This window comes from Psittacula echo (assembly GCF_963264785.1).
Source record: "Psittacula echo genome assembly, chromosome: 2".
Classification (NCBI taxonomy): Eukaryota; Metazoa; Chordata; class Aves; order Psittaciformes; family Psittacidae; genus Psittacula; species Psittacula echo.
Genome location: NC_137737.1, coordinates 88,620,013 through 89,773,445, shown reverse-complemented (window position 1 = coordinate 89,773,445; position 1,153,433 = coordinate 88,620,013). Strand labels below are relative to the sequence as shown.

General features: G+C 38.4%; 1 protein-coding gene across 2 annotated transcripts; it reads right to left on the bottom strand.

The window, feature by feature from the left end:
• Positions 1-237,620: 237,620 nt before the first annotated feature.
• VSTM2A (V-set and transmembrane domain containing 2A) lies at positions 237,621-263,344 on the bottom strand (the record flags this gene model as incomplete). Of its 2 annotated transcripts, none has more annotated exons than XM_080610325.1 (5): positions 261,612-263,344; positions 259,230-259,396; positions 258,331-258,381; positions 254,684-255,020; positions 237,621-237,709 (listed from the first exon to the last, which is right to left on the bottom strand). In XM_080610325.1, the coding sequence occupies exons 1-5, from the start codon at positions 261,688-261,690 to the stop codon at positions 237,621-237,623; spliced, it is 723 nt and encodes a 240-aa protein (XP_080466451.1). In that variant the 5' UTR covers positions 261,691-263,344. The 2 variants fall into 2 exon arrangements, with proteins under 2 accessions (XP_080466451.1, XP_080466452.1); XM_080610326.1 differs by lacking the exon at positions 237,621-237,709 and adding an exon at positions 237,755-237,831.
• Positions 263,345-1,153,433: the final 890,089 nt, after the last annotated feature.

Sequence of the window (1,153,433 nt, the reverse complement as noted above, 5' to 3'; positions counted from 1 at the left end):
CAAAGCATTTAGCAGACTGGAAAATAGATGTACAGTAGGATTAAGTGACTTGCCCAAGATTGAACAATGAGTTTCAAAGCTACTTTTGCAGAAGTGGGAGGAGTACAGCTAGATATAGTTCCTCTGTATGTGTGAAGCTAGCAATGCTTCAGATGAGTAAAAGATTGACAGTGTGGGTTTTTTTGTCTGTAGTGTTTAATGCATATCTACAAACCACAGGTGGTTGGTAGACTGTAACCTGACATCCATGACTTCAGGCTGTGTTTGCACCACAGACAGTGGAATAACTGAAGCTTGGATTTGCAGATATAAATGTGAATTACCTGTCTAGGGCACTAAACAGTAGTATAGCCATGGCAACAGGAGCTCAGCATGGCTGGCTGTGCAGGTGCTGAGCAGGTTTATAGATGGTGATAAGCTGTGGTGTGTAAACACCTGGAAATATGAAGTTTTGACAGAAACTACTGCACGTGTATCTACATAGGGAGCAGTCATTTCTTCATCCGGAAGAGAACCTGGACCCTTGGGGACTGTGCTCCTGATCTTAGACCTCCTGCCCTGGAATGTCGCAGAATCCGTGCCCTTCTGAAATTTCCACCTGGCTACAGTGAACTGCAGCAAGACTACAACAAAGTGTTGTGGCTTGTTAGTACAATTTACCCCCTTCCTTTACATATATAGAAATCACTATGGGCAATGTTATAAAGATAGCACAGTGAACAAGTGCTAAATATACTGGCACTAAGTCAAAAAATGACCCTGTGGTCCATAAGCATTGATACAAGTTATTTTTTTGATCTTTTTGTTGTCTTTCTTTCCACATATAAATTTTTCTCTTTGAGATCCTATTCATAATGGCAAAAAGCATTCCTCTTTTGGTTTCATGAGTATTAAATAAAATCTAAAGCTAAGTGAGAATAACTATAATTGTAGTTAGAACAAATGCACTGAGATAGAAACAAAGCATATAGATGGATGGACATCTATGGCTTTCTTTAGCTCTTATGATGACATCTGATGTCTGTCAAATTGTAATTATGGCATACACACTAATTAGTTTGATAAGAGGAATTATTTTGTTTCTGTTTATGTTATACACCTTTCCGGAGGTCCACGGCCCTCTGGAGTTTTTTGTCATTCAATTTTATCATTGTTTGGAAGAGAGAAACATACAAAGGTAACAAAAGTGTTTATTCAGAAAGACTTTAATGAAGATGCAGATCATTAGGAAATACTGCCTTGTGATTCAGTACATAATCATGATGCTGTCCTACAGAAATGTGGTGGAAGTGAAAAAGGAATTTTATAGGCCTGTAGGACAAAGTTGTCATGTACTGAAATGAAGATTTCTGGCTTCCAATTGCCTGCACTTACTGTTTGGCAAAACTGGCCTAGATGCAGCACCCATTTGCCTAGGATGGATATATGGTCAGGTTGAAGAGCACACTATCCTTTCAAACTCCTCACTTTATATCATTTTCCTGCCTCTAAAATTTGTGCCTACTGACACAGGGGAAAGAAATAAATCTTTTTTTTGCACAAGAATCTTTCTTTTTAGCAGCATCTGATTACTGATTCTGAGTTTAACTCCTTAATTTCACGTAGGCTACTCTCAGTACTTCATCAACAGCAGCTACAGCAAGTATCAATAGATTAAAACATATATAAGAATATTTTTCTCTAAGGTTTTCATCATTACCTTTGTCTTAATTTTTGTGATTTTACAGCATTGTTAGCATATTTATCTGTGAGAGACTGCAAGTCAAGTCAATAACGAGGTTGAACAACAGTGAAAATCCTAGAGGTTTTCTCAAAAGTAAAGTTGAATTATTTCTTCCTTCTAGTGCTGTAAATGGGATGCCTAGGACTGAAAGGATGGATGACTAGGTGCAGACATTGCAGTGGACAGAATCCATTATGCAAACCAGGGAGACTTTGCTCCAGAAAGGTAAGAATTCATGGCATATTGCCACAAACCCCTTGAGCATTATGCATTGGTAGTGCAGGGAGAGTAGAGCTATGAAAATAAGTTAATTTTTTATCTATAAATCATCAGAATATTCTAATGCTAGTCTAAAGGACTGCATAAATGTTGCACATTTCTTAAATATACAATGTATATTATATGAGTTGCTGAGTGAATTAAAAACAGACCAAGCTGCTTCAGGCTTTAATATAAATTCTGTTTAAAACTTAAACCTCAGATGCAGTCAATCTAACCTTACATATTAAGTGAAGTACTTCACAAAGGACCCTCATCACCCTAGGCTATCCCTCTAATCAGTGCACTTCCACATGATGAGTGTGATGGCCTGAATTACCTGGAGGAAGTGCTTTCTTCTCTCCACTGGCTCCGGAGAGACCTCGTGGAAGCCAAGCATCTCAATTAAATGCCTACAGTTATACAAGAGCAACTGAAACTTGAATGCACCAGAAAATTTGCATATGTCTTGGATGCTGGGTTTATAACTGACTTCCACATCCTCTTCAGACATCTTTTTAAAATAGGGACAGGGTAGACTTCCCATACTTTTATATATAGCAAAACTAGATGCCCCCTCAGTTTTCACAACAATAATCTATTTTTGTCCTGAAGCTAGTCAGTTATCAGGTTTTGAAATTCCAAATGGTGGAGGCAGATGCCTTTTCCAATTTCATGGTATGATTTAGTACTGATTAAAACTCTGTTTCACACACTTTTTGATGAAGACCTTCATGTGACAATATTTCTGCATTTTGTACTTTTCAAGCTTTTCAATTCCAAAATTTTATTTCCAGTTTTACTTGCAATTCAAACTTTACTTGCATTTCCTTGAGGGGAGGATCTGTAATCTACTTCTGCTACCAGTCATTTCCACTCTACTAGGTAATTCCTTCAAGATGTCAAAAACAGTTCAATCTATGTCTTATTTTAAGAAGATTTATTCAATTTTTGATAATTCCTTGCTGGACCGTTAGCCAATGCCTGTGGTAATTTTTGTTTGTTTGTTTTATTATCTAATTTCAACACTTTGAGCTCTAGTTCAACCCTAAGCTTAGCAATTTGAGGGGCAAGATTTTAGTTCAGAAACTAATACATATATATTAATTTGGCCCTAGTTAATTTCCAAAATTTGACAAAGCTTCAGGTTTCTCTCCATTTTAGCTGAAATAATTCAGTTTTTCTTGTATTCTAGTGTCAAAAACTTTTCCTTATTCTACTTGCTAAGCAGTGTGTGTGTGTTTGTGTGTGTGTGCACATGTGCACAGCTGTGTTCCCCTACAGCCAACAATCTCCAGCATTGCTTTCCACATGATCTTCCCCACTTCTGTGGTCATTTGTATCAAGCTTCACTTTCCTTCTGTTTGGGGCACTCTTGAGCATACATGCATGTGCACTGAAAACACTGCCAAAACGCCCCACTCAGAATTCACTAAGAACAAGAGGCAAGCAATGATGGGGTGCATATTTGCATAGTTACAGTAAGTTCATGTTTAAATTATCATTAGAGATCAAGTCCCAGCCTGTCTTCCAGACAGCACTAGAGGCATAAAGGAGCAAAAGGGATTACTTTTGAATAAATAATTCTTTTCATAATGCAGAATAACTGTGAAGGCTAGTCCTGGAAATAACTAAGCAATATGGAAAGTAAAATAAAACGATACCAAGTCTCAGAGGAGATGGAGAACTTCTCTTGCTTGCTACAGTTGATAAGTGCCCAGACAGTATGATGTTAGATATAAAATATAAACATAAACAGAGTTTGAATGTACATGTAGTATCATTAAAATTTAATGGATTTAGTAAATAATATAACATATACTCCATTTTTAATCATGTAGTAAAAATCTGAGTAAACAAATTTGAATAAAACATACTATTTTGGCTCTGTGATTAATCAACATACTCAGTTTTGTGTATTTGGTGAAAATGATGTTGGTACAATATTCACAGCCGGAATGAAATCAGATGTCTTTGGATCCATTGTTTTACTTATGTATACAATAGCAGAAAGCTCATACAAGCAGGAAGACAACTGATTCTAGAAAATAACTTGATGCCTTTCAAAGGAAATTAATTGCCATGTTTTGGAGGAATATAGTGATCAGTGTAGAAACACTGAATAAGGAAAAATCCTCATTTACATTTATCTGTAAAGGTTTGGACCATTTGCCAGGACCTGGTTCTCGGGTCCTGGGAGCTAAGCACTTTCCCAGAGCTAAAATAACATGTTTTGGACCTGATACAGGCCTGACTGAAAATAGCTGCTATTGAATTTGTATAGAACTTGTAAATAAGGTATGTGTTGAAATGAAGAAATGAAGGTGAATACAGTGATTACTCTTTCTTTATTCATTGACTGCAACCCTTTCCACCTGACACAGATGTAGTTACTTGCTCTTTCAGTGGTTGTCTAACAAACCTCAAATTCAGAATTCCTGGGGTTTTTTTCTTTTTTTTTTTTTTTCTCTAGCAAGAAAATAAGGAAGACTTCTAAAACCAGTGGAAATGGGGGTCTGAGCAGCCAGTGCTGGACAGCAGTTCATGTCTAAAGGAAGTAGTCTCTAAAACTGCTTTTTACTGAATGCCCTGCTTGAGGTCTACTTAGCCTGTATTCCTTCATACTTCTGGTACCGCTAAAGGAGTTAAAGTGTACACCAACAGGAAGATAAGTTTGTGGTCTGTTAATAAGAGGAAGAACTGAACGTGGCCCAGTAAGGAAAAAGTCTCTGTCATGATTGCCTGTTCTGTTATGTATCTCCCTGGTGTGATTAAGTAGCCTAATTACATTATCGAAGTCAGATAAGCCAAGAGCTGACAGGCTGCCTGCATGAGTTGTTAATGTGAAACTAATCACCATGTAAACATCATATTTATTTTGTGATTTGGTCAATGATTAGGAGTATTGGTGGTATTTGAATGATTTGTCAATGGCTCAGAGTTTGAGAACTGAATGGGTCTGTTCTTTGGCTCTAAACTTGTAGTACAAAGGAGAAGACCTGAAAAACAGAAGCATTTTCCTGAGCTCTCCTACAGCAATTAATAAGTATAGATCTTAGGACATTTTACGAAAGAAAATAATTATAAGACCTCAGCCTGATTGTTTTCTAGTGAAGTCTTTTTCCTTACAAAAAGAAGGAAGTAATTTCACCCAAAAAACAAAGAGGGAGAAAGAAAGTAAAAAAGTTCACAACCATGCATTATATATTGATCTTATTGAATCACTTTGGGCATTTATTCTGTCCAGCCGCAATATTTCTTCTGGATTTTGCTTTGTTTTTAATGAAGGAAAATTTCTAATAGTTACACTAAATAATTTTCTGAATCTTTCTGAAATAGAAATATTTTTAATCAAGATGACAGGCTCTCTATTTCTTTAATTTTAATTGTTGCTAGGAACAGAAAAATACTGTTTAGTAATAACGTAAAATGCTATTCCTACTTTTGCTTGATAGTTTCTGTGTTTCTCTGCATGAAGCAAACCTGTACACAACCCTGGTAAGTATTAATATTCCATTTAAATACTAAATATTTAAATAACTTAATATTTAATATGTATATTAGATTTAAAGTTAAGTTCAGTAAGAATCAGAGAGGTGATTTATCCTAAGTTGTACCAATAGGAAAGACAAAATAAAGCCTTAATTTTTGGTCTTGTAACTTCTCCCTTTTGCTATCCTTTTACAGCAAAATACGGAGATAATGATGAAAGTGGAATGAAGACAGAGCAATAAAATTCAGGAGAGCCACTACTGGACGGTTTGTTTTCCAGATGCATGTTAATTCTTTCAAGAGCTACCTTAAGTAAGTTAAAATAAAATATAAGAAGTTAAGTCCCAACAGTGAATGATTTTTTAATCTGTATCCTATGTAATAACACTGTGGGACCATGGAGACATCTGATGGTTTTGCTCAGACCTTCTTCTCTACCTGTTTCTGTGGAAATTACACATTCAAAGTTCTTAAATGCTTACAGTGTTTTAAAAACGCATATTTTGTCTTCTGTTACATTTGCACATACAATAAGGAGTAGTATAACTACTACAGACTGGCCTATAACTAGAATAAACTGAAGTTGACTAGAAATGATGAAGGTTGCCTTAATGTATTTGGCAACAGAGACACACCCTGATCACATTACATTATAATTACATCCTCAATTGTTAGGTTGCTTGAAATAGCTTGAAAATGTCTGCATTTGGAAGGGCCAAGGCAAGAAGTATCAATAACTACAACTGCATTTGATAGAAGCCTGTTTTTTATATGAAAAATGAAAAATAAGTGTAGAGAGAAAGACAAGGAGGAAAAAAGAAGAAAACAGAGGAAGGACAATTTTAAAATAGTCCCTCAAATTTTATCTTTTCCAGGTATCAGAATATTTTCTGATTTTAAAAAGACAATTGTATTTTTTGAAACAGAGAGGAATAAAGGCTCTGTACTTCTTTTGTGTGAACATAACTCAAAGTTTTTCCCAATCACATAATTAGGTAGTGTGTTGACCCTTATTTGCATTACCAAGGGACCATCATCCCTTCAGACTTATTTAGCTTAAAGTTGAAATTTGTGTTTTCACACTTAAATCAATTAGTTGGATTACTGCAAGATTTCCTAATTAGAAAAAAGACCTTGGAATCTTTTCTTTTTAAGCTGCTTCCTTAGATAATGCTTCGATACCTCTTCAAAGAACCTGTTAGACTTTAAAGAAAAAAAAGTAATTGGGAGAATAAGAGCTCTGAAAGTGTTTATTCAAAGCAATAAGTGAACTCCTGAATCAATTCAGGACACAGACAATGAGAATAGCATGAAACACGCTGGGGAGCACTGCTGCTGATCGTTTACTTACTTAATATCACGATGAGCCCAGACTGCTTAAAGAGAATGGAGAAAAATTACTGAACCATTAGCCATTTAATAGAAGAAAACAAAAGTTACATGATACCTGAAAACGAAAGTGAAAATTCTGAATGTTGGCTTGCTCAAAATGTCAGAAAGGAAAGAAAATATTTCTCTGGAAATCTGAGGTTTGTATGGTATGATTCTATTTTCCTGCGAAGTCACCTCATAGAGGATTTTCTCCAGATGGGTTTGGTCACTGTTCTGCTTTGTTGGTCCAAATGTCACTTTCATTGGCCCTCCTTAAGACCATATAGTCACTATACAGAGGCTTTTAGGAACATGGACATTTACAGTCCATGTTTTATTGAACAAAGTAAATGCTGTCAAGATTTCTTTTCCTATTTTAGCAATTCCAGGAAATTTTATTGATCCTGAGGATTTCTTCACCATTCTGGGAGAGTACAGGGGTCAAGTTTCTTTATTAGTTTTATACAGATAAACAGAAAAGACAGACTCTGATTTCACCAAGGCAAACCTGTCCCATTTGGTGCCAATGGCCCTTGCAGTGAAAATGGCCTATGGGGCATCCAGTGTTCCTCTAGTTCAGAAAAAAGTAGGTGAGAATCAAGAATGTGTTTCTATCAATAAAATCTGTATGAGTGACCATGCAAAATGGCAGTTACCTGGCACTTGATCAAAGACATGCACTGAAGTATTGAAGGAGATATTCAGGTTTTATTCAGGTGAAGTCTGTTTTGGTCTCCATGTAGAGAGGGTATACCACACCTTTTCTATAGACACATTTATACTTTTGAGACTTGAGTTAAGATAACAGAATCTATTTCTGAATATATACCATCCTACATATTAACAGATATAATCACAGAATCACAGAATCCCGAGGGTTGGAAGGGACCTCAAAAGATCATCTAGTCCAACCCCCCTGCAAGAGCAGGGTAACCTAGAGCACATCACACAGGAACTTGTCCAGCCAGGCCTTGAATATCTTCAACGTAGGAGACTCCACAACCCCCCTGGGCAACCTGTTCCAGTGCTCTGTCACTCTCACAGTAAAGAAGTTTTTCCTGATGTTCACATGGAACCTCTTATGCTCCAGTTTACACCCATTACCCCTTGTCCTATCACCAGACATCACTGAGAAAAACTTAGCTCCATCATCCTGACGCTCACCCTTTACATATTGGTACACATTGATGAGGTCACCCCTCAGTCTCCTCTTCTCCAAGTCAAAGAGACTCAGCTCCCTCAGCCTCTCCTCATAAGGGAGATGTTCCACTCCCTTAATCATCTTTGTGGCTCTGCACTGGACTCTTTCAAGCAATTCCCTGTCCTTCTTGAACTGAGGGGCCCAGAACTGGACACAATATTCCAGATGCGGCCTCACCAAAGCAGAGTAGAGGGGGAGGAGAACCTCTCTTGACCTACTAACCACACCCTTTCTAATGCACCCTAGGATGCCATTGGCCTTCTTGGCCACAAGGGCACATTGCTGGCTCATGGTCATCCTCCTATCTACCAGGACCCCCAGGTCCCTTTCCCCTTCACTACTTTCCAGCAGGTCAACCCCCAACCTGTACTGGTACATGGGGTTTTTCCTCCCCAGATGCAAGACTCTACACTTGCCCTTGTTGAATTTCATCAAGTTTCTCCCTGCCCAACTCTCCAGCCTGTCCAGGTCTCGCTGAATGGCAACACAGCCTTCTGGTGTGTCAGCCACTCCTCCCAGTTTAGTGTCATCAGCGAACTTGCTGAGGGTACGTTCAGTTCCCTCATCCAGGTTGTTGATGAAAATATTAAACAGCACTGGTCCCGGCACCGACCCCTGAGGGACTCCACTAGTCACAGACCTCCAGCTAGATTCTGCCCCATTGACCACAACTCTCTGCATTCTTCCTTTCAACCAGTTCTTGATCCACCTCACTACCTGATCATCAAGCCCACACTTCCTTAGCTTATCTATGAGGATGCTGTGGGAGACAGTATCAAATGCCTTACTGAAATCAAGAAAAAACACATCTGCCGCTCTACCATCATCCATCCACCTAGTTACTTCCTCATAGAAGGCTATAAGGTTGGTCAAACATGACTTCCCCTTGGTAAAACCATGTTGGCTACTCTTAATGACCCCCTCATCCTTGATATGTCTAGAGATGGTGTCAAGAATAAGTTGTTCCATCACCTTTCCAGGGATGGAGGTAAGGCTGACCAGTCTACAATTACCCGGGTCCTCCTTCTTGCCCTTCTTATAGACTGGCGTGACATTTGCCATCCTCCAATCCTCAGGCACCTCTCCTGTTTCCCACGACTTACCAAAGATGATGGAAAGTGGCCTAGCAATGACCTCCACCAGCTCCCTTAGCACCCGTGGGTGTATTCCATCCAGACCCATCGATTTATAGATGTCCAGATTGCTTAACTGATCCCTAACCCAATCCTCATCTACCAAAGCAAACTCTTCCTTTATCCTGACTCCTTCTGGGGCTATAGGAATCTGGGGCCCCCAGGGAGAGCCTGCAGGAGTAAAGACAGAGTCAAAGAAGGCATTCAGCACCTCTGCCTTCTTTATATCCTCTGTCTCCAGGGCACCCACCTCATTCAGCAGTGAGCCTATATTGCCTCTCGTGTCAGTTTTATCCGCTATGTATTTGAAGAAGCCCTTTCTATTGTCTTTAACCCGACTTGCAAGATGAAGTTCCAAGGAGGCCTTAGCTGTCCTAATTGCCTCCCTACATCCTCTAACAATTGTCTTATATTCCTCCCAAGTGTCCAGCCCCTCCTTCCATAATCCATAGATTCTCTTTTTCCACATGAGTTTGCCCAGCAGTTCCTTGTTTAACCATGCTGGTCTCCTGGCTTCCTTACTTGATTTCCTAACCATTGGGATGCTCTGATCCTGAGCTTGGAAGAAGTGGTCCTTGAATGCTGACCAACCATCTTGAGCCCCTTTACCACCTAGTACCCTTTCCCATGAGACTTCCCTTAGCAATTGATTGAAGAGGCCAAAGTTGGTCCTTCGGAAATCCAGAATTGTGGCCTTGCTAGGTATTCTATTCCTCCCACACAGGATCCTAAACTCCACCATCTCATGGTCACTGCAGGCAAGGTTGCCATTGACCATCACCACTTCAACCAGACCCTCCCTGTTGATCCAGCAGCGCTCCTCTCCCAGTTGGTTTGTCCACCATTTGCATTAAGAAGTTATCATCAGTGCACTGGAGGAACCTCCTAGACTGTGAATGATTTGCTGTGTGAGTCTTCCAGCAAAAATCGGGGTAGTTAAAATCCCCCATGAGGACCAAAGCATGTAGTTGCGAGGCTGCTTTCAGTTGCCTGTAGAAAGCCTCATCAACTCCATTTTGGTGATGTTGACATATAGATAAAGAATTAGGAAGAGCTACCAGTGAAGTGAGGTTGACATAGACATTCAGTTTCCAAACAACTCTGTTGATTGAGAAATCACTTCTCATCAGCTCTTTGCTGTGTCCTTTTTGCTGGAATAACAGATCCAAAGTGGATGCTCTTCAGACCTTTCCAGAAATGTCTGCTGGATTAATTTACAAGGCAATGAAAGCTGTTGTAAATCAGCCCAGCTGAAATAGATTATGGAAGGTGCACAGCATCCCCTGTGGTTACTGTCTCTTGTTACACAGTGAAAAGATATTGAGGGCTGAGCATCTTCTGGCAGCACTAGCTATAAAGATCTTTTTCTGCGTCCTTCATCTCTGAGTATGTCACTGATGCATCTCAGACCTGATCAAATGTTTCACTATCATCAAAAGAAACTACTGAATTTAGTGAGCATGATGTATAACAGTGCTCTGAAGAAAAAAAAAAAAAAAAAGGTGAAATATCATATGGCTTATAAAAAGAAAAATGAGTTTCTGCACAGTAGAATTTTGCTGCCTGAAGTATTTGCTTGCCTAAACATAAGTGGCTAGTCCTATTTTAAAGAGACATAGGGTGTTTGATCTACCTGTTGCTCCAAAGTGCACAGTACTACGAGTTCTTTATCTTATCTGTTGGGCCCATACTTCCGATAATTTAGGGCATCTCAGATGACACCTGTTGACACGGGAGTCACGGACAATGCAGAGACGATCAATGTGATCAAGCGATTGCTAAAGTTTATTGCCCAGACACTGGGTTATATACCAATCTTGTTCTTCCAGCTTACGTCATATCTTTGAATACAGCAATTCCATTGGCTAGCATTCAAAAGCTAACAAATGTCGGTTTGCTAAACATTACTTGCCGACCACAATTTTTCAACATCCTGATTCTACAGTTTCACATCCTATTTCTAACCATAAAACTTTACAACACCAGCAATCTTACTTCCTCAGATGCTCTAATTATATGAAGGCTCAAGTTCTCTTTATTTCAATCACAGGAGTACGTTTTCTGTCCAAGACCTCTTGCCTCTGCTCACAGTTATGACAAACCTGCCCACAGACACCAGATGTTAAGAAATTGAATCCTACCTCATTGTAGGTTTTTCTGTTGAATGCATTTATCAAGCCCATTATTTAACCTTGAATGAAGCAACCTTTTCACCTCTAAGTTGGGGTTTTCTTCATAATCAATATTTTGTATCGGAAATACTGCATCTATTAATAGAACAGGTAATGCAGCAATGTTTAAGAAATCTATGAACAGACTGATTAATACATTTAACATGTTTACAAAAAGCTGATGAAAGGAAAGGAAGATAATAAATGTCTGATGAAAATGCTTAGCTCCAACAATCAGTGTGATTATTTCAACTTCATTAGATTATTGTTTTTCTTCATATGCTTAGTACTTGAATACCCGAATAATTAAAGTGCAAATTTTGTTTCTGATTAATAAGGGAAATATTTAAAATAGCTTAAATTATATGCTTTGTTTGCCTCTTATGAAAGGAGGAAAGAAACAAAGGTCATCTGAAAGAACAGTTTTTTTCTTTTGGAGAAACTTATGGTGAAACATATAAGATTTGAGATAAAAAAGGAAGCTGAAAACTGCTGGGACAAAGAAAATGATTGTACACTTTGTAAACTGTGTAGAAAATTAATATCTGTGCTCAATATCTTTGCCATTAGCAGTGTAGCTCTAGCGGTGCATGGATCTCTTAGCTGGATTTTGCCTAATAAGTTCTACTGTGGTAAAAAAGCCTTAGAAAATAACATGTGTATCTGACCTATACTGAACGTTCTTCTTTTTTATTAGGTAAACAGTCTTAAGGCCCTCAAGGTTTGTTTTGCAGCTGTAGGTGCCTGTATTTTTATTTGTGTTCATGGTCTCATTAAAGTCAAGGCATAATTTAGCTTCAGAACAGCCACTGAAATGTGGTGATGCTGCACCTTAAATTGTTATGATTGCAGTCTAATATAAACTCACAGAAAACAAGAGGGATTATAGCTTTCATTTTCTAATCAAAGACATTTGACACATCTGGTGCTGATTATTATATCAGCAAATATAATTATATTTTCTTAAAATTAAGTGAAAAACAGTAGCAAAATTCTAATGCCATAGTCACAAAAATGTATGTTTCAATTTTCTTAATGAAAGTCACCTTCTACTGGATAAGTATAGGAGTAAACTGCCAATTGACACTTTGAGTTGTTTCTACTGAAAAGAGACTCATTATATAAAATCACATGCTGGGAATTGCATAATACAGTGGCTGCACTTAAAATGTTACCCCTGAACTGAAAGGTTTTACTGTTTTGAGAAATATTTACTCAATTCTCTCAACTTGCCAAGGCCCAAATGTGGATCAGAATGTGTAATAAAAAGTGAAAATTAGAGATATAAAACAATTACAAGCACAAGAAACATAAAACACTGAGAATTGTTAGTTTTGCACAAATAATTCATTCTTATCACCTCAGTTTCATGAACCTTAACTTCTGCTGTGAAGAAGTGAATATTTACAGTGAATATTAAGGGACAATAAATTGGCCAAGACCAGAATAATTTTGAAAATGCAGTGAGGGATGTAGTATATATGAGACCTTTCAGTTAAAAACCCCAACCAACCAAGCAAGCAAACAAACAAGAAAAAAAAAACCCAAAAAAACCCACACAAAAAACCCCAACTGGTTAGACCAGGAAAAAAAGAACTTGTATGAAAAAAAAAATCTCTTGTTTCCCTCATATTTGTTCCAAAGACATGGCAGTCTAACTTCCTTTTATGGCTAAATAAGATAAATGTCAGGCAGCTTATAAAAGACTCCACTGTTTGAAAACAAAACCCAGTCTAAATAACACACTACCATGTATCAGCCACAGAAAATTCTTTGATTTGACAAAATAATTTTGAAGACAAAGATTGTTTAGAATTTCTGCGTGTGCCCACGTTCTTAGCTCTGACGAGCACAGTGCTACAAATAAAAGGTATCTGACTAGAAAGTTCAATTTAATACAAACCTATCAAGAAAGTTAGCAAAGAACCATGCTGTGGAGGCTGTGAAACATATTCCAATTTAATTAGGTTTGTCAGATATTCAAGTTTGAGTCAGCCAGTTTCAAAGTATTGTCAAGTGTCCAGGATAGAAAGCAACTCAGAGCCATGCAAGGCAGGTGAGAGCCAGCATCAGGCAGCTGCAGCATGCAAGCAGGATGCTTAGATCTACTAACAGTATTGCCTGGTTGCTTTTCAATTCCTTCCCAATCAGGTGAAAAGGCACATATGCTATACTGCAGACACCTACTCGTTTGTCAGGAAACAGTCTTTGTGCATCAACAGTTCATCCATTGTAGGGCAGGACTAATGCTGCTTGCGTTTTAGTCCAGGCAGAACTGGTAAACCTAACTTTGCCAGATTTGGGAAGAGATTGCTGTCCTCAAGATGTCTCCACAAGGCCAATAATTACTCTAGTTCATAAATATGTTACTAAAGGCCAAAAAAACAGTCTTACTGTTATAAAGTCTTCTTTGACTTTGAAATTGTGTTGAAGGAACAGGGAAATTAATTCTTTCAGTAGGAAATGAAGCACGCACTTATCAATAGTTGATCACTCCATTATAGGAAAGGGAAATTATTTTACTCAAGGAAATAAGGTGCTCTTGTCATGAAAATTTGTGTTTTCGATAACCATTTCACTCATCTAAAAGAAGAGCACTAGACCATGTACCCTGAGTTACTGTGCCCATTGTGTGAAGTAAATGCATCCTCATTGGATGTAAGGCTATAAATGTATTAAAGAATAGAAACGGAGAAGAAAATATCTTCAGCTTTATATGCATGAGAGATCCCAATTTGGATGTTCAAGATAAGGGTTTATGAAGCTTAAAAGCTAAGTGAGTATAGAAATAATGTGGCACAGCTGCATGAGCACCTCAAATAACTTGCAGGAAATGTCCTTAATTACCAGTGCAATGAGTTACAGTTATAAGCCAAGGATTCTGGCATTCTTTCATGTCAATGCAGAAGAATTTTTGCTTTTAGCATTTTTTGCCATGATCGTATACTGGATTTGTGACCACAGAATTTATTTATTTTCTTTTTCATGGTAGTGAGGCCTGGTCCAAAGTACTTTTGAACAATCTTGTTCTCTTCATTCTATGGTGATAAATATATGAGCATATACTTTCATATGCATATACGTATACAGATACGTATGCTCATACATACACACATATACTTTTTTTCCTGGAACAAGGATGTTGTATAAAACTTGGAAAGTGTGTTTGTATTATCACAAAGAAAAAAGCGTCCAATGATTGATGTTTAGGGTATAAATAAAATAGCAGAACATGTTGTGAGTAGGCAAAGTGTATCCTTGGACATATATTTAGGCAAAGAGTAAATACCAGAACAGCTTGCAATAACTGTACGAAAACCTCAATACTTCAAATCCTAAACTTCCTTCACGTGTAGCCTTTTAATATGCTCTGTGCATGTGTTGTAACTTTAACCTCCAATAATACATTTTTTACATGTGAAACACATACTGAGTTTCCTGGTAGAATTGCCTGCATTGTTCCTGACTTTAAATTTTACTGTGAGCCATAATGTATCTGGTGCTTCTCCAGATATGTCAGTTATATAGTTAAGTGGATTCTTCCAGTAAAAGCAACTTCTTCATCTCCTCCATAAAATATAAGTTTCTGGATATGTTGACTAAATGTGTGGCAGTGCCAATCAACTAATAAACGCAAAAGAATATATTCCCTTTTCCACTGACTTTTTTTGTCAATACAAGTGCATGTATTTTCTGACCATTACAGATTTCAGAAAATCACCAATAGTCATGCCCATAAAGCTGTCCCTGTATGCCGGACAGCTTTAATGATATGATTTGAAGACATCTTCTAGTACCTTCTCTGGCATTCAGTTTCTTATCAGAACCTCAAGAATAAACTCTGCCAACTGGAAGGGAGTTTGCATTGCTATAGAAAATCTACCTGCATGTACCTCCGTGCAATATCTTAGTTTGAGATCCATGTGTATCTCATCTACTTGTCCATGTACCTCAGTGTGTGTACTCACCTTTGTTCTTCTGCAGGTATTGCCTACACAGAAAATAAGTCTTGAAAAGATTTGCACCAAGGGTCAGCAAAGTTAATAAGAGACACCCCTTAGTTTTAATGATATGCTTTATGTTATGTATTCATAATTATTATTTATTCACTATTTGGAGACCATTTTCGCTTGTTAAACAGCAAAGATTCTAGAGAACTGAAATACTGCATGATGAATATCTGAATAGCTGAAATATCTGAAAATATCTGAAATACAGATGATGGAGTTTGTTGATGTTTATTCAAGGAAGTCTTATAAGCCTTTTGTGCACCAAAGACTGCTGTTCATGCTGTTCAGGTTTCTTATGACAACTTATCATTACAGTGATTTGCAGAAAATCAGTTTGTCAAGTCTTCCATCTGTATGCAGCTGTTTGTTCAGCTTTAATGTATCCTTCCACACCCTTCTGGGGGGATCTGTATCCTATATCATCATTATAGATTCCTCACTTGGGCTTATAATATGTTATAAAATTATATTTTATGTTGATCTATCAGTAAGAAATATTGACATATAATTTTTTTTTATTTGCATCATTTCATCCAAGATAAAAGGGTGATGTCCTTATTTCGCTTTAGAATCATAGAATCATAGAATAGTTAGGGTTGGAAAGGACCTTAAGATCATCTAGTTCCAACCCCCCTGCCATGGGCAGGGACACCTCACACTAAACCATGCCACCCAAGGCCTCATCCAACCTGACCTTGAACACCGCCAAGGATGGAGCATTCACAACCTCTCTTTCTTTACATCCGCTTCCTTAACATCAAAACACCTGACCAAAGGAGCTGGAATAGAAAAAAGTGTAGAAAAGCTTTTAGTTTTTAATGCCTTAAAGGGAGTGGATTAAGTGAGTTTTTCCCTTGCCACCTCATTATCATCACAACCCGTTTTATACTCCGTCTGTCAGCTACTTATGATGTGTATAGGTTGTCCTGTGCTGGAGCCAGTCCTTATCTTCTAACATAACATTAGGTTTAATTTTATCAGGTGTATGGGATTTCAGATCTCTCTTTGATCTTTAAAACAACTTTTTTTGAAGAGGTGATAAAACTAATAAATTGCAAATCACCTTTGATAGTTCTGAGATTTTAGTGCAGGTATTAGGAAGGGTAACACAATACTCCACAGGAAGTTGAAGGTTTTTGAAAACCACTGTAAAGCTGCTTATTAAGAATAATATTCCCAGAGAAGGCTTAATTGCCTGGGAAACTAGAGTTTACATTCAGTTGCTCTTAGAAATTGTATGAAGAGAGTTATTTCTAACATTACAATATTTATATCATGAATGCGTGCGTCTGGGCCCTGAAAGGATGGCAGGACCTACTGTCCCTGTCCCTGTCCACCAGAGATCCCAAATCCTGCACAGGATCATATTTCAGCCCACTGAGGACATCAGTCCCTGCCTCAGTGATGTTGCAGCAGGGCTGGGCTCCAGCTTCCCACATACCCGCCCTGCCTGGTCACGGACCCCACTGAGCCAGGCCCACTCATGGCCCATGTCCCAGCCTAGCCTTGGTCCATCCCTATCCCCAGGGAGGTGCCCAGTTCCCAGGGCTGGGGCTACCCCCATGCCACCTGGCTCCCCTGCTTCAGTCTAGGCTGATGCAACGGGATGCAGCCCTTGTGGCACCTTGACTATATTTTCATTGGCTTTTAAATTTGTCAGTTAATGAACAACTGAAAAGGCTATGAAAGAAGTATGGAAAATCAGAGGTAACATGTCCAAAGGGAGAGGAGAAGACATTTCTAATTCTTCCACTGTCATAAGACCTACAAAAACATCTTGGAAAAACAAATATTAAAACCTAATGTTTCTGCAGGGAGAGGACACTGTGCAGCAATGGAGGGGGCTCTGCAGAGATCTTTTGGAAGGAAATTAGCTGTTCTGTTGTACAGGAGGTGACATTAGCACAGAAATCTTTGAGACGTGTCAACAAAACACTTTACTGATCCACAGTGTACTGTCTCTATAGGCTACTTTCTGAATTATCTTTTCTTTGCAGTGTTCTTCCAGCTCATCTGAGCTTTTCCCTCAGTTATTGAATGCCATCAGTAAAGCTTGAACTGATTGTATTGATGTTTATCTTAATGAAACTTAAGATAGTCCTAGAGTATATATATTTTTTTGTTGTTGTTCAGTGACATGGTAATGCCTTTGTGCATTTATCATTATTTTGAAAAATATTTAAATCATCTAAGTAGAATACAGAACAATACCATAGCAGATTTGGCATTTCCTGGTTTTGCTGTTCAAGATTTCAATTTGTTTTTTTGTATTTTGTTTGAATTTCACACAACATTTTGTATTAACCCAATGTTTCAGTCTACTATATTTCTATTTGCAGGTTTTTATTACATATGTTTTAGATCAGTTTGAGCATTGTTAAGATTAATCTTTACAAATAAATTTGTTTTATTTTCACTTTTAGCTTCCAATTTTCATTATTTTTTTATTAGAATGAATGTAGCTCTTGAGTACTTAAGCCTCTCTTTAATCTGTAAGAAACAGATAAAATATTCCTAGAGATCATCAAAAACAATACAAAGACACACCTGGCTTTTTAGAGGCCTTTGAATGTAGTCTTGTGTTCCTCTCCCCTTAAAAGCATTTAGACTCACAGCCATAGGTCTCCAAATAGCATTTAATTCTTACAGATCAAACAGTGATATTCAAAGGCAAATTAACAAAAGGCAAACATCTTTTTAAGGTGAATTAGAACCACTCAGTTTCTACTCCCCCTCTTCCCCCCGAGGGATGGGGAGGAAAATCGAAGAATGTAACTCCCACGGGTTGAGATAAAAACAGTCCAGTAACTAAGGTATAACACAAATCACTACTGCTATCACCAGTAATAATAATGATAAAGGAAATAACAAGGGAAGAGAATACGATACCGCCCTCCGGAAAAGAGCCCAACAGAGAAGAGGACGTGCCCTTCTGGGAAACTCCCAGTTACATCCCCAGGCATGACGTGCTGTGGTATGGAATACCTCTTTGGCTAGTTTGGGTCAGGTGTCCTGTCCCTGCTTCCTCCCGGCTTCTCCTCCTCCCTGGCAGAGCATGAGACTCACAAAGTCCTTGGTCAGGGTAAACATTCTGACCAGCAACTGAAAACATCGGCTTTATCAGTATTACTCCCAGGCCGAAAGTCAAAACCACAGTGCTGCACCAGCTACTAAGAAGGAGAAAAACTGACTGCTGCTGCTGAACCCAGGACACTAGAGCATCAGCCACTCCACAGACAGAGCTCAAAGGGAGCCTGTGATCAACATTTTTCAGTCAACCTGGCTGCTACAATTTAATTTGCTTCTTCTAAGGACTCTATATCTCCTAGCAGTAGCAGTTGGCATTGGGAAAGAAGTGGAAAGTGTAAGCAGGAGGCTTGATGACCAGATTGCTCAACTCCATCGTAATGAGTGCTTTACAAATATACATAGCTAAGTCAGTGATGCTGCACAGCGCTACAGGAAAAGGACATCTGCCTTGAATGAATAGAGCAGTGTCTAGAGATGTCTAATGAGCACGTATGTGATTCCTCACATGATAGAAGATCATGTTGTTATTCAGTGATCCTGTAGCCTCTGCAGTTTCAACTCTGTGCAACTCAGAGGTGCAAAAATATCTCTTAAAAAACTCTGATTTGTCTTGCAAGAGCAGAAACAATAAAGAGAGTTCTACAGTCGATACAACTTCAGGGGAGTCAGGAAACTCATGACTCACAGGGAAGCACTAGCCCCTTAGGGAAGACAGCCTCCTATACAGTGCTAATGGTAAATCCTGTATAACAGTCATCATCTGTTTCCCCTGACTACAGAAAGGGTCTGGGTCACAGTAGTGAACAGCATCTATTTTATTTTCTGTTTCCTCCCTTGTGTACTGTTTCTTAAAGACAGTTAAGGTAGACTGCTGTAGACAGAGGCAGAGATTGCTTCTTCCAGCCAAGCATGCAAAGGGAAAAGAGCATTTCAGGGACTGTCTAGAGGAGATGCACTCCTTTTAACAAGGGATTTTGTGGGATTTGGAGCTCCTGGAAGTAAAGACATGCCTTAATTAACACAGTGAATTGATTATAAAATATTCTTATTTCTATTCCATGTGACAGTAATTTTGGAATTTTTCTGTTTAAATGGTTTAATGTTCTACTTATATTTCAATCAGTTCAGTCTTTTTTTTTTTTTTTTTTTTAAAGTTTAAAAGCCTCTTGCTTTTTTGTAGTTTTGGGGGGTTTGTTTTTTTATTTTTTTGTATGAAAAGTCCTAGCAATATCTGCCTCAAAGCTTTGACTGACTAAAAATCCTGTCAAAGTTACTAAGGTAAAAAAGTAACTGTGACCCTAGTGCAAGACTGCTGGGAATGAAGCTGGCCAATTTTTGCCCTTTTCTTTGAAATGGTAGTGGCACAGGAGGGAAGAGCTTGCACTGGATCAGAATCAAAGAATAGGTGCTCCCCACTTAACACATTCCTTCCAGAGAAATTTCAAGAGCACAAAGAACCTTAAAAATAAAAATAAAAATAAAAATAAACCTTAAAAACAAAACCCCATTTTGCACCATTACTCTCATGCCTTTTCTATATTTTGTAGTATGTTCTTTGTTTTCATCTGATATTGCCCACTAGTCTTGTACTTCAGAATCCCCTGCACAGGTCACTTCTTTCTTAAGTGTATGAGCAGCTATTTAGCATCTCCTGCCTCTGATGAGCCTATCGTGCCAGTGGGCTATTTTTTCTCATATACCTACATCTTATACTCTTGGGAAAAACAGATCTTAGGATTGTTTGAAGTCAGTTATCCCTATTGACTTTTGCTGTCACATTGGTGAGCATCCCAGTAGGAGTCCTCATTTTCACTAATGTTTGCTTCTTCTGACTGCCTACATGCTTGCACCTTTTCTTGTTTGGATCACTGAGAATGGTAGATTTTAAAAGAGTATGTATTTTGGAAAATGCAGAAGCATAACAGGCTTTCCAGGAAATATCCTAGAAGGTTCCCAGACTGAAAGACTCTCTTCAGTCTGAGATCTCCAGAGGCCTGGCATCTTAGAGGTACCTGCAGAACTCTAGATCTGTTCATTGAATATATACGTAACAAACTAATAAGTCAAATAATTAATTTAACTATAACTAGATTCTATAATGTCCTTAGGCACTGAGAGTATTTTCTCCAACTGGTACAGGGTCTCTGGGTAATTAATGGATTTAAAAATGAATAAAAAGAAATACATTTATGAGGAAAAACATGACACAGCTGATTTTATTTTTTTTTTTCCCTTGAGACTCTGAAAGTGTCTAACTTCCACCTTTTTCACAAATGAAACAAATGAAGAGATAGCCAATTTGTAGTCCTACCAAAAAGTAAGTGCAAGTTCTCTTAGGCTTGGTTCTAATGTACATCTATCCAAAGTGCAGTTTGTTGTTTGTTTACTTAAAAAAAAAAAACAAAGAGAAATGAAAGTGACAAAAGCAAGCAGTTAGACTTAGGTCACTGGGTAGGTTTTGGTTCCTTTTTGTTTCCTTTAGGTTTTCTTAGCTGAGCCAAACTGGTTGAATAATTTCACTAAAGGGTATTTTCCTAAAACCAAATTGTTATGTAATGTTCCTCCTCACTAATGAGTTTAAAACATAGTATATCCTGCAGTTGAATGTTATAAGCTAATCTCTCCAATCATGTCCCTACATCCTCTATTGTATGTTCAGCAATAGCTCCTAACTTTTAAAGTCAGGAAATCACGCAGTGAGTGGAAGTTCCTTTGTTCTCTCCAGTCTAAACAATTTGGTTTTATTTCTGGTTATTACAAGATCTTGATGTATTATAGACCTGCCTCTAGATTCAGACATGTTGTCATGAGCTTCCTAGGAACAAATTTAGAACAAATGACTCTTGTTGGTCATAGTATTTTTCTACTCTTACCAAACCAGGATACTGAGACTATGACCAATGCATCACACACATCTTATTAGAACCTGAAAGAGCCAATGCACATTTTCTGCAAACAAAGCTGCTTAAAACAACCAAACTGTCATAGTGCTGAAACTCTCTCCATCTCCTGTTAAACTAAGTCTGTGTTTTAGATTTGTCAGAAGTGGCTTATCTGCAAGCACAGTCTGTACCTAGAGATTTTACCCACTCAGACAGAAGTAATTATATTTAGTGGAAGGAATAATGTTTGGAACAGCACTCTTCGTAAGTGCTTTATTTTCATACATTTCAGCTCTCTGATCTTATTGTTTAGTCCTTGAAATCAAACAATGAGAAGCTGAAGAGGCCAAGCCGAAACAAATAGGTGATGACAGAATATTAGTGTTTGTCAGTGTACACAGGTGAGATGGAAAACAAGAAAGCTCTTACTTGAAGAGACAAGTAAAGTCTATGGAATAAAGGGCACTTTTAGAGGCTACTGACACTATCTTTAGAAAGTTGTGTAGATTTGATTCATTACCAGCTTGGAAATGAGAGGAAAAACAAGCTGTCAATGTTTTCCTATTTAATAAACAATGAACGTGTTAGGCAAAAATGAGTTATATTGCTATGCAAAGGGCTGTATAGTTCAGCTTTTTGCTAAAATTTTTGTGACCATAGTTTTACACTCAAAAGTTTTGCAATATATTTTCTCCTGTCCTTCCATCTGTTCGGTTGCTCATCCACCATGTTGTTTAGTTTTGCCATATGTATCTTGCAGTTATTTCACAATGCCTAATGTAATGTTTTATATATCTATAGAGATAGAGCTCTGTCTCTTGCCTTTAAAAGGATGATTTAGTGAAATGAATCTCCTATCTAGCCAGTTGCCTTAGCTTTTTTTATTGAAACCTCATTTGTATTGCACTAATGTGAATCAATTTCTGTTGGGGTTCACTACTTTACCCAGGGAAATCAGATTGTGGCTCCTCAAACATAAGGCGGATATTTAAACTATTGATGACCTAACTGCTTAGTTCTCAACATGCAACTTCAGCGTGAAAATCACACCTGAATTGATTTTAAATAGAGATCTTGTGTACATATTAGCAACGTTAAAAAAATAAATGTAATATTTGAAGTCTATCAGCTGATGGTGCTTGACTATGGTTGTGTGTTATGCAACAAAACACCAAATATGCAGTGCACATATAATTTTCTGATAGTCTATAATAAAACATCATTCTTTTTGTGAACTTAAGAAAATGTATTGCAAAAATACATTACCATTGACATGACATTCAGGTCTATCATATGACTTCAAAGACCAATTTATCTGGAGGATATATTTGATTGTAGAGTAAGGAAGAGCAGATATGGTAAAATAAACAAGCCTTGTCACATTACATTTTCCACAAATACATCACAGTAATGAAGGCTTGTCTTTCCCATTCTCACACCCAGGAAAAGGTTCAGTTGGAGAGGAATTTATCAACAGTGAATACCTAAATCAATATATAAATGCATAAACATTTTCTTTTTGATCTGTGTAAGATCAGGGAGGATTTCCCATACCTTCTGTAGCTATTGTCACTGTTAATAAAACTCTCTCTGACTCACTGTTGTGGTTGAAAGAGTAAATGTTCAGGACACGATTTCAACTCATAGCCTGAGAAAGTGTTTTATTTCTCTGATAAAATAGAGGTGGGTGATACTACATATTTCGTACTTATGCAATGGTAGGTAAACTCTACAAAAGTTGGTAAAACACCTTTGCTCTAAGTCTGTGGGTGAGAATTAAGGGGCAGGCTGGCAGGGGCGATACTGTTGTGGGTGTCTGTTACAGGCCACCAGATCAGGGTGAGGAAGTTGACGAGGCCTTCTACAGGCAGCTGAGAGCGGCCTCACAGTCACAGGCCATGGTCGTCGTGGGCGATTTTAACTTCCCTGATGTTTGCTGGAAGGACTACTCAGCAACCCAGCCACAGTCCAGAAGGTTCCTCCAGTGTATGGATGATAACTTCCTCATGCAAATGGTGGATGAGCCAACCAGGAGAGGAGCGCTGCTGGATCTCATCCTCACTAACAAGGAGGGTCTGGTCGAAGCAGTAAAGGTTGAGGGCTGCCTTGGTTGCAGCGACCACGAGATGGTGGAATTCAGGATCTTGTGTGGTAGGACCAATACAATAGCAAGAAGAATCGCAACCCAGGACTTTAGCAGGGCAAACTTTGGCCTTTTCAAGCAATTGCTAGGGGAAATCCCATGGGCAAGGCTGCTTGAAGGTAAAGGGGCCCAAGATAGTTGGTTGACATTCAAGAATTGCTTATTCTGAGCTCAAGATCAGAGCATCCCGACATGTAGGAAGTCAAGGAAGAGGGCCAGGAGACCTGCGTGGCTAAATAAGGAACTGCTGGGTATGCTCAAGTGGAAGAGGAGAGTTTACAGGTCATGGAAGGAGGGGCTGGCCACTTGGGAGGAATATAAGGCTGCTGTTAGAGGATGTAGGAAGGCAGCTAGGATGGCTAAGGCCTCCTTAGAATTAAATCTGGCAAGAGGCGTCAAGGACAGCAGAAAGAGCTTTTTCAAATACACGGCTGATAAAACTAACACCAAAGGCAAGGTTGGCCCACTGGTGAACGGGATGGGTGCCTTGGTGACAGAAGATACAGAGATGGCAGAGTTATTGAATGCCTTCTTTGTCTCAGTCTACTCTGCTGGAGGCAGTCCTGAAGAGCCCTGCACTCCTGAGACCTCAGATGAAGTCAGGTCAATGGAGCAGTTTGCCTTAGTCGATGAGGAATGAGTTAGAGACCAGTTGAGCAATCTGGACATCCATAAATCCATAGGTCCAGATGGGATGCACCCGCGGGTGCTGAGGGAACTGGCGGAAGTCATTGCTAGACCGCTCTCTATCATCTTTACCAAGTCTTGGGAAACGGGAGAGGTGCCTGAGGACTGGAGGAAAGCAAATGTCACTCCAGTCTTCAAAAAGGGCAAGAAGGAGGACCCGGGTAACTATAGACCAGTCAGCCTCACCTCCATCCCTGGGAAAGTGATGGAACACCTTATCCTTGATGCCATCTTAAGGCATGTCAAGGATAAGAGGGTTATGAGGGGCAGTCAACATGGCTTTACCAAGGGGAAGTCATGCTTGACCAACCTCATAGCCTTTTATGAGGAAATAACAGTGTGGATGGATGATGGCAGAGCGGTGGATGTGGTCTACCTTGACTTCAGCAAAGCATTTGACACAGTCTCCCACATCATCCTCATAGCTAAATTGAGGAAGTGTGGTCTGGATGATCAGGTAGTGAGGTGGACTGCAAACTGGCTGAAGGAGAGAAGCCAGAGAGTTGTAGTCTATGGGGCGGAGTCTAGTTGGAGGCCTGTATCTAGTGGAGTGCCTCAAGGGTCAGTATTGGGACCAGTATTATTTAATATATTCATCAATGATTTAGATGAGGGAATTGAGTGTACTGTCAGCAAGTTTGCTGATGACACTAAGCTGGGAGGAGTGGCTGACATGCCAGAAGGCTGTGCTGCCATCTAGCGAGACCTGGACAGGCTGGAGAGTTGGGCAGGGAGTAACTTGATGAAATATAACGACGGAAAGTGTAGAGTCCTGCATCTGGGGAGGAACAACCCCAGGTTCCAGTATAGGTTGGGGAACGACCTGTTAGAGAGTAGTGTAGGGGAGAGGGACCTGGGGGTCCTAGTGGACGGCAGGATGACCATGAGCCAACACTGTGCCCTTGTGGCCAAGAAGGCCAATGGCATCCTGGGGTGTATTAGAAGGGGGGTGGTCAGTAGGTCGAGAGAGGTCCTCCTTCCCCTCTACTCTGCCCTGGTGAAACCGCATCTGGAATATTGTGTCCAGTTCTGGGCCCCTCAGTTCAAGAAGGACAGGGACCTGCTGGAGAGAGTCCAGCGCAGGGCAACTAAGATGATTAAGGGAGTGGAGCATCTCCCTTATGAGGAAAGGCTAAGGGAGCTGGGTCTCTATAGTTTGGAGAAGAGGAGACTGAGGGGTGACCTTATTAGTGTCTATAAATATATAAAGGGGGAGTGTCACGAGGATGGAGCCAGGCTCTTCTCAGTGGCAAACAATGATAGGACAAGGGGTAATGGGTACAAACTGGAACACAAGAGGTTCCACTTAAACTTGAGAAGAAACTTCTTCTCAGTGAGGGTGACGGAACACTGGAACAGGCTGCCCAGGGGGGTTGTGGAGTCTCCTTCTCTGGAGACATTCAAAACCCGCCTGGACACATTCCTATGTAACCTTATCTAGGTGTTCCTGCTCTGGCAGGGGGATTGGACTAGATGATCTTTTGAGGTCCCTTCCAATCTCTAACATGATACTGTGATACTGTGACAGATCTGAGTTTTGTGGTCGCATGTTTTCTCCAGTTTAAAACATACTCTGCAGTAAGACATTAATATGACTTGCATTATGTTCCTTTTAGTTGGAAAACTCCTCGTATTTTCTTTGAAAAGCTAATTTCAGGGTGCAGTTTAGCCACAAATGTGCTTCAGTTGACCTAATTCTGCTCTTGCTCACACTAGTGTTTAACCATTGCAAAAAAAAAAAAAAAAAAAAAAAAAAAAAAAAAAAAAAAAAAAAAATTCAGTGTTTTGGTTTTAATTCGATAATGTTTCTATTCATGAAGGTCAGTGCATGTTATATCTGATCAAATAGAATCCACTAAATAACCTTCCTCCTTATTTTCTGCAAAACCCAATTTAAACGTGCTTCTGGTTTTTGAAAAACATCTCTAAATTCAGATAAGATAGGGACATGTCACAGGATTTACTATGTAAGTGTGTTAATCGTGGGCAATTAATCTAATTTCTCTGTCATGCACAATACCAGTAGAAGCAGCTGGCCCTCATCTTCCAACTATGAATGCAATCCAGAGAGGTGAGAGTCAAATTTAAGGGAGATATTCTGGACTGGAGTGGTTTCAGGGAAACTAAAAAGAGTGTAAGGTACTTCCCCACATAAGTAAGCATGAGTGCATCAATGGCTTTTCTGAACTTATTCTCTCAGAACACTTTTTGGATCTTAAAAAAAAATATTTAAAAAAATAATTTAAAAATGTAGTACTATTGGATTCTTCTATTGTATTTATTTCCTCAATTTGGCCTAATCAGCATGAGAATAAGCATATGTCTCATTTTTGCAGATTGACAAAACAAAGTGCTGTGGTATGTCCCAGAAGAACTACATATATTTAAAGCTACCAAAAATACATTTGTTTTGTTTTGTTTTTAATTTTGAGGTGGATTATGCTCTTTGTAGGGCTATTTAAATGGAAGAAGACAGCTGAATTATTTACTTAATAGAAAGCATAACTTCTTGAGTACTTGATATCATTTGGTCAACATTCCTTATGCCCTGAACAGACCTCTGGAAACTAAGAACCTGTAAATATGTTCTGATTTCTGTTTCTATCTATGTTATAGTATTGTCTGTACTAATGATCAGAATCCTGGATGATGGTTTAAAAATAGGCATCTTTAAGGCTTGTGCAGATGCTAGTTTATTTAATATTTGAAAGAGAGACCTTAAATTCAAATGGAAACAATCTACTTTACTAGGAGAGCTAAAGAAAGAGATATCAGTACATAACAGTGCATCAATATACAAGTCACAGATCTGTATTCCCCAAGAGGAAGTACCATGAAAGGTAGCAGCAAAAGAGTAACAAGTTAGATCTAAGCAGAGCAATTGCACTCTGTGAAAGTCACAGAACTTTCAGAGCTATTCTGTATGTTGTCGGGTGTAGCAGCACCATCGGAGGTGCTCTGCCACTGCTGCTGATACAGCATCTCAGCAACAAAACATTGCTTTCATCAGTTTCCAACTGTGTTTATGGGAGAGCCCTGGAAGTCACATGATTTCTAATTCAGTGTTTCTGCAGTGATAACAATGTTCTCATATTTACAGAAGAGATTTACTTATGTTTCCCCAGTGACACCCACAGAGTTTGGCAATCTGTTAGATCAGCTATTCATTTCATCTAACATACTTCAACTTATGTTGAACCAGTGACAGGATAACTGATGGAATGGAGAAAGGTACTTGCAAAAAGATTCAAGGAAAGGACAATTTCAGAGCAAGGGTAAGGACTTGTAATACACTAGCATACAGAAGTGAAAAGACAACAGCAGTAGGTGAACTGTTCCTTATTAGAATACGTCATGTCAGCACTGTGGAAAATAGAAAGCCATGGAAGAATATAAGAGAAATAACTATAATCATCCATCAGATACAGAAACTGTGGCCAGCACTACCAAAAAACAGACCTGGGAGGACTTCTGGATTTTAATTGTTTTCTGTTATTAATCCTGTATTGTTGAAGACTGCTAATGAAAAGATCAAAGTATTAGCTGTGGACAACATACAGGAAGTGTGAAATTATTGACTTCAAATAAAATTTCACTTAAATATCATTTTTTTAAAAAAGGTTTGTCAAAAAGCTATTGCCATTGCTTCAATCAAAATTGTACATCAGAATAATTAAAGTTTGATTAAAATAGTTACAGTAAGGACAGTCGTTCCAATTTGGAAGAATAGTTAACATCACAGTTGTTAAAATTCTAATGTTGCTGTATGTGGGGACAATAATCTGCACTGAGTTACTGGATTTATCACAGTTCATGTAAGCAATATAGCCTCTTAGTGCTAGGCCAAGAACAGCTTTATGATGATTTATATCATTGTTAAAGGAAGAATCTTTTCTGGCCTCATAATAATTCCAATCCCATTTTAAGTTACAATATTTCTGAAGATTGTGCTTTTCCTTTCGTGCTTGAGGAAGAAAGAAAGTCACAAAACTTAAAGGTGGCCTTCCAGACAGAGAATAAAATTGATTTCTTTTTTTTCCTTTTTAATCCATAGTAGAATGAGAACAGAACTTGAAACCTCAACAGTGGTGTAAATTGAAACTGTCTTTGGTCAGCTTTTGTGATAATCAAATAGTAGCAGGGTAGACATACTACAGGTTTAGGAACAAGTGATGAAAATACCTCAGCATTTAAGAAGTGTAATATTTTTATTAAATCCTAGGTAACACATTAATAATATGAATTCATATTACATTAGATTATTGGGAAGGGGAAACAGAAATATGGAAAAATGAAAGAAAGGGAAAAAAAGAAGACATTTCTACCTGAAATGTAGTTGCGCTTTTGAATGCATAGATGACAGAATAGATTCAGCCAAGGTATACATTAATTCTCAGCTCTGGTTCCTCATTAAACACAGAAAGTAGTGCCATCTTTCTACACTGCTTGTGATAAAGCTCTTTATTGGTCATCACCTTAGGTATTCTCTCACAAGAGGGCATAAGCTGTAGGGAACTTTGCACCAGTGCAGCTCAAACAGCAGAAGTGGTAGTCTTCAGCCACCTGTGATTGTATGTGTTAGCCACTTATAGGTATAATGTCTATATCAGTATACATTAACTTCCTAACCTATTCCTCAGCCAAAGATATTCTGGTAATGTCTGTGCTGGTCTTTTGGCATTACCCGGATGCAAGCACTCTATTTGAGGGAGGGGGAAGAAATTTTCCCTTCTTTTTGTCTTGAGAGAGACACAGTCTCATGATTAATAATCCTGTTCTAAATCTCATCCATAGTTATGTATCCTTCTGGTGACTGTCCATATGATTCAACAGTTCCTTTTCTTCCCTGATACTCACTTCAGAAGATATTTATAGTTAGGAATGGTTCTTTCAGCTTTCCTCTAACTAATTTAAAAAATCTAAATCTGGTCTCTTCCTACAAGTATCAATGAATAATACATATAAGTTCATACATCTTATAGAAATAATAAGTAGGGGTCTTGAGCCCTACTTAGGTTTGAAAATTGTAATTGAGTTATTTTTAATATTTTTCTGCTTTGGAATATAAAAAATATTTGTGGGTTTTTTTTGGCTTTTTAATTAAATATTTTCTTCTTTTTATTTATTTATTTTTTCAAAGGATTCAATGTCCTTTTCTCCTGGGAATTCAGGCAACATTAAAAGGCAAATAAACAAAACAATTTTTTCAAAAAAATTGAAATTCAAATAAATGTACATGGATGATTTCTGTTGAAGCAGAGGAAAACAATTTGCTGTGCATGAGTTACCAAGCTAGTGAAGAAGATCTTTTTCTAGTATTTGGATATATTATGACTTACAAATTGTTTGTTTCTTTTCTTTTCAAATGTATGTAATAAAAATTATCCTGAATTTTGCTTGGGGCTTTCGTATTCTTTGGCACAGGGCTTGTCCAGCTAGAACTGTAATAAAAAGGAAAGCCTATTAGTGTTTTTCTTACAATTGAAGATCAATTGCTAATTACTAAAGATTACGCTATCATCAGCTTTAATTGCCTTATTGATTTTTTTGAACGATACTTAATAAGAGATATAAATGTATATGTTATCTAAATAAGTGCTTGCACTCCCAAACTAGATGATAATTGCAAACATTAATCTAGATTGCCTGTGAAATCAGCATAATAATAAGATTAATTTTTTCTGTCTCAGAAAAGATGGAGGCAATACAACAGTACACTCAAAATTACTCTTATTCCTAATATTTGAAGGTATTTTTATTTTTAGTTCTGCAAATGTAGTACGTGTTACTGACTCTATTTTTAAAGTTGCACACTGGATTAGAAAATATATAATGCTTGCTAAAAGTAGGACAACACCTGTGTTCTTCCACATTGTTTGATTTGCTCATTATCTGTGGAGCAGGGTAGTTCAGTCTAACCATCGCAATCTGCTTTCAAATATGGAATTCAGATTGAAACATTTTTACTTTATTTTGATAAAAGAATGTTCATGGTTTGGAAGTAGCATTTCTCTTCTAACATGTCAATAGAGAAGTATTTACATTGGAAAGTGATCCCTTCAAATTCTTGTTTGAAGGGGACATAATCCTAAAGGCGCTAACTGTAGTGTCCCAGAGAATTGTCACCATATGGTCTGTTACATATTTGCATCCTTAAAAAAAACGATCTGTTTCTACAGACTCTCAGTGTTTCCAATGGGTGTTCAATAAAATGGTGAACAGCAATAAGAAGTGTATGATCAAAATCCAATAATTCTGGTGACTCAGCTGAATATTAAATTGCATTGGTTTCATTGCTATTGCAAGATTAATGGGTAAACCTTAAAATAGATTTCAAGTTATACTTTTTTTTTGTCTTATTCTAAAATAGTTATTTTTCAATTAAAAAAACTCTTCCATACTATACCAAGAAAATCCCCAAACCACTAGTAACCATCATATTGAAATATAACAAATATAATTAATCTAAAAAATGGTGCAAACACAACAGATTTGGATAACTGTGGCTTTCATACAATGTTTTTTCTTTGGAGACAGAGAGTTTAATTTTCTTAGCCTTTTTTTATTACTGTGCAAGAAAAAAAATTGTAAGAATGAATATTTCTGTATTCTCTTTGTGATTTATTCTTTTTTGTAATATGGATTTAAAGAACTGCCCAAGTACTTTGAGCCTAAGATATACGTAAAAGCACACATAGGTATAAAAAATTAAGTAAGACCCCATTTTTTTCCCAATAACCCTTTTCTGAAAGATACATTGCCTGTTCATATGCTGCAAAGTGTTAATAACATAAGCAACATGCAAAAAATAATGTTTGCATATCCCTTGGTAACTAACACCAGTCAGAATGCAGTCCCTTGCCAATGATGTGTCAAGAAGTTTGGATATTCATTAAATCATATAAATAACAGAGTAGGTTGGAAAATATTTTTCTTGCATGGTAGAAGCAAACAAAAAGGAACTTTTTTTTTTTTTGCGCAAAGATTTCAAACATCTCTGGAAGTACTTGGATTTTTTTATGTGTCATTATAGTATGCCTCTGGGAGCTATAGTTTATGTATCTTCTTGTGCAATTTTCTTCTATAGGTCTGGTTTTCCATGAGTGTATTTTCTGTGCTGTACCATAGCACCTCTCTCCATGAAAAGACACAGTAATATCAAAAACCACGGCATGTCATGAAAAATAGCGAACCAGTACAGAGAAAATATGGCAATATGGTCTGTGTGGTTCCCATAAAGTATGAAAATGAGCACTAGAGAATATCTGCAAGTTTAAGATTCCAGAATAATATCAGCTTTTTCCATGGAAAGAAGACAGTGATCCATACCAGCAGAAGCAATTGTTAGAAAGCCAGCTTTTGTGTGGAGGAACAAAACACCAAGCTAAACCCAAAAAAACCCAGGCAAGACTCATGAAAAACTTCAACCAACCATAAAAAACAAAGAGGACATTTGACCATTTACTCTTTTCTGTGAATAAAAACAGTTCATTTTCTCATTATCATGTTGGGCAGTTTGATTTAACATATCATAAAAATATCAAACCAAAAGCAGGACATTTATAGGAAACGTGCTCTAAGTGTGCACTCTAAAAAAAGGTGCTACACCTCTGCAGCAGGCCCAGAACAACCTTAGGGGTGGGGAAGGGGTGGGGGTGGGGGGGAAGGAGAGCCCTTGTCTCAGAGAATTCAGTCATTCAGGTATAGGAAGCAACAGAAAGTCAATTGAAACAGAGGCTTCTGGTTTACTGTATATATTTGATTTCATTCTCACATTTGTTTAGGTAAGATTCCTTTTCTATAAGATTTATAAAACAGCTACACTTGAGTTATAATTCAACAGAAAGGTAAAGACTATTAGCAGTTTCTAGCACTTTAAGTCAGATTAAGGAACTTCTTTCTATTCTAGAAATATATTCAGCAGAAGACACAAACCATTAAATGGGATTCTTCTTACTTATACTCTGGTAAAACTCTCAAGTTTGGCTATAGCTAATAAAAGCAAAATTCCCCACATAATTGGCCATCTGTCATACTTACTGTGCCAGTGAATAGTGTGCTTTCCACTGTAAAAACATGTATTTGAGAAAACATTCACATAAAAACCAAACAGTTCTCATTTTGTGTGTTGATCAAATTGTATAACCTAGTGATATAACTCCAAATCTGTGAGGTTTTTGCATTTCTTGTTTCTAGTAATTCAAAATTATTTCCCCCCTCCCATGGGAGTACAAAGAGTCTCTTGCGAGAAACAGAGCTCTCCCACCTCCTGCAGAAGTGGAAAGAACTCAGCTGCTCATGAGATAACCAGAATCACATTTTATCTTGGAGTCTTACTTGAGACTGAAACGTATCTTGAGCCTGCTATCGCTGAAGCCTTAAAGAGAACCAGATTCTTCTACTGAACTGCAAATTTCCATGCTTTCTGAATAGCAGGCAAATCGTGGCGCTCTCTCGGTTCCCTTTTTGTTTTTATTTAGTGGCTGGTATAATTTTTGCTTCTTAGAAAATTGATCTCTGTCCAGTCAAGCATGAGAGCAAAACAGCTTTTCTATGCAATCCACAAACTATCAAAGCTACTTTTAAGGGAAGAATAAATAACATCTTGCCTGGCCTTCATAATCCATGATCAAACAATGACAGAATGAACTTAATTTTTAAGCTCCTTAAAGCAAGAAAGCTAGCTCCCTCTTCATGTAGTCAAGGTTTTGTGAATATACACATCTGCGTTGGACTGGCTAGGGAGCACTCTGGAGGTGCAATAGAGGAATTTTGAGCATGCTGAAAATGGTAGGTGATGTAACATAGAGCAATGATATTTGCAGGGAACTGCAATATACTGTAACTATATTATAGTTATAATAATGTAACTAACATATCCAATATATTTTAATGAGATCTGCAATGTGCTGAGCTAAATTTTGCCTACCAGTTGGCTTCTTCCTGTTGTGTTTCTTCATTTGCCTTAAAGTGTCTGGGACAAAAAAACCCTTTCTAAAAACCTGTTTTAACAGTCTATGCAAAACAATGACAATCAAAACAAATAATTGGAGTTTAAATAGAAGAGTATATGTTCATGTTTGTTTCCCTGTCTTCATGCAAAGTATATTTTGTGTCAACAACTTATTTACATAGAAAAAAAAGTGATCTGTGGTTATCTGGCTTAGCTGTACAGGAGTGTACAAAATTTCAAGTAAGGCTATTTATAACTCATTATGCCATATGTGCATTTTTCAGAACAGGGAATAACACTCATTGATAAGCCAATTATTTTTTTTATTTACTTATTTTGCTTTTTTCAATGTTGAATCTAGATTCTGGAGAGTATCCTCCATCACATATCAAAGATTAGATAAACAACTGCTTTTATAGATAAAAAGAGCTCACTAGCTTATCCACTTGTGTGAAAGACTGAAAATATGGCTGTAAGCTAGACTTAAAGTAAAGTAACTTTAAAAACTGACTACACTTACTAAAGGGAATAAAGCACTTATTATGGTCAGCAGCTTCACAGAAAGGTTCTGCTTTTCCAGTAACATCCGAATTCTTGGATGATATCTGTGTAATTCTTGGATGATAACCATGTAATTCTTCAATGATATCTGGGGAAAGGTAGAAAAGATCCTGGAGATTGGAACCCCATGTTCTCTTCATGGCAGAGGTGCTGTGAAGCTGCAGTAGCTCTTTACTGTGATACAGGCAGTGGTCCTATTAAAACATTATTGAAATGGTTTAGAAACTGAACCAGTAGAAAATGTTAATATTTATTTTAAAAAGGTGAATTCCAGAATTACCAACTTTGTCCATCTTGACATTGTGAAATTGCAGGAAATCAAAGTCTCACTCTTCTTTTTCCCTTCATACCCTATTATCACTGTATAGATTTACTACATCTTGTCCTGCATCACCACCTGAAGCCAAGTATCATTTTACTACATACTACTTGTATTTGAACTCTCCTCAGGTTTTTCCTTTCCCAATATCTCCATCTCAAGTTTGCATTAGAAAGTGGCTTTAGGTGTAGAATACACAAGCTAAAGGCTATGACTTGGGTTAGCCCAGAAAGAGCTTCAGGAACTCTGAACTCAGTACCTCAAAACTCTGGCAGAAGTCTCTCCTCTACTCAGATTTGGAAAGTTGCCACTTTCTTTTGCACCATGACAGGACTGAACGCCTCGGTTCAACTGGGCACCTTACCTAGTGAAAGCTAGGGAATAACCATCCACCTGGGGTTCCATCCCTCTTCCACCTCTGTTCTTCTGGACATCACTGTCAAAAAAGTAACACACAGCAGATGACCAGAGCTGCATGGTGGGTGCAAAGTATAAGTAGGCTTCAGGGAAATTCAATACACAGCTTATTCTAAATTTCCATAAATTCAGATGCAGTAGTTTTCTTCCAAAATGTAAAGAAAATCTAAAACAAAACAAACAAACAAACAAACCAAACCCAGAAAAGCCCACCCCAAAACCAAAAACCCAAAACAGAAAACCCACAAAAAAAAAAAAAAAAAAAGAAAAAAACCTACACAAAAACCAACCAACCAAAAAAAAACCCCAAACCACCAGAAACAAAAACCCAAACAAAACAACAACAACAACAAAAGAAAAAATTTAAAAACCCCACAAAAGCCAGAACTTTTCTTCTGGTGTGTAAGATGAATTTCTTTGCCCTGGGTGGTATGTTTGCCAAAGACAATTCACACTATTTTAGGCTGACTACCGTACAGCTGATGAAAAAAAGTGGAAGTCTAAGCAAAACTGCTTTCCTTAGGAGGCTTGAATATGCTACTTACTGCTGGTCTTTTGTCATTCAGTTCCCCGAAATCAAACACAGGTGATAGAACCTTAAATTGCACAAGTCATTCCGCTGAGGAGAAAAAAGGGGATCTTATCTTTGTGGAAGGGAAATTTTCTTCCTGAGTGTGTGTATGTATTCCAGCAATATAGGAGAGCTATAGGAAACACTGATTTCTTCATTTAGAGGAATAAGAACGATAGCACTTGGTAGGCCAGAGAGGAAGAATCTATTTATTTACGAAAGACCTGTGAAAGACATATTCAAATCAAACTTCAAATAGAATCAACCATACTTGGTTTCATCTGTTTTTATGGATGTAAAACTGCAAATGTCTTTCAATAAATCTTATGGTTCATTAATATCCCCAGTAAAATTAAGGCAGGTATTTCATTAATTTTTACTTACTTTACATGGAAATAATACAAAATTATGATTTCATGTGATTTCTGCTGTGGCTGACAAGGAGGCTGGTTCAAATCTAACACTAAAAACAAATCTGAGAGTTGCAAAATAGCAAACCAGGTATTAAAGATGGAAAATATCAGCACAAATTCCTGAAAAATAAAATTTCCAATTTTTCAACACCCCTGTGATTTTAGAAACCAGTTTTACAGTTTTACAGCAAAATCAACTTGAAAGGTTTTCTAAATTTAAGTCTCTCATTAGCTATGTAATGACAATGTGAAAAACAGTACATGTGTGTTCTATCCTACATTTTATTGCTGATTCCAAAATGGCAATTCAGCATCACTAACATTTCTTCTGGCCTTCTACTCATTTTATCTGAGTAGATAGAAGTGCTTTTGAATTCATTTATGGCTATTTTTGAGAGTGAATTAATCACCTTGATAACATTAAATTTATTTGGATATTCAGTAGAAAAGGTGTTTAAAGTTAATATCCCTTGAATAATTTGCAAAGGCAAGTCTTATAATGATATAGTATATCAGATGTCATAGATAATAAGTATCTTTTATTTTTCTTTATGATGTGTGCAAACTAGAAGTGTGTCAAATTACTTGCAAGAGAGTAGAGATAATTCTCCATAAGACTTCCTAAGGACACCTAGGTAGTTAAGTTGTCATATCCCTTATTTATTAATAAGTTTGGCAATGCCTACAGCAAGAATTAAACATACTTTGTGAAATCTTTGTGACCCATATCTTATTCCAACAAAAGAACAGCTCAGACTCCATTGAAAATCATAGCTCATTGAATTGGCCATCCCACTTTGTGAAGCTCCCTTGGGATCTCTTGAGTTTCTAGACTTTCCATATAAAGAATGATGTGATGTGGTGTCAGACATCTAAGCTCTATTATATGAATGTCTGATCTTCAGAATATTTACAAGGCAGATACAGACTTGATCAAAAGAGGGGCATTAACTTACCAGCACTGTTCACAGCAATGCCTAACTTCCAGGGCCCAAAATCAGAAGCAGTACAATAAAAACAAGCCTGTTTACAGTTGGCCTAACAAAGTCTTTTTCACTTGCTGAGGCACAGTCTCATCATAGCATAGCTCTGAGACCTTAGAAGCTAGTTTGTGGATTTCCAGATTGTGTTCTGTTTAAAAATATAAAGCTCTGTTGGGAATGACCTAGTGTGCAAGCTGAGCACCAAAAATCAGAAACAGTTTCCCTGGAGAAAAAAAGGGGAAGAAGACATCATCCAATACAATGGTTGAAAAATCTAATGAGTTTCAAATTTCTTTTACTGAATATGATGTATTTTTTTGCCCAACATCTGAAAATATATTAGATTTTACATACTAAAGGCATCTGGGATTAATAAAACAGAAATCAAAATCCACTGTATATTGCATTTCTATCAAAAGTTCCTCACCAAGAAGGTTGCAGTATACAGAAAACATAAAAGACATTTTCAATAAGAATATATAATATCTGGTCAGTGTGTTCAGTTCACCAAACCATGGTTTTATTCCTTTATAAAATCAAGGTGTCTTTTGCTGTCAGACCCACCCCACTTCTACCCTCTATGCAGACCGTTCTTTACATGAGTTAAACCAAGTATGCTCTTTTGCTTGTAACAACAAACACGGGTGTTATGCTTGATGGATAAGAAGCTGCTGATACTTATTTTCCTTTCATTTGTTTCCTGCGGTTTCCCAGCTCATTTCCAGTATATGTCTACATCCACAGGGAAGTATTTCTGCCTTGTATTTGGCTTTGACATTTTACCTCCAGCAGAAAAAAGAGGCAGAATGAGTCTAATAATAATGCATATTTTAAATGAAAAGTTCTAAGCACCATGAGTTAGGTGACAACTTCAGACATCATCTGCTAGAGATCTTCACTGAACAGAGACAATATTGTCTATTTTAGGTTGAAACAGTATCCAGCTTTTCTTTTTCCCTTCTCCCTCCCACTTACCCCTTCACCTTTCATCTGTCATCTTTCTTCTTTTCTTTCAGTGTATTTTACAGAGAAATATAAGCAAATGAGGGGAGTCATGATGAGTTCTTCTAATAGCAGCCCTTTTACAAAAAAATTATTTGGCTCTATGTGACAGGAAACTCATGTCTAAATTTCTTCAAGTTCTACCATGATTACTGAATCACTGAAAAGAATGCTGCAAAAAAAAATTTTGGAAAAGAATAAGAATGAATGTCAAAATTTCCTATGACAAAAATAAGTAAGATTATCCTGCTAATGGTCAGCTCCTGGCATTCTGTACCTACTCATGCTCGCATAACTGTGCAGGTATGCTTGCTTACATACCCTTTACTTACCTATCCCTTGCTTTAAAAGGGTCAGGGATGATGATATAAGGTTTGTTACACTTGTCACTGGGCCAGCTGCTTCACTCATTTTATTCCTGAGCTGCAGTAGTGAGAAGGCACTGTGGTACGATAAATTGTTGTCATGGGTTCAGCAGCAGCAGTCACTTTTTCTCCTTCTTAGTAGCTGGTGCAGTGCTGAGTTTTTGACTTTCGGCCTGGGAGTAATACTGATAAAGCTGATGTTTTCAGTTGCTGGTCAGAATGTTTACCCTGACCAAGGACTTTGTGAGTCTCATGCTCTGCCAGGGAGGAGGGGAAGCCGGGAAGAAGCAGGGACAGGACACCTGACTCAAACTAGTCAAAGAGGTATTCTATACCACAGCACGTCATGCCCGGAGATGTAACTGGGAGTTACCCAGAAGGGCATGCTCTCTGCTCTGTCGGGCTCGTTTTCGGCAGGTGGTATTGTATTCTCTTTCCTTGTTATTTCTCTTATCATTATTATTATTGGTGGCAGCAGTAGTGATTTGTGTTATACCTTAGTTACTGGACTGTTTTTATCTCAACCCATGGGAGTTACATTTTTTTGGATTCTCCTCCCCATCCCTCTGGAGGGTGGAGGAGAGGGGGGAGTAGAAACTGCGTGGCTGACTTGCCGACTGGCTTAAACCATGGCAATTGTAAAGATGACTCCTGGAATAGCTCCAAGCCCAGATGCTATCCAGTTTTTGGCTGCTTGAATAATTTGAGGTTTTGGTAAAATTAGGATATTTTTTTACATAGCAGGCAAGTGTGAACAGTGAGTTTCAGCCTAATGGCTACAGTGAAGAGTAAGGCAGAACAGAAGATTTAATCATATAATGTGCCTTTTTGCCAGTTGTGCAAATCCACTGCAAACTGAGCAAGAAGCAAAAGCTTACATATTATTTGGAACAGAAAACGGTTTTGGTGACAGAATATTCCCAAACCTTGTTACAAGCTGGCCAGGCTGTACAGCGATAATAGGCTTACAAGCACTGAAGATGGTCACCCATTGCTAGCAGATTGAGGGTTAGCTTCCTTTTGCTTAACCCTGATCTTTTTTTAGAGTGTTCAACATTATCATCTCAGTGATACTGTGGTCCCATTTGGGAGAGGTATTGAATTTCCAGATGTGGACACTAAACTGTTTAAGTTATCCACACAAAAATACATTCACAAGTAATGTTAGGAAATCATATCTCTCTCACTAGGACCTTTGCTTAAGGACTCTTAAAAGCATCTGTTGTCACACTAGCCCTGCCAACATCTTTGTTTGGTGACTGAAGAAACTGGTGATATTGCAAGGATTATGTGTGAACAGTATATGAATGACCTCATCTGTATATTACTGCCAAAAGGATTGATTGCTTAGGCAAGACTGTTTCCTGGATGAAGAACATCAAGCTGAATATTAGGTCAATACTGAGTCCAAGAAGGATACAGTTTATGAGCATGAAGAAGAGCTTCATGCTCGTGAACTGAGGTAGGTCCTTTAGGGGCTACTTTGAATGATGGTGACCTGAACAAATACAAGAACAGAAAACCATTAAAAAAAAAAAAAAAAAAAAGAGGTGCTGTCCAAAGCACACAGTTGTTTATTTTTCTTTATGCCTTTAGCATCTATTTCTAGGGGATTTAAAGGTTACACCTGTATGAATCTACGTATGAAAAAAAAGAAAAAACCAAACAACCCCAAAAGCAAACCAAAATAAAACCCACAAAAAAACATGAAAAAACAAACCAAACCAACCAACCAAACAAAACAACAAAAAACAAACTTGAGCAAAGGAATGCAGAGAATGAGAATCACTTATAAAAAATCTTAGATCACTTAGTGAATACCTTAATAGTTCTCATATGTAGCAAAGTTCAACAGAAGTACCAAAATAGAACTGAAAGATGTTGACAGATAATATTTTTTAAAAGACTGGATAATTCTATGGTTAAGAGCATTTATAGTAATTCAAGCAAGGAAAATAAATTTGCTAAACATAATAGGAAAAAATATCACTAGTTCCAAGTTTCATTTCTTTATGCAGTTCCATCAGAATCTAAATGCTGTTTGGTTTTGTTGTTTTGTTCTGTTTTTATTTTGAGACTTTTTTATTGCATCCTTATTTATTTAAATGTATCATTTAATACAAATGAAGATAGGCTAAAATCAAAATGCAGTATCTAGACATGCGCACTTCACGAGTCAGTGAACCAGCTAATTGAATCTGAAAATAAAAATGAAGGTCTTCTATAATAGATGTTATTGCTGTCCTGAAGATGAGAAAGTTTGTATTACCATTTTCTAAGCTTATCTGGAGAAATACAAATAAACCAAAGCATCTTAGACTCTTTTGTAGTTCTATTATTTATATGTATATTTGTGATCTGAGGCATTGTTTCCTTTAATTTTAGAGTGTATTGGTAAGAGCAAATTAATAACACCAATACAAAGGTGCTCACACTAACGTCTAATTATCAGTGTAGAAATGCAAGTAAATATGTGTGAATTAGAGGGCCCAGATATACTGCAACTACTGCAATGTCTGTGGAATACAGTCAAACAAACTTTAGTAAAGAAAGAATGCGACTCAGCTGAAACTTCTACAATAGATCCTGCCACTGGCGATGTTTCTCTCCTCCTTCCCCACATGGCTTACAGTGGAATATGGCGTGGTTGCCAGGCTGGACTCACACCACTCCAGGAACAGACCCAAAAATAAGCCGCAATTGCAGAAGCTTCCCCTTACTCTGACATGGGAGAGGATAAATCCCAATTCTGTTAAAGTGAAGTACTACACAGTTCATACTGATTTCAGTGAAAGTTAAGAAAGTATTTTTCAGGACTGCCTCACTTTATTTTGATCTTTACACTTTTGTTATCTTTGTTAATACAAGTGTCAGTAGAGAAATCACAGAATCATATCCTATGATTCTATGTGCACATATACATATGTAGAGAAAGAAAGCCAGAACACCTTCAATTTGCATTCTCCTGTTCTACATACCATCACATTTCCTCTCAGCTTGGAACACTGTTTATTCAGTTTATTGCTTCCACCTGCCTCCATGCCTGAGTTCATGCAGTAGCCTCACCTCTCGCATGTCTCTATGTAAACATTTTATGTTATTACTGAGGGTGAAGCTAAAGAATTTTACAAATTTTTCCTTTTTTTTTTTTTTTACTAGGGACATTGACAATATGAAAACAGCATTTCTTATTGCAATTTTATATAATATATATACACACATGTATATACATATACTTGTTGGGTCAAAGAATAATGAAACCTCTATTTGGTGACAGGGAGATAAAAAAAAAAGAGAAAAAAATGACACCACCTTAGTGCCAGTGTATCTTAATAAAAGCAGTTATTTCTCAGACAAAATATAATACACTGTAAAAAAGAATAATGTCAAGATGGGACATGCCCATTTTAAGAAGTGTTGTTATTTTTAGCTCTGACACCAGCTATTCGTTTTACAGCGTCTGAACTTAGCTGAGTGAAGAAAGTTATAAACACTTTGCTTTCTCAGGCTTTCAGAAGGAGCTTAAATAGGTGTATTACCTCTACTTGCTGTTGTCAGACTACATATGTAGCTACGCAGCATGGACAGTAACAGGCATTAAAATCAGGTGAAGGAGACAAGAAGGTAAGAGCACAGGGTCTGCCCTCAGCACAACCAGTGGTATGCTGCTGCTGAAATGGTTTCTTTGATTTGTATCAAAGCCATCAGGATAGGGAGGAAAAAGGCTAGAAACAGGAAAATACCTCAGTAACACAGATGTGAGGAAATTAAAAAAAACAGTATGGAGAGAGAAATGAAAAGTAATTCCACAGTCTTAATGGTACATTTTGCACAGTGCTTTACAGATCCCAAAATGATCACCCCCTCATTTGTAGCAAGGTCTGTCAGAGAGTGATAGCCTTATGTAACTGAGATGTATGGTTTCCTTCAGACACCAATGATGGACACAGAGGGAGGGCAGCAGGGTCAGCCCAGAGCCTAGACCACCAGGCAGATGTAGGATGATGAGACACATCCTACATCAGGCCAGGAACATGGGTAAGGATCAGGTGGCCTCAGACTTAGCAATCTCTCCTTGAATGAGTCTTGAAGTATACTCTTTCAGTATGCTCTTAAAGACCTCTTATAAAAAATCTCAAACCTCAATTTTTAATCTGAAAATACTGAGTTTCAGTGCCAGCTCTTAAGATCTGCAGACTACTTCAGTATTTTTTTCCCCATGTTAGAATAGGAAAAAAAAAAAAAAGAAACTGCCAATTAAATCCCTTGGAGTTCAAGCTTTTGGGTTGGAACTGCATCAGGTTGATTCAGTCTTTGAAACTCTTTAGGGAAACTAAAACTATACAGTCAAAACTTATTTCTTCCTACATAGAGAACTGAGTATTTTTCAGTTTAAAGGAAGACAAAGTAACACAGTGTCCTGGGTTTAGCAGTAGCAGCCATTTTTCTCCTTCTTAACTGGTGCAGCGCTGTGGTTTTGACTTTTGGCCTGGGAACAGAGCTGATAAAACCGATGTTTTCAGTTGCTGGTCAGAATGTTTAGTCTGACCAAGGACTTTGTGAGTCTCATGCTCTGCCAGGGAGGAGGGGAAGCCGGGAGGAAGCAGAGACAGGACACCTGACCCAAACTGACCAAAGAGGTATTCCATACCACAGCACGTCGTGCCCGGAGATGTAACTGGGAGATACCCAGAAGGGCATGCACACTGCTGGGTGGGGGGCGAGGTATGGATATCAGTCAGCAGGTGGTGAGGTGTTATATTCTCTTCTCTTCCCTTGTTATTTCCTTTATCATTATTATTATTGGTGGTAGCAGTAGTGGTTTGTGTTATACCTTAGTTATTAAACTGTTCTTATCTCAACCTGTGGGAGTTGCATTCTTTCCATTCTCCTCCCCGTTCCTCCAGGAGAGGGGGAAATAAAGGGTGTGTGGGGGGAAGTAGACTGTGTGGTTTTAATTTACGGCCTGGGCTTAAACCACGACATACAGCAAGCTTATTTCCTGTTCAAAAAGCTGTTTAATGGTCAATCTGACTGGCAATTGAACATCATTCCCTATATACTAAGATATAAATGAAAAAAAATCAAAGTTTAAATAACTTTTAAATCATTTTCTAAAATAGTTATTCTATACTCTGTGTTCCAGAGAGGAATTGCCTTGATTTGCTTGGAAGTGTTCACAAATCATAGGTTTTTGTTTTTCAGAAACCTGAAAGAAATATTAGCAATTATAAACATTAACTATTTTTCCATTTAACTGTTTTTCTCCTAGAATACATTTCCAGACTTTTCTGACAGAACAAGATAAAGGGGAATAAACTCTCTCCATTTCATTGTGAACCCAATTCAGCAAAGAATTTCAGCACACAGTTGGGTCCAGAGAGATGTCAACTGCGTGCCTGAAGCTAGATATTTACTAAAAACCTTGTTCAAGCCAGCATGCCCTGATTTCCAAGTACCTATCGCATGCTGTGTTTCTCTGAGTTCATAGGAATCATGCATATTGCACAGAGGGCAGAATATGTCATCAGATGTTCCCCCTTTATGCTAGCAGGATGTAAAATGGTCAGAAATGTTTCCCAATTTAGAGCCTATCTTTGGTTATTGAGATATTCCTCTATTTGGGACAATAAGTTCCGAACACAATTCATTCAAGGCGGTAATAAAGGGAGACTGCAAAATAATCCCTCAAATTAGTTTAATCCTGTAACGTTTACCAGCAGAAAGAGCCAGGCTTCCAAACATCCTGGTCAAAGAGAGTTCAAAAGGGTAAGAAAATAAAGAACTGAATAATTTAACAAAAAGCTTGTCTTCCGTTGAGATTCCTGCTCACTCAGAAATCACGTCCGGAGCTACTGACGTGATAAACAGCATTAGAGAGGCAATAAGTTACTGCAAGCAAGACCCTCTCTTGTTTGTCCACCTGGAGTTCCTAGGCATGGGGTGGTCTCTCTGGGGCGGCTGGACTGTTGTGTGGAGTTCTGCACTAGCACAGCACCAGAGCACACACGCAGCTTGTGTACTCTATGTATATAGTTGGCCCATGTATTAGCTTGAATTCTGCTTACCCTTATCAGTGTTCTGTATGTTCTGATGTAATTCAGTCACATAAACTTAATTCTACTGGAGAGTATATAAGAGACCTATAAGGAGCAGTAGTTGAACATGGATGATTTTCACTGCAAATGACTGTATTAACTTTTTCTGTAAAATCTAAAGAGACTGTGGAAATAATCCAAGAATACCGTGATCTTTAAGAGGCAGAAAAATAAGAGCTATATGTTTACTGCCTGCTCCTTCAGATTGACTGATACAAATAACCATTGTCATTATCTATGCCCCCTCCAGTTTCCACAAATCAGAAAATGGCTTGTCAGAAAACAGCACATAATGTGCACTGCCTAGTTCATAGTACATGTACCATACTGCAAAGGAAATAGTATCCATAAGTAGGCTGTGGTTGATATGGTCTCAACACTAAATTCTATAATGCTTGCTTGGGGAATAGTCCCATGTTTTGTTAGTGAGACTTTTTCCTGAGGATGGCTTTCATTATTGGGTCCTACTTGTCTATCTATGATCGCTGTGTTTGAGACTTCTAGTCAATGAAGCAATGGACCCTTGCAATTCCTCTGTGAGGCAATGTCAAGAATTAGTAGATCAAGTGGTGGGTTTTTATAGCTGAAGTTCAGACATCTGGTATAGGAGTGACATTGGATGCTCAGTGATTCAAAATAATTTCTTTGACAAAGTAGATAAACCTGTAATCCTTTTTTTTTTTTTTTTTTTTTTTTTTTTTTGCACATTTAGATGTGTTGATAACCTGGAGAAGCAACCTTGAAATTTTACCCAGTCACATATTAACTTCATTCCCTGCTAGACTATAAGTCACTGTGGTAGGTTTGGGATATCCAAGAGCAGAGTGAGATTAGGTTAAAGGAACAAAAAATCACTTGGAAGCATTGTTTGCCTTTGTGGAGCTGTTTTTGATCACAGGTAGGGGTAAAAACAGAGATTTTCACCCTTAGCAAGAGATGAGTTAATAAGGAGTGTGCTTATCCTCTGTGTTTGTGGAGGCATTTCATCCTTCATTCAAGCACTTTTCATTTCACTTTATTCATGTCACCGAAGAACTATTTAAGGTCAAGGGTTTCAGACAGGGATTTTGGAGCTAAGGGGAGATTATTCAGACTCTTGCTGCAACTACAGTTGTTCATAGGATCAGTGCCACTTAGTGCCATGGCACTGGTGGCTTGGACACTCAAATGCAAAGAAATTTTTGCATTATTTCTCACAAAAGTTGTTGATCTCCTTTTTCCCAGAGCACCATTAATCTAATGACCTGAAAATTAACAGATTCTATTGTAAAATCTATGAAGTAAATTTCTGAACTGTTAAGTTACTTAGAGGGCATCCTATTTAATTTCTGTCCTGTGTTGGATTGATGCCTTACATCTAAACAGCTTCAACTATTTTAAGCCAAAAGTTTTCTTGAGACAAGCTTTACCAGGCAAGTTCTGCCTAACACGATTTGTTGTGGTTTACCCTTCAGAGTTTAAAAATCTGTATAATCTAGGGAATCATCATACAACCAAAGCCAATATGTCCTGGCTTTGTGATATTAACTGATTACTGTACCCCTTCTTTCTGCTCAGAAAACTACATTAAAGTTTTTAATTTTGACATAAACTTCCAGACTCAGCAAGCATTGAAACTACAATGAACTGCACATCCCTTTTTTATGCATATCAGTGTTTTCTACGTATTAAGAAAACTATTTTATTGTGTTGTACTTCCATTCTAATACATATGTTCATAATGCTTTAAAAAAAACATTAGAGGCTGGCTTCATACACTGCTTAGCTGCCACATCCTTTTATTATTATAGCACCATTAATTTACAATGTTTTGCAAAAGTCCTCTGACACAAAAGAAGAAAGAAAAAAAAGATCAGTTTGATCTGGTGGATAATAAGGTCATGATATGCTATGTAATGTAATGCCCCCCATCTGGGAGTTATGGTGTCCTGGGTTCAGCAGTAGCAGTCAGTTTTTCTCCTTTTTAGTAGCTGTTGCAGCACTGTGTTTTTGACTTTTGGCCTGGGAAGAGCTGATAACACTGATGTTTAGACTGACCAAGGACTTTGTGAGTCTCATGCTCTGCCAGGGAGGAGGAGGGGCCGGGAGGAAGCAGGGACAGGACGCCTGACCCAAACTAGCCAAAGAGGTATTCCATACCACAGCACGTCATGCCCGGGGATGTAAGTGGGAGCTACCCGGAAGGGCACGTCCTCTTTTCGGTCGGGCTCTTTTCCGGCGAGCGGTATCATATTTTCTTCCCTTGTTATTTCTCTTATCATTATTATTATTGGTGGCAGCAGTAGTGATTTGTGTTATACCTTAGTTACTGGACTGTTCTTATCTCAGCCCGTGGGAGTTACATTCTTTCGATTTTCCTCCCCATCCCTCTGGGGAGTGGGGGGGGGGGGATGTAGACTGCGTGGTTCTAATTTACAGCCGGGGCTTAAACCACGACATATGGACAAAATGGGAAATATTACAAAACCGAGGATTTTTAAAGCTGTAATATAATCAAAAGGGAATTTGAATGCTGCATAAATTTTGCTTGAGATTGGACAAATGCAAACAAAGGAGATTGTGTATTTTTTAAAGTCTCAATTTTCTTAAAAAAATAAGTACCATTCTGCAGAATTCAGGACATCGAGACATCTGGTTGCTAATCTTTCTGAGGCAAATTAAACATAATGGATTAGTAACTTTCTTGCTATGGTCTTTCTTTGATCCTTTTTCTAAAGACATACCTAAGTATTAAAGAACTCTGCTCACTAAAGACGTAATTCTGTATGGCCCAAACTTATGTGCTGATGATTTGAATTCTTCCAGGCAAGAGGTAACTTCAATACAAATGCAGAGTAGGACAGATGATGCTTTTAAACTTCACAAAGAATGATATTTAGCAATGGGACTGAATGAGTCTTTGTCTCTTCCTGCTGCCAGTCAACAGAGGCCAGGCAAATGCTTTCTGACTCTTAGCCTGACTCAAACTGCAGATAAAGTTTACAGACATCTGAGAGTAGGCAAACACCTGGCCTTCTCCTGCTTATGTGGCTATCCTGATCCCTGATTCTGTCAGAATCAGTTTAACAGCCTGACAGCTGGCTGAAATTTTCATTTATTTTGGCAGCTTGGGAAATAACTGATTGCCTCTGTTGTGTGACAAAGACAACAGCTTGTCCTGGTATTTTTATGCAACCGTGTCATATATTCATTTTTAGCAAGTTAATTTGAAACTTCACTGCAGTTGAAAGTTGTCAGCCCCTTGTACTTCCCTGTAAGGAAAAAAAAAAAAGGCTAGGGAACACTGAAAACAGGTGCCATAAATGCATATTTAAGCAAGCCAACAAATTCAGTTATGCGGTATAGAGAATGATATTCATCAGCACAAATGTTCTTGAAAACAAAATGTAATTATTTTACTAGTATATTCATGAAAGGCTGTTATTTTCAAACATCTTTGCAGTTGTAATCCTCCATACGTGTATTTTGCTTATTTTTAATTCATTTTTAATCACTTGGATACCTGGCTGCAGGATCTTTTCTGTTGAGAGCCCACTGTTCACAAATGCATAGAAAAGTCTTTGAAGCCCAGTGTAAGGAACACATCTTGATGGTTTAACAAGGGTAACATCATTAAACAGTATCCTTCAGAAATGCTGGTCTTTGCCATCTACCTGCATGAGTTCCAGCATCTCAACCCACAATGCATAAAACAGCTCTTCTTGCCTAATAAAGTGCAGCTTCCAGTGCTTTGGATAGAGACAGCAAGCTTCGGCAGTGCTTTGGGGGAAAACCCTTGCAGAAAGTTAAACATTAGGTAGAAAGTGTAAGACAATCACTCATGAGAAAGCAATGAAATTCAGTCTGTTTGTTTATGTCGAGAAAAGTGCCACAAAGATATGCAAAGGTAAAACTGAAGAGTCACAAAAACCTGTGGGAAAAAAAATTCAAAAATAGAGAGAAAAGAGTAACGCAGAAAAGGCCCCTGGCTTTGCTGCAGCTTATCGTTTGGCCTGTAAAGTAAGGCTTAACACTCATGGAAACTTCATCCACCCCACCCCTTCTGGTGAAGTGAGTCCTCTTGCAAGATGCAGTTTCAACCTAGGAACTGCCAAGCATAGGTGCCCTGTGAGCCCACCTGCTGATTAGCAATTAATGTTGAGAGAGCATTGATGATGTTGACACCCACACAGTCTTTCAGAAATTTATAATACCCAACCATCACAAATTATAAAGAAATTTTAATCTTGATTAAATCTTGATTAATAAATGCATTCTGATGGGGGAATATTTTGTCTGAATGTTGCTGACAAATTCTAAGTTTTAATAAGCCAGTCAAATCGAAGTGGAAATCTGTAAGACTTTAAAGTTGGATTATACAATTTAGACTTGCCTCAGAAGATTATAACTCAATTTTAACCAATATAGCAAGAAGTAAATTACTATAGCCAAAACTATAGAGCCATGCCTTAAGTTGAGCTTAAACACCTCAAGTCTGTAGCTGACCTTATGGCTGAGCACACATAGCTTTGTCCAGTGATTTAATAAGAATATTTTGGCTTTGTTTCTTTTTTTTTTTTTTTGTTTTAAGAGCACACTGAAGAGCAGTCTTTTAAAAGTAGATATTCTGAAGCATATGCTGCAGATATTTTAAAATAGTACGTCCTCACAGGAAGGAAAAAAAAAAAAAAGAACAAAGGTTGCAGACCTTGGATTCAACTGAGGCAATTTTGTGTTATCTGCAAACAGCTTCTTTCACAGCTGTGTCCAGACCTCTAGTTGAGTGCTTGTGAAGAACCAAGTGACACCAGCTTTTTCTTTGTTTGTTTGTTCCCAATTGGTTTTCATAATTTGTGATTTAAATGTTGGTAACTTGTAGATCCATATGGGCACTGACTTTGAGCGTTGGTCTGCTAATCCCAGAAAGTCAAAGCTTGGACACTATGTTTAAGTTCTGTGAGAACTAGAATTTATTTTATGTGGGAACACAAGCTATTTTAATGCTCTCATTTAAGGTCAAGAGTGGGTTAAATGAGTGGAATTATTTCATATGTCAACATTTAGGGCTATGAGACTGAGATATACAAGACCTGTCATACTGGATAAGACCACAATTTCATCTAGTTCAGCAAACCATCTCTGGCAGAAGCCAGTGGCAGCTGCTTAGGGAAAGAGTAGAAGCACCAGGCATGTGAAGAATAATCCATTCTTTGGTTATGTATTCCCAGCTTTTGGCAGTCATTGATTTAGGGACTTCCTCAACCAGAGATTACATGCATACCAGAAAGTTTAATAGCCATGAATGGACCTGTTTTCTATCCAGTTGTTTAATCCTTTTTAATCCCATTAATGCTTTCAGCTTCCAAAGTCTGCTCATGCAATGAGTTCTATAATTAGCGTGTTATTAAACATACTTCTCTTTTGCTTCAATTTAAATCTTTTGCCTGATGATTTTACCAGTTTCTAATAGTACTTGTGCTGGTAGGAAGGGCAAATATTATATCTCTGTATGATAGTTGTTCCCTCTTTACCTCTGCATAAAGTTCATGATTTTGTAGACCTCTATCACATTTGTCTTCTTTTACCTTTTCTAAGCTTAAAATCTAAGTCTAAGGCATATTAATGGACATTGTTTTATATAGCTAAATATTCCCTTTTACTCTCTCTTGACTTGGTTAATTTGTTCTTTTCTAATTGGCAGAAAGGTTGAGAAATACATAGTGAATAAGTGATATAGACTTACCACATACTTACTCGTCAGAATTGTATTCTATTTCTGTTTTGTTCCTTTCCAAATAATTCCCAGTATAGTCTGTCATTACCATTTTGACTGTCACTGGTCCAATGAATTCAAAAACCTCTCCTCAGATGAATCTAAGGGTTGTTTGCTTGGTTTTATTTTCTGTTCATTCAAAGCATTGAATAAATTTCAGTCTTCAGGGACATGTACACAGCTTATCTCCAGTGACAAATACAAATTTTACTCTGTAATTTTGGTATCAATAAATGTGTCTCAAATATATCTAATCTTTTCTAGAGCTAAAATTTCTGCAAGGATATGAAATATAAAATATGTGTATGGGAAGTTTGAATTAATAAACTGTAAATTAAAACTTCATGTTGCAAGTGTTTTACTTAGAAAGTGCTACAAGTATATGCCCCAAACAGCATACAGCGTTTAGCACAAAGATCTTTCAGAAGCTATCTTCTGAAACAGGCTTTTCTTTGGCTCCCGTTAAGACTCTTTCGCTGCTATGAAATAGCTTTTAAAACCTTTTAGTATTGCTCAGTATAATGAAATGCTATGTGCAGAATATATTACTTCAATGTACTTTTTGGTAGTGTCACAGTAAAATATTCTGAAATATAAAGTCCAGTTGAGAGAATTTTGCAGGGCCAAGGAAGCAGTAGTTGTGTGTCTTCATTACAGGAATTTGCTAAGTAATTTTACAGTTCTCAAAAAAATCTCTAATAATTCACATTCAGAAGGATGAAGTGCTACTTTCTAAGTATGTTTTAATACATCTTAAGATGTTTTACTAACATCTCCTTTACAAAAAAGAAAGAGACAGTAAGAAATAGAACAGATAAGGTGGCATCATTAAATTGGCTGATCACAAAAGGACCATGACTGATAAATCCCCTTGAGCTTACTGATGCACATCATACTTAACTGCAATGTAGAGATTCCTTATGAAAATGTAGGCTGGGAAGTGTGGAAAAGCACAGTTTGAGTTTGGGCTGCAGCTTGTCCAAGAAGAAGAAGTTCTGAGACATATTTTGTGATTTAACATGAATATGCTGATTTAGTCCAGAATAAGTACATCGAAGAGACTGAAAATGCTTCCCTGCAGCTGTTGTTTCATCCAATTAGGTGTGCTATGGAACAGACACATATGAGAGGACTTTCTGTGCTTTAAATTATAGATGGCTTAATAGATAATTAACAAACTGACAGTTATAAATTTATCCAAGATTGTGCAAAAAAAAAAAAAATTATAAAATGATTGGTGTTAATTCAGAATGCTTTGCCATACTAATGTGTTTATTTTGAAGTCTCCATGTTTTCCTTCCTCATGATTTCACTAAGCAATTTAATGAAAAACATTTACATTCCTGCTGAGAAAAATAACTCCATGTTCTGGAATCAGGTTGTTGCACTGAAAAGTTAGGAGTTAAAACATAGCTTTCTGTGAATAGTTAGAGATAAAGAAAGAAGGGAAAAAACCCCAAATTTATTTTAATACAAAGGGAAATGAGTGATCCATTTTGAATTATCACATTTAAGTATCTTTAAACTGCTCTTTAAAACAATGAAATACAAGAAACTCAAATAGGCAAAAAACCTGATTGGTTACATTTTAAGGGTGGGTAACCTTGCCCAAAACTCTGATTGAAATATTAAAGAAAGACCCTGAATGACTGCATAGTTCAGTCTCGAGAAAGGATGACAAGAGAGCCCAGATGAGTATGTTAAGGACTAAGGGGATGGAAAATTAAATGGACTTTTCTGGAAAGAAAGAACAAATGGATGCTGCTGAATTGGGGGAGTGAGTGTTGGGGAATGCAAACTTTCGAAAGAGTTAAGCCTGCATGAACTGCTCCTGTGGAAAGAAACAAGGTAAATAGCTAAACCCAGGTTGTCACTCACAGAAGGGGAGATGAACTGGCATGTGAGACAGAAGAGATAGCTGTTGGGTTATGGTTGCAAATGGAATATCATAGATTCTTAGAATGGCTTGGGTTGGAAGGGATGTTAAAAATCATCTAGTTCCAAACCTTTTGCTATGGGCAGGGACACCTTCCACTAGACCAGGTTTTTTGAAGCACCACCCAACCTGGCCTTGAACACTTCCAGGGACAGAACATCCGCAACTTCTCTGGGCAACCTGTTTCAGTGCCTCACCACTCTCACAGTAAATAATTTCTTCCTAATATATAACCTAAATCTACCCTCATTTACTTGAAATCATTACCCCTTGTTCTATCATTCCATGCCCTTGTAGAAAGTCCCTCTCGAGCTTTCTTGTAGATCCATTTTAAGTACATGGAAGGCTGCTATAAGGTCTCCCTGGAACCTTCTCCAGGATTAAAAAGCCCAACTCTCTCAGCCTGTCTTCATAGAGGAGGCACTCCAGCCCTCTGATGGTATTTGTTGTCCTCCGCTAGACTTGTTCCAACAGGTCCATTTCCTTCTTATGTTTGTGGCCCCATAGCTGGATGTGGCACTGTAGGTGGGTGTCGTGGTTCAAGCCCAGGCAGTAAATTAGAACCACGCAGTCTACTTCCCCCCCCACCTTTCTTGCCTCCACTCCTGGAGGGACGGGGAGGAGAATCAAAAGAATGCAACTCCCATGGGTTGAGATAAGAACAGTCCAGTAACTAAGGTATAATACAAAACCACTACTGCTATCAGCAATAATAATAATGATAAAGGAAATAACAAGGGAAAAGAATACAACACCTCACCGACCAATACCTCGACCCCACCCCGCAGCATTCTAGCCCTTCCGGGTAACTTCAGTTACATCCTGGGCATAACGTGCTGCGGTATGGAATACCTCTTTGGCTAGTTTGAGTCAGGTGTCCTGTCCCTGCTTCTTCCCGGTTTCCTCCTCCTCCCTGGCACAGCATGAGACTCACAAAGTCCTTGGTCAGGGTGAACATTCTGACCAGTAACTGAAAACATCGGCTTTATCAGTACTATTCCCAGGCCGAAAGTCAAAAACACAGCACTGCACCAGCTACTAAGAAGGAGAAAAAGTGACTGCTGCTGCTGAATCCAGGACAGTAGGGTGTCACAAGAATGGAGTAGCCGGGGAGAATAACCTCCCTTGACCTGCAGGCCACATTTTTTTGATGCAGTCCAGCCTTGAATATTAACCAGTTTTCTTAGGCCCTTCTTCCTTCCAGGGCTTTATTCTATGGTACTCGACCAAGCAGATCCCTGAAGAGGTCAAAGTCTGCTCTCCTGAAGTCCAAGGTAGGGAGCTTGCTGTGACCCCTGCTCTTCACCCTAAGGATCTCAAACTCCATCATTTCAGGGTCACTGTAGCTAAGGCTGCCCTCCAGCTTCAGATTTCCTGCCATCACCTCCTTGTTGGTGAGAGCAAGGTCCAGCATAGCATCTCTCCTTGTTATCTGCTTTATTACTTGGAGAAGGAAGTTATTATGGAGCCATTGCAGAACCACCTGTATTTCCCATGCTTTGCTGTGTTGTCCCTCCAACAGAAGTTGGGGTGGTTCCCCCATGAAGACTAGCGCTTGTGAATGTGAGGCCACACCTACCTGTTATAGAAAGTCTCTTCTGCTTGGTTTTCCTGGTGAGGTGGCCCCACTCTGACTATAATGTTCCCTGTCCCTGTTCACCCTTTAATCCTGACCCACAAGCTCTCAGTCATCTCCTCATTCATTCCAGGTGGAGCTCCATGCATTCCAGCTGGTCATTGACATAGAGGGTGACACCTCCTCCTGTCTACTCAGCCCATCCTTGCTGCAGAGCCTGTATCGCTTGATTCCAACACTCCTGTTATAGAGGCATCCAACCACATCTCCATGATGCCAATAAGATCATAGCTCTGCAGGTGTGTGCACATCTCTAACTCCTCTTTTTTATTGCTCACGTTACGTGTGTTTGCATTTAAGTCGGGAGCTTGATTAAGCCAGCTTACTGCTTGGAGTGGCTTTGTGTTGCTCTTCAAGTGCTCTCCTCCTGACTTGCAATTCCTTTCCAGGCTCTGGGAACCGCTTGCTGGCACTGCTATCAAAGTGGATGGAGTGAGGTGGATGGAGGTTCCTCTCACCTCTTAACCGTAGTCGAAAACCCTCTTCACCAGCTTGGCAAGCCTATGGCTGAAGAATGAAGGCATGAACAAAAGATTGAAAGAGGGGAGGGAAAGATGGTCTTTTAATGTTTATCTTTGATTTTTACCTCCCAAACCTATTTTAATTTGCAATAAATTAAACTAGTTTTCCCCAAGTCAAGTGTGTTTTGCCTACTACAGTAACAGGTAAAAGACCTCTCTGCCTTTATCTCAACCCACAGACTTTGTCACCATATTTTCTCCTTCTGTCGTGCTGAGGAAGAGGAGTGAGCAGCTGCCTGGGAGTTTGGCCTTTAGCCAAGGTTAACCCACCAAATACATATGCCAAGTATGTACTTACAAATACTAAGCTACCCTTTAGGAACCAGGAAACTCATTAACTTATTCTGAATACTATATGAAGGCTTCATCCACGTCCATATTCTTGACTTATCTTCCTGGAAAACTCTGCTCAAAAAAAAAAATTTTCATGCTTTTTGTCAAGAAAGAAATGAAAGAAGGTTATCAGTCCTGTTCCATAACAGTAAGAAGCCTGATAACATCACTGTTTTTATCTGTTTGTGAGTCTAAGATCAATGGATTATTTCAGTTTAACTCAGTCTAAAATGTGTAAGCAAAGTTCCTTTGAACTGTATGGGGGTGTTTTTCTCAATATTGCCTAAAGTTACTTAAAAAAAAAAAAAAAGAAGTGTTTGATGTTCCTTTGGATTGGATCCACAGGGTGCTCTCTCTTCTAATGGAAGCATATCCTTAAGTAGCATATGCTAACTTACTGAATACTTATTTCTAACAGTTTGCATGAATTATGAAAGTGTTTTCCAGCAATAAAAAGAAAAAGAGAATTGTTTTGTTCCCAGGTTTATTTAGTTTAAAACATATAACATTAAAGAAAGCATAGCTGCACGTATACAATGCTTATTTCTGTTATGAATCATCTGTCACATATTTGGAAGAATTCTTGTCTTAACAGACAAGAGACATGCTACCTGTATTCCTGAAGTATGCTAATTTGAGAGAAGTTTGTCCCTGATTAGCAACTAAATCAACTTTTCCTTTAAGGTTCTCAAGTTTCCTTTGATTGTTCACTCAACATAGCTTTTGCTTTCCTTGAAGTTTATTAAAATCTCAAAATAAAAACCTGTATTAGTTAATGTTTAAGGTCTCTGAACAATTGCATTATGTTTTGCATTATGACATTTTTTTCGACATAATTCAGCAGTGAAAACTGTAAACAGACAGCTGAATTTTTATAGATGTAACTCCTATTTTATTCATAAATTTTGTTGTCATCTTATGAAATGGTTTATTTTGTCAGACACTCATGCTTTCTTGGTTCTAGCAAAGAGCTGAAGCAACAAGAAAATTTTCTGGCAATTGGGATACCTGGCCATTAAGATAATATGAACACATATTTAAGAAACAAATCTAAATGCCACAACAAAAGTTCCCATTTTAATAGTGGCAGATTTAGATTTTAGCAAAGCATTCCCAATGTGCCTTCCAATTTATTATGTTCTTAAATTTTAAAATTATATACAATTTTTTATCAGTTATAATTAATTTCCATTTGTGGACCACCTGGAGCGCCACTGGAGCACCACAAGCACACTAGCACAGACAATAACAGTTCCAGTCTTTAAGATAGTGCTGGCCATTACAGTAGCAGAACATAATTAAATGAAGTACATATTTGTTAATATCTGAAATGCAAATATGCATGCCTAATCTGCAAAATGTAGCACAGTTCAGGAGAAAAAAAATCAAGTTTAGTACCTTATAGATCTTAATTCCCAACTCATTTTTATTAAATAGGATTTAGATTTAACGTTACTTACATGTTTCAGTTTCCTAAATCTTCCTTTCTGTAGCTGCTTTATATCATAATTTTATTTATTTATTTTTTAGTAACTATAATGAAAAAGGATATCTGTACATACAGTAATGTATTTTTATTATTTATCTAATGGACAAAGCTTTAAAAAGATCAGTTATAGTGAAAACTTCACAGCCTTGTGAGGTTACTTATGATAGGTCTCATTTTCACTCAATAAGCCTCGAAAAAGCTCACTGAAGCTCTCTATAATTTATTAGAGATGAAAGAAATTATGATGTTGGAAAGTCATACCTGGAAGAATAATCTTTAAAGCATGGTTACAGGCACGTGTCTAGCAGGGGGTCTAAACGCACAGTGAAGCTAACGAAGTTACAGCTGTGTGGTTTGGTTGAGACGCTGGAGGGAAGGAATGCCATCCAGAGGGACCTCGACACGCTTGTGAGGTGGGCTGATGCCAACCTGATGAAGTTCAGCCATGTGAAAGGTCCTACACGTGGGTCGGAGCAATCCCAGGCATGGCTACAGGTTGGGCAGAGAAGAGATTCAGAGCAGCCCTGCAGAGAAGGATTTGGGGGTGTTGGTCGATGAAAAAATGAACATGAGCCAGCTGCAGTGTGCACTTGCAGTCCAGAAAGCCAACCGTATCCTGGGCCGCATCAAAAGGAGCGTGACCAGCAGGTCAAAGGAGCTGATCCTGCCCCTCTACTCTGCCCTCGTGAGACCTCACTTGGAGTATAGTGCGCAGTTCTGGTGTCCTCAACATAAAAAGGACATGTAACTGTTGGAACAAGTCCAGAGGGGGGCCATGAAGGATGATCAGGGGCTGGAGCACCTCCCATACGAAGATAGGCTGAGAAAGTTGGGGCTGTTGAGCCTGGAGAAGAGAAGGCTGCGTGGAGACATCATAGCAGCCTTCTAGTACCTGAAGGGGGCCTACAAGGATGCTGGGGATTGACTATTCATTAGGGACTGTAGTGACAGGACAAGGGGTGAGGAGTTAAAATTTAAACAGGGGAAGTTTAGATTGGATATAAGGAAGAAATTCTTTACTGAGAGGGTGGTGAGGCACTGGAATGGGTTGCCCAAGGAAGTTGTGAATCCTCCATCCCTGACGGTGTTCACGGCCAAGCTGGACAGAGCCTTGGGTGACATGGTTCAGTGTGGGGTGTCCCTGCCCATGGCAGGGGGGTTGGAACTAGATGATCTTAAAGTCCTTTCCAACCCTAACTATTCTATGATTCTACGATTCTACGATTATATGATATCTAGAGCTATATATGTCAAAGACAGAAAGAGCTACATCCACACGGCTCATAGCTGCGCTTTAATATTTGAGGACATCAGTATCTAAATTTTACATGTCCCACTATCTTGTGGGATCCTCAAGCCTAGCTAAACAACAAATACTTACTATTCATAACATGGAAAAAGTTCCAGATCTTCATTATTTGGATGACTATTTTTCTAGTTTTCTGTTCAGGTTGATTTACAAAAATGTTATCCTCTAGTAACATACCGTTTTAGTTTCTCTGATGTTTAGATACTTAGAAAATGGTCTTGAACCTTTGTCTGATATCTTAGGAAGGCTAGACTTTATGATCAGTTTTCCTAAACTGAAGCACAGAGACATCCAAAATGTTTCTAAATTTAAACCCATATATCTCTCAAATTAGGTCTAAATTAGAGCAGCTATATCTTTAATACAATTGACAAATTTCAAAGTTAAAACCAAAATATAAACTCCTTTCACTTTTCCATTATCATTTTATATTTGAATCAGTAGACTTCTAATTTCAATGTGTTTTTAAACACTGGTTACTACTGTGACAGGATGTTGCATCTGTTCTTGGTTCTTAATTCTTTATGTTTCTTCAGCTGTGTTTTCTCATGCATTTTCTTATCTTGTTTCATAATTCCTGTTCTTGTATTTTTTGTGCTCCTAGTAGTTTTTTTTTTTCAAAAACGTTAAATAAATGCAACAGTCAGTATACAACAAATATTTAATACTATTTGCAGTTTGATAGAACTAAGGATTAAACACCCAGGTACAGGGTTGCTCATCTATTTGCCCTTCCACCTATCTATCTTACTCTGTAAAGAGAAAAACCAGCAAAAAATCCCCAAAAGTAAAGATTACATTAGAGGTAAAATTGCTCCTGTTTCTGGAACTCAGATGTGGGATGAATTAAAAAAAAATAAAGTGACCCTATCCAGTGTGAAGAAAAAACCCAAAGCCATGAAAATCCAGTACTACTCAGCTGACTCTTCTAACAGTATGTCAGCAAAAGAAAACTTAATTAAGATCAAAAAATTACACATTTGATGCTAGTATTACTAAATAAATCAAATGGACTGTAATTCTTATAGTCTCAGAGGAAAAAAACACAGAACTTAGAGGCACCTTGGTCACTTTCTAATAATCAGTTTTCAAAATATAAAAGTCAATGTTTTAATTCCTTATAGTGATTAACATATTCATACTGATTTTGTACTTCTTCCCTGCAGATGCGCTACAGCAATGAGTCTATTATTGTTCATTTGACTAAATGTACATCCAGCTATTACAGATCACTTTGAAGCTTTCATAAAGTATGAGAGAGAAAATTCTCTTGAAGCCCCTGCCAATTTGATACATTCATTTACTGTTATAAATACAGGCAAGGTTTAGAAAATGAGGGATAGGAGAAAACGTGCTTCTACTTTTTTGTAACTTTTTTATAGTTTTGCTCAAGGTGTATTTGTCAGAGTATGATTGAGGGATGTTATACAGCTAATAGTTCCTAGAGAAGCAATATTTACTAACCTTAAATACTCTCTAGAAAATACAAGTCCATGTTTTTTAAGAATCAGATGGATTATCAGTTTATTTTCTGTAGAACAAAAATTGATTTATACAACTTCTGTATTCTCTACCATGAAAGCAGATGATGTCTTCATTTACAGTTACTTAATCTCAGCTTTAAACAGTCCATTAAAGTTATGTGTGTGCTTCTTTTCTTCTAAATTGCCTTTAGTGCTTTTTCATTCTTTAGCCATATTTTTGTCTTGATATTGAATATGCTCCTCCTACAAGGTCAATCTTGATTTCCCAGTTATCAAGAGAAAAACAAAATAATTAAATGTTTCAGGTGTCTTCTCACAAAGATTATTTGATTTTATCTTTTCACAGCTTGCAGTGTTCGGATTTTTTTTGTTACCTTATTTTTGCTTCCACACTTTTCTGAATTTACATTTGATAGAAAGCTTTTGCATCTAGGTAGAAAGAAAGTAAAAATCAAGAAATAAAATTACCTGGTTTCTACTAATGAAATTCGAGAAAAAAAATCCTGATATGAGATGCAGACTGATAAAGTATAAAGCAAGAGGTTTAAAACCACTTCACATTATTATTCCAATTAAAACATAAACAAACTTTAAAAAAAACCCCACCAATAATTATTTTTACTTGAGGAACAGACTTCATTTGCCAAAAGGCACTGACAAATTCCCATTACTCTTTGCTGGAAAGATCTTTCATTCGCTGTTGTGGGTAAGACTGAACTGAGTAACAGTGATTTCAGAAAGTCCTAGCCTCCCAGTTGAAAAATCTGAGACCTTTTGTTGCATTTTTCAGCTGAAGATTCTGGCTGTTCTGAGTGAAAAAGGATAAATTCCTTATGGGTAGTACAAGTCAGTGAAGAAAGTCCAAGCCCTCTGTCACTGGTAATTATTTGACAACTTCTTAGCCATGTGGCACTCTACCAAGAACGTAGTTACTAGCATTTTTTCTTTAATGTTCAGGTTTCCATAAAAATTATAGAGACAAATTTTCTTCTTTTGTTTCCTTCACAGTATTTCCATGACAAAATGCTCTTTCTAAGTCCTTTATGTTCTACTGGGTAAATGATGAAATTTCATGGCTGTTTAAATATGTAGTTAATTATAAACACGACTGCTTAAAAGGACTTATCCTGATTTACAGTCCTTTCAAACAATTCCTTGACAGATATCTTGTTCTCTTGTATTACCTCCAAATGGAAAATAAACATCTTTTAAAAAATAAATAAATTAAATGAGGTCTATGCCTAAAATTTACAAAGGCCGAGTAATTGTAGCGTCATGACATCAGTTTGGTCCATAGCCCTCACGTGGTGCTTTGATGTTGAAGCGCATAAAGGTAACAAATTAGAAGAAAGACCACCTACTGTTTGGAAAGTCTTGAAAATATCTGTGCCTGGTAGGAAATATGAAGGACAAATTATTCCTCTTCAGAATGACTTGTCATGATTTAGTGTTTTAAAGTATGAGTATTAATTGAAAGAAGAAATATTCAATGAGTAATTGCCATTGATACCTAAATATATTCTTACTTAGTAAATAACCAACTAAAACCAGCTTTTAAAAGTCATCTATTTCTTACATCATTCCAAGGTATTGAATGCATGTCCCAGCATGAGCTGATGTTTTAATGACATAACACTATACCTCCTATAATGAAGACTAATGTCAGGAAGCATTGTAGGAAAAATAATTTAAGGACTTGAAAAGCACAGTACCAGTAGATTCAGATAAATCTGCTTTCCATGTCAGTATTTTTTTTTTTTTTTCCAGATCAATTGAGCCCCTCTTAATTACTTTTTAGCAAGACAAAATTAGAACCGAACCTTAATGATACTGTGGTGATATTTCCATTACTCTGTTCAGGTAATACAGAATAAGCTTCCAATCTAGATTTGCAAACAAAGTGATAATACATTTAGTTATGTATTTGTATTGTCATAACAGTAATAACTGTCCAGTTGCAATGGAATCTTCTGTGATAATTACTTCAATTTCACTTCAGCTTACAGCAGCTGACAGACACATATTATCTTTGTTTATCAGCTGTTTCAAACATTGAAAAACTTAGTATGTCCATATTTGCATTCAACAGGCACCCAGTCAAAAATAATGTGGAAGCTGCAAACATTTCCTCTGATGTGCTCTGTCGTGGTTTAAGCCCAAGCTGTAAATCAGAACCACGCAGTCTACTGCCCCCCCCCACCACCACCACCTTTCTTCCCTCCGCTTCCGGAGGGACGGGGAGGAGAATCAAAAGAATGCAGCTCCCACGGGTTGAGATAAAGACAGTCCAGTAACTAAGGTATAACACAAATCACCACTGACGCCACCAACAATAACAACGACAAGGGAAATAACAAGGGAAGAGAATACGATACCGCCCGCCGGAAAAGACAGCCCGACCCAAAAGGGGACGTGGCCTTCCGGGTAGCTCCCAGTTACATCCCCTGGCATGACGTGCTGTGGTATGGAACACCTCCTTGGCCAGTCTGGGTCAGGTGTCCTGTCCCCGCTTCCTCCCGGCCCCTCCTCCTCCCTGGCAGAGCATGAGACTCACAAAGTCCTTGGTCAGTCTAAACATCAGTGTTATCAGTTTCTTGTTCCCAGGCCAAAAGTCAAAAACACAGTGCTGCAACAGCTACTAAGAAGGAGAAAAAAACTGACTGCCACTGCTGAACCCAGGACAGTATCCACCCCTTGTTCCATACCATTCACGTCATGCTCAGATCCCACATTTTCCATATACCCTCACTCTCATCTCGGTGCACTGTTAGCTTAGTGCACGGACCAATTCCTATAAAGCTACTGAGTCCATTCGGTTCATGATGTTGGGCTCCATCTCTTGGAACAGTATTTCAGGGCAGAAGAAGCTGTGTGCAGTGTTGGATCGTTGTTTGCTGATGCTGATCATTCCTTTACTGGAGAACTCGTTCGGTTCTATCAAAGTTCATTCTCTGTTGGGATGAAGGTCGGAAGGAAGTCAGGGCCAGTCGCTGGTGCCCTGCAGACTTCTAGTTGATGGCTATAGCAGGCAACAGCGTACAATTGAGTTCATTGGCTGTTTTCCCCTAAAATCAAATCCCCTTGAAGTACGCATCGGACTTCCCCATCTTCCCGCATTACCCACCAAGTATATCCAGGTCCCTGAGCAAAAGCAATCCCACGAGTGGGTTTGCCTTTACCTGAAGCAGGAATAACCCAGACTGTCTTCCCCAGCAAATTCTTCATGTGCACCACAGGAACTTTGTCCCCCTCTACAATATGTAAAAGTTCTGACTGGGCTGGGCCAGCCCTGTTGGCAGATCCTCTGGTGTTGACCAACCAGGTGGCCTTTGGTAAGTGTGTATCCCAATGCTTGAAAGTTCCCCCACCCATTGCTCTCAGTGTAGTTTTTAACAGCCCATTATACCGTTCGATTTTCCCAGAGGCTGGTGCATGGTAGGGGATGTGATATACCCACTCAATGCCATGCTCTTTGGCCCAAGTGTCTATAAGGTTATTCCGGAAATGAGTCCCATTGTCTGATTCAATTCACTCTGGGGTGCCATGTCGCCACAAAATCTGGTTCTCAAGGCCCAGGATAGTGTTCCTGGCAGTGGCATGGGGCACAGCGTATGTTTCCAGCCATCCGGTGGTTGCTTCCACCATGGTAAGCACATGGCGCTTGCCGTGGCGGGTTGGTGGGAGTGTGATATAATCAATTTGCCAGGCCTCCCCATATTTATACTTCAGCCATCGTCCTCCATACCAAAGAGTCTTTAACCGTTTGGCTTGTTTAATTGCAGCACATGTTTCACACTCATGAATAACCTGGGCAATAGTGTCCATTGTTAAGTCCCCCACCTCGATCACGGGCCCATCTATATGTTGCATCTCTGCCCTGATGACCTGAAGTGTCATGGGCCCACCGGGCCAAAAATAATTCACCTTTATGTTGCCAATCTAAATCCATCTGAGCCACTTCAATCTTAGCAGCTTTGTCCACTTGTTGGTTGTTCTGGTGTTCCTCAGTGGCCCGACTCTTGGGTACATGGGCGTCTACATGACGTACCTTCACCACCAGGTTCTGCACCCGGGCAGCGATATCTTGCCACAGTGCAGCAGCCCAGATGGGTTTACCTCTGCGTTGCCAGTTGCTCTGCTTCCATTGCTGCAACCACCCCCACAGGGCATTTGCCACCATCCATGAGTCAGTATAGAGATAAAGTACTGGCCACTTTTCTCGTTCAGCAATGTCCAGGGCCAGCTGGATGGCTTTCACCTCGGCAAACTGACTCGATTCACCCTCTCCTACAGCAGTTTCTGCAACTTGTCATTGAGGACTCCATACGGCTGCCTTCCATCTCCGATGTTTTCCCACAATACGGCAGGACCCATCAGTAAACAAGGCATACTGCTTTTCACTTTCTGATAGTTTATTATATGGTGGGGCCTCTTCAGCACGCATCACCTCCTCCTCTGGTGACATTCCAAAATCTTTGCCCTCTGGCCAGTCCATGATGACTTCTAGAATGCCTGGATGACTGGGATTTCCTATTCGAGCTCGTTGTGTAATTAGTGCAGCCCATTTACTCCATGTCGCATCGGTTGCATGATGTGTAGAGGAGACCCTGCCTTTGAACATCCAGCCCAGAACGGGCAACCTGGGTGCCAGGAGGAGCTGTGCTTCAGTGCCAATCACCTCCGAAGCAGCTCGAACCCCTTCATAGGCTGCCAGTATCTCTTTCTCAGTTGGGGTATAGCTGGCCTCAGATCCTTTGTATCCCCGACTCCAAAAGCCGAGGGGTCGACCTCGAGTCTCCCCTGGAGCTTTCTGCCAGAGGCTCCAGGTAGGACCATTCTCCCCAGCTGCGGTGTACAGTACATTTTTTACATCTGGCCCAGTTCGGACTGGTCCAAGGGCCACTGCATGAACTATCTCACGTTTAATTTGCTCAAAGGCTTGTTGTTGCTCACCGCCCCATTTAAAATCATTCTTCTTCCAGGTCACATGATAGAGAGGGCTTACAATCGAACTGTAATTTGGGATGTGCATTCTCCAGAACCCCACAGCACCCAAGAAAGCTTGTGTTTCTTTCTTATTAGTTGGTGGAGACATTGCTATTATTTTGTTGATCACATCTGTAGGGATCTGGCGACGTCCATCTTGCCATTTTATTCCCAGAAATTGAATCTCCTGTGCAGGTCCCTTGACCTTACTCCGTTTTATGGCAAAACCAGCTTTCAGCAGGATTTGGATTATTTTCCTCCCTTTCTCAAAGACTTCTTCCGCTGTATCACCCCACACAATAATGTCATCAATGTACTGCAGGTGTTCTGGAGCTTGCCCCTGTTCCAGTGCATTCTGGATCAGTTCATGGCAGATGGTAGGGCTGTGTTTCCATCCCTGGGGCAGTCAGTTCCAAGTGTACTGGACGCCCCTCCAAGTAAAAGCAAACTGTGGCCTGCACTCTGCTGCCAAAGGAATTGAGAAGAATGCATTGGCAATATCAGTCGTGGCATACCACTTTGCTGCCTTTGACTCCAGTTCATACTGAAGGTCTAGCATGTTTGGTACGGCAGCACTCAATGGTGGTGTGACTTCATTCAGGCCACGATAGTCTACTGTTAGTCTCCACTCTCCGTTAGACTTTCGCACTGGCCATATGGGGCTATTAAAGGGTGAGCGGGTCCTGCTGATCACTCCCTGACTCTCCAGACTACGGATCAGTTTATGGATGGGAATCAGGGAGTCTCGGTTGGTGCGATACTGCCGCCGGTGCACTGTTGTGGTCGCGATTGGCACTTGTTGTTCTTCGACCTTCGGCAACCCCACAACAGAGGCATCCTCTGAGAGACCAGGCAAGGTGGACAGCTGTTCATTTTCCTCAGTCTCCAAAGCAGCAATACCAAAAGCCCATCGGTACCCTTTTGGGTCTTTGAAGTACCCTCTCCTGAGGTAATCTATGCTGAAGATGCATGGAGCCTCTGGACCAGTCACAATGGGGTGCTTTTGCCATTTCCTCCCAGTCAGGCTGATCTCAGCCTCCAGTACAGTCAACTCTTGGGATCCTCCTGTCACTCCAGAGGTATAGATGGGTTCCACCCCTTGACAGCTTGACGGCATCAGGGTACACTGTACACCGGTATCTATCTACTAGAGCTACATACTTCTGTGGGACTGATGTGCCAGGCCATCTGACCCACACAGTCCAGTAAATCCGATTGTCCCCTACCTCCACCTGGCTGGAGGCAGGGTCCCTCTAACAGTCATCACAACGTTGGACACCTAAGTCGTGTTGAAAGGGATTATTCTTCGTTATCACAGGAGCTGGAGTAAAATCAGCTCTTCCGCTCCATCTGGGAACCTGCTCACCAGAGACTGAAGCCGCAGCTCTCGTGGGATGATCAGCCTTAACCCATGTTCCTATTTTCAATTCATGCACCCGTTCCTCCAAAGCTGAAGTAGGTTTTCCATCCCACTTTGTCATGAGCATGGGGGCAATCGATATTGGTACAAATTGGTCCTCTGGTTTAGCTGCAGTCATTATCACTGTGCTTTGAGTAGCAACTGTGCTTGTCGCGGGGGGTGGTGTAGCTGCTGTGGTTGGAGCTGGGGTAGCTTCGCTGTCTGTTGCAGTTGAAGTTTGAGTAGCGGCTGTACTTGTCGCTGGGGTAGCTACACTGTCTGTTGCAGTCGAAGTTTGAGTAGTGGCTGTACTTGTCGCTAGGGGTGGTGTAGCTGCTGTGCTCGGAGCTGGAGTAGCTGCGCTGTCTGTTGCTTCGCCCTCAGATCCAGGGACATTTCTTTCCTTTTGAAGGTGCTGGATAGTGTTGAACAAGGCCCGGTAAGCATAGGCCAAGCCCCAGCACGTTAACATGATTTGTCCCTCTCTGGTATGACCAGGATGACAGCACACCTCATTTAAGTGTTTTACTAATTCTTCTGGATTTTGCAGTTGTTCGGTGGTGAAATTCCAAAACACTGGAGGGGCCCACTGACCTAGATACTTGCCCGTACTATCCCACACACCCTGCCACTCATGGCTGTCCAGCCTCGGGGAAAATCTCTCGGTCCCCCTATTTTGTCATCTAACCCCAGACAAGGCCCAAACCCGACTCTGCTTAACTCTTGAGATCAGACGTAATGGTTGTGGACAAAACAGACTCTGTATGCGTGCCAACATGGTGACCCCCATCACAATCAGCAAACAGGTCTCAACAATATTAACAGGCCATTCAAAAACTTCAAAACTCTCAAAAGATGCTGTAAACGGTCTGGGAGGGGCACTGGGAGGGTTAAAGAATGTCTCCTTCATAGGTTGACCACCCAGGAAGGAGAAAAAAGATGTATAGTTGCTAAGCATTTGTATTATATACCTCCCAAAGTATAAAGGTGGTGACCACACTGGGAACATAAGCCAGACCAGTTTCATGATCAATTTTTCTATTGTATTACAAGTCATTACCATAAAATACAATGAGACAATAACCTTAGCCCAAGCCCCACACTTGAAAAACACTAACACAGCAAATACCGGCTCTAAGTAGCCTACGGCATATTGAGACTGTGAGATCAAAACCAACAACTTTGAGAGCCAATAAATCAGCATTGTGATGAGTGACTATTAATCAAAAACACTGAATGCTTATCACAAATACGATAAGACACACTCCGGTCAGATCTGTTGTTATCTCAACCCTTTGTGCCCCACGTTGGGCGCCAAAATAGAACTGTCGTGGTTTAAGCCCAAGCTGTAAATCAGAACCACGCAGTCTACTGCCCCCCCCCCCCCCCACCACCTTTCTTCCCTCCGCTTCCGGAGGGACGGGGAGGAGAATCAAAAGAATGCAGCTCCCACGGGTTGAGATAAGAACAGTTTAATAACTAAGGTATAACACAAATCACCACTGCCGCCACCAACAATAACAACAACAAGAGAAATAACAAGGGAAGAGAATACGATACTGCCCACCGGAAAAGACAGCCCGACCCAAAAGGGGACGTGCCTTTCCGGGTAGCTCCCAGTTACATCCCCTGGCATGACGTGCTGTGGTATGGAACACCTCCTTGGCCAGTCTGGGTCAGGTGTCCTGTCCCCGCTTCCTCCCGGCCCCTCCTCCTCCCTGGCAGAGCATGAGACTCACAAAGTCCTTGGTCAGTCTAAACATCAGTGTTATCAGTTTCTTGTTCCCAGGCCAAAAGTCAAAAACACAGTGCTGCAACACCTACTAAGAAGGAGAAAAAAAACTGACTGCCACTGCTGTACCCAGGACATGCTGTCTGTGTTTGTTATGCAATGCTGTCTATTACCAGCACAACTGTAAACAATAAACTCCATAATTACAGGCTACCCCATTTTTTGAATAGAGCAGTATTTCTGTAATTTCTGTAACAATATTTCTCGAGTTGTCTTTACAAATCTTTTGGTTTAAAGTGCAATATTAAAATCCTATACAGTCCATGAATGGAAACAGATAAGTAGTTTTCTCTAAGAGGATATTTAGGTAAATTAGAAGGTATACCTGCGTGTATGTGAATTAGTAAAGCTACACGTCCTAGCCCTTTTTAATAGGTATGATTCGAGAGAGAGCTTGAAGTTGGGGAAAAAGAGGGAGAGGAAATGAGCATAATGTAAAAAATTGCAATCTGTATGCAATGCCGTTCCGTGTGCAGCCTCACCAACACAAAACAAAGGAGTATAATGAGTGCTCTTGATCAGTTGGCAATGTTCCTTCTAATTTAAGGTAGTGTTCAGCTTTACTTATTCACAGGTTATTAAACTATCTTGGGTACCTGTGAGCTAGCTACCCTGCTATCAATTCCATCAGCCTATGACAGTATATGAAGGCTTAGTGAGTTAAGACTGGCATGAGCTTATGGAGTTATCTTGAAGGCTTCCCACTTGCAATGCAGTAAAGGCTGGGAAGCCAGGTTGATGCAGCAGAGCTCTACAGACCAAGACTAAGTTCAAGGTGGTGGTAGGCAGCAAAGAAAGTCTTACAGCATATTGCCTATTTCTATCACTCCTTCTAATTATGTAATCAAAGTTACAAAGCTGAAGCAAAATTTTTGTGAGACACGAATGGGAATATTCATTATGAATTATTAATTAATTATTAAATAACAAAGGATTAATTCATTTTCTTCTAAGATGCAGATATGATAAACTCAATCTAGTCTCAGAGTAATCTGCGGTATACAGTGGGGGCCAGAGTTTTCTGAGCATCTCCTGTACAAGTTCCTCCAGAAGTTCCAGTCACATCACATTCCTCCCAAGATTTATTTTTCTTAGGTGGTTTCAAAGATGTGACATTCATATAGTTTCCATTCAGATTCTGACAGGGATGAAAGGAAGACTGTTGCCACTGTCCTTTTCTGCTGTTGTACTTCTTAGTCTATTACTGTACTTTGCTCTCTACAAGAAAAAAATTATGCCCTACTCAGTATATGGGCCAAAACAACAATGCAGCCATTTTGTCATAAGAAGGTGGCTTGGAGTTGTTTTTTGGTGTTTTGGTGTTGTTGTTCTTTATTTTGTTATTTGCTTGTATGTTTCTTTGCTTAGTGAGATCTCTAAATAGAAAAAAATACAGACCTAGTTCTACTTCAGTACTGCTTTTCTACATTAATACTGATGATCACAAGATACACAATATTCAGTTTGTTTTATCTTTAGAACTAAACATGCAATTATTTTATTTTTTTTTTTCCCACTGACTTTTATATTCAACACCCATTTGGGAGAAGAATAGTTGTAATGTTACAGGTTAACCTTTGGCAATCTCTTGCTAATGCGAGGTTGTTCCAGGTCAGCTACAGGAAGGCAGATTTCATTTTAAAGAAAGAATAGCTTAGCTAACCAAGCTAAAAGTAGAAAATGAAGCAGTTTGTTATGACCTAAGTAGGTTTTCCAGCTTAGTCAAATAGGCACTGTGTGCATTGTATTAACTAGATCAAAATAACAGGTTTCAAAATTCTCCAAAATATAGGTTATTTTGAAAGATTAAGGTAAACATTACAAAGTACATGCAAAATCAGAGCAGGAGCTGATATGTACGTGAGATGTTGGGCCAACCACATAAAACCCCTATGACCACAGCATTACATTTTATTATCTTTTTCAGCAGCCATAGAAGTATGTAAGTCTAATGGAAATGGAAGCCTCAATTCAGGACCAAGTGAATTTTAGTCTCAACTGCATTGAAGAAAAAACCACCATAATTTCAAACAGTCAGTAGGTAACTACATCATGCTTTTCATGCATAACAATCTGTTCAACAAATGCTGCAATAACAGGCAGCACAAATGACAGCAAACGACCCACATGTTTAAGACAAAAGCATATCTCTTTCTAAAGAAAAATTGGAGGCCAGGAGACCCATTTCAGCTGGAGATCATTCTTAAAGAGCACATCTGCCCCTGGTCCAGTGGCAGCTGCTAGATGTGAATGCTATTTTTCAAATATTTAACTACATTCTCCAACAGTTAAGTAGAATAAGACAGTCTTACACTGGTAATTAACATACTTTAAAAGAAAAGGAACTATAAAGCATTCATGCCCAGAGATTATCATGTCATGAGTTCCAAAAGCAGAAAAAATCATTCATATAACTAACATATTCATATAAGTGGCACATAAAACATGGTATGCTAAAAAAATAAAACTTTCATATCACATACCAACACAGAATTAAGACACAGGCTTTTTTCCCCACCCCACTGTTCATAGCATTTAGATGAGATTTCTTATATAGAATTAACCTATCCAGCAATCAAATATTCTTGCGCTTCTTAAAAATGCACACAGTGTAATGTTAATAATGAAAGGTTTTGTAAAGCACAGACTCCAGTGCTGTGAAGTTTGACATTCTAAAGAGAATAGATTAATTCTAGGAAAACTGATTAATTTATATTGTTTCTGAAATAAGTATAGTGGAACCTAAATAACAAATACATTACCTGGTGAATTCCACTAACTGTACTAGCTGTCTGCTGCACACTTCCTGTCTCCAACCTTCTCCATTGTTTGTTTGACACTGTTGACAGCCTGACAGCAAACAAGACCAGCCTTTTTCAGAAGGCAAATCAGCTGTGTTCCCACAGCAAACACCAGTAGTAGGGTAGCCATTTCGTAAGTGTCTAATCTTCATAAGGATTGGGTTTTTTGTCCTGTAGCAAGTCCTTACTTTCACAAGAAACTTTAGTTACGATAAGCAACAGCTCCCTAGTTAGCCATGTTTTGATTTATGAAACAATGTTATGAGCCTTCTTTCTTAAAAGTTTTGTACAGACATGTATTTTTAAAAATACGTGTAAAAACATAAGGTAAATTTTAAGCAGGTATAAACCCATGTAAAATCTGACAGTGAAAAACTACTGATTTTAAGGAAAATTAGTAATTTTTGCTTAATTTTGAAGGATGGTGATTCAAGAATCAGGCTTGTCCATAAGTTACAACAAAAGTTTACTTAATACAAACAATTTGGGGCGTTATATCATATCAAAGGTTATAAATTAAAACAGATGAGCATCTGTGTAACTTTTCTATTTCAGATGGAAATATCTGAGAGCTAAGTGACAATGCAGTGGACTTTTAACAGAGTAAAGAAAGTGAAGTGCTGTTTAGAACACATTTCTTTTTAAAACAGAGGGGAAAATGGGATGTCTTTCAAAAATTAAATGTATAGAAGTTAAATTTAAATATTTGGTGGCAAAAATTTTGTTACAATCATTTTCACTTTGAGCACATACATCACCTACTGAGCTTTGTGCCAGTCAAGGAAAACATTTGTCATATTATTTCTCTGAAGCTCTCACAGCTTATTTGAAGGCAAATTTACAGTAAAATAACCTAAAGTAATGAAATCCTCCCAAGCATTACACATCCTGGTAGTTCATAGAGTCAGCACAGATGACAGAGTAATGAGTTTTTAAGAACTTAATCTGAGGAGGAGAGGAAGATTCATCATTTATCTTAGAGTTCTGAGTGTGGTTCTTCACTGATATCTCTTTTCTCATTTATAATATTACACTATTACATTCAAGAGTAAGAAAAAGTTTTGTGTCTTCTTTCTTTTTCCTTGTATTGCAGTAAGACATTGATTCATTGATTATACAAGAACAAGCCTGCTTATGAAGTATCTAATAATATTGCAGAGTAAGAAAGGTTAGGCACCCACCAGCTCATACATTTGACTCTGAGAGGTGAATTGTCCTCACAGTTACTTAAGTATGGCCCGCTTTTCCATATAATATCTCAGAATTACTTTAATGATAAGAAATAGGAGATGAAGGGAAAAATATTTTGGTTACAAAGCAAGCTAATGAGTTTGCTTCCAGAAGTTAAGAAGTTCTTGGAACAACTGAGAAGTTAAAACAAGCAGAAGAAGTGGTCCTCTATTACCAGGACGACCTGTGACACGCTTGTACTGCAGCAGTTCTCCAATTCTCCCATTCTGTTTGCTGCCAAATGAACATTGCAAAGGTCATTATCCAGCTCTATAAACCTGTGCTATTTAACAACAGGTTAACAATGTCTATTGTCATGATTCAGCTGCTGTTGACCGATTGAGCCACAGATGGTGGACAAACAATAGATCAGAGAGGGCTTTCTCAGGAAGTGAGAGATTTAAGGTACCAACCGCTGTAGGAAACAGTCATGAAGGAAATACAGCAGGAAGGGGTGTATTTTTTTTGTATTTTAAATTTTGGAATCAAAGGAGAAATGTGATTGATGTGAAAGACAATTTTGAAGATCTAAAGACAGTACAGCTTGGGAAGTGTGTCAATTTGAATTAAATTTTTACATTTCTTTACTGAAAAGACCCCCTACCTTGATAAGAAGATTTCTGGTACTACAGTATAACTAGGCAAGTTTAAGCCACATGTATCAGTTTCTTATTTTTGTGGTTGTCAAGAAATGATTATTTATGATACTATTACACATTGAAATGTCTCACTACCACGCAGAATTAAGCAGCAAAGGAAAATATTCCGTACGCTAACTAAAGGCTAAATCACTAATCATGAGCCATAATAATGCAGTCATCAAGCTTTTACATTTTGCTTCAGAAGAAAGCAAACTGTTTCAGAAGAAAGTATATGTATTCAATGACAAGCAACTAACATCTCCAGTCCAAGATAAAATTTTCCCTCTCAGTGGTTTAAATTACCAACAGAACTCTCATTTAAACAAAAGAACAATGGCAATATTGGATAATCAAGTACTTCATAGTTCCCAAGAATTATAAACTGGTTTACCAATCCATAAGATAAACTTCAGTAAACTGTCCATAAAATTGAGCTGTGCTGCACTAAGAAACAATCTGTAACAGGAGAGGAACAAAATTATTTAAAAGTATTTAGCTGTTCCTGCCTGTCAGCCTAGGGTGTAGAGCACAAATCCAAGTAACACAAGGTAATCAAAAACACGAAGATATGAGTGGCAGCAGTGATTATCTGGTACATTAAATAATTCTTCAGATTAAAAGATGGTGTTTTGTGGAAGACTTACTTGAAGCTAGAAACATTTCTCATTGATTATGTATGCTGCTTGCCAAATATATGCAATTTTTAGCTTGCTGATCCATTTCCAGGCTTGTTCTCCTTTTCTTCTGTTGTTCATCAAGAAGACAGCAGTAACGTACACTTTCGGGGCACCTTAACTTTGAGTTATATATTTGGGTCAAGTGATTTTTGCCACTCTCTTGCTTATAATAAACATTAAGAGTGCGGTTTTCCCAGTTATTCTTTCCATGTATACTATTTTGGGTACACAGGACTTTTCAGAAGCACACATTGATAAAAACAACTATGTGCTTCTGTATTAATTAAGTTGAATAGAATAAGCACCACCACTGACAGATAAATAAGGTCAAGTTAATTTTAAGTTAGCAATTTAGCTCTGCTGGACTCAACCTAATATCAAGGTACTCTACTTTCTACATACCTCCTGTGGAAACCGTTTTGACAAGTTACATTATTTTAACACTCACATCCATTTTGTTATAATTTCATCAGGTAATAAACATCCTTAATCTTACACAGAAATTTAGATTTTGGATTTCCACATTTCACTGGATGAAACTATATATTCTGCAAATCACATTAATGTTCACAATGAATGCTCTGATTAATCACTTTTAGAATTTGAGACACAAAAGCATTATGTTTAAATAAAGCTTGAAATAAGTCCAAGACCTTTATTTAAATTTTAAGAAACTGGCTATTGTTTAAACTTACACACACCTGAAAGATATGTCATGAGGCAGTATAGTCTACATTTTGACATTGTTCCTTAGTAAACAAATTAATAATAAGCAGAAGGGTAACAGATCAGGTGTTGATTTAAATGCTAGTTATTACAAAGACTAGTAAAAAGTTAAAATTCATGCAATTAGAGCACATTATTAGCAGTCACATTTTTTTATATTATATGATAAAAAAAAATGTCAATAGAAATCTCAGGCATGTTAATTAAGACATGATACTGGCCTATGGCCAAGTATGAAATCAGCTGTGCAATCTACACATCCCCACATCCACAAGCATGTCCTTGATACTATCAGATGTCTGCATAAAATAAAGATGAAAAGGTCAGCGTGATGGTCCAATTTAAGAGGAAGAAATTAACATACAAAAACAAAGACTAAAACCTTTTGGGGCAAAGTAATTTTATTTTTAAGGAAGGTGCATATTTGTGTCCGAAGGTACTAAGGAGATTCTTTGGTTATTAAATGCAACTCTGAGGAAGGTGCCTGATGGCACAGCAAATGCACTGACATAGTTCAAGTGTGATAAATACAATTTTATGATTACTCTGGTTTATCATGAAGATTGCATCACAACATATATGACTGTATTTGATGTTCTCTCAACAGATAAGTGTTCAGCTGCAAAAACAGCTGATGGGTTGTATTTGAATACACATTGTAGTATAAACCTCTGCATCTACCTGTCTCACATTCTTGCCCTCCACTGCAATCTGATGCTAGCTTAGTCCAGTAGGGCCCTGCACATCTATTATCCTGCACTTTTGCTGCCACATCAGATGCGCTCTTCTCCAGCTCCAGGAATCAGCTTCCTCACACAAACACCACTACATATCCTTTCACATTCCCAGTGTCATTCCTCCACAGTCAGGTAACTAAACAGCCAAATTTCTGTTGTTAATTTTGTAGTTGTCCAGTCTCAACCCCCAGCAACTTTCTTGACCAAAGATGATCTCTTCAGTTAAGACACTTCAAACACAATAATTTCACAAAGCTTTTTTCACCTTTTCTTGAAGTACACATTTGGATGCTTCTAGCTCTGTTTGAAACAATGCTGCTATCTCTCCAGAAACCTGATGAAGGGCACTCTACCTCTGGCACAAGTATACAGACATTGGCTACCCCATTGTCTGCACAAGGAAAGCTACTGCTCTTGTTATTTCAGAAGCCTCCCGTCTTCAGCATTTGCTTTCTATATATAGAATCATAGAATCATAGAATAGTCAGGGTTGGAAAGGACCTTAAGATCATCTAGTTCCAACACCCCTGACATGGGCAAGGACACCTCACACTAAACCATGCCACCCAAGACTCTCCAACCTGGCCTTGAACACCGTCAGGGATGGAGGATTTACAGCTTCCCTGGGCAACTTTTTCTAGTGCCTCACCACCCTAGCAGTAAAGAACTTATTCCTTATATCTAACCTAAACTTCCCCTGTTTAAGTTAAGTTTGAACCCGTTACTCCTTGTCCTATCACTACAGTCCCTAATGAAGAGTCCATCCCCAGCATCCCTGTAGGCCCCCTTCAGATACTGGAAGACTGCTGTGAGGTCTCCATGCAGTCTTCTCTTCTCCAGGCTGAAACAGCCCCAACTTCTTCAGCCTGTCTTTATACAGGAGGTGCTCCAGTCCCCTGATCATCTTCATGGTTCTCATCTGGACTTGCTCCAACAGCTACATGTCCTTCTTATGTTGAGGACATCAGAACTGTACACAATACTCCAAATGAGGTCTCACGAGAGCAGAGTAGAGGAGCAGGATCACCTTCTTCGATCTTCTGTTCAAGCTCGTTTTGATGCAGCCCAGGATACAGTTGGCTTTCTGGGCTGCGAGCACACACTGCTGGCTCATGTTCATTTTCTCATCAACCAACACTCCCAAGTCCTTCTCCACAGGGCTGCTCTGAATCTCTTCTTTGCCCAACCTGTAGCTGTGCCTGGGATTGCCCCAACCCAGGTGTAAGACATTGCACCTGGCTTGCATTGAAACAATACATACATCACTAAATAATATTCTTGACTTGTGTCTCCTGACCATTTTGGAGAAGGAAAAAGAAAAAAAGGGGGGGGGGGGGGGAAGGGAAGAAAAATTAGTGAAAAAGTAACAATTGTTTTCTCTGCAAGCGCAGAAGGAGTACGGCTCATATCCTAGACACTAAAATGACCACTAATCCAGGGCTGAATTCTTTTGGTTTCTGTCTTACAAGAGGAAATGTGAGGGAAAACTCCCAATTGTTGAATAGAAAGACAGAAGATTTATCATGTAACTGTGTAGGAGTTTCACCACTGAGACACTTGGTAGTGATCATGGCAGTGATGAATCCGTGGGTAGAAATGTGGGTGAGAAACAAAAATTCATTATAAATTCCACTGTCAAGGCAGTTATTACAATTATTAGTCATAGACAATTCTTGTTAAGCATTCATGTTCTAGATAGTTTTAAAATTAAAAAAAATCAACAACAAAACCATAGAAAAAAATCACATTCTCTTATTTATTTTTTAATGTTTCAGTATTTTTATATTTTTTACATTAAATATTTCAGCTGTTTTAGATTTGCATATTTCCAGAAGAAAACTAGTAAGGAATAGAATTTCCCAGGGTAGAATGTTTACTGTGTAGAATATTTAATATAGTTTCAGTGACAAAATAGGTATTTTATTAAACTGACTTCCTAGCTGTCCCTCGGTAACTTTTATTCTTCCAGGACACAAGATTTTGGAAACGGCAGGTTTGAATCCAATATGGCCCATGTTTTCAATTTCAATTACTGCATACTGCATAAAGCCTAATATCACAGCTTCTTTATGCCATCAATATGAAATGTGTGAATCACATGGCTCACTTGCTAAATTAACATTTTTGTATTTTAAATGGCATTTTAACAGATTTTTGCAGCATCAGCTGCCTTTTTCTCCCCTCTGCTTGAGTTCTTCCTCTGCCACTCTCCTGCATAGAATCCAAACAAAGCAACAGCCTCTTATTCTGAATCTCACCCTACAACATACACAGTGCCGCTGATATTCAGCAGACCACCTAGATTTGCTTTGAAAGCTACACACAAATTAAATCTAGTTCAGCTAGTTTTGATTGTTTAAAAGCGACTGTTTAGCTCATCCAATATAAAACCCACCATCTTTATGAACCAATTCAGACTTCTCGTAATATCACAGCACACTAGTGCAGACATTCTTATGAGTAAGCTTGTGAAGTAGTTAATTGTGAAGAAGTAGCTAATTTCCAGAATGCTGCACCACAGACTTATTATTGTGTGGACATTTGTTGGTTCTGACTGAGCATGAATTAACCTTCCAGTTGTGATGGCATAAAAGGAAAAAACAAAACTTTCAATCCTACAGCCCATACTCACCAGAGTTAACAGTCTGGGAAGGATTCTGTCCCTAATTAACAGGAAACCAAACATTTTAGCTGATTTTTGATCAGGCATATCTCAATTTTAATATGCTTCAATCAAACTCTTTTCCTTTACACTTCAGACCCGTATTCTTGTGAATTAAGTTCTTATGTATTTTCAATGTTAGACAAGAAATCACCGCAGTTAGCTTTAAATAAGACTGCATAAAAGATAAATGGGTTTAGACAGCCATACTGCTTTGTGAAGTACTGAACTGTGCTATGGGTTGACATATTCTTAAAACTGCTGCTAAATCACAAAGGCCCAAAAGTCAGAAGACGTTAGCAAAATGTTTTTAAATTGTTTTTGAACACCGTTTTTACTTGAGCCATTAGGATATACTGCAACATAAGAAGGCATTCAGAAGTGGTATTTGACATGAAATAAATTGCTGTTTGTCAGAGTATGCAATGTAGGTCATAGTATGTATAGACTTTTCATATATTACATCATAGATAATGGTTTCCTTGACAGCATTTTATGACGTACTACATTAACCTATAAAGTAAAACATGGCTATGTGCATTTTTGAAGTTATTACATACTTCATTAATAAATTATTAAATGCTTCAAACTATTGAGATGACATGCATAGCTTTCTAATTTTATAATAATAGAGTACATATTTTTTTTTGTTTTCCTGTCTAAGTAACATCAAAGTTTCTGATAAAATATTATTGTTTATTCATTACAGTCCTCTGGTATTACCTATTCCTGAATTTTCAGTAGCCACTCTATATTCTACAATTTGACCTGTGCACATACACTTGCTGTTTTACAACTTACTAAGCTAACTACTATTGAAATCAGTGCTGGTCTACATCCAAATCTTTTTCACCTTATTCCTTTTCCCTTAGAAAGCTACCAGTAAAAAAAAAAACAACCCCTAATAATGAATATGACTAAATATTTTATGATGATGATGATGATGATGAAACCACATAGCTTAAGAAATACAAAACACAAATTTCCAAGTCAGAAATATGCAGTATAATAACCACGGATGCTATCTCTAGTCATCCATCTTTATAAATTTATGTATGGAAAAAATATACTTCCACTTAGTATATGCAGTAATATAAGTTCCTGAATTTAGAATCAAATCATAATTAGGAAGAGATGGACAGAGCTGTAACTGTCAAAGTCCACTTTTTAAGTGATCATAAATATAGGTAAAAATCTCATTTTGATATTGCCCCCATAGTGCAGTTAAGGGTATTTACTTAAGCAGAAAAAGATAATGGAACTCATTACTTTTAATCTTTGCAGAAATTTAATTTACAATGATGAAATGCTAATAACAACTCAATGACTTCAAACACGTGATAGACCCAAGCAAGTTTATTGAAATCCTGTTTTGTTAAAGATTTTTTTGATGCTCAACACCCATTAAACACCAATAAGATTAGAGCATTTTACACTTTGCAACACATTTGAAAATCCCAACCGGTCTCACAGTTCATAGCGTGTGATGTACTACAGGCGGTGTAAATTTAAGATTTTATTCTTTCAAATGGTGAGTTAATGGGAATCGAGTGGGCAAATATACTTCAAAGGAAAATTTTAGTTTACTTCACTCCTCAGAAGAAAGGAGAGGTGTCTTATACAAAGGGTGAATTAATACTGAGTACAATGTGTGAAGGAACTTCACAGAAGAAGGCAATGTTGAAAAGGAATTTCCAGAGGAGAACAAGGACTGATTGAATCACTCACCCAAGCACTTGCTGTGCCTTCAAGTATTCCATGCACCCTCTAGGCCAACAGTAGGACCCTCAGCTGCTATTCCATATGGGCACAAACCTTCTGCTAGCCCTGAGGGAATGTTTCAAATCATCTGCTGTGAAATTACATAGCCACTGCCATTGGCTGGCATGTTTGAAAAAAGTCAGCTGGGACAAGAGTCTGAGCCAAGGGAAGCAAGCAAAGAAGGACAGCTGGAGGCCATGGGGTGGAGGACTGGAAAAATGTTCTTGCTTCACCTACAGATCTGCAAATTCAGAATAGGTTCAGTGCCCTGGGATCTGGTGAAGACGAACAAGACCTGCGAGGGGATTTATCAGAGCTGAGTGAGCCTAACCTTTTGTCTACACAAAAAGGAAGAGGCAAGTAATAGTTACTGGAGACTCTCTCCTGTAGGGACCAAGGCACCAGTCTGGTGGCTTGAACCAAGCTGATACCTCAGATTCTTTGCTTGGCCATAGCTAAAGTGCAAGATGCTTCAGAGGAACTGCTGAGACTTGTCTGGCTCCTTGAAGTATTGCTTTTCCATGTGAACACTGCTAGGAGTAACCCAAAGCATATTGAGAACAACCACAAAAGTCTAAGGGAAAGGGTAAAAGGCATAATGGGGTCCACACTGTATCTAATCAAGCCCATCACTGGGAGGAGAAGACCAGAACAGAAATTATCTCATCTAACGGGTCAACAACTAGCTGTGTGTGCCTGATATTGCAGTCAGGGCTTTGGCTGTGGGACGATCTCTATACTGTTGCTGCAAAGAGCAACGGCATCATAGCCTGTGTTAGTAAGGCTACATAGAGCAGGTGCAGGGCCTGACCAACCCCTCTATTAAGTAGTTTTAAGACTGCATCTGGTGTATTATACCCAGTTTTTGATTTTCCAGTACAAGAAGGATACTGACATCTTGGCATGAGTTCAACAGCAGACCACCAAGACAATTGGGGACTGGCAAATGTGACATGGGGAAAAGCAGAGAGAAATTAGGCTGCTCAATTTCTAGAAGAAAGCAGCAGGAAAGATCTATTGCTGTCTGCAATTACCCAATCAAAGAACACAAAGGTTATGGATCTTGGTGCACAGTAGTAGGATGAGAAGCAAAGCACAAGTTGGAACATGGGAAATTCTGATTAGATATTAGGAAAAAAAAAGCTTTTTTTTCTTTCATGGCAGTGAAATACTGGAACACATTGCCCAGAGCAGTTGTGGAATCTCTGTCCCTGAAGACTGGGCTGTGCACAGGCATGAGCAGCCCCATCTAATTAGACCTGTTCTGAGCAGAGGGCTAGACTTCTGGAGGGTCTTTCCAAACTCCACTATTCTAAATTAATAATGATGTACACTGGCATTGCACCTCAAAAATGGCCAGCTTTCCCTACTGACTTCCTCAGATGCTTTTATTATAGATAACTATCATAAGGTTAAATTAATCCCAACCCCAATTTCTATTTTGCTACTCTTTGAAATCCATAGGAATTTAGCACTTGAAAGTCTTAATGACTTTGATATTTTATAAGTTCAAATCCTATTGAATATAATTTCTGAGCCCTAAAACTCTCCCGCTTATAGTCCTCCCAATATTTCCAGTGTACAATCATTTTTTGCCAAATCACTGTACAAATGATTCACCATGTCAGTGATGAAAGGGAAAGCCATCTTTCTTTGGCCCCAGCCTTAGGAATAATAACATCCCAATATCTATATGGTTGTGATACTTCCTTGCTAGAAACAGTTACATAACTAATTCTTCTTGAAGCAAAATGCCTTTGTGTTAAAGCCTTGCTGGAATACTTATATTATTTTTCAGTGCACTATTAATACTTATTCACATGAATAAAATCATTGATTGAGTTAACTTTTTTGAGTTAGTGTGCTATTAGAGTGCTGGAATTCTTTAGTAGTATTATTATATTTAGTTTATGTAATACCCCTCACAATACCTTTTTGAAAGGTTTGAGATTGGTGTGATTCCTCTAAGGTGCTTGAAGTACAAAATAATATAACAAAGAATGTGAGAACAACAACATAAGACAAACAGAGGCAGAGGTGACTTTTTATTTTTCCTAAGAGCAAAATAAAAAGCTCTTCAGAATTGAACTGACATTTACAGAAGCATCATTTTTGGCAGTATTACCTTTGAATAAATCTGTCCAACCTCCAATTATAAAAGTCAGCTTTCACTTGCATACTACATCTGTCTTTCAGCTATCTAGCATTATAATATTTCACGCTGGGTATCTGCCTCAGAGTAAATTTCTTTGGATTTTTCTGAATTTCTACTAAAATAAAAAATAGGATGCTAAAATAACTGGCTTAGAGGGTGCCACTCCTGATGACTAAATAAAGTAGAAGTATCCCATCCCTGAAGCCCATTAAGTCACTAAAATTAGTAAGAATTTAGGTGGCTGTTTCTCACAGCAGTTTAAGATCTGATTCTACATCAGGTAAAATCTCACAGCCTAATGAAAGTCCCTAGAGTAACCGCTTCCAAAAATGAAGATAAGAAAAAAACAACTGTTCCACTACAGTAAAAAATTGTGTACAGCACAAGAGACTGCATTTGAGACATGTTTTTCCAGCTTGTAAGCATGAACCTAAATCTGTACTACTTAAAAGCTTTTTGTACATGATGTGGATTGCTCTCTTGATTTTGGTAAAGAAATGAACTCTTATTTTCTTATCAGCATTGCTTTTCACCCAGCTAGCCAGACTGCACATGTTCTACCACCTCAGAGCCTATAAGCATGCTCCAAATCAAGAGGGAGTCAAGTTTCCTTAGAAAATTAATTCACAGGTGGGGTCTGGTTGCATGTGTGCACTATGAGGAGGTGACCTTGTCACCATACTTCCTGTACGCATCAGTAGCAGAAACAAGGGAAGACAGCAGAAAGAAGACATTGAAAGGAAAGTATGACAAGAAGAGTAAGACAACTGGGAAGCAGGAGTGAACTAAAGACTGAAACAGAAGACTTGATCTAACAATCAAGAGGTTGAACATAGATAGACAAAAGAGACAAAGGTGAGCATGAAGAACTGAAGAGCAGTGCTCACCAGTGATGCTGAAACAAAAAGCCAGGAAAGAGATGAGCTGCCTCCATGAAAACTGAATCTTCATTGGGATAGATTCAATGAGCGAGGTTCCTTGAGGCCCATCATAAACCAGCCTCTCCATACTGTAATCTTTATCCTTCATACCCCCTGTTTAACCCTTTTCCTGTCTGAATAAATGCCTTTCAAACCTAGGTCTTGAGAATTGGAACAGTAAATACAAATATTATATTTCTGCTTCACAGTAGCACAGCCTCAATGAGAAGAAAAGACAACGTCCTTCCTCAGTCAGCAGATTGAAGGTTTCTCATGGTGTAAGTGTTTTGCCCTCACCACAAATCCCCTTCCCCCTGCTCTGCCCCTGACAGCTTTTCCATACAGACCTATGCAAAAAAATAAACAATTTAAGAGAAGGTGGCTACTGCCATGCTTTTTTAGCACTCTATGTTATAGGCACAATACTATCTGAGATAGATTTGCTCCAAGATAATGGGCCAGATCAAGCATATCAGTGGTCTGAGATTAAAAAAAAAAAAAAAAAAAAAAAAAAGACAAAAAGAAAGAAAGAACAAAAAAAAAGACAATCCAACCCCCCTTAAATGCTAAATAGCAATCAGACCTCAGCAGAAAAAAGGAACTTTGAAGAGCTTCCCCTTTGTTCTGCATACACTCAGAAGCAGGACTCTGATCCGAGATCATTATCATCAATGAGCAGAGGCTGAGCCAGCATTTCTGAAGTGCAATTTTGGTACATCTAATTCTGCCTACCCTGAGTGATTGAGTTCCTTGTTAGTTGCAGCTGAATTCTGTATTTTTTCATGTTGTATCTCAAAGGCATCAATATAGATTTTGGTCCCTACCAGCACAGCACATATGTGCTTTTCAGCTTTGTGTAATTACTTAAGCTGTGGGATAGTTATGCTTGTTTACACAATGTTATAAGCTAGGCTTTGTACTATTGTCATGGAAATTCAGTACCTGTCAACCTACAATCTTTTCAAAGCACCTGAAATGGGTTTGGGTTTTTTTTATTTGCTTGTTTGTTTGTTTCCTTTTAGATTGGACAATACAGATGATAACCTATTGGCAAGCTAGTTTGTTATGAGAAATAGCCTAAAACTTGATCTGACCTAAGTGCTTGATAAGCCAAATAACAGTTCTGGAACCAGAAGCAAAAATACTACTGTCAGCAAGTGGAAAAAACCTGTCAGAGGCTGTCTTCCACTAGAAAATATCTCATCTGGCTCCAGGGTTAAAGACAAAAGCACTCCAGCAGCAAAAGCATTTGATATAATCTTCAGAGCCACTATAAACATACACCTTATGTGCAGACAGAGACACGCATGATTTTTTAACATCCTGCCAAAATACTCAAAGACAAGCTTGAAACACCACATTCACCAGCTCACAAGAGAGGGCAGCAGATGATTTTTAAGACCTCTACTCAAATACGGTGCATAAAAGAGTTTAGGCCAGATTACCTTTCATGCACCAACTGTTTTCATTCTCTTCAGTGGTGCAAAAGCAGCTGCAAAATCAGTCTGATTAGCTGGTTAACCATCTTTACAGCTGCTCTGTGACACTGAGGTGCTGTAAAGCATCTGTAACGTATTGAAAGTGAATAGGGCTTTGTATTTCCAGGAGTTGCAACCAAGTTAATCTGTGACAGTTGATGTGACTCCTTAAAAAAGAAAATAAAAAAAAAAAAAAACAAAATATAAATTGACACCAACATTCTATGTAGGTGGAACAAGATCTCTCTTTTCAAAAGATATGCTTTAAATTTTAAAAAAGGCAGAAAAAATAGGAGGGTTAGCAAACAAGTTTATGTAATTCTGACCCTTGTAGTCCTCTAAACTCATGGAAAATGCTTCTATCCATGACTATGGTCAAGGCTAACAAATAGATAGTGTCCTAGGTTCAGCAGCAGCAGTCAGTTTTTCTTCTTCTTAGTAGCTGGTGCAGCGCTGTGATTTTGACTTTCGGCCTGGGAGTAATACTGATAAAGCCGATGTTTTCAGTTGCTGGTCAGAATGTTTACTCTGACCAAGGACTTTGTGAGTCTCATGCTCTGCCAGGGAGGAGGAGAAGCCGGGAGGAAGCAGGGACAGGACACCTGACCCAAACTAGCCAAAGAGGTATTCCATACCACAGTACGTCATGCCCAGGGATGTAACTGGGAGTTACCCGGAAGGGCATGTCCTCTTCTCTGTCGGGCTCTTTTCCGGCAGGCGGTATCGTACTCTCTTCCCTTGTTATTTCTCTTATCATTATTATTATTGGTGGCAGCAGTAGTGATTTGTGTTATACCTTAGTTACTGGACTGTTTTTATCTCAACCCGTGGGAGTTACATTCTTTCGATTCTCCTCCCCATCCTTCGGGGCGGGGGGGGGGGGGAGTAGAGACTGCGTGGCTGACTTGCCGACTGGCTTAAACGACGACAGTTCTTTTTGGCGCCCAACGTGGGGCACGAAGGTTTGAGACAATGACAGATCTGACCGGAGTGTGTCTAATTCTATTTGTGATAAACATTCAGTGTTTTGAATTAATAGTCACTCGTCACAATGCTGATTTATTGGCTCTCAAAGTTGTTGGTTTTGATCTCACAGTTTCAATACGCCTTAGCTTACTTAGAGCCGGTGTTTGCTGTGTTAGTGTTTTTCAAGTGTGGGGCTTGGGCTAAGGTTATTGTCTCATTGTATTTTATAGTAATGACTTGTAATACAATAGAAAAATTGATCTGGCTTATGTTCCCAGTGTGGTCACCACCTTTATACTTTGGGAAGTATATAATACAAGTGCTTAGCAATTATACATCTTTTTTCTCCTTCCTGGATGGTCAACCTATGAAGGAGACATTCTTTTACCCTCCCAGTGCCCCTCCCAGACCGTTTACAGCATCTTTTGAGAGTTTTGAAGTTTTTGAATGGCCTGTTAATATTGTTGAGACCTGTTTGCTGATTGTGATGGGGGTCACCATGTTGGCACGCATACAGAGTGTGTTTTGTTCACAACCATTACGTCTGATCTCAAGAGTTAAGCAGAGTCAGGTTTGGGTCTTGTCTGGGGTTAGACAACGATATAGGGGGACCGAGAGATTTTCCCCGAGGCTGGACAGCCATGAGTGGCAAGGTGTGTGGGATAGTATGGGCAAGTATCTAGGTCAGTGGGCCCCTCCAGTGTTTTGGAATTTCACCACCGAACAACTGCAAAATCCAGAAGAATTAGTAAAACACTTAAATGAGGTGTGTTGTCATCCTGGTCATACCAGAGAGGGACAAATCATGTTAACGTGCTGGGGCTTGGCCTATGCCTACCGGGCCTTGTTCAACACTATCCAGCACCTTCAAAAGGAAAGAAATGTCCCTGGATCTGAGGGCGAAGCAACAGACAGCGCAGCTACTCCAGCTCCGAGCACAGCAGCTACACCACCCCCAGTGACAAGTACAGCCACTACTCAAACTTCGACTGCAACAGACAGTGCAGCTACCCCAGCGACAAGTACAGCCGCTACTCAAACTTCAACTGCAACAGACAGCGAAGCTACCCCAGCCCCAACCACAGCAGCTACACCACCCCCAACAACAAGTACTGTTGCTACTCAAAGCACAGTGATAATGACTGCAGCTAAACCAGAGGACCAATTCGCATCAATATCGATTGCCCCTGTATGCAAGAGAAAAAGCAAAAAAGAGGCAAGAAGGGTGAAGCAAGATGAAGAAACAATGTATTCACCACCCGGGCCACCATCTGATCAGGAGTCATCATCACATGACGAAGAAGAAGAAGAGGTGACTTCTCGACCTCAGACCTCAACCGAGCTACGGAATATGCGAAAAGATTTTACCCGTCAACCAGGGGAGCACATCATCACCTTGTTGCTCCGATGCTGGGACAATGGGGCCGATGGTCACGAACTAGGAGGTATGGAAGCCAAGCAGCTGGGATCACTTGCTAGAGAAGGGGGAATTGACAAAGCAATTGCAAGAGAGAAAAAGTCCCTCAGTCTTTGGAGGCGGCTTTTGGCAGCTGTGAAAGAAAGGTTTCCATACTAGGACGATGTTACGAGTCGTTCGGCCAAGTGGACTACTTTAGACAAAGGCATCCAGTCTCTGAGGGAATCAGCCATCGTAGAGATGATTTATCACATCAAACCGACTAACGGGGATATACCCATAGATCCAGATGAAGTCGAACGTACACGACCCATGTGGCGAAAACTTACACGGAATGCACCGTCATCATATGCCCATTCATTGGCAACAGTAACCTGGAATGACATAATACCACTAACAGTGGATGAAATGATTCATAAACTCCGAGAGTTCGAAGACAATCTCACCCCTTCCATCATCTCAGCTGTGGAAAAACTGTCCCAGGATGTCAAACAATTGAGGGACGATCTATCTGATTTATCCAGCTCCTCACGTGTACCAACACACATCTCAGCTATTAACAAATGGCATCCTTTCGCTCGAGAGAGAAGATATAGAAGGCATACACCACGGGCCACCCTATGGTTTTACCTGCGAGATCATGGAGAAGACATGACGAAGTGGGATGGAAAACCTACTTCAGCTTTGGAGGAACGGGTGCGTGAATTGAAAATAGGAACAAGGGTTAAGGCTGATCATCCCATGAGAGCTGCGGCTTCAGTCTCTGGTGAGCAGGTTCCCAGATGGAGCGGAAGAGCTGATGTTACTCCAGCTCCTGAGATAACGAAGAATAATCCCTTTCAACACGACTTAGGTGTCCAACGTTGTGATGACTGTTAGAGGGACCCTGCCTCCAGCCAGGTGGAGGTAGGGGACAATCGGATTTACTGGACTGTGTGGGTCAGATTGCCTGGCACATCAGTCCCACAGAAGTATGTAGCTCTAGTAGATAGATACCGGTGTACAGTGTACCCTGATGCCGTCAAGCTGTCAAGGGGTGGAACACATCTATATCTCTGGAGTGACAGGAGGATCCCAAGAGTTGACTGTACTGGAGGCTGAGATCAGCCTGACTGGAAGGAAATAGCAAAAGCACCCCATTGTGACTGGTCCAGAGGCTCCATGCATCCTTGGCATAGACTACCTCAGGAGAGGGTACTTCAAAGACCCAAAAGGGTACCAATGGGCTTTTGGTATTATTGCTGCTTTGGAGACTGAGGAAAATGAGCAGCTGTCCACCTTGCCTGGTCTCTCAGAGGATCCTTCTGTTGTGGGGTTGCCGAAGGTCGAAGAACAACAAGTGCCAATCGCGACCACAACAGTGCACCGGCGGCAGTATCGCACCAACCGAGACTCCCTGATTCCCATCCATAAACTGATCCATAGACTGGAGAGTCAGGGAGTGATCAGCAGGACCCGCTCACCCTTTAATAGCTCCATATGGCCAGTGCGAAAGTCTAGTGGAGAGTGGAGACTAACAGTAGACTATCGTGGCCTGAATGAAGTCACACAGCCATTGAGTGCTGCCATACTGGACATGCTAGAACTTCAGTATGAACTGGAGTCAAAGGCAGCCAAGTGGTATGCCACGATTGATATTGCCAATGCATTCTTCTCAATTCCTTTAGCAGCAGAATGCAGGCCACTGTTTGCTTTTACTTGGAGGGGTGTCCAGTACACTTGGAACCGACTGCCCCAGGGATGGAAACACAGCCCTACCATCTGCCATGGACTGATCCAGAATGCACTGGAACAGGGGCAAGCTCCAGAACACCTGCAATACATTGATGACATTATTGTGTGGGGCAATACAGCGGAAGAAGTGAGAAAGGGAGGGAAATAATCCAAATCCTGCTGAAAGCTGGTTTTGCCATAAAACGGAGTAAGGTCAAGGGGCCTGCACAGGAGATTCAGTTTTTGGGAATAAAATGGCAAGATGGACGTCGCCAGATCCCTACAGATGTGATCAACAAAAGAACAGCAATGTCTCCACCAACTAATAAGAAAGAAACACAAGCATTCTTGGGTGCTGTGGGGTTCTGGAGAATGCACATCCCAAATTACAGTTCGATTGTAAGCCCTCTCTATCATGTGACCTGGAAGAAGAATGATTTTAAATGGGGCGGTGAGCAACAACAAGCCTTTGAGCAAATTAAACGTGAGATAGTTCATGCAGTGGCCCTTGGACCAGTCCGAACTGGGCCAGATGTAAAAAATGTACTGTACACCGCAGCTGGGGAGAATGGTCCTACCTGGAGCCTCTGGCAGAAAGCTCCAGGGGAGACTCGAGGTTGACCCCTCGGCTTTTGGAGTCGGGGATACAAAGGATCTGAGGCCAGCTATACCCCAACTGAGAAAGAGATACTGGCAGCCTATGAAGGGGTTCGAGCTGCTTCGGAGGTGATTGGCACTGAAGCACAGCTCCTCCTGGCACCCAGGTTGCCCGTTCTGGGCTGGATGTTCAAAGGCAGGGTCTCCTCTACACATCATGCAACCGATGCGACATGGAGTAAATGGGCTGCACTAATTACACAACGAGCTCGAATAGGAAATCCCAGTCGTCCAGGCGTTCTAGAAGTCATCATAGACTGGCCAGAGGGCAAAGATTTTGGAATGTCACCAGAGGAGGAGGTGATGCGTGCTGAAGAGGCCCCACCATATAATAAACTGTCAGAAAGTGAAAAGCAGTATGCCTTGTTTACTGATGGGTCCTGCCGTATTGTGGGAAAGCATCGGAGATGGAAGGCAGCTGTATGGAGTCCTCAACGACAAGTTGCAGAAACTGCTGAAGGGGAGGGTGAATCGAGTCAGTTTGCCAAGGTGAAAGCCATCCAGCTGGCCCTGGACATTGCTGAACGAGAAAAGTGGCCAGTACTTTATTTCTATACTGACTCATGGATGGTGGCAAATGCCCTGTGGGGGTGGTTGCAGCAATGGAAGCAGAGCAACTGGCAACGCAGAGGTAAACCCATCTGGGCTGCTGCACTGTGGCAAGATATCGCTGCCCGGGTGCAGAACCTGGTGGTGAAGGTACGCCATGTAGACGCCCATGTACCCAAGAGTCGGGCCACTGAGGAACACCAGAACAACCAACAGGTGGATAAGGCTGCTAAGATTGAAGTGGCTCAGATGGACTTAGATTGGCAACATAAAGGTGAATTATTTTTGGCCCGGTGGGCCCATGACACTTCAGGTCATCAGGGCAGAGATGCAACATATAGATGGGCCCGTGATCGAGGTGGGGGACTTAACAATGGACACTATTGCCCAGGTTATTCATGAGTGTGAAACATGTGTTGCAATTAAACAAGCCAAACGGTCAAAGCCTCTTTGGTATGGAGGACGATGGCTGAAGTATAAATATGGGGAGGCGTGGCAGATTAATTATATCACACTCCCACCAACCCGCCACGGCAAGCGCCATGTGCTTACCATGGTGGAAGCAACCACCGGATGGCTGGAAACATACGCTGTGCCCCATGCCACTGCCAGGAACACTATCCTGGGCCTTGAGAAACAGATTTTGTGGCGACATGGCACCCCAGAGTGAATTGAATCAGACAATGGGACTCATTTCCGGAATAACCTTATAGACACTTGGGCCAAAGAGCATGGCATTGAGTGGGTATATCACATCCCCTACCATGCACCAGCCTCTGGGAAAATCGAATGGTACAATGGGCTCTTAAAAACTGCACTGAAAGCAATGGGTGGGGGAACTTTCAAGCATTGGGATACACATTTACCAAAGGCCACCTGGTTGGTCAACACCAGAGGATCTGCCAACAGGGCTGGCCCAGCACAGTCAGAACTTTTACATATTGTAGAGGGAGACAAAGTTCCGGTGGTGCACACGAAGAATTTGCTGGGGAAGACAGTCTGGGTTATTCCTGCTTCAGGTAAAGGCAAACCCACTTGTGGGATTGCTTTTGCTCAGGGACCTGGATATACTTGGTGAGTAATGCGGGAAGATGGGGAAGTCCGATGCGTACCTCAAGGGGATTTGATTTTAGGGGAAAACAGCCAATGAACTCAATTGTATGATGTTGCCGGCTATGTAATACTTTTATAGCCCATCAACTAGAAATCTGCAGGGCACCAGCGACTGGCCCTGACTTCCTTCCAACCTTCATCCCAACAGAGAATGAACTTTGATAGAATCGGACGAGTGCTACATTAAAGGAACGATTAGCATCGGTAGGCAACGATCCAACACTGCACTCAGCCTCTCCTGCCTTGAAAGACTGTTACAACAGATGGAGCCGAACATCATGGACCGAATTGACTCAGCAGCTTTATAGAAATTGGTCCATGCACTAAGATTACAGTGCACTGAGATGAGAGTGAGGGTATATGGAAAATGTGGGATCTGAGCATGACGTGAATGGTATGGAATAAGGGGTGGATACTGTCCTGGGTTCAGCAGCAGGAGTCAGTTTTTCTCCTTCTTTCTTCTTCTTCTTCTTTCTGGTGCAGCGCTGTGATTTTGACTTTTGGCCTGGGAATAATACTGATAAAGCCGATGTTTTCAATTGCTGGTCAGAATGTTTACTCTGACCAAGGACTTTGTGAGTCTCATGCTCTGCCAGGGAGGAGGAGAAGCCGGGAGGAAGCAGGGACAGGACACCTGACCCAAACTAGCCAAAGAGGTATTCCATACCACAGTACGTCATGCCCAGGGATGTAACTGGGAGTTCCCTGGAAGGGCACATCCTCTTCTCTGTCGGGCTCTTTTCCGGCGGGCAGTATCGTATTCTCTTCCCTTGTTATTTCTCTTATCATTATTATTATTGGTGGCAGCAGTAGTGATTTGTGTTATACCTTAGTTACTGGACTGTTTTTATCTCAACCCGTGGGAGTTACATTCTTTCGATTCTCCTCCCCATCCCTCAGGGCGGGGAGGGAGTAGAGACTGCGTGGCTGACTTGCCGACTGGCTTAAACCACGACAGATAGCAGTAAGTAAACCTTCAGGATTCTATGTTCATTTCAAAAGGTGTTGTGCATAAATGTGTGGACTTAGGAAAATGTAATTACATCAGCCCCTCATTTGGATGATAATTCCTTGGCATAAAGGACTTGACTATCCAGAAAATTTTATTCTCTTTTTTATTTTTGCAACAATTTACAGGCAGTGCTTATAGACACTGAAGGTAAAGTTGACCCAGACTTATAAATCAGAATTCAATCCATTTGTTTACTCTGATTTTTAGGACGTTGCTGTCAGATATGGATTCAAGGTGGTGTTCAAGGCCAGTTTGGACAGAGCCTTGGGTGACATGGTTTAGTGTGAAGCATCCCTGCCCATGGCAGGTGAGTTGGAGCTAGATAACCTTAAGGTCCTTTCTAACCCTAACTATTCTATGATTCTATGATTCCTGTGTATTAGACACTGCAAAAGTAATCAACAAAGGGAAAGTGTGTATCAGTGTGATAAAGTTTGACATAAACAAGGCAGAGAAGGAACCACTAAATGGTGAAGCACTTCTGAATGTTTTAATAGGAAAATACACAGGAAAATACACAGTACAATGCAAATGGTAAATAGCATAGGTATTTGATATCAATTATTTCCATAAATTGTATCCTTTATCCATTTACATACCAAGAATTCTGCCTGATGGTGAGGAAAAGGATGGATTCATCTGGAGGTCCCCAAGCCTGTTTATATCATCAAGATGCTAGAAAAAAAAATTATGAAGGTCCTTCATGTTCTAGGTAGACCTCATTGAATAAACATGCTGAAAAATGATTTAAAATAGATTCCTTAAGTACCCTCAAGATGTATGGAAACACGAGAAAGACAGAATTGTTCAGTTTCTTGATGTCAGCTCTATCAGAGTAGAAAACTTTAACTAGCCTAGTAAGGTATTCTTCCATTAGTCTCTTGGCAAATTACTTTGTACTACATTGCAGACAGAGATGGCAATTGTTAACATCTATGTAGTACAACATCACAGATGATGATATATTAGCTGCCTGCATCAAGAAGCAATCATTGCACAGTGATTAGAAAGCAGAATAATCTCCCTGTTTATGATGGTGTCTCAGTCAGAAGTAATGACAACCATGAGTTTCTGCACTGCTAATGGACATTTGGCAGTGATGACTGAAGAGAGCATCAACAAGAGATCAGCTGCATGAATGAATGGCTTTGTGTCAGTGCTTGATTTATTTTATTTAAACACTATTGCATGGCAGCATATGAATGCCTGAAGAAACAAGTGTCAGGAGGAAGGGATGGTAGATAAGAAACCCAGAAATAAAATTAAACACAGTCTTGAAAAGATTCATCAAGCTAGATATGAAAAGGTCTTGAAGATGGAAAGGTCACTGAAGTACAGAAGCCTAAAGCTGGCAAGGAAGAAATGCACAGTAATGACTTTGATTGGCTTCTTTTTTGAAGCCAAAGTCATTGCTAAATGTCTGGCAGCTGATGTTAAACTTCACTCAGTGACAGTCTAATAACACATATCTGGGAATTGGTCACAAAAGACATAGATGTCTTGGCAATATCTAAGTCCAAAGTAGGCTTGTCCATGAAATTAGCTCAAAAAAGAACAACTTAGAAGAAGGGACAATAGAAAAAATAAACAAAATAAAGGGATAAATGATGTCTGCAAGGCAAAGGATTCAGAAGCATAGTGGTTGATCCTTGTTAAAATGTTTGCTTACTGAAGTATATACTGGGGATTCAGACTATTTCTAAGGGTCCTAGCCTAGAGATGCTGTTTGTTTCCCAGACACAGCTAGACTGAAGAGACACAACAATTTCACCTTTGAAACAAATAAATAAAGCACATGGAATTAATTTCTGTTTCTTTGTTTTTATTTTTCATTACACATAACAAAAAAATCTAGACTGTTCCCTTTTCAGAAATACCTTGGATTTTATTACATTTAGCCCATATGGTTCTTTTGAGACTGTGACTGTAAACTTCCTGTATCTGTGTAGTATTTTTAAACATTTTTGTCTTTTTTTTTTTTTTTAAATATATTTATTTATTTTTCCTTTTTCTTTTTTATCTTTCAATTTTCATTTCCAAGGTAATCACTTCTTATTATCCAACAAAGTCTAATATTTCTGGATAAAAGATCCACTACTGAATGGTGGTATACTTCATGTGACTCTTCTGCAAATAAGTGGACCAGCTGAAAAGATTAACAAAGTAATTTGGTAGAATTTGGTATGATTCGACAGGTATTGTGAGGGATGCAAAGAAGTCTGTTGGTTTAAAAGTATATAATGTCAATACATCACACTGAAAACTGAAAAAAACCCACCCTAACTTATTACATATAATTGCTGGTTGTTCCAAGAAGAATAAATGGACAGGTCAGGCTCTCACAAATGTTGTGGCTGGGAATTAACCATTTTCTCATAATTTCCTGAAAACTTTATATGAAGTGAATTGTTTTTTGATTAATTGCTTGGGAGGAGGAAAATTGTGGTTAGAATGGGGAAATACTTCTTAGGTATCTTTTACAGTCCTGTCATTTATCTGTACTACAGTACCTATGGTCACTTAATTCACAATCTGTGCTACCCAAGCTATACATGAGGCTGTGGAGACTTCACTGATCAGGAAGATCATCACTAGTATTTAACATACCTGTTTGTTTAGAAAAGTTTAAATAAGACATAATGTTCATCTAAAAAGAACGCTAAGGCACTGAAAAATCCAGAGCATGCAAATACTGCTTAATTTTAAACACTGATTGCTAAGTTTCATTTATGCCTGAGTGGCCATTGACTTAATTACAATATTATAAACTTGTAAGTACTCCTTGTTCAGAAAAGACACTGCAACATGCCCTGAAGAATATATTGCTAAACATAAGACGGTTTAGCCTGTGAAGCCTTAGGAGAAAATCCATTAATTTGTCAAATTGGTCTCAGTTTGCAATTATTTTCTGTCTTTCTTGATACAGGTGACTTCATTAAGACTCCTCTTCATATCTTCATAATGTGCCTCAATCCAGTCATTAAATAATGCATTTCCAAATCAAAAGGATGTTGAATTCTCAACTAGGCATTTGAAATCAAATACATGATGATCCACTGACTTAAGATCATCATAGTAGGATCCTGTGTAAAACTATTGCCCTGGGTTCAGCAGCAGCAGTCATTTTTTCTCCTTCTTCGTAGCTGGTGCAGCACTGTGTTTTTGACTTTTGGCCTGGGAACAGAGCTGATAACACCAATGTTTAGACTGACCAAGGACTTTGTGAATCTCATGCTCTGCCAGGGAGGAGGAGAAGCCTGGAGGAAGCAGAGACAGGACACCTGACCCAAACTAACCAAAGAGGTATTCCATACCACAGTACGTCATGCACAGGATGTAGAACTGAGAGTGCCCGGAAGGGCTGGAACGCTGCGGGGTGGGGGCGAGGTACCGGTCAGTGAGCGGTTGTATTCTCTTCCCTTGTTATTTCCTTCATCATTATTATTATTGGTGGTAGCAGTAGTGGTTTGTGTTATACCTTAGTTATTAAACTGTTCTTATCTCAACTCGTGGGAGTTGCATTCTTTCGATGCTCCTCCCCGACCCTCCAGGAGCGGAGGGAAGAAAGGTGGTGGGGGGGAAGTAGACTGCGTGGTTCTGATTTACGGCCTGGGCTTAAACCACAACAACTATGTAGAACTATGCAGAACTATGAAAAGGGAAATTCTACTAACTGATGAAACATACTTTAGATTAACTCGTTTGTGACTGTATTTTAAGTTTAGGGAAAATGGCTGATTTTTTGAAAAGGAGTCAGCTGGTCCATAAATGTACAAATGTACAAAAAGTATATTTAAGTCACAAAATTAAGACACTACAAACTTTATAACAAAGGTCCATGACAGATCTTAAATGTTCCTTTTTCTTGTGATATTCATGGTGGATACATAAAACAAGTGGTAGATGCCTTTTTCTGTTACTGAATTTTAGCTTGTAAAACAGAAGATTTAAATGTAGCCTCTAAACTAAGCAAATACAAGATTGTATTTGCTAGGTTATGTGACAAAGCTCATCCTGAAACCTACAAAGGATCCTAGAGAAACAACAGCAGAAGGGGTATGCCAAATAATTCCCTTTTGTGCGGGGAAGGACTTGGGGGTGTTAGTCGCTGAGAAACTTAACATGAGATGGCAGTGTGATGAGAAACTTAACATGAGATGGTAGTGTGATGAGAAACTTAACAGAGCCTTCGGTGACATGGTTTAGTGTGGGTTGTCCCTGCCCATGGCAGGGGGGTTGGAACTAGATGATCTTAAAGTCCTTTCCAACCCTAACTATTCTATGATTCTATGATTCTGTGTGACTCCCTGGCCCATCACAGGGGTCATGAGCAGAGCAAAAGCAAAGGCCTATCTGCACAAGCCCAGAGGAGCACAGCAATCCACAAAGGCAGGTACGAACACAAAGGAAGGACTCCTGAGGAACAACAGCCTTGTCCAGGTCCCTCTCTGGCCTGTCCCATCAGAGCTATTGGCCCCAGTTTGAGAATAAAGGCAATCCCACGAGTGACGGGGAGCATCTGTCCGGTCATTTTTTTGGACTAAGGAGAGTTGCTGCATGGGGGTGAGACATGTCATGGGATGCGCGGCAAAAGTAGTTTGGGGTCATGCTGGATTTATGACATATTTATATTAGGAACCAAAGACACAACAAGACAGGGAGTTAGGTGACTAGAGAAGAAACAAGAGTGGGGAAATACAGGAATAGGGAGATGAAAAAGGCTGGTTGCATTTAGATAGTTGGCTGGTCAGTACACTTTCCTGGCCATGCCTTTCATGAAACCAGCACACTATGTGCTGTCAACTTATTGAATTCCTTTCTAACTCTTTCCTGGGTATGGGCTTTCTATGCTGTGTGCATGTGTGTGTGTGTATGGGGTGTGAGTGCAGCAGCTGAGGTCAAACCATGGGTTGGAGGACCTTTGTGGTGCCAGGACTGGGGTGAGTGTGGGTATGAGTGTGTGATGGCTAACGAAGGTCAATGTGGATGATGTGGTGAGCAGGTGAAGTGGTCTGGGAGCAAAGGAACGGTTGATGGGTCTCTAAGGGCAGCTCTGCATGTGACAGCACCTGCATATCTCTAGGTGTGAGACCACAGTGGCATCGGCCATTGCGACTAGGGGAATCTTGGCCAGCTCTGTGTGCATGAAGATCTATGCCAGCAACAAAAAAAACACCTGCTCATTTATAGATATACTGTGAGTGTATTTGTGTATTTACCAATTGATAATAAGGGTATCACACTACTATGTAGAAGAAGCATCCAAAGCAAATCTCAGTATAAAAATACAAAGTATCCATGTACTGGCTAAATGTTTACTTCCAAATGATAATCACACCAGTAAAAAACACTTGCGTAAAATTAGAATAACTGAGATTTGAAGATTATAAAAATATCATTGATAAGAGCAGATATGTCAGTTTGACAGGCAGACAGCAGAAGAAATCTTTGCATTACTTGATAAAATTTCTACCCATATTCTTACATGAAGGCAGAAGAGATAGGGAAAGCAGCTACTGAAAGACTTTTTAAAAGATTTAAAAAATTTCATTACAAAAAGAAAGCTACATAGTGGATATTGAACATGTGGGAAAAGTTATCACAGATGAGGAAAAGATCCCAAAGAAACCCAAAGTAGAAATTCTTTTCCTTTAAATTAGAAGAAATTCATATTTAAACAGAACTTGGCGACTGTTATGAGCTGTAATATTTTCATGCCAATGGTTAAAAAAAAAATATTTTTTCTTCTATTGCCATTTACTTTTGTATTGTCTATATTATTATCTTCTATTTTTCTTCTTTTTCACTGTTCTGTAAGGTTCTGATAAAGTGCAGAGCCAAAACTTTTTACTATCACTTACTAATTAGTTTTGTTTCAGAGAATAAACTCTAGCTTAAACAGCAGATCACAAGAGATAACAGTGAAAACATTCCCGTGAAGAACTATAGGATAGGAGGAAAACTAAACCCTGCAGAGTTGTTTCTTGAGTAAAAAAATCTAAAATAGCCACAGATTGGTGAAAGGGAATCCTGGCACTGAACTGTAATTTTGTCACATCATTTCACTGAGGCACAATCAGTGTCTTGAAATACGCCAATGCAGCATGAGACTGTTCTTCAAATTGTTTTTCACTGGTTTATCCTCCTAAATGTGTCCCATACATTTCTCACTCCTGAGGAGATATGCAAACTTCCCACACCCACTTCTGTTGCCACTGTTAGCTATAAAATGAATGAGGGGAGGTGGATGGTAGCAGTCCTGCCCTGTTGGTTCACATTTTCCACTGCCTGAGTGTCAGACGCTACACAGCTCCTGCAATAGCACTTTCCTTGTCTACTTTACCATTTTTATAATACTTACCAGCATCACCACTCAAGTGAGTGATGCTGACTTCCTTACCCAGCACCACAACTCGTTACAGAGAGCTGGAATTATAGCACCAAAGTTTTCTGGAGAGCTACCTAACACTGTGAACAAGCGCTGAAACAAAACATATTCAGTATCCCATAAAGCTGTGAACTGTTTTAATGACTGGAAGAGCAAGGGACATATTGGTCATTTTTTATGATAACTGAAAATAAAACTGCATCATTTATAAAATAGAAAAAAATCTACAACAAATGCTTCAGCTAATCCATAAAATGCATTTGGTGAATTAGTTTGCTGCTGTTCAAAGATATTGGAATACTAATTTAGGGATTAGGCAAAGAAGAGCTAAACTATGCAGTTCTGAGTGAGATATTTACATGGCTGATCATGACTAATCAGTCTGACTAATGACTAATCAGTCAGCACCATTTCTGTAAGACAGTTTGTATATGTCTTCCAAAAATGGACACCAAAGAGGTTGTCAAATACTGGTAAGTGGGGTTAGGCATCTTGTATTTCAAAATAACCTGCATACAAATGCTCCATTACAATAAAGACACAAGAAGGGTGGAAGAAAAATGTTTTTCCTGTATATGGCTAGGGCACTGTTAATAATACCAAGGTCATTTCTGACAAATGGTGATGTAGCATGTTCTTTTAAACTTCTGATAAAGATACTGCAATCTTTAAATAATCTATTTAAACACTTACTAATCTCTGACATTTTCTTCACCTAACTTCAGTTTTCTTTCTGAAATTACTTTTATCCAAAAGATTTGGAGAAATGATTACTGCATTTGTCATAAAAAATTCTTTAACTGTTGGAAGACTACCATCATATCTCATCTGGATTATTTTCTACAGATTAGGACATTCCTTTGCTCTTTACCATTCTCCCCACCAGAAAACCATCCTAGATTTCTCACTGCACTCAGAAGTATTATACTGTCATAATCTGAGACGTATCCATTTGTCTATTTCCCAAAATGTGATGATCAAAATGGGATAGAGTACTTTTTGAGTCTGATAATATTAGATAGAGGAGAACTCCTTCTTGCAACCAACAAACAATCTTATTCATTCACCCTAGAATAATCTCTATTTTTTTATTGGAAGATAGTATGACAGTGCTGAGCATTATGCAGCTAATCACTCATGAAAGCACTGGATGCAGCTGATTATGGCTTTCTAAGTTCAGAGTTGCGTTTAACACTGAATACATTTCAATCTTTCGGTCTAGAAAGCATCAGCTTGCTTCTATAAAAGAAGTGAAGCCTCTCAGATCATGCTCCCTGTAAGTATGAGCTCACAGGTCCCTAGAAGTTATTTACTTTACATACTATCATGAAACAAATTTCACAAAGTAAAAATTGTAAAGACGTTTATGTTCTTAGAAATGTGATGTATGTAGATTGCCAAGTAGAAAAAAAAGAATGTAGAGGTATAATAGTTATTTATTTAATGTCTCCTCATTAGACCTATTTTATAAAGTTTATTCTATGTTAGAAAGTTCTGTGGGATTCTACACCATGTATAAGGGACGCTATAAATTTAATTCGCATACAATGGGAAGTGATTGTAACATTACGCTGAAGTTGTAAACTCACAGCTCTAATAAGAATGTGAAATATATTTGATATTGAAACCATACAGGAAAAAAAGGACTTAAATAGTTAGAGTTGGCTGCTGCATGTATGGCATATTAAGAAAGAAGGAATGCACATGTTAATCTTTGTATGATAAAAATTACTGCCTTACCTATGCATAATTTGAAACAATTGCAGAGAAATTATTTATTGACAGATTTTGCCTTACATTATTAAAAAAAAGAAAAACCTTATGCAAGGCAATGCTACTGATACCAAACGGAAATGAAAGTGTGAGGCAGAAAAATACTGCTGGCTATTTGATTATTTAGCCATTTGATATCCCTCATTTGGTTTTCCTTTCCAGTATTACCAAAATGAACACTGTGATTCTGAGGGAACAGTGGAACAGTGAGAAGCAATTATTAAAGGCTGCTTGCATCAGAGTACTATTAGTACAGGGACCAATTAAAAAAACATTTTAAAAACCGGTCTATTGTACATTAGAATATGAAAATAATTTCTTCCTTCTCTAATGTGTGTTACCTGATACACTTTTAATACCTTTTTTCGCACCTAAATCCCCTATTAAAACACAGCTCTTCAGATTCAAAATGTCTCAACAATGAAATTGAAATATGCTACTAGTAGTTAACTCATTGCTGGTGTGTCATCTAACATCACATTTAGTACTATGGGCAATAAGAATTTTATAGGCCTGAAGAAACACTTTTTTTTTTTTTTTACATTTAAGTACATAGAATCATAGAATCAGAATAGTTAGGGTTGGAAAGGACCTTAAGATCATCTAGATCCAACCCCCCTGCCATGGGCAAGGACAACTCACACTAAACCATGTCACCCAAGGCTTTGTCCAACCTGGCCTTGAACACTGCCAGGGATGGAGCATTCACAACTTCCCTGGGCAACCCATTCCAGCCCCTCACCACCCTAACAGTAAAGAATTTCTTCCTTAGATCCAATCTAAACTTCCCCTTTTTTAACCCCTCACCCCTTGTCCTATCACTATAGTCCCTAATGAATAGTCCCTCCCCAGCATCCTTGTAGCCCACCTTCAGATACTGGAAGGCTGCTATGAGGTCTCCACGCAGCCTTCTCTTCTCCAGGCTAAACAGCCCCAACTTTCTCAGCTTATCTTCATACATTTTTAATTACATTCCTATCCATTCTCTTCGTGCTTTCTACTCATTGAAATACTTAGCATATCTGCTTTTAAAGCTTCTGTCCTTACAGTAATTGTAAAGTCCTAATATTTCCCTGGTTTCCTCTAGCCTACAATGTAAAGAAATAACTGATACATGACACTCTGTAAAAGTCTATTCAGCTATTCAAAGCCTTTCACATATGGCAGTTACTACTTTAAAGCCACATCCTAATACGAATTTAACTATGTATGGAGTGATAGGGTTTAGATACCTATATTCCTTGTTCATCTACTTTGGAGCACTAGGTGCACAGAATCCTAGGCAGGGATGCTGCTCACAGACACACCTGCTAACTCCACAGTTATTCAGGAATCAGAGCCTTTTCATTGACATCATATCCAAAATTCTTCTTTGTTATATGACTGTATCATAGAATCATAGAATCATAGAATAGTTAGGGTTGGAAAGGACCTTAAGATCATCTAGTTCCAACCCCCCTGCCATGGGCACGGACACCCCACACTAAACCATGTCACCGAAGGCCTCATCCAACCTGACCGTGAACACTGCCAAGGATGGAGCATTCACAACCTTGTTAGTTCTCTGCCGAAAACGTTGGGGAAATAAATATGGTTCATTACACATTAATTTGTGTAAGTTTTGTCTCTGCTTTAAGATTGTGTAACTGTCTGGAAGTTAGCAATGGATAACTTCAATATAGTAAATAGAATTTGCATCATCCAAACCCTTTTTTTTTGTTTCTTGAAAACCTTTCTTACCTGTCAGATGTTCAAAACTGCATGTGTTTTTATAGTTTCTTATAATAGCTCTCCTGAGTTTTCTTTTGCAATGGAAATGCATTATTTTCCCTTAGGACTGGTAATGGTAGACAACTCATCAAAAAATAAGATTGTCATAAAACTTCTAGCCCACTTTCCTACACCTAAGAGTGCTTTGTTTGCTTCCTTATTCTAAGGACAGGAAAATTTTTAGATCAAGACACAAACTTGGTCAGTTTTTACGTAGTTGCTTATTAGTAGAAACTGGTTAATATTAAGAGTAAACATCAATCAAGAAAAATATTAAAAATTCCAACAATGTTACTGCTTCAGGTTTTTTTCTGAAATCAAACATCCATAGAACTTCAGTTGCTAAGCAGAATTTTATTTTTAAAATTTTTTTTAAACCTAAAAACACAAAGCAATACTCTCACTAAAAATTGCTTTACAACTAGACCAACAATTAAGTCAATGTGGAGTGTGCTGCTTTCTTAGAGTTTTTACTGATAAGGCTTTCATCAGACCAGTTTGTAGACATCAAAATTGAACTAGAACTCTGTAAGCAGTTTAAACAAAAAAAAAAACCAACAACCAACCAACCAAACAAAACCCAAAAAAAAGGAGAAAGTTTTCTGGTGTTCACTCTATAAGAACTGAAATTTTAACAGTAAGCTAATTCCAATAGATAGTAAATGCAGTGTGTAGAGAAACTAGCCATAAGGATTGTCTTTATTGTGCTTTTGGCATTCAAAGTCATGTAAACAATTACCTATTTCAGCTGAATGTCATCTAACATATGGATCTAATAGCTTTATGACCATTTTAAATCTAATTAGTCTTCAACTTGGCTGTCATTAGGTGTGAAAAAGGCAGGTTTAAAGCAAAATAAAATAATTCAAGCCTGAAAGGACATTCAAGGAAAAACTTAAGCACTAAATTGTGATATTCACTAGTGAAAGACAAGTTTTCCTGGTTCCATTAACAGTGATTCTTAAGGGCCATCATAGAATCATAGAATAGGGTTGGAAAGGACCTTAAGATCATCTAGTTCCAACACCCCTGCCATGGGCAGGGGCACCCCATACATGGTTTACCATGTCACCCAAGGCCTCATCCAACCTGGCCTTGAACACCGCCAAGGATGGAGCATTCACAACCTCCCTGGGCAACCCATTCCAGCGCCTCACCACCCTAACAGTAAAGAATTTCCTCCTTATATCCAAGCTAAACTTCCCCTGTTTCAGTTTGAATCCGTTACCCCTTGTCCTGTCACTACAGTCCCTGATGAATAGTCAATCCCCAGCATCGTTGTAGGTCCCTTTCAGATACTGGAAGGCTGCTATGAGGTCTCCACGCAGCCTTCTCTTCTCCAGGCTCAACAGCCCCAACTTTCTCAGCCTCTCTCCATACGGGAGGTGCTCCAGTCCCCTGATCATCCTCGTGGCCCTCCTCTGGACTTGTTCCAACAGTTCCATGTCCTTTTTATGTTGAGGACATCAGAACTGCACACAATACTCTAAGTGAGGTCTCACGAGAGCAGAGTAGAGGGGCAGGATCACCTCCTTTGACCTGCTGGTCACGCTCCTCTTGATGTAGCCCAGGATACGGTTGGCTTTCTGGGCTGCAAGCGCACACTGCAGCCGGCTCATGTTCAGTTTTTCATCGACCAACACCCCCAAGTCCTTCTCTGCAGGGCTGCTCTGAATCTCTTCTCTGCCCAATCTGTAGCTGTGACTGGGATTGCCCCAACCCAGGTGCAGGACCTTGCACTTGGCATGGTTAAACTTCATCAGGTTGGTATCAGCCAACCTCACAAGCGTGTCGAGGTCCCTCTGGATGGCATCCCTTCCCGGCATATCAACCAAACCACACAGCTTGGTGTCATCGGCAAACTTGCTGAGGGCGCACTCAATCCCACTGTCCAATGTCACCGACAAAGATGTTGAACAAGATCGGTCCCAACACCGATCCCTGAGGGACACCACTTGTTACCGGTCTCCAGCCAGACATCGAGCCATTGACCACAACTCTTTGCGTGCGGCCATCCAGCCAGTTCTTTATCCACCGAGTGGTCCACCCATCAAATTGATGTCTCTCCAATTTAGAGACAAGGATGTCATGTGGGAAAGTGTTGAACGCTTTGCACAAGTCCAGGTAGATGACATCAACTGCTCCACCCCTATCCATCAGTTTTGTAGCCCCATCCTAGAAGGCCACCAAATTGGTCAGGCAGGATTTCCCCTTAGTGAAGTCATGCTGGCTGTTAACAAGCACCTCCTTGTTTTTCATGTGCCTTTAGCATGCCTTCCAGGAGAATCTGCTCCAAGAGTTGGCCAGGGAAGAGAGAGTTCAATTGATAAAACCAGCAGGTTTACAAAGGTACTGTTACAATTAGGGGTTTCTACTTCAATGGAAACATACCCTGTTTCTCCTTCCCCAGCCAAGCTGAGTTGGTATTCTGGCGCAAAGCTGCCAGATGGATGGAAGCAAAGAGGTCTGAGAAATAGTGCTGAAGACAAAATGTACTGGGTTTACTGGCATACTGAAGACTTCCAGACTAATAAAAACATTGCCATTTAATAAATGAAGGCACTGCTGTTCTGTCTGAAAGATAGAAATAAGATCTGCAAATCTGTGTTAAACCATTCTTTTTTCCATCAAAACCAAATAACTTTCATTATGTGACCTTTTTTCTTTTTTTTAACAGTATGAATTTTAAATTTTGTTCGCTCTTCTGATCATGATCACAGAGGGCTCTGTAACATAGCATAGGGAATTCTAACTAGTAGTTCCTAAACCTGATGAATACTAACAACCGAGTGTTGCCTGGGAGAAGCATGGAAGGTGTATTGGCTTCAGAATATAAGAGGCTATATTTTTCTAGAGTAACTATTAACTTTCCCAGCAATAATCAGTGAGTAGCCTCAAGGAAGCTGATTAATTTTAAAGGAAATTCTGTTTGTAAAGCTGAACTGTCAAGCAGAGTTGCAGAGGGACTGAAAAGATCCCAAATTTATGTTGCAGAAAATAAGTAGAAGTATATTTTGTTACGTTTGTGATATTAGAACTTTGTCTTCTTCCTGAGTTTTTTGTAATAAAGGTCTGAAATATTGCTTTTTTACCCATAAGTGTTCAGTGAGTGTAATTCCAGTCCATCAGGATTATGGTAGGAACTTTGCTGATTTTATGGATGCCAGAATCTGTTCTGAAAGCTAAAGACAGTGGTCACAGGAAGAAAATATAGTAATGACCTTCTTTTGGTCATTCACCTTATAGTTGGAGAACTCTACCAGGATGAAACTTGATTCATTTATCTCCTGTATCATACAATATATTGGTCAGAAGGTAATTCAGTTCAGCAAACACAGGTTTTAATGTGTAGAGGCAGAAGTAGAGTAAAAGTGAAGGAGATTTGCTTCTGTGAGCTGGTCCCAGACATACTGAATTTGCCTTTCTGAAGCTTTATCTTTACAGCCTGTAATCTTTATACATGCTATACCACCAGTAATCATGGACACACAGACTAGCAAGATCTTTTCTGATCCGTTTTTCTGCATGTAAACCTTTACTGACGCTTTCAAAAATAACTCCAAGTTATTCTCCTGGAACTTCCATAGTGCAAGATACTTCTGCTATCAGAAGAATGCATGTAAGGAACATATAGCAGCACAAGGATAAGAACCTCTCTGATACAAAAATATTACAAGGTTACTACATAAAATTGCCAATGTTGCACACACGGTTTTGAAAAATCTTTTGAGCGCTATATGCAACTTAAAAAAACCCCCCAAAATTAACAATTTTAAATAACAATTTACACGATTTACAATTTAAATTAGAAACAATTTACAACAAAACGAAACAATATTTTGCTTAAAGTAGAGAAGAGGGGGAAAAAAGGTAAATTGTAATATAATGATTTGCACAACCTAAATATTGTGTATGTTTTCATTCTGCATTGGTTGAAAACAAAAAGCAGATTTACTTTTTTTTATTGGACATACCAACCTGCATATTGCCCTGTGCAGAAACAGATGCAACTTTGGTTTAATAAATGTATTTAAAGATACATTTCCAAGTGGATGAGGGATTCATCAATTTTTCCATATATCTTGAATCTTTTCAGTGGCTAGGTCATCTTTCAAGGTTACGCTTTATCTTGATTTCTGAGGTAATTTACATACTGCTTTCACTCTGAAAGCAAATCAATGGTACCTATCTCAATCCACCCTCCTATCAACTGAAAAAATAGCATAGTGGAAGAAACATGCAGAAACAAATGTTACCAAACAAACTTACAAAAAGAACAGAAGAAATTTCCTCAGAGTAAGCTCTGGCAAAAATAAATGGCTCAGAAATATCTTCATTTTGCAACTAAAGGAAATAGAATAACAATTCTTAGTAATGATGTAGCAACAAAAGTGCACAAATGTATCTGTTGTTTTTAATTCATGTTTTCTAGTCAACTAAGCATGTACGCAGGGTGCCACAAGGTCCAACTGCTCTCCATGAGCTGGGGGCCGGGAGCAGCGGAGGCTCCCTGGGATCACCGGAGGCTCCCTGGGATCACCCAGGGCCCATCCCATCACCCCAGTCAGGTGCCGGGCAGCCAGGGGGCACTAGGGCAGCCCCAGACTCAGGTGTGGGCACCTGCTGGGAATGGACCAAGAATGGGCCAGCATGTGGGGAACTGGAGACCAGACCTGCTACAGCAATGTTGGGGCAGGGGCTGGTGGCCCTGGGACTGAAATTGGGTCCTGGGCCACAGGCAGTGGGGGGACATGGGGCAGTAGGTTCTGCGGTGCCCTCAGGACCCAGACTGAAGAGCAGTCCTGATCACAGTCACAGAGCTTCCTCAGAGGAAAGACAGCATTTAAGAGAACACAATGCTTGTATGAAACTGAGAGCAACTTCTTTATTTGCAAAACATTAGAAAACTTGTTTATTTTTCGTGTAAGGCTGCTTTTGCTGTTTCCTTCCTCCCAAAGCACTTTCCTCTTCAAGCTATTACTTTTTTTTTTCCTTAAACAGCTTAATTTAAAATATGTACACTAATAATAACGCTGTTGTACCATGCTGCTTAAATTATTTACTATGACTGTACTTTATTGAAATGCAAGGAAAAAGTTTATTCTCAGAGAAATGAAACAACTATTAACAGTAAATTGGACTTCATTACATTTTCATAAGTCTTGATTTAAGATGATTATAAAAGTAGAACCTCATTGCTATAAATGCGAATACTTCCTTTCTAGTTTATTTTATCATTAGTTTACTTTTACAGCCCCCAGTCTTGTCAGAAAATTGCGTGGTTAGTAAATTATTTCATATACAGAGTCAGTAAGAATATAGAATACCTGCTAGTTCAATTATTTTATATAATTATGGTTTTGACATGATTTTTTTTTTTTATAGATTCAGTTGTTATGTAACTTAATGTCAAAAACCATAATGAATGCACTGTTTGCATGTAACAAATGCACTAAAAAGCCAAATGCCTGAGAGTTTCAAGAACTCCATTTAGCAGCTGTTGGAGAGGCATTTAAAAAGTAGTGAATCCCCCATTATTTTTTTCTTTTTCACACACCTTCAAGAGTTTGACCAATAAAATCATAACTATCAAATGAAATAGTGTCACACTAGTGTCTTTCCCTTGTGTTTCTCACAGGCATTACATAAAACCAAGTTGTTCAATTCAATGGGTTTGCGTTCTACTTTTAGGAATCACCAGCCCTGGCAACATATCAGTCCTGTGTCCTCTCTGTCATGTCCCTTTGTCATCTTTGCTAGGAAAAGACAGCAGATGCTGAATCTTTTCTAGAACTTTATGCCTACAGGTTGGATAAAACCCAGCAGTATCTAATTAAGTACAGTATAAATACATCCCAGCCATACCTCAGTAGTCTCATCTTTACCCACTATCAGTTCTCAGCAAACACGTGTGAACATAGGTTTTGGGGGATTTCAACTTAGTCAGTGTATTCATACTTTTTTTGCAAATAGGTGGAGAATGAAGCATAGCATGAGATGACACAGGATTATAGTGCAGTTATACAACAGTTATATATTCCTTCCCACTTTTTTTCTTTTTTTCTTCTTTTCCTTTTCATTCCCATATTTGCACATTTCTTCATCTATGATTACCTAGCAAGTAAAGATATGTCTGGACAAATAGCATTTTGGTTTTATAGATATATGTATGTGTATATACATACATACACACATTATTAATTTTAAATTCAGAGTCACACATGTTTAAATTACTGGCTATAAATGCCTTCAGTGAAAGTAGGTATTGCTATCAGAAAATTGCAACAACTGTTGCAGAGTCTCATTTCATCTCAGCATATGCAGAATTGGGATAAAGTTGTTGCAGTGGGCATCAGCCAAATCCTCTAGCATATAGAAACTTTTGTTTTATTCCTCTTGGCTTTAAGACGTTCAGTCTTCCATACGTTCACATCTTCCAAACAATTAACATTACACTTAATTCTACCTATCTTATTTGAATACCATATTCTGTATTTATCATAGACAAGCCTAGCTCTTAACACTTTATTGTGTAAACCTATAAATTTTAATGCAGGTGACAAGTAAATGTTTTTATTATTTATTTACCTATTTTATCGTTTCACTACCTTACATTCTTACATACAGGTTACATGGGAATAAAACTGTGTTGTACTTAGCTATGATTTTTGTTTCTCAAGCTGAGATGTTACACAGTTACAGCTGTATTCACAGTTGTTTGTGGGTTTGTTGTTTTGGGTTTTTTTTGTAACTTAAGCTGTTACACTTGAGTTAGCAAAATGCTCACATATGGAGAAGCCTTTAGGCACTTACATGGCCAAACTCCGTCACTGGCTATTGTCTCTTAATGATTCAGAAGACATTGCCTTATGTCTGCATTTTGGTCTCATGTCTGCATTTTGGTCTCATGCTTGCGTTCTCTGACACAAGTTCCATCAGCAGTTTATAATAGGTAAAGGCTGGAGTTGCAATAAGTTGCCATAGAGTCTTTAACTGTTATATATCTGTACAGATTTACCCATTAGAGATGTAGGCTCTTTTTAATTTCTTCTTTTCCTGCAATTCTTCTACACAAACATACTTCTTTTCCTAGATCCAATCTTCTGAAATAGAATTCCTTGCCCTGAAGAACAATTTCTACTGAACAGTATTTTTCTCCTTTTTGTTTTCTTCAGTCCTCCCTGGCTTGTCAGCATTTTGCTATAAATTTTAAAGGGAATAGAATTTCTCCCTGCAAAACTGCTTTACTTGTTCCAGGTCCCATTTCCCAGAGAATGATCTGCTTCGTAAACAGTGCACAGCAATTGAAGCGGCACAATTTAGGGAGCCCTTTGACTTCACTGCTACCTATTTGCTTGTATGTAATGCCATCAAGAACTTCCATAAGTTACTGAAATTGTGGCATGAACTTAAACATTTGTACGTACACATACATGTGTATATATGTAGACATACCCTTCAATTCATATATATACGGTTTTCTTCTTTCTTTATACACATACATGTGCATATCATAAAATCACAGAATCACAAAATTATTTGGGTTGGAAGGGACCTTAAAGATCATCTAGTTCCAATCCCTTGACACAGGGACACATTCCACTAGACCAGGTTGCTCAAAGCCCCGTCCAGCCTGGCCTTAAACACTTCTAGGAATGGGGCAGCCATAAGTTCTCTGGGCAACCTGCTCCAATGTCTCACTGCCCTTGCAATAAAGGATTTCTGCCTAATATCTAATCTAAATCTACTGTCCTTAATTTTAAAGTCATTATCCCCTATCCTATCACTACACTCGTTGATAAAGTGTCCATTCCCATTTTTCCTGTAGGTCCCCTTTAGGTACTGGAAGGCCTTAAAGATGCTGTTATAAGGTCTTCCCAAAGCCTTATTTTCTCTAGGCTTACAAACCCCAACTCTCTTAGGTTGTCTTCGAAGAATAGGTGCTCCAGCACTCTGATCATTTTCATGGCCCTCCTCTGGACTTGCTCCAACAGCTCTGCATCCTTCTTATATTGGGCTCCTCATAGGCTGAACACAATACGGCAGGTGGGGTCTCATGAGAGCAAAGGGGCAGAACCACCTCCTTCAACCTACACTTGTTTTGATGCAGCCCATCATATGGCTGGCTTTCTGGGCTGTGAGAGCACACTGCCAGCTCATGTTTAGTTTTTCATTCAATACCCCCAAGTCCTTCTTCTGATGGCTGCTCTTGATCAACTTATTGCCCAATCTGTATCCATGTTTATGCCCGATCCCAAGTGCAGCACCTTGCACTTGGCCTTCTTGAACTTCGTAAGGTTCACACAGGTTCACCTATCAACCCTGTCAAAGTCCTTCTGGATGGCATTCCTTCCATCAAGAGCACCTACCACACCACACATCTTGGTGTCGTCAGCAAATTTGCTGAGGGTGCACTCAATCTCATTGTGCATGTCAGTGACAAGGATGTTGAACAGTGCCGGTCCCAATACTAAACCCTGAGGAACATCACTAATCACTGGTCTCCACTGGGACATCAAGCTGTTGACCACAGCCCTTTGAACGTGACTATCCAGCAAGTTCCTTATTCACTGAGTAGTCCATCCATCAAATTCATATTGCTCCAATTTAGACTCAAGGATGTCGTGCGGGAGAGTGTCAAATGCTTGGCATAAGTCCAGGTAGATGATGTCAGTCACTCTTCCTTTATCCACCAATGATGTAACTTTGTTGTAGAAGGCCAACAAATATGTCAAGCACTATCTGCCCTTATCAAAGCCATGTTGGCTATCACCAATCACCTCGTTATTGTCTAAGTTCCTTAGCACAAGAGGATATGCCCCATGATCTTGCCTGGCACACAGATGAGACTGACTGCCCGTAGTTCCCTAGGTCTTATTTTTTCCCCTTTTTAAAAATGGGGGATATGTTTCTTCTTTTCTAGTCAATGGGAACTTCACTGGACTGGAGAGTGGTTTAATCACTTCATCCACTAGTCCTCTTAGCACCTGCAGGTACATCTTATTCTGTTAATTGAGCAGTAGGGCTGGAGCACTTGATCATGAAGACTGAGGCAAAAAAATGGTTGAGTACCTCAGACTTCTCCATATTGGCTCTTGTCAGGTCTCCTATTTTACCCATCAGGGGGAGGTGGGTACAGTTTCTTTCATCTTCAATATATATAATATATATATACATGCACAGCTACACCCTGACACAGAAGACTTATACTAATTCAAATATTGTCTAATTATCTTTATTATAAAAGCATTCGCCTGACTTTGCAGTTGTCCCTACTCCGAAGTTCTGCAGTATACTAAGAAGAAAATCCTTCTCTTATACACATAATGGTTATTTGTAATAATGCGTAGAAAATTTCAAGGTAGTCAGTTACATCAGACTATGATTTTTGTTGATGTGTTTTGGGTGGGAGGTGTTGGGTTTTTTTATACTTATGAAAAAATACTACACAGATTGCCTCAGAATCCCTTTTTTTTATGACTTTTTTTTTCTTTTAAGAAAAAGAAGAAAAAAATCAACCAAATGAACAACAACAACAAAACAAGCCTCCACCAAAAAAAGGACAAAACAAAAATTAAACAAAAAGAGAAACCAATAAGAAAAGTGATAGTCTCAGTTGCTCCAGGTAAGATTATCTAAGCATGCAAATTTTTGACACAGACAGGTATTTACCAAATAAAAACTGCACTGCACATGCATTAGTTATGCAAGTTTTCTAATCATGATAAAGCTGGTTAAATGCCACACGACCTTTAACGACAGTTTATCCATTCTTTGTGTTATTCTTTATTGTCAGTACAAAGACAGTTAAATTGAACTTATAAAATACAGTCGAGTTCCCAAATCTGACACTTCTAGATTTCATTTCGGCTGAAAATACAATGAAATGACTCCCTAAGGCATATCAATAAAAACTTTTCAACAAAAAGAAAGATTTCATTTTACACTGTTGCAGGGGTGGACGAAGAAAGCAGAATTTATATCATATCAATTATCCTTATTTTTCCAAATTAGGTTCATCCAGTTCAAGAAATGCATCTTAGGAAGTGTTTTTAAGGTTTCCAATGAAGGTCATGTAGTCTAACCAGGCTTATCCATTCTGTAAATGGAATATTTACCTACCTAATACAATCTAAATGTTCCTTAATAATGCATTGTGTTTGCTTCATTAAGCCTGCTTGCTGAACCATTACGCAGTCAAAATAATTCTCTGTAGGGAAAAATTGTCTTCTAATGTGTTATGCTGTTTTTCCCAACTTTGATGTCTATTGTAATATGTTCTCATTGATCAATTTAACCTCTATACAACTTCTGTTTGTATATTTGCATTTTAGGGGCTTATTTTAGATTTGTCATGCATGATTACTAATTTTATTTAGTCTGTCTCTAATGAGGATAGTAATAGGAAATTATCCACCTCTGCCAATAAATATGTATTAGTTATCTGCCTACAGCATTCATTGACTAAAGGGATGATATGAGTATAGAATCATAGAATAGAATCATAGAATAGTTAGGGTTGGAAAGGACCTTAAGATCACCTAGTTCCAACCCCCCTGCCATGGGCAGGGGCACCCCACACTAAACCATGTCACCCAAGGCCTTGTCCAACCTGGCCATGAACACTGCCAAGGATGGAGCATTCACAACCTCCCTAGGCAACCCATTCCAGTGCCTCACCACCCTCTCAGTAAAGAATTTCTTCCTTAGATCCAATCTAAACTTCCCCTGTTTCAGTTTGAACCCGTTACCCCTTGTCCTGTCACTACAGTCCCTGATGAATAGTCCATCCTCAGCATCCTTGTAGGTCCCTTTCAGATACTGGAAGGCTGCTATGAGGTCTCCATGCAGCCTTCTCTTCTCCAGGCTGAACAGCCTCAACTTTCTCAGCCTGTCTCCATATGGGAGGTGCTCCAGTCCCCTGATCATCCTTGTGGCCCTCCTCTGGACTTGTTCCAACAGTTCCATGTCCTTTTTTATGTTGAGGACACCAGAACTGTACACAATACTCCAAGTGAGGTCTCACGAGAGCAGAGTAGAGGGGCAGGATCACCTCCTTCGACCTGCTGGTCACGCTCCTTTTGATGCAGCCCAGGATACAGTTGAGTATAATCATATATGAAAGTTCTGTACATTCATAGACATATTCTGATAATCTAAGCATTGTCTCTCTGGTTACTGAAAATTAGAGACACAGAGCTAAATTTTCAGAAGTGATTACTATTATAATTGTACTTTTAAATTTTTATTTCTTTTTAACTACGAGATCAGCCTGATTACATAAGGATGAGCACTAAAATTTAGGAAACACACGTTGGGACTAGCTGTACCCAGCAATGGTCATAACATTGACCTAAACACCTAACTTTCAGACATGCTTCTGAGAAACTTTCCAGAAAGTTTTAGTTTGGGCCTTTTACCCATTATTCATTGCATTGCAATCCCAGCTGGACACCTGGCATTAGTAACTTAATCTTATTGGAGAAAAGGATACTGAACAAGTTATTATTTTTAAATTTTCTCTGCCTTTTTTTTAAGATTAACAGTTTCTATAACAGTTTGTACATCTTGAGAGACACAGAGTAAACCACACGATAGTTTCCTTATTCTTCTCAAACATCTATTTTGATTTTATATGTCAAGAGCACTGACAGTGCACGTACTTGAGAAAAAATGTGGTTTACATTATGCAGCAGAAATAACATTGTATATGCAATGATTTTCCCAGTTACCCATAATGATATGCCTTGACCACTGGCAATCATACTTACCAATTTTTTCTGGGCTTATGTGTTCTGTCCTGAGTTTCATATTTGGACTCAATGTATTCTTAGGTCAGGGACTGCACTACTTTTGCTTTTGCATGCAGAACTCTTGGTCTCATACTGGAGCTCTTGTTTTCTGTGGCAGAACAAATAATTAAAATTAATTTCTCTCTGTTACTCCTCCTTTAGTCTTCACTTTCTTTAAACAAGTTTTTGAAGTTGCTGTTGTACTAAGATTAGCATTGCAGGCTATGCGATAGTTATAACTAATCTAATTATTTGCACAATCCTACCTCTGTCGACAAGATGAAGTGATAAAGAGTAGAAACTATAGCAGAACATATGGAAATCATCACTGCTCTAGAAAAAAAAATAAACCACCCACTTTGATAAATTTAAGTATGCATTTATATATTCATTGTGATCTTAAAAATAGTAGCATTTCCTGCATCAAACCTAGCAAGTTATATGCTTAGATTTCTCAGTCATGCCTTATGTTTCATGTATTATCTAGTTGGTATTTTCTATGAAAAAAGGCAATGCTGTAAAACCACTGTATGTCTTACTTAGGTAAATATCAGGCTGTTATTAAACATTGGAACTGAAGTAATTACAGCTTGTTCAAAACCTATATTTTACATTTGTAATACATGACTTCTAATTAGAATCATTTTTACCCTGTAAGAAATCTCACCTACAGGACTGCCCCTCTACTCTGCTCTCGTGAGGCCTCACTTGGAATATTGTGTACGGTTCTGGTGTCCTCAACAAAAAAAGGACATGGAACTGTTGGAACAAGTTCAGATGAGGGCCATGAGGATGATCAGGGGACTGGAGCACCTCCCGTATGAAGACAGGCTGAGAAAGTTGGGGCTGTTCAGCTTGGAGAAGAGAAGGCTGCATGGAGACCTCATAGCAGCTTTCCAGTATCTGAAGGGGTCTACAGGGATGCTGGGGATGGACTATTCGTTAGGGACTGTAGTGACAGGACAAGGGGTAACGAGTTAAAACTTAAAAAGGGGAAGTTTAGATTGGATGTAAAGAGGAAGTTCTTTACTGCAAGGGTGGTGAAGCATAGGGGAAATCACAGTATCACAGTATCACAGTATGTTAGAGATTGGAAGGGACCTCAAAAGATCATCTAGTCCAATCCCCCTGCCAGAGCAGGAACACCTAGATAAGGTTACATAGGAATGTGTCCAGGCGGGTTTTGAATGTCTCCAGAGAAGGAGACTCCACAACCCCCCTGGGCAGCCTGTTCCAGTGTTCTGTAACCCTCACTGAGAAGAAGTTTCTTCTCAAGTTTAAGTGGAACCTCTTGTGTTCCAGTTTGTACCCATTACCCCTTGTCCTATCATTGTTTGCCACTGAGAAGAGCCTGGCTCCATCCTCGTGACACTCCCCCTTTATATATTTATAGACACTAATAAGGTCACCCCTCAGTCTCCTCTTCTCCAAACTATAGAGACCCAGCTCCCTCAGCCTTTCCTCATAAGGGAGATGCTCCACTCCCTTAATCATCTTAGTTGCCCTGCGCTGGACTCTCTCCAGCAGGTCCCTGTCCTTCTTGAACTGAGGGGCCCAGAACTGGACACAATATTCCAGATGCGGTCTCACCAGGGCAGAGTAGAGGGGGAAGGAGGACCTCTCTCGACCTACTGACCACCCCCCTTCTAATACACCCCAGGATGCCATTGGCCTTCTTGGCCACAAGGGCACAGTGTTGGCTCATGGTCATCCTGCCATCCACTAGGACCCCCAGGTCCCTCTCCTCTACACTACTCTCTAACAGGTCATTCCCCAACCTATATTGGAACCTGGGGTTGTTCCTGCCCAGATGCAGGACTCTACACTTTCCCTTGTTATATTTCATCAAGTTTCTCCCTGCTCAACTCTCCAGCCTGTCCAGGTCTCGCTGGATGGCAGCACAGCCTTCTGGCGTGTCAGCCACTCCTCCCAGCTTAGTGTCATCAGCAAACTTGCTGACAGTACACTCAATTCCCTCATCTAAATCATTGATGAATATATTAAATAATACTGGTCCCAATACTGACCCTTGAGGCACTCCACTAGATACAGGCCTCCAATTAGACTCCGCCCCATAGACTACAACTCTCTGGCTTCTGTCCTTCAGCCAGTTTGCAGTCCACCTCACTACCTGATTATCTAGGCCACACTTCCTCAATTTAGCTATGAGGATGCTGTGGGAGACTGTGTCAAATGCTTTGCTGAAGTCAAGGTAGACCACATCCACCGCTCTGCCATCATCCATCCACAATGTTATTTCCTCATAAAAGGCAATGAGGTTGGTCAAGCATGACTTCCCCTTGGTAAAGCCATGTTGACTGCCTCTAATGACCCTCTTATCCTTGACATGCCTTTAAGATGTCAGTATAGTTATTGAAGCAATCGATTTCTAGAAGATTAGTATCATGTGAGATGAAATTTTCTATTGTTCTAGCTACTAAGAAAGGCAAAAAAATATCACTCATAAAGGAAACATTACTTAAGTTTTATTTTCATCTAAGAAGCAAAACAGAGAGTACTCCTATCTTGAAATTCGAAATTACTTGTCTTGCTAAGAAAGCACATGGTATTATATCAATCACAATTTGTCATAATTACAGCTTTTACTTTGTCAGTTATGACATCTCAGTTTCTTGTAATAAAATGTGAGAAAGATGGAAAATGCTTTGGAAGAGAAACATGTTCTATATTGTTCGAAACAAGCTTAAAGACAATTCATTTTTATGAAGTAATATTAAAAACAAAATTGCATTTTCCCACAACTAATTTGGCAAGAAAAACTTTCCTACTTTTCTTTTGAAAGTAGGAATTTACCTTTTATTGCAAACATTGCACAGCTACAGGTTGGGCAGAGAAGAGATTCAGAGCAGCCCTGCAGAGAAGGACTTGGGAGTGTTGGTAGATGAGAAAATGAACATGAGCTGGCTTCAGTGTGTGCTCGCATCCCAGAAAGCCAACCATATCCTGGGCTGCATCAAAAGGAGCGTGACCAGCAGGTCGAAGGAGGTGATCCTGCCCCTCTACTCTGCTCTCGTGAGACCTCACTTGGAGTATTGTGTGCAGTTCTGATGTCCTCAACATAAAAAGGACATGGAACTGTTGGAACAAGTCCAGAGGAGGGCCACGAGGATGATCAGGGGACTGGAGCACCTCCCGTATGGAGAGAGGCTGAGAAAGTTGGGACTGTTCAGCCTGGAGAAGAGAAGGCTGCGTGGAGACCTCATAGCAGCCTTCCAGTATCTGAAAGGGACCTACAAGGATGTTGGGGATGGACTATTCATCAGGGACTGTAGTGACAGGACAAGGGGTAACGGGTTCAGAGTTAAACAGGGGAAGTTTAGATTGGATCTAAGGAAGAAATTCTTTACTGAGAGGGTGGTGAGGCACTGGAATGGGTTGCCCAGGGAGGTTGTGAATGCTCTGTCCTTGGCAGTGTTCCCGGCCAGGTTGGACGAGGCCTTGGGTGACATGGTTTAGTGTGGGGTGTCCCTGCCCATGGCAGGGGGGTTGGAACTAGATGATCTTAAGGTCCTTTCCAACCCTAACTATTCTATGATTCTATGATTACAGAGAGAAAATTAATTGGATTGTTGTTACTAATCCTACGATTTCAGAATTGACCATAGCTCAAACACAACTCAAATAATTTAATATAAAGTCTCTAAAAGAAGAGTGTATTTTAACATATTTATTCCTAAGGGACAAAGAGTAGGAGCAACTTCTTTCCTGAGTCTTTTCAATTGTTTCAGGAAAAGGCGGCCATTTCTCTCGAGGAATTTTCCCAAAAATATGGTCAGAATTATAGTATCTGTTAGATAACTCCTCAATAGCTTGCTGATATGAAAATAAAGCAGGTACAGTGACAGTGGAAAAAAATGACACTTGTTCCACAAAGAAATAAAGAAATATTTGAAGAAGAAGTTAAGTTTTTGGAAAGAAAATTCAAGTTCACAGTTTATTTGGATCTTTCTTTTTATAACATGCTGGTACAAATGCATATAGAAGGTTGCAAATACTTATAGAAGGGTGTAGAAGTCAAGATGACATAGAGAATCAGAAGACATAGTGAATCTTCACTGTTCATGTGCAGGAAGTTATGAGGGGCATTGTCCTGGGTTCAGCAGTAGCAGTCATTTTCTCCTTTTTAGTAGCTGGTTCAGTGCTGTGTTTTTGACTCTCAGCCTGGGAACAACTCTGATAACACCAATATTTTGAGTTTTTGCTAAGTAATGTTTACTTTGACCAAGGACCCAAACTATCCAAAGAAGTATTTCATACCACAGCACATCATGCCTAATATATAAACTGGGGGGTTACCGGGAAGGGCTAGATCACTGCTCAGGTTGGGAAGGGTATTGGTCGGCAGGTCGTGAGCGGTTGTATTCTCTTCTGTCGTGGTTTAAGCCCAGGCCATAAATCAGAACCACGCAGTCTACTTCCCCCCCCCCCCCCCCCCTTCTTCCCCCCTCTCCTGGAGGGACAGGGAGGAGAATTGAAAGAATGCAACTCCCATGGGTTGAGATAAGAACAGCCCAGTAACTAAGGTATAACACAAACCACTACTGCTACCACCAATAATAATAATGATAAAGGAAATAGCAAAGGAAGAGAATACAACACCTCATTGACTGATAACTTGCCCCCACCCAGCAGTCATCTAGCCCTTCCAGCAGCTCTCAGTTCCACATCCTGGGCATGTTGTGCTGTGGTATGGAATACCCCTTTGGCTAGTTTGGGTCAGGTGTCCTGTCTCTACTTCCTCCTGGCTTCTCCTCCTCCCTGCCAGAGTATGAGACTCACAAAGTCCTCGGTCAGAGTAAACATTCTGACCAGCAACTGAAAACATCGGTTTTATCAGCTCTGTTCCCAGGCCAAAAGTCAAAAACACAGCACTGCACCAGCTACTAAGAAGGAGAAAAATGACTGCTACTGCTAAACCAGGACATCTTCCCTTGTTATTTCCCTTATCATTATTATTATTGGTGGCAGCAGTAGTGGTTTGTGTTATACCTTAGTTACTGGACTGTTCTTATCTCAACCCATGGGAGTTATATTCTTTCGATTCTTCACCCCATCCCTCCAGGAGCTGGGAGAGGAAGAAAAGCGGGAGTGAGCGAGCAACTGCGTGGTTCTGAGTTACTGCCTGAGCTTAAGCCACGAAAAGCATGAAAACCCCAGTGTGATTGCTTTTGAACGGTTTGAACTGTTCAGGATATTTAAGTGATATGAAAAGTGAGAAAAAGGTAGTCTCTGAACACCTGCAAATATATGAACAAAAATACAGTAGTGCCTGGAATGGGTCAAATCTTTTCGTATATTTACTATATATAAGTTTCAGGAAATAAAAAAAAAAAAAAAGTAATATGCAGGATTTCAGATTACCATACTGAAGGACAAAACGCTGATAGCATAATAATGAAGGAATGCATTATGGAGACAGAAAAACATGTGAAAGTGCTAAGTATTGTCAAAAAGAGACGTGAAGGAAAAAGGGGGAGGGGAAAAGACATGAAATTTCATATTGGGTATGCTGAATATATACAGAGGGGATATTTGATTTTAGGAATTCTGTTAATCTCTTGAAAGTGAGCTTTTCCATCTGCCTAAAAGTAACTTCTAACTGAGTTAAAAGATCATATTTGATCTTATTTCATAGAAGTCTGGATCAATCGTGAGAAAACCAAACATGTTACTTGACAAGAGGAATAGACTACCACTATCCTTTCCTCCCGTTTCTGAAGCGTATTTTTCAACACTGAAACCTCTACTTTTATCTCTAAACACCTACATTTGTATTTGGTGTCTTTCTCTCATAACAATTTCTCCTTGCACATGCGAGTTCTCCCACACACATCAACTGCTTTGTCAGGTGTACATTGCTGGACACAGACTCCGAGATGTGCATCCCTCTTGCAATTCCTATCTTCCAGTGCCTCACCACCCTCACAGTAAATAATCTCTGCTCTGGTGCCTGGAGCACCTCCTCCCTTCCTTCTGCACTGACCTTGGTGTTTGCAGAAAGACAAGTGGCAATGGACATTTAGAATGCTTTAGATATTATCTGGATGCAAGTATTATACTGTAAGCATGTGATCTGGACACCCTCTTTTGGTATTTACAAATACTAAACCACGTGTATGTTGTTCCTTTTGACTCAGTTCTGAGGTCGCTTATCAAAGACCTTTTGCTGCATTAGATGCAGGTCATTGAGCAGCATATTTGTTCTAAATTTACTTCTTAAAGGCCCAGTTATCAAGTATTTATCTTAATATAACTGTTATTATATAGAATCTAAAAAAAGCCAAAGGACAGCTGATATCACTAGAGTTCTAATGCATGCAAATTCTTGTTTGCATACAGCTGCACCAATATAAAAATACTGTATTTTAATATGTCGCTTTCACTCGCAAGTATAGAAACAGTTAAAGCAGGGTAAGAGCAACTTTAGGGATTTTCAAAGTTATGCTACATACAGCTAACCCCATTCCTACTGAATAACTCCCACTGCTTTCAGAGAACGCCAAGTTAGATCAATTCTCAGTACTTTCTAGAAGAAAGAATCTGAAACATTCTGTGTTGTACTATCTTATTGAATAAAGTTTCACAGAGAAGAAACATTTTTACACAGCCACAGCTTAACAAAAGTCACCCATCTAAGATGTGTATTTCATTCTCAAGCACTGAGGAAAATTGAAACTTCTCAGTTTCTTGGCTCCTTCTGAACCAGCCATATATGTTTTGAAACTAAACCAATATCTCCTTTCAGCAGAAGCTCCCAAACTGCAGCAGGAATGATCTTTCTTCAGTGAATATAACCTTTCTCCATTATTGCCGTTGCCACTTTCTAAGAAATTTATGCTTTCTACAAGAACAATGAAAGTCAGTACAAAATGCTCTATTTTTTAAATATACAGCAGAATCAGGGGCATGTCATAGAAATTCTAATATATTAAATATCACTGTCAAACTTTTAAACTGTTAAATTTTTCCTATAATTTACAGCCTTTGCACTACCAAGGAGAAGGGAAAGAAATCAAATTATGTTATAGACATATTGGCTATTTCACAGCTTTCTGAAGAATCTGGGGTTTCATTGTTTTAAATGTTTACTATACTGAAAATCTCATGGCTGTAAAAATATTTCACAAAGAAAACAGAATTTTAGAATCAAAACATATTATTTTCCAAAAGCAAATTCAATGGAACAGTATGAAGCACAAAATATCATAATAGGCTTCCATCATTCAAATGCCAAAAATGTTATCAAGTTTCACAAAATTTCCCCCTTCTGCCTTCAAAGCAGGTATGGAATGTTCTACATGTTTAAAACTACCATGCAATGCAACATAGGGAGAGTAAAAATGCAAAAGATATTACTTGTATGGGAAGAGTTAAATGGGGAAAAAAAAGTATTACAAGTACTATAACAAAGTGAAACAAAATATTGGTGAGGATAATGGTTCATCTCAATGGTAGAGAGGTCTTACAGAGAAGTCTGGATAGACTAAAGAGCTAAGCCATCACCAAAATTTAACACGAGCAAGTGCTGGATTCTGCATCTGGGATGGAGTGATTCTGGTTTTATGTTCAAATTGGGGGCCAAGAAGCTGCAGAACAGCCCTGTGGAGAGAGATCTGAGGGGTTAGGTTCATGGCAAGTTGAATATGAATCAACAGTGTGTGCTTGCAGTCAAAGGGGTCAGCCATGTCCTGAGGTGCATCAAGCACAGCATAGCTAGCTGGTCAAGGGAAGTGATTGTTCCAGGCTGCATTATACTGGTGTGTGCAGTTTTGGGTGCATCAATATAAGAAGGACATCAGACTATTAGACTGTGTCCAGAGGAGGGCAACCAGAATGACGAAAGGCCTTGAGGGCAAGACTTATGAGGAGTAGCTGAGGTCACTTGCTTTCTTCAGCTTGGAAAAGAAAAGATTGAGCAGTGACCTCTTCACAGTCTACAACTTCCTCAAGGGGAACAGCGGAGGGAAAGACACTGATCTCCTTTCTCTGGTTATCAGTGGTAGAACATATGAAAATGGAATGAAACTGTGTCAGGAGAAGAGATTGGAGATAATGAAAAGCTTCTTCACTGACAGGGTGCTATGTCACTAGAACAGACTCCTCAGGGAAGTGCTCACAGCACCAACCCTGTCAGAGTTCAGGGAGCATCTGGATGATGCTTTTAGTCATATGGTTTATTTTTAAGTAGTCTTGCTAGGAGCGGGGAGTTGGGCTTGATGATCCTTATAGGTGCCTTCCAACTTGAGATATTCTATGATTCTACAATTCTAAAGGACATATTTGTACCATTCTGTCAGCTTTGACTGTGTAATAAAAGAAGTTAGACTGTGTGACTGCAATAATTTTTCATGGCCTACAAACTGTATGGATGACTGTTCAACTACATGGAGTTTTACTGAAGCAGTTGGGATATCTTGTTCACATAAGCACAACCGATAAAAAAGGATTTTTCTTTACAACTAGGACTTAGTAGGGTCTAAATCAAGCTAAGCAGCAGCTGTGATGGAGCAATCAAAATCCACCACATTTTGAGTATCTAGCAAGAGAATTACACTTTGGAAAATAAAGTTAAGAAAATGAAATGCAAAGTAGGAAATGAAGCTTGTTAGAAGCAAGCAAACATGGTTTTAAATTATGCTATATTAAAAAAAAAGAAATTTTTAAATGTAATTAGTTTGTTAGGAAACTTGTGCTGTCTCTACAAGTGTAAGACAGGCAACAGATTATTTGGCAGCAGCTTCTAGATGGAAACATGCAACAAATCAAGAAGCAGAGTCTCTCCCTGACTCTCTAGGAGTAACAGTGTTTGAATAAACTGACAGAACCAATATTGCCATTGCTCTTTTCCAAACATGCACTGTTGTTTATCATAAGGTACAGTCACATTTCAGACTGGATCACACTGTGACATCATATCCCACAGCAGAAACTCAGCTACAGGAGAATGATTTTCTTAATACTTCCTTACCCCGTCCATTTCAGGCACCATATCAATAAAATGGAACTGCGCTGCTCCGTTTCCTGTTAGACATACAGTTTGCAATCCATACTAAGGTATTTAACTTGTGTGTTTGTAGACACATGGCATCATAGTAAGCAAGAAGACATAGGAACGGAAAAGTCCTAAAATCAGTAGAAGGTAAATAGTACTTTTTGTTATTATCTGTTTCCTTTTTGGGGGAATGGAAGTGACTGGTGGCAGAGTGCTATTAGTGGCATTAAAGACAACAAGAAAAGCCAGCGGGTTTAATTATCACTTCTTTGGCCTGCGAGTTCGGTATTTTTAAAATCCTTTTATACCATATGGATTTTACCCAAACTCCACATATCTGTCTAAACCTCTTCTTTTGAATAATAAATGCCAGAAGTTGAAGTATTACACTCCTGCCCACTTCATGTAAATATTTATTTGTTTTAGAATAGTTAATTATTACCAACAATACTGTTATATACGTTACCTGGTATACCGTGTTCAGTCATCACTAATCTTCTCCCCCTATAAATGTTATTTATGCTATTTCTGTATCATACCTGTTTTTATTATTCTGATACATATATATATTAGAGAGAGTAAAGTACATTTAAAATATTATTTCACCTCCCATGATTCCTGTCAAAATACTGTGTTTTTTCAGTATAACATAGATAGAGAGGACAGTCAAAACACACTTGCAAAAATGAATGTGTTTCTAGCTTTGTAACATATTGCAGATTTTGGCCAGCAATATTCCACTCAGCATGAGAAACTTTGCACCATATGTCCAGCTGTCATTTAAAATGGATATTTATCTTATTTGGAATAACAACCATGAAAATTATCTAGTCCCCATATATCTGGTAACAAGCAGCTGTCTCGGTGTTGTTTTTTGGGGGTTTGTTGGGTTTTTTTAATTTCCAAATTAGCACTTTGACTCTGCTTCAGTTAGAAAGACCTTCTTGCAGTTTCAGACGTACACTTACCCAGTAAAGTTATGAAGTGCCAACTTTGCAAATGTCTTACTAAGTTCCAAATATACCTTTCCCTTTTACTATGTAACACATTTTAATCAGTGCTTGTTTTGATAATGCTGCCTAAAGAAGCAGTAAAATCTGACACAGCAGAAAAGAGCCCTTTTTTTAAAGCTGTAAATTTTGTGTTCTACACAGAACCAATATAGATAAACTTGCAAAGATCAGATCGAATCCAAATCCTATTACACAATGGCAGTAGCAAGAATACCAATCAGAGCAGCTGCTGGAAAAAGAATATTTGTACTGCCCACGTCTTTGCAGATTATCTAAAGCAAATTCCCTCATGCTTCTGTCACTGAGCTGTTACAGTGAGAACCAGCAGATGGTTAATCAATCCCAAAATGCCCTTCAGGAGCTATGACAGCTGTGTATGGTCAACAAGAGTAAACTCATCCAGAGTAAATGTGAACTGAGAACTGTGCAGCATGGAAACACAATGGTTTCCTTTCCTTGTTATAATAAAACTAGTCTGCAAACATTTCTTAAGCTCTGAACTTTCCAGAATAAATTCAGTAAGATTTCTATGGCAGTCTTTTGTAAACAGTCTACATAACAAAACCAGAATCAATTTATTAGTGGGGACAGTGTTAATTAAATTGTACTATTCCAGGCTGAGCAAAATGTACCATCCACAAAATACAGATAACAGCTCTGCAGTTGTTAATCTAAGGGAATATTTTACAGTTTCAAATAATTTATTCACCCGTACTTCCATGTACTCACAAACACTTGTATAAATATTCAGGTTAAAAAAAAAAAAAAATCCATTATTAGACAATCCACATCCCATCATACAGAAATCTGTTTCTGCATACACTGATGCCTAAAGCACACAGAGTTCATAATCCTTCATACTCTCATATCACAGACCAGGACAACAGGATGTATCAGGAAAAGCCATGTAAACATGGACAACAAAGAAATAATTTGGAGCAAAATATTAAAGAAGTGTCTTAAATTTCTAGTTTCAGTAAATTTAGTCCTTTTAAATTTTGACTTTTAGCTGCTCTTTTATGAATTGATGCAAGGCCATGTTTTCATACATATAAGTATTTTAAATGGACATGGTATCGGCAAAGTATTTTGAATTTCTTTGCCCTGAAAATTTCTGTTAAACTTTCCAATCTAAACTTTGACTGAAGAGGGAAAAAAAATTTGCAAGAGCATTTCCAGCCAGTGTCCAATCTTAGTACTGAAATCCACAAAAGTGTTACAAAAGCTATGGAGATTAGGTGTTATCAAATTTTTCAAATTCACAGCAGTCATAAAAACCTCCTCTGTCCCGAGCAACAATAAAATACTAGACTAAATATCAGCAACTACGAAGCTTTTTACATGTTTTGGAAATGTTGTACAAACATGAGAAAAATTTCACCATATAAGATAGTTTCACTCAATTCCCCTTTACAGTTAATCTTAGTCAAAACAGTTTTCCCAGACACCACTGCAAAAGTATCATAGGTAAAATCTGTTCTTTGAAAACAGGACCACTTGAATTTGCAAACAATTCTGATGTCAGAGAGCAAGTTGTCAGAATCACACTTATCAAATGCACATAGAACAAAACCTTAAATATCTGTTCTGCTTCTGATCATCAGTCACACACAAGATTATGTCCACACAGCACACTTTAAAGAATTTTTTTTTTTTTTTATCCACTATTTGTATACTTTATTCAATGATTTTCCATATTTTTTTCTTGAGAGATTATTTTAGAGTCTGGTATAACTTATTGTTGAAGCTTGCTATGATGATCTCTTAATTTCATCTCATTGCTCTTAGCTATGCCTTTAGGGAAAAAAGATAGTTTGCATTATATAACTCCTCTCTACATCTAGTGTTTATGTTCCTCATATGTTGTTAGTCTTGGTCTTCTCCATTAGTCATCCCCCAGCCAAGTCTTCATTCATATTTAAGTACTTCAGTATTTCCTCTTAAGCCAATTTTCCCAGCCCCTTGATCATTTTTATGCTATGTGAAAACAGTTACCTTCTGCTTTTGTGTATCCCCTGTATCTGGAGATTATGGCTCATTCTTTTTATGCCCTTAAAAGTGTATGTCAACAGTATAACAATCCACAGATATATTTTTCAAGCAAGACTACACGTGTTCTTTTTAGTGTTATAAAACAAGGTTGCAATATAGAGGCTTACTTTATTCCTGGACAGCTTATTTAAAACATAGTAAAAGTAACTTAGTACCCTATATGAGTACTGCTATGTCTCAAGGGTTTATCCCTCAGCCTGTTTTAATATACATGGAGACCCAGAGAATTAACAGTATTTTCTTTATACTTCTGATATCCAATGTAATTTCAATTATTGCCTACTGTAAAGTGGCAAGTTTTGTAGAGCACTTAATGAATCCTCTTCAAACTCATTTCTGAAAACAGAAAGTGTGTCTCATTTGACTCTATTGACACAGACACCAAAAAGAGAAAAGGAAAATAAATAAAAAACCCCACCCTCTGGGAAGCATGTAAAAATCACCACCACAAACAACAACAAAAAAACCTACACAAAAAGACAACAAAAGAAGAATAGGAAATATATTGATTATGAAGGTGTATAAACAGCTGTTTTGGTAAAATCTGTGAAAATGGCTACTTTTATTTTTGATAGAGCAGAAAGCTGGTCTTCATCCTTGGAGTTCCAAAAATGGGTGGAACAGCAGGAAGAGAATAGGGAGAGAATAGGGAGAGAATAGAGAGAGAATAGTAAGAGAAAATGAACTGGATTATATACTAAAGCTGCATTGAGAATACTAGACATATTTATGTTCTTAAAGTGTTTTCTTTGCAAAGAATACATATGGAACATTTTCAAATTTCACTGAACACCATTTTTCTCCCTTCTAATAAACATGAGTCACAGCTTCATTATTGAGAGGGCTCTTAAAAGAGAGACTATTCACAAAACAGAGAAATAAAGAATATCTTACCCATCAGTAAAGCTGGTCAGAAGCAGGTAATTTTTAAAAGGTGGAGTAGAAAACACTCACTCAGGTTTTCTTATAACAAAATATTTGCCTTTGGCTTAACAGCACTGAATTATGCAACCTCACAGAAATTGCAACCTGTGTTCTATCCACCCATGTTAGGTAAAAATCCCTGAATGAAGCACATTTCTTATGATGCAGTTTCTTCTTACGGAGTTTATAATATAGGGGTGTAATTGGGGTCTCAAGCTTTACAAATAGAAAAGAAGAATCAAATGTCTGAGCTTTATTTCTGAATTATATAAAGTGAATAATAATACTATCCTAACGTTTTGTGCTTCTCTGGTGGCAAAACATTGTCTGGGATTTTTGTGGGGGAAGGAAAAATACTATCACAGAATTCCTGTATTTCATCCTTATATTTTTTTCAAGGAAAAGCCTGTCCTAAAGGAAGCAAAGTCTTTTCTTACAAAAACCAAACATACAAGCAAACACCCAAACCCCGAGCGTTCAGTAGGAAACCCAAAACTGGCTCAATATGGGCTCAAAGAAAATATGTGTAGGCATGCAGTCAAGATGGGTTGCAAATGCTTAATTAAGACAAGCCTAGTTAGTAAATAAGAAGGCATAGATTATGTGCGAAGTTCTTAAGTCTGAGGTCTGATAGCAAAAAAAAAAAAAAAAAATCAAATACAAGTGCCTTCCATTTTTTATCTAGATTTCTCACTTCCTCATTTGACAAGTCTTTAGAAAGCCAGCTACAGCTGACAAAACATAAACCAGAATTTTCATGTTGGAAAGCACTGCTTTACATAAAAACAAAGATCCTGAAGGAAGCCATCCTCAACTGTGGATTTAACCACGAAATTATGATGCTAGACACAAGAAACATTACTATAATTGCATTATTCAGTGTGTAAGACTTGGTTTTGTTGTTTGGATTCATGCTTTCAGTTGGGAGGTGTCCTGGTTTAGCAGTAACAGTCATTTTTTCTCCTTCTTAGCAGCTGATGCAGCACTGTGTTTTTGACTTTCGACCCGGAAACAGAGCTGATAACACTGATGATTGGTTTGACCAAGGACTTTGTGAGTCTCATACTCTGCCAGGGAGGAAGGGAAGCTGGGAGGAAGCAGGGACAGGACACTTGACCCAAACTAACCAAAGAGGTATTCCATACCACAGCACGTCATGCCCAGGATGTAACTGAGAGTTACCGGGAAGGACTGGATCACTGGTGGGTGGGGGTGAGTTATCGGTTGGCAGGTGGTGAGGTGGTGTATTGTATCTCTTCCCTTGTTATTTCCTTTATCATTATTATTATTGGTGGTAGCAGTAGTGATTTGTGTTATACCTTAGTTACTGGACGGTTCTTATCTCAACCCGTGGGAGTTGCATTCTTTTGATTCTCCTCCCCATCCCTCCAGAAGCAGGAGGAAGAAAAGGTGGGGGGAGAAGTAAACTGCGTGATTCTAATTTACGGCCTGGGCTTAAACCACGACAGGAGAGTAGAACATAAGAGAATGTAATTTGTCCTGGTTTAAGCCCAGCCAGCAACCCAGAACTATGCAGCGGCTCGCTCACTCCCGAACCCCCCTACCTCCCCCGCTCCTAGAGGGATGGGAGGAGAATCAAAAGAATGTAGCTTCCATGGGTTCAGATAAGAACAGTCCAGTAACAAAGGGATAACACAAAACCACTACTGCTACCACTAATAATAATAATGATAAGGGAAATAACAAGGGAAGAGAATACAACCGCTTGCCACCCGCCAACCAATACCCAGCCCGACCCAAGCAGTGATCTAGCCCTTCCGGATATCTGCCCTCAGTTTATATATCTTGCATGACATGCTGTGGTATGGAATACCCCTTTGGTCAGTTTGGGTCAGGTGTCCTGTCTCTGCTTCCTCCCAGCTTCCCCTCCTCCCTGGCAGAGCATGAGACTCAGAAAGTCCTTGGTTAGGTCAACATTACTGAGCAGCAACTGAAAACATTGGTTTTATCAGCATTGTTCCCCGGCTGAAAGTCAAAAACACAACACTTCACCAGCTCCTAAGAAGGAGAAAAATGACTGTCACTGATGAACCCAGGACAGTATCTACCCCTTATTCCATACCATTCACATCATACTCAGATCCCACATTTTTCAACATACCATCACTCTTGTCACATATATATATATTTATCCAAAAACACACAAAGAGAGAGATATCATTCCTTACTGCATGAAGCAATCCCTATAAAGCTACTGAGTTCATCGGGTCTGTGATGTCGGGCTCCATCTCTTGTAACAGTCTTTCAGGGCAGGAGAGAGAGTGTGATACAGTCAGTCTGCCAGGCCTCCCCGTATTTGTTCTTCAGCCATCGTTCTCTGTACCAAAGAGGCTTTAACCACTTGACTGGCTTAAGTGCAGCACGTTTTACAGTCGTGAATAACCTGGGCAATAGTGTCCATTGTTAAGTCCACCCCTCGATCACAAGCCTATATGTATGTTGCAACTCTGCCCTGATGGCCCGAAGTGTTGTGGGCCTACAGGGCCAAAAAATCAAAATCTTGGAGCAGATTCTCCTGGAAGGCATGCTAAGGCACATGAAAAACAAGGAGGTGGTTGGTGACTGCCAGCATGACTTCACTAAGGGGAAATCCTGCCTGACCAATTTGGTGGCCTTCTATGATGGGGCTACGAATCTGATGGACAGGGGCAGAGCAGATGACGTCATCTACCTGGACTTGTGCAAAGTGTTCGACACTGTCCCACACGACATCCTTGTCTCTAAATTGGAGAGACATCAATTTCATGGGTGAGCCACTCGGTGGATAAAGAACTGGCTGGATGGCCACACGCAAAGAATTGTGGTCAATGGCTCGATGTCTGGCTGGAGACCGGTAACAAGTGGTGTCCCTCAGGGATTGGTGTTGGGACCGGTCTTGTTCAACATCTTTGTCGGTGACATGGAGAGTGGGATTGAGTGCGCCCTCAGCAAGTTTGCCGATGACACCAAGCTGTGTGGTTTGGTTGATATGCCGGGAAGGGATGCCATCCAGAGGGACCTCGACACGCTTGTGAGGTGGGCTGATGCCAACCTGATGAAGTTTAACCATGCCAAGTGCAAGGTCCTACACCTGGGTCAGAGCAATCCCAGTCACAGCTACAGATTGGGCAGAGAAGAGATTCAGAGCAGCCCTGCAGAGAAGGACTTGGGGGTGTTGGTCGATGAGAAAATGAACATGAGGCGGCTTCAGTGTGCGCTTGCAGCCCAGAAAGCCAACCATATCCTGGGCCGCATCAAAAGGAGCATGACCAGCAGGTCGAAGGAGGTGATCCTGCCCCTCTACTCTGCTCTCGTGAGACCTCACTTGGAGTATTGTGTACAGTTCTGGTGTCCTCAACATAAAAAGGACATGGAACTGTTGGAACAAGTCCAGAGGAGGGCCACGAGGATGATCAGGGGACTGGAGCACCTCCCGTATGGAGAGAGGCTGAGAAAGTTGGGACTGTTCAGCCTGGAGAAGAGAAGGCTGCATGGAGACCTCATAGCAGCCTTCCAGTATCTGAAAGGGACCTACAACGATGCTGGGGATGGGCTATTCATCAGGGACTGTAGTGACAGGACAAGGGGTAACAAGTTAAAACTGAAACAGGAGAAGTTTAGATTGGATCTAAGGAAGAAATTCTTTACTGAGAGGGTGGTGAGGCATTGGAATGGGTTGCCCAGGGAGGTTGTGAATGCTCCATCCTTGGCAGTGTTCCCGGCCAGGTTGGATGAGGCCTTGAGTGACATGGTAAACCATGTGTGAGGTGTCCCTGCCCATGGCAGGGGGTTTGGAACTAGATGATCTCAAGGTCCTTTCCAACCCTGACTATTCTATGATTCTATGATTCTATGTTGCCAGTCTAAGTCCTTTTGAGCCACTTCAATCTTAGCAGCTGTCGTGGTTTAAGCCCAAGCTGTAAATCAGAACCACGCAGTCTACTTCCCCCCCCCCCACTCCCCAGAGGGATGGGGAGGAGAATCGAAAGCATGTAACTCCCACGGGTTGAGATAAGAACAGTCCAGTAACTCAGGTATAACACAAATCACTACTGCTGCCACCAATAATAATAATGATAAGAGAAATAACAAGGGAAGAAAATATGATACCGCTCACCGGAAAAGAGCCCGACCGAAAAGAGGACGTGCCCTTCCGGGTAGCTCCCAGTTACATCCCCTGGCATGACGTGCTGTGGTATGGAATACCTCTTTGGCTAGTTTGGGTCAGGCGTCCTGTCCCTGCTTCCTCCCGGCCCCTCCTCCTCCCTGGCAGAGCATGAGACTCACAAAGTCCTTGGTCAGTCTAAACATCACTGTTATCAGCTCTGTTCCGAGGCTGAAAGTCAAAAACACAGTGCTGCAACAGCTACTAAGAAGGAGAAAAACTGACTGCTACTGCTGAACCCAGGACAGTATCCACCCCTTATTCCATACCATTCACGTCATGCTCAGATCCCACATTTTCCATATACCCTCACTCTCATTTCAGTGCACTGTTATCTTAGTGCACGGACCAATTCCTATAAAGCTACTGAGTCCGTTCGGTTCATGATGTTGGACTCCATCTCTTGGAACAGTCTTTCAGAGCAGGAGAAGCTGTGTGCAGTGTTGGATCGTTGTCTGCTGATGCTGATCATTCCTTTACTGTAGAACTCATCCGGTTCTATCAAAGTTCATTCTCTGTTGGGATGATGGTCGGAGGGAAGTCAGGGCCAGTCGCTGGTGCCCTGCAGACTTCTAGTTGATGGCTATAGCAGGCAACAGCGTACAATTGAGTTCATTGGCTGTTTTCCCCTAAAATCAAATCCCCTTGAGGTACGCATCGGACTTCCCCATCTTCCTGCATTACCCACCAAGTATATCCAGGTCCCTGAGCAAAAGCAATCCCACGAGTGGGTTTGCCTTTACCTGAAGCAGGAATAACCCAGACTGTCTTCCCCAGCAAATTCTTCATGTGCACCACAGGAACTTTGTCCCCCTCTACAATATGTAAAAGTTCTGACTGGGCTGGGCCAGCCCTGTTGGCAGATCCTCTGGTGTTGACCAATCAGGTGGCCTTTGGTAAGTGTGTATCCCAATGCTTGAAAGTTCCCCCACCCATTGCTCTCAGTGTAGTTTTTAACAGCCCATTATACCGTTCGATTTTCCCAGAGGCTGGTGCATGGTAGGGGATGTGATATACCCACTCAATGCCATGCTCTTTGGCCCAAGTGTCTATAAGGTTATTCCGGAAATGAGTCCCATTGTCTGATTCAATTCACTCTGGGGTGCCATGTCGCCACAAAATCTGTTTCTCAAGGCCCAGGATAGTGTTCCTGGCAGTGGCATGGGGCACAGCGTATGTTTCCAGCCATCCGGTGGTTGCTTCCACCATGGTAAGCACATGGCGCTTGCCGTGGCAGGTTGGTGGGAGTGTGATATAATCAATCTGCCAGGCCTCCCCATATTTGTACTTCAGCCATCGTCCTCCATACCAAAGAGGCTTTAACCGTTTGGCTTGTTTAATTGCAGCACGTTTCACACTCATGAATAACCTGGGCAATAGTGTCCATTGTTAAGTCCCCCACCTCGATCACGGGCCCATCTATATGTTGCATCTCTGCCCTGATGGCCTGAAGTGTCATGGGCCCAAAAGGCCAAAAATAATTCACCTTTATGTTGCCAATCTAAGTCCATCTGAGCCACTTCAATCTTAGCAGCTTTATCCACTTGTTGGTTGTTCTGGTGTTCCTCAGTGGCCCGACTCTTGGGTACATGGGCGTCTACATGGCGTACCTTCACCACCAGGTTCTGCACCCGGGCAGCGATATCTTGCCACAGTGCAGCAGCCCAGATGGGTTTACCTCTGCGTTGCCAGTTGCTCTGCTTCCATTGCTGCAACCACCCCCACAGGGCATTTGCCACCATCCATGAGTCAGTATAGAGATAAAGTACTGGCCACTTTTCTCGTTCAGCAATGTCCAGGGCCAGCTGGATGGCTTTCACCTTGGCAAACTGACTCGATTCACCCTCCCCTTCAGCAGTTTCTGCAACTTGTCGTTGAGGACTCCATACAGCTGCCTTCCATCTCCGATGCTTTCCCACAATACGGCAGGACCCATCAGTAAACAAGGCATACTGCTTTTCACTTTCTGACAGTTTATTATATGGTGGGGCCTCTTCAGCACGCATCACCTCCTCCTCTGGTGACATTCCAAAATCTTTGCCCTCTGGCCAGTCTATGATGACTTCTAGAACGCCTGGACGACTGGGATTTCCTATTCGAGCTCGTTGTGTAATTAGTGCAGCCCATTTACTCCATGTCGCATCGGTTGCGTGATGTGTAGAGGAGACCCTGCCTTTGAACATCCAGCCTAGCATGGGCAACCAGGGTGCCAGGAGGAGCTGTGCTTCAGTGCCAATCACCTTCGAAGCAGCTCGAACCCCTTCATAGGCTGCCAGTATCTCTTTCTCAGTTGGGGTATAGCTGGCCTCAGATCCTTTGTATCCCCGACTCCAAAAGCCGAGGAATCGACCTCGAGTCTCCCCTGGAGCTTTCTGCCAGAGGCTCCAGGTAGGACCATTCTCCCCGGCTGCGGTGTACAGTACATTTTTTACATCTGGCCCGTTCCGGACTGGTCCAAGGGCTACTGCATGAACTATCTCACGTTTAATTTGCTCAAAGGCTTGTTGTTGCTCAGGGCCCCATTTAAAATCGTTCTTCTTCCGGGTCACATGATAGAGAGGGCTTACAATCGAACTGTAATTTGGGATGTGCATTCTCCAGAACCCCACAGCACCCAAGAAAGCTTGTGTTTCTTTCTTATTAGTTGGTGGAGACATTGCTGTTCTTTTGTTGATCACATCTGTAGGGATCTGGCGACGTCCATCTTGCCATTTTATTCCCAAAAACTGAATCTCCTGTGCAGGTCCCTTGACCTTACTCCGTTTTATGGCAAAACCAGCTTTCAGCAGAATTTGGATTATTTCCCTCCCTTTCTCAAAGACTTCTTCCGCTGTATCACCCCACACAATAATGTCATCAATGTATTGCAGGTGTTCTGGAGCTTGCCCCTGTTCCAGTGCATTCTGGATCAGTCCATGGCAAATGGTAGGGCTGTGTTTCCATCCCTGGGGCAGTCGGTTCCAAGTGTACTGGACGCCCCTCCAAGTAAAAGCAAACTGTGGCCTACACTCTGCTGCCAAAGGAATTGAGAAGAATGCATTGGCAATATCAATCGTGGCATACCACTTGGCTGCCTTTGACTCCAGTTCATACTGAAGGTCTAGCATGTCCGGTACAGCAGCACTCAATGGTGGTGTGACTTCATTCAGGCCACGATAGTCTACTGTTAGTCTCCACTCTCCACTAGACTTTCGCACTGGCCATATGGGGCTATGAAAGGGTGAGCGGGTCCTGCTGATCACTCCCTGACTCTCCAGACTACGGATCAGTTTATGGATGGGAATCAGGGAGTCTCGATTGGTGCGATATTGCCGCCGGTGCACTGTTGTGGTCGCGATTGGCACTTGTTGTTCTTCGACCTTCGGCAACCCCACAACAGAAGGATCCTCTGAGAGACCAGGCAAGGTGGACAGCTGCTCATTTTCCTCAGTCTCCAAAGCAGCAATACCAAAAGCCCATCGGTACCCTTTTGGGTCTTTGAAGTACCCTCTCCTGAGGTAATCTATGCCGAGGATGCATGGAGCCTCTGGACCAGTCACAATGGGGTGCTTTTGCCATTTCCTCCCAGTCAGGCTGATCTCAGCCTCCAGTACAGTCAACTCTTGGGATCCTCCTGTCACTCCAGAGATATAGATGTGTTCCACCCCTTGACAGCTTGACGGCATCAGGGTACACTGTGCACCGGTATCTACGAGAGCTTTATACTTCTGTGGGACTGATGTGCCAGGCCATCTGACCCACACAGTCCAGTAAATCCGATTATTCCCTACCTCCACCTGGCTGGAGGCAGGGTCCCTCTAACAGTCATCACAACGTTGGACACCTAAGTCGTATTGAAAGGGATTATTCTTCGTTATCATACGAGCTGGAGTAAAATCAGCTCTTCCGCTCCATCTGGGAACCTGCTCACCAGAGACTGAAGCCGCAGCTCTCATGGGATGATTAGTCTTGACCCTTGTTCCTATTTTCAATTCATGCACCCGTTCCTCCAAAGCTGAAGTAGGTTTTCCATCCCACTTCGTCATGTCTTCTCCATGATCCCGCAGGTAAAACCATAGGGTGGCCCGTGGTGTTTGCCTTCTATATCTTCTGTCTCGAACAATAGGATGTCTTTTGTTAACAGCTGAGACGTGTGTTGGTACACGTGAGGAGCTGGATAAATCAGATAGATCGTCCCTCAATTGTTTGACATCCTGGGACAGTTTTTCCACAGCTGAGATTATGGAAGGGGTGAGATTGTCTTCGAACTCTCGGAGTTTATGAATCATTTCATCCACTGTTGGTGTTACTATGTCACCCCAGGTTACTGTTGCCAATGAATGGGCATATGATGACGGTGCATTCCGTGTAAGTTTTCGCCACATGGGTCGTGTACATTCGACTTCATCTGGGTCTATGGGTATATCTCCGTTATTCGGTTTGATGTGATAAATCATCTCTACGATGGCTGATTCCCTCAGAGACTGGATGCCTTTGTCTAAAGTAGTCCACTTGGCCGAACGACTCGTAACATCGTCCTTGTATGGAAATCTTTCTTTCACAGCTGCCAAGAGCCGCCTCCAAAGACTGGGGGACTTTTTCTCTCTTGCAATTGCTTTGTCAATTCCCCCTTCTCTAGCAAGTGATCCCAGCTGCTTGGCTTCCGTACCTCCTAGTTCGTGACCATCGGCCCCATTGTCCCAGCATCGTAGCAACCAGGTGATGATGTGCTCCCCTGGTTGACGGGTAAAATCTTTTCGCATATTCCGTAGCTCGGTTGAGGTCCGAGGTCGAGAAGTCACCTCTTCTTCTTCTTCGTCATGTGATGATGACTCCTGACCAGATGCTGTCCTGAGTGGTGAATACATTGTTTCTTCATCTTGCTTCACCCTTCTTGCCTCTTTTTTGCTTTTTCTCTTGCGTAGAGGGGCAATCGATATTGGTACGAATTGGTCCTCTGGTTTAGCTGCAGTCATCACTGTGGTTTGAGTAGCAACAGTACTTGTCGCTGGGGGTGGTGTAGCTGCTGTGGTTGGAGCTGCGGTAGCTTCGCTGTCTGTTGCAGTTGAAGTTTGAGTAGCGGCTGTACTTGTCGCTGGCGGTGGTGTAGCTGCTGTGTTTGGAGCTGGGGTAGCTGCACTGTCTGTTGCAGTCGAAGTTTGAGTAGTGGCTGTACTTGTCGCTGGGGGTGGTGTAGCTGGTGTGCTTGGAGCTGGAGTAGCTGCGCTGTCTGTTGCTTCGCCCTCAGATCCAGGGACATTTTTTCCCTTTTGAAGGTGCTGGATAGCGTTGAACAAGGGCCGGTAGGCATAGGCCAAGCCCCAGCACGTTGACATGATTTGTCCCTCTCTGGTATGACCAGGATGACAGCACACCTCATTTAAGTGTTTTACTAATTCTTCTGGATTTTGCAGTTGTTCGGTGGTGAAATTCCAAAACACTGGAGGGGCCCACTGACCTAGATACTTGCCCATACTATCCCACACACCTTGCCACTCATGGCTGTCCAGCCTCGGGGAAAATCTCTCGGTCCCCCTATTTTGTCGTCTAACCCCAGACAAGACCCAAACCCGACTCTGCTTAACTCTTGAGATCAGACGTAATGGTTGTGAACAAAACACACTCTGTATGCGTGCCAACATGGTGACCCCCATCACAATCAGCAAACAGGTCTCAACAATATTAAAAGGCCACTCAAAAATTTCAAAACTCTCAAACGATGCTGTAAACGGTCTGGGAGGGGCACTGGGAGGGTAAAAGAATGTCTCCTTCATAGGTTGACCACCCAGGAAGGAGAAAAAAGATGTATAGTTGCTAAGCATTTGTATTATATACCTCCCAAAGTATAAAGGTGGTGACCACACTGGAAACACAAGCCAGATCAGTTTCATGATCAATCCTTCTATTGTATTACAAGTCATTGCCACAAAATACAACGAGACAATAACCTTAGCCCAAGCCCCACACTTGAAAAACACCAACACAGCAAATGCCGGCTCTAAGTAACCTACGGCATATTGAGACTGTGAGATCAAAAACAACAACTTTGAGAGCCAATAAATCAGCATTGTGACGAGTGACTATTAATCTAAAACACTGAATGCTTATCACAAATACGATTAGACACACTCCGGTCAGATCTGTCTTTATATCAACCCTTTGAGCCCCACGTTGGGCGCCAAAATAGAACTGTCGTGGTTTAAGCCCAAGCTGTAAATCAGAACCACGCAGTCTACTTCCCCCCCCCCCCACTCCCCAGAGGGATGGGGAGGAGAATCGAAAGAATGTAACTCCCACGGGTTGAGATAAGAACAGTCCAGTAACTCAGGTATAACACAAATCACTACTGCTGCCACCAATAATAATAATGATAAGAGAAATAACAAGGGAAGAAAATATGATACCGCTCGCCGGAAAAGAGCCCGACCGAAAAGAGGACGTGCCCTTCCGGGTAGCTCCCAGTTACATCCCCTGGCATGACGTGCTGTGGTATGGAATACCTCTTTGGCTAGTTTGGGTCAGGCGTCCTGTCCCTGCTTCCTCCCGGCCCCTCCTCCTCCCTGGCAGAGCATGAGACTCACAAAGTCCTTGGTCAGTCTAAACATCACTGTTATCAGCTCTGTTCCGAGGCTGAAAGTCAAAAACACAGTGCTGCAACAGCTACTAAGAAGGAGAAAAACTGACTGCTACTGCTGAACCCAGGACAGCAGTTTTATCCACTTGTTGATTATTCTGGTGTTCCTCAGTGGCCCGACTCTTGGGTACGTGAGCATCTACATGGCGTACCTTCACCACCAGGTTCTGCACCCGGGCAGCGATATCTTGCCACAGTGCAGCAGCCCAGATGGGTTTACCTCTGTTTTGCCAGTTGCTCTGCTTCCATTGCTTCAACCACCACCACAGGGCATTTGCCATCATCCATGAGTCAGTATAGAGATAAGTACTGGCCACTTTTCTTTTTCATCAATGTCCAGGGCCAGCTGGATGGTTTTCACCTTGGCAAACTGACTCACTTCACCCTCCCCTCCAGCAGCTTCTGCAACTTGCTGTCAGGGACTCCATACAGCTGCCTTCCCTCTGCGATGCTTCCAAAGCACTCCAATGCTTCCAATCCCACTGGAGGGATCCACTGAGTAGATACTGCCCATACTGTCCCACACACCCTGCCACTCATAGCTGTTCAGGCTGGTGGAAAATCTCTTGGTGGTTCTCTTATATCATTGTCTAATCATAGACAAGACTCTAACCGGACCCTGCTTAGCTTCCACGACAGGACAAGACCGGGCGTTCTTTAGGGTGATCACGCCATAGGCAAAACATAGAGATCATATGCAGCAACAAGCTGATTCCCAGCAAGAGGAACAGGGTGCTTTCAAGGGCATTGAAAGGATATTCAGGATATTTAAATCTTCCAATATCTACTTCCACTGTAAATAGCCTGGTGGGGGAGCAGAGGATGTGAGGGAACGTCTCCTTCGTAGGCTGACCACCTGAGGAGGTAAAAAAAGATGTGCAATTCTTAAACCCTTCCATTATACACCTCCCAAACTATAGAGGTAATGACCACACTGGGAACACATACCAGCCCAGGTTCATGATCAATGAGTCTATTGTATCACAAGTCATTGCCATGAAGTACAGCAAAACAATAACCCTACCCCAGGCCCCCCAGCTGATAAACACTAAAACAGCAAATACCACCTGTAAGTAAGGTACAACATGCTGAAACTCTGAGATCAAGAGCAACAACTTTGAGAGCCAATAAATCAGCACTGTGACAAGTGACTCTTAATCCGAAACAATGAATGTCTATCACAAATGCGATAAGACACACTCTGGGCAGTTTTGTCATTATCTCAACCCTTTGTGCCCCACGTTGGGAGCCACGAAGAACTGCTTGTGGTTTAAGCCTAGCCAGCAACCCAGAACCGTGCAGCCACTCACTTGCTCATTCTCCTTTCCTTCCCCCTCTCCCAGAGGGATGGGGAGGAGAATAAAAAAAATGTAACCCCCATGGGCTGAGGTAGGAACAGTCCAGTAACTAAGGTATAACACAAACCCACTACTACTACCAATAATAATAATGGTAAAGGAAATAACAAGGGAAGAGAATACACCACCCACGAACCGATACCCAGCTTGACCTGAGCAGTGATCTAACCCTACCGGGTAACTGCCCCCAGTTTATATACTGGGCATGACGTGCTGTGGTATGGAATACCTCTTTGGTCAGTTTGGATCAGGTGTCCTGTCTCTGCTTCCTCCCGGCTTCCCCTCCTCCCTGGCAGAGCATGAGACTCAGAAAGTCCTTGGTCAGAGTAAACATTACTGAGCAACAACTAAAAACATTGGTGTTATCAGCATTGTTCTCAGGCTGAGAGTCAAAGACACAGCACTTCACCAGGTCCTAAGAAGGAGAAAAATGACTGCTACTGATGAACCCAGGAGACAATTACACCAAAACATTGGAAAAGCAATTAGATCAAAACATGTGAATCCAATAATTCCAAGCTTTGAGGCAGGACAAAGCTGGAAACTGATTTTGCAATCCAGATATTTTCTGAAAAACAAACAGTAATGCTTTTCTTCATCCATACTGGAAAGAGAAAGACAGACAACCTTTTAATCTGGAGACCTGAATAACCAAAAACCCCTCCAGCTTTAACTGAACAAGAAAATAACAACCTGCATTGCAACCACATCTATTAGGCTCACAAAAAAAGTAAGTTCTTTATATGGAAGATAATTCTTTCAAGAAAGTTCTAGGAACCATCAGTAAGAAGCATGCTTGTTTGATCAAAACCACATCTTTCAGCAGAATGACTAAGGTTTTGGAGGAGCCCAGAACAAACGCTGCTCTATGCTGGACAAAGATGCTGCTGGAGCAGTTGAACCTCCATAAGCTTCATTCTTCAACATCATTGCCACTTTCACCCTTATTTCTCATTGCACAACACTGTTTGAACCATAGTTTTGCTAACACCTATTCTTTCCCTTTTATTGTGGAGCAAAGCAAAAAGCCTAGGCAGAAACTCTTGTCAAATTTTAGCTACATCATCTTCCCTAACAAAATACTATAATCAAACCCCATCCTCTATTTTGGATTTTTAACCCATTCCAAGAATTATCATTACAAAGCTACTTCAGTGATTCATTCCAGTTTTACCAATAAAACTCACCTTTGTATTGTCTACAGGAAAAGAGAATTCCAATGCCTGCCCCTACAAACAACCAAGATAAGCAGTCCATCCACTTGACTACTGCTTATCACCACAGTTTTCATTTTATCATTCCTTCAGGACTCATGTGTGTCTTTGCTTCAAAGCCATATTGTAATCTGTTAGGTTTTACTAATGTTTTCTTTCTTGTTTTCTTGAATTGAATTAACAAAAAAGGTCCTCATCAGCAAAAAATGTTTCTGATAAAGGAATCATCCTTTGACACTTACAGGGTAAATCAAAAGCCTCTGCTTTCCTTTCTCTTTAATGGCAGAACAAACACAGATCCAAGAAAATTGAAAGGTTAGAAATTCAAATATTAAATGAATACAGGAGAGGGTATTTTGTTTAGTTTTTTTGTTTGTTTATTCTAAAAACACAACACAGGGAGAAGTAAATATTTGGATACTTTCTGTGTTATCAAGTTAGTGACAGCCTATAGGCAGAGCTGCACGATTACTTGGGGATTTTTACTAAGTAAAAAATTTGGCAGAGAATATTTCATTCACTTTATTTTTATGGTTACTTCATTAAGTTGTTGTAAAGTTTATATCAGAAAATTTATTTTATTTGAAACTATGAAGTATTTTATTTCAAGACCTAAAACTTATCATCTTGGTAAAATATTTTTCCTTGATTCATTTTATTGAACCTCTTTGCATGAGAACAATTATTTTATCAAGTTCTTACTGTTGATCCTAAAAACATTTTTCAGCAAAATTTGATTAGTTCTTCTTGAATATAAGCAATAGCCAGATTTGGAGGACAGAAACATCGATAAAACAATCACAGAATTATAGAACATCAGGTTGGAAGGCACCTCAAGGATCATCTGGTCCAACCTTTCTTGGCAAAAGCCCAATCTAGACAAGAAGGCCCAGCAACCTGTCCAGCTGAATCTTCATTGTCCAATGCTGGGGAACTCACCGCTTCCCTAGGGAGACTATTCCAATGGCTGATTTTTCTTGGTGTATAAAATTTTCCTCTAGTGTCCAATCAAAATCTCCCTAGGAGTAGCTTGTAAGCTCATTACCCCTCGTCTTTTCCATATGAATCCTTGTAAGAAGGGAGTCTCCATCTTCTTTAAAGCCACCCTTGAAATACTGGAACATACTGATAAGTTCTCTCCTTTTCTCAAGGCTGAACAAACCCAGTTCTCTCAGCCTTTCCTCATACTGCAGCTTTCTAGTCTTCCCAGGGCTGACATTAGCCTTCTTCCAGTCTTCTGGGACATCTCCTGATCTCCATAACTTATCAAAGATTATGAAAAGCTGTCTTGCAAGGACATCAGCCAGCTTTCTTAACACCTTTGGGTGGATATTGTCAAGGCCCATTGATTTGTAGGGGTCCTGTAATAGTTCACATATCAACTCTTCCCTGATGGGGGTGGGGGTGGTCTGTATTTGCACTAACCTGGGTTTTCTTTCCCAAGGTCTGAGGCTGAACAGTGCTGGTAAAGATAGAGGTGAAGAAAGTGCTGAGAACCTCTGCCTTTTCAGCATTGTCAGAGACTAATTCACCCCTCCTGCTTAACAGCAGGCCGGTATTTTCCTTCTGTTTCTGCTTGTTGTTTACATACCTCAAGAACCATTTCTTGTAGTTGCTGACATCTCTGGCCAATTTCAATTTAAGCCGAGCTTTCACTTTTCTAACTGCAACTCTGCATGCCCTATCAATGGCCTTGTAGTTCTTAACTGGTATTTGTCTGCTTTTCCATATCTAGTACACTTCTCTTTTGGTTTTGAGCAGGCTCAGAAGCTCACAGTTAAGCCAAAGGGGGCTCTTGCTACACCTACTTTCCTTACCTTTAATGGGGATAAACTTCCTGTGCTTCCAGGAGAGCATTCTTGAAAATCTCCCAGCCCTTGCTAGTTCCTTTATCCTCTGTGGAAGCTTCACATGGAATCCCTCCCAGCTGAGCTCTGAGCAAGCTGGATTTTGCTTTTCTAAATTCCGAAACCTTTGTCTTAGTACTAACCTTCAGCATGCTCAGCACGATCCCAGCCTCCACAGTACTGTGATCACAGCAGCCAAGGCTGTCAACTAAATGAGACATTATGAAGCAAATTTTCTCAGTTTGCAAGCAGCATGTCCAGCAGTGCCTCATTCCTGGTAGGCATATCTAACCTTTGCAGGAGAAAGCAGTCCTCTATGCATTCCAGGATCTTGGTGGATAACATGTAAGCTGTTGTATTGTTCTCCTACCAAATATCTAGGTAGTTGAAGTCATCCACAGAACCAGGTTCTGTTGACCCAAAGCTTGCTTACATGGCCCAAATATTACTTGTTGGCTTTATTGTCTTAGTTCGGGGATCAGTAACAGATGCCTACTGAAGGATCTCTCTTGAAGGCTACCCCTCTGATCTTGACCCAGATAGGTCTTCCACAATCACCATAGTTGACTTCTATATGTTCAAGCTTCTACTTAAAATAGAGCATGACTCCTCCTCCTCCTCTTTACCACTTGTCTTTATGAAATACTATAGTCATCCATCACTATCCTCCAGTCACATGAATTGTCCTACCATAGTTCAGTTATTCGTATGATCTCATAACTTTCTGACTGGTAACAGACCACCAGTTCTTCCTGTTTGCTCCCCAGGCTGTGTGCATTGGTATGCACAAATGTGAGGTGGTTGGTTTTCAGGTTCTCATTTTGGGAGGTGGCTAAGGAGCATTTGTTGTTGCTCTAGTTGGTATGGTTTATTTCCTAGTTGGTTGCCATGGTCTGAGCACTGCCATTTTGGACCCTGCCCCCCAAGTCCTTCAGTTCAAAGCCTACCTCACCAAATCGGCCAGCCTGCTGCTAAAGATTCCCTTCCCAAAAGCATAATACATATTTTTCAAGTCTTAGGCCTTTCTTTATCAGGTTACCAGAGTTTGACCAAATGCTTATTTTATTATCCTATGTACCCTTAATGCCTTTATATCTCAAGGCTTGAGGCAGGATATTGAACTAGATGGACGTTAAGTCTGAGAAAATATGCCTATGTACATTTTGATTAACTAAACCTGTAATTACTCATTATATTAGGAGACTGAAATAAAGTGTATATACACTGTAAAGAATTACAGAATAGGAATTATCATGCAAATCTAAAAAAAGCAAACCAAACCAAAAAAACCCCACTTTATTCCAGACAATATAGTCGTCAGATAGCACAGTTGAGTTATGTCAGTTACTGCTTGATATCTAGAAGCAGACAGCAGCAACATATAAATGCTTACCAATACACTGTGCAAGTATTTTCCTACATTTTTTTCTTAGTCCAAAGAAATTCTGTACTACAGCTAATGCCAAGCCTTTGTACTTGCTAGTTGACAGCAGGTGCAGTTGCTTCTTATTTTGAAGTCAAAAGATTAATAGTGGTCAGATCCTTAGCTCTATGAAGCACATCAGAAGAGCTGATTTTAGTGTCACTCCAGCATTTTTCCCTACAAAGAACATGGCCTTGAAGATGGAAGCATGAACAAGGAAAAGAGCAAAAGAAAAGCTCCCGATTCATTAAGAACCCTTCTCAGATCTCACACATCTAAGGACAACTTTCTAGCTTCTGCTAGAAAAAAAGTTTAGTTCTTCTCTCAACAAATGTACAAATATGATAAAAATTGCTCATGGTTATTGCTTATCCAGTTCACATTTTTTCCACTTTTTAGTAAACAGGCTGCATCTTAGAATCATAGAATCATAGAATAGTTAGGGTTGGAAAGGACCTTGAGATCATCTAGTTCCAACCCCCCTGCCATGGGCAGGGACACCCCACACTAAACCATGCCACTCAAGGCCTCGTCCAACCTGGCCGGGAACACTGCCAAGGATGGAGCATTCACAACCTCCCTGGGCAACCCATTCCAGCGCCTCACCACCCTCTCAGTAAAGAATTTCTTCCTTAGATCCAATCTAAACTTCCCCTGTTTCAGTTTGAACCCGTTACCCCTTGTCCTGTCACTACAGTCCCTGGTGAATAGTCCATCCCCAGCATCCTTGTAGGTCCCTTTCAGATACTAGAAGGCTGCTATGAGGTCTCCATGCAGCCTTCTCTTCTCCAGGCTGAACAGCCCCAACTTTCTCAGCCTGTCTCCATACGGGAGGTGCTCCAGTCCCCTGATCATCCTCGTGGCCCTCCTCTGGACTTGTTCCAACAGTTCCATGTCCTTTTTGTGTTGAGGACACCAGAACTGTACACAATACTCCAAGTGAGGTCTCACGAGGGCAGAGTAGAGGGGCAGGATCACCTCCTTCGACCTGCTGGTCATGCTCCTTTTGATGCGGCCCAGGATACGGTTGGCTTTCTGGGCTGCGAGCACACACTGCAGCTGGCTCATGTTCATTTTCTCATCGACCAACACCCCCACGCCCTTCTCTGCAGGGCTGCTCTGAATCTCTTCTCTGCCCAATCTGTAGCTGTGACTGGGATTGCTCTGACCCAGGTGTAGGACCTTGCACTTGGCATGGTTAAACTTCATCAGGTTGGCATCAGCCCACCTCACAAGCGTGTCGAGGTCCCTCTGGATGGCATCCCTTCCCGGCATATCAACCAAACCACACAGCTTGGTGTCATCGGCAAACTTGCTGAGGGCGCACTCAATCCCACTCTCCATGTCACCGACAAAGATGTTGAACAAGACCGGTCCCAACACCGATCCCTGAGGGACACCACTTGTTACCGGTCTCCAGCCAGACATCGAGCCATTGACCACAATTCTTTGCGTGCGGCCATCCAGCCAGTTCTTTATCCACTGAGTGGCTCACCCATGAAATTGATGTCTCTACAATTTAGAGACAAGGATGTCATGTGGGACAGTGTCAAACGCTTTGCACAAGTCCAGGTAGATGACGTCAACTGCTCTGCCTCTGTCCATCAGATTCGTAGCCCCATCATAGAAGGCCACCAAATTGGTCAGGCAGGATTTCCCCTTAGTGAAGTCATGCTGGCAGTCACCAACCACCTCCTTGTTTTTCATGTGCCTTAGCATGCCTTCCAGGAGAATCTGCTCCAAGAGCTGGCCAGGCACAGAGGTGAGACTGACTGGTCTGTAATTCCCAGGGTCATCCATTTTCCCCTTCTTGAAAAGGGGGGCTATATTTCCCTTTTTCCAGTCATCGGGAACTTCACCTGACTGCCATGATTTTTTAAATATGATGGCCAGTGGCTTAGCAACTTCATTTGCCAGCTCCTTCAGGACCCATGGATGGATTTTGTCAGGTCCCATGGACTTATGTATGTTTAGGTTCATAAGATGTTCTCGAACCAGATCCTCTCCTACAGTGGGCCATGACTACTTTTCCTGGTACCACTCACTATTATCACTAACCTTTAGCCTTCTTTTACTGTATTATACATGGAATTGAAGAGCAACTGAAAATTTGTATTAAATTTATTAATATAATGGCTAACATAAACAAACTTAGTTTACATGACATAAACAACACACATTAATTACCTGCTCTTCTGGAGTATGTCTACCATCTTCCTACAGATTTCTAAGGAAATTAAGGTGAATTAAAGCTCATGGAGTTTCAGAGGATGGAAGCCCATTCTTTGTAACATCCGCTTATTTTAAACCTCAGTAACAAGCATCTGGATAATACAGAGGTAAAGGTTCTCAATAAACCCACATTACATTAAAAAAAATCCCATAGTACCAAGTCTATTAATCAGTAAGTGGTAGCAGTCTAGAAAAGAGAGAAAATTAAACTGCTATAAATGAAACATAATGGATGTCTGACGATGTCATGTTCCATTAAGTGATTTATCCAGGACACGCTCACTAGCCCTGCAACCTCTGGCATCTATTTCCATAGCAACAAATGGCAATGTTATCAGACAGAGCACATCCAGCTACAAAGAGAACAAGGTCTAACAGTGGAACTTAAAAAAAAAAAAAAACCAACCCAAAACCAAAACCAAAAAACAACCATAAAATCTATTATAGCAATACAAGTTTATACTGTACAAAGAACAACCACTTGTTGGATATGCTGGCTTTGTGAAAAAGCTATTGTCTTCATGCCTAATGGCTCATGTTTTGTCTTGTTCTTGTTTATGGGTTGGAAGAAGTAGGCACTGAGAAAAGATCACACAATTTATTAGACCATGATGTAGGAAAGCAGCACAGTGCTTTTTGTTCTATTTGGAGAGAGTTAATCATGGAGGAAGATATATTCTGTCACATCACTATTTCTGAATCTGGTACCAATAAGCCATTCCTGGATTGTACCAGAGAGTCCACATGATGAAATTCCTGGATCAGCCACAATTCCACAAAATTCTACCTGTGACGCTGCCATTCCCTACCCCCTTCTGACTTGCACAAACATGTCATAGGCAGTCTACCACTAATTCCATATCATATCATATCTTTTGTTCCTGAGTCACACAAGAAAGTTTGCTCTAGCTCTGAGATATAGGAATTTGTCTTTGCTTTATACATGTAGATTCTTACCGTTATTTGTCCTAATGGTCCCCAGCTCAGTCCTGATTACAATAAATTAATGTTTTTCTGCAGATAACAAGTGCGTGTGCAATTGCATTGGATCCTTTTATCGTTCATCATAGCAGTTTTTGAAGACATAAAGGCTCCCATTGTCTAGGAGAACTTACTAAATAAGCAAAACATTTTCATTCTTTGTGAAGTCTCAGTCTATTTTGAGATTTCTTAAGAATATTTGTTGGTTCTTTATTATTACAAACTATATTGTGTTTGTATCTTATCAGATACTACATGAAAGCATTATCTTGGATCTTCCTGTCTCTCTACAAAGCCTTCATAATCCACTGGTATTCTGTCAACTGCTCTCTGATGTGACAAGAATTTTTGTAGACCAAAGTGTCTAAACAGATCTTACAGTTTTCAAGAACACACACACAAAAGTCCTTTCAACAATAACAACAAACTTCTTTGCAAGATGTCATTCAGAGTAAATCTTCTGTCATTTGCTTCCTGAGCTTACTTCAATGATCATGACTGTGGCATCCAGAGATTAACAGGTTCAAAGAAAAACTCTTTGCATATGGACAGAGCTTCTGCAGCCAACACGCTCTGGAAAGCCCCAGCAGGCTAACCTATTCCCCAAGCTAACGCTGAGTTCACTTCAGAAACAGAATAGAATTGTAAATGTCGTAAGACAAATGTTTTAGCAGATATTTACCCTTGATTTAACTTGGCCTATTTGGGTGTTAAAAATTGGAGAGGAGAATAAAGCTGCCAGTTGGAGAAAACTCAGTTGCTTAGGTGCAATGCACAGGGTATAATCCCACACTGCTTTCTCCAAATAGAACAAGAGGTAGTTTGAACATTAGGGTTTACTGAAGTCACTGAGGAAGATCAAGTCCTCAAAAAACACATGAGATAAAGACAGGTATTTCTGGAGAGTGAGATACTTCTTGCTGCCTTTCTGTTTCACAGAGGTGGAATATTTTCTACATCTACTGAGTTACACTCAGATGATGTAATTCACATGTATGATAGAGGAAGTATTTAGGAATATGGGTATCTCTTAGTGGCTGGCCAGTAAGAGATACCCATGGCCAATCTCCAGGTGACTTCCATTAACATACTTAATTTAGAAGCTAAGCTAAATTTGCTTTCAGGGAGATTGATTCACATGCATATAAGTTGTTTTTGTAAAAGGCTTTTAAAAGTCAAGGTTCTTAAGTTACCTTAATAGTTTTGTTTCCAACATTTTTACACTTGATAATTCTGAATCTCATTTCCAGGTCCCCACAGGACATGCTGTCTCAAGTGTGGAACCAAAACAAGGTCTTGAATATTGGCAAGTTTCTTGGAATGGATTGGCTTTAGCCAGGTTATACTCAAGTTTTGCTGAGCAATATTTAATTTGCCTGGGTGTTGTAATGATTACTTCATTACTACTGGTATGACACCTGGAAATATTTTAATTAAAAAGTACTTTCTAATCACAATGTATTTTACAGAACATTTCATAACATTTGCTAAAAACTTAGAAATATTTTGGCAGAACCGTGTTGTATTCCATACCTAAAATATTGCATCAGGCTTTTCCATTAGGGATTGTATACAATTATTATCTTTTTTTTAGGTTTCCTATTTTTATTGGTAGACAAAGGTGGCTTGTTACCTTAAGCATTCCCTATATGGTATAAAATATCTCTTTAAGCAAAAATATCATTTAATCCAGTGTTGCTTTTACTTTACTCACTTTGCATATATGATTAACAACAACACACTGAAATAATTGCTCCTCTCCTGTCCATCCCCCCCCCAAAAAAAACCCACAGCACATATTTATCTGGCTTTGAATTAACAAAATGCACATTATCTTCTTTTAAAACCCCTAAAATCTGGTATAAAATACTTTTCACATTTTGTGGTCCAAGATTTTGAAATCCACAAAAGTGACTACTATTAAAACAGTTCATTCTTTGCAGCAGAGCACATAACTTAAATATGTAATTTATGGAAGACTTGAACCTGTAAGCATTAGAGTTATTATCCAAGTTTTTATCTGCAAGATTTCCCACTAGGTTTGATAGGATGTGTGGTTCTTATTTAGGAGTATAGACACTACTGTTCAGTGTAACTCATAATATTTTGTTGATTACAAGGCCTATTCAAAGACATTTTGATAACCATGAATTTGTTCCATTTGTGACTATTAGAGTCTTAAGGAAATAATGCTGCTCTTAAACACATTTGTTTAATTCCAAACATCTAAACCAACCTTTAAAAAAGTATGTACTATTTTATGATTATTAATAATTATTATTATTGAAATTCTATATTTTCAGTTTGCTGTATTAAATATATTCCATTTATCTGTAAGGCTGAGGCTAATATATTTATTTTAGAGGCAATTAGGCATTTTTTGAAGAAACTAATGGTCATTCTGAAACAGAAGAACTAAAACTACTCCTGTCCTGAGCACAGATGCATAAGGGAATTTCCCAATATTGTATTTAGCTATTTGTGTTCTGATGCAAGAGATGAAAAATGCTTCATGAATCAAAATCTTGGGACGACTCCAAAACAGGGGCAGAGTAAACTAATGCTGCAGAGGAATAAAACCCAAACAAACCCCCCAACCCCTAAAAGCCCCAAAAGCTCTGTAGCTTAAACAGAAGAAAAGAAGAAGAAAAGTAGTGTAAAGCATCATGCAGATATCATCATGCAGATAAACAGAAAACAGACTTTGATTACTGTTCCACTTGGACAACACACACTGGTTGTGGGATAGGTTTTTGACATCATGTTACAGAAATCACAAGAAAGTGACTAAGAAGCTGCCAAAAGTACTGTAACATGCAATTCATATGCTTTTGTATTAAGAAGTACATTTTGCATTTCGTTGCCTTCCCTGTAGGAGCCTCAGTTCTATCCTTCTCTACAGGCAATAAAGATTAATAGTTTTCAGAATTACTGCCTCAAGTTCCAACCCTTACTAAGAGAACTGTATTTCAGTAAAACAAGGGAACTTTTGCTACTTATAGGAAACATCTTAGGAAACCTGAACTAAATTTTAATTGTTTAGATAACCAAGGTTACCTGCTTTAGCCTAGAAGGGAAAGAGTTTCTTTTAGGAACTGTTGTTTCCTGTTTCCCCAGTGCCAAAACAACAAAAACAAGAAGTCTGTTTTCAAATCTTTCCTTAGCCTATGGAAAACCATCACTATGTAAGCTGTAAAGCAAGTGCTATGTACGCACAACATACATACACAAGAACTTTGTGCTGCAAATGGCACTGTCAGGGTACCATTGCTCTACTGAGTCTAACCAATGTCCAGCAGATGTTCAGCTATCTTTCACATATATCATTGTAAGAGGTTTTTCTTCAGCTGCCTGAAATTTCTGAAGTTTTATCATACTTATTAATATCTTCCTCACTCTTAGTTGATGATGAACAGGAGGAAACCAATTTTAGGCTCAAAAAACTGTTTACCCAAACCCCTCCACATGTGAAATTTTACTCCATGACAGCAACAGCCTTCAAAACGAGTATACATTGCCCTCTTACAGATGACAGTATCTTGTGCTTTTCCTGGGAAATGTCATGCTGTAGTTTCAGATTAATCACCATTACAAAGGAGCCAGTACTAGCCAAAGAAAGTAATGCTTTGATTTGTCACAGGTGGAATAAATATCTTCAATTTCTGATATTGCTAAAACTGATATTACATATTAAGCCTTTTTTTTCATGATTTTCCAAATTGAGAGCTTAATCTGATCTGTAGCATTGTCATACTTACACACACATAACAACAAGACAATTATTAATGAATTGGGCATGAGGTTTGGCACTTTAGTTCTATTGCCACATTTCACATTCTGTTACTTCCGGCCTTCCATGTGCTATGATGTGTAAATGACATCCACTCAAGCCTGCAGCAAAAGTTGCCTAAAAATCATTACTGTTTGCAGCGGAAGTAGAAGCTAGTGATCCTCTTCTCATATCTAGGACAGAAAGGTATTTTTCCAGATGGATCTGAAAAGATGAGACTTTACTTCTGAAGTAGGACTACCACACTCTACCATGGTGGGAGGGTAGGTGGAAGGGAAAATTAAAGAACCATGAGGAATACAGCACCTTATATGTATTTTCTGTCACAGTATTTGCAAGCCTTGCAGTTATGAAACTATTGTAAAAGCAAAAGATGAAACACTTCTTTGCATGTTTGGTTTCGGTTTGGTTTTCTTTTTCCAAAAAGAGTTCATTGATACAATCTAAGCAGCAAAATGGTTAGCTTTTAAATGGCTCTGAATAACGGTTACAAATCCAGACACTCACCAGGAGAAAGGATGCTTAAATCCATAAAGAATTCTCACCTGCTGATGAGACTAGTTGCAAGCAGAATGCCACTCCACAGAAGCACAATTGTCACTTTAGCCCTTTAGCAAACAGAAGATATTGAAAAAAGCATAGCTGCATCAAGAGGAATTGTGTAGAGATGTGAATTGACTGTTCAAAAGAAACCAAGAAAGCTTGTTATATGTTTTAGCATTTAGGGAATCAGTGACTTTTTAAACTTCCCACTGTGATGCTATAAACATGCTGCCTCTAATGCTGCCAAAGCTTATTGAAACCCCTGGTAGGTAACTCCACAATGCTCTATGCACCATGAAATTCAATTACATTTAAGAAAATTAGGGTTGAGTTTAATTACTTGTGAATACTTCGGATTAGCACATGTTCTGTTTAAGGATGTGTCTTGCAGAGGTCTTGACTTTCAAATTGAATGAATTCACTCACATATTGTGCATTTCCTTTTGAAATTAATTTAACTTCTGAAGATTCCTTGCATTTTTAGAAAAAAAAAGGAAAAAGAAAATAAAATCACAATGTTCTAGTAAAGCTGCAGAAAAATAAACAATTACTCTTATGTGCAGAGCATGTAAGAAAAATATCTACAAGACTGATATATTTCTGGTTTGTTCATACAAAATCCTAGAGAAAAAAAAAAAAAACAACCCAACAAAACCCACATATCCAACAGGTATACAGTTTTCTTCCTATTTTGTATAAGATAACCAAATAAATTTTATAAATAACATGGAAAAACATTATGATAATTGCTGCTTGGTTTATATATACACTTTTTTTACTTTATATTAATCCATTCCACTCTTCTCTGAGAGGAAGGAGCACAGCATTAAATAGGGAAGTTCTGTTGCCCAGTCACGGTTCAGACAACATGTCCTCTGTTAAATATCCAATATGCTTGTTGCTAACTGATGAAATCCGTAGTCTTCATGTTGAATGCGTACTATAAAACTCTGCTATCCCTTCAAATGAAATATTATGATGACTATTCCTTACCTACTAGTACTGAGAATAATGAGAAGATACACCTTTTTTTAATAATACTCGTGCCCTAGCTTCTTCAGCGTGATTTCCCTAGGACACACTATTTGCTAAAATTTGTGTTTTCCTACCATTACTTTTTTCCTCTGAAATTTAAGTTAAGGATCAGTGCTCTATTCAGAGGCTTCCTAAGAACAAGGGTGTTAGACTGATCACTGATGTACTGAGTTACCTTGCAAAAACAGTGATATATATAGAATTTTGCTGGATTTATCAGCTACATCTTAAAGGCCCACAAAAGTGAAAAGACAAGTTTGGACCAACAGCTCTGTTTTTCCCTTTAAAGGAAGCTGCAAAATGCAAACATGGAGTCTCAGTATACAGTTATTGCAGGGTCAGCTTTAAAAGTGACTACCTTTTTTAATTCTAAGGTAGGCTGAAAAAACACACAGGCATGAAGAACTGTTGTTGACAAGTGATTTTCTTGCTAAGTTAATGAGAACAAATAATTCAACTGCTGCAGAAGTAACAAAGTTAGAGGGAAAATATTATTTCTGCAATTAAGGCAAAGCAGGCTTTACTACTGTATTCAGACATGAAATAGAAGAGGGACACAGCAGCAGGAGAGAGGAGGTAGTAGGGAACAGCGAAGTTATAACACTTCTTGATTGTACAGTGTGGGCCATTTTTGCCTCATAGGAAGTGAGGCATTACACATGTTTTCAAATTAGGTTTACCAAGTGTAAGACAACCTCTAAGCTGCTCTCATTTCTTTTATTTAAGAAGAATTGAAGTAGAAAAACAAAGAAAAGGGGAAAAAAAAGTCAGCTCCTCTAGTGATTTGTCATCTAGCAAATGGCGTTGTCAGTAACGCAAATTCACACAGGGTACTGTGTTTATTTTAAACACATTTTTCTCAATATTTCATATATCTCAAAATTCATATATCAAAAATTTCATATATCTCAAAATTCACATTTAAACATATTTTTCTCAATAGCCCAGTTTAGGGGGCAGAGGAAGGGAGGAGGAAAAATAGGTGGGAGGGGGTGAAAAAATAACAGAAAAAAAAAAAAAAGGAAGGAAAAGAAAGACTAAAGAGGACATTTTAACTCTTCCTTTGTCATCAAAAGAATAACAATTCTATTGCCTACATATACACTTGTAATATGTGATACCATGCCAAGTCTTCACAATGCCAAATGAAATAATACATTAGAGATGAGCTTCAAAAGTCTAGTAAAGTGCCTTTTAGGTATTATTTCCCCAGTTTAGTGAACCCAAATGTAATGTAACTGTAATTTAATACCGTTTGGGAAACTAACTAATACTGCTGAAATAGAGAAGTTCAACTTGACTCTGATCTCTCACACTTCCCACTAGGGGGAAGGTGGTTACGTAGGAAACACTGTTGCTGTGAAGAAGAGGCATAGGCTTGACCACAGAGGTAAAGAGTGCATGAGGTTAAATCTTATAGGGAGACTTATTATTGCTGATATTGCAACAACAGTACATAATAAAAAAAGGTGATAGCCTTTCAAATAATGGAGGCAGCTTACAAACAGCTTTATTTCCAGTCATCTGGCTTCATTCTGTCTTATTTGATATTTGCAGTTGCAAGGAAAACAACTTATCAAAAGAACTTATCAACAAGCCTAACACTGCACTTATTTGTTTGCGTAAACTTTGTAGACCTTTTGTGATGAGAACAATGTTTCCAAACAAACTTGACAGGACACAACCTACTTCATTTCAGTTCTTGATAATAGTCCCACTTAGGGCATTAATTCTGTAGCACTGCATTTTCTACATCATTTAATCAGGAGCTTAATAAAACAACCTGAGATATCAGGCTGGCTACAGTAGTACTAAAAGTTATCTAAGGAAAGATAAGTCATGGTCCTCATAAAGGATTTCAACCATGCTGTTATCTGTTAGAGGGACAACACATACACACTATACACAGTGATTTAAAGTAGGATTCAAGTTTTCATAGAATATAGAAGAATTTGGATTTTTCATGTTAGCAAATTCTATTCTATGATCTGCATGATATTTTAAGATGAGTGCAAGTATGAGTCTGGATTTTCTCCTGCTGAGCTAGTTTCTTCTGCAGTTTTTCCATGCCTCCAGCTATTCATTCACCACCACCAAATAACTTCTAGGAATATCAAGATTAGTTAGACTAAGGATGACTAGTGTGTGGGTTAGCTTCCTGATCAACTATGATTTAACTAAGGGCTTTGTTCGTAAACTATTAATCAGCATTTGGACACCTTATTCGCAGCTCTTTTTTTAAAAATAGCATAGAATGGTCTTTTACTTTATTGCTGTTCATTGTTCCCATCTATTCGTTTATTTTGTCCTTTTTAGAAACTGCCTGAGCTCAGGTTTGAGATGGTATTAGGAGGATGCAATCACACTGCAACCCTGTAGATGAGGACTGGAAAGCCACTTGTGCTTAAGATGCACTTGATTTCAATATTATGAAGACTAGGATTTCTTGTTCTTTGTATTTCTTTGCTAAAGATGTTATTTTTAGTGCACTTTCAAGTGCCGTAATTGTTTGTGTTGCATCTATTCACTTTTAAAAGTATCCTATGATGCAACTGCCAAAGGCAGGAAATAAAAAGGCTGAACAGGCAGGGAAAACTATTATTGCTGTAACTTAAAAGACAAGTGTTAGGTGCAGTGGCTCCTTCTAAGTTACAAATTCCACAGGAAATAGAATTTGTAGCCTTGAGAGAAGGCTAGTTTCCACCTAGAAGGCAATTAATACATCCCAGGGAGTCTCTGCCTCTATCGGAAGTAGTTTACCTCCCCCTGATATTTGGTAGTAAAGGATCTCTTCCACTGGTGGCCCCTGCCAGTTCCCTGGTTTTTAACAGCAGTCAGTGACTTACCCAGGCAAAACAAAGATTTTTGAATCAAAAGGAAACTTGAATTATACTTTCAAATAGTGAGAATTACACAGAATTATGGAAGGAAATAGAAAGTCCCTCTGACTGCTATTTTAGTGGCAGTAGTTTATGTACAGAAATGTGAAAGCGCCGCATTTGAGTACTAAGCACCAAGTGCACGCAGTAGACAGGACCCTGTGCTGACAAAGAATGGAAAAATCAGGACTTTGTAAGGAAAAATGTGAAATTTAAAGTTTGCCATGTTTGTCTCCAGAAAATAGCTTTGCCTACAGTCTTTAGTGGAACTTCACACAGGCGTAGGTAGCCAGATAATCTACTCTTAGCTAGAGGCACTTGTTTATAGTGTCTGACACAATATGAAAAAAGTGTTAAGAGTATAAATAGTCTACTTAATGGAAAAAAACCACAAACAAACAAACAAACAAAAGTCAGCACTAATTCCAGCTAAGCTAAGCCAACTATGGAACATTGGAATATCTGGCCAAAACAGGTAGCTCTTGCCATCCTCAGATTAGGCATGCCTTAAGCAAAAAAAAAAAAAAAAAAGGTCTGACTTGTAGTTTAGGAAAGTGTTAGGAAAATCTCAACTATCATTTCAAAAGAAGATGGGAATGTATAATGGAATATGAAGCCGGTTAGGTAGATGAGTATATAAATGCCCGCATTTGCCCTTTACTGGGCTTTTATATTAGGTTGTGACTTGCACTTCTGAACAGATAGGTTGTTATAAATCTAGATTGTGCAATTTAGCACAATCAAACTAGCACTGGTTTCGTTGCTTCCAGATTTAAAAGTTCTAAGTTCAGTAAAAATGTTTTTCATGTTTCAATGTCTTCAAAATATTAAAAAAAAAATGGTAATCAATCTGGATTTCATCCTGCTTGTGCTTACACTTTACAAAAGTGTGAAGCTTTGTAACAGCTGTTGCAACTGACTTTTAACAGAAGTAGGACTTTTGAGAGTTTGAAAAACTCTAACATGTTTGGTACAATACTATATCATTTGCCTGAAGCTTTGTCATGATTTATTTTGGAAGTAGGTCTGATGGTATGTCAGTCAATCAGTGTTTGTTTCCAACAATCTTGTTAGATTTCATTTCTTGTCAGCATCAGAAAAAAAATTGATAATTACTTCCCCACTGGTTTATAAGTTTTCAGTACAATTATATTAACAGATTTGCATTCTGATCTAAACTGTGAGCGTGAAGGGTTTGAACCTTGTGCTGGAAGCATGAAGGTCCTCATGATACAAACAAAACATCTTCTGTTCAGACGATAAAGCTGAAAGAGGTGTTCCTGGAATATAACATTTTGGGTGAGATCATAAAGGCCTACTTTAGTCCATTTATTACAAGCATGATATTGTACTGTCCTCTCTGAGACTGCCGTAACCTTTTGCAATATATTTGCTATAGAAAGCAGAGTTACTCAGATTTCTTTTCCTCCTATTAAAGGAACAAGATCATGCAATAAAAATGTAAGCCCTTGTTCTAATATTCATCTTCAGTATGGATAGGACTCAACAAAACCCCAAATCTCCCTAGTTTTCATACATTAAATACAGTTATTTATAGGTAAGTAATGAGAGCAAAGGTAATTTTTCAAATAAAAAAAATAAAAATAATGAAGGTGTTGAAATGTATATAATATTAATGTTAGTGAGAGGACAATTGTTTTGATTGACACAAAGGAGACAGAATAATGACCTGGGCGAGAAGGGGGGGTGGGGTGGGGGGAGAGGCTGATACCCCATGAGCCACTTCAAATGGAGATCGAAGTCAAGCTACCATAGCTGAGGCTTGTAACAGGCTCAAATGCTATATGGAGAGAACAGTAGTGGGAATTCACAGATAACCCTTTGACAACAATATAGCCTGAAAAGCTATCCTTCCCAAATAAACTTCTTAGCAGTCACAGTGATACTGAAGCACCTTATATCTAGAGCTGCATTTTGTCAGAGAGGGCTGTCAAACATTCATCAGACCTAGAGATTAGATTCTGTGCTCATAAGGCTGTTTTCATTTTCAGTGCTATTGGAAATTTTAGAGGTATGTATCAAGTACGATAAAAGTATCAAGTTGACAGATATGTGAAATGTCTTTATAATTGGGGTGACTACAGAATCCAAAGGCTTTTCCATAGGGAGAGGACTATGCATGACACCCTGTTGCTCTAGAGAGACTGGCTGATATTTTTCACATATGCAGCTTCTAGAAAAGGCAGCAGGAGCAAAAACACATAGCTGAAGCAAGAATGTAAACATTTTGCTTATATGTTTGTTTCTTTCACTTACCTATTTTGTTTTGCCAAGTTCTAGGGGGTGAAAAGAAATTAGCTGCTTATCTGCCTTCCATACTGGGAATGAATAAATGACTTGCACAATGCACACTGTTGTGCAGATATGTTGAGAGGGAGGGATGGGAGCTAGGCAACTGTAAATTATAGCTGGAGGTTAAAGCTGAAACTCGGTGGCCCTCTTGGTCTTTGAGTTCCATGTGTCAATGGGAAATGTGGTCATGGTGATACTATTTTCTTATGTTCTCTTAACTTAAAAGCTCTCCTGCTTTTCATGAACAGCAGCATTCTTAATATTGTGTAGCACGTCCCATAGTCTTCAACATACTAAGGATGTTTTTCTTAATTTATCTTTTTCCTTTATTTTGTCACTGTTAAATGTATGGCAGTATTATTGTCCCATAATAATGATAATCATAAAATCATGCAATCTTAGGGTAATGTAGTTTATTAATAAGGTCTTCTGAGGTGCAGTGACATTGGTAATGCGATGCATGTACTAAATCAAAATGGAACTCGGTGCCAGTAAAGGATTCTAACACCTCATTTATTTTGTAGGGCAATGGACTGTTGTTTCCTAAGTGTGATAGGAGAGGTTTAGTAAAAGTTAATGCTTAGTAGAGTAAGGAAAAGAACACATGCAACAGTAATGGCTGTTGACAGAACAACCACTTCAGAAAAGCTGCAATATGTATCTGTCAAATCTAAAGAAAAAAAAAAGTATCTGAGAAGTCATTCTAAGAAAACATGCATATGATAGGACAAACTGGCTGAAAAATGCCAGAGGAACATAGGCAGTAACCATGAAAGCAGCTCCAAAGGGGATGAGAGGGTGTTTCTCCCTCAGTATCTAAAATGGCATACTACATGTGAAGCAGTTGCAAATATTTTCTTCTTTATTTGAAGTATTTGTATTAAAAAGAAACAACCAACCAATCAAACAAACAAACAAACAAGCAAAACCCACTACATTTTTTCCACTGCAGTATAAGCATGAGTTAGTTCGGAGCCTGATACCAACATGTAACTCTACCATATGGAAATAGAAATGGAAATGGGGGTTGGAACTAGATGACCTTAAGGTTCTTTCCAACCCTAACAATTCTGTGATTCCATGAATTGCATGGAAGAGACTTAAGGGATGCCTTGGAATATGACAGTTGTCTATCAACCCCAACTTAAACAGACTTTCCAGAATGAAGTAAATATATCCAATAGCTTTATATAATAAGAAAGAGACGTCTAATACTCATATGATATGTGTGGTATGCTCACTAATGAGAAGTGCAGCCATGGTTATGTTCAAATGCTAAGAACAGTGATTACTTCACCTGAAGAATTTTATAGTACAGAAATCGAAATTCTTGCAAGTGGTTTTGGCTGAAAACAGATTTGACATCAATTTTGAACCTGAAAAATAAAATAAACAGGTTATAGCGTTTTGAATAATAGATTCTTTGACTACACTTACTGATTTTTTTTCCTGACATAATTAAAGTAACTATTGAATTACAATATATATAATTAGCTTATTGGATTTTTAGAAAACATGAGATCAGAACTGCAAAAACAAAATCAGGCAATGTAAAATGCCATATTTTTCGTCTTCATCATCTTATTTCTCAATGTCAGTAATGCATCTGTCACCTGTGATGTACCACCTGGAAGGTTTCAATTAATTTTTCTACCATTATGGTAAAGTGTTGACATGCATCTGTTGAAATATTCATCAAGTTCCCGGAACAAATGTGCCTGCTAAAATTTATGTAAGAGTTGAGCAAGAGTTCTGCACAATAAATGCATGTGGGTGGAGACACACACAGAGCAACCTATTGTGAATGATTAAAATGAAGAATTTCATTAAATTTTTAATGAATTTAAACTTTGCCTAGTTTTCAAAGAACTATGGGGAGAAAAAAGTCATCATACTAACTTCCTTTGATTATTCTTTACTAAAAATTACAAAGGCTGTGTGGGACTTCACAACAAAAGCAGCTCATGGAGCTACAACAAAAAGAAATCTATGGCGCATCCAATACATCTAGACAGAGAAGATGACCTGATTTTCTCTACTACATGACAGTGATTAATATATGAAGCTCTTCAAAAAGGAATCACACAGTGTGCTATAAAACTGAAATTATGTACAGAGTGAAAATCACACAGAGGCCCGCAGTTCAAAATGCTCAGAATGCTGAAGTCCTCTTTCTTCTCTAGATTAGGACCACTAGCACCAGCTTCAGCATTCAGTCCACAGATTTATTCATGTCACAAAAGGATAAGGTAGGGAGATGGAGCATCAGATTATGTGAATTTAATGTAAAACAGTTACTCTGGGACTCTGCTTATGGTGGAGATGAGTTAATGTTCTGAGCTGAAATCTTTTAGACATGAAGCAAAGGAGGGCATTTTGCTGTTTGTGAAGGCAAATGCTGAAGCAACTCTTGGGGCATATGCTGCTTCTTGTTATGTAGTAGGGACAGAATTCAACCTGCAGGCATCAGAGAATACAGAGATTACAAATTTCTTCACGCAGACATGTTCTGTGAAAAACACGGATAGAAGTCTGGAACCAGTAAACCCAGAAAAACTACCCAGATTTACTCTGGCATACTGAAAGCAGGAATATCACATAGTTTAAGGCCTTTTCTAAAAATACCCAAACAGACTCACACGGTTGTACTGTACCCAGATGGTACTACCATAGTTGTCCTTTATGACCCTTTGTGTGTCTAAAGCATTGCTGCATTAAAGTTATTCTGAGCAGGGAATGGCGTCTAGCATCAACTGCTGAAAGCTGCTCTCTCATGATAACTGGCCAGAATCAGTGTATAAAGGGAAGATAACTTTTCTAGTTATAACCTTTGGTCTGTTTTTTGTCAGAGTTGTTCTACTGCATAACTTAAGAGACACCCTCTCCAACTTCTGTGTGGTATAACCATCACCTGCAGCAAGCAAGAAGAAAGCAAACTAGAAGCAACTAATAGTCTGAGCTCTGTATCCTCATTGAGAGAGTTCTAAGTGAGCAAGATGCAAGCTAGTTGCAAGTTTGAGGGCTTTTCATAGGCAAAGTTTTGCTTAACTGTTATTTGAGCATGTGTATCTTGGGGCAGAGTGCAGAAGCTCAAGGAGAGCAAAACTATTCCTAAGATTCTTACAGTAAGCAGCTTAGAATTTCAAAGAGAAACTTTGAAGGAGCTAGGTTTTGTTAATCTTCTCTCACTGTGCTACTTCAGACAAGTGAGCTAAGAAAAGGACTCATGATTCACCCTGAACTCTTCAAAAGCAAGTGCTCTTTCCTCCACCCCACAATTAACTCAAAATTCCTGCTTTGAGGACAGTTCCGCAGTACTCATGAAAACATGCTTTTACTTGTTATAAGAAAGAGATCATTGGCACAGTAGGTGTAATAAGTTTTAGTTTAAACCCATGGATAAGCATGAAGGAGCAGAGGTGGCATTTAAAGATTAGAAATAGCTTGATTGTTAAATCCTACTTTCAATTAATCTAATCTTTCTATTTCACAGATGACATTGCATTCTGGATAATAAAGTTTACCATCTTGTTGTTTGTCAACTGGCCTTTGCAGAAACCTTTTCTTTGCAACTTCGCTAACAGTGGGCAAAATAAATATAATAGATCTTGGACATTTAGAAGTATAGGGCAATAGAAACTAACAGCTACATTTAACAAGTGTTTGAAAAATGAGTTCTTGATAATCTCACACAAACGAGAAGGGTTCTAGGGTGGAGAACACAAAATAGCATTATTCAGGGAGTAGCAGAAGTATTGGAAGAAACTAATAAATTGTACAAACTAGATTATGTTTCTTGGTAGGGAGGTGTGATGGTCAAGAGACCCTTTTTTGCGTGTGTGTGTGTGTGTGTGCCTCAAAACAACTCAAAAGGTAGAAGGAACTGACAGCTCGTTATCTCTTGAGCAAACTGCAGGGGGGTCAGAGCAGGGATCCTGCTTCATCAAAGTGGGGGATGGTTTCCTGTGTTGTCTGCCCTGAGGTGGTGAAGATCAACTGCCCGGGCAACAACCTGGCCAGAGACAGCGGCATTGACACTGCAGTGCCTGCCAAGGCACATGAACTGGGTCTAGAGGTTTACCTGATACCCCTTAGAATGAGTTTCACCTGTGGGAGGGGTCTAAGAAAGCCTGACCCTGTCAAAAGGCAGCCAGCCACCCTGCATCCGTGTAGTGTGTCCCTTCACTCTGGACCTCAGCAGAATCAGAGTACAAGGAGTTGCAGCTGAAAAAATTTCCACTCACGGACTGAGAAGACATTGCTGGATCCACAGTGTGGTGAGCCTATTTCTGTGTTTTCTTTTCCTCTTTCTTTTCTTTCTCTTTTTCTCCTTCTACTTTGGATCCTTTACAAGAGAAAGGACTTGCCTAGACTTCTGTTCCTCCTGACATAACCTTTAGGGAAGTTTACAATAAAATTGTTTCAGTTTTCAATCTCTGGAGGGCCCATGGTTTCCCCAGGGAAACCACTCAGTGTCTGGTAAAATATTATCTCCCCTTGCATCCGCTGGGTGGGATGAGACTGTGGGAAGCACTATCTTATCTGTGGATAGGTGAGCAGGTGCCTGATATATATGAGGCTTGAATTACCAAGATCTTCAAAACAGTGCAAGTTCTCTCTTCTTGCAGACTTTCATCCATCGCTTAGCTGAGACGGACTGTGTGGTTTATTATTTTTTTGGAGCTGATTTATACATTTACTGTGTTCATGAGATTTTATTTGGTTGCTGACATACCTGAAAAAAAGGAAATGATCTAGTGTTTTCACATGAGTATAACTAATCATTAGAATGACAGCAACACATCGAAAACAAAAAAACCCAAACCAAAAAAAACCCAAAACAAACAAACCCCAAAAGAACCACACACACAAAAAAACAAACAAAAAACACAACAAACAAAAAAACCCCACACACCCAAAACAAAAAAAAAAAAAAAAAAAGAAAAACCCAGCTAATGGACACAAATTAAAATGAAGCCATAACATCTCTGGTTCATCAGTTACTTACTTAGATGATTAAAATGGTAAAGTGTTTTACCCTTTCTCTTGAGAATGAAAATCCAGTCTACTGGTATCTGTTATTTATAAAACGGACATTGTTCGGGTTTTTGTTTTGTTTAAAACCAACCAACCAAAAAAAAATACAAACTCCTAAAAAACAAAACCCTAAACCAACAACCTACAAGCAGACTACCAAAATGTATAATTTTGTGCTGTGAGTAAAAAGTCTTTAAAACTTCAACACTAATCACCAAGGTAGACTTCAGAGATGCCAGAAGCAGCAAGCTTCAGCTGGTGTCTTAGGTACAAGTGCTCAAGTCTCATTTCTACATCTTTATTTTAACAGCATTTTTCTTGTTTTGCTGACTAGAATTATTTAATATGAAGACTTACTTTTGTATTGATCTAAAGAAGGAGAAAACTAAGTATATTCATGACTCAGGTTATAATACTATTGGGTACAAAATAAATCTGAATTCTGAGGGCAAGAATTTAAAGAATAAATTCTTAATTCTTTTTCTGACTTCAAATTTGAAATGCACAACCATATTATTTTAATTAAGGACACCTTTCCATGCATTTTTTTGTGGCACTAGATCTTTTAGTTACTGAAGTTTTGGGTATGGGAAAATGGGTTCAATAGAATCTAGTAAAATAAAAAAATAGGTTTTAATATGTTTTCATGAGAGTATGCAATATGCAGAACAACATGCATTGGAACTACTCCCTAGTAAAATGCTATATGATTAAGAAAAATCTTTACAGGCAATATTTACAAAATATAGGTGTGAATACTAAAACACCAACTCTGAGAGCTTTGAAGATAATCAGATGTTTAGTAGAGTGTTTGTACTGTGAGACAGTTTCTTTAAAAATCTAATGCAGTCTGTAGCAAGCAATATTAGGGAGTGCTGTGTAAGAAAAAATAAGTTCTCTGTGTATCTTGTGAGTGACTAACAGGGAAATACTCTGAATTTTTGTGTTTTTGCTCAAATAAAGGTGCTGAAAACTTGGAAGATACAGAGAACAGACATGAGTTAACACAGAAAAAAAAGGAGCTTAAACTGTACTTCTTTTTCTGAGAGAGTGCTGCAGGGTTATCAGTCTACACATAGGTTTCACCTGTTCAAGCTGAGCTTTCCTTAGATAGTCAATGAAATATAGTAAGACCCCATGTTTAGAAGTTGAAGTTAGATTATTACAGAGTAGAACCAAAATATAAATATAATGAAATGTGTTTTATCTATAAATCATTGATTGCATGTCATTTTGGTGAATTCTCCATCATTGGAATTTGTCCTGGGTTCAGCAGCAGCAGTCAGTTTTTCTCCTTCTTAGTAGCTGGTGCAGTGCTGTGGTTTTGACTTTCGGCCTGGGAATAATACTGATAAAGCTGATGTTTTCAGTTGCTGGTCAGAATGTTTACCCTGACCAAGGACTTTGTGAGTCTCATGCTCTGCCAGGGAGGAGGAGAAGCCGGGAGGAAGCAGAGACAGGACACCTGACCCAAACTGACCAAAGAGGTATTCCATACCACAGCACGTCATGCCAGGGGAGGTAACTGGGAGCTACCCGGAAGGGCACGTCCTCTTTTCGGTCGGGCTGTTTTCCGACGAGCGGTATCGTATTCTCTTCCCTTGTTATTTCTCTTATCATTATTATTACTGGTGGCAGCAGTAGTGATTTGTGTTATACCTTAGTTACTGGACTGTTCTTATCTTAACCCGTGGGAGTTACATTCTTTCGATTCTCCTCCCCATCCCTCTGGGGAGGTGGGGGAGGAAGTAGACTGCGTGGTTCTAATTTACGGCCTGGGCTTAAACCATGACAGAATTCTTGTATTGAAGATGGGATATTCCTCTGCTATATAGTATTTAGTCCAAGAGGAATTACTTCTATTAGAGAAACTTTACTGTTTATCTGTGTACTAAAGCAATATTAATAGTTTCTTACAACTATCTAAAGTGAAAGATGGCTCCTGAAACAGGACCAGCACTTACTGAGTCCAATTAACCTCAAATAAATTCATATTAATGTTTATAGATAATCTTGCTGCTTAACTTTTTGTGACTTTTTGTACTGTCCTGGACAGCTTTTGTGGGTTATGCTGATGCTAAGAACAGAGAGGAAGATAGAAAAAATAAAGTAGTCAGAATTTCTTGTGCCCACATTTTAAATTTTTATAAAAATTTATAGGAACAAAGCAGACTAGTTATCTAGAAGATATATCTTCCTATAGATAGAGGTCATGTGTGGATTTAGTCATTAAATCTGCTTTGACACTTGGGTATAAAAATACCCTAAACACAGACACACAGAACAAAGCCTTTAGGTGGACTTTTCTGTGTTAAAATCTCTATTAGAGTGCTTCTCAAGTGTGTTATTAAGAAGAAAAATTAAATTACAGAAGAGCTTTCTGATTAAAAAGTTATTATGCTGGGTCTTCTGAAAAGATTTGAGTGGATTATTTTGCAAAACTGGACAATTTCCAAGGAGCAGTTATCACAGTGGGGAAAGCTGTAAGTTGTAACTATAATAAAATCTCTACAGGCATGATAAGTTTATCTGTTACTGGACCAATTCTGATTTCATGGTCTGAAGCATTATGAATTTGTCAGTTCTGTTCAGTTGTTTCCAACAAAGTGAATCAATCATACTGTGTTATTTAAAAACAAACAAACAAGAAAAAAACAAAAAAAAAAAGGAAGAAAAATTTCCCCCTCCTTCCTGCCCCCTCCAAAACGCTGAATGAAAAGGTTTAAAATCAAATTGTATACTGACTCCAGGCAATCGATCCTTGTCCAGGACAATTTTCCTATCTGTTGATAGATTCTTGATGTAATATTCACAATCCATTTGTGGCTAGTCACAGCTCATTAACCATCTGTTCCTCTATTAAGCAACTTTCCTTTTACAATGTAAGTATTCAATTTTAATAAACTTTATCTGGTGAGCATTTAACTCATACATAATAAGGAACTGTTTCAAACATGCTAACTGGTTCTTATAAAAGTAATAATTTTTTTGATGGACTTCCTTGGATATAAAAGGGAAAGCCGCTATGAAAACAGTTTGAAAATCTGAAAGTATGTAAAATACAGATTGTTGTAAATAAGTATTATTTCTTTAAAGTGTGATATAAACCACAAGTTTTGCATGCTGAGATCTGTGCCTAATACCACATGAATAGAAAGTGAGCTGTAGAGTGTAGCTTTAGGTTCATATATTACACTGTACAGCAAATGTAAGATCTGCTAACAGCAGTATTTATAAAACATTTCAAACATGAGGTATAGATATCTAGTGTGTTTTTACAAATCCGTTTAACTGTCTTGTTTAAGATGATTTGGCAAACATAATGAAAAATATCAGCCAACAGCCATGAAATTATATCTGTGAAGTTTAAAAAGCATAGCATGCAAGAGACAGAAAATAATAGAAGATTGCCAGAGTGATCTTAAGTTTCAGTGGACATTATGATAATCTTTAATTATCTAATTGTACTTTATTTCTGCCAAATTCCTGAAGGAGATAGAACTCCCACAGAAATTTACATTTATGTCAACCTGTAAGATTATGAAGGAATATTTGGACCTGTAGTATTTGAATTTTCCAGTAACAAAAAATTGCTAGTTTTCTGCTGTGGTGAACTTTTTTTTTTTTTTAATTTAGTTATATAGCCTAACAAAAGAACTCACTTCAGTTATGAAGACTGAATATCCTACATGTAATTTGAAATTGAAGTTAACAGAAACTCACCAGCTGTGTTCAGTTTGTGGGAAGCTCTGTCCTATTCACCTGTCACCTTAGCCTGGTTTCTTTTTTTTGTTTTTCCCAGTACTGAAGTCTTCATCTAATTACCAGTCATCTTGGAAAAAATAGTGTTTATCCTACTCTTTTATTCTTTTGTGTTTTGGTTTCCTTTTTTTGTTCCCACTTACTTTGTTTCTTTGTTGTTCATGTCTTTCACTTAGTTTCTTATTTAAAGATGTTCTCCTGCAGCTTACACTGCAGTTAGTCTGGTCGGCATTTGAATGTTGTCTCCACTCCATGAAAATCTTTGACTTCCTATTTTTTATTTTCTTTTAACCCTATTTTAAATCCTACAGGAAATAGTAAGGCTATAGAGATAAGCATCTTGATGTTGTGTTATAAACTAATAAGATTTAGACCAATGAGATCTACTTTAAAGATAAACATTTCTTTTTTTAAGTAAAACAATGTCTAAAATGATTGCTACTCTAAACATACATGTATCTTTAAAATGTTCTTTTGAAACAAAAGTAAAGCTTTTTGTAGAGAAAATTGAGAAGCTTCTGTGTTTAAAACTGAAAACATAGTGACCTTGTGATTTTAATAGTCGGATGCATCTAGAAAAAGAAGTTCCTATATCAAAATTTTCTGAAAAAATTAATCTTCTTCTACTTCCTTTGTCACATGGACTTCACCCATCCATAACTTCTGAATTCGTGTATCCAGTCTGGCTGAAACTGAACAAGGGATAAAGATCTCAAAGACTTAAGTTCCACATATTTGATTAAATTAAAGGGCTGGCAGAGAAGGGCAGCCTCCATAAAGATGTTGCTAAAGGAGCTTAGTGCTTATTAAAAATTGCATGATAAAGAATTTCAGCCTTATGCAACTAAGGAAGCCAATCTTCATTTGTTTGTGTTGTGGAATTATTAGGTTGATTCTGCTTTTTTTTATGTATTTATTTATTGTTGTTAGCAGTTGCAGTGCTTTCAGGAAGTCATAGCACAGGAATCAGATGGAATTTGAAGGAGCTATGCTCTCAGCTGTGAGACCATTTAATGGTTTAGAGTCTTTAGGTTCTTAAATAGTGTTTGCATCAAGGTGTATAAATGAACTTTCAGAAAAAAATCCTAGTAGTTTAATGCTGAATTTTTTTTTTTTTTTTTTTTAATTTCCTATAGGGTATCAGCAGTGAGACATTGGTGTAGTCTGATTTGAAGGTTTGATGGCAGTCAGAAAATTCTGGGTTGACAATACTCAAAGAAAACAAAAATACACTGGGAAAAGTACCATATGTGTCTAGATTTCAGAAAGCATTCTCTCCTTCCATTGTTCCTGACCCCACTGAATAGTGCTTTTTAGTTTATTAGCATCTTGTGTCAGCCTCTTCGTCTTTTATATATATATAGATTTGTAAATGTAAACATTCTTATTCCCAACTGGCTGCTCTAGTAACCTTCAGCTCTCTATTTTGGTGACCAAGAATTTAGTACCAGTTTCTCACTGAAGGAGAAAATATGTCGCTAATGAAGTTTAAAGGTGTGATTCTAATTTCAGATTTGCTTATTTTCAACACTTTATTTGAAACAAAAAGGAAAAAAGTTATTGCCTGTCAGCTATGTTTTGGTCAAGCCAATACATGCAGAAGGAGCATAATACAAATGAGAAATACTGCAAACAATTTCAGGCAGTAGAATGAATTTGGATGACCTACAGTGTACCTTCTAAGCTCTCTTTTTCTATTACTTTAAATTTCTTTCCATCAGTTGAAAGAAGAGGGGAAAGCTGAAAATTGGAAGAACAGAGAGCATACAGAATCTGGCCTGCTTTCAACCTCTGTAGATGTATATATGCTTCTGTTTTCCTAGGCCTGTAAAGGTGGTTGGAAAGCTCTGCATTGCAGTTGGGCTGTACAAGCAGTTTGGAAACATATCCCAAACCTGTAATTGAAGTGCTCTGTATTTGGAAAAAAAAAAAAAAAAATCCATAGCTGATACTGAAGCCCACTTCCCACATAGATTTTGGTTCAGAAGAAAGAAATTATATCAGAAAGACATAGAAATATGTTCTAATACCAGTTAGAAAGAATGCTGGTTCCAGGCTAAATATAGTTAAGGCAAAAAAAAATGTCAAATATGTAAGGTTTGGTATTGTTTGGGGTTTTTTTGTTTTGTTTGTTTTTTGTTTGTTTGTTTTGTTGTTGTTTTTTTTCTTAATAAGTTTATTCAGCAATAGGCCTTGGCAGAAAAATATTTTAGACCACTCTCTGAAAATTAAGTGTATGGACATGCACTTACCAATATCAGGACAGGAACTTCACAGAATCACAGAATAGTCAGGGTTGAAAAGGACCTTAAGTTCGTCTACTTCCAGCGCCCCTACCATGGGCAGGGACACCTCACACTAAACCATGTCACCCAAGGCTCTGTCCAGCCTGGCCTTGAACACCGCCAAGGATGCAGCTTTTCACAACTTCCCTGGGCAATCCATTCTAGTGCCTCACCACCCTCTCAGGAAAGAATTTCTTCCTTAGATCCAATCTAAACTTCCCCTGTGTAAGTTTTAACTTGTTACCCCTTGTCCTGTCACTACAGTCCCTGGTGAATAGTCCATCCCCAGCATCCTTGTAGACGGCCTTCAGATACTGGAAGGCTGCTATGAGGTCTCCATGCAGCCTTCTCTTCTCCAGGCTGAACAGCCCCAAATTTCTCACACTATCTTCATACGGGAGGTGCTCCAGTGCCCTGATCATCCTCGTGGCCCTCCTCTGGACTTTTTCCAACACTTACATATCCTTTTTATGTTGAGGACACCAGAACTGCACACAATACTCCAAGTGATGACTCACGAGAGCAGAGTAGAGGGGCAGGATCACATCCTTCAACCTGCTGGTCATGCTCGTCTTGATGCAGCCCAGGATATGGTTGGCTTTCTGGGCTGCGAGTGCACACTGCAGCCGGCTCATGTTCATTTTCTCATTGACCAACACCCCCAAGTCCTCCTCTGCAGGGCTGCTCTGAATCTCTTCTCTGCCCAACCTATAGCTGTGCCTGGGATTGCTCTGACCCAGGTGTAGGACCCTGCACTTGGCATGGTTAAACTTCATCAGGTTGGCATCAGCCCACCTCACAAGCGTGTCGAGGTCCCTCTGGATGGCATTCTTTCCCTCCAGCGTAACAACCAAACCACACAGCTTGGTGTCATCGGCAAACTTGCTGAGGGCGCACTCAATCCCACTGTCCATGTCACCGACAAAGATGTTGAACAAGACCGGTCCCAACACCGATCCCTGAGGGACACCACTCGTTACCGGTCTCCAGCTGGACATTAAGCCACTGACCACAACTCTTTGCGTGCAGCCACCCAGCCAGTTCATTATCCACCGAGTGGTCCACCCATCAAATTGATATCTCTCCAATTTAGAGACAAGGATGTCATGTGGGACAGTGTCAAACGCTTTGCACAAGTCCAGGTAGATGACGTCAACTGCTCTGCCTCTGTCCATCAGATTCGTAGCCCCATCATAGAAGGCCACCAAATTGGTCAGGCAGGATTTCCCCTTAGTGAAGTCATGCTGGCTGTCACCAACCACCTCCTTGTTTTTCATGTGCCTTAGCATGCCTTCCAGGAGAATCTGCTCCAAGAGTTTGTCAGGCACAGAAGTGAGACTGACTGGTCTGTAATTCCCAGGGTCATCCATTTTCCCCTTCTTGAAAATGGGGGTTATATTTCCCTTTTTCCAGTCATTGGGAACTTCACCTGACTGCCATGATTTTTCAAATATGATGGCCAGTGGCTTAGCAACTTCATTTGCCAGCTCCTTCAGGACCCGTGGATGGATTTCGTCAGGTCCCATGGGCTTGTGCACTTTCAGGTTCTTAAGATGTTCTCGAACCAGATCCTCTCTTACGGTGAGCCTGAAGTCTTCATTTTCACAGTCCCTGCGTCTGCCTTCCAAGACCTGGGTGGTGTGGTCAGAGCCTTTGCCAGTGAAGACTGAGGCAAAGAAGTCATTAAGAACCTCAGCCTTCTCCAATCCAGGGTAGCCAGTTCTCCCGATATCTTCCGAAGGGGGCCTACGTTATCCCTAGTCTGTTTTTTATACGCTACGTACCTATAGAATCCCTTCCTATTATCCTTCACATCCCTAGCCAAGTTTAATTCTAAGTGGGCCTTAGCTTTCCTCACCTGGTCCCTAGCTTCCTGGACAACATCCCTGTATTTTTCCCAGGCTGCCTGTCCCTGCTTCCACCTTTCATAAGCCTCTTTTTTCCCTTCAAGTTTCCTGAGCAGCTCCTTAACTATCCAAGGAGGTCTTCTGGCCCTCCTGCTGCACTTCCTTTTAGTTGGGATGCAACACTCCTGAGCTTGGAGCAGGTGATCCTTGAATATCAAACCAACAGTCTTGGGCCCCCCTACCCTCTAGGGCCATATATTGAACATTAAATGGAAAAATGGTATGAACCATATCAAATTTCACTTCAGTTAATATAGACTTAAACTTTTGCCATCTTGCTTTCAGAGTTGCCCATTCACTTCAGAGAGTATGATCAAAAAGTTCTCTCATCCTTAACGAAAGTACTATTCATCTCATGTGATACTAAGGGCCTTGGCAGGTGTAAATTGGCTTTGCTTCGTTGAATTCAGTGAAACTGTGTCAATTTTCCATGGCTGGCAATGTGGTCATTTTAACTTACAGAATGGTTAAGTTCAAAGAGTTCTTCAATCACAAGTTTTAATGAAGAATTAATCTTTCATCTGAATGTTGCCCCAACTTCAACCTTGGCTGTCCTTCCCCTAAGCTCCATAGGGAATATCAATCTCATAATATAAGCAGCCATCTTTTATTGCTTTATATAGCTGTTAAATCATGTACTTAACAACTAAAGAGGGAAGGGTTTTTTTTTCTTCATTTATAGTGTTTATTTATAAAGTGAAGGGTTTTTGGGTTTTTTTTTAAGGTTGCTTAATAGACTTTCCTGAGGAGTTGCTATAGTAACACAATGCAATAATTGAACCTTAAAGATGATGTCTCATTTATGTTGAAAGATCATGCATACAAAGAGAGAGAGTATAGAAATCATCTTACTAAATCATTTAAGGTATGTTTAAGAAGAGATATTAGAAGTGGCAAAACTGCTGTTTAGGGCTGTTTTGGTTTTTTTTTATGTTATATTTAAGCAAAATGTGCAAGATAAAGTCATGTTCAGTCTTTTTTTCCTCTCAGCTGTTCAAGTGAAAAGGAGCACAAATATTCCTGGGCCCTTATACAGATTTTTAAGTTTACGTTTAATCCAAATTTGACTTCCCAAGAATTAAGTCTGCTTTCTCTGAAAGTGCTGCCACTCCAAAGGGCTAGATTTCCATTCAGAAATTTGTAGTCGCTCATTTGGGCATAAGATCATGAAAGAAAGCTTTGTTGCACACAGTTATGTTCCGAAATATTTTGACTACAGCATAGCTGGTGTCAGTGATAAGGCTTGAGCATCAGTTATGTCTCAAATAGGATAGAGCTGAACTGAAAAAGTATACCTTTTCCATGTTTGATTTCTAATGGTTGCATTGTGTATTATCATCAATATCAAAACTAGGTAGTGTGATAAGGACAAATTTCACTGTCAGATATTTTCGTTTCATTTGAGTTATTGCCGTCTATACAGCTAGTAAGAAATTTCTGTTCAAACCTTTAATTGATCTATTTCCGTATTCTTCAGCATATAGCAGTACTCAACAATACTAAAATGTGCAAAGGCAACAGTGTTCTTTACCTCTATACTCTCTGCCAGGAACTGTGGTTTTTTCATGCTGTACCATGTCTGCTTGTATAACACTGTCCCTGTAGCAGCAGTCTTAATGCTTACTGGTGACAATGACAGTGCGATATTCTTAATGCTTTACATTGCATGTTCAGTTTTGCATGTGATATCTTCATATTTGCTGGTGAATTGAATTAGCTATGTACACAACTAGTTCATGAATTCTACCTGGCTTTGGTTAAGGTTCTGGTTAAAAAACATTCCTGAGAACTTAACACAAATGACAAAAGAAAAAACTCTTCTAATGCAAAGTGTCTGACTTTGTAGACAACATAAAGCACTGAATTTTTGGCAGATGAATGTTCCCCAGAATAAAAGGTTATGATTGTAAGTATTTCAATGTATAACCCAGGGCTTGGAGATACAATAAACAGAAGTTTAAGTGGAGATTTTTTACTTTTTTATAGGTGATATTTTGCCTGATGAGCCGTTGCTGAGATAGAAATTGCAAGTTTGGTCTGATTTAGCTCTAGTTCAGAAGTGACATTACAGGTGGTGTACTAAAGGACATGACTGTATGGTATGCATCATTTAGGAGCATAGTCAGAGCAGTGCGCTTTTCTATCCTTCAAGCTATGTAACAGAAGATACAAATTCAGAGGTATGCCAGGTCACAGCTGAAAGGAAGGGAAGAGCTGAGATACATTAGATCCTGTTAAAGTTGAGAAACATGAAGTATGAGGCTCAATTTGTCATTCTAAGCCTCTTTTTTGCTTTCAAAATTCAACCATGTTCAAGAAAGTAGCATCATGATGCTACAACTTGTAAAAATGGGAAAGAAGTGAAAGGAATGAATAAAAGTGCATATGCTGACAGAAAAATAATGGAAAAATAATATTCTTAGGTTAAATATTTATCATACTCTAAAGTTGTTTTATACTGAGTCCTATACTTGAATGTATTTCTAAATGAACACAGGAAGATATGAGACTTAATAAGGCTGATGCTAAGATGAAATCATGCACACTGGTTCTTAGTTTCACTGAAGACTCAAAACTCATTGTGACAAAATGCTAAGTTTCTGTGCAGCATGACAAAAAAATGAAGTATTTTGCTTTGGAATTTGCTTTGATGGGTGATGCCAGAATACAGACAGAATTTCCTCTTCAGGAGAAGTCTGCAAATTTTTTGATTTTTTTCTGAGTTATATTTGTTAGTCACAATTTGAAAACAAATCTAATTAATACTAGGAGCTCTCTGGCATTTAAAACTTGTCCAGTTCAATTTATGTTTTTTTGTGGAATTGTCTGATATCATAGAAATTAGGTTCTTGCAGTTTTCTGTCAGAAAGATCACTTTAGAAAAACATATTGTTGCAAGAAGGTATAGTATTATACAGTAAAGGAAGAAGGAATGTGCCTTTGATATTTAAGTCTACCACTGGTTCTGTGGTCAATGGAATTTATTTGGGTTTGTTCATTCTTAGTCCTCCAAATTACAAATTAATTTGTGTTCTTCAGGTTCTTTTAACAATTATCAGAATACTATGACATCAAATCTATCATGGTCCATAACCAGAGGTATAGATATGGGCTTTGGCTGAAACGGAACACAAATCATTATGGTGATCCTTGATATGAACAGAAAGAGAAGCATAAAAATAGCACTAACTTAATTTGTGGTAGTGGAAGCCTGTTTCTAATAGGCAATATGTGGTACCCCAGTTGCAGAAGGGTAGTAATTTTTTTTTTTTTTTTCTCTTTTTCTCCTAATGTAGGTAATGGCTCACACTGTCTTTTTAGCAGGGCTTCCACTAACTTGGACTTCTTTAACTTGGACCCCTGTCAAACACTCAAAAGCTGGCATGTCTGGAAAATGCTTTAATCTGAAGAGATCTACCAATATGCCTTAATTTTGAAACACAGGGCATATTAAGTTTCAGTATGGTTCAGTATTTTTTATTTCTTTTGTCCATTATAATCAGTTTGGCTTCTCTTCAGTCAGCAAATTTGCCAAAGCCACTTAGTAAGAACTAAATTGCCAGAGGTATTTAGGTACTCTGCCTTCTATTTAGAGTCAGGTTACCACTGATTTCCAATGAGGTTTGGCCGAAAAAACTGAAATTAATTCCACGCAAGGATCTGGTATACTGCACAGCAGAGTACTTTGGCATTAACTAGATGCTACAGGCATCTGGGCAGTGTCAGTGAGATATATAGTAATTGAAATGCAATGATAGATCAATGCAGAATGCTTCTTACGTTGAAGACCCAGATACTAGACTGCAAGCTGATTACATAACAACACTTCCTATTTGGCTACTCTGACTACAGCATAGGTCTTCTGCATAGAAAACAAGAGAAATTTAGCCTGATGTTTTGAAATATGTGTAAGGAGTAAAAATGATGTGGTTTGTGTATATGTGGTTTGGTTGTGATTTGTGGTTTTGTTTTTTAATGTACCTTTGTCTTACCTATGCATAACAACAGGTTGATTAGGGCACTGGAAACCTCATGTAGCTCAAGAAGGAGAAATGCAAAGTTCTACACCTTGGGCCAGAATAACTTGGTTCATACAACAGTACAGGCAGGGACTGGCTGGTGAGTTAGCAGCTCTGCTGAAAAGTACTTGAGGTCAAATTGAATACCAGTGAACAGCACACCTACATCACAAAGGTGGCAGACTGCATACTGAGCTACATTACTGTGGCTAAAAGATCAAAAGAAGTTATTACCTCTTTTTGTTCAGTGTTATAATATACAACATATTTCCTATGCCTTTTAATCTCCCAGTTCAAAAAGCTGGTGAGAAACTCAAGGTTTTTTTTTCTGGGTGGTGTATTCTGTGTGTGTGCAACATGAGCAAGAAAATGAAGAGACCATAGATGTGAGGGTTAGCTGCTGCAGGGACCATAAATCCAAACCAGCTCTCAGAGAGATTAGAGGACCTGAAGGTCAGTTGTGTGCAAGATCATAGGTCTGGAAAACCTACTGGAGATTAATTGTTGGGGGAGGGTGTGTGTGTGTGTAACAAGAAGACTGAGTGCAACCTATTGCAGTGGGGCTGCAAAACGTAGGTGTTTGTATGTTCAACTGCCAGCCATTAGGAATGCTTCAAAGTATCTGGAGCAAGCTACTGGACAGACTTGAGTGTCTAAGGCCAGCTACTGGAGTGACCCATATGATCTGTTAATTTTTGTCTAGCTGACTTTAGTACTGAACAGATGGGCGAAAAGTAGCAGGACGGACCAATCTGTGCTGCTCACATGTGATGGAGCACTACCTTTTTTCCTTTGGGTTTGGTAAGGCAATGTTTGTTTCCTGTTATCTGTGTGCCCAGCTGTCTATGTATGCATAGCCACATATGTATAGCATGTGATACATATGTTTACATGTATTTGCTCTCAGCCTCACTGCTGGCCAGACCTAGGGACATATAGCTGCAACATCATTGTATCTATCAGTCTGCTGCATTTTTTTTGCTAGGATACAGAATAGCAAAGTAAAAAATAATAAACATATATTTTTGCAAGTTTGAAACAAGCTAAACTGAAAAAAAAAAAAAAAAACCAAACCTACAATATTAGCTTGTGAATATTCAAAAATTAAATACTAGCTAAAGACTACTGGCAGAGTTTGAGACTCCTTGGAATTTTTAAGAAGGGAAAAAAGTAATAATCCCAGGAGAATGAGAGGAAAAAGAGAAATCATAATCAAATATTCATTTATTTCCCTCAGAATTATAGATATTTGTGAATATTGGAAGAAGGGTGGGGGGAAAAAAAACCCTTACATATTTTTACATACTACATCAAAAGGAAATCTGTAGAGATTCCAGAATATTGTTATAAAATTATTTTGACCACATATTAACCAGCTGTACTAGGAATAAACAGTGGACCAAATTATGTCTTCCAGAGTCCTTGGACAGATGAAAATTCACCGCAGAGAGTATAGCTTATATTCACAAAATACACATGTAGCGCTTGATACCTTGTGGAAAGTTTAACATGTAGTTTAAGCCAAATGGCTGGATCTGTAAAGAGCCAATCAGGAGCCAGTGAAATTGCCACTTGGACACCATACTTTAATACAGATGGAGAATGATTCAAAATATATTAGATTTCCCCAAATGTGTGCCTAATGGACACATATCTTTTTTAAAGACTCCAAAAGTTCAGATTACAGCTCTTCCTATGCTTCTTCCAGTTCAGGGTTAATGACATACTTTTTATTACCTGATGGTGATACTGGAAAGTGATTCTATTTGCTAGCGCAGACTTTAGGAAATTTATCTTTTCTGTGTGAATCAATTTCAGACTGACACTTTTGTTTGGGATTTGTTTACTTTTAGTGTTTGCTGTTAGAATTTCATAAGTTGTTTGCACCTCCTCCATCAACAGCCATTCTAACCAAGCAGTTTTGTCCTATCTTTTAATTAAAAAAAAAAAAAAAAGGGGAGGGCAAGTACTTCTTGGCTTTGCCTTCCTTAACTCCTGAAGTCCCTTCCTTTCTCTGTCCAGCCCATTTCACTGACTTGGTTTCCTAAGTTTTTGACTTTGTCATATATAATTGAGAGCCTGGGCTACAGGGCTAATTCTATTTTTTTGGTTGTTTTTTCATGGACTCAAGTGACAACTACAGGGACAAGTCCTTGATCTGTCCTTCTAGAATGTATTAATTATTTGTCAAAATCATGCTAAACATATTGTGAAGAACAATTTCAGAACAATCAGTTCTTGTAGTTGTCCAGGAATTTGGCCCTGTTATTAACTAGTGAGCAAATTCTACTAGTAATTTTGGAATTTAATCTCATGAGAAATTACCATATTAGCCTCTCTGATAACATAAGCACTCTAATATTATATTTCTGTCTGATCCTAAGATTCCTGAGCAGATTTCCATGATTGCATTAACACATTATTCTTGATTATCCTTTTGCAAAATTACACAGTCATGCATTATATATCAATTATGCTTAGTTCTTCTGTAGTCTTATGCATCATTAACACATAAGCTTGACTCACTGCCTCTACCTTTTTACTGGCTTCTGAGGGTAGAACAGTATCTTTCAATATCTCCATTCTGCCACAATTATTTCTGAGTGTGATTTGTCCAGAGAAGTTACCAAGAAATTCATAAGGAAAATTTTGCCCTATACATTCGACTCAAAAAAACCCCACATAAAATTTCCAGTTATATTACATAAATTTCACGTCTGCCATTGTTCTATCAATTAGTGTCATAATAAAAAGGCACATGTTTGAAAAATGCACATATTGCACCAGTGACAAAAATTGATATTATTTATATCAAGGTTTATTTGGGTTTTTTTTTTAATATTATGTCAGCTTCAGGTTTTAATACACAAGTGCACTTTGTTTATTCAGTTATGCAGTTCATGATGAATATTAACAATATTCTACTGGTAGCTAATTTAGCTGAAGGCAACTGTGTGTCTAGCTCAAGTATTAGACCTGAATATGATTTTGCTAATTAAGGAATTGTTTCTTATCCTGTTGAAGTCAATAGGAGGATTACATTGAATTTCCTTGGATCATGAGCAGACCTAAAATGTTGTTGTACTTCTTAGAAAAATCCTGATTCATTTCTTGGCATCATTTAATGCTTTTTCTTTGCTTGTGCACTTCGTTTGCCAGAGGCAATAACTTTGCACCTACAAGATAATTTCAATCAAAGCAGCAATCTTGCTTTTGCTGGTTATGTACACCTTTTCTAGAAGGAATTGTCCTGCATCTCTCAAACATCTGATTGCCTACACAATCAATTAAATAGAACTTTCAAGATGGGTGGGGAGAATGAAAAAGTTTTCAAGAACGAAAAAATAGAGGAAAGTGTATGGAGTATTCTGCTACAGATTTGGAATTTGCTACAAGTGTTTCACTATATTGTTAGCTTTGTGCATTAATCTTCAAATAGAAATTTCTTAAATGCCTGTAAGATCACTTTTTCCTAATGCAGCCATACATGTACTTCACTTTGTTCTGCTCATGGAGAAACAGGAAATTCTAATAAATTTTCATATAATTTGGGACTTAATTTATAATTCTGATTCTTGCTTAGTAGGATTTGCTGGAAACAGTAGTTTTCAATTTTTTTCTTTTTGTGGATAAAATGAAAAATAAATGCTGCAGGGAAGTGAGGAGTAAGGTGTTGTCAAATCTTCTGTGATAGAAAAATGAGTTATTCCAGTGATTCAGGGCAATGATGTAAACTTAGACATTATTAACTTAGACATTATTAATCTTTCAGAGCTAGTAGGCAATGGTGTGGTATGCAGTTCCCTTTTACCTCCAGAGCAGAATGTCACAGAAGAATCGAGAAACCTTTCTACCAGTTTGGTTACAGAATTACATTTTTCTGCAGTGTGTAAGGTAGCAATAAACAAGTTTAACTTCTTTCAGCCGGTTCTTTTAGTGAGCAAACATAGTCGTGGTTTGAAAAGCAAGTTCCTCCATCAAACTCAAACCTAGTGCTTTTAGATGAATTGCTGTAATTTAAGCTTGTATTGTGGGTTATTTTTGAAAACCATAGAACTGCATGCTTTCAAAAGGGGCAGTGGGTGCACAGATGCTTATCTCTGACTGAAGGATAATAGGGTTTATAATGGTGACTGATGCTGGTGCCTTACAAAAAGCTTTAATCACCATTAGAAATACCTGTGTTACCTGACTGTGCCTTGTGGATACAGTGACATAGAAACCATAGTTTCAGGATGAAGAGCAGAAAAATGTATGACCTGGTTAGATCTGGGTGACTGGCTTATTGCTTTACCCAGTGATACAGAGATAGATCCCTCTGGAATGAGGGCGCATCCAGCCTTTGTGCAGCCACTTACCTCAGCCTGAGCTTGCCTACACCAAGGACAGGGCTAGAAGTGTGTCTGCTTTTTCTGATTTGCAGAGTAGACAAAATGCTGCTGAAGGCAGAGTAGAAGGTGTTGCCAGCATCCTCTCCGCTGCCAAGCAAGCTCTAGTTAGGGCTGCAGTTTAGTGCTACACTGTTCAAGTCTTGGGAGGGGATTGCTAGTGGTATGGCTGTAGCTGAGGCTACAGCTTGTTGTGTGACAACAGAAGAGCAGTGCTGGAGCAATGGTTTTTCAACTAATGAATGCTAGCAGCACTGCCAGCCGAGGCCAGGACTTGACAATGTCTCTCTCCAGCTCCACTGCTAGGAGACACCAGCCTCTTAATGCTCATTTCTGCCACTGAGACCATCTTCCTGTAAGAACCAGCAGAAGGAGGAACCTTGTGCTGGAAGATGGTTCTCCCATTTGGGACCAGTGCCAGTGATGTCATGCTGCTCTAATCCAATAATGCTGAGCAGCTGATCTGCTCTGTGGGGGCTGTGAGCACAGTAGTGTGGTCTGGCTCTCTCACCTAGCGTGTACTAGTACTCACCACCTTTCCCTTACACCTGAGACTTATGCCTGCTTAAGCGCTCTGCCACTGAGCTAAAGCTGAGCTGTCTGCGAGGTGATGTTTGCTACTTGGTACTTCTGCATGTAGCCTGAGCAAGACAGAGACATTTATGCAGGCTCTGTTGTCTGGGCAAGATGCCTGTGAAGGTATCTCTTGCCAGCCACTTGGGAACTCATAAACAAGAACGTATCCCAGTTGGGGTAAAAGACTGGAGAATTTGTCCGGAGAGATCAAAGGTTACTATTTGTGTCTCAGAATAGGCTTTTAGTCTGTGAAACAGAATTACAGCAGTTGTGGATGCTAAAATGTTTGGCAATGCAGTAGCACAGGAAAAGAATGCCACTTAATGTGATGCACTAGACACTGGGAGCAGGAATAATGGAGAAAGAATTTGAATTTGCATGGGATAGTCCATCCCATTTTGACACATGATAAGAAGGAAATGCAGTACTAAAGAATTGTGTGGATCTACTGAGAATAGCTACTGTTCAAACTGAGTAGTTAAATTGCACATAGGTGGTATGCAGGGGTATATACTGCATGGGGTCATGCTAAGTATGGTTTACTGTCCCATTATCTCTTTGATTTTTTTAGCTCCTGTTTCTTTAAGTGAATCTGGTAAGATGGTGGGAAGTTGCTGTTTCTCTTTGGGAGTTACTGAGCTTGCTCAAGATTGAAAAGACTTTAAAGATTAGAGAGTGAAGCTAGAGGAGAATTTCAGTTTGCAGTTGGAAGCCTGCACCTCATGCATGTTGAGAAACTGCTGCAGGCTGGGAATCAGGAGCTAGCAGCATTGGAGATGGTAAGAGCTATCTCAAATGGCTGCAACTCAAAAAACAAGATCCCTGAATTGGCTGGAAGAAAGGCCTCCCTTCCAAGGCTGCAGTGTGGAGTGCTTGTCAAACCCTCCTGTTTCCCCATATGGTTTGGAGTTTTCTCTATTTAAAAGTTTAGAATTTTTTATTCAAATAAACTTTGGGGATTTTGTGTTTTAGAAACCTTTCAGTCTTTTGGGGGAGGTCCAGTCAGTCATCAGTAAATATGCCCCAGCCTAGCAGCCAAATCATCAACAAGATTCCTTGTGCTAACTGTGCACATGAATGTGGACAAGCTTTGTAGTTTGTCATAAAGCACAAGCCTGTTGGAGGCAATGCAGCTGGAGCTCAGGCTCTTTGCCACAGTCATAGACCAGGCATGATGCCTGCAACTAGAATTCATATCGAGGAGGTGATGAGAAAAAAGCTGGAGGCAGGGGAGAAGGCTTTGTTTGCCTTATTCACACCCGTTGCCTGCTGCTCTGATGTAGCTCTGCTGCTGTACCTATTGCCAGTGGAACTGAAATATGAAAGCCATTGAGATGGTGGATATGAAGGATTAAAACGTTCTTACAGGTGTCAAGAAACTTCATCTTAAACAGATACATAGAGAGGAATATTGGGCAGGGATGGTCTTCTCTACCAGTGATGGAAGGAGGACATAACAGGAATGCTTTCTGAACCAAACTGTTACACTTTGAGATTTTTTTTTTTTTTTTTTTTTTTGTTCCTCATACTGAGGTTGCACTTGCTGCCTTCGAACAATACGTTATCGTTTCTAAATTTGATTTCTTATGGTTCATATTATTAATTGCTGGTTAGTGCTATGTACTTTACATATGAGATTTCTCAAGGAAATTTCCCTGGGTTGCTCTATTCAATCATCTAGCTTACAGTAAGCAAATTAGTTTCATCAAAAAGATAGATAAGTTGTATAAATATTTGTTCCATCTCTTCTGTCTTGCTTAGTACATGGAGGGACTGCACGTGCTTTCATTTCTTCAGGTTTTATCCATTTACTTATGAACCTCCTGCATATTTGTCAGGAATTTTAAATTCTGGTTCCTATCACCAGTGGTGAAGTTCTGCACCTCTACATCTCTCAAGTGAGCCTTGTTTTCTAATTCTCTTTCAAATGTTGTCAAAAATCTTGGGGTTTTTTTAAGCCTTGGACATTGTGTTAACAAAGACAGTTCAACTTGATGTTTATTCTGTTAAACAGTAGCTACACTTATGGTGGGGAGCTGTTCATCAAACATATCCAGAATGTAAATTCAGCTCTCTTCTATTCCTACTCATGTAAATCCACAAATGATAAATGCATACTGGGAGAGGGTGAGGGGAGCTTGCTTCATTACTTTGACACATAGCAGTGGTTTTCTTCTCACTTAACCTTTACATGTAAGGTTTCATTAAGAAAATGTTACCTCACAGTTGGATATTAGTGTTTGCTCAAAATCTGAAATGTGACAGGCTTTGGTAAAAACCTTTCAAATTCAATGTTTGCCCTTTAAAAAAAGTTGAATCTCTTAAAATCTAAGGCACAAGTCATCAAAGTTAATTAGGCCACTAACTGCCCTGGCTTCCTAATAGAGTTAAGGGCTTAAATGACTTTAAAATCTGCTCCCAAATATGACAAATTTCAGGCCAGAATATCTACAGCACAGAAATTTGGTTACAGAGAGTATTAACAACATTTGGCTGAGAACAGCCGTGTTATGCTAAGTAGCTTTCAAACCCTAAAGCAAAGAAAATTGTTAGGTACAGAGTTTGTTACAAAATGGAGAGAGATGAAAACAAAGAGAGCATGAGTATTAGGGAAAATTTGTAATGCTAAGAGATAATTTCTGTGACTATAATGAAAGCCCTTTGATTTGGATCTTAGAAAAGCTGTGGGGAACTGTCCTGTGTCTGCAAACAAATTGACCAAATAAGGTAATAATCTTGTTCCATATCTGGCTTCTGTGATTAGGTAACAGTCCTGTAGATCAAAGAAATAAATTTGAACTTCATGTTATACAAAATTAGACTAGTCACTAAACCAAATAAAAAAAGATAAACCTGGTTTTAGGGTGACCATTAGCCTAATGTACTTACTTTTATTGTGGAGTACAGACCTTGATTTCCCATGTAATAATCTGGGATGCCCTCTAGCTGATTTGCAAGGCTGAGAGTAATTGTACTCTAAGTAATACTTTAGAATGGAAAGGAAGACCGCTCTTCTCCAGCTGGTTTACATTTTTGCAATTTAGAAGATTTTGCCTAAGCATACTTCACCCCCAACAGCGCAATACCAAGAAACAACTGATAAAATGCTATGGCCAGTTTACAGCCACAAGATGATTCCTAGTGGTAGGTTAATTTTTTTTATTCTAAACAGCTACCAGTTTTTGTCACCTTGTAGAGACACCAGATACTGTGATTTTGTTTTAAACATAGCTTCACAGTAGCTTAACAGTAGCTTAACATAGCATTAATAAGTTGGTGTAATGTAACCATTTGCTGTGATTCCTGTGTTAATTTTTGTCCAGCCACATCTCAAGTGTGCATGCATCAGGAGTGAAATAAATTCCTCCTGCATGTGACTGTCTTCTGTTGCCTTCTAATGTGTACAAGAAAATCAGCAGCCATCTTTAGTGTATTGAGAATAAAAATCAAAATCTGTGTAATCAGTCTTGAGTAGTGGAAAGTATGTGTTATGGTCATATCTAACTTCAAAAAGAAGCACAAATATTTTGCTAATTCTGTTGGCAATAACAATTTTGGGACATTTGGAATGATTGCAGTTATAAAGGCAGTATTACAAAAAGTAATCAGGTGCTCCTTTTTAACAATATATGCCTTATGCTAGGAATATATTTGTTTTGTGCAGCTACATGAGGATTTTTTTTTATCTAAGATACTGTTATTTTTTTCAAGTAATACGGAATTTTGCAGTCATTTCTTATAGGTAACAGTATTTCTTTTTTATGTTCATGTCTGAAACTCCCAATAAATTGCTTATGCAGTGATAATCCACAGAAATCTCCAGAAACACTTCAATTTAAATGGATAAGCAATGTGTAAATTAAAGAGCAAAGAAGTGGCAGGAGTAGCCTGCATCATTTTAGCAAGCAGTAGTGTTTGAAGTCGAATTTAGCCTCTTGATGCTTAGTCATCTCTACCATCATCAAGACACCTGAGGATCAAGATAACTTTTTAGTTAAGGCAGTACTGCACGTGGAGTACAGATGGAGGGCTTCTCATTTGATTTTAATTTTTTGTGTTCACAGAAACTCTGCTTTTTCACTCGTACTTTGAAAGGAGAGAGCAACATGCAGTTTTCTAATTAAAAGACTTACAATGTACACTAACATTTTGAGGGAATTTAGAAGGTTAAACTTTCATTAAAATATTTCTTCTTGCTCTCTGCTTCTTGTAGGTATTGCATTTACTGTGGCACCTGCCCTTAATATTCCACTTAGTTCTTTCTCATATTTTTATTTAGCTAAAATACTCCTTAAAGTAAACATTATCATGCCTGTTTTTAGAGTGTGTATCTTCATGTTCCAGTTTCTTCTCAGCCTTTAAATAAATACATTTTTATGCAAATTGAATAAAACTGCTCAAGGTAAAAGTTCAAGAGTATCTAATGTGTTTAAATGTTGATGTATTTTCTATTGCAGTTTTTAAAATGTGCCTTTCCAGAGATTTGAGATGGATACACAAATCAATTTAAAAGCACACATAGAATCTTCCATGAAAGCATAGAAAGGGAAACTTCGGAAGAGCTATCATTCTGAGGAAGGCCTATTCTCACTAGCTAATTGAGAAGGGTACGGTATAATATAAAATAAATATCTCAATTTGTGCTTCCCTTTTGTAAACTTGAAATCGAAAATGAAAGGTTTTAATTACATTTGGCACAAGTAGTACAACTGTATAGAAATACACCATTAAAGCTGGGTACTTTTTGATAATGCAGTTTCATTTATCCAGTAAGATGCAGTATAATTAAATAGCTTTTTAGACCCACAAAATATTTTGTTTAAAGGAATATTTTATATTGGGGAGAAGTCAGTGGGAATAGTATGCCAGGAGAGGAGGTAAACTTAACTCATTATCTCAATTATATTAGAATAATAGCAGTAAGACTGCAGCTGTAACCGTAACCTGTAGGGCTAGTCCTAATGTCCTTGTATATACCATCTCACACAAATATTTGGGGTTCAAAAGATAATTGGCATTCAGTGTAAAACTTAATCTTTGCCCTTCAAATAGTCACTCCATCCAGAAACAAATGTCAAAAACAGGACAATGGTTATGGTGCCCCTGTGCAGCATGGATTTTACTTCCAAACTATGGCCTTTATTGTTATGGATCAGATATTCTGTTAAAATACATAGGATTCTTTTATCAAACTTAAGATTATGGATATTTTGGTGCTACTATCTATTAAAAAATGTTTTAAAGTATTTAATTAAACCAGCTCTTTACTGCCAGAATTTTAACACAATTTGTTTGATATGTTGCATTACCTCTTGATGTTCGACAGTATTCTGAAATAATTTGAAGCTCACAGTTTAGCTGGTGGCAAATATCAGGAGAATATCCATGAATGTATTACTTCTGTGATAAATATTTATACAGTCCAGAATCACTCCTCTGAATTACTTTGATTGGTAGACACATGTCAATGATGTTAAGCACAATGACGTAATTTTTACTCATCACTGAATAACATCCCTCTAGATATCCTACTAAGTGCCTCAAATGAGACAATCAGTGTGCTTTAGGCAAAGTTCCAGGTTTCCCATGGCATAATATACAGCTTTGGGAAGTACATCTTGATCAGTCTATATCTGAAATTAGGTTCACTTTTTAATCCTCAAAGACTGTGTCTAGGCTAGTAGATTAATCAGTCAGCGAGGTACTGGAATGTGATTGTCTATTCCATTAAACTACTCCTGTGTGCCCTAAATGTAAATTAGCTAATTCCAGATATTTTCTTGGCACATCTTGAGGTTTACACCATCCCAAGGACCATTCCCAATGCTCATCAGTCTCTGTGGTAGAGATTAAAAGAATTCAGTATCATAGGTCCCAGCTATTTCATGCTACTTGTACTTAGGGAAGGTTCCTGGGCACATTTCTAGTGTAGTATGGACATAGACCTGACAGTCATCCTTATGCAAGAAGCTGAAAGTGAATCCTTATTCTGTGCAAACTACCTTTTCTAGAAAGCATAGGTTCAAAACAAGAGCTTTTATACCTGTTGCATTAGTTAAATTTGACTAAAAGTCTTGTATATTCCCACTGTTGAAATAAAAATGGTTCCTTTTAAACAAACTGCCTGCAGAGTGCAACAGCAATAGCAACAGAGTATAAGTAGACCCCAAATATAATCAAATAGAAACTTTACCACTCCTACAATGTAGTGAAATATTACTGGTTAAATCAGTTTGATGTTAAACCATGCTAATTGCATGGCATGAAATAATGATTTGGATCAGAAAAAAATGAAAGACAATATATTCTTTGTGGTTTTTGCTCACAGAAAGTAAAAGGCTTAGAAGAAAATTGAATCTTCCTTTAGAACATCCTGAGCTTGTGTAAAATGCATTTCTTGGAAAATCATTCATCATTGGAAAACTCCTGTCAAGCTACGTCTTCCTGTGATGTATATGTACCAAATCCTGGTCAAAATTAAATTCATAGTTCAAAATCTCTCCTCTTTCAGAGCCTTTTTGCAGATAAGAGACTTTCAGCATATCAAAATATATTCATGCTGTATTATCTGAAGTTATTACTGTGGGATTAAGCTTTTCTCTTTCTGTAGGCTTTCCTAGGATAAAAGAGCTGATGATTTAAAGACAAGATTACAATTAGTATATGTGTGTGTTCTGTATTTATATACAAATTTTGTGTGTATTTATTTTAATTTAAAAGAACGTGTTTTAAACATTTAGCTATTTTTCCCCTTCCAGGTCAAAAAATGTGGCTATTGCCATGCAGTGATCTGAACAGACACCTAATTGCAGATCTGCTAAAAAATATATAATTCTTTAAAGATTAATTTTGTTAAGTTCAGGAATAAGAAATGCTTGGTATTTACATATATGGATAAATAACTAGATGCCCGTAGATGGTGTTCACTGTGTAGTATAGTCTCTGGGGTTACTAAGACCAATAAAACTTCTTGTTGTGCAATGAAACCGATGTCTGCACAGCTCTTTACAGCTACTCTGAACAGATGGTAGGAATGTTCTGCCTAATTTAGGGCGTAGTAGTAACTTGAATACAGATTCATATACCACAGTAAGATTTTTGAGGAAGTCCTTTTGCTGGCAAGAGAAAGATTGCTACTGTTCTTGTGGTTGACCTCTTGAAGTAAACATGGTGGCACAACAAGTGAAGGTATATTGGGAGGGATTCAAAGGAGAAAAGACATGAAGCGACACTTGAAATAGCAGACAACTAATGCTAAGAAGATAGTAAGATACCTCCAGTGGGTTTAGGAGAGAAACAAGGTGATAGTCAAGGGGTTACAAGATTGAAGGAGGTGGGAAAATAATTGGAATAGACTAAATGAAGCTGAATATGGAAAAGAGACATGGAGAACAGAAGATACTTAAGAAAATTAATAGAGAAATATTAAGAAGTTAGTGCTAAGAGAATAATAGATGGGGGGGAAATAGTCAATATGGGAAAAGGTAACATGGAATGGAATGACTGTCTTTTACTAGGGAATAAATTCTTTTGATCTCACATGTGCCAATACCATGTTGTTAGGACTGAACAAGAACAGTGAGGCTTAAACGCCTAGCAGTTCTTGAATTCAACACACTAACTTGTGCTCCCACTTACAAATTTAAGAATATTACATTTCTTTTGTTATTCTAATTGGAATATCTTGGAGTAGGTTTATGTAGAGCATTGCTTTGTGCCTGTATCCTGGCAGACTGTTTTTAGAGGCATTTGGTAAGCAATGCTGGTTTTTTTGTGTGCCAATTTGGTATACTGTTGCCTTTAGCTGTGTTGTTGGGTCCAGGGACACTGCCTGGTGTCAAACAAAAACTCTGGTGACTTGTTTGTGCCATGAGATATGTTCTAGGATTGATATTTCCTGCCTGGTGGTAAGGTTAATAGCTCTAGCACATGGCAGCTGGAGACTACTAGTTAACACACCAGGTTTCATTGCATTCTTATTTTATTCTTCTGACACAGGTGCAGGCAGAAAGGTAGATATGGGCCCAGAGGACTTCTGCACAGAAAGCCCCTACTGAAAATGGGGAAGTAGACAGGGAAACGAGTGAGGCCTTCTCGCTCTCTTCCACAGTTCACCAATAGATGGAGGCAGAGATCCTTCTCTAGACCATCCACAGCTGCCCTGTGGTTCTCTTCTCTGTCCTGTGGGGAAGAGGTCGTGACATAAAGGCAGCAAAATATGCGAAATATCTTTGCATGACAGAACAAGTGATGAAAAGTAAGTGGGATCCTGAAGAGCAGTTATTAAATCTGAGAATGTCAAATCTATTTGTTAGAGCTGTGTACAGTAGTGAAATTTCATGATCTGGAGAGGTAAACCTAACAGTTTCTAAGACATTACTTATATATACAGAATCAAGAAACATGACCTGTTCACAAGAATAAAGGGTAAAGATCACAGGAAAAACAGATAAATGATAATTTCAAAACTTAAAAATATAATGTGTTTTTTTTCTTAACTGTTTCTATTTATGTACTGCTTCATCTAAAATGAAATTATGTACCTATAAAAAGAAACCAAAAGAAATGTAACCAACCTATGAATCAAATAAAATTGTAAAAATATGTTAATATTGCTTGATAGAAATTCAGTTCTTAGAATATCTTTCTATCTATCTACTTTATCTACCAACTCATTTATCTTTGCTTTTTATGTATCTTTTAAAAGTTGCTAACGTCTGAATTTAGTGAACACAACTGTTTACATATCAATCTGTAACATAAAACAATCCAATATATAAGTAGGGATAAGGTACACAATGGTGCTTTGCTGTAGCATCGCCAAGGACCTAGTTGTAGAAACAGAGTAATCCTGCAGTGAACATGGAAACAATGTTCCGAAGATAGAATCTGCTTTGCCATCTTAGATCAGTTTCTACATTTTACTAATAATTGTCTTATTACATTACGAATTATGTTTAACCTATTGGAATTTTTCTTTCAGTCTGTTATTTATTTAGCTGATTCACTGGTTTTGCACAATGTTGTATATTGAGAGGTTTCACAAAATTATTTTGTATAGAGATAAGATAGCATGTCACTTACCCCACCAGTTAAAATAATAGTATTTATTTGTTAAATAAAGGCACTGCAGCTGTCTGGCAGCCTGTTGTAGGGCGAGTTATTATAACTAGCAGCCTGATTACTCTTTAACTCAATCTACGCAGGTGGTTTGAAACAGTTGGAAATGGTCCTGCCCTCTGCAGAGACATTTAGATGGGTGCGTGGTATGAAGTGCTAGCATCCAGGCTGGAGAGAGTTTGACTCCTACTCCCGCTCTGATTCAGTCTGCCTTTCCCAAGTGTGCCTCTTGTTAGGGATGTAAGTGCTCCCTTTGAAATCAATGGGACTATTCATGCACTTAGTCAGTCATGTACTTTAAGTAAATTGCTGAACTGGGACCATTCTGCACCATCTAAATGACTATACACTCTTCAGGACAATGGAAAATCAGTCTCACAGTTATTTTAAAAATGACTCAGAAAATGATTATATTTGCTTTCAACTGTCTTCTGGTGAAAATGAACAGTTTGAGCATAATACGGAGAATCACTACTCACAGCATTGGAAAAACAAATATAAAAAAGTTTTCTCATGTCATTTTAACAATGTTACACTTGATTTGCGATGCTGTACCAATGAAGTTAAGGCAGCGAATTGTTATTTTAGCATTGCTTGTTTGGAGTACAATACAGAGACTGATTTTCTGTTTATGAAGTGCTTGAAAGAAAAATAAGAGGTCATTATTTGTGTTTCATTCTTTAAAAAGTTAAATTATAGCAGAGGAGAAAATAGTGCTTCCTCTATAAATCTAAATACCTGCTGATTTTCAGTACTACTTTTCTTTCCTAAAAGATGAACAGCTTATCTGTACAGAGCTCTTCTCTGACTTCTTGCAAAAAGGAATGCATACTAACTCTTAACAGAGATAAAAATTGATGAGTAAAAACTCATGGTGTCTTCACAATATAAATGTTTTGTCAGTAGAATAAATAGCAAATCAAACATAAATATAAATATAGTTTAAATCAGAATTCACTGCTGTGTTGACTTAAACCAATCAAATGCTTGTTATCAATGCTCCTTGACCACCCTTATTAAGTGTAGCTTAGTGCACTATGTAATGAAACTGGGGAAAATGGCATAATGGGAAATACCTTAACTTAAAGACCAGAGTGGTCTCTGTATCTACTGGGCTGAAGGTATGGTCTCTGTTGTCATGGGGTAGCAGACTTTACTTACTAGTTATGTAGGCCTGGATTTTTATAAGGCTGCATTCATTTTCTTGTTTCATTCCAGCCTCTGTAATTTTTTCATCCAGCAAATAACCTTGCATAATTGCAGAAAAGTCAGGTTTTATTTTCCTTTTTCTTCAACAAACAGTATCTTTCCATTTGTATCATTTTACGTAGTAGCTAGTGCTTTCCATTATACTGGAAAAAATTTATTTTCAAAATCGTCTTGACTTGTTGAACTGCTACCACGTCTCTCCTTAATTGTCCAAATACAGTTAGAGGTCTGGATAGAATGAATCACCTTGGCAAAAATTCAGTCAGCTTTATTGCCAATTTCAAAGACTGACTGAGTGGGGAAAAAGATGGTATTTTTGCACACTTGATTAAAAAACACAATTCCAAATGTGGCTATGTGGTACTAATTCTAGCTGAAAATCTGAAGGGTGATTAATTAAAATGTATTGTTGTAAATCCATTGTGATACACTCCAACACTAAGTGTGCCAATCCAAAATGTGGTTGTATTCTATATGTATTCTAGAAGACAGTAGATTATCAGTGGTCTTCTTGCATGCCTTTCTACAAGGAGTTAAGAAAGGGATAAAAACAGTGAATGTCTGTCTGCCTTTTTTTTTTTTTTCTTGTATTTTTTTTTTTTCTCTCAGAAGTAGCCAAACAGTGGCAGGAAAGAGGAAGGAGAAAGGCTGCTAACAAATGCATCTGGATTGAGTCAAGAGGGAATGTGTGACTGCTGAGAAGTGGGATCTGTAGCACTTCAATTAACTGATAAGAAAGGAAAGCTGGCAGGCCAGAAAACACCCTCTTTTTTTCCTGTGTGTGTCATTCTTTCTGCCTGCAAAATATCACCTGAGAAGGTTGTTCCAGCTGCCTCTGAAGTTTCTGCAGTACCTTTCAGAACAATTGTCCAGTGTTCAAGTTTGGGAGAAGAGTGGGCTGTACCACTTGTGGTGCCTAGAGGAAAGGTTCCACTGAATTCAGCTTAATCTTAGATAGGATGTATATGCACAAGCTAGAAATATGTAAAGGGGCATATCAGCCTGGAAAGCCAAGCCACAAGTAGCAAACGTAAGTGTTTAAGCAACAGATTGGTAAAAAACTAGACCTTGCTACCAGAATGTTTATGCAGAACAAGTTCAAAATAGACTTTGATCTTTCAGTAGCTTTTACTAGATTTTTTCTTTAATAAATGTGAGCTAATATGTTTTAAATTATTCCCATATTTTTTGTTTTCTTTACAGCTGTTTCTTTCATACTTCTCCTATTCATAAAAATGCAATGAAAAAATAAACATATGATTTGGTAATTGCCAGAGAGTGTCTTCATTCCAGTAGCTTCCTTAGAGGCTGCATTCATCTTCTGCCATTTTTATATTCACAAACTAAAATATGATTGTAGGAGTTGTTTCGACTGTGGAGAGAATGCTCTCCCATCTGTGGCAGTATACAAAAGCATCTTCTTATAGAAGGGTTGTTTGAGGTTCTTTCCGGATGCATAGATACCAGGATGTGTAGGTTTATTGATGAAACATCCAGAAGTGAGGAGAGATTATAGCATAATTGCACATCTTCCACATCCTATGTAAGAGATATGCTTCAATAGTATTCCACCTGCTCGTTTATGTATATGTTTAGTTTCCTATGAAGATTTCATTTGCGGCTTCTTTGTGAAGGCTGTGCATATAAAATATGACATCAAGTTCCAACATTTCTGAGTTTCATTTAGCTCTTTTACCCATCAGAAAAGCAAGATGCTAGTGTCTGCTCATCTTTACAGAGTTTAGATATGAGACAAGCTAATCAAAATAGATCAGAAGGAAAAATCAGTAGACTGTTAACGCTTATCTGAATTATCTGTTAATTCCATTTACCATTTAGACAGTTATGAATGATGTAGACAAAGTATAGATAATATGGAGGAAGGATAGAACAAAACAGCCCTATGCACTTTTTTGTAGGGGTCTTTCAAGTCATTTCAGTTTCTATATACTGCTGGTCTAAATGTACCATAGGTGAAAAATAGTACTCTATGAACATTAGGGTAGTAAAAACTGGTGACAGATCATTAATTAAAACTTGAGCATCTGGCTTTTATTTATTAACTAACACCTGAATATTTACAAATGTAGAAAGAAAGAATGTCCAAACTGTTTAATTTTCACAGTATAGTGCTGAAGCAGGGACTTCAGGTTATTAGTTTACAACTTTATTTCTGTTGTGATGAAACTGAGTCATGTGTCTTCCATGGGTAGCATATAAGAGAAGATCTGGTTCATGACCACTCAAGGAACCTGAACATATCTAAGTCCATGGGGCTTGATGAGGTGTATTCCACAGTTCTGAGGGAATTGGTTGATGTAGCTGCCATGACACCCTCCATGATATTTGAAAAATAGTGGCAGCCAGGTCCCTGTGATCGGAAAAAGTAAAAACATTGCACCTGTTTTTAAAAAGGGTAGAAAGGAGGACCCTACTAACCTGTCAGACTCACCCCTGTGCTTGGAAAGATCATGGAACAGATTCTCCAAGAAGCAATACGAAGGCACACAGAGGACAAGGACGTGATTTGAAACAGCCAGCACAGCTTCATCAATGCTGAGTTCTGCCTGACCAAGCTAATGACCTCCTATGCTAGAGTGACTGCATGAGTGGACAAGGGAAAAGTTAAGGGTGTTGTTTATCTGGACTTCTCTAAGGCCTTTGATGAGGTCCCCCTCCACATCCTTTTCTCTAAATTGGAGAGAGCTGGAGTTGATGGATGGACTGTTCAGTGAATGAGGGATTGGTTGGATGGTAGCATCCAGAGGTTAGTCCATGGCTTAGCATCCAGATGGAGATCAGTGACAAGAGGTGCAGTGTCCCTTAGGGGTCTGTATTGGAACCACTATAATGCCTTCATCAATAACATGGACAGTAGGATCAAATGCACCCTCAGCAAGTTTTCAGATGACACCAAGCTGGGTGGTGCTGACATGCCAGAGGGACCCGAACAAGCTCGATAACTGGGTCTATGTGAACCTCATGAGGTACAGCAAGGCCAAGTGCAAGGCTCTGCATCTGAGTTGTGAGATTGAGAGCAGACCTACTGAGACTGATGTAGGGGTACTGGACATGAGCTGACAAGGTGCACTTGCAGCCCAGAAAGTCAACAATATCTTGGGTAACATCCAAAGAAGTCTGGCCAGTAGGTCAAGGAGGTGATTCTGCCCCTCTACTCTGTTCTGATGAGACCCCACCCAAAGTACCTTGTCCATCTCTGGAGCCCTCAGCACAGGAAAGGCATGAACCTGTTGACGAGGGTCCAGAGGAGGGCTACAGAAATGATCAGAGATGGAGGTCAATGAAGAAAGACTGAGAAATTTGGGGTTGTTCTGATTGGAGAAAAGAAGGATTTGGGGAGATCTTATTGTGTCCTTTCAATACGTAAAGGGAGCTTATTAGAAAGATAGGGACACAACTTTTAGCAGTACCTGTTGTGACAGGACAAAACTTTTAGCAGTATCTGTTGTGACAGGACAATGAGTAATGGTTCAAAACTAAAAGAGGGCAGATTTAGACTAGATACAAGGAAAATATTTTGTTATGATGGGGGTGGTGAAACAGTGGAAGAAGTTGCCCAGAGAGGTTGCAGATGCCCCATCCCTGGAAATATTCAAGGCAAGGCTGAACACGGCTCTGAGTAACCTGATCTAATTGAAGGTGTCTGTACTCATTGCAGGGGGGATCAGACTAGATGATCTTCAAAGGTCCCTTCCAACCCAAACTGTTCTATGAGTCTATGATAGTCATTCCCAATCTCCACTTTTTCTCTAATTCTGACTGTTCCCAGAAAGAGTTTATCTGCTGAAAGTTTCAAAATGACACTTGAAATGACAGTGACAATTTGACAAAGAAATGTCTTCTATCGTATAGTTAAATTACTGCTTTCAATAGCATGGCATAAAAACTTAAGGATTAAACCAAACTCTGAAAAATATCACAATGTTTCAGCGTTGTCGTAAAACTCTGTGGATTACTAGGTGTTGACAGTATGCCTTAAATACAGTATTCCAGGGAAAAGCTACTTCTTGTCTGTGAAGTCTTCACACTATGTCTGTTACTCTGACTGTGGTTTTCCAACAGCGTCATTCTATTCTGAATAAAATGTACCTTTATTTCTTCTCTTCATCCTGAGTCTTTTCGCATCAACCTCAGCTCCTGTAAGTGCATGGTGCGTTTGCAAGGAAAAATTGTTTGATCCCAAACAAAATCAAGATTAGCACTAGCCTGTAACATGCTCTCTGGTCTTTGGCATATGCCATTTCTTGCCAATGTCTAGAGATATAATTCAGGTAATCTTTGATTAAGATGCCTTCACACAGGCTGCATAAATTCACATCAAGGCTTACGAACTATGCAAAAGTCACTGCCATCTAGAAGATCTGTGTTAGTGTGTCATTACCATATCTTCCATATCTTTCTTTGATAATTCGCGAGAGAAAGTGAATACCTTTCAACTTCACCACCTCAAGCTGAAACCTCAGGTTGTGAAAAAATGAGATTGCTTAGGTTTTCATGCCTGCTATAATATGTACTGTGCAATTATACCTTGTTCTTTGAAAAGAAATTGGCATTTCCAAAGACAATAGCTATAGGTTTCTCATGGAGGAAATTCTGTTTTAAAATAGTATCAACTTATCTGAATTACTTGGTTTGGAGAAGTCATAATGATTTTGAGATTGAGTGTTCCTTGCAATACTTCCAATATTTACTCATTTGTACTTTACCGATTTTAACAATTGTCCTCTCTGTCCTGACAGAAACAGGGAACCTAGCAGAATGTGAAAATAATATCAGTAACGTGAAAAGACAAGAAAAACCTTAATTTCATATTAATGTCATATGGAATATGTTCTTATAAGGTTGCATCACCCATTCATATATAAAATAAACTATACTGCATTGCAGGAAAAAAGTATACTTCAAAGATTACATAAAAGGTCTTGTGAAGATCTCAAATGAATCAGCATTATCTCTTATGGAAGCAAATCAGCATATCTTTATAGTCACTGCCAAAAATTCTACTACTGCTAGCAAAACAAATATATATTAATTTATTCAAGTGCTTATAGTAAATTTTAGCAGTTCACTGCAACTCTTCCTTTCTAAATCAAACCATTGAAATTAGAATGCTTCAAATTGTTCCTACTTTACGCAAACTTAAATCAAGGTACAGTTGAAAAAGTTATTTTATATAATATTTTAAATCTTAAATCTTTCAGTTATATAGCATTTTCATCAGCAAAAGTTTTTCTGCTAAAGATGAATGCTTTAGGTCTTTCTTCTTATCTGCATTTGTTTCCTGTTAACATTGCTGAGATTATCCTGCTCAACCAAGGACAAGAACTGAACTGTGGAGTTTCCTTTCTTGGAATAATTTCTGTAACTGTTTTTTTAAACATTTATATTTAATGTTTAAACACTGAATTTTCATTTTTTGGTAAGAGTTTTCAATAATGAAAAGGTCAACATAGTTCTATATTTAATAAATACTTCTAATATGTAATTAGATAGTGTATTCCAAACTGAACCACTATGAGGTTTTGAAAAATAGTTACCCTTTTATGTTTGTATACCTTTCGGTTCTTGTAAATTCTTTATTTTTTTCCTTTCTGAACATCCACTTTCATACCAAGGCACATGTGCAAGCCAGAAATATTTACCTGCTTTCTCCTTATAATTGAAGGACAGGATTGGTTTCACTGCGATGCAGCTAGGGCTAAAGAAAGGAAATAGAAAAGTTTTGTAGAGGGTCTGTGTCAGTTTGCATGCATTAATGATTTTTAAATGTATTGTTGAATTTCATCTGCCCAATCATATTGCCCAACTTGAAAGGTCCTTATAGAGCTCTTCACAATCAGCCTTCATTTTTATGCTCATGAATGTAATGTCAGGATTATCCCCTCATTACTCACCTCATTTTCCACATAATTTTATGAATATTCTTGACTGCAGAAATCAGTGGGCATTTTTGAAAACTGGCTTTTGATTCCTATCTGTTGTTATCTCGTCTTCAACTAGTTAGTCATTTAAGGGACCATCCTTTTCCTCATCTTGCAGCAGTTGAGTATTTTTCAAAGGTATTGCTATGCGCCTTGTGGATATTTCAGTTGTCCAAAGTCACCAAATTTCCTTTTGTTTTATGCTTATTTACACCTGTAAGGAACTCTAATACGTCTCTAAGGGAGTAATGTCCTTTGCAAGAGTATCATTTCTTGTATTGTCTTAAAAATCCTGGATAGGGATTTAAACGTGCTGCTTCTGCATATTGCCAGTGAGCACTCAGAGTAGTTTCTTTATTTTCCCACTTGCATCACCATTTTGAGTTTGTTTTTTTTTTTTTTAAGACTGTTCAGTCTTAAAAGGGTTTTTCCTTTGATTAGAAGACTTCCTCTCTCTACTCCTTATTCTCTATGCCTTTGCCTATTTTCTGATTGACTGTGTAGGGGAGAAAGCAATGCATTCACTGCTTCTGCATTCTCTATTCTCTTTTATATCCATAGCAGGGAATAACACAGTAGAGTAACAGGTAATTATATTCCCTTATCTGACTGGAAGTTAACTGACTCACAGTGAAGTCCTTAAAGAAAGAGAACAGTTACCTGAATGACTTCTGTATTTAATTTCCTCTTGGTCAGTCTCCCATCATGTGTGTACGTCAGGTTTTCCGCAGCATCAAAGGAATACTGATCCGTTTAATGATGCAATAGTCTATAAAGCAGCTGTCACAGCAGTAAAGACAACCATTTTAAAGTCTGAGTTTGTATATGCTGATGTGAGTCATTAGTCTTTCAGCCCATTTTGTAGGGTTTAGTAAGTATCATCTCAAGTTATCTTTAATTGGTGAGACTACAACTGTCCCTTATAATATCCTACCTCTCAAGAACTTGCACAGATGCTTCATTTAATTGGTGACCTTGCTTTATGCTCTGTTTGGAGCTTTTCCTATCTCAGGAGTCTAGAGATGGAGTTGGAGTTGTCAGCTTATCAAAGATTTGAGATCGAAGTAATACTTTTTATTCTTTGAATTTGCCTTCTATTCCAGGATAATGATGTTAGTCAGTACTGAATAGTCAGTGCAAAGGTGTTGTACCAAGCCAATCTTACTTTGCTTTCATTCTTAGTTGAGAAAATATCAGTAGCTGAATGTAGAGCCTGGACAACAGTTAATCAGTCATTCTGCCTCCTGCCAAACTGTACCTCAAGCTTGAGAAAGAACAGTTAATCAACAGGCATTTATGAAAAGGTATTATCCATTTTCACTGATCCAGAAAGTATGTGTCTCATGGGTGAAGTGACAGGAAATGTACCCCAGGGTTGTTTCCTCCCTGACTCCCTTGTTTTTTGAAGCCAATTTAGTGAGTATTATTTTCCTGAATTCTAATTCTTTGTTTCATTCATATAATTTTTAGTAAGTAGTAATTTGCTAAAAAAAATTACACAAATGTATCCTCTCTACACGTCATTAGGTTACTAGGGAGTTCTGATGTATTCTGGGACATCCTTAGGGAAACAAAAAATGTCATAGGATTTCTTGAAGAGAACATTCTCATTAATGCATTCTTAATTTGGTCCCTGTTTGGTTTTAATCAGAACTTTATAGTTATTGCAGCACACTATATTAAATGAAAATCAGCTGGGTACTTCACATTATGCCACAGTGGGAAAATACTACCAATTTTCATAAAATAGATTTTATTTTATTCATTAAACATCTAAGTAGTTTGCTTGTTTTCTTTTGCTAGTGTTTTGCTTATTTATCACATTTTCAGTGAGATCTCAGGGGTATCCTTTCATTAATGCACATTTTATTTTAATAGAACTGTTTAGTTTTCTACCTCCAGGACAGGCTATTTGTAAACAGGACCAGACGTAATGGGGTATGTAAATCTTACAGGTACCTTCAGAACTCTGCTTCTCTTAGTACAGTATCTAGGACTTCCATATACAGAACAGGTTGAATGAAACACATACACTTACATGATCATATGTATATGCTGGTGAAAAACAACTAAACAAACAAAAACCAGCAAACCATTCCTCCAAATCACTAACAAGAGAAAGAGAATTGTAGCCAAAAAAAATATTTGTCACAAGTAGCTGCAGTGTCCTAGATACTGTTGCATCTAGTCTCATCAGACAAGCAACATCTGGCTCTGCAAATGTTGGATTGGGAAATCCCTTGGATGTTTTGAGGAAAATAAGGTTGTGATTGTGACTGAACTGTTATAAATATGTTATTGAACCAACATTTCTGCATAGCTTTTGAGTTCATTTTGCTGCTTCTGTAGCAAATACCTATAACACTGCAACAGTGACTCTGTCCTTATGGTCAAGGTGGAAAGAAGAGGGAAAAGAACAAGAGTTCCCCAGTCATTAAATCAGAGTGAAAAAGAAAAAACAAACAAACAAACAAACAAACACCAAAAAACCACAAACAACCCACAGAAAAACCACAAAAGAAAACCCACAACAAAACACACCAAAACCAACAAAAGCAAACAATTGTGTAATACCTACAAATCCGACTGTTATGGAGAGAGAGAGTATGGTGCTCGTAAAGGAGATGGTGCCATCAGTGTCTGGTGACTTTCAGAGTTTTTAGTATGAACATTCTTTCCCTATGTTGAATTGCTGCTTGATTAACCTTTGTACTCTTCTCCTGCAGGACCTTTACATCAGCATCCTGCCATTTTACCTGTTTGCTTCTTTTTCTATGTTTTCACAGACTTTTTCTTTCTTTTCTTTTATGTTTTCCTTTTCTACTTTATGTTAATCTAATTCCTTTTGTGATACCAAAACCTCAGCAAAAAAAACAAACAAACAAAAAAAAAAAAACACAACAAAAAAAAACACAAGTGTGCACAGCCGCCAAAACAAAAGAAAAAAAGAAATCACACATGCCTGTGTGTCTGTCAGTCTTTGATATTACTTTATTCATGTAAGAGTAGAAATCAGGTGGTCATATTTTTTTTCCTCTGGAAACTATTGACAACCAAAACTTTGGGGAAAGTAAGCATTCCTTGTACAAATCCTCATGGAAACTCAGCTATTATTTCCCCAGTTAAATGAAAATGGTCTGTAATCATTCTCTTTAAAACACATTCTTGCTAAGGCATATTGAATTCTTGGCAAGCTTGTCTAATTTTTTATGTGCTGGCATAGACTTAAGTCAAAATGCAGAACTTAACTACAAGAATTAAGCATTTCTATACAATTGCATAGCCTTTCAATACCTCCATTGTAGTAGTGGTATGGCTATGGAAGTGAAGTAAGGATTCCAACATACTTTTTTTTTCGAAAGTGTGTTGGTCATTGATAAAATCAACTGGGTAACTGCTGGTTATTTACATTTAATTGGTGGAGGTATTTAGTAGTCTAAAAGAGAGAGAGAAGACACTCAGATGTCAGAAAGGCAGTCTGGCTTTGATTAAGTTCTGATGAGTTGGAGTGTGCTGTAGTTCATTGACAAAAGCTAATAGAGATGGACTTTGGTTGGGTGGTGCAGTGAAACAGTCTATCTCAGAGAACAGTCTTGTGTTCCCAGGTAAGACCTGTTAGCTAAGCAGTGCCAAGAGTGAATGACGCAAGCATAGTGAATTAGAAGTCAAACTACACAGGGTTAGACAAATGGCTAATCAAGCTTCATTGGACTGGGCAATATTAAACCTTGTGTCTAGGTTCCAAGTTATTACAATAATAAAATGCAAGTTATAATAATAAAATCTTGTGGTGAGCATACTTGCAGCACTCCCCGGAAAGCACAGGCAAATTAAATGTGTGACTATTTTGTTTATCTATGAGATCATGGCATTTATGGGATCCCTGATTTGCCAGAGGGAGTGCATGTTGTCCATCAGCAACAACACTTTTCTAAAACTTTTAAGGATAAAATCTTAAAACAATCTTATGAAGAAAAAGGATTGCAGGACAAGTGCTTTAACTGGCATGGTCTACATGCTGAATGGATCCCTATTTTCTGTCACAGCAGGTGAAACACTGGAGAACAATAAATACTAATTTGAACTCTGCCAAAATTGCTGTCACAAAAGGTTGAATTCTTCTGGCCATTAAAGCTGTATACTGCTGATAGTCTGACTGTATTGTACTGTAGAATAGAGCATGTTGTTTCTGTAGGTATTTCATTTTGATCAAAGTTCTCCATACTGAGAGATTCTGTTATTTATGTGATATTCAGTGCTTTTTCATTTTGATAGGAAACATGCTATGTTGCTATAGTCCCCCTCTTGTTTAACTGTATGTAATGATGAAGGACTGAGAGCTATTATATTTCACTTGTATGAGATAGCAGTTTGTTTTGAAGACAGTACTCCTGGACTTTTTTTAGTCTTTATTATTACTGCTTAATAAATATTAGAATAAATCTGAGACAAAACTTACAAAAATGTTGACTATGAAGACTAATCCAAAATTAACCTTGAAAGGTAACATGCAAATAGTGACATGTAATAGTTAATTTGCTATTCTATTACAAGTTGTACTGAAGACTTACTGTGAAACCAGGAAAGTAATATTTCTGTTCCTTAGTTTTTCTTGTTCTAAAAAGCAGAGATGACAGCATTCAATGCATTGAGTTTATTGTGTATGTATTAAAAAGAGGTAAGGGTTTCTGGAATGAAGAAAGAAATAAAAACAAGGTAGACATAAGCAAATGTTCTTATGGGTCAGAAGCAGGGAAAGGAAAAAGCTGTCTTCATAGTATAACAGAGAAAGTATTCTGAGATGGATATTCAGTTGGTTAAAGTCAACAATGTTCTCTTGGGTTTATGGGTCTGGGCCCATTTATCCTTGTTGAGGTAAAATATAAGATATATTTTGACCTGACTGGATTATTACGTTTCAAATATTACTTCACTGTAAGAATTAATATCTCTAGAAAACTGCCAAATTTTATTTAGAAACAAACAAGTGAAAAAAACTGGTAAGAAAATATATATTCTCAGATAAAATCATAGAATCATATGATAGTCAGGGCTGGAAAGGACTTTAAGATCATCTAGCTCCAGCCCCCCTGACAGTAAGGTCTTGATTCTTGTGACTCTTTTTAGTAGGATCTTTATTGTCAGAGAACTGTTTTCCAATAGCATTTTAGTATTCTGAATAATCCCTCATCTGAGCCTGACTTCACTACAGTAAGCTAATATGTGCTACTAAATGTAGGTTTGTACATGCGAATAATTAAAAGTGATTGCTGTAATGTGAGAGCCAGCTGCACAGCGTGCATTCTCAAGGGGTAGACGTATGCATATTTTTTTGTGTATATAAATATTTTAGCATTTATTTTATGTACATATAAAAAAATCACATTTTTGAATCTTTATATAGAAATGATTTGTTATTTAACAAAACAGAAAAGTGTGAAAGGCTAAAGGTAATTCTTCATTCAAGACATAGCATAGTAGTGATATGCTTTCTTTTTTGTTAGAGTCCAATCCTTTAATCGCTTCATTTATAAGCCTTTAAGGTAAGATTTTGATGTTTGATAGCAAGTAAATCAGCTTTTCTTAAGCTTGCTCTATATATCTGTGGCATTAAGAACTCCAGGAGGTACAATAATTTATCTCAAAACCATCATGAAGCTTGTAATAGAGAGCAGCCTTGCCCAGGGTGTCACGCTATGACAAATAAACAGTAGGTCTAGAAAACTGAAAATAGAAACATAAAATGTAGATTCCTTCATATATTAATCTTACAGGCAAGTAAACCACAACATTCTTTCAACTTTTAGGAATGTTCTCTTTACAAGGCTTTCAAATTTTCAAATGCTTTCAAATTCTCAGTTTAGGGCTTCAGACCTTTAATTATGTATCTGAACAACAGCTTGACTTCTGCTTTCTCTACCAAGCTGAGCAGCTAATGCTGTATCTCGCCGTGTTCAGCAGTGTGGAAGTTCAGACTTTTGCTATATATGCACTTAAATATGGTTGATAGTAAAGTAATCCAATTTTATAGTTCATGAGCTGAAGGCACTATTTTTGCCTTCTTTTTTTTTTCCCCCATTTATGCACTGTTCATTTTACTGGTTCAGTTCAGAAGTTACTCAAGAAACTCCTCCTTACTTTCAACATTTCTAGAAGGCCTAAGCCTTTCCAGTGCTGAGTTAACAGCTGATGCTCAGCAGGTCCGAGGACTGAGTCCAAGGGCTACAGCAATTGCTTTGTCCAAATACACATGGATATTTAATGAGTTCTGTGAACCATGCTTCTGGATAGTAAATATAATCCAGTTCATCCTTAACACTCAGACTGTGGGAAGCATTTCCTGAGGTGAGTTATACTTCAGGAATTCCCCTGTTGTCCTGGGTTCAGCAGTAGCAGTCATTTTTCTCCTTCTTAGTAGCCAGTGAAGTGCTGTGGTTTTGACTTTCAGCCTGGGAACAACATTGATAACACTGATGTTTTTAGTTGTTGCTCAGTAATATTTACTCTGATCAAGGACTTTGTGAGTCTCATGCTTTGCAGGGGAAGAGGGGAAGCTGGGAGGAAGCAGAGACAGGACACCTGACCCAAACTAACCAAAGAGGTATTCCATACCATGGCATGACATACCTGGTATATAAAACTGGGGGCAGTTACCTGAAAGGGCTAGATCACTGCCCGGGTCGGGCTGGGTATTGGTCGGTAGGTGGCAAGGGGTTGTATTCTCTTCCCTTGTTATTTCCCTTATCATTATTATTATTGGTGGCAGCAGTAGTGGTTTGCGTTATACCTTAGTTACTGAACTGTTCTTATCTCAATCTGTTGGAGTTATTCTTTTGATTCTCCTCCCCATCACTCCAAGAGCAGGGGGAGGAAGGGGAGGGAGTGAGTGAACGGCTGTGTGGTACAGAGTTACCAGCTGGGCTTAAACCATGACACCTGTCTGAGAGATTTTTGGAGCCTGAATTATGACACAATGAATATTTGTCTCCTTGTGTATCTGTAAATGAATCTGCAAGTGAGATTCTTCTAGAACTTGAAGAAGTTACGAGAGGGATGAATTTGACTTTGTCCTTCCCAAAATAATTTAAAGTACTTGCATAGGAATATGCCTCAGGTTTAAAATAATATAATCAACTTTTGATAGAAATAAGTGAAGAAAAACAGTACAAGATTTACTTGACTTTCAGCGTTGTATGTATGTATTAGGTGAAATTGTTTAACAATAAAAGGAACTATATTCCTGCTTTGATATTTATAGGAATATTTGCTTGGACTCTGGCCCTTTAGTGAATCAAACTACTGTCTTTTGAGTTGAGCATCTGAAGTCAAAAGAGATAAGCTGATTTCCATAAGAATTGATAAACACAAGCCTTCACTCATTGCTTAAAGAAAATATGAATTTGGTGATGTGGGTTTAACCCTGTCAGTAGGCTAATGCCCACCTAACATTGTGGGGTATGGTGGATGATGGGGAACAGGAGTTACAGTCAGTCCATAGCTGCACTGCTGCTCCATCCCCCTCACATCTTTGCTGTGCTCCAGCATGGGCTTTTCTCGAGCTGCAGTTACTTCTTGAAATATTCAACTTCTCCAATGTGTGGAGTTCTTCATGGGCTGCAGGACAGATATCTACTCCAGTGTGGTCAGCTCCATGACCTGCAGGGAAATAAATTGTTCCACCAGGGGCTACAGAGGAATCTCTGAGCACCTCCTTACACTCCTTGTGTGACTTAGTCTCTCACAGGATTATTTCTCACACTCCTCACACTCTTCTCCTTCCTCATTTCCCTGCCTGTCATTTTTGCCTTTTCTTAAATATGTTGTCCTAAAGGAATGACGCACGCAGCTGACACCCTCAGCTTTGTTCTGTGGTGGGTCCACTGTAGGGTGGGCTGAAACTGGCTGTGTCTCAGACAAGACAACCTCTGACCTCCCACAGAAGCCAGCCCTGCAGCCTCAGCATTGCTCAAAAGCTTGCCATCTACACCCAGAACAGGTAAAATTTCAGAGACATATTTAGTTTTCCAAATTTTTTTTTGCAATTAGAAATTGGACATATGACGTCTTTAATGACTTCAAACTGCATGGATTTATGAGAAGGAAAAGAAGTTTGCATGTACTCTCGTTCTCATATCCTCAGCTGCATTGAATGAGCAGTTTTCTTAAAGTGAATGAAGCTCTACCAGCTTATGTCATCCTATATGTTCAATGTTGTCAGAAATGGCATCTTGACCATTTGCCAAAAGTACTTTTCCCAATACCCACAATTATGAAGACTTGTTTTAAAATAAGTACCAACATCTTTTTTACGGCCAATTCTGATGATTAAAAAAGTTAGCAACTAACTCAGAATTACTGGAAAATGCACTTGAGAGGTGGGAAAATCTGGTACAAGCTCCAGCTCTAATTGCAGAAGGAAGCTGTTACATGCTGTGGGCTATTATGCAGTGGATGTCTTTCGTTCTTTTATGTAGCTGTTCTACTTTTTATTAAAGGCATATACATGTATATGTATAGAATCAAATAAAAGGAGAGATGTTGTTTGACAAAATTTTTAGACAATCTACATTTTTCCAGTGTTCTGCTACGATTTTGGGAACATGCCACAATCAGTAAAATGTATTTTACTTCCTTCTTTATCACAAGTACTGATTTAACATAAATTCTAAGGAGAAAGAATGTCTTGAGCCTGAGGACAAATCATTCTATTGGATTTTGATTTAGTACGAAAGAAAATAGACACTGGCCAAAACATTATATATAGGGAATGACTGTTTCACTGTTTGTAATTGTCAGAGACTTTGCAAGGCTATTGACAACAACATAGGATGCTTTGAAGCAAGACCATTGTTAAATATACAGCTGTTGTGAGCAATTGTTAATGAATAGTTTGTTACCCACATATGAAACCTAAATGAAGGAGAAATTAAAATAGCAGGATGAACAAGAGGAAGCAGGATGCTGCACCGAGAAAGGATTTCTGCCTAAGCTGAAACCATTAAACTCTGAAACCTATTTTTTCAAGGTCCTTCATTGTAATCCATTATCTTTCATTCCCCTTTGGTACCACAAAGTTGTCAGTTTGATGATATATTACACATAACAATGTCATTACATTGGCATAACATGACGACTGGGACTCATTTGAACTTTTAGAAACTTCTAATTCCTGAAATAAATTATGAACTGAAGATGTTTCTGACATAGAAAATAAGTCATTTGTTAGAAAGAATTGGGTTCTCCATACATTTTGGAGAATTACACTTTTCTGAGCCTTTTTTTTTTTTTCCTGATGCATATAATACACTTTGTGGGAAATATAGTCCACAGATGTCCTTAAGCTTCTTTTCCTTAGGCTTACTTCAGTACTACATCCCACTGCAGATGACAACACAACTACAGATTTTCATTAAATTTCTCACAATCAAAACAAAGACTTTGCTATAATTATGAGTAGAAAAAAATTCTTAATTGGCCCCCTAATTTTTCTTATGTTAATTTTTTTTCTTACCTTAAAACATTTTTTGGCCACTCTCTCTCTTCCTTATCTGTAGAACTGTTTTGATTCGTTCCTTGAAAGACTGGAAGTCTGATTTCTGGCAGTTCAGCTCTTGGACATTTTTTTTTTTCCCTGATGTACAGATAAACAAACATATCAAACATTACAATATTTGATATTAAAAGTATGGTAAGGTGTTGCTTCTATATAATGACAATCCACTTGTGGAAGGCATAATACATTTTGAAACCTTGAATTGCAGATATTTAGGGTATGGTTGGCTTTTGTTTGTGTTAATAGAAATCTTACTGTTCTCTCAAACTACTCTTTACACCATTTTATCTGTTCCAGTGTTTCCTAATGGCTGATTTTGAGTATAGAGATGTAGCAGGCAGTAAATAGCAGACTAAGAGACCTGAGGTTATTTGAGATCAGGTGCATAGATGCACTCTTTGTTGCCACCTCTTGAATTTGCAAGCACAACCTTTGAAACGTTGAAGAGTGTAACCATGTGCCTTCTGGTCATTCATCACTCTGGGACCAACCATCTTCAGGAATGGAAAATGCTTATCTCAAATCTTCTAGGCATGTTTCACTACTGAAGCAGAACCTCTTCAGAAAAAATAGTTTCATTTGCCCAAGAAGAAAAGGCAAGGAAGGTTGATCTCCTCATACAGTTAGCAGGGGACTCAGGTAAAAGATAGGTTAAGCTCCTGCTTTGAATTGCTCTCTGCACCAGTACATTCAGTAAGGATATCTTGACTTTGGAGCATGCCAGGGTACTCTCTGAGATTTAAAAGGCAGAGGGTGTTTATCACTTGTCCCTGTGTTTTAGAAGCTTCAGAACTTTTGAGCTTCTAGCTGCATGCAGTAGTATGTTTTTGGGCAACACTTGAATATGTTTGTGGAGCTTCTTCTGTGTTTATGACAAAGGAGCTTGTTGATGTGCGTCAGAATTATGGCCAGCTGCATGCTAACATTCAGGCATTTTGGATATTAGGGGATTGAAAACTGGATATGAAGCTGGAAGTTCAAATGTAGAGATTTTTTTTCTGTCCTCTGCAGCTGGAATTCTGATGCAGACAGGGTGCATATTTCTCTTACTTGCTGTTTATTAGTGGAGCATCCTATACATATATCTTGTGCTGGAATATGAACGTACTTAACAGCTCTATCAGGGAATGTATGTAATCTCTACACTTTATGAGATAAAATTAAGAGGCAGTTCTATTCCAAGTAGTTGTGACTGTACCACATACTAGGGCTTTTTTTTAATTCTTAATATCTGATTTCTTACTCTGTAGTGTATTATAAAGTTCAGCAGATTTCAGGAAGATCCAGATTTTTAGTCTCTTGGCTTTATAAATAGATATAAAATGTGTATTCATTTTGCAGCTAGTATTTTAAAGCTTCTTACAGATTTGCATGATGATTCAGCTCAGTTTTACCATTTTGCTGAATTAGCATAGTCAGTAAGGAAATAACACTTGTTTCAATCAAAACCTATAGTCTTTCACATTTCCAGATTTGCTTGAAGTAACTGTAACGTATGTACACATTGTTTCCATGGGGGAAGCTATATTTTATGTAGTCTTTTTTAATGTTTTCACTTATATGTGACTGTCATTTAGCAGCCCATATGCTTTAGAAGTGCATGGGGTAGGTATTTCCATTATTTTACATTTCTTGGAAAAGACATCTGCAAAAGGTTGGCTAGAGGTGTTCATTTTCACCTGAGGTAGGATGATCATAGAAGCACGCTGATATTTTAGTATGCAGTTTGTAGTGATGCATTGCCCAATTCACAGTTTAAAGGATATATTCTCTATGTGAAAGATGCTCCAGGTAGCCTTGAAGTAAAAGGAAGCCTTACCAGAGTAGGTTCTTCTAGAAGCAACTGAATTATAGGAAACCTTTCTTCCATTCTATGTTATTTGAAACGTAACATAATGAAAAGTGTTATCCAAATAATATTCAGTTAGGATTAAATATATTAAAAAGTAGACATCAGAGCATAAAACTCTTTTTATTTCAGATACCTGCACAGAGATATAAACCCCTATGAGTTCTTTTTAAATGTAAATGTTAGTACATACAAAACAGAGAGGAAGGGTATGAAGAAAGCAAAACAGTCTGTGAAAGATTATGGGGAAACTGTTCTGAATGAACATCAGGGTGCATGGGTTTGTCTGAACTGGAAGCTTGCTTTGTAGTGTTGAGACACTAAGGTATCTTTTAATATAATTTTGCAGGGGTCTAATCTGAAGCTTCTGTTATACTCGTCTTCTTAAGGGCAAGAAGTAAACAAATCTTATATATGTAAAGAAAAACTTATTTGTTTAATTGAAAACTGACTAATCAAGGAATAGTCACAGCTTCAACTTTGTTACAGAAAATAAAGAAGAGAAAAACAAATAAACAAAGCCCCCTGTACTGTAGGGGAAAAAAAATAAAAATCTATAATAGTAATACAGTAAAATTATTAAACATGGACTTTTTAGTATCTACCCCTTTCTTTGCTGTTGTGTTCATACTTCCACTACCCCTTGGGTTCTTACAGTTGACAGCCTCAGTTGGGCATGGATTTTGTTGGGAATCTGAGTCCATTGCGTGGAACAATATGATGTTAATAATAATTACCTCCTCCTCACTATAGGATCTGCTTAGGTTCAGTTTTACATGTTTACTAACACATTTTGCAAAGTTCGCTCCTTCTTTTTGGGTCTGTAACTCCATGTTAAAGCTGAATTTATTATATAGGAAGTACATTACATATGCTGGATGCTTCTTGTTCTTCTTGTTCACCTTAACTGGTTTAGCCCAGCTCCATGTCTGAATTTCTTTAATTCACCTTAGTTGAGCTGTTTATAGCTCTGGGCTCTCTAGATCCATGCTGTGTTGCTTCTTACCATCCTATACTTGCGCTCCTGTATATTGCATCTGCAGTCCCTGCTTTCAAAGACTCTATTGTCATACCAGGTCTGTTTTTCTCTGCATTGCACCATTATGTTACAGCCATGAATATTTTCTTCTACACAGAATAACTAACTACTTGTTATAATGGTATGTATAAGATTATGGTTATACAATACAAAGATACACAAAAGTAGAACAAACTAGGCATAGCCATCTAGTCACTGGGGGAAAAAAACCCCAAACATTGAAAAAGGTGTTATAGCTCAACAAGCTAAAACAAAGTTCCAGACAGGTCAAGAAAATTTGAAGTAATCCTGACAAAATTCAGTTCTGAGAGCTTGCAACATCAGTACAAAGCTCATGGCCAATTCTTAGCAATACTGTACCTACTGGGCTATGGGGTTATATTGCCTTCTCAGTAGCTGGCTGGAGGAAAGTATGTAGTTTCTAAATTCCAACAAAGGATTCTTAGGTTGCTTTTTTAAATATCCTGAAGAGACAGAAATATTTTACACATTTTAAAGTCTGGATTGTTGGGTTTGTTTTGGGGTTGGGTTGTTGGTTTGTTTTGTTTTGTTTAGGTGATTTGCTTTTGAGTTAGGTATTTGTTGTTGGTGGTTTTGGTGGTTTGTTTTTTGGTTTTATTTTCCTCAAGTGTAAACTTTTCCTGAACTTGTTTTCCTGGGATTAAATAAACTCAGTACCAGGAAGGTTTTGTTTTTTGTAACAGTGACATTTATATGCTTTACTTGCTTTCTGATCAGAATGTCTCTTGAGTTTATAAAACTGTTATTTGTTGATACATTAATTGTTCACAGTCCTCTGTGAAATATTTTATACATCATACAAGCTGCAGTAATTAATGTTTATGTAAAATGTTCCTTATCTAAAACACCTTAGAAAATAGTTAAGACAAAAGCCACAAAGTTTTTCTTTTGAAGCATGTAATCGACCTATTTGTATTTACAAGCACGTATAATTACTTTTACAGAACTTTTAGTTAGTCTTTGAATGATTGAAAAGCAGACACTCTTTGGGACTCCTTTAATTAACATGATTTTTTTTTGCAGTGTATGCACAAAACATCAAAATCATAATATTCTCAAAGCACCATAAATATAAAAAAATGCATGTGTTTTTCTAATATTTGGCAATGATTCATGCAAAGCTGTAGTGATTTGCAGCTGAAGGAATGTATTATAATTTTCTAATTCACTCAATAATCAGTATTGAAATACACACTCTTTAATAAGTATTGAAAATTCACTATTTTGGTTTTTATTCCACCCATAAGTTGCAGACAGTTGCAAATCAATTTTAGTGCTTTTGGTCATCTATCTCTGTAACAACGGGGTTTAGCCAGAATATTTGCTGTAAGGTGAGGCTGTTCTCAGCCCCTGTCAGAAGAGCTGGATTTTTAGCTTTCAAGATAGAAGTATTTAATGATTTATACTTTCAGGTTTATCTCAAAGCATATGGTATAATTACTTATATAAAGACTTTGTTACTTTAAAGCACTTCAAGCAGGACATGAGCTGTCTTGTTAGGAGGAAAAGTGCCTCAGTCTTGCAAGCTCATCTAGATTGCAGTAGGCTGATGTGTAACCTGCTGATGCATACATTCCATACTCATCTAGGTCCTTGAATTGGTTTAAGTTTCTGAAGTGGGATTTGGGGTGGAAAAAATAAACCAACTTAAAAATATTTATATATACTTAGATAGCAAGTATTTCCTTTAATCTTCCTGTTACCTTGCAGTAGACAGATGATTTACATGTCTTTCACAAAAAATGTATAAATACATAGCTAAATGTTTGAGAAGCCTCACTGACTGAGGGAAATAAATTTGATTTTGTAAAATTTCCATGAATGCACCATTGGAACGTACAGGTCTTGAGGTTTAAAATCCAATGAGAAGAAACAGCATATACTCTTATTTAGAGCTACCGCTTTCCTTCAAAGATAATAATTTAAAATATTAAATACTCATTTTTCTGTATATATAACCTTTTAAAATGAAGTTTGAAAGTTAATATTTATAATATTTTTAAATGGCATCTAATTTTGCACACTGTAGTGAATAATTTATTACTATTCAGCTCCCTTTTAACTAATTTCAAAGCAGACACAGTGAAGACTCTTGTTTTCTTTAAAGATCTAAAGTGTCCATCATCTCTCCTTCAGCTTCCCCTTGAAGTCTTACTTTTTAAGGTGAAAACAAGGTGGACGATTATACTATTAAGTACTAAACAATATTTGAATTTTAAAACAGTTTTAGAAAACACATTCAGTTTGCTGTTGTCCATCAGCAACCACTTGCAGGAAATAAACATAATAAATTGTAGATAAATCTTAAAAATAGTATATGCTGAAGAACTGTTGTAACTACTTATTCACTTTGACTTTGAAAAGACTTTGGGTAGGAGATTTACATAACTAATTCTGTTTGCCAGATCTGCCAGATGAGCTGAAGGCAAACATATATTAAAAACTGAGTCTTCAGATGGTAAAACCTTATCTAGTGTTCAAACTAATATAGAATCAATATAAGAACATCTTGTCTGAAAGCCTAGATTTTTTCCTTAATTCTTCTTTTATGGCAAAGTACAAATCACCATCTTTACTATGCATGTAATGAATTCAATTTTGCACTGAATGCTTGTGGTCATCTTACTAAGGTTTTTCTGAATTTTGCTAGCACTCCTTAAATATTCACATTATTCCAATTTATTCCCCTTCCCCACCTTTTTCTTTCTTCTCTTGTCTTAAAATAACCTCTTTCAATCCTGCTTTGGAGGGAAGAAGCGTGAAGGTTTTTCTTTTTTCTTTCTTTTTTCCCTGGAGTGCACAAAAGCCAGTAGTTTGCAGCCAGTCAGACTGCATTTTATTACACAGTTATCCTGATAGTCTTAAGTGCCCACTGGGGACCTAAGAGTACTTAATGAAAGAATCATGTTGGGATGTGCTGTGGCAGCAAAAAGGAATAAAAGATGCTTTGGATGCTGTGAAGTTAAATTGATCTTCACAGTGACAAGTGACGGCAACAGGTAAGGCCAGTGAAAATTTTACCTTATTTAGAGGTGATGTGCTGAAGGCATGTATAAGTATGGAATTTAGCACTATGTCTTTGACCCAAGGCAACTAATCATCCTCCCTCACTATGCAAACTATCGGCACAAGGCTAATATGATCTGGAGTAATGGAGACTCCAGCACACACATTGATACAGTGACAAGTCTTTTCACCTTTCGACACATTTACTTCTCAGTCAGTATCTGCTTAAAGTTGAGTATTCTTCTGAGAATAACTTCTTTTTAAGCTACATCCAAAGCATACTAAAAATTTCCCAGGTAAGCATATGTGAATATCAGTCAAAATGTGTATTCATTTTAAATAAGAATGAAGGGCTTTACGGACTTCATCAAAACTCATCAGTGAAACACGAAAATTGTAAATATTTTATAAATATTTTTACAAGGAAATGGGTACCATAGCTTGTAATTTATATTGTAGAAAACCCGAAGTAACACTCTTCAGGAACTAGTGTTTGACTCCTATTTTGGTTGTAACTGGTATCTTGAATACTTGCAGTTTATCATAGACTACCTTACAGGATGGGAATCAAAGCATGGAGATAAATGCTAAAATAGTTTTGTTGCCTATTTAATAGCTAAAAGGATTGTGAGCAAAGAAATACAATTCAGAAAGTTTGTGCCATAAAAAAATGTGTGAAAGAAATTTTATTAACTTCATGCAAAAAATACATTTGAAAGATAAGAAGCATTCTTAAATTCTTAATTTTCAGTTAATTCTTCGTTATGGGCCATACTTGATAAAATATTTTACAGCTAAACTTTATGCATATATTGAAGTCCTCATTCAGAAAATGACTCAGGCTTTGTTAAATTGATGTTGTTGGTACCCTGTAGTAAATTCTATGTCCCCAAACCTGAAAGATATTTAAGTTCCTAATGCTTGTTCACGTCATTGAGGTCATTCTGTTACTACAGAATGTTTTCAGTGTTCTTACGAAAGCAATGCAAGTAAATTGCACTTCCTTACATCTTTATTTATAAGAAGTATATGCAAATCTTTATGTCCAGTTTAGTAAGTCCGGAGATGGTTTGTGCAACGCACAGATGCTCATTAGCAGTTGGATTGCTTCATTTGTTAACATATTTAGGGTAGAACTAAAATAAAGTATAGGTAAACAGGCACATTTGGTATTTTTGCTCTTCATCATTCTTTATAAACATGTATTCTACTCTAAGCGAGTGCATTTGCATTTTATGAATTTGAGGAGCCTATCTGCCTGTATGTCGAAATGTCACGTACTGCACAATTTTAACATTGTGTAATCTGCTTGAAAAACTAAATGACTATATTAATATTTTATGCTTTGCATTTTGATTTTCAAATCTTTATTTAAAAGAAGTCTACTGAACCTTCATTTTATTGTGGTAGAGCATATGATACATAAACTGCAGAAAGAATGCTTACAAAACCCTCTCATTTTTTAACAGGCACAACTTTCTTCTTCTGCCCTTTTCATGGCTCTGTAAATTCTGTAATTTAATGCAGTGGTTTCAACCAGGAAATTGAGTAAAACAAAGTTAATTTTTCATCTGATATAAAATGAACAGTTTATTTTCTAACATAGATATGCATTCTAGTGAAAAGTATCACTAATAAGCGTCATGTTTTAATCATATATAAGTTTCTAACTGTTTACATTGATGGAGTTTCTTACTGTTAACATCAATTTACATTGAATCTAACTATTTTGGGTTTTTTTTAACTTTGTTTTCATTATCATTTAAAAGTTCCATATTTTATGTTTCAATATGTAAGTAAATCATTAATATGTTTAAACAACTGTAAGTTTCAAAACTGAACACAAAGTTTCAAAAATGTAAAAAAAAAATTTTTTTTATGTTAATGATGGTTTTAATAATGGGCTAGTCTGAACACTGTTAAGAATAATTGCAATAGTCTGCAGGATTGTTTAAGATTATGAAGAGAATGAAAGTGTTGCATACATATATGTTAAATGGCAAATACCAAATGCTGGTACTCAGTTCTACGTTTTATTCACACATGTAACATCTGTCTTATCTACAAAGAATAATTCTCTTTTTTTTTTCTTTTTTTCCTTTATTTTTTTTCTTTATTCACTATTATGACTATTGTTCTGTTTAGTACTTTTTGACTAAGTAGATGAACTATATAGCAGAAAACCAAAATGACTCTATTTACAAATTTACTTTATTCTATTAGACAGAAAGGAAATTTACAAGCAAAAGAGCGTAGTAAAGGATTTTGATAATGTTTTAGATTATATAATTTGATAAATAAATAAAAATCCCTTGCTTATATGAAATAGCACAAGTGTCAGCATTTATTTTGACTTTTCAGAGGGGGCTAGCCCAGAACTGATACGGAAATCAAGAAAATGTTTTATTTGTTAGGATAGGTCTTATGACACGTTAGCTGAAGGAAATGGTGATTCACTTCATCACAAGGGTGATTAAATGTATGTACAATACTTTCCAGACAGATGTTTTACAGACGCAGTACATTAACACTGAGCTTCTGGTTTGTGTATGCCAAATTATATGAAGATAATTGGAATAACTCAATTTTGATGCACCTGTGTTTAGGAAGCGGCCTAAATTAATGAAGCGATCTAAGGGAAGATCACTTTGTACTAGTGGAAAAGAGAAAGCCTGATGAAAATCAAGCAATGTGTTTTTTAAAGAATACTGTTAAATCACGTACTAGGACTATCGTTTAGCTGTAACAAGAATCCTTAATAAATGATATTTAGAGGGATAAGATAGAAAAAGTAATCAAGACCACTATCAGGAAGACTGTACTTAACCATCTTTTTTTTCAGTTGCTTCCCAAACCTGCACTTCATGTGCTGACTCTTCTTTCTATGTCTCATTTGTCTCTCTGAAGAGAGACATCCTCTGAAATATCTCAGCCTTGTCTGTCTCAAGGTTCATGTAGTCCTTTTTTGTGATTAACTTCTGTTCTCATTGATGAAAGACAAATCCGTGGCAGACACTGGTACAAATGATCAATAAAGAGAATTTCTATCACATGGCAAGTGTTGAGATTTTGATGTATTCTTTTGGCATCTATCCACTCAAAAGTGAAAATAGAGATCCTCTCATTTTTTTTTTGAGGGAAAATTGTTTCAAAATATATTATTATCCATCAGAATATTTTGCTTAATTATATTGCATTATAATATTTGCATTAAACTGTATGTTTGCCGGAGATACTTCTGGTGACTGTTAAAGGCACTGGGTCTTTATTTCTTTTATCCTATTCTCCTTTATAGTTCCTCACTTCTTTTGCCTCAGCTAAACTGCTAGACTATACTGACCACATACCAATTGTTCATTTCAAAATATTCTGCAGAAATGCCCCTCCAGAAACCTCTTTCACATAGGTTTGGATGAAACCATTTTTTATTTGAGGGGAACATTTCATGAATGCAGTGTAGTTACCGTATTCAGAAATTCCTGTGAGGATTAAAAAAGAAAATAGATTCTCAATTCTGGTTATAGCCCCTTGGCTCCACTGAGATTCTGTAAATGACTTTATCCAACCATAAATAACCAGAGGAACATTTTCCTGCAGGCACATCTGTGCCACTGATGAGCCGTTAGTTTTTCCCTTCAGGCTTCTGTGCTGGTAGGATGCGTGTTAAGAGTAATGCAGCTGACCTTCATCACTTCAGATGAATCCTGTACTGGCATTGTCCTCATTAAGGACCCAGTGTCATTAACGTGGCCATGTACTAGATTGTCAGATGAGGAATATCTGCTTTCTAAGGCTCAGCATCATTTGCACTGAGTAGAAACTGTGTAGTTCAACTGTAGCTTAATTCTGAATCATTATATATGTAAGAGTTTCTGGCCCAGACTGCAAAGTGTAGTTAATTTAATGCTTACTTGTTCAGGACACTCCCAGTAAGAAAATCTGCTGCTTCAATATTACTCCACAAATACTTCAACATTACCAGTCACATTTATTAGCAAAGACTGCTGCTTAATAGGGAGGATCAGTTCTTTTAATGAAGAAATCTTCATATGAAAATGGCAGTTAGGTCTTTGGTTGTCTTGTAGGAGATTGATTCTGTCCACTTGCTTTTCTAAAAGCTTTCTGTCTTTCCATCACTATGATGTAGAACAGTGTGCTGAACCACTGTGCCAAGTGGCTCATAGCCGATTTCACTGTTATTCCTTATTCCTCTACAGTACTGAAACAGCCCTTTCCCAGACAAATGAAACCATCTATCAGCATGATTGATTTTGAAGCTTCAAGTAATAATTATTTTGAAATGTTTTTTGTTTGGGTTTTTTTTGTGTTTTGTTTTTTTGTTTGTTTGGTTGGTTGGTTTTTTGTGTGTGTGTTAACCAAGAAGTCCTCTTGATGGAATTCTAGGCTAATCTGAAGGATTCTGCTGTTAAATTTTACAGGGCAGTCTTAATGCTGTTCTGGGCAACCTGATCTATTGAAGATGTTCATGTTCATTGCAGGGAGCTGGACTAGATGACCTTTGAAGGTCCCTTCCAACCTAGACTGTTCTATGATTCTATAGCTGCCCATCCTTCCTGAACCTTGTCAGCTGTACATTTTACTATGGTATTCCCATTTCTAAAAATCAACCATTTTTGGAGTTTATGTTGGGTAAATTTAGGTGAGATCAGAAGCTGGGCACTTAAGCCATCATCCTTTGGCTCAAAGAGATCCTTTCAGGAACAAAGCATGCAGTGAATAGTTTTGGTTTTGTAAGCTGGATTCCATAGTATCACCTTGTCTATGAGTCATCTGCCCATTGGCTATTGGAGGAGTGTTGCCAAGACTTCTGGCTGAACTGAGGTTTTTTCATCCAGGTTGTCGTTGTAGACTCTTAGTGTTAGTTTATAACCAGGTTAGGTTATAATCTTAACTAGCTACTCAGCAATAGTGTAGTAATATATTTTATTTTTCCCAAAGAAGGAAGATCCCGAAGTTCAAAATGTTGGCTTTAAGAGTAAATGACTTAAGAACTCAAGCTCTGTAACTGTATGCTTTTTTACTGTTTTCTTGGGGAAAAAAGGGCTAATCAGCCTCATAACATTCTGCAAATCCATTTTTGTATAAAGAAGAACAAAATATAAAAAACAGATGAGTCAAAGTAGCTGTGAAAAAAATTTCTGCACTGGGGTGAGGAAAGTGTGTGTGAGAATGAAAGGGAGATGGTGTAGCATTCTTTCTGGTTCTCAATAGGAAAGGTCTGACAATAAATGTCTTAATAAAATAACTGTTTTAATAAGACAAAGCAAAAAGAGGACTACAGATAGTGGATGTTGGGACACTGGGTAAATCTTATATCCCTCTAAATGCTGGGAACCCCACTTTCATGCAACATTCAATGGACTCCAGAAGGGGGTTTTGGATGTCATAGTGTATGGATCTTGCCTGTGTCATCCTTTTTTTTTTGGTAATTCAAGCAGTTATATAGATCACTACATAATTATACGGACCACTAATTCATCAATGTAAAATGGTTTGTCAGTCAGGATCACTGCAGAGATACTTTGATAAGAACTAGTACTGTCAAGAGCAAACTAAGAGCACTGAAAAAAGTGTGTAATTCAATACAAGCTGGTGCAATTGCTGCTTCTGAAACACAAGTATTCATGTCAAAAGGCTGCAGTATACAGGAAAAGAGTGTTTTACAGATTACTGAAGATGTTATGCATGAGGACAAAAGGAGTTTTGAATTCTCTATGGTCTAATAACTTAGAGGTTCTTAAAGCAGGGTGTGATTTTAGTTCTTTTAGAGGCATCAACAAAACTCCCCTGATTTATATAAGTGAAGTCAAACTTTTGCAGAAAAGGAAATAAATAGTACCTCCAACAAAATGTATTTCTTAAGTTTTAATTTAATTCTTAAGCTTAAATGCTCCTAGTATTTCTCAATAAAATCAGATTACAGATGGATTCTTTGCTAATTCCTGTTCCATTAGCAAATATACAAAAGAAAGCAGGCAGACACTTAATTTCACACTGTGGTTGTGGTTTTAATATTTATTGCATAAGCAACAGCAAATGATTTCACATTAGCTGGGAACAGCTTGCGCTGATAGTATGTGACAAGGCTCAAGGTTTCATGACTGCAGTGTACGCTGCACACTAGGGAACTTTCACAATGACTTTCTATTCCTTGGGATTTTGTGGCCATGTATAAACTGGACAGTGGGAGAAATATAACACCCATTCAGATGACAGGAACTACTTAAAAGGGAAGAGGTACATTGACAATAAGCAGTTCTGTTTGCTGATCCAGACTATCCTTTAACTGATATTAGTACTTTCTAACTGAAGATTGTTTCAGACAGTGCTTCTGAAACCACACATGATTTTTTTTATCACTTTTTAATGATATGATTTTTTTAATCACATAAAAAAGTGATTTTTTTTATCACTTTTTCTTTCTTTTTTTTTTTTTTTTTAATGAGTGTACTTGGGTTGAAGTAGCATATTTTAATAAGAATTGCATAAAAACCTTAATTTCTGAGCCAACCCCCCCACCCCATTTGTTTGGGGTTTTTTCCTATAACTTAATAGATACCCATATTTGTGTTTTATGCTCCACAACTGGTTCTGCTGACTTTGGAAAAGCTGTCGTGAGAATTGTGCTCCTTCTCAGTATCATCAACAGTATATTGACATTACAGGCTGTACTTGCTTGTTGACTGATGCCTGTGAGTTCACTATCATAATTTACACATGGACTCATCTGTGTTATTTCCTTCCTGTACACATGGAGATACGTGTTGTACACAAGCCCATCTGTGATAATTAACATTATAGGAATCTTCCATCCATAGAGGTGTATCATATGTTTTCTATGCTGTGCAGTATGAAGCTTTTTTTTTTTGGGGGGGGGGCCGGGGGTGGGGGGAAATGCATGGCGTCACATCTTCCATCTTTCCCGCACAGCTCTAAAAACTGAAGTGATTTTACCATATTATCACACAATGATCTTGAAAACCTGCAAACTCTTTTTTACTGCCAGATCATATATGTTAGTCAGAACATGGAATTATTAGATAGGCTAGTTGTGGGATAATAATAAAGCAGTCAGAGAAGATTTAGAGGACATTTTAGATCTTTCCACCTTATGGAAATCTGTTGAACTCTTGAGACAAATGCAACATATTAATTAAAATTCGGGTTGATGGAATAAGTGAAACAGTTACTACTTATATGCATTTGAACACCAGCTTCTGGAATTGCAGAACTAACATAAACATGTGGGGTCCTTCCAACTTGCACATAGTAATGACTATTGATTTTTACAGAACCGAATGGGAAAGCAAACCATGATGAAGGGTCCTGAGTTGCACTGCAATTTACCCCGTACCTGTGCAGAAGTAGTTCACTAATTACCATATGAAAGCAGGCTCTGCTAAACATTATGTAGCCTTTTTCATTGGGTTAGTGCTTGTAATTCATACTCTGGCAGCTATTGCTAATATTTTGCGTTGTTATTCTTAAAGGGAACCATGTAAGAGTAGAAAGAAAACCTATTAAAATTAATTATTATTAGTTTTAGTACTATTTACATTACTAAATTAATTATCAATAGTTAATAATAATTATTATTACTATTTTAATTATTAATATTGCAGCTGATAGTGGTACATCAACATGGAGTCTTTTTCCTAGAAAAAAAGGCAAAATTGTCAACTACCAAAGAAATTAGTCCTCCTGTTCTACAGAACTAAGTGGATCAGTTACGTATGTTGATGAATACAAGGTAAGAATAGGACCTAAGAAGTCAATACTCACTTAGCTACTTACCAGTGACATAATGCTGTTAATGTCCAAGAAAGCTTTTAGTGGACTGTGGGTAAGATGGTGCTGCCTGCAAAACTTTTGAGATACTGGTAGCTGCATTCAGACTGGGAATAAATTGGGAATCTCTTCTGTAACATATTACAAATTCTTCCAAAAGAAGAGAGTTGCTAGAATAAGAATCAGAGTTTGGGCAACCTAACTGTTGAGGAGGATATCCCTTTCTTGAGAATTTGTACTCCAATGAAAAAGGTTAATTGTAGAAGTAACAAGTGGATGTTTAAAAGTACAGGGAGTCTCCTACAAATAGACTATCAGGAAAGTGCCAGACCTTTTTGTCTCTAGAATTAAGAATGTTGCCACATTTAATAGAATGTGGCAGAGCTGTTATTCATAGTCAAATCTTCTGCAGCACAGAAAGAGGAAATGTTATGTGTGGGTGAAACTGATTTATTAGCAGAGGAGCAATTTTAAGTATTTAATATATGAATACATAAATTACATGGAAAAAATGTATAAATTACATAAAAAATATGAAAACATTTTTTGCTTCTAGGTCTAAACTTTTTCTTTGCTTGTAGTTATTTAAGTGTCTTTTAATGTCTAAGATCATGAAGAACTTGGGGAAACGGAAAACGTGATCTATGGAATTGTTCTATATCCTGTTTTGCTTAAAGCTGGATACACATTGGGTGTTCACTGCAACTGTACTGGAAATATTATAGTCAGATACTACTTTTGAATTACTACAGTGACTACTCTTGATTTTGCTTATGATATCAACAGTAGAAGAATGGACTTATGATATGGAGTTGGAACCATATTCAAAGGACCAGCTAGCATCTTGTAAACCTCTGCACAGCTAAAACATATACTGGACAGTTCTGACCTGAACCTTGTGATTTTTTTTTTTTTTCCTACAAGTTGTGCCCAGTAATACATGTCTTTCATACTTTTATATCCATCTGTGGAGTATGCTTTTAATTGAAGCTTCATAAAAAGCAGTTCACATTTTAACTGATACCGAATGAAGCTGTCACTTAGCAGTTCTCTCAAAGTGGTGAGATAGTTCGTTTTGTATTATGAATAGATAACTTTGCTAATATAATTGGGAGATGATTTATATTATATATTTATTAATTCTTAATGTCTTGGACCTTTTAGGCTTCCTCAGTTTCTTCTTTCCAGTCATATCCTCAAAACTGAGATGATGTGCAAGCAGACACAATGCTTGTAAAAATAAAATTTGATATGTATATCTTGGAAATAAGATGCATGATGTTTTACACTGTGGATCATGGCTTTCTGAAACACTAGGGCAGTTTAGTAGAGCAATGATCATATGATCACTAGCTATTTGATCCCTTTTTTTTTTTTTTTAAGAAGATATGCTTTAGTTAAAAAACAATAATAATTTAAGGAAGTTTTCTAAATTAAAATTAGACTAAATTATCACAGAAATGCCATTCAGTCTTCATAAATAAATAGTTTCTGTGTTATCTAAAACTGGTTTTTTATACTAAAATTCATCACACCTTAGTTGTCCAACAAAATTTTGATTTTCTGCCCGTCATAGTTTTCACTGTTCTGCTCAAATGGATAGCGTAGGTATGTTAAAATTACAAAATAGTTATACATTTTTTCAGATTGGATTCAAATTGATTTTTTTTTTTTCACTTTGAAAGTTTTAATATTTTCTAGAACTTGATTTCCATGTATAAATTCCATGCTAATATCAAATAACCAAATTACTGCCTTCAATAATTTTTTTTTCACCATCTTCTACCTGTAAGAAGCGAAAATCATCCCCAGAGACTCATGTAAGAGAGTCAATACATGCAAATGACTTAAAATTCTTTAGTGTGTCTTACTCCCAGACAGGTTCTCAAATGGTAGCTCAATTGCATCTCCCAAGCTCTGCTCCAAAATGATACTGACAGATGCTATAGCTCGTGGAAGGTGCTCTTCTTATGGAAGTATGATCTGGTTAAGCATTTCTGTAGACAATGCTCACCATATCAAATTATAGCACTCAGCTGAGCATTTTGCTGCTTCTATTGCAATAGAATGGACACTCTTAAGTTAAATGTGTCTGTACATCCTGAACTGATTATTACTAGTTAAAGTCATAAATTTAAAGTTCAGCTATCAGCTAACCAATACTCATGCCTGTCCTGTTTATGCTTCTGTTCAGGAAATACCACACTGATTTTTATAGCCCACTTGGACTTCATTTCCACAGAAAATAGAAGGCAGTAAAAGAAGAATTAGTGGCATCCTACTACTATAATATCTCTAGGCAGTTGCTTCAAATAAATAATTATTGTATTTTACCTATGGTTCATGGTACTTCTTTTTTCATAAAACAGCACAGAAGAGCTCTTCAGTTTCATGAGGAGGCAGGAAGGTTTTGTGAACACACAGTGGATTTTTTGTCTTAAGTGCCTGTTTGTTGGGTAAAAATCCTGAAATGCTACCTAATTACCAAAAGGCAGAAAGAGGAACATACCAGCTAATTGCTGCTGTAAGGCTTGTTGAACTTCAAGAACCCCAGGGAAAAAATTAGTATCGTTCTTGCTGTGCTTGGTTGTAATCGTTCAGATTTAGCTGAAAAATACCAATTTAACTAATAGAGTTAAAATATGCAAATGCAAAAGAGTAGAACTATTTTGTCTTTAAGCATTATGTGAGAGGAAAAAGTCAGATGTGAAAGGGATGATTGGAAAGAATGTGCTCTAGATCTAGTAGCAGAACATGCAAGACGCAGAGCACTACTAAGGGTTAGGACATGTAGCGTAAGATTAATATAATAGAATTTTAGTAACATAAAAAGTCAAATTGCTGTATTTGTATCATGTCAGAAAAGACGCATGTTTCAATGTTAAAAAGAAGAATCTCATATGATGTGGAAGATTATAAATGCCTGCAGTTCAGAGGAACTTCCTCATGGCCACTGATTTGTTATCTGTTGTCATAGGTAAAAAGAATTCCACCCATTGATGTCACATGTCAAAAATTGCTGACAAGTTATAACAAATCGACTTGACTTTGGATGAGTACTGTTTAACTCTTTTTAATTAAAATGGATACTTGACAGAATAAACTTTACCTATTTGTGCAAGTCTGAGTTCTTCAATATTGTTATTATTTGATATGTAACTTCCATAGACATTAGAGCCACATTGGTCTAAGAATGTTAGCAAAGGTGAAACAGCCTGGTCTTATCATTAATTAATCTTCTCATTTAATAAATAACATTGGTGATGGAATTAGATCATAACAAAGCACTCACAACATGGAAGCAGCAAGAGAATGATGATCCTTCTCTCTCACACTGTCCATGATAGGCTAATTAAATTTCAGTCTATAGTCTATGGAATTGCAAGAGTGGTGGGAACATATATAAGACAGAAGAAAAAATATTCAAAGAGAATAACAATTCTACCCTGAATTCAAAGCTATTTCTCTTGGGAAAGGTCTGAATATAATCTGGCTTCTCAAAGAGAATTCTCTACATATTATTTTTACCTGTTTCATTTTCTATAATGTGATATCCAGTACAAAAAGAGGAAAAGGTAGTGTTAGAAAATAAAATAAATATTCTGATAGCATTTAAAATTTTGCTAGGCATGCTGGTAGTCAGTAAAGGTCAGTGAATAACTTATTTGGAGAGTGAGAAATAATGGCATGCTTCTTAAAAATGTTTTTATTAAAGGGAATGTAAAAGCTCTGGAAAGTTCTGCTGAGACAAGCTGTCAGGGATTAATTTTGCTGTATTTAAATGCTGTCTTGGCAAATGGAAGAAAATTCTTAAGTCACTTGAACCAAATTAGCTGTGTGCTTACTTGATTCTCTTCTCTTACCAACCTCTTCTGTTGTTCCTCTTTTTTCTAAAAAACATATCCTAACAATTATAAAATGTTAGATGAAATGTTGGAATTTATGGCCCATGGCATTCAAAGATGAGGTGCAACAGACAGATGCACAGTGTCACTTGACGCTGTAGGGATAGGGAGGTTCTTTTGACAATCCTTGGCAGAATATTACTGGAAATCAGGAGCACGGGATACCAGTCACACACAGAGAAATGTTGCCTGGTTAAGAGTACAAGTCCATTTTACTTGGAGAAGGACTGGAGGGGTAAACATACTTCTACATGAGGTTGTGTAAAGCAGACATCTGCAGAAACTCCCTTCGTGTATTGAATAGCAGAGTAAATGCAAAATGTACTGTTGAATTATTGGATTTTGATGGAATTCCCAAAGTCAATGCTGCTATTTTATTTTCAGAGATGAAAATGAATGGCATGCATGGCATTTCAAATGTCATAAAGTTTGTAAGTTAATGAAGATCAAGCACAGGGCTAGGAGGTGTAGAAACAATAACAAACCCCACCTGCCCCCACCCCCCTTTATTTGCACATGAAAAAGTAATGGTGATAATTGAGCAGCCCAATAGAAGATGATGTAGTGGGCTCAACAGGTCTTGTACTTCAGGATTCAGTAATATGCTATAAATTGGTAGGGACTTGTGAAAAGTCAAAGGGGTAACTGACTGATGAGGTGAAGTTTTATACTACTAGTAAAGCTAGGAAAATGCACACTTTATACCACTAGTGGTTATAAATTTCTTGGGTTTTATTTCTTTTTTTTCTATGAATAAGAGTCCAGGAGCCAGGAGGAGATAATAATTTCCTGAGGTCTCTAAAAGATTAAGAAAGGTCTTCCTTTAATTTTTGCCCTGACGTTGAAAGGTTCCACAGAAACTTAAGTATATTTTCAAGAGTTTCAAGAGTTGAATCAATGCCAGCTTAGAGCAATAAAATAGGTCACAAAAGTCACCTCCTTTAGACTCTTAAGACTTTTCTCAAAGCACCTTTTTATTGCCACTGGCAGTGACAGAAAGAGCTCAGTAGTATTGGAATAATCATTACACAAGTTCCTTGCAAAACAGATACCTCTGTAAATTCTGTTCCATCCTCTCATTTTTGTGGGAAGCAGTCCCTCAACCCTCCTCAAAAGTGCTCCCAAAAATGTAGCTTCAGCTCATCAGCTCATGTCTGTGAGCCACCTGCCTGTACATCTGTGTAGAAAATGTTGGTCATAAGGGTCATCATTACCAATTGTTCTTCTCTTTTCCGTTTCCAAGGACTTCATTTTGAACTGTCTACTCTTTCTGTGTACATTGCATGCAAATATTTTGATTGGTAATACTGAAGTGAACAGTGAATACAGCTGCCATATGATTAGAGTTGTTCCACATGGTGGCTGGAATCTATTCAAATAATGATCTTAACTGGTTATTTGACTGAGGGTTTTTTATCAGGGTACCTAATTAGAGTTACGGATTAACATTAGTGATGCCATCCAGGGTCCTTTTAGTCCTGTTTTGTCTCTGACCTTGGCCGTGTCAAGGTTTAAGCCCAGCTGGTAACTTGGAACCACACAGCTGCTCGTTCACTCTCCCCCACTTTTGAGGTATCTTCTGGGCTTAAACCAAGACAGGCCATTATCAATGTATTTGCATTTTAAAGTACTGTGCCTGAAGCTGGGCAGGTTACAGAGGAGATGATTGCTAGATTCTGAGCAGTTTTAAGCAGTATTACACTGTACTGAGTTTCATTACCTCATATTATTATGTACCATGGATAGATTTGGCATTTTCTGTAGACATTTAGGCAGCTGGTGGGTCTGATAGCTGTTTGGGTTCTCAGGATACATACGAACGAAACGGCCCTTACTTTCTTTAGAATTGAAGAGAAGGAAGTGATGAAATGGCTGTGAAAACCCTGCCAGAAAACTATCGTCAGCAAGTCTTTTGATGCCTTTGCAGCCTTTCTAGATTTGAAGTTGTAGTTGTGAATGTCTTTTTTGGTGTCCTAACACTTTTTTGACCATATGTTTAAGGAATATGCAGTTGAGAGGAAAAATTCCTATTGTTACCCCAAGTATTCTATCTTTTATGGTGATTTGATATCTTCCTGTATTTTGTCTCACAGTTCTTTGTGTATGGAGCAATGGAGGGGGGAACCAAAATCAAACAGTATGTTAAAGCTTGAAACATCCTCATTGTAGTTATAGGAGGAGTTGCATAGTGCATCTAAAAAGAACGTGATCACAGAAAAACAGACAGGTCAACGTGTTGCTTGCTGCAGGAAATTGAGAGGCAAGGAAAAAATGTCTGTGCATGTAAGAGAAAGAAAGCAAGATAGATTAAGAAGCTGACAGAGTCAGCAGAGAAAGAAGCCAAGAAAAACAGATGCCAGATCTAAATACCAATTCTGTAAGGACTGAATCATTCTTTCAGCAACCATACATTGACTGCTTACAATAATTGATGGGGTACAATGCTGTTGTCTGCTTCGGGAAGAGTTTTTGCATAGTCAGATTGAAATTATTCAGAGAGGTCAAAAAATGGCTGTAAAATCAGCTCTCTATTTATTATTCATACAGATACTATAATGATCCAGATGTCTGCCCTTCAACAAATCACTGAGCAGCTTTTTGGGCTATAAACATAGCTTTCAAAACACATTTGACAACTTAGATTACACATTGCTGTCTGATACCCTGTAATGTATGTATGTGTCCAAATATATTTTTAAACGTATTTGCAATAGTATTATCATCATCTTTTTGACAACTTATGCTGCAATGATAAAAAAATACAAAAGATTGTAAAAATATGAATTAGGATAATCACTGTTGTGTCACTTAATCCTGTGGAGTTTACAATTGTTTGAAAAAGCTATCAGTGCTGGTTGATGCCCATAGTTGTCAAAGTAATCTCTAACATTTGACTTCCTTATTAACTTTTATAAAAGCCTAGCATGTAGGATGAAGGGACCTGAAGAGGCATCAAGTTTATTCCTTTGCTCAAATATAGACTGAATTGTAAAATAAACTTTCTGATAATTGTCTAATCTGCTTCTAAAAGACTGTAATGAAAGAGATTATATAGATATATAAATATAAATCATCAGTATTATGAATAGGAAAGAGTATTAATAAATAAAGAAAAATAAAGAAATTATATATGGCCAATGATAAACTGCAAGATAGTCAAATTGGATACTAAAATCAAATTTACCACCCTGGAAAGCAACCAGAGACAGTTTATAATCTTATTCAATCAAAAGCTTTGTGTTACTTCATCACAGCAAGGTACAGCAAAGATATTGTATAGAGGATAACTTTCCATGTGAGAAATTAACTTGAGAGATTGGCAGATTTCCAGAGTTATACAAAACAAGTCTTAAAATGAAGGAATTAGTATTGCTTCTCTGTGCATAAAAATGGAAGATTATGACTGCGTCTACATGAGCCGTTTAGCTGGACTTCTGTTGCTCAGCAAACTCTCAGTTCACCTTTCATGCACATGAAAAATTTTCTAGAATCCATTCCAGACTAAAACCTAGTCAGAATAGCCATCTTGATCTATAGGACTAGCAAGAGATTAAGTGTTGGCCAAGAATATATCCTTTAAACAAGTCATGTGCTGCAGAATTGTTGCTATTGGGAGACTATGGAGATAAAACTTTTTATTAAAAAAGAGATAAAATTTATTTTATTTTTTCAAACTTTATCTGTAGAATTTTTCAGGGGTCAGCAAATCTTTAAAATACTTCTTTGCTTCTTGCTGTCTTTGTAGAGACTGGCAAGTTTCTCCTCTCAGTTATCCATCTACAACTGATTCTAAATAATGCAGGGGACAGGATTAAAAAGGGAAAAAGAGAATGTGAAGAAAAACTGTTCACAAGTGAAAGCTGGCATCTGACTGGAGAAGTATTGCAAGTTTTCAGTTTATCCGTAAAAGAAAAAAAAAATAGTGTAAAATTTCAGCAAAACTGTAAAACCCAATGCATATAGGACAGAATCTCTGAGAAGGTGAGAGTGGCAGGAGTAGCAAGGGTGGAAAGTTTTGTCAGAAGAGACAAGCAGAAGGAAATATGATTGATATAGATGTTTTGGGTAATACATCAAAAATGCGATTGATAAATAAATAAATCTCCCTTATGAAACTGGTAGGAATGGAAGGAAATGTTGCAGTTCATTAAAAAAATCTTAGGAATTCCTGGAGTAATTATTTAACCTGTATGAAGTAGTAGAGTCACATAGCTTTGTAGACTCATTTACAGTTTCACTTAAGAGACATCAGTGGGTGATGGCAGTTAGAAAACTTAATGCAGTTTTAAAACCTGCTGTGGCTCAAGCCAAAGGCTGAGCTGTGTACTTTATCAGCTGCATAGCATCCAGAAGTGAATGGTTTGGAGAAAGAAAAAGCAGAACAGGGTTATAATATGATACTTCTGCCTAATGTTGATTTCACCCTCCAGCTATTTTCACATTAGAAATCTGACTCTGTGGTTCTATTTCTTTTCCATAAACTTTTTCAACCTCACAGTCAACCTATATGAACTTCTAAGGTCTGTGCCAGTTTTGACAAGGTCTTTTATACCTCTGTCTTGAAATGTGTTTGTACTGGCTTAATTGGTCACTTCCTGTTTCCTGCTACAAAAGAGAGTTAACCATTTTCATCCTTCTTTATGCCATTTGTAATTTTATTTTCTTCTATTGTACCTCCTGTCAGTTTTCTCTTTTTGACAAGGAAAAGTGACAAGTGACTCTATATAGTTCAGTATACAGAAATCATACATAGATGCACTTTCTAATGAGGTAAAAATATATTTAGAAAGTGATAAATTTTTCTAGTATGTGGGCGAAGTACAATTAATTCCATGGTGCAATTGCCAGTTTTGCATGCACCAAAATAACTGGAGGAAGATGTGACATGTTCATAGAGATTTAGCCAGATCAATATACTTATGCTGATTTTATTGGTAGTATGTAGTTTTATGTGATAATTTTTGTTCCTTTTATCATGTAGAATTGAGCAAGTGATGAAGGGTGCTTTGTCTTTATCTCTCTCTTCTTATATAGTTTAACTAGTGCCACAGAACTGAGTGAAGTACAGAGGTAGTTGATTGTTGAGTTAATCAACTTTCACATCAGATAAACTGGAATATTTTGGGTTTTATTTTTCTTCTGTTCCAAACCATTGGTAATAGGGTTGTTGTTATCAGAATTTTTCTTATCTTCTGTTTTTTCTCCCTTCACTGCAGAGCTATCAATCCTTTTTTTTTCTTCACCCTTGTCTGTATGAGGTTGTTTTAGAGATTTCCCCCATGTGATTATCACTGCTCAGAATGACTCTGAAGAATAGTTGAACCTCATGTTATAGCAGTATGGGAGGCAATTCACAATGTCTGTCATTTGACACTACAAAATCAGTTTCAGAACAGATTCTAAGAAGAGAATTTGACACTGGAAAAACTCCTACCAGGAAAAAAAGTCTCTTATCATCATTGAAGCCTTTTGCCTATGTTTTCTCAGAGACAGCATACGTGTGGCTAATGGGTTCAGCTTTGGCCAGTGGTGGATCTGTTGTAGAGCCATCTGCAATTGGCTGTGTCCAGCACATGGTAGTCCCTGCCCTCTTTACACAGATGTCACTGCTGTGATCTCCAAACCGCTAAAACCTTGTCCTTTACACCCGGTCTAAAAGCAAGAGAATCAGTGTCTCCTTATGTAATAAGAAGATGCTCTTTATGGAAGAGAATTTAGGAAAAAAGCATACTCTAGAGTGTAGCATCCTACTTTGCCCTTTTTTGTGCTCACTATTAGCAGCAGTAGTAATTCTAGTTCTCCCACTTCGCTTTTTCTCTCTCTCAGAGTTGACCTGTATTTTTAAAAATAAATGGTACTTTCTTGTTCTTAGCTTTAGTGAGTGCAATGTTGGTGACGTTTTAAATAATCTGATCTTTAATGATGCAGAGACTGTTTAAGTAAATTCTATTTAGGACTTTTCAAGCTGGCCACCCAAAAGTAGATTATGATTCAAAGCTTTACTTTGTTTTCTTCTTAATGTCAGTCCTCTGTAATCTTGGCAAACAAATTCTATTACTGCATTGTATTTACACACAGTTTCAACAGAAGGTAGATTCTTTGTACCTCTACAGCACAGGAAAGCACCTAAGTTTGGACTGGGCAAGCTTCACTCATTCAGTTACTTTTCTAAAAAAGTGAGTATGTCTTACAGTTTGTGAATACTTAGAATTCCATCCTGGTACCTTGGTGATAAAAGTAAACAGGATGTGGCTGACACAGGAGACAGCTATTTTTAGGTAAAAAAATCCTGAAGTGGGATTTAATTTTAAGTCTTTGCATTTTTATTTCTGAAGCTGCTTGGAAGGCTTGAATGATACATGATTAATTATTGAGCACATTGTATTTATACATTCCTTTACAATAGATGGATGCAAAGAAATGAGAAAATGAAGGGGGCTGGGGAGGAAAAGAATTAGCAGACTGGGATACTAAAAGGCAAAAATAGGCTTCCATGGTAGATCCTGCAGGAAAGACATGAGCTGGTAATGATGATAACTTTTCTGCCAATCTACCTGTGTTTCCATTCCTCCATTACATTCCTCCATTTTCACACTTGGCCAATTTTCTCTTGTGCAAGTGAATCAGTGTCAGGATTGTTGTAACTGCATTACAGCTATGCAATGCTTCACCTACACAAGATATGTGCAGTTAGTGGTATGGCCTGATGTTTTTGGCTGAGTAGACACATGTGTTGGCATATGACAATTATTTGCTTCCAACCAGAAAAAATAATACTATCAATCTTATGAATTTAAAAATCAAAAGTCTCAGTTACACTGCATTTTAAAGTGCTAGTGTTAATGCTCTACCTGTGATATACTGATCCATTTACCTTTCTGCCAACTAGAAATATCTGGCAGTAACTTTTTTTTTTTTTTTATTACATAAACCACCAAAATCTTCTTTTTGGTACTTGAAAATTACTACAGAGAAGGTTATGAAGAAAAATCTTGCTTTTTACAGTTCTCTTCGAAAGATACCTCTTGGGGTATAGGAATTTTAGTGTAAAAAACTTGAACATCTTGAAACAAGACTTTATTGTTGGGAAGTTAAAAGGGCATACTACAGTTTTACAGTCTTAGCCTTGATTATGGTCTTATACATGTTTCCAGTCAGAAAAATCTCTGAAACGTCTGCATTGTTCATTTCTGCAGCATTTAGTGGGGTTCACCTAATTCAGTATTTAGTGTTCAGTAACCAAATCTATATGCTTCTCAGAGATAAGGAAATCTCATGCAATAATGTGTTCGTGGAACAATATGCCTAAAGGTTATTTTATTACTCACCACCAGTAAATGTTTGGTACCTTCAGTGTTGAAACATGAAGATTTATATTCATAGAATTACAGAATCATTTCATTTGGAAAAGACCTTTAAGATCATCAAATCCAAATGTAAACCTAACGCTGCCAAGCCCACTATTAAACCATGTCTGTAAGTGCCACAGCTACATGTCTTTTAAATAATTCAGGGATAGTGACTCATCCAATTCTCTGGGCAGCCTGTTCCAATGTTTGATAACCCTTTCAGTGGAGAAATTTTCCCTAGCATCCAATCTAAACCTCCTCTAGCACAGCCTGAGGCCATTTCCTGTTGTTCTATCACTTGTTACTTAGGAGAAGAGACCAACATCCACCTCATTGCAACCTCCTGTCAGGCAGTTGTAGAGAGCTGCCCCTGAGCAAGGTTCCCCTGAGCCTCCTTTTCTCCAGACTAAACGGCCTCAGTTCCCTCAACTGTTCCTCATAAGACTTGTGCTCCAGGCTCTTCACCAGCTTCATTGTCCTTCTCTGGACATGCTCCAGCACCTCAGTGTCTTTCTTGTAGTGAGTGGCCTAAAACTTAACACAGTATTCATGATATGGCCTCACTAGCTCTGTGTAGAGGGGGAAGATCAATTCCCTAGTTCTGCTGGCCACAACCCCCCCACAACCCTTAATAAAAAGCTCTTCTACTGGCTCTGTAGATTTTATTGTTATCTTTACAAGCATCCAGTTTCACTTGGAATTTTGCTGTCTTAAGTACCGCTTTATTTTGAACTAAAGCTCTATCTCACTGCCACATATTGCACATATTGGTGCTGTCAGTGATAATGAGTCCACAATTGCATGCAGTATTCCTCAGCAGCAAACAGCAGCAACCTGTGTCATGTCATTTTATTATTTTCAGAGTTTCTTATTTCTTTTGTTTCATATATGTCAAAATGTACTTTCTGCTTGTTTACCCATTAACCACTACAACAGTGTTTTATCAATCATCCCACACTGAGCCCTAGTCTTTCTTTGGAATGACTACAGTTAGTGCAGAAACAAACCATTCCAGTGTTAGGTTCAGATTTGTTAAAACCTTGACAATGTAATGAACCTTCAAAACATATACCCATGTTAATTTAAGTGTCACTGGAAGAGCCCTCTATAGTGGATGGAGCCTGGACAGAGCACACAAGTTGCTGGCATATTTATCCTGCCTCCCAGTGTTGTGTTCTTCCCCCCCGCATAGTTTCACCTACACTAGGTGCTTTGTATCAACATGTTCAACAGATCCTGTGTCAACTTCCTGGATGACATTCCTTTCAAATGCCTCTGATGGCTGGGGTGTGTTTTGTTTTTTCTGGATGACCAGAGATAGCTGTGACTGTTTTAAAACATTTCTGCCACTTCACCTTGTTTGTTACCGTGCTACAGCTAGGAAGTCAGAGCCCTCAAAGCTGACCTTGTGAAACAGATTGTGCAAGTGCTTCTCATTTACTCCAGTAACGTTGTATGGCTTGGTAGCTTAAATTGATGAAACTGAATAAAGAACCAATACAGAAATCCACAATAAAATGAGGGCAGATATTTCAAGCAGAGCCTCCACTGTGGCATATGTGATGGCAAATCTCTCTGAATGTTGTTTCAAATATGACTTGTATATAACAAACTTATCTTGCAGAATGACACAAGTCTTTCTTTTCCTAAGGAAATGTTTATACTAATTTAATTTGTCCAGTGAAAACATTTGAAGGGCCACATACTTCAGTGCAACTGCCTGTGGTTTTTTATGTGCTGCATATTTCTGAGGACTACAAAAAGCCTAGTCAGATGGAAGAATGAAAACTGGCTAATACAAAAAAAAAAAAAAAAAAAAAAAAAAAAAAAAAAAAAAAATCACTGCTTGTATATATTTTCAGGATAGAATTGATGCTACTGCTGGCAACTATGATCAGTAGAAGTGTGAAGAAAACAGAAGTCATCCATCTGCTTCATCCATCTGCTGAGAAAAAAAGACTGTTACCATTAGCAAGTCTGTCTCTGCAAATGTGTGTTCTGTGTATGTACATCTTCATGACAAATATCTTAGATACATATATTGACTTTACAGTTAACCATGCTAAATAGCATTTAATTTACCAAATTACAAGCAGCTCTAAGATCATTATTTTTTTGAAACAGATTAATAACAGAGCATAAATTCACAGATATCTCCTTAAAGTTCATGATGATAAATTAGTGAATCTTTAAAAAAGTGTCCAATCAAAAAGACTGGTTTAGTATTAGATATACTTGATAATTTATGTTTCATATTGTTTTGAGTGAGGATTTTGGCACAATGTGCCACTTTGTCTTCTCATTATCTGCTTATAATCTATTTAAATCTTAACATACCTTTCAAAAGTGAAGTCAATCAAGCTGGGCTGTAAACTTCAGGTGAAACAGTATTCTCCAAGTCCATCTGTGGAGGTTATTGCTGAGGAGAGCAGTTTTCTTGAACTTCCACATTAGAAGTCTCAATCACAAACAGTAAGGGAGACTCCTGAGGAATTTTGTTCAATATTGTTTATTTTTCAGCATTCTGTATTTTATTTATCCTGTGGGTTAGGAGCCTTAGAAAGAAACAACTTTTCTAATTACACAAATCCAATCTAGAAGCAGGAGCAGACTAAATCTAGCAGCTTCTTCTGTGATGTGTAATGAGATCTCCTGTACATACCAGGCATTCCGAATTTCTAGAATCCAGACAATGCCAGATACCCTGCCTGTGTGCAAAGCATCACAGTGTAAATTCAATAGGTCCTGTGCTTTGCACAGGATTGTCAGCAGTGTTGCATACACCATTTTTGATGCTGCACATGCGTAATAAGTAATTTCAGAATTTATTCCTTTGCTTGGTCCAAGAAGTATACTGGAAAGGCAGAAGACGAAGATCATATCACCATCACCAGAATCACTACAACAGCTTTCTGCTGGCCACCTACTTTCCCCAGCATTTTGCATACCTGATTAGAATGTACTCAGGGCCAGGTCGTTTCTGTTTGTTTTTTTTTTTTCCAATTAAAGCAAGTGGATTGTGACACCTACAGAGCTTTATAATGCTATTGGGTCACTTTCTAAGCCTCTTCTGTTATTGTGAATGCTGAGAAATTTTTTAAAAAATCAACCAAACAAAAAACCCCTAAACAAAACCAACAAACAACCTACAATATTTATTAAGCTATGTAAATATCTCCTTACTTTTTTAAGGAACAGCAGCTAAGTGATGTAATGAGATTTTTCTGCTATGAAAATAAAAATAGTAAAAAAAAACCCACCTTTTTTTTACGTATAGCAAATCAGTGTTGTGTAGTATATGTTCATCTCCTGAGTGCCTTCATCACTGATAAGCAAGCATAGGGCAGCAATGATGAAGGAAGGCAGCTGACAGTCTCTTGTATTTGCCAGTGTGCAATTGCAAAAGACAAAAACTTTCCCTGTACAAAGCCCTAATTACAAGGCCTTCTTTCAGATTAGTCAAAAAAGTCATAGTTTTGGGAGAAAAAAACCCTTCTATTTTGCTAGAGAAATTGCATTTAAGTTCATTGAGTACTTCACCTTATTGCAGAGTTGAGCTACCCACTTTATTTTTTACAGCAGTGGTTTGGTTCAGTAGTTCCTCTAAAGATCATAAAATCATAGAATGATTTGAATTGGAAGGGACCTTAATGATCATCTGATTCCAACTCCTCTGTCACACGCAGGGACACCTTCCACTAGACCAGGCTGCTCCAAGCTAGATCCAACCTGGCTTTGTTTTTTCTCCTCCTTTCAGTCAACAGTTTGTCAGCATCACTTTTTGTGTTTGAAAAGTAGCCCCCTAATTCTTTCTTATCCAATCCAACTTCATTTCTCTTCTCAAGAAAAGAGAATTATGCTATCACTTCTTCTGTCATAGTTGCCTGTTGTAGGGGAAACAAAGAATCATACCTTCCATTTTCTGTCTTTTATGCAGAGATGTGGTCTTTTTTGTCAGCGCTCAAACCCACTGAGGCGATGCCACATAAGGATAAAAGTAATAAATCTCACATCCGATTCACCAAAGAAAAAAACATTGAGATGGTTTAGTAAGTATGTTGACATTTATTTTCAATAAAGTGTGAATTCCTCCTTTTCTGTTACGATGAATAACCAAATTTTTGAAACCTGGACCAGTGTTGGTTAACATCCAAAAACTAAAGTGTAGTACAGAAAATTTGTCACCTATATTTTTAAGAAGTATAGTTGCCAATGATTTGAAGGGTCTGTTAAGTCATTTAATATTGAAAACAATCAGCATCAATTAACATACTCTTCTTACAAAAGAAAACATTATCTTTTTCCTTCTCAATTTGATGTACAAGGACTTAATGTATAACATCTGTGACTTTGCTTAACAATCTAAACCCCACATAGTTTAAAAGGGCATAGTTATACAAGTATTTTTCATAAGAAATAGTTGAGACTTTAGATTTAAATGAAATTGTTTGTTTTAAGCAGCTAGTTGTCAAACCCAGTCTTCTCTTTTGTTTTTGAGGTTCATAGTATATAAAAAGAAGAAAGAAATTAATAATCTATTATGTACATTTTGACTTCCTTATAACCTGTCACTCTAAGTAGTCTCAAATACACATAAGATTTCTTCCTGTGCTGTCATGTCATCATAAAGGAGCATTTTGATAAGTTTAAATTTCATTTGCTCCCATCTGAAGGCTTTCTGTACTGTCAGCACAATATAGTTGGAATTCAAATCCAGAATATTTATAGCAGTATGGATAAGAGTGGGTTACAATAAAACTTTAAAAGAAAATCCCACAAAAATGCCTTTTTTTTTTTTTTTTTTATTTTTATTAAAATGCTTGTCATATTTCGGAACTTTTCAGAGATTGCTAGTTTGTGGTATTCTTCCAGACTTGTTTATGGCTCTAATAGTTGCCATTCTTAGTAACATTTATAACTGAATGGAAAAATGTTCTGAGTTGCAAGTATTTGTCATTTCAAAACTCAAACTAATCTGTCACTGGTACTTAAATGGAAAATTACTGTATTTGTGAACCTTACAGGAGAATCCTGTCTTTATTTGTAGGATAACAACTGAGAACACTCTTAGAGCTGGGAAGTCAAGATGAAACACAAAACATTTTCTCTGTTGCTCCTTCCCCATAAACTTGTGAGCAGAGATATTTTTTAGCTGATAGGGCACTGTAAAAATTTAGAATGTGTTAAATGAAGATTATATCTTTTCCCCCTAGCTTCTTTCATAACAAAGATGAAATTATCTTGTCCCCTGTCACCTTGTTAAAAGTGAGTAGTAAGAAATACAGTCTTGTCTTATTTTTCAGATTGAAGCACTGACAAAAGAAAAAGAGCACAAAAAGGAGAACATGAAGTAACATTGCAATAACACTTGAGTCAAGAAAGCACCCTTCTGTTTCTTTGCAAGTAACTCTACTAATAATTGTAATTCATTATTACAGATAAATCTTTTTCTTTGCTATTGTCTTCCTGAATTGTTTAGATGAAAAGCACTAGGAAAACCATGTATAATCTTTCAACTATGTGAATGCATGTGCAAACTTTATGACTGTGAAATCAAATAAATCAATACTTAGGAAGCTCAGAACAAAAGAATGAAGTTATTTATGGTGACTTGCATTAAGCAATTTGCTATGTGCTTAGCATTGTTTATCTAAGCTAATCACTTAAGATTAACCTTTAAAAATTTATATCGCAAAGTATGTTGATCCCATTCTTCGTTCTTAATGCTTTTAGCTCTGTAAACAGTATTTGACATTTACCAATAGTAATGTCATGGACAAATGTTCCCCCATCCTGCAAATAATAAAGGTTTCAATTGTTTTCTCTTCCTTTTTCTCAGGAAGGAGTTGAAGTTTGGCAGCTGTGCAGTCTTTTTTTTCTTTAATGGTGAATTAAATTATGACATGACTGTAGAGATCATTAGAAATTAAATTGTTAATACTGAAAAAATATTAGGCAAGCATTCAGATTTTTGAAGTGGCCACTGTTTCCTCATTTTATTTAAACAAAGGAAAAATACTTTAAAGATGGAATATGAGAAAAAGTGCTTCTAGGGCATGTTCTGATCCTAAATCACAGGGGTACTGAATTATGTGCATTGGCATGAACCTCCAAGCAGTCCTAATGTTTTTGCTGTGATGCCATATAAGTTTATAACTACTTCTGATCTTTGCCTTCAGGTAGTGCTGTAATATAAATATTCAATATTGCAAATGACAAAGAAATAACAATAATTCATTATAGAGTCAGTGTTTATCATTCCAATTTTCTAGTACCTTCTTTTAACAGGAGTTCTGAGGAAAACAGTCAATTTTAAATCACTCTGCCAAGCTTTTTTTAATCTATGGTTTGAGCACCCCTCCTGCTCCATAAATTTCTTTGAAGAAAAGAAAAAGGCAATTAAGGAAGGAAAGTTCAAACATGTTATGCAGCAACTCTCATGCATGAAGTTACAGAGATTAAAACAATATTGGTAACCTTTGAAAGAAAAATTTATGGGACAGGCTTTCTAGCAGTGCTAATCCTTGACAGTAATATGGAAGTACTACAGATCTTTATTTCATATAATACAAAAGCTTTCATTGACATTTGATGGAATTGGAATATGTTTCTTTTACCATCACAAGACATAATACCTCAAAGTGTGTCAACTTTATTTAGATGGCATATAACTTGAAATGCAGAAGTGTTTCATACTCACCCGTGTTTACTCTTTTATTAAAATCAAAACCTATTGTAACCATCTGAAGAAAGTCATATATGCAATGATGCTTTGGGGACACCAAGTGAGAAGTATGAGTCATGTAAATTACCACCTCAAACTAGGCTGTTTTTGTAGTAAGATTAAGGACATTGAGTTTTGAGATGCATGTTGCCCTTTCAGATACCTAACTTAGAAGAGCTTTCAAGGATATAATTAAGCCTTTTTTTTTTTTTTTTTTTTCTCAGTTACTGTTAAATCCAAAGTAGAAGTGGGACAGGGCAGAAAATTGGAGTATTTTGACTCATATACAAATATTATTCATAACTAAATTCTTAGGATAAAGGAGACTACTGCAGCTTAACTCGCCATTTTGAGAATTTCTTGGAGCTTCAGGAAGATTCCTGATTTGAAAAACATCTGTTAAGATACAGCATAGACTTTAGAAATTTAATAACTGCTTCTGTTAAGAGGTGTTACTGCTGCACCCACACAGGTTGGCAGAAACTGTAAAACTAGGCTTCAGGTCTGCAACCAGAAGGGCTGGACCAGCCTCATCTGAAGAATTTAGGTTTATTATTATGTGGAAGGGGGAGGGATGAATCCTCTTAGCATCTCATGCAAGATTTAAAGGCTTTTATAAAGTCCAACAGATTTCTTCCATCCATTTTCTGCTGACTGTTGAAGAACAATGGCAGATCAAAACATGTCACTTGCCTTGCTAATGTCTTTTGAATTGTTGTATCACGCTAGTCAGAGTGGTCTAAAATTCCACTTTTAATTTCATCTGGCTCTTTAATCTTACTTCCTACTACCTGGTAATTTATAGATAAGCAGCAAAAAGCATAAACAAAACACAGTATCATTTTAAAATAGGAAACAGAGTCTAACTTTAACAATGTGAGATTAAACTGCTTCTGAAAAATGCTGTATGTCACTGCAGGCTGTCTATAAACTATGTGCATACACGGAATATTCATACAAGATATATGTATACAGTAAACATATGAAACACGTGTGATGTTAAGCATTTGATCTGGTTAAGATCAATGGAAACTGAGGTTTCCAAACCCAGCACAGGAGATTTTCACAGCATCCAGTCATAGGTGTCTGTCTCATGGGGAAAATGTGGCCTTTCTTCCAGAGCTCTGACAGTTTGGTTCCATATGCGTGTTCAGAAAATGAGGCTTCAAAAAGCTCTGGTTCCTTTTTCATTTACTTCCTCTTGGATCCACAATACTGGTTTTGATTCAGAACAGCTTAATAGGGCTGTTTCTATTTTCTTTGTCAGTAGTTTGATACACTGTTATTATTATGAAGCAAAACATTCCAATGCACAGTGTTACTAGTAGGTTGTTAATTTTATGTTGAAACAGAATAACTTTTTCCCTATTTCTCCTAACAGTTATTCCTGACTTTGTATTAGACCAAATTTCTACTATCTTTATTTCTGCTCAAACTTTTCTGAAACCAAAGAAAGACTATTTCCAGTCAAGCTTATAGTACATAATAAACAGGAAATAAGATTTGCATAAATATATTAACGTCTTCCAAAGCATTAATGTATTACCCTTTGATTCATTGACACTATTTGTTCTTTCTCCTTTAAAATTAATGGGGGAAGACTTTAGACTTACAGGGATTTTGAAATAAAATGGTGGCCTGTAGGCCATGGACTGGTGAGATATTAAACATACTTCCTTTTACATTACTTACAAAATGAGGAGAAATCACACAGCTGACCACACTGCAGCTACTTAATGCTTCTGTAAATAGATCATAATAAGCATGTGGTATACATGATTGTCTGAGCTGATAAATGAAAGGGTGTGGATTGTTCAGCATCAGTGGAAGGAGGGGAACATGAAAAAAATCTTCCTGATTGCAGCTGCAAATTGTAGCAACTTTTCCTTCCTGCATTAATGAATGTAATTCATGTAATGCATAATACTTCATTCAACAGCAAAATTCTCACGTCCAGTTCACAGACATAAAGTATTTTAATTAAGAATATCAATGAGTAATGACAATCCACTTCCAGAAAAAGCAAAGAAAGATGCTTCTTTGGCCATGTAGAAGGAGCTGTGATGCAAACATAGTTTATCAGTGTAATAAATTCACTTTTTTAGAACTCTTTACCAAAAGAATATCCTTTAAGCCATTTTCTTATTTATTTGTCTGTTTTCCCCTTGTAACCTTCTTTACATGCAGTATTTGACTGCAAACCTGCATTTTACAGTCTCTAGTGATCAAATCACTTCATCCTCCACAAACATCACAAATTAAAAGAGCTTTCATCTTCTAAATTCCAACACAACATACACAAAGCTAAAATAATTCATTGTCTAGAGACCATAATAAATTTTAATGTGCATTTACAGAGTAAACAGAGGGCTGAAAGGGGCCAAACCACTGGAAGTGAAGGTATGTCTTACAAAATCCACACAGTACTGAAATACAAATTAAAAAGTGATGTTTTGTCAAAAAAGGAAATAAAGATGCCTATTGGTGACATGACATACAGATATTATTAAAAACTGGCTTGCATGAGGACCAAAGTATGTCTACTCTGAAGTTATATCACACAGACTGTAAGCAATTTACAGAATTTAAGTTAGTTTTGCATATACAGGAGTTGCAAAATTAGAGAAAACACACTGAAATATAGAACACACACCAAAAATGAAAAAAAGATGTATATATATATATAAACCTCGACGCAATCATCAGGGGTTGGCCTAAGTCAATAGTTGCCACCAGTGAACAAGAAACAAACAAAAAGAAGATAGAAAAAAAACTCACAGGGTAAAAATAATAATAATAATATTTGAAAGAAAAAAGAATCTAAAGAAAATTAGCCTAATTTCTTTTCCAGAAACAACGTCCTCTAGTCTGCTTAGCTGCTTTGTAGATTTATTTTTTTTTTTCTCCTCCTTATTCCTCATGGAAAAAAAACAAAACCAAAACCCAAAAGGCTTTTTGATAAAGTTTGTGGGGTGTTTTATTGGTGTCGATGTTTAAACCACAATGTTTTGTTTCATTGTTTGGCCTCTATTTGCTTCCAGGCTGGAACGGTTCTTTCAGTGTAGGAAACCAAATGTCATCCATAGTTAATTTTGTAATACTGATAACTCGCAGGCCAACCCCTGAGAAGTCAAGGATGAGGCTTCTCCTTGCCAAAAGAAAAGGAAACTAAGTCTTGCTGTTACGAAATGCTTGATTACATCACACCAGTTCTCTTCAAATGAAAGATCAGTGATACGCCAAAGAAAATAAGATATATCAAGAAAACATGTGGTATCCTCTTCTTTTTATAATATTTATTTATTTATTTTATTTATTTAGCAATTTTGTTTGTACTTCCTGAAGAAGGTGCTCCTTGTGTAGAGATTTAGAGTACATTGGGTGCAGAGTGGTGGTTGGAGGTTAGGGTCAACTTTGCTGTCCGCTCCGTGGATTTTACAGGCGATTTGCTCTTTGCTTTAAGAAGAGAAAGTGATATTGGAAAAAGTCAGCACTTTTAGATTAAAGCAAAGCACCCTTCACAAAGCCACAAACAAGAAGCAGGACAGAAAGTCCATGGCTTGTAGCTATCCTCGCACCTGCGGAAGAAGTTATAAGATATTCGCTCATCTTGCAGATTTCCAATGCTCCTTATAAGGCTGTTTTAAACACATACATTTATATATTTAATTAGCTCGCCAGGTTGGCTCTGGTGCCCATGAATGTCTTGGCATGCACTGCAAATAACAACACATACAAAGTATTTCAGTCCCAGGGAGGTTTGGTTTTGGTTTGTTTTGCTTTTGTTTCTTGTCTGTCTTCTAAAACATTATCCAGAAAAACTGTATATACCAAGAGGAACAAACCCAAATACCTTCCATCTCAGAGTGTTCTTTACAAAATCATTTCCAACATGACATAGCTGCTAACAAAAATGTCATCTACTGGCTAGAGTGTTTTCATGTAAAACAGAGGAGATACTGGCAAATGGCTGTGCTATTTACAAGGGGGAAACAGATTGCTAAAAAATTTGGAGTATTGTTGAGAAATTATGTTTCCATAGATAATTTTTTCTTTTTAAAATCTATTAAAACAATGGTACATATAATTATTTCTAAACCCATGGCTTTATATTTTAAGTATGTTTTCAAAATAAAAACATTCAGGACTAGACTAATTAAACTCAAATGTTTGCACACCAAGGATATAGCTATTTAGGTGTCTTACCAAGTCTCAGCACTTGATAACTCCCTATATCATAAAGAATTACATTCAAATTTATACATACTACTTGAGGTGAAAACCATAAATTTAATTTGGTTACAGTATGAATAGATGAATAAATAAATTATAAACAGGTTAATGTATTATAACAGGTTAATGCATGATTAATAGATTTTTATAGCTGTGTTGCATACTTGAAAAGAATGAATGTTATTGATGGGTACAGGCATCAATCCTATAACAAAGTAATAATGTGTTATAAGCAGTCCATAATAATGCTGGATTTTTAACAACTGGTTATGTTTTAAAAAATCTTTTAAACATGTATAAGCTGTTTTTGTAAAGAATTTTATATTAAACTCAATGCAGGATTCCATTGCAACCCCAATAAGTACATTTATCTTCTCATCAAAAATATACACAATGAAACCAAAAAGAACTCAACGCAAATGCTCATTTTTTTAAAGTTTTCAGATGTTTTGTACAACATTTGTACATTTCTCTGTATCCACTAACAATGTTTGTAAGTGTAGCAAGAAATATTTCTGTTCCTGTCTTTAGTAAATTTTTCCCTTCAAAAATGGGGATTAAACTAAATCCCAGATCTCTGAACACTGCTTCAGTTTGCAAATACATGGTTTGAGACATTGCATACATAGTAGCTGCCATAAAAGACTCTTAGTCTCTGTCACATACACAAGAGCTTCTAAGCAACAGTGATATTTCAATTATCCATGTGCGAACTGAATTTCTAAATGAATACTAACATTTAAATGAAAACATGTCTCAAAGACATTGCTAAGATTTTCAAATAAGTCCAAGGGATCTGTGAGCTTATTTCCTACTGAACATAGGCAGGAGTGGGAAGCCTACTTTTCTCTTGCCCATCTGACAGTGCTACCCTACCTGTCCTACACTGCAGTAGTTTGCTGGTCTTCTCAAAACACTTGTTCTGCATTAGGTCATAAGCAAATTTGTTGTAACTTCTTGCTGTGGTTGTTCTCATACAGATAGTGTTTATAATCTTGCCCCAATGGTTGAGTTCAATTTCTGTGTTTGGTTTTACTGCAGCATAGTTTTGTTCTATGATTTACGCAAGATGTAACATTTGTCGTTTGCCACATTTTTAAAAAGGCTTTTCTTTCCCTAAGTTAGCAGAACTTAGTTAGAATCCTTGTTAGTGTTAGATAATTTAATGATGTATTGAATTATTTTCACTTGGTTTATTTCATTTAATTTTATTTTTTTTTTATTGAACTAGAGAAATACTGCTCAAGACAATTCCAAAGAGGTCTTTGGAGACCTATTTCCTCTGCACAAAATAAGTACAACGCAAATAAGGATAAACAGTCAGTAGAGTCCCATGGATATTTTTATAAGAGCTTTTTTAACTGTTAATGGCATTATAATTTGAGAATTTGAAAGCTATAATGTGTGGAAGAGAAATAGTATGATACAAAATAGGTTTGACAAACTATTTGGCTGTGGGAAAAGCAGCACCGTAATATTTGCAGGCAAAGCATTCTTTGATATTTATTTTGGTTTGCCTTTTGTTTTTTTTCAATATATCAATCTGTAGATTTCCAAATTAGGGGTCATATATTGCATAAGCATGAAGCCTTTTTATTTATAATGTTCAGGTTCTGTATAAATCATAACTTTCCTCCAATTCAGGGCACATGTTATAATTGCATGCTCTACAGCGGCATATACGATGAAGTGCACTCTCATATTTTCAGCGATTCATTATGAAATACAGTTGAAGTTTAAATATATTTAGCTTTCTTTTTTTCTGGAGATATGTAAAAGAATTGCATTTTTTCTTTTATGAACCCAAGTGTTTCTTCAGGTTTTGTATGGGTGAAAGCTGCAAATGAAGCATAACATAGCAAAGCAAAAAACAGCCTTTTTAGGTTTTTTTCCCTTTTTCTATTCTGTCATATCTGCTCATACTCTATTATTTTGGTTTTCATCTAGATAAAGGCTAAAAGACCAGAAATAGGCAGAATTTTCCATTTTGACTGTGAATTTAAAAGTTATAGGGTGTTTAAATGAAAGATTTAGTTTCACTATTTTTAGACTCAAGTGTGAAGCAAAGTACAGATCAGAATCCAAATTTCTCAAAAACACAGAGTATCCACATTCAGACATTTCATGCATATGTGGTTTTGGTGTACATTTCTGACCAGAACTTAAACAGTATCACTGTAACGGTGAGCACAGTAATATAAGTAAAAATCTGTTGATATGGCTGTGGATTTGCTAAATCAATTACTCATTTCCCCACCATTTATAACATTATCTTTTAATTAACATAATGAGAGCTAAAAGAAATTTTACTGCAGATCAGTAACACTGGATTAAACTATGTTACCCTCAAAGACAGTAACCTGGTCGAACAATGGTAATATGTATACATATATTGTTTTTATATATGGGTTAAGGATTTTCATATTTTGACCTGTCAGCAATGGCATCCAGTTAAATGCTTCCTGTGAGATATAAATGCTCATGTGTTGTCTTTTGTTTCCTGCCACTGACATATATCCAAAAGAACAAATGTTCATGAAATACTCAACCTTCTCCTGTAAAAAAACTCTGTGTTGTCAAACACGTGATCACAAGATAAGTTTTGTGCAGCAGCATAAAAGAGTAGTTAATGATATTAAGCTCTTTGCAACTGTGATTTATTCAAATACATGATTTACTTAAATGCTAGGAAAACATAGATAAAACATTAGTGATAAATAATTGTGATCTCAGTGTTTAAGATGATCATAGAATCATAGAATGGTTTGGATTGGAAGAGATCTTAGAGATCATTTTGTTCCAACCCCCCTGACATGCACAGGGACACCTTCCACTAGACCAGGTTGCTCAAAGCCCCATCCAGCCTGGGCTTGAACACTGCTAGGGATGAGGCAGCCACAGCTTCTCTGGGCAACCTGTGCCAGTGCTTTACCACCCTCATAGTGAAGATTTTTTTCCTAATATCTAATCTAAATCTCCCCTCTTTCAGTTTAAATTCATTTCTCCTTGTGCTGTCACTACACACGCTTGTAGAAAGTCCCTCTCCAGATTTCTTTTAGGCCCTGTTTTAGGTATTGGAAGGCTGTCATCTAATAAAATAATCTGTCTCACAGATGTTGAACCAGATTTCATGGCTCATAGTGTCTGCACCAAATAGCTAAACATCAATTTTGTTCTGTTAATGAGATTAATTTTAGAGCATCAAAGTGCAAAATAAAGCAAGAAGTTATTAGCAAAACCTAACTGATAAAGCTATCCTCTGCATGCTTCTGAGCCTCAATGCTTGTCTGAAAACTGCCTTAATTCTTACAGTTATTCTTACAATGAGTAGTGTATATTCATATAAATAACTTAAAAAACCTGTGAATTCAACAACACTGCTTTAATATTTTAATAAACATTTGAGTGAGGGTATGCATGAGTTTCCTCTAATTAGTAAGCCTCTGATCACAATGGAAGACTAATGCCTAGTAAAGTCCTGGGTTTAGGCTGACCAGTATAGCAGAAATACAGCCAGTCACACAAAAGTCTATCCTATATTCTCTGTATGTATCACATGATGTCAAAATATCCTTGCATATATATGGGGGGGATATATTCCGCTTCTGCTGAATATGAGTTGATTTTGCTGTAAAACTGGTTTCTAAAATCACAGGGGTGTTGAAACATTGGAAATTTTATTTTTCAGGAATTTGTGCTGATATTTTCCATCTTTAATACCTGGTTTGCTATTTTGCAACACTCAGATTTGTTTTTAGTGTTAGATTTGAACCAGCCTCCTTGTGAGCCACAGCAGAAATCACATGAAAACATAATTTTATATTATTTCCATGTAAAGTAAGTAAAAATTAATGAAATACCTGCCTTAATTTTACTGGGGATAATAACGAACAATAAGATTTATTGAAAGACATTTGCAGTTTTGCATCCATAAAAACAGATGAAACCAAGTATGGTTGATTTTATTTGAAGTTTGATTTGAATATGTCTTTCACAGGTCTTTCGTAAATAAATAGATTCTTCCTCTCTGGCCTACCAAGTGCTATCATTTTTATTCCTCTAAATGAAGAAATCAGTGTTTCCTATAGCTCTCCTATATTGCTGGAATACATACACACACTCAGAAAGAAAATTTCCCTTCCACAAAGATAAGATCCCCTTTTTCCTCCTCAGCGGAATGACTTGTGCAATTTAAGGTTCTATCACCTGTGTTTGATTTCGGGGAACTGAATGACAAAAGACCAGCAGTAAGTAGCATATTCAAGCCTCCTAAGGAAAGCAGTTTTGCTTAGACTTCCACTTTTTTTCATCAGCTGTACGGTAGTCAGCCTAAAATAGTGTGAATTGTCTTTGGCAAACATACCACCCAGGGCAAAGAAATTCATCTTACACACCAGAAGAAAAGTTCTGGCTTTTGTGGGGTTTTAAAATTTTTTCTTTTGTTGTTGTTGTTGTTTTGTTTGTTTTTTTTTGTTTCTGGTGGTTTTGGGGGGTTTTTTTTGTTGGTTGGTTTTTGTGTGGTTTTCTGTTTTGGGTTTTCGGTTTTGGGGTGGGCTTTTCTGGTTTTTTTTGTTTGTTTTGTTTTAGATTTTCTTTACATTTTGGAAGAAAACTACTGCATCTGAATTTATGGAAATTTAGAATAAGCTGTGTATTGAATTTCCCTGAAGCCTACTTATACTTTGCACCCACCATGCAGCTCTGGTCATCTGCTGTGTGTTACTTTTTTGACAGTGATGTCCAGAAGAACAGAGGTGGAAGAGGGATGGAACCCCAGGTGGATGGTTATTCCCTAGCTTTCACTAGGTAAGGTGCCCAGTTGAACCGAGGCGTTCAGTCCTGTCATGGTGCAAAAGAAAGTGGCAACTTTCCAAATCTGAGTAGAGGAGAGACTTCTGCCAGAGTTTTGAGGTACTGAGTTCAGAGTTCCTGAAGCTCTTTCTGGGCTAACCCAAGTCATAGCCTTTAGCTTGCTGTATTCTACACCTAAAGCCACTTTCTAACGCAAACTTGAGATGGAAATATTGGGAAAGGAAAAACCTGAGGAGAGTTCAAATACAAGTAGCATGTAGTAAAATGATACTTGGCTTCAGGTGGTGATGCAGGACAAGATGTAGTAAATCTATACAGCGATAATAAGGTATGAAGGGAAAAAGAAGAGTGAGACTTTGATTTCCTGCAATTTCACAATGTCATGATGGACAAAAGTAGAATTATGGGTACACTGGTGTGAACAAACATGGAATTTTACGTTCAGGCCACTTTCTATATCATCATTTACATCAACACATACTTAGGGAAACATTTAAATCTTGTTCTTCCTCTGCAGCATATCTGAGAGTCATGGGTTTCCTTTTAATTCTTCAAACACTGCTCTTGTCCATCTCTTAATTCATTAACCACTTGACTAGAACCAGACTTCTTAACTGGGACATCATGCATTATAAAGGAGCTAAAATGATCTCTACTGTCATTCTCAAAGATGAAAATGAAATTATCAAAATGATTGGACCCTGTCATCCTTTAACCTTGAACAGGCAGGAATGGTAAATGGGAAGTGCATCAACATTTATAGATTTTCATACTCTTCTGATTAAAATAGTCAAGAAATCACTGCATAGTTTGAATACAGTTTTTCAGGAAGGATGGCCTTGATAGTGTAGTTGGCTTACTACACCTCTATGGCAATTTTTGCACTCTCCTATGATGTCATTTATCCTGTAATTCACAATTTCTACTGTCATCAGTGCATTTCCTTCTACTTTCTTCTGTAGCTTTGTTTAAATTCTGTTAGTAAGTGGTTCAGGGCTAAGTAACATTTTACATACTAGCTTGATTAGGAAATCTTGTTACAGTTTTGCCTTGGCTTCATGAGTGTTACCCATTTTCCAAGCAGTGATTCTAAGTTTTGTTCAAATGTTTATGCTTCTTGGAAACTTATTTAGGCTGTTTAGGACTGAGAGTGAACCTAGCTATCTGGACAGTCTATCTCGAAAAAAAATCAGCTTCTGAAATTCTAATGTACCTAGCATTTTCATGTGATGCTCTCATAAACAAGTCTAGAGTAGTAAAGTAGCAGTAAGTTAGGTACGTATTTGGTGAAATTAAGTATAGTTGAATTGTCTCTGCAGGTGATACTTGTGAGCATATCAGAGTTAAAACGATTTTTGAACCTAAGGCACACAGAGTTCAGCTTTAGATATACCCAGAAGCATATTCCTCCCTCTAGTAGCTTAAAACTTGTATTTTGTGCTTAGCTACCTCAAATTTTGTGTGTTCAGCCAAGGATATAGTGAGTTCTTGATGTCTGTGTATTGTTTAGTGACTGTACAACTATACTATTTCCATAACTATACATTTATTATACTGTGGAAGGTTTTTTTGCTTTAATACTCAAACTTCCCTGACAGACTTTCTTTTCTTAGGAGAATGACATTCTGCCTACCTGGGTCTCCCAGTTACAAATGTTCAGGCATCAGACATTTGTAGCAAATATTCTAATTCTCCTCCTCCCTTTAGTTGATGTTTGAGCCTGCAAAGTTTTGAAGGTCTTTTTGGTTTTTTGTGGGTTTGTTTGTGTGTGGTTGGTTGGGTTTTTTTACACTGAGTATCTCTTTAAGTGTATAAGTAATGCATTGACTTCAGCTGATTCTATTTCAGTAAGAGAGTACTTTTTGGGAAAAGAGTTGCTAAGAGAGATGTTTGCAAATAGTCTATGAAACACCAGTGTTAGCTATTTAAATAAAAATAGTGTGAGAAGCAGTCCAATACCCAGTGTCCGTTGCAACAGCTAAGAGCTGAGGGGGGTAGAGGCAAGCTCAAGCAAATGCAGGCCCTAAATTGGTTAATTGGTATTGAGAACCAGTAGCAGTATGCTTTATGACTGGTCTTATCAGCATTGGGCACATTTCTCTCTCAACTTATTCCTACAAACCACAGATAAAATGTCTTAGAATTTTTTTTTAATGTGTGGCAGGAAAATATAGAAACTGGTGCATTTCTATTTATCTGTGTGAAATGGCTGATTTCAAAGCAAATGCAGTTTTTGTGACTGTCCTGTGATAATCCATCCTCATCTATTTACTTGCATAAAGTTGTATCCATCTGAATTAAGGTAAAAATTTAGGTTGTTAACAAAAATCCTTGAATTGACTCTTTTGTTAGAAACTTGCTTCTGCCGTTGGAACCAAGTGTGGCTCCAGTGCAAATTGGTCACCATTCTTGCAATATGTATACATGTGTTCATATTTGATATATGCCACATTGTAATTAAACTTAACAGGGCCGTTTCTGTAAGATGCCATTAAGTTGCAACGAGTTTTATTTGAAGAAAAATAGAACTGAACTTGTCTTTTTCGTCCCGTGCTTTTGGCGTCCTGTTCATCCTTTCATCTATCAGAAAAAAATCTTGAGTGTGATGATACTTTATATTACTCTATCATCTTCAACAGCACTGTCATACCAATAAAAACATACAGAGAGGGGTATTATAATATAAAAAGAAGGAAAATTACAATTCTTTGTAAATATTTCAGCATGAGACGTTCAATCCCCTTCTCTCTTTTCACATCTTACACTGCTTAGGCTTATGTTTGACATACGGTCAACCTGATCTATTTTTATCATTTATATAAAATGTATTTTTATGGTACTCAGCTAAGCTCCCATTTATCTGTACCCATTTGACTGGATAAGTATGTTTTCTTCTGTCTGATTCCTAGATGGTAAGTGTTTTGAGTCAGGAACCATTCTTCTGATCCTTTGTTTGCCCAGTGGATAATGCAGTCTTTATAGAGATTAGAACAATGCCTCTGACTAACAGAACATTCCTCTGTCTAAGGGCTATGAATCACGAGCTCTTAATGCTCAAGCTGGAGCAGTTTAAAATGATAGTGTTTCCATCTCTCTACCACCTCCTCTTATGAAAATTAACCCCCCAATAGTAGGAGTGATATCAGCAAACCCCATGCCATTTTTTTACCAACAACCCAATGGTTTAGTTTATCAGCTGTCATAGAGTCTTATTTTATAGAGGCTTATGTCATAGAGGCTTAATTTATTGCTCAACCAGGAACCTATTTCCTTCTGCCATCCAGGCTTGGGGCAATAACTTCTGATTGGGGCAAGACAGGGACTTTGGGTGGGCAACATTTTAAACTATTAGAGCTGAAACAGATTTCGCAAGTCAGAGCCTTCATCTTCGCTACACAAAAAAAAAAAAAATAAATGCAATGTTATCACCCCCACAGCCACAGTGTACTAGTTTTAAAATGGTGGATTGTGAGAAGGAAGCTTTAAGTATTTGTGTCAAATCCTGTATTAATTCTATCTCCTTCTCATTCTACATGCTTCAATTTTTCTACTTTGATTTCAGATCTTTTTACCTTTCTCACCATAATTCTGAGATGTGTGATCAATCATCATCATGGAACATCATTAATCGTTGTTCAAAGACTATTCAAGTATAAGATGGTTGCAGATCAGTACATATTGTAAGCATGTGAATAATTCAAAGTACAAAATAGGTAATCGACCTGTTATTTTGGCAGAGTTTCAGACAAGCACAATGAGATGTAGCCATATTCTCAAACAGTATTATTCTACTAAAGAGCTTTGAACTATCTCAATATCTAGCTCTCCGTAAGACCTACTGCTAGCTCTTGGCTTCATGACAGATTTATTATTGCTCCCTGACAAAATATCTTGCCCTTTTAACTCTTTTTTCACTTGCACAGAATAAACTGGAGATGGATACACCATCTTCTGTAATTGTGTAGAAGTCACTATTATAGTTATCATAGCCCTAAGGCTGTGGTTTGGTGGCCAAAAGCTTCTGTCAGTGTCATAGGCAACAGCAGTATCTGAGGGAATAACAACAATAGAAATAGGACTGGCAGCAGAAGTTGCATCCAGATTTGCTATCTGTGTTTTTGTTGCTGTTGGTGAACACATAAATAGTATGCATGATACACTAGGAGCACTGGCTGTGGCAGCTAATTTTCACATTTTTATTGTCCTCAGCACATTAGGCAGCTTTGTTCCAGCACAGCAGCATTTGTTAGTAGGTGGGGGGATCAATTTCATTGAGTTGGATCAGATTGGATCACCCACACACAGGCAGGATAGCAAGTTGCACTGCCAAAAAGTATGATGCAACTTCCTTACAATCAGATAAAATGAAGGGTTTGAGGCAGTCTTTCCTTCACAAGGCAACCAGGAAGATCATCTGCTGCTCTACAAATGACATCTGGCTTTATCATCAGCAAAGCAGGATTAATTGATTATTACTGTGGCTGTAAAGAAGGTAATGTGTCTGGAATTATCTTTGAAGCTCATGAATTATTTAATCAAATGGAAAATCCCTGTGCAGAGAATAAGAAAATACTAAGAGTGTTGAGCCTTCTAGCTAGTCCAGCCTAAGTTTTCAAAGATAAAGACTAGAAAGAAGTTGATCAAAGTTAAAGGAAAAGCACACAAAAACCCTGAAGCAACAAAATCCACAACCAAGAATGCCCCTGAATCTGAATGAGCTGAAAATAGAAGTTTTCAGGTATTTTCCTTGCCTTCATTCTGCTCCCAGACAGCTTCACTGTCTTAAACTTCTTCAGGGAGTACAAGCTGGGTAAAGCTTAGATTCTTCTTTTAATTCACTTTCACTTTCTGAGCAGAGGAGAATTAATCTTCATCCTCATGCTTGAGCCAAATTTTTTTACTATTGTAAATGAATGCCATTCTTTTGGCTTCAGCAGAGTTGTATCCATTCCAACCAGCAGATAATTCTACTCATTAAGTGATGGAAAAGATTTTCATAATGAAGTTAAGGCACCATAGACAGGAAACTTCCTGCTTCACATCTGAGAAACAGGTGAAAACGTCCTCTGGTTTGCTCTATATGTGTCAATTAACAAATAGGTAGTGTTTTGAAACAAGGAAATCTCATCAGTTATTTCAAAAGCAGGCCCTGTCACGTATGCTACAATCTCCAGTTACCCAGGGCAAGCTACCTGATGGTGTAGCAGTGAAAAACAATTCGAGTGAACTGACAAACAACTCAAAAACAGCTTTATTTCCTCTCCCATTTTTCTTTCCTTCCTTTCTTTTCTTCTCTTTCTTTACAAATTGTGTGGCCCATCTGCAGTTTTTCCAGTGGTTAATTACCTAAGAAAGTTATATTGGGCAAGTAGAACAGAATGACTATAAATCAGCTACTCAGGAAACTCCTGTGGGGTCCCCTACCAGATCTTTATATACTGCTTTTGTTCTAAAGGTAAGGTGAGTCTGAAAGGTTCATATTTTAGCTGTTTTTAAACAGCTAAAACAAATGAAAAGACATAATTAAGTGCACGTGCAGCAGTAGCAGATGGACAGCAAAATATACTGATAAGGTTACTAAAAGAATAAGAAAGATCTCAATATACATGTGTGTAGATAAACAACAATGTAGATGGAGAAAACGTAAAATGAGTTTCTTAAACTTTGTGCATTTAGTTCCTGCTGTGTCTGTCCTCACTGTTTCTGGATTGGTTTCATAGGAGGCAAATATTTAGGGAAGTATCCAAAGACAGTTTTCCATGTTTTCATGCATATAACCTGTACTGTATCTGGAAAAGCAACTGCTCAAGAGTAGTCCAGGCTATGTTTGAATTCTAAAAATGGAAATCTGCCTTGGAGTCCCCTTTCCTGTAGTAAGCTGTTTTTAATTTGCCATTTCTTGCTTTCTCAAATTCCCTCTTACCGCTACTTGTGATTAGCTAAGGTTATTTAAAATTTCTTTCCAAACGCCATTACTTTTACAGGAATACGATTTACAGCAGAGATGTATGTTTAAGAACAGAATCCATGACTTTTTCGACAAATCTGAGAAGACCGTGATATTCTTCTATGATTCAGTATTCATGCTTCACCACGGGCATAACTAAGGATGAAAATAATACCTCTGATTTCAGAGAAGATATTTCAAACTAAGCATACCCAGTACCCAGTCTAGCATGGGCATCTGGGATTGAGATGTTAAAACTTGTAGAACAACAATAATGAACACATATTGGTTGGTGAGTGCTTTCTGTTCTTAATTCCTCAACCTGTGTTTTTGTAAGAGGAAAAGAAAATAATAGAAAGGTGACAGTGGTGTAGTATCAGTGGTCAGCAATGGCAGTGAAGGATGGTTACAAAAAGTAGATACCATTTTGCTTGTGATAGGAGTTAGAACTGCAGATCCGCCGAAAACAGTTCAATTTTACTAAACACTAGGAACAGGACATTAAATACTTGTATGTGTTTGGTTCTATCAGAAGTACACACACATAAGAAACTAAGATGTGGGTTTTTTGAAAGAAACAGAGGGCAGTAGTGAGCTCATTCTGTGTTGGAAGTCCTGGCCTAAAAAAATGTGTTTAGCTGCTGTTAAGACCTGGCTTTGTCAACGAAGTTACTTGGAGCACATTAGCACTTCTCAGAAGATGCTTACTGTTTCAAGGTCAACAACTAACTGGTTGATAGAGATACACTGGTTACCATGGGAATAATTTATTCCATTATTTCAGAGAACCTAAAAAAGTGAAGCGGCTTTGTAGCAGGAAGAGAGAACCAAAGTGTAAATTTCAAGTAAAAACAGAGATTGTAGTGTATACAGGTGCAACATGGGATAGACCTTGCATCACCTTTTGATAGAATTTCTGAGGATGGCTAAATAAGGTTCAGAACAAGAAGAACAAAACCATCATTTGTCTTTTGCTTTAATGTAGTCCTAAGGAAACAGAGACTTGACTGTTCAACAATCACAGTAATGGTTGATGGCTCCCAGCCTCATGGTTTCAGAAACACCTGCCACCAAAGATAAAGTCTTTCTCTTAGTGAAGAAAGAAGTAATGTTGGCTGTTGACATAGTGCAGGCTAGAGCAGACTTTTTGTCCCTTCACTTTAAGAGGAAAAGTAACATAAAAGAGCAATTAAAAAAAAAGACCAAACAAAACACTCCAAACCAAAATCAAATAAATCACAGAAGTTGATTTATATTCCATACAATTCCAAACTGGACATAAAATTTGTGCTTACAGTATGTTGATAAAATATTCCTGGACTCTGTAGATAATTAATAATAGAATCTGGAAGGAATGTCATTGGTTTATCAGGATCATCAGACTGAAGAAATATGTTTTCATCCTCTTCTTTTGTTTTCACACCTGATATTCAGCTTCTCAGCATGATTTATGATGCCAAGAATCCTGGTCTTAGGTAAGGGCCACCTTCTCCTTTATGCTCCATTTCAAGTCACTCACTGCAACTTTGCTATCATCACAAGAACAGTTTTGGCACATAGTTGAATTTGTCACATCAGGAAAGAACAAAAAATTGCTGGAAATGTGGAGTCTGTGTGTAGGCAGTCAGAAAATGAACCTAATGTCACTTCTTCATTTGGAACTAATTCCTCTTGAGTTCCCTGAGCCTGATCTTGAGTCTGAAAATCAACTAATGGCTTTGAGTGCTTTAACAGAACATTGGCAGAACAGGATGAGTTTGGGGGATATACACATTCTCAGCACATCAAATTCTGCAGCCTTTTGTGTTGCTATAAAGATTGAGTGACTTGAATGCAGGTAGCAAAGTTTGTCTAGATTTATATCCATGAAACAGTGAGATTTGGTACAGCCTGTAGATTATTTAGCTTCCTTTTACTGGGATTCTTGGACCTCAGTTAATTGCAACATTGCCTAAGAGTTACAAGGCTCTGTGAGAACTCTGTACTTTCCCCTTTGGATTAAGATACGTTGCTATGAATTATGCAGGGAAAAATGTCTGTCACTCCACCTACATAGGACATTTTCTGGATATATGTAGATTAGCCTGTCAAATTGCTCAGATTCCTCTTAAGATGTGATGACTTGATTCATTTGCTGCAACCCATGAATATGAAATTAAAGGGTCAAGCAGCGTTAGCTTTGACTTTCTTTCCTGACTTTTTTGACTTTGAGGTATACATTCAGTGCTTCTCAGTATATTATCTGAAGATTGTCTGTGAGAGATGCTCTCTTTGGCTCTTTCATCTCGTATTGGATCTCTATTACGCGAACAATAACAAGTATCTCTTACACTCACATAGCACTTTTCAGAGCAGCACAAAACGCTGTATGGACCTCACATCACTTCATCAGACCTGGCTATGTAGCTCCGTCATAGTTATCACAGATATTCTTACTTTTATGTAAAAGAGAATGGCAGAAATATCTGTTCAGTTGGGAAATGCTGATATTTTTAAATGGCAGTGGCTGTAAACTGCTTTTCTAAACAACCTATTAAATATCTATTATTAAGAAAAAAGTGAAATTCTGCGGTGTGCTTGAGGATTGAAGGATTTAAGCAGAGTGCAACCTTCAACAATAAATTTTGGGGACAAAATATTCATATAATCAGAGTCAATCTTATATTAGAAGCCGAGTTCTTAAAACATAGTTGAATACAGATAACCAAATAATTTTGGAGTGTCATGTTTCCCTTTGCTGTAAATGTATTTTGCAGTAGTCTGTGAACATGGAATTAAAATATATTGCTTGCCAATAGCTATACGCTAGCTCTCTAATATTGGAGAATATTTGATACAATTACCTATGGTTAATAGTACTTCTCTCTTCAAACAGTATTGCTGAAATCAATGTATTACTCAACATAAGCAAATACATCACAATCACCCTGTATGTCTTTCAAATAGAAACATGGTTAACAGTAATAAATTTGTGTTCAACCATGTTTCTCTGTTCTAAGCTGGATGGATACATTGCTTACATGTAACATAATCACACAGCAGTCTGGTGCACATGTATATACTTAGCATGATTTTGAAGAAGGAAGAGTTTCTCATTTAACAGTATAAGGAGTCTGTGTTGATTCGTGATATCATAAAATGAAAGACCATTACAGGCTATGACACCTCCTCTCTGCTTTTCTGAGGTCTCACAACTGATGTCTTTCCTTTCTTAGCTAAAGTTGCTCCTCAAAGTTACATATAGCTAAAAATCCTCACTGACTTGTGCTCCTGTGTGTATTTCTATTGGTGTAGAGCAAGTGTATGATGGAGTGAAAATCCAGATCTCACTATAGCTGGAAAATTAAGACCAGATTTTCTCAGGTAAAGGAAAGTGAATCTTGGTTCTCAAGAGTTAAACTGATGTTCATCAAAATACCACCAATAATTACTGTGTAGCAAGTGACCATTAAATTGAAATGAAGCCTAATATAGATTCTTGGTACACACTTTTTTCCTCAGTAGATGAGCTTCATCTTTGTTGAATATAGCATTAATCTGTGCTTCATAGTAAAACAAATTAATTAATAAACTATATTTTAATCTGTTTAATTTTAAAATTATTTATGATTTGGCTTCTCTGTACTTCATCTGCAGTAATCTTTGCTCAAGGAAAAAAATTAGAGATTAAGTTTTTCTATGTTGTTTTTTTTCTCTTAAATGGATGTTGTTTTTTTTTTTTTACAGGGACCTTTCCATGTAATAACCTGCTACCTCTCAAGTAACAAATGTCCAGCAATCAGTCAAGATATTGCTTGGAATAAAGACATAAACAATATTATGGATTCAGTTATATATCCGAAGTGATTTAGTGGATTAGCTGGTTTGTGCACACTTTGGCTGCAATGCAGTATAGTCTATAGCTATATATTTCATAGACTTGTGACTATTTTAATTAATTTCACATAGAACTGAAGAGAAACCAGAGTTTTCACTTTATGGACAAGTCTGCTACTTTGAAATGTATGAGTCCAGCGGAAAATAAGCAATATATACATTTCTCTGAAAGGAAAGTCATAGTAGAATGATGATTTAAAATCAATTGAAATATTTTTCTTCTAACAGCTTAAACATTTTTGAAAGGGCTAAAAAATGAAAGTGGCTTCATTTCAGGGAAACAGAACTGAATGTATCTTATAAATAAATTTGAAAACTGTATGCAGAGGTAAAATAGTGGTGGTATGTGCATCATCTTCTCTAGTAGCAATAAGAATTTTTATATGAATAATCATAGTGCTCCAATCTGTAATGAAATGTACTTTCCTTATCAAAATGTTTTTCTAATAGTATGCCTGCAAGATTAAAGTGATTTCACAAGAGGTGTGCTGTGAAATTTGTTGTATTCCCAGTTTTGGTTTTGATGAGATGGCATTTGCTAGCAGAAAAATGATGCATCAGAACAAACGAGATTAGTTTCCATTATATATATGTTCAGCTTGGTTCTGATCTGCCTTATAATGGCCCTTCAGTGTAAGCAGAAGTAATCCAGAAACCCTTAAACCTGCACAGTTTGTTTTCCAGAGGATTTTTGAGTATCTACAACATGTCTTAGTTTTTTATCCTGTCCATCTCTCTATTGCAGTCATACAGTGGTCAACATCTGCACCTCCTATATATTCATGTACCTTTACATAACTGTGAATTTTACTGTACCAATGTAGAAAATGCAGACTTATATTGCCTGCAGGTTATTTATACCGTGTTGTACAAAATCTCTCAAACAAAATTAGTAGTATGCTAGTCTCTACGTGACAGATAATTGAGGCACTGACATTTTGATACGTGATCCAAAGCTAATGGTCAAGCAGCTGAAAATGAGAAGCACACTTTCTCTGATGAGCCCATGATCTTTCTAATGCCTATACAAGGGAGAAACAATCTGGTATATCTAATGTCTGCTTAGATTTAGAAGTCAAGTTCCTTATGAAAATAGGGTTGTTACTAGAAGTAGGTTAATTTTACCAAATGTTAGAGATATAAATGTTAGGTGACTGGTGTAAATTAACTTACGAAGAAACAATTCTGAATGGGAGTTTTATTTAATTTATCATGCATAGCCATCTTAAAATGAGATGAGTCATTCGCTGACATGCCCCTCTGTTTCTACACACACTACAGGGAAAGCTAAGCTTTGATTAAAAAGCTAAACTCAGGTGGATAAAGCCAGTAGAGATAAAATCCACATATAGGAATTTAAGGCTTTTCGCTTCTTCTGCACAGAAGCTTATTCTTCAGGTTTTAGGAAGTAAGGAGATAGCAGGAAGAATAAAGCCAGAAAGAAGGAGGAATAAATGACCACCACACTCTTCCTAGTCACAATTCCTGGTTACCTTGCTGAGTTAGCCTCCTTCTACATGTCGGTAAGCAATCAAATGAAAGCTCAAAATGCTTTACCATACCTGATTGTGGACTTTGCTTGGGAATTTTGGCTGCTGCTTCAGGGCTGGAGGTGGCACGCGCACGCTGATTGGCAGAGTTATGGATGCTACTTGGAGCAGCTGCTGAGATGTTTTTGCGAGGTTTCATGTCTTGCAACCACATTGGAGATGCTTCAAAGGCTTGCATTCGCCGAGAGTGGCTGTTAGCGTTGACTTTGAGAAATGCCTGGGCCTTGTATTCCTGAAGGTCTCCATAGTTGGCATCGGTCACCCTGCACTCATACAAGCCTTCATCCTTTTTCCTCACTTTTGAAATCTGAAGTTTGTGGGAGATGTCATTCCCTTGTACTTTCACTGTCTGCAAATTTGCCAGGAGAACAAACAAACAAACAAACATGTTGTCAGGTGTTGTTCTCTGGAAAGACTCTACCAATGTAGTGCCAAATTAATCAGTGGTGTAATTGTGCTTACTGCAGGGAAGTTTCATCAGGGATGAGCACGATTATTTGTATCTATGAGGAGATGTGACATCTTCTTTGTAAAACTGTTTAGATGGTTTGCTCTGAAAGGCTAATTGGCATCAGACAAACAACCCAAACTACCATGTTCATTCCAATTAATTACTTAAGATCATGAAGACTCTTTATGAGCTTTCTTACAGAAATGTGATATCTCTGCACTTCATCAGTTAAACCTTTTCAATTAGTTCACTTTATTGAATAATTCAGCTTTTGGACTTGTGCATTAACAATTTTGTTGGAAATGTTGGCCAATATTTAAACTTCTTTAATAACAATTTCTTGGATTAGCTTGTAGTCTCCACTACAAGGAAACTGATCTTTGACATTCAGTTTGTCTCATTCAGGCATACCTTTGGTATTTTTTGTTTAATAACTATAACAAGACATCTTGTGCCAGGTAGTTCCTTTTGTCTCATTTATAGAGGTGGGTTTATTAGAAATCACATATTTCTGCAGCACATATTCAAGTAGCACATATTCAAGATCGTTTTAAAAGTTGTCAGCTAAAATAACTCCTGATTTATTTTTAATTGCTTTTAATATTTGAGGGTAACGTAACTTATTTTTGTCACATGTAATTAAAATACACATGAGTAAATTATGCATCCAGAAATGCATGATAGCTATTAAGATGCATTAGGGAAGGTAATACATACTCCTTTCTGTATGTTCATCACTTCAGAGAATTTATATTTAATTAATTGTCTATTACTCTCTATCTTGATTAATATCTCTTGCCCCACAGGAAGCCAGTTAAAAGGGATTTACTGAGACAGAAAACTTCAGCTTTGAAGAAACTCCTGAACCTGGTTTACATCCACCATTACATGTTTATGGATGCAAATGTGGCTTTGTGTTGTATCACTGACAGGCAATGAGGAAACATCAGTGATGAGTATATGGTAGACCATGAAAATGGAGAACTGTTCAACTGAAACTAGGGAAGTGTTATTGGTGATTATACAACATATTGCTTCTGCTAGCTTGATATGCTGCAGTTACCAGTGTTGGCAAAGCACCTATTCTGCCTGCTTGATAAATTGAAGAGCAATAATTGTGAATATATTATTGCTTTAAGGTACTGGATGGACTTTACAGCCTGTTGTGTTTTATCCAGCTCAAAATTTATACTTGACAAACTGAGTTGGAAGTATGGATTGCATACTTTCAGGCATAACGAATGCAATATTAATTACATGGAAAGTGCTGGATAGTTATTTAAAACATATTCAATAATAATATATCTCTACTGAACAGCTCATATTCAGCAAAAGGATTGAAGAAAGTTCATATGAATGGAAAGAGGATCTTGAGGTCATATCCCACGTTAATTTGCTCCACTGCAATATCTGCTAAGTTAACAGTGTTGCATAACACTAATGAAAACAGAATTTGTTTTAGGAATTTAGAAATTTGTGGTCAGCATGTATGCATGTTTTCAATTTATGCCTAATTATCGCTTAAAACCAGTAGAAGCAGTGTATTTCAGCACAGCTTAAAACCGCATTTAGTATATTTTACCATTTCTGTAAAGAATTTATGAAGTGCACTTAAATTTTGCTCCCCTCTTCATGAAGATAATTGACAGTAGTACTAATAGAGACCCAGTGTTTGCCTTCAAGGAGGAAAAAAAGGAAGGCTACATTTATAACAAGTGTATTTAGATTGTCAACCTAATGTTGACTTTTTTTTTAATTGTAAAATTAAACTGTTTTATGCAAGCTTATAAAAACACTGGCTAAATACCCCATCATGAATTACTACCATACATAATGAGAGAGAGATTTTTAAATTGAAGAATGGGACAAGCTTTACAACCTTTACTGAGCCACAGACCTCATGGATTACTATTGTAATTTTGAACGGCCAGTATCGATAAGAAATTAATTGGCTTACAGTACTACATCTAGTGGAATAGTATCCAAAGACCATGTGGGCCTCATTTGTAACATAGTCTACTAATGGAACTGAAGATACAGTCGACATCACAAATCGTTTCTAGCGTATGGTGAAAAGTATCATAGGAAGTCTAAGAATGGCTAGAATATGTATTATTTTGAATATAATGTATTTGAATTCTCTCTTATAAATGCCCTTTGACACAATGTAATTACTTGGTTAATTATTTGCAGGCATCGAAAAGCAGCAAAGGATTTAACATAAATGTTTCACCTCTGTCACTGGTTTAAGCTTTGCTGGTACTTCTTTGACTGTAGCTAAAAGGCACTTCTGAAGGGATTATGTATGAGAAAAAGAAAACCCCTTTGGGCTGATAAAGGAATACCCATGCTACCTTATCTGCCAAGTATCTGTGTCTTTCCACTGCAGTAAGCACCACACCAAGACCTCACCACCATACATTACTTAGGATGCAGAGGGAAGAGGGTCTGAACTCTTCTGAGGTCAGGGGCTGGCTATGGCTGTGCCTGGCACACGGTACAGGTCTGCTGAGTAAGGCATCCTTTCCCTGGACAAGGGTTGGAGCAACGTTGCTCATAATTTTGTAGAGACAGCTTTCTAGCTTAATTTTCAAACATCATATTGGTAACAATGCCATCAGAACCCCACTTCCCTAAGAAACGGTTTCAGTGGCCAAGAGTGAGGCCAATGAGGAGGTCTTGTCCAAAGACTATGAGCTTTTTTCTGCCAGGCAAATACGAACCTGGGAAAGCACTCATTTAAACACTTAGACACTCCACTGAAGGGAAGCACAGTTTCACGACCAAATTTCAGCCTTAAACCCAGCTTTGGCACTCTAAGGAGGGCTCAGCAGTCACCCAGGGTAAATGAAAACAGGAGGTACAAGGACGGGTGCAGGCTGGCTGCTTCATGGGGTGGAAGCAGAGCCTGCTGAAGGTCTGCCTGGACCTCGCTTCATGCACGTAGTCCCCGGGGGCGAAGGCTTTGTGGGGCACTACTGGCACCCTCTGCCGGGGCCGGCGTGGAAGGAGCCGAAGGAGGAGCCACTCTCCCGCTTCAGCATGCGGTGAGTGTGGGGAGGGGATGCCCGGGGGTGGGGGGGGAGGACGGGACCACCCTCGCCACACCTGCTCTGGGGCGGCCGCCGGCAGCGCCCAGGGTGGGCTGTGTCTCCGGCAGGGCCGGCCCGGCGGGCGGGGGCTGCCCGCGCCGCACACCGCCACTTACGCTGATCTTGGTGCCGTCGCTGTCCAGGTCCCTCTCGGGCAGGAGCTCCACCTGCAGGGAGAGCAGCGCGCCGTCGGTGGCCAGACCCCAGCCCGGGGACCACGCGGACCCGGGCCTCCCGCCCCGCCAGGGAGCACGGGGAACGGTGGGTGCGCCGCGTGTGCCCCCTGCGGGCCGTGCCGGGGAGAGCCGCGGGCAGCTGGGCACCCCCGGGAGCGGCAAGGGGGGCGCAGCCCTACGGTCTGGCCCGCCTCGCACCCGGCTTCCGTGAGGCGGCTGAGCGCCGAGACCCTGGCAGAAGGGGAAGGGAGGATCTGCCCTGGGTGGCGGTGTAAGCGCACATGGCCTCCTTTGCCCACTCGGGAGGCTGAAATTGTGCTGTTGTATGGTTTTTATTTTTATCTTCTTCTTGGGAGCATTGATTCCCCCCCTCCGCTCCCAACTGTGTGCCTTCCTGTGGCAGCTGCATGCGGTTAGGGCTGCCAACTTGGCTGCACCAGCTGTAAATTGGAGGGCACGTGTAGGATCTTGCCATTTGGGAGATGAAAAAAAATCCCACAAGGAGCAGTCTCTGAACAGCTGCTTTCCGAAGGGAAAATGAAACAGAGAAAAAAAAATGAAAAAATTAGACTTTGGAAATCCGTGAGGTTTTGTGAACATCCCTAGCTGCATCCCGAGAGTGACAGGCACCAAAGGCACCATCCCAAGGGACATGTGGGTATTTTTCTCTGCAGGTTTTTGTGCTGCTAGTTCATGGTCAAAATTAAGTCTCTGGGGAGATCCAGAACCTCCCTCTGCTTCTTCCTTCTCTCCTCCCTTCTCTCCTTCCCTCTCCACCCTTTCTCCCATGGCATTCATTCCCTGGGTAGTTTGGGAATCCCACAGCAGAAAATCAGTACCTGAGTGCCTGTCACCTCAGCTCCAGCCTCTTGGTCCTCAGCCGCCCGCAGAAACCACCACTGAATTTCAAGGTACACCGAAGCAGAGCCACTTTGGAAAGCACAAGACATCTCCACATTCTGCCCTTCAGTGGCAGTGACATTTCGGGGAAACTCAGTGAATTTTGCTGCAAAACAAATGCATGGCATGTTGGGATCTCCTGACACCACTCATTGTTTATTCTCTGGTTTTTGTGTTGCTTTTTTTCTCCTTTTTTTTTTTTTTTTTTTTATTTTGCATCTCAAAGTAATTTATCTCTTTTCTCATTGTCCCTCTTTCCTGATTTTCCAGTTTCTCCACACATTGTTCATTCCTTCCCCCTTCCCCCCACCCCCCCGAATTTCTCTCATACACAGCTTTGCCTTTCCTCCCTTATGCACAAATCTGCCTTCTTTGCAGTCTAAGTTCTGCTTGTGGGAAATGCTGTAGACCGCCCTGGTTGCTCCCATAGGCTAGTGAAGTTTCATGTAATTAGGTCCAAATACCCTTGGGCAGAATGCAGTATTTCACTAGACTCACTGAGGGATTTTGTGCAAGACGAATTTGGGAGAGGAAAAAGGAGATCAGACTGATTTATTGCATTTCGTAGGGCTGAGCTGGGGACGTGTAAATTGTTAAACCTTCCACAGCCGGATGGCGTAGCTTATGGAACGGGCACTCTTCTGAGGCACAGGTCACAACCGCTCATCAAAATGCTCATTTCAAAGGCTTTACCTGAGTTAGTTACTCTTTCTGAGAACCTCTGCCTACATAATCAGACCAAGGAGCAATATATCTTGTGTTTCTCAGCCCTGGTAGACACTTCTAGAGCTAACCTTCACCTTTGTATCCCAGTTCTTTGACAAACAGGATCTACCCATTTCAGTGTAGCACTGTTAGGTTTAAATACTAATCCTGAGGGACACAGTTCAGGGCACCAGTCTCATCCTTTCCTATAACTCACTTTAAAAATGTGCGGCATAATGAAACATGATAGTCAAGTGAGGGGGGCTACAGGCAAACAACACAATAAATAAAACCCGTGTTTCAAGAAGAGAAAATTTGGAAAGACCTTGCAATGTTGCTTTCTGATATGCATCATTACAGACTGACTAGAATGTATTATGATGGGAAGGAAATATTGCTCACTGTCTCCTCCCCTCTTTCTTGCTCTTTATCTAGCCTTCCTAGCTAACCTGGAACTGGTGGGATAATTTAGTAGCCTGTGTTACTTCTTTTTCCTTTTAGATTTGTGCTTGGCAACAGATACTTAGCAAAGCTACTAGCTTTGTGGTTTACCGTGTCACTTTTTCTGCCCACCTCCCTCACCCCTCTTCCTCCACCACCGCCCACCCAGTCAGCGTTTGCTAGTCACCGGCTTAAACTGAGAACTCTGCATTTTGTGTATTCGCGGCTTGTAAGTTTGTTTGGTTGGGGTTGTTTTCGCTAGTTTGTCCGTTCCCTCCCCTCCTGGTCAGTGTGTGCTAGCGGTATAGGGTCGCGGAGGAGGATGCTGCCGGCATTCTCCCGCGATCGCACCGCCGAGCGCAGCAGCGGGAGATGCCGGCAGGAAACGGCGGGAGCAGGAGTCTCCCCCGCGCGATCTGTCCATGGTGCTGACAGCGTCGCAGGAGCCTCCAGGTCCCAAACGACCGGCTCCTGCAGCGCTGGGGCTACTCGAAATGCAAGGCGCGCCTTTAGGCGAGGAGGGAGGGAGGAAGGAAGGAGACGGGGGCGGGGGGTGAGGGCTTTAAAGAAGTCGATTTTGTCTTTTTCTCCCCTTTTACTATTCCCCCCCTCCTTTTTTTTTTTTTTTTTTTTTTTTTTTGAGGGGGAGTGAAATACAGATAGTCACAGACTCGAAATGAAGATCTGACTCTAAGGATTGAAGGATGATAGGAGAGGAAACGGGAGGCAGCACTAAAGGAGGATCAATGTTTTGAGAGAGGCAGCAGATTTAACCACCTGGTACTTGGTCTGAATGCAATAATTATGCACGCACGGGTGTTTATTGTATGCATACATGCACATACACAGACATGCACTAACCAAACACATATATGTCCATTCACCAACAGCCCTTTACTCTTCTGCGAGGTGTCTCTTATTTCCCTCTTTGCAATCAAGTAACAGAAGCCTGTTTTATTCTCACTTTGGGGAAACTTCTCACTTCTGTTCCTATTTAAAGACAATTTTTAACCTAAGTGTACACCTGATGCTTGGTGTCTTCATCTCCTATCCACTGTGGGTTTTTTTCCTCCTTTTAGTCTCCTTTTCCTCTTACCCTCCTCCCCCTAATCCTGTTCTCAGTTTGTTTTAGCATTGAAAAACATACACACGGATTTGACAGTAAGTGGTCTTACCTTGGGTAGAAAGTCCTTGTTGAATATACATAACTGAAAAGAAAATGAATCCAACATAAGCTAGAAAGATCCCCATCATTCCAAGATGAAGAAGAAGTCACATCAGGGTAATAAAAGCCAAAGATGCCCTCAAAAAAGGAAGAGTTGATATATGAGTGTGTGTATGTATCTCTAAATACGTGAACAGAGAGGTGTTACAAAAAGGCTCTGTATTGTAGCCCTAGCTGCGACACTGGCAGCATTCTGCTACTCAGTGGAGTCTTTTTCTTTGGGAAGAGGGAGTATTGCAATACAGTGTGGTTCAGATGAGCCGTCTCAGGCGCTGTGTTGCTTGAAGTCCAGATTCAGACTAAAAAAAAAAAAAAAAAAAAAAAATCCAAAAAACCAAACAAACCATTGAAAAGTGGGTATCAGCTGCCTTCTGTGCCTTTTTTCAGCTACCTGGCAGCTTCGGCCAACGGCAGCTCTTGCTGCTCAGGATGGCGTGATGACTGCCCTCCCTACACACTGATACAGCTCGGGAAGAGGGGAGTGGGGGAGAGAAGGGGGGAGGGGGGAAGAGAGAGAAGTCTACTGTGCTTGTACTGCTTCAACTTTTCCCTCTAATGGCTGCGATAATGCCTTTAACCCTTCCTTCTCTGTCTGTTCCCTACACCTCTCTACCTGCTCTGACTTCTACTGGCTCCGACGCTGGGGTAAACCTGCGCTTTTTTTTTTTTTTTTTTTCCTTTTTGCATAGTGCACAGCATGTGATTGTAGAGAGAGCAGGGAGGTTTTCTTGTACTGATGCAATCTTCGGTCTTATACTCGAAAACATTCAGTGGCTAGGAGGGCAATGCAGTGGTTTGATTTTTTTGGTGAGTTAAGCTGTTCCTGTTTTCTCCTTTTTCTCTCCCTCTTACAGAGTCTGAGAGAGGAAAATAGTTACTCAGTAATCCTATTGCGCTCAGTATTGCCTGCCCCGAATAACTATGCTTCTAGCATCTTACATTAAAATGTTAATTTTGTCTGAAAAGGCAGGTACAGGAGATGATACTTAGAATATGCTTAAGGTACATGCATTTATATAGATTTCTATGGAAAAATATTTAGCTAGATAAAAATGGATGTCGATATCCTACAGATTATTCACACTAATACATATATATTTATGTACAACAGAGAAGGTATTTACAGCATATTAAAGGATACTTCCTCCTGCAGTGAATGTTTCCTTCTCTTCCTTGCTTTCTTCCTACATATGTATTAGTAATGTTTAAGCAAGAGACTAACCTTGACTGTATTAAGTGTTCAAAACACCCTGAAAAAACATCTGCATTGAGGGAAGTTCTCTGACTAAAATAATCGTGCTGTTTGTAGTAAGAAGCCATCTAGAAAGTGCTTGTTGCACTAAGCAAGCACCAAATACCTTCACAAAGCTGACACAAAGGCTAAATAGAATCTGAAAGGAGCACCTGATAATCACTTAAGACTGCCAAATAGCTGAACTTAACTGCTAATCACAGAAAAAAACAAAAACAAAAACATTTAGGACATACCAAATTAAAGAGAACTTTATCTTCATGGGCAATATGCTTTTCAGTTAGATGAATAGCTGGACAGGTTCTGTCATTCTTGGCAATGGGAGTGCAGCAGTGCCACAATGGCACAAGATGTAACTTTCACCTTACTTACTGCACCATTCAAATTACTACATGCATACAAGACATTTGATGTATCTGCAGAGATTTCTTTCTCAGAATTAATGCCATCTGACTGGAGAACAATCCTTTTGTCTACATTTTAGCATTTATTTGTTTTATAATTGCATGAGTTCCCATCTTTCTTTATGAAAATAAGGGAGGCATTTTTCCATGGTAATGGTCTATTCCATTGATGTCATATCTTAAGCATATCAAGAATTCTGTGTGAAAAATGAGTGCAATAAATAAAATATAATTTAAATTATTAAAATGATCCCCCAAATAGGAAAACAATTGCCTGCCTGAAAGATTTTCTATTACTACAGAGTTTTAATTATTTTAAAGGAGGTCATGATGGATATATTCAAAACTAAAGAAAACCTGTTAAACAAAAGTGCAAGTCTTTAAAGGTGGTGGACCTAATTTATCTGAAGTAATCAAAGACTGTGAGTGATTCAGTGATTAGATACACCCTGTGGGGGTCTTTACAGGTTCAGATGGTGAATGTTTCAATAATTTTTATAAAAGAAATCAGATCCTTTTCAGATGGGCAGCCAAAATCCTAAGTCACTCCTGAAAATGAAGGCTGATTATAGGATTCACTTCAAACCCATGTACGTCATCAGTAATCAGCTGAAATTACAAATTAGAGACATATTATCAGCAGCCAAGTTAAATGTAAATTAGATAGGAGGAAAAAGGATCTAAGCAGCATCACCTGGTTTAGAAGAAAAGCAGGAAACAAAAATAGATCACTTTTTATCTTTTTTTGCCTATTCCAATTAAAAACACTTGATAGGTAAGTTAATTTTATCAATTTATAATTTAGAAACAAGAATAAACCTCCCAAATACCTTGTAGTCAATGGAACTATTGAAATCTTAAATTATTATCACAGGGAGGCACAAAATATATGTAGTTATTAAAATATGAGAACAGAGGATGTATTGGGAAATTGATTTAATTGAAAGAATCTTAAAAATTAGTTGCATGTTTATTGTTTTAACTTTATTCATGTGCTGCAACAAGCCATATGATTCTGTTAAATACTGCAAACAGAAAACAGATAATCCACCTCCTGCTACCAATGTTAGATTTTACCCTGATGGATGTGGCTTCTCCACAATCAACCATGCTGTATGAATGTGGTCAGTAAATGTATCTAGTTACCTTGTGTGAAATCTCTGCCTTTTGTGCTGTAGATAGAGTTTTCATGTAGCCTAACTTGAGAAGTATCAGTTGTGCTTTACAGCATGAATTTTATGGTTTATGTGAGGTTTTTACTGCCTCTTTTCCCCCTTTCAGTGATTCTAAAAGATGAGTCATCACTGGGTACTCTCCTAGGTCATAGCCAGAACATTCATGCAGAGGAGAATGTCTTTTCAAACATACCAGAGAAATATCATAATGGAAGACCCGTTTATGCTGTCTTGGAGCTGAACTGTGCAGTTCATCCTACGCCTTATTTCTAGTTCAGTACATGTTCCAGATCAAGTGCTCTTTCAAAGCCATAACCAGCCGTGCATGTTCATTATTCTGCCCAGTTTACAGACCCCAGATCTATGCATGTGTTTTAACTATTAAGGTAAAAAGTGATTCTGGAGGTGATGAGTAAAGGTTAGAAATGAAAACTCTTATGCTGTCAGTCAGCAATAAAGTTGGAGTGCTTTGGACCTATGAAGACATGCACCAGTATAGGCGGCCTTGCCTTGAAGAAAGCTAGTCAGCTGATGACTAGCTTGGGGTTGGTCAGTCTGGAGAAGAGAAGGCTCAGGGGGGACCTTACCACTCTCTACAACTACCTGAAAGGAGGTTGTATTGAGGAGAGGGTCGGTCTCTCCAAAGTAAGAAGCAATAGGACAAAAAGTAATGGCTTCAAGCTGCACCAGGGGAGGTTTAGGTTGGATATTGGGAACAATTTCTTCACAGAGAGGGTGATCAGGTATTGGAATGGGCTGCCCAGGTAAGTGGTGGAATCACCATTCCTAGAAGTGTTCAGAAACCATGTAGATGAGGCCCTTAGTGACATGGTTTAGTGGTGGTCTTGGTAGTTCTGGGGTAATAGTTGGACTTGATGATCTTAAAGGTCTTTTCCAACCTAGTTTATTCTATGATCCTATGACTTACCTTTCTGAATAAGACCATGGCTGACTGTTGCCACCCAACAAGCTCAGTTAAAAATGAAAAAAACAAAAAATGTTATTTTTAATTTTTTTATAATATTTTGTTTGATTTTTGTATATTTTCAGCTTTTTTTCATTGTTACTGTTATTTCAAATATTTGTTTACTATTTTCAAGGAAAAGGAACTTGGTTTTCTTTACTGAGAACCGTTGTTTGGCTTTGTTAATCCAAGCATTCATATGCACCTCTTCCAACATATTAGTGTTGCCTTTTTGCAACAGTGTCACTGTAATATTGCTATAAGTGATTAAAATATGTAGGAAGTCTATGAACAAGCTTGATTTGTAAGGAGGAAAACAATCCAACTAACCAGCCAACCAGGCAGGCCATCACTTTTCAGTGTTTCTGTGCTTGCAAGTTTATCAGAGCTAGTAGAAGCATAACCCAAGAGTAATTATTTTGGTAATAATTCTGAAAAAAAATCCCAAACTTGTGAAGGGTTAACTTTCAAACCTGAGAGTATCAGTGGGACTTCTTACACAATTATGTATTTATTCAGTTTAAGGAAATAACACATGCACAGAATTACTAATATCCAGACCAGTGAGAGCCTTGGCTATGCTCAGAGAATTTATAATCTTTGAAGAACAGAGAAAAGCTAAACAAATGTATGTTTTGAGTACTTTGGGGATAAAAGCTTCTCATATCTGTGTTGAAGGAGGTGATTCTGCCCCTCTACTCTGCTCTTGTGAGATCTCATTTGGAGTATTGTGTACAGTTCTGGTGTCCTCAGCATAAAAAGGACATCAAACTGAGGAGTGCCACAAGGATTTTCAGGGGACTGGAGCACCTCCTGTATGAAGACAGGCTGAGAAAGTTGGAGCTGTTCAGCCTGGAGAAGAGAAGGCTGAGTGGAGACCTCATAGCAGCCTTCCAGTATCTGCAGGGGGCCTATAAAGATGCTGGGGAGGGACTCTTCATTAGGGACTGTAGTGATAGGACAAGGGGTAACGGGTTCAAACTGAAACAGGGGAAGTTTAGATTGGATATAAGGAAGGAGTTCTTTACTGTGAGGGTTGTGAGACACTGGAATGGGTTGCCCAAGGAAGTTGTGAATGCTCCATCCCTGGTGATGTTCAAGGCCAGGTAAGACAGAGCCTGGGTGACATGGTTTAGTGTGAGGTGTCCCTGCCCATGGCAGGGGGGTTGGAACTAGATGATCTTAAGGTCCTTTCCAACCCTAACTATTCTATGATTCTATGTAACCAAGGGCTTCCAGAAATGGTAATGCAACTGATAGCTATTTCACAATGAAAGTAACACCATAGCCTTAATCATGACAGAGAATAAAGGTATGATCTTTCAAAACTAGTAGGATTTGGGACACTGCCAGTCTGAAGAATACTTGCCAAATGATGCTTTTTGTTACTCAGGTGGAATTGCTTTTTCTGATTATTGTTCTGCATACACACAAGCCATACACTCCGTGCTCATAGTCTGTAAACGTGTAATTTTGAGAAACTAAGCACTTGGGCTGTGATGTTTCTATGTGACTTATGTCTTACAGAGTTTGAGATAGTGGTTAGTTCTATGGGTTTTTCCCAACTTTTATTCACACATATATCAACTATCTATGAAACCAAGAAGAGGAGGGGATTATAAGAAAGGTTAGAAATAAGTACTGTTTTACCTTTAAGATCTTTCATTTGGCATACCTTCACATTCTGACTCTTCAGATCAAGGACATGTTATTTTATATAGTTGTCATATATGTTGGCAAATAAATGTTATAGCATTTGTGTTTGGTCATTGTACCTTTGCCACTTGTGGAGAAAATTGTCCTAGTCTGAGAATGGCTTCCTGCTCAAGCTCAGGAAGTAAAGGATGCCATTATATGTAGTACTTCTGCTTATTTCTTATAATTATTGGAAGAGAAAGGATGCCTTCCCCTCAAGGCAGCTAGGATCTGGCTTGGAAATGTAGAGTCTGTCTCTGACTGCCGTTGCTCCTGAGTGATGATACATAGTCCCTTACATCACATGTTTCACAGATGGTCAGTAGCAGTGTGCTTCCCATTTCTGGATGCCCACCTCAAGATCCTGAGGGCTGAGATGATGAAGCACTGAGCAGTCACAGTTGCAATTTAAGTGAATGGGTGCTGTGCCTGAAGGTGCAAATTATTGCAAAACATGACAAAGCCCTATGACCTGGGTCCTGGGTAGCTCAGCATTGACTGTTGCCTGTGTGCCTCTGCTGCCTATCTGTAAAGTGGGATATATTATCCTGTCACTTCAGAGAGGTTTTGTTAAGATAAATTAACTTTCATGAAGCTCACAGAGCTTTGCGTGATAAGCACCATAGGGAAGCCCATAAGGAAATGAATAATCCTGTCTTCAGCTCACGGTTTGAGTGGTGTGTGTGGGTGGAGTCCCAGGGACACACACACTGAACAATGAAAATAACCAAAATATCAAAGACCTGTTCATTACTTGAGCTCCATTCTTCACACACCCCGAATAAGGTGGGGGGGAGGCTTTAGAAAAAATGCTCACATCATGATGTATTTAAAGACAACATGATGTTGCATATGAAGGGAGACAAGGTTTATTCTTGCTTTCCTGTCTCTTGAATACTTGATTTTCCAACTTTAACAATGCTCTTTCAGTACAGGTTTTTGCTTATAATGCGTTTTGTGCATTTACGTACAGTGCATAATGACGTATAGCATTTTATAGTGCTCTCTCTCTCTACCATTGTCTCTCTCCACCATTAGGTATCTGGGAGAAAAACTCTCCCTTAACAACCTTAAAATGGGACTTTGGGCATCAATCCAAATGCTTTTTCCTGGTTTTCTCTTTGTTTCTATTAGAGAAAAAGTAGGGACGAAAAGCAAATAAAGCAACAAAAAAAAAAAAAAAAAATCCCTTTTAAGCACAGTCTGTACCCTGGTTTTATGGAAAACATGTGAAGCTCAACATCCTATGCAGAAAGCCTTGATGCTGCATTACTCTTCTTACAAAACTCTTTCTTTTTTTTTTTTTTCTGTCCTTTTTATTTTTCTCCCTTGTTGGTTAATACCCAGAATAATGTAGAGGTATCTTTAGAGTATGATAAATTCATATTTCTGGCTTAATTAGGCTTTGGAAAACTTGAGTTCCTAAATTGCTTAGGATCACATAATCAGAGCTTATTAGCAAGACAAACAAACAAAAAAATAAGATGCAAAAATTCTATTGTAGGGTTTTATACTGCCTGAACTATGGATATTTTACTGCAGCTCTTCTAAATTCAAGCTTCACTGAAATTTTAGTTTGATTTCCATTTTTTTTTGTTTTGCATCTTTACATTTCTGAGGGTGTTGGTCCCAAATACAGTAATAGTTGAGGGAGGTTCATAGAACAAATGCACACTGGAAGGCAGGACAGTGGCTGGGCTGTTTTGTCCATGCTATTCAGTGAAAAGTTAGTAAGGGGTGTGCTCATCAGGTTCAGAAGAATGGGGAGGACTGGAGACAGCTATCAGACTGATCAGATAAAGGACTTAATTCTTTTCTTTGAATCATGCTAAAGCAAATCACACTCTGTCCATGAAAGAATTCCTTCTCTTTCTTTTTTTTTGGGATGTAACCCCAAAATTTACTTAATTCCTTAAGATTTGTCAATTTGATGAAGGAAAAAAAAAAGTATTATCATAGTGCCCAAAGAGCATATTTAATTTTCTTAGTGAAATAACAAAGAAACACTTCATGGAAAATTTATCTTTTTCACTTCTTTAGTTTCTTCCCCTTGCCTTCACTGGCTTGGGCATATTGAGTGCAACTGCATACTGAAATAGCAGCAAAGAAAGCAGAAATGGTGTAATGTGCTGGATTGATTTTTTTTTAGTTTGAAGTTTTACAATGAATCACGAAGGTACAGAGTACCCTTAGGGAAAACTTGTTTTCTTCCAACACAAGTTCCTTATTTAGCACTTTTTTTTTTTTTTTTCTTTTCTGTGCATGTGGCATGGTAGGTGCTACCTGTTTACTTGTTTTTGAAACAAAAGCTACTTATTCAAATAAGTATGAGCAACATTGCTCTGTGGTCATTTTCATTAGCTTGTAGTTTCTAGTTGTCACTTAAGCCTTATGGATATGCACAAGTTGTACAAGTTTAACTGTCTTATAGGCTTATGAATTTCTTCTACCATAGCAGTTTCATTTCAGAAAAATTCCAGTTCATATCAAAACACAATTACTCTCTATTAAGTTTTTTATGGATTTTTGGTTTGTGTTTTAAATCTATGCCATGCCTAGCCCTCTTGTGGACAGTTCTTTAGGGAAAGAGACAGTGAGGAGCAGCTAAGGATAGAAAGAGTTCACAACTTTCCCCAGCAAGCTGGGAAACTGGAAACTGTGACGGTGCAACTCACAGACAAGGCAGAATCTGGAAAGCACCATTTGATCATTGCCTGTCTGTGGTCAGTTAGGACAAGATCACTGAACACTGATAATTATTCATCCAGATAAACACAAGGCACTTTTTATCTGCAGAATTCGGTTCCTTTCAGCTATTATCCAAAGGACTTTATGCTTTTTTTTTAAAAAAAAAAAAATTATTCTCATTTAAAAACAAACAATCAAAACAAACTGAGAAAAAGAAAGAAAAGCATCCCTCACAAAACCACACAGTGAAATACACTTAGTTTTAAAAGAGAGAGCTCTCTGATTTCATAAAACTGTAATCTTTCATTGTGATGATTATGAGAGCAAATATAAGAATTTCAAAATAGAGCAGGCTGTTTGTGTCAACACTGGATATTACATATCCCTTTTAAGGTAAGCCGGTGACAATGTAAAAAGTCTACTGTAATGCCCTTTCAACACATTGGAAAGCTTCATAGGAGAGATGTTGAAAAACACTGAGGTAACTTCAGCTACCTGCATACAAAATTGTTTAGTTTTCAGTATTAAATCCACTTTCCTAATTTTAATATTTCTTTTGTTCTAATTTTTATGCAGTTCAGTGAAACAGCTACCATAGTGTTTTCAGCCTGTAAAAAGAGCTGTTTTCTTAGGATAGAAAAAGCAAGACTGTCAGCATTTCTCTTTGGGCATTATGTTACTGCATTTGCTTATATATGAGACAGTAGTTTTCAAACAAACAGGCTCAGTAACTGTGAGGGTATCTTCACAATTCAGGATCAAGCAGTCAAGGGGGACTGGAAGCTTCTGAGATGACTGCAAACTGGGAAAGTTTTAATTACAAATGTAGCTGGTAAACAGAAGCTCATCAGAGCCTAGTTTTTATTTGAGCTTTGTTAGAAAGAAACTATGCATCTTTGAAATACCTTAGAAACAATCTGATTTTGTTTTTTCTACAGCATTTTTTTACACTTTATTGTCTTCCTTTTACAGCGAATCAGTAAGAATAAGTTCCTCTGTTTTTGCACACAACCACACTCTGTAAAGGAAATTATATCCTTGGAATGAAAGGTGAGTAAGGATGACATAATTTGCTCCATAGTACCCACCATGGTACAATAAATCTGACATACTAGGTAACATTCATGTAACAGCAGTCCACAACCCAGAGGAAAGTGCTTTTTTTAGTAATTATTTACCAGATACTCACTTTCTGCAATATTTAAAATGAAATTTAAAGTGGCAAAAAAACTGGAATTTTAATTGTTTGAGCCTACTAAGGGACATGGTTTAGTAGTGGTCTTGGCAATATTAAGTTAACGGTTGGACTCAATGACCTTGAAGGTCTTTTGCAATCTAAATGATTCTACGATTCTCCAATTCTACTTTAAAGGCACAGATTCTTTAACAAGTAAATAAACTTCTGATTGGCTAAGTACAACTATTCATCATCTTCTGTACAGGAAAAGCCTTAAGGACTATTCATGATTCTGCATTTTGAAAATACAATTAATAATTAGAAGCTTAAAGAGAGAAGTGGATCCATGTTGAAGTGTCAATATGCCTGTGATTAAATGTTAGGATTTGTTGATTGGAAATGATTGATAAGTTGCTTTGTTGTTCAAGATGATTTATCAGCAAGATTCAATTTGAGCATTTATTATTTTTTTTTATTTGATAAGGGTTTTTGATGTTTTGGGGTTTTTTTAGGACTACAATTTGGAATATTTTTATACAAAATAAACCATGAAATAAAGCAAAGTGAACTTTTATTGGGCCAAACTATTAAAACAGTTTCCTGTCTTGCTTATTCTCATTTTCAATTTGATACAAAGCTAATTTAAATCAATGTGAGTCTTTTGTTCAACTTCAGTAGCCTATGATTCATAGTTTCTCTGGCTGATAAAGGATAGCATTGACCACACAAAAACCTCATCTGTCTTACTCACTTGGACATTGCCAATGTGCTTCTCAGAATTGAACTCTTCTAAATTATTCACAGAAAAAAGCATTCATATAAAAATAACATTTCTGGGTTAGTTAGTCGATATACCAACATCTGACACTCATGAGGTCAGGAGGTCTCATGTTTTTGGACTACGGTGAAAAAATTTTTAGGATGTATTAGGGCTTGATCGAAACTCTAATCCAATTAAATTGGAGCAAACTTTTCAGTATCTTTTTAGTCACTGCCTGTTTTTCTTCACTTATTCTTAAGCATTCCTGTTATTTTGTGTTAACACAGTGTTAGGTATCTAAGAAATGCCATTTATAGATAAGTAGCTTTTCAAGTGCTTCTTTCCTGACCTCGATTACTAGCTTGTCATCTTGACAGGATAAGAAAAAATGACCTGAAATAAAACATTTGAATCTCTGTAGTTTATTTTGCTTTTCTGTTCTTTCCATTCTTCTCTTTCATTGACTTTTTTTTTTTTTTGAAATTTTTTTCTGAAAAATGGGGGAAATTCTAGGATACAGGAAATACAAAAAGCCACACACCAACCCTAACACTGCAGAGTAAGGATGAATGTAAGTGCCCTTCTTTGAAATACTCGTAAAGGATATAATTCAGAAGCCGGGAGGGGAGACCTGTGAAAGGAGACTGAATTCAGACACAGCATGCTGTGTAACTAAACAAGAGAACGTTGCCTTTCATTGTTTAACATTCCTAGCAGTAAGGTGGTACCACTCAGGATATTGAAAAGTAACACATAGTGGGGCATATAATTAAGTGAAGCCTGAAGGATAATTATGCAAGTACAGCTCAGCATAATGAGGAACGAGCGTTAGGTTTTCTTAATATCATATTTTGACATTATGCACAAAACTGAAATGTGACACTATTGTGTCTGTTGGATGGAACCTGCATATACAGGCATTTTGAAGAAAAAGACTATTTTTATCTTTTGTGAATTAGTACCATTCCATATTTTATTTAAGTAAGATAAAGTTTTATTTATTAAAGGCTTGATACAATTTCAGAAAAATGTGAAAATTTCCATTGATCTAAATGGAAACTGGCTCCATCCCTCTGTTGAAATATTTATATTTTAATCTGTAGTCATACAAATAAAATGTCATAATTACTCTGAAATCTGCAGTGCATACCAGTTCAAGCCAAGTTTCTGAGCTGTTCAGAAGAAGATATTGTAAACTGAGGATTTCAGTATGAGCCTGTTTATGAAGGACAGCTCTAGGATTGCCACAACAGCAGCTTTTTGCTGCCACTGCAGAAGTTTACAAGGATGTTTAATTAATACAGCATTTGGAAGAGTGAAAAGATATCTGTCGAAGATAATTCCCTAATTCTGGGACTTAGCTTGAGTGGCAGTGTCTTTTTCTCTGACATACTGTGGTGTATTTTAAAAGGAGAACCAGAAGGTATTTGAACTTCATTCTTGTTTCTGCCATTGCACTATAGGTACAGGGGCTATGAAAGTAACATCTCCAAGCCATGCTTTGCTGGTGCAAGTTGTATTTTTAACACTGCTCCATAACAGGAGAGTAATCTTGCTGACTGTGCTAGAGGTGTCTACTGCTACTATTAGGTTCCCTAGATTATCCCAGGTGTTGGCATGGGATTGGCAGATGCACAACAGAACCTTGAGTGATCGTACACCTGTTTGAGAGAGCAGCTAGAGACAGGTCTGAGCATTCTAAGGTGCCATTTAGGCACCAGGTGGTTGTGCTTAGGCAACCAATCCCTTCATAAGGTTTCCATAGTTTCCTCTATTCTTCCTTAAAATAAGAGTCCAAGAGAAAGATGTTGACATTTATCTATACTTATAATCACTTAATCACCTAGTGGGATGAAAAAAATCATAACGTGGAATAAGTATATAGCAATCTACGAAAAATCAAAGGAACTCCTGATGGAAAATAGCGTTTTCTGAGAATGCTGTTGACTCTCTCCTTAAATCCATGACATTAAGCTTTAGTAGCAGAAGAAAGTTTTAGGAAAATGATTCTTCTGATACTGAGATCAAGGGATTCTGCTTTCTGTCTCTGAGATTAATATATATATATTAGGAAGATTTTGGTAAGGTTTTGGTAGAAACATTCATCACTTTAAACTGTAAAAGCTGTAACTCTTAATGCCAGGAGAGATGTCAGGTTATTGGTATTTCATTTTGAATTCAAGTGGTGTCTTGCACTTTGAATAGTCTGATTCTATAATTTCAGATAAGTATTCTCTAAATAGATAGGAAAACAATTCTGAGTGTGAGAAAAAAAACCCTAGGACTTTGATTTTGCATCTCTGTACAGGCTTCTTCAGCATTTGGAAACTCTGAATATGTAATATTTTGTATTTAATAGTTTTCAGAGGTATCCACTAGAGGTAAATGCAGTTCAATGGTGGCCGGTTTGCATTATTACAAGATAATGCTAAGAAAACCTGGATTGGCACAGTACGTAAAGGAGAAAGAAATAAAATATATTTTGCATCTAGGTATAGTGCACACCCATTTGATAGAGGATAACTTAAAATATCATTAAAAAGTTCATTTATAATTTTGCTTGGAAGACAAAACAAGGACAAGGTGACCAGAGCACAAAATCATTTAGATCTCTACAAGTAAAAATTTGTGTCACTTATTGCAGAAAAGAAGTTGGCTGACCTGCTGTTCATGTCTGACAACCTGACCCGTAAACACCAGGAAGAAGCTACCTGCCAAGAATGCTCAGTTTACATTGCCTGCCGCATCTTTACAGCTGCAACAGAAGATGCCTGAAAGCTCCTTTTTTTTTTTTTTTTTTTTTTTTTCCCCTTAATAGCAAGTGAAAAGTCTGACTTCTCTTGAATCTGAAGTAGGACAGTGAGTCATTCTAGTTCCTTATACTGTAAAGTTGGAGGCATTGCAGAGGACACTGTTCTGTACTATAAAACCAAAGAGAGCGTTTCAGGTGTAATTCTCTCCAGTGCTGGTATAAGTACTGTGATGGCAGTTACTGCATAATGCACAGCGCTGCTACACAAGTTGACCCTTGGGAGCATTTAGTAAATTGTAACAGTCTGTGAAAGCACAAAGTAAAGAAAGTTGGACTTTTCTTCTGAACACACTGGTCTGATTCCTGCAGGTACCTCTAAGAGTGATAAGGAGGTTAAAAGTTGCCTAGCAGCAGCAACAATTCTTGCACTTAGTACCAGAGGACGGTTCCATCCTTGGCCTTGAAAAGTGCAAATTGGTGCATGCAGAGCAACACTTTCCCCAAAAGCCCACAGGAAGGATGCTGGGACAGACAGCAGGGTGACTTTCACACCTGCCTACTGGGGGCTTTTCTGAAATTGCACAAATTTCTCTTCATGTCACTGTTCCAAGGCTCGTACTGGCTCCACCAATTAATTGTGTGTCTGTCTCTATTCCAAAAAGTAGAACTAGACTCAATTAATAAAAGAGAACTGCCAACCAACAAAGTAAAGAGCCAGACTCCCCACTGGGGTGATATTTTCATACACTGATACATAAAGTATTGGAGAACACCAACATACACTGAAATTCTTACTCTAGGTGTTAAAATGCAGTTTTAAAAGCTTTTGACTAAAACCTACAGTTCAGCCTGCTAGTTAAATTCCATTAGGCATGCATTTGGAGGAGCTCAGCTCTGATCCTTGTTCTGGCATTGACTTTCTCTGCTTCATTGGGAATGCTGCATGTAATTAGAAGCCTTTTATCCAAGTTTAAATTAAGGATGATAACTCTTTCTAAAGAGCTCTGGAATTCACACATGAAAGCTGATGTACTGGTCCTAAGTTAAACTTGTCAGTGACCACTTGCTGAAACTGCCCACTTGCTGCAGCACAGTGTCATTAGTTCATGTGCCCAGTACCTCTGAGGACAATGTAATGCCAGGTCCTGACAGAACATTCCTGGCATGGTACTGCCTTTCCTAGAAGTGCCATATATCAGAGGAACAATGTGAAAAGGCTGTAAGTCAAATCCTCAGCCCTATTTGCTTCAGTGTTTCAGCTTCAGTTGTTCTAGTTTGTATCTTGTAGAGTCTTAGTGTTAAAAACACACAGAGACAGGCAATTACAGACATGATTTCAGAAATATTTTTAATAAGGCTTTTTCTCTTCCATACTTTGCAAGGATGATGAACAGGAAAATGTATTCCCCCAAAAAGCAAAACTCGCCTTTTCAGATATTAAGTATATCATGGTTTGTATTCCCTTTGAATCTGGAATGCAAGTGTGACTTTTTCTTCAGTTGCTTTTCCATACTTAATTATAAAAATATGTCACGACTTTGCAAAAAACAAATTCTTTAAAAACGTGGCTTTTTAACTTATTTTTATTTATGTATTCATAGAGCAACAGCCAAGTAAGACCTCTTTAAAGGTAAGCAGCAGGAGCAAACCCAGGCAGCAAATGTAGCACATCATCTTTTCTTATTATTTATTTCCTTCCTTTCTTCCTTCCTTCCCTCCTTCCTCCCTTCCTTCTCTGCCCTCCTTTCCACTGCAAATAAGTGACTGAAGAAAGGAAGAAAAGGCTTACACAGCAACATTTGCATCCATGCCTTTAGTTAGTCATACTTTTCTAGCTTGAGGTAGTATACATTATTGAAGAGTGTCCAGTGCTCTTGGGTAAATATGTGCCACTGAAATAAATAACTCCCTACTATACTTGTCTATACTCCTGGGCAGTGTTTATAACTATCCACATGCAACCAAGTTTTCATTTTTTGTCCTTACTTTCATTTTTCAGGAAACACATTTTTAGCTAATGTCTCAGACAGACAGGGATCAATCACAAGGAAGTAAAAAATTGTACTAATTGTTGAACCAACACAGTAGCATTGTGACAGACCAATATTGAAATGTGGCTGCATGCTTCCAACCATCTAAGTCCATGCTCAGGCTAAGGATCTGTACAGCAGCTGCTACTATGAGGTTTTGGTTGTCTAACCTCAGGTGTCCAGCTTAAAATATTGGGTTCATGTTGCATAAAAGTTACAGAGTTAATTAACCAGTATAAATTAATTTAGGAAAATCTTCCTTTTATTGCAACCTGACAGAAGGAATCTGGAACAATATTTAGTAAATTACAACTTGAGCAATTCCCCATTAACTGCATAATTTCTCTCATACATTTTGCTTTCCACTTTAGTTGTCCCACTAAACATTTTACTGCTTATAAGTTAGAATAATTAAAGTGGGCTGAATAGTATCTGAGATTTAAAAAGAAAGCTTCGGAGGGTGATATATAGTTGCTCCTTCTTTTTATGACTACCTGATAAAGGTCAGTCATTTAAAATTTCCTTGAATTGTGGTTCATTTAACTGTTATCTACCTGTATGGTTTTGGTGTATGGCTACTAGTTCTGTCTATTGTCAAGATTTAATTCTTTCAAGTATATAATGCCCTTTGACTATATATGAACATGTATTCATGACAGTTAGGAACTGTAAATTTCATTATTCAAGTGTTATTCCTGTATAAGGTTCATGTTAGAGAAACTGCTACCTGTAACTGGAGATGGACATGAGATGGGGTGCCAGATGGGTCTAAACATTGAGAAATCTTGCCTGATATACTAATGTTTTTGGCTACACACAGCAATAAATATCTTGATTTGGGTTAAAACACTCATCCTTCAATATGGAGGATTCAGCATAATCTATCTTCTGAACTCAAGATTTTCAAATGCACAGCCCCACCCTGCAAAGAGAGTGTCTCAAACAAGAACGTAGGCTATTTTGGGTAAATATATAAATAGACTGTTGTAGTCCTCAATTGTAAAATTTTTTGCTGTAAGATATTGTGCAGGAAAAGAAAAACCAACAAAAGTTCAGAAATTAATTAGCTTTATTTCATGAATGCTCACTGGTGACTACTAAATGCACTAGCCTGGATGCAACTTCTGGCTTAAAAAAGAGAAAAAGTTATAGTAAAAGATGTGTGTGTAGGAAAACCTTAAGCTTCTTGTTGCTGTAACGCAGCAAGTGATGTCAGTCCATACTTCATCTATTTCTTACACTCTTTCTTTAAGCAACTGCAACTAACCATTGTCAGACATGATACTGAGTGATCTTTGGTCTGTTCCAGCATAGCTCACATTATGTTCTTAATGACACTTCTCCGCACTCTTTTATACCACAAGACCCAGCTTCAGTCTCTGAGAGGGTGGATTGGGCTGCGGGAATGAAGTGCTTTGGAGCTTTGGAGTATGAGGGAGGCTTCTTCCTCAGTGCCTGCCACTTCCCCCTAACAGAAGCTAGAACTCTTACCATGCATGAGGCAAGGCTAAAAAAGTTACCTCCGGGTGAGTTCATTGAAAAGCTGGTTTCTATTTCTGTCCCTGACATTACTGCAGAATTTTTGCCGATGGTAGGCAAGGTACTTAAAAAACATTTTTCAGAGTGCTGACTAATGACCTTTCCCATGTCCCTAAGACCTGCCTTTAATGCTTGGTGGTAGGATTTCCCCAAATGGGAAAGCAGCTGGTGCTGATGGACTGGTGTGGAGGCTGCAATCTCCAGGAGCTGTGATTTGAGCAGAGTGGAGCTGACAGAACGCTAGAGTCTGAGTCATCCTGGACAGTGAGTTGCTCAAATCAGTGGCTCTTAATCTTGGAGCTTTAGCTACCCAGTGTAAAATGAGAATAATTTTACAGTCATACTTTACAGGCAGTTATAAAAGTAAAGGCATTGCTACCTACGAAATGTAGTCATGAGCACCGACAGAGAAGTCTAAACAAATGGCTTCAAAAGGTAGTTTGAATAATGCAGTGCAAATAAGACCTAAGGCCACACTTTACAAAAAGAAGATAAAAAAATTTTGAAAATTATTATTTAATCCATCTTTGTACTGAGCGAGGGCGGGGTCATGTGTATCTGACCACGTAAAAAAAAGCCAAGACTGAATTAATGCGGCAGAGGTGCCTTTTTCTGCATGTCTGTTATTTGCTTTTATTTTCTGGCACTGAGGGTGATATTTTTTAAGATGGCATATGTGTGCAATATGTATAAAAGCTAATATAAAAATTAAGTTTGCTATGCTCATAAAAGTCTCAATAACTTTACAAATTTTGGTGACCTTTTTTATTTAGTATTTCCTTGCTGATTCTATCCACTATTGTATTTAGCGCTAAAAGCACAATAAAATTTAGTGCTGAAAGCTAAGCAGCTGAGAAAATTCTGAGACCTATATTCAGAAACCTCCTCCTGCAGCACAGCTAATGTATTAATTCCAGTGAGAAGACATTATTGCTGGGATCTTGTGGTTAGAGTGTGAGAGCTGATGTCTGGCAGTTAGATCTGATCTCCTGGAGGCCTCCAAAAACCAGCAGATTGGCCTTAAACTGGAAACAGCCTCAATTCCAGATGCTGGAATTACATTTTCAGAGAAGCAGTATAAGGCAAATTAAGTGAGGCTGATTAAGGATACACATGCATTTCTTCCTAAGGCTTGTTTTCAGCTGTCTGTGAGTTTTTTGTGTGCTTTATTTTACTTTTGAGCTTAAAATCTGACATTTAAATTCTTAAGACAGAAACTCATACTTTAAATACTGAGCAAGTGTATTTCTTTTCTGACCAAACATAGAGAAACAAAAGTCATTACCTTACGTGTTTTCTTATCTGATCTCATTTTATAATACATTTACTGGTCAGAAATGAACAACCTGGAAGACTAAAGTCCTCAGGTCTCAGCTGTGGATTGTGTCAGTCTGGGAAAAATTTGCTGCACTTCTTCACATTAAGGAGAGTTTAAAAGCAGACTGTATATACATATTGTCATTTTTTTTGCTACAGTGAGCTACTGGTTTGCCATGGTTCCTGATAATGAGCTACATCAAGGCTTTTTTAAGGCACAGAGCTATAAAGCTGAGGCTCCCAGTTCAAAAAGGACAGGAGCCATTGTGACGTACATTGAGGCACCAGATTTGAAGAACCTACGGAAACGTGTATGGAGGCTTGCATTGCACAGACAGTGAGAACAGTCTCAGAAACAGCTGCAGGTGGCATACGCATGAGCTATACTCATTATTTCCTTTTAGCAGGCTACGGTATAAACCATGCGAGAATAGCCAGGTAGCACTAATAGACAGTCCTGACTCCAATAGAAGTGTCTGTATTATGACAATGTGATATTGTTTGATATAGACTCTAAGAAGGAATTACAGGTCACAGGTAGTTAGGTAAGTAGGTAGATAGCTATTTACATAAGAATCACAGAATCCCAAGGTTTGGAAGGGACCTCAAAAGATCATCTAGTCCAACCCCCCTGCAAGAGCAGGGTAACCTAGAATACATCACACAGGAACTTGTCTAGTGGGCTTTGAATATCTCCAACGTAGGAGACTCCACAACCCCCCTGGGCAACCTGTTCCAGAGCTCTGTCACTCTCACAGTAAAGAAGTTTTTCCTGATGTTCACATGGAACCTCTTATGCTCCAGTTTACACCCATTACCCCTTGTCCTGTCACTGGGCATCACTGAGAAAAACCTAGCTCCATCATCCTGACACTCACCCTTTACATATTTTTAAACATCGATGAGGTCACCCCTCAGTCTCCTCTTCTCCAAGCTAAAGAGACCCAGCTCCCTCAGCCTCTCCTCATAAGGGGGATGTTCCACTCCCCTAATCATCTTTGTGGCTCTGCACTGGACTCTTTCAAGCAATTCCCTGTCCTTCTTGAACTGAGGGGCCCAGAACTGGACACAATATTCCAGATGCGGCCTCACCAAGGCAGAGTAGAGGGGGAGGAGAACCTCTCTTGACCTACTAACCACACCCTTTCTAATGCACCCTAGGATGCCATTGGCCTTCTCAGCCACAAGAGCACATTGCTGGCTCATGGTCATCCTCCCATCCACCAGGACCCCCAGGTCCCTTTCCCCTTCACTACTTTCCAGCAGGTCAACCCCCAACCTGTACTGGTACATGGGGTTGTTCCTCCCCAGATGCAAGACTCTACACTTGCCCTTGTTGAATTTCATCAAGTTTCTCCCCGCCCAACTCTCCAGCCTGTCCAGGTCTCGCTGAATGGCAACACAGCCTTCTGGTGTGTCAGCCACTCCTCCCAGTTTAGTGTCATCAGCAAACTTGCTGAGGGTACATTCAGTTTCCTCATCCAGGTCGTTGATGAAAGTATTAAACAGCACTGGTCCCAGCACCGACCCCTGAGGGACTCCACTAGTCACAGACCTCCAGCTAGATTCTGCCTCATTGACCACAACTCTCTGCCTTCTTCCTTTCAACCAGTTCTTGATCCACCTCACTACCTGATCATCAAGCCCACACTTCCTTAGCTTATCTATGAGAATGCTGTGGGAGACAGTATCAAATGTCTTACTGAAATCAAGAAAAACCACATCTACCGCTCTACCATCATCCATCCCCCTAGTTACTTCCTCATAGAAGGCTATAAGTTTGGTCAAACATGACTTCCCCTTGGTAAAACCATGTTGGCTACTCTTAATGACCCCCTCATCCTTGATATGTCTAGAGATGGTGTCAAGAATAAGTTGTTCCATCACCTTTCCAGGGATGGAGGTAAGGCTGACCAGTCTATAATTACCCGGGTCCTCCTTCTTGCCCTTCTTATAGACTGGCGTGACATTTGCCATCCTCCAATCCTCAGGTACCTCTCCTGTTTCCCACGACTTACCAAAGATGATGGAAAGTGGCCTAGCAATGACCTCTGCCAGCTCCCTCAGCACCCGTGGGTGTATTCCATCCAGACCCATCGATTTATAGATGTCCAGATTGCTTAACTGATCCCTAACCCAATCCTCATCTACCAAAGCAAACTCTTCCTTTATCCTGACTCCTTCTGGGGCTATAGGAATCTGGGCTCCCCGGGGAGAGCCTGCAGGAGTAAAGACAGAATCAAAGAAGGCATTCAGCACCTCTGCCTTCTTTACATCCTCTCTCTCCAGGGCACCCACTTCGTTCAGCAGTGGGCCTATATTGCCTCTTGTGTTAGTTTGTGTTAGTCCTTAACCCGACTTGCAAGATTAAGTTCCAAGGAGGCCTTAGCTGTCCTAATTGCCTCCCTACATCCTCTAACAACTGTCCTATATTCCTCCCAAGTGGCCAGCCCCTCCTTTCATAATCCATAGATTCTCTTTTTCCACATGAGTTTGCCCAGCAGTTCCTTGTTTAACCATGCTGGTCTCCTGGCTCCCTTACTTGATTTCCTACCCATTGGGATGCTCTGATCCTGAGCTTGGAAGAAGTGTTCCTTGAATGCTGACCAACTATCTTGAGCCCCTTTACCACCTAGTACCCTTTCCCATGAGACTTCCCTTAGCAATTGATTGAAAAAGCCAAAGTTGGCCCTTCGGAAATCCAGAATTGTGGCCTTGCTAGGTATTCTATTCCTCCCACACAGGATCCTAAACTCCACCATCTCATGGTCACTGCAGCCAAGATGCAACCACCTAAAAAAAGCGGCCTAAAAAAAACCGCTTAAAAATAACCTCTGCAACTACCTAAAAAAAAGCTTCAGAAACTCATGCCATTAAGCATACTAGAAAAGTATCAGTTGCCTTGATAAAGAAGGTATACTTAGAAAATTTTATACATACACATTCATAACTTGTGTGGACACTTCAGGAAAAGACTGTTGTGGTAATGGGGAGTACAAATTCACATAACTCATTTTAGGATATTTTAAATATCTAATTTGAAATCTCCCATGCATAAACTGCACACATTCCCTCTTTCTCACAAAGAGACACCTATCTTTTCTTATTGACTGACAGAGGACTTGATCTCTTCAATTTTGGTCTTCTGAGTGACACCGACATTCAAGAGAAGAGTAACTGGGATAAGAATATCCCTGTCTTGTAATGATAGCCTGATTGCTTTATTCGTTGTTTTTTTTTTTTCCTGTGTGTGAGTCAAAAGATGAATCTTTTTTAACTACCTGCTGTGCAAATTCAACTGGGAATCTGCTCTTCCTCTCTGTTACATCATCATCAGTAATAAATATTCTGCAGCTGGGATTTGTCTGTCAGGTTTGCTGGTGATATATGAGTCAGAGCGAAATCCTATGCAGCCTGTCAGATCTGTCTTGGTTTTGCAGTGCTAATAGTACAAAATATTTGTTTTAGTCAATAAAATAAGCAGTTTTACATCAAGTACATATTGGAATTAGATCAGTTGCATAAGAATATGGTATTTTTCATAATAATTTCTCAAGCTGTAACTGCACTTTAAAGTTTTGAATGTGGTGACACAGCTAGTTTGACAACATCACCACTTTACGACTTTTAACATCACTGCAGGATACATTAACACACCCAGCTTTGCCGTAAAAGAGAGGATCACATTCAAACCCTGAGGTAATAAACTAAGTGCTTCAACAGACATTGTCAGCAGCTAACCACCTCTTGCCTGGGGTAAGCATTTCGAGTCACTGAACTTCAACCCACCTTCTTCTTAGTTAAGAAAGTAATACATTACAAAAGAGGGACAGCTTCACATACTAATGACATGTCTATATTTAGATTTTCAAATTTACATATTCATCATTGCAACCATAAGATATGCAGAAAAAGAAAACAAGCACTCTGGAATTTCAGAATCATGGTTCAGCATATTTTGTCATAGAACAAGTACGTAACATGACATGTTTTAATTTAATTTTCTTAGCCTTAGATTTTTCTGGATTTATTTTTCAGAGTGAAGAGTAGATGCTTATTTCTGCCTGGCATAAGCAGATGTTCACGTGTGTACTTCTCTGTAGTAGTTTCTGAATGTAATAATTCATTGAAAAATGTAATATCAGTCAATATATTTTCAAGAATTCATCAAGAGTACAAGCCTTTTAGGTGTCTGTTTATTAAATATTCAGTTCATACTTGTTTGTGGATAACAGTTTAAGATTCACATAGAGCAGCATAAACTTTGCAGCAAGGCATTTAATAATACTTTTTCTTTTGCTAGTAAAGTAGAGTGAATTTTATTTTAGAGAGGACTGAATCTTTATGCATGCTTAAAATCATTGGATCTGCCTACAGGATGCCAAGAATATATCCATTAGAATCAGGGAATCAGTCTTGTTACTAGAAGTAATGCATTGCTGGTGAAAGAAGAACTGGGCATATGGTGATTATGCAAAGCTGTAGTGAGGAACCACAGTGAGTATAGTATTTTGTGTTGCTACTTTTTAAATCCTGCTTGATTCTAAATACAGCAAGAATGCTCATCCATTTAGGTCAATAAATCTGAGGAAATGTACAATACTAACCAAAGTCTTTGTAGTCTTTTGCAGTGGAACACTGGGTCATTGTAGGCACCAACAAATTAGCTGTTTTCTTTCCTGAAGATATTGTCCTTGACTTTGGGGGTTAATAAGAATGTAACTGAGGAATTATGCAGAGAAAAAATGGAAAGATTCCTAAAGATTGCTAAATCCAACTATCCTCTCCAAGTTGGGCAGTGCTGTGCTGTATCTAATTACGTTTCTCCAGCTTATTCTGGACTGCCGCTCTACCCAGGAATGTAATTTCAAACCTCTCAGACAGTTTATTCCACTTCCCATCCTTCATTATGAAAGCTATATGTGTGTATATATTATATATATAAGAATTCTAATCTAATTTCCTTTCTTTAAATGAACACCCTTATGTTTTTTTCTATCCCTAGTGACATGAAGAAAGCATTTACTCTATTCTGTTCATCTGTGAAAGTACCAGTATTCCATGTCTATCCCTTAATATTTTTCCTTCCTGTCTAATAGAAGTTTGCCTCTTTTATCAGTAATTGCTTAGACTACTGATCTCTGCTTAGGATCTTCTTTTATTCAAGCACAGCTCTTTTTGTTATTGGAAAGATATACTTTCCAATAGACTTTCTTTCTAACATGGCCTGAATACTGCCCAAGAAAATTATATGAAATTATCTCCTCATAAATAATTTCTGGTTTTATTTTAAAAGACTTTATAACCTCATAGTGCAGCAAATATGATGTTGTCATGGCTAGTAACAGACCATGGGGTGTGAATTAAGTTCACAGTAAATGCTTCAGTGCTTGTTGGATTATATTTGAACTTCTCTTGGTCTTTCTGGAGCTTTGGTTTAGCTTGTGTAACTGAAAACAATTATCTAATGAACAGGGCAATGTTACCTCCTATGTTCAAGCTTTTCTACAACTCTGCGGTGTATGTATGTTATAAACATACACAAACATGCATACTTTTTTATATATTTATAGACATATAACTAATAGGTTGTAATAATAAGTAGTTATTCTGTGTAAATGAGCTACCCACGATCCCAGAATAAAATGTTGTGTAGAGAAGTATAGGCATGACTTGGTAAGAGAGGCTCAGGAGAGTATGTGAGAACTTATTGCTGCATTTCAGTTCTTAAAAGGGGCCTACAAGAAAGATATGGACAGACTTTTTAGGGGGTGTCCTGGGTTCAGCAGTAGCAGTCAGTTTTTCTCCTTTTTAGTAGCTGTTGCAGCACTGTGTTTTTGACTTTCAGCCTCGGAACAAAGCTGATAACAGTGGTGTTTAGACTGACCAAAGACTTTGTGAGTCTCATGCTCTGCCAGGGAGGAGGAGGGGCCGGGAGGAAGCAGGGACAGGACGCCTGACCCAAACTAGCCAAAGAGGTATTCCATACCACAGCACGTCATGCCCGGGGATGTAACTGGGAGCTACCCGGAAGGGCACGTCCTCTTTTCGGTCGGGCTCTTTTCCGGCGAGCGGTATCATATTTTCTTCCCTTGTTATTTCTCTTATCATTATTATTATTGGTGGCAGCAGTAGTGATTTGTGTTATACCTGAGTTACTGGACTGTTCTTATCTCAACCCGTGGGAGTTACATTCTTTCGATTCTCCTCCCCATCCCTCTGGGGAGTGGGGGGGGGGGAAGTAGACTGCGTGGTTCTAATTTACGGCCTGGGCTTAAACCACGACAGTTCTTTTTGGCGCCCAACGTGGGGCCCGAACCCACGAAGGGTTGAGATAACGACAGATCTGACCGGAGTGTGTCTAATCGTATTTGTGATAAGCATTCAGTGTTTTAGATTAATAGTCACTCATCACAATGCTGATTTATTGGCTCTCAAAGTTGTTGGTTTTGATCTCACAGTCTCAATATGCCGTAGGTTACTTAGAGCCGGTATTTGCTGTGTTGGTGTTTTTCAAGTGTGGGGCTTGGGCTAAGGTTGTTGTCTCGTTGTATTTTGTAGCAATGACTTGTAATACAATAGAAGGATTGATCATGAAACTGATCTGGCTTGTGTTCCCAGTGTGGTCACCACCTTTATACTTTGGGAGGTATATAATACAAATGCTTAGCAACTATACATCTTTTTTCTCCTTCCTGGGTGGTCAACCTATGAAGGAGACATTCTTTTACCCTCCCAGTGCCCCTCCCAGACCGTTTACAGCATCGTTTGAGAGTTTTGAAATTTTTGAGTGGCCTTTTAATATTGTTGAGACCTGTTTGCTGATTGTGATGGGGGTCACCATGTTGGCACGCATACAGAGTGTGTTTTGTTCACAACCATTACGTCTGATCTCAAGAGTTAAGCAGAGTCGGGTTTGGGTCTTGTCTGGGGTTAGACGACAAAATAGGGGGACCGAGAGATTTTCCCCAAGGCTGGACAGCCATGAGTGGCAAGGTGTGTGGGATAGTATGGGCAAGTACCTAGGTCAGTGGGCCCCTCCAGTGTTTTGGAATTTCACCACCGAACAACTGCAAAATCCAGAAGAATTAGTAAAACACTTAAATGAGGTGTGCTGTCATCCTGGTCATACCAGAGAGGGACAAATCATGTCAACGTGCTGGGGCTTGGCCTATGCCTACCAGGCCTTGTTCAACGCTATCCAGCACCTTCAAAAGGGAAAAAATATCCCTGGATCTGAGGGCGAAGCAACAGACAGCGCAGCTACTCCAGCTCCGAGCACAGCAGCTACACCACCCCCAGCGACAAGTACAGCCACTACTCAAACTTCAACTGCAACAGACAGTGCAGCTACCCCAGCTCCAAACACAGCAGCTACACCACCGCCAGCGACAAGTACAGCCGCTACTCAAACTTCAACTGCAACAGACAGCGAAGCTACCCCAGCTCCAACCACAGCAGCTACACCACCCCCAGCAACAAGTACTGTTGCTACTCAAACCACAGTGATGACTGCAGCTAAACCAGAGGACCAATTCGTACCAATATCGATTGCCCCTCTACGCAAGAGAAAAAGCAAAAAAGAGGCAAGAAGGGTGAAGCGAGATGAAGAAACAATGTATTCACCACTCAGGACAGCATCTGGTCAGGAGTCATCATCACATGACGAAGAAGAAGAAGAGGTGACTTCTCGACCTCGGACCTCAACCGAGCTACGGAATATGCGAAAAGATTTTACCCGTCAACCAGGGGAGCACATCATCACCTGGTTGCTGCGATGCTGGGACAATGGGGCCGATGGTCACGAACTAGGAGGTACGGAAGCCAAGCAGCTGGGATCACTTGCTAGAGAAGGGGGAATTGACAAAGCAATTGCAAGAGAGAAAAAGTCCCTCAGTCTTTGGAGGCGGCTCTTGGCAGCTGTGAAAGAAAGGTTTCCATACAAGGACAATGTTACGAGTCTTTCGGCCAAGTGGACTACTTTAGACAAAGGCATCCAGTCTCTGAGGGAATCAGCCATCGTAGAGATGATTTATCACATCAAACCGAATAACGGAGATATACCCATAGACCCAGATGAAGTCGAATGTACACGACCCATGTGGCGAAAACTTACACGGAATGCACCGTCATCATATGCCCATTCATTGGCAACAGTAACCTGGGGTGACATAGTAACACCAACAGTGGATGAAATGATTCATAAACTCCGAGAGTTCGAAGACAATCTCACCCCTTCCATCATCTCAGCTGTGGAAAAACTGTCCCAGGATGTCAAACAATTGAGGGACGATCTATCTAATTTATCCAGCTCCTCACGTGTACCAACACAGGTCTCAGCTGTTAACAAAAGACGTCCTATTGTTCGAGACAGAAGATATAGAAGGCAAACACCACGGGCCACCCTATGGTTTTACCTGCGGGATCATGGAGAAGACATGACGAAGTGGGATGGAAAACCTACTTCAGCTTTGGAGGAACGGGTGCATGAATTGAAAATAGGAACAAGGGTCAAGACTAATCATCCCATGAGAGCTGCGGCTTCAGTCTCTGGTGAGCAGGTTCCCAGATGGAGCGGAAGAGCTGATTTTACTCCAGCTCCTATGATAACGAAGAATAATCCCTTTCAATACGACTTAGGTGTCCAACGTTGTGATGACTGTTAGAGGGACCCTGCCTCCAGCCAGGTGGAGGTAGGGGATAATTGGATTTACTGGACTGTGTGGGTCAGATGGCCTGGCACATCAGTCCCACAGAAGTATAAAGCTCTCGTAGATACCGGTGCACAGTGTACCCTGATGCCGTCAAGCTGTCAAGGGGTGGAACCCATCTATATCTCTGGAGTGACAGGAGGTTCCCAAGAGTTGACTGTACTGGAGGCTGAGATCAGCCTGACTGGAAGGAAATGGCAAAAGCACCCCATTGTGACTGGTCCAGAGGCTCCATGCATCCTCGGCATAGATTACCTCAGGAGAGGGTACTTCAAAGACCCAAAAGGGTACCGATGGGCTTTTGGTATTGCTGCTTTGGAGACTGAGGAAAATGAGCAGCTGTCCACCTTGCCTGGTCTCTCAGAGGATCCTTCTGTTGTGGGGTTGCTGAAGGTCGAAGAACAACAAGTGCCAATCGCGACCGCAACAGTGCACCGGCGGCAATATCGCACCAATCGAGACTCCCTGATTCCCATCCATAAGCTGATCCGCAGTCTGGAGAGTCAGGGAGTGATCAGCAGGACCCGCTCACCCTTTAATAGCCCCATATGGCCAGTGCGAAAGTCTAACGGAGAGTGGAGACTAAAAGTAGACTATCGTGGCCTGAATGAAGTCACACCACCATTGAGTGCTGCTGTACCGGACATGCTAGACCTTCAGTATGAACTGGAGTCAAAGGCAGCCAAGTGGTATGCCACGACTGATATTGCCAATGCATTCTTCTCAATTCCTTTGGCAGCAGAGTGTAGGCCACAGTTTGCTTTTACTTGGAGGGGCGTCCAGTACACTTGGAACCGACTGCCCCAGGGGTGGAAACACAGCCCTACCATTTGCCATGGACTGATCCAGAATGCACTGGAACAGGGGCAAGCTCCAGAACACCTGCAATACATTGATGACATTATTGTGTGGGGTGATACAGCGGAAGAAGTCTTTGAGAAAGGGAGGAAAATAATCCAAATCCTGCTGAAAGCTGGTTTTGCCATAAAACGGAGTAAGGTCAAGGGACCTGCACAGGAGATTCAGTTTTTGGGAATAAAATGGCAAGATGGACGTCGCCAGATCCCTACAGATGTGATCAACAAAATAACAGCAATGTCTCCACCAACTAATAAGAAAGAAACACAAGCTTTCTTGGGTGCTGTGGGGTTCTGGAGAATGCACATCCCAAATTACAGTTCGATTGTAAGCCCTCTCTATCATGTGACCCGGAAGAAGAACGATTTTAAATGGGGCCCTGAGCAACAACAAGCCTTTGAGCAAATTAAACGTGAGATAGTTCATGCAGTAGCCCTTGGACCAGTCTGGAACGGGCCAGATGTAAAAAATGTACTGTACACCGCAGCCGGGGAGAATGGTCCTACCTGGAGCCTCTGGCAGAAAGCTCCAGGGGAGACTCGAGGTCGACCCCTCGGCTTTTGGAGTCGGGGATACAAAGGATCTGAGGCCAGCTATACCCCAACTGAGAAAGAGATACTGGCAGCCTATGAAGGGGTTCGAGCTGCTTCGGAGGTGATTGGCACTGAAGCACAGCTCCTCCTGGCACCCCGGTTGCCCGTTCTGGGCTGGATGTTCAAAGGCAGGGTCTCCTCTACACATCATGCAACCGATGCGACATGGAGTAAATGGGCTGCACTAATTACACAACGAGCTCGAATAGGAAATCCCAGTCGTCCAGGCATTCTAGAAGTCATCATGGACTGGCCAGAGGGCAAAGATTTTGGAATGTCACCAGAGGAGGAGGTGATGCGTGCTGAAGAGGCCCCACCATATAATAAACTGTCAGAAAGTGAAAAGCAGTATGCCTTGTTTACTGATGGGTCCTGCCGTATTGTGGGAAAGCATCGGAGATGGAAGGCAGCTGTATGGAGTCCTCAACGACAAGTTGCAGAAACTGCTGAAGGGGAGGGTGAATCGAGTCAGTTTGCCGAGGTGAAAGCCATCCAGCTGGCCTTGGACATTGCTGAACGAGAAAAGTGGCCAGTACTTTATCTCTATACTGACTCATGGATGGTGGCAAATGCCCTGTGGGGGTGGTTGCAGCAATGGAAGCAGAGCAACTGGCAACGCAGAGGTAAACCCATCTGGGCTGCTGCACTGTGGCAAGATATCGCTGCCCGGGTGCAGAACCTGGTGGTGAAGGTACGTCATGTAGACGCCCATGTACCCAAGAGTCGGGCCACTGAGGAACACCAGAACAACCAACAAGTGGATAAAGCTGCTAAGATTGAAGTGGCTCAGATGGACTTAAATTGGCAACATAAAGGTGAATTATTTTTGGCTCGGTGGGCCCATGACACTTCAGGCCATCAGGGCAGAGATGCAACATACAGATGGGCCCGTGATCGAGGGGTGGACTTAACAATGGACACTATTGCCCAGGTTATTCATGAGTGTGAAACATGTGCTGCAATTAAACAAGCCAAACGGTTAAAGCCTCTTTGGTATGGAGGACGATGGCTGAAGTACAAATATGGGGAGGCCTGGCAGATTGATTATATCACACTCCCACCAACCCGCCAAGGCAAGCGCCATGTGCTTACCATGGTGGAAGCAACCACCGGATGGCTGGAAACATACGCTGTGCCCCATGCCACTGCCAGGAACACTATCCTGGGCCTTGAGAACCAGATTTTGTGGCGACATGGCACCCCAGAAAGAATTGAATCAGACAATGGGACTCATTTCCGGAATAACCTTATAGACACTTGGGCCAAAGAGCATGGCATTGAGTGGGTATATCACATCCCCTACCATGCACCAGCCTCTGGGAAAATCGAACGGTATAATGGGCTGTTAAAAACTACACTGAGAGCAATGGGTGGGGGAACTTTCAAGCATTGGGATACACACTTACCAAAGGCCACCTGGTTGGTCAACACCAGAGGATCTGCCAACAGGGCTGGCCCAGCCCAGTCGGAACTTTTACATATTGTAGAGGGGGACAAAGTTCCTGTGGTGCACGTGAAGAATTTGCTGGGGAAGACAGTCTGGGTTATTCCTGCTTCAGGTAAAGGCAAACCCACTTGTGGGATTGCTTTTGCTCAGGGACCTGGATATACTTGGTGGGTAATGCAGGAAGATGGGGAAGTCCGATGCGTACCTCAAGGGGATTTGATTTTAGGGGAAAACAGACAATGAACTCAATTGTACGCTGTTGCCTGCTATAGCCATCAACTAGAAGTCTGCAGGGCACCAGCGACTGGCCCTGACTTCCCTCCGACCATCATCCCAACAGAGAATGAACTTTGATAGAACCGGATGAGTTCTACAGTGAAGGAACGATCAGCATCAGCAGACAACGATCCAACACTGCACACAGCCTCTCCTGCCCTGAAAGACTGTTACAAGAGATGGAGCCCAACATCATGAACCGAACGGACTCAGTAGCTTTATAGGAATTGGTCCGTGCACTAAGATAACAGTGCACTGAAATGAGAGTGAGGGTATATGGAAAATGTGGGATCTGAGCATGACGTGAATGGTATGGAATAAGGGGTGGATACTGTCCTGGGTTCAGCAGTAGCAGTCAGTTTTTCTCCTTTTTAGTAGCTGTTGCAGCACTGTGTTTTTGACTTTCAGCCTCGGAACAAAGCTGATAACAGTGATGTTTAGACTGACCAAAGACTTTGTGAGTCTCATGCTCTGCCAGGGAGGAGGAGGGGCCGGGAGGAAGCAGGGACAGGACGCCTGACCCAAACTAGCCAAAGAGGTATTCCATACCACAGCACGTCATGCCCGGGGATGTAACTGGGAGCTACCCGGAAGGGCACGTCCTCTTTTCGGTCGGGCTCTTTTCCGGCGAGCGGTATCATATTTTCTTCCCTTGTTATTTCTCTTATCATTATTATTATTGGTGGCAGCAGTAGTGATTTGTGTTATACCTGAGTTACTGGACTGTTCTTATCTCAACCCGTTATTTTCATAAAAGTTACATTCTTTCGATTCTCCTCCCCATCCCTCTGGGGAGTGGGGGGGGGGAAGTAGACTGCGTGGTTCTAATTTACGGCCTGGGCTTAAACCACGACAGGGGGCCTGTTGTGATAGGACGAGAGGTAATGGGTTTAAACTAAAAGAGGGGAGATTCAGACTGGACATGAGGAAGAGATTTTTTACAGTGAGGATGGTAAAATACTGGAGCAGGTTGCCCAGAGAGGAGCCAGAGGGGCAGTGGAAGGGTGAGCATAATGGCAAAGACAGGCAGTAGACATTAGAGGGTTTGTGTGTGCATGTGTGTGAGGTTTTAACTGTATTTAGCTTCAACTATAAGTATTAGGATCACTGTAAGGACACTAGTAATAATTATCTGATTAGTCTGTTAAGATTTAATTAGACTAACAATATAATTCTTAGGTATGTTATTTTTGCTCATAAGAACATTTTGACTTTAGTAAACCAGTAAAAATCAAAGCACTCATTGTAACTTTATGCAACAAATTGATAATAAAATACATATAAGGCTAGGTATTTACATCTTATTTTAAAATTTAATAAAAATGGTAAGATAAATTTAGTTCTCAGCAATATTTTTATATTAGTCTTCATTAGTTAATAAAAACAGGCAGCATTTATTGGTTACTGAAAGCTAGCTAGTAAGCAAAGTTTTTTGAGATTAACAATTCTTTCAGTCAAAGGCCTGAGTCACTTGTTCAGAAGCAGCAAATTGAAATTTAAAGATCAAATCACTGTAAGTATGCAAAATGGTGGGTTTTTTTTCATGTATATAAAGTATTTTGTCTCATGGTTCATTATAAATCAAGGGTATGCAAATTGCACTGCTCTATTGTTGGGCCTGCTTGTAAAGGATGATACTTGCTTTAGTACATACAGGATCCAGATTAATTTATTTCTTGAAAGTAAAGCTGAGCAAAATTACCAATTACCTTTTTGCAAATATTTGGTATATTCTACAGGTATTTCTAACTTTGAAATTGCTGTTTATTATTTATCTTTGGGGTTTAGAAGTCTCCTTTTTTGAAGTAAAAAAAAAAAGCACCAGATGAGCAGTGTCACACTCAATGGAATGATTATTTTGTGTGTGTTTTGTGAATGGAGGAAGCATAAGATGGCTTCTTAGCTCTGCTAAGAAACATGGTAGAGAGAGAAGATAATGGAATTACAGTTAACAGTCCTATTCTGATTATAACATCTACTGATTTAACTTGTGCTGCTTTATGAGACATAATCCTGTAAGAATTAAATAACTGCAGGAAAGTTTGAGAGAAAACAGTGTCATGAACATGGAAAATAGAAACCTTGCCAGATTTACTCATGTATGTACATGGTCTCAAGAGGCTGTGGTGGTGTATATGGCAGATAGAGGCTTACTGTGTTGATTTTTCTGCTGATACACTGAGTAGAATCATTCCCACTGATTCAAATATTGAAGGAGTGAAATGACTTGAATCCCTGCAACATGGTATTTGCTAGTTCAAAGCTATACTCGTTTTGTTGGTCTGAATGTGAACTGAAAGATAAGCTTTTGACACCATACAAAAATAAAAGTTACACACTAAACATAATAAAACTCATCTCTCTTTAACTTCCAAAGTCCTCAGCACAGACGTTCTGACAAGGTACAAATTTAAGTTCCCTGCATAATTACTGGAAACAGAGGATATAATTTAAATATTTGCTTTAAGACGAATTACATCTTTGACTCCATTGATCATGGACTGATTTTTATTGACTAGAGGAAGCGTAAGGCGAGTAGTTCAGATATCGATCTCTGGTTGAATATTCCTACATTATTCAGGTAGCATGTTGCACTTCAGATATTATATCGACAAAATAAAATGCACCTTACATGAAAAGCTAAGAATTTGTTAGTGTAATTGAAATCCTAAAAGCCTAATGAAATAGTTATTAGTACAGATCTAATAGTATAGGGGGGGAAAAAAAGAGTAAAGAAAAATGCTTAACAACAAGAAATAAGAATAATAGAGTTAAAATTGTTATATGCACACTTTCTAATATTTGCCCCTTTTCTCTGTTGTGCTCACCCATCCAGAGCCTTCTGAGTCCTAAGGTGAGTGGCTTCAGTCTGGCTGGAAGTAGAAGAAGTGATTTACAGTGAGCTGTGTTCCAGACTCTTCACCAGCACAGTGGTGCTTTAGATGGGGTTTTCTTTCTTCTTCTTTTTTTTTTTTTTTTCCCCAGAAAGAGTATGAAATTGATCACAAAGGCACCTTTTTCCTTACTCTAGGGTTTACTTGAGGATAATTTTATATGTTTACTAACATGGTTTACACCATGGTCTTCCCTGGTCTGCAAGTCCATGTCATTCTCAAATTTGCTGTATATAATATGTTTTAGGTATGCTGAATACTTATTTACTGATCTCTTTGTTACCCTTAAATTTTGAACAAAGTGTGCCTGAGGGGCCTCAGTTCTGAGGACTTTCAGTATCAGTGGCCTCTTCCTAGCCACAGCAATACTGCTTTGTTGGCCTACAGAGCTGCAAAACTATCCCAGAATGTCCATGGTAGCAACAGCAGGAGTAGGAGTTTATTAGCAGCAGAATAGTATTTGGCTACTTGGGTCACTTGGATTAGTGACATCTAGAATAATGAAGATATTGAACTTTTATCTGGGATTTTCAGAAATGGACTTGCCTATTGTATAAATACTGAGTAGGTTGCAGTGAGTTACTACACTACAAGAACGTGATGATTTCTATCTTCTTCTCTAGTTGATGAGCTTCTTGTCTCACAGCACAGGTCTCACAGTATTAGCTCTGTTTGGCCATGTCACCCTGCAAAGAAACCACATGATTACTGCCAATAGCTTGAACATGAATGAACTTCTTACCTGTGAAGGTGTGATGAAAAGATTTGGGAAATGTAGTGGCAAAATTGATAAAGGTATATTAAAATCAGCTGGAATTTAGAAAATCACTTTAGCTTGTTTAAACATGGATCTACCCCATGTATGAATGAAAAAAATATTCTGCATTCTAAAAAGTAAAAGAATACCTTGCTTTGACAGGTACTTGCAAAGTGAACTTCAGAAAGCAATCATGTAGAAAGGGGAAAATGAGACTATTTTCTTCTGCTGACTGATGGTCAATAGTATCAGCAGGATTTTGCAAAATAAGCTGTCCCAAATTACTGCAGAATGGAAGGAGTTAGAGTGGACATTTATGGATGAAGAGATGGTGTAGTGAGCGGATGGCAAGAGCTATTAAACCATTGCATTGCACACTGTCAGAGAAGGAAGAACACAAGCCCCTTTTAGCATACTCCTGGCTTGCTCAGTAAGGATATTGCACAGCAAGTGGTGGTGCAATACAGCCAGCAGCTGTAGGAGAGTGACACACACCAGTAGCTGTAGAATGCTGATGGCTGAAGAGTGTCCATAGATCCATTTGAAAAGAACAAAATCGAGAGAATGTGTGCCAAAATTTCTTTGATCTGAAACTCCTATTTTGTGGTTTCTTTTTCTCTTAATAATTTAATTCACTCCAAATTAAAAAAAAAAAAAAAATTGTCTCCTTGTGGGACACAATTGAAAGAAGATTCTAGAAAACCTTTAAAAATCTTAAAATTGTGAAGATTAGTCTTTATGCTATAGCAAATCAGATGTCAAATAGCGTATTTTGACTTTACAGAAAGAAAGCAACATGGAGTTTGAAATTGTTATGCTATCAGGAGCTACTCTTATGTTATTTAACCCCCTTGTGTGTGTTAAAGTTTGTTTCTAGGCCTTTTCTAAGACCTTGAATGAGAGTATTTGTGAAGGAAGTTTGCCAGAAACTGGTACAATCTGTAAATGTTTATTTCTACATTAGGGAAAAAAGGAGCATAAATAGGGGTGATGCTCCTGCCAGCCACTTCTCTAAGCAACTATAGTGCAAAATGCAAAAATGCATGTGAAGTAATTTAAATCCTTCAGCTGAAGTTCTTATCTACTTTTAAGGTAGAACCACTGCACTAACATTAAACTCATTTCTTTACCACACCTGTTATGATTTTTACCCCAAATATTTTACCCCAAATGTGTGTCACAAAGTGGTGTTGCCCATTTACACAACTAGATGGGGTTTTTTCGTTAGACTTTTTTTTTTTCAGTTTAATCACCCCTGTTACGATTCATAAAATATATAAGTGAATGTGTGAATGAATGACTAAAATTTGCTTATTAATAAAATAGAAGTCACTATAATTCTTAGCTATTTATTCTACAGACTTAATACAGAAGAAAAAGGTGATTTTACTAGTCTTCTTCCTCACCTTCAGTAGAAGTTCATAAGTTATTATAAACAAAGTGTTCAAAGACCTATGAGCAGTACTGTCCAATTATCTTTAAAGACAGTTTTTCTAGAAGTAGGAAGGTATTAATTCCTTTCAAAAATGTTTACATATGAAAATTGCCAGACTTACACATAAATGCATGTCCTAAGCGTTCCTTGCATTAAAATTTAAGTATGACAGTAATAAATAAATACATCTGGAGTTAATGAACTTTGTTAAACATCACTAAAATGGCAATGAATTGGCTCAGTTACAGTTAAATCTGTTAGCAGCCATTATGTTAATGAAATCATTAGAGCTCTGTTCCTTGAAATGTTACTTGAAAAGCTGTTTCACAAAGCTCTTTACATTGTTAAAATCAGACAGAGCCTAAAAATATTCAACCTCAGACATAAAGGGCTAGGAAGGAGATAATGCAAGAGGTAGATATCAGAACTCTATTTACTTCTGAAGGCTTATATTCAAGATGATATTAAGTGGCCAGCAAAAACCTATGGGGTGGTTTCTTTGCAAAGTCCAAATGAAGCATAAACACATTTCCAAATTGTGGATTTTTTAAAATTTTATTTTATTTTATTTTACAGTGTTTGGTTCTCTATCAATATAACCTGCTGCTAGTACCTCCCATTCTGTCTCCTGATTTCTCACAACAATTTGAAGAGTTTGATTATTATTTTAAAATCCCCACCAACTCTGATGCCATTCCAGTATAATGCATATGACCATAATACTCCAACCTGCTACCTCTGTGTACAGAAATCATGACTGCTTGTCTTTAAAGGTCCACAAAAGTTGATCACAAAAATATGTGTTTTGACACTTCTTGCCACTACAGTTCTAAATATTTGATTGCCATATGTAATTGTCCTTCATTGGCAGAGTCAGACTGAAAAATCTCTCATTTTGTAGTCAGAGATACAAACACAACTCGTTCCCATTAAAGTGAAGCAAAAATAGCAGAAGCCTTGAGATTTTAAAACTGAGAGTTTACTTACTATTTTCGTTGTTTTCTTCTCCTTTGCTCACCAGCTTATGGTGCATACCTGCCCTTATTGCTTATTCTTGAATCTTAAACAGCTTCCTTCAATTGATGATTCACTCTCAGCCAGGCACCAAGAAATTATCATAATTGTTCTGTTGAAGGCTCAGAAAATACATGACAGTACAATATGTATATACAAATGGTACCATGGACCAAACTTGGCTATTTCCCTTGAACTGCAAAAATGCACGTAATACAGCAGCGATATGTACTAGTTAACATAATAAAGTTGTTTTAAGTTTGCTATTGGAGAAAAGCTGTAAAAATCTACACAAGAAACTTGCTGTACAGCTGTGTCTTTTTCCCACCCCAAGGTATTTCTAAAAAGGCAGAAAGCACGACAGCGTAAGGCAATTTATTCCCTCGAAGGTCTGGAGGCACTTCTTTAAGACTTAGGAGGTCCACAGTATCAGAAGTGGTTTCTTAATCATTCTTGATCAGCATGGACAATCTGATTTTTGTCCATTACAGAGCCATTAAACCAGCTTCATACTACACCTGATCTTGATTTTCACCAAGTGAAATTGGAAGCTCAATCAGTCATTAAGATTTTTGGTTGCAATCTTTTTACTAATCTTACTCAAACAGAATTTGAAGACCAAATGAATGTAAATATAGAATTATTACCTGCAATACAGAAATTTTAGTATCCCAGTTTATCCTTATTCACCATTCTCTTTATGCTCCTTCATTTTTTTCCATCTGTCTGAAGTATAGAGAATGTACTAATTCCTGCCATGTTGTTTATTTCTGGTTTCTCCAAAGCCAGACAGAATCTGCAGCATTGTAAAGCAGCCTACATTGTATTTTGTGTTATGCCCAGTTTCTCCTTGCCCTTTGGTATGCTGCACAACAGGATCTGCTCACCATGGGGCACGTGCTGTGGCTCATGATTTCAAAGGCATGAAATTGTAATGCAACCAGGTAAACCAGGTAAACCAGGCAAACCAGGCAGGCTTCAGAATTTTTAAGAAATTGTATGACCTCATATAAGAACATGTAAATATCACTCTTTTTTTCCTAGGTTGCCTTTTGTCACAGCTTTTTTCAGTAAGCATCCTGACGTCTTGTTAAAATAAGTGGGCACTACATTTGCTTCACAGTTATGAAAAATAGGGACCACGTTTACAAGCCCAGTAAGGATCTGAGAAATTAACTTTGACATTCAGACTGGCTTATTTGTTCAGGGGTGGAAATGTGTAGGCTGAAAGTATAACAGCAATATAAAATGCTATGTACAGATAAGCAAGCCCAATTGTGATTTTTATGAGAGTCAGCAACCTCAGCTATGCAGGCTCTTTGATCTCTGTAGTTGTTACAGGTGAATAGCCAATGGCAAAATTTGACCCATTACCTTACCCTCTGTAGAAAATCTATATGTGTATTTGTAATATATGTGTGCTTACTTTTCTTTTCCTAGTATCTCAGTATAGTGCTGCATTAATGCTGGGAACTCATAAGAATATAGGATAGTATGATATTGGCAGCAATACTGCGTGCAGCTAGCATAGCAGTGATGAGTCAGGGCAACAGTCAATCAATACTGTAAATTAATGTTTTTAAGGTTGTAGCCATGCTGCCACTTACTCTTCTGTACTTCTGTCAATGCTTATTTATGCTCCTAAAATCATTAACTCTTCTGTACCTCAAAATTCACAGAAACCAATGAAAAAAATACTGATATCATTAATTGGATATAAACTCAATATAAAAATAAAGCAGAAGTAATATGCTTCCTTTTTTTTCTTTTCAAAAGCCTTTCTGGAGTGGCACAGAAATGGCAAAAGGAACAGAACTCTCAAATCCTTATGCTTATTTAACCTATGAGGTCCTCTTGCCCTGCAGCATTGGCCTGGAAAACCAAAAGCACCAGCATCTTCAACAGATATATATTTTTTCACTGCATAGTGAAAGGAAGAGGAAAGGTAAGTGCAGAGCTGACATCGTACAAGACAGCTCTGTGCAGAGACATATTACTCATTGCTATCAGAAAATGCAATGCCTACTTCTCACTAGTGCTTGTTAGTGTGGTCACAAAACCATAATGAAATGACTATTTAACTTCCAGCCCTGGTGTTATATAGTACATAGTCACGTGCAATACTTTTTAAAGACAGGTAGGAAAGAAGGGGAGGAGGAGTCATGCCCTATGTTAAGGACAACCTTGAATGTACAGAAGTCAACTATGTCAATTGTGGAAGCCCTATTGAAAGCCATCTTGTCTAGACTGTGCTTTTGTCAAGAAAAGTTGCATCAGATGACCCTTGAGGTCCCTTCCAACATGGCATTCCATATTTGATTCTGATGTTGATGAACACAGATAAACAACTTTTGAGGTTTCTTATTGAAGCAAGCTCCAGTTTACAAGACTGAGAGCTTCCACTATACAGAAGATATATCACAGCATCATTTTTTTGCTGTGGTGTTTAGGCACCTCAATTTAATTGAGGCGTTGACCCACTTCTGAGCCATGCTGAAACTTCAGACTGATTATTGTTAAAAGTGATCCTTCATTAATTGCATCTATTAAATTATTGCTTGTTATTAGCTTTTGAGTTCAACTGTGGTCCCAATAATTGAATGAAATTTAAATAGGTACAGCCCTTCCTTATTGCAATATGAGGTCCTACCCCAAAAAGGCCCACCTAGTTTCATCAGAGCTGGACACAGAAATAGTATTTTGACACCTGTTTCAGAGCATAAGTCACAAATTAGTTTTCCAGAAACTAAATTAGCACAATGAAAAACCCATCAGTAAATATGTCCATCTCAGGCTGCTAGTCTGGCTTCTAGGGTAAGGTGCTGGCCTTGAAAAGAGAAAGCCTGAGCTTAGCACCTTTTCCTGTTACCAGTCACTGTCATGACCTTAAGCAAATTCCTGTCCTTTAGTTTTAAGGTCTGTTAAATATTTCTAATGATCTTTGCTCACTTCAGTAGAGTAGATGTATAAACATATGAGAGAGAGTTTACACTGTAGAACTATATAATTTTCAGAATTTCAAAGAAGTTATATATCCAAAGACCAAAAATGTCAACTTCTTCAGTGTCTTTTAGGAAAGAGTTAAATGGGAAGGAAAAGAAAACTCTCTTCCTGGAATTTGCACAAAGCATCTCTGTATGATCATGTCCTGTGGAAGTCAAAAGCAAAATTCTCATGGACCACAAGGGAACTAGGACTTGTCTCATGATTTTTAACATAACAGGAAAGTTCACAGACCTGACCTAATACTGAAGTCTAAAGCCCTAGTGAAGCAAGAGGAGCAGCCTGCAGCTACCCTAGTTTAAAGAAAAAAAAAAAAAAAAAAAAAGAAAAGAATAAGGAAAAAAAAAAGAAGGAGGATGATAAAGAAGGACGCATACTCAGAATGGACAAAAAGAGAGTGCCCCAAAGATCTTGCCCAAAAGATTCAGGCAGTGTATAATACAGCTATAAATTGCTAAAAGATAGTCTTTCTTGTGAGATGTCTTGTACTTCCCACTTCTTACTAAGCTGGAAATGCCCTAAGGACAGCCTTTCATCTGTTGAAGTATTTTGTCGTTTCTGTAGCTGGGAGTAGGAGCAGGAAATATACAGCAGCAAAGCAATCATTACAGATTCACAGTAATAACAATAATAATAATAATAGTAATAATAAAGAATTCCTGTGGCAAAACTCTTTTTGGATGACCTCTTTGCATTATGCACTGTAACCCCCTAAAGAAACTGCAAATGTTTAGTGCTATATTCTATTGTCACTGAACTTTGTGCCTTAGAAAATCCTATACAGACAATCCCAGACTCTTAGCTGTAAGCATGCTTTTCAATATGACATATTTTTCCTTTAATCTATATTTCTAAATTCTGCTCAAAGACTGCTTCCAGGGATGCTGGCAATATAGAAGTATTGTTTCTGTTTATACAGAGAAAAGATTAATACTTGGGTTGACACAAATAATGCAGACCTTCCAGCAAAGCAGGGTTAGTAATGTGCCTTCCCATCAGCCAACAGAAATAAAAGACACAAAGACCAGTCATCAGCTGGAGATGTGACAGGGAGCATGCTAGAATTCTCTTCTGAGTTTTTCCCAGGCCTTCAGGCAGCTCTTGTGCATGTGGAAGAGCAGGTGGGACCATAACCTGCATCTTGTCCCACAGCAGGAAATGCACACCCATTGTTGCTCAGTGTAAGGAGAGTAAATAGAAAAAGTGTTATTGCCTGCATCTTACAGCAGGGAAGAAACTTGAGAATCTGGTATTTGCTGATGTCATATGGAAAATTTTGGGGAGAACTAGAAATACGAAGATATGAAGTCTCTGCAACCAAGAGAGCTACCTCACCAGCCTGCACCTGGTTTAGTCTGACATCTCATGAACTCAGTAAATTCTAGTGCTGAGAAAGGAGTCAATGGGCTATTTGTAAGGGATTTGTGAAAGATACCTAAGTGGCAGTAGGGCTTAAATCAACTTTTTAAGAAAATGACCTTTGTGTACCTGGAACAACTGCATTACTTAAAAGGTGAGCTAAAATTATGTAGCACATTAAAAAAAAAAAAATCAGAACAAATAAGCTTTGCACCATACACCCATGAAGGTGTATGTTTTATTGTAATTCCAAGAATTATAACAAGAATTCATTCGGCGTGGCATCGCATTGAAAGTCTTCATAGCATATAAAGTAGGAATACCTAAATGATATTCTGCTCCCACTGTGTGTTCCTGCCCATTAGGAAGTAGTTTTATAAAGAACAAGTATATAATTTCAGATCATTTTTGTCCCCTGAGAACGTTACAGACCTCTTGACTAATGCAAGTGACCTTTTTTATTTGACCCATAAGTAGGCAGATAATAAACAATGTGATACTATGAGTCGTAAGGAATAGAAAGGTGCTACTTTGTCAATATGTAGAATCTAACCTGAGCCAAGAGATCATTTATATGCTCAGACTTTTCCTTCAGATCATTCCATTCACTTCTGGACAGGAGAATTTGATGCTGAAGATGAAAATAAAATTCTTCACAAGTTTGGGGTTTTTTTTAATATCTTTTCATCTATTTTCCCAACCCAGCCTACTTTCACAGACCATACATTTATGCTGGCCAAAGAAGGTTCTTCAAGAGTGGTTCACAATTTTCCTTGTTTTTGTAGTGAGTGGACAAAATAGGAGGCTGAGAAATATCACTATTTTCCTAATGACATTGTACTGACCTCTTTCACAGTAAGGATTAGTAGCCTGAGAGAAGTTCATGCTGACTTTAGCCAAATGCTTAAGGATCGTCATTTAATCTATGCTTTATTCTTAGTTTTGCTTAGTCAACAATAATGTAATGGTAACATTGCCTAAAATTCATTTTTAGTGAAATATATAGTCACACAACAGTTTACACAATAAAAGGTCACAGTTTTGAGATCGGAGAGTGAAAGACCAGAGGGTAAATTTCCATTATCCTTTGTAAGGATAGTTTTCTAATCACTAATGAGAAGGATGATCAGAAGTGAGAGAGTGGGATAGTCATAGTTTGCCTTTTTCTCCACCTCCTCCTGTTATTTTCTTGTCAAGTAGCTCACCTTAGTACATCAGGTTCACTTAACTCTTTTTTTTCGAAGGAAAGAGAAAAATAGTTTAAATTTTCTCAAGAAGGTCAGTTTCTTGACATTGTAATTGGTTTCATAACAATATCAGCTTTTGTGTCTGTGCGTCATAGACTAATTTGTATGAGATAATGGGTGAAAGTTCCAAAAATCACTATTTCATTATACAGTGGTATAAATGTATGTTTACTCCAGTGCTGAAAACAGAATTTCATCACAATCTTTTTGAATGTTTGACAGGAAGAACAATTCAATAATGCTCATTTGCTTAAGGTTTTTGTTCAGAGGAGGCACAGGGAGTAATTTATTCACATGGTACACTTATGGATTTCAGTTTTGCTTTATCACATCTGCTAACGGTTTGCCTTGGTGGCAGTGGTGAAGACCCAGACATCATTCTTGCTCCACTGCAGATCTAAAAGAGACTGTGCTGCATTTTGGTCTCTGCATTTTGTGTATGTTCACTTAATTTGTAAGTTCAATTTGGAAAACAAAATACACTTTAATGTTGAAATCAACTAATGTTCACAAAGATGTTTAGAACTCTCTATCCTTCATTAAGCATGTGCTTAAAACCTACTTAAGTCAGTCTGCTTAGGTAAGTATGCCTTGCTGAGGAAGAATAGAATTATACCATGGTTAAAGTCAGGGAAAGTACAAGTGATTTGTTGGCAGATCCCTATCAGTTTATTAGTTGCTTTCTACAACAAAGAGCGATTTTCATTCCTCTTTCCAAAGAGCCCTGCTGCAAGTCGATGGAAGGACTTTTTCATCACTGTATTCTTTGAGTCATTCACGATGGTATTATCCATTGAGTCAACTCCTACTGCAGTATGTCTTGAACAGCTCCAGGTCTCATCAAGCAATTGTACAGAAGTCATTCCCATTTTGTAGATTCTTACCTGATACTGAACTTTTTAAAACTATTAATCATGGATTTGTAAATGTACTTAAAATACTACAGTAAGCAAACAAGCATGAATCACCTAGTCCATTTATGATTCAGGAAGGAGGCTCTAAAGCTTTTGCAATCACTCAAAAGCAATACAGTACTCCTACCACTGTCAATATTTCACACGGTTGGGTCAGGAACTATGGTTGCAAAGAGCACTGAATTATGGATCTGTACTTTTCAAACAAGGTCATTTTTGGACCTGTTGGCCACATGACTCCAGAGGATGTTTAATCAGTTTTCAACTGATGAGTTAATGAATGAAGGGCACAACAGTAATGCTAAACTTTCACAGATTAGGTAACCCTTTAATGACACCCATTTTCCAGGCAAATTTTGATGTGTAGGACTCTCAAGAATATAGTCATTCAGAAGAAAGAGAAAATGAGGTGTTTCTTGAAGCAAACACAGAACATACTACAGAGGTAGAAGATACCACTTAATATTCCACTTAAACTTGAGAAGAAACTTCTTCTCAGTGAGGGTGACGGAACACTGGAACAGGCTGCCCAGGGGAGTTGTGGAGTCTCCTTCTCTGGAGACATCCAAAACCTGCCTGGACACATTCCTGTGTAACCTTATCTAGGTATTCCTGCTCCGGCAGGGGGATTGGACTAGATGATCTTTTGAGGTCCCTTCCAATCTCTAACATACTGTGATACTGTGATACAATGACAAGGGCTTGTATTTGTGAACTGTGATTATTTATGTGGAATTTTACAATGAAATGAGCTATTCTTCCCTCCCACCCACAAAGGCCTTGACTACTCAGATGAGCATACCTAGATAGCAGTCACTTTTGTCAGGTGCCTCCTGATACTAAGTGATCTGGAAAATTTGGTTCTGCAAATTAATTCTCAGATGTTGTACATTAAGAGAAACAGAATAAAAGTAATTCAAAAGTATGATTATTTTTAAAAATATGTATTGGAAAGAAAGTATTTGGAGAGAAGCTGAGAAAATCACACAGGTCCATGAAGAAGGTCATTGTAAAACCTGCAGTTTAATCCTTAGGAAAAACAAAGGAAAAAAGGAAAGGAAATTATGTATTTGGGAATTTGTCCCATAGACATTTAGCAAAACCTATGAAGGAACAGCACATTTGTGCTATGAGAAATTAGTAGATAGCTAAATAGCAGGTATCTTCGTGCTGGTGCACTTTTTGTATGAACATGGAAATGTGCTACAGAAAAAGGGGTCTTTTTTGAAAAGTCTGAGGAAGTTTATGGGCACTAAAGTATCTATGATGTTGGTCTATGTTTCCATATATTTGTTGGTTTTGCCAGATTGATTGTGTACTAGTGGCATTGATCTGACCTAAGTTGTGTATCCCTGTAGGCTGCATAGGGACACTGGGCAGAATTTGGTTTCATTAAGGCAATATTCCCTTCAGAGACCCTTGGTGTGAAGGCAAATCTGCAGTATATCGGGTCCCTTTTGGATCTGCCATACAACTCTTTCTTCCTAAGCAACACTTACTTAAATGTCCAAGTTATTATTATTTTTTTTTTTTCAGAGATATTCATGTAAAACTAACTGGCATATCTTAAAATACTTTGCTAAAGAAATTCCCATGAATTTCAATAAAATAATAGCATGAAAAAATGAAGAAGAAGAAATTGCTTGTAGAAGTTAGCCAAGGTTTTGTGAGTAATATCAACTTGAAAATTACCATTTTCATGACCCTTTTCAGAGAAAAAAAAAAAAGAAAAAAATGCCTCTATCTAATCTATCTATCCATCCATCCATCTATCCCTACAGAGAGAGAGAGAGAAGTGCTGGGGAAGATATATAAGAATGTGTGCATCTATGAGTGCATAGGTATAATTGCAGATACACACCAAAACCATCATGAAAATACACTTACATTGACAGTAGGAGTCATTTCACACAGTGGTGCAGCCAGATCAGGAGAAAGACGTGAGATTAATTCTTTTCTACTTTCCATGTTGTAGTGTGTTTCAAGAGGCAGAACTGCTGCAGCATAATTTAGACAGGCCATGTTGCTGTTCAAAGTTACAGATGATTTTCCTGGGTTGCCTGTGGGTAGTTGTGCAACCTAGATCTCTCAGGGGTATTTGGAGAAACCATAGTATTAACTGCTATAATTTCCTGCTGCACAAAATGGGCTGGAGCTTGCATGGAATGACTTTCAGTTTGGCTGTCTCTGGTTAGCATGTTATTTTTTATAGCCCTGAAAAAATATATGTGAATGAGCAAGTCTGTTTGTATGCAGGTGAGTGAGTTGGGAATTTCTTCTACAGAATTCCTTCTCTCTGTAGTTCATTTATACCCTCCACGCTTCTTAACAACCCCTTAACAGGGATTTACTAGATCACAGGGGAGCACTGTGGTTTCATTCCTGATGTGACAATGTAAAATGCCTGATAGAGCCACCGTGCTGACTAAATAACTGCACTTGCCGTGTTTGTCCTAGGACAGAACGTGTTCACAAAGTCCCACTGGTCATTTCAGCCCAAGGCTACATGCTAGGATGTACCTCTATGCAGAGCCAGTGTGTGGAGGTCACTCTTCCTGCAAGGACAAATACATACCAGCACTACCATGAAGTAGGAAACAACTGAACACCATGTGATATCTTTGTTTTCTTCCTCAGATTTTGTAACCAAGCTGCTCTGCCACATATTTTTCAGTATCAAAAATAAATGTGCCTGTTGGTTATTTTCTTGATTTCTGTGTTCAGTTACTGAGAACCAAAATTAACATTAACTTATAGACTTCCATCAAAATATTTTATTTTATGCATACATTTTCGTGGAAAACAAAATACAGCTTTGTTTAGTTGCAGTATTTTGTTTGTTTCTTACTTTTGCTGCTCTCACAATCTAAATGCTGTTAGAGAAAGGTCAGAATAGACTTCAAAGTCAAGGAGCATATAAAATTCACTGTTAAAAATTGCATGTTGTGGGCACCATAGAATTTAATGTAAAGAATAGAGATCTGTGGGTCCTTTTCTGTCAGAAATCTATGGTGTGTGTGTAGATGTATATGCACATTTATGGTATCTACCCCATTGACAAACTGCATTTATTAACCTATGTGCACACATTTTCATTTGGATAATTATCACTTTATTTATCATTTTATGTCACTTTCAACACTAAGGAAACTATATCTGTAAATTACACTGAAACTCAAAGGGATGTGAGCATATTCCTGGTCCAAGCAGCACTGAAAACACAGCTGACACAGATGTTGTTCACATTAACATAAAATATAGATACAGCAGAAATTCCAGTGTCGATGAATGAAAAAGATTATGTCACTTCAGGATGCTTTTACAGTGCAGAAGACATATGCAAGTGAGTTGCATTAATGTAACCACATTCCCTGTACTCTTTTATTACAGGGGCAAAGTTCAGTGCTACGATATATGAATAAGACCACAAAGACCCTTTCCTGAAGACTGTAATTAGAACAGGTTACATTTCTACCAAGTTCCAAATTCTCATTACAAGCTTTTAATGAGAAAGGATTAATTTTCTGTCATTTTACATTCTTATTGCTACTCAATCAAGGGTACGAGGTATCAGGAGTTTAATGCCTAATTTATATTCAATGAATCTTAGTAGTAGAGCTGCACTTTTTTGACCTTTCCAATATTCTATACTTTGATTGGGTGGTCACTTTACTCCTGCATTGTTTATAACCTTATTATAGTAGCAAACAGAAGAAAAAGTGGACTGGCTATCCAATCAAAACTGCAAACTAACAGAAAGATCTATTTAATTCCATACACACGCATCAGTTCAAGAACATGCACAATGTTAAATTTTGGAAATCTTTCTGTCAGAACTACAGGAATGAAAATGACACCCCAGTCCATATGATCATCCTTGGGGACTAGAAGAAACCAGATAAATTCCATAATGGCTGGGGTTGCTTTTACTTCCTCCTTAAGTATTCACTTAAACCTATGAGCAATAGCATAAAGATTTACAATGGGTACTTTGCCATTTTACAGTTTGCTTGCCAGTACGTTGCACATAGGCCAAGATAGCAGAAGGAGCAAGATGATGAAAAATCAGGTCCATTGTACTGCTAGTAGTTAACACTTTTGGAAATGCTCATTAATATCTATGTGAAATATTTTAATAGATTTTTACAAGACTAGTATAGTAAAAGTGAGATGATATAAGTTTGGAAATTTTAAAAATGAAAAATTGAACTGTAATGTCAGACTATTAAAAAAAACCCACTCAGAAACAAAATTAACAAAACCAATATATGATGTATTTCTAGTACATGATTTGAATTGACTTGGCTGAGCAACAAAAATGTTGGAATCAGTTTTTCTCTGAAATATATATATTAAAAAATTCATGCAAGAATAGAACTTCTCATCTATTAATTTATTTTGGATTTATTGTAGCCCAAAGATACCAAAAAACACCCTACATCCTGCAAAGAACAGTAGCTTGAAAATACAATACCTAATTTAACCCTTTTATAAAGTGGATTGAGTGAAAATTTGTGTCTACAAAGATATTCTGACATTTCTTAATTTGGCATTACTCGCAGAAGTTCAAAATTACTAGAAGAAAAACATTTAGAAAAAGAGTTAGTTAAAAAAAAAAAAAAGTAATCCATTTGATTCTTTTATGAATCCTTCTATTTTTTTAATTGAAAGAGCCTGTTTACAGAGCTCAGATAATTATTCTTTTAAGCCTGACTAAAAAATTCATTTATGTCAAACAAATATCACTTCATTACTGGAAAGAAATATAATTGATGTTCTGTAACCCTCTATATAATAAACATATTATCCATTCCTTAACTATTAATTCTCAAACCCCATGTTCAACAGTCAGATATAATTAATTTGCCATACAATACAAGTCTTATTAAATGTAAATTAAATCCAATTTGAGACCCATTGTTTAAAACTTTACTCAGAATGTCATTGCTGGACTCCCCCAAAGAAACATCATTTAATACAGTTTGTGAGGCCAGAGGGAGAAATAACAGTTTGGGTAATGAGGGCACTATCAGACCTGTGCCATTTTAACTGAAAGAAAAATTAATATATGAGGTCCTTGCAAGACAGATTAGAAAGAAAAAAAGTGACAAAAGTAATAATGTGAATACTGAAGAGACTCTTCACCTTAAATGAGCCTGGTCAAACACATTTTTAGCCTCAATGATATCAAACTGAAATACAAGAAACAAAAGATACATGTCTACTTCAGTAAAAGCAAAACAGAATTCATTATTGCAGAATGTGGTAAAGTAAGTCATCATTCCAAATAATACACAATTATGTTACTCATGCATAAAGCTAATGGAGCTTTAGGGATCAGAAAATTATTTCGATTTGTAGAAAATAATAATTTTACAAGCATCCAGTAGTAAAGCAAAAATGTTCGCATCCATCTTTATGAAAGAACTTCAGTATGAGAGTATGTAGGATGGAGCATCTAAGAACAGAAATTTGTTGGGCAGGTGGTAAAAAGAACAGATTTAAAAAATAGGTCCAAGTGTCACTCAGACAAGAGTCTTGTGTTTTGCTGAAGCTTGGTAATAAATTTCAAGACAATGCAGCTGAATTTATTACAACGTTCTTTGCCTTTCTATTATACAAAACTCTTGTTATTGAGCTAAAGAGAGGCTTTCAGTAGATTAGATGTGGTTACTTCAGAATATAGTATGTACCACAGATTAAAGGGAAAAATTCTTGACAGGGTCCTTATACATAGAATCAGAACCATAGAATGGTTTGGATTGGAAGGGACCTTAAAGATCATCCAACCCCAATGACATGGGCAGGGACAACTTTCGCTGGACCAGGCTGCTCGAAGCTCCATCCAACATGATGCACTGGATTTATGCCTGGTTTACCACTTGATTTGATATGTCATGTCATGCTTAGTAGCATCAATAACGTATGTAGATGCAGACATAAACACTATTCATAATCACTACACTTACAGGTAGAATCATAGACCTTTAAGATCATTTATTTCAAGAGTAAGTAAATATATCGTAGAATCAGCTAGGTTGGAAAAGATGTTTAAGACCATTAAGTCCAACCTTGATGAAATAAATCTTATTTTTGTGAAGAATTAAACAATGTACAGTAGTCGTTACACAAAAAAAAAAAAAAAAAAAAAAAGGCAAAAAGCAGAAAGCAAAAGCGCAAGCTCTCTTATTAACTCTCACAAATTCTCTCACATATTTTGCGTTTTGCTGGTTTTCTTCTGATGCTTCCAGTTCCCTGTAATGGCAACGTGTCCTGGGTTCAGCAGCAGCAGTCATTTTTTCTCCTTCTTAGTAGCTGGTGCAGCGCTGTGTTTTTGACTTTTGGCCTGGGACAGTACTGATAACACCGATGTTTTTAGTTACTGCTCAAATGTTTAGTCTGACCAAGGACTTTGTGAATCTTATGCTCTGCCAGGGGGGAGAGGAAGCCGGGAGGAAGCAGAGACGGGACACTTGACCCAAACTAGCCAAAGAGGTATTACATACCACAGCACGTCATGCCCAGGATGTAACTGGGAGTTACCTGGAAGGGCTAGATCACTGCTGGGTGGGGGCAAGGTATCGGTTGACGGGTTGTGAGGTGCTGTATTCTCTTCCCTTGTTATTTCTTTTATCATTATTATTATTACTGATGGTAGCAGTAGTGGTTTGTGTTATACTTTAGTTACTATACTGTTCTTATCTCAACCTGTGGGAGTTATATTCTTTCAGTTCTCTCTTCTGGAGTGGGGGGAGGAAGGGGGAGAGTGAGTGAATGAGCTGCCTGGTTGGGTTTAAACTATGACACAATGCTAGTTAAAGACACTTTGGACCTTGCAAGGCTGTCATATCCTACACATTTCTAAATGATCTAAGCCAGTTATGAGTCCAAAGTCCCATTTTCAGAAATGAAATAGGCATTTGCATCAATAACCCTCAGGATAGTCTTACAACCACAGACACATAACCCAACTTTAAATTGACTAGCTCAGGTACTGGTACGACTAGCTCAACAATTGACTAGCTCAGGTACAACTGAGTATAGTTGTGCACCTCAAATTAAGTTTTGTGTTCCCCTGAGGATCTGAGCTTACAATCATACATTATTTCTGGGACTGGAACTCTGGCTTCTAAATCACTTAGATGTCTTCATGAATTTTATTCTTTATCTCAAGGTACCCCTACTTTTTCTGCTATGTTTTTGTGGACCATCAACAATATGTTGTCTATGGAAGCTTTCCATTTATTTGTAGTATTTTCAGAGCAATTATATAGCATCATGAGGTGAACACATCTGCTGCTACTTTTTGGGAGAGAAGAATGTAAAAAATTACACTGAAGACTTGCCAAGGACTCTAGCGAGCTCGCAAAGGCATTTGCTCTTATGCTGTACTGTGAAAGTTAGGAAAATAAAATAAACTTTTCCTTTGCGTCTCAGCCAGATCCTTATCCTCTGGTGCCAGTCTACTTTGCTCAGTATTTTTGTTCCTTGTGTGAAGGTCAGAGCTGAAATGTTTTATGTGATCAAAACTAATTCAGTATTCAGTTGGCCTTCAGTGATCAGAAAGTAGCATAAGAAGTAGGAAATAAAATACATTCCTTTGGGTATTGCTGGGGAATGCACACCTGTCATTGAACCAGCTGATTTGCAGATTTCATTTTTGCCGTTTGCAGATTTCATGTGCATTTTATGCACAACAGCATAAAACCACAGCTTGGTGAATTTATTTGATTTTATTTTTAGACAGTCAATAACTTAACTCATGGTACAAATGAAACTGCAATGACAGAAGAAGGAATGACAAAACAACAGATTAAAGATGAACAGCTCTTGGAAGTCTGAAAGATGAAGTTCAGATGAATGCTTAAAGGATGAGATCTTTCTGCTACATCAGTTGACCTAGCACAGCTCCTTACCTGTGGCTAAATTTTCACATCCTTTCAGCTGTATCCTCTCCCACAAAGCTCTTAGCTCTGTAGCCCTACATAAAACTCTTTGTTGCTTTCACTTACTGACATATTTTACAATGCCCTTTGTATTTTTTACCTGTTCCATTTGAAACCATCTTCATTACTGGGGTAAAAAAAAAAAAACTAAAATTTGTCTTTGCCTATGACACCCACGTTAACCTTCAGCCTCCCCAAAAGATTCCAACCAATAAACAACCCAGCTTTAGAATGGCAAAGTTGGGATTCATCAGCATTAATGATATAAAACTTTTCTTGCATCTCCATCTTCTTTTACTGGACTTTTGCCCATTCTTTCCACCAACTCTTTTTTTCCATGCATTTTTAAGCACTTAGCACATTTCATAAACTCATATCTTCTGGAATAAATCTTGACTGAAACTCAGTTTTAATTTTTAAAGGTAAATTTTTCCCTTTTTTAAATTTTATTTCTTCTTTTTTTTTTTTTTTTTTTTTTTTTTTTTGAGGAAGCAACTCCAGAATATGAGCTAGTGACTTGAAAAAGCAAATAACAGAAATTTCATACTAATTCTTGCTTTAAAACCCTAATTCTTCATTTTCATCAAACCTACAATTTTGACTGTTTAATTTGTTTGACAATTAAATTTCTTAATTTTAACTCTTTCTTTATTGGATTTACTCTTTCTTTCTTCAGTTGTCTATCCTGCCTGCTATGGCTTTTAGAGCAGCATTCTGACTTGTCAAGCCAAGTGTCATTTGTTTCTCACCTGTCACTTTTATAAACCTTTCAAACTTGTTGATATCTAAAGTAGCAGGAGGTATATCAAAAGATAGGGCTAGAAGATTCAGCAGCTATTGTCTCATGTTAAGGAAACTGCATTTTCTCCATCTCAGTTCTGCTGAATTGCTTTCTGTTAGTACATTGATTTTAATGAAGGTTTCATCTTTCTAGCCCATGGTTCTTTCTGCTTTTGCATTTCTCCTAAGTATTGCTGTATATACTCCTTCTTTTCCTCCCATGTCCCTGTGAAATGAACATAGATCTATATATCATGGGTATGGCATTATTTGCAATGTCTCATGGAAATTTTAGTAATTGGACTCCTTTGTTCAAGTATTGCCTCTGGCGCCCTGCTTTCTAGATACACTGCACCTCTTAAAGTGCTCTTAAGTTTCCTCTTTGCTTTTGATTTCCACGATGAATTGTTTTGTGACTCAGGTGGAAAAAAATAATATAAAACTTTAAGAACTGAAAAAGTTTTGGGTTCTTTCAATATCGGCTTTGAAAAGAAAGAGATACAGAAGGAGAGAAGAGATTGTGTTAATTAAGTAGCCACTTGGTTTTAAATTATTTCTGTCAATTAAGCATATTTTCCCAATCAGTTGTATTTTCTAAAAAGTTAGTGTGTTGCATTCATAGAAGCAACTCCTGAGTACATTTTTCAAACAAATAGGGAACAGAGAATCTTCGATGATCAGTGAACAATCCTCTTGCAACTGGATTTTGTAATGTCAGCAACAAGATATTCAAGATTTGTCACACTGCAAGTTACTCATTTGAGATTAGAATTGGTCCCTCAGTGTCATGTGATATGAACATGTGTATGCCCAATCAATTATCTTCATACAAGATTAAATTTACGCAAACTGTCTAGTCATGCACACATCCAATAATAAGCCTGGGTCTTTGATACTTATTGTATAGATACTTAACAACTTTCAGGGCTGTAATATTTTCTTTTTCTGTCCTCAGTCCCAATTCTGATACTGCTGTTTGTGGAAAGTAGCATTAGAGATGTAGAGAAACTCTTGAATAAGCTCTCTGTTATTCAAAATCACATTGCATCTCAGAGCAAAGGCTGAATTTTGGTGTTCCCAAACAGGAAGCGTTAATTCTGACATACAAGGCAAAATAAGAGCAATATGGGGCAGAGCACTGTAAAGGGTTAGGGTTCCTATTTTTACTGCAACTGTTGAGTGTAGAAGCAAACTTGGGCCTTTCTTTCTTCTTTTTCTTTTGTCTTTTCCCAAGTAACAAGTGATAGGATGAGAGGTAATAGTGTTAAGCTGCACCAGGGGAGTTTAGACTGAATATTAGAAAAAATTCCTTCACCAAAAGAGTGATTAGGTATTGGAACAGGCTACCCAGCAAAGTGGTGGAATCACTATTCCTGGAAGTGTTCAAAAACTGTGTAGATAAGGCCCTCAGTGACATGGTTTAGTGGTGGAATTGGCAGTCCTGTGGTAAAGGTTGGACTTGATGATCTAAAATGTCTTTTCCAACTTAGTTGATTTTATGATTTTGTGCTCCTATTAGAGGCCACTGCTAATTGCTTCAGGAGCATCATGTTTTGTGCCTTTCTCACTTGCTACTTGCACAAAGAGAGCTATGCACTCTGTGCAAATTAAGCAGTGCTTGATTAAACGTCAGTGCCTTGCTTCAGACGGATTGTGTGTTGTTTTTGTCATGATATGAGCAAAGCTTGATTGGATGAAATACTGAGAAAGTAACACTTTGATCCAAGATTTTGCTGGATCTGATTACAGTTGGGGCCTGTAATTCACATTAGAGCCCTTGTAGAAGCATCTCCCTGCCTTTAAGGTGAGGTATCAGGCCTCCTCATAGGAATCGTGGCTGCGACTAATCGTCTGATGCAGCTAAGTGAAAAAGGCATTGAAGTGCACTTTGTGACCCGTGACTCTAAAGTAATTTAAATCAAATGTATCTTCAGGTGCACATTAGAACAGCCATAAAGATACCTGAAGTTGAAGGAGCTGTCACATCTCAAGGACAAAAAGCATCATCTTTGATTCCTACAGTGTCATTTAATTATCATGAAGAAGTGACACAGCAATTGATTTGCATTTAAAACCACCTTTTTTAAATAACATTTAGGAACATAAATCTTTGTGTCATTTTAACCCAGAATAGAGCAAGACAAGGTCAGGACCATTAGAAACGATTTCCCATTGTTTCTTTGCATTGTCTACAAAATATCACAAACATAAACAAGATCTGAATTTCATAAATTATATGTAATGAATTATTTTGTCTGTTGTAGGCTTTATAAACTATATCAATTGCAAAACTCTAAATCATTTGGAACAAACAAATCTTAAGATTGTTCCAATATGGATATGGATCTAGATCTGGACCTGAATCTGGATCTGGGGGTCCAGATGAGAGGTTTTCATCCTCTCATCACCCCACTGAGTACAGTATCAACTGCTTCTAGTCTTAGCCAAGCAAGCTGACATTATCTGCTGCAAAATGCCATCAAGTAATAAGAAAAACTTTAGGTGGTCTGCTTCTAAACTTTGGTGGTGACAAGTAAGCTTTCCAAAACTATTGACAACTGTATAGATTTTCCATTTACATTACCTGTATTTTAAAGGCTGTGTCACCAGGAATAAGCTCATCAAATTCATTCCCAGCTTCAAGGTGATGCTGCATTGACAATACCTGGTTAGCTTCCCAGTCTGCTTTTGTGAAAGATGCAAGTCTTCTCAAGAGAATAAAATGCAGGCACTCTTGAAGAAAAAAGCAGAATAAATCAGTCAAATGATACCATGGTTCCTTTTTGTATTTCAGGGAATACTGAATTAAGCTTCTATGCTCTTTAAATTGCAGTTTTCACAAAGACAGTTTGGAATCAGTAAATAACTAAATGCCAGAACTAGCTTATTCAGTTTCCCTTGTGGGTATTCACCTCAATATCATGTACATTATGCATTTAGAAGTGAGCCTGATTGCTGCATTCTGAGCTGTTTCTTTTTTATGTGCCTTCCCAGATTTTGTTCTCTGCAGTGCTAGGATACGGGGGAGAGTGTGAGGCATATAGTTTTGTTCAATCAGAACTCAGATATCATCTGATTTTGACTTGAATGCTCTCCTTTATATGTGCTGGCGACATTTAGTACAGATGGAAACCTGACTAAGAAACAATGGCTAATCACTATAAGAGTAATATTCCTCAACTCTTGTATAGATTGCTATCTTACTTTTTCATTAACTGCTACTCATAGGAGCAAAGATGGATCATTTTAGTCACAGAAAGACTTTCATTGATCCCATAGATTCTAGAGACCAAGGCAAGAAAAAAATTTTCCACAGTGATAAAGTTCCAAAGCAATGAATGTACTGCTTTGCCCAGCTAACAGATTTCCTGATGTGCGATATAACTCCATCTCTCATCCTCTGCCTTACATCCTCTGCTTTTCTTCAAGCAAAACAGATGTGAGCAAGTAGAATTACACCCCTTTTTTACACCGTAAATATTAAGACTGCTGATAAAGGTATCTCCCTTATCAAGAGGAAGGAGGCAAAAAGGCCAGTCAAGGAGCAGTCCATAGAGCGTATGGGACAAAGGGTAGTGGTTGAACCCAGATTTCAGCAGTGGGACTTCAGTCTTGCTGAGCAGACAAGATAAAGATCTCAGCTGACTTGCAGTAACTGATTCAAACTAACGTGTCTTATGCAGAGACACTGCATGATAGTGAAGGGAGAAATTTGTCAGTGGCTTAGGGGATTGATTCTTGGTTATTGGAGCAATTTGGAAGGCTCCCTTTGCTGGGGTTGCTACTATACCCTGTGAACTTGTCTTGCCATGGCAGTACCTTTGTGTCCATTACCTACCGTCAGTTTTTATTTCTTCTATCTTCAAGTTTGGATAGAAAGCCATATAAACTGTTCCTATTTCTGACATTCCTCAAACCTATATATAGGCAACTCCTGTTGTGTGAGAGGCACTCAGACAATTGTATTATCTGGGAAGTGCTGTGAAATGGGATCTTTGACTAATTAAAAAAGAGAGTCCATGATCTCTTTCCAGTGAAGGTCTGGGTACCTCTGTTTTACATTAGACTATTAATTTGGTTTATTTTAGATTAATAATGGTCTTTTTTCTTTAAAACCAAAGGAAACTAGAAACATCTTTCCTATATCCCTGTCCTGGAGCTATGAAGAGATCAAATTCTGAACAATTGCAAATTGCCAATTCAGTTTAGCATTGGAACTGATATTTATCTTTAAGAAGGTAATGCTCCATAAATGGAAGCTGAATAATTATCAGTAGACCTCCCTGTGGTTTATTTTCCTGGGTACTTTTTTGGACAAATTTTCATCGACTTTTCAAAGTAAATATTACTGCATTAAGGGAGATACTAATTATAATGAAATAAGAACATAATGTAGAATCAGAAAAATAACATAATCCTATTTTCAACATGCCACAAAGTAGTATTCATATTGTTTAGTCCTTAATGTTATAGGAGAAAATGGAGCAAATAAATTTGTAAAGAGCATAGGCTGTAGGATGATACAGAAAACAAACATTGTCATACACATTGGCAAAAAAATTTCCACCCTGATGTGGAAATCTACGATGCTATAGCATAATACCTATTCTTCACTCTATCCAGCCACATTTAACGAGGTCTACTTGTGTTTGAATGTCCTCAGAAAAACTTGGACTTCTTCAGAAACCAAGATCATTAATAGAAAGTAATCAATAGAGAAATGGGAGTGACATGCAAGATTTTCAAGTGACCACTAAACTTGGTGGCTCCATTTGAGAATAATTTAATATCAATTCAGAAAATATTTTTAAAGGGCTCAGTAACATCTTTGGACTCAGCAGCTGGGTGGGTATGAATAAAATAAACTGCCCAGTGGCATTGCAGAGCCCTGGAAGTTGTGGACTGTCCTGCAGGAATGCTACCTGGTGCACCAGGAGCTGATGTTGACTTGGATGTTCTCAGACAATTCCTGTGCACATTTCTCAAGTACCAGCAGGTACTTTGTGTGCCTATGCTCTGCATGGCTTTATGCTTTACTAGCATAGGAGTAGGCTATTCAGTAGTCTTGCTAATGATGGACTAGGTTTTTGAAGGGCCCTATGAGAGTTTGGAGCAAAGATCCCAAGCAGTGTCAAAGCATCTTTACAAAACATTAGTCTAAGTGGGAATATTGCTAAACTCCTGAAAAAATTTCCATCAACCTGTAGTAACCTATGTTCTCCAATTTTTAATGTTGACAGAAAATCCTAAGCCGATTTTATCTCATAAAATTTGCTTCAGTCATCATTTGAGGGCCAAAAAAGTAATTCTTCTCTATATATTTTTTTTTTTTTTTTAACAATGAATAAGTCTTCAGCCAGAGTATTTTGGCTGAACAAAATTTGTGGTTTAGCTTAAACGAAGTTTTGTGGGGAAACTTTCTCTCTCAGTTGGAAGTGCAAACAGGTATTGGTCAAGGGTTGGTCCTGCTGTCAATGATAATGGTAAACTTGATGGTAGATAACAGGAAAAATTTGTTAAGAACTCCAGCTAACTCCTCTCACAGTGTAAAAATGTCTGATGTGATTGGTTTATAGATGAACGGGCAGTTCTGAAGAACAGATGGGACTGAAAAATCAGGGCTTGATAAAGCATGCCAGAGGTGGAACTAGATCTTGTTTTGAGCCTCTTTTAATGAATGTGGGTGAGGATTGTTTCCCTAGTCTGGAATACACATGCATACAGAGAGAATCCTCATCCCTCCCCCCCCATTGCATACAATGTGATTGGTAATATAGTGGGAGGTGGTATTAGATAACAGTTTGCTAGCATATTCTTGTATATTAGCAAAATACTTTGAAATTGTATAAGAATTTTTATTTAGTTTTGAAGTGCTGTAAGATATAATGTGTTAATAACTATTATAGCAGAGAAAGGCTGACTTCAATCTATCACAAGGGGCCAAATTAAGGTTTTGAGTCTGGTCTTTTCAGTAGGAGCCAAGAGGTAGACACTGAAATATGTCGCAACCCAATTAAAAGACCAAGTAAGTACCCCAGCAGAATCAACAAATGTTTGGGTAGTAGCTTGACTCTCATCCATCTATTACTCATCAATCATAATAAACAGTAATTACTTCAGTGTTTTTAACAAGCTTTATGACTTTGTACTGAAGTGGACTAGGAATTGCCACTCCTAGTTACAAATTATTACTGTAACCCAGCTGTTGGGGTGGTAACCTTTAGGGAAAAGGTGGTAATGAGCAGCTGGCAGGCAGCAAAAAAGGTCTGTGGCTTCCTAAGTACTGTTACAAACACCTCCATCAAAATACTAAACTAAATCAAGTAGAGCTGATCATAAAAACAGATCGCAAATAAAAGAAGTTCTCAAGCAATTTCGTTAAAAAAAAAAAAAAAAGTATCAGGATGTAGGGATCATTGCTATTGGAAATTCTAGATTTTGAGTTGTATGTCACCTTTGTCTTTGTGAAAGCTTTTATTCTGAAGTAGACACTTAGGAAGTTTCCACTTGCAGTAACTCCAGTGCCAGTAAACATATCTGCACCTATATTCCAATGAGGTTTTGAAGCCTCTGTGGTCCATGAATAATATTTTATGTATATTTGGACATTTCAGGATCAAACAGGCTTATGAATACACAGCAGAAAATTGACTGTCTGCAGAGCCCCAAAGTTTCAGTCGGACTTTACATTCCAGCATCTTAAATAGTATTAAGAATATATCCACTGTTATAATGTACGTAAATATTCATTAAAGCAGGGACTGAGTTGGAAATGTCCAATTTTCTAAGCAAGCTCCCTACTTAGTGAATTATCAAGTTATTCTTGTCCTTCCTCTAGCTCAGTTAAACTTTAAACATTTCAGTAACAAGAAACACCATCAGTTGGAGAGCAGCCTTCTTCCAAAAAATCTTGTGGCAACAGATTCTTTCTTGAAAGTGGATCTGTCACAACTGGAAAAAATTCTGATGTATTCAGAGTATAACAGAATAGGATTGGATAGAATAGAGTAGAACAGAACATAATAGAAAAGAATAGAATGAAATTAGAGCAGAATAGTGTAGAGTAGCACAGAGTAGAGTAGACTAGAGTAAAAGGAGAGGAGAGGAGAGGAGAGGAGAGGAGAGGAGAGGAGAGGAGAGGAGAGGAGAGGAGAGGAGAGGAGAGGAGAGGAGAGGAGAGGAGAGGAGGGGAGGGGAGGGGAGGGGAGGGGAGGGGAGGGGAGGGGAGGGGAGGGGAGGGGAGGGGAGGGGAGGGGAGGGGAGGGGAGGGGAGGGGAGGGGAGGGGAGGGGAGGGGAGGGGAGGGGAGGGGAGGGAGGGGAGGGGAGGGAAGGGGAGAGGAAGGGAAGGGAGGGGAGGGGAGGGAGGGGTGAGGAGGGGAGGGGAGGGAGGGGTGAGGAGGGGAGAGGAGAGGATGTAACAGAACAGGAAGAGACCTACAATGCTCATCTAGTCCATTTGCCTGACCAAGTTAAAATATTAAGAGCATTGTCCAAGTGCCCCTTGAACACTGACAGGCTTGGGGAATTTACCTCCTCTTAAGGCAGCCTGTCCCACTGCTTGACCAAACTCTTGTAGCTGTCACCCAGTTCAGGCTAAAGTTGAAAAAAATATGTTTTCACAAGCTGTTTCTGTTGATTTTAGTACAAAACTCCAGTATTTGTTAGTTTTCAGGGGCTACGCTGGAACTTGGTTGTTACTTTACAATAAGATAGCTATGTTGTAGACCAGAGATAATAATCCCTTATCAAGGTCAAACATTTTCAGGAAAAGAGACAGCAAGGATTGTAAGATCCCCCAAAATAAAGTCTGACACACTCTAAGGCAGCAGAGTACTTGCAAAGTTTAAGGTGGCATGGGTAGCTGAATGATGCTGATGAGCCTTAGAAGCATAGACACTTAGACTTCCATTATTCCAGAAGAGACATATTTGGGTACAAGATAAACCAATAGTCATAAATGCAAACACAGTTTAAAATCCAAGCCTGCAATGCCCTGAGTATTTAAGAAATTTTGAGAGAAAAAAAAAAAATAATATATACTACTTCAGATTAGGGGGAGGGAAATCTGTTTCCAATCATTCAGTAATTAAACACAAAATTTTGGCACGATACATTTCAAGCATAAATAAGCTAAATTTTCAAATTATTTTCAGCTTTTTTTTTCTCCTGTTGCTCAGTTAGTTTTTAATAGCCTTAAATTTTCCTTCCAAACACTCTAATACATAAATTCAAAGATCAAAAATACCCACTTAAAATCCCAACCTAGAATATTCACTGCTAAATGCTTCAATGATTTCTCAGTCACTTGGATACCTTCATTCTTGACGTTATGTTTTCCAAAATTTTAGTCTTATTTTAGTTTCCAAAACCAGTGTCAAGTTAACCTTTTTTCCTTTAATATTACACCACTTTCCACCTGTTTCTCTTCCTTAGCTGTCCTGTTTATCTATATTACTGGAATACCTAATTTTCTTAATCTCCTGTCTTTTCATTTTTACATTCAATTTCTTCATGCTCCACCTGTGAAAGGGGAGAAGAAGTGCAGAAATGAAGGCCAGACATACTCCTCTCTGACTGTGGATGCTATGTTTAGTTGACATCTGAAAAATACATAAATACAAGTCTGGAAGAGAAACAAAACAAAAAAAAAAGCAGAGGTAATTATTAGGGTTCTATCCTCTTTCCCTCTTGAAAAAAAATATAAATTATAAATGGATACAGACTGATACAGCAGTGTAACTTAATAAATACATCCTTGTAAAATCAGCTAGCAGTCTTTGTCGATGCAACAATCTGACTGCGTGATCAAGATGAAATATTAGAAAGGGATTATTCTATAACAGAAGACAGTACCTTCTTCATGGAAAAGGGAAGATCAATATTTTGTTAAAATCCTACCACTGCAAATTAAAAACTTAATGCACTTTGAAGGCACAGAAGTGTGAGGTTTGTAATGGTGAGATTAATAAAGTAAGATTATAGATGAAAATTAAATTAGACAAAATAATTTTCACCATTGCTGAGGAGTTCCAATTGAAGCTTTTGTTTAGTGGATGCCTCTTCTGAACAGAAAACAAATAAAGAAACAGAAACCTCATAGTCACTTAAAAGCTACTTAAAAAAAAAGTACTTGAGGGGATGCATATTGTGTTTGGATGCTTATTGGTCAAAGATACTGAAGTTTCCTAGACTTATTGGACACAGAATGGTGTGGGTTGGAAAGGACCTTTACATATCATCCAGTCCAACCCCCCTGCAATGAGCAGTAAGATCTTCAGCTAGATCAGGTTACCCAGACCTTGTCCAACTTGACCTTGAATGTTAGCAGGGAACGTTATCAGGATCTACAACCTCTGTGGGCAATGTCTACTTTTCAATCAAAAGAAAATATTTGCATTGTGTATGTTGTAGTAACCTTGTCAAACTCTTACTGTATCCTACATTTCTATCAGGGAGGTACTATTCACTGTTATCTCACCCTCATGAGATTACAAGCAAAACCTGTTGCTGACTTCTGCCAATGTTTTGGGGTTTTTTTTGACAAGTTGTTTTCTGGTAAGCTTACTATGTACTACCATATCACATTTGCATCCAGTTTCCCTGCTTATCTCAATTCTGTGTATGGTATTGATTCTATAAAAAGGCTGCATTAAGAAACATCTTCTTTTGCACACGAAAAACTTGTTCACAGTTCATTTATGAGAGGCCCCCATAGTTTTTATTTTCAGAACAGGTTGAAATGTTCTTTTCTTACTTAACTCTTCATTTTATTTACTACAGAATTCCTATTATTCTCTTTCACCCTAAACTACATGTGGGGGCTTTAACCTCTTCTATAAATATTTTTGATAGCTCATTTCATATAGGTACAATATATCAAATTAAAACTCCCATTTTGAATGTCTCCACCCAAAACTATATTTCTCTGAGTTTAGATTCGTATTCAGTTTTTTTGTTGGTTTTTTGGTGTTTTCTGTTGTTGGTTTGGTTTGGTTTGTTGGTTTGATTTTTGATACAGAAGGGTTTGAGAAAACTTCATAGTTCTAACTAGTCTCTTTTGCTGATTGAATTACTAAACTACTGTTAGATATTAGCTGTATCAGGGAACAGGAAAGAGTGTTTGAACAGTTCAGAGCATGTTGGAAGCCCATGCTTTTCTGATGTCAGTGGAGTTTCTATAGTTTCACACTGATAGGAGATTGGCTGTGGAGGTGATATTTCTGATTGACAGCTTTCCTTGGACTAGATTTTATTGCCTGCATCCTTCACTTTTTATGCATCCACAGAACTGTACTTCTCATAATTTTTTCTCTTTTGTAGGTGTTCTCCTATCAAAATCTATAGAATCAGTGACATTGAAAGTCTAAGACCGCAATATCACACGCAAAAAATACAATCATGTACTTATGAGATTTAGCAGATAATAACAATTTAACCGAAAATGAGATTTTTTTTAAAAAAATTTTTTCTTTCCTATGCAGGATTTAATTTGTCTGCTGTCGTGTTAGCGCTTCAGGCCTATACAAAAAAATACACAGTAAGAAGCATTCTTCTTTTTGAATATCATCCTTGGAAGTAATTTTGGCATTCCTTTTTATTAATTCTGCAAGATTTCATGAACACCAATGAACACCTGAAAGGAAATAAAGCATATGCTATGACTTGGTGAATAGTCCAGGTTTAGCTTGCTGTATAATTTGAAAACTGCTCATTCTATCCAGGAGTCATTAAGAGGTAAAGCTCCAAGGTACCATCTTCACAGTCACTTGTCAAAGAAGATGCACTTTTAGTAGTGCAATCTAACTCTGGTTTTGAAAAAGAATTGCTTGTAAATCTGCCTAAGACAGCAGGAAAGGATAATATTGGTCCTTTAGTATTCTGCCTGTCTGCACCTGCAGCTTACATTGCTTGTGTATCTTTCATTTAATAATGTTAAATTCAGACTAGATACAAAGTTGCTAAACTGCCCCTGCATGGAAGTGGTAATTATGTAGCTACAGACATTTCCTACTCTAAGGCTATTTTCAGATGGTTGTGGCTTTGCAAACCCCTAATATCTTGCAATTACGTACTTTAGGATGAGTAATTTGGTAATCATATTTCTGTTATACTTCATACTCCATTCCAGGAACTGTTTCTGATGCCTGTATGTTGTATTTAAACTTCAACTAGGCGCAAGTCATCTTCTACAAATCATCTGTTTGTGGTTTTAACAACTCACTGTAGGTAGAAATTACATGTAGTTTTCTTAGTTGAATTTGCACTCTAAGGATCTTTAAAATGTTTTGACTTATTATTTATTATGATTTGAGAAATATTAGAATCTCCAGTTCTTTCTGAGGAAGGGCTGGGTGGTCATCAGTACAAAAACTAGCTATCTTTGGCTAACTACAAAAATTTATGGTTAAAGCTAATTTTTCAATCCCAATATGTATGTGTTTTTTTCTAGCACTACAAAACACCCAAACCAGACCACCAGACTATGTGTAGTTTCACTTTCCACTATTTTTGCAGGTCAAATGACTTTATTTTGATTTGACCTACAGAAATCCTGAATTATTTATATCAGGCAGACAGTGACATGAGAAAGTAAATATGCTTGAAAGAGATGCCATCTCCAGAAATACAGCATAACAAGAGCTCAGGGGGCTTTGAGGTTGGTTCATTTGGTTGGTGGATTGATTAGTTGGTTGGTTTTGGGCTATTTTGAGAATTGAGTTCATTGTAAATGAGTATCTTATTTTGTTGGTTATTGTAATTCAGTTGGGTACATGTTATGGGAATTGTTTGACTTTAGAGAACAGGACACTGATGTATAATTGAGTTTAAGATCTCTAAAGTGTTTCCTACTTCAACATTAATTTTGACATGCTGATAAAGAATACGTTGCAAACAGATTACTTGTAGAGTTAAAATATACCCAACGGTCTACAGGAATTTCTAATATAAGACAGAAGTCATATCAGAAATTTTAGCTCTAGGAACGTCATTTGCTTCCAGTACCTGAGAGATGTGAAGTTTAAGAAAAGAGCTATATTTTGGGTGTGTGTGTGTGCGTGTGTTGTTCTGTTTTGTTTGTTTAACTTATTTTTGGTGTAACAGTACTATTACTACTGATTCTACTGCTGCTGCTACTATTACTTGTATTTTCTGTTCTTTGACCTATAAACTGTACCTTTTCTCTGTAAGTCTGGGCTTTCACTGAAGGAAAAAGAGCCCTGTGAGAAATTAAGCGTATGCATCAGAATGGAGAATATTGCATAAACAGAAAATGTGATTATGTCTGGACATATTTGTGATGCTAATGTGGTATGAAGAGGCTGTAACATTACTGTAAACCTCTTTATTTTATGTCTCAAGTCACCTTTGCAAATGGCAGAGTTCCTGTCAACCATACATTTTTGTCACGGGCTTTTGAATATATGAATCATCACCAAACAGAATATTTGATTGCTTCCTTCTCTGTATTTTAAGCTCCGAAAACTCCCCAGACACACAAAACTAAATAGCTTAAAATAACAAATAATGAAGCCACGTGCATTTGCTCCAAATGCATAATTGCTTGGTTTTCTTCCTAGAATATCAGCAAATATTTAGGAGACTACACAAATGGCTGGATGCTTACATGAATTCCACATATATTCTCACAGCAAACTCACAGTAACAGACTAACAAATTACAAAGGATTAAAAAAAAAAAAAAAAAAAAAAAAAAAGATCCACATGGAAGACTTCATTGTAGGGTCTCTTTAAATTTAATTATTATTATTTTTTGCATAATATATGTGTAATCTTTCTCTTCAGAGCTGTCACAGCTTGAGCTGAAATAATCACACTAAGAGGCAAAACCTCTCATTTTTGTTGATAAAGTGCAACTCATGACAACTTCAATCCTGTGGTTTTGATGTGACTTACAATAAAACATCTGCTAACAATGAGTGGAAGTTCACTGTTTCAGTATATTCAAGGATTTTTTTGTTTCAGTATATTCAATATATTCAGGATCAATATATTGCATGACAAAAAATAATATTCATAGGATTTCCTTATACAAAATAGGGTATTCTTCTATTGTAGAAGTTTAATTCAGAGTCTAGAAATATTAGAGAACTTCTGGTGGGGTTAAGAGGTTTAACCATGCTGAGGAATATGCAAAAACTCTTCTGCACTTGTGGCAAGATAATTATTATCTGCAGGTGACTTAGCAACTCAGGGTGGAAAGAACCTAACAGTTAGAGTAGCACTAATAGCATGGTGAACACTGAAATACAATAGTGAAATGCATGTTCCGGGTGAGCAAGTAAAAGTGAACAATATCGTATTTACAGAGAAGCTTTAAGCTGTATGCATGTTAGTAGATAATGACAGCCCCATCTCAGAATTATGGCTATATCTATAATGACATTCACTGTGTGAAAGAGCAGTCTCACTGAAAATTGAAGGCTAGTGATCTGTTTAAAATATGATACTGAAAGTCAGTATTCAGATTTGATAGGCCTAATTTTTCACTTATTTACACCATTTTTATGATGATCTAACTCCATTCACTTCAATAATGCAGTTGTGCCTGATTTACAGAGACTGTGTGAGAAGTGGTGCCAAAGAGAGTTGCATAATCTGTTCATAAAAATTCCCACCATCAAGCACCTTCTCTGACAACACAGTTTTTAGGTTGAATGCCTGACTGCTCAGAAGTATGTCATTAAAAACAAATTCTGTCTTTAGGTGCACTCCAAAGAAACATGACTTTAGTCTGTAATACGCAACACAAAACATTAAAGCTGACCAATCCATCCAGCCGTATGTCTTTAAATTAAACCACACATTTTAAACACTGAGTTCCTTGGACTTACAAACCAAACAAATGCAATCTATTTTGATTTTATTTTGCAAAGCATCTAAGTATAATATCAACTTCAGCTTTCTCCAAGTGAGGCCATCATTATACAAGGCAACTTGTTAAATCTGTACGAATGAAGTTATAGCCAACGGCCTGAGGATAAACATAGTGGAAAATCTCAATAGAAGTTACCATAATGTTTAGGAAAAAAAGGGTATGGGACAGCGATCTTTATTAATAAATATAATTTTGATGATCTGTGCCATCTCCATGCTGAAAGTGATCTCAAGGCTCATCTGTGGCAAATATCATCTCTAAGGCTGCTTCTGGAAGAACAGGTTAATACAGCTGAGAAACATGAAATATTTCATGGTGCTACAAAACAGCAGGCAGGTGGAACAACACATGCACTAGAGCAAAGACCTTTAGTGTGGAAATATCCTCTCTCCCCAGCCCTCCTTTTCAACCAAACAGTGGTGGTCCACAAACACTGGAGAGACCTCTGCCAGGTCATACAACAAGCCTCATACAATTAGCCATGACAAAGAAGGTGCCACAGCTGGGGTTTACCCCTGGGAGTTTCATTTGTCTCCTACTCTACTCCTCTGAATCCTGTTGGGTTATCTGTACCGTGACCCTTGGATGCCAGGCGCCCAAAACTGATTGTTGGCAGATTGCAAATTACACTGTCTGGCTGTGCCTGGCTTGTGGAGTCAGGGAGTGAGAGAGATGGCAGCACTGACCTGCAAATGCATGATGTAAAGCTGTGGAGGAGCACAGAGTAGCAGTCAGTTATACAGCTCCCCTATATGATGCACCAGCCTCAGAGAGGCTGCCCTCAGCTAAGCCCTGCTTTCTGACTGAGGGCTGAGAGGTAGACCACAGAAAGTTTATTCACTTCTGTAGAGATGCCTTTTCCAGAATTTCTCATTGCTGCTGTAAAAATGCAAAGTAAATGTATTTATTAGTCTTTATTCATTTATCCCCAAATATTTACATGCATGGAGAAAACTTAGTAGCTAACTGAAGGCTGTGTTCTTGCAGTGATAACTAGCCTTGTGCAATAAATGAGCATTCATGAACCTGAAAGTGTGACACAGTCCTAGAATGCTCAGATTAGTCAGGCATCGTCAGACATGGAAAGCACTTGTGTGGTGCAACACCATAAGAATATCCATTCCAGCTGCTGAATATACATTAAAAAAAACCCCAAAACAACCAAAACCCAACATATCTTGCTGCTGTGCTGTATTGTCAGTATTCAAAAGAAGTGTGCATATATAAACATAAACTCTCTGGCAGAGTAGGGTTTCTATAATCACACCAGAGGAGAATTTATCATAAGCTGTCACCATGTTTATTCTTGTGGTTTAACCCCAGCTTGTAACTCAGTATCATGCCATTCATTCATCCTCCCCTCAGCCCACTCCATGAGCAGGATGGGAAGGAGAATCAAAGGAATGTAAAATCCATGGTTCAGATAAGTACAGTTTAATAACTAAAGTGCAATATAATACTGATACTAATAATGGCACAGGAAATAGCAAGGAGAGAGAATATAGAACTAAAAGGAGAAAGGGAAAAAAAAAATAAACCCAAGTGTTACACAATACAACTGCTCACCACCAGCAGACCGATACCCAGCCCAATCTGAGCAGTGATCTGGGCGTTCCTGGCAACTGCCCCCAGTGTATATACTGGGCATGACATGCTGTGGTATGAAATACCCCTTTGAGTCAGATGTCCTGTCCCTGCTTCCTCCTGGCTTCTGGTGCTCCTCCTCCCTGGCAGAGCATGAGACTGAAAACTCCTTGATCAGGGTAAACATTACTTAGCAGCAACTAAAACATCAGTGTTATCACCATTGTTCTCAGACTAAAGCCAAAACACAGCACTGCACCAGCTACTAGGAAGAAAATTAACTCTATCCCAGCCAAAACCAGGACATTTGTATTGTATATAACCTTTTAAAGGCTTACTGCCATGTTCTTCATATTTACAATGCAGAGATCTGACCCATAACTAAGCCATAAATGAAACAGTAAATAATATTGAAGCAAAATTTTAAGTTGTGAATATGAGCAGAAGCAGCTGATGATTTGTCAGATACCTTTCATACATTCTTGGTTGGGGGTTTTTGTTTGGTTTTGGTGGTTTGTTATGGGGCTTTTGGTATTAGGGTGTGTGTCAGGTTAAATACTGTTTCCTTGCGTGTAAGGACAAGCGAATGACCAAAGCAAGCTTCTTATTTCACACTCAGACCTGAAAACCTTCTTTCTAACTTAGCAGTGTGAAATGAAATTCTGAAAGAGCCTTTCCAAATTTAACCTCCCCCATTTTCAGTCCCCTAAGAGGAGAAAGATGTGGTTATTGCTCACATGATATGTGTCTATGCATTTAGCTTAAATATCCTATAATTTAAAGAAAAAGGAAAATAAAAAATGGAAGATCCGCCTGCCCCACATAGAAGTCTATACAACTAATTGCATTAACAAAGTGGTGACTTCTGCTGTTCCAAATATTAAATATCTGCATTTGGGCTATCCAGAATTGTTAGCCCACATCCAAATCTTTACCTTCATGCGCCCTCCAGTAAATCCAAAGGACTGTGTGTTGCCCAAAATGCATAAAGGCATGGTTCTTTCACATTAGTCCATCAAGAACTATTCATGCTCTACTGTGCAACTCTCTGGTTCAGCTCTGGGGGGTTCATTCTTCTTCAGCTGGTTCAATAGCTTTAGCACTGTGAAACAAGATTTTCATGATTGCTTAGGCTCTTCTGTTAACTCCTCTCTACTCTGTCCTGTAGACTTATTGCACACAGAACATTTTAAAATCAAAAGAAAACGTGAAACAAAAAAGGACCTATATGACAATTCTTTACCCTATGACCACAGCACTTGCTCAGTCTCTGACATAGTTGTGTGTGTGAAGATTGTGTGTGTAAAGAAGATAGTATAGAAGGACCCTTTCTTGATAAGTTTCTTTCTGTGTATTCTCTTTGCCTTTTCCCTGTAATAATATTGCTTAATTATCATTTAACTAGAGATTACATTTCAGCTGGTGCAACAAAAGTCAGCAGATGGTTTGCTAGATATGAAACACTATAATTCATGTATGCAAGAGAAGTGAAAGCTTGGATGTTGAATATTTTTTTTCTGTTCCTTCTGGTTAGGGAAACAATTTTTTTTCTCAGTCTTCAAACTGTTTGGCTGAAGTGTCTCTCAAGGTAACAGTCTGAGGTCTTAACTGAGACTGGAGCACATTCTATATATTGATATATTGTATATGAGGAAAAAAAAAAAATCTACCCTGAAAACTTTGCAGCCTAAACAGAGAAGACAAAAAAGAAAACAGGAATAGAAAAGGTAAGCAGTTCCATAAAATTACATCCAGTTTCAAAGCTCAGCTTTAGAATCATAGAATCATAGAATAGTTAGGGTTGGAAAGGACCTTGAGATCATCCAGTTCCAACCCCCCTGCCATGGGCAGGGACACCTCACTTTCCTATAGGATTAAGAGATATCACATATGACTAGAAGAAACAACTTCCCATCTGTCACCATCCAGGTCTCACAGAGTCCCTGTATTCCACCCTGTTTGTTGGGGTGTATTTGTTTCAGGGATCTCACCAAATGCATCATACAGATGCAAGTATTGTCATCTCTGAATTAAGCCCTGAGATGGTTTTAGGATAAGTCCTTTGCTGAAGGAAATGAAGGCCCATAAGTAGAAAAAAAAAAAAAAAAACAAAAAAAAAAACCAAAATGGACACATGTCTAAATACATACGAGTAAGAACTATTTATATTGTCTGTAGCAATATGTTTTAGCACAAGCTATCAATTTCTTTTCTAATTCTGCAGTTCCTTTCTTATGGTGCATTTTGTTTCTCTGCTGGGAAGGACAATGTTGTTAATAAAAACACAATATTGATTTTACTTAGAAATATATTATACTAATCCATGAATAAAATATTAAACATCGTTGGTTTCACCATGAAGCATGTCAAACCCCTTGTAAAACAAATGATTTTAGATAATATTGATATTTCTGTGGCTATGTGTTTAATTAGTATACTACAGCTCTGTTACAGTTGGCTTCTTTTTACTACCATAGCAGCAAACATCTGAGTTTAGAATAATCATCTACTGTATTTGGAACATTGCCTTAGATTGTTATATACATTATCACTGCGTTACTTCAGTTTTACACTAACGTATATTAACTGATGAAGAGCTTTTCCTCACTAGAGTAACGAAGTAGGAAAATAAGCTTATGTTTATGGTCTTGTACTTGGGGCAGATGCCAGAGGCCTGGGATTCACAGACTTGTTGAGATTGGCAGAGACCTCTGAAGATCATCTTTTCCAACCTCACTTCTCCTGAAGCAGATTGCACAGAATTGTGGCCGGGTGGGTTTTCAGGACAGAGACTCTACAGCCTCTCTGAGCAACCTGTTCCAGTGTTCAATCACCCTTAATTTTTTTTTTTTTCACGTTTAAACGGAATTTCTTGTATTTCTATTTGTAGTCATTGCTTCATGTCCTATGAGTGCTCATTACTGATAAAAGCCTGGCTCCCTTTTCTTCATTCCCTCTATCAAGTATTTATACACATTGATGAGATCTCCCCTGAATCTTTTCTTCTTCAGGCTGAGCAGTTCCAGCTCTTTTAGCCTCAGCTGCAGTATCTTAATGATCTTCATGGCCCTTTGCTGGAATTGCTCCAGTGTCCTCTTCTTGTACTGGAGAGGCCAAACCTGGACACAGTACTCCAGATCAGAACAGGAGCACATCCATCCATTTGATGTATTTGACATTTCTCCCAGTTTTATATCATCTGCAGACCTGCATAGGGTACACTCTGTCTCATCATCCAGGTCATTAATGAAGATGTGAGTATTGGTCACAATAGTGACTGCAGTTACACCACTAGGGACCAGCCTCCAGCTGGACTCTGTGCCACCAGTCATGAGCCCCTATTCTGCAGCTGAATCTGCCACACCCTAGAGCCTAACTTGAACAATTTGCTTTACGCATCAGAGATTCGCAATACCTGAAAATGGCAGTAGACCTTCTTAAGCTTTTGGTACAAATCACTGTGTAAGAATTAAACATTATTTTTAGTCAGGTATTTTTATCACCTTTTATCAGTTATGAGTTAAAAATTACATTTCTCTATTTAAAAGCTTGTAATATGTACATTTTTATCATAGGAGACCACTTCCTTGTTCAAAGTCTTATTCTTAACAGATCTTGGGAAAAACTTTGCAAGAACTCAGATTTAATTTGATCGGCAACTGGTGTTCAAATAAACCACATTTTAAATTGTTTTTACCACAGAATTATGGAATGGTTGGGTGGGAAGAGATCTTAAGGATCATTTAGTTCCAACCCCCCTTGCCACGGGCAGGGACACTTTCCAGCAGACTAGGTTGCTCAAAGCCCCATCCAGCCTAGTCTTGAGCACTCCCTGGGATGGGGCAGCCACAATTGCTCTAGGCAAAAATGGTTTTATGCTATTAAAAAAGTCCAAATTAAAAGATTGAAGTAATTCAAATTTTACAAGCAGTTTTGTATTGTAAAAAGTGGTTTCTTTTTTTTGTTTAGGAAAAGCAGATTTTGAAACTAGTCTGACAAGATTTTAGAACAAGTAACATCAACCTAATAACTCTTAGTGGTACTATAAGTCTGTTTTAAGCACACTTATAATCTATCAAATATAAAATGTCCTTTATTTTGTTAAAAATACAGTGCAATAAAGGATAAGCATTTTCTGTGTAGAGCAAATTGAGATATGATAAAGAGTTAAGTATTCTATAAATGTTTCTGGCACCCTATAAATCATCAGCTAAAGAAAATGCTGACAAATATCAACATCAACGGAGTATTGATCTACCAAATACACTTTAGCCTCTCACTAAATAGTTTTCCTTCAGCATACAAATTAAACAGATCAGAATGGAAAATCATTTCTTTGGCACTACTTACATTTCCAACAGATTTGCAGGGAGTTTTGTAATTATTCTCTCCTGGTCTTTTACCATTCTCAGATGACTTCATTTGAGATGACAGAGATCTCTGTAATGCCACATTTCATGTGCTTTGATATGAGAAATGTGAAAAGCATTCAGTAGCATGCCACTTTGTGCACATTCAGTGTGGGCTGTAAGTTAGATCAGCAATAAAGAATAGTGGAAAATTGCAAATGCAATAATGTAATGCAAAGAAAATTTCATACTAGATTTGTATATTGAATTTCATCATATGGATTCTAATATAGCTTTTTATCAGTTTAGGTAGCATGGTTGATTTCACTTGGATTACCTATAGAAAGATGATCCTCTGAGAATGGGTAATGTTACAGAATCTTTCAGTAGATGACATTTGAAAAAGAACATCCAAAGACAGTGTCATAAGCAAATATGTAGTTTTCGCCTAATAAACTAGGGCTGAATGTTAAATGCAGACAATAATATTTTATTAACATTATCAGGACGTCCAAAGAGAGGCAATGAGGCAAGCACATAACAGTTTTGCTGCCCTTTCATAAAATTAATTGATACTAGGAGTCAGGTTATTTCAATTTATTTTTTCCTATTTGACGGATTTCTTTGTTAATCTAGTGATTTAGGGGTGCTCAACTTCTATAATTCAGGTTCTTAAGTTATTCATCAAGACAAAATGAACTCAAGCATGTAATCATCTAATTCTTGGGAAGAGTGGTTTAATCATTAAAACCTTAAAAAGCCCACTTCTCCTTCCCATTATTCTGGTTTGGGCTTTTTTATTTTTTTATTTTATTTTTAATTTTGGTGGCATATTTCTGGTTTTACGTTAAGGCAAAATGAAATAAACTCAGTTTGATGTTAATTTTTTTGCACCATTTTATGAAAAAATCGATAAATGGGGGGAAAGTGGTGAGTCAACATAACAGTAGGAAATAGTAATCATCATTTTAACTGCAGATTTGTCATTCAACTTGTAAAATAATCTCCATGTAATAAAAACTGGTATGAACAGTGTTTGCATTCCATATTTTAAAATGTAGCCTTCATAATGATATTATCTCTTGATAAAATCTTACGAATATACTTTTTGTAAATATATATGTATGTATGTATATGTACATGTGTGTATCTATTTTTTCTAAGTAATAAATTAAATCAGTGCTTTTAGACTCTTTACCTGTCAGTAGCATGCTCCATCCCAACAATTAGTTATACCACATGGTTTAAGAGTTATCACCTATCACGAATTTCTCTAAGGGCCCCTTAGAAACTTTTCCTTTCTAGTGCTGCTGAATTGGTGACACCAACTGCAGCCTCTGCAAGAATACACATGTTACGCCTGGCTGATGTGCTCTTGACTGTGAACTCAAAATCTGGAAATTTGCTCCTTCTGGCTGAAACCAGTCTGAATCTGACTGAATAAAAGTAAAGCACATTAATATGGGGCTAACGACCTCAGGTACAGAACAATAAAGGTTATTATGTATTCTCAGGCTGAGTATAAGGAATGACTCATGAGAAATTCTGCAGGCATTTGTTATATAAATAGATTTGTCTTGTTTAAAGGTTGGCAAATTCCTCCCTCCGTTACATTTTCATTTATGTTTTGCAAGTCATATTATATATTAATTATGGTATTTTGATCACGTAGCTTGTTAGATAATGCATGATCATTCCCTCTCTCAGCTGAAATGTTAAATGCACACTGAAGCACATCTACAGAGCAGTTCCTTAGAATATGCTTTTAAAATTCAACACCAATGAACAACTTCTTAAGTCTAAGACTGCAGATCATAATGTTTTTGTAAAACGGACTTACACATATAAAGAACCTGTAATCTAGATGGTAACTCTCTCCTCCTTCCTCCCTTTTTTTTTTTTTTTTTACATCAAGGGGCAAAAGAAATATCTTATTATACAAATCACATTAACTTATATTGGGGACAACTGGTTATTAGCCAATGACTTTCTATAGAAAGTTATTTAATAAGTTATGAAACTTGTAGCTTCCCATTAGCTGAACCAGCTGACCAGAGACATATTTAGGCTAACATATTGTTGACAGTAACATCTAGAACAAAAAATCACTTCTGTTCTGCATACTCACTGTACTGTGTTTCTTTTGACTGTATTTTAGATTCATATCAGCTGAATTACTTCCCCAGATTTTAACACAAAGTCCAGCTGATACAGTCTATTTTCTCTACAGCTCATCAATACTCCTACTAAAAACCCAGGGGGAATTTTTCAAGAGTTACATGAAAACTGGTCGCTGAGCTTAACTGACTATGAAAACTGACTATGAAAACTGACTTGAACCCTGCCATAAGATTACCTAAAGGAGCCGAGAATCTTATCTCATTTAGGTCTAGGTTGTTCCTCTTCACATCACTGTAGAAATCTGTTGAAATTTAGGATAATTTATGGTTACAAATGAGAAAAAACATGGTGGCTTTGATTGCTAGGCAGCAGTGTGTACATTTTTTAACTTCTTAAAACTAAATTTGCTTATGCTGAACTTTTTCAACATTATCACGTACTTGTGATTCAAAGCTAAGGAAAATTGTTCAGAAAGCTTGAGATGGTTTAGGTGGACCAACATTTGGAAAGAAGTAAACTTTAGGCTAAGAATGGAAAAACCTTGCAAATGGTATGGATGTGTAGAAAGACATCATCAGTTAGGATGACAGGTTTTTAGAGGTAACAGTTTTCCTACAGAAAGACTCACAAAGAAAGACTTAAGCAAAGGATTTGTGCAAAGATTCACAATACAGTGTTGGTTGCTTTGGTTTTCATCTGTTATTATAATTAGAATATCAGCTTAGAATAATCAGGACTCTAGTCTGTTATTTGTACTTATTTGTACTCACTGCATTTGTACCTAATAATGCGATAATGCTAAAAATCCGCTTTACAATTTAGGTAGAAAGCGAAGAAGAAAAACTAGAGAAAAAGGGTAATGAAGATATTATCAAAGATGGGAAGTATAAAAATTTAGCAACACTGATGGCAGCACATCACTTGCTTGACCACTGCTGAGTAGTACCAAGATGTAGGTGAAAGTTAAAGGCAGATCTGAAGGAAGATACTGTGACTGCTCTTTAATTGAGAACTCCTCCCTCCGTAGCAGTCACTGTCTGTTCCTGTATTAAATTTCTGAGTGAGTAGGGACTGCCTTACATTACCATTTGCTACTATATTCTTACATGGAAAAAAAAAAAAAAAAACCAAACCAAAACCCAAAACCAAACAGCATAAGATTATTTAAAGGAGATGAAACTAAATTAAAACCAAAATGAACAACAACAATCAATATTCCCTGAAAAAAAAAAAAAAAAAAAAAAAAGCAGCCACCCCCCCCCCCCCCCCCATTCCTACAATTGTTTCATAAGTTGTTTCATATCCTCATGAAAGTCCCTGAGCAATTGCAGCTCTCATATGTGGAGAGCATGAATCCATCTTGACACCTGCAGGCAATCAATTTATGCCCTGAAGCATGATATTTGGGTTACCCTTATTTATTTCAGCATGCATAGCTACAAACATTGTTAGCATTCATAAAATTAACCCACTTCTTTTTTAACACTCAACCAGGGTATTTGACTTCATGGCTTCCTATGAGGATGAATTTCACAGGTTGATTATGTGCTGCGCAAAGGAGCATTTGCTTTTATTGGTTTTAAATTTACTGCTTCTTAATGGCAGAAAAGAAAACTGGAGAGTAAAAAAACAATTTATCAGCAAAATCTGTTAGATTGCCCAATGAAAACTCACTAGCACATTGCCATTGTTGCAGAAGGGAAGAAAAATTTCCAAAGAAACCTAAATATGATGTTTTTACAGAATGTATGTACGGATAATATATGTATGGAATGACAGGGACATTAAAAAGATCTAAAATGGAGCAGAAGGAAATAATTAAATTATTTCTCTGAGTATATGGGATAGAATTAGGATGTTGACCTATGTGGTATATTGTGCAGAAAACTTAGTTTAAACCAGTCCAGGTTTACTTTAAAGGAAAGAATGGGTGCCAAAAATGTCAAATAGGATTACTATAATATTGATCACAATCACATTAGCAATACAGCTGAAACAAGATTAAGTGGAATAGAAGACTTTGTGTTATAATAGAAAAAAAATAGTGAAAGTACAAGATACTTTGAATTAAAAATAATAGAATTAAGTCATCAAAAGTAAGTATCTTGACTCATGTCCAAACCATGCAATGCTAATGGACTACTTTCAAAATTTCTATGTATGGCTTATATCTACTGTAATGATACAGACTAGCACAATGATCAAAAAGAGTTACCAAAATAGGAAAAGTAAGGAAAAAATAAATGACTAAAGCTGTATAAATTAGGTTAAGCTGAATAAGTCAAGCTCAAACTCTAAAGGGAAAGAAAAAAAAAGAATTCATGAAGTAACTGAACATGCATTTGTCTGATAACGTTTGCCATGTGAAGCAAAGAATACCTTTCCAAAGTCATAGATATTCTAACTAACCTAGCCTGAGGAAGTTTGTCTTACTGCATATTAGGTAGCTACAGAATAGATTTGTCTCTGAGCCAGTGACTTAACATTTCTGTTTTAATAAATGGGAGAAATAGTTCTAGGCTCACCCAGCCTATTTCACATAGCTACCTTAAGATACAGCAAACTGCTGCAGAACTGCCTCTTTTTTTGTCCCCTAACAAATAACTGCTCTGGACAATGATGTCAGTGGTAGTAGACCTCTTGTGGCAAACACAGATGTGATAAATCTCACTCCCAAAATCATGTTCAGGCTTCTAAAATAAGCATCAGATCACTTTGGTACTTTTAAAAATACAGGGAATACAGGATACTGGATGAATACTGTGCCAGGTGGTGGCTATATGGAGAACTGTGCACAGTAATTCAGCACAGAACAAGCTGCCCACATATCTTATCGTTCATTGCATGACACCTCCTGCATACACGGCAGTGCAGTAAAGATGAAGGACCACAGTCTAATAGATCAATTGCAAACTATTTTTACTGTTGTCCTGAGTAGGCTGAGAGATAAGGAGGGTCCCTCAGAGACCAAAATCCTTATGAAAAGTCCAAAGGTGTTGCAAAAGCAACTATTTAACTTCTCAGAAACACTTATTCCTAAGAGCAAAACTCTGGACTAGCATGGCTATTCCCTTACGAACGAACTTGTTTCATGTAGTTCATGTGTGCTTTAGCACAGCGAAGAGAATATGCCCTAATTTAGCAGAAATAGCTGTCATAACAGAAATGCTTTATTGCTTAAAGTTACTACAGACTTCTGAACACTAATAGGCCAGAATATGAATTCTGTGGAAATCGAGAAAACCAAGGGATACAGAAGTCTGCTCAATAAATTAAAAATTTTAGAAGAAGCTTGAAAAACTAAGTGAAAATATGGAAAGCCAAAAAGATGATTGTTGTATGGAGAACCTTCACAAAGCTCTAAAGATGTATCAATGTTCATATCAGTGGCTTTTGAAGGACAGACTTCCACATCAACCTGATAGATGAAGATTCAAGCATTTGGTAAGAAATGGTCAAAATATGTATGTTCACAGAAAAAAAGAGGATAAAGGAATGAATATTAGTGAAACAAAAATGTGGTTTCTCAAGATGAACATTAACATTTTCTTCAGCTTTCTTAATGATTTTGAAAACTGTTAGTACCACAAAGCAGTCTGCAACATCTATTTATAGAGAAGGTGGTTTTATTTTAATTTTTTAGTTAAAACACTGAAAGTAGCAGCAATGTGAAGGCATGCATGTCAAAACAGTTCTTTGTGAAATCAAAAACCCACATTGATTTTTTAGTGGCATTGGGACTTCATGATTTATCTCATAAAATAAGATAAATCTTAAACCAGATAAAGATTTTAGCACCCAACTGGTCTTAAACAGATCCCTCAACAGTGTGAGTACGTGTGGCATTTTGTTCAACAACAGCTGATGCTGATAATCAGCATAAACCAAGGAGATAGTTCTCATTGTTCTCATATTGTTTTTGTTGTTTGTTTGTTGTGTTGGGGTTTTTTTTAAGTTGAAAGTTTTCTCTTTACTTAGCATCAATTCTTTGTTTTGTTTCATAATGATGTTTTCCTCATCTTTTCCAGGTTCCCTGCCATTAATGTTCTAGTGCTGATGTAGCTATGTCAGGTAGCATCTCTCCTCTTTGAAGGTCTCCTGCTCTCCTACATTGTTTTCTGCAGGAAGAACTATCCAGCAAAGAAATCAAAGTAAGTTTTTTCCAACTTTGTGCAATCTATTTAAGTTAGTAATAATAGTGATTTAGTACTATCTGAAGGCAGATCTGCCACTGATTTCTGAATATATGGCAAAGCCTGAGCTGTTTAAAGGCATAGAGGATGTTTTTTTTTCTAGCTAAATTAGAACACCTGATATGGTAACAGCGCAGATCAGCAGCTTCGTAAAAAGCAGTTTTAAAATAAAATTGGTGTATATTAAATCAGCCAATATTTTAGCCTAATTTCTCTATTTATGCAGTAGTAAATCATAGTAAATGGGCAAAATATCAAGACAAATTGAATAATAGTACAGAGTATCAGAAGAATACTCCACCTGGATGACCAATGTAAACCAGAACAAGTACAGTAGACCAAAATTGAAGACAACATTATAAGATTATGCTGCTTCATGCACTATTCAAATGCATGTGTCGGAATGCTAGTTTTCAGTGTTTATCATCTAACACTGTTTAGATCTTCTTTTAGTTACCTTCTTCCACCCATCACTACACACATCTTTAGGCTGTACATAATACGATGCCTTCAGCCTATGTTAGAAGGTTTAATGCTCTTGCTACACAGCAGTAACAACACATCCATCTTCATTAGAAATTGTTCTTCTGCCTGTCCATTCATAAGGCCTTTTCTTCAATTCTGACATAAAGAGAAAACCAGAAGGAACCAGGAGAAAAAATGTTCAAGTGATTTGTTTGAAGAGATTTTAAAAACATCATACTGACTGGTTTGGACAAGTGTGTAGAAGAAAAATGAATGTAACAAAAACTTAGGAAGGCATTAACTTTTTGGAGGCAGAACAGGTTTGCTTTCCTTCTCCACTCCATCTTCCTACAGTATTTTCTTTTCTCATTTTGCCATCAAGAAAGGATAAGCAATAATGGAAAAACAATGACTGAAGAAAGACCTCCAAATCAAATAAGTACTTTTCTTTCATTTCGTCATGTTATTTTCAGCAAAAACATATTACAAAAGATATTTTTGGCAAACAAAATTAAACCTGAAAAGCTGGTTAACCAGCTCCGATATACCTTTGCCAAATTATTGTGTACGTAAGACTTCCAGTCACTTTTAATTTTTACTGAGAGTGTTTGGTAATTAGTGTTCATTGAAGTCGTGGTGCCACCAGATTTTTGTATGTAACTGTAAAATTTTAAGTTTGTATTTGTTGAATTTTGTCCTTTTAATGATTCTTACTTCTCTTACAACTCTGGATGTGACCAACCTAGTAGCATACAGATTAGCTCATCAGAAAAAAAATGGTTTAGACAGTATTGATTTGAGCCCTTACAATGACTTTTGGAGTGAAGGAATAACTACATCCTATTCTTCCAGAAATCATTACATGTAATTCCAGATGGTTTCTTTTCTGAAAATGTAAACTAGCAAAGACTTATTAACTATGCAAGTACTTTTCCCTGTATATAAAGGATAAATCTGAGCCCCTGGAATCAGGAGTAAGATAAGCTCTGGAAAAAACAGTGTCCCACATTAAATAGTGTATAGTATCTAGTAAAGTTAACTCCAAAGAACTAAGCATATAATGGAAAAATAAGAAATATTAACTTCTTTCCTGAAGATTCATTCAGAGTTGCCTCACAGAAGACGGGGCAAAAATTCTTGAAATAAACCAAAAAATATTTTAATTTTGTGACATTTGAATTGTAACAATGCATTTACACATTCCATATCTCCTCAACAGCAGTTCCAAGTGTCAATACTTTTCTTTCCTTTTACAAGAAAACACTATATTTTTAGCCCAGAGGTTAAAAAACAGGTGGTAGCACGTCACAGAACTAATACAAGTCAACAGTGTATACTGTTTATTTAATTAATTAACTTTTTTGACTCACAAATCAAGATCTTCTGAAGTGAGACAATAATGCAAATAAATTAGCATGAACAGCAGGAGTTTCTAACTTGCCAACTCAAAAGTGTTGATTGCAGGCAAAAAGTAGTGATATGCATTTAGGTGACTTTGGAAAATGGCTTTGGATACAGGAAAGATTTTAAAAGTGTAGATATGGAGTTCCTTAAAATAAGACTATAATTTTATTAGAAAATTCCTTTTTATTGTACAGAAGAAAACCATTAGAATAATGTATTGAAAGTGAAAACAAGGTTTATGTTTTCCCCTTATGAGAAAACAAAACTACACTGTCATCTTTACTGTAACGCCTATAGGCAGAACATGCTGTTAGTAAACTGTGTAAAATTAAAATCACACTTTTCTCTGTGTAAATTGTGTTCCTTCCTGTGATGAATCATCAGTACAGCACCAATTTAATTTCTTCTCCAAATACATCCTAATAGGAAAACTGAAGACTAAAAAGAATGGTCTGAAGGTTTCTCTCCTTTACATATAGAATTAATGCACATTTGCAAAACAGAAGCTACAGACAGCTTAATTATATACTTAAGAGGCAGCAGGCAGGAGGTGCAAAGGCAATGGGCCAAACTGTCCCCAGGTTGCCCAGTTTCCTAATAGGAATGACTCAAAGTCTTGTAAATGGTGTACCAGCAGGTAGATATTGCTTCCAGTGAGGTTTGGGGAGATGGAGTAGCCCCTTTGCATGGGCTTGTTGCAGTTTCCCAATATGCCTGGCTACAGCCCATTCAAAATACTAAACAAGAAACCTATTAAACCATGAATTTTGCCGTGCATAATACAAGTCAACTTAGAGATGGATTTAATTGCACATTCATTTCAAGCTAAATAACCTCTGCTTTAAATAATTAATGAATCAAGCCATTTAAACAGACAGAATAAAATCATGTCATTAAATTGTAACTTCAGTATTTAATTTAATAGAATATTCTGACAAAACCAATTTAAAATAAATATATATCACTCACCTTTGGCAGCTGAATTACTTTCTTGAAGTTAATTTAGTTATATGTTCATGAATTCACCATAATTTCCCTCCTTTTTTTAATTTAACTTTACAAATGATTTAACATTGCAAAGAAAGAAGTTTATGAACTGGTACAAGAGATCAGGTAGTTGGGTCCAGATGATTTACTACTAAGTGCTTATAAAGTACTGAAAGAAGTAAAGATGAACTGTAGTGGTTCCCAAAGCAAAAATAACTTTTATGAAGGTGAACACGAGTCACAGGTTTTGGAAAAGAAGCAAACAGAATTATGTGCCCCCACCTACTGAAAGTAATTTAACCAATTTTCAACACTTAGTACATTTCTGCAAGCATATTTTTAGAGGACTTTCTCGTGAGACACCTGTCTAAGCTTTCCCTGTTGCAAAGCTGAACTAGAATCATTAAGCCACTGTAACATTCTTGTTATAGAAAATGTGTCAGGAAAAGGAACATTTTACCTTTAAGGAAAACATACCATTACAAAAGCAGGTTTTCGTACAAGAAGTGTATGAGGTACCATGACAGTGGACCAACAAATTCAGAAACCTTATTTTCCTTCACATCTAGGTAACAGATTAACTATTGCAAATCATAGAATCATGAAACAGAAATGAAACAGAAGACTTAATTACTAAATTCTAGTAGAAATACTCATACAATATAAATTGAGTATAGGTCAAGCACCCTGGTTTAATACCCTCAAGAAGTAATTCAAATCAAAGGAAAGAGAGGAACTGGCAACAAACTGTGGGGTGAGTTCAACACCATTACAAACACAAGCATCAAAACCTGTGAATAGTCCATTGCCACTGAAAACAGGAACAGTCCTTGCTGTGGTTAATATCAGAGTGAAAGTACAGTCAGAGTTGTGTGGAAAGAATGAGTCTATCAAAAAAGCCCTTGGAATATGAAGATGTGGCCAGTTCTAAGGAAATAAGGATACATTTCTGGTACCTTTGGCCCTGCTTCCAGTTTCATTTTAATGTTTTTGCTCATTTACAAAATTACAGGAAAACAGTAAAAGAAGAGACGGGATATTACACATTTTCTCATTTTACTATTTTACTAGTCCTTTATAGCAAAATAATTTCACTAGTAATTTGATAGTTATTTCACTGGTCTTACATAGCAATTCCCTTTTTTTTTTTTTCCCTCCTCCTAAAAGAGGAGTTATTAAATAGGAAACTGTAAGTGGAATCACATTGCTTTTCTGCATTAGCTAACAAGGACTATGACATAGATCTCATGAGATCAGCATATATTGACAAATAAGACTGGATTACCTTGTGATTCTTACTCTCTTTTGAGGAAAAGAGACCACATTTCTGTTTGGATTAGAAACTTGTTGTGAGAAATAGATATTATTTGGTAAAATATTTGAGAAGCCGTCATAGATAAGACAGAATAAATTACAAACTGTAGCAGATCCGGATACTGAAGTTTATTTAAGAAACAAAATGGGTGTTTTTTGCCATGCTTGATTATGAAACATACTCCCTCACTCGCTTGTTGTCCTTTATATTGTTTTATCAGATACAATAGTGTAGCAAACTGACTTTTGGCCATCAGGGACAGTTTGTTGCTTATACATAAGATAAACTATTATGTACTTACTTAAGCTTACTTAGACTCCTTATGTGCAGGAATGCTCAGGAACCTATCCAGAATAACCCTGTACTGAAACTTGTAAGGTGTAAGGCATTGTACCATAACTAATTTACATCTCACAGTTCCTCTGTGTTTGTCCTGGGTTCAGCAGCAGCAGTCAGTTTTTCCCTTCTTAGTAGCTGGTGCAGTGCTGTGGTTTTGACTTTCAGCCTGGGAATAATACTGATAAAGCCGATGTTTTCAGTTGCTGGTCAGAATGTTTACTCTGACCAAGGACTTTGTGAGTCTCATGCTCTGCCAGGGAGGAGGAGAAGCTGGGAGGAAGCAGAGACAGGACACCTGACCCAAACTAGCCAAAGAGGTATTCCATACCACAGCACGTCATGCCCAGGGATGTAACTGGGAGTTACCGGAAGGGCACGCTCTCTGCTCTTTCGGGCTCGTTTTCGGCGGGTGGTATCGTATTCTATTCCCTTGTTATTTCTCTTATCATGATTATTATTGGTGGTAGCAGTAGTGATTTGTGTTATACCTTAGTTACTGGACTGTTCTTATCTCAACCCGTGGGAGTTACATTCTTTTGATTCTCCTCCCCATCCCTCGGTGGGGGGGGGGGGGGGGGGGAAGGGCGGAGTAGAAACTGCATGGTTCTAATTTATGGCCTGGGGTTAAACCACAACAGTGTTCAATTTGCACTCATTCAGACTTCAGCAGACTGGTTATGGGTATCCTCTGTGGAAGCACAACTAGGCTTGTCGGCACGAGAAATCTGGATTATTAAAAAAGCTAGATATGGCACAGTCTGCAAACTGATAGAAAAGTGATCTCAGCTTTGCAATTAATGTGGATGAGGATGGGTTATATTCAGGTGTTATGCCAACTTTTCATGAGTTAACAAGGTTAACTGGTTAATGGTAACGATGTGGCTGTGAAATATGCCTTAGATAATTACTCCATAAAATTAACCAAGGATCATCTGTATTGTCTAATAAGACAATAAATATATTGTCTTATTTAATTTACCTTAATGTTGTTTGCAAGTTAAGACAATCCCACCATGTTTATTTATTTTAAGAGGTCATAGGAGATGCACAGTCAACAATTACAATTTTGGAAACACCGGGAAGGCTAAAGCCTGGAAATCTGGCAGGTGTAAGGCTTTTATTGGGATCAGACTGATAACACAGCCTGAAAAGCTTATTGCGTACTAAGGCTGTCCTGTTCCTAGTCCTACAGAGTTTAGCACAACTGTGCCTAACACTCAATTTCCGCGTCCATACCTCAGAACCTAACTAGGTTTTCCCATCAAATATTCTGACTAATTAACAAGACTTACGTAAGCGTATCACAAGATCACACTCCTAATCAGAAAAATAAATGTATTTTCCTCAGCATTTCACCATTTGTTTAATATAACTTCTTTCCAGTATATGTACACACATACTTGGTTTTTTATATCTACATTCTGATGGAAAACTGTACGTTTTCTTGTAAAATTTCTGAGATTTTTCTTTCATCTTCAGGAAAGACTTGTATGACTTGGTATGATAATGACTTCTCTTGATGTGGTTGCATAAGTAACAAAGGGACAAATGGGGAAACAATGTACTTTTCTTACTAATTGTTGCTCACCAATCCTCTTTATGTTCATTGCAATATCCTCACTGCATCCACCACCTGCTGTCAAGAGAGATTTCTTTTAGTCTACCAGGCTATATAAAGTTATACAACTGTTTGCTTCTTTGATTGCTTTCTTTGCACACTATTGAAGGGAATGACAGTATTGTCCTGATGAATAATTTGGTTAATCAGCTTACATTTCTGTAATTTAGATTGCTTAATAGTAAAGAAAAGCAAGGAAATTGCATCTCCCTTTTTCTATGTACTCTTGCGTCAGAATCTTCAGAACATGTTAGAATCAATGATATCTACATACTAGACTTTTTTTTTTTTTTCTTTTAACTAAACCATACTACCTTTTTTTTTAGCGAAGATATTCTTAATGATTTTACTGAAAGGGATTTCTAAATCATTTACCAGAAGGAAAGGAAATACATTAAAAGATCATTAAGGTTCTGTCAGAAAACAAAAGCATGGAAAGCTATTGGTAACAGGTTAAATGCACTGTGTATCTGCCGGTTTTGGATATAACAGAGAAATAATACGCTACAGTCAAGAGAGGGTTTCAAAGAAATGTTCTATTGCAATGTGTGAGGTGTTGATAGCATTATTTCCTATTATTCAGATGTAGGATCCATAGTTACAGAGATTCACAGAAAGCTACATGTTTTCTGCCTATCCGTTGTTGAGGTTTTGTGGTCTCAATTTACAACATAGAAACAATCTCTTATAACTAGGAATTTCCACTCAAGTTTTTCCTTGCTCTTTTCTAACCATCCTTAATGTTTGAATAGTTTGGCTGATAAAATGCAAGAGGTACTTTTTACTAATACAAAATGTGATTCAATTCCATATTAACTATTGTGAATCCTTTATATCAGGAGTGAATTCACACAGAAAAACTAAAATTAAGAAGAACCACCACCTGTGTCAAACTCCTGTCTATCATAATTAACTGTTTCTTAGGAAAAAAAGTATACCACCTTGTAACCACTTCAGTGACACAGACATCGATTAAAAAAAAAATGGTTAATATAAAGCTATGTTATATCTCAAGTCTAGCAAGATGTTGATGAAGTCCAAATCCATTCTATACATATTTCTCTGTTTGGTTTTTGTTTTGGTTTTGTGTTGTTTGGTTGTCTCTTTTTCCTTTTAATTCTATATTTCTTTTTATTATTTTTTTTCCTTATTCTTGAAGTAAACATTCTCGAGTTACATATGTGTGTTACACATTCTCTGTAAATTGAGAACAGTTTTCTCTATTTAGTCATCAGTTAAACATACATTAACATTACAGACAGGACAAAATATTGTCCTGAAAAGAACTTTGAAAAGAGTTGATTCTTCAGCAGATAAGCTAATTCACAAAACAGTTTTTGACTGTACAAAATAATTGTTGCTGCCATTTTTCTTATTAAAGCAAGACAATATTTCAGTTGTTCTTCTACTTAGATCATATTTCAAAAAAAGCAAAGCACTGTAAATTATGTGATCTGTATTGTAACTGTCATATATTTGTAATGCACCTTCACTGAAGTCACTCTTGTGAAGGGAGTACAATGACACCTGAACTAGGTTTAAGATGGTAGCAGTGCAGATGTCCAGGACATTATAGAAAGAATCAAGTGTCAAATCCCTTTACCTTAATCACAACTGCTTTGGGATTCCTTAGGCAGAGAGTTCATTGCTTAGATATCGCCATTAGTTTAACTGCTTTCATTTTCTTAAATATAAAGATACCACCTCAGGGTTTGGAAATCCCCGAGCTATAAACTGCTAGAGGCTTGGACAATAGAATGGAAGAATACTGATATAAGCTTGTCCTATTCTGTTTTTCCCTAGACATATGATATCAGCCCTTGCTAGAGATACCAGCTTAAATGGATTTTTAGTCTGATTAAACACAGCCATTCTTACTTTTTTTTTTCCTTCCTGCATGTTCATAACTTCACTAGCACTTCATCTGTGCTTTCTCACTTCTCAGTTTAACCTGACAACTTGGACTAGATGTCTCTGGAGACTGAACTGGTAGAATCTCACCCAGTGACACACAGTAAAATCCCTTTTTCTTGGCAGGAAATACATCCCAAATGAAATGATGAGTGCAGAAAGTGGGTTTATAGACTTAGTTCTTATTTGTAAGGATCTGATTTATCCAGCAATCACTGCTTAAGTTTCTGTGTTTTTCACTAGATGATGGACAGCTCCACATTAAATCCATAGTTTTGCTCATTACAATTTGTCTGAGGATTCGGCAGTTTGTGCAGTCGATGATACTACACAGTTACCATTTTTACTTTGCTTGCATTGTCTTTTTATAGCCTGACATTTGCTGTCTTCAAATACACGAACCTGTCTTGCCACTGTGTTACTCCAGCTTATTTCAGTAAAAATGAAGTGTGATACTTGTCATACACTTGAAAAATGTTTTCCTTTTTACCTTTTCCTATGTATTATCTTTTCATAAGTATCACAGAACTCCTATTTTCCAAACACGTGTAAATTGTTATTTTTGTGTTCTTTGCATTATTGCTAGCTCAGTTTTGCTGTTCTTCTTCAGCCATTCGTAATTTCACAGCTCAAGGCCAACCCCAAAGAAAAGCATATATTTCTGATCTCACATTAGCCAAATTCGTACATGGAGAGTAGTGTAAATGAGAGGGGGAAAAAAGTGCCATAAATTTTTCAGCTTGACAATCAATCTTTTATTTATTTCTGTAATACCATATGACAATGGCATATGATGTATTAGAGTATGAAACATTTCTGATCTCAGAATGAAGCATGTAATTCCTTTATGTTTACTGCTTCAGTAGTAGTACTGTTGTTGACAATTTCTTATCAATCAAAACTTCTGTTTTGTTCCTTTTGGAGAGACACATCATTTTCGACAACAAATGCCAAACTCTGGGAAAGAGTTTTCAAAACTGGGCTGAAATTTCTAGTTGCATTTGTGAAAATAAATATTCCTGGAGGATGGTGGTTCTCCACCTGCCTTTCCTTTTTTTCCTCTTGCTTTATGTTGGTAATTTTTTATTTATTTTGAGGAATAGGTCACTGAAAAATTAAAAATATTCTTATCTCACCCCACTGTGAACTAGAATTGTCAGTATTCTCTTAGGTTTCATTGGATATAAAAACTAATTTTCAGGAGGCTATCAAATTCCAGTTGCAGAATTGGTTACTGCTGGGCCAGGGTGCTGTAAAGAATGGCACAAGAAGCCCCAAAGCCTAAAGTTTAACTTATTCTCAAAATCTTAATACAGAAATAATTACTGTATAATTAGTTAAATAAATTAATGGATGCTAATTATTATTACATCTAAAGTTGGGTTGCAGCAAAATTTTTTATTAGAAATACAAAAAAAGGAAACGTTCAACTAATTGCACCTGAGAGAATTCATATAGCATATATGTGCTAATGGGCACTGATATTCCTCAGTGTCTTGAACAAGTATGATTGTGTTGTTGGTATCACTTTTATATAAGCTATAACCTTAAATTAATAACATTCATGTTTACTTATTTAGCTTTTTCCCTTAGTTTGTCATGAGTGAACAAGAACACAGAATTTTGAAAATCCAAAGTGTCTTAACACAAGACAAAACTTGCTCCAAATATTGCAAGTTCTTGGTTTTTGTTGCCTGTTGTACAGTAGGGAATTAGGTCAAACCACCAAAGCACATTCCTAATACATGTCTTTAGTGATCTGGCACCACAATCCAGTGTGAAAAATAGGCCAGTTGTTTTGTTTGCTCTACCACATACACATTTCTCTTGATTTTTCCTTATATTTGCTGATTAAGATATCATGACAGAGCACGTGGTCAGGAAGTAATCAGCAAATGATGAATTTAGATAAACATTGGTCTGACCTATTCAGTTGTACCTTTATTCAGTAAAAAATACCTTTAGCAATGTTAAATCTCAGTATTTGGATCACTGATGCAATCTTAAAACAAAATAACTGCAGTATTTTGAAAACAATTGCACAAAGAGTGTGAGAAGCACCAGCTTGACTTATGAAGTATTTATTCCAAACACAAGATTAGAGTCACAACCCAGTATTTATCATTTTAAAATGCAGTTTTAATAGGCCAGCATTATTATGAAAAGCATATATACTTCAGCAGTAAATTTAGACTCCAGTTGAAGATATTTAAGCATTCAGATACTGCAAAGTAATTTTTATTTTTCAGCAAGAGCTACATAAGTGTTTAAAACTATTCATGTGTTTAAGCATCTTGTTGCATTGGAGCTTGTACTTTAAATTTGAAACACCAAAAATTTGGGTTAGTAATAGTTTAGAATTTGTAGATTATTAGATGTTTTTAATCCTAAAGCCATCTATCTAGCTTTTGACATGTCAAATAAAAAAATAAATGGATTTCAAAATTTATTTGTAACAGTCTCTAACACTATTAATCAGAAGCCACATATTTTGTCTCCAGGGTAATGAAGCTGTTTTGAGAAATGTCACAAAAAGCATGGAACTGATCCACAAGGTAATCTGAGTGCTACTCACTGGCTTCTGCTCTGTTTATATGGACGTTCGGTGAGGGCAAAATTGAAAGATGTTTTGAATATTAGGATTTGTAGAAATGTCATTGGGGAATTCATCTTCTGGGAATGGTACTCGTAAAGAGCTGTTTCAGCAAAATTACAGAAAAAAATAACATCTCATTCACTCTTAAGGAACCTTTCATGAGGAGAAAGATGAAGAGAAGTATATAACTTTATCAGATGTCCTGAAAAAGGCGACAATATTTTCATTTGAATTATCACTAGTGGTGATGGAGAATTGATGAAAAAACAGGAAAGGCAGGAAATATACATGCAAAAAATTTAATCTAGCTAGAGTCCTGAGTTGCAAACATGAGAGATATCATATAGAAATCATAGGCAGCCAGATAAAGGTGACTTGTGAAGTCTCCAAGAAATCAGGTGATCTGTGACAGGAGATTTCCAGATGATGTGATTGATTCAAAGAAAATTGCAATGGTAGATTTAAAACTGATGTGACTGATTTAGAAATAATTAGGAGGATCGTCATAATCAATGGTCATTATGGCTTATGTGATCAGAAGACCATAGACATAAGCCTTAATTTTGCTTCTTCATCCATTTTGCATCAGGGTAAAGCCTATCCACAATTGAAGAATTTACATTCTCATGATGGCTTCCAAACACTCTGAACATAAATAAAGACTTATTATCAGCTACATTATGCTACTTTCAAATGGTTTATTTTGTATTCAGTTACAGGGCAAAGTCAGATTTTACCTGTGCACACACCTAATGTTACTTCAAATGGAATTTCTACTCTGATTGCAAAATCAGCCTTTTCACTACTTACAGGAAAATCATTAACATCCTGAAACAATATTTTCACCCAAATATCTAGGTTGAAAGAGCTGTGATACAGCATTATTCACAATACAGCTATTGAAAAAGTTCTTGTTGGCTTCAGTCTCTGTGGGAATTTTTGCAGTACACACAAATGTACCGTTCTTTCCCACACCATGGCTAAAAAGGTGACTTTAAAATAACTTAGACTAATTGTCATAGTTTGACCCCAGCCGGCAACTTAGCCCCATACAGCCACTTGCTCACTTCTCCTTCATGGGATAAGGAAGAGAATCAGAAGAGTAAAGGTGAGAAAACTCATGGGTTGAGATAAAGAGAGTTTAATAGGTAAAGCAAAAACCGCATGCACAAGCAAAGCGAAACAAGGAATTCGTTCACTACTTCCCATCACAGGCAGGTGTTCAGCCATCCCTAAGAAAGCAGGGCTCCATCGCACGTAACGGTTACTTCAGAAGACAAATGCCATCATTCCAAATGTCCCCCTCTTCCTTCTCCATGCTGAGCATGAAATCATATGGTATGGAATATCCCTTAGGTCAGTTGGAGTCAGCTGTCCAAGCTGTGTTTCCTCCCAACTTCTTGTGCACCCCCAACCTACTTGGTGGTGGGAGAAGCAGGAAAAGTCTTGGCTTTGTGTAAGCACTGCTCAGAAATAACTAAAACATCCCTGAATTACCAACACTTCCCAGCACAAATCCAAAACACAGCCCCATACTGGCTACTGTGAAGTAAATAACTTCTACCCCAGTCAAAACCAGCACACTAATCTAAATTCCAGTAACTTCAGTCTCTTGTGTTGTCTGATTCTGTGTACTACCATAGCAACAAGTAGTTCTTGAGGCAGAGGAGGCAGTTTTATGAGGCAGAAAAATTATTTAATTCAAGTGGTAGTGTACATACAAATGCCTGGCAGTAAGTACATTTGTGCAAATAACCACACTCATTTTCTCCCCAACAGTTTCTTTTCATTACTAGCTGAACAGAAACACTGCAGTTGATATTTTGTTTTCCCACCTTTCTGTAAATGTTTTCAAAATAATACCACCGTGCAATGTCCTACCTCTGCTGCTGACTGCCCTCAGCAGCCACAAGCCACAATAGAGCAGTCACAGGATTAGAAGAGGACCATGTGTTAGATCTTTTCTCTAGTACATCTACCAGCAGTGTGGTGGAGATGTGTGTGTGTTGTACTCCTATGATGTGTGCTGTGAGAGTTTACTTCCTGCTGCTCCACTACTAACATCATCAGAGAAACCACAGGAGTGTAATGCATAACAAAGTGCATAGTAATGCAGCACTGCAATATGGCTCACAGTTATGACAGTGATTCACTTTCTGTCTTAAAGGTGATATTATTTGTGTCAACAGCAATGAAATCAAGCAAATGTGCATGAAGAAAACATACAAAATTATCACTCTGTAGCAGTCAGAAACTCTGCTCTCTTAGCCCCACTGTGACTCGTTCTGGCTGTGTTGTAATGCAGAAGTGTGCCTAATTTAGGGCCATCTGACAAATCAAAGCAGCCACAGTAGTGTTAGGTTCTCTTTACCAGAAAAAGATGTTTGACAACTCAAGACACTTGTGCCTGTTTCAGTTCTCCCGAGCTCCTTCCCAATCTCTTCAATATTAAGAGTGAATGGAGAAGGAGATAACTGACCTCCTTATATCACCAAAAATTTCTAATGGAAAGGATTTCTGTGTCCACCTCTTCGGAGAACCAATGTCTCTGTCAGGCTGGCGTCTTTCCCATTAAAGCTCTTGGAGACTGGGAGAGACAGAGATCAATGTCCATTGCTTAGCTACTTCAGCTGATGATGGGTAATATAATTACACAAATTAAAAAAAAAAAAAGTCACTGTGCTATGTAATAGTCATAACAGTGAAAAATTTGTGGATGGAACTGAGCAACAAGAAATTTTTATCCCTTCCAAATGTTTCAATATTTGAAAGGGTAAAGGTTTAAAAAATCTTCCTCTTGTTCAGCAGGTCAGCTGTGAGGCTTTGTAACATGGCCAAAACACTTTCCTTGTATGGCAAGATGTGGAATATAAGCCTAAAGTGATTTCTTTAGTCATTGCCAAAAACTTGGCTGAATTCCTTTTGCATCCTGGACCAGGGCCAGCAAAACTGTCACATTCTAATGAGGATGAAAAGAAAATTATTTCTTCAAAATTGACCTTTTATATTCAGAAAAGTCAAAAGCATTTTCCTTGAAATATTTTATCTAGCTTTGGTTTCCAACACTATATTTTTGTTTATAAAATATGATTTTAAAATGTATGATAGTATTGTCTTTATATTAGCAGCTTTGAGTTTTAATTCTCTAGGCTTGTCAAGGGGGCTGATTTAGTTTTTCATTTCCTACAGTTCTGTGTGAGTGAGTCTCATTAAATGGAATAGCTGTTCTGCATGCAAATCAGAAGAAAACCAGATCTGTTACTTTTGGTGGACTGTGTAGCTTAGCATAAGTTGAATACACAACCAGGTTTGCTAAGCACTGTTGTCTGTGCATGGAGTGCAAATGTTAATTTTGCATGTCTTTTTAAAATGTTTTAAAACAACTCTTATCTTGGCATCTCCGAAGATCTTGGCCAACCCTTCACTAATACCAGGAAATATTATTGGCCAGAATATTTTTTTTTTTCTTTCAGAGTTTCGGTATTCCTTACAGGTGAGATTTTGTTGAACCAAACCAGCTACATACCATTGAGACTATACAAGTACTGGGGAGGTGTTGTGCATGTGCGTGTTTGTGTGTGTTCTTCCCCAGAACTTAACCTGAAAGAGAATGTCAGATATAAAAACAGTGGAGTAGATAAGATGGCCACAATAAATCATTTCTATCCCAAAGCTAGACTGTTTGTAAGAGCCTTTGCTCTTACAGTGAAAAGGGATATCAGTCTCCTAACCTGATCAGAAGTAAGGCTTGCTGTTTGCTCAGTGTGCCATCACATTCCTTGTGTGCATGTTCCTGAGATGAAAAGGTACATGCATACATCTGCAGCTTCTATGTGCTCAAAGTTCTCCCCTTTGAAGTTCTGAAAAGCGTCAATGTCCTAAGAGGTTTGAGTGATACACAGTTTTACTTAATTTTATAGAACTGCTTTTAGAGATTATATCAAATAACATTTAAGAAAAAATCCAACAATTAGAAGAAATCCGAAATATCTTGATATTGTTTTCCCTTGTGATATTGCCTCTCCCAAAACTACAGTGATCAGGTTTCCTCCACTCTGCTAATGAAGCATGAATTTTCTTTTACTTTTGTTCAAATAATTTTGGGAAGCCTTTATGATTATAATACAATGTGACTGATCTGTGTGACAGCTCCTGAAACCTTGAGATTCAGTGGGACTTTCTTTGTTGTAATATTCAGGGTACTATTTTATGATCCTGCACTCAACAAACCATCAATCATTGTGAGTAATATATAATTACATATTGCTTAAGAGAAAAAACTGGTTTTTAACCTCAAGATAGCATAAAACACTTTAATGTAATTGCTAAAGGTATGACATTTTAAATAGAGATGCTGTCTCAGATGCAAAGAGTACAACTGCTGAATAAGTAAACGATAATCATAAAAAAAAAAAAAAAACAAAAGCAAAACTACGTAACACTTAAACATCACCAAAGAATATGTTTAATACCCTACAAGCAGAGTGCCATGAGGTGAACAAAACAAAGCAAAGTGATTTTATTACTTTTCCCATAGGAACAAGAATAAGTTTGGAAGTTGACATTGCACTAATTGTATATTGTAGATGACACAAGTCTTACTGCTACTCTAGTAATGAAAATGAGACATGAATTTTTCTAGCAAAATGTCTGTGTGAAGTTGGGATGTGGTTTTTACATAGCTGTATGTTTCCAGTTCTAACACTGTCCTTGATCCTGCCATAGGAGGCGTTTTGTTATGGGCCAGAGCTGAGGAGTTTGAAGAGAAAACAGTGAAAGCATCCCACCTCCTCTGTGGCAACGTTAGTGCCCACAGAAGTCTATTATAAGTCATAAAAGTTCAAATAAGCCCGGAGGGTGTTAAGAGGTTTAAGGATGCTTTCCTCAGAGCTGGAGCTGGCTATTGAAAGAGTAACTGTGCTTACATCACCTTCATTTTAACAAAGTGTTGAAAAGCGATCCAAGTTTGATCTTGCAGGATGAAGAATCATGTGAGCTAGAACACAAGTTTTTGTGAGGCACTTCCACTTGGTCATTTTGAGTACCGTTTGTCTCTCTTAATTCTAAGTGGCTAAAGTGCAGGCATTGATCAGCTGACTCTCATTCCACAGTATGTAGAGAGAGCAAGGACCACAGTGAGGATGCTGTTTATTTGAACAATGTAGACCTCTGTGCTAGGGTGAGATTAAGTGTTTTCTGGACACCACTAACTGGGTCATAGTGCCTCAGAGGGGTCTTGGATGGCCTGATATAATGCACAGAACTGCAATCCAGACATCTTCATTTAATAAGATGAATGGCAGTCGTGGCATCTGATTGTCATATAGGTGGAGGGAGAGAGAGACTCGAACAATCTCTGATTTACTCCCAAACATTTTTACCATTGTATTTTGTTGTTTTCTGCAATAGTCTTATCCTTTTCCTGCTTGGGGAAGGCTAATTTACCCCACTCTGGTTCACTGAGTGCAAGGCTCTGGCCCTTTGCTTTGCTCTCACTGTGCTGTGCTTGTCTTTTGGCCTCTCATGCTCCCCAGGGCCATACTTCCCGCTGTTGAAGTTCTGGCCTCAGTCATTTTTCTCTTTATTTTTCACCCTCCCATAGCACAGACCTACCATGTCAGTGGAGTAAAAATCCATTTCTGCAATACACCAACCCTGTAACATACAACCTGTTGCACTAGTAGGTATGATTATGTATTCAGAATAAACCGGCACTTTCAATCCCTGTCTTCCAGGAATAACAACCTTAAGATCTACAAAAATTTATCACCTAGCACTTACGTTCTGTTCTCATTGTCTGTAAGCCACCGCCTGCAAAAAGAAATGCAAACGTGGATGAACCTCCTAACTCATACACAGCAAGCCTAGCCATGAAAGCCTGAATACCAAAGGGGACACTTTTGAGAGGCAAAATTATTCAACTGGTGCTGAGCTGTGCTGAAGAAGTCATCTTAATGTTCAATTCAACCTGCCATTAAGGGCAGGAGACAAGGCATCTTGCAAGCTGTGGACTATGTGCTTTCTTTCTAATCTTTTGTCTTTCTTCATTAACTAGGAAAAGACGCACACTACTCAATCTTTTATCTGAAAAAAAAAAAAAAAAAAATAAATTAATTGTAATTTTTTCCGTTTTATGAAGTTGTGTTTTGTTTGTGTTCTTTTGCCTTATTGGAGCAGTCCATGACAGAAAGTAAAAAACAATGATTATACCATACCTGTTAATACCCAACCCCGTAAGATCTGTAACCACTTATGTGCAACATTTTATTGAATGTTAAAACTGGTAGGTTTCTAGGTTTCCTCGCTTACATTTCTCTTTTTTCTTTCCTTTCCTGTCTCAGTCCCACTTCTACTTGAATTATAGTGGCTGAGGGATATAGCCTTACAAGAAGGTAGTAGTGATAAAGTAAGAATTGTGAACTGTGTTTGAAGGCTATAAAAAACACAGCCAAACTATTCTTCCTGACTGAAATTGAGTATAAGTTTATCACCTTTTCTTTCATAGGGAGGAATGTGTAAACTATTTGTCTTTTTCATCAGACAAACCCACAGCTGATGTCAACAGAAACAAAATTAAAAGGCATTGGTCTCTCTTTAGTCATCAAGTCACTGAATAATTCAGATATATAATTTTGAAAAATGAAGTCACTCAAACTATTCACCTGCCTACAGCCTTTATTTCTGCTAATCTGGGAAGTGGTGCTGCATATCTAAGTTAAAAAAAAGTTACATCTATTTTGCTATTATAGATCAGAGAAAGCTTTCAGAAAAGAGTGAACACAGAAGTATGCCGAAGTTCTTTGCATTTTAATGAATGTTTTTTTTTTTTTCCCAGTGAACATCTGTTCTCAAACATACAGCTTCTTGAAACAATGCTAAAAGCCGTGCTATTTTTCTGCAAACTCCACATCTTTTTACACCCAGATAGTTTCACTTCTTTCCATTTTTGCCTAACAGAATCTTTCCTTCTCTTTCTGACCTATCCTTCTCTTTCTGTCTTTTTTTATAAAAATATTATAGCAAAGAACTAAAAACCTTTTTTAGTCTAAAATTACATTTTAATGACATATGCAAAAAAAGGATAGTTTAACTTCTTTTTCTCCCTTGTAGTTTGCCTATCAGACAACTAGAAGGAAAACTGAGAGTTTTTTGATAACATTAAAACTCTTTCCAAAATGCAATAAAACACCTCCAATGTTTACTAAAAATATCCTATGACTGTAAGAGTTAACCGTCTTTCACTGATGAGCTCTAAACTGGTTCTTGCTCTCTGTACTGGGAGATGGCAGTCAGGTCTCACTGCTCTAAGTAGAGCTCTCTAAGAAGTGGTTTATTTCATGAAGAATATGTCCAAGCAGAACGGAAGTTTTGATATTGACCCATAATATTTCCCAGAAGGACTATAACAGTGGCTGACATCTGTGTAGGTGCAAAATGGAAAAGAAATGGCCTAGGACAATCTGTCCAAGAAAGAAAAGACTATTTCTCAGTGTAATTAAATGTATATGAAATTTTATTGTGAAAAGAGAAGAATTCCATAGAAATACTTCACAATTTCTCTTTGTTCTGTCCCACTTGGCGGGTGCGGCAGGAGACGATCTTTTACAATACTTTGCACAGTTCACAGCAGAAACCACAGGCTCTCCAGAGGTTTAAAAATGAAACAATAATTAATTTTATTCTAAACTTCCTTAAAAGTGTGCCAGGATGAACAAAAGTCTTGGCAGATTCTTATTCTTACACAGTAGGAGAAAAAAAGGAAAAAGGAAAGAAGAAGGAAAGGAAACAGAGAAATAGGCTCACTATTCTGTGAATCTAGTGATGTCTTTTCAGTCATGGAGGTCTTTCAGGTTTAATCCTTTTAGTTGTAGTCCCTGGAGTCTTTGTGGCCAGTGATTCCACTGGGGTCCAGGGTCGGGGGATGCATCACATTACTGCAGGGCCCTTTTATAGGGTCAGGCTCTCTTGAAGACCTCCCACAGATGAGACATTCTTAGGGGTATCAGGTAAACCCCCAGACACAGTTCACTTGTCCTGGCAGGTGCCGCAGTGTCTGTGCCGCTGTCCCCAGGCAGGTTGTTGCCTCAGGACAGACAATGCAGGGAGCCACCCCAAACCTTGGTGGAGCAGGATCCCTGCTCTGCCTCCGTGATGTTCGCCCAAGGGATAAAAAGCTGTCAGTTCCGTCTATCTTTTGAGTTGTTTCGAGAAAAAAATAAAAAGGGTCTCTTGACCATCACACTCCTACAGAGCTTTCTGAGGTTGGAAAAGGACTTTGAAGCTGAAGAGAACAGGTAGAGAAAAAGAAATGAAGAAAGAGTGAATATAAGGGACAAAAGGGAGGAAGACAAGATGCATGTTTAGAAGTGAGTAATAGTTTTCCATTGAGTAGGAAGAGGCCAATATTTTATGAGCAGGGTGAAAACTGGTGAGGAACAGAAGGTAAGCAGGGGTTTATAACATCTTTCTTGCAGCCTGGAGAACCACCTGTTTACTCTGCATCAAATACATGCCGTCTACAAGCTGCTGTATTTTTAGCCATCATACATTACCAGGCTGTAGATTCAGCCTTATAGAGGAAGCCCTCCTTATGCAATCACAGAAATTATCATTCCAGGCAGACAGAGATCCACTCTCACCCGCTCTGCAGGAGCAACAGTGGCATACCTGCATGCACAACATAGCAGTGGCTCACCAAAGGCTCATGCCACCATCACCAACACCTACGGTGCCATGGACAAGACAGCAGAGTTACAGCAGAGTCACATTAGCTACAGAGGATGCAGCGATAAGTTCCTCAAATTTGACATTACTGAGTCCCAGTTGGTGGTTTACTGGTCCAAATACCATCTGAAACTGAGCCCCTGGGAGCCCTGGTTGTTGCTCACTGGTGAACCATTCCTGCAGCTCTTAACTTCTCTCTGGCCACAGAAAGGACTGTGTGTCAGTTACATGAAGATTTCAGACTGTGGGACAACCTTATAAATTTTTAGTAGGGAGAAGGAAGCAGTAAAAATAGCAAAAGCAACCCTCCAATATCCTACAGTTTATCTTATTTAGCAGCTCCTGTGCACACTTCCGACACATTCTGTAATGCTAACAACACTTAAATACACCACAAAATATACAATAAACGTTAACATAGTCCCGTTTGTAGTTGCTGTGCAATATAACATAAAACTAGAATTAATTCTGTCACAGTTCCATTTTTCTTTAAAGATTGGTTAGCGGTAAAAAAAAAAACAAACACAGTGTTTTTTTGTTTGCTGATATAACAATTACGGCCAACTGAAAAGTTTTGTTTTTCTTCTTCAATTAAAAATAAAACAAAAGGAAATCTGAAAAAAAACCCAACAAAACCCGAAACACTAAACAAAACAAAAAACAACTGACAAAACATCACTCTCTCTGAGATTAAAGTAACACTCAGATGACAAACACAAAAAACACTTAAAACTTATTTATCAGAGATGCTGCTGTAAGGCTATGGCTGTAACCAAGGGAAAAAAAAGCAACAAATATTTAAATAAGTCAGTCTGGCACATTACTTCACCTGCAAGAATCTTACTACGATTATATTGAAGATTGCTTGATTCATTCCTTATGTCAAAGGTCAACCCAAGGAAAGTTTTTTTCCTGCTTCAAGATAAATAAGTTTTAAGGGCTTGCCTGACTTATCAACCTAAATAGCTCTCTGCTTTCAGTTTAGAAAAAAAGACAGTCTTCACTATTTTGTTATTATAAAAAAGTATTTCAGAATGCCAGCAGTTAACTATAGTCATAGAGAAGGAAGAAAGGCAGCAGGGCATCAGGGAAGACTTGCAACGCATGCAAGGCAAACATACAAAAAGGAACTCTATAAGAAGATAATGAAGAGCAACAATCTATTCAGAAGTAATCTTCTAAGAGTGGTTAAGAAAACATTAATACAGGAATTACAAAATGAAAAGCTACATTTCAAGAAAGGGAAGTGTAATTTACATTGCATGAGAAAAACAAATATTATTTTAGCCAGGCACATAATTCATAATATTGAGTTTTCTTTCATATCAAAGATCGATTCTCTCATCACTCAGAGGGGAATTATATTTAAAAAATTACCTCCATACCTACTTAATCTTGTCTTTTGGCAAAAAACTTTTGACTGACAGATCCAAAGTCAAATGCCTGGCTACACCAGATTTAATTAAATGTATTCACTGTTTATAACAATTTTATTATTCCATTTACCTTTTTACCACAGGAAAAAAATCATCTTTGCACTAGCAGATTATTTTATTCTGTACAAAATGAGACAGAACTCAAGGGACAGAGTAAGCAAGGCAAAATTATCATCTTTAAAGTGCTGTGTGACATAGAAACCATCTTACACTAAATTATATTTCAACATCAGAAATCTATTTTATAGATTTGTGTGTTAGCGTACATTCCTGCAGAAATCCGTAAATACCAAGTACTCAGCACTTGTTAGTAGATGCTCAGTAGATTTGACAATTAAGTCCCTTATTCCCATATCACAAAAGTATAGCGCAAGCCCAGGTCACATTGGAAGGCGTTAGACATCATGGTTGAATCCCAAGTTGCTGGGACTTGCACTGCTCAACGTAGCTATTGGTACTGGTTTGGATTTTTTTTTTTTTTCTGATGATTACAAAGTTTTTATTATGAGTGTCATCTTCAGAGCTGCATTTTGAAATTGTGGACTATTTTTTTTTCTTCACAGAGAGTCATAGTAAGTTATTGAGGTGTGAAGGGGATGAATGCAGTGATTTACTTGGGATCCACCCGTTCATCACCTGTGATTAAACCCAAGGTGTTCCTGATATCATTTTAGTCTGACACAAGCGTCAGTTGGGCATAACATACACCTTCACTGCTTTCCATCAGACTGACTGTAGGAGGAAGTTCTGGGGCAAGTTGCAGGAAAGAATGCTCCCTGGAGTGGAGACTTTTGTGAGTGACCCCCATACTCACATATTTGAGTCAAAAATGGTTTCTACCAAAAATACGTCCCTCTTTTGAGACATAAATATGTCTCAATTCTCTATTAAAAATGCTTTTTTCCTGGAGTGTTAACAGGGCTTTTGGTGCTACATTTGAGGGCTGTGGAGCTGCACTTGTAGCCATTAGCAGTGAGAACCAGTTGGGTACTTTATCTGGTATATCTGTATGGTGTTATAAATGGGTCTGTGTATGTCTGGCTGAACAGAGCACCGCCATCATTCCCTGAACACTCCTTTGGAGAAGTAGATGATTCTTTCTTCTCCCTTTGGCCAGCTGCAGTGTCACCCTTGCTTATAGCATATTGCATCCATTTGCATAAAGAAAGCAGTGTAGACAGAGGCCACACATGCAGGGCATCTTCCATAATGATATGTCTCTGCACTGCTCTCTGGTGAGGGCTCTTGAGATTCTGGTTCACCCAGTTTGTTATACAATACCTGAGAAACTATAAGTTGCTTTATTCCCCTCAGTCAGTGACCTGCAAACTCTACAGCTGCGTTTACATGGTGAAGGTGAAGTAGTAATTTGTGACTGAGGAATGATCTGGCATGGAGGGCTAGACTGTGCAGGTGCAGAAGGGCTTAAACTGGCTGTAAGCAGGGAGACCAGGGACAGGATGACTCCCTGCAAGGGAGTGAAGTTTCCCTTGGTGGTAGGTAACAACCTTAGTATTGTCTTGTAAGCATCCTAGAATGGGAGCACTCAGGGTCAAAGCTCAGAGGAAACCTTTGGGCAGAGCTAGGTTGGGGCATGTGCCCATGGGCACATATAACCTCTCTCAGAACCAGTGCTAGAGAAAGTTTATGTAAGGAATCAGCTCATGACACACTTTTGCAGGCTTCTTGTACAAGCCTATGACCTGTGGTCATAGGATTCTGTCCCATGCATTGTTCATTAATATTTTTATGCATTCAAGCACAAAAATTTGTTTATTTCACCTCAAAAGGTACATTAAAAATTCCTTGGCAATGTAGTCCAGTGTTTTCCCATGATGTTCCAAAGTATAACATTTCCAGCACAACCTCAAGGAGTTTTCCTCTTCCAGGTACCCAATATTGCACCTTTCATCTACCTGCCCTGCTAGCACCTGTTAGGAACTCTCAAGAGTCTGCATTCCTTGTGCTCTACCACTGATGCAAGCAGGCAGCCAGTCCCTGCTCATACTCCCTCCCTTGGCTGCACTAGGGGATGTCCAGACCTTGCTGGTCTTCTCTCTATAATTAAAAGGATGACTCACATTCACATTTATTAACACTTAACGAGAAGGAGAAAAGGTGAATATGATGGTAAGTCCTTGAAACCTGTTTCTAACATCATACTTTCCATTACTGATGGCAAGCTAATGAAAACAAATCAAAATAAAAACAAAATCCAGAACATCCAGATTGCCACACAGACCATACAAAGAAATAATTAATTTTAGAAAGTATGCAAAAATGTATATCTGCGAAACTAGCCTGGTATTATTATCTCTATCATAACAGCAGCTTCATTTTGTTCAATCAGAAGATTGAACAGATACAGAACAGATACAGCCAAGAACTGCATTCTATCATTGTAATGCTTTGCATCACAGGTAGTCTGATTGATTGTGCTGGCTATTAATAGTTGGCTTTTTTCTTTCAGGATGTAATAGAGTAGGCTTAAGCAAAAATTACACTTTATATTTTATTATTTTTTAATTTCTTGGAGAAGTTAGGGAAGAAAGCATAAAATGGTATATATCCCAAGCATGAAATTTAAATAAAATATGTAAATATAACACAAAACTGTAGCAGTCATTTCCTTCACTCACAAGGCAAAAATATTTTAATGAGTGAAAGTATTTCAATCACACTGCAAAAGAGCTTTCAAAAAGTGTTTCTTCCTTGAATATATTACTTTAGAGAATATGTAACAATTAGGAAAAGTACTTTTGGAAAAAAAAAAAACAAACCCACAAACACTAAAAAAACCCCAGACCTGAATCTGCAAAGTTCATCCCATAAAAAATCTTGCAGCCTCCAAAACAGCAGAAATAAGAAAAGCTGGAAATGATTCATATCCATGGGAATGAGAGTTTGACAGTTGGTGGTTTTGGGGGGGGGGGTGTTCATCTTTTTTTTTTGGTAAAGGTACAAGTGGGAATTGCAGGCACTGCTTTACACTTCTGTTCCAGCTCTGCTATAGACCTTCTTGAGGTATTGAGGCAATCTTTTAAGAGTGCAGTTAGTCAGCATGTATTTCTCTCGTCAACTACAAAAATGTCTGCAGAACTAGTTACCTCTGCCAACATGGTGCCACTGAAAAATGGAGTTTATTTTATTTTGTCTGAAGCAAAGGTATTGGGGATGTTTGAGATGAAAAGGAAATGTTGAAAGCTTTTAGTTTTCTGAAGGTGAAGTTGCTTTTTTATTTAATCTTTGGCTGCAGAAAGTAGCTAATAATTCAACAGACATTTCAACAAAACTAAACCAAAGAAAAATCTTTGAGATTTTTGCTGAGCTTTAAGAGGGACTGCAAATGTGTTAAAATAAGAACTTCACCCCTTACCCCTGAGGATGAAACAGGTTAGGCAGTATGTCCTGAAGCACAGAAAGTGTAATCCTTACTGTAGGGAATTTATAATTTAAAACTAGATACTATGAATTACAACTTTAGTATTTTATGTGTTTTTTGTTGTTTCTCTCAATCTGAGGGGCCCTGGCTGAAGACCAAGATCTCAGTTTCCCTTAACACTGTGCAAACACAGCAAAGTTGTGATGGCCATAATTCAGCCCAGTTCAACTCCACTAGCTGTTGTAAACATGTCCATTTCCAAACTCTGTTCATAACATTCCTGTTCGCTGTGGCATGGATATCAACATGCCAAGACACCTCTGAAATGTACAACCCATTCCCCTTTGAATGCCATGCCTCCTTGCACACCCTGTGCAGGTGGGGCAGTAACTTTAGCTGCCACAGCCAGCAGCAACATTTGTGGGCACTTTCACAGCACATCACTGCCGCTTACTGCCAACTAAATACTGCAGAGACAACGTGGAAGTGGATGGCAGATCACTTTAACCACAGATACATGCAATGGTGTTCATGTGTTAATGCTAACAACCACAATCAGCTGGTACTGGGTATTTCTTAGGCATCCAGAAGATGTGTAGGAAGAATTTCAGAGAGGGATTTGAAGACAGTGTAAACTATTTTACTTCTCCCTAAACATGCCATAGGAATGTCAAAAATCATTCAAGGTGGCATGTTTGCAAATATTCCTGTGGCTTTACCAGCCTTCTAACAGAAGTTGTCACAGATACACAGGAGTGGAAATCAGCCACTTGACTCTCTTTAAAACTGGAAGTATACACACGTTTCATCCAGGTTGGTAGAAAACAAGTCAGTAACAAGACTTATCTTTGACATATCATTTGCTTAGGTGCTTTTCCTCTGACCATGTCTTAAGTCTGACCAGAACATTAGGGGGAAATGCACCCCATGCTGGAGTATTAGCACAAGATCAAATCCTGTTCCAACATTTCTGAAGACCACAGAGTAGCTTTAAACTGTGAGGGTTTTTTACTCTACAGTGATGTCCGTTTCACCTGGAGAATCCACTTGAGCCCTGGTAGAGTGATGACCACCCTCTCCAACCCTGGAATTGGAACTGCACGCATCACTTTCAGCCACCATCTGCACACAGCATATTTAGCCCAAGGGGAATGGCATCCTGAACACTAATGTACAGGCTAACATGGATAGCCCCTACAAACAAGAATACCATTTTATTAGGATTATTAATTGGACAGCAAGAGTAGATGACATGCAGATCTGGTTTATGTGTGGGTTCTGCATAAGCACGAATGAATCTGAAACTGGCATCACTGGATGCTGGAAGTTCCTACAGGGTAGCTGTTACTTTAGCCTGCAGGACACATTGGCTGTTGGCTTACAATATTGTTAGAAGCTTTTGGGGGGATTTTTCAGAAGGCATTTCAAACTTCTTATAACTCTGTGAAAGGACAGTTGGGGAAAAAAAAAAAAATAGGAAGGCTAAAACACATTTAGGTGATGAAAAATTTCTTTTCCAAAGGAGAGTTTTTCATTTCTTTCTCCAAATAATTTATAATGTATTTCTTCCTGTCTGGGTTCTGCTGATCTTTAGTTGTCCAACTTTCTCATCTTTCACGGAGCTTAGACATCTATCTTACCTACCATTAATTCTTGGAAGGTTGAAGCAGTGTGTATATTCATCTAGCGCTATTTCACTCCCACACTTTTACAACTAGCATCCATCTGCTTCTTCTCTATCCACATGCCTGGATAAAACCCAGCCCTGTGCCTTTTCAAGTAACTGTATTAACTGGCCTGCTGTTTTTCATTTCCAGCTTCTTCACTGAAGTGCCTGGGTCTGTCATGTCATGTAATACTTTTGTCAACATACACAAAATAAATATAATATATAGGGGAATAAGTAGTCCAAAGCACATTAGTGATTAAAGATAGACATATTTTTGGAAACCCAAGAGATAACATTCAACCTATAATAAAATGCCTGTGTTTCAAGATACAAACTTTTGTTTTCCCAAGTTTTAATTTTTGCTTCTTAAAGAAAATTTGCATTCCAAATGGCTCATTTTAAAACCACATTTAAGGAGGATTATACTTTTTGTAGGGTGAGTTAGTACATCTTCTATCTAACTTCACCAATGTAAATATTCCCAAAATTTCCTCCCCACCCAGAAAACTGTCGTTGCTTTTATTGAACTGATTTTCCTCCCCACCAAAAAAAAAAAAAGGTATCTTGCTCTACAGGAAAGCAGTTTGACTAAAATTCTGTGTAACAATTGATGCTTCTTTTACAAATTAATTTAATGAATTAATGGTAAACAATGAATGAAATAATGAATAATTTCCATCTTTATCCTGCATGGTTCTATACATAAAGTTACTTATACAGGCTGTGACAAAAAGAAGCTAATGCAGGAAGCCCTGCTTGGTACTTATCTCAGATAATTCATGGCTTGATCCTAGAAACCATATTCCTCTTTATATCTTCTTCATATTTTTCTTGAAAATAATGTTTCAGATTCTTGGCCTTTGTTGTTCCATGAGCCTAAAGATTTCTTAATTCCTTCTATGCAGGCATGAAATGACAGTTCCTTTAATAAGCAAGATTATAAACTAGATTTTTGTTTGTTTTGTTGGCTTGTTTTGACACAGCACAAAGCATCTTGTTGTTTCAATTTTAATCTTCCTTTTGCCCATGGGCGATTAAGCTCTTTTCAGAAGTTTGTTTGTTAAACACATATTTAGCTAATTTAAGAATGACTGGTAGAAATTAATTATATTAACATATCATATATTATTTACCAGAGACATCTATTATCCTATTAATATGTATTTCCTAAACACAAATTGTTTCCTCAATAATAGCAATTCTCTGGACAAACTGTAGATAGCATTTATTTCTCTTCTGAGGATCTCAGATTGTCTTTTGTATGTAGAGGCATATGAAGTCTGGTAAAATAGTTTGAAACATGCTTATTACTGAGAATGCATAGCTCATTTTTCATTTGACTCAGCTGTTAAAAAACCTTATTTTTTTCTTCAAAAATAAACAGATATGTTTATAGTATGATGAGAACATGTCCAGTTCCACTTGCTCCTATCTTCTCTGACAGAAAAGGAGACATCAAGTTTGATTCCTCGTACATGTCAAGCGTTTATTTGACTGTGGTGATTTTTCTTAACACAGCAAGATGACAAATCCTCTGAGTTTTCCTATGTTTAGTCATTGAGATTCAATTAATTGAGTCGTTTACAGGAAAATTAGCTAGTCAAAAAGTGTTAAAAGAGAGTGTGACTAAACTGACTTGAGAATAATAAATCAGGTGTATGTATCCTGTGATATTTTCATTGATTTCTTTCTATCCCACCCCTTTGCTTTATTTTTTATGTATTATTATAATTATCATTATTATTTCTTATGTTATGAAATAGCCCAATTACCAGATGCTCATGAGGCCACAAGAAAACAGCATTTTTTTAAAAAAAATTGTCTCTTTATTCATACTACTAGATAAATACTTTATATACATAAGGTATTAAATTTAACATATAAATAAAACTATATCATTTCCAAATAAGTTTCAGTAAACATTGTCATTATCTAGATCCTCCAGACTACATAAATATTATTTTTTCTGGCATCTGAATGTTTTATCAAATACTACTTTTTCTGTATTCTAATGAGGTGTGAAAACTGCATCAAATGAGGTTTTAGAAACTCTCCATGACCCTAATCTACCTAAATTCTAATTCTGAAATTTTTCCTCTAGGTCTTTAGGTCAAATTCTTGACAGCAACAAAGAAACTGACTTTTAGGTACTATATAAGGCATTTAAAAATCACCCTGAATGTCCCATGGAAAGAATACTGGATAGGCCATGACACACAGACCTGCCAGAAGTCTCAATCTTGGTTTAAGATTAAAACTACACACAACAGAAAACTCAATAGATTGTTGGATAAAGTATCCAATTTTAGATGGAAAACATCTGATTTTAATCTTTATCAGAATTATTCATTTACTTCGGCAAAAAATTTTCAAGTAAACTATGACTTACTATGATACTCTTTGAAAATATGTCCCCTTTTCCTCACCAACTGTACACTGATGTATTTATCCAACTGTGAAGAGTCGCTCCAGGTGACAGCATACTTCCAAGTTTCTCTTGGAGTATTTTCAGTATGACTGGCCAGATACACAGGGATAGTTGGAAGGAAAGAGAAAAGTAGAAAACTTTCAAATGGAGGACAGAGACTTGCAAGAATAATTTAAATAAAAAAAAGAAAGGTGTGTTATATCAATTTGGGATTTGAGTGCCCTGCACACATATGTGAGCTGACAGCTGTCCACATGGTAAACTGATGCCCTGGTTTCAGCTGGGATAGAGTTAATTTTCTTCCCAAAGGCTGAACCGTGCTGTGTTTTGGCTTTAGTCTGAGAACAATGCTGATAACACACCGATGTTTTAGTCGTTGCTAAGTAGCACTTGCCTTACCAAGGACTTTTCATGCTCTGCCGGTGAGGAAGGGCAAAAGAAGCCGGGAGAGAGAGTAAGCAAGCAGCTGTATAGTACTTAGTTGCCAACTTGGGTTAAACCACTACAGCTGATCAAATTTAAGTCACCTCTGACTGGCACCTGAGCTTCATAAATTGTGCTTCTCATCTTAGACAAAGTCTGTGTCTATCCAGTTCAGAATGTGGGCAGATTAAGTTTATATTTACCTGCAAAGGAACAGTGAGCTAGGGGAATTAAAAGAATGCAGTTGCAAAGAAGGTAAGAAGTAAACAGCAATGACTTTGGGTTTGCTATAGGTATATCTGGCAGATTACTCACCTAATAGTATGGCATCTATTAAATAATCTCTCTGGATAAGGTTGCCGAAGTTAACACTCTGAAGGGATGAATTGGGAGCTGGATTGGGTCCATAACCTCATTAAAAAAATTTAATGAAGTGTTTGTGTATATCATACCTGAAGTTATCATTCAAAGTGATTTGAAAAAAAAAAACATTTGTGGAGGAAAAAAAAAACTCAAAAGCAAAACAAAAAAACCCCTCAAAAGTAACATAAGAAATTAAGATATTCTTTCCAGTAGAGAGTTTATTGGTTGATTTATAAATTCAGTTGTTAATTGCATCTATCTTCCAGGAACAGGCCCACTGAGATAGATATCTTCTTCAAGACATCCCGGGGCTATCAAGACATAAAGGCACACATTTTTCCATCAGAGCATTCATCAGTATATTTTCTTAACAAAATGAAAAGACAAATTTCCTGGAGCATTATGAACCTCCAGGGGCTAAAAAAATCCTTGTAGAGAAATAACCAAAGCTGAATTACACATTAAATATCATGATCACTCTTTGTGCAGTAACTTTAATGCCAAAACAATATCAGTTCTAGTTTATACGTATTGTTAGACTTTTCAATACTATCTGAAATAGATGGAGCCAGCAAATAACAGAGACATAATGGGTAATTCCCCTGGTTTTAATGAATCCCACCACAGCCTTTAGAAAAGTTTGCAGTACTGAGTTATTTTAGTTACATAGTAATTAGTTACATAGTAATGAAAACTTGCATGCTGCTGAAGTTTGAGTTAGAAGGAAGGCAGATTCAGCAACACTTGGGAATGTTTTGCATATCTGTTTCTTTGTGGTCTTCATTAATGTAGCTTTTTAGACTTCAGCAGAACTTTTAAGTAAGGAGTAAATTTAAGTAAGGAGTAAATTTAAGTAAGGAGTAAATCGCAAGCAGCCACTAAGATTTCCATGTTCCCAGCGTTCTCATCATTTTCCTAGCATGCCTCAATATCAGGGGTGTGTGGAAGACAGATGCTTTTGGAAGATATTATCTTCATTTTTATCAACATTATTTTCCATTGCTTATTTCTAGTTACTATAAACAAAGCAAATTTGTCTTCATTGACCGGAGAAAGTGACCATATAGGTAAAGGATTTTTAGAGTTATTTTCCTTATTATTAGTGTTATTCTTCACTCTGTTGCATTTCTGCAACTTACCTCTTTCAGTTACATTTCCTGGATGCAAATGAGATCAATTTTCCTACTTGATAACTTAAGATGTTACTTATGCTACTACCTAAACTTCATATTACAAAAATAATTCAGACATCCTACATGAACTGTATTCTCACTCCCTCATTTTGTGAGTTTTATGGCAAGGCAGAATACAGGCTAAGATCCTCAGCTCACTTAAATATAACTGGCCTTGCTGACAGTTTTAGGTCATTTGGGCATATGGCTCTTACGCCGATGGCCTTTAACAGATCCTCCAGTGGTATCTATTTTTAATGCAATGATAAATATTCCTTTTCTTTTTCTCAGAATCAGATTAATAGATATGATAGGAAAAAAGTAAAACTGATCTAATTATCGATCAATAATCGACATTTATTTTCTTTAAACAATGGGCTCTTCAGGAACCTGCTTAGTAAGGTTCCATGGGACACAGCCCTAGAGGGCAGGGGGGCCCAAGACTGCTGGTTGTTATTCAAGGATCACCAGCTACAAGCTCAGGAGTGTTGCATCCCAACTAGAAGGAAGTGCAGCAGGAGTGCCAGGAGACCTCCTTGGATGGATAAGGAGCTGCTCAGGAAAATTCAAAGGAAAAAAGAGGCTTCTAGAAGGTGGAAGCAGGGACAGGCGGCCTGGGAAGAATACAGGGATGCTGTCCGGGAAGCTAGGGACCAGGTGAGGAAGGCTAAGGCCCAGTTAGACTTGAACTTGGCTAGGGATGTTTAGGATAACAGGAGGGGATTCTATAGGTACGTAGCGAGTAAAAGACAGACTAGGGACAACGTAGGCCCCCTTCGGAAGATATCGGGAGAACTGGCTACCCTGGATTTAGAGAAGGCTGAGGTTCTTAATGACTTCTTTGCCTCGGTCTTCACTGACAAAGTCTCTGACCACACCACCCAGGTCTTGGAAGGCGAACGTAGGGACTGTGAGAATGAGGACCCTAGGCCCACTGTACGAGAGGATCTGGTTCGAGACCATCTTAAAAACCTAAACGCACACAAGTCCACGGGACCTGACGGAATCCATCCACGGGTCCTGAAGGAGCTGGCGAATGAAGTTGCTAAGCCACTGGCCATGATATTTGAAAAATCATGGCAGTCAGGTGAAGTTCCCAATGACTGGAAAAAGGGAAATATAACCCCCATTTTCAAGAAGGGGAAAATGGATGACTCGGGGAATTACAGACCAGTCAGTCTCACCTCTGTGCCTGGCAAACTCTTGGAGCAGATTCTCCTGGAAGGCATGCTAAGGCACATGAAAAACAAAGAGGTGGTTGGTGACAGCCAGCATGGCTTCACTAAGGGGAAATCCTGCCTGACCAATTTGGTGGCTTTCTATGATGGGGCTACATAACTTATGGACAGGGGCAAAGCAGTTGACGTCATCTACCTGGAGTTGTGCAAAGCCTTTGACACTGTCTCACATGACATCCTTGTCTCTAAATTGGAGATGCATCAATTTGATGGGTGGACCACTCGGTGGATAAAGAACTGGCTGGATGGCCGCATGCAAAGAGTTGTGGTCAATGGCTCGATGTGCGGCTGGAGACCAGTAACGAGTGGTGTCCCTCAGGGATCGGTGTTGGGACCGGTCTTGTTCAACATCTTTGTTGGTGACATGGACAGTGGGATTGAGTGTGCCCTCAGCAAGTTTGCTGATGACACCAAGCTGTGTGGTTTGGTTGATACGCCAGAGGGAAAGGATGCCATCCAGAGGGACCTTGACATGCTTGTGAGGTGGGCTGATGCCAACCTGATGAAGTTTAACCATGCCAAGTGCAAGGTCCTACACCTGGATCGGAGCAATCCCAGGCACAGCTACAGGTTGGGCAGAGAAGAGATTCAGAGCAGCCCTGCAGAGAAGGACTTGGTGGTGTTGGTCGATGAAAAAATGAACATGAGTTGGCAGTGTGCGCTTGCAGCCCAGAAAGCCAACTCTATCCTGGGCTGCATCAAAAGGAGTGTGACCAGCAGGTCGAAGGAGGTGATCCTGCCCCTCTACTCTGCTCTTGTGGGACCTCACTTAGAGTATCGTGTGCAGTTTTCGTGTCCTCAACATAAAAAGGACATGGAACTGTTGGAACAAGTCCAGAGGAGGGCCACGAGGATGATCAGGGGACTGGAGCACCTCCCGTATGAAGACAGGCTGAGAAAGTTGGGGCTGTTCAGCCTGGAGAAGAGAAGGCTGCGTGGAGACCTCATAGCAACCTTCCAGTGTCTGAAGGGGGCCTACAAGGATGCTGGGGATGGACTATTCATCAGGGACTGTAGTGACAGGACAAGGGGTAACAGGTTCAAACTTAAACAGGGGAAGTTTAGATTGGATATAATTAAGAAATTCTTTACTGAGAGGGTGGTGAGGCACTGGAATGGGTTGCCCAGGGAGGTTGTGAATGCTCCATCCTTGGTGGTGTTCAAGGCCAGGTTGGATGAGGCCTTGGGTGACATGGTTTAGTGTGGGGTGTCCCTGCCCATGGCAGGGGGGTTGGAACTAGATGATCTTAAGGTCCTTTCCAACCCTAACTATTCTATGATTCTATGATTTTATGACAGACAAGAGTAAATTGCAGTTACATATTTCATCATCTAAATTTCTTTTTGTTAATTTTCCTGTGATTATTCCTGAAAGATCAGGTATCTAGACACAGGTGATATTTTTCCTTTTCTATCACAGAAAGTCTGTGTCGTGGTTTAAGCCCAGGCCGTAAATCAGAACCACAAAGTCCACTTCCCCCCCCCACCTTTCTTCCCTCCACTCCTGGAGGGACGGGGAGGAGAATCAAAAGAATGCAACTCCCACAGGTTGAGATAAGAACAGTTTAATAAATAAGGTATAACACAAATCACTACTGCTACCACTAATAGTAATAATGATAAAGGAAATAACAAGGAAATACAAATAAATTTGCTATGAAAACTATTACATAGCAAAATATAAGGTTGACTAAGTTGTCCTGGGTTCAGCAGTAGCAGTCATTTTTCTCCTTCTTAGTAGCTGGTGGCGTGCTGTGTTTGACTCTCAGCCTGAGAAGGCTGATAACACAGATGTTTTTAGTTGCTGCTCAGTAATATTTACTCTGACCAAGGACTTTCTGAGTCTCATGCTCTGCCAGGGAGGAGGGGAAGTCGGGAGGAAGCAGAGACAGGACACCTGACCCACACTAGCCAAAGAGGTATTCCATATCACAGCATGTCATGCCCAGTATATAAGCTGAGGGCACGTACCCGGGAGGGCTGTATCGCTGCTCAGGTCAGGCTGTGTATTGGTCGGTGGGTGGTGAGCAGTTGCATTATCTTCCCTTGTTATTTCCCTTATCATTATTATTATTGGTGGTAGCAGTAGTGTTTTGTGTTATACCTTAGTTACTGGACTGTTCTCATCTCAACCCGTGGGAGTTACGTTCTTTCAATTCTCCTCCCCATCCCTCCGAGAGCAGGATGGGAAGGAAGAAGGGAGAGTGAGTGAGCGGCTAGGTGGTTCTGAGTTACCAGCTGGGCTTAAAACACTACATTAGTCTATTCAGAATCAACATTTAGGTCATATTTTCATGAAATATCAAACTTCTCACACCATTGTAACAGTTGTCTTTTTTAAATCTAGGTGTAACATCACAATATTCTCAGTTTTTCCATTAATATGCCAATGCATTAGTATAGCAGCAGTGTACCAATCCAGATAGTCATATGGAATCGTACAATTGATAGTTGTGGAGCGATGACTTGGTATGATTACACTGGTCCTGACAGAGTCGCCAAGTATTAGCATCTAATGTAAGAATCCAGTTGCGTATTAAAAAGTACCCAATATTTTGGTCTATATAGCACATTAATTGCTTACCATTTCACAGGAAGAAATGAAAATCTGTCAGTTCTGCTCAAACACCCCTCATTCACTAATTCCTTATGTTATTCTGATGTTAAGCTACAACATGCCTTGTATAAAATTTGCATTCCAAAAATCCCAGACAGTCCATGATCTTGAAAAGGCTGTGTTTTTCAAATACATTATTCTGCAAGCTCTAAAGCTAAAAGCTCCATGCTGGCCCAAAGGCCATTGAAATCAAAGTCATAAATCTTGCTGAGTTCAAGGGATACTGTGCAGAGATTTTCTACACAGTGTCCCTCAAATGCTACTGGCTCACTTACCATTGTTATGGTTTAAGCCCAGCCAGTAACTCAGAACCCTGCAGCCGTTTGCTCACCTTCCTCCTTTCCTCCCTCCTCCAGGTGGGATGAGTAGGAAAATCGAAAGAATGTAAATAAACCCCTCAGGTTGAGATAAGAACAACTACTAATAATAATGATAAGGGAAATAACAAGGGGAGAGAATATAAAACTGAAAGGGGAAAAGGAAATAAAGAAAAAGAAAAATCCAAACCACAAGTGGTGCACAATACAATTGCTCACCACCCGCCAACTGATACCCAGCCTGACCTGAGCAGCGATAGGCCCCTTCTGGGTGACTCCCCCCAGTTTATATACTGTGCATGATGTGCTGTGTTATGGAATATCCCTTTGGCTGCCTTGAGTCAGGTGTCCTGTCTGATTCCTCCCAGGTTCTTGTGCCTCTCCTCGCTGGCAGAACATGAGAGACTAAAATGTTCTTGATCAAAGTGAGTGCTACTGAGCAACAACTAAAACATCAATGTGCTATCAGACTAAAGCCAAAATGCACTACTGCACCACTGCACCAAGCTGCTAGGAAGTAGAAAAATAATTGTTACACCTGAACCCAGGACAACCATCTTTGAAGGAAATCGTGATGATGGATGAGACATCAAGGTGATGTGCCAGTCCTATTATAAGTGTATCTGTGAAGTCATAAGACTGGCTGCTAGATGATCCATTTTCAGCCGTAAGAGTCAGTTCAGATGCAGGAAACCAAAAGAGGTCCCTCATCTTTCAGACCGAAGACCAGGAAGGGGGATGAAACTGTAATTTTTTTGAAATTCTATAAATCATAGCAAGCTCAATTTTTATATTTTTACATAAAATGCATTAGCATTACATAGTGGATACAATTCTGTTAATTATACAGGGACTTATGAGGACAAAGTTCAAGTTTAAAGTTCTAGCACTGGGAGCTTTACCAGGATACTAGCAAGATTTCCTGAAGCATCAAACAATATTATCATCTGTCAACTTCGTTATGCCAAGAAAAAAATAATTTTAGTTATATTTCTCACATGTCACTCTTAATTACACCTTTTATGTAAGTAAGGTAGAAGCATAAAAATCCAGAGAAAAAAAACTAGCAATAAAAAGAAATAAATTAAATTCCAGACAACATTTAAGGATTCTGCCTCAATAAGAATCACAAAGCTATTTTTTTTTTCTATAGGTAAAATCTATTTTCTTTTGTTGAAATTGTCATTTTTTTAATAAATATTTTAAACTCCCCATTATAACCCCTGTCCTGGGTTCAGCAGCAGCAGTCAGTTTTTCTCCTTCTTAGTAGCTGGTGCAGCGCTGTGGTTTTGACTTTAGGCCTGGGAATAATATTGATAAAGCCGATGTTTTCAGTTGCTGGTCAGAATGTTTACCCTGACAAAGGACTTTGTGAGTCTCATGCTCTGCCAGGGAGGAGGGGAAGCTGAGAGGAAGCAGAGTCAGGACACCTGACCCAAACTAGCCAAAGAGGTATTCCATACCACAGCACGTCATGCCCAGAGGAGGTAACTGGGAGTTACCGGAAGGGCACGCTCTCTGCTCTTTTGGGCTCGTTTTCGGCAGGTGGTATTGTATTCTCTTCTCTTGTTATTTCTCTTATCATTATTATTATTGTTGGCAGCAGTAGTGATTTGTGTTATACCTTAGTTACTGGACTGTTTTTATCTCAACCTGCAGGAGTTACATTCTTTTGATCCTCCTCCCCATCCCTCCTGCGGGGGGCGGAGGGGGGGGAGTAGAAACTGTGTGGCTGACTTGCCGACTGGCTTAAACCATGACAACCCTCATTTTCAAGAAGGGGAAAATGAATGACCTGGGGAATTACAGACCAGTCAGTCTCACCTCTGTGCCTGGCAAACTCTTGGAGCAGATTCTCCTGGAAGGCATGCTAAGGCACATGAAAAACAAGAAGGTGGTTGGTGACAGCCAACATGACTTGACTAAGGGGAAATCCTGCCTGACCAATTTGGTGGCCTTCTATGATGGGGCTACGAAACTGATGGACAGGGGTAGAGCAGGTGATGTCATCTACCTGGACTTGTGCAAAGTGTTCGACACTGTCCCACACGACATCCTTGTCTCTAAATTGGAGAGACATCAATTTGATGGGTGGACCACTCGGTGGATAAAGAACTGGCTGGATGGCCGCATGCAAAGAGTTGTGGTCAATGGCTCAATGTCCAGCTGGAGACCTATAATGAATGGTGTCCCTCAGGGATCGGTGTTGGGACTGATCTTGTTCAACATCTTTGTCAGTGACATGGACAGTGGGATTGAGTGCACCCTCAGCAAGTTTGCTGATGACACCAAGCTGTGTGATTTGGTTGATACGCTGGAGGGAAGGGATGCCATCCAGAGGGACCTTGACACGCTTGTGAGGTGGGCTGATGCCAACCTGATGAAGTTTAACCATGCCAAGTGCAAGGTCCTACACCTGGGTCGGAGCAATCCCAGGCACAGCTACAGGTTGGGCAGAGAAGAGATTCAAAGCAGCCCTGTGGAGAAGGACTTGGTGGTGTGGTCAATGAGAAACTTAACATGAGCCGGCAGTGTGCGCTTGCAGCCCAGAAAGCCAACTCTATCCTGGGCTGCATCAAAAGGAGAGTGACCAGGAGGTCGAAGGAGGTGATCCCGCCTCTCTGCTCTGCTCTTGTGAGGCCTCAGTTGGAGTATCGTGTGCAGTTTTCGTGTCCTCAACATAAAAAGGACATGGAACTGTTGGAACAAGTCCAGAGGAGGGCCACGAGGATGATCAGGGGACTGGAGCAGGGGTTTATAAGGATGCTGTGGAGGGACCCTTCATCAGGGACTGTAGTGACAGGACAAGGGGTAACAGGTTTAAACTTAAACAGGGGAAGTTTAGATTGGACATAGGAAGAAATTCTTTACTGAGAGGGTGGTGAGGCACTAGAATGGGTTGCCCAAGGAAGTTGTGAATTCTTCATTCCTGTCGGTGTTCAAGGCCAGGTTGGACAGAGCCTGGGGTGACATGGTTTAGTGTGAGGTGTCCCTGCCCATGGCAGGGAGACTGGAACTAGATGATCTTAAGGTCCTTTCCAACCCTAACTATTCTATGATTCTATAACCTCGAATTTTTTTACCCAGCTCTGCTAGAATGGGAGCTGGGCAACAGGAAAGGTTATTCCCCACTCTGATCATTAAAAAAGAGTCACTGCTGAAAAAATGTCACACAAATGGGAAAGAGAAAATGGGAAAGAGAAAAAAATTTCAAAATGCATTTTTTGGGGGGGTTGTTTTTATTTTTTTTTTACTACCCACAATATAAAGTTGTTTGAGGAGAAAGAAATCCTTAGTACTTTGAATGCTCCTATTCTTTGTATTCAAGTTACCGAGCTGAAATATGCAGCTTACTGAAATACTGACAACTGATTTTACCAAAATCTACTCCAAGAATATGTCAGGGTTACAAAGGGTTAAGGCACTGTGGTGCAGCATCTCAACTGCTTTGCACAATCAAATGACATACATAGGTTCAATGTCTAAAATTCTGTCTGTTTTTTTTTTTTTTTTTTTTTAATTTAACTATTCCTATCTATTTGCAACTTTGAAAGATACTTTATTGAGTGTCTATCAAGTCCAAATTCTATTATGAATCCCAGAGGCTGCTGTGTTGGTGATGCCAATTGATACATAATTTTAAAGTCACCACCATACTTCACTCACTCTTTGCAATACCCTTTACAGCCTGAGGACAATCTACTCTGTGTCATCTGGTGGCCCCACCTACAACTAAGCTGTCATTTCAGCCTAGGGCAGATCCTTCCATAGCCCTGGTTTTTGGGATGTGCTACCTCAGCTGTGTTCTGTATCAAAGCATGCATTGTCCTCAGTTTCCTTTGAAAGAAAACTAGGTGTTGAGTGAGAATGAGCCTACCTAATGGAGCAGGTGATTGCCAAATCATGAATACTGAGCATGCTGGCCTTGCACTCAAGAAACAGTACAAAAGCTCCTAGGAAACATTGGAAATTGGAGCAGGCTTCCTGCTTCCCTGTAGTATATTACAGAAACGACTAATGAATGTGTTAGATTTTAGACTTGGTCATGTTAACGCAGTAAAACATTATATGTTCCCAGATGCTAAACAGGAGAAGCAGACTTGTCTGAAAACAGAGCAAGTAGTGCTTGTTGGAAAGCCCTGATGATGCTTCACTGCAGCCAAAATTTGCAGAAAATGCAATCAATTTCCACGTTAGTAGTTAGAATTAAATCACCAATGGAAAATATTTTTAAATATTGAGAAAGTCCCACACACCAACATTCTGAAAATTAATATTTTTCCTGATTTATTTTTCATTATTTTTAGTTTTGAGATAATTTTTCATTTTCACAGTTAATGTGTCAAAAGTAATGAAAAAAGTAAACAAAGAACACAGTTGTACTAACTTTAGGTGATTCAATTTCAATGTTTGTAAGCAGCTTTTTTTTTTTTTTAGTTAAATAAATTATTTTTCACCCTCATTCAAGGAAGTTTATGTTTATTTCAAAGGCTCAACATTTATTTAATGAACCAAAAGTCTGTTTTATGTTCACCTCTATAACAAATCTAACCCTTCCTTTGGAAATCATTGATTCTAACACCTAAATCAGGCAGAAAGCAGAATTATTTTAAATACCCCTAAATCACAGATTTTGTAGAAAGGTTATGAAATGACACACATAATGCTTCTCCTTTCAAAGAAAACTCTTTTCAAAATATTGAAGCTAAAAATCAATCATGAGATTAAATGCACGCTAACGAGAGAGAGGATATAAACAGCTAATGGATTAAAAGTGAAAAGAAGTAGTACACAAAGTTCATATAAATAAAACAAAAATAAAAACAATTAAATATAATCTCATGCATCTATGCAGCTGAGGAAAATCAAGCCGATCAGTTCTTGATTTCTTTGAGTATTAAATAGTATGTAATTAGGAAGGAAACAAATAGATGAGGAAATTGCATTTTAATGCCTTTCTGTGTTAATAAATAATAGATATGACAGAGTAACTATGGAGCTGAGACATACAGAAAAATGAAAGGTGATGACAGGAACGAAGCTGTGATTGTGCATATTAGCATGAGTGTGTGAGAAAGCTTTACATTCTTTTTCTTTTGGTAGTGCACTTTTAAAAGCGAGTCTGATTAGTAATTTTGTTTTAAAGTCAAGTGCAATAAAAAAGATTGAAAATTCTTCCTGCTTTTTTTTTTCTCACTTCATAAAAGAAGACCTATATATTTACAGCAGTGGAACATGATATTCCAGGAGCTCATGGGTTAAAGGAAGGTTTTCAAAGTGCCTAACCTCAAGCACCTAGCTTCGGCACTTACATTAGCAGGATAGGCTTCCTAGATTCCCTGTGTAATTAATGGAGATAGGTGTGCTCCTCCAGAGGGTAATTCAGAGCAAGAACCTAACCAAGGTGACCTTAATTGTTCTCCATGGGAGCATTCCTCTCTAGTTACAGAAGGAGTTCAGGTCATTTCCCAGTCAACTTCTCTGGATTATTAAGGTGTCTGAAGTTAAGATCCTTGAATATCTCTCCCTCCTCACCCTAGACCAGACACTGGGCTGTAGGACGGAGTGTCAGCATGCACCTGCCTGTAAACACATGAAAAGGAGCAAGAGGGCAAGGCTAGGGAAGGGATGGGAGCAAAACTTTCTGCTGGGGACCAGGGGAATTCCCAGACTAATTCTATTTTCTCTAGGTCTTATTTTCGTCTAGGAAGCAACAAACCAGAGAGATTAATTGAGGGCTGCCTTGAGATTCCTGCTGCCAGGGGGCAAGAGAAGAGGGACTGTGTTAGAAGTCGGATGCTGTACAGGGATGCTTGATATTACTGGGGATGGATGGTGTCTAGGGCCCAACTGTGTGCTGCCAGCTTGCTGTGCCAAACCATTTGTGAAAGAGAGACTTCTACAAAAAATTTTTCCTTGGTCCATTAAATAAAATATGTCCTAGACAAGGGTCTCAGGGACCACAGAATCTATTTGTTTGTGTACCCATTTAAAACAGATGTGTTTCTCATACTTGTAACCAAGAGTAAGGACATTTTATTTAGTAAACAAGCAAAGTTTGTTTACTAGATGCAAACTAGATGCATTCTTTGAAACTGTTTAGTTTGTTCCTGTAACTATTGTAGTCCTGTGTGTCTTTATGGAGTCTTTAAATGCAAGTGAAGACATCCTAAAAGGGCCTGGGGATTTTCTTCCCTGGTAGGTATTTAGAATTTACTTGCCAAGTGCTGCAATCAGCAGCATTTGCTTTGCTTGTATATTGCTATGAAACACAGGGACAAACCAGCTCTGGCAGGGATGATGGAGCATTCTCTAGAGAAGGCATAAAATAGAAAAATCTGCTCAAATCTCACCCACCATTCGCTTTCGCTTCAATTGCAGAAGCTCCCTAGAGCGCTGTAAGCCAATTCTGTAGTGCTACCTCAGCAGCAGTGCCAAGTTCAGATCCAGCTTTGCCAGCTAAGCAGCTTGAGACAGTTGCATCTTCATTGCCTTAGTCTGGCTCTGGCTGTCATTAGTTGTGCCCCCTCTGTGCTTCACCTGGAGCAACTTGACCTCTCCAGATACCCTACAATCCATGTCTTCTACCTGCCTGGCAGGCTCTCCTGACATATATGTTCCTATCTGATTTGTCCCAGCAGCCTTGACTGCCTCAGCCTATTAACATCCACACAAAATTTGCTGCTGGGGAAGCCTGATATTTGCAGAAATGCAGATCAGGTCCGTGACAGTCATTTCAGAACACCTGGTTGCTTCTGTGCCCAGATCTGACACATTGGAATTTGGAGGTCCCTTGGCTCTTTGTTTTTGCTACCAAGAACCACTGTAGTGTCCCTGGGTGGGAGACAAACTACTTAAACCAGTGAGAAGCCTATAGGAAATTGTCCTGTATGACCAGATTATAGCCAGTCTTCTCTTAGCGGTGAGAAGGGACGGGCCTCTGCAGCCTGATCTAGTTTCCACCACTGGCAAGGCACCAGCTTGGAGAGAGGAAAGCCTTTGTGAATGTCACAGTAACAGAAGGAGGCAATCAGTTATGTGGTCTTCCTCTGCAGAGAACATCAAATATATTTTCATTTGTTCAGAGTGCTTGGCCTGAGGGTTGCTGCATCTCTCACAGTGCTTCTTGGTGAAGGAAAGAATATATTGAAGTGATTCGAAAGGATCCCAACCATTATGGGCTTCTGCTAGAAATCTGCTATCAGTAACAAACTCACTGGAATCTCTTGATCTCTATTCTTGATGCATGGAAAAATCTGGCTTAAAGGCTCAGGAGGACACAAGTTTTTGAATACAATCTTCAGAACAGTATTCCAGCATGGATTTTCTATCCAGCTCTTTTGTACCATTCTTGGGGCACAAAGGAGAGGCTGTCTTCAAGACCTGACTATCAGGTTCTAAGCACTCAGCTATATTTTTCTCACCCCTAATGACATGGGGATTAAGGTCTTCCTTGCTGTCTCATCTGATAAAGACATCTGGAACACATCTGGGGTGTGATGAGTCCAGCCCTTAACGTAGGTCATCCTGAGTTTCTAACTCTTGAACACCTGTGTTCTCCCCATTTTGATCTCCACCAAGTCCTGGAAGATGCTTCTTTCTTATCCTTACAATTTTTGATAATTGTGCTGTCTTTGGTGCCCGATGAAGCTGTCCAGCACTTATAAAACTAGAGTGGTCCCTGAGAAAGGAAAGGCCTGGCCCCTAAAGGCCAGGATGAAGTGGTTGAGCAGTGGAGGAGGAAATGCAAGGACAGTGACATTTAGAACTGCACAGGTGCAGAGGTATCTTTGGAGGAGAAAAAAGCTAGTAGGGTACGAGTCACAGTCTGCATCACAGACTGGTCTCAGTGCACATGAACTGGATATTTTTGGATGCGACTGATCTGGAATATGGTCTTTAGTAACAAGACATATGCTGCAGTTGTAAGTGAGCACCAACTCTCTTGCCCTCCACCTCTACTTTTAGTGGGCTATACTACTTGTCAATATAGGTATAGCTTATGTTGTGTGCTATGTGTAGTATGTTTTTATTTTTTAAAATTTAGTTCTAACTAATCTTTTGGGTTTATTTTTTACATTATCACAGTATTTTTAGGCTGTTATTTCCTTCTATCACTGATATGAAAAGAACAGCCTCTATGAGTTTACTGGCAAGTCACACTGCACAAAATTTGAACAGGACTTTCCTCTTCTTTGTTTGTAATACATCCATTCTTGCATCTGTGTCCACCAGGAACATGCATTGGAGGTTAGGAAATGGAGACACTAGGGAATCTTTAATACAGCTTAAATCATGTTTCCTAGCCAATACTGTAGGAGAGAGACACTGCTGAGAAAAGAAATGCACTAGAAATCCCAATATCTTTCCCTAAAACTGTAACAATAGTGTAACATTTAGGCAGTGATAGATCAATATTCTCATTACACTCCACATGTCTATACAGGAGACATCCATAGTCCATGGAAGGGGCTAAATTAGCTTGCTAGGTAAATGAGTGTTTACAGCCCCTGTAGGTCTCAATTAATTATCTCTATTGTGTTATACACTGTACGAACTCACTGTAAAACACAGTACTTATATTAAATACCTTAAAGGAAGATTCTGAAATATCTTTTCTGTATTCTTAGTTTCTCTTCCACTCAAGCTGGAAGGCATAGAAGTAAGCCAAAACTAAATTCTGAAAATCTGACCCTGTGCCTTCTCTAATTAAAAACAAAACAAAACAAAACAAAACAAAACAAAACAAAACAAAAAAAAAAAAAAGAAAAAAAAGAAAAAGAAGAAAAGATCAAAATTTTCAGAAACACTTGTGTCCTTTCTCCCAGTACTAATAGTGTAGCCATCAACTCAGAATATGGCATTTCACAACAAGGAAAGTGGTGTGAATACTTTGTAGGCAAAAGTCCTGTAAAGGCTTTCCAAAGGCTTTTTCATTTGCTACTGTCTTTAGCTTTTCCAGATAAAAAGAAATTTATGTTACAAAAGCATTTTAATGAATTGCAAAGAGATTTCATCTTTGGAAGAGACTGTTTAGCAATATCCAAAAGGAATGGGAACTAGATGTGAGATACACAAGTGATGTTAATTCTCTTTTTTGTAGTGCCAGGTTTTGCTTAAGGGATGCCTAGAAATCCCTGTAAGCACTGCTGCTGCTCCTGTCAATGAAACAACCAAACTGAACACCTGAACAACTGAAACCAAAAAAAGTTGCCTACAGGAAAAAAATAAATGTGACATGCATGAATGCATAACAAAATATATGCAAGGACTATCTGACTATATAAAGATGAAGAAAGAAAAAGTATTCACAGTTGCAGATGCTGACAAATCTAATCAAAACAAATTCAAATCATCGTTGTCTGTAAAGGACTCATCGCAAGCCTCAAATTAAGTCTTTTATCCCAGTTTCTATTTCACATTTAAACTCATTTATAAAATCTGGTATATAGTGACAGTTTCCCCACACTAAGCCAATAACCTGCTCTGCCTGTAGCTCTTGCTATAAGCTTCCCTTCCCTGTCAGGGGTTTGGCAGTCCTGGGCTCCTAGAAAGGCCAGGAGCCATGCAAGGACTGCATAATAGGAAGATAGGTCACCGCAGCATGACTGCTGGTGGTTACTGATGCCACTAGGAAATTGTGGAAGTGCTGAGCAATTTTCCAGTTCTCAGTGTACGGGATTTTCTTCACAGTCAAGGGATTTTCTCTGCTTGGTGATTCCCAGGCTGGAGACAGAAAAAGAATTTGACCTTTAGTTGGGAAGTGATGCAAGAAAAGCTTTTCACATTTTAAGGCACCTTAATTTTAGTCCGAAGGAAAAGTGGGGGAAAATGTCAATCTGTGTCTACTGCATTGCATAAACCCCCATTTTCAGAGAGGCTTTATAAAGAGCTCACCTTTCCATCAGAAGTTTAACTCCAAGGTTAAATAACATTCTAATTTTAAAAGATTTTTAACGTCTTATAATGACAGGCAGCCATCCTTGTTTTTTGAGCAGTATAGCCCTTAGTGGCTTCAGACAAAACTCTTTCATTAGTCTTATGATCTGAAATATCCCATTAGACCTTAAAGTTAGGCAAAAAGCAAAAGGACCACTGCTTCAACACGCTTTCATCTGCTCCTTTTCCTCTTACAGCAAAAAAAAAGCAAACATTTTGGTTTTTCTTAAAATAAAATACAGGGAGAACTGGACCAGAACCTTAAAGACAGGGCTTATAATTTCCCGCAACTATAGATGATTTACGTTCAGATCTGTGCCAAACATGTACTTTTATAAGCAGTTGGTGAGACTGTGAGCTTAAGTGCAAAGATGGAGATCCAGTCTTTCTCACCCACACACACACGAAAAAAAAACCCAACAAAACCAAACGTAAAAAAAAGCTGAAAATCAAGTAAAGAAGGTTGGTCATTATGTAGAAACTTTACCAGAGATATGAACATGAGAATATGAGAAGAGCCATTAACACACTCCACACGTTAATTACTCTGCAAGGTAACTGAATGTAATACAGTTGATTTCAGCATTTATGCAAGGTTATGACTGCTGCAGCATCAGCCTTGCAGACTGTCTTAACAACTTAGTGTAAATTGTAACCTTATCAAAAATATAATAATGCATTTACAGAGATATAATAATCATTTAGAGACTTGGTCCTTCAGTGGAGGAAGTGTAAGTCCAGGGAGCTTTCTGAAGCAAAGACATTCCAGGGAGGGCAGCAGAGTTGGTGTGATAGAAAGCAGTGAGATGGCACAGATGACATCATGGCATTAATGTTTTACATTAGCTTACAGTAACAGAACACTTGTCAGTCAGCAGAAGGCTTGGGCAGACTGCTCAGAATTTTACCTTTATATTATCCATTGCATTTGTCAGATAGCAAGTGTCCAAGGTCTTTGCTGTTTTGGAAGTGAAAACATAATAATGGGCAAATAGGACAATAAGGCAGCACAGATATGGTATATTAAAGCTTTATTTTGATGTATTTATTAATCTTCTATCTTTGGCATAGTACTGGAAACAAGAAGGGCAGTGATATATATCATGGTATCATAGCAGAACAGGAGCAGAGAGTTCACTGCAGGTTGCAGATTGATGAGTGGGGAAAGGGAGAAAAACAAATGTGTATCACTCACACAATTGACAGAGCAAAAATGCAGACCTTCTCAGCCAAAACTTGAAGGCATGACCAAGTAGGTCAGTCAGTAGAGTGTAATCTGAGCACAGCTTACGCTGATGTCTTCCAGATTCTTCAGAGGTGGCAGAAGTCTTTTCTTCAGAAAAAGCCACTAGGGCAACAAGAAAGGTCTCAGATGGAAAAAAGGCAAAACTTAGTTATGTTTTATTGCTTATGTACTCCTTCTTTGCTGTACAGCTTTTCTTCTGCGGTTCATTACTCCTTCATAATTTCCTTTGTGTACCATAGAAAATAACCCATGTACTTCAAGATGGTTACATTTTCTTTTCTGTGTGGTTTATTTTGTGATCTAAAGTGAAAGGGGAGTGTTAAAGTATCACTGCTGCATGCAATTTTTCAATGATAAAAAAAATATAAATTAGAAAAATGGCAAAATCATTTCTTTCAATGAAAAAACATTCAGAAATACAAAATACTGAAGCTGAAAGAATTTACTTTAAGCTCATGGCTATATATATTCTGTAAGACATCATCTTCATTCCAAACTCAAATAATCATTGGTGCCTGGTGCAGCCCTGCTGCTCCCATGTAGTTGTAAATTATGTTCCTTTACTGAAAAAACCCTCTGCATCCCTTATAAGCATCCTCAAAAAAAGGATGGCAGTGTATTCTCTGGTATTGTTATATGGAATTTAGAACCTCTTATGGGTGAAATGCATGAACTGTGATGCTTGCAGCTATGGTAGAGAATAGCAACTATATGACTAAAAGGGAAAATGAACTAAAGGTTACTAAAAACTTATTGCAAGGAAGCTGCAACATACTCTGTTTCATCTTGGTTTGAAAATTTGACCAGGGTTTCTACCATGGAAGCAGAATGCACAAAGGACATCTGATTGTTCAAGCCTGGACAGTGCTTTCCACAAAGAACCTTCAGCATTTTGCGCACCCTTTCGGGATGTGTGTTCCATTACCTAGATTTGTCCAATCAGATACCCATATAAACACATATAAAGCCTTTGGTCCACTTTCCCAGAAAAAAACAAACCAAACCAAACAAAATCAAACAGCTTTTTCCTTTCCCCAAAACCAACAGCAACAGGCAAGACAGAGGGTAGATTTAGATTAGCTATTAGGAAGAAATTCTTCACTATGAGAGTGATGAGGCACTAGAACAGGTTGGCCAGAGAAGTTGTGGATGCCTCATCTCTGGAAATGTGCAAGGCCAGGTTGGATGGAGCTTTGAGCAATCTGGTCTAGTGGAAGGTGTCCCTGTCAGTGGCAGCAGGTTGAAACTAGATAATCTTTAAGGTCCTTTCCAAACCTAACCATTCTATGATACTATTTTGGACAAAATAATCAAAGTGCTAAAAATGACAATAGATCATATTGACATCCTGGTAGTTTTAAAGGACTTCTTTTAAACTTCAGTTTATGCTAAATATATTTTGTCAGTAGGTTATAGGTTAGCTTTGGAAATATCTAAGCATCTGAATGCACCTACCTGAATAACTACAAAGAAAAACTACCAGGAGAACACAAGCTTGAAAGTACAGTGCAGATGACAAGGCAGGACTATCTTGCAGATGATGAGTTGATTGCTACTAGTTGAATCAGATATAGACCTTGACATAGGCAGTTGTCACTTCTGAGCAGTAAGGGTCAATGAGAATACAAAATTAACATCTTTTGAAAGTTGTGTTTGTCAGCAGTGGTGACTAAGGAACATGTCAAAAATTGTCAATCAGAATGGAAGTTTCCTGTACCTGCTTCATATAGACACAGCTAGCAATTCAGTGAAGGCATTCAAGAAGCAGACTCAAAATGCTGGATTTTACCAAGTGATAGTACATGGAATCCTATTTAGAAAAAGCATTCTAAAGCATGCTAAAGAACCCACTATCATCATTACTTCAAATATTAATAATATTGTTAGCTATTATTGCAGTATTTTAGGGTACCCTATTAAGTATTGCTCCATCCCTGCTGGTGTTCAAGGCCAGGTTGGACAGAGCCTTGGGTGACATGGTTTAGTGTGAGGTGTCCCTGCCCGTGGCAGGCAGGTTGGAACTAGATGATCTTAAAGTCCTTTCCAACCCTAACTATTCTATGATTCTATGATTCTAAGTGCTGGTGTACTGGTGGAAAGTAGTTCTATGCCATGTAATACAACTGTTACCTGATGTAGCACTTGGAGTTTACAACATACCACCGGATGGCATGAGACAAAACCATACAGGTGTGTTTTTGATAGCTTTGGTTGCGGAACTGAAGATGGGCTGTGCACACACTTTTTCTCTGTTAGAAGACATTGCTGAAGCTCAGAGAAGCTTGGAAAACAGTTTTGTTTTGCTTTCTGTAGTTGTGAAGGCAGCAATCTCAATCCAATTCTGCTGGTGAAATTATTTTAAAAACCCAACAACAACAAACTAAAAGACTAAGCTCTGCAAAGAAAATCATCCACTTTGTTAAAACTGAATCTCCAAATGTTCTGAGTCTATTGCTTCTCTATTTCTCTTACAGAAGGATGAATGAAGCACACAAGTACTGATGATTGGCTGGACTTGTTTGCAACAGCTGCAGGAGGAGTTGCCAAATCTGGTTTCATATAAGACAGCCTAAGTGTCTGATAAGCATTAAAATTCATTTCCATTCTTTAGCACACATAAAACTACACTATCGCCTAGAAAATATGACTAAATCCTTAAATGCAATATGCTTTTCTTGATCAACTTGCTTCATGCTGTAGCAAGAGCTTAATCGACGAGTGTCACCCCCTTCATGGTTCACCTGACCTTACTGTCAGATATTTTCCATGAACAATGGCCAACATTTTTTCTTTTCATAATATGCTGCTAGAATCCTTCAAAAGCTCAGTTGTAAATAGACCTAAATATGTATGTAGTGGAATAATACCTTCCTTTGAAAAGGAAGCTATCCCTCTTCAGAATTAAAACTGAAAAAAAAAAAAAAAAGAAAACCAACCTCAAACTAAAGGCTCAGCTAAGAGGAAGATTGTATCGCAGCTGTTTATTCCCATTTTATTCACTGTTGTTTCTCTCTCTTCAGTTAACTGCTTTCTTTAGCATAGAAATATCAACCATTGAAAGATGGCCATTTCTGTCTTTGAAACTGAGGGCCGAACAACAGCACTTAACCCTTTGGCAGAAAGCCCATGAGCTGCTGTCTTTATTAAGACATAGGAGCCAGAGCCATTGTTCTTGCTCTATAAAAAGAAAGAAAATGCAGGCTGTGTAACAGTTTGCATGACGCAGCCTTCTCCCACCTAAGTGCCAATACAATCCGATGTTCTTTTCCCACATGCTTCAGAGTACATTTTGGGGTCATTCAGAGCAAGCAAACTTGTCAGGTGGTAAAGTTGTCTGAGAACTCTTTATGTACTATTCTGATTCTTTCATAGTGTTTTTCACTGTAGTAGCTGAATGCTTCTCAATACCTTACGAATACATACGAACCTTTGTTTTCCTCCCATGAGGAGTATAGAGTGTGCTGGATTTTCTTTGAACATGATGTGTACACACACCTACAACCACCCACATGTATGTTATCAAAGAAGATAAAATCAAGGAAATGTGCCTTGCACTTAAAACAGGAGGAAAGATGCAAAAGTTCCTGCAGGCCTTTGCAGTTGCCTCAAAGGAAAGATCCCCACTGTAAATCTTTTTTTTTTCTTCTTTGAGAAAGAAATTTTTCACTGTGTTTGAATATCCTGGTTAACTGTTTTGTTGCCTTAGTTCTTCAGTTAGGCAATCTGAACATAAGGTTTTGAGTATTTTGAATGAGGACTGAAGGGCTGTGCATTACCTGGCACTTTGTAGAATGCTGTCCTGGTAGATGGGAGACAGAACCTCTATGTCTGAGTTTTTGAGAAGAGCTACAGTTCCTCATGACTTCCTGAGTGGATATGCTGGAGTCATTCTGTTCAACACTGCTACTTGATCAAGTCCCATTAGTTCATGGATGCTTCCATTTTGCCTGTTTCTCTATCTCTAGCTCCCTGGCTATTTTCATGAAGGTTGAACTGCTGTTGCTAGGGAGATAATCCATTTCTTCTGATTAGTCACCCTCTGCTGTCATAAGTGACTTTAGAGCTATTATAGCTCACCTGGCTGCCAGTTCTGAAGTCACAAGAACTGGGGCCCCACAGTAGAGCAAGTAGAAATCAAGCAAAACAACAGTGGCCATAAAAGTTAGACAATTCTTTCAAAATCATGGTGATTTTTTTGTAAAAAACAATGTAGAAATAAAAATTAGAAAAAAAAGAAAGGAAAAAAATCTGAGCCATTTAACAGCTTTTTAAACTAAATCCAACCTTTACTGGTATTTGAAAGCACTAAGGGAATTAATTAATTTTTGGATTGGTAGAAGCCTTTCTATGGCACAAATTATTTTTTGGACTGATTTTCTATTAAGACACTCTCACAAAATGAATTTCTAGTTTTATTTTAAAATCTATTCAGTTTTGAATGAGTCACTCAGTGCCTACACATAAGGGAATCTTGCAGTCCAAATACTATTTAAGACTCGAAATGAAACCATGTTTTATGTCTGAATAGTGAACTATAATTACCTCAGTTTATAACTGTCAAGAAAAAAAAAAAGTAAGAGAAAGAAAGAAAAAGGAAAGGAAAAGCAAAGCAAAGCAGCAGACATTATCCATCTATGCAGCAGATACTGTTCACCCTTTATTTGGAAATCTACAGACTGATCCCCAGAAATAAACAGGAAATCCAGAACTGAAGAACGACAAGGCAACAGAAGATGGAAGCACATTGTGCTTTGCACAAATAACATCATTCATGCTTTTATGAACTCATTTAACAAGTTTAGCTATAGGTTTAAATGTCATTCTCTGTGTTAGACTGTATATTTGGATCTCTGTCTCATTTAGACAGAATTAGGTGATCTGTAAACTAAGAAATAATTTTTCTCCAAATTTCAATATTTCTTCAAATTTCAATAACCTAATAGCAATGTGTTTATACAGTGCAGCGTTTTACAAGAATCCAAATGTGAATGGTAAGCAAAAGGTAAATAGAAATGTGATAAATCTCTATCATACATAGAGATTACTATTGCTATTGTATTATCAATAACTATTGCTTTGGTCAAGAGTATTTTCCTTTTCCCTTTTTTGTAATTCTATGAGTTTTCAGTTCAAACCCATTTTACAAAATAAAAATGTGGGTTTATTAATTTTATTATTTATAATCCCATCATAAATTTCTGCTCTCCTAAAACAGCGGATTATAACCCTCATTGTAGGGATGCTGCAACAGTAAGCAGAAGTATTACTTTGCTAGTTGAGGACATTATTCTAGACAGTATTGAGAATGTTGCCCTAGGTATTCTAGATTGATCTGTTTCATCCATCTTATCAGTACTTTAGGAAAAGTTAACAGGGATCAAGCAGGTAAGATGTTTAGGAGTTTAGCAGATGTGGCTTTGCTTTAAAGCTGTCTTACAGTCCCTGCAAAGCAATATGTGTATCACTTTTCTCTGTATCGAACTAATGTTAAACTCCATTGACAACAACAGGAATAGCTACAGAAATATCTGTTCTTCCGCTTTATTTAGGTGCCCTTGCATTGACATTTAATCTCAGTCAGTCAAATGGGATAGGGAAAAAAATTCATATGGAAGACACTTGTGACAACTGCTCCACAAGGAGATTAAAGCAAAACAGATGACACACATGATGCCATGTTTTATGATAATCCAGTTTGCCACAAAATACAGTCAGTGAAAGGTTTGGGGGTGTTCTGTTTTGTTTGGTTTGGTTTGGTTTGTTTCACAAGGAACAATATGAATAGAAAGTCTTAATTTTTTAATCTCCTTCTACTGACAGAAAGAAAAATATTTGATAATTTAAAGAAAAATTATAATTAAGCAAGGTATGTCAGTTTACAGAGTTAGTCATGGTTACAGTATTTCTTCAGAGTAAGGAAAAAATAGTAAAAGGAAAACAGAACACTTCATTAAACTTTAAAAGAGGAGGTATGACAAAGCTTAGGAGGGTTGTGTAATTGGGACACACTACAAATGAGAACACCTTAACTCCTGTTAAATAACAAATAATAGTGCATTATTGCCTGCCAGTAAATCTATTTCTGTTATAAAGATGCTGAAATTGTTTCTGAACCCTTTGACTTCATCTGCCATTTCAAAGTCCATGTATATAACAAGCTGGAAGAATGATCTAACTTATTTCTTTATATTTTGCCAGAACAAGACAAACATAAAGGAATTACTTGAAGGAACAGAAATAAATGTCTGCTATGTAAGTCTTAAAAGACTTTTTTTTCTGATTAAATTAAAAAAGACTGAGAAAGACGGGCAGGGGAAGATGCATTCAAGTAATATGTTTAATTTCTGTTTCCCCAGCTCAAATGTCTGTGCATTTTATACACTGTTAAGAGGTCCATCAGCTTGACATTGAAGTTCAGTGATGAGTAAAGGTTTCCAGTGCTGTCCCTGTGAATGAACTCCATTATCATCTTAAGCAAGCTCTCACCTCTCATCATTTATCTAGCCAATTAACAAGCCATATAGGCCAGGGACTGTCTCTCTGTGTGGCTACAATGAGGGAGCCCTGTCTCAGTGGGAGACAATATGTTACTGTAATGCAAATGAAAATAATTCAATTAAAAAAAGTTGAAGAAACAAAGGGAAAAACTTACCTGATGTGGGTGTAAACAGATCCCTGAATGGTTTATTTGCAGAAAAGCCACTTTATATCAGGTAAACCAGTTGGCAAATTTGGATCATATTTAGCAGATAGTACCAGCCAATCATTGAAAAAAAAAAGAAGAAACTATCAGGAAATTTTCAAGTATTGGTAACACTTCAAAGGAAGTTTCATCCTTTTCACCAACTTGTGAATTCATAATGAATGTGGAGGCCCCAGTTCCAATATATACATTTCCAGAGTGAATTTATAGTAACTTGAACCACAAGTCCTAGTCTTGCATGGTGACAGGACACCCCTTAAGCGAGTTATGGACAATGCTTGTGAACCTATATATGTGCTCTTATTTAAGAAGGATGAAAATAAAATTAAAAGCTGTTTTCTTGAAAAAAAAGAAAAAAAGTGGTGCTTACCACTCTCAAGATTTTCATCAAGATTTGTTGATTTTCAATTTGACAAGCTATCTATTTTTATTTGTTTATTGTTGTTATTGTTTTTCAAATCTATCAAACACAAAATACCAGCCTCAAATACATTGTTCAAACAGTAGAGACTAGTATAGGTGATAACCTGAAACTGAAAGTTTATTCATAACCCCAAGAAATTAATCATCTGAGTGTTTTGAGGCTCTCCTTCCCATATCTGAAAGGATGAAACTAATCTCCCTTTAAAATATCAATAGTTCAGCCCTCCTCTGTCTTCAGCTTTGCAAATCCTTTGTATCTCCACAAAGTGAAAAGGATACTTCAGGCTGTCATGAATCATTTGTGCTGCTCTAATAGTGCAGAAATGCTGTAAGGATTCCCCTTTTTCCAGTACAGTTTAGACATTTTTGCTGTTTCACAATGCAAAATCTTTCCAGTTCTTCCTTGTAGAATGTTTACTTTTGTAAAACCTTAAAAATTATGGATTTGCCCACATAGTTTGAAGCGGTTCTGAGTTATACAGTCTATTAAACTATCCAGGACTTTGTCTCTTTTTTGTTTCCAGCCACACATATAAAAGAAGTAGGGAGCAAGAGTCTCTGTAGAACATTACAGATTTCACCTGTTTGACAAAGCACTTACTTGAAGAGGCACACATAGGGACTACCAGTGTATGACATCATGCCATGCTACATTATAGGTGCAGATTATTGTTAACCATAAGAATCCTGCAACATCACAGCAAAAGCTACGTGAAATCACTTTGAATTTGCCTGTAATTAGCTAAAGGGCACAGATAAGTGCACAGAAGAACAACTACTTGTTCTTTTTTTTAACATCTGGTAATTAAGTGGAGAAAAGCTGTGTTTTCTTGTGGGAAAATAATTTACCCATTAATCTTAAACACAGTAACCTAGTCATAGCATTTGGATCAAATTGCAGAAAAGAAAAAAAAAGACCACTGGCAGCATTTTATTTCACATACTGATATTCAATCTGCCTTTATTTTTCTTCATAATGTTCTTCATAGCCTCATGAGGGCTTTAGTACAGGGAGAGAATACGCTTAGAAAGACTGCATACACTAAAAGGACATACGGTAAATGCATACTCACTTACACTGAGACTGGAAGAGGGGGAAAATGAAGTGGAACTCACAATCTTATTAGAACCCCCATGTGCAATTTTACTCTTCTGCTGATTCCTCCCCCTCCCGTGCTTCCTCCCTGTCTCCCCCCATCAGGCAATACAAACTCATCTGTTTCAGCTATGCCCCACTTTTAACTTAGAATTCAAATTCTTACATGGTTTCATTATTTCTATGACAGGAAACGCTAGGGCATTAAATATGGTGTATATGTGTATAGACTGAGTTTTACCACTCTAATAGGCATTTAGGTGGTAAAAGACTGAAATTAAGAGATCTGCATCAGCATGAAGCTGGTATAATGTACAGGGAATCAGTTGGATCATATCATTCTGGATTCATATTAATGCACAAAATGAAAAAGAGAGACAAGAATAAAGGCATGCTTATGGCTTGCTGATATAACCAGCACCTCCTACTGCATATAACTTCATTTTAGCAAATGCAAATGATTTATTCAGATATAGTACCTACATCTTTCTAGCAAATTCTTTTACAGTAATTCTATTTGAATGCAGACATCTGCTGAGAAACCATAAAGTATTAATTAAGCTTGCTTTATGTGTCATTTAACTGAAGTGTTTTCATCATGGACATGACCATTGCCTAATTCAGGATCAATTTGTATGCAAACTAAACCAAATTTTAAGTATTTGGAATCAATCACTTGAATATTGAAAGCTCCCCATATTTGAAATATTGAAGTTGAAGTTGCCCATTCAGTGAGCTCCATTTATGCTGTGAACTGAATAAAGCAGGAGCTATGTGAAAAAATGCTGTATGATTATGTAATTAATTCTAATGCAGAAGTACAAAGGGAGCACTGGTAATCTTCATTACAGCTTTTCCTTACTCTGAGCAGCTGGCTTTCCAATCTTACCTTTCATTTAGCAAACCAGTGCTGCTAGTTTAATACAATTGCCTAGGGCTTGTTTTTTGTTTTGTTTTTCTGGGTTTTTTGTTGTTGTTGTTGTTTGTTTTGTTTTTTAATTAACAAGTAAAAAATAACTGAAAATTCCAGTATGCAAATGCATATTGTCTCCTCTATTGATTAAAACCAAGATTTATCCTGGAACAAGTTAGAAAACTTATTCCTGTTATATTCTCTCTGTGCAGAAAATGTCCATTTTTCCATTAGACTCCCAGCTGATTTTTTTTTCTTCCCAAAGCAAACAGGCATTTCCTGTGACCCTTTTTATTTTCCAAGTGAAATGAGAAGGCTTCTACCATTTGCAAGTCATCCCTTGGCTATGCTTCCTTGTAGAAGAGACTGTGGAGAGAGAGGTAATGCAGTGCTCTGCTAGATCACTGTGTGGTCTCTCACTCACACCTACATAAATAAGACAGTTGTGCTCCCAGCTTCTGCACATCAGCCTGACCCAGCCTAGAAACCAAGTCACCCTAAGTACTGTGCTACGTTATAGGGAATTCATCCCATGACCTTATAGCTTCTTATAGCTTCTGCATTAAACCTGGCTTCACACAAAAGCACTGACAACATACAGCTCTCTGCACTTTTTTGTACGCGTAGGCATACACAATTCCTATACTTTGCTATATACTGTGCAAATTAAACTTTGCTAATGCATTTCACAGCAGTTTGTGACTAAACAGATTCAAGAGTTTGCTCTAATGTTCGGAAAAGGAAAATGCTGTAGTAATTATAAACTTCTCTATTATTCTCCACAACTGCTTTTTGATTTTTTTCCTCCTTTTCCATCACAGCTGAAATCACAGAGTCACAGAGTGGTTTGGGTTGGAAGGGATCTTAAAGACCATCTAGTTCCAACCCCCTGCCACATGCAGGGAAAACTTCTCCAGGCAGGGACCCCCTTCCGCTAGACCAAGTTGCTCAAAACTCCATCCAATCTGGCCTTGAACACTTCCATGAAGGACCCTTCTTCCCTCCTACATGAAGAAGATTGTAACTAGGGAGGTCTGACAGCAGGTCTGGGTTCTATTTATATTCTGTAGCAGGTCTAACCTGTGGTTGGTATTTAACTTCATATGGGTATCCAGTTAAAGAGCTAAAGAGTAAGTCCTGTCATGTTGTCCTTCTGCTCCTGTGTATACCTAGATCACGCTTTCTCATACCTGACCTTGTCTCTCCATTGCCACTCCATTCACCCCCCTTTTCTCTGAACAAATGCCCAGGTATGATTTTCAGAAGCTTTTGACTTTGATATTCTTGAGTGAGTTTCACCAGAATTTTTCTCTCCCATATAAATTTTCCATCTAGTAAGAGAGGCACTGAGTGCTGAGAAGATACTATGCACTGAAGTAAAACATCTGTAGCTGGCTTGCAGGGCTGACTCATCCTGTCCTTGCAACAACCCTCTCACTCAAGTGTTCAAATCCCAGCCAGCATTTTCAGAGGAACCACCAACACTTTTGTCAGAAAGCGAACAAAGATGTATAGCTGCAATACACTGGCAGTGCTGGGAAGATCCCAAGCTGTTTCTTCTACTTTTCCTTTCTTTTGCCAGCGTTCATGTTTCATTCCATTCCCCTGTGCAGTACAAAACAGTGGGGAGTTGCAGGAAAGTCCTGCAAAATAGACAGGACAATAATGAGTGAAAGTCTTCCTGATTGGTCTGGCTGCTGATCTCCTAATCTGCTGCTCTGACTGAGGATAACTGGGGGAAGAAGGAGCCATGACTAATCTTCATGCCTGATACCTGAATCATAAAACTGCATGTTTAAAATTAAATAATTTCTCAGCAACATGTCCAGTGCTGTTCCTACTGGTAAGGAGTTGCTAAAGTTCCGTGAAACTTAAGCTTGTGTTTAGCTGAAAGTTCAGGCATTTTATAGAAATGGTATTTGAACCAGAATAATTTAGTAATTGGGTAATTTAGTATAACACTACACATTTCGAAACAGATTAATATTCTACCAAGTGGCTTTTAGCAGCATTTGCAAAGCTAGGCTGACAGCTGCCACACAAAGACTGGATTTCTTCCAATTGAGAACTGCTCTACCAAAACACGGCTTTTGGATGAGAAGCAAACATTTTTCTCTTACTCACACGTGTTCTGAATTTCATCAATATAAAGCAGAAATTACCACAGAGATTATTTTCCACCTCATACCTGTGTTCTCACTGCATCAAACTGCATTCTAGTTATGGTAAACACCTTCAAAGATAAAGACATGCTCTGGCTTCGCTTGCATTTCCAAGCAAGGATTATTTGTTGGCATGATGGATGGGTGTAGAGCTTCTGCTCTATTCTCAGCAAGTAGCTGCAGTGAGCTAAGCACAGTTTGCCCCCGGGCTGGCACATCAGGAGGGCCAACTTTCTGGGTGACCACTCCTGAATCTCTGAAGCAGGTCAGCAACTTTCTGTGTTTGAGACTGAAGCATGTTGTCAAAGTTTATACTCTCTCCCTCTGTCAAGAGATTAAAAGCATTGATTTAATGGATTATTGAGTTCAGAGACTATGCAACATGCCTCTTTCACGTTTTCTTTTATAGAGTAACAATGGCTTTTGGTAATAAAAGTTGTAAAACATGCAAAATTGATGAACAAGCTTTTTTTTTTTTTTTTTTTTCTTTTCTGGAGAAAGTAGATCTATTTTTAAACAAAGTGTGCATGTGCTTTTCCCAAGACAATGAGTTTGGAGTTCCACTACTTTATTGTTTTGCCTTCTAAAATAATTATACGATAGGCCAAAACCCTCAGATTTATAATGTTCTGGAAATGTAAGTCACATTTTAGATCCAACAACTTGCTCCACTAGAACAACTTGCTCCTGCTTCATCAAGTTGCTTGCTTTTAATAAAAGTCCTTCAAAGCTCCTGATCTTAAATTTTTAAACTTAAGTGTTTTGTTTTAAAATAAAAATTTGCTTATTTACAGAATACTGAAGTTGCTTGAAACTTAAATAAAAGTTTTAGAATCATAGAATCATAGAATAGTTAGGGTTGGAAAGGACTTTAAGATCATCTAGTTCTAACCCCCCTGCCATGGGCAGGGACACCTCACACTAAACCATGTCACCCAAGGCCTCATCCAACCTGGCCTTGAATAACAACAGGAATGGAGCATTCACAGCTTCCTTGGGCAACCCATTCCCGTGCCTCACCACCCTTACAGTAAAGAATTTCTTCCTTATGTCCAATCTAAACTTCCCCTGTTTAACTCTGAACCCGTTACCCCTTGTCCTGTCACTACAGTCCCTGATGAATAGTCCATCCCCAGCATCCTTGTAGGCCCCCTTCAGATACTGGAAGGCTGCTATGAGGTCTCCACGCAGCCATCTCTTCTCCAGCCTGAACAGCCCCAACTTTCTCAGCCTGTCTTCATATGGGAGGTGCTCCAGTCTCCTGATCATCCTCTTGGCCCTCCTCTGGACTTGTTCCAACAGTTCCATGTCCTTTTAATGTTGAGGACACCAAAACTGCACACGATACTCCAAGTGAGGTCTCACAAGAACAGAGAGGCAAGATCACCTCCTTCGACCTGCTGGTCACGCTCCTTTTGATGCAGCCCACAATACGGTTGGCTTTCTGGGCTGCGAGTGCACACTGTTAAGTTTCTCATCGACCAACACCCCCAAGTCCTTCTCTGCAGGGCTGCTCTGAATCTCTTCTCTGCCCAACCTGTAGCTGTGCCTGGGATTGCTCCGACCCAGGTGTAGGACCTTGCACTTGGCATGGTTAAACTTCATCAGGTTGGCATCAGCCCCTCCAGTGTATCAACCGAACCACACAGCTTGGTGTCATCGGCAAACTTGCTGAGGGCGCACTCAATCCCACTCTCCATGTCACCGACAAAGATGTTGAACAACACCAGTCCCAACACCGATCCCTGAGGGATACCATTCGTTACTGGTTTCCAGCTGGACCAATGTCCAGCCATTGACCACAACTCTTTGCATGTAGCCATCCAGCCAGTTCTTTATCCACCGAGTGGTCCACCCATCAAATTGATGCATCTCCAATTTAGAGACAAGGATGTCATGTGAGACAGTGTCAAAGGCTTTGCACAAGTCCAGGTAGATGACGTCAGCTGCTCTGCCCCTGTCCATCAGTTCCATAGCCCCATCATAGAAAGCCACCAAATTAGTCAGGCAGGATTTCCCCTTACTGAAGCCATGCTGGCTGTCACCAACCACCTCCTTGTTTTTCATGTGCCTTAGCATGCCTTCCAGGAGAATCTGCTCCAAGAGTTTGCCAGGCACAGAGGTGAGACTGACTGGTCTGTAATTCCCCGGGTCATCCATTTTCCCCTTCTTGAAAATGGGGGTTATATTTCCCTTTTTCCAGTCATTGGGAACTTCACCTGACTGCCATGATTTTTCAAATATGATGGCCAGTGGCTTAGCAACTTCATTCGCCAGCTCCTTCAGGATCCGCAGATGGATGTTGTCAGGTCCCATGGACTTTTGCATGTTCAGGTTCTTAAGATGGTCTTGAATCAGATCCTCTCCTACAGTGGGCCTAGGGTCTTCATTCTCACAGTTCCTGCGTCCGCCTTCCAAGACTTGGGTGGTGCAGTCAGAGACTTTGCCAGTGAAGACTGAGGCAAAGAAGTCATTAAGAACCTCAGCCTTCTCCAAATCCAGGGTTTTATTGAAATAAAACTTTAAAGAGTGCCAAAATTATCACAAGATTACTAATGGTTTATTCTGCTAACTCAGCTTTTCTCAAGACTTTAGATTGTGGAAACCTCAGCTTAAATATTTTCAGTGTGAGTTTATTTCTTCTACTGAATTGTTAGAATATTTACAATCAACATTAGTGATACAACACCAATCTTTAAAAAAAATATTAAATCAGAAAGTATTGATTTTAGCTCTGCCCCACTAGAAATTCAGAAGATAAAAAATTTTTAGAGTGACATTTTTTTTCCTTAAGGCATAAGAACAAGCTTTTAATTGTCACACCTAAACCTGGGTAATGTTTATTCTGCTATATTGCAAGGAATGGAGGGAACTGACATCAATGGCACTATGGGAGATTGCATTAGAGCCATCCAGAGACACATCCTACAGGAGAAAGTGGGACATGAAAAAAACAGAACTGCAGGGGTTGTCATGTACCTTAGCAGTTAGCTGGACACTGAAATTAGCATTGGCACAAAGTTAAATAGTTCATGTTACAATCATAGTTCATTTTATTATTAAAAAAAACCAACCAAAAAACCCCATAAAAACCAAACTTGCGACACTACTACTTTTTTTCCTGTTTTTTTTTTTTTTTTTTTCTGTTGTTCTAGTCATTACTTCAATAATTTGATAAATGTATTTATCAAGCTTGGTTTCTTGTCCTGAGTAAGCAGGTAAGGTATAAACAAACATAAAAACTCAAGTGAACAGTAATACTTTTCTGAACACAGCTGTAACTCTTTCTGCATTTTAAACTCAAGAGCCAGTAGACCTCAAAGTCAAAAATATATTTTGAATATAACAAGGCTGGTAAAGATAGAAAGTACGTAAAAACAGCCAAGAGGTTTGCTAAAAGATTCAAGAGCGGAGAACCAAAAGAGAACAGAGCATAACAGGATTAAGAAGGAAAAGCTAAAAGCTAAAAGAAATACAAGAATTGAAATTTAGAATTGAGCACTGCAATTACGATTTTGCATGCATTTAGTGTTAATCAGGGTTGAATGGGGTAAGTGTAAGTGAAAGGGAGATCTAGTCTGGAATTTACAAAAAACTGATAAAAAAAATTACCTATTTTGTAATTATGTAAAGCTATATGAAACTGAGAAAAAAAAAAAAAAAGGTGTGTTGGCTTAAACATGTTGATAGTTGAAGGTATCTTCTTCATCACCCCATTCATTTCATGTGTCTGAGCAGTATATCAGCAAGTCTATGATGATAATATAAGGGGGACCATATCCATTATCACCACCCCTATACACTAGGTTGATAGTAATTTTAATGTGGACTGTCTCAGCAAGAGACTCTGAACTAAGCAGGAAGACAAACTAGAAAGTCAGCTCCTCCATAACACATAGTGCTTAAGTAAGTGTGTGGGTGTCTGCCTGTGTAAAAAAAAACTTTTCCATATTGGAGAAAGGCTGTGGTAGTATCCTCTCTGCTTTATTATCTCATGGAGGAAACTTCAGTCACCAGGACTGACAATCTGACACTTTGAATTTAATTTAATGGTCACAAAATCAAATCAAGTTTTGTCATCAGTCATGCAACTTTAAGTAGAAACATTTTTTTTTCCACTCACTCTCTTCTGAAAATAGAGGTACACATGACTATAAATTGCTCATTAGCTGCAGGAGTTCCATATACCCATAAGCAGAACAGAGGCACTTGGGATGTACATTAATGTGAATAACATACTGGGTGTCTCTTGTACAAATTGAAGCATAATCCTACAGTGATGAATGGGTAAGACTCCCTTAGGTGGCTGGCTGTCTTTTCACAAGGTGCCCCTTGTGACATACCCAGAGGTACTGCCATCACCAGCAGGACCTTGGAGTGATGTAGAATCATCACAGTTATCAGTAGCATAACATCCGTCAGCCTCTCAAAAAGCACTTCTAAAAATTGCATAATCAGCACTAACTTGTCCTGGAGGTGGGAAAGGAAGTTGTTACATGCTCTAACCTATGCTGCTATAACCAACAGTAACAAACCGTGATAGGACTTCCCCTCCCAGGTCCCCCAGTGTTTGCAAACTGAGCTCCCCTCTGCACTTGGTGAACAGACAGTCCACTTCAAAACAAATAATTTACAGTTATCTCTTCTGACTTCGGGTGCTGAGTTTGAAAGTGCTAAAGCCCTAGGCTAACTATGTGAGCCATGGAAAGAAAAGGGACGCTGACAGGGAAAAATCAGGCCACTTCAACTCTGACCTAATTTCCAGTAGTGTTTAACTCTATTGCCTAAATAAGGCTGGAGGCAATTACACTCTCGTTTGGTGCTTCTGATGGGTGGGATAAATGGAGGTCCAGCCACTTACATATTCAAAGGAAAAATCTGGGAGTTACTTATAAAGTTAGACTCCAGTTTCAAGCTATTTAGTGTTAACCACCTTTAAGTTCCATTATATTCCTCAGAAGCTCAGAGGAAGAAAATACTCTATGCTTTGCAGAACTGGGTCTGTTATTGCATTAAAGCAGTGTTCTGTGAAGGTGTATTTGGATTCTCTGTAATATTTTTCCATTGTAAAATAATCCCTAGCAGCTATCCTGTACTATGACAACCTAAAGCAGCTTGTTTTAGAAGTTTCTTTTCGCAGTATTGACTTGACAGTACTTCTTCATAAAGAGTTAATTATAACCTGTGAGCGTTTTTTTTCTCTTTTCCTTTCTTTTTTTAACAATGAAATAAAAGGCAGGCTGATTCAGTGCAATATCTAATATTACACCATGGTATCTTGATTTTTCAACCATCCTTTAAGACTGTAATTTGCTTCACTTGACTCATATTTGAAATCTATAAAAATATAAATACTTAGCCTTTTGTCAGATATTTGACACTGAGATTGCTGCAGTGATAACCTTGTAATTTAAACACAGCCAGGTGGGGAAAGAGGTGAGAAAAGAACAAGCTTCAATTACTGTGGTGCCTTCTTTGTATGTATACACAGGCATTAAATCAGAATCCCCAGCATTTAGTTTAGGCTACCATGATGTATATTCCATTATATAATCAAATATTTCAAACCTAATTAAACAAACATTCTGCCATTCCTAAGAATATTGTTCCTTATGCCTCGCAAAGGCTCCTGAAATGGGCTTATAATCTGTGCATGTAAACTAATGAGATTGCACAAAATATGGCATAATTTAAGCAGGCTCAGCTTCTTGCAGTTTTATCATTCAGCTATCATGCTGAGCTCTGTTTATTTGGCAGTACTGCATCTTTTTTAAACTGCAGATGCAAATAGCTAAACCTGAATTTTCTGGTGCCAAATCTCCTTTTTAGCTCTTGAATATATAAGGATGGAAAGTTTCCTCCTTACATTTTTTTTTAAAGCATTTTTCTATCATCTTGGTTTTGTAAATCCCCTAACATATAGCATGGAACCCCTTTGGAAATCAGTTTATGCATATAAAACCATTTCTCAATAAGCAGTTGGTTGCAAAATATGGAAATGATACAGCTTATTTATCTTCCAGATACCTCCAGCCCCTCTCATGACACACAGTATATTTTAGCAAAGCATGCAGTTCAGAAATACTGAATTTTGACTTCTCTTCAGTGGAAGCAGAATCCACTGTCAGAAACAGATGCATGTACCCTGTGCAGTAACTGAACAGTAAGTTTCTAAATAATAAGCTTGAGTCACAGCCACTGAATGAATCCCTGTTTAATATCAGTGTAAATCCTTTTATATTAATAATTTAGACATAGAAGGTGGTCACTGAAAATGGGTGGAGCAAGCATGCCCACCGCTTTATGCAATCATACAATCATAGAAGAGTTAGGGTTGGAAAGGACCTTAAGATCATCAAGTTCCAACACCCCTGCCATGGGCAGGGACATCTCACACTAAACCATGTCACCCAAGGCCTCATCCAACCTGGCCTTGAACACTGCCAGGGATGGGGCATTCACAACTTCCCTGGGCAACCCATTCCAGTGCCTCACCACCCTCACAGTAAAGAACTTCTTCCTTATATCTAATCTGAACTTCCCCTGTTTGAGTTTAAACCCATTACCCCTTGTCCTATCACTACAGTCCCTAATGAAGATGATGCATCTCAACACTGCCAGTGGTGTTACTGAATGGACACAGATGAACTGCTACATTCTTGGGCTAATGCTACTTTGTTTTAGTTCATTTCTTGTTCAATGCAATCATAATGTTAATCTTATTTAGAATGTTAGTTCTTATATATAAATTCTTACACTGTTAGTAAAATTCCTTACAGGAAAGTCAGTGCCACTGTTTACAAAAGGGGAAAGCTGGGGAAGTGAGGATAGGGAGAAAGGATAGAGAAGCACATAATTCCCATCAAAACCCTTTCAAATATATCTGAGGGTGACCTTTCCAATATTAAATTGCAAGGCATCAGGAGAAAACGGGACAGAACCCACATTTCTAGTGTCCAACAGCAGTGCTCCCACCACACAACTTCTTGCTTGCAAAAATTAAATTATCTCTATTTCGTAGCAGGTAACATTGGCATGTGTTGGCATTGCCAAATCTATGTACAACAACGAGAAGAAGAGCTTTATATGAGGGATTGTGAACAATTACTATATTTAATTTTGGTATATTAAAGAAAAAATACTATTCCATATGGAAATGCCAATAACTATGTGGCACTGTACATTTATTAGCAGTGTCCTGACAGTTTTCAAGAAAGCATGCACTCATTTTATATCTACAGCTGTACTATTCAATGCTGGTGATAATTTTTTTAATAAACGTTATTGTATTGCCAATAATGACACAAATACTGCCTACTTTGTTAAAATCATGAAAGAGTAGATGCTCAAGGGTCACATCCAAGAGTTATCTTTCATATGGTAGATGAATGAGAATTTACAAAACTCTTTTTAAAGTTAATGAGAGTTGAATCTTCTCTAAAATCTCAAGCTGTGCACTGAAAATTTACTCCTTGTTGTCAAAAATGTAAACAAAATACTCAATAGAAAGATATTTCTGCTTAGATTTTATGGAAAAGTTTATTTATGCTCTTGAACTTCTAATATTTTGTGGAGAAGAGAACTTTCAGAACACAAAGAAAATTGTTCTTTCATTATTTACAGTTTTAAAGAAGCTCGATGCCACAAAAGAAATGAAACTCAGTGGGACAGATGAGTTCTCAACAACAAAAGTTAAAAATACCCACCATTAAAAGTATTTCAACAGCAGCATAATGCCTTCAAAGATTTCTCAGCAGGTAGCTGAGTCAGGCACCCTGCTACACACCTTTGTTGTTTACAGTTTGCCTTTCTCCTGCTCTACAGATGCTAAACAGTCATCCTCAGAGTCTAAGCTGTCTTTGGACTCCTGTTGTATCTTTGAAAAGCATTTAAATTATGACTTAATTAGGTGCATAGTCTTCCCACAAATTTACTTATTGTCAGCTGTCTTGCAGTGTTAAGGACAGAAGGCTATAAAGCAAACAATCCTTTGCTCTCATCATGTAAAGGGCTGCACCTGCATCTGATCTTTTGTTGCTGAAGAGGGAAACCCTGAGATGCTTTCATCACAACATACATCCCTGCAGAGGAAAGGAAGGTCAGCCAGAAGCATTTGAGGGTAATATATGGCTTAAAAGGGGAGGTGGATTTCCAGCACATATTGACTGACAATCAGAGCACCTTGGAATGAGGATGCTTTTTGTAAACTCAATATTTAAAAAGTGTTATATTTTTTATTACCTCCTCCATTTCTTTAGAGGCCCCCTTTTGAGATAGGTACTTTTACTTACAAAATTTCACTAGGCAGGAAATCTGGGTTTGCAGGTTAAATGTCATTTATCCGAGTTCAAACTTAGAAAGCACAAACAAAAATGGTCCGGAAAGAGCAGATGTCTAGATTCAAGACAGGAGGTTGTTGTTAGTAAGACTGACAAAGGGAATCTCTTTTGACAGTTTGCAAGAAGATATCTTGCAAAAGCTCTTTGCCACTGTTTACCATTATGAATAAAACCTTGGTTTTTTAAAAGAGGAAAACTTGAATGCACTACACTGAATATACTTTCACATGAGTTAATGGATTCTCAATTACAAATTCGTAAGAAAAGAACGAAGCTTTTTGAATTATGAAGAATCACAGGAAATATGAAAAGGCATCTCCTTTCCCTTCCTTTTCCCAAAGTATTATTTTATTAATTAGGAAACGCATCAGTGCCTATTTCTTATACAGTGCAGCTCACAGATGACTGTTAGATGGAACATAACAAGGATTTAACTAATTGACATTAGCTTTCATTAGTTTCTAATGACTCAAATAAGGTAATATGAGAGTGAAATAAATTTCAAATAATGTAATATCCAAGCAGGATACAATCCAAGGTAGATATTTCAGTATTTGAATATTCTTTCCTTCATTGATCCCTCCTGATATGTGCCTTGCATTCCTCAGCAGTGCAATAGAGGGACAGTGCTTTTCACAGGAAGAACAGGAGAATTTCACAAGGCAGAATGAGGTGCCATGTTTATTTAATCAGGCCAGTATGATCAAAAGCCCATAAGATATATTTTATTTATTTAACATGAGATATCTTTATTTTTGCATAGCTCAGATGATAACATCTCTCTTTTCATCTTTAAAATTCCTCTTCCACCATTATTCCAGTGGAACTAGAGCCACAGAAAGATGAGCACAATTCAGTTGATCTCAGTTTCACAGTAAGTATCACTCAAGCATGCTCAGGCAAAAAAACTGTTTAAATGTCAAGGTTCCTTCACTGTTGATTTTGTTGGTGGTGTTGTTTTGTTTTGCTTTCGGGCCTACACAGACAATGAATGCAAATACAGTCAATAATACTGTTGATAGAGTCACTAATGAACACCTTGTGTTTTTACAGAATCAAAATTTGTTTGAAACTGCAGTACAGCGAAAGGTAGGAGCCCTTGACTGCAAAGATTGTGGAAAGACTGGCAATGGAGACCACATCCAATCTGTGCGACTGTGATCACACAACGTCCATTGACTCAGATGCTGTCTCCCTTCTAAAAGATCAGGATGCAGAATACTGCAATCAGGTGCAATAGAGGCTCAAACTATGTGTATAATTAAAAAAAAAAAAAAAAAAAAAAAGCCAGAACAGTGGAAAACTAAGGAAAGCTTTCAGAAAAAAAAAAAAAAAAAAAGTGCAGGGCAAAGCTCTCCCTTAGCACAGGCAGGATTTCCCTAGGTTAAATCTTTACCCTCAAAACTGAGTATGGAACAAAGCAGTCTCCTCTTTGAAATGAGAGGGAAAAAAAAAGTAGCCTAACAGATCTGTCCGTAATAAAGACAGCAGTACTTGCAGTCATTAATTATTTTTTGCAAATTGACTTTATCAACTAGGTTGCATCCTGACATTTTAGAAAAAATTAAAATAACTGAATTGATCTTAATTCAAAATGTCAGTGGATTTACTGCTCATGTAGTCTAATATCTTAGCATTACGTTATTCCTCTCAGACTCTTCCCATTTATCTCCTCTAATTCCCTCTTCCTGTTACGTTTTAATCTCTACTTACTCTTCTTCATTTGTGCACAGTTTCCCACTCTTCTTCACAACATGCTCCCCTCTTTTTTCCACATCTCTCCAGTTATTTTCTAGCTGTGATCTTTGCTTCTTTTTGTTAAACCTATTTGCTTATTACACTCAGGCAAATGAAGAGCAGTGCAAATCCACTGCTGCCTCCAGGGTGTGGGGAATGGGCTAGGGATGCTCTACTTAAGACTGTTCTGTAAAGCTTGCTTCAGCTGAGCACTGAAAATGTAATCTTGTCCAGTATCTGTGGTAAGGAAAGGGCAAGCAAAGGAAATTGTTCTCAGACTTCCTGTATTTATAAATAGAAGTATCACATAAAATTATTTTTGTGATTGCACTGTCATAACTAAGTTTCAGCATTACTGGATCCATTGCACTTAAAAAGACATGGAAAAGAATTAATAAAACTACTGATGGCACTGTCATTTGCATTATAGTATTTTAATGCTGGTAACTCTTAGTAGTCATTATCTTACTTCAAATGGACAAAGTGTGTGAAAGGAAGCTTAATAACTGATGAGCGCTTTGCTGTTCACTAAATGTTTCCCCTTTTCAAAATGTTTACAGATATATTTTCTCTGCAGTGTGATTAAATCAAATTAAATTAAAACATTACTGGTGATGCCGAGTTCTTTCAGATCCAGAGTTATTAATTATCACTTATGCAGTCATAGTTTGGAGTAAATCCTGTAGATTTTATCTGTGTGTGATAATTTCTATGTGGATAATTTCTAAGCCAACCAATAACACTTTTCAGATAGAATACTCTTAGGTGACCTCGTTTAGGTTTCTGGTATAAGTACTATAAAATTACGCCTTCAGAAGAGTTTCTGAAAATCTGTATGTTTTTCCAAGTTATATTGGATGTCTAATAAAGGATGCTACCTCTACCTTCTAGCTTTGTCTTGCTAATAAAATTCGTTTAATCTTTATTACATTTTAAAAGTCTTTTCCAGAAAACTATTTCTATGGATTATGATTCCCATGGGAAATTTAGGCTCAACTTCACAATGCTCTGCTTCTTTCTGAGATTCACACCCTCAGGTGCAGCACTTACTTTCTGTGTAAAATGTCTGATGATCTTTAGGTGTTTTAACTGCAGGACCCATTAGGGCTGCATTGCTGAAAAGGAAAGTACCAAGTAAGTGACTGGAAGATGATGAGGAGATACTTCTACTACACCCATCAATTATGGTTCAATCCAAGCAAGCAGTCACTGTACACCCCTTCACCTGATAATAACATGCACTTTTCATTCCCATGTAATTGCCATCAGGACAGCTTCTAACCATGAAGGTTGTGACTGCACCAACAATTTCTAGGCACATCAATGGGAATCACACATGGCGCGTTAGTAGTGTGGGTATGGATTATCGTTTGGGGCTATAGAAGGTGATGATGCTGCACTGGAATTCTACTCCCTTTATTTTATTTTTTTTTTCCCCAACTGTAATTAGCACAAATGGTGGTTTGCCTACCTTTGCTTCCAGGTCTTCTGAATAAACAAGTGTACTAAAAATACAGTATATGATACTCTCCCCACACCCCTCCCAAAAAAGCTCCTTTTTCTTCCCACTATGATTGGTTCCCAGCATAAAATGGAAAGTTGAAGCTCTGTTGTAAAGCCTTCGAGAATATGACAAGGTCTATAAACAGCTGAAGCAGGCAAGCTGTGGCCCAGTAAAATATTTTTTTTCTATTATTTGTTAAAGACTACAAGTTTTTTGTTGGTCTGAGAAGTGCAGGGTCTCCTTGTTTAGGCTTCTCTTATAGCTGTGATAGCAATTTATCTAACAATCAGATAACTATTGTCTGAATTTATTTTAGTTATCTTTAATTTATAGCAGTAGCAAGTGTTTACATTGAATGACTAGAATAAAATGTGGTGTGGAATTGTGCAGACATATGATGATACTAAAGGTCCTATATTTGAAACATAAATCGCAATGATCAAAGGTCACTACAGGAGTATAACTTGGAATTGTCCAGGTAAAAAACATGTTTCTAGAGATAACAAATAGAACAAATAAATTGAATAATTGGAAACCAGTGAAGAGAAAGGACATGTAGGCAGACCAAGTTAACAGAATGCATGAAAACCAACCAAAGCAGACCCAAGGCTGAGGAAGAAGGTGCCATCTACATCAACATCAACATCACGTGAATCTCAGCAAAGAGGAGAAAGAAACCCCAACCCTAACATCACTTTCCTCTCAGTGGAAACCTCAGAATGCTGATCTAACTTCCCCAAATTCTGCTTGAGTTGTAACAAAGCGCTCACTCCTAGGATCCAGAGGAACTTTGGAAAGGTGAGTTTAACACCAAAGAAACATAGATACATGTTTTGCTTTAAAATGTAACTGTAGCATTAAAGTTTTTATGTATTAATTTGGAACATAAATGTATATTGTTGTAGCCAGAGAGATGTGCAATATTAAGTCTGCCTGACTGCTGAAGGGCACTGCTGAAGGATGTTCCAGTGGACTTCTTGAACATTTTTAAGTCCCTTCTGTTATTGCTGCTCCATTATGGCTAAGGGAATTCCTTCTGGGTATCACATCATCAAATCATCCATGTTAAAAAAACAGGGAAAACTGCACTCACCCTCTGTCTGTGTGCCACTATGTCTGATAGTCAAAAGCATTCAAATTCATTTGAATGTTTTAAGAGGTGAAAAACATGCAGCATTTGAATGAAACTGAAAAGGAAAGGTGCGTGTACTCAGCATCTCAGGATGAAAAAAAGCCCACAAACCAAACCCACCTATTGTATTACTTTGGCCTGACAGATACAGAGATAACTAGCTAAAATGTAAGCTGAAGATGTTTGACATGTGGCAAAAGAAACTGCACCTCATAAGGTGAGGTTTTTAGTTTGTATGCTTTCACCAGAGTGTATCGCTATAAGAAACACACTGATTTAAAACTTTATTGTCAAAAAGGAGGAGCAATTTAAGAACACTAAAACATAAATAAATCTTGTATTGGAGGGTTGTCATAGTCGTAATACTCTCAGTGGCTGTAGCTAGTGGAAAATAACAGCTTTTAAAAATGTTATATACACTCTCTGCCTCAGATGCATAACCAAAATCAAGAACAGGAGAAAACAGGTGCTATACACCACAGCCATTATACATCTGCACTAGAAGACTCCGCCAAGCATGAAAGGAAAGTTAACACCACACAGACCATGTTGCATGAGCATGGTGTTCTGTGCAGTCAATGCTTTTGTGATTGAAATAGAATATCTTGTATGGACAGGATGCCCTTTTGCCACCTGCCCCTTGTCCATTGTTATGCTCATCCCTAGTTTAGATGAGGCCATATAGTCTAAGGAAACACGCTGGAAGAAGTCATCATATTTTACTGAAAATTGTATGTGACAAAATATGAAAATGCCTTCTAGAGACTAAAATTAATGCAGAGATTAAGAAGTAAAAATAAAACGAACTCCATATCCATCTAGAGTTAAAATATTTACAAGAAGCATCACTGAGTTTCCACTTTTTTATAAGGAGGCTTTAGATTTAATATTAATCTTTATTTCTAGATAAAGAAGTAGGTTCAGATTTAAAAAGATTTTTGGTGACCTTGATATGAAGACAGGTATCTAAGTGATATGTTTAAATGCCTGTGTGCTGTGGCCTTTTCCATAGCATCTTACAATAATAAGGATACCCATATTCTTCACTAGATGGAAAAATATCTATTTTGGTTGGCTGTTGCAACCAAAATTATTTTCTACATTGGGTACTTCCCCTACACTTCTCTTATCTTTCACAAACAACTGAGAACCTTCACTGCAAACTGGAGAAGTTCAGAAAGATTACATATTTTCCAATTAGAACAATGCTGGTATTTTTCAGGTTAAAAACTTTGCTATATCACTGTCACTCTTCCACCAGTACATCTTAAATGTAATTCTAGCTACAATAGTACCTACTGCAATAGATGCATGCTATTGGGTTTGTGTAGAAAGGTTTTGGTAGCAGGGGGGCTTCTATGAGAAGCTCCTAAAAGCTTCCCCTATGTCTGGTGGAGCCAATGCAAGCTGGGTCCAAGATGGGCCCACTGGCTTGAGTCCATCAGCAACACTGGTAGCACTTCTGAGATAACGTATTTAAGAAGGGGAAAATGTTAGTGAAAAGGAGAAATTGAAGCTGGGGAGAGGAGTGAGAATATGTGAGAGAAACAGCTCTGCAGACACCCAGGTCAGTGCAGAAGGAGGGGAGGAGGTGCTCCAGACACCAGAGCAGAGATTCCACAGCAAACCCGTGATGCAGACCATGGTGAGGCAGGGTGTGACCCTGCAGCCCATGGAAGTCCACAGTGGAGCACAGGGATGCCTGAAGGAGGCTGTAACCCTGTGGGAAGCTCACACTGGAGCAGGATCCTGGCATGACCTGTGACTTTGTGGAGAGAGAAGCCTACTTTGTAGCAGGTTTGCTTCAGGACTTCTGACCCCATGGAAGGGACATACTGTCCTGGGTTCAGCAGTAGCAGTCAGTTTTTCTCCTTCTTAGTAGCTGGTGCAGTCCTGTGGTTTTGACTTTCGGCCTGGGAATAATACTGATAAAGCTGATGTTTTCAGTTGCTGGTCAGAATGTTTACCCTGACCAAGGACTTTGTGAGTCTCATGCTCTGCCAGGGAGGAGGAGAAGCCGGGAGGAAGCAGAGACAGGACACCTGACCCAAACTAGCCAAAGAGGTATTCCATACCACAGCATGTCATGCCCAGGATGTAACGGAGAGTTACCCGGAAGGGCTGGATCGCTGCTGCGTGGGGGGCGAGGTATTGGTATCGGTCTGTGAGTGGTGAGGTACTGGTTGGTGAGCGGTTGTATTCTCTTCCCTTGTTATTTCCTTTATCATTATTATTGGTGGTAGCAGTAGTGATTTGTGTTATACCTTAGTTATTAAACTGTTTTTATCTCAACCCATGGGAGTTGCATTCTTTCGATTCTCCTCCCCGTCCCTCCAGGAGTGGAGGGAAGAAAGGTTGGGGGGGGAAGTAGACTGCGTGGTTCTAATTTACGGTCTGAGCTTAAACCACGACACACATGCTGGAGCAGTCTGTTCCTGAAAGGCTGCACACCATGGAAGGGACCCATGCTGGAGCAGTTCAAGAACTACAGCCCATGGGAAGGAGTCAGGTTGGAGAAATTGGTGGAGGACTGTCTCCCATGGGAGGGACCCCACACTGGAGCAGGGGAAGAATGTGAGAAGTTCTTCCCTGAGGAGGAAGGAGCAGCAGAGAGAATATGTAATGAACTGACCACAATCCTCATTCCCTGCCCTCCTGCCCCAGTGGAGAAAATCTGAAGTAAAGTTAAGCCTGGTAATAAGGGAGAGGTGGGGAGGAAGGTGCTTTAAGATTTGGGCTTATTTCTTATTATCCTGCTCTGATTTAACTGGTAAAAAAATAAACTAATTTCCCAGAATCGAGTCTGTTTACCCATGATGATAATCGATGAGTGATCTTCCTCTCTCCTTATCTCGACCAACGAGCCTTTCATTGTAATTTTTCTCCACTGTCCACCTGAGGAGGGAAGTGATAGTGCGTCTTTGGTGGGCACCTGAGTCCAGCCAGGGTCAACCCAACACAGAGTGCTAAGGTCATTTTTCCGTTCAAACGGCTCTCATCAGTCAGAGACAACGGACGTGCCTTGACTTTTAATTGCATCTGATGTTTTACCAAAAGTAACTTCAAAAACTGTAGAACATAATGGATCAGTTTCTGAATTACTTAGCATCTACCATTCAAACTATTTAAGTGTATTCAGCATAGTTTTAGGAACAACACAACTCTCTACTGCAGGAATAAGTGATCTTCACATAGAGGGGGTTTCATTATATGAATTCACTAGCAGATGGCTAATTTTATTATTAGAAATTGTCCTTTTGTAGATGTCAGAGCAACAACATAAAATTTTAGGCATATGTCAATCTCAGGGACATGATTCTAATGCAAGATCAAATGGAGATGCATATATTTATTATTATTAATAGATAATATTAGTCATTAGATAGTATTTAGTCCATGTTATTCCTGGGTATTTCTATTTCATAATTTAAAAAGGTAAAATGTTCATTATGGTGATAAAATCTGAATTATGACAGGCAGAGGAATGAGGGCATTGCATAATTTGTATATTCCCATTACAGACTGGTCAGCAATTAGTAGAATGGCAATTGGCATGCACTTAAAGAAGTAGAAATCACTTGTAAAGATTATCTTAATGTCACTATTTTGACATTTCCACGTATATTAAAATAATTCATTCCTATGATTATCTTTAGTGGTGAAATGTTTCAGCAGCAAACAGATTCATAGAGAAATAACTCTGGACTCAGTAATCATTAGTCATACTACTTGGAATATTTGTTAAACGTGAATATTGCTAATAGTAGTGATGTAACAGCTCTGGTTCTAATTTGTAGAAAGAGAATGTTTTGAATAAAAACCTGAAAAATATATCACTGCAAAGATCCTGTGTGCTGGGCAGGAAGGACAGGGTCTATACAAAAGCAAAGGCAAAATCTGAAGTAAAACAAAATGCGAAAATAATTAACTGGCTCTTCTTTAACCAGACCATTACTCTATTTTCACCTTTCAATGAATATGCTTTTATAATACACGTTAGTGACTAATCCTCTGCAGTACCTATCTCTAGGATTTTATGACTCTGTCTTACCAGCATTTTTCTTTGTGTTATCATGTCAATTGTAAATGACCCTCAGACTCTTCAAAAGAAAACTCTTGTACACACTTGGAAATATTTACATTATCAAGCACTGATGCACTTCTACATCAATCAGAATAAATTAAAATCCAAAAGTACTTGATTCTTAGAGAGAGATATTAAAATTTTATCATCTAGTGGTAAAGATGTCTGGACATACTAAATACAGCATATCCTTTCAGGTTGTTTTTTTTCCCCCTATAGGCAAAGGAGAATATTGCTTTCAAAGGTTGCTTTAAGGTCAAAATTTGAGTATGTGATAAAAGGAGCTCATTCTTTATCTTGTAATGAGCTCAGTAGGCCCATTTGATGTAGACCGAATGGTCAAAATAAAATCTTTCATCCCCTGATATTCATGAAGACTTCTTAAACTTAGGTTTTAGCTATTTCTTTTTATTTCTTTTTTTTTAACCCAAATAAGCACCAATAAGACGCAACATGCATTTTGCTTTGAGGTATTTAGCTATTATTCCCAGCATTTACCAGATACTTGGTGCATGAATATAGTTCACTGGTGACCAGCGTGAATGGCAAATCTACTATAAAATGTTAATATAGGTCTGTGTTTAACACCTTTTATTTCTACATGTTGGTTTCTAACACCAGCCAGTTGATATTTCGGTCACAAGCCACACCTTTTCCACCCTCTCCTCCTCAGGTATACAGATAACTCTACATCATATGCCTTCCGGAAAAAGTTATCCACTTTGCCAAATAATAACAGGCAAAATATTGTACACAGAACTGTCATAGGACAGTGAGAACAGCATTCTCCTGAGGAAAATTAACTCTTCTACAGCTGTCTCTTTCACACTATGCATTTCCTAATGCTGATGCAGTTCTGTCAATCCTCATTTGGCACACACCATGTTGTTCACATCACTGGCCTCCAAATTCAGCATACAGGCAAGAATTTTTTGCATTAGAAGCTTTCCAAATCTGATTGGACTTTGCCGACTGTTGAATAATGATTAGTCTCAAGAGTGTTGTCCAATATAGATGTAATTAAAATTCTTTAATCCCACAAAGCAGCTTGCAAAGCTTTCTCAGAGTCTGAGCATTTCTCATCTTTCAGTCATTCACTTGTTTAACGCTCTGAGCTGTTACTCAGTTCTTCTTCCTATGACTGCTTTGTGCATTCAGTGTTATGAGCTTGGCTGTATTGAACACAAAATTTTTCCCTTTATACAGAAAGTCTAAGTGAGAATTACAGCACTTATTTTTCACTTCACTTCTTTAACTCTTGTTCCAACATTCAAAACTGTAGCCAGTCTCACTCTCTGAATTTAATTCAATGGCTATGCCATACCAGACTACTTGGGATCAGCTAAAACCATTTTTTTTTCCTTCTCTTTTTCTTTTCTCTTATTCCAGTTGTATGGATGATCTTTAGTCACAGATGGTTTGAACCATTTACCCTAACTTATGCTCTCCTTGGTAAATACTGAACAATACTTTTAAAAAATTAATCACAGTTTTGGCCTTTTCTCTTATATCTGTGCAGTGACATTTCTTGGGCAGTTTTGCTATCTCTAGAACAAAATTAAAAGAAGAGAAGAAAGGGTGAAATCTCTATCATCTGTTCTGAAATATCACTTATCCTATTATCTTTAAATCTTATCCTATCTCTTTAAACCTTTTCAAAAAAGCCTGCCTCTGAACCATTTATTGTCCTGACTTGGAACAGAAAAATATTTAATTTCAGGAAAAAAAAGACATTTGTTTAATGAAAATTTATAGTGGCTTCTACATTGTTTTCAAAATCTAAACTGCAACAAGGTACTTTTGCAGTGTTAGAGACAGAAAAGCGAACTCACACAAGTAATTTGTCAGCACATCAGTTTCAGCATAGGCATGAACAGGAATTAGTTTCGGTGGATTATGGTCTAGTAGAACCTAAGTATTCACAAAGAAGAGAAAAAATCTTCTTAGCTTTGCCAGAATGAGTTAAAATTGGACATCCATTTATTTGCCATAAAATGCCTGTTTAGAAACTTTCAAATTTGTCTTCTCATTTACCACAACACTAAAAAAATAAATAACAAAAATCAAATGGAGAGCTGAAATAGTAATGTAAAATGTGGCACCCACATTATTTAGATACAGTATGCCAGCTCTATCTTTTAAACTAAAATCATCAATCAGCATTTCAGAATCCTATGAATAAGCAGAGGTGGTCAAAGTGCTTACTATCTTTTCTCAAAGATATATAGAATAAATTCTACCATCTTAATTTCAGTTTCTGACCATGCTGGTCAAATAGTGAGGCTGAAGCGAAAAAGCACCCCTCCCAGACAAACAAACAAACAGGCAAACCCCCAAATCCCAATCTAAATCAATCTTAAATTTCTACAAAACATTTGGAAGGGGTGAAATTACATCACCTTGCATATATCTGTGAAATTCAGTACCAGTTTGGCAGAAAATAGTGTTTTTCTGACAGCAGTATAGCCACAAATGAAAAAAAAAAAATCTGAGCTGACCATATGACAATAAAATTTTGTATTTAAATTTATGTTCTTCATCTTATTACCAAGAACACAGCACAAACTGACAAACTCAACTCCTTTTATATTTTATTCTTTATGAGCTCTGCAGAAGAATGAAAAACATTGATAAGGCAAAGAGCTGTAATGGTGCTCCCAACATTTTCCTTCACTTTCTCCCCAATGGTCTTCTAGCAAGACGTAAGAGCATGCTTTCCCTGAATCTCTTTTCAAAACAAATGGCAACTTGTACTTCTATTATACTACTGCTAAATCCTTACTCGAGTATCATCCAAGCCCATGTTTAGTTTAGCAAATCGCATATCTAAGACTGATTCCTTCAATATGTTGCAAGTATGCAATAGCATAAGAATCAAGGATCAGTTGTTATTGACATATGGTATCAATAAAAAGCTTTGATCTAGCATATATTGTATGCAGACCATGCCTTAGATCCTGTAATTGTTTCGAGGATGTGTATGTAGGGGCACGTATCTTGATAAAGAAAACACAGTCACACTAACCAGATAGGTGGGAACTCTGTGGTTCCTTTGGTATGCAAAGATGGACAACCTAGCCAAATCTTTAAAAGCTTTGTGCTTTTGCTGACAATCCTCAGCAAAACGCCTCTGAATCTGTTTCTGCTAAGTAGATTTTACCCATTTACCACAAGTAATCCCCAACTGGGATAATCTGTTCATTAAATGACACGTTAAAATGATTGAGTTTTGGGAAAGAAAGAATGTTTCTTCTCCATGTCTTTTTGAATGGAAAAGCTGATGGAGCACCTCCACCACACAGTTTCCTAAATGTCCAGCAAAGACTCCAGGTGGTCATCTAATCTACTGCTCTTCCTGAAGGGTTAGGATATTTCTGATAGCAAAGAAAGTGAAATAAAGTGGATAAATTTCTGAATTTATTTAGGTTCTGTTTAGTGACCTGTTGTCATGGTTTAAGCCCAGGCCGTAAATCAGAACCACGCTGTCTACTTCCCTGCCCACCTTTCTTCCCTCCACTCCTGGAGGGACGGGGAGGAGAATCGAAAGAATGCAACTCCCACGGGTTGAGATAAGAACAGTCCAGTAACTAAGGTATAACACAAACCACTACCGCTACCACCAATAATAATAATGATAAGGGAAATAAAAAGGGAAGAGAATACAACGCCTCACGACACGTTGACTGATACCTCGCCCCCACCCCTCAGCGAACTAGCCCTTCCGGGTAATTCCCAATTTACATCCTGGGTATGACATGCTGTGGTATGGAATACCTCTTTGGCTAGTCTGGGTCAGGTGTCCTGTCCCTGCTTCCTCCCGGCTTCCCCTCCTCCCTGGCAGATCATGAGACTCACAAAGTCCTTGGTCAGACCAAACGTCAGTGTTATCAGCTCTGTTCCCAGGCCGAAAGTCAAAAACACATGGCTGCACCAGCTACTAAGAAGGAGAAAAAATGACTGCTACTGCTAAACCCAGGACACCTGTGAAAAGGAGAGTCAAATTTGTTGAAGAGCTGGACTAAAAGACAGTGGAATAGCATACATGAAGACAGGGATTATAAGAGGTAATGTCCTCAGTAAAACAGATTGGTTTTCAAGAAGGCAAAATGCAAGGTCATATGCTATGGACTAAAAGCAAGGGGCAGAACCATGTTAAGATAAAACAGCTATTTGTGAAAAAGGTAATGTCGGCAAAATGACCAATGGGAATAAACCAGCCATGAAAGTATTTATGATGGAAATAAGAAGGTTTCAGCCATCAGAAAAATAACATGTTGGAGTAGTTTCACAATAGGATTAGTGTGGGGGGAAAAAAAAAAAAAATAAACAGTTTTTAACAGTTAGTTTGAGAAATGGATTATTTGCCTAGTCTGCCAGCAACAGCAGCAGGTGGAACTGAGGAACCAAATGGTTCCTTTCCATCTATGTTCTGCAGAGTAAATCTGGCTCAAACTGGTATTTTTACTTAGTAAAGTGAACGGAAGGAAACTCAGCCCCTAAGAGAGACTTAGAGTTCAAAACAGTTTTGTTACAGAAGTCACGACAAAAACATGAAAGGGTTTTGGCTATACTACTTAGGAAAGAAATATATCAAACATTTAAGTAGGTTTCATGTAGCATAACTTAGAAGAGTTAAATTTATGTTTTTAAACATGTTTCATGTAACTTGAGTTATCCCTTTTCTACCAGGTAACTTGAGTTATCCCTTTTCTACCAGGTAACTTGAATTATCCCTTTTACTCATGGAATAGAAAAGGGCTGTGCTAGAAAGTGATTTATTGGATCTATATTAAATACCTTCATACAAACTTCAAATTTTATTACCTTTTTGAGGCACTAGTTTGTTAATGTCACAGTTTTACTTAGAAGTTATCTTTTCCAATTTACACACAAACATATCATTTAAGGTTACTTTTATTCATCTTATGCAAGCTTCTTTATGAAAATATAGGTTGAACTCTCCTTTATTAAATATGAAGTAATGTACAATAAAATTATTCAGAACACCCACATTTACCATTGTAAGAACGTAATACATGATGTAAACAATTCTGTGACTACTTTATTAGTAAGAAAGAGACCATGTATCACTCTGTTGACCTGTAATTGGAAAAATAATTTTCTTCAAAATAAATGCAAGTGAGAAAACTAAAAAGAAGAAAGAGTGTGAAATAGTTGTTCTGTTACACTCAGGTTTGGAGGTATGTCTGTTATATCAGTTTCAGATTACAGTAATTTATAGATGGACATATCACTGAATATTCATGTCAGATAATGAAATTGTGAACTGGTGATGAAGTAAATTCAGTAAACACTTTTTCTCTTTGCTTTACTGACAGAATCCAAATAACAGCATCAAATACACAGCCAGTGTCTAATGTGTTGCTAAAATATGACTTTAAAATTCAAAAGATCCATTTACCTAAGTTTAAGCGGGCTCAGTATTTAGTACAAGCAGAATTTAACACAGAAAATAAGAAATACAGAAGAGTATGTCTAAAAGGCTGTTTAAATTAAACTATCAAAACAGTTCGACTTTCTGAAAGAAAGGTTAGACTTTCTGAAAGAAAATACCTAAACATCCTGCTATTTCTTCTTTGTAAATGTTTTTGACACCTATCAGCTATGAGTTAGGACAGAAGGAAAGAAGGACAAGGAAGGAAGCAAGCAAGCAAGGAAGAAAGGGTCTTGAGAGGGAAGGAAGAAATTCTAGATAGGGCACTCAGAGAAAAAAATCTTAGCAGACTGAAAAAAAATAATATCCTGACAAACTGTCTGCAGTATTCCAGCTCTAACACATTTCATTTTTTCTTTTTTTCCATACAGCCAGTTTACACTACCAAAACTTGTTTAATTAGCCACATGATCTAGGTATGTTAGTGGTTATTGATTAGACTTGGTGAATTAAAGTTTAAATTCTTTAGCCTTCATTGACAACTTGGGAACAGTGAGTTCACACAGGTAATTCACACAGGTAACTCAGCTGACTTCATTAGAACTCTTCATGTGAACAATAGTTGCAAGAGATTAACGTTGTGGTCTACGGTAGGTTTTTGTTGCCTGGAGAGTATGAGTGCCCTGTTCTACCCTCTACAGTAGGCACTGGGGCTCAGGAAAAGAAGGGAGTGAACAAGGTGTATCATTCTTGCAGAATTCTGCAGCAATATAGCCAGTAGAGTGATTTTGGCTAATCTCCTGTGGTTTTCACATGTGGTTGCCTAACATGAGAGAATAAGAGAGCTTCTGGACTCACAGTACCTTGTAGGCACTGTGTTTAGTACCCTTAGAATTGCTACTGAACCAAGACTGTTGCTTTTCAGGACTCACAGGTCTTCCTTTTGCTGCTGTGCCTGCAATATTATTTACCAAGTTTTATCTGTTATCTGTCTGTCTCTTTATATTTTCTTCTTTTCACACCAGGAAAGTACTCAGATTTATTCCTATTATTTTTTGTATGCTGTGGTTTTGATAAAATTCAAATTTTGGAGAAGATTCTGGATCTAGCTCTTACCAAACAAAAGCAGCCTTGACTCTTTCCTTATCAGAAAAATTAGTCCCTCAAATTAGGGGTTTCTACTGGAAGTCTTTAAGCATTTTCCACAAGGCTGGGACCTGCATTCCATTGACATCAGTAGGAAGCCTGCAAGCTAGGCTCATCCAGTATTAAACTGGATATTTTATTTGCTGAGCTATATGTTGTTCCTGAGCCTCAGAACTTAATTGATATTTAGACTGATGGTATTCTAGCAACATAGATTAGCTTTAGTTAGATAGTATTTTTCTTGCATTGATTCCTAGGAAGATTTAAATACACGTCTTCCAGTAATACTAATCGGAGGTACATTTCTTAATCTTTTTGGCCTTCAGTGGGAAAACAAGGCTTCAAGAAAGCAAAAATCACTATGCAGCTGAGGAAACTAAGTGATTTTGAACAAAAATTTCAGCAGCAAGTACAGTCTTCCTGATAGCATTTGCTTGCATACAACCTACTCCATCATGGATTTCATAGAATCATAGAATAGTTAGGGTTGGAAAGGACCTTAAGATCATCTAGTTCCAACCCCCCTGCCATGGGCAGGGACACCCCACATTAAACCATGTCAACCAAGGCCTCATCCAACCTGGCCTTTAACACCGCCAAGGATGGAGCATTCACAACCTCCCTGGGCAACCCATTCCAGTGCCTCACCACCCTCTCAGTAAAGAATTTCTTCCTTATATCCAATCTAAACTTCCCCTGCTTAAGTTTGAAAACGTTACCCCTTGTCCTGTCACTACAGTCCCTGATGAATAGTCCGGTCATTGAAATAATTAAAGGAGTGAATAGCAGGAATTAAATCATGGCTTGCTCTTACCCTTGAGATAAATACTTTTAAAGAATACAGATACACTAAAAATGATGCCATTCCTAATGCAGACAGCAAAAACACATACTTCTCAATACTACATCAACTAAGGCTTCCATGAAGAGCTCTTATCACAGTAATGTAAGGAAAAAAGTGGGAGACCTGGCTAACATCACAACTTCCATAATTTTTAATATGGGTGGAGACTTCCTAACTCTGGTTCAGCTCTATTGTATTCATTTTGGTTCTATTTTGTATAAGCAAATGCCTGAGAGCAAAACAGTAGTAGCAGCAGAGATACGGTACCAAAGTCATTGAGATAACACAGCAGCACATTAAGACACAATGACTGACACAGACTGCCTTAAAAATATTAAGACCAAATAGAGGGCTTTATCTTCTTAGGCACATCTCTGACATTACCTGTTGTTTTTCTTGCTAGTGGTGTTTGCTTAATCTATTATAAATGTTTATTTTACTCTTCAAGGGAAATAGCTTTCTGAGAAATTTACTGGATATTTATTTCACTTTACTAACTAAAAAATCCATTTAGAACTAGAGCTCTCAGTGTGATTGCATTTGATAAAACCATATTTGTCTAGACTCTGTCCTGAGTTACTACTTGAATTCAGTGGGGTTACAAAGGTATAAATGAGGTTTGAATCATAGAATCACAGAACAGTTAAGGTTGGAAAGGCCCTTAAGATCATCTAATTCCAATCCCCAAATGAATGCAGTCCTTCATATCATTTCAAGAACATGAGGTCCTACTGTTAAAAATACAATTGTGAAAGCTGACAGAACATAAAAAATACACAGATTTTCTTATGGTGCCAACGGCTAGGACAGATACATGAATTTCAGCTCCCTGTAAGCATAACGAAACTCACTGTCTCAGTGCTGCAGCCCCATGTGCTTTACACCTGACCTGATCCCTGCATGTTGGTAGGAACTGATACAGAATAATCACTGAAGTTTTCTATGAGTACTTTCAGCACTCGTCAGGTAAAAGTGCTAACCGCATAATTACTGATGACTTTCTGTTTCTTCAGTAGTCTGCATTTGTCCTTTTCATACTGTAGCTATATTGGGATTTTAAGGAGAAAACTCTTCCTCAGCCTGTACGTGCTGTGCTCTTATCCTGCTACCACGTGAAATCTGCATTTCATGCTGCTTCATTATGCTTTTTGTTCCATACAGGACTAAGAAAACACTGCTTAGGGTCTCAGTGCTTTTATCAGATAACTATATACTACCCTGTGTCATAGCACTATTAATCACTATGTGAAATTACATGGGCGTATTAAGCTTCAGTTCCCTCTTCCCTTCCTGCTGTATTTATTTTGTGCCAGTGTGATCCTGGCCAAGAAAAGGGCTAGAAGATCTTGAGGAGCAGAACAGACTCTCACAAAGTAGCTGAAGTGAAATGGTAGGCTGAATACAAGACACAAATCTGGCTAGACACAGACACTAAAATCCAAATCGAAGACGTTTCTGTATTGCTACAGTTTCTATAGCCTGGTGTTAAAACTGGAGTTTCAATTGTTAGCAGGGACTTGATAATACAGATGTTCAGGTTTCCTGCTGTACTTAAGGAAGCCCAGGTGAGTTATCATCATTAACTATCAGATTCATATGGCATAATGTTCTTTGTTATCACTTCTCTGGAGAGAAGATATTGCAGCTGTCTGTAGAAAGGACACATATTCTGTGGCTCTTTGCTAGCACAGTCAAACAAATTTCAGAATACAGCTGTCACAAATCAGAACTAAAAATAAAATGAAAAGCATCTATTCACAGCAGAGACAGTCTCATTCTGAGTAGCATTATTTGAGGTTTATTCCTATTGCACTCTCCTTGCTTTACAAATTCATTAATATTGCAAAGCACAGAAGAGCTGCTTTTGTGTCCACATCAAAATCGTTATCCTGATAAACACTAATTAGCACCTTTGGGCTCAATCATGTCCCCACTGTAATCAATGTCAAAAAAAATGCTTTGATTTCAATAGAAAAAGAATAAGGTCTTTTGTCAGTACCTTCAGAAAGGTCAAACAGAGGCTGATCTACTTTCCTGTATCTGGAGTCTTCACTGTTTGTATTGCTAACTTTCATTCAAACTTACCAACAGCAGCAAAGCTGAGATCCCTAGAGGCTCAAACCTTATTGGCATTTTAAGACCAGCAGTTAACATTCTCAGATATGCTAAATTGTCTTTGGAATGTCAGCTCTGGAAACTTTCAAGAAGCTCAGTCTTCTGTATGTCATATTTTTAATGCGTTTAAGTGACCAAAGACACTACTTTGCCTGGGTTTCCAGTTAGGTACAGCTCCACCACCGATTATACTGAAATTTCCACCCACAACTGATTTCAGCAATAACCTTTAAGTGCTCACATACAAAATGTCCAAAATAAAATAGTATAGAAGGTCTCCAGGTTTGTGTCTGGAGAGCTTAGATAAAATAAGGACACACCTAATCTCTGGTCCCTGCTCCTTGAATGTCTTATTAATACTTCCGTAAAGAAAACTCTGAAACACTATTAAGAATGGGACTGGAAACTTGGAACTCTCTCCTGCTAGAAAGGCCTTCCATTTATTTTAATTAAAAAAAAAAAAAGTTCCCTGTCAGCCCCCTGGACTATGAATGTGTCACTTGTTCATAAGTTTACAATTAACTCAGATATTTAAGTTGCTTTAAAAATTGAAGTATGGGTTGTTGAGTCACATGGGCTCAAAGAAATCAGATACATAGCTCTACATAGATCCTCTTTTCCTCTTATTTTCAACAGAAAATTAGGAATCTTGACAGTTATAGAAAATCTAGTAGCCATTTATCCAGCTTTTTAACACTCCTAAAACTTCTCTGAAAAGATTAGCTAATGTAATATTTTAAAATTCTGAATCCCCTATGCAATGGTATAAGAGAGTTTCAAAGGCAGCACTGTTGCAGAGAACATCCATTTGTACAAATACACAGCTTTTGTGACCTGGACAAATAAACTTGCATCTGTACTTTGGAGAAGGGCTTCAGTCAGTATCAGCTAGACAATTGTTGTAAATCTCTAGTGGTAGTTATATTTCTTGAGTCAAAGACTTGCCTTCTGTCTCACTTTAACTGCTAGCCTTTATAAAAAAAAAGTGAGGAAGCACAAAATGCTTCTGAATTTAAATTTATTCACTAATGATACTGTTCTAAATTACTCTGGTAAAGCCTCATTGACAGTTAGCACTATTGTCATTCTTCTTAGTTCTTTAGAATAAACAATAATTAAGAGTCCTTGCTTAAAGATCTGATTCATACAGGAAAACAGATTTATAGTCTGTTAAAATGCTGTGGCTATTACTGTTGCATTTCAGCTGGGTCTGCCCCTTAATTGCACAACCTTGGGAGTTTGAGATAAAGAAAGAATTTAGTACCAAAATCACTGGTAGTACACAGTACTTACTCCTTGATTAAAAGATACTTTATTGCACTGTGTTTACATGAGTAGAACCTATTTGGGGGAAATAATTTATTCAACAAGCTCATGCATATTTTTCCTGCTCATGAATTATCTCCACACTTTTTATTAGTTTGCTTACCCAATAAAAATATCTGATGAGCTCTCAGGACCACTTCTGTCATTTCACAGCTCTTGTGGGAGCAGCACTGCACAATCTTTCCTTGAAACTCACTGTAGTATTTAAGTGTGAACAAAAATGCATTGGTCGTGCAAGTTAGCTGCTTGGTCTCCAACTTTCTCTCACTGCAAATCAGCAAAGAAGGGCCACTCACTCTTTTCCTGACCATTTTCTTCCCAAGATTCAGTAAGAGGTTATCTGTGTTTTCAAGAAAATTGGAAGGAACATTTCAATTTAAGCCATTTAAGCCAAGAAATTGCAGTTATTAACAGAAAAGCTTTAGACAGGTGCTATGAAAGGATTTGAGGTTTTCAGAGAGCTAATATTGTCCCATTCTAATCTCACTTCAAATGTTTGTCTACTCAGCCACAGCATATCTGCTGACATAGAAACACAACTGTGGATCAGAGACCTTGAGCACCTGACTCAAGGCACTTCACATCACAGATAACCAAGTCCTCAAATTTTAATCAGAGATTAAGTCTACCACTACCTAGCTTATACAATATTTGTACAGAGAGGGTGATAATTCCCTCTCCAATTCTGCTTCTGTGACAATAAACAACAATTCCTTTCTTTTTTTCTCTCTCATGAAGTAATTTCTCCATTCCTCTGATTATCTCAGGACATTTTTTCATGCCTACTTCATTTTGTGCTTATCTTGAGAAGGGGTGATGTGTTTCCACGCAATGCCTTACAGATGCCTTGCATGATGACACTAACAGTTTCCTGTTTCTGGTGGAATTATTTCGCCTGATTGAGGGCATCCAAAAATCACAGTTGCTTTCTGCAGCTACTGATTGATGGATGCACCCAAATCTTTAGCCTCTGTCATTTCCAGCTGATGAACTCTCAATTCAAAGCATAAATTATTAGTTCTCAAGAGAGCAGCCTTGCTTTCTGCATTATTACATTTCATCCCGGAGCTGTGACTCCAGTTCTCAGGGTCAGACTACTTGCAGAATACTCCAATCTTCCTCAGTAGCAATAAAGCTTCCTACCTTACTGTCATCAAATTTCACTGGCTAGTCCTATATATGTGCCAAGCTTGTCCGTGGACATATTAAATAAAATTACTTTTCAGACCCATCCTGGAACAATTCTATCCATGCACAAGATATTCCTGCATGGGATGATCTGAATCTTATCCATGGCTCTTTCCCCTTCACTTTTTCCTTAACACCCCCATTTACTTTACAAAGTTAAAAGAGCTATGAAATTCACATGAATTAGATTTTGCAACTAGGAAATTTGCTATCTCACCAGGGAAAAATATGTGTCCTGGTATAGCTCTTATGAAGACTTTTCCTTACTTTACAACAGAACAAAAGAACACTTGCAGAGAGTCTGACCAAAAGCGTATCTAGCTCATGATCTTCTCACTGTCAGCCATCAAAAGCAAATGTTTGGGAAAGAGCATAAAATTAGGACATGGAAGCTGTGATACTTCTGTAGGCTGTTACCCTAACCTCCCAAGATTTGTGAGTCAGGAATTTCCTCATGCACGGGGGTGCCTGTGTTTCATAGCCTTGGGAAAGTTATTGAAATATATAACAGCTGTTTTCCTTTAACACTTCTCTTGCTTTGTTTTGATTGCTTCCACTTATACATAACAGCTCGTTCTTAAATAGAAACAAAACATGAGCCATTTCTTCTTCACGTGTGACTGGTCTATAATGTTTGTAAACTAGATTACATGTACCAGAGTTCTTCCAAAACTATAGGTGATGATCACGAAATTTACCCTGAATCAAAAAATGTTACTTATCTGAGTTTTCTTTCCACAGTTTTTCTACACTGCAGTTTCATCCTTCTCATCCACCACCACACATTGTCCTGTGTTCAGCATCCTCATTTGTCACGAAGCCTAAGGTGAACTCATTTAGTTTTGAGTCCTGTTTGGGTTGCTGCTCCTTTTTTTAATGTACCTTTGGTTGTCAGTTTTAACTTACAATATCTGTCTCAAATTGACTTTTGCAAATTCTCACCTTATCCATAAAGTATTTGCATTCTGAAAAAGAGCTTTCTTTGAAGGCAAAATCTTCCATAAAATTCAACACAAGCACTTCGTTTTCTCCTAATACCCTCTGTGAAATCACATTCATCCAGTCCTGACTGGAGCTGCTCTCCACAAGTTTCCTCCTCTATTTGGGACACAGTGTCCTGGTGTCTTTCACATCTTTGATTTAATGACATTTCAAAGGCTACTCAGATCATCCACCTTTGCTAACTGAATCTATTATAGCTTCTAAAACTCTCAAAGACAGAGATATCAAGAACCTTAGTAATAGACTAACTTATTCATATATTCTGTATAACGGGAAGCTGAAGACACGTGGACTTCCAGTTGAAATGGTTTCAGATAAATGGTTTTCATTCCCATCCCTTTCTTAGTTTTTTTATAACTGCCTGCTTTTCAAGAATTACTATCCTTTTGAGTATTTTCAAGTGATTGCTCAATTCTGGGCAAAACAAGGCAGGCTAATTTAAATAGTCTCAAAGGTGATCTTTGCAAAGGGGGCACTTGTCTGAAATAGACTAGAATGATCATAGAAGCAGCCCTTCTAGCAAAACCAATAAAACAGCAATCTTCAAGATGATGTGGCAGCAACAGTACAGGATGAGCTTGATGGTGGTAGATATTTGTCCAGGACACCTACAGGCCGAAAATTATGTGCTTGTACAACCTAATGCTACCACAAGAAAAGTCAGACAGGCTACCTCAAAGCATCTTTTACAGATAACATTTGTTAGAAAACATTATAAAATTATAAAAAACTATTTTTGCATATTACTGAATGAGATTAGTGTTTTAAGGGTAACTCATGATTAGACATGATTTTTTTTATAGTAAATTTTCAAACTTACTTAGGTGTCATTGAGAAATTAAAGAAATTATTTTTTTTACATTATAGCTATTCATAATCTCCTTCAGAACACAGTTGTCTCCCAAAATGTTGGTATCAAGATAGCCAAACACAGCAAGTATTTAAATATACCAAGTATATACCCTTGAATAGCAAGTATATACCCTTGAATAGTAAAAAGTTAGACACATTTTGTCAGGTGAAGCAACACTGGTCAAAACACCACCAATTTCTTCCTTTCTTTAGAAAAAGCGATAAACAAATATTTAACCTGGAGACCACCAGGTACCCAGGATCCCATTGTTACAATATGGAGGTATGGCAGCTGTAAAATGCTGCTTTGGCTATAAAACTAGGACCATGAACTTGCATGCCAAAAGAAGGTCAGTTGAAGCATGCTGCTTCCTGAGAATTATTCATATTATTGCTACTCTTAAAAATAATTTCTCCATCAGCAGCTGCTGTTAGCTTTGGAATACGCAAATCCATCAAATCAGAAGTGATGACTTTTACCTCACTGTACACCTGATTTGTTGATGAAAAATATACACATTCCTGATAAATTAAGCCAAATTGTATGTGGGCTTGTGTAGGTATCCATCTTTTCAGATCTCCTTATTCCACTTTCACTGTTGATAAAACCTTCTGTGATCTGATTTTATAGAGAAAAAATATAATCACAGAATCACAGAATCCCAAGGTTTGGAAGGGACCTCAAAAGATCATCTCGTCCAACCCCCCTGCAAGAGCAGGGTAACCTAGAGTACATCACACAGGAACTTGTCCAGCCAGGCCTTGAATATCCCCAATGTAGGAGACTCCACAACCCCCCTGTTGCTCTGTCACTCTCACAGTAAAGAAGTTTTTCCTGATGTTCACATGGAACCTCTTATGCTCCAGTTTACACCCATTACCCCTTGTCCTATCACTGGGCATCACTGAGAAAAACCTAGCTCCATCATCCTGACACTCACCCTTTACATATTTGTAAACATCGATGAGGTCACCCCTCAGTCTCCTCTTCTCCAAGCTAGAGACGCAGCTCCCTCAGCCTCTCCTCATAAGGGGAATGTTCCACTCCCCTAATCATCTTTGTGGCTCTGCACTGGACTCTTTCAAGCAATTCCCTGTCCTTCTTGAACTGAGGGGCCCAGAACTGGACACAATATTCCAGATGCGGCCTCACCAAGGCAGAGTAGAGGGGGAGGAGAACCTCTCTTGACCTACTAACCACACCCTTTCTAATGCACCCTAGGATGCTGTGGAGATATGGTTAGCAAGCAAAGGTCATGTTCCCATGTCTGAGCTTAATTAAGCACAGATTCTGTGAAAGTGAGAAAAAACACCAGTTGTGTACAGTTGCCAGCAGTGGAAAAACCCTGGAAGTTAACCAATAGAGATAGAAGACCAGCCGGCCAACCTTGTAGCTAAAAATTGTCTGTGAACTAGGAGCAGAGACCTTGAGAGGAGGATGTGTATATGAGCAGGGGGAAATCACCGAAATGCACCTGGAATGTACCCAATGCTGAATATGCCAACCAATCACTACAAGAAGCTGTGTGTACGTGGCAGTTTGACACTATATATACCCATTATTTGAGCACAATAACCGGATCACTTTTATCAATCATATTGATTGTGCATGTGTTCCCTCCGTGCGTGACGACAGGATGTCATTGGCCTTCTCGGCCACAAGGGCACATTGCTGGCTCATGGTCATCCTCCTATCCACCAGGACCCCCAGGTCCCTTTCCCCTTCACTACTTTCCAGCAGGTCAACCCCCAACCTGTACTGGTACATGGGGTTGTTCCTCCCCAGATGCAAGACTCTACACTTGCCCTTGTTGAATTTCATCAAGTTTCTCCCTGCCCAACTCTCCAGGCTGTCCAGGTCTCACTGAAAGGCAACACAGCCTTCTGGTGTGTCAGCCACTCCTCCCAGTTTAGTGTCATCAGCGAACTTGCTGAACTCCTCATCCTTGATATGTCTAGAGATGGTGTCAAGAATAAGTTGTTCCATCAGCTTTCCAGGGATGGAGGTAAGGCTGACCAGTCTATAATTACCCGGGTCCTCCTTCTTGCCCTTCTTATAGACTGGTGTGACATTTGCCATCCTCCAATCCTCAGGCACCTCTCCTGTTTCCCACGACTTACCAAAGATGATGGAGAGAGGCCTAGCAATGACCTCCGCCAGCTCCCTCAGCACCCGTGGGTGTATTCCATCCGGACCCATCGATTTATAGATGTCCAGATTGCTTAACTGATCCCTAACCCAATCCTCATCTACCAAAGCAAACTCCTCCTTTATCCTGACTCCTTCTGAGGCTATAGGAATCTGGGGCCCCCGGGGAGAGTCTGCAGGAGTAAAGACAGAGGCAAAGAAGGCATTCAGCACCTCTGCCTTCTTTATATCCTCTGTCTCCAGGGCACCCACCTCATTCAGCAGTGAGCCTATATTGCCTCTCGTGTTAGTTTTATCCACTATGTATTTGAAGAAGCCCTTTCTATTGTTCTTAACCTGACTTCCAAGATTAAGTTCCAAGGAGGCCTTAGCTGTCCTAATTGCCTCCCTACATCCTCTAACAACTGTCTTATATTCCTCCCAAGTGGCCAGCCCCTCCTTTCATAATCCATAGATCCTCTTTTTCCACATGAGTTTGCCCAGCAGTTCCTTGTTTAACCATGCTGGTCTCCTGGTTCCCTTACTTGATTTCCTACCCATTGGGATGCTCTGATCCTGAGCTTGGAAGAAGTGGTCCTTGAATGCTGACCAACTATCTTGAGCCCCTTTACCACCTAGTATCCTTTCTCATGAGACCTCCCTTAGCAATTGATTGAAGAGGCCAAAGTTGGCCCTTCGGAAATCCAGAATTGTGGCCTTGCTAGGTATTCTATTCCTCCCACACAGGATCCTAAACTCCACCATCTCATGGTCACCGCAGCCAAGGCTGCCATTGACAATCACCACTTCAACCAGACCCTCCTTGTTGGTGAGTACTAGATCCAGCAGCGCTCCTCTCCTAGTTGGTTTGTCCACCATTTGCATTAAGAAGTTATCATCAGTGCACTGGAGGAATCTCCTAGACTGTGAATGATTGGCTGTGTGAATCTTCCAGCAAATATCGGGATAGTTAAAATCCCCCATGAGGACCAAGGCATGTAGTTGCGAGGCTGTTTTCAGTTGCCTGTAGAAGTGGTTTAAGCCAGTCAGCAAGTCAGCCATGCAGTTTCTACTCCACCCCACACACATACACACAGAGGGATGGGGAGGAGAATCGAAAGAATGTAACTCCCACGGGTTGAGATAAAAACAGTCCAGTAACTAAGGTATAACACAAATCACTACTGCTACCAATAATAATAATAATGATAAGAGAAATAACAAGGGAAGAGAATACGATACCACCCGCCGGAAATAAGCCCAACAGAGAACAGGATGTGCTCTTCTGGGGGACTCCCAGTTACATCCTCGGGCATGATGTGCTGTGGTATGGAATACTTCTTTGGCTAGTTTGGGTCAGGTGTCCTGTCCCTGCTTCCTCCCAGCTTCTCCTCCTCCCTGGCAGAGCATGAGACTCACAAGGTCCTTGGTCAGAGTAAACATTCTGACTAGCAACTGAAAACATCGGCTTTATCAGTATTATTCCCAGGCCGAAAGTCAAAACCACAGTGCTGCACCAGCTACTAAGAAGGAGAAAAACTGCTGCTGCTGAACCCAGGACAAGCCTCATCAGCTTCTTCATCCTGATCAGGAGGTCTATAATAGACCCCCACAACTGTATCACCCGTACCAGCCTGTCCCTTAATTCGTACCCACAGACTTTCCACTTGCCCCTCATCTGCCCCTGGACAGAACTCAATACATTCTAGTTGCTCTTTCACATAAAGGGCAACTCCACCTCGCTTTGCTGACCTATCTTTCCTAAAAAGGACATAGCCATCCATGACCACATTCCAGTCATGTGAGCTGTCCCACCATGTCTCTGTAATATAATAATCATAGTTTATATGCTAGCTTAATCTGTTTGGAACAGTAATGGGATACAAGAGATTATTCAGAGCAGCCTGTGAAGAAGGACTTGGGGGTGAGAAACTGAACATGAACTGGCAGTGTGCACTCGCAGCCCAGAAAGCCAACCGTATTCTGGGCTGCATCAAAAGGAGCGTGACCAGCAGGTTGAAGGAGGTGACCCTGCCCCTCTACTCTGCTCTTGTGAGACCTCACTTGGAGTATTGTGTGCAGTTCTGGTGTCCTCAACATAAAAAGGACATGGAACTGTTGGAACAAGTCCAGAGGAGGGCCATGAGGATGATCAGGGGACTGGAGCACCTCCCGTATGAAGACAGGCTGAGAAAGTTGGGGCTGTTCAGCTTGGAGAAGAGAAGGTTGCGTGGAGACCTCATAGCAGCCTTCCAGTATCTGAAGGGGGCCTACAAGGATGCTGGGGAGGGACTCTTCATTAGGGTCTGTAGTGGTAGGACAAGGGGTAACGGGTTCAGAGTTAAATAGAGGAAGCTTAGATAAGATATAAGGAAGAAGTTCTTTACTGTGAGGGTGATGAGGCACTGGAATGGGTTGCCCAAGGAAGTTGTGAATGCTCCATCCCTGTCGGTGTTCAAGATCGGGTTGGACAGAGCCTTGGATGACATGGTTTAGTGTGAGGTATCCCTGCCCATGGCAGGGGGGTTGGAAATAGCTGATCTTCAGGTTCTTTCCAATCCTAAGTATTCTATGATTCTGTGATCAGACATAAGCATTTCTCTTTTTTAAATTAAGGAGCATTTGAAAAGGAGATAGCTTACTTGAAGCATAAACATACTGAAATTTCTATGTTTAAATTTAGCATGGGAGAAATTACTTTGAAACTTCAGAAACTAAACATTTGTGTAGAGTACAAAAAAGTGTGAAACACTGCCATGATTATCCAAATTACAAACACATAGGTGCTTAATTCCCCATTTTATTTTAATGAAAATAGGATGCCAAAATCAGAAAAATCTTGTACTGTAAAATAAGGTGATATAAGATGGTTATTATAGTCTACTATATTTGTTCCTTGTTTTGTGTAGGAAGATACGCTTATACAGAGAGTAACAACTGTCAGAAAAGCACACTGTCAATTACAAATACAGTGAATATTGAATATAGTCTCCCTAGAGAGAAGAGTGAAGCTGATCCACTATATTTTGTCTTAACTGTCATACAAAATTATTGTTTAGATAAATTTAGCTCTAGAAAGTCAAGGCCCCTCTCCCTCTCCCAAGCTTTGTTTTTGAATAGTTCATGCATTTTAGGAATGGATTATTTAAAATAAATTCCTTAGGTTATAAAGCATTTTATACCGTATTTCAGTGTGGTTTTTAGAAACAAACAAATAAATAAAATGGAGGGTGGAGTAATGTACTAGCTACTGCACTAATAGGCACTAGCACTGATGGACATGAAGGAGTTTATTTGTACTCTTCTATGAAGTTGAACCTTATAAGTACAGGAATATCTGTACAGATTTTAGCTTCCTGTAAGTTTTCCAGAAGAAGAAATAATAAAAAAAATATTAAAAATTATAAAAAAAAAACACTGTCTTACTCAAAATCTGATAATATTCCATAAAACAGAAAGCAGAACTGCAACATCTTATCTCTTAGAACATATGAAGAGCACTGGCAATGTTTGTCTTAGTGATGACATCTTATTCAGACACTTTTCACTGAAGCTCAAAGACACATACTGTTTGTCACTTACAGGAAATTTAGCCTGGATGAAGTCCAGAATCAATTTTGTTTCTCAGGGTAAAAATGCAATAGAATAAATATGGTGATAAAGGCATTAGAGCATGTGTTAATTGTTTTAGAAGATCTTTGCTGCAAAGATAAACCTAATTAAAATATTACTAGTAATATTCTGAGTTTTCACACAGAGGAGAAATGTCTGGTTTTTTTAATATTCTTCATTATTAAAAGTTAAAAAAGAAAAAAAAAAAACAAGATTGCAAATAATGCAGCAACTAAACTTCTAATCTTTCAGTCTAATCTTTCAATCCTTTTATTTATGTAGATGATACTTCCATAAGAGCTCAAGTATGGTAATTTTTCTTTGTTAATATTAAGCACAGCTAATTTTTATAAAAATAATCTTCATAAAAGAAACTGGAATCAACAAGGATTTTCAGCAGATGAGGCAATCTAAAGATGACAGTGCTACTCAATGTGAACAGCAACCCTTAGTGTCAAAGTGATTCCACATCTGATAGCAGAAGCAGATTTGGGGAAAAGTAACTCCTGAAATATAGTGTTGACTAAAGAGAGTATCAGCTTTCTAAGCCACATGAAGGTATTAACCCAAATACTGACAGGCAGTTCTTTTCTTTTTTTTTTAACTTTTTTTTTTTTTTCCATGGAGGAATGAAACATCCTCATAGCTTCTGTATCAGGGAAACTAATATATAATCCTTAATTTCTAATGTTTTTCAGAATATTTTAAGTTGCTAATATTTTTTTTTAATACAAAATCCAAATATGCTCATAAAAAATAATGACAGAAGTAGTTACTTCTCTTGTAGTTACAACACGGTTCCAAAGTAGAGTAGTGAATTTGCAGTGGCTCTTCATGCTGTAGTGAAACTTTATGCACTGTATTAATTAGGAATATTTTCCACACTGCTCAGGCAATTCATTTCCAGACCTGGGCAACAGATCGAAATCTGCTAAGGACCAGAATGTAATGATTTTGTTCAGAGCCATTTATCTTTTTTTTCACACAAATAAGATTTGTATCCATTAGTAAGAAGAAGAGGGAAATAGGTAAACTGTCTTAATACTGTTAGTATTCAAAATACAGGAAAGGCTATTTATAAATCGAAAAAACACAGAGATGTATGATTCTGAATTTTTATTTTATCTAGCAGTTCTGACCAGAGATGGAAAAACTAAGGTAGACTTGTACAAGCAGCCTAAAGAAATAAGACAATCACTTTTGGTGACTTTCTGCTTTAGAAATCTACAGGTTTGATTTTATTTAGCTAGTTAGAATTAACAGTGATAAGGGGGCAGAAAAACATTCATCCAACTTCACATTTCTCATTCCTACTTCTCTTCACTGCCTCTCCATTTTGTTTACGGAATACCAAATTTGTTAATCCAAAGCAAAATGTTGAAGGACTCAACATTTTCAGATTCAGGCAAATCAAACAACTGAAACCTGAGTGGAATTAAAACATATCTCCTCCTTTCTGATTGAGAATAATTCAGCCTGTCAAAAATGGCTATGGAAGTGTACAGCAAGTTTACCAAGTAAATATACTCCTTTCTTTCATTGAAGCATCTGTGTGTTTTAGTGGGGTATTTATATAAAAATCTGCCTTTAATACATATAAATGGCATGATTGATTTGATATTTTTGTGCATAGCATTACAAATAGAGCCAGCTCCAAAGTGAGCAAAGAGTATGTGATATAAGCACATCACGTTTACTGTCAATTCAAGCAAACAGCACAAGTGGAGGTGATCTTTCTGTGTGTTTTCAAAAGCATCTAAACCATCAAGCTTCAAGTAAAATGGAAGTCATTTAGTTCAGGGCAATTTTACCTATATAAATGCTCACGAGAATCTGGATCAAAGCAATTTAGGAGCACAATTCCTGTGGAAAGTTATTATGAAAATCCCTTTTCCCTCTCTTGAGCTTCATTCAAATTTATAATTATCAATATGTTTAGACACACAAATAAGAAGTTATGTATTACTAATAAAAATACCAAATTAAAAAATGCATATACACATGTAACTTGCCCTCTTCTGTTTATTTGCATTAATTATGCATATTTCTCTCCGAACTTGGAATACATAAAAACTGAACACATATTTCTATCTGAGAGCCCTAGTGTCAACATATTAAATGAACATCTAAGGCACACACAATTTTTCAAAGGTACTCTGAGAACTTCTTGAAATATATGTACACATATAATTTTATAACTCACAATTTTTGGTACTGTAAACCCCATAGAAGAAACAAAAGCATATCTTTTGGCCTATGTGCTACCTTCCATTCAGAAGTATACTATGAAAATAAGCAAAGAGTACATGCAGTAATTCTGCACTTCAGTGAAAATGTCAGAGTGTTTCGATTGCACAGTTGTAAACAGAACAGAGTGAAAGCTGTTGACACTGGCCTTTATTGTTCAGGAAATTCAGCACAGGCTAAAATGAAGAGTCCAGGAAGTGTTTTTCTTTGAGTAAGGTGGAAAGTAAGAATGTAGAGAGGTGTTCCACTGTCCCACTGTTAGCTCTATATGAGAAGAATTAAAGAAAATAAATCACATTTTTTACCAAGAAAATAATTATTTTTTTCAATAATTTGAAAACCTCCACCTACACTCCTTGTTGTGGAAAGACTTTCTGGAACTATTTCTGTCTTCTTTGGTAGAACTGAGACTGGCTTTCAGTTCATGTGCTCCAGCACCCAAATATAAGTGGAAATATGAGGACCATGTTTCAGAATGGAACATCTGGTCATAGAGTTTATTTGTCCTCCTTAAAAGTGAACAGCCATCATCAATGTAACACCTTCCAATGATGATTATTGGTGCTAACATTCAGTTTCTGTCATTCCAACTCATCCTACCAAGCTGTCTTCATTCTTGAGGAAGAAAGATCACTCCAGAGAGGGTTACATGTAGGGCTATTTAGGGCAAACAGATGAAACTCCTGTAATGACTGTGATAAAAATATACCAAGTAGAAACACATTGCTTCTTAGCTTTCTTTATATTAAGGAAAGTCAAGGATAACGGTCTTGACTTGCAATTGTCAAGGACAGAACACAATACTATAGAGTCACTTATGGCTAGGCCATCTTGAAAACACTTTACAAGGTGACTAAGTTTCAGACTTTAGATGAAAAGCACAAAAGCAGATGGAATAGCATGGAAGATTTTCTTTTGTTGCCCTAAAATTGCAATATAAGTTTTTTTTTAAGGTCTTTTTTTCACCTCTTTAGTATTTGTGCATGCATATAATGCACTTACCACAAATGAATATTTAGCTACACTAATAAATGTGCCCTTACTTTTATTTAATCTTTCAAAGTTTATTAATCTTTAAAATATATGAGAAAACATATTTTTGCACTTTTTTAGTTTTTCCTAAAGGTAGCATAAAAATACATTTGAAGCCTCATTATATTTTTTCTGAAAAATCTTTATTAGACGGTCAGAAGCGGATTGTCCTTTGTCTCCTTTGTTGGAATAAATCTGTGTAAGTTTTTTCCTATTGACTGATTACATTGCTACAACACTGAATGAAACAAACAGTCTTGCTAAGGTTATTTATAATTGTAAAACTGCATAAATGTTATGCTGCTGTGATTTTATGGGCTTCTTATTCTGTGGTGCCTGCAGTTTGTAAAAACAGCACATTTCAATAAACAGCTAACTTGCCATCTGTGGGAAGTTGTGGGGCTTGGATTTTTGCTTCATTTTGTTTTTGTAGTTGCTGCTGGTTTCTGGGAGTATGCTTGTTGGGGGAAAGTTGGCCCTTGGGGCTGCCAAAGTACATTTCCTTAATATGCGTTTTATGGCAGTTCCATTTCCTTTTCACTTACAATTTTATTTAGCTTTTTAAGTTATGCTAAGTGCTTGGCCTATTCTCTTCATTTGTTTCCTAATGGCAGCTGGCATAAGATTTAGGAAAGCCAACATAAGCAGTCTAGATATCTGCCTAATTCAAACAACTAACTTTGCTTCTAAGCTTCCTTTTTCCATTGTATTCTTTAATTCCTATGGGGAAAATTAAGTGACTGTAATAATTAAGACTTGATTTTATACTGTCATTTTAGTGGGGCAGTGAGAAGGGAAGGCAGGATTGCCATGTTTTCTCTTTTCCGTTTTCAGATCAAGTCAAGTCATGCTGGATACTTATACTACAAGTAATTCCTTGAAGCACAGAGATCAAACTGCTGCATGGAATAAATTACAAAAAAGCATGCAAAAAAGTCATGCTTGCTGCTACTGCCACTTATAGTTGGGATGCACAGAGCAGGAGTGGTCCTTCCTATATATGCAGACAAACCATAAGGCCTTTCCTTCCTGCCAGCTGGAGCCAGGGGCAACCCCCAGGGCTCACCATTCATTGCACCAATTGGGTTGAATCCCATCTGAAAGCAAGCCAAGTTCAACAGAAACAATATGTATGTTTTTAATATAAGGGTTCACACATGAAGCTAGACATGGAAAACTGACTTAATCTACAATCTTTAAGTAGCAAACTGAAACACTGAGTTGGTACCAGCTCCCTCCATAATCCTTGCCCTGACTTGACCAATTCAGGCATTTTGATGCCATGATCATGGATAGTGGAGAGGTGTAAGCATCTTTTCCATCAAAAAGTTCATCTATTCAGCAAATGCCTCTGGCCCGAGAACCCAAGTTCAGAGCAGGCTTCGGAGTGGCGAAGGCACAGATTTGTACCAGTGGGAAGAGTTTGCCTATGCAGAGATGAAAGTCACACCACAGAAGTACCTCCTCTGATAAAAGGTGCTGTTAACAGTGTTTCAATGGTTCCAACAAAAGAATTTAGAAGTTCAAGCACCAAACTCATTCCAGTATGACAAACTGTGTACAGTATTGAAGTCAGCCCAGCTGCTGGGAAGCAAATTCCACAACATACAAACTGAAGTCTGGTTTCCTAATCAGTAAAGAGAGGCGCAGTCCAACTTTTGCTATGCAGGTTGGCAGGATGAAGAAGGTATTTTTTGTCTCCTACAGCTGCACTGGAAACTTTGAGATCAAAAGAAGCAAAAAGTCATCTAATCTCAGAAAGGCTTTTCTTGTCCAATACATCCCTTGTGTTGAACAGGGCAAACAAACTTTTTATGATAAACATTTTATCATAGAATCATAGAATCATAGAATAGTTAGGGTTGGAAAGGACCTTAAGATCATCTAGTTCCAACCCCCCTGCCATGGGCAGGGACACCCCATACTAAACCATGTCACCCAAGGCCTCATCCAACCTGGCCTTGAACACCACCAAGGATGGAGCATTCACAACCTCCATGGGCAACCCATTCCAGTGCCTCACCACCCTCTCAGTAAAGAATTTCTTCCTTATATCCAATCTAAACTTCCCCTGTTTAACTCTGAACCCGTTACCCCTTGTCCTGTCACTACAATCCCTGATGAAGAGTCCCTCCCCAGCATCCTTGTAGGCCCCCTTCAGATACTGGAAGGCTGCTATGAGGTCTCCACACAGCCTTCTCTTCTCCAGCCTGAACAGCCCCAACTTGCTCAGCCTGTCTTCATATGGGAGGTGCTCCAGTCCCCTGATCATCCTCGTGGCCCTCCTCTGGACTTGTTCCAACAGTTCCATGTCCTTTTGATGTTGAGGACACCAGAACTGCACACAATACTCCAAGTGAGGTCTCCTGAGAGCAGAGTAGAGGGGCAGGATCACCTCCTTTGACCTGCTGGTCACACTCCTCTTGATGCAGTCCACAATACGGTTGGCTTTCTGGGCTGCGAGCGCACACTTGAAGCCGGCTCATGTTCATTTTCTCATCGACCAACACCCCCAAGTCCTTCTCTGCAGGGCTGCTCTGAATCTCTTCTCTGCCCAACCTGTAGCTGTGCCTGGGATTGCTCCCACCCAGGTGTAGGACCTTACACTTGGCATGGTTAAACTTCATCAGGTTGGCATTCAGTCCACCTCACAAGTGTGTCGAGGTCCCTCTGGATGGCATCCCTTCCCTCTGGCATATCAACCAAACCACACAGCTTGGTGTCATCGGCCAACTTGCTGAGGGTGCACTCAATCCCACTGTCCATGTCACCGACAAAGATGTTGAACAAGACCAGTCCCAACACCGATCCCTGAGGGACACCACTCGTTACCGGTCTCCAGCTGCACATTGAGCCATTGACCACAACTCTTTGCGTCCGGCCATCCAGCCAGTTCTTTATCCACCGAGTGGTCCACCCATCAAATTGATGTCTCTCCAATTTAGAGACAAGGATGTCGTGTGGGACAGTGTCGAACGCTTTGCACAAGTCCAGGTAGATGACGTCAGCTGCTCTGCCCCTGTCCATCAGTTTCATAGCCCCATCATAGAAGGCCACCAAATTGGTCAGGCAGGATTTCCCCTTAGTGAAGCCATGCTGGCTGTCACCAACCACCTCCTTGTTCTTCATGTGCCTTAGCATGCCTTCCAGGGGAATCTGCTCCAGATCTGTTTGCCAGGCACAGAGGTGAGACTGACTGGTCTGCAGTTCCCTGGGTCATCCATTTTCCCCTTCTTGAAAATGGGTGTTATATTTCCCTTTTTTCAGTCACTGGGAACTTCACCTGACTGCCATGATTTTTCAAATATGATGGCCAGTGGCTTAGCAACTTCATTCGCCAGCTCCTTCAGGATTCGCAGATGGATGTTGTCAGTTCCCATGGACTTGTGTACGTTTAGGTTTTTAAGATGGTCTCGAACCAGATCCTCTCCTACAGTGGGCCTAGCGTCTTCATTCTCACAGCCCCTGCATTTGCCTTCCATGACTTGGGTGGTGCAGTCAGAGCCCATAAATTATGGCTTAATAGCCTTAATTTCCTCTCATTCCAATTCAGGAAAACACTTTTTCCTTTACTGCTACTCTGGTCAAAGCATTTAACTTTCTGTTATGCATTTTCCTGGGAGCTCAACATAGTGCTGAACCCACAGCTCTTGACATCTTAACTGAAAGAAAATCTAGGGTTTGGGTGTTTGTTTTGTTTTTACTGCTAGTGTTACATCTCTGCATGGCCCTGGAAAGCTGATCTAGGTTTTGAAATCTTGAAACTGGTTATGGCTGAGATTAGTTAGTGAATAGAGGACAAGAAAAGCAATCAGTAACACTTGATGAATACAATTTATCACGCTGCTACCTCCACAATGTAGTTGGGATGCAATTGCATGTGTAAAGACACATATTGCATTCCTCCTTTTGGCTTACTTTCTCCCTATGTAGCACTTTTTTTACCCTTTTTTGTTGCTATTTCTCTTAGCATGACTGAAATTACTATCGATAATTGATTTTTTCCTCCCTTAAGCATGCATCTGTCAGGCTTCAGGGCCAAAACATCCATTTAAATTGAGCCATCCTTCGTCATCTATTACCAGTCATACTAATAAACAATCCTCATGCCAAACTGGAGGTTTAGACTGCATATTAGGAAAAATTTCTTCACTGAAAGGGTAGTCAGGCATTGGAACAGGCTTCCCAGAGAAGTGGTGGAATCATCATTCCTGGAAATATTCAAAAACCATGTAGATGAGACTCTTAGTGACATGGTGTAGTGGTGGTCTCAGCAGTCCTGGGGTAAAGGCTGGACTTAATGATCTTAAAGGTCTTTTCCAACCTAGTTGATTCTGTGACTCTGTGAACTGTCCCACCTCAGTAATTGTCAAAATCTACGTCACAATCAAACTAAATGACACGGTTTTGGGTGTTTGTTTGGTTTTTTTAAGTGAAAAGCCTTGTGCATCCAGAAATCCCTTCTAAAGCTGTCTTACTTATAAATGACCCATATATATTTTCAAAAGCATAGTTAACTCTGAGAAGTGGGGGAAGTGTTATTAGGTAACACTTAATTATAAAGATTCTATATAAAAGAATATGGTCTCTATAAAGATGGCCAGAGTAAAATTCTCATCCAGTAAGACCACACCAACATCAGACCCCTAATTTGGATGTTTTGTATGTCACTAGGAAGCTTCTTTTGTGATTTGAATTTCTAAAAGTTTACATTAAAAATACAATATGTTCAACTTGAATTTCACTGAGTACTCATTGTTACTTCTCAGTTCCACAAACCACCTTTGAAAGAAACTTCTTAAATTATTATGAAAGACAAAGCCTGTTTCAAGTGTATATTACTGTTGCTCTTTAATTCCTTTCTGTGGATTTCTCTTTTATATACGCATAAAATGTGTCCTGTTTATATTACTCTAGGCATAGACTTTTAAAATATCTTGGCTTATGGTTGGCAAGGGAACATTATAGTGTAGATAATGATGGGATAATAACTTTGATTTTGAACTTCTATTACTTAAAATTTTGCAGCATTCCCTGAACAAGATGTACGCTGGGGCTTGTTAGCTCCATAATTGCGATCCTTACCTTGAAGGCATTTTTGTATGCCCAGCATCCAAATGGACAGCCCAGGGAATTGAAGTCTGAAGATGCATTGTTCACTCTTTTGATTATTCTTAGAATGGCTTGATTTAGCAAGGCTCCTTATCTGAAAGCTTTTGAGAGGGCTTTCATAGAGGCCAGCTAATTCATGTTCAGGGTTCATATCTGAAATTTGCACTTTCAGAACAAATAGGCAGCTAATGCAGCTCCATTGTACTTGAGTCTAATTACAGATGGCTCCATGTAATAGAATAAGGAATTTGACTCTGCCAGTGAACCCAATGGAATCAGCACAGTTTAGCTATGACAATACATCTAAAATCTAACCACACATACTCCTGTTTGTACCAGACATGATGAAGAGAGTTTCAAGTTTCAGATTGCACTGTACTCCTTTATTTCGATAGCATTCTGTACTATTTAGCATCAGTTACACATGTAATTCCACCCAGAAGGATATCATTAACAGCTCAGACACGCACGTGTGTGTATATATATATATATACATATAGTCTTGTTAATTTTGTTTTAATGGAAACATACTTTTAAAACTGGGATGAAAAATCATTCCCAGCTACCTGGTGGTATCTTCTTAGTTCTCTGTTATTCCTGACATAAATGGGAATGATCCTTCCATTAGGTTTTCTTGGTGAGAAATTTCTGTAAGACCACCTAATTTTTTCTGCTGCACTTAACTGAATATTTTACCTATTTTAAGGTGCTAAACAACCTATGCATATATCATTTTGTGATAAGATTTTGTATTCTTTATAAGTTAATATATATATTTGGACTAGGTCAGTTCTGTGAGTTCTTTAAGCCACTCTCTGCTGGGGAAAGGATTTTGGAGATACGGTAGGTGGCACTCTTCCCCCTGAGTCAGGAGTGACATTTTTCTAACAGCAAAGGGAAAACTTGTTGATAAACAGTATGTAGTAATAAAATCTTAGCTTCTCTATAATCACAGAAAAAACAGCGAAGAATATATTAATGAACTCTATCCTGCTAACTACTAAACCACAATTTATACAGAAAAGAAAAAAAAAGGCAATGCTAGTAAGTAGTAAGTAGGCAGCTAATGTTCTGATGCTAAGAAATATTGAGGTAGAGCAGATCCCTTCAAGACTTTGCATATCTGTGATGAATGGATAACATTACCTCTGCACTTGTCCTGAGAATAGAAAACACTGTGGAAGTACTGTAGATACTGAGGTAATAATATCTCTTTACAGAAAATCTCTATTTTAGCTTTTATAGAGCATCTCCCAAAAAAGTATAGCTCAAGGACAACGGTATTGAAGGAGCAGGTTTTCTATTGCAGTCTGGCACAGTTGATGTAGAAGGAGAGAGGCACACTTAGGCAGAAGAAAGAAGGTTTTAGAAGCAGTTTTCTGCATTGGTACTGTTAAGCAGGGCTCTTCACAACTCTCCTTAGTAACATCTTCAATTCGCAAGGTGATATAAAAGTCATCCTCACAGGGCATCTGATGTGCTAACCTTGAAGAAATGGCTTCTTCTCAAATATTTTCAGCATACACATATATAACCATATTCAGCAGTCTGGTTGAATGGGCCCAGATCAACCAATAATCCCCCAAATCAGATCATGGGGCTCCACTGTTTTTCTCCTTCTATTGACCAAATGTAACAGTAACTCCTATACTCCCATCATTCCTCAGTTTGGGTGTGAGACATACTGTCTCTTTTGTGTTTAAAAATATGGATGGCATAAATGCTATTATTAAAAACAAGAACATTCTAAGGATTATTACTGAGTCTCATGTGGAAACAATTCTGAACAATGCTACTACATCAGGCAAAGTCTGTATCATTAAGGATGTATTTAATGATCTAGATATCTATGTTTTATTGGGAATAGCTGATATGTTTATATATCAGAAAGAAAACCAGCTATAGATAGAAGAATAGCGTAGCCAGGAAATGAGAAGAGCAAGCAGGAAGGAAACAGGGGTGGAAGAAAGATTGAGTCAGAAATAGGAAAAAATTAGATACATACAGAAAGGGATTAAATAGCCAACTCTTCCTTTGCCTGAAAAGGTTAGGAGCAAAAGGAGACTTGTCAGAGATGCTCTGAATTTGAAGCTATAGAAGACGAACATATTAGCCTCTCTATTTCACCCGTAACATGTGGCAACAGTTAATTAAATTAAGGGCAATAAAGTTAGAAGGAATGAAAGTATAAGTCTTCTTTACACAGTGCATAATCAATTTGTGGCATTCACAACCACTGCAGGTCATGTAGACAGTCATTGTGGTTGGATAATTTTATGACTAGCAATAACATTTGCAGCTCTGTCAACTTAGACAGTGATAAGAAGATAATCAAAGAGACTCGGAAGAACACTGCCCCAAAAACTCAAAGGTCTGCTATATTATGAAGGACTCAGTATCAGGTCCAAATGTCATATCATTTATCAGTGCGGGAGTGCATAATATGCAGAGAATGAAAAGCTATTACACCCCATTTCTAATACTCAGTAAATAAATGGTCAAGGAATAGATGAACATCCTGTTCTTGTCTTGATCAAAGACCTTCCAAATTATGCTAAATGAGTTTCCTTGTGTAGTACTCTCTCTTTTCCTGCAAATATCAGTGTGCCATTGGAGCCTGATTCTCTCCCTAGGTCTCTGGTGTTGGATTAGAAACCATGCGATGCATTAATATGCAAATTTAGAGCTTTTCTGGTTTTCAAGATATTTTTTTCAAGACCTTTTTCAAGGTTGAACCCTACAACCAAGAAGGCAAAACCTACTTCTCTCCCCCATCACTATTAATAACTTGTGACATTCATCCACAACCCTGTCCCAGGGGAAGCTTCAAAGAAAAACATCAACAGCTGGGACTTCCATTTATTTTCCAAGTTACCATGGATAGATCATGGGTTATCAATGTTCACCCCCAAAAGAAACCAAGGAGGAGAGGTTCCCATAATCTTTTATGCACTTCTTTTACATCATCCCTGGTCAAGGATGTCTTATCTAACTTTATCTGGCCCTTGAAATATAAGGCCATTTTTTCAGGCAGTGCTATGATCTTCTCAGATCATACCTTCTTTAGAAATACTGTGGGTTTACTTTGTATGAAAATCTGGATACTTATTGTTACGAATTGTCATGGTTTAAGCCCAGCCGGCAACCCAGAACCACACAGCCACTCGCTCACTCCCCCTATTTCCTCCCTCCGCTCCCAGAGGGATGGGAACGAGAATCAAAAGAATGTAACTCCCACGGGTTGAGATAAGAACAGTCCAGTAACTAAGGTATAACACAAAACCACTACTGCTACTACCAATAACAATAATGATAAGGGAAATAATAATGGAGGAGAATACAATCGCTCACCACCTGCCAACCAATACCCAGCCTGACCTGAGCAGTGATCTAGCCCTTCCAGGTAACTGCCCCCAGTTCTACATCCTGGGCATGACATGCTGTGGTATGGAATACCTCTTTGGCTAGTTTGGGTCATGTGTCCTGTCTCTGCTTCCTCCCGGCTTCCCTTCCTCCCTGGCAGAGCAAGAGACTCAGAAAGTCCTTGGTCAGAGTAAACATTACTGAGCAGCAACTAAAAACATTGGTGTTACCAGCATTGTTTTCAGGCTGAAAGTCAAAAACACAGCACTGCACCAGCTACTAAGAAGGAGAGAAATGACTGCTACTGCTGAACTGAGGACATGAATCTAGATAATTTGCAGTTTAAAATAAAAAGTCTTTCCAGATCAGTATCCTTTCCAGGAACAACTTGCTTGGATAATTTCAGAAGTGTCATTTGTGAAGGCACTGTCAAACAAATCCTCCATTAACAGACTGCATTAGCCATTTTTATTTACTTTTAAAAACAGAGTTTTCAAGCATGTTCCTGAAGCCAAATGAAAAACTGATTTTAATTAAGAGTCAGTTTTAAAGCTCAGCAACCAGAACAGTTGACCGCTGTATAATGCTAGATAGCAGTTCAGCTCGCCTAATACACATGTAAAAGGAAAAAAAAATGACCAGTTCTTATTCTCTGCCTGCATTCGGAAGAGTCTGTCTATGGCTCTACTGGTCATGTTAAAATATACATTGCATCTAACTACATAATCTTCTTCCTGGAAAGGAAAATCAAAGTGGAAAACAGATTATTTAGTCAGTGTATAATGAAAAATCAAAAAACCATAAACCTAATAAGAATCTTGTTCTAGAGTTTGAGGATTCCAGGTGAGAGAGAAACGAGAGACAAATAGAGAACTTTCAACTAGTTTATTAATATAGGAAAATATAGAGATAATAAAGGATACAGTAAAGGATACTTCTGATGTTTGGTCATCTTACCAACCCCAAGAACCATGTAATGATGATCAGGAAACCAGCTCTGAGAAACATCATCGCAGTGAAAGGAGGCAAGCTCAACCTTAACAGGCGTCCCAGCGGAGGAAACGTTGACCTGGGTGGTATGAGGTTCTACCTGCCCCGCATCACATGAGGCTCGGGCTTTTATACTGGCAAAAATGCACACTCATTCTGACACAGGGAGCCAGCCTACATCAAAAGAAGTGGCCAGCAATATCTAGAAAGGTCTCCAAGGGTCGAGACTTTTCCGGGGAGTTCTAAAGCAGAACTTTCCGGGTAGGAACCAAAGCTGGACTTTCCAAGGAGCAGACAAAGCAGGACTCTCTGGGGAGGAGCCAAAGAGGACAAATAGTACTTTTCTATCTTTGTGTGTTTCACCATGGACCATTATCTACTGTCCCTGACACAAATCTCCACATATTTTATGCCAAATAATATATGTCCATGTGAATATGAAATTTCACCTCCATTTGAAAAAAAAAACAACAAACAACCAAACAGTAAAGGAAAGTATTCAAAGTGTGGTTTCATATACTCAAAATTGTGAGAAAGCAAATAAAAAGGTAATGTGCATGCTATGGCAGGATGGCTCAAATGAGATGTGAAAGATATTCTGATCTCTTTACATATACTCAGTCTAGTGATCTCTGAGTACTGTAATGGTCATCCATTCAAAAATGGGTTCACAAGCCCAAATCTTGATTCATATATATATATATTGGCTTGAAGAGAAAACATCTTTTTCCAGAGAAGAATGAGGGACTTACCTACCGAATGGCAATTCTAGTGAGACATCTTAATGTCATGCTCAGATAGCTTTATACCATTTTGCTCTGAATTTGAACATAAAGTCAGATCTCTTGTCTCACACAGACACAGTAGGGCTCCTTCCCTTAATGTGATTTTACTTTAAAAGCCTCAGTGCTACAGACCTAACATCCACATAAGTTCTGAATAAGAAAGCACTGAAGGAAAAGGTCTACTTTTAAAATGTGAGATCCTGAAGTCTTCTTACAACTGTTTTTAAAAGGCTTGTAATGGGACCAACTAGTTCATGGCAAAGTTGAAGGTAATATGGGGAGATCTTGAATTTCCTGCAGTAACAGAGAGCATGAACTGCCTTTAAATGCTGAATATCCTGCATATCCCTATTTAGACATCTGAAAAATGGATAAACAGGAATTTACCTGTTCATTTAGTTCAGGTAGGTGTCTATTTCTCTACCAGATGGTGTGGCTGAAAAAAAGCAACATAGGAAATCAATTCAAACTGCAGTTTACAGTAAAGCAAATAATTTCTGTGGTTTCTTACACCTCTATTTCATCAGTTTGTTTTGTGAAAGACCAATGAATTGATATAAACCACTGTGATACTCTTTGAAATATGTTTTTAGTTAAAAATGCACTACTTTTTGTCTGTGCTTTGACATTTACATTTATTTTCAACTCATTTTCTATGAAAAAAACACATTGACAAGCAATAGTACAGGTAGCACCACACCAACAAATCAGCTTGAATCCCAGGGTATTCACATGCATGTTTGTGTGTACAAACTGCCAAATTGTCCTTGATTAGAAATTAACATTGTCAGAAAGTGCTTCATGCATAGTTAATAACTACATTTGTATGACCACAAATTTCACAGACAACAGTTATCATAATCTTACTAAAGACCTAGTAAACACATGTTCAGGTTGATAATCTAAATGTTAAAATCCTTGCTACACTCAGTTCAGCAGAAAATGAAACAGAAACTGTGAACTTTTTTTTTTTATTATTTTATTTTAATTACTTTTAGCATTATTGGAAAACAGCAAGTTGCATATAGGAATGCCCCTTCTCTGTGTGTGCAGGTCCTAGATCTTTGCTGCAGTTGGCCTTATGTCTTACTACTTCTGACATAAAATTGGCTAATCATTGGTATCAGTCCTCAGTGCTTCCAAGCTGTATTTTTTCTGTTTTCTCAGAACATCCAGAGGTTCCTGACTTGTATTTAAGGAGCATTTTGACCATGATCTGTCTTTCTGAGATACTTTTGCATTCAAACCTACCTCATCAGTCTGAACTATTTTCTGTTGCATCACATTTTAACTTCACAGCTTCAGCTATGACTTGCCAGGATCACACTTTATAAATAAAATTGTTTGTTAGAATAAGATTAAGAGCCATGTTACCTTCCCAGCACAAAATTTCTGATCATATGTGTCTGTCCAAGGAGAAAGACAGATGTAGCAGGGCGATGGTCTTGTAATTAATCAGGAGTCTGGCTATTGAGAAATCAGAAATGGGAGACTGGGTTCTCGTTGCCATGCCTAGTAGTCACAGGCTGTCAGACCTAGGATAACTGTTTGGAAATATTTTGGGTTATCCTTGAATGCCACCAAGGTCTGACTCAGCAGAGCACTTTGCCAGCTGTTTGTCTTTAAACCTGGAATGCTCAGGTGTCTTGAAGCTCAAACATGTGAATGGAAATAAAAGGGGTGAGCAGCTTTCCTGGTAGGTAACAGTACATGATTTCTACTTGCAATTCAAGCATCTACATGGAGACATTAGACTCCAAAACACCTACTAAAGAGACATATGAAAAACAGGTTCAACTTTTTATAGTATTAGAAAATTGATCCCACTGAGATTTAGTGTGGATTTTCATGTATTATTTAAACCTAGCAAACTGAGAGCCCAGAGGAAACAAAAGAAATTCTTCTGATTAAAGCAGGTGTGTGGTTGGAAGACACAGACTCAGTTCCCAGGGCTGCCAGAATGTGTGACTTTTAAGCTTTGGGGAAAAAAAATAGCCACCAAATCCCTTAATTTTTTCTTTTTGCAGTCTGATAATGGTTTTAGTTCCACTGTGAGCACATGTAGGGAGTAAGTCCTTCTCTTTCTCCCTTTCTCCCTCCACAATGGTGTAACAAGTGGAGAGGCTTATAGTCATGGGTAAAACGGGAGAATACTGCATGATTTCTGATGCCACTTTTTTTTCTGGCTTCCAATATGCATTTCTAAAGCTATAGGGAAATTAGCAGAATAGCATAGATTCAGTAGTTCTTGATATAGCAAGAGAGAAACAGAAGACTTTCTTAATGGATTTGGGTGGGAAAATAAAGATTTGTTTGCTTTGGTGCCCTTTCTACTCTCTCAATAAATTCAAGCCTGTCCATAAAGTCAGAACAATATCACACATTTAGCAGAATAATAACGCAACTTCTCTAAGAGCTACAGGGGGAAAAGGATCCACAGATGTGGAGATCTATTCTTTTTTAAGTGCAGTAAAAGCTATTGCTGCCTTTGTATAAATACTAACTGGATACACAGAGCAGTACCAAACATAGAAGATAAACATGCACTTTATTTTCTTTCTCACATACTATTTCATAGCACTATTTTCAATGTAATTACTTCAGAGAGTGAAAGCACCTGGGTTCCTTAAATTTAAAAATTGCAACCTGGCTGTTCACCTGTTATGAACTCATCAGCATTTAATAATATACATAATTGACCTGAAAGAGTGGTTTGAAATCTATGATTTACGTGGTGGTTAATTCATAGGAGAATGTATTTGACTCTATAAACAACTATCACAGCTGGTTCCCTCACTTTGTATTATTTAATATTGGGGTGAAACCAAAGAAAGTACATTTGGAAAAAGCACAGCTAAGGTCAGGAGCTCTCTGCAATGTGGTATGATGAAGGCTAACCAGATGCGGATATTAAAACCAAGAACAGTAACAAATTTATGGTCATTGGTGGCTGCTAAGAGCAACCCAGGCGTAAAGCAGGTCAGAAATCCCTGAGGAACTGGAAGCTGGGAGACTGCATCACAGACAACCGCCCATACACAGCACTGCTTCTCCAGGCAGTAGTCAAAGACAGACACTCTGGCCAAACCCAGGGCATGGCAACTGTAACATGTTTTAGGAACAGGCAGTACAAAGGGAGGGAGCACAACACCGAGCCTTGTGAAATCGTAGCACGGGAAAACAGTAAGTCACAGGCAACTACTATGCCCTCAGTTACATGACTTGATGCTCCGGTAAAAGACATCAAGATCAGACACAGGATGTCCTCACTGCTCTGCCATTTATTGATCTTCAGCTGTCAAAGATACCTGAAAACTATTACTATCTGACTCAAGTCAGAGCAGCTCTTCAGCTTCTTTAGTCTTAGCCAGCATTAGAATCTAAGCTCAGTGTGGTAAAGTCACCAGCTTCTTGGCTATCCTGCCTCTGATTTTCCACGTGTAACTGACCTCTTGCATTACCACAGTGTACTTTGTGTTGCAGGTCAACTTTGAAGGTTGTAGAATTCATCTCACCTGCTGACCCTGCCACTGAAGTTTTGTGTCGAAATGCAGCAGCATGCCTTTCAAGTGCCTGTTTCTGTAAGAAAATAGCCATTCTAAAAACAGAGCACTAAGCCCTCGAGCTGAGCAGAAGCTGCTAAGTTAGAGAAAGAAAAAGCCAGCTAGGTAAAAAATCTGGTGTTAGTGGAAAAATAAGTAAATAAGTGGAAAGCTAGAAAAGCATTAGTCAAGCTAATGGCTGCGTTGGATCTGATGTGGTTTTTTTTCTGGGATCATAGAATCATAGAATAGTTAGGGTTGGAAAGGACCTTAAGATCATCTAGTTCCAACCGCCCTGCCATGGGCAGGGACACCCCATACTAAACTATGTCACCCAAGGCCTCATTCAACCTGGCCTTGAACACCACCAAGGATGGAGCATTCACAACCTCCCTGGGCAACCCATTCCAGTGCCTCACCACCCTCTCAGTAAAGAATTTCTTCCTTATATCCAATCTAAACTTCCCCTGTTTAACTCTGAACCCGTTACCCCTTGTCCTGTCACTACAATCCCTGATGAAGAGTCCATCCCCAGCATCCTTGTAGGCCCCCTTTAGATACGGGAAGGCTGCTATGAGGTCTGCACGCAGCCTTCACTTCTCCAGCCTGAACAGCCCCAACTTGCTCATCCTGTCTTCATATGGGAGGTGCTCCAGTCCCCTGATCATCCTCGTGGCCCTCCTCTGGACTTGTTCCAACAGTTCCATGTCCTTTTGATGTTGAGGACACCAGAACTGCACACAATACTCCAAGTGAGGTCTCCCGAGAGCAGAGTAGAGGGGCAGGATCACCTCCTTTGACCTGCTGGTCACACTCCTCTTGATGCAGCCCACAATACGGTTGGCTTTCTGGGCTGTGAGCGCACACTTGAAGCCGGCTCAAGTTCATTTTCTCATCGACCAACACCCCCAAGTCCTTCTCTGCAGGGCTGCTCTGAATCTCTTCTCTGCCCAACCTGTAGCTGTGCCTGGGATTGCTCCGACCCATGTGTAGGACCTTACACTTGGCATGGTTAAACTTCATCAGGTTGGCATCAGCCCACCTCACAAGTGTGTCGAGGTCCCTCTGGATGGCATCCCTTCCCTCCAGCATATCAACCGAACCACACAGCTTGGTGTCATCGGCAAACTTGCTGAGGGCGCACTCAATCCCACTGTCCATGTCACCGACAAAGATGTTGAACAAGACCGGTCCCAACACCGATCCCTGAGGGACACCACTTGTTACCGGTCTCCAGCCGGACATCAAGCCATTGACCACAACTCTTTGCATGCGGCCATCCAGCCAGTTCTTTATCCACCAAGTGGTCCACCCATCAAATTGATGTCTCTCCAATTTAGAGACAAGGATGTCATGTAGGACAGTGTTGAACGCTTTGCACAACTCCAGGTAGATGACGTCAACTGCTCTGCCCCTGTCCATCAGTTTTGTGGATAGAAACCAAGGCCATCATAGAAGGCCACCAAATTGGTCAGGCAGGATGGACTTGTGTACGTTTAGGTTTTTAAGATGGTCTCGAACCAGATCCTCTCCTACAGTGGGCCTAGGGTCCTCATTCTCACAGTCCCTGCGTTCGCCTTCCAAGACCTGGGTGGTGCGGTCAGAGACTTTGCCCGTGAAGACCGAGGCAAAGAAGTCATTAAGAACCTCAGCCTTCTCCAAATCAATGGTAGCCAGTTCTCCCAATATCTTCCGAAGGGGGCCTACGTTGTCCCTAGTCTGTCTTTTACTCGCTACGTACCTCTAGAATCCCTTCCTATTATCCTTAACAACCCTAGCCAAGTTCAATTCTAACTGGGCCTTAGCCTTCCTCACCTGGTCCCTAGCTTCCCGGACAGCATCCCTGTATTCTTGCCAGGCCTCCTGTCCCTGCTTCCACCTTCTATAAGCCTCTTTGTTCCTTTGAATTTTCCTGAGCAGCTCCTTATCCAACCAAGGAGGCCTCCTGGCCTCCTGCTGCACTTCCTTCTAGTTGGGATGCAACACTCCTGAGCTTGGAGCAGGTGATCCTTGAATATCAACCAAGAGTCTTGGGCCCCCCTGCCCTCTAGGGCTGTATCCCATGGAAACTTACTAAGCAGGTTCCTGAAGAGGCCAAAGTCTGCTCTCTTGAAGTTCAGGGCAGTGAGCTTGCTGCACGCTCTTCTCACTGTCCCAAGGATCTCGAACTCGACCATCTCGTGGTCACTGCAACCAAGGCTGCCCTGGAGCATCACATTTCCAACCAGCCCTTCCCTGTTGGTGAGCACGAGGTCAAGCATGGCACCTCTCCTTGCCAGCTCCTCTGTTACTTGCAGAAGGAAGTTGTCTTCCACACAATCAAGGATTCCTTGTGCCGGGCCGTACCTTCACTCCAACAGATGTCAGGGTGGTTGAAGTCTCCCATGAGAACAAGGGCCTGTGAGCGTGAGGCTGTTCCTATCTGCCTATAGAACACTTCATCCACAGATTCCTCTTGATCAGGAAGTCTGTAACAGATCCCCACAATAATGTCCCTCATCGCTGCTCTCCCTTTAACCTTGACCCACAAACTCTCTGTCGACTGCTCACCCGTCCCCAGACAGAGTTCCATACTCTCCAGCCTATCCCTAACATAAATAGCAACTCCCCCTCCCTGCCTGCCAGGCCTGTCTTTTCTATAGAGACTGTAACCTTCCATTCCAACACTCCAGTCGTAGGAGCCATCCCACCATGTTTCTGTGATGCCTACTATATCATACTCCCGTAGTCATGCACACATCTCTAATTCCTCTTGTTTGTTTCCCATGGTACGAGCGTTTGTATAGAGACATCTGAGCCGAGCTCCAAATGAAGCCGGCTCATTGGCTGGAGCAGCTGGAATATCTCTGCATCGCTCCGAGCATTTATTGTAGGTGCTGGCAACTGACTGGGTGTGTGGGGATGGAACGATGCCCTCCTCCCCCAGCACATCGAGTTTAAAGAAACCTTGACCAGCCTGGCAAGCCTCCTACCAAAACCACTCTTCCTCTTCTTTGTCAGATCAGCTCTACCAGCCCCCAGTAGACCTGGCCTACTAACTTGGGTTCCATATTCAAAACACCCAAACCCCTGACTATGGCATCATCCTTTTAACCATTTATTCACCTGGCCAATCCTCCTAGCTTTTTTAAGGTCCTCCCCTGTATCCTGGAGAATTGATGAAAAGACAATCTGAGCTCCAGAGCTCCTAACCACCTCTCCCAGGGCTCTGTAATCCTTCTTTATGTTCTCCAGGCTACTGCTATCAACATCACCAGCACCCACATGGATCACCAGAAGTGGGTAATAGCCCGTGGGTCTCACTAGAGCAGGCAGCCTCTCTGCAACATCCCTGATCCTTGCCCCAGGTAGGCAACACACCTCCCTCGAGACCGGGTCAGGCCGACAGATGAGTGCCTCTGTCCCTTTCAAAGTAGAGTGCCCTACCACTATGATCCGTCTCTTTTTCCTGGCAGCACCAGTAGTGATCTTCTTTACCGGCGCAACTGCTGGTTGTTTCTGGTGCAAGTGACCTTCCTTCTTAGCCCCCTGCAGGACAGCAAAGTGGTTCTGGGTGGGGACAACAGCTTTAGGAGGAAGCCCCTTGCTTTTAATTGTCCTCTTCCTCTTTTATTTTTTTGTTGTTTTTTGTCGTTACTATTTCCCAGCTTCCTGGGTTGACAGCCTCCTCCACTCCTCCATGAGCTTCAGGGGATGCCTGAGCCCCCTGCACAGTTTGGGCCTGGAGGAGGCAGTCCTGCTTCCTCTCAGCTTCCCTGATATCTTGCAGCCTATTAACAGCATCCCGCAGCTCAGCCACCTGCTGCAGGAGGACCTCCACCAGGGAGCACCGAGTACAGCCCTGCCCATTTGGCACCATTCCCTCAGGAGACCAGTGCAGGCACTCTCTACACTCTGAGCATTGCACTGCAGCCTCCCCTCTCATCGGCCCTGTCTGGGTGCCTACGCTGGCTACTGCCGGGGCAGCCAGAGCAGAGCTCCGAGACCGGGCCCTGGTCATACAGCGAGTACTCACCATCCCCCTCGCCTGTCCGCGTGAATTGCCGCGCAAACTGCCTTGACCCGCCCTGGTCGCCCCGCTCCTGGTCGCTCGCACTCCCTGGGGCAGGTTCTGTGCTAAAAATCAATATGTCACAACAAGATAATCCTTATATTTATATGTCTTGTATTTAAATGTACAGAAGGTATTTACACACTATTAGTTTCATACCCAAATATTTAGGAAATTATAAGATGTTTATATGTGTGTGATTGTATGCCTATGTCTACACATATTTAATCTCTCTTGCTCTCTCTAGGGCCAAATTCTCCTGCTCACATTGAGGTAAACCTAGAGTAACCTGTTGTTATTGACATGTTTTCTTATAGCCTGTTCTAAGGTAACTCAGAAAATTTGGATTACGGGGAAACAAAAAGACAAATGTGACTTGCACATGATCAGTTTCTAAATTGTTTCTTGTTTTGACATGATATAGTGTGGGACTACAAGAGGACTTCCAGCCCACCAAGAGGGGTTCCCAATTTTTGGCACTGTACAAAAAGCAATGACTGAGTTAGTGTCATGGTGCTGTAACTGTACATCAGGTTCAAGGGCTGGGATGAAGAAATATCATTAGCTGCTGTAGCCAGATACAAAGCACTGATATGTTTATGCCATTGTCTGTCTCATACCATGTGTGTTTTGCTGTTGTCTTTGCAGAAACTGGAAGGCTGGAATGGAGCATCTGGATAGATTTTGAAATAAATCCCACTTCTTGAACCAAGCCTTTGATCATGGAGGGACAGTGCTAATTTCAATCAGATAATATCTTTGTACACTCAACTTCAATACAACATCCTGCTTCTGTTGAGCTTTCTCTAGAAGGCCCTTCTAGATAGCCAAGTCTGATTGCACAGCTAGAGTCCTTCACCCAGAATTTTTCCTCAGTAAGTTACCCTGCCAGCTTTTGATCAGTTTTCCCCACATTAATGGGTGTTAGGTTAAATCTAAGCACAAAGGAATAAAATCTCCCTGCCTTCAGGCTTTAAGGAATACCTAGACTGTTTTTGTGTTCATTTCTTCACGTGCTGTTTCTTGTGATCAAAAAAAACTGCAGATGAAAGTTAATTAGAGTATCCCCATCTTTCTCTACCAAACTTATGTCTTCATTCACTGTGACAAGTTCTCCGGAAAAGCTGCTCTGAGATGTTAATTAGCCACCAGAGGGAGTCCACATAGCCTCTTGAATGTAACCGGATCGCACTGCTGGAAAGGAGAGATGGAAATGCGAACCGCTCCTTTGTACGGTGTGTAACTGTGGGTGGTATTTCAGTAAGGCTGGGGGAAGAATACACGATGTGGCTCCAGAGATGCTTACAACAATAGGAAAGCAAATCCGGCTGCCAAAAATAGACATAAAAGAAAAACAACAAAGTGAAAGTACCCTGAGTCCAGGTAAATTGGCACGGTTCTGACAATGGGACTGCTCTGATTTATGTTAGCTAAAAGTCATGCCTGGAAAGTATGAAGGGTTCAGTAGTCCAGTGTTTCTTCTTCTTAAAAATCTCAACACATTTCAGAGCTCAGATTGAAGCCAATTAGTTCATTTTGTTTCTTGAAGAAGAGAGCAGCTGAGATGATTTCATCAAAAGCATAATGATTTTTATTAGGTAAGGATGGCTCACTCAAATATAGACTTCCTCCCCCATCTGCAGCCCAGACCAGCGTGACCTTAGGAGAAACAAATTACTTCTAGTCCTTTGTGTAACTCAGACAAGAAAAAGAGAGGTTATGCTGTGAGATTTTGAAGGACTGCTGCAACGAGCTTTCTGACAATCCTCCCCATGCATGCCCACATGTATATGAGAGGCAGTCATGGCTGTGGTTTCTTTATCACTTCAAGATTAACTCTGTAGCTAACCTTAAAACAGGCAATCCCTTTCTTCATTTCAACCTTTGTCAAGGCTTAAATAATAATTGAAAAATACACACAAACATGTACATGTATACAAATATATTTGTAAAATACCTCACTGTCTCCTTGTTATTAAAATCTACCTAATTACAGTAACATTAGTAGTAGTAGTAATTGATCTTTTTATTTAATATTAATTTCATCCTCCCTGGTCTACACATTAAAGTGACTTACAGGCACAGCCTTCTACTGCTTGGGCCTTCTTCTTCCATCAGTCCTCCTGCACATAGAAACAGGTGTGTTTTTCTAGCAGACAAATTCATGCTAGAGCTAGCATTCTTGGAAGCTTCATTTCTAGCTAGAAACAATAGAGGCTTTTCTCCCATTTCACATAAAGGTTGCCTGTTAGTACTATAAACAGGCGGGTGAGAAATCTGACCAGAAGCTGGAAAGCTGTGTTGTTGCAAGGCAGTTCTGCAACTGATGGACTAGGTTTGGGAGCAGAGTTGTTCCAGACTTCCCATACGCTTTTGAATAACAGGCTACTTCCCTCCCTTAGTGTTGCTTGAAGATAGCTCAGCTTCTGTATTAAACTTTTTTTTTTTCCCTGAAATTATCTCTCTGCTGAGGGGTGACAGATTTTGGAAGCATCAGGGATTATATATCTGTAGTTAGGGAAGAAGATATGCTGCCTATCAATTATACAGTCTGATAATGCTCACAATATAACTGATTTTTTTTGTGAGCCTAAAATCAAGAAAATTAGTGGCAATCTTTTCTTTCAGAGCTTTAACTGAATCAGCAAAGCCCCCTATTCAAGGTAAATCTTGTTAAAAGCATCAATTTGATTTAGAGTATTGAAGGCAGGTAGCTGGTTTTCTTGCTTTCAGTAGCTCCCTGGTAAATAATCACATCTAAATAATGGGAATATTGTTAGGAGACAGCACTGCTACTGCTGTTTGTGAAAGCCCTGTTTCTTACTGTTCTGCCTGTATGCTAAATGTTTTATTACTAAACACTTGTTCAGTTTCCTCTCAAGACTTCAGAATAGTTTTTATAAAAAACAAGAAAAATCCAGAAAAGACCTGAAATGCAACAACATGGAAAGCAGAAGATTTAGTAAATACTGCTATTGTTAATTTATTAGCTAAGCATTAAGAAAGTACAAGAAAAAACAAATCAATATGCAGTGCCATTGAAACATTACAGAAGTTAAACCTTAGAGTTGTGTTGGTTTTTGTTTTAAAGAAGCAGAGAAAGAAAGGAAATAAAAACAGTCCTTCAATAAAATACTGTCACGAGGTGGTTCTGAAGTAGTTCACAGTGACTTTGAAGTAGTTTTTAATTGCAAAGCACACCAATCTCAAAGATGTGCTAATTAAATATACATAACTTATATGCGTGTAATGCAGAGCACATTTTCACAATCAAGTGAGGAAACATCTAACAAGCAGTTATGCACCCCAACCACCCATGACCATTGCAGAAGCAACTGGAAATCAGTACACTTGGAAGGCTTTCAGATCAGCTGCCTGAGATTTGTATCCTCCCAGAGGATGGTATCAGCTGCCCTCTAAAACTTCTTTTTTAGCCTCTTGACAAAAAAGCAAACTGAGATGATTAGCCATCTGGAGCAATGTATAGAGGTGAGTTAGTGATTAGTGGGTTTAGACAGAAAGATACACTTACCCCAAATCTTTCAATACCTCTAATTTGAATTGCCAAGCCACTTCCACATCAAAGAGCCACAGCTCTGCACTTCAATTGCTTTCACTAAATATTCTCTTTGACTTAGTCCATATTCCCAGTGTAATCAAGAAGCCTTTGTACCAAACTTTCTTTAAGATAAAGGGAAGAATAAACTGAATTGACTCAGCTATTCAACACAAACTTTCTATTCTTTTCAACTACTGAACATTTACTGATATGTTTTAGATTTGACCTAAAGACTAAATCCCTTGCTCTTTCAATGATTAGACTGAAAGAATCAGACATCTATCACCTATCATATTCAAGAATAACAGACCATGGTTAAGAATAGCAGCATTTTCCTTCTGTCTTACTTGATATATTAACATCCAACTAAAGCCAGTCTTCCTCATTTCCTTTATTCTAATAGAATTAAATAGACCGTGCCTGGAGTTCAATAATGGATCCTCTAAACCACCCCAAGAGACTCTGCTGACAGTTGCTATAGACCTTTCCACTGGCTGGTCTTCTAATTTCTAAACTCAATTTAATCATGGATACACTACATTTATTGTGACAATATTCTTATTTTAAATCCTTCTTCTCCCTCCACAGAATATTCTTATACTGAAATTACATGAAGAATCACTTCAAGAACTCAGCATAGGAGGAGAGGAGGTTTGAATTGCCTTTTGAGCCATGAAAATAAGGTTTAGGGATACTCTTTTGTATGTACATTCATTCATTTTCTCTTTCTGTTGCATATATTCAGATGTTTATATCAAAGATTTCAACAACTTCGAAGAGGGATGACACAACCCTAAGCTAATGAAGATATTTCATCCTTCAAGGGTGTCTTCATGAAAAAAAAAAAAAAAAAGATCTCAGCAAAGAAGGTTAATATCTTACCAGTTTTCACATGAAGGATCAAAAAACAATGACCAGCTGATGACTGGCTGCTCTTTTACTTTTTTAGACTTTATAGAGGTATGATTAGATGACTCATCTAAGTTCAAATAGCAAGTATAATATAGGGGAAGTGGTAACATTCAACCTCACTGAATAGATTCTTGTGGTCTGGATACTGGAGACCTTCATCTTTGCATCAGCGTCCAAAAGCAAGGAAATGCTCAGGCAGAAGAAATGAAGTACATATATAGATATTCATATGTTCAGATGGAAAATTTTGTTCTTGAACAAAACTTAAACAAAGGTTTAAGTGTGGGTTACATGCACAAAGCTACCATCTGGTATTTATTTTTGAGAAAAAGAACAAAAAACTGAAGAAAAAAGCAGTCAACATATATTGGCTGATGGTATTTCTTGGTCATTATCATTAAGTGTTTTTTTAAATGTATTAATAACTTGAAAAATTACTATTACAGCTTAGGAAAGTCCTGACAGAAGTATTTAATTTAAAAGAAGCATTAAGCTAAAGGCGACAGCAGCAAAGCAATGCTTCCTTCCAGTGTTGAGATGAAATGAAGGGAATGTTTTTTCAAAATAATGTATTTTTTAATTAGAGGTTTGGCTTTCTGTTTCAATTATAAATATGAAACCTGCTCTATACTCAGAATGAAAATGTAGCTTAGGAAAACTAGTGAGATCTCCAGACTGTGGCTTTAATGGTCTTAACAGTTTTTCTTGCTTTTATGACAATTAAGTCATGCTGCAGCAATATTGTCTGGCCAAGTGGTCCAAATGTTAGTTGGATATCCTCTTATTTCCAGCCTCTCTCATGTAAGCTCTCTACCTCTGGATGGAAAATAAAAAAGTGCACTTCACAGTATCACAGTATGTTAGAGATTGGAAGGGACCTCAAAAGATCATCTAGTCCAATCCCCCTGCCAGAGCAGGAATACCTAGATAAGGTTACACAGGAATGTGTCCAGGCGGGTTTTGAATGTCTCCAGAGGAGACTCCACAACCCCCCTGGGCAGCCTGTTCCAGTGTTCCGTCACCCTCACTGAGAAGAAGTTTATTCTCGAGTTTAAGTGGAACCTCTTGTGTTCCAGTTTGTACCCATTACCCCTTGTCCTATCATTGTTTGCCATTGAGAAGAGCCTGGCTCCATCCTCATGACACTCCCCCTTTATATATTTATAGACACTAATAAGGTCACCTCTCAGTCTCCTCTTCTCCAAACTATAGAGACCCAGCTCCCTCAGCCTTTCCTCATAAGGGAGATGCTCCACTCCCTTAATCATCTTAGTTGCCCTGCGCTGGACTCTCTCCAGCAGGTCCCTGTCCTTCTTGAACTGAGGGGCCCAGAACTGGACACAATATTCCAGATGTGGTCTCACCAGGGCAGAGTAGAGGGGAAGGAGGACCTCTCTCGACCTACTGACCACCCCCCTTCTAATACACCCCAGGATGCCATTGGCCTTCTTGGCCACAAGGGCACAGTGTTGGCTCATGGTCATCCTGCTGTCCACTAGGACCCCCAGGTCCCTCTCCCCTACACTACTCTCTAACAGGTCGTTCCCCAACCTATATTGGAACCTGGGGTTGTTCCTGCCCAGATGCAGGACTCTACACTTTCCCTTGTTATATTTCATCAAGTTTCTCCCTGCCCAACTCTCCAGCCTGTCCAGGTCTCGCTGGATGGCAGCACAGCCTTCTGGCGTGTCAGCCACTCCTCCCAGCTTAGTGTCATCAGCAAACTTGCTGACAGTACACTCAATTCCCTCATCTAAATCATTGATGAATATATTAAATAATACTGGTCCCAATACTGACCCTTGAGGCACTCCACTAGATACAGGCCTCCAACTGGACTCCGTCCCATAGACTACAACTCTCTGGCTTCTGTCCTTCAGCCAGTTCGCAGTCCACCTCACCACCTGATCATCCAGGCCACACTTCCTCAGTTTAGCTATGAGGGTGCTGTGGGAGACTGTGTCAAATGCTTTGCTGAAGTCAAGGTAGACCACATCCACCGCTCTGCCATCATCCATCCACCGTGTTATTTCCTCATAAAAGGCTATGAGGTTGGTCAAGCACGACTTCCCCTTGGTAAAGCCATGTTGACTGCCCCTCATAACCCTCTTATCCTTGATATGCCTTAAGATGGCATCAAGGACAAGGTGTTCCATCACTTTCCCAGGGATGGAAGTGAGGCTGACCGGTCTATAGTTACCCGGGTCCTCCTTCTTGCCCTTTTTGAAGACTGGAGTGACATTTGCTTTCCTTCAGTCCTCAGGCACCTCTCCCGTTTCCCAAGACTTGGTAAAGATGATGGAGAGTGGTCTAGCAATGACTTCCGACAGTTCCCTCAGCACCCGCGGGTGCATCCCATCTGGACCCATGGATTTATGGATGTCCAGATTGCTCAACTGGTCTCTAACCCATTCCTCGTCAACTAAGGCAAACTGCTCCAGTGACCTGGCTTCATCTGGGGTCTCAGGAGTACAGGGCTCTTCAGGACTGCCTCCGACAGAGTAGACAGAGACAAAGAAGGCATTCAATAACTCGGCCATCTCTGTATCTTCTGTCACCAGGGCACCCATCCCGTTCACCAGTGGGCCTACCTTGCCTCTGGTGTTAGTTTTATCAGCCATGTATTCGAAAAAGCTCTTTCTGCTTCCTCCCTTCATCTTTCTTACAGCAGAAAAACAAGAAATAAGGGACAAGCGCTGGGTGCTGGTTGGAGTATCTGAGTTGGAAGGGAGGAAGGAGAGAGAAATAGGGGCTGAAATCAATCTGATGTGGGTCTGTGTAACTTTTTTCCTGCCAATGATTCACTTCTAGGCAGTTAAAAAAAACCCAAACAAAACGTGTCACAGCTGGATTCTTTTGTGCTCCCAGAAATACCACTTTATTAGTTTAAAGCTAGAGTGTACTTCTGTAAAAACTCAAAACACGGAGTAGAGCAAATTTCCAAATAATCCTTCTTCCAAAACTTCTCTAAGATTATATAATGGCATTCCTCTGACAGCATCATGACACTCATGAAAGCTCTTCAGGCAGACAGGGCTTTTCAATTGGCTATTTCTATAAAGGAAAATCACTGCATAAGTGAAAACAATTCTTCTATTTTTATATGGGAAAAAGACTATGACAGAGAATCCTTACTATTGTAAGTTAAAATGAAACAAGAAGCCAAGCTAAAAACCAAGCCAAACCAAAAAAACCCAAAACCAAACCCCATAAAACAAGCTGCAGGGGCACAGCCTACCTCACCATAGTCTTCCCCACAAGCTGCAGGAGAGTCTCTGTTCCAGTGCCTGGAGCACCTCATTTCCTCATTCTGCACTAACTTTGTTGTCTGCAGAGCTGTTTCTCTCACATATTCTTACTCCTCTCTCTGGCTGCAGTTGCTGTAGCAGGGTAACTTTCACCCTTTTAAAGTATATTATCTCATAGGTGCTGACACCATTACGGATGAGCTCAGGTTTGGCCAGTGGTGGGTACATCTTGGAGCTGGCTGGCATTGGCTCGACTGGGCATGGGAGAAGCTTCCGGCAGCTTCTCACAGAAGCAACCCCTGTAGCCTCTCCGGCTATCAAAACCTTGTCATGCAAATCCAGTGCATTTCTTCACACTAACAAATAATAATAATAAAAAAAAGTGTCTAGGAAAATAAAAATATTATTTTTCCAATATTTTTAGTATGTACATGTGATTCTTGCATTGTATTTTCTGCTAAAATGTGGTATTTATATTTCCTGTTCTAAGCCACTAAGCAAACTTAACATTGCACTGCAGGGGTGATTGCATTTCCTTTGTGGACTGAAAAGGTTAAGTGGCTATAAATATAAGACTTATGCAGTGGGGAAAGAGATCCTGATAATTCTACCAATGAAAAAGGGACTGCAGAAAAAAGTATAATTCTCTGAGTGCCAAATATTCAAGACATATTTGAGCAGTGAAGGAATGAGGTTGCAACTGTTGGGTCACAAAAATTTGTGTGTGCATAATAGAAAAAGAAGAACAAATTTTTGCTATGGAGTGAATGAAATTATTTGTTTTTTTAAACAGCCATGAAAGCAGATGGCTTTCTCTAACCTTAGGCAAATTGAACTGAGGGGTATCAGATAAGAGTAATATCCTCACACAAGAGAGAAAAGGTCCACAAGAAAACAAATTACTTTGCCAGATGCCTAGAATCAGAAATGAATCTGAGTCAAAGTGTCCAGCAGACAAGACTGCGTTTCCTGACCTACATGGCTTACTGCCTACAGGTTTTCTTAAAATGGTATCCAGTAAGAAAAGTGGGTGCCAGGGCTCTGTCATTCTTGTATGGAAGAATTAGGCACAGCCTTGATGCAGAAATTTTTGATTTAACTCTTTTTATTAATCAATATGCATATAATACCTTCTATCTTACAGAATTCTCTTGTCAACAGCAGGATTGTGGTAATGAGTTCATGCCAGACAATGCATACAAAAATAAGTAAACCTCCCAGCATAGACCTTGTTTCTTACAAGAAAAATTCACTGCATAACTGAGGAAGTGCAGGTTCTGTTTTCATGGTTTTGTCGTGGTAATACACACATGTAAATATAACTGTAGGTTTAAAAAAAGTTTAAAAAGTAGTCTCAGAAATGACACTTAGCTGAAGCCTGGAGAATACATGTTTCTGCACTGCACTGAAACTCCTGTGTTGACTTGACCAACAAGAATAATTTTTCTCCCTCTCTTCTAGCAGTATGTTCAAAGCAATGTTTATTCTTAGTTTGACTGGTCTGTAGCATGAGAAGCTTTCAAAGATGACAGAAGTTTTGTAGAAGAAATCTGCCTCTGACAGAAATGCACAAAAGAGGGGTGTGGTAAATGTCACATACACAGTCACACTCATGCATGTGCATGTGCAAACACACAGAGTGGCAGCCTGCATAGCTTTAATTTTCTGATTTGCAAATAAAGCAAACTATTAATGACTTTTTACTACACGTTATTTGCTGAGTTTCATACCCAGAAAATATGCACAGTAAATGAACACCGCATAAACTCTGAAAACACACATAATTGGAAACATAGAAACCTGGTTAAATATGGCCATAACCATAAGAAAACATCATAATCCTAGAATGAACATTCTTCCTATTAACTTAAGAGCAATCTCATTCTTGATCAAACATTGATAGATACTTGGCATTTTTTAACTTAATTAGAATTCATTTAAACTTCTGTTTCAGTTTGTTTCAATTCATTGTTGAATCCCTTAGCCATGCCTGAGCAAACAAATTGGAGACAACAGCAGTCAAAATGAAAAAGTTAAAAAATTTACTAACTCACTGTGTTTTCTGAGATATTTGCCACCAAGGCCTCCAGTGACATAGCTAAAGTTAGCTTGTTAGGTTGCAAATACAGAAACAGGTTTTGTCTTTGTATGTGTCTTTTGTGAGACTTAGTATTTACCTGAATTTAAAAGAAAGTTAATACAGTTTTAGCCCAGAGGAGTTTCCGATTTTTTTTTTTTTTAATGGCTCTAAAAAAATCTCTTCTTTTAGTACATAGCATTAGATTTTAAATTATATGCTTTGGAACTCAGTTGCTATTAATGTTAACTGGGAATCAAATGTTAAGCTATGTTAAGAAATGTTTTCTGTGCTCTTAAATCAAGGAGATGCTTCTGAAGTATTATGGAAATAGTAAAATATTTCTCCCAATTATGATATATTATTTCTCCCAACACAGTCCTCAGAAGCCCTAGAAGTCCTCCACTCACATAAACTCACAATTGCATAAAATTTCATGTACAGCTTTTGTTGTTTTTTTAGTGCGTTTCATATTCCATATTTATTGTACAAAAATAAAAATATTTGCCTAAAATATTACTTTAAAAGAATCATAATAGCTGAGAAAAACCCCTACACTTTTATCTAAATAAGGCTTAAGGTTTGTTTTTCTTTGCTTAAAGAAAATACTTAGAAAAAAGAGATATTAAATCAAATTAGTAAGTATTTGCAGTACGTGTAGATTTCTTCTCTTATCCAGTCACACATTTTTGACAGTTCTAGAAGCAGAAATAACGGTCATACCCATCATATGCATGCATGCCAGTTTAAAGCAACATGAATCTGCTCTTCTGCTCTATTTCACTAATAGGAAAAAAGTGTGTGCACAATTGTAGCATTGAGAAAAGTCCAACCATCAAAGCTCTCATATTTGCAACCTATTAAAAAAAAAAAAAAAAAAAAGACATGTTATCATGGGCAGCAGAGTCATTTCCAAAGTCTCAGAAGACTTGGGATTAGGTTATTAATTTCCAGCCAGAACACACTTATTTGCAAATAACTTGTCTTGAGTAATCAATGCCCATCATATCACTATAGGCTCCTGAAGAAGAGCTACTCAGATGTATTGATCTACAGTGTCTTTTTAATATTTTCTGTTGTTCCAGAGTATGCATGTTTGGTTTTAGCAGATAAAAGAGATTAAATAAAGAAAGGATGGATACACACAACAAAAAAAATCTGGGCAGTTGCAGAACATATGGACATCAATAATATGTTTCTGAGATACCCTGTTCTGCAGTTTGTTGGTACTAAATATTGACAAACTATAAAATGTCATGTTGAAAAAAACAGGAGAATCATGATGTTATCCATTTCAAAATCTCAACTGTAATTTGACTTCTTTTCCCCAACTGCCCCCCCCCCGCCCAAGTAACTTCATGTATTTCAGGGCTCTCAAAGAATTAAGAGATATTCTCTTTTAATCACAGTTTATCTTTCATGTCAGAGCAGTATAGTTTAATTTTTTGTTTGCTACACATCAACAAACTTGAAGTATTTGGGTGTTTGTAGATACAAACTTGCAGCACAGAACTCCTGTCTTCTGCATATTCAGATTTATTCCATATTTGCATATTCCCGTTTATGTCACCAGAAGGCAGAAGTTTGTAAGGAAAGCAGAATTGAGTCTTTTAAACAAGAACAAAAGTTTTTTTCCTGGAAAAACAAACAAACAAACAAACAAAAAAAAAGTAATACACATTTCTGAAGTGTCCATTTCCCCACTTAGTTCGGTATCACTGGCAAACTTGGTCACAGTATGCTTTATTCCATCTTCCAAATAATTTATTAAATCATGATTAAGATATCAAACAGTGTTGGGCCCAATATCAGTCTCTGGAGAACCCCACTTGTGACAGGTCACCTGCTGGAAAAGGAGCTATTGACCATAACCTTCTGGGTGCACAGACCACTTTTCTAGACTGTAATGCATCAGTTTCTCTAGGTGGAGGCTGAAACTGTATTGAAGATCTTGGAGAAATCTAGGTAGACAATGTCCACCTCTCACATTGCATCAACTGAGCAGGTTACTTTGCCATAGGAGGCAAGCAGATTTGTCAAGCATGTTTTGCCCCTGGTGAATCCATGCTGGCTTTTCCCAGTCGTGCTTCATTTGACTTGTAATTGTCCACAGGAGGATTTGCTCCAGTCTTCCCAGGGACCTAAGTAAGACTGATGGGCCTGTAATTTCCTGGATCCCTCTTTGAGCCCTTCTTGTAGATAGGGGAGAAAATAGAAAAGGAAAACTTCATTGTAGATCAAAACTGACCTGGAATGCATGGCGCACCAATGGCCCTGGAAGACAAGCACAAGCTATGAAGGTCACCAGAAGATCCTGAGATACCACTGAAATGCAATTCCCTGACAAAAGAAGCTCAAGAAATCTATTTCTGCCATGACAGGCTGTAAGCAGAAGGACTACAAATGCTTTCTGGTTCATCTGAGAGGTCCTATCACTTTATGCTGTAAGAGACCTCAAGTTTACACCTCAGGTTAGAAGGTAGGCGCTGTGACTATGCACATTTTTAAACAAAATGTCAAGGCTCGTCTGGAAAAGTGCCTGACTGTCACACTGTGTGCTACCTTGCCTGTACACCCTTCACCCAAAGCACTATTAATCTTCTTTGGTCTGCCTTTGCTGCTGATGGAAGCATGTTAGCAGAGGGGGGTGCAGGTACTGCCCCAGCTGATGAATGAAGGGATGACTGGTTCTCAGTTATGAGTGCTAGGGAAGGAACCCTATTTGCCCACTGCTTCTGCAGGAGCACTGTGGGAAAGCAGGGAAACCAGAGGCACACCATGATCCCTTCTCTCCTCTGGCAGCAAAGGGATAACCCTCCTCTCTGAAAAGCATTCACACCCTGCCAGCACCCTCAGCACTTGCCACAGGCTATGCCTATGGGCTGGGAAGCAGCTGGGATGCTAGACCTGCATCCACACACTTGTGCTGCACCTTTATGGTGACCCTCCAAAATTCACTTTTAAAGTCCAGCCATTTCTTTCCAGCCTTCTTCCAAATTCTTACTTGGCTCTTAGTTTTGTTTTCAGAAATGCTAGTAAGTCATGCGTGACAACTCCAGTGTACCAATCTGATATAAGAGACTGGCATTGCAAGTTAATGTCAGAATATTAGATGTGGTTTGCAGTTAGCTGTCTTGGGGGACTGATATGGTTGTGCAGCGCTTTCTGAGTGAGCATGCAATACACTGCTCACATTATAAGCCACTAACAGCATTATCAAAAATCTTCAAGGTATTCTATGGCATAAATGAAGGGCTGCATATACAGTGTAACAGTCAGAAGTTTGCTCTGGTTGTGTTTCCTTGTCCTCAGTTTCTGTCTGCAATATAGTAATAATAGTCTTCCTAGATACAATTACTCAAACAAACCACAAATACATGTAATACTTCTGCAACTCCTATTTTGCAGGATAGTGTTCTGATACAGTGGCTGCCTTTTGTTCTCACTCTCAGTACAAATCAGAGCTTAATAACACAGCAAGCACAGAGATGTACAGAGAGTGCATTAAAGTCACCTCCACTTTGCCTAACAAAAACATTGCCATCTGTCATCCCTGTAACAGCCTGTGAAGGCAAAGAAATTTCAGTTTGAAGAAATGATCTAGAAAGAACCAGTCACTGCATTTGCATTGATTACTGCAAATGTGCTGCTGTAAGGACAAACTTGTTTGGGAACGGGAGTCTGAACTCTTATAATCTCACACAAAGGTACAGGCGTAAAAATGGGAACCTAGGGAAAGGCATAATTATAGTGTCTTCCTGTCAAATGGTTGGAGGGATAAAATGTCATCTTCCTGCATAATAAATAGATTAGAATTTCAATATTTAAATCCTTGTCAGGGAGAAGATCTGTCACAGAATAACTATTAATTTCTGTGCTGCCTCTAGGGTTATTTTTCACCATTGAGGACATTTGACTGTTAAATGCTAATATGAATTAAATAAATGCTTATGAAGTCTGAGATATCTAATCAAGAAAACCCAGAAAAGATTAAAATGACATTCCTTCCCCTTCTTATAACAGTTGCTGGTTGTGATATCCAGATGTGCAGCATCTAATGAACATTATGGCATTTATTTTAGGAACTACTGTGGCATCATTATTACTTTGCAGATCACGACGCATTAGAAAAAAATTAAAGACAAGGAAATTGTGGTCTCCCTGTCATTTGGCTTCATCAGTGGCACTTCGTAGCTTATCCTTGAAACCTGTCAGATTCTCAGTAAACAACATTACTTCAATGTCATCTATATTCACCAGAAAATCCAAATAGCTGCTGAGGTAACCTTGACTGTCAGTCACAAATATGAATAGTAACCAATAGTGACCACATTTAGGGCTCTCGTCGCATCACTCTTATCCAGACAGTCTGCTTCTCCTTTCCTCACACTTGCATTTCTTTGTATTATCACATCACTTCCTTCTTTATTGGATCCTCTAATGGATCTTCTCTATCACTAAAGAAAGGTGCAAAAATATTAAAATCTATATTTTTTCCCAGAAACTAAAAATATATGTTTGCCATTTCTACTGGCATCCTTCTTCCACACACTTCTCTCCCTCCTCATGGCAGCCTTTGTACCCTTGTGTAATGAGGAGCAGACAGAGTTCAAAAAGTAGTAGCACCAGATGAATAACAAAACCACTGCAGAAATCCTTGGATTTATGAGATAGCTTTAAAGTCATGGGGGATTATCACTGGAGGAAGCTTGTTGTGAGAAAATCCCTCAGATGTTGCCTGAACCACTTACCAGGATTTGACCTTAACCTTTCAAGAAAACTATATCAGGAACTCAAGGATATACCCAAATTTATAAGAAACTTGATTGGAAAAGCTTCAGAGTAAAAGTTTATGCAGATGTGTCGAAGGCCAAAGCCACAGATGTAGAGGCATTCCTCCTCACCTACCATCTTGGTCAGATTATCCTTGATGTTTATTTAGCCCAGAATTTTCCCCTGCTTGTGAACAAGTGCCCATTATTCCACCCAGCTTCACCTGGTTAGCTGTTATCTAGATACTTAATTTTTTCCCACCCTGCCAGTTATCATAGAGATGGAAAGCACAAGGTGAGAGTACAGCATTATTTTGGTCACAAAATGGGGATCACCCACTAGACTTGCAGGTAAGAGTGCTTACATCAAACTTCTTTTCTGAAAAACATTAAGGCCTTTTAATGATGGCACTTGGGTATTTTTGTAGTCATTGTGTCTCAAATAGCTTCCTGAATGTCCGTCTGAAAAATGTCATGACCCTGGGCAATGTAAATACTCTTTTCTTTTTTTTTTTTTTAACATTTTCCACATCATCATCATTAGGAAGGATAAGTGTGGAAGGCATATCTGGCCTTCAGCTATACCTGTGAAACATTATTGTCTTCAAATCAAAGTTGTAATAAAATGGATGCTTGGAAGTGCAGTTGCACAGTGGTAGGTCAGGTTATAAAGTGCCCAGAAAACCTTTGTTACTGCTGCTGAGGTGTCAGGTGAAAGAATCAGCTTAACTGTTAAAGCCCAGAGTGAGCTTCTAGACTGGCAGCTTGAACAGGAAAAGGATCTTGGGAAAACTTTGCAGAGTAGTGTGGAGACGTAGAGCAGACAAATGATGTCTATGGAAATTAACCAGGAGAGAATCTTTCATCTGGTGTACAAAAAAAAAATTAATCTTTCAGAAATACATGGCTGTATTTGGGAGCTCCATGAGCTTTACAGCTTTAATGCCATCGTCTCTAAGTCTTAGAGAGCATCTTTTCAGCAGACATGACCTCTCTCGAAAACACTGCCAAGAGAAGGAAAACAGGAACTTTTCTATTTAAAGGCATTTGATGAACAGTGGGTTAGAATTGCTGTTGATGCATGAGACAGTGATAAATAGTAGTCATGTGAAGCTTCCACAGACAAATGAGAGTGTGGCTGACTAATGGCATGCTTTGCTCATTTAACTGCTGGATTGCTCAAAAGCAAGATTTGCATCTACAATTTCTGCAGGTAATTAGAAGACAGAGACAAAAAAATAAAAGTCCTATTTGAGGATTTCAGCCAGTCTCAGAGTATTTATACTTGGAAATCTGGTGCAGATTTTGTATTTGAAATTTATGGCTTTTGTGAATCATGCTCTAAATAAAATTTAATGCATATTCCCTTCTTACAGCATCTGAAGACTACCATCCTTCAAGGAATAACAACTCCGTCATTTGGGAGAAAAGGAAAGGGGCATAACACTCATTTTCTCCTTCCTTTTTGGTCTGTGAAGGAACATTACATGAGTGCATTTACCACTCAGTGCAAGACACACTTCTTTATGGTGTAGTCCTGCAGCAGCAAAGTCCTGGCCAAGATTTATATTCTTCTGCCACTAAATATCTAGCACTTTATTCCACTCAGAGATTAAGAAAAGAGGTAAAATAAATGCTGTGGAGGATTAGATCTGTCTCAGGTTAGAGGAGCATTTAGTTCTTGTGGCTATGCCATGCTATTTTACTAGTTTTTTAAAAATTGTGCTATATAAGTGTTGTTGGAGTGGAAAGGATGCTGTAGAAACCAAATTCCACAAAACCAGCTCCAGAGCAGTAAAAACATCAAATTACTTTATACTAGTTTATTCCTTGATAAAGCAGGGTGGAGTGCAAGACTTGTGAGTTGCAGAGGAGAAAAAAAGAATTTAATTTTCTGGTGTTGTGCTTGAGAATGCCAGAAAATTGAACTTTCCCAGCTCATACTGGACTTACTTCAAATATCTGCTGCCAGAAAGAATATTCCTTCTGACAGGATTCCACTTACTAAGTCCATTGCAATCCAAGGGCTCTGCTACTTTTCAATCAAAGAGAAAGGAACATAATGCAGAAGCTGTCATCTGATATGGATGACTACAACCTCAACATGCCTGTGGGAAGTTGGAGCAGAAAGCTGCTGGTAGAGCATTTCTTTGGTGAAATTAGTTTAGATTAACACTGAACACTGTCATAGATAAAATGAAAGACAGAACACATTTTGGAGGAATAGAAGACGTTCTATGAATTAGAAAAAGCTATTATTTTAAAATTCAAACCATTTCAGTCACCTTCACCTATAGACTGAGAATTAGCTACTAACCCCATCAAAAGCATTAAGAACTATAACCAAATATTTTATTATGAATCTTTAACACAGTATTTATTTCCTCTTTGCTTCCAGAACACTCAAGGCTAAAGAAATTGCAAGTAAGATTCATGCCTCAGTGTTCAAAATTGATTCCAGTGAGGTTACAATAAGTAACTTCTTACTCTACCATCTTTTTGTCACTTTATTGAAGACAACACTCATGTCCCACAGCACTAAAGGAGAGAATGAAATACTACATTTTCTTAGGTGATTACTGAAAACCTCTAAGACAGATTAATATTATATTCCGCTAACTGGTGATTATTAGAGTTCATGTGGAAGAATGGCATGAGCGTAACCAGTTCATCGGAATCATCAGTGGATACCCTGACCATTGTTATTTCAAGGTATTTCTCTAATTTCTAACAGCGTGAATAACATTCTGATAGGAATTTAAATTGTGTTTTCACAGCTGTGACCTGTGTCAGACCAGAAGCAAAATATATTGTTGTAGTGATTCACAATGCTACAGCTATGAGAAGATGATGCACACGACAGCCAGTATATGTTGATGGCCCCTTTGGCACAAGCATCTAGAAGGCGAGGCAGTAAAAATGACAGATCATACCCTCTTAGATCTTGACACAACCAGTAGTCACATTAACAAATTTTACTGCAAAAAAAGATACTACCTTTCTGTTGTTTTAAACAGTTTGAGGATTGCATATAGAGTGCAAATGTGTCTACTTGCCAGAGTATCATACCTTTGAGATCTTCAGCTACCTTGTCATTTACCCATATAACACATACAAAAGGACCGTGACCAGCAGGTCAAAGGAGGTGATCCTGCCCCTCTACTCTGCTCTCGTGAGACCTCACTTGGAGTATTGTGTGCAGTTCTGGTGTCCTCAACATAAAAAGGACATGGAACTGTTGGAACAAGTCCAGAGGAGGGCCACGAGGATGATCAAGGGAGTGGAGCACCTCCCGTATGAAGACAGGCTGAGAAAGTTGGGGCTGTTCAGGCTGGAGAAGAGAAGGCTGCGTGGAGACCTCATAGCAACCTTCCAGCAACTGAAGGGGGCCTATAAGGATGATGGGGAGAGACTATTCATCAGTGACTGTAGTGATAGGACAAGGGGTAACGTGTTCAAACTTAAACAGGGGAAGTTTAGATTGGATATAAGGAAGAAATTCTTTACTGAGAGGGTGGTGAGGCACTGGAATGGGTTGCCCAGGGAGGTTGTGAATGCTCCATCCTTGGCGGTGTTCAAGGCCAGGTTGGATGAGGCCTTGGGTGACATGGTTTAGTATGGGGTGTCCCTGCCCATGGCAGGGGGGTTGGAACTAGGTGATCTCAAGGTCCTTTCCAACCCTAACTATTCTATGATTCTATGATTCTATATATCCATCTTATGCACATTAGAATGCATTACATTGCCTGTGTTCCAAGCAATCAGCCACTGCTAAATCCTAACACTATGACACTTGTCTGTGACTTGATTCTAGGTGGTCTGGGCAATCAAGCAGCCAAGTGGAAGGCAAACATTAACTTGCACTTGAATTCTAACTTTTAACATATACATTTTGTAGCATACTGACATATGGCCCAAGGATAATCCTGCATTATTAGTTCGAAGCTGTGGTTAGTATTTAATGTGACTAGTGATGCAAGGCTTACAGATGTGTTCTTAAAAACAAAGAGAACCTATTATCTTATGTCTTTGAAAATAGCATTTCTCTGTTAGATGTTCATGCAACGAATTTACATAAACCTTTACACTTTAAAATGTCCTGGTGCCCAAAGCTACAGAAGACAAACCTAACCATTTATAGAAGAGTCTCTCTGCTAAATGTCACTTAGCATCTTTAGCTATTAATAGTGAATATATTTAAAGAAGACAGGAACAAAGAAGATGAACAGAACTGTAAAACAGATAAGGCTTGCAATTAAAGATATCTGGTACAATCTGTACTCCTGTTTCACTCACAGGGCCATCAGAATATGTGTTCAGATGCAAACTTTGACCCAGCTCCAGGAGAAGCTGCAAGTCTGGCAGATAATACATGCGCAAAAAGATTGCTTGACACCTTAAAGCAGCAGTTTTCAACTTTACGGGTGAGCATTTTCTTTAATAATGTGAGCTGTCACTGAGCCTGGTGTTAAAGCAGGCCCCAGATGATCAGCACTTCATTTGCAGTAGTACAGGGCAGTACATGAGACTGACAGAAGCAATACTTAGGCAATCTACCCACTCAAAGTGAAGTTTAGTAACTGATATGCTGATTGTAAAAAAGGAAAAAAAACCCCACAAAATAACCTGCAATCATTTCCAGACCTGGAGTTTTCAATTGTCTCCACTCAGTGAAACCTTTTCTCACTGCTGATGACTGTGAGGGCCTTAATACTTTATCATATAGATGAGGGAGATTCACATTATCCTAACCTTCCTGGAATGTGCAAACATCTGAGGATGTCTGGGCCCTAGAGTGGGGTGAGAGTGACCAGAAAGAAGCAAAGGCAGAAGAAGATTTTTACAAGTGGTGTTCTAAAACATCATTGTAACAAAAACACCAAGAAAAAAAGAAAACCACACCTCAGGCTATGGCTACCGTCACATATACAGAAAGCATGGTTGGAATCCCTTTTTCTGTTGAAAACCCAGGAGGCTCCTCCAAAAAATGCCAAGAAACAAGAGCATGGGATTTCCGCTTGTCATGGTTTAAGCCCAGACGTAACCTAGAACCACGCAGCCGCTCTCTCGCTCCCTCCTCTTTCCTCCCCCCAGCTCCCAGAGGGATGAAGAGGAGAATCGAAAGAATGTAACTCCCATGGGTTGAGATAAGAACAGTCCAGTAACTAAGGTATAACACAAACCACTACTGCTACCACCAATAATAATGATGATGATGATGATGATGGCTTGGCTTCGCGAACGAAGATTTGGGAAGGGCATTACCCACACTCACTACAAGCACGATGACTAAGGGAAAGTGGAATAATCAAAAGTGTTTGGAGAAAAGCTGCATAGGCAATCAGGAAGATTCCGCATGAGACTGTCATCTCCTAGATCAAGCTCAAGCGACCAAGGCCTGAACCACCTGCAGGCAAGGTTGGAACTGCAGCTTCCAGTGCACCTTGTCACCTGCCGTTTTGACCCTCGCCTGTCGCTACAGGGCTTTGCTTTCCAGCCTGCGCAATGGATTTTTTAGGTGAGGCGCAGCATGCACAGAACTGGCCCTATACCTGAGGTTTATCTCCCACGGCCTAGATAGCTAGGACGGTGACAGCAAAGTCCTCGGGTTGTAGGTTTTGTAAGAGTGTCCTTCTCTTAGATGAAAGACCTTACAAGGCTAGACAAGCTCCATCAGCCCCGGTTTGAAGATAGGAGTTTTCCTTCTCCTATGAGGAAGGCGTGTGTTCGCTAACGAAGATTTGGAAAGGGTTTTACACTTGCATTCTGAACAAGACTGTCATCTTCTGGGTCAATCTCAAGTGACCAATGATGCAATAGCACAACATCAAGCGTCTAGGCAGGATTCTGACTTAGAGGCGTCCAGTCATAAGCCCGCAGATGGTAGCCTCGCGCCAGTGGCTCCTCAGCCAAGCACACGCACCAGGGGTCTGAACCTGCAGTTCCTCTTGTACTGAGCAGGATTACTATTGCAACAACACATCATCAGTAGGGTAAAACTAACCTATCTCACTTAGATCGTTTTTCCACTTACCTGGTGAGGCGGGGGGGGCGAGCCCCGAGGGAGGCTCTTGCTTCTGGTGCCAAGCACCTGGTGCGTGCCGGGCGCGACCCGCTCCAGGGACAGCAGCAGGTGGGGAGTTTGAGTGGGGCGGTACACCTGTCAAAGCGTAACGCAGGTGTCCTAAGGTGAGCTCAGGGAGGATGGAAACCTCCTGCGGAGCAGAAGGGCAAAAGCTCGCTTGATCTTGATTTTCAGTATGAATACAGACTGTGAAAGCGGGGCCTCACGATCCTTCTGGCTTGTTGGGTTTTAAGCAGGATGTGTCAGAAAAGTTACCACAGGGATAACTGGCTTGTGGCAGCCATGCGTTCATAGTGACATCGCTTTTTGATCCTTCTGTGTCGGCTCTTCCTGTCATGGTGAAGCAGAATTCACCAAGCGTTGGATTGTTCACCCACTAATAGGGAACATGCACCAATAATAATAATGATAAGGGAAATAACAAGGGAAAAGAATACAACTGCACACCACCCTCCAACCAGTACCCCGTCTGACCGAGCAGTGATCTAACCCTTCTGAGTAACTGCCCCCAGTTCTACATCCTGGGCATGACGTGCTGTGGTATGGAATATCTCTTTGGTTAGTTTGGGTCAGGTGTTCTGTCTCTGCTTCCTCCTGGCTTCCCCTCCCCCCTGCCAGAGCATGAGACCCAGAGAGTTCATGGTCAGAGTAAACATTACCGAACAGCAACTAAAAACATTGGTGTTATCAGTGCTGTTCCCAGGCTGAAAGTCAAAAACACAGCACTGCATCAGCTACTAAGAAGGAGAAAAATGACTGCTACTGCTGAACCCAGGACACCGCTACATCTGATTCTTTGGAAAGAAGTTTGTTCTTAAAGGAATATACTCTATTTGCCCATGGTACAGCTCACAGTGATTCGTGCATTTTTACTTCTACTTTCATCTCATTACTGGTGGAAAAGTAGTTAGCTGAACTTATTTAGGATAGCAGTTACTCTGTCCAACTGGTGGTTTGGATTCAAATGAGAAGATCCTGAATTTCCTCATCCTTGATGCCTTTGTGTTTTCTGTTCTTTCACTTTCTCAGAGGTTCTGAAGTAGAGGGAGCCATGGGTTGATTTCATTATAGTATGGCTTCCTGGAAAAGACCTGTAATACTTTTATTACTTGCAGAGCCTAATATGCTACAGTTCATACTTCCCATTCCTGATTTTTTCAAGACCAGGTATATATTTCTCTTCTCACTTAGCTTGCTTATCTTTATCCTACTTTATTTTCTTGACTTCCTACATAAACTTTTTTTATTCCAAGATATTTAGAAAGAAATTCCAACTTGACTGAAGACAACAGAAGCTTTGCCAACAACTTCAATAATGATGGAGATTTGCCCTTAGAATTTGATACCTCAGCAGTCACAGTGTTATTTGAATCTTTCAACTATATGCTGCTTGAGGCAGAAATATCTAATGCCACCAAGCTTAATTGTTCCAACTCCAGTTGGAGTATTTAAATGAATACTTGTGAAATAGTAAAGGAACAATATCTCTTCAAGAGCCTAAAATAAAGACCACAAACATCTTGAAAGAAATGACACCATTTAAAAAATTTTCCAATTTCAGTATATTCCACTTAACATACTATTAACAGTAAGACTAACCATGTTCATATTACACTTTATTATCTCATCAATGGACTTATGTGTTCTGCTGAGTTTGTTTTCAGCCCAGATACTTAAGATGATCCATGTAAAATACTGATTTTCTAATATTTATCTGAACAACGCAAGTTTTACCTCCCTGATATTTTGTTATTATATGTAATTGTCAATATAATTTATGTATTGCCTTGAATTCAAGTACAATGCATTCTTTTTGAATAAAAAGATATACCAAATGCTGTAAAATTTCACCAAAATACGAAATGCTATATGAATATGTAAATAAGATCCTGCAAGAGTTTTGACAACCAGCATCTTTACAAAAAAGGACTGTAAGTTCATATATATGTTATATGAGAGTCCTATAATATGAGACTGTGGCACTAATCAGAACAAAATTTTAAGTGATAATGTTATTACAGGATTTCTCTGGATAACAGAGCTTCATTTATCACCCACTGTATACCATGCAATACAGTCAAGCTTCCATCTGACTTCCATAATTTTGATTATGGCAATAAAATAAACGTTTAGTAAAAAACTCTCAAACTCTGAAAATGCATACTGTGGTAATAGCTGCACAGATGCAATCAAATAAACTATTTATCCTATAGTTAGTTACTTACATGTATATGTAACTATAAATGCAAGGACTGAAATCTACAACTCTTCTACCTTTAAAAGTAGCAGATTCCACCAAATTAGGCATATTTACTTATTACCTCAGGCATAAAAATGAGTGGACAAGTTCCAGCTGAATTCTGCATATTACCTGAGTAAAGGTATTATGGAATCTATAGTAAGGCATATCTATAGCCATGCAAAATAAACAAATTTTAAACAAGAAATACTAGCAACATTTAAACACTATTCTACACAGTAATTAAGTTTATTGCAAGTCTGTAAAGCTTCATGGAACATTTGGGTAAGTGCACTATTAGAAATATTATTTCTATAAGGATCACAGCAGCAAATATACCGTGTGGGAGTTTCAGCAGCAGACCCCAAAGAGAGAACAATACTACTGAGGAGGAAAGCCACCTCCTGTTCTGTATTTCATAATGTGAAGAAACAGTGGAGAGTTTGCTGCTTAATGGCTTTACTTTGCAGGCAAAGACAGCAGTCATCATTCCAAGAGTTCATTTGTTTGGGTCAAGCAGAGAAAAGCGTCAAACACAGTTATAAACAAGTCTATAGAGACAAGGCAAATGATGCAGTTACATCAGCTTCCTGACTGTTTTACATTCAAATTGATATTGTTCCTGGGTGGTGAGGAAGTGGGAGGAGAAGGGCATTGTGCAGATTTAACTTACTTATGGTGAACTTTCTGCTGCTCCTTTTCAAGGTAACAGTAAATCTGACATAACTGAATTAAAAAAAAAAAAAAAAAAAAGATTCATCCTGCTGTGATTTTTTTTTTAAATATGGCTTAATTAACCTGTAGAATTCATTATCATAAGGTAGCAGCAAGGTTAAAAGGTTAATGAAATTCAATATATATTTGTAGTAAATATTCAGAGTTATATTAGAAAGGATACAGGTGCTAGAGATAGATACTGCAAACACCAGGCTGATATTCACATTCTGTTTCAGGTTAATAAAGTATAACAGAGGACATTTATTTTAATTTGGGTTTCTCTCACCAGTGTGCAAGAGCACAGGTCAGAGACTAAACAGACAAAACACTAGTTTGTGGTGCTGTAATGTCCCCTTTCTTTGTTGCTATCCAGCACCAAAATAAATAGATGTAAGAGACTAATATAGGAATTAGTAAAGTAAAAGAAAGAGTGGTTCACAGTTAAATTACAAGTAAAAATAACATTTTCTTTGCAGGGCTTTTTGTTGGCTTGTTGGTTGGTTGGTTTTCCCAATTTTTCTCCAGAAAACAATGCACCTCTTACCATGGATATGAAGGCAAACTGCAGAGGTGTCATAGACGCTCGGCCTAAATCTAGACAGTGACTTTCACATGTCATTTTGGCTACCAAAGATTCAGCTGCATCAGTCTCATCAAGCATAGTGTCGTGGTTTAAGCCCTGGCCATAAATCAGAACCACGCTGTCTACTTCCCCGCCCACCTTTCTTCCCTCCACTCCTGGAGGGATGGGAGGAGAATCAAAAGAATGCAACTCCCACGGGTTGAGATAAGAACAGTTTAATAACTAAGGTATAACACAAATCACTACTGCTACCACCAATAATAATAATGATAAAGGAAATAACAAGGAAGAGAATACAACAGCTCACCGACTGGTATGTGGGGCATGAATTAGCAGGGCTCATTTGGAGAGCTTTAAACTAGATTCGAAGGGGGATGGGGTTGTAACTGGGCTTGCCCCAGTGGGGCAGCACTCTAGGATTGATGAAGACTGGGAGGCCTCCTATAATCCTAGGGTGAAATTGGTGAGCTCAGCTCCCTCCTTGAAATGCCTATACACCAATGCGTGCAGCATGGGAAATAAGCAGGAGGAGTTGGAGACCTGTGTTAAGTCAGGAGATTATGATCTGGTGGCAATTACAGAGACGTGGTGGGACAGCTCGCATGACTGGAATATAGTCATGGAGGGCTATGTCCTTTTCAGGAAAGACAGGCCAGCCAGGCGGGGTGGTGGGGTTGCTCTTTATGTGCGAGAGCAGCTGCAATGTACTGAGCTCTGTCCAGGGACAGGGGACGAGCGAGTTGAGAGTCTGTGGGTGAGAATTAAGGGGCAGGCTGGCAGGGGCGATACTGTTGTGGGTGTCTGTTACAGGGCACCAGATCAGGGTGAGGAAGTTGATGAGGCCTTCTACAAGCAGCTGAGAGCAGCCTCACAGTCACAGGACGTGGTCGTCATGGGGGATTTTAATTTCCCTGATGTTTGCTGGAAGGACTACTCAGCAACCCAGCCACAGTCCAGGAGGTTCCTCCAGTGTATGGATGATAACTTCCTCATGCAGATGGTGGATGAGCCAACCAGGAGAGGAGCGCTGCTGGATCTCATCCTCACTAACAAGGAGGGTCTGGTCGAATCAGTAAAGGTTGAGGGCTGCCTTGGTTGCAGCGACCACGAGATGGTGGAATTCAGGATCTTGTGTGGTAGGACCAGTAGAATAGCAAGTAGAATTGCGACCCTGGACTTTAGCAGGGCAAACTTTGGCCTTTTCAAGCAATTGCTAGGGGAAGTCCCATGGGCAAGGCTGCTTGAAGGTAAAGGGGCCCAAGATAGTTGGTTGACATTCAAGAATTGCTTATTCCAAGCTCAAGAGCAGAGCATCCCGACACGTAGGAAGTCAAGGAAGAGGGCCAGGAGACCTGCGTGGCTAAATAAGGAACTGCTGGGTATGCTCAAGTGGAAGAGGAGAGTTTATAGGTCATGGAAGGAGGGGCTGGCCACTCGGGAGGAATATAAGGCTGCTGCTAGAGGATGTAGGAAGGCAGCTAGGATGGCTAAGGCCTCCTTAGAATTAAATCTGGCGAGAGGGGTCAAGGACAACAGAAAGAGCTTTTTCAAATACATAGCTGATAAAACTAACACCAGAGGCAAGATTGGCCCACTGGTGAATGGGATGGGTGCCCTGGTGACAGAAGATACTGAGATGGCAGAGTTATTGAATGCCGCCTTTGTTTCAGTCTATTCTGCCGGAGGCAGTCCTGAAGAGCCCTGTACTCCTGAGACCTCAGATGAAGTCAGGTCACTGGAGCGGTTTGCCTTAGTCCATGAGGAATGGGTTAGGGACCAGTTGAGCAATCTGGACATCCATAAATCCATGGGTCCAGATGGGATGCACCCGCGGGTGCTGAGGGAACTGTTGGAAGTCATTGCTAGACCACTCTCCATCATCTTTACCAAGTCTTGGGAAACGGGAGAGGTGCCTGAGGACTGGAGGAAAGCAAATGTCACTCCAGTCTTCAAAAAGGGCAAGAAGGAGGACCCAGGTAACTATAGACCGGTCAGCCTCACCTCCATCCCTGGGAAAGTGATGGAACACCTTATCCTTGATGCCATCTTAAGGCATGTCAAGGATAAGAGGGTTATGAGGGGCAGTCAACATGGCTTTACCAAGGGGAAGTCGTGCTTGACCAACCTCATAGCCTTTTATGAGGAAATAACATTGTGGATTTGACACAGTCTCCCACAGCATCCTCATAGCTAAACTGAGGAAGTGTGGCCTGGATGATCAGGTGGTGAGGTGGACTGCGAACTGGCTGAGGGACAGAAGCCAGAGAGTTGTAGTCTATGGGGCGGAGTCCAGTTGGAGGCCTGTATCTAGTGGAGTGCCTCAAGGGTCAGTATTGGGACCAGTATTATTTAATATATTCATCAATGATTTAGATGAGGGAATTGAGTGTACTGTCAGCAAGTTTGCTGATGACACTAAGCTGGGAGGAGTGGCTGACACGCCAGAAGGCTGTGCTGCCATCCAGCGAGACCTGGACAGGCTGGAGAGTTGGGCAGGGAGAAACTTGATGAAATATAACAAGGGAAAGTGTAGAGTCCTGCATCTGGGCAGGAACAACCCCAGGTTCCAATATAGGTTGGGGAACGACCTGTTAGAGAGTAGTGTAGGGGAGAGGGACCTGGGGGTCCTAGTGGAGGGCAGGATGACCATGAGCCAACACTGTGCCCTTGTGGCCAAGAAGGCCAATGGCATCCTGGGGTGTATTAGAAGGGGGGTGGTCAGTAGGTCGAGAGAGGTCCTCCTTCCCCTCTACTCTGCCCTGGTGAGACCGCATCTGGAATATTGTGTCCAGTTCTGGGCCCCTCAGTTCAAGAAGGACAGGGACCTGCTGGAGAGAGTCCAGCGCAGGGCAACTAAGATGATTAAGGGAGTGGAGCATCTCCCTTATGAGGAAAGGCTGAGGGAGCTGGGTCTCTATAGTTTGGAGAAGAGGAGACTGAGAGGTGACCTTATTAGTGTATATAAATATATAAAGGGGGAGTGTCATGAGGATGGAGCCAGGCTCTTCTCAATGGCTAACAATGATAAGACAAGGGGTAATGGGTATAAACTGGAACACAAGAGGTTCCACTTAAACTTGAGAAGAAACTTCTTCTCAGTGAGGGTGACAGAACATTGGAACAGGCTGCCCAGGGAGGTTGTGGAGTCTCCTCTGGAGACATTCAAAACCCGCCTGGACACATTCCTGTGTAACCTTATCTAGGTATTCCTGCTCTGGCAGGGGGATTGGACTAGATGATCTTTTGAGGTCCCTTCCAATCTCTAACATACTGTGATACTGTGATACTGTGGTACCTCGCCCCCACCTCTCAGTGTTCCAGCCCTTCCGGGCGACTCTCAGTTCTACATCCTGGGCATGACGTGCTGTGGTATGGAATACCTCTTTGGCTAGTTTGGGTCAGGTATCCTGTCCCTGCTTCCTCCTGGCTTCTCCTCCTCCCTGGCAGAGCATAAGACTCACAAAGTCCTTGGTCAAGTTAAACATTCTGACCCACAACTGAAAACATTGTCTTTATCAGTATTATTCCCAGGCCGAAAGTCAAAACCACATCACTGCACCAGCTACTAAGAAGGAGAAAAACTGACTGCTGCTGCTGAACTCAGGACACATAGTTATCAAAATAATTCCTCTGAGATCTCAGTGTCAATAGCTAGCTTAATCTTATAGCTAGCGTTCTATAAAAATATGATCTTCACTGCCCAATAACTTTGTAAGAAGCCCGGACATTTTGAGTATGCAAATCCAACAGATTTTATGCAAATGACCATAGGCATAACAAAGCATAACAAAGATGATGTCCCTACTAATTCATTTCAAGGAAGACAGGATTTCACTTCCTTTAAGTGCACTGCAGGAATTAATGTTACAATGTTGTGATCAGCACTGATTTGACATGGAGCCTGGTACCCATAAAAGTCCTGCCTGTAGAGAGCATCAATAATATGCCACAGGGTTCAAGATAATGAGGATACAAATTGTCTTCTCTGCCTTTTTTCTTTAGAGGCAACCAGGAAACTTAGGAACCTCAGATCAGCCTCTAACAAACTTGCAGTTGCCTGGTACCTGGGATCAAATCCAAAATTCAGTAAATCAGTAAGGCTGCCTACATTTCGAGAGGACAATGTGGAAAACAAATTAGTTGCTTAGAGCTTGACACTTATAAGCACTGTCTGCAACAGTACAGATAAAATCATGTTCCCCTCAGTTTCAAAATGCATGCATGGTTCAGTGAACCCAACTTTTGATGTTAAAACAGTCTCCAAATATAATAATCCTCAGCACTGTACAGAAGCCACAATTTCACAGTCAGCTTAGTACTCCAGCTGCTGTGCCTTGTCCCTGAGCAGCATCTGTGTCTTATCCTTTGCATCTCAGCCTTGACAGGAAGAACAGAAGATACCCAACTCCAACAGCCTACTGCCTTCAACCTGTACAAATGCCTTTGTTCCTGCCCTTCCATACTGCCAGTTCCAACACTATTATTCCATGGCTGTCGCATTAAGAAAAAAAAAAAAGGAGAAAGGATGGAAAATCACACAAATTTACACTCAGACAAACCAAGAAGCAACTAGAATTATACATTTGTTACCTGAAGTTGATAGATGCATGAACTATACAGACATGCTTAGGAAAAAACAGATTTTGAATTCATCTATAACAATCAGTCCTGCACAGACTATAAAAGCTGAGCTACTGCATTTAACTAGTAAAAGCAGGGCTTATCATATATAACACTGATTTCATTTTTATATTTATGAAAAACAATTCAAAGCCATTATGAATATTGCATAACAGGTCAGATAATAATTTCTGCTAAACAGAAGAGCAGTTCTTCATAACATAACATAACATTATACTCTTCTTTGACTTTCTGTGACATGCAAGCCATAGTACTTCTAACTCTTGATGCTGACATACAATCAATTGCTTGTGGCCAAACTGGAGCATAATTCTCAAAAATCACCCAGTCTCAACAAAAGTTTCCAGGAACAGAGAATTTACTTTCCCCAATATGTAATTTTTTCTTAATGCTATCATTTTTTTGCCCCTTTTTTTTTTTAAACCTTTCCAGTCTACAAATGCTGGATCTCTTAATCTGTCTTCCCCCAGCCCCAGCTAGGAAAGCACCTGATTCATAGTTCATGCGTGTCAGTGGACATTCTCAATGTGAAGACCACTACGGGATTCTCAGTCTTTGCCATTCTTAGTGTTTTCTTAACACTAAGTAAGTATAAGCCTCCTGACAGACTGATTATCAAGATACTTAAACATAAAATTTTAGATTTAGGGAGAAAAAAGGGGCAAATAATTCATATTTCAAGAGTACTTCAGTTTCCTGGGTTCCAAGTGAAACCACTTTCATTAAGTTTTCAAAGCAAATGTTAGTCATAAATCAAAACGTGAGAAGAGCCTAAATGAAATACATTTTTAAATAAAGGTGTTATTTAAGCCATCATAAAAATATATATACTTTTCCAAACCCCCAGTAGTGTTGTTTAAAAAAAAAATGACTGAGCCTTTTGGTCTGGCTCAAATACAGGATTGTTTCCAGTAGCACTGCCTAAACCACTACATTTGATGGAAACTGATGGAAAGGAGAAGTCCTGTATCCTTTCTATTAGGCTATGCAATAAAAGCACCTCTGCACACCTACAGAGGAGCACAGAGAGACAATGGCAGAGAGGGAGCCCTGGTTCCTCCCAGGCTTGTCCATCCATGCCGCACACAAGATGAGCAAAGTCTGTCATGTTGTCTCGTTAAACTCCATTTCTAGCATGCTCTGTGTGTATGTGTGCTCTTCATTCATTCCTGCTCTTTTGGATTCCTCCCACTCTCCTCAGCACAGCATTACTGCCTTGCTTCAGCCAGTTCAGTAGCACACAGATATGAAATAAAGTGTAACAAAGTTAAACAGTTCAAAATAAAATAAAAAACCCCCGAAAAGTATAAACCCTTCAGAAAAATTAGCTAATTTCATAAAACGAGGTTTACATATCATCAAAGGTGCTTAAACCAATGAGATGAAAACCTTCTGTCTTCAGAGGGACAGAAAAGAGCAGTTGAAGTTTGGAGTGGAAGAGGCATAGGCATACACTTTAAATTATACCTGCTGCAGTGGAAAGGTAAAAAGTGAAGACACCACCTCACCTAGCTTGATGGCACACATTCTTGGTTTGATGGTAATTCTTTTTGCTCTTTTTGGTAACTTATGTAGATAAACCTGTTTGACACAAATTTCACTTTGCCAGAACAATTTAAGAAGTCAGGCATAAAAAAAGGAGACTAAACCGACCACATGCACTTCTTTCTGGTAGCTGGTGTTTCTTTTCATCATAGGGAGCACCTCTGCCTATCACCAAAAAAATACCAGTTATGTTACAAGTTCCTTTTAGATTTGTGATTGTCGATGATAATATTCCCCATGATCACTGTTTATCAGTCTAAATTACTTGCATCAGTAGTGGAGTAAAACACTAGCATTCTACATTTATATGCATCACCTGAACTAACTAGAATTAGCTTTCTTTGTTTGTTTATGACATAAAATAGAACCAAGTATCACATAAAAACATCCTTGTATTTTGATATAATTTTGGTACTACCTCTACTGCTTTAATATACAGCACGTTAATAATACCCTGCAAACATATGAATCTGAAGAATACAATCTATGGGGGATCTGTAAGGGCACTGAAATTTCAATGGGAATACACTTTCTATGTTAAAACCCAAAAGTAATTTTGTTCTGAATATTTTTTCATTGTCGCTTAAGAAAACATCTTAAATTATGGCAAATTGGGAAGAAACGTAATGCTTTTGAAAGAAATATATTTTCATTTTAAAGACACTCTATGCACCTGGAAAATTTCCAGATTATCTTCTCTAATAATCTTTTGAATCATGGACCAATTTGAAGTAGTTTCTAAACTCTTACATTATTCTATACTTGTTGCAACAAATAAACGTATTCGTAGAAAGCTATTTGTTAAATATAGAGTCTAGTTTTATATATTACATCCCTCTATTAGCAATAAATACAAAGTCTGCTATGAGAAATGACGAAGTACTGAATGTTATAAGTAGGCTCATAGAAAACATTGCATATGTGAGAGAAAGTAAAAGCTGACAGAAATCCTGTCCAGTAGGAGTAAGATTACCTGATTCTGGTGTTGATAGTATTCAAAACTTGCTGAAAAGTTCACAGACTTTCCTGTGAGTTCTTTTTGACAATTCAAGGTTTTTAATTTTAAACGTGCTGTTGTTTAAAGTGTAATTAGAAAAGACAAAAATAATGTAATTTAAAATGTTCTAAATATACAAGAGCCTCCTATGACTTGTGACTATTCTTTGCCATCCTTTAGAAACTGTCATTTAGAACAGTACTTGAAGTACTTAATTCTAAACATATGGATAAACCCATTAACTTTATTAAGAGTTAAATTTGTGTTCAAAAGTGAAAGTTTAGTGAATATAAATTTCCCAGAATAAATAGAAAACAAATTAAGAAACAAGTTTAGGATGTGAAATGTTTATTAAAGCAGATCTTAATAATGTAGTAATTATTATTTGCAAAACTAAAATAATTTTGAAATCATAAAACCAGCATTTTCATGAGGGATCTTCTCGAACCATCATTTAATGTGAGCTAGATGAGATCACAGCACTTAGGCTCAGGCAAAAATCAGCCAGAAGCTAATGACACAGGCCGAATTTTGAGCCCACAGATGATTAATTATTTGCTCCACTTTGAAGAACATGTTCACCCCTGATTTATATGTAATAGAATTTTTCAAAGCATACATTAGACTTGGAATAAAAAGAATTTAGTGTGGCCTAACTTGTGAGGGATGTTGGGGAGGATTATTATTGGTTTTTTGTTCATCATAAAAAGTCATTGTAGAAATCACACAGGTATTCTGAATTTGCTTAAAATAAATTTTAAAAATCTAGTAGCTTTTGCACAGGATGCATTTTTAAATCGGGTTTTTCATTCTCCAAACTTTACTGAGAAGTTCCAAAAAATAGTATGAAAATGTCTCTTAAAAAATGCCCCAGATATCTCAGCCTGTTTATCTACTGGTGTTTAAATCATGTCTGGAGGGGCATAATGTCAATTCCAGGCAGAGCTGCACAAATACTGTGATTTTAAGAGGGGCAAATAAAAGCCACTGTATTTGGAACATAAATATAGGTTATGGTGCCTAATTTCAGCTAACAATTTTTTAGGCTCCCCAGTGACTGATGCTTCATTATATTATGAGGATCCAAAGCAAGAGGCCTGCTTATTGCACCAATTCTTAATGATCTTTTCGATATAACTATCCTATTTATAGAATGAGTAATTTCATCTACAGAGCATCTGACAACATCTGTTAATTAAATACTTTGTTCCAAGTGAAAACTATGAATGCAAGCTTTTTTTTTTTTTTTTTCTACTTGCTTCTGCTTTATTTACTAAGCCGTTGCCCTGCAAATTTAGCCTAGTGAATTCCACTCCTGAATAGGATTCACTCTCCCATGATCTTCCTGAAACACAACCTCATGGCTGTTAGAACAAAATAAAAGAATGGAGTTTGTTGATTTGGCAAGGATTCAGAGCAATGAATCTCTGAAAGATGCAGGGAGGAAGTTATGCATTAATAAATCTATAAATAAAATACCCTTTCATCAAGGTACCCAGCTCCAGCACTGGAGATTACTCAGCATCTTTCTACCTTCTTTCCACCTGCTCCACTTCCTTCTCCAGCCTTCCAGGATACGAAGGAGAAACATAGATTTCACCTTGACAGTGAGGAGAGTCAAGAGGCATAAAAGGTCCAGATCCATGATGTTGAGCTGCACAATAGCTGCTCCTCTTAGTGGAAATGGCCATGCTCTAGCAACAGAGGCAGCAATTAGAATGATTTTCTAACTCATCTTTCAATGGAAATGCTGTTTTTTCAGAGAACTGAGAACAAGTTCCAGCAGGAAAAATGTGTACCTAGAGTACAATTAAAATTTTATCCCCACAGTGACCTTCGAGCTTAGGGATTTCCCCTGTTTATTTATAATTAAGTTGCTCATGAACTGGTAAGTAGGTTGATTAGCTGGCAATAAATGCCAATTGACATGGACTTCCTTACAAAAAGGGCAAAACCACACAGCAAAGAGGTTACACCAACAGGACTGATCATCAGGGCAACAAGTCAATTAATAACTATGTGAAAACTCAGCAGGGCTACACAGATCAATTTGTTTATTATATTGGTACTCCTTCCTACCCTGATACTGAAAGGCTGAAAAGTAAGGAGGAGATGGAATACAACATATGCTTTTTAAATACACTTTAGTGCAAAGTGCTGAAAAGCAAAACTTAAATACAAATATTTTATCTTCTACTTAATTTCTGACTTAATGTGACTTCTGTGGCAATGAAGATTTATGGCTTAGCAAAATAACCCATCAGTTTACCATGGTACTGTCTGTGACTGTCTCCTTTCTTTTTTTTTTTACTCAGCTGTCTTTTATCTGCGTATTTGGGTGAAGGACCCTAAATACTCTGTGGTATTTGTCTTATTTTCCCCAATGTAAGTTTTGAGGGGGAAGAGAGAACAATTCAGTTGACTATCCTATTTATACCATCTGTAACATCTTAGAGAGGCATTAGAAAGGGTTGGAATTTAGTTAATATTTCACTTCCAAAATTCCCCTAAACACAACCTGTCAGGAGGGGAAAAAAAAAAAAAGAAAAGTTTTCTCTCAAATATAAGAAATCGAATTGAAATGGAGTATTTCCCTAGTTCTAGTTATAGGTGTTTGCTGCAGCTTCACTTAATGTTCTTCAGGTTCTGCAGTGTGGAATCATATGTGCAGATTTCTGCTGCTGAAGTTTACAGAACAGCCAATTAAAATATATAATGCTCAGGAAAAGAATTGAAGCAGATAGATGAGAGGGAAAATACTTGAGCATCAGGTAGAGATTTACAGGATGGATCTAGAATATTACTCCTTAATAAATATTTTTATAATTGCTTACCTATATTACCATCAATTCAGTGCTAAAATAAATGGATTTGCCTGGGAATTAAACCCCCAAAACAGGTGTTCAGTGGAGGGTCTCATAGAGGGAAAGAGAATAGCTAGCTTCTTTTTCCTTTCCTTTCTTTCTTTCTTTTTTTTTAAAAAAAAAAACCAAACAAATAAACAACTTGTTAAATAAATAATTAAATATAGCTCAAGGCAGCATGCTCTCTCTTAGAAAATTCCTTTGAGAGAGACCAGATAACAAACAACGTCTTAGCCCAGTACTAAAAGAAATAGCAATTACTACTGCCTGCCAATTTTGCATGACCAGAAAAAGTCTTAATAATAGTTAGCTTGGGAGCTTACTTGTAATAAATAATCAACTTTCTTATGCACTCAAGCTCCATTTCAAGGTTCAGTGATTCAAAAATATTCTCTAGTTGTATGTCTTATATACAAGGCATATTTTAAGATCAAAACCAGATGAAGGATTGAACAGTGAGGACTAAATGGCTATGAAATACAGGAAATTGATTTTTATTATTCAGCACATGTTCTAGAACACAAATTAATTAATCCTGTGTATTGTAGTACAAAATGGAGATCACATGTTGATTTTATTTCATGGAGTAAATTTAGTGTGTCACATTTAATATGAACTAAAATACATTTTTCACCCAAATTGTAATATAAGCTTTGCATGCCTCACCAAATTATAACTAAGACTTAAAGCACTTTCTCCATACTTTAAAAATTATATGGGATGAGTTAAGGCACAGAAGTATGGAATTTGTTCCATTATGCTTTTGGACTTTTACAGGTATTGGTTTTTGTGATCAGTGCAAACTGTCCTCTATTCTGAAGCTGAAAAGCATGAAAGCATAATTAAAATACATCACTGGAGATGAGAAACAGACAAATTAATTGGCTTAGAAGCCTAATTTATATTCTTTAAACATTTATGAGGATGCTAAAATGAACAAAAGAATATCTTTCCAAAAGAATCATTATCACCTTCATTGTAACTTTTTATGCTACCTTTGAAAAATCTCTTGGTATCTAATCACATGTTGTAAATAATGCAGTGCTAATTATAATTTGCCACAAGGTGATGTCTCAAGTTCTGAAAGGCTTCCTTTAGTGAATTCATAGTCTTAACAAGAAACAAGATTATCTTCATAAAACCAGTAGGATATAGGTTTGGGCTTTCTTTCTTTTTCTTTTTTTTTTCTTAAAGAAAACATTATTACTGTTGGAAGTGTTAGGTGGTTGAAAATAATGTATGAGTTCTAAAGATTTTTTGTGATCCCTCATCATAAACCTGCTTAAATTATTTTAAGCTGCAGTATTTGGAAAAAATCATTTTAGGCTGAGAAAGTTGGGGCTGTTCAGCCTGGAGAAGAGAAGGCTGCATGGAGACCTCATAGCAGCCTTCCAGCATCTGAAAGGGGCCTAAAAGGATGCTGGGGAGGGACTCTTCATTAGGGACTGTAGTGATAGGACAAGGAGTAAAGGGTTAAAACTTAAACAGGGGAAGTTTACCTTGGATATAAGGAGGAAGTTCTTTACTGTAAGAGTGGTGAGGTACTGGAATGGGTTGCCCAGGGAAGTTGTGAATGCTCCATCCCTGGTGGTGTTCAAGGCCAGGTTGGACAGAGCCTTGGGGACATGGCTTAGTGGGAGGTGCCCCTGCCCATGGCAGGGGTGTTGGAACTTGATGATCTTAAGGTCCTTTCCATCCCTAACTATTCTATGATTCTATGATTCTATGATTATTGAAAGTGCCATTTCTAATGAAATACAGGCAGCAATAATTCAGCTTTGCCTCCACAAATAACTCAGGGGTAAGCATGCACCTACACAGCTAGGAAGGGACAGTATCAGTGACAGGAGGAGACTAAGCAGGTATGAGGAGCTGCAGCTTTCAGGGCAGATGGACAGAACTAATCACAGGTGGGAAAGGCCAGCCTGAATGAAGACGGGGCAACATCACTAGTCCCGATAGTCCATTTTAATTTTTCCACAGCAGCAGATGTTGGTTCTCCCCAACCCCTGAGACGAGGAAACAATCCTGTGGTGCAGGATGGCCATGTGGTGTTCCCAAACAGCATTACCTTCTGAAACATTTTTATCAAAGCAGACAGTCTGCTCAGAAGAAACAGAGGATGAGTCAGCAATTGTGCAGATGTGGGGATTTACTCAGTATGAAACCAATCTACCTACCATTCTTTTATTTTAGGTTCTGCCTAGACCTACCAAGGCTGAAGCCACTGGCTACCTAGAAGATAGCTGCATTAGATAGAGACAGAGAATCTTTGACCTTATCCTGAAGGTCTGTTAAAGCCAGTGTCACTGCAGTGACAAAATTCCCACTGAACTGAATTGTGGAGATGAACTCGCTTGTATTCCTTTGTAACAGGGAGTACCATTTTATACCTAATCAAAAGAGGTATGAAATACCTATGTGTTTAACAATATTTTCCCTAATGTAAGTAATTTAAGTAAAGAGTTGTGTCCAATACCTTTTTTTTTTTTTTTTCATTAAATGCCAGTCTTTCTCAACATAAGAGTTACCACAATTCACTAATTACCGATCACATGTTTTCCTTTGTACTTTTTAGGAGTAATGCAATTTACAGTATCTATTTGAATGCTTGATTAGAGAAAATGGTTTGTCTCTTTTAGTGCTTCCTAAAACTGGATAAGAATGTAAATACATATAGTTTATAAATATATATATTTATATAAATTATATAAATATATATAAATAAATATAGTTTATCTCCGTTCAGTTGGATTTGTTACTACAAGCTCACAAATGTTTCTGGAAAGAGTATATAGGCTACTTACAGTAACATGTGTCCAGTCATAAAATAAATGCTTTTATAAGTTTTATCTACCTTTCTTACTGCAGTAAGAAAACAATTCACTAGTTACAGAAATTTGGGAAGACGAATGTAAGACTGAGTTTCATTTTTGTTGTCAAGTATATTATTGTAGTAGCCTTGAGCTTACGAAAGTATTTCTTGGTTTCTAAGTTGGGATGGCAAACTTTTCCAGGGCTTTGGCAAACATGGCTGAATTTGCATTAAACTTATTGGTTTTATAAGTCTCGTTCTATACATTTTTGGCCATTTTGATTGCCACTGAACATTTTTCCTAAAAGTTTCCCTCTCTTTGGCTTTCTTATGATACAATTTTTGGAACTGGACCAAAATCAGATATTTCAAATATGTAGACAGCGTAGCTTTTTTGACACCACTGTTTATGCATACAGGACATTCTGTAAAATTGTTAATGCTTTTTCTTTTATGCATACAGGACATTCTGTAAAATTGTTAATGCTTTTTCTTTTCTTCAGGAATGGAAAATGGAGGTGAGAAGAAGCAAAGATTAATGACGAATGATGCATGGATACCTCTCTGATAAGAAATGTAAACTTCTACATAGAAATTTATGCAGCTGAAAATTATGTAAAGAACAAAATTAATTAGAACACTTTGAATACTTTTTACTATGTTTGTTCAATTCATCTGAATCCAGCAAAGTGCCACCTAACCCAATATTCTGTTTCTAGAAAGACAGAATCACTGGAGATAATTTTACCATATAGTGATTAGAAGTTATTTTTTTCCATACGACATCTGTTTTGGAATCTTCATATTTGGAAAGGTCATATTTGGACTCGTGTAGTAAGCCTATGCCTGTCCTGGGGAATCTATAATACCTCTTTGAACTTATTTCTGTTTTAGCTGCACATATCTAAAACTGAGACATTTTACAAATTAAACATGCTCTGCCTCCAAAATAGTAGGTTTCTTTGTTGTTTTAAATGGGACACTGGATAATTCCACTGGCTTCCCTTATCCAGTTGCAGTAGAAAAAGGAAACTGTTATTAGTTTTCTTGGCACCACGTATGTTTGTATTTAACATGTCATATTATCCACCTTTTCCTGAAAAGCTGACTCAGTCTTTGCAATCTTATTTTGTTTCTACCTCTGATCATCATCGTTGTTCTTTTCTGTAGTTTTCCTTGATGCTTTTTTGTCTTTTTTTTTTTTTTTTTTTTTAATTTGCACAGATTTCATCAGCTGAAAACAATGCTTTAGTTTATCCAAATTCATTCATCATGATTCTAAGAACAGTGGCTTCCTGTCTCTGGAGGCTAAGCATCTATATCATAAATTATCCAGATGACAACATAATAGCACCTCTCTTTTTTACTCTTTCAATTGTTCTTAACTTATTTTTCATCATGTCCTGGGATTTTTTTGTCCATGTTCTTATGCAGAAGAGAATTTCCATTTCGTAAGTCTTGCCCTCTTCTCTTCCTTTTTTTTTTTTTTTAATTTTTTTAAGGGCTTTATCATGAAAAAATCTAGCAGCCTTCCTACACTTACCACAATCTGGATTTCTGAGTTAATCATATTGAATCTGGATATTTCAGGGACTGCTATTTTTTAATATGCAAAAGGCATTATATGTAAATACTTGAGGAAAAACCCCTGCCTTTGGGTAGTCAGAAGAACAGCCATTTCAGTTCCTTATCACTCATAACTAGTAGTTTTCTGTATAGTAGTTTTTCTGTATACATATTTGTTCTTATTCCATTTAAATTATGGAGGTCAACTTCCTACCTTTGTTTAGAAACCCAGGTGAATTTTACAGATGCATTTTTACATTTTTTATGAAAGGCATTGATCAAAAGAAGAGAGCAAATCTTATTCCTGTAAAAGAGGACAATACAACAACTAATCAACTAATTAATCTTTTTGCATCACTGTCATCAAGAAAAAGGAAAACATGCAACCAACCCACACTGAGAAAACCTGTAATCTGATAAATTTAATTTTGTATATTACTTGCTTTGATTAAGAATTCATTCTATTCAGAAATAAATGTTAATCCTCTTGGTGCTGAATTCATATTCCTTTGAAAATTTTATGAAGTAATCTACTTAGCTTGTTTAAAAAAAAAAAAAAAGCATTTGAACATTACCCAATAGCTTAGTATTCCTGATTATTCAAATCAGTCTGAGATTGATCCAGAATCCTTGAATGGGAGCCTAGCCATATACCATAAACAATTCTAGTTTAACTGTAATGTGGGATCCTGCATAAGACTGAGAATGCACTGATATAATTCTTGTACACACACTAGTGATATCTCAGAAACACTTCTTCCTTTATGGAGTTTGAAATATGACTGAAATGACACAAATGTGTCTTGGAAAGGAAGTGAAGAGAGGGAGAGATAAGATACATATAAAAACTCCACCTTCTTTGTGGCCCGTCAAAATCCTGTGTGTGGAAATACCTGAAACATTAAAAAAGTAAAACTTGCTAGGCACACATTGCAAGTTATCCTCTCAGATATAACGAGAACTTCAGAGGGAGTTAAGCTTTCTCTTCTTGCTTTAGGAGTAAAATTCAAATTGAGACAATATAGCTATACCTTTATTATATATTCTTAACTCAGTACCCAGAAGAATTGAGCTAGCTCTTCAATATCTGAATTACTTGGACAACTTAAGCAATATACTGTTAAGCATTCAATCATTCTGCCAAGTTTTGGTCCAAAGGCCCTTATTTGATCCAGGAAAACCAGTGTCATTTCTGCTTCTGCTTGCCTAGCACCCTAAGGCACTGAAAACTTAATTCCACAGTACTGCTGAGATGCTTAGGCTATGCTGTGGGATTTGATATGCATTATTCCTTGTGATGATCCTGTTGTTTCTTCCTACATACCAATCTCTGCTCAGACCTAGTCTGACCCTGATCTACTACACACTCCACAAACAGGATAAATGCTTTAACAACAGAACTTAAGTGAAAGATGGCCTATAGTCCTTCAGTCTAGATATCTATGACCAAGTGCTATCCCTCTGAATTTAGGGACTGCTAGCAACACAGTGCACAAACTGTAAGATTGGGGCACATTCTGCACCATTCCTTTACCCTCTCATTATTACCATCATAACTATTTTCTTATTTATACACTGCAAACAAAGCAATTGATATTAGTAAATGCAGATATGATAATAAAATGCTGTAATTTCTAATCAGTGAGCCTGGTTAGAGCTGGCTTGTTCTTATTTGGTATACAAGGAGCTGATGGGACATGTTTAGACTCTGAGCTTTCTGTAACAGACATTTACGTTCATCATTCCATTTTGGCAAATGCTCAACAATTACGCACAGAAGTTGGTTCTAGGATTGGCAACTACCCCAAAACTATGTTACAAAATGGAGATGTGTCTTAGGAATTTCCTTCAGAGGCCAATGATTTCCACAGAAATACTCTATATTTACTTGTAGAATTTCTAAAGGTCAGCCTAAAGTTAGAGTAAATATACCAACTTTGCACTGAATGGGAAGAAAAAGGAATAAGCCTTTCCATGAACTTTTAATCACCTCTAAAAGTATCCCCACAATTCCTTTTAAATTGGAAATTGTTTAGTTATGGGGTGCAGCTGATAATATGCCCAGTCCTCTAGCTTTTTTACCTATTATTTTTTACCTTACATCTGCTTTCTCAAAGAATGCAGGTCCAAAAGTTTCTGCCCTGTTTTTAATTTGATTTGCCACCAATGTCAGCAACACAACTCAGGTCTGTAAAGAGAATGTGTTACTTATACTTTTTCCTGTGAATGGTTACCTAAGTACATACTGGATAATGAATTAATAAAAAATAGCTTGAAAGATCAAATCCACCAGAGATTAAAAACTGTAATATAGTTAATCAAGAAAACGGAAACTGCAGGGCTGTCAGCCTGATCTCAATACTGGGGGAAGGTCATGGAACAGATCATCCTGAATGAGATCATAAAGCATATGTGGGAAAACCAGGGAATCAGGCCCAGTCATCATGAGTTCATAAAGTGTGTGTCCTGCTTGACTGACCTGATCTCCTTCTACTACAAGGTGACCTGCCTGGCTGATGAGGGAAAGTCTGTAGACATTGTCTGTTTGGACCTTATTTAAGCATTTAACACTGCCTTCCACACCATTCTCCCTGGAGAAACTGGCTGCTCATGGCCTGGATAGGTGTATTCTTCTCTGGGTAAAAAACTGGCTGGATGGCTGAACCCAAAGAGTGGTGGTAAATGGTGTCACATCTAGTTGGTGACAGGTTACTAGTGGTGTTCCCCAGGGCTCGGGACTGGGGCCAGTGTTGTTTAATATCTTTATCAATGATCTGGATGAGGGGATCAAGTGCACCCTCAGTAAATTTGCACACAACACCAAGTTGGACAGGAGTGTTGATCTGCTGAAGGACAGGAAGGCTCTGCAGGGGGATCTGGACAGGCTGGATCAATGGGCTGTGGCCAATGGTATTAGGTTTAACAAGGCAAAGTGCTGGGTTCTGCACTTGAGCCACAACCACCCCATCCACCCCATGCAACGCTACAGGCTTGAGGAAGAGTGGCTAAAAGCTGCTTGGTGGTAAAGGACCTGGGGGTGCTGATTGATGGAGCTGAACATGAGCCAGCCTGTGCCCAGGCAGCCAAGAATGCCAATGACATCCTGGCCTGTATCAGAAATAGTGTGGCCATCAGGGCCAGGGCAGTGATCATCTCCTGTACTTGGCACTAGTGAGGTTGCACCTTCAAGTACTGTGTTCAGTTCTGGGCCACTCATTACAAGAGGGATATTGAGATGCTGCAGCAGGTCCAGAAAAGGGCAACAAAGCTGGTGAGGGGTCTGGAGAACAAGTCTAGTGAGGAATGGCTGAGAGAACTGGGGCTATTTAGTCTGGAGAACGCTTAAGGGAGACCTTATTGCTCTTTACAATTACCTGAAAGGAGGTTGTAGTGAGGTGGAGGTCAATTTTTTCTCCCAAGTTATAAGTGATGGGACAAAAGGTAATAGGCTCAAGCTGTGCCAGGGGAGGCTTAGGCTTTTTACTGAAAAGGCTTCTCAGAGAAGTGGTGGAATAACTCTCCCTGGAAGTGTTCACAGACCGTGTAGAGGAGGCCCTGAGTGGCATGGTTCAGTGGTGGATTTGGCAGTCCTGGGATAATTGTTGGACTTGATAATCTTAAAGGTCTTTTCCAACCCAGCTGATTCTATGATTCTATAAGAATTTAAGTAGCTTGTACATGTTCTTCTAAAGATACTCTTTTGTTGACAAAATATCTAGGCTTGCATGCTTAGGTAGAAATTAAGTTTTATATTTTCATTTTGTTATTTGATATGCATAGCACTTATGCCAGTTTTAAAAACCACAGGTAGTAGACCAAACTTCCAAGATTTTGTATATATCTATTGTTTTATAAGTATATATACCTGATGCTGTGCTCACATGAGAAAATTTGTCTGCATAGACAAACGTCTGTGGACACAGGTAAAATGAAGGGCATATATCCATGTAATATTCATAGAAAGTGAAGATACAATATAAATATACCTTTCAAAATTTTGCTTAGCCTCTTCTCAATCTTCTTCCACCTCTATGTGATGCTTAGCCAGACTTTCATTTGTACGATTTCGTGAAAAATTTGTATCAAGATAGAACTTCCAACTCTATTTGCAGAGCTACTGTGTGTAGGAGAGTAATGCTGTGAGGAAAACTTCTGTGTATGAAAAATATTTGCAGGTATATCTTTGCCATAAGAAAAGAGATTAATTTCAAATGGGAATTAGTTGCCCTCACACATGGTTCTGGTGAGACAATCATCTGGTGCTGGATAAGATATACTATCAAGTGCAGTCTTCTGTCCTTTAAATTAGAAATGGCTTTTGACCTTGAATGTCCATAAAAGATATATCTATCCATTGGCCAGAAAGGTGCAGTATCAGTTCTAGAGTTGGAGCTCACAATTCCTTATAACAATAAAAGCTTCACTTCTTTTTAATTCATGTTAATGTTGAAAAATGCAGAATAAGGGTAGCAGGAGCTTGTAGCCTGCCACATGCATCACATGCATTACAGATAGCTAAATGACAGCTGTTTGTGTGTATGTAATCTCCACTAGTGGCAAGCTATTTACAAGCTCAGCAGAATTTGAGTCTGACAATCTATATTATGTGAGATTTTGCAAGAAAAGAAGAAAATCCCTGCTGAACCTGGGACAGCACTTACAGCTTGCAGGTTCACTGTTAAAAAGAAATACAAAATCCAACTAGCAACATTTTAAAGCATTAACATTTTCAGCAGAAGGTAATTTAAAGCAAAACTAAGTACCCATTAAAAAAAATTCTTAAAATGAAGAATAATGTTACAAACGAGAATCAGAATACTCTTCATTTTCTTTTGAGATATGGAGTTAAAATTTCAGCAATTGAATTATGGAAAACTATGGAAAGTATTAGGATAATATTTAAGTAACTCTGCTGAAGATTCAGGACTTTCTATCTTTTTATAAGTAGCTCTTTGAGAAATATAATGATGAAACAGCAATGCCATTTTTTTTTTTTTTGCAAGAAGCATGAAGCAAAGTTTGTACTGAATGCTTTCTAGAAAAATATTCATTTATTTTCCACATGAATAAGTCTGAAGTAAATTCAAAAGATACATTATTTTATTTCAATAGAATTTTGACATCTCATCAAGAAATTTCTAATAATTTTACACAACCAGTTTTATTGTTATAGAGACTAAAACATGACTGAATGATTGCAGATAAAAGAAAATGATAGATGGTAAGCCAGAATGAAGGAGACATAACACAATATAGGGGTTTTTTCCTTTTTCTTTTATACATTAGAAATAAACAAAATGAAACCGAGGTGGGAAAATAAAGGTCTATAATACTTGTGAAAAACATATCAGTAGCACCTTAATCAGAACTGTACCACCACTCTGAAAGGACCTAAACTATCAATTTATTGAAGTACCTCCATGAAATATCCAGGAGTCAGAACTTGCAGGCCCTGGATTCCAGGCATGCGTGCAGTGCTGCCACATGCTAATCAGAATTTCTTAAGCTGCTATAGAACTGTGGAAGATAAACGGGAGAAAAGCAGGGATGGGTGGGTTGGTATAGTTCATGTACAGCTGAGTTATTGTTTTTCCAGCTTGCTGTTCTTAGAGAAGGATAAAAAAGGACAACAGTCTTCAAGATTTGCAGTAATAACTGAACTGCTGTATGTCCAGGGTGGAAAGGAAGAATATCTTTATTCAGTGTACATATCACATGCAACTCGTGTTCTGTATGTTCTGTGTTAGGTTTGTTTTTTCTTTAAGAAATATTAATTAACACTACTATTTCTTAAATGTTTTCTATAGATATTCACCTTGGAAACACAGTATGTCACTGACATCTGCTAGAGGCTAGCCCGTGCATATCATTCCATACCAGCAACTACCTTAGCTTTTGTTCTTCACTTACTACAGTTTTTATTTATAAACCTCCTGACATCTTGATTGTATTCATCTAGAAAGATACTATCCCTTGCTGCTTGTATGCTCCACCTGCACTTGTTTTTCAACGATATTTCTACTCTGGGCAGAGCTCACCCAGAGTTCTGTAGCACAGGAAATGCCATTCCAACTCCTCAGGGAAAGTCGTAATTAATCTCTCTGTTAGTTTATTCCTAGGGAAGCACTTGTTTTTGATAGCAGACTTTATCTTTTTTTTTCCCCTCCTGTACTGCCAGCTTTCTTTCAAATAAAACACAGTCACTTTTCCAGGTTACTTAAAAAGCAGATGACCAACCAAAGTAACAAGGTTGGAAACATTTCCTGGCCCAGCTCATAACTGCAGAGGTTGGATGCTATATTTATGTCTATACCCATACCTTGAGCTTTACATGAACCAATGGGAAGAGGCACAATCATACAGGAAGCAGCAAAATTTAAGGTAGAGACAAGACTTGTCAGAATGGAAAGTCTTGTCTAGACGAAAACAACTAAGATCTTTTCACACATGAAAAACATTTTCTCTACCATCTTGTTTTCTCATAGTGATGAATCTTCTTCTGTACATACCTGAACCTCATTCCAAACTGTTGTATATCTGAAGCCATGTTATCAGCTATAACTAACAGTTCCTGCTGTAGAGCTGTTGCTGACCTAAACTTTTTCTGCCAGTGATTTCACCCCATTCACATGATTGGTGTTTCCTAGAAAGTGAAAGTGATTGCTGCAGTAAGTTGATACATGCAATTCAGATTCTTATACAATTGGTCCTGTTCTTAGTGTGGATATTTCAGCAAATGTTATGTCAGGTGAATATCAAGCATTTAATTTATCAAGGATGTGCATCTTTAACAAATACAGCCAAATCCATATCCAGCCAAACATGTGAATGGAAACACAATCAGCTTATTGTAGGTCTTCTTAACCAGAGATACCTTCAATCCAGTAAGTGATTCATTTGCTACTAAGAAAGATATATGTGATGTTGTGGATGATATAGCTGACTTAGTTCAGCAACTGACAAATGCAATTCAGAAGGTGACACAAGGCACCATTTTTGGAGAAATGTATCTGATGTACTAGGTTATAAATTTGATACAAATTAGTTTGGTGGTTTTTTTTTTGTTTGTTTGGGGGTTTTTTGTTGGTTTTTTTTTGTTGTTGTTTTTGTTTGTTTTGTTGTTTTTTTTTTTTTGTTAGCAATACTTTACTTTTGTCCTAAGGCATTTGACTGTAAACTGCATAGTATATACACGTCTTTCATATTAAATGCTAATAAATGACATGTCCATTATATCCTGTAACATTTATCCATCTTTTTGAAAGCAAAAATGAACAATAAGAAGTGACAGAAGCATTGCTTTTAAAGGGTGCTTTTGACACGACATGTGAAAGATAGATATCAGTTAGCTAAAAGAGAAACACTGAACATCTGGTCTGCCAGCAACAAAAAAAGGGCAATATAACACTCATTTTCAAGAAGTGGAAAATGGATGACCCGGGAATTACAGACCAGTCAGTCTCACCTCTGTGCCTGGCAAAATCTTGGAGCAGATTCTCCTGGAAGGCATGCTAAGGCACATGAAGAACAAGGAGGTGGTTGGTGACAGCCAGCATGGCTTCACTAAGGGGAAATCCTGCCTGACCAATTTGGTGGCCTTCTAGGATGGGGCTACGGAACTGATGGACAAGGGTAGAGCAATTGACATCACCTACCTGGACTTGTGCAAAGCGTTCGACACTGTCCCACACAACATCCTTGTCTCTAAATTGGAGAGACATCAATTTGATAGGTGGACCACTCGGTGGATAAAGAACTGGCTGGATGGCCGCACACAAAGAGTTGTGCTCAATGGCTCGATGTCCGGCTGGAGACCTATAACGAGTGGTGTCCCTCAGGGGTCAGTGTTGGGACTGGTCTTGTTCAACATCTTTGTTGGTGACATGGACAGTGGGATTGGGTGTGCCCTCAGCAAGTTTGCCGATGACACCAAGCTGTGTGGTTCAGTTGATACGCCGGAGGGAAGCAATGCCAACCAGAGCAATCCCAGGCACAGTGTGGGAAGTGAAGGAGATAAGATTTGCATGAAAAAGAGTTTGGGAACGAGCTCTGAGGCGTTGCTGCCTGACAAGCCCTGGGGCGATGAGCAAAAGGAACAGGAAAAGATAAAGAAAGGACAGGAAAGACAGAGAAAAAAGCCTTGGAGGGATGGGCCAGGATGTAGTTGTAGCGGGAATCTCAGTTGGAGGCCAGAGTATGTGGTGGTTGTGAGAGTGTCTGCAGCATTGTGATTGGACTATTACCTGGAGAGTTTTACAGGGGCCAATGAGATTGAACGTTGTATGTATGTGCAGGTCGGGAAAGTACCGAACAAGGGGATAAAAAGGGCTTGATTGTAATAAAGTCGGATTTGAGTCCGGTCATCAACACGAGTCCGTGTTGTGAAACGCCACAGCACAGCTACAGGTTGGGCAGAGAAGAGATTCAGAGCAGCCCTGCAGAGAAGGACTTGGGGGTGTTGGTTCATGAGAAAATGAACATGAGCTGGCAGTGTGTGCTTGAAGCCCAGAAAGCCAACCGTATCCTGGGCTGCATAAAGGAGCATGACCAGCAGGTCGAAGGAGGTGATCCTGCCCCTCTACTCTGCTCTTGTGAGACCTCACTTGGAGTGTTGTGTACAGTTCTGGCATCCTCAACATAAAAAGGACATGGAACTGTTGGAACAAGTCCAGAGGAGGGTCATGAGGATGACTGGGGGCTGGAGCACCTCCCCTATGAAGAGAGGCTGAGAAAGTTGGGGCTGTTCCGGCTGGAGAAGAGAAGGCTGCGTGGAGACCTCCTAGCAGTCTTCCAGTATCTGAAGGGGGCCTACAAGGATGCTGGGGAGGGACTCGTCATTAGGGACTGTAGTGATATGACAAGGGGTAACAGGTTAAAACTTAAACAAGAGAAGTTTAGATTGGATATAAGGAAATTCTTTACTGAGAGGGTGGTGAGGCACTGGAATGGGTTGCCCAGGGAAATTGTGAATACTCCATCCCTGGTGGTGTTCAAGGCCAGGTTGGATGAAGACTTGGGTGACATGGTTTAGTGTGGGGTGTCCCTGCAGATGGCAGGGGTGTTGGAACTTGATGATGTTAAGGTCCTTTCCAACCCAAACTATTCTAAAACCAAAAGCCTTTCTGAAGCTTTTCAATGAACTTTCAGTAGAAGCCTGCAAAAGTATCAACTCCATCTCCAAACATACTTTTTTGGAATTGCCTCTTAGGAAAAAGTAATATTCCATGGAGATCAGTGATATTTTTTATTTTTGTTACAGTGATTCTCATTATAGCCTGAAGACATCCGGCACCTGTGCATTCACATATACTGAACTAAAGATATACCACCTTGCCAAATGAGATGATCATGTTTAAGCTTAAGGAAAGAAAAAAAAAAAAGGGGGCGTGGGGTGGAAATCCTTCACCCAATTTACATCAGAGTTTTGACATTGCTATCGTCAGGAAGAAAATAGTGCTAGCAGAAATGAAAGCTTAAGATATCATCTGATATTTGTAAAGTCCTTGCATCTATACTGTATTCATTGATGGCCATGCATAGAGAAATGCACACAACATGGCTAAAACAGCTTATGTTTTAAGAAGGCAAGCGATACATGAAGGTTGGGGGAAAAGTAGATCATACACAAACCACAATTCACATAAAAAAAGAATAGACAATATTGCTTACTGAGGCACATTTTAGCTAACAGTCTTGTTCAGAGTATGCGTGGCAAAATTCACTGCATAGAATTACCGAGCTTTAGAATTACAGATAGAATTCCACTCAAAGGGCAAGCGCTTTTCTCTGACAACTGTTGTTTCCTTAGAGTTTTATGTAAAGATGGACAAACTTTGACTCAATTGCATCACATCAAGTAAGGCAATTTGCTATTACAGTCAATCCAAAGCATTCTGTCTGCTGTCCAGGGCATTTCTGGCACAATCTGATGACTTTTTCATGTCAATTAGGTTGCTCTCTGGACATTTAAGCAGGCAGTAAGTCAAACCCATAATGCTGGTGGTATCCTGAGAAGCAAAAACAGAATAAGACAAGTTTTCTAGAAGACGAATGCCTGTGCTGAAATCATCTGAAAACCTTGGGCATGTGTCTTAAGTCTAAACACAAGGGGAAGCATTGGGCATAAGAAAATTCTGAGGCAGTAGTCTTGTTTTCAAAGACTAGGAAATACAGCTTAGACTGGTGGATGGAGTTGCAGGTTAAACAGCAGTGATACTGAAAAAGCCATTCAAGAGAAACCCCTAACTGACTAAAGTCATAGGAACGTAGCTTGACACTACCATGAAAACATGGCAAAATCCACTCTGAAATCCACACATTTTGAATGTAAAGACAGTGTAGTGAAAGGAAGCTCTATTTTTTTCATGGCATATGAGATCATGCTTTATGCTTACTTTTTATGAAAGATCTCCAAGTATAACAGTGCTTTATGACAGACCTTAAGGATTAAAGATTTATGATTATGAAATTAGAAAAACCCTCTTTTACATTCAAAAAGCCAATTTTTATTAGAATGAGATGTGAAACAATCAACCATTTAGACAGACTATTGCTAAACAGATATAGTTAAAATAACCATGAAAGACAACAGATTAAAAATTACTTAAAGTGTGTGTTACTATGCCTGTCTCATATTGTGCCCCTGCAAGACAAATTTTCATTTTCAGACTTGTTTTCATTCAGCTTAATGAGTTTCTGGTTTGCAGCACATTCTGCATAAAACCAGGTCTTCTATCTACTCTGAGGCTTCACCTTACCTCTGTTCTCTGCTTCTCTCAACAGTCTTCCAGATTTTCTGCTCAAAATGCAGGCTCCCAGATCTGTTCTGAAAGTCTCCTTCTGCTTCTCCTGCCTACCCTACCACATCATCTTTCTCAAGTATTCTCAGCTATCTTTCCCAAAATTAGACCATTTTGCTGACTTTTTAAAAAAACATGTAACACAGCAAATGAGAATAAGGATTTGATAGGTTCTTTGACAGAGTATGAACAAAAATTCACTATTATATATTTAGACTCTAGGGCGATTCAGACATTAGAATTATTTGACTTGGGACCATTTTGAAAAAGAATGTTCTTGCTTCAGTTTAATTATGACATACGTTATCCTAGTGTCTGTCATTCCCCTGCCTCCCCTCTTAAAAAAAAGGGAAAGAAAAGAAAAAAAAGAAAAAAAGAAAAAAAAGAAAAGAAAAGAAAAGAAAAGAAAAGAAAAGAAAAGAAAAGAAAAGTAAAACTCACAAAAACTTGGATTTTTAGTCTAATTCTACCAATCAAAAGGAGGTTTGCTGTACTACATATTCCTGTCTACAAATATCTCAGACCTATAAAAGCTGTACCAACTGATTCTCTGATGTATTACTAGTCATATACTTCCCATTGCTACAGATACCCTGAAAAAAGTGAACAGCGAGAAAGAAAATCATGTTAATGAAATCAGGAGAGTTTTGGTGCCCACATGACACTATATATCCAAGCTTTCTGGAAAGAAACACTTGCTGTTTTGATCAGTACATCAAAGTTCAAAGGAGTGCTCAAGAGAGGCTAGATTCAGCTGCAGAGCCATAAACCCTAGAGCAGACAGTGAGACATCAGGCAGAACCAGGACAAAATGCAGAGAAACAACTTTGAAACAATATTGCCTTACAAAGTGTGTTCAATATATTAAACACAAACAAAACCCCACCAGTATTATGGTTCAAACAATCAAAATGCAATTCTAATTAATTAGAAGAAACACCTGAACTATTCTCTCCACTTTGCCTACAACCTTATCAATCTCTTCTCCTAACACTTCGAAACAGAACAAGATAAAAAATCCCCTATGCTCACTCATTTTATTCTCCCAGAAGAAGAGACTCATATTTTTATCTATCAGTTCTGATTGGCCTTAAGCTATAAATCACTACCTGGCTCTCCACTTATAATTAGGGGCCATTACCCTGTGTCTTTCTGGGCTTCGTGCCAGCGAAGTCCAGTTGATTTTTCCCTTAAGATACAGAAAGCTTTATGATTGGAAAAAGGCTTCAGCCACAAGAAACAGAAGTACAAGACAAGAGAGTCTAGTATGATATACTCTGCTACATGGTTCACTCACTTATCTGACTCAGGATTATTCTTTTCTGCAGGTATAGACTAACTTATCTCAAGTCATTTGAATTTTACAGAAGCCTTCCATCTATATCAGAAGGTTTCAGTCCAATCTGTTACTATCACAAGTGCAACCTGGAAGTTTTTTTTCTGCCTTATTACATCTGTTACTCAGTCTGTTTCTCACCTGACACAAGCTAGTCAATTATTACTTTTCTGGAGTCTAAAACCAACACTGATTTAGCTACTACAAAATCTTACTTTGCTTTCTTTGCCAAACCCTGAGAGGAATGTCACTGTTGCCACACTTTGGTTACTGTGTCATTTTCCTCAAGGAACTTCAAATGAAACACTCAAGTTTTTTTTTTTTTTAAAGAAAAGCATACCCCTATGGGAAGCCATAAAGTAAAAGTCACATAACATTTATTATAATGTATTGTATGCGAGCTGAGTTTCTCTTAAAGATAAACTTGAAAGAGTACATATTTTCATGCACCTAGAGCTGATAAATATGTGCTTATATTTGTATGAGCTAAAGTATAAACTTTGGTAAAAGATAAAAAGGTAGTTGTGAAAATGTTATGTTACATTCTGCCATCAGCAGTTTATCACCAGCTGAATCGTTGTTTATAAACACTGAAGATGGATATAAGAATTCATATCATTATGGTCAATCCATTTTTGTACTAGGTAAATTAAATATGAGTTTCTAGAAAACTGCCTGTTAGATATATAATTTTCCTTTATGGACTCTGAAGGCTATTTCATTTCTTCAACCCAGCTATAGCTTTTGTAAATATTTACCTTTAGCAGTTAAGAAAAGGGGCTCAATATCATATTATTTTTATCAGATAAATGTAATGTAGAAATAAGAAAATTACATGAAGGTTGTGCTTAAAAAGACGAACAGGATCTTGTCCTGATATTACGTCCTTATATAACTTAATTAATTATATGCCATAATGGAGGAAAACTCCTAGGTAACACAGGTCTTATTAGGAAAACATGATTTGAATGTGGTTTTTTTCTGATGTTTATGTAGAAATAATATAAGGTTAAGACTGAAAATATTAATAATTTTTACCATTTCATACAAGTGAAAGAGCATGGTAAGCACACTCTTTTACTGTGCACATGGTTGCAGGGGTTTGAAATTGAGCCACCGTGACACAACTTTATTACACAGGTTCATTGTTCTAGTCCACATCTCTGCTGGTGCCAAAAGTGGGGGTAGCTCAACAGATCATGATCACCAGTGTTTAACAGCCAAGTTTAATTACGTTAGTAAACAAATAACAATACAGACTGAGTCTCTTAGGTCATGGTCTTGGTATTGGATCATCATTCACAACACACACCAGTTCATGCATTTGGCAAAGTGTAAGATCCTCCATGTTTTAACAAAACAAATGCATATAGTACCATGAAGCTGGTTTGAATATTACAGAGGTGTGTCACAAAATGCTTTAGTAATGATGACTGTACATTTTATATATTTGCAGATTGAAAATAATTCTTAGGTTTTATTTTGAAATGCCTTTATGTGATAGCATGTTTCACTTGCTGCAGTAAAGCAAGTTTTGTGATAGCCCAGCTCTAAGTTTTCAGTTTGTTGACAGTGAAAAGGGTTTAGTAAACAAAAAAGCATTAATCTTTTTTCTTTCTTTAGCATTTTAAGTGAATTTCCACAGAAAGCATTAGCATTAGCATTTTTGTTCCTGTTCAGAAGTGACAAAAATTCGTTTAGATAAAATAAAATTAAATGAGATTTAAAAAACACACAACAAACCAAGAAACTTCTATTATCACCTAATTTGAAAACAAACAAATAAAAAATCCCAAACAAACAACACCAAACCCCAACAAAGTCTTGTTGAGTTATGGTTTTGTAGCAGACTGTGTCTTTTTCCTTTTTAACTCACTGGAAATATTTAATAGATATTTTGACATGTTTCTCCACACCAGGGACCTCTGACCCCATCTTGTTCTCCTGGCTGTGTCTTGGAGTGTTATACTTTAGATTTGTGTAACTTGAACTTTTTTTTTTTTTTAATTTATTATTTGCCTTGAGAGCAAACTGTTTTTGTAGAACCATAAACTGTCATTTCACTTCATATTCAGATGTGATTTATATTCAGGGATAAGCAGCATTCTGGCCCAATGTATTTGAAATGTTACAGGGGGAAGAAAATCCCATTCTTAGGTGTGTTTGAACTGAGGATAGGGGAAGGAAGCCCAGATTTAGTGTTAAGTGGACTTTTGTTCGGTGTGTGAAGAATGAGAATTCAATCTGCTTTTTTATGTTGCTGTTGCTGGTACTGAAGTATCCACGCTTGCACAGAGGTCTGACACTATAACAAATTTCCCAACTGTTTGTTCTGCTACCTAGTGATCTTACAAGTTTCTATTAATCCCAGGAGGATCCTCATCATCACTATACTGTGTAAGTGTCAACTGAGAAGCCACTGAGTGCATTGTTCAATCCCTGGTGCAGCAAGAGTGTCTGACTGCGGTGGCCATTTTGAAGAGAGGCAAGTGTTGGACACGAGAGGTGGCTACACTGCACAAAGCCATTAGCTTTTTTGCAAGTTGGTGTGATTCGTGGACTTTCAGAAATTCATGTACTTTCAGAAAACAGCTTTTTCCAAGTTCCTTGGGAGAAGCACTTGACTGCTGAAAAAAAGGCAACAAAACACATGTATATGCATAGTATTAGCTGCCTATGGGCATCCTTTCTTATCTTTTTAATTTCTTTGTGAAAGTCAAGGCTCTCCACCATATTCCCACATGTACCAACCATAACCAAGGCTGTGAAATATTGCATATAATACAACCACCTAATTGAAATAGCCAGAAGTGACAGGTATCTGTATTCTGGCCCGCAGACTAATCAGCCAATCTACAAATTGATGAATGTTGCAGTTGTAAAAGATAAGATGAACACCAGGACAAACTCCATAAAATGAAAGAGCCTAATATTTTCCCATTTCATGGAAAAAGTCCTTTCAGAACATTGTAGGTTTGTAGTAGAAGTTTTAATTCCACACTAGAAAGATTGATATGTCATGGAGAAAACACCTGGTGTCATTTTGTTATCACTGATATCAAATATAAACTATATGGTCTTTATTGCTATGAGGTAAGACAAATGAGAAACTATGTCAGCTAGACTTAAGGAGGGACTATTGTCAGGATTTTGAATCTATTAGACAAGTTGATTCATACAGTTACTGTTAAAGGCTAACCTCAAATCTAAGGTATGTTATCAAGACAACTGACTTTGTCCTGTTTTGTCTCTGGTCACCTGCCACAGTGGCATTCACTCAAAATCACCAGGAGCCTAGTTCTAGTAGCCAGAAGAAATAAGGTATTCTTCTGTGCACCTTTACTTGGAAACCTCTATAACAAATTATTTTTCTGTAAAGAATTATTTAGTCTCCTGCAAGAAGTACAGCTGGCATATTTTTTGGAATTTTGTCTTAATATAATACAAGAGGATAGTGAGCTATGACTGTGTTCTTTTTATGTTAGCACTGTACAGACAAACAGAGCAGAGCTACTAAAGCAGGTATCATAAATCTTGCCTTTCTGACTCATGCAACCAGAAAAGTAACCCAACTCATTTCATTGTAAGCATGGTTCTAAAGACAGTATGTAATGTCTTCTGTGCTGCCAATCCATGCCCCTGACTAAGAACAAAGTTCTTTTTCTCCCATAGAGAGGAGAAAAAACACCTTACATTGAATACTATTTGCTGCAGGGATAAGCAGATTGAGGTTTTGCCTCTTATTTTTTTTGTTTTAGTATTCATATTTTGATTAAAGTCCATTCAAAACCGTTACGAAGAAACTTTAGGATTAAGCTTTAGGATTAAATTTGGTTGCATTTTTTTTTTTTTTTTTGTTTGGTTAGTTTGTTTTCTTCTATCATGAGTCTTGCCCTTCCAATCTGTAGAATGTCTGATACAGAGCTCAAATTAATTGTCAAATGCATAGGTTATCTTTGTGCATGTTGGAAAAAAATGTGCATTTTCAGATGTTTGCCCTTGATAGATGAAGTTCTATTAGCAGCTATGAATTGAAAATTTTTGAAACAGTTATGCAAATGAATTAGACATTTACAAACACAGACATGAAGGTCTGTGCAGAGCACCCTCTTTTTAACAGACAAAAACTAAAATTTGTATCTATTTATAAACAGATTTTCTTTTTCAGCTTTGATTCTCAAGCTGTGGCATCTCAGAGCAGAGTAATTTACTTTGTGGTGGAAGAGTTGTAAATGACTCTAAATTAAGATCAAGGAAAACTGTCCATAAAATATATCATAATATGCCCACATCTTGGGTCATAGAGAGGAAAAAGAGGGAGTACAGAGACATTTTTGTATTTGTATATAAAACTGGTACATTTTGGCATTGATTTGCTTCAATAGCCGTTACTGCTAAAGTTGCAGATCCATGTTTCATACTTTTTTGTCAGAGATGGCTGACTCAAAGGTGGTGTTTTGGGTTGTGAGTAAGGAGGCAGGGAAGGAGACGTTTATTTAGGTGTAATTTCTAGGATTAACAGATGAAACAGATCTCCAAAGTATCATAATGATGGCATTCCTCATTATGCTGATGTATTTTTAACACACGGCTCCAGGATTTAAACAAGGATCATCTTAATTTGTTTTGTCTGTTTATTTATGTGGGCATCCTAACACTTTCTAATAAGTGTTTCCCTTTCACAATATTCTGAGCCAAGTCTTCCATCCTTTTTTCCTCTTTATTTGAAATTTTGACATGCACAGTGCAATCAGAACAATGCTGTCTTGGTTCAGTGACAAGACAAGAGTACAGATTTTATGTGGGACTCTAGCTCATTCCTTTTCATTCTGCTTTTTCCTGGGACACTTTTGTTTCCAGTAAAAAATCTTATATTTTGAAAAATTCCCCTCTCATGGTCTTACAGAATCATAGACTCATAGAATGGTTAGGGTTGGAAAGGACCTTAAGGCCATGTAGCTCCAACCCCCCTGCCGTGAGCAGGGACACCTCACACTAAACCATGTCACCTAAGATTCCATCCAACCTGGATTTGAACACTGCCAGGGATGGAGCATTCGTAACTTCCTTGGGCAACCCATTCCAGTGCCTCACCACCCTCTCAGTAAATAATTTCTTCCCTATATCCAATCTAAACTTCCCCTGTTTAAGTTTGAACCCATTACCCCTTGTCCTACCACTACAGTTCTTAATGATGAGTCCCTCCCCAGCATCCTTGTAGGCTCCCTTCAGTTGCTGGAAGGCTGCTATGAGGTCTCCACGCAGCCTTCTCTTCTCCAGCCTGAACAGCCCCAACTTTCTCAGCCTGTCTTCATACGGGAGGTGCTCCAGTCCCCTGATCATCCTCGTGGCCCTCCTCTGCACTTGTTCCAACAGTTCCATGTCCTTTTTATGTTGAGGACACCAGAACTGCACACAATACTGCAAGTGAGGTCTCCCGAGAGCGGAGTAGAGGGGCAGGATCATCTCCTTCAACCTCCTGGTCACACTCCTTTATGCAGCCCAGGATATGGTTGGCTTTCTAGGATGCAAGCTCACACTGAAGCTGGCTCATGTTAAGTTTCTCATCAACCAACACCACCAAGTCCTTCTCCGCAGGGCTGCTCTGAATCTCTTCTCTGCCCAACCTGTAGCTGTGCTTGGGATTGCTCCAACTCAGGTGTAGAATCTTGCACTTGGTAGGTTCCTTTTTGTTTATTTTCACCCACAAGGTTGACAATTGCTACCAAAAGATGTCATTAGTGGATATGGAAATGTGAATTGATATCAAAGTTATCTGAGAACTTGCCTGTGAGTTCTGCTAAAAACAGAAATGGGAAGAAATGTACAGAGACAGTTTGCTCTCCCTCAATACTTTTAGTTTTAATTGAAGGATTTATGTGGTGACCATGTTTGAATCTGCTGTCAGAGTAAATTTCAAATAGGCAAATGCTACAAAAGTACATTGGAAGCTCCAAGATACTCTTGTGGAAGGTGGCTTTTAATATTCCAGAGCTGCTTTGAGCAGTTCTTTACATTGCCATGATGAAAGAAATTAGATTAAAAAGATCTTCTTTCTTGTCTTGTCATGCAAGATATTAATTTGTGGATAAAACATGATTTTAACCAATGAAAAATTACAGTGAAATAGCCAAAGAGACATTACAAACGCATACTTATGGCCCATCTTCCATTTCAAGGTATTACTTCCATTCTGTGGGGACCACAGCTAAGGACTGTCTAGCATAACTGAAAGCTTATAACAATACTATCTTGATGCTGCATGGTGTCATAAGTGCCAGATTATTCAGATAGGGAATCATCCCTGTGACTTATGCAGCTTTTCATTTTTATAAAAATTGTATAACTACATTTTGCAAGGCTGTTTCATCAGTTACATCTGAGCAGTGTTCTAAGTTACAGGCTAATATTAAGGGAAGTTAATCAAGCAAATTTCTCAGTCTCAGAACAGAGCTCTTTCTTTTCTTCTATTACTGACGTTCTTTTTGTCCTCATGATCCTGTCATGCTTTTTCTTTCTTCCTTCAGCTCAGAAGAAGCTCTTTACTTTGTCATGAAACAATGTCTTCTCTTGCCCAATATTCTCATAAAGCAGAAATTGTTTACCTGGTAAAAATTAGAAAAAAACTTACTCTAATCTCTAAAGCAATATTGTTTATGGGCTTTGGATTACCTAAATCATGTTAAATTTCTGAGAATGAGATCATGTCTGACCAAAAACGCTACTTTATTCACCAGATCAGTAGAATACATCATCACAGTTGCAATCAGTAGTTTGCCAGCCGTTATTATCTTTTCTTTCTTTTCTAAATCCTGACACTAAAATGTACATTCTGAACTGATTTACACAGAACTTCTAGGGAAGAGATATCATAGGATGTGTCAATCAAAATCAATCTATAGCGAGAATATTTTTTTCCTTGTCAACTTTTCATTGCTTTTATACATTGTGTAGCCTAAAAGCTGATATGAGATTTCTCTTTCCTGGCTGTGATTACTAATGCATTTAGTGTGTTCTTTGTATGTCTAAAATAATGAAGGAGTTGCACATTAGTTCAATGTTCAAAGAATTACAACATTATTGAGCATATTTATCATCTAGAAAAAGTATATGATATTGATTAAAACAGAGTAGTTAGGTGTTTTTGTGATAGGAAGGAGAAAACCCAAGCTCAAAAGAGAAAATTATTACTCTACAGGTTATTTCAAATAGAAGATTGACCTCAATTCATTAAGCTATATAAGTCAAAATACTCATTCCTCAACTTTTGACCTGACCTTACTGTCAAAAATCTTGGATGAATGTTCAGAAGAATATATGATCACAGATCAAAAGGGAAGATTTCTTGGACAGGAACTGTGCATTGCTCATCACAATTCAGTTCACACTGCTGTCATAAAGGTAAAAAGTACACACAGGGGAGCAGAAATAAAAACAGTGGGAGAAAAAGAATAAAAAGGACACAAAAAGATATAAGCCAGATTCTCAACCAATGTAAATTTGTCTATCTCCACTTGAGCAATAGGAATCAAGCTGATTTACACCACCTGAGGAGCTCATATCATTATGGGTTTGGTGTCATGGTCACATAACTTCTGGCTAACTCCTTCTTACAGTGCTGTACAGTGGGACTATGTTAGAAGCTGCATTTTTTCTTGAGCACAATCTCAACTACAAGAGTAAAATGGTTACAATTTTCATTATACTAAATTGAGATGGGGTTTTAGGTGATAAGAAGTGGATAATGCACAATAGCTTGATTAGAATTCCCTGCCTCTGCTACTGAAATGCATACTACTTTTCTATTTTATTTTTTGTGTGTGTGTGTGTATGTGTCTCATAAAGAAAAACAGCTCAGTGATTTCATCTAGAAAAGTGGATGACTGTGTATGCCCACTATTCTTATTCTCTGCTTATTCTGTAAGGAACCTATTCTTAATGCACATTAAATAGTAATTTCACTGACATGACAGAATATTACAGAACTATAGAAGTCATTATGCTCATTAGTGTCGATCTGCAAAGTAAGAACAAAATCCTGTTTTCTTCCATTGACATAAATGCCTAGTAATTTCACCATGTTTAGTGGGATTACTCCTAAGGTTCACCTGTGTAACTGAGATATGAATCTGACTCGATGAAGTACAGAAGTAAAGTTTAATATGATGGACCACAAAGACATTAAATTAAAGAGCCTTTTATGCTCCTATCAAAAAGCACCCCATAAACTTCTGGTATACACATTGTCCTGGCTCCTGTATTATTGCACCTATCTAAGCAGGTCAAGAAATAACCTATACGAGAGTCCCAGTCAAGAAATATACACAGTTAAAATCCCAACACATCTATGACAAATTGTAATGTCTCTCTAATCTGTTGATAATACAGGCGGTGAGAGTCAAAGGTCTGCTGGTTAAAGAAACCCCTAGTAACTTCTAAATCCATAGGATATAATAGCTCAAATAGTGAATTAAGACTTTTTTCTGTCAAAAGTCATTGTTTTTCTTCCAACATTGAAATCCCTGTGAATAGTGTATGTAACACAGATTAACAGCCTTGAAAAACCGTTATAATACTGTGCCAATGAACTCAACACTAAGTAGGCAAAATTCATATATGAACATTATTCTTGAAGCATAAAGTCTCTCACCAGGGCGGTTAGCTACATGGAATCATGTTATTACAAATAGTTCATTTTGTATGTTGGCGATACAGTCATGTTCTTTCTTCTTTTTTTGTTTTCTTTATTTTTTTTGACCATAGATGTAGCTGTGCTAGCCTGATCCATAGTTCTAGTTCCTCTCATTTTACCCATATACACTTTCTAACTATATACAGGAAAAACCAGACTAAAATGTCAATAGCTGCTATTAAAATAGTTTAAAGTGTTTGACAGTCCTTGAAAATAACATCTCCTCCTCCTACCAGTTCCAAAATCTATATCAAATTTTCCTTCCTGACTTTTCTAATTTATGGCTCATTTTGCGTGTGATATTAGATCTGTCTCAATGTTTATGTTACATCATAAGCACAATGGGTTTATTTATTTTTTTATAAAGGCTGTGGCAGAGTAACAGAAAGGAAGGTTAGAATCACAGAATCATAGAATAGTCAGGGTTGGAAAGGACCTTAAGATCATCTAGTTCCAACTCCCCTGCCATGGGCAGAGACACCTCACACTAAACCATGCCACCCAAGGCCTCATCCAACCTGGCCTTGAACACCGCCAAGGATGGAGCGCTCACAACCTCCTGTCTGTTTCCCATTCAAAACCTCTTGAATGCGGAAGTTGCTATGCCTCTCAGAGCTGCAGGTGTGGCAGATGTAGCAACATTTAAGTCCAGGCAGAGCCAAAAAGGAGCTTAGAGTGGAAATACAGACTCAGAGAGGATGGCAGCCTGTGGCTCACCCTCAGGCCATAGCGAAGGAGACCTCCTCAAGGGCTGCCTGTGTGCAGCAAATTCAGCCTCGGAAACCACTTAAAGCTGCTCAACTAGAAAGTGTGCCAGGAGGAAAAGACTCAAATGAAAAGAATATAGCCATTCCCTTTAATCTGTCGCAACCAGTAGATCTGTGTTTTTTTCCATTTAATGAAATTTCCTCATCCTAGTTTATTCATTTGTGTTCTGTTTTTAAGACACTGAAAAACTCTTGATATGCTTACTTTGAGGAGAGAAAATGAGAGGCCCCTCTCATAGGTTTGGGCAGCTTGAGACACTGTTCTTCTCAGAAGAAAGAATTAGCAAATCTTTGGTTTGCATTACCTTCTCACTGGACAGGAGAGATGTATGTTTTCAAAACAGTAGACCAATCAATTTTTGAATTATAAAGGATTCCTTGACTTTGCATGATATATTGTTACATTGCCTCCTAATAATGGTTTGGGGCTATGTTTCTTACTATAAATGTGTCCAGACTGATCAAACTCAGCATTAATGACCCATTACTACTAGGTGATAGCTGTTCAGAGCTAGCAACACATCAGAATCATGACCTGAAGAAAGTGTATGTATAAGCAAGGCATATGCAAAACCTGAGTGCCTCAGCAGTCTCTTGGCAGGGAAGATGTTACTTTTGTAAAATAAAAAGAATATTTTTACTTGCTGAGGTTACACAAACTTTTCTTAAAAATTCCTAGCTTGGGCTTCATTATTTAGAGGGAAAGAAGAAAGAGTAAGACAAATGTTAGTCTGTGAGTCGCTCACAGCTAAGTCAAAGACAAAACTCACACTTTTTGCATGCTTTAAAAAGATGTTCTGTACTGGGTGAGACCTAAGGGCTTCTAATTAATTATCCTATTTTGAAAAGGTGTAAAATTGGAATCAGGTATAACAACTAGCAAATGAACACCTTCCCTGGCTTTAACTGCTTTCAGCTCAGGGATTTTGCAAGCAGAAATATTTTTTACTCTCATGAACTCTTCCTATTTACTTCTGAATCCATATAAACCTTAAATATCTATGACATACTTCAGCTGGCAGCTCTTCAATTCAACTAGCCTTTTCATGAAGAACCTCCTTCTGGGTGTTTTGAACATGGTTTCTCCTACCTTCATGTGATGCAAGAGGCAACCACACCACCTGTCTGCAAGGACAAGATGGATTGTCTTTAGTCACAGGGTGGACTGTAGCGATACATTTCCTATCCCCATGCTCTGGGCTGTTGTATGATCTCAGGCACTCCCATCAGGTCTTGGCCTTTGTCCAATGACTTGGGCAGTGAAACATCCCTTGTAACAAGTAACGTTTGCCTGGCTAAGGTGAGAAGCGCTGATAGTACCAAGGACTTCTGTTGCCTGGCTAAAATGGGAAGTGAGAGCAGCAATAATCAGTCATCCCCGACAGCTTTAGAACACTCCTTCGCTTGATCTCAGCCTTGCACCATTGTTGCTAGAATTTTGAAAAATGTATAGCAATTACTGATCCGGTTATGGCCAGGATGGAAATTTACTAATGAATAAAGCTATTTATCTTGCTATGCTACAAATAGTGGTCCTAAGTGAGGCCATTTGAGCTTTCCTGGACTGCAGCAGGCTGTGACCAGCATCTCCCTCTGAATGGATGCCTCAGAGCTTGCAAAGTCTCATGTTTGCAATAATCAGAGGACTGCCACTGAAAGCTGGTGATGGGACCTGGGTTGAAGACTCCCCACTCCTTGAAGCTCAACCCTTGCCCTTTGAGAAATGCTGAGACATTTGATGTGAATATCTGGCTGAACCTGAGGGGAAATTTTAACACATACTTTCATATATTTTTGTGTCTGTTTGTGCATGCATACGTGTATGCGTTGATTTGGACACCATGTTGCAAATGTAGTAATTCCTATTGACTCTCTCTGTAAATGTTAAGATCCATTTTAAAACTGCTAACTGCTGCTAGGTAAAAGCTGTGAAAAAATCCCATCAGTGGTGAACTGGTATACAGGTAACAGGTTTATATATGAACCGTTAACCAAGTCTGAGACTAAGACTAGACATAGCCATACTTAAGCTCCATCAGGAGTTTAGAAAGCAAGGGGGTCTACTCTGAACCTGGGGACTCAAAAGGTCTCCCTTACACTTTCGTGACTTTAGCCTCTGTATTAATAATTTTAGCTTCCTTTTATGTCAATTTTCCTTTGTATGTTTCATCCATGTAATAAGTAATAAAACAAACCTTGTCATTGAACAATGTTAAGTGGAGCTTTTATAAATTTATAATGAAACTGCTCTTGCTAATACCTTTGATGGTGATTCTTTAAGCAACCCCAAACCACTCATTCCATGATACAAGGTTTTGAACGATTGATCTCTCTCCAGCCTCACCATGTCACACAAATGGATCAGCATCATAACTCTTCTCAGGTGTCATTGCTCCAAGCTGCAGTATCCCAACAAACTCATTCTTCATGTAGAAGCCACACTGTATTTTTTATTGTCCTGGCTGTCCTCTTCTGAACATTTCCAGCTCTCTCTACCCTTCTTGAAATGGGAACATGGGTACTGAATGCAACATTTCAAGATGCAAGATGACCATAGGTTTATACCAGTGGCATATTAATGTTTCTGTTTTGCTCTCTATTTTTTTTTTTTTTCTAATAAATCCTGGCATTTTGTTTACTTTTGTGATAGCTCCAGAGCACTGAACTGACATTTTCATGGCACCTGCTATCCAATCAGTCACAAACCTGGGTGCTAACAGTGTTAGGATCAATAACCTCACTCCTGCAGGGTAATGGTAAAATCAAGAAAGAAACCATTTTATATGTGAAGTTTATTTTATCAGAAGTCAACTGCTGAGAATTAAACTATTTTTTTTTTTTCAAAACAGAGGTGCATCCTGATTTGAATTATGCCAATGGAAAACTCAAACTCTACAGCAACTCGGGCACTTACAGCTAGGCCAGCTTTACCCTCACAGGTTTGACTGCACAATTGCTTCGATGACAAGCTCAGTGCAGACTAACCAAATTGATAACCACTCAGCTTCTCAAGAGCTTTTTATTTCAAGCTGTTTTGTCTTGAAACATAGCAGAATTGAATGGGTACTGCAGACAATCAGTTTAGAAACAGCAATGAATTTCATTAAGAGTTAGTGACAATCTGTTGTTTAGCAGTTCATGGGAAAACCTGAGATGTCTATAGAAGGAAAATATGGGTTATGTCTATGCAAAAAAAAAGTCAGTTTCTTGAGAGGAGTTCTTCAACACATTTTCCTGATTACTGTGCAGAACTGCAAAGCATGAACATTGGTGACTGCCATATGAAGAGGAAAGAGTAGAGAACTATTTGCCCCTATTCAGTGTGGTTTTATACTGTCCCTCCTTCTGCATTTTTCAAGGTGAAAATATATCTCTTTCATGCTTGGTTACATCTGAAATTAATTTGTTGGTATTCTTTCACTGGCTCTATAACTTTGTAAGTAAAACCTTTAGTCATAAATTTCTAGTCTAATTAATACCTATGACACAATATCCCTGACTGTTTCTTTTTCTTATGCTAGAATTCTCACTGAACATCTGTAAAATAAGTTGAAAGTTTATTACTCTTAGCTTCATCAGTGTTGAACAAGAGCTGAAATTCAGATTTAAAAAATCCAAGCAAGTTCATTTTTTATGCTTCAAAAATTCTTTAAGATAGTTATAATGAAATCATCATAGTTTATTTTAAATACTCTTTGAAGATGTGCTTGTATTTATGAGTTCAGTAAGGAAGTTGCTTAGCCTCTAACAGGTAACTGTTAAATATAAATATTTTTCCATGGTTAAGAAATATAAATAGTTTTCACATCAATGTATAGTGGTAGCATGAAATGATTTTGATATATTTTACAATAACCACCTCCAATTTTATATAACAAATAAATCAGAAAATTAGCTCATTCTTGAAATGTAAAATCATGCAGCAAAACATGCAATATTCACAAGTATAAATCTCAGCAAGATCTGAAATGTTAAGCACTGAAAACATTTCCTCAGAGGAAGCCTGTTCTTTCTGACAGTGGACGTTCAGGTGTTTATAATATGCTATTCAAACATGTAAAAAGCTGACTGTGCCATCAGGAATGACAACTTGTGGGAAGGGTGTTGAGCAGAAACACTGATGGAGATAGTGGGAACTGAAACAGCTGACATATCTGTTGTGTAGGAGTACCTGATTTTTGTGTCAAAGTTTTACTAATGAATCTAAGTTTCCTAATTGCTCAGCCCATGAGAGAGCAAGGCTTCAAGCGTGGCAATACAGCTGTGTGTCAGGTAATAGGCACTTATGTACCTATTACCTAAAGATTATCACCTGGGTACCAAACACAGGGTAGGTGACTTTCTTTTGCATAATCAGCACTCCAGAACCTTATCCAGCTAATTGCTCTGGTGAATAGCAAAGAAAATGCAACATAGCCATGACTTATCTGTGGGATATGGACATATCAGAATGAACACTCGCTGCTTATATTTAACAGTATGTGGTACATAGGGTGAATGATATTCCCTAGAGCTATCAGGTACGCAAAAGTACTTTGCTGCTTATAAAGCTAGATAACTCTAAAAGTAGTATTCACTGAAGGTATGGTACAACATTCTTTTTGCCCTCAGCCAGAAAAGCTCTAAGCACTTTTTGATCTCCGACTGACATATGGAAATGCAGCTTTTATGATCTGAGGATCTAAAGGAAACATCATGCCGTGCTTGTGCAAAAAAGAACAGGCAATGTTTTTAAATTCCCCATATGTGAAGGATCTAAATGCAGTGGGGATGAAGGAGTATCCCAGCAGCATGACCTCTCTTCCACCATGGGACATGGAGAACTGCCTGCAGTCCTTTCCCTGAACACACAGGGGAAGGGTTAAAAGAGGTACTAGGTAACCCATCTGGTAAATCAACACCCTGCTCAATTTGAAGCTTTTCTGACCATTCAGCAAATGAGACAGGCCCCAGCAGTTCCTCTCAACCTTTCTTCTCTGCAAAAATGGACGCTTTCCTTTAGAGACTATTAACATCACTGTGTACATTCCACAGCCTAGAGAGTGAGTCACAAATAATTCATGTGGTCCTGCTGAACAGAAGTTAAGGGCACCACTGAGAAAGAAAAATGTATGCTAAATCTAATGAGCAACAGTAGCATGTGGTCAATAGGAAATTAAAAAAGCAAGTTACCCCATTATGTATAATTTAAGAGCAGAAAAGGAACTAAGTTAGTTGATTTAATTTCAGCTATTTGCTCATCATTTAGGAGACTTTCTAATAACTCAAACTATTGTGAAGGTAATGATTTGGAGCACAGTATAGATGTATTAACACTATTACAAGTTATATGCTATGCATTTTTCTGGTACTTGCAAGGATGATAATATTTCTGTTAGATTTTAACAGCTTGTTTTACAGCTTTTAATGAATTTAATGGACATGTTTGGCACCCAAATTGATCTATCACCTATTTACATTACTTATGTTCTCAAATACTGAGAATTATTTTCTGAACACATGGTTGGTAGGTTTGTTGGGGTTTTTTTATTCTGTAACCATTATAACCATATCACAGATTACATAATTAGAGACAGCTAAAGGTTGTTGATACTGTAATTGCCAGCTGGGTAGGAGATGCTTTGAAATTAATTTCTTATTTTCAAGAAAGAAGAAAATTATTCTTTTCAGTTGCTGACATTTTGATTTAGGTTCACATAGCCAGTAATAATAAAGATAGTCCTTAGCACTGAGGAAAAACTAATGCAGGGACTTAGAAATAGGGCAGCTGGAAAAAAGGACGCTCAAGAGTTAAAAACAAGCTCTTGTGAGGTCCATAGTCTAGGAGAAGAAAAATTACAGCAGACCTTATTGGTCAACAGTGGCAAGAGGCTAGTAAAAAAAAAAGATGCTCTAAAAATGCTTTAAAAACCAGGGGTATTATTCTTGGAGTGAAAGCTCTGACTTAAAATAGCTCCAGCATGTATGTGAGTCAAAATGGAGAGACAAGCACAAGGAAACACCTGTTCCTAGCTGTATTCAGGATCTCCTGATGTTTGACTAATTGCTAACTATTCCTTCAAGTAGGACAGGATTTTTTCTGCATGGTGGTAATAAACTAGTGTTCTTAATACCAAAGTGATTTGATACTATGTGTTCAGTAAAACGTCTGAGATTTTCTTCTGCTAATGTATTTAACATATATATTTACTGAGTATTTTCTTTATTTTTGTAAGATAATTCTAATGTTTATCTTTATTATACACATGGATATTATACATATTATATTTTTATATATACCACTATATCTAGTACGAGTGGTAGAAATAAAGAGGAAAAAAAGTTCATTTTTAATTCATTAAAAAGGTCTCACATGCATGCTAGTTGTAGAATGGGCAATGAATGAATGCTTCCATATTTTATTATTGCTCATTAAGTACAACTATTATAAAAAATAAAGCAGCTTGTACTGCAAAAGCTGTTACATTCTCTTAGACAGGGAAAAAATACCAGGCAAAATGTATCTATATAAAATGATTTTTGCCTCTCTGTGTACCCATCTTATGCATTGAATGAGCTTAGGAGGAAGAGTGAAAGTGGGAGCTGTAAGGACAGCATATGGTCACGTAACTGAAAGGTGTTTCCTTATACACAGAGTGACATAATTTAGTTTTGCAGAAAAATCTAAATATGTCAATTCCTTATTTTGTTGTGTTTGACTTTGCTATCTAATTATTATCCTTTCCAATTAGCCTTTTATTATAGAGCTTTCAATGAGTTGAACTAAGGACTTTCATTGAGGGGGACAGTTAAAAAGAAATATACATATATTGGGTCTTCAACTTTAGAGTTATTCAGACCTTGACTTGATATGAGGTTGTGAGCAACCTGATTGAAGTTTGCAGTTAGGCCTGCCATGAGCAGTGGGTTGAACCAGAGGACCTTCAAAGGTGCCTTCCAAGCCTCAATTAGGCTGTGTTACATGATAACAGATACTGCTGAACAAAGTCAGAGAAGTGAAGATCATCCTTTTTACCTAGCAATTTAGAGAACTGGTTATGTTGATTATCATCTGCAGTTTGTAATTGGTAGCATGTAAAGTAGAGTGAATGATGGCAGTGAAGGGTGGGATGGAGAAGAGGCACCACTGGACTTATGGCTTGAATGAGCAACTTGTTATAGACCACTTTTTCCCACTTTTATTTCCCTTTTTTTGTATTTGGTCCCAGTATTTCCTTCCATGCCATGTTTAAAGTTGTGAATTAGAACTGAAAGGCTGATCAGACCCTCTTAGCTTTCCTTCTTCTTAGGTTGCTTCCTCAGCCACTGATGTGTTTTTATTTGATCATTTGCCATTGTCATGTTGCCAAGGCACTGGCATCAGCCCAGCCATAGATTAGGCTGTTTGTGTTCAATTATTACCTTGGTCTGTTTGCTACATCTTTCCTGAGGAAACAAGCTACAAAAAATAAATCCTGGCTTTCATCTGATTATATTGCAACCACACCTGAGTAGTATGGCAGAGGAAAAGAAAAGACACTTCTCAAACCTCTGGGCTTTTTCCACATCCAATTTCAGATACCAATGTCAAACATTAGAGATGTCAGAACTTTTCAAAAGATTCCTTAAAATAATTTATAATAAATGATATCAAGGAAACTTATCAGAAAGCCACTACCAGATAATAAATAGAGAAAATAGGAAAGATATTTATAGTCACAAAACAATCCACAAGATGTGTAATTTGTGATTTACACCTAGACAGAATTGGCATGTTCATACATCCATATACAGACACACACATGCACACATGCATAGAAGAAAAATATAATATTTCTCAAGCCTGAGTGAACAATTGTTTATGTGAGACTACTACATAGTTTTCTTACAAAATATGAACTGGTGGTAGAATTTAAAAATAATAATAAAAATAACACAGAACATGACAATGCAAGTGGGAGTTTACATAACACAGAACTTTTGTATTGGAGTAAAAAAGATGTGCTTTCCTGTTGATCCCAGAAGACTGCTTAAAGTGCCATCGCACAATAAATTATCATCAGAAGTTATATGTAGGAAATCAGATTTGTTGATAGTCATGAAACGCAGTATGAAAATGTAAAATGTCATGTGCTAATCTATAGAAGGCTGGTCTGAGAAATCCAGTGATCTCTTTGGACTTATGAAATGAATAGCTGTAACTTCAGTAGTCAATAATATTAAACTTCATTATCTGGAAGTTTATTTATCACTACTATTAGCAAACATAATTCCTTATAACAAATAGAAGTTAATACTATTTGCAAAGGTAATTTATAATAAAAAAAGGGATACTTTCTGTAGTAGCATGCTTTTTACTAGCCTGTGGGCATACAAACTTTTCCCATTTGACACAGTTAGCTAAGTTATGAATTGTGCATGTGTGGGAGAGCGTCAACTGATTAAATGCACTGTTTGCTACAGAATGTTTTGCCATGGCATTGTGCAGCACAGGAACCAATGAAATATTCCAGCATCTGCTCTTTGGCTTCTTTGGTTGAGCACTATATGTATGTAAATGTAAACATGTATACAAATATATGAATGTATGCGCATTTCCCTTATATGACCTCTCCCTGGTGGGAACTTTAGACATGAAGATCTAGTCTTTGGTCATCACTAACAGCAAAGTCCTTGCCAACCCTGCCTTCTGCTTATTATTACTGAGTGACTGCACTTTCCAGCTGCCTTCATAAAACTAACCCTGAGGTTATACTCTCTGCTGTGTGAGAGCTGAAAGCCTTTTTAGAATATAGTAACTAAGTTCTATTGACTCAGGTGTCAGAGAAATTATTTAGCATTTTTTAACTTGCTGGGTTTTTTTCATGACTTGTTATGGTCAGTTGTGCAGTCAGGTTTTCACTCACATGAACTGGTTTTTTCAAAGTCCGCTGTCACAAAAAGATTTCTAACAATCGCAGACATGCCCTATCCTGTCCCCCTGCCAAGTCTGAGAGGTAGCTTTTTATATGATTCTTTAAAACAGAAAATCACAATTAAGGTCAACCAGGAAGATAAAAAACAAAACCAAAACAAAAAGTCCACAAACAACAACACTTTTAATCTACTATTTTGTTGAGGTTATTAGCCTACTGCTGCCTTCAGAAGACACTCCTGTAAAATATCCTTGTATGTTACTGATCTGGCATTTCTAGAGCAACATGATTTTCTTACCTACAGTAATCATTCTTACATGCAAAGTGCTTTCAAGCCCTCAAATGGAGCTTACTATAGCACTGCAAAACATTATAATTAATAATGCAAGTGAAAATTAACTTTCTGTGAAACACTGTCCTGGGTTCAGTAGCAGTAGTCAGTTTTTCTCCTTCTTAGTAGCTGTTGCAGCACTGTGTTTTTGACTTTTGGCCTGGGAAGAGCTGATAACAACTGATGTTTAGACTGACCAAGGACTTTGTGAGTCTCATGCTCTGCCAGGGAGGAGGAGGGGCCGGGAGGAAGCAGGGACAGGACGCCTGACCCAAACTAGCCAAAGAGGTATTCCATACCACAGCACGTCATGCCCGGGGATGTAACTGGGAGCTACCCGGAAGGGCACGTCCTCTTTTCGGTCGGGCTCTTTTCCGGCGAGCGGTATCATATTTTCTTCCCTTGTTATTTCCCTTATCATTATTATTATTGGTGGCAGCAGTAGTGATTTGTGTTATACCTGAGTTACTGGACTGTTCTTATCTCAACCCGTGGGAGTTACATTCTTTCGATTCTCCTCCCCATCCCTCTGGGGAGTGTGTGTGGGGGGGAGGTAGACTGCGTGGTTCTAATTTACAGCCGGGGCTTAAACCACTACAATTCTTTTTGGCGCCCAACGTGGGGCAGGAAGGGTTGAGATAACGACAGATCTGACCAAGGCACAATGCTGATTTATGGGCTCTCAAAGTTGTTCTTTTTGATACCACAGTTTCTGTATGTCGTAGCTTGCTTGGAGCCGGTATTTGCTGTGTTAGTGTTTATCAAGTGTGGGCCTTGGGCTAAGGTTCTTGTTTCATTGTATTTTATGGTAATGGCTTGTAATACGGGAGGGCTCCGGCAGCAGGAAGGGAAGGACGTCGCCGTGGACTTGTACCTGGCCGTCCCGCTGCTCTTCACTGTCCTGGCCCTCGTCCTCGCCTCCGTCTTTGTGAGGCTGCGGGGAGCTGGGGGGGAGCGGCCCCGGGAGCCGGCAGCGGCCGAAGCGGCCCGGGAGAGGGGCCCCGGGGACCAAGCGGCGGCGGGAGCGGGGCCGGAGGCCGGAAAGGAGGCGGCTGCCGAGCAGCGGGAGGAGGCGGCGGAGGAGCCGAGCCCCACAGCCGAGCCCAGCCCCGCGGCGGCCGAGAGCGTCGCCCAGCAGCCGTCTGCCGAGCCCGGCGAGCCCGAGCCGCAGGAGGATGCAGGAGACCACGCAGCATTTCCCAGCAAGGCAGAGGAGGAAGATCTGGACTCAGAAAAAGAGAAGCTGGTGGTGAGAAAGCCTTCAAGCACAACAGCTACAGCAGCCCCAGTGACAAGTACAGCAGCATCATTTGAGAGTTTTGAAGGTTTTGAATGGCCTTTGGGTACCCTTGGGACCTGCCTGCTGATTGTGATGGGGATCACCATGTTGGCACACACACAGAGTGAGTTCTACCCACGGCCATTTTGTCTGATCCCGAGAGTTAAGCAGAGTCAGGTTTGGGTCTTATCTGGGTTTAGACAATACAGGGGGACCGAGAGGTTTTCCCCAAGGCTGGACAGTCATGAGTGTCATGGTGTGTGGGACAGTATGGGCGAGTATCTAATCCACTGGGCCCCTCCAGTGCTTTGGAAGCATCGGAGATGGAAGGCAGCTGTGTGGAGCCCCCAACAACAAGTTGCAGAGACTGCTGCAGGGGAGGGTGAATTATTTTGAGCCTGATGGGCCCATGACACTTCAGGCCATCAGAGCAGAGATGCAACACAGAGATGGACTCATGATCGAGGGGTGGACTTTGCAATGGGCCTCTCCTGCCCTGAAAGACTGTTACAAGAGATGGAGCCCACCATCATGGACTGAATGGACTCAGCAGCTTTATAGGGATTGGTCCGTGCACTAAGATAACAGTGCACTGAGATGAAAATGATGGTATATTGAAAATGTGGGATCTGAGCATGACGTGAATGGTATGGAATAAGGGGTGGATACTGTCCTGGGTTCAGTAGCAGTAGTCAGTTTTTCTCCTTCTTAGTAGCTGTTGCAGCACTGTGTTTTTGACTTTTGGCCTGGGAAGAGCTGATAACAACTGATGTTTAGACTGACCAAGGACTTTGTGAGTCTCATGCTCTGCCAGGGAGGAGGAGGGGCCGGGAGGAAGCAGGGACAGGACACCTGACCCAAACTAGCCAAAGAGGTATTCCATACCACAGCACGTCATGCCCGGGGATGTAACTGGGAGCTACCCGGAAGGGCACGTCCTCTTTTCGGTCGGGCTCTTTTCCGGCGAGCGGTATCATATTTTCTTCCCTTGTTATTTCCCTTATCATTATTATTATTGGTGGCAGCAGTAGTGATTTGTGTTATACCTGAGTTACTGGACTGTTCTTATCTCAACCCATGGGAGTTACATTCTTTCGATTCTCCTCCCCATCCCTCTGGGGAGTGTGGGGGCGGGGGAGGTAGACTGCGTGGTTCTAATTTACAGCCGGGGCTTAAACCACGACAAACACAGGTGACAATTAGTTTATATGTCTGTCTGTCTGACAACTATTTTTTTCCTCATGTTTCTTAAGGGGATTTGTATAAGTGAAAATTAATTTATATTGCCAAGGTGTATTTCTTAGGCTTCTATGCTGTATTTTCAACAAGCCACTTTTAGCAACTCATGCTCTTGGAAAAGCTCAGCTTCTGCGCTACAAATGCAAATGCAATAAGAAAACCAAAAATGTGGCTCAAACAGTTTACAAATTAGTGAAGAATATCTGAAGCTTATTTTTATCTTCTTTTTTTTTTTGTCTGAGGTTCATTTTTCTCTCCTTTCCAATTCAAAATAAAAGGTTACCAAGAGAAATATCAATTAAAAATGTACTTCTGCAAAAGCTATCTTTAAAAAAAATATAGAATTAGCTTTTAGTTAACCAGCTAAGAAGACAATTAAAAATTAATTCCACATACATTATATTTTGACATGTATCTCTACTATCAGTATCTATATGCTTGCCTTCCAATCTCTACATTATTTAAATTGACAAATTCAGAAAAAAAAAATGTTGTGATGCAATATACAGCTCCAGCTAAGAGTCAAAGTCTGGCTTCCTTGGTGCAGAAATAATTGCTGTGATTATATTTTAAATCATTCTCTTATTTGTTCAGAAATTGCTTTTTTAATATTCAAATTCTAATATGGAATTAAATGGTTTATTTTGTTATCAAATTTGGATGCAATTTTTAATTTTACTATATTTAAGCCTATTTTATTTTCAGTGAGTTACTTTGAATAACTACACAGCAGGGAAGAAAAAACATCTCTTAATCAAGTATTTTCTAAATAAATTAAAAAAAACCATGAAGTATCGATGACTCAAGAGTAACTGAAGGTAAAAAGTCTCAGTACAGTTTACCTTCCTGTTTACAGAAAAAAAATCAAAGTTAAAAAAATTGGTAATTTAAAACCTATTTTTTTGAAGAGAAATATTTTGATTATATAGGTACCTCTGTTCTCACTAAGAATTTGAAAGTTAGCTGCTTCAGCCTGAACTAGTCTTTTTATCAGAGGAGAGAAACAGATACAATGCAGGGATCCATTTTATTGAAGAATATAAATTAAATTAGATTAGAAGTATTCAATAGGTAGATCGTATAAATCATCTGCATTTTTTTTCCTGTCTCAGGAGACCACTCATTTGTGTGACTAGCTAAGACTTAGGCATTTCACTCTTAGACGCTTTATATTTCCTACCACTACTCCAGCAGAATTTTGTCACACATATTTACATATTTAAAGTCCCAAAAGGTGTTATGTTTTGTACTTTACCACTATCCCAACAGTCTAAAAATACCTTCCTGATAAAGGAGAAGGTAATATAAGATTGTATTATATATATAATTATATATTATATATTATATTATATAAGAAATGTACTGCATTTGTCATGTTATCACACAATCATTCATGATCTAAAGAGAAAAAGAAAGAACTTCTTCAATGAAAAGCACATAGGCTTAGAACATGTGACATTCTTTTTACTGAAATATGGCATTGACTCCTTACCACATAATCACATTTTTGTTTCCAGAAGGTCATTACAACTTATTAAAATTAGAGTAAAAAATTCTGAAAAAGAATGTATATATTATGTTGCAATATGAATGTTTCATACTTCAATCACACTATGAAAAATTTGAAAAATGCTTTCACCTATCCCTTCTAGATATAAAAATTTGCCATATGAAAGAGTTCCCACTTTTTATCAGCTTTATGAATAATACCAAACTTATCACAGAACTCAATTGTAGGAATTAATTTTGGGAAGAGGCTTCCATAGTTAATTAAGTTTCACACTCTCTCTTGCCAGAGTTCAGCAGCTCTTGTAATAGGCATATTTTGGAGCTAAGCCATATTTTAAACAAATGCCACCTGTCTCTCTTCTGGAGACAAGGAGACGTCCATCAGCCTTGATAGACTATAAATCCTCTTAAATACAATGAAAAAAAATATTATCTGAAATGAAAGCAGGGATGAAAGAAAGGAAGAGTCTGCAAATTACCCCCCTCCCTACTTTGTGGTAATGTTCATCTCAGTACATCTAATTCATCAAGATACTATTCTAATGGTTTCCAGTGAATTCTAATGAATTCAAGTACTGCATCATCCACTGTTTTACTGGAATTGTGGCCTTATCCTAGCTGGTTCCAGACTTCTCTGTGACACTAAATTTTAAAATCTACTGCTGTTTTTTTTTGTTCCTTTCTATCCTTTCAGTAAAACAAACCCATAAATTTTATTTAAAGAAGCTGTTCAAAATGTGTTCAAAAGTCAGAATTTCTTTTTAATCCTTTCACCATCCAAAATAAAAATAAATAAACAAATAAATAAATAAATAAATAAGTAAAAGCAAAGCAGAGATTTCTCAGAGAAAAGAAAGTTTCAAGCAACTTTCACCTCTTTACCTACAGGTGATTCAATCTGACCTCAATTGTGCAAGCTGTGGGTACTCCTTACAGGGAATTGGGATCAGATTGGAGTGTCATGAGAACTCAGCTCAAGTGGTCAGAGGAATTCCTTAGACTGAAACTGAGATCTCAAAAAATTTTGAAAGCCCTGCAGATCAAGATCTGCCACTCAGTCTTCTCTCTCTTAGTCTACTAAAGACCTACACCAACATGCAAGCAGTGACACAATTCTTTGGGTAACTCTTTGTGCAATACCATTTCTCCCACCTGCCAAGCTGCTTAAGACATGGACCAGTGAGGTGTCATTATCAAGCAGAATTTTGCAAAAATAGAGACAGTCCCAGAGAAATGTTTCCCATTTCTGTGTGAAGGCTTCACTAAAAGCAAAAAAAAAAAAACAAAACAAAACCCAATAGAAAACAGCCTGAGGATTCTGATCTTTAAGGATACAAAAAATATTTCTCCATTTTCAAATGTTTAGACTAAAAATACATACAGCATTCTTTACCTCAGACCACAAGCTGCACTGAAGGTGGATCTGGGAGGGAAAGAGGAGATGTGACTTCTGGCAGAACTTGCCAATATTATTCTAACTTAAGGCAATTAATCTTTGTCAACAATTAGTATGACAGGCAAAATTAGCTTAAATGATTGATCTACTCCTGCAGTGACATAACAGCCGATGAACCTGGCCATATAGGTTAGAAAGTCAAAATGAAAATTGTAATGAATAGCATTATGCAAATTTCTATCAAGTCAAACAATGGGGAAAAAAAATCAGTCTTAACAGTAAATTCTCTTATTCTTAAGAATAGCTGTTTTGAAAAGAGAGGCTAAAAGGGGCAGATTAGCTACCTTTAGAAGCTAGTCCCTTCCTAGTATAAAACTGCTGCTAACAGGAGTTATAGGGACTTTTGCATTAAAAAGCTGATTTTTTCTCACATATAAACATGTTTTACAATATTCTTTACAGTTGAAATACAGCTGTGCAAGAACTGCCGTGAGGATTAACAGTTTGGAGAGGATAAACAAAGCCTGGTAAAACTATTTTGTATGAGGTAAAAATTAATTATACATGCATCACATAGGATTTCTGCTCTTGGAAATATTATTACGTTAAGCTTGGAAGTCCCTCCACATGTCCACATGGACAGCCTCTTGCTTGCTCTCCAGCCTAAACTCGGGTGAAACTAGAGTATGCACGATCATTTTTCCCATCACAGGAAACTAGTTGAAGCCTTGAGATCTGCTGTTAACCTTAGTTTTATACATAGGAAGAAAGAAGAAATATGAATTCAATAGGCAGCAGTATATATAAACTTGTAAAGTCAAAGCATTAACACTTTGTACTAATACAGTACTTTATTATGCGAGCTTTTGTATGAGGGATACTCTGTAATGTCTAGTTTAATTTAAGTCTTTGTGCTTATTTACTTACATGTGTAAATAAAGATAATCTCCTCCCATGATTACGCCCTATGTTTATCAAAGGTAACTATACCACACATTTGCAAGAAACAGTACTTCTGAGGAGTTTGAATCTGCTGTGGATGTACAGTGACACATAACTCAGAAGCTTTGAACTGCACATTGTATTCAGAAGTATCATCATTTGACATGGAAGAACCTCAGTATTTTGCTTCCTTCCTCTAATATCAGAGTAAGTAAGATTATTGTTATGTTGGAAGGTTTTACTACTAGTGCTAAGATTTTTTCAGTATTTTTATTCTGCTACTAAAAGAGGAACAGACTTTAGGACTCACATCATTGACTGTGATCTTCCATTTCTTTTCTTTTTATGAGTAATTCATTTTCAGTCAAAATTAAACACCTTTTCAAAAGCCAGACTTTGATTTCTATTCCATAATTACTATATATACATTTATTTTGCACATATTTTCAAGCAATACAAAGCACACAGGACACAGATCACACCACTGCCATGCTCAGTTTGCTTACATTTTCTAAGATCAGAGAGCAGGCTGACAGAGCATTTAACAAGTGTGCTGCTTCAATTCTGCATTTCTAGAATCTTCCTTTAACATATATCATCCCTCAAGCATAATCAGGTAGGAAATAATCTTGTCAGAAGCTTCATAGTTAGCTTCCTCATTAGAAGCTTGCAGGTTTCCATAGTGTTTGTTTTTTTCCAGTGCAAATTGTCTGGATGCCCTGCCCTTCCCTTTTACTGACTTATTTTGAGCAGAATTGGAAATGAAATTCACAGTATAATATGCATCCTCGTTACATCAGCAAGTCAGGTCTGTCGGAGCTCAAAGACTTTTTTCATCAGATTTCTTCTTTTTTTTCCATTGCCAATGTAATTAGTATTCTGCTTTCATTAGTACATTAGCTATCAGTTGTAGGTAGCCAGTATCTTTTATTTGAACAAAGTGAGAAAAGGGTGAGAAACAAAGACAAATATTTCATCTCTGTGAAAAGGACACACACCCCCCCTTCAGGATTTCCCAGCAATGTCAGTGTTACAAGGATTAGATGATTAAAGTATGCAGTAGGAGATCTAAATTGCTCAGCAGCTGCTTTTTATCAGAGTGGATTGAATAGAACAGAAGCCTAAAAATGACTTCTTAGGTTATGTTAGTGACCAGGACAGCTAAAACAGCCTGTTAAGGGACTCTTGAATGGAGAATGAAGAGGTAGAATAAATTTCTAATACCTATTAAGCTCTGGATGGACAGCAGCATAACATAGCTCTGAAAAAAGGGAATAAAAAAAAATCAAGCAAAATATATTTCATCTTCTTTAAGAAATGTGCCTTCTCATTGTGCAGTCTACTGAGTTAGGGCCAGGGTTGCCAAAGATAACATGCTTCAGTAAATGAGCAGAAAATAACAAATAATAAACAGTTATAAATCTTGGGGAATGAAGGTGGACCTTTTGTATCAGCAAACAGCCAGGAGTCCAAACAGAATTTGGATGCTTCCATACCTTGTTTGACCTTGGACTGGAATAGCAAAAGTAATACTTCTGCTGGCTGTGGATTGGCTCTGCAAAGATAATGGGAAAAAGAAGCAAATGGAGAGCCTCTATTAAGTTTACTGCATTTTGGATCACTGGATCCTATATCATTTCAATTATGTCTCTGAAATCTGTGTGAACTTGTGAGTAGCTCTCTTTTCCCCTCTATAACTCAAGGTGAGGAAAAATGGGACAGAGGAGTTCCTGATATTTACGTCCTTTATGTGGGAAGGGGTACTGTATATCTAGTCTGGGCGTGACACCTTCTTTCTTCTGAGCAAAGAGGGTCAAAAGATGGTTGCTAAGTTAACTACTTTATTGTCTTTCTTAAAGAGAATATTTCTTTCTTTTCTCAGGAGGTTGTTTTCTTTGCTAAGATCAAGGAGTTTTACATATAAAGGGTGACTGACTGCATTGGTAGGTCAGTGTCCTCATGCAGGAAGACTTTTGGAAGGTCAGCTTCTCCTGAATCAGAACAGAAATGGTGTTCTGATATCCTTGTAAGTCACTCTTAAATCTGTCAGTTCTTTCTACTGGCTGATTGAACACTGAACATGTTACAAGCTGATTATTATGCATTTAATAAGATACGTATCCATGGTTAGTTGCATCATATCATACTCTGGTCATGAAGTACAAGAAGTCTTCTATCATAAGGGGATGCCAGAAGGAATACTGTGAAATGTGTTCTTTTAAAACTCCTCTTTTTCTCATGCTGGAGAAAAGAGAATTAGTAAGTTCCAAGTCCTAAATTGAGTAAGATTTGTTTAAATGCTATGAAGCAGAGATAATAATCTCTATTCTTACTCCTCTTCAGAGACTTCAGATCTTATATGTAAACTTTTCATTTTTATATGGTCAAAATATCCCAATTATATGTTTTCTTATTAATCTTACATGAAACCTGAATAAAATATGAATCAGCAATTTGGACACTAGCTTAAAGGGCTTGGAAAAGCCCAGGTACATGTAGCAGATGTCCTGTGTGACCTTACACTTCTTAATCTTTCCATGGCTTTGGCTCTTCACTTGCAAAACCAGGATTTGATGTGTTTCTGCCTTACATACATTAAGGCCTGTGAAAAGGCCTGGTATTAAAGTCTCCATGGCTGATATTAAATAATCTAAGTAAACAGCTAACAGCCATCACTCTGGTAGCTGAAGCTTTAAGAAAAACACCATACGTTCTGAGACTCACAATAATGTCAGGAAAAGTGGCAGTATGACAATACTGGCTGTGTCTGAACATCTTCAGGACAGACTCCCTGGAGAGACCCCCACAATCTCTTCAAGTGTCCTGAAAAAAAATCCAAGAAGTGAATAATGATCCAAGAAATGTAGGGAGAATGGAATACACATTTAATGAAGTGCATTAAAAAAAAAACCAAACAAAACCAACCAACCAACCAACCAAAAAAAAAAAAAAAAAAAAAAAAAGAAAACTAACAAAAAGCCAAAACAGTCGGGAAACTATGAGACCTTTTTTTCAGATGTTAATGTTGGGCCTTCCTACGTAGTGAGCATTAAGACCATCTTGGCTTGTTTGTCTGTTTTTGCACCTAAGCCAGAATGCTGGGGTCCTGAAATAAGACAGGTTTAGTGTTTTGAGGGCTTTTGCTTTTGAGACTCTTCTGTACCAACTTAGTCAATGAGACAGGCCCTCAAAAAGAAATATCTTGGAAAAAAATTCTGTGTTTGAGTTAATGAGGTCTTGGAGGCTGATATGTTTGGATTTTGGTTTAAAAATGAACATACCACTGTTCTCTCTCTCCCCTCCCTCTCTCTCTCCTTTCCCTGCCTCCCTTCAGTTCCCTCCAGTTTGCTCCAGTTTGCCTAAAATGCCAAACTTCCTTTACCTCAAGAAAAAGACCTGAGGGAGAAATAGCTCAGGATAAATACTAGGCATCTAGAACAATACTTTTGCAGCATGACTTTTATAAAGGACTGCATAGACAAGATGAAGTCAGTGATAAAGAAGCTATGTTCACTCTTCCTAGTAATTTCAAAACATTTATTTATTCATTTTTTTCTGTGTAAATGCTCTTTGATGTACTACTTGTGAGTACTTCATCTGGATGACAGTATTGGAAAAAAAAAAATTGATTCTTCTAAAAATTACATATAAATGGAGTTGAAATTGAAAAAAAAATCAACAGAAATAAAAATAAAATTAGCAATAACAATTTTCAAATAGGTTTTAGCTGTTTAGTATTGTCAGGTAGGTAGCCAATTCTGCTTGCTTCTATCCAGCTAACTAGCTTAGTGAAGCCAAACAGAAAGCAAAGAAAGCATAAAGCTCCCTGCCTAAATTCTTTTTTTTTTTCCATAGTATGTTAATGTGATCTTGCAAAACCTAGTACATGCACGTATTAAGTGGGAAATAATATGTACTTTTTTGAGGGGAAAGTTGAGAAATGTCATTCTGAAGGTTGGGTTAATTTTCTTTCCTTACTACTTCTCCAGGTGATACTGATCATAGCTCCTCAGTAACCTTACAATGCATTAATTAAAAACAATAAAAGAAAGGAAAGAGGGAAGGCAGGAAGCAATATTTTGTTAAACTCTTATGTATTAATAGTCTCTCAGAGCTTTCTTAATAGTCATTCATTTTCATTAAATGATGCAAGTATGGATAGTTCTTTCAGCTAGTGGGTTGTACATAGAAAAAGAGAATAAAGCCCCCCTCTGAAACTTAGACCTGGATATGGATAGAAAATGGATGGAATATGGAAAATTATGCTTGATACTTGGATGGAAAATCAATGTACTGTATCTCAGAGCCCCTTGTTCTTGTTGAATATGGATGGCATTGTTTAGCTAAAACTAAAAGAAAAACCAAACTGGAAATCCTGTGGTGTCTCCAGCTTTTAGTCATTCATCAGTCTTTGAGGTTCTGTCAATAAAGTTTGAAGCTAATACAAATGCAAAACAACAGGATAACTCTGCAGACCAGTGCCATAGTTGTAATCTCTCCCTAGCATAGAAATTATACATTGTGCCTGGATCCTTGAACAAAAGGAGATTACTAGCTTGAAGGCCATGAGTGCAGATAAGAGTCATGGAAGAACTGATATGCTTAATGTTATACATGTGCATATATGAATTAAGGAACTGAGCTTTGAATCTTGAATTCTTTCCATGGTACTTCCATCAGAAACAATCTACTAATTGGTTATAATAACAAGACATTTTCCTCTGTCTCTCATAACAAGAGAAAATGCATAAATAACTATTTTTTTTAAGTAAACCAAGCAGTACATAGAACTCACCTGGTTATTAGCTTCTACTGTGACTTTTGCAGGAGGCCTTTCTTCTCTCTCTCCTTACCTTTTTAAAATCTAGGCTGTTTTGAGTAGGCAGTGTTAAGATTTTGTGGGTTTTTTTTCTTTAGGAAATCTTCACCTCATTAACAAATAAAGGTCATGGAACCACTCATTTTAAACTAAGTTAACATAGCTAATAAATTTTTAATACAGCAATTCATTAATATCTCTGTCTAAAAAGAAATCTTGTAAGGACTGAGATGATTTATCCAAGTGAAAGCCCTCCTTTCAGGTTGGAAAAAGATAGTACAGTTAGGTCATATGAAAGGGTATGGAAAAATATGGCAATAATATAGAAAGTTGTGGTCATTACAGTGGAGTAGCTCTATACTACTGGTGAAATGACAGTAGCAAAAATCAGGCATTACCAAAACATTAATAGTTCTTGTCATTGTAATTATGCCAATGATTTTTAATGAGGAACTGGCTTTCATGATTTAATTACAAAACTTTGTTAGGGATATGCTGCTAGGGATGTGACTGTATATCATCGAGACAAAGGCCTGGCTCCTGTACACTGCAATTTGCTTAACAATTTTTCACTTGGAATGCGTGTCTTTGTACAATACAGATGGTAAAGTCTGACTAATGTAGAATTTGGTAGCAGTGAAATAGCAAGTCATTCAAAAAGCAAAGCAAAAAAGAAAAACCTAACCCTTCAAACCATGATGCAGATTTAGAGAAATCTTCAAAACTTGGGGGTTAGAGGGAAAAGAAGGAAATTTATTCAGTTACATAATTTATTTGGGATCTATAAGCAGAAAAGTATGGATCATACTTTGTTCTTCTCAGGAATGTTGGAAATAGCATAGGACTGTAAGCACTTACTGCAGTGATCTGGTGAAAATTAAAAAGTTTCTTCAGAACTGCATTTTCACCTTTGTCAGCTAGTGAATATACCAAGAGCCTGAATTAACCCAAGATAACCTTTGTGTAGGTAGGAGAAAAACAAAACAGCAGTTATTACATTTCCTTTGCAACTGGAAGGAGTTGATACCTTCCTGCCGTACTGAAAAGGGCATGCTTCTGATCTCATGACATAGTTTAAGAGATTCCACTGTAACAGCTCCATTTCTGTTCACCTTCACCAACAAGGTTTATCATCCAAAGTGGCAACATAGGAAGAAAAGTGTGGTGAATAGGGATGCTTTTTGTAAGACTCCTGTATAAAACAGCTCAGTTGCTGAAAAGTCCATTTCAGCATGAACTAGAAAAACTGTTAAAGTCCAGGAGTCAGAAGAGATGAGGCAAAAAATGTCTTAAGTGATAGGTGCTATTTCTTTGGTAGAGGCAGCTTGTCTCATGACCTTGCTCATATTTGTCTCATTAGAAACATTGGCCTCATTCAGGACTGTCAGTGTCTGAACTTGCTCTTATCACAAGTTGAGTCATTATCATTTCAACACAATATATATTGGTGGTAACATGGGCTGGTCACTGCTTTTACTGCTGGTGCCTGTATGAGGTTTGTTCTGCCATAAGAATAACTCTCCAAAAAAGATTTTTGCAAAAGCATTGCATCCTATCAAATGCAATGGGACAAATGGACGTGTATTATTCTGACACTTTGTCTGTAACCAGTCCAGAGGGGGTAGGGAAGGGGGGAGACTACTTTTCAGCTAAATAAGATCACGTCAGCTGGATTCTTTTCCAAAACATGTCATCTCTTTCCAAAAATAACTGTTCACATCAAATAAAGCAATACAACCAGAGATGATCCTATGGGGACAAAAACCAAACCAAAACAAAACAGAAAAAAAGAGAACGGGAGAAGGTCTACAGAAAGGACTTTATAGATGAAATTAATGTAACTGACTTTGAGTTGCCACATCCTGACAAGTGCTGCCACATTCACCAATGTACCTTGTGTGAGACAGCGGAATAAAGATTAAACATCTTGCAGAAAAAAGAGTTTATAGAGTGTGGTAAAAGTTAATTATTATTTTTTATGTCTTTCTAACAGAAGAACTTCAAAACCTATGTCCTTTTGCAGTACTTGGTCCTTGAGAACAAACATGTAGCAGGGTCAGCAAACTATGCCACACCTGCTTGCTGTAGCTAATATATGAAATATGTCCTTGACAGCATAACAGCTCACCAGCTGCAGAGCCAGCCTGATGAAACCAAATTCTCAGAAACAGGACTCCTGATTTTTCTGTAGGCAACAGTGATCCACGTGCTCTGGCCAGATTTAAAACTTTAACTGTGAGGGCAGCCCTAATGAAATGAGAATAGGAAGATAGGCCTGACACCAAAGAAAGCAATTATTGATCGTTTTCAAATCTGGATTTATTTGGAAATGTCTGTAGTGTCAATACACAGCTTTGAAAAATGCAAGTGAGGTTTCAGTTAACAAAATGGTAGCCAGAGCATGTCCACCACACAAGCCACACTATCTCTTCATCATGGATTTGCTTTGCCTTTGTAGGGCCTCCTAGAGATAGCTTTTCTGGGAATGACTTCACCATACTGCAAAGGATTTGAGAAGCCCTACTTAGTACATTTCCATATTCTGTATCTCTGCCAAGCAGAAGGGGTCAGTTGAAGATATGTTAATTTTACAATATCTATAATGAAGCCATGTCCAGTTAGCCATTAAAAGCACCTTTGTCATTTGCCATGCAATCACTTTTGCTGACTGAGAGATGAAAGGAAGTATTCCTTGTGGAGTTTCTATGCCAAGTCTATGATTATTGAGTTTCAGTTTTAATACTGATTTTTGTAACACAAAGGATTTGCAGTAGAGTGTATGACAATGCCATGTAATAAAAAAGTGTAGAAATGCAATTTCTCTCTAGTTATATTGTAAAGTAGGATTAGCAGCAAGTAATTGAAGGTGTCATTCTTTATTTGGCATTGGCATTCTAATTATCAAAAGCCAAGTGAGAAAAACTTATGGCTTGATTTTAACTTATGTTAGGCATGGACTGTAAGAATACAGACTTAGATTGTAAGAATGCAAGTTAAGGCTTGCATGAAAAAAATAATCGGTGTAGGTTTTCTTCTGCTGCATGCACACGTAAATTTATTATAACAATATTTTCCTGTGAGTTATTCATCTGGGAAAGGAACCAGGGTGGTCTGCAAATAAAATACTTATAACAGGAGGTCCCTTGTAAGGAGGGAAAAATGACTTGACTATATGTGAAATAGTAAGTAGCCATTGGAGATATCCTTTTGGAAACCATTAACATCAAAACCATAATGCAGACTATTTTGTGGATTTTACTTTTTTCCTTAAATTACTCCTTGTTACCTGAGACATCTACAAGGAAAAGATCTTTGTCTAGTTGAAATTTGTCTATGCCTGTTCAGAATGACAAGAAAGATTAATAAAATTCCCCATATTTATATTTTCAGAAAGACACGTTTTGTGAACAGTACCAATTCTGTAATCATTAACATAGATGCAGAACTTTACTACTACCAGCAGTCCTGAAATCTGTGCCACTATCCGTGTTTCATGTTACCTGAAGCAAGGTTACACAGAATATCTTTTATTAGACCATTTGATGTTGCTAGAAAATTCTAATACACTTTTTGGTTATTTAAGACATCTTTCCAGCTTGAGAGGGAAGATCATGTCTCATAGCTGTGTTATAGCTGTAACAAAATTACTCTTTAAAACGTATTTGCAAAAGTGACTGAAAGCCTGAATCTTAATAGAAAGATGATGCTTGAAACTCTGTGCACCAACCCTACAGAGGTAGTAAATCAAGCATCTTTTTTTTTAAGTACTAATTGTTTAAACAGCTTTGTAATTCAGTTCTCTGACCTATTTCTACATTATGCCTTCATGTGGAGATCTATAAATTTGTTTGAATCACATAGTGAACTTGTGTTAGTACACAATACAAATGAAAAATAACCTTAAGAGGAAAAATTGTCTTATTTTTAAACAGATGTGCCTCCCAGTCCTGAACATCTACCTGTACAACTGAGTAGGTAGTATGAATAGCAGGAAAGATATGAATTAGTGAGAAGTAGCAAAGGTTAAGATTGCTTATGTTGACAAATGGCTCATAAAGTTCTACCCTGGGATCTACCTATGTCCTTGAGAAGCTCCCTCCTATTTGCTTAGCAGCACCTGCCATCATGCTTTTAGATATGAAAATAAGTCTCATCCAGATGAAATGGCAATGAAATGAAATTCTTGATTGTCCCAGCTGGAATTCTTCAGGAAATCAGGATTAATACTTCTGACCCTTACAGTGGCTGTACTAGGATTTTTGAGAGTAAATTGACAAAACTGCGACTCAGGGATGGAATTTATGTGTACATGGCCGGGGGGGGGCGGAGGAGGCAGTGAGAAATGTACAGCCCCATGACAGGAAATGACCGCATTGCTTACTATACAGCCCAACTTCATCCAAGTGCAGATGAACCTTGTTTCCCTTATGAAAAACAAACACTTCCGTCCATTTGGTGTCTCTTTGCACCCTTCAAGGGCATTGGTTCACAGCTGACTCAAACAAAATTACAATCTGTTGAATCACCATTCATGTTTTGTTTTTTCTATAGAGATGTCAGATACTATAAAGTACAATACAGTTCTGGAATCAGAAAAAACGATGAATGTCTGCCAAACAAAGACCCATTTCATAAATAGTCAGAAGTAACGATAAAAAAGTACACACACACACAGAGCCCTCTAGGACAGTGAAATATATGACAGTAGTCTACATTGTTTCTAAGTCAGGTAAGGTTCCTTTGGTGGTATAAATCAATGCAGCTCTGCTCGTTTAGTGAACCACACTGAAAATTTAGCCTTCTGACAATATTTCTGTAGTTATTCCAGGCACTGAAATGCATCCTTAAGTTCAAATGAGAAAACATTCTGTGTTTTTATGTCAAGAGCTACCTCTATATAGAGTATTATGAATAAAATGTTATCTAATAGACAATAATACCTTCTAGGAATGATATCATGTCCCATTTATTCAGCCAGAGGTACAAGTTGTTTTCTGAGAGCTTATTTTTAACTGGTTGCCCTGATGTAAACCAAGAGTAAGTAACTTTCAATTTATCATTTAAAGCATATTAGATACCTCACATATTTTCATATTTTTGACTGGTATGGAGTATAATCACATTATTACTATTATTATTATTATTATTATTATTCCTAGAGTTTTAATTTTATTTTCTAAGGTCACAATTATTTACCTGTACTTTCACAAGTTATTATTAAACATTCCTAGTTAATCCCTTACTTGTGTTCCAGCCTTTTATCTATGTTAGCTCAGTGGTTTTTGAATCTCTTGATTTGTTGATTAAAAAAAAAAAAAAAAAATCAAGAAAACTCAGTCTCAGATCCCACAGAGCCTTTGGAAACTTTTCACACACACGTTGCTGTGTAACATCTATGAATTAGCTTTTCTATAATGATCTTTCTTAATCATTTAGAAATGTCATTCAGGGAGTTTCAGACTCTCTTCAGAGATTGAAAATCACACCTCTAGTTTCCTTACTATCTTAATAAGGAAAATTATATATTATTTATATTACATTTTATATAATTTTTCAAGTATAACCTTTGAAAAAAGCAGGGGATTGTGACCACTCAGTTCATCCTAAGTGTCCCTGGTTTTAAAGCAGATGTAGTACCCTTTAAAAAATTTGGGGATCATGCAATATCACTTATATTCTAAATACCTGCTGTCAAGTCTTTAACCATCAAATCAATGTTTCCTCTGATCAGAAAACTGTGTTGTCAGTCTTTCACAAAGCAATATGCACAGAATGTTCTGGCAACTGATGTTGTTATGTTTAGGGGGGTGGAAATTAAAAAGAAAAAGTCTGTGGAGTAAAATATCCATATAACATATAACTGTATAAATGAAATACAGTGATTCCAAAGCTATATGCAACATATAATACAGTAATAAGCAATTGATTCACCTTGCCTACAAAATGCTGCCCAATTGAAGGATCAAACCATTTAAAACTCCCAAAAGTTAGCTTCTTTCTTCCAGCCATTATAACAGGCTATCCACTTACTCATGTACAACCACATTTCAAGCTATCAAACTTGAATTGTACTTGAAGGTACAATTTTGACATACATAATTAATTTTTAAGTATCACCACAGAAATCTAAGCTTTCAGAAAGCAGGTAACATCTTCTCTTAGAAGGTATATAGGTACACAAAGGCAGGCTAAATTGTAAGCTTGGCCTGGGGACTTTATGCTGGGATCCATAATGTATTACTCTAGCACCACAATGATCTGATAACCCAAAATTTCTGGTCAAATGCTTCCTGTCCTCTCTTAATAAGAACATTCAGTTCTTCCTCAGAAGTCCCTAGCTGCACTGCACTGGTCAGGGTGGGCTCCTTAGCAAAAAGGACACATAAGGAACCACAAGCAAATCTCAAAGTCTTTTTTTTTTTTTTTAAGGATTTGAATTTTTTATGAGAAGAGAAACAAGAAAACAGATTGTGTTGAAAACAGAAAATCACAGGAGTATAATGAAGTCACTCCACTCATGGTTTTATCTCGGATTTAATCTCTCTCTCTGTTCTTTATTCTCTTGAACTGGATCCATGGTTTCAGAGATACATATAGGGAAGGAGAAAAACCCCACAAATTTTTCTGTTGCACAAGACTCATAGGTTTTGACTTAGTTTATGCTCATGCTTATTAACTGACACTAGCAAAAACAAGCACAAATAAAATTACAGTGTTTTGTGAACTTTGTATTTCCCATGCAATTTTGTTCTTAAAATTATATTGGTCATTATAATAAAATTTATGCTCTTTCACCCCATACTGGTCTCGGGTACTGAAGAAAGGAATATTTCATCTTATCCTCTACTAACATATTAGTCTAAAGTTGAGTTGTTGATGAATGAGTAAAGCAGAACTTATTACTTGTGTGTGCGTGGGGGAAAACAACCAAAACCAGGTATGATAGGACAGTATGCCACCTACTGTAGTAGAGCTGTAACTAATTACTCCCTTGGGAAGAGCAGTGATGAATCTCTCTAGTTTGCTATCCACAGATAATAGTATGTCTGCTTGTGTAGTTAATCTACCTTCTTGCCCCTGAAATCATATTCTTTTCCTAATTCATCACCCAGATGATTGTGTTGGTCTTCTAGAACAAAAATAAGAGATACAGGAGGCTGTGAATATTATCTTAATTTCTGCTTCATTTATTTCCTTTTCCAAAGAGGAAAAAATAGAATATTTGATTAATTTTCTGCTAGATTGTCTTCTAAAACTGTGTAGTTTTGTCTACCTCAGAAGTCAGACTCACGTGAGCTCTCATTTCTAGGCATCCATCCTTCAATGTGCAAAAAAATCCGGCCATGATTTTCACAAGGGTCTATGTTTTGTCAATCCCACCTCAAAGCACATTAAATGGTCTGATTTCATAAAAGGCTGATTAGACCCTCTTTACAATGTGATAACTTCTGAAATATCTCAGATATTTGGCCTTGGGTGATGTGGTTTAGTGTGAGGTGTCCCTGCCCATGGCAGGGGGGTTGGAACTAGATGATCTTAAGGTCCTTTCCAACCCTAACTATTCTATGATTCTATGATTCTCTGATCTCAGAGTAAATATCTCAGAATTTAGGGACTTAAGAATCACTGATTGCCACGATCATGTTAACCCCCACCAATGGTTTCCATTTTCGTTTCAAAAGACTGACAATAGGTGTTAGCACCTAACTTAGTGGATTCAATTGCTACGATTTTTCCTCCTCCTTATCTGATAATTGAATGCATAAAGTCTTTCCTGTCATCTTGTGAAGCATTATATGCTTTGCAAATCTAAAGTAGCTACTGCTTTGAGCTTAATGTTTGAACTAAATAAGTTCCAGGAGGAAGTCTGATTAAATTAACACAGGACATAAGCACAGAAAGTTCTGAGTTTCCATGGTGAAAACTTCGGTCATAAAACCGGGTAATAACACAAAACTTATATTTTCAGAAATTCTGTAATTGCTGTGGTTTAATATGTGCAAAAGGTGCTTCTAATTTTATTAAGCAATAGCTCTTTTCCATGCTTCAGTGAAAAAATATGTAATAGTGTGCCACAGAAGTCTAAGGTCCTCTGTAATAATATGTTTAAAAAAAAAGAAAAAGTAATTACAAAGACTGATCTAAACCACCCACAGATTAAGGAAATTTAGAGACTTAGTTTACCCTCTGCCTTTGTGATAACCTGGGTTTGATTTTTCCCCGTTTGCTCACTCAGCGCAGTGTAAACCTCATTTGGTCAACTGAGCAATTGACTGAGACTAACCATTGACATTATTTTTCATTAATAATTAGTAGCACTGATAATAACAATCCACAAGTCCTAGGAACATATTTATAATGAGAAGATAGTCTCAATAGGCTGGCTTCTGTTGAAAGAAAAGTGTTTTGCTGTCAGAATAAATGAAATATTGGTCTGCTCTTCCACAATCCTTTCACCATATTTTTATCTTCATCTGTGTTTACTCAATCAGACTGAGGCAGAAAATATATGGTCTATTAACAAAAAATATGAATAAAGCAGTTCTTGTAAGCATTATCATGTCAAATGAAAATCATCTTTAAGAAAAAATAAAATTTAATTATGTAGCTACAAGAAAAGATTTTGACAAACTTGCACATCATTCATCAACCTTTCTGAGACTGGGGAAACAGCAAAGGAAGAAACAACATCTGTTTTAACTACAAATAGGTGAGGATTTTAAAAATTTATTAGAAAGTGCTAATTTGAGGAAATACATGTCATTTTTTAGATCTATTTCACCAATTTATGCTAAGCGTGGACAAAGTAAAATTTTTGAAAATCTCACTGATTTCTCATGAACTTGCCTAAAACATTGCTAAAGAGCTTATGTATTTAGATTGGAGTATCCAGAACAATTTGCCATGTATCCTATTTCTGAAGCATCCCAGGCTATTTACAACAAAGTCAGCTCTTCTCAGAGAACAAATATTTAATTTACATCCTCACTAAAAGCCATGATTGTGTGACTCAATAATTTCAGTAATATCAGAAATGGACTGAAGTACAGGAACTAGGAGTTGTTAATTCTTGTCCTTTTTAATCAATCTTCTCATTGAATTATCATTTGGCTTTGTACAGATCAACCAAATAGCATTTGTTAGTCTTTCTCTCTTCATTTATTCCAGCCTCTCCAAAACAGAGTTAATAATGTGGTTTTATTTAGCAAATATTATTTTTAAAGGTACATTTCCACTACAAAATTTATACTTAAAAGCTAGGAATCTAGGCACATGATAGTGAAATGTAAAATTAATGACATGATACTGATTTGTAAATTAGTACTTGTAAATGGCTCAAACACATTCTTTGTGGTTTAATACAACTCTTCAATTGCCAATTTGCAGTAGATAAACACTAGATACACAAAGAATATTGCTTATAACTCTTAGATATGTCTCTTGAAAGTCTGCTGTCCTGTAATATTTATTTAACAAAGAAAAAAGGGTGCTTACATGTGTTCTTTGAAAATCAGGAATTTCTGTTTTCATAATTGCTAAGCACCTCTAAGTAGGTCAAAGACTATGTTCTTGAAAAGGCTTAAATGGTTACTTACCACTTAGAAATAAAAATGCAATCAGGCCAAGCCATGTTTTTGAACAACTGAAGAAAATACTGTTACTTAGAAACAGGTTTAAAGCAAAAGTAAATTAAACACAGGAATGAAGCTGTTTGCCACTGCAATCTTTCTTCTTTTGTGGAGTTTATTTTGCCTTAGGGTGAGAATAAATGTCTGTGTATATTTTGCATGCCTCCATTTAGTATGTGTTTGCCCATGTTTGTAAGTGTGCATTCATTCTCAGATGCTGATATAGCCATACTCATTACATATGCCGGCATGCATGTACTAACAGCATACTAGAGGACAACAGTCTGATGCAGGCAAACTCTTCCCCTTTCTTTCCCTTGTGAAATCCTTTCTCGTTTCAGAATCAACAGCTACCATGACTGAGAAGCCCATTCTCACCTTCCAGAGAATAATTCCTCTTTGGAATTATATTTCTCTCAACAGCTTTTAGGTATCTGAATATAGTTATTATCTTCCAAACATTGCTTATCTGAATTCTTGTATTCACTAATAGAAACAGACAAAAAAAAAAAAAAGGTATATGAGAAGTTTCCACCCAAATAGCCTTCTACATTTGTAAAAAGCAATATGGCCACTAAAAGCTTAAAACACTTTTTTTACAACTTGACTAGTGGAAATTCAGTAATAAATATTTTTACAACTTTCAAGATTAATTTCAAAGTAACCTGAGCCTGAGTTCGTACTTTCACTGTTTCCCATTGCTTTCCATATCTGAGCTGCTGAAATTACTTTTTCTTCCCAGTAATGTCTGGAAGAAGTTTATCTGACCTTACATTAGGCATTCAAGTCTGAGGTTAAGTTTAGGCTTCGGTTTGTGTACAATCCGTGGTTGTAAAGTGCAGATCAATCCCAACACATAGTAGATTTCTATAATAAACCATCATCGTGGGAGACCTCTTTCTTTTAAAATACCAAAGAGAGACAGGGAAGTCTAGCATTTACTTAAACCTGTACAGTACCTATTAGAGAAAGTGAATCTCACCCTACATTTGGAAAAGTCTGTCACTTTCTATTATGACCACTGATAAAGACAGAAATGACAGAATCATTTCACCACCATGGATTAGCTTCTTCCCCTCGGATTCCTCTCTTACTTAAAGTTCTCTCTTAATTAAAAATTCAATAGCTGATTTTGTTTGAGTCCAAGTGTACAGACCTTTATGGCATTAATAGTTTAATGAATTCCACTGATGTCAAAATATTATATTTGTCATTTGGAACAACATTATGCTATAGATTTTTCTTCTCACTGCTTTGAAGAACACAAAACAGGATAATTAGATATGTTTAATATGAAATCCCACAATATCAAAAGAAAAAAAGTGCTAATAAGAAAAGGTATGTGAATGTTTCATGGTGATTAGGAAAAAAGCTATGTATGACTTCCTGGATAAGGAGTATGTTCATAGAATATATAAACTTCTTTTGAGTTCTCCTGGAATATTGATTTCTTTATTTCTTAAACCATCACTCATACTTGCTCTAAAATAATACTTGAAACAGTAGGCTTGGCTGGCATGTTTCCAAAACAAGTTCTCCTTAAACTTAAAAGGTTTTGGGATGATACTATAGAATATTGTCATGAAAGGAACAGAAAACCATCTGCGGTGATTCACAGTCACTTCATTGCTTAAGGGCTTTTCATTAAGAAACCCACTACTAACATATTAGTGATTATAGTATACCTTTCAATATGCAATGAAAAAAAAAAAACAAACAGATGATTCAGAGATAATTGCCCTGCAAGAGCATTGTTAAAATTTTACTGTCACATCCCTGTCTTTTTGCCATTGCATTAGCTGACTTTATTATGACCTTTTCAGGGTCTGCTTTAAGACCCAATAAAACCCAAACAATCCAAAACGTCTCTTATCCTGTCACCTGTGCATGTCTCCTTACATTGTGCTGTTGTTTTATCAGGAGAAACACAAGCAACTCCTCAGATTGTTTCATTCCCCTCCCACATCAATTTACCAGTTTTGCCTTCAGTCATCTCTCTGATCTGTCCATGCTTTTCCTTTGTAGCATTCAAATATGCCCTTGTTCCCAAATTACTGTCCATATTTATTTTCATTCCAATCACACATCCACTTTTTATCAATGTCTCTCTTAGGCCCTATTTACCTACCCTGAAATCTCGCTGCCTTTAGATCTGTTGTCCTCCATCACACAATTCTTTTAAGATTAAGGTGTTTATTTGATAGTCTATAAAATTATCTCATTCCAGCAGGTCAGTCCTTTGTCCTGTTACCAAGATTTTTTCTTCTTTCAACAGGAATTACAAGAAAAAGGAGATATCTCCCATCCTGGTGAAATAAGCAATCAAACTGGCCCTACTGACAAAGGTCCCTGACCCTTAAAATCATTCATGCTGCTTGCTGCTTGTTTCTCTACTTCTGCTGACTTGGACATCAAACTCAACAATTCACAGTACTATGCTAGGCCTGGAGAATACTCAGTCTGCTTGTCACGCTCTCCCTGCTGTGAAATAGGACTGGTGTGTCTCTTGTTTGTGTGGTATTTACTGGAATAAAATAAAGCCTGCTATAGTCCTAGATTAGAAATTGGCCCCAAAGATGGCTGGCTGAACTAGACAGTCCTTAGAGGTGTAGCTTTCTGACCAGCGTGGTAATATCATACATGAAAATCCAATCCAAAATATCTGATGCTAAAAGAACCATTTTTGTTTCAGATACTTTAGAGGTGAATAATTGAATAGCAGTGGGTCAATTCTTTCTGATACAGCCCTAACAAGAATATATATGAATACATATATTCACCTAGTACATTCAGCAGCTCTGTCACAGGTATGTGATTGACCTGTTTAACAAGTCCTTTGTTGAGCATCTGCCCTAAGACTCTTTTACTTCAGATCATAAACCCTAAATAAAATGTCTACAGCATTTTTCTAGATTTTATAAGTATGCACTGCAAAGCTCTGCTAGAAACAGTAAAAATGTCTCTCCATGGAAGTGCACTAATTATTATGGGCAATATTAGGAAAGGGTTTACCACCGGGTTTAAATGAGCAGCTGATTGACAGTGGAATATGTTGGATTGTTCTGAAAGCATAATTAGAGAAAGCTCACTCTCATAGCTATTAGTGTTATTTTTAAACCTGCTAAATATAGATCAGAAGTCAAATGAAAATATCTTTAAAGGCTTGTGATCATTCATGCAAGTCTGAAATGTATTTGGGAATTCTTAGTCAGAACATCTTAAAAATCATTGCCACGGGACCTTAAAATCACAGTACTGATAAAATGTCATTTGAGAAAACACTTGAGTGACATTTAGTATTTAATGTTTCCCTGGACTTCTATGCAAAGACTAGAGAAGAGAGAATTTTACATTCTGAATCGATGTTATCACACCCAAACTGACACAACACAAAACAGAATATAATCCCAGTGGCCTACAGGTGAAGTACATTTCTGCAAGAGAATTTTTTTCACATTTTCCTGGAATGAATGTGTTAAAAAGGTTACAGGGTTCTCCCTGCTTCCTAAGAATTAATTTTTGAGATGCCCATGAACACATCAATTTTACCCCAGAAGGGACATCTGATATTTTAGAAATATATATACACTAGAAGAGGTTTAATTTCAAAGTGAAACTTGAGGAAATCAAGGCTTTTCTGCTGAAGTCCAAAAACAGCAGGAAAAAACCCAAAAACAAAACCAAACCGAAAACATGGAAAAACCCCCACGTGAAACAAACTGACATTTATCTGCTTTTTAATATTCTTTAATATTTCCAGTCCTTTTGAATAAAATGCAGGGAGAAATGTCTGCTCTGAAGAAAAAATATGTACTATGCAGATCAAAGTTAAGTCTGGTGTCACAGGCTTACTCTCTGATAAGTGTTGCAAGATTCAAACCTGAACAGAGATGCTAAGGAGATCTGTGGGAAATCTCATTGGAGCAGATTGTCCATAGTGTTTAGGTTCATTGAAAAATGAAGTGTCTGAGTTTCATTGTCTGTCTCTAAATTATGGGGGTTCATGTATTAGACAGTGCAGTGTGTCCCATTCTTGGGACACACATCCTACCCTTGAGATGTGTATCCTGATCACATCCCTCATGATAGCAATGAGTATTCTGTTATTACTCTCTATATGTGTTGTTTGACTTTGAAAGGGAACTTGAATGAAGAGGAAGGGAGGCAGCTATGTTGGAGGTTTCAGGGGAAAAGAAGGGTAAGAGATGCCTAACAGAGTCACCTAGTTACCCAAAAAATCTCAACATCTGCAATATTACTGCAAAAAAATCTCATATTCACTTATACTTGTTCAGCTACATGTGATAAATCTGCTTTGGCGAGTATTCACAATCCCTTTTGTTTACTTTCTGTGAATGTTCAGGAGAATAATGTTTGACGAAAGAAAGAGTGTTCCAAACCCTTGTGCAAATATGTATTTATGCCAGAAGTATTTGCATGGAGATCTTGAAAGCTGAGATTTTTTCACATAACAATGAAGTTAACCCCTACTTTGCTTGTTTCCTGTAGCTGCTGCATCTCACTGCCCAGCCCCAGGCAGATGTCTCAGATATCCTGGGGCACTGCAAATCCCACAAAGTGCCCTAAGTTAAAATGTTACCACTGAGAATACATTTTCTAAAGGTAATGAACCAAGAATATGTCTGTCACCTTCAAGTTGAAAGCAAAACAAAACAAAACAAAATTGAGAGTCATGCTTGTAATACTAAAATATTGAGAGTAGAAGAGAGAAGGGGTTTATATTGTAACACAGATCAAGGCAACATTAAAAAAAAAAAAAAAAAGTTGTCTAAATGAAGGAACAGGCACACAGAGTTAAATTTTAAAATGGCTTTCTGAGGTAGAGAACAGAGAAACCGAATAATGTAAAAAAGAGATGGGGTGATATGGATTGCTCCTGAAAAACTCTTTAAGAAGGAGGCAGAAATGGGGAGTTTTCAAAATGGAATAAAACCACAAAAGAACAAAAAAAAAAAAAAAACAAAGGTGGAAATGGAGGGGGAAAGAAAAGTCTACTGAAAGCAAAAATAATGCTCTTCTAACAGAGGTTGCATCCTGGGCTAGTCTATAAAAAGCAACAGTGAACTATATAAGACACTGAAATATAAGCTATTGTTTATGTAGTAAAAATTGATTAATAGCTAAGGCATGCAACTGGGATTCAAGACATGCTGTTTCCATTTCTCTTTTTCAGACACTTGATGCATGATTATGACAAAGAGATTTGTATAGACACATCTGTAAAATTTCAATTAGTGGCAGTGCTTTATCAAAATTTGCAATATATATTATTAATTTTACAAATTAATATTAAGTTGAAATGCAATTTATCTAGAAGTCCCAGCCAGGCTCTTCACTGCAGTGAATGGCAGGAGGACAACCAGACTGGGAAAAGAGAGGTTTCAACTTGATATGAATAAAATTTTATTCACCATGAGGACTGTCAGGAATTAGAACATATTGCCCAGATAAGATGTCAGAGTCCAGTCTCTGAGGTTTTCGGGACCCAGCAGGATAAATTCCTGAGCAACCTACTCTGAACTTATAGCTCACTAAACCACTTGCAGCAGGTAATTGGACCAAAGACCTCTCAAAGTCCCTTCCCACCTAAATTATGCTCTAATCCTATGATTCTACCTAAAATAGAGGTGCAATTTTACCTCTGAGCATTTTGAGCTGACTAAAAGCCTTATGACTGCATTAGTGCAGTGCAGAGCTAAATTCACCTTTTCTTTCAGAAAGGTTCATGAAGTTGGGCTTGTTGCCACTTCAGTGCAAAAACTTGGGTTTGGTCAGTTTTCTGTATAAGAGATAAAGCCTTATGCTTCTTAGAATGCCACCTTTAGAAAAAAAACCCCTTATACCTCCATTCTGTACCCATAATGTGGAATATTTCATAAGGATGTTGTGAGTCTACAGTCCTTATTATATGTGAGATGTTAAATTTCTACAGTTATGAAAAGCCTATAACAATAAATTTAATTAAACAAATCATATTTCAGTTTTACCAAGTAATTACATGCTTTAATCTGAGAAAAAGCGGGGAAGTCCATCCAATTGGGCAAGATATGTCTAGCTGGGAAAATGAGCAGCTAGAAGTGACCATCCTTTGATTTTGGAAGGAAGTTAATATTTTGAAAGAAAATCATTACCATCCTAACTGACATAAAGCATCAGAGAAGTGGCTGGTAATTTAAATGAGCCCAAAGACACCGACAGCAGATAATAGCTTTAAGCACAGTTACACTTCTCTTTTGTTCATGGAGTCACCTTTTTGTGGTTTACCTCCTGTGAACTGAGTTCCATCCAAAATTATTTAGTTTTACTCAGAGATTGCTCTCAGAAGTGATGAGTACCAGCACATGAGAGAAGTCCACCTGACAGTCCAAACCAAGTAACATTCCATGGAGGAAGCCACAGCTGCATGGCCTCCAAAGGGCATATTGCCAGGTGCAGAGGGAACATTTGTGTTCCAGTCCCATCAGAGGCTGGTGGTGGGGTTTACACTGCATTTGACATGTGAGTGTGAGGGTATCTTTAAACTAAGTAAATTTTACATGCTGCTGTCCTGGAGCATCTTGCAGGGGGCCTCTCTAGGCATACTAGTAGCAAGTACTGACTATTCACTTGTGTGCAAAATAATCCAGACCGCCCAGCTTTTAATATTCTTCCACATTTCTCTTCACCTTAGGAATAAAGACCTGAAATGCTAAATTTTAAAATTAAAAATTTAATTTTTTAATTAAAATTAAAAAAACTAATTTTAGCCATTCAGAAGCTAGGCATGCCTGGAAAGGAGGAGCTGCCCTCTGAAAGCACTTTTATTTCCACTAATAATAGATAAAGCCTTGATACCTATCTTACAGGTAGGAAACAGAAAGGGACCTGAATCTCACACAAGGTACCTGCCCATAATGGTCTAGAAAGATTGTGGCAAAATCAGAGACTGAATGTACATCATCTAGATTCTTATCCAGTACTTCAATCACAAGCCTACATTTTGTTGATGACACATAATTCAGGAAAAGAATCTGTTTCTATCACCATTATCCTGTCTTTTAGAGAATCTGGCAATGATAGAATCATAGAATCATAGAATAGTTAGGGTTGGAAAGGACCTTAAGATCATCTAGTTCCAACCCCTCTGCCATGGGCAGGGACACCCCACGCTAAACCATGCCGCCCAAGGTCTCATCCAACCTGGCCTTGAACACTGCCAAGGATGAAGCATTCACAACCTCCATGGGCAACCCATTCCAGTGCCTCACCACCCTCTCAGTAAAGAATTTCTTCCTTATATCCAATCTAAACTTCCCCTGTTTAAGTTTGAACACGTTACCCCTTGTCCTGTCACTACAGTCCCTAGTGAAGAGTCCATCCCCAGCATCCTTGTAGGCCCCCTTCAGATACTGGAAAACTGCTATGAGGTCTGCACGCAGCCTTCTCTTCTCCAGCCTGAACAGCCCCAACTTTCTCAGCCTGTCTTCATACGGGAGGTGCTCCACTCCCCTGATCATCCTCGTGGCCCTCCTCTGCACTTTTTCCAACAGTTCCATGTCCTTTTTATGTTGAGGACACCAGAACTGCACACAATACTCCAAGTGAGGTCTCCCGAGAGCAGAGTAGAGGGGCAGGATCACCTCCTTCGACCTGCTGGTCACGCTCCTTTTGATGCAGCCCAGGATACGGTTGGCTTTCTGGGCTGCAAGTGCGCACTGCTGGCTCATGTTCATTTTCTCATCGACCAATGCCCCGAAGTCCTTCTCTGCAGGGCTTCTCTGAATCTCTTCTTTGCCCAACCTGCAGCCATGCCTGGGATTGCTCTGAGCCAGGTGTAGGACCTTGCAGTCCTAGGCCAGTCTCCTCTCAAGATGTGAGATGGAGTTGTCTAGCTGGCGCCTGGTGACTTCTCAGATCATTATTCTTAAAGAATGAAAATCATAACATAATTTTTTAAAAACCTGTAAGATAATTAGCTCTATCTAAAATGTATATGTGAAAGAAGCACAGCAGATCGCTTTCTCAGGTGCTACACAAAATATATTGATCAATACATTACTCTCTAATAACAGCTACTTTGTTTATTAGTTCAGTTTTCTTTCTGCTATGTGGTTCTTATAATAAGCTCCCCTATTGATTTTTGAAACATGAAAAAAAATCTAACTTTGTTTTGTCCAGCTGTTCGGACAAATTAACAATGCCAGCTCTGATTTTAGGTAATGTAGAAGCTAAGGCTGAACTTCATGTTCAGAAATCATTTGTATGTAAGAAGCTGTGCTCTTGATCCCATGCCAGCTTAGGGGAAATGACAAGAGGTAAGCAAAGGTGGCATCCTGTGGCCTTGAATCAACTCTCTTTACCAAAGTCTACTCACATTTATTTATTTATTTATTTTATTTTACCTGCTCATTATAGAGGCTTTGTGTTAAACTCTACAGCTGCAGGGGATATGCAGACACCAACTTGATCAGGAAATTCTGTAGTCTAAAAGACTTTATATTTGGCATAAGAAGCAGAGTTATGGTGCTAAGGGATTTGATTTGCCCTACTCAGATATTTTGTACAATCTTCAATAGCTAATGCTTTACCAGTTACTGCAAAAAAGCAGAGAAACTAAAGAAAACAAATAAAGTAATAATTGTCTAGGCTCCAAGGCTGCCATCCACAGAAAAAACTAACGAATCTTCAGAGTAAAGTGGTATCCTGGGTTCAGCAGCAGCAGTCAGTTTTTCTCCTTCTTGGTAGCTGGTGCAGTGCTGTGGTTTTAACTTTTGGCCTAGGGACAGTACTGATAAAATCGATGTTTTCAGTTGCTGGTCAGAATGTTTACTCTGACCAAGGACTTTGTGAGTCTCATGCTCTGCCGGGGAGGAGGAGGGGCCGGGAGGAAGCAGGGACAGGACGCCTGACCCAAACTAGCCAAAGAGGTATTCCATACCACAGCACGTCATGCCCAGGGATGTAACTGGGAGTTATCCGGAAGGGCACTCTCTGCTCTGTTGGGCTCGTTTTCGGCGGGTGGTATCGTATTCTCTTCCCTTGTTATTTCTCTTATCATTATTATTATTGGTGGCAGCAGTAGTGATTTGTGTTATACCTTAGTTACTGGACTGTTCTTATCTCAACCCATGGGAGTTACATTCTTTCAATTCTCCTGCCCACCCCTCTGGGGGGCGGGGGGGAGTAGAAACTGTGTGGCTGATTTGCCGACTGGCTTAAACTACAACAAGTGGGAAAAGCGTTGGTGGAAGTTAAGCAAGGATGAGGTCAAAGGAGTACTGCTTCAGTCCTAGGTGAGGCACCTGTTCCAAGAAAAATATGAAGTATCTAGTCTTGGAAGATTCCAAGAGAAAGGCAAAGAGGGAAGGGTAACTTAGGATGCCACTGGAAGAAGGAAATCCCATATACCCACTGAAACAAATCCATTTTCAGTCAAGGGTTAATAGCTCAGTCACCAAACACAGGGCTTTCAAGTAGAAGCCCTGTAATGCACATGAGGGCAACAGCCATCAGTACGTGGTTTCAGTATCTGCAGAGCCAGAGAGCAAGAAACCAACCCACCAGGAAGTCTTTTACTTTCAGGAATACTGGGCTTCCCTGCATGGAAGGAAATAGGGGTTTGGCAGCGGAGCTCATGAGCTGTTCTGTTTCTCCCCCATGCTTCTGTCCCCATCCATGCACCCTTTTCAGTACAAAGGACCACAACCCAGCTCCAACCATGCAAGATCATTCCACTTCATGGACCTTGATCGCTCTTAGTCTTAACCTACATCTTAAGGTGGGCATTTCACTACCAAGTTGACTCACAGTTTACAACAGAAAGAGAATATTTCATTGAAAGAGTTGCTCTGTGAAACATGGCTGCCTGTTATTTATTCTAAACATTAATATCTCAGGCTGACTTTTCCTGTGTTCAAAAATATGCTAAAATATAAAACTCACCCTTGTAGGACTAGACCACAGAAACGACAGACGAGGCTACAAAGATGCTGTATCAGAACTGAGACATTAAAACTAACTGTTCATATGGGCTTCTGAAATCTCAGAAGAGATGAACAACAGCCGTATGTTAATGCCCATTACTGGGAACAAACGTTTTTGAGTATAAGGATGCTGGGGAGGGACTCTTCATTAGGGACTGTAGTGATAGGACAAGGGGTAATGGGTTAAAACTTAAACAGGGGAAGTTTAGATTGGATATAAGGAAGAAATTCTTTACTGTTACAGTGGTGGAGGCACTGGAATGATTTGCCCAGGGAAATTGTGAATGCTTCATCCCTGGTGGTGTTCAAGGCCAGATTGGGTGGAATCTTGGGTGACACAGTTTAGTGTGAGGTGTCCCTGCCCATGGCAGGGGAGTTGGAACTAGGTGATCTTAAGGTCCTTTCCAACCCTAACTATTCTATGATTCTACAACTTCTTTGTGTTCTCCTCTGGAAATAACTGAGTGCTGAAACATTAAGCTATTGCAAGGGAGGAATTCTGTTAAACGTCTTTTTATGTTCTGTATATAAAACCAAAGGAATTCTTATGGGGTGAGACCAATGACCCATCCTGCAGTCCATCTCTAATAGTGCTAATAGAAAATAATTTTTGTGGAGAACACGTGCATGGCGTGGCTTGTACATAATTTTCTGTGCTGTTTGCCCCAAGAGCTAAAGTATGTCTTGAATCTTCAGCACTATTCCACTTTAAGCAAGCCTTGCAGGAGGGTACATACTTATCCCTTGCTCACCACTAGACTTGGGGGCCTCTTTCACAGCCTTCATCCTGAAAGCCAACATTTCTGGTGGGTGCTATAATATCTAGCCCATCCCCACTTAACTCATGCCATGGAGACTTTCTTACAAGCTTGCACTCCACTCCGTTTTCAGACACGGGGAAGTAGGATGTGTTATATCCAGCAGAGAGTGAGGAGACCCAGTGACTCAGCTTAATTCTGATCTGATTCCTGTGATTCACCAGGGGCGTCTGCTGAAAAATGCTTCATGGCACAGAAGTGTTCACAGAGTGTTTCCTGTGTTCCTCTCTGCACACACACATCAACTGTATTACATTACAGCTCCTTGGTCGAAGCATCCCTAAGGAACGACATTGCCACCCTGAAAAGCGATTTCTAGGTCTACCTCCACAAGCTTTTAGTCCATAAAAAAAAATCTCTGATAACCTTTAATGTGAAAATATATCAAGTGGCTTGAAAACAAAAAAAACCTGTGTCCACGTAATCCCATTTATCCATGTGCTGGTTGACATCTTTCAAAATCCTGACAGGTTAGTAGAGCAGAATTCCTTTCACAGAGAGCTGCTGACTCACAAACCACTATGATTTATCCAAATGCTCAGCAATTTTAATACAGCTTCTATGATCTTGCCAGGGATGGAAGTCAGACTAAAGGCTCTGTAGTTTGCATGGCTGTCTTCAGAAGTTTTTCTTAGATATGCTAGTCTTCTGGCACTGTGGGGGTGATGGGGAGCAGCAGGTGTTTCAGGTATGAGTTTCAGACATAATCCAGTGGTTCTGCAATTTCCCATCTAAGTTGCTTCAGAACTCATAGTTTAATCATATCTTCTCTTGGCTTCCTATTGGTCATTAGATCTATTTGGTACAATACTTTCTCTGTATTTATTTCAGGTTCTTCAAGGTCTTCTGATCTATTTGCCACAAAGAATTTACAGGGTGTAGGAATCTCCCCCACACCTTGGGCATGCAGTAAAAATGAAAGAAGTATTTCACTAGACTTCTCCACTACGGTATCATCATTCCCGAGTTCCTGGTTTACACCTCTTGTCATCAAATGGTCCAACCAATTCCCTAGCTGTTTCATTTTGATGTATTTTAATAACTTTTCATTATCACTTTGAGCATCCTTTGCAAGATGATCATCAGATTCTTTTTTAGCTCCTTTAATTTCCTGCTTCTATTTGGCCTGCTATGTATTATGGATTTTTCTGTTCTCCTCAGTTGAGAAAGTTCTCTAGTTTTTTAAATGCTGATATCTTCTGTGTCATAACCTCTTTAACCTTTTATTGAGCAATGCAGGTTTTTTATCTGGACAGTTTGCTTGTTTGTTTGTTTGTTTGTTTCACTTGGTTGTTTTTTTCTTTAGTTTTACCTAGTCTTCTAATACAGGTTTGTTCATTTCTTTTTTTTCTACCTCTGGTTTTCTTCTTTTTTGGGTTTATCCCTTCAGCGATTTGCTTTGCTTGTTTTTGCTAACTTTCTTATTTTTACATGTTTCTTACAATTGCATATCTGCAAGCTGGTTTTATTTAACCTATTCTTTCTCACTACAATGGTAAACCTAGAATCATAGAATCATAGAATCATAGAATCATAGAATAGTTAGGGTTGGAAAGGACCTTAAGATCATCTAGTTCCAACCCCCCTGCCATGGGCAGGGACCCCTCACACTAAACCATGCCACCCAAGTCTTCGTCCAACCCGGCCTTGAACACTGCCAAGGATGGAGCATTCACAACCTCCATGGGCAACCCATTCCAGTGCCTCACCACCCTCTCAGTAAAGAATTTCTTCCTTATATCCAATCTAAACTTCCCCTATTTAAGTTTGAACCCGTTACCCCTTGTCCTGTCACTACAGTCCCTAGTGAATAGTCCATCCCCAGCATCCTTGTAGGCCCCCTTCAGATACTGGAAAACTGCTATGAGGTCTCCACGCAGCCTTCTCTTCTCCAGGCTGAGCAGCCCCAACTTTCTCAGCCTCTCTCCATACGGGAGGTGCTCCACTCCCCTGATCATCCTCGTGGCCCTCCTCTGCACTTTTTCCAACAGTTCCATGTCCTTTTTATGTTGAGAACACCAGAACTGCACACAATACTCCAAGTGAGGTCTCCCGAGAGCAGAGTAGAGGGGCAGGATCACCTCCTTTGACCTGCTGGTCACGCTCCTTTTGATGCAGCCCAGGATACGGTTGGCTTTCTGGCTGCAAGTGCACACTGCCAGCTCATGTTAAGTTTCTCATTGACCAACACCCCCAAGTCCTTCTCCGCAGGGCTGCTCTGAATCTCTTCTCTGCCCAGCCTTTAGCCGTGCCTGGTATTTCTGCGACCCAGGTGTAGGACCTTGCACTTGGCATGGTTTAAACCTAGTTTAACTGTATGTCCTGGGTTCAGCAGCAGCAGTCAGTTTTTCTTCTTCTTAGTAGCTGGTGCAGCACTGTGGTTTTGACTTTCGGCCTGGGAATAATACTGATAAAGCCGATGTTTTCAGTTGCTGGTCAGAATGTTTACCCTGACCAAGGACTTTGTGAGTCTCATGCTCTGCCAGGGAGGAGGAGAAGCCGGGAGGAAGCAGGGGCAGGACACCTGACCCAAACTAGCCAAAGAGGTATTCCATACCACAGCACGTCATGCCCAGGATGTAGAACTGAGAGTTCCCAGAACGGCTGGAACGCTGCAGGGTGGGGGTGAGGTACCGGTTGGTGAGCGGTTGTATTCTCTTCCCTTGTTATTTCCTTTATCATTATTATTATTGGTGGTAGCAGTAGTGATTTGTGTTATACCTTAGTTACTGGACTGTTTTTATCTCAGCCCGTGGGAGCTGTGTTCTTTCAATTCTCCTCCCTGTCCCTCCAGGAGCGGATGGAAGAAAGGTGTGTGTGGGGGGGGAGTAGACTGCGTGGTTCTAATTTACAGCCTGGGCTTAAACCACGACACTGTATCTGATATTATAGAGTGACTTTCCTAGTAAAATCCCTTGGACTAAACCTTGTGCAAGGTTAAGACCAAATCCAGAATTTCTTCAAAGCTTTGTCTGCCCTCTGCACACACAGTTAAGTTGCCACTGTAGGCGTTCCAACTTGCCTTCCTTATTTATTGATAATATGTATTTTATCTCTTTGCTGGCCTTTTAACAGGCTTACTGAAAACTATGTCCAGTTGAATACTATAGAGGATTAGGAAAAATATGCAATTTTAAAAGATTGAAGTCAGATATAAGGCTATTCCTCACAAAAGCACAACTATGTAGTTTTTATTACTTTCTTTTGTTTCAATGGAAAATACTGGAAATAAAATTCTTCTCATTTTACTATAATCATTATTCCAAACAAACAGCAAAAAAGAAGATTACAATAATAAACTATTGCCCGTAGATCTGGTGTACCTTATATCTACTAAAAAAAAATCCTGTTTTCATAAGGGAGGGGAATCCCATGATCTTGCTCAGGTCAGTCCTTGCAAAACTTAGGATATGTGATATAACCCCAGTCTAAATGAAAGCACAAATACAGGCTAGGAAGAAACTGGATTGAGAGCAGCCCTGAGGAGACAGACTCAGGGGTGTTGGCTGATGAAAAGCTCACCTCGATGGGGCTTACAAGAAATCAACCTGGTCTGGTGGAAGGTGTCCCTGCCCATGGCAGAGAGGGTGGAACTAGATCATCTTTAAAGTCCCTTCCAACACAAATATTCTATGATTCTATGAAAGAGAAGGGCTACAGAGCCAGATGTCTGTAACTTCCTCACAGAAAAAAGGGGACATGTATTGGACAAGTCAGAGTGGATTAGGCTGAATTGAAACAATGAGCAAAATTGAAGTTTTGTCCCTTCTTACCACCTAACTTCATATCTGACTTCCTCAGAAAAGAACTCCCACTGATGTCAGCTTGATAAGCCAAATTAGTGTCTGCTTTGGTGTTTCTAAGGGGCAATGGAGGCTTCAGATAACTCCCTGGAACAGCCTGTGTAATCCAGTCATTCAAAGTGGTTTCTTAGGTAGCACAATCATAAATAAAGCATGACTTAAATGAAATTTCACTCAACTCCTACCATTTGACTTTACCAAAGAGTAGAAGCACACAGATCGTGAGTTATGCTGAGTTACCATGTCTCACATGAAGATAAATCACTTCTCAGAATATGCTAACTCAAAAATTGGAATAGTATGAGATTAGTGGGAGTCTACGATGTAAGATCGTTGTGCCATCATATGGTACAGTATCAGTCAGTTCTGGAACAGAAGCCAAATGGCTGCTCTAATATGGTATGGTACATGATTCCTGAAAGGCAATGGATATTAGTTTTGCAACACTTAGCTGCTGCTGCTCAAGAGCTTCCAGAATGCTCAGTTTAAACTTTGTGAGACTGAGCTCACATCCATCTACATCCCGCAAACAGATTTAATTTAAGTAACTTTTGCTAATGCTGTAGAAGGTGGTGGTAGAGCAAGGAACTGAATCCTGATTACTGAAAGCATCAGGCATGCTAGTGCCGGATCATCAGTCCATCCACTATTGATATTCATTAATGCCACCACTGTTCATGCTGCGATGTGCTGTGCAATGCTGATAGCTCCCTTAGTAAAATGGAAATCGTGCAGGTGCTCATCAGTGTAAGAAAAGGTGGTAGAAGTGTGTTTTTAAAATATGATCAAATCCTGCAATTTGGAAATAGGAGACTTATTGTTTCTGAATTTAGCTCAGGAGAAATCCAAGCTTATAGTTGAGGATGTTTTTTCTTGTCATGTTTGTCATCTCTTTTATGCGGTTCTTTTTCTGTTACTGCGGCTGCTTAATTCCTCAGCAAATTTGGATCCAACAAGTTTCCATTGTGGAATAAAACATATCTTGTCCCTCATCTCCTCTTCTTGAGCAAAATCCCTGATAAGAATGTTAATAGTCTGGATGTTTTATAGACGTGTGTGCATTGAAAATATTCTCAAATATCCTGGTGCCTAAAGCTTTCTATAATCTATTCCCCAATGTTTCCAAAGTTTCTCCTTGTGCCTTACATGTACCTACAGATAATGTGTTCAGGTTTATGTAACTTACCTTGCTTCAGAAACAAATACACTGGTCTATTTTCTCCGGACTTTATACTAGTTTAGAAAATTAGCGACTTGCATCTATTAGAAATGTATTTTAATAGAAAGGAGTTTATCTTTTAGGACAAATAGTATGCTGGCAATCAGAGAACCAAGTATTTCTGCATATTCTTACAACAGACTTGGCATGTGCAGAAACCAGAAGCATCTTTACAAGTTTTTTTCACAAACTTCAGAGATCATTCCAGGTGAGAGAGACTAGTTAGGAACTTCTGCAGAGTTCCCAAAGCTCATTCTCTCTTTAGCTCAATTTCAGACCTGAGTAAGGTTAGTGGTGATGCTGTTATCCTTTATAGAGGACAGAACTTAGTCAAGTAATTTAGCAGTTCAAAAATCTGACTGGCTTTCAGATACTACTGATCTGGTCCAAATGCTGAACACTGGAAAACTGCACATCATATTATCAATATCCTGGAGTAGCTCAGGAAAAAAATAATGTGCAGTTAAGAAAAATGTATTTTCAAGTATCAACAGGACTGCCATTCTTACTTCATAATATTACTATTACTGGCAAAATTTCACCAGTTACTACTTTTGTGTTTAGTTCATTTAGTTTTAATGACCACAAGGTCTTAAGTAAACCGAAAAAGATGGTGCTTGCTAAGACTACAAGAATAAATGCCCAGTACAGTCTTTAGGGAAAATTTGTGTCTTTTGTGATCTCTCTTCAAGACAGAACCAAATTTTCTTTTTTCTGCCTCCTGCCAATCAGCCATTTTTGCACAGCTCCCTTAAGTAATACCAAGCTATTTGGTATTGAAGTTTCCCTCAGTCAGCAGTTCTGACTTACTAATCGAGTCAGCTTTCTTGTTTTTGGTATGTTTAGCTCCTGTGTTTCAATTATTCCCTCATCATTTTACTTTCTGTCTACTCCTCTGCCATGCTTTTGATAAAGTAAAGAGCCTTGTGAGACTAGAAAGCCACTGAATCATCTTGTGCAGTAACGATGGATCTGGATACCTGCCACCAGGGCAAAATGTCACTAGATTTAAATTGAGAGAGCTATATTTAAGAGAGAGAATACTTTTAATTAAGAGACTGTACTTAAACTAAAAGGCTTTATATATGTTTACAACTTCCTGGCATTGCTGCTGAAGGAGAGACATTTGTGAACATGAACAGTTAAAATAAATCTGTTCTCTCCCTTCCCCCTCCACCCTCCCTTTTTTATTTTTTTCAGAAGTGTGTGACAGAGAAAACTGCTGCCCTAGCTGGAGACCAAAGAGGAAGAAGTGACTGAAACAGATACATTAGTCTGGGGTAGGCTAAAGCATTATCAAGATTCTGCATGCTCTATGAATTCAATGAAATAATTGTCCCTCCATGTCTGAGAAGATAAAATACATTGAATACAATAAGGTTGTATAGTAATGCACATCAAAAAATGGAGATTGATCATAAATCAGACCTTGAAATAATGGCACCTCAATCAGTATTCAAGGTACCATACCATTTCCCTTGCCTCAGTTTAAGTACAAAATGGTAAATAGAACCTTTAAAGAAAGTCAAAATACAAGTGCAAGAAAAACCACTCTGAGCTTGTTAGAAACCAGACACTTCTCCCTTGAAATAGTTTAGAAATGTAAAATGTCACTACGGTATGCACTTTGTTTCATGTTTTTGGCTGTTGATTTTGAAAAAAGAAATCCAGAAGGATTGGGAAAACAAGAACTACAGTAAAGAGCTGAATTTTACATTCTAAAAATATCATATGAAGATGAAATATTCTATTTTCTGTCATTTTCTTTAAATATGTCTGACAGAACAAGGGTTGACTGCAAAAAGAGAAGATGTTGTGAAGATGTTTTTCACATATTTTGAACTGCTGGAGATTTTCCAAAGCTTGCTTATGTTACAGAAAACATGAAATATATGACTTTTCTTCCGAAATTGTCTACAGTCTTCACCTGTTCAACAGCTGGTATATTTTCTGTTGGCACAGATCTCCAAAGTTGCAGCAGCTTGCAACACCAAAGGTTGCGCTGCCTTGCAAAACACAATGTTAGTAAATGTCTGTTTGCTTTCCCTGCTTCAAGGATAGATGGGGCTTGACAGTACCATCAGCTGTCTTCAGAACTAGCCAAACATCAGAGCCTCTTTCCTACTAATTGATGCTATTTTTGTGTCTCATACCTTCAGTTTCATGACTTCTCATCTGCAAATGAACTGATTTACAGTACTTCACATCCTTCTGTTTTCAACCTCTACTTTTTCATTTCTAGCTTTGCTATGCAGCAGTCCTAAATACTTAGCACTTGGTAGACTTACTAAGATCAAATATTAAAAAGTCGCTCCTTCTTATGTCTTGAGGTTAAAAATCATGTATGTTAAGTGCAATGCATACTCTCTTCTTTGCCATCCAGTTCTGAGTTTTAAAAGTTCTTTTGTAAATTTACAGTTTTAGCAAGAATTGTTTGCTACTCAGACTTGAAAAGCTGACATTATCATGCTGTTAAATACCTCTAAAAGACACTTAATATCAAGAAATTACATAATCAGTTTGTAATGTCTGCTGCAAAACTAGTTCTGGTTTGGCTGATAATATTCCTATGTGCTCACCTGTGTGTAAGCAAATGACAACTGAATACACTTTAAGTTATATAGATGAAGCGCTTCATGATAACACGTTTGTTCTTATGCTGGAAAAGATAGCTAGGACTGCCAATAAGATTTGCTTGAATATATACCAAATGCTAACTTGAAGTAAGTGTTTATATAATTACAAGTTTATATCTAGGTTAGAAAATTCACAAGCAATTAAATCTTCCATCTTTACAATCTGCCCCACAAATGTTCAAATTATCAAAAGTTTCTTCTTCATCCACCCAATTAAGAAAGTAACTAATCTTCATGTTTGACCCTGGAATATTGCCAGAACTTGGTCATTTCTCACCTCCAAGAATTTTATTTTAAGCAGAAATGCCTTAGTCTTACAGTTCTGCATATTGTTGCTCTTGTATTTTTATTTTCTCTGTTATTTTGCACTGTGAAGACCGCCCCTATCTTTCATCAAATATTAAAATAATCTTTCAGAGGTTACTTCAGCTCTTTCTTTAAGAATTCTGTGAGTTTTACCAGGTCTTGCCGTACTTAAATATTCATAATCCTTGTTTTCCCGGTGTATTTTCTGGATTCATAATCAATTATTATAGGAACACACACCCACCCCACCAGATCCATCACTGAATTGTATTCACTGTCACAACTAAAAGACTATAATTTAATTATCTTTTAAATCAAAAGTATTTGCAGGTTTTGCATCCTGTGTCTCTGTCCCTTGTAACGTATTTGTTTCTCAACCTTTATTTGGTTGCATTTCTAGATGTCTATGATAATTTTTCATAATTATCTCAGCCTACTTAGAATTAAATTTGGCTAGGGATGTTAAGGATAACAGGAAGGGATTCTATAGGTATGTAGTGAATAAAAGACAGACTAGGGACAATGCAGGCCCCCTTCGGAAGATATCGGGAGAACGGGCTACCCTGGGTTTGGAGAAGGCTGAGGTTCTTAATGACTTCTTTGCCTCGGTCTTCACTGGCAAAGGCTCTGACCACACCACCCAAGTCTTGGAAGGCGAACACAGGGACTGTAAGAATGAAGACCTTGGGCCCACCGTAGGAGAGGATCTGTCTCAAGACCATCTTAAAAACTTAACCGTACACAAGTTCATGGGACCTGACGAAATCCATCCGCGGGTCCTGAAGGAGCTGGCAAATGAAGTTGCTAAGCCACTGGCCATCATATTTGAAAAATCATGGCAGTCAGGTGAAGCTCCCAATGACTGGAAAAAGGGAAATATAACCCCCATTTTCAAGAAGGGGAAAATGGATGACCCGGGGAATTACAGACCAGAGAGTCTCACCTCTGTGCCTGGCAAACTCTTGGAGCAGATACTCCTAGAAGGCATGCTAAGGCACATGAAAAACAAGGAGGTGGTTGGTGACAGCCAGCGTGGTTTCACTAAGGGGAAATCCTGCCTGACCAATTTGGTGGCCTTCTATGATGGGGCTACGGAACTGATGGACAGGGGCAGAGCAGTTGATGTCATCTACCTGGACTTGTGCAAAGTGTTCGACACTGTCCCACACAACATCCTTGTCTCTAAATTGGAGAGACGTCAATTTGATGGGTGGACCACTCGGTCGATAAAGAACTGGCTGGATGGTCGCACGCAAAGAGTTGTGGTCAATGGCTCGATGTCCGGCTGGAGACCGGTAACAAGTGGTGTCCCTCAGGGATCAGTGTTGGGACCGGTCTTGTTCAGCATCTTTGTCGGTGACATGGAGAGTGGGATTGAGCGCACCCTCAGCAAGTTTGCCCATGACACCAAGCTGTGTGGTTTGATTGATACGCCGGAGGGAAGGGATGCCATCCAGAGGGACCTCGACACACTTGTGAGGTGGGCTGATGCCAACCTTATGAAGTTTAACCATGCCAAGTGTAAGGTCCTACACCTGGGTCGGAGCAATCCCAGGCACGGCTACAGGTTGGGCAAAGAAGAGATTCAGAGCAGCCCTGCGGAGAAGGACTTGGGGGTGTTGGTCGATGAGAAAATGAACATGAGCCGGCTTCAGTGTGTGCTCGCAGCCCAGAAAGCCAACCGTATCCTGGGCTGCATCAAGAGGAGTGTGACCAGCAGGTCAAAGGAGGTGATCCTGCCCCTCTACTCTGCTCTCGGGAGACCTCACTTGGAGTATTGTGTGCAGTTCTGGTGTCCTCAACATAAAAGGGACATGGAACTGTTGGAACAAGTCCAGAGGAGGGCCACAAGGATGATCAGGGGACTGGAGCACCTCCCTTATGAAGATAGGCTGAGAAAGTTGGGGCTGTTCAGGCTGGAGAAGAGAAGGCTGCGTGGAGACCTCATAGCGGGGCTGTAGGGATGCTGGTGATGGACTATTCATCAGGGACTGTAGTGACAGGACAAGGGGTAACGGGTTCAAACTTAAACAGGGGAAGTTTAGATTGGATATAAGGAAGAAATTCTTTACTGAGAGGATGGTGAGGCACTGGAATGGGTTGCCCAGGGAAGCTGTGAATGCTCCATCCCTGGTGGTGTTCAAGGCCAGGTTGGACGAAGACTTGGGTGGCATGGTTAATGTGAGGTGTCCCTGTCCATGGCAGAGGGGTTGGAACTAGATGATCTTAAGGTCCTTTCCAACCCTAACTATTCTATGATTCTATCTCTTCTTGTATCTGAAAATTTTGTAACATATTTTTTTTTTTTTTTTACTTTAAGTAATCCTAATACTTCATTTGCATTTTCTAGTCTCCAAGCATGCTGATATGTGTCAGATAGGCTAAAATTCCATCATCTCTGAATTTTCAAAATTGCATAAGACCTTGTCCAAAATCGTATGGTGCCTTGGGGACTTTGCATTGCCATGAATCTTGCCAGCCATTTATTTATCCAAATTAGCAATGTCTAAAATCTAAAATAAATCTACATCTTCCAGTAAGAATCAGGACAGACACTGGTATCAGTCACCACTCAGCTTATTCATAGAAATGCTGTTGATGTCTCTGGTGAAATTTCTCCAAGGAACAAGGTCTGACAAATTAATTAATACTTTCTTCTTCAGACCTGTGGAGTACTGTAGTTAAGTGATATTTGTACATAAGCAAAAAGGTGCAGTAAGAAGTTCTTCACAAAAACAGAGAGACATTTGATAAAGATAGCAGTTCTGAGGATGAAAAGACACATTCAACCCTCACAAACACACTCAAAAGGTGACAACATAGAGATATTCTGAAATTGCCCAAGTTTGTGATCTATTAAAAGTTCTTGTACAGAGTTTAATAGCCATTTTGGTTTACAAACATTACATCTGGCTGGAATTGAAAGAGATGATGGACATCCTTCCGGTACATCTGCTGCAGATGAGGTTGGAGGAACATCTAGCTTTCTTGGAAAGAAATTAAAACTAAATTAAACTAAAGTGACTGTCACCTTATGCTGGAAGTTCTCATAGACACTATCCATCAGTCTCCCACAGAAAGAAGTTTATAAAGAAGGTCAGGGGTGTCTTTCACAAAAAGAAGTCCCAACTAAATAAGAAAGAACAAAAGTTGAGATATAAATTCCTAGCTGTGGAGGGATTGATCCCAAGCTGAGGGACTGCATTCTTCAGAAGTATGGAACATGGAATAAAGAAAGCACTGAGTATATCTATCTTTGAAATGCAGGCTTTGGACCCCACCTTTTATTTTGTTTAGTTTTGGTGCAGCATATTTGATCCCGGATTTACCCACAGAGATTATGCAGATTGTCATGTTGGCCCTATCCCTACATTGTGGCACAATGACAAGGGGAGTTTTTTAAGAGGCTGTTACAAGAATATTCACCAAATTGCTTTTGTGACACCTTTCCTATGCTATTTAGAAAAACAATGGAATTGCCTATCTGTCCTTACTTATTGAAGCATTGCCATTCTCTGTCTTTACATGATTTACACCAGCCATTCAATAAAGATGCATTGAACTATGATAATAAAGGCAGAACTGTTATTGGACAGTGTTGATATCTCAGGTATCTTTATTTTCTCATGTTCATGAAAAAGGAATATGGATATTTTCCCTGGCCATATATGCTTCCCATTTAAATAGTCAAAATGCACAAACATGATGAGTTACTTCTGAAAACTGCATAAACTTTTACTCAAGTATAAGCCACCAATAAATGGCATGAATCATAAATCACTTTCCCCCCCAAATTCCAGTATTCTATTTTCATTCTATATGCCCCTGAAAGCAATATCAAGTCATAAACCTTGGAGCGGAGCAGCTGAGGAGCAATAAGTATTGGAAGTAGTGTCAAAAACCTGCTGAATTAAGGTGGAAAGACTCCAAAATAGAAAAACACTCTCTCCCCTTTCTGTAGACCCATCATGGTGCAATAACATGAAGGCTAAAATCGTCCCTAAGACACTGAAGTTCTTTCTTTTTTGCATTGCTCTTTCCTTCTTGATACTTCATCCATTCAAGCAACTGTCCCAGAATTCTGCAACAGAAACTTAGACAAAACAAGACTTGATAATAATTCTAGTATCAGAGCTCTCTCTAGTGGTGACTGTGCGACCTCATTATCTATTATTCATCCTAGCTAAATACAAGCTGGAGTAAGTACTTTTCAAATGGGACATCAGTAAATTCCTCTTGTTGTGACACCCATTTGAGAAATTTTAGGCAGATGGAGGTGTGTTAGGATGTCAATACATGGGTGTGAAGAGAAGGACAGTGGATTCTTAGTTGAGCTGGGACCTTGGACTTTGGCCAGATGAGGAAGGGATGTGATCATCCCACCACCAGCTACTTAAGCTAATCACAAGAGAGGACAGACAAGGTCTAGTGAGGGGTTCACCATTTCTGCTCTCTATTCTGCTGAAGACTGCTGTTTCCAACAGTCACACTAACAGATGGGAAGGTCTGATGGGGCCTTAGCTGGCTCAGGGCTGACCATTTATTTTAAACTATTATATTATACTTTTACTCTACCACTTCCCACTTTGTATTGAAAGGGCTGAAGGATCAACCAGCTTTCTTCTGCTGTGTTTTGCTGGCTGTCACAGGAGGAGTGGATAGGGAGGCTGCAATATAAATTTCAGTATAAGTTTGGTCAAGATTGGTTGGTTTGTCAGTACCCCTAACACAAGTAACTGAAGCTGTATAATTTTTTGTTTTCAGTCTGTTTCCAAATGACAAGAAGCTGTTTTGAAGGAAAAGAGAAGATGCAAAATATGTCAGTTTGTGTAGAGCTTCACTAGAGCTCATTCTGTTTATGGAGAAGACAAAGAAAGGCAGTATGATGGCTCCACTTGACAGCAAAATTTTGACCTCTCTTTTGCAGAGGAGAGGTTCTTCGTGAGAGAAGATGAGCAGCCTTCTGTCCCTTTATCTAGTGTCAGTCAACATTAATGACCACCTCACTGAGTCTTTGAAAAACTGTCCATGGAAGATGCAAAAATAAGCACTTTGTGATTTACTTGGAGACTCGAGATGAAAAGGCACAAGAGAGCATAAACGATGAATCTGCAACTCACTTTAGCAATTCATTTATGCATTTCCATAGTGGCCACAAAACCCCAAGTCCTTACAAAACATATATCCCATGTTCATTAAGCTTGCAGCAAAGAAGCTTCCATGGGTAAGAATACACTGGCATCAAGAAGGATGAAAGTAACACACAGTTAATACAAGAGTCAACTCAGTTTGCATTTCACAGTTCGAAGCATCATAAAATTGTTGTTAAATGAGATAGAAATGCAGTAGCCTGCACATGAGTCCAGGGAGGTTGTTCATTTGTATCAAAGTATATTAAACTTAAAAATTATTTACTAATTTTTTGAGAATGAGGTGGTTATAAAAAGATTGAGTGTTCTCTAAATATCAGAGAATAGGTATTTAATTCCTAAAGTTAAGGAATCCAGTCTCAACTGCAACAGCATCATCTACCTGAAGTTACACAAATTTTATGCAGACAAACACCTGTGGTCCATAAGCCAGCATTATGCCTCTGTGGCAAGAAAGGCCAATAGCATCCTGCATTAAGAACGATGTTGCCAGGAGGTCAAAGAAAGTGATCTTTCACCTCTATTCAGCACTGATGATGCCATACCTGGAGTCCTGTAACTAGTTCTGGGCTCTTTAATGCAAGAGAGACGCGGACATAGTGGAGAGAATCCAGTAAAGTACCATGGAGATGATTAAAGAATTGGAACATCTCTCCTATGAGGAAATGCTGTGAGAGATGGGGCTTTTCAGCCTGGAGAAGAGAAGGCTCAGAGGGATCTTATCAATGCATGTGAACACCTGAACAGAGAGTACATGGAAGACAGATCCAGGTTATTCCGCAGTGGTGCTCAGTGACAGGACCAGAGGCGATGGGCACAAACTAAAACACAGGAGGCTCCCTTTAAACATCAAGAAACATATTTTCACTGAAAGGGTGACCAAGCACTGACACAGATTGCCCAAAAAGGTTCTGGAGTCTCCCCAGTCTGGAGATATTCAAAAGCCATCTGCACACAGCCCTGGGCAACCTGCTCTAGCTGACATTGCTTGAGCAGGGTGGTTGAAGAAGCTGACCTTTAGAGGTCCCTTGCAACCCTAAGCATTCTGTGATTCCATGATTCTGACTGTGAAAGATACAACCATTAATTTGGAAGCACAGTTAAGAGGCATACAAATGTCTTACCTAAAATTAGTTTGATGATCAGTGTATATACAGTCCCTCAGACAGCAATACGGGCATGAATTCTCAAAGCTTGTTCTCTACCTCTTCTGACTCAAAAAAAGACTGAAATAATAAACACAATCAGAATTTGCAGTTAAGATTGTATCAATAAATTCAGATTACCAAATTAATGTGATATCATTGAATCAGAGTTCATCTTTCATTGACCAGATATGTCGAGCTCTTGGCATGTTTCTAACCACAGCAATATTCTGACCTAGTTGGAAAAGATGTAAAGGATGAAGGCAGATGTCCTTCTTGTAAACATCCTTTAGAAAGAGCAATTCTTTTTTAAAACTTTCACAAAAAGTTGACACAATGGAAGAGCACTTCAGTCCCATGGTACCTAGGAACAGTGACTGCTTCATGCTTTGTCTTTCAATCCCAGTGCTGATGGGTTCTATTTTACATAGCAGTCCTATCATCTGATACAGCATCATGGACTCTTTCCACAAACCTAACAGGTATGGCAAAATAAAAATATACAAGGCCTGCTTCAACTGGTTATTTTGTAGCTCAAGAGAGCTTATTGACCAGTATAATTCTGTACTGATTGCATGAAACAATAGATACACCAACACAGATATCCATACACAAAAAATAAACAGATATCATAGTAGAACATGTCCTCTCAAAATTAGTAAGTTTTATTTTCTGCTCAGTTTAATGGGATTTACCTTCAAAAGCTGGGGTTTAATTTGCTTTTTCTTTTTTCCTTTTTTTTTTCTTTTTTTCTTTTTCATTTTCTTTTTTTCTCCTTCCTTCTCCTTTTTTTTTTTTTTTTTTCTTCTACGACAGTGGTAGCCTGGCACAGGTTAGAACATAGCCATAGTGTCTTGTTGCACTGTCAAGTGACCTGGCTAGTAACTCCAGTCTTTTATATCTTCTTCTGCATAGTTTATCTAACAGAAATAAGGAACAGTACATAGCTTATTAAAGCATTTGAATGAATGCCTTTTTTACCATAAGATGCATTCCTTCTACCAAGAAGTGGTCTGCTTCATTGGGTTTAAATGTTCTTCTTGCCAGGCAGACCAGGAGAGAAGCTTTTTGACTGCTGCATCCTCTAACACCTTCTCCTGGACTGAAATATTTCTGGTGAGCTGCACACTGTTACAGGATTGAGCTAGTTGATCTGTTAATCTATGATATCAATCAGCAAGGTGGAATCACACTTTAAACTCATGAATTTCATGTAAGAAGAGAAAGTCTAATGCATGGACATATCCAGTCTGGTCACTGGTGGCTTGCTACAGTTACATGGCCAAAGGCTGATATATCTTCTTCCCAGCAGAGGATAGAATTTCCCTATCCACTGGGCTATATATGGGCACAAGAGCTTCCTCCCTGAGACAAGAGCAGTTCTTTTTTTTTTTTTTTCCAGGTGGTAATTGTTGCTCCTGATCTAGCAGCAGACCTCATTGAGGGTTTTCACCATCATCCATCCAATGTCCTTAGATCTAGCAAGCTGTTTCTTTTATCATCCTGGTTTTGGTCTACTTATCTAAAACTTTCTTATGGGATAGGGATAGGGTTTGCAAAGTTTTTCCCTGCTTCAGATTTTGCCCCAGCCTGTTCAGGTTATTGATGGCAATGCCATAAATGACCGAACTGTATAATCTCTTCTCTTGCAGTTTTTCAATAGGTGTTTGCTAACACTGGCGACTGGTCTTAGGCTGAAGTATGCTGTCTTATGCATTTATTTCTGAATAATATTACAGACTTTAGACTCCTCAAATGAAAACTTTGCTGCATGTGAGTAATCCATACTGTATACCTTCATGTCCTAAAGGCCTTAAGAGGTAGGAGCTAAGACTTCTCTTTTCTTCTCCCAGTATGCCAGGCAAACAGTTTTCTTGATCTCTCTGAGGAGTTTATGCACCTGGTTAATATGATTGATGGGAAAGGAGAGCGGATCTTAGCTATCAGGTCACATCTATGAATGTTCTTCTGGCCAGTTCTTCTGTATAGAAACATCCATTAATATTGTTTGTTACAGAATAGACACTATGGAACAGAATGAATAGTTTCCCTCCAAAAATCTAAAGCATCAAAGAAACCAAATTGTCATTGTTGAATTCCAGTTTCTTGCAACAGTACGAAGCATTTTATTGCAAACTGTATTCTCTATTATATTTATGGCCATGGAACAGGCTTTTAATGTTGGCTTCAGCTGCCATCAGCTGAAAAGTTGTAAAGATCTTTCCATTAATTCTTTTTTCAGATAAATTTGAGGTGGCCACTCAGCAATAAACTGAGTCTCGAAATAAATCTTATTTCTTCCTTTTTCTTATTTCTTCCTTCTTTCTTTTCCTGAAGATCCCTTCACGCTCTTCTTAAGCAATGACACCAACTATTTTAATTTATCCATTCTAAATAATTTGATTCGTATGGGTAATAGATAATCTCTAGAAATTTAACAGTACTTGGATCTTAATTACCAAGAAAGCCATTGTATGATTTAGATTGGAATAAGCTGAAGAGGAATTATCTACTATGCTTGACATGGTATGTAAGCCAAAAAGTTGACCCAATGGGAGCTTGCTTTGCATACAATGAGGAATGTAATAAGCATTTTTAACTCCTTTAAAAATCAGATCTCAAGGATGCAAAATGCATTGGAAAATCTACCCATACATTATTACAATTTATTTTGTTACTTAATACATGCACAAATCCCTAAACATAACTTCTGTTTCATTGTGTTTTCTCTTTACCTTTTGCTATTATGTTTTTTCTTTCTGAATGCGTTGCTTAATTATTCCATCCTCAAACGGCTTCTTCACAGCATGTTTAAAAAAATCCAAAAAACAAAACAGCCTCTCTCTACCAGTCCTGAATTCTTAATATCCTTATTTTTTTTTCATTAGTTTCTTCTCCACTGCCATTTTCTCTTTCATCATTGCCATGAAAATATATCGTGTTTTACTCAATACAAGCAACATATGTTTGTCTGATCCTTTGCCAATCCACTGGCTGCGAGCACGGCAGATCACACTTTTGCAATTGCAGACCAGGAAGCTTGATATCTTTATGACCTCAAAATACACAGAAAACATGACATATAATTTATACAAATTTATGCTACTTGAATATGTATTCATTTTTATTATTAAACATAAATGCTAATTAAAAACTCAGTCCTGCCCTGCACTGAGTCCCAAGTCTTACAAAGCATTTCGATAATCCTGATAGCTGCCAGGGGACTAATCATATGGCAACACTGTGCTCATAGAATCAGAGAATCATAAAATGGTTAAGGTTAGAAAGGACCTTAAGATCATCTAGTTCCAATCCCCCTGCCATGGGCAGAGATACCTTGTACTAAGCCATGTCACCCAAGTTCCTGTCCAACCTGGGCTTGAACACCGCCAGGGACGGAGCATTCAAAACTTCCCTGGGCAACCCATTTCAGTGCCTTATCACCCTCTTCTTCCTTATATCTAACCTGAACATCCCCTGTTTAAGTTTAAACCCATTGCCCCTTGTCTTACTGCTGCAGTCTCTGATGAATAGTCCCTCTCCAGTATCCTTGTAGGCCCCCTTCAGATACTGGAAGGCTGCTATGAGGTCTCCACGCAGCCTTCTCTTCTCCAGCCTGAACAGCCCCAACTTTCTCAGCCTGTCTTCATACGGGAGGTGCTCGAGCCCTCATCCTCCTTGTGGCCTTGTCATCCTCTGACACAGTTCTTTGCTATTGAAACTAGTTTTCAACTTTGACAGCAACATCCACCTCAGTTTCCTTCAGTATCACTGTATGTATTGCAACAGGACTTGAAGGTCCAATAGATAGTCCTGTTATTCAGAGTCCAGTGCAAAATGCCGTAATGTAAATCTATGTTCCACAGAGTGAAGAGGTTTGACAGGAAGAACAGGAGGGAATGAAGTAACTCAAATAGGTGGCATGACATGCAAAATCACACACTTGAGCAGGAGAGGGAGGTTTATAGTTGTTCATCCTAACAACAGACCTTTTTTATTCTCTCCAAACAGGAACTCTGCTGTGGCTGTCTTGCACATGATACAAAAATGAGATAAAAAACAAAGTCAAGGCTTTCCTGAATCCATGAAAATCAAATTCTCATTCATTTAACTATAGTTGAAGTGTTTCCAAACTTTCTGTGGTACTTTTCACTATAAGCCATTATAATTACAGTAGATCTGCACAAAATAGTAGTACATCACTAAGCAAGTACAAAATAATGGAGAATAAAGGTAAGACCTACATGGTTGTTATAATAAATATTCATTAGTATATAGACATATAATAAATTTTCGGATATATGTAAAAATATATATGGGCTTAAGTTAGCCATTGTTCTTTTATATAAGTGGAAGGGAAGGATAACACGTTTTTTGAATTACAGTACCAACTGTGAAGAAAATGCTGTCAAATACTTGCTTGGTTTCTGTATTGTTCATTTTGAAGTGCTCTGCCATTATTAGCTTGGTTAATATTCCCCAAAATATTGCACATCAAAATAAACTGAGATGATTATAGCATTATATTATTATAAACAATGATCATTATAGCTATCTAAGCATATTAAAACCAATGTACTCCTATTTAAAAAAAAAAAAGAAAAAGAAAGCACAATATAAAATTTGACAAAAATTTGTAATAAATGAAAAATTATTATGAATTCATTTAGCTTGCCATGTTAACATGTTGAACGTGATAAACACATTTAGTCTTTAAGATGTCATAATATGAAATTAGCAAATTAGCTTTAGGTCTCTGCAAGCATGGTAGCAGTGTCTGAGAGTTTGGCATGATGGTGGACAAGGGAGACAAACATACTCTGCTCTTCATGAGTTGATTTATACTATATAAGGAGGTCTAGAGGAGGAATAGCGTTATTTAGAGATGTTATGCAGAAAAGGGGAAAAAAAAGAAGGCAAATTAATTAGCAGCAGCGTGGCATCAATTTTCACTGGACGTTTATGACAATGAAGACATTCCTTCACTAGAAAAGTAAACACATTTCTTTGTCTGACTTACAGTGAGACAGCTATCAATGCAACAGAATCCCTGAGCATTTATCTAGGGAATAAAGCTGAAGCTAAAAGGAAGAAACTACAAATATATAATTTTTCATTTCTCACCACACTCATTAGATATTATTTTTCTTTAGACTAACTTTTCATTTGGAAACAACTGATGAAGCAATGAGGAGTCTCTACAGACCTTTGCAGTTAGCAACCACACTTTAACAGCCTGATCTTGCCTGAACAAAATATTCTTCTTTCTCTGAACATTTAATCCTTCAAGAAGAATTTCCAGCTCTGGACCTTCTCATTTCTTCTGCACTGAGATGGGATGCTTCCTCCACACTTTGCTTTTCCCTTGTCTGTTTGTTGCTATTTGTTTACTGCTCTGCCACATAGAGCTCTCTGCCATATTTTGTGCCTTTGCTTTTTACTCTTGCTCAACTTTTAGCTTTCCCAAACACCCACTCTGTACTGCACTTTTTCCTGTCAACATTTCTTGAATCTAGGGGAGACAATTACACCCACATTTCTTTTCATAGTTTAGGCATCTTGTAGTAACTTTTCTCTCACGCTACCCTTCATGAGTGCTGGCTTCCTTTTTCATAATCAGTTCTCTCCACAATTATTTCTCCTTAATCAGTTGTCTGATTACTATTCTCTTTCTACCAATCATGATTGTTCCCATCATCTGACATTGACAGTCAGCCCCACCTTGCTTATGCTAGGAGCTTTCACTCTCTATTTTTTTGACACCCACATACTGCTGCTAAAATCAGTATCAACCTGAGTAGCTAGCACAAAAAGCCAGTATAGATTTGGACACGTGGTGGGTGTCTGCCAGGCCACTTCCATTAAGAAAAGTCTCCCATGCCCTTCTGATGTGTGCAAAGGGTTGCAAGAAGAAGGCAACAAAGGTAGATTCTTCTTTGGAGTGCACCTTTTTTTAATGCCTGATGTGGCAAAACTTTGGACCCACTGTAATTGATCACATTCTTTTGCACCCCTGACTTTTCTGCATATCAGTTCTATCTGTACTGTTTTACCAGCTTAAACGCATCAGATCTAGCCAGGTATTGAGAAAGTAAAATTATGTGTATTTGTCTTTGCCAGCAAGTCCCAAGACCGATACGTTGTCCCACATCATTTCTGTAATTGATTTCTTTTTGCACATCTCTCTCACTAGATTTTCAAGGTCCAACCTTGACACATGCTGCATCCATGCTGGTGATAGTGCCTAGTGAGATGGTCTATCTTTGAAATTTACTTTCCTGTTTTGCTGTCATCCTGAAATATCATGGGGATATAAATGCCTCACCCTTTGTACCTGGCTGGGGACTTGGGCCAGACCGATGAAATCAGAAAAAGCTCTCAAAAAGTTGTACTTGGGAGGTTTGGGCTTAGATTGGGTTTAGTATTACACAATATTGGTAAAGAACCTATTGTCTCAGCCAAATAAACTTATTCTCTATCTGATGGTGTTCAAGATATGTCCCTCATAAATATGTCCCTCATAAATTTCCAGATGAATTCAATTCTCTTTCATATATTTGCCAGCAGACATTGGAATATTTAGCAGAGATTACTTGAAAAGAAAAACCACCAATTGCAGGCTCTCTAATCACTGTCTTAAACTGGATCTTGTCTTTGTGGGATTTTCAGCATAGATTTGACAAAAGACAGGCAAATATAACACCAAAAATATAGAAACCACACATCATTCTGTACACCAATGTCCTGCGAAACAGCTTTTTTCTTAAAGTCTTGCAGACCCATCCCTTATTTCACCCTGGAGATAAGGTACATGTGCTGATGCAATCAGCAAGCTAAAAGCAAAGTTGTATCTCATGCACTAGTGAGGAGACTGGAGGTTTTCAGAAACCGAGTGCAGAACTAAAGGAAGGAGTGCTTAAACCAAATAGAACAGGTTCAGTTTTTGACTGAACTTCCCCACCTGGGCTGTTCCCTGCTCAGCTGGGAAATACTCTGAAGAATTCTTCAACTGGGCAGCCTGCAACTGGCTAACAATATCTTTACCACTTCAGTTAATAAGGACCTAAAAATGTGACTATAGCCATGACCTGTACAGTCCAATTGAAAAATTATCAGGCAAACTGAGCTTGATTGCAAATTTTATATGCAATTTATAACATTATTCAGTGGCAGAAAATAACTTTTTGTGCGTGTGTATTACTATGAATACTGACAAAATACCTGTTAGGTTAAGATTTTTGAAATCTGGTAATTCTAGATCTTTGACATGATCCCGTATGGCTCTTCTTACATTGCTTTGCAGCTGTATCCTTTGCTAAGCTAATAGGATACCCATCTGGGTACCTTGTTAATTGAGAATAGGTGCTCACAATTTTAAGAAGGAACTCTTTGCAATGCTTCATTTTGTTTAAAAATTGTTACTTGCTTCTGAGAATAGCCTCTGTCTGCGGTTTAATTTCCTTTAACAATGTTCACTCTACAAGTGTGAAAACCTGTATGGGAAAAATGCTGAGTTGTTTTAAGAGCACTGACAATATGGTGGTGGGTGGTATGCGGTTACAAGCTGCAGCAATCTGCTGGGTTTCACAAGCCTGGGTTTCACAGGCAACCATTTCACTCTTGACACAAAACTTTCCCACTTTTTTCTTTGTTTTTACCCCTGTTAAGATCAAAACTATTATCTCTTCAAGCAATGACAGTCTCAAGCCATTTCTGAAAAATAAACGGTTGCATATTTTAGGTTTTGGATACACGTCCACTCTACGTGGATACGAACACCAGCAAAAAAAGAGCAACTATTTCTTTCACTCCCAGTTTTCCCTCATGGCAAATGAATGATTTTTAAGCATTAAGTTGGAAATATATGGAACTCAGAGGGATAAGTAGAACCCATATATAGAAAGAATGCAAATATTTTTATGCTTAGACATTTGAGCTGCTTTTATACTCTCCCTTCTCCATAGTCCATAGATTTATGCTTCTAAATCTACACTTCCGGATTTCAGTAAAATAGGTAACCTAAGTTTAGAGATAACAATTTGCTTCTACTGACAGACAAGCCTTTTTGGTGAAAACTTTTCAAAATCAGGCCAGATTTATTAAAGACCAAAATATGAACTTTCAGGTTTTCAGTACAATACAAAGGTAAAACTGACTCCCAAATCTCTTATGTGGATTAACAGCTAATGTTTGCAAAGAAGTAAGAAAACTAGAAAATATTAATATTATCATAGTACTGGAAATGAGCCACACTTTTTTTTCATTATTATTATTAACAGGAGTTGTGCATCAAGTACCCTTCACATTGCATTGAACATGTAGCCCATTCCATAGTCATTAACATAAAGGGAGACTAGACAAAGTAAAGCATTGCAGCATTGATGTAACTTGCCATAATTGAGTACTTCAAAGGACGTTCAAAATATTTTTAAACAATTAGTCATCTGTCCTTATTCAAGCAGCAACCACCTAATCAAAGAAAAAATGTAAGCTATGAGCAAAAGCAGACAGAAAGTGAGGAGGTAAAGGTCATGCAACATGGATCACTGGTTGTTCAAATTATTTTCAGGTAGTTTGGCAGATCTCCACAGGCGTGATTCAACTTCGTACGTCTTCAACGTTTAGTTACAGAGTGAAATACATTTTTGATTATAACAGAACAATTTCACAGCATGATCTAAACTTAAGTCAGAAAAAAAAAAAAAAAAAGAAAAATCCCTGTAATGGTTTGATTGTTCTTTTTGTAGTGGAGACTTCTGGAGCATATAGCAATTTTCTTCCTCATTGTTTAAAAACAGAAATCAAGACACAGCACTGAAAAATTATTAGATCTGGGATTAATTAGTGTCGTAGTTTAAGCCAGTCAGCAAGTCAGCCACACAGTTTCTACTCCCCCCGCCCCCACCCCCAGAGGAATGGGGAGGAGAATTGAAAGAATGTAACTCCCACGGGTTGAGGTAAGAATAGCCCAGTAACTAAGGTATAACACAAACCACTACTGCTACCACCAATAATAATAATGATAAGGGAAATAACAAGGGAAGAGAATACGATACCACCCGCCGAAAACGAGTCCGACTGAGCAGCACGTGCCCTTCCGGGTAACTCCCAGTTACATCCCCGGGCATGACGTGCTGTGGTATGGAATACTTCTTTGGCTAGTTTGGGTCAGGTGTCCTGTCTCTGCTTCCTCCTGGCTTCCTCTCCTCCCCGGCAGAGCATGAGACTCACAAAGTCCTTGGTCAGGGTAAACATTCTGACCAGCAACTGAAAACATCGGCTTTATCAGTACTATTCCCAGGCTGAAAGTCAAAAACACAGCATTGCACCAGCTACTAAGAAGGAGAAAAACTGACTGCTGCTGCTGAACTCAGGACAACTAGGCAAGGTGGGAACCTGCTTTCCTATTAAACTCTTTGCTTTCTAATGGTATCACTGTATTGGGTTTGCATGGCAGAGTTTTGGTAGCAGGAGGACTACACAGGTAGCTTCTGTGAAGGTTGAAGCTTCTTCTGTGTCTGACAATCAACGCCATCTCAGTCAAAGACAAACCTGCTGCTGGCCAAGGCCAAGCCCATCAGTGACAGTCATAGTGCCTCTGGGATAACATAGCTAAGAAGGGGAAAAAAACCCTGCAGCCAAAGAAAGGAGTGACAACATGTGGAAACAACAACTCCACAGACACCAAGATCAATGCAGAAGAAGAGGAGGTGCCCCAGGCACCAAAGAAGAGATTCTCCTGAAGCCCATGGTGCAGACCAGTGAGGCAGGCTGTGCCCCTGCAGCCCATGGAGGTCCATGGTGGAGCAGGGAGATGCCTGAAGGAGGCTGTGGCCCCATGTGAAGCTCACACTGAAGCAGTCTGTTCCTGAAGGGCTGCTCCTATGGAAAGGACCCAATCTGGAGCAGTTCATGGAGAACTGCAGACTGTGGGAAGGACTCACATTGGAGAAGTTTGTGGAAAACTGTCTCCCGTGGAAGGGACCCCAGGCTGGAGCAGGGGAAGAGTGTGAGAAGTCCTCATCCTGGGGAGAAAGGAGCAGCAGAGACTTGTGATGAACTGACCACAACCCCCATTCCCTGTTCCCTTGTGCCACTGGAAAGAAGGAGGTAGAGAAAATTTGGAGTAAAGTTAAGTCTGGGAAGAAGGGAGGAGTCGGAGGAACGTGCTTTAAGATTTGAGTTTATTTCTCATCATCCTATTCTAATTTAACTGGCAATAAATTAAACTAATTTCCGTGTCTGTTTTGCCTATGACAGTAATAGGTGTGTGATCTTGCCCTGGCCTTATCATGATTCATAACCCTTTTTTTATATTTTGTCTCTCCCATCCAGCTAAGGAGAGGTTAGTGTAGGAGTCCAGACAAGGCCAACCGACCACCATTGTTCTCTTTTGTTCACCCCATCACTTTTGTTGCTTTTGTTTGTCTTGCTTTTGCCATTTATATGTCATATTCCACTGACACACATTGTATAACTTGTTTCCCATTGTAGAAATTAGATTTGTAAAAGAAATATTAAAATCAAAGCCTTAACGTCTTAATTTGAAAGCTCTTTGTTATTTTATTTTCTTTCTGCATTTTCTAGCATAATATGGGTTTGTACCCTGATGGAGGATATGAAATCCAGCATGCACAATAATGTAAAGTAGAAAAGCAACAAATTAACCATAATAAAACAAAGTACAAATAAATACGTGCCCTATACAAATCTGACTCTACCAAGGGGAGATAAAAATAATAATAAGCCACATGAAATACAGAAGAAATGAGTGTGCATTTTAATCTTTATAGAATGTTGTCAGGCAATGAGGTATATTTTTTGACTGAACTTTGACAGTTCTTGCTCCATATTTGCTGTCTAATCTCTGAGTACAATCTTACAGACCATGAGAACATCCTAGCAGAACCAGGAACTTTTTGGCTCAGGGATTGCTCTGTCCCTGCAGTAAAAATAGCTAAAGTCCTGCCTTTGTCCACTGGTGTTGAGCTTTCCATGACTGATAGATAGCACAGGCTCTTTCAGCACTTGGAAGTTACTCCTGTCCTCAATTCAGAATAGCTTAAGTTTGGTGAGTGTGGTTAAAAATGTATTTGTGCAGTGGATTTTTTTTCAGCTGATTTGTACCTGCAGGTGCCTGCTTAAGACAGCTATTAAGTATACTGTATCATGTTGATGCATTTTTTAAATCAGTGGCAGGTTGTCACAAGAATGAATGTGCTGGCTTTCGCTGAAGTAAATGATCAGGAAGATGAAGAGTAATATTATTATGCATGGTAGCTGGTTAAAACCTTTGTAATCCTGCAAAGAATTTTATCCTATAGAAGCACTTTTGTTACAAATTAAAGGCCAAATCCCCTTTATCCTTTCACACTGCAAGGAGAAAAAAAAATGATAGTAACTTCTAGTAAATACTTCCAAACCTTAGGTCAGAGAAATATTGAGAAAAGTGGTGTTTTCCACTTCTTCTTTGGAAGCAGGTTCATATATAATGGCTCTCTCAGTTGAGGTGCTAAGAATATGGGACAGCTGGCAGGTGCATGAAGGTGGCCAAGGCATATTGGGATTATGTTTCATAATACCTTTGTGTGCAAGAAGGAAAGATTGATCTTCAGCTTGATCCCTACATAGGAAATATAGGAATTTCCATATAGGAAAGCTTTCTTATATTGCAAAGCACCTAAGTGCTTTTTGAACCACAAGCTAAAATCCTATTTTTAAAGACATTCTTAAAACTTAAAATGCACTTTAACTGTCATCTTCATATTAAGCACATATAACTAGATCATTGCTAAGGAAGTGTGGGCTTGATGATTAGGTAGTGAGGTGGATCAAGAACTGGTTGACAGGAAGAAGGCAGAGAGTTGTGGTCAATGGGGCAGAATCTAGCTGGAGGTCTGTGACTAGTGGAGTCCCTCAGGGGTCAGTGCTGGGACCAGTGCTGTTTAATATTTTCATCAGCGACCTGGATGAGGGAACTGAATGTACCCTCAGCAAGTTCGCTGATGACACTAAACTGGGAGGAGTGGCTGACACACCAGAAGGCTGTGTTGCCATTCAGTGAGACCTGGACAGGCTGGAGAGTTGGGCAGGGAGAAACTTGATGAAATTCAACAAGGGCAAGTGTAGAGTCTTGCATCTGGGCAGGAACAACCCCATGCACCAGTACAGGTTGGGGGTTGACCTGCTGGAAAGTAGTGAAGGGGAAAGGCACCTGGGGGTCCTGGTGGATGGGAGGATGACCATGAGCCAGCAATGTGCCCTTGTGGCCGAGAAGGCCAATGGCATCCTAGGGTGCATTAGAAAGGGTGTGGTTAGTAGGTCAAGAGAGGTTCTCCTCCCCCTCTACTCTGCCTTGGTGAGGCCGCATCTGGAATATTGTGTTCAGTTCTGGGCCCCTCAGTTCAAGAAGGACAGGGAATTGCTGGAGAGAGTCCAGCGCAGAGCCACAAAGATGATTAAGGGAGTGGAACATCTCCCTTATGAGGAAAGGCTGAGGGAGCTGGGTCTCTTTAGCTTGGAGAAGAGGAGACTGAGGGGTGACCTCATCGATGTTTACAAATATGTAAAGGGTGAGTGTCAGGATGATGGAGCTAGGCTTTTCTCAGTGATGCCCAGCGATAGGACAAGGGGTAATGGGTGTAAACTGGAGCATAAGAGGTTCCATGTGAACATCAGGAAAAACTTCTTTACTGTGAGAATGACAGAGCACTGGAACAGGTTGCCCAGGGGGGTTGTGGAGTCTCCTACGTTGGAGATATTCAAGGCCCAGCTGGACAAGTTCCTGTGTGATGTACTCTCGGTTACCCTGCTCTTGCAGGGGGGTTGGACGAGATGATCTTTTAAGGTCCCTTCCAACCTTCTGGATTCTGTGATTGCTGAAATAACATGCTTGTAAATATGGGGTTTGTTAAGTAATTTCTTGTTTCGCAGGAAAAGGGAATCAGCATACAGAAAAAGTTTTGAAACAAGAAGAAAAGGATGGAGTCTTGGCAGAAGAAGAAAGATGGGCAAGCAGCAACTTATGGGTATCACGAGTAAACTGAGAAACCTAGTAGTTGTGTATATTATTAAAAGTCAACTTTGCAGCTACTTTGCCAGAAACTCAGATTATCAGAAGGGTTAAGTTAAATAGATATTTTGTACTCGCTAAATCTGTCATAGAAGTGAAACATACAGACTGCATCTAATAGGTTTAACATTGTTTCACATTTCTTTGAAGATTATCATGTGACATTATTGCATTCTAGTACTGAGTTGCTTTGAACATTTACTGCTCATTGACATCTGCAATATTTTTTCTGCCAAAAGAGAAGATTAACTAATAGCCTATAACACTTTTGTGTTAAGTGTGGTATTTACAGTGGAAACCTTTCATTAAATATATTTAATTAAACAACTTGTTCTCTTGGTCCATAAAGAGCAGGCTTCTCAAAGACAAACAGTTTTGCAGGTAAGATACATGTTATCAGGTGGCACATTTTTGCCCACTTATGATTTTAATAATATTGTTTATAGCTAGGCTTTTGACTCCTTCTGATAATGAATCAAAACACCTCTGGAGTCTGGATGCTCAAGCGATAATGAAAACATTACAAAACATTCTGCTTAATTTTGTTCATTTTGAAACAAGCCTCTCCTGTTTTTCTCTCCTCCCCAATGATTGTCTCCTTTACTCTCCAGGCTAGTTTCCTTTCATGGAAGTCAATACCCTGACCACATACACACTTCTCCCATGTTGTCTTTGCCCAAGCATGCTCTCCTCTTTCCTGGTTGCTCGCCATGGCAGTCATGACACCAGGGAAAATCCTCTTAACATTGTCCCATGAAGGGGTGTGTGTTACCATAGGATGTGTGTCACAGCATAAGCAGAGTTTTAAATTTAAATTTATCCTTTTCCAGACTCACCACCCACATCGTTGGTCTGAAAGGGTGTGATCTCTTTCTTTTGGGTAAGATGCATTATTTTAGGCTCTATATTCTAACCCTCTAATGCTGAAGCATGTTGTAGTATTTAAAGGGCAGCTACAAAATGGAGACTCCCTTCCTGAAAAGAGTCACAGGGAAAACATGAAAGGTAACAGGTAAAAGTTACTCCTGCGGAGATTCTGATGAAACAAGAGGAAAATTTTTCATGAGAACAGTTGGCCACTAGAATAATCTCCCCAGGGAAGTGGTGGATTCCCCAACACTGAACACTTTTAAGATTCATCTGGACAGGGTGCTGGGACATTTAGTCTAGGTCATGCTTTGCGAAAGGCTGGATGAGATGATTCTTGAGATCACTTCCAACCTCATATTCTATGATTCTGTGAGCATGCAATGTGCATGTAAACAATGAATGATAAATGAATATGAATAAATTCAAGCCTTTGAAGTGTCTATCTAAACCTTGCAGTGAAAAGTGTCATGCATAATATTGCATGAGTGAAAGAATTTGAACCATGGATAACAATAGAACTGAATTTTAATGCATATGTAACACAAAGATTGAGGTTAAGGAAAAAAGTCAAACAGCTTTAGAAGAAAGATGGATATGAATTTTTTTCCTTCTTATATAGCTGCAGTGGCATGGGTACTATATTGAGTAATAAGAGTAACTGGAGCATAAAATTAACAATTTTCCACTGACCTTCACATTCATTTAAAATTATTTTTCCTTGCAGACAGGTAAAGCTTTGTGTCAATTCTCATTTTCCTTAAGCTCTAGATAGTTATTCCAATACAACTTAACAAAAAGTGAAAAAGAATGTAGTAGGCCAGAAAGTCTCCAACACTCTGTTAAGAATAAGTTCAGGATTCAAGTGGAGACTGAGTGTGCACATAAGTGTAAGTTTTCACAACATGATTCTTATGCAGAATACAAAGTACTAAAAACAGAAGAAGAAAGGAGAGGAGAGGAGAGGAGAGGAGAGGAGAGGAGAGGAGAGGAGAGGAGAGGAGAGGAGAGGAGAGGAGAGGAGAGGAGAGGAAAGGAGAGGAAAAGAAAGGAGAGGAAAGGAAAGGAAAGGAAAGGAAAGGAAAGGAAAGGAAAGGAAAGGAAAGGAAAGGAAAGGAAAGGAAAGGAAAGGAAAGGAAAGGAAAGGAAAGGAAAGGAAAGGAAAAAGGAAAGAAGAAAAAAAGTGAAAAAATTAAAACCAGTTAAAAATCATTCAGACATTTAAAGAAGTCACTTAATCATCAAAGGCTGTCAGGCCATTTAAAAATTGCCTTGCTCCACTGATAGTCATAGCCAAGGTTTATAACTTGAACAACTGTCCTGGTTTAGCAGTAGCAGTCATTTTTTCTTCTTCTTAGTAGCTAGTGCGGCGCTGTGTTTTTGACTTTCGGCCTGGGAACAGAACTGATAACACCGATGTTTAGCCTGACCAAAGACTTCGTGAGTCTCATGCTCTGCCAGGGAGGAGGAGAAGCCGGGAGGAAGCAGAGACAGGACACGTGACCCAAACTGACCAAAGGGGTATTCCATACCACAGCACGTCATGCTCAGGATGTAGAACTGAGACTTCCCAGGAGGGCTAGAACACTGTGGGGTGGGGTCAAGGTATTGGTTGGTGAGGTGTTGTATTCTCTTCGCTTGTTATTTCCTTTATCATTATTATTATTGGTGGTAGCAGCAGTGATTTGTGTTATACCTTAGTTATTAAACTGTTCTTATCTCAACCCGTGGGAGTTGCATACTTTTGATTTTCCTCCTATATAGTTTCTCGCTACTCATGTGGTGAGGGACGGAAGCACTAGTTCCCTCCGAACTAGGGTCAAGACATAGAGCATTCATGGAATGTGGGTCAACAACAACTTATTGCGCAGTTACAATTCCTTATATCTGCTGCCCAAGCACCTCCCCAGAGTTAGCTGGTTGCTGTCCCTCCTGGCAACTTCCCGTCACATCACATGATTTCCGTGCACCAATCCCTACACCTCCCCTGTCTCAAGACTAGAAAACTCAGGGTTTCCAGATAAACAACTTATAACTCTAATTAACTAAATAAGGAAGGTTCGTGTAACTAAGTATTCATACATGGTGCGTAACTCCAAGTAAGAAAGGTTTGTGCAACTAAGTATTCACACACAGTGCGTATTACATAATCAAACAAGAAAGAAACAAACATAAACACAGAGCGTCAGCCTAAAGGGACCTAGACGCAGGTGTTTCTGGCCTGAGTGTTGTCATATTCAATGGCCGGCTACAAAGTTCATAAGGCACATTGTGACTGGATCCGTGAGTGAAGTCATTTGGACACACATGGGTCATGGATGTCATTCCGCACCTCTTTCCATAGGTTCGTTGTATCTTTCTCTCCCAGATATAGCCAAGCATCAATCACCACCTGTAAAACAGAGCTCAAATACGAATTTACAGACACAGCTACAAATACGGTAATAACCATTTTGCTGGTACCCAGCGTAGCCCAGTCTCACCCTCTACACAGGCATAGCCCTGCCGATGAGCACATAGGGCAAATGGACCTATCTTACCCTTTTCCGGATCTTTCACCCATACCTGTGGATACGGGGGTTTGTCTAGAGGTGGGGCAAAGTGCAAGCTCATTGGGGATTGTTCACTTGATCCATGTGAGAATTGATTTAAACTAGTCAGAGCAGAAAGCAAGTCGGTGCACATGGCTTGCAGGAGTTTCTCCAGGTACGGGCTCCCGTGCCTCAAGATACATGAGGCGAGCTTTCAGAGTCTCGTGCGTGTTTGACGATAGCTTGGCCAGTGCTGTTATAACGTCCGCAGCCTGTGTCTGTGAAAGACCCGTAGCCCGAGCCAACACTCGCGCTCTGATGTGCAGCAAAGAGTGTAAACATTTGGCATGCTGAAAAGGGGTCTCTGTAAAAACTGGAGCGCAACAGTCAGGGACTGGCAGACCTTGTGCAACATGGTCTGCCCTATTGTTACCTTCAGTTAGGAGTCCAGGGATGTGCGAATGACTATTACAGTGTTTTGGGCAAATTTCAGCAGCTCGCTCAGACAAAGCCTGAAAAAGGACTTGCTCACACTCCATTGTAGCCTCAATGGCTAATGGGGTCTGCAGACCACTGTCGTAGCACAGTAGCTACAGTATATGCTTCCAGAAATTGAACTGCTATTGGCTAGACGTAACCAATATAGATTGTGATTGGCTCAGAAGTGTAGTCAGTCCACACATTTTGAAGCAGATAACAAGCTAGCTAAAATTATCCATTCGCTACCTTTCTCACATAACTTGCAGTTTCACCATCCCGCTCCCACATCTTGTTAGCCTTGAGCAAATGCCAAGTTCCTTATTCTACTGCACGTAACTGTCCTTTAGTAACCTAAGGCTAGGCCTTGCAGCCTGGGTAACTTGAGTTCAGGCCTTGCAACTTAACTCAGAGTTTGGCTAAGACCAAACAGCTGGGATTGCTCACATGTCCATTGTTCAGCTGTATTCTTCATAACCACCATCTCCTAAGGCTAAGACCTCTGGGTTGGTCACGAAATGTCCACCATCCCTTAGCCACTCCACAATTCCCTCTTTTTGTTCTTGAGCAAACCAGACGGATGTTACATTTTTCTTAACCATAGATATCACACAGCGCAACATATAACTTGCTACTAATACAAATAAAACTAACACACATAATAAAAATATACAGCAACAAAATCAAAATTGTTAAAATGACAATAAACACCATTAGTCCACCTTTTACTAGAGCAACCAGCCAACCTGTCAGTCCCCATTCACCTAACAAATTGTCCAGCCAAAAGGCTTGCCCATCCTCATACACCATGTGTAAGATCTTAGCATGTTTCCATATTTCTTCAGCATAGGTCAATCACAGGCTGCTGGGTCTGCCCTTTTTCTCCTGGATGGCTCTCTGATAACAGGGGAGGCCATCCCCTCACATCAAGGTCTGGCATGGCATGTGTCCCCATCGCTCCACGCCTGTTGGGCTGCAGCCAACAGTGGAGCTAAAGGTTCTTCTTGGTGGCAAACACAGAGGCCAACCCAGTCTTGCCCTTGACTGTGGCAGCAGGCATTTGGTCAACCTCAGTTCTTGTACCTCATCGTCAGTGCAGAGTTTCACCTGCTTCATCCAGTAACAAGTTGCTACTGTGGCAAAGCATACACGGATTTACATTACCAGAGTAACTATTACAGGTTACAGCAGCATGTTGAAAATGCTGACGGCAGTGAGAAACCAGCCAAAGAATTTTCTTACCAGTGGAGTTCTCCCACCCTCTTAATTTGTTCCATTACCTGCTTTATAGCACTACCATCATATTAGAATCTTTCTAGCTTTCGCCTTAGCATTTTCTAGCAGCTGCTGCAAATTTGCATGCTCTAACATCTTTTACAAGTAACAAGTCCACACAATACAAGGTATAGTTTCTCATTAGTAACTGGCTAGTAAATACAAGTGGTTTATACACAAAATCACAGCCTCTAATACTAGTTACGTTACAAGCACACATATTCAAGTTGTTACTTTTCAGTTGCCCCCAAGTGATGTCCTGCAATCATTTATTTTTCTCTTCCTCTATCTCATTCTGCTCAGGGTATTCACTGTCAGCTCCTGTAGCTGAGGCATCGGGTTCCTCCACTTGTCTGACCAGCTCATGGCAAGGCTTGGCAAACTTTGCAGGCAGCTGCCATGGACCTGTAGGTAGGAGGACACAAACATACCCCCTCTCCCACGCTATCAGCTCCTGAGAAGAAGGCCCCTTAAAGTGATTCAAAGGCATTCTGATGGGAAAGAAATGTGAAGCTACAGCTGCCTGCCTGCTTAGCAGCCACAAACGCCTGACAGCAACAGCACTTTGCATTAACCCTTTCTTGTCCAAAATGTTAATCTGGTACCCATCAAAACTTTTACACAAAGCCAACAACAAAAAATACATAGAACACTGTCCGCCCTCAACACACACACACGCATGGGATCCCACAAGCAAACTCCATACAATTACAGTATTTGAAACACAAAACCTAGACAATCATTATTCCCACTATACGGTCCCTCATACAGAATGTGACGTAAGGACCCTGTGAAGACAATCAAAAAATTAGCTCCAAGCAGCATCATCGCAGTGTGAGGTTGCAGGCTCAACTTCAGCGGGCGTCCCCGCAGAGGCTCTGCCTCCCCCACATCGCATGAGCCTTGGGCTTTTACACTGACCAAAATGCACACTCATTCCGATGCAGGTGGCCAGCCTACATTGGAAGAAGTGGTCAGCAATATCCATAAAAAGTCACAGAGAAACTATCAAATGAGTTGTATATGGGGTCCCAAGTCCACAGTCCGCCACAATACTCATATAACGTGTTCAAAAGGCTATAAGGGTACATTAAATTGCTGTGGGATTTTTTTTTTTTTTTTTTTTTTTTTTTGGTAGAAAATCAGAAACAGACTAAACACTCCAGCCTGGTAGCCAAGGATAAAGACAATGTCGTTAGTAGGGAGGATTTCCCCAGGGTAGGCTTTGAGGGAACCCCCCTGTCCCCTGCCCTGTCGCACAAAGGGGAGTGTTGCCAGGGCTCACAGCACTCCATTTCGCGTTTTCCTGCGGCTGCCGTTGTTGCTGTTGCCACGGCCACGGTTTCTGGCAGTCGCACTGCAGCTCCAGCGCTGCCCGCTCGGCCGCGCGGCCCGGGGGCTCCGGCCGCGCCTCCCGGGGCACCTTCCTCCACAGCTCCCGCGCAAAGGTCTGCACCCGCGGCTCCTCCACTCGCAGCGCCTCCGTGTCCCACAGCCGCTCCAGCAGCTCCTCTCCTGGAGACAACTTTCTCGATAGCACCCCACGTCTCCCCCAGATCTCCTGCTTTCTTTTCCCCAGCCAAGACCGCTTCCAAAAGCTCTTGGCGGATCCGTCCCCATCAGGAGGTATCTAATATGTCAACTGGGGCCTCCACTGCCCCCCGGCCTCGCAACCATTGGATGCAGTGGCCCGCTGGCCCGGCACACATCAGCTTTGGCAACCCAGCTTGTTGCGTGAGGGCCTCTAGTACCTGTACCACGTGGCTCCCATTCATCGTTATCAAGTCGGAGTCACCACTTGTAGTTTCTCGCTACTCGTGTGGTGAGGGACGGAAGCACTAGTTCCCTCCGAACTAGGGCTGAGACACAGAGCATTCAAGGAATGTGGGTCAACAACAACTTATTGCGCAGTTACAATTCCTTATATCTGCTGCCCAAGCACCTCCCCAGAGTCAACCGGTTCCTGTTCCTCCTGGCAACCTCCCGTCACATCACGTGATCTTCCATGCACCAGTCCCTACACTCCCCATCCCTCCAGGAGCGGAGGGAAGAAACGTGTGTGGGGAGAAGTAGACTGTGTGGTTCTAATTTACGACCTGGGCTTAAACCACGACAGCAACCCAGAAGTCTACCTCTGAAATCGAACAAGCAGTTTAAGGTCTTAAGCCATTTCCCTCAAAAGTTTAAAAGTAGATGTTGGAAGCCAATTCAAAGATGATTTTTTTATTTCATTATTCCTAACAAGATATAAATTTTCTTGACCATAAAAGCTATGATTTTCCAATGAACCCTTGGAAGCATTCACCATTAAGGTTTTGGTAGTCGCTAAGACGTAAAATTTTATAAAACATATGAAAGCAAGTGTATGCACTTTGGTACAGTTCTGAGACAGTGACAAGAGCTGTATCATACACAGATCTGTTTCTCTGAAACTGCCCATCTGACTGATAATCACGCTTTGTGATCTTACAGTGCTTTGAAAGATTCATTTTAGAGATTTATTTTTCACACTGATTTTTTAATTTACAGTTTTAAAAAAATTGGCTACTTTAATATGAAAAAATATCAGGTTGGGCTTTGTTAGAGCCAGGTTGTGTATTTCATATTGATCCAGTCTAGTTTAAAGCTGAGAGGTGGCCCAAACCGCTGTCAGTGGCTTGAACTTGTGGGCAAGAAAACTGCCACTGAACTGAAGTATCCTTCCACTTCAAGTCTTCAGATAAAGCTTCCAAACTACTTGATTAGTACTTTTATAACTATTTTATCTAGTCTTTTAAGTAGATGGCTTTGAAGTATTTTATCTTCATTGGGTGTTAATGCCAAATCATAGCTTCACTGCATACACAATTTTGAAACAGTTTTAGAGGTACACCCAAATTACTAAGAGTTTACATTGGAGCTTAATAAGTTAGCTCTTGTCATTGCACTGCTCTGAAAGAGCTATAGAAATGGCATTTTCAATTAAAATACTTAGGCCTAACTGTCTTTAATAATCTGCTTATGTGTTTCATTTTCTGTTTGTTTCAGAACTGAGAGCTTTTTAAATAATGCAGTTCGATATTTTATACCTATACCTTTAATTCTGACCAAGACAATTAATAAAAATAATCTTTCAGACAAAACCTTGTCGGTTTTTATTGTAACAGACTTTATCCAATATTTCAGTTATTAATGTGGTAGCTTTGAAGGGATGCTACAACGTTCCAGAAAGGTGGATGGGATCAAAGACAGGTGAGGTAAGCTTCTAAATTATAGTAATTCTTTGTGCTGGTTTTGGCTCTTTCCTACCCCAATGAGTAGGCTGGGAGTGCACAAGGAGTTGGGAGGGGACACAGCTGGGACAGCTGACCCCAACTGACCAAAGCGATATCCCATACCATATGTTGTCATGTTCAGCGTATAAAGCTGGAGGAAGAAGGAAGTGGAAGATATTCAGTCATGGCATATGTCTTTCCAAGTAAACATTACACGGGATGGAGCTCTGCTTTCCTGGAGATGGCTGAACACCTGCCTGCCAATAGGAAGTGATGCATGAATTCCTTGTTTTACTTTGCTTGTGTCTGCAGCTTTTGCTAAACTGTCTTTATCTCTTTTGATAAACTACCTTTATCTCAAGCTATAAGTTTTCTCACTCTTACCCTTCTGATTGCCTCCCCATGCTGGCTGAGGTTAAACCATGACACATAAAATAGTTCAAAGAATTTTATTTTTATTTTGCTGAACAGAATTTTTAACTTTCAGCTCATATCTAAAGTATGAAATTCCAAAATTCTAAAATGAAAAATGGAACCACCTTCAAATGTAGGAAACTCCTGTATTTCTTGTATTCTTGTATTTCTGGATTTTATTAGAAACATAAAATCCAGCAAATGCTTCTTTAAGGATGTGCATATACTGTAAATTGATGCTGAGATTTTCATAGAGATGTTTCTGAATGGCTGAGCTCTGCAGCTAAGTTATTTTGGAAAGAATTTCCTTTAATCAGCAAATAGTTGGAAATTTAATTCTCCTCCTGGCTGAAAACATATGTGAAAATAATTCCCACTACAACAATTAATAGCTATGGAACACTAAAAAATAATAGTAACAATGGCAATAGATGTAGTAAGAAACCTAATCTTATGGTATCCAATTGGTGAACCTTGTGGAGTATTCCAGCAAATTTTTTCCTCAATGCTTAGAAAAGAGACCATACAGAGCAAAATCAGTGCAAAAACTAAAACGAATGAACACAGATTGATGACTAAAACATCATTTTGCATTGCCTGCAAAAACATCCTACAAGGCAGAAAACAATTTGGGTGATTATCTGGTTATTGCCCAGAGTCCTCCTGGATAACTGTGCCAGTTTAACCTTAGTGTGCATGCTGTGGAGGTAGTACACTGTCCCACCCTTGGTCTCTACTCCCACTAGCAAGCATGAAAAGCTTATTTTCCTTCTCTCACTACACAATAGCACTAGAAACTGAATATCTTTATATGTTCTTTCACTGCCTAAGATATACAGCAAATGCTAGTCGTAAGAAATGATTTTTAGTGCTAGCAAAACAAAAGGGTGCAAGATGAGCAATCACAAACATTTCACTGTGTCCCAAGGTGATTATTGTGAGGTCCCCTCACATTTTAATTTCTCTGCTTGAGTACTCTGGATAAAGAAAGTACGCTGTGTCTTGTGATGAGTTTGCTTGACTGGAGTCTTCTTGTGTTGAACTGAAGAGAATGACGCAGAAAGAACAAACAATGCTTTCTAAGTCTGGTGAACCACCATCATTTGTCATATTTACATATATCTATATAAGGATTATAGTTTCAGACACTTGTAAAAAAAACCCAAACAAAATCCATAGAGAGTGGATAATACAAATCTACACACAAATAGAGCACAATACCCAGCAGAATCAAGATTCAGAAAAATAACAGGAGAAAAAAAAATGAAGAAAAGGAACTTCATTAAAAAATTTCAGCTTCCATTAGAGGAAAGTCAATGTAATCAATTAAAACATCTGCACTGCATGATTTTTATCTGCAGTGTAAGCTGAACATTGATAGAAGTTGTCAAAATGTTTAACAATGAAAACTGAGAAGCTTTGGAGGGCATCCTGCAGATGAAGCTGCTTATATAAAACAGGAAAACCCAACAACTTTATGGAAACAGTTTAATCAACCTGGCAAGTGCCATGTGGATTCTACAAAAAAAAAATGTCTGAAAATATAGCCTAATTTCAGTTAAAAGAGAGTATCCATGCTGTATTTGCTGCCCAGGTGAGAGGAACTGTTTATCCACAGATTGTAAACATTTCAAAGGATGTTGTCATTGCTAGGGAAAAAAAGCAGCATTTGTAAGTCAAGAAATATCATGGCATTTTGCAGTCCTTCCTTCTGCTTTGATTGCATATTGCTGTAATAGAATTATTCCTTTGTATTTTCTTTTATATTAAAGCTGTTTAAGAAATGTTCATAGTTCACTCTACAGAGTCCATTTTAAAGACAGTTATACTAAATCTAGGTAAAAAAAAAAAATCTATGCTAAATGCCTTCTTGCCATGATATCCTACAACTACTTTGATTACTGCAGACAGAAATAATCCTTTTAAGTTTTTAAAGCTTGAAATTATACTTCGTATAAGGGTAAAATCCTACTGGATGATGTTATGCACACTCCAATGTTTAATGAAACTCCAGAGTTAAATTGATAGCTGAAATATAAGGAAAATTACTAATTTTAATTTTATGGAATATTTCAGATGCTCACTTATTGTATTTTGGCTGGATTATCCCAGGGAATGCTTGTAATTATATTTTTGCATTATGGCTGGTTTTATGTCTTTCTCTCTAGAACTGTGCATTTCACAGGTGAAGCAACGACAATGTAGGCATCTGACTACCTAAGGCATTTGCATACTCCATTTTAAGTTGCAGAACAGCAGCGAAAGTGCTTACACAAATGAGCTATAGGAGAAATGGAAGACCAAATAAAGGTGTAATTAGTGGATATGAACAGAGCAGGTCTGAAAGAACAGACCTTAGGGTTTGCTACAACTTCTTCAGTTGTTACAAGAAGACAAGGGGAATGTCATACTCATATCTGCCATGCTCTGAATCAGATCTTGCCAGGTCTAAAGACAGTCATCTTGTAGATCCTTAGTCTCAGCATGCTTTGTCACCTTACGAGCTGCTAAATATTTTTAGCTACAAGTCAGATAGTGGCTTGTCAAATCATTGCTAGGTAATCTGTGAAAGCCTTTTCATTTTCAGGCTTTTATAATTGTTCTTGAAAGTTGAGCCAAAGTTAACTTCTCAATACTTTGCTTAAAATATTGAATAGGAATTATTAGGATCATTTATCCGGTATAGAATCTCAATATTTGCCAAAAGAACCCTTGCCAGGGATAACAGCAGCAATACAGTTTTTTAACAGGTCTTTCTAAAAGCATCTAATTTTTATTACATAACTTACTACTGAGTTGTAATAAAAATTTTCCAGGCTTTAATCTGTACAAAAGAAGAATTCAGAGACACCCTTGGTCTTCCTACCTGATATAAAATTATGGGTATAACTTCAGGTTACAGATAAAATACATGTTGTTTTGCATAGTACAGGATAAATTGCTATATATACACCAATGAAGTGTTTCTGTACATATATGTACGTATATAAAAAAAATAGATAAGCTCCCATAGGGCAGAAGCATAAGATATTTATATGACAACTATGAAAATAGCTTAACTGGTAATTTGAGAGTCTTTTCTGCTCAAATGTCACATCTATGTCAATTTTTAATACACTGAGCACTGAGCATGACTGTGTGTGTATATGCATGTATGCATGTAGATTTGTTTTTTACATTTAGTTTTCTAAAATTATTCTTGGAACTTGAGCCAATGTCTGATCACTCAATAATTTGGCAGATATGTTGCATGCAAGCTATTATGAGAACAGTTAAAATTATACTGAAATAGTTGTAACTGTCATAGTTGATTTATTGTTTCTACTATTCTACAGATGACTGAGCATCTTGCTGATTCAATAGTCAACACTTATCCTTTAATCACTCAAAAATTAATTGGAGGAAAAAAGGCAAGAGTATAACACTTTCTTTTCACTATTTCCACCTCTCTCACTGAAAAGTTTCCTTTTGACTTTTCCAGAAATTAATCTCTTGCAGGTGCTCTCATTGTAGATAACTCCTGCTAACTACCTCTTCTCTGTTAAATAAACACACAAAACTATCTACGTCTTAAGCAATCACCTGTGGGTCCATTATTTCCCTTATAAGAGTTTCTTTACTACATCCATATCTCATTTGATATTTTTGTTCTCTTCAGGTTAGTGATCACATTTAAAAAAATAAATATAAGCACACTGGTGTCCATATTATAAACATTCAGATAGCAGAAGGGTTGGAACTAGATGCTCTTAAGGTCCTTTCCAACCCTAATCATTCTATGATTTTATAATTCTGTGATTCGGAAGGCACACTTAGCATCTTTTTATTTACTGTTTTTATTACTGGCATTTGGGAATTGGTCCATTATACTTCAATATAGCTCTGTGTATTGCTTTTAATGTATTTTCTTGAGAATCGAAAAGGGTCTTTGATGTTATAAAGTCAGCATTTTTTTAACTCAAAAGTTATAAAAAGCCTAAAGGTGAGACTTCCTCTTCAATTTCAGTAAGTACAGCTTTCTTAGGTCATTAGATTCACTGACTAGTTACAAAACTTCTTGCCAGCATTTGCCAGAGCAATTGCCCTAGGAAAAAATACAGCAACAGTCTAGACTGCTCTGTTAAGAATTGTTTCCCCAAATCTTCCAGTTGCTGTTTTCCAAATACATACTGTGAACTGCATCTCTAAATGCTGAAGTATAGAGAAAATTGGTTACAGCTGCTGTCAAACTGTTTTCCTGGTATCTTTCTGTTATAAGGCTATTGTTAACAGTTAATTGGTCATTAATTTCTTAAGATTGTTAATGATTTTATGATGCTATAGTTCAATGAGATTTAAAATATTCATCAACAGCACAAGAAAAATGTCTCAGCTTCCTCTTTCTTAACTTTCATGTAATTTAACTGGGTAACTGGACTGGATTAATCTTACTTCACCATGGAGTTCTAAAATCTGTTTGAAGAGGCTTTCAATAATTTCTCACAATTTCCTCTTACAGAAACTGATGTGTTACCACCAGAGGGTGGTGGTAAGTAGCTATTTTTCTACCTGCTGACCTGTCACAAGTGGGGTCCCCCAGCAATTGACGTTGGGCCCAAAGCTGTTTAATATCTTTATAAGTGATCTGGAAGATGGGATCAAGTCTACCTGACTAAGTTTGCCAAAGGATATCAAAGTGGGGAAGTAGACACTTCAGAAGAGAGTCACCCTGCAGGAAGACCTGGATAGGCTGAAAGAGTGGGATAAGAAGAACCTTATGAAATTCAACCAATACAAATGTAAGACCTTGCACCTGGGAAAACACAACCCAGGAATGCAGCACAGGCTGGGGTACAACTGGCTGAGAAGCAGCTCTGTGGAAAGGGACCTGAGAGTCCAGGTGGACAGCAAGTTCAACATGACTGCAGCAAAGAAGGATGCTGGGTTACATCAAAAACATCACCAGCAGAGACAACGTAGTAATTATCTCACTCTACTCACTGCTTGCCAGGCCACAACTGGAATACTGTGGTCAGTTTTGGTCCCCACTATACAAAAAATATGTGGACAGGCTGGAGAGTGTCCAGAGAGCAGCCATAAAGATAATGAAAGGAACTGGGAAGCCATCCATGTGAGGAAAGGCTTAGAGAGATGGGTTTGCTCAATCCAGAGAAAAGAAGGCTTAGGGGTGACCTTATCACCATGTTCCAGTATTTAAAGTGTGGCTATAAAGTAGATTTAGACCCCCACTTTTACAACAAGTTGCATGAAAGAGACTAGGTGTTATGGATATAAATTAACCCCAGGGACATTCCAGTTGGACCTAATTTTTCACAGTTATAAGCATCAGTCATTGGAATAGTCTCCCCAGGGAAGTGGTGGGCAGGGTGCTGCATCATCTATTCTAGGTAATGCTTTGCCAAGAAAGGTTAAATGAAATGATTCTTGAGGTTGCTTCCAACCTGTTAATCTGTGATTCTATGAAATGTTGCTACTTCTGAATTAATAAAAAAAAAATACAAATGTAGGTTCAGATTGTATGGCTGCATAACATCTGTACAGCTGCATGTAGACAGTACAGGTTGGTGCATTGTCAGCTTCCTCTTCCACAGGGCTTTTCGAAATGCTGTGCTTCTGAACTTCTAGTGTTTAGTGTGACTTGACCTTTACCTTTTCCTCAGTTTTCAGACAAGGGGTAATGGCTTCAAACTTGAACAGGGGAGATTTACGTTAGAAGTAAGGAAGAAGTTCTTTACTGTGAGGGTGGTGAGGCACTGGAACAGGTTGCCCAAGGAAGTTTGTGAATGCTCCATCTTTGGCGGTGTTCAAGTCCAGGTTGCACAGGGCTTTGGGCAACCTGGTCTAGTGGGAAGTGTCCCTGCCCATGACAAGGGTGTTGAATCTAAATGACCTTAAGGTCCTTTCCAACCCTGGGCATTCTATAATTCTGTAATTCATGCTCACTAGAGTAAAATTCACATGAGCAACAAGAAGTTGTGAATGCTCCATCCCTGGTGGTATTCAAGGCCAGGCTGGATAGAGCCTTGGGTGACATGGTTTAGTGTGCGGTGTCCCTGCCCACGGCAGGGGGATTGGAGCTAGATAATCTTAAGGTCCTTTCCAATCCTAACTATTCTATGATTCCTTCGTTTCACTGGCTTTGCAAAAGTCAACATGGCTATTTGAAAAGATCTTTTTAAATTTTATTAGCTGTGTTCACTGGTGACATTAAGTTTTTATACATCCATTCCAGAAACACTAAAATGGGACAATCAGATACCTACCTGTGTGGCTCACTTAATTGACTGTGCAAAGGCATGCATAAATTTGCACAATTTGTTCTTGATTTGATTTTTTTGTTTTGTTTTGTTTTGAGGGGCAAGGGAAAGGGAGAAATTATCTGTCATCAAAGCTAAGCACCTGTTCTGGATTCACTCATCAGTGCCATCAAAGCACCCATCACTCATACAGTGTGTCACTCTGCTATGAGAATTTGAGCATGAAAAGCTAAAATTAAAAATAAATCTTGATTACTAAAAACCTGATGGAAAGCAGAGAAGAGACCGGCGACTTATACTTCGTTTTAAATGTTATGTGAGTTACCAAACAAAAATTTTCAGGTTTCCATATTCTACAAAATAAAATACATATGTCAAATCTCAATTGTGTAGAATACCCGTTTACCCAATAAAACTGGGGGTTTTGTTTATTTGGTTGGCTGGTTGGCTGGCCTTCTGACTGACTTCCTTCTCCTCCTCCTCCTTCTCCTCCCCCCAGTTTTTATATTGTCATATTTTTCTTTTTTTTTTTGGGGGGGGAAGCATGAGTGGCTCGAGTCCTGACACAGATGTTAGGTGTCTTTCTTCCAAATGTGAAGCTACAATTACATTTAGTTTATGTTAATAAGTAAGTCATAAAAAATTAGCTGAGTTTTAATCATTGAGATGGCTAAAAAAATTTATGGAAATGTACCAGAAGGATCTGTGCCCAGGTAAACCCACAGCTTGAAAAGGTTGATCAACGGATTTTTATACTGGAAAGCACTGGACATACTCTCTAAAAGGTGGATATACTTATAGCATAAACCTAATAATTTCATACCATTTAATTGAACCACTTTATTTTCATTATATTTGAACCAGAAGACTAAAATTATATATACATTTTAAACAATACTGTATAAATAATTAGTGTTTAATTATAGATTAAAGATTATCTTCTCGAATCTTCTTTACCTGCTTCACATATTCCTGTAATTGTTTTAAAATAATTTAGAAAATTGTAATGCTTGTAAATCAAATACAATTGCAATTCTACTTCTTCAGTGTAGAAAATAATATATTTGAATTACTAAATATTTGTTTTTAAATGAAGGGTATTTAATTTTGCCTTTATGAGTTTGTTGTCAGCTCATTAGCAAACATATATGGAGGTTTCATCTCTAAGTGGAATGCAGTCAGTAATCAATTATATCAATTTCAAAGCTTCCAAGATATCATTATGCTGTACCATGATACATTTATCCTCAGTACTTTTATATTTTCGAGTTTTCCAAATTATGTATGAAAACGGCTGTTCTTCTAAACTTACATCAAGGATTAAAAGCCCCGCAATTCAGTTAAAAAAAAAGTCTATAGAAAATAACTTTTCCTTCTCTGTTTCCCAAATTTTTGTTCACTTCCTATTTTTTATATGAAACTGACCTTGCACTTCTTACTTTCTCAACAAAAAAGATAGATGTTCTACCATACTTAAAACATATATAATAATTTATAATCTATCTATGGTGGCAAACAGCTTTATTGTCTGAGCTATTAAGAAATGCATAACCACTATAACATACATAATTAATTTCAATTTTGCCAGTCTTTTAAAATTTATGATTAGAGCTATCGCTTAGATAGATATTTACATTACAAGGTGTGCAATTAAAAATTTATCTATCACTAATACACCCCAAATCTGTGAAATGCACTGGTATAAATCAAAGAATGAACCTATGTGAAAAAAGTATGGCATATTCTGAAGGTGATTTTGAGTAAATTTAGCTGTGGAAGAAAGACATGAAAATCAAACATAGAAGATAATCCACATACACAGGGATGCAGGGAAGGAAGACTAGTGTCATAAGTTGTTGTCCAGTGTTTGCCATCAATATTTTTGTGCGAAAATGAAGTAAGGTTGATAGATATTACATTTTAGATAGAGAATCTGCAAACATTGAATTATGGCAGCAAAAATCACTTAGGTTGAAGTTCAAACAGGACTCTCACAAATTGAGTAAACTTATGCTATTAGTTGGAGTGAACAAGCACTGTTTCAATACTTAAATATCTTATAAAATAGTGCTTAAAATTTTTTCAAATATTAAACTTTTGTTACAGAAATTTTATAAATAAAAGAAGTATATATGAAGAATCTTTTGCTGATTGATTAGCTCAAGGAACACCCTTTTTTATTTTTGGTTGGTTGGTTGGTATTTTTGGTTGTGATATCATTCTATAGTAGGAGGCAAAAGAATAAAGACAAGAAAAAATATTCAGGAAAGTCTTGTTGTGAAGCAGGAAGGCATCAGGGTTTTATAAACAATCTGTACAATTTACATACTGATAAATATTCCTACAGCTGGTTTTGTTTTGGTTTTGATTTTGTTTGGCTATGTTGTTTGGTTTTTGTTTGGTATTTTTTTGTGAGGGAAGAGTTTGTTGGTTTTTTTTGGTTAATTGGTTGCGCAGCCTAGCAAGTCTGAATTTCCCACTTTCCATTGTAAACTCCTAAACTGGGCTAGATGACTGCTTTATTTATCTGCCCCTCCACAGTCATTGCAGAAGAAACTGAGAAAAGTGAGTTTAGGTGGATTGACTTAAATCACTGGTGACAGAAACAGTTTCAGGATGATGGAATTTACAGCTGCAGCTGAAAGTCTGAATGGCAATTAAGTAGATGGTGTCACAACAGAGACTAGTTAAGCAGAGATAGGCTCTGTTTTAATACCCAAAATTGGGAACAGAAACTTATTAAGAGGGACTGGGGTTTGTAAAGACAACTTGAGAAATGCTAATAATTTCCAGAGTGCTTAGTGTCATGATATGGAGAAGACCAGTCTTTGTTGGTTTTAGTGCACCTGAAGGCAACTCTCAGTGGATTACCAGGACTTTTGTGCGCATAGCAATAGCAACACTGGCTCATGACAATAAGAAGAGTACCTTCAAACTTAAGCATTTTGGTCACCTTCAGCTACATATTTTAGTTTGGAATACATTTTGAGTGACAAGAAAGCTTTTCAAAACCATGGCATTTTGAAAACAAGTCTACAATATTCCCCAAAGGCTCTTTTTTTCACTGAAAATAGATTTCGTAGGCTCTATAATGATCTGATAGGAATTACAAGTACAAACTAGATTAGAAAATTCTGTGTGTGAAGAGCATTTTCTAACCAGACCTTTTCACAGAGAATTTACATGATAAAAAGAAGTTCCAGAGAAGCTTGGTTAATGTCCTCAGAGAACAGGAGTCAGGAGCCACTGTTCCATTTACATAATATTTTCTCCCAGTTGTTGATTTATAGAAAGCACTTAAATTATTTAGATCTATTTCACCATATAATCTCTCTGATATAAAGCTTGCTTAAAATCTCTCTCATGCCCCATTTTGAACAACCTTATAGTCCTAAAAATGTTTAAAGGTTTAAAATTTAATATTCAACAATAGCTACCTGGTCAGAATCTAATGAGTTGAGTCTGAGCAACTGCAAGAAAGATCCAGAGCCCCTGAATCAAATTTCTAATATTTAATGCACACATAACTTCTGCCTCTTATTTTAATGGAGGGGGCAATATTAATTGAACCAGGCTCATTAGTGAATGAACTTACAGCATTTCTAACACTTATCACTTTACAGAAAGAACATTCATTTTCTTGGTGCACCTACACTCTTCTCATTCCAGTGAGATTAATTACTCCAAGAGTAATATAATTAAAAAGTGCAGTATATATTATACTACAGATAATAAAATAATTAAAAAATTTATCCGCCCTGTGACATGGAAGTTGCACCACACTGAGAAAGCAATTCTTAAACCTTAATTCTTAAACCTTAAATTCTTAACTTTCTCTGTTACTGAATCAAGTTGGTCTTAGCATTTACATACCAAGTGGACCTCAGAGACCAAGATGTGCAACTGTGATATATACATATGTATGTCTATGTTATATACATTTTGTCTATAAAAAATAAAAGCGTAAAGTACAGTAATAAAAAGAAAAATAAGATCCTCCCTTAAAAGTCTGGGGCTAATTTAATGAGGGATCCTTCTCTGGATTTATACTGGAGTAGAGATTACTTCTAGGTAGGTGTTAGCATTGTGTTTGTACTTGTTACCACATTAGTTCTATGCTTACTTATCTTCTCACTTATTTTCAAAGCAAAAATCCTATATCCAAAATATATTAATAATTTTCCAAAAGTTATTGCAGTCAGAATTGGCCAAAAGTTCTCTAACATTGGATGGATTACAAATTCTGAATATTTTAACAAAGCAACTGAGTTTCTATGTAATTAACTCAGTGGTTTAATGACTTTTTTGGAGCTCTGCAAATACCTGGCCTCTGCACTTATCCATGGTAGTACTGGAGAGGAAAGTATTTTTCTCTACTAGGAAAGGAAAGAACAGCTTCTCACATATCGTGGTGTATTTTTTTTTTTCTCCTTTTTACAGAGCTACTGTAGTTCCTAGTATCTAAGGGTAAAGGTTTCTCTTTATAGATAGTTAGTTATAGCAGTATTGGAAACTACTACTTCACTGAGAACTGCAATAACTTTTTCCAGCATCTCAAAGTCACAACAAGCTTTCTGAACGTTTTGTTTTCAAGCTCTAGAGGTTTAATGCTTTGTACCAATCTGAATTCTTGAGAGAACACAAAACAAGGGAACTACAGCAGGTCTCATTTAGGCTGAAGAATTATTCAATTAACAGCTTAAAAACAGAGATTCAGTATCAAACCAGCTCTAATATACATGCTGTGCTTCCCATCTCTCCACCACCCCCTGAGCAAATTCATTTTGATTTATAAATCAGTCAGTCATACATTTTGAAAGTACAATAGAGATGTACTTTAAAGCACAAGTCTATTTTTACAGATTCTGACAGAATTCTCTAGGCTTAAAATTATGAGTCCAATTCCACTGGCAATATCTTTGGAACTAGAATGAACTTCTGATGTACATTCACTATACTGGGTATGAACAGTGAAATTCTTCTGTAAGCTTTACAATGGTAAATGCACAGCAGATCAGAAGGACAGCATAAAACCTTGGGTTCACTTAAGGGCTTATTGGGCTGTTCATTCTGTATGCACACGCTTCACCTTTCCAGATTTCCTTTGCAATTTGAAAGCTTTTTGTGCAATGTGGAATTAAAGAAATTATATTATGCTATGTGAATGAGAAGCATAGAAAGTAAAAAAATATATATGCATATATGCTTATGGCAAGAGATGTCTAACCATTACTGAATAAAAATTTGGAAGCAAAATATTTGACTAAATATTGCTAATCTAAACACAGAGAACTTAAGTACTTGAAATTTAATTGCAGCTGAAGCATCACCATAACACACTAGGAAAATCTGGTACATTTTAACTTATGAAAATATATTTAAACATAACAAATGTGCTTGCATAGTAACCAGATTAGCTTTCCCGAAGGAGAAAGAAGAGAAATAGACTTGAGTTTTCATCCTCAAAGGGATATATGTAACTATTGAAATATTTACTATTTAAGAATCTTACAGAATTACAGTAAGAAAACCATACAGAAATATATAATTTGAATGTAAAACTAAACAAATCTTATCATAATGGCTTACACTTTTTTTCTCCTCTTTAACTTTATATTGTGCTTATATATGCCTTCAATTATGAAGCAACACAAATGTGGTACAAATGTGGTGTGCAAATTTACTACATCACTATTATCACATAATTCTTGTTCCATTTCTGTGAATTAAGAAAAATGTTTTATTTGTATGTATAAAACAGATAATCAAACTGCAGAAGTCAACACCAGTTTGTATTATTAAGTCAAACATGGGAACAGTAATAAAAATAAGTCTCTCTCAATAATGTGTACTGCTTATATGTGCTAGGAAAAGTTTACCAGGTCATATGCTGAGGTCATGAAGAAACACAGGACCTACATTAGCATGTTGCTGCAGGAGTATTTGTTACAGGGCAATTACAGCAGTGGCTGTGGAGTTCTTATCTACATTTCACAGCAGAGGAAAACTGCAAAGAATCAGACAATATTCACAGTACAGTAGTATAACTATATATTACAAATGTAAACCTTGATAATTATTTTTTGCCAGGTTCATGTGTCCTGCCACATTAGATTTACATTTCCAAAATGTTCATGTGCGCAAGTACTTTCAAAATAATTCCATAGTGATTTCATAAGGAAATATTAGTACATGGAAATTTGATACTAAAAAGATGAGTTGGTGTGCTTCTTATGTTTCCCCAAACAAACTTGAAATAGACAAACTACTATGAGGTTTTAAGTGTGGAGGAAAGAAAAGCTAGCCTGGCTGGTATGTTTCCATGGAACACTGGAACTAAGAGAAAAGGAGAAAAGATTTTCAAGAAAAACCTTGACATAAAAACTGGGATCCAGAACACAAAGGAACAAGACTAATGGATTAAGAGTACTTTTTGCATTATTTTCTTTTGAATCTTTATTATTTTTAACACTTATATTAAGAGTGAGATGTTTATTTTCATGGTGTCAAACAATCATGTTAAGATATGGAAAAAAAATAGCTTTATAGTTATTATATATAACTATTAATAACTATTTTATAGTTATTCCTTTTTCATTGCCATTAAAATACTAGTATCCATTCTATTGGTAAGGGGCTGTACAAGATTAGAATATATATTATTTTTTTGATGCCTTTTAATTCATGCATTTCTTTTTATTTTCCTTCTGATTGCAACAGCAGGAATCTAACCTGGAATTTCGATGTAAAACCATGGTCATTTCTTGATCTCACATGTTTACATACCTAGGTTTTTTACTCCATGGAAATGTAGCATTGGTGTGATTTTTAAGATAGACACAGCTGAAGCAGCTTCTGATACATACAATTCAATTTACTTTATGCTTTCTATTAGTCTTTTAATAGTTGAATGAACTTGAAACAAAATGTTATCTTTATCTTTGAACCGTAACGAAGACTGAAAAGTGCTAGTAATGACTATTGCTAAATTGAGGCACTGTGGATGAGGCACTGTGCTATGCAAGTGGAATAACAATCTGCATATATATTGGCTGGTTCTCTTTAGGCATTTCCATAAAAGCAACATGGAATACAACTACTTCAGTTATTTAAAAGGGATATACTTAAATTTAAACTAGTCACTCAACACTTCCTGTCAGTCAGTGAGAGAAGCTGGTACTTACAGAGCTGAATCATTTGATTTATTTTAGATGATATTTCTGTGCATGACTCACCTTCTTACAACAGGTATTTCAGTCCACTGACTATAAAGGCAACCCAGGGCAGTTATCTCAGACTTTGATGTCTAATTTTTAGATATTTAAGGTTAAGTAGAACTGATCTCACTCTCTATGACCATAACACTCTATCTCACCTTCCCCCTAGGGCTCAGGCGTTCATGCTCCAAAGATCAACAGCTCAGCTCTGATGTGGCACGAATATATGCCCTTGGCTTAGGCTGCCAAAGAAACTCCTAGATTGTGAGAAAGAGAGATGAGAAAGTCCGCAAAGTAGAGCAATGCAAGTTATAATTCTAGACTTACAGGCAGAGGTAGAACCATGAAAATTGAGACAGCGAATAACTCCAAGAATCAAGACTAAAAAAGCACCAATGTGTAAAAATACAAAATCTGAAATGAGCAAAAAAAAAGAATATGTGAGCATGTTGATACCATGGAATTCGATAGATGTAGTTTCTTTCTACTCGTGTGGTGAGGGACGGAAGCACTAGTTCCCTCCGAACTAGGGCTGAGACATAGAGCATTCACGGAATGCAGGTCATCAACGATTTATTGCGCAGTTACAATTCCTTATATTTGCCGCCCAAGCACCTCTCCAGAGTCAGCTGGTTCCTGTCCCTCCTAGCAGCTTCCCGTCCATGCACCAATCCCTACATCTCCCCCGCCTCAAGACTAGAAAACTCAGGGTTTTAACAGCTATTCCAGATAACAACTTATAACTCTAATTAACTAAGTAAGAAAGGTTTGTGCCACTAAGTATTCACAAACAGTGCGTATTACATAACCAAACAAGAAGGAAACAAACATCCTAATACTAATAAACACAGAGCATCAGCCTAAAGGGACGTAGACGCAGCTGTTTCCGGCCTGAGTGTCGTCGTATTCAACTGCCAGCTACAAAGTTCGTAAGGCACGTCGTGACTGGATCCGCGAGTGAAGTCATCTGGACACACAAGGGTCATGTATGTCATTTCGTACCACAGGCCTGTTGTAACTCTCTCTCCCAGACATACTCAAGCGTCGATCACCACCTGTAAAACAGAGCTCAAATACAAACTTATAGACACAGCTACAAATACGGTAACAGCCATTTTGATGGTACCCAGCGTAGCCCAGTCTCCCCCTCCACACAGGCATAGACTCGCCCATGAGCACGTAGGGCAAATGGACCTATCTTACCCTTTTCCGGATCTTTCACCCATACCTGTGGATACGGGGGTTTGTCTAGAGGTGGGGCAAAGTGTGAGCTCATCGGGGATTGTTCACTTGATCCACGCGAGAATTGATTTAAACTAGTCAGAGCAGAAAGTAAAAGTCAGCGCACACGGACTGCGGGAGTTTCTCCGGGTACAGACTCCCCCTCCTCAAGACACACGAGGCGAGCTTTCAGAGTCCGGTGCGCGCGTTCGACAATAGCTTGGCCAGTGCTGTTATGAGGACAATCGGTCTTACGTTCAATGCCCCACTGTCATAAAAACGAAGCCACCAGTTGACTTGAATATGCTGGGCCGTTGTCGGTCTTCATCTGGCTAGGGACTCCCAAAATTGCCATGACCTCGCGCCAATGCAAAATGGCCGCCTTAGCGTCTTGCTTGCGTTGTGCCATAGCCAAGATGACACTGCTACAGGTATCAACTGTGACATGTAAATAAAAACCGGAGAGCAACAGTCAGGGACTGGCAGACCTTGTGCAACATGGTCTGCCCTATTGTTACCTTCAGTTAGGAGTCCAGGGATGTGCGAATGACTATTACAGTGTTTTGGGCAAATTTCAGCAGCTCACTCAGACAAAGCCTGAAAAAGGACTTGCTCACACTCCATTGTAGCCTCAATGGCTAATGGGGTCTGCAGACCACTGTCGTAGCACAGTAGCTACAGTATATGCTTCCAGAAATTGAACTGCTATTGGCTAGACGTAACCAATATAGATTGTGATTGGCTCAGAAGTGCAGTCCACACATTTTGAAGCAGGTAACAAGCTAGCTAAAATTATCCATTCGCTACCTTTCTCACATAACTTGCAGTTTCACCATCCCGCTCCCACATCTTGTTAGCCTTGAGCAAATGCCAAGTTCCTTATTCTACTGCACGTAACTGTCCTTTAGTAACCTAAGGCTAGGCCTTGCAGCCTGGGTAACTTGAGTTCAGGCCTTGCAACTTAACTCAGAGTTTGGCTAAGACCAAACAGCTGGGATTGCTCACATGTCCATTGTTCAGCTGTATTCTTCATAACCACCATCTCCTAAGGCTAAGACCTCTGGGTTGGTCACGAAACGCCCACCGTCCCTTAGCCACTCCACAATTCCCTCTTTTTGTTCTTGAGCAAACCAGACGGATGTTACATTTTTCTTAACCATAGATATCACACACCACAACATATAACTTGCAACTAATACAAATAAAACTAACACACATAATAGAGCTACTCCATCCATCATCTTTCATTAGCCGTTTAACCCCCTCTTTCAATTGTTGTATACTCTTATAAATTGATTCCAAATGATCTGACAAATTCATGCAGCACATCCCCTCAAATTCAGCACAACCATGCCCCTGTGCCAACAATAAAAAGTCGATTGCTGCCCTATTTGTAAGATGGCATGACGAACACTATCAACACCAGTCAAGAGCCCACTTAGTGCAAGCATAGTAGCATTTGTCAGTTCCTTCTTGTCTTGCTGGGATTCCTTCAGCTTTTGTTGGCCTTTGGTTCATGTCCGACTTCACGTAGGCACTTGCAGATCTGGGTACGTGGCCGTTCTTTGCCAGAAAGTCATCCACATCTCCGCCTTTTTCTTTCTATACAAGCCAAACACGCTTTGTAGCACTCATAATCACTCGTTAGATACATTAAAAATATACAGCAACAAAATCAAAATCGTTAAAATGACAATAAACACCATTAGTCCACATTTACTAGAGCAACCAGCCAACCTGTCAGTCCCCATTCACCTAACAAATTGTCCAGCCAAAAGGCTTGCCCATCCTCATACACCATGTGTAAGATCTTAGCATGTTTCCATATTTCTTCAGCATAGGTCAATCACAGGCTGCTGGGTCTGCCCTTTTTCTCCTGGATGGCTCTCTGATAACAGGGGAGGCCATCCCCTCACATCAAGGTCTGGCATGGCATGTGTCCCCATCGCTCCACGCCTGTTGGGCTGCAGCCAACAGTGGAGCTAAAGGTTCTTCTTGGTGGCAAACACAGAGGCCAACCCAGTCTTGCCCTTGACTGTGGCAGCAGGCATTTGGTCAACCTCAGTTCTTGTACCTCATCGTCAGTGCAGAGTTTCACCTGCTTCATCCAGTAACAAGTTGCTACTGTGGCAAAGCATACACGGATTTACATTACCAGAGTAACTATTACAGGTTACAGCAGCATGTTGAAAATGCTGACGGCAGTGAGAAACCAGCCAAAGAATTTTCTTACCAGTGGAGTTCTCCCACCCTCTTAATTTGTTCCATTACCTGCTTTATAGCACTACCATCATATTAGAATCTTTCTAGCTTTCGCCTTAGCATTTTCTAGCAGCTGCTGCAAATTTGCATGCTCTAACATCTTTTACAAGTAACAAGTCCACACAATACAAGGTATAGTTTCTCATTAGTAACTGGCTAGTAAATACAAGTGTTTTTATACACAAAATCACAGCCTCTAATACTAGTTACGTTACAAGCACACATATTCAAGTTGTTACTTTTCAGTTGCCCCCAAGTGATGTCCTGCAATCATTTATTTTTCTCTTCCTCTATCTCATTCTGCTCAGGGTATTCACTGTCAGCTCCTGTAGCTGAGGCATCGGGTTCCTCCACTTGTCTGACCAGCTCATGGCAAGGCTTGGCAAACTTTGCAGGCAGCTGCCATGGACCTGTAGGTAGGAGGACACAAACATACCCCCTCTCCCACGCTATCAGCTCTTGAGAAGGAATTGGGTTAAAGTGATTCAAAGGCATTCTGATGGGAAAGAAATGTGAAGCTACAGCTGCCTGCCTGCTTAGCAGCCACAAACGCCTGACAGCAACAGCACTTTGCATTAACCCTTTCTTGTCCAAAATGTTAATCTGGTACCCATCAAAACTTTTACACAAAGCCAACAACAAAAAATATACAGAACACTGTCCACCCTCAACACACACACACACGCACGCATGGGATCCCACAAGCACACTCCATACAATTACAGTATTTGAAACCCAAAAACTAGACAATCATTATTCCCACTACACGGACCCTCATACAGAATGTGGCGTAAGGACCCTGTGAAGACAATCAAAAAATCAGCTCCAAGAAGCATCATCGCAGTGTGAGGTTGCAGGCTCAACTTCAGCGGGCGTCCCCGCAGAAGCTCTGCCTCCCCCACATCGCATGAGCCTTGGGCTTTTACACTGACCAAAATGCACACTCATTCCGATGCAGGTGGCCAGCCTACATTGGAAGAAGTGGTCAGCAATATCCATAAAAATCTCCAAGGGCTAATAGAAACATGAATATACATGGATATATATTTGCCAACATCTAGTACATGTGAATCACAGAGAGACTATCAAATGAGTTGTATATGGGGTCCCAAGTCCACAGCCCACCACGGCACTCATATAACGTGTTCAAAAGGCTATAAGGGTACCTTTTTTTTTTTCTTTTTTTTCCTAGAAAATCAAAAACAAACTGAACACTCCGGCCTGGTAGCCACAGATAAAGACAGTGTCGTTAGTAAGGAGGATTCCCCCAAGGTAGGCTTTGAGGGTTGTTGTTGCTCGTTGTGGGGAACCCCCCTGTCCCCTGCCCTGTCGCACAAAGGGGAGTGTTGCCAGGGCTCACCACACTCCACTTCCCGTTTTTTTGCTGCTGCCGTTGTTGCTGTTGCCGCGGCCGTGGTTTCTGGCAGTCGCACTGCAGCCCCGGCGCTGCCCGCTCGGCCGTGCGGCCCGGGGGCTCCGGCCGCGCCTCCCGGGGCACCTTCCTCCACAGCTCCCACGCAAAGGTCTGCACCCGCGGCTCCTCCACTCGCAGCGCCTCCGTGTCCCACAGCCGCTTCAGCAGCTCCTCTCCTGGAGACAACTTTCTCGATAGCACCCCACGTCTCCCCCAGATCTCCTGCTTTCTTTTCCCCAGCCAAGACCGCTTCCAAAAGTTCTTGGCAGATCCATCCCCATCGGGAGGTATCTAATACGTCCACGGGGGCCTCCACCGCCCCCCGGCCTCGCAACCATTGGATGCAGTGGCCCGCTGGCCTCGAGTATATCACCTTCGGCAACCCAGCTTGCTGCGTGAGGGCCTCCAGTACCTGTACCACGTGGCTCACATCCATCGCTATCACGTCGGGGTTACCACTTGTAGTTTCTCGCTACTCGTGTGGTGAGGGACGGAAGCACTAGTTCCCTCCGAACTAGGGCTGAGACATAGAGCATTCATGGAATGCGGGTCATCAACAATTTATTGCGCAGTTGCAATTCCTTATATTTGCCGCCCAAGCAGCTCCCCAGAGTCAGCTGGTTCCTGTTCCTCCTAGCAGCTTCCCGTCCATGCACCAATCCCTACAGATAGATGCCTTCAATTTTGTGATACTACAGATCTGCTTTTGGAAGTAGTGGAGACTAACCCTTTTTCTCCTGGCTAGCAAAGACTCTAATGGGATCCTGAGACTGAAAGGTCTTAATGGAATGGTGAGAATACTAATTACTTCCTTAGTAATCAGTTAAAACCAAGACAGCTTATGTGTTTACAAGCCAGAAAATAACTGTCCTACACTTTTAATCCTACTTTAGAGACTATTCCTGTACAGTTCTAGATTATTGAACAAAATGGCCCAGAGAGGGATGGTAATATGGTTATCTACAGAAATATGTAGGGCAGATCCTCTCATAAGAGGGATCTCTCATAGGAGAGGATCTGGTTTGAGACCACCTTAAAAACCTAAACTTACACAAGTCCATGGGACCTGATGAAATCCATCCGCGGGTCCCGAAAGAGCTGGCGAATGAAGTTGCTAAGCCACTGGCCATCATATTTGAAAAATCATGGCAGTCAGGTGAAGCTCCCAGTGACTGGAAAAAGGGAAATATAACCCCCATTTTCAAGAAGGGGAAAATGGATGACCCGGGGAATTACAGACCAGTCAGTCTCACCTCTGTGCCTGGCAAACTCTTGGAGCAAATTCTCCTGGAAGGCATGCTAAGGCACATGAAAAACAAGGAGGTGGTTGGTGACAGCCAGCATGGCTTCACTAAGGGGAAATCCTGCCTGACCAATTTGGTGGCCTTCTAGGATGGGGCTACGGAACTGATGGACAGGGGCAGAGCAGTTGACGTCATCTACCTGGACTTGTGCAAAGCCTTTGACACTGTCTCACACGACATCCTTGTCTCTAAATTGGAGAGGCATCAATTTGATAGGTGGACCACTCGGTGGATAAAGAACTGGCTGGATGGACGCACGCAAAGAGTTGTGATCAATGGCTCGATGTCCGGCTGGAGACCGGTAACAAGTGGTGTCCCTCAGGGATCAGTGTTGGGACCGGTCTTGTTCAAAGTCTTTGTCAGTGACATGGACAGTGGGATTGAGTGCGCCCTTCAGCGAGTTTGCTGGTGACACCAAGCTGTGTGGTTCAGTTGATACGCCGGAGGGAAGGGATGCCATCCAGAGGGACCTTGACACACTTGTGAAGTGAGCTTATGCCAACCTGATGAAGTTTAACCATGCCAAGTGCAAGGTCCTACACCTGGGTCGGAGCAATCCCAGGCATGGCTATAGGTTGGGCAGAGAAGAGATTTAGAGCAGCCCTGCGGAGAAGGACTTGGGGGTGTTGGTCGATGAGAAAATGAACATGAGCCGGCTTCAATGTGGGCTCGCAGCCCAGAAAGTCAACGATATCCTGGGCTGCATCAAGAGGAGTGTGACCAGCAGGTCGAAGGAGGTGATCCTGCCCCTCTGCTCTACTCTGCTCTCATGAGACCTCACTTGGAGTATTGTGTGCAGTTCTGGTGTCCTCAACATAAGAAGGACATGGAACTGTTGGAACAAGTCCAGAGGAGGGCCAAGAGGATGATCAGGGGAGTGGAGCACCTCGCTTATGAAGACAGGCTGAGAAAGTTGGGGCTGTTCAGGCTGGAGAAGAGAAGGCTGCGTGGAGACCTCATAGCAGCCTTCCAGTATTTGAAGAGAGCCTACAAGGATGCTGGGGAGGGACTATTCATCAGGGACTGTAGTGACAGAACAAGGGGTAATGGGTTCAAAGTTAAACAGGGGAAGTTTAGGTTGGATATAAGGAAGAAATTCTTTACTGAGAGGGTGTTGAGGCACTGGAATGGGTTCCCAGGGAGGTTGTGAATGCTCCATCCTTGGTGGTGTTCAAGGCCAGGTTGGATGAGGCCTTGGGTGACATGGTTTAGTGTGAGGTGTCCCTGCCCATGACAGGGGGGTTGGAACTAGATGATCTCAAGGTCCTTTCCAACCCTAACTATTCTATGATTCTATAAGGTACTGTTGAAGCTTATTTGACACTTGCAGTCTGAAGTTTGTCAGACAGAACTTCAATGCAATGAGAGGAAATAAAAGCAAAAAAAGGAAATGCAAAAGCAACGTGTCATTTTCAGCCTGACCTCCAGTAAGAAAATTGTTTTCAGAAATTATTTCTCTTTAAAACATCTGAGAGGGTGCTTGTTAAAGGCTTCTGACCATGTCATGGATGCAATTCGTATGGCTCTTAGAAAGAAAAACAATTTGTAAGAAGCTCTTGCAAACTAAGAATTAGTATGTACAATGCATGCTGAAGGACTGCAATACAAATTGGACTATGACTCACTAGGTTGTGAAGACACTAGATCAACAAATTTGTACTCAGCAACTTGATTGAATATGGAGATTTTCCATTAACTTATTGAATGTCATGGTGAATGTTCACAATATTTGCAGAAGTGTCTGAACCTCTCTCCTTTGAAAATTTTCAACTCACCATTTTTTGGTTTGAGAGTTTTCTCATGCTTATAAGCTTAGATAGTTTTTACTTTTGTATGCTTTAATCTCACATTATTTACTATGTTGCATTCCGGAAATTAGAATCATAGAATCATAGAATAGTTAGGGTTGGAAAGGACCTTAAGATCATCTAGTTCCAACTCCCCCGCCATGGACAGGGACACCCCACACTAAACCATGCCACTTTTGTGATCGCTTGTCAAACAAATGCATTTCACTCCAGCTGATTTTCAGCATTCTTGGCCATCCATTTCTTCGTGCTAAGTAAGTGCTTAGTCCTCCAGAGCCAATATTCTTTGCCAGCACACTGTCATACTTTACATCTTGCACTGTTGCATACTAATTACTCCATATAGATAATTAGTAAGAGCAAGAACAGTGAATATTTTTTTTTATAACGCTATAAAGGTCACTGTATTCTGTACATCAGTGTATTATTACTTTATTAAAGTAGAAGGTAACAACTCTGGTTTGGATTTTTTGTAGTTGGGGGCTTTATTTTGTTTGTTTGAGGTTTTTTGAGTTTTTTTTGTTTGGTTGGTTTGGCTTGGTGGTTTCTCTTTCTAAGAGTCAGCATAGGTGATAGTAGTTTTGAGTAGCAATACAATCAGCAAGTCATGCTGCATAGCATGTCCGATGTCTTTTGAAAACAATTACTGTAGCACTGATGGCAAGGTATCAAAAATTGGAACTGCCGTATTAACCTGCTTGCCCCTCACCCTCTTTTGCATTTTCCTAGGTTATTAGCAACAAAAAGTTTATCCAATATTTTGTTGTTGACAGTTAATGCAACTGTGTAGTTAGATTTTCATAAGTAGATTTTCATAAGTGTAAGAGGTTGTGCAATTAGGTACAGTAAGGAATGAATACTGTTAAACCACTGTAAAAACATTTATCCACAATCAAGGACTGATTTATTTGGAGTTACAGGGTGTTGTCGTTTAGATACTTAAGTATTGTAATATGAGTTTACTTATATTTTTTAGAGTTTGAAAAACACTTTGTTAGCAAGGTCAGATATGACCTGGGTCATCTAACTTGATATTTGCCTCATTTTAGTGAGAAACATGAGATCACTGGTATTATCAAGTCTTATATTTTTTCTATAAATTATTTCATTTATGATTTCATTTCTTTATGAACTGCTATTAAGGATCAGCAGGTACTGCTGACTTGGTAGTGAATTTATTCATTTTAGTAGGGAGAAAGAGAGACGCTGGGGATTATAACAGAATGTTTTTAGCATTTGTCCTGGTTTAGCAGTAGCAGTCATTTTTTCTACTGGTGCAGTGCTGTGCTTTGACTTTCGACCTGGGAATAATACCGATAAAGCCGATGTTTTCAGTTGTGGGTCAGAATGTTTACCCTGACCAAGGACTTTGTGAGTCTCATGCTCTGCCAGGGAGGAGGAGAAGCCAGGAGGAAGCAGGGACAGGACACCTGACCCGAACTAGCCAAAGAGGTATTCCATACGATAGCACGTCATGCCCAGGATGTAGAATGGAGTCCCTGGAAGGGCTGGATCATGGCAGGGTGGGGGTGAGGTACCGGTTGGTGAGCAGTTGTACTCTCTTCCTTGTTATTTCCTTTATCATTATTACTATTAGTGGTAGCAGTAGTGATTTGTGTTATACCTTAGTTATTAAACTGTTCTTATCTCAACCCGTGGGAGCTGCATTCTTTTGATTCTCCTCCCCGTCCCTCCAGGAGCGGAGGGAAGAAAGGGGGAGGGGGGGTAGTGGACTTCGTGGTTCTGATTTACGGCCTGGGCTTAAACCACGACAGCATTAAAATAAAACATGATGACACATCTGTTCCAGGGTCAAAGAGAAGCTGATAAACAGCATGCTTTTTTACTGTATTAGGAATTTTATCCCATTTTTACTTAGTTTCCTTGGGAAAAAAACATTACGAGGGTTAACAAGATACATCCCAACTGGACTTCTTAATTATGGGAAGCATTTTTATTAGTGTTACTGGCTGTGGGTATCATAAAAATCTATAGCCACACAATGAAACCAGCCCTGATTTCCCTAAGCAAGGCTCTATCTAATATGAATTTTATTACTACACAACTGTTTTGACTTTATACCGTGGAGGGAATCTCAAAGTCAACAGATTCTGTAGGCATTAAAGGAACCTGCGTGGGCTGGCTGAAGCATAGAGGGAAGTTTTCATTTCCTTTTGTCTTAATTATACCATCCTTTTTATTTTCTTTTAATTTATTTTTCTAATTCAGTTAGTGTTCATCTATTACTGCAGCTTCATTTTTATTTTTTTTCCTCAACAATATATTAGGATTTTAACTTCTTGCTTTTGAAAAAACTTGCAAATTGCTTTCCATTGTTTCAGTCACAGTCAATCAGCTTTAGCAGGATGCTAAGAGAAAACTCAAGACATATTTTTTTACAGTAATGTTCTAGACTATTCTGAGCACCACCTCCAGTTTTACAACAGGGATTGGAGTTCAGAGGTTGTCATTATAGTGCAGATTGGTTTTACAACATAAATTACAATACCCTTAAAAATTGAAAAAAAAAAAAAAAAAGTTTTGTCCACTGCTAAAGAAGATTGGAACAAAACTGATTTTCTAGGATAGAAAGGAAAATAATATAAGTAGGATGGCAGTCATTATCAAAAATGCATAGCAGAAGATGTTTGATAATGAATTATAAGCTTAGCTTTGACTTCCTGTGAGTTTGGGTGGGATCAAACTGATATAAATGCCTTAAACCAGTCTAAGTTCAGCATAGTTGTTTTATAACCCAGATATGATATGATACATGACATATGATATATGATATACGATAGTGTCCTGGGCTCAGCAGTAGCAGTCATTTTTCTCCTTCTTAGTAGCTGGTGCAGTGCTGTGGTTTTGACTTTCAGCCTGGGAACAGCGCTGATAACACTGATGGTTTTAGTTGTTGGTAAGTAATGTTTAGTCTGACCAAGGACTTTCTGAGTCTCATGCTCTGCTAGGGAGGAGGGGAAGCCAGGGGGAAGTAGAGACAGGACACCTGACCCAAACTAGCGAAAGAGGTATTCCATACCACAGCAAATCATGCCCAGGATGCAGAACTGGGGGGGGCAGTTACATGGAAGGGCTAGAGCACTGCTCGATCAGGCTGGGTATTGGTTGACAGGTGGTGAGTGGTTGTATTCTCTTCCCTTGTTATTTCCCTTATCATTATTATTATTGGTGGTAGCAGCAGTGGTTTGTGTTATACCTTAGTTACTGGACTGTTCTTAACCTGTGGGAGTTACATTCTTTCGATTCTCCTCCACATCCCTCCGGGATCGGGGAAGGAGGAAAGGGAGAAGTGAGAGAGCAAGCTGTGTGGCAGCTGGCCTTAAACCATGACACACAAATGATGTGATATATATGATATATCATATATGATACATGATATATGATGTGATAGTATATAAAATAACACAATGTAATAATACAGTTAAAATTGCAATGTGCATACTTATCTTCTACCTCTCTGTGTTCTAAGATTGGTAGTTTAATTCTGGTGTTGGCAGTGGTGTCATGGTGAGTCATCAACACCTGGAAAGAATGTCATGTTCACACTGATGATTTCTTCTGCACCCTGGAATGCACTTGGGTTCCTTTTTATGTTTTTGCTAAGATGCTTTATGCTTTAACGCCTTGCTCTCTTCTTATTGACCTGCAGCTCCACGCTGCATCTAAATTTACTGTGTATATATTCTTACATGTGTCAGGCTCAATCACTATTGCTTTGTTCTCTCTGCTATCCCCCAAACCAGTTTTGTCCAGGTCTACATTTTTTTAAGCTGATAATTTGTTGTGTTCTACAGCTGCTTGGTCTGTAGTGCTAGCACTATCATCCCATGTGTGTGCTCCCCTGACCGGTATCCTCTGCTTCCTCTTCAGGGCCTCTGCCATTACACTGAGTCAGTACATCTCTGTGTTGCATCGCTGTTTGTTATTCACAAAACCATGGGGTACCATATGAAGACAAGCAACAGTGAAAGAAATTAGTCATAGGCACCTGGCCAATTAAAAGACTGCTTTTACAATGAAACCAAGTAAAGCAAAGCTGCAGGCAGCTCAGAAAAACATTCAGGCAGAGCGGACCTGGCAAACTTCAGTCCCAAGGCCTTGCAAACTCAGTATGAACCTTATGGACTGTTACAAGCAGCTGCCCCTCTACTCTGCTCTCGTGAGACTTCACTTGGAGTATTGTGTGCAGTTCTGGTGTCCTCAACATAAAAAGGACATGGAACTGTTGGAACAAGTCCAGAGGAGGGCCACGAGGATGATCAGGGGACTGGAGCACCTCCCGTATGAAGATAGGCTGAGAAAGTTGGGGCTGTTCAGCCTGGAGAAGAGAAGGCTGCGTGGAGACCTCATAGCAGCCTTCCAGCATCTGAAGGGGGCTTACAAGGATGTTGAGGAGGGACTATTCATCAGGGACTGTAGTGACAAGCCGAAGGGTAACGGGTCCAAACTTAAACAGGGGAAGTTTAGATTGGATATAAGGAAGAAATTCTTTACTGAGAGGGTGTTGAGGCACTGGAATGGGTTGCCCATGGAGGTTGTGAATGCTCCATCCTTGGTGGTGTTCAAGGCCAGGTTGAATGAGGCCTTGGGTGGCATGGTTTAGTGTGAGGTGTCCCTGCCCATGGCAGAGGGGTTGGAACTAGATGATCTTAAGGTCCTTTCCAACCCTAACTATTCTATGATTCTATGATTCTATGATATACCAGACTATGGAGCAACACTTGAGAACAGGACAGACTGATGCTGAACATGGAAAACAATACTAATACGGGGTGCTGGCTCATGGAAAGGCCTGTTAAGAGTGCAGTGATAAGTGGCAAGTGTTATGTTTGGTATGAGTGAAATGTCACTCATCAGGGTGGTAAGGAACACTGAAGAAGTATGTTTCAAAAGCAGTAATTTAAAATTCAAATTAAGGGGAATAGAGATATTGTTTCAATCAATCAGACTTGTGGTGTAACATCTGATGGGAACTTTGAGGCTGAAGGCTTCTTAGAAAGATATGGAAATAAATCACAGAAACCCTTTATTAAAATTACTTTCTGAATCCACTTATAAGACCCAACAGTGCAAATCCAATATATATAGGTTTTTTTATAACCTTCTGGGGTTTCACCTAAACAGATGATTCTTTTAAGAGGTTTAGCAGTGTAAAGTAACCTTGAAATGTAGTATTTGCTGTATTCAAAACACCATGCTACAGCTCAAGATCATTGCTATTTTTTTCAAAGTGATCCACCAAGCTCAGGCCACAAGCCACATTGAACAGAGGACTCTGTGGCTGCCATTCCCATTAGTACTCCAGTGAGAAAATGTGGTAGCTCTGACCTTTCGTCTATTTGCCTGGAAAAGGGAAATAGATTATTTCACACTTCTGGGTGGTGAACAGCCAGAAGTTTCTTTTTCACCTTACACCTGCATATCCAGAGTGCTACTTTTGCCAGCCAGAAAGGAAGATAGGAGAAGAGCTTTAGCCATTTTTCATGCTCTTACATTACTCCACTCTTTTGCTTACAGGAAATATTACACTTCTACACAGTGTCAGCCTTCATTCTGCTGACCAAAGTAGTAAGAGATTTTTACTCCCAAACCACTGAGCATCCAAGGACAAACTAACCTTGGCTGCCGCAAGAAACATTTAATAGAAAATAATATGAAGTAGCAGCTGGAAATAATTTGACAGATAGAGAGAACATTTGTATCTACAGAATCTTAGTGTTTCTCAGAATGTGGTGTTTATCTTCAAATGGATAAAGCTACACAGAGCTTCTTGCAATAACGTAGAGTAAACCAGTAAGCAGTTATTTTTCTCCAAAAGCATTTAGCTTATGACTTCCAGCTGCTTATTTCTTTACAGCAATAATAATGTGCCAGGCTTTTATTCATGTCTCAGCATGCAGCTTTTAGCAGTTGAAAAACAGATATTAATAATATTTAAGAATAGACAATCATGTAATATACACATTAGTTTTTACCAGAGAAAAGGCGGAAGTATCACACAAGAATGTGATAAATGCTTAAGAGTGCTTGAGATCCAAAAGTGAACCTCATTCTGATTTTACAGTGGTAAGACTCCAAATTAACCATACTAGAATTACATCACTATCATTCTCACAGGAGATAAGATCTACAAAAACAAGTGCACCAATATTGACGTATTACAGCTTAGCTGTTAGCAGTGTTACAAGCCTAAATAGAGATCACGACAAGTTCATAATACTCCAGCATGAAAATATTATTCTGTTGTACCTAGAAGGTTTTAAAACCTAACCCTATATTCTATAGGCCATCAAACTATAGCATTTAACCAATATATTGATAGTTCCATCAAAACTGTTGGACATCTGGCAAAAGATACATGTAAAGTAATTTTGATCATGTACTTTAATTCTAAAGATCATATCCAGAGAAAACAGAAGCTCCTGATTTGGTGAAATAAGGCAGTTGGTATTATATGTACATGCAGATATTTATCCCTCTATGTAGATTATATTCCTGGGTTTGTACTTCTTTTATATCTAGAGAAGAAAAATACTTATTTCTGGTTGTCAATGGGGACTATATGAAAGTTAAAACATATCAGATAACAATGTGAAGTGATCTCTTCTTAACATGATGGCCAGAATTTTCATTTTGAATTATTAGCACTTCAAAAACCAGACTTTCAATATGGCCTCTGTGAATCAAAACAAAACCAAACCAATCCAAACAAGCAAAAAATTAGCTGTAAAATAATGTTTTAAGTACTTTGACATACACACAGTAAGAGAAAAAGATGGACACATGCACGAAAGCTCTTGTATTTTGAAGTATTATTTTAAATCATTGGGTATAAAAACATGCAGATTTGGCAATTTTCAATGCTTTCCAATAGCTTCACATGGACTCAGATTCTTTCAGTTGTTTTCAGGCATTAACTCTATTCTCTTAATCCATCTCTGAGTGTGAAATTTTGGATCTGCTGATATCAAAATTCCCACTGAGAAAGAATTCAATTGCCATGACAATTTCTCTATAGGATTTAGCTCATCATAAAAATTCAACAGGAAAATATGATTGGGTTTTTTTGATACGGAAAAGCACATATTGTAAGGAATTAGATGTAGGGGGATCATACAGGGAAAAAAAGAAGTTAAAAAAGGAAGAACAGGAAAGAAAGAAGTTAAGCAGAAGGAAATAGCAGTGATTTCTAGTTTTATTTTCCCGCACTAGTAGAGTCTTCTGTGGCCAAGTAAAAAGAAGAGAGGTGGCCAATGAAAAAAATCATTCTCCAAGCTGAGCACTGTGAGGTACCTAGGTGGAGGGAGCAAAATTAGATGGACAGTGGTGGCAGGCCTGAGTGACAAAGCCATCTGAGCTGCAGTGACTTGTCTCCAGCACAGCCCTTTTCTCAGAAAAGGGCAGCCTCCCAAAAACTCCCTACTTGAGCCAGGCAAGATAATTTTTTATACTTAATTAAAGATTCGCTCCTAGCTGGAAATATAAGTAAGGAACAAAACCCCATAGAAATATAAATATAAACATGCAATGATCATAAAATCAATAAGGGGTAAAGCACAGTTAAGACCAGCCCTGTAGCTGTTACAACAGAGAAAAAAGCTGTATTGGGTCAGGAGATACTCCCATATACTCATTAATGTACAGTGGGTGGTAGCAGTGGGTTATATAGTGGGTAGACACTGTACAGTAAAACCCCAGAGTACCAAGGATAAATTATGAAAACAATGAAAGACAATGTAAAAAGACTGACGGTATGAATGCTGCCTTCTTCAGAATACTCTAAGCATGGTAGCAGTACTGAATATCTGTCACCACCACCAGAAATACCATGCAAAGACTGGATCTCTGACTTGATAATCTGCCTGAAGAGTAGATGAACTCTGGGGACAGCTCTGGTAAAGCAACGTTAATCTGCAAAGGTGATTAGGGTTGCCACGGCAAATTTGCAGCTGTGATGGGAAAAGAAAAGGGTCTATTTTTTTTTGCCTGAAAGCATGTCAAATGCTGTTTACTGCTTTACACAATAATCCATCAAGTGGTCTCTGTGGTATTTGCTAAATCTTCATTAAATTTAACATGCGGAATAGTTATGGGGCTTGTAAACAGTCATGTTAATTCACTGACACAGCACAGTGTTCTTCACGGAATCCTGTGAGAAGCATTAACGCTGCACATGTGAGAAGAGAGAGAGATGCAGAAAGGTCAGGGACTGGCAAGGTTCCGAATGCCCAAGAAAGAAAATCAATTACTTTCTCCAAACTTTTGAACAATGCAGGAAAAAACAAACAGGTGGGAAGAAATTCCTGCTTCCTCAAGTTAACTTAGGGTGCTGTCACCTTTACAGGGTTTTTGTCACCAGCTTAACAAGTTAATTCAGGGATACGAATCCAAAACTGCATGACAGAAATCAGCTGGATATTAATATTCAAAGGGAGCTTTATATCCTCACAGGAAAATTGAAAGTATTCACAGATGACCATGAAAGGAGTGAATTTCATTACTTTTCTCAGCCACAATGATTTTGTCTCAGCTAAAAATTATGAAGCGTGCATTGCTATTGTTCCTGCCTTTCAGAATCAACTGTATGGAAATTGTCAGAAAATATGAGGATTTCAGAAAAATAAAAAGAGTGTTTCTTTTTGAAAGAAGTACAATTGTAAATGCTTCATGGAACAATAAGAAAGCTATTACTGGCAAATATACCAACCAATCAAAACCACACACATCTAACGCAACACAAAAGACACAATCATTTAAAAACTACAAAAGAGCAAGGATATTGAGTTGCCAGAAGCAAAATTTCCCCTGTAAGCAACGACTATGATTGCAATTAGATTCTAAGTAGGATTAGACTGATTGTCAGAAATTCTAGGAGTCAGAGGGGAAAAAGTTCAGATTTTCGCTAGGTTGTAGTAGTGCCAGCAAGTACAAAAGTCGTGACAAAGATACAAAAGTAAAGGTAGCCAAATAAAATGCCTTTCTAAATGACCACAGAATTCTATTTAAAGTAATGCTTACGATAGGAGTACTTGAGGAAATAAAATTTGTGACACCAGACACGTGTTTGAACTAGTCAAAAATATATATATACACATATTAAAAAAACAAACAAACAAACAAACAAACAGAAAAACAACAACAACAACAAAAACCTATGATATTCATTTTATTTCTGGGCACTTTTCCAAAATAGTTTATAGTGAACACAAAAGTTTCTTAAGCAAGATCTCATGTCTTTCACCAATTATAACTTTTATGTACATATTCAGTCAATATACGGTGCTGAGTGTTAACAAACCACAGCCACTTCTAGCATTATGAAAATTAAAATTCTTCCTGCAATCTGTACATAAACAAGGTTTTATCTCTGAAGTTCTCATTTTATTTTTCTGGACAGGATATGTTTTCTCCAGATACACACTTCACCAACAGAAGAATATTGGTTTATTACTTGAAAGATAGAGACAAATATATATATATGCAATTTTACATATTTAGTCAAATTATAAGATCTGGAGTAGGACTTTCTTGTATTATGTATCACATCAAGGTGGCAGCTGAGAAATAAATGACACTGCAAAGAAGGTGGGCTACAATATTCTGTCATTTAATGCAATCAGGGCCTCCCTTTGTTATAAAAATCACTTTTATTTTTCCCTTACAATAATAAAGAATGCGACTTTAGTGCTTAAGCTTGTAACTAAAACCATGATCCCATTGTAGAGTAGGTGCCTTCCCTGATCCTGTAGAATGTTTAGCCATCTCCCATGTTATTTACTAGTCATCAGAACTCCTTAGCTAAAAACCTTGTGAAGCCTTGAAGTACAGTTTGCTTTGCTTTGCTTTACTTTGCTTTCATTTCATTTCATTTCATTTCATTTCATTATTTCATTTCATTTTTCTGTAACCTTTCATTTCTCTGTAACCAGAGAAATGGTTTGTCTTTTGTTCTACTGGGACACCCCCTACTATCTTCAGGTTTTCCCCTTTCTTGACCATTTCACACAGCCAGAGAGCAGAAGCAGAGTCAGAGCCAGTGACCAACTTGCAGGCAAGGTATATAGGGAACTGGGCTTGTCTTCTGTCTGCACAGAAAATAACAAATCAGCTGAGACTTCATGAAATGAAAGCTAAACCTAGTGAGTTACAAGTTTTTTCATTTTTGGTAGTGCCATTACAAATAAAATTCTAGGCTGTTTTGCAGGTATAATTACAAATTCTGTAGCCTTATTGACTTCACTGAGCACAGCAAAGACATGAAATACAGCATCATACCAGAACATCTCAGCCAAAAATAAAGTTTGCTAGTGTATACTTACCAATAGCATTTCCAGATAAGAATTAAAATTTAAAGAGGGGATGAAAGTGAAGATGAGATTTGAATAAATTAAGGTTGGTAGATAATTTCAAGGCACTCACTGTGAAATCTGGTCCCACTGAGAGAGAAAGTATGGTGGGTTCAGAACACAGCCGTTCTGGATTGCTGTAAGACACAGTGTCACCTACATGGTGGATGACAGCCTTGTCACGTTGCTAGTGCTAATGACTGCCACCAAGAGAGTCTTTACTTACAAGAAATCACAAACATCATTAAATCCTATGGGTGGGCCAGCTACTTTTTTCAGGGCCAAATGGAAGGAGCAATTAAGTCCACAGAGAAGCGCATATGAAATGTCAGCATCTGTTTAAAAAAAAAAGGATAAAAGTAAGCTTGCTTCCCTGCTTAAATAGGGTTTATCTAGTGCCAGCTCCCTATGGAAAAGGTATATGCAATGCGCTGTAGGATGAGAACATGCAGTGTCATTATAGAGAACAATATTACAATGACCTGCTGAGAATGGCTCATTTTCAGAAACTCTTTAAGGCAAAAGGAGAAAAACATGATGGAAACGAATATGTGGTAAGCTCCCGGAGCAGATGAACATACAGCGTCCAGGGGGCACTAAAGAAGATAGACTGTCTAACCTTTCAAGGAATCTCAAACTTTCAAGGAATACAATCTGACACAGTCTTATAACTGTTATTCCAGTACTGAAGGAGAAGATAAACTGCTGGTTCTATAATGCTGAGGTTTTAGAGCCACTTATTACTTGCAACCTGATCTTTGTATATTTAGAAAACATGAAGGTGCTAAAAGGTTAATAAGTCATATCAGAAAGTGTATGCTTCAACCCAAACTGACAGCAAAATGTGGTAGACTTAAGGTTCATTCTGCGCACAATGTCATTGACTATTGCTGTTGTAGAATCCCAGTGTCTTCAAAAATGATTCAGTACTAGATTGTAGGCACCTATGTTCCTGCTACAGTTTCAATAACGTCTACCTTCCTCTTCTAATGAATCATATGCAGACACAGTTTGTGCAGCCTTGTCATTGTATGAGCAATGACAATCCTGTCCACATTTAGCTGGACTGCATTGGAAAGATGCAGGTGGAATAGGAGCTCCTGGGTGAAAACATTGCTTGTCCATTGGTGTAAAAACATCAGCCACAGGTATGCTCAGTCTTATTTTGGGATTAGGAACAGCAAATAGAAAAAAAAGTGGTGTATTTGAGGAGGTTGGATCATTTTATTATTATCTTATACTGTTACTTTTAGAGAGGGACCACAATGCACTAGGAATGAGGTATACCTCTGGTGTAGTCAAAGGGTAAATAGAAGAACATTGACAGGGTATGCACAGTTGCTTAGTCAAAGAGGGATGGGTCAGAACATAGGGTGACATTACAGAAGGAAAAGTAAGCAAAGGCTGCAGGGGAGCTTGCAAGCTCTTGTTGCCTTACTGTTATTCCTGATGCAGGTTTATTCCTGCCCCATAAAGTTAAAAAAAAAATTTCTGAGATTCGCCACTGAGCCTGTATCACCAGAGACTGCCTCAGCACAGAGGCATGGTGAAATTAGCCTCCTGCAGACCAGACTCGTCTGTTCTACGATCTCTCTCAACATGTAAGTCAGTGCCACCACCAGTCTGGGCTTAAAGTAACCTGCTTCTGAAACCCAGCTGAACTGTGAATTGGCAGGAGATGCATCGCACTGGTGAAAATGTAATGTCAGACACCTGAGTGAGATTCATTGGGGTTTTTTTGGTTAAAGACACAGCTATGGCATTGAGCTAGCTGCCTGGCCCATCAAATAACCATTACTCTTGCTGGAACCACAATCCCAATCAGAAGAATTGCATAGTCAGTTTTATCACCCAGGAGTTTAAGGAGCTACAAGTGTCTGACACTACCAGAGATATTTAGAGCATCATTCATACAGATGAATAACAGTCAGATTATTCCTCCACTAATTCCATATTTAATCTAGCTATAGGTTCTCTATTTACAGTCCTGCAGTCTGACCTGTAATTTTTCCTGCAGGCCTTTTGGATAACTCTCAACTGTTATATTTGCTGACATTTTGGTCTGGACTACATACAGACTTTTGTCAAGGCATAAACAAGGATACTGGAATTCAAAGAGTGACTCTCAGCATCTTTGGCCTCTTAATACTTACCTGTAATTCAGCTGATATTAAAGACCCTTTTTAACCTGTGGTGGGTTGACCCAGGTTGGATGCCAGGTGCCACCAAAGCCTTTCCATCACTCCCTTCCTCAGATGGACAGAGGAGAGAAAATAAAAGGTTTGTATGGCAAGATAAAGACAGGGAGAGATCACTTACTGTTTAATGTCACAGACAAAACAGACTTGATTCATGGAAATTAGATTAATTCATTGCCAGTTAAATCAGGGTTGGATAATGAGACCTAAACCCAAATCTTATAGCACCTTCCACACTCCTCTCCCTTATTCCCAGGCTTAACTTTAATCCAGCACAGGGGACAGAGAATGGGGGTTGTAGTCAGTTCATCACACGTTGTCTCTGCTGCTCCTTTCTTCTCAAGGGAGGACTGCTCATACTCCTCCGCTGCTCCAGCATGGAGTCCCTCCCACAGCAGACAGTCCTCCATGAACTTTTCCAATGTGAGTCCTTCCCACAGGCTGCAGTTCTCCATGAACAGTCTTTTCCATGGGGTGCAGTCCTGCCAGGAGCCTGCCCCAGCACAGGCTTCCAACAGGGTCACAACCTCCTTCAGGCATCCTCCTGCTCCAGTATGGGGTCCTCCATGGAATATCTGCTCCACCGTGGACCTCTATGGGCTGCAGGTGAATATCTGCTCCACCATGGACCTCCATGAGCTGCAGGTGGATATCATGCTCAATCATAACAATATAAGCAGGATTTTCTCCAAATTCAAACTAGAAAATAGTGTTGCAGGATTAGGACAGATTGATAGAATGAGTTCACAAACTTGAACATAAGAAAGTTTCTCAAAGTGCTTAAAGATTATGAAAAGTTCCTTTTAAATCACTATAGAGAACATAGATGTGAAAAACAGAAACTATTCCTGTCTAGAGGACAAACTTAAAAAATACTTATTAAAGGTATCATCTAAAAAAGATGAAAAATCTGCTAATCATACCTGCACATACACACATTCCAAAAGTAAACACAGTGACCTCAGTCTGGCAACTGATACCTAAAGGACAAGTAATCTCATCTATAATGAACAAATTATCTTGGGGAGATATGGCACATAATGCAGTAACTAGAATTTCTGAAACATTTTCTGCAGTCTTCAAAACGCAATTCTAAAATCAATCTGTGATTACAAGAGACCAAATCAATTATACACATTTGTGGACCATATCTAGTATGAAAAAAACCCCAAACCTCCAGTTTTATATAAGAAATTCACAACTCCAGTACTGACATATAGTTCTTTTCAGAGGAAAAAAAAAAAGAAAAAAATCAAACTTCATTTTGCATCTTATTTGCATTCTTTATATTCTTGTTCTCAAAGCCAATTGCTGAATGCATTTGAAAGGGTTTGACATCAGAAATGCTAACATGTCAAGCTAGTATTGCAACTTCTGGTATAAGACATTCTCTCAAGTGATTCTGATAAAAAAAGGCACAGCAGGCTATTTAACGTCTTAGTAAAAAGAGACAGTCAAGATGAATGGTCTACTATAAGCAAAGATTATGATTTATGGCTGCAAACATTGCTAAATAAAATAATACCAAGGACTGGCTCTGTGACCAGATACACTGGATACTCACAGTCTGTACATGTTAGGTCGACTCCCACAATGATCTTAGGGCTGTCAAATTACCTTTCTCTGGAATTAAACCTTGTAGCAGTTCAAGAGAATGACAGCTCAGGGATTTTTCAGTTATCAAAGCCATATGACAAAGTAAGAAGGATCAATCTCACTAGCTACAGAGAGCTACTATTGTTATTTTAGATTGCCTCTGGGCAAAGGATAGACTCTCCAATCTCTTCCTGAAAAATTTTAAAATATGGGGAACTACAGAGGGTTAGGAGTAATTCTGCTTTTGTTTTACCCACGGTGGATGGGGTGGGTGGATGGGAAAGAAAAGAGTTTTGTCTCTCTTGTTGTATGACCATTAACAAAATAAAGGTAGCCTGCCAGGATTCAGAGACCACAGAGGACCAGGACGTGTCATATGTATCCCTATTATGATACACTGCATGTGATCTTTTGCCAAGGGTGTGCTATGAAGCCTGTGGTTATCCATGTCGTTAAGCCTGCACTATCTGGGCAAGGAACAGGGAGAAGTAATAGCCACCCAGCCTTTGTCTGCCTCATCACTTCCTCTTGGTCAAGCTCTTGTTTTGTCAGCTGCTTGCCCAGTGTGGGGTGACCTAGCCAGGACAGCAGTTGAGTATCATGAAGAAAGCAATCGGCCCAGACTTTCATAGCTCATGCAGTGGTCAGTGATGCTGCTATTCCAATTGCTGCCTACTGGCAAATGGCACTGAGTAGCAGCTGACACACTTTAAATCTCAGCAGGAAGTCTGGTTTCACCTACTCACCACATGGAACAAGGTATAACTTTTGTAGCTGCATAAAACCAACCTGTCTCATACATCCAATGCCCTGACTTATGCGCTGCCCCAGAGTGAGTAGGTTCTGTATCTTGCTCGTTGATCTCCACCCAGTCTGCAGAGAGACCCTAATTTCTAACCAAACTACGTGCTACCACCTTCGCAAACATGCAGTCAGCCCATGTCAGCTTGATGGAGTTTAGCTATGGCTGGCACACTGGGGATGTTCTCTGTATAACAAAACATTGGTACCCTCCATTGTACTTCCAAGGTGCATTGCACAGCCTGGTTCCAGCCTGCAAATACGGACTCTCCCAGGCCTCACACCTACCATGCATGACCAGTTGTCAAGGCAGTTTACCAGGCAGTTGTTGTCAGCTGGGACTGGCAATACAGTTTGATGCCCCACTTGTAGTCTTTGAAAGCACTGCCCTCCTGTGTGGAAAGATACTGCCTGTGTGTTATGTCTCATCTGGCCTCCTTCTGAAGGACAGCAGAGAACCACAGACAAAGCAGAGTGAATGGACCAATGGAAAGAAAACAAAGTAAGCATGACAAATTTGTCACAGTAAAAGTGCAGGTGAGAAAACTGTAAGCCTGGTGAACTGCAGCTTCCCTTGTCTGCGAGACCTTGCCAATCTGCTTTCACTGTGAATGTACATATGAGCCAGAGAGTGAGCCTAGCTGCCATGGGCTGCTGCCTGAAACAGATGCATTGGCAATGTGGGTATAGCCAAATGCAGTAGACAAGGCAGGGGTCCACTAGTAAGCATATGTGAAAAAATAGCGAACACTTGACAGACAAACAAGGTTATACTACAGGACTTGTCCAGATTTATAGTATGGACCCACACAGACTGAATAATTTTTTTTTAAATAAGAAATGGAAGAAGACCACAATTTGCAGAAGTAGAAAATTCAGTGGTAGTTCTTACGGAGAAGCAGAGGAAGAGCCTGTGGAGCACTGAGTTTGCCAGGACATCACTTCTAAAAAAGTCTTAAACAATTGTGACAGGCAGTCCAGTAGAAAGGATTTTGATTACTGAAAGCTGTACCTAATACTTGTGATTATTGTTACAATTGTTTATTTCTAAAAAAACCCCAGATATGTATATATAGAAAGGATTTAAAATTTTCTCCCTATCTCACAAAGCTATGGCATATTTTGTGCTGCTGTGCAGCATCAAAAGCACTTGATGCTTTACCTGAAGAAGAAAGTTAACAGCAAGGCCATTTCATTAGTTTGTCCCTATCTGACACCTAAAAGAATGACTGTACAGTGAATGGTATCTAGAAAGCAAATGTCACAGGTTTGGTTTGGGAGAGGTATGTAATTGTGTTAGAATTGTGAACATGGGGCAGCTACTTCTTATTTCAAATCCTTTAGGAAAGAGGAAGCTCCTGGGCTGAAAGAAGAGGTCTTAAAGGAGTATGAAAGATCAAATACTAGAGGATCAAAACCAAAGTGAGAAAGGAAAAGAGAAGATTGAGAAAGAAAAGAAATGGAATACAAACAACAGTCAAGAATGAGGATGGATAATGGAATTAGGTAGATCAAACAACAAACCCAAATCTTGAAAAAATACTCTTCTTTTGATCTGTGAACAGCACTAAGTTTGAAAAAAACATTCTTGCCTAATACAACCACATCTCTATAAGCAATGTTTATCATTGGACACCCATCAAAAAAACAGGCTGTACCCTTAAACCACATTTTTTACTGAAGGATAAACTGAATTCTGTTACATCAAGAGATTCTTTCTAACATGGAAAAGCCTTGTGACATATTTTTGCATTTTAATAATTACATGATCAAGACAAAGATCATAATCAAAATCCCATCTGTGCAAAACAACTCTCTATTTGAAAGGACAAATTTAGCCTGTACAGGCAACAGAATCCACTTGAACACTCTTCCAAAAATATTACTGAAATTACCCTGGGAAACTAAATATGAATGGATATCCATATTCACAACTTTTGACAAGAAGAGAGGTTTGGTTACTGTTGGTCTTATTAATTCAAAACATACAGTTAAACAATGATTTGTCAATGCTTGCAACTTTTGAGTTTTTGATGTTCCCAAAAGAGTTTGACAGAAGGAGTTAACAGGGAATAAATGTTAATTTTGTTACTTGCTATCAGTAATACATTATAGGATTTACTCATCTATGAGATTCTGATGATCCAAAGAGATCTAAAAAATATTTAACGTAATGAGAATGTTGATGGGGAATCAGAGTTTGTTTTGACAGTGGAGAAAGGAGGGAAGGAATTGCTTAAGAGAAGCTATTAAAATGCTCTATGTGTCATTAAACTTCTTGCTGGTAAAGTACTACTGGTACTGCAGTGAAACTGCTACTACTGCTGTACAGTACTACTGTTGTATCTCACTACTTATGATAAATGGTTAGAAACAAAACTATTTTTTAACATATATTTAATTTATAATCCTACAACTTTAACGTCATAATAAAAAGAAACTGAAACTTAGGTGTGAAAAAAATGAAAGGAATCCCTCTATACTGCAGAGTAGACAGTCTCCTTTCTGACTCTATGTCAGTGACAAAGGGAACACAACTTTCTAACAAGTATTTTGTTACAAGAAGAAAATAAATTTAACGAAGGGATCTCACAGAGCCACAAAATTATCAGATCCCAGAATCAGATCCCAGAGGGGCTAATTTCTGAGATATGTTTAAGAGGTAAATTGCTATACAAGAGAAAAGGAGGTTGTTCACTGAACTTATTCAACAAATATTAATACTTCTAAACCAGCCGATAAGAGGGATTTTATTTAGAATGATTAAAAAAAAAGAAAACATGTATGGAGAAACAATGAGGTGAAATTAAGGAAGAATTTGCCCTTACTACATGAAAATATTTCAGAACATAATATATTTGAGGAAATAAAGTTTTATTTTTAAATGAAGCCATAAATGAGGAAACATCTAAAATACTACAACTATCCCAAATAAAAACTTTAGAGAATATTTATTAGGGATCAAATGACAGATGATAGGCTCAGGTGCATGCACAGACTGATGAAAAACTCTTGAAATCAGTGAAGGAAGAAAGGCCAAAAGGTCATTTGCCTGCAAAGAGTGTAGGTAGGCAGGCACAGGGTATCAGACACACAGTTCTCAGTGCTGCATTTGACCTGTCACTCCAGGATGGGTGGAGGTAATAGCTACATGATGGGTGAAGACAGCTTTCATCAGTCTGTCTGAGAGGGAGGCTGTGGTGCAGAAGAATATACTCTTTTTGAATAACAAGACCCACACTTCAGAGTATGGAGTTATGAGTTACAAATTTTTAGTAAGTAATGTTCAAATGTAATGACAGCCTTGACTATTCCATTTTCATAGTTTCAGAAATTCCTAATCAAGAGAATAATTTAAATTAGTTGATATATATATACATAAAATGGATATATTTATCTTAATGTGTAAGCAACTTCTTGCTAATGTTAAAACTAATGCATCATGATAATTTTGTTGCCTATATTTCAGTTAATATTCTTAGATATTTTAGTGTAAGAATAAATATAAGGTTTTTTTATAGTTAAGATTGTGTTATTAATATATAATGATCCTGAAAACTGTTTAATGTAGAGTAACTATTGGGAATAGTTTTTCATATATTTGATGTGGAAATGTAGAAATATTAATTTTATTAAAACATTCATTACAAAAAGACAAAGAATAAAATTTAAGATCTGATATTAAAGAATTAAATGAAGCAAAATCAAGTAGATTAAAAAAGAAAAGCTAATAGGAGTTACAGATGTAGACACCTTCACTGTCATTGTCTCTAACCATTGTCTTATTTATGTGTGGTTCTTAAATGGAGGAGCTATAATCTGATGATTAAATTTTCTACTAACATTTTCTCATTTATATCGATTTTGAAAGCATATGGGTGTTAACATAATCAATTCAAAGTTTATCTAGTTGTACTGCATTTAAAAAATGGGACTAATAAAATCAAGGACAGGCAAAAAATGATCTTCTATTGCTTAAATTTCAACTGCTTTTTACAGGCAATGAAGTCTGTGAGACTGTAGATGTGTAGAATTATGCAAGAGCAATGAGAAAATGGAAAATGTTCTTAGAGGGGTTAATATTTGCCTGTAATATTCTGGTTAGTGGATTTTTCTTTGTTTTTATACATACAGAGACAAGAGATAGGCTGAACTCAAGTTCTTTTTGCACGATCACTGGATCATCTATATTTGGACCATTTTGCTCCAAAATCGCAGACTATTCTTCATCCTCATTACCTACATATTGACTTACCTTGTGAATCCAAACTGAGCCATATATGGGTAAGATTGGTCCTTCAGCTGCTTGCCAGGGTATTATGTACAGAAATCCTGGTTTTAGACTATAGAGTAGAGCATGTACAATCCATATGCCCATGCACAGTACAAGCTTAAGACCAAAGACCCTTCTATCCCAATTCCTCTTGTCTCTTCATGGGATGTCCATAATCTTTGCCATCTTCTGAGTCATGGTACAAGAAAAGCTATGTTTCACAGACTGAAAGGACTCTCTGACCAATGTTCGCCTGCAGTGGAACTTGCATGGAGTAAGTGGCACAGGAGCCGAAGACGATACTCTCCTGCTTTAACATTTGGCAAGATTCAAAAGATAAGTAGCGCTTGTTTAAAACTATGAACAAAAAAGAATCTAAGTTCACAGAAAAGAATAAAACTTTCTTTCAGGGACATATGTATTTTCTTTTTGATTTGCTAACTGTACTTTCTGGTTAAGAGAACAGAGCTTTTGTTGGTCCATGATCATCTATAGGGTTCAAAATGTCTTTACTGGAAAGGCTACAGAAACAGACAAATAGTTTTGGATAGACCACTTGAGGAAAGGTCATTTGCTTCCCTGTTCTGCAGAAGTAACAAAGCCAGGACTACCTGGCCAGAACAGACCTTTGCTGCATTCTGGCAAGCAGGAGGGAAGAACAGCGTATCTAGGGCAATGACATGCTCCACTAGTGGCATTCAGCCAGACCTGCCTAACACTGGACAGGAAAGTTCAGATTGTTATGAGGAAGGTCTGGGAAGTGTTGCATAGTCTGCAGGCTTTTGCAGAAAGTGAACATTGCATTTTGACACAATGGAGGTCTTCCCTGAGCAACACAAAATGTGAGCAATGCATGTGCATCTCAAGAAAGTCTCTTCCCTCCTAGACAGCAGAACAGTTTATTTACACTCAGCATGTCCCTGCTATCTCCTTGCCTTGCTGTAAAACCTGGGTAGCGCTGATGTTTCTGGACTAAAAGTTTTGATGACCACTACGAGCAGAAGGTAAAATAGTTATACTGTAAGTGCCCAGCAGGGCTGAAGGGCTCTGGTGATCATTCTCCATTTCAGATGAAAGAGCAGCATGGTGACAAGATATGAAAGAGCAGCATGTTGACAAGATGTGAGAAGAGCATGAAAGATTATGAAGGAGAAGTGCAAAGAGTTGTGTGGTGCAAAAAGGATGGAGGCTTTCCTCTGAAAAATCTTCCTTTGAATTCGAACCTTGAAAGTGTATCTATGAATGGTCTACAAAATATCATAACGTGGCTATTGGAGATGCTCTGTCTCAGTGCAGAGTTCCAAAAGCAGTGCCTGAACTCCCATAGCCTCCAAAATATTTGTAATTTTTTTAATTAACTACTGATACAGGAACTAGATCTGTAGATGTTTCCTGAGCTGTGTTGCTCCATTTATGTGCTAGTTCAGTGAAGGAAGACATGAAAATTAGTACACTTCCCCCAGAATACTTTTGTGTCGTGGGAAGAAAAAGTCTTGCGGATCTCTTCTAGCAGAGAGAGCAAATGTAGTCATGTAAAAGGATGGGAAGGACAATGAAACTCCAACCCCACTCATATCTCCTAAAACTCTTCACTATTCCCCTAAATCCATCCTTGATCTCTTCTGTTTACATAAATACATGCTGCAGCTGCTACAAGATGTATTTTGCACATGTTGCTTAACTTCGGATGAGTGTCTTATTTTTAACAGTGGTCAGAAAAGAGTGCTTTTCTGTCCTGTACTGTGTCTGTACTGCACTTACATACTGCATGCCCCACATCCTGCATTCTTGAAAGACTGCTCTGCTTCTCAGTTTGGTTTAAAAAATTTCCAGATGCATTGTCTCTAACACCATACATTCACAACAGCTGCAAAAGCTAACATCTCAAGCATACTTCAACCTTCCTCCTCCTTCTGTTTGTAAGGAACATGATGCACTTAAACCATCAAAGAATGACAGGGGAAAAAAATCAGCCTTTCTACTGTTTAAATAAATTCTTAAAGACTTTCCCCTAAGTTGCTTTACCCAAGAACTGTTTCAAACAACAATTAAGGAAAGAAGGCACCATGAAAATTTTGTCTCATTACAAAACAGCAAACTGAAGCAAGACCTCAACGATATTCAATGATTGATTCTGTTAGCTAAGTGTCTACATCAGCCTACATTAATTTCTTATGAAGACGTCTGTGTTTTTAAGCAACTGAGTTCCAAAGCAGCTTTGCCCATTTGCTCATTGGAGGTTTTATATGATTCTTTTCCTAAAACACATGCACAGTTATTCAGCTTAGAGACACATACATGCAGTGGGACAGGGCTAACCAGGAAAAGAGGTGGTTCAAAGCAGAAAGGCGCTTCAAGTCATCCTATCTGCAAGCAATGTAACTCAAAGGTAGGCAATTACTATGAAAACATCCGTGTAGTTTCATGATACCTTACATGGACAGAACCATACACAACATATGGCACACTCAGGTAACATCTGTTAGAGCACACTCTATAGGCTTTGGAATACCTTCTAGGTGTCCAAACTGCGTCAGGTAGTGCCAGTGCTTGTGGGAGATATCAGTGGCTTGCCCAGTTCTGCCGTGCCCTTCAGATTGTGTGAAACAGCTGTATCCCTAGCTCCGCATGCATCAAAGGCTTCCTAAGAAGGCTGAGAAAAAGAAAAGACAGAGAAATGTAAAGAAAAATAAAAAAGAGAATTTCTGGTTAATATGCCTCTTGGTTGGTAATAGAGCTGAGACTGAACACTGAATCACAACTGCTTTCTGGTCATGAGCACCTTTTTTTCTATTATTAGTTTCAAATTCTATATTGCCCATGAGTTAGCCTGTTACCCAAAGGACTCAGAAACGATGCTATTAACAAACTGAAGTTAAATGGATGGCCTGACAGAAACATCTGGATATAGAGTATAGTGGTACACACGATACAACTGAGGTTACACAGGTAGCAATTGTACTATCAAATGTACCTGCCATCATATCTTCATGTCTGTGAGGCAGTGCTATGAACTTGATCATGGAACTTTTCTGACTAAAAGAAGTAGTCCCAAATAGCAATACTTCAGGCAGATTAATTCCTTACCTACTTCATGATGCAGTTACATGAAACAGCTTTATTCCCTTTATGAAGGGAAAATGTATGGGAAAAGGAGGAGACATCCATTCACAGGTATATACAAACAGTATATAATCTGGATACTGGAGAAAGACAATATTGGAACAAACACTCCTCAGCAGTCACCACTTCTGCAGATTTTAAGTTTCACTGTTCCAACTTCAACTGGTAGATCCATTCCTAGGTCTTGGTTTGACATGTGGAAGTCAAATTTCTAAATCACTTATTACAAGGTTAGTGCAAACTGCATTTTTCCAGCTCACCTTTTGTTTTTTAACAAAGAACAAAAGGGATCACTACAAGATTTTCCCTTTACTACCGCCATTATTTTAAAGTCAAATGACAGGAAGCCTAGACTTCATGGTTTCAGATGCTCAAGGATAATATTCTTAAGAGGGTCCTTTGTTGTATCTTCTAGCTAAGGAAATGACGCTTTGCTATGTAAGACCACTGACCAAAGCCAGTGTACTAGCTTATTTATCAGTTGCCTCTCACCTGTAGCTAAAAACTGAGTTTCTTTTTTAGTTTTCTCATCATGCCAGCAGATTACCTCTTGCAATCATTCATACCACATTGGATCCTTCAAGCTTCTGTGGGGAAACCATCGTAGCATCCTTGACTGTGCTATATTCAAAATAGCACAGTCAAGGATGTGCTATTGTAGCATGAAATGTAGCATGACAGAGAACAGTTTATGAGCTGCTGTCCTGGGTTCAGCAGTAGCAGTCATTTTTTCTTCTTCTTAGTAGCTGCTGCAGCACTGTGTTTTTGACTTTTGGCCTGGGAACAGAGCTGATAACACCGATGTTTAGACTGACCAAGGACTTTGTGAGTCTCATGCTCTGCCAGGGAGGATGGGGGGCTGGGAGGAAGCAGGGACAGGACACCTGACCCAGGCTAGCCAAAGAGGTATTCCATACCACAGCACGTCATGCCGGGGGATGTAACTGGAAGCTACCCGGAAGGGCACGTCCTCTTTCTGTCGGGCTCTCTTTTCCGGCGGGCGGTATCGTATTCTCTTCCCTTGTTATTTCTCTTATCATTATTATTATTGGTGGTAGCAGTAGTGGTTTGTGTTATACCTTAGTTACTGGACTGTTTTTATCTCAACCCGTGGGAGTTACATTCTTTCGATTCTCCTCCCCATCCCTCTGGGGGGTGGGGGGAAAAGTAGACTGCGTGGTTCTAATTTACAGCCGGGGCTTAAACCACGACAGATGCTAATCCTCAGATTACTATCTCAAAATTTGGACTATGCCATCATGCTGGCATTTGACAGATTGCTTTAGAACTCACCTAGTTCTGTATAAAGCCAGTTGTCATCTGTTTGCTAACCTGTTACTACACAACATACACATTTATGCGTAAATATAATTCACAGTTTTGAGTGACCTCTTCTTAAAAAACCAAAAGCTTTCATACTAAAAGAAAACAATAAAAGTGAGAAAAAAACTAGTTTAACTGATCCAATAAAGTGATGATAGGAGATACTCAAGCAATGAAGTGTAAAGTTGAGGCTGTGGTACATCAAGTCAAAAGGAAATATCAAGAGAACTACATACAGAACAGCTACGTTTACTTCATAACTGAAAACAAGGAGTATACAGTGTTCTATAAACAGAAGTTGTCAGACAAAATAGCATGGAACCTGTAGCATCAAAGAAGTTCCTGCAGACTAAACTTATGATGAACCAGCAGATTTTCTCCAGCAGAAAGAATAGGAGCAGAATGTCAACAAGGTGCAATAAAAAAAAAAAAACAACTAGCATGTGGACATTTTGTCCACAAAGTCACTAATGGCTTCCTATAAAGTTTTTTATTTACTTGTGTGACATATAAAACTAAATATAAACGTATGAAAAAAACCCACTCAATAATAAACACTCTAATTGTTCCCCCTGCAATTGCAACATGTCACATTAAGAATGTATTTGTAAAAACAGTTCAAAATGTTCTGATATTCACATGCATTAATGACTTTGTTAAATGTATAAACATTCACATAACTGAATGTTATCGATATAGCACTAAAAGGTGCTTTGCCTTCTAATTTTGAAGTCGCATCTAACTTAGCTCATGTGTGCCTGCTACTTCTGTGGGGGAGCCTGAAATTCACTTCAAAACCAGACAATAGAGCAAGAAACACTGTGCAATGCTGACAGCTTCACAAATAAGGAATGCTGCAGTGGGCAAGCTATATTGGTGCAGTGCAAGAGCAGGTGTATAATAGGGGAAAAAACACAGGGAATTAATAACAGTTCCTGTTGATTTATGATTGTCTGACTTTATAGATTCAAGTTTCTCAGTTTGTGTCTTTAAAATGTGATAAAAATAAGTGTTTATAGACTAATTCCATGAATTCGGAATATTTTATTCTTATGCTAAAGCTAACATTTGTGTATACTAACATGTAACAGCTGTCTTTCAGAAAAATCTTAATGGTTTTCAGCTGAAAGATTAATTTTACTTATTCTTGAAATTTAAGCAGCTTTCAAATGGCACACAATTCTATTCAGTTATTGAAGATGTTATTGGATTCGGCTATTGGAGATGCAAGACCCCTCTGAAGAACTGCAGTCATTGAATGCTTTATTCCAATATCTTATGACTGTTATTAAAGAGTAAAGTTAGGAATTCTTGAATTAATTTCCCTAGCTGAAGTGGCTGGAAAGCAGTAATGTATGACTCCCATCTTGATAGTTTTAAAAGGATAACAAGGTTGAACTTTAAACTGCAGGAAAACTTAAAGATTGTATTGCATAAGCTTTAATAATTTTTTTTAGCCACAAAGATATTTTTATTCTTAATAAATGGCCATACTCAATAGTTACTTGTCAAACCTGAAACTATCTATCTTGAAGCAGAGTAGCTGATCACTTAGAATAAATTCAACTGACTAATCAGTTAGTCCTTTGTAACAGTTCCTCAAAGCAATTAATATTGTTTAAAATTACAGTACACAATCAGAAATTTGGTCAAGTAGAAAGGAATTGTTGGCTGCGCTGGCACTACTGTGGTTCACAAACCATGGACATCTATCCATTTTATAAAGCCGTTCTGCATCTAAAAATACAGTACTTTATGATCAGTTAGCTCATTTTATTTCATGACTCATGAGCAGGGCTTAATGAAAGCTGAGCATCGGCTTTATTCATGGAAATGTTTGTATGTCTAGATAAAGGAGCAGGTCCTGAACTACTAATGAACAGGATGGCAAGAGACAGTTTTAAATTTGGACCTGTCACATTCTTGGGGCTGAAGACAAGATCAGTTGTTCTCCCAGCTATTAAACTTGATGACTTCATGTAAGAGCCTCAGAGGGGAAAACGAACCTGCCTAGCAGAAATTAGGGATCCAGTGTAAGAGGGGCCGGGTAAAATACTGTCTTACTCATATACCACAGCTGAACACTCCCTTTGGAAGGCCAGGACTTTGTTGAAATAGGGAGAATAACAGGAGTTAAAAAAAATTATTTTCTGTAACAGAGAATCATAGAATCATAGAATAGTTAGGGTTGGAAAGGACCTTAAGATCATCTAGTTCCAACCCCCCTGCCATGGGCAGGGACACCTCACACTAAACCATGCCACCCAAGGCCTCATCCAACCTGGCCGTGAACACCACCAAGGATGGAGCATTCACAACCTCCATGGGCAACCCATTCCAGTGCCTCAACACCCTCTCAGTAAAGAATTTCTTCCTTATATCCAATCTAAACTTCCCCTGTTTAAGTTTTAACCTGTTACCCCTTGTCCTGTCACTACAGTCCCTGATGAATAGTCCCTCCCCAACATCCTTGTAAGCCCCCTTCAGATGCTGGAAGGCTGCTATGAGGTCTCCACGCAGCCTTCTCTTCTCCAGCCTGAACAGCCCCAACTTTCTCAGCCTGTCTTCATAAGCGAGGTGCTCCAGTCCCCTGATCATCCTCTTGGCCCTCCTCTGCACTCGTTCCAACAGTTCCATGTCCTTCTTATGTTGAGGACACCAGAACTGCACACAATACTCCAAGTGAGGTCTCCCGAGAGCAGAGTAGAGGGGCAGGATCACCTCCTTCGACCTGCTGGTCACACTCCTCTTGATGCAGCCCACGATACCGTTGGCTTTCTGGGCTGCGAGCGCACGCTGCCGGCTCATGTTCATTTTTTCATCGACCAACACCCCCAAGTCCTTCTCCGCAGGGCTGCTCTAAATCTCTTCTTTGCCCAACCTGTAGCCATGCCTGGGATTGCTCCGACCCAGGTGTAAGACCTTGCACTTGTCATGGTTAAACTTCATCAGGTTGGCATCAGCCCACCTCACAAGCGTGTTGAGGTCCCTCTGGATGGCATCCCTTCCCTCTGGCGTATCAACCGAACCACACAGCTTGGTGTCATCAGCAAACTTGCTGAGGGCGCACTCAATCCCACTCTCCATGTCACCGACAAAGATGTTGAACAAGATCGGTCCCAACACTGATCCCTGAGGGACACCACTCGTTACCGGTCTCCAGCCGGACATCGAGCCATTGACCACAACTCCTTGCTTGCGGCCATCCAGCCGGTTCTTTATCCACCGAGTGGTCCACCCATCAAATTGATGTCTCTCCAATTTAGAGACAAGGATGTCATGTGGGACAGTGTCGAACACTTTGCGCAACTCCAGGTAGATGACATCAACTGCTCTGCCCCTGTCCATCAGTTTTGTAGCCCCATCCTAGAAGGCCACCAAATTGGTCAGGCAGGATTTCCTCTTAGTGAAGCCATGCTGGCTGTCACCAACTCCCTCGTTGTTTTTCATGTGCCTTAGCATGCCTTCCAGGAGAATCTGCTCCAAGAGTTTGCCAGGAAAACCATTTGTTTCAAGCTGTTACAGCCTATGAAATAGGGCAACTAGACCTTAATACTGTAAATCACTCCCACAGATAATGATACCTATTGTTTCAGACAGTTGCTAGTACAGCTTCACTTTTGCTACCACATCTACTCAGTTCACCCTCTGCTCCTTTCATAACATTGCAATAAATACACTTTTTGACAAATTAGTCTAAGCAACTTCTTTTAATAGTAAGGCATTGTTCCAAGGTTACTTCTTGACAAAGACATTAGGGTAACAGAGGGACAGAAAGGTATAAGGAAGAAAGAGCATCTGTTAAGATTAAAATGACAGCTCTAGTTATTAGACCTTCAAGCTCATTGGCATAAACTATTGTCACGGTTTAAGCCCAGCTGCCATGCAGCCCGCTTGCTCACTCCCCTCTTCCTCCACCCCGGCTCCCAGAGGGATGGGGAGGAAAATAGGAGGATTGAAAGAATGTAACTCCCACAGGTTGAGACAAGAACAGTCCAGTAAGTAAGGTATAACACAAACCACTACTGCTACCACCAATAATAATAATGATAATGATAAGGGAAATAACAAAGGAAGAAAATACAACTGCTCACCACCCGTCAACCAATGCCAAGCTCGACCAAAGCAGTGATCTAGCCCCTCTGGGTAACTTCCCCCAGTTCCACATCCTGGGCATGACGTGCTGTGGTATGGAATACTTCTTTGGAGAATTTGGGTCACTTGTCCTGTCTCTACTTCCTCCCAGCTTCCCCTCCTCTCTGGCAAAGCATGAGACTCAGAAAGTCCTTTATCAGAGTAAACATTCTTACCAGCAACTAAAATCATCGGTGTTATCAGCACTGTTCTCAGACTGAAAGTCAAAACCACAGCCCTGCACCAGCTACTAAGAAGGAGAAAAATGACTGCTACTGCTGAACCCAGGGCACCTATGTTGACTGTCCTAGACTCAGCATTATCTCCTGAAGTATCTGCCTGATAAGTGGGTATTTCTTTCAGAAGTAACAATAAATATAAGGCAAATTATTGTTATAAAGTAATCTTATTTGGTTATGAGAATATTGTGCAAATGGATTCCTTTCCATTGCCTAAAAATTGGTCTCCTGTATCAGCTAAACTCTGTGAGTAAAAGGCTGAACACAAAAAAGAAAGGTACCTTATGTCTAGCCAGTGAATGTAAATCCTCATGCATAATGAGGTCTATGAAATTAATGCAGATACTGAAAAAACAAACAGAATGATTGACCTGGAAACAACCATGTACTGAATAGTGGAATTAAGACCTTTAACACAATAAAATTAAATTGCTTGGATGAGAAGGGGGAAAAGAGACCATATAGATGAATCAAGAGCTAATAATCAAGAGAGAGCTGTGAAAGAAGGCAGAATATGAGAATAAAGGGTTTCCCTGAAGATGTAGAAAAGCTGGATTCAAGTTTCTAAAGCAATATTTTAACATATTCTAAAGCAGGAAGGAGAATTAAAAATAATTACTAAGAGATTCCACTATTTCCATATTCTTTCCTGGCACAAGAAGACCAAGGGGCATGACATGAAACCTGCAGTTTGAGCAACAATAACAAAACAGATTGAGAAGAGCTGAGTAGTCTTTGGCAAAAATGATAATGGTAAAAAAATACCATTGTTTCAAGATATAACAGCTACTAACTTTAAAGAAACCTAGCATGAATTAATTTTCTGTCTGTTGTAGGGCAGCATATGCACGGTATAGATGGGGTTTCCGCTTTTAAGCTCATTTTATCAAGACAGCAGTAATCTTAAGAGATGCTAGCAGTTTAAATACCTTATAATATTAAATCTAGTAGCTGACAAATCCTTCTGAAAGTCAGGAGGATTCAGAGTCACAGCATAAGACAATGCTAAGCTTTTCAGTTTCAGTCAAGGTTGGAACAAAATAAGCCACTTACAAGGGTATACACAGGTCATATTCATGGGCATACAGCAGCTACTGGAGAGAAGGTAGGAACATAGAAGGATCACTGGTTAGAGAAACAAAGGTGTTTCACTGTGCTGACAAGGTAGACAGACGTGATTACCTGTAGAAAAGACACCCCTGTAACCTAGATTGTGGGATCAGCACTCCACTATCAGTTTTATGCCATAGAAGGAGAGAACCAGCAGCTTTCCCCTGGTGTGATGTCCCACCATCCTGCAGCCACCACATGCAGACTACTCCATGCGTATCAGTCTGGTTCTTTGTCTCCTACCACTTTATATTTCTGTAACAGAAGCCCAGCACTTCATCATGAAGACTAGGATACATCCATACTTCAAGGAAAATACAAAAACCTGCTTTTCTATACGAAACAAGACTTAAAGTGTCTTGGGCCTAGAAAGCAGTAGATGGCCTGCATGAAAACCTCTGTGACCACATGGAGATGAAGAACACACAGAAGGCTGGACACACAATGAGTGACTGTTGAGCCTACAGCACTGAAAGCTGTGTGCACAAGACCAGATAATAAACTTGATTGTGGCCTAGTCTATGCCCCTTGTATGAATGAATGTTTAAAGTGCATGGTCACTTTGATTAGTCAGTCTGGAGTGCAACTGGCAAAAAAAATGGGTTTAAGGCATACCAAGGATGTATTGACAGCACAACTGTGCTGATGTAGCTGTTAGTTACATTATGAGAAAGGTGCATCCTCAGGAGCATTAGAGAAAGACAGAAATAATCAGTTGAAAGAAAGCACACATCCTGAAAGATATGGAAAGAGAGTAACCTATTTTAGCATTTCCCAGGAATATTGCAGAAGTTACATAATTATACCTAGAACCGCAAAACCCAAATCCATAAAGATTGTCCATAACATACAGCAATGTCAATGCTGGCTTCCAACTATGTATGTAAGTTCACACACATTAAGAAAACAATCTAGTTGTCCTGGTACATTACTTCAGAGATAGGAGTGTAGAATTGTTTAGGCTGGCATCCTGCAACACTAATACTACACTTGTAAGGTGATTTTAATATTGAAGGGAAATATACTTATTGCTTGTATTTGATCTGGCACTCTGCCCTTGAGCCTTGGTTGCAATTTAGATATAATGATATTAAGACAACAGAATGAAGCCATTATTATCTATCTTTATTAAGAATGAGCCTTTCTTGAAGCCACAAGGGAACACAGTCTTTTCTAAATCGTAGAATAATTTAGCATAGGATGAACCACTGAAGTTCATCTCATTCAGTCTCCTGATGAAATCTTGTTGAGTTGTCTTTCATATAATTGTTTTTTTTCTGATACTGACTAAACTATATTCTTAGAAAAGAGTGTGTTTTTCTGATAAGAGTTGTGCTTACATGTGCATGTATTTCAAGCTTGGAGGGAATTGGAGGCAGTGTTCTTAATTGAAGGTACAATTTTTCAGCAGTACTGCAAACAACAACAGAAGAGATTTTGCAAGCTATTTTACCATAGATTCTCCCATGGGTACCAATGTGTTCATATCATTCTGTAAGACAGATAAAAGGAGAACATGAGCCTTCTTAGAGATGCAGCAGCTTTTGGAAATAGAGCTTTGTTGAACAGCTTCCTTTCTTTTATTGGTCATAGCAGACACTATAATTCAAGGCCAGTCTACACCGAGTTTGCAAGAAACCTTCACCTCTGGTACAGGAAGTTTAACAATAACTCCCTTAAGCCAGTGTTCTGCTCCAATTCATGCAAGAAAATTTATAGCATAGACACAAACACGGTTACTCCTGAGAATTCAGAGCAGCACTAAGTGGTTCTCAAGTTAGAATATATTCCCATCTTCCTCTCAGTCAAGGACTGATATATGCCAAAGTCTGTCAAAATGTACTTAAGAACTTAAGAACTCCTTAATATCATACAGTGAGACTGAAGGTCAGGTGGAAAAACTTGAAAGGAAAGCCTTTTGAAGTACAAGTCCAGAGGAGGGCCACGAGGATGATAGGGGAGTGGAGCACCTCCCGTATGAAGATAGGCTGAGAAAGTTGGGGATGTTCAGGCTGGAGAAAAGAAGGCTACGTGGAGACCTCATAGCAGCCTTCCAGTATCTGAAGGGGGCCTACAAGGATGCTGGGGAGGGACTATTCATCAGGGACTGTAGTGACAGGACAAGGGGTAACGGGTTCAAACTTAAACAGGGGAAGTTTAGATTGGCTATAAGGAAGAAATTCTTTACTGTTAGAGTGGTGAGGCACTGGCATGGGTTGCCCAGGGAAGCTGTGAATGCTTATCCCTGACAGTGTTCAAGGCCAGGTTAGACAGAGGCTGGGGTTACATGGTTTAGTGTGAGGTGTCCCTGCCCATGGCAGGGGGATTGGAACTAGATGATCTTAAGGTCCTTTCCAACCCTAACTATCCTATGATTCTATGATAAGTAAGAAATTTTAAAATAATCTTTACAGTTCCCTGTTTTCTTGTCAGTTTGTTGTAACAAACAGGACCATGTGGGGCAGAGTTGACCAGATTACTACATATTTTATCATGCAAAGCAATCTCAGTTTCCAAAATAGGAAGAAAACAGACGCAAGTGATCATGACAGGAAATGAGAAGCTGTAGTTAGTGTAGTGCTTCCTGACAGCAGGTGGGCATAAGCTGCTTTCATGTATTATTTTTCAGTCTAACACTGTTCCAAAGGCACATTTTCCCCAAGAGGAATAACTGTTCAAACTCAGGAAAATAAATGGAGCTACTGGAGAAAATACAGATTTGGCAGCGTAGTGACCTGTCAAAAGGGCATTCATTGCTCTTGATAGAAATTTATTCACACAAAGATATTGTATGGTATATATGATACCCCAAAATATGGGTATCATTTCAGATTCATAAGCATTAATTCAGATCAGCCTCTGGACAACTGTGCGAAAGAAAAGATACTTTTAAAGTTACCAAATTGTTAAACAGATTGTACATGTCTTCCCATATTCTAAGTCAACTAAGATATGAGAATTCACAGCCAGTTGGTGCATTCTTTCTAAACTGATGCTTTAAACTGCTTGACAGAACAGATGCTAACACTCTTTCCCATGGTCAGGAGATAAAGACAGGACTCTGACATTAAGACTACTTAAATTTGTCCTCTTACCAATTTCATATTTCACAAAAAATTATTCTTGTGAAAACATATCAAGATATTTCGTTGTTTCCTGATTTTTAAAGTGAGAAATATGTAGCAATAAAAGCTTTAAAAATTCCCCAAAACAACCAACTAAACAGGAAAATAACAAGCCTCGAGATGTTTTGCAACAGCTCCTTAAGGAGCATATTGAGAAAGTTTTGCTAATTTTAATTCTTTTTTTGTTTTCTTCTAAATGTAGAGAAGCAATGCTGAAGTATTTAAATTTATAATCAAGTAACATTTTTCTCCATGTGTTCAGAGTTTCTGGTATTAAAAAAGAAAAAAAAAGCAAGATACCATTACAGTTGTAGTGAGCAGGGGCAAGAAGTAGATATGTTTTATGCTGTCCCAAGTTTTAATTGTGCAGACCCACATGGTGAAAATTCAAATTGCAGGAAACACTTACAGAAGAGCTATTAACAAAAAACAGAAAGTTTTCCATATCTTCCTTTAACTTCAATTTCTTCATAGAAGAAATTTCTTCACTGAAGGCAGTGGGTTGTAGAACAAGTTTGCCAAGTCTTTGTAAAGGAAAATTTTACCAATGAGGCCATTTCCATGAAAACAAGTTGTAAGAATTAATGATTATAGAAGAATACGCTGAAAAATAAAATACTCTTCAATGAAGGTTTTGCACTAGAAAGTTCATCATACACTAACTGTCTTGAAACTGTTTTAATCAAAATGTTTCAAATTGTATTATTTCAGCAAAGTATCCTATGTAAACTGGACACCAAGTTCACATTAAATGCCTGATATTCTCTTGTTTCATTATAACTGCTCATTAGCTCACATAATGTCCAAATTTTTTTTTCATTATTTATAGTTGTATATACATATTCATTAAGATGTTTTTATTCTATGGTTACGGTTTTGTGTCAGGAGAAAATTTTAGTCCATCTTTATAATTTCTTGTGTATTCTACAAGACCCAACTGAAAATGAAAAATTATTCCAGAGGATACATCTCTGCTCTCTAAGATTCCTTCATCTACAGGGTTCTTCACCAGCAAACCTGGTTACATAACAACAGAAGCTCCAGCCAATACAGCCTTTGTTTGAATAGTTAATCCTACTGTGAAAGAAAGAGCTAATCACTTGCAAGTCTGGCTTGTGTTCTGAAGCATTGCCAGATTATGTTTTGCATATCTCAGTTGATGAATGTGTATGTACACTATTACGCAAATCCTGCTTTACTCAGTATGGTTTCTCCCTAAGAGAAGTTAGATGCTCATTATTCATAAGATTTTTTCATCAGAAAACACTGGCCAAAGGGAAGAGTAAATCGACACAAAAATTTCCATGCTGCTTTAACCAGACATCTTTTGGTACTAAAGCAGTACTATTTCAAAACTCATACCTCATGGCACATTGTGTCAGGCAGCAAATACAGCTAATCTTAACATATAAACAGCAAGACAGCTTTCCTTAATAAAATACTCTTCCAAAATACTCCTAAACATGGCTGCACTGCAGTTAGCAATGTCAGACAGCTGAAGAGCTTTACATTTTAATAATTTGGTAGCCCTGCTGAAGTTTTCTCAGCTGAATACCTCGCTGTTTAAATTAAGGGAGACAGGCATTCAGTCTGATTGTTTATCTCTTAAGTTCCTACATGTGCAGCTAAAGACACCAGTGAAAATGGAAGCTGTTTTCAGAACAGAAAGAGCACTGATTTTCTTTGATAGAAGAGGTGCACTCTTCAGTCAGACAGAAAGAAAAGTGTCTAACAAGAAAGCCTAGCTAACCCAAGGTAAAATAAACACTGTAAGTATCAGTAGAAAAAAATGAATACAATACCTTTTTTCCCAGTTCCAGCTTTCTAGTGCTTTAAAAGACCTTTCTAGACTGAACACAATGTAAGGCGGAATAACCTCCTGACCTCTGTCAGACAGGTATAAAAGCAAACCTTTTGCTCCCAGAGTGCTCTGCTAGCAATTTGCAGTCTCCCAGGATCGTTGAGATATGCAAAAGGCAGAATCCTTTTGCGCCATGTTGCAATGAGGATGATGAACTTGGCCTCTAGCAGACTTTGGTTAAATTAAAAACAGATAGATGAAGCAGTAACAAGTCTCTGGCTTTCCTCCATGCCTCTGACAGCTGTCACCATCCCCAAGACAGGAGGGCCAGATCTGTTCATGAACAGCAGATTTCAGATGATCTTATTGAGTTAAACTGAATTTGAGCTTGGATTTTAAGGTTTTCAAATAATTCCAAGGAGGCAGAGAACATATCTGGAATAATAACATTAGGCAGTAAACTAACCAGCTGAGAATGGAATTTAAAGAAAATTGAAAACAGCAGGGAACAAAAGCATAGGGCACTGGGTCTTCTGAACATGAACTGTGATAATAATTCTCCCAATTAGAAACTGTTCACAATCAGAAGCATGTTATGTCAGGTTAACTATAATGTTAAAAAAAAAAAATCAAAGAATTTTCACCCTGAACTAAAAAGAAGATAGTGAAGGTTATTTAATTAATGATAGATATCATTCAACATCACCCAATTCTTGAAAAACGGCTGGATTTTCGAAGTGTTAGAGAATCAGTAGAATTTATCTTCAGGATCAAGTAACCTAGTTTTTACTTAATTAAAATTATAACTATGCTCTCCAGAGGACTCACTGTTAGTGAGGTTATATAAAAAGTGTTTTAATTCTATTGATAATAGGAAAATATGAGTTTTTTCCCCAGCTCTGCAGGGTTGCTCATTATGTTCAGAACAACAATTTCCAGTGGAAATAGATTTAATGCAACTCCCCAAATCCTTGGTTTTCTTCAACAAGAAAAACCTGCTTTATTCCAGACAATTATGGTATGAATATAAAAGTAATATATTATTCCCTTCTTCATTGTAGTGATTTTGAGAACGTCTATCAAAAAAACCTCTTTCCTGGATTCCACTCCAACCCTCCAGACATTACTGAGAATGTCTTGTGTCTAAAAAAGTCCTCAGCACTATAAACCCTCTTGCTTTTCCCTAAGCAGAGATTAGGAAATGTTATGTGTTGGATGAAAACAGGAAGCTGCAGTACCTTGAAACAGTATTTTGAATAAAAAAAACAGATGGAAATTACTTTCACATAACAGGCAAGCTATGTTACTGTCCAGGTTCATGGTAGCACATGCCAACAGTGGTCTATCACTGACATTGCAGTACTCAGCAACATCCATGCCAGGTTATACAACCCAGTCCAAATATTGCAGGTGACAGGGCTTGTAGTTATATTCAGATGATAAATTCATACCATTCTATTGGATAAAAAAAGGCAGTTGTTGAGATTTTTTTCAGCCTACTGTATTTAAGCCAACCTATACAAAAAAATTTAAAGATTACAAATAATTTTAGTGTCTGTGTACTTCCTTCCTCATCCCCCCCCATTACATCAGTTTTCTTCTTTTAAACAAAAGTGGTCAAAGAGTTCTGCCACAGGTAGATAAGATTTTTCAGTTGTTCAATGTTGCTGTAGGAAGCCTTTAATATGATGCTCTGTAGCATGCAGATTTCTTTCTCATTTGCAAACACAATAGGCTAATGAAAATCAGGGACAGCTAAGTCTGCAGCAGAGCTTCAAAAGCAAGATACATTCAGTGTGAAGCTGCCAAATTCAGCCACTGGCCTAATGCCATATTTCCAAATCCTTTGTATTGACAGAAAAAGGTTAAAGTTTCTGCACTAAGAGGGTTTTCATTCATCAGAGTTGGACAGTCAAGATTACTTCAAGAAGACAAAGTGTTTCAGTTCAATAATGTAAGTAATTTCTACATAGAGTTTCAAATAAAATATTAATACTTTGGTTCACAAAGAAAAGGTACCATGTCAGTGAACTAAGGATAAGTATCTACTGCTTTCCTTTGTTACTTGATGTTATGAAAGTGTGTCATAGAAATATATTGCAATTCAGATTACTCAATGCAATACCAAAGTTTTACTTCATGCAAGGCACAAACATAGCAAGGGAGAATACAGATTACTGTTGACCATTCCTCCCACATCAAGATAGACTGACTAAATGCAGCCAACTGCCTATGCTAACCAGACCTCAATTCAAATACACAGGTAGTATCAGATTTTCTACTATCACTTTCTTGAATCTGTGTTTACAGCTGTACCCTTTGACAACTACAACTGTTGAGTCAGCCTAGAGTTTCAGAAGATGGCAGCTTTTGAAAGCTGCTAATGAAGACAGAGTTACCCTTTCTTGGTGGTTATATACTTCAGGTCATGCAGTGACATTTTCTGCACTGACAAAATCAGAGTTCGTCCCACAGTATCTCCAGAGTTTACATTCCTAAGAGATTGTGAGAAGTCAGGCAACTTCAGCTGGGAGCCTGGAAATCAGTCTTTAGTAGAACATTAACATTGTCAGAATGGTAGACTCACTCTTGTCTGTATCTTAGGGGCAGCACTACTTAGAATTTAGTAGAAACAAAGGCAAAAACAGGTTTACTTTTTCTATAAAGCATACTATCTCTCTGCAGAAGAGCTTTAGCCAGGGAAGGATCAAACACCTCAAAAGGCACGTTAGCTTTCCCACCAAGAAAGTGACTTTACAAAATAAAAGAAACACCAAAGGCCAAGACCATAAAATGTGTTGCAGGAATATAGGCCCTGAAAAAGCCATTTTATAATGCAGTCTGAGGACCTATAATGCACAAATCCAGCTTGCCCTATATATATACCATAGGGGTTTTGTTTCAGTTGCTTTTTGTTTGTTTGTTTGTTTTTCAAACTTTCATTGCTCTGAGATGGATACGAGAGTACAAAATACGTGGTAATGAAGAAAAGGATAGTCCACACTCTAAATGAAGCAAGGCAAGAGAATTTATGCTTTTACCTGTGTCTGTTCTCAGTCTTGGCAAGCTACACACTTGGCCCGAAACTTCCTTCTAAACCTAACGCTTGCTTCAGTTAGCCAGCAGCTGACCCCACTTACTCTACTTACATGCCTCACAACTGAAAATGCTGTTGATACAAATGAGTGACTGCAGTCATGAAGCCCAGACCATGGGATTTGTAATGCCTGAAAATGAGGATCTGTCTACATTTGCAGTACCGAATTTGTCTTGAGAAAAAAAGGACAAGGTGGCATGCTTGTGCAGTTGTGTTTAACTGCCTGAAAATCAGTGGTTAGTTTCCCATAGACTGTAAGCATATCATCCAGGTCACGAGCATCACGATTTCACTTTGGTTTTGACAACATACCAAGACACTTATGCTACTAGAATCAAACTGTTTAAGCTTTTCCAAAGCAATACTACAGTTCTGTTTAAAGAACGAAATTCTTGAAATTTGATGTGATCCCTGGGATGTGTCCACAGAATTAACAGTTCCTCCTAAGGTCTCGCAGCACTGGAGATTAGGTATGTACACAAGAGTTGAAAATGGAAGTAAGAAATATAAGTTCTGTGGTGGTTGATGATCATGTGCTTGTGAATGAAAGATAACTCTAAATACCCGTTACACCAACATCTGACATAGCTAGTGTTCCCAAGGTTATTACAGGATTCCAAGGGGTTAAGTTATCAAACTGCAACAGCCTCATCAATACCAGTACACCCTTTGCTCCTCTGGTTAACGAAAACGGTGGTCATGCTGAACACAGGCATATGAACTTTTATTATATTGAATTGCTGCCTTGAATTTAGATAAGGTTTGGGGGTTTTTTTTTTGTTTGTTTTGGTTGGTTTTGAGGAGGTGCTTTTTAGTTTGCTTTTAAATTAAAGCCTCTTAAGTTATTCAGTTGATCGTTACCACAACAAAGCAAACCAAAGGGTCATGGCCTATTTCATGATTCATAATATACCAATACAAAGTCATAAAAAAAGCCCTTCTAAGTAGAATGGCATAATAGTTCTCCACCTATGTCTGTATTCACACCACACTGCCTTCAAATTTTCCTCTAAGAAGAAACACTTGTATGTCGTCCAGGCACAACCAAAAAGGCTTTTGAGACTGCTCTCTATCCACCTAACCAGTCAAGTCTAAAGCAGGATGTATCTAAACTGTTCTTTCCCTGAATCACACACAATTGCTCAGCATTATCATACTGGGTAAAACTGTTACCTATTGAGAAAAGAAGTGAAGCAAATAGTTTTAAACTAAGATATATGACCTCACCAGATGAGGAAAACAATGACCATTTCTACTTAAAGGGTCTCTGTATGGCATAAGTAGACCTTTAGACACATACCTCAACTTTCCAATGAAAAATAAATTGCATACTCCAGACTCATCATGGGGTCTGTCCTCCAGCTTACCTAGAGTACCTTCTTTTACCTAATATCATTAATTCCCAGTTGTTGTCAGTTGTCTGTCTTAGGGATCCAAAATCTAGCTGCAACATAGCCCAGCTGCATGACCTCAGATTGGTAAACTGTGAGAAAAGTTTAAAGCAGAGTCACATAGGATATAAAAGATAAAGTTATGGGGTTAAACTGTTGAAATAGTGGTCATAAGATTCAAAAGAAACACTAACATGGAAATATGAAATCTTATAGGAAAAACAATCACATTTGGCATCTTCAGTGGATTCAGTGAAAGATGGCAACACATCAGTAAGGGATCCACTACAGACTGCATAGTGTTACTTTGCCTTTTACAAAGCTATGTCAAACATTACAAAATACTTCACTTCCTATCCTAAGCTTGCCTTATATGCCTGGGTACGATGCAAAGAGGGCATTTCATGGTTTTGCCTTAAATCAAGCAGACTATTGGTATATCTGTAAAAGAGGCAAACATGGTGTAGTTCAGCTGTAGTGCAGGCTACAATAAGAAATCAGGATCTTCCTCAGTAACTGAAGTTTAGCTTAGAACTGTAGTGTGATGGCTTTCCATCATCCTTTGGGATACACATTCAACTGTGGCACAGCAGCTCAGATAACTGAGGTAGGTTTCTGGAAGAAAAGAGAGATTGCCAATGAATGGCTTAATGACACGACTTGGCAAGAAGTGAGCATGATCACTACAGGAAAGAGGTGGTTGATCTCATTAGGCTGTATACCAAATGCAAAGAGGATTCTTGTTAGTCCAAGCCAGAGAGGGAATTACAGGACACAGGGATTCCTTGCAGTGCCACAGAGCACCTGGCATCAAAGGCAGTAAGAATGTTGCAATCATCTGCAATTGCCTTGAGCACACATGAAAAGCCTCTCTTGTTGAAGAACCAGGGCTGCCCACAGGAACCAGGTTGCTGTGTTAGATTAACAAACCAGCCAGCGACACTCCTCTTTACCTCAGTTCTTAAACTGCCATTTCCATATATGTGTACTACTGCATCAAACACCCTGAAAATGCTGAAATGTATATACTCTAAGACTTACCTAGTACAAACATCTGGGTGGAATACGTGTGTCATTCGTTATTGGTATTTAGTCAGTCTTATAGCCAGTAACTATTCATAGGTGAAAACTGGTGGCTGGATGCATACTATACAAACTCTTACAATATAATGACAATGGATGGACATTTAAAAAAAAAAAAAACAACAGGAGCTGTTACTTGGAATACAGTGCATGCTATGCTGTATTTAAGTATGTAAGTTCAAAGCATACCATCAGCTATCAGCATTTAAATACAGTTTACCAATAGTAGAAAGACAAATGCCCACTAAATGTGTCCATTAGTCATATGTAAATCACAACATCACGATCCATCAGCCAGCAGGCAAAGTAACTGGACTTAGAAATCCACTCTGCACTGACCCTGTGGGGTTCATTAGAAAGAGGCTTTGAAGACAGGTAGGCAGAACACAGGTAAGATCATGGTTGTTTCTTTTCTTTTGTGTTGCATTCTCAGAATAGCTTGTTGGTTCTACTCCAATAGAAAAACCGATTTCTGTCATCACCCACATGCTGTCCCCTGCATCCATATGTCGCTCTAAGAGTTCCAGCACACTCATTTGTAAAGTAAATACTTTACAGTTAAGACTATTTTAGTCAGATTTAGGACTCACAAAGAACATTCAATTTCTACTGTTTCCAAGTATCCTACTTTTCAAAAACCATGTAAGTTAATACGGAGCTGTACAAAGTTTATTTCTTCTAGCTACGTTACTTGGCTACGGCTAACAAATCCAGCTATAAGCTCTCATATTTTAGAAGACAGATTATTTAATAATTAGTATATTGTTAGCAAATGCATTCTTTTGATAATCAGTGCTGGAAATCATGTTTGGAATGAGGGCATAAAGAAAAGAGCAGGTTACTCTTTGAAAATGAAAGTTAATTTCCCCGGTATCTGCCATGCCTGTGAAAGCAATTAAGGATCTTTAGCAGGAGAATTTGAACTGTAAAAAAAAAACTTTTCTACACAGATGGAAGAGATGACAGTTTATAATATTGTGGTTTAATGCCTGACACCATCTTCTTCAGTTTACAATGAAGAATATAGCCATGTACAGTGTTAAGTTAGTGGTTGTATTTCTGTCAGTGGTTTTTCACATATCAACAAAAAAAACATAGCAGTGAAGTAGCAGAAATAGCCAGATGCATTAACAGTTGCCTAAAGGATTTGATTTAACAAATTTAGGCCTGAAAAAACAAAGAAGTTAACACATACAGTGAAAAAAAGAGCTAAAGATATATCAAGATATGTAACAATGAGATATAGAAACAAGCAGAGTTTGCATTTCAGAGCATCTTTATTTTTGCAAAAAGAAAAAAAGTCACAGGCACAATATGATATTATCAAGGCAAGGACATAACTAACAAACAGTGTCAACTGCTATGCTGAAAAGTGTAAGAACAAGTGGCTGAAATCCTGCCATGACAAGCTTAAACACATTTCAGATGCGAGAACTTTTTAGTGACAATAACCTATTTTAAAAGCCAATTTTGCTAAATCGCCTCCCCATCTGTATATGAGTATCATGCAGATGTCTGAAAAAAATATACTTGACACATTTTTTAATGCTGGGTGTAAAACAACAAAAAGAAGTCCAAATCATATCTTGAGGGCCAAGTAAAAAATAAAGGGGGAGCACAAGATAAATTTCCCAATGTCATTTCTGTCATGATACAGGTATAAATACATGTCCTGGGTTTAGCAGTAGCAGTCATTTTTCTCCTTCTTAGTAGCTGGTGCAGTGCTGTGGTTTTGACTTTCAGCCTGAGAACAACGCTGATAACACCGATGGTTTTATTTGTTGCTCAGTAAGGTTTAGTCTGACCAGGGACTTTCTGAGTCTCATGCTCTGCTAGGGAGAAGGCGAAGCTGGAAGGAAGCGGGGACAGGACACCTGACCCAAACTAGCCAAAGAGGTATTCCATACCACAGCACGTCATGCCCAGGATGTGGAACTGGGGGCAGTTACCTGGAAGGGCTAGATCACTGCTCTGTCGGGCTGTTTATCGGTCAGCAGGTGGTGAGTGGTTTTTTTTCTCTTCCCTTGTTATTTCCCTTATCATTATTATTATTGGTGGTAGCAGTAGTGATTTGTGTTATACCTTAGTTACTGGACTGTTCTTATCTCAAACCATGGGAGTTACTTTCTTTCGATTTTCCTCCCTATCCCTCCAGGAGTGGGAGAGGAAGGGGTGGGAGTAGTTAGCGGCTGCGTGGTTCTGGGTTGCCGGCTGGGCTTAAACCACGACAAGACATCTGAGCAGTCTATTAAAACTATTTTAGTTTAAAATTTTAATGATGCAAAAAAAAAAAAAAAAATCCATACAGGCCCCACTTATCAGTACTATATTCAGAAGTTAGATATGATTTTATAAGTGTGGAAAGAATGAAAAATATGCTTAAATGCTAGAGAGTGAATAAAAATATAAAACCATTTCCTTAAATACACAGACTTCAGTGTTTGTTTAACTTTTGTGTTCTTTGAAGTATTTTATCAGGTTTAAATATATTTATATCGTTCATTTAAAACATAATTTTAGTGTTCTGAAGTATTGAGGTGATTCCATTGAATTTTACTATCTAATGACACTTATGATAATATTTATTCTAAAGGTACTAAATATTCTCTGTGAAGTTTCTAAATTAAGTAATTTAAACAGTTTGAAACCCATGTGATACTTACTTTACTTTAGAAGAAATGCTGAAGTTCCACACTTTTTTTTTCCAGAATATAATTTCCCTTCAATACCTGCATACTGTTTAAGCTGCAGGAGAGGTTCCTGTGGTTCTGTTGTCACAAACGTTCTTCACATACAAAACACTGATGACACTATTCAAGTTCTATTCACATCAGCAGTTAAAATGTACTATGAATTTGTACCTGATGTGAGCAATTTGCAGTAAGAGGTCTGGAAACAAAGTAAATTGAAAGCTTTCAGAAGTGATTTTGTAATGATCAACTGAAACCAATTTCAGGGCCTACATCAGCAATTTGTATTATCACCTGATCATGTTCTAAATACCTTAGATACTTCTTACTTCCAGCAGCAAAACACACACACATGCACACACACTGTTTATAGTTAATTGGAGTTTCTTCTGTTTTTCTCTTGCTGTTATTTCCTTTTACTGCGTTACAGTTCCATATTGCTCTTATCCTGAAATAAGCGTAGTGTGTGTTCACTTCAGAAAAATCAGCATAAATTTGAGAGTAGATAGGTGTAATATAGACAAAACCTCTTACCTTTGGTTTTCTTCCAAACTAAACTTCTGCCCTAGGTTCTATTGCCCTACATTCTACTTACAAACAGGAAGCCTAAATAATAATAATAATCACATTTCATGATTTGAGAACAGCACAAACTGATTTAAAAAAAAAAAAAAGCAATACATAACACACTAAATTTATGACAAATATGGGAATAGTTTCCAAAGAAAGTGCATTGCTGCCTGATGAGATTTTCCATTTTCCCTCATTTGTCTAGACTCTCTGACCTGAGTGTTGACTTTTAGTCTGCCATATTTCACCAACCCTGCTTGTCGTTCTGTGTCTCACGTAAAAAAGCAGAAGGCTTAGAATTCTACATGACATTCATAGAGATTATAGAGATGTGTCCTTGGAAATAATTTGCTTGCTTCAAGTTCACAATCACAGATTCAGTGCAGTGAGCCTTGACACCAGCCAGACATCAAAAACTGGTAGAAGAATAATTTCTGAAACAGTGAGTCATGATTTCATCAAGAACGGACCTGACTGACAGGTCTGGCTGTAGTGCCTCCCTCCAGCAGAGATCAGAACACTGCCTCATGGCTGTCTGCTACAGTGTGGACACGAAGTGCCCCAGAGGAGAGAGTTACCTGCTGGACAGGACTGTTGCCAGGATTCAGAGCTGGTTTTCTGCTCACTGTGCCAACTAGTCTGTGTGGTTGGAAACATGCTAACTTCTGCAGTAATTGCTGGGACAGCTATGGAATAGACAGCTAGAAAACTCAGTGTGTTAGTATCGGTCTTGTTTGTTTAACTAAGACCTTTGTTTTCTCTGAACTGATAAATACAACAAAAAAAGTAAGTTTGAAACATACAGCACGTATTTTAGTTTTATTAACTAATGATTATTGCAAAACTAAGGATGCAATAAGTCTCAACTCTTCATGATTATGAGCCACACCTTGATTTTCTATGTATATGTAATCATTTTTTTTAAATAGCATATTGGGTTTTTTGACTGTCATCTATACTTTGTATAATTTACATCAAGTAGCTAGGTATTTTACCATATTTACACACATGCTTATACTTCAACTGTTAGCTTGTTTAGTTAGGGATGAATTTTCCATCTTTTGCACATTATTAATCTATAATATTATTTTTTTTCATTTACTTTTGTCTCTAGTAAACAATTTAGTTTGTTGATCAGTCTCTCATTACTTCAATTGCACAGACATATAAACCCACCCCACAAATGATAAACAATATGCTAAAGAGAAAAGCAAACTAAATGGAAGAAAATATGCATACCATTCTCTCTCTGTCAGAATAGGAAGAACACTTTGGGAAGACAGAAGGAGTGGAGTTTGTATTATCCACTAGCATAAATCACTACTGAATCTAAATCAGTTCCTGCAGGAGGATGTAGACAGATAGTTCTGTCAGACAAATTGCCCTTCTTGGAACAAGTTTTGGGAAACAACTATTAGATCAAACCTTTTGTGTGGCAATGGTGAATATGGTCTGAAATGGAAAGTTAAGCAGCTCAGAACCTATTTGAATACATTAGTCTTGGCAAACATGGACAAAGTGATGGCATTCAAATATATAGGAGTTAATATTAGATCCTAGGCTGCTTCAGGATTGTGACTGCAAAGTATATTGTTCAATGACTTCAGAGTGGTGTTTTGCTGGATTGTTTATCTGGAGCCAGATTTTGTTCATAAACAGAATTACACGAAATATCATAGTTGATGACCAAGATTTTAATGGCACAATCTAACAACTGATATTTCTGTATGTGAGACATTCTAAATAAATTAAAAAATCATTATTACTTATTTACAAAGCTATTACATAATACCTTAAAGTACTTTCTTTAGATTTTAAAATGAATATATACTTAAGTTTGAAGAGGACTAAATGAACATTTGGTGATGTTTGCATTCTTCTGAGATCACTGATGTGTCTTGGCCATTAAGCTCCTTGGAGAACGCAAGAAGAATAAATGGAAAACTTTGTAAATGTAAAAAAGCTTAAAATTCATTTGTATACATTCTCACTATATTTAACTCAAGATAAGCAAGATTAATAACTTTATTTTCTAAATTCTTTCAATTGTTAGAAGAGTTTTTTCTGTACATTTATATGAGAAATTATATTGTGGTCTTGAAGTGATTGAAACACTTTGAAAAGATAAAAAAAGTCATACTTGTTAGCAAACAATTCAGATGAAATGGAAATTATTTTGTAGTCTATTTCTAGCTATAAGAAAAGAAATTGTTGAAATAAGAGAACTGGAAAACCTGTGGTGCAATATTTACTGATAATATCTTGAAAAAGCCTGTTGGATATGTATTTAGCTATTGCTTATTTAAATCATAGAATCATAGAATAGTTAAGGTTGCAAAGTATCTTAAGATCATCTAGTTCCAACCCCCCTGCCATGGGCAGGGACCCCTCACACTAAACCATGTCACCCAAGGCCTCATCCAACCCAGCCTTGAACACCGCCAAGGATGGAGCATTCACAACCTCCATGGGCAACCCATTCCAGTGCCTCAACACCCAAACAGTAAAGAATTTCTTCCTTATAGCCAATCTAAACTTCCCCTGTTTCAGTTTGAACCCATTACCCTTCGGCTTGTCACTACAGTCCCTGATGAATAGTCCCTCCCCAGCATCCTGGTAGGCCCCCTTCAGATACGGGAAGGCTGCTATGAGGTCTCCACGCAGCCTTCTCTTCTCCAGCCTGAACAGCCCCAACTTTCTCAGCCTGCCTTCATACAGGAGGTGCTCCAGTCCCCTGATCATCCTCTTGGCCCTCCTCTGCACTCGTTCCAACAGTTCCATGTCCTTCTTATGTTGAGGACACCAGAACTGCACACAATACTCCAAGTGAGGTCTCACGAGAGCAGAGTAGAGGGGCAGGATCACCTCCTTCGACCTGATGGTCACACTTCTCTTGATGCAGCCCAGGATACAGTTGGCTTTCTGGGCTGCGAGCGCACACTGCTAGCTCATGTTCATTTTCTCATCGACCAACACCCCCAAGTCCTTCTCCTTGGGCTGCTCTGAATCTCTTCTCTGCCCAACCTATAGCCGTGCCTGGGATTTCTGTGACCCAGGTGTAGGACCTTGCACTTGGCATGGTTAAACTTCATCAGGTTGGCATCAGCCCACCTCACAAGCGTGTCGAGGTCCCTCTGGATGGCATCCCTTCCCTCGGGCGTATCAACCAAACCACACAGCTTGGTTCCATCGGCAAACTTGCTGAGGGCGTATTCAATCCCACTCTCCATGTCACCGACAAAGATGTTGAACAAGACCGGTCCCAACACCGATCCCTGACGAACACCACTCATTACCGGTCTCCAGCCGCACATCGAGCCATTGACCACAACTCTTTGTGTGCGGCCATCCAGCCAGTTCTTTATCCACCGAGTGGTCCACCCATCAAATTGATGTCTCTCCAATTTAGAGACAAGGATGTCATGTGGGACGGTGTCAAACACTTTGCACAAGTCCAGGTAGATGACATCAACTGCTCTACCCCTGTCCATCAGTTTCGTAGCTCCATCCTAGAAGGCCACCAAATTAGTCAGGCAGGATTTCCCCTTAGTGAAACCACGCTGGCTGCCACCAACCACCTCCTTGTTTTTCATATGCCTTAGCATGCCTTCCAGGAGAATCTGCTCCAAGAGTTTGCCAGGCACAGAGGTGAGACTGACTGGTCTGTAATTCCCCGGGTCATCCATTTTCCCCTTCTTGAAAATGGGGGTTGTATTTCCCTTTTTCCAGTCGTTGGGAACTTCGCCTGACTGCCATGATTTTTCAAATATGATGGCCAGTGGCTTAGAAACTTCATTCTCCAGCTCCTTCAGGACCCACGGATGGATTTCACCAGGTCCCATGGACTTCTGTACATTTCGGTTTTTAAGATGGTCTCGAACCAGATCCTCTCCTACAGTGGGCCTAGGGTCTTCATTCTTACAGTCCCTGTATTCGCCTTCCAAGACTTGGGTGGTGCAGTCAGAGACTTTGCCAGTGAAGACCGAGGCAAAGAAGTCAGTAAGGACCTCAGCCTTCTCCAAATCCAGGGTAGCCAGTTCTCCCAATATGTTCCGAAGGGGGCCTACGTTGTCCCTAGTCTGTCTTTTACTTGCTACATACCTATAGAATCCCTTCCTGTTATCCTTAACATCCCTAGCCAAATTCAATTCTAGCTGGGCCTTAGCCTTCCTCACCTGGTCCCTAGCTTCCCGGACTACATCCCTGTATTCTTCCCAGGCTGCCTGCCCCTGCTTCCACCTTCTAGAAGCCTCTTTTTTCCATTGAATTTTCCTGAGCAGCTCCTTATCCATCCAAGGAGGTCTCCTGGCCCTCCTGCTGCACTTCCTTCTAGTTGGGATGCAACACTCCTGAGCTTGGAGCAGGTGATCCTTGAATATCAACCAACAGTCTTGGGCCCCCCTGCCCTCTAGGGCTGTATCCCATGGAAACTTACTAAGCAGGTTCCTGAAGAGGCCAAAGTCTGCTGTCTTGAAGTTGAGGGCAGTGAGCTTGCTGCATGCTCTTCTCACTGTCCCGAGGATCTCGAATTCGACCATCTCGTGATCACTGCAACCAAGGCTGCCCTGGAGCATCACATTTCCAACCAGCCCTTCCCTGTTGGTGAGCACGAGGTCAAGCATGGCACCTCTCCTTGTTGGCTCCTCTATTACTTGCAGGAGGAAGTTACAGGTAAATTAATTTTTTTTAGATAATGAAAAAGTGCACCTTAGACAAAATCATGTGAAAAGAATATTTTTCAAAGTCAAATGCAAAAAAAGTAAAACTTAGCAGTCTGGACATGAATAATTTTAAAATTTTAGAGTATTGATTAAGTGTTTGTCGTGCTGCCCAAATTGGTCTTAATAATTTAAATGAATGCCTGTGGCCAAACAACCTAAGATATAAAAATAACTGTTTTCTTTTACTTTGCAGCAAGCTGAAATTACTTCACTTTATTTAGTTTTGAGATGGGAAGTTCTCTATGGACAAAGGTATATTCTGGATCTTGAAACCATCCTCCACATCCTCTTTTTCTGCTTGGTGTGCACCAGCAACATCGATGATGTGCAGCGGGTGTTTGCTCTACTCTTCAGTCCCTAACAGAATGGGCAAGAAAAGGGCAGTAACAGGCTTTATGTTCTCCATGCCTGTCGTGGTTTAAGCCCCGGCTGTAAATTAGAACCACGCAGTCTACTTTGCCCCCCACCTCCCAGAGGGATGGGGAGGAGAATCGAAAGAATGTAACTCCCACGGGTTGAGATAAAAACAGTCCAGTAACTAAGGTATAACACAAATCACTACTGCTGCCACCAATAATAATAATGATAAGAGAAATAACAAGGGAAGAGAATACGATACCGCCCGCTGGAAAAGAGAGCCCGACAGAAAGAGGACGTGCCCTTCCGGGTAGCTTCCAGTTACATCCCCCGGCATGACGTGCTGTGGTATGGAATACCTCTTTGGCTAGTTTGGGTCAGGTGCCCTGTCCCCGCTTCCTCCCAGCCCCCCCTCCTCCCTGGCAGAGCATGAGACTCACAAAGTCCTTGGTCAGTCTAAACATCGGTGTTATCAGCTCTGTTCCCAGGACGAAAGTCAAAAACACAGTGCTACAACAGCTACTAAGAAGGAGAAAAACTGACTGCTACTGCTGAACCCAGGACAATGCCCTATTTGGGGAATCTGTGCTGGCAGAGAGTGCTCCTCTCCCTTTGTCAGGTACTGTATGATGGATTCCTGAAGGGTGTTGATTGTTTTCACTGGCTGATTTACTGAACTCTCAAATAGGGACTGTGCATCTCTTGAGAATAAAGGTAGTCTATGTTCAGGAAGGGATATATTATTTCAAGAGTCTGATTTCTCACCTGTATTGTGTCAAGTGCAATTGCATTGCACTACCTCCTGGACCACTGAATCATGGAACAGTCACATTGTTCCTGTATGATGATTATCTCAGATTTTCAAAATGAGGCTATCTCTTACTTATTCAGGATTTTTTGTTGATCCTGAAGTACACAACAGCCAGCAGGAGATTGTCTGTTTCCCAATCATCTACCAGCCTATTTTCTGAGAAAAAAAATTCACTTTCTGCACATTTGTGTGAACAGCAAAGTTGTGGTCCTGGCTTGCATCTCCCTAGGGTCCTGTCAGTAGCTAGTAAGTACTAGTCTCATGGCTAGAACTTCTTTCTTGGATTAATAACAAAACAAGGAAAAGTGAAATGCAAAGAAAGATAATATATAGGAAATAAAAAGACATATGTAGGAAATAGGGTGCAGAGAAGGCAAAGTAAAACAGGAATGAGGTTTAAAAATGAAAACTATCTGAAGAGGTACAAGCAGCTGGAAGGTCAAGATTGTCAAAATCATCAGGTTTGTAAACGTTTAGCTTTGGAGAGCAAATGGAAAGCTACAACACTGGTTCTGCTGTATAGCCCAGAGATCAGCTGAAATATTTGTACTAGTAATTCCTGTGTCCTGTGTCTTTCATAGTTTTTAAATGGTTCATGCATGCTATGTGCCTAACAAATGATTTCTGATACTGCAACCCCACATAAAGTTTTGCTTTAGTGGAAATGTAACATTAGCACTTCAGGTTTGTTTTCCTGTGAAAAAAATCAACTCATGAAGTAAAATTGCTGAGACCTGAAGAAGTATGAGACAATTGGAGATGATCTGGATTCATATCAAAGGAGTCAGACTGCTGATTCAGATACACAAACTGATTCTCCTGGAAAGGAGGCACAGAGTATGTTAATTGTTGAGGATACCGTTGCAGTTCTGCCAGGTTCTGGAGTGACAGTTACTGATTAAGGCACAAATTCTGGAAATGTGCTTATGAAATATGTACTGCCTCATTTAGTAACTTTTGCAAAAAATGTTGCTATACCTTTTCTCAAGAATAAACTGGGAGTCTTGGCAATAGAGGAATAAAGCAGACATTAAGTTTTGTATGTTTTGAGTATCAGCAACGTCTTGCATTAAGAATTTTGCTTGAAGACATAGAAAGAAAATCCAAATTAGTATGTTTGAAATTGCATAAAGTGAACTCTGAACTCAGCATTTAGCAGTAGCATGGGAAAAACACTGAAAGTTACCTGTCTTTTCTGATAACTGATAACATACTGATGATTATATGATACGGCAGTTCAGTTTGATGACCTGATGGAAAGAAAGACAAGATCTCAAATGTGTATGACAAATTTTGTGTGGCTAAAATACTGCTCTCAGTCTAATTAATGTACAGATTGTGGAATTATTGCCACTCAGAGCATCTTTTCAACTGAGGAACTTGTCAGGGTGATGAAAAAAAAATCAAAATCACTAGGTTTTAACAAAAAAAAAAAAGAAAAAAGTCTTAAGGTTTGAACTGTGAAATATGATTTAAAAATGCAGTCATTTTAGTCCTCCTGAAAAAAACCCCAACAGTCATTTCACTGTAACAGTCAAGATCAAACTAATATTCATTTAAATATTCAAATGCAGGTGAAATTTTTTGCTGTATTCTGAACATGTCTTGTGCTGAGACTGGTTTTGCAGCTGGGTAAGCATTTAAGGGTGCTTTGATCTAAACAAGAGCCTGCAGTAGTCTCATTTGATGACATCCACATAAAACTGCTTGTAAATTTGAATTAGTTCTAGACTTGATTGAAACTTCTAATTTCCATTTCTCAGGCAACATTTTTAGTGTGAAATTTATGCTTATGAAGCAGAATTTTTATATAAATGTTATACATCATGGATTTTTCAAATTGACTCACGAAAATACTTGGCATCTTGTGGGAAGATTTCACACTTTGTTTTCACAACACCTTCGTAATGTGCTTATTGAAGCTTTCTTGAAATGCAAAGAAGGAAAAAAAAATCCTACATCACCTTAAAAGCATTCCTCTTGAACTTATTATTTTCTTTCCAATAAGGTCACAGTCACCTCTTGCAAATATTTCAGTCAGTACAACTGACTGATTAGTAGCTTTGACCCACTAAGTGACAACCACAGCTGAGGTCAGCTTCATGATTTTATTTGATTTACCTTGGAGACAACAGATCTTTTTTTTTCTTTTCTGTTTTTACAAACCTCCACTGTATGTAATGAAATGGTTTCTAGCTGTCTCCTTCACTTTTTTTGACCAGTTCAGATATCACATGTTGAAGTATAGTTGCTAGAATTGCAATATTTCTATCAGTCCTTAGCTGTTAAAATTATTTCCTTTTCATCAGCTGGAATATTGCTTCCACCTCTGATAAGAACAAATAGCAGCTTCCTGAAATGGGCTGAAGCTCTACTAGTGCAATTGACGACACATTTTGTCCAGATGCAGAATTATTGGCAATGTTACGGTCCAAGATCATGGACTTGTAAAGTGATCAAGTACCTGTAAATGGAAAATTGTGTTTTATAAGGAAAATAGAAAGAAATACCTCAGACTCAATAACTGTCCTTTGTGAAACATTTTAATTCTCCTAGAAACACGGGTTGTGCAAGATGAGAGGGTTATTTTTCAACCGGAATTAAAGCATTACCTTTACGAATGGCGGCAGCTGTTGCAGAACTCAATCATTTTTTTTCTTTTACAGTGGACAGTTCAGGAAAGTGTATGATTTCCTCTGCTCACTTCCTTGAATGTTTTGTCAGTGCTGCTACAGCTGTTTTGAGCAGCGTAATGAAAGTCACAGGTTTTCTTGTGTTCTCTTTCTTGTGTTTCTTTCAAATTCTCAGGCTTGTCTTGTAATTTAAGTGTATTTGCTACGTGTGGTTGATCCATGCTTTGTACATGTATTTGAAAACACAAAGAATGACATCCAATATGAGAAGATGGCTTACATAAAGTAACCCTAGCTAGTCTTTACAGCTGGGTTGCGGCAAGCATTGCTGATGGTAGTGTCTCCTGTTCAGAACAAAACTGTATACAGGATATAATGAGACACTGCAGTATTTTCACTAGCAGTATGCTAGCAGTAATTGAAGTAAACTGCTGTCTGAAAGCAGTTTCTGATGAGTTCTTTGTGCCTCTGTCAGATTGGGGAAGCATTGTTTTGGTTTTGAAAGTTAACCAAATACATCTTTTTCACATAATATTACCTTGATCATACATTAATAAACTCCCACAGTTGTGTGCTCACACAAGCCTGGACAACTTTCTTATTTTCCTAGCACCTTATAAACAGAAGGGTGTACCAGTAAACAGCTTTACTATGAAAGCCCTTGTTTCCCTTTGCTTTTATTTTGCTGAGATCATGCTTTCCACTGTCATCCCATAGTCCAATTTTGGGTTGTACTGAAGCGATACCATAGAAGGGAAAGCACTGAAGGGAAAGCTAGAAGGAAACAAGTTTAATTACTAAAGTAGCCTTTGAGGCCATGCCCATTCTAGTAAATTAAGCATGACCAGAAACATTTTTTAGCAGTAGAACATGATCATTCTAACAAGCTCTCTCTCTGGCAAATGTTCCACTCCAGCTAGTACTTCACCTCCCTAAGATTCCCAGGTCCATTTCACATTTCAGGGAATATTTTTGTTTACTAGTTTAGAGAATGCTGTGTCACTTTCTGCTCTTAATACTGCAGATGGCCTTCAACCTTTGTATCTGCCATGCCACACTTGAGGCCTCACCAGATACAGGCATCGTGCTATACTTGTATTTTTTATTAGGACATAGCAAAGCTGCCCTTCACTTTTTTTGTCATGCAGGGTAGTAGACCCAGTGCTCTGCAAGTTAAGCACCTGAGGAAGTGTCCAGGGGTCTCAACAAATAAGCTCTATACTGTTTGTTTTGCTGCCTATGATAGTAGAGATAAACCTATGACAGTGATAAAGGTGCACTGCTTGACCACTCAGTGCAGAGGTTAGGTGAAAAAAATAACACTGCTGCATGCAAGACTGACAACTTTGTATTCATTGTAGCTCTTAAAGTATGGCTACTCTATACTGAGTTGCAGTGGATCCTTCTGATTTTGCTTTGTATGTTGATATGGATAAGAATAACCAGTCATGGGAAGAGCATCTATGAGACGGTATGCAAACCTCCACCTTGTGTATCATGGATTTGCTTGCATGTCATTGTCTAGATAGTTAGCGGTAGCTGTGATTGCAGTCCTCTTCTCCAGGATGAGCTCCCTAAAGGCTGAGGTGTGATTGGTGGCCAGTACTAGTCTCCCAATCACTGAACCTCCTTTTCACAGTAATTTCAAAGCATTGACTTCACTGCATGGCTTCTGGTGATGTGGCCCATACACATGTGTGGGATTGTTGGCAGAGTTGAAAGACCTTAGGACTAGGGCTTTCCTATCACTTTCTTCTGAAAGAAATTCAGCTTGTGTCCATTGAAACCAGACATACAGGTCACCTCAAGGCAGGTGATGGATTTTTTAATATGTTTTTAAGATTTCTGTGGGAAAACTATCTTAGGTCTCATTCAAATTGCTTCTGCAATTTCCATTTCCCTCTATGAAAAGGGAAGCTCCAGCTCAAGGATGGAAGCAGCACAAGGCATATACTTGTCAGCTTCAGTGCAAATTGCTGCTGTAGAGTTAAAGTATTTGTTAGGGTATGCATTCAGATGACCAATGCTGATGTGTGGCTATACCAACAGATGAACAGAATAAGAAGAAATGAGAAACATAAATAACAAAAAAGGGGTACTCCACGAAATTGTTGACCAATGGAAAAAAAATAGTGGGATGACCATGCAGTAAATATCAGATAAAATCAGCAAAAACTGGAGGCAATGGAAAAATGTTAAACAGCTGTGGGATGCTAATTTGGAGGAAGATAAGGTTGGACATGACTGGAGTTGTTTGGGATTATCTTTTGAGCAGCCTTGCACCTGATAAAGACAACAAAACAAGATTAAATATATTTTCTTTGGCTACCTTTGCATATGTCTTTTATAGTCAAAGGATAGCAACATGTATCCTCCAATGCTGATGAAGAATGCCCAAACAAGAAAAACTAGAATTCCTAATAGTACCTTTCATACCAAAATGGTGTGAGCATCAGTTGCCTTTCTCAGACAGAGGAATCAAGAATAGAGATTAATATCAGCATTTGGGGGGGGGGGGGGGGGGGGGCGTGTGCGTATATTGATTTAACTGTGTTATGTGGTCAAAAGCATCCTTTTGTTTATCGATTTATTCTTAAATAAGATGATCAGCCACTTACTTCAGTCTAATCAGAGTTGCCTAAAGAGGTGAAGGGTAAAGAAGGGCAGCTGGGCAGTGAGATCCCTTGCTTTCTCAAGAATTAAGAGATCCTCTACTCATTGCATGATGATACTGCCTAATGAAGTAAATGGTCCTAATTTTAGCTTTCCGCTCTGAAAACATCTGCACACTTCTGAGTCAGACAACAAGACCATGAGCTTCCTGGTTCCTGTCACAGTCCTGATTAAAAAAGACTTAAATGGCATTGAGTAAAGATGTAAGTACTTACACTGAGTAAGTATCTGTAGTGTGTGAGGGGTAGTACTTAAATTTTCAGCTTCATGGTACTCTCTTGTACTGAAATTAGACACTGGGGCATCACTTGTGCTCTGCTGTATGTTTGCTCAAAACACTTATGGTGCATAAAGTGACACCGAGTGCAACCTTATGCAATCGTATGTTACATTATGTATCTCTTAGAGATAGCTGAGATCAATTTTTTCCAGAGGGAAAAGAAAGTAAGCCCAAAGAATCTGAGAAGTATAAAAGGTGGGATGTTTCATTTGCAGCATAAACAATGGATACCTTTCCAATTACAGCTGCTATGCTCCTACAAAAAGATGCCTGTGTCCTCTCTCTGAGCTTCAGAAAAGTTTGTAGCTTTCAAAGTGGTTACAAGGTTATTGTCACATTTGATTTAGTAGAATCATAGAATGGTTTGGGTTGGAAAGGACCTTAAGATCACCTAGCTCCAACCCCCCTGCCATAAGCAGGGACACTTAACACTAGACCATGTCCCCCAAGGCCTCATCCAAGTTGGCCTTGAACACTACCAGATATGGAGCATTCACAACTTCCTTGGGCAACCTCTTCCAGTGCCTCACCACCCTCACAGTAAAGAACTTCCTCCTTATATCCAATCTAAACTTCCTCTGTTTAAGTTTGAACTCATTACCCCTTGTCCTATCGCTACAGTCCCTGATGAAGAGTCCCTCTCCAGCATCCCTATAGGCCCCCTTCAGATACTGGGAGGCTGCTACGAGGCCTCCACTCAGCCTTCTCTAGGCTAAACAGCCCCAACTTTCTCAGCCTGTCTTCATATGGGAGGTGGTCCAGCCCCCTGATCATCATCATGGCCCTCCTCTGGACTTGCCCCAATAACTTCATGTCCTTATGTTGAGGACATCAGAACAGATAACAATATTCTGTATTTTAAACGCACTACAACTTCTTAGTTTTATAGTTTGTTTTTTTCTTGATAAAATTGATATGTCAAGAAGTATATACAATTTACAGTTCCAGAGGAAACAGCTGCTTTTGCTCAAGCTGAAAATAAAAACCAAAGCTGCTTTCAGGTTAGCTGGGAAAATTCCCTCAAATACTTTGCATCTGCTAATACAATGTTGAAAAAGAGATGTTTGGAGATTCATGGTAATGATTTCCAGCATTCTACAGAAATTAATTTTCTCGCTACTATTGCTCTTCATGAACTAAACTCAGCCTGAACATATGTGCCAAGTTAAAAGAGAATGCTTCGCGTTAGGATAATTAGACATGGACCCGCAATTAAAGCTATGATTCTTATTTGTTGCTGGGTCAAACTGATGGTTAGTGGCTATTCTGAGTGATCAATATTGACACTTAATTTTACTGAAATGTTCTTTAAAAAGAACAAATAAAGTGACTTTTCTCCTTTTCTTTTAGTTATGGGGATGAGAAATTTACTTATTTCCTATTAACGTGGAAGACATGTTTGCTTCTATTAATGTGGAGGATATGTTTACTTTGAACTTAAAACCAAGATCAGTAGCTTTATAGAAAGATAGCTTTTTCTTTAAAACTTTAAACAACCTGCTTTAGACACTCTATTTCAAATGTTCAGAGCATCATTTTTAAATTGCTTTTTTCTCTTTATTCTTCATTCAGTTTGCATATATTTTTTCCCTTTAATCTCTGGCTTTTTACATGCTGCTGTTAGAGCCATACTTAGCAAATAACTAGAACTCTTATTAATTTCAGTGGGACTTCCTCTCACCAAGGCTTCATCATGATCAAAGCTGTCAGTGTAATCTGTAATATCTGTTTCTTTGGTTTTTAATGTATGCTGGAGTTGAAGAATACCAAATACTCAATTTCTACTCAAGTGTGTGGCATTGCAAAACAAATGTTTCCTATTACCAAACATGAATGATCAGTTTTAATATTTGCTTATTTTGAATTTCATTGATTATTTCAGAATCCCATAATTACCTGTTGTAGAATAAGCAAAAGAACAGGCTGAAAGACAAATGCTGCAAAATGAATGAGAAACCTGAATTCTCAAAGGTTTTTGTGTTGCTATGAATGTAGTATTTCCATATCAAAGTATTCAAAATAGCTTTTTTTTGTGTGTACTTTACATACTTTACATACTTTGTTGTAATATATGTATGGAAAGACTCATTGAGCAGATTATGCAAAATGATTGTTGAATAAAATAAGTTGCATTTGTTCAACATTAAAGGCAAATGACATCATAAAGTTTATTTTGAAAGGCTTTTCTTACATTATGCTGACAGAAAAAAAGTTTGCATGGATACCCACATTTTGTGTTGCATCTGATAGTATGAATTTGAAGAAAAATGCTGTTCAAGTCAGAAAACTAAACTGACAGACCTAACCTCAAAATTATTTTATCTCAAAGTTGTCTGAAAAAGGGTTAGATTATGATGATATTTATCTCTATCTCTTAAGCTTATTTATAGTAGCGCATAGTGCTACCATACAGTGTATTTCTAGAGTAGGGGAAGTCATCTTAATTTTTATGTGGTAGAGTAATCACAGAGTGTTTGCTGAGAACCATTATAAAATGGAAACATCTCAGAGCTACATTCCTTGATTTACTTGCTGACATAGGCAATGTGATTATCTTCCACATTTTCACTAATTCCGATACTTTTCTGTTGCTAAGATGAATTGCAAGTAGGATTATTTGCCGGTATCCTTACACAAAAGAAATACAGTTTATCTGTGAAACAAAATTTCCTTCACTTAAGAGAATACTTTTTTTTTTTCCCAAGGAAATACACTTTCACTGCTTCCTGGGCTGCTTTTTGTCACATTAACACACCCCTGCCAAGGCAGAATATCAGATCAAGACATTAAAAATACAACTGCTATCTACAACTTCATCTGCTTTCTATCTTGCTCTAACACTGCTTTGACCACTGCCTGCTTGAATTCTCTCTAGGTCTCTAGGTCCTCCGATTGCCTTGCTGTCAGCCTGTGGCTAAAGTCCACAAAGCTTATGTGGTGGCACACTTTAAATATACCATACTCATGGTGGACCTTGTAACCAGCTGTTAGTGGTTTGTGATCCAGAGATTTTGATCCCATTGGGACACTCAGCTAAGCAGTGCCCATGACCAGTTCAGGAGAACAAGGTAGAGATTCCCTTTTCCCAGAAATGACAAGTTTCAATGTCTTCATTTTCCAGTATGGAGGTCCTTTCAGGTGGTCTCACTGACCACCAGGTTTTTTGCAGGTAGTACCATTTCAAAGACAAGGTACTTTTGTTGAAGAGGAGGGCACATTGTTTAGGAAACAAGAAGCTGCGATCCATAGCTCATGTTTATCTGATATTTTTCTCTCACATGTTTGCGCTCTGCTATCTGTCATTAATACTCATCTGTGTGATCACACAGAGTCTAAGTATGCATCCTGACACTCTACAAGTAATTGTATGTGTATGTTCTTCCTAAGGACTTGTCTCAGGTGAGCTTTCTTCATCTTCTGCGTGGTACTTTGTCTCATCCATAAATGAGTTTCTCCTGATCTTTGATTCTTTGCATATAATTTGATTTCTTGTGCTCTGCTTTGAGTGGTTAACATCAGGCAGGAAATACAAATTGGTGCATGTAGAAAATACAGTTATTACCTGCAATTTGTTTTACCGAAGTGGCAAGCAAATGTGTTACAGGTGGGAGAAAAGGCAGACACCACCCTACTAGAGAGATCTTATATAACTTTTAGAAAATGTTCTTACGGACATAAGCCCTTGTATCCAGTACAGAATAACAGTAGAAAAAGTGTCCTTTGAACTAGCTCAGTTAGGATTCTGCAAACTCCTCCCAAGGACGGATGGATTTTTGTTCTCATCTCTTACATGATACTGGTCTTATTTGATAGCTAATAATAACTGTAATAAGCAAAATAGTAATCCTTCTCTTGATTTCTCTGGGCTTTAGAATTAGCTAGCTCTACTGTTTAATAAGAAGTTAGTATCCCTTGACAGATTGAGTCTTTTAGCTACAGCTTTTAATATCTGTGTTTGAGAATTGGCCAGACACAATAAAACAACAATATGTGTCCATCTGGCCAGCTATGTTTGCTACATCTGTAGGATTTATTTTTTGTAAGGAGCAAAGCATTTGGAAACACTTGGAAATTTTTGTCTCATTATGGACTAAACAATCTTAGTTCTGCAATCCTTTGCGCTGGAAGTCCTGCATGGAAAGTAAGGTGCAACTGCCTTGCAGAAAATGCATGATTTGCTTCCTGCCTGAAGGCCATAAATCATGATTTAGATTACCTATTGCAAATAGTAAGACTAGTTAAGATCTGTGTACAGTACTCAGCAATCAGCTCCTTTCGCACTGTGTAAATTTGTCTGAAGAAATTTATAGTCCTGAGGGTGAAGAAACACATCGTAGTTGTACACGCAGTTGCATATTCAGTGTGGGATTCCTTCAGTAAATGTACTTCTTCCATGAATAAGACTGGTGTAAGATGAAAAAGCTCATTAGAAAAAAACAATTATAGTTCTTTATGAAATTTTATGAGGTTGGCAGAAACCATGTTTCTAAAATTCTGCTGTTACCACAGCTAAAAGGTTGACAGCCATGTCATGGGGATGTTGGGTGTGGTGGCCATTAGAATAGAACCACCCATTGAATTACAGCCAAAACTTTGTTGTCTTTCTAGCATGGGTATAAGCATGTACACGCTACACACAGGTCAGAGGTTTAGCCTGTATCGGTCCCAGTGCACTCACAGCCCTTGAATCTCATAAAGTATTCCACTGTCTTTAATCATGTGTTGTTCATTAAATAGTGTGAGGAACTGATGAGTGAACTGTGATTATACGGGTTGCACTTTTGAAAAGTGCAATTGCAAAAGTAATAAAACACTAGCTTAATAAAGAAGTTATCAACAGCATAAATAAGCAACCCTCTCTTGCCCCACCAAACTAATACATTTTTTAAATTGACATGAATAATTCATAAACAAAGATGTCTAGAAAAGGAAATTAGGATATTCACTGTGAACATTTATTTTCTTCCAATTGAACCAAGCTCCTTGTTTCTGAATTCCTTTACTGAATGCAGTCTGATAATTCAGTGTTAAATACTAGGGAGAACATGCATTTGCTATTTGACATAGAGATTTGCATTCTATTTAACATAGAGAGACCTAACACTAAGAGAGACCATGCATTTGCTATGTATAGCTTGCAAATTGAAGCAATACTGAAACATTCACAGAGATTTCTGTTCACCAGAACTTCAACCTCTGGAAAGTCTCACCTTCTCCATCTGTGATGAGGTTTTGTAAAACAGCAGGCAAACATGCTATTCTGGACTGCAAAGACAGCACATTCTTGTAGGGCCATGTTGTCATAGGGGAAGGCTATAAACAGCTGTGAGCACAATTAGTTCTGAAGTGGAACACTGACATCCAGAGCTCTCTGCCAAAGGCTGATGCTCTCCCAATGTCATCAGTTCTTCTCGTTCCAGGTGCCTGAGCATGTCATAAGGACTGTGATAATTATGTTCTGCAGTCTTGTTTCGTGCAGCTATGCTGACTTCTGCCAATCATTATCTGATTGCTTTAGGGTGCAGAGACTTACTGCTGGCAAGCTGCTGATTGAGGCCTCTGAGGCTGTCAGTCAGTTCTCCCTCTTCCAAACAGTACCCCTAGGGAACACTGACTCACAGAAACCTCCATCCCACCACCAGACGTCTGGAGCCGTTTGCAGGTTTTGCATTCCTGCCCTCCTTATTTATTAAAAGTGATCCTGCTTTGTTGTCAGGCAAGGCCGCATGCAACATCAAGGGAGATTTACTCACTCCATTACTAGCTTTATTGGCTGATGTCATGATACTCATGTTATCTGAAAACCTGACAATGTGAGAAACACTAGTAACCTCATCTTCCAGTAGGAACCAGATTGTTTAACAGTTCTGAGTTCCTGGGAGAGTCCTGAGAAATGCTGTCCATCCCATGATGGAGGGATAAGTCCAGGACATCTCAGGTCATGTGAGTAGATCAGCCAAGCATTATCTGCATAAGGATGCATGGAGGGGGAATGTGCATTTGGTCATCTCACTATATGATCAGGGACAGACAGTGAATGACATTATGTACTATCAAGTCCAATGACATCAAAGAAATTTCATTCTGCCTTTTCACCTTGTGAGGAAGTGAACTTTCTACCCAGGCTGGGCTCATTAAAAACAATCACTTAAGCAGCAATTTGTTCTATCTCCAATAGCTTCTGCTAGCAGCCACAACACTTAGGCTGCCATAACCTCCTGATTCATTTCCCTTTTAGGGAAATGTACGTTGTACTAGAAAACTCGTCTGTTTGTCAAATATGTCACTTACAGTGGTTTAATAATATTCCTGGGATTCTTCTTCTTAGTATGGCTAGGGCTACAGCTGCACAATAGCAAGCACTTTGCATTTCTCCCTGGTCATCTGAGAGAGTAATCAGCCTCTTTTGCTAACCTATTGCCATACAGTATATTCATTCATTCATAACCTGTTACGCCTATTTCAAGCCAACTGTTTGAAATGAGCATGTGCTACTTGACCCTCACCATCATGAGTTAGCAGCACCAGGGCAGCTATTAGCTCTCGTGTGTTTTACCCAGCATTGCTTAATGTTGAGCTGACAACCTCCTGCTTCCCCTAACCTCTCCATGGGTAGAGATAGGAGCCTCAAACCAAGAAGGAGCACTTTGACATGAATCTGCTTATGAGGTGTCCAGATTCTCAGTCACAGCTGAGGACTTGCTTGGGTTTAGGATTACTTTACCACTTCTAGCACACTTTGATCTCTTCTTTGGTATCCAGAAACCAGAAGAACTTGCTGATATGCAGTCTGCTGTGCTATACAGACTGTCTTTCAGCAGAGCTAGAGGCCCGTAACAATGAAAGTGCCAGGCTGACAAGGACAAATTCCTCACTTCCCGCAGATTAAATTTTCCCCCTTGTTGCCATGGCTGAAGACTCTGCACTTGTCTGCTAGCTTCCCCAAATGAAGAACAAAGACACAAATGTCCGCTGCAACTACCACCTAACTGGATAGCTGCCTTTTAAATTGAAAAAAGAAAAGTATCTGCAAGCTGAAATTGTTTCAGCATCTGTGACACCTGTAATCTGTACTATTTGTACTTTATCATGTTGGCTCTCTTCACCTGTTACAGTTGTAAAGGAGATCAGATGGCACTATTTTGTCCTAGTACGGATCCTTCTGAGGATCTTTGCTGCTTTGCAGGAGAATACTACACTAAGGTGCCAGCTAAGCAGTAATCAACCATTTATCCTGTCTTGAGGAACATGGAGGCTCCATAAATCTTCTATGGTCCAGAAATGAGTGCCAGCCATATAGGTGGTGTCACAAATACCAGCAACTCCTTGCATTCTGCATAGGGAGCAATGCAGAAGAAAATTTTTATTGCTTATGCCCAGAATGTGTGTAACATATTTATAATGACATTCTTAGTACATTCATTCAAATGGATGTACCATTGCCAAAATTGTATACAAACCTATAAAAACCTAAAACAAGTTCACACCTCTGCACTAATACATAGACTCCTTGTTCACTCCTTGCAGCATAAATTTCTAAACTTTCATTTTGCTGGATGTAAAGTATCTTTTGCAAATTTGTAGGATTTCTATGTATCTTATTAGCTTGTTGAAATTGAACTTTTGTTGCTATGAAATTTTCATATGAAGTAAGAAAATGACGTGAAGCTAAAATGGTTTCCTTGACTTGCCAAATACGCTTATGTTGATAAGACTTGTTATATCTTAGCCATGTGTATGTAGAAGCTAAAGCGAATTACCAGGTCAATAACACAGCATCAGCACTATAAACAACAGCCCCCTCCAGAGCAGAAAAAAGGAAGAAATATATGTCAAGCTTCTTCCTCATCAATAAAAGGAAAGAACACCTAGCCAAGGAATTGTTAAACATGTAATAGGCATTGCTAGATATCACAAATTCCAAGCATTAGCAGAGGCATATAAAGTATGCAAGTGAGCAGACCATGAAGGAGAACATATTTTCTTTTGAATGATCTCTAGTCCTATTCCCCTTTCCCCAGGCACTGAAAACGGAAGAAGAGAAGGTGAGCTGTTTCTCCTTCTGTGGATGGTCCGACTGCCCCCTACCCCAGAAAGTCTTTCTTCTTCACTCGTTTCATTACAAAGAAAGGATTTCTTCCCCAGGTGCCTGGCAAGTGTTTGGGCTCTACTTTCCAGAGCTGCTCTTTCCTTAGCTTACTGAACAGCATGGAAGATAGAGTTTGGCTGCATCCATCCTCTAAAAAGTCTTTCTCCCACCTCCTGAAAGTCACATTCCCCTCAATGTATTCCTGTTGCATGTGGAGGCATTCTGTTCAGAGCTGGATATATATGTAAAGACAAAGGCTTTTTGTCTTTAAAATAACCTGAAGTATGGGATAGTCACTTTTCCCATAATGTATAATGGAGATTCTTTAATGCACTGGCTAACACTTCACATGTATCACTTAAAGGTTAGTGGAGCACTAGGGTATCATAATGCATTATCATTAGAGAGCTTATACTTGCATATATGTTTAAAAGTCTTGTGTTGGTATGGTGTGACGTCAGTGTTGTCTCATATGTGCTGAAAATACCTTTACATGCACATTTCAGATAAGCAAATTAATACCTTAAATATTAATGGCTTTTGTTACTTCATTAACAAAAAACATCTCTCTCATATTTAAGGTGAATTATTAAATACTTTGTCTGTTATACTCATGTTTGATATTAAAAAACAAAATCATTTACAAGGCGTCACGAGATTGTATTTGGTTTCTATGTGCCTCCCTCCCTAACTGTTATTGCTAAAAGCCTTTGCAAAAACAGTGAATACTTTAATAGATAACAATTCAAAGTTTTAAAACATCGTGGATGACCTGCAAAGCTTGATGTGCAGTGATAGATAGGGTTGCAACTGTCCTTCAGTCCCACTTCCACTTCCTTCAGTCCCACAGTCCCACTTCCCACTTCTATTTTATCACTCCTGTCTAAGTAAACATGAAAAAACATAGGCAGAGGCTGTAAACTAAAAATTTTTCTTTTCAGAAAGACTTGGAAAAAAGTCTGTGTGTTATTTATTTAAGGGATGATTATGGGATGTCTTCAAGATGTGAGAAAAAAAAGACAAATGCAGACTTTCCAGAAAAGAAATGTACTTACCTGCACTTGTAGGAAACACTGATGATGATGTAATGATTATACGTTCACCCCAACTTCAAGAGTGACAAAATCTAACTGAAATACGTCTACTTAAGAACATGAACGGAGAAGTGCAGCTTCTAACTTATGATAAGAAATTAATAGAGCTTATCCTATGTAAACACAAATCAGAAAATGCCAGAGATATTTTTGCTCTTGAGTGCAAACAGGTGAATAAAGGCTTTAGTCTGCTAGCAAATATAGGTATAAATTACTTGTGACTAACTTTAGTTCTGTAATTAGAAAAGTTTCTAAATCTGAAACATTAGTGGGTTTCAAAGCAAATTTCTAATTAACGGGGTAAAAAAAGGTGTATGATTAACATCTAACCAGAGCCTGGCCCTGGAAGTTACCAGCTTGCAAGTTTGCTCAATGTTCAAGTAAAATATTTAAGCAGTGTTCATTTTACACTTAAGAAATAGTGACTTATTTAATATAAAGTAAATTAATCCTAAAATTAGTTAGAATGTTTGTAATTAGGCAGTTTGACATCAGAGTTACAAGACACACCCATGTCCCCAGGGTGAGGTGGTCTCTATGCAAATAAAAATACATATTAAACCAATGAGCTTTTCAAACAACTACTTTCAAGTCCTATTTTAAAGGCTTATTAATGTTTTAGAGAAAGCAATGATGGGCAAGTTTCTCATATTCTCATAATGAACTCCACTGCATATTGTACTTTAGTGACTGATAGAGCTTGTACCACTAAGCCCATTGTCTCAAGAAAAGGATATAGTTATGGAAATAAGATAAACTAGGTATTTCAAGGTTGGCAGAGCTTTGAAAATTGGAGGACCTATTAGCAATGTGAAAATTATCTAGCAGTTCTGGGGAAGTAGATCTTCATCATAAATAAGGAATTAATAACAATCTCTTACTCGAATAGTCATGATACTTTCGCATCACTCTGATGGTGCTGCAATTAGGTTTTCAGTGTTCTGGGGAGGGAGAGATATGTAGAATGTTTTATTGGTTTTATTTCATTGTTTGCATTCCTTTTGACTGTCATTTGAAAGGTGTAGCATTAGTCACTAACGTAAGAGCAAGAAGGTACCAATTTAGTTTCCATGTCTTATGAAACAAAAATGGAAAACTACAAGATTGTTTTATACTCACTGTTTCTCTCTGCATTATTCAAAACTCTCATCCCTCTTTAGAAACAAAGTCTTTGGAAATCCTATTTTGACTACTGTTTGCAATAAATGCTGTTATTCAACCTAGGTATTATGTGATTATTCATTGCAGTTGAGCCTTCAGCTGAGTTAAATACAGTGCACTTAAATGTTCTCTCTTCCCCTGTCATTAACTGCTCTATGGCAGTCTGTAGTTAGGTCCTACAGATCAATGTTTCTCAAACTGTGGGCTGTAAAAGAACTCAAAGGGGATTGCCAACAGTTAGGCAGCAAAAGTCAGCAGCAGTTCAGTTTCCTAATTCTGCAGTAGATCTTTTTTTCTAGGAATGGAGAATGAGAAAAACATTAAACACTGACTGCAGATATTTTTTCTATCCATTGCTAGCTACCTGTAGTTGCTGGCAGTGTCTCTTTTCCATCAAGACAGATAGTGGGCTTTCACTGCCTTGTCTTAGAAGAACTGATCTATTATGAACTCATGTGATTATATTGAAATAGTTGTGCAAACTGCAGATGATTGACACATCGTATTGAGAGCGGATTAAGTGTCAAAAGGTTTAGGAAACACTCCAGCTGTTAGATTTGTCTTGAAAGACTGCAGCTCCTTTTTGCCTCTTTCTCACTAGCACCACTTAGATGTATCAGGACACATCAGATGTCTACACTGCTGTGAGCAAAAGTGGCTGCTGCTACGGCTTCTCCTGCAGCTGGCTGACACTGAGTCTGTAAGGTAAGCAGTAACTGCATTTGTGGCACAGTGACCAGCAGTGGGTGAAAAGCTTTCAAATTAGGAGGTTCACCTACAAGCCCTCTTCAGGGACCTGATGCTCTTCTTTGTCATTAAGGCAAGGCAGGAAAAGAGCAGAGGACACTTGCTTCCCCAGCTAGCACCTATTCCATGACTGCTACTACCCTTGTACCTCTCAGGGCTGCTAGTCTAGTGTCCTCATACACCAGCAAGAGACAATCTGGGCAGTCTTGAAACCGTAGAGTGCAGAGCTCTCTAGTGTAGGGGAGATAGACACCCTTTTTTCAGGAAATGCAGGAGAATTTTTGGAGTGCAGGTTAGCAAACGGGAGATGCTGCTTACCTTTTGCAGCAGTGCTTACAACCCACAAAAGGTTTAACAGTGCCTTTTGTCCTTGCAAGACAGAGTTGGAAGATAAGAGATTATACAAAAGATTATACATTTTTCTGTTTGGTTTTGGAGGCAAGTGCACCTCCTCTTCCTTACAGCCTCTACAAGGATGAGCTTTAGTAGCCACACTGGAATAGTAAAGAAGCGGCTGTGGTAACTGCATGGAAGCCTGGTATGTGTAGAGTGTGAATTCACGCTTCCTTTACTAAGATGAAGCAGGGGTGTTTAAATTAAAGATGTCAGGTTAGAATTTCTGAATTATAGAAAAAAAAATTGTTCTATTATATTCAGGAATTATGATACCCTTCTAATTCTTCTCCTCTCGCCACAACAATGTCAAGAGCTCTTTTCTTCATAGTCATCGTTGCTCCCACTTTGCCTCTGCTTACTCCCTTCACAGCCCTCAACAGCCACCTTCGTTTATGCCACCATTCCCCATATCACACTGTGGCTTGGGATTTTTGCTTCCTATTCAGATACTGATTTTCCTCTATCTTTCCACTTTCTTCTACCCAGTTTTGAAGGCACATCTCAACTACACAAGTGCCTCTGTTTCAGTATGCTGCCAACAGATCACCCTCCATGCCTCATAGGGCACTGTTCAAGAAAGAGAAGTAGCTGAAAGATAAACTACAGCGACCAGATGCCTCTGGCCATTCAGGCACCCAGTACTATTAACTTTAGAAGTAACCACAGACCTAAGATCTAGACAGGTTTTGCCATCAGTAACTATTGCAATATTCCCCTGACCAGCTTCTCAAGTTTCCTTCATGATTTTCTGTGTTCCTTCAATCATTCTGTTATCAGAAGGATAAAGTCAAGGGAGGAGAAAATATTTGTCAGTCAAGCACTTTTAAAAATTAAAATAAGTATCAGTGATTAGCAGAGATCAGAGGTTTGTAATGTTAAAGTCATTAAATGTTAAATATTGAAGTGATGATTGTACTCAGGAAAACCAGATTTCTGAAAAAAAAAGTGGGCCAAATACCTCAAGATGAATAACTATAATTCTGAACCCCTTCAGAGGAAAAAAAAATATTAATTGGAGGGGTCATTTTGACATTTTATATTAAATTAAAATAAGAAAACAGAACAAACAAAAAAATACAACAATACAAACCCAAACCAAACCAAAACAAAACACCTCACAACTTGGTGAAAAGCTTTACCAATTGAAAAAAACTAAATAAATATTTGAAGAGCTCCATGTTTGCATTAGCTGTTTTCAGAAAACATAAGTAGTTCAGAACAACCACTCTGAAACACGGAAGGCTTACAGTCACGTTCAGTTCTCTGCAGGATTGCACATCTACAACAGAGGAAAATTTGATATCTGGATTCTCACTTTATTTCATTCTAAGCAAAAAAAAAAAAAACAAAACAAACAAACCCTGAAGATAGGCCCAGAGCAGTTTCTTAAAATAAACAAAAATTACCATAATAATATGCCCTCCTTAAAAAGTGAAGTTGGATGTTTTTATTACTCCTGTAATCCAAACTGGTATACTCCATTACGTTTTTTTTAAAGAACTGTTTTTTCCAGTGCCCTATCCAGGAAAGTGCAATGAAAACTTTAGGAAAAATCTTTGTAATGTCAAAGCAATAATGTGAATGTGGAAGCTAAATGTTACAATAATTAAGTACCACACATTCCAGTGTGAAGGAAAGCCCAGACCAGCTGCTTCCTATATTTGCTAAATATTTTGGTGCATGATTCCACTGCTGATGTAAAAAAAGAGTGTTCAGATCTTCAAGCTTAATTCTGAGGACTACTAAGAAACTAGCAAAATGTCTTGGAAGGAAAACCCACCTGTTTTTTAAAGGAGGCAAAAAATAGTACAGGCATCTCAGGAAAAGCTCTGTTATCCATCTCAGATCTCAGTGAAAAACAATTAGAAGAATCATGGAACATATGCAGAGATCCTCTTAGGGAGATTCTGTATTCATCAAGCATTTTAGGTTTTTGCCCTTCTCCTTGTCAGAAGGAAAAAAATAAATTCTAGCAATAAACAGGAAAACTTGAAATACTGTGAAACCTATTCAGCTGCAGGAGGGAAAATCCTAGAAGAATCCTGCTGTGTTAGGATAATTAGGACATTAATCAACTCCCTGGATAGGGTGAAGCGAACATTCATAAATCCCAAAAGCTGGTTCTGTCTTCTCTTTGCTTTAATGTTAATAAAGCTGTGTCATGGTCATGCTTGCACATCCTCCCCCGCTCAGCTGCCACCAACAGCATCAAGGTACCTATAGTCCTATAGTACAAAGACTGATTGGCATCAAAGGTTAAGCAATTGCAAAACCTTGGAAAGACACATTGATGCTTGGAGCCTGAAAAATGTCTGAGTGCACAGCTCAGCTCTGACAGACTATGCCAATGTTCATGATTTATCGTTGTTTGCTGCTCTGTTAGTTCTCCGTGTCTAACCTAGCAGCTTCATCTGGAACTAGCTTGATTCAAGTCCCTCTGCTGTCCCCACCTGCTCCATACTGTTTCAGGTCTTGGTCTTGGCAGGAGAAAAACGATCTGGTTTCAGATGGCAGTGGAGTGGGTGCCCTGCTCTCACTGTGCTTTCTCTCTAATGGTGACATGCTGTGCTCAACTCACAGGTGGCTCCTTTCAGGAGGAGTAATTAAAACCATCTTCCTTCATCTTTTCCTATTAGTCTCAACAGATTATTTTTCTTATGGACCATACTGCCTCCCATACCATACCATCTTCTTTGTGCAGCCTGTGCTGTTTTTACCTTAAGCCTTGAGAGTAGCAATCTGCAGTCCTAAATTATTTTTTTGTGTGTGTGTTATGAACATATCCTCATTCACAACTGGATGGCTAAAGACATGTCTCTGGTTCCCGGTGTCTGCTTAGAGTTGCAGGCTAATGCATCAGGTGAGTGCAGTAAGGGGAAAGGAAGTGAGGGAAATCTGAACTGAAGAATTAATCTCCAAAAAAAGAACAGCTGGCCACCTGGAAATTTCCTGGGGGAAGAGGCATGATGCACTGCTTTCCTTGCCAAAGATGTCAATGTGCTTTTTGGCAGAGTCACAGGTGATTAAGAACAAGTTCATATGTCCCTGAGCTCACTGTCAAGTGTGAAAGAAGGAAAAAGGGTCCTGACACTAGTGCAGTCCTATAGAGTTTCACTGGGAATCCCAGTTCCTTCTAACAGAGCTTTAATTTCTTTGAGGTTTATTGCATTCTCACTGCTCCTTCATTTTTCATCCCCAAGGTGTTTTAACATTTCTCAGTGTGGCAGTGTTGATTAAGAACCCCCCTGTGAATCCAGTGTGGAATCAGCTTCTCTTTATAACTCCCCCTTTTAACAATCCTAAGATTGTTCTTAAAAATTGCTGTCTGTATTTGACATTATAACCAATGTCAAATACATTCAGCAATAATGAAAATGTGGAATTCGTTATTCTGTAGTCTTCATGTTTATAGTGCAACAGAAGCTACAATGTGGTTTGATCCTGTGATCATTCCTACCTATCCTTGACCATACCTATGAAATAGAACAGCAGTCTATGTGCAATTATTGTGCAAAGTAGTAAGAGGAAAAAAAGATGACATATTTAGCTCCAGCAGCATTGTGGGCATTATTACCAATAGCAAGGACTTCCCTTCAACCACATTGAAGCTCCACTGAAAAGAATACAGTGATGAAATTTAGACAGAGCTAGGACAAATATTGATTCAAGAAGACAGACTCCAACTACATCCACTGAAGGCACCTGGAAAGGACAAAGACGTGATAGAGCAATTTGCTACACAAAATCCTTTCAAAAAGACATAACTGAAAGCAACTGCCCTGAAGGCATCCATAACAGATCATTGCACTGAGAATATAAAAGGTTTAAGGAGCAGACAGTGATCAAAACACACACTTAATAGCTCAGCTACAGCCTTGAAGATTGGGAGATGGTGAAAACTGGCTTGTGTAGCTGTTTAGAACAACATCAGAGAAACGCTTTTTTATAAGTCTTGGCTTTTTTATAAGTTTTCCCATTTTATAAACTCTGCATGTTCTGTCTTTTTAGTTAGGCTGAATTTATGATCTCCAAAATCTCCCTAGCTCCCAGCCAAGTCTCTTTCAGGTTATGAGAACCTCTTGGTCTCTTCTTGCTGCAAATGCGCTGTATCTCACTCTACTGTCAAATCAAGAGGCCTCTGTGGTCCCCAGTAATGCCCTTTTTCTTACTATGTGGCAACAGATAGTGGAAGTCATAGACTGGAAAGTGGGGAAGGAATAATATTGATATGAGACTGCTGGGGGACTGAGCCAGATGAGCCATGCAAATATATACAGCATTAGCTAAATTGCTAAATGCAAATATTTTTTTGGAATGTGGCTGGGAGTTGCCTTGGAGCATTCCATTGCGTCTAACTAGAGATAGAAATTGTTCTAACCATTTAAATTTACAGACAATTGCCTTTCTAAAGGCCAGGAATTGAACACTGTTTAATTTACTAGTTCAGGAAGAGCCAGAGGAGGTTGATCGTGTGTAATTCTTTCTGAATATTTAAGTGGTGAGACAAATCATATGGCATCATGGATTAAATGTCTTTTCACCTTCTAAAAACAAGACCTATGTGTTGGTTTGAATTTAAAATATGTTTTTGTGAATATTCATGATGCTAATGAATACCTTTGGATATTACTTTTCCCCTTTGTGTAAAAGGCTCATAATGTTTTTATAAGCAATTTGTCATTTTGAAGCCCAGATCGGTACATAAACTGGGTATGACATCAGACATGATAATTCTGCATGCGAATTACTGCAGAATCTCTTCACCATAGCAAAGAAGCCACATGAAGTTTCACACTTAGAATTCTGCCTCCCTTTCAGGAATTTGGTTATCAGAAATTGAATCTTAATTCAACAATAAATGTGTGTAGGTAAATTTTTTACAATTTAGTAGGACTGCTGATAGGATTAAAGCTTAGGAATATGCATTAGTATACTGCTGAACCAGAGCCGCAGAGGATATGATGGGACTTCTTTGCTTATCTGTTTTTATACATACAAATAGAGTAGACTGTTCATGACTTGTTTGCCTAGCTTAACAAGAAAGAGAGGTTAAATTCCCAGACTACAGATACTTTGTTTTGATGTAGAATAAATTTTATTACCTAAGATCTTACAATACTTAAATTGTATATTGAATGTGCAAACAGCTTTTCTTTCACTTTCCCTCTAAATGTCTGAATTGTTTAAGCTATGTTTCTGTACCTTAATTAGACAGTAGAAATCTATGAGACTGCCTTCATTTGGCTTTCAGCTGTTTACTTTGCATCAGTAAAATCCATACACTTTAAAGGAGATCTCAACTATAATTAAAAGTGTTATTGAACTAAACACAATTACCAATGTTTATCATATTATGTAATGCTGCTGGCACAAAAAGTGTAATTCAAATTTGCTTTATTTTTGGTATTTTTGTTTGCAGAGTTTTTTAAAAAATGCCTGTATTTCAATCAGGTAACAAATATTACTGCTGTCAGTCCTTGGGAAAACTTGGTAGACCTGAAGTTCACATGTTTCAGCTAAACTCTAGTTAGTCTGGCATGTTGAATTCCAAAAAACAGAAAGCTAGGAAGCTGCAGTTGTTGGTATTTCCCCCTAATACATTTTCCACTGCAATTTCATATACTGTTTTTTTACTTAATTTTACCAAAAGACAAAACCAGGTAATTCTCTGGCTGCTGGAAATGTTTCACTGAATTTTGCAATATGATATCATATGGTACATACATATAATATTGTATCATGGGTAGACAAACGGCAGTTTAGGACTTAGGTGGACCAAAGATATTCCCCATAAGCAAGCATTTCAGTTGCCTTTCTGTCTTGCCATTTGGCAGGTGAACCAGATGCACTTTCATTCAAGTAAGTTGTGAGATCTTGAGTAGGACTTAAGACTTGCAGAGATAAGCCTTACCTCTTGGGAAACCTGGATTGCATTTAACACCAGCGTAAATACTGGCGACTGGTAAATTGTGTCTAGATGTGAGAAAGTAACAGAAAAATTATGTCTCCTGCATTTCTCAAAATTTTTACTTTCTCTCAAGGAGGTGCTAATCTTTTCTCCCTGGGGTTCTCAGTCCTGAAGATGTTGTGTATGTCTTCATTGCCTTAAAAAGTGCCTCCGACACAGTGGCCCTTATGAAAGAAATGAGCAGTTCTTATCTAGTTGTGTATGGTGCAGCAAGGATCAGAGTTGAAAGATTGTGCTTCTTCTAATGATAAATATCATGATTTGCTTTATAAGAAAGAGTGCCTTTAGATAGCCATTATATAAAAAAGTAATCGCAACTATTATGAGCTCAGTCAGCTGCAGCAAAGATTTACTTGATTTTACTGAATGAATAACTAAGCTCAAAACAGTGCGAGTTCAAGAAAAATAACACTTATGGGAAGAAATAATTTGACAACAAACAGTCACCTCTTGAACACTGTCAGTTATACATGTTGCAGAAAGTTTTTTCAATAGTTACTGGCACACTCCAAAACAAACAAGTATCTCTGCGCTGTGTTAACAACAACACTAGGTTTCATGGGCCAACCAGTGCATGAAAAAATAACTTGTAAGACAGAAACAGTTCTCAGCTCAAAGTCAGTAGCAGCCTTGAACTGGACCAGCTGTAAGATAGATAGGTCATTCTATACTTATGACTAATATATCGCCAGAGTTGTGCAGACATGGGGAACCTTATTACAGGATCTCTGTTGACTTATCTCAACTGTCTATATTAATTGGTATATATTGTATAGAGGGTGGACATTCACCATGATATGAAATCTTCAAGAAATGCCCATATCGTTTCTCACTGGTATCTTATTTTCTTCAAGTTCAAGTAGTGCAACAGCCCTGTAAATGAGGAAAAGATAAATCTGCAACTTGTGGTGAGGACAGCCTTGAACAGCAGATCTGAACTGCAGATATTTGTGAGAAGCTGCCATACCTTACTTGCTGTGCTTCATCATCATCACCAAAGCTGAAGCAATCTCAGCAGCTTCTGATGCCATGAATATTTGTGCAAGTTGTTTAGAAACAATTTTTATCACAACCTGCTGTATTGGCCATTCTTACCTTGAGAGTGTGTAGACACTCATCATCATGATCTGTCAAACCATCTTCAGATATATTGTATTTCCAGGCACCTGGAAAAATATGGAAAGGTTATTTCTGGAGATGCTGTAGATATCAAAACAGTATGTCACAAGTGGAAATTCTTATTGCTAGAGCATCAGTTTTATGTATTTACTTTCATATGTGGAATTGGGAGCTGTTTTGTTTTTTTTGTTTTTTGTTTGTTGTTTGTTTTGGTTTTTTTTTTTTGACACTGGATTTCCTGATCAACTCGTGTCCACTTAAACTTTTATTTTTCCATTTTCAAACATCTGTGCATGGGCAGTGCTAATTGTACACTTCTGCACAGTCAATTTAAGAAATTATAAAAATATTCAATGTGAGGGAACAATCATATTTCTGATATATAATTACACATTACAAATATGCAGGTAGACTTTTACCATCCCTTTTTCAGAATGTATTTAGATATACTGCTATTCAGTATGTGACAAAAGCTCTGCTTTATTTGGGACTCATTATCCTGCATGGTTTACAGTCTTGTAGTTGCCACTAATTGTTTATGAAATATGTCATTATTGTTACATAAGATTCTGTTATTCATACAGTGATCACTTACTCTTTTTGAGAATGATACTTAAGTAATCATCCAAGAAGTTTAGAATGGCATACCTCTTCGGGGATTTCAATAGTATTTTTATTTGCAACAAAAAATGGTACTTAAAAAGAGGATTATTCTGCAAGCAGATCATTACAATTAATTAGTGCTCAAAATGGCTCCTTTTGAAGCTCAGTAGAGGGAATGCTTACTGAGAACATTAGGAGAAGGCAAATTCAAACCACTTAAATCTAGTTTAAAAGAGCTGGCAGAATTCTTCCTACCAGTTACAGCCAGCTCTTTTGATACGGGAGGATACATTAAAATTTTAAGTTTTATTTTCCTTCAGTTGCAATGTTTCATGCAATACTCTGAGAAGTTTAACATAAGGTGCAGAAAAATACAGTACATTGAACAGCCTCAGTACATTGAACAAAACAGCATTTGAAACTCTTCTCCTATGACATTTCCACAGGTTTCATAGCCTAAGCTTCTCCTCTTACTCTCTTTTTATGTAAGGGTATTTCAGAAAGTTAAAAAATTTAAAATTTTGTCCTTGGGTCTTTTTTTTTTTTTTTAAATATATACTGCGGATTTGTGCATTTGAAGGATAGCTGGAAAGTTGAAATGAAATACTGCAATATGAGAAGATACTGATATCTGGAAAGAAGATTAATCCCTCTTTGTTTAATGATAGTTTCTTTTGAATTTCAGGAAATAATAAGGAAAAAAAGACAAAGGAAAATTATTGGGGTTTTTTCTTCCCTCAATACAAGTCCTTTCTTAATGACAGAATAAGTGCAAATATGTTCCATATAACTACAAAGATCTCACTTGTAGTATTAATGTGCACCTTCAGTATTTCACTTTTTGTATTTAACTTTTAAACTTTTTAAAATGAAGGTATATTGCATTAATAGGTATTTTTTCTAGATTTGAGGTAAGAAAAGAAATCTGCTTTGGTTTTCTGTGTCAAGTTACGCAGAAATTAAGCTAGTAGTTCAGTACTGCTTCCTAAAGAAGCAAAGGGGTAATTTTCCTTTTCCTCTTTGGGGAAAAAAAAAAAAAAAATTGCTCGAGTTTGACAATAATATTTAAAGGTGGATTTTCATAACATTCTTTTTACTGTCACAGCTTATTACATTTAAATGTGTTGGGGTTTTTTTTTGTTGGAGTTTTTTTAGCTTTTTTTTTTTTTGTCTGCTCTATCAATTCAAGATGAAAATCCTTTCTGAGCCTGCTTAGGAATTGTGGATTCATTGCACTAATTGATGCAGTGATTAAAAACTTCTTACTGGAAATAAAGGCTCATTTGAGGTATGCTGCACAATTTGGAACTGTTTTGGACTAAATACTTCATTAAGAGAGAACTGTATTAACTCTGTCTTATGGACAGAAATTGTCAAAATACATGAAAAAACTTTTACAATAACTGTAGGACTTGAAGACACAATATGTAACTGTACATCCATAATCCCGGCAATCTTAAGATGTGAGACTGAAAATTTTATTAAATTAACTGTTGTTTTTACAATAGACTTTAAAATATTGCCTGAATTTCTTGTGCAAACAAGATTTGCTGCTTATGTTAAATTTCTTAGATCTTTTCAATCCTGCTGGAATGTTTTATTTCCTGCTCTCATTTGCTCATATTGTAGTGTTACTCACATAGTGTTACTCACATACCTTCTTTGTCGGGCAGTAGCTGGAAGCAATTAGAGATTTTATACATTAAGGTGAGAGGATAACTTGTGAAGATGGTCATATGCAGATGTCATTAAACCATGGAAACACGGTAGAAGGTGAGGAAAAGAAAGGAGTAAAGAAAAGCAGTAAAAAATATTTTATTTAACTATTATTATTTAACTATTTTATTTCACAAGTAAAGTCTTCATTTACAATTAAGATCGTTGCAATAACAGCCACTGACTCTTAGCACTGGCTTCATATAAAGGTTAGAATTTCTGATTTAAAGCACCTGGGCCTACCTGATTGCATTTGTTATTTTCCTCTGAAATAGTTTTTCTTTCTCCCTTGGTGTAAGAGGGTGGCAGTTATATCCATGGGGTCACAGATGGAGGTTAAGAAGAAACTAAAGATTCGAAGTACATGATGGTGTGGAAGCAATAGATATTTAATGAAGATACGGAGATGGATGAGTGTGGCATTTCATGACATGGACTCAAGTTGATGCAGAGACTCAAATCCTCATTTATTGTCACCAATCCCTTTTTATCCCCTTGGTCGGTACTTTCCAACATGCACATACATACAAGGTTCAATCTCACTGGCCCCTGTAAAACTCTCCAGGTAAATAGTCCAATCGCAATGCTGCAGACCCTCTCACAACCTCCACATCCTCTGGCCTCCAACTTAGATTCCTGCCAGAACTACATCATGGCCCGTCCTCCCGAGGTTTGCTTTGTTTACCTTCCCTGTCCTTCAACATTCCAACTCATCGCCCCAGGGCTTGTCAAAGCACCAAGGCCTCAGAGCTCATTCCCAAACTCTTTTTCATGCAAATCTTATCAGGTTCACTCCCCACAGATGAGCAACTTGTGACTCACAGACCTTGTTCCTGTCAGAAGTGGCCTTCTTCCTTACTCCCATGCCCTGAAATTGCACAGCCTGGGAGGCATTAATGAAGGCAGACCCTGGCTTCAGTGTCACCATGCCAGCAAGTCCTGCAAAAGCAGGATTTGGAGCAGAAACATACAGAAATAATTTCACTGCTGGGGAATGTAATAAACTTAAATGTTTAATTTGCTGATCAGGTAAAGTTTGTGTATTATATGGCTATAGTTTTTTGTAATGTTGATATTGAGTGAATGAATTTAAGTTTTGTGTAAGTGTCAAACCCCGGCAGTGATTCGTGTCGGCAGCCAGGAGCAACTTGTGACCTCTGTGTTTTGTGTGAAGCATAGAAATGATCATGGTGTTTGCTTGTGAAAGGGAAGAAACAAAGGAGTAATCCCTCTGTGATCATTTTGAATGATAAAACAGTAGGGGTGCCTTTTTGCTTTGTGTAACTGCTTGAGTACTTTTGGCAAGGGGGGTTGGATAACCCAAGGGACAGTCCTGTTACAGGATGTGGTAAAAATTATGCATTAAATAGATAGCCCTATAAGGAATGGGACTGATGGCGGTTAAGCTTGTGATAAACATCTTCCTGAGCTTCAGTAAGAAAGTTGCTCAACCGGAAAAAGACCCCAGCAACCAAGAGAGGAACAATGGAAAGGAGCCAGGTCGACATAAAGGAGAAGACAGGATTGGCTAAAACCCAGGACTACAATAGTGTAAGAAACTGGACCCCAAGGACCCAGGTGTGCGTCTTTGGTGGAGCGGAGACTCCCCTGCGCACCCAGCGCTGCTTGCTTATTGTCTCTTACCCTTAATCAATCTGAATAAAATATTTGGAATCAGTCGTGGCTAAGACTGAATTTTTATAACAGGAAGAAATAGCCCTTTGCCATTGCTCTCTAGGAGAAATTGTTCCTGAAATGAGGTCATGTAGCGGGCTGGTTTCCCTCATGATTTGCTGACTGCTTTCAGCTTTCATGCAGCAGTGACAGAAAAACATGAGTAGTTTTGAAATACAGATTCAGAACAGGACTGGGAGAAATTCAATAAAAGATTTGGATAAGGGATGGTTGGTGCTAGGCACCAGTGTTCCAAAATTATAGACATGGATTAAAAACTGCAGGAACTATTCACAAAATAATAGCCTGGGGAAAAGATCTCTTCACCTTCATGTGTGTATATATATATACACACAATATATATGATATATATAATCTATATATACACTACAATTTTCGTAAAACACTGTGTCTTCAGAACCCTCTATACATTTATCTCCTGCTGTGCCAGATGCAGAGGAATGGACATTTATCCTCACATGATGGTGGGAATGAAGTGCAAGCAGAGCCATTCAGGATGAAGTGGGCAAGGAAAAATTGCCATCCTCAAGACAGATGTCTGAAAAGCTATAGCTAATTCCTCAGTTAGTTTGATCTTGGGAACAAGACAAAAGTCTTCCATAGGACACGAGGTGCTTATTAGTTTATTAAACATATCTTCAATTTACTCAGAAGGCGTTCAAAACCTTGATTTGCTGTGCAGAAACAAAAATCAGTTTCAAGTCTGCAGGAAACAGCACATCAAAATAAACTAAGCAACTTGGCTTCACAGTACATTTAGGATGTGACCAGCTAAGGGTCTGTGAATCTCCCAGCTGGAACTATGGCCTGAAAAAGAACACAGGGGATTAGGATGCTTATCCACATGTTCTGCCCAAAGGGAGCTTCAATAAATTACAAATTGGCTCATAGTTGTGTTCTACAAGATACTTGTTTCATTCAGCTATGTTAGCGTCCCAGACTTACGGACCAGAAGTACAGGCCACAAAAAGCAGCAATAGATTGGTGTTTAGCTTGCTAGTTTTATGATTATTAATGTATTGGGATTTAACTTCTAAGGGTATTTCTTCAATAATACTCAGGCCCACAGGCTGCTTAGTTGTCCGTATAGCAATCAAGCAAAGTAGCCCCGTGCTGGAATAGGCAATAATATGTTGCTGCGGAAAACTTACCTCTGTGTCTTAGTATTTCCTGGCAAAGTAGAAACAGCAGAGCAGAAGCAACTTGGGGTAACATTTGTGCCGCAGCTAGAACATTCAAGAGGAAGACAGAGGTCCCAGTGTTGATTGACTCACCTGGAAATTAAACTGGGCAAAGGGTTAGGTATGATAGATATCTAGGGCTAGATATTTAGGTCATTGATTATAATAGAAGAAAAAGAAATCCTCAAGCAGATGATTACATACCCAAACAGAAATATATATATTATATCACACTAGTCAAGAGCATCAGCAAAAAAGTAGTAGATAATTTCTTATTGCCTTTTTTCTCCCTTTTCATACGTGCATTAATTACACTTTCTATATAGCTTATTTTACAGTAACCTTAGTATGAAGTTTACAAAGTTCACTTCTACACCTCTGCCATCCTTTTCTATAACTGGTTTAAAGTCACAATCAAATATAATAGCTCAAATTCTTTGTCTTTAGTAGTCACTGAAATTTGAAAGAAAGCTTAAATGAGGTTAAATCTCACTTAATGAGTTCCATTGAAATGATCACAATCAAATGAAACTGCTTCCATTAATGTATATCACAGGTCACAGCTAGTAGGAAGAACCCCCTATGAAAGCAGGTGTTTTATCTACCTTTTTCCTTGCATTGCTATCATAAAAGTTGTCTTGATAGCTTCCTATGTCCCTGGTGGAAAATTTGTGCCCTTGATATAAGTAAATAAAAATCTAAAGCAGACTTAATATAAGGCCATGAATGCATGCAGAGGATGTATGAAGAAGGACTCCCTGCCTGAAGTACACTCTGGCTCTCTTCTTGCTTGCAGATTGCCAGGGCTTAAGTGAGGGAAATGACACCTGCATAAGTGACTGTGAAAAAGCACCTTCAGGCTCAGCATTTATGGGGCAAGACAAAGCTGTGGGTACCCTTACCAGAAGCAAAACAGCACTGCTGAGTTATGAGGCAAACAATAATATTCATGGAAATACTGAAACAATTTGACTGTACATGACAAAAAAGAAATCATGACAGAGCCTAGAAACACAGGCAGGATTGCTGTTATTTTCTAAATTCAAAATTTCTCTGCCAAAAATTCTCACTAATAACTTATGGAAAATAAAACTTTTTTTCTTCTATCTATCTGACAGATTTTGGTCTAAAATGCCGTAGTTCATTTCTTATTTTAAATGGATGCATTTGAGATTTTGAATATAATTAAACCATAAATATCTCAAATTAAGGGTAGAGGGGAAAGTCAAGTTGAACAGTTATGAAATTTATGCTTTTTTATTGTTAATTGTTAATTAGTGGTATTTAGAAATTATTCATTTAATTAAGAAGTGTTTTTAATGCAAATTCTAATATGAAACTCAGTGGCAAATGTAAGACACTTCCCACTAGTAGATGTGGTAAGCCAAACCATAGGAACTTATTAAAGTACTAAAGTGTTTCATTAGATAATGTGTTTTTTTTTAATAAATGAACTTATTTTGATCTAATTGACTGAATTTGCAGTTGGAATATTGCTACTGTTTCTTTGAAAATATGACTTTGAAGCAGTCATTAGCTAGTGGCATTCAGTCCTTTTAATGATTTATACCATGGATTCCCCATAATTTCAGACAAGTTTCCACTTCTTTTGAAGTTCTGATCCTTTATAAATAATTATGAACTAGCTTAAAATTGTCTTATAAATTAATGTAGTAAAGTTTGTCTTATGAAATACGTTCCAAATTAGATTAATCCCCTTGAGTTTGTAGGAAAATAGCCTCATAAACTTAAAAACATCCTATGTCAAAACCAAACTGTTGATATAGAAATTGCAGGGGAAAATTCTATCACAAGCTCCCTTTTCACTTAGTCTATGCTGCACTAACCATTTTCTTGATTAAAAGTCATCATACTGGAGGAATGGACATAATATGCAAAGAAAAACAAAACATTTGTTTATAAGCTGTTCCTGGGGTTGATTTCAATTGTATTTTTTTTTCTTTTTTAGATAAACGTAAAATGAAGTAAGCCTCTTCTATCACAATTAAAAGCTCTTTTGTAATAATGTTATTTAATCTTGATCCAATATGATTTTAAAGTCATTTATTATCACAATATTTCATTCCAAATGTCTGAATCCATTTAACAATTTGCAGTTGACTGATCATCAGTAAATCCTATCTCTCAGCCTTTCATACAAATTGAAAATGAGATGCTAATCTCAAGCAAACCTTCATATTGGTCATAAAGTTTTGGAAAGTGAGTGAAAACAAAATTCCTATTCTCTGAGTTTCATCTATAACCATTTAGAAAGGAAAGTGGGAAGATGACTGGGAGTGCAAATTTTCTAACCAATTATCTTTATTGACTAAGCAGTAGGACAACAAGGCTTTCAATAAACATGAAGGCTTTGAAGTCTGTTGTTTTGTAAAGCTTTTTTAGGGTCTTCCTTTTAATTGCCCTTTTTTCCCTTATTTTTAACTTTATTTTCTCCAGATGAAAAATAATGATAAAACATGATAAATTACATCCATATTTTCAATGTGGGTTTTGGTTTTTTGGTTTTTTTTCACATGGGGAATGTAACTGCGTTTCCAACAGGGTTCCTACGTCAAGAGAATTGTCTTATCAGTATGAGGGGCAGAGATAAAGACAATTCTGTGGAACGATTTCAGTTTGTTAAAATGATCTCTTCAACACATTGAAAGAACTTATTCAACAGAATGATGGTTAAATGATGGACTTGACCAATGTAGCCAGGGATTCATAACTTGCCTTCTCTAGTTAAGGGAAAAGGACAGAAAGAGGCATGTCAGAAGTCAGCACTCCATATTACCGGTAGTATTCTTCCCCTTTGGGTTGCTGGAGATAGGAGGCAGATGGGATAACATGTAAGGGAATCATGAGGATAGACTTTTTTTTTTTTTAACCTGAAATCTGTAGTATCTTTAAGCAAGGAATCAAAGACCCAGGGGAGTATGTTCTGAAAGGTGCAGTGACGTAAAGGAAAGTGGGACATCATCAAGGCTCTAGGACCTGTGAGTTTAATGACAAGATGAAGAAATACTCCTAGAGCAGCAGGGGGAACAGGCATGAGTCTTGTAGGCCAGGGTGACTCAGTGCTATATGTGCTGTTTGGTTTAACTTCAGTAGAAATTCTGAGAAAAGCAGAATTATGTCATCAACTGAGGGTCCCACAGCTGTCTAGAAGTTTGCAGTTGTCCTCCCAGATGGACCAGGGCTGATGAATGGGAAAACAGGGAAGGCAAGCAGCATGTTTGACACTTGTGTGCAAGAAATCAGGGAACGCATGGTATCACAGGGCTGGCCAAAAAAAGTCAAGTGTTTTTCACATGCTGTAGCCAGGAGGAAGAGATAACAGAAGAGCTTTTAGCATGCAAGAATTTGCCTTTCTATCTTCAATCATTGTTTTGAACCTTAGTTTTGAATTTCATTACTTAAGACACATCTATTTTTTTTTTTATTTTACATTAAAGAAAGTATTGCAAAGAAGATTCTGAGTATCTATTCCCCGAAAAACAAGCCTGCTTACAAATTCAGCTTCCATGACAAGAACCAAGCCATTCAAACCCCATCAATTTAAAAAGCCTTCTTTCTTAACTAGTGTATTTCTACCCTACAGAAATGCTGCTGTTTACCTACTAGGTCAGAAACAATCACAGATGAGAATAACAAAGATTACTGTCACATAACATGGTATAAAGTTATCCTTGGCAGACACTACAAATGCAGTATGTGCATTTTACTGTGTACCAAGAGAAGTTGTTAACACTATAATTCTTTCTTGCTAAGTAATCAGACCATGATAGAAGCGAAGTGAAGATGCTGATGCTTGCATATAGTAATTAGGATCTGCGGCCTCAGGGCAACTGGAAAGCTTCCAGAATATAGGTCTGGTGTTTTCTTTTTGTCAAATAGACTTCAAGATCTATTCATCTGCATCACATCACCAGCTGTCTCCCTTTATCACTCTCCCACCTCCCATTCACTCTACATCCTCTCCCTCTTCCCCACCTTCACTTCTTACCTTTCTAATTCTTTTTTCTTAGAAACACTTTATGCATTCACATTTTGTATATATAAATTGAATAACAATTATGAAAGAAATTAGGAATGACAGAGATACACATTTCTTGTAGGGATTCGAGTAAAAGGAGCATACAAATAACTGGGTAACTTACTACCAGAAAGTGACATTAAAATCATAGAATCATAGAATAGATAGGGTTGGAAAGGACCTTGAGATCATCTAGTTCCAACCACCCTGCCATGGGCAGGGACACCCCACACTAAACCATGTCACCCAAGGCCTCATCCAACCTGGCTTTGAACACCACAAAGGATGGAGCATTCACAACCTTCCTGGGCAACCCATTCCGGCGTCTCAACACCCTCACAGTAAAGAATTTCTTCCTTATATCCAATCTAAACTTCCCTTGTTTAAGTTTTAACCCGTTACCCCTTGTCCTGTCACTACAGTCCCTGGTGAATAGCCCATCCCCAGCATCCTTGTAAGCCTCCTTCAGATACTGGAAGGCTCCTATGAGGTCTCCACGCAGCCTTCTCTTCTCCAGGCTGAACAGCCCCAACTTTCTCAGCCTGTCTTCATACGGGAGGTGCTCCAGTGCCCTGAACATCCTCGTGGCCCTCCTCTGGACTTGTTCTAACAGTTCCATGTCCTTCTTATGTTGAGGACACCAGAACTGCACACAATACTCCAAGTGAAGTCTCACAAGAGCAGAGTAGAGGGGCAGGATCACCTCCTTCGACCTGCTGGTCACACTCCTTTTGATGCAGCCCAGGATACAGTTGGCTTTCCGTCCTGATGGACATCGTCCATCATATTTGAAAAATCATGGCAGTCAGGTGAAGTTCCCGACGACTGGAAAATGGGAAATATAACCCCAATTTTCAAGAAGGGGAAAATGGATGACCTGGGGAATTACAGACCAGTCAGTCTCACCTCTGTGCCTGGCAAACTCTTGGAGCAGATTCTCCTGGAAGGCATGCTAAGGCACATGAAAAACAAGGAGGTGGTTGGTGACAGCCAGCATGGCTTCACTAAGGGGAAATTCTGCCTGACCAATTTGGTGACCTTCTAGGATGGGGCTACAAAACTGATGGACAGGGGCAGAGCAGTTGATGTCATCTACCTGGACTTGTGCAAAGCATTCGACACTGTCCCACATGACATCCTCGTCTCTAAATTGGAGAGACATCAATTTGATGGGTGGATCACTCGGTGGATAAAAAACTGGCTGGATGGCCACACACAAAGAGTTGTGGTCAATGGCTCGATGTCCGGCTGGAGACCGGTAACAAGTGGTGTCCCTCAGGGATCGGTGTTTGGACCGATCTTGTTCAACATCTTTGTCGATGACATGGATAGTGGGATTGAGTGCACCCTCAGCAAGTTTGCCGATGACACCAAGCTGTGTGGTTCGGTTGATACGCCCGAGGGAAGGGATGCCATCCAGAGAGACCTCGACATGCTTGTGAGGTGGGCTGATGCCAACCTGATGAAGTTTAACCATGACAAGTGCAAGGTCCTACACCTGTGTCGGAGCAATCCCAGGCACAGCTACAGGTTGGGCAAAGAAAAGATTCAGAGCAGCCCTGCGGAGAAGGACTTGGGGGTGTTGGTTGATGAGAAAATGAACATGAGCTGGCCGTGTGTGCTCGCAGCCCAGAAAGCCAATGGTATCTTGGGCTGCATCAAAAGGAGTGTGACCAGCAGGTCGAAGGAGGTGATCCTGCCCCTCTATTCTGCTCTCGGGAGACCTCACTTGGAGTATTGTGTGCAGTTCTGGTGTCCTCAACATAAGAAGGACATGGAACTGTTGGAACAAGTCCAGAGGAGGGCCACGAGGATGTTCAGGGCACTGGAGCACCTCCCGTATGAAGACAGGCTGAGAAAGTTGGGGCTGTTCAGGCTGGAGAAGAGAAGGCTGCGTGGAGACCTCCTCGCAGCCTTCCAGTATCTGAAGGGGGCTTACAAGGATGTTGGGGAGGGACTATTCATCAGGGACTGTAGTGACAGGCCGAAGGGTAACGGGTTCAAACTTAAAACAGGGGAAGTTTAGATTGGATATAAGGAAGAAATTCTTTACTGTGAGGGTGTTGAGGCGCTGGAATGGGTTGCCCATCGAGGTTGTGAATGCTCCATCCTTTGTGGTGTTCGAAGCCAGGTTGGATGAGGCCTTGGGTGACATGGTTTAGTGTGAGGTGTCCCTGCCCATGGCAGGGTGGTTGGAACTAGATGATCTCAAGGTCCTTTCCAACCCTAACTATTCTATGATTCTATGATTCTATGATATTTCTAATAATATATTTCTTATGCTTACAATAAATACTAGTAATCTGCAAAGGAACACAAATTAGGTTTCTTGTTTCCAGCTATACTGAAATGTAGGCTTGTAAATAAGTTATCGTAAGAAGCTGTCATTCAAAAAAGCAAGAATTAAACTCTCAAGTTGTGACTATATTAAATGTAATTTTCCTAGTCAATTGAGCTATACATATGTGCATATTCTGCCATACTCTGTTAGTGGTACAAATATGTGTTTACCACTTTCAATACTTTTTAGTACTTCAGAACAGCAGGAGAATAAAACTATTTTTTTTACCAGTTCATGTATTGCAAACAGTTGTTGTTTTAATTCCTTCATTCTTGGTGTGTTGAATTAGCTAACAATAACCTACTTTGAATTAGAATTCTACGTTCATATTTCGTAACTGGCTTTTATTTATTTTTCACGTATAGACAAAACAATGTAAGAATTTGACATTACTGAAACACAGCCAACATGTAACTCTGCATTGACATTTCAATTAGCATTTTAACATGCAAACCAATTATTTCAAATTTTAATTTCTTTTGCAGTTCAGTAGTTTTCACTGTCTGTAATACCTCTGTACAAAAGCCTTCTTCTACTTCAATTAAAATCATCTTTAGAAAGTCTTTTTTCTGTCTTCCCCCTTCCTTTCCACCTTTTCATGTCAGTTGCTGTCAGAGAATCTGACTCATCTGTAGCTATTCCAAAGTCTGTGTGAGGATATATTTTTGTTTGTTATTGTTCTGATTAAAATTCCTACTCATGTAACTGAAATAGCTATTTTCTTCAGCTTTTGAAAGGACTTATGATTTTTAGAGGGGAAAAGGTCAGCTTTTAATTTTGATTTAAAGTTTAACTGCTCAGCAGCTTTTCAAAACAAATGCCAGAATTATGTTTCATTTAATGTAGAACTCATGTATATGCAAGGTAAACAACATAGAAAAGAAAAGCAGTCTTGAGCAAGGTTAGAGGTTAGATATTAGGAAAAAGTTCTTTACTGTAAGAGTGGTGAGGCATTGGTACAGGTTGCCCAGAAAAGCTGTGGCTGCCTCATCCCTGGCAGTGTTCAAGGCCAGGTTGGATGGAGTCTTGAGCAAACTGGTCTAGTATGAGGTGTTTCTGCCCATGGCAGGTTATTTGGAACTAGATGATCTTAAAGTCCTTTCTAACCCAAAACATTCTATGATTCCATGATTGTGTTTGCCTATGCCATCAGAGCATTACTTGTTGGTTACACTATTCTAGTATGCTTATATTTGGGTTCAAGGCTAGGTAATATTATGCGTAACCCACTAAGTTTACTCATAATTTGTAGGTGTCATAAGCCTCTGCTTTGACCATAGTATAGTAGGGTAGACCCATTCCTTTGCTGATCATCTACTAGGAGGTCTCACTAAGATGGTTCACCACTTTCTGATAAGTACTCCTCATGCCCTATGCACTGCTGCAGCACAGAGGACTTGTGAAACACAAGCATGAGCATAATGAACAGGAATAAGGTAAAGAAAGGAAATCCACCTGTGTGAGCAAGAAAGAACAACCCTGTGATAATACCTATAGGTCCATAGGTTTCTTTCTGAGTCAACACTTTAATGCAAAAGATTAAAAATCTCATGTTTTAAGTGACTCCAGAATAAGGAAAAAGCAGAAACAGAAGGGTTCAGGCTTGCATTAACACTATTCAAGAACCAAAAAACGCAAGAAGTGAATGGACATAAAGAGGTCAGATACTCAAATTATTTCTTATTTAAACTGTGTATACAGAGCTATAAGGTAAGATTTTAAAGTAGAAAGCACCTTAGGCAAAAGAAATTTAAATATTTGTATGAATGAGTTACTTAAATTTTGTCTTATGCATACATATTTCCCACTTCCTAGACTCTCTAAAACCTCAGGACACAGTGGATTTTAAAAAACACACACAATTAAGTTTCATAGGGTCAATGCAAGGTGTTTGGGATTTCCTAGTTAAAGCTCAATAATCAACTGTATGAGTCAGACATCAGTTAAAATCCCTTCAAAGTGTATATTTTATGCTTACATGTTCAGAATCTATGCCTTTTGCCACTATAGTTACTCCAAACAAATTTTTAACTGATGATTTTGTGCAATGCCATTCTGTGGTGAATGAAAGAACATGCCCCTAAGAACTGACTTGCACTATGATCAGGCAATATGAATTTACACATTATATCATTATAAAGAGTACTTTTTGACTCTCTACAGCTCCAGCCTCTGCTAAAGGGCAGTATTTGAGACAATAGACTGAGTTCAGACTGAAAATAAATAGTAGCAAGGCAACATCCTGACCAGTCTAAACATAGACTTGATTCTTTGAAAAGGGCAATTTCACACAGTTGAAAATAGTTATGGTCAAAACCAAGTGGGAGGAAATACGGAAAAATAAAAGCATGAATTATGATTAGGAATTATTTAAGAATACTTCATAAAATGTCAAAACCTCTACAGTTCTATGCTCATGAAAGATTATTTAAGTAAAATAAGCACCTTAGTGAAAAGCAGATATGAAAACGACAATAAAATAGTTTTCCAAAACTCCAACATACAACACACAGAAAATGGAGAAGAAAACACAAGAGAACAAAAAATCTGGAAGAAAACAACTGCTTAAGAACATTGTAGAAGCACCACAGCCTGATTTATTTAGAAGGAATTTTATACATTTACTCAGAAAAAATGAAACGTAAAATCTGCAACAGAAAAATGTGATACTAGCTAAAAGTACTAACATGACTAAGCAAAATGCAAAAACCATAGACATACATTACATAAATATTCTATTCTGGTATTTAAAAACATGCAGAAAATTAAAAGCTATAGTGTCAGTGTTAAAAACAGGTGTAACACCTACAGCTGAAAAAAGTTTATACCCAGAAATATGAAGGAAATGGGACACATGTCTCTATTCATTAAATATATAGGCACTTGGGTCACTCATGACTCTGGTACCTGTGCATAAGGGAACTAAGCTCTCTATTTAGAGCAAAAGTACAGGTCAGTCGCCTCAGAATAGACAACACAAAAGCTTTAATTCTGAATAATTAGCTGCCTAAAATCAGCTTATAGGAACTGTTTATCTCAGCAACATGTCTTTAATCCTGTGGCACATCAAGGTTCTACTCAACACCATCAGAAAATGCCTCAAATTTCACTAAAATAGTGACTGAGGAGTTTAGGGTGGGTTTTGACTGTTTTTCAAGACCTGGGAAAGTGAAGTTTTATTTTTAAATCATGGTTGGAGAAGAAGTGACTATGACAAGAGTTGGATGGTGATGTATGACTACTTCCCAAACTGTGTGTTGTTTTATGCAATAACAGTTGTGTAACAAAGTTACAAATTACTTCTATAAAGAAGCTTGGATTAAGTGTCTTCTCATTTTGGTTGAATGTCCTGATTATTAAGATGCCATTTTATGTAATTTTCTCTCGTCTAATTGTCCAATTGTCCTGTCATTACTTTATGCAAAGATGAGGTAAACAACTTTACTTCAGAGTAATTTCTATAGCAATAGTAAAGTTTTATTCCTTATGGAAGGATACCTTTGTTAACTGTTTCTAGCAAAGGAAGCTTTGGCTGGACCTATACTACTTAATAAAATAGGCTTGAAAAAGGATACCTGGCTCCCAAGGCCCTGTGAGTGGCTTGAACTCACATCTACAAGATTTCTCTCACCTTCAGTTCCTCCACAGCAGACTGGATGTGTTTGTGTCTCAATGAACAGCATATGGGCTTTGTATCTATGTGGGGACAAGGCTGTATCATGTGCAGCTTTTGTGCAGCATGCAAAGCGTATTCAGGAACCCTAAAGAAGATAGTGCTTTATTATTCTCCATTTAGCTCCTCATGTAGTGGATTGGTGTTGGTACTTCTGTTATTTTCATCACTTCTGTCATTTTCGTCACCTTTACTATTTGCTGCTGATATTCATGACAGTGACAGCTTTGGATGCTGTACCTGGCCTGCGTATAGACCTCCTTTTGCATCTGGATATTGGAGGACCAGCCCAGACATTAGCGTCATGAGCATTGACAAGTATCCAGTCAAATCTCCATTGATTAAAGTGCAATAGAAAGAGGAAATATGTAAACTAACACATCTGGTTCATGGGGGAGGGAGCAAAAAAGGAACTGTTAAATGGTAGATACGTAAGTGATCTCTTCCTTATCATGTCAGGTGCAGTGCTCAAGGCACAACCAGCCATAGAATCACAAAGGAGTTCATAATACTTAAAGAGGTACTATGATACCAGAGGTATTCCAAGAGCAAAAGGGAACTTTTTGTCTCCTCCTTTTCTATTCATTCAGTAAACCCTATTTCATTTGTCCTAGAAACAACAAATGCAGGCAATGTTGTGCCAGAAAATGTTCATGTCCTTATAACTGTAAACAGATTGGCATGGACTTTCCTGCATCTAGCCTTGCACTGCTCAGTACAGCCGGGGTTGTCAGGTCTGCTTCTTCAGCAGTGTACGTTGGCTGTAGCATTTTCAATGAAGGAAAGTAATGCTACAGGGATATAACAGTCCTTGGTATAATCTGAAGACATACCTGTTACGGATCTATCACCATCTACATTCCAAAGGCAAGATTACCGATAAGGCTGTAGATATCTGAGAGGTTCCTTTGCACCCGTCTTAAAATATCCTGGGTAGGCTGCCTGGAAGTATGCTCTGGGCAGATTTTGGTGAATGTCTCCAACATTTTAAGTGCTTAAAGTACTCTGAGGGCAGGTCCAAATCTAAAGACAGGTTGAGTTTGGCAGCACTGTACTTTGGGGGCTGAAAGAAAGTCAGTGTTGGCACTGCATACTGTTAGAAAGTCACTGTAGTCACCACACTTCTTTGCCATGTCTTCTGCAGCCTGCTGTGTAGGGACCGTGAGTCCTATAAACTTGCATATTAAACAGTGTTGTACTGTGCCATGTTACTGCACAGATACACAGAGATGTAATAGTGTGCACTACCAGTATTATTGAGATAGTTATATGCTGCTTCCTGAAGCATATGCATCTGAAGTGTTGCACGTGAGGTGCCCAATGAGTGTTCACCAGATGATCAAGAAAGCCAGTGTCTTACCAAAGATTCAAAACTGCAGAAAAACCATGAGTCTGACCATCCATGACCTGAACTCCATTCGTTCATGAGAAGCCAAGCAACTAAGAGGTGCAAGGGGTAGGGGGAACTGTTTCTTCATAGGTAGCCATGTGAGTGCAGTTGATGCTGAAGTTTTGGGACATTAGGGGCATTAGGAAGTTGGTGGGGAGGATAAGTCATGGGCATTTGCCATGTAAGAAAACAAAAATCCACTCCTAAGAGCACATCTTTTGTTCCAAAAGTGCATGGAAGAAGGTTTTTCTCTTCTGTGCAGCAGCTTATGTGCTCTCAGATCCAGGGAGTAACACACACGCTTTTGGGGCCATGTATGGCAGGAATATTCCTGACTGGAGAGAGGTCTCTGAAAGCTGCTGTGTTGATTGTCATTGCAGTGTGTTCTGAAGGACTAGTGACTTGTTACGTGATTTACTAGGGTACTATTCAAGCGTAATTTGTCTTTGTTGCTCCTTTGGTGTGGTGTAAATCTTTTGGCTGTAGAGAGGACTGGTCATCTAGTACTAATTCATTTTTTCCAGGGTAAGCAGCACATTGTAGATCTGCTTCTAAGGTAATGACACATATCTAATCCCTCTTCCATTTGCCAAAGATATGACATGTGGTGGAGGAGGGTTGGGGAGGTATAACGTGTGCTATAGTAGTACTAGAGGACAAGTCAGTCACAAAAAAAAAGCTTTTAGTCATTAATACAGTCTATGGTGAATGGTTCCCTGAGCAGAATCCCTTCAAATAATTCATAGGATTTGTCTTGGAGAAAGCTGGTGAAGAGCCATTAGACAAAGCTATGTTGTCTTAGTCTTTCAGTGTGGACAATCAAAAATTCAGTCCTAGAATTCACTCACTGGAATTGTATGGTTTAGCACTATGGATATGTATATTCTATTTGTAGTTTTAAAGTTGTACTTGCTAAAACTTCAGTTAATAGGCTCGAACGATATGACTGTCTCTTTTACCACCTCTCTTCATTTTCAAGAGATTAGTTGCTACTGAATACTTCTAATGACAAATCTGGTAGCCATTCTTACTTAGCACATGCTGGTGACATCAAATCCCTGTGGTATAAAAACAATGCACAATTTGTGTATACTCATGAGGGAGGCTTAGACATATGATAGCAAGTGAGTGGCTCATCACTGTCAAGCCTGGTATTTTTCTGAGCAGGCCCAGTAGGAGAATTGTAAGTGTCTCAGGAAGTTAGCATAAAACCCCTGAGGTGTCTGTGAACTTCAGGAGCCTCAAGCATTTGGGCATGAAAGGAATCCAAACAGGCTGTAATGCAAGATTTAGATCCTAACTTGTTCATGAAATCCCTAACATGATTTGAGATTGCTAATGAATTGAAAGATGGTAATAGAACCAAAATCAGGCATAATGGGATACAAGTCTTATTACACAGATTTCATATTATTCATTGAAGTGGAATGTTTGAATGAAGACAGTCATATTGGTGAAATACTCATACTTTTGTGGACTATTTGGCTTATCAGTGCAGCCTCTATTGGAAGGAGTACTACAAAGCACTTTAACTGGCAGATGACATCTAATTTACTAGTAGTAAATTAGTGGAATTAGTAGTAAATCAGTGGAATTTTACTTGGAAATACATTGTTTGTATTTGATGTCTTCCTCAGTGATCTAGGAGAAAATAGGGGATTATGGCTTCTAAAAATGGTGGATCCATAACTGAGAGACCAGTTTCCAAGGTAGCTCAAAATATTTAATTGGATAGGCTCACATCAAAAGAGTTTAAACAATTGGGAAGACCTAAATACAATTTCGTACTTGTAGGCATAAATAGTTACCTGCTTTGTTGTCATGAAAAACAAAGGAGTTTCAAGCATGTTGAATCAAGAGGAATATCAAGTCAGAGCAGTAGAATTGTGCTACCTATATGTAAGTATGAGTAAGACTGTTACTGCAACACTGTTACCAGAGTCCACTCTGCAGACCAGAGGCTGAATACTACAGTAAAAATCCAAAGTCAGGGAAACTTGTGTGAAAATGAGAGAATAAAAGAGCCCAGCTGCTTTTTCTTTTTTTTTGCACCCAGTAATAGGACTATCACATCTATTTTGATCATGGTCCCCAGAGATATTACGGGGAAGATGTTTCTGATGGTGGATAACTCTTTAATCTAGAGAAAAGGCTCAGTGATATCAACAGGTTGGAAAGGGAAGTAAACTGTCATTTAAATAGATATAAAGTGGAGATTTTTGGCAGGCAGGACAGTTAACCACTGGAGCAATTGCCTTAGAACACACTATAGATGTTTTTTAAAGACTATTTCACGAACTACAGCTGAAAACAATTATAAGTTTCATATAGAAACTGCTTGATAAGCTGCTGCAATATGTTGTAATGGGCAATTAAGCTGACTATATGATCCTAAAGGTAATTTTGATTGTAAAAGCAGTGAAAGTGTCTTTTGAAGTTCCTTGCTTTAATCCAGTGGTCAGGTTTTATGTCATTTGTTTCAGTCAATGAAGGTGGAAAATTCAAGGAAAAACAACAACGACAAAAAAAAGCTCCAGCAGCTGAGATACTCGTACAGCACGCTCTCTGTACTCCCTAGAGTACATTTTGTTTTCAAAAGACAACATATAGGAACTCAGACCATTCTTACTTGCAGTTAGAAGATTTTTCTTAAAATAAGCTGTTTGTTGAAACATATTAGGGAAAAAATGAAAGTTAAAATCTCACATGGTTCAAAGATGTGATAGAGTAGTTTAAGTTGGGAGGAAACAATTTATGTTGTCCACTATAGCATCAAGTGTGGCCAGTTTAGATGAACTTTCTGAAGACCATGTTCAGTTGAGTTCTGAATGTCTTCAAGGATGGAGATTACGAAACATTTGGGCAACCTTCCATGGTATTTGAACACTCACTTTATGAAAACTTTTTCTTAATATCTCATCAGAATTTTACACGTTGGGGTAGCTGGCTTCTCCACAGTCTCCTTGTTCTCTATTTTATGCTAGAGGTTGATCCAAGGATAGTTGACATTGCTCCATCTCTCTGTGAGCCCATTATCACAATCCTATAATAATTCATACCTCTGGTGAATCCGAGGATTTATAACTTGAAACCGAACACACTTAATTTTTCCCTCTATCTTTTCATTAATCCTCTCACATATTAACAACAACGTTAAAGAAGTTCAAAGCTATTGAAGCAGATAGTTTCTGCCACTTGGATCGTGTCAAAATTGGGTTGGTCTCATGAATAGAAATATTGTTCCATGTGTTTCAGTATGAGGTTTTATCCAGTTTATATTTAAGCATGAAAACTTCTGTTAGGTAGCTAAATATCTTCTCTTTGAGCAGATAAGTTGTCCTGAGTTCTGCTGTACCAATTATTTTTCTCCTTACTAGTAGCTGGTGCAGTGCTGTGTTTTGGCTTTAAGTCAGGTGGCTGAGCTGCGGGATGCTATTAAAAGACTGCAACATGTCAGGGAAGCTGAGAGGAAGCAGGACTGCTTGCTCCAGGTCCAGACTGTGCAGGGGCCTCAAGCGTGCCCTGCAGCTCATGGAGGAGAGAAGGAGGTCGTTAACCCAGGAAGCTGGGAAATAGTAAGAACAAAAAACAACAAAAAAAGGAGGAAGAGGACAATTAAAAGCAAGGGGCTTCCTCCTAAAGCTGTCGTCCCCACCCAGAACCGCTTTGCTGTCCTCCAGGGGGCTATGGAGGAAGGGCACTCACACCAGAAACAACCGGCTGGTGCACCGGTAAAGAAGATCACTACTGGTGCTGCGAGGAAAAAGAGACGGATCAGAGTGGTAGGGGACTCTACTTTGAAAGGGACAGAAGCACTCATCTGTCGGCCTGACCTGGTCTCGAGGGAGGTGTGTTGCTTACCTGGGGCACGGATCAGGGATGTTGCAGAGAGGCTGCCTGCTCTAGTGAGACCCACGGACTATTACCCACTTCTGGTGATCCATGTGGGTGCTGGTGATGTTGATAGCAGTAGCCTGGAGAACATAAAGAAGGACTACAGAGACCTGGGAGAGGTGGTTAGGGGCTCTGGAGCTCAGATTGTCTTTTCGTCAATTCTCCAGGATACAGGGGAGGACCTTAAAAAAGCTAGGAGGATTGGCCAGGTGAATAAATGGTTGAAAGGGTGGTGTCATAGTCCGGGGTTTGGGTGTCCTGAACATGGGACTCAAGTTAGTAGGCCAGGTATACTAGGGGTCGGTGGAGCTGGTCTGACAAAGAAGAGGAAGAGTGGTTTTGGTAGGAGTCTTGCCAGATTGGTCAAGGTTGCTTTAAACTAGATGTGTTGGGGGGGGGGCATCGTTCCATCCCAACACACCCAGTCAGTTACCAGCACTTACAATAAATGCTCAGAGCAATGTAGAGATATTCCAGCCGCTCCAGCCAATGAGCCGGCTTCATTTGGAGCTCGGCTCAGATGCCTCTATACAAACGCCCGTAGCATGGGAAACAAACAAGAGGAATTAGAGATGTGTGCACGACTATGGGGGTATGATATAGTAGGCATCACAGAAACATGGTGGGATGGCTCCTGCGACTGGAGTGTTGGAATGGAAGGTTACAGGCTCTATAGAAAAGACAGGCCTGGCAGGCGGGGAGGGGGAGTTGCTATTTATGTTAGGGATAGGCTGGAGAGTATGGAACTCTGTCTGGGGATGGGTGAGCAGTCGACAGAGAGTTTGTGGGTCAGAGTTAAAGGGAAAACAGTGATGGGAGACATTACAGTGAGGATCTGTTACAGATCGCCTGATCAAAAGGAATCTGCAGATGAAGTGCTCTATAGGCAGATAGGAATAGCCACACGCTCACAGGCCCTTGTTCTCATGGGAGACTTCAACCACCCTGACATCTGTTGGAGTGAAGGTACGGCCCGGCACAAGCAATCCAAGAGGTTCCTCGATTGTGTGGAAGACAACTTTTTTCTGCAAGTAATAGAGGAGCTTGACCTCGTGCTCACCAACAAGGAAGGGCTGGTTGGAAATGTGATGCTCCAGGGCAGCCTTGGTTGCAGTGATCACGAGATGGTCGAATTCGAGATCCTCAGGACAGTGAGAAGAGCGTGCAACAAGCTCACTGCCTTGGACTTCAAGAGAGCAGACTCTGGCCTCTTCAGGAACCTGCTTAGTAGGGTTCCATGGGATATAGCCCAAGAGGGCAGGGGGGCCCAAGACTGTTGGTTGTTATTCAAGGATCACCTGCTCCAAGCTCAGGAGTGTTGCATCTCAACTAGAAGGAAGTGCAGCAGGAGGGCCAGGAGACCTCCTTGGATGGATAAGGAGCTGCTCAGGAAAATTCAATGGAAAAAAGAGGCTTGTAGAAGGTACAAGCAGGGACAGGCGGCCTGGGAAGAATACAGGGATGTAGTCCGGGAAGCTAGGGACCAGGTGAGGAAAGCTAAGGCCCAGTTAGAATTAAACTTGGTTAGGGATGTTAAGGATAGCAGGAAGGGATTCTGTAGGTAAGCAGCGAATAAAAGACAGACTTGGCACAACGTAGGCCCCCTTCGGAACATATTGGGAGAACTGGCTACCCAGGATTTGGAGAAGGCTGAGGTCCTTACTGACTTCTTTGCCTCGGTCTTCACTGGCAAAGTCTCTGACTGCACCACCCAAGTCTTGGAAGGCGGACACAGGGACTGTAAGAATGAAGACCCTAGGCCCATTGTAGGAGAGGATCTGGTTCAAGACCATCTTAAAAACCTAAATGTACAGAAGTCCATGGGACCTGATGAAATCCATCCGTGGGTCCTGAAGGAGCTGGAGAATGAAGTTTCTAAGCCACTGGCCATCATATTTGAAAAATCATGGCAGTCAGGTGAAGTTCCCAGTGACTGGAAAAAGGGAAATATAAGCCCCATTTTTAAGAAGGGGAAAATGGATGACCCGGGGAATTACAGACCAGTCAGTCTCACCTCTGTGCCTGGCAAACTCTTGGAGCAGATTCTCCTGGAAGGCATGCTAAGGCATATGAAAAACAAGGAGGTGGTTGGTGACAGCCAGCATGGCTTCACTAAGGGGAAATCCTGCCTGACCAATTTGGTGGCCTTCTAGGATGGGGCTACAAAACTGATGGACAAGGGCAGAGCAGTTGACGTCATCTACCTGGACTTGTGCAAAGCGTTCAACACTGTCCCACATGACATCCTTGTCTCTAAATTGGAGAGACATCAATTTGATGGGTGGACCACTCGGTGGATAAAGAACTGGCTGGATGGCCACACGCAAAGAGTTGTGATCAATGGCTCGATGTGCGGCTGGAGACCGGTAACAAGTGGTGTCCCTCAGGGACTGGTGTTGGGACCGGTCTTGTTCAACATCATTGTCGGTGACATGGAGAGTGGGATTGAATGCGCCTTTCAGCAAGTTTGCCGATGACACCAAGCTGTGTGGTTCGGTTGATACGCCCGAGGGAAGGGATGCCATCCAGAGAGACCTCGACATGCTTGTGAGGTGGGCTGATGCCAACCTGATGAAGTTTAACCATGACAAGTGCAAGGTCCTACACCTGTGTCGAAGCAATCCCAGGCACGGCTACAGGTTGGGCAGAGAAGAGATTCAGAGCAGCCCAAGGAGAAGAACTTGGGGGTGTTGGTTGATGAGAAAATGAACATGAGCTGGCCGTGTGTGCTCGCAGCCCAGAAAGCCAATGGTATCTTGGGCTGCATCAAAAGGAGTGTGACCAGCAGGTCAAAGGAGGTGATCCTGCCCCTCTACTCTGCTCTCGGGAGACCTCACTTGGAGTATTGTGTGCAGTTCTGGTGTCCTCAACATAAAAAGGACATGGAACTGTTGGAACAAGTGCAGAGGAGGGCCACGAGGACGATCAGGCGAACTGGAGCACCTCGTTTATGAAGATAGGCTGAGAAAGTTGGGGCTGTTCAGGCTGGAGAAGAGAAGGCTGCGTGGAGACCTCCTCGCAGCCTTCCAGTATCTGAAGGGGGCCTACCAGGATGCTGGGGAGGGACTATTCATCAGGGACTGTAGTGACAGGCCGAAGGGTAACGGGTTCAAACTTAAACAGGGGAAGTTTAGATTGGATATAAGGAAGAAATTCTTTACTGTTTGGGTGTTGAGGCACTGGAATGGGTTGGCCAGGGAGGTTGTGAATGCTCCATCCTTGGCAGTGTTCAAGGCCAGGTTGGATGAGGCCTTGGGTGGCATGGTTTAGTGTGAGGGGTCCCTGCCCATGGCAGGGGGGTTGGAACTAGATGATCTTAAGGTCCTTTCCAACCCTAACTATTCTATCATTCTATGATTATAAGAACAATGCTGATAACACACAGATGTTTTTTAGTTGTTGCTAAGTAATGCTTACTCCAGTCATGGACTTTTCAGTCTTATGGTCTGCCAGTGAGGAGTGGCATGGAAAGCAGGGTGGAAGCAGAGACTGGTCACCTGATCCAAACTAGCTAAAGTTGTATTCCATGCCACAGCACATCATGCCCAGTATATAAACTGGGAGAGGTACACGGAAGGCCCAGATCACTGCTTGGGTTGGGTAGGCTATCAGTCGGCAGGTAGTGAGCATTTGCATTGTGCATCACTTGAGTCTATTGTTTTCTTTTTTTTTTTTTTCCTCTTTTGGTTTTATATTCTCTCCCCTTGTTATTTCCCCTATCATTATTATTATTAGTGGTAGTAGTAGCAGTTTTGTATTACCGTATTTGTATTTAGTTATCTGGCTGGGTTTTTTTTTTAATAAATATAAAATATTTATAAAATAAATATTATTTTTTAATAATAATTCTTTTTATGTTATTTTGTTTCCTCTATTCTTCTCATTATAAAAGACGTCTTTAAGTTAGTCCACTGATCATTCTGAGTGCCTGTTTTCCCATTTCATTAGCATTCCAGATTCTCTCTGCAGGCATCTTCAAGGCATGTCACACTTCTTTCTTCTCTTGTGAGAATGTAGTAGAAGTGAAAAAAAAAATAAATTATGCTTGTTATGTATTACTGAGCTTTGTACTATTTTTTAAACAAAAATGAAAAATGAAATTACTCTTTTATATTATAAAAATTACAATATATTAATTTTCAAGGTCTGATTTTTAATAACTTACTGAACATTTGCTAAGATATATAGGAATCTTCCTAATGACTTAGTATTCATGATATCTTAGCCTGTGGTTAGCAAAAAATAGGTCTACTGTTAAAAAAATGCATTTGTTCCAGTTATTTGCACATTTAAGGGCAAAAGCCAGTTTGAAATCGTATTTTGGTGTTTTGTCTACCTATGTGAATTGCACAGACTGCAAATTTAATGTTAATAAACCACGTGGGGTATTTAGAAACCAATTGTCCATAAGAACTTTAATGTATTGTACATACAACCATACTGTTCCTCCTAATATATTTATTTTTTGTTCTCTTAAGTGAAGTATTTCTGCATTAAGCAGAATCTAAACCCAGTGTGTATACATGTAACTGAAAAAAAGGCATTTTCAAGTAAAGGAATTAAATAGAGGCAATGTTTGGGTTGGAAAAGACCTTAAGGTAATCTAGTTCCAACACTCTCTGCCTTTGGCAGGGGTGGTTCATACTAGACCATTGAACACTGTCAGGGATGGAGCATTTACCACTGCTTTGGGCAACTTGAGGGGAAATATTGAAAATAACACTGAAATAGGAGATCTCAAGATACCTACAAGAAAGCCGTGAGGTTTATAGTGCTTTGTAGCTTCACATATAAATTTACATTTTCTAAACCTTCTAATTTGCACCTGCAAGACTGACAAGAACACAGGTTGATCTCGGTATTCAGATTTGTGTGATGACTGCTTATTTTGCCTACAGCATGAGTCACTGAAGCTTGGGCTGAAGGACAAAACTGGTAAGTCGACAGCAGTCCTACTATCTAGTGGAAGAAGTCAGAAATTAAAATGCTAACAAATGAGTTACATCTGTGCGTTAACAGAAGGACAGACTTGTAGGCATTGAATAGGTAATCACAAAATAAGTGTCTGTTTTGGTGTGCCATTATTTTTTCAATTATTATTATTGTAGTATCCTCTATGCAAACACAAGACTTTCAACGGCAATTTAGGCAGAATTAAGATTATTTTCTTTTAATGGCTTTATTTTTTTCTTTATTGTGTTTTCCTAAGGGAAACATGGCATAACATGGCCAAGAAGCCACAACTTTTTTGAAAGAAAAAAGAAGACTTTATTTTATTATTATCTGAAATGGAAGCTCATGACGGTTGTCTGAGCGAGAAAAAGTATTATTGTATGCATTTTATGTCTGATGAGTGAAGTACAGAGATATAAAACTATCTGGCAGTAGTTCTGAATAGCAATAGAAGTCTGAACTCAAATCTGCTTTGCAGTACAAAGACTTCTTTTATTTTGAAGAAATGCCTTACGTAAAATATTTTTACAACTTAAAGATTAGCTGCTACTTTTAGGAGTAGAGGCAAAGATGGAGAGTGGTCTTTAGAGAGTTTCAAAGAGGAAACAAAAAGTTGATAAATTAAAGTGAGAAAAATATGTTTTAGGAATCCATTGTAATTTTAATTTTAGTTCTGAGTTTGTGACTAGACCATTAGTAAAGTTCTAACGCAAACGTTGAACTACGAAATTGGTACTGTAATCACTCTCAGGTTTTCCTCTGGTTATTTGCTGTTAAACTGCAAAGACAAGCAGTTCAGATATCAAAAGTCAGGGAGAACAGGCAGAAGAAAAATACAGTTCCTTTGAATTTATGCGTGTATCACCAACTTCCTTCAACTTACTCAGTACAAATATTCTCAATCTACTGAGAAAGTTAAGAGGCCAGAAGTTGCTTACCTGTGGAAGGACTAGGTGAGTCAAATCTGATTTGATATTGTTTGATTTCATTTTGCTTTCCTGGGCATGAAAACAAAGATTTGATTGGTTTTTAGCTGTACACACACTGGCTGTTTCATATTGTTCAAACATTTCCAATCTACTTATGTTTGACTGATGAAAAATGACAGGATTTTAATATGACCAAGGAAAACCACAAATATCACCATTTCTGCTACTTTGATTGGGCTTCAATTATCATTAATTTGTACTTAAATAATCTGGTCATTCTGTAACCACATTATAAAGGTACTTTTTGATGAGGATTTGACTATATCAACTTTGTCAGTTATACATTAACCTTAGTCACACGCAATATGAGTGCTCCACTAGCATAGTAGAAAACCTTTTCCTGTTGCTCCTACTCTGCCCCACAACCCTTTTCTAATGGAAAAGGGAAAACTGACAGATGATACCAACCTCCTGCCTATGTCTATGCTAGGAGGCAGAATTTAGAAAAGAAAAACATAAACTTCAGACTTTGTTTTTGTAGATATTGTATTTTCTTAACTGGAAGATTCATCCTCAAAGAAACACTAAGAGCTGAGAAGGCTTTTTGACCTACTGGCTGCACAAGAGGCAGAAAACACATAGTGAAGGTATAGAATGTGATTTTCCTGAAGGAACCTGTCCCTGGAAAATGTATTCTGGTATGGTAGCTCTTTCTAGAGGTGCAACACATCTGACAGTATAAAAAAATAAATACATTTGTTTGTTTGTTTGTTTACATATACATGGTTTATTGCAACAAAACTCGATATGAACACTATTTCTGCCTTTTGAAACTTAGCTATAGACAAAGCCCTACAAGCAGAAAGACATAGATAGAATTTCCTGGAGCTACATAGCTGAAAGCATAGCATAGTTTCTGACTTAGAATTATTTTGTCTAAGAGGTTAGCCTGCAATTGCAGGAATTGAGACACAGTAATTAGGATGCCCATTTCAGCTCTTTATTCTGCCTGGTGTACTTCAGTCAATGGCACCAAATACCTTTTTGTTTTTCACGCTAGGTAAAAAAAAATAAGTTACTGCTGCATTGTTGACTTTTGAATTTAGTATTCTGTAAGAGGAGACAACAATTATGTCTCCGGAGCAACTTAAAATATTACATGGATGGTTTTACTTGGAATTCATAAATATAAGGAGAAATAGAAATGTTTTGAACAAATTTGTTTTATTTGGAGCAAAAATAATTTCTGCATCCTTCTTCCAAGCTATTTAGTAATAATTTTGAAATATTTTTCTTTTTTACCTCTTTTGAAGAAAAGTAATTTTCTGATTTTCAGGGGGTTTTGACTAAAAAATACTGAGGAAATGGACTAGAATTTTAAACCAAACAGTGGAATTGTTTTCTTATTTTATAATTTTCTAGAAATAAAGCTAAAGCCTTCTTGAAAAGTGTACTGCAGAATAGGAAAGTATGGAAAAAATATGCATACAGGAAAAGCATTGGCTCATTTTCCCAGTACTTTTCACAATAATATGATCCTCCAGCTAATTATTTAAAAAAGAAAAAAAGAATAAATCCCCTAAATTTATGAAATGAAACACGACATGTCATTATAATCAAAGTAAAGAGAATGGATTGATTTGGGCTTTCTTGAAATACAAAGTGTATGCAATAATATGAAAAGATAGATAAGCCATCAGACTTGATTTACCTGGAGTATATATGTGTGTATGTATTATACGGCAGGTTTTCATTATTATCTTACCCTAGTGAACGGAAATCTCTTTTAGTCCCTGAATATATTCCCAATATTAGAATTTCCATAGCTTCAGGCCTAGAAGACATCATTTCTGCTCTTAATGTAAAAATCCTATCTGTATAAGAATCTTCAGGAAAGTTGTCATTGCCTTAAACTCTTTCAGTATGTCTGCATTGCACAATGAAGAAAATGCAGCTTGGAAATCACCATGGGAATATTTTTTCCTAATGGTGATTGACCCCTGAGATAAGTGATAGTTTTTTGTTTGTTTGTATGCAATTATGCCTGAAGAACTATTTTTATGTTTTCTTAGTGTCCAGTTCAATTAGTAGATCATCTGTCAGACTTATCCATCAAATAATTCTCAAACTATAAGGATGCAAACACTAGTTATACAGACTGTGTTTCTGTATAGATTTATGAATCTTATAAATACCATGCACTGCTTAGGCAATTGTGCAAATGTGTAGATGGATGTTTTAAAATTTAAAAGTAAGTAATCTGTCTGTTTACTTTTCCTTAAATTGATAGTGTGTATGTTTCTAAAAAATATTTGCAGGTGAGCAGAAAATTATTTTAATATTTCCTGCTAAAATGATTTTTCTATTTAGTATAATAGATGAATACCATAGACTTTAAATAGAGTAAAAGATGACCATGTTGGCTTTATGGTTTAAAATTCCTTTGGACTAGCAGCAAATTGAAAAAAAATCATTATCTACATAATCATATTCTTTTTTGGTTTTAAAACAGCTGAAATGGTATTTAATTACACAACAACTTAAACTTCAACACTGATAAAGCTGATTAAAACCTATTCAGTGAGGCTGCAGTGTTGTCAGATTTGGTCTGAAAGGTCAGGCTAAAATAGCTTCCTATTTCTCCATCTGATGTTTATAATCTCTTACATTAAAACCATCTGACAGAGATTTTGCTTAGACAGAATGACATGCATATGGAATGAAGAGGGTAGTAGATTTGTTGTTATGAGGAAATGCAAAGAAAAGGCTTTGTGAGAAGGAGAAAAGAGCTTGGAGTATGATGATGATGATCTTCAAGATATGCAGAGCAAATGCAAGGGAAAAATAGCTGAGGTATTGGGGGGATGGGGAGGGAAAGAAAGAAAACTAAAAAAGAGGGATAGAAATGACAGAATTAAAGACAGCTGGTTAGGTCAGTTAGTTGCAACATGCTAGGATTTTAATTTTGTGTTTTGTTTCTTTCCTTTTTCTCCACAATAATTGGTTATTGTTTATAGCTGTCTTCATAAATATTCCAACATTTCTTTCTCTGTTTTCCTTCTATAGCTGCATTATTTAGATCTTTATGTCAAAATCTTTATTATTTTGAGAGGAAAGAAAATTGAGGAGGGTACCATATTCATCCAGCCTAAACAAAAACCCTCTGGAAATTTAGGTTCCTGGGGATTTTGTTTTGGACTTTTCTCTGATCACTAATATCAGAAACATATTTTGATTTAGTAAAAAATACTACCCTAGCAGTTTTCCCATTCAGGATAGTAGTTTTCCCATTGAGGACAGGAAAGACATCTTCCCCCCTTTAGTTCTTTGTAAGTTTCAGTATTTTTCCACTGTTTTATCTTCGTTTGTCAGTTATTTATGCAGTGGTTCATTGCTATATAGCCAAATTAATTCTTCACTTTTGCTAGAGAAATCTTTTTTTTTTTTTTTTTCTTATTTAAAAGGAGGAAAAAACCATTGACATAGATTACATAGTTAATCTCTAAGTAATGGCTATTTACTTCCTCTATTGTTACTTCTGTTGTCTGAAATACAATTTTTAACTTTGTCATTGCATTTTCCAGTCTATAGTGATCAGAAACTACAGGCAGTATGACAGTGAGATATTTCAGTGTTTGTGTCTGCATGCCATTTTTGTAATTAAGCATTTGTAAATTCACATTGAATACTTTTAGAATTAGAATCAGGAGTGCTTTCCGTAAGTTATATTTCCTCAATTCCAACCTTGAAGAGACTGTTAAATGTCAGAAAAATCTGTTAGCGTATCTGAGTAGATCCATAGGACTCCACTGCTTTACCAGTAGTTTAATCCCCTGTGCAAAGTTTTTATCTCGATTTTTGTGGGAGGCCAGTATTTAGCATTCAGTCAGTAGGCAAGGCTGTTCTACAGTGATGACCTCCCCGACCTACTAGAGCATACCAAAAATTACGCTGATCCATTATAAAGATTAAGACAAAGACAATAATAGCTCTTATGATTTATCTTTCTGTTTTTATGAAAAGTTCACAAGTTTGCCAAAAATGACAGACAGGAATAGATAATCTCTGCTTTTTATCACTCAGATCAGACAGACTTAATGTTGCCAATGAAAAGACAAATGCCATGCTTCTATTTGTGGAAGCTGAACAAAGAATAGATCTCTTTTTTTTTTTTTTGGAAACATCAAGTTAATATTCGTTACTTTGAGGATCAGAGGAATAATTCAAGTGACATTTGGCAAGGTGAAATGAATAGATAGTTAATATTACTAATGTACATTTGTTTCAGTATTTGACACAGACTAAGTCAGAGAGCATTGACCATTTCCTCCACAAAACTATCCTGTGGTCACTCAGAGTACAAGACATTCAGTGAAATCGCTAATGACACAAAGGATTTTGTAGGTGATATTAACAACAAATGTAGATGAAGCTTTTCTTACTTTTTTAAAAAAATAAACATGCAGGGAATCAATCCATGTTTTTCTTCTGCCAAATCAATAAAGTCTCATTATAGAATTAACTGCTGCAATCATCACACATTTGGGAAGGTTATCTTTGGGTAATTAGAAATAAGAAAGCTCTGCGAATAATTTATCAATAAAGGCGAAATGGCAAAGTTGTAGTTTATCTCTTTTTAACAAAGACTTTAAAAAATTGTCAATAAAAGTTTTGGTAGTTTGTTTATTTGTTTGTTTAATTCACTACAGAGTTATGAATTAGCAAGCAACTGAAGCTCATTGGGGCACGTTACACTTCAACATAGAAGATAAAGGTTCTAAAACTTAATAATTACTTTTCAGTTCCATGTAATCCTGCAGCATGCATTGGGGCCTGAGGTTACTCTTCTGTAGATGCAGAATTTTGCACTCCCTTTTATTGGACTTTATGAGTTTCTCTGCCCATTTTTCTGGTCTGTCCAAGTGTCTCTGAATGTCAGTGCACCTGTTTTCCATGGCTTATGCCCTGATAAAGATCTGTAGTTCTAACAGATGATTAAGGTGTATCGATGCCTGAATTCTCTTTTCCCAGGTTGTTAGTGGACTGTAAGAAATAGTAGGAATATCAAGTGAAAAGCATTATATCTCATATAATTGCACCTGAAATACTGTGTTAAGTTCTGAGCTGCTCACTACAAGAAAGACATTGAGGTTCTGGAGCGGGTACCAGAAAAGGGCAACAAAGCTGGTAAAGGGTCTAGAGAACAAGTCTTATGAGAAATGGCTGAGGGAACTGGTGTTGTTTAGTCTGGAGAAGAGAAGGCTCAGGAGGGACCTCATCACTTTCTACAGCTGCATTTCAGGAGGTTATAGTGATGTGGGAGTTAGTCTCTTCTCCCAAGTAACAAGTGACAGGACAAGAGGTAATGGCCTCACGCTGCACCAGGGGAGGTTTAGATTGGATGTTAGGAAAAATTTTTTCACAGAAAAGGTGAACAGGCATTGCAACAGGCTGCCCAGGGAAGTGTTCAAAAATCCTGTAGATGAGGCCCTCAGTGACATGGTTTAGTGATGTCCTTGGAAGTCCTGGGGTAATGGTTGGACTTGATGGTCTGAAAGGTCTTTTCCAACCTAATTGATTCTATGATTCTATGATTCATTTAATAGTGAGAGGACCTCAAAAGAAAAAAAAAAATATTGTAGTATCACAGAGAAATAGGCCACCAGGCACTTGCATTTCATCTTGCACAGAAAAGGATGTAGTTGTCCGTCATAAATTTAGGCAACCATTTTTTAAAATATTACCCTTTTGCCTTCTCTTGTCCTGTTTTGCCAAGTTTTTTGAATGTGGATAATGGGATCGAATAATTGTGTGAAGCATTCTGGAAGGAGTAAATTGAGTAGGGAATGAAACCAACTTCTGAGCAACATTCTCTCATCTTTACCCAACTATTCTCTACTGAGTTCGTAAAAGTACTCTCTTGTGCATCAAGCTTGTTCGTTTGAGGAAGAAGCAATAAGAAATGGTAAGAATGCTAAATTCTAAATATTTATTTTAAGAGAAAATACAGAGATTAAAATACTAATGAATTCTCTGGTGATTCTACTGTGCACTTTTTATTTATTTCATCTTACACAGCAAAAAAAATTGACAGAAACAGTAACCCAGAGCTACTTTTGTATAAACTAGAACTCCTGAATAACACTTCCATTATAATTTTTCATTCACAGCACCATAAATAACATGAACACATAGAGTACATTACACAGAATTGCTTTTCAACCTCCTATGCCCCTTATTACATCATATAGGAAGAAAACCTCACCGTAGACAACTCATGTAAAATTTTCAGCATTCAAAAGTTAGACTAATTTCTCACTTTTGTAACCAAAATAATTCTGATTATTTTTATACCATGGAAATAGTTTGGGTTTTTTTTATTATGGTAGTACTTTAAAACAAGAAAGAGGGGGTGGGAGAGGAATGGACTTGATACCAGACCCATTTGTCATAAATCAGAAGATTGGCATGTAAATCAAAAGACTGCATGTAAATCAAGCAATCATGATGTACATTATTTTTTTGCCTTTTCCTGAGTCCTTGGTCTTGGAGAAAAAGTAATAAATCTGTATTTGTTTGGTCTGTTATTCACAGTACAAGAAGCTAAACCATTTCCCACAAGAAATGTTTAATCAGTCTGAGACACATATAGCTGGTGACTTCTGTCTACACAAAACAAGAAATAAGAAAGGTCTATTTACAGCACTCAGCTTTCAATCACTCAGTTCACACTACAGGCAGCAGAAATTTTTTATCCTAAGAGTAATTATGCAGAATCTTATAAGGTTTTTTTGTTCAGGCCCTGATAAATTTTAAATTCACAAGTTCATTCAATAAGAAAGACTTCTTCCTGCCCTGTGACTGAATGTGTTCTTGATCAAAAATGAGCAATCACTGAAAGCATTGTATAAAATGTTTTCAGGGTGGGTGTACTTCAATTTGGCCAATGGACCATGCTGGAGCACCACTTTTGTATCTTGAAACCTTTATGACTGCTGTAAGAGAAATCAGAGCTGCAAGGCATCATTGAGTTAACCTAAAACATTCATCCCTACTAAAGGAAAATGATGTAGAGGAGAGAAGCAAACCCTAGCTAGGTCCTAACACATAAACAGTTTTGCATCCTTTGCAAATGGAACATCTCTGATGCTAACTCTTTCTTCACTCTAGTCCCCAGTGTTACCATGAGTAGCACAAACATGCCAAGGATCAAGGGAACATGAAGAATGGAATATTATTCTGGTACCCACAACATTATGGTCCTTATTTTTCTGTATATGGGATAGATTATCCAGCTATTTAGGTTTTTTCTGCCTTTTAGCATAAACGCATATTATTCTGCAGTATGGACTGCCCTTAGGCACTGCACAGTTGGTGTAAATTAGCTGCACACGCCATCACCTCCCATTGTGTGATCAGTGGACAGCCCTGGACAACTGGAATGTGCAGGCAGCCTGACAGCAAACTGACTGCCTTTGTAAACAGTGTGGACACATAAGGTAAGCTACTGAATTCTCAAATTCATGCTGAGAACCTGACTGAAGAAAAAGAAAATTCCCTTGCTGACAATAATACTTCAATATAGAACAACACATATTTCCAAAATAGACACCTGCATTTCATGCACTAAACTTTTAATTTAACAAAGGATATTCCTATAAATATTTAACATCCCACTGCAAAATAGCAGCCGTCTATGCTGAAGTTAGAGTTTATAACATTAGTAATTTTAAGAATACTTCATTTTTCCTGATGGTGAAAGTACATTTATAGTACACATAGGCCATTAGGAAAGCACTAGTTCTAAGAAAGTATTAATCACTGATTTAAACTGCACCACATTGAGTGTGGTCAATTAATATTCCGACAAAAGTAAATATGTTTGATATCTCTTTTAAAACTATACTTCAGAATATACTATCTATGGAAAAATGAGTCTTTCAGTAACAATCATTATCACAAACAATACAGATGTGATGCTGTATTTTTTTAAATTAAGAGTATCATCTTGCCTATTTTCAGAGTCGATACAATTCAATATTGGTTTTTTATTATACAACATAATCCTGCCTGAAGAATTTGAAAATGGCAATTCAAGGTAAAGAGCCTTATTCAGTCGTAAACAGAATGTTCATTTTCTGTTTCTCAATGAACAGTTTCAAAATTATTATGTTATTCAATTCCCAAATGTAAAAAAATTTGGGGAATATTCCAGCATCACCAATTATGATTCAGCAGCCTGATATAACTGAGTACTTTCACCCAGTATTTACACAATTAAACATGTGACACTTGCTGATGCTAGTGAAAAAAATCAATAGACGATTAATACTATATAAATGCCAACAACAGTCCCAGGATTGGACTGAGATGACTGAAAATGAATTGCTGACAACAGGGAATGCTCCAAGAAACTATAATAGTGAAAAATAGACAAAAATATCAGTTATTCTTTCTGAACTTTATTGACAATCAGGAAGAAAGATTTACACATAGAATGAGGAAAAAGAGACAATCTACAATGTGTCAGAGAAAAATAACAGCTGTAAGAAAAAAAGCTTTTAGAAAGACAGGAAATAAACTTATATAGTACTCATCTGGAATAAGTGCAGCCATATCTCAGAAGAGAAAGTGTGATTTATAGGTGAGAAAACATTTAAAATGTCTCATAATATATAACAAAGTAACAACTTCTTCATATTTTTATATAAATGCTCACCTGAAAGACACAGGTATGTTTAAAATGTCCACAATTTGATAAAAGGATTTGGGTGCTATTTTTTTATCCATAATGCATCTATAAATTGATTCTGGAAAACCTGTTACGTTTTAATATTTTCACTTGTACTTGAACCTCCTAAAATCACTTTGACTTAGCAGAAGTAGAAAAAAAAGTCATGTTGAGGTAACAAAAATAAGTCAGTGCTTTGCATTCTCATTCATATCTGGATAAAATATTTTTAAACTTTCAAATAATTAGATATTCTCCAAAGTCATCTGAGAACACATCTTCAGGTGTTAGTAATTCTCATAGTTTGACTCAAGCGAACTTGCAAGAGCTGAATATTTGCATAAAGGTATAAAGATAATCAAAATATACATCAACTACGTAGGCCATTTGTGCATAGCAAACCTGTTAAAGTCTAGAACTGTCCCTCAGCAGTTGGTATTGAGACAGAACCTGTTCAACATCTTTATTGGTGACATAGACAGTGGGAATAAGTGAGCTCTCAGCAAGTCTGCTGATGACACCAAGGTCTGTGGTGCAGTCAACACTCTGGAGTGACAAGATGCCATCCAGAGGGACACTGACACACTTGAGAGGTGGGCCATTGCCAACCTCATGAAGTTCAACCAAGCCAAGTGAATGGGCCTACACCTGGGTCAAGGCATTCCCAGGCACAGCTACAAGCTGGGAGGAGAAGAGATTCAGAGCAGCTCTGCGGAGAAGGACTTGGGGGTGTTGGTTGATAAGAAACTGAACATGAGCTGGCAGCATGCGTTCACAGCCCAGAAAGCCAACCATATCCTGGGCTGTATCAAAAAGAACGTAACTGTTGAGGTTTAAGCCCAACAGGTAACCCAGAAACATGCAGCCTCCCACTCACTCTCCACCTCTTCTTCCTCCCACTGCTCCTGGAGGTATGGGTAGGAGAATCGAAAGAATGCAGCTCCCATGGGTTGAGATAAGAACAGTCCAGTAACTAAGGTATAACACAAACCCACTATTACTGCCACCAATAATAAGAATGATAAGAGAAATAACAAGGGGAGAGAATACAACCACTCACCACCCACTGACCGATACCCAGCCCGATCCCAAGTAGTGATCTGGCCCTTCTGGGTAACTGCCCCCAGTTTATATACTGGGCATGACATGCTGTCAGAGGTCTCTTTGAAATACTTGTAGCACAAAACAATGTATTTAAAAAAAAGAAAAAATTGTGTACATCTGTCTGATAGGCAGGAAGGGAGCCAAGGAGAGTGAAAAATCTGCATCCATATGTTGCTCTGACAGTGATGAAATTCTGGAACTTCTGCATTTTTTTCCCTAAAGCTTCATTGTAAGACAAAGTGAACTTATCTGCTGAATGTGGCTAGTTGCTGATACAAATCCATTGGTAATGGCCAGCAGAAACAATTATGTCTATAGGAACCTGATTACTGGCAGTTGCAATGTTATTTAAAGTACTCTACAATTTAATTAAACATCTGTTTGCATTTATTCCTAAACAAACAGACTGTTAATCATAGAATGGTTTGGACTGGAAAGGACCTTAATGATCATTCAGTTCCAAATCCCTGCCATGGGCAGAGACACCTTCCATTAGACCAGGTTGCTCCAAGCCCCGTCCAACCTGGCTTTGAGCACTGCCAGGAGTGGGGCAGCTACAGCATTTCTGGGCAACCTGTACCAGTGTCTCACCACCTTCACAGGGAAGAATTTCTTATTAATGTCTAATCTAAGTCTCCTCAGAGGCCCCAGAGTAGAAGTGTGTGGTATCATGGAAGTCTTCTGTGTGCATTCAGTTGAGCTGGGTTTCCACATCTGTAGCACTAGCAAGGCTGGAAGCCTCAGTACAAAGCAAGACATGCTCCTCAACCAAATGGTCGCAAATCTTTTTGAGTGAGCAATGCCTGTTCAGTTCCCTGTGGATTTGGTTTTATTTCCTTGTACTCATTTTCAGAAATGCCTGAGCTGTTTCCCTTGAGAAAACATATTGAGACACAAGAGCCTAAGAAGAACGGTACTACATCAGAGAGAAGGTCCATCTGCCAAACACTCGGTCTGCAAAGAGGCTAAGCATCAATATCTAAAGGAGAGCCTATGAGCAGAGCAGGTCTACTTCTGTCAGGCTACATCTCCACTGGGACTCCCACCCCACCGCCTCCTGCCAAGGGCACAGGGGACATGTCTCAGCTCAGCCTTGGGCCTTCAGTCCCTGCCTGAGCCATGTTGTAGCTGAGCCTCTCCTGGTCTCCTCATGGGTCTGGGACCTGCTCTGCAGAGAGCTGCTCTCCTGGGTGGACTCCTTAGGCCTAGGGCACCACCTGTCATGTAAATTTGTAGGCATCACACAGCATAATCCATTCCATTTCCATTTTAGTCTAGTGTAGTGCTTTTGCTTGGCTTGGGTGACACAGGCAATAACCATTCTTGCATCCCTTCCCTCTGCCAAATTCTAGCTTCCATTTCTCTTGCTTCCCATTGGCGTCAGAAGGAGATTGTGATGCCTCCTAATGTTGTGTCCTGAGAAAATTAAACAGGAATGAAGGGATGAAAAGAGATTCCACACCATCCTCATGCAACAAATAAGTGTGGACGAACCCTGTTTAAATCAGCTTTTGTCTTCACCCCAAAAAATGCACCACTTTTTACCATTAGTTTATCTCTTACCTTGAGTATTTCATTCAAAATAAAAGAGCGGCAAGAGATCACAACAACAACAAACACTTGGGGAAGGTTAACAGGGAAGATGCTTTAGTATTTAAATCTGTAAAACTGGTAATTTTTTTCATATTTTACCAAGGAATTTACAGCACATTAAATTGTCAAAAAGAGTCATGTTTTGGCATTCTGTTTTTTTGTTTTGTTATTAAGATCAAGGCCTATCTAGTCAATCAGTTATGAAACCTAACAAGATCTTGTCTGACTTCTCTCTTCATACTTTCCATAGTCAGTAATGCTACAAAATTCAATATAGTCAGCAAATACAGTCAACATGAAGAATGTAACAGGACAGGTATTTGTGGGTTATAAATCAGCCAACTGCTATCATCAAGGCAGACAGAAACTGAAAGATAGCTCTCAGCGCTAACAGAGGATAGAGATTTTCTTGATTAGCAAAACTTTGCCTATAAAGGAAAGACATGTAAGTTCTTTGTGAATTGAGGCCTGGTGAAATACTTACTGCTTTCATTACACGAAGAACAAAGTTCAGTGAACATGCCTCTAAGCTTTAGGCAAACAGCACTAGACTAGTTTCTTTAACAGGTCTTGTTGAATTACTTGTAGACTGCCAGCTAGCACATTTCCTTTGTCTATAATGTTGTAGAATGCTGCTTAAACACTTCCCTCTACCCATGAGTTTTTCATTTACACATCCTGAAAAGGGTATCTCAGAGGTTTTCTCCCAAAAATCTTAATAGATTGGCATCCACAACAAAAAATATTTCTGTACTTGAAATAGGGAAAATGTTCCTATGTGTTCAGAACAAAAAATATTTGGGTACAATAAATGCTCCACTACAAAGCCTCACCCAAGTTTCTGGTTTTTTTTCTAGTGGTCACTATTTACACAAAATAAAACCAGCTAAAACATACAGCAGCTTTTTTCTCATGACTCCTACAATAAGCTATACAGGCCTCAAACCAAATTTTCCCTTCTTTTTACGAGTAATCTCTTTAGATGAGCACTGTAAGCTTTTCTACATTGTTCCACTAAAGATCCTCAAGTGACATTGGTGGATCAGTTTAAGGAATTTTAAACTACACTACTTGCACAATCTCTCTGATGCAGACAGAGAAATTTCTAGTAATAAACAATTTTCTGATATTCTCATTCTGGATCTTTTGTAAGCATGAAAACTTACAATTTATTTAAGAAAAAGAAAAAAGATGTTTTAAGACACTGAAGATGTATTACACTCACAGTGTCCTGTAAGCTGTAGAGTTTCTTATCACAAAAAGATTTATATCCCATGATCTCGAAGATGCATTGCATTTTACAGATGCTATAGCAGCTGGGAAGATGGGAGTGGTGAATGATTAGCTACATCTGTAGAAGAGTGATAACTGGTTTGCTAAGAATTTTTATGTGCGAAGTAATGTATCATATTAACCATTTCCAGGCTCAAGTAGAGATTTAAGAGGGCTTTCCCCTGATATATATCATCAGCTCTACTACATTTTATAGTGGTGTTTTTTGTGTGTGTGTGTGTTCACACGTGCATATTAACACATGGATCTGTGGGCAAAAGGGTGAGGGACAGTGAGGGACAGAGGAAAGTAAACCCTTTCTTCTGAGCCTTTTGATTATTTTCTCTAGGAAAATATACACTAGCTCATTGCTCTCTGAAAATACTGAATCATCTTAAATGGAATAGAAGCTTGCAATATATTATCTACATGCTCAGCATCAAGTCTGGTTCAGCCTTGGGAATGATGTAGGGTTATTATGAATCCTTCCTTTCAGCACTGTGCAAGCTTTCTGCGATTATGTTTTTTCCTGTAAACTGATTTTCTCAATTTAAATGAGTTATATTTCAACAGTAATAATATGATAATGGCCTCATGATTTTGAAGGGTTTAACACTAACTAGTCTGTGCAAAAGCTTTCTTTGCAAAAGAAATTACCTATGGAGCCTGAATAAAATTTGAAAAAGGGGAGTGATATACTGCCACTGAAATCTTAATCCTGATGCTGATAGGTTTTTTTTTTTTTTTGATGAGTGAGTCCTATTCCTGGATGTACTGAAGCAATCCATTTTAAAAGCTGTAAATAGCTAGATCAAGACTGGGAGGCAAGAAGAGGGTATGGTGGAGATATGCCAGGCTCAATAAAAACAGAAAGGTGATTTTTGTTTAATACAACTGTTCTGATGTCTGCAATAGAGATGGGTCAGATAAGTGGACTGAGGTTTAAATCTACTTTGACAATTAAAGTAGAGGTATCCTTCCATGAGGGCAATTCTTTTCCTGCCAGAACCTCAAAATATTTTGCTAGTCATCAAAAAACCTATCTGAAGAATAATTTGAGATACTCCTTTCTCATTTAGTTCCAAAGGTTGTGTTGTTTGTTGTTTGTTGGTTTTGTTTGTTTGGTTGGTTTTGGTGAAGTTTTTTTTTGTTTTGGGGGCTTTTTTTTGGTAATTTATTTATTTTCTTTACAACATCAGAGCAATTAAGGAATAGCTTTCCTTATTTCTGTATTTAAGGTGTTGGGTTTGATAATGACAGCTTTTGCAAGCCACTTGGTTTATTCTCTCTATCAGATAATTTTGCAAGCAATAATTATTCCTAGGGTTGGAAACAAGAATGAAAGAAGGAAGGCAGACAGAGGAAAATTTCAGGGATATTGACCTGAGTCTCTGAATGTAAAGCAGAGGTGTCCTGACACTGTGACTTCCAAGCAGCTGTAAGTGTACCAGGAGATGTGGGAACTTTGGAGAAACACAGAAACATTACAGCTATGAAACATCAGTCATTCCAATCCCCTCCTATGAAAATAAACCTCTGCTACGGTGTTACTAGTAAAGTAAAAATGTAACAATTCCTACTCATCAAACAATCTTACACTAAGATTTAGGAGCAATGCCTCAGACTAGTTTTGGAAACTGAGATTTATAACACCTAGCTAAAATCATCAAGAAAGAATTTGACAAGAACAACGATTTTTCACTGAGTGCTTCTCAAAGGCTAGCAATATGGAGCTTAAATTTCAGCAGGTAATACTTTACATCACATATTGAGAAACGCATTTCACATGAAGATATAAAGGGATGCTGCACAAGTAGATCAATTTTAAAGAAACTATGTATAAAACCTGCTGTTACTAGCTTTTCCTATTTTTTTGTCTTCTTTTCCTTTCACCCTCATGCTAAGGTTCTGTACTGACTATATGAGTTTGGGAGTACAGGGATATAATGCTTTGATTTGAGTTTTGATGGGCAAGTTTTTTTCTATTCCTCCATATTCAATCATTAATTTTTGGATTTTTAAAGTGTACAAATAAATGGATAGCAGCCGTGATTCAGAGCTTTGGCTAAGTACAGCTGAGAACTAATGTTCTCAAACCCCCCCTAAAGAGAAAGAGATAAAATAAGATTATGTAAAAAATACTTTCTTTTAAAATAGTTCTTGGTTTTGGTTTGGGGCATTGGGACGGTTGGGGGAGAAGGGGGATTTATTACTTTCTTTATTTCCAGAAGTGCAATTTGTATTTCTATAGAAACAAGACAGGAAAGACCTCTGGAAACTGAGATAGGCAAGAGACATTTGCAAAAAAGAAATAATTTGAATAAAGAAAAAAATATTTTAAAATAATGTGAAATTAGCCTTTTAAAATTAATACTTACTTGAAAAAGAATATAAAATACATTGGAGTAAATGTCAAAAACTTAGCTAAGAAGAGATACCTATTGTGAGCTTGACAGTATGGCCCTCTCAGCTGTTAAAGTCCCTCTTAGGAACAATATCATACCTTATTGTACTGATATAATAGAACCAATTCAAAGATACAGTCTCAGTATGAAAGGATGATTCAAGCTGTACTTAAAGTTTGTGATGGATTTCTATATACAGGATTTGAAACTTACATTCCTGACAGTAATAACAATTTTGCAAAAATTACAGATTTATAAATGTCCTTTGGAAAAGTTACATGATCAAAACTAACACAGTGAGGTTTGTATCCATCATATGCTGTGTCATGTCTCTGTACTATCATAGTATTAAAGCTATTGTTTTAATTACTGGTTACATCAACAGTTACTGCTTGCTGATATGAAACCTTATTTTGTTAAATGTAAAAATCAATCATCTTGAGGGGTTTGCTTTCCACATTTGGTTGTGTTTACATTTTGTCTCTGTAGAGATCAAAGATATGAGCTGTATCTTCTACTGCCAATATATATAGTATCCAAAAGTAAAATATCTTTACAGATTTATTTCTGTTATTGTGATCCTTATACAGCTACATCTAAGATTAGTCTTGTCCCAGAGGTGCTGGTTTTGGTTGTGTTAGGTTTTGTTGTTCTGTTGAGGTTTTTTTTGGGGGGCGTTGGGGGGTGGGTAGTTTTTGCAGAATTTTATTTTTATTACTTACAGAAAAGAATTGAAATGTAAAGTTATTACATGATTTAACATTAAGCTTATAGGAGTATCTTCTCTACAGTTTATTTGCAAGTGTGCTTTATTTTGCACACAAAAGTTATCCAATGGACTAACCAGAGGATTAAGTTAAGAACACAAATTTATATTTCTCATGCTAGATACGTGTATATGGAAGGAATATGACAATTATCCAAAATGTGATATATTTTTATACAAAAAAGTTTTTAATCCAGCTACTGTTTTCACACTCTTAGTAAAATTTTTTTTTTTAGCAAGAAAATGCTACCACCTGTTATAATAAGCTTGCAAGAACATTTTCATTATAAAACCTTCTTTTTACATGTTCACATCCTAAAGTGCTGAATATTTCAAATTTTTTGAGTTAAACTTATACGTTGCCCAAAGCAAATAAAAGGAAGATTTTTGGAATGTTTTTTATTTAGTGAGGAGGAAAAAAAGTGTTCTCTAGGCATGCCATGCAATAACCATAAACTTATGAGTAAGATTTTTAGAGGTTTTAAGCCTAGGTTATCTGAGGAAAGTGGTGTTTAATATCAGAAAGGGCAATTGTGTCATGACAGTGCACAGTTAAAGATGTTTAGTAGCATCAAACTGTGCATGCTGATCAATTACATTGACTAATTTATTTCAAATATAAACAAGAATATTTCCTTATACTGATTGCTAGAGATTCAGGTTTAACTGTAGTCCTTAGAAAACATCCAAGCAAGCATTCACATTCTTTCTGTGCAAAAAGATACAGAACATTCCTAAGAAATACTTTAATCTTTACATATTTTCTTTCAAAGATATCTGTGCCAGTGTTCATGACTGCTGAGAATAAAGAATGACTTTTGAACTTCTAACTCAACAAATTTGATTTCATTGCCACTTGTTATTAAAACTAACTTCAATATAACAAGCACAAACAGCTTCATCTCTTTATACCCCAGTTTCCCTCACCTCTAAAGAAGAGATTATTTTTCTACAAGAGGTATGAAATAACTTTCTGTGATAGCATCCATGGAAATACTTACATAACTGAAAACTTTACTCAGATCACACTCCTGTAGGTGAAAATAAACAGGTGTGTAATCTAAACTTTTTTAAAAAGTAATTAGGTACTTAAATACAGGACTGAATATATAGAATGCACTACAAGGCCAGAAAATAGCAAATATGACCTACAGTCAAAATAGTCCACACATCTGAGTAAGCAACACTGAGAAGATAATTAATATTTAGGGAATGCTTGGAGTAAAACTGTCTTCTAGACACAAAGGGAAATCACAAAGCAAGACAGCAAAAAGGAAACTGTCTAGATAGTCAGCAGGATTAACAGTGGACTACTGAAGGAATTGACTGAAAGGTAGAGTCTCTAGGAAACCAGTCTCAACACTGTTACTAACAGGTGAAACGCTTGTTTCTCACTAGGAAGAAGTAAAGAATCTGGAAAAAGACAGAGCCCCAGCTGCCTTATTCAGTACAATTTCCATGACTTCTTAGGATCATGTGGATGAGTTCACCAGACACATTCTCTCCTTTTCTAAGATTTATAAGACTGGCTGTGTCTGATCTCCTCTGCTCTCTTCTGATGGCATATTTAAGATGATTTTACGTGTTTGGTCTTTTGTGGGGGAAAAGAGTATTTTCCTGACTCTAGCAGGTGGAGGAAAATTTTTCTCATTCTAGAAGTTATTTATCCTACCTAAATTGCCTAAAAGCCTCTGAAGCTTAATGTTTAATCTAAGCCAGTCATTTGGGTTCATTTGTCATCAGTGGGGAGAGATTTACCTGGCTTTAAACAAGGTTCTGAAACCAATGAAGTAACTTACTTTCTGGAGGGTTTGTTTGCTCATTGGCTAAAGAGGATTGTGACTAGATGACACCTTAGAGTAGACACTTAAATTTTGAGCATTTGAAGTTATGACATTATGAACCTGGGTTGTATGAATGGGAAAAGTTCTGTGGTTTACCAACTTAAAAAAATAATAATAACTATTGATGTATGGCAGCCAGACTAAAATTGGATGACTTGTAATTACTATTAACACATAGATAACTGTGATATCAGATATCAGAGATATCAGAGATAACTGCATCTTCTGTACTTTGTCTAACCACATAATAAATTACAATTATCTGTTCCTCATTGAGAAAGATTTTAATCTATCTTTTGACCAATAGTGAACCTCCGTCATTTATTTCTAACACATTTTGCAGTATGCCATAAAATAACATCTCAATCTGTTTGACCCTAGAAATTACTGGAGTAATTTTGAAAGAAGTTTATGCTGTGGCTTCTTTCCTTTGGTACCTGACTCAGAAACATTATTTTTCACTTTCCGTTATCTTGAGAAGTTGGTTAAAGAAATTAGTTTCCTGTAGTTATATTTACCAAGTAGTAACTTGGACTGAAAAAAATCCAGCAAAAGGTATGAGACAAATTATCCAAAATTTAATTCAAACAACAATTGCAAGCAAAGATTTATTTATTTAGCTTAAAGAGATGAAAAGAAATGGGATAGTATATCCTTAAATCCTATTCTCCATTGTATACTATACAAATAAAAACAGGTAAGGGAAAGCTGGAAGAACAATAGTAAACTTTTAAGCAAGTTTGGGAAAAAGAGATTAACTCAGGGAAAAGGATAAATTAAAAGCTGAAACTGCTGTAAACTTATTAAAGCAATGAGTCAGGGAAGTTTCATTTATATTAAAAATCCTTGTTTCAATTAAACGAATCAAGGCACTAAAAGGCAATATTTCCCTGAGAATCAGTTTCTAAAGAAATAAATATAGTAACAGTTATAAATGCAATTACTACAATCTTCCCCTACTGAGCTTATGAATTTACAGTTTATATCTGTTAAATATTGACTCTAAAGAGACTAAATTGAGAAATATCCACATTATGAACCATATATTTTTCAGAAACCTAAGTGGGGGAAAAAAAAAACTTAGTAAATAGAAAGGACTCAATGTAATTATTAAGAAAACCTGAATAATGTAGGTCCATTTTGCTGAACTGGGGGAATAAGGAGTCTTGCAACACTTAGTCTAGCCATTTGGTTCTACCTTGGGTATTAGTTCAACTGGAAAAAAGTTACTTTTTTCCCTGTAGGTTAATCTGCACAAGAGAGAGAACTGCAGTTACCATGCAAAAAGAAAGATTAAGTCGGATTTTTCTCCCTTTTTTGTTGCAGGTTACCTTACATTGCCAAGGTAAGTTTATAAAATCTAGATTTTGGGAAATGAATAAGAATCCTCACTAGAATATGCTGTAGGACAGAGGACTGCTAACCTGGAACAAGTGAAATGATGATCTAAGAGGTTAATGAAGCTAGTTACATGGGCAACACACAGGTGACAGAAGAGATATGCATTAGAGGAAGGGGAAGAAAGGGAGCTGGAAGTGCAGAACAGATTGCAAAACAGACGTAAAGCAAGAAGAATGCACAACGTCTGTGCTATTGGAAAAAATGTCAGGACAATTACATAAGGGGAACCTGTAGCTTTTAAGTCTGTAAGTGGATCAATAACTTTGAGGAGATATTTTGTCCCCTCAGTATAGCAGAAACAAAATTTCAGGTTATGTGTGTTCAGCTTCAAAGCAAAACATACACGTTTGAAACCGCTTAGCAAGACTTAAGAAAATAAAATATTTTCCTTGTGTCATGGGTGTGCCTCTTGATTTTCTTGTTTTCCAAAATAACAGAATCTTATTCTTTAAGTAAGGCTGATGAATCCCCGAACTATGCCAGAGATTTTATAAGCATAAATTATGTTCTTGTAATTATTTTCAGGGATTCCACAGCCAAGTGAAACATAATGGATCATATGACACGCAATAACCTCCACAGTCTTCTATCTTTGTTTATTTTTGCTTCAAAACGAACAATCAAACAGACAAAATCTGTGTTTCTTAAACGCTACATGTAACAAAATGATGAATGCAGTACTAAGATTCAGCTTTTTTTAGTACACAGCTGTATGAAATGCTGATGCCCTATTTGTAACCTAATGGTTATAGTGTCAGTCTTTTTGTGTGTGGGTACTGATAATTCATTATAACAAAATGGTCTTCTTTATGGAATAAAGTACCAGTCTGTTTGAATTAAATACACATGAAGGGAGAACTCTTCTGATTCCCAAGCTTACAGTTCCTTTTTGGAGTACCTCTTACATTAATAGGTTTTGATTTGTGTTTTGTTGCTCTTTTATTTTTCTATTCTATGTACATGACTATTCAAGAGTCATATATGAAACATAAAACCTAATCTGTAGAGAAAAGAAAATAAGTGCTTAGAAAACACAGTATATTGGTTTTGACAAGAAATGTAAACCAGAAGCATGAGATGAGCAGAGTTAACTTATTTCCCCAGTGGCTGGAAGTTACCGAGCAGGTAATCAAAGCAAAAGAATGACCTTCATATTTGTAAGCTATCCTATACGTAAAAATAGATGGGTTTTCATATACCTGTCCTGTAAAGTGGGGACACATATTTTTTCTTTCTCAGACAACCTAATTGGAAGTGAAAACGTTCTCAGTATCCTGATCTGAAAAGGGAAAATGTATGCGTATTGCATTTCTGAGCAAATTCTATTTCTTCTGTAGATCCTCCTGCTTTTTGCAAAAGAATCAACTTCTAAGATTTCAAGATGGTACTCAGATATTTAGTAGCTCATAAATTTGACCACTCAGTTTATCTAGAGTAACATGACATATTGTGCATTTTTTGGTTTGTGGCTTACCGTTACAAATGTAGCATTAGAACAACTTAGGGCTTTTCTAAGTTATATTACTTCTACAACTTAATAATAGCTCCATTAGTAGTTGTTGTAGCCTCAAGAAGCTTATTTGTCCTCCTGAAATGCTTCCTCTTCCAGAAGTAGCAGGAAAGTTAATAAAGAGAATAAATCTAGTCTTCTTTATTCATTTTCATGAAGCAAACCAGGAAAATCATCAAAAATTGAATATATGAAAGAAAACTAAAGAAAACTCTAAAAAGAGAGTCCTTAGTACCCTACTATAGTGGTTGTAAGAGCTGAAAGGTCGTCACAAAATAAATAAGGAATATTGTGTAATATAGTGATATCCTTAAGAAAATAAAATTAAATTGAACTCTCCCTTGGGACTGTTTTCATAATTTTTAAGACACAGATATCATAAGAAGAACTTGATCCTCACATCTTCTAAAAACTACAGAAAGAAGTCCCAAGAGAAATGCTTGATTAGCCTGCTTAAAAGGAGTGTCACTGAGTGGAAATATATATTGGAAAGAAGAAATTAAGACAGAAAAGAAAAGGTTTAGCTTACACTGTCTGGCGCTTCTGCTGTCTTTCTCTGTCTAATGATGAATGTTATTTATGGGTGAGACCCATGTTTTCTCTGCACTCACAGATGCAACAATATCACAGACTAAGAGTGAGGTGAGAAAATAAGTGGTGATTTCTGGGACGACTGATTACTGTTCCTGTAATATGCAGGATAAATGTTGGCAGCTTCTTAGGAGAGGACATTCTCATTCATCCCTGGGTCTGTCTTTCAACTCCTCTTTAAATCAGGCATACTGGATTGTCACAAGGAGTTCAATGGATCACTGTGCTAGGTTTTGGAACAAACTTTCCCCAGAAGACATTATTGCAATATGCTGGGTGGCCTTTTTCTGTCGTGCTCTTGACACGCACAGGGCTTATCTAGAAGATTTATGTTCCAGTGTTGTAATTCTGGCAGATGATATTAGTGATTTAGGAAGAACCTGTTGGGGACCTTAAAACTCTTCACTCCTATACTGAAAAATCAATACTAGTGCAACAATACTGAGGATTTCTGGGTGATTTATTCTTACTAATTAACAAAGTTGCAGCCTCTATATCCAATGTTTCCATGGCTGAGATTTCACCTACTGTTTCCGCATATAAAGAAAACATGACCAGTAAGAAAATAACTGAGTGCAAGTGCTGTTTCCTTAGCATGCAAAGGATATGAACATCAAATGTGGAGAAAAAGAACATGCAAAGAGACACAGAAAGGTAAATCCAAAACTAATTTAAAGATACATTTTAAAAGGACAAAAAAATAATATTTAACACTTTCTTAATTATTAAAGGTGACTAGCTGAGACTATGTTCACATAGATGAACACTACTCCACTATCAATCAGCCTTGCGTGATTTATAAGATATTAAACTGTGCATATCTTATTAGCACCATAAACAAAATGCAAAAGACATCATTATTTCTTGACATTAATGGCAACAAAATTCAAATCATTTAGAGAACATTCATCATGCTTAGTACTTACGGATTCAATTTACTGAATATTGCATTCAAAATTATGTGCATTTCCAAATTTGTTCTGGAAAGCTATAATGTAAAATCACATTGTGTAGGTTGGTGGTTTGTGGGTTGTTTTTTTTTGGGGGGGTGTTTAGGTTTTATTGGGGGGGGAGGGTGTGTTGTCATTGGGTTTTTTTTGGTTGATTGGTTGGTTTGTTTGGGGTTTTTTTTCTTTTTTTCTTTTTAGTCTAGAGGGTGAACTTTATTTATTTATCTAATTGACAAGGTACAATATGCACCTCCTAGGACAAACAAGTTCACATTGAAGTACCTTAAATAAGTACTGATTAATTAAGATAGAAGCCTAGGAATGCCTAGAATTTAATATTGAATAACATTTTTAAAAGATATCCCTATGTGCTTTTCTTTCAAATGTCAATTTCTTTAACAAATAAGCAGAACTTTTCATGGTTTTCTGGGAAAGAACAATGGTATCCTACATTCTGTGTTGAACACTGACTTATAACAGTGGTTAGGAAAAAAGAAAATAATTGAGATTCACGTCATAAATGCATAGGAAACAGGTAGAAAATGAACATGAGTGGGCAGTGTGTGCTCGCAGCCCAGAAAGCCAATCGTATCCTGGGCTGCATCAAGAGAAGCATGACCAGCAGGTCGAAGGAGGTGATCCTGCCCCTCTACTCTGCTCTCGGGAGACCTCACTTGGAGTATTGTGTGCAGTTCTGGTGTCCTCAACATAAAAAGGACATGGAACTGTTGGAACAAGTGCAGAGGAGGGCCACGAGGATGATCAGGGAACTGGAGCACCTCCCCTATGAAGGCAGGCTGAGTTGGGGCTGTTCAGGCTGGAGAAGAGAAGGCTGCGTGGAGACCTCCTAGCAGCCTTCCAGTATCTGAAGGAGGCTTACAAGGATGCTGGGGATGGACTCTTCATCAGGACTGCAGTGACAAGACAAGGGATAAGGGGTTAAAACTTAAACAGGGGAAGTTTAGATTGGCTATAAGGAAGAAATTCTTTACTGAGAGGGTGGTGAGGCACTGGAATGGGCTGCCCATGGAGGTTGTGAATGCTCCATCCTTGGCAGTGTGCAAGGCCAGGTTGGATGAGGCCTTGGGTGACATGGTTTAGTGTGAGGTGTCCGTGCCCATGGCAGGGGAGCTGGAACTAGATGATCTTAAGGTCCTTTCCAACCCTAACTATTCTATGATTCTATGATTCTATTCTATACTCAGAAGTCGTCAGGATGTAGTCCTGGGCAACCTGCTCCAAGTGGCTCTCCTTGAACAAAGGGTCTGACCAGATAACCTCTAGAGTTTTCTTCCAACTTCAACCATTCTGTGATCCTGTGATGCTGTGAAAAGCGGTTTCTTTAATTATTGGCAGCACATAATTAATAAGCAATTAATGTGCAATACTTTCAAAATCAGTATCTGCAATATAAACCATTCTACAAAACACTTACAAATCATTAGTAACCTGTTACAAATTTCTGAATATCTCCTGTATCTAATCTCCAGAAGCTCTAATGCCATAGCCACAATTAGAGCTATGCACAACCGCACATACCCACATGCACAGCAGATGTGGGTCCAGGCCCCTTCACATTTGTAAATCCCTTGTAAATATTTAATCCTGCTGATGGCTGTGTTTCTCTTCAGCATTGTCAGTTTTGAGGCATAAACCCACTTTTATCTGACAATTTTGTTTCTCCAGTCACATGCAGAGGTTATTTTCATGTTTCTGTCTTACCATCTACTGGTACTAAGGCCACAGGGGCAAGGTGGACACCCAAAAATTACCCACAGTATTCATCCCTTACTGCAGCTCTGTTGTACCCTGTCATAGTTTACATAGCCCCAGTGAGGTAACTCTTCATACAGTTGCATATTCCTTAAATATAGTAAGTCATTGGTTTACACTTCTTTACCAAAAATGAGCAATTTAACAGAACATTAAAAAGCCCCAAACCTTTAATGTGTATATGGCAAACATGACAATAACTGAAATCAGCGAACAGCAGCAGGAACAGTAAAGACAGCAACTGATTAGATGAGGTTTCAGCTACCTCATCTCATATTGGTGAGGTTCATAACAGTAAAGTCCCACTGTATTTTCTGAACTGCCTGGGAACAGAAAAAATCCACCAAATTCTCAAGGCCAAGGCAGAATCAGCTTTGATTATCTGTCTGCCTAAAGAGTGGTTTAATGAAAAACCTTATTTTAAAAAAGCCTGAAAAAAACGCCTATACTTGCTTGTACTTCAAGTCCAAGCTCATTGTTTGCTTGTTTCTATTGGCTGCCTGTATCAAAGCAATGGAAAGCAACAGTTGAACCTCACTGTGTACCCTTGATCAATAAGCTCAAAAAGAATTTTAAAGCAGTGAATAGTGTCAGTGTGTAATTTTCAGTCGACTGGAACTTGTCAAGGCCAAGAATGTGTAGCTTGGGATTCAATCTAGTAGGATTGCTAGAAAGACAAGCTACTTTTCTGTGCTGAAAGCCTTAACCATAAATTGCCCTAACCCTTAACTACTGCACTGCAGTCCTCAGGCACACTGTGTTTAGGGAAATTTGCCACCTCCAGAAGAAATCCACTGAGTTAGTGTGTTGGACAGGTGATCAAGCAAGTATTCAGAACTGAGGTCTGCTGACTACTTTGAGTCTTGTTGTTCTTGAATATGTGAACCTACCTTGACTGAGAATGAAGCAAGAAAAACTTTCTGAGGAGTCCTATTTCCAGTCTTTCCAGTCCTCACAGGAGGGGTCTGGCAGAGATCCTTTTTTTAACTATTATTATTTTTTAGTTCATTCTTTTAAAGCCATTGTTTAAAACATGAAGACAATCTGTCTGTTGGTTTGTTTGTTTGGCTTGTTTTCCCCTGCAATGACTTTTTTTTCACTCAGTTTATTCACTCACTCAGGGTATGAGACAGCCAGATTTAATTACTCCTTGAAGGTCCATTAATGACTGCAAATCTTCCAAGGCGGGAATAGATATAGATAGCAGTAGTAAAATATTACAGGACAGACATATATAAGAGGGCTAATGAAAGCTGTTGACTTCAGGAGGCAAAGTAGCTCTCTGGTTTCTGCTGCTATGAACTTAAGTAAATTAAGCATTCAGTAAAAGTAACCTCTGCCTCCTCCCAGGCTTTGCTTTCTTCACCCAGGGTTTCACATATGATCACTGGATGAGTAATTCCACGACTGCACAGCTAGGAGCTCCCATGGCACCCCTCCTCACTCATTGGATCTGCCCTCCAGTGCTTCAAATGGAGATGCAACGGAAGGGGACTCTGAGAAGTCAACCTTGGTTCTGAAACTGCTTGTTGCATCTCTGTATCCTTTTTCAAACTGCAGGGGTTTTAAAGCAAATTTAGCACTGAACTACTTTACCCTGGTCGTAACATTTCTGGGAGCAAAGACAGACTTAGCAGATGTGCCAGTGAGAGGCATACTTTTAGCTGAAGAATTCAAGGCCCCATGTCACAACTGTGTTCCATCTATACATATTCTGGAGAAACCAAATTTGTTATGTTTATAATAATATACTTAAACATCTCTAAAGCCTGGATGCACAATAGCAATCCATTCAGTTGTGAGCTTCTCCCCGCCAGGTATCAGACATATTACAAAAGCCTGAAAAAAATTGATTGAATCATAGAATCATTTAGGTTGGAAAAGACTCTTCAGATCATCAAGTCCAACTGTTAACCCAACACTGCCCAGACCACTAAGAAACCATGTCCCTCAGTGACACATCTGATTTGGAGAAAACTCCAGGAACAAACTTGCCAACAAAGTTTTCAAGTTGACAAGCAGGTATTCTTTATTGCGGCACCGGGAGATACGGGGGATAGCTCCTCCTAACATGTGTCTCTCCCTACTGCTCTATACACTGCCTTATATAGATGCTGAGCATACATACATATTCATGAGGTTACATATGGATTACAATGGAGTACAAAATTGTGGTAGGCGTCTGTGAGGGTCGTTTACTTCTTCCAGCAATCTTCATCACTTCTGGCTGCCTTTGACGCATGCGCAGTAAATGCTCATACCAGCTTAATTGGATCGTTAACACCAAAGACATAATAATCCTTCTAGCTTCCTACTTATCAGTTAGTTTAACTGTAGCTCATCCTGGACACCTGCCATTCCTGGATACCCCTTATCCCTATGTCTCATTATTCTAAACTATTTTTCTTAAAACTATGTCAACTATAATGACTTATCTTGCACAAGAATTCTCTGTATGTTCTCTAGCTGTACTCTATTTTTTCCTTCTATGTATCATACCCCTCAGTAATTTTCCACTGCTACTGTTGCAAAGCCATTAAACTTAGCATTACTTAAAACTAATTCTAAAAGTTTATATATTCCATTTTATGATTTTATGCCCCCCTTTGTTTCACATCTATTCATCGTTTAGACACCTCCATGGATGATGACTCAGCCACTTTCCTGGGCAGCCTGTTGGCCTAATGGCTTGACAACCCTCTGGATAAAGAAATTTTTCCTAATATCCATTCTAAAATGGTATTGGGTTATTTTTTTATCTCTCAAAAAAACCTTGTATATAGGTTAATCTTTCAGAGTTTAGGAATTATGTGATCACAGATATGAGTTTCATTTTCAAAACTAAATGAAAGGTTGTACTGCAGTAGCCTGTAATTCTGAAAACGATACATGCCAGTAGTAGAAAGATAATAGTTTTTAGTGAGAAGAATTAGGCTAATCTGATTAAACTTAACTTTATTTGTTGGGGAAAAAGACATAAATAGCATAATCCTTCTCAGTAAAATAATAGTCATTAACCAAACACTTTTTGTTGATGGCTGTCTAATCTCTAGTTCACAGAAGCAAGTCAAAAAAGCAGTAAATATTTTTTTTTTTTTTAAGATCTCCATCTGAAAATATATTTTAGAAAATACCTGGAAATGTAATCATCTGAATTCTGGCAAATATTACACTAAGACTGATACTTTGCTTGCAGTTTAGATAAATATTTGCCACTTCATAGCATTTCTGGCTGACAGTGGTATTGCAGTGTAACAATGATGGACGGTAACTATCTCTTTATCTATCCATTGGGAAATATAGACTTACCAAATTATAGTCCTGGGATAGGGAAAGGAAGAAAAATGAAAACTCAACAACTTTCCCAAATGTCAAAATCCAAATTACAAATTGTAAAGCCAGTTTTTTTTACAACTCCATATTGGCATGGGACAAATGAAACATGTACGAACAAACTGAAAACACATATAGTTTAAGAGTATCTGATCAATCTGTCAGTCAAAATTTCCACTTACAGAAAGCATGCTGAGCACAAGAAGCTGTGGGATGTGCCATAGCAGTATGAGAGCTTCATGTTCGTAGCATCACTGTAATGAAAAACTTGGAGTACAAAACTGAAACTGAATAAACTTTCCCACAAGCCTTACCCAAAAACCTTTCAAGGCATTACAAGAGACAGTCAACATCAGCAAGTACAGGAGGCAAGACAATGCTGCTGTCATACGTATTGCTCAGAAGTAGATGAAATGGGAACAAAAAGTTGGAAAAACTGAACAGCCTATATGTCACACTGATATGCTGAATTGTTTATATATAATAAAACAAAAGCCTTGGGTACTTTGCATGGTGAGCTGTAGTCCCAAAATTCTTGTATGCTAACTGGAAATGGTTTTAATTGGTACTTTTTTTTTTTTTTTTCATTAAAGTTGGCAATTAAGCAAAATGAGGGGTTTTTAATATTTTCAGTGTAAACTTGTTAATCATAACGTATGATGACAAATAAAAGTTACAGCAGTACGTATTAGAAAGATGTAGAGAAACATGGAGTTTCAATACAATATGCAATGCCTAAAGTGTTTTCTTCCTCTGAACAGAGCTCTATAACTTTGCACTGAGCTTAATTTTTATTGCATAAATTAATAATAGCTGTACGAAAACAAATAAGTTTTGCTTCATCTTTGAATTCACAGGTTCTTGGTAAGTATCATTACAAAGGGTACGTGAAGCTTTGGAGTTACGGACTACTCTAACTCCACTGAAAAAAATAGTTTATAGTTTCCTCTCCTAAAAGCATCTTTTGGTCTTGTACTTGACTATTTTTTTTTCTAATTAATGTCAGGCAATCTCCTTAAGTCCATTGTTTTAATCTGTAAATTATTCTTCAAAGGTTTCTTTTCCACTTATGCAGGATTTAAACAAAAATTCCTGTTATGCATAATGAGCCTTTATAGTCTGCTGTCAACTTAATTGAAAAATGGTCATTTTTAATGTTAAGTGTGCTTTAGGGAAAGTTGTTCTGAAGGATAACTCTTGAAAAGAATATGTTTCAGTCCTCTGTCATCTTCTGATTTATCATGACAATTTAAGTCTTAGATTAATTGTATTGACTTAAAATTAGAAAAAATATTTCAACTATTTGCTGGAGTCTGTCTGGAGCTTTAGGGTTACCATTGTAAAAATAGCTGAAAGATTAGTAGGAGGTCTCTATGTATGCAATAAACAGTATTTCATAGAAGTCAAATAATTTTGCTAACTTACCACCATCTGGGTCTAGCTCCCCATTGCTGTTACTGGAAATTCTAAGTTCTGCTCAAAAATTCAGAAGACAAATTTGCTGCCACTAAAGAGGTGAGAAAAAGGAAGAAACCAAATGCTTTTTGTTGAGCTTGAAATCCATGTTCCTAGAAATTCCATTTCTTTGAAAGGCAAAGAGCCAAGTAAGGGAAATACGTTGCCTATTTTGACTCCTGAAAGTTGTGTAGGTGCATGAAGTAGTCAGTGGAGAAAATTAAATTAGCAAAAGCAGCTTTTAAATTTGAAGCCTTAACTTGGGCAGTGTGAATTCAACCTCTGTGTTGGACAGGCAACAGACAGTACTGTTGAATGCTGGGAAGAGCCAGGCATGCATGGCATAAGGTATATGCGCAAATCGAGGAGTCATGGCACATCACTATATATACAGGTAGCCCTATGATAACCCAGAACAGAAGGACTTCTGCCACAGAACTGCCACAAAGTCCTCCATCTGCAGCCAAGAATAAATTATTGACTTAAGCACTAAATCAAAGTGTTACTGCATCACAACTAATAACTGTCATCTTTAGCAAAGCTATAACAGCTCTTCAAAGTCTTCAGCCATAGTACATGACTCCATTTGGAGACACACACAGAAACTAAGTCTTGCCTACCTTATTCAGATTCAACCAGCATTTTGAATGGAAAAACAGTTTATATTTGTATATAACATATATATATATATACACTTAGTTTTGGACTTAAAAATTAATTTAACTCCAACATCTAAAACCAGAAAGTCTAAATATACTCACCTAGAGACTTAATAGACGTGTAAAAAAAAAGCAAAAGAGAAAGAAACTCCAGGTGTTGATGTAAACATACTAGAAATGTGTTTCTTAACATGTCTATGTATAATAATTTGTCTCAAAGAATTGGTTCAGGATAAAACTATTTTTTACTTTTTGTATAAAAGAAAGCAAGACTAATGGATTTACTCTTTACCCATTACAGAGCTGACTACATCATGTGTGTGTCTGAGTTGCTTTTTTCCTGTTTTTATGTCCCCTTGTATCTGCTAAATACTTTGATGAATGCATTCGGTACCGTTAAAATCACTGTGAACCTATGCTGGCTGGTTATACTAAGTTCTTCCTCTTCAGGTTTTTTACTTTGTAAGCTCTTTGAAAAAGAATGATGAGCTATTCTGAATTAAAACCTCCACTCTGAACTGGCTATTAAGTACAAACATGATACAAATAACAACACCATAATATTAATCATGTCATTACTATTAAGAAAGGACCAAACAAAACAATGTGTAATGTTTTTTCTTTGTAACAAAGTTTAAAAGCAAGATGAGATATTGTTCAGGGAAAAGGCCAAACAAAGAGAGATTTTTTTCAGCTGTGCTGGGGATTTTTATGTGAATACATTTGTTTCTGTTGTTAAAACTCAGAAGTCTGTCTTTAGACAGATTGTGTAAGAACGCCTACAACTATGTTAAAAGACCAATGATCCAAATAGTAGTTAATTTTTCAGTCAAATTTTACCTGCACAATATGTAGATAGCATAATAACTGTAGTTTTCCCCTAAAGCACCCTAAAACAAAAACCCTAGCAAAAGCAATCTTTCGGAAAAATATGTCACAACTTAATCGTTGTGCAAAATTTTCTTTGTTTTATCAGAAGATCATTTAAGAGGCATGAACTGGTACTGTGAGCCCCAGATCTGAAATTAAGGCTGTTGATAAGACCCCTTGTGAGGACCGTAAATGACTTCCTGATAGCTTTGCATAATAGCTCTGTTACCAGTGGGGTCTCAGGTGCTAAAATAAAACTTACTGTTCCTTTTGCATTGTTCAGTAATGAAACACGAAATAAATTTGCTTGATACTGTTTTCTTTAGTTTTCTAAGGTCACCCACTGGGTTTGCCTAAAGTGTTCATCCTATGGAACGTGACTTTATAATGTAGCACTCTTGGATACTGCAGTAGCTCAAAGACAGAAACAAATGAGATGGCAAGTAAATTTCAGACAAAAGGAAAAAGTGTTTCTCGTGCACATTCTGGAGGAAAATAACTAGAACATGAGGACAAATTAAAATGGAAAAGAATGTGAGATTATTACTTTTTGATAGGAGATGTACAAACAATGCTAATCAACAACTCAAGTCACTAATGCCTGGAATACAGGTGGCTACTTGATGTTGCTTCAATGCTGATAACCTCTTCATAATTCTTTTTGTGGCCCAGTTTGTTTCCCAGCCTGTACCCTGCATGGTGTTTCACTGAGAAAATTCAGAAGGAATGAAGGTACTGGGGAGAGAGATAAAAAGGAAAGGATGAAAGGAGAGATGGAGAGAGAACTGCTCCTTATGCTACAAATAAAAACCCAAATCTACTGACCAAAATTTTCATGAACATGTATTAATTTAAATTTCTCCATTTTCCAGTTTACTGTCAAAAAAAATGCCTTGAATTAACTTGGTTTAACCTGATGTTAATAGAGAGCACAATGCTATCTGTAATGCTTCCATTATACATATTGTGATTTTTCTTCTTCCATTATATTGTTTGTGAAATATTTTCAAAGTCTGCTTTTAAAAAATTATTTCACTGAAATTAAAAAAAAAAAAAAATTACCATTCTAGACAAAGAATTGTAATTAATAACAAGACTATGGTCTTCTAAAATTGTTTTCTTATACACAGAATTTCAAACCAGATTTAATTAAAGCTTAATACCTTGATTGATGAAAAGTTTTTTTTTTTCATTAATGTAACTGACTAGAAAGAATAAAACATATCCCAAGCACAATCTCTCCATCTCTGGCGGTGTTCAAGCCCAGGTTGGACAGAGCTTTGGGTGACATGGTTTGGTGTGAGGTGTTCCTGCCCATGACAGGAGGGTTGGAACTAGATGATTTTAAGTTCCTTTCTAACCCTAACTATTCTATGATTCTATAATGAAAACACAAAGTTTTTTCATGGTTTCATAAATACTTGCAACACATATCAAAAAAAGATTTGATTTGTCCTTGGGAGAAAAAGAATGGGGTGATTTCATGAAAGTCCATGTAAGCATAGCTGGTTTAATGAAGGAATATATACCTAGTCAAAGCAGAAATAATTCAGAAGTAATTTAAGGTCGAGGTGTTGTTTTGTTTGTTTGTTTGTTTGTTTCTTAGGATTTATTTATGTTCCTGAATCTTTTTAATCTGTTTCAACCATAAAATCTCATTAAATATGGCATAACACAGAAGGAATTGTAACAGTATCTCGGTTTTGTCATGCTTTGGTCATTTTTTTGGGGGTTGGGATTTTTGGGGTGTTGTTAGAGATAGCCTCTCCAAATTACGTTTTCTGGTATATTTCCTTAGCCACCTGTTTAGCTTTTCTGTCCCTCATATATATTCTAGAAGCAAAGAGTCAATTTATTGCTGCTGTGGAGGTAGTAATCAGGTTTATTATGACAGCACCTCCCCTGTGGTAGTCAATGTGCACACTAAGTAATGGACAACCGATATGTCACACAGCTTGCTATCAAGGTAGACAGGAGGAGGACAGTGTTAGGGAAGAGATGCTACCTTTTAGTGAGCACTTTCTAAACTTTTGGTGAAGGAAGAAAGGTTTAATTACAGTGTGTCACAAAAAAGGAAGGAAAGGAGTGGCAGTAGTAGAGACACAGATGCTGTAGCGAAGGAGATGGAAAGGACAGGAAAGAGATGAGTATAATCATAAGAAAGAGAGTATGAAGGGAGAAGAGAATAAGAATTAGAAGCCAGCCGAAGCCAAAAAAATACAGTTAAAGCTAATGAAATTTTCCTGAAGTGCTATCATCCTTCTGCCTTTGAGTGGGGTCTTTATTCAGCTTTTTCTTATCACAGGCTGCACTGCCTGGTCTACGAAAACAGTGGAAGGACTGAGGGCCATAGAGCAGGGTATAGCTACCTAAATCACAGCAGCATTGGCTCGGCATGCTATTATTAGCATAGCAACAGTGTGTTGGCCTAATTTTTCATAATCTACTTTTCATGCATTAACACGCTGATTATTTATAATAATTTTTGAAAATTAAGTTTTTTGAAGACTTTTAAAGTGCTCTAATATCCTTCTATATTCCTAGAGATCCCATGCTATCTTACAATGTATCTGATTTTCTTCAACCTATTGTCTTCAACACAAGAAGAGCCTGTATAGCTTCTAGTAGGTTAATGTTAGCAGTACTTTATCAGCACACTTTTCCCATTTAATAAATTCAAAACAATAATTGTGTCTTCACATCTCATATTCAAAAAAGTTATAAAGAGAGGAACTTAGAAAAATACCACAACAAAGATAAAATGGTAGAAAAAGAAGGAAAAATATCAAAATGGTGAAATGGAGGCATGAATTAGTGTAATAAAAGGCTTTCTTACATTTGATATGACATTTATTGGCCTCTAAGCACTGGGGACATAGTTATTACATTTATCTTCTATCATCCATGTTTATATATTTGTAGTCTGATTTTTCTAAGTTATCATAGTTTTTTTGTGTGTCAAGTGTCAGTACGTTAACACATTTTTACACTAGAGATCTAGAAAGAGAAGCAAGGAAGTAATGATGAAAGCAAAACCACATGACAACTCTTTTTCTCTTTATGGTCCTGGTGATATGTATTACAAAAGAAGTTCTAAGAAACTTGACACTTTTAGGGATGCTGACAGTGGAAACAGGCGTTGCTCCTCTCTTGATACCAAACATCTTCACAAAATATAATTAAAATACTAATAAATATCTTGTCCTAGTATTTTCCAGCTTAGATCTCATGTATAATGAGAAGATGAAACATCAAGAGCATGGGTGATATTGAAAATAAATTTGCAGATTACTCCTATTTCATAATACCAAGAAAATTAGACCACAACAATTTTCAGTAATTTCGTAGATATTACAGCAGCAGTATGCATGTTGCTGAAGGCTGGGCTGTGGTGATGCTTTCATTATAAAGCACATTTTTCAATCATTTAAAAACTCAGACATTATAAAACTTTAAAATGCAGTTTCATGCTTTTTTTTTTCACATGAGGAGTTCAGAAATAATAAAGCTAGGCAAGTACTGGCACTTTTGCAACTCAGGAATAAATTTTAAACTAAATGAATTTTGAAAAGTGTTTTATGTTCATTTTTCTTGTTGGTTTTGATCAAATATTCCTTCTACCTTTTACCCCACCACAGTGGCTAAGGACTCCTATGGTCATTGCAGTATATATGCCACTCCCCTTAAATGGAAAGGCAGAGTTTAAGATGAGAAGATTTTCATATGAATGTAAAGATAGTTTAAGTAGTATTCTGTACTGCAATGAACCAAATCAAAGAGGGAGAATAAAAAATCTTTATTTAAATCGTACAGCAAATAACCACCCTACATTAATAAAGCAATGGGCGTTATCAGATTATCATCTTCAGATGACAATTAAAAATACAGATGTGCAGTACTCTAAGGAAAAATAGTTTATAAGAGGTCTGAACCATTGTTTGATCTTCACTACTTGTATGAAGATCAGCTTGGTTGTGAAATAACTGTGTTAATTTTCCTAACAACATAACGTGTAAGAGGTCGCAGTTTTGCATGTCTGCAGAAGGAATAGATGCTTTGTTGCATTCTGCAGTGAAGCTTTGCTTGCAAGTTTTACCATATATGTATGCTAACTTATGCATTACCTTCTTACTAGTTTTGATAATCTGATATTTCATTTATTCTTTAAGAGATGTACCTGTATTTTCACTTAGCATATTTCTTCATTATGTCTAGTTAGAAATAAGAGAAATCCATAATTTCTTTTCCCAGCAATGCTAAGGATTTACGTGTAATTCTGCAAAGGGATCTCTGTTTCAGCTCATCCACTTGCATAGGAAGTGTAATAAATATTGCATACAGGCAATTCAGGAGAATTGAACTGCAAAAAAACAAATTTTGTTTTCATTTACAACTTGAAAAAACATTTTGAATTTTCTATATTCTCTTTTTCTTCCCGTGAACTTTCAACTGCTGCTGGTTTACTCAAGAATAACAACCAACATGCACATATATTGCTTCTACAATAATTTCACCTTTTATCTTGATTTGTAAAATTGGCAATTTGACAATCCCACAGACTAGGTAGCTTTTTATCTCCTTCTAGATTATGTTTATCTCACTTTAGCCAATCAAGATTGTGAACTGGGAATATTGCAATAAAATGCAATGCAATTTTATTATAACATATAAATTTAAACAGTCTTAATTGCACACGTGGTAGTAATGACTGCAATTTTATTTTAATGTTCTGTGCAATAAAAAATGTTTTGTGAAGTACTCAGTGAATTATGTATATTATAGAGCATATTCTAGAGTTTTGTGTTTATCTCCAGAAGAGAGAGAAATACAAATGGATAAAATTATTCTGAACAGACAATAATCCAAAATCATGTTTATTCAGTGACAACCACACTGTATAGCCTTGGCTAGCAATAAGTAGATATATAGGTGAGGAGACACCTTCTAATTTATGGATTCTTTTGAAATTAACCTTTCAAGGGATGTATTACTAAAACATGTCTAGCACCTTATTTATTTCCTAATATTGGATTATAAAATATATTCTGCAAATTGTAATGGTATAGAAGCATCCTGAGACTCTTAACTCATAAGCAAAGTTCTTTATAAGCAGGTTAGAAGAAACACTCACCATCCCTGGAGTGAAGGGTGGACTTTGATTGACACCGCTAATCTACCATGCACTGCCATTTTAAAAAATCCTGTAGTCTGAAAGAGAGGAGGGAAAGCCCCTGGAGAAAGCTCTTCTCCAAATCACATCCACAACTCAACATTTGATAATGACAGAGTTGACCCACTTCAAAGCCAGAGGAAAAAATATACATCTAACATTTCTAAAGTCAGAGACATATTTTGACTTACCATACAGGTTGAAAGTGCAATTTATTAGTGTTAATACATACAAAAGACAAAAGAACTGCAAAGGTATTTTGAAGCCAAAAGAAAACAAACTAGAAGGGAAGAATAAACAAACAGATCAGAGAGAGACTCTGAGGGAAAGCATAGCAGTATTAGAAGAAAATATGTTTCCCTCTTCTGTTCAGCGTTATGATGGCATAACTGTTTTAACTGGCTTATTCACCATTTCTTAAGTAGTACTGTATATTGCAATGTGGCTATGTGTACATTAGAAAGCAGTGAAAATATGTAAATCAAAGCAGTCAGAACAGAGGACCCCACACTACACACAGCTGCAGGATTCATGCTGATGGTCCCGGAAGATCAGTGCTGAGAACATCTGCAGACCAGTAAGGGCACTACAAGAAACCATTTTGCAGTTCAGCTTCATATTATATGCAATTGTCACAGCTGGCACACCTTGGGTCTGGCAGAAGCTGGAGGAGATAAAGTGCTCTTCCTTAGGAAGCTGTACTGAGCATGTACCCCTGGAGGAACTTTGGGCTGGCAGAAAGACATCATGCAACTGCTAGAAAACAGGAGACTTTTCTAATTCAAGAAAAATATCTGCAAACAAGCCTGTGCAATTCTACAGTATTAAACAGAAGAATGCAGATGCCAAAGAGGGCTTCCCAGGAGGTCTTGGAACGAATGAAAAAGACTTTGAGATCTATGTATGATCTATTTTTACGACTGTGAGATGTTATTGTATGCCTACAAATGGACTCGGTATGGACTATGAAATCATAAGTATACTTGCTACATGAAGAAGAACAAGTGAAAAAAACTGATGCCTGTGTAGATTTAAAGCAAGAGAACTATAACCAAAAGGTAAAAACAAGGCAAGCCTGTTTAAACAGTCTCTGTTTCCCTGAGAAAATATAAAAAATCCAAATGGAATTTGCTAGATAAAAGTTATCCAGATGATTTATAGAGACTGACATAATAGAATTGTGTTTACTTATGTAAAAGTGAGCTGCATTACTCAAACAAGACTATATTGTAGTTCCTATAAAACAAATTTACAGTACCATAGGAAAATAACCCAGACAGATCCTTTTATGTCTCTTCTTTTTTTCTTATTCAGCATCTGAAGCAACAGATAAAAACTTGAACTTTTCTTTGAAGGCCTTTAATTGCAGAATCTGTTGACCATGTTTCAAAGAAGCAGAATGGAAAATAGAGTTAGCATCATAATCTGCCAGGCATAATGGTCATTATGCAATTCCTAATGAATTCTTGTGTTTAATTTTCTTTATTTTATAAAATTTGCTTTTCAACAAAAGTCAACTGACATTTAAAACATAACAGCTTACTTATTAGCTTACTCTCATGAATTGCAGTAAGTTGGAAATGAATTCTTGAAAACGTGTAAAAAACTTGTAAAAACCTTGTAATTAATGTGAAGTTTCTCTCAGCTCTTTTGTTGTCACTAGATGTAATTATCATAGGATGAGTTGGTAATGCATCCTTGCACTGATGTGCAATTTCTTGGGATATTTCAGTTTGCTTTATTGGTTTTAATATTTATTAAAGATAGTGAAATGAAAATATTTTAGTTATAGTGCCTCATTAGCATGATACATTTATGTGTAATTTATACATTTGTTACATTATCCAGAAGATATCCCTATGTTTGTAACATATTAGATAGAAACAGCAAACACCTTGTTGCTTTGTCACTGTGAACAGGCTATTTGACTTTTTTTGGCATGTGATTTCATCACCAATTCTCTATTTGGTTGTCATGGCTTAAAGCTAGCTGGTAACTAAGTACGACACAGCCACTCAGTCACCCCACGTTCACCCCACTCAGGAAGGATGGGGATGAGAATCAAAAGAATGTAAAACCCACAGGTTGAGATAAGAACAATTTAACAACTAAAAGTGCAATATAGTGATATCAAAAAGATACTGACTAATAACAAAAACGATAATAGGAAATAACAAAAAAAAAAAAAAAAAAAAGAAAAAGAAATGAAAGTTCTTAAGTCCCAAGTGCTGCACAATATAACCACTCACCACCCGCCGACCAACCAACACGCGGCCCAACCCAAGCAGTGATCTGGGCCTTCCGGGTAACTCCCCCAGTTTATATACTGGGCATGACGTGCTGTGGTATGGAATATCCATTTGGCTAGCTTGGGTCAGGTGTCCTGTTTGTGCTTTCTCCCAGCTTCTCACGCCCCTCCTCATTGGCAGAGCATGAGACTGAAGAGTCCTTGATTGGAGTAAGCATTACTTAGCGACAACTAAAACATCAGTGTGTTATCAACATTGTTCTCAGACTAAAGCTGAAACACAGCACTGCATCAACTGCTAGGAAGAAAAATAACTGTTACAGCTGAAAAAAGTACATTCATATGTGTGGATCTTTTTTCAGTTAAAGGCATAAAACTCCCAAGAACAGATAATTATACATACTAGCTTATTTAAATAAAACCAGATTATTTAAAAAAATATAAAATCCTGTATTATAAAAACACAGAGATTGTCAGCTGTCTTCTTTTCTGGGGGGTGACATGTCTTACCAGAGAGATACTTTTTTAAAAACTGTATGATAAAGTATATCATAGAGACAGAATTAATTCAGCCTTGTAACTGATGTGGACAGTTTCTGTATCTTTCTTCAGTTGTTCCTGTTATCTAAGATTTCAAAGTAATTGTAAAGAGAGGCTGTGAAAATTCTTTCTAGCTATGGCTTCCATCTGCCTGCAGTATCTAGGATGAAACTCCCAAATCAGAGTATGCTTCTTTTGTAAACTGCCTATGTTTACTTCATGACAATGGGTAAGACAGGCTTTAAAGCCTCATAACTTACACGGTAATTTTAATTAATGTTGCTGTAAGTTAGGACAGTCATGTAGCATTAATAATGAGATTATAATTATTATTCCTTTTTTAAATATCACTGTCATGCTGACAGCATCTATCTCTTACCACATGCACATGACAAGCATCTGCATCCTGTCCCAAAAGACAAGTTGTCAGCAGTTGAGTTCCTACCAACTTTACTCAAGTTTAACAGTATATCTACTTATATTGACGGTATTGTCAACAGTTGTCTCATGTCAAGGGTGGAGATGATAATGAAAACCCACAGCAGGTGAGGAGCCTGCTTGGCAAATGAAAAATTGAAGATACATGAACTCATTCTTTTCCTGATATTGTTTTTCCTCTGCTTTGGGAATGGGCAGTTTCCCTCTCACTCAAAATATCCTGTTCTCTGCCCCTTTCCTCCCGTCTTTCTCTAATGCCCACAATTTCCCAATGTCCATGCAAGCAGCCCAGGGGCCCCACACAGCAGTAGGCATTGCGCATTGTCACCTCCACTGGGTGGCAGGAAGTGGGAAACAGCAGCCAGTATGGCAGGAAGGGTAGGACAGCCCCTCAGCCTGTCTGCAGCACCTAAAACTCTCACCCACTGGGGGTTTTGCCCCAGAGCTGATAGTCCTCTCAAGAAGTTATCAGTGATGAAAGTATATGAAGATGACCATGAGAAAAGAAGGCTGCGTGGAGACCTCATAGCAGCCTTCCAGTATCTGAAGGGGGCCTACCAGGATGCTGGGGATGGACTATTCATCAGGACTGTAGTGACAGGACAAGGGGTAAAGGGGTTAAAACTTAAACAGGGGAAGTTTAGATTGGATCTAAGGAAGAAATTCTTTACTGAGAGAGTGTTGAGGCACTGGAATGGGTTGCCCAGGGAGGTTGTGAATGCTCCATCCTTGGTGGTGTTCAAGGCTGGGTTGGATGAGGCCTTGGGTGATATGGTTTAGTGTGAGGTGTCCCTGCTCATGGCAGGGGGGTTGGAACTAGATGATCTTAAGGTCCTTTCCAACCTTAACTATTCTATGATTCTATGATTCTACGAGCTGACAGCAGTGTGGAGCAGCCTGTGGGACATCCACCCTTGCAGTGCTTGGGGATACAGTGGCTTTCTTTACCAGCACTTGCACTGTTGGAGTCTGGGGAGAAGCAGGGGTACATGCCAGGCTGAAAAGAATATGTATTCCTTGAAAGCAGAATAAATGGAGCAGCCTGCCCTCCCCAGAGAAGTGATGGGAGCCTGTGACTCATACCTGCTGTCGGGCTGTGTGTGTGTGGAGGGAATGCACAACTTTGAGTGTGTCTGTAGGATTAAAGCTTGGTGAGAGTCATCTAGAAGAGTACTTAGAAAACCGTGTTTACTAACATTTTATAGGAGTCCTGTGGTGTGGTTTATCTGTTTCATTGCAGATATTCATCATGAAAATATTGTTCACTGATTGCTTATTAATTATGTGCTATTCATAAATCAAGAAATCAAGTTTTGATGTTAAATGGATTTAAAGCATGTAAACAGAATAGTTTTTCCCTGAGATTCATGGCATCTTTGTGCATAACTTTTTATTTCTGTGACTCCCTTCCTTTTCTTCTTCACAAAATCTTGATTGCTTTATTGAAGTTGTGCTAAAAATCTTTTTGACTTTCTCTCTTTTAAAAAAAATGAGTCAAAGGTGCCATCAAAGGTGCCTTTTATGCAGCTTGCAAATACAAGTCCCTTTTTGAGAAACACATACACAGATATACAAGTGGCTCTCCATTTCCACATCTTATAGAGGCAGCTAAGATATCCTCTCTAAGAATACAGAAGCTGGATGTCCTACCAGACATCCTGTTCCTCCAGATATTGTCTTCCTACTTTCAAATTGCAGCCCCTGAGCTGACAGAAATGAGAGAAACATGGAGAAAGTATATGAGCAGAAATTTGGTAATTACTTTTAGCAGTTCTTGAGTAGCACACTCTTGCATGACCTGGTCACATAATCACACACATATCTTCTTATAAGTGACCTTCTTAAACAGAATTAAAAGTAATTAATTTCTTCTTGTGAGTGAGACCAGTACATGGCCACATCAGCAACTTTATATACAATGATAAAAAGTCTGCAGGCAAACTTTGCTATGTAGTTCTGAAAAAAAAAGAAAAAAGGACGTCCGCACTTGCTCCAAATACATACCTAACATCTAAAAAGAAATTTTCCTTAGCTTTAGCCATGTGAAAAATTCTCTCTAGCCATCTTTCCTGTTGTACTCTTAGGCTTCAGGTTGCTTCTGAGGCAGTCATTTTCACTTAAAGTACAGTAAAACACTATTATCATGCATGCACATAGACCACAGTTCTCAAATCCTCAGACCTTGACAAAAATGTTTTCTTGCTAAAAGAAGACTCTAGATTATTATTCAGAGAGGTTCATGCCTTTGAAGAATTTCAGCTGCCAGACCATGGCAGTTCCAGGAAATCATGCATAGCTTTAAATATTGAGTTATTTCTTTTTTTATCCATTTTTATTATGAATCATATGTGTTGCAATTCCTGCAAGGAAAAAAATGTAGGAAATTTCAGCCCCATTAGCTGTCATCCTCCACAAGATTAAAAATATCTGAGGTGGGGTTTTAATGGCAAACTTTGTCAGCACTGCTGTATCAGTTAAGAAAAACCTGCATAATATACACACATAGCACATAATCCTTGTGCTTTTCCTGGGATAATTTCTCTGGATTTCTGGGAATAGTCTACATTAGCAAAAAAATAGTTGTGCTAATGTGATCTTCAACTGATGATATTACATGACACTTTATCTCCAACGATGTAGTAACAGGAGACTGTAACCTGAGCATAATGAACACAGGAGTATAACTCCACTGCCATGTCGTAATCTCTAGAACAGAGTCATTTTTCTGCAAGGGTTCAATAGTTCATTAAATTCATCTCTGTGCAATGGTTAGACATGCATTTCATTTACCTTTCTCTCAAATTTGCCTTTGTTCACTGCTTGTTTGGTTTTTAATACTAAGCACAGTTATTTAATCCACTCAAATATTTGCATTGGATTCTCCTTCCTAGTAATACTATGGGCAATTACACTTTCTAGGAAAGCCTCAATGTAGAACAATGTTATCAATAGAACACAAAACAGTCTAAGAGGCTTATCAATTGAGATGAGTTCAGAAAGGTTTTACATGCAGTGTAGTTCTTTAATTTTCATGTCAAAGAATTTTGCCAGTGTCTAAGATCTGAGATATTACAAACATGAATAAATAACTGCCATGAGCAAATAACTACCTATGACTAGTAATAATATAATTCTTGGTATGCGGATGCATTTCTCGAAGGAAAGTGATTCATTACCAAAATACTTTAGTACTTTTTAGCTTCACCCCAAGGGTCTATGCCTGCTCAGGCCACCTTAGAATAAATTGTTTCCTAATAACAGGGAAATAAGGTATGTCTGATTCTTTTTAGTTTCTAGAGGTTTTAAATGTTAGTTTAGCAGCTTTGAATACATTGGGCTTCCCTCTGTTGCATTCGTCAGGCCATTTTGGCTTGATAGAATAACAGATGATAATAGATGATAATAAGATATCATAACAATATCTTTCCTGGATTTTATGTTTGTTTAATTTTTTTAATGTTGAATTACAGAAAATTCTTATGTTCCTACTTATGAAACTACAGCAGTTACCATTATACATTATTTTTAAAGTGGGAGCTTTATAACAGAATGCTGTTTGAAACCAGTGCAGACATATCATAGATTACAACCTAGACTGACTGCTGCAAGGTATGCACTTCTGTGTCTGTCAAATATATGAGAAAAGAGACAATGGCAATCAGATAGGTTGAAGCATGTCTAGGTGACAGATAATGAAGTTTTGCTCTGGATTTTCCATGATACAGTTTTTCTTCTAGAGGCTGTTCTCTAGCCTGGAGGATTGGCATGTAATTATAATTACAACCCATGAGAAACAGTTTCCAGCTTGCAATCTAGCTTGTTTCGTGTTTGTTATTTTGTATCTTTAATTTTCAGGGATTGTGTGTTTCCAGTCACTGTTACACTTAGCATAAATTACATAGGTGGAAGAGAGACACACTGTCAGTGCTTCGTGAAGAGTAATTTGCCTATTATGGGCTCACAATGTCTTATTTCACAATGCTATAATTAATCAACTGCCTTTTGGCAAGTTAGTGTCAGCTGCAGAGCAAAAGACTTCTGTCACATCATGACTTGCTAGTCTTCATTAGCTGTATAGCAACCTTTAAAATTGCAGAGGCAGACTGACATTACTTAAACAACATAGGTTCTACCTCTGTGTGCACCTACTCAGCTGAGAAGACCTATCAATTTTTAGAAATAAGTACTCTGCAGTATTAGCAAAAGATTCATAATCTGGTCCAGTGACTCTAAGGCTTTTGTTCTGAAATGCATGGTTGCTCATAAAATGCAAATTTTGCTTCTTTTGTTTCAGAATAATTAAATGCTTATTAGTACAGAACAGTGAATTCCTGACAGATGTAATTATGAGAAATATACCTTTTATTTACAAGAAAAAATGTTTTCATGTATCACCCACAATTTAAATTTCTTCACAGTATATAATAATATTTACTGAAGTCTTAATTTAGATCAGTACACAACAGATTATATTTGCCCTGGTGTACATTCCTCCACAGCAAACCAGTGAGGGGTATTGACAGCAGATACTTAACTGTGAAAATCACTCAACATCAGATCATTAAGGCAACAAAATGAAATGAAGGCAACAAAATCATAAGTACAGATTCTGCATTTGCGGTAGCCAACATATCTAAAAGAGATGAACAGAAGGAAAAAAACCCCAACATATTAGAGAAATTACTGTCGCTGCATCCTTCTTTAATTGGGCAAACAGAAGTGGCAATCAAATGACAACTCTGAAGGTCACAGTTTAATCTTTGCTCTCTCTTTGATTTTGGATGCTTTCATTTTCTCGTGCATAAATAAAAGCACCTTGAGGGGATCCAATAGCCACATTAAGGGTTTTTATGAGAAAAAGTGTTCAAGATTTTAAAACATGGTATTCTGAGGAATATTATATTTGATCTCAAGAACAGAGATGTAGGAAATCAGAAGATATTTTAAAAAAACTTTTATCAACAATTTTATCTGGTTACCAGATAATCACTAGAAGAATGTTTCATTCTTGCTTTCCAAGTACACTCTGAAGGACAAAGAAAAAAAAAGAAAAGAGCAGTATACTGTATGAAGAAGACGATAAGAGAATTAAATCACAGTGAAGAAAATGTGTCTATTATTTCTGTTTTCTAATTCCCCTAAGTACATCCATGATAGATGTCATTTTAATGAGCTTCATGTTTTCTGTTGGATCATATATGCAAAGTCATCAACAAGATTTTTCTGGTACAGTATAAGGGTCACTTTCTAGAAGTATGAAGAATGGTACACAGCTCGTCTGTGGGGTAGGATCAGGGAATGATCAGGACAGAAGGAGGTCTCCAGTACTTTGCTCAAAGAAAAATGGGCTGTAACCTAGAACTTCCTTTCCACACCTACTTCATTTTCACACTAGTGCATCATGGATGAATGTGTGTGAGAGTGCCTTAGAACTTCCGTCACTGTCGCTGGGTTTGTGATGTTTCAACTCAAGGACACCAGGACAACTGTGGAAGCTTTGGCTGCATTGAAGTTGACTGGACATTTTTTAATAGGATTTTCTCATAAATATTTAGTGAAACAATTCAACTTGCAAATTCTAACAGCAGCAACAACAGAAAGATTTACACAAATAAGCTGAAGATCATAATGTGATTCATAAATACCGTACAAAACCATTTTCTGAAGTACCACTTTCTGCAAATAGAAAAGTTCCAGGTCTATCCTGAAAATGTAAACACCAGATGGAAACCGAAAGGAACCTAAATTCTTTTTTTATATATTTTTATGGCAGTTGTCTAGATCACAGTTTTCAATGCCTGCATTGGCAATCCTGCACTTTTATGAACTCTCAACACCAACAGTTGGTGAAGAAGTAAATGAAGAATTGTGTGAAATTAAAAATGGCGTTGGGGGAAGAAACATTAGTATTCCTAAAGCATCACAGTCATCCAGCCAATAGGAAGCTCTCCAGAGATCATGACCTTGGTATATTTATTTTCTGCAAGTTTCTATGTTGCAAATTGAGCTACAACAGAATTAAGTACTAGGGCAAGACAGGTTAGCAAAAAGAGCATAGGCCATGACTAACAGACAATATCTAGAACATTTTCAACCACTTTTCCTCTTCCTGTTTCAAAGAAGAGAATGTATTTGTATTTCCGTGTTCACTTTACAGTCTGGAGAGCATATAAGCACACATTAATGGGCACTTTTGTCTCGTCTTTCTTGCAATATTGAACATTTTTCTAGGAGGGTTTTCTTTTGTACCAGACAATGGCGTGTAACATACTTATACAGGGTAAAGTGGGTACAGGTGTCCCTGCTCATGGCAATGGGGTTGGAACTAGATGACCTTAAGGTCCTTTCCAACCCTAATTATTTTATGATTCTATAAAGGAGCTGATACAGACATTTTCGTGACATAACTTTATGTTCTGTTTTACTAACTGTTTGCTTGTTTCTCTTTTGCTTTGTTTCTGAGGGCTTTTTGTTTTGTTTTGTTTCATTTTGAGTTTTTTGTTTGGTTTTGTTTTGGGGTTTTTGTTTGGTTTGGTTTGCTTTTTGGTTTTTTGTGTTTTGTTTGTTTTTTTTTTTAAAAAAAAACCCCTATTTCTGACAACACATAGTGTCTCACTTTTTTTGTGCTTTTTGTTAGATGGCTAAACCCAGAAAAAAATCTGTTATATAATGTTAGTGTAAATTCCAGAATATATTTAGAAAATATATTTTTGCCCAGGGAAGTTGTGAATGCTCCATCCCTGGAGGTGTTCAAGGCCAGGTTGGACAGAGCCTTGGGTGACATGATTTAGTGGGAGGTGTCCCTGCCCATGGCAGGGGGGTTGGAACTAGATTATCTTAAGGTCCTTTCTAACCCTAACTATTCTATGACTCTATGATTCTAAAATAGATTGTTCACTTTTTTTTTTCATCAAGAAAAAACTACAGGAATAAAGAGAAGGGAATTACAAAGCATCAGGTGAGGAACTCTGTTCACATTCAAGTTATGGAGCTAATGTGATTTCATATGCAAGAGTTAAAAACTAGAAAACCCCTTACAAAAAATTAATGAACTAATAGAACGAGGGTGCACCACAACATATAAACAAGCTGATGTTATGTAACCAGTGATATAAAGTTATTTGTATAGTTATAAGTTCGGTTGTTTTTTTCTGTGTTTAGAGATCTTGATCTGTATACAAAGCAAATAGCAAATGGCTTGTAGCATGTGGATGCATGCAGTAATTTTCAATTTCATATAAAATTTCATATAAAAAATATGGTGATCATGAGGGTTTTGTTCCCAATCCTGTGATTCTGCAATCAGGTCTTTTGGAAGTCTTTATTATCTTGCAAATACCTGTCTAAGTTTTCTGACTGTGTGGGGTAGAAGATAGAGGTAACGAGTATACACTGATTTCACAGCTGTTGTAGATTAATTGATGGGTAGTCAATTTGGAAAGTCTGATGTATTTAGTATTATGTTCACCTTAAAATCTGAGGCTGAGATAATCGCATTTTTTCCACATGTATCACAGGAAATCATTACCCACTTTATGGTACATTAATACGATGTGACACATTACATCATTGCTACATATAGACTGACTTTGTATTTCATCAGTCGTGTCAGAACCCTGCTTCAATAGTGAATATCCAATCTGCAACTGTTGGTCAAGGTTATTGTCCTCACAGATGAAATATATATTATTAGAAGGAATTTTAAAAAAACAAGTGTCTGTCTTGCTAAACCAGTAAAAATGAAGAGAAAATCCCAGCAACTCAGGAAATCAAATTTGAAATACTTTTTCAGAATTGTGAATATTTCATATTCTAAGCACATATAGGTAAAAGAGGAAGCAAGAATGCCACAAAAGGAATAAAATATTCTGTAGGTTAGCAGTCTAACTTTAACTTCAATTTTCATCTAATATAATTTAACCATTCTGTTGTAAAGCTGAGAGCCAAAGTAAAGCAAAATAAATTACCATATTTAAATATCCTCTGCAGACATTATCTTCAAATTAATATCTTGTCACTGAAAAGTAATGAAAGCCTCAAATTCCTTGGTTCTACCATAACCAGAAATTACCCCTAGTCACATCAGTGGCTGCTGGTTCATCAAATGTTTTCATGCAGAGCTCCTGGACCTAGCCAAACCTGAGGCTGAGCTTTGAACCGAGGTGAGATTTTCTCCATCAGAATGCCTAATTAGTGCCTACATGTTCAAGACAGATTTTTGTGTTTTCATATAAATTTGATTTATTAAAAAATGCAGCTCCTAATTGTTTTAGTCAGCTCTATAGAACTTATAGACTTGGATGCTCTTGAGAGTAGCAGTAGAGGGGAAACAATATCTTACTGATTTCTAATCTTGGCTTCCTATGGGGCCTTATGAGACGGAAAGGTCTTAGTTTCAGCACTGAAACTAGGAGTGATATGGTTTTCTTGTAAATGTCATTACACAGCTAAGAGGATTAATGCAGATATTCCAATGATATTATGAGCATCACGTAAGCTTTGAGTGTTAATATAGATGGGAAGACAGAGAGTCATGGGTGCAGAACCAGCTCCATCTGGTATGCTTCAAAAAGAGATTTTCAGTCATATAAGGAATTACATCTTAATGGTGGAATGGCAGAAAGATATCTCCTCCAGACAAATTAAGGAGAGTGGATGACATATTGGTTATGAAAAGCAACTCTTCTGTAAAGTATAGGAAGTCATATGAGCAATAAAAATTTCCAATCTGATCTTCTGTGGCTTAGACATACTATTAGCATCATGTAATGTAGTTAGTGTGGTGGAAATACAGGAAAGTTTAATATCTACAGGAAGGTTTATGTAAGTTTCTCTAGCAAATTAATATTGTGCATAACTTCCTGGAGAAGAATAAACTCAATAACTAAAATAACTAAATAACTAAAACCGTAATTCTACCTTATTTTTTGTTCAGTAAGAACCTTATTCTATTCAATAAGAGATACCATTTAACCATTACAGAGAAAAATATTTTTTCAAGTAAACACCAAACAAAATGTTTTTCTTTTGCTAAAATTTACTTGAACTAGCTAGCTTTGGATAATACCTGGTGGTTGTTTTTTTTTTTTTTCAGTAGCTGTAAACAGTATGTTTAGTTACCATGTCCTATCTTAAGTATGATACTTCTTCAGTGACTTGTGGGATATCAGCACAATGGCTGTTGCAACACTATGTCATATTGACTACTTTTGAGTGAATAATTTACAACAAATACAGTATTCCTCAGTTAGTTTCTTGCAGTACTGCAACATGTTGAGATCCCTGTCTCTCAGATGCATTTTTCCTCTGAATACATTTCAATATATGCATACACAATAGAGCATCCTCACTTTGAATTAGTCACTGAAAGCTGACCTGCAGATATTCCTGATGTCTACAAGAGACTAGGCTCAGAACTGCAATGTGTTCATTACAGGGTCATGGGAGCATTTACTTGCTAGCTAATCAATACATTTGTCTCTTATTTTTCACTAAGCCAACACTGTAAAGCATAGGTTTCCAATTAAATGTGGAATAGCACTTTCCCACTTAATTCTGTTCTGGTTTTTTATTATGAATTTGATGTGCCAAGTGTTTGTGAAGCACCCAAATGATCAAACTCAAGGACTTTCTGATATTCATAGACCTACCTTGCCTTTTCATCAGTCAGTCCAAACCCAACAGGTTTTTGATGCTTGTATATTCCATTAAATATGCCCCCAGATTAAAAATGTATAAATTTAGGCACTGAATCAAGAGAAAAACATCTCTGTTTTTCTTGTGCTCATAATAGAGCTAAAACTACGGTCACTCAGAAGCACTTGTTTCTTCCATCAAGTCTAATACAGCTCTAGAACTCCATTTTCTGCATTAAACAAGTTAAAATATTGGGGTAAGCCAGGATGACAACTGGACACTGCTTAATAGCTGGAAATTTGAAGTGAGTATCACAAAGAGAAAGTGATAGAAAAATCAATTTTCAGAGTGATACTAGTTCTCTACTCGCACCACCAATTATTTTTTTAGTTTGAACAATCCTGGTTAAAGACAGAGGCATTTAATGAAAAAGCGTTCTTTGCTTGCATGCAGTTTTTTATCTTGAAGAAAAACTTCATGATAGCATCATGCCAGCATTTGCTGTTGGTCCAAAATTGTTAATCTCATCTCTCTCTGACATTAAGGCAAAATGGATTTGCAGCCACCTGTCGGGAAAAGGAATGCTTTCCATGAAGTTCTTTTAATATATTTGATGAGTACTCCATTACAGAGGTGAAGCTACCAGAGTTCAAGCAAACACTCTATGAAAAGCTACTGTTTTTTATTTTCTATGTTATGTTTCCATAGTGCTTATCAGAAAATTGTCTTGGCTTATGGTATTTTATTACATCTGTAAGTGCTTCTTCCAAGTAGCAAGACACTACAACCATATTCTTCACAGATATAAAAATACTTACATTACTCAATTACTGAAAAACACCAAACCCACTTCAGTACTAAACTTCCATTCTAATAATATCAGCCTTTGACTCTACTAACCTTCAATTTACATTTCCTTCCCAAGTTTACTTGGTGTTTTCCAAAAGCCACAAGCTGTCTTCATGTTCATACATTTTGAATGAGAATGTGTGATCTGGACAACATAAATCCTTACTGTACATCCTTGAAGAGGCAATAGGATTGTTTTCTGCCAGGTGATAATCTTCTTGAAGTATGAACAAAATGAACTAATTCCTTAAAGGAAAACATACTGATAGAAAAAAAAATAATTTTAAAGAAATAATTTGGTTACCATCTGAAGACTGACACTTTCTCCAGGCTTGCCTAGATAAGAAGTTAGCCTCAATTAATGTGAAAAGGAAACCTAACAGTTATACTTGCTTCTAAAATACTTTCCCTCTCAGTGAGCCCAGAAAAAGTGAGTCTCCCTTCCTTACAGAAGCAATTGTCTCAAAGGTCAGGCTGGATGGGGCTTTGAGCAACCTGATCTAGTAGAGGGTGCCCATGCCCATGGCCAGTTAGAATTAAACTTGGCTAGGGATGTTAAGGATAACAGGAAGGGATTCTATAGGTATGTAGCAAATAAAAGGCAGACTAGGGACAATGTGGGCCCTGTCCGAAAGCTATTGAGAGAACTGGCTACCCAGGATTTGGAGAAGGCTGAGGTTCTTAATGACTTCTTTGCCTCGGTCTTCACTGGCAAAGGCTCTGACCGCACCACCCAAGTCTTGGAAGGCTGATGCAGGGACTGTAAGAATGAAGACCCTAGGCCCACTGTAGGAGAGGATCTGGTTCAAGACCATCTTAAAAACCTAAACGTAAACAAGTCCATAGGACCTGACAACATCCATCTGCAGGTCCTGAAGGAGCTGGCAAATGAAGTTGCTAAGCCACTGGCCATCATATTTGAAAAATCATGGCAGTCAGGTGAAGTTCCCGATGACTGGAAAATGGGAAATATAAGCCCCATTTTTAAGAAGGGGAAAATGGATGACCCGGGGAATTACAGACCAGTCAGTCTCACCTCTGTGCCTGGCAAACTCTTGGAGCAGATTCTCCTCGAAAACATGCTAAGGCACATGAAAAACAAGGAGGTGGTTGGTGACAGCCAGCATGGCTTCACTAAGAGGAAATCCTGCCTGACCAATTTTGTGGCCTTCTATGATGGGGCTACGGAACTGATGGACAGGGGCAGAGCAGTTGACGTCATCTACCTGGAGTTGTGCAAAGCGTTCAACACTGTCCTACATGACATCCTTGTCTCTAAATTGGAGAGACATCAATTTGATGGGTGGACCACTCGGTGGATAAAGAACTGGCTGGATGGCCACATGTAAAGAGTTGTGGTCAATGGCTCGATGTCCACTGGAGACCAGTAACAAGTGGTGTCCCTCAGGGATCAGTGTTGGGACCGGTCTTGTTCAACATCTTTGTCGGTGACATGGACAGTGGGATTGAGTGCACCCTCAGCAAGTTTGCCGATGACACCAAGCTGTGTGGTTCTGTTGATACGCCGGAGGGAAGGGATGCCATCCAGAGGGACCTTGACACGCTTGTGAGGTGGGCTGATGCCAACCTGATGAAGTTTAACCATGCCAAGTGCAAGGTCCTACACCTGGGTCGGAGCAATCCCAGGCACGGCTACAGGTTGGGCAGAGAAGAGATTCAGAGCAGCCCTGCAGAGAAGGACTTGGGGGTGTTGGTCGATGAGAAAATGAACATGAGCCAGCTTCAATGTGCGCTCGCAGCCCAGAAAGCCAACCGTATCCTGGGCTGCATCAAGAGGAGCGTGACCAGCAGGTCAAAGGAGGTGATCCTGCCCCTCTACTCTGCTCTCGGGAGACCTCACTTGGAGTATTGTGTGCAGTTCTGGTGTCCTCAACATAAAAAGGACATGGAACTGTTGAAACAAGTGCAGAGGAGGGCCACGAGGATGATCAGGGGACTGGAGCACCTCGCTTATGAAGAGAGGCTGAGAAAGTCGGGGTTGTTGAGCCTGGAGAAGAGAAGGCTTGCGTGGAGACCTCATAGCAGCCTTCCAGTATCTGAAGGGGGCCTACAAGGATGGTGGGGAGGGACTATTCATCAGGGACTGTAGTGATAGGACAAGGGGTAACGGTTTCAAAGTTAAACAGGGGAAGTTTAGATTGGATATAAGGAAGAAGTTCTTTACTGAGAGGGTGTTGAGGCGCTGGAATGGGTTGCCCATGGACGTTGTGAATGCTCCATCCTTGGCGGTGTTCAAGGCCGGGTTGAATGAGGCCTTGGGTGACATGGTTTAGTGTGAGGTATCCCTGCCCATGGCAGGGGGGTTGGAACTAGATGATCTCAAGGTCCTTTCCAACCCTAACTATTCTATGATTCTATGATTCTGTGACTTTTAAGATCCCTTCCAACCCAAACCAGTCTATGATTCTGTGATTCTGTAAAGGTTTCAGTACTCAGAGCCATCCCTTCACATTTCGATCATTTGAAACTGTAATACCTTTTGACATCACGTTCCACCTGAGCAGTGTTTAAATGAGAAAGTCAATATTTCCAAGCCCGGCAAAACAGCAGATTTCAAGGCAGGCTTTGAGTGTCTCTTCAGCACATCACTTGTTACCTATTTGTTTGAGTTTGATGAGATATTTTGGAAAGCATGGAGGAAGACAGCTCTTCCATCCAGCCAAAATTCAGTGTAAAACTTATTCACATTAGTTGCTAAGTAGCTATTGATAAACATAGTCTCCTGTCTCATTTTTTTAAAAACCTAGGAAAGGCCTTCAAGCCTTATATTACATTAATCACACTAAACAAATACTACAAATGAAAAAGGAGCTATAGATAACTTGTATAAATGGCAACCTTTTGCCCTGCATTACATGTTAACCTAGTGTCGTGGGTTCAGCAGCAGCAGTCAGTTTTTCTCCTTCTTAGTAGCTGGTGCAGCGCTATGGTTTTGACTTTCGGCCTGGGAATAATACTGATAAAGCCGATATTTTCAGTTACTGGTCAGAATGTTTAGTCTGACCAAGGACTTTGTGAGTCTCATGCTCTGCCAGGGAGGAGAAGCCAGGAGGAAGCAGGGACAGGACACCTGACCCAAACTAGCCAAAGAGGTATTCCATACCACAGCACGTCATGCCCAGGATGTAGAACTGAGAGTCCCCGGAAGGGCACATCCTCTTCTCTGTCGGGCTCTTTTCCGGCGGGTGGTATTGTATTCTCTTCCCTTGTTATTTCCTTTATCATTATTATTATTGGTGGTAGCAGTAGTGATTTGTGTTATACCTTAGTTACTGGACTGTTTTTATCTCAACCCATGGGAGTTACATTCTTTCGATTCTCCTCCCCATCCCTCTGGGGGCGGGGGGGGAGTATAAACTGCGTGGTTCTAATTTATGGCCTAGGCTTAAACCACGACACCTAGATTGTTTTGTTTTCCAGTTTTACCATTCTGTTTTATTTCACTTACTTTTATATTAGATGGCTGATATATCTTCTTATATTCATTCAGTAATACTGAGGACTTTTGTTTTGAACCAGACCATCCTTTTTACTTTCACTGGAAACGGTAATGATTATAATATGCTTTAATGTATAAGGTTTCATTTCAATTAAACCACTCTCAGATGTGAAAAGAATTGTGAGATATGGTGCATATAGGTTCACTAAAAACAAAAATCTTTTCCGTTACCTTCTGTCTCAAATACAAGATGAAAAAAGAATGGGGTGCCTGTCTGAAGAAGCAAACTGTGCAGTATAATCAGTTAAACTCCTTCACTATAAATAAATTGTATATTTTCATAATCCTTTCAATTCTAATAAATATTTGAAGCTTTTCTGTTTATTTATACTGACAAATATAAGTATATACTGGAGAAGTGGACATAGGCACTGAATTTATAATTATTGAAAACTAACATATACTGTACATAGTTTAGGAAGCTGACATTTATGAAGTACCAGTTTTTTATTAATATAGAAATTCAGTAATTAATAATGTCACTATTTGCTATTTCTATGCAATTCAATTTAACTGATAGGAATATGAGGTTTTTGATTGCATTTACAAGTGAGAGAGGCTTACTAGCTATTCCTTTGGGTTTATGCTATTGTATGTTTTATAAAAAATCAGTGAGAAGAAATTGTTTTCCTTATATTTCAAATATTTTTAAAAATGCCTTATTAAACTGATAGTACTTTCTTATCAATTTCCTCATCCCACTTAGAGATTATATTTATACTATATTTCAATATATTATGCTGTATTTCTTCTTAATTCTTTCTTAAGAAGACTGTCCAGAATCACTACTGAGACAATTTGCTATTTCATTTTCTAACTATAATGATCTTTCAAAGGTTTAAGAGGGTGTATTCTTCATTTAAGCCTTTTAAAAGTGAACCTAACTTTTGAAGTCCAGGTACAAACTGAAGACTGGCCTTCACACATAAAATGTGCTAAGTTTTGAAATTCTAGAAATGCCTAGGGATAACTACGTTAGCATGATTCTTTTGCTAAGAGTGTCTGAACTAAGATGGATCAAGAAGAGCAGTGGAAAGGGGTAAGCCAAGGTGGCCTGAGATAGTGCTTATGGAAAAAATCTAGTTTTATTTTTTCTTGTATTGATTCTCTTCTGTGACTTTTACCAGATATATCTGAAGCATAGTAGTCGTGCAACATCTCCTTTACACTTGCGTGTCGTGCCCTTTAGTCATTTAGTCCCACGCAGAGATATCAGCTTGCCACACAGTTTTGTCAGGAAAGGACTTTTAATGCCACCTGTAAAAATGCTCCAAATTGACATGTAAGTCACAATTTTTTGGAAAAAAAGCACCACTTCAAAAAGTGATACAAGTAAAGGGGACTTTCTTTCTTTGTTCTCTCAACTTCCTATTGTCCTACTGCCTGCATGCCTTGCATTGCATCAGGAGTAATTATAACAAGTTACTACCATTTATAGTTCTATTGTAACACTGTCAACATACCTATTTGAAACTTGACTTTGATAAACAAATTTTCCAAGTTTCCTTGGAAGCAATTGTGCCTATATTCTATACTAGTAGAAAATATCAGCATGCACAAATTGTACTGGTTCAAAGAAATTAGGACATACTGCTTCCTTTTTTGTAACTGGTAAGTTTAATGTGTTAATAAGCCTTGTGACAGAAGAAATAGAAAGAATTTTAAAGTCCTTCAAACATCCTTATCTTCCCTTGATATTCAGAGAGAGTGCACTTACTTCTGCTCTCTTCCCAGCCTTGGCTGGGATCTAGGAGGGTCAGCTAACTTGGGTCTATAATCTCTTTGTCCTGTCCCACAGGAGGATGAGACTTGGACTTGCCTTCTGAAGCTGGGCCTGCACACTTTGTTTGAAAGGACAAACACATTCCCAAGGCGCAAACTGTTCTTCAGCCTTTCTTTTTAATCTGGTGAATGATTGTCAGGTTTCTTCAGTTTTCCTTCTTAATGAGTAAAGTTAATTTTTATTTATTTTTTTTAATGAGGTATACTTCTCAGAAAGTTTTGAAAAGGTATAAATACTTTGCTTTTGGAGCAACACTTGTTAGAAAGACAAGCACCTTCATGTCAAGGTGGAAGGAAAAATCTGAATTCTTACTTTGAGGCTTTTACATGAAGGGCAATAGATGTTCTCTCAATTAATGAGGCATGCTTCATCAATGACTTTGATATAAGATGGCTTATAAAACTGTCAAGAATAATTCAAAGAACATTTTTTGCAACAAGACCATGACCTAAACAGCTCGTCATGTGTTAAGTTTACTAGACATTCTACACCCCAAAGGAACTAAATATAAATCTAGCATAAAGAGCTCTTGCTGTATAAGACAGCAGACTTGGCTCCAAAATAAATTTGTGAAAGGGCAGATATAAAAGATTTTGAGTGTAACCTTATAATGGAGAAATGAAATATTGAGCTGATTCACTGACAAGACACCTACATCTTCATGAAGCTGCTTACTGCCATTTTATACTTTGATATGTAAAAAATGTGTGGCAAGAAACCTAAGAATTTAATAATTCTGAAGTTCTAGCTAATTAACTAGGAAACTAACTGAAATAATACAAATCAAAATTATAAAAATTTCTTAATATTATTCTCAGGTTACTTGAAAATTTGAGTGGGTAAATGAGGACAGAAGATAGATTGTTTTGTCAATTCTATTTTCTGTCCTGACACTCCGAGTTCTTACACAGTCTTAAGCAGTTCTTTGAGGTTCAAATTGCAAAAATAATAAAACCAACTCTCCTGACAGCCATGAATCAAGTCAGCCAAGTATTCACACAAGTTGTTCAACTGGTCTACTCCTCCTTCATTAGTTTGTAAACATGAATTAAGAATTAGGACAAACATTGTTATGCTGCAATAATACAGAGGTCAGTCATGTTACCTGAAACATTATATGGTCTAATATTCCAGGACATCTTAGAAGATGTTTACTTGTATGCTGGCATATTAATACATTAAAAAAAAAAAGAAAAAAGAAAAAAGTAAGGCAACAATTATAATTTGCAAAGGAATATATTCCTTTTTTTATGCGCCCTAATTAGTAAATTTTTTTTTTTTTTAAGTCTCAAAGAGTTGCCTTTTAAGAGTATCAGAAAAATTAATTGATTTGTCATTAAATTTATATATCTAAAATAGTGTCAGCCCGTTAGATGATTTCTGTTCCTAAAGCAAGATACAGCATCTAGGAATCAGCAAGTAACACAAAAGAAACATTAGAAAGCAGTTATTAAAATCTAAAAACATTGCATGCTGTGGATAGTTTAAAAATTGAATAAATAATCATTCATGATACTTTAAAAAAAAAAAACAACTTAAGAGTGGATTAGAGAGAATATGTTTAAAAATAACTAAAAATCAATTATCTATCAATATATTAAAGTCTCAAATATATGTAAAGACTGAAAAAGGAAAAAAAATGTTTCTAGTCTGTGCGACTGTTACCAATGTCACTGCCTGTATTGCACGTACGTGCTTTTCTTTTGGTGAAGATAAATGTGAAAAATAAATATGTAGTTATTATTAACATCATGCTACATAGCGGAAAAAGACAAAATTAGATTTTCTCTTCCACATTCACCATATAAATCTGCAGTTATGCATTTGTGTCCAACTACAGGACACATACAAAGAACTTAACTATACAGAGATTTTATGATGAGTTTTTATGCAAAGAATTACTTCTGAGAAGAAGGATATATAGAATCATAGAATCATAGAATAGTTAGGGTTGGATAGGACCTTGAGATCATCTAGTTCCAACCCCCCTGCCATGGGCAGGGATACCTCACACTAAACCATGCCACCCAAGGCCTCATTCAACCCGGCCTTGAACACCGCCAAGGATGGAGCATTCACAACCTCCCTGGCCAACCCATTCCAGTGCCTCACCACCCTCACAGTAAAGAACTTCTTCATTATATCCAATCTAAACTTCCCCTGTTTAAGTTTGAACCCGTTACCCCTTGTCCTATCACTACAGTCCCTGATGAAGAGTCCCTCCCCATCATCCTTATAGGCCCCCTTCAGATACTGGAAGGCTGCTATGAGGTCTCCATGCAGCCTTCTCTTCTCCAGGCTGAACAGCCCCAACTTTCTCAGCCTATCTGTTAGACCAAAACAAAATGAACATTCACGGTGAACCCTTTAAAAATGGTCCTGATTTTAAACATTTCTACTGCTCATCATCATGGAGAACTGAAACTGAATTTATTTTATCTATCTTCTTCATGCAGTATATCTCTGTGTGGCTCATATCTTTTCCAAATATGCATGATACAAGCAAGAGACATATTTCATTACCTATTCTGAGCCAGTTTTGGCCTTGCTGCTTTTGGACTACAACATGTGTTGGACATTGAAAAGAATTTTAAAGAAGAGTAAAAATCTTAGAAAAGGGATTTGCTCAGAATCTCTTTAGGTTCTGACTTTTCTCACACACAGACTTCAAGCCATGCTTGCTAAGCAGTGTGAAGAAGTACTTCCCTACTGAAATCAACCAAAATTTTGCCAAGAACTTCAGTGAGGCTGGAATTACACCGTTAACTTCAACCACTGAGTCAGGTTTAGTGATGCTGGAAATAGTAAGGCTGACTTCAGAGGTAAGCTATGTCCATTACCCTAGTTTATCTCAGTGTTGCACATAAGAGGTGTGTCCTCTGAATCAAAAGTAAACATTTCCAGTGGCAGTTTTAATCTAAGTATTATTTACTTACTTAATATTTTTCCTGAACATCATTTGCTTAATTCTGTAACTGTAGCTTGTGAATAATAGAAAAGAAAATTATTATATTTCTTAGTTTTATGACACTACTTGAAGAGTTGTCAGATATGGATGAGAGAAAGAGAGAAACCCAGAAATTTAGTTTATACTGGCAACCACGGTTAACATTGATTTTTTGTAATGGAGGAACTCAAGTTTAAGCATTGGAAACCAGTTCTGATAATTAACAGTTTGAGGTTTTAGTTCTGATATACCCAAATTTTCAAATCTGTTGGAGCCTACCTGCAGGTTACTGGCTTTGGGAAAGGGAGCACATATTATAAAAGCCCTCAGTCATTTTGAACTTATTTCTTTTCCTATGGATTCTTGGAAATCTGATCGTTCTGAAAGGTCAAGAAAGTACCAAGAATAGCATTTCAAAGTTTATTTTGATATTCCTGTTTCAATTCTTCCGGGGACAACAAAATTTGGAAATATTTGCTTTAAATTTGTTATGATTTTCTGGCTTTGATTTAGTCAGGTCCCATGATTTCTCCCATCCATTTAGCAAAATCAATATTATTATAAAACCCTGGTCTGGCAAAACATCTAAATGTGTGCTTAAATGTAACTTAGCTAGGCAGTCATCTAAGAAGAGAGTTTTACTTCAGAAAGTCTCTTTCATAAAATCAGATAATGCTATTAAAAAATGCAGTTTGATTCTATTTTTTTAATTAATTTTGTCTTTATCCCCACAAAATCAGAAATTGAATGATTTCATACATATTTACTTTCAACAGAGCAAAACAGAGTCCATCAGAGGGCAATGTTGTTCATTATTTACCTATTTTTGACAAATTCACAAAGCACTGTTGAACACAAGTTAAGAGAAAGTGATTCATCTTTATTTTTAATGCCCCACTTTCGCAGGAAGTTACAGTTTAAAAAGGTCTCATCTAAGCAGAGAGAGGGAGGGAGATGGAAACAGAGGAAGGAAAAGAAAAAAGAATGTTTCCATCTGTCACTTAGAGTTTTCTTCTAACAGCTGCTGATTTGACTAATGATGGTTGCATAATTACCATTTCACACATGTTTGATAATGTTCTTTGTTTGGACTGCCAGTTGTCTTGATGGAGTACACTCAATGGTGCTATTGAAGAGTGGAAACCTGCTTATTTAAAATCCATGCCTAAAGCAATTTGAAGAGCATGAGCTCACTATATGAAACATTTATGCCCTTGTTACAAACAGTTTTGGTAGGTTTTTAATTTTCTCTCTGAAAATTCCACTATTGGAAATCATAAATACATCAATACTATAGAGCTTTTCTTGAGTGCATGAAAGCCTTTTTGCACATACAAGTGTTCGAGAAAGCGTAATTGTTAGACTGACATCCAAATTTTTTTACCAGTATTTTTTTTTAAAAAAAAGAGATAATAAGAACTAGTGTACTTCACCACAGCTCTGATTAAAAGCTCATTGAATAGATGTAATTATGCCTTGATCTACCAACAAAGATACTATTCGTACTGATAAGAGCACAGTACAGCTCTCTTCAGCTCATGAAGATTTGCTTCTAAATCCAATATTTTTATAATAAATCAGAAATGCAATCTTAGTAATGCTGAGTCATTTAATAATGTTTTCACTGTCCCATGAGAAAAAGTTCCCATATTTCTAACCTGCTGAGAAGTTAACCAGAAGTTACATTTAAATTTTTCACTCATTGTCCCATCAATGAATATTCTTACAAAAAACCTAGAATACCTTAGAAACATAGCGTCAACAAAGAGCTATCTAATTAGAGTTCTTCAGGAAGTATTTTAACAGTATAATAAAAAACTCCAGCACACTTTCACCTGTCTGTGTTCCAACTTACATTAGCTGATTAGAAAAAATTGGTTAAAACATTCCCCAGGAAATAAAAGAGCACCTTTGTCATGAAAAAGTTCTTCAAAACTAATTTGGTTTGTTGGACTAATACTGCAGTAGCAAACTAGAATCAAATTAGAAAATAAAAACCAGCAAAGTAAAAGGTCATTCAAAAAATCTAATTTCTCCCATATCCAAAAAGTAATACAAAGTACAGATGTATAAACAAAGGGAACAGGGTTGTTCAGCAGCTCTGAAACACATATCAGTTTGTTAAAAGACGTATTGTTAGGTGCCTAGTTATTATGGATCTTAATTGAAGTTCAGGTACTGAACAAACCTAATCAGACAGGTTCTGAACAAGTTGTCTAAAGTCAACTAAAAATGCTAAAAGAATTATATTATTATTAGACACATACTTGGGAAAATGTCTATTATAGATTGAAAACATTCTTATCAATATTAACATTATCATATATTAACATTAGCAAATGTCACTCCAGTCTTCAAAAAGGGCAAGAAGGAGGACACGGGTAACTATAGACCGGTCAGCCTCACCTCCATCCCTGGGAAAGTGATGGAACACCTTATCCTTGATGCCATCTTAAGGCATGTCAATAGCCTTTTATGAGGAAATAACATTGTGGATGGATGATGGCAGAGCGGTGGATGTGGTCTACCTTTACTTCAGCAAAGCATTTGACACAGTGTCCCACAGCATCCTCATAGCTAAACTGAGGAAGTGTGGCCTGGATAATCAGGTAGTGAGGTGGACTGCAAACTGGCTGAAGGACAGAAGCCAGAGAGTTGTAGTCTATGGGGCGGAGTCTAGTTGGAGGCCTGTATCTAGTGGAGTGCCTCAAGGGTCAGTACTGGGACCAGTATTATTTAATATATTCATCAATGATTTAGATGAGGGAATTGAGTGTACTATCAGCTAGTTTGCTGATGACACTAAGCTGGGAGGAGTGGCTGACATGCCAGAAGGCTGTGCTGCCATCCAGCGAGACCTGGACAGGCTGGAGAGTTGGGCAGGGAGAAACTTGATGAAATATAACAAGGGAAAGTGTAGAGTCCTGCATCTGGGCAGGAACAACCCCAGGTTCCAATATAGGTTGGGGAACGACCTGTTAGAGAGTAGTGTAGGGGAGAGGGACCTGGGGGTCCTAGTGGACGGCAGGATGACCATGAGCCAACACTGTGCCCTTGTGGCCAAGAAGGCCAATGGCATCCTGGGGTGTATTAAGAGGGGGGTGGTCAGTAGGTCGAGAGAGGTCCTCCTTCCCCTCTACTCTGCCCTGGTGAGACCGCATCTGGAATATTGTGTCCAGTTCTGGGCCCCTCAGTTCAAGAAGGACAGGGACCTGCTGGAGAGAGTCCAGCGCAGGGCAACTAAGATGATTAAGGGAGTGGAGCATCTCCCTTATGAGGAAAGGCTGAGGGAGCTGGGTCTCTATAGTTTGGAGAAGAGGAGACTGAGGGGTGACCTTATTAGTGTCTATAAATATATAAAGGGGGAGTGTCACGAGGATGGAACCAGGCTCTTCTCAGTGGCAAACGATAGGACAAGGGGTAATGGGTACAAACTGGAACACAAGAGGTTCCACTTAAACTTGAGAAGAAACTTCTTCTCAGTGAGGGTGACAGAACATTGGAACAGGCTGCCCAGGGGGGTTGTGGAGTCTCCTTCTCTGGAGACATTCAAAACCCGCCTGGACACATTCCTGTGTAACCTTATCTAGGTGTTCCTGCTCTGGCAGGGGGATTGGACTAGATGATCTTTTGAGGTCCCTTCCAATCTCTAACATACTGTGATACTGTGATTTATTCAGAAGGGATGTGCAGGCATATTCACATATTCAGAGGTTACTTTTTTTGCTCATAATTTTCTGCTCTGTGTAGATTCTCAAGCCACCCTCATCACTAAAATGTAATTGCTTCCCAGTAGAGCTTTAAGCACTCTGACTAACATCTGTCACATACAGTTCATGATCCCTCTCATCCTCTCCCTAGGGAGTGTATGTAGAGAAGCATGTCATTTTGTTAGGGTTTGATTTGGGGGAATTTATATTTCACGTATTGCTATATCAGTACTTATGCATGTAGATAGAGTCTGTCAGAGTCATTATCTGTCTCATGAAATGATGTGCGTTTAGTAGTTTACTAGGCTAATATGAAATACGCTTTATAAAGTTATTCTTATCTATTTTTGTGTAGTTGAACTGTAGCTGTTACAAAAGTCAATTGCTCAGCTAATGTGCTCCACAACATAAGAAATGGCTGGAAGTCTATAAGAAGGCTGTATGTCTCTTAGCACCTTTGGCATTTTTACAATGCGGAAGAGTGATTATAGTATAATTCCAGTCCTTTGACACTTTGTTCACTGTAGTTCAAGTTGATTAGCTTTTCTGGCTGAGCTACTGGATTTCCTCCAACTTTTATGATCTCACTAGTGATGCCATCTGTCCCAGGTATTTTTCCTCTTAAAGGCTTCATGACTTTCTCTATCTTCTTTTGCATGCATAAGGTAAAATTTTTTTCTTCACGTCTGTTTTTATGTCATCGGAGATGGTGAAACTTGTCATGTTTGTCTCTATGCATTCTTGTAGAGCTGCTGGTAAAGCTCATCTGCTCTCTGCAGGATGCTATCTCTCCCTCTGTAATTACTCTTTCATCACTGTCTGAGAGGGACATCTGGTGTCAATTATCTGTTTTCTTCTCATCTTGCTACAGCTGTTTCTTTTAAGAGTATTTTAAATCATTTCTATGTTGCACCATATATTTGAATGCTTTGTGATCTTCCATTTTCAAGGTTGCGCAGAGCTCATAGCTGCAAGTGATTATTCTTTCTCTCTTTATTTCATTTCTTTTACCATGAGTGTCCTATATGCATTTGCACTACTAAACTGATTATGATATAACACCATCTATATATCCACAGGTACAGCTACAATGAGATTTCTTTTTCAAAGAAACTCCTTGGCCTAGTAAAAACTTGCTTTTAACTTGAAAGGGCCAAGCTACATCAGGTCAATCAGATCCTCATCCCAAGAATGTAAGTATTTGGTACTTGATGTGTTAACTGTCCTTTCTTACAACTCATGTAATAGTATAAAAAAAACCTCATGGCTAAGAATATGTAGAAAAAAGATTTTACAGCATATTCCAAACAGACACTTTTTCCCCGGTACAGTATGATATTTAATTCCACGGTCTGCTTGATGCTTTTTTCTAGTCTGATTGGTTTCTGTAGCAATATTCATTGAATGTAGGACCTAACAAAGTTGAAGGCTTGGATCACAGAACTTCAGGTAAAATACTATGGCAGCATATAAGGATATTTGCTCTAGAAAATTTTCATTCAGACATCCATTAGCAGACTCATACCAGTAGACCAGATGACTGCCCTCTATAACTGGTCATAATATCCTGATCATGTTAAAGTTAGGAAGCTAATGCTATGTTCAATACTGCTGATGCTATGCTATCCAGGTTCCAGAACCTTCTTACACAAAGTTGCCAGGAAGGACAGCTGATAAGAGAAAATCACAAAATGAAAGCATTTTTAAGAATTCATCAACAGCAGAATCTTGGATCTTGAGTAAAAAGCCCGTTCACCTGAAATAGCTAAGAATTTTGCAAAGAACAGGTAATAGACATTTAACTGTTTTGTTCTAGGCTACATGTGTGTTTGCAGGGCAACCATTACTTCAAAACAAAAAACAATCCAAACTTCTCCCTTAGACAGCTTATTATGTCTCTTTTGTCTTTTCTATCCGAAAGAAGGAAGCTTACTATATTTTTTTTCCTCCTAACTTACATGCTGCCAAGAACACAGGCTGCTCACATTTCCTGTATTTGGTTGAAGTGCTATATAATTGCACTGCTGAATATGCCAGGACAAAGATGAAAGCCTTATTTATTTATCCATCCAAGGTAAGGACCATTTGTGTTTTTTTGTGTGCCCAGAGGGGAAATGATAAATAGCTAAGGATATATGTAGACTCTGCTGATGAGAAGCAATGCTGAGGTGACCAGTGACAATCTTGAATCAACATACATATTTTCCCAAATGTTAATGTGACATACGACTGAGTATAATCCTCTCTATCCATTATGCAACAACATGAACTGGTATTTAACCATTATTTTTTGTTTCAGTTTTTACTGGCAGTCACTCTTCCCACATCTTCTAAGTCTCTGAACCTCAAGGCAGAGACTGAAGGAATGAAGTTCCTTACGTTACAGAAGAAAAGTACGTTCAAGATGATCTGAGAAACCTGAACTTACACAAGTCCATGGGACTCAACAAGGTGCATCCCAGGGTCCCAAGACAATTGGCAGATGCAGTCATTAAGCCGGTTTCCATCATATTTGAAAAGTCATGGCAGACAGGCAAATTCCCCAGTGACTAGAGAAAAGAGTATCACAACCATTTTTAAAAGGGGCAATGAGGAGGACCCTGGGAACTACTGACCCCTACCTCTGTGCCAGGTTAGATCATGGAACAGTTCATCCTGGAATTTACGGCAAAGCATACAGAACACAGGGAACAGGTGATTAGAGAAAGCCAACATGACTTCACCAAAAGCGATGTCTGACTAATACTATAGTGGCCTTCCATGATGGAGTGACTGCATCAGTGGACATGGGAGAAGATACAGCTGTCATCTACCTGGACTTCTGTAAGATCTTTGATACAGTCTTCCACAACATTTTTACCTCTAAATGAGAGATGGATTTGATGGATGGACTGTTAGAAAGATAAGAAAATAACTGGATAGCCACATACAAAGAGTTGCAGCCAGTGGCTCAATATTCAAATGGAAACCAGCAATAAGTGGTGTCTTTCATGGGTTCATATTAGAATGAATATTATTTAAAATCTTCATTTATGGCATAGCTAGCAAAATTGAGTGTACCCTTAGCAAGGTTGTGAATGACAACATTCTCAGCTCCTGCACTTGGGTCAGGGCAATCCCTCATATCACAGCACAGACTGGGGAATGAACTGATTGAGAGCAGCCTGGCGGAGAAGTACTTGGGGATACTGGTGAATGAAAAAAAAATAGATATGAGCTGACAATGTGCTCTCACAGCCCAGAAAGTCACTAGTATCCTGTGTCCCACAAAAAGAAGCATGGTCAGCAGATCCAGGGAAGAGATTCTTCCTTCTATACTCTGCCCTCATTAGACCTTACATAGAGTACTGCATGCACCTTTAAGATCCCCTGTACAAGAAAGATATGGATCTCTTAGGGCAGATACAGGGGAGGGCTGTGAAAGGGATCAGAGCCCTCTCCTGTGAAATCAGGCAGAGAGGTGGTCTTGTCAAGCCTGGAGAAAAGGTGGTTCCAGGGAGACTTTACTGTGGCCTTTCAATACCTACATGGGGCTTATAAGAAAGATGCAGAAAGGACAAAGAGCGAATTAAAGAAGGGAGATTTACATTGGATATAAGGAAGACATTTTTTATGATGAGGGTGATGAGACACTGAAACAAGTTGCCCCATCAGTTGTGGACGTCCCATCACTGGAAGTGCTCGAAGTCAGGTTGGCTGGGGCTTTGAGAAACCTTATCTAGTTAAAGATGTCCTTGGCCATGGCAGGGGGGTTGGATTAAATGACCTTTAAAAGTCTCTTTCATCCCAAGCTGTTCTATGATTCTATGATCTTTTTTTCTTAGGTAACTATTTCTGTGAACAGGTTACTTAGAATATATACTATACGATCTGTAATAGTGAACATTATTTACTTCATCAATTTAAGAGTATTCTCACAGTTACTAACCATGCTACCTAATCACTGACACCAATGTACACTTGGGAGAGGGAGCTTTGACAAATGTCATAAACCTCTCATTGCTTTGTAACAAGTCATTTCAGTGCTCTAATTAGCATATCTATCGTTTCTTGTTTACCTTTCCAGACAATCTGCTATGTCATGATACTGGGAATCATATTTTATATTACATTTTTACAAAACTGAAAAAGGAAGAAATTAAAAAAAAGTATCTTAGCTGCAGGGCTTAATATTTTTTTGTTTGATTTGGTCAGTGAACACCTAACCACTTCTTGTATCCAGCTAGGTCTTTGAATCATGTCATGGTTTAAGCCCAGTCAGCAACCCAGAACCATGCAGCCGCTTGCTCACTCACCCCCTTCCCCACTCTCCCGCTCCCGGAGGGATGGGGAGGAGAATGGAAAGAATGTAACTCCCAGGGGTTGAGATAAGAACAGTCCAGTAACTAAGGTATAACACAAACCACTACTGCTACCACAATAATAATAATGATAAAGGAAATAACAAGGGAAGAGAATACGATTGTTCATCACCCACCGACTGATATCCAGCCTGAGTGAGCAGTGATCTCGCCCTTCTGGGTAACTGCCCCTAGTTCTACATCCTGGGCATGATGTGCTGTGGTATGGAATACCTCTTTGGCTAGTTTGGGTCAGGTGTCCTGTCCCTGCTTCCTCCTGGCTTCCCCTCCTTCCTGACAGAGCATGAGACTCACAAAGTCCTTGGTCAGACTAAATATGACTTAGCAACAAGTAAAAATATCAGTGTTATCAGCGCCGAAATTCAAAACCACAGCACTGCACTAGCTACTAAGAAGGAGAAAAAATGACTGCTACTGCTGAACCCAGGACAAATCACACTCCAAAACATTAGCAAAAAGTGGATACCCCTTCAGTAAGGGAGATACTTTATGCTTGAAGTAGCCAAAGCTATAGCTAATCAAATAATAAGACATGTTAATCTTAATAAACCTTCTGTTGTCTCAGCCTCTTTACAGCTGAGGTTCAGAGTGTGGAATTAGGGCACAGAAAGAGGTGAAATGAATTGATCAAATTTGTCCAACAAAACAACAGAATTGGGAATCAAAGCTTGGTTTCCTGAAACCTAAGCGGTTGTTTGCCAATGGGCAGTTGCCAAAATCCAAGCTTTGAAAATACCCTTGCAGCTTCATGCCCATAGCAACTCTGGGGTGATGAAAAATATAGCATATTTACCAAAGGTATGAAATTAAACCTTGAAAGGGAACTTAGTTCTTATAGGAAAAACAGGAGAAATTAATTTTCCCTAATACATGTTTTTCTTGTGGGTGTTATGGAAATTAAATGGAAGTACACAGAAGAGATGCAAAAATAACCTTTTCATTTTTTTCTAAACATTTTTCACTGTAATAGACAGAAAATTTTTACAACAAAATTTTCCAAAGCCCAGAAAGCTGCTTCAGTCTCCTATTTAGCTGTTGTGCACAGTAGCCTCAGGCAACTGGGTTACTCTCAAATTTAATTTTTATTTAAAGAGCTAAATTGGAACACACCATATCAACTTCCAGCTCAGAAATACGGGTATACTGTAAAAGCTGGGGCACATTTATAGCAAAACTCAAGCTCTAAAAAAAATCTAAAAAAAAAAAAAAATCTGAAGTATGGAGTGAATTCTGGAAATAAGGGAAAAGAAACAGACAAAGTCCAAACATTTTTCACCCTTTTGGAAGGAAGTGTTATCATTAGTAGAACTCATGGCCTGCAAATTAGGCCAATTAGTTTCAGTGTGCAATTTTCCTATTCAAACCTTAACCAGTTTTTCAGGTAAATGCTTTAGGAAGATTTTACTGTATTATTTGCCATACAGAAGTGAGATTTTTGAAGACAAAAACTTTGAAGTAATTTTACAGTACTTTAAAAATCTGAAAAATATGTAATTGGGCTAATACTCACTGGATTCAAAAGTTCTTTGATTTGCAACATAAATGGTTCATTCTGAGACTTTCCTTTCCACCCCAGCCAGCATTCCCAGCCTGGCCTCCCTGCCAGAGGATGGCACATGTGCACTTATGGTGTGTGAGAAGAAAAGAAGAAAGAACTGGAAGTGGGATAGCTGAAATAATGTCTTGTGTGCAGAAAGTGCAGAAGCACGGAGCTGGCTAGAACTCTCTTGAGCAACCCTTTTGATGGGTAGGACAGAGTTCTTTTTTTTTTAAAGCAGAGTTGTTTTAAAAAATGCAAATGAAAGTGGACAAGCAAAGTCAGAATGAAGGGCTACTTCTTTTTAGCCCCTGTGGACACAGTACTTGGAATGTCTGCTTTGGATCCTGCTGTATGGGGAGTGAAGAACTGAGAAAAGAATGAGGAACAAGGGAGAAAAGAGAGCTAATCAATAGTTTATCTAAACCAGAGAAATAAAGGAGCCAAGAGCAAGAAAATAAACCAGAAATTGTATCTGTTTGCTACTGCCAGTTATAGTTGCCACTTGTAAGAGTGTGTTAACCAGGCATTCAGACTTTGACGTTCATACCTACCCTTGCCTACATTTTGTCATTGTTCAGGGACTGTAGGAGCAACACCATGTTTCAGGAGAAGAAAAGGGATAGATGGGAAATTGGGAAGTTACATATCTATACAGCTTTCTTCTGTCACATAACCTGGTTGAGGAGAATGCCAAGAATAGCTTGCTATATCACATTACAACATGTGCAGCTTTGGTAAGTCTTTTTTCCTTTGAGTAAACTTAGCATTGCTTCTATAGAAACCTCATTTACAGATTGCTATGTCTCAACATTATAGGTCCTTTCCACATCTTAGAAGCATGAGAAATGTATATTGTAATACTGAGTGGAGATTTTTTTTTTTTCCTGTGCCTAAATGCTTTCCATGTATTTCTTCTTCCTTCTTTTTTTTTCTTTAGATCAGTTATGTGCAATTATGCTCCTTCTTAAAAAACCCTTTTGTTATATTCTGTAATGTAGTCAGGTGATACCTCCTTTGCAATGTTCCACCATCAGTGCTCACCAAGCAGCAGAGTCTCTGTGTACGTGAAGCTACTCCTTCACACCACTCTGAATTAGCTCACAGTGGGTGTTAGACTCTGCACATGAACAGAAACCTCCCAGAGGAAAATGTTTTTATTAGATCTCAACAGTCTTCCAGCCTCCATCAGTCTACAAAGCAAAATTCCTGTTTGATCTTAAAGTCAGGTCTCCACAGGACAGGGCAGATTGCAGCACTATCGCATAGTGGTTTAACTCTGTGCACTGTTGTCATGAGTAATTTGGGTTTGAATATGGATAAGAGTAAATTATATTTTGTGGCCTGCAGTGCAAAGAGCCATTCTTTACTTTTAATTAGACATCACCTGCAAATAAATCCAATTTTATGAATTGAATGACATCTATTTGCAAAGAAGTCTTCTAATCCGATTCACAGAATTAATCCTTGATTTGAAATATAATCTATTGAACAACTTTATAAGTGTTTGTTTGTAGAGGTTCTTTTGATTCGATTAGCTTTTTTGAGTAAATGAGATGGCGTCTTTTCACTCTGTTGATTTAATTCTTCACATGTCATTCACAATTTATCATCTACTTTTATATTCAGAAAAAGTACTGGGCTGTGCTTTCTTAAACCTCATAAATGAGTATAGATTAAGCAAGGTATTTGATCACATTTTTTTTGAAAAGTCTTTTTAAAAAGGCAGATCTGCAGACATAAGAGAAAGATAAAAAAAGAAGTATTCAGAATAAACTGAAAGCTGGCTTCTTGGTGATTTCATATAAAATCTTTTATAAATTGTTTGTTCTCTTTCAAATTATCACAGGTAGTAACACAGCTGTTTGCAGTTTCCTGGAATTCTATATCACTATCAGGACAACAACATCTTTTTGATCAAATAGGGCGGTAATATTCACCCTTCTCCACCCACCCCCATCACACATAGATTTTTGGCCAAAGCTAGTAACTTAAGCTCCTTTTGCAGTAGGTGAAGTGACAAAAGAACCGCTGGATGTGATTCATCCCACCTTGCTTTGAAAAGCATCTTAAGGCAGGATGAATTAATTTCAGGAGGATGGCCTTCTCCCTCTACCTAATTTATTTTTTACTTAAATTGACTGAAAGTAGATGGGATAAATCTTGCCTATAATCACTGAAAGCAAAGATGCTGGCAGTTTTGTATGTAACTGCTGGATATGATGCACAGCCCCGTTTTGTGTGGCACAGCTATGTGACCTTCATTTAGCTTTTCTGAAGAGTAGTATTGACCTGCAAGAATCTGCAAATGAAAGCCATGAGAGATCAGAAATTTAGGAACAAAAACTGAAATTAAGTAGTTGACAATAGTTAGTAACTTGGGGTCTGGAGAGAAAAACACTATCATGAAAATTAATTAAGAAATGGAATTGAAAGGTCAAACTAGGCAAGATAAGGTTCAGCTCATGAGAAAGCTCAACGTGACTGATACCTCATTGCCTGACTAACAGTCTCGTCAGGTATCTGTGTCAGCAGTGATGAGTATGCTAGCACTTAGCCTATGCACTTAATTGTAAACATGTGTTGCATGTATCAGTGTATTAGCTGTGAGATGCTGTGTATTCATAAATCACACTGAGTCCCGCTTACAGAGTTCCAAATCACAGAATGTTTTGGGTTGGAAGGGACTTTAAAGGTCATCTAGTTACAACACCGTGCCGTGGGCAGGGCAGGCTTCCACTAGACCAGGTTTCTCAAAGCCTCATCCAACCTGGCCTTGAACCCTTCAGGGATGGGACATCCACAACTTCTCTGGGAAACCTCTTAAAATGTCTCACCACCCTCACAGTAAAGAATTTCTTCCTAACATCTAATCTAAATCTAACCTATTTCAGTTTAAAGACATTAACCCTTGTCCTGTCCCTATATCCCCTTTAGGTAGTGGATGACTACTATATGTTCTTCCCTGAGAATTCTCTTCTCCAGGCTGAACAAACCCAACTCTCTCAGCCTGTCTTCATAGGAGAGGCACTCCAGTACTCTGATCATCTTTGTGGTGGTCCTCTGGACTCGCTCCAACAGGTCCAAGTCATTCTTACGTTGGGGGCCCAAGAACTGAACAAAGTAGTTCAAGTGGGAATACTCACGAGAGTGGATTAGAGGGGGAGAATCACATCCCTTGACCTCCTGGACATGCTTCTGTTGAGGCAGTCTAGGACACAGTTTGCTTTCCGACTGCAAGAGCAAACTGCTGGATAATGTTGAACTCCTCATCAGCTTCCCATCACTTCACTACCCAGCCTGTATTTGTGCTTAGGATTGTCCCCACCAAGGTGCATGTCATGGTTTAAAACCTGTCGTCAAGTTAGCCACGCAGTCCAATGCACCCCCCCGCCCGCCCTTTCTTCCTCCCCTCCCCCACTCCCGGAGGGATGGGAAGGAGAATGGAAAGAAAGTAACTCCCATGAGTTGAGATAAGAACACTCCAGTAACTAAAGTATAACACAAATCACTACTGCTACCACCAATAACAATAATGATAAGGGAAATAGCAAGGGAAGAGAATACAATACCACCCGTCAAAAACCAGCCCGACAGAGCAGAGAGCCAGCCCTTCTGGGTAACTGCCCCTAGTTCTACATCCTGGGCACGATGTGCTGTGGTATGGAATACCTCTTTGGCTAGTTTGGGTCAGGTGTCCTGTCCCTGCTCCCTCCCGGCTTCCCCTCCTCCCTGGCAGAGCATGAGACTCACAAAGTCCTTGGTCAGACTAAACATTTGAGCAGCAACTAAAAACATCAGTGTTATCAGCACCGTTCCCAGGCTGAAAGTCAAAAACACAGCGCTGCACCAGCTACTAAGAAGGAGAAAAAATGACTGCTACTGCTGAACCCAGAACAGTATCCACCCCTTATTCCATGCCATTCACGTCATGCTCAGATCCCACATTTTCAATATACCATCGCTCTTACATATATACATCCACATATACACGCAGACAGGAAGAAAGAGATCATTCCTTAGTGCATGGACCAATCCCTATAAAGTTGCTGAGTCCATCCGGTCCATGATGCCTGGTTCCATCTCTTGTAACAATCTATGGGGCAGGAGAGGCTGTGTGCAGTGTTGGATCATTGCCTGCTGATGCTGATTGTTCCTTTGATGCAGAGCTTATCTGCTTCTATCAAAGTTTATTCTCTGTTGGGATGATGGTTGGAGGGAAGTCAGGGCCAGTTGCTGGTGACCTGAAGATATCTAGTTGATGGGCTATAAAAGTATTACATAGCAGGCAACAGCATGCAATTGAGTTCATTGGCTGTTTTCCCCTAAAATCAAATCCCCTTGAGGTACGCATCGCACTTCCCCATCTTCCCACATTACCCACCAAGTATATCCAGGTCCCTGAGCAAAAGCAATCCCACGAGTGGGTTTGCCTTTACCTGAAGCAGGAATAACCCAGACTGTCTTCCCCAGCAGATTCTTTATGTGTACCACAGGAACTTTGTCTCCCTCTACAATATATAAAGGTTCCGACTGGACTGGGCCAGCCCTGTTGGCAGATCCTCTGGTGTTGACCAACGAGGTGGCCTTTGGTAAGTGTGTATCCCAATGTTTAAAAGTCCCACCACCCATTGCTCTCAGTGTAGTTTTTAACAGCCCATTGTACCATTCGATTTTCCCCGAGGCTGGTGCATGGTAGGGGATGTCATATACCCACTCAATGCCATGTTCTTTGGCTCAAGTGTCTATGATGTTATTCCTGAAATGAGTCCCATTGCTTGACTCAGTTCTCTCTGGGGTGCCGTGTCGCCACAGAATCTGTTTCTCACGGCCCAGGATAGTGTTCCTGGCAGTGGCATGGGGCACAGCGTATGTTTCCAGCCATCCGGTGGTTGCTTCCACCATGGTAAGCACATGGCGCTTGCCGTGGCGGGTTGGTGGGAGTGTGATATAATCAATCTGCCAGGCCTCCCCATATTTATACTTCAGTCATCGTCCTCCATACCAAAGAGGCTTTAACCGTTTGGCTTGTTTAATTGCAGCACGTTTCACACTCATGAATAACCTGGGCAATAGTGTCCATTGTTAAGTCCCCCACCTCGATCATGGGCCCATCTATATGTTGCATCTCTGCCCTGATGGCCTGAAGTGTCATGGGCCCATCGGGCCAAAAATAATTCACCTTTATGTTGCCAATCTAAGTCCATCTGAGCCACTTCAATCTTAGCAGCTTTATCCACTTGTTGGTTGTTCTGGTGTTCCTCAGTGGCCCGACTCTTGGGTATATGGGCGTCTACATGGCGTACCTTCACCACCAGGTTCTGCACCCGGGCAGCGATATCTTGCCACAGTGCAGCAGCCCAGATGGGTTTACCTCTGCGTTGCCAGTTGCTCTGCTTCCATTGCTGCAACCACCCCCACAGGGCATTTGCCACCATCCATGAGTCAGTATAGAGATAAAGTACTGGCCAATTTTTCTCATTCAGCAATGTCCAAGGCCAGCTGGATGGCTTTGACCTTGGCAAACTGACTCGATTCACCCTCTCCTTCAGCAGTCTCTGCAACTTGTCGTTGAGGACTCCATACGGCTGCCTTCCATCTCCGATGCTTTCCCACAATACAGCAGGACCCATCAGTAAACAAGGCATACTGCTTTTCACTTTCTGACAGTTTATTATATGGTGAGGCCTCTTCAGCACGTATCACCTCCTCCTCTGGTGACATTCCAAAATCTTTGCCCTCTGGCCAGTCCATGACGACTTCTAGAATGCCTGGACGACTGGGATTTCCTATTCGAGCTCTTTGTGTAATTAGTGCAGCCCATTTACTCCATGTCGCATCAGTTGCGTGATGTGTAGAGGAGACCCTGCCTTTAAACATCCAGCCCAGCATGGGCAACCAGGGTGCCAGGAGGAGCTGTGCTTCAGTGCCAATCACCTCTGAAGCAGCTCGAACCCCTTCATAGGCTGCCAGTATCTCTTTCTCAGTTGGGGTATAGCTGGCCTCAGATCCTTTGTATCCCTGACTCCAAAAGCCGAGGGGTCGACCTCGAGTCTCCCCTGGAGCTTTCTGCCAGAGGCTCCAGGTAGGACCATTCTCCCCAGCTGCGGTGTACAGTACATTTTTTACATCTGGCCTGGTCCGGACTGGTCCAAGGGCTACTGCATGAACTATCTCACATTTAGTTTGCTGAAAGGCTTGTTGTTGCACAGGGCTCCATTTAAAATCATTCTTCTTCCGGATCACATAATAGAGAGGGCTTACAATTTAACTGTAATTTGGGATGTGCATTCTCCAGAACCTCACAGCACCCAAGAAAGCTTGTGTTTCTTTCTTATTAGTTGGTGGAGACATTGCTGTTATTTTGTTGATCACATCTGTAGGGATCTGGCGACGTCCATCTTGCCATTTTATTCCCAAAAATTGAATCTCCTGTGCAGGCCCCTTGACCTTACTCCGTTTTATGGCAAAACCAGCTTTCAGCAGGATTTGGATTATTTTCCTCCCTTTCTCAAAGACTTCTTCCGTTGTATCGCCCCACACAATAATGTCATCAATGTACTGCAGGTGTTCTGGAGCTTGCCCCTGCTCCAGTGCATTCTGGATTAGTCCATGGCAAATGGTAGGGCTGTGTTTCCACCCCTGGGGCAGTCGGTTCCAAGTGTACCGGGCACCCCTCCAAGTAAAAGCAAACTGTGGCCTGCATTCTGCTGCCAAAGGAATTGAGAATAATGCATTGGCAATATCAGTCGTGGCATACCACTTGGCTGCCTTAGACTCCAGTTCATACTGAAGTTCTAGCATGTCCAGTACGGCAACACTCAATGGTGGTGTGACTTCATTCAGGCCACGATAGTCTACTGTTAGTCTCCACTCTCCGTTAGACTTTCGCACTGGCCATATGGGGCTATTAAAGGGTGAGCGGGTCCTGCTGATCACTCCCTGACTCTCCAGACTTCGGATCAGCTTATGGATGGGAATCAGGGAGTCTCGGTTGGTGCGATATTGCCGCCGGTGCACTGTTGTGGTTGCGATTGGCACTTGTTGTTCTTCGACCTTCAGCAACCCCACAACAGAAGGATCCTCTGAGAGACCAGGCAAGGTGGACAGCTGCTCATTTTCCTCAGTCTCCAAAGCAGCCATACCAAAAGCCCATCGGTACCCTTTTGGGTCTTTGAAGTACCCTCTCCTGAGGTAATCTATGCCGAGGATGCATGGAGCCTCTGGATCAGTCACGATGGGGTGCTTTTGCCATTTCCTCCCAGTCAGGCTGATCTCAGCCTCCAGTACAGTCAACTCTTGGGATCCTCCTGTCACTCCAGAAACATAGATGGATTCCACCCCTTGACAGCTTGAGGGCATCAGGGTACACTGTGCACCAGTATCTACTAGAGCCTTATACTTCTGTGGGACTGATGTGTCAGGCCATCTGATCCACAGTCCAGTAAATCCGATTGACCCCTACCTCCACCTGGCTGGAGGCAGTGTCCTTCTAATGGTCATCACAGCATTGGGCATTCAAGTCTTGTAGAAAGGGATTATTCTTCTTTATCACAGGAGCTGGAGTAAAATCAGCTCTTTCATTCCATCTGGGAACCTGTGCCCCAGAGACTGAAGCCACGGTTTTCACGGGATGATTAGCCTTGACCCTTGTTCTCCTCTTCAATTCACGCACCCGTTCCTCCAAAGCTGAAGTAGGTTTTCCATCCCACTTCGTCATGTCTTCTCTGAGATCCTGCAGGTAAAATTATAGGGTGGCCCGTGGCTTATACGTTCTATATCTTCTCTCTCAAACAATAGGACGTCTTTTGTTAACAGCTGAGACATATGTTGGTACACGTGAGGAGATGGATAAATCAGATAGATCGTTTCTCAGTTGTTTGAAATCCTGGGACAGTTTTTCCACAGCTGAGATGATGGAAGGGGTGAGATTGTCTTCGAACTCTTGGAGTTTATGAATCATTTCATCCACTGTTAGTGGTACTATGTCATTCCAGGTTACTGTTGCCAACGAATGGGCATATGATGACAGTGCATTCCGTGTAAGTTTTCGCCACATGGGTCGTGTACATTCGACTTCATCTGGGTCTATGGGTTTATCCCTGTTATTTGGCTTGATGTGATAGATCATCTCTACGATGGCTGATTCCCTCAGAGACTGGATGCCTTTGTCTAAAGTAGTCCACTTGGCCGAATGACTCATAACATCGTCCTAGTATGGAAACCTTTCTTTCACAGCTGCCAAGAGCCACCTCCAAAGACTGAGGGACTTTTTCTCTCTTGCAATTGCTTTGTCAATTCCCCCTTCTCTAGCAAGTGATCCCAGCTGCTTGGCTTCCGTACCTTCTAGTTCATGACCATCGGCCCCATTGTCCCAGCATCGGAGCAACCAGGTGATGATGTGCTCCCCTGCTTGAGGAGTAAAACCTTTTCGCATATTCCGTAGCTCGGTTGTGGTTCAAGGTCAAGAAGTCACCTCTTCTTCTTCTTTGTCATGTGATGATGACTCCTGATCAGATGTTGGCCCTGGTGGTGAGTACATTGTTTCTTCATCTTGCTTCACCCTTCTTGCCTCTTTTTGCTTTTCCCCTTGCGTACAGGGGCAAACGATATTGGTACGAACTGGTCCTCTGATTTAGCTGCAGTGATTATCACCGTGGTTTGAGTAGTGACTGTACATGTCGCTGGGGGTGGTGTAGCTGCTGTGATTGGAGCTGGAGTAGCTGCGCTGTCTGTTGCTTTGCCTTCCAGTAAGAACCTACATTTTCCTTCCTCTTCCTTTTATCACTGACATACCTAAATCTGGATGTCCCTGACCAGATTTAACCCTGTCAGGGATTTGGCTTTCCTAACCTGATCCCTGCCTGCTCAATTTCTCTGTACTTCTCCCAGGCTATCTGTAATTGCTTCTACCCTTTATATGATTCCTTTCCATGTTGGAGTTTGTTCAGGAGCACCTGTTTCATCCATGCAGGCCTCCTAGTGTTTTCGCCTGACTTCCTCTTTGATGGGATGTACTGCCCCTGAGTTTCAAGGAGGCAATCCTTGAATATTAACCACTTTTCTTGGGCCCCTCTTCTCTCCAGGGCTTTGTTCCATGGTACTCTACCAAGCAGATCCCTGAAGAGGCCAAAGTCTGCTCTCCTGAAGTACAGGGTAGTGAGCTTGCTGTGTGCCCTGCTCTCCGCCCTACAATGATCTAACCTGACTTCTCCATAAGAGATGCGTTTAAGACTAAATTTGATTACTTATTTCTTCTTTTATATTGCTGCTTGGTTATTTTGTATGTTCCCTCTTTGTTGTAAGCTATCTAACATCTCAAAAGTCTTTAAGCAGCTTGACTACTGGAGCGTTAATTCAGGGATACAAGAATACAGTCAACAGACTAAAACAAACAATGAATTTACTGATGAGGTTTTATGTCTGAAAACATACTGAATAGAGGGAGGATAAGAAGGTGCCAAGGGATTTTTATTAATTTCTGTAGAGCATTATGCATGTGGGTGGTATTTTTTTTTCTTTTTTCTCCCCCCCCCCCTTTATTTTTTTTAATAGTCCTACTGGAATTCCAGCAAGAAAAACCAAACGCATATTTCGCTTACAGCCAGAGGATGAAACGGTCCTGACTATGTTTTTACATCTGTTTTATGCTGGTAGAACCCAAAATTACTCAAACAGAGTTAGTTACTGCATGTGACCACAGTGGAAAGCAGACTCAGGTCCAATATGCATTCTACTACTTGAATAGAAAATATATTAGCTATGAAAATGATGAAAAATAAATCCTTCATAGTGTTATTACCCATACTATTTGCAGTCCATCTCCATCTGCATATCTTAAATGGACATTTTAAATCTTCTTCAAGTCTAACTGTAGCTATTTCCCACCCCACACAGTTTTAATAGAAATATTAAATGCTTTCTAAGGTGCAGCTTAATTTTGCTGCACTATTGTGTTCTGTCCACAGCAGATTTTCCTTTAGCATTTTTTCTTTCCAAAGGTGAAATGTTGCCAGATACAAATACATGACCCGACTCTCTTTCCCACGCATTGATATCTACTTTTAATATGACAAGGAGATCTGAGACTTCTATGAGGAGCTGAAGATATTAAATCACATGTTTCAAAGTTCTAACTGGTTGGATTCCAGGTGAAATACCCCCAGGCATTACCAATAACATTAGCTAGTTACATGTGGGTGACTGAAAACCCAAAGTGAATGACAAATTCTTACTAAAAATTTTATAGACTTAGGTATCCCCAAGTATCAATTTCTGATTGCATCTAATTGGTTTTGTCTGAACCAAAGCACAGCTGCATTCTACGGTAATCAGTCTGATCTCCAACTAAAACATATTCACCTCTTGTTATTATGAGTAAGGTACCACAGAACTGCATTTGATTAAGTAGAATTTCACTTACTTTATACCTATGCAAGTGTGAAAAAAAGGTTTCTGACACCAGGGGGAGTTTATTGTGACTCAGAGTTAAACACAAGTTCAATTCGATTTACACATGAGAAAAGAATTTTTGACCAAGAAAAAAAAGAGCTCATATTAGATTTGCAGGGCCTTTATGGATCCTTGAACCAGGAAAAAGGAATAAATATATAAACTCTATTTATTATCTGCTTGAAATGGCACTCAAATTTTAAGCACAGAAAGCAAACTAGTATATTAGACACAGCATTTTTTTCCTCTTCCAGAATAAATCTGCAACAACTCGGGTTAAATCAAAGAAGTTATTCACACACAGATATAAACTAGAATAAAGATGGGCCCTTTCAGATACATAATTGGCATCAGCAAAAAAATAGAGTTAGAAATGTCACTTGGGTATGAATTCAGATATCAGAGTAGTTCAGAAAAATTAAATTCCAATGAAAAATAAAAATTGGCTTATTATTATCTGATCTGTTTAATGGCATTCTGTTGAAACTTCACCTCTGTAAAGGATAAAAAAGGCACATAATTAGCAGATTTGCCGTATAATATTTAATTCCCTCAGAACTTTACACTGGTTGTCTGTGATAATAGAACCTTGGAAAATGTGTGGAACTAAAATATAATCCAAATTAATCCCATTTAAGGTTTATGAACCCATTATTGAAAAAAAGTCGTCTTCTTTTTTTAACTGGATACCAGCATTCTTTCCACCTACCTAGAAATTGCAACCCAGCATGGGTACATAGGTCATACCTTTCCATAAACAATGCACTGAGTACTGTATCACTTTGATTTGGCAAACTACTTCTTACGTACCTTGATCTTTTCTATCAGATTAGTCTTTTATAGTTTATATTGCCAGTGGAAATAAAGCAAACCATTTTTTAAAAGGTGACTTTTGACAATATAACTTTTACTTCTTAGTATATTTTTGCCAGCAGATTCCAGATTCCATAAGGCTAGGCAAAAAGTATAGGATAGAAAGATTTTAATCATAGTCCACTAATCATGAAATTCTTCTCATCCAGTTCTTACTGTTTATGCCTCTTTCTCTGTACTAATGTGTCCTGGGTTCAGCAGTAGCGGTCATTTTTTTCTCCTTCTTAGTAGCTGGTGTGGTGCTGTGCTTTTTGACTTTCAGCCTGGGAACAGTGCTGATAACACTGATGTTTTTAGTTGCTGCTCAAATGTTTAGTCTGACCAAGGACTTTGTGAGTCTCATGCTCTGCCAGGGAGGAGGGGAAGCCGGGAGGGAGCAGGGACAGGACACCTGACCCAAACTAGCCAAAGAGGTATTCCATACCACAGCACGTCATGCCCGGGATGTAACTTTGGGAGTTACCCAGAAGGGCTGATTCACTGCTCTGTCGGGCTGTTTTTCGACGGGTGATATTGTATTCTCTTCCTTGTTATTTCCTTTATCATTATTATTATTGGTGGTAGCAGTATTGGTTTGTGTTGTACCTTAGTTACTGGGCTGTTCTTATCTCAACCCATGGGAGTTACATTCTTTCAGTTCTCCTCCCTGTGTCTCTGGGAGCTGGGGGGGGGGGGGGGGGGGGGCAGGGGGAGGGGCGGGGAGAAGCGCCAGGGAGTGGGAGAGACTGCGTGGTTCTGATTTACAGCCTGGGCTTAAATCATGACATAATGATACCTTATAATATCAGAGAAGGAACGCTCCTATTTTTTGAGAGGGCTAGCAATGAAAACCTTAACTTGGATGAACCGCATCAAGAGTAATATCACTATTGATCTCCTGAAGCTAAACTTTAACTCATTTTATAATTATTGAAACAACTAACATTATTCTAAGTAATAATTTATACAGTGTAGAATAGACAAATGCTTTACTGAAGTCCACATTTCCTCTGTACAAGGAAAAACAAAACCAGCAAAAAACTCCACACTTTCGTTACCAAAGATAAACTGTGCCATATGACTGACTATGCATAAAACCATATTTTTAGCCACAGAGCAAGCAGAACTTGAACAGTCATAGATGTACAACTGTATATTGTAGAGATGATAACCTCTGAATATAATACCAGTCTCCTGAAGGTTATGTGGTGCGTAAGAACACTGAAGGCTAAGTTTAGCAAAAGATGCTTTTGGAAAGGGGTAAAATAGTATGTGCTTAGGCTTCTTGCTTAAGATACAGAGTATTTTTCTGCTCTGATCATCCACATGTGTTATTTTTCAAAGAAGCAGACCTATGTTATATGTATATATAAAGGATATGTTTTTCCTTACTAATGAGAAGCTATGTTACCTTCAGCCAAAACAAGTTGTCTGTGATTGTCAATAAGAAGTACTGGCCAACTTTATTTCAGGGACTAGATATCTTATTTCAGGGTGGCATCTTATTCAGACACGTAGTGAAATGTCTTCCCTTTTTAAGGGTTGATTCCCATGTCCTTTTCTAACTTGTGAAGTTAGTTATTGACTCTTTGAAAACAGAGGAGATATTTCTTTCAGAGTGTTGTCATTGCACCCTTTTATCCAACACACTAATGGCAAGATGCTCATGCAAGATGGACAGCCTGGACTCCAATTCCATTCACTGCCTGAAGGATTTTAAAACACAGTCTACTTATCTTGAAAGCACCCTAGGTGTCAGATTAAAATCTATTCTTAGGTGAAGGTCCCAAACCAATTCCAGTCTCCAGGTCTGTCAGATAATATTCCATGGGAGTCATAGCACAATCTATGGAAGATGTGAAGGGATTATTGCTCAAGAAAATTACCATGAAACCTATCAGGTTTTGTTCAAACCCAGATTCAGAACCTCAAGATTCTCTTTTTACATTTCTGTAAAAAATTCTCTTTTTATATTACATTAAGGAATATTTTTGTTGGTTGGATATTTGGTATGGCATCTAATACTAAGATATGATGCATTTGAACTAACATTTTACAATGAATTATTAATGCTAAGGTACAATATTTCTTTTTAAATGTTAGCACCTATAATGGAAGAGTCATTTTAAAGGTAATAATGAGGTGGAAGAATCACATTTAAACATACAGTATATGTCATCATCATGGCTTGACTTCGCGAATGAAGATTAGGGAAGGGCTTTACCCACGCTTACTACAAAAGCGCTGATGACTAAAAAGGCCAATGTGGGATAGGCAAACCCGGTTGCAAAAAGCAGAGTGAAAGGTCTCCTTGGGTGGTATAGGCGGGGTGTGATTCTTTCTACATTGCCTTTTCTCCTCAAGGCTAAGTCTGCGTGTGTTCTCAAAGGAGACAACAGTGTTAGGTACAGTGTGTCTCCAAGTCTCCCGATTGGAGGCCAAGGTGGACCACTGGTGGTAGGCAATATGGTCGAGGCTGAGGTATTGTTTCAGGGAGTCCTTATATCTCTTCTTTGGGGCACTTCCCTTGCGGTAATTGGTGGCGAGTTCACTGTAAAACACGATCTGAGGGAGGCGGTGATCCTTCAACCTAGAGATGTGCCCTGCCCAGTTCAGCTGCGATTTCAGCAATAAGGCCTCAATACTGGTGACCCTTGCCTGTTCAAGGACTGTAACATTTGACACATAGTCAGTCCAATGGACGTTTAGAATTGTACGGAGGCAGTGCTGATGGAAGCATTCAAGGAGTCGCAGGTGATTGCGGTAGATAATCCATGATTCAGACCCATATAGAAGAGTAGACAGTATAATGGCTCTATAGACACTAATCTTTGTACTTTTCTTCAGGTGTTTATTGCACCAGATTCTTTTGTGGAGTTTTCCAAAGGCTCTATATGCCTTTGCTATTCTGTTGTCTATCTCTTTGTTAATCGTGGCATCTGAGGAAATAATGCTTCCCAGATAGCTGAACTGCTGAACTGACTTAAGCTCTGACTCGCCAATGGTAATGTAGAGATGATGATAATCTTCTTGTGGTGCGGGTTGGTAGAGAACTTTTGTCTTCTTCAAGCTGACTTCCAGCCCAAAAATTTCAGCTGCCTCTGCAAAGCAAGATGATAAGCGCTGCAGAGCTGCTTCTGTGTGGGCAGCAAGGGCAGCAACATCAGCAAAAAGCAGTTCACAGACAAGATGATTTAGGATCTTAGTGTGGGGCTTCAGTTGCCTTAGATTGAATAGGCTCCCATTGATACGATATCGAATATAAATGCCGTTTTGTTCATCAAGGTCTACCATAGCCCTTTGGAGCATCATGCTGAAGAAGATTATGAATAAGGTTGGTGCGAGAACGCAACCTTGTTCCACACCGTTGGCTATTGGGAAGGGCTCAGAGAGTGCATCACCATATCTGACTTGGCCTTGTTGATCCTCATGTAACAGAATAATCATTTTGAGGAACTTGGGGGGACAACCTAATCGTTCCAAGATCAATCACAGGCCTTTTCTGCTCACAGTGTCAAAAGCTTTGGTGAGGTCAACGAAAGTTACATAGAGCCCCTTATTCTGTTCTCTACACTTTTCTTGCAGTTGTCTGAGAACAAATATCACGTCTGTGGTACTTCTATTAGCTCTAAAACCACACTGACTTTCAGGTAGAAGTTCTTCTGCAATAGCGGGTACTGATCTGCTCAAAAGTATTCTTTCAAGAATTTTTCCAGCAATGGAGAGCAGAGTTATACCTCGGTAGCTTGAGCAGTCTGACTTTACACCTTTTTCCTTCTACAAAGTGACGAAGGTTGCATCACGAAAATCTGATGGTAGTTTACCTTGTTCCCAACAGTGCACAATTAGCTCGTGAGATTTAGCATGAAGTGCTTGGCATCCACACTTCCAGATTTTGGTGAGATTCCGTCGTCCCCAGCTGCCTTGCCTGTTTTCACCTGCTGTATAGCCTTAAGAATCTCTCCCATGGTAGGGGCTATATCCAATTTGTTTTTCACCGGATGTTGTAAAATGTGTTGAATTCCTTCACCTTGGACTGCACGGTTAGCACTAAAGAGTGTTTGAAAATGTTCAGACCAACGATTCAGGATGGAGATTTTATCTGTAAGAAGTGTTTGGCCATCTGCACTAAGGGGCTTTGAAACTGAAATGTGGGTCCATACACTGCTTTCAGAGCCTCATAGAATCCTCTGTGGTCACCCAAATCTGCATATAATTGAGTCTTTTCTGCTAGGTTGAGCCACCACTTGTTCAGGATGTCTCAAAGTTTCTGTTGGAGTTTACTACATGTAAGATGAAAGGCTGCTTTTCTTACATGGCAAAATGACTGAGTGAGGTGTGCTTGATAGGCAGATCTCTTCTTTGTCAGCAATTCCTGGACCTCCTGATTGTTATCGATGTAAGCCTTGAAACAAATGCATATTGAATCAATGATCTTACCTAATAACACTTGGATCCTTTTTGTTCCAGTTTAATCACATCTATACCAAAATTTTGTATATCAATGCTTCTTAACTTAAAAAGTTAAGATAATAAATAGAAAGATTCCTCACTAAAATAAATTTAATTTAAAAAATAAATAGATGCAACATAGTTGATATTAATTTAAACTCAAACAGACCTTTCCTACAGTACAAAGAAAAATTTTTTTAATATATTCAGATAAAATTCTGAAATATTGAACTCTTCCCACTTACCTTTTATTATATGTCTTTCACTACTTATTGCCTGATGGTTCATAAGCATAAATGATGTTATAGATGTACTATATAAAACTAAAGAGGCTGGGAAAACCATGAGATATGCAGTGGAAAATCAGGGAATATGCAAAAGAGGCTTTGTGCAGTATTACAGATGAGGAAAACCTGGTACCTCATAAAAAAATCTGTATAGGTGCATATCTTATAGTTTATTGGATTCCTACTAGAGGTTTTGTAGGAAAAAACTTGGAGCACTGTATTCAAAAACAGTAATTCTGCAGACACTAGGAAATTAAGACATAAGACATCAATATTAAAAATTACCCTCTTGTTCTCCCAAAAATTCTGAAAGAGATGCTTTTGGCTAATGGGCCTTTGACACCATCTTGACCAGTATGAACAGTCCCTTTAAGCAGCAAAAGTATCTATGCTAAGGATAAAGCCCCAAGATTTAAAAGTACATTACCTGAAGAGGCTTTAATTGCTAGCACATAGAAACTGTGGGATGAGATGAAACAGGCTTCAGCCAGAGGCAGCTTTCCTGTAGAAAACTGCTCCTACTTCAGAAATGAAAGCAAATTTGAGTAATCTCAGAGCCAAAATGGAAACCCAGAAAGACATTTGTTCCTCGGGCAAACCCTATTAAATTAGGCACCCAAGCATTGCAAATTAAGATGTTTACAGGGTTCAGGAAGTGGATATCCAGAAACACGAAAGGTGTATCACCTGGGATGTTTAAAACAATCAGATTGTGCCAAATTACACGTAAGGTAATAGATGAGATTTAATTGTTCACTATTGCTTTCAAATAAAAAGAAGATAAATGGATCTGAGCTCCATCAAGAGGTTTGAGTGAATGAATATCACTCATATGCCAGAACTTGAAAGTTCAAAAGTTTGCCAGAACTTGAGAAGCTTTCATAACTAAAATGGAGGTCAGAGCCCTGTTACTGGCTTCTGAAGACAAAGTTAAAATACTTCTTGAATGATATATGAGAGAACTGGCTGGATGGCCACACGCAAAGTGTTGTGGTCAATGGCTCAATGTCCGGCTGGAGACCGGTAACAAGTGGTGTCCCTCAGGGATCAGTGTTGGGTCTGGTCTTGTTCAACATCTTTGTCAGTGACATGGACAGTGGGATTGAGTGCACCCTCAGCAAGTTTGCCGATGACACCAAGCTGTGTGGTTCAGTTGATACGCCGGAGGGAAGGGATGCCATCCAGAGGGACCTCGACACGCTTGTGAGGTGGGCTGATGCCAACCTGATGAAGTTTAACCATGCCAAGTGCAAGGTCCTACACGTGGGTCGGAGCAATCCCAGGCACGGCTACAGGTTGGGCAGAGAAGAGATTCAGAGCAGCCCTGCGGAGAAGGACTTGGGGGTGTTGGTTGATGAGAAAATGAACATGAGCTGGCAGTGTGCGCTCGCAGCCCAGAAAGCCAACTGTATCCTGGGCTGCATCAAGAGAAGTGTGACCAGCAGGTCGAAGGAGGTGATCCTGCCCCTCTACTCTGCTCTCGAGAGACCTCACTTGGAGTATTGTGTGCAGTTCTGGTGTCCTCAACATAAAAGGGACATGGAACTGTTGGAACGAGTGCAGAGGAGGGCCACAAGGATGATCAGGGGACTGGAGCACCTCCCGTATGAAGGCAGGCTGAGAAAGTCGAGGCTGTTCAGGCTGGAGAAGAGAAGGCTGCGTGGAGACCTCCTAGCAGCCTTCCAGTATCTGAAGGGGGCCTACAAGGATGCTGGTGATGGACAATTCATCAGGGACTGTAGTGACAGGACAAGGGATAACGGGTTCAAACTTAAGCAGGGGAAGTTTAGATTGGCTATAAGGAAGAAATTCTTTACTGTGAGGGTGGCGAGGCACTGGAATGGGTTGCCCATGGAGGTTGTGAGTGCTCCATCCTTGGTGGTGTCCAAGGCCGGGTTGGATGAGGCCTTGGGTGGCATGGTTTAGTGTGGGGTGTCCCTGCCTGTGGCATGGGGGTTGGAACTAGATGATCTCAAGGTCTTTTCCAACCCTAACTATTCTATGATTCCTTTGCACACCCACACTTAGGCATATACACCTTAACCATTTTTAAAGCTGTGCTAGCCTACAGAAATTGAGCATGCTTCAGAACCAGTAAGGCTCCCAAAAAGTACTTTGCCATGTACTAAATCATGCACATAAATCATGAAAAGCAAACTCTTAACCAATAGTTTAAGCTAATGGTTCTAGTCACAATAGTGTTGAATGGAAAACAACAATGCAAAGCAGGGCTGGTTTTGTGTAAGCTTGCCAACCTTGTTATAAGTTAAGCAGGAACATGAAGCAGATTAAATATTCTTGTAGAACACAAAATCAGATGGAAGATTTCCAGGATGAAGGGGCTTCATTTCAGCATCACAAACATAAACACATGGTTTCTTGTCTGAATGCACCTTTATTTTAATACCGATTGATAATTTTTCAAGAAAAACAGGCTTATAGCAGAAGTGCCTTTTGTTTAATTTGAAAATAGAATTAAAAATAGTCAATACAAAAAGGCACTTTGTATATAATTTTATGTCAAAGTAACGATGCTACTGTTGTGTCCTTGTAAAAATTATTATTTTCTTAGGGAACTTGTTAATTTGGTTTATTTCCTCACTTAAAATCATAGAATCATAGAACAGTTAGGGTTGGAAAGGACCTTAAGATCATCTAGTTCCAACACCCGCTGCCATGGGTAGGGATGCCTAACCCTAGACCACGCAGCCCAAGGCTCTGTCCATCCTGGCCTTGAACACTACCAGGGATGGAGCATTTACCATTTCTTTGAGCAACCTGTTCCAGTGCCTCATCACCCTTAGAGTAAAGAACTACTTATACCTAACCTGAACTTCCCCTGTTTAAGTATAAACCCATCACCCCTTATTGTATTGCTGCAATCCTTGATGAAGAGTCCTTCTCCAGCATCCTTATTGGCCCCCTTCAGATACTGGAAGGTTACTATGAAGTCTCCACACAGACTTCTCTTCTCCAGGCTGAACAGCCCCAGCTTTCTCAGCCTGTCTTCATATGGGAGGTGCTCCAGCTCCCTTATCATCCTCGTGGCTGTCCTCTGGACTTGCTTCAACATCTCCACATCCTTCTTATGTTGAGGACACCAAAACTGCACACAGTACTCCAAGTGGGGTCTCATGAGAGCAGAGTAGCGGGGCAGGATCACCTCTTTTGACCTGCTGGTCATGATTTTGGTCACTTCTGATCATGCTTCTTTTAATACAGCCCAGGGTACGGTTGGCTTTTGTCCTGGGTTCAGCAGCAGCAGTCAGTTTTTCTCCTTCTTAGTAGCTGGTGCAGCGCTGTGGTTTTGACTTTCGGCCTGGGAATAATACTGATAAAGCCGATGTTTTCAGTTGCTGGTCAGAATGTTTACCCTGACCAAGGACTTTGTGAGTCTCATGCTCTGCCAGGGAGGAGGGGAAGCCAGGAGGAAGCAGGGACAGGACACCTGACCCAAACTAGCCAAAGAGGTATTCCATACCACAGCACGTCATGCCCAGGAGGTAGAACTGAGAGTCCCCGGAAGGGCTGGATCACTGCGGGGTGGGGGGGAGGTACCGGTTGGTGAGCGGTTGTATTCTCTTCCTTGTTATTTCCTTTATCATTATTATTATTGGTGGTAGCAGTAGTGGTTTGTGTTATACCTTAGTTATTAAACTGTTCTTATCTTAACCTGTGGGAGTTGCATTCTTTTGATTCTCCTTCCCGTCCCTCCAGGAGCAGAGGGAAGAAAGGTGTGTGTGGGGGGGGAAGTAGACTGCGTGGTTCTAATTTACAACCTGGGCTTAAACCACGACAGCTTTCTAGGCTGCGAGTGCATGCTGCTGGCTTATGTTCAGTTTCTCATCAACCAACACCCCCAAGTCCTTCTCTGCAGGAACAGCTCTGAATCACTTCTTTGCTCAACCTGTAGCCGTGCCTGGGATTGCCCCAATCCAGGTGTAGGACCCTGCACTTGGCTTGGTTAAACTTCATAAGGTTGGCATCGGCCCAATTCTCAAGCCTGTCAAGGTCCCTCTGGATGGCATCCGTTTCCTTTAATTTATCAATTTATCCTGGGTTCAGCAGTAGCAGCTATTTTTCTCCTTCTTAGTAGCTGGTGCAGTGCTGTGGTTTTGACTGTCAACCTGGGAACCACAATGCTTTGCCAGGGAGAAGAGGAAGCTGGGAGGAAGCAAAAACCAGACACTTGAACCAAACTAGCCAAAGGGGTATTCCATATCACAGCACGTCATGACCAGTATATAAACTGGGGGCAGTTACCTGGAAGAGCTAGATCACTGCTCAGGTCGGGCTGGGTATCGGTCAGCAGGTGGTGAGCAGTTGTATTCTCTTCCCTTGTTATTTCCCGTATCATTATTATTATTGATGGTAGCAGTAGTGGTTTGTGTTATACCTTAGTTACTGGACTGTTCTTATCTCAACCTGTGGGAGTTACATTCTTTCCATTCTCCTCCCCATCCCTCCAGGAGCGGGAGGAAGAAGGGGGAGGAGTGATCAAGCAGCTGCATAGTTCTGATTTACCGGCTGGGCTTAAACGACACAACTGAACCACACAGCTTGGTGTCATTGCCAGACTTGCTGAGGGTGCACTCAATCCCACTCTCCATATCTCTGACAAAAAAGTTGGACAAGATTGATCCCAATACCAGCCCCTGAGGGACACTACTTGTTTCTGATCTCCAGCTGGAGAGTGAGTTGTTAACCACAACAATTTGCTTGCAGCCATCCAGCCAGTTCTTTATCCACCGAGTGGTCCACCCATCAAATTGATGTCTCTCCAATTTAGAGACAAGGATGTCATGTGGGACAGTGTTGAACACTTTGCACAAGTCCAGGTAGATGACATCAACTGCTCTACCCCTGTCCATCAGTTTTGTAGCCGCATCCTAGAAGTCCACTAAATTGGTCAGGCAGGATTTCCCCTTAGTGAAGCCATGTTGTCTGTCTTCAACCACTTTGTTGTTTTTCATGTGCCTTATCATGTTTTCGAGGAGAATCTGCTCCAAGATTTTGCCAGGCACAGAGATGAGACTGACTGGTCTGTAATTCCCTGGATCATCCATTTTCACTTTCTTGAAAATGAGGATTATGTGGAACAGTGGTTAGCCGAATGTAGACATGAGGAATATCAGAGACTGAACAATATAGGCCTTGTGTCTTGTGAAAGGCTGCATGTCGTCGCTCACGGAGGGAACACAAGCACAATCAATATGATTGATAAAAGTGATCCGTTTATTGTGCTCAAATAATGGGTATATATAGTGTCAAACTGCCACGTACACACAGCTTCCCGTAGTGATTGGTTGATATACACAGCATTGGGTACATTCCAGGTGCATTTCGGTGATTTCCCCTGCTCATATACACATCCTCCTCTCAAGGTCTCTGCTCCTAGTTCACAGACAATTTTTAGCTACAAGGTTGGCCAGCTGGTCTTCTATCTCTACTGGTTAACTTCCAGGGTTTTTCCACTGCTGGCAACTGTACACAACTGGTATTTTTTCTCACTTTCACAGAATCTGTGCTTAATTAAGCTCAGACATGGGAACATTACCTTTGCTTGCTAACCATGTCTCCACAACTGCACAACCCAGGATGGGAGATGGCTGAATGACTGTGAACTGTCCCTGATGCATCATAAAGTGAGAAACTTTACAACAAAAAGCGTGAAGTAGAAAAAACTGCTTACCGCAATGAATGTACCCTTCTGATGCAGAGACTTGCCTGAAGATACTAGCTTAGCCAATGGCAGTGTATAGATAGGCGCGTGAACAGATCTATGTAACCAATGAAAAGACAGCAAAGTGTGCGTGGACTGTAGCTATCTATATAAATATAGGTGCTTCGAGCAATAAAATAAGCAAGATATGCAACTCATATTGAGTGTTTTCTTGACTTCAGCTGATCTTCTTCAACAGGATTATATTTCCTTTCTCCAGTCATTGGGAACTTCACCCAACTGCCATGATTTTTCAACCATGATGGACAGTGGCTTGGCAACTTCATTCGCCAGCTCCTTCAAGACCTGCGGATGGATTTCATCAGGTCCCATGGACTTGTGCACATTCAGGTTTCTAAGATGATCTCAGACCTGATCCTCTCCTACAGTGGTCCTAATGTCTTCATTCTCACAGTGCCTGAATTTGCCTTCCAAGACTTGAGTGGCATGGTCATAGCAGTTGCTGGTGAAGACTGAGGCAAAGAAGCCATTGAGAACCTCAGCCTTCTCCAATCCAGGCTAGCCAGTTCTCCTGATAGCTTCCAGAGAGGGTCCATATTATCCCTAGTCTGTCTTTTGTTTGCAACATACCACAGAAGCCCTTGCTGTTATCTTTCATATCCATTGCCAGACTCAATTCTAACTGGGCCTTAGCTTTCCTGACCTGATGCCCAGCTTCCTAGACAACATCCCTGTATTTTTCCCAGGCCTCCTGTCTTCACTTCCACCTTTTATAAGCTTATTTTTGCCTTCTGAGTTTTCTCAGCAGTTCTTTATCCACCCATGGAAACCTCCTGGCCTTCTTTCCCTATTTCCTTCTTGTCAGGAGACAGCACCCCTGAGCTTGGAGCAGGTGTTCCTTGAATATCAGCCATCAGTCTTGTCTTCCCCTGCCTCTCTAGGGCTTTATCCCGTGGAACCTTACTGAGAAGGTTCCTGAAGAGGTCAAAGTCTGCTCTCTTGAAATGCAAGGCAGTGAGCTTGCCGTGTGCCCCTCTCTCTGGCCTGAAGATCTCAAACTCCACCATTTCATGATCACTGCAGCCTCCCCACCAGTTCCTTCCTGTTGGTGAGCATGAGGTCAAGAGTGGCACCTCTTCTTGTCAGCTCCTCTACCACTCGCAAAATAAGGAAAAATTATTAGAACTGGTAACATCCATGTCCATTCTGAAGGACAGAATGGACATTCTATGCAGAGGGCTATTTTTTGTTATTTAATGCCATGTGATAAAAGTGTGAAATCTTTCATATAACAGTTCATTAAATGTTCACTGTAGGTGAGGTGTAATGTACAAGAGTTAGCTGCTTATAGTTTTTTTTTCCTCATTTCCAAAATGTTTTACTGAATGGTGGTGTAATTCTATGATCCTTACATAACTACTCTAAAACTTTAGAAAAAAATGTTTCCCCCCTTTCACCCTTTGAAGAAACTGTGTTTAGTGCCAGTTTTACTCTCAATCCCTTCAACACTTCGTCAACATCCTGATCCCATGGCAGATTTGGAATTAGCATGGCTAACATTTCCTCACCCTTAAATCAATGAACATCAGACTTTCACCAAACACAGTTTTTCATTCATCTTTCTCAAGGGCACATGGGGTTTTGACTTTTCTCTGTGCAGCAGACCTACCCCTATCAATATTTACTCTCTCTCTTGCAAGTCATTGTTTCCTCAAAACAAAGCATTGCTTTTTTCAGTTTTAAAAAGAACAATATGTTTATACTGGCATCAAGAAAAGCTCTTGAACATCCAATACACAAAAAAGGTACGAAAGTTTTATGGTTGAGAGGAGAAAAAAAAAATAAAAAGAAGGGAGAAAAATAAATACATTTTTACATTCAAATTCTAATATATCACTGTACTTCAGAAGAAATTTCTTTAGAGACTGTACTTAACAGAGGATAAATTTACACAAGGTCTACTGATTTCAGAAGACCTTTCTAAATACATAATTCATATAAACTGCTGCACTAAATTTCAGAAAAAAAATGCCTAGAAAATTTTGTTGTAATGTGGAGCTATAGCAAATTTGGGTCAAGAATATGTTCTTCAGATATATAAATCTGTGTCATATGTCCCTGGAGTTAATGTGTTAAAAGAATGAACTTTATAGAAAACTCAAATGTTGATGAAAAGTACTTGATATACGTTTGGGACTTCATTTGTGACAAAAATCCTGAAATGTTATGTCAATGAATCTACTTTATTCTGACTGGTCGTTTCTTTTTAATGTCACTATATTAAGCACTGTGGTGAGATGTGCTAGAAACTCAGATAAATGGGTGCATTTCAAACATGATGAAATATAAACAAAAGAAGTTCAACAAAAACCATTGCTTAATCACTTTTTTCTCAAGTTTTGTAGGTTTTTTAATTACATTTATTATTTTTTGTTTGGTTGGTTTTTTTAAGCTTGTCAGATAACTGTGGTGCCTAATGGTAAAAATCTGATGTACAGATCTTTGAGAATGCACAGGAAATTAGGAACATAAGCCTACAGAATATGAGTGGAGTTTGTGTTCTTCAGGCATGTATTTTTCTCGAAATCCCAACTGTAGGTTTCAGAGACCATATTTTGAAAATGCCTAAGGCTCAGGTACTGGCTGGTCTTGTGAGAAAAATCTGTTTCCTGAAAAATGCAAATATGCTATCAAGCAGGTAATGTGAAATGTAACTTCACATTATTCAATTGAACATGCAGGAGATGTCTAATTTTTGGAGATGAAAATTACTGCCTGTGAAAGTAACCTGTACATCTGAATCTGCAGACAAACAAATATGTGTGTAGCAGTAGCTCTATGACAATACACAGAAAATGTTAAAAGATTATATGGAAGTATTTAAACAAATGTTAACTATTCTTTGGTTAGGATCAAGGAAAGTAGAATAACCCACAGTGTAAAAGAAACATTTTCAAGCAGAATATAATTCTCTCTAGTAGCTTCTTTGCACTTAAAATTTAATTTCTTGCACTTTCTTTTGCCTTTGTGCCCTTACTTCTTCCCTCTTCTGGCTCATGTTTTGACAAGCAAACAATTTGATTAGGAAATAATTATGCAGTATAAAGAGGTTTTTGCTTAAGCTGTAGGGCAGATATTTCAGACATTTTGTACTTCAATTACTAGAAAATCACCCCCTTATAGGGTGCAAATCCTCACTGGATCAAAGCTTTAGAAAGTTCAAAGAATGGGGAAAATCCTTAAGAAATGTCTCTGTGACCCACAGAACTGCAAAATTATTTCCAGTGGGTCTATTTCAGAAGGGTAATTGACGATGCTACTTGCGTTACTATATCCTTCCATATGAAGAAAAGAACATCTATTATCTTTGTTTAAAGAGTCTAAAGGGTTGTATAATGAAAATCAGAAAAGCAAAACTATAACTAAAAGAGTTTACAGAAAACAGCATGGTTGATATTAATGTTTACACAATGTATGCCAGTTAAATGACTTGCTTGATAGCTTTTTAATCTGCTTCATTAGTATTTTGTTTTCAGTGTCACTAACACATTCTCTTTTTGCAGAAGAATAAAAACTCAAAGGATATATATTCAGTTACTTCAAAGACAGCACATGGGAAGAGAAAGAAATCCTGGTCTTATTTCCAGGATCACACCAGCCAGAAATTCTTGTTACTTTCACTGGGGCCAGAAATGATCTATAAGTTACTGACTTCACAGATGTACAAGGAATTCAAAATCTCAGATGCCTCAAGGATATTTTGTTCTTGAAAAAAAAGGGAAAGAGAGAAGAGGGCTTTCCACGTTTCCACAACTTGCTTTAACAAGAAAGATGTTCTGTTTACTTTTAAAGCATTTTTTTATTTTTTTCTTTAGCATATCAAGGATTACACCAATTAATTTACTGGAGTAAATCTGATCATAGCTTTATCTTGCAGCTAAACCTATATACTATACTCCAATTTTATATAGGTTATATACTATAACCTATACTCCAATTTTGACTTATCAGTTACTTATTTCAAATTTTAATGCTGAATTAAAGCTGGGTTTTAATATTTGCTGTAAGTTCTTGTCTTATAAAGTTGGTTTTCCATTTTCATTTACTACAGAATAATGTTTTACAAAACCATATCTAATGTGCACCATTCTAAAACCTTACAAAAGTATAACATATCACATACATATAAATAGATAAAGCAGTTTTAGGAAAATTTTCAATAAAATTTCTTACAACTTCACCTACAAACACATATTTTTACATGCAGATAAAAACAGACAAGCTCTTCAAGTGTAAAATCTGTCATAAGTAAATCATTTCTGCTTTCATATTTCCAATGACCTTTTCCAGGTTTATCACAGTATTTTGTAACATAAAATTCAGGTTTTGATTCTTCTCTAACCATACCAATAAAAGCAGAGATTTTGATTTTCATGGAACGTTCACATGATACTTCAATTATGTTCTTCAAACACTGGTTGTTTTCTAACAACCTTACAAAGTTATTTTCTGTAGCGGAAAATATACAAATTTCCAAGCAACTGAGCAACATGTAAAGTTCCTGCAGCTCTAATTTCTAGTGAGAGCTGGTGTGTTATAAGAAATAGCTTCTAGCTATGACAACAACATGAAAAATGTTTCTGCACTAATGAGGAAGGGAAATTAGGGAAAGGGCAAGTTTACAGTTATTTATATGTTATTTCTGAATGCCAATATTCTAATCAATATTTCTATTTATATTATACAGTGAACTATTATCAGAGAAATTACTGGCAAGGCAACTAGAAAAAGTATGATCCAAGGTACATCTGTCAAAAGCTGGCTTTTCAGGTGGCATATTACATCAACAATATGCAGCTGTAGCAGGCAACTTCTGTGTTACATTATACTGCCTGTAACTGCATAATAAAAATTTGTAACATCTGCTGATTTTTCTTCCTACACCTGATGAAATTATATGTGGTGAAAGATGGTGCAAATGAAGGTAGAGGCAAAACTGTCATTGATTTTCATGGGTTTTTTTCAGCCTGGAATTGTCATAATTTGGCCAAAATAAGGAATTTTTCCATTCTCAAAGCAGAGCAAAGGTATACCAAATGCCAAATGAATTGGTTTTATCAAAACAATGCATTCAGACACAAGTAAGAATTGCCTTGCAGAGTCCCCAAACCCTTTTGTTCTGTCTAATTCACTTCCTTTTGGTGCTGCACTTCCTGAAAGGTACATTATTTGCCCACATGATAGCTCCAGGTCCCAACAGACTTAAATCGTAAAGGATTTACGACTTCATGCAGCTTTATTTTTAGAAACAATTCTCAATAACCTCTTGCAAACCCTAGAAGGACTCTTCCAGAGTAAATTGAATTACTCTTAGAGAAGCATTTTTTGTAATCCATATAGAAATGATAATACTCCATCACCCTACTTTACATGTTACTACTGAAGCGTTGTAAAGCCGTTGACGAGGTTTATCTTAAAAGGGTTAATATTTTAATACTTTTTTTTTACTCTGATGCATTTTTTTTGAGCAAAGTAAGAATAACAAAATGGCCACTTGAACATTAATTCTAAATAGATTCATGTCTTGAAGGATTAATTTATATTCTCATGTTCAAATTTTCACAGAAGTGCTGAAAACCCCACATCCAAGTAAGCGACTTTCTGTATACAACGGTTGAATATGAGAAATTTTAGCAAATAATTTCTTTATGTTTCTGCTATGTTCAAAAAAGTTCACTTACACATTTAAATTGCTAAATTAAGCTTTCCTACCTCCATACAAAAATACCTACAGCAATAGCTATATTATCTCTTAGCTATTTTAAATATTCAAGCCCACCTAGCACAGGGTTCATAACATGTGTCACTAAAGAGATAAAATATCCTCTGTCTGCCAGGAGATGACATTTACAGACTTGGAGCATTGGGTACCCATATCACTCAGTATCAGTCATCTATTAATCTCCATCTAAAGGAATTTAAGAGTTTGTCACTGTAGTGTCATTGTGTCACTGATGCTCTGAGGCATTCCACCAGGGTAGTAGGCTCTAGAGCAGAACTAGCAGCCCCATCTTTTACTATGTAAGCCAAGGAAGGGCAAGCATTTGAATCTTTAACTCAAATACTTAAATGAATTTGAATTTCCAGCACTCTATAATCTGTACAAAACCTTTAAATTTTGCTTTTTTCTAAGATAGTTTCAATGTGGTTTATCATTATAAGATAGGTTGCTTTCCATAGCATCTTTTTGTGTGGTTTGAATATGATATTTATATTTGTGTGTGTGTGTAGGACAGTGAATGAGAAAGCAAGCAAGAGTGGGATAAGGAGAGACATTTTTTGTGTCATTTTACAGTATTGTAAGAATAATTGTTTTCCTAATGTAGTCAAACCCCTACATGCTCTTGCAGGCAATTAAAAAATGCTGTCTAACTGCTTTTGAGGCACGGTGCACTTGACAAGTTTGGCAGGTTCCTTGTCAGTTTGCTGAACCTGATACAAAAGCAGGTAGTCCCAAGCTTACACAGCTCTAGTTTTAGAACTCCCAGAATCCTTTTTTACAAGCAAGATCTATGTGCATATCCATTCTAAACAGCTTTAGGAGTCTGAACACCTGCTCCTTTTAAGTCATTCCCATCTTATGTCATTTTTTATAAATGCTCTAAAACACAGTGCATAAATCATTTTTTGGTGTATCTGTGAAAGAGAAAAAAAAAAATTGCCTTAAATGTACCAATAGTGAATAGGTCCTTTAAGAACACTCTTGTCCACTCATCAATAGTTTGAACTGGAACAGCATTACTTTCAAAATGCATGTTGTTATGCAATAAAATAGTGATATTTTTTGCACACAAGATTAATTAAAATTTAGGGGTTGAAGATAATTATCCTGCTCTGAGTATTTCCTACAAGACAAATATTTGTTGACCCAAGATTAGAACACTAAACCCATTAAGTAAATTAATAACCCAAATAATTTAAAATTCCTATGATTTCTGGTGGGAGTGTTAAACAAAGATCTATTACATCTGTTTGACATTCACGCTGCTGTTCTGGTTGTAGTTTCTTAGAAGAATATGCACTCTTTCTGAAACTCAGCAAACAGCTGTTATCAATATGCTGAAAAATAAAATGTAAATTGGAAGGCTAGCACCCCAGTCTAGAAAGTGGTGCAAGCTAACTTGAGCAGAAAAAAGAGTATTGTATTCTACCCACTTTCTGGGTACATCAAGAGTAACAGCACAAAGTTATAGCAAAACAGTGGCAGGGTCTGGACAATGTTGGGAGCAGAATTGCTCCTTATTTATTTCTGTGGCAGGAATTCTTCAGACTGAAATGGACATCTGTAAGAAAGCCTTTCCCAGTTACTTTAATGAAAAGATGGAAATTTGATTGCTTTCTATGGGCAGGAAACATGTCTGTGTTCTCATTACTTTCCCAGCTAGGGAAGCCAGGGAAGGATATGCAGTGCAGAATGCTGAAGATGAAAATCATTGAGACGTATACCAGCTTTCTGAGCATAGGGACAAAATTGATCCCAGACAAGTAGCAGAACAGGTGAAATACAGACAGTGTGACTTTGTAGGGATGGCAAGAACCTGGGTCCTGTAAATGTAATCTATAGTTCAATATGAATCATACAGCACAATCCAAATATGTGCCTTATAAAGGCATCGGGGGCGCTATCTTAAAATTACTTCTGTAAGTAAACAAAGCCTGTTTTATTCATTGTATCCAGAGCACTTTCTTTGGACCCAAGACCTTGAAAGACTTTGTTTACTCTTTAATGTGCCTATTTGATTAATTATATTGAGCCTCAGTAAATTAATTCTGGCAGCCTTCTAAGAAATTTACAGTTGCTAGCAACAGCTGCAGTGAAATCTTCCTCTACCCCTTGCCTCATCTTCATCACTTAGAAGAATATGACACTGTTATGGCTTTTGCCAGTCAAAGAACTCATTCTTCAAGCTAAAAAAATCTCTATTACAAAACTTTGTTTTCTAATATACCATATGATTTACTCAAGCAAAAATGTAACATATTTTGAGAAATATGGCACATAGAATAACAGGCATTTATATGTTTTTGTGTTGCATAAATGACTAAGAAAGGTTCTTAGATTTTCAATATGAAATCCTATTGGAATAAAAATGTGTAAAAGGCTTTTAAATGTTTTGGGATCTTTTTAACACAACTTCTGTGTCTCAAAATGGACATAGTCCAACTAATACTATACGAGATAGCATTCCTCATGAATAAGTTTCTGATAAGTCTTTTCCAGTTCTTTGGGTCCTTTCCATGATATTTAAGAAGACAATTCATCTTTAAAAAAACCCACCAAAAGTCCTATTCCTTTTCATTATCAGTTTCTCACTGGATTTCATATAAAGTTTGCTTAAACTTTTACCCATTTTCAAAAATAGTACTTACACGTAAGATATCTGGCCAATTCTCAGACCAATATCTATATATATAACCTTTCAAGAGCCCCGGTGCCCACATAACTGAACACCGGATAGAGCTTATGAGTGGACTTGCTGAAAGAAAAGGTCATAAACAACTATGTGCATGATCCCCATGTTCCTCTCTAAGCTGAATTTTCAATACTTTCACAAGCTGTCAATATACTTTCAAGAACCCATTGCTTTAAGTCAAAAGGTGACGAATCCTCCAGACAGTATCTATGGAATGTTGCAGGATGGAGTCTACTATATGACAGGTATAAATTTCAGATTTCCAAACTTCTTTTGATTCGTCACATATGGTAGTTGAATGTAGTCATAAAATTGCTTAGTGCTATTTCTGCTGTTAATAGGGAGATAGTCAATACATTCTGAAGCCTCATATATTTTAGCGAGTGATTCTAATGTCAATATTTAGGTACAAAAGTGCATTGCCAATTTATTATTTTTGGCTTAGACATATTATAGTAATGTCTTGGCTTGGAGACTTTGTCATACCTGGAAGAAAATATCTCAGAATAGGAATACTAAAAAATAACATCACCTTCAGTAAGACATTACCTATAGTCCAGATGATTGCACATAAGTGAACCTTAAACTGTATAACAAATACAATACAGTATATACATAGTGCGCTGAACAAAGGCTACTGAGTCACTCTTTTTGGAAGATTTTAAAGCAAAAAGGTTTGATTTGGAAAACCAGATAAAAAGAAATTAACTTTCTTTCCCTCTTATGCTTCCTAGGTTCGGGCCAAATGATGATATTAAATGATTAATCAGATTTTGTGGGCTGACAATTATATTTTGCTGAATGTAACTTAAAAGCTTCAGGACAACAATATAAAACCAGCTTACCTTGCCAAGGGAAGTAAACCAATTTTTAGAAGTCAGTGGGAACACTGTCCTGGGTTCAGCAGTAGCAGTCATTGTTCACCTTAGTAGCTGGTGCAGTGCTGTGTTTTTGACTTTCAGACTAGGAACAGCACTGATAACACCGATGTTTTTAGTTGTTGCTCAGTAATGTTTACTCTGACCAAGGAATTTCTGAGTCTCATGCTCTGCCAGGGAGGAGGGGAAGCCAGGAGGAAGCACAGACAGGACACCTGACCCAAACTAGCCAAAGGGGTATTCCATACCACAGCATGTCATGCCCAAGATGTAAACTGGGGGCAGTTACCTGGAAGAGCGAGATCACTGCTCGGATGGGGCTGGGTATCGGTCGACGGGTGGTGAGCGGTTGTGTCCTCTTCCCTTGTTATTTCTCTTATCATTATTATTATTGGTGGTAGCAGTAGTGGTTTGTGTTATACCTCAGTTACTGGACTGTTCTTATCTCAACCCGTGGGAGTTACATTCTTTCCATTCTCCTCCCCGTCTCTCCCTGGGGGAGGAAGGGGGTGAGTGAGCAAGAGGCTGCGTGGTTCTGGGCTGCTGGCTGGGCTTAAACCACAACAAACATACGAAAATCTATTCTCTTTACTAACATACCATGTTATCTAAAGCCAGAGCTCTAGCTAGGAGATCTTCTGGATCAAGGTCTCTGGTTTGCAGGAGCTTCTCTAGTCCAGTGCACAAGCAGGCTGTTAGGGCTTGCCAGTTTCTCCAATGAAGATCAGGCAAAGCATTGACCTTGTTAGCTCTGTCTCCACCTTACCTTACTTCTCTGCTCCTACTGCTAAGCAAAGCCTGCAGAATTAAGTAAGTCCATCTTGAGAATCATCTTTCTGGACTCCCTTTGGGAACACTTCCTACCTTGTTATCCCTGCTTACCACTAAAAACATCAGTGTGATACTCAACCTCTAGTAATTTCCACTTCATCCTCCATTACACTTTTATCTGCTACTCCATCTTTACTCAGTTTGAGAGTCACCATTACTGGACAGTGGTTCTGCAGGACAGAATAGCAGAGTGTACCTTTATAGATGAGGACTGAGCAGATAATGGCTGAAATCCTGGGATTTCCAAGTACCGCAAGGATGATTTCAGTCCCATCCATTCCTCACAGCTCTCCTTCCAACACCAAGAATTTCAGAGGCTATACATACATCTTGAACCATAAGTGGAGTGCAAATAAAATTCAGTACATGTGTTGGATAGGACTTCAAGATTGTTTCAAGACACACAAGGATCAAGTCTGAAGGACAATAAAAATGTTCAGAAAATAAAACAATTTGTAGTTTGCATGTCTTCTGTAATGAGAAAGTATTAATTTTAATTAAGTTATAAAAAGCATTATAATTAGTTATAGTTGAAAGTATTAATTCTAAGATTATTATAAAATGTGTTACTCTATATAGCTCCATTTTTACATATGCAAGTGGTATGGCAAACAGTATCACTGGTTACCCATGCTTTTTTGGATTTGCAACGTATCTTCTAGGAAAAGCAAGAGTATATTGATTTCCAGCCCAAACCACACAAATAAATACAGATTTTTTTTTAAAATTACTCACCACAAAATTGTCCTTATTTTTTCTTTCATAGAAGGTTTACAGAACAATCTTGTTTAATTTGGATCAGGAAAAAGATGTCTACTTCATGCTTGTCTTCTGATATTCCTTAGACTATGTGCAAGTCTCAAAAAAATTAGCTTTAAATGTCTCAGGGCTATTTCCTGCTGTAAAGAATTTATGTTCGGAATGGTTTTGAATATAAACCCCCTACTAGTAATGTTCCATCACTTTTATCTTCTTTAACTAATTGAGTTCCTTTATATAAGTTTTATTGAAAGGAAAATACTTATTTAGGAACTTTTGTTTCTCTCCCAGGAAGAGGCTACCTACAAACTCATTAATGTAATTAGTATCAATTAACATGTTATTAATCTGTTATAAATTCGCATCCACATTTTAAATTAATTTCAATGAGCTTAGCTTTATATGTAACTTCCAAAGGATCTCAACAACTCAGAAGTCTAGTAAGATTTTCTTATTAAATTCATAGAACTCTTTCTTGGCAAAATTACATAAATGTATCTGATTGATCAATATCAATTTTAAATTCTCTCCCTTTCTGTTTCTTTTTCTTATTGTCAGTCTGTTTCTTTTTCTAATTTCTCCTGTGGCTTGTGGCTACATGTTACATGTAGGAAATTTCTGCAAGCCTTTTAAGACACCATGCACAGCAATATGTAGAATATCACACATTAGGGTTCTGAGATAAAGAAAGGAGTGCAATATTCCTGCGGTGGCATCGGTGTCCTGAGAGAACCTTTGGATGATCTAAGAGGTGATCTTGGACTGGGAATATACATTTAGGACTCCCTGTTACTTGTCACCTATTGCAAAGTGCATTTCTAATGCAGTGTGAAATCCCAGTACTGTGCTCAACAACTGCTATGGACTAGTTATACAGACACAGAACAAAGCCACTGGGCTAGTTCTGCCAAAAGCTGAGGAGTTCAGTACAAAACACTGCATCCTTAAAACATCAAGCTGTAAGACCAGCCTTTGCATAACAGAAGGGAAGTTTTGCAGGTGTAAAATGGGATCAAGAAACTGAACAGGGAGTCAGTTAAATGCCAGAAGGAAAAGCTGGATTGAGGGATATGCAAAACAGGTTCAAGAGCATGAAAACATTAGGTTGCAAAAAAGCACCTTAGATGAGGTTTCATGACTCTGCACTCTTAGATCTCAATGCCTGCCCATCTCCATCCTCCCTAGATACAGCAGGGGAATTGGATCATTTCTCAAACAGCTTCATAGTTAACATGTTTACTTGGCAGTAACAGACCTGAGGTCAATTTTTCTTCTTCTTAAGGAAATTTGATGCTATTACATTTTTATGGTAATTTTAAATTATTTTAATGATAACATTTTAATCCATGAACATGGGACAGGGCTAAGGGGGCTCACCAGGATTGCTTATAGACTGCAGGGAACATATTCCTCAGCAAGGTGCAAGATAACTAAAGTAAAAAGAAGTTAATTGGATTCTATCCTGTTACTGAGTTCTCAGACCACAGAGCTGTTGGATGAAACAGCCCTATCTTTTATGACAGGGGAAGCAAAACTCAAGAGGGTCCAAACTGTACAGGTGCATACTGGTTTAAACCCTGTGGGTAACCTTACTGCATGAGTCTTGGTCATATTTGAGGGAGAATTAATCACTTAGCAGCTAACAACACTGCTTCTAAGCATGAGGAAGAACATGCATTTAGGTAAGGAAAAAAGATTCACAGCCTTTCACTTGAAGCAGGAAGATGCCTATCTTCACAGAAGAATAGGGAACAAATGCATCCATCAGATCTCACAAGCAGCTTCCTGTGAGACTAGCAGGGAAATGTAGGGGATGCAGATATGTTTAAGGGATTGCATAATGAACCTTCAGGTATCCTGATCCTTTTGCTTGAAGCTACCTGGAGTGCAAACTTGTGCTTGACTTGTGGCACCTAGAACAGACACAAAGGGAAAGAAGGGCTCTTCCCAGAGAAAGAGGAATTCTTATATCAATGCATGACCAGTGCATGTGAGGGTGCGCAGGGAAAACTATCAGCAAAAGCTTTCAGTGCCTCTGGATTTTAGATATATCAATGTGTAAACAACTGGCAAATAGTCATGGGGAACTCATACATAGAACATTGCTGGAGTTGGGGCTGTAGAGGTGAGGAAACAGATACTGTATGGTTGATCACACATTCTGGTTATATTTGACTTACAATGCAATGTGGTGAGTAAAATAGATGGAAAAATCAGGCTCCTGAAACACATGCTTTTAAGTTGTTCTGCTTGTACATAGTGATCCTTCTCCCAGAACACTGGACATTTGCTAGCTATCTAGAGCGGACAAGCTAAAAAGTATCTCTCCTTTTGCAATAAAAAAAGTTTGACAGACAAACCCAAATGTAAATGTTTCTGTCACAGGAGCTGCATAATTAGCAACCACAGCAGTAATAGATTTAAAAGACTGGGGTTTTTTCTTTTTTTTTTTTTTTTGCAGGGCAAGCCCACTGCAGCTGAAAGTTCTGACAAATACTATAGGACAGAAAAGTCTCTGATTCATGCTTCATATAACTTCAATCTCCTGTAAAAAAGGATGAGACATAAGACGACTAAGCAAAAAGAAATTATAATTCAGAAAACTCAGATTACAGCATGATTGTCCCTTAAAAAAATCAGACCACACACATATTTCTCACTTAATATATCTGCTCTCAATGCCTACTGAAATACTCAACTGATGACTTTTAGACTACCCCAAAGTTTACGCTTTCTCTAATTCTTGCAATGCATGAGAATCCAAGGCAACTGAAAGAAGAGGGTTTGTCTTCCATTCCTTCATCAACAATTAATTGAAGACTTTTCACTCTTACAGGCACTTTTGCTGCTTGCCTTCAGTGTATTTTATCCTATATGGTTTCTAAAACATTTGCCCCGTATATTCCAAAACTAAAAAATTCTATATGGATAAAAGGTTCCCTTCACAACCAAGGGAAAGTACTAAACTTCCTCACAGAGTGATAACTAGGCTACATTCCCTTTTTTCATTAACTGTATGACCTGGATGGGCAATGTGTTCCCAACTTCTTCCCCTAAGAACATTGTGAACAAGTGGGAAATGTCTGACATCTCCACTTCTTGGTTTCTCACTCACCTCACTGGACAAATTTGTGATTTCTCTCATAATAGTTTAGAAGCCTGATAATATTCACCTGTCTTGCTGAACATGTGGTGCAGCTTTGAAATAAATGCACTTAGTTGGGAACCAAGTGGCATGGAGTTTCTAGCCATCTCCCTTGGGTGTGTAGATGTATTGGAAAACCATTTAACAAAAAAACCCCAACCACTTCCAGAACCAAGACCAGAAACCTAAGGCTTCATCACTTCCTTTCACTTGAATGTCATCCCTGCTAGGCTTGAATCACATTATTTTTTCCCTGCTCTTTCTGTTTCCAGGACCCTTTCATCCTTCTTCATAGTAGCTGACCCTCGAACAGAGGGAACTGTTTCCTCAGCATAACGCTGTGAGTAGGTAGGTGTTCATTGAAGAAATAGTCATGCTTACTGCAGGTAATGAAGTGCTGCAACCAAGGTTGCCTTGGCTATTTGTATAACAGGGTGTCTACCAGCACTGACTAATTTTGGATTTAGTCTGGATTGACACCATAAATTTTAAGTGGGAGGCAAGAATTGATCCCATGTGTGTGTATGGGTACACCTCAATGATATCTTCAGGCATGAAACAGGTTCCCATGTAGTCCTGAACACTTACTAACTGTCTCACCACTTGGAAAGAGAGTGAGTTTTTAGCCACAACTTAGGAAGTGAGAAGACAAATACAGGATCAAAGTCCAGCTCTGTTGAAGTCATGTACCTATATACTATTACTGAGGTCTGTATTGCTAGAATATGTCATTACATTGCCTCTAAATCAGAAGGATGGCACTTTCTAATATTAATAGTGCAATCCAAAGAATACTGGTGAGTGAAGACTTCTCCAAACACTTCCACGGGCTTTGGATGCAGTGAAAATATAAATTACTGAGCTCAGAGGTAAAAAAAAATCTTCAGATTCTTGACCAATTTAAATGGAAAAACAACTTTCATTTCTGCCATGTTGATGAACCCACATCCACTTTCAAAGAATAATGAAGTGCATGCATAGTTAGTGTGTGCTAGTATTCCAGCAAGAGACAAACTCTTCTTTTTTAGCTTAACTTTCAAATTAATTGTCAGTTAATTGCTCAGAATTATTTCCTATTGTGATTGTTATTTAATATTTTCCTTCTGTTCCTTTAATTGGTGATCTAGTCAGGACGGTTCATATTATGAACTGTGAATATCACAGCTAGGTAAATGTCCCAGATTACCAGTCTGTTGGTTTTGGCTATGTACAACATGGTGACCTGTGTATTAACAATTAATATCCTGGTTAAAGCTGACACTTAAGTAATATGAACTACTGATAAGAATTTAAATAACATCAACCACAAAACAACAATTATTTACTAAAGATGTCTGTAAATGTTAGCTAAAAAACTACATCTTTAAATATTTCCCAGACTCTTCTAATACAATTTGTGAAAAGGAAATAAAAGGCTAAATTCATCAAATAAATTTTTAACTGAGAATTATTTGCTAATCTCTGTTAATTAAGCAATAGGTTAATTACAGAATATAATTTTGTGTGAGGGGACAGCTAGAGAATCCTGCTTATGAATTAATCATCCTGAGACTGAACTGAAAAAGGGTCTTTTTTTCTCTCTTCAACTGAGACATGCCATTAATCATTCTATGTATTGTGCAGTTTTAGAGTTCAAACCCAATAGAATGCTGAGGAAAAGTTTCTTCTATAAGATTAACTTCTTTTTCAATTAGCAGTAGACTGGGAACCCACGCAATATATAATCATGATTTTTATTAATTATCTTTAATTTTTTTTAAGAGGTAATTTTTTTTCCTTAAATCAATTAATAGTCATGCCATGCCGTGCCATCATCCATCCATAGGTACATGTAGGTCATTCTAAACAAACGGGACAACTGCTTAAAATACTGAATCAATGTTCAGTTTTAAAATGCTTATCAAACCTCAATACACTGTGCACCTTTCAAACTGTCAAAACCAGAGCTTTGGACAAGATCCCTGAAGGGATGCAGACAATTACCAGTTCAAGAAGCTTAAAACGTTCTATAACCTCACTCACAATTCTGCTTATCTGCAGAAAGAAAAGTGAGCAGGTGAAGGTAATGGATGAACGTATATATATCCTTCACATAGGGGATATACTTCCTAAAAGAAGATTGTTAAGAGGTTAATGCTTGATATTGTTCACAGAGTTTTCCAATAAAATGCTAACTTAGGGATTCGTTTTCCAACTGTCACCTCCTCTATCACATAAGCAGCTTTGTATGCCTCCACAGGTTCTACCCACTGTGTGCACAAGTTTTATAGGATTAGAGGACTTATGATTTATAAGAATGTGGGACAAGTAGAGACCTCCAAGGTCACTGAATCCAAGTCCTTCCTTTCACATGGAGCCCTGCCATTTAATCTTCCTTTTCATAAATGGATCGGCTTCTATCTTACAAGTCGTTAAGTGGTTTTGCCGCTACTTCTTCTCTTGTAAAAGTATACTAGATGTCATTCTTCTGACAGTTAAGAACATTCTGCTGAACATTCAGAGCAACTGTCACATTTCAACCTATTTTTTGGCCTATATGTTTGCATGTAGAAACATTATTGAACAGTGCTCTTTCCATTATTTTTTTTCCCACATGAAACACTTTTTCCACTTTTTCCATTTTGACTCTTTAATCCTGATATACTTTTCAAAAAGAAAGTTAGGTTTTGTTTTACTGGGCTAGTTAAGTCCCATAAGTGGAGTACAGGCATAATTTACTGACAAATTCTTCATTTTTTTCTGTAAGCAAACATAAAATTGTTTAATTTTTAATTCTTTCAACAGGAGAATTGAACAGAACTTTTAAGACATAAAAATGCCAGTAATTCATACAATGGTACAACCATTCCTCTAATTTATTTTCTTATTAGAAAAGTCCCTATTGGTGTATTAGAGGATTATATCTTTCTGTTGGTGAATTACAGTGAGAATCAGGGTCATCTTCTGATTAGCTAGTCCATGCAAATTTTCCTGTGCTACAAGTCCCCCAGTTGGAGGAGAAATTATTTTTATCAGCTTTCAAATTCATAATATTGAATTTGACCTGACAAAGTTTATCCTGTTTCTGTTATTATAACCATCACAATCATCTAGTTAATCTGTTTAAATAACCTAATTTTTCACTTTATGGATGATGTTTCTCAAATCTTTTCAGAACAAAAATGTCGTCAGTGCTCTTATCTTTTTATACCACTCTCTTGGAAGAAAATATTAAATCAGATTACTTTCAGGACTGGGCCTTGAAGAATGCCATAACTAAACTATCCTCTGATGCCATACTTCACTGTAATGGCATGCAAAACTACTGCAAAGGCATGAGTAATACAATGTTTTTCTCCAAAGAGTTGATTCAGAAGGGTTTATACACTTCTTACTAAGATGCTGTCCCATACACCCATTCTGAATTTGAATGCAGGACTAAGGTGACTCCAAATGTTACAGCAGGATTTTTACTGGCGTCTACATGAATGAAGCACTTCTACTGTTGCACTTCCTGTTTACAGTCTACAGTGAGAAATGATATCTTTTCACCCGGAGTTCCCATTAACTAGTTTCTACTGAATAAAAATCTGAGAAGCTTGGTGGGTTCAGAATCAGATGCAACCAGAAAGCCGGTTTGCTTCAAGCACTGCATGGTACAAGGCTACTCTGAGTGTTCACTTGAGACAGAATGGAGCATTACCACATAATTATGTTTATGAGCAGTGCTGCCATGAATGAGTGAATGTAACGACAATCATAATGAAAACAGATGCTGATATTTACATGTATTTAAAGTAAATTTCATTGATCACAAAAAATGATCTACTGTAGGCTTTTATCTTAATTTAGAGTTCATTACAGGATAGTGAAGTCCCAGATAACAGCCACATGACCTTTACCCACTAATCTTGTCAGTAGCCCTAATGCAGATGAAGTGATCAAGCTTCTTTTTGACTTCCACGCCAATGGTGGCTTCAACTTGACATTGCAAAGGATGCCAATACTCTAAAAACAACCGTTGTAGGATTTAAGATGGTTCTGCAAACAGATTACTTTTTATTTTTTATTTTTTTTTTTTATTTTGACTGGAAATTATTATTCTGGTCTGCTGGGGAATAAAATGGAACCATTGCTCATTTCATAGATGTCAATGAGCCTCAGTAACTTCGGCTCAGTATTGATACAGGTGGATTTGAACCAATCACCTCAAATTGAGAAGTTCTCCATTTTCTTTTCTCAGCTGCTCAGTCTACTCAAGCATCACTTTGATTTGCTCAAGATTTCTAGATGTCAGAGGTCCTCTTTAAATGTCCTTCAAAGCAGTAGTAAAAACTATAAGCTTCTTTGTCTACTGCCAAATATTTAAAAATTGTTTTCATTTTTTAACACTTCACATCTGTTTCCTGGTACAACAACATTTTATTTCAAGAAATAAGGGAATAAGGGAATAAGAGAGAAAGAAAGGCTGCATATTTCTCTAACTTAGCTCTTCAGAAGAAGCCAAAGACCTCTAACTGAGAAAGAGGGATATGAACTATAAGATACATGCCTTTTATTCATGGACTGTATGTACTGTTTCTGTTATCACTTGAGCTTACACAGTGGTCAACTAGGTGAGGTTTTAATCCAATGAAGTGGTGAAAGCAGTAGATATGTCTTCAGTATAAGTATAAAAAGTGTAAAAAATACACTGTAGAGAGGGGCTCCTGGATCAGCTACTCACTTTCATATTACTCATCTGCAAGGCCTGGCCTAAATATGAGGTTTAGCAAATACATTGGTAGCTCAGAACCAGAAATCTTGGCTTCTATTTATAGGGGTTTCCATGGAAGTGCTCTAATTCCAAATTAGTGTGTTAGAATCCACTCACAGTTTTTGATGTGCAGTGCTGGTATGTGTTAACCAAAAGGTTAAGGAAATCTTGATTCAGTATTGCCTCAGTTCTATCTCTGCTGTAAGCAGCTTTTGTATTATCATTTAGAAATCCAAAGGGATTCCTTTTTCTGGTGAACATTTTTGGCTGAAAATTGAGTTACTCTGCAGATACAATTCCATTCAGGTGATACTGATTGAAACTATATTGGAAAAACTTAAATACAGGATCTGACACATTTTCTAGGGTCTCCACTAGTGCATACAGTTCAGCAACTGTACATTTCAGCATTACTTATCTTCAAAAATCTTATTATCAGCTATACCGGTTTGTAAGATCATTCAAGAGTGATAAGAAAATCAAGAACTACTGGCAGCTGTGGTTATACCCTGGTTGAATCTGTCAGTCATTACTTGCTATTCAATGCAGTTTGGACGAGCTGCTTGTTTTCTAGTATTCATATGTTCTTTATATCTGGCCTCCTTTGAGTCTGCATATTCAGAGTCTCTTACCATCTGTTTCTGATCTTCTGACATGAGAGTTTCGTTGCTCTAAGTCTTTTCATCCTGAATTTCACCTAATTGGAAAGGTAATGGAAGAGGACAAAATAGTATGCAGTTATTGAGAAGGCAATCAATTTTTAATTAAAAAATGCAAATTTTATTGAAAATATATTTTTGTGCTTTGTTGGTCATAAATTTTTTCTCATCAAAGTATCAAAATACTTCGATGTTTCTGTGAGCTGCTAAAGTCATTTACCTTGAGCAGATGAAGTTTGCTCATGCTGTTTGCTATTGAATTTGGACAAGCTTTTATTTGTTATTTGAAATTAGGCATCAAATAGCATTCCTTGCCTTTTCCAGAATCATTCCATTGCAAGGAAGCCTCAGTTGAAACAAAGAAAAAGATTATTTTTTTTTGTACTGCCACTTCCTTTTTCTGGATTTTAAATTTGAAATTCCTTTCTGAACTAAATTTCTCTATCAGCTCTGTGAATTAGAAATTTCACTCTTGAAAATTTTGGTACCATAGAGAATACGTGCATTACACAATATATAAAAACAAACAAAAAAAAAAAAAAAAGAGAAAAAAAAAGTTAGCTGTCATCCAGGTTGCTGATATCAATGCAGTACACATTGAAAATAATATTTTTTACTGTTGATGGTGAATATTGAGTTTCTTAAGTTTACTATCCTCCTTTCTATTCATTTCCCCCACTGATTTAGATGAAATCAGGGCTGTGAAAGCAGGACTATGAAGTTCTTTCACTTTCCAAGTCTGATGAGAACAAGGCTTTTGTCCAAAAGCAAGCTTTGTGCTTTGCTTGCAGCTAATCTTTAAAAAAAAGAGAGTCACAGGTACTTATCAGTTGTATCCCAACTTTATTTTTAGTGTGAAAATACACATGTGCTTTTTATATAAGCGCATATATATATGTACACATGCATATATACATATAAATGTTTGTAAAAGTGTGTGTGTGTCTACACACGGACACGGGTGCGTCCGACCCCGTGCCTGGGGTCGGAGCAATCCCAGGCACGGCTCCAGGTTGGGCAAAGAAGAGATTCAGAGCAGCCCAAGGAGAAGGATTTGGGGGCGTTGGTCAATGAGAAAATGAACATGAGCCGGCTTCAGTGTGCGCTCGCAGCCCAAAAAGCCAACCGTATCCTGGGCTGCATCAAGAGGAGCGTGACCAGCAGGTCGAAGGAGGTGATCCTGCCCCTCTACTCTGCTCTCGGGAGACTTCACTTGGAGTATTGTGTGCAGTTCTGGTGTCCTCAACATAAAAAGGACATGGAACTGTTGAAACAAGTGCAGAGGAGGGCCACGAGGATGATCAGGGGACTGGAGCACCTCCTGTATGAAGACAGGCTGAGAAAGTCGAGGCTGTTCAGGCTGGAGAAGAGAAGGCTGCTTGGAGACCTCCTAGCAGCCTTCCAGTATCTGAAGGTGGCCTACAAGGATGCTTGGGATGGACTATTCATCAGGGACTGTAGTGACAGGACAAGTGGTAACGGTTTCAAAGTTAAACAGGGGAAGTTTAGATTGGATATAATGAAGAAGTTCTTTACTGTGAGGGTGGTGAGGCACTGGAATGGGTTGCCCATGGAGGCTGTGAATGCTCCATCCTTGGTGGTGTCCAAGGCCGGGTTGGATGAGGCCTTGGGTGGCATGGTTTAGTGTGGCGTGTCCCTGCCCATGGCAGGGGGGTAGGAACTAAATGATCTTAAAGTCCTTTCCAACCCTAACTATTCTATGATTCTATGTATGTGTCTCTGTGCATGAATATATGTATTTACTGCTATTAGCAGCATGTTGCCAGTCCAGCTCTGGGAAACTTACTGGATTCTCTTCTGACACATGCATCACTGACAGAATTGTCAATTATTTCCTGCACAGAGTCTTAATTGCTGTATGTGAGCTGGAAAGAACTCAGGTTTATTAGTAGATTCCAGATTTAGTTTGCATGCAATTTGCTAACAAAGAAGGTACATCACTCTAGCCCAGACTGTCATTCTGGAAGGTCTATAGTTCTTTCTGTTCTAAGCTGTATTTATTGTGGTTTAGTGAGAAATGCTGATCAGCATGCAGAACAATTTTCAGTCCTGTTGCAGAGTTTTTCCTATCAAGCCATGAGTAGACTATTAACACCTCTCTGCTGGAAACACATAAAATAATCATGGGAGCTGTTTATGTTAATTCAGACTAACTCAGACCTCTTTTTTGTTTCAGAATAATTACGGTTTCAAAATATCAGCATGTGTTAAGATATCAGGATTAATTTGTAAGAGCTGAATGACAACATTTCCAATAGCTTATTAAACACTAATTAGATTTAAAACGGTGTGACTCTACATGCATTTGTGTGCATCAAGAAGTTTAAACATCTGTTTTAAAAGTAATGTAGGTTGTAAGGCTACAGAGTTTAATACCACTAGGGGATATCTTATCGTATTAGATAACAAGTGATATATTCTGTTCAGTGTTTTTCAGAACCAGCGCAAAAGATTTTGGTGTTTTGTTTTTTTTTTTTTCCCAGTGTGTTATGTGAGAATTAAACAGTTGGCTTAAATAATAAAGGACTGTACTCATCTGTCTACAGTTTAAATGTTGCAATAAGAGCATTTCCCTAAATCTCTACTTGGATACTAAGGTAAGCTATAGTTCATCAGCAAAATAGAAAACAAGGAAGCATAACAATCTCTACAAATGTAGGGATCAAAATTTCAGTCATTTGTTCCTATATCTGTAGTGCAAGTAAGCAAAAATAGAGAAAGAACAAATACAGAAACAAAAAAGAATCCTACTAAAATCTGCTGGAATGCACAGCATGAACCAAAAATAGTAAGCTTAAATAACACCAACTACAAACCTGAGTGTGTAGCACCTGAAAAAAATTGTCTGTTAGCTTAGCAGCTATTGCATACACTATATTAAAAAATCTGAGTTCAAGTCAAATATAACACTGAAGACATTACACAGTGAAATGTGTTCTGAACTGACAGTGCAAGACAACCCTAGATAACTGCAGAGGTAATGAAAAGACAAGCAAACAAGAAGCTTCTGAAAGTATATATATTTGCTTAACTCCTTTGCAAGGTTGATCAAAGACAAAGATATTCCATCCCCCTATCAGCAAATAAATGGTCATGACAAGAACACTGTCCGTTCCTCCATTGTTCATGTGAATTTAGCAGACTGGGCGCAAGGTCCAGGTTCTATTTGTGTCTCATTCCCCCAGGTTATTTTTAGACTGCTATTTTCTAGCTCTGCGTTGTTTATAGAGATTGATGTGAAATCTTCATCTTTTTAAAAAGAATGAGGGTTTTGCCATGATTTTGCAGGACCAGGGTTTACAACAATTTTATCAGAGCTACCTCTCCTCTATCAAAGGCCTTGTTCAATGTTTAATCTACCTATATGCCTTTCTAGTAAGTACTAAATTTTTCCAGCTGTTTCTCAGGTAATTTTTTTAATATGTTAAATGGGAAACATATCAGCCATTCCTTATGGGAGAAAGCATTGGCTGCTATAGCTATTTGATGATGAGCGACCTGCTCAGCGTATCTTCCAAATCTCATATAAGAGGCAGATAGATATTAATTTGCAATGTTACACTCTAATCAAAATGTACTGTCTAGACTGTTCTAAGTACACCTTTCTTCCCATAAATGGGTAAAGGACTCCTCGTTGAGAGGTGAAAGTATACTATTATGAAAATAGTGTGCTGTTCTAGGGAAAAAAGAATGTTCAATAACTTTACAACTAATTTGCTATAGAAGTGTCTGTTGTTTGAATTAATGAATACTTTTTTTTTTTTCCTAACTTGCATATAGTTTCCAACCAAACAACACATCTCCCAAAGTCTGGATTTGATCTGGCATTCATTGATGTGTCACCCAGCTTTTTCTGCTTGACCTTTTAGGATTAAATCTTAGATTTATTGATATTTATGGGAGCTTTGCAATTAAATTTCCTAAGTCAAGAGTTTGCCCTTAAAGATATCAGCTATGCGCAAAGCAAAGGGGTAAATTATGGGACAATATTGGTGAAATCTTGGTGCTGCTGAAGTTGGTTGGCATTTTGCCTATGACCTCAAGAGTGACAGTGTGTTTTATAAACTGAAATGGTCTGCTGCTCTGCATTTAAGTTCAAAGGTGCAGAATTTAAATATATTTTAAAAGATAAATAAATTATTTCTTTCAGAGTAGCTGAGATTTGTCTCAAATTCAGCTTCATCCACCACAAAAAATTCCTATAATGACTTAAGTGGCATTTTAGGCTTGAATTGTCCCATCAGAGTATATGGTGAAGGTTATACTCTAACATCACACTGGACATAAGCCACTTGAGTTGTAATAGCCAGTATGTTTTAGCTCACTCTGTTGCCATACCATCCTGTGTCTCTCCCATATTATCTTAGAGGTAGCTCTTTTCACTGAAGCTAGACTAGCTTATCTAGGGTTACTGAAGCATGTTATCACACTCTAATTGTCTCTCTCTGATTCCACGATTGCTCTTATCAGATATGTGGGGCACAAGACCCTGCTGAAGCATACACTAAATGTGGATCTGTTACGAGGCAACATTACATATTTGTTAGGCTAGCCAAAACACATACAGTTCAGTGTGTTTACATGCCTGCAGAGTGGCAAGTAATATCTGGTGACTTAGTGAGTCCAACAGACATGTAGAGACTATAAGGTGCAAGGTTACCCTCTCAAAAAAGTTTTGACTGAATCTGAAGCTGTAAAAAACAGTTTGGATGGACTCTGTTCTCTCTGTTATGTGACTGTTAAACTTTTTTTATATGCTACCAAGTATCCTAAATATAGATTTATCACCTTGCCAAGACATAGTTACAGGCTGTCTTGGACAGGTAGTATTGTTTTCTATCATATCTGTTTAGGCAAGGATTGCTGTATGCTTGGAGTTTGGACTGCTTTAAATGTTTGGATCTCATTTTTCTAGCTGCCCTTGGGATTACAATATATTTGGTTCCATTTTCTATCCATTCATACTGCAGAGTGTTGTGACTGCCAAATTATCTCTTCCCACTACACCCTTCCTCTAAATATTTAAAGTAGTCAATGGCTTTGTGAGATTTTCAGTTTAAATAAGTCATTTTTTAGCAACTTAACAGATTTCAAAGAAAAAATAAATTGCCAATCATTTCTAATAAAGTATATGTGCATCACTATCAACACAATGAATATGACAAAAAGGTCAAAGAATGATCTATAAATAGATATAGACAAGAATTGTCTTCTCTATTCCTGAGAAAAAGTATCATTTCATAAGCTTTCAAAGCATGTTCAATAATAACTTGTTACCTTTTCTATTATGCTAATTAGCACAAATGTATTTTAAATAACTTATAAAATTATATGAAACCTCTGTATTTATTTTAAAAAATCCACCAATATTGCAATCATCTAGATGTTAGAATATACTCAGTCATAGAAGCTAGTAATTAACAAGAAATGACATTCAGGGGTTTATTGAAAGTAGTGTTTTTCAGATAACCAAAAAGCATGGAATAAATCACTGGATACAGGATTGTAGTTCTGAATACAATCTTACAGAAATGTAATGAAAGTATCAGTTAATGCTTCAATCAATAATGATGTGGACTGTAGATTTTATGACAAAACTTGTCAATATATTTTATCATCTAATGTACAGCTTTACATCTTTAAAGACATCAAAAAGAAATGGATGGAAAATGTTTTATTCACAATATAAAACAGACTAGGAGGAGGATTTATGTTTCATAAAAGGAGATTTTCAGCCAATTAATTGTGAGTTTCTACAATGTTAAAATTAGTTGGCACTACATGATTCTAACTTATTTCATGGCAAATTTGGCTAATTCTAACTAAAGAATTGCATGGTTCACGGCCAAACCCAGTTTTCCATATATTTTCTGTATAAGATTTAACGTGAGGTATAGACCTAAGATATGCTGGTAATCTCATGAACCTGTGATGAGAATTTACTTTCCACATATGAGGTGTATTTTGACACATGCATGACTATATTAAAAAGACAAAGGAACTCAGCCTCTATGCAATAGGAATTAAATTGTATGTTATGTGGCATGGAGATCACTTTAAATAACTCATGTTTTTAGTTACTTCTAGATTTCCTGGTAATTATGGACTTTCTGATAATCAGCATTACCAATATAGGATTGAATAAGCATGCAATATCTCATTATCCTATTGATATCCCAGAAAATCTTAGTTCTTGGAGCTGGAACATAAACAAGCAAGTGGTAAGAATGATGAAATTTCCATACACTGGAGTATGATTTACATTGGTTTATTCTCCTGAAATTTATTTTGACATTCTCCATTGTGTATGGAGACAAATGATTTCCTTTCAGTCACCAGACCAAAGAAAAGTTGCCATTCAACATGGTTTTAAACACATTGTTTAGTGTATGTACTACAGAAGAACCAAAGCTCCATTATGTTGCACAGCCTACTTATGGTCATGGTAAATCATAACATTTATTTCTTTTTAAAGCATAATAAGAAGAAACATTACCCTCCTTTTATAACAGTCGCACTGAAGATCATAAACCTTGAACTGTTTCTCCCAAAGAAATAGAAAAAATATATTCAAACCACAAATATTTGCTCAGATTTCTTTTTTAATAATGCAGTGTGTTTATCTTCAATGATATTTTTTCCTACAATGTGAATAAATTGTTACAAATCAGCTCTGTATTTTAGCACTTCAGAGCACTTTAGGTCATCCTCTGCGTTGAGCAATCTTTAGAGAAGAACAGGTCAACATTTTCTAGGCAAAGTTTGGGCAGTTTTCTATAGAAAGATAGGGTGAGGTTACTTCTTTCTTTGCAACCAAGCTAACCCAACCTTATTCTTAGTTTTTGTGTTCTGCCAAGTTAGCCAAGAGAGAGAGGAAATGTAAGCATATGAGAATACATTTACATTATGCATTATATTTCCTCATTCCCCTTTTTCAATAATAATAAAATTATATATATATAAAATATATATATATAAAATAACAATTAAAAAAAGAAAATAGCTTTTCAAATTATGAAGGAAAATGCTTTCTATTTTGATAACAGTAAATGAGGAATGATTTCCAGACACTCACACTGTATACACCCAAAGCATCTCTTCTTTTATAGTCACAAAGAGTCCACGAACAAAGGAAGATAGCATAGATGAAGAGAAGGCATTCTGGTCCATTTACATGACTGTGATCTTCAGCTTTTAAGTGCTAGGTTATGCAAATTTCTGTCTGCTTTTCATTCTTTGACTCCATAATGCTACTTCAGTAACAAGGGCTCAAAGTACAGAAATACATTGCAACTCTGTTTGTCCTCTTTTTACCTATTTTTTCTTTTATTTTAAGATGGAAGTGCTTCTTCTGGTGGGGCAGGCTAATATTCAATGTGCCTCATATCTCTACAACTTCCCTTCAACACTCTCACTTCTCTCATAGGCTGAGGATCTAGTAAGGCTTCCTCCCTCTGGAGTAAAGCTTTCTCTTTGAAGTAATTTGCTTCCATCTGCATGAAGGATTGTGATCTAGAACTCCCCATTGTTTAGGAAGGCATGACCTCATTAGTCTGAGTGACAGCCCTATATGACCTCTGCCTCTGACAGTACTGACCATGACCACCAGCCTCTGCTGTCCCTGAAGGCAGTGTATGTTTTTGGTGAGTGGCAGTCACCAGTTTGAGTAAGATCAAAGTTGGTGCTGGCATCAGCAGTGGCAGGATCTTCTCTGGCACCTAACTGGGTGCTGGCAGTTCCATCACCCCCAGGATGCCATCTATCCCTGCTCTCCATGCCTTGGGGAGCACCCTCACAGCTCTGCTCCTGCACTGGTAACCTGGAGACCCTTTTACTTGCCTTTTTTTCCCCCTTAGTGGGCCATTTGATAGCTATGTAGAGCTAGCATGTGCCCTGCATGCTGCGTTTGGAACAAGAACAAACTGATCTGCAGCTGCACTTTGCAGGATCAAAAACATCAATTTGTTCAGAGAATTCCTTGCTTTGCTGCAAAAAATGTCTTGTGAATGAAAATAACCCCGGGTTTGGTTTCTATGGTTACTACTGCACTAAGGAAAAACAGCAAGTATGTTGTTTATTTATTTATTTCCTATTAAAATGTTGTTTGAACAACCCAGTCTCTCTCAGTTTTGGCATCATTTTATACCTACCCTCATTTTGCTGTTCTTAGTTTCAGATAGGTACTGCTAAATTCTGTTTTTATGATTTACACAATGTAAAAACTTTGCAAGAGAGTTGTTCTCTTTAGGGTAGTATTGAGGCATTTGCTAAGTTTTTTAAACCTAAGCTATAACACAATGCTGTTTTAATTAAATATATAATGTTATGGGCACTTACATAAGCTCATCTTCTGTCTCCCTGACTTTCCATGTGGGTGACATGATTTAAACTTTGCAGGAAGGAAACAGAGGAAAAAAATAGTACTGTTTCTGTTCATATGTCCTCAGCTTTCGTCAGTCTTCTCTTTAGACAGAGGGAGATAAAAACTCCAGAAATCAACTTGGGTCTTTAATTTTAGCATCCGTCTGAAGGCTAAAGTTTTCTGATGTGTTTTTTGTAAGCACTTGTAATATCCACTGAGAAAGGATGAACACTGGCTGTCTAGCTGTTAGAGAGTCACCAGTGAGATGAATCCTATTTCACTTGGGTTTCTCAATTTTTTTATTTGTTTGTCTGCAGAATGGTGAGATGTCAGCTTTGGATTCTGTCATGATTTTTTCCATTGAAAACATTTGGCCTACAGACCTTTCTGGGGTGTTCCTAATGCATACAAATATTATATTGGTTTCGGAAGACTCCACAGTCTAGATTTTAGGCTGCAGTTTGATTTTTTGTGGTAAACTGCCTTATGCAATGAATCACAACTTTTATTATAGGTAGAAGCTTCTTCTCATCTAAAGTGTTAAGTGAAAGCTAAATCAAAATTCACAGGAGATTGAAGTGAAATATAAAATAATTTATTTTATAAAACAAGATCAATAAAAATCACCATTTCAAAGACAAAAATTATTGTGTGATCCATCCTTAGAATTCTTACTAAATCAAGTCATACTATTATTTAAAAAGAAGTGATTTAAATTCAACAACTAGTAAAAAGAGAATGGCAAAGAGCTTTGAGAACTGTCCAGAGCTCCTGTAGTTATTATGAATTAGTTTTCACCAAGACACAAGAAAAATATATACATTCCTCTTAACAAAGCTTAATTTCTTCTTCAACCAGACTGCTGACTGTTTATCTGGCAGCTGGGATGATGCTGAAAAAACAACACAGGACAAAAGAATTTATCAACTATCTATAGACACAGAGTGAAAATCTCAGCTACTGTTAAATTGTCTTTCATTTCTTTCAGAGGACCTTGATCAGCATATAACAGATGCAGATCAACCTCCACCCATGTAGCTTCAAATTATTTTTTAAGGCCATTATGTGTTTAGGGTTTTTATTGTCATGTTTAGCTGATACTTTTCTATCTGCTGATGTTCAACTGATGGGAAATAAAAAAACTTAGAAGTTGGAGAGAAAACTAACTCAGACTCAGATACTATTATGTCTTAGGTACCTCAGAGCTTGAGAAAATAGATCAATGAAAAACAGTTGCTGAATTTAGAAAACTAGAGATGATGTTAAAGGAGACCGAAAATATTTAAATTAGCTTGTTCTTTACTTGTTCTTTGATTGTTCCTTATGGCTTAGGTGGTGCCTGGTTTCTAGGATGAAAATAACAGGAGGTTTCTCCACGTAATGGCTAGCAGCTTCTTTGCCAGGGAGCTAGGCAAACATCAGAAATTCATCAGTTTCAAATGAAGGCTCGGCAAGTATATAGGAGAGACACCTACTATGGATAATTAAACAGACAGGCCACAACTTGATCAAGAAATCCTGAGCAGAAACTGAGTAGCAAACAATTGGCATCTGGGTAGCTACAATATATTAGTACTGTTCTTATTCTTCCCTGTGTGTTCATTATGGTCACTTTAAATCTTGTTCCAAACAATATGTCCATTCTTGTGGGGTTTTTTTATGCAACTGAAAAGTACAGTTACACTTGGAGTAATCGTCAAATGACCGAATGGATCCACTGTAAGGTCTTAAGAGCTCTGGACTCAGTCTCTTGTTTAATTTGAAGCTTTCAATGCGTTCATGTGCAAATCACAGAACTGATCTCATGCTTCCATTTCCCATCTTTTAAATAGAAATAGCACTTCTGCATGTCATCAAGAAAAGACATAAGAACAAAACTGGAGTACTGCTGCCCATTTATTTATAATGGTATGGTGCAGACTGATTATGTTTCTGGCTAGCTTCACAGCCTGGCCTTGGAGGGGCTGCACACATTTCAATGTTGGCTGAGCAGAACTATACAGGGCCCTGTGATTTTCCAGGTTTGGATTTTATCTTATCTTCCCTTTCTGTAGTTCATTCTTACAAGATAGTACACCAGCATGTTGTCTTGCTAGTGTCTAAAAGATGACTTAGACAAACTATCAGAGGGAGAACAGTTTTGGAAATAGTCTATTAACAAAATTGTATTTAAATTGACTTCCGTTTCGATTTTTCAGTGTCATCAGAGCTAACCAATGCCAATACAATATCCCACCTCCTGCTGTTAAAATCGTGGGGTAGACATGACATTTTATAGCTATCTCCTGTGTCTACTGGTATGATCGGTGCATGTATATGCAAAACTCTGAATCTTGGATGAAAAAAATCCATGACAGAAAGGAAGGGGTCATTCATGAATTGGCCAATCTAGCAGCTAATTCAGAGCATTAATAGAGTTTCAAGGAATGCATCTTTCATAATTGTATTTCTAACAGTTAGTGAAAAAGGACTTCCACATTGTCTCAGATACTATTAATCATTACCAGAGGCAAAAAGGATGCAAAATCTTGCAGATTGAAACCTTTTAGAAGGGTGGTATTTAATAATTTATGTCTTTCATGCAAAGTTAAATGACTTGTTATCAGAATGTCTGTCCCTCCGTTAACCATTGGTTTTCTGTGACTTTTTTTTAATCTTTAATTTTTTTTTAAACTTAGTCAGATGCTTACCTGAGCCTAATGTAGTGAATAAATATCTTCTAACCTAGTCATTGCCTAAATGACAGTACAAGCCATACAAGCCTTGTGACACAGTCTATAGAATGATGTTTGTTTGTAACTGTGCAGCTGTTTTTCATTCCAACTTATTTTTCCATTACTTCAAGAATGAAATTTTGCCCACACTGAATAGGCAAGCAATCCTTCTGTGTTAAAAGAAGCTAGAACTGTAGAGAAAACAGAGACTTGTCACTCTCAAAAAGTAAAAGCAAGCAGAGAATGCTATTTGCCTTGAAGCCAAGTAGGATAAACACACTAAACCACTAGAACCAGCAAGACTGTATGAGCAATTTGTAACAGTGAAATACCACTATTAACACTTTGTAACATTAATAACATTAAATATATAATTAATAGCCCTAACCACAAATGAGCAGGTGGAGATGAGCCACAAATGGACAGTGGTACAACTGCAAAAAACAAGTGCAGAAAAACATGTGAAAGTAAGAAAATCTTCAGGATAAGAAATGAAGGGTGTGGAGCAGGTAACAAAGCTGTCTGGTAAAAATCTAAATCATTCTGCAATACAAAGGGGAAAAAATGTCTCATGGGACTGTGATAATCCTGTACAATAAGAGAAACCAGAAGTCCCCATATCAGAAATAATATGTCAAGACCAGGTGAGACCACAACCCTTTTCTTTTGAAAAGGTTCAGAGCAACATAGAACATCAACAATGATCGAAAGCAGGAAGAAAATGAAGGTCACAGCCCACTTTGGTCCTGTTTTCCTTATTTCATGAGTTCTCAAGCCTGATAACCTTGAGCTCAACAACTAAGTATTGTCATGGACCACACAACATCAGTGCTGACTAGAATGGTGTGAATTGTGTGATTGTACACTTACTATTAATTTAGGATAGATTTGTTAAGGACTAATTGTTTTGAGCAACTAGTGATAATGATTTACACTGTCAGTATGTATTCTTAATGAATATTGACACAGTAAAGAGGTTTAGAAGTCTCAAAGTGGTGATCTATCAGTCTTTTAAGCATGCTTATCAGAATCATCTCTAGTTTCCCAACAATATATGCTCTCCATATGCAGTTCTGGTGTCTTCAACATAAGGAGGACATGCAGGTGTTGGAGCAAGTCCAGAGGAGGGCTGTGAGGATGATAAGGAGGCTGGAGCACCTCCCATATGAAGACAGGCTGAGAAAGTTGAGGCTGTTCAACCTGGAGAAGAGAAGGCTGTGTGGAGACCTCAGAGCAGCCTTCCAGTATCTGAAGGGGGCCTCCAGGGTTGCCAGAGAGGGACTGCTCAGCAGCGGTTGTAGTGATAAGACAAGGGGTAATGGGTTTAAACTAAAACAGGGGAAGTTCAGATTAGATATAACAAAGAAGTTCTTTACTGTGGTGAAGGCACTGGAATGGGTTGCCCTAAGAAGTGGTGAATGCTCCATCCTTGGTGGTGTTCAAGGCCAGGTTGGACAGAGCCTTGGGCGATATGGTCTAGTGTGAGGTGTCCCAGGGCAGGGGGGTTGGAACTACATGATCTTAAGATCCTTCCCAACCCTAACCATTCTATGATTCTATACATCCATCTAAAACAAAGCACTGGTTTTTAATGTAAGTGAACGCAACAAAGCTGCATAAGATAACAACTACTGACTCCACCAGAGCTGGATGTGTACTGAGTTGGGTTTGAGTTGGTTTTCCCAGCTCTCATTCTCTGTCTTGGACTGTTTTCTTTTGTGTTTTGTCTGCAAAGGAACTCAAAGAGTCTACTTATCCTGCACTGAAGTGATAAAGGTTGTCTAAAGCTCAACAAGTCAAAATTCTGTTTATTTTCTCTTTTATAAATTTTGAATGTGATTGAATATGTATCGCAAAGGACTGGTTTACACAGAGTGCAAATGCTTTTGATAATTGAAGAGAAACATATAAGATAAGACACCGCAAAATAAAGCCAAGAACAATGTTTTGTGAGTGGACTCGCTAAATCATTCCTTGCTCCAGATTTGAAACATGAGACATTCTATACTGAATATCTACTTTCTGATATGCTAAATTAAGCTGGTTTACACACAATTTCTTGAAATGACATGACAAAATATGCCTGTTCTAGTGCAAATTTCAGCTATAGGTTTCAAGCCTGTGAAAGATATTGTCTGCTTCATTTGCTCATGAGAAGAATATTATCAAACCCATTCAAACTATAATAGAAAATCATGATTTACACACTAAAGCTCCTAAACTACTTAAAGATGGAAAACACTGCTTTCCACCATCATGCTAATTAAAGTGTCACTGAGGTTAGGAAATGTCCTTTGTACTGTGATGAGAGAAGATATAGGTAAATTAAATTTCCTTTCTGATGGTGCTAGCTGAAAGATAATTGACCACTTGTTATTCCTAGGTGTCATGTAATAATAGGACAACAAAAGCCTAGTCTATAATGAATATACTGTCATCACAGATAGATTTAATCAAAAAAGAAGATACAGGAAGTTTAAAAACCAGTCATAACAGAGAAAATAAGCTCTCCTCAGTAAAACATTTCCATGGACACTTAGATTTACGCTGCATATATACACAAAGTAACATATGTGTGTATTCTATTCCATCCTGTTTTTCAAATATGCCAAATCTGTCTCCATGCACAAAATTTGTAGCACTGTAACATCTTAGAAGCAAATATTATTGTACTTTATAGTTCTCAGCTGAAAGAGGACATTGTGATTTTGCTGAACTGATCCTCAGAGGTGTTGTTTATGTGAGTGAAGTATTGCTTTTTAAAATGCACGTGAATCCAAAAAATAAGTTTGTGAGAGCTTACTTCTAGTTTTATTGAGAGTAATAGGAAAAATAGCAAGATAAAATAAATAAAAGCACACAAATAAGGACTATTAATGAGCAGTGAGAGTTCATGTCTCTAATTCTGAAACATCAAAGGGCTTCAAACTGATCCCCATATTTCCTATGGCCAAATGCTCACTGATATCAGTAAAAGGGAATTAAATTGTTTGTTTGCACAGCTTCCCTCTCTGAAGTGACTTGACACTTCATTTCTAACATAACAAAGTTCAGTACTACCAAGCGGCATCACAGAAGAGAGCATCTATAATCTCCTATTCTCAACTGCAAAATTAAGTTTTTTAACAGCATAGTATGAAGTGAGTGGGCTGGACAGTTATTTGACAGTTACTTGCTTTCCCTGAACAATTCTTTTCAACAGTCCTTTGCTTGCCATTTTTTTTTTTTTTTTTTTTTTTTTAAGTTTTGCTTCACACATGTAGGGCATAAATCAGTTTTTTAACATGAGCTCCTATTTTTTACTTGTATGACAAGGATTCATCCAATTGCCATCTCTTTTGGGCAAGTAGTGTTTTTATACCATATGCTTGTACAGTAGCTAGAACAATAGGATCCTGTAGGAGCTATGGTAACACAGATAAATAGACTGATAAAGCCAATGTTTTCAGCTGCTGGTCAGAATGTTTAGTCTGACCAAGGACTTTGTGAGTCTCATGCTCTGCCAGGGAGGAGGGGAAGCTGGGAGGAAGCAGGGACAGGACACCTGACCCAAACTAGCCAAAGAGGTATTCCATACCACAGCACGTCATGCCCAGGATGTAGAACTGAGAGTCCCCGGAAGGGCACATCCTCTTCTCTGTTGGGCTCTTTTCTGGCGGGTGGTATCGTATTCTCTTCCCTTGTTATTTCCTTTATCATTATTATTATTGGTGGTAGCAGTAGTGATTTGTGTTATACCTTAGTTACTAGACTGTTTTTATCTCAACCCATGGGAGTTATGTTCTCTGGATTCTCCTCCCCATACCTCCAGGGGAGGGGGGGAGGAGTAGAAACTGCGTGGCTGACTTGACGACTGGCTTAAACCTTAGTTATTGGACTGTTTTTATCTCAACCCATGGGAGTTATGTTCTTTTGATTCTCCTCCTCATACCTCCGGGGAAGGAAGGGAAGAGTAGAAACTGCGTGGCTGACTTGACGACTGGCTTAAACCACAACAGTTCTTTTTGGCGCCCAACGTGGGGCACGAAGGGTTGAGATAACGACAGATCTGACCGGAGTGTGTCTAATCGTATTTGTGATAAGCATTCAGTGTTTTGGATTAATAGTCACTCGTCACAATGCTGATTTATTGGCTCTCAAAGTTGTTGGTTTTGATCTCACAGTCTCAATATGCCATAGGTTACTTAGAGCCGGTATTTGCTGTGTTAGTGTTTTTCAAGTGTGAGGCTTGGGCTAAGGTTATTGTCTCATTGTATTTTATGGTAATGACTTGTAATACAATAGAAAAATTGATCATGAAACTGATCTGGCTTATGTTCCCGGTGTGGTCACCACCTTTATACTTTGGGAAGTATATAATAAAAATGCTTAGCAATTACATATCCTTTTTCTCCTTCCCGGGTGGTCAACCTGTGAAGAAGACATTCTCTCACCCTCCCAGTGCCACCCCCAGACCGTTTACAGTATCATTTGAGAGTTTTGAAGTTTTTGAATGGCCTTTTAATATTGTTGAGACCTGTTTGCTGGTTGTGATGGGCATCACCATGTTGGCATGCATACAGAGTGTGTTTTGTCCACAACCATTATGTCTGATCTCAGGAGTTAAGCAGAGTCAGGTCTGGGTCTTGTCTGGGGTTAAACAACGATAAAGGGGGACCGAGAGATTTTCCTTGAGGCTGGACAGCCATGAGTGGCAAGGTGTGTGGGATAGTATGGGCAAGTATCTAGGTCAGTGGGCCCCTCCAGTGCTTTGGAATTTCATCACTGAACAAGTGCAAAATCCAGAAGAATTAGTAAAACACTTAAATGAGGTGTGCTGTCATCCTGGTCATACCAGAGGAGGAGGTGATGCGTGCTGAAGAGGCCCCACCATATAATAAACTGTCAGAAAGTGAAAAGCAGTATGCCTTGTTTACTGATGGGTCCTGCCGTATTGTGGGAAAACATCGGAGATGGAAGGCAGCCGTATGGAGTCCTCAATGACAAGTTGCAGAAACTGCTGAAGGAGAGGGTGAATCGAGTCAGTTTGCCAAGGTCAAAGCCATCCAGCTGGCCCTGGACATTGCTGAACGAGAAAAGTGGCCAGTACTTTATCTCTATACTGACTCATGGATGGTGGCAAATGCCTTGTGGGGGTGGTTGCAGCAATGGAAGCAGAGCAACTGGCAATGCAAAGGTAAACCCATCTGGGCTGCTGCACTGTGGCAAGATATCGCTGCCCGGGTGCAGAACCTGGTGGTGAAGGTACGCCATGTAGACGCTCATGTACCAAAGAGTCGGGCCACTGAGGAACACCAGAACAACCAACAAGTGGATAAAGCTGCTAAGATTGAAGTGGCTCAGATGGACTTAGATTGGCAACATAAAGGTGAATTATTTTTGGCCCGATGGGCCCATGACACTTCAGGCCATCAGGGCAGAGATGCAACATACAGATGGGCCTGTGATCGAGGGGTGGACTTAACAATGGACACTATTGCCCAGGTTATTCATGAGTGTGAAACATGTGCTGCAATTAAACGGTTAAAGCCTCTTTGGTATGGAGGACGATGGCTGAAGTATAAATATGGGGAGGCCTGGCAGATTGATTATATCACACTCCCACCAACCCGCCAAGGCAAGCGCCATGTGCTTACCATGGTGGAAGCAACCACCGGATGGCTGGAAACATACGCTGTGCCCCATGCCACTGCCCGGAACACTATCCTGGGCCGTGAGAAACAGATTCTGTGGCGACACGGCACCCCAGAGAGAACTGAGTCAAGCAATGGGACTCATTTCAGGAATAACGTCATAGACACTTGAGCCAAAGAGCATGGCATTGAGTGGGTATATGACATCCCCTACCATGCACCAGCCTCGGGGAAAATCGAATGGTACAATGGGCTGTTAAAAACCACACTGAGAGCAATGGGTGGTGGGACTTTTAAACATTGGGATACACACTTACCAAAGGCCACCTGGTTGATCGACATTAGAAGATCTGCCAACAGGGCTGGTCCAGCCCAGTCGGAACCTTTACATATTGTAGAGGGAGACAAAGTTCCTGTGATGCACATAAAGAATCTGCTGGGGAAGGCAGTCTGGGTTATTCCTGTTTCAGTAAAGGCAAACCCACTTGTGGATTGCTTTTGCTCAGGGACCCGGATATACTTGGTGGGTAATGTGGGAAGATGGGGAAGTGCGATGCGTACCTCAAGGGGATTTGATTTTAGGGGAAAACAGCCAATGAACTCAATTGTATGCTGTTGCCTGCTATGTAATACTTTTATAGCCCATCAACTAGAAGTCTGCAGGGCACCAGCGACTGGCCCTGACTTCCCTCCGACCATCATCCCAACAGAGAATGAACTTTGATAGAAGCAGACGAGTTCTGCGGTAAAGGAATAATCAGCATCAGCAGGCAATGATCCAACACTGCACACAGCCTCTCTTGCCCTGAAAGACTGTTACAAGAGATGGAGCCCAACACCATGGACTGGATGGACTCAGCAACTTTATAGGGATTGGCCATGCACTAAGATAACAGTGCACTGAGATGTGAGTGAGTGTATATTGAAAATGCGGGATCTGAGCATGAAGTGAATGGTATGGAATAAGGGGTGAATACTGTCCTGGGTTCAGCAGTAGCAGTCATTTTTTTCTCCTCCTTAGTAGCTGGTGCAGGGCTGTGGTTTTGACTTTTGGCCTGGGAATAATACTGATAAAGCCGATGTTTTCAATTGCTGGTCAGAATGTTTAGTCTGACCAAGGACTTTGTGAGTCTCATGCTCTGTCAGGGAGGAGGGGAAGCTGGGAGGAAGCAGGGACGGGACACCTGACCCAAACTAGCCAAAGAGGTATTCCATACCACAGCACGTCATGCCCGGGGATGTAACTGGGAGTTTCCCGGAAGGGCACATTCTCTGCTCTGTCGGGCTTGTTTTTCGGCGGGTGGTATCGTATTCTCTTCCCTTGTTATTTGTCTTATCATTATTATTATTGGTGGTAGCAGTAGTGATTTGTGTTATATCTTAGTTATTAAACTGTTCTTATCTCAACCCGTGGGAGTTACATTCTTTCTATTCTCCTCCCCATCCCTCCGGGGGCGGGTGGGTGGGGGAGAGTAGAAACTGTGTGGCTGACTTGCTGACTGGCTTAAACCACGAAAACATAGCCCTGCCTTCTTTTGAGTTTGTAATAATGTTTGTGCATACTATTGACTCACACTGATATAAAAGGAGATGCAGACACAGGAGACACCAAGGTCCTGCAATGGGGATGTACACCTAAATACACATGACAAACATAATTTAGACATCATCTACACATTGCCACTGTGTGATGTAAATTTTATAGCTTCTTCATGCCTTGCTTAATCAGCTGGTTACTAACAAATCTTCTTAGTAACTGGTGCAGTGCTGTGGTTTCGACTTTCAGCCTGGGAATAACGCTGATAACACCAATGGTTTTAGTTGTTGCTCAGTAATGTTTACTCTGACCAAGGACTTTCTGAGTCTCATGCTCTGCCAGGGAGGAGAGGGAGGCTGGAGGAAGCAGGTACAGGACACCTGACTCAAACTAGCCAAAGAGGTATTCCATACCACAGCACATCATGCCTAATATATAAATTGGGGGCAGTTACCCGGAAGGGTTGCATCTCTGCTCAGGTTGGGCTGGATATCAGTCGGTGGGTTTTGAGCGGTTATATTCTCTTCTCTTGTTATTTCCCTTATCATGATTATTATTGGTGGCAGCAGCAGTGGTTTGTGTTATACCTTAGTTACTGGACTGTTCTCATCTCAACCTGTGGGAGTTACATTCTTTCAATTCTCCTTGTCATCCCTCTGGGAGTGGGTGGAGGAAGGAAGGGGAGTGAGCCAGTGGTTGCATGGTTCTGGGTTGCCAGCTGGGCTTAAACCATGACAGAATTAAAACATAATAATGAAACAGAAACCTGGGGGGAAACTAATTAATGGCAGTGTGCACTCGCAGCCCAGAAAGCCAAGGGTATCTTAGGCTGCATCAAGAGGAGCATGACCAGCAGGTCGAAGGAGATGATCTTGACCCTCTACTCTCATCTTGTGAGACCCCACTTGGAGTATTGTGTGCAGTTTTGGTGTCCTCAACATAAAAAGGACATGGAACTGTTGGAACGAGTGCAGAGGAGATCCACGAGGATGATCAGGGGACTGGAGCACCTCCCGTATGAAGACAGGCTGAGAAAGTTGGGGCTGTTCAGGCTGGAGAAGAGAAGGCTGCGTGGGGACCTCATAGCAGCCTTCCAGTATCTGAAGGGGGCTTATAAGGATGCTAGAGAAAGACTCTTCATTACGGAATGTAGTGATAGGACAAGTGGTAACGGGTTCAAATTTAAACAGGGGAAGTTTAGATTAGATATAAGGAAGAAATTCTTTACTGTGAGGGTGGTGAGGCACTGGAACGGGTTGGCCAAGGAAGCTGTGGATGCTTCATCCCTGGCCGTTTTCAAGGCCAGGTTGGACAGAGTCTTGGGTGACTTTGGCTTAGTGTGGGGTGTCCCTGCACGTAGCACAGGGGTTGGAACTAGATGATCTTAAGGTCCTTTCCAACCCTAACTATTCTATGATTCTATGATTCTATAACTTTGTTCAGGGATCACTAAATCTCATAGTATCATAGAGTCATAGAATGGTTTGGGTTGGAGGAGACCCCAAAGTTGTTAAGTGACCATCTAATAAAAGCATCTGTGCCATAATTATGTATCAGAAATTCTTGTTTCTGCATTATCCAGTTCGCCAGAACAGAGGAGTACATGGACTCACTTAAAACCCTGTGATCCCTGGATTTTTAACAGCGTATCGGTGTCACTAGCTATGAGCATGGGTAAGAGTTGCTAGATGTCCCAGGATTACAGGAGAGATGCAGCAGGGTCTAAAAGTCACCTTTACAATCCTCCTAAATCACCTCTGGTGAATGTTCACTTGCTGTGGCTGAGAGAACGCCAATGCAATTTTGCACAGAAAATTTGAAGAGCTGTAAAAGTCTGCAAAGCAAATCTTGTTGGAAGATATTGTTTAAGCATATTTACATAATTTTGTGTCAGAATTACATATCTCCATAATGATTGTGAATAATTATTGATTAATATAATTAATATAATGAATATTAACAATATTCCTCACAGGAAGTATGTCCAGGTACCTTCTCCAAATTCCAGTGGCTAATTTCTGTTGAATTTTTAACACCAGCTACAGACAGTGATAAGCTATCCAATATGCTAGAAATGAGAAAAGCTAGTATTTTTGATAGACAAAAATTGTATCTATGTTTTCCAACACAGCTTTTTTTTAAAAAAAAAAAGCATTATAGAAAAAAGATGATCTTTTCTCAAGAAACTCCATACCCCTCCCCATTAAAAAAATATGTTATGGTGTTACAAGGATGCAATCATGTAATGAATTAATGACAGAAGGATTTAAGTCCTTTTTTTACAAAAAAAAAAAAAAATAAAATCTGTGATAGATATTTTTAATTATCTTAAAAGAATATAAGAAATTAATGTGATGATACTGTAGTGAATCATGCCCTATAAGTACTGTCATAAGATACACCCATCAAAGATGAGGGGTATATGGCAATTCTAACATGTAATTTTGCTGTGCAAATTCATGCTCAATGAAATGCTACTGTTATAAATAATGATAGTTTACTCTTTTGTTGGTTTATTGCTGTGAAATGCAAAGATGCATACTAAGTTCTACAATTTATATATGATAAAACTGTAATGCTATGCAATGACATGCAGACTGAATAAAAATTTACATTGCTCAACCATTAAATTGCATCTCTAATGAGAGCCAGAACTGAACTGATCATTAACAACAAAAACAAAAATCTTCAGACTTTCTAAGAGTCAGAAACATGGTAGTATCAGGAGCATCAGATTATCTAGTTCTCAAGGAGATTTATATTTGTACTGGGAGGCATAAAACATGGAAATTATTGGAAAGGACACATTTTCCTGACATTCTCTAGGAGTTCCATTATGCTAAAAGTAATTCATTTTTAGCACTCATCATCTGAAGATGTTGTTCACAAGAAGAGAATATTCATTATTTCCATTAAACTCCAGTAAATGTACATATCCCAGCACATCTACAGACCCCAAAGAAATTTCTACCATCAAATCTAATTTGGCCAGCCACACAATCTCAGCAAACAAGGTTAATAAGACATTATAAAAATGTTGATGAGTTTCAAGTGAATCTCAGCTTGGCAATCATCTCAAAAACTATTACTTTTCAAAAATGATATGACTTCAAGTTAAGGTCCTTTCTCCCCCTCTTCCACAACTATCCAGTGTATGAGATCTTTCTCAGCATTAGGGTTTTTTAACCCTTATGTGTAGCTCAACATTCTTCCTGGCAATAATAGCAAGCATTTTGAATAACATTTAGGATTTCCAATTAAATTTTTATTTTCTCATGGAATTGCTTCAACAGTCAGCAGTCTGTAAAGTCATACTGCTGCAAGAGCAAGAATTCATCTTCTGTTAAACAGTAAAAAAATATAAATCCAAGCTACTTTTGATGTAGGCTTTCGTTTTCACTCTTAAGATTTTCAATCAGTATTCAGGATTTTATTATGTTTCTGTCCTTCAAACAGGACATTTAAGATGCTGTCTGTCTGCAGCAACTTCTTGCTGATGGTGTTTACTTCTACTGTGCCCATAACTGACAGTAAAGTAATTGAAGATGGATAGACAAAGGGCACTAGCTTCAAATCTGCCCCCAAAAAAGAAACATTCATGAATGAAAATAAAGTTTCAAAAGCTCTTTTTACATAAAGCTGTTACGTGACTGCAATATGTCCCTCTTTTCCATTAGTGAAAAGAAAGGATTTAAAAATATGAAGAATCCTTTGCTGCACAGTAAATTTGCATAGTTATTGCTGCCATCATTTATCTTCTAAATAGTCGTGAGCAGAATTTGGGAGCAGACTGTTCTGCCCAGAAAAGCCAGGTTGAGTTAAACACTAAACAAGCATACCTCAGAAAGCCTAGCATCCAAATAGCAAAAGAAATGGAGGCGATAAACATGGTCTCCAAAGAACAAAAGATCAGTTAATTGAGAGATTTGGATATATGCAAATTTTAGAGAATCTGAAACAGCAATTACAACCTGCCACCTACTTGATCTTGCAATTAATTTTATGTATCGCAGAATAGGTACATTCTTAAAATGATTTTTTAAAGAGAGTGAATAACAATTATGAGGTGATGCATTTTGGGCTATAAAATGCCTTTTTGGGAAAAAAAAAACTGTTTATGAATTTATTTTTAAGTAGTAAGATGATTTAGACAACCCTAGGAAAAATGGAATTAAGGTAAATTGTATTTGCATAACCAAGGTAAGTTGGTTAGCCAATATTTAGCCATCTAGCCGTATTATTTATATGTTATTATGTTCAGCTATTATTTAGTTTTATTATTTAGCAACTAATTTTACTATTTTTGTTTATCTCAAAATAAAACACTCCTTGAAAATTAATCAAAATCTTTTGGTTTAGTGAACTTTTATATGATCAAGAGTGAATTTCTTACATTTTTTTTGTTCTGGTGGAAAATCTGAAATGTTGTTTTGGTTTGACCCCAAAAGAACTGGGTTGAAGGTAATTTTAATGTGTAGTTTCACCAGTGAACTGAAAACAATACTTTATTTCAATTGTTTTTTTTACCACCAATTGCTGTATGAATCTGGTATCCGAGTTATTGCCAGATATTCTGTATCACTGAGTAAAAGATTTCTTCTCAGTCTCTTGTGGTTTGTTCAGCTAACCCAAAGCTAAAAAACCTCAGATACACGAATGAATGGTGTATCTCTGAGCTATACCATGTTTCAGAGAAAAGACAGGACAACATTCAATATCAAATGGAATTAATTTCTTACTTTCCCAAAGCACTGGTGAACAAGATCATTCAGAGTTAGCAAGAGAATGTGTTCTTTCTCCAAATAATCAAGTTTCTTGCATAATCTTTTCTTGCCCTTCTCCCTTTTTCATCTGTTTTCTTTGACTGATCTTTTTTTGAGGCTTGTCTCTCAATCTGTTACCTAATATCCCATGAATTTATGCTGAAGTCCATATCCCAGTCATAAATCAAATACATCTAAACAAGGAAAGATGAATTCATAAAAATGTAATTACATCCAGCTGGGAAAATGCCCTGAAGTACCTTCCATCCCTCAAAGATAAATTTCTATGTGATAAGATAATGTAGATATTCCTGAACTACAAAAAAGAGTTAAAAAATTACTGTTGCTGGGGTTTGTGCCATTACATCACAGTTGCCAATTTCCATGTGTTTACTAAGTAATTTTCAAACACGATATCTTTTTAATGCATGCTATCTTCTTCACAAAAGGAAACCAAACACTGATTTCTCAGTGTATGTCTGGAGGTAGATAAGGCAGTTACTTAGACAGCAAGAGATTTCATGTGACAAGAAACAAGAAATTCTGTGATATCTTAAAAGAATCCAAGCATTTTTCTTAACTTTCTTACTCCGCAAGAACAAGCTTTACTCCACAAGAACAATTTTCCTTTGCCCCACACAACTCTCATGCTCCTGATTCCCTAACTCCCAGCAGAATCTACTACAAAACAAATGCCAGGAAACAGCTTTGACAAACTCAACACAACTGTTGCAGCAATTTTCCACTTAGCTCAACAAACAACCTCTTCCTGCATTTGGTTTTGATTTTTACTTTTTTTCAACTTGTACACATCATTTATTACACACATTTGTGATAGTAGCAGCTATGATACAGAAGGATGCAAAAATACTGGGAATCCTCATGGCATGTGTTGGTGTGGTTTTACCAGACTGGCTGAGCAGCTGAGGTCTGACCAGTAATGAAACCTGACACACATTATAAAACAAAGCTTTACTGGTGCAGGAAGAAAGATGAGCAACAGCACACCCATATGGCAGCTCACCCAATCACCTACAGCAAACACAAGGTTGTGAACAAATTGTGTCAGTGACCATGCCTGGATGTGAGCTGGGTGACCACTAGCATTACCACACTTGAACATCTGAGGCTTGATGCTTTTCAAAACTGCCAGCACTGACTGGTCTAAATTCCTGCTGGTCTTCTATGTGGCAGAGAAGGATCAACTGTCTCCTACTATGGGTGGTACATATAGACCTGCAGCTCTGCATCACTTGAGATTAATTTTCTACTTAGGGTGGAAACCAGATTTTTAGATCTTTGCATCTTGATCTTCATGCCCATTTTATTCTGAAGAATCCCATCTCACAAAAAACATGTAAAAGGGCTTCTGTAAGGGAGCTGTAAGCTGTGGAGTATGCAAGAGCTGGAATATGTATGCCACCACACTCTGTGCAGAAGTCCATGTTCACATTCCTGATATCCCACCCCTTATAACAATAGATAATAGAGATTCATGTATTAAAGTCCTTCCTGAAAGTTCTTTCTGTAAGCAAAGTCATTAATGCAGCCATTATCCCATAACAGTGCAGGAATATGAATTAAGATCTTTATTTCTTTCATATTGATCTAATTTTTTATATTTTAGAATTTTTTTGCATTTCAGCCATACGGTTCCAGATAATTTTGGGGAAAAGTCTGTGAACAGGGAGAATCTGCATGAAATTTTGATATTCTAGCCAAGACAGAGGTCCCACTTCTAGAGACTTTGCAAGTTATACTTGTGCTTACTGATGAGTTCAGCATGAGCCTGTAAGAGTGGTCACCTTGGTAACATAGGTATGCTTCAGCTGTAAGCTGTACTGTAACTGGTATGGACAACTCTTACCTTTTCAGTTTCCTGTCCAAAATTCTCATTATCTTTGTCAAATGGAAAACAAAGCCATTTCAAGTAGGTAAAGTAGCCAATGCTTTTGATACAATGCAGTTTACATTGGTGCGTGTTCATATAAAACATGCTTTATATGTGTTGTTTCAACTCCAGGGCAAAATGGCACATTTCCTGAAGAAATGAGTCTGAGCCCTGCATTTTAGGTCTGGGTTTAGACACTTCAAGTGATTGTACATTCTTTTCAGGTTGATTGCTGCTCTATTCTTGTTCTTATTTTCGAGTATCATTTGAAAGACACCAGCATGCAGAAATAAATGCCTGAGGGCTGAGAAGAAATACATCTTATCTTTAGCTGAATAGAAGAGAGTTATTGTCAGTTAGATGTTGGAAAGTGATGAAAACCATATTAAAATTCTGTCTTGCTGGAAAGATGTCTTTCACAGAAGTAAACGTTGTGTGACATCGATGATGATGTTACATAAAAAAAAAACCAAACAAAACAAAACCAACAAACAAAAAACCAAACATGGCTAAACCAAAATGATAATTCATACAGAACCATCATTAATGATTGAACATTCCAAATGTAAGGTAGAAACACCTGCAGGCTAAACTAACTTTTAAGTAACATTGTTTTAATTCTGTAAATATATCAATGATACATGGAGCTGTTTTTTATTTAACTTGAAAATAACCGAGATCAAAGTTCAGATTTATGTGTCCTGAAATAGTTCCATGAAAACATCAGTCACAAATTTGTTATTGTTTCTAATCTTTCTAGACTAAACAGGTAAGAAAATATTTATGTTCTCTCAAATTTTATTTATGTTCACTAAAATTAGACACCTACTCTCTATATTATGGTGTCTATATGATAACTTCTAGGCAGTGCTGAGAAAAGTCCTAGTATGCTGCAGTCTGTTTAAGATGTACAAGTGCAAAACAAAGGAAAGATGAATGCTTTATTATTCTACGGCTTCTACATTTAAAAGGCATCACTCAATACAGGAAAATCCTTCAAATTCTATAAAGACAAAAGAGTATTGTCATTGAGGTCATAGTTTTGCGTGTACAGAGATTTGAGAATAACATATGCTTCTAAAAGGTAGCAGGAATAGAACTGTATGAAAGAAGCTTTTATTAGCATCCTTAACACACAGCATTTTCATTTTATACTGCACTTCAGATATCTATGTACCTCACTGATTTATATTGTCACAGGAGATTAGTATCAGCTAAGCTACATTACTTGATTTTTGTTAGACACAAAAAAGTAGTATGAGAGCTGTCAGAACATTATATAATATGCAGAGCTATACACAGAAGCACTGCCAGCAGTCACTATTTCCACTATCCTTTCACTGCTGGTAAAAATAACAAGATTTTTAATTACTACAGCCCAAAAGTTGTGCATAAAAGAAGAACTTTCCACAGTCTCAGTTTTAACAAGCACATTTTTCAATTGTGTCTTGGATGATGGCAACATAAAGGTATTTTCAGTTGCATTTTATTTATTTATTGCTGTTTTGGTTTTTGGTTTTTGTTTTACATTCCACAGAAACATCTGTCCAGAAATTTAAGTGACTCGTTTCAGAGTTTTCTTTTTTTCCACCAGAAAATTGAAGGATGTGATTTATGAGCAAAACACAGATACACAAAATAAAATGCTCTAAGTTCCCCGTCTTGAATTTGATTTGCATTTTATTTTAAATGACATTTACTACCTTATTTATCAGACAGTAATTGGTTCATCTGCAAGTAAAGGAGTTTGCTTAGACATGCCTACAATATAGCCATAGGAGAAGTTATTGGTAATATAATTATACGCAGAAAGTCACAGCAATATCAGCATGTATATAAGAAGTCGGTTACAGGTTTCCTTAATTATCAGTGTTACTTAGCTTACATAATAAAAAAACCTGAAATTATAATTAAAAAAGGTGAGAAACTGAACTATAAATATCTAGTGTCTAAAGCCAAGATTCACCATTACTTCTCTTTTCTATCCCATTTTCCTTCATTTCAGGTTGGAATTCTCTACAGTAATGACTTAACTGGAGCTAAGATTTTACAGAGCTGGAGCAAACTGCCTTCTCACAAAAGATTACTTTATTGGTTAAACAAAGAGCACCAATAGATTAGTTTAGTAGGTAACAATTACTTCAGGTATGTCTTAAATAAAACAAATTATATATAACAAAACCCCCAAAAAAACCACAAAAAAAACCCTAAAACCAACAAACCACAAACCACAAACCCCCCAAATAAATAAGAACTAAAACAGCCCTTGACAAATAATCAGTAAAATGGCAGTGATTGAAAATGGGTTGATAACACCCATTTATTATGTATTTGTTATATAAATAATATTTGTTTAGAAAAAAATCTGAACAGATTTGATTTTTTCCATGTGATAAATATGCTTCTCATTGAGAATACTGATAATATGGATACATCTATACTTCGCAAACTTTGTCAGTGAGGAAAAACTGCAGTGCTAATATTATTGCCGTTCTTTAGCTCACGATACTGGTGATTCTAATTTAGCCAGTGAGAATTGTTCAACAGAGTAGATAATGCATGGGTCTTGGGCATTGAAAAAGGAAACTGTGCACATTTATCTTTGCAGAAATAATTTTCATGCTTATGTAACAATTCAAGGCCAGAATGAAAGAGCATATAACTTTCCATGACTGCACAAAATTTTTTTCTCACTGATTAAAAAGATTTTGAGAAATTTTCTTTCCCTTTTTGTATGTTGAAGATGAAAAAATCCATGGACAAGCTAGTACCAATTAATATTTCTTGTGCTAGCGTCCTCTTCAATTCCTATCCTCTTCTTAATTAAACTGCTGCAACCTCCTTAGATTCTTATATTTCATATGTAACTCCTATATAAAAAGGTAGAATGAATGAATCAGCAAATAGGCAGTTGTCTCTCATTCTACTTCAACCTCAATTTTCTTCTCACTAAAAAGAAAATCTTGAGTTTCCCAAAATCACTAAACATGAAAAAGAATAATGGAACATAGATAAAAGCTATTGCAAAGAACTGTCTCCAAAGAACTAAACTAACTAATAATAAATGCCACTGAATTACAATTTGGATGTGAGAGGCAGAGCTTGGATCTAAGTGGCTCAAAACTGATGAAAAGATGTTGTGTTTCTTAGGTGAAAAGCTTGTCTGGTGTCAGATTGTTCAGTACTCAGCAGGGAACAGGAAACCAAACCTTCATCAGCAAGACCTAAATGCTTAGAATGACTATCGTATTAGGAACCAATTTATTCTCCTTAGGAAAAACATAAATGATCAGGAAAAAGAAAAAGTTGTTGGGCAGTCTACTTCTTTATCTTTACATGGAGAGGAAAAGAGGAAATGAAAGGATGTGGTAACTATAATAACGCATAGTTTGAGAACAATTATAATATACAGTGACTGAAGGCAGAACATGTGTTTGTGTGTAGGAAACAAAAAAGAACAGGAAGAAACATCTGTGGAGAGTAATGTAACTACAATAAAGGTGATCTAGAGTAAGCCATTAGAGAAATAGAAGAGAGCTCGGAGCACCCCTGTGCTGGAAAACTGACTGCAGTGGCATAATCAACCTGAAACTTATAACAGAATGATCTGTTCCAGAAGGCAGCAGTTATGTCACCTCCAAAGTGAATGAATTAAAATAAAATTAGGTATTGTTTAAGTAGAGAAAATTTTACGGGGTGGATGTGAGATATTTCACTATGGAAAAACAGCTCATGTTTTCCCTGACTATGTCAATGCACAGCCCTCAAATTCATTATCTGTTACACAGTTTCTGGTGAAACTTAGTCTTCCCATTGCTTTTCATTTTCACAAAAACTGAGCTCCTGCTCATTAAAAAAAACTGTATTTCACTTCAGGATAGGAACAGCAGAGTATAAAAAAATTATCTGGGATAATTTAAATGTACTTAGTATATATTTTATCTTTGCAAAGATACTACTAGCAATATTCTAGTTTCTAAGATTGTTACTCTACAACCTTTACTCACTCAAGATAAGCAAGTAAATTGGAAGGATAAGGATTTTTTAAACAATAAATAAACCATTTGTCTCTGCTGAAGTACTAGAAGACAGCAGTCACAGCTAAATGATTGCTAGTAAACATGGCACCCAACTGTACTAAAGTAACAACATTATCTGACTAGTCCACAGCAACACTCTAAGAAAATTTTTATTTCCCTTTCCACATTGACTTAGCTGTTCCACAGACATTCAAAGGGTATAAAGAGATAAGAAGCAAGAAATACTCAGTTCTTGCTTGTACCTACCTGAGAAAACAGCAATCAGTATTATCTATCCTGTGTTTGGTTTACCCTGAAATTCAGTTTCATCTTCATTTGTTAGAAAGTTCAAAGAAATGGTAAGTCTTCTGAGTATTCTAAGCTCAATCATTAATTAACAGGTTACACTTATGGGTCTTACCTGAGCACTTAAAAAAATTCATACAGCCAACCAGAACATTTAGACAATGAACTTACATTCAATTTCCCTTCTGTATTTTGAACTTTTACCTTTGAGCTAGATGTTATGCTTCTTCACAGAATTTTATTTCACTTCTGTTTCAACATGTTACAGTACTCTGTTTTCTCAAGGGTGGAAGATGAGAAAAGACAGAAAATTATGCTGAATTTACATAGGGTTCAACAGATAAATAATGATACACACCAAAATGAAGAACAGTGTTGCAGCATAAAAATGTTCAGAGCAAATCGGTTAGCCAAGACAGAGCATTTGGATGGGAAGAACATGTTATTCCCATAATCATTATTTCTCTGTATTTCACATGACCTGGTTGCTGAAAGATCAGAGGGTTATTTCTAAGCCCTAATTTTAGCACTTCTTTCACCCCTGTTTGGGAGGCAATGTAGTTGCAGACATTTCTCCTGAGGCAAAGACAGATTAGATGAAACTGTCACTCAGCCTTCCCTAAGTATATGAGAATGAATAGTGAAGGTAATGAATTCTGAGCAATATTGCAGCAACTTAATTTTAATTATCTAAAAAAAATAAAAAGAAAAAAAGAATTCCAAGTTTTTGGAAGTAATCACCTTACAAGAAACATTCATACTTATTGACTACCATAATTAGAAGTACTTTCTAATTTGTAAAGAGACACAAGGAAGGAAATTGGCCATGATTTCAGTGTTCTTATGGAATGAAAATCCAATGGCCTTTCTGAGAAAGAAACCCAGCTGTGTTGTTTCATGAATTCTGGGTTGGGAAACTTTGAGAATTCTCTTTCATGCTGTGTTGATTTTTTTATAAATGTTACCTTCGTTTAAAGAGACTCAGTTTTTTGAAAGAAAACGCAAGTACAAAGCTCATGTCAGGAAGTGTATTTTTTCCACAGAAATGTAAATCTGAATTTAACATATTTTTTTTTAATTCTGTTAATACACTTCACAAAAAGAAAGCATAAAAAATAGTAAGAAAATAAAATAAAAAACCCCAAACCAACTCTTATTTTTAATTTTTTAAAATAATAACACTTGCTTAGTCATGAATTCTTTCATATTGAGTCAGAAAGCAAACAGCACTTTAAAGGGAAGTCCACAATTAATGACATCTGTTTTCAGATCTACCTTACTCTACAGCTTTGTCTAGATACTTTATAGATGCCTAAGCCTCCCAGACATGGCTTGGTCTGTCTAAATTCCCTGGATATTAACGCAGACTTAGAAGCAATCTCATACAGTAAGTGCTGCCTCCTTCTCTTGCCTATAAGCTAGAATTGATACACTTCAACAAAAATTCCCCTCCCAAGCCATATGTATATCCTCTTCTCATGGCCAATATTAAATTCAAGATGGATAGTGAGGTGTGACTGCTTAGAAGGGGGAGGTTAATCTTTGGTTTGTTGTGTTGTGATTGGAGTACAAAATACTGGGAAAGATCTATTAGCTTTTCATGTGAGATATTTCTACCTGATGGCTTATAAATTATGTAGGGAAAAGCGGCTTTTTTACCTTTCCTGAAAGAGCACTATTGCCCAGTATAGAACAGAATGAACAAGAATTTGAATTTAATTTCATGATTACATGGAATAACTATCATAGGAGTGCTCCTGAATTTTTAAAAGTAATATAAAAGGAATCTTTAGATATTACAGTGCTTGCTAGTCTGACAACCAGGCATGTAAAGGTTAAGAACTATTACTTAGGTGGTGTTGTAGCTCTCACCCTTAGGGAAATGTGTGATGTTGTCCTGGTTTAGCAGTAGCAGTCATTTTTTTTCTACTGGTGCAGTGCTGTGTTTTGACTTTTGGCCTGGGAATAATACTGATAAAGCTGATGTTTTCAGTTCCTGGTCAGAATGTTTACCCTGACCAAGGACTTTGTGAGTCTCATGCTCTGCCAGGGAGGAGGAGAAGCCGGGAGGAAGCAGGGACAGGACACCTGACCCAAACTAGCCAAAGAGGTATTCCATACCACAGCACGTCATGCCCAGGATGTAGAACGGAGAGTTCCCGGAAGGGCTAGAGCACTGCGGGGTGGGGGCGAGGTACCAGTTGGTGAGCGGTTGTATTCTCTTCCTTGTTATTTCCTTTATCATTATTACTATTAGTGGTAGCAGTAGTGATTTGTGTTATACCTTAGTTATTAAACTGTTCTTATCTCAACCCGTGGGAGCTGCATTCTTTTGATTCTTCTCCCCATCCCTTCAGAAGCAGAGGGAAGAAAGGTGGGGGGGAAGTAGACTGCGTGGTTCTAATTTACAGCCTGAGTTTAAACCATGACAGTTCTAAGAGAGACTGTAACACAGATTTTCTGAATTGCGAATTAATACTATAACCAACTGCATCATCTTTCTTATATTCACTTCTGCATGATTAAGAAATTATTTTTCAACATACCTGCATATTTATTAAACCACATGTATGTCTGACACTGTGTAGTTGTTTCTTTCACTTATGTCAGTGAGAACACAGGTACCTTAGACCGACAAGGCTTTTTAAAGGTTTGTTTCAAAGTATCTAAAACCTTCAAAAGTGTTGCCTCTAGAATTTTTTTCAATTGGGCTCCCAGTGGCTGGGAAATTATGTATTAGAACTTTACTGGATCCCTTAAAATTCCAATTTTATCTATCATCTATTGTCTTCGCATTTAAACCTATGTTGAAGACAATTAGCTCTTGATTATGGCTTGGTTAATGATCCTGATCAGAGTGGATACTTCTAATATATAATGATTTTTGCAATTGCTCCTCAGTCTAGCAGCTCATTGTGACACATCTTTATGAAGGCACTATTGTTTAAGTCAGTTTAACTAAAGTTTCTACTGTACAATGTGTGATTGTTGCATATAAACACGTCACACACAAGACACTTTTGCACATTTCAGCATGCATATTCAGGTATACAGATAAATGTGCAAACTCAATTATGTTACACTATCGCAAAAAAATGCAAACCAAACTCAAACTCTAACTTTTATGCTAACAATAATATCACTGTTTCCCCTATCTACCATTCCTGATAAAGAGACATAGATTAAAAGACATTTAGGAATACCACTCTTCGATGGAGTCAATCTGATTCAAAACACTGATGAAGAAATGCAGTGAAGGAATGCTTTGAAAGTAAATATGTAACACCTTAAGTAGGCTGCAGTTCCTAGTCTAAAAAGTCATGAAAAGGCAAAAAAACAATAAGCACAAGTGATGTACAATACAATTGCTCACCACCCACTGACCAACACCCAGCCTGATCAGAACAGCCATCTGGACCCTCCGGGTAACTCCCCCAGTTTATATACTGTGCATGATGTGCCCCTTTGGCTAGTTCAGGTCAGGTGTTCTGTCTTTGCTCCCTCCCAGCTTCTTGTGCCCCCCCTCACTGGCAGAACACCAGAGACTGAAAAGTCATTATCCAGGGTAAGTGTTACTCAGTAACAATTAAAACATCAGTGTGCTATCATTATTCCCAGACTAAAGTCAAAACACAGCACCTCATCAACTGCTAAGAAGATAATTAACTCTATCCTAGCCAAACCCAGGAAAACAGAGAAGAAAACAAGTTTCTGCAATGGGAAGAAAGGAAGGAGTAAAAAAACCCCAAAACCAGTTACCACTTTAACAGCTTAACTAGCCCCCATTTGAACTCTACGTAATGCCCTCCTATCAATACTATATGGCACTTAAGACCCAGTCATGGCATCTTAGTTCTAATTTTGGCAGAATAAAGCCAGCGGAAGCTGGAGGGACCTGAGTAAATCACCACATGCAGGCTGCTATGGGAGATCCTGTAATCTCAGAAATCAAGCACCCTCATTGGCCCAATCTGACAAGGAGAGGCACCAAAAAATATCCACCAACAGTGTACGTATACACTGGATAAACTTCACAGGGTTCTTCTTTGACTTATTTTCAAACTGAACTTGTAACACCTGTCCTGGGTTCAGCAGTAGCAGTCAGTTTTTCTCCTTCTTAGTAGCTGTTGCAGCACTGTGTTTTTGACTTTTGGCCTGGGAACAGAGCTGATAACACCGATGTTTAGACTGACCAAGGACTTTGTGAGTCTCATGCTCTGCCAGGGAGGAGGAGGGGCCGGGAGGAAACGGGGACAGGACACCTGACCCAGGCTAGCAAAAGAGGTATTCCATACGACAGCATGTCATGCCAGTGGATGTAACTGGGAGTTACCCGGAAGGGCACGTCCTCTTTCGGTTGGGCTCTCTTTTCCGGCGGGCGGTATCGTATTCTCTTCCCTTGTTATTTCTCTTATCATTATTATTATTGGTGGCAGCAGTAGTGATTTGTGTTATACCTTAGTTACTGGACTGTTTTTATCTCAACCCGTGGGAGCTGCATTTTTTTGATTCTCCTCCCCATCCCTCTGGGGGGTGAGGGGGGGAAGTAGACTGCGTGGTTCTAATTTACAGCCAGGGCTTAAACCACGACTGTTCTTTTTTGGCACCCAACGTGGGGCACGAAGGGTTGAGATAACGACAGATCTGACCGGAGTGTGTCTAATCGTATTTGTGATAAGCGTTCAGTGTTTTGGATTAATAGTCACTCGTCACAATGCTGATTTATTGGCTCTCAAAGTTGTTGGTTTTGATCTCACAGTCTCAATATGCCGTAGCTTACTTAGAGCCGGTGTTTGCTGTGTTAGTGTTTTTCAAGTGTGGGGCTTGGGCTAAGGTTATTGTCTCATTGTATTTTATGGTAATGACTTGTAGTACAATAGAAAAATTGATCATGAAACTGATCTGGCTTATGTTCCCGGTGTGGTCACCACCTTTATACTTTGGGAAGTATATAATACAAGTGCTTAGCAATTATACATATTTTTTCTCCTTCCTGGGTGGTCAACCTATGAAGGAGACATTCTTTTACCCTCCTAGTGCCCCTCCCAGACCGTTTACAGCATCGTTTGAGAGTTTTGAAGTTTTTGAATGGCCTTTTAATATTGTTGAGACCTGTTTGCTGATTGTGATGGGGGTCACCATGTTGGCACGCATACAGAGTCTGTTTTGTCCACAACCATTACGTCTGATCTCAAGAGTTAAGCAGAATCGGGTTTGGGCCTTGTCTGAGGTTAGACGACAAAATAGGGGGACCGAGAGATTTTCCCCAAGGCTGGACAGCCATGAGTGGCAGGGTGTGTGGGATAGTATGGGCAAGTATCTAGGTCAGTGGGCCCCTCCAGTGTTTTGGAATTTCACCACCGAACAAGTGCAAAATCCAGAAGAATTAGTAAAACACTTAAATGAGGTGTTGTCATCCTGGTCATATCAGAGAGGGACAAATCATGTCAATGTGCTGGGGCTTGGCCTATGCTTACCGGGCCTTGTTCAACACTATCCAGCACCTTCAAAAGGGAAAAAATGTCCCTGGATCTGAGGGCGAAGCAACGGACAGTGCAGCTACTCCAGCTCCAATCACAGCAGCTACACCACCCTCAGCGACAAGTACAGTTGCTACTCAAACCACAGTGATAATGACTGCAGCTAAACCAGAGGACCAATTCGCACCAATATCGATTCCCCCTGTACGCAAAAGAAAAAGCAAAAAAGAGGCAAGAAGGGTGAAGCAAGATGAAGAAACAATGTATTCACGACCCGGGCCACCATCTGATCAGGAGTCATCATCACATGACGAAGAAGAAGAGGTGACTTCTCGACCTCGGACCTCAACCGAGCTACGGAATATGCGAAAAGATTTTACTCCTCAAGCAGGGGAGCACATCATCACCTGGTTGCTCCGATGCTGGGACAATGGGGCCGATGGTCACGAACTAGAAAGTACGGAAGCCAAGCAGCTGGGATCACTTGCTAGAGAAGGGGGAATTGACAAAGCAATTGCAAGAGAGAAAAAGTCCCTCAGTCTTTGGAGGCGGCTCTTGGCAGCTGTGAAAGAAAGGTTTCCATACTAGGATGATGTTACGAGTCATTCGGCCAAGTGGACTACTTTAGACAAAGGCATCCAGTCTCTGAGGGAATCAGCCATCGTAGAGATGATCTATCACATGAAACCGAATAACGGAGATATACCCATAGACCCAGATGAAGTCGAATGTACACGACCCATGTGGCGAAAACTTACACGGAATGCACCGTCATCATATGCCCATTCGTTGGCAACAGTAACCTGGAATGACATAGTAACACCAACAGTGGATGAAATGATTCATAAACTCCGAGAGTTCGAAGACAATCTCACCCCTTCCATCATCTCAGCTGTGGAAAAACTGTCCCAAGATGTCAAACAATTGAGGGACGATCTATCTGATTTATCCAGCTCCTCACGTGTACCAACACACGTCTCAGCTGTTAACAAAAGACGTCCTATTGTTCGAGACAGAAGATATAGAAGGCAAACACCACGGGCCACCCTATGGTTTTACCTGCGGGATCATGGAGAAGACATGACGAAGTGGGATGGAAAACCTACTTCAGCTTTGGAGGAACGGGTTCATGAATTGAAAATAGGAACAAGGGTCAAGACTAATCATCCCATGAGAGCTGCGGCTTCAGTCTCTGGTGAGCAGGTTCCCAGATGGAGCGGAAGAGCTGATTTTACTCCAGCTCCTGTCATAACGAAGAATAATCCCTTTCAACACGACTTAGGTGTCCAGCGTTGTGATGACTGTTAGAGGGGCCCTGCCTCCAGCCAGGTGGAGGTAGGGGACAATTGGATTTACTGGACTGTGGATCAGATGGCCTGGCACATCAGTCCCACAGAAGTATAAAGCTCTCGTAGATACTGGTGCACAGTGTACCCTGATGCCCTCAAGCTGTCAAGGGGTGGAACCCATCTATATCTCTGGAGTGACAGGAGGATCCCAAGAGTTGACTGTACTGGAGGCTGAGATCAGCCTGACTGGGAGGAAATGGCAAAAGCACCCCATTGTGACTGGTCCAGAGGCTCCATGCATCCTCGGCATAGATTACCTCAGGAGAGCGTACTTCAAAGACCCAAAAGGGTACCGATGGGCTTTTGGTATGGCTGCTTTGGAGACTGAGGAAAATGAGCAGCTGTCCACCTTGCCTGGTCTCTCAGAGGATCCTTCTGTTGTGGGGTTGCTGAAGGTCGAAGAACAGCAAGTGCCAATCGCGACCACAGCAGTGCACCGGCGGCAATATCGCACCAACCGAGACTCCCTGATTCCCATCCATAAGCTGATCCGTAGACTGGAGAGTCAGGGAGTGATCAGCAGGACCCGCTCACCCTTTAATAGCCCCATATGGCCAGTGCGAAAGTCTAACGGAGAGTGGAGACTAACAGTAGACTACCGTGGCCTGAATGAAGTCACACCACCATTGAGTGCTGCCGTACCGGACATGCTAGAACTTCAGTATGAACTGGAGTCAAAGGCAGCCAAGTGGTATGCCACGATTGATATTGCCAATGCATTCTTCTCAATTCCTTTGGCAGCAGAGTGCAGGCCACAGTTTGCTTTTACTTGGAGGGGCGTCCAGTACACTTGGAACCAACTACCCCAGGGGTGGAAACACAGCTCTACCATCTGCCATGGACTGATCCAGAATGCACTGGAACAGGGGCAAGCTCCAGAACACCTGCAATACATTGATGACATTATTGTGTGGGGCGATACAGCGGAAGAAGTCTTTGAGAAAGGGAGGAAAATAATCCAAATCCTGCTGAAAGCTGGTTTTGCCATAAAACGGAGTAAGGTCAAGGGGCCTGCACAGGAGATTCAATTTTTGGGAATAAAATGGCAAGATGGACGCCGCCAGATCCCTACAGATGTGATCAACAAAATAACAGCAATGTCTCCACCAACTAATAAGAAAGAAACACAAGCTTTCTTGGGTGCTGTGCGGTTCTGGAGAATGCACATCCCAAATTACAGTTCGATTGTAAGCCCTCTCTATCATGTGACCCGGAAGAAGAATGATTTTAAATGGGGCCTTGAGCAGCAACAAGCCTTTGAGCAAATTAAACGAGAGATAGTTCATGCAGTAGCCCTTGGACCAGTCCGGAACGGGCCAGATGTAAAAAATGTACTGTACACCGCAGCTGGGGAGAATGGTCCTACCTGGAGCCTCTGGCAGAAAGCTCCAGGGAAGACTCGAGGTCGACCCCTCGGCTTTTGGAGTCAGGGATACAAAGGATCTGAGGCCAGCTATACCCCAACTGAGAAAGAGATACTGGCAGCCTATGAAGGGGTTCGAGCTGCTTCGGAGGTGATTGGCACTGAAGCACAGCTCCTCCTGGCACCCCGCTTGCCCGTGCTAGGCTGGATGTTCAAAGGCAGGGTCTCCTCTACACATCATGCAACCGATGCGACATGGAGTAAATGGGCTGCACTAATTACACAATGAGCTCGAATAGGAAATCCCAGTCGTCCAGGCATTCTAGAAGTCATCATGGACTGGCCAGAGAGCAAAGATTTTGGAACGTCACCAGAGGAGGAGGTGATGCGTGCTGAAGAGGCCCCACCATATAATAAACTGTCAGAAAGTGAAAAGCAGTATGCCTTGTTTACTGATGGGTCCTGCCGTATTGTGGGAAACATCGGAGATGGAAGGCAGCCGTATGGAGTCCTCAACGACAAGTTGCAGAAACTGCTGAAAGAGAGGGTGAGATTCAGTTTGCCGAGGTGAAAGCCATCCAGCTGGCCTTGGACATTGCTGAACGAGAAAAGTGGCCAGTACTTTATACTGACTCATGGATGGTGGCAAATGCCCTGTGGGGGTGGTTGCAGCAATGGAAGCAGAGCAACTGGCAATGCAAAGGTAAACCCATCTGGGCTGCTGCACTGTGGCAAGATATCGCTGCCCGGGTGCAGAACCTGGTGGTGAAGGTACGCCATGTAGACGCCCATGTACCCAAGAGTCGGGCCACTGAGGAACACCAGAACAACCAACAAGTGGATAAAGCTGCTAAGATTGAAGTGGCTCAGATGGACTTAGATTGGCAACATAAAGGTGAATTATTTTTGGCTCGGTGGGCCCATGACACTTCAGGCCATCAGGGTAGAGATGCAACATACAGATGGGCCTGTGATCGAGGGGTGGACTTAACAATGGACACTATTGCCCAGGTTATTCATGAGTGTGAAACATGTGCTGCAATTAAACAAGCCAAACGGTTAAAGCCTCTTTGGTATGGAGGACGATGGCTGAAGTACAAATATGGGGAGGCCTGGCAGATTGATTATATCACACTCCCACCAACCCGCCAAGGCAAGCGCCATGTGCTTACCATGGTGGAAGCAACCACCGGATGGCTGGAAACATACGCTGTGCCCCATGCCACTGCCCGGAACACTATCCTGGGCCGTGAGAAACAGATTTTGTGGCGACATGGCACCCCAGAGAGAATTGAATCAGACAATGGGACTCATTTCAGGAATAACCTTATAGACACTTGGGCATGAACATGGCATTGAGTGGGTATATGACATCCCCTACCATGCACCAGCCTCGGGGAAAATCGAACGGTACAACGGGCTGTTAAAAACTACACTGAGAGCAATGGGTGGGGGAACTTTCAAGCATTGGGATACACACTTACCAAAGGTCACCTGGTTGATCGACATTAGAGGATCTGCCAACAGGGCTGGTCCAGCCCAGTCGGAACTTTTACATATTGTAGAGGGAGACAAAGTTCCTGTGATGCACATGAAGAATTTGCTGGGGAAGACAGTCTGGGTTATTCCTGCTTCAGGTAAAGGCAAACCCACTCGTGGGATTGCTTTTGCTCAGGGACCCGGATATACTTGGTGGGTAATGTGGGAAGATGGGGAAGTGCGATGCGTACCTCAAGGGGATTTGATTTTAGGGGAAAACAGACAATGAACTGAATTGTATGCTGTTGCCTGCTATAGCCCATCAACTAGAAGTCTGCAGGGCACCAGCGACTGGCCCTGACTTCCCTCCGACCATCATCCCAACAGAGAATGAACTTTGATAGGACCGGACGAGTTCTACAGTAAAGGAATGATCAGCATCAGCAGGCAACGATCCAACACTCCAACACTGCACACAGCTTCTCCTGCCCTGAAAGACTGTTACAAGAGATGGAGCCCAACATCATGGTCCGAATGGACTCAGTAGCTTTATAGCAATTGGTCCGTGCACTAAGATAACAGTGCACTGAAATGAGAGTGAGGGTATATGGAAAATGTGGGATCTGAGCATGACGTGAATGGTATGGAATAAGGGGTGGATACTGTCCTGGGTTCAGCAGTAGCAGTCAGTTTTTCTCCTTCTTAGTAGCTGTTGCAGCACTGTGTTTTTGACTTTTGGCCTGGGAACAGAGCTGATAACACCGATGTTTAGACTGACCAAGGACTTTGTGAGTCTCACGCTCTGCCAGGGAGGATGGGGGGCCGGGAGGAAGCGGGAACAGGACACCTGACCCAGGCTAGCAAAAGAGGTATTCCATACGACAGCATGTCATGCCAGGGGATGTAACTGGGAGCTACCCGGAAGGGCACATCCTCTTTCGGTTGGGCTCTCTTTTCCGGCGGGCGGTATCGTATTCTCTTCCCTTGTTATTTCTCTTATTATTATTATTGGTGGCAGCAGTAGTAATTTGTGTTATACCTTAGTTACTGGATTGTTTTTATCTCAACCCGTGGGAGTTACATTCTTTCGATTCTCCTCCCCATCCCTCTGGGCGGTGCGGGGGGAAGTAGACTGCGTGGTTCTAATTTACAGCCAGGGCTTAAACCACGACACACCTTTGCAAGCAATGCTTCCATCTTCTAACAGTGGAGAAAAGTTCTGTTTGTAGTAAGTATGGAGGCACGTAAGCATCCCAGCATCCAGCCCTATACTTGGACTGATCTTGGTGCATGTAGAGAACTTCTGATACTTTTTCTGGGATGTATGACTAGCTTTATATTACAAAGAATGATGAGAAATTTATAAATCAATAGTAAAAGTAAAGGTAACTTTCTGAACACTCAAAACTGCTATTAGTCTCAGAGTCATTATTTTAGCACTTTAACACTATTTCTCAGTCTACCTTTGAATCTTATATATCACAGTGTAGCATACCATATCTACAATGCTAATATAAATTACCCCATTTTCTTTTTACTGTTCTGCAAAGGTTTCTAAAACTCTACTTATAGCTTGTCATTAATTACAAGGAATATGTGAATCAGCTCACATTCTAGAAGATGTATGTTTTTATGCTTTAATAATTTTAAAATCCTCATTTTTCTCAGCTGGATGTGGTCACGCTGCTTTAAGGGAGGATCAATATATATTTCAGTTTAAAAATCAAAAGAAGGAAACAACCCAAGACTCCAAGGAGGTTTCTTATATAAAGGGACATTTTAGGCACTTTGTTTATTTATTAGCAGGAAAGACAACATTACCAGAATGAAAAGCAGAATGACTCAGAACTATTTCCTTAAGGCAACAGATATCTATCCTCCCTCTTTGAAGATAAAATTCTTCACCTAATGTTTCAGTTTTGAACTGAACATCATGATCATAATCAAAGGGGAGAGAGAAATTACTGCTTGAGGACACATCAGGAAACCTCTGCTGGAGGTTTGCACACTAGCCCCAGAATCATAGAAAGTTTTGTGAGCCTTCAGCAGACTTGGAAATGAGTGTGGGGTCCAATGGCCTCGTGTATTGTTTCCTCACAAATACTCATAAATTAGAATATTAATGCTACCTTGAGACTATGTCATTTGCCTAAAAATTTCTCCAGTCCGTGCAACCATTACAGAAATTTTTGAAAGTATACCTCTACTGACAGAGCAGAAAAATACAGAGGATGCAAAACACCTTTCTTTTTATGGACACACAGCAGGGTAACTACCTGAGTCTCATCCTGACATGGAGTCACAATGCAGCCAAGCTATACTTCCAGATCTAGTAACCAAAGAAGATTTCTTGATTACACCCCGAAATATCATGTTATTTTAAAGTAACTCCAGGTTGCCATAGGAAAGGGATCCCAAGCAGAAAATTGTTAGTAAAACCCAAAATCATGCTTAAAGTATTCTTTCTCCCATTTCTAGAGTAGTATCTTATTTTATCAAGATTAATTCTATCAAGATTAATGTACGCATGGCTGCAGATGGTGCCAACGTATGAGAAGAGTAAAGTTCATAACATTTTTGTCAGATGAAAACCAACAAGGATGTTTGCTGTAAGTTTTTCTTGTCCAGTTTCTGAGAAATGTTTACTAAAAGTTTAAAATAAGTAACTGATAAAAAAAAAAAAACACCTTAATTTAATTTTAATCAGAAATTGAATTAGAAATCTTTTAATATTCCTCTATTAACACTTCTGTGTTAGTAATAAAAAATAATCCTCTATTGACACTCTTCTGTCAACTTTGCGAAGTGGTGATTTTGTGGATATGAGTGGTTTATATTTATAAAAAGAATTAACCTCTGGCTCTGACATTTCTACAATGTTCTCAATGTCACCTGCTGAACTTAAACAAGAATCTGGATACAGGTACATCTGCTGTGTTCTCAGCAGGTGCTGAGGCTAAATATACCTCAACCAGTCCAAAATAACAGAAACCTGTTCCAGCTCTGCTGGCTTTTCTTTTACAGCATTCATTTTTTGTCTGGCTTAGTATGCAAAACTTCTTTCAAACTCACCCTTCATAACTGTGCCACCAGAATCTGAGTTCTGTTCCTTTCAGCGTGTGCAGTGATGAGTCATTCCTTCAAACCAAATGGAGTTACATTCTTGTGAAATTCCTTAAATTATGATTAGAATCAGCTTCTAAACTGGAAAACCTTAGGGAACTTTTACCCCTCCCCACATAATGACAGCCTGGCTTTGAGAAAGGTGTTAAAGACCTGCCAATCACCTAGCATTCCTTTGTGCTCTCAGTATGGTGCAATCTGCTACATAGATCCATTGAGGACTCCTAGGTGTGTTAATGTCAAACTTGCTACAGCAAACAACAGATGTGTGGACAGCAAAACTTGTACTGAGTACCTCGGTGACTTACTTGGCACAGTATGAAGCATGTAGTACAAATATTGCTCTCAGTTAAGTCAACATGCGGCCAGTTTTTGAAGAGGTTGCAGAAGGAGGAATTCAGACCTTGCATTCAGAAAAAATAAATATTTAACCAACGGCTTCTGAATTCTACAGAGCCCCATCTTTCCTCTTCCAAAATAACAAAATGACATGGTTGTACACATGGAGACACATACACACACACACAAACACAAGGGAGGAACATAACACCCATTTGAACAGAAACTGGGGAAAGGTATTGATTTGAAAGCACTAGCAGGTTGGGAGGCTGAGTTTAGCAACTCCTTCATTTAGATATAATTTACTACAATTGCACCCTAGCTAATTTCATTTACATGAAGCTGCAAGCAGCTTTTCCAATTTTCAGTTTATTCATATAATTTTTTAGACAGCAATACAAAACTTTTGGTTAAAAGTCACATATGCATACTTGTGCTCTATTCAAATAGTGCTGGAAAAGCAAGGAGATAAAATTGGTCCTTTTTACTTAACAAACAGGTCTGTTTATACTTTACTGTATGTTAAAATGTCAGTTCTTGTAACAATGTTTTAAAACACAGTTTAGAAAATAAGCAGTGCTTTCAGCTGGAAATTATTAGCACCGTTTTCAAGATATCTTTTATTTTGCACTAGATTTAGAAGAAGTCCAATGTCATATTTGAAATAACATTATGATTGCTTTGCACTGGGTATATACAGCTTTACAGTGGACCACCCAATAAAAACACCCAATACTTTTTCTCCCAGATTTACTTTAGTGCCATAGTGTACCTTCATGAATGTACTGTCATAAGGAAATTGACAAAGGAAGGAGAACTCAGTTGTAGTCAACTGCATTCATTCTGCTAAGGAACAGAAAACGTGGCTCATGCAAGTTGTCACATATGATAGCCACACAGTTACTAACACAGAAAAGAATTAATCAAATTCATGTGTGTTGCTATGAGTCTGTTAATGGACATAGTGTAGGTCCTGATGGCCTACCTCTGAATTTGTTTATTCTTCTGACCACTGGATAGGTGCTTCACGGAGAATCCTATCTTTTTTTTATGCTTGGCTGGCCCTAGCCCTGGCTCACTACTTTGTTCATTTTACCTAGGGGAGTTAATAATCTCTCTGCTGTTATTCTGATAAGGCATCTATACTCCTTTTTTTATTTTAGAACATTTTGTGGTACCTCAGACATAGCACTGTTTCTGCTCTCACTGTTGTATTTCCATAATGGATTTTTATGTTGCTTTTATTAATTGAGTTTATAAAAGGCTTTTGTCTCTTATGTGCAGGGGCTGTTGTCCCTGGGGTCATTTGAAAAATAATATCCAAATGCTAATTGAATGCAGCAATCCCTATTTCACCAGTGCTATGTGTCTTATCTTTGGAAGTCGGACCATACTGATGCTGTTGACAATATCACAATATGGTTTTTGGAATAAAGTGAAAAATTTAATTAATTGGTGCTCTAGTTGACCTGCTTTTTAGCCACTAGGCAATTAATACTTCATAGAAGTCCTTCTGCATCTTGAGTTGTTTATATTTAAGAGAATTGTAAAAAAATGACAATATTTTTGATTCTACTTTAATTTAGAGTTCTGGTCTGAAATCACTTGCTGCTTGTCAGAATACAAATACTATTCTGAAAGATTTATTCTTGCACAGGATGCTCATTAAAGCTACTATGATTTTTTTTCTCAATTCAGTATGGGTATAATTATGCACAGTGTTGCTATAATTAATGATCTTTTTCTCTTATAATATTAAATATTGTATGCCTAAATATAGCATTTTACCCTCTGAGTCATCAATATAAGTAATATAAACATATAAACTGAACCATGCATGTCTGCATGTATGTGTCTCTGTGTACATTTGTGCTTAGTAGACATTTCTCTGTGCCTAGAATGTTTTAAAATCAGTAAACTTGCCTGGAATCATGATGAATATAAAGAAAATTACATTTAGGCATCTGCTTCTTAAATATCTGTCTCCTGATGAAATTTGTAGATTACATAAGGTTTAGCAGAAGGATAATAATAATGAAGATGAAGCAGGAGCAGAATGTAAGTTGAACTATTCTTTTAAGAATATTTGGTTCATACAAAAATGCATTATAAAGACTACTGCAAAAGAAGAAAAAAAAAACCAAAGAGAACGGGTCATCCTGATAAAATAGCAGGCTACAATAGGGAATACTCTGAAGAGGATTAAGGTGTAATAAACTATGTCTCTACATGAAGATTAGACTGTGGGGGGACTCCCACATCTGTTTCTGCCTACCTACAATCTAAATGGGAAAACTCATGGTAAGCCCTCAGCAGAAGTCTACGTGCCACTTAGAAGCAATCAGGTGTCAAGTCCATAACTAGAATTACTTTCCACTCAGTCGGTATCTGCACTTGATATCTGGAATCAGCCTATCTTGCTTTCTTAAAGGCAAAATTTTCAGGCACTTTTCCCAAACCTTGATTTCAGGAACAGATAACTCTCACCAGGAAAGTATACTACTTTTATGAATAACCATGTCTCCAAACATATACAGAATTATACCATATTTGTGACAACATCAGTGCTGATTGCTGTGAACAACTGTGCCTAACATTTTGCCCAGTGAGATACAGTGTATGGGACTCACTCTTTCTAATAAAACCAAGATACTACTGACCACTTGAGATATAAGCTGAAGCTGACACCCTTGCAACTCAAAAAGGCAAAGGTCATCTTTCTTTGGAGAAGATGGGAGTCAGATCACTCTGCTTTAGCTCAGATGAGGCATATGGGCTTGCTACAGATTCTGAAATATTGGTCCCTCAGCAGTCATTCAGTCACTTTAGAGTTTATTTGTGAATACATAAACTAAATAAAAAGCAACTCAATACAGTTGCCCATTGTAGTAAGTAAAAAATGTGTGAAGTTAATGTTACCTCTGAATATAACACTGGTAAAATCTGTCTGGAAAAAAATAGTTTTAGCTATGCTGTGTTCCTGTTAAACACACAATTAAATATTTGGAGACACTACAGAAAAAGTTCACAGATGTGAACTGAAGGCTGGACAGCATGTCTTACAAAGAAAAGTGTTTTAAGCTACAGCTATTTCATCTATGACAAATGGAGATAAAGTGATAACTTGACTAAATTTTTTATGTAATATTACCAGTAAAAAATGCCCTACATGAGACTAGATGCCTTTCTGAAGAGTACTCTTCAACAAATATTTTGGCTTTATGATACCAGATCAAATAATTTTACGGTTTCTCCTGGAATCAATGTTTGTGAGTTGGTGACTGTACAGTCACACATCCTGCAAAACTGATTCAAAGAAAAAAAATTTCTCCCAAAATGAAACTTCTGAAATTTTAAAAGATTATTTGATAATAAATATTTTACTTCAGCAGGATGATATGCCACAAATCAATGAAATGTATTGAGTATAGAGAAAAATGGTGGAGTATAGAGAAAAATGGTGGAGTATAGAGAAAAGTGGTGGACCACTCGGTGGATAAAGAACTGGCTAGATGGCCGCACGCAAAGAGATGTGGTCAATGGCTCGATGTCCAGCTGGAGACCAGTAGCGGGTGGTGTCCCTCAGGGATCGGTGTTGGGACTGGTCTTGTTCAACATCTTTGTCGGTGACATGGACAGTGGGATTGAGTGCGCCTTCAGCAAGTTTGCTGATGACACCAAGCTGTGTGGTTCGGTTGATACACCGGAGGGAAGGGATGCCGTCCAGAGGGACCTCAACACGCTTGTGAGGTGGGCTGATGCCAACCTGATGAAGTTTAACCATGCCAAGTGCAAGGTCCTACACCTGGGTCAGAGCAATCCCAGGCACGGCTACAGGTTGAGCAGAGAAGAGATTCAGAGCAGCCCTGCGGAGAAGGACTTGGGGGTGTTGGTCGATGAGAAAATGAACATGAGCCAGCTTCAGTGTGCACTCACAGCCCAGAAAGCCAAGGGTATCTGAGGCTGCATCAAAAGGAGTGTGACCAGCAGGTCGAAGGAGGTGATCCTGCCCCTCTACTCTGCTCTCTTGAGACCTCACTTGGAGTATTGTGTACAGTTCTGGTGTCCTCAACATAAAAAGGACATGGAACTCTTGGAACAAGGTCCAGAGGAGGGCCACAAGGATGATCAGGGGACTGGAGCACCTCCCCTATGAAGACAGGCTGAGAAAGTTGGGGCTGTTCAGGCTGGAGAAGAGAAGGCTGCGTGGAGACCTCCTAGCAGCCTTCCAGTATCTGAAGGGGGCTTACAAGGATGCTGGGGAGGGACTATTCTTCAGCGACTGTAGTGACAGGACAAGGGGTAACAGGTTAAAACTGAAACAGGGGAAGTTTAGATTGGATATAAGGAAGAAATTCTTTACTGTGAGGGTGGTGAGGCACTGGAATGGGTTGCCCATGGAGGTTGTGAATGCTCCATCCTTGGCGGTGTTCAAGGCCAGATTGGATGAGGCCTTGGGTGGCATGGTTTAGTGTGAGGTGTCCCTGCCCATGGCAGGGGGGTTGAAACTAGATGATCTTAAGGTCCTTTCCAACCCTAACTATTCTATGATTCTATGATTTTAATACTGGGGATCTGAACTATTATGTAGTTAAACTAGGCAGAGAAAGCTTATCTTGTATAATTAAATAGTAAACTGCAGTTAAATCAATTTAAAGTTGAAAGATAAAATATGTTATAATTGTAACCGGCCCAGAAACATTAACTTAGAACTACACTGGTTTAGATCCCCATTTTCTTTGATCTTCATTATAAGTTCATTTTAACTGTTAGCAGTGCTCCAAAGATAAACAACAAATTCAATAAGCAGTTCAACCACAGTGCTCCTTTTACCCAAAATATTTATTATTTTTTACGCTGTCACCAACGTAAAAACATTCTTTGTTTTCTTTACCCTGATTCTACATTGCATTATTGAATTAGGCAAGCAGTTGTGCATTTGAGCCTCCTCAGCATTGTATTACAAATTGTCCATGGAGAGTGCTTCCCTATAAAGAAGAAAGCTGGGCTTCAGTGACTTACAACAGTAGTCTAAAGAACTTTTAAACACTGTCTTATCCACTACAGCAGGCTTCATTTTTCAGTTAAGAAAGAACATTTACTGAGAGAGGTTTGTAGCCTCTTCTTTTTCCATTCTGTGTGTAACATGGAACTATGTGTGACCAGTTTTGCATGACCTGAAAAGGTTTTCACAGTACAGAATTGAAAAACAGCCATGGAATATAGATTCACTGACCCTTCTGACTTGGAAATTCTTCTCTGCGTGGTGTTCTTTCGTTTGATCTGAAACCGCCAAAGTTTTTGTTATCTGACAAAAAAGTATGTGTTGCTGTAGGATAATCTGTCACTCTCTCAAAGGAAAAGATCACGTTCTGTGAAGTTAATGGGAGTTTTGCCCTTGGCTTCAGAGGAGGAGGGCTGCATTGCTTCTGTCTTACCTACCACTAATAGGACCATGTCTGGAAATGCAGCAAGTAGCCAAACTCTCCGGTCTGGGGTGCCCACAAATCCTCAGGCCTGTGAATACTGTTCAAATGTGATGCTCAGTTTTGCTGACTTCTGAAACTGGAGAAATGAGATAAAGATCAATGAACTGTTGGACCACAATACTGACAAAGATTGATTTCTGTGTGGGATTGCAGTATGTGGCCAGTGATTAGACATAACTAGCAATCCTCTCTGCCTGCACCAAAATGAACACTACGGAGGAGGTGGGAAGAATGTATGTAAGTCTGGATGGAGAGAAAAGTGGTAGGTTGAAGCCAATGGCTAAAGAATAATCCTGAGCAAGTCTAAACAATAGAGCAGTCTTTTTCATTGTTTCAAATGACTCATACTACTACTTTGATGTACTGTGTTTTCTTTCTGAAAGAAAGAAAATTTGAAGAAAACAAGAACAAACCACATTCTGAGTTCCATGGTAGACATAAAAGTACTCAGAAAATTTCAGGAAAATACGATCAAAGCACATTTTGAGTTTCACAGTAAAAGTACTTTCAGAGTTTCTCATACTGTACTCTTATGATTTCTAAGACAGAAAATTAAGGCCAGACAAATTAAACCAGAAATGGAGCAATTATTTCCAATAAGGATATTCATTAAACATTGAAGAACACTGAAGAGTAGTTCTTTGCCCATGTTTTCAAAGTTGCTACTCAGGACTGGATATTTTTGTGAAAACTGCACCCCAAATGCTGAACCCCTTATTATTTCTGAAGAGATTCTGGAAAATGTGAAGATAAAGTTACAAGATGCATTGAAAGTTCTAGAGGAATGCAGCCATGGAAATAACTGTTTGTTAATTATTAGCAGCCTATGGTCACACTAGTGACATTAAGGTTACTTTTCCCCAGTATCTTTAATGATTTTTTTTTTTATTACAAATAATAAATCAACATCCAGAGCTCACTACATTCATAAACTACATCTGCTTCTTTGATGGGCTACCACCTCTGTGGCTTCTTGATGCCATAGAAACCATAAATAAGCGACTGCCATCCTTTGTGTAGCATGCTGAAAATGCAGTCCCCTAAGAATTCACCAAATGGCTCTGGCCAGCTGGAAAATTGATTAAGAAGACAGACATCAAGGAAAAAACACTTGGCACAGAAGTCATCACTAGTCTTTGCACAAAGGATGAGGTGGAGTTCATGGAAAAGAACCTTCAGACAAGAAGACTGAAACCATGGAGTGATAAACCGAAAGATGAGCTAGAATGAATAGAGATGGACCTGCCTTCAACAAAGCTAGCACTTTGTCTGGGTCCCCTCCATGAATAGGAAGTGACAATGTCCCAGAAGGGTGAGGGATCCTCAATTACTATAAACTGTGCCAGTTTCCCTGAAAGCGGCTCAGCTCCCTGCCAAAAGGAAACCGAGCAGGCATAAACAACACAGGTACTCCCCTTAGCAGCAAAAGGCAGCAGTTTCAGAGAGGGACAGCTGAGGCACCATCTTCAGCATGCAAGTCACAGCTGGTTCCAGAGAGGTCCCCAACAGACAAAATAGATTCACCTCAGCCACAAAGCTGAAGTATGCAGGGGAACACATGGCTCCTCTGCTCTTGCATTTAAGAAAGGCGGCAATGGCTGGGAGCAAGAGAGATATTGCAGAGAAAGGCAGCATGAGATGACACGCCTGACTAGGGGCAGAGCAAAGCCAGGGCTGTCCGGGGGTGGCTGTGAGATGCCATGTGCAGGCTCTGCCTGTTGTGTGCCAGCTCTGCCAGTTGCTGAGCCACCTGGAATGTATGTGACAGGCTAAAGCCAGATACCAGCCTCCTGGACAGGATTATTTCACCAGAACTCTAGGTTTCAGACAGAGGAATTGGCATGGAGAAAAAAGAGCAAGAATGCATGACTTTGCACAACAATTAGCCTGAATCTACCCACCGCCTGGGGGTACTATGTGTGGAAACAAACTTTGCCAAGAAGCAGAAATCCAATCTTTCAAGAGCAATGAAATCAAACTGCGGAGAGTCTTATATGACATTTTTATAGGAAATCTCCCAATCTCAAGATGAAGCACAGACTGTTGCTATATATCTAACAGGCATGGAAACCTAAATACTAACAAATGAAGAATGCATGAAATTTCAGAAATTTTGGGGGCAGGAACATTCAAGCTCTACAGAAAATTAATACAGTCATGCTTATTGCATTGCTGCTAAAATAAAAAAATGTCTTTTTTTATTCCAAATGAAAATGTGTGTGGATAGTGGGGAATCAGCCTGGATTATGCACAAAGATTCTCTTTTTTTTCTTTTGTTTTACAGTAGCTGCAGAATTAAGAAAGTAGATATTTGATGAAAATTTAGATTCCTTCTGATTTATCTTTATACTTGTAGGAGCTAGAAAGCTAGAAAAAGCCATCCTAAAATGGCTGGTTGCTATACATTGCACTAGCTAAATTATTAGGTTCTTCCTAAGGTGAGAATTTTTTAGAAGAAACATTATAGTGACAGCATCAACATCTTTTGCCAATGAATTAATCTACCCAAGATCACAGGTTGTAGTTTCACCAGTAGAAGCAACAGGAAGTGTGAGTAATTACAGGAATACCCTAATTTTTGGTAGCTTTTCTTTTTTATGATACCACATATGCCAAAAATAGATGACTGCATTTCTTACTCCCAAACTCTCCTTGAAAAGTGTCTGAAAAAGTAATTGAGTTCTACAAAAATGTTTCTTGAGGGCGATGAAGCAAAAATGTCAGCTACACAGTTGGATAAACTGAATGAGATATCTCAAATTCAGTGTCAGTCACACCAGCGACAGCAGCAGCGGCCAACTCTGGCATGACGTGGCCAGTCATGCCAAGCTTATTCACCTATACAATTTTACATCCATTTCACGAAAGAATGATGTATCTTAGAAATAGCACTTCTATTCACAGAAAGGATTAGAATGTCATTAGTTTACAATCATTTTAAAAATGCTACCAGGTGATGTCTGGCTGCTGGGTATTTTTCTCTTTCAATTGTTAATGAAAGCTTGTAATTTGTGTATTACTTACTAATTTCAGATTTATGCAGTACCATGTCACATAACCCATTACATATCAGGAAGGAAATACACTCTCAGATTCTTCTCTTTATATTCGTCCCTCAGCAGAGGATCAGTTTTTATGCTTTCTTGAACATAGGCATCTTTTTTCCCTTGACTGACTGACTAATTAGCTGTTACCTGTTTCCTTGTTGTGCAGCATCGTAGCATCTGCGCATATAAATGTACATGGATATTCCTTGTTTAGTAAAGTATTACAGAATAGATGACTTAGATTACATGGATACCTCCAAGACTATGAGAAAATAACAAAGGGCTATCACCGTATTGGGCTATCTGCTGTCACAGTCCAAGATCCCTGCAGTATTAATGTGGCAAAGTATTGGAAGTATTGGCATTGTGTGGCCAAAAATGCATGTGGATAACATTGATGTTGGATTTAATCACATTCCATCTCTTGTTTTATTTTCTATTATTTTAATCCACAGTGTCCCATGACACCAAGTTCCCTCTCTAGCTTTCTAAACCACTGGAAGGCATGATACCATTTATAGGTAGAAGCAATAACAACTTGCATTTCAGGCACTTCTGGTTTTTGTTGACAAGAAACACTGCATCATTTCCCAGCAATTGCACCAGGTGAAAACACTAACACATGGATGAAAAATAACTGATGAAAGTTTAGCATTGTCAAGACTATATTAAATAGGTGTAAAGGGGGAAAAGAAGGTAACTTTTCCTTTACACTCAAAACTCTATTAAGAAAAAATTGACTTAAAAAAAAGAATCAAACCGCATATTTACATAGATATGTGTTTGTATTTATGTCTATTTAATAATATTTCAGAGCCACGATCTTATTTCTATTATCTATTTCAATTTTCCAGTGTTTGGAGGTATTCTGTGCTTAGGAGCACAAAAGGCATGGCTGTGCCTGTCTATCAGTATATGCATATAGTACCTATTACCATGATAGCAGGTTGGAGAATGCAATTTTATTTTGTGACAAACATGAGTTTTTAAAATGTCCTTTTTTTTTTTTTGTGCAGTAGAATTAAGACTCTTTTGTTTTGAAATACTCTTTTTTAATATGTCAAAAAGAAACAATATATTTTAGAAGTGACAAGAGGTTACTGTAATAGCAGGTACAGCCTTATTCTGGATGGAGCATGATTACAAGTATCACAAGATACATGATGTGCAGGACCAGGCAATGTTCATGGAAAGTCTAAAGAGTTCTACCTTCTGTAGAACATCTTAGTTGGAAAACTATTCTTGTCTTCCTCAGTGGTCTTCTGACTAAAAAGCTGATGTTAGCAATTGAAGTTCAGATTTTCCCTCTGTCTAGTTGAAACCAGATATTTTTCAACTCAGTTCCCTTTCAAGCCAGAGCAGTGACTTGGCATCCCATAGTTACTCTCTAACACTGTGAAATGTTTTAAAGGAACAGCTGGAAAAGGGTTCTCAAGACAGCACAAAGTATGATGAAGCAGGTCTTACTTCTCAGGCAGACACCTGAACCAGTGGACATGTATTTGCACTCGGAATCCACTAGAGCACTTTTTGGTTCCAAGACAAAACACAGATCCTTTCACTAATAAATCATGGTTAAGATTACTTCATAAATCATAAATAAGTTCTGACCCTGGTAGTGAAAGGTATGGATTCTTCTCAAGCAATAGTTTTGGTTTTTAGTTACAGGATTCATTTTTCCAAATTCCAGTAACTAATAATTTCTCCTTCTTCATGATCTCTATTCAATTAATTTGTCATCCAATATCATTTTCTAGCCTCCAATTAAAAGAAAACCCCACAACAAAGCCAACAACACCCTCTACCTCCCCCCTCAAAAAAAAAAAAAAAAAAAAAAAAAAGAAACCTACACTAAAAAAAAAAACCAAACCAAAAAAACCCCAACAAAACCCAACTGAACAAAAAAGAAAGCTTTGATAGCTTTGATGGGATTTCTCTCTAGGACATTTCTTCACTCAGTTATCAGTACTGTTCTGGTTATTCACGGACTCACTGTCTCATCCCATGAGTTTCCTGCTATTTACCGAGTTAGTCTTGTTCTCATCCTCATACTTCTATCTAGCATTACAGCACTTTATGTTGCCTAACTACTTGTTTAAACCTCATTGTACACTGTCATTAGATTGGGGGCTTCTTACAATCTTTCCTGCAGTTTCTGGTAGTTACAATGCCATCTGAAGCTCTCGGCAAGGTGAAATTCCAATTGCTAGAATGATACATAACATTTTCTCTTGCTTTGGAAAGAGAAAATGATGAGAATCTCCTCATTTACAGAGTCTTAACCTCTAGGAAAAGATGCATTGGAGGCTTCTCACTCTTTGACAGATAACAGCCTCTAACTTCCACTGAGGTCAGTGACATTCCTTCAGGTAAACGTGACAGACACCAATTTTCTGCATTCTTTCTTGAGCTAGACATCTTGTCAGCGGCCAGACTCAGAAAATATATCAGCCCCCTACTCCTACTTTATACATGCAGAAAACATTTCTAAGAGTGTGGTAAATAGATACCTTGCTTGAATCTTGCCACAGGTGGCTAATCCAGAATATTTAATGTAACAATCAAAAAAAAAAAAAAATGCAGATTTTGAAATAAAACTTTATCAGATAGAAATAAAATGTTTAAATATATTAAAAACCAATAAACCCGCAAAACTGTTAAATACTCTGTGGTTATACAGGGATCATTTACATGCTTAAAGATAGATGTTCAGTGCATAAGCAAACTGGGATTTCCCCATAGGGAATGGCAGACAAGATATCCTGGGAACACTGCAAGGCTTCTGGAAAGGCACTTGGAAACCAGGAGCCTCAGATGACAACTAGACTTCTTCCTATAGGCACCCAAATTGCTCTTTCCCTCACAACAGTTAATTTAAGCATTTAGATGGGACGGATACTAGTGTTATCTTCCAACCAGTATGAGGATTCTAAAGTTAATGTGACCTTCATCCTCATGTTTCCGTGATCTAAGTTCTGGTATAGCGTAGCTAAGCTGGATGACCTTGGCAGTTTTACTTAGAAATCTTTTATTAAGGTGTGAAAAATATTACAAAAGTGTAATTGTTGAGGCTGTCATTAGCAGCAGCTATGGATTCAGGAGAAAAAAAATATCAACATGAAAAAAGCAGAAAATCACAAGATTACAACTCAGCAACACTGAGGATGAACCAACTTCAAAGCACAACAGAAGTCACCCTTTATGACCCCTGACAACCATCTGACCAACAAAGACTTTCTGGGTTGAGGAGGAGTGAGAATATGTTTTAGCTGATAGCTGACCAGTTCTAGCTACTTTCTGTGTGTATTAGACAAAAAGAATCAATTGCTTTGTAGTGTTAAACTGTACCTCTCCTACTTGTAAGGCCTCTATATGCACTGTAAAAGTTGCCAGGGAAGGAAGGTTACTTTTGTGACCTAAAACTGTACTTCAGCATTTGGAAAGCCTGCATTTCTGATGAGTCAAGCAGTTGTATTTCCCTTTGACTTTAGTAAATACAAAAATGTATTAGTTTTTCAGTTCTGCAGTAAAAAGAGATGAGAGAAAAAAGTTAAGATGTGCAGCTGTGAAAAAGTTTATCCTGAAATCTGAATTAAAATTCCAAACAAGCCACATCTTGATGTTGTAAAAACTTAAGAATATATCTGTAGAATTTCTCCCAAAGCTTCCTCCAGTAATCTGACTCTAGAATAAAAGTAAATTTAAGAAAGTGTAACTCAAAAAGTAATTTTGTCTTAAGATTAGTAAGTAATTTAATAAATAAATGAAAATATAATCAAAACTTGTAAATTATAAATATAACAATTTATTCATATTTTTGTTTCATGTACGAAAGCAAAAGTGGGTTAATGGAAAAGATTCATAGAAAGCATGGAAGCCATTAGTGACAAGACACTGCAGTAGGGTCATGTTTCAAAGGCTGAATTAGTCATTTAATAAAGAAAGTGTCTGTAATGATCCACTGTCTCTACAAGATAATTGTTTGGTCAATACAGTTATATCCCAAAATAGTACACGTTCACTTTAATGTCACCTATAGGAGCCAGAAGAATGGAAAATACTGATTAGTGAAGAGGACATTATGCCAAGAGATAGCTTATGAAATATAGCAAGAATTTGTTTGTGTTCTGCTGTTTGGCTTTGCATGAATAATGGTCAAATACTCTGTAACACAGCACACTCACACCACTGTGATAGCTACTCAGTACTGGTAGTTTAACCCTGGCAGATACTGGCTTTTTTAGTCTGTGCCACAATGGAAATCTGAGAAAGATGTATACAGGAATATATTAAGTAATACAAATATCATTAACCCTGAGGAAAAAAGTGAGTACACCAGCTTGAAAAGCTTGAGTAGCATTCAGTTATTGTGTCACATAGATCCTGGTGAAGTAGGCTGCTATTTCATGGCACCCGAAGTATTTCAGAGAGTGTATTTCAGCTCAAATTGTTGCATATATTGGCAAAATAACAGCAGCTAAAAACACATAGAAGGCAAACTATTATCGATGTTTATTTGTAATTTTCATGCTCATTTTCATACTTTTTTTCAAGTAATTATTTTCAAAAGACATGTAATGTACTTGCTGAAAAATACCATTTTAGTAATTTATTGGTAAGATATTTGCACACTTTTTGATGTTTTGCTTTTGGTTTATTTTTCCATTTTTGCTTGTCTTCTGGTTGTGTTTTAAGAATTTCCTTACATATAAAAAAAAAAAAAAATTAGGTAGGTATAAAAATACATCAATCAGTCAATAAAACAGGTCATAGACAAAGTCTACACTGACATTTCTACCCACAATTATCCATATACGCATAAAAACACATACTATAAAAAATACTTTACCTCCAGTGAAGACTTTTTGAGGCTGAGAGGAAGTGCCATTCTGGAAGACCTGTTTTTCTGTATTGACTTCAGCAGTTTGTCAGATAATGAGATACCTCCAATAGTTAACTTTTAGACAGCTTTTAAATAATAGACATAGTGAATGCTTACTTTGATGTTCATCTTCAAAAATAAGTCTATTAGAATGTACAGTCTATCCTCCAATATCTCCCTTGAGCATAGTTAATCAGTAGGACTCTGATCATAAAGTTGGGATAGTAATTTCATAAAAAGCATGTCAGAAGAATTTTTATGTAATAGCTTTGTATTTAGAACCCCAAAAATGAAAGTCGCAGGTAGAGAGAGCTTTAAAAATTATAAAAGAAAAAAACAAGGCACTTCCCCCACAACTCCAATTGCTTTTATATTTCATTTTAGGAACAACCGATAAAAACGTCTCCAAAGTCAGAAATCTTGGCTTCATTCCCAGGGGTGTTCATTTCATGACAACTTTTCTATGCACTGAATTCAATTCATAACCTTTAAAAAATAGATGGTGGATTAAACTTCCCTGAGATAAGCCATCTAATGGAAGAGTCAAAGTGAGCTGGCTATCTAAACTAGTCAAAATCCACTAAGTTTTGATATCTGGTCTCTGTCATCACAATACTCAGCTTCACAAAACCCAGCAAAATATGAACAATCAGATGATAATTAAGAAAACCATATTGCATTTTACATTTCATTAGTATCCTATTTGCAAATACTTGGACGTTAACTTGAAAGATGAACAATAAAACCATGCCAGACGTGGATTAATTGTTTAACAAGAATTTCAATTTTCACACAATGAAAAAAGATGACATTGGCATTAGGCTCAGAGCATATCAGTCTGAAAGCTAAATCCTTTGGCTTGACATAGCAATCATAAAAGAGAAACTGTCCTGAGGATGAAAAAAAGTGATTAAAAATGAATAGTGGAGAAAGTGTATTTTACCTGAAGATCTCAAACCACAACATTGTATATTGATTTTGTTCAATGTGGAAGCTAGCATTTCATATTTCTACATAAACATATGAAGACTTATATGTGGAGGGATACGTAACTCACTCACCCATTCCCTACACAACATGCGTACACACACACCTTTCAGCTATACCTAGAATCAAAGACTACATATCAATCCACGTCAGCAGTTCAAAACAAATGGAGAAAAAGTCTTTTCTCAGATGAAAATAAAAGGTCCCAAAAGTGAAAGGTATATACTGCTTGGCTGCTTTTCATCTTTTCAGCCTGGCTTGCAAATGTTTGTTGAGAATTGAGAGATGACATTATGCAAAAAAAGAAAACTAGTCCTGACAAAGGATAAAGCCTATCACTTTCTCTGTTCCTTTCTTTTCTGTATGCTGTCTGGACAGAGATCATAATTATCTGAAACTATCCCTAAATCCTGTGATAGTTTTGATTGAAAATAGCCAGCTTCCACTCTGCTTTTTGCATTAAACGGATGTAGTCCTTGAAGTGAAACTTGTCATTATGGCACTACAAACTTTTTTGGCAATCACACTTATCAGGAACATGGTACATATTTAAAGAGAGCTGCTGTGCAGCTGCCTGCCAACTTCTCCTTGTATTCTGGCTTCTTTGAAACCTACATATCACTGGAAAATATATTCTTTATAGCTTTTCATGAGAGCATCAGAAGTATATATTGGGTTGTGGCAGGTATAACAAAACCCCCCTTATAACTGTCCAAACAAGAGAAAGCTTACATACAAGTCACACCAGTAGGCTACAACTTTGGCAAAGGTATCTAGGACTACAAAAAGAATACTGTGAAATAGATCTAATAACGCTGTCATCATCTCCATTGGCATGCTCAGTAAGGGCAAGTCCATCAACTGAAAGATTCCCAGATGTCAAATTTATCCAACCAGGTGTTTATTACTAGAGCAGATACTCTAAGTTAACAAGAGCAATGGAAGGTTTATGGCCTATTTTTACCTTGCTCACCAAAATAAATATAATCATGGATAGTGGGGCAGTAAAGTGCATATGCAAATAAGCTTTGTGAGGGACTTAAAACAGAGCTTTATGAAAACAAACAAAAAACACCTTTACTGCGTAGGAAGCAGAATATGCAAGTCATAGATCTTTGTGAAACTACTTTGTGCAATTCTGCACAAAAAACACTTGTGTGAATTGAGTCAACTGTATGTTGTACATAAATTAACTCATAAATTGACATAATTCACTATACTATTTGAAACTATGTCCAGGAGAGGTAAAAATTAAAAAATGAAAGGAAAGACTTACTAATTTAAAAACATTTTTTAGAATGGAACTGTCCCTTAACAGAGAAATGGGTGAATAAAAACTAAAATCTGCAATACAGATTAAAGTTGCAATGAATTATCATGATTAAGAGAAGCTTCTTACTAGTTGAAAGAAATGAGAAACCTCCCAATTCTCTAATTGTTCTTGGCATTACACTTCGTGGTGCTACACTTCATATCAGAATTTTTGAAAAGCAGAAACCTATGTTTATCCTTCTAAAACTATGAATATAAACTCAACCATGATTACTTCTTATATTTGGTAAAGTGTCTGACTACTTTCTAAAGAATTGACATTCAAGCAAGAAAACAGGATACCCTTTAGCCCTCCCATATAGGAGCAATTTTAAGGATTTGTTTCATGATTCCTGAGGAGTGCTGAACATGACTGGCAATACTTAGATTTTAAATCAGGCTCAGAGAAGAGATGAGTTCAATGAAGACTTTCATAGTGCTTCTCATTATTGTATCTCAGAATTTCAGTTTAAGACACTATCATTAATAAAAAGGGAAAAAAATATTCTCATCCTGTTCTTCACCACCCTTGTATAAAGAAATAACTGAATACACTCATATGTCAAATAAAGTTAAATGATTCTAAAAATGTGAAAAGAGAAAAGCTTCCATGTTTAGTCATTACACATTTTGCTAGCACTTTTTTTAGAAAACTGATTGCAACTACATAACAGAAAATATTTGGACAGGTTTATAATACTACATTTATATTACCTTTTGAATGGTCATTGCGAAGAAAGAAGACATTTGTTGCTAGGCTTAAATGCTGCAATTCCTTAGGGCAATAGTATATTGGGTCCTCTTTTTTCAAGATTTGCACATTCTACTGTTGCCAAGAGTGTCAGCAATTTCAAACATGCAGTTTAATAGCCTTCTGTCTGGGCATACCTACTTTCAGTAAAGAGATTGGTGCTATTTTGTTCCTTGTAGCTTTGAGTACTAATAAAAGTGTTCATTTCCAAATTTCCACACAAAGGTCAGCAGTCATGAGATTTACCAGAAAGAGGGAAAATTTCAAGAAATATTGAGATTATTATCTTGTTAATCAGAATATTTTATTCAGTAATTGCTTTTTCAAAGGGGAAACTACATACAGTTGTTCTGTTCCCTGATGGTTAATTGTAGTGTTTCAATACTTCTAGTGCAATAAAACTATGCTGTTTACATAAGTAGTCATTTTTAAGTGAGTAGAGATACAAAGAGATTAAATACGATTTTTTTCTTTCAAAGAAATCAATTCAAGAATGACTAAATTAGTGTAATCTTAACATATTTTAGATCGCAACAGGCTGTAAAATTAATTTGACACGCATACATTACATTAAAAATGGGAATACATACACCTCACATACTGAAGAAAAAAATTGTTACATACAGAAAGCTAATATATATCCTTTACCTTCTTAAGTACCTCAAGCTTTAGGAAATCTATGCTTTGACATATGAATACCAGTAGAGGATGCTGAAACAGAAGTATGAAACAATGTAAGTGGAAAGGAGTGGTTTTCCACTGGATTAGTGAAAAGTGTGCATATGATTTAAGAGATTATTTAAAAATAATAATATAAAATAACAAAAAACTCCTTCAGTCTTTTATTCATTTTGTTTCTTTAAAGGTCAGATAGAATGAATCGGGCACTATGTGTGGTAAATGACTGTAAAGCCTGCTTTTAAACAGTTTGGATTTGCCAGCACATCCCTGTAGTGTTTTTCATACCCATCCTCTACTATGCATCTGTATTAAATTTGGAAATAATTTCTGTACTCTGTAAAATATTATAAATGCTAGTGAAAAGACTAGGGTCACTATAAAGTATATGCAACATTCACAAGGACAGGAACTTTTTACCGTAAAAGATTTGTCAATCTAAATTGACTTAGACCCCTAAAAAGAATCAGAAAATGATCATCATTATTACTGCTTCAGTAGTACTGAAGTGCTGACAGAGTAGGTCCCTGATCCACAAAAGGATGTTTCACGTCAGAGCAGATTTGCAAACAATACCCTGATCTGTTCGAAGACATAGGATGCCTACCACAGCATTGCAAAATGGGTGCGTTTGTAAATACGAATATACCAGGACTGCGCTTTAGAACATGTCCAAAGTAGCATCTGTGGCATAACTGAAAAGTTAAGAGGCAACTGGCATAGATTAGCTGGTGTAGTGGAAAAGAAAGGCTCCGGCTGATCCATATGCATCAATTTATGTGATGCAAGCAAAAATGCAGTGTACCCACTTTACATTTTGGTCGACAATGTATTTATGTACTGGATGCTCAGTCTGAATGTTGCCAGCTCAAACACTGCATGGCAAAATGATTGTTCTCTTGAATCTCCTTTGTATGGTTTATAGTCAAAAAAATAAGGGGGAAGTACTGTAATATTAACTAACAGATACTGAAATTGTCGCTAAGGGCTTTCTTGCATTAAACAGCACTGGTGAAATGGTAGAAATGTGATGGTACTATGCACCAGTATCACAGGGACCTACAAGGATGCCAGAGAGGGACTCTTTGTGAGGGACTGTAGTGATACAGCAAGTGGTAATGGGTTCTAACTTAAACAGGGGAGATTTATGTTAGCTATAAGGAAGAAGTTCTTTACTATAGGAGTGTTGAGGCACTGGAACAGGCTGCCCAAGGAAGCTGTGAATGCTCCATCCCTGGCAATGTTCAAGGCCATGTCAGGGGCCTGAGCAACCTGGTTCAGTGTGACGTGTTCCTTCCCATGGCAGCGGAGTTGAAACTAGATGATTTTAAGGTCCTTTCCAAACCTAACCATTCTATGATCACTGGGACTTGCTCAACACAATCATAGAATCATAGAATTCAAATTAAAATTAAATTAAAAACCTTTAAAGACCTTTAAAACTTTTAAAATCCATGCCAGATGTGATTTAGCCAAAGAGTTTAGTACTGAGATTAGCCAAATTATATGATGTTTCTAAGAGCTGAAGAAACAGAGGAAAAAATGTGTAGTATCATTTGTATAAATCTCTCCCCCAAAATTAAATTACAACAAAACAACACAATAATTGCTGCAGGATAGAAACCCAGTGATTTCAAAATTAATTACAGTAGTGGAAAAAAAGATTAAACCAAGGAAAAAAAAAGTATTAGTTGCCACCGTTGCAAAAATCTTATGGGTGCAGTATGCTCCTTGCTTGGATGCCAAGTATGATCTAGAATACATCACAGTTAGAGTACATTCTTGATGACCTGCTTCCTTCAGCACTGTGAAGTCTGCAGTGCAAGGTTGCAAAATTACAAAGGTCTGCAGTGAAAACAATACAGATTCCCAGAAGAGAAATTCCTGAAGCAGTTTCTCTTGCACCATTTCACAGAAGGACAAAATTTGAAAAGAATTATTCAGATTAACAGATGCCTGTGATATTAAAATATTTGTCAAGCATTTGGCTAGGAGAACAATATTCTCTGAACAGGACTAATAAAGTACAAAAAGACCATGGAAAGGTTGGTTCCTGGGCTAACAGAAACTAATGGGGTAAAAGAGTTGTTTGTGAAGAACAATTCATTCTAACAGAAGATGTATTACAGATTCTAAAGATTACATTTGCTGTCATTCACTACAGCAACACAGTGCAACAGATGGGCACAATTCCTATGCTTTTATGGAAACATAGAAAGAGGAAATGGGCAGGTTGTTCTTCAAATTTATGGGAAGTAAAATGGTAAATAAAGCACCATTTGTCCACTAATGGTATACTTGGGAACTGATGCTTGAATACCTTAGTTGATATGTAAGAGCAAGCTAATTGTACAAATAAAGAATAGTCCTTCTATTGTTTTGCAAAATACACTTTTTAAACTAAAAAAATGCTTTAAACACTCTATTTATTCAATGAGGACTCTAGTGGGTGTCATATTACTACAAGCAAAGCATTTGCAGTTCTTTACTGTTGTCTCTTTTAATCAATATAAAATCCTGATATCAAGATGTGATATATCTGCTAAACTTGGTGAACGAAATCACTCAAACTAAGAAATATCTCTCAAACTGCACTTGATTTCAACCAAGATTTAAAAATGTTGGAAAATTTAGTGCTAGTTTCTTTTATATGTAGTCTGTATTCATAAATTTATGCTTTCCTCTGCCTCTGTGTTTCTAGGAGACTAGAATTTAGTACAAATGCCCTTCCTGAACATATTAAATCTTCTCACACTCTGCGTCCATAGCTATGAAGTGTATTCACATGTATCTCATTTAATCCCCACATTTTGGGCTTACTGTAGTAGTTGGTTGTAAATTGTATATTTGTACCTAATCCAAAATGTCTTGATATTTTTATAAAAAATAGGACCAAAAAAATGCCACAACTCAATTTTCAATTGGGAAAAGGTGCCATGAGATATTTTATTTTCATCATTCAGGGAATTATTTCTGAAATTAACACCTTACAGTGATAAATGCTTGACAAAGACCAGAATAGAAATCTCATCTAAGAATCCTTTGATTTCAAGAGCTTTTCGGATACAATTGACCACTCTTCATTATTAGGGAGGTTAAGTACATCTAAGCAGTCAAGAATGATTTGCTGGAACCATGTTGTTTCCTGTTCTCAGTGTCCCTCAGTGTCCCTTCCAAACAGGTGGCCCTCTCCTATGGTGAAAAACAAGTATTCATCCAGCATGTTCTACTGGGTTCCAGTAAGTGCACCTGATGATGAGAGCTGCTGACTACATTGGGCCGGGAAACTGGGTAAATTCTGGAAACACTTGTAAACCACTAAAGAACATTAAATCTGGCTTTCCCATTTTGTCAGTACTCCTGACCTATGTCTGGTATCTTCTCAGGATTTATGCTGTGCCCTTGGTTTCCATTGCAATGCTAAATGCAGCAGTGATATTTGCAGCGTGAAACAGACACAAATACAGCCTGAAATAGATTGCAAAGACAGGAAAATTGAAAAATTCAATCACTGCAATAAAGCACACTATTGTACTCTTTAATCACAATTGGACTAGATGGCAAATACTCCTAAGTATTCAAAGGAAAAGAGTCAAGGTACAAGAAGTACTGATGTTCTCTTATTTAATTTATTAGAGAGTTTTTTCCTTAGTTTCTATCAACTGTATGCATTTCCCCTGTTCCCTAAACCAAGATTTTTGCTAAATAAACAATTACATATTTCAGCAGTAATTTTTGTTTCAAAGGACAGGCGTCATAAAAGTGTGCATCCTGTCTCTGTTCTTCAGCTACGCAATAGTCTCTACACACTTTCCCTATTCTGATCCCATGGATTACTAGCTAATATAATTTACCGAATTCTGAAGGTGATTATAAGCCTATTTGCAGTTTAGTATGTTCAGCATATAGCTACATATGACATGCAGACTACCTTATAAAGCTTTTTGTCTTAGTATTTAGGAAAAAGAGGATTAAAAAATAATCAGATTTTGACAAAGAATATAATGCTTTGAACTAATCGTTAATGTGACCTCAAGATCACATATAGTTCGTGGGCTTAACTGTGTCTGGATATTCTTGTTTACTCTTCAACAGATGTCAGTATCAGAATGACTGATGTCCATGTGGTCTGCATTACATGAGGTAAGATAACCCATAGGCGCAGCCTAAGTGAATAATGAGGGGTTTCAGTCAGTGAGAGCTGAGTAAACTCAGCAACACAATATTGTCAGAGCTAAGGTTCTTTAAATTTCTGCCTCAACTTCCCTTACATTAGATTCCAGCTTAACCATATGCAATATCCTGGTGGATATCTTAATTCAGATGTGCAGCTGGTCAAAAAAGAAAGCATGAACTTGCATTTGATACAGTGCAGAAATAGAACCTGCTGAAAAACAATCTTTTTAGAAGGCGCCTTCAGTAAAATTATATTGAAGTCAGAGTACTCCTGACCAGGGCAATGCAAAGTTCAGAAAGTCTAGAAAATAAGGAAATTGAGTAAACATGAAAATTATTGTTGAAGCATTGCAATCACTTTTTAAGACACAAAGGAAAAATTGAGTGTTTTCATTCTGACAGAAATATACAGAAGTAAAGAGAAGACAAAAATAATGTCCAAACTTGATTTTCATTTAAAAATATATTTTGATACTGAAGCATGTGTCTGTCATAATACACCACAAACAATGTATCTCAACTTTGAATACTTTAAATTGTTTAGAAAAAGACTTTCAACTTGCAGCTCTGTTCAGAAGCAAATCTTATTGTTAATTTGTCAAAAATAACAAAAAGCTTAAATTGGACATTTAATAAAATATGTGCCTATTATAATCCATCTATTAAATGTACATAAACACTTTGCCTTGGATGCTGGTTTCCTCATGAGGACGTTACCTTACTCTGGTCATTCCAGAAATCTTTATGTTCTTTTCATTGTATAATTTCAACATAATTAATTTTCTATGACTTTTTCTTCTTCCCGATAGAGCTTTCTAATGAAGTTTTATAAATGTTAGGATAGAATTCGAATATATCTTAGATTTATGGAAAATGCCAATGATTAATTGCTGTTGCCACTTCCAATAATATATAGATTTTAAAGTAGTAAAATTAAACTGCACGCTATATTATAATAAACACTAAAATAACCTGCTTTGAAGGATCAGAATATTCCAAGAACAATACCTGAGTGAATAATAAAGAAAAAAATCTCAGCTGGCTCTTGTTATGATTTTTTTGGAGATGCAACAATGTACCTAAAGAAAATTAATACGCCATGTAGAAAACACACTGTAAAAGACAAGATGAAGGTAGCATAGTGTCGCGGAATGCACTCAGTCGGAGATCAATGTGATCAGACAAAACCATTTATTCTAGAAAGCTAACTCTTCATATACTATTTCTTAAAGTTGTTTTCACTAACTTGACACATTGTGATTGGATACATATCTTTGAGACCCTTAACAACTAACGTATAATTGGTTAAGCACAGGTGTAAGAACCTGACCTTCAAAGTTTTCCAACAGTCTTCAATTTATCAACTCAGTAAATTCCAGCTCCTTCTTATCTTGCTGGGATTTTCACTCCCAGTGTCTCGCTCCCATCCTTCTTCACCTTTTGTTGTTCCTTCGTTCATGTCGAACTCCACGTAGGCACTTGCTGATCTGGGCACATGGCCGTTCTTTGCCAGAAAATCATCCACAGCATAGGACTAAAGAAATTCCATAAAGAATGCAATGCATGACTACCTTTTCTATATAATCGATCAAGATTCTCTTGTTCTCTTTTAGTTATGAGTTTCTGACTGAATAATCATAGAGAAGGTGCTGGAAATTAATATTAATTTCTATGCCATTGTGCAGAGATTCGTTTGCTTCAGACTACCGATAGGAGTTTGAACATGTACTAGATTTGCTTTGCCTGAAAATTTTTGCTATGTCTGTTTTAGGTGGATGTTAATGTCTTCTTTTTGTATCTGTCCCATGTCTCAGCTCTGATTTGCTTTCAATGCAACAGCACTGCAAATCATTGCCCTGTTCAATACCCTTCTTGGATGAAATTCATATACACACTTAAAGCCCAACTCATTAGATTTAAAGTGAAGACAACCTGAAGAAGTCAAAGAAAAAATTTGGTTTACAGAGCCTGATATTTCTATTCCAGTTGTTTTACCCCATTGCACACTATATTCCAGTAAGAGGTCTGCTCAACACAAAATATAGCTGGTCAGCTTCAATTTGCGAAACGTTTGGGATATAATGCATTGCCCAGTCCATTACATCACTATTTTATGCTATGGTTTTATAACACTTTATTGGGAAAAAAAAGTTAGTCCTTGTTAGTAAATACAGAAATCATGGCTGGAAAATATCAGGCAGAGGGAAAACTCCACAGCTGGAAAAGAGAATTGGAGAATTCACCCTTCTACATTTCTTGTGTCCAGCTTGTGCCCAGGCTGCCAAGAAGGCCAATCACATCCTGGCCAGTATCAGAAACAGCGTAGCCAGCAGGGTCAAGGCAGTGATCTGTACTTGGCACTGGTGAGGTTGCATCTCAAATACTGTGTTCAGTTCTTGGTTTCTTACTGCAAGAAAAGACATTGAGGTGCTGGAGCGAGTCCAGAGAAGGGCAACAAAGCTGATGAAGGGTCTGGAGCACAAGTCTTCTGAGGAATGGCTAAGGGAACTGAGGTCGTTTAGTCTAGAGAAGAGAAGGCTCAGGGTTAGGGACCTTATCAAGAGGGTGATTAGGTATTGGAACAGGCTGTCCGAAGAAGTGGTGGAATCACCATCCCCGGAAGTGTTCACAAACTGTGTAGATGAGGCCCTCAGTGATATGCTCCAGTGGTGGCCTTGGCAGTGCTGGGGTAATGGTAATGGTCTTTTCCAACCTAATTGATTTTATGATTCTACGCTGACTACCACCAAGTGGCTATGATAGGAGATTTCCAGGAAGTTTTCATCACCCTTTAACAGGTCTTTGTCAGGGTTTTGCTAGGGTGGGTGCACCTGCCACAGAAATCCCACCCCATGTCACACAAACTCCATAGACAAAATGCCTGTAGTAAAGCAAGTTGCCAGGAGCAAAAGAAAGATTTTAGTAAACTGCTAAGATGGAGTGCCAGTCTGTTTCCTCGCAGAGACGCAGACAGTCCTCTGCTTTGTCAAAGCTTGACATACATTAGTATACCAGACACTTATACCAGCAAACTCAGCACAGGGTACCATTGACATACACCCAGAGGTGACTGGTTTATATAATTTCCTTCATTTTCAATCAAGACATATTCAGTTTAACGTAGATTGCTGTTCCTTCTCTGCCACTGGGGCTTGTATCAAGCTTATACAGGGGATGCAGCAGGCTTTATTAGCATAGATATTAAAGTCACTCAATACAAGTGATATGATCAAAGCAGGTAATCCAGCACTTCCTCTGTGACACCAGGTAAAGCTGTGCTAATCTTGATCTGAAACTGCATTTCTGCACCTAAAGATATAGTAGCTACAAACTACCAGCATCACCACAAAATAGTGACTTAAATTCATTATATGTATTTGTGCTGATACTTTTACCTGTAGAGATATTAAATGTGGAACAATAGCTGCCTATGTATTTTTGATACTTGCCTGTATTTTTCCTTATTGAAAAAGAAAGGTGTCTTCCTTATTCACTGCAAATATCCTTGCCTTGTCAAAGAAACCTTGTTGTCAATGTGTACCATGTCAACAATAAGACATCCCAGTCAAGATTAGGAATGTATTAACTTTATATTTTACCAGCATTAAATGCAAATAGTGAGAGGCAGTTATGCTCTTCAAAAGCCTACAATTTCAGTAAACAAAACAGATAAATATGTAGGAGAGGAACAGAAAATCAAGGAGGCAATGTGCTTGAAGTTACAAAACAAAGAAAAATCCAAGTAAAAAAAGTCTTCGGGTCACCTAGTTCCCCGTCACTAGGCAATGATGTCCTCGCTCACCCTGAAATAAAAATTGGTTTCTGCTTGCTGCACTTAATGCCAATCTGATCAAACCACCATCCTCCAGCTGTTGCTGCTGCTGCTTTGTGTGGCAAGAACAAACATGCTTCCCCAGTATCTGACAAAAGGGGAGTTTGAGAACCCCCTTGGTTAATGTATATGAAATTAAATGATATAGCACAATATTTACCTGCATATTTTATAGTACCTTCTAATAGCTGGAGACAATATTTGCGGAGGCTCCTGAAGAGTGCTTGGAACCAATGGTCTGAGTCACAGAGACACTACCCAGAAGGTTAATAATCGCTAGCTGTAATAGGATGTCCACATTACATACTAAAAGAATAGCACTTGAAAGTTGTTTTTTTTATAAGCTGCCTTCCTTACAAAACTGTCTTTAAAGTCTAAGTTTATGTTCCCACAAGAGTCTCCAAATTAAATCCTATTTTATGGTGTTATACTCAATAACTTGATTATGAGCAAAAAGGAAGCACATTTTCTATATGTATACATATAAAGCTAAGAATTTATTGCTACTATAATTGCAGTCTTAAAAGGCTAATTATTATTAGTCTAGATCTTATTGTTACAGAAAAAAATAAATTGTACAGCTAGAATATTTTATACAGTAAAAGTCTTTGTAATGATACAGTTAAACTTGTTATACACACACGTCTTGTTTTCTGCCTCTTTCCTGGAATTGTATTTACCCTTCCCCTGCTCTGAGTCTCTATAATTCCTTACTTTCTGTGCAGTGTTTCAAGGAATTAGAATATGTTGTAAATGCAAATGGAAAAGGAAGACTGAGAAGGGTTGAGAAGGTAATCAGATTTACAGGCAGGGAATAGCTGTACAATTCTTATATATATATATTATTTTTTAGGTGTTCCTGCAGGCTTAGTTGTATTAGCTTAACATATGGTTTTCTCCTCCTCTTGGAAAAGTGATGAAAAAACAAGCAATCAAAAGTAGTAAAATCTCACAAATAGTTCTCATTCCTTTTGATAGGAAGAAGGATAAGCACATTTTAAGTCCTCTAGAGCTTGGCCATCTTCCGTTCTGATCTGAACATTTGACTGGGTTCAAGTAGCTAGTAACCTGATAAAAACTTGCAGAGCTTTTCATTATCAGCAGTAGACTGACAACACTGATGCTCATGGACTTTGTAGTAGTCTTTATCATGGAAATTATCTACAAAGTAATCTAATTGATAAAACAATCATGCATTTTAAATCTTGAACCACAAAAGCATCCTCTGCTGTTCTCCCCAGAGTTTCTGTGGAGCCCCAAAGTGCTTCTGATGCAAGCCTTTGTTCCTGAACTTCAACAAGATTCCCATTAGCCACATTAGACATCATGGACAAACCTACTTCAGCCCCCATTCCTTAAACTTACCATCTTCTCCACCAAGGGATGTCATCAATTTTCTTACTGTCTGAAACTAGCCTTGTAGTGTCTGAGAGTTACCTTGGGTAATGCCAGAGGAATTTACATAATTTTAAATATCAGGGCATTTGAACCATGATGTGTAGAAAATTGAGCACAAATATTAGTACAGTTCATTCTTTTAGGGAGGTAATCTATGCATATGGTTGCAATGGTAGAGGAGATTTATTTTCCTACCTGTCTAAGTATATAACAAAAGCCTCCTTAAAAATGGTGTAAGTAATTTTAAGATTTCTTTATCCCAGTAAATGGTGCTAACAATATTACCTAACAGTTCTTCTTTTCTTCTAGGAACAAACTGCTTATCTGCCCACACCAGATGAATTGTTTCCAAGTCCTTTTCCAAGTGTGAATCTAGAAATGCAAGGTGATAGCTCTGGACACAGTTAGAAACTTGTTTTCTCTCTCCTGCTCTGCAGTTTCCTTGGAAATCAACGTGTTGAGAGATGACTCCTTTGGTCAGGCAGCAGGTTCTGCCCTTGCTTGTTCCTGCTGGATGTTTAATTCTCTTGTCAGTTAAAGCAATTGAATGTGCTCTTGTTCCTTTTTCCTTCATGATGGAAGGGGGTCAGCTTGCCAAATTCACCTCCTTCTTTCATCTGTCATCTGACTTTCTAATTTTTTTTTTGTCAGACATGTAAGAGGAATGAATGGAGAGCTCAATCCTGTGAGACTAAACAAGTCCTCTTTCTCTGCACTCTTTGACACAAGTCCCAAGTCCTCGAGAAGTGTATGTGCATGTATGTGTGTGTGTGCGTGTGTGTGTTTGTTTTCCCTAAGGAATTCAAAGTTATGGATAGGTCACTTAGAAGTATATATTAGCAGACACGTACTTGGTTCTTCCCCCCCCCCCCAAAGCTTTGTGCAGCAAAATATATGCACCATGATTCCACCAGTCATAATTTGCTCTCCATTCTGCTGCAGCTATTTCCACAGGCTGTGCCTTCCTACTCTTGCAGCTAGGACTTCTGTTTTAACAGTGGTCCCTCTGGTTCCGGTCTAGCAGCCTACTATATGCATTAAATCTATATTATTAGGGACTTCTAGAAGGTCTGCTAAACATCCCTTCTTGATATATTATTTGTTTTTCTTCCAAATGCAATAACCAAAAAGAAGGAGTTGTTCAAAGCAGTCTAACAGGACACTCTAGTCACTGAACATGCAGATATATTGTTTTTAAAAGTAGCTCACAGATAATTTTAAACATTAATCACTGAAAGAGTTATTGATTGAATATTCTTCTGTAAATGATAAAATTTACTAAAAAGTGCCAAAAATTATACAGTCTGATGAAACCTAGAATGGTATGGATGTTGAATAATGAGTATACTATATAAAATTCAATCAGTTCTAGACAGCAATGCCTTTGAAATATCAGAGAGAACTAATGCCTCTCTCCCATGGGGTTCCTGTTTAGAGATGATGGGTTTCAAATTCATAATTCTGCTATGCAATATTTGGGCAAAGAAACTGGCAAAGGCTCAACAGCTGAAAATGAGGAATTCTCAACATTTTGCTGATGCTAGTGCTACATTCAAAATACCAATTCAGCTAATAAAGATTATACTTCAAGTTATGGGTGATAAGAGAGAAATAAAGAGGAAAAAAAAGGTTTATTCCAGTGTAAGAAAAGCCAGATCATCACGGTATATTTCAAATTCTGCAGATTAGACTATCCAGTCAGCATTATACTTATTTGAGTATCCACAACTATTTTTTTCCAGATGCTTTTAGTGACAAATTCAGGCATTTTGGTAATGCATTAAATAATATTTCTATAGATTTCTTCCATAAATTAAAAAAATATATAGAAAATGTGGTTTCCCTTAATAATTGCAATGTATCTTTGAAGAAGGTATCTCTGAAAACTGCAAATCATGCACACATTAGTGTTCCTGAGTCTAACTCTGCCTATAGTTCTGGTATTGCAGATTTTTAGTGTATCTACCACCCTGGTCATCAGAAAAATCAACTCATAATCTTAGCTAAACTTAGAAATGAAGGAATCTATGATAAATGAAAAATTCAGATGCTTCAAATATAAGCATGGTACTACTCTGCCAATAATGCCTTCATAGGCAGGTCCATGTTGGTATATATTAAATTATTATTGCTCCTTTTTTGAAAAGTAGAAAATCACATTTTAAAGGTTTGGGGTTTTTTTAGGTTTAGGTTTGGTTTTGGGATTTTTCTTTTTCTTTTTTCTTTTGGTTTGGTTTAGGTTTTGTTTTCTTAGATATCCTGCTTAACAATAATATTTGTGTATTTTTATAAGATTTCAAATACTTTGACATGTCTCGCACTCTTAAATCTCTCAGGAGAGACAGGCTCTGGGTCTTCATTGAGAAAGCTTCCACAGAGCCTGTAATTCCACACTTGCATGCAGAGAGCATTCAAAATACCAGAAAAAGTGCTGGGACAACTCATGTGCCATACATTCAATTCCAGATGGCTAAAATAAAGTTTCCCTAGGTTTTACGCTATACTGGGGAAAAAAAAAAATCCAACCAAAAAAAAATAATAATTGTGAAACCTGAAATAAAATGGTTATACTTTTGCAACCTAAACCTAAACCTAAACCTCTGAGAGAGAAGGGGAAAAACATAGAATCACAGAATAGAATCATAGAATAGTTAGGGTTGGAAAGGACCTTAAGATCATCTAGTTCCAACCCCCCTGCCATGGGCAGGGACACCTCACACTAAACCACGCCACGCAAGGCCTCATCCAACCTGAACACCACCAAGGATGGAGCACTCACAACCTCCATGGGCAACCCATTCCAGTGCCTCGCCACCCTCACAGTAAAGAATTTCTTCCTTATATCCAATCTAAACTTCCCCTGTTTCAGTTTGAACCCGTTACCCCTTGTCCTGTCACTACAGTCGCTGAAGAATAGTCCCTCCCCAGCATCCCTGTAGGCCCCCTTCAGATACTGGAAGGCTGCTAGGAGGTCTCCATGCAGCCTTCTCTTCTCCAGGCTGAACAGCCCCAACTTTCTCAGCCTGTCTTCATAGGGGAGGTGCTCCAGTCCCCTGATCATCCTCGTGGCCCTCCTCTGCACTTGTTCCAACAGTTCCATGTCCCTTTTATGTTGAGGACACCAGAACTGCACACAATACTCCAAGTGAGGTCTCCCGAGAGCAGAGGGGCAGGATCACCTCCTTTGACCTGCTGGTCACGGTCCTCTTGATGCAGCCCAGAATACGGTTGGCTTTCTGGGCTGTGAGCGCACACTGAAGCCGGCTCATGTTCATTTTCTCATCAACCAACACCCCCAAGTCCTTCTCCGCAGGGCTGCTCTGAATCTCTTCTCTGCCCAACCTGTAGCCGTGCCTGGGATTGCTCCGACCCAGGTGTAGGACCTTGCACTTGGCATGGTTAAACTTCATCAGGTTGGCATCAGCCCACCTCACAAGCGTGTCGAGGTCTCTCTGGATGGCATCCCTTCCCTCCGGCGTATCAACCAAACCACACAGCTTGGTGTAATCGGCAAATTTGCTGAGGGCGCACTCAATCCCACTGTCCATGTCACCGACAAAGATGTTGAACAAGACCAGTCCCAACACCGATCCCTGACGAACACCACTCATTACCGGTCTCCAGCTGCACATCGAGCCATTGACCACAACTCTTTGCGTGCGGCCATCTAGCCAGTTCTTTATCCACCGAGTGGTCCACCCATCAAATTGATGTCTCTCCAATTTAGAGACAAGGATGTCATGTGGGACAGTGTCAAACGCTTTGCACAAGTCCAGGTAGGTGACGTGAACTGCTCTGCCCCTGTCCATCAGTTCTGTAGCCCCATCCTAGAAGGCCACCAAGTTGGTCAGGCAGGATTTCCCCTTAGTGAAGCCATGTTGGCTGTCACCAACCACCTCCTTGTTTTTCGTGTGCCTTAGCATGCCTTCCAGGAGAATCTGCTCCAAGAGTTTGCCAGGCACAGAGGTGAGACTGACTGGTCTGTAATTCTCCTGGTCATCCATTTTCCCCTTCTTAAAAATGGGGGTTATATTTCCCTTTTCCCAGTTGTCGGGAACTTCACCTGTCTGCCATGATTTTTCAAATATGATGGCCAGTGGCTTAGCAACTTCATTCGCCAGCTCCTTCAGGACCCATGGATGGATTTTGTCAGGCCCCAAGGACTTGTGTACGTTTAGGTTTTTAAGATGGTCTTGAACCAGATCCTGTCCTACAGTGGGCCTAGGGTCTTCATTCTTACAGTCCCTGCATCAGCCTTCCAAGACTTGGGTGGTGCAGTCAGAGCCTTTGCCAGTGAAGACCAAGGCAAAGAAGTCATTAAGAACCTCAACTTTCTCCAAAGAACCTCAGCTTTCTCCAAATCCCGGGTAGCCAATTCTCCCGCTATCTTCTGGAGGGGGCCTACGTTGTCCCTAGTCTGTCTTTTATTCATTACCTACCTATAGAATCCCTTCCTGCTATCCTTAACATCCCTAGCCAAGTTCAATCCTAACTGGGCCTTAGAAAACATAAAAAAAAACAAACCAAAAACTTGTCAATTTTGAGTCACTGTTACTTGCTAAAGAAGTTTTGAGTAATGCATCTATTTTGGGACATTAAGGTTTCTGTAAAATATAAATATCTTATAAAGAAAGTGAAGGAGAATAATACTGTTTCCTGACTTTGAGTAAATTTGCTTCATTTTTTTGGGACATATTAACATCTTAATAAGAACTCACAAACACTAAGAAATGTGATGCTGCACAAGGAATTAATAGAAAAAAACATCCAAGACATTTTATTAATGCTGCTCATACTTTCATGACTTTATTATTTCTTAAAGACAGCAAGAGATGCTTACCTTGAGGCCACAGCCCTGTAACACTGATCCAGGCAAGTGGTGCTGGCCAAAACCAAAAAGTGAGCTTACAGTAGACCCAGCAAGGGGGCTCTTGCAGCCTGCTCCCACCCAACTCCCTCCCACCCATCAGGTCCAGGTGTCTTGGTAGAGATGGCCAGCTACCTGCTGCAAACACCTGGCTAGGTGTAACTACTGAGGATGAGTAGTCGATGGTTTTGGTTGCATGGTTTTGTCCCGTTGTGTTGTGTGTTTTCTAACCCCTGATGTGTTATGATTTAAACCTTGCAGATGATCTACATTATTCTCCAAACCAGCATTTACCTACAGTCTCAATAGTGGCTTGTGCTAGAAAAATTCTGTAAAGGTCACTGTAATGAACACTGTGGAGTTGCTACAGCATTATGTGTAAGCAAGATAATAGAGCCCATGTTTATCTCATTGAGTTGAAAAATTTACAGTGAAGTTTGAACAGCTGCAGTACTTTGTTTAGTAACCAGTGTTGAAGTCTTACATAAATGTTACTGAATCAAAGAAATACTGACAGATATTTGCATTTTTTGGTTAATGGACAAAAGGGGGATTAAGGGGAATGGAAATGATGCTGACACATCCTGTAAGCTTCCTGGGTGGCACCCCTCATGAGTATAATGACAAGCCACCAATGTATAGAAATATAGATGTGATCAGTGAAGAAAAATCAATAGTATTATAACTACACAGTGACATACACACTATTGCCCATTGAAAACTAATTTTAGATTATGTGAAAATTCAATATATGTACCTTGGACCATAGAAGGAAAGACAAAGAAAGACAAAGAAATAAAAATGCAAAGACAAAATTCCCAGCACCAGTAATAATAAGCTATACAGACTCACCTCGATTATTTTTTGGGTGGTAAAAAAAGATAAGGGTGATTTTTAAGCACAGCCGGTAACTCAGAATCATGCAGCAGCTCACTCAGTCCCGCCTCTTCTTTCCCCCTGCTCCCGGAGGGAAGGGGAGTATCAAAAGAATGTAAATCCCATGAGTTGAGATAAGAGCAGTCCAGGGAAAGCTTCATGTGGGGAAAGATGTAGGACTGCCTGATCTTGCACTAATCATGCATCTGAGGCTGCTGAAGAGGTGTGTTTGGAAAAAAACCCCAAACCAAACCAAACCACAAAGAAAACACACAAAAAAAGTAAAACAAAACAACAAACAGTATCAGAGAAACACCGAAGGACTTCCAGCCACATGAATGCAATGGATACAAATTAAATGAAAGAAGTAGTACCAGAGACACTGTTGCTCTGTTTTGTTTCTCATTTGAGAGAGAGTTAATTTAGAAAATCTTAATGCCTTATAATGCTGGAAATGCCACAAAAAGAGGTAGTTGGTCACAAAGACAAAACATTGCTTCATGCCTGAAACCTTCCATCTGTTGACTCTTGCTTACATTCAGTAGCAGAATTAGAAGTGGATGAAAACCAGGATTTTACTTTTATTTAATCTGTCAGCACATTTTTAACAATATTGGGTTTTGCTGCCTGTCTTGGGAATGTAGGACTGGAAGTATCTATAGAGAACAACTTTGTAGTAAAAGTTTAGTTCACGGAACCTTACTTCCACACTACAAGCCACCAAGAAGTTAAAATAATCTTATGACCTCACATTCTTGAGAAGGTTTCTTTTTTTCCATAATTTTAAAGTGCAGTAAGAGGGATTGTGGACATATTTGCAGTTTCTTCTGTCAGTCTTTCAGGTCAGCTTAAGCAGTACATGGAGTGATGGAAGGAGAGAGAGAAATACAGGCAGCTTTTAGGGATAATAAGAGCTGATCTGTCTCTCTTCAGGAGCCCAGACTATCTGCTGAGTCCAAGCCTGTAAGCACAAGCAAACACACATAATACCTTCATAATTTTACTTCAAAAGAACCAGGTTTGAAGAACTTAGAAAGACAAACCTTCAACAAATAATAGCAAAGCACAGATAGATTGATTCTAACCAAAATAGAAGTAATAATAACCACAGCAATAACAATAATGATGAATGATGAGCTGACAACAACAGTAATAATCATAATAATACACCTTTGCACTGTTGTTACTGTAAGGCTCACAAAGCTGTCAACGTTACTGAGGTCCAGGTCAAATCTTCACTCTTTTTCACATGCAGATCGAAAGCATGTAACAAAGCATAGGAAAGTGAAATAAACAAGAGGAAAATGCCACTATTATTTCTGGGGTAAGATCTGATTGTATATGGGAATAGAAAAATTAACATGATCTGACCTAGTGTTTTGGAAAGATGTGAGATCTTCCAAAGTTTCTCTGATTGTATTTCTTTCAGTCTATATGGATGACCTTCCACATTTCATAAGAACGATTGAAGCAAATTTTAAAGAATATCCTGAATTTCCTGTACTCTTTATTATGTTTTATTATTTATCAACTTTTCCTTGGGATAGAGTGAAAGACTTTTAAGGAAAAATTTGACAGTTCCAAGCTGTAAAAGGTTCCATACATCTACATGGTATCATTTCCCTCTCTCTCCTCTATTTTAGCCTAATGCTTTAAATCCTGTTTATATTAAAATACACATAAAAATCTGCCTCTTTAGCAAGTAATGTAGTCCTTTTTTTTACTATTTGGTTGTGTATGGCCCTACCTTTATTTTTTCTCTAAAGAAAGAGTCAATTAAAACAAAACAAAACAAAACAAAACACCTCCCACACACACACCTTTTAAAAGCTTTTATTTTAGTAAAGTTTACTCAACATAATGAATTTTTGCTTTCACCTTGGTATCACCTTGAGATGTGGCTTATGATTGCAGGTCAATGTTTTGCACATACAAGAAATAGAAGTATTCATAGATGCACCAGAGAAAGTACGCATCTGGTTTTTTGGTGTGCAGTGTTAATTTCCTTGCCTAGAAAATTTCCTTGAAAGTTGTTAGTGCATATATACGTAACATATATCTACCTGTGTATATGTATGTGTGTGGTTTTGAGCATGAGTGCAGAATTAATTTGTTAATATTTTTACTAACAATAAATTTGAAATGAAAAATTTTGTTAGTTTTTTTTTTTTTTAATGTGTCTATAGTTTAGACAATTGAAGTTATTCCTCTGGAAAATGGCATCTAGTTTAGCATTTTTCATTCTTCTGATATTTTAAGTCATTATTTCATATTCTTATTCTTGACATTTACTTTCAGAATTTTTTATTCTTTTACTTTTTAGGTTTTGTAGGCCAGTGTTATATTAACAATTTTCATATTAACAATACACTATATTAGCAATACAGTTAATGTTACCAATATTTTAGCTATGGTCCATGGCCATTGATCAGTGTTTTAAAGCAAAAATACGTTTCATAACTACAGTTTTCTTTAAATTCACGCTATTAATATGAACAGTGAACATACCTGCATATATATTTTTTTTATTACTATTATGCTGGCTGGCTAGAAACCAGCAGAAACTGAGGAGTAGTAGCTGAATAACAGTGAAACCTTACTTAGCTCTTTGTATTTGCTCTTTTATGGCCTAAATATCTGAAACAACATTACACAAAAATATAACAGTCAAACAACTGCATATATTTAGTAGAATTTTAGTGTAATTTTAATAGAATGATCTTACCATGGGAATTAACTTTCGAGCCCAAAACATCTTCTTCATGCAAAATTAATATAATGCTATGACCATGATAATGCACGCAGAATTTTTGTTGTTTCCAAACACTCACACCCTGCTGTGGATCCATGGTCTGTGTAGTGTATTGTATTTCACGGATGATGGGGAAAAAAGTGTGTTATAGTATATCTTCAAAGTACTTCAGAAGGAGTTTTCACCTTAAATCAAACACATTTCAGACGTACCTTTTTTTTTTTTTAACACATACTTACAGAAGCACAAATTCTTTCTATTATTATTGTCATTATCACTGCTCTCAAAGGTATCTTCGTAGCAAGAAAGTCTGAAAAGACACCAAATGGAGGCTCAGGGAGAGGTTTTTTTTGGGAGTGAGGGTTGGGTTGTTTGGTGCTTGTTTTGATTTTTTATAGAAAAATCCATCCATGTGTCTTGCCTCAAACAGGTTCTTATTTTTTTTTACATGGTTAAAAAGGATAAAGCTAGCATACTGGCCCGTCTACATGCAATAAAACTTATAAAAGTTAATAAAAAGCCTCATGCAGTTTCCCAACACTCTGCAATCATTATCAACTCCATCTACATTTCCCATCAGAGATGCACCCAAATGTGTGGAATTGGCAACCATTTTTCAGAACTCTAAAAGTGAGATAGCAATGTTCCATTTATAAAACGAGCTTTGAAAAGCTGGCCCTGGATTATGCTTTGCATAATCAGCCTAATGGATTAAGAAACTTATTTACAATATAAAGAACCTAAAGTGTCTCAGATAAAACCTTGATTACAGTTACAGTCTGTGAAAGAGATGACATCTGTTTCTGCCTGAGACTATGATTTGGGTTCAGTGGGTAAAGGAAGATGCTGTTAGTTCTAAGGCAAGTTATAATAAAATGTGAAGCTGCTTTCAGGTTCTGCAATGCGTTAGTTTACAGATTGGATCTTCTTCTAGAAAAAATGAAGTGTCAGTCTGTGCTTCATTTGCCACTTATCCCTCTAAAGCATTGATTTTTTACTGCTTCCCAAGTGCATATTTTATAAATTGAAACTGCAGTGTAGACATTGCATTCACTTATATGAAATAGCAAACTACTCTGAAACATCTAAATAATACACAGGGGAACTCAAGAACCTCTAATTATTTCTAATTATCTAAACCCTAGTAGTATAAAAATACCTCGATAGATAAGAAAATATAAAGCACTTAATTTTCTCTATGCAGTGATCTTATAGAACAAGACCAAAAAAAAAATAAAAGTTAAACATTTCTTTCTATTGGCATAATTCTGCCAACTCCAAATATTACCTTGAGCTTTGGTCTTTTATTAACACAAAGTCTCAAATGGCAATTGTTGAAAAACATCTGGTGTACACTTTGTTGATTGGTTTTAAAAAACAATTTGCTGTAATTTGCCATACAAATGCTGGATCTGGGTTTCATCTGGAGGTTTCCAATATCAAGCTCCAGTGAACACCAAGCTCAGTTTAAGGGTAAACTTTGTAATTAAATTATGCTTGGGAAAATTCTGCTACTCATTTATATCAACGTTAACCTGTATTTTAAAATGGTGCTACAAACTCTTCTAGCCTATCTACAAAACTCAAAACATAATATTAAGAAACTGTGGAAGAAAAGAAGAAGGAATATCACATTTTCATTTAGTTTCTTGAGAAGAAACATGTGTTACTTTTTGTTCTTTTGAAAAATTCCAGCTACTCAAAATGGTTTTTTCTTGTTGTGGTTCAGGGTTTGTGTTTTGTTTTGTTTTGTTTTAATAAAACAGAAAGCTATGTTTCTTATTATTTATCAAGAATAATTTTAAGAATATTTTTTTTGAAAAGCTATGTTATCTTCACCTTCCAAAGAGAGGTTGTATTATAAATCACATTATGAGATCACAGGCTAAATGGTCAAAACACTAGACCAAGAGATGGGGTACGCACTTTATTTACCCGAATCTGCCTACATTATTGGCAAAACAGCTCCCAAATTCACAAGATGCTAGTTATATAAAACCTTTACAGCTTGGAAGACAAATATTTACTTAAAATAATTGCAAAAGTGCATATGGAAGGGAAAAGACTTGGGGAGAGATGAGTACATCATCTCTGTGATGGAGAATTCCTCAAAATGCACAGAGCTGTGCCCCAGAGCTGTTACTCTGAAAGCCTATAAGGCCCCTACAAGATGCTAGCACTGCAAGAGTAGTAGTCTGTAGTCATTTGGGGAACATGGTTATCTCAAAAGTTAGAGATATTCTCTGCATCCTTTAAAATACGAGTTGATATTGGGTTTTGCTTCTTAGACTTTCATTCTGTCTCCTACTAGAAAGGCCATAGTGGGAATGGTTGCCAGGGTCTAGTAGGTAAGAAGAAAGGTTGGTGTGCAGTTCTGCCTGTCAGTCCTGCTGTGCAGCGTGGCAGTTAGCAAAAAGCAAGACACAGTCAAAAGAGTAGATAAGAAGCTGCATAAAAGAAGGGATGTCTAACGAAATTTTACATTTTCAATGACCTCTATAGGAAAAATTGGAAGTAGTTGGAAAGATAGTGTCCCTTACTTCTAATCATAGCAACTGTCTTGATCTGAATGCAACATTTCAGCTTTTACTACACTATGCTTTTACACCTGTCATGTGAACTTGACACACCTTTGACCTGTGAAAACTGTTTGGAGGAACAACATTTGCTTGGGAGAATCTTTGTGACACTCTAACAGATTGAATATACCCAACATTCAGGTGATTCTTGATACCATTTTGAATGGCAGATGACCAAAAAAATCCAGAGCTACTTGAGTGATTAATATATCTTAGACCACAGATATGAAATTTGTAGGAGTCCATAAAGCTTCTTTTGTTGATGATGAAAATGAGAGGTGACGATGTTTCTCCTGCTCTTGTTCATTTTGAAGTAGTTATCTCTGAGCCTGCTGAAACAGGAGGAAGCAATGTTTTACAATTATATGTATTTTTCAAATGACAGAAGTGACTCGTATATAGTTTTTTCCATTTCCACTGAAGTTTCTTAATATTACGATTCACACAGCATTTCACTGTTATTTGGTGTGCAACTGTGATGCAGTACAGCACCTACTGTTTTACGCATTGTTGGAGCAGACTTATTACACTTATGAGTTTATAAACCATGTAAGCTAAGTTCTTCATCTTGGATCATCACTAAGACCTAATTTAGAGTAAAATATAACCCTTTAAACTCTGAATTTAGAACACAGAAAACACTTACAAAGCACAGTGAAGTATACTCAGGAAATGTAAGCATTCATCATATGAGATGTATGTCTTTTGTAATACCAGGAAATACAAAAACCACAATACTCTCCAAAACCAGGTAATTAAGTCAGTCTCCGCCCTAACATGATCGGAGAAGCCCAAGGGAATCCTATAATTGTTAGTCACTACATAAACATCAAACTTGAAGAATAGTTTAGTAACTCATCAAACAATCAGATATCTATTACTGTGACATGCCATTTGCATTACTGTCCTGGTTTAGCAGTAGCAGTCATTTTTTCTACTGGTGCAGTGCTGTGTTTTGACTTTCGACCTGGGAATAATACTGATAAAGCTGATGTTTTCAGTTGTGGGTCAGAATGTTTACCCTGACCAAGGACTTTGTGAGTCTCATGCTCTGCCAGGGAGGAGGAGAAGCTGGGAGGAAGCAGGGACAGGACATCTGACCCAAACTAGCCAAAGAGGTATTCCATACCATAGCACGTCATGCCCAGGAGGTAGAACTGAGAGTGCCCAGAAGGGCTGGATCATGGCAGGGTGGGGGTGAGGTACTGGTTGGTGAGCGGTTGTATTCTCTTCCTTGTTATTTCCTTTATCATTATTACTATTGGTGGTAGCAGTAGTGATTTGTGTTATACCTTAGTTATTAAACTGTTCTTATCTCAACCCGTGGGAGCTGCATTCTTTTGATTCTCCTCCCCGTCCCTCCAGAAGCGGAGGGAAGACAGGTGGGGGGGGGAAGTGGACTTCGTGGTTCTGATTTACGGCCTGGGCTTAAACCACGACAGTTCTTTTTGGCGCCCAACGTGGGGCTCGAAGGGTTGAGATAACGACAGAACTGACCAAGGCACAATGCTGATTTATTGGGTCTCAAAGTTGTTCTTTTTGATGTCACAGTTTCTGTATGTCGTAGCTTGCTTGGAGCCAGTATTTGCTGTGTTAGTGTTTATCAAGTGTGGGCCTTGGGCTAAGGTTCTTGTTTCACTGTACTTTATGGTAATGGCTTGCGATACGGGGGGGCTCCGGCAGCAGGGCGGGATGGACGTGGCCGTGGACTTGTACCTGGCCGTCCCGCTGCTCTTCACCGTCCTGGCCCTCGTCCTCGCCTCCGTCTTTGTGAGGCTGCGGGGAGCTGAGGGGGAGTGGCCCCGGGAGCCGCCGGCGGCCGAGGCAGCCCGGGAGAGTGGCCCCGGGGACCAAGCGGCGGCGGGAGCGGGGCCGGAGGCCGGGAAGGAGGCGGCTGCCGAGGAGGGGAAGGAGGCAGCAGCTGAGCAGCGGGAGGAGGCGGCGGAGGAGCCGAGCACCAAGGCCGAGCCCAGCCCCGCGGCGGCCGAGAGCATTCCCCAGCAGCAGCCCGCCGAGCTTCGTGAGCCCGAGCCGCAGGAGGATGCAGGAGACCACGCAGCACTTTCCAGCAAGGCAGAGGAGGAAGATCTGGACTCAGAAAAAGAGAAGCTGGTGGTGAGAAAGCCTTCAAGCACAACAGCTACACTAGCACCAGTGACAAGTACAGCAGCAGCATTTGAGAGTTTTGAAGGTTTTGAATGGCCTTTGGGTACCCTTGGGACCTGCCTGCTGATTGTGATGGGGATCACCATGTTGGCACACACACAGAGTGTGTTCTACCCACGACCATTTTGTCTGATCCCGAGAGTTAAGCAGAGTCAGGTTTGGGTCGTGTCTGGGTTTAGACAATACAGGGGGACCGAGAGGTTTTCCCCAAGGCTGGACAGTCATGAGTGTCACGGTGTGTGGGACAGTATGGGCGAGTATCTAATCCACTGGGCCCCTCCAGTGCTTTGGAAGCGTCGGAGATGGAAGGCAGCTGTGTGGAGTCCCCGACGACAAGTTGCAGAGACTGCTGCAGGGGAGGGTGAATTATTTTGAGCCTGATGGGCCCATGGCACTTCAGGCCATCAGGGCAGAGATGCAACATAGAGATGGACTCATGATCGAGGGGTGGACTTTGCAATGGGCCTCTCCTGCTCTGAAAGACTGTTACAAGTGATGGTATATTGAAAATGTGGGATCTGAGCATGACATGAATGGTATGGAATAAGGGGTGGATACTGTCCTGGTTTAGCAGTAGCAGTCATTTTTTCTACTGGTGCAGTGCTGTGTTTTGACTTTCGACCTGGGAATAATACTGATAAAGCTGATGTTTTCAGTTGTGGGTCAGAATGTTTACCCTGACCAAGGACTTTGTGAGTCTCATGCTCTGCCAGGGAGGAGGAGAAGCTGGGAGGAAGCAGGGACAGGACATCTGACCCAAACTAGCCAAAGAGGTATTCCATACCATAGCACGTCATGCCCAGGAGGTAGAACTGAGAGTGCCCAGAAGGGCTGGATCATGGCAGGGTGGGGGTGAGGTACTGGTTGGTGAGCGGTTGTATTCTCTTCCTTGTTATTTCCTTTATCATTATTACTATTGGTGGTAGCAGTAGTGATTTGTGTTATACCTTAGTTATTAAACTGTTCTTATCTCAACCCGTGGGAGCTGCATTCTTTTGATTCTCCTCCCCGTCCCTCCAGAAGCGGAGGGAAGAAAGGTGGGGGGGGGAAGTGGACTTCGTGGTTCTGATTTACGGCCTGGGCTTAAACCACGACAGTTCTCTGTATTGATTTGTCCGTTTTATCATACGCTTTTTTGCATTGCAAGCACAGCACAAATTAATGCAACCTCTGGCTTTAAAGTGGGACTATAATCATATTTTATGTCTCATTTTTCATAATCCACAGCAAAACCAAGTTTTGATCCTAGCATTTTTACATTCCATATCAAAAAAGCAATTGAAAACTGCATCTGATGAAAATGTGAGCCAAACAAGTGGCTTGGGCAAATGTGCGCTTCTGCATTTCACTTCATACACTGACACACCTTCATCCCCTAGAAGATTGTCTCAGAAATGGTAAAGGAATCTTAATTATGCCAATAGGGCTGTCTTGAGAGACAAAGATGAAACCACACCTGGGATATCTGTAGGTATAAGAGGAAATGATATCTTGAATAGTTTTCTGTGTCAACTCTACAAATGATGAATGACATAATATAGATCTGGAAAAGATTTTTGCTTTACTTTTTTTGTATTGAGTAAAATGCTATGCACTTTACATCTTGTTTAATTTTAAGGAAACAGATCTCTAATTACTTCAACTTTTGAAAAATAAGTATTTTGCAATGTAGCCTTAGTTGGATTTAAGGTTTCTGTATGTCATTTTGTTCTGCAATCTCTGCCTTACTGTCGTGGTTTAAACCCAGGCTGTAAATCAGAACCACGCAGTCTACTTCCCTCCCCACCTTTCTTCCCTCCGCTCCTGGAGGGACGGGGAAGAGAATCAGAAGAATGCAGCTCCCACGGGTTGAGATAAGAACAGTTTAATAACTAAGGTATAACACAAATCACTACTGCTACCACCAATAATAATAATGATACAAGGGAAGAGAATACAACCACTCACCAACCGGTACCTCGCCCCCCACCCCGCAGTGATCCAGCCCTTCCGGGAACTCTCAGTTCTACATCCTGGGCATGACGTGCTGTGGTATGGAATACCTCTTTGGCTAGTTTGGGTCAGGTGTCCTGTCCCTGCTTCCTCCTGGCTTCCCCTCCTCCCTGGCAGAGCATGAGACTCACAAAGTCCTTGGTCAGGGTAAACATTCTGACCAGCAACTAAAAACATCGGCTTTATCAGTATTATTCCCAGGCCGAAAGTCAAAACCACAGTGCTGCATCAGCTACTAAGAAGGAGAAAAACTGACTCCTGCTGCTGAACCCAGGACACCTACCAGCAATTTTCTGTTGCTATTTCAGTCATTAAACCTCTAATGTGTAATAATGCTGGTTATAGCTCTACTACCGCCACTTTGTTCTTTCTGTAGTTGTCACGTATATTACAAAGACAACAAAACAAAGCCAAAACCCAAACAAAACCACTCCTTCTCCCATGGTAAACTTTCAAATTTATTCTGACACAATTATTCAATTTCTAGCGAAAAGTTATTTCCCATCAAGACATTTATTCTTGGCTCACACATTACTTTTTTTTGAGCATTTAATGGTGAATCTGTTAATTCACTTATGAATTCAAATGAATTAAAGCTCACTTCTTTCAGATATTAAGCGTGTGTATCAGTTCTTCACCTCAAAGGATTTTAAGAGTAAATTATGCAGGCAATTACATCTTTCCATTATATTAATTAAAATACTTTAAATAGGCTATATTTTAAATGGTTATTAAGAGCATACTTTAATCTCAATTGTTGTATCTAATGGCTATAATTATGTAGGATTTATAGGTTTTTGTCAACAAATTAGAGAACTCTTAAGGGAGATATTAAGACATCTCAGTTACAGTAATCATTTCACCCTTCTTGTGTACATTTAATTGCTTATGGTGGTATCCTAGATTCTGACAATCCTGTTAGAAGGAATAAGTTAACCCAACACTTCAGAAAGTCTAGATCTCAATAATACAGCTTCATAAAAAAATATTAGCAAACAGAGCTCTAAACCATGCAAATGCATTTGATGTTTTCTGTTAAAACTCCTTCTAGTGCAAAAGTGTTTTCTGCAAAATTTAAATAAGCAAACACAGGAACACACCAGGAGCATGTAATCTGTTTCAGAAATTGTAAGCAAGAAATTCAGTATAGCTCCTTACTGGCTCCCGGAAAGAACAAGAGAAACAGCAATTTATTTCATTTGTTGAAATCTGGTGCCATTTAATGGAGTTGAACTATACATTCTGAGTATAATAGTTCACAGCACAGCATAACATGCATTTTCTGCATTAAAAGAAGCAAACAAGCAAAACCTCATGCACAAACACACACACACACAAAAAAAAAAGCAAACAAAAAACCCAACAAAACTGAAGCAAAACCTAGAGCCACAATGAATTGAAAGCAAGCACAGGAAAAAAACAAATACAATTGAGTCAAATTTTCAATAAGTTTACTCATACGACCATTATTTTTGCATCTTAATGTGAGGAACTTCTTGTTTCCTTCTGGTTTTTATTTTTTATTAAGTAAAATCAAAATTCTTAATCACATCAACTTATTTATATCTGGGATCTTTTAAGCAAGTATTGTCATCATAGACACCCTGTCTTTAGGAAAAAATGGAGCTTTACTGGCATCTATGTGACATCAGCTGGCATCTATTTCCAGTCCTTATTCTTTCTAATCCTAAATTAAGGTAGGGTTTTTTTAAATCTGGAGGGGATATATGTCTTCAGTTTCTATGCGAAAGCAGTGAACCTCCTCGCCACAAGTTTAAAAGTAGAAATACATATTAATTTCTCCTCTTTCTCCCTCTTCTTCAATCCAGAACATTAAGCAGCAGTTTTAGCAAAGAACTCGTGGGCTCAGTATTTTCTAATCTGATGAATACTCATTTTCTTTCAGTGACCAAACCTCAGAGAGTATGTTGTCTTCTGTTTTACAGCTGATCTGGTACAGATTAGGCAGTCATAAGAAGTTGATTCTTGCTGACTACAGTCAGTACAGCAGCTAGATAGCATGTGAAATAGTCATTCATTCCCCTCTAAGCTGGACGAGAGTCAGTTTTACTCCAGTGAACTTTGCGCTTGCATATTCTGTCTGAATTGATAGAGACTGAAGGTTGTGGAAGTTAAACTCATACTGATGGCTTCTTTGAACAATTTCTTTTCTTTTAATACACATTTTTAACCTGATAGAATTTCATTAGAGATGTTCTTCCAAATGTCTGCAGTTTTTCAGTTAAGCGGTTTTGCTGTGTGGTTCTCCAAATTCTTCCAATAGACACCATCTGAGAGCTAGAAATAGCACTTTTCATGATGGAAAGTGCATCAACTCGGTTCCTTTGGCAAGATTTTCAGCAGAGTGGCTAGTATTGTTAGCATCAGGACAAACACATAACTATCAGAATGGTTATATGAGGTGCTTTATTAAGGTGCCGAGAACCAGGGGTATGCACGCAAATCTGGTTCTAACCCCGTCACATCGCATTCGCAATTTATACGTTAGAAGTTTCGCAATAGGTATCAGGGATTACTTCATCAGTCCTTTACGATATCAGCCTCTCCTGCGCTTGCGCGGCCCCCTCTGGTGGTCGTCTGGTGGTCGTCCTGATGAAGTAAGGAGTCTTCCTCACTCTGTCCTCTTTTTACCTTGTTCTTTGGACAAATCCCAACCATTATGTGGATACAGCATTCTTTTATCTTCCTTTGGTATGTGGTTGAGGCTTAATCTTTGGTTCTGCTAAGTTGGAGTTTCTCAGTATATTCTTTTCTACATTCCCTTTACTTTACAAGTTTATATTTGTTTCTATTCATAAAGTCACCATTGTAGCGTTTAGTTATAAAGTAGCTAGGATACAAACCAGCACAATTGCAGCATTCAGTGTATGAAGCTTCTCTATTGATTTATGATTTCTAAACACAATCGCCTACTGCAATAGTGTCTAAAATACAGAACAGAAAAGTTACAAAATTTTAACATATGCACAAAGGCTTTCTTTGCAAACTGCAAACTTTTCAAATATAATCACTACTAGAATGGTTCCAGAAAATGTCACCCTCCTCTAACAGTATCTTCTGTCAGATTCAAGCGCAGGCAAAAGCAACTTCCCATCTCTATCCTTATCGAATTTATTAGTGCTAGTTTCTTCACAGCAGTCACAGAGTGAATTGTTATGGGTGCATCTCTCTTCAGCTAAATTTCCCAATGTCCAAAACCCCTTTTATCCTCTTGACTCTGGAATAGTTGTCTAGCTTCTTTATAATTCACTTAAAAATATTTTTTCAACAGCTAAAAGCCGTTCCAAAGTCCTTATTACTGCATTCCTGCAATTAGTGCTTTTCATAGTCTTGGCAGTGGAACACTTATTTGTGGTCTGCCTGATCTAACTATTTTGCTGAACTCCTTCCCCTGTTATCAGCTTCTGTACAAAGACTCACAAAGAAAGACACACACGGATGAGTGCATACACACTCATGTTTCATTCCCTCACTTTTTGATTGAAATCTTTTTTCTGATAGATAGTGTGAAGAAATCAATTCCACACTGCTATCAAATCTGAGTACCCATGCAGCAATTTCTGACAAGTTTCCGTCTGCTCTCTGTCATGTTAATTGCACTGTCATTCATTTCACGGCTTCCATTGCATGTCGTGACTTATATTTTCTTCTTTCAGTTTGTGGCCCTTGGTTTTCTATTATGTATAGCTCTGAAGTAATTTTCCGTATCTGTTCGCAGTGAGAATCTGCTAAAGAGAAGGTTGTGCTAAGGGAGTTGTACCAATTGGATGGGGGTTTTTTTGTTTTTTTTTTGTTTTTTTTTTTTTTTTAATTTCTGCTTTATTTTCCCAGTGGTGAGTTGTCAGTTTAGGTATTTTATTAATATTTTTAATATTGTGCAGGTCTGAAGTCAGAGCTGTCAGGTTTTTTCAGCATTACAGAATACGTGAGTTGACATATGATGAGTTTTTATATTGGTAACATGGATGACAAAACTGTATCTTTTGTGGATCATCATTTTAGCAGTATCTCTAGATATGTAAAGATTGATACTCTGGAGGGAAGGGATGCCATCCAGAGGAACTTCGACATGCTTGACAGGTGGGCCAGTGCAAACCTCAGCAAGTTCGAAAAGGCCAAGTGCAAGGTCCTGCACCTTGATCAGGGCAATCCCAAACACAGCTACAGGCTGGGCAGATACTGGATTGAAAGTAGTCTTGAGGAGAAGGACTTGGGAGTAGTGGCTGACAAAAAGCTGAACATAAGCTGGCAGTGTGCACTCACAGCACAGAAAACCAAGTGTATGCTGAGGTACATAAAAAGGAGTGTGACCAGCAGGTCAAGGGAGGTGATTCTTCCTCTCTGCTCCAGTCTTGTGAGATACTCGCTGGAGTACTGTTTTCAGCTCTGGGGCCCCCAGAAAAAGAGCATGTGAACCTGCTAGAATAAGTGCAACGAAGATGATCAGAGGACTGAAGAACCTCTCCCATGAAGACAGGTTCAGAGAGTTGGGCTTGTTCAGCCTGGAGAAAAGAAGGCTAAAGAGAGACATCATAGCAGCCTGCCAATACCTAAAAGGGGCCTACAAGAAATCTGGAGAGGGATATTTTAAAGGGGCATGTAGTGATAGGATAAGGGGTATGGATTTAAGCTGAAATATGGCAAATTTAGATTAGACATTATAAAAAAATTCTTCATTATGAGAGTGGTAAGATATTGGAACAGATTTCCCAGAGAAACTGGATGCCCTGTCCCAGGAAGTGTTCAAGGCCAGGCTGGATGGGGTTTTCTGGTGTCGTGGAAGTTGTCCCTGCCCATTGCAGGGGGATTTGAAGTAGATATCTAAGCTCCCCTCTAACCCTAACAATTCTCTGGTTCTAATGTTTGGATTTTTTTGTTTCTTTTTTTTTATTATTATTTTTGTTATTTAAAGAGGGAATGGTAAGAAGAATTTAAATTTGTCTATAAATAGCTTTGCATGGAAACAAATTTTACCTCATAAAAAATACCCCAGTAACCCTCACTTGTCATTAACAATCAGGGAAGAAGTTTTCTCACCAGCCTACATGTAAACATGCATTTTCAAGTTTTAAATCCATATTTCATAAATTTTGAGAATGTAATTCTAAGAACCTGTAGTGCAGCTCCCAATAATTAACTCTGCTTTTCTTACTGTTGTACCTAAAGTCAGCCAGTGTAATTGGTACGTACCATTAGTGGATAATCCTTCACTTCTTTACTTGCTCATTATTTTTGGTGTGTAGGTCTACAACTGATATTAGTTTAAAAAAAAATATGAGTATAGAATCTTACTAAATGAGCATTTCAGTGTTGCAGTCTCCACTCTGCGTTCACTTCCATGTATCACATGAGCTTTTTACACTGATTTAACTTTATACTGAAGGTGAAGACAAATTGTCAGAACTTACATTTTGACTTTCGCAGATGAATTAATAATTCTTCAGCATCATGATTCTTAGCCATTTATGAAGAGAATGTCTCATAAGAGTCATGATAATCACATCAGACATTTTTAGATTAAAATATGTTGTAAAATGCCCATCTTTTTTTTTCTCATTCAGAGGTAGAAGAAAATGTTTCATATGCTTGCTTGAGATCACCTGATCAAATACAGTTAACTGTTCAGTGACAGCTTTCTTGTGTGACTTAAGGAAAGTCACATATATTACCCTATTAGTAAAAATGATGTGGGTTTCTGGATTTGAGAAGAGTTATAAGCAAAATCTATCAAAGAAAGCAAGGCATTGAATTAGTGTGATATTAAGACCATATAAATACAGAAGTGTATGATTTCCTTTTCCTGTCTAAAAGCTTAGAAATAGCCAAAATCCCCTATAAGACCAGACTCTTCAAACTTCAAAGCTTGCTGCACTGAGTTAGATTTTTTAATAAATTTTTTTTTAAAAAAATGGTAAAGCGTCAGTATTCAGAAAAAGTAAAATTTCAAATTCAATATTTCAGAAAACTGTCATGTGAATTAGCAGGCATTCTTTACTAACATAACTGTTTTGTTACTCATATGTGAGCATATAATCACATTTGCAGTCCATGCCTGGCACATCATAATGGATTTTCTTTATGAATTATTGACTGAGTCAGCTGAGAACTGAGATTTCAGCTCATGAGAACTGAAATCACTGTGGCATATCAGCAGGCAGCTTAAACTTCACATTGTGTCTGCTGAGAATTCAACCAGAGTCAAATGCAGCCTTAGACTAAGGAAAGACAGCAAAACCTGACAGACTGGTGAGTAATGCAAGCTGGGTAATTGACATAGCTGTCATGTAGCCCCTGTCAGGTTCCTGCTACAATGCTTTGAAGCTATAATGCTTTTTCCACTCCTTGTTGTGGCAAATGGAATAGAAGTCTTAAATGGATTAAGAGGAGCTTCTGAAGTTTGTTCTTTCTTGTCTGTTTTTCCTTACAGTTTATTTGCAGAAGAACCTAGGAATAGCTGTGCAGGTCGTTTAAAAACCACCATTTACTCCAGCCTGAAGATGTTGATGGTCAATAACAGATATACAGGGTAGTACACAATGTCAAGGAAACCATGCTATCAGAAAATTTCAGAGCCTTCCGGTCCTTGTACCTGTGCGAGCACTTTACTCCTTTCAATATCTATAAAACACTTTCACTGTAAAATCCTTTGCTCTATAAATTTGTTTGTTTAATATTTCTTTCTTGTAGGTAGAAATGACAACAAAAAGAATTAATTGTATCTTTTGGTGGAACTGGATGGGACTATTCATTTCTTCTTCATGAGTTAACATGAAGTAAACTTAACTCTTCTTCATGAGTTAAGTTTGTCACATTTGCTATATTTTGTTTCGCAATGATTGCAAACATGATCTTAGATACTTAAGATGAGCTGTGTCTTTTCTACCTTAGAAGAGACCTTTAAGAAGCTTGGGACAGAAGCTGGTTCACATGAAGGCTAGACATCACAACTAAAAATGAATACTCAGGCTTTAATTATTTTAAAACAAATAGCTGCCTTATGAATGTCCTATTCTTAACTATTAAAATCTTTACCTTATTGTTAAGGATTTGGCAAATTTTCAGTTGTGCATAATTAATAAAAAGTTACTTTTTAGTTTAAATCATGCTTCTGAAAATTTTCACCTAACTATACCAGAGAAGTGCAGAATGAGTTAATCTTGGTAGAGAATTTGAGCCTTCTCTTTTGCACAGTTTGCAAGACTTTGTCCATAACAACATTGTAATTATGGCTCCCTCAAAAATCCTTAATTTTTAATTTATTTTTGGAAGGAGATTAAACTAAGCAATTGAAGTCGTTCCTGAGGTAGCTGGTGTATTTATAGTTCTTATTCAGTTGGAATATCACAGCACAGGTAGCTGGTCGTAGTACCCTGTACAGGTTAATAGTCTGCTAAAAATGCATATGGTAGGTCTCCCTCTCCTGACCATATCTCAGAATGGTCTCCAATGAGAATATCCCCAGGTCTAATTCAAGAATCTGAGTGGATCAAGGTTTAGACATTAGAAATTTCTTTAACTTTAAACATCCTTCCAGTGCATTGAAAGACCACAGAATTTAACCTTCCAGAAATATCACTGATCTCTGACAAGAGTTGAGAATATTCATCAAAGTATATGCTTTTGGATCTGAATATTCCAGATATTATGACTCTATAATATAATACTTTCTTCCATATAAAATGTGCCTCATTTCTGAAAGGGAAATTCTACTAAAAGGAAACTCGGATTAAAAAGAAACCGAAGAGACAACTGAAAGGGCTACATATTAGAAGGCATCATGAAGATTGCTTGAAGACATGATATTAGAAGCTCAGAATATTTGAATAAGAGTTAGAAAAAATTATTGCTTGAAAAGCTGCAATGCTACTCTGCTTGACAGTGTTCTCCTCTGAGAAATAAAATATATATTTTTAAGTAGAGTAGGAAAAAGGTATGAATTTTTATGTAGTTACAAAAGATATTAGATACTGTGTATTAAAACCAAATAATTTCTAGCAATTTAGTAACCAGCATCCTTGTGCTTCTGTAATATTTCTAATACAAAATGCAGCGTGGTTCTGAGAGCAGTCCCTGATAAAAATAAATATTGGCAACAATGTCTTCTTTCATTGAACTTAAATTTATTAGAAAATTCTGAGCAATTATCTTCCTGAGAGACATTATAATATTATGTGATGAGTTGATAAGTTTTGTACGAATGTCTGAAAATCAAATGTCTGTGTTAGTCTGAAAAGCTGATAGGGCTTTGTGAAGTAAATTTCATTTCTCTCTCAGAGAGTAAGTTTATAACTTCCTCATCTCAAACATATGAATTTATTGTCAAACTATTTAGGTCAATGTTACTAATTTTCAAACAAGAAAGAAAAAAAAAATAAAAATCCCATTAAACCATTTTTCCTGATAATGCCTTTTAGTTGATAACACTTAATGAAAACTAGACTTTTAAGTTTAAAAAATGCTAGCTGTAGCACTATAAACCTCTATTTAAATATCTTTTTGAAATGTAAAAACTTTCACCTCAGAGATTTAATATTGATGAAATCATAATTTAAAGCCAAATCCATTTAACTCACATCTTCCCCCTTCAATGTAATGGTACCTAATAATGTACAAATTGGAATCGAGATTTAGGAGCAAACCCTAGTCATGACTGACATGAATAACAAAAAAATGCATACAGCTGTGCTATTGAAGCTACCAGCCACTGTAGTGACTCCTTCAATGGTGAGATTTTGTATTTATTTTTTAATTACCTTGTTGTATTTTGTTAGTTAGGTCTACATGTGGTTAAACAGAATATTATGAATAATTAATTCGATGTTTCTTTCCTTTGTCAGTCATTAAATTCAAAGTCTGTGGATTCTGGAAGTGGGTTTTTTTTCAATTCATTATGTAATTAAGTTTGGTAATTATAATGTCAGAGCAATGCCTGCTTCTAGCAATGCTTGTCACATAAATGAGTTAACTCAAATCTATTTTCTAAAACAAAAACAATTTAATAAAACATAACATTATTCCCCAAATATGAGATGATCTCCAAAGTGAGTTTCTTCCTACCATGTTGAGCCTTTTAAAGGAAAAGGCAAACTTTTTTTTATCTCTAGAGTGCAGTTTTGGAGTTGACGGATATGTTGATGTGTCAGTTATATGCAGATGTGTGGAAAGTTTTGCATAATCTTTGAAAAGGAAGGAAGGAAGCATTTTTGCTTGTAGAAATAAATTATCTTCTAATCGCATATATTTAAACTTATTTTGTCTCTGATCCTTGTTTGCTTTCACGTTTCATTTGCCCTACTTTTTAGTTTCAATTTACTTCCTACTTTATTTTGTTTATTTGTATCTTTGAGTTATTCCTTTCACCACTTTCTAAGCATTGCAAATTGCATTTTCTATAAAGACAGTCCTCTCTATCTTTTCCATTACACCCACTAAACTTCCCCAAATAATTTAATTACTCTTTAGAATTCAAAATTAACTTTTCAAAAAAAACTTTTAGAATTATTTAATATATTTTATAACTAATTCTAAAAGTAAATCTGGAGAATTTTAGAAATTTCAAATAGAAGTTTCAAATACATCAGCTGCAAATCAATTATAAATAGTCAGATCTATTCAAATGGAAACTGTCACCTTGTACAGATATGCAGAGCTTCAGAAATGGAACATTCTGCTCTTTTATTTTTTAATGTCCTGCTATAAGCTTTTATTTCTACAGTTTTTTCATCAATTCTCCATTTTCATCTGCAAATGTCTTGAACTATTTGGTGATACATTCTGATTTGTTTCTTCTTTAGGTACTATTAATTTTTCTATGTATTATTACACTCTAATGTTTGAAAGAACCCAAAACATTGTAAAAAAGGTTATAGCATAATGTGACCTTTTAGCAATTAAGACAGCTTAATTGTGACTATGGTTTCTGATTTGCATTATTATAGTACCGAGCTGATATAATGATGCTAAGAGTTCAGGTACAGGTAAAATTTGGATAAAATTTGATAGATTCTGTGAAGTTTCGTCTCCTCACTAGCCAGGAAGATGAGTGAAATTCCTTCCTCAGCTTCAGTTGCCTTTGACAGCGTTATGCTTATCAAGTTGAATTTCTACTTCCCCATGCTTGTCACAAGCACGTTCATTATGCATCTCCTTTTGTGTTTTCTGTGCCTCCATATGGCATCACCAAATCAAGAGCGAATTCACCTCTATCATGGTTCTTTGGGTCAGATTTATTTAGGTTCTCTGATTTGTGAGCATGGGTTCCAGTCTCACAAAGTATTTATAGGTACATGTGAAAAACATTACTACAATGGCATAACAAATTTAGGAAAAATCTTGTGCAAGATAGAAGTCTACAAAAGGGTCAGAAATGTTGATCGTTCTTTATTAACCTACCTCTCAGCTTTGCTCTCTTTGGTTTTTGTTCAGTATTTTTGTTTGCTTGCTTATCATTTGCTTTTAAAATAACTAATGTCTTCAGTCTTTTTACTATTAAATAATAAATGTTGGATTAAATATTATGCTATTAAATAATAATGTTACAAGTACTTGAACTTTAAGCCTGAAATAACAATACGTATAAATACACTTCAAAGCTTACTGCAGCTAGGATGATTGCCACAAAAAGACTGATGCACTTACTTCACTAGCTTGCAGTTCAAGACTGATCCTCAAAAAGCCTGCTCAGCTTTCATCAAACCTGATATTCTTTTTTTTTTTTTTTTTTGCATTAAAGACTCTCCAATGACCTAGATTCTGCTTCTAGCCCTTCTCTTAATTACCTGTGACTTCAGAGTAGCAATATTCAAGCAATTTCAAGTTTCTGTAGTTCTATAGTTATGTCATTTACTAAAAAGAATAAATTTCAGGTTTAATGCTTATGTCAGCTATTTTTCTAACACTATTAGCTTTTTAGGAGAGCTACTTTACATTGCCTTATCTTAAATATCTTAGACTAAGAATATGGTTATATTCTTCTTCAGTAAGAAGTCAATGTTTCCTTTTTATTCATTGCATAGAAAATCTTGTGCCATGAAAGAGGAATAAGAATGGTGCATACTAGTTATATACTAGTACATTGTTAGCCAGTACTCTCTGCTATAAAAGTTTGCATTTTTCTTCAAATTGGTCAGACCACTAGGTCTTAGAATAACACCTTATTCAGTTGTGATCTTTTAAAAGGGAAGATTGGTCTGTGCTTTGATTTTAAAAGAAAGCTTACATATACAGCTCAAAATCAGGAAGGAGATGGGCATGCAGCCAGAGGAAAATCTGTAGCCAGGGTTACATGGGGTTCCAGGCAAATATTGCTGCTCTCAGTTCTTCATTTCCTTTTACCTCAGGCTCTCTTCTCATTAGGTCTGCTGTGGCCTGCTGTGACTCTGGCCCTTGTTTCTGTTGAGGTACATGGGGTACTTTGCAGGATTCAGGACTTTGTCCTTCCTGGCTGGTGAGACTACTCCATACAGTTCTTGAACTCCCACATCAGGGTTCTTTGTCCTCTTGTTATTTAATTATATTTCTCAACATTTCTGTGTGCCCTGTCACACATATGTACTGTTAAGAAAACTATGGACACATGATATGTAGCATTTTCACAACAGTCAAATGAATGTCTAAGGAATACTATAGACCTTTTCCAATTAGCAGCAGTCCTGGTATGCGTTTATCTATCACACCAGTTTCTCTATTATCCCCATTTCAACAGATATCTTCCCTTAGTTATGTTAATATCTGGAGAATGTTCCTGTGCTCATATTCTTTCCGTATTCCCATTCCTGAAAAATAGATGGCATTTGACATCTAAGGATGTTAAGGAACAGCCTTCTCCCCCTCCCATTAAATATAACATCTCATAGTATATATGGTGCATCCTATGATAGAAGCCTTTATAGAAGACCTTTAATGTACCTTGTAATGGGCTTACCAGCTGAGAGAGAGAGAGGCAAAGCTGATGGCTCCATATTTCATTAAGATTGCTTCTCAATGAGAAGTAAAATACTCCTTTAACAGAGCACCTAGTTGGAATATATTTGCCATGAGTTTAGCAGCAGGAGTCAGTTTTTCTCCTTCTTAGTAGCTGGTGCAGCGCTGTGGTTTTGACTTTCGGCCTGGGAATAATACTGATAAAGCTGATGTTTTCAGTTGCTGGTCAGAATGTTTACTCTGACCAAGGACTTTGTGAGTCTCATGCTCTGCCAGGGAGGAGGGGAAGCCGGGAGGAAGCAGGGACAGAACACCTGACCCAAACTAGCCAAAGAGGTATTCCATACCACAGCACGTCATGCCCAGGGATGTAACTGGGAGTTATCTGGAACAGCACGCTCTCTGCTCTGTTGGGCTCGTTTTTGGCAGGTGGTATCGTATTCTCTTCCCTTTTTATTTATCTTATCATTATTATTATTATTGGTGGTAGCAGTAGTGGTTTGTGTTATAACTTAGTTACTGGACTGTTCTTATCTCAATCCATGAGTTACATTTTTTTCGATTCTACTCCCCATACCTCCGGAGGGGGGGAGTAGAACCTGCATGGCTGACTTGCCGACTGGCTTAAACCACAACAATATTATAGCAACTTTCCCTGGGATTTGGGTACATTAATAAAGATTGAATTTCAAACTCCAATATTAAAAATATCTACTTTTTTCACATATGACTTTAAAGACACTTTTGAGATATTAAAATACAATTTCCATACTGATTTCATTATCTATATTACAATTACAATGTTTGCTGCTTTTCCACTCTTGCTCAGGGAGAGTTCCACAATCCCAGCTTCACAATTTTCTGCATATATTGGCATAGTGAGAGGCTTGCACAACTACAAAGTTGTAATTCATTCTGGTTGAGCATTCTGGTCCATGTTGGTATCAGAGATATTTTTGTACTAAGGAATCTATCTCAAAAAGCAGACTTTTAAAATAAGAAATGTCAGCTGAGAGCTTTAGATATTAAAAATTACTATTTCTTTTAAATCAATATGGATTTAGAAATAACTATGTTAATAGTTCTTTAACTTTATTCCAAAGCACATAATGAGCAATTATATCACACATGAAAGATTCAGCAGTGAAATATTATCAGTTGGCAGCTGGGTCTTTTACAAACATAACAGAGTATGAACATGAAAACAAATAAAACTAGCTATCTGCCTAAAAAAACCTCCAAAAACCATTACAGATTAAAAAAAAAAAAAAAAAAAAAAAAAGAAAAGAAAAGAAAAGAAAACAAGAAAACAACAGAAAAAAAAAAAAAAAAAAACAAAACAAACCAAAAAAAAAACCCCAAACCCCATACAAACTTTAGAATGCAATCTGTTTCTGGGACATGCGCGAAGAGTATATGCAGTAGATGATGGGTGATTAAAAAAATGAAAAGTTAACTTTCTTAATTATATTCAAAGCCAGTCAGTTTTGGTTTCATTGCCACTATTGTCTTGATAAATTGTTTGCTTGCTTTATATGCATACTGACATAGATTGCTTGTTGACTTCAAAGAAAGCAACCCATAGAAATATGACAGCAGAATTTAACAGTCCAGGTACTAGCCAGTATTTTTCAGAAGAGCTATAAAAAAATACACTGGTCTAAGTCTAGGACAGGCATTCCTTTTAGGTGGAACAAAAGTTTCAATAGAGATCTGGAAAGGCAACGATCTGAGCTGCCATTCTGCATGCGAGACAGCTATTACAAATTTTCCAATATGAGGAAAAAAAAAAAAAAGGATTATAAAGATTAACCAGGATACATTCCCTCCTTAAGAAAGCAGAACAATGTTGAAGATGGTGAGATGAAAATTTACATTTGCCTAAATGTTGCACTTTACAAACTTTTAAAGGTAGTGGTATTATTTAGCATTATTGATATTATTCAATATAGGAGAAACAGAATTACTGAAGAAACCGTCAGTCTAGGGCAAGACCAAGAAGGAGACCAATTTGGGCAGTACAATGTCCTATGAAGAACAACATTCAGTTCATGGTCCTGATGCTGCAAATCCTAATTACATATACAGTAGTCTTTTCTCAGATTAATTTTCAGTGGCTGAAGACATCCTTATATTCTTCTCATTCAGTTGACGAAAAGTGCCCTATGTGTATGTCTGAATCTGCTTATTCAAACTTGCACATGACCTTCGTAAAGTCTTGAACTTAAAATCTGTTTCAATTTCAACTCTTGGTTTTAGCTTTGAGATTAAATTGTAGCTTGATGTATACTTAGCAAGCACACCTGACGTTTATTATAAATAGAGATCCTAGTCTTTTCCAGGTTGGCTTGTAGAGAATGAATGACAATGAATATGGTTCACACTTGAATAAAACATATTGAAAGTCTAACTGAACATGAAAGTTTTATTCTGAGGTCACTGTATTTTATAGTACATTATTTAGGTCTTCCGATCCCCCATAAAACACGCATAAATAGCTTATACATGTAATCATGTATGTGATCAGCATGTAACATAAATGTAAATGAAGCATGTAAAAGACTCAGCATGTGATCTCTGATAGAATACAAGGCTTTAACTCAGAAACAAAAACATTATACAAAAATATCACCTGCTTACTTAGTTTATGTTTGATGTGATATATCACTTTTCATAATGGCATTAGCAAGATTAAAAAATTTTCTCTAGGGCATATTCAGAAATGTTATAAAGAAATTTTCAGGTCTATAAGATTCCTGGAAGAAGGACCCAAATGCTCACAATATTCAATGCTTTCATATTTGCGTATCTGGCTCCATGCATATAATCATCTGATCTTTTTGTAGATCTTATGTGACCAGCAATGAGTTTGGAGAACTTCCACACCCATTCTATAACATCCTGGTAGCTTGTTTTGCTGTTCTGTTTTGCTGGTGTGTCCTCATGAGTGAAGGCAAATAATATGTAATGATTTTTAGCTGGTGCTGCAGCCCTACTCTCCACTTACTCGCAAGTGATGCTCAGCATACCTGAGAAAAGTGTCGGAAAACTAAAAGGTTTTTTACTCTTTCCCAGCACCTGATACAGGAACGAGCTGAAAAGTAACTCAGCTTTATGATCCTGTACAGCAGCAACAGGATTTGTTTAAACATGGCAGAATATCAGGTGCTGGGTAACAATGACTTTTCCTTTCTCTTCCCACTGTCCGAGGGAACCCACACACCCAGCTCTTCCAGCTTTATGATAAAAAACCGTTCTGTGCTAAAGATAGCACATCTGTGTAATGTTCAACAGGTGAAGTATAGATATAGATCCATAAGTATCTGAAGCATGAATCCAAAATTCTGTTGACATTTTTACTCCAGGTTTGAAGGGGTTTCTAATCTGACAGTTGTAATTTGTGTAAATATCTATAAATGTATTAGTCACCCTGCTTCTTCAGGGACAGATTTGAATGGTAGCCGTGTGTCTGTGAAAGAGCAAATGCACATTTCTATCATAGCTGTAATGGTATGATTCTTTTAGAAAAATAGCTTCAATGTCTCTTAGATACTACAGTACTCTTTTTTTTTAAGAAAAGCAAAAGGTGCAATTCTGCCTCAGAAAAGAGAAGCTCATTTTATACCAGGCATGATTGTCTACTTATCTACAGGCAAAAAAATACATTCTACCCGTTAACAAGACTTTCAACACCAAAAACTTAACATTATCCATAGTTTTCCACTAGTAGATAACTATCCTATTGCACTGTGAATCCTCATGGCTGAATACTCATCCAGGAGGACATTCAGAAAGACCAGTGTCTTCTTCTTGTGATGGGGTGTTAAAAAAGCATCTATAGTGGTATCCTAGCACAAATAGCAGAAATTCCTGTAGAAGAAACATGGCAGTAAAAGTTATCTCTTCCACGGAGAGTTTTATTAGAGCATTAAAATTGAGCAGACTTTCAAGTAATTCCTAAGAACTGTCACTGTCACCTTGTAGTGAAACACCCTTTGGCTAGCAGAATGATGATTTAACTCTTTCCTCAGAAAATTAAAATCATATGAGAAAAGAGAAGCTACAGGAGTTAGCCGGAAAAGATAATGTTAAATACTTTCAGGAGGATGAATTTTAAATCCTGATCTGCATAATTGGAAAGAATGAAGCCGTACTGTCCCTATGCCCAAATCTATTTAAATAATCTTTTTTTAAGACAGCACTGAGAATATATTAGGTCTTTTGCACTTAAAGTCTCACCATAAAGTGCTAGCAGATCTATTAATGATAATCCAAGAGAAAGATGATAAAGGTGTTCAGATCTGCATGCTATTTTATGACTTAAAGTATTTCTACTGTAAATGGCAAATTCTATTTTATTTTATTTTTTAGGACCTGATGCTCAATAAATGCATAGACTACACATGTCAAGTGTAATGAGCCAACCATGTTTAATAATTAAAATTTGTAATTAACTATGAGAATTCTGCCAGAGATGATTCCCACCATATCCTAAAGCAGGAGATCAGAAAACCACAAAAACTAAATGTCCCTTCCTACTACTTTTGCTCAGAGGTTAATGTAAACATAAGGAACAGCATCTGGCTTGAATTATTCCATCTGAAGTGACATTAAACAAATTTTCTCTTGAGATCTACAAAACAAAGCACATTTCACACACACAACCATGCTTCTCTTTTATCAGCAACAAATCTCTCATCCTTAGAAGTTTTATCTGAATAGATTTTCTTTTTAAGAAATACAGCTAATGGTCCTGATTCTGATTCTTTGACTGTGGCTGAATCCCATATCCTCCATAGAAAGATCTGCATGAGCTGGTGTTGCTCTACCTGAGATAACAAATATGAATCTGTGCAAGGATCACCCTGATGATTGATAATCTTGCATTTCTCCCTCAAAACTGATCTGCTTTCTCACCAGGACACAGGACAGTTGTATCTTCTTGACATGATGCTACTATTTGCAGAGATCTCTTGAAACCTACTAACTCAACATATAACAAAACTGTTAAGCAGTGGGCATCTCTTTTTCAAGGGATGACATTTGGAGATCTCATTCCTAATTTGAAAGTGACCTACAGAGCTGCCATGCAGTATGGATTTACTACTGCAGGACCTCCATTACCATGTATTTTTAAAAGTCTTATTTATTAAGTAAAAATGCCCAGCAGAAACTGATACAGCTTGCATGCTGCAAGACTGGGATCTCCACATCACACATTCTCATACTTTCAGCTGTGGGATCATATGGTCAGATCTATTTGTGAAATCTTCATTATAGTCAAGCCTGATAAATGTCTAGTCACAGTGTAATCAGATCATATACATCCATTCCTGTGATAGGACACCACTAGAAATTCCTCTCCTCTAACAGCTTCCTTTAAAAATCAGTGCAATTCTTTTGCCATCTCCCATAAAGTCAAATTGGTATATTTCAACATAATCTATCAATATGGTACAGTATTTAACACAGCACTGAGTCTTTCTTGACAAAAATAACACCTGCACACCAAATATGACCCTTCACCTAATGCAAACAAAAAACAATCCCCAGAAACCTACTGAGGTTTCCCCTACAAGGGCTGAGGATGGGCAATAATCTGTACTGCCACAGAATAAAAACTGGAAACTAAGACTATGTCCATGAGTCACATCTGAGATAGATAGATAGATAGATAGATAGACAGACAGTCATTATTTTAGCTTTTGCTGTTTCTTGTTGCATATCTGTAATTAGGTATATTAACACATCCAAAAGTATTTTGCTAGTCTAGCTTCCATTTTCAACCTGTAGTCAGAATCTGATGAATCTGTAGACTGCTTGTAAAAGATCCTAACAGGTAGCTAAGAAAAAATTCTTTTATGCTAAATAGTAATTTGTGCATGGGAAATTCCCAAAAGGAGTTATGGAAAATATGTCAGTTTCCAAAATCAAAGCATTAAAATGCTGAAATGAAAAGCCTTTGAAATAGCTTATAAATGGTTTAGTGTATTTTAGATATCACATAATAATAATAATAATAATAACAACACTAGCAGTAACAGTAACAATGACAAATCAGACAAGCAAAAATGTTAAACTGGTATAATGTAGCAAATCCTTATTGATTTTAATGAGGTCACTCTGATTAACATGAGTTTATCATTTAGTATGTAGACTCTGTATGTGTCAGGAAAAGTTCTTGCCTGTGTAAACCAGGTGTGTTTGCATTTAGACTCAGACCCTATGCTGTTCATCAAAAGAGGATCATTATTTCTGCATAACCACTCAGATGGCTGTAAATGTAACACCATTAACAAAAAATGTAAAACAGTTGTAAGAGTTTTCAGACTTAAATCTTTAATGAATACTTAAATTGTAGAACACCCAGTGTCTGTGCTCTTAAATTTACTTAGAATACAGGCCTACAACTAAAGCTGTAATACCAAAAGACCCCTGCTGAATTATCATGTAACTGCAGAAGCACTTAAATGCCATCAGTATCTTGCTCTATTTTGTGTTGAAACTGTTCAGAGCTGTCTTCAGTAATCTGCTCAGAGACTCCAGTTTCAGTAATGTTTAGTAGATCAATTCATTAGTAAGCCTGTACTGGTCCCCAGACTAGCTGCTGCTCTTCCTTATACTCTTTTGAGATTATGTTTTGCAATGTATGCTCTGAAACTGGCAGTTGATATTCTCATAGTATACTATATATTGAAAACATCTACAGCCTCTCTTCTTGGAGATGTAGCACTGTGGTGACAAAACAATTAAGACATTTTATGCTCAAGAGAGAAAAGCATGAATGGCAATGAATATGAGCATGTTTCCAGATTTATGAAGGAACAGAAGGAGATAAAAAGAAATTGTGGAAAACAATGGAAGGAACAGAAAAGTAATTGCAGAAAAATGTTTATATAGAATGTCCAGACTGTGAGCAAAGTGCCAAATGGAACAAGTAGATTAAAAGAGGACAGTAATAAGAAAGAAAATGCAATATAAAGTATGAAATGGAATGTACAGAAGAAAGTATATTGAAAAGGGAACATCTTTAATTCTGTTTCTAGCTATGCCACTGGTTGTTCTGCTTACCAAAAATTCATATAAATTCTCTCTATGCTTTAATTTGGTCATCTGGATAAGAGGGACTAAACCAGACAGTGTATCTCAGATAAAGTGAAGGGCATGTTGATATTTTCAGGTATAAATAATTCTGTTAACATTTTAAACAGAGTAGGACATGCCAAACTAGAAAAAAAAGAAATCCTTATCATGATTATGTGTCCAAAACATTCAAAACCTAAAGTAGATCTAACAGTGAGAGTTCAGATTTTGTGTTTGTATATTCTCACACCCAAGATAATAATGCTTTTTTGACAAAAGTAGAAAGTCTGGTACAGAAATTGTGATGTGAGAAATCTGAAATGTTGTTCAGGAAGATGCTTTTGGGTCACAGTTTTCAAAAGGCTTCCCCAGAGTAGCAGAATCTCTTCAGTCTTTCAAAGGGCTGTCTGACCTGAAGAGTCTTCTAAGTTTGCATAGGGAAAGAAAAAACTGCTAGTAGTAGACACTTGACTGGGCCAATGCAGATGCAATAAAATTGGCCATGGAGTTGACAGTATGATCCATATCTTGTCACTGTGAACTTGTGCAATTTATTCAGCAGCACTACACCATGACTCTTTTAGCCTCACTGATAAATCCATACTTGATTAACAATTCCTTTTTTCTGTAGGGCCTGTGGCTGGAGGGTTAATGTAATAAACATCAAACATCACCAGCCCTGTATTTACTCAAAAAGATTCACTGCATCTGATAAAAGCATGGGGCTGGAGATATTAAGGGAAAGAAGCTGAATTGGATAAACTGCAGGAGGTAAAGCTGTGAAGCAGTTTGTGTTCAACCTCTGACTTTCCTAAATGTCTTCAGTTGATCAGGCCACCCAAAGGAAGTGACCAGAATGAAGACAGTTCAGGAAAAAAACACGAGATGACAATTTCAGCTACAGCCTGAAAACTAGGATGTCTTAAACTGAGCTTCCTGCAAGTGGAATTGTCAAATTTTGCAGTTTCTTTCTATTTAAAGAAAACAGGCAGTCACTGAAAGTAGAAAACAACCATTCCTCCTATTATCACCCAAAGTAATCTGCCCTTCATTTAAAATAAAAGGTTAGCTGTATAGTCTACTTATTGATTGATGTGAAAACTGCAATAAAATGCACAAAATTATTCCCAAAGTCTGAGACTGACAGAACAGCAAAACATTTGCATATACTATTTTCCACTTTGCTTCTGAGCTAAGAGGTTCTCCTGATGAAACAAATTTGTTCTCAACTACTTGTAGGTCAGTAGAGCACCTACAAATGTACTACATGAACTAAAACTGATATGGAGTAGGGGAGGATGAATATTCGTATGTTTCTAATGCTTATTTGGGTGGGGGCTGTGCTTTTTAGTAAACATACCTTCAGAGAATTCAGCCTATTTCAAGATTTTTAAAGGACATGGAATACTTCTGATGTGATCCTGAGTATAAAATTTTCGAATCTGACAACTAGGGTCAATACAGAACAAACAAACTTTGCTTTCCTTCCCTAATTCTGGAGCTACTATGTGTAGAGTTTACTCCCCACTGTAATTTAAACCAAATTTATTTTATTAAATAAAATAATCCTGAAAATCCTTGGGTTAACATTACATAGTCCATCTAAGACAACATGTTGTAAGACTAAGTCCAAGAATCTTGGAAAATATGTGTTGGATTTGAATAGTCTGTTAGTCAGTATTGAAGGAAGAAGAAATGAAGATGTATCCCAGTGACAGTGTAGAATATCTTCATAGGCTGTGGAACATAAAAAACACATAAGGAACTTTTCTAGAAACAGCCATACTAAAAGAAGTGATAGGATGAAAAATGGGATAGTATTCCTTTTGCAAAGAGTTTTCAAAAGGAAAGCAGCAGGACTGAGCAAGAAAAGAACTCAAGCTTGAGCTGCAAGAAAGGAACTTAAAAGGTAAAATGGATTTATATATAAATGTTCTAATTTTAAAACGCTTCTGTGAGAGTCCTAAACTTTATCTGCAAAAAATAGTCTTTCATAAAGTTCATCTGTAAAGATTCTTATAGTTGCTTTATTGAATGTTTAATTAGGCTGCATATATTATTGAAAATGTTTCCACTTTGATTATGTGTAAAGAAGTGTCTCTTTGCCCATGTAAGAGACCAAATTGGCATTTGCTTTCTATTTCTTTCAGAGCATTCAGATGAGGATAATTGCATTAGTTCCTGTCTAAACGATGCTCCAGACTGAAGCCCTAGGGCCAAAGTACTGGGTCTTAATTGGCTGCACTACCTAGTCTAGTCATGTACACAAATCAAATAAATTGTAATATTTTGAAAATGCTTCAACAACAACTTTTAATTGCAAAACAAGGAAAAAACCTCTGGAATTCCACTGAAACTTAAATATAGGCTGTCTTTGGAGAATCAGTTATGACATGTGTGCAAAATACTGCTTTTGATAATCAGAGGGAAGGGGAAAATTGATCTTTTTTATTATTCCTGGATGGTTTTGTAATTAGAAATGCCAGCTTCATGCTGTTTTGAGAATCAGTTTTGCATTATGATCACTGTGCTGTGCTATTTTTTATTAAAGCTCAACTAATTAGCCTATTCATAAGGCAAATGTCATGGTTATAATAATCTGCACCTGCACACTTGACCACTCCTTTGACATGATAGTTCTAAAATATGCAAAATAAATGTAATTCACAATGCTGTCTATTTCTGTGAACTTAGGTCTTGCCAGACAAGTGGTATAGCAAGACAAGATGTTTATGTAAAAATATGGAAAAGGAATTTTTTTCTTTTTTGCATAGAAAAGTATTCCTAAGAGATATTTCTAAATATCATAAAAGGAAGTTTGTGGAAAACCTTTGTAATAAATCTTATTTGCGAGTCCAAAATTAAAAATAATTGTCCAAATCAATGTAAAGTTTTCAATCTCAAAACTCTTAATCCTTTTATTGTTAATCTGTATTTATCAAATATATCAATGTTTTAATTTTATTTTTTAAAATGTATTTTCAATTTTTAGTTTACATAGAAATGTTAGACAACTTTATCCTGGTTTCTCATGAAAGAAAAAAATGTGTGATCATCCTGCATATGTATGAAATCTTGAGTCAACCTCTTAATAACATGTTAATCTGTTGGTGCATTTCAACCAAATCTGGCAGCTGGATAGGGCAGCAGTGAAAATAAAACTTCTATAAGCTTTCTAAAAGAAGACGGATGAAAATGTTCGTATGTTAGACAACTCAGAATGGAAAGAAAACTTACATATGACCTGTTAAAACTTAAACAGGGGAAGTTTAGATTGGATATAAGGAAGAAATTCTTTACTGTGAGGGTGGTGAGGCACTGGAATGGGTTGCCCATGGAGGCTGTGAATGTTCCATCCTTCTTGCTTTTACTTTACTATCTATCTTGGCAAATTAATATGTACTTAATTTTCAGGAATGAAAAATCACAGTTTTGTTGTTAAGAAGAAGACAAATGATTACCAATCCTGAAGGTCATATGTTTCTCATACAATGCAGACTAAAAAAAATCAGGCTACAAAAAAAGTATCCTGAGTTTGTTCTGCCCCAGAGAAGTTATTCTGTCTACTATCTTGTCAGAAAATTTTGTGAAAAGTGCCAAAGCACAAATAAGAATGAAGTAAAGCACAGTAGCTCAAGAGGAATATGAAATGTGGTTATTGAGTCAAAAGAAATACTCATTCTAGAAAAGAAGTGGAAGCCTGGCTTACAGCCTTCTTACAGCAAACACTGATCTAAAGGTTAGCAAGCTACAGGACTCTTTGAGGAGGACATGCCTTAGCAGCGTGACAAGAAGAGAAAAGTGAATACATGATCTTAAGCAGAAAACCCTGTTTTCATTACCTAAGGTTCTTTTAAAAGCATAAATACGAAAAGGTAGACTTATCTTTTTAAATGAAGTTAACCATGTAAACAAGCCTGAAGAGAAAAGTTCCAGACTTGATTGTTTGTCTGTTTTGTTGGGGTGGGTTTTTGTTTGTTTTGTTTTTTATAAAGTGCATATGAAAAAATTGTATCACAGTTTCTTTTTTCTTTTCATTTTCAGATATGTGACACTACAATGTAAGAAAGCATCTTACAGAGTTTCAGGTGATATATACTTCATTAATTATATTCATCATCAAGTGCATCATCTTCCCTTTTAGTTTAAGCTCTCATTAATGATCAAGACTAAGCTTAGACTTCAGCAATATTCCATCAAAATGAGTTCTATTGTACTGAAAGGAATTCTTAGAACTAGCTTAACATTTATTTCTTTTATTTCCAGCACTAACTGCAATAAGTGACTCCCAGTAATGTCTCCCAGAAAAAATGTAACTAATTGGTTTTATAACCATTGCAATATATTCTTAATAATATATATTGCAATATAGTCTTAATAATAATTCTTATTTTGCAGTTATTGTGGAGAGCTAAACATAAGCTACCCTCATACGTAAAACATACGTATGTCAGCTGGTTAATAATAATTGCTCAGGTTTGTAAAAATTTCAGGAGACAACTGATCCAAGTCTTGCAAAAGCAGACATAAAACTCATCTCACCCCCAAACCTGATCACAATGAATGAGCAAAAGTGAAAATGTTGTGACTGCCTATTTCATACCTACTTTTCCTTTCCTGATTAAAGATTACAGGCAGATTAGTTCAACACTGATTAATTTTAATCATCTCCTTCTATCCTTGTCATTTAATTTGTAATTAATTGTCTCCTTCTGTCCTTGTCATTTACCATATGTACACGATATGTAGATAAAACATTGAAAAGTATGTGTCCTAGATCAAACTTCTGGGACCACTAGTATTTCTGGATGTGGATATTAGCATCTGGTAGAGCATTCATAGCATGGTATATTTAAAATGTTCAGCCTAAAAATTGTATCAGTCCTATATAGTTTTATTTAAAAGCTGTAAAATGGTTTGAGAAAATTAACTGAAATTATATACTTTGTGCATAATGGTTATAAGCATTGAAAAAAACTTTAAATGGGTCCATATTTTAAATATGTTCACAAAATTTGCAGTTATACTTGAGGAGGGATTCATGTCACCAAATTACACTTATTTGAAAGTTAAGTCTCTAATCTGAGACAGCTATCTGTATTCTCTTAAATCAAGAAATGGAAGACATACTTTTTGTTCTTTTCAGACATATCTGAACAAGATGCTTTCATTTCACTAATAAAGACTAAAGCTCACATTTTAGACAGTAAAAGCTGAGTGAGGTAGATTTTATTTTATGTAGGCAAAACAGATTACATGGTTATAAAATAATCTTAGAAGGAAACAAAAATATTAAGGCTCTATAGAGAAGCAAATTTTTCTCACTTGAAGAAAATCACCATATATTATGTCAGGCAGAAAAAAATGCACCTTATGAAAAATAAAAAATGTTATAGAAAACTGTGTGTAGTTAAAAGACTATTTAAGAGGTTAAGTTACACCTGCAGATTACTCTTCTACTAAAGAAAATTGGATATACAGAAATATTTCAAACAGTAAATTAGCTTTTTTAACTTAAGTCTTAAAAAATGCTTTAAATTATAATCGAAAAGAAATATGGAAATAATTGTACATAATGTAATAGTGTTTAATGCAGACTATCAAAAAGATTCAAAGGTATTCATTACATGACATTCACCAAATCATATAAAAGGAATTAATAGCTCCAAATCCTAAAGGAATGACTGTAAAATGGATAATAGTGGTTCTGATTCTGCAGATATTCATGGCTTTAGAAATAACAAGCAGTCAGCTTTGAGATTTTTATTACTTCTCTCATAGTATTTGACTTACATAATATTTGGGGGTTTTGTTCGTTTGGGTTTTTTTGGTGTTTTTTTTTTTTTTTTTTTTTTTTTTTTTTTTTTTTTTTCTCCCTCTTGAAAAGGCAAGCTTCTAAGATCTGTCAACTACCTGAAAATATCAGACCTTACTTTCTGAGAGGTAGATTTCCATCTTCCCAGACACAAAAAAAACTTCAAAATGAAGAAATTTGAAGGTGGAAAATCAAAGGCAAATTAATGAAACCCAGTAGTCTCGCTAAAAACTCATCATTTTAATACTGTCTTCTGATATTAAGATGCCTTGGTCCTGATTTGCATGTATGTGAGACTATAGCACTGAGCAGAACTTTTTGAACATTACCTTTCCTTACTTCTGTTATAACAGAATCAGCAATTCTAAAGGTATCCAATAGGAACAACACAGAGGAATCTGGGAGAAAGGAGCAATGTATGTATAAGCTAGTGCGTGTTCCCATAGTTGTTCACATATTTTATAGCCCAGGACTGGGAGTTTTGAAAATGTGAGTTGTGAAGCAAAGTATGAGGAAGCAAAAGTAGTTAAACCATCATTTACTACAATCTGAATGCTCCATCAACTGAATTAATGGATGAAACGAGAAGTTAGAGTCCCCATGGGATTCAACAAGCACATTTCTGCAGATCTTGCTCTAGTATCCCTATATCTTAACTGATTTGGGATTTATACATCTTACTAATGGCTTTGAGCCAGATTCCAAATAACTGAGAACTGTAGCACAGAGATTAAGACTATTCTGAGATCTTGACTTCAGTAACCATTTAATTCATTCAAAATTTTGAAATAGAAAAAATCAGTACTTGTTAGAACTTACAGTGATGTGCTAACTGGAATAGATGAAATCTGGGCTTAGATTCAAATATAAAATTATTCAAAGGGCTTTGGAACTGCTATTTATTTGGGTTAAAAGGCATTCAAAAATTAACTGCATACTCCAGATAATAAGTTCCTTGAAAAGCTTCTAATCCTTTTTTTGTGCCAGCCAGACTGAAATTTTAATAGAACAGAGATTTGTTCTATATTTCTACTTATGATATCAAACAAGCCTATGAGTTTAAAATTACATTAAAATAGTGGGAAAAAATTAATAAATGTGCTGGAAGAACCATCAAGAAACAGTAGGTTTCCTTGGGAACCATCAGCATTGCCTCCGAACTTCTCAATGTCAAGTGTATTTGAAAAGCCCTGCTTCGTCTCACAAGGGTGGAACTTCTTCTTGCAAGGGCCTTTTATTTTTCTGTCCTGTCACTCTTGAATACCTGATTCAAAAGACAACAGAAAGAAATTTCTCAGCTAGAAGGAGGAGCATCAGTGTCCCCAAAAATCTGAACTCTACACATAAGGATCAATGGCAATGAACTTTTATGAATAAGCATGGGGTAGGGAAAGGAAGAAAGGATACAATGGGAAAATGAAAGGTCACATAATGTGAATGAGAAGCAGAATGATAATAAACAGTAATAAAAAGTCAGACCACCCCACACAAGTCAATGCAAAAAGCCAAAATAAAAAACAAAGAAAACAAACATATATGCTAATTAAGACAATGCACATTCTTATAAATGGGTAAATTGAATATTCAGAGCAGCTCAATATAGAAGCGGACTCAAAGATTATAAAGTAGCAAATACAGGAGACGATAAAACAAAAGTAAGGCTATTTAGGAAGATGAGTGCAGTTTTTTGTCCTTTTTATTTTCTTTGCCTCTGAAAAACAACAAGCACTAACCTGCTGGAAAACAGTGACTATTTTCATGCATATTTCTCTTTTTTTCCAGTTTTTGAAAAATAGAAATCTCAAAAGAGTCAAATTAGCAGAAGTCAATATGTTATATAACACAAAAACCAAACTATGATATTTCAATATCTAAGAATTTAGGTCGGAGATAATATCTGACTGCTATCTGAACAACAATAGAATAGATGGGAGCATTGTTTAGAGAATTATTTGTATTTGCTTTTTACTGACCCACTGCTGTGAGAATAAACCACAAGTAAAAAGTAAGGGACAATTATTAAGAAGAAATCCACTGGATATTCTGGAAAGGAAATTCACAAAATGTTCTCTCCAGTCAATTAAAATGTGTCTGGTTTATCACAGCACAGCAGCACAAACTCCAAATACAACAATTATTTCTCTCTCATTTTTGAGAATTCAAAAGTAGAGCCATCCCAACAGAACATATGTTCTTTAAGACAGAATCAAACTTGAACCCAACACAGACGCTTTCACTGTGTTGGACTTCTGTTTTCTTACCTGAAGTTTTGGCATAGAGTCATACAAAACTGGTAGTGAAAAGTCCAAGAAAAAACCTGAAGTATGTAAGAAAAAAAAAAACAAACAACAACAAACCAACAAACAACAACCAACCAAAAAAAAACAAAAAAAAAAAACAATGAGGACTTGCTATTTAATGACTTTTTTTTTTCCCGAGAAAGCCCCTCTTTGATTAAATCAATGAGAAATAGCTAAAAATCCAAATACTTTCTGAGCTGCTAAATTCAACACTATGAAATATAAAACACTTGGTCCTAGCTGTGGTCCTAATCTAGTATTAGACCATATAAGAATACAGTAGAGTATCAACATTAATTCTTTGAATGTCATAAGATTATTTGTGAGTGAAATTACTGTTCTGTGCTTCAAAGAGCAGTCTGTATTCCTTGTTTGTAGACAAGTCATACTGAAATTATTGCAAATTTGACCTAGCAGTCACTTGTTTGGATTATCATTAGTAAAAATGTAATAAGCATAAACTTTAGAATTACGCATTAATATGTAACTGAAGGATGATATAGCATTGTTATAAACTATATCAGGAAAAAAAAATTGTAATAAGGACTACTATGGTCCTTTCCTTCAGTAAGAATGAACAAGTCTAACAGATGGGATCATAGAAAAGTTCTGCTGATGCTATGTAAGTTTAAAGTAAAACTTCCCACTGTTTTCATTCTGCAGAAAAGGCTGCAAAATGTTTTTGAATAGGAATAATTTTCTAACAATGCAGAGATGCCTAACTGACATTAATGCACTTGAGAAAATAATTCCTAAGGAATAAGATGTCTTTTCCTAGGTAGAAAAATGTGAATAAGAAGGTGTCATTCTTGTATTTAACCTTTCAAAATAGAAGAACACAGCAAACATTAGCAACAAATAGTGATGTTTAGTCTCTGCTGGTTTCATTGTTCTAGTCATTAAAATGCAGAGATCTGCAGGAGCAGTAAAACCATATAATTTGGCCACATGTGTGCTTCTAATGGAACAGAGCATATGCTTATAATATCTATCCTTCAATTTGCATGGCAGGTAATGATGTCAGTTTTATATTGACAGTTAACAGGTATAATGTGGTGTTAATCGAATGACCTTTCAGTTATATGTGATTGAAGAATTAACTTCTTCAGCTTTAAATCACATTCTCAGTGAGCAAATAAAGTGGAGCAATATCCTTCCAAAATATCAGTACTAAGAACTGAAAGATCCAGCTGTTTTGAAGATGAATTATTACTATAGTTTCTGGAATGGCAAGGATATGAGAAGAAAAGAAGACTAATTACTCCACAATTATTTAAAGAAGCACCTAATACTCAAAAAGCATTACCAAAACTGAGCTCACACAAAAAAAAAATATATGAGAAATTTTTTACAACCTGTCTTCTTTTTTATTTTATTGTAGCAATCAGTAAATATCAAGGAATATAATGGATGGTGGTCTTGAGTGTACTGCCTCTATCTGCTTTCCTGGATAGCTGAAAAAATGCTTATGCATAAAGGATGGCTGTGCTAAAGAGTAGCTAGAAGGCTACTTCATCCTTACCCGGGAAAAATAAATGTAAGTCCCAGGAAGCATAATAAACATGATGTCAATTATTAGAACATCTATCACTAAATTCCTCTGATAATTAAAATTCAGAATTGAGGTAAAATTATTTTGAGGTATTACAGAAGGTTGTCCCAGATTGTAGTATACTGTTATTACTTCTTGGAGCTATAATGACTAATAAAATGCATTTCATAGAGTTGTTCTTTTAAGTGTATTTCAGAATTAATTGTGAATACATGTATTCTAATATCTCCTTATGTATTATTAAGGTAATCATTGCTTTTGGAGAGGATAGGAACACAATGAGGAGCTATTCATTGAAAATAAAAATAATTTCTCAACATTTGCCATGAAGCTTAAATGTCATATTGATAGCTATAGGCAATGAATTTCCAGGAAAACTGTCACTTTCTTCCTCTCTGGTTAATAAACTGTAGAAGGACACACGATACTTGCAATAACTGTTCATGTCTCTCGAGCAGTCTCCATTCTTCCTTACTATCAGCAATGTGGGTATATAATTAAGTATGATCTATTCAAGGTTCTTTCTTCATATCAGAAATCCCAAAGCACCATTAATTGGAACATCTGGTTCTTGTGATCTTGTAGTTTCAGTGTATAGGATATTTAACTAACATAAATGCCCTCCCTCCCTCTCTCATAAGAGAATTAGCTCATTAAAATTTTCAAAAGTGAGAATTAGCCCTGCAGCAAACATTAACATTTGGGAAGCAGCAGAAGACTGGGTGGATAAAGCAGCCTGTCTTCTGTATGTTATACATTTGTCCCTTGGTGCTGGATGACACTTCTATTGTTCATTCATCTTGACCTTGAGGTAGCACTTTTTGATGTTCTCTTTAAAACTAAAACTTGGTTTACAATCCTTTTTCTAATCTTGTGTCACAGTTAAGTATACAGACCACCACATTATTCTACCCAAGTTAGTTACTATGTACCTAATTAGTAATTACTAGTAAACTTGACAATCTGACTGTCTTATGGCCATAAAAACTTACTCACTGTATCCACTGTTATTCTCTGCTCATCTTTAGCATGATGTGTACACCCTGTCTCACTTGGGGAGCTTGCATACATGTAGTCCAGCTATATGTGGGTAAGGAAAAGGATGGAGATATTGTCTGCCTCCCTTTAGTGAGGCCTTTGGCACTGTTTGCCACAGCATTTTCCTAGGGAAACTGGCTGCTCATGGATTGATGTACTGTTCGCAAGGGAAAAAAAGTGGATGACCAGACCTGAAGAGCGCTGGTGAATGGTGTTGATTCCAGCTGGCAGCTGGTCACAGTCACAGTTGGTGCTGCCCAGGGCTCAGTATCAGAGCCAGTTCTGTTTAACATCTTTATAAATTATCTCAACAGGGGGATCGAGTGCACCCTCAGAAACCTTGCAGATGACACCAAGTTGGGCAGGAATGTTGGGTAGAGTGAAGGTAGGAAGGCTCTAAAGAGGGATATGGACAGGCTGGATAGATGGGCCAAGGCCAACTGTATGAGGTTCAACAAGGCAAGGTGCTGGGTCCTGTGCTTGGGTCACAAGAACTCGTTGGTGCTGGGTGAATGGCTTGACTTGATGATCTTAAAGGCTATTTTCCAACTTAAACTAGTCTATGGTTCTATGTGATGTTAGTTCTCTAAATGCTTACTCATATGTGTGGTTTTTACATGGCTAGATGAGGATGGCTCAGACCATAATCCTGTCAAATACTTTGCTGTTCATGCGGGCGGTACATGCACTTGTATGCTGGCTTTTGCTTCTTCAGCTGGCATCCTGGAGTATCCTTGTCCTTTGTTCAAGAGCTCTAGGACTCCTGCATATCAGTCGATATCGGAGAGTTGAGGAACTGAGATGTCTTTGTCCCTGCACAGTCAAGTATTAGACTTTCATATTTGACCTTGAGGAGTGGATGGGGGAGCAGATCACCACATCTACAAGTCTGTTTCTCATATTTCATCTGATATAGTCTGAGTAGCCAAGAATAATAGTCTGCATCCAGCTTATTGTCATTTGAAACACTGGAAAGTTCCACACCTGACCTGTCATGCTTTCTGCTTTCATCTCGCTGAGCCATGTATTAAACAGACACACACAAGACTGGTTTGCCTTTATTGATATCAAATAAAATGATGTTCAGATAGAATATAAAGTGCAATGGTTTCAAAGGTTTTTCTCACTTTTGATTGCACTTATATGAACATGACAGGAACTCTCATGTTCTCTCAGATTTGGTGTAAGAGGCAAAGTACAGCATAGTTGCGCATTTTTATTTTCCCCAAGACTTTCATGAACTGTTAGGAGCTGCTGCATCTGGTGGCCTCCTTGAGGCAAGGCTGCCACAACCCGATGCCCCAAGGTCCAGACAGCAGCAGAGCTGAGCAGATATTTCCAACAGGCTCTCATACATACACATGAACAGCACAGGTGAGCATAGCCAATATGATCAACATAGAAACTCTTAGCACTTGGGGTAATGTGAACAGCATCAACAGCATCAACCTGGTACCCCATTTGTCTGATTGTGATGAAGATCCATTAGTGGGAAATATATGCATATATATAATGGAGATACCTCTGCTAACTGGCCTTGGACACTCAGCCTACTGAGTAAATTGACCCTTGGATCCTCTTGCCTTCAGCTACTTCACCCAGAGACATGTATGAGAACAAGTCTCTCAGGCCTGGGCCTCCTGGTCCCATCAGCAGCCAATCCGTAGACTCTCTGGTCTGTCCAGCATCAATCCCAGATTAATTGTCATTCTGACACCTGATTTCCAAGCTACTCACTGGCTAGTTCTGCCTGATATTCACTAGCCATTGCAAACTGACAAGTAGCCACACAATACAGACACATGCCAGTATCTATATTTGCTGGATTCACAGACACATGCCAGTATCTATATTTGCTGGCATCACAGGCATGTGGCCCCTGATAGCACATGGTCACTCCTCCTGTTGGAGGCACCTGGTCAAGCGCTGCCACCAGACATCAGTTTTCTATGGCCATGGTGTAATCCCATGCACACAGATTAGACAGTCTCTCATCCAGGGTGTCGTGGTTTAAGCCCCGGCTGTAAATTAGAGCCACACAGTCTACTTCCCCCCCCCACTCCCCAGAGGGATGAGGAGGAGAATCGAAAGAATGTAACTCCCACGGGTTGAGATAAAAACAGTCCAGTAACTAAGGTATAACACAAATCACTACTGCTGCCACCAATAATAATAATGATAAGAGAAATAACAAGGGAAGAAAATACGATACCGCCCGCCGGAAAAGAGCCCGACCGAAAAGAGGACGTGCCCTTCCGGGTAACTCCCAGTTACATCCCCTGGCATGACGTGCTGTGGTATGGAATACCTCTTTGGCTAGCCTGGGTCAGGTGTCCTGTTCCCGCTTCCTCCCGGCCCCCCATCCTCCCTGGCAGAGCATGAGACTCACGAAGTCCTTGGTCAGTCTAAACATCAGTTGTTATCAGCTGTTCCCAGGCCAAAAGTCAGAAACACAGTGCTGCAACAGCTACTAAGAAGGAGAAAAACTGACTGCTACTGCTGAACCCAGGACAGTATCCACCCCTTATTCCATACCATTCACGTCATGCTCAGATCCCACATTTTCCATATACCCTCACTCTCATTTCAGTGCACTGTTATCTTAGTGCACGGACCAATTCCTATAAAGCTACTGAGTCCATTCGGTTCATGATGTTGGGCTCCATCTCTTGGAACAGTCTTTCAGGGCAGGAGAGGCTGTGTGCAGTGTTGGATCGTTGCCTGCTGATGCTGATCATTCCTTTACTGTAGAACTCGTCCGGTCCTATCAAAGTTCATTCTCTGTTGGGATGATGGTCGGAGGGAAGTCAGGGCCAGTCGCTGGTGCCCTGCAGACTTCTAGTTGATGGCTATAGCAGGCAACAGCGTACAATTGAGTTCATTGTCTGTTTTCCCCTAAAATCAAATCTCCTTGAGGTACGCATCGGACTTCCCCATCTTCCTGCATTACCCACCAAGTATATCCAGGTCCCTGAGCAAAAGCAATCCCACGAGTGGGTTTGCCTTTACCTGAAGCAGGAATAACCCAGACCGTCTTCCCCAGCAAATTCTTCATGTGCACCACAGGAACTTTGTCCCCCTCTACAATATGTAAAAGTTCTGACTGAGCTGGGCCAGCCCTGTTGGCAGATCCTCTGGTGTTGACCAACCAGGTGGCCTTTGGTAAGTGTGTATCCCAATGCTTGAAAGTTCCCCCACCCATTGCTCTCAGTGTAGTTTTTAACAGCCCATTATACCGTTCGATTTTGACTGGGTGTCTACTAGTGCTTTTTTTACCATGATGTATATAATGATTTAAAATTTTTCTCCCTCTGCATGTTTGCAACTTTCTACAACATAATGCTGATCACCAACTCAAAAACTTTTCCCTTCTAAAGCCTCAAGCAGGTTTTCCTCCGCCCTAGCAGTCCTTAAAGCACTGTCAGCAGCTACAGGAGACACAGCACAGAGAGGAAGTCATGGGGACCATTGTCATTATTCACCAGGATCTGAGAACTTTTTTTTATTAGAGGAAACTTGAAAACCCACCAGCCTGTCCACAAGGCTGTTTGGACAGATCTCTATCCATATGTCATTTTGAAAATGTTTCATATAGCATAGAAATTTTAAACATTTATTTGAACAGCTATTCATAACTAATCTCATGTTGACTGGGAGGTCATTCCAACAGTGATGACGTTGATGGCAATGACTACTCGGAGCAGGCAACAATACAGCACTATGCACCGTCTCCTCTTTGCTGAAAGACTGTTACAAGAGATGGAGCCTAACATCATGGACTGGATGAATCCAGCAAACTTTATAGGGATGGTCCATGGACTAAGGAATGATATCTCTCCAGTTTTTTTTTTTTTTGGGGGGGGGTGTGTACACATATATATATATGAGACAAGAAGCTATGGTATATTGAAAAAAAATGGAATCTGAGCATGATGTGAATGGTATGGAACAAGCAGTGGATACTGTCCCGGGTTCAGCTGTAGCAGTCATTTTTCTCTTTCTTAGTAGCTGGTGCAGTGCTGTGGTTTTGACTTTCAGACTGGGAACAGCTCTGATGACACAGATGTTTTTAGTTGTTGCTAAGTAATGTTTACTCTGATCAAGGACTTTCTCAGTCTCATGATCTGCCAGGGAGGAGGAGCACAGGAAGCTGGGAGGAAGCAGAGACAGGACACCTGACCCAAACTAGCCAAAGGGGTATTCCATACTACAGCACATCATGCCCAGTATATAAACTGGGGGGAGTTACCTGAAAGGCCCAGATTGCTTCTTTGGTCTGGCTGGGTATCGGTTGGTGGGTGGTGAGTGGTTGTATTCTCTTCCCTTGTTATTTCCCTTATCATTATTATTATTGGTGGCAGCAGTAGTGGTTTGTGTTATACCTTAGTTACTGGACTGTTCTTATCTCAACCCGTGGGAGTTACATTCTTTTGATTCTCCTCCCCATCACTCCGGGAGTGGGGTGGGAAAAATAGTGGGAGTGCACGAGCGACTGCATGGTTCTGAATTACTGGCTGGGCTTAAACCATGACACTTGCACCATTGCCCATGAAAATTCTCAGCCTCACAAAAGTAAGTGTATCAAATTTCCCTCAGTATACTGTAATTAGTATATAGCATAAAAATGTCTAGGATCCTAGACTTTTAACTTTGTGGTAAGCCATGTAGTCTAAATTGGATATTGAAGAAAGCAATCTGTGAAGTTATCCTTTCTAAAGAAGGGCTTAAGCACTAGTTTTTATCTAGAACTAAACCAGTCAAGAGGCAAGCGCTACCGACATTGCTCCAGCCACAACTTTTCTTTAAAGACTCTTGGTTTAGAGTCACAATTATGTTACATATCCTGAGTCTAATATTAATTTCCTTCTGTTACTGATCAAATCATTGTCCCACTAAATATGTATGCTTCAATTAAATATGCAAATAGTGTAGTTGTGGGGGTTTTGGTAGGGGGGTTTATTGCATTTTAATTCTACTAATTATAGACTACAGGGTGAAAATATTTCTGACATGTGAATAACAGTTGAAGACGTGATACAGAATAATAGATTCACCTGCAGAGTAGATTATTACTTCTTTTTGCTTGATGAGCAAATAATTTACTATATAGACCATATCTGCACATTTTATGTAATGTAAAAAGAGAAAAGTCCTTTTCTTTCTCATGGACCAAACAAGATTTGGGAAGTCATTCCTTAATCACATTGAATTTTTCTTGCCATCTTTCCCCCAAGGCAAGTTTGGAGCTGTAATATGGCTGTCATCTCCATTGCAATGTTTCCCACAGTATAAAATACTTTCAAAGCCACTTTTTTGCTCACATTATATGTTCTCCTAATGCTTTTTTGTAACTGCACCTCCTCTCCTGCTGTAACATCTCTCATCTTACAGGACAGGGACCTTAAGCTGCTTGTGACAAATATCACCTCACTGTCTATTATTCTTCACAAGTTTAGCACTCTACATTCATCTCTATATGAATGCATGTTTTCTATCTTTTGTAATCAAATGGCTGAGTGATGTGAGGAGGACTCTAGAACTACTTTTAATTTGAACAGACCAATAAGATTAACTATGCAGAGCCAGTATGGACACTCAGTATTTACCTTCTGCCATGCCTAAAACTATATTAGATGTCTAAGGAATTACAACGCCATCTGTAACATTTCTAAGACTCAAAGAATTAATTTGTTGGTTTGTTTGTGTCCACAATAAAAAAAAAAATGCAGTACTCACATTTGTCTCTGTCGTGGTTTAAGCCCCGGCTGTAAATTAGAACCACGCAGTCTACTTCCCCCCCCCCCACTCCCCAGAGGGATGGGGAGGAGAATCGAAAGAATGTAACTCCCACGGGTTGAGATAAGAACAGTCCAGTAACTCAGGTATAACACAAATCACTGCTGCTGCCACCAATAATAATAATGATAAGAGAAATAACAAGGGAAGAAAATATGATACCGCTCGCCGGAAAAGAGCCCGACCGAAAAGAGGACGTGCCCTTCCGGGTAGCTCCCAGTTACATCCCCGGGCATGACGTGCTGTGGTATGGAATACCTCTTTGGCTAGTTTGGGTCAGGCGTCCTGTCCCTGCTTCCTCCCGGCCCCTCCTCCTCCCTGGCAGAGCATGAGACTCACAAAGTCTTTGGTCAGTCTAAACATCACTGTTATCAGCTTTGTTCCGAGGCTGAAAGTCAAAAACACAGTGCTGCAACAGCTACTAAAAAGGAGAAAAACTGACTGCTACTGCTGAACCCAGGACAGTATCCACCCCTTATTCCATACCATTCACGTCATGCTCAGATCCCACATTTTCCATATACCCTCACTCTCATTTCAGTGCACTGTTATCTTAGTGCACGGACCAATTCCTATAAAGCTACTGAGTCCGTTCGGTTCATGATGTTGGGCTCCATGTCTTGTAACAGAAGACTGGGCAGGAGAGGCTGTGTGCAGTGTTGGATCGTTGTCTGCTGATGCTGATCGTTCCTTCACTGTAGAACTCATCCGGTTCTATCAAAGTTCATTCTCTGTTGGGATGATGGTCGGAGGGAAGTCAGGGCCAGTCGCTGGTGCCCTGCAGACTTCTAGTTGATGGCTCTAGCAGGCAACAGCGTACAATTGAGTTCATTGTCTGTTTTCCCCTAAAATCAAATCCCCTTGAGGTACGCATCGGACTTCCCCATCTTCCTGCATTACCCACCAAGTATATCCAGGTCCCTGAGCAAAAGCAATCCCACGAGTGGGTTTGCCTTTACCTGAAGCAGGAATAACCCAGACTGTCTTCCCCAGCAGATTCTTCATGTGCACCACAGGAACTTTGTCCCCCTCTACAATATGTAAAAGTTCTGACTGGGCTGGGCCAGCCCTGTTGGCAGATCCTCTGGTGTTGACCAACCAGGTGGCCTTTGGTAAGTGTGTATCCCAATGCTTGAAAGTTCCCCCGCCCATTGCTCTCAGTGTAGTTTTTAACAGCCCATTATACCGTTCGATTTTCCCCGAGGCTGGTGCATGGTAGGGGATGTGATATACCCACTCAATGCCATGCTCTTTGGCCCAAGTGTCTATAAGGTTATTCCGGAAATGAGTCCCATTGTCTGATTCAATTCTCTCTGGGGTGCCATGTCGCCACAAAATCTGGTTCTCAAGGCCCAGGATAGTGTTCCTGGCAGTGGCATGGGGCACAGCGTATGTTTCCAGCCATCCGGTGGTTGCTTCCACCATCGTAAGCACATGGCGCTTGCCTTGGCGGGTTGGTGGGAGTGTGATATAATCAATCTGCCAGGCCTCCCCATATTTGTACTTCAGCCATCGTCCTCCATACCAAAGAGGCTTTAACCGTTTGGCTTGTTTAATTGCAGCACATGTTTCACACTCATGAATAACCTGGGCAATAGTGTCCATTGTTAAGTCCACCCCTCGATCACGGGCCCATCTGTATGTTGCATCTCTGCCCTGATGGCCTGAAGTGTCATGGGCCCACCGAGCCAAAAATAATTCACCTTTATGTTGCCAATCTAAGTCCATCTGAGCCACTTCAATCTTAGCAGCTTTATCCACTTGTTGGTTGTTCTGGTGTTCCTCAGTGGCCCGACTCTTGGGTACATGGGCGTCTACATGGCGTACCTTCACCACCAGGTTCTGCACCCGGGCAGCGATATCTTGCCACAGTGCAGCAGCCCAGATGGGTTTACCTCTGCGTTGCCAGTTGCTCTGCTTCCATTGCTGCAACCACCCCCACAGGGCATTTGCCACCATCCATGAGTCAGTATAGAGATAAAGTACTGGCCACTTTTCTCGTTCAGCAATGTCCAAGGCCAGCTGGATGGCTTTCACCTCGGCAAACTGACTCGATTCACCCTCCCCTTCAGCAGTTTCTGCAACTTGTCTTTGAGGACTCCATACGGCTGCCTTCCATCTCCGATGCTTTCCCACAATACGGCAGGACCCATCAGTAAACAAGGCATACTGCTTTTCACTTTCTGACAGTTTATTATATGGTGGGGCCTCTTCAGCACGCATCACCTCCTCCTCTGGTGACGTTCCAAAATCTTTGCCCTCTGGCCAGTCCATGATGACTTCTAGAATGCCTGGACGACTGGGATTTCCTATTCGAGCTCGTTGTGTAATTAGTGCAGCCCATTTACTCCATGTCGCATCGGTTGCATGATGTGTAGAGGAGACCCTGCCTTTGAACATCCAGCCCAGAATGGGCAACCGGGGTGCCAGGAGGAGCTGTGCTTCAGTGCCAATCACCTCCGAAGCAGCTCGAACCCCTTCATAGGCTGCCAGTATCTCTTTCTCAGTTGGGGTATAGCTGGCCTCAGATCCTTTGTATCCCCGACTCCAAAAGCCGAGGAGTCGACCTCGAGTCTCCCCTGGAGCTTTCTGCCAGAGGCTCCAGGTAGGACCATTCTCCCCAGCTGCGGTGTACAGTACATTTTTTACATCTGGCCCGTTCCGGACTGGTCCAAGGGCTACTGCATGAACTATCTCACGTTTAATTTGCTCAAAGGCTTGTTGTTGCTCAGGGCCCCATTTAAAATCGTTCTTCTTCCGGGTCACATGATAGAGAGGGCTTACAATCGAACTGTAATTTGGGATGTGCATTCTCCAGAACCCCACAGCACCCAAGAAAGCTTGTGTTTCTTTCTTATTAGTTGGTGGAGACATTGCTGTTATTTTGTTGATCACATCTGTAGGGATCTGGCGACGTCCATCTTGCCATTTTATTCCCAAAAACTGAATCTCCTGTGCAGGTCCCTTGACCTTACTCCGTTTTATGGCAAAACCAGCTTTCAGCAGGATTTGGATTATTTTCCTCCCTTTCTCAAAGACTTCTTCCGCTGTATCACCCCACACAATAATGTCATCAATGTATTGCAGGTGTTCTGGAGCTTGCCCCTGTTCCAGTGCATTCTGGATCAGTCCATGGCAAATGGTAGGGCTGTGTTTCCACCCCTGGGGCAGTCGGTTCCAAGTGTACTGGACGCCCCTCCAAGTAAAAGCAAACTGTGGCCTACACTCTGCTGCCAAAGGAATTGAGAAGAATGCATTGGCAATATCAATCGTGGCATACCACTTGGCTGCCTTTGACTCCAGTTCATACTGAAGTTCTAGCATGTCCGGTACAGCAGCACTCAATGGTGGTGTGACTTCATTCAGGCCACGATAGTCTACTGTTAGTCTCCACTCTCCGTTAGACTTTCGCACTGGCCATATGGGGCTATTAAAGGGTGAGCGGGTCCTGCTGATCACTCCCTGACTCTCCAGACTACGGATCAGCTTATGGATGGGAATCAGGGAGTCTCGATTGGTGCGATATTGCCGCCGGTGCACTGTTGCGGTCGCGATTGGCACCTGCTGTTCTTCGACCTTCAGCAACCCCACAACAGAAGGATCCTCTGAGAGACCAGGCAAGGTGGACAGCTGCTCATTTTCCTCAGTCTCCAAAGCAGCAATACCAAAAGCCCATCGGTACCCTTTTGGGTCTTTGAAGTACCCTCTCCTGAGGTAATCTATGCCGAGGATGCATGGAGCCTCTGGACCAGTCACAATGGGGTGCTTTTGCCATTTCCTTCCAGTCAGGCTGATCTCAGCCTCCAGTACAGTCAACTCTTGGGAACCTCCTGTCACTCCAGAGATATAGATGGGTTCCACCCCTTGACAGCTTGACGGCATCAGGGTACACTGTGCACCGGTATCTACGAGAGCTTTATACTTCTGTGGGACTGATGTGCCAGGCCATCTGACCCACACAGTCCAGTAAATCCGATTGTCCCCTACCGCCACCTGGCTGGAGACAGGATCCCTCTAACAGTCATCACAACGTTGGACACCTAAGTCTTATTGAAAGGGATTATTCTTCGTTATCATAGGAGCTGGAGTAAAATCAGCTCTTCCACTCCATCTGGGAACCTGCTCACCAGAGACTGAAGCCGCAGCTCTCATGGGATGATTAGTCTTGACCCTTGTTCCTATTTTCAATTCATGCACCCGTTCCTCCAAAGCTGAAGTAGGTTTTCCATCCCACTTCGTCATGTCTTCTCCATGATCCCGCAGGTAAAACCATAGGGTGGCCCGTGGTGTTTGCCTTCTATATCTTCTGTCTCGAACAGTAGGACGTCTTTTGTTAACAGCTGAGACGTGTGTTGGTACACGTGAGGAGCTGGATAAATCAGATAGATCGTCCCTCAATTGTTTGACATCCTGGGACAGTTTTTCCACAGCTGAGATGATGGAAGGGGTGAGATTGTCTTCGAACTCTCGGAGTTTATGAATCATTTCATCCACTGTTGGTGTTACTATGTCACCCCAGGTTACTGTTGCCAATGAATGGGCATATGATGACGGTGCATTCCGTGTAAGTTTTCGCCACATGGGTCGTGTACATTCGACTTCATCTGGGTCTACGGGTATATCTCCGTTATTCGGTTTGATGTGATAAATCATCTCTACGATGGCTGATTCCCTCAGAGACTGGATGCCTTTGTCTAAAGTAGTCCACTTGGCCGAACGACTCGTAACATCGTCCTTGTATGGAAATCTTTCTTTCACAGCTGCCAAGAGCCGCCTCCAAAGACTGAGGGACTTTTTCTCTCTTGCAATTGCTTTGTCAATTCCCCCTTCTCTAGCAAGTGATCCCAGCTGCTTGGCTTCCGTACCTCCTAGTTCGTGACCATCGGCCCCATTGTCCCAGCATCGCAGCAACCAGGTGATGATGTGCTCCCCTGGTTGACGGGTAAAATCTTTTCGCATATTCCGTAGCTCGGTTGAGGTCCGAGGTCGAGAAGTCACCTCTTCTTCTTCTTCGTCATGTGATGATGACTCCTGACCAGATGCTGTCCTGAGTGGTGAATACATTGTTTCTTCATCTCGCTTCACCCTTCTTGCCTCTTTTTTGCTTTTTCTCTTGCGTAGAGGGGCAATCGATATTGGTACGAATTGGTCCTCTGGTTTAGCTGCAGTCATCACTGTGGTTTGAGTAGCAACAGTACTTGTCGCTGGGGGTGGTGTAGCTGCTGTGGTTGGAGCTGGGGTAGCTTCGCTGTCTGTTGCAGTTGAAGTTTGAGTAGCGGCTGTACTTGTCGCTGGCGGTGGTGTAGCTGCTGTGTTTGGAGCTGGGGTAGCTGCACTGTCTGTTGCAGTCGAAGTTTGAGTAGTGGCTGTACTTGTCGCTGGGGGTGGTGTAGGTGCTGTGCTCGGAGCTGGAGTAGCTGCGCTGTCTGTTGCTTCGCCCTCAGATCCAGGGACGTTTCTTTCCTTTTGAAGGTGCTGGATAGCGTTGAACAAGGCCCGGTAGGCATAGGCCAAGCCCCAGCACGTTGACATGATTTGTCCCTCTCTGGTATGACCAGGATGACAGCACACCTCATTTAAGTGTTTTACTAATTCTTCTGGATTTTGCAGTTGTTCGGTGGTGAAATTCCAAAACACTGGAGGGGCCCACTGACCTAGGTACTTGCCCATACTATCCCACACACCTTGCCACTCATGGCTGTCCAGCCTCGGGGAAAATCTCTCGGTCCCCCTATTTTGTCGTCTAACCCCAGACAAGACCCAAACCCGACTCTGCTTAACTCTTGAGATCAGACGTAATGGTTGTGAACAAAACAGACTCTGTATGCGTGCCAACATGGTGACCCCCATCACAATCAGCAAACAGGTCTCAACAATATTAAAAGGCCACTCAAAAATTTCAAAACTCTCAAACGATGCTGTAAACGGTCTGGGAGGGGCACTGGGAGGGTAAAAGAATGTCTCCTTCATAGGTTGACCACCCAGGAAGGAGAAAAAAGATGTATAGTTGCTAAGCATTTGTATTATATACCTCCCAAAGTATAAAGGTGGTGACCACACTGGGAACACAAGCCAGATCAGTTTCATGATCAATCCTTCTATTGTATTACAAGTCATTGCCACAAAATACAACGAGACAACAACCTTAGCCCAAGCCCCACACTTGAAAAACACCAACACAGCAAATACCGGCTCTAAGTAACCTACGGCATATTGAGACTGTGAGATCAAAAACAACAACTTTGAGAGCCAATAAATCAGCATTGTGACGAGTGACTATTAATCTAAAACACTGAATGCTTATCACAAATACGATTAGACACACTCCGGTCAGATCTGTCGTTATCTCAACCCTTCGTGCCCCACGTTGGGCGCCAAAAAGAACTGTTGTGGTTTAAGCCCCGGCTGTAAATTAAAACCACGCAGTCTACTTCCCCCCCCCCCCACTCCCCAGAGGGATGGGGAGGAGAATCGAAAGAATGTAACTCCCACGGGTTGAGATAAGAACAGTCCAGTAACTCAGGTATAACACAAATCACTGCTGCTGCCACCAATAATAATAATGATAAGAGAAATAACAAGGGAAGAAAATATGATACCGCTCGCCGGAAAAGAGCCCGACCGAAAAGAGGACGTGCCCTTCCGGGTAGCTCCCAGTTACATCCCCGGGCATGACGTGCTGTGGTATGGAATACCTCTTTGGCTAGTTTGGGTCAGGCGTCCTGTCCCTGCTTCCTCCCGGCCCCTCCTCCTCCCTGGCAGAGCATGAGACTCACAAAGTCTTTGGTCAGTCTAAACATCACTGTTATCAGCTTTGTTCCGAGGCTGAAAGTCAAAAACACAGTGCTGCAACAGCTACTAAGAAGGAGAAAAACTGACTGCTACTGCTGAACCCAGGACAGTCTCTCTCATAGGGCAGCAGAATATGCTGCTTGATTTCTTTTTTTGTTTAATTTGCATTTCCTTTTTTCATCACAAATGCATATAAACCAAACACCATGTGTGAATATTCCCAGTGTTGTATTTATAATGTTTCAAACCAAAAGCCTATATTCTATGCATACAAGGAAACTTCAGAAACAGCCACATCTTTTATGTCTTCTTATATTTCACTCTAGTCCTCCTAGTTGTGCTCTTCTGCTGATGTATTATGCTATGGTGTGAGCAATTGCTATCAGTAACCAACTGGATTCACCTCACATGTTGGAAACTTTATCAATTGTTCTTCTAAAGTACATTAATAAATATAAAAAAGAAGATGAATTCAGACAAAATATCAAGCAAATGGATGTGCTTGGATTAATTACTACCTGAAATCATTATGATTAGGTTATGAATCCATAAAGACAATGCACAGAGATACAAGGGGTTATTGTAAGAACTTCTTTAATGCCATTTTGCTTTCATTCTTTACATCACAAAGCTAGTCATGCTAACAGACACATAGGGGATGCCCCATCAGAAAAAACAGTCACAGAAAGATTCCTTCCACAGGAGGACATGGAAGATCCATATAGCCTACCTAGAATATGTTTTTCTGTTACCAAAATCCTAAAGAGATAACATCATCCATATAGTATCCATGTTAAGTTCTTTGGTGCATCCATAGTGAGGAAAAACTAACTTTAAATTAGTTGTTTGAGCTCCATACTGTCAAGGACATTTTGAACAGTTAAAAATTGCCTTCTCCTTTCTTAATTATATATAACCCATACAATTGATTGAACAGATACAGTTACCTCTTTTCAATTTCTGTTTTCAAAGACACAGAACTGCTGTGGGGAAGCCTGTGGGTGGAAAACATGCTAAGAAACAGAAAAATGATTATGAGAAAGAAACTACATCTCAGAAATACGAATCAAATTACCAAATACTGTATAGATACTATGGATTATCTAAAATCTTATAGATTCTACATGGTGCTATTACTCTAGGAAAGAAAGTAGAGTCCTAGGCTTGAATTATGGTACTGCCCTGATGGCTTTGAGCTGAAAGGTGTGACATAAACACTATTAGTTGTCCTGATTATTAAGCTTTCAAAGATAAGTGAAGGATGCAGTTCCATTTTCCATTTGAATTTCCAATCAAATAAAAGTGCTAGAAAGTGTAATTTTAAAAAATATGCTGAGATTTCTTGGCACACCAAACCAAGATAGGTGATTCTAGGTCACATGTCCTTTCAGGCAACAATGAAGGGCAATACTTTATGTTATAGGACACTCTACCCTCAGCATCACCTACAGCAGGTACTCAGTATTATGATCAGTTAAAGAAAATGAATATAAATAGTATGACATATGGCTCTGGCAGCCGTCTGGTTAGAATGCATGACTGGTCATAGAGCAACACAGAGTTAGCTGGAGAATTAATTACAGTTAAGTATATTCTTATAGTTCTACTTGCTTCTTAATTCAAGGTCTCACAGCTTGTACAAGATATATTATACATAAGATAGCAATTAACAAAAATATGAGGAAAGAGTAAATTCAGATGTTCATGTTATGGTAGATCAGCTGTAAGAGTAGGAGCCCCTCTTTGTAGAAACAACTAGTATAGCAAGTTTTTCTTTGGTTGCAAACAGAGTAACTGATGCAGTGCCAGTCAGTGTGCTACTACCTCTGAGGTAGTACCTCCTTCAGTTAACCTAAGCACCAAGCCATCACCAGAAAATCAACCAGCACTGACTTTTTTTTAAAGGAAGATATCCTTCTTTTATAGCAGAGGAAACAAGGGGAAAAAATGAATCTTTTTTTTTTTTTGCCCATCACTGGGGAAAAAGCACAGGCTCTTCTCTTACCATCACCTGAGAAGCACTATCAAAATAATCTCCGTAGAATTATGATCTCTGCCTTGGAAAACTCTTATTCTTTTTCCCTCCGACAGACATTTACTGCCAGATTTTCTCTTGTCCTTCTTTGCATAACACAGTTAATTTTATGATAAGATCATAGAATCATAGAATCAAAGAATCATAGACAAGTTAGGGTTGGAAAGGACCTTAAGATGATCTAGTTCCAACCCCCCTGCCATGGGCAGGGGCACCTCACTCTAAACCATGCCTGGCTCTGTCCAACTTGGCATTGAACACAGCCAGGGATGGAGCATTCACAGCTTCCCTGGGCAACCCATTCCAGTGCCTCACCACCCTCCCAGTAAAGAATTTCTTCCTTATATCCAGTCTAAACTTCCCCTGTTTAAGTTTGAACCCGTTACCCCTTGTCCTGTCACTACAGTCCCTGATGAAGAGTCTCTCCCCAGCATCCCTATAGCCCCTTTTCAGATACTGGAAGGCTGCTGTGAGGTCTCCACGCAGCCTTCTCTTCTCCAGGCTGAACAGCCCCAACTTTCTCAGCCTATCTTCATAAGCGAGGTGCTCCAATCCCCTGATCATCCTCATGGCTCTCCTCTGGACTTGTTCCAACAGTTCCATGTCCTTTTTATGTTGAGGACACCAGAACTGCACACAATACTCCAAGTGAGATCATGCTCCTCTTGATGCAGCCCAGAATACGGTTGGCTTTCTGGGCTGTGAGCGCACACTGAAGCCGGCTCATGTTCATTTTCTCATTGACCAACACCCCCAAGTTGTTCTCCGCAGGGCTGCTCTGAATCTCTTCTCTGCCCAACCTGTAGCCATGCCTGGGATTGCTCCAACCCAGGTGTAGGACCTTGCACTTGGCATGGTTAAACTTCATAAGGTTGGAATCAGCCCACCTCACAAGCATGTCAAGGTCCCTCTAGATGGCATTCCTTCCCTCCAGCATATCAAGTAACCACACAGCTTGGTGTCATCGGCAAACTTGCTGAGGGCGCACTCAATCCCACTCTCCATGTCACCGACAAAGATGTTGAACAAGACCAGTCCCAACACTGATCCCTGAGGGACACCACTCGTTACTGGTTTCCAACTGGACATTGATAAATTGACCACAACTCTTTGCGTGCGGCCATCCAGCCAGTTCTTTATTCACTGAGTGGTCCACTTATCAGTCATGGTTTAAGCCCAGTCGGCAACTCAGCCACACAGCCCATTCGCTCACTTCTCCCCCTTCCAGCTCCCGGAGGGATGGGGAAGAGAATCAAAAGAATGTAACTCTCACGGGTTGTGATAAGAACAGTCCAGTAACTAAGGTATAACACAAACCACTACTGCTGCCACCAATAATAATAATGATAAGGGAAATAACAAGGGAAGAGAATACAACTGCTCACCACCCGCCAACTGATATGCAGCCAGACCGAGCAGTGATCTAGCCCCCAGTTGTACATCCTGGGCATGATGTGTTGTGGTATGGAATATCTCTTTGGCTAGTCTGGGTCAGGTGTCCTGTTTCTGCTTCCTCCCGGCTTCCCCTCCTCCCGGACAGAGCATGAGACTGAGAAAGTCCTTGATCAGAGTAAACATTAATTAGCAACAACTAAAAACATCGGTGTCATCAGAGCTATTCCCAGTCTGAAAGTCAAAAACACAGCACTGCACCAGCTACTAAGAAGGAGAAAAAATGACTGCTACTGCTGAACCCAGGACAGTATCAAATTGATGTCTCTCAAATTTAGAGACAAGGATGTCATGTGGGACAGTGTCAAACGCTTTGCACAACTCCAGGTAGATGACATCAGCTGCTCTGCCCTTGTCCATCAGTTCTGTAGCCCCATCCTAGAAGGCCACCAAGTTGGTCAGGCAGGATTTCCCCTTAGTGAAGCCATGCTGGCTGTCACCAACCACCTCCTTGTTTTTCATGTGCCTTAGCATGCCTTGCAGGAGAATCTGCTCCAAGAGTTTGCCAGGCACAGAGGTGAGACTGACTGGTCTGTAATTCCCCGGGTCATCCATTTTCCCCTTCTTGAAAATGGGGGTTATATTTCCTTTTTTTTCCAGTTGTCGGGAACTTCACCTGACTGCCATGATTTTTCCAATATGATGGACACTGGCTTAACAACTCCGTTTGCCAGCTCCTTCAGGACCCACGGATGGATTTCATGAGGTGCCACGGACTTGTGTATTTTCATTTTCTTAAGATTGTCTTGAACCAGATCCTCTCCCACAGTGGGCCTAGGGTCTTCATTCTCACAGTCCCTGCGTCTGCCTTCCAAGAATGTTTGGAAAAAGTTGAAAAGACCTTAAGATCATCTAGTTACAACTCCCTTGCCATGGGCAGGGACACCTCACAGTACACAATGTTGCCCAAGACTCTGTCCAACCAATCCTTGAACACTGCCAGGGACAGAACATTTAATTCTTTGGGCAATCTATTCCACTGCCTCACCACCCTCACAGTGAAGAACTTCTTTCTTACATCTAAACCTGAACTTCCCCCGTTTAAGTTTAAATCCATTCCCCCTTGTCCTTTCACTACAGCTCCTGATGAAGAGTTCCTCCCCAGCATCCTTGTAGGCCCCCTTCAGATACTGGAAGGCTGCTATGAGGTCTCCACGCAGCCTTCTCTTCTCCAGGATGAACAGTCCCAACTTTCTCGGCCTGTCTTCATACAGGAGGTGCTCAGCCCCCGAACATCCTCATGGCCCTCCTCTGAATCACTTCTCCACCAAACCACTGGCTGTGAAAGATATTCCTTAGTTACAGTATTAGCAAGCAGGGGCTTTATGTTGTTGCAATTATAATCCATAATAAAACAGTTAATTTGTTGGGTTAACTGCTATGGTCTTAACTATTGAAAGTCCTTAGTATTTCAGAAAATTATTTCAGAAATCCCCACCCTTATTACAAGCAGGAATCTTTTTTGTCTGCTACAGACTTCACTGATTGTGTCTTAGGGTATTTTTATGTTTTGGAAGGTATCATTTATGTTGTAGAGGAACTTAAAACCGGCTTCATTATGTCAGAAGAAAGGCCTATCAAACATCTTTGTATCCAGTCTTTGATAGTAACAAATAGCAGAAACTTGCAGAACACATTAAGAACCAAGCAGGAGGTAGCACTATTTGTCAGCAACAGCATCCTGGGTTACATCCATCTGCAGTTCAAAGATTTCTTAAATCACAGATCATGCTCTTGTAATTAGACATCTGCCATAGATTTTCTTCGGCAAACTTGTTAAGATGCTTTTGGAAGTCTTGGAAACACACAGCACCCACAATGTCTTGCAGGAAGGAGTTCCTTGCCTTACCTACAGAGACAATAACTGCTTTATTTTGCTTGTTTTGAAGTTATCTCCTGCTAGTTTCATTTTAGGTTTCTGTCTTTATTGAACTTCAATAAATGAGGCACTGTCATGTTCATGTGAGGCCATTAAACATAAACTTTTCGACTAGAAGCGGGATCACACCTATGATGTGTTTGAAAAATAAGTGTTTATTTGTAACATAGGTTGAACTCAGAAATACCCATTTAAGTACAAAGCACTGCAAGAAACACGTACATCATTTGACAGTAAATCAATATTAAATCTTGATATCTTTGATACCATTAGAGATGTATCTTGTTTTTCCTCACTTCATACATCACTTAGTAGATCTTCTGTTTTCTCCGCTATTAATTTGACTTCACTACAACCGTCTGATGGATTTGCTGTCCTTTATTCTGATGATAGTGCCATTTTCTGATGCCAGTATTGCTTTTGCTAAGGGGATTAGTATACATGAGACTCTGTTATTTGTCTTTGCACTATGAAACTACTGAAACAGCTATCCATCACTGACAGTTGTCTGATATGTTCTAAACAGAGCTTGCATTGGATATACCAGTGCATAAGTTATGCTGCTGAGGCCGTCAAATGATGCACAGCCTCTTCTAGAATCTGCATTACAGTATTAAATCCTGATTAACTGTGCACATTTCTGTCTCTCAGCCTCAGAAATTGCTTCTAATCAGTGATAACAGTCCCTTGCCACTCCCAGAAACCTTTGAATCATCAGCATATGCCTTTTGTCCAAGGGTCTTCCTTTTATATTAAGGGGAACCTGAAGAAAGATGCCTCATGTTCTGTGCAGTAATGTTTTCCATATTAGGTTTATTGAACCCTCTTTTGTTCAGGGACTGTTCCTAATGAAACAGGTTTTGAATTGTCTGCTTGTTGGGTGCTTGGTGGCTTGGGTTTTTTTTCTGTATTTTTGCTTTGGTTTTGGGGCTTCTTTTTTTTTTTTTTTTTTTTTTTTCCCTAAAATATCTATTTTTCCCCTAAAGACAAAGGTTTCCTTGTGGTCAAAGTAGAAAACTTTCCAGCTTCATGATTCTAAAGCTCACTTTCAATATTTTATTCTCTACTACTGGTTTTCAAGTATGTCATCCTATGCTTTATGCTAATATTGCTCGATTTGTTAATTCAGCAGTGCTAGTGAGCACTAGTGCTGGTGAAGCTGAGTAAAACTCTGCAGAGCTGAGAGGAAATTCTGCTTTAAGCTAGAAAACAAAGGAAGAGGTCAGCACAATAAATTAATAAAGGGTTTATTTCTAACCCAGCGTCAGTCTAGTGCACTCCTAGGATCCAATTGAACTGTGCAGTCAGCTTGTCACAACTTCTTTCTGTAAATAAAGCATTGTCAAAGTAGACTATTACCAGCATTAAGCCCCAAGTTAGAACAAGTATGAATGTGAAGGTAAGATCTGCTCCCAAAGCTACTCCCTCTCAGACTCCACTCCTCATCTTCTTGGAAAGAGAAACTCAGGGTGTAGTAGGAGTCGTCACACAGACAGGTCTTATTTCTCTGAAAATACTGTATGACAAGAAAAATAAAGCTTCCATATGTATGTAGATGGTTTGTAACATTTTATGCTCATGTTTAGGGTTCTGTGCTTTGTTAGAAATTTCAGGTGAGACAGTTGCTTTGTGCATGCCAAATTATTTTATTGTCTTTCTTCTCAGACATACACCATTCCATGGTGCTTGGGGAAATGGTTGAGTCACTATCCCCAGAGGTATGTAAAAGACATGTGGATGTGGCACTTAGGGACATGGTTTAGTGGTAGACTTGGCAGTGCAAATGGTTGGACTCAATGATCATAGAATCATAGAAGAGTTAGTGTTGGAAAGGACCTTAAGATCATCTAGTTCCAACCCCCGTGCCATGGGTAGGGACACCCCACACTAAAACATGTCACCCAAACAATTCTATGAGTCTACGAGTCCATGAGGCTATGAGTCTATGGTCAAAACTTGCTTGCTGCATTGATCCATAAGGCTTTAATTTTACTTTTGGTGATGCCTCCAATAATCTTTCTAAACTGTGTCAAACTGCAACCAAAATAGGTGTGTTAACGTTCCCTTTGTTCAGATCTTTGCATTTTTCTGCAGTACAAAGATAAAAGCTTTAGGAACAAAAATATGCTATAGGACTAGTATCCTTCATTACTTTCTGATGTTATTGTCATATGACATAATTTCCATATGAAGTATTTTGGGACAGTGTCAACTCTGAAACATTACAAGCACAGCACAATGATCTAACAACTGTACTGTGTAAGCTGCCTGGAGTCAGAAATGCTCCACCCACCACCTAACCCACCTTTTGTTATTTGTTTTGGTTTTTTTTTCTCCAGAATACAAAACTACAGATTTAAATTGTTTGCCAAAAATCCAATGAAATTAGATATTATTAGAAATGCATAGTCCGATTCCTTCATTATAAATAGAGCCAGACATCATAAAACAAGAACTTACCAAAGGCAGTTGAAATGTTCCTACATTTGAAATTTGGAAAGAGATTACATGTAGGGCAGGGTGAGGGAGGTGACAGATGATGACACTTTCTTCACAATGTGTCGAAACAAGACCACAAATCAGAAAACCCTAAAGTGTACAATCCTGAAGTGTTCTGGATGTACATTCACTTTGCACTGTATTCATGTATATTTTAAAGTCACTGATATATTTTTTATATTTTTGGGAAGAACTATATGAATTTCTATTACCCAAGTTCTCAACAAGGTCAGTAGCTGCTTAAAATCAACAAAAGCAAGTATTATCATTTAAGACACAAACATTGTTTGAAAGCTGAAACAAATATTTCAGTAAATCCATGGTTTCTAATTCTGTCAGGGTCTAAGTATTTCAATGAACTTACCTGTGTGTGTAAACTGTATTTTCCTAACTATAGTCTAACTATAGTGTGTTGAAATATATTTTAAATTAATTTGTCCATTTCAATTCTTGTGGGTTTTTTTTTATTTTGTTAGTCTGTATTTCTCTCCTTTCTTGTTGGGAAACCTGAAAGTGTTCTGGCACAGTGTTTTGTCAGATGCATGACAGCATGAAAGCATCACATATGTCAGAACTGTGTCATTATGGAAAAAAACCCCTACATCTTCATTGGAAACACCCCTTATATTTTTTGCTCAAAACCACCACCTGCTGTCTGCACCAGCTTGCTCTGAATAATCTCTTAAATTTCCATTGGGTCTAAGGTGGCTTTATGTCTTCACAAATCAGTTTGCTGAGATTCAGCATGTTTTACCCTGGGCACATTCATTTTATAACAATGGCTTCCTGTTGTGAAGCAGAACTAAAGAGAATCATTTGTCTGTGTGCAGTTAAGGTCTTCAACACAGACTGCTACCATCCTCATAGCCCTTAATTGTTTGTGAGCAAACCCACTGCCTCACAAACCGTTGCTTCTCTTTTTATAGTGTAATTTAGAAAAAAAAAAATATATCGGTGAGCTGTGTTTTAATTTAATGGGCTTATTATATTCTACCACCAGCTGCCAAATAATCTGTAGACATGCATTATCTTTTTTGTGAATGTGCCCTAATAGAAAGAGAAAAGCAGAAAGGCTGTTTCTTAAGTGTGTGGCAAAGCAAAACAAACATTGACTTCTGGAAATAGCTATTAAAATAGATCATCTCTCTTGGGTATAGATTAATTAGCAAAGAAATACAAGTAGCATTTTTATTTAACCTCAGATAAAAAAAAAATTGAATCATTAATTAACACAATATCCTCAGCACAATACCATTCCATGGAGTGCTTAATCACACAAGTTCAGCATAGTTCAATGTAAAAGCTGGCTTTACCTTCAACATTCATCTCTTCCTCCAGGGTTATCTTTCAAACACTCAAACATCCCAATGCCCAGAGTTTTAATTTAGACCCTTCTCCATTTCAACATCTTAACTCAAAACTGGGGTGCTTCTCATTCAGGGACCTGTATTTCTCCCACTGATTCAGTCTTGGTAATTGGTATGTGGATGGGACTTCATAGGTATTTGTCTGCCTAAATTCCTCTGTAAATTACTTTTTTGCTTGTTAGACAGCACATAATACATGCCAGGGTGATTAACAAAAAATGGTGACTGTGTGCGTTGTAGAACATTCAGGTAACTAAAGCGTTCATTGACAATGGAAGACTTCTGAGATTTTTTTTCTGGGTTTAAGGACTATTGCACATAAAGCAGGCCAATGTGATTGTCTCTTTAAATCTCTCCTTCTCCAAAGGGACCACCAAAACACAATTCTGAATTTGCTCATTCTGAATCAAAAAAGTTTTAATTTATTTCCCATAAAGACCTAACTTCTTGATAACACGACTGCTAAGTGACAGTCCCTTGGCCGTCATACCTTGCCAGGTAGGGTCTTGGCATTCCTACCATGCCCTAGTGCCACTTGAACCTGCATTTCCTATATCCTCACATGCAGAGCGTCACATACAAGAGATATAAAAGTTCTCCTGGAGACAAGAATATTTAAGAAGAATAGATGGATGTAGAGATGGTATTGATACATACCCTAACCTATCCAGATTCCTTATAACAAATCAACAAAAAGGTTGCCTCAGGAATACCCGCTGACTAACAAGTCACTTCGAATGAAGATTCTTACTGTATAGCTCTAAACATTCTGACTCTTCCAGGTGGTTGTTTTGAATCTTACTTTGAATTCGTTAACTTTCTTTCTCATGTATAGAGAGTATGACTTTCAGAAAAAGGTTTCTCAGAGGCTGAATTGCAACATAAGTGGCTGCAATTGCTATTAAACTTGTGTGGTAAATACCATAGTAAAATTACTATACATCAACTACAGAAAAAAAATTATTAATAAAAATTACTATATGATTTAAATTACTCCCGAGATATTTGTGTCTCATCTATCCCATTCCTTTTTCTTCCCTTGTCATTCTTCCTCAAATTCTCAAACAGCCAGGAAAGAAAATCTACAAGTCACATTTTATTTGAGATACACCTTATTTTAAATCTGAAAATCCTCTATTTGGTGGATATTTTACAAATCTAAAAGAGAGGACAGTTAAATCATTCATTGCAATTGTTTACTTCTTCCTCTTTAATTATTATGTAATTCGGTAAAGCTCTGACCCATCATCTGGTACATTTCTTAAAGTTAAACTCTTGCAAGCTAATAAAAGAGAGAACTGTATGACAGCATGATGCCGAGCTTAAATATCTCTTAAAGATCACTTCATGAACTCAGTTTCTATATATTTTAAATTTCTTTACTCCCGAGGGATCCTGAAGTTTATCTGTAATACAAATAAACCCAAATTCAAACTAGAAAAATATTCACAAAATACATAGGTATGGATTGTACTGAAACTGATTATACACTTTGCATTAATATAAGAAAAAAAAAACAGGTGCAAATGTAAGTTTGCTTGTTTCTGACACCTGTCCTCATTTACAGTGTTCCCAGCATGAAGCAGCCAGATGTGACTAGTACTAGTCATTTTACAAAGACTGAAAGTTTTCCTATCATTGAGTTTGTCTTTGAGTGAAAATTCAAAAACCTGGAAGTTTAAATAAATAGAGTAACTTAGAAAACAGAATGGATGTGAATGTGAAACAAATTAAATCACTGTATCTGACAGCCCAGAAAAAAAGTGAAATGAAGCTTACAGAAGATATCTTTACAGAAGAACTATTTGCAAGAATGATGTTTTTCAGAACAAAACTGAGGGTTGCATTTTCATGCATGGTCATTCTACCTTAAGTCAGTGTAAGAATGACTTTTCATAATGCATATTGGAAGAAGTTGGTGCTCAATATTCTAAATTCAGATACAACAAAACCAATCTTCTTTAATGGGAATACCTCAGGCAACCTAGACCATATATATTGACAGCAAAATCCTGAACTCACTAGAAGAAGGTATACTTTTGCCAAAAGTTGATAATCCAGTTTTAAATGAGTAGGCTAAGGAAGCCTACAATTAGACCTCTGATATTTGTAGTAAAAGGCACAAACAAGCTTTCATTCCCTGCTTTATATCACTTCAGCAGGATGTGCTGGTTACCTATATCACAGTATCACAGTATGCTAGAGATTGGAAGGGACCTCAAAAGATCATCTAGTCCAATCCCCCTGCCAGAGCAGGAACACCTAGATGAGGTTACACAGGAATGTGTCCAGGCGGGTTTTGAATGTCTCCAGAGAAGGAGACTCCACAACCCCCCTGGGCAGCCTGTTCCAATGTTCCGTCACCCTCACTGAGAAGAAGTTTCTTCTCAAGTTTAAGTGGAACCTCTTGTGTTCCAGTTTGTACCCATTATCCCTTGTCCTATCATTTTTTGCCACTGAGAAGAGCCTGGCTCCATCCTCGTGACACTCCCCCTTTATATATTTATATACACTAATAAGGTCACCCCTCAGTCTCCTCTTCTCCAAACTATAGAGACCCAGCTCCCTCAGCCTTTCCTCATAAGGGAGATGCTCCACTCCCTTAATCATCTTAGTTGCCCTGTGCTGGACTCTCTCCAGCAGGTCCCTGTCCTTCTTGAACTGAGGGGCCCAGAACTGGACACAATATTCCAGATGTGGTCTCACCAGGGCAGAGTAGAGGGGAAGGAGGACCTCTCTTGACCTACTGACCACCCCCCTTCTAATACACCCCAGGATGCCATTGGCCTTCTTGGCCACAAGGGCACAGTGTTGGCTCATGGTCATCCTGCTGTCCACTAGGACCCCCAGGTCCCTCTCCCCTACACTGCTCTCTAACAGGTCGTTCCCCAACCTATATTGGAACCTGGGGTTGTTCCTGCCCAGATGCAGGACTCTACACTTTCCCTTGTTATATTTCATCAAGTTATTCCCTGCCCAACTCTCCAGCCTGTCCAGGTCTCGCTGGATGGCAGCACAGCCTTCTGGTGTGCCAGCCACTCCTCCCAGCAATATCCAGACTTCCATTATAAAAAGTGGTTAATAGTGCTGAGTACTGGAGCCTTGAGATATTCAGGTGTTAAAACACACTTGAAATACTGAAAAACTAGACTTCTTGAAGATATTAAATATGGCTACCAGAACCAGTGGTATCAGCCATAAAACATTACTTTTAAAATACAGGGCACTAATTAATATACACTGCCATGTCTAAACAGGCTCAGAGTAATTCAAGCATACAAAATACACAAAATTCAATAATATATGTATTCTCATCAAGATCAAATCCAAAATGGCTAAAATAGATATAATACTCACACTTCTGAGTGATGCAAAGGAGGACTGATCTGTAAAATTCAATACTTTTGTTTATTAAGCCAGGGAATCTGATGCCAAAATATCTCTCCCAATGGTTTGGCATCTCATAGGCATTTCAATTTTAATAGAAAATATGAAAACTAATTCAATTCACATTTTCTCAGCCACTGCATTTTATTATAGATCTTTATTTACATGATTAAGAATATTTGGAAGTTGCTGACAGAAGAAAAAAAAAATACCATTCTTCTAAAAGGTGATTTTTTATTTTAGTGCTTACTTTATTCTTCTGTTTCTGATTTTTGTCTTCAGATATATAGCTAATACAACAGTCAACTTTTCTTCCTTCTGGTTCATGACTTCTTATGGAAATTATAGGTGCTGAAAGTATACCTAAAACTTTAACAAAGTTTTGAGTTTACGTCTAATACATCTGGTTTTTTAATTCTGACTGGCTGGCCTAGCATGGAAAAAGCTATTAGATTTCACTGAGACACTTATTTTTGTAATATCAGCAGAACCGGATTTGGAAAGGTTAAATTTGTTCTTCCTTGTTCAAAAATCATTTTATACAAAGCAAAAGAATGGTCTGTTATGCTTTTAGATGTATGTATGAAGAAAGTACCATCAGACTCTTAAAAAGCTGCTGAAAATGACACATTTATGAAAAAAACAAGCAAACAAAAAAATGTTGCAGTACTTTTAATCAAAAATATCTAAATAACCTTGATGTGACACTTAAATTTTATTATTTTATTCTAATAGGCAGCTATGGTACTTTTGCTATGCCACTTCTGTAATAATGTGTATATTGCTTATAAAGACTTTTGCTTTTCAGGGAAATATCACCTACTTATGTATGAAAAGTATTGTATTACAGTGAAGATTTTAAAATCTAATTAGAAAGTTAAAGCTAGATTAGAGCAACTCTATTACTTTGCATTTCTTTTAATGAACTGTTTTTTCTCCTCAGATTCCATTTTCAAGGAGCCCAAATATAATGAAGGTGTCAAGAAGGCTTATTATTCTCAACATCTCAGTAGTTAATTATCATAACTTTGTTAGCGATGATTTAGAATCCTTCTCATTATTTTGAATCAGTAATGTAATTAGTGTCAACATGATTTCTAGCAGGTGAACCCTGGGTTAGAAAAATTTTAAAAGTTTTATTTTTTCATAGTTTAATGTTTTTTGTCCTTCATTTATACCTTTATTTTGCTTTTTATTTATTGATTTGATTTGGTCTCCACAAAAATTAAACAGAAAAAAATTTAGAAATCTAATCTTACTAACATGGAAATATCCTTATGACACTAATAACTTCATTAAAGACCCATATAAAGTTGTTGCAAGCTTTTATAGGTGCAACATTTTTAAGTAAAAAATTTCAAAACAACACATCATATTTCTACTTTTTTGTCTTCAGCCAATATTAGTTGCTATTTTATAATGGTATTATCATGATGTATAAAAAATGAAGCTGATTCCCCCACTTCCCAGTCTGTGCAATTGAAACCAGGCAAATGCTAACAAGCCATAGAAAGCATTAAATAAATTCTTTGAATTTATACAATATTCAACATTATTATTCTACCTTTGTGAAAAGCACTTGGGGAAAAGTCTGAGTAGAATCTTTATGTGTTATGCAGTAAGTGCTCTTACTGCACACATTATTTCCTGTTAGTGGCAGATCTCCTGCAAAATTGTTCAGCATTGTTCATGGGGCACCTTTTCCTTTCCTGCACTGGCCCAGGGAATGAAGGTATACATGGGGAAAAATTCCCACTATTGATCATATGGGAGCATCATATCTTGTTAATTCAGAGACAGTTGGGCTATGGTATAGATTTTCTTTGCACATGTAGTCTGTGTCTACACTTATGAGATTAACAGTGCTGAGGAACAGACAAAAGAGTCCATGGCATGATTTTTGGCTTGCCCAACTCTCATGGTCCTAAAAAACTTCCATGCAAGGTGCGTTGGTCAGTTTGGGTGAAACTGGTCTGTTTTGGGTGTGAAGAGAGCTCAATAGTATGGGTGCTGCTTTTGTGTGGCAGATGGACTTAGTGCCAGACAACAGGCACTTCAGTTAAAGCACAACTAAACTTCAGAAGAAATATTAACTTCTTTTCCTTAATTAATTTAATCTCAGACTCATCAGAACATTTAGACAGCAAAGAAGTTTATGTTCTCTGTCCTGCTCTAACTTTAATAGCCTATATTATATTCTCTTAATTTTTCTTCTCCAAAGGTAACCAAGCTTTCAATGCTTGGCTATTATATGTTGCTGTAAAGTTAATTACAAAGCGTCAGTATAATTTCTTCTTGATGTGATGTGAATACCAAGGACTGAAAGACATCTTAGTTATATGACAGTGTTTGCCTGGCATGAATGAATAAGATTTTCCCTTTGTAAGCTAATCAGTCTGACTTTGTTCTGACAACAGATCAATGGACACCAAGTCCTTCAGTCTGTGGAACCAGAGATGTACCAGCAAAACTTCTTCCTTTCATTTCATCACAACTCACTGCAGTTACACCCATTATGTTCACGGGGTGAAACTGCTAAAAAAGTCCTTCCTCTTTCAAGGAAGTTGAAGAGGATCGGGGTGTGGATTTTGTTATTTTGGGAGGGGGTAGGAGTTTGTTTGTTTTGTGGGATTTTTTTTTTCAATAGCCATGTGTTCAGGTGGCAAAATAATAATTGGCTTTGGGTTTCTTCTGTATTTATTAATATTTCTTCTCAGTGGTTAATCAAACAATAATAATTTAAATATATACATGATCTGGATATTTATTCCTAATGCAGAAAGTCAGAGAAAAAATTGTGTAATTGGTCAACATAAGACCATGTAAGACATGTTTCTGCTTTCTCTACATTATAAAAGACCCAAAAAACCCCCACCTTTTTCCAAGCACTATTGCATGAATTATGTATTGTAACCAATGTAATGTGAAAAGTAGGGGACTAGAACAAGACATGAAAGGGAAGGAAGTTTAAGATCAACTCTCTTAAGCATTGGATGAAGATATCCTTTGGTCTGCTCAAATAAGTGTTCCTTCTTAAGTTTTGCGTTCACGTTTATATTGATATAAAGACCATAAATTTTGCATAAGGTCCCTACCTCTTTTAGAGATTTTGTCAGACACATATTTTCACACTTCTTCTGCACTAGCTTATTTACAATAAGAATTGGGACTTCATCTCTTTCCTTCCTAAAACAACACTGATTTCCTACAGGTAAGTTCTTCATGGCATGTTACACTTCATAATTTGGCTAATGTAATATTCAGAAACAGCAATCTGGCATCTTTACTGTCTGTAAAATGAAAGTATATAGTCCATAGCCAAAAAATAAAACCCAATAAAACAAATTATATGTGGACACAAACTACGAGAAAATTATTGGCTGAAAACATGAACAAAGGACAGGATGAGCTCAGAAAAAGCCCTTCAAAATCTGAAGGGGGAGGAGGAAAAAAGATAATTCCTTCAATCAGAGCAAATTGCCCCAGACCAGTCCATTTTATTGCATTTTCACTGTGGGATTTTGTCACTAAAGTTTTTCAGGATTTAAGATAATACAGAGCCGAGCCTTAATGAAAAGGAGGCTACTACTGCTTTCTGTGCTAGAACTGTAAAATAATCCTCTAACTACCTTTGTCTAAAGATCAAATGACACCTTCAACTACGGTATCAGCAGTGTAAAACTGAAAGAACAGCTATTTTACTCTACTGTTCAGTAATGTGTGCATTAGCATCCCTAAGGGTGTATTTATGGGGATATACCAAATTATTCCAGAGGAGCTATAACTGTCTTTTAAATCAATGATGCATGCACTAAGGACTCCTTAAGTACTCATTGACAGTGTCATGCCAAACAGCTCCCTTGAGACCTGCACTGAGGGAGATCTTCCATTTTCAGTGGTAGATAGAGTACTTGGTTACAGGGACCTAGCTACAGCACCACCTCTGTTAAGCTGAAGTCATCCTGATCCTCAATATTAGCACTGAATGAAAAATTCTACTAGCTAATGTAGATTCTTAAAAGCTTACTTAATTGCAATATTCAGTGTCTGCCTCAGAATCGTAGAATTATAGAATCATAGGGGGATTTGGGTTGAAAGGGACCTTAAAGATCATCCAGTTCCAACCCTCTGTCACAAGCAAGAACACCTTCCACTAGACCAGGTTGCTCAAAGCCCCATCCAACCTGGCCTTGAACACTTTCAGGGATGGGGCAGCCACATATTCTCTGAGCAATCTGTTCCACCCTTATAGTAAAGAGCTTCTTCCTAATACTTAATCTAAATCTCCCCTCATTCAGTTTAAAGCCATTCCCCTTGTCCTGTGACTACATGCCCTCGTAAAAAATCCCTCTTGTAAGCCCCCTTTAGGTACTGGAAGGCTGCCTTACCATCTCCACTAAGCCTTCTCCAGGCTTAGCAAGCCCTAAGCTCTCAGGCTGGTTTCATGGGAGAGGCCCTCCAGCCCTCCATCCCTCTGATCATCTTCACAGCCTCCTCTGGACTCACTCGAGGAGGTTCAGGTCCCTTTTGTGGAGGAGCCACAGAGCTGAACACCGTACTGCAGGCAGGGTCTCATAAGAGTGGAGTACAAGGGGAGAATCACCTCCCTTGACATTCTGGTGATGCTTCTTTTGATGTAGCCCAGGAAACAGCTGTCTTTCTGAACTGTAAGCACACACTGCTGGCTCATGTTGACCTTTTCATCAACCGGTACTCCCAAGTCCTTCTCTGCAGGGCCGCTCTCAATCCATTCTCTCGCCAGCCTGTGTTTGTGCATCAGATTGCCTAGACCCAGATGCAGGCCCTTGTACTTGACTTCGTTGTGCTTCATGAGGTTGGCATTGGCCCACCTCTCAAGTGTGTCAAGGTCCCTGTGGATGGCATCATTTTCTTCAAGCGTATCAACTGAACCACACAGCTTGGCGCCATCAACAAACTTGCTGAGGACATGCTCAATCCCACCGTCCATGTCACTGACAAAGATATTAAACAACTCCAGTCCCAATACCAACCCCTGAGGGACACTACTCAGCACTGGTCCCCGTTTGGACATTGAGCCATTGACAACTCTTGTGAGTGTGACAATCCATCCAATCCCTTATCGACCAAATGCTCCATCTCTCAAATCCATGCCCCTTCAAATTAGAGACAAGGATGTCATGTGGGACAGTGTCAAATGCTTTGCACAAGTCCAGGTAGGTGACATCAGTTCCTCTTCCCTTATCCATCAATGCCACGGCCCCAATGTAGAAAGCACCAATTTTTTCAGTCACAATTTGCCCTTTGTGAAGCCATGTTGACTGTCAGAAATCACCCCCTTATTGTTCATATGCCACAGCATAATTTCCAGGAGGATTTGCTCCATGATCTTGCCAGGCACTGAGGTGAGACTGACCAGTCTAATACAATTCAAGGGAGTAAAAAAGCTAACATGAAAATTTGGTTTTTTTTTCCTTAAGCAACATTGTAAAAGAAATGTTCCTCATAAGAAAGAGGAAAAGTTAGTAGTTTATTTATTAGCTCTTTTTCAAAACAGGTAGAACATTTATAATCTTGCTTTATAGAAGCTTAGTAAAATTCTGTCTTCCCCCACTGCTCTGAACTAGCTTAAAGGAACTAAAACACGCATGCATGTGCACACGCACACACACACACACACATAAACAGTTTCCTCCAGAAGACTGAACCAGAAGAAATTAGATAAAATCATGTCTCCTAATGGAACAAATTGACCTTCTTTAAGAAGATATGACAATTTTTGAAAAGCATACGTGTTTACACATAGGCATAAACAAAACTCCAGGAACATTGCATATAAACCCACAGGCATTAATTTAGGAGGTAAACATATATGTCTCAATATAAGTGATATAAATTTAACTCTACTTGTACCTCTTAGCAGCAAAAGGTGTCTTTAATCACCTCCTGCAGGAGTTACTCAGGCACTAATGCAGGAACCTTGTACAGCTATAGTTGTGAAAAGAGTGAGAGAGAATTATAGCTATCCATTTTGCTTATATTTTGCATTAAATAAATGTCTTTACTTGCCTGGGGCAGCCTATAGTCCTGCATGTCAGACAGCCAGCTTGTCTAGAGTAGGGGCTTGACACCTCATCGGAGGATTGTCACAGCCACCATGGAGATTCCATCAACTTTAATTGGATTGGCAGCTTCTGCTAAACCTGGGGAACAGTATTTGCTCTACACAAGGGCTTGTATGTGGGACAGGCATGACAAGAGCATTGGAAACAGGAGCACCTCTGTTAAGGACATGACATATTGGAGAGACAAAATCACACTTACGTGAAGGCATCTGCTCTTTGGTGGTATATGCAATCTTGGGCATCTCAGGTCTTTGTTATTGTTATTTTCAAAGGTCAGCTAACATTTGGAAAGTTGCAAGTGGAAGTAAACTATTTAGTAGAGTTTTTTGTATTTTTTCCTATTATATTTCTTTGTAAAAGTTAAACCAGGAGTACCCAATGCCCAATGCCCACACTCCCATGTGTACCATACTGGTTCAGGTATCTGTGACAGCCAAATATCACTTTCTTTGCTAAAACAGCCAGATAAAATGCTAAGCCTAGAAGTATGTCCTGCAGCCCTTAGACTAAATATCAGTCTATAAATTCTACTGATGCCTCATTGGTGTGGAAATACCTGGGACTTACAATCAGTTGTGCTCTACCAGATTGCAATAATATCATGTTTTCTTTAACACAAAAGTCTTTACTTTTATGTTACCATAGATAAATGTTAGGCTTTCAAGAATCAGCACCCTGACAGAGAGATAGTATTTGTTGAACACTACCTCTTGGTAATACAGTGTCCATTTTTCCTCAATGGTTTTGATAAGGTAGTTTATTCATCTCCAGTGTACAGTGTTAAACTGGGATGTTATGCCAAATTACATTAAATGAAGATTTGTCTTGCTTCTAAAGGGACATTGAGCTTGAATTAGCAATGTCTACTTAATTTGAAAGACAGTAAAATGTTGTGAATCTTAAAAAAAATTCAGCAGTGCAAAATAGAATGGCATAGCAGAGTCCTCGCTGTCCAAAGTTCACCACTTACACCCTGTCAGTGATCAGGAGGTGTAGCACAAATGAAAGGGATAATTTTCAACTTAATTTCAATCCAGTTTCAGCAGTAATTGCTACACATTACCCTATTGCTTATTAGATTTTTAAAACCACCACCACATACACACCCATTCGGCCTTTTCATTTGGGTTTCTGAAATAAATGAGGTTTAAAACAGATCATAAATTTTTTTGGGTTTTTTTTTTTTTTTCCTCACTATCAGAAAACAATATAAAGAAAGTAAACTGCATTTTTGCTCTTGGAAGCAGAACTTTCAAACTTAACCTGGGCTTCGTATTGAGTGTTCCTTCATTAAAGCACTAGACATCTTTAACAAATCACATTTTGAAGTATATTGTTATTCCAATTAGAATCCCAAGGAAGTAATTGATGCTCAGAGTAGGTAATAAATGAGTAATATAAATTTAAGCAAACAAACTGAGGATATGCAGTCTTGTCACAATTCCCCAAAACCTAGAAATTCCAAGGAAAGATGAAAATATTCAGCCAGCTAGTTTATAAAAAGAGCACAGAAGTCCCAGAAGGATCACATTTTCCCTTCATCTCCTTTGATTACATCCCCATGCACTACAGATTTTTAGACAAGATTTATGCTCTTCATTTTCCCTGTGAATTGGGAGAATTAAGACAGCCAAGACAGCTTTCCCACTCTGAATCTTTAAATGAAGAATAGTATTAATGTCAGTGAATTCATATTTCCCTATCCAATGTATTGTTTCTCCACATTCACTGTATTATGTAAGTACTAAAATAAAGTAATCCATAGAAAAACAAAAAGAAAGAAAGTTTAAAGAAACATAATCTAAATCTCCATGATAGGTAACATTGTGGTCCCAAACCCACAAGGCCCAGGAATGCCTCGGGCATCATGATCATCCATAAAAGGCTGATTGAACTCTTGCTCCAAGTTATACCAGGGCCTTTCAGCCTAATTATTTGCATCTGAATTCTGTGTAGGTGACCAGGTCTTGGTACAGGGGGTGCTGCATGGGTGTTCTATGTGAGAAGATGTCAGGAGCTGCCCCATTCCGTAGAAAGCCGGTTCCAGCCAGGACTTCAGGACATGGCTGAGCCCATCAGCAAAGCTGATGATGCCTCTGCAAAAGTATTTTTAAGAAATGGCAAAAAATATGAGGAGGAAGGAGCAACAGAGAGGGACTGCTATGGACTAATCCCTGCACCACTCAGGGCAAGGGGATAGGAGAGGAGAATGGAGTGAAGGAATGAAACTGAGCCTGGAAAATGTAGGAGACAGATAGAAGGTGGTGTTTCAATCATTTTATCTTTGTTTCTCACTGCATAAATCTATTTTTGTTGGCAATAAATTAAATTAATTTTCTTCAAGTTGAGATTGTTTTTCTTTTGATGGTAACTGGCAAGCAATCTCTATGCCTTTGTCTCAACACACAGGCTTTTCCTGTCCTATTTTCTTCCCCTGTCCTGCTGAGGAGGGGGAGTGAGAAAGTGGCTGGGGGGGCAGCCAAGGTTAACCCATGGAAGCACCTCCAAATACCTGCCTTTCAGCCTCTTTCTATCACACAGTATCACAGTATCACAGTATCACAGTATGTTAGAGACTGGAAGGGACCTCAAAAGATCATCTAGTCCAATCCCCCTGCCAGAGCAGGAACACCTAGATAAGATTACACAGGAATGTGTCCAGGCGGGTTTTGAATGTCTCCAGAGAAGGAGACTCCACAACCTCCCTGGGCAGCCTGTTCCAGTGTTCTGTCACCCTCACTGAGAAGAAGTTTCTTCTCAAGTTTAAGTGGAACCTCTTGTGTTCCAGTTTATACCCATTACCCCTTGTCCTATCATAGTTTGCCATTGAGAAGAGCCTGGCTCCATCCTCGTGACACTCCCCCTTTATATATTTATATACACTAATAAGGTCCCCCCGCAGTCTCCTCTTCTCCAAACTATAGAGACCCAGCTCCCTCAGCCTTTCCTCATAAGGGAGATGCTCCACTCCCTTAATCATCTTAGTTGCCCTGTGCTGGACTCTCTCCAGCAGGTCCCTGTCCTTCTTGAACTGAGGGGCCCAGAACTGGACACAATATTCCAGATGCGGTCTCACCAGGGCCGAGTAGAGGGGAAGGAGGACCTCTCTCGACCTACTGACCACCCCCCTTCTAATACACCCCAGGATGCCATTGGCCTTCTTGGCCACAAGGGCACAGTGTTGGCTCATGGTCATCCTGCCGTCCACTAGGACCCCCAGGTCCCTCTCCCCTACACTACTCTCTAACAGGTCGTTCCCCAACCTATACTGGAACCTGGGGTTGTTCCTGCCCAGATGCAGGACTCTACACTTTCCCTTGTTATATTTCATCAAGTTTCTCCCTGCCCAACTCTCCAGCCTGTCCAGGTCTCGCTGGATGGCAGCACAGCCTTCTGGCGTGTCAGCCACTCCTCCCAGCTTAGTGTCATCAGCAAACTTGCTGACAGTACACTCAATTCCCTCATCTAAATCATTGATGAATATATTAAATAATACTGGTCCCAATACTGACCCTTGAGGCACTCCACTAGATACAGGCCTCCAACTGGACTCCGCCCCATAGACTACAACTCTCTGGCTTCTGTCCTTCAGCCAGTTCGCAGTCCATCTCACTACCTGATCATCCAGGCCACACTTCCTCAATTTAGCTATGAGGATGCTGTGGGAGACTGTGTCAAATGCTTTGCTGAAGTCAAGGTAGACCACATCCACCGCTCTGCCATCATCCATCCACAATGTTATTTCCTCATAAAAGGCTAGGAGGTTGGTCAAGCATGACTTCCTTACTTCTAGTATGGCTGTTGGATATTTGAAACAAATGGGTCTGTCTTTGATATTTTTTTGTGGTATTTCTTGCAAAGTCTTGGTTCCAATGGCATGTGAGAACACAACGGTCTTTCAGGGAGATAAAGACTTTTGGTTTTAAACTGATAATAGTATCATTTTTGGTTTTGTAATTATACTTTCTGCATTGGCCATTCTGCCAAAGAAGTGAGATGTTAATTTCAGATGGCACAGTCTTGTCTTCACAGACCCCAAACTGAGCAAATTTATCATTTAGTGAAATCTTCAATGCAATGTACTATCTGGGATTTACATACAGTCTGCAGCAGATTGCAGGAATTCCAGACAAACAAGCAACCAACCTGCTTCATCTTGGACAAAAATGGTAAAGAGCATAGCAGCCCTTTAAAAATTATTATATATATATCCAAATCTGAGCTTTACAGTGGCCAAATTCAAAGATACATAACTTCTGTCCTAGGAGATCCCCTGAACCAGCCCTGTTCATCCTCACAAAATACACTGCTGGGAAAAATCAATTTAGATATAAATTAGTAGCACCTATTAAATCCCCCCCATTGTGCTTTAAAGTATAGACCGAATGTTCAAACATCTTCAAAAGACTGGATGGGATTTTCTGGATTTTCTTTTTTTGAAAGCAGTCTTAGTTTTATTGGGAGTATTTTGGTTTGTGCAAGTGCATAAATATTTGCAACAGAGACTGAAACTTGACTATATAACTCTAAGGTGAATATCCCAACCAGTGGACTGCAGGACCAAACTTTTTTTCTCTTTCAGCTTCCTGACAAACATTTTCCTGCAAAGTCAAAAGCTGCACAGAGAAAACTGTTTTCATCAAACCATTTCAGGTATATTTCCATGCTTACATATTGGTAAAGCATAAAATATTATTCTGATGAAAGGGAATGAATTGTTCACAGCATGCAATTTTCTTCTAAGAAACTGAATTGTTATATCTGGAATTTGTATGCATTATAATCCTATTAAGTCAACGTCTTCTATGAACCACGTTTTTCAGACTCTGTCCTTTATCTAGTAATATACAGAAGAAATAATGATTGCTTATTATTGTAGCATAAGGACAGGATGAATTAAAATCTAATCAGTCAGATCAAGAATGTTAATATCCCAGATAAATTATTTATTCTTTGAGTAGGAAAAATATAAAGGTAGAGTTAGGCTTGCTCAGGGGACATCTGACAGACTAAACTGAACTTGCTAACCTGAAAGGTATCTTTTTTTTGGATCCTAATGTAGCTAGACATGAGATAGACACTAAGGCATTGCACAATGTTAGGTTGCTCTGTGCCTGCTAGCAGAAGGTGCTATATGGTGTTTTCTGGAAGAAAAAATAAACGGATTTCGGTGTCAAAAGTTAAACACACACAAACCCCTGAATGCCTTCAAAGGCTTTGACCTCTGACTTCACCCTGACTAGATCAGGAACATGGTTATAATGTGGGTGGCTTCAGGAAACATCAAAATGTGAGTAAAAATTAGACTGAGACAACTTGAAGTGTCAGATCTTTGGTTATTTACTGTCTTCATGCTTGTGTTTCAGACAACAAATTGCCTCATCATGGAATTGCATATATCACTATTTTCTAATTTAATTTTTTTTCTTCTTAAAAAAGGAAGAAAAACCTCAAGGATTTCTTATATCTTTCACACCTTGGCCTGTGTATGAGCTTCATTCTAATTTCAGTTTCCCTTCTCTCATTTTTCAAAGAGCGATGTTATCTCTTAGGATTAAGCCTCAGGAAGACTGCAGATCCGATTTTCTCAGTCTGAAAACAGTGATGTTACTAAAATACAACACTAGCTACCCTTTTAAAAGAGCAATGTAAAGCGCAAAGAAAAAGAATATTTAGAGACCTTAAGCCACCTTTCACTCATGCACCATCATTAGGAGCAATAAATCAGATTCATTTTTTTCAAAGTTTGACACTGCATTGGAAACCTGCTCTAATCTATTTCAACAGTACCAAACCAAGTAAATTCAGTATTAACAAAATGCCTGTATTATCGATATCCAAGTATGACTAATGATCTCTTAATAAGTGCAGCTACTGATGCTATTTTCATGATGTCATTAGTACCATGTATTACTTAGAATCATAGAATCATAGAATAGTTAGGGTTGGAAAGGACCTTGAGATCATCTAGTTCCAACCCCCCTGCCATGGGCAGGGACACCTCACACTAAACCATGCCACCCAAGGCCTCATCCAACTTGGCCTTGAACACCGCCAAGGACGGAGCATTCACAACATCCATGGGCAACCCATTCCAGCGCCTCACCACCCTCTCAGCAAAGAATTTCTTCCCTATATCCAATCTAAACTTCCCCTGTTTCAGTTTGAACCCGTTACCCCTTGTTCTGTCACTACAGTCCCTAATGAAGAGTCCCTCCCCAGCATCCTGGTAGGCCCCCTTCAGACACTGGAAGGCTGCTATGAGGTCTCCACGCAGCCTTCTCTTCTCCAGCCTGAACAGCCCCAACTTTCTCAGCCTGTCTCCATACGGGAGGTGCTCCAGTCCCTTGATCATCCTTGTGGCCCTCCTCTGGACTTGTTCCAACAGTTCCATGTCCTTTTTGTGTTGAGGACACCAGAACTGCACACAATACTCCAAGTGAGGTCTCACGAGAGCAGAGTAGAGGGGCAGGATCACCTCCTTTGACCTGCTGGTCACGCTCCTCTTGATGCAGCCCAGGATACGGTTGGCTTTCTGGGCTGTGAGTGCACACTGCCGGCTCATGTTCATTTTTTTATCGACCAACACCCCCAAGTCCTTCTCCGCAGGGCTGCTCTGAATCTCTTCTCTGCCCAACCTGGAGCCGTGCCTGGTATTTCTGCGACCCAGGTGTAGGACCTTGCACTTGGCATGGTTAAACTTCATCAGGTTGGCATCAGCCCACCTCACAAGCGTGTTGAGGTCCCTCTGGATGGCATCCCTTCCCTCCGGCGTATCAACCAAACCACACAGCTTGGTGTCATCGGCAAACTTGCTGAGGGCGCACTCAATCCCACTGTCCATGTCACCGACAAAGATGTTGAACAAGACCGGTCCCAACACCGATCCCTGAGGGACACCACTCGTTACCGGTCTCCAGCCGCACATCGAGCCATTGACCACAACTATTTGTGTGTGACCATCCAGCCGGTTCTTTATCCACCGAGTGGTCCACCCATCAAATTGATGTCTCTCCAATTTAGAGACAAGGATGTCATGTGGGACAGTGTCAAATGCTTTGCACAACTCCAGGTAGATGACGTCAACTGCTCTGCCCCTGTCCATCAGTTTCGTAGCCCCATCCTAGAAGGCCACCAAATTGGTCAGGCAGGATTTCCCCTTAGTGAAACCATGCTGGCTGTCACCAACCACCTCCTTGTTTTTCATGTGCCTTGGCATTTCTTCCAGGAGAATCTGCTCCAAGAGTTTGCCAGGCACAGAGGTGAGACTGACTGGTCTGTAATTCCCCTGGTCATCCATTTTCCCCTTCTTAAAAATGGGGCTTATATTTCCCTTTTTCCAGTCATTGGGAACTTCACCTGACTGCCATGATTTTTCAAATATGATGGCCAGTGGCTTAGCAACTTCATTCGCCAGCTCCTTCAGGACCTGCGGATGGATTTTGTCAGGTCCCAAGGACCTGTGTACATTTAGGTTTTTAAGATGGTCTCGAACCAGATCCTCTCCTACAGTGGGCCTAGGGTCCTCATTCTCACAGTTCCTGCGTTCGCCTTCCAAGACTTGGGTGGTGCGGTCAGAGCCTTTGCCAGTGAAGACCGAGGCAAAGAAGTCATTAAGAACCTCAGCCTTCTCCAAATCCTGGGTAGCCAGTTCTCCCGATATCTTCTGGAGGGGGCCTACGTTGTCCCTAGTCTGTCTTTTACTCGCTACGTACCTATAGAATCCCTTCTTATTATCCTTAACATCCCTAGCCAAGTTCAATTCTAACTGGGCCTTAGCCTTCTTCACCTGGTCCCTAGCTTCCCGGACAGCATCCCTGTATTCTTCCCAGGCTGCCTGTCCCTGCTTCCACCTTCTAGAAACCTCTTTTTTCCTTTGAATTTTCCTGAGCAGCTCCTTATCCATCCAAGGAGGTCTCCTGGCCCTCCTGCTGCACTTCCTTCTAGTTGGGATGCAACACTCCTGAGCTTGGAGCAGGTGATCTTTGAATAACAACCAACAGTCTTGGCCCCCCCTTCCCTCTTGGGCTGTTTCCCATGCAACCTTACTAAGCAGGTTCCTGAAGAGGCCAAAGTCTGCTCTCTTGAAGTCCAGGGCAGTGAGCTTGCTGCACGCTCTTCTCACTGTCCTGAAGATCTCGAATTCGACCATCTTGTGGCCACTGCAACCAAGGCTGCCCTGGAGCATCACATTTCCAACCAGCCCTTCCCTGTTGGTGAGCACGAGGTCAAGCATGGCACCTCTCCTTGTCGGCTCCTCTATTACTTGCAGAAGAAAGTTGTCTTCCACACAATCGAGGAACCTCTTGGATTGCTTGTGCCGGGCCGTACCTTCACTCCAACAGATGTCAGGGTGGTTGAAGTCTCCCATAAGAACAAGGGCCTGTGAACTTGAGGCTATTCCTATCTGCCTATAGAGCACTTCATCCACAGATTCCTCTTGATCAGGTGGTCTGTAACAGATTCTCACAGTAATGTCCCCCATCGCTGCTCTCCCTTTAACCCTGATCCACAAACTCTCTGTCGACTGCTCACCCATCCCCAGACAGAGTTCCATACTCTCCAGCCTATCCCTAACATAAATAGCAACTCCCCCTCCCCGCCTGCCAGGCCTGTCTTTTCTATAGAGCCTGTAACCTTCCATTCCAACACTCCAGTCGTAGGAGCCATCCCACCATGTTTCTGTGATGCCTACTATATCATACTCCCGTAGTCGTGCACACATCTCTAATTCCTCTTGTTTGTTTCCCATGCTACGGGCGTTTGTATAGAGGCATCTGAGCCGAGCTCCAAATGAAGCCGGCTCATTGGCTGGAGCAGCTGGAATATCTCTACATCGCTCTGAGCATTTATTGTAGGTGCTGGCAACTGACTGGGTGTGTTGGGATGGAAGGACGCCCCCCTCCCCCAACACATCTAGTTTAAAGAAACCTTGACCAGCCTGGCAAGCCTCCTACCAAAACCACTCTTCCTCTTCTTTGTCAGATCAGCTCTACCAGCCCCCAGTAGATCTGGCTTACTAACTTGGGTCCCGTATTCAAAACACCCGAACCCCTGACTATGGCATCATTCTTTTAACCATTTATTCACCTGGCCAATCCTCCTAGCTTTTTTAAGGTCCTCCCCTGTATCCTGGAGAATTGATGAAAAGACAATCTGAGCTCCAGAGCCCCTAACCACCTCTCCCAGGGCTCTGTAGTCCTTCTTTATGTTCTCCAGGCTACTGCTATCAACATCAGCAGCACCCACATGGATCACCAGAAGTGGGTAATAGTCCGTGGGTCTCACTAGAGCAGGCAGCCTCTCTGCAACATCCCTGATCCGTGCCCCAGGTAGGCAACACACCTCCCTCGAGACCGGGTCAGGCCGACAGATGAGTGCCTCTGTCCCTTTCAGAGTAGAGTCCCCTACCACTCTGATCTGTCTCTTTTTCCTGGCAGCACCAGTAGTGATCTTCTTTACCGGCGCACCAGACGGTTGTTTCTGGTGCAAGTGCCCTTCCTTCTTAGCCCCCTGCAGAACAGCAAAGCGGTTCTGGGTGGGGACAACAGCTTTAGGAGGAAGCCCCTTGCTTTTAATTGTCCTCTTCCTCTTTTATTTTTTTGTTGTTTTTTGTCGTTACTATTTCCCAGCTTCCTGCGTTGACGGCCTCCTCCACTCCTCCATGAGCTTCAGGGGACGCCTGAGGCCCCTGCACAGTTTGGGCCTGGAGGAGGCAGTCCTGCTTCCTCTCAGCTTCCCTGACATCTTGCAGCCTATTAACAGCATCCTGCAGCTCAGCCACCTGCTGCAGGAGGACCTCCACCAGGGAGCACCGAGTACAGCCCTGCCCATGGGGCACCGTTCCCTCAGGAGACCAGTGCAGGCACTCTCTACACTCTGAGCATTGCACTGCAGCCTCCCCTCTCATCGGCCCTGTCTGGGTGCCTACGCTGGCTACTGCCGGGGCAGTCAGAGCAGAGCTCCTAGACCGGGCCCTGGTCATACGGTGAGTACTCACCATCCCACTCGCCTGCCTGTGCAAACTGCCTTGACCCGCCCTGGTCACCGTGCTCCCAGGGGCAGGTTTTTAACCAGTGAGAGCTGGTGCTGCTCCTCGTGGCTCCGCCCCCTGTGAGTCAGCTGCTCGCGTCAGCTGAGCTGCCGGCTCCTGAGCAAGTCCTGCCGAGGACCTGAGGCTCCCTCGGTGGCTCTGGCTGCTCTGAGTAAAGGCTCCTGGACGCTGATCTCCTCCCTGCTCCGGTCTTGAAGGCGTCCTCTCTCGAGCTACTCACCTCAGCAATTGACCGACAATCAACTTCCTTAGTATCTCATCCTCTCTGTTTGAAAACAGGCTATATTGTGCTCAAGTCTGGATTGGTTGTCAGTCTCTGAAGCAGAGAACCTAAGCAGAAGGAGGATGGGAAGCAATCTATAAAGGAGATAAAGGAGTAAAAGTCCTTGCCTAAAATATACAGTCAGTCTATGAGACCTGAAAGTCATTCATGTCATCTGCATCCTAGTCAATGCCCCGTCCAAATGTCCATTCTACTTTTTGTAATTAATCATCAGCTGAACTCAAAAACTGGATGAAATGAGTACTTAATGTATCACACCACCCTTAGATAGAAATGCAGCAGTGTAATAAAGACAAGCTATCAGCTTCATCTGTGAATTTCCATGCTTTTGTGAAGGAGAAATAAACCCATTATTATCCTAACATAACTACAGCTATTTTGTAAAGCTATAAGACTGAAACAAGCTGAAAGAAGACCCTAAAATGATTGCTTTTGATTAACTATTATGTGGCTATTATCCATATGGTAAAGAAAAACCCAAACAAAAACAAACAAACAAACAAAGAAACAAACTAACAAAAAATCCAAACCAACCAATAAAAAACCACCCCCAAAATCCTTACTCAAAACAAGTTTGAAGATTTTTTTTCTATTTTGTCTTGGTAATGAAGGATTGTTTAGGATTATAGAATAAGGTGAGCAATACACAGGATATTCAGAAAATATTTATTATGATAGTGAATTATACTTTGAATAGCAGGCGGTCCACATATAATCTGCTAATGCATATACTTTAGGTGCATCTGGACAGCTCATGCAAGAAAGAAATAAATGTTTTCATCACTTATCTCATGACACCGGAAGAGAGGCATAGCTGCTAAATTTTGAGTGTGAATTTAACAATAATTAAATAACTGCATGTGTATTTCATAAAAATATTTTTTATTTGAAATAGCACTTATTCCCATTCTTGTCAAGATAGATTAAGTAAACAGTCCTTTCTAAAAGCTAGTTAGTCAGTCATGATACCAATTCTACCCACACTTTCCATCACTCTTTGGGTCTATATTAAACTGTATATTTAATTCATATATTTACTGCAACTTTTTGTTTATCAGCTTTAAGTGAACTTGTGACAGGATGGAATAACTTGAGATGTCAGTAGTAAATGACTTGGCTAGTGGCTTAAACCAAATGTCACAGGAGAATTTTCCATGGTTACACTTTGATGTTTAAAAGCAACCATCTAATGTTAACAAGTACCTTGTAACTCAGCCTTGAAAGACAGAATGAATTACAATTTTGGCCCATTAGAAATATTTACTTAGTTTAACAGACCCAAACTGTGCTAAAGTTACTGGCATGATAGGTGGAGGTAGTCAAACACCATAGAGCCATAAACCCGATTTTTTTCTGAGTTTCTTCATTAAAGCAGCAGATATCTTGAATAAATCACATTTTGAAGTATATTGTTTTTTCCAATTGGAATCCCAAGGAAGTAATTGCTCAGAGCAGGCAATAAACAAGAAGTATAAATTTAAGCAAACAAACTGAGGATATACAGTCTCATCACAATCCCCCAAAACCTAGAAATTCCAAGGAACAATAAAAAATATTGATCCAAGCTAATTTATAAGAAGAACACAGAAGAACTGTGTTCCATCCTGATAGTAAAGAAATTCTTCCTAATAGTTAATCTAAATATACCCTTTTCCCCCTTGTCCTGTCACTGCATGTGCTTGTAAAAAGTCCCTCTCCATATTTCATGTAGTCCCTCTTTAGATACTGGAAGGCTGCTATAAAGTCTCCCCTGACCCTTCTCTTTTTCAGACTGAACAAGCCCAGTTCTCTCAGCCTGTCTTCATAAGAGATGTGAAACATCAGAGTACTTCTTACAATAAAGCAACTGGTTCAGGTAATGTAGGTTTTTTTCTTGTGGGCAGGAGAATTTTCTAAATAAACTTAGTGAATAAATAAACTCAGTTACTGAAGTTAATATTCATGCTTTTTACATACATAGGCTGGGTGAAATTCTTTTGATAGGATGGAAAGCGCATCAATATTTATTTTCAAGAATATTCTATAATATTTTTCTCATATCTGCTGTTTCCAGAAATAATTCTGTCAATAACAGGCATTTTATAGGTAAAAAAAAAAAAAAAAAAAAAAAAGAAAGCTTAAACCAGACTTATCAATAGAAAAAGAAAAGAGATTTTTGGAGAGATTTAGGATTCTGATCTAGATAATGGGTTCAGCCAGTGCTGCAAACTGACTAGTAAGTAGAGATTAATTCATTTGCAATCAACTAATTCCGTTATGTTCCTGCAGAGTAAGACTTAGTCTGTTGCTTTTCAGGAACAGGGATATAACACGTTCTGTCTTATTTGAGGAAAACAGAACTGAAATCAGTTTGAGAGGGTACTGAATACTAAAAATCATCTAGCTGGATATCCAGTACCCCTCCCCCTTATCCACCATGTTTGCCTTTTACATTTAAGACAATTACTGATCCTAAAGGTTAAGAATGATCTCGATAAACATTATATTAGGGAAAATTGTCCCAAAGAATAAAAAGATGGGTAGAACAGGGAGTTCATCAGCATGGTCAGAATAAAAATGTTTTTCTTTCAGAGGTCTGGATGCTGAAAATGTGCTGACATTTCGTCTATCAGCTGGGGAATAGCGCAGCGTGACTTTCTTATTGGCAAGAATCTGTATGCTTCATCGGAGTTTTAATATTTTTGACTGGTCTTATTATTGTAATATTGTTTATTATTGTAACTTTTTTAGTATTGTATTCTGGCAGAAAAAACTGAAACAGCATACACATACATGTACTACGCATGGAGTGCTAACTAGAGCTCTATTTATATCCATTCAACTGTTCTCTCTGTCAATTTTTTTTTTTTTTATAATATTCATTTAATATTTTGGTAGAATATAGTCCTTTTGTTCAGACAGTTATAATAATGAAAATGTATCTTCACACTCACTGGCATACAGGTGTTCATGGTCAGGAATTTTGATCAAGTGCCTTGAAACGACAAGAAACTCTGGTCTGTATAAGTATAAATCATAATTATTGTACTATCTCTTTCCTAGAGATAATAGCCAGGATCATTTTGCTAAAACTTATAATTCCTTATCAGACTTCTGTACTTGCAGGGATACTATGAAATGTTTTAGCTAGCTATCAAAACCAAGCTGTTTCAAAATAACAAGAAAAGAAGCAGAATAATGATATTGCTTTGAAACAGCAAGACATCTTCAAGAATTTGCTATTACTGATAAGGACAAATGGCAAGTGTGTTGCAGGATGCTTGTGAAAAACTTGCAGTAAGCAAGATGGTCAGAAAATGTGAGAAATGTACAAATTCTGGAAGTCAGACTGTTAAAGAGAATAGGAAACTTGGAAACCCCAAGTACCAGACACTGAAGGGCCACACGCAATTACTTTAAAGGAAATTATTTACATTTCAAAAACAAGGGCTTATACAAAGATTTAAGAGCATTCATTTATAGGCATTGATGTGGACCTTGGCCAGAATTCAGAAGTGTAATATTTACTTCTGATAGCATTTCTTTTCATTTATACACCAGAGGAAAAAAAACCAAGGGATGATTTAATTTAGTTATTAGTCTTAACGGAAGACTACCTCATATTTCTAATTGTTGAAACTTATGGTATAAAATCTTGTCATCTAAATTTAGCCCTCTAAAAGATAACTATCTGGTCCAAGCTAATCAGCCAGTCTGTCACTACAATCAGGAGAGCATTTCCATTGTAATGATGATTTATTTTATTTACTGTATGCCATTATTTCAGCATTAAGAAGATTGACTTCAAAAAGGATCTCTTTTAGCACTGGTAATATAGAGAACTCAGATGGTTCTCTTGGTCTAGATATCTGCTTTTGAGCTGTCTGAAATGCACTGAAATAAACCTCATTTGATGTTACTGAAAGCTTTGAACTACTGTCTTTTTCCCATCGATGCACAATGCTCGTATACAACCAAACAGAAAAGGCATTGTCAGATCCAAAACTCTTTTCAATCTCCCATTTTTATCTTTCTACACTGAAGTTTTATGTCACTACTAGAAGCCTCTTCTCAGCCCTGTTAAACAAAAGGCTGAAAGCTAAGACTTGATTTCTCAAGGCAAACTCAATGGATACTCCCGTATACCCTCTGGAACATTTATAGCCTGAAGGGTAGAAGAGGTATATGAAGGATTTGCCTTGCTTCATTGCTTCTCTGTCATTTATTTCAAGAAGAGTCATAACTGGGTCTCTTCCTTGTTTGCTGTAGTGTAATGCTCTTGAAACATTTGTCAGAGCTACAAATTTTGGAGTGTCAAATTTTGATTCATGTCTATATATTGTGTTAAACACTTCATTCACTGGTTTATGTAATCCTTTCATCACCCTCCTGCTTTACAGGGTCCTGCTTTTTTTCCTATAGTGTGTTAACTTGTATGCTAATGACACATCGTTTCAGATCTGGTCCTCAGCTGTACCTCTCAGAATAATAATTATGAATTATGAAAGCATAAATTCCTTTTTTGCACATCACAGTTTGAAGCAATAGGAATTATAATCCCTCTTTAGAAATGGCAAATCATGTAATATCTAGAAAGTAATGGACAAAAATAGTCAAATAGGACTACACTAGTGATCGGCATTTTGATAGCTTTTTTCCTTAACTCTTTTTGGAGGCTAATCTTAAAATATTTTAAAAGTTTTTGTGGTGAGTTTTTATTTAAAAAAAACCAAACAACAAAACAACAAAGCAACAACAAAACAAAAAAGGGAGAGGTACCTCTGTTATTGCTTATTCTACCACTGTTATTCATACTGACCAGAAGCATTTCCAGCTGACATACCATGACAAAATAACATGCCAAAAAAGACAAATTAGACTTATGACTCAATCCTGTAGTCTGAACTTTTTAAAATTACCTTCCTCCAACTTTAGTAGAGTTCTTTCGTCCATATTGTGCCAGCAAGATATTAATCTACATTCAATATCCTTTTGATAGAGAGCTAATGGCCCAATAGAAAAAGTAGTGCTTCGAAAGGAACTGCTTTACAGTCCTCAGAAGTGAAACTCTTAATTTAATTTATAAAAACAAGGTGCATCATAAGCATCAGCTCTCATTTCAGTTTTGGAGGATATAACCTAAGTTAGATGGTTTATACATTGGTTTTTACCAATAATGTTGTAGAATTATGACAACACAAGCCAACTAGACTTGTCAGGAAATATAATTGTTAGTTAGTTTCCATAACAGAAATACAGTACTTAACTTGTCATATATGGGTGTAAGATCTTTGGCAGAAGTATAAAATGTCTTATCTTCAATAGCAATATTACCTTTGTAATAGAAATAGAGAGACTTAACTCTGTAGAACATATACCAGTGAGGTTCAAAGTGTTCAAATGTTGATAAAGTTGTTCCAACATCAAATGTAAGATAGTGAAGTCTAGCAGCTTTTCAGGGTATTTTTTTCTGGGTTACTCATTGTGGATCTGCAGGATTTTGAGAAAAAAAAATGTTCTTTAGAAAAAGTTATTAAAAAGAAAGAAATTTAATCAATACTGTAGATTTAAAAATAAAACTTTCAGAGACAGTTCATTAAAACATGTTTAGCTAACTTTTTCCTGCTGTTTCCCCATACAAAGCATATTAGTCACTACTGAATACATTTGAGAACAAGACAAGCTTTTTTCTTTCTTTTTGTTGCAGTAAAGTGTAAGAAAGCCATAGAATTACTTGATGAAAAAAATGTTGATTTTAATAACATCAGACTCACTTTTTTCTTCTTATTGATGAGCTATACATTTATTAGTATTTATCTTCATTTACTCATAAATTTGAAATAGTAGAATTATGGCCCATTTCTTCAGGTGCTATACCGCAGAATGATGTTTTAAGAGGATTCAGACAAACAGAATCTGTCATCCTATGATTCTGTGAAATTGTGCAGCTTAACTTACACTACCGGAGGATGTGGCCTAGAATTAATTGACCTTCCTTGCAAGCATAAGGCTATGCATCAATAAAGTTGAGAGATTGTTACCTTTTGGAAAACAAGCTTTTCTTGTCTTTCATCCTCCCTCCACTCGATGTGATGCTTGCCTTACTGCTTGAATTTTTTTGTTTTCTGCATACACATAGCAAATGCTTTGGTTTTAATACTGGCATAACTTTAAATTGTCCTACTTGTCTTTATTCACTAGATAAGGCTCACAGACAAAACTAAAAATTCCAGTACTTCTTGGGACGGATGCACTAGCCTAAATATGGATATTAATATCACAATGCCATTAATAATATTATGCAGTCCTTTTTAATTTAAAATCTGCTCATTGTCACAATATTCCTCAGGAATATGTTTTACTGAACAAAAAATCCACTTTCAGAGACATCATCTTGCTCTGTGGATGGAAAATTAAATGCCAAGGTCAATTTTGTCTTATTATATTTTCCATTTTAAATAGAATTGTAGTATGGCTATTGAATTAGATAACTTATTTTCAGTATTGAGTATCAGCTGAGACCCTACAGAAAACATTGTTGTACCAATACTAGTAGTATGACAACTATAATTTTTGTGTGCAATAAAGTACCACTGAGAAGCTCAACTGATAAAAAGATATGGCATTAGGAACCGCAGATCCTCAAAGTGAAATAGAACTTACATTTCCAAAGTGTTTTCAGTCTGAGCATATAAGGCTGGAAATCTCCTACAGCAAGTGAAATTCCAGATTCACTAATATCAAAGAATTTAATTTACTGAGTTCAGTGAAAGAGCTGATGCAAATCAAGAAGCTTGCAGGAGGAATAAGCATTAAACCCAGCTAAATACTATATCTTACAACAGCCTGTCTTAGATGCGCAAAGCTTATCTCAGGAAATAGGCTGGGAGAACAAGGGACTCATAATCAGAAAATCATTTAAGTGTTTATTTAACAGAAAGAGCATGAGATCACTCATTAAGATTTAAGCATGCATTTAAAAACCTTGGTTAACTGGAGATCCAAACATTAGGCATATTATAGAAAATAAGACTATGGGAGAAAAAAGGGCATGCTTATATGAAAAGGAAAACTAAAACAAACAAACGAAAACAAAAAATCCAAAACAAAACCAAAACAGAACCCAGCAACCAAACAGACAAACAACAACCAGAACCTTTATGATATTTTCTGACTGTTTAGATCAAACAAGGTAGTAAATAGTGTTTCTTCTGCCACTATGCTCTAATATGAAAGACTGAAACTATGCAACTGAACCACATCATGCAGTTATTGGTGCTTATTAAAATAAGAATCTGTGGTTCTCTGACATAATAATCTTCTGAAACACTTTATCCAGATCAAGTTACGGTGTAAATTTTGTGATGACTGCTACATCTACCATGGAAGATCATAAACAAAAGAAAGGAATGGACAAAATAAAAGGCACTGCAATGTCGCTTTGATTACTCCTTTCACAGTTAGTAAAACACTAGACATAGGAGTATCCTACAAGCAGTCAATAAGAAGATAATGAAACCAAACTGGCTAGCTTTAAGGAAGGAAATCAAAAGCAAAGCAAAAAAAAAAACAAAAACAAAAACCACCCTTTCTTTTCAAGCATTCACAAGGACTAAGGGCAAGAAGAACTGGGTTTGGAACTTCATGCATGTTTATGGCGGCAGTGAATGTCCCAGAATATTTATTCAGAAATAAATATCCATGGAATCTCAATATTCTAAGCAAATAGAATTTCTTCCTAGCATGGTAACAGATTATATTTGACCACACCAGTTTAATGAGAAAAAAACATACAAATATAATGCATTATTCACTGGGTAACTTTACTTACTTTGATATTGCATAGCACTGCTCTGAAGCTTCACACATCATCATGATGTAAGAAATTACTTTCTAAGTATGACACAAAATAGTGCTGCCAGCTTATAGCCATTCTTCATAGCCTACAGTGTTTAATCTAAAGCTGAGTTTTATTAGGAATAAAGAATCAGCCCACATGACTTTTTCTTGTTTTATGTTTGGGGCTAGTAGTGATTAGGAGAGGATTTGGTAGACAGCTGGGGGCCTAATGTTAACATCTTAAGTGGCCTTAAATGATTTTCCAAAGCTCATTTGTCAGAGTCATTAAGCCTGTCTATGTAAAGACATCCATTTAGCAGTTACATCCTCCAGATGCATCTTTTGAAGCACCTCTGTTAGAGATTTGCTGTCATGATTCAGAGATGCACAAATGAAACTTATTGACTACGTCTAAAATCAGGAGAACTAAGACCACCATTGGTGTTACATGTTGCTTATTGTTGTGATATACTTGTTCTTTGGATTTGAAATGAAAGCATTTTGGAGCAGGCAATGGCTCTTCAGATTGCATTTATGAAGTACACAGTGCAGAAATGATTGAGGTTGACAACTGCTACCATCATATAACAAGTGCTTATATAGTAATTAAGACAGTATTTTACAACGCACATTTGTAATAGAGAGGACCAAAGAAGGCTATCTCCAGCCCATAAATCCCATATCGAACCATTCAGATGCAATTTCAGTCTATTCCAATAACACTAACATGTCTGATGTGGAGTTCTAGATTTATTGTCTCTTACTGAAGAAATGCACATAGTTTACACCTAAAAAATTACCATGGACATATATTTTAAATTTAAGTGGCATTCTGAAAAATCAAAGCATTTTTACACTTTTTTCTCTTTCTGCATTTTTTTTCACAGCATTACTAGTAATGAACTGCAGTAAAAAAGGACAAACACAATAATGATAAATTAGGATGCAATTTAATAAACAGGCTTCTGCTAAAAATAAAGGTTTTACAAACATAATGTGTTACTCTACTATTTTTTAATTGAATACTTTCACTTTTGTTCTGAAACAATGCTTATTACTTCAAAATTGAAACTGTACAAAGGGAAAAGCTCGGTAGAGCTTTCTGTCCCTAATTTTCCCTTCCCAGTGACTGTCCCCATCACCAGGCTGAGTATTCTTGATTCAATCCTCTCAGAATCCCTTGATGTGTTTTTCATGACCTGTCCAAATATTAACTTGCAAGTGAGAACAATAAAACACGATTCAGCTACTTCATACACTTCTATTGTAGAGGGAGGAAATGAGTACTATGAAACATTAAGTAGAAATCAGCATACTGGTATCTTTGGCACCACAGTGTAACTGTGGAAGAATTGAAGTCTAGTAAGAACTTTAATGTAACTTATTTCTAAGTTAGTCTCAATCCATTTACTGTATTCAGAAGATACTTCTTAGTGACAAAATCCCTGGCAGAAAAAGATCTGACATGTTTACAACATAAGGGTGCAAATTTTGAACTGGGAATCCAAATTGGGATATAACTTCCTAAGTTTTGTCTGAATCCCTCTGTACATCTAACATCTATAGATAAGGTTATATGGCATGTGACAGCATCCGGTTCATTAAGTTATTTGGTTAAGCACTATTCAGAATAAGAGAAATAAAATATAACAAGAATGATAAGTTAAACACACAGGCCCATAAACTTTAGAGCAGGTGATAATGGATACATTAACAAAGACCACAACTCTTTCGGCACTGATTGAAGGACTATTAAAGGAAGTAATCAGGTACAGCCTTGAAGACAGCCAACCTGAAAACTGCAAGTGATAAAAAGGAGGAAACATGACTACCAGAAGTATTATGGGGTATTTGAAGGGGCTTCTGGGACTATGTGAAACTCGTAACAGGATTTCAGAAGGGTCTTGTGGGATTATGTGGAATTTACTATGGGATGTTTAGGGGAAGACACAAAGGTGGGTGTCGTCACGCATGGAGGGAACACAAGCACAATCAATATGATTGATAAAAGTGATCCGTTTATTGTGCTCAAATAATGGGTATATATAGTGTCAAACTGCCACATACACACAGTTTCCCGTAGTGATTGGTTGATATACACAGCATTGGGTGCATTCCAGGTGCATTTCGGTGATTTCCCCTGCTCATATACACATCCTCCTCTCAAGGTCTCTGTTCCTAGTTCACAGACAATTTTTAGCTACAAGGTTGGCCAGCTGGTCTTCTATCTCTATTGGTTAACTTCCAGGGTTTTTCCACTGCTGGCAACTGTACACAACTGGTGTTTTTTCTCACTTTCACAGAATCTGTGCTTAATTAAGCTCAGACATGGGAACATGACCCTTGCTTGCTAACCATGTCTCCACAGGTGGGGAAGACACATACGCAGGGAAGAGGAACAGTCAGGCTGGACTGAGTAGTAAAAGGAACAAGGAAAACAAAAGGGGCATGGATGTAAAGGGCTACTCCTATGTTAACAGAATATCAGTACACTTGTCTGACTGAGCTTTGTACCTGATCATTGCAGTCTATCCTATAATATTATTAAATCCTACATTTATTTATTTTTTCTATGTATTGTCAATCTGTATCTTATGTGGTTATGTATGTTTGTTGTTAAGTCTAAATTACAGATGTTAGAGAATCAGTGGTGGGTCACAATGCACCTAGGTCTAGTTGCCAGCAGCTGGAGGGACAGAGTATGTGTCAAAATGTATGAGCACTAGCACCTGGAGAAGAAACTGTGGACTGCAGGTACCATAGGTAGAAGCAGGATGAGAAACCAGAGAGGAAGGTGCGGGGCTGGGGAGGAGGGGAGCGTAAGTGATGTCTATGTGCCAGCAGTAGGAGAAAGAGCTGTGGGTCAGAGGGAGCATAAAATTATGCTGGGAAAGAAAACAGCATGTGTATGTATGTGAGAGAGGTCCAAGTGCCAGCAGCTGGAGAGACCTGGGTGTTGTTTTTATTTGCCTACTGCATTTAAGTCTGTGTGTTTATACGTGTAATTCACCAGCAAGCTTCAAGGTGGACTAGCCCTCAAGCAGGAGGAGACTTACACCTGGACAGACTCAAGGTATGCGTCAGCGGCTGAGTAAGCAGGCTCAGGTCTAGGCACAAATATTAGATGAATGTAGGGACCATGCTAATGCTCAAGGGATTTGTGAATGTGGATGTGCTTTGTGAATCAAGACAGCAAGTCTGTGAGTGTTTTTACTAATGATCTTCAGTCCTTATCAGCAGGAGAAGAATAACAGAACTAGGCTGTCTGTAGAAGCTCTGGATGCTGCTAAATTAATTGCTCCTATTGCAGTCTGTGTGGCTGGCTGTGCTGGTGGCCTTTGTGGAGCGCGTGTGAAGAGGGGAATCCTGAGGTTCTGGAGTCGGCTGAGCTGAGCAGGTCCCACAACATCCTTAGTAGGTTTAGATTTAGCTTTTCTTCCTTGTGTTTTGTTCCAGGTTTTTTTTTTGGTTGGTTGGTTTTTTGGTTTTGTTTTTCTGGAATCTCTGTGATTTTTGAGAATATTTGCATAGCATCAGATCATATAAGCATGTATACAGAATGGAAATTTTCCAAAAGAAAGACACAAATCCGAAGAAAAAACTGAAATCACTTAACAAAAGATTGCTTATTGCAAGGCTTCTTACAGCAATATTAAAGATATACATGCAGGTGACAGGACACTCTAAGTACAGTTTAGCTGTTTTGAAATGCCAAATATTTCCAGTTAATTTGCCAGTTTATTATCAGTTATTCTAATTTATTTAGTCTTTAATCTATCATCCCAGTAAGCAAGATTCAGAAGAAGCCTAAGATAAAATCACTAGTAATTAATTCTGGAAATAAAAGTGATATTTTTTTGGAACTATATGAATGTTTGGCATCTCATTTTATCTGGGCAGACTGGATACTGAAGAAAAAACTCTGGTTGCCACTGATAAATACTGAATTCTTGGACACTAAAAAAGTACTCAAGGATTCAGAGCATTTAATTTGTATTTTGATGAGAATCGGCAATGAGTAGCTTTTTCTGTTGTAGTTTTGAACATTTAAAGATGAAACTTAAAAAGATTAAGTCTTTCAGCTGCAGAGTACTACTTCATAAAGCTCCAGTAAATGTATTTAAATTAAAGACATTTATCAAGGAGTGTAATTTCTAACTGATATTTTGAACACCCCATATATTAATTGTAGGGCAGTAGTTCAGACATCAACTGACAATAGTTTGATTAACTTTTTGAGTAACAAACACAGTCATTTTATGCAGTATATTAAATCAATTTTTTCATTCTGAAGAGGGACAAAATGTCATAATGAAACAAGTTAGTTGTAAGAGATGAAATAAATTGATCAAGAATGTATTTGATCATAAACCCTCATCTTTCATAATATATTGAAGAAATATTGCCAGTGGACTTACTAATTTATTATGGGCATAGTATTAGTTTTGATTTGGGAAGGGCTGTGATGTATCATATCCTGAAAATTCTATATTTTTCTGTAAAGACAAAACAGTTTGCATTGATTAATGTTCTCTTAGGATTGTGCCTACCATATTTGGAGTAATGTGATTTATTTATTTGATTAATTTAGTCAAATAAAGCAGATTTGATTTTACAAAAGAGGCTGTGACTTCATACTCATTAACCTCAAGCATCAATCAATCATTTCAGAAAGGACAATTTACATTATCATTCTCTGATCTCATAAGGTACCAACATCCAAGGGTATGCATTAGACTAACAAGTCTGTGTGTAGGCTGAATTCAGTGCTGTGGCTTTTATGAACCTGTAGTGTTCAAGGTCAGGTTGGATGCGGTTTTGAGTAGCCCAGTCTAGGCAAATATGTTCCTGCTGATGGCAGGGAGGTTGGACTCGATGAACTTTAAAGGTTGCTTCTGACTCAAATCATTCTATGAGTCTATGATAATGCTGGAGCCCCAGCTTCAAGTGTCACCTCTGCCTAACAGCTCAAGAGTCCCATCTGCTCCTGAAGAATCAGTGTCAAAATACAAATCATGTCAATATGCTGTGGATATGGTATGTCATGCAATAGATCCTTGAAAAACAGCCTTGCCTTTCTTCTGTAATTTCTGCCTAATCTAGCCTCCCTTAGATAGCATAAAGAGCTAATACTTTAAAAGTAACAACAGTTTAAAAGAAACAAATCTGGGAGTGAAAATGAGAATCTCACTTTTCGCATTTATTTTGAACAGTTATTAGTTACTTAATATTAATAAGTTACATTCATCCTACTTAAATTTAGTCTGTTGACTAAAGCAGAATCAAAACAAAGCCATTTATATCCATTAATCAGCAATATCATATTATAGTTTTCTAAGACTTACTGCAATGCCACTTTCAACTTGCAATTTTAATCCAAGTATCTTAAATGTCTTTATGAACAGTTATATTTAGATGCAGTGTAACCTTTATGCTTTCTAAGTTTAGAGCTTGCAAGAAGAAAATGAAATAGGTTAACCATTAATTGATAAAAGCCCTCCATCAGATGTGATGCCAGTGTTTATGTGATGTACTTAAAGTATGAGGATTCCTACAGCTGAAAGAATTGAAGAGTCCTGACACTGAGCTGATGGACTCATGTTGCCCCAGAGGAATGTGAAATAGTGAGAAGTCCAAATAACATTAGGCTTCTTTTATATTCCAGAAAAAGGGAGACATTAGATATTAGAGAACTGTAAGAAGAAATAAGAAGCAAAATTTGGATTTTAATAAAGATAGCAACTTAATAAATGTAACTAGTAATAACATATCATGTCCTGCTAGTCAATTTTACAGCTTCTAATAGTTATTCTATATGTTAAATTGTAACTGTATGAACCTATGCCTTCTAACTACAGTTACAGAAAATCACATCAATTATGCCATTCACAACAAACTTAGTGAAGTTCACTGAAGAAGAAAGTCTAAACAATTCCTATAGGTACATATTTAGATTGCACTCTCTAATCAAATGTAGCTGGCAATACGATTAATTTACTTCAAGAATAGAAAGTGATCATGTCACTTAAAGAAAATCAGTGATGGGATTTCATTTCAAGGCTAACAGCCTCAGATATAGAACAGAGATAAAAGGCAGATAATACAAAACCTAAAATGGAAATAGAATCATAGAATCATAGAATAGTTAGTCTTGGAAAGGACCTTAACATCATTTAGTTCCAACCCCCCTGCCATGGGCAGGAACCACCTCACACTAAACCATGTCACCCAAGGCCTCATCCAACCTGGCCTTGAACACCGCCAAGGATGGAGCATTCACAACATCCATGGGCAACCCATTCCAGTGCCTCACCACCCAAACAGTAAAGAACTTCTTCCTTATATCCAATCTAAACTTCCCTTGTTTAAGTTTTAACCTGTTACCCCTTGTCCTATCACTACAGTCCCTGATGAATAGTCCATCCCCAGCATCCTTATAGGCCCCCTTCAGATACTGGAAGGCTGCTATGAGGTCTCCACGCAGCCTTCTCTTCTCCAGGCTGAACAGCCCCAACTTTCTCAGCCTGTCTCCATACGGGAGGTGCTCCAGTCCCCTGATCATCCTTGTGGCCCTCCTCTGGACTTGTTCCAACAGTTCCATGTCCTTTTTATGTTGAGGACACCAGAACTGCACACAATACTCCAAGTGAGGTCTCCCGAGAGCAGAGTAGAGGGGCAGGATCACCTCCTTCGACCTGCTGGTCACGGTCCTCTTGATGCAGCCCAGGATACGGTTGGCTTTCTGGGCTGCGAGTGCACACTGAAGCCGGCTCATATTCATTTTTTCATCGATCAACACCCCCAAGTCCTTCTCCGCAGGGCTGCTCTGAACCTCCTCTCTGCCCAGCCTGGAACCACACCTGGGATTGCTCCGACCCAGGTGTAGGACCTTGCACTTGGCATGGTTAAACTTCATAAGGCTGCAATCAGCCCACCTCACAAGCGTGTTGAGGTCCCTCTGGACGGCATCCCTTTCCTCCGGTGTATCAACCAAACCACACAGCTTGGTGTCATCAGCAAACTTGCTGAGGGCGCACTCAATCCCACTCTCCATGTCACCGACAAAGATGTTGAACAAGACCAGTCCCAACACCGATCCCTGAGGGACACCACTTGTTACCGGTCTCCAGCCACACATCGAGCCATTGACCACAACTCTTTGCGTGTGGCCATCCAGCCAGTTCTTTATCCACCGAGTGGTCCACCCATCAAATTGACATCTCTCCAATTTAGAGACAAGGATGTCATGTGGGACAGTGTCAAACGCTTTGCACAAGTCCAGGTAGATGACGTCAACTGCTCTGCCCCTGTCCATCAGTTTCGTAGCCCCATCCTAGAAGGCCACCAGATTGGTCAGGCAGGATTTCCCCTTAGTGAAACCATGCTGGATGTCACCAACCACCTCCTTGCTTTTCGTGTGCCTTAGCATGCCTTCCAGGAGAATCTGCTCCAAGAGTTTGCCAGGCACAGAGGTGAGACTGACTGGTCTGTAATTCCCCGGGTCATCCATTTTCCCCTTCTTAAAAATGGGGCTTATATTTCCCTTTTTCCAGTCATTGGGAACTTCACTTGACTGCCATGATTTTTCAAATATGATGGCCAGTGGCTTAGCAACTTCATTTGCCAGCTCCTTCAGGACCTGCGGATGGATGTTGTCAGGTCCCAAGGACCTGTGTACATTTAGGTTTTTAAGATGGTCTTGAGCCAGATCCTCTCCTACAGTGGGCCTAGGGTCCTCATTCTCACAGTCCCTGCGTCCACCTTCCAAGACTTGGGTGGTGCAGTCAGAGCCTTTGCCAGTGAAGACCGAGGCAAAGAAGTCATTAAGAACCTCAGCCTTCTCCAAATCCTGGGTAGCCAGTTCTCCCGATATCTTCTGGAGGGGGCCTACGTTGTCCCTAGTCTGTCTTTTACTCGTTACGTGCCTATAGAAATCCTTCCTGTTATCCTTAACATCCCTAGCCAAGTTCAATTCTAACTGGGCCTTAGCTTTCCTAACCTGGTCCATAGCTTCCCGAATAACATCCCTGTATTCTTCCCAGGCCGCCTGTCCCTGCTTCCACCTTCTAGAAACCTCTTTTGTCCTTTGAATTTTCCTGAGCAGCTCCTTATCCATCCAAGGAGGTCTCCTGGCCCTCCTGCTGCACTTCCTTCTAGTTGGGATGCAACACTCCTGAGCTTGGAGCAGGTGATCTTTGAATAACAACCAACAGTCTTGGCCCCCCCTGCCCTCTAGGGCTGTATCCCATGCAACCTTACTAAGCAGGTTCCTGAAGAGGCCAAAGTCTGCTCTCTTGAAGTCCAGGGCAGTGAGCTTGCTGCACGCTCTTCTCACTGTCCTGAGGATCTCGAATTCGACCATCTTGTGGCCACTGCAACCAAGGCTGCCCTGGAGCATCACATTTCCAACCAGCCCTTCCCTGTTGGTGAGCACGAGGTCAAGCATGGCACCTCTCCTTGTCGGCTCCTCTATTTCTTGCAGAAGAAAGTTGTCTTCCATACAATCGAGGAACCTCCTGGATTGCTTGTGCCGCGCCGTACCTTCACTCCAACAGATGTCAGGGTGGTTGAAGTCCCCCATAAGAACAAGGGCCTGTGAGCATGAGGTTGTTCCTATCTGCCTATAGAGCACTTCATCCACAGATTCCTCTTGATCAGGTGGTCTGTAACAGATCCCCACAGTAATGTCCCCCATAGCTGCTCTCCCTTTAACCCTGATCCACAAACTCTCTGTCGACTGCTCACTCATCCCCAGACAGAGTTCCATACTCGCCAGCCTATCCCTAACATAAATAGCAACTCCCCCTCCCCGCCTACCAGGCCTGTCTTTTCTATAGAGCCTGTAACCTTCCATTCCAACACTCCAGTCGTAGGAGCCATCCCACCATGTTTCTGTGATGCCTACTATATCATACCCCCATAGTCGTGCACACATCTCTAATTCCTCTTGTTTGTTTCCCATGCTACGGGCATTTGTATAGAGGCATCTGAGCCGAGCTCCAAATGAAGCCGGCTCGTTGGCTAGAGTGGCTGGAATAACTCTACACTCTGAGCATTTATTATAGGTGCTGGCAACTGACTGGGTGTGTTGGGATGGAAGGACGCCCCCCTCCCCCAACACATCTAGTTTAAAGAAACCTTGACCAGCCTGGCAAGCCTCCTACCAAAACCACTCTTCCTCTTCTTTGTCAGATCAGCTCTACCAGCCCCCAGTAGACCTGGCCTACTAACTTGGGTCCCGTGTTCAGGACACCCAAACCCCTGACTATGGCATCATCCTTTTAACCATTTATTCACCTGGCCAATCCTCCTAGCTTTTTTAAGGTCCTCCCCTGTATCCTGGAGAATTGATGAAAAGACAATCTGAGCTCCAGAGCCTCTAACCACCTCTCCCAGGGCTCTGTAGTTCTTCTTTATGTTCTCCAGGCTACTGCTATCAACATCAGCAGCACCCACATGGATCACCAGAAGTGGGTAATAGTCCGTGGGTCTCACTAGAGCAGGCAGCCTCTCTGCAATATCCCTGATCTGTGCCCCAGGTAGGCAACACACCTCCCTCGAGACCAGGTCAGGCCGACAGATGAGTGCCTCTGTCCCTTTCAGAGTAGAGTCCCCTACCACTCTGATCTGTCTCTTTTTCCTGGCAGCACCAGTAGTGATCTTCTTTACCGGCGCACCAGACGGTTGTTTCTGGTGCAAGTGACCTTCCTTCTTAGCCCCCTGCAGAACAGTAAAGCGGTTCTGGGTGGGGGCAACAGCTTTAGGAGGAAGCCCCTTGCTTTTAATTGTCCTCTTCCTCTTTTATTTTTTTGTTGTTTTTTGTTGTTACTATTTCCTAGCTTCCTGCGTTGATGGCCTCCTCCACTCCTCCATGAGCTTCAGGGGACGCCTGAGGCCCCTGCACAGTTTGGGCCTGGAGGAGGCAGTCCTGCTTCCTCTCAGCTTCCCTGATATCTTGCAGCCTATTAACAGCATCCCGCAGCTCAGCCACCTGCTGCAGGAGGACCTCCACCAGGGAGCACCGAGTACAGCCCTGCCCATGGGGCACCGTTCCCTCAGGAGACCAGTGCAGGCACTCTCTACACTCTGAGCATTGCACTGCAGCCTCCCCTCTCATCGGCCCTGTCTGGGTGCCTACGCTGGCTACTGCCGGGGCAGTCAGAGCAGAGCTCCCAGACTGGGCCCTGGTCATACAGCGAGTACTCACCATCCCGCTCGCCTGCCTGTGCAAACTGCCTTGACCCGCCCTGGTCACCGTGCTCCCAGGGGCAGGTTTTTAACCAGTGAGAGCTGGTGCTGCTCCTCGTGGCTCCACCCCCTGTGAGTCAGCTGCTCGCGTCAGCTGAGCTGCTGGCTCCTGAGCAAGTGCTGTTGAGGACCTGAGGCTCCCTCAGCCGCTCTGAGTTGAGGCTCCTGGACGCTGATCTCCTCCCTGCTCCAGTCTTGAAGGCGTCCTCTCTCGAGCTACTCACCTCAGCAGTTGACCAATTCATTTTATTACAGAAGCAATTAAGAGGAAAAGTAAATGCTTGTAACATGCAAACATCTTCCAAAATCAGCCAGAATGAACCAGGACCTGAAAACCTGACATTCATGGGTACAGAGGCAAGTTCTTCCTTCAGGCAGTGTGGTACCATGTGATGTAAAGAAGCTGTAACTCATTGGTGAAAAGTTTGTCCACTTCTTACATGAATAACACCGAATTTACCTAGCTGTTAGAAATATGACTTAGCGCCAGGATATTAGTCAATATGTCCCAGCAATCCTAGGAAGCCTTTGTCAACTGGGCATAAGATCTGCCCAAATAAAAGTCCTTTGTATTTTAAACTTCTGAAGCTATCAGAAAGACTGTTCATATTCCCTTAAACTGTTTCACAACCATCTCTGTTCTTCATTTACTATCACAGTTTTATAGACTTGGAAATTACTTTTCCTAATCAGCAGCTGATCCTTACTTGCTATTGTCCCAGCCCTAGCATTTTGGACAATAAGGGCTATTTGGCAGACCAGTTCTGGTGACAATGTGCTTCATTATCGTGAAAGCAATGATGATGTCATAAACACTGAATATGAACATTACTGAAAGAATCAGACAAAACACAGAGATATTTAATCAGCAGTAAGTAGCAAAGTAATTCAGAAAAAAAAATACAATGTCTTCAAATGAGGCTTAGAAATTGCATTTTATTTTGTAAAAAGTATACTGGAGTACAGAATTACCCATTCTGTACCCATTACAAACCCAGGGGACACATCCCCTACAGCTGATTTGCACAGACAAATAAAAACAGTGCAGTCTGACAATGAATTTCTAATCAGTGACCTGCCAGTTTTCTTCTTACTCATCACAGATGTTTTGTGTAGCATTTTCTGCATATTGAAGATCAGCTGTGTCTGTGATTCTGCATGTATTAATAATAAAAGAAAGTTTAGCCTACTGCACTTAAGAACAGAACTTCTGAAGGAGTGAAGTACAGCAAGAAAACAATATTTAGACCTGTTGTCTTGCCAAAGATACCTTCCTGCATTACTGATTAGGAATAAAACAAGCATCTTTTACCCAACTAGCTTTTACTCTTCTATTATAATACCTTTTCAATCAGGAGAATAAAGATAAAACTTCTAACTGCAGTTAGCCAGTCCTCATTCTCGGTTTGGCATGGAAGTCCCTATGGTTTTATGTAATACCATTCCAATGCCCCTCCCCTTTACCAAATAAGGGAAAGGGCGGAGAAGACAACTCGGGCTTGACCTGCTGGCGGTGTGGGGGGAGTGGTCATCGTGCGCGCGACTGCCGGACACCGCGGCAACAGCAGCAACGGCAGCCGCAGGGAAACGGGAAGTGGAGCGTTGTGAACCCTGGCAACACTCCGCTTTGTGTGACAGGGCAGGGGACGGGGGGGTTCCCCACAATGAGCGACAACAACCCTCAAAAGCCTACCCTGGGGGAATCCTCCCTACTAATGGCATTGTCTTTATCTTTGGCTACTAGGCCGGAGTGTTTAGTCTGTTTTCAACATACCTTACCAGATACGGAACCTCGCTCTTTTACATGTATTGCTATGCTTGACTCTGGAGGTAATTGTACCATGGTGCCACAAGAACAATGGCCTGAAGGCTGGCAGACGTCACCATGCGGTGAGGTACAGGGGGTGGGAGGTTTGCAAAAAGTCCAAAGAAGCTGCGCTCCTATTCAGGTCATCTTACAGGGGGGATCCAAAGCAGATCAGGAACGGGAAGTATATGTGAATCCTTATGTCTCCGTAGGACTACCTGTAACCTTACTAGGCCGCGACGCCTTAAGACAGTGGGGGTGTCATCTGGTCACTCCTTTTTAGCACGGGCCACTGCTGAGATACAGCCACTGCAGCTACAGTGGAAGAGGACGGAACCAGTTTGGATAGAGCAGTGGCCCATGTCTGAGGAGAAAGGAGCAGCAGTGCTAGAATTAGTGACTTGAGAGTTGAAACTGGGTCATCTAGAACCTTCAGTTAGCCCTTGGAACCCCCATGTTTTTGTAATTAAGAAAAAGTCAGGTGCTTGGAGGTTGCTACATGATCTGCGAGCGGTTAATGCATGTCTGGAAGACATGGGTTCCCTTCAACCCGGCCTTCCCTCCCCTGTTACTATTCCTGACGGGTGGCACATTTGTGTTTATGATATTATGGATTGTTTTTTCAGCATTCCCTTGCATCCAAAGGACAGGAAGTATTTTGCCTTTTCGCTTCCCACAACGAATCATCAGCAGCCTCGACAATGCTTTCAGTAGACTGTGCTACCACAGGGCATGAAGAACTCTCCAACCATCTGCCAGCTGGCGATAGATCGAGCATTACAGCCAGTGAGGAAGTTACCGGTACAGGTAATACATTATATGGATGACATTCTGTTAGCGGCCGAAACAGAAGAACAGCTCCAAGGTGCGGGGACGACGCTGTACAAAAATCTGGAAGAACATGGGCTGCACATTAGTGTCGCGGAAGTGCAGCAAGTTAGCCCCTTTAAATATCTTGGCACCTTGATTGGACCTCGTGAGGTCCGTCCACAGTTATGTACAGTCACTAACACTGTCTCCACGGTGCATGAGGTGCAGAAGTTGGTGGGCCAGCTGCAGTGGATGAGGGCCTTTTGCCCCATTCCTGAGGAGGAGTTAATCCCCTTTTATCAGTTATTGAAAGAGGCTACTTCCATACCGGACAAGCAAGAGCTTTCTGAACAGCATTGTTGACTGTTGTCGCAGATACTCACACGTGTACAGCAGTGTAGTCTCTGTAGGTTCCAACTGCAGCATGAGATCCAGGCTTTCCTTTGGGTTACGAAAGGGGCAGGGATTGGTTTAGTAGCACAGGGCTGGTCACCATTACAGTGGGTGTATGTCTCGAAAGGGAAAAAAGCGCTTATACTATGGCTGGACTTATTAGCGCAATTAATGGAAAAGGTGCTCACTGTCGGTCGATATTTGTTTGCAAAAGAAATCGCCTGCTGTTTCCTCCCGTGTTCCTTGATTATGTGGGAGTAATACTATCCTTTGTTGGAAAAGCTACAAGCTGTTGTGACAGGTTTTTGAGGTCAGCTTGCTGCACAAACTCCGACTCCTTGGGATGCTGTGGTTGCAGCATTGCAACCTCATTCCTGGGTAGTCGAGAATCCAGTTACGGGAATTACCATTTTCACAGACGCCTCCTCCCGTACTCAACAAGGCACATATGTGTGGCAAGAGGAAGGCGTGTGGAAAGACGGGCGGGTCCAGGCCCCCGGAAAGTCTGTTCAATTTCTAGAAGCATATACTATAGCTACTGTGCTACGACAGTGGTCAGTGGACCCTATTAATGTTGTAACAGATTCTCTTTTTGTCTGGAAACTTTTGAAGCAAACAATGTGGGCCATTGAGGCTATGACGGAGTGTGCACAAGTCCTTTTTCAGGCTTTATCTGAGCGAACTGCCGAAATCTGTCCAATACACTGTAATAGTCATTTGCGCATTCCTGGACTCCTAACTGATGGTAACAATAGGGCAGATCGTGTTGCACAAGGTCTGCCAGTCCCTGATTGTTGCGCTCCAGTTTTTACAGAGACCCCTTTTCAACATGCCAAACGTTTACACTCCTTGCTACACATTGGTGCACGAGCATTGGCGCGGGCTACGGGTCTTTCACTAGCACAGGCTGCGGACGTTTCCGTCTATGTCCGACCTGTGTTCACACCCCCTTATGGGAAGCAGGTGTTAATCCCCGCGGCTTGCGACATAATAATATTTGGCAGACAGATGTTACCGAATATCCTGCCTTTTCTCCTATGCGTTATTTACATGTCACAGTTGATACCTGTAGCAGTGTCATCTTGGCTATGGCACAACGCAAGCAAGACGCTAAGGCTGCCATTTTGCATTGGCGCAAGGTCATGGCGATTTTGGGAGTCCCTAGCCAGATCAAGACTGACAACGGCCCAGCATATTCAAGGCAACTGGTGGCTTTGTTTTTACGACAATGGGGCATTGAACATAAGACCGGTTGTCCTCATAACAGCACTGGCCAAGCTATCATTGAACGTGCGCACCGGACTCTGAAAGCTCGCCTCATGTGTCTTGAGGCGGGGGAGTCCATACCCGGAGAAACTCCTGCAAGCCGCGTGCACCGACTTTTGCTTTCTGCTCTGACTAGTTTAAATCAATTCTTGCGTGGATCAAGTGAGCAATCCCCGATGAGCTTGCCCTTTGCCCCACCTCTAGACAAACCCCCGTATCCACAGGTATGGGTGAAAGATCTGGAAAAGGGTAAGATAGGTCCATTTGCCCTACGTGCTCATGGGCGGGGCTATGCTTGTGTAGAGGGTGAGACTGGGCTGTGCTGGGTACCGTCAAAATGGTTATTACCGTATTTGTAGCTGTGTCTGTAAGTTTGTATTTGAGCTCTGTTTTACAGGTGGTGATCGATGCTTGAGTATGTCTGGGAGAGAAAGATACAACGAACCTTTGGAAAGAGGTGCGAAATGACATCCATGACCCTTGTGTGTCCAGATGACTTCACTCACGGATCCAGTCACAATGTGCCTTACGAACTTTGTAGCCGGCCGTTGAATACGACAACACTCAGGCTGGAAACACCCGTGTCTAGGTCCCTTTAGGCTGAAGCTCTGTGTTTATTAGTATTAGGATGTTTGTTTCTTTCCTGTTTGATTATGTAATACGTACCATGTTTGAATGCTTAGTGGCACAAACCCTTCTTACTTGGTTAATAAGAGTTATGAGTCACGCACCATGTGTGAATAATTAGTTACACGAACCTTCCTTACTTAGTTAATTAGAGTTATAAGTTGTTATCTGGAATAGCTGTTAAAACCCTGAGTTTTCTAGTCTTGAGGCAGGGGAGATGTAGGGATTGGCGCATGGAAGATCACGTGATGTGATGGGAAGTTGCCAGGAGGGACAGGAACCAGATGACTCTGGGGAGGTGCTTAGGAAACAGAGATAAGGAATTGTAACTGTGCAATAAATCGTTGTTGACCCGCATTCTGTGAATGCTCTATGTGTTGACCCTAGTTCAGAGGGAACTAGTGCTTCCGTCCCTCACCACACGAGTAGCGAGAAACTACAGGTGAGTGCAAATTAGTAGATTGTTTTCTATTGGTAAAAAGATTTCTCTTCCATTTTTTGAAAGATCACTAAGCTTCAAAGTAATATTTATTCAACCCAGGGAGAAATAGGAATCCCAAACAGTCTAGATTTAATTCTTCTAGGTCCTGTAAAGGCAAAGACAGCTATTGCCCTTGGATTCCAGTTCTTACTGCTTGATATGAAGCAGTTCCCTGCATTACTTACTAGATTTTGTGAAACTTATTCTCTAGCAATAAAAAAATCAGGAAAGGAAAAAGAAGCCATAAGACAAGGAGAATCAGTAACCATAAATACAAGCTGGTTGGAAGCTCTGTTCTGCAAGGAGTAGTTTTAGTGTATACTACAATCATTAAAGACTGTTTAAGCTGAAAATCTATTTACTTTAAATATATTTGCATTATACGATTAGCTGATTCAATGCACTCAGGGTTCCTTCAACTGCATTCTGAAAGCTGCAATAGTGAGTTGCATAGTATAATCTTTTACAGTTTTGAAGGTCTATATTTCAAAAATGGGACTAGGTTCATGTGAGACAGGTAGAGTAGTTTCTTTATCCTGTCCCTATTGCAAGATGATCAAGATGCTTAAAAATACAAGATGAATTGTCACAAATTATTGCTCAATATTTTAAAATAAGCTGAAATTGTTGTTAATTTACCTTCATACACCATTGTGGTATCCCAAGAAATTTCTGTTTGCTTTTGAACCAGATCCTCTCTTCCACCTTGCAAGCTGTCATGTGCTACTTTATTGTCAATATGTACATGGAACTTGGACCACACCTCTACCATCTGTGTTAGATGTGCTAAACAGCTCCCTTTGGATCCAGAGCCAAGTGGTGCAGAAAGCTGATGGCCTTTGGGCTAAAGTCCATGTCCTTCAAGGTAAATCTCATTCATACTCGATATTACAAGAGTGTTCCATGGAGTGAGAACTATCCTTTCACTTTTTTGTATAGACTTTATTTAGGCTTGTGTTAGCCCTGACAGTATGAATCTGCTCTGCCAGCTCAACTGGGAAGTCATAAGCCCTGTTAAGATACATTTAGAGAACTGCTGCGATCAAAAGGATTCAAATCCAGCATATGTCATACTGTATTTGGAACTTGCATCAGTCAAAGAAGATGCTCTGGTCTAGCCTGAGTTACTCTGCCTTGAAACTGTTTGGTTCTTACTTGGAGCAGAGCTTGAATATGAAATAATATTTAATGGGGAGAACTGGAGGACCAAGATCACAACTTAGCTGATGAACAGGCTGTACCTGAGCTTGATAGAACAGGTTCTCCCAAATAAAATGGTCTGATCTTCTGATGTGTTTGTCAAAGTGAAAGATATTACCCTTTGTGGCTGTTTTTTCTCTTTTCTCAAATCTTCCTTAAATGCCTCTGTCACTTAGAATTATATCTTCCTTTTCAGATATAACTCATATTCTGAGGTTTTCTACTTAATTTTAATAGACTTAACATCAACTGTTTAGAGGCCATACTTACTTAAATATGGTCAAATTAACCTTTTAAAAGTTTTCATTGCTAGAATATTTCATTGCTAGAAACTTTATTTATATAAAAGTGTAATGTGAATTTACCAACTAGGAGCAATGCAAATACAGCATTCCAAAAGGGTGATGTCAAGCAGTTGCAATTGTGTTAATAGCTCATTCCTCTCCCATCTTTGTTACATGCAGATGCCCCAGAGGCAGCCTCTGGACAGTCTCTGTATGCATATTTGACAGGAGGCTGACCTGCCAGGCATGCAATGTCCTACATATTCTGAAGGCAGTGGCCTGGCAATGCCTGGATCCTGTCCTGCAGCTGCTTTTTGCAAACCAAGCACATCTTGTCCTGAGGGGCTCCTTCTCAGTCTAGGCATAGCCAGCAGCATCTGAAATGTAGCTGGTTTCACCCATGTCTCTGAAAAATAATTAAGGAAACAGAATTCTGCAAGTAAAGATCCAGACCTGGTTCTTAGGAAACAATCTTTCTGCACATCAATCCTTTAAAAGTCTCCTATTTTTTGCTATTTTTTTAAAGTCAATATGAGTGTTTGAGACTTTTTAAGATGCATTTAAGTCTGCTTTCTGTAACTGTGTATCATTCAGAATGGTTCTCATAACCAATCAATACACTTACACATTTTACATCTATCTAAATATATGGGTAGAAATATATTTTTAACTATAAATATTTGAAATAACCCTTTCAGATCAGTGGCTCAGAAACAGTATTTTAAGGCAGCACAACATGGAAGCACAATGTTCCTAAATCTCACCACTGAAAACTGTCACTGAAATCTCTGAATGTCTTGAGTCAGAGGAAAAAATCATAAAAGCAGTAGAATGGAACAAGTAATAAACTTCTTGCCTACATGTAGCCAAAGTAGCAGAACAAAATATTCAACAGTAGATGGAAGTCTTACGATAAAACAACACAGCACCTGAGCACTAACCAGTGTACCAGTACAGAACTATGAAGAATTAAATTTGTGTCAAGTTGATGCAAAAAGTAAAGCCCTAATAAATGGCTGTGAAAGAGAATTATTTAGGTGGTATTCTTATTGTTTACACACTTTCTGTGACTTAGAAAACTCTTTGCATGTTAAAATACAGCTATGTTTTTTATACTGTTTTAGAAAATGCTAATTTGAGCTTTGCCAGCAAGCTACTGTGTAAAGAATCTTCCTTAAAATCAGTAACAGATTTTGCAGTTAGTATGCTATGATCGTAGTCTCAAAGGTATTCTCGGATTTTCAGGAATAAAATTTTGTCTTTTTAAAGTATTCAAAACTATTTAAACTCAAGTATTTAAAACACAAGTATATCTAAATACAAGTATAGGTAAAAAGAGATTTAGGAATATATTTTTCTGTTGGAAAGTATTATCCAATTTTTTCCCAAGGCCTTGACTGAGCAGGGGTTTTAAGCACCAGCCAGTGCCTAAAATAAGGACATTCTTAAATCCATTGCTGATCTAGCATTTCAATTGCTACACATTAGTAAACTTTAACAAATCAGCAGCTACAGTTTTTTAAAGAGCTAATCCCTTTCAGTTTCGAGACAAAGTGATTTTTTTGATCCAGATGTGGTGCTCTACTGAGTCCAGATAAGTAACCTCACCATGAGACTAAGGCCTGAGCAGGAATGAAGGAATAGCCATCTTTCAGGGCACAATAGCCTGATACCTCCAGTAAGGGGGCAGGTTGACATTTGCATCCTTGAATTATAATCTGTACCTTAGTAATGCAACTCTTTCTTCCTCCTGCTGCAGCTTTACCACAAGACAGTAGTGTAAGGATATGTGGAAGAGGTGTGTCTGATCCTTTAAGGCTGTCTGGTCAGGGACCTTCATCAGTGCAAGGAGGGATGATAACAAAGGGAGGAAACCATAAGCAAACACATGCAGGGACACAGACCTGACAGGCAAGGTAAGGATAAGAGAAGAAGTGATGAGACACAAACCTGATCAGTGGCACTAATTGATGAAGGCATGTGAGAGTGAGAGTAAGTTTGTTCCAGTGAGGTTATCAGATCAGGGAAAATGTCAGTTGCAAAACTAAGGGGAAAAAGGGGAAACCAGAAAGAAAATCCACGGAGGCACAGACCTGTCGAAAACATGGAGACAATGGCAAGAATGAATCCCACCCTGACTGGTGGGCTATCAAGGCAGGCACCACTTCCAGGAAGACCAACAGGTAAGACTGTAAAAACCAGGGGAGACATAGACTGGGAGCGGTGGGGGAATGGATGGAGCTGTGCAAACCCATGGGGGAAAAGGGGAGCAGGAAGGAGAAAAGTGAGAGGTAGACAGAAAAGGGTCAATACACTTGTCTGGCTGAGCCCTGTACCTGACCACCACAGTCTGTCTTGTCAGCTTGCTAACTCATTTCTTAATGATCTCTCTGCATAATCTCACTCTCTATCCCATGTGTATATGCATAGCAAGGATTAAGTTCAGCTACTGGCGAGACCTGTATGTACATGCGTGAAAATGGGTAGCAGACACTGGAATCAGAGCAGGGGCGTGGGTGCCCCTGCCCAAAAAACAGCTACTGATGAGGACCAGCAGGAGTGAGGCAAGTAAGGGTCTCAGTGCCAATGGCTGGAGCATGACAGCAGGTCACAGCCCATGTGCTGGCTGCTTAGGTGTGACTGTACCTTCCCTATTCTTGGCTTGTGGGACTGTAAACCTATATTTGCTGGCAAACTTGAAGCCGGACCAGCTGTAAGTAAGGGAGCATCAGGTCCAGAACAGGTTTATCAGGCATGAGGAGGGCTGTGCTGGTACACCCCAAAGAGTTGTAAACGTGGAAAGCAAGAAGAACAAGTGTGTGAGTGTGTGTACGTGTTTGCTAGTGAGCATCAAGCTAGACCAGCTGAAAACTAGGGACATATGGGGTGGGTAAGAGGGGCCAGAGCTGGGCAGGGCATCTGGGTGGGCAGAAGGTGCTTGGGGAATCTGCAAATGTGCGTGTGCACTTAAGAATATGAAAAGTGGTGCTTGTGTGCCTGGACTAATGACCTGTCTCTGCCAGACAAAGGAGAACATGTCTGTCCGTGTTTTACATGAGTTCTATATGTAGGCTGAAGGAACTGGCCATGCTTCCAGCATCAAACAGGCATCACCCTATGTCGTCAGGTATGTGCAAGCATGCCAATCTGGTGAGCTGAAAGACACCAGCAGACCTGACCCACAGGCAGCTTTAATCCATGAAGGCAGATCTCAAGCTTTTCCACCATTTATGATGAGGCCACCAACTTATTTCCCCCTTCAGTCTTGTTAGGCAGACTAAAACAAGTCATGAGGGATAATTCTGTTTCCCAGCATCACCTTCTGCAAAGCAAAACCAGACATCTAATCTGAAATGAGGAATTAAGTTCCTAGTTCTTAGGTGTTAAACAGACTATATCACAATTTTATCCATTAGACTAAGCTCCTCACACTACTTCTGCTGATCATACCTATATTATTTCTTCATAAGTGAGCATTCTAATGATTATTTACCATTTTAAGTGTATATGTTTTCTGCTAGTAACTTCATCTCTTGAGCAGATTGCTTGCATTTTATTGTAATTAAGGTGGCTAATGCCTGACTAACATAGCAAACCATGAAATTGTTAAACAAGTGATAACTTATTATAGAATAATATATTAAAAGTATGCTGAATTAGGAATAATTTTGAAGTTGTTCATTCTGCTTTTTAAAAACTGCATGAATAATTAATTGGTGAAAATGTCACATCACCTAAATGATACTATTACTCTGCTATATATTCTCTTCTGCTCTTGCTGAAGATGTGCACCTTGTATTTGCACTGTGTTATCTCTAAAGGCTTTATGATTTAATGAAAAGGCAGCTTCTTATACTGAGGTTAGACTTGTTAATTTATGCAGCTCCAAGGTTTCCTTGACAGCAAAGAAAACATTCATACTTGCATACAGAATGTAACAGATGTCTACTATTTGAACTTATTGGAACAATAGCAAAATTGACAGAGAGAATAAAATTAATAATCCTTTTATAGTGATCTCTTACAGTAGCTGAAAGGACATTAAGGATATTATATGTGAAATTTTCAAATGTACATGTGAGAGCACTATGTTTTTTTTCTGCTATAAGGAAAATTCTCTAGCTGTTCTCAAAGTGTTTGGATTCTACTTATATATATCTACTTATATATAAGTCTGATATTTGACACCCAAATAGATGTTATTTGAGTTATGGACAGCGAGGCATAAAAGTTAATGTATTTTACAAGTTCTTTTTCAATTCAAGTCAAAGAACTGGGTAGAAAAAAAGATCAGACACAGGGATGCTTTCATACTAGTACTGTGCAGAATGTTATCCCAATCTCTAGGTATACATTTCTTGGACCTGATCCACACTCCACAGCATTAAAGAAAGACAATTTCAGTCAACTTGTTTATATGATGTCAGATTGGTTTAGCTTGAAATAAACCTGTGGTGATGTAGGGCTAATAGTCATCCCTAGGCTATGTGTTTTGTCACAGAACTGTCAGAACGAAGTTAGAGTTACTGATGTCTAAATAAGATAAAGGTGGGGATTCTGATGCTTGAGAAGAATGGGAGGCAGCTGGGATAATTGTCACTGATGGATGTTTGTGCTAGAACAGTCATTACTGCAATCAGAAGTGCCACTGGCATTTAATTTGTCATCATTAGGTTTTCAAACCAACAACTTAATAAAATTAATTTGGGTTATCTTTTATTTCACACCATCATAAACCTCAGGACAGTATCTTTATACACACGATTTCAAAGTTGCCTTCATGGCCTTTTCCTTTTGCACCGATGTTTAGGTATTGCAATAATCAATTCTAGAAAAATAAAAGAAAAATTCTGTGTTCAGAAAATATTTTGAATTCTGAGCATAAATATTTGACAAATTAGTGTCTGTCTGCCACAGACTTCTCTGACCTCTTTTCCCAAGTCCAGCTGCAACTAACTGTTCCTTCCATCTTATGCCCAGCACTTGAAGTTTTCAGAAGTTCCCACCTGCCAGGCTGTAGCTTGTTACAGAGCGATGACAGCACATGGAGTAATGTTGGTGAAGAAGAAATGGAAAATGCCTGCTAAGCTCAGTAGGAGAAAACTAAAAAGATATAATGAAAAAAAGGAGCTTAAGAATCAGCTTCAATTCTACCCTCTGGACCAACATCCTGCAGCTCAGCTTGGCAACTATCCCTTGTTTCTATGCCTGCTGAGATTTCCTTATTACTGTTTCTTATGTGGCATCAGCACAAACCTAAAAGTCCATTTGTTCTGCAAGGACTTCAGGCTCTTTTGCTAAATTTTGGTGATCATTATCTGGAATGCTTTTTTTTTTTTTTTTTTTAATTGTCACAGAAAAGATATTTAAAAGATGTGTAGATGTGACCCAAACATGTCTTAATGGTGTGCTTGGCAGTGCTAAGTTGAGGGTTAGACTTGGTAATGTTAAAGGGTCTTTTCCAATATAAACAGTTCTATGATACTATGATTCTGAGAGACACAGGCTTTATCGGGCAGCTCAGGCTCACTCTAGTCATGCTCACCACATGATGACCTCCCTCCTTCCAGGGCATCAGCCTTGACTCACCTTTGCACTTTATTCTCACCTTTGATGTTCTTCTGACATGAAGAACACTTTCAGGAACAGCACTTTCAGCAGCGTTCCTTAGTTTGTAATTTGCTTTGGGTCTCTCTCTGACCCTTGTTCTCTTCTTGTTCACAGAAATCTTGTAAATCTCAGTCTGTGAAGTGATATCTAATAGACTGATTCCTAATAGCTGGTTGTTCTTTTTTTTTACAGCAAAGAAACTAACTAAGCTGCATCTATTCTTAAGCCATTTGAAGCAGTTTCATACCCATGTGTTCATTGCTTCTATTAGCAAATGTTCTCAACTTTCAACATATAGGTGGCAAATAAGATTTTAGATATTTCATATATTATCAGTCCAGTCATGTTACAAAACATTTTAAATTCCTGGTCCCTTCACTTTCAAGACTCAAATTTAGCAGAAGGAAACCTTCATGGCATTTTGTTATTATTTTTAATCTTTTTCTTACATTAAAGTTCTTCCCATCTCAAATTTCCTTCTTTTTGTCCCCTTCCTGTAGGTATATTACGAAATCACAGAATGCTCACAATTCATTGCATTAGTAGTGGTATGTTTGATGAAGTCCTAACTCCACTCGCAATTATGCTGTAGATTTTATCTTTGTGTCTGACTCAAAGCTCATTGAAAAAAATACAGACTGTCAATTTCTGTTGTAGAACTATGTTCCAGTTTATTTTTGCTCAGGTGTATTAAAGGCCATTTTTCTATAATGAGAATTTATTGTACTTTCCTTTCCACACATCACTCTGAAGTGGTTGTGCCTCATCAGAGAACCATAGATGTTCCACTTAATTCCCTCAATAATGTAAAAAAATCAGAAGTTCGTGACAGCTATAAAACATTGCATGGAATATGACACACTGCTAAACATACCTGACAAAGGATTTGAAAGGTAGAGCAGGAATGAAATTGAATGGACAATTCAATACACTGATGGCATTGCAATTTTTACTATCCACTAACTGACAAAAAGAACACATTTTGCATGTCTATATCTGTGTATAAGTCTACAAGCAAATAAAAGTTGGTATAATAGTGAAAATTTTCTGAATCAGGCAGACATGTTTCCTGTATCTGTAGGATATTTGGAACCTGAGAATAGTGCTGCCTGGCTACTGTGACTTGAAATGGAGAAGCTTTCCCACCTACATGGCAAAGGAAGCCACCATAATTATCTGAGCTGACGCCAACAATATTCCTCTGATATCTTAGCACTCAAACAAACTAGGGAACCATTGCCAAATATTCTGAAAAACATCTGAGGACCCACAACCTTTCTTGACTTTACATTTAAAAATGTTCTGCTTTTAGACTCAAATGTTATTGTTGGAAGGAAGCAATTTTCCAACATTTTGCATGGCATTCTGGTATCTTCTCAATAAGATATTTTTAGGGCTGGTATGGGTTGTTTTTCTTACGTGTTTCTAGAAATCAGTTCTTAAATCTGGACAAAGAATTATGAAGAGGAAAAATATCTTAAAAGCTATGTGGAATCAGTTCAGTGTGCAAGTTTATAAAAAATAATTTGTTTATTAAATAATTTCCAAGGAGATAATTCTCTTTGCTTATATCTTCTGTAGCATTTATGGCTCATTCAAGCAAAATTTATAATCCCACTTCTGGGGTTTAATCCTTTTTAATACTTCCCAAAGTCTTTTCTATCTTCAGCAATTCAACACCCATGTGTACTTAGCTGTTATGTTTTTAAGAATTTTTTAAACAAATAGCTATAACACAAACACACAATTAGGGCCTCACAGGGTTGCATGCTATATGAATATATCAGAATAACAGTTTTCTTTGCCTAACTAAGCACCAAAAAAGAAGAAAGCAATAAAACTGATATATAGAGAAATTAAGATCACTATGTAAAATAGCTCCCAAACCAGAAGATCTTTACCCATTCTTCAGATTTTCCAGTTTGAAGAGGTCCTATGGGTTGAATGATTACCTTTTATCCATGTACTTTTACCTTGTGTCCTGGGTTCAGCAGTAGCAGTCATTTTTTTTTCCTTCTTAGTAGCTGGTGCAGTGCTGTGGTTTTGACTTTCGTCCTGGGAACCACGACACCTTGTGAGCCTATATCTTTTTGATCTCTATCTGTTCCTTCAATGCAAACAGAAAAGCCAGTTCTTTGAGTATTCCTATTAAATGAGAAGAAAAAGACTAATGTTTAGCCTCAAGATATCCAGATTAATTTCTTCCCATCTCTTCAACTTTGTTTCTTCTCAAATATTTTTACTTTCACTTCAGGTGTGCCTATTCAAGCAGTGATTGTTGTTTTGACCAAAATAAGCACTTTCACTTCTTTTTCTGCTGCAGCAGAAAAATATAAAAATCTCCAACTTGCCAATGCATGTTAAAATGTAGGCTTCAAGCCAAGAGCTTGTACAAAGCTGCAAAAACAATAAGCAGAAACATAAGAATAGTGACAGTCTCTATAGCTGTTCTTCCCATGTAAACTACTACTTACATCATCTGCACGGCTTCTGGCAGGAACATACAGCAGTTTAAAAGTGCTCATCATATTGCAAATAAAAAACACCCACACTGAAAGCTGAAACAGGTAGTTGTAAGACTACATACTTTTGAAAATGGTCAGAATAAGACTCTTCATTTACTATTTCTCTAAATAAATGACTCTTCAAAGTTTCTTAACATTTAACTGTGTGTATTTCAAAGTATGCAGGTAGTATGGGTTCATTCTTATCCAAAAGTATACTGGAACTTTCAATGGAAGGCTACTTTATGCTCACATGCTGATGTGACACAAAAAAGGTCTTTCATCAGAACTGCATTTTTGTGTGCTATTGTGTACTCAGTTCTTTTGCCAACACAAATCTAGAGAAAGCAAACTTTCTTTTCAAAGCAAACTTTTCAATTGAAAAATACCTTTTTTTAAAAAAAAAAGAAAAAGATTGAAAAGCAAGCTTGACCAAACAAAAAAAGCAAACACTACTCTCCTTCAGAGTTAATGTATTGTGTTGCCCCTGTTTCTTCTCTTTTCCTGTCCCCAATGCACATATTAACACCTACTTATTTGCTGTCAGTCTGCCTACTTAGAAGATACATTAAACATGGAATTTCAATATTATGTATTGAAATACTATGATATGCATAAAAAGTAAAATATTCCTGAGTTAACCTGAGGTAGCTTGAACTAGTCTGAAAAAACCAAAAGTAAAAGAGTGTAGCAGAGCTTTTCACAAAAGTATTCCTCTTGAAAACCGGCTTCTGACCATGGCTTGACATATTTTTCTGTCTGCTAAAGCTAAAGATTTTAAACATGTTCAAAGCCAAGTTTTTTTTCCTCCACTTTTTACCATTTCTCTTATTTTGGTTTGACATGACCTTCAAAGAATTTATAAATTTCATCTGATGACACTTTGAATGCCCTAAGATAAACTAGAGAATGTGAGCCTAATATCAGAACTAGGATCAGAAGAGGAGTTCAAGTAGATTATCGTTTACATTGGAATAGTCTGCTTTTCTTAGATTCATCTACACCTAGAGAAAATATGCTGCTCTCAGCAAAAGTATCAGTGTTGGAAAAATCTTTAATTATCTTTCTTTTTTATCTCCTTTCCTAAATGACTTCTCTTTGCAACAAATCACATTCTGAGCATTACATTGAAGACGAAAACCAGGTAGGACTTCACCAGGTAGTGGGCAGAACTTGAAAAAACATTGAAATGTGTGGAATCTTTTCTAGACTATGTATATCTTCCGAAATTAGATTGAGAATGTTACACTTCATGAGTTTTCTCTTGGACTGAATGCTGTTATCTATTAACCTCAGGAGAAACTGACTGTTGAGCAGCACCACTTATCCATAGGGGTTTAAGAAAGGAAATAGGATTTAGTGGTTGAAGAGAAGAATCCTAACCTTGAAATTGTTAGTCTAGACTGTCGATAAAGAATAAAGGTATTTTCTGTGCTTAGAACATCTTAAAGAGAGTTTGGGAAAACGCATTTCAGTTTCTGATTTCAGCAGTGACATTGGTGACCTTAGCTATATCAAGAAAACAGTATTTTAGTTCGTCCCTGTATTATAAGAATATCAATGCTTTCTATTCCCAGTAGTTATCCTTTTCAGACTGAAAGCTCTTCAGAGCAGAATACTGCTGTAACACTAGGTTTTTGCAGTGCCTATGTATTGTTGTAAAGCAAACAATTAATTAGATTTCTACTGAAAGAAACGGTGTAATCAGTGTGTTGAGCACTTGAATTGTCATCTTTCGGAAAGACTAAATTGTGATGATCAGAATAGTTATTACAGTCTTCTCCCACAAAGTCCTTATTGGTTCCCCAAACCATTTTGGTTTAAGTAACTATATCTTTTTTACTGTTTTTACTTTAAGCATGTTTATTTCATTAAAAAAATTTCCATACATGTTAAATTGTTCTCTCTAATGTCACAAATATTATATGTATGTATAGATATAGACTGATGTTATATGTATAACAAAAGATAAAAGGTGTCACAAAGCAAGCATTTAATCATTCAGCAAACTCTTTATTTTTAATAAGATGTAAATGAAGCATCTTTCATGGTGTTAAAAGAGTTTCAAGTTGATGAAATAGAAAATGTATGTCTAACCATAACAGAAATGACCCCCATAACTTGATAAAACTTCATGTGGAATAAATACAAATCATGCATGAGCAAAAAAATGTCTGTTGTTATAAAAAAGACTGTGATGGATACCTCATCTGGAGCTGTTTTATATACAAATTCAGTTAAGCTGCACAGTTCATTTACGTGACTCATGCCACTAACAAGACCAGCTTTGGAATTCGTAACTTTACTGCCATTTGCTTATACTACCAGAGGTCATTTTAAGTTGGCCTATCTTCCAGTTCTTCTTCTACATTCGTCTTCACCAGTCCCTTAGGAAAAAGCTTTATAAAATCTACTATGTACATCATTGTCACATGGGATATTCTCCTGCCATACTCTTGAAGAGAGCTTAGCCCCTGCTGCTGTCCCTTTACCCAGTCACACAAATCCTCTAACTGTAATCTTTTTACAGAAGCACTATCTCTCTCATCTGGTGTCATTAATAAATGGTGTCCTTGAATGGACAAAACTAGGCCTCTGGCTTTATGTACATATGCTACTGCCCTCAAAAATTATTTCAAAAGAAAATTGTATTCTCAGAATTATGCATATACTTGAGGTGTAAATAGCAACTTCAAAATATAGGAAAATAGGGAGAAAAGTTTAGAGGGAAAGGGAAAGTCAATAAATAATAATATTTTATATCACACCAAAAGTCAATACTTGACATCTGAACAACTGAATTTTTCATAAAACTCTTTTCAGTTGCTAGCAACTCTAAGTTTATACTCTCTGTCCTCTAAAATGCTTCATTGATCTTCCATTGATCATCTTCATTGATTCTTCATAAAAATCTTCCAGACTAAGGGTGACCATTAAAGGCCAAAAATACAAAACACCTGCAGTTTTTATTTCCTTAAAAGTACAGAGAAGTAAATGTGGCATTTCACAACACGGACTCAAGTTGGTGCAGAGACTCAAATCCTCATTTATTATCACCAAGCCCTTTTTATCCCCTTGTTCGGTACTTTCCCAACCTGCACATACCTACAATGTTCAATTTCATTGGCCCCTGTAAAACTCTCCAGGTAAATAGTCCAATCACAATGTTGCAGACCCTCTCACAACCCCCACATCCTCTGGCCTCCAACTGAGATCTCCAACTACATCCTTGCCCATCCTCCCAAGGCTTGCTTTTTTACCTTCCCTGTCCTTCAACGTTCCAACTCATCGCCCTAGGGCTTGTCAAGCACCAAGGCCTCAGAACTCGTTCCCAAACTCTTTTTTCATGCAAATCTTATCACCTTCACTCCCCACAAGTAAATTACAGTTCACAGTAAACTGGTGCTGCCAAATTAAGAAGATGTCTTATGTACTAGTGTATATAGACTACCCCATTAAAACAGCAAGAGGTAAGGTCATTCAAAAAACAGCATGCCAGAATTTCATTAACATAATTAGACAGTTTGTGTGAAGGACTTCCTGTTTTCTTTTGGGTTTTTTAGCTGAATATGTATATCTAACTTTTTCCTCCCATTGTACGTGGTACATATCCTAGAATTTCATAGACATTGAAGTATCTGTAAATTTGACTAGGTGTTGCTTTTGATGCTGGCTCTTCCCATATTTCTTCAACTTTGTGGTGAAAGATTAATGTATTTATGCAGTTTCTATTAAGCACAAATCAAGAAGAATTACGCTTTGTAATACCATTTTAAAATACATCTAAACATATTATAAACCTATTAAAATAATACAAAATTAGTGTAACTGAGTTGGTAGAGTTTTAGTGGAATGGAACCATAACTACCCTTTATCTTACTTTGAGGCTTGTTTTATTTAGAAATATATATGCAACCCACAAATATGAAATGCTCTACCATATCAGTATTTAGATTGCATTAAAATGATCAGTTCCACGAAAATAGGAGCTCACTATAAATTGGCTGACAGCTTAATCAACAACAACAAATTAGCGCTTCATCAGCAATCATAAAATCTTAATTTTTACACTCTTTGGAATTTTGTTTTCCATTGGATAATTTATTTGCAATGTACATTGCTTTGCAGAGTAAATACATCCATATTCATAGTAAGACTGAGGAAAACCAGACAACCATGTGCTCAAAATCAATTTTTAAATTATTAGTTTAGTCTCATAAATAGCTGAGAACTACATCAAACACTTATTTTTCATGAAGAAGATCAGTGCAGTATCATATTAAAAATTATAACGGAATACCATTTATTTATCTAAACTGCTAAAGATTCAACTGAATCTTTGTTTATGAATAATTAGTCTTTGAGTTTGTTATTGTGTAGCACTGTCCTGGGTTTAGCAGTAGCAGTCAGTTTTTCTCCTTCTTAGTAGCTGTTGCAGCACTGTGTTTTTGACTTTCGGCCTGGGAACAAAGCTGATAACACTGATGTTTAGACTGACCAAGGACTTTGTGAGTCTCATGCTCTGCCAGGGAGGAGGAGAAGCCGGGGGGAAGCAGGGACAGGACACCTGACCCAAACTAGCCAAAGAGGTATTCCATACCACAGCACGTCATGCCCAGGAGGTAGAACGGAGAGTGCCTGGAAGGGATGGATCACTACGGGGTGGGGGCGAGGTGCCGGTCGGTGAGCAGTTGTATTCTCTTCCTTGTTATTTCCTTTATCATTATTATTATTGGTGGTAGCAGTAGTGGTTTGTGTTATACCTTAGTTATTAAACTGTTCTTTTCTCAACCCGTGGGACCTGCATTCTTTTGATTCTCCTCCCCGTCCCTCCAGAAGCGGAGGGAAGAAAGGTGTGGGGGGAAGTAGACTGCGTGGCTCTAATTTACAGCCGGGGCTTAAACCATGACAAGCACTAAATTTTCTGAAGTATGGAAGCCAGCAGATGTCCGATGGTGAACAAGGTCTCCCATTCAGCCTGCATTTCTCAAAGGGCTATGAGACCTTCCCACCATGACCACCATGACAGGGGAGAAGCAGCTGCTCTGATGTATTCCTACCAATGTAGGAATAACACCATTTCAAGGCAGAAATAATCTACCTTTATTAAGTCAGTTGAGAACATGGAAAAAGGTAACAGATTTTCAGGAATACAATTCCTGAGAATTAACAACCTCTCCTAAACCATGCATTTTGCACAGCTGTGGAGAGCAGACTCTACCCCAGTGCTTTCAGGAGATGCACTGTGTATATTTTGTGTACAACAGCAAAGCTGCAGCATTCAGGACTGTGAAAACACCCCATGCCAAACAGTGGCTGTATTCCTCTTATTCTGCATCCTCTGCATTTTGTGGAAGAAATCTCTGTATTGACTCCAAGCAGAGTGGAATAAGGTGGTAGGCTCTACTCTCCTGTTTACATCACAAACTTCATGTATACTGAACAGCCAGGGTAGGAGTTTCCTCAGGTATGAAAATGTCAGTAGATTAATAAGAACTTCCTCAACTTTATTTCTGTTTGTGTTTGGGAATAGATAGTTCCGTAAAATGTTCAGAATTACATAGTCACTGAGAAGAAAGCTAAAGATGGCACCAGACTTTACATGGCTTTGTGATTTTGGCGTATTCAGTCAGCTTCTTTGTAGTGTTTTATTTGTATTTTTAAATGTATGAAATTTATTAATTCCTTTCTACAAACAAATTGTAAGAAGCATGTAAATAATAAGCTTAATCTATCCAACCACTAAGTCCAAGGTTTCCCATGACTGCACATATTTTGCATGTAAAAACTGTATTAATATCACCTTGTTGAGTCCTTTAAGCTGGTTTGTCAAGGGGGTTCATTTCCAATAAAGAAAAATAATAGCGAACACAGAGACTGTGAGAATGAAGACCTTGGGCCCACTGTAGGACAGGATCTGGTTCGAGACCAGCTTAAAAACCTAAACGTACACAAGTCCATGGGACCTGATGACATCCATCCGCGGGTCCTGAAGGAGCTGGCAAATGAAGTTGCTAAGCCACTGGCCATCATATTTGAAAAATCATGGCAGTCAGGTGAAGTTCCCAATGACTGGAAAAAGGGAAATATAACCCCCATTTTCAAGAAGGGGAAAATGGATGACCCGGGGAATTACAGACCAGTCAGTCTCACCTCTGTGCCTGGCAAACTCTTGGAGCAGATTCTCCTGCAAGGCATGCTAAGGCACATGAAAAACAAGGAGGTGGTTGGTGACAGCCAGCATGGCTTCACTAAGGGGAAATCCTGCCTGACCAATTTGGTGGCCTTCTAGGATGGGGCTACGAAACTGATGGACAGGGGCAGAGCAGTTGATGTCATCTACCTGGAGTTGTGCAAAGCGTTGGAACTAGTTGATCTTAAGGTCCTTTCCAACCTTAACTATTCTATGATTCTATGATTCTATAATTGCTTTCTATTTGACAAAGGTGAGATTTTTCAAGCTAGTTATTGCTGCAGGTTTTATTCACCAGAGATTTCTTTACGCTTCTGTGAAAGCAAATGACAAGACCCATATTAAACTGTAGCTCTGTGGTGGAGAGGAGTAAACTGCTTCACCAAGAGCTCCTGCCTTCCCCTTCCCAGTCCAGTTCTAGTCACCTTAGCAGTGATCAGCCATAATAAATCAGCTTTTTGCTCATTTCCGCAATGGCAAACAATAAATCACAGTAATTCTCTTACTGTTCAGAGAGATTTCAATTCTTAAGAGAGTTTTAATCACAGCAGAGAGGAAAGAGTGTTAATGAGGTCTGTAAATTACCTTAAAAGAGGGTAATTATGTCCAGTGTTGTAATAAAGGCTAAGACAGCTAATATCATTAAAGCAATTAAACACTTTTTAGATTGTAAAGATAAATTAGAATTAAAATATCACTGTAAACAAGAGGCCCATTTATTATGAAACAATTAATTAAATAGTAGACTCAGATAATATTGCACTGACTTATACAGGTTCTGTGAACTTCATTCTGATTTCGTAAAGTAACAAGGCTGCATGTCACAAGTAGATTGTTATTACATTATCATCACATGAATCAGTGAACAGCATCTTTACTTGTGCTCTTCATTAGATTTTGTTCAATGCAATTACTATAATTTCTTCTTACCTAGCTTCTGCTCATCTTTTCTCTCATCTAGATTTGTCCTTACCTTTCATCTTTCATTTTTGTGGTCTGCATTTGTAAAATAAAAAGAACCTCATCATGAAAAATAAAAAACTGGACATTCCTGAAGGCTAAGTTACTATGAGATTTCCATGGAACATTCATCACAAAAACATTAGCACCAGAAGAGTTTTTCATGACAAGCAGTTATAAAATCTGAATAGTAAAGGAATTAATAAATATTTACTTTCTTCTGTTTAAGCTAGACTCAATGATAAGCTGAAATCAAAACCCCAGTGTTGAGTACCTGACTATCGCTGCTTTTTGTGTCCAAAACCAAAATAAAATATCTTTCTCTTACCCTATGCTTTTTCAGCATGATGCAGTGTACAGTTCCTTTCAGTACAGTGGCAAACTTTCTTAATCAGTGAAAGTAAGAAAAATGCCTACAGTAATTTAGCTTATAGGTTTATGATTAGGACCATATTTTTGGTATGGAAACATTGACTGTTAATTTCATCAGTCTAGTGATGGCATAAAATGCAATTTTCTGGGTGTCTGATCTAGTACCCTAGGCTGATTTTAAAGTGTGTGATGGTGGGAAGCTGGTACCGAGGAGATGCAAGAGATAACAGTCTGGCCAGCAGTCTGTGGGCTACTCACTAAAAAAAAAACAACAAGGAAGAGTGTGGTAGTGTCATAATGTTTTATGGAAGACTTAAATATTAACAGGGTCAGAGGGATCAAGCAAACACAAGCACAGCTGACTACCCTAAGAACTGAGGAATTCATTTAATGACAGACCAACTATTTATGTAATCCTGGTCTCTGGGAGCTTTTGCTTTCCTAATGCAGTGCCCAGTCTCAATGAACTGCAGACTTTTGCTCTTTTGAGCTCAACAAATACTTAATTGTTTTGTACAAAGGAGAAAATCTTAATTCAGCTGTTTTATAAGAGTTAATTGCTGAAAGAAATGCACTGGGAGTCCTTCAAGCTGAGCAGAGGATTGGTACTGTGCTTTTGCATAAAATGGAGAGGAAGACAACGTTGTATGCCAATGTTACTTTATTCACTGTATCTTGTACATAGTTTCTGCTCCTCAATACTAATACAACTAATAATCAGGTTATAAAGAGACTGTCTAGTATACTGCATAGCCTAATCTATTATTTATTCATTATTTATAAAACATTTTGTACAGTAAAGGATGTGAATACTTAGTTTCTAATAGTGAAAAAAATACTAAATTAACTTTCATTTTGATAGTAAGATTGGAATTTTTTCTTGCAGGCAGGCAAAATACAACAGTTTTAAGATAAAATCTGTTGGATCACATTTTCACAGATTAAGATGATCATAGAAAAAAATATAAACTCACTGATATAGTTTTAATGTATAATATACACTGAAAGTATATGTAATAGCTGAATGCTGTATATATATTAGTGAATTTTACTAAAGTATTTCATATATAACTGGAAAACTTAATTCAATATTCTAATATTTTTTAAAATAATTTAAATAGAAATGGTTCAATTTACAGTTTCTCAAAATGTAAAGTCCTTTTTTAAAAAAAAGTAAGCTAAAAAGGTTGGTGTTGAGAAGGAAGGAGGACTGATTGCTATATAGGATTTTCCAAACTAAATCTGACAATTCATCCATCTTGTTCTGTAACCTGCCTAAAGTAGTTACTGGTACCTTTTAGACTACTCCTAGGGGTGTCGTGGTTTAAGCCCCGGCTGTAAATTAGAACCACGCAGTCTACTTCCCCCCCCACCCCCCCAGAGGGATGGGGAGGAGAATCGAAAGACTGTAACTCCCACGGGTTGAGATAAGAACAGTCCAGTAACTCAGGTATAAGACAAATCACTACTGCTGCCACCAATAATAATAATGATAAGAGAAATAACAAGGGAAGAGAATACGATACCGCCCGCCGGAAAAGAGCCCGACAGAAAAGAGGACATGCCCTTCCGGGTAGCTCCCAGTTACATCCCCCGGCATGACGTGCTGTGGTATGGAATACCTCTTTGGCTAGTTTGGGTCAGGTGTCCTGTCCCTACTTCCCCCCGGCTTCTCCTCCTCCCTGGCAGAGCATGAGACTCACAAAGTCCTTGGTCAGTCTAAACATCGGTGTTATCAGCTCTGTTCCCAGGCCGAAAGTCAAAACACAGTGCTGCACCAGCTACTAAGAAGGAGAAAAACTGACTGCTGCTGCTGAACCCAGGACAAGGGGAAAAAACAAACAAACAAAAAATCTCAGGGCACAATCCATTAGCCAGTGATGTACATTCAGTCAGATAAAGAATGATGTTTTGCAAGTTTTGCTTGCTGTTAAGGTGCTTCACATTTTTAGTTCATCTAATCTGTAGAAAATAAATCGAGGTACTTTATAATCTGTAAAAATTAGCTCAATCAAGCAATACAGACTATTTCCATTTCAGATACAGCTTCATGGCAGTCTCGCTAAGAATTTGTTTTGGTGGTTGTCTGCTATCAGTCATGGACCTAGTTTAGTTCTCATCTTCCCCAAACTAATGCTCAGCAATAATTTTCTTGTTATTAATTACAACTCCACATTATAGCAGGTGCCCCATGAATCTCACCCCATTTATATTCTGGCAGGCTGGTACACCTCATTCTCATATGCACACAGCACCAAAGCAATTACTGCTAAAAGCAGGTGTATTATTCATTGTGCTATGAAAAGTTCTCTTTCTGGTAGAAAGGTAATGAGTACTTGAAAAGACTAATGTTTAATAATATTCTGTTAACAGATCATCTGTTAGAAATACTGATTAAAGGAAAAAGTGAATGCCAGATCCACATGTGGTACTCATTTGCATAGCTCTACTGAAATCAATAACCTTACACAGAAATCTAAATATCCAAGTAAAAAGTGCTGACCTTTAAGACTGACTGTTTGATCTCTGATCATTGAGAAGCTTGAATGAGTTTTCGGAGGTCTCTGAAAATATGCTTGAATTTCACCAAATGATAATTAAAGATAATTTAGGAAACATTAATTCTGAGAATGAGCCTGAATTACAGAGATGAGACTTGGATGCAGGTACAGAACTTCTAGGATAATCAGCGTTCTTTGGATAGCACATTTTGGTATGAGCAAGTCTTAAAGGGAAAAAAATGGATGATTGAGATGTAGAGTGTATATCAGCCTAGATAAGACTAACTACAAACATAAATATACATAGCCTGATTCTTGCCTATTCTGTATCTGTAAGGTAAGACTGAAACCCTAGAGACATCTAATTCATATCCTGATTTAGACCACAACATTCAGTAATGTCCCCTGAGGTGTGAGGACCTGACATTGCTCTGTGTCAGGTGTCAGTGCTTTGACTTTCATTTGAATGGGTTGCGGAGCAGGATACAAAGGTGAAAACTGGCCTGCAGTTCAGAAGCATTATTGCCTGTATTCCTAAGGACCTACTTTTGAATTACCAAAAAAGATAATATTGTTTATGAGAAGCCTCTCTTTTGAGAACTAAAAAGTTAGATTCTCTTTATGAAAGATTTAAAAGAAAAGTCGCGATTTATGTTAGGGATAGGCTGAAGAGTATGGAACACTGTCTGGGGACGGGTGAGCAGTCAACAGAGAGTTTGTGGGTCAGGGTTAAATGGAGAACAGCTATGGGGGACATTACTGTGAGAATCTGTTACAGACCACCTGATCAAGAGGAATCTGTGGATGTAGTGCTCTATAGGCAGATAGGAACAGCCTCATGCTCACAGGCCCTTGTTCTTATGGGGGACTTCAACCACCCTGACATCTGTTGGAGTGAAGGTACGGCCCGGCACAAGCAATCCAGGAGGTTCCTCGATTGTGTGGAAGACAACTTTCTTCTGCAAGTAATAGAGGAGCCGACAAGGAGAGGTGCCATGCTTGACCTCGTGCTCACCAACAGGGAAGGGCTGGTTGGAAATGTGACGCTCCAGGGTAGCCTTGGTTGCAGCGACCACGAGATGGTTGAATTCGAGATCCTTGGGACAGTGAGAAGAGCGTGCAGCAAGCTCACTGCCCTGGACTTCAAGAGAGCAGACTTTGGCCTCTTCAGGAACCTGCTTAGTAAGGTTGCATGGGAAACAGCCCAAGAGGGCAGGGGGGCCCAAGACTGTTGGTTGTTATTCAAGGATCACCTGCTCCAAGCTCAGGAGTGTTGCATCCCAACTAGAAGGAAGTGCAGCAGGAGGGCCAGGAGACCTCCTTGGATGGATAAGGAGCTGCTCAGGAAAATTCAAAGGACAAAAGAGGTTTCTAGAAGGTGGAAGCAGGGACAGGCGGCCTGGGAAGAATACAGGGATGTTATTCGGGAAGCTATGGACCAGGTTAGGAAAGCTAAGGCCCAGTTAGAATTGAACTTGGCTAGGGATGTTAAGGATAACAGGAAGGGTTTCTATAGGCACATAGCGAATAAAAGACAGACTAGGGACAACGTAGGCCCCCTCCAGAAGATATCGGGAGAACTGGCTACCCAGGATTTGGAGAAGGCTGAGGTTCTTAATGACTTCTTTGCCTCGGTCTTCATTGGAAAGGCTCTGACTGCACCACCCAAGTCTTGGAAGGCAGACACAGGGACTGTAAGGATGAAGACCTTAGGCCCACTGTATGACAGGATCTGGTTCGAGACCATCTTAACGTACACAAGTCCATGAGACCTGACAACATCCATCCGCAGGTCCTGAAGGAGCTGGCAAATGAAGTTACTAAGCCACTGGCCATCGTATTTGAAAAATCATGGCAGTCAGGTGAAGTTCCCAATGACTGGAAAAAGGGAAATATAAGCCCCATTTTTAAAGAAGGGAAAAATGGATGACCCGGGGAATTACAGACCAGTCAGTCTCACCTCTGTGCCTGGCAAACTCTTGGAGCAGATTCTCCTGGAAGGCATGCTAAGGCACATGAAAAACAAGGAGGTGGTTGGTGACAGCCAGCATGGCTTCACTAAGGGGAAATCCTGCCTGACCAACTTGGTGGCCTTCTAGGATGGGGCTACGAAACTGATGGACAGGGGCAGAGCAGTTGATGTCATCTACCTGGAGTTGTGCAAAGCATTTGACACTGTCCCACACAACATCCTTGTCTCTAAATTGGAGAGACGTCAATTTGATGGGTAGAGCATTCGGTGGATAAAGAACTGGCTGGATGGTCGCACACAAAGAGTTGTGGTCAATGGCTCGATGTGCGGCTGGAGACCGGTAACGAGTGGTGTCCCTCAGGGATCGGTGTTGGGACTGGTCTTGTTCAACATCTTTGTCGGTGACATGGACAGTGGGATTGAGTGCGCCCTCAGCAAGTTTGCCGATGACACCAAGCTGTGTGGTTTGGTTGATACACCGGAGGGAAGGGATGCCATCCAGAGGGACCTCGACACGCTTGTGAGGTGGGCTGATGCCAACCTGATGAAGTTTAACCATGCCAAGTGCAAGGTCCTACACCTGGGTCAGAGCAATCCCAGGCATGGCTACAGGTTGGGCAGAGAAGAGATTCAGAGCAGCCCTGCGGAGAAGGACTTGGGGGTGTTGGTCGATGAGAAAATGATTATGAGCCGGCTTCAGTGTGCACTCACAGCCCAGAAACCAACCATATCCTGGGCTGCACCAAGAGGAGCGTGACCAGCAGGTCGAAGGAGGTGATCCTGCCCCTCCACTCTGCTCTTGGGAGACCTCACTCGGAGTATTGTGTTCAGTTTTGGTGTCCTCAACATAAAAAGGACATGGAACTGTTGGAACAAGTCCAGAGGAGGGCCACAAGGATGATCAGGGGACTGAAGCACCTCCCGTATGGAGACAGGCTGAGAAAGTTGGGGCTGTTCAGCCTGGAGAAGAGAAGGCTGCGTGGAGACCTCATAGCAGCCTTCCAGTATCTGAAGGGGGCCTATAAGGATGCTGGGGATGGACTCTTCATTAGGGACTGTAGTGACAGGACAAGGGGTAATGGGTTCAAACTGAAACAGGGGAAGTTTAGATTGGATATAAGGAAGAAATTCTTTACTGAGAGGGTGGTGAGGCACTGGAATGGGTTGCCCATGGGGGTTGTGAATGCTCCATCCTTGGCAGTGTTCAAGGCCAGGTTGGATGAGGCATGGTTTAGTGTGGAGTGTCCCTGCCCATGGCAGGAGGGTTGGAACTAGATGATCTTAAGGTCCTTTCCAACCCTAACCATTCTATGATTCTATGATTCTAAACACTTTTTGCTAATATCCCTCTGGCAATGGAAAAATGTGAAAGTAGCAAAGCCTGTAATGAAAAAACAAAACAGCATTTCAGTGAAAAAATGTTAGCAGCAAGCAGAAAGATTATTCAATGAATAGCAGGAATAGTCACAAGCTAATAAAACAGCTAAAATTTGACAATTGAAAGTATTGTTTCAAATCTTAAAGGACTGTATTTAAATTCTTAGCTATATTCTTAGCTGTTTTTTTGACCAGTCTATTGTAACGTTACTATAGATTAAAACATCACAAAATACTGGACAGATTCCTAAATTTGCTATATTCAGTTCTAAATTGTGAGTTCCTTGGAGGCAATTTCAGATGTGTTGAGACTGCACAAATATTTCTTGAAGAAAGCTTGTTGCTGTGATTTAGATAAAGATGAGGAGGAAATTTTTAGTCCAGTTAATGGCTGAAACACATTTACTTTCTTTTACCTACAAACTTTCATTGATGTTTGTAATAGCTATGGAGGTGAGTAACAGTCTCTTTACCAGGAGTAACTTAAAGACTTATACTTAGAAAAGTGTGTGTCTGTAAGAAAATGAAGAAGAAATTCTTTCACCAGTTTAAACCAGTAACATTTTCATAGTTGATCATGTTCCTTCCTTCTCTAGTGCACATTTATGCTCAAGAGAAAGTGTTGGAATTTTCCATTTTTCCTTCTTATTCTCTTACCAGGGGGAATTTAAGATACATAAATCATTTTTGTGTGCCTTTATCTAGCTTATTGGTCAATGCCATGAGACCTTACCATGACATAAATCATTTTGTGTGTATTTATGCTGTTTACTGTTGAAAGTCCAGAATTGTGTACAAGTTTTACTAGCGACCTTCAAACAGAATAGATTTTTATGGCAGATTTTAGGGGAAATGCAAAGTAGCTGGCAGTGTTTCTTCATGCAGGAAATATAAACAAATACCCAATGAAGTCCTGGGGATGCAAATGTTTTATAAAATTGAATGGAATTACTCATGTGAACAAAGTTATGCAGATGCTGAAATGACTAAATATGGGAAGCTAATTTGTCAAACCCTTACATTTGCTGCAGTTCTGCCAATTTATGTATGTTTTTCAGTAATTTCCATGTTGAACAGAGTCTATAGAAAGAAAGCTCCCCATCTTGTCCAGCGTGAGAAGGATGATTCCCAAGAGCAGTCATTTGGCATACTTGAAAGTGTGCTGTTTTCATATGGAGCCATGAAAAAAATATACATTTTTGGTTACACAGGAAAAAGGCCCAACAATTTTTACATATTCATCTATGGACTTATACATTTTCTTCTACTGAGACAAGGTTTAACTTCTCATTTCCTTCAAACATACCTACAAGGGAACATGGCCTCTAGAAATATAAAGAAACATAGAGAAAGAAATACGTGTAAGTGCATTTCTCCAAATTATCGTGATTTTTTGCTTGTATTGCCAAGTGTTTCCAGGGGTTTTACTCTGTTTTCAATTTTTAAGCACCAGATAATTTTGTCAAAAATAATTCAAAGGTTTTTTGAGGTAGGCACCCAATCTTAAATATAACTAAGGCAACTTAGTTATATATAAAATAAATATTATATAAATTTATCATTTAAAAATATTTATATTTATTAAAATAATATATATAGTAAATAATATATATGTGAGTTTCCATCAAATCTGTAAATTAAGAAACAACTTAAGTAATTATTTTTAAATCAATATGAACTAATTTCATAAAATTTTGCTGATCTCATAATTTTTCACATATATTTGTTAATGGTCACAATAGTTTACAAAAATTTGGAAGGGGAATATATGATAACAGATTGGTGATTATCAGATGTACTATTTGATTTCATTTGATTATCCAGTTTCCTTCCATCAAGCCCGTATAAAATTCACATTCAGATGATTCTACACATCTAGGGACTTTCTGGCCTGGGAAGCAGATTATACTGCTGTTGGATTCAGTCTGGTATCTATTAAGAGCTCCCCAGTTCTACATTGCCAAGCAAAGGCTGAGGTGTCCCATGTTTCTCCAAAAAAAGGTTCTTCTTTAACTTGTTGCCAGCTTGTGGAACCATTATGGGAAAATATCAGAAGTGTGCTAAAAGAAATACAGCTGTCAGAAGTGGGAGAGAAAAGGCAGAGGAGAGAGGGAGTGAGGAAACATTGTAAAGCTTTGAAGGAAAAGGAAGCAAGCATGAAAAATAAAGGCTCTATAAGAAAATGCGATGGAGAATAGAAAAGAACAACACAGAAGCAAAGACGAATCAATCTATAACACAGGGACAGTTTTACTTCTCATTTGTACTTTATGTTTAAGATTAAAAAAACCCTGTTCTATGAACCTGGGTCAATACTGAGCTCCAAGGTGGGGATATTTTTGAGTCATGCGTAATAACATTTTGATACTGTGTTGGAAAAAAAAAGAAATCTTATACCCAGGTGGTTTGGCAAGGCCAATATGTTTCGCAGTTTTTCAGTTTCCTCTTAATTTATTGCAACTCTGAACACTGAGAAAGTGAGATTGTTAATCCGCGTACCAACAAATGACTGTGTGCATGACTGAATTATTGTGCTTATGAATCTTGCACAGATATTTTAGTTCGTTCATCACATGTAAACTTTCAGATTTGAGGATGGCTGACAGTACTAACCTTCTGGACTTTCTGTCTATTCTTTACCAAACTTTGATCATGGTTTAGGAGCTCCCCTGTGCAGCCATTTAAGAAGACCCTTTCTTCGTTTTACAGACAATTTCACCAAAAGCCGTATTTGGCTTCCAAGAAACTGAGAGCATCCTTCATCCGTGGAAAGCAGCAGATGGGAAGCAAGCTGGCTGCCAGTAGCCAGGGAGAGCTAAAGAGATATATAGCTCCTGAGTGTAATTTACTGAAGACTACTCTCAATGGTTTACACTAAAATTCTTTGTTTAACCACAATTAATGCTGAAACCAGAACTTTCACATGGCTGGGTTCTGCAGCAGCTATTAACATTATTATTCCAAAACACCAAGGGAGTAACACAGTGCCCTGTAAGGAATGATGCATCTTTCTTACAGTCTGTAATTCTAGCATTTCAAGATACTAGAGATCCCATTCATGTACCTTAATGGTGTGGGCAGATTTTCAACAACCCTCAGTGGGAGCTGCAGGTTGCTGACAGAGACTGAAAATCCAGCAAACTTTGTGTAGGTATTCGACAGAAAATCAGGTACTTAAAAATGGTCATTAGATTTCAAATCCCAAATTTCTCCAAAACATTTGGACTCATTACACAAGCAGAAACTTAGAAAATTGAAGGCAAAATACAGTCACAAGTGTTTCATGCCCTGACTCTGAGATAGGCTGAGTGTATCTGAGTTTGATCTTTTTCTGACGTGATTCAAGCACCAGGTTCAGATACATGGTGGCTGGAGGATCCCTAGAAATAAAAGATAACAAGCACTTTGCTCAACACCACGAAGGAAAACTCAGTGCTCAATGTAAGAATCTGGAACACGAAACATCCATCTATCTGTCTTCTATCTATCTATCTATCTATCTATCTATCTATCTATCTATCTACCTACCTACCTACCTACATACCTACCTACCTACATACCTACCTACCTACCTACCTACCTACCTACCTATATAAAAAAAAAGAGTCTAGAGCTTTAACTGTCCCTTCTCTGACTGTCTCTTCACTTGTTTCTTTCTGTGTCATCAGAGGCCATCTGTGATATAAGGTAGACAATTTTACATCCACTGAGAGGGCCAGATGCATAAGAGTAATGAAAAATACATTATTTTCTTTTATAAAGAACCATACTCTACCAAAGCATTTTAAAAGGCTATTTGATTAGTGTTCATAACAACCCTGTCCATTAGACAGTATCATAATCACTATTTGACATGTGGTAAATGGTATGGTCTGTGCCACAGTGGGGAAGTCTGTATCAGGATTAGGGGGTGGGGGGGAAACTTGTCTTCCCTACTTTGCTCTTTCTAGCCTTCTATTTAGCTCATTAGCTGAAGCAATGCTAAATTTTGATGTCCTTGAACTTCGCAAACACATCAGACAATGGAACTCTTCCAAATCCAGCCTGAATACTCACTGAGACATGAACATTAATCAAAAGCAAAGAATCTTTGTATCAACATGTAAAGACTCTGAATTCAGCTCTTTGAGAGGATTGTTCCTCATAGCAGCTAAGATTATGACCACATGGTGTAACTTAATAAGCATCATAAATCAGCAAGCAAAAGGTTGCTGCAGAAGTGCAGGAAGCAGTCCTGCCCACACTCCCTTTGCAGGCCTCTTTCTTTTCAAGATCAGGAAATTCTTTAAAATCTTCATCTTCCATAGGTTTTTTCTCACTTTTTTCCTTTGCTGCAAAGGACTTCTAATGCCACTGTATAAGTTCTCCTTTTCTCATTTGTCTTCTAAGGATTTGTCTTCTCTAGTCCACTTAGTGTATATTTCATTATACCTTCATGTACTGAAATCATGCAATGATGGGTCACAGAAGTTAATAAAATGCCACAATGCCTGCTCTTCACAACCCATGATGTGTGGCATATTCATTCAGGAGCAACATAAGCTTTAAATGTCATCACTGGCTACTGTGAGAAATAGATTTCAATGCTGGTGTAGATTTTATTATTATTATTATTATTATTATTATTATTATTAACTTAGAGGAGGTTTTGGGGGGCTCTTTTCCTCCCTTCCCTGACAGTTCCTGGCACTGTTTCCTGCATAATCGTCAGCTTTCTGTCTCTCTTCAGGAACTGATAGCAGCTCACATTTGAAACGTTTACATTACTGATAGGTGAGCCAATGTAGCTAAAATAACAAGGTATCTAAGTTTCTCACCTTTTGTGATTTCATTATGTTTCATTTCTGAGATGACAGTGCACAGTCAGGGTCAGTCTGCTGGAATTATTATCAGACAAAAAGTGCATCCAGCCCTGAAACAAACAGTATTTCTAGTGCTATTTTCCAATTGCCCGGGAAAGAACAAAAAATTCACGGCAAGGTTTATTCCTATAATTTATCTAATCCAATACTGAAGGCCCCTGATGCTCCCATTCAGCCTCATATAAACGTTCTTGCTGTGAAATATATTTATAAAAATACCACTTTTTAATAAATACAATCAAAGATTTTGTGAGGTGTACACATAGAAGGAAAAGTACAGTAATATTAGTGAATAATATCAATATCTAACAAAGAAAAAATAGTATTATTCACACTGCTAGTAGTCATATCATAAAAAACTTCCCAACCCTATCATAAAATACCTAATCAGGCCCTGGCCACTGGGATTAGAAGGAATCAATTGAAAAATAAAGTTTAAAATTTCAGATGTATCATTTCAAAATGTAAAATGAAAAATTACTGAAAAGGAAGAGTTTATCTTCTGTTTGAATGAAAGTCTGAGGACAGTATAGCATAGAACTAAATATTGTTTGCACTAGCACCAAACGAACAGACTAGGAAGCTGGGTTACAATAAATTGATTTTGCTTCCCCTAACTTTAGCTAAAAGGGTGAGAGCATTTTCTTCTCCTTAGGACATTATATGGAAAGGAACCCACGTACAGCATTTAATTGAGATTCACTAAGCTTCTGTTTGCAGGTTCTTTGTCCCTGCAAAACTAGATCACATCTCTTTAAGGGAGTATTTTGAAAAGCACATCGATATACGCTAAGAAGATCCTTCTGCAACTGTCCCCAAACTTAAATCATAAAGGAAAGCTATTAGCAAAGGGAAACTAATGAAACTCTAATTCACATTTCTCTGCTTTCATTTCTTTCTGAGCTCTTGAATCTCTTCAGATTAGGTTAGAGTCTACTGTAGGAGGATAGCTGACTCAGATCAATCTATACTTCAGTGAAAAGCAATTAGCACCTCATCACAGCACAAAACTCACAGTCTAAAAGGTGCTTTGCACCCTATCTGTGATGCCTGAGCACTTCACTGCCAGCTTGTGCTTCCTGATAAGAAACTCTGCTCTAAAAATGTCAAGACATTCTGTTACAAGACATATCTTTATGTCTGACGTCTAATATCCATTAGTCCTAACTCACTCTGCTTCTATTCTCCAGGGAAAAATGAGCTTTATCTTTGCAAGCCATCTGGATCTGCTAGCCAAATTAGTTTCCCTTTACTCAGTCCATGTAGATCTGCATGCATTAATGGAGTATGTACGCTTCTATACTTACAGTTTCCACACAAATGTTTCTAAACCTAGGATTTTAGACAGAAATATCTCAGCTGTTTCTCAAGGGACCTCTGGAAGAGCTCTAATGAAGAAAAAAGTTCTTATGTTAACCCATGACAGAGGCAAATACATATTTCAACAACATCTCTTGGAGGAACTGTGCTGCTGTCAGCTGCTAAAGGTATTTAGTTGGTCACTGGCTCTCAAAAACCACTTGCATCCAGAAATTATATGCCTTAGGATCCAGGGAAAAAGATTGATTCCTGGAGCAGAAAGGACTAGCTAGACCCTCAAAGAGGTTATGTTTATAGGGAAAAGAAAAAGAAAAGAGAAAGAAGGGAAAAAAAAAAAACTTTTTTTTAAAGCAGATTTTTGTTGTTGTTAGAAAAGAAGAAATGATACAATTTTACAATACCAGCTGGCATTTTAGATGGGTAGTAATTAAAGAACAAGATCAAGGGTGTAAAAGCAGCAGAAAATAAAACGAAGAAACAGAAGCAAACCCGTTATTATTCAATATTCTCAGACGCTTTGTAAAGAAAATCACTGCAACCTCTGTGCATCGAAATGGAAAACGTGATATCCTTTCTGTGATATATTAACCCATTCTACATTACCAAATGAGATGAAAGCATTTATCATATTTTTGCATCAGCTATATTTATTATAAAATTCTATTTCTGCATTTCTCTCTTTTTTGTTTTTTGTTTCTTCATTATGTTTTTTCTTTTTTTTTTTTTTTTTAATGTGAGATGGAGAAAGTTGGACGTGTTTAAAACAATGCATGCAAACACATGTAAACTTCACTGTTGTTTTTATTTCCTGTTCAAGTGAATGTTGATTACTGAGCTGCAAGAGAATTCACTCTTTTTCTCTCACCCTTGAACATGTCTATAAAAAGACGTCTTTGATGGGCTTCTTACTGTGTTACTGTGTTTTTACAGGTAAGTTTTCTTGACCCTTGATCTAAATTTGAAACTTCATGACAACATTAATTTCCCAGCTTCATCTCACACTTTTCATAGATACAATAAGGGTAATTTTTCTCAGGAATGATTTGGTTATGATTTCTAGTAAGGCTCAATCAAAAGATGACAAATAAGAAGAGGAAAAAATATAAAATTGAGTTAGAAACCTTAGGGTAAAACTGCATTTGAACAGAGGATTATTTGCCCTCACTGTTTTATGAGGTTTGTAAGCATGCAAACTTTGCAGTAACCATTACAAGCAGAACTTAAAAAAAAAAATAAAATTATTTATCATATAAATTCTGTGAGCTCCACCATGGAATCATAGAATAGTCAGGGTTGAAAAGGATCAAGCAAAGCAAACATGATTTTCACAGTACAGCTGGATGATACAATAATTTAATTACAAATACATCATCACAGTGGAAAAAAATCGGAATTTTGTAGTTTTATTTGATTTTACAAAGTTTTTGATACATTAAGTTTCTCTCTCAACTCTTCCCACATCAAAATCCTTCAATATTTTCGTCATTTCAATGGGAGCTGAATGTCCTAGAGAGACAAGAATAAAACAAGACTTAAATAAGCAAATGTTTTCATTATAATTTTAATTGTTCAATGACTATGTTTTTAATAAGCAAATGTCTTCATTATAATTAGTTTAATTGTTCAATGACTATGTTTTTTCAAGATGTTTTTGCACCCCTGTTAGGAAAAGAAAAAACATTCAGTATTTATACTTGTGTTACCATGAATGATTTATATTTCATAATCTTAGAACAACATTATATTAGATATTGTCGTTGACCTTAAAGTCAAAGATAGATTTCTGATATAAAAGTCAAAGATAAAGAAACCTGCCAACATCTTAACTAATCTTTGCCTTGAAATGGCTGTATTTGTAAATATTTAGCTTTACAGTATTCTGTCTTGATGGAAAAAAGAATCAAATGTTATAAAATTGTTCTTCCAACAGCCTAAATATATTCATTCACTCATTTCTAAGACACTCCAACTCTCTCAGATAAGATTTCAACAAAAATCTGATCTTTTCTTCAAAACTGCAAATAAGGAGTTGGTAATTGCCTTTAAAACCAATGTTCTAGTTGTACAGTATAATGACAAGGGTGATAATTCGTCATCGGACATTTCATAGAAACTGGGGAAACTTGCTTTAGCATAATGGCATGTCAATTTTCTGACCTAAGAAACACAATGACGTGCCAAATTTCTAACCTCCAAAAGCATAAAAAATATCTCTTTTGCAGCCACAAAAATATCATAATGAGATCATCTGACTTTCTGAAATATTTTAAAATGTTTCTTTTTAAAAAATTAATCAATTACAAGGCAAAAATAATATTTAGTAGAAGTTACAAGAGCAGCCTACACTTACCCCCAAAAGAACTCGATTATCAATTAACTTTTACCCATGTCTCTGAAATAACAGTCATTATATGCCCACTGACTAATAATAACTATCATTGTGATTTTATTCTAGGCCACTGTTAAGATAAATAGAAAAAACCTGTGTGAGGTCAAGGCAGATGTATACAACAGCACAGATTTTGTTTTATTTCTTCCCGTAACAAAAGAAAAGCTTGTTCCTAGAGCAAATTATAACCAAAAAGGAAGTAATTGAAAAAATAATAACTGGTGAAGAAATTTAGCTCCAACTTTCCAAATTCCAACTTGGAGGCAGAAGTTAAAAAAAATAATAGGTTTTGTTTCCTAATTTCTTTGTTTGGTGGGTTTCTTTTGCTTCTGTACATAAGTCCTCAATTAAAAAATAATAATGATTTGAGTCTCTGAGCTGCCCAAATGGTTCCAAGTAAGATTAAGTTTATCCAAAGTTAAGGGCTGCTATTTCTTTTTTTATGCAGATTTAAATCACTAATAATTAAAAATTAATTAATATTATCTAATTAGAATTTAAAAAAATAAAAATAATTTAAAAAATATTAAATAAATAAAAATTTAATCACTAATAATTAAAAAGTTAATCATTACTACTACTTTATTTGACTTTGGAAGATCAAGAAATTATATTTTAAAAAATAAGAAAGAGCACAGCAACAAAATCCCTAGACAACATACATTTAAAAAAAAAACCCCAAAATTACAATCTAATATTCTTAAAGTCCTTGTCTAGAGAAGTCTTGCCTGGAGAAGAGAAGGCTCAGGGGAGACCTTAAAGCAGCCTTCCAGTACTAAAGGGGGCCTACAAGAATTATGGAGAGGGACCTTTTACAAAGGCAGGTCATGACAGAGCAAGGGGCAATGGTTTTAAACTGAAAGAGGATAGATTTAGGTTACACGTTAAGAAAAAATTCTTTACTGTGAGGGTGATGAGACACTGGAACAGGTTTCCGAGAGAAGTTGTGGATGCCCCATGCCTGGAAGTGTTCAAGGCCAGGCTGGATGGGGCTTTGAGCAACCTGGTCTAGTGGAAAGTGTCCCTGCCTGTGGCAGGGGTGTTCGAACTGGATGATCTTTAAGGTCGCTTCTAACCTTCTTTAAGATCTTTAATTTAACATGATATATTTGTAGAAATGAATATGAAAGGATCTACTATTTCTGAAATGTTAAAGTAGTTGTTTGGAAACTTGATTGGAGCTATCAGAGTTAAAAACAGGCTACAGAATACCAGTTTCTCACCTCCTTAACTTTTCCCTCTCCTGTTCTCCTACCTTTTCTCACTTCCTTATATACTCCTCTCCCAAAGACCTAGGTATTTTTCATCTTTAAAGTTTCCTGAGTCCCACTAAGTGGAAGACAAGCCATTAATAATTCATTTCTAGCTTATAAACTTACCCTCTTTTAGTTTTTCTTCAAAGGGGAACAGTTCCAGCCCTTACTGTTGCGAAGGACCATGCAAAGCTCTTTTCATTAAAATAAATTATTCTGATTTACTGAAAGTTTTGTTCCCATGAAATCACACTCCTTTTGTGGCTTAACAGTATTCAAGAATGAGCAGTAAAAATGAAATGTTATGCAAATTAAGCTAAGATTAAGCTTTTTTTTTCAGATTTAATTGGCACTAACAGAATGAAATTTGTGAAAATTTTGAACTCTTCCTATTTTGTCAGTGGACCAACGGGGATGTAAATGAAACCAGGTTCCAAAGTGAAGATATGTATAAATCAAGTATTTTATGCTGTTTTGAATCAGTTTCAGATTTTTTTTTTTCAATTGTCCCTCCTTAAGCAATTATGTTTTCTCATTCATGCTTTATCTTATACATGACAGGTTTTTCCAAAGAATCTCTGTAGTCATCTGCTTTCACTAGAAAGCTCTAGAGTTGTGAGCAGCGAATGTGCTTTTCTTAGTTTGAACAGAACTTGTTAAAGGCGTGTGACACAAGCCCAAATGCAAAGTATTAAATGCATGCCAGTGATATCAACTCATTCTGTGGCTCATACAGTATCACCCCACAACGGTTCATTAGTGACAGCCCTTTTACTATTTATCACCACAGCCAAATACAGGCCTAGGGATAGTTAAGATGGCTGTTCTTTGTGAACATGCCAGGCTGGATGGGGCTTTGAACAACCTGGTCTAGTGGAAGGTACCCTTACCCATGGCAGGGTGTTGGAAATAGAGGATCTTTAAGGCCCCCTCCAACCCTAACTATTCTAAGCCTGTAACCGTGGTTAGGATTGATCCACATCACGTTTTAAAATACCCCAGACAAAATAATCCCAGGCAAATGACAACATATCCCAAGCCATGTGTCCAAGCCTTTGAAAATATCTGCCTTGAAACACTTTTCTCTTAAAAGGTCACCATGTTAGCCAGGGGAGCAAATTCCACTCCACTTCCATACACGAATACTGTGAATTTCACTCAGAAAGCCACAATATTATTTTTTTCTCGCCAAAGCCTCCTGAGATTCTAGATGAACTGCTTTTTACTGTCTTTTATTTTCTTCATTTCTCTAAGCTGACTCTGACTACAAATGCATGAAGCAGCTACAATAATGTTTGCAGTTTCAAAAAGCAAATACATGTTGCTGTACAAAAAGGGAAAAGATCATTGGTGAATGTGGGTTTTTCCATTCCTGTGTGAAGTCTAGCAAATCATGGGCCAGTCAATCATTAATTTGGATCCAGATATGAAGATAGAAAAGCAGTGGCAAATCACAAATCTCAACAGATCTACAACATGGAAAAACTTACACATGTGAGTTGTATATCTCATTTCTTCATAGAATGCTCATTTGCAGCCAATGAAGTCTGTATGTTGAGATGAGAATGTGTTTTTATGTCACCAAGGTCATATTCATTAGATGTTTTCTGAATTGGGATGGTAAAAAATACATATCTTCTTAATAAAGCCGAGGCTGAGCATCCAATCAATGATTATGTTGCCCTGCACTATAAAACCTGGCTGATGACTTACATCACCCTTTTTGCTATAAACTCTTTTTTACAACATTATCTTTCATATACATTACCTGTGCAAGAAAGAAAAATGATGGCAAGAATTAATAGCAGTCAATATTTTCTTTAAAAAAGTACAACAGTGGTTAATCCCACTAAGTAAGCACCTAGTTCCTCCCAAACTACTGATGTAATAAATTACCTTTGTACAGAATTGACTGAGAAAAAATCAGCATAATAAATTGTATGATTGCATTGAAATCACAAATGTTATAGTAATGTTGCATCATTTTCATCAGATTTCATGTCCATCAACATTTAAAATGTTTTTTCACATTTTTCCTCCAACTCAATATAGTTTTTCATTCCCTAAATGTTGTTTGTTTTCCAATTTCGTAACCTAATTTGTACACAGCATAAACTTAAACCTCTCAGTTACCAAGTAGTTCCTAATAGCACACTGTAGCCTGAGGTCATGATAGAATACACTCTTGGAAAAAAAAAAAAAAAGGAGAAAAAGTATCATGGAAATACTTAAATACTTCTTAGCACTTCTCTTTATTGGATGCCCAGAATGGAAGGTATGGCCCATAAGACTGCAATCTTAGCTTCAGATGGAACCACAGTCAGTTTCGGTTTGTTTAGGGTTTTTTTCAGTTTTTTAAAAAACAGTCATTCTTAAAGGTTGTTTTTACCTGAAATATTGATTTCATCAATATATTTTCATCAAGGGTGTTAAACTTTGAAATAAAAATTTAGCTTTTCCACTCTAAAGGAAACAACTAATTGAAATAAAACATTTATTCATCCAGGAATAGAAATATTTTTGTTTGGAAATGGAAGTTTGTGCAGTCTGCCTTTGTGTATTTCTTTTAGTCTTGTTAAATAAACCTCTGAAAATCACTACTAGCAGGTAACGTAAACTAGGAATACAATAAATCAAGAGTATAACTGTGGTTTCACAGCTTGAACATGGAAAATTATGTCATCCAGGTAATGTAAATAGATTGAAAATGGCACTGGACTTGAAGAATATTGCTGCAGGATAGTAGTTATCATTTTAAAGGGCAGAGATGCATTATTTCTGCTGGAGGCAAGAATCTGAAAGTGATCTGTCAATACCAAAGAACACATGAGAAAGATTGTTGTTTCTTGTCTCTATCAAAATGCTGGTAGAAAAAATTGTCACCAAAATGGTAACAAATTGTCTTGCAAGGACATGCCACAGTGGGGTTTGGTCTTCTGACTTTTGCTGTAAAAAATATGAGATTTTAATTGGTGACAAGAAAAATTCTGTAAAAATTAAGAACTGTGACACAGACACATATATAGCAAGGTTGTAAGTTAGAACATATGCATAAAAATGATAGAGAAATCAGCAAGAAACTTATGCCTGTCAAATCTGTTAACATGTCGAAGTCTGGTTCATAAGTTTCTTCGAAGATACTATTATGTCAGAGCTGAAAGTGAGGTCTACACTATAAAGTATTTAGAAAAGATAGATAAAACAGAAAGTGGGAAGGTGATGAAGAAAATTACAATTGAGTATCCCTGTATGGTTACAATAGGATAATATGTTTCTTTGTGAGCAAAGGGATGTTTCTTTTAAGACAAAAACAACAAAAAAAGTATATTATCTGTAGTAAGAAAGAGAGGTCTTGTTTCTTTTGCTGCAACAGGTATGTATGTGTCTCTGATAATTTAGGCCAGGATGTTAAAATTTATCTTGTTTATGCGATGCGACAAGTGGTGGGTGAATCATTCTAGCATTAATGAAGAGCAGAATCAATTCCACATTTAAAAGATTTCTTGCATGGACATCTCTTTTACCACCAAAGACTACATTTGGATGTATTGAATGTAAGTTCACGTAATTCAGTTAACATACTCTGCACTTCCATTTAAAAAGAGGTACATAAGAATTAAAAAAAAAAAAAGGTTGCTTTGGTTTGGCTTGGATTTTTATTAATAGTCTTTGGGAAGCACAGATGAAACCATTTGTACCCAATAGATCAAACGCTTTAAGAGACTCATAAATGCAAATGGCACGGTATAGCGCTGAACAAAACAACCTGGGTGCAGGGGAGCCTGAATATAGAAAAGAACTGAAAAATGCTGGCTGGTGGAAAAGTCATCTTCTCTGGCCTGTTGTTTTTCAGCTGGTATAAACAAGTATTAACTATATTGGCATTTTATGTGTGGTTATGAGATGCCTGCCCCAATGTCCATTGATTTTTTCTCCATTAATCCTTGCAGTCTTCTAGGATCTAACCTAGCTGTCCAAAAGTGTTTGTAGCCCTGAAAACACAGTAAAATATATACATAATAATTTTAAAATAAAAAATTATAATTAAAAAAGAGAATGCTTAAAAGGCCCAGAAAAGGTAACAGACAAAAATATACAGTTAATGTAGTTAGCATCTGTGGACAGCAGCAGTGTTCCTCCTAGCACACCATGGACATGATCTAACTGTAGAATTTTCATTTTTTTAAAACATGTTAGGGAATATATATATATATATACACAAATAAAATATAAAAAGATTATTGAAACTACTTGGTGATGTATGATAAAATATTCATACATTAATTAAGCATAATTAGCATTAAAATATAGGCATCATTTAGATGTTAATTAATTCTTGTTTCCCTTATCTTACAAGAGCATATGTGGCATGTCTCACAGCAAAAGATGTTATACTGAAATGTCCTCTGGAAATATATTAAAAAAATACACAGATGCTCAGAATTTTTTTCTAACTACATCATCCATACTAAGAGCTCAAAAAACTGTAGTTGTTATATTTGGAACAATGGTAAGTGTATATAGAAAAGGACATGAACTTGAGACTCTAAGGGATCAAAGGAAAACTTGTTTATTTATTCCCCAGATACCAGGTTGTACCTGTTTCCTGACACTGTTTTTGTCTTAAATCTTTTAAAAAAGCTATTTCTATTGCTCCCTTTGTGCTCTCAGTCACAATAGACCAATGCTTATTAAGAAATCAGTGCTCATGAAGGGTTTACACTTTCCTGGCAAAGAAAGTTGAAATAAACAAACTTCCACATTGCTTTATGCTTTGCTTTCTCAGACAGCAGATTGGAAAGACATTTCAAAAATTAATTGAAACTGATATCTGTAAAAAAAGTAAATAATTTTCAAACTTCTTAGCTTCTTAATGAGTATTTTAAAGCAACAAACTGAGGCCAATAATATTTTCAATCAAACCCTTTCCCTTCCCCTGCTAAAAAAATGCTGATATTTATTTGCAAAGGCCTAAAACACCTGAAAGTATTTGGATCATATTCTAATTCTGATAGTTCTCAATTCAGATTATCAGTTAATGTGTGGAAATAGTATTCTTCCAAATCCACATAAACAAGAAATATGGGAAGAAAATAGGTGATCTTTGACATCTACTCCAAACTGTCAGGCACCTGAAAAAAGGAAGATTTAGAATAAGTTTAAAAGGTAAATTTTAATTATGCATCTTAACTAGAAGTCATAGAGGCTTTGAATACTCTGTGATCACATTCTTAGTTCAGAAAAGATTTTTGAGATATTTACTTTTATTTGATGTCAGTGGATGCACTATTATTCTTATGGCTCACTATGTTTTTAAATAGTTTATTTCTGAAAGAATAGAAGCATTAATTTCATGGAAATTTTTAATTCAAAATTTTCAACCAGAACTGTGCACAGGACTTTAGAGAAAACACACACAAATAGAGCAATCTTTAAACTACCACAATTCAAGATGTTTCATACACACCATAAGAAGTAGGTATCCACCAAGGTAAATGTAAGAAAGAGTGGACACAGAATGTATTGGTGTTCCATAAAGACAATTAAACTTTGGGGAAGGCAAAGCCATGGATATGTGCAGTAGCACTGCAAAGCATTTTATATTCAATGCAGATTTAAAACATGAATTATGGCAGAGGAAATATTTCTTTTTAACCTTGAGGTCTGAAAAATGATAATTCAGCTTGATTACCATTTCTCTGCACACTGTATTAGGCTGGAATCCAGATATTTTATATTAAATGAGGCCATATTTGCATAAAGTTGCCTGGGTGTTTTTATTTTCGGGAAAGCAGTTGGAAGAGCACATTCTTAGGAAATATTGTGTATACAAAAAGGAAGGAATGTATTTAACATTTTGAAAGTCCATTTGTCTTTACAATATGTGAAGTACTCTAAAAAATATTTCTTTTTTATTCCTGTTTTTTTATCTGGAATATTTGAAAACACAGATTTTTTTTCTTTTTTTTTTTTTTTTGGTAACAATTAAGGCTGAACTAAAAAAAAAAAAAGTCAGTGTTAAATGATATCTCTTTCTTTCCTGCTGTCCCATATTCATCTTTTCTTATCAATCAGTGTTTCAAACTGCAGTTTGATACTGAAGAGAGCTGAGAAAATCATGTTAAACAAACCACCAAAGAGAAAAGCGCCACAGAATGAGCAGAACATCTGAACACAAAAGTCGTCTACAGGGCACTTAGGAAAGTTAGAATGAGGTAACATTAAAAATACTGCAATTGAAAAAATTAATGGTCCAGTAAATACAGTATTTTCTCCCAGACAGTAATGAGAAACAAATAATTTAAAGTATTTTCTTTCTTTTTCCTTCTCTCTTCTCCATTTTTCCTTCCCTTCTCTTTATCTCCTCTGCCCTTCTTCTTCCTTCCCCTTTTCCTCTTTTCTCTAAGGAAAATACAAGAAAGGGCCAAGGGTATTTAAATTGATTTTATTTACAAAATAAAATATATTTATAAAACCTTTTTATACAAGTTATTATAAATATGTCAAAATCAATTCTTTTTTTCACTTAGTCAGTCCTCTTCAAAAAACACTTACCTATACTTTACTAATTTAGAGTATAATGGGGTACTGAATGGGAGGGAGGTGGATGAAGTAGGGCTAAAAGGATTACCCCAAAACACATTTTGAATGCTCTTGCTTCTTTCTAGAGCAGGAGGTAGGATCAGGTCCTGGCAAAAATAAACTGCATTTGTGGTATCTACAAATATCTCAAAATTTACTTCAAAGTTCCTTCCTTATTCTTTACAATCTGGTTTGTTCGATAATGACTTCCTCTTCGGATGCTGAGTCATTTGTGACTCTCAACAGCAGTAGGCAGTTTCATGTCCTAACCCTACCCAAATGAGTCTAATTCTTTGTTTTCAGGGATAAAACATTCGGTTTCCTCTTGCATATGACCGCCTTTAAAGAGTTTTCAATACCTTTATTCCTTTGGAATGTAATATTTTTATTAGGAGAATTTACAGACAAGATAAGAAAAGATGAGATTGCAGCCCTCTGGAAGGCCCTATCTACACAAACAAACAGTGGCCTAAGAGCAGGAAAGCAGGTTGTGACTTCAATCAAAACAGAGATAGCCCTTTTAAAACTTACCTCTGGTCACTATGTACAGCTGACTGTCCTGCTCTTCCAATTTGTCTTATTGCAACTTATCTAAAAGAGTATTTAGTTGTACTTTTATTGCCTCTAAATCTTGCTGGGTTTTCTTTCAATTTAATCAGTCAAATTTTATGCTGGTCTCTATTGCCAAAAACAAATACCAATTGTTACCAATTTATATATCCTTCACTTTGTCCCTTCGTTGCTGCTCTCTACCTATTTGTGAAAAATATATTGCCATGCCTTACAAGAATTACCTTAGAAAACAGTATTTCATGTATTGCCCTTAGATCCTAAAAGATAATGAACAGTAAAGAAATAAAGAGGAACCACTGTTTCTCTGAGTTTTCCATTAAGAAGCTCAGAAAAAGACTTAAATCAGTAGGCTGCACTGATAATGTAAACTGAAAATATTTATGCCTTCTAGGGAAGAATTATGATATTACAGTAACTAATAGAACTACTACCATGGAAAAACAGAGATTAATAAACCTCCTTGATTCAGTAACTCATAGAACTATTTGGCAGAGCAGTACTGATGATTAAAGCCAAAAGGACTAAAGCCTCAATTTCTGAATATCTGATGTAAGAACTTCTAAAATCACCTGGTTGATCCAGTATGAAATGGTCACTCCCCAAACACCAGTCCAGTAGAGGACCCACTGTAAGGCATCCAATTATTGCCTCACCTTAACGATCCCTTTTGTCTGTGGGAGAGCTAAGCCTATGCATAGGGCACATACCAGGTTCTTCAAAACAACCTGTATGACCGCCACATTAAAGGTAGTAAAAAAATCAAATGATGAAGAGATCTATGTGCCTAAAGTTTCATTCTGGAACCTCATGTGAATACACACATCACTCCTTATGAGAAACTATTGTAGGAAATTGCTAATCAAAAATAGGCATCTGATTGAAATATTAATATTGTTGTCTGAGACAAGAAAATTAATTTTGGACTCCTAGGTTCAGACATACTTACTGAAAGAAAATGCATCATGTACAGAACAAAGACTGCACAATTAGTACCTACACAGACATGAATGAAGCTGCTAATGAGAATTCTCAAAATCAGGGTAATTTCCTTTGAATTTACATTTCAGTGGCTCAGTTTTGTACAGTAAAATTTCAGATTTAGTACAGTGAGTCCAAAAGAGAGAAATTAATTCCCTATATATTTTCTAGTAAAATTAACATGCACAACACCACACAGTCTATAGAACTGCTAAGGTTTAATGTTTATCACTTAATTTGACAGGAATTAATTTTAGAATCAACATATGAAAATATGAAGAAGTAAATACAGTATTTGAGAAACTATCTGTCTTGGGTAAGTACATGCCATAAGCTTAGATTTTATACAATCTGAAGATATGTACTTAGCACACACAACCTGATTTTACAGCAGTTTAGCACTGCATATGAGTACAGGCTTGTGTTGTAAATTTGTGAAAGATTTGTTTTACAGATAATGGTAGGAGCACAAACATTCCATTACAGAAAATCAGTCTGCAAAATCATGCTATTTACAGACACACTGCCTGGCAGAACACCCCAAATCCTACAATTTTCCCTTTATTTATTCATTTAAACATAAGAATTAGGAAAGGTTAACAGAAAGTGCTGAAATGAAAAGAACGAAATCTATCATTTTGGTTTAACCCTGCAAAAGCAGCCCCTGAAGAGCAGCACAGGTTTTAACACAGCTGGACACAGTTGAAGTCACTGATAACAAGCTGCCAGATTAAATCAGACACAGTCTCTTAAAACGTGATGCTGATTTGGGTCAGTCCAGTCTGTCTGATAAAGCCATAGCTCTGCTTTACCATTAGCCACAACTGCGGTATAACCCACAGATCACAGATGACTTAAAACAGCCTTTCTCTTAAGTACAGCTGCAGCAAATCTCACTGAGGTCAACTTCTGGAGCTCTCCTCCTCTGCCTACCAATATACAATAGCTTCAGGGGTAGAAACAGGTGAGTGGCATTCCAGGTTCTAATAGACAGATACCCAGGGAGAGTTTCAAAATCATCTGGAAAGAAAGTGTCCAAACCAGATGAAAATCAGTCCAGTTCCATGTAGCCCAGCAGAATCTCTTCTAACCTCATTAGGCTCTTCTGAAGGTCTGACCCCCGAACCTTCTCTTAAAATCATCTGTGAACAAATATATGAGACCATCAGAATGGTTTCTCACTTCTCTAACAATTAATTTAATGAGCTTAACTTTGCACAAGCTACTTCCATACACCTGTATGCTTGAAGATAACAGGACACAAAAGTTAATGGAAGAGCATTTAAAGTGTAAAACCAGATGAAGAACAGATGCTTCTTATATTATTTCTACAGGCTTTATATTGTTTCTACATGTTTTCAATCATGATCATGAACAGCAATGGAGCTGCCAGAAAGATCTTTTTAAAGATGAACAAATTCTGTCAACACATTTTGAAAGATACTTGGATTAGAATGTACTTATGCCACTTTTTAGTTTTCTTTTTGCTCTATAGAAGGATTGAATTTACTGGAGGGATTGCTTGCAGACACAGCAAGTGTTAACTGTAATAACAGAACAAACACGGATTTTAAATTTGAATTTGAAAATATGAACACCCAGACTTTTATGCCCCTTCAGTCAGGGAATAAATATGTATCATGTGACATTTAGGTCTAGCTAAAATTGTGTCCACTGAGCACAACGAGGGAGAGGAAATGCTCAGTTCTCTCTCAAAGAATTATTTGCAGAATCATTTAGGTGGAGTCTGTTTCTGACTCCTTCCTTCTCAGTATGAAAAGATGTACGTGTACCAAGAGACTCACTGACTTAAAATAGGACTATACAGAGAGAGAGAATTATGCTGTAATTACAGTACATTCACGACATACTAAAATAATGGAATTATTTTTATGGACTACAGAAGGCTTTGGATAAGACCTTAACTGTTTAATTATTATTGGTGGATTTAATGAACACTTCAGCATTTTTGTTGAAGAATTGTTGGGAATTGGAATATTAACAAACAAAAAGAGTTCAAATTTTTAGAGAAGTTACCTTCTGTGAACTGTTTAACAGAATTAGAGAAATCCTTAGATCTCTGTGATTTCCCAGACATAATCACCACCAGTTTATCAATTCATCATTAACTTAAAGCAATAATAAAATAGAGGATGGGTGAACATGGCATGTTTTATTTTCAACCCTCAAAAACAAAGACTGCATTTTTAATACCACCAGCTGCCTACTACTGAATAAATCACCACATCTTCCAAATGACACACTATATGCTGTTTAAAGAGTTTAAAGAGTTTTAAGAGATCAAACCTCAATTTAGGATCTGCATTACACTATATGCAGAACTGAAAAATCAAAGTCAAGTAACACATTTTGGAAGATCATCCTCCAAAATCATTAAATAGTTACTCTCACTGAAACTCTGATATCACTTGAACTGAAATTAATACTATATGAAAGCAAGGCAAAAAAAATTCTCACTGCTGATACCTGCTCTAGTCTTCAACTTGTAAGCTATTATGTAGAATGAATTATGTATAGATCCATTTTCAACCCTTTTTGTGATTTGTGGGTTCCAAAGAAATTTTTTTAATGTATGAGAATTAGGTTTAGAAAGTTAATCTTATTCAGACTGCTGTGTAGCACACATTAAATTATTTCTCTTGGTCAACTTTGCAAGTGATTTAAAAGTAGTGGTAACTCCCTGGAGTTTGTGGATCACAGGCTGAAAGCCACTGATCTGTAGACAGTTGGCAATGATTGGTGAGGTTTTCAGGCTTGCTTCTTGTCACATCTCCTAGTCAAGTAGCTTGACATTGAGTGCTTCCATTTCTCTTGCTAGCTATGCACTGAGCTCTGCTACCCAATTGCCTCTGACCTCTCTGCTGTATCATTGTGAGCCGGACTTTCTTTAAAGTGCTAGGAAAACAGGTGTCATGCTTTAAGCCATGAATCAGCTAAATGCCACACTGCTGCTTGCTCACTGTCCCCAGTGAAATGGGGGAGAGAACTGGAAAAAGGATAAAACCTGTTGGTTAACAGTTTTACAGGACAGAAAAGGAAGGGAAAACAATAATAATGCTAAAAGAATATAGAAAAGAAGTGATGTACAATGTGGTGGCTTACCACCTCTTGACAGATGCCCAGTCACTCCCTTAGTAGTGGGATGTCACCCTGTGGCCAATCCCCCCCCCCCCCCCTTCCAGTTTTGTTGTTCGGCATGACATCAAATGTTATGGAGTATCCCCCTGGTCAGTTGGGGTTGGCTGTCCTGGATGTGCCCCCTCCCAGCTTCTTGTGCACCCCAGCCTCCTTCCTTGCAGGACGGTACGAGAAGTTGAAAAGCCCTTGATCAGGGTAGGTCCTGCTCAGCAACAACTAAAACATCGGGGTGTTATCAACATTATCCTCAGATTGAAGCCAAAACACAGCACTGCACCAGCCACGAGGAAGAAAACTAACTCTATCCCAGCTGAAACCAGGATAACAGGCTAGGTTCTAAATTGGGTAGTTTTTTTTCTATGAAACTGCATGTTAAATATTATCTCTGTATGTAAGGGAAGAGGCAGAGCTGGTAAACCACTGCTAAACATTGGGGGGGGGGGGGAAAGGAAAAAAAACAACCAAACAAAACCCCCCCCAAAAAAAACACCAACACCCAAACTTTTGCCTTCTGGAGAGAACTGCGGAATTTGTTACTGTCTAGGCCAAAGATCAGCCCTCAAAATCCCAGCCTTGTCATATTATTGAATGGAGTTACTAAAAATTACAGGAAATATTCTTAAAATAATGGTATACATTGTCATGGACAAAATCAATTCATCATTAACTTAAAGCAATAATAAAATACATGACTGGTGAACATGGCCACAGCCTGCATTTTGATAATAGGTCAAATCAATCTAATTTTTCCTCATTGAAAAATATTAGAAAATCCAATTCATGAAAATAATTTTCATTAGAGTTCAGTCAAAGGTCACTAAGATCCCTGTTTAGTAATGTAGATAGGACTCCACTTAGTTCCAGTGAGAACAGAACTACATTTCTTTATTATCTATTATAGAAAGAGAGGGTGTGCTATCAGATCTGATAATATCGGCAAAGCAGTAGGAAAATTCTAGAAAAGAAACCATTAATCTAATTACCTTTGAAATATTTCTACTCATTTCAGCAGAACCTGAATCAGATAATTTGTGAAGAAAATTATACAGATTAAGGTAGTAACCTGCTCCTCCTGCTGCATAGTATTTCACCAAACAGCAGATTACAGTGAAAGACAGGGACTGGAAAGAGCAACAGTTTTCAGGGCAGACCAGAGAAGAGCCCGTGCATCACAAACTCAACATCATTGGACTCAACAACATATCTATGTGTCCTGGGTTCAGCAGCAGCAGTCATTTTTTCTCCTTCTTAGTAGCTGTTGCAGCACTGTGTTTTTGACTTTCGGCCTGGGAACAGAGCTGATAACAGCAATGTTTAGACTGATCAAGGACTTTGTGAGTCTCATGCTCTGCCAGGGAGGAGGGGAAGCCTGGAGGAAGCAGGGACAGGACACCTGACCCAAACTAGCCAAAGAGGTATTCCATACCACAGCACGTCATGCCCAGGATGTAGAACTGAGAGTTCCGGGAAGGGCTGGAACACTGCAGGGTGGGGGTGAGGTACCGGTTGGTGAGCGGTTGTATTCTCTTCCTTGTTATTTCCTTTATCATTATTATTATTGGTGGCAGCAATAGTGATTTGTGTTATACCGTAGTTATTAAACTGTTCTTATCTCAACCCATGGGAGTTGCATTCTTTTGATTCTCCTCCCCATCCCTCCAGAAGCGGAGGGAAGAAAGGTGGGGGGGGAAGTGGACTGCGTGGTTCTGATTTACGGCCTGGGCTTAAACCACGACACTATGTGAACACAGACTACAGAAAAAAGCCCCAGCTAATGCTACATCTCACAGAGCTACATCTCACAATGCTGCTTCTTTTAAAGCTTGCTGAGAAAACTATGAGACAAAAGAAAAACCAATTGCATGAAAAAATGTACAGCTCAATAGAGTCCTTATAATGGATACAAAAAAAAAAAGGCAAAAAAGCATTTAGAAATTAAATTCCTAAGCCGGGCATAAGGACATAATATTGAATTTCTTGTTGCCTTTTTTTTTTTTTTTTTTGTTTACTGTGACCAATGGATAGAGACAAACAATGATTTCCAGCCATACAATAGTTATCTATGTTTTCATGAACTACAATGCTTAAAGACTATAGACACAGACACAATGGATGACTGCAAAACACCATTAATGCTTTCTTTAAAGCCATTTCCTTGAAGAAGGAGGACAGTTGCAACTATAACATACTAACACCCCATCTATACTATGACGAATGAATTTACAACATACTGCCGAAGAGTCTCCTGCAATGTACTCTGAATTTCTTTTATGTCAATATTGTGTTCAGAGAAGTTCAGCTTTATTTAAGTGCTAAAGTTTTGAAACCCAGGGTCAAGCACAAGTATTACCAGTTCCCTTCCTGTTAGAAGAGATACAAGTCTTTCCCCCATCCCTTGCCATGAGCACCATATGGCAGTTCAAACATTTTGAAATCCAAAATACTTCAGTTCTTGAAAGTATAAGGTGAATATCAGTCAGAATCAATTTAGAAAATGTGAGGTTACTACAGCAAACTTTGAATTATAGGCACTGTGTTTTTCCTGCTCAGGATGTTACTGTGACATGTAACAATGTAATAAAATATTATCGTGAGGTAATATGGAATATAAAGTTAGCAAATACAGTGTTACTATGAAAATAATATCTGATCTTTTCTGCTGAGGAATAAATACTGAAGTGGAAATCAGGACAAATGAGAGTACTAAGCAGCATAGTTCTGGCTCCTACTACATCTGATCTGTCAGACCTCATCTGCCTATGTCTCTGTAACCCACCAGAACAATTTAGGGTGCTCAAAGTTATAATGTCTACAGCCAAATATTCAAACATCTCTATTAATGAATAGCTCAGCCTGCTCCTCTTGCTTTTTGTTCTTTTCCCAGTGTAATTCCCTCCCTTCCTTGACCCCCATCTCGAACACTAAAAGCTGATGCCGTTAGCATCAAACTGGGCAATGTGACTACCATGTTTCCCTCTACACTTGAGCAGCATGATTATGCTCTCTTTTGCTTCACTGGGGTAGCAATCCTTTAAATGTATCAACCAACCACCAAAGAAGTGAAGTTAAGACTAACAGGAAGGTGCAGAAACATCGTTCGTAGTCTAAGGTTCATGCAGGTTATGAAGAACAAAATCTCATTTAGTTTTGCTCAGCAATCAGTAGCAAAAAAAAATGTTATGGTCTCTTCATGCTACACTAGAGTCAAGATCAAACACAGCTCAGGGAAACTGCTATACTTTAATGCTGACATTACTGCTGAACAGCCAGAACATAAAGAGATCAATAGGTAACACAATGGGCAGAAAAGTGTTTCTGTTATAAACACCTACATTCTTAAAAGCATCCTTCATTACCAATATCAAGGCAAAGTGTGTGTGCTGCCATGAAGTGGACCAAATCTGTGCCCGAGAACGTGATGCAGGAAGAGCCACTGAGTCACATTTCTTCAGGAGTGCACATGGAATTTTATTAAAATATAGGAGATAAAACTACCCACAAAGATTGCCTATCTCAATTCCTCTCTACAAAAAACTCAACTCTCTCTGTCTTTCAGGAGTAATATACCTATACCTTTATTCTCCCTGAATCTAAAAGAAGACAGATTTAAAATCTGACAAAAGAATCCATATGATTTTTATTGGCTGAGCAGACATCTTAATGTGAATACCTTCAAAACGAGATCTTTTCAATAAAGAATGCCACCTACTTCTTTTCTAGAGGGGTTTTGTTCTTTCAAGGATGTACTGTACGTTTCAGCTGGCAGAAGCTGTTGCAGGTGCTGAGAAGCAGTTTGCACATTTTGCAATGGCAGCAATCAGCAGCAATAACATATACAATATCTTCCTCTTGGCACATGAGCAGCGTTTCTTTAGGAGTTTCTGACAGCTGATGTTGAACCTTATTAGTCTGCCATGTATGGAGTCACAGAGAAAAATGTCAAAGCATTAGTCAGGGTAACCATTATGATTAGCCTGGTTTCTCTGTGCTTACAGATGTGATTACGAGGGAGCCAGACGGCTGACATGTTTCCTCCTAAGACCTTCTCCAAGAAAAATTTAGAAAAATTTCCATAGAAATCCATACTAACACTCTGTGATAAAAATAAAAAATGGCATATTTTGGATCCTTCCTCCCTTCTCCATCAGCAATGATGTATCTTTTAATGACCACCATATTTGTTTGTTATATCTGAAACTGACTTTAGGATTTGGGAGAATGAAGTCAGTATGATTATTGGGATCATTAAAATTTAACTAAAATAATTTCTGCAATGCCTCTCCTTTATAACCCTTTGAGCCACCCACTCTTTCACCTGACTGACAGTTATTTTCCGCATGTTCTTCAGTCCTGCTTTCTTATTCATTCTTCACTTAATCAAAACCAAACAAGCTTTCCCTGTACCAATAGCAGAGCTATCTTATTTTCTTTAAAGCTCCCAGAATTTAGGGTGACATAAGTATATGCAGCTGCAGGATCTGTATGATAGTTTGTCAGTCACTGGATTGGACTGAACACAAATCCTGAAGAGGCATCTAAGCAATACTGACATCACCCAACAGTTATAGAACATGGCAGAAGAGGAAGCATTCTCTGCCTAAAAAAAAGGCGAGAAGCCCCAGATGGCAAACAAAGTGTAAATAAAATGGGTAAAGTGTCATGGACATGTTCAGATATATCAGAATTACTTAGTTCTTCACAGGCAGTTTGCAACAGGAAAACTGAAGGAATGGGAAATAGGATGCAAAACAAAATGCAAGAGAATAATAAACAAAGTGATAAAACATCACAAAATATTTCTAAGCCATTTTCTTTTGAATTTGTTTGCTTTTTCAATTTCTTTCCAATTCAGTGGTAAATCTCAAATCTGTCCATAAGGCCAGGTACTTTATTAGTATTTTCAAGTCAGCTTATCCTCCAAATGTATTCATATTATAGCTTATAGTGTTCTAGGAATTTATATCATACATTTGCAGCATCTTTAGTAGTAACCTTAATGGTTCATACATCACCTTTTACTTCCATGCTGCTGTACGATCTCTCAGTTTAAACATGAAGCTGTTATGAAGGTATACTTGATTCAGTCACAAGGCAGCATAAGGTTTTTTTTTCATAAGCTATACAAATCATAACTTATTCATTTAGATATGTTCAATCCAAAGAAATAAAATGAAAAATAATCCATCACTGTGAACACAAGTACGTATGAAGCAGTCCTATAAGTATTATAACTAGTATAACAAATGATGGTGGCAAAAGCTATTTTTAACAGTAGGTAACAATATTGATGAGATTAAATTGAATTAACCTGGAAAACATTGGTATCTAAGCAGCTGTCAACACAAGGCCCACCAATATTGCTAAGTGAGATCAGGTTAGCTAGATCTAGCCAGCTGCTGGGAGGCCTGTTCAGTGTGAAATCCCAGTTACTGAGCTCAAAAACCTTCTCCCAGAAATTCCATTAAAATGCTCTGAGTCTCTTTGAAAATTATTAAGAGCAATCACTGTGGATAGACTCTCTATTTCATGAAAGAGATAGAGAATTCTGATTAAAGTTTCTTATGAAGTAAAAAAAAATAACTGAAATTTGTTAATAATGGAGCATCTTTTAAAATATTTTTTCTTCAAAGAGTGGGGTCTTTTGCCTTTTGTTCCAGTTTTAGTTAATTATTATACCACATAAAATAAAAAACTTTGAAATGGAAAAAACTCCTGAACAGTTGAAATAGGATGTGCTGGAATGTGTTTCTTGGATTTTCTACCCCTAGGAAATTTCCACCATATTTTACAAAGTAGCTCCATTTTGACCTACCTATATATTCCACAATGTAATCACACTTAATTTTCTTATGCCATCTTCAAGTAATTAAGAGCAGTTCTATCTGATTGTGTATTTTGTCATTTCAAGAAATCCTTACATTCCACAAACTTCACATTCGCCAGTTTATCTATTACAAAAATAGCTTAAAGAAATTTCTTCGTTTTCCAACCACAAAATGCAGGCAGGAAGAAACAGGTACATAGCAAAATGGTTCAAAATGTAAGGAAAGAAGGCTGGAGGACAGTTCATGGTGCCGAGACTGGGTTTTCAGAGATTTATACAAGTTCCTTAAGAATCTGTGGCTAATCTTCTAAGATGTTGAATCTTAGTTTGACATGTATGAATCTGACTTTTTTTCCTATGTACATGGGAATGTACATCAATTGTACCTCCAATTTTTAGTGCAGGGTTATCTGTCAGTGGATATCTACAGCAGAAAATGAAACTGCAGCTTGCTTCAGGGAGCTGAATTGCGAGAAATAGTAAATGGGAAAAGATCTGCAGAAGCATGACAGAACGGATACATGAAGAGAAAGAAGGAATATGAATATACAGATGATGTTAAAAAGCATACCACTGACATGAAATTTTATGTTACATTTGCTGTCCTTGTTTATTACAATTGGATGGAGAAGCAGCTGGTCCATTTTTAAAAATACAGCAAATAAGTAAACAATAATTCAAAGAGAGGTATTTGTTGAGGAAACTGTTATTACATGTCTAGGCCTACTCTTGTTCCTCTCCTAAAAATAAAAATAAAAAATAAAAACCAACAGAAAAGCCAAAAATTTTAATGATATCAAGGTCTCTTCCTCACGCACATATTTAAGGAGGAGTAGCAATTCATCATGCAGGCTGTATGTTTCTAAGGACAAGGAAGCCCATTTTCTTTTCTGTAGTTGGGCACCTCTGAGAACCTGTATCCATTTCTGGAAGTGACAGATGACACCATATCCATATCTCTGTCATTGTCTTGATGTTGCCTGCAAATATTATGCTACTTACCTGTCCTAACTTTGGGCTCTGTGTCAAGCGCTTGTGTGTGGAGCTCGTGTTTTAAAAGAATCTTGTGTCCCATCTGATCAAACACTCTCTGGGCCATAGAAATACTAGTAGCTTCTCTTGAATGTATGTTAATTGCACACATAACTGTAGTGAATACATTTCTCCACACTGTTGGAAGTACCTCTGCTCCTGGAATTTCCACTTCACTATGTTTATCAGCCAAAAAAAAAAAAAAAAAAATCAGTCTATGCCACTGCATGTGTTGTTTCATTATAGTTTTCTAACGTACCACTGAAGGGAATGAATAGCTGAAAACCACAATTATTACACTGGAAACATCTTTTTACACGACTTTTTAAAATGTTCCCATGAAACATAACCTGAGTTTATTTAAACAATATTTTCGGTTTAAAAAGTACTTTATTATCAGTTACTTTTGCACTTTCCAAAATCAGTTGCCATGTTTTTATTGAGATGCTCCTACCACCACAGAAACAACAAGCTGTGGTCTTGTTAACTGTTTATCAAGGCTTAGCAAGGCCGTGCTCTTGAAAACACAGAAAAGAATCCCAAGTCCCGTCCCTAAATAAGCTAAAATGTAAAGACAGAAGGAAACTGGCTTACATTGCATAGGTTTAATTTGCTTAAAATTACATAGTGTAGGTGTTCCTTTGGAAATTTTTCACAGAACATCTGTGATGCTGTTTAGCTAAGTTTCCAAAACATAGCCGAGGAAACTACACAATGATAAGCACTGACTGCAGGATATTTGGATTTATTTATTTTAGTTCAAACAAAAGCAAAGAAACTGGACTTAAAGCTTTAACACTCATGCTGCCTAATCCTTCTGTCACCGGTATATGAAAATGTACCTTGCCTTGATTAATATTCTATTAATACACGAGAAAGTACCCATATCACTCAAACACTTACTTTCTTGGCAAGTTTCTGAGATATGCCTCATTAACTGGATTACTTGTTTGATCTGAATACTGTCATACCTTTCAGTTGACAGCTACGGTGCCTTGTGCTAGACTGTGCAGTGAATAGTCTTTATTAGTGCCTTCATGTAATGTCTTTCTGAACCCTCTCCTCTGATGTACGGAAGGTTGCCCAAGGTTAAAGAGTTTGTGATTAACTGTGAATGTAAATGTTGGTGTCTTGCCCAAGTTATCATAAAATTAATTTAACTAAACTTTGATCTCCTTTGAGATAAAGGAAACATAAAAAGGTATGTTGAATAACTTTTTTTTCTTCATGGAGTAAAAAAGGTATTTTCATCTATGCTGACTTTTTTTTGCTATAAGCATTTAGTGCTGCTTAGAGGTAGTATTCTAACAGTCCTGAGACCAAAACTCTCAACTAGCTACAGATCAGAAACAGCATGGTCAACAGTAGCATGTGTTTTTTCCCACACAGACCAGCTCTTCCAAATGGAGTAATATCTCCCATTCCCTAAGGCTGTTTGCTCTTTTTTCATTTTACCAAGAACTCAGCCAAGGTACAATGAGTTTTTATAAGTTGCTCATACAGCACGTGGACCAAGACCCACACCAACAGCCTTTTCTTTCTTTTGTAGCCTCCAAGTCACTTTTAAACTTTAATTGCTTAATGAGATATAGACTTTCCTATACCCAGAGCTATATCTTTAATGGAAGTCTGATTCCACAAGAGGGTTTGAAATCAATTTTGTTCCTTTTCTCCAAAATAGAGGAAAACAGACACACTCCACCACGCCCCACCCTTCTGGCCCAACATCTAGATATTTGACATTTGGATCTGGATGCAGTTCTAAATGATGATATTTTCAGAGAATTAATGGTTTGGATGCATTCTTACCCAGTTGATTCTGGCAGGCTGAAAAATTGTCTAGCCTTTTCTCAAAGTTCATTGAGAAAACTGGTATCCAAGCATAGTAGTTCCAGCTTCAATTGACACAGTATACAAAAATCAGTCTCACTAATGCTGAGTCTATTTACTTATAGCTGTTTGTCACTCTTTATATTAAGCATAACCCCCCCTTACTGCTCTTATCCATAATTCTCTTTACTTTTCCTTTCATTAAAAAAAAAAAAAGTTTCCTTGACTATGTGCAATAAGACTGATAACAAAATGATTTCCTGACTTCAACTCTTTGATTTTTGCAGAGATCATACAGTGTAAACCACTTGAGACTCTGGTTGTAAGTCAAAGAAAGCAAACTTACTGTTGCATTGCATAAGCATCACTGAGAGCCTGACAATACTTCTGCTTCTTCTATCATGCACTAGGTGCTATTGGACCAAATGAAGCACCTGTGTATCTTTTTAAGACAGATCCATTTTTTATTCCAGATTTCAAAACAATTGCTGAAAACCTTTATCTGAATAAAGTCGTTTCTGTAGTGAAGTGAAGCCACATGTGGAAAACTGCTCTTAATATATATAATGCAGTTAGTGAACATCTTGAAAACAAGTCTCACTGCATAATGTAAACCATAAATTTTATATGGAAAAGTTGCAATGTCATCTTACAAACCTGAATATACATAATTTTGCACATATTCTAAACAAAAATTAACTCAGTGTTCTAAGGTAACAGAAATTATTTGAAACTGGGACCAACAGAGCTTCTGGCTACATTGAGGTGAACAATAAAAGTCTCAATGGTTTTGGCTAGGTCAAATTGGCTTCATGTCATTAATTATTCTGGTTCAAGGTGAGACTGAATGGATAACTAAGGCATGAACTATGTGAAATACATATACATGGAGACAGATGGTCAGTCACCAATTTGACTTTGATCCTCGCAAAGTGTTGACAGAGTAAGAGGATTTGTTCTTTATTAATAACCAGCTGGATATAGAGAAAGTTTCTCATTTCTACTGCACATTATATAGGTTAACCAACCTTGTAATGGCTATAGACACTTTCCTCTGCCAGAAAGAAAATTATCTTGGCCAGAGATCATAACTACAGAGATCAGAAATTAATTGAATTTGACTTGCTTACAGTCTCAGGTAATGTTGCCGACGCCAGAAGCATAAAGAGGTTGCTAAGCAAGCCCACTGGATATTACTATTAATAGACTATACACAAAAAATCTTATATTGAGCAATTTCTTGTACTGAAAAAAACTGAATCCAGCAGAGACAAAAATGTGTGTTTCATACAGAATGTGTGTATGCATACAGAAAAAAAAATTACAGTAAAGCTGCTCCAATTACAGTATTTCAGGTAAGATATGTCCATATTGCTGAGGAATAAAAAAATAACAATACATGTAGGATGATTTAACAGATGGTGCTAGAGAAAATGCATGGAAAATAAACTTTTCAGAGTAAAGTTTACCATTGGCTGTGAAAGTTATAAAACATCTTTAAGAAACAAGCTTTACAAAGAAATTTTTATAATCATTATATGGAAAGCCTAAACACAGTGTGTCAAGTCTATGTGATACCTGGTATCTCAACTACAATAACATTTGGTTATGACACATTATGCATCAGACAGTTGGTAAATGTGAGAAAAAAAAAAAAAAAGACTATAATAAATTTTGCCTATTGTCATATCAAGTGGTTTAGATAAATTATTTGGTGGTTTAGCTTAGTAAAGACACTGTGAAGATTTACTTTGTAAGCAGTTAGGTCAGGATCTAATGGTAGTCTCCATCTCACTTTAAATCAGATGTGATCTTTATTATTTTTAAAAAACATCAAGGCATTATACTTTATAACCCAGAGTGACTGTTCTTTAAGAAAGAAAAAAATGTGTTGAAAGCCCATACAACATAATTGAATAGTTCAGTGTGACCATTTTATTTGTAAAATATTTTCTGAAACACATACTAACCTTACAATGGCAAGTCATTTCTTTTTCCATGAATAAATAAAAGCTAGCCTGAATACTTATAACAATATTGGCTTGTTGTTATACATAGGCCAGGTTAGATGAGGCTTTAAGCAACCTGGTCTAGTGGAAGCTGTCCTGGCCATGGCAGTGGGTTGGAACTTGAAGATCCTTAAGGTCTCTTCCAAACCAACCATTCTATGATTCTATGGTAATAAAAGAATTCCTTTGCTTGTGCTTGTACAAGCTATTAAATATTAGAGAGAAATCTAACAGCAATCTGAATATTTCTTTCTACTCCTAAGTCTCTTGCGGTTGAAGTGCAACCCGTCTAGCTAATTCTTCCATCATTGTAGTTCTGACTTTCACACAGTAATTGCACCTCTGAGCTCAAATTCATTGCAGGGTGAGCACGGCCTTGCATGCGTATTCATTATCTAACTCTGTGGTGCTTTCTTGTAAATACTTGCAGTGCTGAAGAGATAATCATGAAGCATGGGTTAGCAATGTTCTGTAAAGCATGGTGTCTGCATCATTGGTTTGCATATTGTCAAGGCTATCCAGGCATGTTCAGGATCATCTGCAAAGGAGACTAAGTCAGTTGAGTGTGGTATAACCAATTAAAATTTTGAATAAGTAAGTTCCAGGTAATGTCCAATATAAAACAAATTTTCTTAAACTTATCTTTTTCCTAAATATGAATGAAACATATCCCTAAAAATAAATATTGACAAAGTGTCAACCCAAGAGGAACCAACCTGGATTTCAACCCAAAAGCTGAAGCGAAATCCCAGAGTCTTGATACAGAAAACCACGCAGAGACTGTGAAGCAGAGGATAATTTGTTATTACAGAGTTACATTATATTTATACACACAGAGGGTGTTTCAATCTCAAGGCTCTATATACAAATTTCTGAGTAATCACCATGAAGGGTAACGATGTGAAGCAACTAACATTTTAGGAAATATATAATAAATAGGAATATATAGGAATGTAACTGAACTGTAGCCCTCAGATGCTATGCTGTTAGGATTCTAGGAAACACTGCAGTGGAGCAGTACTGTCTGTAGTCACTGTCATCTGCATACACAACATGAAATTTTTATTCCAGAATCAGATTATACTAGAAATATAGTGAGGATTCATTCTAAAGAAATTTTCAGCCTAAATTGTTATGTCAAGGTGTTAGGTGAATAAACCATCTCATCTCGAGGGACCTACCTGAATGAAACTGCTCTCTGTTCTTCTGAAAATAACTTCTCATTACTGGAAAAACCTTCAGAAGTCAACACTTCCTACTGTAACAAAAACTATTAAAGGTAAATTTAAGAGGGTTGGGGGTTTTTTTGTGTGCTTTCTGTTTTCTAGTTGAAGGAAGCTTCATAAATACTATATTTCTTGCATCTTGTTTACTGTTTTCCAGGAAAGAAAGAGTTTCTATTATATATGCCCAAAATGGTATATGCCACTGAACTTAACAAAACACTTGCTTTCCTTTATATAAGCTAGATAGTTGGCTAAAATGAATTCCTGTATGCCTGTATGAATATTTTAATAATCTGAATACTATGGTAGAGCTACTTTCTCGTACTGTCTTAGGCTTTCTCTTTATAATTCACTACAATTTTGATCATAAAATGTGAATAACAAAGTACATTTCATTTTTGTCTAAACACGTACATGAAAAATACATGTTTCTCATCTTTATAACTTGTAGTTCACTTTTTAAATAGCTTTCACTTCACTACCATTGATGCTTCTAGCTGTGCCTGCATGCAGACAGTACAGAGCATCAGTTATAACTGTAGCCTCCTGTTTTCTCACAATGACCTCTTTATTTTTGCTCTCTTAATTTTTAGAAGCTGTGAGCATTGAAGGGTTGCTGATATTTCTCAAGTGTACGCACTGAGACTGCCTTCCTTTTTCATAGACTTACCACGGCTGAATCTCTCTTCCCTGCCGAAAAGATACCTATATATGTCCTGTGTTTCAACTTAACTGAAATTCCCACTTGTTCTGGCCTGTGATCTTTTGCAGTATAACGTTCCTGAGACAAAACTATTGCATCGAAGTTATCTGCATTTCTAAGAAGGAGATTTTTTTTTTTTTTTGGTATCTTATGCATATACTTCTAAAATAACTGCATAGAGTTTTTTAAAATGTAGACTGACATTTCTTCCTGCTGTTTCTCACAGATTTGAAAATGCTTTGAAAAGTTTATTCAAAGAAATCTTTATTTCTAATTTTCTTATGGTTTCTCAAAACAGAAGAAAAAACATATTTCCTTAAAATTTAAATATTTCCAGGCTATTAAGAAATTCTTTAAGTGAACACCTTTTGTGAATGATATAGCTTCTATATAATACTACTATATCATCACACTCATGCAATTGTATCTCCTGCCTAAAACAAAGGCTGTTTTTATGCTTCATATGCCACCTTATAGATGCCAGACATTCAGGTGGCAAGGGACAGTTCCTTTCCAGACATGAAATAGTGCATAACATGGTAACTGCAGCTCCATCCTGGGTGATTGTTCATGCCACCTAGAGACAGATAGTGCTCTAAGAACATATTACAATGTGAGATAAAATTTGTGGACAGCTCTGCCAAGACATCTGATTATTGAGGGGAGTGCATGACTTCAAATTCTGGATAGAAATGGATTACTCAGCTATCTGCTTTTTGAAGAACAGATCTATATTTGTCACTTTGGCAGTTCTTAGTGGCTTATTTAGAAAAGAAGCTTCTCATGGTCTACCATCTAACTCTAAAGAACTTAATTCTTCTATACTCCTTGTATACATACATGTACAAACAAACAGATGCGCATACATGTGAAAGGAGTTTGGGTGCCTAGATTAGGGCAATAGCTACCACTAACTGAGATGTTGCTTATGTGGTTTCTGTACATCTTTGCAAATTGGTTGAAACTGTATGAGAGTAGTATGTTCTATCAATTTCCATAGAGAATCTAGGATGGATTTTTTGTACTTTCTTGTAGAAGCTCTGTGGTGCCCCAAATTATGCCTAATTCCAAGATTTAACAATTCTGAATAGCTACGCTCTCCTATACTGCTGTCAACCCAGAACTATTCCTTTCTCTAGGATGCCAAGCTCAGAATAAGTGTGCTTTTCCTTCTCAGTTTGTGCAAACTATATTGCGCAGTTTTAGTGAAGGTCTTTCTCGTTTTCTAGAGCACAAGATTTTCATTTAGAGTAATTCTCTGGTTTATTTAATTCTTACCAGCAATTTACTTGTACATCAGGCATTTTATCCTGGAAAAATAAACGTATAAAATTGAAGCCAGAACAAATGAAACTGTTGGACCAATGATTATAAGAGTCTAGGGATATCTAACCAGCCCATTCATCACTGTCACACATGTTTCCAGAACCTACTCTAAACCTCCCAGCCCCAATGTAGTCTCCTAGGAACTCTTCACTGTTTCCCGCCAAAGTATCAGCAAGATAATCAATTCATATAATTTTCAATTAGGCTGAAACCAAGGGTGCTGAAGAAATGAGGCCTGCAAGGAAAGCTTAGTAGTTCCATGTTATCAATGGAATGGATTTTAAATTAAAAAGTATCACAACACATTTTTATATTTAATCTTTGAACATATTTAAAATAATAATGCCCTCAGAAAGATGCAGAAAATGTAAGAATACATTGTCTCTTTTCTGCTTTCTACTGAGTTCAAGCTTTCTATTCCAATTTCACAGGAGTAGATTTTTAATTAAACTACTTACTATTTTCAAGTTATTTAATTACCATTTCCTTTGGCAAAAGACACACATCATGAAAATCTGTGCTTTTAAAAAGATTCAGATTGGTGCAGTGTAGAAATATTTGCCATGCAAGGTAAAAGTATCATTTTAAGATTTACTTATTTGAGCACAGTGCGATTACATCAAAGCCCTTTCATAGTATCCTAGAGGAATGCCACAGGAAGAAAGAGATATGTCTCCAAAGAGAAGGCAAGAGCTAGGAGTTTGGTCACATGCCTGGCAGTGGAACAAGCCCATTGATTGGTGAGGTTCCAGCTGGGATTCGGGAGGAGACATTTAGGTACTAGTTCATTCAATTCCACTTGCTCCAAGACTGAGATTTAGGAGACGCATTAGGGTGACATTTCCTGGAGTCCAATTAGAGTTACCAAGTCTCCCCTACTTATGCTTTTATAGTTTGTTGGGGGTTTTTTTATAACCCTTTCTATTGCTCCCACTGAGCTCTGGGATCTGGCAGTGCAGAACAGCTTCATTCTCCTTTCATTTAAGCTAGGGTAGCTCAATTTGTTTTTTAGCTCGTCTCTGAACAAAATCTTCTGCTTTGATAATCTTTCACTTCTTCTCTGCCCAGATCATAGATAGTTTATTATCGGGGGATAAAGGAGAACGGCTGCACAGCTGGATATTTGGAAGCCAGAGAAACATGGGAGATACAGAGTTTTGACTTTGAAATGCAAAGGACAGAAGAAGAAACTGTTGTCTGCCTGTGTCTGCCTTGCCTTAACTTCTAAACAGACGAAGAATTCAGTGTGCACCCTTTAGAGCTAGGTAGGAAGTTATTTAAAATACTTCCTTGGGACAACTTACAGCTTGGTACAGTAAAACCTTTGGAGTAGTTTTCTCTGGATTATGCTTGTACATTTCTTTGGTGCATTAAGTATCACAAACAAAGGTTATTATACCAGGTGAAACCCTTCCGTTGATAATGTGTGGTGTTTTCTATTTATAAATGGGGAACAAAGCCTTTTGAATGCTGCAGACCATCAAAGGGCTGGTGATAAATAACCAAAAAGTGGAGCTGAGATGCTCCAGTTTCCAGGCCAGTGTTTCAACTATAACATATTAATAGGTTCATCCATCTCTTCATAAATAACAGTAGCATATGTATGTAGAAATGTTAAGTGCTTTTGCCATAGGAACTGAAAAATATTCTGTAAAATATCAGGGCTTTCAGCTTTTGAAAGCACGATGTGCATCGTTTGTACATGAGACCCTTAATTTTCTGAGGTGCACTTGGCATATATGACCAAAACTGTAGTGTTCCTTTTTAGAGGCTTAAGGTGGGTTGGCTGTTACTTTCTCAATGATTATATCTTTTGTCATAAGCAGTGAAACCTTAGTGAGACTATTCCTGTTTTTCTCTGAGTATTTCATATAATGATTCAGATCAAGTTCCTAAGTTTCAGAGTCTTGCCATTACTGTTAAAGCTTTTGAGTTTAGCAGGGTTTTAGGCTGACTGGTGCTGAGAAAGTTGGAGGGCAATAAACAGAAAGACACTTTCATGGATTAATCACAGCCAACAACTAAGTACCATGAAGCTGCTCACTCTTTCCTCCTCTCATGGTGGGAAGGGCAAGAGAATTAGAATCATAGAATCATAGAATAGTTAGGGTTGGAAAGGACCTTAAAATCATCTAGTTCCAACCCCCCTTCTTGTGCCCCTCCTCACTGGCAGAATGTGAGAGCCTGAAAAGTCCTTGATCAGAGCAAGTGCTACTTAGCAACAATTAAAACATCAATGTGTTATCAGCATTGTTATCAGACTGAAGCCAAAACATAGCGCTGCACCAGCTAGTAGGAAGAAAATTAACTCTATCCCAGCTGAAACCAGGACAGACTGTTTCAAGAAGCTTCAGAGTTTCTACTGTTTCTGTACAAACACACATGAGAAATACAGTCCTATACCAATTGTCACTCAGCTGCATTTTTGAACAAAACTTAATGCAGTTTTTAATCTAGTTTTTCATGCACTTTACATTAGTTAATATTTAGGTACTACATTTTAGTATTTTCAAAAAAATTTTTAAAATTTTAAAAATTTTACTGTTACAGTCACATACCCACTCATCTCAGCAAATTGGGATGGTGAAAAAACATCCACTTCAGTTTTTTACAAATTGCTTTTCTTGTAAAATTATTCATTACACATTAAGAGCACATCATGCTTCACTGAATCAGTACAGTGATCACTGCATGCACTAACTTTTCTCATATGATATGTCATGCTGTACTTTAAGAACAGTTTTTCTGTTCTTTTTCTTTACTCTAAGATTCATGTTTCCATGTGTGCTGGCTATGCACTGACTATTCCCTTCAGCACTGGTTTTATTCCAGTTTAAATATAGTTTGCATGGTTCAGGTGGTCATAACTCTATATACTGCTTTCTGTGTGGTATATTGCCCTTATAGTCACAATGATATGGCTCTGATTTTAATTTGTGCAACCTTAGACATTTACAGCAAAATAGGCCCAATTTTTATAACTTCTAGGCATGCAACATTGGCTTTGCAAATGATCTCTGAACTAAGAATTCCCATACTGACAGCTTCTTTCCCCAATAGTCTTTTTAATGTTCCAGCTTAAATATTATACCTCATTTCCAGCAGTTCTTTCTTTTCCTATGATTTACTTTATTGTAAAGGAACAAAACTTGCAACATGCTAGACAGTAGACAACCGCCTAAGTGCTTATCCATGAACAATCTGGATTTAATATTTTTTCACATAATAGTAATCTCTTTCCCAGTGGGCAAAACTTTAATTTGCTTTAATAATTAATGAAGAAGCTGACTTAAAAAAAATAAAATAAAACTTAAAGAATCACTCAGATGGGTCAATTCTTATGTCTACATATTCAAAATTATAACTTGTAAATTTCTAAGTAGAGTTTTGTAGATAAATAACAGCTAAAATACCTTCTATTTTCCAGTTTAAACCAGAACATAATTGACAGTGTAGAAGTGTATGTACCTTAATTTGGTTATCTTCCTGCAGGTGCATATTCACTAACTGCTATCTAATGTCCGCAGTAAACTAGATAGAGGAATGACAGATTTTGTCTTATTTCTTATATCACTACCATTCATCTCCAATATTTATTATATATGCTGAAAATCACAGAAATCTTGTGAAACGACAGTTTGAAAGTATGCAATTAAAATTGCATCATAAAGCATTTATGTGCGAGGGGCAACCTAAGGTTATCTACACAAAATCAGCCTTGATTTTGTTTCTAATCACATTTCCTCATTTTATGCATTTGATTTGCTGGAGTTAACACTTCTTTATGTAGTTTTTCTTTGTAGAGTGTCCTAAGTCTAAATGTTTTTCTTTCAAGGAGCATGGGGCAAACAATTGCTGACACCATGACTAACGATGGCTCTAGAGGGCTGTGCAACAACAAACCCTAAGTGCTTCAGCACAGTGTGACAGATGACAATTTCCTTCCTCAGTGTGTGCCAACAGGAGATGAGGCACACATTTCTGCTACCAGCTTCAGGGGTAGTTTGATGACAACAGGAAGGCATGGCAGTGGCAATGCCTGGAGTGTCCTGAGTGCCCTGGCTGAGACATACTGCCTGAAGGTGCAGTATCTAAATAGAGAACATTTTTGCTTGACTTTTTCAAAGTCAAGCAGGGGATATTTACAAAATGAGATTTATCAAAGTATTATAACCTCACTGAACTGGGGCAAACTTCAATGACAGTTGAAGGCATTTCACTAACTTGATTGCTCCACTCCCTCTTTGACATATCTCAAATCCCTGTTTCGCAGGATGTGGTTGTCAAGAGACTTAGGGACCTGAAAACTTTAGATTTCTCTTTCATGTGACAAGATAATACTTTTCTCTAACCTTTTGAGCGAAATTATATTTTTAAAACTATTCAGCTTGAAACAAATACATAGCCAGAAAAAATACAAATTTTTAAAACCTAAAAAAGTATTAAGCAAACTGAAAGTAGATCTTATAATTGGAAATGTTAGCTAATTTTATGCATTTTCTCACTATCTGATATCCCCTATAACATATTTTTCATTACAGGACGGCCTTCTAATTGCTCTAAAAATGCCATACTTTTAAATACACAGATGCATATCCAGCTGTGAAAGTCCTGTGTTTAGTACACTAAAAAAGAAAATAATTATGACATTGCTGCAGTAATGGTATTTCATATTTCTTTAGGACTTCACACAGAAGACCTCAAAAATGTTACACTTCAAATAACTACAGTCTAGAAGTGATTTAACACATGCTTGCAGACAGAAAAGCCATATCATGTGTAGCAGCAGCTCCCAGCCTGGAGTATTGCCATTGCCAGTAATCTCACTATGGCTGCCAGTCAGGGTATTGACCTCATTAATCTATCCAACATATTTATCTAAATAATGGCAAGGTTTCCCTAACTTTCTCAGACCAGCAGCCTACAGTGCTTTACTATGCAGTAGCCTTTAATTATAGTAACCCTAGATGAAGAATCTTTTCAAAACAGAATATGGTTGAAATTCTCTTTATCTTCTTTCAAATGTGGAAGAAATATTCTCATTTTCTCCCCTGTTTAATTTGCTTTGTAGATTACCTGGGTGATTCATGTACAAATTGGCAGAAAAATTTGAGAGGACAACTTCTTCAGTTGTCTCTAAAGAACAACGTGTCCCCTAATATGTAACAGAGAACAGAAAAAATCAGTTTCCCAATAGAAAACCAGTGCAAATGGAGGATCTGAGCCTGCTTCTACAAAATTAGTTTTATATGAGCAAAATCTTGTCTTAGCACCTTGAATATATGTGCTGATCAGCAGCATACAGCTCTTAGAAGAACAAGCCTGTGCAAATCCTACTCTTTTGTATGTCTTCCCCTCCCACTTCACAAACTCTTTAAAGATTAAGGATGGACTCTTCAAGATTTAGATACAACTCTTCATGTTAATATCAAAACATCCTTAGCCTCACAACATTTCTCCAAAATGGTGGGCAATGAAGAAGGTCAAATAAGTACACAAGAATTCTGTGTTCAGTGATAGATCCTGTGTGTTACACAACTGCAAGAAACAAGGAAGTATGCAGAGATGTAAACTACGTGGCATCCCATGTCTTTATAAAACCAGGCTGTCTTTTCTTCTATGCTTCTAGATAAATTGTGAGGAGGAAAAACACCCAGCTTGTAATAATTATAGCTGTAGGAAGATTCAATTTGTAGTACAGTGAATACATTAAGCTTGAAATGCCTATAATGTTTTTGACATTTTCAGAAGGAAAAATAATAATTAATATACATATGTATTTATATTTAACATAAAATTTATATTAAAAGAACAAGACATAAGAACCTAGCTTTTGAAAGATAACTGTGGACAAACTACATAAAACAGTGCTTGTCTCCCTCCGTACTAGAACACTTGACATTCACAAATTTTACCTAGTAAAGCTCCGATTTGATTAAAATTCTAGACTTCAGCTTCGGAGTAGTTCCCTGCCAGTTTTCACGTATTATAACTGCTGTCTCACAGGTGCTGGCCATTTTCTTTCCTTTCTCATCATCTTTAACAAGCTTTCCAGCCCCTGAGGTGGGCCTCTCCCATCATTCTGCCAATGCGTGTATAGGAGTTATACCCCAGCCCTTGGTAAATGAGCTGCTACATATTGAGTTCTGCTGGCAGCCACTGCTCCGCTGAAGGTCATGCACCTGGGAGGGATGTCTTTGCAATTTAATCTGCTGTATGCTGAGCTCTCTGAACAGAAATGCTCTTCACATGTTTCAGTATCTGACAACGAAGTGGATGTCAAGTAGGCTGGCCTACCTTGGCCAATTTAGGAAAGGAATAACTGCAGGCTAGGATAAAGTGGAAACAGAGACTGGGGGGAAAAAATGCAGAGTAAGTGTTGCACTACTGAGCTATATTTTGGATAAATGTGGATGGGAGCAGTAGTCAGTTTACTCACATTTCGTCTAGAAGTTAACAGATAGGCTGGGAGAGGATGTTTTGTTTGTTTGTTTGCTTTTTAGTTTATGGTAGCTTTTTTCCCAGCTCAGGCTGTACCAAGCAAACATGGCACTCCAAATTGAACAGAAAACTTTTTCTTTAATGTTATCCAAAAGGTAAAAGCAACAAACATGCTTTGCAAATTACATTAGATGGTACACAGGTGCTTGCAAAATACCAGAAACACATTGTATTGCACTGTGACAACTTACTTGTTACAAAACACTCTTGTGAACTAAGGCAGAAATATCAGACCAGTGTGTATAAAACATGATTTAGCATTTTGTACCATTACCCTACATAAGCAAATTCTGGAAAGATTTTTTTTTTTCTTTTTCATCAAATACAGTTTTTCTCATCCTAGTTATTCTCCTTTGTATTTCAGTTAGCTCAGTGGAACTAATGTTAAACACTAAACCCTCTCATATGTCTTCCTGGGTTTGCACATGCAAAAATCCAGCTGTGATATTCTTGTGCTTCCAAACGTACTGGTTTTGAAGCAGCTGTATTATGTTTATAGAAGTCTGGTGGTGATTTGTGTGTGCATTTTCTTGAGCCAAGATCTAATATTTGATAGATGTACCATAGCTAGGCTCTACAAGCACGTGAAAAGAAAACATGTACGTAGAATCATAGAATCAACTGGGTTAGAAAAGGCCTTTAAGATCAAGTCCAACTGCTACCTTAGGACTGCCAAGTCCATCACTAAACCATGTCACTAAGGTCCTCATCTACACAGTTTCTGAACTCTTCTAGAGATGCTGATTTCATCACTTCCCTGGAAAGTCTGTTCCAATGCCTGACTACCCTTTCAGTGAAGAAATTTTTCCTAATATCCAGTCTAAACACAAGACATACCCTGAAAAACTGGTAAAGTAGATCAAAATCAGTCTCCTGGATAACTTAAGATTACTCAGAACATGGAAACTACTGCTATTGACTTTGTCTAGTATAATGTATGCATATTTTCTTTTGGTATATAAAATCTAGTCTCAGCTCATAGGAGGTGACACAGTGCCGTAGACCTACTGTCTTCAGGTGGCTGGGATGCACACTTCGGCAGTCGCTTTCAGTGATCTCTGCTGATATCTGACAGCTCTGCCTTTCTAAAGGCTGCAGCTAAGATGTTCTTAGAAGCACAAGACTGCAAAACTTGAACGATGGAGACCAACTGATTTCTTCTACCTGCTTGCTCTTGCCAGTGTTACGCAAAAACAGAGGGGGTTTGTTTGGTTGGGTTTTTTTTTCCCTTAACAATAATCTTTGTAATTATAGAAACTGCTGATTTTACTTTTAATGCTATATCTTCAGTTGCTGTAAGAACTAAACAACATATTATTGAACATTTTTAAATTGTGAAATGGACTCAATTTATTACAGAGCCTTGTAGATTTATCTGTATAAACTTCCTAGGGACTTATAACTCATAATCTCTCTGGGTCTATGATAATTCAACATCTGCTGTTTTCTTATAATGCTCTAGAGTGCCAGCCTGTGTAAGGTTATAGTATCATGTACTCTGGATTAAGAAAATTTCCAGTTTTATTTCAGTCACATGCAGAAGTATGAAACACCTGTTAAGCACTTTTGTATCAGTGAAAATTATCACTGTTTTTTCAATTTAAAAAAAAAAAAAGGAACAGTAATTTTTTGTTTCAAAAACCTGAACTAAAACAAAGGCTCTGCATCACATGAGCTGGCATTAGCCAAATAAACAAACACCATGTATGCAGCAAGATGAGTGTTTTTAGGAAAGGACTATTGCCATCAATAACTTTAGATGGTAAATTCCTTTTATTTTCTGCTAACAGTCCAGAAAGCAGGTTTATAAGATAGTTATTGGTGCAACTTTCCATGAGACCAGGGTGCAAGAATTAGTGTGCCAGCAAAAAAAACAGATGCCTTTATACACAGCTAGCAGGACTGCTGGAGGCGCATAGTCTTCCGCAGCAGTGATGAGAGCTGAGACCTGGCTGCTGCTGGTGGATATGGCTGGCTCAGCCATCTGCAGGATAGCGGGGACTCTGCAGGCATCTGCCATGATACATCACAAAAGTCTCTGATCTGGAAACCTCTCTTTTTGATTCCCACTGCTTTCTGATGTCCCGACCATAGGCCAAAGTAAGCCTGTCTGCTTCCTGCAGCTACTGTTCTCTGTCAAAGCACGCTGTAATTCTTAAGCCATACAAAATAGCAGGGAAACATGTTTATTTGTTTTTATCAAAGGAAAAGGTTTTCTTGTGCAGGGGTAGCCATTCGACTAATTCACTACAAGCAAGATCAAATTTCTGGGTAAAATAACAGCAGCACATCCTTACATTCTTATAAAAGAAACTCAATTTTATTTATTTTATTCTAAGAATTTTAAAATTATTTTAATTTTTACCACCAAGGAAAAGCATTTCAACATCTAATTAAAAATATAAGTAAAAGAATCCAATTCACTAAGGAAATTTCTTCTCAAACTTAGAGAAAATACTGGACAACACTGTGTAATAGTTAGTCACTGTAATATCGGAGATGCTATAATTGTAATAGAATAGGATTTACCTATTTTATCATCAGTTTGAAAGCTCCAAACCTATGTGAATATAAATTATTCCAATGAGTGGTAAGTCGACAGGGAACATCTGCTGTAGCTGGTGAATCCGCTAATGTGATCCACCTGTCACTATCTAGGTTATTACATAGCTGAAATTCTGAACTGCTGTAATATTTTTGGCACATATACAAAGCCCCAAGTTGCACTAACAGATTGAATTGAGGGCCAGGATTAATATACCCTTTTTTAATGTTGTCCAATATGCATGCTTAAAATACTCAAGACCACAAGAAAAATGGCAATGAATTTAATACAGCATGATTTTGTAGTCTTCTCTTTTTTCAGTTAGAGGTATTTTAGAAGAAATTTCACTATATTTTCCAAAAATAAGAGGACAAGTGTGGGAACATAGCTGCTATGAAGTATATTCAGAGACTGGCTTCAGGCACTAGTTTCCACATTGCATCTTACTATATATTTCGACTGGAATAGAGTTATTTTTCTTCCTAGCAGCTGGTGCAGTGCTGTGTTTTGGCTTTAGTCTGAGAACAATGCTGATAACACGCTGATGTTTAGTTGTTGCTAAGTAGCACTTACTCTGATCAAGGACTTTTCAGTATCTCATGCTCTGCCAGTGAGGAGGGGCACAAGAAGCTGAGAGGGAGCAGAGACAGGACACCTGACCCAAACTAGACAAAGGGGTATTCCATACCACAGCACATCATGCCCAGTATATAAACTGGATGGGGTTGGCTGGGAGGAGCTGTGACAGGCTGGGCACTGGTCAGCAGGTTGTGAGCCACTGTATTGTGCATCACTTAGATTTCTTGGACGGGTATCTTGGGTTTTATTTCTGTTGTTCTTCTCTCCCAGAATTATGTTTATTTATTTATTTATATTATTGTTGTTGTTTTTATTATCTTTAATATTATAAGACTTTTTTTAAATTATAAAAACATTGCTGTTATCTCACCCCTTGTTTTGTTTTTTTTTCCAAGCCTAAAAAATTCTTAAACCAAAACATTTTTAGCAGTAATGGCAAGACTCAGAACGTAATCTTAATCTTTTATGAAATACTCAGAGAAAAACAGGAATAGTCTCACTAAGGTTTCACTGCTTATGACAAAAGATATAATCATTGAGAAAGTAACAGCCAACCCACCTTAAGCCTCTAAAAAGGAACACTACAGTTTTGGTCATATATGCCAAGTGCACCTCAGAAAATTAAGGGTCTCATGTACAAACGATGCACATCGTGCTTTCAAAAGCTGAAAGCCCTGATATTTTACAGAATATTTTTCAGTTCCTATGGCAAAAGCACTTAACATTTCTACATACATATGCTACTGTTATTTATGAAGAGATGGATGAACCTATTAATATGTTATAGTTGAAACACTGGCCTGGAAACTGGAGCATCTCAGCTCCACTTTTTGGTTATTTATCACCAGCCCTTTGATGGTCTGCAGCATTCAAAAGGCTTTGTTCCCCATTTATAAATAGAAAACACCACACATTATCAACGGAAGGGTTTCACCTGGTATAATAACCTTTGTTTGTGATACTTAATGCACCAAAGAAATGTACAAGCATAATCCAGAGAAAACTATTCCAAAGGTTTTACTGTACCAAGCTGTAAGTTGTCCCAAGGAAGTATTTTAAATAACTTCCTACCTAGCTCTAAAGGGTGCACACTGAATTCTTCGTCTGTTTAGAAGTTAAGGCAAGGCAGACACAGGCAGACAACAGTTTCTTCTTCTGTCCTTTGCATTTCAAAGTCAAAACTCTGTATCTCCCATGTTTCTCTGGCTTCCAAATATCCAGCTGTGCAGCCGTTCTCCTTTATCCCCCGATAATAAACTATCTATGATCTGGGCAGAGAAGAAGTGAAAGATTATCAAAGCAGAAGATTTTGTTCAGAGACGAGCTAAAAAACAAATTGAGCTACCCTAGCTTAAATGAAAGGAGAATGAAGCTGTTCTGCACTGCCAGATCCCAGAGCTCAGTGGGAGCAATAAAAGAGGTTATAAACAAAGCATATGTAGAGGGAATTTGGTCATTCTGATTGGGCTCCAGGAAATGTCACTTAATACTTCTCTTATAACTCAGTCTTGGAGCAAGTGGAATTGAATGAACTAGGATCTAAACATCTCCTACTGAATCCCCATTTTAACCTCACAGAACAATGGGCTGTTCCACACCCCCAACCTCCTAGCTCCTGTCTTCTCTTTGGAGACATCTCTCTTTCTTCCTGTGGCATTCCTCTAGGATACTATAAAAAAATCTTCAAAAATCCTGGAAAGACCTTTAAGATCATCATGTCCAACCCTTATCCCAGGTCTGCCAAGACCACCACTAAACCATGTCACTGAGGGCTTCATCTACATGGTTTGCGAACACTTCCAGGGACGATGATTCCACCACTTCCCTGGGCAGCCTCTTCCAATGCCTGAGCACCCTCTCTGTGAAGAAATTGTTCCTAATATCCAATCTAAACTTCTCCTGGTGCAGATTGAGACCATTACCTCTTGTCCTATAGCTTGTTACTTTGGAGAAAAGACCAACTCCCACCTCTCTACAACCTCCCTTCAGTAGTTTTAGAGAACGATAATGTCCCCCCTGAGCTTTCTCTTCTCCAGACTAAACAATTCCAGTTCCCTTAGCCATTCCTTATCGTACTTGTGCTCCAGACCCTTCACCAGCTTTGATGCCCTTCTCTGGACCTGCTCCAGCACCTCAATGTCTCTCTTGTAGTGAGGGGCCCAGAACTGAATACAGGATTTCAGGTGCAGCCTCACCAGTGCCGAGTACAAGGGGATGATCACTGCCCTGGCCCTGCTGGCCACACTATTTCTGATACAGGCCAGGATGCTGTTGGCCTTCTTGGCTGTCTGGGCACAAGCTGGCTCATGTTCAGCTCCATCAACCAGCATTCCCAGATCGTCCCTTTCTTCTGAGCAGCTTTCCAGCCATTCTTCCCCAAGCCTGTAGCATTGCATGGGGTTGCTGTGACCAAAGTGCAGGACCTGGCATTCACACCCTCATGTCTCCTTTAGGCATGTGTAGCACACTTACAGCGCATCTGGTGACAGTTTAGTTTACTCCAAAAGGAATCCAGCTAGCAGGAACCAAGAGATCTCTGCAAATCAAATCAAGAGTATTCATTAAGCAAAGCTTAGCACTAGAATGGCAGCACTGCTCATAATCACCATGTTGTCCATGTTGACATCACCTTGAGGCTCATCTGCATTATGGGCTTAGTCTGGATCTGGAATGAGTGTCCCAGCTATCCCTTCTTACTCATTTTGCACATTGAAATAATCTCAAGTCAACTGGATTGCTTTCATATAAAACTAAACTAGATGTTGCTCTTCAACTGCAAATGGATGTTTAGTCCATATGATGAGATTAATGATATTGGGAAGTAAAAATAAATCCCTAAAATACCTACAGTATGCATATCGGCTTCTCAGCACCACCACTTTGTTCTAGAGCTGTATTATAGCAATAGTTTCAAAGCGTTTAAATTTTACCTGAAGGTTGCTCCTTGCTGGATGGCATTTTGGCCTACCAGAACTTCAAAACAGATTATCCTTTTTTTTGCACCCCTAAGATTTCTTTCTAATGAAAGCTATTTGGTGTCCCTTAGCAGTAATCTGACAACTAGTGGGTATTTCTTATCATGTCAATGTCTTTTATTAGTGTTCATACAAATCCATTAGTTTTTAATAATTTCAAGCTACAAGCTCTTTGTTCACGTAAAACATTGAAATGTTAGTGAGATAATGATTTCTCATTTTAATTAAAAATTAATTAATTATACATTTCTTTTTCAAAAGGTAAGATAAAATACAAGCTAAAGGTAGACTTTATTAAAAGAGTATATGAATTGGTAGACTTTTCCTTCTTTCTTAATGTTATAGTACTCTTTAGTTTTCAGGCCAGTACCAGCAACTGTACTGAGACAATTATATATAACACCTTTTGGTATGTTTAAGTTGATTCTGATGCTATCTAGTTTTGTAAATGAAACAGACTTTTAAATCAAGTTTTAGCATATAAGTAGAGGAGTCCTGAGTTTCATACAAAAAATAAAAAATTCAACAAGCTCTATTTTGTTGTTTTGTTTTAAGGGGCCACTTTAAAACTGAAAATTACTGTTCTGTATGTAATACTAAACGTATCATGAAACAATACAGTGAGTTGAGTTGTATTAGAGTCAGTTATTATTCCCTCCCCCTTCTTCATGTTGTTTAAGATGTTGCAGTACTATTAATTGATCTGTATAATGCTAGAGTCCACCTGACAACATGACAATTAGATATCAGGATAACTCCACGTGTTTTGAGTTGTCCTTATAAATTCAAAAGCAGTGCCCATGTGCAAAACATACAGAACACTTGTCTTTGTGCACAATCAAGGCATTCACTGGCAGTTTACGATTACTTTAAAGACCCAGGCAGTCCACTCTCTCTCCTTTTCTTAATACAGTCGAAATACTGCTATTATACGAGAGGATTTTTTGTTTTATTTTGTTTTGTTTTTCAAATAATGATACATTTCTATATAACCTTGCATTGGGTTTGCACAGCAATGTTCTGGTAGCAGGGTGTGGCAACAGGGGCAGCTTCTGTGAAGCTGATAGAAGTTTCTAGAAGCTTTCCCAGTGTCCAACAGAGCCAATGCCAGACAGCTCCAAGACAGATCCACCACTGGCAAAGGCCAAGCCTACCAGCAATGGTGGTAGTGCCTTTGTGATAATATATTTAAGCAGGGAAAAAAAACCTGTCCATATGCAGCTGGAGAAAGGAGTGAGAATATGTGAGAGAAGCAGCCCTGCAGACACCCAGGTCAGTGCAGAAGAATGGGAGGAGATGCGCCAGGTGCTGGAGCAGAGATTCCCCTGCAGCCTGTGATGCAGACTATAGTGAGGCAGGCTGTACCTCTGCAGCCCATGGAGGTCCATGGCAGAGTGGATATTCACCTGCAGCCCAGGGAAGACCCCATGCCAGAGCAGGGGGATGCCTGAAGGATGCTGTGACCCTGTGGGAAGCCTGCACTGGAGCAGGCTCCTGGCAGGACCTGTGGCCCCATGAAGTGAGGGGCCCACGCTGGAGCAAGTTTGCTGCAGGACTTGAGACCCTGTGGGGAACCCACAGTGGAACAGTCTGCTCCTGAAGGACTGCATCCAAGGGACCCACTCTGGAGCAATCTGTTCCTGAAAGACTGCACCCATGGAAGGTACCCAAGCTGGAGCAGTTCATGAAGAACTGCAGCCCACAGGAAAGACTCACACTGGAGAAGTTGGTGGAGGGCTATCTCCTGTGGGAGGAAGACCAGGCTGGAGCAAGAGAAGAGTGTGAGAAGTCCTCCCCTGAGAAGGAGGGAGCAATAGAGAGAGTGTGGGATGAACTGACCTTAACCCCCACTCCCTCTTCCCCTGCCCCACTGAGAGGTGGGAAAGGTTGCACATTTGTGAGTGAAGTTGAGCCTGGAAAGAAGGATGGGGTGGAGGAAAAGTGTTTTTAAGATTTGGTTTTATGTCTCATCATCATAGTCTAATTTGATTGGTAACAAATTAAACTAATTTCACCGGTTTGAGTCTGTTTTGCCCATGACATTAACTGAGGGATCTCTTCCTGTCCTTATCCAGACCCACAAGCCCTTTTGCTGTATTTTCTCTCCCATGTCCAGCTGAGGAGGAAGAGTGATAGAGCAGGTTTGGTGGGCACCTGGCACCATCCAGCCCAGGTCAAAACACCATACCTCTCTAAAATATATATATTATAACAACAGTCTCCTTTGAAGAGATAATATTTTTACCACAATATTTTTAAATCAACTTCAGGCATAATAATGCAACTTGCCAAATAGTTCAATTATTTTTCATTTTATTATTATTTTTCATTATCTAATCTTTTCAAGAATTGAATGAACCAGTGTGGAACTGAGAAGAGCTACAGGCATAATTTATTTTGACTAGTAAGTTGATTGGTCAAACCACAGTTGAAAGCCAAACAACATTTTAGACTTTTTTTGGTGGATAGAGATTTATTAACATTACCTTTATTAAATAGAAATTACTTTAAAGCAAAGCCTCATTTCTCAATGAAAAATCTTCTAACTTCAAAACTGTTGAATTAAGATGTTTTAACTTTTTCTAGTGTCCCCTTTGCTGTTCTTCAGCAGACATTCAACACCTTTTTGCATCAATTGTAGTTTCAGTTGGCCTAAGCATGTTAAAATAATTTCTCATTTAAAATCTTCCTAATTCCTAGCTAAGCAACTATAGCTCTCTGCTAGCCTATCATAAGATTAACTTTATTAAACCATATATAAGGTATATGCCAATTACATATCAAATAAGCAGCTCTATTGACTTCAGTGGGAATCTTTACAAAGACCTTGAAACATATTGCTGAGCAGTGACCACATATAAATGCAAACCCTAAGTAAATATATTGATTTTAAAGTGCTTTAATTCCTCCCGATGTGACTATGTCATCAGTACTTAACTTTTTCCTGCAAAAGGTTTGTGGTCCTATCTATAATATATTCATGGACTTCTATTGCAGTATCACTAACAAGTGCCAAAAGACGACACCTGTGATGGGCAAAATAAATCCCTCTAATATTTCTTTCCTGTATTTTTACTGAGAGAGAATTTCAGAAGATCAAACCATATGAGATCTTCCCTCATAATTATATGAAAATAGGTCTAGAAGGAAGCTAAAGGAAACTACAGATATCACCTTCTCTATGCTTAAATTTTACCTTTGAATTATTCTTTGTATCTGGGGAAAATTGATCTGAATAAATAAAGTGGGTTGTGCACAGGTCATTCCTTTTGAGATTCCTTTTGAGATTCTTAGTGTGCTTGAATCATTGTGCTTCAGTAATCAGAGGTGTACAATTTTTAGCATTGATTACCTGTTTAGTATATCAGCACTTATTGATCCTTCAATACAGTATTAAGTGTTTGAGATGGCTGTGTTTCTTTACTTGAAGCACAGGTGTAGAGTCATAGTGCCCCATTTTCCTGAGTTCAGAGTCATATCACCCTTTTGTAGCTGAGAGGTTCTTTGCAAAGGAAAGGCATTCCAGAATTCTAATTTAACATCTTCTTTTAAGTATCAGATTGAGTGGGAGCATCCTACGACCTGACCCTAGGAAAAATCACTGCATCTCTCTCTGTCTGACTTAGCCGAGGCTGTCATGGTGGGCGTGATGTCTTCCATTTGGTAGCACAGTATGTGTGAGCCATTTAAACTCCCTGACTTGCATGATGGTAGATAAGTCTTGCTATTTAACTTCTCCATGTTATTATGCACACAGGCAGACATCAAACTAAAAAATACAAGTGAATACTCCTGACTGACTTCAAAGAAACTGGTCCATGTGATAATTACACAAAAATGCAGGAAAGAATACCATTTCATCACAAGGATGAAAAGCTCCCTACCCATCTGAAGTCTTACTTATTCTGTGTTAATCCTCTGCATTGCTATTAATAAACTTACCCACTACACATCATCAGTATGATTCTGAGATACCTGTTGTTTCTCTTCAGACAGCCACAATTATGGTGGTGTCTTAGTTCTGATGTCTAGAAACTGGACTAAGATCCCACTACATTTTGTATAGCCTTTTCTGTATTTCTATATATATTTTAATTTTTATATATTTATATATTATATTTTTATATATTATATCTATTTTTTACTTTTTTTTTTTTTACGTTTTTACAAAGATAACATCTTGGACAGAAATGTACAGCCTTGTGCATATCAGCATTTTTTATTTGACAGTCTAAATATCTTAGATGCTAATTTAAAAAACTAAACCACAGCTGGATAAATCATAACTGCTATCATCAAAGTATCTCTTGCTTTATGGGGATTCTATCAACCCTAAAAGCATTATTGAGCAGTGCATACAGTTGTTTCTTTGACAATCTGAATTACATTGGTTAAGATTTTTCTAAGCAAAAAGAGTAGATTTCTCATCTGAAGACTCCTATTTTTATTATAGGTCTATAAAACAATTCATTCCTGGTTCCATAATGCAAGTTGTTAATTTTATTCTTCAATAAATCAATTGTATAAATTAAATATCTGAACATCTTTATTACATTCTGTAACATTTGCAGGCATTACCGAAATAGCTTTCTACCTTGACCCAGCTGTATAATGTCAAAAAACAGTAAAATTATTTTGGTTCACAAAATTGTGCTGAACCAAAATCCAGCCTGGGATACTTAGTGCCATACCTCTGCACTCTGTTTAAGAAATTTTTATTTTTGATAACTGGCACAAATGAAGTCATCTGACTAGAAGACTGGATTGGATGATGCTGCAGGATTGATATCTCTCTTTGACTGAATATTAAATACTATCATTGAATACTTAGCTAAATGGGATTTCTGGGTAAGGATTTGATTGTTTTGACAGGATAGTGATGAATGCACACTTTCTATTCACTTTTTGAAAAGATATTGTGCTGCACAGTGAGATAAGCTGTGGCAGGTACGCTGCAGACATTTTCCACAGTAAAGCAAGCCCTTTGCGATCAAATGCCGCAATGAACAGATAGAAATGCTGTAGCTCAATTGAAAACAATCATCTAGTTCCATAAGAACAGATAGTATATATGCTTGTGATATTAGGAATCTAAAACATTCATTTAAGCTGAAAAATCTATACATAAAGTCACCATGTTTCTGAATAGATTAAAAAATTACTATTTTTTATCTCGTAAGAATCATAGAATCATAGAATAGTTAGGTGTTGGAAAGGACCTTAAGATCATCTAGTTCCAACCCCCCTGCCACAGGCAGGGACACCCCACACTAAACCATGTCACCCAAGGCCTCATCCAACCTGGCCTTGAACACCGCCAAGGACAGAACATTCACAACCTCCATGGGCAACCCATTCCAGTGCCTCACCACCCTCTCAGTAAAGAATTTCTTCCTTATATCCAATCTAAACTTCCCCTGTTTCAGTTTGAACCCATTACCCCTTGTCCTGTCGCTACAGTCCCTGATGAATTGTCCATCCCCAGCATCCTTGTAGGCCCCCTTCAGATACTGGAAGGCTGCTATGAGGTCTCCACGCAGCCTTCTCTTCTCCAGGCTGAACAGCCCCAACTTTCTCAGCCTGTCTCCATACGGGAGGTGCTCCAGTCCCCTGATCATCCTCATGGCCCTCCTCTGCACTTGTTCCAACAGTTCCATGTCCTTTTTATGTTGAGGACACCAGAACTGCACACAATACTCCAAGTGAGGTCTCCCGAGAGCAGAGTAGAGGGGCAGGATCACCTCCTTCGACCTGCTGGTCACGCTCCTCTTGATGCAGCCCAGGATACGGTTGGCTTTCTGGGCTGCGAGTGCACACTGAAGCCGGCTCATGTTTATGTTCTCATTGACCAACACCCCCAAGTCCTTCTCCGCAGGGCTGCTCTGAATCTCTTCTCTGCTCAACCTGTAGCCATGCCTGGGATTGCTCCAATCCAGGTGTAGGACCTTTCACTTGGCATGGTTAAACTTCATCAGGTTGGCATCAGCCCACCTCACAAGCATGTCGAGGTCTCTCTGGATGGCCTCCCTTCCCTCTGGCGTATCAACAAAACCACACAGCTTGGTGTTATCAGCAAATTTGCTGAGGGCGCACTCAATCCCACTGTCCATGTCACCGACAAAGATGTTGAACAAGACCGGTCCCAACACCGATCCCTGAGGGACACCACTCATTACCGGTCTCCAGCCACACATTGAGCCATTGACCACAACTCTTTGCGTGCGGCCATCCAGCCAGTTCTTTATCCACCAAGTGGTCCACCCATCAAATTGATGTCTCTCCAATTTAGGGACAAGGATGTCATGTGGGACAGTGTCAAACGCTTTGCACAAGTCCAGGTAGATGACATCAACTGCTCTGCCCCTGTCCGTCAGTTTCGTAGCCCCATCCTAGAAGGCCACCAAATTGGTCAGGCAGGATTTCCCCTTAGTGAAGCCATGCTGGCTGTCACCAACCACCTCCTTGTTTTTCGTGTGCCTTAGCACGCCTTCCAAGAGAATCTGCTCCAAGAGTTTGCCAGGCACAGAGGTGAGACTGACTGGTCTGTAATTCCCCGGGTCATCCATTTTCCCCTTCTTAAAAATGAGGCTTATATTTCCCTTTTTCCAGTCGTCAGGAACTTCACCTGACTGCCATGATTTTTCAGGGCTGGGGAGGCAGTAAGGGAGACACATACATCTGTTCCAAACAAGGTCTGAGTACCTTCCTTCACTTTATAGCTGACCATATTTTACAACCTACGAGCTAAAGCTGTGTTGTAGCACAGACAAAAATTATCACTGGCAACATTAAATTCTTGGGAGAATGAGCAAAAATGAACCAGCAAAAAGCCGTTTCTCAGGTGCAGAGGGTGCCTGGGAAATTTGAGGGGAGGTGGAAAATTTGGGTGTCCTCATTAAGGGGAAAATACATAAAAGTTGGTCTTGAGAGTCTGAGAAGAAACAGGTAGACTTCTAAAGTTAAAGGGAAATACCAGTCTGCATTTCTTTTCTGTTAAGAACATTTTCTGGAATTCATATTGATAACTAAGCTGCTGCTTAATAATGCCTGGTGAAAGACTTTTGTCATACTGTGTGATACCTGTGTTCTCAGTTACAAATGGAAAACCAAAGAGGCCGTCAAAAATATTACTCATGCACAGAATGTTAACTATGAGGAGAAATCTCTATACTTCATTCATGCTAGGACAAAATGAACATCCACTAATTTTCTGTCATTAATTGCTTTCATGCCACAGTGGTTTCATCCTTGGTTAGCAAGCACATTTAAACCATTGCTTAATGGTGAAGAAAAACTTGTAGATCAGTATGATATGGAAGAGTGATTTCCATGAAACTATAGAGTATCAGTCATACAATAGACAATATCGCAATCCTGTTTCTTCTGCAAAATAATTTGATCATGCTGTACTTCCTTTATTTGTAGATGATAATATAAAAATAACTAACTGTTGAAATTAAAAATGGAAAATAAGGAAACATAGTAATACAATATATCAAAGTCGTGCAGTAAATGATTGTTGAATGACTTTTGTAGTCCACTGAAATTCAGAATGTTAAAGGTTTTTGATCTGCAGCTTTTTATCTTGTAGATAAAAGGTGGCTCTTCAAAATTCTGTCTTACCTAATAAAACCATCATTAAGTGTGAAATCTGTAATTCACAAAAAGATACTGTAAAATACTTTATTTCTAGCTTTAAAAATATAAAACATATTTTCCACCAAAAACATTATATAGCCATGACTGTAAAATAAATGACAACACAAGCTCTCTAATTGGGGTGTTTCATATGATGAGTGCACAAGACTTTTGATCATAGCACAAAGGAACTTCTATTTAAACAATGATCTGAAGATCTGCTTTCACTATTATCTGAAACCACCGTTTCTAAATTTTTCTATACAATCATCCTTTGATATCTCAAGAATCTTGATGAAGGATATAATGACTAGAAAAATGGAGAAAAAGCTACTGAACTTCCTGTTCAAAAAGGAATTTTCAGGAAGATGCTTTTGCTTTGATTCAAAGCTGTCTTACAGAAAAATAGGATCTACCAGCTCTGAATTTTAATAATGAATAGCCATCCCAGAGGCTACTTTTGTCAGTCCTTCTTGTTCCTGGCTACTTTACGCAGTTCTGAGTTATTCAGTACATCAAGGTGAGTATGAAATCTTGAAATACAGTGCATAATCTCAGTGTTACTGCTTGACTTTTGTAACAGAAATCTTTCAAGTGGTAATTTCTATTGAACAATTATAGGAAGAAAAGTGAAAATGATGTGTTCAAAGATGTGAAAATGGTTAAAATACTACAGGAGTGCATCATGATTCTTTACTAGGTTTTGCAAACTTTTATTCTGCGGAAGGCAGCTGAGCTGCATTTTATTCTTTTATTTTTTTTTCATCATCCTCTGATTGGATTACAGCAAAGAAACAAATCGCAGTTAGGAAAAAATCAATCCTTAAGGGAAAAAAAAAAAATACTGCAGACAATTTCAGTGCTCCTTTGCTATCAAAATCACCTGCTCTCATCTCTCTGTGCTATCCTGCATATAATCAGTGCATCAACTTTGAGGTTCAAGTTCAGCAGAAAACCACTTCATGTTCTTTAAGGGCACTGAACAGCTTTTTGAGCAAAGTGGCACCAAGAATTAAGAACTAGTTTATGAGTTTACTGATATGCTCTGTGCAAGGCCCAGATCTTTCAGCTCTGAGTAGAGCAACTGAGGTTATTCAATAATTACTAGAAGTTAACCTGAATACTCAGTTTGGTACTTTGTGCAAAACATTCCAGTGATAACAGTGCCTATAGATCTTTTACTCATTGCAGAACAGTAACAGGCATTCATTTTGCCTTCTTAACATAAACCTCAAGAAATGGACAAACTACCATCCTATCTCTTCCTGTGGTTCCATAAAATGGAACAGCTTACTTTTCCAAAATACATTGCAGAGGCTGGCAACTGGCCAGGGATTGCTAACACTAAAAGCAAGCTCGTGATAGGCCCCTGCACTAGAAAATTCACTTTAAAATAATGTTGAAACATTCCAAAGCTCAATGCTACCAAAAAAATATAAAGCTAATATATGATAAGAAACGTCTTAGGAGGCATACTTAGGAGTTGTAAAATAATAAAATATATGGTCATCTTGGTGTATGGAAATGAACAGGACCTGAGTAATTAGAAAATACAAGTCTTACAAGATTTCTAGTTCTCATATAACTGAATGCAAAAAACTATCACAGGGAGTTTTGAAGTGTCTCTCGATAAAACAGAAACTAACTTTACGCTAGTTCCTATAAAAGTCACCTGTCATTACATGCGGGCTTGTAATATTTTGTGAAAAAAATGAACTGTTAAGGATGCAATATTAGTTACTAGTGAAAGCAAAGGAATAAGTAAAAGAACAAAGTGGATTGGAGAAAACAGACTTGTTTTAAATTTAATTGTTTTAAGAACAAACAGATCTGTGGAGCCATACTGCCACCACCTCTACAGACATTATTGTAACACCATTTAACTGAGTGTTTGGCAATGCCTTGGTGAAATTCTATGACAACACACTGCATCTAAGCCAGAAGCTTCCAAACTCCCTAGCTCAAATGCTCACCTCATTCAACTTCTGCTTGAGGTCTGAAATTACAGGGAAAATAATCTCCATCTACACTGCCCCATTATAATAGTGTCTGTAAGGTTATTTCTCTGTAGAGTCTAGAGAGGATAAAAATGGTGCCCCTTCTCCCAGGCATACTCATCATGGTCAACTCCCTTCATCAGCCTCCAGAGGGAAGATGTCCTCTGTAGACTGATGGTTGAATCCCCTACTGAGGTAGTTATTGTGTGCCATGTAAATGTTCAACATCACACATATACTCCTGGGAGAATCAGAGAAGCTGACCCAACATTTAAACAAAGTTAAGTATAAAGAAAAAAGAAAGACAGTTGCAGCAATTTGTTTGTCCTGGTTTTAGTTGTGGGGTTTTTCTTTTGTTTGGGTTTTTGTTGTTTCTTTTTTTTTTTTTTTTTTTTTTTTTTTCCCAGTTGAAAGTGCCCTTTCATGAAAGGGTGTCCCAAGAACAGAGTTGGAAACCTGATCTCTCATCTTTTCTGCCCTCTACCCAGAAAGTCTGTCAGGATTCCCAGTCACCTGCAGCTACTCTACTACTCCCAAGGGATTCTTACCATTTTAATTCTAACACAGATGAGAATAGCAAAAGAAAGAGCTGTTGCTAATTGTGGACTTTCAGATACATTACTTTTTCTCTAGCTCCAACAGTATCTTGAAAGTAGGAAAGGCTCCATAACTCCTCAGGACTCAGCTGGATTGAGTCAGGTCCTGTATTATTATCCTCTAGTTACTAACACCCAGAATCAGCTGAAACAGACTCATTGAATACTGAATATTATCCTGCTTCACATTAGTGAAGTTTTTTCATTGCAAGAATAATCACAAAATCATAGAATACAGAAAATGAGAAGAGCAGCTGTGCAGGTCACACTTCTCATCCTCTAGCTGTACTGATGAAAGTTAAAAATTAAAAGAAATTAAATCTGACATGCATTCAGTTCATAGCAATTCATCATACTAAAATTCATTTTCCTTAGAATGCAATATCTATTTAAGGACATAAGATTTATTGTCCCTGGCTACCCAAGCCCTGAGACTACCACTTGGATACTATTGGGCAAGTATTACTAAACTACAGTCCCCTCTAGTCCTAAAACTTATGACAATGTTCAAACTATTTTGGCTTAAATAAAGAAAATAAAACCTTCCATAAGGGCTTTGTATCTTTTACATAGTTTGAAGAAGAAAAGATTAAAAAAATAGAAAACCATCTGCTTCAACTGTGATGGCTGTGGCTTTGTGTGTGTACAAGCTCAGCATGAAACCTAGTATAATTAATTTTATCTGCCTACCTGGGTGTCTGTCTTATATCCCTATGGCACTTTCAGGGTTAGATTTTAGTTAGGTCCAAGGCTTTGGCTTGGCACGAAACAACCAACCGATTTTTTATGAGTTGAGATGGGGTGGCGGAGAAGTGTAATGAATGTCCTAATCAGCTCTTGGGATTGCTAATGCCTTCACATCTACTTAGAGCATCCAGACTGAAGATGCGCACAGATGTGTTTAATGTCTTTGTATGCTTTGGTAGCATAGTTCCCATAATAATGCAGCATCTGCATGGTGACAAAGACACTTCAGTAATACAGAACAGACCAAGAAAAAAAAAAATCTCTTATCTTTTAGTTGAACAAAACACTTGAGAAACAGCAGCATGGTCACATAACCTGCTTGCAGAAAGGGGAAAATGGTCAGATATAGACTGCCTGGAACAATTATCCTGATATTATATCATGGTCCAGGGAGCACATATTACACAACAAGGAAGCACCTGGCAACTGCTATGCAAACTCAGCAAAGTTGTATGCACATCTGAAAAAGAAAAACCCAATAACAATAAAAGCCAGAAAAAAAAAAAAAAAAAAAAAAACACCAGAAAAAAAAACCCAACAAAAAACGACTCAAAGAACAAAACCCAAAAGCAATCAAATAGAAAAAAGAAAACTAAAACCAACAAATTTGGCTATTTTTTATCTGGCTGGCTGAGCACAGAGAGTGAGGACAGGGTCATAAGAGTGAACAAATATTTCCAGCACATATTCTGGGAGTGATAGCACTCTTGATTTTTAAATGCATGATGCTTGCACAGATGCCTTTTTGAATCCCGCAAAAGTATCATGCCATATAAAAATTATCTCTAGTATTTGCAGCAAATGTGGTTTTATGTCTGATTGAGTGTTCAGTAACTACATAAGTAACTACATAAGTGCATAATTTCAATTTCCATTCAATCCCTTTATAAACTTCTTTCAAAGTTTGGCTGTGTGCATTGCTTTGTCAGGAAAAGTATCTCTACTTCAGCATTTTAACTATAATTAATGATGACAATCACCTTGATTGTTGCCAAGTTTATATTCCCTAAGAGATGGAACAAAACACACAGCGTGTGAATTATTTATACTTCCATATGGAGCCTTACTGTTAATACTTTCTCAGTAATTCTTAAGCATTGGATCTTAATGAGGAAATGTAGATCACTGGTGCGTTTAGTTCAAAATATAAACAGAAGAGTGTATCCAAAGAGATGAAAATGCTATTGTACTTCAAAAATGAACAATAGAGAAACCTTTCTTCCTGTCAAAATTGCTGTGAGAGCTTTCATCTATACATGAACCTAGATACCCTTCTGTGCCATATAATCTTCCTTTGAGCAATGACACAATGCCAATATTTTAACAAAGAGTTTCTGTAAGAAAAAAAATTACAAATCTCTGTTGTCTTGTGGTATCCCTGAAATGGTGGGCGATCTATGGTCTATGGCAGGGTGTAGAAATTATAGGGTATAGCTCTTTGCTTTCTAATTTAAACAGTTTGCACGTTAAGAGAGGAGGAACACCAGCATCTGATACAGAAGCTTTAGTTTATATATTGGGTGGAACTGGTGCTGTTATCTTCAAAATAGTACCTCAAGTGGGGTTAACAGCAGCTCAAATGTGCTCTGGATCTCCTGCAGTTTGTACAAAGGCAAACCCGGACACACTGTAAGCACTGTGCATCATGTTCTGCTAGGTATCTGTTCAAAATACAGTTAATACGTGGCTTCGTTTCTTAGATCAAAATCAGAATCATAGAATCAATGTTAACATTTTCTTTACATTGCTCTTCAAAAATATCAAGGTGTGTGTTAGTTCATGTGGAAGAAGAGGAAACAAGCTTGATCAGAAACAACAAAAATTCTACTTTCTGTCCTTTGTCTCTACACATAGACATCTAGATATATCATAATATTTATATAATACATATACCTGTCGCAAGTACGTATATTCTGTCTCTTACATATATACATGATTAAACTTCCTGCAAAATCTTTGTTCACAGATTTCTCTGACTAAAGAGAAACAATCATTTTTATGTACATGTTTCATTAGGGTTTCATTTCATCCTCCTCATGGCAGGGGGTATCACTACATGATTTTTGACGGCCCTTTCCAATCCAAATCATTGTATGATTCTATGATTTCTATTGTTCTTAAGTGCTTGGAACCTAGAATAAAAGAGCACATAACTTGTGTAAAAAAAAACAACACAGCATGTGAGGGGAACTGCAAAGTCTATTTGAAGTCTCTGCAGTGAAAGAAAGTCTTTGGAGAACTGTAATTCTGAGCACACATGTGAAAATCGCAGCCAAACACTTTGCACAACATATACTTGCTATATTGTCTGATTTATTGCCAATGGTATTTCTGCAGATCATCTGATCTTTTAAAATACATCCCAAACAATAGCAGAAAAAGTTTAAGAAAAAATGGATGCAGCAATTCTTCTTAGACTATAAGACAAATAAAAGCCTTTTTCTCTTTCCTCTACTTTTCCCTGCCTGTCTTTGTATTTGCAGAGCATCGCACTCTCAGAGTAGAACTTAGATGTTGAGAAGCAAGGCACTATGTGATTTTTTGCATATATTTGCTGCCATCAGGTGGGGCAAATGAGAGGATTTACACACTTAGTCCTTTCCACGTCCTGTTTTTGCCCCAGCCACTAGATAAATGCCAAAACCATACAATTTATCCTAACTGACTGGCTCACTCCTCTTGGGTACTATTTAATGAAGGTGGATTGCAAGTTGTCTCATCCAAGTGGTTTCTTAGCTACTCAGCCATCCATGCAAAAATGTTCTAGTTTATTTTATAGGAAGGAGAATCATATCCTATAGTAGCAGCTGTGGGGAAGCTTTGGGAAGGAGTGGCATTTCAGTCCTTTTTTGTTCCCCTTTTCTTCTTTTCTGTTCTCCTTTCCTTTTTCAGACAACATACTTAAACAGAACAAAAAGACGTAAACTTTCTGCATATCTCAAAGCAATGTTTTGTTCTCCAGCTTCAATTAAGCTCTTTTGTACTCACTATCTGTGATAGAAAGCAGGAAATGAGATCAAAAATACATCAGTTAAGTGAAACTGTCCTACTACAACTGCAGTAAGAATCTCCATCCATATTATATGAATATCTCCCAGAGCTCTATCTTAAAATTGACTTAGTCTCATGTTTTAAAAGTCTATATTCATTTTTATATATATTTATAAGTTATTAATTTGTTTTCATGGCGCAATGATCATTTCCTTGTTATAAGACCTTCTGCCATTCAAGAATACTTTAGAAAAAGTTTAGATAAAAGTCGGAACATCAAGAAGATGGAATCTTGTCTCCTTGTTGAATTTCTAGGGAAGCAGACAGAAACCGAGAGAGTTACTCATTAAGAAAATAATTTCCCAGTCATTATGGAATCCACTAAACTTGGAAACGCATTCTAGTCAGCATAGCAAAACTGTTAGTTCAACTCAAACTCTCACATTAGAAACTAGCAAAGTGTATTTCCTGTAGAAACCAACCTCATTGTACATTATATTTACTAATCAGAAAGTCTAGTGAAAAGTGGGGGGTGCATTTTTTCTTGATCAAAGTTCACTCATTTTGACACATTTATAAAGGGGACTGAGTTTAGTCTTTGTTTTTTCTAGGATCTCTAACTATTTCTAATGTCAAAGTACTTCGACTGTTCTACGCTGCATATCGTTAACAAATGATCACACTGCTAAGCCTCACTGTAACTATGTCAAAATTCAGAATTAGAATTTCATTTTAATTTTACAGTCAATAGTATAATATCCTCTTTGTTTCTTTCTTCACCTTCTATGTTGCTCTCATACTTTGATTTTCCTCAAAAGCGCTTTACTTCTGTCCTAAGTAGGAAGTCCAGTCCCATAAAGTAAGAAATGCTAAATTAAAGTTTGCATATTTATTTAAACTATAAGGAACTTACAAAACAAGCTTGAATGGCACTGTCATTGAGGACTGGCTACAAATGAGAGCTATGTATAGCACTTTAGAAACCTGACTGCGAACAAAGCTTATTAAGGCTTAAGGGCATCTGCCTGGGCTCCTGAAACGATGAGCATTTAGTTAGGATTTTAGTTCAGGTCACAGTTGTGCTCTTTATATGAGTTCTCATTTATTGTGCCTTGGCTTACTTGGCACAGAGGCCGTGGAGGGCATATGAACTGCATTCCATATATAGGTGAAACTATACTAGAAGAAACAGTTCAGGAGTGTATCTAGTGCTCCAATCAGTAATGGACATTCAGCTCAAAGGACAGGCTAGAATTATCCTGTGAGATACAGGCTGGATTTTTCACTTGTTCTGTTTATTGGGCTGTTTTTTTGATTTTTTTTTTAATTGAAAAATCATTAATGTTATGAAGTAAGAGAAAATGTATTAAGTGAGAGAAACAGTAAACTGAACTGAGTATGTCTGCCCCATGCATCTAATGTTGTCACATTAAAAAAGAATTTTAAAAAAATATTAATACAGTTTTAAGTGGAAAAAACCCTAACTAAATAAGTCAATTTTCTTGACATTTTTTGACACTCTTCTAGAACTTCATACCCTGTCTAATTTTAAAAGTCTTAAGACTTTTAAAAGGAAGACTACCACTACTTTCTGTAGTAGAAGTTCGAATGCCTTTTCCCTTCTTTTTTCATTTTGTCTTAATTTTATTTTGTGCTCTTTGTATCTTTTTTACACCCTGAGTAATTCTTCTCAACACAAAAAGAAGATATTTGTAGATAGTTCTCCACTTTTTTTGTTCTCAACACTGTCATAAATCAAACTCTCTAATCTATAAGTTTGTGCTAGGCAAACTCATTTGGATGCAGTATTGCCTGTGTGATCTCATCCATTGCACTAAGCATTATAGAGCAGTGATTTATTGGAATAGGGAAGCCAAGTAAATTCCCTGTCTAGACTAATGTAATTGTTCCCTTGTTGCAAAGATTCAATGATTTCACGGTTAGTCATTCCATCTCTTTTCCTTACAAATGCATGCAGATATCCAAAAAAACAGCAGCCTTACACAATACAGATTTAACTTAATAGAAAAATTTTCTTGATTCAGTATGATGAAGCCCTTAATCCCTGATCCAGTCAGGAAATATACGTATTTTACATATGTATGTAAGCCTTCCACCATGCATACATAGAAGAGTGAATCCATAACTATGAGATAAAACAACTGTAATCTATAGACAAAATTCATACAACTCTTGCATTAACACAATTTTAGCAACTCAGTGTAGTTAAAGACAAAACATACCATCCTGAAAACAGGCTGATACGCAGCTTTGCTATTCCTGTCTCCAAAGCTTAGGAGATACATGCTATTCACACTGAGACCAAACTTTCTAAAAGAAAGCACTGTGTGCATTATACATCCCATTTCCTATGTGCAGTTATACAATTTGTACCTCCACATAGAGCAAGTATTGGTGAATCTTATGATGCAAAATCTATTAAACAAATATAATGATAAACAAGAAAATACATTAATTTCTGAAAATGTTATTCCAGTAAATACACCCCTCCCAATCTCCAGCTTTCTACCAACACGGGTAATATGGGTCAGTAAGAAAGTATCTGTATATCTGTAATCAGGCCTCAGAAATTATTTTGCCTGTAACTTCTGCGGAAGTGGCTTCCTATGATCCAGCTGGCTTTCATACTAATACAAATTCTGTATTAGAGACACCGGGTATTTATTCCACCTAAAGATTTTTCAGCTACAATAATAAAAAAATGCAAAACTATAAATTGCTTCAGATAATAAATAAAAGACAGATAATAAATAAAAGACACTTATAACAACATTTATTATTTAAATTTTCCATTCCATCTAACGTTCTGCTAATATATTAGACAATATGACACAGTGCAAGTCTGTAACCAGTTAGCTTTATGAATTTCAAGTATTCCCATCACGCACAGTATGCCTGTTTGTATGTGTAAAGTTAGTAGAAGTTGTTTGCTAGACAAAGAATCAGGACAAGAAGATAGTAAATGAAGAGTGACTCAAAAGTCATTTCTTGCCTGTCTCAGTTTTCCCTTTGTAAATCTGTATCCGTTGGACAGATGAAAATGTCCTAGATGTACATGGAGGGAAAGCAGAACCTACACTTAAGTAGTCAAATTCTGCTGCACACTGGTCTGCTCTGAGGGTCAGTCACTCCCTGAAGTAAATTCATAATGTCAACTCTCAGCTGAGTACTGTTACAATTTAATTAGATCACTAAAATTTTGAACTTTATTGCTTTCATCAAATAAATGCATCATCAAATTAACATATTTTTGAAAATACATCAACTATGGTCTAAAATCTGTATTTAACTGCAGCTTGCAAATTCCAAATGCTTATGTTGCCTTCCGACTTGACTAATGATGCAGATTCTTTCCCATAACTATACACTGAAGTTGAGCAATCAATGGAAGTGATAAGGAGGCAATTCTTCAGTTACCTAGCAATACATCAGCCTTTACTACACCAAATGGTAAGTAACCTGAATGCATCACAGGTTCTTAGTAGCAAATAAGCTAAATAAGAAGACAACATCCAGCATCCTTTCAGTCTAGAGGATTCAATCTGATTAATAGGAAAACACATAGCAAGCCAACTGCCAATATCTTCAAAGCTGGACAAGGTTTAGCAGTCCCACTGTGCCTTTTGTAGAGTAGCATTCACAGCACAACAGATACAATACATTATAATTAATTCAGTTGAAAAGAAAAGGTGAATTTTAGAATGCATTTTATTTTCCTCTCTTTTATGCTTCAGCCTACCAGAAAATTGAAATCTCTATCTCTGGCAGTGTTGTGGCAGACTTCCAGCTTTATCTTAATGAAGAAGGAATTATTTTTGACAGAGTTCCAGTTTCCAAGTATCCTGAAATCCTTTAATTCATTTACATGAGGTAGAGAGCAAAAGTAAGGATGGGAGGAAGAGCAGTGAAGCATACAAGTATTACTCAAAAAGGATATAGGAAGTTCTTCTATGGGGTAGAAAACAGGAGTATTTTATAGTAGAAAAGTACTTAAAACACATTTCCTTAAATTTAATACTTGAAAATTCACCATTTTATTCATAAATAACACTATCAAATGAATTATAGGTAAATGCCACCAATTTTGAAAATAAAATGAGACTGAAAGGAAGTTGGAGTCATAAGTGCTTTCAAAGGAGATTAAGTTTTTATGAACTCATGTTACATCCTATCATAAGGGCATTTTTTCCCAAAAAACCTCTCAATCCAAGCCAGTAGCTACTATAAGGAAAAAACCCATATTGAAATTTAGAAATACAGATTTGGACAATTTTCTTTAATTTGATATGTGGGCTGTTGGTTTCAAACAGGGCATTACATAATCTTTTTGTTATATTTAACTAAAAATTCTATAGTGCAATGTGTGCCTGTGATAAATTATGAAAAAATTACAACAACATCTGTGTTCAAAGAACATTGCAACTCTGACTGAAGCAAAGAAAACATAGATGCCTGAAGACCAAGAAAGCAGGATAACAGTTACATCACTTTGTCCTTTAGGCCTAAGGGCTCAGTATTCCATGAGTTATATATTCAAGTATTAACTATATATGAATATAATTAACTCCAAAATAAGAAACTTATTGAACTTTTTCAGTTGAGAACCTATAATTAGCAAGATCTCTTAATAAAGTGCCAGGACAAAACAATAATACTAAAAGCTTGGCACAGTGCGTTAGCCTTGACCAACAGACAAACTCCCACCCAGCTGCCTCCTTGCTTCCTTTCTTCTCCCCAGTGTTAGGGAAAAAATGGGTTAAAAAAAATAAATGAAGAAAAAACATTCCTGCTTACCTATGACACAGTTAAAAATATATTTGCTCAGAAAAAAAGAAATTGATAGCAACAGTTCTTTTCTCCAAGGGTGACTCTTTGATCTGCTTACTATCCAAGTTCACCATATATAGGAGATACTCATTAAAAGTTTAACTAAGGATAATTTCTAGTGTACTTATTCGCAGTTCTGCCACCAGCTTTGTTTCCTGATTTCCAAGTTTATATGGAAAGATGTAGAGTACACAGGCATCATATATAAAGAGGGAGGTTTAGAAAAACTGAATTTTACCTTTGCATCCATGTATTTTTGGATTCTCCATGATTCCTCTGTTCTGTTCTGATGAATTATGACTTTCCCAATGGATCATTTTATAACTGCGATATGGTATAGATCAAAGAAGCTTTTATAACACATCAAATCACTAGTAAATCTTAACTGAATATCAAGAACCTAATTTACTTCTCATAATGTCAAATAAAATAAAAAATACCCCAGTGATATCAGTAAGAATAGAACCCCCAAATCTGTTAATCAGGCTCAACTAATCACTTAATGACCTTTCATACAATAAATTCTGCAGTATTGAAAATAATTCATAAAACATGACACCACATATTTCACATATTTCAGATTTATTCCCTTTGTTCAAACAATTAACAGAACATCCTTTTTAGTGCAGTTTCAGAATTCCTCTTTAATGTTCACTGACCCTAACAGAAAGGTGTCCTCTACTGACGCATGCATTACAACCCTCAAATTCTGGGATAACACTGTGACCTATACGCTAATCACATATTCATTTTCTGTTATGTTTAGTATTGTTTAAGGCAAATGAAATCTGGTTTAAAATTAAGATTTGACAATATTTTCATTATTTAATATGCTCCTATTGAAATAGATTAACACTCATGACTTTAAAAAGGTAAAATACACAATAATAATAATAATAATAATAATAATAATAATAAACACTCCTGAGAAAACCAACAAACAAAACTATGTACAAAAGTATCAACAAATGTACAAACAGGAAATGAAAAAGAACATCACATGGCTTATCTTCTATAATCTTAGCAAGAATCAAGCGGGATAGCTCAAGTTATTTGAAATTTTTCATAATGTTGGGAACAAACTTTTAATTTTCAAAAGAATAATTTTGTATCTGTTTTATTCTCTTAAAGTGTCTACTTTTGATTGAACTAAGACAATAGATACATGACTACATTGTGAGTACTACATTTGAATTTGCCCATAATACAGAAAAGTGTTCATACCACAGAGATGTTATTAACATAAAGTCCAATTATGAAACTGATTGTCATCATTTATGACTCTTTTCAAATTATTTGACAGATAGTCATGGGAAATAATTTATGTAAATTTATTAATGCTTATGCAAATTAAGACTGAAATAAGACTATGGATCCAATACCCTTCAACATTTACAGTGAAAAGCAAAGGATATGCATTTCACTTAAACTTATTTGAATTAATCATGGTAAAAACAAAGTAATCTTATTTCTAAAATTGCTTTGATTGGAAGATGTTCCTGACTCATATAAACTGAGCAATTAATCTAGCAAAGTATTATGTAGATTATGAGAGAGTTCACTTTGGATGTGATCATGGACACATTTTGACTTAAGATCAGGAACTGTTCAGAATGCATAAAAATGAAGTAGTTAATGAGGGGAAATTGAAGAAGGATGTTATGCTGTACTTCTTAACTACATTTTTTTAAGTCTTCTGATTGCTTGTAAATTTTGATTTAAAGTGCTTTACGTAATCATGTAAATACTCAGCAGGCTTTACCCAAGCCAAGTTACTTCTGCAGCTGCTTTGCAGATTTAGACAGGAAGACACATCAGACTGCATTTGAGATTTGACCATCAGCTTTTCTTGCAAATGGAAAGTTTGCTCATTAACAACTTTCTTCTTTGAAATCATACAGAAAAAAGTAAAAGCCTGTTGATGACAAACTTTATAATTGCAATCATAGAGAAAAAAGGACAAGTGTGTCCAATGGGCCAGTGATAAATATCTATAGAAGATTTTTCTGCTAGCACAGTCTTATGAACTTCACTGATTTCACGATTAAACAGAAATATGCTTGCTCTATTATAGGTTTAGTTACTTACTAATTTCAAAGAGACAATTACTCTTTCAACATCCAAACAAATAAAAAAGTAATTAGCCCCAGTAAAAGAGAACAACATGTTGCCTGCTCACACTGGTGAGGAATCAGAAGCAGCAAGAATATTCCAATATTACTATTTCTGTATCCTTCCAGGAAGATAATCCAAAAAGTAAAGATAATTTATGCATGTCTCCGTAGAACAGCTCAAGTTTCTCTATTCTTTGTCCCTTTATGTCCTCATCAACAAAAGGTGGTGTTACTCAACCTTTAACCATCCCTGTGGCCAAAGAAATAGGTCAAGTGTTCATTTGGGGTTAGTCATGTTCACTTTTTAATCCTTTAAAGTATGTGCTTAACTATTCTTCTCTATTACTGCCTAAGAATTATCTCTTGCTGGCAACTGTCTCAGTATTGATATCAGTTCAGGGAATGGAAGCTGTAGACCCAACCCTGCATGCAGGCAGTTCAGGGCATTGGTCGCTCCAGATTGACCCAGGAGATGACAATCTTGTTCAGAAACATGCTGAATGACCAAGCAGCCTTTTTTCCAACTGGATCTGCCTATCCCACATTGCCCTTTTAGTTTTCATCACACTTGTAGTAAGCATGGGTAAAGCCCTTCCCAAATCTTCATTTGCGAAGCCAAGCCATCAATCAATCAATCAATCAATCAATCAATCAATTTAACTGTGGTGAAAACTATCAAATTTGTACTTAAATATTTGATAATTGGAGAGTACACACAACACAAAGACAATAACAGACAATTGAGGATGGGCTTTCTTGCCCACAGATGCAACAGAAAAATTTGAAGTGAGCATTATGAGTTTATAACTTTGTAAGCCAAAAATATGAAAAATAACAAACTTTGGAAGAGCTATCTTTGCCTTTCATATTAAATTTAATTTCAAACTTTTGCTTGTAGTTATTAAAGGAAAAGAACATCTGAGGAGTAGTCAATTAACTTTTATTTTGTCTGTCACCACTTATTATTCATTACAGTATACTTAGAAGTCTCAGCTATATTCTGAATCCTAATTTCTCCATATCAAAAGGCTGAATATCAAAAAGGTAGTGAAATAAGTAAACCAGAGGACCCCAGAATACGGCTGAGGCCTGGAATTCCTTCAAGCCCAAGGTACTAAAATTGTCAGCAGTCTAAACAGAGGAAATTATAAGAAAACAAAGATAAAAAAATCTTCTGAAAAAAGGCCTAATTGAATCAATAGATCTCTCAAGAAGAAAATTTATGCTTTAGTAATCAAGAAATAAAAAAAGAAGGGGCAAGTAAGTTGGACATAGGAAAGGATATAAAAAACAAAGTAAGACTTTACAGGTATAGAAAATAAAAAAGATTAATTTTAAAAAGATTACTATGAAGACAGTTCTAGGTAGAGATTAAAGACAAACTTAATGTGGCTCCAAAACCAAACTAATATATAAAGATTTTCACAATGAGGCAGCTGTTGAGCTACAGACTAAGAGGAGATGAACTTCAGAACAGCAGGAAAAAAGAATCCACCACAATGAAACTGGAAGCAAAACTCGAAGAGCTTAATGACCACAAATTGTTTGGGTCCAGTGATCTCACCCCACAGGTTGTTCCATATCTTACACAAAAAATCATTGTAAGAGTCATAAAATCATTTATGTGGGGAAGACCCTTAAGGTCATCATGTCCAACTGTAAACCTAACACTTCAAGCATTCATCCAAAGATTTTTAAGACAAGAGAGAGTTTTGTTTTTAAAATCTAGTTTTTAAAATCTGGGTGGTTTTTTTTGTTTTTAAAATCTAGTATATATTTAAAAAGTATATATTAAAGGAAGTATATATTAAAAGTATATAATAAAAGAAGCGGGCTTCATTTGGAGCTCGGCTCAGATGCCTCTATACAAACGCCCGTAGCATGGGAAACAAACAAGAGGAATTAGAGATGTATGCACGACTATGGGGTATGATATAGTAGGCATCACAGAAACATGGTGGGATGGCTCCTACGACTGGAGTGTTGGAATGGGAGGTTACAGGCTCTTTAGAAAAGACAGGCCTGGTAGGCGGGGAGGGGGAGTTGCTATTTATGTTAGGGATAGGCTGGAGAGTATGGAACTTTGACTTTCATTTGAATGGGTTGCGGAGCAGGATACAAAGGTGAAAACTGGCCTGCAGTTCAGAAGCATTATTGCCTGTATTCCTAAGGACCTACTTTTGAATTACCAAAAAAGATAATATTGTTTATGAGAAGACTCTCTTTTGAGAACTAAAAAGTTAGATTCTCTTTATGAAAGATTTAAAAGAAAAGTCGCGATTTATGTTAGGGATAGGCTGAAGAGTATGGAACACTGTCTGGGGATGGGTGAGCAGTCAACAGAGTTTGTGGATCAGGGTTAAAGGGAGAGCAGCTATGGGGGACATTACTGTGGGGATCTGTTACAGACCACCAGATCAAGAGGAATGTGTGGATAAAGTGCTCTATAGGACCTTGTTCTCATGGGGGACTTCAACCACCCTGACACCTGCTGGAGTGAAGGTACAGCCCGGCACAAGCAATCTAGGAGGTTCCTCGATTGTGTGGAAGACAACTTCCTTCTGCAAGTAATAGAGGAGCCGACAAGGAGAGGTGCCATGCTTGACCTCGTGCTCACCAACAGGGAAGGGCTGGTTGGAAATGTGATGCTCCAGGATGCAGCGACCACAAGATGGTCGAATTCAAGATCCTTGGGACAGTGAGAAGAGCGTGCAGCAAGCTCACTGCCCTGGACTTCAAGAGAGCAGACTTTGGCCTCTTCAAGAACCTGCTAGTAAGGTTGCATGGGATACAGCCCAAGAGGGCAGGGGGGCCCAAGACTGTTGGTTGTTATTCAAAGATCACCTGCTCCAAGCTCAGGAGTGTTGCATCCCAACTAGAAGGAAGTGCAGCAGGAGGGCCAGGAGACCTCCTTGGATGGATAAGGAGCTGCTCAGGAAAATTCAAAGGAAAAAAGAGGCTTCTAGAAGGTGGAAGCAGAGACAGGCGGCCTGGGAAGAATACAGGGATGTTGGCCGGGAAGTTAGGGACCAGGTTAGGAAAGCTAAGGCCCAGTTAGAATTGAACTTGGCTAGGGATGTTAAGGATAGCAGGAAGGGATTCTATAGGCATGTAGCGAATAAAAGACAGACTAGGGACAACGTAGGTCACCTCCAGAAGATATCGGGAGAACTGGCTACCAGGATTTGGAAAAGGCTGAGGTTCTTAATGACTTCTTTGCCTCGGTCGTCACTGGCAAAGGCTCTGACCGCACCACCCAAGTCTTGGAAGGTGGACGCAGGAACTGTGAGAATGAAGACCCTAAGCCCACTGTAGGAGAGGATCTGGTTCGAGACCATCTTAAAAACCTAAATGTACACGAGTCCATGGGACCTGACAAAATCCATCCGCGGGTCCTGAAGGAGCTGGCAAATGAAGTTGCTAAGCCACTGGCCATCATATTTGAAGAATCATGGCAGTCAGGTGAAGTTCCTGACGACTGGAAAAAGGGAAATATAAGCCCCATTTTTAAGAAGGGGAAAATGGATGACCAGGGGAATTACCGACCAGTCAGTCTCACCTCTGTGCCTGGCAAACTCTTGGAGCAGATTCTCTTGGAAGGCGTGCTAAGGCACACGAAAAACAAGGAGGTGGTTGGTGACAGCCAGCATGGCTTCACTAAGGGGAAATCCTGCCTGACCAATTTGGTGGCCTTCTAGGATGGGGCTACGAAACTGACGGACAGGGGCAGAGCAGTTGATGTCATCTACCTGGACTTGTGCAAAGCGTTTGACACTGTCCCACATGACATCCTTGTCCCTAAATTGGAGAGACATCAATTTGATGGGTGGACCACTCGGTGGATAAAGAACTGGCTGGATGGCCGCACGCAAAGAGATGTGGTCAATGGCTCAATGTGTGGCTGGAGACCGGTAACGAGTGGTGTCCCTCAGGGATCGGTGTTGGGACCGGTCTTGTTCAACATCTTTGTCGGTGACATGGACAATGGGATTGAGTGCGCCCTCAGCAAGTTTGCCGATGACACCAAGCTGTGTGGTTCGGTTGATATGCTGGAGGGAAAGGATGCCATCCAGAGGGACCTCGACATGCTTCTGAGGTGGGCTGATGCCAACCTGATGAAGTTTAACCATGTCAAGTGCAAGGTGCTACACCTGGGTCGGAGCAATCCCAGGCATGGCTACAGGTTGAGCAGAGAAGAGATTCAGAGCGGCCCTGCGGAGAAGGACTTGGGGGTGTTGGTCGATGAGAACATAAACATGAGCCGGCTTCAGTGTGCACTCGCAGCCCAGAAAGCCAACGGTATCTTGGGCTGCATCAAGAGGAGCGTGACCATCAGGTCGAAGGAGGTGATCCTGCCCCTCTACTCTGCTCTTGGAGTATTATAATATAATTATAATTATAATTATAATTATATAATTATATATATAATATATATAATATAATATAAAATATATATATAATTATATATAATTATATATATATATAATTATATAATTATATAATTATAATATAATTATAATATACTCCTCACTTGGAGTATTGTGTGCAATTCTGGTGTCCTCAACATAAAAAGGACATGGAACTGTTGGAACAAGTGCAGAGGAGGGCCATGAGGATGATCAGGGAACTGGAGCACCTCCCGTATGAAGATAGGCTGAGAAAGTTGGGGCTGTTCAGCCTGGAGAAGAGAAGGCTGCGTGGAGACCTCATAGCAGCCTTCCAGTATCTGAAGGGGGCCTACAAGGATGCTGGGGAGGGACTATTCATCAGGGACTGTAGTGACAGGACAAGGGGTAACGGGTTCAAACTTAAACAGGGGAAGTTTAGATTGGATATAAGGAGGAAGTTCTTTACTGAGAGGGTGGTGAGGCACTGGAATGGGTTGCCCATGGAGGTTGTGAATGTTCCGTCCTTGGCAGTGTTCAAGGCCAGGTTGGATGAGGCCTTGTGTGACATGGTATAATGTGAGGTATCCCTGTCCATGGCAGGGGGGTTGGAACTAGATGATCTTAAGGTCCTTTCCAACCCTAACTATTCTATGATTCTATAAAAAACAAACAAAAAACACCCACACTACTTGTTTTAGAAGAGACTGGCATATCAAGCAGGAAAAAAACACCAACCAGGCTGCCTCAATTATCAGTGTAATTATAATGGCATGAAATTCAAGAGAAAAAAAATAGGTTTGCATGCGTCATGAGAGGATATGAAAGTCCTGTCTTGCAAGAAAAGAATAGATGAACATTTTTGGTCCTGTAAAAGGAATGATGAGAAGAGATATAACAACTATCCATAAATGCTTGATGGTGGGGAATATAAATACCAGATGCTACTGGAGTGAGAGCGAATTTAGGAACATGATCAAGAAAGATTTTATTCTGACTGTGAAATTTCAGACGGAGAACCAAAAGCAAAAGGCAGGCATATCCTGAAATGGAGCTTCCCACATGACACTGTGGTAACAAGGAATGATGCAAGAGTTTTCTCTTACTGAAATATTTCATAGTCTATGAAGACAAACCGAAATCTTGCACTGAAACTGATTTGTTTTATTTACCCATGCTCATACAGCTGAGGAAACTGGAGAGATGGGAAAGTACTTTTTAGTTCTTAATCCATTTTTCTAGATTAGTATTCTGCCTCTCTGTGCTCTATAGTAAAGCTAGATCTCAGGTACTGGCATCTTCCCTGCTCAGTCAGCTCCAGAAGCCATACAAGTCTCCCAGAAATTTTGAAGTGCCCAGCTAAAGTGCACATTCTCTTTAATGTGCTAAACTGTCTTTTTCTCCCTCTGTTTAGTCTTTTCTAAAGTTAATCTGGTTTTTTCTACTAGTTTGTCAAACTTAATTGTTACCTTTTCTCACAGGCAGGCTTCTGACCTGCCCTTTTCCCTCTGTTGTTATGCTCATAGATCAGACCAAGAGGAGCTGCAAGTCTTGAAGAGCAGCAGTGAAACAGCTCCCCCGGATGGTATTGTTCAGCACAGAGATCTCTAAGGGAATGCAGCTTAAATTCGTGAAGATTCTTGAATGTTTTGGAAAATATGACTTTCATCATAGCTACAAACTTATGTTTTTTACTGAAAACCTTACTGAAAACCATGTTGACCAGCTACTGTGGTCTTTGATGCCCAGAGGTATACAGGTCATACTTTGGTGCTCTGTGACATTTATCATAGCTGAGATTCTGAACACTAAAGATGTTTGGATACTTTTTGGACCTTGGAAGAAGGCAGTTTACCTCCTGGATTACCGAAAATTTATCACAGAGAAGGGGTCATTCTTTCATTGTTAAAGCAGCAGACAACCAGAGTATGATCTTCCAATAGTGTGGACAAGACAGTAAAATGAAAGTACCTTGACCTGTTCATGGAATATTTTGAATCATGCTGGTTCAACAATATTTTTTTTCAGCAATAGAGGAGGGCCACAAAGATGATCAGAAGGCTGAAGCCTCTCTACTATGAAAACAGGTTGAGAGCTGGGCTTTTTCAGCCTTGAGAAGAGAAGGCTGAGGGGAGACATCACAGCAGCATTCCAAAACCTAAACAGGGCCTACAAGAAATCTGAACAGGGACCTTTTACAAAGACATTTAGTGACAGGATAAGAGGGAATGTCTTTAAACTGAAAGACGGCAGATTTAGACTAGATATTAGGGAAAATTTCTTCACTATGAGGGTGGTAAGACATTGGCATAGATTACCTAGACTTGTAGCTGTCCTGATGCTTGAAGAGTTCTAGGCCAAGCTGGATGAGGATTTGAACAACCTGGTCTACTGGAAGATGTCCCTGCCCATGGCAAAGGGATTGAAATTAAATGATCTTTAAGGTTCCTTCCAATGCAAACCATTCTATGATTCTATGAATATGAAAGTTGGTTGCTTTTGTTTCTTAAATAAAGATACTTCATTTTGCCCTTCAGGCTTCTTAGTAAGTTCCCACTTCATAATGCTGATTTGTTAAGGGCCTAATTAGATCAAAGCAAATTGAAACAAAATCTCTGGAGAAAAACTACAAAAAAAAAAAAAAAGGAGGACATGCAATTTCTGTAGTATTTGACATAGATTTTCAGCTCAAAACACAGTATATCAGGCCCCAAAAAAGTTTTGATGTGTTGTAAAAGTATAGATTGATCAATTTCTATATTTAAATATCCTGGCAAGTTTTTGATTTGCCATCTGTTCTCTGAGCCTGTAGGCATCACATTTTCCACCTTTTCTCCAAAAAAAAAAAAAAAAAAAAAAAGAAAAAAAGAAAAAAAAAGATAAATTATTTTTATTATTTTTTGTTTGTTTGTTTTAACAGTAAAATTAGTCTTTTCCTAGGCAGAAACTCCAGGAGCTGGTACTTAAAGACTACCTCCAAGTGATCTAAGAATCATGATAAAATTTGGGCAACACTATGCCTTGATTCTTTTCACAGTGTTGGAATACTCAATAGTAAATCGTCGCAAAAATATATAAAATACGGGATACAAACTAAGATTATTAATTTAGTTCTAAAAGGAATTTCTTTATAAAAGTAAAAAAAAAAAAGTATGCTTTTTATTATGTGTTAATAGTCAGTCAATAGGTGTCAATTGCTACTTTAACAATATTAAAAACACCCATGCAAAATTCTCACTTGTTCCGATGGTTCTTATTCCCCAAATGTGCCATCAGGTATGTTTCCTTTGAACACCAAAATTGTCCTTATTTAAAACTCCCTGTTTGGAGGTATCTCCAGCTATTTTGTGTAGCAAGGGGTAATTAATGGAAAATAACGAAGAAAGCTTGAAACACACTGAAAGGCTATTGACAGCCCTGTGCACATATTAAAATAATAACATGATAGGAATCTACAATGCTGAATGACCCTGTGAGGGCCATTTGTGCTGTGCTCAAAATCACAGTCAGCTTTACCCCTATTCAATATCAGTGGGCTTTGAAATTATTTCATGCAGACACCTTGCAGGATCAGGTCATGGATTCATTAGATTTTTGAATGTCACTGGCTGCATTAGACATGTTTGATAACATTGTGGTTCACATCCAGCAAATATGCCAGCTATCTGAACAGCAGTAGAAAAAACAGTCCTTTCTGAAAGACCATGGAAATGCAAACACTGAACAGGAAATATCCACCGTGTGTCATTTCTCTTCAAAGCTGGCAGCACTTTGCATTTTCAAGAAGGTTATTTTTCCCAGTAGTTCTATCCTGACCAAATGGCAGTGGCAAACAAACAATGAGCCAGTATCACCAGAAGGAAAGGCTGGCAACAATTTTAACTGTTTCTTCCCTAAGGAGTAGAGACCGAGTGAGGAAATGACCAAAACAGTTGAAAACCATATTTATCAGTGCCAGTGCTGAAGAAAGGATTGACTTATGTTTTATAACAAATACTATTAACTCATTGGTAAGAAACAATATAAAGTGCAGTACAGGCTGCTCAGCTTTAATGCCTTTGTAAATACACAATCTGCTCTCTGTGCATCAGTCGTGGACATCCAGCAGTCTTTGTTAATAAGAATACAGTGAATTAGTCTTACTATAATGAGCATGTGGATATGCTTTCAAAGGGAAGTACTTCAAAATACTAAAACCAAAAGGATGAAAACATCAAGTATTAAGAAGTTAATGAAATTATATTTGCAAAAAGCCTACACCTTCAGGAAGAGATTTCAGTACAATGAAGTCTGACATGAGCTGTTAAGGCAAGAAAATCTATTGCCAATTACATGCTGTCTTTTCAGGTCATTCCAAGGCAACACAGTATCTGCACACACGTGACTAGATTATAACAAAAATGATAATGAAAATGAAAAAGGACATTTTCTTTCGTACCTAAAAGTAAACCTGAGTTTTCTGAAAATGAGATCTTCCTCACAGGTTTTGAACACTTTTCAAGCTAACCTTGTGTTTTGAAAACCTGGTCAACATCTCACACACACAAATAAACTAAAATAAAACAATAGATCTGTTCCTCTATAGATTTGGCAATTTGCAATATGCAATTCTATATAGAAAAGTCTGTTCTGAATGTTTTTCAGCTGCAGCTAATTAACTCATGCATCCTTTCTTCTACATTTTAACATTTTTGTCTCACTTTTAACATACAGCATTTACCAGATAGCAATGCTTTTCCACACCTTGCTTAAAAATACATCAGAACCCTGCCACTTTTTTTTTTTCCTCCCAGTGCCAAAGGACTGTAATATTTAGTGACCTTATCCACTTAAGGAGTCATCTTTAAAATTGCTTTTTCTCCTTCTGGCATGCAGAGACCTGGTTCACACCCTCTGGCTTCTGGCTGAAGTTTGTGCAACCATGCGAACTGCTTTTAGGCTATTAGAAGCAGCAACTACAGAAGTATGGTAAAACAGTATTGGCTCAAAAGAAGCACTAGCCCTAGGCCAGGATTTTCTTGCCTAGCTGCATGGACATATAAGAACTGGTAGAAAGCAGGTGCTGGGCTTCTCTGCCGGCACTTTGTAGATACCAGACTGGACACACAGCTGGGCTGCGATATTGCCTTTCCATTCCTGCCCTACAAGGCACAGATTTTTCTAGAGCCCACCCTACACCCCAAAAGACACATAAATCAGCTAGGCTGCCTTAGGGTATAGTGAGTTTGACTGAAATCTCTTTAAAGATACTGTTTTGGGACAGAATCCTAAGGAAAATGTATGAGAGAATGAAGCTCTCTAACATCTAGTTCACTGAACAGAAAAAACTCATAGCTCCTGATAGAAACAAGTTCCATACTGATAATTTGAGAGCAGTTCCTAAGAAATCAAAGGAAATGACTGAAGAAAACAAGGTAGGGTTTCCAAGCATGTCAGTAACAAGGTTGACCTGTTTCATCCTTTGAATTTTCTGTTCCTGCATATCTGAGCTGTATGTATTTATGAATATAATCACAGAATGCTTTGGGTTGGAAGGGACCTCAAAGATTGTCTAGTTCCAGCGCCCTTGCCATGGCCATGAATCCTGTATAATAATGTTACTCTTCTGTTTAGTGATTTTAATCCACTGTCCCATTTCTGTTTCAATAAGTAATACCCAAAATATTACAGACTATTTATAGAGATCTTGTTACTTTAATTCATTTTAAATTCTTTAACTGAACTGAATTTATCCACTTTAGCAAAGACTTCCAAAATCTGCTCCCTGTAGAGAAGACCAATCACTGCCAACAACCTGTTAGCAAATTTCATTATACCTCTTCCTCTTCATAGCAATTGACAGCTAGTCAGGAGGAACAGAGAACAGATATACCCAACACTTAATTAAAGCCCTGTCATAAAACCATTAAAAGATACAGTGACCTAGTTGATTTTGGTGAATTTGTGAACATTAGTAAATTTATTTGGTTTGTGGGTTTTTTTTACACAAACACAGTAAAATACTATACACTCCAAACCTGTTAGCTGTCAGTATATTGTAAGGAGAAAAAGTAATTACATGATGTGTAATTTCATTATGGTAGATCTCATCTGAAAATACAAAAAAGTAAATGAGCAATGTAAGGGGGTTACCCAAGATATTGTTACTCTCACTTGAAAGCTAGATATTTAGTGTGTTCACCTACATGTGCTTTGCAGTTTGTTCATTTGGGATACAAAGAGAAAGTGAAGATTTAGTTTATATTAAAATCCACTTTTATTTAATTTTTCACAAAAAAAGAAAAAGGCTACTACTGAGCCCATGATAATATTTGAAGCTGTTCATAAAAGTGTTCTTTACTGATTGTGCTTTGAAATTTGTAAACTCTCAATCTTTTAAATATGCCCTGTAATACTATGTCCAACTCTGTGAACTCATGCAAAATTGACAATTTGACAAATGTTAGTGCTATATAACCTGAAAACTTTGATCAAGTTCTGCAGCATGCTGCAAGCCAAAAGATGACATTTTATCACTCTTAGTGTTTATTTTCTCTCTGTCAGGTTGATGCAAAATGATTTTTTCTTGTTTTCAAATTATCAAAAATCTGTCTTAGATAAAATTTGTCTTAAACTTTCCCTAGTGGTGTTCAAGGCCAGGTTGGATGGAGTCTTGGGTGACTTGGTTTAGTGTGTGGTGTCCTTGCCTATGGCATGGGGGGTGGAACTAGATGATTTTAAGGTCCTTTCCAACCCAAACTATTCTATGATTCTACAATGTATGATTCTCTGTCCTAACTTCTTACTTGTCATGGTTTAACCCCAGCTGTCAGCTAAGTACTGTGCAGCCACTTGCTCCTCCCATCCTCACGCTCTGGTGGGAAGGGAAAAAAATTAAAAAGAAAAACAACTTAAACCTATTGGTTGAGATAAGAACAGTTTAATAACTAAGGTAAAGTACAAGACACTGAAACTGATACTAACACTAATAACTGATACTAATGAAAGGTAGATAAAAAAGGGAGAAAGATAAAAGTCAAATTAAAAAACCAAACCAACCAAACCAAACCAAACCAAACCAAAACAAAACTCAAACAAAAAAACAGATGCAAGTGATGCAAAATACAATTGATTACCACCCATAGACCAATATCCATCTCATCCATGAGCAGTGATCAGCCCCTCCTGGTCAATTTCCCCTGGTTTATTTATATACCAAGCATGACATGCTGTGGTATGGAATATCCCTTTGTAAAATAAACCTTTAGTTTGGGTCAGGTGTCCAGTCTCTGCTCCCTCCCAGCTTCTTGTGCCCCTCCTCACTGGCAGAGCATGAGAGACTGAAAAGGCCTTGATCAGGATAAGCACTGCTCAGCAACAACTAAAACATCAATATGTTATCAGCATTGTTCTCAGACTAAAGCCAAAACACAGCACTGCACCAGCTACTAGGAAGAAAATAAGTCTATCTCAGTTGAAACCAGGGCATCAGCCTAAAGCTGTATTTTTGGATGCCAGTTTCAAAGAATGTTGTTGGGAAAGCAGAACAACATCAAGAGAACCTCTTTTTAATTGTAGTTGATATCAAATTTCATCAGAATATGAACTTTCTTGAAGACTAAGATCTTGCCTTTTATTCCACTTCTCTAAGAGAAGGTATGAACCCTCCTTTGAGACTCAGAGTGAAGCTCTGAGAGAAGCAGAGTGCTCTTTCATGCTAGCTTAGTAGTGGTTTCTGGCAGGGACAATGAATGTCTTTTATTCCCTTGGAAGCCAATGAGGCTAAAAGGGGTGTCTGTGCTTCCCAACATCAAGACCTTGCTCAGACTATCAGATGTTAACAGTTAGGTAAGGAAACACAGAGAAATGAAATAAAGATGAAGCAGTGAACTTAACAATTATTGCCAGCACCCATGGCAGTGCTGTTAGTATCAAAATCAAACAGAAGTAGCAGGGGGCGCATACACTCTCACAGCTGGAAATCTGTGGTATATGATATCTCCTGGGAGACAAAGCATCCACATCATAAATCAGGATGGAAAGATTAAAAGTAAAGCAATATGATGTTTCAATACCTTACCACATGGGAGTGTTGCCTTAACCTTCTGCAAAAAGTAACTTGTTTCAAATGCTGTGAGTTATAGCTGCCTAGATACCACATGTCCAGGCAGAGAAGTTAATTAAAAACTTCTTCTGTCTCTGAAGCTTTTAACTCTTTTTTCAGATGAAGGATGAAAATCGTACATATTGGGTTACTGCACTGTTAAATCAGATATAGAAGTATATGGCTGCAAGTTCAGTATTTCCATCAAGGCACTCAAAGCTAGCCCTGCTTCCCTCTTCATCCTCCTTCCTTCCCCTCCAGCCTAAGGGCTTCAGCCTGCTAGTGTGCACAAAACATGTCTCAATCCACTCAACAGTAAGAGCACATTGATTACTGCTGGAACAATTACTGAAGAGTGAAAGTTCACAAGGGTATTTTAGGAAGAACAGTGACAACTATGTGGACAAATTCATAGAAATAATTATTCATACTCGTGACTGTAATGACCTAGAAACCTAGGAATTCCATGGTCCTAGAAATCTGGTCCACCTGCATGCAGACCCTTTGATCTGAGAACTGAATTTGATCTTGCAGATCTAGCGCCTTATTGAAATCCTGACAAAATAGGGTCTGGATCTACACTGAAGCCTAGTATCTAAAATCATTGTATTATGAAAGGTGTTCAACTTTCTCATTAGTTTGTAAATGCATCATAAAGATCATGCTGGATAATGATCTACTAATGATGATCTACTAAACAAAATCATTGGGCATTCATAACATTCAACATAAGATTCTCCAGTCTAGACAAATCTGTGCTTCACTGAGTTCAGTACTGTTGACCTAAATAAGGCCAAACTTCCATTCATGATTTTTAACATCCTCTGCTTCTAATCAGGCTTAACAAGAATGCAAATTGAGCACGGTATTAGGTCGATTTTAGAATTATATGCTTCAGACCATTTCAAACAGTCTTTACCACTTGCATTTTCCATTTTTTTCAAGTGTCCACTAGATTTGTAATGTGAAAATAAAGATTTCTATTTTACTTTGGAAAAGAAAAAAAAAAAAAGGAAAAAGAAAAAAAAAGAAAAAGGAAAAGAAAAAGGAAGGATAGGCACTGTCACAGTATTAGTCTCTGAGGAAAACAGAACAGTTCAGAAAATACATCCACACAGATGTACTGTTCCTATTGCAACAACTTTTGCCACAAGGTGATTAATCCCTCTGTAAAAATTAAAACAACCAGAACAGATATATTTTTTGCACATATTTTTCTTGAATGTAGAAGAATGCAAATTTTCATAGCTTATTTATTAATTAGATGTGTTATATTCAGACATATTTAAGTTAGTTACCTGAATATGTTAACTATTCTCTTTCCACAGGATGGAATCTTCTAATATCCACTGCTCCTTGTAAAATTGAAAAAATGCAAAACCACACCAGGTCAAGCTAAAACTACATTTCTCTTTAATGCGATACTGAAATTATTTCATAAATTGTTTTAGGCATTCCCTAAGTTTGAAAAACAATTTCAAACTGTTTTTTCTTAAGGATCATCCAGAGGAAAATCAATACATAACCAAATCATTTAAATCTGTTAGTAACTGAATCCTATTTGGATTTTTCTGTATTACTGAATATACACAATCTGCCTTCTGTATTATGAAGTACTGGACAATATGCTACTTCAGGTGAAGCAGAGATATTATTTATTATTTGCTCTAACAGCCTCAGGCTGTGGTCTGACATTTCAAAATGTTTAGCCATGGCACTGACATGGGATATTTCTAACCCTAACCCTAACACTGCACTGTGATTGATCTAAAAGTAAATATATTCAACATGCAGACATTCCATAGTGACTTAGACTTTTTAAAATAATAGACTCATTATTTAACAAACCCTTTATAAATGAGGATCAAAATAAGAAACCAGTGTTGCAGGCTGTGTCAGCATACCCTTCATGCCCTACTCCAGAATGGGCAGCAATCACTCTTTACTGTAGGTGTGCTATGCATAAACAAACATACATGAAAAGACATATATACAGTTCACTTGAGACAACAGTTCTGTGTGCAGAAAAATGGAAGAGGGGAAGAAAAGAGCGAGGCAATCTGATCATTTTATCATTTTCATGAGCAGAGATTGCACTCAGACTACTGCTGCAGTAATACGAATTTTTACATTGTTTTGAGTTTTGGCATCATGACACGTGAAATGGGATTTTGTGGAGGAAAAACATCAACGCTTTATGGATGTTTGAGGTGCAAACTGCAGGTTGGCCCTGTAGATAAAGTAGATGGTGGCATAATGGGAAACAGATCATCACGGGGATAGAAGCTGGGAAACAGATCATCACGGGGATAGAAGCTGAGCTCACATTTGTGAGCAATATCCCCTTAGATCTGCATCAAAGGAAGAGGAGACCATGTACAAAGTCATTTGGAAGTGTCAAATGGGTCAGGAGAAAATTGCAACATTGAAGGAACTGCAAACTAAAAATAAAACAAAAAATAAAAAACAGAGTCTGAAGGGCAACCACGAGAGGATCCCAAAGATTGGGCAACTGAGAAAGTACTGCTCACTTGTTCTTAATGATTGGATTAAATACTAATTCTGGGCCTCTGTTAAAAAGATATCATTAGCGTCTGTAGCAAATTTTTTTTAAAGCTTTCAGATTTGTCACTGAGGAGATTTTCTTCAGGAGCTATAACTAGACGCCTGTTATCATTTTTCCTGAATCAGACGTTCCCGCTTTATATTTTGTTGTTATTTTCAAATTTTGAAATTACACAGATGATCAGCTTATTAACTGCAGAGATAACAGACAATTAGATATCCAGTGCACCATATTTACTGTTTACACAGTGGATTTAACATCAAGTTCATAGTGAGTTAAATTCACACATCATTCATGTACCACTGAGTTCCTCTGCATTTATACAGCAGTTGGCTCACTGCTCATATTATGTCCAAATATGAGGAGATTGCTCTCTTAGATTAATGCCTCATTTCCCAGGGCTGTCTTTCTGTAAATGCACCGTAGGTATTTCAAAGATCTTTGCAAACTCTGTTAACAAGGATGTCTCAAGTTAAGTCTTTGAGGCAATTTCTTTAAGATAATATGGTTGGGAATTTACAGAAACAAATTCCTACTTCTTGTACCTCCATTGTGCAAACTTTCAGAATAGAGTTTGTCTTCATATTTTTGAGCCTCTTGGATCCTGCACAGTGCTAGATACTACACTGAATAGTGTTGTGCAGGCATCTGTGTGAGCTGCATCTTCTTAATAAAAAACCAAGTAAGTTTTGGAACACACCGATTCAAAAAAACCTATATAGATTCCAAAGCAGTTTAAATGCTGACAACAGAATTTCTCTCTAACAAACGGAATTTCCTTTCCTATGAAATGCAGGGATCTGCCCTATGCTGGATATTTCCTACCGTTGCATTTATGTGCAATATCCAGTGGAGGTTATATAACTCCAGCTAGTAATTTGACTATGAGAAAGTTAGGTTTTTCTGGCAGTCTGGAGAAAACCTCCACCCTATTAACATGAAATCCTTACAAAATTCAAGAAATAGCTAAAAATAGCCTATTCAAACACCTTTAGATTGAGGGAACAGCACATTTTTCATTTCAATGCTACAGCTGCAGTAGCTGTACCTAAAACATGCTTTGAAAAATACATAAATGGAAAAATTCACCAGTGAAACTACTCAAAGTGACTTTTATTCAGGCTTATTTGCTTTGACTGCAAAAAGCAGAATATGGGAATGGTTTTAAGAAACATCTTGACAACAATTTCAGATTAGTATTATTTTATGACTTAATTTAAAGCAGGTATACAGGGGATGTTTGGTTTATAATTTTGTTTCCAGAATCTCAGGCACTATATTTCATAATAGCATTTTATGCTGCATTAACAGAGTTTTATGCTGTGTTAACACCATTTTATAGCATAATGGAAAACAAATGGGTACAAAAGAGAGGTAAAATGGAAAATAAACTGTAAAATTTTTCTAGCAGGTTCCTTTGCTGTAGACGGATAACACTGCCAAGAAAACAACAATGGCTTTTAAACTATCTTCTACTTCAACTTCACTTTGAAATGAGCATTTACTGTATCATATATTTTCATATAATTGTAAAGAGACAGAGTGGGATCCATAGTCTGGAACTGAGATTTTTCCGACATGAGCACTTAAGCTTTATAAATTAAATTTGGCTTGATTTTAAATACAATTACAGTAGATTACATAAGGCTGAGAATGTTTCTAGTCCAGTTCAAAAAAATGGAAGAAAGGAATAAATAACACCTTACAGCTAGACAAGGCTTTTTCAGAAAAGATGGAAAGGATTACTCTCTAGGGATTAAAATGAACTAGGTTTCCTGTTCTGCTCTCTGATGTTATTGACCTTTTCTTCAAAACAGGTATGTTCTCAGCTGCAATCATGTACAGCCTTCAACATTTTTTTCAAGAAAAAATTTCAGCATAGAACTGTAACAAAAACTACTCAGGGGCTGGAAAAAATAGGTATATTGGGAGGTATAAGCAAATTGGGACTGCTTAGACTTGAAAAAGACAGAGGGAAGCAAATACAAGTCTTCAAATACTACAGACAAGAAAGAAGGAGAAACGGAATCATCTCTTATCTACATTCATAGTAAATAAGACAAAAATAAAGATAATGCAGCAAAGAAACTTAACAAACCAAAGATACAAAAAAACTACTAATAGAAGAAAAAAAGAAATGTAATAGTTTATCTTTGAAAACAGCAATTGCTTCATCTAAGGATCTTTAACAGTAAGTTCATTAAATATACCAGGAATAAATGTAGTTGCACTTTTCTATGATTAATTTGGTTTTGCTTTCCATGGAGAATAAACAGAACTGGGTGCTAAACATTTTCCTCCTGCTAGGTTACCTTTCAACTAAACCAGTTCTTTGATTCAGTTTACTGTGCAACCATTCAAATACTCATGCAAGCCAAATGGACAAGGTAGCATGAAGACAGAAACTAGTGTCTGGAGGAAGGAAAAATGTGCAGCTGCTTCTTTTGGCTGATCTGTTTGGTGTGTGCAAATGAAAGACATTTATTGAATAAAGCCTTCCTATGTTATACCACGGTCTATCTGGAGAACTTCCTTTTTTGTTCTAAGTTTGTCTTTTGTAATAAGATGGTCCTGAGCTATGTTTTAAATTCCTAGGTACAGTAACAATTTTAATAACAAAAGAAAAAGATGTTCTAGAGTGACTGAACCTATATAGATCTGGATATGGCAAATGGTGACATGTTAGGACTTTATATATTTTTGCTTTCTTTTAATTCAACACACTGAGGAAACTTTACTGATTTTACAGAATGAACAATGAACGCAAATGCTGTTTGTTAGATTTCTAACAAGGAAATTTGGCAAGATAAGAAGCATTAAATACCACATATTTAGTGTTGTGACATGTAACGACAATCTTCCATCAAATCTTACACAACTCTATCCAGAAAAGCATGGCTATATTAAAAGCAAAGAATCATCTTTTATACCCCTATCTGTCAGGAGCTTTCAATAAGAACAATGTTTACTGAGGGGAAAAAGCATAAGTGAAAGAGATTTCTGACATGTAATTATTTTTTTTCCATGTGTTTCCAAAAAGATGATGTCTGACCTCTAATCCTGCTATTCCACCTCAACAACTTCTTAGTGACTGGTGGGGTTTTTTTAATTTTTTTTTTTTGTTTTTCTTTTAATTTTTGTCTCACAAGACTAGAAACCAATTGCAGTTCCTGCTGGTAAGGAATTGCTCGTGTTGATGAAGTAAGTATTCTGCCAGAAAGCAGTTACATGCAATGAACTGTTTTCTATTTTTCAAATTCAGAGTAAGAGTAGTGATAAGAAAGAGCTAAAAGCACAAAGGACAAAGGGCCACTCCCCCAACAAAACAGAAAAAGAAATACAGTGTTCTTGTATGTCTCAAAAAATTTTGTATATTCTAAGCATTATTAAAAGCATAATTTATTTCAACAGAAAAAAAATTAAAAGCCAAGAAATTAAACAGATTCAGAGGAAGGCATAATAATTATTAGGGACATGAAAGAACTTCCATAAGACAGAAGTGAAAAGATCTGCACTGTAAATTTAGAATGTATACAAAATAAATTATAGTGAAGATAAATTAGGCACTTTCCTTGTGCATTTCTGCAGAAGAAGATCATAGGGATATTCAGCAGAACTGAGAGACGGAAATGTTAGAATGCCTAAATGGAAATATTTTTGTGCTACATTAAGTTACTCTATGACTTATCATGAAATATATCTAACTCAAGATCAAAATTGGTTTCAAAAACCAGACCAAATGTATCTATGAATACACAAATTAACAATACACAATAACAATAATTACAAAAGTAGTGAAGCATGAAACAACCTGTTCTGCAGATTTCTAGATTGCATACCCCTCCTCTGACCCTTCTCTTCCCCTTTGCTCTTTATTTTACATAATGAATGTAGGAACACGTTTTCTAACATCACATATATTAACTAAACTTCATGGTTTGTCAAGGAAGTATTGGATTAATTTAGCTCAAATATGTCAAAATAGACACCCTAAAATTTATAAAACTGATCATTTCTTAAAAATAACCTCCAAGACTGGGATTTAAAGATGCTCAGCATAGATAGTGTAGGCAAACTCATGTTAAAACCCCACTAGCAAACGACACAAGGCAGACTTTGGAAATTGCTGCACTTACCTTTCAGAAGCATACACAGACACCCCGATTCCCGACAACAAAAACAAAACCCATAGGCATTATCTTTCACTTTCTGCTCAGGTGTTGTTAGACAGGAGCCACATACCACACTCATGGGCAGACCTACTAATCCTGGTTTTGCAAGTTCTGTCTTGATGTTTCCATTCAATGGATGTAAAAAGGAATGATCTATACAACACAAACGCAAGGCTCTTTTGTTCTCCATAAAGGAGGCCTAGGACAGTGACTGTTTATTATTGAACTTTGTGCAATTGTCTGAGAAAGATGGAATATTTCTGGATGGTGAGAGAATGAGCATTACTCAGATTCTAATGGCATTCAAAGGAGGAGCTTGAACAGGTGATGATGTCAAAACAACTACTACGAGAAAAGCAACCAGTAATGTATGCAATAACAAGTAGAAAACATGGTAACAGTGGCTTTTTTTTTATTTATTCTTGACCTTTACAACTCATCAAAAAGGTAATTTAAAAAAAATCCACACCACAAATTGCTGTGCCTGTGTTTGACTAATAAAACCAGAAAATAAGGCATTAAGGCATTAAGGCATTAACTCATAAAATATTGTAATGATGTGGACTACTATATAAGTAATATAATTAGCCTGATAAGCAGACACGTTCAGCAGCATGATAGAAAACTACAGGATTGCCAAAACCAGATTTCAATATAAGCTCAGGGGCTCACTAACGTGCTTCAGACTTTCCATTCTAATAGATCATCCCCTAGTACTCTTGATATCCCTCACAATGAACTGTGATACTTAGTCCAAATGCCGAAGGTTTATAATGATTTCCATACAGGCTAATTCTAGCAGTCAAAACTGAGTTTCATTTGCGTGCCAAAATCTACCAATAGGAAACTTAATAAATGCCCAGAGTCCAGGCTGGAGAACACATTACTATTACCTAGAAATCAGGAGCAAACTATAAAAGAAACATCTGAAAACTGTTCCAAAAAAACAATCATGAGTGACTAAGGAACAAATCTGCAAAAAAATCCCTAGAATTTAAACCTGGATGCTGTCCATATGCAATAATTAAATTATTAGATTATATTATTGTTCTTACTACTCAAATTTGAAAATTATCTTACCTGTTACTTTCAAATCTAACAGACCATGTTGGTGGACATGGCAAAAGCAGGAGAAAGGTTGATTTATTTGCTTTACATTTTTTTCCAGAAAAGAAACTGAATCATATTATTTTAAAATAATAAGAATTGCTACAAGGCATGGCTAAGACAACAAAAGAGTCTTCCTGAATTAAAATAGAAAAAAAAAAAAGTTGCAACAACTTTAATAATAAACCATAGTGGATGAATAATAAATACAGATGAACAAATAATTTGCAACACATCCCTTACTGAGCCAAAACCATAGACATTCATGGAATGTCTATGAACAGCTTACAATATCATTTAATGTACATTTTCACTATCTGAATTCAGTCAATAACATTGAAAGGTACTCAAATCTGAAGCTTATCATAAGATTATGATTATGAACAGGTATTTTTGCAAATTATTACCAGTCATTATTGCGCAAGTGCTAATTAGTCATCCCTTGTGTTTGCATTCATTTTCTGTTTGGACAAATCACACACCATGTGACACACACCATGTGACACAGCTCCATTCTCTCACAGGACTGCTAAAATTTCTAGAAACTGCAGTAAAATATGAATCTTGCAAAACTAGAAAGTTCCAAGAATATGCTTTGTTAAGGCTTACCTTCTTCCTAGAAAGCAACTAGAAAGCCCAAGACAATTATTTTAAGATCTCAGACAAGTCTGAAAAGTTTTGTTTTGCCTTTTATTACTCAAAGTCTTGTCACTTTCAAGGAAGAGCTGTGCCCTCTGTGGCTGAACTATATCTGTTGGTGAGGCAGAAACTTTCTCACTTTGCTTGTTGGAGCCTTGTTTATTGCATCTTTTCTCTTGCCCTTTATTTCATATGCGCACTGCCCTTTCTGTATGATCTGTCTCACTAAGAACATGCTGACAGCTCATTCTGCTCTACATGACTGGCTTTAACACATGGGTTTTGGCCACCACTGTTCCAATTCTTAAAGACTGTAATTCACAGTGACCTAAAGGCCTGCTGACCTCCAGGAAGAACAGCATCTGGGGCTTCACACTGAATAGAAATGCATCCTTCCCAATACTGTAAATATTTTTCTGTAAGCAGCCTGTAAGCACTGGTGGCATTAGTGTCTTAGCTAAGCACATACCTTAACTGAACATGTGCAGCACAGTATCTATGCAAGATGGAAAGTTTGCAGTGCATCTTAAATATGTTATTGGTCTTAATTTGGGAGAGGATATAACTTCAGAGAGTGGGAATTGGGTTTTATACATTTTACAGAAAAAGAAAAATCTGTTGCCAGACATGTATTGGCAACTCAACTGCAGGTACCATAAAGCTAGAGCACATGAGCCCCTGGCATCAGGAATTCTCATTTTCTCCTGCAGCAATATCACTGGTAATGCTGAATTATTCTAATATTATCCATAAAATATTGCCAAGTTGCTAAAATTTGCTCCAAGTTATATTGTTACATAACATGTTCATAACATAGAACATGTATTTATCTATTCATACAGAACATATAGCATATATGTGTGTAAATACAGGCAAATTACAAAAGCAAAACCAAGCAGTCTGCTGAACATGCCTCTTGGAGACAAGACAAGAGAACAAATCAATGAGCTGTTAATGATATTATCTAAAGCACAGAATGTCTCACATGACTTGACAGCGGAGTCCATAGACAGTATGCCCACACCCTTGGATTCTGCTAGCATTCATTAGCTCTGCAGTTGAGATACAGTGTAAGATTTTGGTATTCATTTTTCCTGGAGCTGGAAATAAGCTAAAAAAACAAACAGAAGAGGAAAAAAAAAAAAAAAAAAGAATGCAAATAAAAAATAATTTTTGACCCAAAGTGTTAGCTTATATGTTACCACCAAGTCTCTAACATCACCAGAGAATCAGATGCTTAACTCTTTCTGAGTTTCAACAGAGCTTAGGTGCATAATTGCATTTACTCTCTGATAAACCTACACACATCTGTGATATAATACATTTTAAAAGGGGTGACTGTTAGAAAAGCAATTCAAAAAAAGTGAGGCTATAAGACTGAAGAGATAAAGCTAACTGCTGAAGCTAACCGATAGAGTCCACGTGAATGTCCACATAATCATGAAATTGAAGTTTAGGGTGGCATTTGTGAATATCAATGTGTTCATTTTTTAAAAGGGAAACTATTAATTTAAACAGTATGTCATGTTTAAGTGTTGAATAAATTCAAATCAGCACCTGATCTCACCTTTATACAAGTCAAACATGAGCTTTGGTGTTGATTACACCACAGGGAAAAATCAATGCGAGATCAGATTCTGAGCTATTTCTAACAAGCTGGGAGAGAGACAGCATTTGTATCAATGCTCCATAACTGCATTACACATGTTATTTTTGGGAAGAAATCATATTTTAATAGTATAGATAATAAGAATATGGAGAATAAACCCATTATTTAAAAAAATACATATAATTTAAAAGAGTACATAGCACTGACGGTTATTTTAAATGTAAAAGTTAAAATGAGGATTCTTTAATACAAAACCTGAAAAATTGCTACTTGATTCTAGTTTCTATCATTGCTGTATTACGATAGAGGTGATAAATGAGCCAATATTTTTGCTAAACCTACTGCTTCATACAGCACACATCATGATCCTAAAATAGCATTATTAAGTTGTGAAGAGAAATTCAGAAAATTAAGTGTAGACTACGGTTGCTGGTACAGCCCTAATTCTGCCCTGTGCACCTGCATTATGAAGAAACTTTTAATTACGTGATCACACTCCGTTTTGCATAGGACCTCTGCCACAACAGTGCATAACCTTCCCTAAAGAAAGAACAATTAATTTCCTTGTCGATTTTCCTGTGGTGATCATAACAATAGTAGGTGAAGGCTTGATGAAAATTAATTGTCTTTTCAACATCGCTATTTTTTCCATGTGAATAATTGCTGTATTTTCCACAGCCTTGTTCCTCGAAACAACTCGTTGTGAGTGAAACTAGCGAAGTATAGCCTGAGGTAGGCATGCAGCACTGAAGATTTCGTTGTGAACTTTAACGTGTTGCAAAGTTATAAGACACTGTAAAGAAGGTCTGCTAGGTGGAAGTGTTCGGAAACCTCCACAGTAGATATCACTAAAAATTATCCCATAATATGGCTGGATTCTTAATTGGCATTAATTAGCTTCCATTTCATGATTTCAGTCTTTCTTGTAAGATTTAAACTCTGTCTAGAAAGGCTGAATTTGAATAAAGACTGAAAAGACAGATGGTTAGGAGACTAGATTATAACTGAGAGTCTAAACCATAAAAAGATGCTGATGTGAAGACACTGGAAATACAGGACTAGAAATCAAAAAAGAGAGCTCTAAACTGCTTAGACAAGAATTAGTAACTAGCCTGCAGCAGGGAACTGCAAGTCTGACAAAAAGGTAAAAAAAGAAGAGTGAGAACTGGGCTTGACTAGGAAATCATTGTATAAAGAGATAGACTGGATAATTACCTCACTGCGGACAGGCAGGAATAAAAAGGTCAGATTAAGAGATAACGAAGACTGAAGCTATAAAGTCAGGGGAAAGTCAGATGAGGTGAAGTGCTTGGAAGAACAGGCAATAAACTGTCCTGATAGAAGATACTGGGTTTGATGCAGAAATATTAGAATCAGGGAAATTTAACTGTTTCAGGGAATGGCTGGTGCATGCCATTCTCTTTACTGAGCTATCATCCAGTGGACTGGAGTTTGAATGGATTGGATGGTGTACTGAGAAGGACTGGAAAGACACAGGACTGGGACTTAAGACAGACTGGATGCCATAGATCAGAACTTTTTGGTGAACCCAGACTGAAGCTAAAAGGAACAAGTCAAAGAAACAGCACTTATTTGAACTTGTGGCTTTCCAAGGCTGAGGGATTTTTCACTTCATCTTTGTGTAGGCAAGTGTAGGTGTTTACTACTGCTGAAATATCCATCTTCCTGCATGATATTTTAGACGACGCTCATGATGATACCTTGATAAAGCTATTATTTTAGTAGCCAGAGCAACTGCTGTGAGAGGCAAGAGGTGGCTGACACACACAGAGTGTAAAGGTCTTCGCTTTATCTTTCCAGGACTTAAAAATGCATATTTTTTTGTGTACTGTAGATGGTTTTCCCCCTAGACAACATTAATTGATGCTAGGTATTAGAAGGGAAAGAGAATGTCCAAATTTTTCTTCAAGGAAGCCTGGAATTTTCTGTTTCATAAACATAAAATTTTTATATACAATAAGCAGGCCTAAAAACTTCCATTACATTCCCATTTCTATTTCTCTAAAGCAACTTGAAAGTAAACATCATGGCAATAAGGATATGAAAGTGACTGAAATATGCTTTATGTATTTCCACTCTCAGCTTCCAATGGGTTTGATTCTTAACTATCTCCCCAAGTACATTTGCCTATAGCATAAAATGGGGATTTTTAATTAATAATGTTCTCAAATTTATGCGTTAAATATGCTTTGGGGCCCTTTGTAATGATAGGCATTCAGAAGCTTGAACTGCATCAGCAAAAATGATGGTTTTAAAATTTCTTCATCATGTGGAAAGGGAAACAGTTCTGTTCTATAATGTCTTTCAAAGATAGATATATATTAAAAAATCAACATCAGGTTGATTAAAAGATCAAAATTCATGTCAAGCTACTTAAGGCACTTAAATTAGTTCTTATTAGAAGACTAATCCCCCTCAATATACTATTTAAAAAAATAAAACAAAACAAAAAAAAAAGAAGAAAGGGAAATTTAATAGTTTGGTGATTTGAAAGATACAGGACAGATATCAATAAAGTATTTCTTCTTACATCACTTATCAAGGATGATTAAATTAGAGACATTAAATAAGTGCTTAAAGTTAGGGAAGTAACTGACAAGCCATACTCATGGACAGATAATGGGAGCACAGCCCTCTCTCATCCAGTACTCAACTGTCACATGATTTTGATACACATAGAGCAAAAAGTTCAGCTTTTTTCAAATAAGGGTTTTCCACTGAATGAGTTTCTAACATGTTTGTCTTTTCCAGTTGCATCGCATTCTTAGGTGCAGAGAGATGAGCTGCATTTTTTTCTATAAAAATACTTCTGTATTCTTTTTGCTCTGCTCCTGATTTTATCAGAATAATGAGATCAGCAAAACAACAGAAAGTCATCCCAGTCTGCACAAACTTATAAAATGGAGAGAACATAGATACCTTAGCACCAGGCAGCAAGGCAAAGCAACTGTTAGTTTGTCAACTATTTAGACACCTACAAATACGTGATTAGATAGTCTTTAATTTGCTCATATTGTCTTTTAAAGATGGCTCTTTCTCTGTGCTCCCTTTTCACTCTCTGTGGTCTCTATTTTTTCCAAGGAAAGAAAGCAACCAAAATGTCTGTTACTTTTTTAAATGAATAAGCTGGGAGGGTACCTCACCAAGGCTGTCACTCAGAAGGAATATTCAACTACTTAGCAAATAAAAGTGTGTATTTCTTGAGGGCTAAGTAATTTAAATGAGGTACCAATAATCTAGACACCACTCAGCTCTATCTGGCTTTATAATGAAGTTATGTGAGTATTTAAATACTTCCTACTAAATGTTCCATGCACACAGTAAAAATTGCCTGTTTCTTAATAGATTAGATGTCAGGATAACTGCCCTAATAAAATTAAATTTCCCTACCTATCTAGCAATGTATGTATTGTAGCTACTGCAGGAAGAGCTCTATTCTACTCATGTATAGGTGCGAACCAAAAATTACTGATTGCATTTACCAAGGATAGTTTTTCAACCAGCTGCTTGCATTTTAGCATACCTTTATTGAAGGCTGACTGGAATTAAGTTTCAGGTGTCTACAACTGGGTTTTACAGTCCTACGGACAGGAATAGCAGAGAAAAGATTGAGCTTCCAAACAGACATTACTCTATAATTCTAAGCCAAGACCTGATTAGTTAATTTGTTTTTTACCAAGACAAAATGCTCTAGCTCTTTCAGAAGAACATATAAAACAGCCTTGCTTGTATTCAGACTCAAACATGAGCAATGAAAATGACCATTTGGTGGCTCAACTCCCCAGAACAAAGTGAGGTTTTTTAGCTAAACAGTTTTAATTCTTCTACTGGCCTTTATCATAAAATCACAGAGAACTACAATTTAAAGATATTACCTTAGAATCAAGTTTTTGTCTTCTCTCCCTGGAAATGAAAGGAAATTCTCCTCAGTTTCTTTTCTCTCCATCTCACATCATTTCATTCTTGGCCTCAGTTTTAGACAACACAGATAATCAGCTCCTACCTATCCTCACAGAACCACACAATACATATTATACAGTTCAATTTCTCAAAAGAAATCTCAAAAGCTTCTATGAAGTATTTCTGCCATCACCTTTTCTTCCTCTCTGTTTTCTTTTTTTATAAGGAAAAATATGAACAACAAAGATAAGAAACACATGGTACCAAATCCCTCCATGCAATCATCACTCACGTCTGTGAGGCTGTAGAGATGAAAATACCACTGCTCAGAAGGAAATATCTTTTCATACTTTTGTTATGCAATTTTTTGTCTTACATTAGACACAAATTGTCTCTGAAATATCAAATGCCTTCTTGAGTGGGAGTGTTGCAGACAACCATAATGTGAATTACTAATGTTTGTTATGATAAAGGTCAAATGAAAATCTTCTTGCAAAGCTTATTTATCAGTTCTTTTTTGTATGTTCTTCAGGGCAGATGTCAGCTGGAGTAAGATGCCCTACCTCCAGGAGCCCTGATAATTTACCCCAACTGAATGGCTGATCCTCAGTTACTAAACACCAAGCTTTCCAAAACAGAAATAGAGAGATAACAATTATATTGAGGAAAATAAGGGATTTAAAAGGGAGTTAGAGTGTCTGAATGTGGCATTTCCACACTGTTTTTTGAAATTTGCAATGGAAATAAAGCAGAGTAGCAGCCCTTCCTACCTTAGGTTCTATAACCACTAAATTTTATGCACCCCCTGCAAGCAGAGATGAATCCTTTTTGCTGTCAAAAACTATTCAGAACGGGAAAAAAATCATCTGTGTCTGCAGAGACTTTTTTTGGATACTTCCATAAGCACCTCCCACAAAGAGCCAAAAGGACTGCATTACTGAACAATCTGCCCCCTTCCCACATACTGTCAGTTCTCACTATGTCTCTGAGAACACTCATTTCTGAGGAACTCCTCCAGCTCAGACTATGTGCTTAATAAATGTGGATACACCAAGCAGAAGTAGTTTAGGAGAGTAGGAAACTGGAAACAGGCACTTGGAATATTTTGACAACACATAGTTTATTATTTTCATCTGATTATTTTCATACTAATACTGGACAAAAATATTCTAATTAAAGAAAAGTTTGAAACATAAAGGGAAGAGGAAATTAAAGCTATTTTCTGACTTCTCTCATGTTCTGGCTCATTTTATATAGTATTTAACCATTTACAACTGAGGATAAGTACTAATGCTTGAATAGTTGTTTGATTATCTACATCAAATGAATATGATTGTTTTACCCTAATTACTCACATAAAAGATACGACATGAAAAATAATACATACAACATTACTTGAAAACTATTTGCCTTTTCCTCAGGAGAAAGATACCTCTATGATTTAAAGTTGTAGCCATAGTTAGCTCAGGAGAAGAGTTTGTAGAAAATGAATCATCAGTTTATGCTTTTTAATTCAAAGTGGTGGAAAAGAACAGATGTGCTAAAACAGATCATTTCACAATGAAGAGTTTTGCACTGGGAAATCTTACAGAAGGAATTTTCCTGGTTTGGGTTGTGTTTTACTTTCACTTTTTCCAGATTACTTAGTGTCCTGGGTTCAGCAGTAGCAGTCATTTTTTCTTCTTCTTAGTAGCTGTTGCAGCACTGTGTTTTTGACTTTTGGCCTGGGAAGAGCTGATAACAACTGATGTTTAGACTGACCAAGGACTTTGTGAGTCTCATGCTCTGACAGGGAGGAGGAGGGGCCGGGAGGAAGCAGGGACAGGACGCCTGACCCAAACTAGCCAAAGAGGTATTCCATACCACAGCACATCATGCCGGGGGATGTAACTGGGAGCTACCCGGAAGGGCACGTCCTCTTTTCGGTCGGGCTCTTTTCTGGCGAGCGGTATCATATTTTCTTCCCTTGTTATTTCCCTTATCATTATTATTATTGGTGGTAGCAGTAGTGATTTGTGTTATACCTGAGTTACTGGACTGTTCTTATCTCAACCCGTGGGAGTTACATTCTTTCGATTCTCCTCCCCATCCCTCTGGGGAGTGGGGGGGAGGAAGTAGACTGCGTGGTTCTAATTTACAGCCGGGGCTTAAACCACGACAGTTCTTTTTGGCGCCCAACGTGGGGCACGAAGGGTTGAGATAACAACAGATCTGACTGAGGCACAATGCTGATTTATGGGCTCTCAAAGTTGTTCTTTTTGATACCACAGTTTCTGTATGTCGTAGATTGCTTGGAGCCGGTATTTGCTGTGTTAGTGTTTATCAAGTGTGGGCCTTGGGCTAAGGTTCTTGTTTCATTGTACTTTATGGTAATGGGCTGTTAAAAACTACACTGAGAGCAATGGGTGGGGGAACTTTCAAGCATTGGGATACACACTTACCAAAGGCCACCTGGTTGGTCAACACCAGAGGATCTGCCAACAGGGCTGGCCCAGCTCAGTCAGAACTTTTACATATTGTAGAGGGGGACAAAGTTCCTGTGGTGCACATGAAGAATTTGCTGGGGAGGACAGTCTGGGTTATTCCTGCTTCAGGTAAAGGCAAACCCACTCGTGGGATTGCTTTTGCTCAGGGACCTGGATATACTTGGTGGGTAATGCAGGAAGATGGGGAAGTCCGATGCGTACCTCAAGGGGATTTGATTTTAGGGGAAAACAGACAATGAACTCAATTGTACGCTGTTGCCTGCTATAGCCATCAACTAGAAGTCTGCAGGGCACCAGCGACTGGCCCTGACTTCCCTCCGACCATCATCCCAACAGAGAATGAACTTTGATAGAACCGGATGAGTTCTACAGTGAAGGAACGATCAGCATCAGCAGACAACGATCCAACACTGCACACAGCCTCTCCTGCCCTGAAAGACTGTTACAAGACATGGAGCCCAACATCATGAACCGAACGGACTCAGTAGCTTTATAGGAATTGGTCCGTGCACTAAGATAACAGTGCACTGAAATGAGAGTGAGGGTATATGGAAAATGTGGGATCTGAGCATGACGTGAATGGTATGGAATAAGGGGTGGATACTGTCCTGGGTTCAGCAGTAGCAGTCAGTTTTTCTCCTTCTTAGTAGCTGTTGCAGCACTGTGTTTCTGACTTTTGGCCTGGGAACAGCTGATAACACTGATGTTTAGACTGACCAAGGACTTTGTGAGTCTCATGCTCTGCCAGGGAGGATGGGGGGCCGGGAGGAAGCGGGAACAGGACACCTGACCCAGGCTAGCCAAAGAAGTATTCCATACCACAACACGTCATGCCTGGGGATGTAACTGGGAGCTACCCGGAAGGGCACGTCCTCTTTTCGGTCGGGCTCTTTTCCGGCGAGCGGTATCATATTTTCTTCCCTTGTTATTTCCCTTATCATTATTATTATTGGTGGTAGCAGTAGTGATTTGTGTTATACCTGAGTTACTGGACTGTTCTTATCTCAACCCGTGGGAGTTACATTCTTTCGATTCTCCTCGCCATCCCTCTGGGGAGTGGGGGGGGGGGAAGTAGACTGCGTGGTTCTAATTTACAGCCGGGGCTTAAACCACGACACTTAGTTAGAGGATTACTGGCTCTACACACAGGAAATTTTTCATGCAACCAAGTGCAGCAGTTGACAGAGTGAAGATCACTGTAACAACAGGATTGCATAGCTCCAACTTTAGTATTATGAAAAAGTGTGAGGTGAGTGAAGACAGTACCCCCTGAGACTCAGTGCTTTGCTCTGGTTTATATCCTGTTGGCTTTTAGTGTGAAAAGGCTCATGGATCTTTTGTGATCACTGTTTCTATCCCAAAAGGAAATGACAAGGATAAGACATTTGGATGTAATTGAAGAAGAGGAATGAAAAGCGAAGCATGGCCTTTCCTGATATTTTCAGGTTATTAGGCTGGCTAACAACTTCATCAAATGAAATATTGACTTTTCTGATGACAGCTCCAAGCAGAATCCTATTTGAATTCAGCCCAATCTAATTGCTATTTATCTAGCATTAAGGAAGAAAATAGCAAAAAGGTTTTCCAGTTTAATGTACCATAGCCTGTGAAGCTATTTTTTAAGCTTGACTGTACATTGGAGATCCCTTTGTGCAGAGACGGACAGCTGCAAAAAAAGAGATCATAAATATTTAATTGGCTACTTTCATCTACTGCTTTTTCTTCAAATTCCACAATAAGGAAAAAATAAATAACAACACGAACAACTTTAGGCAGAGTACATAACTGAATAATATTCTCTAAGAATGTTTTGCATATGTTATTAATGAAGGTATGCACAGACTTACTTTAGGAAACAATGCATGAAATGTACTGCACACAATGAATGCTACCAGGATATCCTACAAGGGAAAAACACCTTTCCTCCTCAACATTTCTAATATTTTTGAACATTTCAAACATCTTAACTTGGAGACATGGAAATATAACCAAATGCAAAGGCTGAATAATTAAACTGGCAATGTTGACATTGAAATTCCACTGTCATAAGCCATAATAATTAATAAATATAATACTTCATGCATATTATTTTGTATTTCAGGTCCAGAAGCCGAATTCTATTTCTTGTTACCGATGAAAAAGACAGAAGATTTCAACTAAACCCTTAGTTGTCCAGCAAAAAAATAACTGATGTTTGTAATCTGACTGACAATTAAACACAAACAGTAAGAGAAGCAGAGATAGTACATCACAAGAAGGACTATGTTAATTAATAAGATTAATTTAGCTTTAGTAATTCATTCAAATATCTCAAAGCATATTCATTAGTGGTTTGCAGTGTATTTTGCAAAATAAGCAATTTGTATGCAACTGTGACACAAATGTTCTTGCGGGCCAATACAGTTAAAATATACTCCTCGTAATGATGGTGGAATCATATATCTCCTCAGTCATTAACAGTTGTGAAAACTCCTAAAAACAAATATACAGTGATAGATGGGGCTATAATCCCAAGTTATGGCATTTGCTAGGTTTACCTAAACTCACATTTTTTTCCAAAAAAGAAGGAACACATTTTGACCCTCTCAGTTGGGCATGGTTTGGGGGCAGAACAATGCAGGTGGGCAACAAAACAAAACAAAAACCAGCTTAAAAGCTGAGTCCAGTATGCATGAATCACAGACTCACAGAATTGTTTAGGTTGGAAGAGACCTCCTGAGATTATATAGTCCAACCTAATAGTGAAATGCCATTTCTACCCTGAAGTTATTTTCAACCGAGCTCAACACTGTATGTGCTTCACATGGACTGAATTACGTGCTGCTGCCTTCAATTTAATATTAGGCTTTTTCCTGTTTTATACAAGGCTATGAAAAATAGTAGCAACAAGATTTCAGAAAAACTAATTGGATACAAAGAAGGGGGAATAAGGATTTCCTAATAACCTGTAAGTGATTTTTTAAGTCACTTTACCAAGAGTTGTAATAATAGATACAAAAGCAAATAGGAAGGTGGAAAACAAACCAGTATCATTTTGAGGAAGAGTTCCCAAGCTTTACTGTCTACTAGTCAACATTACAAAATAGGTCAAACACTCTTAAACTTCAGACTTGGCTGTTTGTTTTATTTCACTAGCAACTTTTTAATTTTTGTGGTCAAAAATTCCTTGAGAGGATTTTCCATGAGATTTTTCTTTGATTTACTTCCACAATATAATGGCAAACTCACATAACAGCTTCTATGCTCTTAAAGACCTGTTCCTTCAGAAGAAATATATGTACAACTGAATGTCATTCAGGAGACACTTAGAAGAGGAAGATGCTTTCCTTTTTCTTTCCTGAACTTCACAAAATTATTCCTATTTCTACACCCCAGAAAATTGTCTACAAAATTCTGGATGACTCTTCATAAAAACTTCTTTCTTGCCTCAATCTCTCAGAAGATTTGGTCTCAGATTTCCTGCTTTGCATTTTTTTTTTTTGCCCTGTATCTCCCCCCTCCCCCCCCAGTTTTTAAAATAATTCTTCAGCAGTATGCAGTTTGAATAAAATCTTTGATCTAAACAGTCGTTACACCTGAAACAAGGACCAAGTGTTCATTGTCTCTTAGGACAGCCTATATCTACATAAAACTACTAATTTTACACAGTTACTTCTGTTGAATCGCTGTTTAAAGGCATAACAATAACAATTGACAGCTACCGAAATGTTTCTTAAAATTCCACCCATTCACCCTACCCCCCAAATTCTGTGGTTTTTTAGGCTCTTATTGGATGGAATAAAAAACAATTGTTTCCATACAGGAGTTAATACTCAATTTGATGCTCTGCATTGATCCTAATCTGATCGTTTCTTTGTTACCTAATGGTACCTCTCCTTATCTAGGCTTTTAAAAACCTTTTCATTAATTCCACAAGAAAAGAACTGCTTATAACTGGTAAAAACGGTGTCATCTGAAAAACGGTACCAAATTTTTCCTTGGGGGTGTGTATTTTAGGTGTTTTCTACTTAATGCATATGTTACATAGAAGGCTGGTTTCTCCATTTTACAAATTACAGTTCAGATATTAGGATTGATGGAAATGTTTTAAAAGTCACCTCTTTTATCTCTTCTCCCCTGCAAAACAAAAATGAAAATATATGCTAGTCTCTCTTTTTCCCTACACTGTTTTACCTTGTAAAGCTTTATACAGTAGGAGTTTCTATCCAAATCATCTCATTCAAACATCTTGTACGACTGTTTCATCACAAAAGTTTAAAGGGATTTAAGTATCCCTCTGTGTCCCTCTGTGTCCATGAGAGGACTACACTAAAGAAAGTCTCAAAGTTCTGTTAAAAAAAAAAAAAAAAAAAAATTGACATATCAGTCAGAAACTTTAAAAAAATCCCATAGTTTAAATTCTGCGAAGACTCCAAATTAGTAGAAAATAAGCAACTCTCAAATAAGCAACTCTACTTACAGAACTGGAAACAATGAGCAAGCTCAGAAACTATTGTACTACACTTTGATTCTAATAATTGCATACTGTCTCAAGTCAACTATGACAGTGACTTAACATACAGTGTGTAAATTGACCTGGAAAAACTGTTAGAAGCAAATAATATATTCAAATGTGTCTTCCTTGCTAGTCTGAATTTAAGAAAGTTTTTGTCATTTAAGATAAAGCAAAAAAAAAGCATATTTTACTTCATTTGTTTCTCAACAAATGTTTTCTTGTTCCTTCTCCTTTCTTTCCAGGTAGCAATTTGAAAGGCAACACTTTTTCCTTTGTTCTGCAGTTTCATTGAGGCCCCTTCTGTCACAATAACTGCAGAAAACTGCCCTACTGAAGTAGCTGAAAAGCAATTGAAGATCCTTAAAATCATTACAACTTTTACACAAAGAATGCTCCTGTTTCAAATATGTTTTCTCATTTTCGCATGAAAAATGGGAAAGGTTTTTAAAAAAACAGAACAGCTTAAATACCCTAGGCTGAATTAGAAGTATAAATACCCAAAACATTTTCAAAATGGAACAGCTGGTAACATTTTTGAGTCCTTTTCTCATGAGAATTTTTGAATGAATAATTTCTAAAGGATTATAACTTACAATACCTAATCAGTTTATTTATATACCATAGCATAATACCACCAATTTTCACATTTGAAACCTTGTATGGAATAAGCAAAAAGAATACACATCATAATCAAAGAGCACTTGCATTTGCATTTGAAACATATTGAAGTATTTGCAGTATTATTTATCATGCCCAATGGTACTTTTTGTACTTACAGTAAAAAGTCTGGAGTATGAGGTAAATTAGAGTCATTGTGATAAAGACCTATTGCAAGATCTATACTAGGAGAGTGTGATTCTGAGTGCACATCAGTAGTTTATGATGCTACAGTCTACAGGTGCTATGACTACCACTCAATTCCAAACTGCTGTTTGAGTTATATTTATGTATGTTTTATACATGGTTTGAGGCCTTCGGTGGCATGGTTTAGTGTGAGGTGTCCCTGCCCATGGCAGGGGGGTTGGAACTTGATGATCTTAAGGTCCTTTCCAACCCTAACTATTCTATGAGTCTATGGTTTATATAGTATTACAGTATTGTTGAACTACGTTAGGTTTCAGGACTCAAAATTAGACCAAGCCTGATTTTCAGGCATTTGACTTCCAAACTACACTCCTGTAACTCAGAACTTATTGCTGTAACTGAATTTGCATTTTCCAAGTTAGTATTTCATGAGGTTTGGGGACCATTCTACTCAGACAGCTTAATGAAAACTGATGAGATGGCATTTCTGGTTTATCATACTTTTGCTTGAAAATTTCCAGTAATCTTTCCTGGTTAACATCTTCAGTGTAATACAGAAAAAATCATATTTCTATAAACTCCAGTAGTATAAAGGAGCAACAGATTATCTTCTCAAGCTATAATTCTTCTCACCATGGTCACTGATTGATTAGTTTTTACCATTTTTATTCATCACAGGGAAGCTGCTGAAGAGTCATGCTAGATTTCCAGCTACTTTACACTGAAACCATACCACAAAGCACAGCCACAAGGGACCCTCTGTTAAGTTACCTTCTTTCAAGATTTCAGCCGATTCATGATACTTTTGTTAAGAGAAGTGAAAGTAAACAGAGGCAGATACCCATATGAAACTTCATAGGGATATTCTGATTATCAATGCAAGCTAAATACTTGAAATGTGGGAAAACGGGTATCACAAAGTGTGGGAAGAAAAAGGAGGTTTATTTATAACTTTCACTCAACATTCCACTGAAAAGTTGAGAATTTTGGGAACCACATGCATGTTTGGTATTTTCTTTCCCTTAAGATATCTTAGGCAAGTTGCTCAGTCTTTTGTTTCCAGCATCTGATAGACCTGGATAACCACAGATTGGACAAGAGAATAAAGGATCTTCAAAATGTTCTGTATTTTAGATAGATTTTTGAAATACAAATATAAACAGCTACAGAATTGATGTGACACTTGAAAGACTGACTTAAGAAGCTTTATACACTTAGGGAAGACTGTCTAAATAATGGTTCTTCTTCCTAGTCCCATTTTCTAGGCTAGGCCAAGAAGGCTTTCGCCTCAGAAATGACTGGTAAATTCATAAAAGCACCAACTGAGCTAAACCCAGCCACCTTCTCAAGTACAAAAGGTGAGAGATCTGTAATCTCTTAAATTGGTTTGAGAAAGAAAACAAACCAAAAAGTGGAAAGTTTTCCTTATTGTCTTTTTTAATTGCAGACCATGTCAACCTTCTGAATTTTAACGAGATCATTTTCAAGACCTTTAAGTGAAACTGGTTTACAAGCTTTGAGCACTTGAAGTTTGCATGACAGCATAATAGCAATTTTTCTATTCTATACATAATTTGCAGTGAAGGCCGAAAAAAACAGAGAAAATCAAGCTAAATATTAAGTCTCAACTTTGAGCACAAGGCTTAGAGTTAGGAGAGTTATATCATTCTGAGTTATGAAGTAAGAAGTTATTTCATAAAAGAACTGCCCTCACTGTCTCACACATTATGGCTCATACTGTCACCCATGATGACAGTGCTCATCAAGGAAATATATTTCTGTAAACTTTAACAATACTCCAGAAACGTCCATAATTTCACCATCCAGAAACAAAGGAAGTCATGGTGAAAAAATCAGTAAGGGCCATATTTGTTCAACAAAAAGCTGAGATAATGGATCATTGAAACCCTTATTAGAAAAACATATAATTTTCCTTCAAACACTAGGATTTCCTTGGAATGAAGTCCATTCCCTCAGAATATAAATCTGGAAGACTCTGAAAGACAAGGAGCTTTTGATGCCTTTTTACGTCATGGAATATCAGATACATATGTCCTTTGTGGCCTCATTACTAGGTATTGATATTTGTCTTCTATAGGTGCTTTATTTTTTCTCTCCAGTTTATTTATAAAGCGTGAGCCCTGCTTTCAAACTCCAGCAGAAGATATACTCTTAGGGGAAGTTTCAGCTTTAATTCTGAAGAGGAATATTTTATCCTTCTGAAATCAGCTTTTCACATAACATTTTTCCATATTATACTGAAAGCATTAGTAGCTGTTACTGCTAACAAGAATTTTGCTGTGGTTGTTTGTATTTCACATATATCCACAGTATTTTTAATACAGTATGTTAGCTGACTTCTGCAGCCTGAAGTTATAGACTTTAGTAGTTCATATTTACAATATAATTTGAGGACCTCCAGCTGAAACTTTCTGTCAACTCTCTGCAACTTTCTCCAATTTGAAACAGACCCTGATTTAGTTCTTGTTCCAAAGACAATGAAAATTCGCCACTTTGGCTGCAAGATGCTTCAGCAGAACATGGTTTGGAAAGTTTTTCCATTTGTGCAGTCACCTCAATCCTCATTATTCAAGGAACTCACACATTTTCAGATTCTTTTTTATTTTTTTAAATGGGTCATAGACACATAAATAAACTGAAGTCCTTCTGTATTTATAACTAGAACACAAGCATTGTTTTTTGCCCAGAGCTGTGTTCAAAAGCCATTTTTCCTAATTGCTGTTTCTTTCTCTTTCTTCTTCTTTGTGTTGCCATTGAGGGAAAAAGATAAGGTCTTAAACTTGTTAAGGGTACCTTATGTGTTGATTTCCTTCCTTTTTTTTCTCTGGTTATTACAAATTTTTCAGGGTAGCCTTATCTCCGAATTTCTTTGGTTTGAAGTTCGAGATAACATCCTTAGAGTGTTCTTTTTACTTTCAGTTACTGACATGAGTTCATAGTTTCATTATTATTTCTAAACTCTCCAGCTGGGAATTCCTTCTGTTATTAAAAATTGTACAAAATGTCAAAACTAGAAAACAACAAGCAACTCAAGGTAACTCGTGTGATATGAAGATTTATAAAATCAACTGTTATTTCTGTCTATTTTATATTTCAGAGACAGTTCATGAGACCAGTACAAAGCACTTGGCAGAGTCAGCTATTAGGTGATCTTGTCTCTTACAGAAGTATCCAGGAAACCAAACTGAAATGGAAACCTTATTGGGGTAAGCACTGTTCAAAACTGTTGCACTAGATTAAAGCTGGTTTGTATCGTCCAATGAACACAAAGCTGTCAACAGATGCTTATTACCAAACCCTAACATAGGCAATTAGTCTACATTGGTTTTCAATTAATTAGCAATAGGTTTATAGGGTTAATCACTAAGAAGCATTGCGTGGTATGTTAAAAATGGATATACATCCTTGATTCTGTCTGGATACACCTGCGCAATCTTCTAAAGGCAGAATTAGACCTCTTCTCAGGCCTAGACTAAAGGTAAAGGCACTTCTAAATTGTGTGCCATCACACCCTCAGAATTAGCATGACGGCAAACAATCTGTGCAATGAATGATCTCAGAAAATGATCTTGTAGGATAATAAAGATGTGGTGAATTAAGTTTCTCCCCACATTGTCTTTTTGATACTTTCATAAGGTGCTTTCCAAGAGTTATACTGTACTTTGGTGTGTAACTGATACCAATGTTGTGGGCCACAGAAGCTGGAATTACTTGATCCACCTGTGGAAACTCAGCAAGTCTCCACAATTTCTCTCTCATCAGTTAACTAAAACTGAGCATTTACTGTGTTAAGTTGCTAGTCATTTAAATGCACCTCATAAATGCCTTTGAAGTACCTTTGCACAGCAATTTGTATTTGCCTACTGCTCTATTTTCTTTAGTTAATTACTGTGTTGACAAGCTGTCCGCTCAATTCAATGGATCATCTTGGGAGTAGAGAGAAATATAGGAACACATCAGCAAACATTTTAGACAGTCTTTCAGTATTAATTTCTATTGTCTTTAAATACCTCTGGGAAAGTGAACTAATGCTAATTTTTAGGTATGTTATACTTACTTTAAAATGGCAGAGGGATTTATTTGTTTTGCTGTTTGTGTTGTCCATAAGCAATATGTGAAATGACAGTTAAATACTAATGAAATCAAGACCTCTGTACATTTAAGTGTGGGGCACAGAAAATTCATAATAAAACAAACCTATAGTGACCTAAGAATATGTCCTGGGTTCAGCAGTAGCAGTCATTTTTTCTCCTTCTTAGTAGCTGGTGCAGCGCTGTGGTTTTGACTTCCGGCCTGGGAACAGTACTGATAACACCGATGTTTTTAGTTACTGCTCAAATGTTTAGTCTGACCAAGGACTTTCTGAGCCTCATGCTCAGAAAGAAGGAGGAGGGGAAGCTGTGAGGAAGCAGAGACAGGACACCTGACCCAAACTAGCCAAAGACATATTCCATACCACAGCACATCATGCCCAGGATGCAGAACTGTGGGCAGTTACCCGGAAGGGCTAGTTCACTGCTCGGTTGGGCTGGGTATTATCGGTCGGCGGGTGGTATTGTATTCTCTTCCCTTGTTATTTCCCTTATCATTATTATTATTGGTGGCAGCAGTAGTGGTTTGTGTTACACCTTAGTACCTTAGTTACTGGACTGTTCTTATCTCAGCCCGTAGGAGTTACATTCTTTCAGTTCTTCCCATCCCTCTGGGAGCGGGAGGAAGAAAGGGCTTGGGGGGAGTAGACTGCATGGTTCTGATTTATGGCCTGGGCTTAAACCACGACAGAATAAAAGCACTTCAAACAAGCCAAAATTTATTAAGCCACTTCTAATTATAATATGGGACAGAAAAAGGTTTTTCTGCTGTTCTGACATGCATTAGGTATGTTGCCGTACCTAGAAAGAAGAAATTTCAAAAATTGGCCAAAAGGTGTTGACCTTTCAGAGTGTAAATGCAAACTTGGGTTAAACCTAGATTCAGATCCAACATCTTGGCGGTGTTCTAGGCCAGGATGGATGAGGCCTTGGGTGGCATGGTTTAGCGTGAGGTGTCCCTGCTCATGGCAGGGGGGTCAGAACTGAATGATCTTAAGGTCCTTTCCAACCCTAACTATTCTATGATTCTATACTTAATTAAATGAGTGCGACAACAGTAGACCCAGTTAAAGTGAGTTGTTGGCTAATTTCTGTCTATGACTTACAATGGCTAAATAAAGCCACCACTAATAATTTAAATTATTTTCAGTTAAATGTAAACACAAGGAAGTAATTAAGTAAATAGCCTGTGGGCACAGCAATAAAAAATTATATCTGAGCAAGCCATGATGGAATAGGAAAGAACAGTGCATTGGAAGTCAGCATGTAACACTCTTGCAATGAAAAGAAACATGATAAAGTCATTTACACTGGAAAAGATTGACCAAGTCTCACTGTATCAGGTCATGTCATCTCATAATGAAACGGAGTGTTTCAAAATTAAATCATTAGAAATTAGATTGACCCAAATATCCTACTGAGCTTTTCTCTCCACAATATTTCTGATCATTTCACTTCATTGCTTGAGTCCCTCCACCTGTATAACCTATTACCTCATTGGTAAGTATTGCCCTGCACTCAAGCTTTTGCAGCACCTGGCAGCCTTGAGATGTGAACTTCCTGGCCTCATCTCAAAGGTCAGGGCATAGCACTACTCTGGATCCCACTTAACAGCTCATTTAGGGAAGATCATTACTGTTATGATATACGGTCATACGATTTTAAACTTTCAAAACCATCAGAAGAAAGAAGAAATGCAGTCGGAAGGTTAAAAAAACGCAATGGAAGCTGCTTAAAGCATTTAAGTAGTGCAGAAGAGGAAAAAGAGAACCTTTTATAGATAAGTGATGAAGAGATGACAAGGCAGAAGATGGATGTAAATGGATTTTCTAGATGTAACAGAATCTGTAATTCTGCTAATTTTTCTTTTTGAAAGAAAAGGCCAATTTAATTAATAGGATGAACTTTTGAAGAGATTATGCAAGTTTTTGCTATCAACAAAGTAGATTTCTATATTGGGGCAGAACAAGTTAACAGTGGCAGAACTAATTCTCAGACACAACAAACTACATGATCTTGGAGAAAGCTATATGGAAATCTGTAGTTAGGTGCAACAGTTAGGTCAAAGAGACAGCTGTGTATGTATAAGTACCTTTATATTTATATTCTCTCTGTTGCTGCTCGTAAGCTACCTTAAAGCTATCCGGCTACCTGATGTAGTGACAGTTGTACCAGGCTCAGTGGACCTGTACAAGTGATCTGACTAATTGGATACTCTGCTGGTTAAACAACACAGATTCATGTCAGTTTCCTTGAAATCGATAGCTAGCCTAGGCAATAGGAATAAATTATAATTTGAGTTTAATTAAAAAGGTACTTCTGGCATACATCAGCTTTGATTTGGAAGAGTGACTTATAACATGACTTGTAACAAAGCATGATTTATAATAAGACTTAGAGATTTGTAACAACACTAAATTCTTAGTTCTTGGTTAGATTTACTTAATTCTTAAGCAATAAAGATAAAGAAAACCACACTATGGTATTTTTTTTAGTTCAGAGAGAGCATCAGATTTAACACTGTGTTATCTTTTTAAATCACTGAGGTTGAAGTTACCTGTACTCCAAACCAGAAGTAAACATGCAGGTACGCTAGCAGTATTAACTCTTTTCCTTATCAGAGCAGCTTAACAGAATTTATCAGTCTATCTTTAGATGGCAAATGTAACTTACTGGCAGTGAGATAGTCACTGTATGAAGGCATAGCAGAACTCAGCCCCTGAATGTAAATCATTTTTGACTTCACAGCTTTTCCAATATTCTGTAGTTTCCCCAGAAGTGTGAAGTTTCTGGTGGAACTGGGTCATCCATTTTGTGGTGAACTTTTTGTATGATCTAGTAGCTCACATAACTACAGGTATGTTACTTAGGTTACAAAAGAGAACTCTTCACACAGCTGTCATGCATCAGTAGTAAAAAGGAGACTGACTATCAATAGACAGTTGCAAGAAATCTTGCTGTACAAAAAAGGTGGCACTAGTTGGTTGCATAAGGCAACAATTCTGCTTAGGACTAACACAGAACATTTACTTCTACTAAATCATATCTGTAACCTGATTGATAAATTAGACAAAAAATCATTAAAACCAAATTAATCTCTTCAAATATGATCTACACATTGAATATCAATTTTAATATAGAAATGTCATTTACAAAACATTTTTTAAATATCTTTCATATCCATCTTACCTTTGAAGATTGTAATGCACACAGGAGTCTAGTCTGTGATAACTCATTTTTAAAGATATACTTGATAGTGATTCTTAATTTACAAGCTAATTGGTGGAATTACTAAGAATTGGAGCGCTGACAAAGAGAAAGATAGGTTACATTTTTAATGCATATCCAAATTCTGTTACCTATTGGGAGTACAATGGTAAAGACAGGCTGATCAAGCCGTGTATAATATATTTTTCTGAAGTTACTAAAACATCCCCTTGATCCTTCAGCTCTTCACAGGGCAGTAACATAGACATCATTAAATCAAAAGAAAGTGGAACAAAATCAGCTCCGATTTACACTGTGGTGGAAGCTTCATGTACACTGTTGCTTCTCTTCTACCTCTTACAAGCACCTGAACATCCTTCACACAAGTGGAAGACAAGAGATTCACTACTAGCCAATTGCATTTAAATGTACAAAAATCCAGAAGGAAATAATTAACAGCAAAGCTTGAGTTGCAGAGGTAGCATTACTTGTGCATTCTTGTATGCATCTTTTAAATATAAAGAGGTTTGGAGCAACAATTTGTTTTCCATGTTTCCTCAAATGAAAGTTTTGTTTTGGATACCTTTTGTACCCTGACAAACGATTCAACCCATCAAGTGAACTCAGGTATCAAGTTATAACCTCAGCTCTGCTTGCTTTGATGAAAAACATCGTGGAGAAAAGCTGGTGTGTTCCTAAAATGCAACATAACTCCCCTATGTTATAAAATCAGGGACTGAAGAGTAAAATAGACATTGTTTCCTCACACACAGAGGCATCAATTTTAGTTCACAGCATCTTGGTTCCAGTGGACAGAACGTAGAATGCTGAATCACTCCATAGAGAAGGGCACATAGTATTTCATAATGTACAAATGACTGAATTTTCCAACAGTTTGAGCTAAGGAGTGAGCAGGCCATAATTTGTTGCTTTGTTGAGATTTAAAGGTAGGGCAATTGTGCATACCAGACGAACTTCAATTTCAAAAACTAAATACGGGAGTAGTCATATGAGAATGTCTGACACATTGGAAACTGATCATAATTTTTCAAAGTAAAATGTATTAAACAGTGAAGAAAGATAATAATGTTGATTGCTATTCCTAACTGCTTCATGTTAAGCTATCATGCTTGCAGAACAGTCACAAACCCCTGTTGTCGCACTGTATATATTTTTCTGAAATGCTTTTAAGTTGAAAAACTCTTTGACTTCTGCACAGAAATAATGTCACAGAACTTTTCTTTAAAAAAACAGAGTGCTCCAAGGCAAGTTCCACCCTTATCTTCACCCTCCCCCAGCCCCCCCCCCCCCCCCCCCCCCCGAATCCAGAAAAACAACACATGCTCAGTTTTTAGGAATAAAGAGAAAATAGGCACAGATTAGTGCTCAGTGACACTGCTGCTCTTGAACACTTTTGTAAATATTTAATTGTATTGGTTATTTAGGGGATCTTTGTCTCAGGCATATGTGATATAGGTGTGCATTCATATGGTTACTTCTGTCAAAATACTGTTTGCTTTGTTAACTTCGAAGAAAGTATTTTTTCTAATATCAGTAATGGATAATTCACCCATGCTACTGGGTGCCTTTTGAGTTCTGCCAAATTTGGATGAGTCTACCACTTAAACATGCCACAACATCACAATTTTAAGTTAAAATTAATTAAATCACAAAACCAAATTTTGCCATAAATGTAAATCTCAGCTCTAAGTTGTACCAGCCTTTTTACAGCTTTTTTTACAGCTTTGACCTGCCTTTCCTTTAGGCAAAAAAAAAAAAAAAAAGAGCAAAAGAAGAAATGGTCTTCATTCCAGATTTTGCCTATAATTTCATAATGGTATCCTTATTCAGACATTGTAAATCATTAGTGTTCATTAAACTCACACTGTTGTGCATTGTCCTTTATTCCAGCTACCTGAGGTGGATTCTTTCACAAAATGTGGCGATTTAATTTTATAGAAATATGTCATTTCTCTGCAAATAATTATTAAACAATAATAGTCCTATTTTTTTTTCACTGAAATTAAATCTTTTTTTACGCTCAGAGTTAAGAAAACCCACTATAATTATAACTCTGCCATTTTAGTTAAATGGATATAGAACACCTACAGCTCCTCCCTGTAATTTTCACTGTCAGCACAGAAACTGCAGAGATTTGCCACATGTACTTAGAGGATATGAAAACTGCTGGAGATGTTTTGATCATGCCAGTTAATAATGGTGGAGTGCACATAAGATTCTCTGTACCTATACGTGAACATATGCTCCAAAAATCATAGAATTGTAGATTGTATGAAAAATCAGATGTACACTTGCTAGTGCTACCAACTCATTAATGTCTTGTAGTTGAGCACTCTATGCCTGTTATGCTCATATAGTCTGTAGTAATTTCTCTTGATTGTGATTTCCAGTAGCATTAAAAAAACCCAGGTATCCAAAATTTTTATAAAAAGTTTACCTGAGAAGTTAAGAGTTAGAGTAGTCAGGTTCTTAGATTCTGATGGAGAGAAATTGTAAAGGAAAGGAAAAAATAGAAAAAGGGCAAGTGATGAACTTATTCAGAGTCACTTTTCTGTGTTTTTTTTTTTCCCCTTCTCCTTTTCTGTTTTTCAACTAATTCATATGTCACTTTTTTCAACATTTATGAAACTATACAATAGGTTTTTTTATATAAAATTATACAGTGGTTTTTATATAAAATATGCAGAGCGCATACACATACTAGGAATATTTTACTCTACATCAATTTCAAATTAACTCTCCTTTATACTACATAATCAAGGCTCTGGGCTTTTTTGAAGAGTATTAAGAAACAAAGGTAACTGCTATCTGAGGGAGTAAACTTTTCAATAGACTGTTACTAGATCTACATAAAAAACATCCAGGAAAACAGAAAAATAATCTATTTTTCTTGTTATAATACCCCACAATTCTATTGTTTTATTCTTTTCTGCTGACCCCCCTTAGTGGATTCTATATTTAATAAAAGTAAATGACAAGAAACTAAAAAAAAAAAAAAGAAAAGAAGAACTGAAGGAAGGAATTGTCTCTGCTGAAATTATGAGATTATTTTTCATTTTTGCTCAGAGAAGCCAGTGTTTTATTTAAAAGTGACAGAATACAACTGTACAGTTGTCATTCATGAGGTGAAGTCAAAGCAGTATAAAGCAGACATTTTCTTCGGCATTGTGATTAAGTTCTATTGTCACACCTCTCTGAACACTTCCAAATTATCAGCCAAAATTATTCAGTGCACCCTGTCTTCTTCAACATATTTAGATTAAATGTTATTCTACCCATCCTCTTTATTTGAAACTTGCCATCTAATAACACTCCCTGTTTAATGTTAAATACTGAACAACAATTTCTACTCATGGTATTTTTATTTAAATGACTGATGCTACAAAGTTTTATCCACTAGCTTCATGATTACTTAATAGCCTTAATATCAGAAATATCAGGAAGAAATTCTACGCAAAGGATATCTGATGACTTCAGGAAGATTACAGTATTCAATACAGTACATATTTAATCTTACATGACTTTCCATCTAAAGAGCTGTTCTGGATATTTGTAGCTGATAAAGCTTACAACTGTCCTGGGTTCAGCAGTAGCAGTCAGTTTTTCTCCTTCTTAGTAACTGTTGCAGCACTGTGTTTTTGACTTTCGGCCTGGGAACAAAGCTGATAACACCGATGTTTAGACTTTGTGACTCTCATGCTCTGCCAGGGAGGAGGAGAAGCCGGGGGGAAGCAGGGACAGGACACCTGACCCAAATTGGCCATAGAGGTATTCCATACCATAGCACGTCATGCCGGGGGATGTAACTGGGAGCTACCCGGAAGGGCACGTCCTCTTTTCAGTCGGGCTCTCTTTCCCGGCAGGCGGTATCGTATTCTCTTCCCTTGTTATTTCCTTTATCATCATTATTATTGGTGGTAGCAGTAGTGATTTGTGTTATACCTGAGTTACTGGACTGTTTTTATCTCAACCCGTGGGAGTTACATTCTTTCGATTCTCCTCCCCATCCCTCTGGGGGGGTGGGGGGGGAAGTAGACTGCGTGGTTCTAATTTACAGCCAGGGCTTAAACCACGACAACAACTTAGGTTATTCAAGTAACCTTAGCGTTTGCATCTTGGGAATACATTCTTACTGTGCATAAAAGTATCTTGTGAGAAATACCTCATGTTACTACTGTAATAGGATTTGCTCATCATAAGTACAACATATTGTTGCTAAAATTCGTTAAAAAAATTACAGAAATGTTATCTAAGTTTAGGAAAATTTACCATATCACCCCAATTATGGTTTTTTTCTCCCAGAATATTCATATCAATTCCTTGGAATGTGTTTCGGTATGAAATTATTTACCATTTTAAAGGTTTTATTTCTTTGTTTGTTTAATGCATTTGAAACCATTTTTCTCTAAAATTCAATGTTCCTTTTCATAGGTAGGGTTGAACAAATGCATCTTAAGACCTCAATGAAGTAGTCTTCAGTGTACTGAATGAGTACACAGACATTTCTGGCATGCATATTCAAATATACTAATTTATAAGACAGATTCTATAAATACATATGTGGGTAATTTTAAAATCTGCTTCTCAGACAGGAAAACAATCATTTTAGTACGTGCAAAACCCAAATGCAGAAGAGGCACAAACATGGCTGCAATGAATTGATTTCAGAACTGGAATGCATATTCATCGACCTATTTTACAATATTCAGGCATCCTACCATCAGTTTTTACGTTGATGAGCTGTCAGTCCGTCTAAGATCTGTAATCACGAACACACTTATTTACATCTATGGTATCTCACGCAGTCTAGGTCTAAGACAGCTCCTGTATTTGCATATTTTCAACACTGAATTTAACAGTAACACATGGAGAAACACACTTCAATCAATGAGGCCCCAGTTTTCTTTAAACCCACAAACATTTCTGAATTACTGTAGTAGCATAGCTTGACTCTTTAACAGTCCACATTCAGAAAACCCCAAAGTTCACTGGCAAGTAACTGTCCTCCTTAGACCTTAGCATCTCTAGTAGCTTTACTACCTCATTTGAGCACCCAGAAAAGAAACAACAAAAACCAACCAACCAAAAACAACCCTTGCACAAAGTGAGGGACGAGACAGACATATAGGCTTAATAGGTAAATCTCTGGCCTCCTAACCCTTTTAGCATGAGATTATGAGAAAGATTAAGGCTGCCTATACTCTTTAATGTTTCAAAAGGGCAAGTAAGCTCAAAGCCTTAGTATCACATAGAAAAGGAAAGCAGCATCATAGAGAAAATACTCAGCAGTAAGTGGAGAGCCAGTGCCAACAGGTGTTTCAGAAGTAATTTCAATAGTTGAAAATAAGCCTGTGCCTTTCCTGAGCACATAATGTTCTCTCCTACATCCTCTTTCTCAAGATACATTTTGATTTGTCACTTAGATTAATCCTTAAAATCAGCTCTGCAGAATTAACATGAAACGCTTTGCTAACTCGAACTCCAAGCTAGCTCTTCTAAAATGCTGCACAGCATGGATGACCTGTTTCAGGTTGTTGACTGTAATTGTTTTGTGGTCCTAGCCAGCCTGGACTTAGAAGACATCAAAGCAGTCTTATTACGGTCCTCAGTAAGCGCAGGGACAGTGTCTAGCCTTGTGACAGGAAAGCAGTTACATTCATTCTGCAAAGCCACAGCATCCAGTCCCTAACATCTGTGCCAAGATAGGTAAATGAGCAAAAGCTAGCCAAATCAGTCCAATTAGTATTGGTCTAATTAAAACAAGCTGGATAAGTCCATGGTCAATCCTAGCAAAAGAAAAAAATCCAAACCTTAAAATTAATTTCTTCTTCTGATCTTCAGTAAAAGACCCAGACAGAATTTTATTAGATTTTCTCCTGTAATTAATAACTTGTCAGACTATTGGCAAGTTCAAGCCCAATTGAAATACTTTGCATGAGTGCTTCCCATGGTAGGGTGTCTGGATTCTCATTATTAACAATTACAACTGCATACTTACTACACAACGAACTCAGCAGATGTCAAAGAGTGAATAAATAGCTTCAGTGCATTTAGTATCACTAAACTTTCAAAAATTAAATACCCAGTAAAAAATGTACCAGGGAAAACAGCTGAATCATCAAACCAGCAATCCTTCAACATAGCAGAAACAAGATTTAGTATCAAATTTTTTGGATGCTGTTGTATAATGCACCTGCCTCCTTTTTTCTAAGCTTCTAAAGATCAAATGTTAATAAATAAAAGTGTCTAGCAATTTTAATGGCTTATCAGCTACTCTTGTTTCTTGTCCCAATAACTTCTGTAGCAAATATTCTTTAAATCTTATAAAACCTCCCAGGCAAACTACTTCAAGAGATACATTGTCTGAGCTTGAGGACAGGAAAACTGTGATCACATTATCTTCTACACTGTCTGAGCTTGAGGAAAAGAAACCTGTGATAACATTATCTCCATCATGACACAAGCCTGAAGCAAGATCATTGTCTTCTCACTCACACAGAAATAGCAAGTAGCTCAAGGGACAAGCTGCCAATACAGCTCAGGTTTAGGCCTGCTCACTATCTTATTCTTCACTTAAGTCTTATTAACTATGTATTAAAGAAACTATTCAAAAGGCTTCAACAGCTTGAGCTCTACTCGGAAGACTAATATACATAATCAGGAGTCATGTTTTCCTCAGGTCACGAGTCTTTGTTTTGGAGGAAGACAGCTCTGTTTTGGGTGGTTTGTTGCATTTGAAACTTGAAAAAACAAGTCACACAAGTTTTGGATAACAACAAATTTTGGAAAATTCACAAGGAGGAAGCATGTGATGAATCATTGCACAACATACAGTGTCCTAGCTCAAACAACTCAGAGAGCACCAGATGCCTCAGATTCAAGAGAAACACTAAAACCAAATATTTACTGAATGGTTGGGATTCATCTGTCAATACAGAAAGCTGAATAGCTAAAACTTTCATTTCAAGAGTCTTGCCCCCTCAAAACAGGTTTTTTTTTTTTCCAGGTTTGGAACTTCAGTAATGGTATTTCAAGTAGTTTCACTATCTTTCTCCTCCTTACAAAATCCTGAAATATCACAGAATCAATGAATCATAGAATGGGTTGGGTTGGAAGGGGTCTTAAAAATCATTTATTTCCAAACCCTCTGCCACAGGCAGTGACACCTTCCACAAGACCAGATTGCTCAAAGCCCCATCCAATCTGGTCTTGAACACTTCCAGGGATGGGGCATCCATAGCTTCTCTGAGCAACCTGTGCCAGTGTCTCACCTGCCTCACAGTAAAGAACTTCTTCCCAATATCTAATCTAAATCTACCCTCTTTCAGCTTAAAGCCATTCTTCCTTGTCCTATCACTACTTGCTCTTACAAAAAGTCTCTCTCCTAGTTCATTTCGGTACTGGAAGACTTCTAGAAGGTATACCCAGAGCCCTCTCCAGGCTCAACAAGCCAAACTCTCTCAGCCTGTCTTCACAGGAGAGGTGCTCCAGTCCTCTGATCATCTTCATGACCCACCTCTTGTCTTACTCCACAGGTCCAGGTCCTTCTTATGTTGCGGCCCCCAGAGTGCAATGCAGTACTCCAAGTGAAGTCTCATGAGGGTGGAGTACAGGGGCAGAATCATCTCCTTTGACGTCCTGGTCATGCTTTTGATACAGCCCAGTATATGGCTTGCTTTCTGGGCTGCGAGTGCACACTGCCAAGTCATGTTGAGCTTCTCATCAACCAACACAAGTCCTCCTCAAGCTGTTCTCAATTCAGTCTCCACCCAGCTTTTATTTGTGCTTGGGATTGCCTCATCTCAAGCACAGGACCTTGCACTTGGCCTTGTTGAACTTCACAAGGTTTTCACTAGCTCACCTCTCAAGCACATCAGGGTCTCTCTGGATGGCACCCTTCTCCTCCAGCGTGTTGACCACACAATACAGCTTGGTGTCATTGGCAGACTTCCTGAGGGTGTACTCAGTCCCACTGTCCATGTCATCAACAAAGATGTTAAACCATGCCAGTCCCAAAGACGATCCTTTGTCTTTTATAACAGCCCAGGAAAAACTCCAATGCAGGAGACAGAAGTGGTATATCTTGAGAATCATCAGAATCAGGATTCAACCTACCTAAAATGGAAATATTTGTTTACAAACTTGAAGCATGAATTTCCTTGAATTACAAGGACAGCACAGTCCAGAAGAAGTACTTTTCTCTAGAATAAATATATACCAGAGAACACTTACATAATAGTCTAGACTACTTGTTACTGGGAAGGTCACATTTTGAGTCAGATTCTCACCATCAAGGATAGTATTAATTCCAAGCATATTAACAGAAAGTACATTTTCTTTCTTCTTACAATGATAGAAATAAATATTAATAAAAAGACTTCCATTAAATATGTTACCATGATTTAACATTATGTATGCTTAAATTAAAATATTATTGATTTAAAAGTATGTGCTTGCACTTGCTAAAAGGAGAAACTATTCCAACCTTTTAATCCATAAAGATGATGCTGAACATCAATGCTGCAGCAGAGAAAAGGTGATTATGTTTTTAAAACTAATAAAGTGTGGCTTCAAGCAAATAAAAAAAAATCAGTTGATATTTATTATTTGTTTTCCAATGTACTGTATGTTCTACAGCCCTTTTTTCAAACTGCAGAGTATTTACACAGCCATCTGAAAATATATAAACATAATGGGAAAGATAAAAGAAAATAGTGACATTTTTCTTTCATGAAAGGATCTGTCTTGTGAACAATCTTAATTTTCCAATAGCAAATATTAAGAAAGAAGAAATACATACATAAAATCCCCACAAAGTTATTTTAATTAGAATGTACACCTGGCTCTTCATTGCATATGTACAACTAATGCAGTTTCAAAAGTTAAGCCCAGGCAGAACACTACTTTAAAGTTACAAAATAAAAAAAGACACCCGTGAAAATAACTATTTATATCAGTAGATGCTGCTTCTTGAGAGTACTTTTCTGTGACACATTCGTCCACAACTCAAGTCAATGGAAAGATTATTTTTTACTTCAGTGGTTTGGGCCTCAAAAGAAACAGACTTGTACAACGAAATATGTAGGAGTGTTTATAGCCCTTTCCAGATGACTACCCACATAGGACAGGGAAAAATACACTTTTCAGCTAATTAAATTCTGTTATGGGCCTTCTGTCACTATCTTGATTTGGAAGTGTCAAGAATTCAATATTTTAGTTCTATAGGCTTGAGTTACCATAAATATTAGATATTCTTGTGCAATTTAGTTTATGTGGCTCCTCAACCTAATACATAAAAGCAATAGCACTACCTCTACCACTTCAGCCACAAAGACCTGTGATCTGAGGTCCCAGTGCCTCAAATTCCTTGACATGTAATTTTTCTCCACTGCTATTTCTTTTGAAAAAGTTATGGATGTTTTGACCCACACCACTGTCCAGCTCTTGCAAAATAACCCTCTTACAGGGATAAAATAGGATAATTTGAGCTGAGCAGTTTTACTATCATGGCTAACAACACTTGGAAAGGAAACAGCTGTTGTCCAGTAGTCTCTCAGACTGTAAAATATATGTGCAATCTTGACTGAGTATACGATGTTCTTATAGTTTTACCAACTTAACAAGTATGTTCTGTAAGTGAATATTGGATCTGTAATTAAGTATTTATTCAGATTATCAGATGCTATTAATCCTTTTTTGGTTATGAGTCTCTCTTCACACAGTCTACTTACAAAAACAGATATGAGAATTAGACCAAGTTTGATGCCTTAGCAGCTGCATTATTGCAGCCTGCCTGTTCCTACCCAAAGCCAAAATTCATCTGAGGGAAAAGGTTTTTCAAAGAAATATGTGATGAATCTTTCTTTCTGTGCTCCTTCAATTAAATTTGTATTTTTTCCCTGATGTTTTTGCTCTTTTACATTTTTCAAAATTATATCACTATACAGCACATAAGCTGAGCACCCCACTATGCAGAGAGATCAGATCTTATAGAAATCCCTACAAATATGTCTGCATTCAGAAGTATTAATGCTTACTTTTAGATTCAGCATACATACAAGGGAAGTAGCTAAACTGCAGGATATCACATATGCTGACATAAGTGTAACTCGAATGTTACTAAAGGCTTAATCAGAAAAATTAAACAGAGAGTAGACTTTTTGTTTATGACTCCAAAAACTGGAGGAATTTAAAACTTCCTCACAATATTTTACAGGATGTTTTCATACTTGTAATGTAAAGAAGCTTTTCCAGAAAAAGCAGAACATACTGACAGAAGTAAAGGTCAAGGCTTGCTTCCATTCATCTTGAACACTGTGCCAAGTTCTCTCTATACCATAATTCATCAATAATCTAATTAACTTGTTTAAAATTATAATTAAGTTAGGCATACTTAAGGTCATGCAATTACAGGTTTGTGAAGAGAGTTTTACACCAACAAAGCAGCTGCAATCCAAATGACAAATCACACATTCTCCATTCCCAGACAGCTATTAATAATGTTTTCTTAATACCAAATTAAAAGGGGAGGTTGTTGCTTTGCAAGTACTGTCTATTCAGAAGTACTAAGAATCAGTACAGTTATTGACTCAGGATGAAGCTTCTTGATTAGAATGTGGAATCATCATCTCTCAGAAACATAAACACTGCCAGGAGACGTTGGGGTTACTATTTCCTGCTTTACTACTGAATTTGCAGAGATTCAGCGTGGGATTTTTTTCTTCTTCTGGCTAATCTTTGAATTTATCCATTTCTCATGATGTAAGAGTGCATAAATTCATTATATTATATGGTCTTAGAATCTGGTCCTCAAAAGAGGTAAAGAAAAAAGCTCCCAAGTATTCTAATAAAGAAATATAAATATCTTCCCAGCCACTGAGCTGGATAACTTCACCAGTGTATGACCCTTTATCCATGGTGAAGTACACTGCAGTTCCTAAAAGGGATGGAGATGAGTAGTGTGAAACTATTTTGCTTTATTATCTCTTTCGTCAGGCAAAATTCACAGCAGGCTGAGTCAGCTGAGCTGAGGCATGGCAAGACCAGAACAAGCAGGCTGTCTGACAGCAAGAGCACTGATGTCTCAAGAAACCCATGTTCATACAGGCTGCCTCAGAAATTAAAAGAACAGAAAGAATGAATAGGTTGATTGCGTTTTATTTGACACACTTTGTGTTCAATAAATAACACTGTAAAGGTTGACTGGATATGAAAGATACAGAAAAATTGTACCTGCAAGATCATCTTTACATAAAAAGAGAGATCTGGACCCTCTCACTTGTTAAGCAAGCAACTTGCACTAAATAAAGTTGACAAGTTAGAACTCAGACACTGTGTGAAGCAGACCCTGTTGCCTCTAAAGAATATGCTGTAACTTTCCAGCATATTAGCAAAGTAGAAAAAAGATATTTATTCTTTTTTCCCCCCTCAGAATTATTTCAGTAACGTGGCAATTTTCAGAGTTTGACCAAGAAGGAAAGGAAAGGCTGCCACTCACCCAATAAAGCTACCAGACTGGACACTACTCGCGTTGACAAAAAGTAAAACCACATGTACAATACACTGTCAAGAAGATAAATGCATAAATGAAAACTCAGCCTTAGTCTGTTTCCAAAACTTACACTGCTGGGTTATTTATCCCAGTTCTTCTATGGAACTATACTCTCTATACTTGTTGATTAATGATGTTACCAGTGCAGCCATTTGATTGTATCTCATCTGGAAATTTCCAGTCCTGTTCCAGAAATAGACTGACCACATGTGAATCACTAGTTCACACCACCAAAACATAAAAAAGACAGTGCTTGTTTTTGTTAAATTCTCTGGCTGTAAGCTGCTATTCAGGAATTATTTCATGATTCTGTGGATACCTTTGCCATCCCAGTTTAAGCCAAAATGCCCAGGAATCTAAGCCAGAAACTTCAAGAAATACCTTCAGATCAATATGCCATCCAGCTACAAGAGGCAATGCAAAGTGGTTTTGCTCTTTATTTCCAAGAAATCTTTATCTAGAACTCAAAGAGTTTGATAGCTAAAGCTATTTCTAGGTATGAAAAATTGAGGGAGAATCACCTTTCCAAGCTAATGTCTGAATACTAAGTCTTGGAAGGAAACAGATCCGTACTTCCTTTAAATTCACTATATTACTGATTAGCAAGTGTAATGTATGGCAGCAGCAAGACTGTTAAGCTCAATATTGCCTGATATGATTTCCAGCAAAATTGGATTCTGCCTGCTTACTTCTGTTTGACATGCATAGATTTTTTTTTTTTTTTTTTTCCCAAAGTATATCTAGCTGCTCTTTCTGTCCCATTCTTTGTCATTACGTCAGAACAAACAGGAGCATAGTCATTCTGGAGGAAAAGCCTAGATTCTTCCATGTAGGAAGTTTCCAGGGAAGATGAGAAGTATGCAGACTGAGGAGTCACCTTTGCACACATTTTTCAGAAGGTTAGTATTAAATCCACCATAAAATGATTTTCTGAAACACCCAGAGGAATCATCAACATTACCACAACCACAAGGAATTTCAAATTGTTTTCCTCAAAAATCTTACACAAGTGTAACATATAATGTAGAGATGGTTCAACCCCATGTCATGTGAGACACTTACAAAGGTAATAGCAGGCAATGTGAGATTTCTGCATCAAGAAACTGTAGGAAGAGAGAGGAACATGACCAACACCAAAAAATCAACCAACTACCAAAAAAACCAAACCGAAACTGAAACAAAACCACAACCCTCCCTTCATCTTGTTTCTACTGCTTTCCTCTAGCATTGCAGTGAACCCACCTTTGTGGTAAAGACCACCTACTGTTGGCAGTAGGTGCTGTTAAAGGACTCCAGCAGAGTAGGGACAGAAATCCACATGGAAAACTCAGAATCAGCAACAGCAGCAAGCTTAGCAGCCTTGGCTCTAATAGGAAACATAGCAGTTCTGGCGTGCCTGGTAGATCTTCCAGGGCCACATCCAGCTTGAAAAAAATCCCTAAATTGCTTCCAAAACAGCTGCAAAATGCTAACTTCTTTTGTAAGTTGACTTTCCCCATGTGCACTTGGGAAATGGAAATTAATATGAACAAATCAAAATAACAATTGACATACTATTTTCTATCCCTTATGTCAAATTTATGTATTTTTTGTTTCTTTCACCTGTAATTTGTCTTCCATCTTTCTATTATTTCCTTTATTTTTTCCCTTTACCTGACATTTGTCTTTCTGTTTTCTGTTATGTTATTATAAAATGTATCGTATTACTAGAAGGTATATTCTAAGTCTGGAAAGGAGATATTTGTCTTTTTTTCAACAACTCTATATAAACTTGGTATATATGTTTATAAAACGCCTTTGCATATCATTATATAAAAAGTAACTACGTGTTTCCATAGTTTAAAGATCACTTCTTTATGCATTTATTCAGCATTCAGTAAAATAAAATAAAGAAATGTAAAAGTCTTTGATAGTAAAAAAAAAGGTCCTATTACAGACGTATTTTTTCCTTCTTCTAAGACTGCATATTTCTCTCCAGGATTCCCAAATATAAAACATGTATTCATGCATGGCAAAGTTTACCCAGAAATGCATAATCCTGCAAAATGTTGCATAAGCAGTCTAAATGTAAATGGTGTGTATATCATCTGCACATCTGTGTGAGACAGACTTCATAATTACTGGAGTTTTACCTCTCAGCTGTTAAGACACCTACACCTTGCCTCACACTGCAGGAAGTATTTAAAAAAAACCAAAAGACTTCTTCCAAGGGAAGGTTTATTCAGTATATTCACAGAATTCTAAGGGACAAACAAGTTTTCACATAAAAAAAACCCAAGAAACACTACCTATCTTTTCTTAGTTTGGATTCATGGGTCACACATGCTACAGAATTAAAAGCAAAGAATCACATCTCTTTCTTACAAAAAATATCCAAAAGCCAGCAGCACAGGAATACTTGAATCAGAATGTTTATTCTCACTGTTTTTTTTTTCATAAGCACTAATAATTTGGCTACCCATCATCCCCAAGGGATCATTTAACACCAATAAAAAACACGTTATCCAAATGCAAGAGATAAAAGACAGCCAATTATGTTTAACAGCAAAACTCCAGGCTAATGTTCCCAAATGGATGATTACTCAAAGAGCAATAAGTTATTTGTGATGTTTTACAGAAAGAATAACAGTATTGCTTTTTTTTTTTAACTTTTATATCAATCTTTCCCTCTAGTGTTATCAAATTAATGCATAGTTTTAACTCTGTATCTGTTGGCTTATAAAACTAGTAGAGGATATTAAAGGCAAATTCCCTAATTTTTTTATTTATTTTCACTATTAATACTATGAGTATTACTCATTCAAATGAACTGAATATCCATTACATATGATTGTTTCCTTTCCTTCCCCATCCCTTCTCCCCAGTCCCATGGTCCCATGGAGTCTCAGCTATTAAACTACTCATCTTCAAACATATGACAAAAGGATGCCACCAACATACATTGTTAACCAGTTCAGCTCTAGAAATCCAGAAATATGGAAATGTTTTTAACTCTAGTATACATTTTCAAAAGACAAGGAAGAAACAGGACCAGCTCAAGGTTAAACCTTGGTTCACACCAGGACTGGAAATGTAAGAGTGGAAATATCACAGAAAAACCCACAATGTTTAATTCTGTACTGACAAGTAAGCAGGAACTGTAGTTTACTTTTATTGATTTATAGACCTTATGAATTCAGAAGACTTGGAGCAAAAATAGCTCATCTACTGTGAAAGAACACCACATTCAGAGGAAGAGAACTTATTTTCTTTCCTAATTAATATTATTATTATATGTCAACTCTGAAGTTGGTCACCTTTGAGCAGGTCACATTTTCTCACCAAAAAAACCCGATTAATATCATCTCACTAGTTCTCCATATTTCAAAGTGAATTTTGAGGTCTGTTTAAAGCATCACTTCCTCTCTGTAGAATGCAACAAAAGTAAGAGTGGATCAAGAAGCACTTGATTTCTGTATTTACATGAATATTGCTGCTATGTTTCTTTAATTACTCTTTAGAAATAGCAGCGGTCACGTAATTCATCCAGCACATGACTGATGGGGGTAGGACTGCTTTAAGCCTTGATGGATTATGAACCAAACCATCAGTAGCAATTAAATTTATATAGAGGAACTGAGAGGAAAGAGATCATGCAAAGAAACAGAAAAAAATACTATGGAAATGTAGAGTCATCAAAAGACACATCTACCTTAACCATGAAGTAGCTCATTTTACAGTCTAAATGTTTCTCTTTCTGATCACAATCATGAAAAACTGATTTGTAACCGATTGCAAACACTTATTGCCTTTAGCCCTGTGAGTAAACATTACGCTAACCTGATAAATGACAAAATGTCCTTGCTGAAATTTACTTAAGCAAATAGGAAGCACTTAAGTTTAAGCACTATGTGCTGCCACTACATAGGTAGTTTTTGTGTAGTTTATGGGTATGGGTATTACAGACACTTTCTGAATAAAGTACTTCACAGGAACAACTCTGTCAAAACAACATCAGCTTCCAGAGCAGCAGGTTAGCTCCCAGGAATAGACTATTGCACATCAGAAAGTTAACTCTGGGTTATATTTTGCTGTCAGCACACCCAACCACACACCTACAAACATGGGCCTTATCACTAGACAGATTAGGAGTAGACTAGCATCACAATCTCAGTCTGCAACAATCACACTGGATACCAAAGTGAGTTCAAGATGTAAGGGCTGTTAAACAAGCCATTTTTGGGGAAACTCTGACTCCGAGGAGGCACCTACAGGTCAGAATGAACCAGCATTTTTTAAGATCTTTTTAACCGATAATGTACTTGATATTCATGTAGGTCATTTGAGTTCTAGCTCTTAAATGTATTCTTAACAAACTATTACCTTTTATTTTGTTATCATAACTTCTGGGAAGTACTCAAGGCACCTGAAACTAAAATGGTTGTAAAATTGTTCTTATCATCATTATCTGAGCCAAAGGGAAAAGCAGTGGGATTTATATGATATAAATCATATCTGCTTTATACACCCTATGCGTTTTTGCTCCATCAAGACCTTCCCTGGAAGTTATGGCACAGAACCATGTCCTCCCTGATCTTTTATACCTGCAAGCAGTACAAAACCAAATGCACTTTCACTGGATGTCCAGCTTTCTTTAATCCACAGACAGCGCCTTTGGGGGACCTTTACAGAATGAGTACGTGACTTTCAGAATTAAACACTGGCACCTGAGCAGACCGGAATCCAGATGGTTTGATCTCATTCCTGGCCATACTGCCACCTGCTATCTACATTCCTCATCAGAACATGTATATCCCATATTCACAAATACATGATGACGTATTTAAATGAGGCTGTTTTTCTGTCTAAGCATTTGGCAGCAGGTCCTCCTGTTTTTGTCATCATATGTCAGATAAAGCTATTATCACATTTGAGGATTCCTGAGGCTTTCATTGAACTTACACATGCAATAAGAATGTTTGAGTATAACTTCCTAACTCTATTTGTCTTCTACTGGTTTGGAAAATATACAGTCCTGTGCAATTGTAACTCCCTTCTCCTTACCCAGGGAAGAGCTGTCATCGCTATGACATTGCTCAACCTCAAACCTTTACCAAGCATGCAAGAGTTCAACAGGTAATTGCAACCACACAGATGCCCAGATCACCCTATGCACTATCCATTGATCTATGACCAGCTCTCTAACCCTGGAGTAAAGCTGAAGGTATGGGTGGCCCCAACACACCTGAGATATGTGGGACTCAGTGTCAGAGGGTTGCCTTGGCCTAGCTCCTTCTTGCCTACAATGTGGGCCTTGGCCATGGCATTGAAAACTCAGGCTCTTTCTCCAAATCTGCAGGGTCTCACACATTTCTGAGCTTTTACTGATGTTCCCATCATGTTTAGTGAGGCTAAAAATAACTTCTAAAATAAAATACATGAGCGTCTCAGCTGTATATAAACCATACTTATCTTAGTAGCTATAGAAATAAAATTGGAAACATGAACTCCAGTTGCTCAAAACACAAAGTTAACATTACTTGAAAATTCATGTTGACTAAGTAAATCACCTGCAGTAGGAACCATCTGGGTTTTGCTTTTCTTTCTGGTGGAGGCATTAAGACAGAGGGCTGAAGGAGGACTGACTTCTAGTTTCTCTTAATATTTTGAATTAGAGATGAATAATGCATACAATCACATGCAAGCAACATGTTCAAATCTCTGGCTTCACTCTTACATCTCTGAAAATGCCTTTTCTTTTCCTGCCCTGACCTGCTATGTAATGTCAATTAAATAATCAGACTCTTCTGGCCAGAAGAGCATGTAAGCATACAGTACCAATCAATATCCTTATTATATTTTAAACAGCAAAGGCCAGGGACCTTTTACTTTTTCTAACCATTGTGCCTCTTCTTTTAAGCATACCTTCATTACAGTCAAAATATACTGTCTTCACACAATTCTCTTGTGTCATCTCTACATCACAAGTAGCCCACTTGATCATATTAAACAAAGTTTTTGGAAGAGGTTATATAAAAGATAATGCAGGCATAATTTTATTTTTCTCAGTGTGGATTTTAAAGCAATCAGCCTTGCAATAAACAAGAGACTCTCTTGATAGGATCAGTCAGTGTTTGTCAGGCATATTTCCTTAAAAAGAGTTGACTTGATATTAATAGCAATCTGTCGTTCTCCCTATCAATCAGGAATTGCAATCAGCCACAAACACACCCTCTAGTTCTCCTTCAATCAGGGAAATAGTGCAGAAAGTCAATTGCAAGTATTTAATAAATTCTTCAAGGGAAAAATCCATTAGAAACTGTTGGGACCATCGTGTGATACCTTAATTTAAAACAGGACTTTTTCTGTGAGCAGCTTTATCATTTTTCAGGGTTATCAAGCACTGGAACAGGCTGCCCAGGGAAGTGGTTGAGTCACCATCCCTGGAGGTATTTAAAAGGTGTCTAGACATGGCTCTTAGGGACATTGTTTAGTGAAGGACTTGGCAGTTAGATTAATGGTTGGACTTAAAGGTCTTTTCCAACCTAAATGATTCTATGATTTTCTGTGGGTCTTCATAAGATGCAGAGTACTAAGAGCCTTAAAATCTAGGGCTGTGTGCTTTGGGAAGGTTTTAGTTCACAGTTACTCAGAAAAAAAGAATAAGCGTTGAAAATGTTACTATTTAGCGCTAATGAAAATGTGCCTCTTTTTTTTTTTTTAAGTGCTTTCTGGGAATGGAAGGGTAGGTTACCTGTTAGCTTTTCCCAAACAACCTCTGCAACAAAGCACCAGAGCAGATTCTCCATTTCCCAGCAGTGAGGTGTCATTAAAAAAACACTGTGCAACTAGAAAGCATTTTTTTTAGAGAGCTTAAGACATTAGCAAAACAGATTGTTTCTCCCAATGGTATGTTTAAACAAGCAAGGTACTTTTAAAGTGTTACTGTACAGAACAGAATTTCACTTATGCATGTGTTTGTGATGCCAAATACAAGCTTCTGAAATGCCTTTCAAATTATTGTTCATTATCAAGGAGAGACTTTGTCAGCTATTACTAAGCTTACAGTCTTGCTACCAGATGCTTTAATTCCCCTATGGGAAATTTCATTCAGGGACAGAAAAATCACAGCAGATAGAAAATCATATGAAACTTTCAGCAGTTCTTTAGAATCATAGAATTGTTTAGGTTGGAAAAGACCTTTAGATCATTGAGTCCAATCATTAACCTAATTGCCAAGTCCATCACTCAACCATGTCCCTAAGTGTCACATCTACACATCTTTCAAATATTTCCAGGGATAGTGACTCAAGCCCGATGGTGACTCAAGCCCAATGGTGACCAGCAGTGTGCTCTGGTGCTATTTGGGAATATCATTCTTAAGTAGATTCATTTTATTAGTGACATCAGAACAGGCAGTTTAGTATTCAGGCTAAAGGAAATGTTCTTTGGGGACCTTGGAGGCAAGAGTAGGAGTATCGAACTCTGAAACTGTAAAAAACTGAGTCTGAATAAACCACAGACCACTAGTTTTACAGGCAATGTAGAAGACAGTTTACAAAATACGTGTGTGTAAATGTGTATGCGAGTGTGTGTGTATATGTGTATGTGAGTGTGTGTGTACATGTGTATGTGAGTGTGTGTGTAAGTGTCTAAATAGAAGAATTTGAAGCTAAGTATTTATACTACTATGAATGCTGTCATATAGTTTCTCCTGTTTACTACAAAAATAAAAACCTCTTCCTGTCAGATGTGTACCATGTATAAATTGTATACTTATACTGTATTATCCTATAGTTGGTATTTCTAGAAACTACCAGTGATCTTCCTACATGTTATAATGTCTCTTTCAAGTACAAGTTAAATAAATATTCCAGAAGAGATTTGGGGTTTGAGGGTTGTTTATTTTTCAAGAACTTTTGACTGAAAAGATAAAAAAGGCACCACAGAATTGTTATTACAGAATTGAAATACAATTAAAAGTGCAAGAACTAAAACCCAGGAAGAAATTTTCATCTGAACTATAAGACCCAAGTAAAGTAGATTATGTGCACCTTTTAATACCAAATACTAAATCTCAGAGTTGTCAAACTAATAACTGGTTTGATACCATAGTAACTAACTGACTTTCTAAATTATTATTCTATTTTGCAAGAAATGTAAGTCTCACACTTCAGTTATCAATGGAAAATTATTTCAGCCTATCTTTTGGCCGGAACATATAGTATGCCCTTTATTATGTATATCCTTCTGCCTTACACACTAATAATAGTATCCTGCAAACTTAAGTTAACAATGAAGTTGCTCTGATATGCGATAATGGGCATATTATTTTGAAAAAAACTATATAAAAATGCAATAATTTAAAAGATTAGTTTACAGGAATCATACCAGATGACTTACTCTTCTTAACTGGTCTAGTGTTTTAGGAAGGCATTAAGCTATTCTGCACTGTATTATTTGTCTTTCAAGTGTATTTGTCATCTGCTGGGCAGCTAAGAAGAAAATGTTTCTGTCTCTGCTCTCCTTGGATCAGTGTATCACAAAATTCATAAGTATTAACAGTCACATGCATTTAAATATTAACTTTTTTTTTACTTCATTTTGAGACACAGCATTTGAATCAGGACATAACAGAACCATAAGGACATGTACCTTAGGCCTAAACTGGGAAAGTACCTGTAGCCGCTTAAACTGTCACCAAAATGCTCCATCTTGATGACAGAAATAGCCAACAATGACATTTTGTAATACTCTGCTGCAAGAAAGTTTTATTCTGTTGTTTTTTTCTGAAAGTTTTTTTTTCATGGTAAGTTGAAAAAAATTTCATGAAAGTTTTTTTTTTTTTCTGAAAGTTTTATTCCGTTAACTCTGTTGTTCTCAGGCAGTTAATGCCAGCTTGTGCAACTAAGCAATAGAGATAAGCCACAGGCATGTCAAGGCGATAGTAACGTATTCAGCAAAACCTGAACCCAGAGCAATCTTTGTTAGTCCTTTTTATCTGTATTTTCCTGAGCATTCCTTTGAAAATTGTCATATTTACTCGTTTTTTAAAAGATCATGTATTCATTTTTTTTTTTTAATATTTCCCATAGTAAATGTGGTGTTCTTGAAGGACATTTTCAAAAGACATAAAAAATAAAACATGGTGATTGAAGTAAGAATCAAAGCCAGTGAAGTCCGGTAAAATAGGATCTACATTTAATTAAATTGGATTTCTCATTCGGGAAGGGAATGATAAATAGCATTATTGTATTTTACAATGCTTTAAATCATGATACATTCACATATTTATGTTGTTATCAAGTATGTCTAGACATGGCTTCAATGAAGTTCTCTGTTCTACCCTTTTAATTAGGGCTTTCTGCTCTGCTTTTTCTAACAGCTCTGGCAAGAGTAATTTGCTATAATGAAAATCAAACATACACGTAAAAGTGCAATTAGAAATTCAACATCTTTGTGGGAATACAGTCTTCCTATTTGATAATAATGGAACTGAGTTTGACTTACTGCTTGTAATTTCTGCTAGAGGGATCAAATTAGTAATTTACTGGAAAAGTTACCAGACATGCCAAGAAACAATGACTCCTTTTCTCTGGAGCTAGTATCGTAAAGACTAAGCTAACCCAAAACAGCCCATATTTTTAACACTGGACAAGCATCTACGCATGCATCAAAACTAAAATAAAAAATTAAACCCAATCCAAATAAAACATTAACTTTTTATCAAATCCATACCTTTCATAATTTTACAAAAACATGTATTTTATCTTATACGCAACTTCTTCATACTAAAGATTTACAGCTGTCCATTGTTTTTTTCATCCTATTTCTATGTGTGCATGGTTTAGCTTTTTGTTTTTCCTTCCAAACCCCAGAACAATCTTAGAATGGCCTAAACAAGTCTGCATCACCTTCATGCTCCATCCTCATTGACTCAGACAGCCAATCTCAAACTGAAACTTTGGACAAACAAAACAGAATCTCACCTTTCAGATGGAGACTGATCCTCTTGCGCAATAAACCTTGTGTCAAGCAACGCTTTCCAGACTGTTAGCATCAGGAATATTTATAAGAAAAGGACTCCTTGAAAGGAAACAAACTTTGATTCCTTGCCTTTAAAGCCCGAGTCTTTTCAGATGAAGTTACTATAGAGGAACATTCTAAAAAAATCATGGTTTGTAGGAGAACTTGATAAATTCAAATCGCTCGGGTAAAAATAAACCACATTTTAAGACAATAGAGGATTTTTCCTGTGG